The 1153433-nt window shown below is 41.8% G+C and overlaps 3 protein-coding genes, 5 long non-coding RNA genes and 3 pseudogenes across 11 annotated transcripts; 6 read left to right on the forward strand and 5 right to left on the reverse strand.

The window, feature by feature from the left end:
* The first annotated feature begins 26916 nt into the window (after positions 1–26916).
* CNIH3 (cornichon family AMPA receptor auxiliary protein 3) lies at positions 26917–149148 on the forward strand. Its single transcript, XM_058275281.2, has 6 exons — positions 26917–27933; positions 79527–79595; positions 95301–95348; positions 135080–135192; positions 138589–138732; positions 140693–149148. Exons 1-6 carry the CDS (start codon positions 27853–27855, stop codon positions 140718–140720), a joined length of 483 nt encoding a protein of 160 aa, XP_058131264.1. The 5' UTR covers positions 26917–27852; the 3' UTR covers positions 140721–149148.
* Positions 149149–242003: 92855 nt separating this feature from the next.
* Positions 242004–243230, reverse strand: LOC101428903 (G/T mismatch-specific thymine DNA glycosylase pseudogene; annotated as a pseudogene).
* Positions 243231–318198: 74968 nt separating this feature from the next.
* On the forward strand, positions 318199–817645 carry DNAH14 (dynein axonemal heavy chain 14). The gene is made up of 88 exons (XM_058275282.1): positions 318199–318336; positions 325191–325317; positions 326536–326620; positions 330198–330317; positions 339636–339787; positions 347164–347297; positions 357747–357899; positions 360097–360209; positions 361955–362017; positions 399857–400001; positions 403866–403997; positions 409548–409798; positions 417250–417382; positions 423773–424037; positions 424526–424571; positions 424668–424765; positions 431300–431451; positions 432155–432502; positions 453724–454065; positions 459238–459607; positions 460572–460762; positions 463287–463532; positions 482634–482755; positions 484605–484776; positions 487367–487471; positions 487560–487678; positions 488522–488596; positions 497101–497188; positions 509257–509510; positions 512895–513126; positions 513806–513859; positions 515617–515762; positions 517092–517160; positions 517747–517933; positions 518550–518623; positions 521563–521734; positions 531033–531122; positions 537507–537641; positions 552886–553101; positions 564725–564815; positions 566303–566511; positions 567270–567522; positions 588490–588574; positions 591091–591311; positions 602237–602247; positions 611458–611566; positions 618398–618556; positions 642064–642199; positions 643423–643484; positions 643932–644116; positions 646187–646315; positions 647152–647289; positions 648315–648482; positions 649452–649622; positions 653716–653883; positions 655454–655546; positions 668804–669001; positions 670510–670671; positions 672723–672914; positions 674082–674263; positions 695577–695685; positions 696174–696299; positions 699973–700067; positions 716940–717099; positions 722726–722857; positions 723225–723320; positions 746137–746277; positions 747669–747884; positions 748985–749215; positions 749493–749614; positions 752552–752796; positions 759515–759948; positions 760028–760226; positions 761143–761379; positions 762687–762772; positions 765811–765967; positions 766545–766755; positions 768183–768285; positions 770279–770506; positions 775997–776197; positions 777951–778150; positions 795981–796141; positions 797797–797993; positions 800427–800539; positions 801368–801507; positions 804870–805033; positions 816945–817091; positions 817424–817645. Exons 3-88 carry the CDS (start codon positions 326577–326579, stop codon positions 817631–817633), a joined length of 13791 nt encoding a protein of 4596 aa, XP_058131265.1. The 5' UTR covers positions 318199–318336; positions 325191–325317; positions 326536–326576; the 3' UTR covers positions 817634–817645.
* On the reverse strand, positions 408130–408885 carry LOC101429360 (transcription factor A, mitochondrial pseudogene; annotated as a pseudogene).
* Positions 703112–712604, forward strand: LOC139436360 (exocyst complex component 2 pseudogene; annotated as a pseudogene).
* A 2194-nt stretch (positions 817646–819839) lies between the features above and the next one.
* On the reverse strand, positions 819840–841381 carry LBR (lamin B receptor). Of its 2 annotated transcripts, none has more exons than XM_058275283.2 (14): positions 841260–841381; positions 837506–837683; positions 835694–835900; positions 833857–833940; positions 833412–833604; positions 832138–832334; positions 830190–830244; positions 827525–827716; positions 826971–827074; positions 826093–826218; positions 824233–824401; positions 822769–822849; positions 822555–822677; positions 819840–821803 (listed from the first exon to the last, which is right to left on the reverse strand). In XM_058275283.2, exons 2-14 carry the CDS (start codon positions 837668–837670, stop codon positions 821643–821645), a joined length of 1857 nt encoding a protein of 618 aa, XP_058131266.1. In that variant the 5' UTR covers positions 837671–837683; positions 841260–841381; the 3' UTR covers positions 819840–821642. The 2 variants fall into 2 exon arrangements, with proteins under 2 accessions (XP_058131266.1, XP_058131267.1); XM_058275284.1 differs by lacking the exon at positions 841260–841381 and adding an exon at positions 840957–841183.
* A 3971-nt stretch (positions 841382–845352) lies between these two features.
* On the reverse strand, positions 845353–851789 carry LOC131273109 (uncharacterized). 2 transcript variants are annotated; one of them, XR_011645576.1, is made up of 3 exons: positions 851687–851789; positions 849782–849898; positions 845353–845447 (listed from the first exon to the last, which is right to left on the reverse strand). It is a non-coding gene; the product is annotated as an uncharacterized lncRNA (long non-coding RNA). The 2 variants fall into 2 exon arrangements; XR_009180266.2 differs by having other exon boundaries at positions 849782–849861; positions 851687–851757.
* Positions 851790–851969: 180 nt separating this feature from the next.
* Positions 851970–884604, forward strand: LOC111763730 (uncharacterized). Its single transcript, XR_002796538.3, has 3 exons — positions 851970–852317; positions 852843–852895; positions 883523–884604. It is a non-coding gene; the product is annotated as an uncharacterized lncRNA (long non-coding RNA).
* Positions 884605–1077307: 192703 nt separating this feature from the next.
* LOC105745953 (uncharacterized) lies at positions 1077308–1101163 on the forward strand. Of its 2 annotated transcripts, none has more exons than XR_001118524.3 (4): positions 1077308–1077617; positions 1093621–1093798; positions 1098443–1098532; positions 1100108–1101163. It is a non-coding gene; the product is annotated as an uncharacterized lncRNA (long non-coding RNA). The 2 variants fall into 2 exon arrangements; XR_009180267.2 differs by lacking the exon at positions 1077308–1077617 and adding an exon at positions 1078295–1078390.
* A 29934-nt stretch (positions 1101164–1131097) lies between these two features.
* On the reverse strand, positions 1131098–1136196 carry LOC139436245 (uncharacterized). The gene is made up of 3 exons (XR_011645336.1): positions 1135872–1136196; positions 1132406–1132503; positions 1131098–1131205 (listed from the first exon to the last, which is right to left on the reverse strand). It is a non-coding gene; the product is annotated as an uncharacterized lncRNA (long non-coding RNA).
* Positions 1136197–1142086: 5890 nt separating this feature from the next.
* Positions 1142087–1150808, forward strand: LOC139436246 (uncharacterized). The gene is made up of 3 exons (XR_011645337.1): positions 1142087–1142307; positions 1142984–1143050; positions 1148308–1150808. It is a non-coding gene; the product is annotated as an uncharacterized lncRNA (long non-coding RNA).
* The last annotated feature ends 2625 nt before the right edge of the window (positions 1150809–1153433 follow it).

Below are 1153433 nucleotides of genomic sequence, written 5' to 3' on the forward strand. Positions count from 1 at the left end.
TTGAAGTTGTCCATGTTCAACTGAAAGAAAATATTAGGTCCACAAAAAAAGGAAGAAGGAAGAAGAGAAAAAATAAAGAATTTTTTAAAAAGAAGGGAAAGGGGATGATAAAAGAGACAGAAAAAGTACTGAGTAAAAAAATCATAAAAAATAAAAAAGGAATAAAAATTTAAAAGGTTAAAAAAAGAGACAGGAAAAAATAAAATAAAATAAAAGACCAGAAAATATGTGAAGAGAAGAAAGATGAAGAGACAACAGAAGGCAGAAAGAAAGAAAAAAAAAAAGAAGAGAAAAAAATGAAAGCAAGGCAGAAAGAAAATAATGATAATTTAAAAAAAACCCACTCAGGCTCAGAAACTGTCTCAGGCTGCCTCTGCCTGCCAGTGAGCCCATTCCTCTCCCAGTGGGGTGCAGTGAGCCATGGTTTTTTCAGGCTGTTCACCTCGAGTTGGGACATGGGTGCTGTTCCCAGCCATGGGTTGGTCATTCATGGTTTCCATTTTGGCTTCTTCATTTCTCTTTTGCCCTCGTGGGTGTGTGTGTGTGTGCGCAGCACTCTCCTGGTCTGTAGATCCCCAAAAGCTGTCCCCTTGGACAGCTTTTTGCCCTTCTTCTGTTGTTTTTGTGAGAGAGTTGAACCCTTCCTACCTACTCTCATGCCATCTGCCCAAGAGATTTTCCTTTTTTTGATGGTAGCCATTCGAGTGGGTATGAAATAACATTTCATTGTGGTTTTGATTTGCATTTCCCTAATGGCTGATGATGTCGAACATCTTGTCATGTGCTTTTTGCTCATTTGTATATCTTCCTTGGAAAAATGTCTATTCATGTCTTTTGCCAATTTTAAAAATTGGGTTATTTGTCTTTTTGTTGTTGAATTGAGGGATTTTTATATATTCTGGATATTAAGCCCTTATCTGATATGTGGTTTCCAAATATTTCCTACCAATGTTTAGGTTTTCATTTTATTTTTGAGATGGAGTCTTTTGCAGCACAACAGTTTTTATGTTTCTTCATTAATCCTCTATTGAGATGTACTGTCTAATGGTGATAAATGGGTATTGAAGGACCCAACTATGATTGTAGAGGCATATATTTCTCCCCTTAGTTTTGCCACTATTTGCCTCATGTATTTTGGGGCACCCTGGTTAGGTGCATAAATATTTATGATTGTTCCTTCTTTTTGATAGATTACCCCTTTTATTAATATATAGCATTCTTCTTCATCTCTTATAATAGTTTTACATTTAAAGTCTATTTTGTCTGCTATTAGTATAGCTACTACCACCATTTTTTTGAAAATTGTTTGCATGTAAAGTCATTTTCCAATCATTCACTTGCAACCTTCTTGAGTTGCTGAATCTAGGTGAGTTTCTTATAGACAGCAGGTTGATGGGTTATATTTCCTTATCCGTTCTGCCACTCTGTGTCTTTTGACTGGAGGGTTTAATCCATTAATATTTAATGTTATTACTGTCAAGGCAGTACTTACATTAGCCATTTTTCTTTAGGTTTATATATGTCATTTAGTTTTTATTTCTTTTTATCTTTTTAATTATTCTTACTAATAATCTTCCTTTCTATACATTCCTCCATTTCTCTCTTCTCTTTCAACTTGCAGAATTCCCTTTTGTATTTCTTAAAGGGCAGGAATCTTTGACAAACTCTCTTAATTTCTGTTTATCTGTGAGTATTTTGAATTCTCTCTCCTTTTTGAATGCCAGCTTTGTTGGATATAGGATTCTTGGCTAGTAGTGTTTTGTTTTTTTTTCTTAGTCCTCTCAGGCTATTTTTGCTTTTCATAATTCTTTTTCTTTCTGCTCCTCAGCCTGATTTATTTCAATTGTCTTGTCTTTAAGTTCACTGATTCTTTCTTCTGTCTTCTCTAATCTGCTGTTGAAACGCTCCTAGGGATTTTTCATTTCTGTTATTGTGTGGTCTTCATCTCAGGTAGTTCTGTTTCCTTCCTTTTAAAAATTTCTATCTCTTTATTGAGATTCTCATCTTGTTCATTCATCATTTTCTTTATATCATTTGGTTCTTCCTCTGTATTTTCCTTCATTTCCTGGAGCATATTGAAGATCAATTTTTTAAAGTCTTTGTTCAGTATTTTCATAGTCTGGGCTTCTTCAATGATGTTTTGTGGATTTTTATCCCCTTACTTTTGATGAACCATAATTTCCTGCTTCTTCATTTTTCTTGTAATTTGTTTTGCATACTGTACATTTTAATATTTTAAAATGTTAACTCTGGTATTTATTCCTTGAGATGTCTATTTCTTGAGTTTGTATCCAGGTAGTGTTATGACAGAGATTTTCCTGTGTGTCAGGAGCTTAAAAAACCAAGCAAACCTAATCAGGAAACACCTTTCACCACCCTTGCAAATTGTGTTGCACTGGCTGGTGCTCTCTCAGAGTTCAGGTCTCCTATCTGAAAGGTCAGCCCGGGGCAAAGGCAAACAAGGGGTCCTCCCTGTCCTTTTGGGCCTGTGTCTTGTCCTAGGCTTGTGCTTGCTGATTTTTTAGGAGTTCCCCTGCTTACAGGTATTCGACTGCCCCCTCTGCCTCCCAGGAAAGAGACCTTCTCCCTCTTTCAGGTGCTATTCTGCAGGACTGAAGGTAAGTAAGCCTTTGCCCCAAGTTGTCTGCCTCAATAGTTTCTTACATGGAATTTGTTGTCTGAAGCTACTGTTACCTAGAGGGAAAATTCTGGGATAGGAGCATGCTGGAGAGGAACTTCCTAATTCAGCCTTTCCCAGTCAGAGCAATGCCAGGGACCCACAAAGGGAGTGCTGGCCAGCTCCAAACTGCCCTACAGAGGGGATTAGTAAAGGCCAGGAAGGGCTCCAGAAGTTTCTTCCACAGCCCTCCAAAGCTGCACTTTCTTGACTTGACACCTGTCCCCTGCAGCTCAGAGGAAGTGTACTGTCTTTAAGTCTCCTTTGTCACCTTTGTCCAGGGTTGGCTAGAACTTTGCCTGCCCTCAGAGCCAGGTTCCCAGGGATCCAAAGTAACTAATCAAAAGTCGTGTTCAGTGACGGGGCCCCGCTTTCCCCTGATCTTGGGGAGGTGGATTTTTATGTCCCTTTCTGGCATCGTCAAGGTACACCAGGGGTCAGGCTGCATAGTTGCCTGCTGTGCAAGTGGAGGGTTGGTGATTATACCTGCTGTGCGGAGAGAGCAGCTTACTGGCACTTACTGTTATTTTCCACCTCTTCCCCCTGCTCTTCTGTGGATGTTGTACAACGTTCTACTGGACTCCAGGGTTTTGGAATAGTTGATTCAGACAGTTCCTGCCTGTTTAATAGTTGTTCTGGTGGAATGGTTGAGTCCTGGATGTTTCGACTCTGCCATCTTTCCCCAATTCCTCTCAGGGCCATTTTTTAAAATTTTATTTTAGCAGATACTGAGGACTGAACCTGGGACCTCATGCATGCAGAACAGGCACTCAGCCACTGAGCTACCACTCCACAGGGCCAATTTAAATACCTTTTTATGGGAAACCGAGCCTAGAGAAGGTAAGTCTGTTTGACTGTAGAGTTAGTCTCTAACTACTAATGCCTGTAGCGTGGGCCAATCCATATGTGCACTGAGTACTACCTATGTATGAATAAATAATGTGTTGTACACACATGGAACTACTATTTTTCTAATGTATGTGAATGAAGTTCAAATGTATTTTTAAATGTTGTATTATTGCTAGTCATTTTTATCATGATCTTCCTCAATCAATAGACATTAAATGTTGATGGGTGTATCCAGAGAATTTCTTTTTACTTAACAATAGTTTGTAAAACTTTTTACTTAACAATAGTTTATTAAAGTCAACTTTACACATGCACATAGTTTGAAGACTCAAATAATTAAAGTGAAGAATTGAAATGCAAAGCAGGACTCCTCCTTTTACATGCAACTCTTCCTCCATTTCCTGCTTCTTAAAATTCTTTGGTATTTATCTCCATATCTCTAAGTAACAGGTTTATATTACTCTTTCTTGATTTTTTGATGTTAGACATAATCTAAGGAATTCCATAAAGGAAAAGAGGGTTTTAATTTTCTTTACACATCACTCTCTGTTTCTATCGCACATGAGATTACGACTTAAGTTTTATTCTGGTCACAACTGAGTCACGTAATATAAATTATGATTATATTGTCTTTTCTGTAAAACGTTTTATTTTTCCTAAAGTTAATATTTACCTTTTTGTTTCTTGATCAATTTTTTTGTATTGACCAACTTATTCATTCTCCCAACCTGCTTCCAGTGTGTAAATCTGCTCTCAGTAGGTATTTCTATCCATTTCATCTTCTTGAAGAAGTCCTTTCTAGAGCCTCCTGATCTGCTCTAGGCTGGGCTGGTTAAGCTGTACGCCTATGGCAGAGCTGCCCTATTGAGATGTTCCTTTCATTATCATCCCAGAGATTCACTTTGCCTCTCTAATGTGTTTGATTCCTGTTTCCTGGATCCAATGTCTTTCTCTTTCTTAGTTTATTCTGTCATTTTGGTGGTGCACATCCCTCAGTAGCTCCCTGAGAAATGGTGCCAAAGAAGTAAATGTTTTGAGATCTTGCAGGCCTGAAACTTTTAAAAAAAATATATCCACAATCCAATTATAGTTTGACTGTATAAAATTTTGGTTTGGAAAACATTTTCTCTGCTTATTATCTTCTAGTTTCTAGTGTTGTTGAGAAATCTAATGTCTTTCTGATTGTTTGCACTTTGGTTGAAATGCTCTCCTTACCTTTTTTTTCTCTGACAGTTTGTAGAATTTCTTTCTTATCCTTGGTGGTCTAAAATTTCACAATGTATGTTTCTGTTTTCATCTGTTGTGCTGGATGCTTTCAGTCTGGAAACTTGTGCTCATTCATCCTGGGAGATCTCATTTTGTCTTTGCTGATTTCTTTCTTTCCATGTAGAGAGCGCAGAACACTTCCTAACTGAAATCCTTTTGTTCAGATCTTGGGCCTTCTGAACTGGTCTTCTTTTCATTTTATTTTTTCTTCTTCTGTTTTCCATCGCTTTGCCATTGGCTCTATTTCTGAGAGATTTCTTTAATTTTAACTTCCACACTTCTATTTGGAATTTTCATTTTGGCCATCATATTTTAAATTTCTAAAACAATGGGTTTCTTTGGAATTTCTTTATTTTTTCATTAGCTGTTTCCTCCAACTTGCATTTTTTCCTGTTTGTTTTGGCCCCTGCTTTCATTTTAGAGGTTTTCCTTAAATATCTCAGCGAGCCTAGGCCTTTGGCTCATGTATATGAGTGGAGCTTACACAAAGCCCTTTGGAAGCTTTGCTCATTTTCAGTGGGCCTTGTCCAATATGTGCTCTCGATTTAGTATCTCTAGGTCTTTTTATTATTACTGGGATCATGTTCTACAGGGAAGGCTCCCTCAGTCGGGTAAAAGTTTGGTGGACAATGTCTGGAAACAGAGTGGAAGAAGTCTGGAAGCAGGAAAATGGTGATGTCTTAAAATTCTATGTGTAAACCACTTATTCCCTCTGATTTTAATACACAATCCCTATCTTAGATGTACCTAGTATCCTGCTTTGTTACCCTTTCCAGAAAATGAGCTTCTCGTCTTGAGCCAGGTGGGCGAGGGGCAGGGCTGAGAGAACAAGGGGATGGGAGTCTAACTGTATCATAGATTTTCAATCAGACCTCTTATTTTTAGCCCCATTTTCATCTCTACTTCCAAAGGTACCTGAAGCTGGTTTAGGATTCGACTTTTCTTGGGTCTTCTAAGTCAGTTTCTACTCATCCATCTTCCTTTCAGTTTCCAATACTGTACAACTGCTGTCTTTAGCCTGTTTTCTTTGTTCCTGGGTTTTAGCCTTAAAAAAAGCCTCTTTATGGTTTTTGTGATGTTTGAAGAGGAAGAAGAAAATGAGTATATCTAGTCTTTCAACTTTTATCAGAACCATACAATTTCTTGAAGTTAGAAAAAAAGGGGAATTGATTGGCAATCATTGCTCCAATTCTTCTACTTCCTTCTACCCTTATTTCAAAAACTTTTCTCTTGTGTCTCACTTTCCACAGGTCTCTACTATCTGTTAGTTAATCTGACTATATATTTTGACTAATTGGTGCAAATAATAACCAGGCCCATAACAGTTACTCATTGCTCTTGAGCACATAATATTTAGAGCTCAAAATATGTGGATTACCTCCTAATATGCTCCCTTTAAGAGATGTAAATTGTACTATTTTGGAAACAGTGCTATTGTGTATAGTTTGTGTCATGGGGAAAAATAATTTTTCATTTTTAAAGTTTCTTTTTCTCCTTTTTTATTTTTAAAGAAGCTTTAGAAATAAACATAAATGTCCCTTTAAAAATATAGGGGATTTCCTTATGCCTCACCCTTTCCCCTTCCACACTTTCCCATTAACATCTTTCATGAGTGTGGTGCATTTGTGACAATTGATGAGCACATATTGAAGCACTGCTACTAACCATGGACTGTAGTTTACATTATAGTTTACACCCTGCCCCACACAATTTTACAAGTTATGACAAAATATATAATACCTGTATCCATCATTGCAGGACAATTCCAGTGTTCTGAAAATGCCCCTATATTACACCTATCTTCCCTCCCCCTCCTTTCAGAACCTCTGGTGGTCACTGCCTCCAAATCAATGATAAAAGTTCTTCCATTGCTAGAAGAATAAGTCTATAATAAAATAATAATAAATCCACTTTAGTCCATAGTTGCATTGCCCCCTTATTTTTGTTCATTCCTCAATCTTGAGGATTTTGGGATGGTGATGCCCACTCCACTTCTAACTGAGAGGGGGCTTAGATCCCTTGGGGCAGATGGATGGAACTATCTTGCTTTCAGTTGCAGATACTCTCTGTTCCTTGGGATGGATGTTGTCCATTATCATCTCCTTGTTAGTTGTCCTAGGTGAGTCCAATGAACTGGATAATAGGTGTTGCAACTCTGCTGAGATTTAGGGCTCAACTGGCACATGAATGGACCAAAGATTTAAGTCTGGGACATATATTTAACAAGTATAGTGCTAATTATAGGTGCAAATAAAAATGGCAGAAGAGCCATGCATAGGGAAACTATGAATGAGTCTAACTCTGTTACATTAGGGAGTATATATTCCTAGGTAAGGCCCAATGACAGGGTGCTGAATTCCTGAGCTGTCTGCCCTGCTTACAGTGTCTGGATGTCTCGAGAGCCCTCAGGAGCCCCCATGCTTGAGGCATTGTTTACTGTGGCAGTCGGTGAAATCCTGTTAAGACATGCATAAGCGTAACCTCTGGAATGACCTCCCAACTCACTGTGAAATCTCTTAGCCATAAAAACTCACTTTTATTTAATATCTCCCCCTTTAGGTCAAGGTTTTTTTCCAGATGCATGGCTAGTTGGTGCTTGGTAATAATCACTCAGTGTCAGGGAGGCTTATCTGGGGAGTCATGTCTCACACCACGGGAATTAGTGTGTTTACATGCCTAGTTTGACTTCGAGAGAGGCCGCATTTGAGCAACAAGGAAGCTCTCAGGAGGCAATTCTTAGGCAATATATAATACCACACTAAGTTTCAATTTCACAAGAAAAGGTTTATAAGTATAATCATCACTATCAAGCACCTGGCATAATGGTCTGTCTTCCTTCACTGGGCACTGCCCTTGTACTTGGGAGATTCTTGCCATTCTGTTACAGAATGTAGCAGGACTCCCCAGGATGGAAATTCAGTATTCTTTTGGTAATTGTGTGGGTCTCCACCCACCGAGACAAGGCCCCATGACCACTTGAACACATTCACATGCCTTAGATACATGCCCCTGGTGCACCCCATCACCATCAGCCCATACCAGCGATCCTCCCCTGCCACAGTTGCTACTCTTCTGTGATCGAAAATCTCTTGAAAAACAAAGCCAACAAAATAACCAAATAAAAGTAATAAGAAAATGAAATAATAATAGTTTTAAAAATAACAAATAAAGTACAAAAAAACTTCTTTGAAATAATATAAAAAATTTTTAGATGGTGTCTTTCATTGCTGTGAGATCTATTGTCTTGTATGCACAGTGGCATTCTCTTCCATATATTCCTCCAGTGTCTTATTTTTTCATTTTATCTTCAAAGAAGCTTTAGGTGACAGAAGTCACAGAAAATACAGGGGATTCCCATATTCCAATGCCCTCCCCCTTTTCCACTCTACCCTATTAATAACATTTTACGTGTCGGTGATACATTTGTTACAATTGATGTACAAATACTGCAACATAGCTACTCACCATGGTCAATGGTTTACATTATGGTTTACATTTTGGACCATACACTTTTATAGGTTTTGATGAAAGTTAAAACGGACAGGATCCGTTATTGCAAGATCATACAGAACAATTATTTTTAAAAGTTGACAGGCATCATTTTTCATTTCTTGGAAGATGATTTGTTAAGGTCATATTTAGCTCATCTGCTTTGCTAAGAATTTTTCAGGGCAACACTGGAGTCTCTCCTAAGCCTAGACTTTGAGAGAAAGCTAGTTCCTTTCCGAAGTCCAGTGGGCTGAGGAGGTGCCCTGGAGGCTGGAGAGCAGGCCGCTGCGGCTGCACGCGGGTGCCTCGGGGCGCTCCTGGGCTCCGTCTCCGTATGGGAGACCTTAACACTGCGCTTTATCCGAGTGGGTGAGATGGGCGTGCACCAAGCAGGAATAAGGAATGAAGACACACAGGGCAGAGCTGTGGAGGGTAGGAGGCTGCGGGTCTGACTCCACCCACCCAGAGCCGGGCCAGGCTCCCCGGCTGAGGGCACAGCCCTGCACAGGACTGTCAGCCTCCGGTCTGGAGGGTCCAGGACACCCGCACATCTGACCAGCTGGCCTCAGATTCAGTGGTCCCCACCCCTCTCAGGTTGGCAATCCACTGGAAGGACTCTCAGAGTGCAGGAAAGTGCTGTAGTGTGAGCACTGTTTTATTATGGCAGAAAGGATACAGGGAAGCAGGAGCCGGAGGAGGAGCTGCACAGGTGATTGGGGCATCCCAACACTAACTCCCACGTCCTGGCCCGGGGTTGAGGGCCGCCGCCCTCCGGCACGGCTGATGTGAGCTACCAGCCCGGGGAGCTCCCGCAGGCGCCAGCGCCCAGGGCTGTTGATGGGGTTTCATTCCCCGGCAAGCCCCAGCCCCGAGGGGAGGCGGGCAGCAGTGGCTCCGGGCAGCTCTGGAGGGCCAGGCCTCACCCTGTGTTGGGATGCTGATGTAAAAACTTCCAGAGGCAAATATTTTGTTAGGTGTGGCGACAGATGTGGTTCGGCTTTCCTTTCGTGTGGTTTAGCTGTGACAAGTACAGTATGTAAAGATCGAAAAGAACAAAACGTGTATTTTCCCCCTCCCTGTTGTATCTACTGACTGGCTTTATTTGTTTGTGTTTAATTTTCTTTGTTTACTGACTGGTTTTTATTTCAAATTCTGCCAATGGAGGTGGAAACGCCTGGGGTGGTGGCTTTTGTGCAGCGCACCTGATTCCTCGCAGAATCTCCTTCTTACGTCTACATGGGACCGAGGGGGAAGAGGGATCAGGTGCTTGGGAGAAAGGCCTTGAGAAGCCAGCTGGGGCTCATGACCTGCTAGGCACCCCGAAGGGGGCCCTGAGGCCTTCTAAAGAGCCCGTGCCTGCTGACAGGAGGGCTCTGATGTTCTGAATACCGAGATCGTCAGGTCTGCAAGCTCGGAGGTTAGGAGCTACCAAGTGCCTAAACTACCCTTCATGAGAGAGGGGAGAAGAATTTGACTTTATTCACTTATCTGTTCATTATGCAAAAATCTTTATGGAGTCTGTTGACACTACATTAAGCCACCACATGGATTCACCTGGAGTACACAGAATGAACCGGCACATCTTCTGGGGACCGTTGCTGGCCTCCATAAATAGAGTATGGAGAATTAAAAACTCACATTTTTTTTTTAAACAGAGGTACCGGGAATTAGACCTGGGACCATGGGAAGCAGATGCTCAATCACTGAGCTACAAACACTGCCCAGTATATACATTTTTAAAAACATTAAGCTTTAAAGAAATTTCTCTGGGCACTTGTGTCTATGCTTCTCTTCCTCCACCATGCTTTTTTTTTTTTTTGAGATTTATTTTATTTACTTATTTCTCTGCCCCTTCATTGTTTGCACTGTCTGCTCTCTGTGTCCGTTCATTGTGTGCTTTCTGTGTCTGCTCATCTTCTCTTTAGGAGGCACTGGGAACCGAACCCGGGACCTCCCATGTGGGAGAGAGGCACTCAATTGCTTGAGCCACCTCCACTCGCTGATTTGTTGCATCTCTCATTGCGTTTCCTCTTTGTGTCTCCTTGTTGTGTCAGTTCACCGTGCCAGCCCATCGGGTCAGCTCGCTGTCTTGCTCATCCTCCTAGGAGGCACCAGGAACTGAACCCAGGACCCCCATGTGGTAGGCGGGTGCCCGAATGCTTGAGCCACACCCGCTTCTTCCTCATCACATTTTGCACTTACTTTCCTCAGAGGAGGGAGAGAACATTGCTGGCAGTGGACAGAGCCATGGATGACCGCAGAAGGCTTTACAGAGGCAGGACTTGCTGCGAGGCTGGGTGGCTGGGAGTGTTAGGGAGAGATTAATGAGTGTGGGGGTGGGAGCATGCCAGGTGAAGGGGCGGCATGAGATGGTCAAGGGTGAAGTTTCCAGTGAGCAGCAGAGTTGTGGGAGAGGGAGGGATAAGATATGGATTGCTATAGGGATCAGTGGGTGGGCATCAGCCACCAACGATCCTGGTCATTATTGGAAATCACTGATGACTTTGGACATCATCAAAAAAGCTGCTTTAGGGAGATGAGCCAGGGCTAGGATGCACTACATCGTGGTGGAGGGCGGGTTTGGCTTCCTGAGTACTAATCAGAGATGCACTTCAGGATCATTTGTGGAGCATTTAAAATATCTCTGCTGGGACCCCACCACTGGAAATTCGGATTCAGGACATTGATGGAATCTAGATGTAGTTTGCTGCATTTCGTGGTTAAAAACTGCTGAAATGGTGGATGATTGTAATATTCTACTTATAATGCCATGGAACTTGATTGAGGGCTGCAGCAATGGACTTGAAAGAACATGGATTGATATTAGACCACTCCTTGTTCCAATCCACGCGATGTTCTGAGCCATCTCCCACACCTACGTACCTTCTGTAGTACCACCTGCTGGGCCCCCAGCTCACTCACAGCTGTACTAGCCTCCCTTATAACATTTTCCTGGGGAAATATTTCTTTGAGGTCTTTGTGGACAAATATTTTTATACATTATTATTGCTGACGTTAAGATTATTATTAATGTTTTAAAATATACTTTATTATAGTTTCCAGCTTCATTCTTGTTCAACTCTCACCTTTACAAGAAAGTTGTACTATACAGAGCAAAAACATAAAAAATATTCTCAGGTTTCTGTTGCACAGAGGTGAACAATCCGCAAAAACACTGAGCGTTTAATTTGTCCCTGAACATTCTTAGAATAATGGAAGACTCAGAGACAATACTTAGGTAGTAAGGTACTTCTTGATCATGAACAAATTGCATTTATGTCTTATTTGGGGACCAGGAAAAATAACTGGTTCTATCACAAACCATTTATGCCAGAGCAGACAATGCTTCATTAAAGGCAGAGAAAAAGTGCTGATGCAAATCCTTCCTTTCTGGAAAGCTAATCCTTTCTGTCATGGAACAAAGACTGGTAAAAATATCCACATTTGCAGTCATCAGGATGGCGAAATTTGAATTTGATGAACAAATGTATTTATCTCTTGATATATATGTGTGTATATATATATATTTAGCTACATGATTCAGCTTTTGATTTGCATTGGGCCATTTTGAAAGAAATGAAGCATTTGTTGGTTGCAACCTAATTGATTTCTTCGGAATAGTCCTGGTTTGTGGTCTAGTGGGCTGTGGGGCCTTTTCCCCTGACCTCGTGTAAGATAACGTGGGAATCGGAGCTGCACCCTGGGGAGCTGGCCCAGCACTGAGTCTGTGAGGACAGGACCAAGGGGCACGTTTAGGAATGACACGGTTACTTCTGCTGGCCTTAGCCTCAAAAGGTCAGGGAAGGGAAGCGGACTTGGCCCAGTGGTTAGGGCGTCCGTCTACCGCATGGGAGGTCCGCGGTTCAAACCCCGGGCCTCCTTGACCCGTGTAGAGCTGGCCCATGCGCAGTGCTCATGCACGCAAGGAGTGCCCTGCCACGCAGGGGTGTTCCCCACGTAGGGGAGCCCCACGCGCAAGGAGTGCGCCCGTAAGGAGAGCCGCCCAGCGCGAAAGAAAGTGCAGCCTGCCCAGGAATGGTGCCACACACACGGAGAGCTGACACAAGATGACGCAACAAAAAGAAACACAGATTCCCGGTGCCGCTGATAAGGATAGAAGCAGTCACAGAAGAACACAGAGCGAATGGACACAGAGAGCAGACAACTGGGAGGGGGGTGGTGAGGAAGGGGAGAGAAATAAATAAAAAATAAATCTTAAAAAAAAAAGTCAGGGAAGTCCACTCAGACACACTAGCTTCCCTGATAATCTAGTGCAGACCAATAAAACATTAATTCACAGGAACCCTCTGGAAGCGTGCTTTACTCCAGCTTGCGTGCCCTTACCCCACCTCCTTTCCCTCGCAATCCCAGCTCTGCAGCCTGTTGCTGTCCTGAAGGGCTCCCTGCAGCTGCTTTTCCAGTCTCATCTCCCCGCTGTGTCCGTCTCGCCGGACTCCTCACTGTTCCTGAAGATGCCTCTTTCATGCCTCCGTGCCTTCGTTCTTTTGCCCTTTGTTAATGAGGGCTTTCCTGCCCATTTCCGTCTAACAATTTCTTTTCTTTTTTTGTTTTTTAAAGATTTATTTTTATTTATTTATTTATTTCTCTTCCCCCACCCCAGCCATCTGCTCCCTGTGTCCATCTGCCGTGCGCTCCTCTGTGACTGCTCCCATCCTTATCAGTGGCACCAGGAATCTGTGTTTTTTTTGTTGCGTCATCTTGTTGTGTCAGCTCTCCGTGTGGGCGGCACCTCCTGGGCAGGCTGCACTTTCTTTTGTGCTGGGCGGCTCTCCTTACAGGGCACACTCCTTGCACATGGGGCTCCCCTACACGGGGGACACCCCTGCGTGGCACGGCATTCCTTGCGTGCATCAGCACTGCACATGGGCCAGCTCCACACGGGTCAAGGAGGCCCGGGGTTTGAACCGGGGACCTCCCATGTGGTAGGTGGACGCCCTAACCACTGGGCCAAGTCTGCTTGCCCAATTTCCTACTCATTTATTTTCCAAGGCCTGACTCAATGTCACTTCGATATAATGAGCATCCACCAAATACCAGGCACCGTGCCGAGTGTTATGGATAAAGAGGGATAAGACACATCCCTTCAGGGGTTCCCAAGAGGCTCCACAGCCAGCATAGAGTGTGCCAGGTAATATACTGGCGAGAGTAAAACAGTACAAAGCCCTTTAATTCTGCTTGTCTTACAGTTGCCCACCCACTGAATTAATAATGGCTCAGGGGAGGGTGATAATTGGCTTAGGAAAATGGGGTCATGGCCCAGTGTTAAACTTGAGCTAGACTTTGTGAATCCATTAAGAGGCAACAGTCTTGAAAGTCATGCTTTATGAAAGAGAAGAGGGCCTTCTAGAGTCTCAACTCTTTCCCCACTTGACTTGGCCTGGCCCCCACAGATCATGGAATTTTTGCTATGAAATGTAGAGAGAACTCAGGATGTGATGCAGGGAAGGTCTCATCTCAACAGGAAAAAGGAAAAAGGAAGAAGGAGAGCCATGCCGCTGGGGAAGGGAGGCCTACACACGTGTGAACAGCCAGGTTCTCCCTGTGGGGTCAGACCCTATAAGGAAGATCTTGTAACAACGGGATGGCCTGGGGACTCTGGGGACTTTAGGGCCAGTACTCTGCAGAGAAAGCTGGGGTGCAGCCTGCCTGTGATGCCGGCCCGGCGTGGGAGCGCTGGGTGGCATGCGCACACTGGGTCATGCGCTGGGCTGCCCATTGCCCAGGTGGGAATGCGGATACACTGGAGGCGTCAGAGGACAACGAGCCCATGGAGATGGGACAGAGACCAAGGACTTCGGCCCTGGGGACAGACAGCACCCCAGAGCACCGGGCAGGACCAGCCACACATCACTGGGTACTGGGGTAGGACATCAGTGTCCAGACGAGACCAGGAATCCCTCCACAGAGGCCAGGGGGCAGCGTGCAAAGCAGCGTCCACGCGCGGTGCTTCCGGGGTGTGCGTTTCTCTCTGTGGCCGGGTGCCGTCTTGGAAGGACGTGGGTGTGTAGCCAGAGCTCCTTGAGAAGGGAGAAGACCTAACAGGGAATTTCAACTTGGGACATGGTGACTATTTGCCTGAAAGAAATGTTGCGAACCTAGAAGAACGTGACTTATTTTTACTTGGCAAATTTAAGATTTGTGCGTGTACGTTGTCATGGGGGATGGAACACAAGACGAGATCAGTTGTGGGTTTTGCATAGGCGAGCTGTAAATTTCAATCCCCGGCCCTTCTCCACCCCCGAAATGTTCACCGTATTTTATGAGGCTCCCCGCATATTTTACTCCTCGCCCAAAGTGTGACCGCCTGGTGGGGAGACGTGGTTTTGGGTAACTCCACCCCCGGGTCCTGGCAGGACAATCCTGACGCATAGCATGGCCCCACTGAATACTTCCGAGTGAGTGAAAAAATGCAAAGTGTGTAAAGTTACAAACGTGACACATTTAAAACTGTGCACGTGTCAAACCTCACACTGGTTAAAACTTTCAGGTTTCAAAGGGCGTCTGGGTTTTCTCCGGGCCTTTGGACCTGCACAAAGCAAGACTGAGAAGTCTGGAGGACCTACTAGGGTGGCGGTGACTCTAGTTATGATGAGAGTTCCCACTTAGGATCTTTCCAAGCACCGGAACGATGACCTAACGCAGTGTCTCTCCTATGAATAAATCAGGAATGAAGGAGAGGATTTTTCCTTTTTTTTTGGGAAATAGCATACTTCCTGATAGGATCTTTGCTGCTACTTAAAAAAAAAAGTATTTAAATCTTGCACAGTGCAAATTAATTCAGATGTAAATAACCATTCAGACAACAGGAGCTTGACAGGCAGAGGTGTCTGCCAACCTGTCCTGAGTAATTAACCAGGTTTTTGCACTGTTTTCATTCTGTTGGCAGCACTAGGCAGCACAACTTATTTATTTCCTAGCTCTGACTTGGTAGTGCTGGTTCTAGGAGTTAAAAAAAAGATCCTGGGTTTTGGTGGCTGGCTGCTCAGTGCGTTTGAACCTGCTGCAGGAGGAAGGGCAGGCCCTAGAAAGTTCCGTTCTCAGTTCTGACGCTGATTTAGCGTTGAGCCTTGGGCCAAGCCACCAGCGTCTCCCTGACCCATTTTCTGGCGGTCGTTTTATAGGGGATAATAATCTCTATCAACTCCCCAGATCCCTGTGAGAATCGATTAAAGTGTCTGAGCTCTGGAGAGGAGAGTAGCCAAGTGAGCACAATTACTGCCTTTAAAAAAACCGCCCAAGTAAAAGCTTCCTTTGCCAAGTCTGTCCCTTCTTTTGCCTCACCTCTGCCTGGACGCTAGGACAACAGAGGGATTCTCAGGGGAAGGGAGCTCGGCCTGCCGCGAGTCTGCGCCCTGCCCCGGGGGGGGGGGGCGCTGAATTCCCAGCGTCGCCGCGTTCAAGTCCTGCTGCAGCTGGACAGTGTGAAGCCGCTTGGACGCTCTGGGAGTACCGCACCTGGTAGAAACGACAAGGCCTCACCGTCATTATGATCCTGCATTCTGAGTCAAAATAACAGCTGGGGAGGGTATTGGGGATTACGTGAAAAGCAGCAGCGCCGCAGGCTTTCCAAGCGGCCCGTGGAGGGCTGCTCAGGGCTGCTTTTCGCACGGAGCCACCGTGGGCATCTGGATTCTCACCTCTGCTTAGAGCTGAGAGAAGGGGTTTGCCCCCAAGTCAAGTTTTGGCAAGGAGCAGAGAATTTAACCCAGAACAACATGCGACGGTCTGGCCGAGGCGGGGGGCCCATTCGTCTGGGTGGGAGCGCACTGGGGGGCCCTCTGAGTCTCTCCGTAGCCCACTGCCCAGGCCGGCGGGGGACGGAGGAGTGGTGCAGCCCCTCGGGTGCAGCCTCGCCAGCGGGAGCTTAGGTTTTGCTTGGAGGTTTGAGAATTACCCGCGTGTCAGAATATTCACTTTTAAAGGTCATCACAGTACTTGGTACATGGTAGATCATGGATAAATGTTGGTTGAATAAATAGTTAAATAATCGAAGGCCAGATTCTATCATATGAAAAAAAGTTCAGATTACTGGTTGCTGGGTTGTTTCACCCCAGCGACTGCCTGTCCTCTTGTTGTCACTGCCCTCGCCTTACCTTGGCGCGCACGTGTTTCCACAGAGGCTAAATTTCCATGCCTGTGCCAGCCTCTCCTCGCCTCTCCCAGCCACCCAATCAAAGAAAAGGGCCAGGTCGTGAGCGTCCCGCTGCATTTGTGACAGCTGCGTCCACAGCCTGGAGGGACTTCTGGGGCTTTTTAAAGGACATACTGGGGATCAAACCCAGGACCTTGTACGTGGGAAGCAGGCACTCAACAACTCAGCTTCATCTGGACCCCAATCTTATTTTTACCGCCCCCCCCCCCCCCGCTGCTGTTTTTGCTGTGTCCATTCACTGTGTGATCTTCTGTGTCTGTTTCTTTTTGTTTTCTCTTCTTGTTTTTCTCCTCTAGGACCTCCAACGTGGAAGAGAGGTATCCCGTCTCATGCGCCACCTCAGTTCCCAGTTTCCGTCGTGTCTCCCCTCGACTCTCCCCGGCATCTTTTGTTGCATCATCATCTTGCTGTGCCGCTCGCCAGGCGGGTCTTGCTTGCCCTCACCGGGAGGCCCCGGGGCTCAAACCCCAGTCCTCTCATATGGCAGACGGAGCCACATCTGCCCCTGGGGCTTCTCATGCCACATACTTTCCCGTGAGATCTATAGCGGTCTTGCCTCAGAAACAGCCCCTGCCCTAAAGTTACGTGTGCAGCAATACCACGTGCGAGGCAGAGGGGAAAAGCAGGCCCCAGCGTCTCCTGGATTTATTTTTATTTAATCCAGGTGGGCCTTCAAGACCACTCAACCCACCATTCCAGTTGTCCTTCCAGTGTCACTCCCGTGCTGACTCGCAGCCAGGCTGGTCTGTCCAGTGGTCCCTGCACCCTCCGCACCTGTCCCGTCACCTGCCTGCATCCTACCTGCTCTCCAGGCTGGTTCAAGAGGCGCCTCCTCTGCGGAGTTTCTCCCTCCACCCTGGCCACCATCCTCTCTGGACTGAGAAGTCATCTGCCAGCTGCTCTCGTCCGGGGCGGTTAGTCCAGGCCCCCTTGTGCAGTGTGGACCTTTGGAAACCAGGTCTGTGGCTGGCCCTGGTTTGAAGCTGACCCTCCTCTCTGGCTGTGTGTCCTTGGCAGAGTCCCCAGCTCCTCTCTACCTCTGAGCATTGCAAATGGCAGAGGGGAGGCACTCGTTCCCACTGACGAGAAGGGTCTCTAGGAAGTCCACTTGCAAAGGACCTGTGATGGATCAGGCCCGACGGTCTTGGCAACTGCACCTTGCCCTGCACAACGAGACACAAAGGTGGGAGAGTCGGCCCAACAGGGGCACCTTCCGGTTCTGCGGATTGCAGATGTTATACTGCGAACTTGTCCCTTTTTATTCTCTGGGGCTTAAGCTGCCAAGTTCGTTCTCAGCTTTGACCCAGGAAGGCAGCCTCTCTAGCCTCCACCTTTGGGGTACAGTGAGGGGGGCATTGAGAACACAGGCTTCCGAGTCAGATGGATTTGGCCCAGAACCCTCGCTGGCCCTGCTGTTTACCACGTGACCTTGGGCGAGTGCCTAGAGTCTCAGTTTCCTCATTGGTAAAATGGGGTGGTGATACCCACTTGCTGGAAGGTGAGAACTAGAGGAGCTAACGCGTGCTAAGCGCCTGGCGCAGGTCTGGCTCTCGCTAAGCAATCAGCCTGGGTAACGCGTCCCTAGCCACTATTTATAAACTGCTCTCATGGAGCACATGAACAATTGCTGTTGTTGTCTATTAATAGTAGAGGCAACATGTTGACTGGCGCTCATCCAGATGAAGCTGCGGGGACTTGTTCTTGTCTGAAAGGCTTCTTTCACTCCCCTGTGTGTGTGACTGCAGGTGCGTGTGCACGTGTGGGCTGAGCCTGGGACCTCACACGTGCACAGCAGGCACTCAACCCCTGAGCTACCCCTGCTCCCGCTTGTGATTTTGCTTTGTGTTACCCTAATGGTTAATGACACGGAGCATCTTTTCATGTGCTTACTGGCCCTTTGTGTGTCTTCTTTGGAGAAATGTCTATTGAACTCCTTTGCCCATTTTTAAATTGGGTTATTCAAATGTCGTTGCATTATAAAAGTTCTTTATATATTCTGGATATTAAGCCCTTATCCAATTTATGGTATGCAACAATTTTCTCCCATTCTATAGGTTGCCTTTTCACTTTCTTGATAATTTCCTTTGATACATAAAAGTTTTAAGTTTTGTTGAAATCAAACTTATCTGTTGTTTCTTTTGTTGATAGCGCTTTTGGTATCTTATCGAGAATCCATCGCCAGATCCCAGGTCATGAGTATTTGCCCCTAGGTTATCATCTAAGAGTTCTATGGCTTTAGCTCTTACATTTAGGTTCTTGATCCATTTTGAGTTGGTTTTTGTATATGGAGTGAGGTAGGGGTCTAACTCCATTCTTTGGCGTGCAGATACCCAGTCTCCCTCCACCGTTGGTTAAGACACTACTCTTTCCCCACTGCACATACTTAGCTCCCTAGTGGAAAGCCAGTGGCCACGGATGTGTGGGTCTACTTCCAGACTTTCAAATGTATCCCCTTGGTCTATTTGTCCAAACTTATGCCAATACCATAACCACTGTAGCTTTGTAAATTTAAATTTTGAAATTGACAAGTACGTGTCCTCTAACTTTGTTCTTTTTAAAAAAAAGTTTGGCTATTCAGGGCCCCTTGCAGAGCGCAATATGGTGGTTCCTAAAAATGTTACAGCCAGAATTTCCGTATGGCCTGGCCGTTTCTCTTCTAGGTATTTAATCAAAGAAAGTAAAAACGGGGTCTCAAACAGATAGTTGTGCAACAATGTGTACAGCAGCATTTCTCACAAGAGGCAAAAGGAAGAAACAACTCGCGTGTCCACCAACACCTGAATGGCTAAATCAATGTTCTCCATACAAGCAGCTGGACTCTTATTCCACCAAAAGCAAGAATGAAGTCCTGAAACACGCTGCCACGTGGACGAACCTCGAAAGCATCACAGCACATGAAATAAGCAAGGCACTTCAGGACAAATACTGTAGGATGACGCTAGTAAGAGACGACTGGAAGTAGAAAATTTGCAGAGCTAGAACGCAGATTAGAGGTTACTGGGGGAGGGAGAAAGGGAGAGTGTGTGTTTAAAAAAAAAAATCCTGAAATTCTAGTAGCTCACAGAGGGAATGAAGAGAGTAGAGCGAAATGAGAGGCAAAGGGATTGTTGGGTCATGTTGAGTCAGTGCCTGGGAGGAGTACAAAAAGGAAAGGAAATCATGGCCGTAATATTCAGACTCCGTAAAATTAGATTCAACATTAATCTTGCAAGCTACATACTTATTAGCTGTAGGGCTCAACTTGGTAGCCTCAGATTTTCTGCAGGATGCCTGAAATTATTACTAAGAATGACACCCCCTCACAGCATGTGAAGAAGGGAAGCTATTTCACATCTGGCAGCCAAGCTCAGGCCCTGGGTTTCCCAGTTAAATTAGCAAATCCGAAAATAAATAATGGCATCACATAATTGCCATGTGTGTAAGAGTGCCCAGCACCGGGGACCCACGCTTCAGGACAGAGGGCTAAACCCGCAGTTGGGTTTTGGACCTGCGGCTGGGAGGATTTCCGTATGCCAGGAGGCTGCTCACCGCACTCCCCACCGCACACCCCCAGGCCATGCAGTCCCTGGAGAAGACGCTGCCCTGCCGGGACAGGCCTCCCAGCGTTATTGTTCAAACGGCTGGTGCGATGCGTCTCCAGGTGTGCGGGAGCCGGAGCTGAAGGGCAGGTTTCTGACCAGGGCTCACGCACGGTCCGGGACGTGTTTACGGTGCCTGTTTAGCGGTGCTAATAATAGGAAAAGCACTTGATTCCCGCAGACGGCAGCTCCCGCAGGAAGATGACATTTAGAGAATGGGGAAGCAAGCAGGAGGCTGCCTCCCATCAGTCGCCTTCTGCTTCCTGCCCGAGGCGCGTCTGAATTCCCTTCCGTGGCCAGAGCCACTTCCTTGTTAAAAACGCAGCCTGCCCCTCACTGGGTCCTGTGTCTGCACAGGCCACGGTGGCCTAGCCCTGGTTTTCTGTCCGATCTGAGGCACGTTCTGGGGGTTCAGGAGAGAGATCAAGGGCCCTGCCTAGAGCCACACAGCTTGGGGCTTGGGGTCACAGCTCCCGACCAGCCTGAGATCTGATCCAAGTCCGTTCAACATGCCTTTATCGAGCAAACCTGATGTCCAGAGCCCTGTGCCAGCCGCGCCCTTGGACACAGGGACACTCGGCCGTGCCCGCCTGACTGCGCTGGGATGGACGGCTTCCTCGGGAGAGCCTGAGCACCTCACTGGAGGCCCGGGGCCTGCTCACCGCACCTGCAGTGCAGCAGGCGCTTGAAGGGAAGTCAACCAAGAGGTACAGAGCCGCATGCGTCATTCAGCATTCCTTCCTTCCTTCAACCCTCACGAGCACCTGCTATACGTGAGGGGTGTTGGGACTCAAAGACGAATAAGGAAGACTCTCTAACGCCCAGGACCTCCCAGCTTACAGAGGGAGACAGCCGTGTTAAGAGTTAAATCCTGAGGCTGGGTGAGTGCTGTGCGGCTCAAGGACACTGGGGGGTCTGACCCGGCCTCCCCAGCTTCTGTGGCCCTGCTTGTCTGGGCGGGGATCGGGAGAGGGGAGCAGGGGCGGGAGGGTAGGAATCAGAGCACCTGGAGGTGCAGGATCTGGAGGCACATTCTATCTAAGTTAGAAGAGACTCTGCTTCAGGACATCCTTTTCCTCCCCAGGACCCCGAGCTCTGTCCACAGCGGATACCAGATACAAAGGTCACGGGGTGACTATGAACTCTTGCGGTTACCTACTGCTGAGAACCAACCACCCAGACTCAGTGGGTTCCAACAGCCACCTTTCATTGCTTGTGATTCTGCGCTCTGGCCTCTTGCTTCCCATGGTGGTGGCTGCCCTTCCCGCTCCGCCAGGTGCCTGCAAGCCGGGGTGGCTCGCCTGGAGCCGAAGAGCCAAGGTGGCCTCCCTGCTGTGCGTGGCGCTCCCCACGGGATGGCAAAGCGAGGAGCTGGGCTGGTTTGCTGAATGACAGCATTTACTTAAAAATACAACTTAAAAATTCATTATGCTTTTGTCTTCAATCATTATACATAACTTACCAGATATTCTAATAGCTTTATTAGAATTTATGTTTTATTTCAAATGGTATATTTCTTGCGTTTCCTTTATCTTTATATGTTTAATTCCTTTGATTGATTATCGAATTTGGCTGTCGACATGAACACTTATTTCTTGTAAAGCCACAGTAAGTATGGATATCTTTATTATAGGGACACTGTTTATTAAGCCTCATTCTCTAAATTCCTTTTTCTTTTTCCAAACATTTGCTCCCATTTCACATGTTATGCTCCAGTGAATGTAAAATTTCTAAACTCTTTTTGCATTACTGCATAACAGGCTATGTACTTCGAGGTTCAAGTGTCTTTCCAGCATTTAATTTTAGTTCCCAGATCATCAGAGGTACTATTTAATTCTCTTTGTGTAATGTATGGTGATAAATATAAAGTTTATCAAGAAAAATTTAAAGTGATTGATTTACATCTCTCATTGCATCATCCGGGGGCAATGAACATAGTGACATGGTGCCAAATTAAAACTGTTCAGAAATGTTTCTAAAATTTTGGCTGAAACGCCAGACTTTCTATTATCATACAGACATTGCACTCACTGAACAAAAGGTTCCTGTGTAAATATTTCTCAAGTATTGACTATATATATATATGTTAGGAGATACCAGGGATGGAGCACAGGACCTCATACATGGGAAGCAGGTGCTACATTCACTCCCTAACAATAAATTTGTGATACATTATTATTTCAGGTATTCTTCCATCAACTCTACAAGATCAGCAAAGTTTTAAATATCTCATTTTAAAATATTGAAATCCCTTTATGTGACACAATTTGAGTTTCATAGAAAAATTTTTTTACAGTCTTGATTTATAAATTTTCAAATAAGTTGTTTTCTCATTTCAGTAGATATGTTTTCCAACAAGTGGGACCCCAAATCTAGAATGCAATGAATGCTTATATATATATTTATATTTTTTAAAGTGGTATTGATTATTTCATGCTGAAAAACCAAGTGCTTGACAGTGTTAAAATGTTTAAGGGCACTTTCTTAATATTTTAATCATTTTATCAGTATTTTGTTAAATTTAGAAAATATTCTTTCAATTGTGTGAAACTGATCTTTTGATTGTTTTCCTCAGTGATAACTGCATTAAAAATTTTTACCCATGAACATTGATAGAACATGATTTCCATTCTGATGAATGTCTCTTAACAATTACCACGGGAGTCACCATTCACATCCAATACTTAATGCGTAGCACTGTTGAGACACCCGTATTTTTGCTAAAATAAGCAGATTATTTTGCAATGAATAAATAAAAATTATTGGCGTTATTTTGTACCACTTCTTGCTCAGTGTAACATATGTTCGGGTTGCCTGGATTTCTGCACCGTAACAGAAGATACTTAGGCTGTGGCTCAATAGTAATATTATTGCTTGCTCTCCTGCAGATTCAGAAGATGAAGGTGTATGATATTTCAGTGGAACACTGATAAATGTATCCACATTTGGTTCCATCTTTATTCTGCAAGTGTATTATTTAGTATTTTAAAATATTAAAAATTTATTTATAAGTCATTAATTTTTAAATACTAAAACACTGTGTGTACAACTTAAGAATTACAATGCACCAACAAAACAACTAAAGTAATAACTATTTAGAATCGGTGGCAGACGCATGGTTTCAGTGTAGCGATAAACTGATGTAAACAGCTTGGGGTGCTTTGTGATAAACAAGCATGCAGGAGGCACGTTTAGCAATAGCTCGTGTGACATCCTATGACAATTAGCCCGAACAGATGAGTTTACTTTAGAATTTAAATACTAATTAATTTTACCGTTTATTTCAATAACTTATACTGTGTACCAATCAGAACAGACGTGTTCCAATATTATATATATATATATCTACATATATTATATCACTGCAATTATACCAATGGATATTGGCTTATAGCAAGGTGGACAGCAGAAGATCCCTGAAGTCAAAGGTTCTTACCAGCTTGGGGAAAGACGTAGCTTTTGAAGAGGTTCTGGGAGACGGCCCTGAGGGGGAGGATGGAAGAGGAGATAGAACGCTTTTGACCGTGATGAGAGGGAAGCAAGGCGCGTTGCCCCCGACTGGAAAGAGGCTGCGGGCGGGGGTCTAGAGGACAGGCGACCCCACGAGCTGCTCCAGGCAGCAACTCTCGGAGGCCAGGCTGTGTGTGCCGAGGCTGCCCAGGCACAGGGGCTCCAGCCCCCCTGGTATGGAGCAGCCCAAGGCCAGAGGGACAGGAAGCAAGGGCCGGTCCGGCTGGGGTGCCTCTGCGGAGCCAGCGTGGGCTGATGACCGATGGCAGAGGAGCTGCCTCGTGCCATGCAAGGCCCTGCAACTTCAGCCCATCCTTGTGGGGAGTCCAGCGCAGGTCCATACTGAATTTCCTGCCCGTCAAGCACGGACGGTGTTTACAGTTAGATTTAAATTAAAGGAAATAAAGAGGTGATTTTTCTAGTAGTGCAAGTTTGCAGTTCACAGCCTTCCCACACACGTGGGCAGGTAGAATTAAGGAGACATAGTCCTAAGCCAGACAACACTAACTTAGCTATAGGAAGGCTTGCCCAGCAACGAACACTGACCACCAGTGCTCAGCAGAGGGGGGCACGGCAGGCACGTGACTTCCTTTTTAAAAAAGTTATTATCATTATTGTGGTTAAATAAATTATATGCAAGAAAAAGGGTCAGTGTCCTGGGGGATGAAGAGTGAAGGGGGAATCTAAATCCTGGTTTGAACAAATCAACTGTAAAATACAATTTTGGGACAACCAGAAAGAACATTAACAGGTGTCAGCGTTAACCCAGTTGACAGGTAGATAGGTAGACCTCACTGTGCTCCTTACTCTTCTGTATTTTGAAATTTGATAATAAAATATTTTATTTAAAAAAAAAACAACAACAAATCTGCAACACATTCCAACATTCGAGCCCACCAAAGTGACCGAGCCTTAGGAGAGGGTCTCGATAGAGGAGTGGGTGTAGCCGGGGCGGGTCTTTTCCTCTTGGGCTGGGGGTGTTTGGCTGGCAGCTGGGGGAGAACTCGGGAGCTGGGTCTGGGCTGGAGGGCGGCGTGCGTCCTGGTTTCCCCACTACGTGGCTTGTCTGGGAAGCAGAGGGGAGTCCTGGACGTACGCGAGGGGCGCTGGGAAGTTCACAGCAGTCATTTACAGGGGAAAACGCCAGGTGAGAGACACTGCTGAATTCTGTGCGCAATGAAGGGTCTGGCGGATGGTCCTGTGGGCAGAATGTGGGCAGAGGAGGCTCCAGCTCACCCACTAAGCTGCCCGTGGACTCAGGGTGCCGCCCTTTGGGCTCTGACTCTGGCATGACTGAGGATGGGGTTGGCAGGCCAGTGCAGAGGGAGGATAGGGTGGGAAGGAACCCATGATTAACCAAGTCTTCAGTAATGGGGGGACACTTGATGTGCCTTCGCCTTCAATAAAGTGAGGTGTTGCTGTACGTAAGACAGAAAAAGCAGAAAACCCAAACTAGCCTTTGTATATAAACGTAGGAAAAAGCCGAGACAGGTTAAGACTATGTCAGGAAAACGTGGACCCATCAAATTTAAGAGCAGAGGAAGTTTGAGGAGATTTGCCTGAAGCTGCCACTTTCTTCGTGAACCCCTGATCAATCGATCCCAGAGCCCTCTGCCCTCTTCTTCCATCCCGTGGTTAGTGCTGCTTGTGGCACCTGGAAGTGGCATCAGGCTGCGTGTAACAGAAAACAGTTTTCTAAACTGGACATGTGACCGCACAGGTCCTGGAATGCTAGCGCGCAGTGGGAAGAAGCCTGGACTGGAGCCTGCAGACCTGATTCGACCCCTGTCCCTAGCCAGCCCCATGACCCTTAGCAAAGCTCTTCCCCCTGCTGATCCACTTGCTCTGTGCTCCATCCCTTCCAGCGCTAAAATAACTGGAATTGCATTTGTGAACAGGGCCGCTAGCAAACCAGGTTTAGAATCAGTCAGCTGTTTATCTAGGACTTACCCTGTGCAAGCTACCTGGTATTCTGATACTCAAGCGGTGAAGCAGTTCCAGTCTTCTACCAGGACTTGCCTATCTTTCAGGGTAGGTCTCCTTTCTGTCTTCCTTTTTTAAATATATTTTTTTTTTATTTTTTAAAAAGATAAGATTACACAAAATGTTACACAAAACAATATAAGGGACCCCCACATTCCCCACTCCCACGCCCTCATTAGCAACATCCCTCATTAGTGCGGTACATTCGTTACAGCTGATACAGGCATCTGGAGGTCTGCCCCACGGCCTGGATCGCAGGCTGCACAGTCGCTCACTCTCTCCCACTCCGTTCTGTAGGTTCCGCAGGGTATACAATGGCCTGCATCTGTCCCTGCAGTATCATTCAGGACAACTCCAAGTCCTGAAAATGCCCCATATCACACCTCCCTTTCCCTCTCCCTGCCTTCAGCAACTGCAGTGGCCACTGTCTTCACATCAGTGATATAATTTCTTCCATCGCTGGAATCCCAATACGGCTATTGCTTTCTGAACTCACTGACTTACCCGTAACTCATGTTCCGGCTGCGATGACTGCACGCAACCCCTTTCACGGTTCCATCAAGAGCGGCCCTCCAAGCAGGCGCCTTTCCCAGCCCCTAGGCTGCAGTGGGCAGATAATAACCCCTACCCACTGTGTGCCAGGCTCTGCGCTATTTCTTTACTTACATTTCCATTTAATCCTTTAAGAGGCGCGTACCACTTAAACCAGACTGCAGCCATCAGGTTAGCCCAGAGGATTTCAAATCCTGATTTTTAAATGGCGGGTTAAAGAGGCTAAGAAACTTGCCGCTAGAAAGGGGTTGGCCCCGACAGCGTGTGTGTCTCTCGGCAGCTCCACCAGCCGACACTACCAGCTCCGAGCCCGGAACCATCCACCAAACCCACACTCCCTCAGTCTCAAGGTCAGGCGTGCGCGGGCTGGGGGCGGCGCGGGGCCGTGAAGAATTTTGCAGGGGCTGGGAACACCGTTGCAAACCCACGCGAGTTCCCCCGGGGTCCAGGGGCTTGTTCTATGACCCTCAAGCCAACACAAGCCCCCGCACCCCTCTTCACCTCCCGCCCCCGCAGGGGAAACCGGGAGCCCCGGGGAGACGCGCGGTGGCATTCAGCCGAGAAGCGCCTCAGAGCCTTCCGCCGCGCCCCGCCGCCTCCAGACGCACGTGCTCAGAGTCCCCGCTCCTCCCACCTCCGCCCCCCCCGGCCCCGCCGGCGCCGCTGGCCCCAAGTTTCTCCCGCGAGCCGGGCGCGCACGACTGCGGCGGCGGCGGCGGCGACCGAGCGCCCGGCGGGGCCCGGCCACCCACCAGCTCCCGCCGGGGAGGGCGTGCTCGGCGGCGCGGGAGCCGAGGGTGGGGTGGCGAGAGGGCGGGGATCCCGGGACGCGCCGCTTCAGTGCGCGCCGCGGCAGAGGCGGCGACAGCAGCAGGTGGAGCGAGCGCCGCCGCGAGCGCGCGGGGCCTGCGAACGACCCGCCGCCGCAGCCGCCGGGGCGGGACAGCACCGCTGGGCTGGAGCCCGTCCCCGCCCCGGGACGACCCTCGGTGTCCCGCGAACTTGGACGAGCGAGGCCGGCGCGCGGGGGCCGGGACTGGGGCCGGGGCCGCGCGCGTCTCGGAGCGCACGACGGTGCGGGGAGCCGCGCCCGGGCCGCGCGGGGCTAAGCGGAGCGGCGCAGCGGAGGGCACCTCGCGTCCCCGCCGGCTACCTGGAAGACCTGGCCTCCGCAGAAAGGGCCGCCGCCGCTCCGGGGCTGCGGGGGCGCTTGGCGCGCAGCCGGGCACCTGGCTGGGGGCAGTCCATTTGCGCCCCGGTGGCGCGTGGAGCTTCTGGGCGGCGCGCTAGCCCCTTGGCTGCGGCGCGGAAAGCGCAGGACTCTTCCCGGGCTTCGCCTCCTCCTTCGCCCGGGCAGGGGCCGGACGACGCGAGCTCTTCACCCTGTCCTCCGTGGAGCCTCGCGCCCCTCGCTGTGTTCGTCTCGAGCGGCTGGCTGCTTGGCACCCATCTGCAGGAGCCCTCTGCTTCTCGAGTTCTTCATTTGGGGACAGTTCCCGCCAAAGACACCCGACGCACCTCTGCGCCCCGCGGGCGGGGCGGCCTCCCGGTGACCCGGGCCCGCGGGGCTCGCGCTCCTCTACGCTGACCCCTGACTCTTTCTCCGTTTGGCGTGTCTCTTTCTGGCCGCCGTCCTCGGGGGGACGGTGCGCACGCGGCTCCTTTTTGCCCCGCTCCCTCTTTGAAGGAGCGCGGTCCTAGAGGGGGACCCTGGCCGCCGGGGGGGGGGTCCCTGTGTGGTGGGAGTGGGGGCGAGGGGCGCGCGGGCCGCGGCCATGGCCTTCACCTTCGCAGCCTTCTGCTACATGCTCTCCCTGGTGCTGTGCGCTGCTCTCATCTTCTTCGCCATCTGGCACGTGAGTACCCGCGGCGGTGTCCAACTCTTTTTTTTTTTTCTTTCCTCTCCAAACGTGCCCCTTTCCACCTCTTTCCCCAATTCCCGTAAAGTGTCACCCCACTTTCTTTAATTGCGAGTGTGAGAGGAAAGGGCGGCCACCCGCGGCGCACCTGCGGGTTAGACCTCCGACTCCCCGGTCCTGGGGTAAGTGACAGTTCCCGGGCTCCGGGGTCCTGCACCCCGGGAGCGGCTGCTTCCCATCTCCCCGCCCCCTCGCCTCTCCTGCGGTCGGGAGGCGAAAAAGCGGCGCCGCGGTCGGGCCCGGCAATTAGTCGAGTAACTATAACAACTAAACATTGAAAATGTCAGCGTCTGTGGTGGGCTGCCTGTAGACCTAATTGGCTACCGAGTGGAAACACTGCGGGTGCGCCTTCTTCGTAAGAGGAAGTGGGGAGAGGCCGGAACGGGGAGAAGAGGGGAAGCAGGCGACGCAGGGCTTAGCGGAAGGCGCGGGAGGCGAGCGAGAGAGGAGAGCGAGCGGGGGAGACGCGAGCAGAGGCCGTGGGCCGCCCCGGGGGTCCGAAGCCGGGGGCGCCGTGCGGGTGGCGGGCCTCGCTTTCGCCGGCCTCCCGGCCTCCCGGGCAGGGGCGCACGTCCCCCTGTCCCTCTCCCACAGGGACGACGCCAGCTTGAGGGCAGTCGTGGGTTCCAGGTCTGCAGGACGGGGCGGAGGTGGCCGCCTGGAGTTGGGCCAGGGGGCAGAAAGCTTCTGACTAGGAGACTGAGGGCGGGAGGGGGGAGGGCCGGGGGACGCTGGCGCCCTCGTCGAGACGGGGCCACCCGGGCAAGTGTCCTGAGCGCTGGGGCTCCGCTCGCGGAGGTGCTGCGCATTCCCTGCGCCGCCCTCCGGGGCCGGTGGGAGGAGCGGCCGGGTCAGAGTGGAGGAGCAGCCCTGGTGCCAGCGGCCCTACCTGCCAGGGCCCAGGGCCCGGAGGGCATCGCGGGGCGTGGTGCCGGGAGCCTCGGAGAACAGCAGTGGGAGAGCAAGGCCCGAGGAAACGCGGGGCGGGTGAGAGGCTCGGAGGTTCCCAGAGGCTCCTCTGGAAACAGACCCCAGCAGCGAGCGGGCTGAGCCGGAGCAGCTCCCCACGAGTCTCCCTGACCGGGAGGATGCCTGGAGAGGAGGCCCCTTCCGACCCTGCAGCCCCAGAAGGACGCTGGCTCGGCCTCCTGCCCGCCTCGAAAGGGAGGAAGAGGAGAGAGCTCTAAGCTTCCTCCTGTTTCCAAGTTGGTGTCAATCTGCATCGGTTGCTTTAGGGATTTGGAGGGGAGAGAGTAGCAATTTGGAGACAGGATTTGGGGGCCAACCGACAGTTGGGAGCGAAGGCACCCTGCAGGCTCCCCTCCCCTGCCCTCGAATGTCAGGTTTAACCTGCAGGAGAGAATTGAGCTTTCAGGTGGTTGACAGTTAAGGGAAAACTACACGAGTTAGAACAGAAGGGAACGCAGAATAGAGCATGGCCAAGACAAGGCTCCTATGGTTTTTAAAATTTTACTTTTGCTGCTGTGTTTTAAAAATCTTTTTTTTTTATCATAGTAAAATATATATCATGAAATTTGGCATTTTAACCATTTTTAAGTGTACAGTTCATTGGCGTTAATTACATTCACAATGTTGGGCAACCGTCACTACCATCCATTATAAAAACTTTTTCATTATGCCAGACAGAAGCCCTGTACCCATGAAACAATATATGAATGTGTTTTAAGGGAACTTTCTCTTTTTCTTTGGGTTTTGGGAGTCCTTTGTGTTCTAGAAGGCTAACCACTCCCTTTCTTCGGAAATACTTCATTGGTTGTTCCTTTCTTCTTTCGCCTTGGCCAGAGGGTGGCAGGTAATAGAGAGCTCCAGGAAACTCTGTCAGGCTTGGAGTTCTCTAAAGCAGCCCCTGAAGCACAGCAGTTAATTAGAGAATAATTCTTTCCCACTCAGGGGAGGTAAGTAATTCAAGATCAGGTAAATGAAGTGGGTGGTTTGTGCAACTCATTGACTAGTCGACGTCTGAGCAAAGTCAGGTGTTGCCGTGATTCTGCCCTGCCTTCGCCTTCCAGGTGCCCACCACTCGCCCACCCTTATCTGGGGAGCTCTGCGCAGTCAGCCCCAAGCCTGGGTCAGTCACGGCCAGATCTCCAGTGCGAATGCCACGATTCCAGTTTCCGATAGCACAACAAATCTATGCTCTTTGAATTCGAATGACAGTAACAATTCCAAGTCTCGTTCCTTCTTCCATTCCTGGTCTTTTCCTTCTTCCTCTCTTCAAACCAAAGAATCAGTAGCCCTGCCACACTGGTTTAGAATCAGCGGCCCTGCCACACTGGTTCAGAATCGGCGGCCCTGCCACACTGGTTCAGAATCGGCGACCCTGCCACACTGTTTCAGAATCGGCGGCCCTGCCACACTGGTTTAGAATCAGCAGCCCTGCCACACTGGTTTAGAATCAGCGGCCCTGCCACACTGGTTCAGAATCGGCGGCCCTGCCACACTGGTTTAGAATCAGCGGCCCTGCCACACTGGTTCAGAATCGGCGGCCCTGCCACACTGGTTCAGAATCGGCGACCCTGCCACACTGTTTCAGAATCGGCGGCCCTGCCACACTGGTTTAGAATCAGCAGCCCTGCCACACTGGTTTAGAATCAGCGACCCTGCCACACTGGTTTAGAATCAGCAGCCCTGCCACACTGGTTTAGAATCAGCGACCCTGCCACACTGGTTTAGAATCAGCAGCCCTGCCACACTGGTTTAGAATCAGCGGCCCTGCCACACTGGTTTAGAATCGGCGGCCCTGCCACACTGGTTTAGAATCGGCAGCCCTGCCACACTGGTTTAGAATCAGTGACCCTACCACACTGGTTTAGAATCGGCAGCGCTACCACACTGGTTTAGAATCGGCAGCCCTGCCACACTGGTTTAGAATCGGCAGCGCTACCACACTGGTTTAGAATCAGTGACTCTACCACACTGGTTTAGAATCAGTGACCCTACCACACTGGTTTAGAATCGGCAGCCCTGCCACACTGGTTTAGAATCAGTGGCCCTGCCACATTGGTTTAGAATCAGTAACTCTACCACACTGATTTTGTTCCTGAACAATTAAAGTGGAAATCTGAAACACAGCAATCTCACTGCACACAGCAATCTCACTGCACACAGCCTATGTGTGTGTGCTGTGCATTGGCCTTCTTTCCAGCTCCTTATATTCCTTAAGTATTTTTCGACCTGATGAACCATATTGATTGCTTCGCACATATTGACACCCCATGTACTGAAGTGGGCACTTAATCTAACAGCACTGAACAGGCCTGTATCACTGCCATGCTTAGGCTGAAGGATATGAGGGCATGTCTTTCCAATTTAATTGTGCACACCTATTTAGGGCAGTAATAGTAGGTAGTATTTATTGTGTGCCCACAGTGGGGCCGACCCAAGTTCTCGGTGCTTTTTGGATGTACCTCAGAGGTCTGGGGGCAAGGGTAGATGTGGCTGGCCATGAGCACAGTTCTTTTAGGTCTTGCTTTTCACTCTGAAAATGTATGGGCTTTTGTATCCTATTCCATTTTATACTGCATTTGTTTTCAAAGAAAAAGATTTCAAATTATTGAGTAATTTTCTATCAGCCACCGTTTTTGAGTACATTTGTCACATGTGGAAGATGCACTGAGCTTGCTCTGTGGCTTTGCATACCTTCAGGCACATGGCATTTTACTGCCCAGGCAGCTCTTTATCCTCACAATTGACAGTTTATGGATGAGGAAATTGGGCCAGAGAGGTTACTAAACTTGCCCAAGTTTGCCCAGCTGGTATGGACTGGAGCTGGAATTTGACCTGGTTCTGTGAATCCCCTATACTCATGCCTTTTTTCTAATTGTAGCCACTGTCTTTTAGATTGTTCAGCTTTGGTAATAGTGGGTAAAGCTCCCATCCAAAGGATTCCCTTTGCCTATATAAAATATTTAGAGTTGGAATTTCTGATTGGAGTTATAACAACAAGATTCTAAACATTTCTATATATCCTTTTTTAGAAGAAGAAATTCTTTTTCTTTTTAAATTAGTTTTTCTCCCTATAAAGTGATAGAGGTTGCTAAAAAAAAAAAAAAGGAAAAATACAGTGACACATAATGGAATAAAATTACTCTTTCTGGATAAACTCCCTAGCTTATCCAGAAAAGATTTGAGTTTATTCTTTTAATCATTAGGTATTTATGTATTTTTAAAATTTTCATATGAATGTCTAAATGGGAAATAAAAGTGTTCTAAAGGCGTTTCCTAATGTGAGATGATGTCTTTCCAGCCCATAAAAAATGAAGTGTTTACTCGCAGAGTTCTCTGAACTCCAGTTTGGTTTAGCCTGTTTGCAGACTGTCTCATTTGTGTAAACAGAGGCGAAACATTCTTTGAAAAGATCAGAGTTACATTACCAAGCCTTTCTGATTTTGAGCTGGTAAAGTTTTTTCGTAAGGAGGTACTTGGGATTGAACCCAGGACCTGGTACTTGGGAAGCAGGTGTTCAGCCAATGAGTTGTATCTGCTCCCCGAGTTACTGAAGTTTTTACATCTAGAGTCATTTTTAAAAACTCCGATTTTTAACAATTTACAAATAAAATTATTTACCAGTATTCCGAAGAAAGATTAGGTGCATCGTCTCACTTGGCTCTTCTTTGGATTCACAGCAGCCTTGCTTTCAGAGAGTTTTAATGGCACCAGACAGATGGGAACAAGTTCTTACCTACTGGGTTTTGCTAGGTGAGGTGCCTTTATGGTCGGGAGACTTCAGCCAGTCCCAGCCTGTCGCAGACTCTGTTATTGGAACTTGAATAAATTTCTTACTTGCTCCAGTCTGGGGGAGAAGGGGCTGGTTTAGGTGAGATGGTGGGCTGCTTGGGGTGGACTCGGCCTGATCTTAAAAGCCTCCTTTGGCCTGCGGTGCTGAGCGCCCATCTGAGACGCCCCCACCCTGCACCTCACACGTGTCTTGCACTTGTTTGGCTCCAGCATCTCACTTTGGGAAGTGAAGTGACACCTGCAACTCCAGCCTCCCTTCCCCCCTCCTTTCCATACTTTCTCCCTTGCCTCGCAGCTGGAGCAGAAGGAGCCGCGGGAGCAGGGATCCTTTCCGGCTCACCATTGTTTCTCCAGAGCCCAGAACGGTGCCTGGCGAGAGGAAGGGGCTCCCGTGGCTTGGCACGACCCTGCTTGACTTGGTGACTCATGTCTGACTCTGCTTCTGGCTGGTTCCCAGGGGCGGCTCCCCAGGTGGTTTGGCACCTGCATTCTCTCCTGGGCCCTTTGAAACGTTGGAGACTGTAGTTGTTAGAAAAGAAGACTGGCAGTCGCTCTGAGGTGCCAGAGCCGGCTGGTTGTGGAGCGCTTCTGCAGAGGGGCGGCTTGGGGACCAGTGCCGGCTGCCCTGGGGGGAGCGCGCCCCGTGCGGTCTCGGGTGGGTCACTCGTGCCTGCGGCTGGTGGCTCTCCCGTCCCTGGCCCTGAAGGAGAAGGCCTCGGCGTCGGGAACTTCTATTTCCGTCCTGTTTGCAGAGAGGAGAGAAGGCTGCGGTTCCGAGGGGGCTCCCCGCGGGACGGCGCTGGCCCGCCCGGCTCCAGGCCCCTAGGGGCGGAGGCTAGGAGGCACCCGGCGGCTTGTCCTTGATGATAGCGTCGCTGACGGGACAGTAAGGGCGCGGACGTGCCGAGGCCTTTGTCGGGCCCTTGGCGTCTCGGCGTGGGCTGGTCTTGAGCCCATGTCTGGACGTTCCCTTCCGAATTTGGGGGCTTTAACCTCCGGGCTCCTCTGTGGTCCCCTGCCTGCGCTCTCCTCGCACCTTCTGCTGCCGCTAACTTCCCTCCCCGAAGTGCAGACGCGCGTCCCTGGGGACGCGGCGCCTCGCCCGTGCCCGCCCCGCACGTCGCCTCCCGCCCGCTGGCCGCTCCTCCGGGGGCGCCCAGGAGGTGGGCGCCGGGTCCCCGGTCCTGGGCGCGGCCAGGTTGTGTTTCTCGCCACCCGCAGGGCCGCCCGCCCTCCTGCGCGTCCCCCAGGCCCGCCCCCGGCGCCTCCTTTCCAGGCGCCCGCCCCCGCCGCGCCCCCGCGGGCCGCTGCTCGGGGACGCTCCCCGCCCGCGCGCCGCCCGCCCTCCCCGGCCCTCCCGGCCCTCCCCGGGCCCCTGCCGCCCGCCGCCCGGAGCCCCCCGCCCGCGTCGCGGAGGACGCCGCGCTCTCCCCGCCCGCTCCGGGCTCTGCCGGCCTGTGCGCCCCTGGCTCGGCCTCGGCCGGTGCTCGGGTCGTCGGAAGACCCCTCGGCGTGGTCGCCGCCAGGCTTCCCGCTTCCCGCAGTCCCGTTCAGCCTCTGCCCGCCAGCGCCCCCCGAAGCCCCTCTCCCGCCTGCTCGCGGCAGATGAGCCCCTCTGTGCCCCGGGATGACAGGGGGGCCCGTCCTGCCCGCCCCGGATTCGCCTGGGCCGGCCCCGGGGTCTGTTTTCTCCTGCCCATCAGCCGCACGGGCCTCTCCTCCATCCTGGCCGATTCCCGCGCCCCTCCCCAGCCCCCCAGTCCCCAGGGACGTGCGCCCTTTGGTATCCTCACTTGCCCGGGCCCAGCCCCTGCCCTCCCCCTCGGCAGGTAAGCAGGTGAGCAGGTGAGCAGGTGAGCAGACCCCGCGCCGAGCTGGAAAGCCGCGTGCCGGCTGCCCGGCCTCCCACCCTGCCCTCACCCTCGGCAGGTAAGCAGGCGAGCAGGTGAGCAGACCCTCCGCACCGAGCTGGAAAGCCGCGTGCCGGCTGCCCGGCCTCCCACCCTGCCCTCCCCCTCGGCAGGTAAGCAGGTGAGCAGGTGAGCAGACCCCACGCCAAGCTGGAAAGCCGCGTGCCCGGCTGCCTGGCCTCCCACCCTGCCCTCCCCCTCGGCAGGTAAGCAGGTAAGCAGGTGAGCTGACCCTCCGCGCCGAGCTGGAAAGCCGCGTGCCGGCTGCCCGGCCTCCCACCCTGCCCTCCCCCTCGGCAGGTAAGCAGGCGAGCAGGTGAGCAGACCCTCCGCGCCGAGCTGGAAAGCCGCGTGCCGGCTGCCCGGCCTCCCACCCTGCCCTCCCCCTCGGCAGGTAAGCAGGTGAGCAGGTGAGCAGACCCCACGCCGAGCTGGAAAGCCGCGTGCCCGGCTGCCTGGCCTCCCACCCTGCCCTCCCCCTCGGCAGGTAAGCAGGTAAGCAGGTGAGCTGACCCTCCACGCCGAGCTGGAAAGCCGCGTGCCGGCTGCCCGGCCTCCCACCCTGCCCTCCCCCTCGGCAGGTAAGCAGGCGAGCAGGTGAGCAGACCCTCCGCGCCGAGCTGGAAAGCCGCGTGCCGGCTGCCCGGCCTCCCACCCCGCCCGCGCGCCCTCGCAGGTCCTTACCGGGTTGGAAAACACGCGGAATAGCGTGGAGACCAACACTAGAATTAGTACTAACTAGTTACTGATTAGTATCAGTTTTAGCATAGTGTTGAGATGAATACTATTATTAGTACTAATTAGCAGTGGGAAAGTATTGAGACTAATAGTATTATTAGTACTAATTAGTATTAGTCTTAGAATAGTATTGAGACTAATGCTATTATGAACACTAGTTACTAATTACTATTAGTGTTACTAGTGGTGTTAGTGTTAGAAGAGTATTAAGACTAGTATTATTAGTATATTAATCCTAATATTATTAGTACTGACGAGTCACTCATTAGTATCAGTACAGTTAATGCTAATACTGCTAGTAGTAGTACTCGCCGAGCCCCTGGAGCTGCAGCCCAGAGCTAACGGATGCTGGCGGTTCACCACTTTGCTTCTCATCTGCTTTTGAAGGCGTGTGTTCCTCTTCAGCGGCACCTCCTTGCCCTGCTCTTGAAGAGTCACTGTCCCTCCTCATGGCCCGTCTCGGAGCAGCAGTTCTCGCCCTCTGTGGCTTTGCCACTCTGGCCATGGGCCCTCTGACTCTCGCCCGTGGCTCCTGGGACCCGACAGGGCCTCCTTGGGCCTGCAGCCTCGCTGCCCATGTCCGCCCCTGGGCTCCTCTGCCCTGCCATGCTGGCCTCGGGCAGGATTCTGCCAGGGGCCCCCATCACCCCCTCTTGCTCTGGTTGTGGGGCACGTCCATGCTCTCCTCTCCAGGCTGCACGGTCCTGCTCGGCCAGGCTCGGCTGCTGCCCTGGGCAGAGGCCCACGGGCACTGACCGGCCCACGCAGCTGCCGGCGCTCTTTCTCACATCTCCTGGCTTCCGCCTGTGAACTCAGGAGGCCCACGACCCGGTCCCCGCTGAGCTGGGTTGCTTCGTTTCCCAGCTTGCTGGCTGCAGCCGTTCTCAGCTCCCGGCTCTTCCCAGAAGGGGCTCTTCCATCCCCTCAGCGTGCGTCCTTCCCCGGCCAGCTGGGAGGCCTGCCTCTGCACGTAGTCTGGGCTCGCTGTGGCCCTGGCCACACCGTGTTTTGCCTGTCCCTGTCTTGAACTGTGAGTTCTTGAGAGCAAGAACTGCTCCCGTCTGTAGCCTCAGCACCCAGCGCGGAGCAGCACCATGGTAGGAGCTCGATAGTTGTAGAACAAACAAATCCAGGGACTGGGTGATTCACTGCAGCCACCCCAAGCCCGGCAAGTGCTTCCTCATGGAATTCTCAGCCTGGGGTGTCTGTTGGGAACACGACCCTGGGTCCCGCGGGGGAGCCATGGAGTCCCCGGGTGTGCTGGCGCTCGCGTGAGCTCCAGTCCAGGGTAGCCGGGTGGACTGGAGACCTGCGTGGGGGAGAGCAGGCTGGTTGAGGGTGAGCAGGGCCCCGCGGGGCCAAGGCTGGGATGCTGTCCTAGGAGAGTCGCCATCGCCTGGAAAGCGCCTGTGCACACGCTCAGAGCAGAGGCCGCTGCCGGGGCTGGCCGGCAGCCCTGCCCGTGTTGAGCTCATGCTCCAGGATACCCGCTGGTATCTGTGGTACTCGTTTAAAAAAAACTGTATGTAACACAAAAGTTCCTATTTTAACTTCTCAAATGCATAATTCAGTGGCATTAATTACATCTACAGTGCGGGGCTACCATCACCACTGTCATTGCCAAAACTTTTTCATCATCCCAAACATGAACTTTCTACCTTAATCAGTGCCTCCTGACTACCCTCCTCCCCTGGCTCCTGGTAACTTCTTATCTGTCCTCTGCTTCTCTGATTTTGCTTACTCAGGATCGTTCATGTCTTCATGTCAATGGAATCATACACATTTGTCCTCTTTACTGATTCAGAGCTCATAGATGTTGTTGCATGTATCAGAACTTTGTTCCTTTTCATGGCTAAATAACATTCCATTGTATGAATAGACCACATTTTGCTTATCCATTGACATGGTGGTGGACAAAATGATGCATCTTTTGGCTATTTTGAATAATACTGCTGTGGACAGTATCTTTTGGAGTCCCTGATCGCCATTCTTTTGGGCATATACTTTTTTTTGTTTTGTTTTGGGGCAGGGGATTGAACCTTGGACCTTGTATGTGGGAAGCTGGCCCTCAGCCACTGAGCCACATGGGCTCCCTGGGTATATACTTTTGAGGAGCGGAGTTGCCAGGTCAAATGGTGATTCTGTATTCAACTTGCTGAGGAAATGTCAAACTGTCTTCCCCCTCACCCATTTTACGTTCCCTTCAACAGTGAGTGTCCTCTTTCCCCGCAGCCTCTCTGACACTTGTTACTTTCCAGTTTCCCACGACTCCCCATCTTACAGCCTCCATTCCACAGGCAGGCTTCGTGGACCCTCTGTCTTCTACTGAGAGAAGTCCAACCTCTCCTGGACCTGAGCCTGCACACTCTTCCACGCTCTGCCTTCTCCAGGCTCACGACGGTTGGATACTTGCTGGCGTTCCCCCTGGCCTCTCTGATGAATTAGGAGCTGATGGAGCACACGGCCTCTCTTGTCCGACCTGCGCATCCCTGAGACTCCTGGCAGAGAGCTCAGGAGGGCACAGTACACACGGGCTGAGCTCCTGACTTAGGGTTGGTGGCCCTCAGGCCGGGGCCGGGAGTGGAATGACGGAGCTCTTTGGTTCATGAGCGCTTGGCTCGTGAACCCAGAAGCTGCAGGGCTCATCTCTTAAAGAAAAGAGGGAGCCCGTGGCTTTGGGGACGGTGGTGGCCTGGCTGTGGAGCAAGGGCAGGAGCTGGCCTGCTCTGGCAGGTGCTGCACCGGGCAGAACCCCCAGGGACTGAGAAGGGCTCCTGCTCTCTGCTCTTGACTCCAAAAGTAGAGGCAACGCAGGACCACGCGTCCTCCGCACTCTGTGTGTCAGTCATAGATCGACTCAGAGGGCCGGGGATGGCACAGGCACAAGGACTGGCTTTGCGCCTGCTTCTGTCAGCACAGGCCTTGGCACTCGTGCCTGTGACTGGGGCTCTGAGAATGTTCTGGAATCTTCCATCACCATCTGACTCTTGATGCCACTGTCTTTCTCAACAAATAACTCCAGGTGAAGGATTTATCAGGGCCTCCGTCGCACACTGGCACATAGAGGGCAGGGCTGTCTTTGTCTCCAGAACTAGGTGTAGACACTTCTCTGGGTTGGGTATTTCTGTCCAGCCTTCTTCATTTAGTCTAGCCCAAGTGTGGACTCAGGCCGTCTTATCAAGATACCTGTTTTCTCTAGTTCTATCCTGCTAATACTCTTTGCTCAACTCTCTCTGGGTGGGGGGCTACCCGAGAGGGAAAGAGACCTCACCTAGCCCTGCAGGGCCTACTGTGAACTCAGTCTGGCTCCTCTGATTTACAGACAGTGTCTCCACCGCTTCTGTACCACCTCCCTCTTTTTTCTTTTTAGGAGGTACCAGGAATTGAACTCAGGACCTCGTACGTGGGAAGCAGGCACCCGACCACTTGAGCTACATCTGCTTCCCAATGAGAGTTGGTTCTTTCATTTGTCTGTTTCTTTGTTTTTAGGGGGTGCTGGGATTGAACCCAGGACCTCGTATGTAGGAAGCAGGTGCTCAACCACTGAGCCACATCTGCTCCCATTGCCTCCTTTTCTAGACCTTTCTCTGTCTCGGGCAGACTGCCTCTCTCTGCCTTTCTGTCCATGGTGAAGCAACAGCAGTACCCTAAATGTCCCAGGCTTACTTGTGTGATTAAAAATTTGCCTGTTTTTCCCTCTTTATTACTCCAGAATCCTAATATCTTTTATTTATTTATATTTTTAGGTCATTGCTTTTTTTTTTCTTTTCTTTTCTTTTAAAAGACCATTCCACTTTATTTTTAACCTCTGAATGCATAAGGACTCATATGCAAAGCAGTAAGGAGATGAAATAGTTATAAAATCTTCACCCACGTATTAGCCTTAATCCTCGGTTGTCAGAAGTTGTAACTCGTCCATAAACTCAAACGTTACAGAAGGTGGCTCTGGGGATTTGCCAGGCAGAGCTCCGGTGATTGCAGCCATTCCTTCCAGGAGATGGAGGGAATTAGCAGTTTTTCTGAGATTTTAGGCCTGGGAATGTTTTGGGTGTGTGAGAAGTGAGATATGCACCTGATGTGAAGAACAAAGGGGCCTTGCCAAAAATAAGTTTTGTTGTTCATTAAAGCCTTCTTTGCACTTCTGCTCACAGATCACGGGGCGCACAGGTCCAGCACTGCCTTGGGCGGCGGCCAGGGAGAGGGGCCTGGGGCCTCCCCTGGGCTGGCAGTGGAGCGGGGCGACTCACACTCGCAGTGCGGCTCCTAAAGCCAGGAGCTGCTGGGGGCTCCCTGGGAGACAGTTTGGAGGATGACTTCAGTTTTTAGTTTATGTTGCCTTGAGTCACAAAGGTGTTGTTTTTTTAAGACAAAGTAGATTTGTAAAAATGTAAATTCTTGCTCATACTCATACACAACACAGGATTTCCCCAACAAAAAATTCCATAGCCATGCCACTCCTGCACCTTCTTGGCATACATTTTTGGGGAATGGGATTTGCTTTTCTCCTCCCCTCTTGGTCTGAGGATGGCAGGGGACAGGGGTGGGAGAGTGGGAAAGCTCGCGTGCCCGCTGGCAGCAAACAGAGTTTGGGCTGAATCCCTTGGAGGGAGCAGTGAAGCGCACTCGTTTGTTTGCTTTTTGCTACTTCTCACTGCCAAGAGGCTTGTGGCCACGGGCACCCTGTTTGCCTGGCGCAGGGCCTTGGATTGTGTCCCCCAGGAGATAGGTTCAGGCCCTCAGCCCTGGTTCTGTGATTGCGATCCTATTTAGAATCAGGGTCTTTGAAAACGTTACTCGTTGAGACCAAACTGGATTAGGCAGCGCCCTATAAGAAGAGTTGAATTGGACGTGGACCGAGCAGAAGGCCCCGGGACGGAGGCCGGGGCTGAGCGATGGCTGGCCAGCTGCCGCCAGGGCCCTCCGGGCTTCGGAGCAACGCGGGTCTCCAACGCCACGGGGGCTTCTAGCCTCGGACCTGCGGTTAGGCTGCCTGGTTCGTGGTTCTTTGCTATGGCAGCACTGGGAAAGTAAGGCACTGGGAGACTGAGGCACCGGGAGACTGAGGCACCTGGAGACTGAGGCACCGGGTGACTGAGGCACCGGGAGACTGAGGCACCGGGAGACTGAGGCACGGGGAGACTGAGGCTCCGGGAGACTGAGGCACCGGGAGGCTCAGGCACCGGGAGGCTCAGGTGTGTGACCAGCACCTGCATCTGCCCATGGAGGCGTTTGGACGACGCTGCCCGGCCAGCAAGCAGCTAGATAGAGCTCCTGGTCCTTTGCGGTGTCTGTAAAAGCTGTCTGCGTGCTCAGGTTCAGGCCTACTAAATGCCCACTGAGCCCCTCTGGGCCTCCCGCAGTGAGGCAGAGCCCCGGGGCTCCCCCTCCACGCACGTCCCCTTCTCTCCAGGCGTCAGCACGTGCTCGTCCTTTCCGGCTTTGGGCTTCCCGTTGCCGTCCGGGTTTCCCGCACACGCCCATTTTTTCCCTGGACAGCCTCTCGTTGCACCTTGGGCTCGGCTCCCCCCGCGGCCCAGTGGGGGCTCTTGGCTGCCTTGGTTGTTGGTGAGTCCCTGGGATTCCCAGCCCTTGGCTGCTCTCTCTCTCCTTTTTTCACTCTTCTTCCTTTCTTTCTCTATTGCTTTTGGCCTTCTTTTTTCCCTTCTGCTTTGCATAGATCTTAAATCTGTCAGAGTCTGCACAATATTACTTAGCCCAGCTGGTGGCCCAAGGGTTAGGGAGTTGGCTGCCACCACCTCCCGCCTCCAAGGCATCTAGAACCATGAGCTGATATTTCCAGGGCACCAGTCTTAGGTATCTTTTCTGTTTTTGTGTTCACATGGTCCGTTTTGACTATGCAATACAGCTCTCCTGCTGGGGAAAACGGCAGGGAAGAAAGCAGAGTCTTGGAGCCAACTTCCTTTTATATCTTATTGGCAACCAATTCATGAACCCTAAAGAAGAGTTGATAGCAACACAGCCAGCTAGCTGTAGCAGCCCAGATGGCCCCCTATATAATAGAGACATTTGTATCTTGGATGGAAAATATCTGTGTGTTCTGTAAACCTTATCAAGAAAAGAAATTGGTAGCTGTTCAAGGGTTGTGCGTTTGGAGATAGTCAAATGGTTACTGAGTCTCCAGGATTAGGGATTAGGAGTCTAAGATCCCAGAAAACTATATTCCTAAGCTAACCCATTCTTGTGCACGTAAGGTCTGTGGGACCTTTTTGTTAGATTCAGTTAGGGGACTTTTTGATTAGACCACTTTGATTAGATGGCTCAGTGAGACGTGACCAGATCGTCTCCGCCCTCTTGCTGGAGCCTTTTATAAGCTGAGAGCGGAAGGCAGAAACACACAGAGAAAGACAGCTGCTTTCCACCTGCCATGGGAGAGAGGACTCCAGGGTCTCCTGCATCTGCAGAAAGACAGAGAAGCCGCGAGAGGCTGAGACAGAGGCCGGAGGCTAGAAGCAGTGGAGCAAAGCGAGGGGAAAAGAGGGATGAGCCATGGGCCCACAGCCGAGCTCGGGGAGGAAGCGAGCCTGGAGGGGGCAGAGCCCGGCCGCCATTTGCCTCGCCGCATGGCGGGAGTCCAGGAGCGCCCTCCGCTGCGGTTTGATGGCATCTTGGCAGTTTGATGACAGGGCATCTTTGGGGATGCCTTGATCCGGACGGTCCACAGCCTCGGAGCTGTACGATTTCCCCCTAATAAATCCCTGTTTAGGGGAGCAGGTGTGGCTCAAGCGAAGGGGCTCCAGTCTACCAAATGGGGGGCCCCGGGGCCTCCTGGTGAAGGTGAGCTGGCTGGTGCCCCTGCGGAGAGCTGAGAGCAGACAGCGAGCGCAAAACAGCGGGGGAGTGGGGGGTAAATAAAATAAACAGATTTTTTAAAAAAAATCCCTGTTGTAAAAGCCAACCCATTTCTGGTATTTCGCTCCCAGCGACTTTAGCAAACGAACACACGGGGCCGGTGGGTTCCAAGGCCACCACCCCGCCCTGGCCAGAGGCCTGAGATAAGCCCTGGTGTGTCAGGGCCGAGGTCCAGTCTGAACACGCGTGCGTGAAGACAGCTGCGAGTCAGCACTTCTCTGTGGGCTCGGAGGCCCCTGCCCCGAGGACGGTCACAGCAGCCACAGCAGAAGAAGACAGCTTTGTGTCCGCAGTTCCTTAGCAGATGCACAGATTCCCCGCTTCCCCTTTCTCCCTTCCTCTGTGGTCATCAGGGGATGGTACGGATTCGGCTCCGGTCCCGTGGGCCTGCCTGCAGTCTTTAGTGGACTTTGCTCTGGTTGGGGTTGGTCCTGAGCAGGCCACGGGGGCCCTGGAACCTTGGCTTGACGGGGGTCTGGACGGCGGTGGCCTCGAGCTGGCATTGGCCATTTCGTGAGGACGGCAACGCTAGCAGAGGGCTCATGACTGCCCGCTGAGAAGGAGCGCTGCGGGAGCGTCGGCTGCGGGCAGGTGGGCTCTTGGCGCATGTGGACGCGGGCTCTGGAGCTGGGAATTGCGACCAGATGCTGCGGAACTTAAAACCACTCCTTCATTACTGGACTTACCCTGGGATCATTCTTCTTGGAGATTCTGGAGAGTTCTGGAGAGTTGAGCCGAGGCCAACAAAGCATATGGGCCGACTGTAGCTCAGGCACATGTGTTGCCTTGACATCCTTTTCTCTCCCCGGTTGGCAGGTTTAGAGCCAAAAGTCCTGCCCTAGAAAGGGGCAGGCAGCTAATAAGGCTGTGCTGCCGCCCAAGGGCGCGCCCAGCCAGCTGCCGAGAGGTTCCAGGCCAGCCCCTCTGCCTCTCCAGGCCTTTCCTTGAGTGGGACATGAGGCGGCTGGAGACAGTGACCTCTGAGACCCTCTCCAACCCCCAGAATCCTGCTCCTCCCCTGCTTGCCCCATGCATCTTGATCTTTCCCCTTCTCCCGTGACGGTGTTTCTGTCGCTGTGGCCTTCCTGGCTGCTCAGAGCCAGGTTTCTGGGCAGGGAATGTATCCTTCAAGGTTCTTGGAAATCAGCTGTGGCCACTCGAAGTGAAAAAGTGGATTTATGGGAGGGTATTGGAATCCTCATAGAATGGATGGGAAGTCCGGAAAACAAGGCTTGAAACCAAACAGGATAACCGAGACTTAAATTGCTGCCCGTCCGCCCTGGTCCTGTCCTCCTCAGGACTTGGCGCCTTGGAGCCCGGGCTGGGTGACCACACGCGCCGGCGAGTGGAAGCGTGGCAGGTTCTCAGCACGTCCTTGGCTTTCCGAGCACAAGGGTGGGTGCCTGGATTTACCCTCTTCTGGGATTGCTCACAGCATAGGGGAAGCAATGCTGCAGAGGAAATCGGGCTGGCATAGGAAGGGGACAGAGGTGTTGGGAGACCAAAAGTTGGCAGGTGTTTACTACCTGGACTCTTGGGTTTAGCTTTTTATAGTCTATCACCTCACCTGTATTCAGGGAAAGCAGACGTTTTCTCCAAAGTAAAAGTGAGCTTCTTGCTGCCCCAGAGCCGGTGATGCTTTACCCCATGCGAGCTACAGAAAAAGCTCTTCTTTCTTTCACTCTCAGTTTCTTTCACGGGAGTGGCCGTGCTTGGGCCTGAAAGATGGATCAAGCGGACCGCGGCCCCCAACAAACCGTCACCCCGCGAGGTGGCTCTGCCCACCGCCCCCTGGTGAAGTCTCCCTCCGCTCATTCACGGGACCCGTGGAGCGAGTCGACGTGCTTCCCTAGCACGTTTCCTTCTGAGCCTGCGGCTTTCACAGAGTCCGCCTGAAGAGGGTTTTGCAGGACGTTGGCAAACACGTGCTCACCCGGGAGGAAGGAACGGCGTCTTGTGAATCACGAGTAGGAAGAGGGTTTCTTGGCCGCTTGGTGGCCCTGGCTGGTTTACCCCCAAATTCCAGAGGAGAATAGTAAAGTGAATCCCGGCTCTTCCTTTTCCTCTTCTTCCACGACCCTCTCCTTTGGAGGACAAGCCCCTGCTCCCACAGTCCTTCCTCCTGGGAAATGTAGCCTGTGCTGAGCAGGTGTCCTCACGAGCACCTCCCGGCTTCAAAGGCAGGACCCGGGAGGCCCCTCCCAAACCCCGGCTGTACCACTTCATATGCCCCACCCTGCACTCACACCGGGAGCCACGCTCTGAGCGTTAGCCAAGTGTGCAACTTGCGCCGCTGCGGAGGGCGACCGGTTCCGTCAGGCACCACTTGTCTCTGAGGGAAGAGGTTGGTATGTGCTGTCCTGGCACCGCCGTTAGAATTAGTCCCTTCTCATCTTGCCGTGGTTGTCGTGGAGGAGCCCGTAAGTCTGGTGTGGCAGGATTATCGAAGCCAAGTGCGCAAAGCCTCTAGACTAGAAGGCGTTTCCAGGAGGTTCGGGCCTGGGAGCCCCAGAGAGGAAGACCCCGGCGGGGCTGCAGGGGCCTCGCCCGGAAGGCTGGGCAGCAAGAGCGGCCGCGGCGGGGAGAGGTGCTGCCTGCGCCCGCTGGGCGCTGGGTGCTGCTGCTGCTTAGCCCGTGTGCCCCTTCAGCTCTTCAGTTCTGCCTTTTTTCTATCAAAATACCAAGTGGAACATCGTGCTCAAGAGAAGAAACATCCACAGGTTTATTTTATAACCCTAAACTCAAGACGGTAGAGGATGTAGAGTCCAGGGCCCACCCCACCGTGGCCGCCCTGTCGAGGAGGCCACGAGGGTGTCCCGTATGGGCTGGCCACCCGGCACTTGGGCAGAGTCGGTGCGTTTGGCTCGCTGCTGGCTGACCTGCGCCCTTGTAATTTGACTTACACTGATGAGGAGGGGCTAGAGCCGTGTTGTCACACTGTCCTGGGTTATAACACCTAAGCCGCCCGAGACCATCGGGATCCGCCTCCTCACCTCGTGAGTGAGAATTCCTCATCCAGGAGAGGTGCGTGGCTGGCCGGAGGTGGCACGGCGGTTCACGGCCGGCCACCCGACGGCCACCAAGGCTTCCTAGTTCCCAGAGCAGCGCTCTCTCCGTCCCGGGAGTTTTCACCCGACCACCATCGCGCTGTGCAGCGACGTGGACAGAGAGGGAAAGCGTGCCTGCGGATCTTCACAGCTCGCATCCCCCACAGTGGTGTTTCCCCCAAGTCTCATTTTGTCATCCGGCTGTTTTCTAGACGAGCTGGAGGGAGGAGTTGATTGAATTAAGAGGAAGCCTTCATGTACTCGTCATCCGGCTCCCGGAGTTAAGATGCCGCATGGCCCTGAGGGACACGTGAGTTAGAAGGGTGTTTGAAAAGCACGTGTGTCGGCCTCTCTTTTGCTCTATCGTCTACCAAGTATTTACTTATTCACTTCTTCGTTATCATTTTGGAGCGATGCCATCTCCACGTGGGCTGGAGGTTTCCAGCCGAGAGGGCCTGGCAGGCGCCTGCCTCCTGATTCAGAGGCGGGGGCAGAGAAGGCGCCGCCCCAGGCGTCACGCCCGAGGGCCTGCGCCACCTTGTCCAGGTGACCCCGAGTCAGCTCCGCTCCGGGCTGCGCTCTTGGCTGCCAGGGCTCCCAGCGGTGGGCCGCCCTCTCCCGCCTCCGCTCAGTTGGTGCTTACACTGTGGCCGTGGTCTCCAGGAGCGGGTCAGCCCTGGCCCCCGGCATGTCCACAGGCGCCTCTGCCCCTCCCGGCAGGGGCACTCCTGCTGCTGGTTGGCACCCTCCAGCTCAGCGGAGGGTCAGAAGACAGCGTCCCCACGTGGCCACTCGCGCCCTGGCTGCTCTGGGGGTCAGCGAGGGTGGCCCTCGGAGGCCCTTCGGGGCCCCTGTGGCTGACATCCTCTGTCTGCCCCCTGCCCCGTTTACTCCGTGTACCCCCATTCCCTCCACCCGCTCCCCTGACCCTTTCCCTGCCTGCCGCCGTCTCTCAAGCACACCCCCCACTCCCTCTACCTGCCTCTGCTGCCCCCTCCCTTCCCTCGGCCCCCTCCCCGAGGGGTATATGTGACCCTTGCCTTGTGGAGGATAGTCCGATTTGCCTGTGGCTTCAGTGCTTTAAAAATCGATGAAAAAGAAGGAAACAAGAATGAAACAAGCAGCATTTCCTGTTTATAGCACCTCCACGATAGAAATTCGGCTTTTGAGTGAAGCCAAAGTAATTTTTACCCAACAATAAAGGAAAGAAAAAGCTCGCTGGATTGAACTGGGGAGAACGCCTTACCACCGTCCCCATGGAGATGCGCAGCGCCAGCACACGGCCCACCTGTCCCCTAGACGCCGGCCCAGCCCCTGTGCGTCTTTACGCTCTGCCCCAAGCGGGTCTTTTTTCCTATATATAGATTTTTACTTAGAATTAAAGCAAATACTTCGGCAAATGTCCTGCTCATTTGGAGTGAGCATTTATTGGCACAGTCACAACACGCGGACAAACCCAGAAGCGTGCCGAGTCTGCCGCGCTGCCGCCCAGGCGGGGGTCTCAGCATCGACAGAGCACGCTTCCCCGGGTGCCGCGAAGGTCCCCTCTCGACCCCTCTGCAGACAGCAGCGACGCTCCGAGGAAGCAGCCGTCAGGGCTGCGCCTCTGCTAAACGGTAGGCCCCGAAGCAGGCGTCGGGTCTTTGGGGACGTGGGGTGCCCGGCCTCCTAACCGTAGAGCCCCAAGGTGCACCCTGCAGGTGCAGAGCAGGCTGGCGCTGTGCTCTGGTTCCCGTGTCGGCGCGGAGCTGCCCCTCTGCCAGCCCTGGGATTGCCAGGCCCCCGTCGCCTCGGGCAGCGCCCACCGGGCGAGGCGCCCCGCGTCCGTGAGCCTGGACTGGACATCGTTCTCGCCTCATTAGGCCTCAGTTCCTCTGTTACCTTCGGCCGATAGGGGAGTAGGTGCAGTTAGCGGAAAGCTCGCTGTCCCTCTGACCCTCCCCTGGCCTGCCTGGCGTCTTCAGGGCGAGGTGACCGCAGCAGCGTGCCCGCGACGCACCTGGATGAACTGGGAGCGGGTGGAGGCCCGGCTTCACCCCCAGCTCTCTTGTGAAGCAGTGGCTTCTGAGGATCCCCTGCAGAGAGGGTTTCACTGTTTGGCTGCTGCAGTCCCACACCGAGAAAAACCTCCGTCGCGCCTGTCTGTGCAGCGGCCGTCCATGACTTGCGCTATCGTAGGAGAGGCAGGTGTGTTGCCGAAGGATGCGGGTGCAGAGACCAGGCCGCCAGCGGCCTCCCAGGGGCCAGGGACGTCGGCGGGGCTTGGGGCCTCCCAGGGGCCAGGGATGTCGGCGGGGCTTGGGGCCTCCCGGGGGCCAGGACATTGGCGGGGTTTGCGGCCTCTCGGGGGCCGGGACGTGGGCAGGACTTTGGGGCCTCCTGGGGTCCCGGCCGTGCTGCAGGCTGGACGGCCCCAGCCTCTTCCAGGACCCTTCGGGGGCTCCTGGGCCGGCCCCGCGCGGGCTCACTAGGAGGCCCCTCCCGGAGATCTCCTGCCACCCTACTGCCGGTGCAGCTTCCTGGGCGCCACAGGCCCAGTTCTTCCTGTCTGCCTTTCCCACATTTCTGAGCCTGAGTCTCCTGCTCTGAGGAAGGAGGGTGGCAGGGTCCCTGGTTCCCACAGCCGTCTGTGCGCCAGTCACCTTGAGCCTCACCCCTGACACTACTACTTGTAAGGTTAGGGTCCAGCACCCCGAGTTTCTTTATTTTTTATTTTTTTAAAGATTTATTTATTTATTTCTCTCCCCTTCCTCCCCCCACACCCCGGTTTTCTGTTCTCTATGTCTATTTGCTGTGTCTTTTTCTTTGTCCACTTCTGTTGTTGTCAGCGGCACGGGAATCTGTGTTTCTTTTTGTTGCATCATCTTGTGTCAGCTCTCCGTGTGTGCGGCGCCATTCCTGGGCAGGCTGCACTTTCTCTCGCGCTGGGCGGCTCTCCTTACAGGGCGCACTCCTTGCCCGTGGAGCTCCCTTACACGGGGACACCCCTGCGTGGCAGGGCACTCCTTGTGTGCATCAGCACTGCACATGGGCCAGCTCCACACGGGTCAAGGAGGCCCGGGGTTTGAACCGCGGACCTCCCATGTGGTAGACGGACGCCCTAACCACTGGGCCAAGTCCACTTCCGCCGAGTTTCTTTAAAACTCCCAGGTGTTTCGGGCCTGCAGGCAGCGTGAGGCCGCTCTGGGCCAGGAGACTCTCTGACGTGCCTTGACTCTTTGCATCTTATTCCGTCATGATTCCTCTCTACTAATAAAGCGAATCACCTTGTCATTCTGTTACACTCGATTTGGTCCCACGTCTGTCCCTCTAGTATCTAGTTATTTCCTTTATTTGCAGTTCTGTTTTCTACCTGTCCTTCTTCCTCGTTTCTTTCCTCCTTCAGGAAGTTTTCCGTGATCTGCCTCTCACCTGCTGGCTTCCCCTTGGACTCTTCCAGCCTCAGGGTGGTGAATGGAGCTCACTCCACAGAGCCACACTTACTGCTTTGCACAGAAACGTGTTCTGGTGGTTGTCTGGTCTGTGAGTTCTTGTCCACCCCCCCTTCCCCATAAGAAGGCAAACTCTGGGAGTTTCTCCCCATGCAGGTCAGAGCCGGGTGGTAAAGGCTCCCTTCGACCTGTCTTCAGTGGGGCGCAGATCAGGCTGCTTAGCTCTTCAGGCTTCAGGTGGATTTTCAGAAGGCCCGTTGTCACAAGGCTGACCACGGTGTGATTCAGACCCTGGGGGAGTCCCCTTGTCCCCGGCCTGCACCAAACTGGGTGGGCTTGCGGGAGTGGAGCAGTGTGCCTGGGAAGGAGCGCTCTCTGGTGCGGTATTGTGACTCAGTTTCCCTTCTTGTTTTTCCTGAGAAAACCCAGCTGGAAGGCCCCCTGCTTTGCGCTGGCTGGCGCCAGCCTGGCCTCCCTGCTGTCCCAGCCCCTCTCGTCCCTCTGGGGCTTGTTCCTCCTCATCTGTAAAATAAAGGGCTCGGGCACTGTGACAGCTGAAACCCCCCAGCTCTGTGCAGAAGAGAAAGCTGCTCCCTGTCAGTTCCTCGGGGCTGCAAGCCTTACTAAGCAGCTTGCCCCGAGGGGCAGTTTGACGGGTGCTCCTGACAAGAGCCCTCTCCTTGCGAAGGCTGCGGGTGTCGTTTGTCTGGCACAGCCACGAGGGCTCTCTCCACGTGCAGATACCAGGCTCGCAGTGTCCCTTGGGTTCCTCCGATCATCTGAATAATTTATTTACCCCATCGGCACCGGCACCGCTTCCCTTTCTAGCTCTTCTCAGCTCATTAGTGTGTGTTGGCCCGAGGGGGCAAGGCGGGAAGGGCAAGGAGAATGAGACTCCCTTCCCTCCGGGCTGGCCCCGGCCCACTGCGCTGTGAATTCATATAGGGGGATGGGTGGGAGCGGGTGGGACACGCTGAACCCAGCAACAAAGGCTGGGGTGACGGGCTCTCCACCACCAACAAGGCTGGGGTGACGGGCTCTCCACCACCATCAAGGCTGGGGTGACGGGCTCTCCACCACCAACAAGGCTGGGGTGACGGGCTCTCCACCACCAACAAGGCTGGGGTGACGGGCTCTCCACCACCATCAAGGCTGGGGTGACGGGCTCTCCACCACCAACAAGGCTGGGGTGACGGGCTCTCCACCACCATCAAGGCTGGGGTGACTGGGGCTCTCCACCACCAACAAGGCTGGGGTGACGGGCTCTCCACCACCAACAAGGCTGGGGTGACGGGCTCTCCACCACCATCAAGGCTGGGGTGACGGGCTCTCCACCACCATCAAGGCTGGGGTGACTGGGGCTCTCCACCACCATCAAGGCTGGGGTGACTGGGCCTCTCCACCACCACCTGTCAAGGGTCACTTTGCATCTGGCATCACCAAGAGAAGGCGGAGGGCTGCCACCATCAGCGGCTGATCGGGTACATTGCAAGCCACCTGCTTTTTTTTTTCTTTAAAGGATTTATTTTTATTTGTTTCTCCCACCCCCTTGTTTTCCACTTGCTGTGTCTGTTCATTCTTGTTTCTTTAGGTGGCACCGGGAATCGAACCCGGTTCCGGGAACCTCTCTCCTCTGGTTCCTCGGCTTACCTCTGACGTAGGACAGGGATAATGGTCTGTCTCCACAGTTAAGAATTTCCCCAAGCCCCCAGGCCCCCACCGTCCCATCAGGAGTTAATGACAAAATAAATGGTTGTCTGCTGTGAGAATCGGGGGCAGCACTCCATTGTTTTTCAAGGAAGTGGCAACCTCTAGATCATCATGCCTCTCGTGTGGTCAGAACTATGAGTCATCCAAGCTTCTCTGCTGTCTTTTTTCTCCCTGCTTCAGCCTCCTCTCTGATGATCAATAATAGATGAGCACTAGGAAATGGAATTGTCTTTGTGGGTTTTGTTCTTCTCCATCTTGCAGTCCCGTTCAGGGTATTACAGGTGTTCTAGACCCCCCCACCCCCGCTTTAGTCTGCATAGCTATCCCTGGGAAGTCACTATTTGAATCACAGAATTCCAGTAGCAATTCCTGCCCTTGGAGATTCTGGTTTGGGAGGTCTGGTTAGGCTCCGTTTGGACATGGGGATTTGTTAGACCATAATACTTGCCCTACATTGCTATTTTGTGCGAGGGTCTAAGAATGGATACTGCTGAATGACAGTTGCTCTTGATTGCCACACACGGATCTCATTGAATCCTCGTAATGTCCTGTTACGCTGATACCATTATTATCCCTGCTTTACGGGCGTGGAAATCGAGGCACAAAAGGTTGCCCGTGCTGGCTGGTTCCAGGCGTGCTCGGAGCACCGCCCCTTCCCTGTGCTGTGCTCTTCCTCCTGGGTGATGGTCTCTAGCTCTGCGCTCTTTAGGGACTGGTGCTTCTTCCCTTTTTTTAAGAGAACTGTCGGTATTTCTGATTCTTATAATCCTGGCATTGCCTGTATAACAAGTAGCTCTGGTGAAAGAATGTGGAGCTGGTCAGGACCTTCATCTCAGGGTAGAAAGCCTGAACCCTCGTTAGGCAGCCGAGAAGCTGGTGGATTGTGAACTGATGCCACTCCGAGCCATGACCTCGGAGCGAAGGCCCACGAGAGGCTTGTTAATGCGGCTGAACACGACAGCCCCTGCGTCCCTCCTCTGGAGTTCCCAGAGTCCCTGATTCCCGCCAGCCCGTGAAGATCTGGCTCCCTCCGTGGCCTTGTGGGTGGAGGAGGCATGTGTTAGGAGAGATGGCAGTTTGGATTTAGCCCTTAACATTCCTGTGCCCAGATGGATCCAGTCGTTCTGGAATTACCGGCTAGCTGCCACGCGCCCTGGACATCAGGAATGCAGGGAGGACAAAATGGTGCCCAAGCTTCAGGAGACGGCTTTCTGCCAGGGACGACAAAGGTGCTGTCAACAGCTGCACGCCCGCCCGCGGCTGGGTGGCCGTGGAGCATCTTCCTCGCAGCACCTTTTGCCGTGGGTTCCAGCCGATGCAGAGGCCCCTCTTAAGTGTCAGGATGTGGGAAACGCGTTAAGATGGTTACACATGACCCCCAGGTCCGAACACTGCTGCCTGAGCCCTGCAGTCAGGCGCGTGGCGGCAGGGGCGCGGGCGGGGCAGGGAGGCGTGGGTGGGGTGGGGTGTGTGGCCCAGGCAGCCCCCACAGCGCACAGTCACCGGGGAACCTGAAAGAGACCCCGGAGCAGGCCGGGCCCTTGCCCCGGGCGCTGCCACGGCTGGGAGGGGGCGCTGGCAGCAGCGCTTATGCGTCTGGGGGGGTGAATTGTGGTGGCCATTGAGTGCCCTCGGAGACCCTTGGGCTGGAAGCTCTGCGGGGCAGAGGCGGAGCAGGCTTGTCCAGCCACCACCCCGGCCCTCGGGCCAGGGCTGCTCACGGCGGGTGACGGCAGAGTGTCTTCCCAGGTGGCTTCCCATCCAGGCGGTCGCTATGGACATGGGCCGCAGAGTAGTAGAGAGAAGGGGGGTGGCCAGATGAGGCCCGAGGGGCCTCCCCCTCTAGCGTTCTGCTGGACTGAAGCAAACTCACAGGCCTGGGGAGGGGGACGCATGCTCTGGCCCTGTCCTCTCGGCCTGGGAGCCCACGCTCTCCTGGCTGCTCCGCGGCTCCAGCCCAGCGCGCCTAGCCGCGGGCGGCCCAGCTGTAATGCCCCACACGGCCACCAGAGGGCCCGGGCAGCCTCCGGTCAAGGGCTGGGGAAACTGGGAGAGCCCGGGCCGCCGCCTGCCGGGCGGCTGCGGGTGGATGGAGGCGGTGAGCAGCAGGTGCACGCAGCCCCAGCTGGGCGTGGGGCGGCCGGCGGCCTCTGCGCTCCTGACAGCCCAGCGGGCGGGGGCCTCTGGGTGAGGTGAAGGAAAGTGGCCAAGGCCTGGATGCCCTTTGAGGAGTGCGTGTGGGGAGGGGAGAGAGGCTGCCTCCCCATGAACCTGTGCTCTTTCTTCTCTGGGGTCTTTAACTTTAGTTTTAAATGGGCCTAAAGTAGAGGAGGTAGCAGGTTTTGTTTTTTTTTAAACCAAGGATAAAGCCATATGCTTACTTTCTGCATCTCCCCGCCATGTCTGATCCTTTCCTTTTTCTCGTCTCTCACCTCCTCTCTCTCTGCCTTGCCCCCTCTTGCTTCTTTTCTCTCCTTTCTTGGGTCTTGCCTTGTTTGGTCCTTGGCCGTTGCTTGGTGCTGCCCCGGGTACCGCCCTCCAAAGATGGAGGGGAAATCCAGAGAGATGTCACAAAGAAACTTGGTTTCACCTCATTTGCTCCTTTTTCTTTATTATTTATTAGAGAAGTTGTAGGTGTAGAGAAAAATCATGCAGAATGCTTAGACTTCCCATAGATTCACCTCCACACAGTTTTCCCTGTTAACACTTTGCACCAATGCACAGTGTTTTGTTACAATAGCTGAAACAACATTACTGTAATTATACTATTAATATTAACTGTAGTCCATAGTTTACCTTAACTGTACATTAACTATACGTTAACAATTGAATGCACGGTTCTATGTTTTTAAAAAAATATTTTTATTCCGGTAACATGAACACAGCCTGAGCCTTCCCATTTTAACCACTTCAGAATGCTTGTTTCTTTGTCCGGCACTGCCCTGGGTGGGCTGGCTGTTAGCATTTGCTGGGGAAGATGCAGAGCCAGCAGTGTCTCGACCAGTCCTGAAGCTGGAGCTGGGCGGCCCACCCTAGGCGTGTGCTCCCGGGGCGACGTGTCTAACGCGCAGACGGTGGTGATGTGTAGACCCTGGTAAACGTAGGGTGTGACTCGTGGAGCGGCCCTAGCCTGGAAGGGTCTGCTGTGGCGTGCTCACAGCAGCCATGGTAGCCAGCGGGCTTTACATCTGTTACCATCTGCAATCTCAGGAAGATGGCGTCCAAATTCCAGTTACTTCCCCGTTCTCCACGCTCTCCCTGCAAATGGAGGGATTTATGCTGTAGCACATTCTGTTCCCCCACCGATCTTTCCCCAAAGGAGTTAATAAGGACTGAGATGGCCAAAGGGCAAGAGGCAATGGGGAGATGCAGAAGAGAAGCCCGGACTATGTTTAATTCATAAATAAGATAATCTCTTGCTCTTGGCAATGCACAGGCTATTTTAGGCCCTGCGTTGGGTAGGCCTTTGGGAAATCAGTTGTATTTAATTCAGTTCACATCTGTTGGCGCACCCATTCATCACTCACCATGTTTGGTTTCATAGGGGATATAAAGAGTCAGATAAAGCCCCAGTGCTCCGGGATCTTAAGTTTATGATAATAACCATAACATAAAGCAGTGGAGGTTCAAAGTCAAGATCACATTTGATTGGGGGCATCTTGGAGAGGTGGCTTTTCTAGGTGCCTGGGCATTTTGACAGGTGGAGATGAGGAAGAAGAGGGAAGGACCGGACCAAATAGGACATACTTGGGAGAACTCTCAGGCGGCCTGGTCTGGCTGTCGGTGGAGGGTGACCATGGAGCAGGGAGCGGTGTAGTGGAATAGCACCCACACCTCCCTGCCTGCGCCTGGGGACTCGGGGGGGCAGAGCGGCTGGGCCGTGGCTGGCAGGGACGGGGTCCCGTGTGTCGAGGGTGGCAGCAGGCACTTCCAGCCCGAGCTGGAAAGTTATGACAGGGGCCAAGGGGCGAGCTGGTCAGGACCCCAGAGGAAAGCGCACCTCAAACGCGTGGGAGAATCTCACCACCCCAGTTCTGAAGAGGATGCAGGCTGCAGGGGAAGCGGCTCCTCCAGAGCCAAAAGTTCGTGACCGAGTGTCCGAGAGGCCGCAGAGAAAGCAAGCAGGGTGGTGGGGAGAGGAGGAGAATGTCCTAGGAGACGGCTGAAGCTCCAGCTGGTGTTCCCAGAGCCACGCAGTGAGCCTGCAGGGGCAGGGCCTGGCCTCACAGAGGAGTGGCACGTGGACCACACAGAGTGGAAGGTAGCCGAGGTTGCGTGTCCCTCCACCCGAGGGGTGTCGCTACAGAGACGCGCAGGGCGTGGGAGGGATGTGGTCGTGAGGCCTGTCTGTGAATGTTGACTTTGGGGCTCTGGGGGAACACAGGGTGGAATCTTGGGGTTTGGAGCTGGAGGGCGAGTGCTGTGTGGAGATGTCCAGCTCTGGGTCATTGGTCTGGAAATGGTGGTGGAACCGAGGGGAGGGCTGAGCTCACCAAGGGCGAGGACGGAGAGAGAGGATATTTCCACTCAGTTACTCATTCTTCCAGTGTATGTTCAGCACCAGCTCCTGTGAGAGGAATCCTCATTCCTGAGCGTCGTTTAGGAGCAAAGGGTACTGCTTGGCCTTGGGGAGGAGGAGTTTGGGTGCTCAGAAGGCATTGAAGCTAGAGATGCCGGGATATCTGAATTTGCTTGCCCCAGTCCCTTCCCCATGTGATGTTTCTGAAGGAGACATGGGCGCAGTAGCACAACGGGAAGCGAGGATTCACTTTGTTTTTTAGGCAGTGCACGGTTTCCCCCAATTCAGAGAGCTCGATTGGAGCCCAAGCCTGATGCTCGAGGTCTAAGGGGGAGACTCTACCTCCCCAAAGTTCCAGATCCAGACTTTATCACCAGCTAGCCTCCAGGGCCGAAGGGAAGGGTCTAACTCGCAGCGCGGGAGAGGAGGAGGGGCGAGCTGTGCGAGGCGGCGGGGGCTGCTTCGGGAGCGGGCAGCGGCGTGGGGGACTGCACCAGGACACGTGGCTTTAGCCCCTGGAAAGCACCGCCTCCCCAGGCCCTGCGCGCAGAGCAGCCTTTCGTCCCAGGCCGGGGGGAGCACAGACGGGGCCGGGGAAGGGTCCTCAGCATGCGTGAAATCCAGCCACCCCTGTAAGACGCCCCTTCTTAGAGGCGGGGAGCCCAGGGAGGTGCTTTACCCCGAGCTGTTGAGAATCCAGTGCCCCTTGTTCCTAGTTGCCTCCGTGGCCTCTGCCGCCAGCCCGGAAGTGGGGTTCCTTCCTCAGTTGTTATGCTCACCAGTTGTGGTGCACGGAGTCGCAGCCCCCCAAGCTGTCCAGCGCTCGTGCCCAGAGCCTGTGAATAGCTTCCCTTCGATGACGAGAGGTGTTTTGCTGATAGGAGGAGCACTTGTGATTGGGGCATCGTCCTCCCTATCCAGGTAGGCCCGGTGCAATTGCAAGGGCCCTTTGAGAGGGAGGGCGGAGGGGAGAGGCTGAGGGGGGAGTGAGGGCGGAGGAAGGCCGGCGTGGGCTGGCGGCCATGGGCCACGGAGTGCAGGCTGCCTCCAGAAACGGACGAGGCCAGGAATCGGCTTCTCCCTCGAGCCTTCAGAAAGAACGCAGCCCTGCTGGCACGTTAGCCTTGATTTTAGCCCTGCGAGGCCTGTTTTGGACTCCTGACATCCAGAACTGTAAGGCAGTAAAATCTGCGGTGTTTCAAGCCACTGAATTTGTGGTAGTTTGTTTCAACAGCAGTGGGACTCACGCACCAGTGCACGCCTAACGGCCAGGGAGCCTGGTACACCATACGTGCTCGGTGTAAGGTATCGAATGCACAGTGAATCCCCTGTTCAGCTCTGTCTCCCAAGGCAGGGATCCCTACGGTGCTTTTTTGAAATCTACTTGGCCTCATTTGGATGGTCGGAAACTTGGTGAAGAGATTCCCAGGGGCTCACCGGACAGTGAACGATTCTCCAGCCCCGTCCACCAGACGCAGTGTCTGCTTGGGCAGCATTTACACCTGCGAAGAACTGAGTCTCTCGCCTCGACTCTAGCTTGCACTTGCTTTTTATACCCTCTCCATTGCAGCTACAAACTGAGGAGAATTCTTACAAGTTTCAAGAGCCAGGTGGACCCTTGCGTGTTGGCCTTAATGGAACACATAGAGGTCTTTGGATAAGCAGAAATTTCGAGTCAGCGAGGCGTGCTTTCTGCTGTCAAGGAACTCGCACGGGCTGGTGGATGATATGCCCAATTAGCTACAAAAATGCTCTTCTTTGCACACAAAATGCTGTGTACCGGGGCAAGAGCTGGAGCTCTGCTTTGCACACAACCCCACATTTTCTGGAAGTGTCTAACTCCCCAACCCTGGGCACAGCCTGGCCCCAGCTCCCTGGCCCCGAGGCTGGGAGTGGCCTCTGGTGACCCCAAAGGCTCTTCTGGGGGCCTGGGAGGACGCAGTGATGACTCCGAGTGTTTGCAGGCTGGGGCGCTCCCCGCCTGAGCAGCTCTTGAAGGGGGCAGAAGTTTCCCTCCGTCCTCGCAAGCAGGGGCTGATTGGTCGGTCCCTCCGAGAGGTGCTCGCATTGAGAACCAGTTTTATTTTGTGCACTTGGAACCAGGGCTTCTGGGGCCAACATGAAACGTTCTGGAGCTGCGAATGCGGGTGAGCGGCGGAGCCAGGGGCCTGCGCGGCCTTGGTGGGCTGGCGGCCCCCGCCCGCTGCCCTGGCAATTCTGTTTTTGGCTCTGGGACTCGGGGGCGGTTGTGTTGGCAAAATAGTGGGGGCAGGGATGGCAGTGGGGGGAGGGACTGTCTTAGTTTAAGCAGCCGCAGCAAAAGTTCCTTTGGCGAATTGGCATGCTGCTCATAAACTGCCTTCTCTTCACATGGGGCTTCCAAAGACAGTCTTTGGAAGTAAGAAATTAGGAAAAGATTTGTCAGACACCAGCTCCTGGGATGGTGGTTAAAGAAAAGACCAAATGTATTGGAGGTAGTGAGAGAGAAGTGATAATAGAGGTGGAAAAGCAGGGGAATAGAAAAAATAACAAAGAGTAGTTTGGGGGCTGTTTTCCTGATTATATGAATAATGAATACTTAGTGTAAAAATGCAAATAATACAGGAATGGTGTAAGGAAACTACGTAGTGATCACCACTGTTAGTGTTCTAGTGACAGTTCTTCTGTGTATCTTTTTATGGACATGTCTATTCGTTTTACATAGAATTATATGGTATTACATCATAATTCTTTTTTTCACTCTTACCTTAAAGAAGTTGTTTATCGTGGTGCTGACTTATTCCCTCCAATCACAGGCCCCCGCCTTCCCCTCCCACCACTGTCACCGCCGTCCTCCAGGTCCCCATACTTAACAGCTTGGTGTGTCTCCCTTTGCATGGTTCTCCATGTTAAAGGTAATCATTACAGGCATACTGTTTTTAAGATGTGTCTTGGTTTTACGTTTTTCTGCATCTTGCTTTTCTCACTGAATGACAGCTCAGGGAAGTCCCTCTAAATAACGAGTATAGCTCTAACTCGTGGCTGTGTAATTGATACTCCGTGGTTGCATGCGTCACAGCTGGTTCAGTCGTTCTCTTACTGATGGGCCTGTACCGTGTTTCTAGTTTTGGTGTTTTTTTGCCATTTCAAGCAGTGCTTGGCCATGTATGCCTACCTAGGGCTGCCTCTATTTCAATGGGACAGACCCTGTTGGGGGGCTTGCTGGGGAGGGTATGTGTCTTTTCATTAATAACAGAAAATATCAGATGGCCTCCCAAAGGCTGCATCCGTTCACATTTCTAACAGCAGTGGGTGGGCGTTCTTTTTCTCTGCTTCCTGACAGCAATTCACTTACCCTATTTAAATTTTGTGTCTCAATCTGATAGGTATAAAATTATACCTAGTTGTTACCTTCCTTTGTATCCCCTTGCTTATCCTTGAGTGAGGTTGAGAAACTTTCATAATGTTATTGACCGTTGGATATTCTTGCAGAGTGGGAGTTTTTTTTTTGGGGGGGTAGCCGAGGCCTGCCCTTTGACCTAACCCAGACCCTTTGCGATGACCACTCGTGCCTGTGGGCAAGGCAGGGCCGGATGTGAGCAAGCCGCTGGCTTCGGCCTTGCAAGCACATCAGCAAGGGGACTGGGATGACGGCAGCGTGCCTGCACGGGGCCTGCACCCAAGGTGGGGCAATGACCTGGCCACCGAGGGGCTGCCGGTGGTCGGTCCTGAGAGCCGCAGACAGGACCCCGCAGTAGGGAGGTGAAAGTAAGGGTGGCCACGGGCCCGGCAGGCCGTGTCGACTTGCTGTCGGCTGGACCCAGCCAGTAGTTCCTTGAAGGAAGAAAGGTGGTCAGGTGAGGGCAAGAGGCTCGAGGTTCCAGGAGGGGCCGGGCTCCCTGACATGGCCAGCTGCCCCTGCACCGGGTGGGGCCCTGGGAAGGGAGCCCGGTCTTGTCACCCACATCAATGAGGAGAAAAGATGGCAGGGGGGCCCTGGGTGCTCGGGGCCCAGGAGAGCAGAACGAAGTCCAGGCCGCACCGGTGGCGGGGTGTGGGCTGCCCGTGTCCGCTGTTCTTGGGGTGGACTGGCTGCGACCCCGGGCCTCTGCTCGCTGCTGCAGCCTCCACGTGCAGGTCAGCAGCTCTAGCGAGGCAGGGTGGGGGGTGCGAGGTGGGGGGGCAGAGGCAGGGCTCAGCTGAGCCCTCCTTGCTCTCAACGGTGGAGGCCAAAGCAGGGAAGGAAAACGTTTTGGGGCAGCCCGGTTGAATAACTGGCCAAGTGTCGGTAGCTAAACGAAATGGTGGAGTAGTCGACATTTCCTTCTAAGCGGTGCCTTGGTGAATAGTGCTTCAAACGAGGGGACTGCAGTTTACTAGACCGTTGACCTACATTTCATGTTTTTTTCCTTCAATAGGGGGTCTCCTCTTCTCAGACCAGGATTTTACATGAGGAACACTTGGGATTTAGGTATTTCTCCCTTTTTACTGATCACTTTTAGGTACTTACTTGCCCATGAAGAAATGATTTAAGGGAAATATAAGAATGTTTGCAGTCTCTCTCGAGCATTTACCCTGCAAACTCACAAGTGGTGAAGCTGTATAAACTCGATATAAATTCCCAGTCACTGTTGCTTTTTAAACTCATTGCGAGTCAGGTTCATGACAGTGGCCTCCCGAAAGGTCAGAGATCCATGCTGAAGTAAGTAAAAGAGCCGCGTCTGGCCCCTCGTCCTTCACTATTCTGAGCTTAAGGATTTGCAGGGGCTTGTGGCTAATCCAGACGCATGCTTCCTTGCTGCTGCTTGTTCCTTGCTTTAGAGTTTTGTGTTAAAGAAGGAAGATCTTCTCTGTGCTGATGACACAGTCTTTGCTTTTTTCTTTTTTGTCATATGCCAGGAGTGGCCTCAATAGGCACTTATTTTAGCCACTGTCTGAAGCCTAGTTCTAAAACCAGAATCAGCAGATGTCCTCCAAAATTTAATTGGTTATATCAAGTATCTCCAGACAGCAGGTCACTTCCTTTAGTTACTTAGGGACACCCTTTACAAATAATTCATCCTGGAAAATTCATTAGGAAGCCCTATATTCCCTGGGACCCTTGCTGCCATCTCTTTTTCATCCCTCTGCTAACCTCGGCCTGACCTTCAGGTCTTTCCTGGGCTCCCGTGTCAGCCAGGGTCTCAGCAGAAAGCAGAAGGGGCTTGTGAAGGGGGTACCTGGAGAGGTGAGGGCAGGGTTGGGGGACCAACAGGGACGACAGGGTCCCAGGTCTAGCAAGAGGGGAGCTGCCGCCACCGCTTGGCCTGGAGGCTCAGGGGGAACAAAGAGCTGTGTTTCTGGGCTCTCGGGAGAGCTAGACAGGGCCCCAGTGGGGGAGGAGGAGCACTGACAAGTCACAGACCAGAGCCGGAGGAGAACGGCACAAAGTAGCCCTACCTCCTCCTCCTCCTGCCCTCCCGCTGGTGTCCCCTGCTGGGCTGACAGAACAGGAAGCCAGAGGCCAGGCAAGATGTCCTGAGGGCCCAGTCCCAGGGCAGAGGGCAGGGGGCAAAGGGTGGACTTGGGGGGTCGAGGAGCTTCTTCCCGGCTCAACCTTGCACTGAGAGGAGCTGGACATCCGGGCAGGATGGAGCATCCTGGTTAGGCTCCTCAATTTTCACCAATCACCGTCAAAGTCACCATCGGCGCATTGGATCTCCATGCTGCAGGGATCATCTCTTAATGAGCAACACAGACAGGTGCAGTTAGGCTTTTGCTGGAGAACCCAACCTCAGCTCGTTTGTCTGCCAACTTTTTTCAGCGACCTGGTTGGGAGATGGATTAATGGAACATTATTTGAAGCACATCCAAAAGCTGGACCATACTGTTTTGCCTTGCCTCCCTCACAAAATGCTTTTCCTGGGTCATGTTTTTGTGCTGAATTCTCAGCCATTATTGATGGATGCTACAGTAAAGTCCGATAGCTAGTACTGTGTTTGTTGTGGGATGGACTGCTCTCTACTGTAGTTAGACTAGGGACGGGAAATCCTTTGTAGATATGAGTGTTGGGAGTAGTTTGTTTCCCCTGAGGAGCTGGTACCCTTTTTCTTTATGGACTTTGAGAACTTTGTAATTGCTTTATTTTTCTTTCCAGTTCACCTTCCGGGAAGCTTAGATTCAAATTTTTGAATCAACTCAATTGGCTCTTTCGGGCTGTATGGTCTTTGTGTGTGTTTATTATTTTTAACTAAGGAAATTTGTGTATAATTTCCCCCTCTCAACTCTCTCAACTTTTTCTTTTTATTCAGATTTGACTTTTTCCTGGATCTGTTTTTCATTCCCCATTGTTTCTCACTCCCTTATATGCTTCTGTTAAATCACATGAAATAATCTCTTATACAGTAGAGTGGTCTTCCACATTCCTGAATGTGGGTAAACTCAGTGGGTTAATCAGGGGGTCTTGGAGAGAGGGGCCTGGGGCCTGTGTGGTCGGTGGAGGTGGGTCTGTGCCTTCGCTGTCTGGGCGGCTGTGCTTTGGATCTCCCAGGGGCCCACCCTTAGCAGAGAGATTATTTATCCTTAAGCACTCACGTTACCCTGGGAAGGCACCGGGGAAGGAGCTGCCCTCCTTCGCCGGGATGACCTGGGTGGGCGTCTGGTTCAACTGATGAAGTATTTTGGCAAGTTTAAAATGTTTCATTTTTGTTCATGCACTCATTTAGCATTTGTCCTAAGCTCTAAGATACAAAGGTGGGTAACTAAACTCATTCATTCCTTCACTCATTCATTCACTCATTCATTCATTCAGTAGGTATTTATTGAACGACTGTGTGCCTGGCACTGAACCCATGCCGGGCTTGTAGCAGAGCACAGTTTCTTCTCTGCCGGAGCGTTACGTCCTGGGATTCCTGAGGCGCTCCTGACCTAGTGGGATTCTTGGAATATATTCTCTGCATTCTTTGTATATACGTATATATAGTAGTACTCATTTTTGAGGTAAAAGCAGTGTTTTCGACGTAGGCTCCACAGATCTAAGCCACTCCATTAAAGATACTTGTATCTGAGAAGAGATTTACAGCTTTTTGCCCCCATTCTCCCAACCCCATGGAATGGTGTTTGCAGGTGAGAGTCACTAGACTGGGCGATAACCCTGATTCCATTGCAGATTCCCAAGGAGGCTGGCACGCTGGGTATTTGCTGCCTGAGGGACGCCTGCACGCTGTCATAGCATCCTCCAAGCCACGCGTACCACGTCAGCGCTGGAGAGACGCAGCGGGCGGTTCTCAGCTGGCCTGGCAATGTGTCTTCCAGCCCCAATTCCACAGGTCGAGGGCAGGGCCCCTGCCCCTTGTGTCTTGAAAACTTCTCTGAGAAATTCTGAAATGCTTGCCGTCCCTGTCCCATCCATGTTCAGAAATGTTGGTCCACTTCTGCACATGAGGAAACAGAGGCCCGAGGCGGGCAAGAGATTGCGCACGCACACACCCAAGAGCAAAGCCTGGACGAGCGTGCAGGCTCCCGACGCCCCCACAGCGGCCTTCCCAGGAGCCCAGGTTGTCCACCCTTCGCAGAGTGGGCAGGCACCTGGCACAGCCTGGGAGTGGGGAGTCGAGGCGCGTTTGCTGTCACATCCGTTCGTCTTTCTGATTGGCCTTTGCCCTGGTCTGGAAAGCGTTCCAGCAGACCGGTGTCCTGTGCCCTCTGCTTTCATGCCACCCTGATACTGCGGGTAATTGTTCTTCCATCAAAGCCTTTTAGTTAATCAATTGGTAATGCCTGGCTCCTAAGATTTCTTAGTGCAAACGGCACTTTAAAAAAGCGTAATAAATGCTATGCTTTGGTAGCCCCCTAGCGGGCGAGTCTCTCTGCAGGAGGGGATGACCGTGGGAACTTGTTACTGGAAGTTTCTGGGGACCCCATGGAAATTCCACGAGAGGTGTGGCTCAGCCTTCATTGCCAAGCCGGTCGCACGGGTGTGCACGGGCGGAGGAAGTGGCTTTGCAAGGGAGGGGTCTGCCCTATGGGTGCACCGATTTTGCGTTTTATGACGTTTTTCCTTAGTGGCTGATTCCACATTTGGTTTTGAGGACTTGAATGTCAAAACCACTTAGTCCCAGTACATAGCTTTCGTAGACTGGGAAGGGAATTCGCGACCCCCAAGAATGGATTTTTCTGGGCTATTCATTCGGTCGTTTGTACCTCCCTGGCCTGGGATTTACAGATGCCACCCAGGCTGTGGGCTCTTGGGGGCAGTTTGCCGTGTGAATGTTCAGTTCTCCTAATTCAGGTGCCCCTTCCTGACTCTGGCCTTCTGTGTCCTGGGGTTCTTACTCCAGGCCTGTCATCGAGTCCAGGGCTGCGTCTTGTCTCTTCTCTGCAGCCTGAGCACACTGCCTAATGCACGTTCAATGTTCGCTCAGTATCGGTGAAGAAGGGAGCTCTGGTCCTGTGAGTGACCGTGCACAGCCCGGGAGAGGGCCACTTAGAGCCCTAGAATTTCATCAAAAGATAGAAAATAATGTAAGACCCTATCTTTGTGTCTAAGGGGCAAGGAAGGACTTCCTACATGAAACTTCAAAAAGTATGGAACACATGGCCAAAATGGATGACGTTGAGTCTACCGACAGTAATGAGACTTTCCATTCAATAAACGGCAGTACAGACAGTGACGCAGACAGGTGAGAGAGTTTCCACAATGTCTGAAACTGAATGAGGATTAACATCTACGGCATGCCAGCCACAAATCAAAGTCAAAAAGAAAACAGGCAGCACCTGCCGAGGAGAATGGGCGAAGCCTCCGCGCCGGCAGCTCGGGACAGCATCCCAGGCTAGCCATCGTGGGAGATGCTCTGACTCGCGCTGAGCAAGTGCAGATGAGAACAACAAGGCAACCACTTTGCACCCAGTAGACTGCAAACACTAGAACCCGGGGTGCTGCCAATGCTGGGGGGTGCGATGTGGGGGTACCGGAGCCCTCCGCGGTGCTGGGGAGAAAGTAGCCGTTTTGCAGAGCTGTGAGGGGTGGGATACTTAGTCAACTTAATGGAAACAGCAAAACATACACCTCATGACGCAGCAGCTCCACCCTAAATATAGATCCCAAAGATGTTGCCACGCCAACTCCTAAGGGGACACGTAAGAGAGGTGTGTGGCATTACTTAAGGGACAGGTCAGTCTGGGTCTCTTCCTAGGGGCACGGATGTCGTGGCTAGATGCTCTGGAGTCCTTGTAGCCAAGCTGCTGCGTTGCAGAAGGCAAGGAGGAGATACCTGTTAGGTAAATTAAAAATATGTGCAGCCGAAGAACAGTACACGTTTTATAAGAACTCAACAAACAGAAAGATACACATTAATTGCAAACCAGTGGTGACCTAGGATGGAGGGAAAGGACTACTAGGATAAAAGGAAATGAATGATTGAAAAAGTTAAATAAGAGACAACTTTGCTCAGATCAGTGATAATAATGTATCATGAACCAAGAAGAATTGGTTAATTTAATCCTGTGTCCCTAAGGACCGGCACTCTTTCTCCCACACAAAAAGCAGCCTACCATCACCAGTTTTTACAATTTTAAGTTTTGGTTCAGCCGTGATTCCTGCCCTCCTGTATGTGCATTGCACCTGCAGTTTGACTAAAAGAATTCACATTCAACGTGAGCATCCGATGCCTTACTTAACAGGCGGCCGCTCCCAGAGGTTGTTGCTTCTTTAGGAGTTAACACAGGAGAACAGATCAAGGCTGGGAAGGGGCAGCTCCTCGTCCTCCTTGCTCTTGAGGCATCCCCAGCCCCTTGGCAGTGCCTGCAAACGGTTGATGCTCCATCAGTGTGTTGCGTTATGAATGAAGCCGGGCTTCCTTGAAGGACTTTCACCCGTGTGTGGGACCCTGATGCACGCCTTCCCCCTTAAACAGAAGTCACCGGAACCAGAAGAAGCAGAAGTTCCAAGTGCCGTGCGGGAGGCAGGGGATCCCAAAAGGTTTGGCGTCTCGAGGGTCCCCAAACCGTGTGAGCTGGAAGTCACCACGAAGTCACGTGTCTGAGAACTCAGGATGCCGGAGAAGGCGCAAGTTTGGCGGGAGGAAGGAGGCGCCTGGGGCTCCCTAGGGCCTCAGCACTGGGGCGGGCTGGAAGGACGGAGCTGGGGCTCTGGGCTGAGCGTAGTGAGCCCCCCGCAGCCCCGCAGCCCCTCGCTCCCTGCCGTGCTGCCCAGAGCGGCTGCCTGGCCCGGGAGAAGCCGGCAGAGCAGCTGGGCCTTCTCCGCCCTCTCCGTGGGGTCTGACCTGGGCCCCGCGGCTGCCGGCAGCAGTGCGGACGGGCCAGCGGGTGTCGGCGGGGGCCGGTTGCCGGGGCGGGAGGTCTGCCCGGGCTCCTGGGGCCCTGGCTGCGGTCCCAGAGCTGCGTGGCCCTGGTGCATCCTTGTTTTCCGTTCGCTGGACGGGAACCGGGGAAGCAGTGTCAGAACCAGCTGGCGTGCCACCAGGTTGTGGCAAGTGAGCCAGCGTGTCTCTGTGTTTCCCCAATTTGTACTCATCATTCAGGTCTAGGGCCTCCCCTGGGAGGAGCTGACACCCCCATCCCGGCCACTTACGCTGCCCGGCCTCGGTGCCAACCCCCGGGACACGCCCTGGCCTCCGGGAGCAGCTCGGGCGGGCTGCCTCCTCCCCCGGCTCTGCACCCACGGGCGCTCTGCCCTCGCCGCTCTCCTGACCTGAGTGGGTTCTGGAGATGCAGGCCGTGTGATGCCCGGGTGTGCCCGAGGCCAGGGCGGGGCCGGAGGGGCGCGGTCACTGCGGGGATGAAAGCCGGTCGGCGGCCTCGCCCGGAGCTGATGCTCCCAGGGTGACGGAGCTGCCCCACACGCGGACTTCTGCCCCTTTTATGTGAACCCGTAATTAGCACTGTACTTGATATATACATGTCCCAGAGCCTTGGATCTTTGGTCCGTCCCTGTGTCAGTGGAGCCCTGAACCTCAGCAGAGCTGCAGCCCCTCCGCTCAGTACCCTGCACTCACCCAGGACAGCTAACACGGAGGTGAGGTGGACAGAGCCCATCCCAGGGAACAGAGAGTCTGCAAGCAAGATGGTCCTCCCACCTGCCCCATGGGGTCCAAGAGCCCTCTCAGTCAGAACCAGAGCGGGCATCAGCAACCCCAAGTCCTCAAGGTTGGGGAATGAACAGGGGGCTAAAGTGGACTCGTTATTATTCCACCATAGCCATTATCATTCTAGCCGTGGAAGCACTTGTGACACGGATCTAAAGGCGGTGGCCACCAGAGGTTCTGAGGGCAGGGAGAGGGAAGAGGAGGTGTGACATGTGGCATTTTTAGGATGCTGGAATTGTCCTGCATGACGTTGCAAGACAGATTCAGGCCATTAAACATTTCATCATAACCTATAAAATTGTGTGGGGCAAAGGGTAAACCATAATGTAACTATAGATCTTAGTAGCCATGCTTCAGTATGTGTTCATCAATTGTAACAAATGTGCCCCACTAATGAAAGATGTTGTTAATGTGGGGAAGTGTGTGTGTGGGGCATATGGGAATCCTCTGCATTTTTCTGTAACATTTATGTAATTTATTATTTTTTTTTAAGATTTATTTTATTTCTCTCCCCTTCCCCCCCGCACCCCAGTTGTCTGTTCTCTGTGTCCATTTGCTGCGTGTTCTTCTTTGTCTGCTTCTGTTGTCTGCGGCACGGGAATCTGTGTTTCTTTTGTTGCGTCATCTTGTGTCATTTCTCCATGTGTGCGGCACCATTCCTGGGCAGGCTGCACTTTCTTTCGTGCTGGGCGGCTCTCCTTACGGGGCGCACTCCTTGTGCGTGGGGCTCCCCCTACACGGGGGACACCCCTGTGTGGCAGGGCACTCCTTGTGCGCATCAGCACTGCCCGTGGGCCAGCTCCACACGGGTCAAGGAGGCCCGGGGGTTTGAACCGCACACCTCCCATGTGGTAGAGGGATGTCCTAACCACTGGGCCAAGTCTTTTTCCCACATTTATGTAATTTAAATCTTCTTTAAAGATAAAAAGAATGGAAAGAAATCACAGTGAACATTATTGTTGCCTACTACGTGCTAGGCCTAGGGCCCAGGGCGTTAGGTACATTGGTTCGTTTGATTCCTGCAGCAGCGGTCTCGAGGTGGGCTCCACTCCTGCCTTCCCGTTCTACCCGAGGAAGCTGGAGCTCTGAGAGGCGGCGTCGCTTGCTCGAGGTCACACGCGGGGTGGGGTTTGGATTTGATGCGTGGCCTCTGCCTCACACGCCTGTGCTTGACTGAGCAGACCTGCTGCCCCTTTCTGTCCTGTCGGCTCACCTCCCCTTCCACCACGCTTTTATTTCTCTCCTCTCTCGCTCATAAGCGAGTGCCGTAGTTGGCATCTCACCTCGTTCCACACTCACCACGACCCCGCGCAGCAGGGACGGTTCTCATTCCCACCCTACAGAAAAGAAAACCACAGGCCGGGCACGTGAAGTGACACGCGTGGACCCCCGGCTAGTGGCTGGTGGGGCCGGGCCCAGCTGAGACCCCTCCAGGTCCAGGACCGTCACTGCAGAGGCGAGGGTGCTCCGTGGAGCGCGTGCGGACGGTGAGGTGGCTGCACGGGCGCGTGCCCCGGTAGCGCTTTGTTTTGTGGTGGTGGGTGCAGGGGGAGGGAAGGCAGGCCCTGGAGAGCGGGTGGGCATGGGAGGACGTGGGGAAATGTAAAATCAGGGTGTCGGGGCGGTGGGGGCCAGGCACGGCTGCCATGAGGGGCAGCCGTGTGCAGGACGTGGCTCCTGGCCGGTGGTCCCCCTGCCACGCATTGGCCTTGGCTGGCCCCGTCCTCCTGGATAACCCCTTGTGGGCAGCCTGCAGTGCAGGGAGCCCCCACCCCTGCTGCGGCCAGCCCGGCCCCCGTGACAGTGATGGGCTGTCCTGGGCTTGTGCGGGGGGCAGAGCCAGGCAGGGCTGGAGGCCAGAGCCCCCGTCCTCTAAGCCGGCAAGTCCCCTTTCTTCTCGGGCCTCAGCCCTGAATGGAGGTGGCTGGACCATGCGCTTTCCCCAAGACTTTTCAGGTTCAAACATTTTGTGGCTCCAAGAGTATGGGGAGAACCAAAACAAGTGAAATGAATAAAAGCTTCCGCCTTGGGGGGATTTGAAGACGGCCTCCTTCCTAAAGGAGCCCACTGACAGACGCCAAACTTCCGGGGATCCTCGCTGGGAAGGGGGCCCACGGAGGCTTTTGCTCTGATGTGCCAGCCCCCCCCTCCAGCTGAGACCTGTGAGCCAGGGCCCAGCCGTGCCCAGAGCCTGCCTGTGACAGTCAGGGGTGGTGGTGGGTGGAAGGAGGTGGGCTCGGGGCAAGACTCAGAGACCCCGTGCTGGGTGGAAGTTGATTTTCTCTTAGCTCTTGGCCCTACGGGGCTAAGCAGACGATGTATTTGATTGGAGGCCTCAGAAGGCAGGGCTTGGGGTGCTAAGCCGCTGTACCATGCCCAGTGTGGCACCCCATGCTGACGTGTGCTTTGATAAACACCCCCTTTCCTCCCAACCTTTTACATAGGGTGAGAGGTGTGGTTTATGGAAAAAACACAAGAGAAACGGAGGGCTTCAGCGCTCGAGCTCGCAGCGAGCTGCCCTTGGACGCTCCCGATGGCCTCGTCTTGGTTTGCTGGGGCTGCTGTGACCACGCGCTGCTGCCTTGTTGGCTTAAACAACAGAAATCTATTAGCTCGTGGTTCTGGAAGCCAGAAGCGAAAGGTGAAGGTGTCAGCGGGGCCGTGCTTTCTGTTGAAGGAGCATCTGCTGCGCCTCTCCCTTGGCCTCTGCGGCGGCCGGCTCTCCGGGGCGTCCCTTGTCATGTGGCGGCTAATGCAGCCTGCCTCCGCCGCACGGCTGGCTCGGTGTACTCTGTCCACGTTGCCTCTGCTTCTAAGGACACCGGTCACACTGGATTAGGGCCCTCTCTAACTCAGTGTGGCCTCGTATGACACCTTTACAAATAAGCTCCCATCCACAGGTCTCCTGCTAGGACGCAGCCATGTCTTTTGGGGGTACAAATTCAACCCCTCATTCTCCTTGACTCTTCCTTTGGTGTCACACCAATTTGGGATGCTGCGGGAAATGAACACTTGTGAAAATGCTTTGGGAAGCTTAAACCACCCTGTGGCTTCTGAGCATTGCCCTTTTTAGAAAAGCGGGGGACGGGAGGGCAGTGGGTGGAGCATAGAGTCTCTGGATCTTTCTATATACAGCAGGTGACGGGAGCTGAGCAAAGCCTGAATAGGTGATGGGTGCCCATGTGAATCCCCCAGAAGGTTCTGTGGGTCTGGAGCCAGTTTCTGTCTACTTGGGGGCTCAGGAGTGGCTTAGCAAGCAAAGACCTTGCCTGCAGCAGCTCAGAATCAGTGGAGAGGCGGTAGCACTCAGCTGTACCAGCGTCAGGCATAAAACCAGGACTAAGCACAAGCTGCCCGTGTGTTAGAACCAATAAAACCACCCACCCCCCTCTTCCTTCCATCCAGGGGAGCTCTGGGTGCGCTTTAGCAAGAGGCTGGAAAGAGCCTCTGAAGCTCGGCCTGTGGTTTCAAGCGATGGCTCTTGTTGGGATAAGACATGGGCAGGAAGTAGAAAGTGGGCTTCTCTCTACACTAAAATTGTACTCAGAGCATGGCTTTGGGCGTTTGGAGGAAGGCTGAGGCCAAGCACGGAAGCCTCCTCTCTGGAGAGGTGGTTTTTGTTGAGTCATAAATGCTCCTATTTGCTTTTTTTCACACTAACATTTACCAGGGGCATAGAAAGCTTCCTTTCGGGTCATGTCTTTGGTCTCAGTAGCAACCATTTCAGCTTGTTATGCCCCAAGGCACGCCCTGCGCCCTGCAGATGCCAGAGGAGGCACGGCTGCCGGCACGCATATTTCCAACCTCTAGCCTCCCAAACCTGGAGCGACAAATTTCTGTGGTGGTGTTTTCTAAAAGTCACTCAGTTTTCCATACTTTGTTACAGCAGCCCTAATAACTTAAGACAGGGGCATTTGCCACTTTGCGGTTTTTCTTATTTATTACCTCCCCACCCCACCCCCACACCTGCCTGTCAGTCTGTGATGGCAAGGACTTAATTTTCTTGCTTACTGCTGTATTCCAGAGCCAAGAACAATGGCAGGTACATTGTGCGAGCCTGGAAAAGATTTTTGGGGCATCTTCAGCAATCCAGTAATTTTTTTTTTGAAGATTTCTTTTTTTATTTCCGCCCCCCCCCCCCCATTCTTCCATTGTCTGCTCTCTGTGTCCATTCACTGTGTGTTCTTCTGTGTCTGCTTGTATTCTCATTAGGTGGCTCCCGGAACCCATCCTGGGACCTTCCAGAATGGGAGAGAGACGATTACTCTCTTTTTGACGATTACCTCAGCTCCCTGTTCTGCTACATCTTCTTATTTTGTCTCCTCTGTGTCTCTTATTGCGTCATGTTGCTGCGCCAGCTCTCTGCATCGGCCGGCACTCCTGCGTGGGGTGGCTTTCCCCCGCTGGGTGGCATTCCCGTGCAGGGCGGCTCTCCTGTGTGGGGCAGCATCCCCGTGTGGGCCGGCACGCCGCGTGGGCCAGCTTGCCCTCACCAGGAGGCCCTGGGCATCGAATCCTGGGCCTCCTACATAGTAGATGGGAACCCAGTTGGTTGAACCACATCCATTTCCCAATCCAACCGTTTTTTCACCCTTTCAGCCCACACAGGGAAGCACAGTATGGCTGGCAGCATTATCATTTCAGGATTCAGAGCACCTGGACGTGCACAGGCTGTTTCTCACTCACCATGCCATCCAGCGAATGCCAGTCAAGCACTGTGACTGCGTCTCAGTTTTCCTAACTCTACTCTAGAGAGAAAATCCCTATACAGTTCACCGATCAAGTATTTCAATCAGATACTCTTATACAAATGCAAGACAGTAAGGTTTCAACCTTGAACATCTTATAGAAATAAGAGGACATGGTGGAGCCAGCACAGGAAAGAGAGGTCCTGGGGGAAAATAGTCTTTCCTAGTGGTAAGCTCTAGGAAGTGGCAGCCCTGGGGACTCATCAGCTACCAGAGTTGAAATTTTAGTCCTTTCCTACTGTTCCAGCAACGTTTCTGGCATAGGACGACTTGGTTATTTACAGCAAAGGAAGTGGTTCAGAAAAGCGAGGCAGTAGATGCTGTGGACCTCAAGAAGGAAGGCTCCCCAGGCACCTTTCGGGGTATTTATATTCTATTCTTCCTCTCGGGGTGGGTCCAGGCTGCTTCCCCTCTGGTGATGGACCAAGGCAGTCTAGATTTAGGCGGCTCAGACAACCGCCTCTGCTTCTCTGGAAGGGCTACTAGTCCTCGGTGAGACCCTCGCAGAGGGCGTCGTCTAGCCAATGAATTGCGATTTCATAATATGGTGAGGGGGGCAGGCTGGGGCCGGGGGCAGCCTTGTGGTGTGGTGGTGGGAGGCAGACAGGGCCCAGCGTTCGTAGAAGTGGCCTCATGTTGAATGTGTTTCTGCGCCGGGAGCTCCTCCCCTTCTGGACTTGTCTGTGGACCCCCTGGGTCCCTGGCCCTGCCTCTCCCGAGTCCTCTAACACGGCACAGAGTAGGTGCTGGCATCTACCCTCGCTCCCTCCAGGGCAGAGTCTTCAGACAGGTGCCTGACTCCCCACCCAGGGCCTCTACGTTTTCAGCTGTTTTCAGACCCCAGGCAGGTCATAGACAATCGATTTGATTCTCTAGGATTCAGGTTATCCAGCTGGTTGGAATAACTTTCCCTGGCTTTGTTTCCCCTGTTCTGTTGCTAACTTTCCTCGCCTTTCCCATGACCACTCGAGCCTCCACCTCAGAGTTTTAGTGAGAAAAAAGAATAAAGAGGAGGGCATATGTTCTGTGGTGGGAGGTGAAACAAAAATGAGTGTGGTTCTGAACATAAATTCAACCACTTAATGAAATGGGCTAGTTTCTTGAAAACAAAAGCTATTAAAGCTTATACAAAAAGAAACTGGTAATCGGAATAGTCCAATGTTTATTAAAGAAATTAAAATTCTAGGTTATAGAAAAAAAAAACAAAGAAGAAAATCTTTGTGGCCTTGGCTTAGGCAAAGAATTCTTAGAACCAAATGCTTTTATGGATTAAATACAGTCCATAAAAGAGAAACACTGATAAATAGGATAAAATGATAGGTGTCAAAGTTAATTGCAGTATTTTTGTTCTGTAAGACATACCACTAGGAATGAAAAGACAAGCCACAGAATAGAAGAAAATATTTGCAAATCACCTCTAAAAAGGGGATAATAGTAAAGCCTCTCTCACGGGGTGGCTGAAGGAGTAAATGATAAAAAGCGCCTTAAGCACTTCACCCAGTGCCTGGGATAGTGAGCATAGCTCTGACAAAGGACTTGTATCCAGAATATATAAGAATGCTCAGAACTAGTCAATAAGAAACAAACAGCCAAATTAAAAACTGGGCAAATGATTTGAACATACACACACACGTCCAAGAAGATAAAAACAGATGGCAACTGAGCACATGAAGAGGTATTCTGTATCTTTAGTCTTTGGAGAACTGCAAATTAAAATTACAATGAGATACCTTTTCATACCTATTAGAATGGAGAAAATTAATAGTAATTAAGAAAAACCAATTCCAAGTTTTGGCAAATACGTGGAGCATCTGGGACTCCCATACACTGCTTGTAGGAATGTGAAATAGTACAACCACTTTGGAAAATAGTTTGTTAATTTCTTATAAAGTAAACATATATTTACCATATGAGCTAGCAACCTCCCCTTTTCCCAATAGAAATGAAAATTTACATTCAGACAAAAACATTTACACAAGTATTTATAGAAGTTTTGCTTATAATTTTCAACAACTGGGAATAACCCAAATGTCCTTTAGTGGGTAAATGAATAAGCAAACTGGTTCATCTATACAGTGGGTAACTACTCAGCAATAAAAAAGAACACACTCCCTCAGTTGTCGTTCGTAACTGTTATCCAAACATTTTTAGGTTGTCTGTATACATGCCCTGGAGAACGCCCTCCCAACCACGTGCCCCCCACCAGCATTCCTCCCCTGCCATAGTTGAACCTCTCTGTGGTCCAAAACTTCTTCAACAATGAAGCCTAATATATTGCCAAATTCAATTAACAGGAAAATGAAATATAGTGGTGGGTTTAAAGATGAGAAGCATATATACTAATTTAGAAATACTAAGATAAAATGAAAATAAATTGGTGTATTAATAAAAATGAACAATATTATAAATATTTTTAATGTTTTGCTTGTCATCACTGTAATAGGTGTTGCCTTGTATGTACAGTGTCAAGGCACTTTCTTTCATTTCTTCCTTAGTGTCTACATACATTCCTTAAAAAAATTTTTTTTCCTAATTTTAAATTTTGTCTTCAAAAAAGTTTTAGATCACAGTAAAGTCACATATATGATATAGGGGATCCCCATATATCCAGCATAAGACCCCTTTCCCCTTTCCTCAGCAATGATCTTTTTACATGTCCATGTTACATTTGCTGCAGTTGATGTACAGATTTTGAAACATAGCTATCAATCATGGTTCCATTTTGGTTTACATTATGGTTTATATTTTAGACTGTACAGATTTCTAAATTTTAGTTTCCTGATGTTTTACTTACGGTTTACATTTTTAGCTTATAGACTTGTATACATTTTTGTTGTACATTAATTTTGAGATACAATATAAAGATAAAACAGCATGGCTGAATCTTCAAAGCATTATGTTGAATGAAAGTAACCAGATTCAAATGGCTACATACTATATGATTCCATTTTTATGACTTTCTGGAAAATACAAAGCAGTGGACAGAAAACAGTTTAGTGGTTGCCAAAGATAGATTGGGGAGAGTTGACTCTAAAAGGGCAACAGGAGAGAAGGTTTTGGGGTGATAAAAACTGTTCTGTATTTTGATTCTGACTCCCATCATCTTGAATTTGTCAAAATTCATAGAACCAAAAAGAGTGAATTTTACTATATGTAAATTTAGAAATAAATGAGTGGGATTTGAAGTGATTTTTGCTTTTTTGAGGTACTGGGGTTGGGAATTGAGCCTGGAACCTCATATGTGGAAAGCTGGTGCTCAACCGCTGAGCTACATGGGCTCCCCTCAGTTGGTTTTCTCATTTGCATGTTTTTTTTTGGTTGTTGTTTTTTGTTTTGTTTTTAGGAGGCACTGGGAAACAACCTGGGACCTCCCATGTGGAAAGCAGGTGCTCAACTGCTTGAGCCACATCTACTCCCTGAAGTGACTTTATAATTAGATCAATATTTAAAGTTTACTAAATACCGTTAGGTGCTGGGCTCCATGATAGAGAGGAACTCAGAGGATGTGCAGAGAAGCTGGTCCAGTGAATAACTGACTTAAACCGTGCTGCCCTGTCCATCTGCTCATCCTTTTTCCTTTGTTCAGGGCATCATTAGTGACACATCACATTCACGGTCCACGCTGAAGTCAGGGGCTTGGCTCCGTGTAAAAGTCTGCAGCACCTGAAGATTAGACTACCTTGTGTTACCTCGGTCATTCTGTTCTCAGATCCTGGTCAGTCCCCTGGGACTCTTGGTGAGGTACTACTAAGCAGTTAGAGGGTGCTGTAGTTTGCTAAGTTGCTCGAAGCAGATACCGTGAGGTGCCTTGGCTTTGACGATGGAAATTTGTTAGCTTAAAAGGTTACAGCTTTGCGGCTGAGAAAAATGCCCAGATCAAGGCATCACCAGGCGGTGCGTTCTCCTGAAGACCGGCCGCGGCGATCCTGGACTCCTCGGGTCCATGGCGGGCACGCGGCGGCACCTGCCGGGCTCTGCCTTCTCTGCCAGTTTTCGCTGCTTTAGCTCCTTGCCTCCATGGCTGTGTCTGTCTCTCTGTATTTCCTTCTCTTAGAAAGGACTCCAAGTAAGAGAATTAAGATCCACCCTGGGCCCTGCCTTAACTGAGGGAACCTCCTCAAAAGATCCTATTTGCAATATGTTCACACCCCCAGGACTGGCCTAGCTTTAAGAACGTGAGTTTCCCAGGTACATATACACAGAGGGCAACCTAAACCTCACCCCTTCTGGCAAGCTTTGCTCTCCTTGTACAGGGACAGTGGCTCATTCTTCTCTCTATCCTGAGAGTTTTTATTTCCTGCTCTCTGTCTGCACTACTGCACAGGTGGTAGTGTCAAAGAGGACTTGTTTGAACTCTAGCACAAGAGCAGTGATCTTGGGCGTGTGGTTTACCTCTTTCAGTCTCAGTTTCTTCACCTCTAAAATGGAGACTAGAGCAGTGCCTCTCTCGTGGGGCGGCTGAAGGATTAGATGATAAAAAGCATGCACAGCACTTTGCTGGTGCTTGACACAGCATGCATGCAATAGATGGTAGCTACTGTCAGAATTACCCTGACCTAGCACTTCTCACACTGTAATACCGTTATCTGAGCACATGCTGGCCCACCCCTCTAGACCAGGAGCTAGAAGAGGACAGGAGCTGTATCCTGTTGATTTTTGCATCCCCAGTGGTTAGCACAGTGCATGGGTGTGAAGGATGCTCACGAAATGGTTGTCAAATGAAGAGGTGGATTGATTAGCGAGCAGTTATTGGAGGTGGGGATGCTGACAGCCACTGTCCTCTCTGTAGGCACCATCATCACCATCATCAGAAAGCACCCACAAAGCGCCTGTTACCTCATAGCGTTCAAGGGCAGACGCTCCAGTTCTGGGCCTTCCCTTAGCCACGCCGTCCTCCAGGCCAGGGGCCGAGGGGCCCTTGGTCGCCTGCTCCCAGGCTCATGAGGAGCTCTCCAGGGGCTCCTCCCCACGGGCTTCCAGCACCAGCTGCCTTTGCAGGGACGTTGCCACAGGAAACAGGACCTGGGATGGGAGCTGCCTCGGCGTGTTGCTTCTCGCAGCTCCAGCTTGGCAGCTCGGCTCCTTTTCCTGCATGGCTCCCAGCCTCCTGTGGGGTGGGGGTGGGGCTTTAGACGTGACATACCTGCGGTGGTCGTAGTCTACAGGTGTGCACAGAACTACTTCCCGTTAACGGGATCAAAGCATGGTGAGCTGTTTTACGACTGGAGAAACCGTTGGCCCCGTGGGAGCTGATGTCCTCTCTAGTGTGCAACCCTCGTCCTGTCCAATCTGCGTTTATATTAGTGTGAATTTGGATGTGGATACTGAAGAAGTAAGCTAATTGGGATGCGTCATTGGCAGGCAGGTCATGTCTCAGCAGATTGGACCAAGGGGCCAGACTGAACAGGGAGGACTTCATAGGGATAAATGTGGAAGTTCCTGCCATTAGGCCCCCAAATCCAAACAATGCCTATGTGCAGTGAGGTTGACTGAGTTTAACTGATATGAAAAAGATCCAGGGCTTTTAGGCAATTGCAAGTTCAGTATAAAGCCAGGAGTGTGATGTGGCCACAAAAAAGCTAATGCTGTCAGGCCGTATTAATGGAGGCATAGGCTCAAGAAGAAAGGAGGTGAGTGACGGTCTCACACTCTGTGCCAGCTGGTCTCATTCTGAATACGGCATTCAGTTCTGACAATAACATGTTAGGATGGACATTTACAAACTGTCAGTGGAGAGCAATCGGGATGACGAGGTGACTTAGAGCCAGTTTGTATAAATATCGGCTGGAGTGATTTAGCTGGAAGACGAAAGACTTGGTGGGGCGATTGACCATGGCTGACAGTGTTTAAAGGGTCTCTTTGGAGGGAAGTGATTTGATCCCTCCTAAGTGCATCTGAAGCAGTGCTGACCGATAGAACTTTCTGCACTGTATTAGTTCTCTAAGGAAACAGAACCGACAGGAGATATATATAAATATTACATGATTTTATAGAATTGCCTCACGCGACTGTGGGGATTCACGAGTCCACATTCTGTAGGGCAGGCAGCAAGCTGGGAACTCGGATGACGGTTTTTGATGAACTCTCCAGGAGAGGCTGGCTGGCTGCATTGGAGATGGGAATTCTCTCTTCTGACGGCTGAAATCATCACCCCTTTAAGGCCTTCAACGGCTTGGATGAGATGTCTCTTTGCTGAAGGCAGTCTCTCCAGTTGACTGTAGATGTCATCACCCATAGATGCAGGCAACTTACCGAAGATTGAACTCCACAAAATGGCCTCAGAGCAACAATTAGGCCGGTGCCTACTTGACCAAACAACTGGACACCATTACCTGGAGAAGGTGAAACATGACCTAGCCATCACATGTGAGGAAGGCAATGTTTGATAGCTCTGCTGTCTAATAGCTACTAGACACACGTGGCTTTTGAGCACTTAAAATGAGTCTAGGAACCGAATTTTCATTTTAATTTAATTATAATTATCACTTAAATTTAAATGGCCACGTGTGGCTAGTGCCTTCCACAGTAGACAGTGCAACCCTAGAAGGCAAGTAAAGGACTAGACCAGTGGTTGGCAATTTTTTTCCTGTAAAAGGCAAGATCGTACATTGCAATTCCCCATCATGGTTTCATTATATTGCAAGTTGCAAGTTGGCACAAGAAATTAAATGGGAATTTTTTGGGAGTTTTGTGGAAGCTGCAGACATGCCTAGTCCAGCAGACAACACAGAAAAAGTTTAGGGAATTTCAAAGGTTATTTAAATATATATATATTTGTTACACATGTGGAATATTCAATATTATTTGCCTCAGATTTGTTTCATTAAAAATTTTTTTGCATGTCTATTTGTGTTTCTTCAATTTCTTTTTCGCACAGTATTTTTACTCAGCCTTGACTTACATATAGCCCAGGACCAAATACTTAACCTGAATTTTACAATGAGGTACAGTAAACACCCCATAAAAGGATAAGAAAAAAAAATTTAAACTTTTTCTCAGGTTAAGGGGAGGGCCAGAAAATTTTACATGGATTTTGCAGATGAGGGGGTGCCACACCCCTAATTCCTGCAGCGGGGAAGGGATAATTGTAAGTATTTCGTGCTTTCCGGGCAACGTGGTCTCTGTAGCCGCTGCTCAACCCTGCCATGGCCCTGCGGAATAGCCACGGACAATACGTAAAGAATGAACGTGGCTGGTTCCAATAAATATTGACGGACGCTGAAGCTTGTATTTCATATAACTGTCAGGATATATCATTCTTCTTTAGATTTTTTTTTCAATCGCTTAAAAATGCAAAGACCATCCTCAGCTCCCAGGTTGTACAGAAAACGGTCACCGGCCGGATTCGGCCTGGGGTATGGTTGCGACCCGGACCCCGTGGGGTGGGGACCGCAGGAGGCCCGCGGCGGCTCCCTCGAGGACAGCGCGTCCGGACGAGCCTCGGCACGGCACGCAGCGCGCATGCTCAGTCAGCGCCGCGTTTCCTGTTGCTCGCCTTTTCCCGCCCAGGCCGGGTGCTTAACTCTCTGGCGAGGAAGGCTGTGGGGACGTGTCTGCTTAATACACGTTACACTAGAATTGTTCTCGTACTGCTGTAGGAGTGCTGAAATCAGGATGACACACGACTGCTGCAGGATTGCGCTTGCTTTCTGGAGGGGACGGGCTGGTCTCCCTCAGGGGCGCGTCCTCTCCCGCACGGCGCTGTCGGCGCGGGACGCCGGGCTGCTCGGGGCCGGGTGCCGGCTGCAGCGCGTCGGCGGCTCCGCCTGGGCCCGGGGACCCCCGGGACGCGCCTCAGCGCAGGAGTTGGTTGTGTCGGTGTCTGCGCAGCCGGGAAGGGCATTGCCGAAGGCCGAGGCCTGCGCGCCCTCGGGGGGGGGGGGGGGGGGGGGGCGACATTCCGCTGGCCCGGGGGAGCGAGGAGCTGAGGTTTCCATTTCTTTTCATTTCCCTTGTTAAACCTTAAATTTCAGTATTAGTACTTGACGCGAATACACGGCGTCCGATCTGCTCTTCAGAACTCCACTGTGGAGAAGGTGGCTGCGGTTAGGACACGGGCCCGTGGGCCCCCAGTGTTCTGGGGCCGAGGCGCGGCTGGTCCACGCTCTGCTCCAGACAGCGCGGGACCCGCTGCTCCCTAGGAGCTGCCAGGTCGCTGTCCGTAACGAAGTCAGGTGGACTGAGCTCTCCAGCCTGATGGAGCTCATTGTCCAGTCTGTGGCTATTGAGAGGTTTGGTTATTTCTATTACATGTTAACTTTGCTGTGTTGTTTTTCCTTTCTCCCTTTGGCCTGACTTCTGACCACTTGGCCTCCAAGCAGCATTTCTGCCAGAATGAACGCAAGGAATACCTAGCCCTTCTTGTAAGGAGAGGCACTGAAATTTCTGGTTTGAGGTTTTTAGTTTTTTTATGTCTCTAGCCAAACCCCAACCTGCCCTCACCCCAACGGAATTGTCCCTACAACTTGGTAAAGCACAGAAGGCTTAAAAAATGCTTAGTTTGGAATTTTTTTTTTTTCAGTTCGAAAAATTTTAAGCATACACAAAGGTTGGCAGAATCGTGCACCCAGTCCGTGTACTCACCACCAGTGTTGACAGTGTGCAATCCCTGGCCAGGCTCGTCGTCTCTACCTTCCCTCTCCTATATTATTTTGAAGCAAATCCACGGGAAGCTTTTGACACGGTGTACTGACTTGCCCTTGCACTAACATCTTGATTCTGCATATTCTGTTTCAGATAATTGCCTTTGATGAGTTAAGGACAGATTTTAAAAGCCCCATAGACCAAGGCAACCCTGTTCACGCGGTAAGTAGTGGGTGCTAGTGCTGGAAGGGAGATGTGCAGAAGGGCAAGGATTTTTTTTTTCAGAATGACTTTCCTTCCTTCTTTCCCTCCCCTCTCCTTTTTTCACTTCCCCCTCCTTCCTTCCTTCCTCCTTCCTCTTCTTTTCTCTGTGTTTCTTTAATTTTATTTTTTCTATATTCAACCTTCAAAAAATTTATTTAGCATTCTAACTTATGATAGAGACGACTTGTCTCATAGGGTTATTTCTTATTTTCTTATTTATTTTTTAAAATTTACAGACACTCCCCCTTTCCTCCCTTCCTCTATAACCCCTTCTCCTGGTAACCTCTAACCTGCTTTCTATCTCTGAATTTGCTATTTCCAGTCATCCTTTCCAGGTGATAACATACCGGTTTTGTCCTTATGTCTCTTGCTTATTTCAGAGAAGCATGTTTTTCAAGGTTCCTCCGTTTTACAGCTTGTCTCATAACTTAATATTTTCCTTATGGAGGGCAAGGAATTTGAGTAGGATGAATAAAAAAGGAGAACCTCTGTCGGCCTGGCCTGCCTCTGGCTGGCTCAGGCTTATTGAGGAGACTGCTCGTTCTGGAGGCCTGCTGAGATCTTGAGATATTTTGCAAGTCAAGAATGACGGTCCAGACATCAGGGTGGGCAGGGTCTGTGTTGCTGTGGCTGCCGAGTCTCAGGGGCTTATGCTAGTGTTTTTCAATTACTCATCCTTGAACAAGCAAAGTAGGGCACGGAACCATCATTAGTGGCTGTTTTAGTTTGCCAAAGGGCTTCTGATGCACAGTACCAGAAATAGGTTGGCTTTTATAAAGGGGATTTATCTGGGGGTAAAAGCTTACAGTTCTGGGCCGTGAAAAGTCCAGATTGAGGCACCTTAAGAGGTGCTTTCTCATTAAAGTCGGCTACTGTTGATCCGGTTGTCCAGGCATGTGGCAAAGCAAGATGGCCGCTGAGCTCTGCCGAAGCCGCAGCCTTCCCTTTTGGTCTCACCGTCCTCCGAGCCTGGCTCACTGGAACTCAGCTGTGAGCAACCAGGCATACAGCTTGTCTCTTTTTGGGCCTCCTCTATCAGTCTTGGCTGCTCTGCTTTCTTCCTGAGTTCGGCTGTGGGCTATCAGACATATAATAGGAAGGACTTGTCTCCTCTTGAGCTGTGCCATGGGCCCAGCCTCTTGGGGGCTTTGTGCTTAAGTAATTCTCTACTCCTCTCACATGCCAGGATCAAAAATGGCAGCTTTCTTTTCCTGTGTCCATGCGTCTCTCTTTCTGTGTCTCCATTTTTATTAGACCCAGCAAGAGGGCAGAGACTCAACATATATCACACCCCACTGATGCAGTCCAATCAAAAACCCTAAAGTGATCTTATCAAGTGATCTAATCAAAAGACCCTCATCTGAATTTAATGCAATCAAAAGATATTACAGCCACAAGAATAGATTCGCTTAAAAACATAATCTTTCTCTTTTTGGGATTAGTAAAAAATCTCTTGGGAAACGGACTTTAGCCCAGTGGTTAGGGCATCCGTCTACCACATGGGAGGTCCACGGTTCAAACCCCGGGCCTCCTTGACCCGTGTGGAGCTGGCCCATGTACAGCGTACATGATGTGCGTAAGGAGTGCCGTTCCACACAGGGGTGTCCCCCGCGTAGGGGAGCCCCACACGCAAGGAGTGCACCCATAAGGAGAGCCACCCAGCGCGAAGGAGGGAGCAGCCTGCCGAGGAATGGCGCCGCCCACACTTCCCGTGCTGCTGACTACAACAGAAGCGGACAAAGAAACAAGACGCAGCAAAAAGACACAGAAAACAGACAACCGGGGGAGGGGAGGGGAATTAAATAATTAAAAAAATAAATCTTTAAAAAAAAAAAAAATGTCATACTGCCACAGTGGCCCTCCCCGTTCTGCCCTCTGTGCTCAGTGGACTGAGGTGGAGACTTGGAGGTGGGTTGATGTGTCCTAGCCCCATAATCCATTAACCGTGTGCCTTAGGAGGCTCTGTGGTCCTGAGGTCAGCTTGGCTCCCCCTGAGGACTTGCTCTGGTTGTTCAAGTTCAGTATGTAAAACACCATGTGTCCCAGCAGGCACTGATCCCAGCGTTTCACTGCTCTGGTGCACTCATCTGGCACCATGTTTCTGCCCTTCTGAGCGTCCTTGCTAAGCCCTCAGTTGGGAGCCTCTGGATGGATGTAGAAAGAAGGGCCTTGATGCAGGCAGAGGAGGACATGGTTTCTGTTGGGTGAAGGTGTGCGTTGGCTGCCTAGTTCTCTGGTCAGTGAGGCCCATGTCCCTAGCCAGGGACCAATCATGCATGTGGACAGACCCCTTTCCAAACATATTCCAGCCCAGCACTGTCAGGTGTAAGGATGAAGCATGTGTAGTTCATGTGTGTGTGTTACTTGGGCCGTGGTTGGGAGTGCCATTGCAGGGTTTTGTGTTTGAATAGCTTTGTTGGTATATTCAGTAGGAAGTTGTAGAGAGAGCCCAGGCTCTTTTAACATGCTGCCATCTTAACCTGGAAGGGTTGTACATCATTCCTTAGGAACTGAGCAAAGAGGCCTATTCTCCCTTAGCTAAGGTCCCATGAACAAAGATCTGCTCTTAGGGTGCTATCAGTGGACCATTTGGTGGGACCATTCGGTTTCCTCATCTGTAAAGTAGGGGGTTCTAATTGGAATTGTACCTTGAGTTTTTACTGTATGTTATGAATGTTACATAATCTGTAATCTTTCCAACAACTCTGCAAGACAGGCATAATTAACCCAATTTATAGGCCATGAAACTAAGTCTCTGGTCCAAGGAGTCATAACTCTTAAGTGGTGAAGTCTGCATTCAAATCCAGGTCTGGCTGTCTCCAGTGCCTGTGTTCTTTCCACCTACTCTACGTTGTTTCTCTAAAGGACTTGGTTTTGTAATAGCTGAATTCCCTTTGGTATAAATTCCTCAATTCTATAAAATAGAGCTAAACCCTTTGGAAGTAAACTGTGTAAAGCAGAATTTTGTTGTAAGTTGAAAGAATCCCTAAGATCCACTTGAAAACTTACTCTGTTTTATGAAACTTATAATTGAAATGGATTTTAATACCATTTCTTACCATCTGCCACCCTTAGCACCAACCTTTGTCAACTTGGATTGGCCAAGCCTAAAAGGTTTACACCCTAGATCTCATTTTTTTTCTGGATATTTTTGGGTTTGGCAACAATATCACATACCAGACTGGTTAATATCTACCAGGTGCAGAAAGTTGTTCTAGTCTGAAAGAGAGCTTCCATTTGGAATGCCAAGCAACCAGGGGTCTGCTTCTTTCCTGTGGTTGTTTGGAACAGTATATACCCCAGAAAATCATATTCTTTTTAATTATTGGATTATTCTTTTTTATTAGAAAAAATGTGGGTTTACAGATCAATCATGCATTAAATATAGGATTCCACCTTATATTGGTGTGGTACATTTGTTAAATTTGAGGAAACCACCTTTTCAATTTTTAATAATAATGAATTATATTTTTAGAGAAGTTTTAGATTTATTGAAAAATTACACTGAAAGTACAGGGAGTTCCCCCCACCCCCACCCCCACAGATTCCCTATTATTAACATCTTACATTAGTGTGGTACATTTGTTACAATTGATGAGCCAATATTGAAGCATTGCTACTAACTGAAGCCTATAGTTTACATTATGTTTTTTCTATACCCCCCCCTCCCGTGGCTTGCTTGCTGTCTGTCTGCTGTGTCCATTTGCAGTGTGTTCTTCTGTGTCTGTATTTTTTTAATTAATTCCCCCACCCACCCCCACCCCTGCTTGTGGCTTGCTTGTATTCTCTGTATCCATTCGCTGTGGGCTCTTCTGTGTTTTTACTTGGCTCCCTTTGTTTTTTGTTGTTGTTGCATCACCTTTCTGAGTCGGCACTCTGCAGCGCTTGCAGGCCGGTGGCTCTCCACAGTGTGTGGGTGAGACTGCCTTCACAAAGATGCCCCAGGACGCGAACTCAGGGCCCCCCATATGGTAGACGGGAGCCCGACTGATTGAGCCACAGCTGCTTCCCTATATTATGTTTTACACTTTGTGCTGTACAGTTTTATAGGCTTTGACAAATGTATGATGTCATGTATCTGTCATTGTGGTATCAGACAGAACAATTTCACTACCTTAAAAATACCCTGGATTCCACCTATTCATCCCTCCCACTCCTTTCTGAACCCCTGGCAGCCAATATCTTTATATCAATGCTACGAGTTCTTCTGTTAACACAAGATAATAATCACAATAACAATAAATTGACTTTGGTCCATGGTTACACTCCCCCTTATGTTTGTTCATTCCCCAGTCTTGAGGGATTTGGGATGAAGTCTGCTCTGACTACTTCAGGTTGACAGGAAACTTAGATATTATGGGGCATATGGAGGGAATTGTTCTACTTACAGTTGTAGATACTCCTTGCTTTTTGGGATGACACTTGCCCCTCATCATTCTTTTGTTAGTTGTTCAGGACAAGCCTGAAAAACTGGAGAGTAGGTGTTAGTTGCAACTCTGCTGGGATTCAGGGCTCAACTGGAATATGACCAGACCGAAGATTTACGCTTCCAAGAGATATATTTAACTGGTATATTGAAAATTATAGGCTCAAATAAAAGGAGTAGAAGAATCATGATTAGGGGAATTATAAATGAGTATAACTATGTTATTTTGGGGAAATGGAGTATCATATATTTCCAAATAGGGCCTGCTGAGGGGGTGTTGATATCATGAAGATGTGTGCTTTGCATCTGGTTTCCAGATGTCCCTAGTGCCCTCAGGATCACTTGTTTGAGGCTTTGTTTACTGTGGCAGTTATGAAATCTGTCTGAATCTGTATAAACTTAACCTCTGAAATAACCCTGTGACTCACCTTGAAATCTCTTAGCCATAAACACTCTGTTTTTAAAAATATTTTTCCCTTTTGGTCAAGGTCTTTTCCCAAATATATCTTTGGGTAATGCTTGGTAATAAGCCTTTGGTGCCAGGGAGGCTCATCTCTGGGAGTTATGGCCCGTGTTGGGGGGAAGGTAGTGAGTTCATTTGCAGAGTTTGACTTAGAGGCCACATTTGAGTAACAAGGAGGTTTTCAGGAGGTAATGCCTAAGCATTAATTATAATTAGGCTGAGTTTCACTTTTACTAGAATAAGATTCATAAGTACAAGCATTAAAATTGAGGGCTTGGCATATTGACCTGTTTTCTTTTATTAGGCATGGATTATATATTCCAGAGATTTTTGTCATTTTATTTGAGAAAGTAACAGGACTTACCAAGGCTAGAATTTTAATATTTTGTTAGCTACTATGTGGTCCTATATTGGAAAACATACCTATGACAACATGGTATGTACCTATGATACATTTATATCACACAGAAGCATGCTTTAGGTGCTCCCCCCCCCCATATATCACCCTGCTATTAGCCATGTAATAGTGATATACCTTTGTTATAGATCCTAAAAGAACACCCTTCTATTTGTATACTTAACCACAATACTTGGCCACCCCTGCGTTTACTGAGTTATACAGTTATACATGATATCCTCTAGCTTTCCTTCTAGCATCATGGATGGCCCCAAACCTACCCTTTTAACCATGTTCACACTCACACTTTAGCACTATTAATTGCACTTATAACGCTGTGCCATCATCACCTCTGTCCATTTCCAAATCATTACAATCAACTTAATTATAAATTCTGCACAGTTTAATAAACAGCTTACCAATTTCTACTCCCCTTCTATCGCCTGGTAACCTGTCTTTCTTTTTCTTGTCTAAGTGCTCTAGCAAGAACTTCTAATACAGTCTTGAATAAGGGTGGCGACAGTGGGCATCCTTGCCTTGTTCTGCATCTTAGAGGGAAATCTTTTAGCCTTTCACTATTGAGAATGATGTTAGCTGTGGGTTCTTCGTATGTGCCCTTTATCATGTTGAGGAAGTTTACTTCTATTAACAGTCCTATATTTCAAAGTGTTTTTTAATCAAGAAAGGATGGTGACTTTTGTTGAATACATTTTTTTTCATTGATAGAGAGGATCATATAATTTTTCTTCTTCAGTCTGTTAATGTGGTGCCCTTAATTGATTTTCTTATTTTGAACCATCCTTGCATACCTAGGATAATACCCACTTGATCATGGTGAATAATTCTTGTGATGTGTTGTTGGATTCGATTGGAAAGTATTTTATTGAGAATTTTTACATTTATGTTCATTAGAGAGATTGGTCTCTAATTTTCTTTTCTTGTACTGACTTTATGTGGCTTTGGTATTAGGGTATTATAGTATTATAATATACATATAGTATAGTATTATAGTAGGGTATTATAGAATGAGTTAGGTATTATTCCCTCCTCTTCAATTTTTTGGAAATGTTTCTGCAGTATTGGTATTATTTCTTTGCAGAATTACTGGCAGGATTCACCTGTGAAGTCATATGGTTCTGGGTTTTTCTTTGCAGAAGGTCTTTCATGACTGATTCAGTCTCATTACTTGTGATTGATCTGTTGAGGCCTTCTATTTCTTCTTTCATCAATGTAGCTGGCATGTTTCTGGAAATTTATTCATTTCATCTAAGTTATCCAACTTGTTGGCATACAATTTTTCATAGTATCCGCATATCATACTCTATTTCTGTGGGGTCAGTGGTGGTGTCCCCTCTCATTTTGGACCTTATTTATTTGTACTTTCTTTCTTTTTTCTTTGTTAGTCTAGCTAAGGCTTGCTCAATTTTATTAATATTCTCAAAAACCAGCTTTTGGTTTTGTTAATTTGGGCTAATGTTTTTCTGTCCTCAATTTCATTTATTTCTGCTCTAATCTTTGTTATTTCTTTCTTTCTGCTTGCTTTGGGATTAGTTTGCTGTTTTTTCTAGTTCCTCCTATTATGCAGTAAGTCTTTGATTTTTAGCATTCTTCTTTTTTAACGTAGGCATTTTGGGATATAATTTTCCCTGTCAGCACTGCTTTTGCTGCATCCCTTAAGTTTTGTTCTGTTCTGTTCTCATTTTTCTTTGCTTAGAGACATTTACTGATTTCTCTTGCAATTTCCTCCTTGACCCACTGATTGTTTAAGGTTGTGTTGGTTAACGTCCATGTATTCATGAATTTTCTAATTCTCTGCTTAATATTCATTTCCAGTTTCATTCCATTGTGGTTGGAGAAAGTGTTGTATTAGTCAGCCAGAGGGGTGCTGTTGCAAAGTACCAGAAATCTGCTGGCTTTTATAAAGGGTATTTATTTGTGGTAAAAGCTTACAGTTACAAGGTCCTAAAGACCTTGTACTCAGGGTACCATAAGAGGTGTTTTCTTACCCAAAGCCTGTTGTCACATGTTGAAGCAAGAGGGAGGATTCGTCTCTCTCAGCACCAGGCTGGCACAGGGTTTGTTTCTTTCTGGGCTTTCTCAGCACTACAAACTATCAGGCGAATGGCTCGTTGCTCTCACTGGGGCCCCAGTATCAAAGTTCTCTCCTCTGCCATGTCTATGGCGCGCTCTCTTCCTGCATCTCTTCTTCTGTATGAGTGTCTGTATATGTCGCCCACCGAGGGGGCGGGAACTCAACCTTAAGGTGCCCCAATGACGTGGTCAAATCATAGCCCTAATGTTGATTTAATCAAGTAAACATAAAACCTTTGAATTTAATACAATCAAAGGTTATTACGCCCAGAGGAACAAACCAGTTTACAAATATAATCCTTATCTTTTTGGGGGTTCATAAATAATCTCAAACTGCCACAAGCGCTTTGTACAATTTCAGTCTTTCTAAATTTGTGGAGACTTGTTCTGTGACCTAACATGTGACCTAACTGGAGAATGATTCCTGCTGTTTTGTGGGTGTAGTGCTCTATACATGTCTGTTAGGTCTACTTCATTTAACATAGTATTCAAGATCTCTGTTTCTTTATTGATCCTCTCTCTAGATCTTCTGTCTGTTGCTGAGAGTGGAGTATTCAAGTACCCCACATGTTTGTAGAAGGGCCTGTTCCTCCTCTCAGTTTTACCAGTGTTTGCCTTATGTATTTGGGGCAGCCTGGTTAGGTGCATAAATATTCATGATTGTTCTTTCTTCTTGGTAGATTGCCGCTTTTATTAGTATATAGTGTCTTTATCTTTTACAACAGTTTTGCTTTTAAAGTCTATTTTGTTTGATGCTAGTATAATACCCCAGCCTTTTTTTTCCTGGTTACTGTTTGCATGGAAAATAGTTTTCCAGTCTTTCACTTGCAAACTGTTTGTATCCTTGGGTCTCAGGTGAGTCTCTTATAGACAGAATATAGATGGGTTATATTTTTTATCCATTCTGCCATCTGTGTCTCTTAATTGGGGAGTTTAATCCATTAACAGTCAATGCTATTATGGTAAAGGCAGTACTTACTTCAGCCATTTTTTCTTTAGGTTTATACATTTCATGTATTATTTTTATTTCTTTTATTGCCCTTTTAGTTATTCTTACTAATAATCTTCCTTTCTACACTCTCCTCCATACCTCTCTTTCCTGTCTTTTCCTTTCAACCTGCAGAACTCTGTTTAGGATTTTTTGAAGGGCAGGACTCTTGTTGATAAAATCTCTCAATTTCTCTTCATCTGTGAATATGTTATCTCTCTCTTTTTTTTTTTGAGGCCCAAGGGCTGGGGATGGAACCTGGGACCTCGTATGTGGGGGACTGGTCTTCAACCACTGAGCCACATGGGCTCCCCTGAGTTGATTTTTTCATTTGCTTGTTTACTGTTTGGTTTTGTTATTTTTAGGAGGCATGGAGGACCAAACCTGGGACCTCTCATGTGGGAAGCAGGCGCTCAACAGCTTCAGTCACATCCGCTCCCCTCTCCCTAATTTTTTAAGGACAATTTTGCTGGATACAGAATTCTTGGCTGGCAGTTTTTCTCTTTTGGCACCTTAAGTATATTTAACTATTGCCTTCTCACCTCTGTGGTTTCAGATGATAAATCAGCACTTAATCATAATGACCATCCCTTATATGTGATGGATTTCTTTACTCTTCCTGACTTCAAGATTCTCTATTTATCTTTGGCATTTGACAATCTGATTAGTATATGTCTCAGAGTAGGTTTGCTAGGACTTGTTCTGTTTGTAGTATGCTGCAATTTCTGGACATGTACATTCATGTCCCTCATAAGAATTGGGAAATTTTCAACCATTATTTCCTTGAACATTCCTTTTGCCCCTTTACTCTCCTCCCTCTGGGACACCCATAATGCATATGTTTGTGTGCTTCATGCTATCATTCAATTCCCTGAGTCTCTGCTGAATTTTTTCCATTTTTTTGTTTTCAGTTCTACTGTCTGTGCAATTTCTTATGTCCTATCTTCCACTTTGCTAGTTCTTCCTCTGCCTATTCAAATCTGCTGTTGTGTGTCTAGTGTATTTATAATTTCTTCTGTTGGACATTTCATTACTATTAAGTTCTGTTATTTTTTACATAAATTTACAGTTTCTTCTTTATGCTCACCCAGTGTTTTCTTAATATCTTTTATCTCTTCTTTCATTGTTTTGAATTGATTTAGGATTTAGAATACTGTGTGGATATTTTGATTAGTTGTTCCACATTTTGCATCTCCTTCTGCTTTTTTGTTTTTTCATTTGACTGGGCCAAATCTTCCTGTTTCTTAGTATGTCTTGTAATATTTTTTGCTGATGCTTAGGCATCTGTTTATCTTGATGGGCTATTCTGTTTGTCAGTTTCTCTCTCTTGCCTAAGGTTTTGTTTTTGTTGGTTTTGTGTTAAGGCTCTTGCCTAGGGTTTTATTTTTGTTGGTTTTGTATTAAGGCTCTCCTTTGAAATTGGTTCCACTTATTCTAAATCTTTAGAATTACCCATGTTTAACAGAAAAAAAAAGAATGGAAAAAATAAAAAAAACAAGAAAAACAGGAAGAGAACAGTGACATGAAGAAAAAAGAGGAAATGGAAGAAAGAAAAAAGGAGAAAAGAAAGGGAAAGAAACTAAAAAAGGAAAATAAATAAAAGAAAAAAGAAGAAGGGGAAGGGAAGGGGGAAGAATAGGAAGAAGACAAGCTCATCACTTTCAAATTCTGCTGTCTTCCCAGGTTCAGCTGTGAGCTGTCAGGCAGACAGCAGGGCAAGTCTCCTCTTGAGCTGCTCCGTGGGCCCACGCTCGTGGGGGCTTCATGCTTAAGTAGTCCTTTCTCTCATGTTATGAAATCAAATATGCCAATTTCTTTTTTCCTCTGTCTGTCTTTGTGAGTCCATTTATATCAAACCCAGTGAGGAGAAGGGGACTCAATTTAAGTCATACCTCACTAATGTAGTCTGATAAAAGGCCCCGTAGCAGTCAAAGGGTATCACACACAGAGGGATAGATTGGTTTACAAACGTAATTTTCTCTTATTGGTATTCATAAAATAATCTCACATGGCCACAAATGCTAATGATGCTTCTAATGAGTCCTTAGACCAGGGGTTCTTAATAAGGGATTCATGAGGTTGAACTTAAATTTAAAAAAACATTCTTTTGGGTATGTGTTAGTGCAGGTATGATGTATTTATTAAATAATACATATTGTAGTGTGGACTTAGTAAGAGGTCTGTGGTTTTTACCTGACTGGCAAAGGGGTCTGTGGAACAAAAAAGGTTAAGAATACCTGCTTTAAGCGGCAATCCTCCAGGTGCAATGGCAAGAACCAGGAAGGAAGGAGGGCCCAACAGTGGGCTCGTGATACTAATGGTTACACTTTTGAGCCTATACACCTGCAATAAGAACAAGGCCTAGAGTAGCATTGTGCCTGGGGGTTTCCTCCTGACAGCCTGCATGCTACTCAAATGTGGCCACTCTCACAGCCAAACTCAGCGTGTAGATGCGATGCATTCCCCCCAGCGTGGGACATGACACCCGGGGATGAGCCTCCCTGGCACCGAGGGATCACTACCACATACCAGCTGAAGAAGCAACTAGAAAATGACCTTGAATTAAAGATTCAATGCAGAACAGCAGAATATACCTGTCTACATATAATGACATGACTTCGGGAAGCTGTTTGACCTAATGTAAGGGGGAAATGGAAAGGAGAAATGAGATTATAAGGCTGTGAGTCTCTAAAAAAGAGTCTGGAGGTTGTCAGAAGGAATACCCCTATGTACAACTGAACAGAGTCTAAGAGACAGATAAGGTAGATACAACCCCAGGTATTGGTTCTTTTGAGGGATAAAGAGACCCACGGGTTCTATGGTCATGGCAGAAGGGGTTCACTGCCATGACAGATAGCCCTTCTTTGGAGCTGGTGTTTCTGCGTGAAGGAATTGGACTCAGAGGGGATCTCTTTTCACAAGACTTGCATGCTACTTTATTGGAATTGTAGTCGGTGCTGGGTTTAAGATATATGTAGGGGATTTGAATCTCTGGACTGATAATATGACACCCAGGCCCAGAGCCTCAACAGACTTCAGCTCCTACACTTTGATTTATTGGACTTACTCCACTCAGCTAACATGGAGTTGAAGAAGGTCAACCACCACAACATGGAGCCTAGAGTGTCTACAACTGGAAGCGGGAGGAGTGCATCCAGTACCCATATGGAATCTAAGCCCTCACTTGACATAGATGTGCAATGGACACAACCAATCCAATGTCCACAGAGAAAATGTGGAATGGGTGTGGGAACGGTAGCCATGGTGGCTGCTGGGTGTGGGGAATGGGAGGAAGAGATGAGATGTGGAGGCGTTTTCGGGACGTGGAGTTGTCCTGGATAGTGCTTCACGGACAATTACGGGACATTATAGATCCCCCCAGGGCCCACTGGATGGAACGTGAGAGAGTCTGGGCTATGATGTGGACCATTGACTATGGGGTGCAGTGATGCTCAGAGATGAACTTACCAGGTGCAATGGATGTGTCATGATGATGGGAGAGAGTGTTGCTGTGGGGGGAGTGGGGGGGCGGGGGCGGTGGGGTTGAATGGGACCTCATATTTTTCATAATGTAATTAAAAATAAATAAATAAATAAATAATTTTAAAAAAAAAAGGGAGAGAAAGAGTAAAATAAAATATATAAAAATAGATATGTAGGACCTGTGTTTCAAAGAAATAAAATGAAATTAAAAATTCCTAAAAAAAAAAAAAAAAAAGAATACCTGCTTTAGACAGAAATAATAAACGTGTCATTGCAAACTGAAAGAAAGACAACCCTAATTTTAAAATGGCAGATAATTTGGCAAAATTGAGTCCTTATGTCAGATGGAAGGCCGAATTTGAAAGTGATGAGCTTGGATATTTAGCTGAGATATCAAACTCAGTGTGGAAAGTGCTTCCTGGTTTCTCCTTGCAGCTTATAGTAAAATGTGAGAGGAAAGGAATAAACTGAGAACTGAACTCTTGGGCATAAAGAAACCAGGTATTGATGGTTTGGAAAATTGTGCACTTGCAGAAATCAAGTCTCCAGAGAATAATGCCCCATGTGACAATTTAACTGAACGTGGAACCAGTCAGCTATTTCAGTGCAAGTCAGGATTGGAAATGAATCTAGTAGGATTTGCCGAAAGTTATTCTGTCTGATGGATTGGACCCCTACGCACAACGTGTGAAACTGACAAGTTCTTTTAGTCCCTTTGGACTAAAAGGGACAGAAAAGGGACAAATTAAAGGAAAAAACATTTCGAGGGCTAGACCATGGAAGCCGAGGTGTGGACAGGCGACATTTACTTGGGCCAGGGGAGCAGATCTAGCCCTGTATGTGGAAAGTACGGTATGCCCCTGTTCTTGGAGAAGGCAGGCCCTCTACTCAGCTGTCCAGGAAGAGTGTTACTACCCCAGGTTCCTCAGGTGCCTGGGGGATTGCAGAGAGGCTGGCTGTCACACCGATGCTTGAGGAGTGTGGAGTCCAGAGTTTGGCTTTCATCCTACTGCTTGAAGATATTGTAGTCTTCACCCCAGTGTTCGGAGAAAGCTTGGCTAGTGCACAAGCCCTTGGAAAGAGTGGGGCTGACAATCCTTCAGGCCCTGAGGACAAAACATGTTTTATAGGTAACTCTCAGACCTTGACATCTAGTGGAGTATGCCTGCAGGGTTTTAGAATTGTTTGGGGCCTGTGACACCTGTTTTCCTTCCAGTTTCTCCCTATAGGAATGGGAATGTTTATCCCATGACTGTCCCTCCATTGTATATTGGAAGCAGATGACTTGTTCTCTAGTTTTCGCAGGTCCACAACTGGAAGGGAATTGTGCCCCAGAATAAACCACATCTATAGCCAATTTTGATGAGACTTTGTATTTAATATTGTTACTGAAATGACTTAAGCTTTTGGGATATTTTGATGGAATGAATATATTTTAAATATGGAAAGAACATGGCTTTTAGGGGTCCAGAGGGTGGAGTGTGGTGGTTTGGAACTACATGAATTCCCAGAAACCATGTTCCTAAAGCTAAAGGGGATGAACCTATTATAGTAAGTAGGACCTTTCCATAAGATCACTTCTGTTAAGGTGTGACCCAGGGTGGGTCTTAATCCTTTCACTGGAATTCTTTATAAGAGAATGAAAGTCAAAAAGAGAGAAAGGCATGGAAGCAAGAAGCTGAAAGCAGTGAAACCCGGGAGAGAAGGGAGAGCCCAGCAGACCCTGCCATGTGTCTTGCCCTGTGACAGAGGAGTACAGGATTGCCAGCAGCTGGTCTCTGGGGGAGAAAGCATCATCTGATGATGCTTTGGATGTTTTTGTCAGCTTCAAAACTGTAAGCTTGTAAGCTAATAAATTCCCACTATTAAGAGCCAATCCATTTTATAGTATCTGCTTTTGGCAGCATAGCAGAAGAAAACACCTTCATCCCAGTTGGTGCAAATAAGAAAGCAGCTCACTTAGAGCATCCTGAGATTTCTCACATGATCCCAGGGTACATGCTAAGGAAGAAATCTGTCCTGCTGCTCAATTGGATTACACCAGAATCACTGGCTCACGGGTGATTTGTGTAACTGTGAGGGATTTTTGTGGATCCACTTTCCATCCCATCATGATAACTCCCTTAGTTTGGACAGAAGAAAGAAAATTAGGACAAGTATAAACTGCACCTGTAGCATCTGTTAAAGATCAATGCAAGAACAGAATCTGCACATAATAGATCCTTAGTCCATATTTGTTGGTAAAAGAATGAACATTAAAGGGTGAAGTTGTGTAGCATAGAAGCTGGATCTCAACATTGTTTTATTATACCACTCTCTGAATTAAAGAATTAATTAAGGAATTTGGCCTTCTGAATCTTGGATATCTCATGAAAGACTTAACCCCCTAGATGTCCCCTGGGGAAGGGCTCTCCCCTGGGATTTAAGGGGAAAAAACATGAAAATCCTAAATGGAAGAGAATTAGACATTTTCCCAATTCATATGATGGTATTTCCTGGCAGGAAATTAGATGATTTGGATGCCTCATTTAACTCATCTTCAAACTCTCTGGTCCTCTGAAAAGCAGTATTTCAGGTGGTGGCTTGAAGAAGCTACTTCACTGGTTGGCAACATGGGTTCTGGAAGTGCTTGCATTTCCAACAATTGCTGATGGGTGAGGTGTGTTCCTAAATGAATGCAAGGAAGGCCCACTGGTTCTTTGGATTTAAGATCCCCAGAACACTAAATATCATTGGACCTTCTAGGTGAACTCCTTTCCAGGGGAGGAAAGGAGGAGAAATGCTCTGTCTTCCCCTGGTTTCTCATGCTACTCCTTTCCCTGTGGCATGCAGTAGCACTTGAAAGTAATGAAAGATGTCACCCAGGCGATGTGGTCTAGAGGGAAAGGAGCTGGCTTGTGCCCTGCACCGCCCTTCTTCACGCTTGGTATCTCCCAGGGCTTTCGGTTACCCTTCTTTGGGATGCCCAGCTGTGTGTGTGTGTGTGTGTGCATGTGCCCTTGGGTTGAGGACTATGCAGCCTGACACTAATTTGTCCTGACATGGGCTGTTTCCTCTGGACCTAATGGGTGCACGGGAACCGTTATATTTATGATTCAGGCAAATTGAAGTGTCTTAGCCAGCTGTCCTCTCCAGATTCAGGGGAAATCTCATTACGAGTAAATCTATGGCAACCAATTTGCCTCGATAATGAAGTGCTGGGAGATACCGCAGCTGTGTTCAGTGCGGCTTCAGAAATGGTGAAAGTTACTGCAGGAAAAGGAGACACACAGTTCAGCTGGTGATGTGTGTCTGTCACCTGCCCAGCCCTGGGCCTCTTCTCTTAGTGAGCCAGACTCCAGAGATGGACTCTGACTTACTGAAAAGTCTTCCTTAGCCTGCGTTAGAGTGTCGGTGTCTAATTTAGGGGGAGGTTGCTTCCTCCAAATATACTCTCTTGGGAAAAATGAAGAGAAGAGGCGGAGAACATGCCAAGCATCTAAGGGCACCTGGAGCCACATGGGACGTCCTCCTGGGGGACTTGAGGCACTTCAGTGAACATGTGGTGCCAGTTCTGAACCTTCTCCCTCTTACACAAGGAGGCCAACGAGGATTTGCCTGTAGACAAAGGCACAGAAACTTTTAGCAGGCTGCAAGTGGAGGGAAAAGAGCCAGAAATGGTTCAGTAAGCTGCTGGGCAGGAGCGTGCTGGTGTGTGGCCGGGAGGTCCCTGCTGGGGGGTGCTGCCTCTTGGGCTGACAGGAGGGGGGCTCCGCAGGCTCTTCCAGCAGAATCCTAACCTCTCTCCTCCTTTCTTTCTTGTGCACCCTTGACAGAGGGAGCGCCTGAGGAACATCGAGCGCATCTGCTTCCTTCTGCGCAAGGTCAGTGCAGGAGCTCCATGGCGGGGGACGGACGAGCCATGGCAAGGGGTGGACACCCAGCGGAGCGGCTGGGGACACTTGCTGCCTGCTCCATCCTGGCTGCCCAGGAAGGCAGAGGAGGGGGAAGTGGGAGCAATCTCAGTCTTTGGAAACTTCTAGAGACAGAGAGGAGCGGAGGCAATGATGAGGGGGTGATCGTCAGTCAAAGTGCCTGGGCAGCGGGGGCATTTGCAAGTGCCCCCTGGTTAGGTTTAGAGGCCTGTTACCTTTGCGTGGCGATGGATGGCCTTTGAGCGGCCACTGCCTCCCTCGCTTTGTTCCACCAGTGCTGGGCTCGGGAATGCTCCCTCCCCACCTAGGGAACTTCTTGGCTGGATGCCGGGTTTCCTTGGAGGGTTCAGCCTGCCACTGGGCTTTGCAAATCGACTGGCAGCCTCACTGCCAGTGTCGGAGGGGCGGGTGGGGAAGCTGCTACTAAAGGGGGAGCCGAGCTGTTCAGAGAGCTGCTCTGAACGGGTGAGTAGCAGGGCACAGCTGCCCCCAACTCAGGAGGACGAAGTGGGATGTGTACTTATGTGGTGCCAGTGGCAGCTCGAGCTCGGCCTTTAGCACAACTCTGTGGCAGAGACCAGTCTGTCCTTTCTAGTCAGGATGGGGGCTCTTTGGAGCAAAGGGCAGAGAAGAGCAGCTGGCAAGTAAAATACGCAGTGTCCATATCTGTCGGCCTGTCGCCACCCCGACCTCTTCCAGGGCGATGGGCTGCAGGCCCGTGAAAGCCATCGATCTGCCCAAGAGATCTTGAGTCTTCTGTGAAAAGGAGAGGAACCACGTGCTGTGTCGACATCGGGAGAAGGGGGCAATTGCAAATGCTTGATGTTTTTCTGTATTTTGATTGTGATAGCTTTCATTTGAAGAGGGTGCTTAAAACCAAGCAGCCAGTTATTTTTCTAGCTCCCTACTGTTCCTGTAATGTTTTCTAAGGAACTCTGTATGTTAGAATCCCACATCTTGTATTTCACAGCAGGGTAGTATGCTCAGATTGCACTGTATATGAAAATACTAGTGATCCAAGGGACAAGGAATGGCTATGAAAATTACATAACATTTAGATTGAAGGGTTTGAATTTGTGACTTATTTTCTCAGGTGATAACTTGGACACCAACAACCTGCTCCACAGTGTCTGGTTTGTGGGATAGAATTGGATAAAGACTAAGTCAAAGCTTTGTCTTTCAAACTCCAGATTGCCTTTTTTTCCCTTGACCATCCCAAAAGTGCCATCCCAGGTTCTCCGGCACAGTGATAGCCCATGTCCATCACGTTATACTCTTGCTCGGCCCTCAGTGTCCCTGACTGTTGACCTGGGCAGGAGACAGGTAACGGCGTCCGGCTGCCACTGCCAGGGCCCTCCTGCGCACAGCCTTACAGCCCTGGGCCTTCCCAAGGCCAAGGCCGGGGACGAGAAAGTAAGCTGGTGAGGCAAGAATTAGCATTCCCACTTGCACGTTTGCATATGGTTTGCATGTGTTTCTGTAAACAGCAGACCGAGGCATTTTACTCCAGTAAATGCACCTTTTCCCGTGTTTTTGTTCTTTTCATTTAGCCCTGCTCCTGTCCTCCCATGCTGCTTCTGCAAAGTTAAAGGCAATTGCTCTTCTTTGTAGTGGGAAATATAATACCAGGGAGGAAAGCTTAACAGAGACATAAAGGACATGGAAACACTGACTCGCAGACTTTTGGGTGTTGTGACCGAGGTGTGCAAGCACACACTCCACAGCCTAATGGTTTTCTAGCTCCGCCGTGGAGCTGCTAGTCACCCCTTGGCCAACTCAGGCAGAAACAAACCAGGTGCCTGCAGCTGCGTTTCTTTGTGCGCTAGTCCTCTGCAAGCAGGTCTATCTGTCCTTTGACACTTAGCTCTACAGCTCTTCTCCTCTGTCCTAGTGTGCCCCGGTTAAGTCATTTTCATTGATGCCAGCATGATTTCTTTCTAAAGGTAATTTCAAGTGGTCGGCTCTTTTAATTGTCTGCCCATTGAGCTCTTGCTGTACCTTGCCTGTTTAGCTTCATTTGGAAACTCTCTGTGTTCTCACAGACACATTTAGGTACTGGGCTTGTGGGTCTGTGTCCTCTCACTAGAATTTGTGTTCTGGAAGGACAACAACTTTGTTCTGTTCTATCATATCCAGTGGCATAGAACGTAGAGCAGTGTGCAGCATTGATGGTACCTAGTAAATACTGATTGAATGGATGAATGAACGGGCCTAACCTTTGGCACTTATATAATTGAAATCCTTCTCATCAGGATCCCTGGGATCGTCAATACTCCTTTCATTTCTTTATTCCCATAGCGTGCATGACATAGCACAACATTTATTTATTTTACTATGTTTGCTACGTACGTAAGATTTGTATTTGAACAGAGATTTTAACTCTGTATGTATTCATTATTGACACAGAGTGTCTCTAGCCTACCCTTTCTTCCATCCCTTCTTTCCTTTTGTTTATGTTTCCTTCCCTATTCGTAGCCTGTATTTTAACCTTACTCGTAGCTTATCGCAGCCAGTACTGGTTCCTTCACCTTGAGAGGCGATATAGGGCGATGGGATGTGTGCAGGCTCCTGCTTCCAAATTCTGCCTCTGTCATATGCTCTGTGGAGCCCACAGCTTTGTCTGCCACTATATGATACTAGGGCGGGGGTGGGGAGTGGGGCGAGAGTAATAATAACAGGCCTCCGGTGTTGTTGTGAGAGTTAAATGAGATAACGGGCATGCACCTGCTTCGAAGTGCTCAATACATTATCCTCATCTTGATTCTTAGCTCCTGCCTAAAACCCCTTATAACATCCTTGGTGCTGCATCGGCCGAGGTAATCCTCGACTGGCAGCCCCTTCCAGCCCCCCCTCTCCCCGCCTCCGTTTTCTTAGGCAGGTGCCAGTCCATGGTTGAGCAGCTCCCTGGTGGGGAACGGGCCTGGGCCTCCTGCCGTCTGGCTCTCAGTGGGCCTCTGAGTTCAGGTCCCTGCTCTGCATGTGTTGGGGATGGCGGGGAGGGTGAATGGGTCTAGTTAGCATCAGCACCTTCTGGGAACTGTACCTTCCAAGAAATTTCTTGGAACTAGTCTCCTAAACACCCCGGAATGTGATGCGTCTCAGCAGCTGATTGTTGTTAAACCACCTCCTCAGCTTTCTCTGGAGAAAGGAAGGGATTTTCAAAGTGGATCCATTTTTAGCTCTGTAATTATCAGAAAATGTGTTCTTTGGGTAATTGTCTGAACTGCAGGATTCTTGTGTCGACATGAGCTTATGATTCATTTTTCATGGCAAGAGCCACTTGGTTCTGGGATGCCCTGTCGTAGGCTCTGATGGGCCATGAAGTGCAGACTTGGGAGCGGGAAGTACCAGGGGACGCAGAGGTCGGTTTATCGGCTGCTCGTGTGCTCCTTTGGAGGTTAGTCAGAGAGCCTGTCGCCTCTTCCAGTTTCCAGGGACATTCTGAGGAAATGAGCTTAGGCGAGAGCCCCAGAGACTGGAACGAAAACAAAGAGAAACTTCCTTGACAAGCGGCAGTGCTCACGCCTTGGGTGGCTGTGCCGGGGCTAGGAAGGGCTCACGGCTCTCAGGTCAGGTTCTGAGATGGATGGAGCCTGCACGAGTGAGGAGGACTTCGTGGGGATGCCCCTTCTGGCTCTGCACATCTGTGGTTCTCCAGTTCAGTGTCCCTGTTTTCCCCAGAGTAGGTGCAAACCCACTACCGGTTTCGAGATACTTATGCACGAAGAAAGCTCGAGTGGATGGATAATTTTCACTCTGTCTATCCTATACTGGGGTGTGGAGTGGGGGCAGTTGGGGAGGAAGGAGTTCAGTTCACTGTGGAGGTATCACCAGGCTGGTGGGAGGGGTGGGAAAGAAGAGAAAGCAGAGAGCACATGGCTACCTGTGCCCTCGCCCCTGTGTGCTTCTCAGAGCCGGAGCTCTGTTTTAGGGGAGGAGTCATGGTATAACCTGAACCCGTGCAACCTGAATCTGTTGCAGAAATTGCACGATGTGGTTTTGCCAGCAGGGGCTGGAGGAACTGGGAAACTGACACGACGTTTTTGCAGGCTGAGTTTCGCTATATAGATGATCACAGGCCCTGGTGAAGGCATGAAAATCATGGCCCCTTGTTAAAAAATTAAGCATTTTGGGGTGTTGACAGCAGAGCATTAACCCAGGCTTGGAGCCTCAGTTTCCTGGAGTAACCAAGTACCGCAGGCTGGGCGGCTTCCAACATAGAAATGCGCTGTCTCCCGGTCCTGTGGGCTGCAGGTCTGAGCCGGGTGTTGGCAGGCCGTGTCCCCTTGAGGGCTCTGGGTTCCAGCAGTGGCTTGCCACCAGTCGTGGCGTAGCTCGGCCTCGGCCCCTGTCGCACGTCTGTCTCCTCCCCAAGCCGGTGTCCAGCTTGCCCGTGTGTTCTTCTGATGAGGCCCCCACTGCGATTAGATGGGGGCCATCTAAACCAGTCAAGCATCATCGTAACCATTAACGTCATCAGAGAGCCCATTTCCAAATAGAATCGCGTTAATGCTGCCAGGGGTTAGGGCTTGGACACATCTTTTTGGGGGACACCATCCAACCCATAATGGGGCCCTTCTGAGCAAGGGGCCCTGTGCTACTGCCCAGGGTCCACACCCAAGAAGCTGGCCCTCCTGCGTCCGTGACCCCTGCCAAAGGGCTTGCAGGGCCGCCCACTGGAGGCAGAGAGTATTTCGCCTCCTCACTGAGGGGCTCAGGCCCGGGCCTGGGTTTGTCCAGCAGAAGGTGGGCAGAAGTCCAAGTGGGCCTGAATAGTCATTGGGTGTCTCCACCCTCCCTCCTGCACTTCTGAGAAGGCCAAGGCTAACCCAGTGCCCCAAGGAGGACGAGAGGCAAGAGGGGCAGACCTGAGCCCACCTGCAGCTCAGAGCCAAGCCCACCAGGTCAGGGGACCCCCAGCCAACCTGCAGATGCATGTACAAGCCGAAATTGTTTTCAGCCCCTGAATTTTGGAGTGATTTGTTATGCAGCATTGTTATGGCAATCTCTAACTGATACAGGAAGCAGGTGTCACTTTCGTAAGGGAGAACATGTTTTTTTTTTAATGTGGGTGAAAATATTTTTTAGGACATTAATATAGAAGCTTACATCTCTAGTGAGATGAGCTCTGAATCCAAAACAACATGCTTTCTTTGGTCTTCACAAAAGTAGCACTCTATACACAACTGCAGAAAGAAAAAAAAATGTGTATATATATATGTGCGCGCATACACACACACACACACAAACTTCAGTTTTTATAAAAAGGGATTTGTCCTAGAACCTTTTCAAATATGCTCTTGGTTCTTTCTAAGGTTTTAAAAAATAACGTAATTTTTTTTTAAAGAGTGATTTTCTTCTTTGTCACAGTGTAGCCGTTCTGCTGACTCTAAAAATTTACAAAGCTCTGTCTCAACTTCTTTGACTTGAGGAGGTTTCTAAAGTCATTTATATATAAGAATCCAGAGAAAGACTCATGTCGCTTTGGTGCATAATATTTATCAGGCATTAATTACTTAGAAGAGTAGTGAAGGTGGTGGCTTTTCTTTAATTACTGGCACTCTGCCGCCAGGAATTGATTGGATTTAAATTATTTTAGCTGTTAATGCAGATCTTCCCACAGGGCTCTGGAGGGGATGGTGTCTTTTAATTGAGAGACCCAGGACACAGACACTCAGTTGGTTGTGTGGACCGTCCTTCATTCAGAGAAGATATTCCTGTTGTTTGGGGAATTCCTGTACTATGACGATAGTAATAGCTGTGTACACGTCTTAAGTGACAACTGTTTGCCTTTAAAATGTTAACACTTTTAGTCCCACCATAACCCTATGAAGGAGGCATTAATAGACCCACTTAACAGATAAAAAAAATTAAGGCTTAGAGAAGTTAGGTTTATATGCCAGGATCTCATGTCTCATAGGTGGCAGAGCTGGGATTTGGAGGAAGTTCTGTGTGACCTGAGTCCACATTTTGAATCGCCATGTTTTAGAGGAACTTGTGAATCCTGTTGGAAACGCGCTCCTTGGAGACCACCACTAGAGTGATAGTGCTCAGCTCTTTTAGTGAAGGGATACGGCACCGAAAGCCACATGGGTCCCAGGCACCCACTGGATGCTCGGCGCACCTTGGGGGGCCCAAGCGGATTCCTTTAAGGCTCTTTTCCAATTCCATTTACCTTCTTGTTGGGTAGTTCACCCTTGGAGGGAATGTTTGAAGAAAAGCAAAAATTTCCTAGAACAAAACTTGCAACTGGTTCAGAATCCGTGTCTCATGCATAATTTATTTTCAGATGCTTTCTGTGGCCTGCTCCTTGTTAGTCAGAGGGAAGGCTGGAACATTTTGCTTCTGTCATGGGTTTGCTGAACCAGGAGCTGGCGGGGGCTGGAGAGAGAGCCCTGTTCTCATTTCGTTCCTCTCCCAGGGTAGCAGCAGTCAAAGCCGAGTTGCTGACGACAAAGCCCTGACACGGGGGCTCTGGCTTTGTCCTCGACTCTGGGTAGCTCCCGTGTCGGTTCTCTCCTGCCACGATGGTAGGAATCAGGCCAGTTCATAGCAGCCACCATTTCTAGTTCTTGTGGGTCTGTGTGTCCTCTGGGTTGGTGCATTGATGTTGGCTGGTCTGGAGCTCGTCCGTGTGTTCTGCGGTCGGTAGGTTGTTGGCTAACCTAGGACGGCCTCCACTGGGACTGTGAGCCCTGCTGCACAGCTCATCCTCTGGCACCTCGTCCAAGCTGATTCTCAGGGTAGTCAGAGAGAGGCGAGAGAAGATGGGAGTGGACGAGCACTTTCTAGGCTCTGCCTTCCATCGAATCTACTAAGGTCCTACTGGCTGAAGCAAGTTGTGTGGCCGAGCCCAGTGTCAGAGAGGGAGAGGAGGGCCACGCTGCAGGCGGAGGAGCGCCATTAGTTGGGCCATCAGTGCCGTGTCTGCCGCACAGCCACAGGAAGGGCCTGCACGTGCTGCAGCTTCTCTCTGGGGGTTACAGACCCTTAGATGTGGAGGGCCACAGCTCTCCAGCTCTGTGCATTTGTGAGCCCCGTGAGGGAGAAGCACAGCGTCTGGTCACTGTGAAGCCTCAGAGCAGTGCCCAGTGCAGGGCACAAGGTTGGTGGCACCACGTGTTCAAGAGAGGAAGTTCTAGAATTGGAATGGACCCTAGCAGTCATCTGGTGGAACCCCTCATTTTCATGTAGAGAAATTGAGACCCAGTGGACTGAGGGTGAGCGGACATGAGAACTGGTGCGTCCTGGGCTGCTCGGTCAGGTCAGTTGGTGCCCTTTTCGGTGCCCAAGGCCACTGAAGCTGGACAGCATCCCGATCAACTGTCAGCTCCCTGAACACAAGGAGCACCCCGTCTCACTCCCGATTGTTTGATAGTACCAAGCATGGTACTTCAAACACGGTTTATGAATGAAGGAACGAGTAACACTCTCCTTCCCACTGCCCCACGTCAGTGGCCATTCCACTGCCAGGAGCAGCCTTTACCACCAATGGTTTAGTCTTCCCTCCTGCAGATTACAGCCCCTCACCAACCTGCCATCCCCCCTCTCTGACTGATAGGGCTGGGAGCAGGGCTGTGCACCTTTATATTCTGGAATTCCAGGCTAACGTTATGAAAAAGATCCTTGGTTAGTGAAAAATAAACAGGTCTCCAGAGAAAAGTAGCCTGTTCTGTGTAGGTTCGTGGGAGGCAGGCGCTTCCTGGGCAGTGAGCAATATCACCTGTAGCAGTATTGCACGTGTGAAGAGGATTTCTTAAAGCTTTCTCTGGTGAATATTCTCAATATTCTTGTCAAGCCAACTGTACAGACGTCTTTGCTCCTTACCATCACCCGGGATGGTCTCACGTGCTGTAGGTGTTCAAGGAATTTGCTTTCACAGTTCTGTTGTGAGCAACCCTGCAGACGTACCACACATAGTCATCTGCCACGCAACTGTCACGAGTTTGAATCCTGCTTGTTTCTAGGATGGGGGCACAAACGTGTTCCTTAGCTGGCAATGAGCCTAGTCAGTGGCCCAGCGCCTTCGTCTCGATACAGCTTTGTTGTTCTCCACTCCTTTTTCTGCCCCAGGAAGTCCCCTCTGTGTTTTCAACATATGTCTGAACCACTTCCAGAAGTCCTGCTTCAGGAGGTCTGGGTGCAGGGGGTGCAGTCAGCTGTTTGAAAACATCCCCTCTGCGCTTCTGGTGGACGGCCAAGGTGGAGAAGCTCTGTGGGGAATATTTGGTGGCTTGAGTGGCTGGTGGATGCGCTGGTGATTCCCAATCAGTTCCCAAGATGCATGCCCTCCCTGGCCTGGAGAACCAGATCCGTCAAGAGTGAGAAGAAAGGGAGAGAAAGGTCGGCAGTCAAATGCGGCCACCTGCCAGCTCCTTCGTGGTCTGTCCAGGAGGAACTGTGTGCTGGCTTGAGGAGCATCTCAAACTGCTGCATCCTGCTCACATGTGGGGAGACACGGCTGGAGGTTCTGAGCTAAGTGTGGGGCTGGCGCAACCTGCTTTGCAAAGTGGGGACGTCCCACAGCCCTCGCGGTGGTGGAGGTGGAGGGGAGAAACCCTGAAGCAATCAGCCACCCTAATTGCATCACTGAGCGTGACTCCCAAACCTGGTGTGCCTCACGTTGCATCTGGAGAGCTTACTGAAAACGCGGCTTCCTGAGCTCTCCTGCCCCCAATCCCTGGAAGTTTGGGTCCGGCAGGTCTGTGGAGGGGCCCAGGACCGGCTGTGTGATGGGATCTCTACACCCAGTGTTGTGAGCTGGGTGAAGTTACCTGCCTTCACCAAATGGCAAACACCTTGCTCACGGTCACCCAGCTTTGTAGGTGTCAGGGCCACTGGCTCCAGAGCTCTTTATGCCTTGCTCCTTCCGTTTGCTTCCATCCACAGGAACTGGTTATTTTCCTGACCTTTTACCTTACCCGACACTGGGGGCCAGGCTCTGCAAGGTCACTAACCAAGAATGATGTCGCTCAGTCTCCCCACAGTCTCCTCAGACTGCTGGGACCAGAGAAAGTAGCGTGGTTAAGTTATCGCTTCCACGCAAAGCAGATTCTCACAGCCTGATCTTCTCATCGATGAAGATTTATGGACTCTCGGCAGTTCTCCTGAGAAGTCACCAAATCTTCCGACAGGAATACTGTTTGTTTTTTTGTAATGTATTTCGCCACTCATTAATGTGAAAGGGAACTCCAGGTAATGTAAGACGTGTTGGAGTCAGGGAAGCGTTCTCCTGTGAGTAAGAGACCCAAGGTAACTGCCACTGAGACAGGACGGTGCTTTCCCTGAGGTCAATGACAGTGTGAGCCTGGGCGGGCTGGCAGGGTGACGGCTCCGAGGTCATCTGGACCCAGGCACCCGCCCTCCAAGCTTGGTCGGCCTTAGGGTGTTTCCTCGTCCACCTGGTCGGCTACACCAACCAGCAGCAGGACAGAGAAGGGAAAAGGGAGAGGGCCATTTCCCTGGAGGACGTGGCACAGAAGCTGCACACTTCAACTCCACTAACTCATTGGCCACATCTAGGTTTTATTTGGAGGGACTATGTGCGCAGCTAAAAATCAGAGATTTTACTCCAGGGAGAAGGGGGAACAGACTCCAGAGGACAACTGCAGATCTGTGACAAGGAAGTAGCCCGCCAGGTGCACAGAGCACAGGGCACGAGGTGCTCATGTGCACTGGGAATGTCTCGGGCAGTGAGGAGGGGAGGGGGTCGGGGTGGAGGGAGGTGGAGGGGGATGGAGGGCGATGGAGGTGCTGGTGGGGGGAGCTTTGCCACGTGGAGGGGTGGGGCTGGGGGGTGGAGACCAGGCGTTACAGGCTGATGCTACCTGGGGGGCACTGGGTATGGTGGGTGTGGAGAGGAGGGCTTAGGTGTCACCTTGATGGCTTCTTACCAGGCGTACTGATGGGCTAGTTACGGGTTTGGTTACCAGCCTGCGTTTATTCCTTCATTCAGCTGCAATGTACTAAGCACCTACTATGAACAGAGTTCTGTACTCCGTGCTGAGGGGGAGAAATGTGTGTGCGTGTGTGTGTGACGAGTGACTTGTGAAGACAAGCTCAGTCCAGATAAGAGACCTTGCTCTTTCTCTGAATCCCCACCTTAGATTCTCCCCAAGCCCTGAACACACAATACCTTATATTATAGTTGCATGGACATGTATCATACAATTGTATTCTTGAAGGCAGGCATCATGCCTTCCTAATTTTGGTTTCTGCTGCATTGCCAGCATGGAGTCTGATTCGTGTTAATTAGCTAAATGGACAACTGAACATGAGACCGACAATCACGTAAGGGCTAGGACTATTGTTTTCATAATATGTGAAGCAGAATCCTCACTATTGGGCATGGGATTAAGGCGGGTGGAGGAGACCAAAGAGGCAGGTGCTCTGTCGGTGTGATGTACTTTGTCATATCTGAGCATACCTGGGCCCTTTGGGTGAACATTGTAACAGAAGCGGTTAGGGCAGTGGCTCAAACTTGGCTGCACATTGGAATCAACGAGGAGCTTGAAAAAACATGCTGCCTGGTTCCCACCCCCAGAGCTTCTGATTTAATTGGCCTGGGGTACATCTTGGACGTGGGGATTTTTAAAGGCCCCCAGGTGACTCTAATGTACAGCAGGTTTGCGAATCACTGAGTTGAAGGGTAAGCCAGGCTTCGGTAATGCAGGTGCGGAGGTATTTTCACTTTCTCAGTTCCCCAGGGTATGATTTAGAGAGCCATAATTTTCTAAATGGTACCGGAGTAAAAGCAATGATTTGCTCACGGGCGCCCGAGTGGACTGAAGGCGTTCGTGCCTAACGTGGGAGGAGATGGTCAACCCAGCAGATGAGTCATCCCAAGTGACTTGCTTTCCCTGGTGAGAGCTTTGCTCTAGATGCTCCCTTTTCCAAAATACTGCAAGAAGTAGAAGTTCTGCTTTTTTCAGTCTTCAAAATGTTCACCAGTCCAGCTACTCATTTTTGTCCTTTTCCAAATTGCTGCAAAAGCAAGAAATATTTCTGGGTCATGTTTCTAGGCCAAAAAGTATGCCAATATTGCCAAATTCTAATAGCCTTTTCTTCCCTGCAGCATTGGCTAGTCTCTGCCTCTCACTCTCTCCAACACTAATTGTGCAGCCTTCCCTCCAAAATAAAACCAGGTGCCAGCCTGGACCATTGTGGGGGCACGAGAGAGCCCTTTGGCCTGGCAGGAGCTCCTGTGGGCTCCTGGCCAGGGCTGACGTGATTCCTAAGTGCCAGCCACCCTCTCTCCCCGTGGGCTCTCCTGCCAGCTCCCTGGGCAGCTTCTGTGGGACTTGTTCTTCCTTAGGCAAGTTGGGGCATTGGTGCTCCTCCAGTACAGAGTTTTACTAGCTCTGATTCCTAAGCTGTCTCTAGGGCCCTGACAATTACAGAACACATGGAGTTTTGTTTCATTAGGATAAGACCAGGCACTAGGCAAGAAAACGCTCTGAATACCTTGAATGTGTTATCCAAATGCAAAGTGCCACTATTGAAAAGGGACAGAAAACCATACTGTTTCTTTCTGTGTCTGTTAAATGGTCGAAGCAATGATGAAATTCTGGAGGACAATGGCCTCCGATTATCGCGCAGGGACGTGGGCGGGGGACACGCTGCGAGAGTGGCTCTTTGGCTGTGGCCTCTTGGTGACGTCACTGCTGTTACCACGCAGCACATCACCTAAGGTAGTGTGGGAGCCGCTGTGTCCTGGTGGGTGCAGGTGACGGGCCACTTCGGCACGGTCCCTGCCCTCTGGGAATATTGGGCCCAGATTACATCAGTTGTGATGGCTGCAAAGACAAACAATACACCTGCTGAAAGTGCTGCAGGATCTTCTTTACACGAGTTAGACTTTAACACACACCATTGTGGTATTCAAAATACATTTTGACGGTGGTGGTGCCAATTGTTAATAGAAACCAAGAGTGGTAGACGTTGCATTGTTTCTAGGTTTGATAAAATATTTCAAGCATAAGAGTTCCAGGGATAGTCAGTAGGTATAATAACTTGTTAAATGTTTCCCTCCATAGACTGTAAAGTCCACATGTCTCGTTCCTTGCTCTTTCCTTAGCATAGTCCCTAGAAAAGAGCACACATTTGGTGATGCTGTTCTGACTGAATGACAAAGTGGCATGAACGGTAGTGACTGCAGTGTCGTTGCTTGCCCAGGTCACTTAGTAAGAGCTGAGTCTCTTTCCACATTCAGCCCATCTGATTCCCAGATGCCCTTTCTGGTCCATCTGTTTCCATGCACTAGGAACTGAAAACCCATTTCCATACTTTTCTCAGGGCCTTTCCATAACTTTGAGTTTTTTGGAGCGCACCTGGCCACCATCCGCTCACCAACCCCCTACTGACCACGCGGCCTCGCCTCTCACACACGCACACGTGTTCCTTTCTCTCTTCTCTAGTCTGACTGCTGTCCTTTCTCTCCTGGTTCTCATCCTCCAAGTCAAAAATAGGCACACTGATGGGAAGCGGATATGGCTCAGCTGATAGAGCATCTGCCTACCATATGGAGGGTCCAGGGTTCAAACCCAGGGCCTCCTGACCTGTGTGATGAGCTGGCTCACGTGCTTTGCTACTGCTGTGCACAAGGAATCCTGTGCCATGTGTCCCCCATGTAGGAGTCCCGATGTGCAAGGAGTGTGCGGTGCAAGGAGTGTGCCCTACAAGGAGAGCCGCCCCACGTGAAAAAAGCACAGCCCACCCAGGAGTGGTACCACACGCATGGAGAGCTGACGGAGCAAGATGACACAACAAAAAAAGAGATGCAGTTTCCCAGTGCCGCCAGATAATGCAGGCAAACGTAGAAGAACCACAGTGAATTGACACAGCAGACAATGTGGGGGAAGGGCAGAGGAATAAATAAAAATAAATCTTAAAAAAAATAGACACACTGAGCAAAATAGCTAGGATTTTTTTTTGTAGTTCTTGTTTGTGTTATTCTTTTAAAATTTATTTTAAAGAAACTTTAGATTACATAAATGTTACATAAAAAATGTAGGGGATTCCCACTCTTCCCCCACCCACACTTTCCCAAATTAACAACATCCTTCATTAGTGTGGTCCATTTGCTACAGTTGATGAGCACGTATTGAAGCATTGCTACTCCGCATGGACTATAGTTCACATTATAGTTTACACTCTGTTGTAAGTTACAACAAAATATACAATGGCCTGTATTTTGTCAATGCAACGTCATGCCTCACAATTCCAGTGACCCCACAATTCTCCATGTTACATCTGTTCTTTCCTCTCCCCCTCATCAAAGGCATCTTTTCAAATCAAGAGACTGGGGGACAGTGGTTGGGAGAAAGAGCCTCCAGGAGACACTGCCCTCGGGTCCTCTTGGAGCCGGGCATCTGAGCAGAGTTTGCAGGGAAACCACACTGTCTTGACTGGGGGAGAATTTGGCCTTATCTTGTATTCTGCCTCTCGGTCAATTCCAAACAGAGTGCCAAGCCCTGGGTTTTGATGTTACCAGGCATTTCCCTTAATCCACAGTAATTCAGCAGAAGGGAGGAAGACCATTCGGTCTTCCCCCTCGGGTTCTGTCGTCTGCTTGTCAGCAGTAGGACCGCCCTGTAATTCTCGGAGGAGTGGCCCAGACAAAAGGCACTGTGCTTCCCTCCCAGTGCTCACAGGGGCATGGCCGGCCGCCTGGCCTGAACCCATGGGCGCAGCATGGGTGCTCATCCGTCATGCTAGCGTGCTCCGGTCCCCGTGTCCCCAGCAGGCGTAGGGCCGGGGACCAAATCCCTGCCTGCACTGTGAGCTCCTGCAGAAGTGCCGGCTGCTGAGTGGGACTGAAGTTACGTAACCATGTTAAGTATTCTTGTTTATAGGGCATTGGCTCCCAGGAGACCCCGGGCCCTTCCCCTGCCCGGAACAGACGTTGTCATGTGTTGCAGGACAGCATGACCCGTTTAGAGGCTGGAGGAAGTAATAACGGACATCGCCCGCCCGCAGCTGTGCTGGCAGCACAGAAGTCATTACGTTCCTGGGGAGGCATTTGGGGCGCCGCTCTGCTATGTGGACAGCAGAAACGGGGCCTATGGTCTCTTTCCTCGCTGGAGGCAGTGGATTTACCTAGTTTAGAAGACAACTCCTTAGTGGCTTGACTAAGGCTTTCTTCCCATCACAACAACAGAAACACTGTTTATTAAGTTATTACTATGAGTGGCATATAATGTACCAGATGTTGTGCAAAATGCGTGTGAATTACCTCACTTAATACCCACAGCAGCCCTCGGCTGTGGACTTCACCACCATCTCCGATTTACTGAGGAAGAACATAGGGACAGAGAGCTGAAGTAGCTCAAGCTCAAGCTAGACCTGCAGAGCCAGGATGTGACCCGGGCTTACCCCAAAGCCTGCTCTGTGCTTCTACTTTATTATTTAATGATAAAAGCACTTGATCCTCCTTTTAACTAGTAAATAATGTAAAGATAATATGGAGAAAATATTAATAGGCTCTCCAGCCCTTCTTGTTCCTAGCTCTCTGACATAGCTAATGTTAAAAGCCAGGTCTCTATCTTCTGCTCATATCTCCATGCACATTCATACCTAGCAAATGCAAACAGACACATATGCACATACACCCAGGGCTGGCTTTTGTTTTGTTTTATTTTATTATTTCTTTCTATAATTTATTCACCCCTCATGCCATCATAGCTTTAACTCTCTTAAAAGTGAGTTCTCAGGTTTCTATAATATTCCATAGTCTGTAACAATCTATTGTCATTTCCATATTCAGTCATTTCTATATTTGGGGGGCATTCTCTATGTTTCCAATTGGGGCCCTCCTAGTAATTCTGGAGTAAACACCTTTGTGTGCTTAAATCCCAGGGGTGAGGTCATTGAGCTAAAGAGGACTGTATTTGCATTTTCAGTTTTCCAAAAATTGCCGGATCACTTTCTCAGAAAGGCGGAAGGAAGCAAATCGTTTTCCCACAAGTGTATGCTGGCCCAAGTAATGGCCAAGACTGGGCGTGCTGGGGCCTCTCACTCTGCCGGCCCAAGCCCGGGTGCAGAACGGAGTTCTCCCAGACCAGAGTTTCTCAGTCTTAGGAGCACGTTAGAATCCCCGGGAGCTTGTAAAACCCGATCCAGGTGCTGGAGTCCCTGCCCTGGAGAGCCTCGTTTACCTGGCCACAGGCTGCTGCGGCACCTCGGGACCCAGCGCACTCACTGCCCAGGCTGGGGCTCCCGCGACGGCCCCGCGGCAGCTGCATGGCCAGGCAGTGCGGGGCCCTGGCTGCTCACCGCCCCTGCCGTCCTCTCCTCCGCTCTTCTCCTCACAGCTTAGCAAAGACTTTGCCCAGAGTTTTAAGCTGCAGGTATTTTCCTTCGGCCTCTTGTTCCAGGTCCTGGGCCTGAGGAAACACGGTGGTTGTCAGGACTGATTTTTTTTTCTTTCAGATTTTATATCCTTTATTCATATGAATGGGGCTATACAAAACTTTAGTCTTAACATTTATTTCTTTATATTTGAAAGCATATTTATTGTAATTAAAGAATATGGTAGATCAGGAAATTAACCCAAGTTTGTTTCTTGTGGACTTTTAGAAGTTAGGAACGTGTGCTTATGAAGAAATGCATTTAAAAATGCTTCTTGAACTCCCCCTGCCCTGGGTATAGGGGGATGACTGGAAAAAAGGGCGTCTTCCCCTTAATGGACGGGGGGCGGGGGCACAGCAAATCCACCCTATCTTGGTGGTGCAGGGCAAACACCACTGGTTCTGGAATTCTCATTGTCTAACCTAGAGAAATAGGTGCTATAAACAGGGAATTAAGCAAAATGCTGGGATGCTATAGATCTTTTGTCTTAATTTTTTTCCCATTATTAAACTGCAGTCTGTAGATTTCTTAGTTCTCATAGAACTTCCATCATTTTAAACTGACTTGTATATCAAGGGAAAAAAAGATCTTAAGTAGGATGTTTTGTACTATTGCCTGACCCTCTTCTGCAATGGGTATTGCATTTGATTGTTTGGGATTTTCTGTTTTTAAAAATGTAACATTTGACTTTTTTGCCAAGGGAAAAAAATAAATATTATTCCAGTGCAAAAAAAAAATGCTTGAAAATATCCAAGGGAAACATGGAGCCCTTCATGAGACGCCTGTCACCCTTGCGCAGGGGCCGTGCTAGGCTTCTCCGTGTGTGTGCTGCTGGAGCGGGCGTGGCCAGGACTGGCGCTGCCCCTCGCAGAAAGGCCCTGCTGGCTGGGGGCCTCTGGGCCTCTGACCGTGATGTCGCGCTGTGCACTGTTCCTTCCCGACCACCAGACTCCTGGGCGTCCGCGTGGGGCCCTGCTGGGTCGTGGTGTTACCCGCCGTGCGCCCCACTGTGACGCGTGTGGCGCCTCCAGGTAGCAGCCCTGGCCCTCGCTGCAGGGAGCTGCATCCTGAGAGTGCAGGCGTGGTTTGCCCCCTGCTGGTCCCCACCATCCAGGTGCTCGCCCTGAGTTAGGACAGCCACGGGCTGATGCCGAAGCCTGCAGAACTGCTGTGGCTCGGGTGCTGCGGACACTGGTGTGAGTGTTGGGGTAGGCAGGAGCTTGCCTTGCTCTGCTAAATCCCAGCGACATGCTAAGCCAGCTGGTGACTGATGGCTGTGCCAGTGGAGACACCGGGGTCCTGCAGAAGCAGCTCCCATGTATAAAATATTAGGGATATTTTTGTCTCATGAGAAAAAAATGAGCTGCTGTCTTTCAGGAGACAAATTCTTTCAGAAACTGTATTCTCAGTCCGAGCATTGGTTAGGGATACTTGAAAGAGGCAGCCAGGCAGGTAAGACGTAGATGGTTATAGAAAATCAGTGGTTTGGCCATCGTCACTAGCAGGCTTTCACAGTTTTTTTTTACCACGATAACTAACCTGTGCAAAGTGCTCTCTAGGATCCTGCCTTCCAGGGTGAGCTGCACGTTGGAATCACTTGGGGAGTTTTAAAAAAATGCCTAGATTCCATCCCCAGAGATTTGGTTTGGGACGTATCTCGGGCACCAGGATTTTTGAAACTTTCCTCCAGTGACTCTAAAATGCAGCAAAATTGGAGAGCCTCCGCTCGGCAGGTGTTCGCCGTCCACATGCAGGGACTGAGTTAATCTGCCCTTCGAGGCAGGGCTGCTGCAGCTCCGTGCCCAGCTGCCGCCTTCCACCCTTGGCCCAGCGTTCCCCTTCCCGTGATGCCACTCACCCAGTGTCCCCACCGCCCGGAGTCGGAGACCAGCAGTGCCGAGTGGGGGCACGGACACCCCCAGCCGCTGGCCCCCCAGAAGCCCCAGGCCCTCCCGCAGATGGAGACGAGCCTCCAACCAGCTGGCGTGGCCGGGCCGTCACAGCTCCGAAGTGTCTCCAGCTGCTGGAAGAAACTGGGCAGTGGGTCTCACCCGCCTGCACCCTGGGGCTAAGCTCCTGCGCCTCCCCCCAACTAAATTTCCAATTCAGTAGAAACAAATTAAAAAAACACTTTTTACTTTGAAAAATGCCAACTATAAGGGAATGCTGAAAGAGTGGTATGATACACCTCCACTCTAGTCTTCACCAAGATCCCGCCCGTGTTCACTGGCCCCTTTTGCTGTTTGCTCTTTCTTTCCTCTGCATTTCTGGGTGTGAATCCTGCATTGTTTTTGCTGGGTCATTTCAAAGTAAGTCGCACAAGGCATTCATTCCTTAGTACGTTTTCTGACATAACCACAGTACTGTGATCACACCCACGAACATGGTTGTCATACTATTAATTAATTATATTCACATTTCCCCTTTGCCCAATGACATCCTTTATAACTTTTTAAAAAATCCGGGATCCAATCAAGAACCACACATGGCATTTAGCTCATCGAGAACTGTCCTACTTTCTTCATTAACCTTTTTGAAGAGTCCCCAAAGGTGGTAATTTTGAAAGTTCCCTAGATAGTTCTCATGAGCAGCCAGGGTTGCAAAGCACTGAACTAAGGGCCGCATAGTTCTTCTCCATATAAATATTTACGTGGCAAACCAAACAGGACAGTGGTGGTGGCTGCCCCTTCCTGCGTCTCGGGTGGGTGGAGGCCAGCGCAGCCCCTCTGTGCCGCCTTTGTCTTGGAAGAGCTGCTGGAGTCGGGCACCTCCGCAGGGCACCCAGCCCGGGCCCTCGGCCTCTTGCCTCTCAGTGGGTCCAGAGCCACCGGCCGCACTGGTCAGTCCCTTCCTTGGCTGCTCAGCGTCTTTGTCTCCTCCTTCCCTCCACCACCCAGGCCTCCTGCTCCCGCTCTTTGTTTCTGTTCTGGATGTTCAGACATGGAAACTTCTCCTCTAATTGCTTGAGGCTCTCTCCCTGGACCTAGGCGAGATGGTGATGGCTGCTGTCCCCCTTGGCAAGTGAGCGGTGTGGATGTGCTGCAGAGAGGGATGGTCCTCCCTGACCCTGCCACGTCCCCCACGCTGGCCACGCTGAAGCAAGCACCATCCACGCTCGTCCTGCTCACTCCTCCTCAACGCTTTTCTGGAATGAGCTTATCCATTCCTTGAACCTCTGCTCATGTCTTCACTTCTGGAAAGCTTTTCATCTCCTTCTTCAGTTGAGGCCTGTGTCCCTTCTTTGCAGTCCTGTAGCATTCTGGGCTGATGCCACCCCAGCACTTCCCAGGCAGCACTGCATGTTTTTCTCTCCAACTAGGACAGGGGTTCTTAACCAGGGGTCCGTGAGCTTGAGTTTAAATTAAAAAAAAAACATTATTCTTGTGGGGTTGTGGTGGTGTGGGTGTGATCTATTTATTAAATAGTATGCAGTAGAGTGTGGACTTAGTAAATTATCCATGGAACAAAAACAGTTAAGAACCCCTGAACTAGACCATGAGTTATTTAAGGACAGAGATTGGGTTGGTTTTCATTCTGACTCCCCAGACCTTAGCTTAGTGCCTGTACATTCTCAGAGCTCGGTAAACGTTTGCTGAACGAGTGGAAGGACGTAGAAGGAGATGGGGTTCCACTTCTTAGACCCCTGCAGTCGTAGTTCTCAAGGTTAGAAAGGGCTTTAGTGAACTGTGGTCCAGCCCCTTCATCCAAGGTAAATGGAAGTGCAGGAAGGTAGAGACTCCCAGTGCCACACACTGAGTCAAGACAATCCCATCTCCTTTCTCCCCTGTGCCAGCACTTTCCCCCACGACCTCACTCACCTTTATTTCCTTGGGGTATTTATTCGTTTCAAATTTATTCAAATTTCTATTCCTGTTGACTTTCCATCATTCACATGTGGATAATTCTTCATATTATTATGGACTGCAGTTGTCTAACTTCTTGTTGGCTCCTTCTCATGTAAGTATTCGTTTAGGGAGGAGAAGTCCATTTTAATAAAAGTGTAAGCAGGATGTAATCAAGAGAGCAGATATATTTGATGAAAACCAAGAAGCACAAAGCACCACTTCAACCACCCTGACCTTGAATAAGGGGTTCTGTGCTGCTTTGGACCACCACAGGGTCCCCCCTCTTGTTGTGGATGATTGAGAGTTAACCACAAAGTTCAGGGAAGCAGATGTCCTTCTCTCTCCTCCATTGTGGACTTGACCAAGAGCATTTGGGATCCTTGGACTCTCCTAGGACATCACTGCTCAATGGTGATCTGTGGACTAAAGTTGGCATCGCCTGGGAGCAGAATCTCAGGCACCGCCCAGACCTCCTGGATCATAATCTGCATCTGAACAAGATCTCTAGGAGATCCATATGCACATTAGTTTGAGAAGTGTGACCTAGCACCTGGTTGTCAAGGGCAGAGCTGAGTTGCCATACCTGCTCTGCAGCTTTACCAAGTGCTCCCTGAGTGTAGCCTTGTAGGAAGACAAGAAGGAGCCAACATCCTGCTCTTACCGTTATCCCTGTCTACCTGACATGCCTTTTTCACCTGTCTGTTCCTCTCATCTGAGTGAACCCCAGGCAAAGCTGAAGATGGTCTCTGTCCTCTAACCGCAGCAGAGTCCTCACTGCTATGAAAATGTCCTCAGGCTCCTCTCCACACTACTTCCTGTCACATTGCCCTCATCGCCTTCCTCTACTGCCTCCTGACTCTACTTTTCTTAAGTTGCCCAACTATTTTCCTTCCCCTCAATTCCTTCTTTAGATGCCATTTCCAGCTTTGTTTGACATATTCATCTTTCTAATCCTCTCCTATCCCAGGACGCTTCTCCCCTCCACCCCCAACGCATTCAGGAGTGTGTCCAAACTAGCTCCCTTTTTCCAGAGTGCCTTCACCGTCATTTTTATCCAGCTCTTTTTTCCCCATCTTCAAACACATCTTATCTTCCTTGTTCTAAAAAATTTCATTGCCTTTGGTAAATAACCCTTGAAGATACCAACCCACACATGCTTTTTCTTTCCTATATTGCCAAATTCTGGAAAGTGCCATTGACACTCCTACCTTCTCTTCCTCACTCCTACTCTTCTCAGAAAACCTTGCAATCTAGCAGATGCTCCTTTTGTTCTATTAAAACTGATACCTTGAAGGTCACCAGTGGCATCCCAATTTTCAAATTCAATGGGCTGCCTTCTCTAGTCTCATTCCCTTTGGCCTTTCTATAGCTTGGTACTACTGGCCACCTACCCTTTTTTCCTTGTCTTCTTGGCGTGAAACCATCCTAGTTTTCCTTCTGTTTTGTGCACACTCATCTCTATCTCTTTTTTAATTCCTTCCGTTTCCTCCCACCACAAATACAGGTATTCCTGCATGTTCTGCCTTGACCTTCTTTTCTTCTTATTCTATACTGAGTTGTGGGTTGGCTATGACCTTCAAATCTGCTTTGCTTAGCCCATTTAATATTTTAGGAATCTGAAAATTTCACACACACACACACACAAAAATCTGGATTTCCAGCTTCCTTGGGAAAAAAATAAGCACAGGACTTGGCGATATTGGATTCATTTTCCTCAGGGGCAACAATCAGCTGAAGTTGGTAAAGCGTGACATGACCCCTTAGATGGGACATGTGTTCTTCAGATCACCACCACTCCCACCCCTGTCTAGCAATGTGTGCATTTTAATGTAAGACTCTGGTCTCTTCCAAGCTCATCTCAGCCAGTATCAGAGCCTCTGTCACTATTCTTCTTTAGTGGCTCCCAAACCTACACCACCTCTCCCGCTCTCTCCCTTGAAATCCAGGCAAATATTTTAAACCACCTATTGGACATCTTTACCTTGGACCTCAAACTCAGTATTGGGGTTAGGAGAGCTACTGAATCACAGTTCTCCACCTGTTTGAGTTTTGAACCAATTGGTAACAGATACAAGAGTCTAAATGAAGATTCAAGCACATTGTCTACTTTATGACTGATAGAGTCAGATTGGAAACCTACCCAACCAACTCATGGAAGGTCATGCCATGACTCCAGCACCTTCAAGTACGGGAGAGAGAAAGAAAGAGCACCAAAGAGAGGTGGGCTCCAGGCTTGTTTTTCCAAGGAGGCAAGCTCTGGGCCTGACCCCATAAACCTTCTGTATGCGTGCAGGAGTAGAGAAAGAAAATGCATGCGGTTTATGGGCAGGCAGGTCCCAGAGCAAGAGAAGCCAGGCCACAGACATCCTCTGTAATTCCAAGAGATACCAATTCCTATTTTAATAGTCAAAGCAGGAATTTAGAGAGAGGAAGAAGGGGGAAAAGGGTTTGATGTTGGGTATGTGGAAGTTCCCTATATTCTACATGTGACTTTACTGTGACCTAAAACTTTTGGAGACAAATATATATAAAAAAAGGATGTAGACCCTGAGGAAGAAATGGAAGAGATTGCCTTGCCACTGTACATACAGGGCAACATCTATTACCATGATGAAAGGCAAAATGTCAGAAAAAAATTTTAATGATATTTTTCGTTTTTTTAATACCTCTATTTTTTACTTTATTTTAGTTTTTCTAAGTTATTATATTATTTCTAATCTTTAAACCTATCATTATTATTTCATTTTCCTATTAATTGAATTTGGCAATGTATTACACTTAATTTTTGAAGAAGTTTTGGATCACAGAAGGGTTCAACTATGGCAGGGGAGGAGCACTGATGTGGGGTATCATTGTTGGGGGATGCATGGGAGGGAGGGAGTTCTCCAGGGTATGCACATAGGATATATAGATATGCTCATATGTTCATTGAGTATTGTATTAGTCGGCCAAAGGGGTGCTGATGCAAAATACCAGAAATTGGTTGGTATTTATTTGGGGTAGGAGCTTACAGATACCAGGCCATAGGCATAAGTTACTTCCCTCATCAAAGTCTATTTGGAGCAAGATGGCTGCCGACATCTATGAGGGTTCAGGCTTCCTGGGTTTCTATATTCCTGGGGCTTGCTTTTCTCTGGGTTCAAGTTTCCTTTCTTTCTGGGTCTGACTTCTCTTTCCTCTGTGTGCTTACTTGCCAGGACTGCAGCTTAAGTCTTCAGCATCAAACTCCAACATCAAAACTCCAACATCAGAGAAACCCACAACTCTGTCCTTTGCTATGCCTTTTATCTGTGCATCTCCACCAAGGGGCGGGGACTCAATGCCCTAATGACATGGCCCAATTAAAGCCCTAATTATAACTCAATCAGGCCCAGGTACAAATCAGATTACAAACATAATCCATATCTATTTTTGGAATTTATAACCATATCAAACTGCTACAGGTATTGACATGGGGGTAGAGTTTCACATGGCAACTGAGGGAGTGCTGAGTTCCCATTCTAGGAAACTCTGTTGCACTCCCTAATGGAGCAGAAACAGTCCTCCAGTGAAGAAGAATGGTCCAATGATGGGCCCTTGATACTGACGACTATGCTTATGAGACTGCGTGCTTGAAATTTCAACTTGGCCTAGAGCAGCAGGGTGCCTAAGAGTTACCTCCTGAGAGCCTCCCTGTTGCTCAAATGTGGCCACTGTCTAAGCCAAACTCAGCATGTAGATGTATTGCCTTCCCCCCAGCATGGGACATGACTCCTGAGAATGAGCCTTCCTGGTGCCGAGGGATTACTACCAAGCACCAGCTGGTGATACAACTAGAAAAAGACCTTGAATAAAAAGGGGAAATGGTAAAGACAAATGTGTTTATATGGCTAAGAGACTTCAAAACGAGTCGGGAGGTCATCAGAGGAGTCACGCTTACGCAGGATCAGCAGGATCTCAGAGACAGCCAAAGTATATACAACCCCAGGTAGCAGTGCTCCTGAGGGCTATGGAGACACCCAGGTCCTACGGTCATGACAGATGACTCTGGAGTTCAGTGTTTTGTCAGTGGGCCCTACTTTGGAATTTGTGCTCCTGAGTATGATAGAATTGGACTCAGATGTGACCTCTCTATGCAAGCTTCTTCTGTCACTTTTACTGAACCTGTGGTTGGCACTGGGTTGGTGTATGCTCAGGATACTTGAATCTCTGGACTGTCTATATGTGAGCTGGGCCCTGAGCCTCAGCAGAGTTGCAACACATACTCTCCAGTTCATTGGACTTACCCAGGTCAGTTAACAGGGAGGTGAGGATGGCCAACCACCACACCAGGGAACTGAGAGAGTCTACAGCAGTAAGCAGGAGAATTACACCCATCAGCCATGTGGGATCTAAGCCCCCTCTTGATTTAGAGGTAGAGTGGACATTGCCATCCCAGGGTCCTCAGGTTTAAAAACTCATCTGTTGTAATTCTGTGGATTCTACTTCTTAAAGGCTTCATAAATCTTAACCCTCCTCTCCCAAGCCATTTCCTTAATAGTTCATGTTCTCATTTCTTTCACCAGCACTATGGCAATTGCTTTCTAAGTGTTTTTCCTAGCTTTTGGTCTATCTGTTCCCTAGACCACCTTCCTGATTTGCCCTACGCATTATTGTTGGAATAATCTAAGCAAAATTTGATCATATAGATAATGTCCTTAATTGAAAAACCAGTTCTGGAGAATAAATTGCCAATACTTTAACATTGCTTCTAAGATCTTTTGTAATTTTTCCCTACCCTATCTTTTAACCTTATGGAAATTGACTTCCTTTAAAACACACATTGGCTCACCCAGTATTCATTGTGCCAGGGACTGGGCCAAGTACTGTGATAGTGACACTTAAGACAGTCTCTGCATTTTGAGTTCCTGACTTTGTGCCTTTTCTAACACTATTTTATTACCTGGAATATTTTTCTTTGTTGGCCAAAATGTCTTTTAAGTTTCTTTTTTTTTTTATTATTAATTTTTTTTTATTTTTAAAGAAGCTTTAGATTATGTAAATGTTACATAAAAAATATGAGGGATTCTCATATGCCCCTCCCACACTTTCTCACATCAACAATATCACTCATTAGTGTGGTACATTTCTTACAGTTGATGAACACATACTGACTGTCTCTAACTTTCTTTTTTTTTTTTTTAAGATTTATTTATTTCTCTCCCCCCCTCCCCAGTTGTCTGTTCTCTGTGTCTATTTGCTGTGTGTTCTTCTTTGTCTGCTTCTGTTGTTGTCAGCGGCACGGGATTCTGTGTTTCTTTTCATTGCGTCATCTTGTTGTGTCAGCTCTCTGTGTGTGTGGCACCATTCCTGGGCAGGCTGAACTTTCTTTCACACTGGGCGGCTCTCCTTACGGGGCGCACTCCTTGCATGTGGGGCTCCCCTACGCGGGGACACCTGTGCATGGCACAGCACTCCTTGCGCGCATCAGTGCTGCGCGTGGGCCAGCTCCACACAGGTCAAGGAGGGCCGATTTGAACCGCGGACCTCCCATGTGGTGGATGGACGCCCTAACCACTGGGCCAAGTCTGCTTCCCACCAACTAACTCTTTACTCTCAAAAACCAGAGGTTTCCTTCCTGGTTTCCCTGAAACTGGATGCCAACATTCACCAATCCATCTAACAAGTCCCTCAGTTTTTCCTCCTCACACTGCTATGTGTCATGCCGACTGCCTGTTAAATCAAGTTCCAACGCCCTAGCCTGACCTTCATGACCCTTCCCAGAGGCCCTTTCGGGCTGTTGTCCTGCCTCCCCCAGCTAAGGCCTGGCCCAGCCAGGCAATATCCCCTCTATTTGTGTGCAATGTATTTTTGAGGCTCTGAAGCTCACCTCAAGCCTATGGACTTCCATCAAGTCTTTTTTTATATATATTTTTTAAAAATCCGTCCGTCCCCCCCATTGTTTTGTGCTTATTTTCTGCTCTTTGTGTGTTCTTCTGTGTCTGCTTGTATTCTCTTTAGGGGCACCAAAAACCAATCCTTGGACCTTCCAGAATGGGAGAGAGGTGCTCAATTGCTTATGCCACTTCAGTTCCCTGGTCTGCTGTGTCTGTTATTGACTCTCCTCTGTGTCTCTTTTTGTTGCGTCATCTTGCTGTGCTAGCTCTCCTGCATGGGCCAGCACTCTGTGTGGGGCAGCTCACCATACAGGCCAGCTTGCTTTCACCAGGAGGCCCTGGGAATTGAACCCTGGACCTCCTAAAGGGTAGATGGGAGCCCAGTTGCTTAAGCCATATCCACTTCCCCATCAAGTCTTTAATGACTGTTTCAACTGGGAGAAAGTTCTTTCTCTTCTCACCCTTTGCATCTGTTTCTAAACCTTGTTACTTATCAGAGCCACATGGGCAGCTCTTTGATCACCCACCTGTGTAATTATGTCATCTCTCTTTTGGGTTACCCAATATGATATTTGGCTCACAGTAATATGATAAATGACGGAATGAGTGTTCATTGAATGAATGCATGCATGACAGACTTCTTTGAAGAGGTAAGATTGAAGGGCAGTAGCAAACTGTAAAGTGTCAGCAATTGAGAGAATATGAATTTCACCATTTTGTGCAAGATGCAGGTGATAATCAGAACTCTGGAGAGTAACTTTGAAAAATTTTTGCTTCCAGAGTCAACATATTGCTCATTGAATTATTTCCAGTTTTGAGCATTTTTGAGAAGATACACATATCTATAAAGTTTCAATATATTCTTCATATTGAATTATTTCCAGTTTTGGGAAAATGTTCATCTCTGTAAGAATTTTTCAGTATGTACCTTATTATTTGGCTGTTTCATTTCTGGCTTTCTGATGATCCATTGGGTGTTTTTAAAATAGAATGTTTCAGCTCTCCCAGGATCTGGTCTCTAAGGTTGCTCTGGCAACCACCTTGAAAACTCCAGAGAGCATTATCCTAAGTTTCTCAACCTTTCTGATTTTTCTGGCTGCTATGCAGTTTTTCAGCAGTGTCCTGACTGAAAGGCTAACATTAAATAATCTTAATTAGGTAACTCTTCTAAAACTCTTTAAGAGAATCCCCAGCATGTTTAGCATTGTTTTTGTCCTGTATTTTGTCCTGTATTTTGTCCTGTTTTTGTCCTGTAGCATTGTTTTTGTCCTTTCTGGATTGTACTGGTATGGAGCTCTGGATATTCATGGAATCAGGACCTTCAGCAGTGGGTTAACCAGGTTTCCTTCTACTGCAGCCTGAAAATTTATTTAAGCCCATAATCATCGCACCTAAGGCTTCCAGAATGTGTCTCTGGTTTTACTGAAGAGTCAAGCACAGGGGGAGAAGAAGTTATTTACTGAGGAGTCTGTGTGGCTTTGCCATGGCTAGGTCTTTGCAGTTTCAGGTAGTAGTGTTACCCCCACAGCTCTCGCCTTGCTTGAGTTTTAAGGGTGTTGAGCCCACAGGGAGCTTCTCCTGCAGGGCCAGGCGTTCACTTCCGCAAGCCCGCTACTCGTTCCAGGAATCGGTGGGCAGGCTTCTGCCCTGGCTGAGTCACTCACAGGCTGTGATGACCTTGGGCAAAGACGTGTTGACTGCTCTGAGCTTTAGTTTTTTATTCTGTAAAAATAAGGATGACAAAAGCACCTGCTTCATAAGCTGTTGCAAGCAATAGATGATGTAATGCGTAAAGCACTTGGTGTAGTGGTTGGGGCTGAATAAACTTTTAATTATGACTATCATCAACCAACAAATATGCATACACAGCCCAACTTTCTTAGAAAGAAAGCGCATAGGCTATTTTCTACCCAATAGGAATTCAGTTTTAGTATTTTGACCAGACAGAAAGGAATTACTGTCCTGACTGAGTTTTACCCCTTCTGTTTCAATGTAAGTTTTAGTTGGTCTGTGACATGTAGCATTAATGTTTTATATCCTCTGAACAACCTCTACAATGCCTAGGGCTCTCTGAAATTAAAGCAGCCTCAAGAAACCAGCATGGAAATCACAGACAGGATAGCACCTGTAACCTCTCTCTTTCATTCCAACATTCCCAGAGTTTTCTATCAGAACAACTTTGCAGAAACATATACTTTAATAAGAACCATGTAGTCTCAAACTCACTGAGAATCAGCTTGTTGAGACAAACTTCTCATGTGGGTAACCAGGGATAAATGTGAAAGATCATAGGGAGTAGGCAGTGTTAGGAGAATAGAGGAGACGTGGCGCCAGCCAGTTTCTTTCTCTGTCTCAAAGGGAGTAAATACTCACCGTGAATGCTCCAGTTTGCCAGGAGTCTGGAGAGCTGCTTGCTTGCACCTGCTGCTGTGTAAGGAGGACTTGTGCCTCCCACACATCCACTGTGCCCCCGACTTGTATAAATTCTTTGTGGTCCGGGGCTAAGTGCATGCTAGACCTTCAGTAATGATGTCTGTTGAATGGAGTGAGTGAGCTGGCCACGATTTAGGTTCAGGGAGAAGTGATTAACTGGACCTTAGGGTCGTTTCATTCATCCACTCATTAGTTAAGTGTTTATTTAACACCTACTCTAGGACACATGACAGCACCGTCCCTGAGAGCTGCAGAGGCTACAGGAGAAGCACAGGCTGCCCCAATTTATAGATGGTTGTTTGCATTCCAAAAATTCACTTCTAAGTTGATTGTTTGAAATGAAGCTTATTTTCTCCTTGGTGGTCAGTGTCCAGGCTAGTCCAGAGGTCGCCACCTCATGTGGTGAGGGACGGGATCAGCTGTGCTATGGGGCCTTTCCTACCTCAGTGTACAGTGGAGTTTATTTCATGTGCCATCTTGAGTACAAAATGAAACAAAAAATACCATGTCCCCTTCGTCCTCTCTGGTACTGCCCTTTGCCAGATTGCTTTTAACAGCCATACTTCTCTAAGCAGTGCATGGAGTGGTAAGTACTTCTGGGTCACCATATACAATGAACGTTTATTCATCCCATGTGACATTCATCTCCCCAGCAGTACCTGATTGCTCATTCCTGCTTCGGTCCGTCATTGTCTGACAGCAGCCCTTTGTCTTCCTTCTACTTCTCTGGTAGAATCTTCTTGGACGCTTGTTCTTTCTCTGCTAGTTCCTTGAATGTTGGTGAACCCAAGGATTTAATCTTGGATGTTGTTGTTCTCAATCTTGTTTCATTTTACGTGCTCCCACCAAGCAACCTGATCTTAGCCCAGAGGGTTTCATTTACTGTCAACATTTCCATACCTTCCAAATCCCTCTTCTGAGGACCATTCCTCTATATGCCACTGCCTTGGATGTTCCAGCAGTGGCTCAAATAGTGGCCAGTGCTGAGCTCATATCTTCTACTAAAAACATTTCCTCTTCCAGTGTTACTCATGTCAATAAAGCAATCACCCAGCTGTGCAAGATCTCTGAGAGGAATCCTTGGCTCTTCACTCTCACTTACACTCTCTCATCTAATCAAATTCGAAATTCTATAGATTTTACCTCCCATGTATTATTCAAACCCAAGAATGTATTTGTATCACTTCTACTCCTTCGGCCCAAACAACCACTGTTTCTTGCCTGGACCACTACATAAAAACGGTAAGTCCAGAGGATTAGATTTCTTTTCTCCTTCAGCTTTGATTATTCTCCTTCAGAGTAGCCTGTCCAGAATCCCAAAACCCCAGACCTCTGACCATCTGTTTCCTTGCCCCTGGGCAAGCATGGTGTTATCTTCTTGATCATGCCATACTTGTCCAGTATTTGGTTTCCATGCCAGGATGTAAAGTTTGCGCAGTGGCTCGGGAGAGAGGAGAGGACCACTCTTCAGAAGCTTGGGCAGCCTCACTGCTTGGGAGAAGTTATTGCTGATGTGCAAAATAACCAGATTTCCCACGATACGTGGCGTTTCTGGGGACTGAAGTTAGTGAAGGGAAGGGGTTTTGAAAATTTGCAAGCACTGGCAATAGACTGGAAAAAGGAAAGAGAAGATATATTGGTTTAATTTTCAAGGGAGTGTAACTGCTGGCTTTTACAGAGTATGTGGAATATTTTAGCTGAAAAGAACTGTAAAGATTGGGTAGATCAAATGCCTCTTTCTATAGATAATAGTTATTATTTATGGAGTATTACTGTGTGCCAGGTACTATTTTAAGAGCTTTACACATATTCTTGTAATATTCCTGACAATTCTATGGAGTAGCTGCTATTATTATTTCCATTTTAGAAGTGAAGAAAGTAAACTGCTTGAGATGAAGTAGCTTGTTCAAGATCCCATAACTTAACAGCCCAGGCTCGAGCTCTTGTTCCTTAATCTAACACTATTTCTATGAAGACACTGGCATTTAAGTCCTTGGCAGAAGCAAAAGTTACAAAACTATTTTGTCTTTTGTGCAAAATGTTAATTTATTGACTAGACAAAACTGGCAAAGCTTGGCACAATCCAGGTAATATCAACCTTAGCCAGAGTTTGGACACACAAACGTAGCTGCCGGCACTCAGATAACCCTGTCCACCCAGGCCGTCAGTGGGAGGCACGTCCGTTTGTCCTGTCTTCGCACTCGGGGTTCTGGTTCACAGTGCTCTCTGAATTGCTCAGCCCCTTGTACATGCACCAGTGGGTGCTCAGCAATGGTATTTGCTTTCCTTTCCCAGATGCCCGTCCTTGTTGCATCATTCAGTTTGCTGCCTTTTGCTTGTTTTGAGCAAAACTTCTCCAACCTGCTAAATGTAACAGGTAATTAGCACCACTTACTAGTTGTGTGGTAGGATAATCATGGGCTTTTGTCCTGGAGAAGGCTGTTCTGTGGTGGCCTTGAGGTCAGCTCTAAGGTTCTGGTTGCATAAAAGAAAAGGCGAGGGAAACTTCCAGGAGGCAGGTGAGTTGGGAAGGGATGGCCTTGGGGATTTTGGACCCTCCTTCACGGCTCACCCAGCAAGAGTTGCATTTCCTTCCCTGCACCCTGCAATGGGGCAGATCGGGAGGGGGTGGGAAGGGGGCGCACTGGGGCCCACGGGTGTGCCAAAATCCCAGGGCAGATCTGATGAGGGTTAGTCCAGTGTCGAGACTAATTGACTTCCACCGCGTGCAAAACTTCCTGCCAGGGCCGGGGACAAAAACAGGGCAGACAGTGACTTGTTCCTGCCCCCAGCCCCTTCCTGTCCCCATGGGGTTCCTTGGTCACATGAAATCATCGTGGCTATTCCCCAGAAGACCGCAGCTTAGGAGGAGGCTTGCGAAAAGGATTTCCGGTCCCACTGCCGCTTCTGTGAAAGATCTGTAAGTGAAGGACCATGCGGTGGAATACAGATTTTCCTCCCAGGACATAAAGAAGAAAGTGACTCTCACAGGCATCTCAGGGAAAGGGTGATGCTGACTGTCCCTGGGGAATGGCGTTTGTTTTTTTTTTTCTGGAAGTACCAGGGATTGAACCCAGGACCTCGAACATGGGAAGCAGGTGCTCAACACTGAGCTCCCTCCGCTCCCCCTTGGGGATCTTTTTGCTTCAATGTTCTGCCTTCCATAATACAAGCCACCCTTGAAGTCTCAGCTGGCAGGCGGTTTCCTCCAGGGAGCCCTCCTTCATTCCCTCACTCAGAATTAACGCTTTCTTCTCTCTTTTCTTGGCGCCGTGTGTGACTTAGGCGGTGGCTCTGGCTGGCGCTTCGGCTCCTGCTTTTGCTAAGCTGTAGATCTGTGGTATACATACACGTCTACACTGCCGCCTGCCGGGCTGCACTGCTTCGCCTTCACTACCTAATAAACGTGTAGAATAAATACTTACGGAATGAGTGCCTAAGCGGGTCTCTTCAGCACTGGAACAAGGCTTGCTAAACCCTTGCCCCCCTGCCCTCCTCTCCCGGGAACATTCTCTTTAGCCTTTCTTCCCCGACAGGTCTGAACCCTTTCCTAATCACTCCCTATATGCTAAGCAGGAGTCCTACCCCCATCACTCTGGTTTAAAGCACAGAAGAAATGGAGTGGGCAGCTACAAGTGTTAACTTAAGGTGTCTTTGAATTACTAGCAAGTTGGAGGAGAATTTTGTCCCCTTTAAAACATGGCATGACAAGAGAGAGTGCTTTTATTCTCCCTCCTCCCCTGAGTGGGCTCTCAGGTAGTTCAGTAATTTAACAAGTGCGTGAGCAAACTGGCAGAGAGGCTTTTGAAATTCAAGTGTGTCTTGGTGGTGCATGACAACAGTTATAAAAGGCAGGCTGGAAGGCGGGGCAGGGCACAAAACCAACCAGTGCCTCTGGGGTCCAGGAAGTGTCCCCTGAGACGCTGGGATGGCTAGAGACAGGTGGAAGGAGCCTGAGAGGGCGGTGTGGGGTGGCCTGCCAAGGACGGGAGTCAGGCGAGACCGCGGGGTTCTGGAGGGGGAAGGGGCTGGAGAGCCCACCTCCGTCCCAGGCAGATTCCAGTGGCGGGGGGCTGGGCGAGCCTGGGGTGCTGGGAGGCAGAGGCAGTGCCTGGGAGAGCAGGGGGCCAGGTGCTGCCGCTCCTACTGCTGGCACTGCCTGCCCCTGGGCCAGGCCCTGAGCAGCAGCCAGTGCGCCTGGCCCTGGGTGGAGCGGCAGCGGGTGTGCACGGCCCTGGGTGGAGCCGCAGCCGGTGTGCGGGGGGGGGGGGGGGGGGGGGGGGGGGGGGGGGGGGGGGCCCTGGGTGGAGCGGCAGCCAGGGTGTGTACACGGCTCTGGGTGGAGCAGCAGTCAGGGTGCGTGGCTCTGGGTGGAGCAGCAGCCAGTGCTTGCCGCCCTGGGTGGAGCACAGAGCGCCCCAGCTCTGCTCCAGGATGGGGGTGCGGCCTGGGACCCAGAGTCTTCCCCAGGAAGCTCTGTCTCTGTTATCTTCCAACCTTGGGCCTAGGGATCTCAAGCTTAAATGTTTCACAGAATCACCTGGGATCTTCTGGAAAATGTGGATTCCTGACCCAGAGGGTCTATCTCCATAGTCTGGGACAGAACTCAGAAATCTGCATTTTGACAGGTGCCTCAAGCAAGTGGTTGGTGGACCAGTGCCCTCAGAATGTCATGTGTAGAGACGTCACATGGGATCTTGCTGAAATGCAGATTTTTTTTTAGGGCAGACCTGCAAACTTTATAAAATCATCTCATGAAGCAACTTTGACCTAAATGTAAAACCTAAAACAACACGTTTTATTTTTTTAGAGTTTTTTTTCTTTTTTTTTTTTTAGCATTTATTTTTTATTGTAATTTTTTGAAGATACATAGATCACAAAAAATGTTACATTAAAAAATAAAAGAGGTTCCCACATACCCCACCCCCTTCGCCCCACTCCTCCCACATCAACAACCTCTTTCATCATTGTGGCACATTCACTGCTTGGTGAATACATCTTGGAGCACTGCTGCACCACATGGAGTATAGTTTACATTGTAGTTTACACTCTCCCCGAGTCCATTCCGTGGGTTACGGCAGGATATGTAATGTCCAGCATCTGTCCCTGCAATATCATTCATGTGGGGGCATTTTCGGGACTTGGAGTTGTCCTACGTGAAATGCAGACTGTGACTCAGCAGGGAACACGTTAGAAATGCAGGGTCTCCAGTCCCACTGCGGCCCTGGGAACCCCTGGCTCAGCAGAGGGTCCCGCAAGCCCGCGCTGTTCTGTTGGGGAGCCGTGCTGGACAGTGGTGACGCCAAGCCCTTTCCTTGGTCTTGCGCCCCTCCCAAGACGCAGCTGGGCCCCGTGAACCTTCTTGCCCACAGTGCGTGCACATGCGTCCTCTTCCATGCAAGCAGGGGATTTCCTGCTAGAGAGCCAGGGAAGCTTCTGTCGGCCAGTCCCTGGGTGTCCCCAGAGCAGGGCAGAGCTGGTGGCGAGGCCCCAAGGGAGGTGTCGGGGGGACTAGCAGTGCCTGAGCCAAGCAGCGTTAAGTCAGCGGAAGCTGGCGCCCGAGCAGCTCTGCACAGGGAAGGGGCCACAGAACGTGTGTGGCCAGGGGGCGTGGGAGCAGCTTCCGGCACAGCTTTGGTGGGCAGAGCGCAGCCATGGCCCGGCAGGGCTCTTGCGGCCTGGCTGTGGCCTGGGCTGCCCGCATCTGAGGCAGCCGGGGCAGCAGGCAGCAGGGGGCTGCTGGCCCACCCCCACCGCTGCTCTTCCTGGGCCTCTTCCTTTCTGTGCCAACTTCTCCCCGTGCAGAGGTGGAAGTGAGCACAGTGGGTGCCAAGGAGGAGCAGGAACTCCCAAAGGGGCCAGGAGTGTGGCTGAGGGACAGGGCAGGGAGAGTCCAGAGCGCCCTGTGGGGTGGGGAGTGGGAGGCCCTGGGCGGAAGTGCCTTGGGCTGGACTCTGCTCCCCGAGTCCCCTCCCTCTTCCGTGTTGTGTCCACCACGCCAGCCCAGAAGGCCCACTTGTCTGCCTTCGGCTCCTGGGCCCCGAGGCAGGGGAAGCCCTTATTTTGCAGTGGCGGGTCTGGGGGAAAACGATCTGCCTGGCTTCTCTGGCGGGCTGGCCCCAGGCCCCCGGGGTCACCAGAGGACCCCATCCTGACCAGGACGGCAAAGCGTCCAGTAGGACGCAGCCCGGGCACGAGGAGAGCTGCGGGCACATCGATGGCACTGGGGTCCATCCGTCGGCACGTGCCAGGTGAACTTTGTTGTGACCTTTTAGACTAAAGTTCTACACTGCGTAGTTCTCTGGTAAGTTATATACCAGAATCATCCACTCACCACTTTAAAATATTCGGTCAACATTGGTGCAGACTCCAGAAGGTTGACGGCTCCCATTGGCTGGCGCCCTCCGCAGGCCACACGCAGGGGGCCCCGGGCTCGCGTCCTAACTTTGGTGTGTTTCTGCCGTCAAGGTTGGGTTGCCAGTTGCCAACAAGAGGGGATCAGAGGCTGCAGGCAGTGCCTCAGGCAGCTCTCCTGGGGAGTGCTCCCCCAGAGGAATTAGAGAGAAAGTGGCCTCCCGAAGCAGAGGGACTCGGAGTGACGCTTCCTGAGAGCTCACGAAGGTGCTTTTCTCAAAGACTTGCTGTGTGGCAAAAGCCCAGTTTCCCAACCATACCCTTCTTCCCTCTCCTCTCCTTCCTGCTGCCCCTTTGCCCCAGGGCGTATTGACCAGGGGCTGACTGTGTGCCCTAGTGTGTGACCGTGCATTTGGGAACAAATGGAGAATGCAGCTCCATGCCAGATTTTCACGGGAAAATCACCCTTGCCCTGCTCATCCCAGAGGGGGGCTCTGTTTTAAGATGGTCTTCGGAGGAGCTGGGCTATCAAATATCAAATATCCTTTTCTCCTCCTTCAGTCTTGGCTCCCTGAGCAGATAAATCTTAGCACAGATACACAGGGAACTAGATTGTTGTTGAAAGCAGAGGACTTCTGTAGCTCGAGAGGCAGGCTATTAAATACTCCTTGGTGTCCCTTTTGACGTGGGGAAAGCTGGCAGCTTGGTTTAATCAGATATGGGTCAGAGCAGACTGGATTGAGAATCAGGAAACCAGATTGGGTTCTGGGCCATTTCGCTGCCTTTGCTGGTAAGAGTGACAAGTTATCCACCTGGGAATGGTAATTAGCTGGTAGAGTAATGTGAACAATAATGCTTACTACATCCATCACAACAGTGGCATCTTCCATCGTTTGCTCTTCTTCACCTTTGAGAGCACTGTCATTTGCAGTACATGTTCCTTATAGAAGCCTTATTAGTACATAGGACGTTCTACAGATGAGGAAACTACCACTCAGAGATGTTAGCTGCTATTTTCAGTATCACACAGCTGAGCATTACGTAACTGGCAAGAACTGATAAACTCTTTGAGATGTTGGGCTCATATCCTTACCCCACTACGATTACATTGGGAAAGCTTGTTGTTGGGGGCTTCGGGCCCATTCAGAGATGCTGGAGGCTCTGGGTTTCAAGCTCCCGCTGCCTCCAAGTTAGACTCAGCCCTGGGACCTCCCTGTGGCTTTCGTGGCTGTGGCTCTCTCTGCGGGTGGTCCCCAGGGCTGCTTATCTGTCCCCTCAGAAATCCTGCCCCCCTGGGCCGAGTGGTGGGAGGCAGGAGCACATCCCAGCACCTGGAGGCGTGTCACCTCTCCATCCTCCCATCTTGCCTCCTCTTTCAGTCTTAGGGAGCCTCACTCCTTCACTTTAACTCCGAGCTTACTTACCCCTCCATCTCCTCTCCTTTAGGGAGCAAGAAGACTCTCTACTCCGACCCCCACAGCTCTTCTCCACCACTCCACTGAAAACAACACAGATGTTGGTACATCAATAAATTACTCTCCCAGAATATATAAAGGCTACCAGTCAGCTGCAAATTATTTGTGAGGTAAAGTAGCAAATGAATAGATCCAGGAATAAATAAGAGCATGCACAAATAGAAACGACATATTTTGAACACAAATGTATAAAGCCAATTAAAAACCCTGGAAAAGGAAGGTTGGGAATGAAGCCGTAGAGCTGAAATGAGCATGGCATGGGAAGAGGAGGGGGCTGCTCTGTTGGGCGGTGGGAACACGTGTGCAGAGACAGACCTGCTAGGAGGTTCTTACCCCAGCTGCTGGGTCCCAGCGGATAGGAATAGTAAGTAAATAGTAATAAAAAGAGAAGAACAACTGCAAGTGGCTGTGAAGAAGAAATGGGAAGACTTGCAAACAGATTCGTGTAGAGATGAATGAGAAAGAGGAGTCAGAGATGGCCATTGTTATCAGAAATTGGAAATTTAGGAGATACAAGTTTGGGGGCACTGGGAGAAGCATGAGGTTTCATTGGTTGTGGGATATCCAGATGGGAATGTCTGCCAGCAAGGGGGAATTCAGGACCAGCACCTGGGAGGGAAGTTGGCACGGAGGCCAGCTTCAGAGGAGGTCCACTTAGATAGCAGTCCTGGACAGGGTGGGGGGACTCTAAGGTCTTCCCTGATGGGTCAGCTTTGTGAGTGCACTCCCAGGATGTCCCCTCCACATGGGGTGCCTGCAGTTGTTCCACCTCCGCGATGCGTCAAAGCAGGACAGTAGCGGGGGTGTCATCTTCATACCCTCCTAACAGCCACGGCCCTTCGTTTATTCTGGTGAGGCACAGATGCTTTGGCACCAGGAGACGGGAAGACTGGTACTTACAGGAAGAGAGGAAAGCGGAGATCTCCTCTGCTGCGGTGTCAGGCCTGGTCTTGGCGCCATCAGCGGGCGAGCGAGTGGCCCTTTTAGGGCTTGTGCAGGGCCCACCAGCAGGACATCCAGCTGTGCTCCTGCTCTCCCGTCTCTTCCTGGAGTGCTGACCTCCAGCTTCCCCCGTGAGTGGGTTCTGCTCATCCTTGCCCACTTCCCTGGATTCCGCCTCGGTCCTCCAGGTGGGAATGAATGGCCTGGACTCCTTACAGTGCTCCCACAATAACTACATTAAGACTACTTATTTAGGATTTCAAACTGTGTAAAGCAGGATATAATTATACCTGGGAATTCAAAGGACTGGCCTGCAGGAAACAGTTTTTGTGTTGTAATGTGAAAATGAGATTGGCACCCATTGCCAGCTTCTCTTATGGAAAAGCACCCTTTTCTAGGGGGTGCCTCAGGCTAGAGGGCTTGGTCGGTGGTGCGGCCAGTGCCCGTGTCTTGCCTGGTAGGTCAGGACTGTCTTTATGTAATGGTTAGACGATCTCAGAGCTGGAAGGAACATCCAGTCCACCTGCCCACACAGATGAGTAAGCGTTATGCCCGCCTGGTGGACAGCCAGCCCTGGCTGAGCATGTCCAGCGGCGGGGAACTGTGTCATCCCAGCCCTTCGTGGCTTGTTAGAGAAAGCGCTGGAGGGATGGTCCGGGGGAGGAGGAAGAGGGATAAACATAACTCTGCTTTTCCCATCGATTACTCATTCCGGGACTGGCTGACTGTATCAGCCAAGACAGGCTAAATCATGCAGTGGAAGGAAACAACTCCCAAATCTCAGCAGCTTGAACAACAAAAGTTTCTTTCTTGCTCCTGCTACCTGTCTGTGAGCCTGGCCAGAGGCTCTCTGGTCACTTAGGGTTTTAGGCCAATGGTGTACCCACCACACTAAAGCCTTTTCACCGTGTCAGAGCGAAAAGAAAGGGATTCTGGAGAGGTTTTCATTGGCTGTTAAATGCTCCAGGCATCTCTTCCGGGCATTTCAGCTCACAGCCTATGGTCCCACCCTAACACAGAGAGCCGGGAAATGTGGAGTCTTGCTGGAAGTGTGTGGAAGGCAGCAGCACGTGACCGTGGTGGTGGAGAAATAGATTCTAACATTTCCCACCTCACCGTGGGGAGGGAAGCCTGGGAAGAAGGCGAGAACCCATGTGTGTGCAAAGGTATCTCCATTCCCAGCGTCTCCCTGGATGAGGTAGAGGGGCCTTCACACGTGTAAGGATTTTGTTTAGTATTCCAAGTAGTAAGAAGCAGTTGGGAGAAGCCAGGCAGAAGACCAAAGGGCAGCATACCTCCAGGACCAGCTGGCCTCCATTAAGCAGATCTCCTCAGCGTGGTGACAGTGACGAATCCTCCCTGCCTGGAAGTTTGCAGCTTCCACCGTAAATCAAGCCCTGAAGAGGGAAGAAGCCTGGTGATTAATAATGGGACCTGAAATCCAAACTGTAATCAGGCCGAGAGTTTGTCACTGGAGTTGGAGACAGGGATGGTCCTAGAATGGATGACTCAGGCCCGGGTGGCTGTCTCTAAGCATGTTAATTACCTCGGCCTAAGGGGCTGAGGCTGATGATTAGAAACTGCATGGCACAGCTCGGCCTCCCAGGGCTGGCATGCTCCGCTCTGAGTAGTGGGCTGTCTCCTAGGAGGGGAGGAGGCAGCAGGTGCCTTGACCTGAGGACCACAGTAAGGACAGCTGTGCGGTCCTGCCAAGAGGAACAGTAGGGACGTATTCCCTTCCACAATGTGGACGCTGGTTCCAGGGCCTAGTTATGCCCAGCTCACCCATGTCACTTCTTCCAGAGTGCTGTGTCTTTTTCTCTTATTCTAGGGTGACTGGCTGAGAATGCTAAGGTCTGGGTTAATGCAACTCATTTTTTTCTGGACTTTGAGCTACAAAGTGCATATCTTACACATGTGCCTGCGCGTGAAGTTATTTTTAATGTGTGTGCATGTGTCTCTCCCATCTGCGTCTACCATCTGGAGCGGTTAGCTCATCTGACCAAAGTGCGAGTTGAATGAGACCAAAGTCGTGTTCTGTTCCCAGATGGGACAGTTTGAGGCAGTTTCTTGCCACCCAGAGAAATCTTGGTTTGTGACCACAAGGCTGCATTCCTAACCCCAGCCAGCTGTACTCCAAACATATAAACTTGGCTAGTCCAGTTCATTTACCAAATATTGGTTAAGTCTCTACTGAGGGCTGGGCACTGTGAAAAGCACTTTGTAAATGGAGGTGAGAAAAGAGTAGACCTTGGCCAACGGAGCTTTTGTGTTGGGAGATGGGAGGAGGGTCATGACTCCATAATGGATAGATAATTGAAAGACCCCTGAGGAGGTGGTCAGAAAGTATGCCGTGGCTTGGAAGCATCCCAGGGAGTGGGGATGGAGGCCGGGCAGACCATTAAAAAGTGGCATCTGAGATGGGTCTTGAAGGATGGCGGGAAAGATTTTTCTGGTGGGACGAAGCCATGCATGATGGTCTAAACACTGCGCAGAAGCAATAGGTAGATAGAAAGACAGATGGTGGATGGATTGATAGAGATGAGGATACAGCTGTATAAAGACAGAGCTGTATAAAGACAGAGCTGTTAAAGCTGTGGCTGGAGATCTCCCTCTAGGAGTGGGTAGGCTGCCCCTTGGCTTATACCCCTCCATAATGGGCAAGATGATGGCACCAGAGGCCTTTCTTACTACTGGCCTTGGGATCAAATTTCTTCTTTGGCTTAAAACTTTGCTTTTTGTTAAAATGCAGACACCCTTGTGGGAGGGACAGTTGGCAATCACTGAGGCCTTTCTTATTTATACCTGGGTGGGTGGAGTGGGGCAGGGGAGCTTAGTTCCCTGGGGGCCGTCTCCCATCATCGGGCCCTTCTTGGTCTGGGCTGGCTTCTTTCCTCTCCCTCCACCACTTGTACCATCACTACATGTTCTTTCTCTTGGGATTCTCCTGATCTGCCTACTCTCGAGCAAAGTACAGTTACTCAGTTTTTCTCCTTACTGCAGTGGGTTTGAACTAAACACACATTTGCTTTAGGGTTATGAGTCATAGAAAGATACACAGAGCCTGGAAAAACAAGAGCAGAACAGTTAAAGAATCGCTAGAAGCACCGTCAGTACTGCCTCCTGGGCTGCCTCGGGTCAGATAGCACGGCTGGACTGGCTTTTCCAGCCTTCCCAGCGGTCGTCCACAGGAGCCCGCTGGAGGCAAGCACAGTATTTTGGTTAAGTAGGGTACTGAGGGCCTGTGTCCATTTGGGTTGGGTATAAAACATGGTTTCTGTGCCATCAAGAGGAGAATTTCCCAGAAAGGGGGAGTGACGCTGTGCTACTGTGGAGAGGGCCTCCATGTCACCAGCACAGGAGCTGCAGAGGCAGGGGTGGCTTTCCCCCTCTCTAACCCAGGCCCGCCGCATCTGCTTCCCCCTCAGCTGGTGCTCCCCGAGTACTCCATCCACAGCCTCTTCTGCATCATGTTCCTGTGCGCTCAGGAGTGGCTCACCCTGGGGCTGAACGTTCCTCTCCTTTTCTACCACTTCTGGAGGTAGGTCTGCTTGGGCCTGGTCTGTCCCTCCTCTGGTCTGCCTCCCAGCGATGATGTCCCCTGAGTGAAGCAGCTGCCCAGTGCTGTTCCCTCATCCCTGCCTTCTGCGGGACCTTCTCCCAAAGCTCCCTCCTGAGCTTCTCCTATGCTGCGGGAGGTCTGGGAAGGGCAGGCCCCCTCCCGCAGCCTCCATTACCAGCCCCAACCTTGTAGGGCAGTGTTAAGCCGCCACCAGACGGGCTGGCTTTTCTGGAACAGCTCTGATTTCATGGGTCCTATTCCTTGCTAAGACCAGGTGTCAGCTCATGTGATCTGGGCTTTGTGTAAAATATTAGCCACCATGGGGCTATAGGAGGCAGGGGTGGGAGAATACCAAGTAGGAAAGAATGCAGCTGTGCAGGTAAATTGCCCCACCCTTTACCCCTTGTTCCCAGAGCTTTGGTTCCCCCAAGTGTTTCATTGTTAACACTTTATTATAAAATAGAGTCCGTATTCCGTCAAGACTAGAGCATTCATTCTTTCATTTAGCAAACACATGGAACACATACTACACACCAGGCATTGTGGAGGATTCCAAGATGAATATAAGCTATAATCCTTAGCCTCAAGGAGTGTACAGCCTAGTAGCAGAGTGAAGTGTGTATATATATATATATATATTTTTTTAACATGAAATATGTTTTTAACAGATATAAGGAATCTGTACAGGATGGTGGAGAAAGGAGTAGTTAAATTAGATGAAGGCCATTGTTTAGAGGGGTTGGATGTGGGTTCTTAGAAGGAAGGCAAGATGGGGTTGACGAAACAGTTGGGAACCAGGTATCGAGCGCCTGAGACTGAGGGGAAAGTTGGAATTTATCCTGTAGGGAATAGATAGCTATCAAAAGCTCTCGAGGAGGAAAATGGCATTACACGGCTGATTTTTAGGAAGGTGATCCTGGTAGCAGTATGCAGGATGGATTGGAAGGGTGAAATATTGGAGACAAAATCCAATTAGGTCATGCATGACTTTTCTGTTAACCCTCAACTTCTCTAATAAAAAAGAAAAAAAAATCCAGTTAGCAGGTGGCAGGTGATATTCTAGGCAAGAGTCAGATTTCCCACCAGAAGGTGGGATGGAGAGAGGACCAGAGAATCTGTGGAGGCAAAATGGGCAGGGCTTGGTGCAAGAGGTGAAGGAAGGGGCGCCTGCCGCGCGGGTGGCGCAGGGCGATGGCGTCAAGGATCAAGAGCAGGAGGACAGGGGAGAGTGTGGGTTGAAGGAGGAAGCAGAATCATTTCCATTACATCAGAAAGCCCCACTTTTAGGAAATGTTACCAGTTAAAATCTGGACGTAGAAGAAGTCCAGCTGAAGAGTTACGGCGCTGGAACGCAGAGTCCCCACTGCAGGACTTCTTAGGCTCTGCCTCATCCGGTGTCCACACCAAACCTTTGAGGGGGTTTCATTTCCCCCGTTTCACTCATGGGGACATGGAGACTCACAAAGAGCTTAAATAAATTGCTCAGAGGCACTCAGCTAGTAATTTGCAGAGCCAGGGTTTAGCCCACGTGTTTCGGAATCTGAAGTCCTACCCTCGGCTTCATATGCTGTCCCCGCAGGCTGGCTCCTCTCCTTGAAAAGGAATTGCCACTGTTAAGCAGTGGACTCTCAATCCTGGGTGTCGAAATGTGGTTCATTGACAGAACTTGACTTGTGCACTGCTTCTTGGGACCATTGCTTGTCCAGGAGGGAGGGGAGGAAAAGCCAGGCTGTATTTTGCCTTTGGAATGTTTATGACCATGAAAGAAGGGAGGGACTGGGATCTCCTGGCCAGTAGGAACCGTGCCTTACTGCTTTCAATCCCTAACAGGATCTGACCTAGTTCCTGGCAATTAGTAAGTGCTCAGAAAATGGAAAAAAAAGCCACCAGGAGAGAGTAGTCCTCAGTCACCCTCTTTCCTCCTCTTTCCTGTCTCTTCCCCGGGTCCAGTCCCATCAAGCCCCTTTGCTCTTGCAGCTTGCCTAAATAACAGTAGGAACACCTGCCGTATATTCAGTGTCTGTTCTTTGCCAAATATTTACAAGCATTATCTCATTTGGTCCTCGGAACAGCCCTGCAGGTAGCCAATATCCTCCCCAATTTACAGATAAGAAAGTTGAGGCTGGAGAGGTGAATCCTGACCCAAGGAAGGACCCAAGGTGGTAGGTAACAGAACTCTGCCTCTTGCTCCCAGCCACTTAGCCACCCTGCCCCTCTGCCTCCACTTAATTAGGTCCCTTGGGAGCAAGGCCAGGGCGACAGCAAATAGTTTTTGAAATCCGCTTGTGGGAAGAGGAGAGCTGAGCGGCCTGGAGGGTGGAGCTGGCAGGTAGCACTGAATCTGGCTTTGCGGTCTCCTCTCAGCAGAATGCCGGTGACAGGCATCCTCTGAAGGGTGGGAAGAGAGGACTGCAGTCCCAGCTGCCTGAGTGGTTATGTTACAGGGATGGTCTTCAAAGCCAGCGTGACTGATCTGATTAGAGCTGACTCTCAGGTCCTCGCTCACAGTGGGGAGCCAGAGCCTTGCTAGTGCTTTAATCTGTACTCCTGGCCTCATGATGCCTCTGCAGGGGGACTACAAAACAGCCGGCTCCTCCGTGTCCTTCAGCTCTGGCAAGGCCCAGCAGCGCCCTGCAGGCGTGTCCTGCCTGCAGCGGAGAGGGCTCCTGAGGCTCCGGCTCTCCTGCCCAGCCTTCCCAAAGGGCCTTCGAGAGCCACCGGGCTCACCGTCCTGGGCACTGCCTCGCCTCAGTGGCCCGGCGGTCACACTGAGCCTGCACGATGCTGTGAAGTGGACAAAGTTTGCTTGGGCCTTTCTCGTCCCTCCTCTCCTCCACCCTCCACTCTTCTCACAACCAGATTTCCCCCTGGGGCTGCTCTGTCCCCAGGGAAGGCAAGAAAATCCCCATAACGTCCAGCACGCTCGGTGGGAATATGATACTCCTCCCAAAGTAGTAGGCCTTTCAAAAGAGCATCTGGGTAGCAGACAATACGTAATCCAAAGCAGTTAATCCTTTGGGTGGAATCGTAGGCACAAGGGCGGGTAAGTGGGGGGAGTGTAGCTCTATGCTTATAGCTCCCCTGTACCTACATGTCCACCCCTGTTTGGACACCTGGGCTGCTACCTCCCCAGTCCCCTGGGGCAAGGAAGTTCTTCCTGGTAGCTTCAGGCAGCACCAAATGGCATGTCTGTCTAAATCACCACGATGGCCCTCTGTCTGAGCATCTGGACCGTGGCTGAGCTGCTCTTTAGGGGCACTCAGTCTGTGAAGGGGGCAGAAAGCCAATGAGCGCTTAGCCCCTGGAGGGCTTGGTCCAGACTTGGGGGGCGCCTTCCACGCCTTGGAGCCAACGATGCCGTGTCCTCTTTCCCAGGTACTTCCACTGCCCAGCAGACAGTTCAGAGCTAGCCTACGACCCCCCGGCGGTCATGAACGCAGACACCTTGAGCTACTGCCAGAAGGAGGCCTGGTGCAAGCTAGCCTTCTACCTGCTCTCCTTCTTCTACTACCTTTACTGGTGAGTGTCTCTCCCTCCTGGTGGGCTGGGTGCCTGCAGCAAATGGAAGGGAACTTTAGGCCCCCGAGGGTGGGAGTCGGGCCTATGGGGTCTGACCCCAGCTGCCCCGCTGGGCTCTGGAGCCTGGGCTTCTGCATGAAGGAGTAAGAGGGGCGGGGGGCCTCCGGGAGCCCTTGCCTGCTGCTCGTGCTTCCTTAGGGCCGTCCATCCAGCGTCCGTCAGCAGGTCCTCGGTGAAGGGCGCTGGGATGCGCCTTCTTCCCTCTAGGCCCTCCTGCCCGCTGGCGCCTGCACAGCCCCTCACTCAGGTTGCCTGTGGCCCCGCGGCAAGGCCCCCTGGCCTCTCCCCTGCTGGCCTGCTTGCGACAGCCTCCCAGCCCCAGCTTGGCCGGCGGCATGGGGCCATTAGATGCTTACGTTTACCATTTCCCCAATATTACATAACCTCATTCTAATTAAGTGAAACCTGCTGATTTGCAGTTCTGTTTCAGGAATCTCCCCTCTTCTCACCTCTTTCCTCAGAACATCCTTGCTAAGCAGGCAGCTATAAACAGACTGTCTTGTGGTTTGATACCCCAGAGGGTACCTTTGCTGAGACTTCTCCCCGTGCAGGGCCATGGGCACCTCCAAATGTTCCCAGCGCGCGCTCTACAGTGGCAGTTTGACCGGGGTGGCTGTCCGGCGGGTGCGATCGTTCGTGACTGACTCTAGGGCAGACTTTCTGTGTGACGGTCCGTCCGCTGGCCCAGCCGTCAGCGTGGTGTGACATGAGGTTAAGTCTGTAAGCTCCTGCCTCCAGGGCAACCCTGGGCACAACCGCTGCCCCGCCTCGCTGGGACACGGCCACGGTCTCGGTTGACCTGACCTCTGGGCAGGCCCTTCAGGGCTCCTCGGAGACCTGGTTTCTCCGGCCCTGTAGGTCCAAGCTCTTGGACCCACAGCTTGCGGCCAGCACCTGCCAGCAGCCCAGGCCGCTCTTCCGGGAGGCAAGGGGACGCGGCGACTGGGCCCGGCAGTGCCTGAGGAGGGCTCCTCACGGCCGAGCCCTGCAAGGCGGGGGTGAGGGTCTATAGCTTGGGGCCCCCAAGGGCTCCTGAGCACCTTGGGGACGTTAAGAGGAGTCTCCGAGGTCCTAGCTCGTAACTTGCCATTTATCTGGCTCCAGAGCCTGTCCCAAAGGGAGCAGGAAGGACGAGGCGAAGTTTCAGCGAGCTTGCTACTCGTGGGGATCCGGCCACAGACAAGTGGACCTCAGCGACTCAGAAGCGCTCCCTGGGCCTGCAGCCCCAGGGCTGGGCGGGGAGCACTTCAGCTTCTTTCCCTCGGTTTTTGGTTGTTGAGGTGATCCTTTTCCCCCTCTACGTTGTGAAGAAGGGGTTGCTTTCCTTTCTGCCAAAGAGGCAAGCTGTGTGTTTTGGTGCAGATAATGCCTCGGCCTTGCAGAATTCTGCTGTGGACCTTAGTGAGGATGTATGTCCCCCGTTGGTCTGGTGGGCACCCCAGCCCGCCTGCTCTTCAGGCACGTTTAACGCGTGCGTCCTGTTAAACACAGCAGGCCAGGAGCTGCCCGATTAATTCCTTTAGTTCCCGTACCCAGAGGGCCCGTGTGCACCACGGGCCTCACGGGGGTGGAAACAGTCTTTTCTCTGGCATTCACATATCCCCCGCATAATCTGGGAGTCCTGGACACAGAGAGCGTGTAAGCCGGCGGCAGCTGGTGGCAGAACCCGTGGCGCCCCGCAAGCCCCAGGGACCTGCCCGCAGCTGCAGCGAGAGGAGTGACCATCACAGGAGTCATGCCGCGAGGATAATGGGCCCTTAGAGAGTCGCCGTCTACCCCGGGCACAGGATGCTCGCCTCGTGGGGAGGAGAAGTGGGGGAAGTGGGGTGGGGCTGGGGCGGGAGAGGCTTGGCCGGCCTGTGGAAGGCCGCTGACGCGTTCCCTTTCCCTCTGCTCTCAGCATGATCTACACTTTAGTGAGTTCCTAACTCGGAGTCTGGACGAGAGGCCGAGAAGTCCGCCCGTGCCCGTGGTGGAGGAAGGACCGAGTGGGGGGCAGGAGGAAGAGGCCCGCAGCTGCGCCGTGTCCAGGAAGCCGGCCCCGCGCCTGAAAGGCCCCAGCCTCGGGGCTCCAGGCCCCACGCGCACCTCCAGCCCTTCCGAGTACCCTGGTGGGGCCTGGGTGGCGAAGACTCAGCCTCCCCCGAGGGAATTCCCAGGACCCCTGCGCAAGCGGCTCCCTGCGGGTGTGCGCCAAGCAGAGGCCCGAAGGCTGCGCCAGGCCGCCGAGGAGCCGAGCGGCCCCTCCACGGCCCCGGCGGGTCCCGCGCTGCCGAGACTCCTGTGTTTCCTCCAAGCGGCAGCAGCTGTCCTTGGCACCTCAGATCGGAGGCCCTGGAGGGCGCACAGAGCTGGGCTCCAGCAGCAGCTGCCCGGAGTTTATTTCCAGGCCAGGCTTGGCAAAAGCCAGGCCCAGTGACATGCTGGGCTGGGGACAGCGTGTTGATAATGGTGTGTCCACACTCACGGGGTCGGGTGGGGAGGAGGGAGAGGAGGAGAACTGTGGTTTTTAAGAAAAACGTTGGCACCATGTGCACGGTGTTAGTTTGGCACCACAGGTGTGGATTCTCTGTTGCCGCCCAAAGCCATCTCAGTCATCTCGTGCCAATCAGCTGGTTGACACTAGTCAAAACGACCTTCTTTTAAAGATCCCCAAACAGATCCAAGCCCAGAAAATCCTGTAGAGTGGTTGTTTTGTCCTGTGGGCATCTGGCAGCCAGGAAATGAGACAACATAATTATAACTTCGTTTTATGATGCTGCATCATTTGTGCTGTTTAGTTCAATGTGAGGACATTAACTTATTTAGAATTTTCCATTTGACATTCTCTCCTTTTTGGGTGGGGGTTGTGCCGGGGCTTGTAAATAATGACAAGGCTAAGATTGTATTATGTTTAAATCGGGCACAATGATTTTGACCTTATTCTCCGAACGTCCCTTCTCCTCTGTGTGTGTTTGACACACACAGGCTATTTATACATGTGCCGAGCTCCCGTCTGAACGTGACTCAGGTTTATGAATGGTGTTCGTGTAACCCGTCGCGCGCTCTGTGTAAAACGCAGGGGCGGCTTGCGTGCCTCACCTCTCTGGCGTCTCACTGAAACCCCTCTCCAGAGTGGACTTGTCTCTGTATGGTTTGTAAACTGGTAGGTAGGAAAAGCAGATGTTCAAAAAGGCATCTTGCTTCTAAAAATCCTACAGAAAACAAAGTGCAGGTTTCTGCTCTGAGGCTGAAGGTGTCACAGCGGAGGGTCCGAGGCATTGTGGGAGAATGGGGCCCCTCAGCCGTGCCGTGCTCCGGGCCAGGCTGTCGGGCTGGGCGGAGGTGACCTTCAGAGCTGCTCGGCTCAGGCCTGGGCTGTTTTCCCAAGAGGCCGGGGCCTCCAGCCCTGGACAAGCCCGGGGTGAGGGCTGCGCACAGCACCCCAACCCCACGGCCGCCCCGCAAAGGCAGCCCCAGGGGGAGGCGGAGCGCCGCCGCTTCTCCACGGGGAGCTGTCCTGTTGGCTTGTTTTCCTGCTTGGCTTTCTTCCAAGAAGACCTAGGATATTTTAAAATAGCAAACCTGAGTACAGGGAAGTAGGGATCTGACCTCACACAGGAAGGAGACACAGCGACACCAGCTTCCGGAGCCGCGCTGGTGGCCATGATTGACCGTTCAACTTGATATTGTTTTCATTAGTAGCGAATACTCACCGTTCATATGTACATAGTTCTTTGTATTTCTAAGACTGCTTTCACACATGTCTTATTTGACTCTCCTCACAGTCTGGGGAAGTTGAAACTATTAATTTTCCCATTTTGTGAAGGAGGCAGTCCGGTTCAGAGAGACTGACTTGCCCATCATCACACAGCAGTCACAGGCCTGCCTTGGAACGTAGGTCTTTGGACTTTAAAACCCCACGTCTTTTCCATCATACCTGAAAGCTAGCAAAGTAGGTCAGGGCGCTGTTAAAGTTTGATTAGTGGCATTAAGTTTTTGAGAGCATTAGCTATTTTAAAAATGGAGCTTTAGAGGAAGTGGTTGGGCGGCCTGACTCCCTTTTCCACCGTGTGATAGCCTCAGACTTGCTTTCCTGTGGGAGGTTCTCCTCTAAGGTGGCCCTTTAAAACCTTTAAAAGCTGGAAGTGCCTCTTAGGTAGCTCTTACCTTTATGGAAGAGAAAGCATCCAGATAGTTTCCTCCCACAATTTGTGACTGGGAAATAATTCTGGTGATCTGCTGGGAGTTTCAGCCAATTTTCAACTCCTGGGAGAAGATAGTCATGATGATAAAAATAAGAGTAATGACCCACAGTTTATGGAGCATGTGCTGGGTTAAGCACTTTATACCCGTGGTCTCACCCAGGCTCACACTCATCCTATAAAGTGGTTAGAGATTCTTATCGCCCCTTTACAGACAGGCCAAGACTTGCCTAGGTGATCTGGCCCCAGAACAAGAGCTCAGTACTACCAATAAGTGGCCAGATAGTAGTAACAAGTATAAGTGGAAGTGTCCGACATTATTCTATGAACTTCATGTCTTTTCTCTGACCCACATAAAAACACTGTGAGTTAGGTACTATCTTGCTCTGTAGATGAGGAAACTCCAAGAAGGTGAGTTCCCTGCAGCGATTCACTGTTAGTAAGCGTGTGTAGAGCGCAGCTGGGATTTAAACCCAGGGCTGCCTCTTTTCAGTAATTTTGCCTGCTTGGATTTTTTCATCTCTCATAGTGTGTGCCAGATAAATGACCTCAGGGAGGAAGGAGGCCGAAGCACTGGGATAAATCACAAAGTGAAGGTCACCCTTGATGGTGGAGCGCTTACCCTGCCGAATAGGGGTCTGGTGCAAGTTTCTCAAGGGGCAAAGATATCATCCAGAGGTGGCAATGGCAAATTGGTCTCGTCCCCTTAGAAGGCACAGCTGTAGGCCTGGCATGTGGCATGGCTGTGCCCAAAGGGTCAGAGTGCAACCCGGGAGAGTTACTCCAGCAGATACTCCCTGTGCTAAAGCGGGAGAATGCCTAGCAGGCCTCGATGCAGACTGAGCTCATAATTGCGGCGCGCTTTGAACAGGGCCCAGCATGGGATGGGCGCTCTGTGGCTGTAGGTCGTGAGTCCTCACACCCTCCTTCCTCTGCCTTGTAAGGTCGTGTGGAGGCAGGGAAGGCCCCTGGCCTCGTGGGAAGGGGGTGGGATCCCTGAATCCAGCCGTCCTCCGGTGCCTCGCTCCCTTCCGCAGTTCTCCTGAGCGGAGGCCTGGCATGCCCCTGGCGCCTCTTCTCAGGTCCACATTTTCTAGCCCATAATGACAACTGCTGCTGAATCCTTACCACAGGCTGGGCACTGCGCAGGCCACTTGACCTGCATTGCCTCATTCAAGCCTTGTGATGCCCTTACGCAGCAGGAACTGTTACTCTCCCTAATAATGGTTGAAAATACTAAAGCTGATCGTGAGTAAGCAGATGAGCCGAGGTCAGAGGTGCTAGGAAGTAATGGACCCAAGTCTCTCTGACTCCAGGGCCTAAACCAGGCTTGCAATGAAGACATGGGGCAGGCGCGGTGGGCCGAGTCGTGCATCCCTCGGCTTGGACGTGGTCTTGGTCTTGGTCTGTGCTGTGGTGGGTGTGGACACATTGTAAATAGGATCTTCTCAAGATGGTGGGTCAAGGTGTGACCCAGCTGAAGCATGTTGGGCTTTGATCCAGATTCCTGGAGTCCTTTATCGGCAGGGTGAAAGCCAGGCAGAGAGAAGCCACTGGGAGCAGCCAGAAGCTGGGAGCCAGCAGAACCTAGAAGAGAAGGAGGAGCTGCGGCCATATGCATTTCCACGGGACGGAAAAGCCACGGAGCCCGAAATTGCGGGCAGCCAGAAGATGCTGACTCTGGAAGGAAGCAGGCCTGCTAGCCGCTGAGCCCCGGAGCCAATAAATTCCTGTTGTTAAGCCAGCCCATTGTGTGGTGTTTATTTTAGCAGCTGGGACACTAAGACAGAGAAGGGCAGTGGGAGATAAGAAGGAAGAGAAGGGGGGTGAAGAAGCAACAGGAGAGGAATGCCTGCCCCAGGAGTGTGGCTCTGCTGACTTCATCTATTTCGCAGTAAGCAACTTAGTGCAAACGGCTTTGTGATCAGAGGGATCTGGGCTATGTGATCTGGCGCAAGTGTCTTAACCTTTCTGATACTCAGCTTTCCCTTCTGTGAAATGGGGGTAATGATACCTCCCTTTGAGTGTGGCTATGATGATTAAAGTAAATTATATAATAGAGCTTGTAGCAGAGAGCCTTTTTGTAAAGGATGCTCAATAAATCTTGGTCCTCGGCCCTCCACTCCACCTCCCTCCGTTCACTGTGTGAAGGGAGGAATATGTAGGGAAAAACAGGTGAAATGTTCTCATAGTGACATGGGGCAACATTCAATGGATCTTAGCTTCTTCCCTTTCCTGGGGGTAGACCGTCTCAGACATGTCAAATGGGAAACCGAGCTCAGCCCTCTCAAGAGAATCTCCCCTCTGCTTCCTATTTTTAGGCTTTATAATTGCACTAATGTTGAATAAAGTTGTTACCGTTATGACAGTTTTGTTCTCCTACATAAGAGATGAATACAGTCGGCAAAAAATGCTTCGACAATTAATTGCACTCACGCTGTGTCATTACACATATCCTTTTCATAATCTGTTCTTTCTTGGGGCTGGGGCTGCTGTACTCCAAACCCTGCTCTGTGGGTGACTCTCTTGGCAGAGCCTTGCTCAGGCCTCTGAGCTGCCTGGCTGAGCAGAGAGGCATCCTGGGAGGTGTCCCACGTCCCCGGCCGAGGAGAGAATGAGCTGAGCAGAAGAGGGGTTCTTGAGCACACCAGCAGGCATTGCCAGGGCATGGTGGGGGCACACGGGAGCTCTTGCCTGGTTAGGGGCAGGGAGCGGTCCTGCACTGCTGGAGCTCTGCCTGAGGCGGAAGGACTTTGCACAGCCGTATTTGCAGAGGATGACCTCAGGGCTGACACCTTAGAATGGGTTTCAGCCACTGCCCGTGGTCCAGAAATAGAAGCAGGTCACACAGCACAAAATCATGTTTTCCAGCTTTGCCCCACCTACTCTGTGGTCATTTCTACACCCCCATTCCCCACCTCCCCCATTAAAATTGTGTCCTGATAGCTCTGGGTGCCCCAGGAGTGTCCTGTGCTGCTAATTCGACCTTTTGGCCAGTTCGTGGTGCCCTCATTTTCTTCTTTCCCAGCTAGTGGGGTGCTAGAGCTGGCTTGTACAGGCTTGTGAGAGCCAGTTTAAATTTTTTTTTAGGGATTTTACTAAATAGTTAAGCACAGCCATCTGAAAAATTGTTATATAACTTGCAGTTAAATGCAGTATGTTACAAACAAAGGTAGCATACTGTGGAACTCATCACCCCCCAGTGATTTTATTACACTTTACTGTTTGTGTTCTCGTGCTCATGACTTGTCTCTCTGTCCACACGCTGGCATGCTGCTGCGTACCTTCACGTTCAACCCCGTCCCACCCGCGGCTTGAACCTGGCCGTGGTGGGAATCTGTACCCCACAGGAATGGGTGTCCCAGCTGGAGCATGCTATGTGGCTATGCCGTGGGGGTCAGTGACGAGAAGTCAGCCGTGCAGCCAGCCGCCGGGGCAGCTTGGCCAGCGCTGAGCCTGAGGGCCGGGCTCCAGCACAGCGATCTGCCCTGGCCCCACAGCAGTGCCTCTGGGCTGCCTCGGGGACCCTTTTGCTCCTTAGGGGCGATAGAGAAGTAGCCCACGACATTGTTATGCACTGTCAGGCACAGGGTAGTGAGCTGGCTGGGGAGGGAGACTCCACTCTGTGAGAGTATGGAAAGCCGAGCAGAGAACCGGAGAGGAGCAACACCGTGAGGTTATAGCACGTGCAGAGCGGTTCTGGGCACATTGCAACCACTATCCTGCTCATCGCTGGGACCCCTTTTAGGAGGTGCAGTCTGTGTCCACTGCGGGAGTCAGACAAAGGCACAGGTGCAACTGTATGGGGGCCTTGGGAGCCTCCTGGGGAGACTCATTCTTTAAAAAAAAAAATTTAAGTATTTTTTTTGTTTTTAAAGAAGTTTTAGATTACATAAAAGTTACATTGAAAATATAAGGGATTCCCATTACACCACCATCTCCCCTCCCACACTTTCCCCCATTAACAACATCCTTCAGGGAAGCGGATTTTGGCTCAATGGATAGAGTGTCCGTCTACCACATGGGAGGTCCAGGGTTCAAACCCCGGGCCTCCTTGACGCGTGTGGAGCTGGCCCATGTGCAGTGCTGATGTGCGCAAGGAGTGCCGTGCCACGCAGGGGTGTCCCCCACATAGGGGAGCCCCACACACAAGGAGTGTGCCCCGTAAGGAGAGCTGCCCAGCGCGAAACAAAGTGCAGCCTGCCCAGGAATGGTGCCGCACACATGGAGAGCTGACACAACAAGATGACGCAACAAAAAGAAATACAGATTCCCGTGCTGCTGACAGGAATGAAAGCGGACACAGAAGAACACACAGTGAATGGACACAGAGAGCAGAAATGGGCGGTGGGGAAGGAGAATGAAATGAATTTTTAAAAAATCTTTATTAAAAAAACAAAAACAAAACCCAACATCCTTCATTAGTGTGGTCCATTTGGTACAATTGATGAACACATTGAAGTATCGCTACTAACCATGATCTTTAGTTTACATTATGGTTTACACTTGACACCACACAACTTTCTAGGTTTTGACAAAATATATAATGGCCTGTGTCTGTCATTGCAATGTCATGTAGGACAATTCCAATGTCCCCAAAATGCCCCATGTTACACCTATCCTCCCCTCCCCCTCCCCTCAGGACCTGTGATGACTTCTTTATATCAATATTACAAGTTCTTCAATTACAATTACTAGAAGAATAATAAGTCTACTTTAGTCTATAGCTGCATTCCCCCCTTATGCAGTTCATTCCTCAGTCTTGAGGATTTTAGGGTGGTGATGCCCACTCTGCTTCCGATTGAGAGGGGGCTTAGATCCCATGGGGCAGGTGGATGGAACTGTCTTGCATGCATTTGTAGATACTCTCTTTTTTGGGATGGACTTTGCCCATCATCATCTTTTTGTTGGTTGTTCTGGGTGAGTCTGATGAGTAGGTGCTGGCTGAAGATTCAGGGCTCAACCAGCATATGGACAGTTGGAAGATTTAAGTGGAAGAGACTCATTCTAAAGGAAGAATGAAGGTGCCAAAGTTAGTTCAAGGGCAATGGGGCTAAGGTCAAATGGTAAAAGTATTTTCTTGCTCAGCAGAGTATGTTTTACTACTTTCATTGTTTCCAAGCCTAAGCCCCTATTCCTCTACTGCATTCTCTCATCAGGCAAGCCAGTCTCCTCACTGGGCCCCGAGGGACTTGGGGTGAAACACATGTCTTTTGGTAGAGGGACATCACCCTGAAGAGGTGGTTTTGTTTCCTGGAGTCTGACCACCTGACAGCCACTGGAGAGAGGATTAAATGCCGCCACAGTGTTTCTGTTCAGATGTCACATGGGGGTCCAATCAGCAAACCCTGTCCTTTTCACAAATGCTTGGCACATCAGAAATACAACATCACCTTTCTGGCAGGAATAGGTCTCTGATATTTTATAGCAGAAGAAGTAGGGAAAATGAGAGCCCAGTTAAATACCAGTCCCTATGTTAAGTTATAATGAAACTCATCCATCAGGCCCCCATGCCTGGGATGGTCTGTTCTGATGCAGGAAGAAAAAGAGCAGGAAGTGCTAGAGGCTTTGGGGGAAATTTTGTCCATTGGTGGCTCCACAGGACAGGATGATCTTGTGGTCCTGTTCTTGTGTTCCCATAGCTAAACTGTGAGTAAGTTTCATGTCCAGTAACTTTCTAGACCCAGGTATAGAGTGGTCTGGAGTAACCTCGGTGAACTGGAGAACACAGCACGAACAACAAGACGTCCAGGAGATGGTCAACAGGATCCCTGAGGGATGGCTCAGAACCTTACACCCTAAGAACTGATCTTTAAAATCAACAGTTCTTAAGTAGTATTTCAGGATTTGATTAAAATAACCCCTCCCCAGCTCCTTCCTCATCATAGGTGTTGGAGCTGTCATTTCCCAATGAAGGCTCTGGAGAAATGTTAGGTGGAAGGATGTTCTGTGATCAAGTAAGTATGGGAATTTCTAGGATAAACCAAAAAGCAGTTTTTCCCAAACCTGTCTCAGCGGACACTTTAGTCACCGAGCATCCAGAGGGACGAGGGTTTCAGGGCACTGTTGATGGGAGGCAACGTAGACTTGACTCAGGAAGGAGGGGAGAAGAGCTTTCTGGAGGTCAATGGTAGAAATCCTCATCATGTGTGTAATAAATCTCTTCACAGCCTCTCAGTGTGTGTGTGGTTTTCCTAAGTCTCGACATCCAAACCAAATTTTGCGTAGGGAGATTGATCCCACCCCTTTCAAGGACACCACAACAAACCACAACAGATAAACCTTGAATACAAGAGAAGTTAATTTCTGGTTTGTATCATGGTCCCATGCAAGAGTTGCTTGATGAGGGCAGCCTTCCATGAGCTCATTCAGAGGCCCAGGCTGCTTTCACCTTCCAGCTCCACCTCCTCGAGCTCTTTGTGTTCTCTCCACTCAGCCAACAGATGGGAAAAGAGCAGGGAGGATCACACCGAAGGGTCAGGCTTGGAAAGGGGATACACCGCTCCTGCTCACTTTCCTTTGCTCAGGCCTCATTCACATGGCCGAACCCACCTGCATGTAAAATTGAGAAACCTCATCTAGGTGTGTTCCCAAAGGAAAACAAGATGGGTTTTGGTGGACATGTAGGAGTCTCCATCCCAGATATATTGACTTTGACATGATACTTAGTCACTGAGGTGAGATGTTTAGAAGGTAGTAGGATAGAGGGGTTGAGGGCAGAAGAGAGAATTCTTAGCTAGAGCTGTGCATTTATGATTATCACCTTATAGACAATGAAAGGAAAAAGAAAAAGAGGGGATTCTATTCCTAATGCTTTTCGCTTCATTTTCACCTTCAGAGATTGCCTTTTAGAACCTTACAAGCCTAGTGGAATGTTGCGAGGAAGGCGATATTGAACAGGAAGTAGCTAAATCCCATCTCCTTTGAAGCAGAATCACACACATACGTGCACTCTTTAATAATCTGCCCCCGCCGCCGGCTCCTGTCCTCCTAAAGCTTCCAGTAAGGAAGAGGAAGTAACAGACTAGCTGGAGGGAAGCGTGGAGGAATGGCAGGCGGATAAAGCAGAGAGGAAATCAGTCTACTATACTAAGGGTAGGAAAGCCTTCCCATTCGCCATCACCGTCTCCTTGCCAGTTAATTTCATTTCAAATGAAGTAGAAAGGTATTCTGATAGGCTTCATTATCTCTGCAAATAAGTCATAAATTCAGATGAACTCGGAACTGTGACATCGCATGTAGGAGGATTTCAAGGTCTGCCGAGGTGATAATTACCAGGACTGAACTGGCACTGATAGCTGGTATTGTAATAATCTCCTTTCTATTGAAATTCTTTGTGTGATTAGGAAAAAAGGCAGCTAAATTGAGTTAAGCAGCAATAACGAGCACACTCCTTCCTTGCAGACAACAGAACTGATGGGTGTGGAGATGGCAGAGCCTTTGTGGCTGATTTAGAACTTCGTAAGGGAGGTCTCTCACATCTTCCCAATGATAAGAGCAGTTCAGATGTGCAGAAATGGGCAGCATGGTCAGTTCCAGAATTCTGAGCAACCTGAGAAGATGAATCAGGATACTTCGATCAGCAAAAGGAAGCCTCTTTGTAGTAGCTCCTGCTTTGCTCAGGCGGGAGGTGTATTGCTGCATTAACTGATTACATCCATTCTTCAATATTCCTTCTACCACCTTCATGTGGATGACAGAAAGTGAAAACAGAACATAAAGGTTTGTCTGGTAGACCAGAAAGAAATATATGTCTTTTAAAGCAGTAGAGCATTGCTTTATGGTAAGTATTTTATTTACGCCGATAGAATATTTTCTGCAACCCTGAAATACGTGTAAGCTTGTAAAAGTAAGCTCATGAGTTTCAGGATGACCGTAATAGTGAATGGAAAGATAGAGTGCATATATTAGAAGATTAATACTTGCACGTTCATTAATCTATTTTTTCATACACACATGTCATTTATTTACCCACTCGCTCATTTATTTAAATAAAAGCTTATGCGATCTGTGCCATAAGCAGCACTGAGTGCACAAAAATGAATCAAGTGAGGCAGCTGCTCTCCCCCTCAGGGAGCTCATGCCTGTCTGTATCGCTACCTTTCTTTCCATCCATCCATCCATCCATCCATCCATCCATCCATCCATCCATCCCTCCCTCCCTCCCCACGATGCCCTCTGGGACTTCCATGGCCCTCTGAGATGCCAATGGGCCCTAAACTCCCATTATCGTAGATCTGGTGCTGCAATCAGCTCACAATAGGTTGGCTCGAAGGGAAGGCAATGCAAAACTTTATGAAATAAAGGGGCAGAAAGAGAGAGACACAAGAGAGGAGATAAAGATGGGACCAGGGACTCACAGATTCTGGAGCTGAGAGCCTCGCCCCTAGTTTCCACCTCGTATTTATTGTAAACTACCAAATACCTGTTTGCTATTAGAACTGCAACATCATCTACAATACTAGGGAACAGCTGCAACATCTAACACTGCAACGTCTACAATAGAACAGGTGTAACATTTACACCAAGGAACAAGTAAGCCAGTTTCCCACAACAATCTGGGAAACCCTGACCCTCCCGCATTGTTTCTCTGTGTGCCTGCACGTTTTTCTTTTCACCCTCTCTGCCTTTGTGCTTTTGTGGACAGTCCTTGCTCCACCGCATCAGCATCACACAAAGGCTTGCACCTTCAATGGGCTCTACCTCTCCAGTTCCCTTGCCTCAAATATTTTGTGAGTTTACTTAAGACTGGGGGGAATCATATCAGGGAGTCTTGACCTTCACCCCTTTCTTCCCCCTTTCTCTCACTTGTCTTGTGTTTCTCCTCCAGATAAATAAACATGAGGCTTCCACCCCAGGCCCCACCATACACACCCTCCAGTCTCATACTGAATAAAACATGCCCTGAAGGCTCAACTTTTACCCCCAGTCAGTTTGTCAAAAACAGTTTTGTAAATAAAATCTTAACTAAAAGGAGTTCTAGAAAGGAAATGGCATTTTTTCTCTACACTGTATATCTTCCATTGTAAAACCCCAGTCTTAAGGCAGTGCATGGATAGATGAACGAGTGTGATGGGAGACAGATGATTGACGGATTGATAGATCACACACCTAAAAACTGGGGTCAGCTTCCATGTATTTCAGAAAAGAAAAATGAAAACTTCAAAAATTATATGTACTTGATTTTTACATCTTAAGCTAATTTTAAATTATTTATTAAAAATTTTATTAGAGAAGTTTTAGGTTTACAAAAAAAGCATGCAGAAAATAGAGTTCCCATATACCACCCCCCACCGTTTTCTCTACTATTAACACTTTGCATTAGTGAGGTGTTATAATTGAGGAAACAAAATTACTATAATTATACTATTAACTATAGTCAATAGTTCACATTAAAATGCTATGTGTTGTACATTCCTGTTTTTTAAAAAAATTTTTTATTGCAATAACATATTTACAACCTAACATTTCCCCCTTTTAACCACATTCAAATATTTAATTTAGTGCTGTTAGTTTTGTTCACAATATCTTGCTACCATTGCCACCATCCATTAACAAAACTTTTCCATCACGCCAAATAGAAACTCTGTACAATTTAAGTATTAACTCCACATTCTCTACTCCCACCCTGGCCCCTGGTATTAACTGTATTCTACTTTCTGACTCTGTGAATTTGCTTACTTTAATTACATCATATCAATGTGACCATACAATATTTGTCCTTTTATGTCAAGCCAATCCCTTTCTGGTGGTCTCAGATTAGAGTCCGGGTACCTCTTCATCCCTGGCTGTTAATCGTGTTTGCAATGTTAATAAAATAAGTGTCTTGGTCTGAGATCATGGACTACAAGCTACAGAAATGTACTCAATCAACGCTTAAGCAAAGAGGCATATATTATCTGCTGCTGTGTAACAAATTACCCTTAAACATAGCTGCATAAAAATAAACAGTTTATATCTCACAATTCCTGAGGGTCAAGAATCTGGGACCAGCTTGCTTGGGTGGCTTTGGTTTTGGAGGAGGCTGCCAGCCTCAGAAGGCTTGATGGGGCTGGGGCATCTGCTTCCAAGATTGTTCCCTCGCGTGGCTGTTGGTTGGAGGCCTCAGTTCCTCCCAATGTGGGTGTCTTCTCAGAACATGAGAGAGAGAGAGAGTCCCCCAGAGTGGTCCAAACAAGAGAGGGAGAAATCACTATGGGTTTTATGATCCGGGGTCAACGGGAGTGGTCTCCACACGGGCGTAACCCCTGAGAAGGCTCCCTGGGGGCCTCGTGGGCTGGCCACCACAGTGCATTTACTTAAGGGCGCCAGAGGCCATCTTATGGATGCCCAAGAGTAGGAAACCGATGGAACCAGAACTGGGCAGCTAGGAGCGCGTGGTCTCTTTTGCCCCTGCTTCTCCCTTGTTCCTTTCCTTCTAGTGCTTATGGCTTAGCATGATCACTCAGGCCCAAATTCACAGACGTTTCAGTTCAAGCATCAACAACAACAAACATAATGCATTTTACAAGAGGTTAACATTATCTTAATGGCTAACATTTCTTTAGTAGTCATATTTTTTATACTATGCTAAGCATATTGTGTGATTACTTTTCATTAAAAAATCATATGTCCATTTTACAAATGAGGAAACAGTAAGTGATATGTAGCCATGGCTACATGGCTAGAGTGTGCCACTGATTTCAAATGTCCTTAGGCAGAACCTCCCTGGTCACTATCCAGCGGGTACTCCTATGTGGCCAGGAAGACAGATGCCGCAGATTGGGGCTGCCCCGTCTGCAGCTGCGGGCACGGCCTGTTAAGCTGGATGGGAAGTTTAAGCCTGGCAGGAAAACCGGCCGGCGTATCTGCTTAGAGCAAGCAGCCACTCTGTTAAGCCCATGAGTTTGCCTTAATTGCCACCATTCGCAAATAGAAATCCACTTGTGCAGCGGGCAGACAGCATCCAGAACACCGCAAGCACCAAGAAAGATTATTTTTCTCAGAATACCAGCAGCTTATGTGTGCTACTCCTTTTCCGTATTGAATTTTGCCATCTCGTGGCTTGCCTTACAACTACTGAAGAAGCAGGAGTTTCTTTAAAAGGGGACCCGCGTGAAAGTCCTGCAGGAGGGCCTGCTCGTGGCCCTTGGGACGAGGTCCCTGGCAGCGCTGGTGAAGCCCTTCCTTCCCCGAGTCGCAGGAACGCGGTTCAGGGAGCTCCCGCTGGCCCCGGGGCGGGGGTAGGGGTCCCTGACCCTCCAGGGCCCATAGCCGCAGGAGGGGAGCTGAGCGGCTCGGCGGGCGTGGGAAGGAGCAGCCCCCACCGCAGGCGGGGGTTCCCCGGCGGTCGCAGCTGAGGCCCTTCTCGCTGGAGACTGGGAAGCCCTGGAGCTCCCGGGAGGCCCTGCCACGCCGCGGCTCCTCCTGCCGCCAGAGGGCGCCGCGGGAGGCCCTGGAGCTCCCGGGAGGCCCTGCCACGCCGCGGCTCCTCCTGCCGCCAGAGGGCGCCGCGGGAGGCCCTGGAGCTCCCGGGAGGCCCTGCCACGCCGTGGCTCCTTCTGCCGCCAGAGGGCGCCGCGGGAGGCCCTGGAGCTCCCGGGAGGCCCTGCCACGCCGTGGCTCCTCCTGCCGCCAGAGGGCGCTGCGGGGGGGCCCTGGAGCTCCCGGGAGGCCCTGCCACGCCGTGGCTCCTCCTGCCACCAGAGGGCGCTGCGGGAGGCCCTGGAGCTCCCGGGAGGCCCCGCCATGCTGCTCCTCCTCCTGCCACCAGAGGGCGCCGCGGGAGGCCCTGGAGCTCCCAGGAGGCCCCACCATGCTTCTCCTCCTCCTGCCGCCAGAGGGCGCTGCGGGGGGCCCTGGAGCTCCCGGGAGGCCCCGCCATGCTGCTCCTCCTGCCGCCAGAGGGCGCTGCGGGGGGCCCTGGAGCTCCCGGGAGGCCCTGCCACGCCGTGGCTCCTCCTGCCGCCAGAGGGCGCCGCTGAGCGGGTCCTGCGTGGACACGGCCTCCGCCCCGGCTGCCGCGGCTCACAGCCGGCCGTGTCCCCCGAAGTCCCTCAAGCGACCCCCACAAAGCCGCCCCGCCCGCCCGCAGCCCTCGGTCGCGCTGCGCGGGTCTGCCCCGCCGCCGGAGCCGCTCGGCTGTCCGGGACCTCTCGCCCGCGTTCGGGGACCGGCGCTCGCCGCCGGGTCCGCCTGGCCCCCGGGGCGGGGAGGCGCCGCTATTCCTGCCCCGAGCCTGGGCCCGGGCGCTTTCCTCGGCTCCCAAGGCTGCGGCTTTTAGCGCTCGGGCCCCTGAGGCTTCCCTCGGGAGACTGCTGGGAGCAGGCGTGGCCTCGCCACCTGGAGAGCCCCAGGTCCCTCCCCTCGCCCGTTTGGCCCATTTCCGCCTTTCCTAATCCCGGGGGCCTCTTTCCCGCGGTGGTCAGCCTAAACCCATTGCCCATTTTTTTCTTTTTCTTTTTTTAAAAAATTGAGGTACAATTTACATACAGTGAAAAGTACAGACATTTGCACATTAGGAATGCAATTACCACCACTGAATTCTATACTCGAAAGCGGCTTTTTAAAAGGAGAAATGCTACCTTGTATATATGTTACCACAATAAAAACTACAAATAAATAGGGAAGTGGATTTGGCTCAAGCAGTTGGGCTCCCGCCTACCGCATGAGCGGTCCTGGGTTCAGTTCCTGTTGCCTCCTGAGGAAGAGGAGCAGGATAGCGAGCTGATGCGATAGGCTGGCATGGTGAGATGATGCAGCAAGATGATGCAACAAGAGATTCAAGGTGGAAAACATAATAAGAGACTCAACAAAGCAGGGAGCTGAGGTGGCTTAACGGATTGGATGCTTCCCTTCCATATGGGAAGTCCGGGGTTCAGTTCCCAGTGCCTCCTAAAAAATGAAGATGAGAGACAACAAAAAACAGATGTAGCAAGCGCAAACAACAAATAGGGAAGGGAGAAATAAATATTTTGAAAAACCAAATATGCAAAAAGTCAGATGGTGATAGGGAAAAACTGCTGTATCTGGGGGTGCCCATCTGTTCTTAATCTTGGTGCCTGGGTAGGGGCTTTTAATTGAGCCCACCAAGGAGCCAGATGTAGACACCAGTTATACAACTGTCTCTGCTTTTGCATTGCCACAGTCTACATTTGCACAAGTGAGTTGGAATTGGTCAATTCCTGTCAATTTTAACCTTGGCTAGTCTATTGATCCATCCTTATTATTTCAAATATGCCTTCCATTGCACCAAGTGCCTTCCAGCTTCTGTCAATGAATGGGAGGAGGGGCCAGGTTTTCCCCCAGAAAGTTAAGAACTCCTTTAAGTACTAAGTACTTCATCCCACTCTATTATATTTTTGTCTCATTCCAACGTTTTATATTTTTATTCTATTTCTCAGAAAACATGGCTGGTAATTAGGAAGAATGTGGATAAGGAGGGTCTCTTCTTTCTTTCAACAAAAGTGTCGAACTTTGGTGTGTGAGGTGTCACACATGCGGGGAAGTTGTGTTCAAAATCTACTCATTCATCCTCTCACAGTAATTTTTGAGTGCTTTTTAATTCTCTGACACCTTGATAGGTGCTGTGAAGGTAAAAAAAAGGAAGTAAGATAATTGAGACAAGCTTCTGGTTCCTAAAAGATCTTGAAATACCATTGGGAACATAAAATTAACATGAAACAATGAAGGAACAAAGCACGACTGTGATTAAGTGCTAACCGTGTTGTGGGGCCTCTGGGAGCGCCAGGAGTTCCTAGAAGGTGCGTGGGCGGGGAGGGCGAGGGGGCTCCGGGGCCCTGGCCACACGGCCCCGAGGGGCCCTGGACCTGGGGGCGCCCCCAGAGCCGCCGAGCCGGGGCAGCTGGAGGCGGTGAGGAAGCGCAGGGCGCTTGGGGAGTTCTCGCTCTGGCCTGGCCTGGCGTTGCCCGCCCCTTCCCAGGTGCCCTCCCCGCAGAAAGCCCGGGCGGGGCCGGCTGTGATGGGCACTGGGGGGACCGGCCAGGCTGGACCCTCAGGCACCTGCCGGGAGCGCTGCCCTTCCGGACTGGACGAGGGCCCAGAGGCTGGAGAAGGAGGGAGGTGAAGCCTGAGCACCTGAGAGGCCGGCGCAGCCCGTGGATCCACTCCACGTCCGGGGCAGGCAGCTGGCGGCAAACGGGTGGGCCTGACCTCACTCCTTCTCGTCCTCGCACGATTGAACTTCTTTACACCTCGCTTCGCTTCTGTGAGCACTGGCAGTCGGAATTTCTGACAATTAAGACCGACTTTCTCTTTGGAATAATTTTAATTTGATCACAAACAGGAACGATCATTTCAAAAAACTGAATGGTCTGATTACCCTTAAGCCCTTCTCCATGCTTGGCACCATGCAAGTACTTTACAATAATTATTTCATTAAATTCTCGTAATAGCCCTGCTCAGTCTCCTAGGCTGCTCAAGCAAATACCCTGAAATGGTTTGGCTCAAACAATGGGAATTTATTCGTGCACGGTTTTGAGGCCAGGAAAATGTCATCAAGGTGACGCTTTCTTCCTGGAGACTGTGGGGCTCTGGGGCCGGGGCCCGGGTCCCCGTCACAGGGCACGGCAGGCGCGGCACCTCCTGGCCTCCGCTCTCCTCCAAGTCTGCTCCGGCTTCTTGCTCCCTGGGGCTCTGAATGTCACTCCACCTCTGAAGGACTCCAGTTACAGGGCTAGGCCCCACCTGAACTGAAGCAGCTCACCTCGGCCCGGCTCACCATGGGTCCCCGTCCTCAGGGGCGGAAGGCAGGCAAGGACAGGTTTGCCGGTGGGACACACGGCCCCCACCCCCCAGGCCTACAGGCCAGGAGCCCGCCAAGGCCCGGACTCGCAGGGAGGAAACGTAGGCCAGGCGGGGACGTCCACGCAGGTCGACGCGGGCCGCGCTCAGCGCCCAGGGCACGCCGTGTGCCTGTGCCACGCCTGCTGGCAGGCTAGGCAGGTTGATCACTAACGGTGCGGGTCTTCAGCTGATTTCATGAGAGCCTACTGAAACATCTGAAAATATTCTCTGTTGGTGGTGACACCGACTCTCCTTTTTAAAGTTAAGGGCATTGCGGCAGAGAGGGGTGAATCTATGATTCTATTTAAAGGATCATTACTCTGGTTTTGAATAATGTAAGCCTGTACCGGGGAGGAGGGTTTACTAGTTTAAATGCTATTTTTCATGCATGTAATTGAAAGGAACCAAGCTTAGGCTGTCAGAAGAGAAGAGTGGCTCAGTGCCTGAGCTGCTTCCTTTAGGAAACTTGCAACTAAATCCTCCAAACTGAGACTTCAAGTTCCCAGACAGGATAAGGGAGAATATTTTTGGTTGTTCAGGACTTTATCTTGAAAAAATTTTGAGTGGTGAGCCAAACCGGTCATCCCAGGTTACATCCCACTTGATAAAACTTAACTGGATTGCCTAAGACAAACTAGATAGAAAGCCTCTGGGCTGTACAACGTGGATTCCGGCAGTTTACGCTGGACTACTGGAGGGTTAAGTTTCACTTCAGAGTGGCCGAGCTATCCCAGTCTCGGGCAGGGCCACCGCCAGCCCACAGGTGCCTCTGTGAGGGTTAGGAGGCGTTGCCCTCTGCGTGGATCCCAGGCCAGCTGGGTCCAGATTCGAGTTCAGCTCCCATCTGCCGCCTCAGCTGTGCAGAGCTCAAGGCTGGCAGCTCCAGTCGCTGGGAAAGTCGACAGTCTTTAGACTGAGCACCCCTGGGTGCAGGGGAGAGAATTTAAAAACTAGTAAGGCATGGTCCCTGTTCTCAAGAGCCAAGCAAGAACCTCTCTCCAAGGAGGGCTGCGCACACACACACACGAGAGAATGCGGCTAGAGCCAGAGGTGGCCCAGGAAGGTGGAGCGGAGGGGAGGAGGGCAGTGGGACCGAGAGCGTTCTGCCCCAGGGACACCTGAGCTGAAAGCTTACTCAGCTCACCTTAGCTGAGAGCCACCTGTCGCTACGGGGGGAAGAGCTTTGGAGCCTGTTGACCTGAGGTTGAGTCTTGGCTCTTCCACTTATTAGCTCTGTGACTTCCGGGAATTACTTCTTGTCTCCACGCCTCGACTTCCCTGTCTATAACGTACAGGGTGGGAGACGATTCAATGAAATGGCGCTGGTGGTGCTATCACCACGGCTAGTGATGCCCGAGGGTCCCGTTGGATGGTCTGTGGACGCCTGGAAGGAAAGGGCCACCAGGGCGGCGAGGGGTCAGTCCCCTGGGGTGGCCGGTGCTGCGACTTCAGGAGGGCCAGGGTCCCCAGAGCCAAGCCTTCTGTTTTGCCCTCAGGAGAGCGTTAAACGGTCAATCGCCCAGGGGGCCGTGACTTTGCAGAAGAGAATTCCCTCAGGCTTCCTTTCTCTAGGCGGTTTTGGGGTGGAAGGTGGGGAGAGGGTGGGAGGGCAAGGAGACCCAGGATAAATCCCCTGGCTTCCTGGATTTGTGCAGGTCTGAGCCTGGCATGCAGCGGGCTCGGCTCGGGAGAAGAGCAGACCAGAGCAGCTCCCGGGCCCGCTCTGGGGGGCTTGGGTGGGCGGGTCCCCAAGACCCCCGCCGGCTCGCCCTGAGACCCGCAGACCCGCCCACAGCCGGCTCGGGTGGGACCGCAGCCCGGCTCCTCTGCCTGCTTCCTTGTTTGACTTGCTCCGTCCCTCAGCCAGGCCTGTTTTCTAGTTTTTCCAAAACTGGAGCCCAGGGAAGAGGGACGCCCCGGGTCAGACAGCAGACTGTCCCGCCAGAGGCTGCTGTTGCCAGCGGACACCCGAAGGCTGTGACACCAAAGGGCAGGGGCAAAGTTCTCCCCGAAGCCATTGCATCCTTTTGGTATTTTCTCTGAGCATTTCCTTCTTTGGGGGTAGAGCATTTCCACGGATTAGTCACATTGCTTTCCTGCCAGGAAGAAAGTGTGGGAAAATGGACTGGCAGCTCAAGAACTGCGGCTGAACCGGGGCAGCTGATTTCTCAGGCAGCATCGCGCCGGTGAGAGCCTGGTCCTGGCCCCGTCACCTCTGCAGCTCCCGGCTCCCGCCTCTGGTCTCCCTCACTGTTAAAGAAGTTGAGAGAGGTTCAATTATTTGCGTAGAGAAAGGCCAGGACCCAGGAATGATTTTGAGAAGGAAAAATGATTTATTGACGGCCGGCCAGACTCTGGAGCTTTCTGTTTCAAACCGGAGCCCTGAACAAGATTTTCAAGTTCCTTTTATACAGGGTGGGGAGTCAAATGGTGCTTTTATCAAAGAAAACTACTTTCTTTGTTAGTTAAGTCTTTGCCTGAGTACCGGGTAGGTTTTGAATTAACATATCGCTGCACATCTCAGGTGAGCTTGAATTAGCATCTTGCCCACATTCCGTCTGGATACAACCTTGACTACACATTCAGCCTTACATCCTTTCTGCACATTCAAAGCCCATATCACGTAACTGGATTTCTAGAGACTAGGCACACTTGGATACAGAATTAGATGATTTCGAATTTATGCACAGGCTATATTGTATTTCCCATTCAAGGCCAAGTCCAAGTTCCCTTAAGTTTCGGCATCACCACCATCAGTTTCCCTGGACTGACTGGTATGTATATAGTTTGTATTGCTAATTGCCTCCTGAGACTGGAGTCGTTGCCATGGTCACCAAGGGCAGGACTGCAGTCTCTTACCGTCCCACACCCACAAGTCAGGACAGACAGCCTAGGGTTATCTCTGAAGAGACAAAGAGCCTCCCACCCATAGCCCACATCAGTAACACCTCTCTATCTGGAGCTGACTGCTTCCTGTCCCTTGAGGCCAGGTGGAGTTACATAACTAAACAGTGCTGGAGAGCAGGATCATCCCTTTACCACACCAGGGCTGCCCTGTGTCCAAATGGTGACGTCGAAAATGCAAGAAGTGGGGGATAAAAATAAGCCCCGCGCATTAGATGGCTTCCTGCCCTACATAGCTGCCAAAAACCTACGTCTTGCTCTGCCCAAGAGTAAACAGTCTCCATATTTAGAAGTGGCGCAGTGGAAGGTAAATGAACTGGCCAGGAGAGGCCGGTTATAATTTGTCATGTGGAGAAGCTTAAAAACAGTTTCTGTGAAAAAAACTGATGCCTATCCGTTGTCGAAGGCCAGGCTCTGTGCTAGGGGCCTTGCATCCGTTACCTGCCGTGAGCGCCCCCCGGCTCTGCCAAGTTCTTCTTACTCCCCTGTACAGACGAGGAAGGTATGACTCTGCGCGGTCAAGTGGCGCGCTCAGAGCCATGCGAACAGTGGAGGGGAGCTGGGCCTCAAGTGCAGGTCCTGCATCCACATTCCTTCCCTGGCCCCCACTGCTGAGCACTGGCCGGAACGATGAGATTTTCAGGTACATCTCAAGACCCTGTGCCTCGTGGCTTTCCTGAGGTTCTTGGGCTGGTCCTTGGCTGAAGGGTGCTCCTCAGTGGGGCTGCTCAGGAGGAATAGAGACAGAAGTTAAATTCCCTCCAGCTGTGGTTGAGTCCAAGCCTGGGTTCCCGGGACCCTGTCTCTTGGCAGGGCTCCTGGCCTGGGAATGAAGAGCCTCGTTGTGGGAAAAAGAGTTTAGCTTGTATTTGCGCTTTGTAAGACCTGTTCCTTATTGTAAATGTTGCAGCTGTTCTACTGTAGATGTTGCAGTTGTTCCCTATTGTAGATGATGTTGCAGTTCAGATAGCAAACAGCTGCTCGGGAGTTTCCAATAAATATGAGGTGGAGACGTGGGTCAAGGCTCTCAGTTCCAGAAGCTGTGAGACCCCTGGTCCCATCTTTATCTCCTCTCTTGTGTCTTTCTCTCTGTCCTTTATTTTGTAAAGTTCTGCATCACCTTCCCTTTGAGCCAGACTATCGCTGAGATGATCTCAGCAACTGGCGCCCAACATGGGGCTTGAAGGGAAGAAGGTTCACAGCAACTGGAGCCTGAACAGGGGCCCGAAGGGAAGAAGGATCGCCTCGAGTGAAACTAAAGAGCTTGTGATGGCACAGAGCCCCGAGTGGTTTGGAAAGCCTTCAAAGTCCTCCAGGGTTTGCTTCTATTTCCCCAGGAGATGGAGGATGTGCTGTGTGGGTACCAGCTTGTCAGATAAAGCCATACCATGAACACCAAGAGACTACAGAATTTCCTGTGGAACCCAGAACCTCCAGTTGGTCATGCAGATGGAGAGAACGGACGCTGGAAACGGCACAGCTGGGTCTCATTCCGAAGACTAGAATGGCTTTACATCAAAGTATCTAAACTACGGAACTTGTTCAAGCATGGCATCATAAAGCAAATATGACTTGGGGTCAGAAAGAGATTAAGAAAGAAATTGAGAGGAGGAAAACTGGAAAAGAAATGTTGAATTATAAAAGGAATCAATGAAGAAATTCTAGATTAATAGATTTGGAACTGCTTTTGTGTTTGTTCAATGTCAGTGTGTGTTGTAATTGATTCAGTAATTCTAGATTAATTGATTTGGAATTGCTTTTGTATTTGTCTCTTTAATGTCAGTGTGTGTGTTGTAATTGATTGAGTGCATGATTGTTCAAAAAAAAGAAAAAGAAGGAAAAAAATGGAAAAAGGAAGAAAAAGGAGAGAAAGGAAGGAAAAAAGAGAGAAAGGAAGGAAAAAGAAAAAGGAAAGAAAGAGAGAGAAAGGAAGGATAAAATGAAAGATATAAATTTAAGTGAATATCGAAAAAGGTAAAGATTGTGGGAATGCTAGCTGAAATGTTATAAGGTGTATTTTGTCCTAAAATAAAATGGTTATTATGGAGATATGCAGGACAGAACTAGTATGCATATAGCAAGTTGTAAAAGTATTGTGGTAGCATTCAGTGAGATGTGTTTTGTAAAAGTAAAATGAATTTGAATGAACACAAAAAGTGCAAAAACTCTGTGAAAAGGTCAACAATGGACATTTGCAGTTCTTCAAAGCTTTCTGCCCTGATGGCAATGAATCTGGCTGCACAGAAGAAACCTATGGCAGTGTCCCTACTAAGAGACATCAGAGACAATGGTATTTTAAGGGCCTGGAAGAGGCAAACAATTGGGACAAACCGTAAGGTCCCTGCTACTTTATCAAATCATTAAATGTTGTTTGGTTGGGTAAGACAAACTATACTCTGCTGTAACTGATAAAGTATAATGCTTTCTCATGTTAATAGAATTTGTAATATTGTTGGAATACTAAAAATCTTTTATCCCTCACTGAGATGTGCTAATTAGGAAAGTCCTTCATGGGACTAGGACCTCCAGCAGCTGCTTTAAAAGAAAAAAAAAAAAAAAACTGGATATTGACTTAGCCTGTGAATTGGATGTGGCCCCAGGTCCAGTGAAGATGCTAAGCACTATACAAATGGGGAAAAGATTGTTTCTCATCGAGTACTAGCCTATATAGCCTTGGTGGTTGGGAATCTTAAGTCCAGTGAAAAATGAAAGTCTATTCACTAAATGTCTGCTAGTTGCATGTCTTATTGTTTGTTGTTGTATCATCTACTGCAGTTATGGATTATGTATAAAATGATGGAATACTAATCAGAACTTTAATAATGAAACATTGTGTACTTAAGTGAATTGTAAGTGATATATAAATGTACCTTGTTGAATATATATGTAAATCTCTTGTTTTAAGTTTGAACAATCCTGGTACTGAATATATTGAGAAAAAATTTAATGAGTATTGTTCACACCTAAAAGTGAAGATATGCAGGAAGCTTTGTTAATCAGTGAACCAATGCCTTATGGGTCAACGCATTCAAGATTCTGGTTGGCTGCTGGTTCAGGACTTCCTGCCTGTAAGTTAGGTCTTGCAAAACATTGGAAAAGCATTTTATCTAGCAGAACACTTATTGGAATATATCTAGTTTTTGTGTGACCCCCTATGTGCAAAAACAAAAAGAGAAATGTGGGAAAAAGTTTAGATTGTATTTGAACTTTGTATGACCTGTTCCTTATTGTAAATGTTACACCTGTTCTATTGTAGATGTTGCAGTTTTTCCCTATTATTATAGACAATGCAGTTCTGATAGCAAACAGCTGCTCGGTAGTTTCCAATAAATAGGAGGTAGAAACTAGGGTCAAGGCAAAAAGTAAGAGAGATGAAGGCCAAATATCATCTTAGTAACTGAAAGGGACTAAACTGGAGAACGTTGCCTAATGCGAGAGCAAAATAGTTAAGATACCTGGGAAGCAAAACTGAGGTGGAGATTAGTTTGCAGGAAGTTTCTTATGGAGTTCTTCAGGGACCAGCGCCTGTAGAAGGGAAAGGAATGGATGCAGGATTGGCAGAGGGAAAACTTGGGTGGTGATGCCCTTGTGTCAATGCCCCGGCCAGCTTCGTGGAACGTGCCAGGTCTTTAGACTTCTGTAGGGGCCAGTCAAGGGATTCAGGCTGCCTCTGAAAAGCAGGCAGACCTTGAGAGAGCAGCTCTCTCCAACTGGGGCAATTTCCAGAGAGGTCGAGAAGCTGAGGGCTGTCGGCCAGCAGCACACTCAGCCTCAGGGGAGGTAAGCCCTGCTGTCCTCAGGCAGATCTTGGTGGCTCACCAGAGTGCCCAGTACAATCCACCCCAGGCCCTCTTTCTGTCCACTTCTGGTGAGACCAGCTCTGCAATAGGTTTGCATGAAGGAAAGGTGACGCAGAACTGAAGAAATAAAAGGACAGAAAGAAAGACACAAGAGAAGGAGTAAAGATGGAATCAGGGGACTTCTGGAACTGAGAGCCTCAACCCTAGTTTCCATATAGTATTTATTTAAGAACTAACAAGCAGCTGTTTGCTATTAGAACTGCAACATCATCTACAATAACAGGAACCAACTGCAATATCTACAATAAGGCAACATCTACAATAGAACAGGTACAGGTCATACAAAGCTCAGACGTCTCCTCATGCAACCATTTTTTTGTGCTGACCAGAGAGTGTTCCATCTAGTCAAGGCCTGGTGTTCCTAAGCCTGCACTTTCTGTCTGTGTTATGGAAATGTTTCACCTTCAAACCATGTTCCTTACTGTTTTCCCACAACACACTTCTTCATGCAGCTTCTGGAAGCAGCTCCTCTAGGGTTCTGTCAGGCCTCTCTTCCTGGCAGAATCTTATAAGAAAAGTTGAGTGGACAAATGACAGTGTCCTGTCACTGTAGCTGGTCTTGAGGCTGGCCTTTGTCCAGGCGGCATGACCCAGACCATCTTCCTGAGAGCTCTGGCCCCTGGTTGCCAGCGCTCCTCTGGCAGTGGTTACTGAACTTGTCCCTTGGCCATCACAGCTGGTCAAGGGAGACCAAGAGGTGCAAAGAGATCGCCTGCACCTCTGCACCCTGTGTAACAACTGCCCTGCTGCCTCTTGCCGATCAGGGACATTACTCCACCAAGATGGCGGCTCGCCTTCTTGCCAAGTTCCTAGCTATGAGCCCCAACTGCCCTCACAGCAGTCATAGCTTATAAATCAACGATGCTCTTGATTATCCCCAGTGGAAATGTTCCCCCTTCTGGAACCTGGACCTCTAAACCTGGAAATCCCAGAAGGGATGGGAGGCACAAAGTGGGCCACTGGCAATGCCAGTAAATGGGGCCATTTCACTACAGCTTCCTAAGACTGAACCCCAAATAAGGGACAATAACCCACCCAGTCACAGCAGGGCTGGGCCTGGAAAGGGTTAGGCCCCCTCCCCTCCACCCTCCACCTCCCACTCTTATCTCTGCCCCCATTTTCCTACACGGACGGAGCTGGCCCCTGGAGGAACAGGGGAGGGTTTGTGCTCTTTGGGGACAGTCCTGTTCCTAAAGGAAAAGGAAGGAACAGACCCGAGCATGCACTAATCTGAATCTCTGAGGGCAGGACCCAGGAACCTGGAGTTTTTACAGATGGTCCCAGTGGTGAGCAGTAAAGGATGTAGACAAGCTGGGGTAGCGGGGAGGAGAGCGCCCGTGGGGTGGGAGAGTGAAGCGCCGTCCGAGGAAGCATGTAAGGAAGGGTTTAGACCTTGGGAGCTGTAAGGGAAGACGTTCCATGGGAAGAAGTGGGAACACAGAAGCATCGCGTCCACGGCGGGGCAGCACAGCGGACACCTAGCCGCCCCCGAGGGAGGGCACGGGTCTCCAGACCTCCAACACGTGCAGAGAGCTTGGAGCAATCACAAGGAGCCCGAGCGGCCGAGGAGAGGGGGCAGGTGGGGTTCAGCCGCTTCTCACGGGCGTTTGGTGTTTATTGCGTGTCAGTCCCCACTTTCCAGAAGATGCTACTGAAGGGTAAAAGTGTTAGGGAGTTTAAACTTATTTCTTGCATGTACTTAATGAAGTCTTTTTAAAGCACATGAAGTAGTTTATTAGCTTTGAGGATGGAAATCTGTGCTGAGTAAGGAGGTGGCAAGGAAAGGATGCAAAGAGAAACAGTCGGTTTCCCCCGAGGAGCTTACACTCTAATTAGACACAACGCAACCTAGAAGGTAAGTCTGCAGACGACGGAAGGAGGAGCACGGGAGAGTTAACTTGTCTAGGAACCCAAGCTTTTCCATAGGAGCCTAATAACAACGAAAAGGCTGAGGACTTAAACCGTCCCCTCAGCCACACAGATCTGAGGTCTCTGCCGTGCTGAGACCCTGCCTGGGAAGCGGGTCAGTGCTGCAATTTTGGGGTCAGCGTTGCAATTTTGCAGTCAGCCGTGGGCCAAAGCGGAGGCAGAATCCGAGAGCAGGACGAATGTGCAGCTCCTGGTTGACTGTCCACCTGTCCCTCTTTGAGGGGGGACAGTGTCCCCAGGGTTTCAGTCCTGACAGAGGTGACTTCAGGTCAGGTGGCGCTTGGTTTTAGGGGATCGGGGCTGCCTTGAAACTAAATTGTGAGGTACGGGGTTGACGCCACCCGCCTGCGCTTTTGGGGCTTGCTGCCCACCTCGGCCTCCCCCACCCCGACCACGCGCCCCTCCTGGGGCTGACTGCTTCATCCCACTCCTCCTCTCCCGCTTCTCAGTAACACTGCCTCTTGTCTTCCGAGACGCCTGGCCTCCACGTTTTCTGGGCCATTCTGCTCTTGAGGTCCTGTCAGAGCATTGCTGTGCTCCACGCGCTGCCCTTCCGAGGGCGGTGGCTTCACCCCCAGACCCAGCGCCCCCGACGGGACGCCCCTGACTTGGAGTTGCGAATGCTGAGGCGGGCTGGCTGGCGTGTGTCCGAGCTCAGGGAAGGCTCTTCCAGAAGCCTTCAGTACCCCAGAGGCGTGACGTGGGGCTCCAAAGGAGCTGGGTCAGGGGCCGGGAGCCGGGGTTCTGCCCCTCAGCGCCCAGAGTCTCGGTCAAGCGGAGAGCGGGTTTCATCAGTCAAGTCTCAGAGTTGTTCCAGGAAAAAAAGACGCAGAGGTGCTGTCAGCCGAAACGCACGCTCTCCTTACCGCGCGTGGGCGCTGGCGGGGGCTGCGGAGGGCGAGCCTGGAGGGGGCGAGGAGCTGGTGGGGAGAGCAGGTGCGCACGAGGCCTGGCCGGGCCGGCCCCCCCTGCCCCTGCTGCTTCCAGCGGGCACGTGGTCAGCGCGGCCCGCGGCGTCCCCTCCCGTGCGAGGAGCTGAGGTCAGGCGGGAACAAGGCGCCTCCCAGGAGTGTCTGGTTATTTCTGCTCCCCCATCTCATTATTCAGGAAAGAGCAGATAAACGTGCAGAAGGAAGTGAGGAGAGGGTTTGGTTCAGCTGCTGACGAGGAGGCAGGAGAGAAAGGGGTGTGTGTGTGTGTGCGTGTGTGTGCGTGTGTGTGCATGTGTGTGTGTGTGCGTGTGTGTGTGCATGTGTGTGTGAGCGTGTGCGCGCGCGCGTGTGTGTGTCCACACCGAGGGCTCTGCGTGGACGCTGCGCCCCACGGGCCCACAACTGTCCCCTTTGGGCTGAGCTTAGCAAAGAGGGGCCAGGCTGGTAATTATTCACACTGTTAAACACATACCGCTTGTGGACTAATTAGTTCAGAAGAAGGCAGGAGACGAAGGTATTACGAAGGGCCAATAATTTAGCCTCTCAGTCAATTCAAAAGTAGACTTAGCGAATAATTGCTGGAGGGAGCGGTAAGTGGTCAGAACACAAGCAAGTCATCTTCCTAAGGATGCATTTTCACATCAAATATCCATGGCATTTCTCGCATCATTTGAGGGGGGAAGGAGGAAGGAAAGAGTAGGAGGAACTGACCAAGACTGCCAGGGAAAAGAGGGAAAAACAGAGGGGGCATAACAACTTCTTTTCCCCTACTGAAATTGAAATTCAGTAGAGAAGTTTACAAAACCGAAACAGATTGAAATGCTGAGCAGACAAGAAAGATGTCAACCCCAAATGAAATTAGTGAGCAGAACTTCCACCACAATGAACACAATGAAGCTGTATCAACTTCAGAATTAATTTCCATTTCAGTTGAAGGGCTCTTGGGGGGAGCAGATGAGGCTCAAGCAGTTGTGCCCCTGCTTCCCAAATGGGAGGTCCAGTTTCAGTCCCAGGTACCTCCTGAAAAGAAAATCAAAACAAAAAACAAGCAAAACGAACTAACAGGAAACAACTCAGGGGAGCCGATGTGGCTCGGGGGTTGAGTGCCGGCTTCTCACATATGAGGTCCTTCGTTCAATCCCCGGCCCCTGGTACCTCAGGAAAAAGAAAAAGCAGCTGGTCTTTACCAGCTCCCCCAGGATAGACGGCAGGCAGAGCTGTCTTTGTTTCTGGAAGCCTTGCCCTTAGCCACTTTAAAGGATCATAGATTCTACTCTGACACTTGAAGTGTTTGCTTTTATTTTTGTTTCTTTTTAAAGAAGCTTTTGATTACATAAATATTACATAAAAAATATAGGGGATTCCCACTCTCCCTCCCAAATTTCCCCCATTAACAACATCTTTCATTAGAGCGGTACATTTGTTACAATTGATGAACATATTGAAGCATTGCTACTAGCCACAGTCAATAATTTACATTATAGTTTACACTTTGCACTGCACAATTTTATAGGGTTTGACAAAATGTCCAATGGCCTGTATCCATCATTGCAATGTCATGCAGAACAATTCTAATATCCCCAAAATGCCCCATGTTATTTATGCCTATTCTTTCTAGGAATTTTTAAAAATGCCAAATGCCCCATGGCCCTATCTGTAAAACTTCTTAATTAATTGATGTCAGATGAATCATGGGTGCTTTGTAGTTTTTAAGTGGTTGTGCCCAGGTGATGTTAATATATACCTAAAGTGGAGAAATTCTGACTTATAGAGTCTGCCTTGCTGCAGTGGTTCTCAAATTGTAGTATACATCACAATCAACAAGAGGGCTTATTAAAACCTAGGTTTTTGGGTGCCACCCTTCGAGTTTCATATTCAGCGGGTCTGGGTGGGGGGACTGAGGATTTGCATTTCTGACAAGGTGGTGCCAGTGCTGCTGTACGTTGGAACCCCACTTTGAGAACCACTGTTCCATTGTACTATTTATGGGCGCTGACCTTATAGCTTTCTTTCTTTTTAAAAAAATTAAATTATCTTTTTAAAAAGGTACATAGATCACAGAAAATGTTACATTAAAAAATATAAGAGGTTCCCACATACCCCTCACCACCCCCCCATCCCCCCACCTTTCCCACATCAACCTCTTTCATCATCGTGGCACATTCACAGCATTTGTTGAATACATTTTGGAGCACTGCTGCACCACATGGATAGTGGTTTACATTGTAGTTCACACTGTCCCCCAGTCCACCCAGTGGGCCATGGCAGGACATACAATGTCCAGCATCTGTCCCTGCAATATCATTTAGGAGTACTCCAAGTTCCAAAAATGCCCCCACATTTCATCTCTTCTTCCCTCTCCCTACCCTCAGCAACTACCATGGCCACTTTCTCCAGATCAATGCTACGGTTTCTTCCATTACTTGTCACAATAGTTCTATAGTAAGTAATTTATACCAGTAAGTTCATTCTAATCCATATCTTATTCCTCCATCCTATGGACCCTGGAATGGTGATGTCCACTCCACCTCTATATTGAGAGGGGGCTTAGATCCCACATGGCTGATGGATGTGATTCTCCTGCTTGCAATTGGAGGCACTATCGGTTCTCTGGTGTGGTGGTTGACCATCTTCACCTCCCTGTTAGCCAATCTGTGCAAGTCTAAAAAACCGGAGAGTAGGAGTTACAATTCTGCTGAGAAAAGGCATGGCAAAGGACAGATGTGAGGGTTTTTAGTGTTGGAGTTTTGATGTTGGAGTTTGAAGCCTTAAGCTGGAGCCCTGGGAAGTAAGCTCACAGAGGAAGAGAAGCCAACCCCAGAAGAAGCAAGCCCTGGAAAGACAGGAAGCTTGAACCCAGAGAGAAGCAAGACCCCAGAAGGGAAGAACCCAGAAAGCTTGAGCCCTCGCAGACGTTGGCAGCCATCTTGCTCCAACATGTAAAAATAGACTTTGGTGGGGGAAAGTAACTTATGCTTTACGGCCCAGGATCTGTAACCTCCTATCCCAAATAAATACCCTTTATAAAAACCAATCCATTTCTGGTATTTTGCATCAGCATCCCTTTGGCTGACTAATACAACCCCCTTAAGCACCTTCAACAGGTAATCCTTCCTTATAATATTTTCTATTTTTTAAAAAAATTTATTTATTTATTTATTTCTCTCCCCTTCTCCTCCCACCTTGGTTGTCTGTTCTCTGTGTCTATTTGCTCCGTCTTCTTTGTCTCCTTCTGTTGTTGTCAGTGGCACGGGAATCTGTGTTTCTTTTTGGTGCATCATCTTGTTATGTCAGCTCTCCGTGTGTACGGCGCCATTCCTGGGCAGGCTGCACTTTCTTTCACGCTGGGCGGCTCTCCTTACGGGGCGCACTCCTTGCATGTGGGGCTCCCCTACGCGGGGACACCCCTGCGTGGCACGGCACTCCTCGCGTGCATCAGCACTGCGCATGGGCCAGCTCCACACGGGTCAAGGAGGCCTGGGGTTTGAACCGCGGACCTCCCATGTGGTAGGCGGACGCCCTAACCACTGGGCCAAGTCCGCTGCCTAATATTTTCTAAAGAATTTTCTCAACATTATAGTTTCAACCAACTACCCAACAATCTCCCATGTTCAACTGTTCCCCCCAGGCCTCCCCCCAATTCCTTGGGCCATCTGACCCATCCCCCCAGCCCTAGCCCCCCTCAAGCCTGCAAAGCCCCACTCAAAGGTATCCCCATGGCCCCATCTTATCCCTTCCCTGTACAAATATTTACCTCTGCTTTATCATAGATTTCACCAATCTAGGCGTCACCTCCCAACCTTCCTCTCCCCCCAATGCCCTGTAAGTCTATTGTCCAGTCTCCAGCTCTCTGAGGCAGCTTGCTTATTTCATATCAGAGAATTCCTGTAGTATTTGTCCTTCAATGCCTGGCTTGCTTCACTCAACGTAAGGTCCTCAAGATTCATCCTTGTTATCCTATGTGTTTGTATGTATTCCTTTTTATAGCTGAGTAGAGTTCCATTGCATGCATGCACCACATTTTGTTTATCCATTCTTCTTTTGATGGGCATTTGGGTTGATTCCAACTTTTGGCAATAGTGAATAATGCCGCTATGAACATTGGTGTGCATATACCAGTTTGTGTCCTTGTTTTCAGTTCTGGGTACACACCCAGCAGTGGAATTGCTGGGACCCTATAGCTTTCTGACCATTGAATATGGCCATGTCTAGGGACTCTTAAAGCAAACTGTGTCTCTTCCAGCAGCGTTTGGGACGCCCTCCCAGGATCCTCCTTGCTTAGCTCCTGATTGGCTTCTGCTTCCCGCTGGCTCCCTGCCCACAGCTTCACCACCAGTGTGTGGCTCTGGCTTCTGGCTCTGACTTCTTTGGCCTCAGCTTCCCCGACTCTGACTCTTGGCACTTCTTAAGGTCTTGGCTTCGTCTCTCCCTTCTGACGCTTGCTCCTGCACAGTTCAGGGTGGATACTGGCCTGGCTTCTGCCTCTGGAGACCGCCCTCCAGCACGGGCTCACTCGTCAGCACCCCCGGGGGGGTTGGTAGGAAGGGGGCGATGTGAACAGTGAGGAGATGGTGTTTCCCCAACACTGTTCTTATGTTTCTAACAGTGAAGTTACATTAGCAATAAGAGCCATGGTAATATTTATAGATATTTGAACCCATATTGCGTGCCAGGCACATGGTATGCTAAATAGTGATATGGGTAATCTCCTGTTGTGTTTTTCTTGTTTCACACTAGGCTAGCTGGGGCCAAGGGCACTATTGTGCTCAGGTTACCAGTGTAATCTAATGGAGCTGCTGGTCCTGTGTGGCTTTCAGGTAGCCCCTCACTTTATATCAGTAGTACTTCTCTGATCTGAGAAGTTAAAGAGAGAGGAAAAATACTCAGCTAGTAGCAGGGTGGTCTTATACCACTAGTCATGGATAGGAATGTCCATGCTAGTCTGACCAGCTGGGAGCATCTTATGAATTTTCTGACATCTTCAGTGTTTGCTGCCCCTGCTTTAATTTCTGAAATACTGTGCTTCCCTTCACACTGCAGGAGGGCTGGAAGCAACATCAGTAACTACTTCCATCTTTAATCGTAGGACGTCTGGATCGCAAGACAAGTCCAGCACTGGTAGGAGTTGTGTGGTTTGGGTGATCAGAACAGACCACCAGATTATTTGGCAGTCAAAGATTCCAGAATTGTTCCTTTCCACTCTTCAGGGTGGCAAAGACTCGTTCTAAAGTTCAGAGTGCATTTTTGATCTCTGTTCTAAAGCCATGTTCAAGTATTGGACTTAAAACTCCCTTTCGGGGAAACGGACTTTGGCCCAGTGGTTAGGGCGTCCGTCTACCACATGGGAGGCCCGCGGTTCAAGCCCCGGCCCTCCTTGACCCGCGTGGAGCTGGCCCATGCGCAGTGCTGATGCGCACAAGGAGTGCCCTGCCACGCAGGGGTGTCCCCCGCGTAGGGGAGCCCCACGCACAAGGAGTGCACCCATAAGGAGAGCCGCCCAGCGCGAAGGAGGGAGCAGCCTGCCGAGGAATGGCGCTGCCCACACTTCCCGTCCCGCTGACGACAACAGAAGCGGACAAAGAAACAAGTCCCGCTGAGGACAACAGAAGCGGACAAAGAAACAAGATGCAGCAAAAAGACACAGAAAACAGACAACCGGGGGAGGGGAGGGGAATTAAATAAATAAAAATAAATCTTTAAAAAAAACAAAACAAAAAAACTCCCTTTCGTAATAGATCCAGACTCTTTCTAAGAGCAGATTCTGAAAGTCTCTTTTCTTTTCCTTTTTTCTTTCGAGTTAATTTTTTATTTTAAAAGAAACTTTAGATTACATAAGTGTTACATCGAAAACATAGGGGATTCCCATATTCCTCCCCTCCTCTCCCTCCCACACTTCCCCCATTAACAACATCTTTCATTAGTGTGGTACATTTGGTACAATTGATGAGCACATATTGAAGCAGTGCTACTGTATCCATCATTGCAATTCCAACATCCCCAAAGCACCCCATGTCACACCTATGCTTCCCTCTCCCTCCCCTCAGAACCTCTGGTGACACTGTCCTTACAGCAATGCTACAAGTTCTTCCAGTGCTAAATAATACTAAGTCCACTTTAGTCCATAGTTGCATCCCCCCCTTACGTTGGTTAATTTCTCAATGTTGAGGGTTTTGGGATGGTGATGCCCACTCTGTTTGTGATTGAGAGAGGACTTGGATCCCATGGGCAGATGGAAGGAACTGTCTTGCTGAAAGGCTTCTTATAGAGATAGTTTATAAAAAATAGGCTGAGGTAATATTAAGAATAATAGTATGCAAATGTAAAGTCAGCAGGGTTCTAATTTAAAAAAGAAGGTGCATGTGTGTGTTTGTGGGGGTCATATTTGGTTCTTCTTTTAGAGTAAAGTGGGAAATGACCTCCTTCTGACCAGAGCGTACCAGTCTTAACACGTGAGGGGAGAAATGTGGCTAATTCCGTTCTTATTTTCATTCCTGTCTCTTAGAGGGTGCATGGAGAGCTTGAAAGGCATCCTGAGCTTGGGGTGCTGGCAGGATGTCTTGTAGCTACTCAGGGGTCCTGCAGAGAGATCTCGGGCCCTCTCTGCACTGAGCTCACTCAGCCTCACTGGAGAGAGGAGGCCCCTGGGAAAGAAATGGGCTGTGGCTAACACACTGGGTCTCTGGACAACGAGCTAGCTTGAAACCCTAGCAGCGAGCACCTCAGGAGTTAGACTCCGTGGAAGAACTGGATGAGGTTAGGAAGGGGCACCTCAGTCAAAGCCTGGGTTGTATAAGTTGATGTATTAGTCAGCCAAAGGGGTGCTGATGCAAAGTACCAGAACTCTGTTGGCTTTTATAAAGGGTGTTTATTTGGGGTGAAAGCTTACAGTCACCAGGCCCTAAAGAGTCCAACTCAAGGTACCATAAGAGGTACTTTCTCACCCAAAGTCTGTTGCCACATGTTGAAGCAAGATGTAGGTGACGGCTGCAAGGGTTCAGCCTCCTCCTTCCTCTAAGGCTGCGTGGTCCCAGCTTCTTCTTATCTCAGCTGTAGGTTGGCAGAGGGCTCATCACTCTCCTCAGGGCTCGCTTCTTTCTGGGCTCAGCTGCTCTGTTCTCTCCACAAGGTCACTGGACTCTCAGGCTCATCTCTCTTCCCGGGGCCATGTCTATGGAGCACTCTCTCTTCCTGCGTATCTGCCACCATGTTCTCCTTCACGGATGTACTTCCCTGTCTTTGACTGAGCATCTGTTCACATAGCCCACAGCTGTAGGCTAGCTGCAGGTGGGGACTGGAGCCAAGTCACCCTAACGATGTGGTCAAATAAAAGCCCTAATCTTGATTTAATAAAGTGAAAGTCAAACCTCAGAGTCTAATAAATCTAATATACTCAGAGGAACAGACCAGTTTACAAACACAATCAGTATTTCTTTTTTGGAATTCATCAATTATACCAAACTGCCACAATAAATAAACAGAATGGGAAGAATTCTGAAGAAAAACAACAAATTATATGTATTTTTAAAATTACTTAAAAAATTTTTTTAAAGAAGCTTTAGATTACATAAGTGTTACATAAAAAATATAGGGGGAAGCAGATATGGCTCAACTGATAGAGCTTCCACCTACCATATGGGAGGACCTGGGTTTGATCCCTGGGGCCTCCTGGTGAAAAAGAAGAAGAGAAAACATGCCTGTGCGACAAGCTAGTGCCCACACAAGTGCCCAAGTGGTGAGCCAGTGTCCTGCACAAGTGAGTCACGCAGCAAGATGATGATGACCCATCAAAAGAGAGACAAGGGGAGCGTCAAGGTGAAGCACAGCCGAAACCAGGAACTGAGGTGGCACAATTGACAGGGAACCTCTCTCCACAACAGAGGTCTCCAGGATTGAATCCCGGTGAATCCTAGAGGAGAGAAAAGGAGAAGAGAAGACAACACAGATAGCAAAAAACCCCAAAAAACAAAAAGAAAATGAACCCCCAAAACCCAGCAGGGCAGGAGGAGGGGGAGGATGGAAAATAAATAAATAAATAAATCTTAAAATAATATTCCCATATACCCCACCCCCTACCCCCCCCACTTTCCTACATTAACAGCATCTTTCATTAATGTGTACATTTGTTACAAATAATGAACACATATTGAAGCATTGCTACTAACTGTGGACTATAGTTTACATTATAGTTTACATTCACAATTTTTTTTACACAAAATTTTTTAGGTTATGACAAAATATACAATGGCCTGTATCCATCACTGTGATGTCATGCAGGACAAGTCTAATGTCCCCAGACTGCCCCATGCTACACTGATTCTTCCCTCTCCTTCTCCTCAGAACCTCCAGCGGCCACTGACTCCACACCAATGATAAAAGTCCTATTGCTAGAATAATAATAAGTCTATGTTAGAGTAGTGATAAGTCTAGCCCATTGTTCATCCCTCAGTCTTGAGGAGGTAGGTATGCTGATGTCCCCTCTGCCTCTGATTGAGCGGGGGCTTATATTTTTAAGAAGCTTTCTCTGGGAGACTCTGCACCTTACCTGTTAATGCTTGTTATGCTGTATGAGCTTAAGGCTCCGTCAAATTTGTATGGAAGTTATTCAAACTTTCAAGGAACAAATGCTATCCATGCTATTTAAATTTCTCTGAGCTTAGAAGATTCAAAGCCCCCAACCTATTCTATAAAGCAAAACCAAACCAAGATAACACGGAAAACCAAAGACCAGTCTCACTTATAAATATAGACAAGGAAATTCTAAATAAAATGTTAGCAAATAGAACGCAATCCTTTTCTCATAATGCAATAGGGTGGTGCCAGGAATGATAGGATTATACACTATTAGCAAACGCATCAACTAATCTGATAAGAACCCTAGCGGTGGGGAGCGCTGCTGGGACTCCCAAGTCTGGCCGCCCTCCCGAGGTTGGGGGTCTTCGGGCAAGATCAGGATGTTGGATCCCTTCTTCTTTCCTGGAGGAGAAGCTTGGTGGTTGTGTGCCAAGACAATGTGCATAGCTTTTAGAGCTTTTGTCCAAGCTCTGAAGACTGTCCTACCAGTGAGCTGTCCTCTGTCCCCGTGTGTCAGGCCTAAACTAGCTTTCTTTCCTAGGCCTCCACAACATTCGCATGTATAGCCCAGCCTCATCAACTGTCTCCCATTGTTTTCATTCTTTCATGAATTCATTCATTCCCCAGCCTTGGCCGACTGCTTGTCCTGAGCCAGGCGGAGTTCTAGGTACTGAGGCTATGGTGTGAGCAAAAAGAGTCCTGCTCACGAGGAGCTGACATTCTAGCGGGGCGGGGGCAGAGAGCAAACATGGAATGCGTCAGACTCGATGCTGAGTGCTGGGGGACAAAGAAGGCGGGACAGGGAGCAACGCGAGGTTGGAATTGGGTAGAGCTTTGCTCATCTAAATAGGGTGGCAAGTGACCTTTGAAAAGTGCTAAATATGATGAGGAGTAAGCCGTGCAGAGCATTCCAGAGGGAGGGAACGAAGGGGCAGAGGCCCTGAGCTGGGAGTGCCCCTGGCGTGTGGGCAAACAGCGGAGGAGGAGTGTGGGGTGAAGGGAGTGAGGGGGTGTCGGGAGGCGAGGTCAGCCAGCAGGTGACTTGTCAGTCTTTGTGAAGACTCTTGCTTCCACACTGAGGGAGATGGAGCCTTCAGAAGGACTGAGCAGTGAGGGGATGTGGCCACTGCTTGAAGCAGCCTCAGCTGCTGCGTGGAGAGCAGAGCGGGCTGAGGAGGGCGTGGAGGCCAGGGGCCGTGGAGGCAGGGGAACGGCCCGGAGATGTCCCTCCTCGCCTGCGGACCCTGAGGCTCTGCTGCCACACGGCACGGGGAGTGAAGGCGGCAGGTGGAGTTCAGCGCTCATCACCTCGCCTGGAGAGCCAGGTGGGCTCAGCGGACCCACAGGTCCTTATAAGTGAAAGAGGAAGGCAGGAGAGTGAGCGTCAGAGAGACAGGGCTCGAGAAAGACTCGGCCCACAGCTTCTGGCTTTGAAGGTGGGAGCAGGGCATGAACCAGGCCTGCGGGCAGCTTCGGGACAGGGGGCCGCGAGCGCGAATGGAAATTCAAAAAGCGTTCTTCCTCGGCGGCCGACTTGGCCCAGTGGTTAGGGCGTCCGTCTACCACATGGGAGGTCCGCGGTTCAAACCCCGGGCCTCCTTGACCCGTGTGGAGCTGGCCCATGCGCAGTGCTGATGCGCGCAAGGAGTGCCGTGCCACGCAGGAGTGTCCCCCGCGTAGGGGAGCCCCACGCGCAAGGAGTGCGCCCCATAAGGAGAGCCGCCCAGCGTGAAAGAAAGCGCAGCCTGCCCAGGAATGGTGCCGCACACACAGAGAGCTGATGCAAGACGACGGAACAAAAAGAAACACAGATTCCTGTGCTGCTGACAACAACGGAAGCGGACAAAGAAGACGCAGCAAATAGACACAGAGCACAGATAACCGGGATGGGGGGAAAGGGGAGAGAAATAAATAAATAAATAAATCTTAAAAAAAAAAGCGTTCTTCCTGTAGGGACGGGTTGGTGTGGGTGTGATTATTCACTGAATAATGCGTAGTCTAGTGTGGACTTAGGAAGGGGTCTGTGGAACAAAAAGGGTTGAGAACCCCAGCTCTAGCAACCTGAAGAGGCAAGGAAGTGCGCTCTTCCCAGCCCTGCTGAAGGAACACCGACTTGCTGATGCCTTGCCTAGTGAGTTCTGTGTCGGACTTCCTGACCTCCAGGACTGCAAGAATAATAAATGTGTGTTTGGTTTAAGCCACCTCGTTTGTGGTAATTTGTTTCAGCAGCCCTAGGAAACTAGTACAGGCTTGCGGCTGCAAGAAGTCCTGAGGAGGGGGTGGCTTGGACCAGAGGGGAGCAGTGAAGGGGTCGGAACGTGGCTGGATTCTGGGCATACTGTGAAGGCAAAGCCAACAGGATTTACTGATAAATTAGCTATAGGATTTGAGAGAAAGAGGAGTCCAGGTGATTTTTCAGTCAAGAGAAAGGAGTTCAGAATTTCCTTGGAAAGACGTGTAGATTGGAAAAGTCTCTTTGGAGGCTGGCAGCTTTCCTCTTCCCCCGCCCCTCCCGCACCTGCTGCGGGCCAGAAGTGTGGCTTTGCAGCCTGTTTTTTCCTGGGCCAACACCCTAATCTTGACTCTTAAAATATTTTCACACTGATGAGAAGAGTCATAAAGAAAACTTCTTTTCTTTACAAATGACAAGATCTTAAAACACCTTCTCCAACCCCCGGACCGTGAAAGAGAGCGAATTTTTGAAGACTCCCCACTCTCCTTCCCGTTCCTCCCTTTCCCAAAATTTGAATTTTTCAGCTCAGTGCTTGGGCTGGAGCATCTAGTGGAAAAACCTAGAACATTTCCATTAAAGAGGAAGTTAATGTCTAAGTAAGGAAAAAGCAGGTCCAGGAATGGGGGTGTGGAGGGACAGAGGAGGTGGCTAGACTGGTCTCGGGAAGGTCGCTGGTGGAGAACCGGGACTGGAATGGGGAGACTGGCTCCAGCGGCCTGCGTGTGAGTGGGACTGAGGAAGCAGTGGGAGAGAGGACGTTAAGAGCTGCTGCTGTGTTTAGAACTGTGTCCTCTGATATTCTTTGAGAACGTCAGTACAAATTGGAATTGCTTTTAAGTACAAAGATGAAAAACTCTCGTGCCCCATCACCCTATTCCTGGGCTACCTTTCTCTTGTCCATATTGCAAGTTCTCAGGTTCTCACCCAGTTTTTTCCTTGGTGCTTAATAAATGGAGTCACATTGCTTAGCCTTGAAACTATACCCTTCCAACAGCTGATGGAAACAGTATCAGCAAAAAACAGGGTCCTACTTCCTCGATGCTATTCTGCACCATGAAACCATCCTTGTAAATGATACTTCTAAAAAAATAAAAGGAGTCTTGTCAGAAATCTTGTAAGATTTCAGTAATTATTGTTATGAATCTCATCATGAAAGTTAACATTTAACTTCCCCAAATTCTATAATTATTAATGGTTGCCTTACTGAATAGTTAGTTGTTCTGGTAATGGAAGAATACTTAATTTAAGTCACTGTTTTCGGAAAAGTATAAACGTTTGAGAGTTTTCTTTGGTAAGCCTGAAGAGGATCGCTGACACATCTTTCTGCCACATGGATGGATATGAAAATAAGTAGGTCCTAAGACTGTGTTAGATTTCTTATTTTGAACCAAGAGTTAGGGCCTCTGTGTCTCAATCTTCATAGCAAACACTTTTGTGTGCGGAGCTGTGCTTCCTGGAAGAGTTTGCTGAGCAGGGGCGGGCCTCTGTGGTCAGATGATGAACTCTCAGCAAGAACAACTTTCTTCTAAGCCCCCAAAGAGAACCGGCCAAGCCCAGCTCTCCCATCGGCTGGGGAGGGAACACAACCCTCCCAAGGGTAGATTTCCCACCCCAAGCCCATGTGGAAGCGGAGTAGAGAGACCCCAAAACTATCTGAAGAAGGATCTGTTGTGAACCCCGTCCCCATCCAACCCTGTCTACCAGCCCCCGTTAGAGCTTCCTCACCCTGTGGGCCCGTTTCGGGAGATAAAGCCTGCACCCACACCCCTCCCCGAGGTCAGAGTGTAGTCAGCACTTGTCTACGTTTTGTTCATTCTCCTGGTACCTCTAAGGACCTGGTCAGGCTGGAGGACCGTCTGGCCATTTACGAGGGATTGGTGGCGCATCAGGAGGTTTCCAGCATCATCACGAGGCTCTTTGCCTGACCCTTCTCCTGGTTCACTGCACCTCATGGTCGGTATCCCCAGCCCCAGCCCAGTGCTGAGCACATAGCAGGTGCTCAGTGAACATGGGGTGAATGCATGGCTCATGGGATGGGCCGCTTAGCTCCTCAAGGCTCTTGGAAGTAGCTGCTGGAAGACTCGGAGACGGAGCAGGAAATTATTTCAGATCAAGTCTACTCCAAGGCGACTAAAGGGCAGGCCCAAGATGTACGGCCAAGCCTTATTTCACATCTCAAATTACTTGTGGCTAAGCTTACCAGACGAAACCATACAAAGGTCCAGATAATAACCAGTGTGGCAGCAGGAGGAAATGCCCCAAGCCTCCTAATACGCCGTAAAACTGAAGACTGCGGCGTTCCTTCCAGGGTGAACGTGATTCTTTGTTCTCCCAGACAGATGAAAGTTCCCCAAATTACAGGAGTTGGGAGTGGTCCTCGCTCAGTGCTTGTGGGGCTTGGGCCTCTACCTCGGGCGCCTGAAGCATCTTCTGCTTTAGTTCACAAAACTGTTTCTGCACTCCGGGGTGGGGTGACTCCACTCCAAGCCTTTCCCGAGGCCCTGGAGCGTCACCACGCTGTCAGGGGAGCTGCAGCCCTGTTCAGAACAGAACATAAGGACCAGAATCACGGGTGACCAGTGAGCCACTAAGACCCTAAACAGCACCTTACATAAGAGCTCAGTTAGGGAAACGGACTTGGCCCAGTGGTTAGGGCGTCCGTCTACCACATGGGAGGCCCGCGGTTCAAACCCCGGGCCTCCTTGACCCGTGTGCAGCTGGCCATGCGCAGCGCTGATGCGCGCAAGGAGTGCCGTGCCACGCAGGGGTGTCCCCCCCGTGGGGGAGCCCCACGCGCAAGGAGTGCGCCCGTAAGGAGAGCCGCCCAGCGTGAAAAGAAAGAGCAGCCTGCCCAGGAATGGCGCCGCCCACACTTCCCGTGCCGCTGACGACAACAGAAGCGGACAAAGAAACAAGACGCAGTGAATAGACACCAAGAACAGACAACCAGGGGAGGGGGGGGGAATTAAATAAATAAATAAATCTTTAAAAAAAAAAAAAAAGAGCTCAGTTAGGAAAAGGCATCACAGGAGACTCCGAGAGGGAAACTTCAAGACCTGTCCTGCGTAAAAGCTCTTTTAAAAAATAAGAAAAGATGATGGATACTTTTTTAACCTGGTTGAAAAGTATTGCACTTAACCAATAGCCAGCATCCTGGGAAACAGTGAGATAATGAAGAACTTTTCATCCAAGCAGGCACAAAGTAAGGATGCCTATATAATCATCATTATTTTCTGATATTTTTCTGGACATTCTGGCCAATTTAATAAAAATAAAATAGAAAAAAAAAAGTAGGCCTAAATATCTTTAAGAAAGAGAGAAACACCTATTATTACTTGCAAAGAGAACGCATCTATAAAAAAACCAAAGGAAAAAAAGTAGGAAAAAAACATGAGAATTAATGAGTTTGTAAAGTGGCTGAATACATAATAAATACATAAAAATCAATAGCTTGCTTTTATAATATCAAAATAAGTTATAAATTACAAGGAAAACTGAGATCCTGATTATAATAGCAGAAAAAGTATGAAATGCTGCCAAATAACCTAACAAGAAAATAAAATGATGTACTTGAAGAAAGCTACAAAATGTTATTGGGAATTGTAAAAGAAAATTGTGTATAGAATAAAGGAATATAGTAAAGGTGTCAATTCTTTACAGTTTAAATACTCTAGTGTTATTTAATTCAATAGTACAATGTGCTTAAGTTAAAATCCTTTCTTTATTTCACCTGGCAGAATAAGCAAGCAAGAATAGTCATTAGTAAGGGAGGAATTAGCACATCAGATATTAAAACTCAGAAAACATCAGTAACTGGAAGTGTGATGTTTGTGCAAGAATAAATCAGGTACTCTTGCTATGATCCATAATGGCATTCTCTCTAATATAGCTGCTAGAAATATTACAATTAAGTAATTGTTTAATTTTTTGTCTAGTAAATCTAGTATCTTCCATCACTGCTTCTAGCACAGTGTCTGGCATTTATCAGGCACTGGATAAATATTTGTTAAATGAGTGAATGGATAAATGAGAAGAGAAAGGAAAACACCCACCAAATTGTAATAGGCATATAAGAATCTAATATCTGAAAAAGGTAATGTGATTCAGTGGGAAAGAGAATTTTTATTATAAATGGAATTGGGCTGAATGACTAGGAATTTGAAGGAGGAAATAGTTTATTTCTTTACCTCATTCCACACCTGATTTCAAGTACTAAAGTAAGTTCTTGATAGACTAAGAAATTAAATATAAAAAATTCAAACTACAGAAAAAACAATGAAAGAAAAGTAATGGCTATTTACCAATCTTTTAACTTAGAAAAGACTGGCATTTGGCCATATGAGCTTTTAAAACTTTCCTAGGGTCAACAAATGTGCAAACATAAACAAATTCACGAAATAAAAATGTCAAAACTAAGGTGACGATGACAGAAGTAATAGGGTACAATAAATATTAAGATCTCTAAAACTATTTGCACTCGTTGATAGGGTAAAGTGTCAGTATTTGGATGAAAGGGCAGGAGTTTTGGAACAATAGGGGTCTGGATTTAATTTATGGCTTTGAATCTTAAAGCAAATTAATGAACCTGTGTGAGTCTCAGTTTCTTCATTTACAAAAGGGGATATTGTTATTTATCTTGAAATATTGTGAATAGAAATAGATTAGGGAAGCGGACTTGGCCCAGCAGTTAGGGCGTCTGTCTACCACATGGGAGGTCCGCGGTTCAAACCCCGGGCCTCCTTGACCCGTGTGCAGCTGGCCCATGTGCAGTGCTGATGCGCGCAAGGAGTGCTGTGCCATGTAGGGGTGTCCCTGCATAGGGGAGGCCCATGCGCAAGGAGTGTGCCCCGTAAGGAGAGCCACCCAGTGTGAAAGAAAGTGCAGCCTGCCCAGGAATGGCGTCACACACACGAAGAGATGGAGAGCTGACACAACACGATGACACAACAAAAAGAAACACAGATTCCTGAGCCGCTGACAACAACGGAAGCGGACAAAGAAGAACACACAGCAAATAGACACAGAGAACAGACAACTGGGGCGGGGGGGAAGGGAGAGAAATAAATAAATAAACCTTAAAAAATAAAAAAGGAAATAGACTAAGTAAAATTCCTGGAGGCTAGCCAGTACACAATAAGTGATAGATATTATTATTAGCTATTATTATTATTATTTTGTATCTGAAAATCAACCCTAAGGAAATAATCCTAACTATGAAATTGGCTTATGCACAAAGGTATTGACACGGGTTGGAACGATCCTAAATATCCTTCTGACGGGAATGGCGATGTAATTTAAGGTTGATCCTCTCACTGAAATGTCACGAAGTCATTCAAATCAATATTTATGAAGGTTTTATAATATCATGGAAAAAAACAATATTTAGTGGGAAAAAAAAAAGCCTAGGAAGGAATGGTTTATAGTATGTTTACAATTTTATAAAAGGAAAAAAATCTATGCATAGAAAAAAGTCTGGAAGAAAAAATACTAAAATGCTAACAAAGCCTGTGTTTGTGGAGAATATGGATGATCTCTGCATCTTCCAAATGTTTTTAAGGGGCATGTAATATTTTTGAAGAAAATCTGTGCATTTAAGGAAGGAAGAAGAAAGAGGCTGTGAAGAACTTAATTTTGTAAACTGCATATTACTTGAAGTGTCCGTCTTGGGCTGGGACTGAGACTATGGCCCAGTCATCATCTGGGGAGTTCTGAAAAGTGAGAAGATAACCCTCAGGTTCTGAAACGGAAGCTTTGACTTGGCGTGTGTAAGTGACATCATATGCCCCTGGAGTCCTTGAGAAATCAGATGGGGACCCCAGGAAGGTAAACCCAGAAGCGCGGGTCAGATGAGCACAGTCCTGGGTTCAGATTCAGGAAAAGCCCTTGGCACTTTTGTTAAGGGGTGCTTGGGCAGGGAGGGAGCATGCTCCCGGGCTCACAGGGGTCCCTCGACAGAGCTGTCTGCATCAGAAGCTTTTCCCCGCCTCCTCTCCCTTCCCTCTCTCCACACCTCTCTATCACCTGCCTCCCCTCAAAAGCTTAGGGGAAGGTTTGGTGGAGAAGGTACTTCTGGAGGCCAGTGTGCAATGTATGTTCATGCCTTTTAACTTAACAGTCTCACTATTGCCCATCAATCCTAAGGAAATAATCAGTCAGAGGTAGGGAAAGGGTTTTAAAGAAAGATGCCAGTTATCATAGTGAAAAACTAAATATAAGGTAAGGTCCAACACTTGGGAGCTGATTACATAAATTATGGTTTATCTATATGATGAACTAATGTATAGCTATTAAATAGTTTTAGAAGGCTATTGTTATTAACGTCAAATTTAAAACTCCATATGCAATAAGGACTCTAATTAAATAAAAGAAACAAAATTCCCATAAAGATAGGGAATATGTGACTATGAGCTGACCGGAAGGAATGCATGAGAACGTTAATGTTTTATCTGGATGATGTCAGGATGAGCAATTCTTAATTGCTTTACATTTTAATTTTTTACAGTGATAATACACTACTTTCATTTATAACAAAAACCTTAATATCATCTAACAAACTAATGCTTATTTTGGAAAATGAAGAGCATTTGTTTCTAAGGTCGTGTGTATTCTAAGGAGGAAACTGTTGTCTATGTCTTTGCCTTTTTACTCTTCTCTGTAACCAGATGGCCTCAGAATCAACAGTAAAGCATCTATTCACTCGTAAGACTTAATGAATGTGTTTTGGAGACTCTTTAGGTCCTAACTTTTAGTGCGCTGCCTTATTGATGAACCTACATCATTCACTTTAATAGATAAATGCCGTACTCTCTAAAGAGGTTTTGTAAATTGTTGGACTAAGCCATCATCATGCTTTCAAGAGGGGATGTACAGAAGCAACCGGCTTACTTAGAGTCAGCCCAGGTGAACATCAGCTTAAGAAGATGACGGAAACAAATCTTGCTCCAAAATAAAAATGTCAGCTCCATGAAGGTAAGGATTGCATTTGTCTAATGTACAGCTTTATGCTCATTGCTCAGCAGCCACCACACTTACATAGGAATCACTTCATGACATGTGAATTAATTTTGAATGACTGAATAAATGTGCAGATATTTGTTTAATGAAGGAAGAAAAAAACAAACAAGAAAGCGTGGAGTATTAACATGCCATCCACTTTTGGGGGATAAGAGACAATGCTCCATGAATCTCAAATTTCTTCACATCCTGGCATTAATAGCCAGTTTGCTCAGATTTATTTACATTCTAGGGTAGTAAAGATAGAGAGACTATCTCCCTCCCTGGTGACATTTAAAGGTAGTAAAGATAAGACCTCTCCAGTTCAGGGTAATAAAGATGCTGTCTGGCATTATCTTTGTCTGGATGGGCAGGATTTCCAGCAGTTCCTGGTCACGTGGGGTCAGCTAAGCTCAGGGTGCCTCAGCTGTGGCATACCCTCTCTGTGCACGGCATCCACCTGTGCTCACCTCTGTCTCCCCCATGGCGCTTGGGGGACAAAGGCACTGGGTCAAACAGGAAGCTTACACTGCCTGCCGTGCTGGGAGTGACGAGTCACCTAGGTCCATTTGGGCTCGGTTTCTCCTTACTAGCAAAATCTATAGAACTGTGTCAAGCCAGCCTAGCAACTGCCACCATGCTGCTACTTAGGGACTGCTTGACATTTGACAAATATATTCTGCTTTTGCTTGATGTTCATTGATCTAAGTGAGCAAGAGTGATTTAGTGGAAGAAGCTGGAGTATGGGCTTCATATCCAGACAAACTTCTAGGATGTGACCTTGTATAAATTATGTAATGTCTCTGAGCCTGAGTTTCAATATCTGTGAAACGACTTTCTTACAGGATTGTTGTGAAGATTAAATATAAAGTGTACACCTAGTGGCAGGCATGCAGTAATATTGCACCCTACCTCTTCCCTACCAGCCCAGAAATCATATATTGCAATTTAGTTAAATAGCCACTATAGAATACTGTTATTGGATTTTATTTAGGTTCTTGACTTATGCTGCAGAAATGAATTTCAAGAGCACATTGAGTGAGTTAGGCCAGTAATTTATTCAGGTAGGGAGGGACAAGAAATGCGAGAAAATAACAGATCAGGGGTCCCAGGTAGAGAGGAAGGGGGTGAGAAGTGATAAAGGGGGCTGACCGACAAGCTACAATTCCCTGTTAGAGATTAAAAATGCCCTGGTTTATTTGCATGGCCATGTGGCAGAGGGAAAACGGTGAGAATGGTGTGCTGAGGGCAGGACGGGCCCACAGGCGAGAGAGTGAGCGGCTCGTTCAGGCCCCGCCTTTGGCTTTTGAACTGTTAATTATTCCACCCCTTTGCTAATGGCAGGGGCGGGGTTCCAGCGTTTGCTGTTTTGATTGATTGCCCACCCATCCATCCCCCTACGTGGCCCCAATGATTAAGTCCTTGGGGAATACCCAGGCTTCTCCTGGCTTCCAGAGGAGGTCTTTGTTCTGGGTGGCAGGATCTGGGGCTGGGGTCTTCCAGCAGCCGTCTTGGGGTTACTGATGTCCATGTCAGCTCTCTGCCAGGCCCCAGGTCCATCTATTGATTTCCTGTCTTATTAACCAGCTTCATTCCCCCCTCAGAGAGTTTAGAGCTTTAATCTTAAAGGGTGCTGAAGGGAGATGATATTTCTTCTGTCGCTACTTCCTGCTGGTTAGGGGCAGGAGGCCCTACCTGACAAGGTGTAAAACCCTCCTGCTTTTCTATTTTGTTTGGAGGAAGATGGATCCGGCATCCTGGGTGAAATTGGATGAAGTTTTCATATGGTTAACAAGATTCTGATTCTGGAAGAAATAGACGTGATTAGAATTTCAAAAATATATGGTCTGCTAAGAGGACACTGGACCACAGAAGTAGAAAAGGCCAGATGCCTGCAAAGGCTGCATTTTCCAAAAGGTGATGGGAAAGAGTATTTTTCCTTCAGTAGAATGGGAAGAAGCTTTGCCCATTTTAGTTAAGCTAAAGGAGATGAAAGCAAACTAGGTTTTTAAAAGGGATGTCTGGTTTTCCCTCCCTCTAGCAATAGGCATTTGGCCTAGAGTTAGAGGAAAAGCTGCCTTTGACACTACTTAGCTTTTCTCTTGAAGAGGGATTTCAGGCTGTCCAATGACTGGCATTCGTTTATCCCATCAGGTACTTCTGGTGAGCTGGCACTTTCTTGGGCAGCTGGCTTCACTAAGGATTAGTGCACCAAGTTGGAAATTTCTTTAATAGCTGTGGGATTGATCAGAACTACAGAGTGAAGATTTTTTTTACATTTTGGCTCTAATTGAGAATGAGGCTCGTTTTCTTGCCAAGTTGTGATCAGAACTTGGTTTCTAGTCCTGGGTGAGGAAAGATTTTCCACAGACCATCTCAAAGGGGCTAAGCTGAAGTGGGTCCTAGCCCTTTGTTTGCTGTTTCCCTTCTGGTGGGAAATGCTTAGCCCTGGCAGGCTGGCATGAGGGTCTGCCAGTCCTCCCCAGGGCATGAGTGGGACAGGTTCTGGAGTAAGGGCTAGGAGGGAGACTTGGGCTAAGCACATTCATTAACTATTTAGAAAATGAAGTTTACCAGGATTTTTAACATGCTCAATGTTTTTCTGTATATAGTCTAGAATAGAAAAGATATCACTATAATAATTGTCATATATCTAGAATAAGATACAGTTACAGTACTTAATACTAATTAATGTACTACCCGATGCATAAGTTTCTCTTTGAGCTGCAATTAATAGATTCGAGTTCCAGGTTTGCAATACCTTACATGTTGTTTCTCCATGAGAGCAGGCCATAAAGCCAGTTGTGTTTAAGTCCTACTCACAGTACTGTGGTGATCACTGTTCCCCTTGGTATGTTCTTTACACAGTGAGTAAGCCACAGCACCACTGACCCTAGAGAGAGATTAGGAAAGTAGTTTCCAGTATTCCACTGGCCTGGTGCATAGCGCCCTTTGGCACTATGAAGCAGTGCTGGTCTGGAGGTGATATTCATCTCACATTTGGCTCTATTGAGCCATCGTTGACTGCTGCAGGAGTTTGAAACTGTAACATAGTCTCCATCGACTTCAGGAGCACAACCAGAGATGTAGTAGATACCTTTATTGTTTTAGGGGTCAGTGACCAACCTAGCCAATAACTCATATGGAGAGGCAATCTACAGTGTATTGAAGGCCTGGTTTGAATGCACAAGAGAGTTTGACAATGCTGAAGTTTATCTCTTGATTTTTATACACTTCTTAAACATTTCCAATGCAATGTGTAACGCATCAGATGAATTTTTAGTACTATGCTTCTTTCTTTTACACTTTTACCATAAAGACTTTAACAGATATTTTATGTTAGCAGTAGAGGAAAAACTATTTTTTCCATTTTTAAAATGAAAACTGAAAATTTCCAATGGAATCAAGGTAACTTTTCATCATTACTACTTGAATACGCAGATTGAGGTGACTTCTAGACAGGTTTCACTGTTACTTTTTGAACAACTTTGTGAGATTTCTTTGCTTTTTTAGCAGTTAAATTAATTCTACTTGTGATTTATGTATAAAATCTACTAAGCAAGACAGTATTGACATTTAAAGACTCATTTTTAGGTTAACTTTTGCTGTTAATCAATTTGTAACAGGTGAACCCAAAATCTGATTTCCTAGGCACAAGCAAACTGATGAAGTTAAACCCTGATTTCAAAGTTGAACACAAAGTTATGCACAGATTAAAACAGGAAAGAATTTTTTTGCATTTCTAGGAGCTCTTTGATTTTAATTGATGGCACAAGAGGTTTCTTATTTTTCAGGAGCGGTTTAGTAATGGGTCTGGATCTTGATTTTTATTCACACTTTTTATAGGCACAACTGAGCTTAAACTAATGGAAGTTTGAGGTTTATTTCCTCATTTCTTTAAGGAGGCACAACATGAGGTTTCTGGGCCTCACATTTATTTATTTATTTATTTATTTATTTACACTGGTTTCACTGGAATTCAATGTCCTATACAGAGGATGCTCTTGGCTATATTGTGACCATGTGGACCAGCAGTAGGCAGAGTTTCCTGATTCCTAAGAAGACACTCCTATGGGGAGTTTGCTGGCATGCTAGAGACTGCACCCATTACTCTAGGAAGAATGAAGAAGCACCTTTTAGTCAACCATTCTGGCATCCCACAGTCCTAGTCTGACCAAAACTTCCACTGCTCCATGTAATTTGGAGCTGAGGCTCTGTCTCAGCATGCTGAGAATTTCAATTTTCAGAGCTTGTCTGGCCCACAGGCATCCCTGGATGGGCAACCTAGGTCTGGGAGATATGTGATGCTTCCTCCAGTGATCAGATCAATGTGCCCAAGCCAAATTGGTGGGAGACTGAGCAGTGGCCCCAAATCAAAGCACCTGTGACGTCTGCCTCTCAGGGGATATTTGGCTGCTCTCCGAATGGATGGGCCCAAGAAGGGGGGTCCATTCAGTTTACTGCTCTGGTTCTCGGCACACTGGCCATTACAGGATCCGAGACCAACTGCACAGTTACCCAAGCAGAAGTTCTTGAGTTAAATTTTAGGAGACGTTTGGCTGCTCTTTGATTCCCACCCCAGGGAATCACAGAGCTCCTGCCGCTGGGCATTCCCGGGGCCCTCTGGACTTGGGAGAGAGGTTGAGTAGATTTCAACCTGAGGCTGCCAAGCTGAATAGTGCTTCTTTTTCGAATATTGCTCCTCCCTCCGAGAAGAGGCAAAAAGCTCTTTTCTATTCTTACAGAGGTCCTTAAAGCCATTCTAGTTTTATGACTTTACCGTCTGATAGTTTCCCAGTTAGACCAGCCAACAAAAGGCCATTTAAGTGATTAGAGAGTAATTGCTCCAGCTAACAGGCCCTGGGGCCCTGTGGCAATAGCTTCCCTGCTAGACAAAGGTACTTTCCTTTTTCACAGTTTTTAAGACATTTCAAAGCATTCTAACACAAACTTGTAAAAAGAGATTCAGTAGCAAGAAGTAGTAAGGTAAAACATGGGTAACAGTTAGATCAGGGGTATCCTGGTCTGTGACCCCCCTCCAGAAGGAAACTCGCCACCTTCCTACTTCACCCCCAAGTAGCTGGGTGTGGTCAGACAGGAATGCCATTTGCAAAGGTGTGGGCCCGGGAAGTCCCTGGCTCTCTGGCTCTCTGTCACTGCCATGCACCCCTGGGGTACAGGGCAGGAGAAGGCAAAGGCTGCCAGCCCCGAGGGCAGAGCCTCCAGCTGCTAAAAGGGCTTGAAAGAGCGGGGCAGTGGGTTCCTGTCCTGTGCCCCAGCCCACCCAATGGAGGTCAGATCTAACAAACCTGGGCGTGTGGCACGGATGCAGAGAATTCCGGAACCCTGGCCCTTCCCTCTTAGGATTACATCCTGTGGGGGCTCGTAGGTGACTGTGTTGAAAATGGAGAACAAAAGGAAGGCATTAAATGAGCTGCAGGCCATAGTTTCACTCACCAATGAAGTCCTGACTGGCTCACCAAGCATGTTACTGGATTTTGTCTAGGTTCTTGACTATGCTGCAGAAATGAATTTCAAGAGCACGTCGGGTGAATTAGGCCAGTAATTTATTCAGGTAGGGAGGGAAGAGAAATGGGAGAAAATAACAGGTCAGGGGTCCCAGGTAGAGAGGAAGGGGATGGGAAGTGAAAAGGGGACTGATTTACAGGCTACAATTTCCCGTTATAGATTATATATGCCCTGGTTTACTTGTGTGGCCATGTGGCAGAGGAAAAATGGTAAGAGCGGTGAGCTGGGGCAGGATGGGCCCACAGGGGAGAGAGCAGAGAGTGAGTGTGCTCGTTCAGGCCCCGCCTTTGGCTTTTTAAACTGTTAATTATTCCACCCCTTTGCTAATGGCAGGGGTGGGTTTCCAGCTGTTTGCTGTTTTGATTGATTGCCCACCCATCAATTCCCCTACATGGCCCCAGTGATTAAGTCCTTGGGGAATATCCAGGGCTTCTCCTGACTTCCAGAGGAGGTCTTTGTTCTGGTGGCAGGACCTTGGGGGTGGGGTCTTCCAGCAGGTATCTTGGGGTTATTTTTTTTTTTTTCCAAAAAAATAGAGATTTGTATTTTTAAAAAAATTAAATAAAAGCCCAGCTCTGCTGATAGGCGAATGTTACCCCCATCCCCACTCCCACCCCACCCCCATTGTTTCCCTGGCCTGTACCCCCATCCCACCATGGCCCCAGGGGTATTTACAACATGGAACAATAGAGGCCTGGGGTGGGGGGCACTGCCGCCAGGAGAAGGGGGCACGGGGCAGGTCCCCCCTCCCCAGAGGGGTCCCCCAAGACAACACAACATCAACAAGAAAAGTTGCAGATCAGGCAGAAATGGGGACATCATTCCAAGGTCCTTATATACAGACACTGCATGACCAGCAGGGAGGGGGGAACCCAGATAGAACCAGGCATGGGCAGGTGGCAGGCAGGTGGGCCAGCCAGGAGCAGATCAGAAGTCAAGGCCCCTGCCCCACTCTCTCCCCCATCCCCACACCACCTTTGGTAACAAAAGCCCTTCATGGAGCCCGAGGTGGTCAAGAGTTCCCTCTGGAGTCCCCAGGGAGAGGGGCTACCCAGTTCAGCCCTCTGCAGGACTGGAATGAGGCATCCTGTCCCCGCCCTGGTCGGCCACATGGGAAACGATGCATTAAAAGTGTGCTGCCCACCCTTGACTCCATCCTCTGCCCAAAGGAAGGGGGTACTCCCCAGAAGTCGAGGGAAGCAAGCCCAGTCATTGTAGAGGAGCCCTCAGGGGCATCAGCTGGAGGAAGCCCCATAAAGGGGAAGAAGAAGGGACTCCCAGGGGCTGGGGGCTGGAGGTGAGGAGAGAGGACCTGGAATCTGCCTGGGGGAAGGGCCAGCGTGGTCATGAGGCCAGTCTCCCCCCAACCCACTTGGGGCCCTGGCCAGGAAGTTCACGCTGGAGGGAACAGGAGTGGGGGCCCTTGAATGGCCCCACCTGGGAGCTGGCCGGCGACTCGGGGAGAGGGGTGGCCGGCCGGCCAGGGGGCGGCTCACAGGTAGATCTCCCGCTTGGCCGTCTGGGCGGATGCCGGTGTGGCTGCAGGTGGGAAGTCCGAGGTCTGGGTCAGGGGGATTTCCTCCAAGGTGGCCGAGTCCTTGCAGGAATCATGGCTACTGTGGGAGAAGGCACTGTAGGAGGGCAGGAGGCGCACGGGGGCCGTTTTGGTGTTCCGGTCTTCCGGGGGGCTGGGGCTGCCGGTGCCCGCAGGCTCCTGCCCTCCTCGGTCCTGGTAAGGCACGAAGGTGGAGAGTTTGAGGGCGCTGCTCTTGGTCCGGCGGCTGGGAGATGACTGGCCAGGCATCCAGCACGTGTCGGAGTGGCCACACTCACTGCACTCCCGGGTACATGTGCCCGTCATGGCGACGTCAGGCAGTGGGCGCAGATCTGGCACTCTTGGGGTTATTGATGCCCACATGGACTCTCTGCCAGGCTCCACATCCATCTATTGATTTCCTATCTTGCTAACTGGCTTCAGTACTTTGCTAACTTTTAATCTGCAATTGCCACATTTAGAATCAAAACCATTTTTAATAAAAATAATTTTACTTTTAATTCTTATTAAAAGTAATTATAGATGCTTTTTCACAATATTAAAAAATCCTTTCCTAAAACAGCTGTAAATATGTGAAATTATACAGCAATATACAAACCTAGCTTATTGCACAAATAGGAAATTTATTCATCTTAATTCCCTACAGGGAAAAGAAAATGAAACATTTATTAGGAACAATAAGCCAGACCCTTTACAAGCATTCTCTTATTTAAAACACTCAGCGATTTTCTTTTTCATTTTATTAACAAATGAGGAAACTGGTGTTTAGAGAGATTAAGTAACTTGCACAAGATCACAGTGCTGGAATCAAGATTGAACCCTGGGTATATTTTACTCTAAAACATTAATTTTTTATCTTACAAATTCTAGGAACCAATGCGATGTCTATTCTATGCCTCTCTGCCTGCCCTCTTCCTTAGCTTCTCTTGGATTTCTAGCTATAACCAGTCCTTAAAGAATCATCACTGAGATCCCTTGCTGTCCTCAGAATGGCAGGATTTCTTGGCAGACTTGAAGCTGGGACTTGAAGCCTTCTAAGATATGGTATTTGTGCCTTTCTCCAAGTGTTGCAGCACTTAATATGCAAAGAGGATTTTAATATTCATTTCTTTGTTTGATTTTGATAAAGGAGATATGAGGATCCAGTGAAAGAGCCAGGGGTGAGAGTGAAAATGGAAGGAGCACACAGCATCATACTGCCCCTTCTTTGGTGTTGCCCAGCCTCTTCTGAATCCTCTTTGTGTATTTAGGACTTGCACTCTGTGGGCTGAGAAGTCCAGACGATTGCTTTCCCAGTCCGCCTTATCTTACACATGACCAAGGCCTGAGCAATCAGACAAACCCTCAAGCACTCTGAATGGGGAAGTAGCAAGCAAGAGGGATATAAGACCAGAAGCTAAAGTTAATGTTGCCGAATGACTTTGTAAATGTCTGGGACCCATCAACATCTCTTTGGAGCCAAGACTCAGTGCAAACCAGATTTGGAGAGGGGCCATCCTTCCATTCTGCTTCTGATCCCCATTCTGCCCCAGCCCTGGGCACACCTCTGGCACCCCAAGGCCTCCAACCTCAGCGGGGAAGGAAGCTTGTGTTTTGTGTCCTCATATTCTCCTGGAGGGCACCAGCCACGGAGGGGCCAGGAAACTTGAGGAGGAAATCTGAGCAGAGAACACGGGCAGACTCATTTCTGATCACTCTTTCTAGGAGATCCAGAAAGAACTGGGGGATATTTCAAAGAGAGTTGTTTCTGTGTAAGCAGGTGAGGCTAAGTGCCCAGTTCTTCAGGGCAGATGAGGTCTGAGATAGTCAGGTGACCCATACAATGGAGAACTTTCTGCTCAACTCTTTAAAGAGTGTGGGCTTGAAGCTGTGAAAAACAATTTCAAAACCTGGTTCTAAAACAGATAAGCTCTGTATCACTGACATGTCACAGAAGTGGAGTCACAGTATCTGCATCTGTGAAATGGGTGGAATAAAAATTTATCTGCAAGTGGCAGGCTATTAGGAATACATGAAATTCTGTAAGTCACATCCCTGAACTTCGAGGGGAGCAGAGAGGTGGGTACCAGTTAGACCTATGCCCTAGAAAACACGTGCTGCCTTAGCCAGTGCTGGGCAAGCAAGACAAGTCAAACAGTAGCGTTTTGATCTCCTCGTATTTGCTTTTTACAAATATTTACAGCATTTTTTATTTAAAAATTTTATTGAAGTATATAATTCATACCTGGGCATACATAAAAAATAAGAGTACAGTAAAAGTTGCGAACTTACAAAACAGACAAGCATGTCATCATACAGGGCTCCCATCCTTCAGCCCACCACCATCACCTGACATTATTGTGAAACCTTTGTTACACACTATGAGAGAGCATCGTCAAAATATTACTATTCACTATAGCCCGTATCTTACATTTAGTGTATTTTTCCCACAACCCACCTGATTATTAACACCCTATGTACAGCATTTTGATAGCTAATTCTGTCCATTTCGGTTGGGAAATCTTTGCTTGGAAATGCCATAGGATGGATATTTATTGTTTTTTTTGTTTTGTTTTTTGAGAGTGCGAGCACAGCATCCCTTATTTAGGGAAACTGCCTTGTCCCATGATCCATGTGATCTGATGGGTCTGCCATCCTAGCTCCCCAGGCTCCCAACCACAGGAATTACTATGTGGCCCAAACAGTAGGAGTGCACCACTCTCTCTTGAATCCAGTCTGCAACACAGACACCCAGGGGTAAAAGGCCGTTGGTGCCACATATAATGGCAGTGCTTTAGAAAAAGAGACCACAAGCTCCTGCCCACTGAGGGCCACACAACTGCCATAATTTCTGTCTTCCTGGATCCATTTGCTCAGCTTTTCCTTGATCGTTCCAATACACCCTTTTCCTGTTTATGTTACAGTTTACTTCTGTTGCTCATAACCAAAAATATCTTAATAGATACAAAAATTTTTAATGTAATGGAGAAAAAAATTATTTAAAACTAAAATTAACTATGTAATAGCTTTTGATTTCCAAAGGGGAGTTGGTATCTGGATGTTGGTGACAAATTTCATGTTAATACACTTCTATGCTATCCCCCTTCTTGTGCAAAAGCTGCTTGGAAAGTGAGGAAAAGAAGATGTTACATCTCATAGCAGAGCCATACCAAGGGAGACTTGGAGATGGGTTGAGATAAGGGCTGAAGGACTCACCTGAATTGCTGGAAGATGGCGAAAGAGATGGAAGTAGCCAAGCAAGATGGTAAGAGGTTAGTATGGAAGGAAAAAAATGGCCAAAGGAATTGTGAGTATAAGGATAACATACGTAATGTTTAGAAGTTTGAATTGTTTCAGTGTGAACGCAACATCCATTTCCCCGTGGGGAAATTCTCCTACCCTACAAATGTCTTTGTGACCAGGAGTGTGTGAGCGTGTATTGTATTAAGGGAAAGGGGCTGTGTTCTATGTCTGGCATGATGTGGTGTAAAATAAGGACGGCAAATATAGGAAGGCAAGATGTTCCATAAATTAAGTACTTTAGCAGAACAGGTCACCTTCATTCCCCCTGGAAAGATCGGGTAGCACACATGCTTGCCTCTACATGTGGTTTCATTTTAATATCAGAGGGTAGAGTACTTCAGCTAACAACTGCCTTGCGTGTGTGTGTGTGTGTGTGTGTATTCAGTCAACACAAACATTTTGATGGTGCAGAGAACTTGGGAAACAAGCAGGGGCTGGCAAAGCAGGGCTCTTTTTGTCAATAGAGCTGCTGGAACACAGGCATGCTCATTTGTTTATACATCGTCTATGGCTGCTTCCACCCTACCAGGGCAGGAGCGAGTGGCCCAGAGATCACATGGCTCGCAAAGCCTGAAATATTTTCTCTCTGGCCCTTCAGGAAAAGTTTGCCAACTCCTGCTCTAGAGGCCGAAAGGAGCCTTGCAGAAATAGGTCAGCCTTGTCCGACAGGTGGGAGTGACATGGACAAGGAGAGCCCTGGTCAAGGTTTAAGGAAGGCCCTGCATATTAGCCTGTAGCCCTGAGGAGAGGTAACACTCTTCTTTCCTGAAGAAAACAGGTGAAATCTACATCAAGTACCTTAAAATTTTTTTTTCTATGAATTTCTGAAGGTTCTTTTCTTTCCTACTGTTAGAAACATGGTATAAAGAGCATAGGTTTGTGGGTGAAATGGTTATAGACTTGAGTCCTAGCTCTTTGACTTACTAGTTGCATGACCTTGAGCAATTTGCTCAATTCACCTGTAAAATGGGTAGAATAAAGTCCATTCATCATGTAGTTACGAAGATTAAATAACATAGTGCTTATAGTGTGCCTAGAATGTTGAAAATTCTCACTTGATATTGTCTGCACCTTTTCCCTTCCCTGCCCCCAATTCTTTATTGTACTTTGTATATACATGGGAAGGCTTCAAACCTCTATCAGATATCCCCATGGCCATCTTTTCTTATTAAATAGTCTTAACGTAAGTTGTTTGGGTCAGTGCCAGCCTGAAGATGATAAGGGAATAATGTTTCGGTCCAGTGGAGCCTTCATATTATTCTAAGGAGTGAAGAGAAACCTGGCCTGCCTGGGTCCCTGGGGATTTTCCAACCTGATGGGCCCAAGTCTGGGCCTCAGAGAATACATGGAGAGGAGGAGGCAGAGGCCAAGGAGGGTTTTAGGTCCAATAACCTGCCAACAGAAAAGCTCAGGCAGAGCATTTAAGATGATTTAGGACCATCGAATTCCCTCAGGATTTGCAGATAAGGTTTAAGATCCCTGCGACTTGAAATGGGAATTGCTTCATGTAAGTATAAGATTCCTGTTTGAGCAATCCAATACCCCAAATTACCACCCCCTACCCCCAAAAGAAACCACCGGCCTAATCCTTGGAAAGCACTTGACAGACAAAATTGAGGAAAGACCTCAGGTGCTAAGGTGGCTAATGGTTTGGCGCCTTGGACTTACTGTGTTGCAGAAGCTCTGGGCCCCCCTTTCCCGTCACTGTGGGAGATGGGAAAAGACCCTCTGAGGACTATTTCTGCTGAGCCAGTAGTACTGAGGGTAAGGGAAAATGCAGGCTTTGTGAAATTCTTAATCTTCTTCTTTCTTGAACACAAGTTAAGATGTCTTCAGGCACATAAAAATCATTGTTGGCAAAATCATACTGGTAGTCGTCACTGGCTGTGTTAAGCCTTCGGTGTGCTGTAAAGATATTTCCAGTCTTCACCACAAGTCTGAAAATTTGGTCTTGTTATTGCTATTTTAGAAATGAGGACATTGGGCTCTAAGAAGTTAAATTGTTTGCCCAAGACAACAGGTAGTTAGGTCTGTCAACTCCAAAGCCATTACCCCAAGCTCCCTTGCCAAACCTATTAGCTTTGCTCATGACGATCTACCTCAACGTTTCCCACCGGCCCTGACCCTTGTTATGTGCTCCGCTTCCCAGGCCCCGCCTCTGGAGATTCTGGCTCAAGGGGTCTATGATAGAGTGAAGAAATGTGATCTTTACTGTGTGATTCTTGCTGTGAGGGTGTTTGGGAAAACTAGCAGCACCACCCCCTCCTCCCATAACTCCAAGCTGTGACTCTTACCCTGAGGTTGAAGTGTTGACATGTGTTTGAGACATGAGGGAGACAAGCATCCCAAGATGACATTCCTGTAAAATCTGAACATAAGGAGATGGCAAAGGCTGAGTTTATTAACAGCTCCATTTCCTACAGGTCTGACTTGATTTCTTGGGAATTCTGGGGGTAAGACATGGACTAATAACCATGACGAGATAGAAGTACTAAGTTTGCTGTTGTAGACCGGCTTTAGCAGTTGCCAGCTTGAAAAGCAGCCTCTATAGACTGAACAGAGCTTCCAGAAGACTGAGAGAAGCAGACTTAGACTGCAGTGCCATTGTGCACTCAGCGATTGGCTGTAGAGTGTTGCAATAATGAAGCTGCAAACAGACAGCGCTGACCGCAGATGCTAACGCAGCGACGATGGTGATGGGCGTGGGTAGCAGGGTGCTCGGCTGCTTCTCTCAGGCTGCCTTTAAGGGCACCTGCACTTCCTGCCAGGCCTTTGGAGACGTTCTACCTGGATGCTATTACATCAACTTGGGAGGACTGAGAGAAACAATTCAGAAAAGTGGATTCGAGTTCAAATGTATGAGAAATCTCTCATGGTTAAAAAAAAACAAAACATAAATTTTGTTTTGGACAGACAAGCAGCAGAGTATTTAAAAATAGAAATGTTATTTTTCTGATTGTCTAGAATAAAAAATGTTTATTCCTACTACCATCCCGAGAGTCTTTTTTATTGGTGTGTGATGGCTGTGATAGTTCTGTTCGATTTAGAAGATGTACCTGTTAGGGTTAGGTCCAAATGTGTATGATGAAAATAAATAGATAAATGATAGGTAGATAAATAAAGTTTCATTCTTACTATGAAAAATGTGAGTCCAGGAGGAGATAGTCGAGAGCTGAAATGGCTGTTCTAAACACCAAAGACCCAGGCTTCCAGTTTCCTTCTGTCCAGTTGTCCCTCCATCAGCATGGAGCTTCTCCCTCAAGAAGACTGCTTAAACTCCAGCCTTCACATCCACTGTTTTATTTGCTCAAGCTTTTGGAAGCAATATATCAGAAATGGGCTAGCTTTTATAACGGGAATTTATTTGGTTAAAAGCCTATAGTTCTGAAGCCATGAAAACGTACAAAACAAGGTACCATCAGAGACGCTGTCTCTGTGGCTGTGGACGGTCAGGCACGTGGCAGGGCATAATGGCAGCTCTGCCCAAATCCAGGCACCAAGTGGGCACTCTCCCTGAGCTCGGCGGTGGGAGAGCGAGGTGTGGCTCCTCTCTCCCTCTCCTCCAGGCCTCTCAGCCTCCAGGGCCTCTTTCTGAGCCCATGTTGTCCGCTGACTCAGCCTCCAGCCTCTGGACCTCTCCATCAATCTCTGTCCCTGTCATTATTTTCTTGTGCGCTGCTTTTTAGTTCTCTGCTTATAAAGGACTCCAGCAAGAGGATCAAGACCCACCCTGGGTCATGCCGTGATGAAGTAATCCAATCAAAGGCCCTCAAGTGAATCCACCTCAGTCAAAGGGTCCCATGTCTACAGGAATGGATGAGTTTCAAGAACATGATCTTTTCTGGGATCCACAAAAGGCTTCAAATGGTTCAATTCACTTTCTAGTCCGTAAGAATTAAAAAGAGGAAGAGGCAAAGAGGCAAAGGGCATATGCCAACTATCTTTTTTTTTTTTTTTTTCTGGTACCAGGGCTGGGGATTGAACCCAGGACCTTGTATTTGGGAAGCCTGCACTCAACCAGCCAGCTGCCTCTTAAAGACATTTCCTGGAAGTTGCTGCATAGAACTTCTGATTCCATCTCACTGGCCAGCACGTAGCCCCATGGCCAGAGGAAAATGGGAAATTGTTCTTTGGGCACACATATGTGCAGCTAAAAAGCAAGAAACCGATCACTGAAGCAAAAAGGGAGAAGGGATGGTAAGGTGGGCAAAGAGTCTTTGCCACAAGACGTGAGGGCCTGGCCACAAGGAAGCAAGTCTGAGGTGATGATAAATTGCGAGTCTGTGAGGGCTCTGGGCTGGGTGACCAGCAGGACCTGCGAGTAAGTCAGAGGCGCCTCTTCCCTGCCCGCGAGCGTCAGATGGGCAGCCTCAAGGGTACAAACGATCAGCCCTGACCCTTCTCAGCCGTTCTACCTCCAGCAGCTTCCAATCGGGTACCCCAGAAACACTCTCGCCATGAGCTCTGGACGGCTGCTCAGACAACTACGCTTCGCCTGTGTCGTGTGAGGAATTCTCTGGTGCAGAAAGGAAGGCACGACCTGGGCACCGCCAGGGGCCTCCCAGAAGGCAGGGCTGCCCCGGGGTCCCGACAAGCGGCCCTCTTGGTGATTCCACTGCTGGGCTCTTCTCACTCAGGAAATGCCCTCCACACCCAGCTGACCTGGACCCACACCCAGCCCTCGCTCTGTGGAAGAATTGTCCCACCTGTCCTCTCTGGCCGAGAATGCAAGGACTATCATTCAGTTGCCCTAGCTGCCCTCCGTGGGGCTGAGAAGGCAGTGACGATGGGAGGGTCAGAAGCGGGCGGCTGCCCAGCTCCAGGGCTGGGCGTGCAGGTTCGTAGTAACGTTCAGAGAGCCGTGAGGCCAGGCACCGTGCGGCATATTTTATACTTAGTAATCTTGGGGAAAAGGTGCACTCATGAGACCATTTTACAGATGAGAAAACAAAGGCTTAGAGAGGCAGCCAGCCCAAGGTGACACGGTTAATTAAATAAGGGGCACAGTCAGGCTGTAAGCCCCTGATCCTTCCGGCCCCAGAGAATGCACATTAACCCCTACATGATGCCCACCTATGTGTGTAAAGAGCTTCCCAGAAATATGCATCTGACGTGCAACAAACTTCCTGATGCTGTTCGCAGCGGCATGTCACCAGAGCAGAATGCCGTCCTGCTCTGCTGACTGCTCTGGCGATGGCAGGCTGCATTTTGCACTGCCATGTAGGAATCCTGGGGTGGGGGGTGGGGGCAGGCAGAGGGAGAACTTCGGAGCAAAACTCATGCCAGCTAATTGCTCTAAGTAAGAATCTGCCCAGTGTGGGCTTGAAAGCGGCACCTTTTTTTCCTCTTCAGATTCCCACCTCTCTTGCTCTGCTGCCTCTGAGCAGTTGTCAGTGATGCTAACAAGCTGGCAAGGGATGCCAAAGAAGGGATAATTTATTCCTTTTCTCCAGCAGCTGAGGATCTCACCTCCCCTGTGACAGACACTCTCTTCCGACAGGGAGGAAGAAGCAAAATCTGGCATCCTAATGAGTGGCCAGCCAGGGTTTCCTGCCTAATCCTGGTGGTAAGAAGGGGTGGGAAAGGTTTTAGTCACTGATGTGCTTCCGTGCCATGTGAACGATGTCGGCTTGTGAGTCCCAGGGCTGACCCCTGGGACCGCCATGAGCACAGCCCCAGCTGCCCAACCGGCCGAGGCGAAGAGGCCTCTGGACTCTCACTGCTCCAGACCATCAAAAGGGGTTGGCTTGCCACAGCAGGACCAATACTGCATGATCTCACTGGTATGAAGTAATGAGAACAAGCAGATTCACAGAGGCAGAACCAGAACGCTGGTGGGGAACAGGGAGTTAATGCTTAAATTGTACAGAGATTCTATTTGGAGTGATGGAAAAGTTTTGGTACAGGATGGTGGTGATGGTAGCACAACACTGTGGACATAATTAACAGCACTGAATAATATATTTGAATGTGGTTAAAAGGGGGAAATTTCAGGTTGTATACACATTACTAGAATTTAAAAAAATAGGACTGTACAATACAGTGAACCCCAAGGTAAACCACGGACTACAGTTAATAGTATAATCATTAAAATGTGCTTTCATCAGTTATAACAAATGTACCACACTAAAGCAAGATGTAAACAATAGGATGATATATGAGAATTCAGTATTCTATGCATGCTTTTTCTATAAACATACAACTTCTCTAATAAAAAAGAGGGAGTTGGCTTAGAAAATTCTGGAATTTGAGGGATTTATTTTGTTTTGTTTTCATTTGTTGTGCTTTGATTTTGTTATTTTTGATAATAGAATTTGTCTGGTTTATGTAGCCATTTCCTTCATTGTCTATAGCTAGCCAGTACCACCAAATTCACAGTGGTTTTGTCAGATTTATACCAGTGGGTAGACTTCTTCAGAATGACAACGTTTTGATAACAAATCTCTAGTTCAGATCAATTCTTCTAATAATAAATGGATCATAGTGCCTGTAAATAAATAAATAACTGAAAAGAGTTAGTGGCTCAGGAGATAACATAAATCTTTCTGAAATTGAAACCTTAAAGACATTTCTTCTATAGTTCTATATAAAGTGACCTCTGTCATATAGGGAACAAGACATCTAATCAAATGGTATTCTCATGGTTAGGATTTCCAGATTTAGCAAATAAAAATACAGGTAGCAGCTGAATGTGAGTTTCAGATAAGCGGCAAATAATTTTTTAGTTTAAGATGTTTATCTGGGGAAGTGGACTTGGCCCAGTGGTTAGGGGGTCCGTCTACCACGTGGGAGGTCCGCGGTAAAACCCCAGGCCTCCTTGACCCGTGTGGAGCTGGCCCATGAGCAGTGCTGATGCGCGCAAGGAGTGCCCTGCCACGCAGGGGTGTCCCCCGCGTAGGGGAGCCCCACGCGCAAGGAGTGCGCCCCGTAAGGAGAGCCACCCAGTGCAAAGGAAAGTGCAGCCTGCCCAGGAATGGCACCGCACACACGGAGAGCTGACACAACAAGATGACCCAACAAAAAGGAACACACATTCCTGTGCTGCTGACAACAACAGAAGTGGACAAAGAAGAGCACGCAGCAAATAGACACAGAGAACAGACAACTGGGGGTGGGAGAGAAAGGAAGGGAGAGAAATAAATAAATCTTAAAAAAAAAAAGATGTTTATCTGAAATTCACATTTAACTGGGTGTCCTGTATGTCATCTAGCTACCCCACATATGATAAACATGGCATCGAGACTCTTAAGTCCATTTTTTGTTTGGTTGCTTGTTTGCTTATTTTTGTCCATGTTATATATGCACAAAGTTCAAGACGTCAAGTAGCTCATAGTTTGTTATAAAACCAGTGGTTGTTCCTTACTCTCGTCATTTCTCTCTAGCCAGAAACAATCATTTTCTTCTCTTCCAACTGATTTTTTTGGCGGGGAGAATGGTTTAGCTCCATTTCTCCAAATGCCTTTTTAGGTGGAACAATTCAGCCCACAGCCGCCCTCAGTGACTGTGTCTTGTCAGGAGCGTGGCTGAGTTAGTGAGAAAATCACCACTGTGTGATAAGGACCGTGGCCCCTTTAGGAATTGCCTTAGGCCCCCCGCCTTGCTTTGCGCAGGTTGGGGTGCTGAGTCACTCCTGATACCTGAGACAAACTCTCCATCCTGCCCTCCCACCCCAGCCCCCTCAGTCTTCTTGTCTCCCCAGCAGCAGGGAATGTCAAGCTGGGATGTCTTCATTTTCCACAGGAAATGTCAGTGCACACCTCGCTAATGAGCTGGCTGAGGCGGAGACCCCGCGCTGCAGGCAGGCTGCGCCGTCTCCTGCTGGGGTGGGCCCTGCCAGGCAGACCTAGCTCCTCGCTTCCTCCAGAGCCCAGTGGATTCTCGCCTCATTACCGAATGGGCATGTCCAAATCTTGACTCTCTCCCACTGTTCAAACAAAAGCGTCTGAGTGAAGAGCTATTAAAATGCCATTAGAAGCAGCAGGCGCTAGGCGCTGAAATTTATGAAACTGTACTGGGAGTGATGAGTAATGGAGACAGGAGGACACTTGCTTTTTTATTTTTGTGTTTTCTTCTTCACTAGTGATTAAATAAAGTGCCAGGCAGTTTAATGATTTGCCTATCTCCTAATTAGGCGTGGACTGTTGTCAAGGGGACAGATCCACTTTCTGCTTCCTACAGTCGCTTGACAGAATGTTTCTGCTTTCTCATTCACATTCTCTTTTTCTCTATCACTCATTTTCCCTCACCCAATAGAATAAACATGGTGCAGAATAAGATCTCGAATGTTTCCCTCCTTCACCATGCCAGAGACATGACCCTGGCATCACCCAGTCTCATCTTTCTAGTTATGAGAACAGCAAGGCTTGTTTCCATGACTGCAGAGACATTTTTATGGCCCAGGCTATTCTCAAAGATCAAAATCCTATCTTTTTTTTTTTTTTAAAGAGCAGATTGAGCTACCTTACCTGGGGATGAATGTGGGTCATAAAAGGCAAAATAAATACCAAAAAAGATTCACTTATTCCAGACTCTCATAATAGGGCTAGATCAGTCAAATTTGTAGATGGGAAGTGTGACGCAGACAATGCACACCTGGGTTGAGAAACAGAGAATTTCTGCCAGAACAACAGAACTGGAATGAAACGGGATCCCTGCTCATGGCTGAGATTGTGCTGCTTATAAACCATGCTTAATGAAATCAAGATGAGCAGTCATGATGAATAAAAATGAATTTCCACCTTTTTAAGGAAATGAAAAACTTTTTAATATACCTCTGCTGTGGAACATTGCTCTGTCCCACTTGGAAGTACTTGCATGAAATGAATTTCTTTTATTAACAAGCACAATTAGGAAAAGTGTTATTCACCCTTAGCTATTAAAAATAAAGTCCCAAACTTAAAGGCAATAATTGTTGGAGAAAGTACTTTCTAGTTCTGCAGCCAGTTCGAAAAGCTGGGTCTTTTCCTTAAAAAAGACTAGATAAAATGTTCAAAGATGGGTTCTTCGAAAAGAGGAGGAAAAATTACATAACGAAAGAAGGAAGGAGATAAACAGTGAAAGGTGGATGACAGCAAATGGTAGAAGACAAAGGCTGTTTGGAGCCTTGGTATTATTTAAAATGGCAGCAAATCCAATAAAGACTGAGAAATTGAGAATGACTGTGCACAGAGGCGAAGACAGATAAGCCGGCAAGGCAGAGGTCCTGGACCGATTCTCCGCTGGGATATGCCTTGCCACACTTTACGTCTGCTCACACTGTGTCTTTGGTCAGTGTATCCTTCTTCCCCTACTCCAGCTAACAGGACGGCACCCATTCTTGGACGACTGTCTCAAATGCCTCCTCTTCTAGGGAATCCTACCAGGATGACTCAGATGCTTCTGCATCTAGGTTCCTGCAACATCTATCCCCATCTCCGGTCCCACTTCTCTACAGTTACTTGTTCATGGATCTGCTCCCTACTAGAAAGCATCTCCCTCTAGGACAGGGGCTCCTAATGAGGGGTCCATGACCTTGAATTGAAATTCAGAAAAACATTGTTTTGTGGGGACGTATTGGTGCAGGTATGATGTATTTATTAAATAACACACAGTAGAGTGTGGACTTAGTAAGGGGTCTGTGGTTTTCACCTGACTGGCAGAGGGGTCCGTGGAACAAAAAAGGTTAGGAACCCCTGCTCTAAGATACCTCATTCAATTTTGTAGTCTTGACAAATGCCACGATGCTCCAAAAATGGTAACTGTTTAGTAAATAATTATTTAATGAATTAATGACTGTTTAATTGACATTTAATAATGATAATAGCTTGCTTTTTAAATTGAATGTTATAATTTTCACAGCCATTATATTATTTGCTTCTTGGAACCTACTGTGAAGTAGGCAGAGCAAGCATTAGTCATAAATTGGACTTGGAAAGCAAATTCAGTCACTTTCTCTAAGGCTTCTAGCCCAAGAGTTGTTAACAGTGGTACTCTACAATGAAAAAAAACTGGGGGACATTGCATGATTGATCAAGATCCCTTTTGTGGGATCACCCCTATACTTCTTTTATTTTTTATTTTATTTTTTTAAATTTTTTATTCATTAAAAAAAAATATTACATTCAAAAAATATGCAGTCCCATTCAACCCCACCGCCCCCACCCCCTACTCCCCCCACAGCAACACTCTCTCCCATCATCATGACACATCCATTGCACCTGGTAAGTACATCTCTGGGCATCGCTGCACTCGATAGTCAATGGTCCACATTATAGCCCACACTCTCCCACGTTCCATCCAGTGGGCCCTGGGGGGATCTACAATGTCCTGTAGTTGTCCGTGAAGCACCACCCAGGACAACTCCAAGTCCCGAAAACGCCTCCCCATCTCATCTCTTCCTCCCATTCCCCAAACCCAGCAGCCACCATGGCCACCCTTCCCACACCAATGCCATGTTTTCTCTGTGGACATTGGATTGGTTGTGTCCATTGCACATCTATGTCTAGTTGGGGCTTAGATTCCACATGGATACTGGATGCAATCCTCCTGCTTTCAGTTGTAGGCACTCTAGGCTCCATGGTGTGGTGGTTGACCTTCTTCAACTCCATGTTAGCTGAGTGGGGTAAGTCCAATAAATCAGAGTGTGGGAGCTGAAGTCTGTTGAGGCTCAGGGCCTGGCTATCATATTGTCAGTCCAGAGATTCAAATCCCCTAAATATATCTTAAACCCCAACACCAACTACAATTCCAGTGAAGTAGCATGAAAGTCTTGTGAAAAGAGATCCCATCTGAGTCCAGTTCCATCACGCAGAAACACCAGCTCCAAATAAAGGCCATCTGACATGGCAGTGAACCCCATCTGCCATGACCATAGAACCCGTGGGTCTCTTTATCCCTCAAAAGAACCAATACCTGGGGTTGTATCTACTTTATCTGTCTCTGAGACTCTGCTCAGGTGTGCATAAGGGCAATCCTTCTGACAAACTCCAGACTCTTTTTTAGAAACTCGTAGCCATATAAACTCATTTCTCCTTTCCTTTTCCCCCTTACATTAGGTCAAACAGCATTTTAAAGTCATGTTATTATATGTAGACAGGGATATTCTGCTGATCTGCATTGAACCTTTAATTCAAGGTCATTTTCTAGTTGCATCTTCAGCTGGTATTTGGTAGTGATCCCTCGGTGCCACAGAGACTCATCCCCGGGTGTCATGTCCCACGCTGGGGGAAATGCTCTGCATCTACATGCTGAGTTTGGCTTCGAGACTGGCCACATTTGAGTAACATGAAGGCTGTCAGGAGGAAACTCCCAGGCACAGTGCTGCTCTAGGCCTTGTTCTTATTGCAGGTGTATAGGCTCACAAGCATAGTCATTAGTATCAGGAGCCCACTGTTGTACCCTCATTCCTTCCTGGTTCTTACCGTTGCACCTGGGGGACTGCTGCTGCTCCCCTAGGGACCATGACAGAGCCCCCCCAGCCAGGACCCCAGTACCCCCCCAGCTGTTGTTTTTAATTGTTTCCACTATGAGTATATCTAAACATTACCATGCACCCTGGACATATGCCCTGTATAACTACCTGTCAACCATATATCGCCTATCCATAACATCCCATACCAGTATTCCCCCGCCGCCATTGTTGAACCACTCTGTGATCCAAAACTTCCTGTAAAGTGAATCCCAATATAATGTCAGGTTCCCTTACTAGTAAAATGGAATATAGCGATGAGTTTAAAGGTTAGATCTAGAGTACATATTGATTTGGAAAAATTTCTACATCCTATCTTTTTCTTTTCTTTTTTCCCTAATTATTGAGCTTCTCTTCACAAGAGTCTTAGATCACAGTAATTCATATATACAATATACAGTATTCCCACACATCCACCATAAAACCTTTTCCCTTCCACAGCGATAATCTTTTAACTTATTCATATCATATTTACTGAATTTGATGTACAGACTCCGAAACAACAGCTTTCAAACAAGGTGACATCTGTGCTTACAATGTGGTCCATACTTTAGGATATACAGTTTTCTAAATTTTTTAGTTATCCTATGTTTTACATTATGGTTTACATTATTAGTCTGTCATCCCCTATATGTTTTCGGTGTAATATTACATGTTTTATATTCATCCTCATGTACTCTTGTGAAACTCCTCTCTTGCCCCCACATTTACCTTGGTTCCATCCATTCAACATCCATTTTCCCCTCCCCTTGGGGCCCACAGCAACAGCCAATCTCCATTTCCCGAGGAGCCACGTCCAGAGATACTTGCAACAGTGTTCAGGGCCTGACTTGTTCAACTGCCCTAATGCCCTGGGAGCCACCCTTTCTCTCGAGAGATACAGTTCCCTCTATTTGAAGGCATTAGTCCTCCCCAGGATGTGGGTCCACCCCAGCTCTCACTTCCTGGGTCTCTACCCAATGGTACAACCCACCCTGGCAAAATGAGCATTCAGACATTCCCCAGGAGTCCATCCCACATCAGACCATCCCCTCCGAGCATCCTAAACAGGTAACCCTCCTAATTATATTTTGATAAAATTTTCTCAACATTTTACTCTCAACCAACACCTGACACTCTCCTATGTTCGTATGTTGCCCCCCCCCCCCAATTTTGTAGGCAATATTACCCATCCGCCCATCCCCAGCTCCCCTCAAACCCGCAAAGCCCCACCCAAAGGCAACCCCTTGGCCCCATTTTATCTCTTCTTTGTGCTCATACTTACTGCCAGCTCATCATAGATTCCACCCCTGCAGACATCGGCTCACATCCTTCCTCCACCCCCCGATTTCCTGTAAGCCTATTTTCCAGTCTCTAGCTCTCTGAGGCAGCTTGCTTATTTCATATCATTGAGGTCATGTAGTATTTGTCCTTCAATGCCTGGGTTGCTTCACTCAACATAAGGTTCTCAAGATTCATTCATGTTATCACATGTGTTTGTAGTGTATTTGTTCTTACAGCCGAGTAGTATTCCATTGTGTGTATTTACCACATTTTATTGATCTACTCGTCTGTTGATGGGCATTTGGGTCGATTCCAACTTTTGGCAATAGTGAACAATGCTGCTATGAACATTGGTGTACATATATCGGTTTGTGTCCTTGTTTTCAGTTCTGCTGGGTATATACCCAGCAGTGGTATTGCTGGGTCATATGGCAAATCTATGGTTAGTTTTTTGAGAAACCACCAAACTGTCCTCCAGAATGGCTGGATCCTTCTGCATTCCCACCAGCAGTGGATGAGTGTTCCCCTTTCTTCACATCCTCTCCAGCATTTGTATTCTTCTGTTTTTTTCATAGCTTCCAATCTTATGGGAGTAAGATGGTATCTCATTGTAGGATTGATTTGCATTTCCCTGATAGCTAGAGATTTGGAGCATTTTTTCATGTGCTTTTTAGCCATTTGTATTTCTTCTTTGGAGAAGTGTCTGTTTAAATCTTTTTCCCATTTTTTAAAATGGGTTGTTTATCTTTTTATTTTCAAGATATATGAGTTCTTTATATATGCAAGTTATAAGTCTCTTATCAGATATATGGTTGCCAAATATTTTCTCCCATTGTGTGGGTTCCCTTTTTACCTTCTTGACAAACTCCTTTGAGGTGCAGAAGGCTTTAATTTTGAGGAAGTCCCATTTATCTATTTGTTCTTTTGCTGCTCATGCTTTTGGTGTGATATTCATGAAGCCATTTCCTATTACAAGGTCCTGTAGATGTTTCCCTACGCTGCTTTCCAAGATCTTTATGATCTTGGCTCTTATATTTAGGTCTTTGATCCATCTTGAGTTGATCTTTGTATAAGGTGTGAGATGGTAATCCTCTTTCATTCTTCTACATATGGCTATCCAGTTCTCCAGGCACCATTTGTTGAATAGGCCATTCTCTCCCAGTTGAGAGGGTTTGGTGGCTTTATAGAATATTATATGGCTATATATATGAGGTTCTATATCAGAACTTTCAATTCAATTCCATTGGTCTGTGTGTCTCTCCTTATGCCAATACCATGCTGTTTTCACTACTGTAGCTTTGTAGTATGTTTTGAAGTCTGGATGTGTGATTCCTCCAATTTCGTTTTTCTTTTTCAATATGTCTTTGGCTATTCGGGGCCTCTTTCCTTTCCAAATAAATTTCATAGTTAGTTTTTCTAGTTCCTTAAAGAAGGCTGTGTTGATTTTTATTGGGGTTGCGTTGAATGTGTAGATCAGTTTTGGTAGGATAGACATCTTAATAATATTCAGTCTTCCTATCCATGAACAAGGAATAATCTTCCATTTATTTAGGTCTTCTTTGATTTCCTTGAACAGTCTTGTATAGTTCTCGGTGTATAAGTTTTTTACCTCTTTAGTTAAATTTATTCCTAAGTATTTGGTTTTTTTATTTACTATTGTGAATGGTATTTGTTTCTTGATTTCCTCCTGATCTTGCTCATTATTGGTGTACAGAAATGCTACTGATTTTTGCACATTGATCTTATAACCTGTGACTTTACTAAACTCATTTATGAGTTCTAGAAGCTTTGTTGTAGATCTCTCAGGGTTTTCTATGTATAGGATCATGTCATCTGCAAATAATGAAATTTTGACTTCTTCCTTTCCAATTTGAATGCCTTTTATATCTGGTTCCTGCCTCAGTACTCGAGCAAGTACTTCTAAGACAATGTTAAATAGGAGCGGAGACAATGGGCATCCTTGTCTTGTTCCTGAGTTTAGAGGGAAGGATTTCAGGATTTCGCCATTGTAAACAATGTTGGCTGTAAGTTTTTCGTATATACTCTTTATCATGTTCAAAAAATTTCCTCGTATTCTGATCTTTTGGAGTGTTTTTATCAAGAAAGGGTGCTGTATTTTGTCAAGTGCTTTTTCTGCATCTATAGATATAATCATGTGATTTTTTCCTTCAATCTGTTTATATGGTGTATTACATTGATTGATTTTCTTATGTTGAACCATCCTTGCATACCTGGAATAAATCCCACTTGGTTGTGGTGTATAGTTCATTTAAATGTGTTGTTGAATACGATTAGCAAGTATTTTGTTAAGTATTTTTGCGTCTAGGTTCATTAGAGAACTTGGTCTGTAATTTTCCTTTCTTGTGGTGTCTTTGTTTGGCTTTGGTACTAGGGTAATGTTGGCATCATAGAAGGAATTTGGCAATGTTCCTTCTGTTTCAATTTTTTTGGAATAGTTTCAGCAGGATTGGTGTTAGTTCTTTCCGGAATGTTTTGTAGAATTCACCTGTGAAGCCGTCTGGCCCTGGGCTCTTCTTAGTTGGGAGATTTTTAATGACTGATTCTATCTCTTTGCTTGTGATTGGTTTGTTAAGATCATCAATTTCTTCTTTCGTCAACATGGGCTGCTTATGTGTTTCTAGGAATTTGTTCATTTCCTCTAAATTGTCATTTTTGTTGGAATATAGTTTTTCAAAGTATCCTCTTATGATAGTCTTTATTTCTGTGGGGTCAGTGGTGATATCGCCTTTCTCATTTCTTATTTTGTGTATTTGCATCTTCTCTCTTTTTTTCTTTGTTAGTCTCGCTAAAGGTTTGTCAATTTTGTTGATATTCTCAAAAAACCAGCTCTTGGTCTTGTTTATCTTTTCAAGTGTTTTCTTATTTTCTATTTCATTTAGTTCTGCTCTTATCTTTGTTATTTCCTTCCTTCTTCTTCCTGTTGGGTTACTTTGTTGTTGTTTTTCCAATTCCTTAAAATGTGCAGTTAGTTCTTCAATTTTTGCTCTTTCTTCTTTTTTGGTATATGAATTTATGGCTATAAATTTCCCTCTCAGTACTGCTTTTGCTGCATCCCATAAATTTTGGTATGTTGTGTTATCATTATCATTTGTTTCAAGGTAGTCATTGATTTCTTTTGAGATTTCCTCTTTGACCCACTGTTTTTCTAAGAGTGTGCTGTTTAATTTCCAAATTGTGGTGTGAAATCTGAGCTTCTGCCCCTTGCAAATTTCCAGCTTCACTCCACTGTGGTCAGAGACATTGTTTTGTATGATTTCGATCTTTCTGAATTCATTAAGCCTTTCTTTGTGGCCTAGCATATGGTCTATCTTGGAGAATGATCCATGTGCGCTTGAGAAAAATGTATATCCTGCTGTGTTTGGGTGTAATGATCTATATATGTCTATTAGATCCAGCTCCTCTAATATACTGTTCAAATGTTTTGTTTCTTTAGTGATTCTCTTTTGAGATGTTCTGTCCAGAGTTGATAGTGGTGTATTAAAATCCCCCACTATAATTGTAGATGCATCTATTTTTTCACTTAGTTTTTCCAGCGTTTGCCTCATATATTTAGAGGCACCCTTGTTAGGAGCATAAATATTTATGATTGTTCGATCTTGACAGATTGTCCCTTTCACTAAAATGTAGTATCCTTCTTTGTCTCTCACAATTGTTTCGCATTTAAAGTCTATTTGTCTGATATTAATATAGCTACTCCTGCCTTTTTTTGGTTATTGTTTGCTTGTATGATTGTTTTCCAGCCATTCACTTTCAACCTCCATGAGTCTCTGGGTCTAAGATGTGTCTCTTGTAGACAGCATATAGATGGGTCATATTTCCTTATCCAATGTCCCAGTCTGAATCTTTTGATAGGTGAGTTTAATCCGTTGACATTCAGTGTTATTACTTTCAAGGAATTATTTGTGTTAGCCATATTTTGATTGGATTTGTGTTTGTCATATTTTGTTTGTATTTTTTTTCCTTCTATTTTTGTCTTTTTTGTTGCTCTTACACTCTCCTCCAACTCTGCCTGTACTGTTTTTACCTTTCTTCCTGCAGAACTCCCTTTAGAATTTCTTGAAGGGGAGGTTTCTTGTTGGTATACTCTTTCAGTTTCTGTTTATCTGCGAATATTTTGAACTCTCCATCATTTTTGAATGCTAGTTTAGCTGGATAGAGTATCCTTGGTTAGAAATTTTTTTCCTTTAGTACCTTAACTATATCATACCACTGCCTTCTTGCCTCCATGGTTTCAGATGAGAAATCAGCAATCTTATGGAGCTTCCCTTGTATGTGATGGTTTTCTTTTCTTTTGCTGCTTTTAGAATTTTCTCTTTGTCTTGAGCATTGGATAATTTGACAAGTATATGTCTTGGGGTGGGCCTATTGGGGTTTATAACCAGTGGAGTGTGCTGTGCTTCTTGGATATGTACATCTGTCTCCTTCAGTAGATTTGGGAAGTTTTCAGCCATTATTTCCTGCGACACTCCTTCTGACCCCTTTCCCTTCTCTTCTCCTTCTGGAATGCCTATAATACATATGTTTGAGCATTTTGCATTATCATTCAGGTCCCTAAGTCCTAGCTGGATTTTTTCTATCTTTTTATCGACCACTTCTACTATCTGTTTGATTTCCGATGTACTGTCTTCCACATCACTAATTCTCTGCTCTGCCTCTTCTAGTCTGCTGATATTTGCTGCAAGTGTATTTTTGATTTCTTGAACTGTGGTGTTCATTTCCATCATATCTGTTATCTTTTTGCATATGTCTGCAATTTCCCCTCCAAGTGTTGTCTTCATGTTGTTAACCTCTTCCTTTACTTCATCAAATTTGTCGGTGATAAATGTTCTGAGATCTTTCATTGCTTGTGCAAAGTTCTGCTCCCCTTCCTGATTTTTAGTTTGTTGATTGGATTCAGCCATGTTTTCCTGATTACTGGTTTGGTTTGTAGATTTTTGTTGCTGTCTGGTCATCATTTTATCTTGACGCGTTTAATCAGTTCCTTAGCTTCTTTGTCTAGTCTTGGAGATTAATTAGCTGTTGTTTTGGCCTAAGTGTTATATCTTCTCTTTGTCACTTTGTTCTTCTTATTCTAATTTCTTATTGCTGGTTAAGTTCACTTTAAAGGAAAGTATTAGTGCTGGGGAAAGGCAATTGTGTAAGCAAGGAAAAAGTGTAAAGTAGTATTGATGATATATGTTAACAAAGCAACAATAAGAGATCTGGGAGGATGGAGGTTAGATTCATGTAAATTGTGTAGAGTTATAGCAGTAGGTAGAGTACCTATAATGAGGTAGATGACTGAATATGGGAGGAATATGGTATGAACTAAAAATCTATTGTTGTTGTGAGAGAGGGAAAGAGAAAAGAAAGGTAATAGTTTCAAGAGTGGATACCAGACAAAAAACAAAACAAAGGTATTAGAAATTAAGAGTTAGACACTTTGTGGATCAAAGAAAGGGAGGTGGAATATAGGAGAGACAGTAGATGATGGAGGATATCAAGATGTAGGGGAAAGGGGATAGTGTAGATAGCCAAAATCTATTCACACAGAAATGAGGCAGTGGAGGATGAGCAAACCCAGGAAATGTGAGGTGTTCCCTGCAGCACCTATTGTATAGTTAAGATAAAATAGAATAAGAAGAAGATGGGGGACAAGAGAGAGAAGAAAAAAAAAAAAAAAGAAAAGAGAAGAAAGGAAGAAAGAAAAAGGGGGTGGGTAAAGGGCGGGGAACAGATAGGGAAAAGAGAAAAAAGATATACACCAACCACCACAGCCACAATACCAATTAAAAAAAAACCCTAAATAAATGAAAAAAAAAAAAAAGACTTTGGGGGATACGCTGGGAGATAAGACTAGGGGATAATGCAATGTTAGCAATCAGAACATTAAAAAAATAAAATAAAAAATAAAAATGGAATAAAAATAAAAACAAAGCAAAACAAAAAAGAAAAAACGCAAACGTTGAGGGCTAGGACATTCAAGGACCTCAGATGGACCTCAGGGCGTGATGGATTCAGGGATGGAAAGTCTGAGATATTGAGGACTCAAGAGGTGTGAGTCTCTGGCGTGTGGGCCGCCAGAGTCCAGGGGACTCAGACCTGGCAACCTCAAGTCCAGTTAACAGGAAGCCTAGGAGCACCACAGTGCATCACAGCCTTCAGGGATCCCCGCAGCTGGGTGCCAGCCCTATGGGTGAGGTCACATCCACATCCTGTGTTCCGTACCCCACAATTCACTCACTCACTGGGGTCTATTCTGTGGATATATCACCAATTGACTTCAGGACCTCTCCCACCCTGTGATCCCCCAGAAGAGCCACCTGGGGGCGCCTCTAGGCTGCAGCCAATTTAATGACGCAGATCAATAGCCAGGTCCGGGGGAGGGGCTCCAGCCAGAAACGCTAATAACAGAGTCCAAACCCGAAATTCCCATGCTTCGCAAAATATTCCCCTAATCAGCTTCCAAACGTCTCCGACCCTACCAGACCCTGGTGGTGTCTCTTTATTGCTATCACTTTAAGCCCACTGTAGATCGGCAGCCGGTTTGGGGGGGAGGCGTGGCTCTAGGTGGAAGTGCTATTGTTTGTGTCCGCAATCAAAAATTCCCCCCGCTTTGCCATAAAACTCCTGTTTGTCTCCCCAAATCGGTCTGCAAGCGCCTCCTGTCCTATTAACCCCCCAATAGGCCGCTCAGGGCTTATGAATTCCCCAGTGCTGCAGAGCCGCCAAAAAAAAACCAAAAAAAACCGCCCACCCAAGGAGGGAGCTTTCCACACGCAGCTGGGACCTCCGTGTATATTTTATAGACGTATTTTCTCTGTTACCTTCCCACCAAATCGATGTCCAGATACCTCCTGACCTGCAAAAATCCTGAAACAGCTTGGTCCTGAAGAGCCTCCAACGCTGCCCAGCCGCTTCTTTGCAGGAGATATTATCAGGTAAGCTCACTCAGCCACCATCTTGCCCCACCTCTTCTCTTTCCTTTCTTGATAATGGACTTTCATGCAGAAAAGCTGTTAAGACTGCTGAGTCTGTTCTTGTGATGTTAGGGAAAAGTCTTTCCTTCTTGAGCAGGTCTTTTCATCTTGACAGCTGGTTTTTCATCAATATCCTTTATCATATGGAGGAAGTTGCCGTCTCCTCCTACCTTCCTGAATGATTCCTTATCATGAATGGGTCTATACTTCTTTTAATTACCTTTAATTATGAGCAGATGGCCCTGTTTCCTGACTGATTAGGTATGAAGCCCAGGTACACATATGTAGAATTATTTCTTGAAGTTCCAAAACTGGTAATAATGACCACAGACTGGAAAACAAGTCTACATTCCTGTCCAGGGTGTCAGCTATTGAGAATACTGGGTAATACTCTCACTCTGTCATTTGTCCTCCTGCGTGCCCAGAAATTACAGGCTTCTTTATCTTGAGTCACATTTGACACTTGAGAATTCCATTTTTGGAATGGCGCGCTCCTCAGGGTGTGTGCTGAGCTGAATGCAGCTGCCTTTTTTCTGGGCTATGAGAAGATGCTATAAATTTGAGATTCCAAGAAGAGAATGGAGGAAAAAGGAAGCAGACATTAAATAAGGTAATGAACCTTGGTGATTTTCCCTGCCTACTCTTATCCTACCTTCTCATCGTAGCTCTTCTTGCCTTTGTGGAATGACTTTCCGCTCCACGGGATCTGGGTGGGGCAGACCTCCTGGTGCAGGTGGTTGGAGTAGATTAGTCCAAGGCCAGCGTGCACAGGCTTGGCCAGGCCTGGCTTCTCTTTCCCTGGGCACACGGATCTGCACACAGTTCAAGATGCCTCAAAGAAACTCAGTGTTGAGTCTTTGTTGGGACGGCTGGAATGGGGATTCTCTCTTGTTATTGGGGGTGCTAGCTAAAAGAACGTAAACCAGAGGTGCAGGGGTCACTGTGGATAGGTCCTAGCTGGGAGAGAAGCCAACGCTGAGGACAGCAGGAGTGAGAGAGGGGGAGGGAGATGCAGTCTTGGTCTGGATGACCTCGTTTGAGTTCCTGGATCCAGGTGTGCTTCCTGTCAGTTCCACTTACTTGGGATTTTTCTGGTATAGAAGCTAGTACCTTTGCTCTCTCTCTCTTTAAAATCAGAAAAGGATGTGGCTCAATCAATTGGGCCCCCATCTACCATATAGGAAGCCCTGGGTTCGATGCCCAGGGTCTCTTGGTGAGGGCAGGCTGGCCCACGTGGAGTGCCGGCCCACGTGGGAACACCGCCCTGCTCAGGAGTACTGCCCTGCGTGGGAATGCCGCCCCGCATGGGAAGCTGCCCCACGCAGAAGGGCCAGCCAACGCAGAGAGCTGGAGCAGCAAGATGATATAACAAGAGACACAGAGGAGAGAAAACAAGATGATGCAGCTGATCAGAGAGATGAGGTGGCGCAAGAGAGTAATCGTCTCTCTATCACTCTGGAAGGTCCCAGGATCAGTTCCTGGAGCTGCCTGATGAGAATATAAGCAGAAATAGAAGAACACACAGTGAATGGACACAGAGAGCAGACAATGAGGGGTGTGGGGGGTGATAAATAAAAATAAAATCTTTAAAAAATAAAATAAAATCAGTTGGAGTTATATTACTATTTTCTGTTTGTTGGTTGGTTTTGCAACTTACAAGTCTGATGAAGCATGCAGCCGAGGATGGTGTGGTGGGAAGGACGCATGGAACAGATGAGACAGTCTGGCTGGGAAGTGTTTCATATAAGACAGGGGTGACTCCCAGCAGGGTATCACACACCATCCAGGTGGGAAACAGAGAAGGAAGGGACACTAAAATTCACACCTCTTAAGAGGACAGGGTGGGTATTTAAGTGTGGGGACAGGGGAAAGACGTGGCAAGTGACAGAGCCAAACAATCACATGGAAATGTTATTAGCTGCACTGCAGGTAGGCGCTGTGCTAAAGGAGATGTTCAGGAATGTTCTGTAAAGGCATGTGGTTACCACAGTCCATTAGAAATTAGAGGTAAAATATAACTGCCATTGCTGTGTGTATCCAAGGAGTGTGCTGTGATGATCAGGTTGCTAAGACGAGCCTTAGGAATGCGAAACCATGTACAAATTATATGCATGACTCACTTCCCTATATTTTCCACATACAAAAGGGGAAAAGAGAAGTGAATTATGACAATAAAAATTCTCTCCTAGCAGCGATTCCTCAGTGGGGCCCATGGCTCATGTTTATGCTTCGGAGGGTTTGCTAGCCCTTTGAAATTGTGTTCAAAATGTGCACGTATGTGCTTTTTCCCAGGAGACAGTCCAGTTCGACAAGGAGCAGGGGAACGGAGAGCATGGGGTGGACCTGGGGTGGACACTGGACCCTCGCGGCCAGGCTGCTGCTTTCTCCCGTGAACTCAACCTTGAGAGTAAGCAGCTTCCTACCTAACCCTGAGACAGGCTGGCACTGGGGCGAGAAGAGCAAACCCAGGGGCCCTGCGACCGCCGCGAGGACGGAAACCAGGCACTGGGCACCTGCGGGGGAAGACATGTGGAACGATGTCCCGGGGAAGGAAGGCGTGAAGACACGGGCCCCAGGACGGGCTGTGAGCGCTGCCCTCGACGTCCCTGCCGGGTTCGCGCGCCCTGTGGGCCCTGACGTCCGGGGGCCCCTGGCCTGCCATCTGTAAGATGCCCGTATCTTCCCAGCACGTTTTACTTCTGTTTTTCTTTTTGGTTTGGTCAAACTACTTCCAGCTGGATCAGTGATTTGCAAATAAAATGGAACCAAATAAAACAGGGAGGTATAGTAAAAATAAACAAAAAGTACACGACAAGTTCCTCACGGGAAGGGAAAGGAGAACAATGAGCCAATCCCCAAGTTGGGGAATTCTCTCATTTAATTTTTACCAAATTCCTCCCCTTGTACAGCTAAAGAAATGGAATCTCAGAAGAGTTTAAAACCCTTATCAAGGTCACATAACTAAGAAGAGGAATTTTTAATTATGTTATGGTAAAAGTTGGTAAGTACAATTTTTCACTGCAATGACAGTGACTTTCTAGTGACTCAGACGTCCAGTTGCCGAGGTCAAGTTTCCTTCTTTCTGGGCAATGTATGCACAAACTGGTTAAGTAGCCACTTCATAGGTCTTCCTTTCCTGCAGTTTCTGGCTCTTCCAAAGAAATTTACGGCTCTCCTTTCAATTGGGAATCACTTTATCCTCTTTATTTTTTGAAATATTTAGGCTTTTATCTATTATTTTTAATAATTTTTTGCTTTTTTTCATTTTTTAAGATTAGAACAGCTACAGGATTACAGAAAAATCATGCAGAAAGTATCCTCCCACATACAGTTTTCCCTTCTATTAACATTTTGCATTAGTGTGGTAACTATTACAATTGATGAAATAATACTCATATAATTAGACTACTAACTACAGTTCATAATTTACATTAAAGTTCACTCTCTGTGTTACACAATTCTGTTATTTTTTAAATTTATATTCTAGTAATGTATATACAGCCTAAAACTTCCCATTTTAATCATTTTGAAATGTACTAATTTTAGTAGTGTTGATTACATTCACAATGTTTTGCTATCATCACCACTATCTATTACTTTTCCATTCCCCCAACAGAAACTCTGTACCAGTTCTTACCCCCACACTGACCCCTGGTAATTCTATGAAATTGCTTATTCTAATTATTTTATATAAATGAGGTCATACAATATATGTCCTTTTGTGCTCAGCATGGTGACTTCAAGGTTCATCCATCTCGCAGCATGTATCAGAACTTCATTCCTTTTAATAGCTGGCTGAATAGTAACATTTTGTTTATCCATTCTGTCGTTGGATACTTGGGTTGCTTCCACCCATTGGCAAATGTGAATAATGCTGCGATAAACATCAGTGTGCAAATACTGATCAAGGCCCTGCTTTCAGTTCTTTTGGGTATGTACCTAGAAGTGGGACTGCGAGTTCAACTGTTAATTCTATTTTCAACTTTCTGAGGAAGTGCCAAACTGTTTTCCATAGCAGCTGCATCATTTTACATTCCCACCAACAATGAAGGAGTGTTCCTGTTTATCCACAACCTCTCCAACACTTATTTTCCTTTTGTTTTTTTTATTGATTTTGTAAAAATCCATATTTTTAATAGTAGCCATTCTAGCATGGGTGAAAGGGTATTTTATTTTGATTTGCATTTCCCTGATGGTTAATGATGTTGAGCATCTTTTCATGTACCCATTGACCACATGTACATTTTCTTTAGAGAAATGTCTTTTCAAGTTGTTTGCCCATTTTTAAATTAGGTTGTTTATATTTTTATTATTGAGTTGTAGGATTTCTTTTTATATTCTGGATATTAAACCATTATTGGATATGTGGTTTCCAAATATTTTCTCCCATTCTGTAGGTTTATCCTTTTACTTTCTTTTTTTTTCTTTTTTTTTTATTGACTTTGTAATAATATTACATTAAAAATATATATATATATGAGGTCCCATTCAACCCCACCACCCCCACCCCACCTCTCCCCCCCCAGCAACACTCATTCCCATCATCACGACATATCCATTGCGTTTGGTAAGTACATCTTTGGGCACCTCTGCACCTCATGGTCAATGGTCCACATCATGGCCCACACTCTCCCCCATTCCATCCAGTGGGCCCTGTGATGATTTACAATGTCCGGTGATTGCCCCTGAAGCACCATCCAGGGCAGCTCCATGTCCCAAAGACGCCTCCACCTCTCATCTCTTCCTGCCTTTCCCCATACCCATCAGCCACCATGTCCACTTTTCCCAATCCAATGCCACCTTTTCTATATGGACATTGGATTGGTTGTGTCCATTGCACCTCTATGTCAAGAGGAGGCTCAGATTCCACATGGATGCTGGATGCAATCCTCCCACTTTCAGTTGTAATCACTCTAGGCTCCATGGTGTGGTGGTTGTCCTTCTTCAACTCCATCTTAGCTGAGTGTGGTGAGTCCAATAAATCAGATTGTAGGTGCTGGAGTCTGTTGAGGTTCAGGGCCTGGCTATCACATTGTCAGTCCAGAGATTCAAATCCCCTAAATATATCTTAAACCCCAACACTAACTGCAACTCCAGCACATTAGCATGAAAGTCTTATGAAGAGAGATCCCATCTGAGTCCAGATTCATCACATATAAACACCAGTTCCAAAGAGGGGCCATCTGACCTGGTAGTTAACCCCATCTGCCATAACCATAACTCCCATGGGTCTCTTTAGCCCTCAAAGGAACCAATACCTGGGGGTTGTATCTGCTTTATCTGTCTCTCAGACTCCGCTCAGTTGTGCATAAGGGCAATCCTTCTGACAGCCTCCAGACTCTTTTTTAGAGACTCGTAGCCATATAAACTCATTTCTCCTTTCCATTTCCCCCTTACATTAGGTCAAACAGCATTTTAAAGTCATGTTATTTTATGTAGACAGGGATATTCTGCTGATCCGCATTGAACCTTCCGTATAAAGTCATTTTCCAGTTGCATCATCAGTTGGTAGTTGATAGTGGTCCCTTGGTGCCAGGGAGGCTCATCCCCGGGTGTCATGTCCCACGCTGGGGGGAAGGCATTGCATTTACATGCTGAGTTTGGCTTCGAGACTGGCCACATTTGAGTAACATGCAGGCTGACAGGAGGAAATTCCCAGGCACAATGCTGCTCAAGGCCTTTTTCTTATTTTAGGCTTATCAGCTCACAAGCATAGTCATTAGCATCAGGGGCTCACTGTTGAACCCTCACTCCCTCCCGGTCCCCGCCGCTGCACCTGGGAGACTGTTGCTGCTCCCCTAGGGACCATGACAGAGCACCACTGGTCAGGAACCCAGTACCCCCCCTGCTGTGGTTTTTAATTGTTGCCACTATGAGTATATCCAAACATTACCATGCACCCTGGACATATGTTCTGTACTTTTACTTTCATGATAAAGTCCTTTGATGCACAAAAGTTTTTAATTTTGGTGAAGTCCCATTTATCTATTTTTTTCTTTTGTTGCTCATGCTTTTGGTGTAAAGTCTAAAATATCATTGCCTAAGACAAGGTCCTAAAGATGTTTCCCTATGTTTTCTTCTAGGAATTTTATAATTTGTTTCTTATATTTAGATGTATATTATCTATATCTTACATTTAGAAATCTCTTGAACTCATCTTCAGTTAATTTTTGTATATGTTGTAAAGTAGGGGTCCACCTTCATTCCTTTGCATAAGCACATACAATTTTCCCAGCATCATTTGTTGAATAGACTATTGTTACGCCTTTTAGTGGACTTAGCATTCTTGTAAAAATTCAATTGACCATACACATGAGGGCTTATTTCTGAACTCTCAATTCCATCCCATTGGTCTATATGTCTGTCCTTCTGCTAGTACCATGCTCTTTTAATTATTGCAGCTTTGTAATAAGTTTTAAAATTGGGAAGTGTGAGTCCTTCAACTTTGTTCTTCTTTTTCAAGATGTTTTTGGCTATTTGGGGTCCCTTCCAAATAAATTTGATGATTTGATGATGGAATTTTGATCGGAATTGCATTGAATCTGTAAATGTTTTTTTTTTAAAAGATTTATTTATTTATTTATTTATTTATTTATTTATTTATTTATTTCTCTCCCCTTCCCCCTCCACCCCGGTTGTATGTTCTCTGTGTTCTCTGTGTATCTGCTGTGTGTTCTTCTTTGTCCGCTTCTGTTGTTGTCAGTGGCACAGATTAGTGTGTGCAGCACCATTCCTGGGCAGGCTGCACTTTCTTTCACACTTTGGCTCTCCTTACGGGGCGCACTCCTTGTGTGTGGGGCTCCCCTACGCAGGGGACACCCCTGCGTGGCAGGGCACTCCTTGTGCGCATCAGCACTGCGCATGGGCCAAGGAGGCCTCTGGTTTGAACTGCGGACCTCCCATGTGGTAGACGGACACCCTAACCACTGGGCCAAGTCCACCACCTGTAAATTATTTTGGGTAGAATTGACATCCATATTTAGTCTTCCCATTTATGAACACAGAATGTTCTTCCATTTATTTCGGTTTTATTTATTTCTTGCAGCAATGTTTGTAGTTTTCCATGTATAAGTCCTTTACATCCTTGCATAGATTTATTTCTAGATATATGATTCTTTTAGTTGCTATGGTCAATGGAATTTTTTTTTTATTTCCTCTTCAGATTGTCCACTGTTTTTTGCATATTGTCTTGTACCCTACCACTTTGCTGAATTAACTTATTAGCTCTAGTATCTTTGTTGTGGATTTTTCAGGATTTTCTATATATGTCACCTGTAAATAGGGAATGTTTTACTACTTCCTTTCCAATTCGGATTTCTTTTATTTCATTTTCTTCTTAATTGCTCTAGCTAGAACATCCAGTACAGTTTTGAATAACAGTGGTGACTGTGGGCATCCTTGTCTTATTCCAGATCTTAGAGGAAAAGCGTTCAGTCTCTCCAGTGAATATGATGTTAGTGGTAAGTTTGTCATATATGTCCTTTATCATGTTGAGTAACTTTCTTTCTATTGCTAGTTTTCTAAGTGTTTTTTATCAAGAAATGTTATTGGATTTTGTCAAAGGTCTTTTCTGCATCAATTGAGATGATCAAGTGGGATTTTCTTGCACCATTCTATTAATGTGGTGTACTACATTAATTGATTTTCTGATGAACTACCATTGCATACCTGGGATAAATCCCACTTGATCGTGGTTTATAATTCTTTAATGCTTTGTTGGATTCAGTTTGCTAGTATTTTGTTGAGGATTTTTGCATTTATAAGAGGATTTGGTCTGTAATTTTCTTGTAATCATGTTTATCTGGCTTTGGTAGTAGTGTGATGCTGGCCTCAAAAAATAAGTTAGGAAGTATTCCCTTCTCTTCAGTTTTTTGGAAGAGTTTGATGAGGATTGGTGTCAATTCTTCTTAGAATGTTTGACAAATCTCACCCAGTGAAGCCATCTAGTCCTGACCTTTTCTTTGTTGGGGGGTTTGTGATGACTGACTCAATCTCTACTTATTATTGGTCTGTTGAGATCTTCTGTTTCTTCTTGGGGCAGCATAAGGAGTTTGTGTGATTCTAGGAATTTTTCCATTTCATGTAGAGTATGTGATTTTTTGGCTACAGTTTTTCATAGTATCCTCTTACAGTCCTTTTTATTTCTGTGAGGTCAGTAGTAATGTCCCCCTTTTCTGTTTTTTATTTGTGTCCTCTCTCTTTTTTCTATGTTGGTCTAGCTAAAGATTGTCAATTTTATTGATCTTTTCAAATAATCAACTTTTGGTTTTGCTTATCCTTTCTCTTGTTTTTTGTTTTGTTTTTTCTCTCAATTTCACTTATCTCCACACTAATCTTTGTTATTTCATTTCTTCTGTTCACTTTGGGTTCAGTTTGCTCTTCTTTTTCTAGATTCTCCAGGTGTGAGATAAGGTCTAGGATTTGAAATCTTTCTTCTTTTCTAAAGTAAGCGTGTAGAAATATAAATTTCCCTTTCAACACTGCCTTTGCTGCATCCCATAAGTTTTGATACATTGTGTTTCACTTTCATTTGCCTCAAAATATTTCCCTTTTGATTTCTTCTTTAACTAATTGGTTGTTTAAGAATTTAATAAGTGTTTTAATATTTATTTTTTAATTATTAAAATATGTTTATTATACTCATATATGATTTGAAATATAAGAAAGTAGATATTGGAAAAAAAGCTATTATCCCACTATTGAAGGTCAATCACCGCTAATATTTAGATATATTTTCTTCTCTTATGTTTTATTATGCATAGTTAAGGGTTTTATATTTTATTTTGTCACATAGTTGAGACCATACTATATTATAATTGCAGTTTACCAAGTTTTTGACGTCAACAAAAATTTGAACCTGTAAGTAGCATTGACTACTACTATTTTTATTTTTACTACTGCTACTATTATCTAAATTTGGAAAGGTGCCTTATATTTACAAAGTGCTTTCACTTCAATGATCTTAGCTAATCCTCACAACTATATAAATAAGGCAACTCCTTTTCAGTTTCCATTTAGAGTGGAAGAAATGGGCTCTTCCAGAGACTAGGTGAGTTGTTCAGCACGTAGTATGAGAAAGAGCTGGGACTAGCCCCAGTCTTCTCCTTGTACTGTGGTGCTGTTTCCACAGAAACACAAGCCACCTCTTCCACCCCATCCTCTTCTACCTCACAGAAGGAGCCCAACACTGCCTGCCAAATGCCTCGTGCTTCTAAATGCAAGATGAGGGTCTCGTGTTTTCAGATGTAAGGACCAAATAATGCCTTGGAAAAGTCAAACATCATTCTGTTCCCCAGTTGGAATCTTGGAGGCTGCGTGCTAAAAGGCTTGAGGGCTCCATGGTTATTAAGCTACTGTGGTTCTCATACTCAGGAGAATTGGGTGGTAACAACTGTCCTTTTTCTTGTGTCATTTGTTACCCCAATTATTTAGTGAAGTCAAAGTATAAGTGATCTCCATTCTACTATCTTGGTGGTTGCCTCAGAGCTTAATTGTGCATCTCTTTAGGATGGAAAACCAACTGATAGTGAGGCAAGGAGGAGCTACCTGTGAATATTTAAATTGTGAGAGAGAGCCTGTCAGTAAGCAGACAAATGACACTTTCCAGTGCGGGGACAGACAGGGATATCTCTAGGCTGCTTGAACCTGGCGGTGTAGTCCTAAGTGCAATCACAGTCAAAAATACCCAATGAAGTTTCCAGAGGGTCTGAGAATAATTTGGGAAGTTCTTTTCCTTAAAAAGACAGGATAGAAAACAGCAGGATAGGTTGGGATTTGGATAAATCTATGATTTTCAGACATTTTTTTATGTGACCCTCAATAAGAAATACATTGTGAACCAGTAATTCTGTATGTATATGTGTGTGTGTATATAAATAAAAACATACTCTCGTCAAATAATACTTTCACTTCATGGTATGCACTATGATAATTTATATTCCATTCCTATCCAATCCACAAAAAAATGATACTTATGACTCATTAAGTAAAATTTACTACAAACTAACCCAACAATAGATCATGACTTGCAGTTTGAAAAATACTGAGAGAAAACATAGCTCAAGCTCTGCTCCTCTACAACTTGTCCATGTGGAGTATGCACACAATGGAATATCAAGCAGCAGTAAGAAGAAATGAAGTTGTGAAGCAAATGACAACAGGGATGAACCTGAATTATGTTGACTAAAGCAAGTCAGACACAAAGGGACAAATACTGTATGACTGCCCTATTATGAACTAACTATACTATGTGAAATATATATATGGGCAAAATTGCATCTATAAGACCGTTTTTCTTGGAAGCTGAACAAATGTAGGTTAATACTACAAAATGTTAATATAAGACAAAAAAAAATTATCTTAAGTGAAGGAAACCAGACACAGAGTATTATATATTGTTTGATTCCATTTATATAAAATGTAAATATAAACCAATTTGTAAAGATGAAATTAGATTAGTGGTTATGTAGGGCTGAGGAAAGAATGCTAAGGGGTGTGGAGTCTTTCTTTTTGGAGTAATGAAATTGTTCTTAATTTTTTGAGATGATGAATGTACAACACTGTGATTATACTTAATGCCATTGATTAAACACTTTGGATAGATCGTGTGGTATGTGAATATATCTCAATAAAACTGCTTAATAAACAAATGAATAATTGTGCAAGAATAGCCAGAAACAGCAGCTATATACAGCAGAGGAAACAGAAAGATTGAGAGGTGGGGAATTTTCTTGTTTGTCTGTTTTTTATTTATTATTATTATTATTGAAATAATGAAAATGCTTTAGTAATGATTGAAGTGTTGAACGCACAACTCTGGGATTATACCAAATTCCACTGATTGTACACTTTGGATGAACTGTATGCCTTATTAATATGTATCAATAAAATTGATTTGTTTAAAAGAGAGAAAAAAAGGACATGACTCTTCACCTACAGGTAGTGGTGTTAATGAAATGATGTGTGTGCTCACTGTGTCAGTTCCATGCTCTGTGTTTTCACTGTTGTGTCCCTAGCCCTGAGCACAGGGCCTGGCTCATAGCAGGTGCTTAATATGTGGTACTTATTTCGCTATCCTCACTGCCATCTCCCACCCTGCCCAGAAGCTGTAGGAGGCATGCAGCCTACAGTAGCACATCCCCAGTGGTGATTCGGGGCAGGGGGCTTGAGACTAACCATTCTGGAGGTCTTTATGAGGAGGAATATTACAGAGGCTGGTGCAATAAACCATTCAGCTAACCCCATATCTATAGAACACATATTTAAATGTCAGACCCTAGAGCAAGATCTGGCAGAACACAAAGAAACTCTATTCCTTGCAGTCCCATTTATTAGGAGTTTATCTGGCTGAAGAAACAATGCAAAAAACACTTGAAAATAAGTAGAGGCACAGGACAAGCAAATCGGTATTGAACAAGTGAAGTGGTACAGGTAATAAATTAATGGTTTTAAAAATAAATCTATGTGCTATTACTCTCTAGAGTGTGTGCATATATTTCTTAGTCCACAGACAATGTTTGATGTGTCTAAGGACTTCAGGACTTCTAACAGAATCATGGAAACAGACCTGGCACCTATCTTTGCCACTAGCTCTGTGGCCTTTGCAAGTGATATTAACTTCTGAGTTTCTCTACCTGCAAAACTGGACTAATAAGCATACCTGTCTCACAGCATTTTGGGAAAGAATGAATGGATTAAGATCTAACATTCTTAGCACATCACCTGCCAAAGAGGACATGCTCAAGAAAGTTAGCTGGAACTCTTGTTATTGTTTTTGTTTTTTTTTAAAGATTTATTTACTTATTTCTCTCCCCTTCTCCCCCACCCTGGTTGTCTGTTCTCTGTGTCTATTTGTTGCGTCTTCTTTGTCTGCTTCTGTTGTTGTCAGCGGCACTGCAATCTGCGTTTCTTTTTGTTGCGTCATCTTGTTGTGTCAGTTCTCCGTGTGTGTGGCACCATTCCTGGGCAAGCTGCACTTTCTTTTGCGCTGGGCAGCTCTCCTTACAGGGCGCACTCCTTGCACGTGGGTGTCCCCTATGTGGGGACACCTCTGCGTGGCACAGCACTCCTTGTGCGTATCAGCACTGCGCATGGGCCAGCTCCACACGGGTCAAGGAGGCCCAGGGTTTGAACCGCGGACCTCCCATGTGGTAGACAGACGCCCTAACCACTGGGCCAAGTCCACTGCCTCTTGTTATTGTTTTATTGCCCTTTGTGGTCCATGGCCCTCAGCAGTAGGGATCAAAGAAGATCACATCAGGGCAGTACTTAATCCTACTTTGCTATAGAAGACAGGAGAAGGCCGAAGGCAGGGATTGTTTTCAAGATGGAGAAAATCTGGCACAATGAGTTTGCACTTAACTGAGGTTTCACAAGTCTTGAAGAAGGTGTGAAAAATGAGCCACACCAAATGGGAACAAAACCACAAAGGGACCTGGGTTTAAGCGCCAGAGCAGAAACCTCTTTGAGGCCGTTTCTTCGTCTGCAAAGAGGCGATAACTCTGCCTCTAAACCTGGAGGGTCCGCCTCAGCATTGCCCTCTGAAATCCCACCCAGCACCACGCAGGCTGGGGCTGAACATATGTAAAGCTCTTTTCCAAGTAATGTGCTCTTGCTCTACGCACCAGGGTTTTTTCTCTGTTCATTTTGTGGAAGGATAATTGTGATGAAGAGAGACCCACAGAGGAGGGTCAGCATAACTCAAGAAGACAGGTTAAAGGTTGGTCTGGAGGCAGTGAGGGGTTTCTTCAGATCAAGCCACTCCTAGGCAGACTTTTTTTGATCAGAAGATTTGACCTGGGGAGATGGCTGCTCTCTATAATCAGGAGACTCAGGCTACTCTCTGAATTAAACCTGTGACTTCTGCTTCATTAGCACTGTTACTACAAACTCACAAAGCTGAGTAGATGCTGTGTAGAATTCATATGGCCACATACTCCCATTAAAAGATGGAAACTATTTCCCAACCCCTTTGAATCTGGGTTGACCCTATGACTTGTATTGACCAATTTGACTGTGAGGTTGTGTGCCTCCATGCCTTGGATGAAAGAAGCTTTGTGGCTTCTGCTCTTGCTTTCTTGGAAAGTTGCCCTGAAACGGTCAAACTGCAAAGAAGACTGGGATGAAAGACCATGTGGCCCAGCCATCTCAGATGCCCAGATCAGCTCATCCTCAGTTGTCCCACTTTCTGAATAGAGCAGCTTGAGTAAGCTGTGTATTGATTGGCAAACCCAATCAATCCACAGAATTATGAGAGATGACAAGTCACTTAAGTCACTAAATTTGGGGCTGACTTGTTACAAAGTGGTATATAACTGATGCATGCACACCTAGAAATAGAGAAATTTGATGATTGGGTCTAGCTGGGAGCTAGCACAGGAGGTTTAAGGATAGGGCAGGCTCAGAAACATTCATAGTGACAACAGGGCCACAATATATTTGTAGGACTTCTGGTTTACACAGTTCTTTCATACACATTCTTCTTTAATTCTCACTGCAGCCTTGTGAGGTTACTGGATGTCTTCAGACAGGCTCCCCAGAGATGAAGATTCTGGTACAAGTGATTAATTAGGGAAGTGACTCCCAGGGGAAACCATTAAGGGAGGTGGGGAGACAGGATGTGAAAGAGGAGGAAGTCAAGCAAGGGTGTGAGATCTCAGGCAGAGTTCCATGGGGAGAGCTTCAGACTGATCCTTTGGGAGAACTCTAGAAAGTAAGTTATGTTCTTATGAGGCAAGTAAGCAGGTGCCTTCATACTTCAGCACCTGCCATCACTGGAAAGCCCCCTATGAGCTTTCCTAGGCATGAGGCATGCAAATTCTCTGATGTTTCTTGCTTTCCTGGCATATAGGGCTGTCCCCTGAAAAAGAGCTGCAGGAACCGGCTATTGGAAGCCAACAGCATACCTAATCAGGAGTGTAGGGAGACGGCTCCAGCATGGCTACCTGGCCTCCCTACACAAATCCAGGTGGGCCAGGTGGGGAAAGCTTGAACCACAGCTGGATCCAAGCCTTGGAAGAATGCCTCATGGTTCTCCCGGAACATGCAGGCAAGGGCAGTTCGCGAGGAGCTCCTTCAAGGCCATTTCCCACTCACCTGTCTATCTTCCTGGGAAACTCTCCTGAGACAGTTTCTTACTGCCCCCCATGTTCTGATAAGGAAGGGGACCTTCTGTCTCACCCCACAAAGGGTAGAGCTACAGGTTATAAGTGGCTTAGCTGCGGCATGGCCTCCCTGACAACAGGATGCCCTACTCTCCACAGTGCAGTCATCTGGCCTCTTTTATTTTGGTGCCACTCTTTTCCTGGGGTGCTGGTACCTTAGGCTACTCTTGCTTTCAAGAGTGAGTATGACCTTTATTCACAAGCCTCTCCTGTTACTTTTACTGGACCTGTGGTTGGTGCTGGGGTTTAGTGTATACTCAAGGGACCTGAATCTCTGGACTGTCCATGTGACACCCAGGCCCTGAGCCTCAACAGACTTGCAACTCCTATCCTCTGGTTTATTGGACTTACCCCAGCCAGCTAACAGGGAGGTGAAGAGGGTCAACCACCACACCAGGGAGCCAAGAGTGCCTATAGCTGCAAGCAGGAGAATTGCATCCATCATCCAAGCGGAATCTAAGCACCCTCTCAATATAGAGGGGGAGTGGACATCAGCATTCCAGGGTCCACAGGATGGATGAATAGAGTATGGATTAGAGTGGACTTACTGATACTCTGGAACTATTGTGATTAGTAATGGAAGTAAATGTAGCATTGATGTGGAGAAAGTGGCCACGGTAGCTGCTGAGGGTAGGGAGTGGGAAGAAGAGATATGATGTGGGGGCATTTTCGGGGGTGGAGTTGTCCTGGGTGGTACTGCAGGGACAGTTACTGGACATTGTATGTCCTGCCATGGCCCATTGGGTGGACTGGGGGAGAGTGTAAACTATAATGTGGACCATTGACCACGTGTTGCAGCAGTGCGCAGAGATGTATTCACCAAGTGCAATGAATGTCCCATGATGAGGAGAGGGGTGAGGGGGGTGGGGGGATATATGGGGACCTCATATTTTTTGAATGTAACATTAAAAAAATAAATAAAGACAAAAAAAAACCAAACAGAACAACAACAACAAAAAGAGTATGTAAGTAATAAACTGTCTGAATTTAAAAAGGACTCCTTGTTTCTCTACTAGCCAAATCTGTCAGTGTTGGCTTTGTCTTGCACAAATCAACTGGAACGCCAGCTGTGTGGTATTCCATTGTACCATTGTTTGTTCAACAACCCTTCTGTTGATGGGCGTTTAGGTGGTTGCTGGTATGGAGCCCGGGCCCTGCAGTTCACGGCCACAGCTCCTGGCCTGTCTGCTGTCCACTTGAGGGTCACCTGCCCTGGATTCCTCACTGCCTGGTCTAACAACCACCAAGCTTTAATAGAGGCCAAGGTGCCTGGGCAGGTCCAGCCAGGACCACCTGCGGGATGGGCTGAGGTGTGCTCTTGCCCCTGGACAAGAGTATAAATGCCCAATGTCAGCACAGAGGTGAAGCAGGAGGGTTGAGTGCTGGCAGGTGGAAAAGTAGGAGATGACTCTTGGGATGGGAAGCCAAAGAAACAAAATACCAGTGGAATCGAGGCAGGAGGCATGAGTCTGGCTGCTGAAGTTTTATGCAGGAACTGTATTGTGAATCGTGCCTTCCTTCCCAAGAACTTGGCAAGAGTCATTGGGGCCGTAGGCTCAGAGCATCTGAACAGCACCTGGCACTCACAGCCACGCTTCCAGTGACTGTTGCCCCCCCAGGCCTGCCGGCTCCCTGAGTGTGACCTGCTGGGCTGCGTCTGTGCACACCAGCCTGGCCTGCCTGGGCCTCTTCTGAGACGAGAAGGGCCCTTCTGGCTCCCGTCCCACCCCAGTGAGCTGGCCTAATTCCGCATTCTGGCCCCTTGCTGTCCTCGAGTTCCTGCCGTTAGCAACCGGCAACCCGGGGCTCAATTCTGAGCACGGCAGTTGTCTCCATGATCTGTACACACAACCCGAGGAGCGGGCAAGCCAGCTTTGCAGGTAGAAGAATGGAAACACACCAAGGTCAAGTGATAGGCTCAAGGTCACCCAGCTGGTTCAGGGTGCTAGTTATCCATCAGGCGTGGCAAGCTCAGAGTGGCCCATGTTATTTGTAGAGATCTACAAAAATGTTTAAATTTTAATTCCACTAAAACCAGAAGGAAAAAAAAAAGCATTATAAGAACAATGGATATATAATAATACCACCAGCCTGGATTATATTCCTCTTATATCAGCACAGTTGAGAAATATTATTTTAAATATTTTTTTTAATGGAGTAAGAAGGCAAAAGTGCCTAGGGCCTATGAAAGTACGAACGCTGGCGTGTGGTGATAGAGCTGGGACTAGAAGCTCTCCAGCCCACCTGTAGTGCTCTTTTGGCCTAAACCATGTGAGGGTCCAGACAAAAGAGCTTTCTTTTATAGGGGTCACATATAGAACTGCCTTTAGGGGGCAAGGAGAGCCAAGGGGAAAGGTAGATGCCCCCAAACTTGGTTGAGCTCTCTCCGTGTCCCTGCTGCAGACAGCACTGCCAGGGGCCTGAGGGGGCGAGGTCAGCAGGGCATGTGGGAAGGAGGGTGTGCCATTACTCACCCAAGAGGCGGGTGGCCCCAACGTGGGGTTTGGAATGTACTGATATTAAACCCACATTCGGTCCCTTACTCGAACTCACCGTGTGGCTTTGACCTGCCTGTAAGAGTCCCTCTTGCTCCCCATCTCAGCTTCTCTGCTGTTGGAAGCTGTCTGGGCCAGAGCTCTCATTGTTTTGTGCTGTACTTGCGGCAAGCGGGCTTTGAGAACACACCTCTGGATTCATTCTAGGTTATAAATAGAAGAATGATGGACTTTTTTTTCCCCCTCAAGTGACTTGTGTTTACCTCAGTTGTTTGTTCCTGAACACAATAGGGTATGACAATAGGAAATGTATACAGCTGAAGAATAAGCAATTCTTTGCTGCAAGGAACCAAAATAACCATGTCGGGCAGGTACGGCAGACTTTTTGTCAGGTGTTCATCAGCCCTCCTGGGTGTTGGCTAGGAAGTGGTAATTACACCAGTGACTTCACAGAGGCTTAGCATCTCTGTTCTCCACGTCCTTCTGTTGAGTATTGGCTCTTAGATGTCAGTGTGCCTGTGTGACAAACAAGCCTGAAACGTGCAGCGTGGCAGGGAGCAGGCCCGTCTACCTTCCCTTGCTCCTGCCGAGGTAGAACGCAGTAACTGGCTTGTGCCGCATGAACGGGGCCCTCGATGGCGCACTCCACCCTCCGGCTTCCTCCTGAGTCAGCGTAAATGGCAGGGCGGTGCTTTTTCAGACTTGCTGTGAGTTCAGGTGAAGGCAAGAGTGAGCCTGGCTGTGTCACGTGCTCATTAAGAGAAGTGTGGGCTTCCTCCTCAGGAGACACCAAACCCAACCCCGCAGGAGGTGGGCTGGGCGGTTTTGCTGCCTCTTCTCATCCTGGGGAACAAAGCCCCGGAGGAGGGGAGAGCAAAAGGCAGCGGTGGAGCCTGCACTGGGCCCTCAGCGCTCTCGGGCCCATCATGGCTCATCCTTCACCCTGGGCAGTGCGTGCTAGAAGGGAGCCGGCCGCACACTGGCGGAGAGCTTGGATGACTTTGTTCTGAGTCCAAATTTAGCTCCTAACTTAGAGGATGCTGTCTTGGTCTGCCAAAGGGGTGCCGATGCAAAATACCAGAAATCTGTTGGCTTCTATAAAGGGTATTTATTTAGCGGTAAAAGCTTGCAGTTCCAAGGCCAAATCAAAGTACCATAAGAGGTGCTTTCTCACCAAAGTCAGTGCCGCGTGTTGAAGCGAGCTGGCGGGCGCGCTGGGCCTGGCCTCTCCTTCCCCTCCGGGCTTGCTCTTCCTCTCGAGGCTTCTTGCTTAAGTCATCCCGTAGTCCTCTTCTCCTGGCATAGGGCTTGTTTCTTTCCCGGCCTTCAGCTGGTCTGCCCTCTTCCCAAGGTTAGTTGTAAACTCTCAGGCAAATGGCTGGTCCTTACCCATTAGCTGTTTGAGCCTTCTCCTTTCCGTCACGTGGCAGGATCAAAGTGACAGAGAGGGCTCTTTTGTATGTCTCCATCTGTGTGACAGACAGACCTGGCAGGGGGTAGGAACTCCAACTGAGCCACGCCTACTCACCTAGTCAGATCAGATCCCAGCAGGTAATCTAATCAGAGACACCTCAGCTGGATCCAAAGTAATCCAAGGGCATCACTCCCAGAGTGCCACAGATGACTTGACCTTTACCCTGACAAAACGGGGATTTGGTGAGGTTCACTGAGAAATAGAAAGTCCCCTACAGGTCAGCAGCGTCCCCTCTGCCCGCCTCTGCCCAGTTCCTGCAATTGTGTTCACTGTCTCCGCTTGGCCCTTATTAGAACAAATGGAAACCTGGTTTGTTCACTGGTGTCCCTAGAAAAGCCGTTCTCCTAGCACTGGGTGAGCTCGCCAGACAAGGGTCCAGGCGCTGCGGGCTGCACCCAGCCTTCCTCCATCTGGCCTCCTCTCTCCTCCCCACGCTCACCTCCCGTGCACAAGCTCCTCTCCTCCGTCTTCTCAGAAGCTGAGCATCCGCCAACATCAGTGCCCTGAGGGCCTTGGCTCCTGCTCACACCCGCTAAACAAGGCTCTCCTCCTGCACATGCATCCTCTCAGATGTCAGGGCAGCTCCTCGGCTGTGCTCGGCCCAATGTGGGGACCCACTTGTTCAAGGCCACGTGTTCATTACAAAGGGAACCTAAGTCCCTGTGGTGGAAGCAAAACCTGACTGGAGGAGTTCATCATTGTGTACTTCAAATGCAAGTGCAGAGGGTTTGTAAAACTCCTGCATCAGGATGGCTAATTTTCAGCCATCTATTTCTGTTTTTTTTTCAGTCTATGGCTTGCAAAAGCAATCAATGGGTCAGGGGCAGCATTTTTTGAAAATGAAATAGAATAGAACAAAACGGTACAAAGTAGATGAGAGCATCTTGCCCAAGGCAAACCTTGCATACTGCTTTGTAAAACTTGATTTTGTATGTGGGAATACATGTGTATATTGGCTGTTGAGGTAAAATCGATTTCTTATTGATAAAACCACTTATTCTATTTCTTTTTTTTTTTCAAACTCTGTTCTTGGGGTCATTCACATCAGAATCACCTTAAGGATAACTTGTTAAAACACAGATTCCAAAGCCTGCCCACTTGAAATCACTGTGAGTGGGGCCTGGGAATCTGCACTTTTAATTTTATGTATATACACCTAACATCTATGGAGCTGCTCACTCCACACCAGGAGCGGCTCTTTGTGCTTCGTGTGTAGGTTTAACTTGTTAATACAAACGAGCAAAGCAAGATATGGAGGCTAAGTGTTGGGTTGGTAGTCCAGTCATCAGCCAGGGGTCAGTGACACGTTCCCTCCTGCCGCTGCGTGGTGGGCCTCTTGTTTTAAAAATCCTGGAGTAGAGACTGAGAGAATCTTATGTAGCAATCTGCTACATAAGTAGTTAATAGAAGAGCCAAGACCAGAACCCAGGATCCCGACCCCCAGCCCCACCCCAGCCCCTCCACCGCCACTCCTGCATGGCTGTTACTTCCTACAACTGGTTAGCCCCTGCCTGGCGTGCTGTGGTCTTAGACGTCACACAGATGTCAGGACAGGCTGCTCAGGAAGCCATTTCCCCTTCCTTCTCATTCACGTCACCAACTGCTTTCTTGGGTGGCACATTTGCTTTTCTCCCCAAGAGAGGACTCTGCATTTTCCCAAGATCCTTCTCCAGAATGACCTCATTATTTATAGCTCTTCTGAGTTTCTGGAAATTGGCAAATGTCTGAACTCCAAGCAAGTACAAAATGCATTTCCTTTCAATCCTTGAAACTGATGTGAGAAATGGTCATCTTCATTTCCACAGCCATGATTTTCATTTAGATATGATTCCCTGGGAAGATGGATTAAGTCATGGTAATTTATTCCAAAATTTAAACCAAATTCTCCTCCACTCAGTTTAGGTGATTTCCAACGCTTTGAAGCAGTATGAATATGTAGATCCAGCAGGGCGTCTTTAAGCTTCTCCCACATGCTGAAACCCTACATTGCTGCAACGTTTGCCCTTGAATTCCATGAACCCTCGCCCAGAAGCCAGTTCCCTCCACAGCTCCCTCCTGCCCTTTTCACACTGTTTTTCAGGCCCTGTCATTTCAGTCTTCATAGCTGAATGTGGTGGGGTGACGGGCGATTGGGCTCCTTGAAAGGAGGGACAAGGATCTTATTGCCTTAACTTCTTCTGACATTGCAAGAACTGGGAGAGCCCATGTACCTGCCCTCTTATGTACGTATCTTCAGGAAAACGTCTGTAAGCTCTTGGCTGTCCCTGCTGCAGCCTAACTTTTCTCAGGCAGACTCACTCTGTGAGGACAAACAGCGAGAGTAACAAGATTTCCCTGACTCATGTCCGCTCTCAGCTCTACTAAATTTTTTTAAAAATGTATTTTATTTATTTATTCTGCCCCCTCTCATTGTCTATGCTCGCTGTCTGCTCTTTGTGTCTGTTTGTTGTCTGTCCATCTTCTTTAGGAGGCACCAGGAACCTAACCCGGGAACTCCCATGTGGGAGGAAGGTGTCCAATTGCTTGAGCCACCTCTACTCCCTGCTTGTTGTGTCTCATATTGTGTTTCTTCTTTGTGTCTCTTCATTGCATCAGAAACTGAACCCAGGACCTCGCATGTGGGAGGTGGGCACCCTGCTGCTTAAGCCACATCCACTTTTCTCAGCTCTACTTTAAAACCTCAACAGTTATAAGTTTTGGTAATGGATGGCGGTGATGCTACCACAACATTGTGATGTAATTAGTACTACTTAATTGTATATTTGAAAATAGTTGAAATGGAAAATTTTATGTTGGATATGTGTTACCACAATAAAAATCTGACACAACATAGAACCTCCCCAGTTACTGCTGGAGGTCCTGGGGTGGGGGGTTCTCATGTGAACCTACAAAATCCACCTCATACACCCATGTTAGCCCATGAGCTCACGTCTCACAGCTACCACTCCTGGCAGGAAGCACTCACAGGCGAAACAGCTAAACTGCTGCCTCATGAGGACAGGTCTCTGCCAGCCCTGCGGCCTTCACTGTGCCGAGCGACCCCGAGCCCCCAGCAGAAGCGAGGATACCTCCTTTTCCATGTTTTGACCCATGCCTGTGCCCCTGAACCTTGTAGGAGCCCCTGGAAACGGCTCCCTCTGCTCGGCCTGCAGCAGCTCTCTCCACAGCCTGAGCATGAGTCGAGGAGACTCAGTCCATTCCTCCACCTCCCCTTCTCCCAGGTCCTGCCCACAACCCTTGACCCGGCAGCCTTCTTCTTCCCTTGAAGTTTACTTATGGAAATGGACGCCCGCGGGTTCCCCACTCTAAAGTCTCCTTAGACACACCCAGGTAGGAAACCCATGTGCAGACACAGCCTAGACTGGAGGTATTTCATATACATCGTGTGTCCTTCCGAGCACAGTGAGGCACGTACCCTTCTATGTACCAAACCAGCAAAGAGCAGGTGCTCGGTAGCTGGTGGCGTGCAGGAAGCTCTGCTTAGGACCAGGGCAGATGGAAGCCGTTAGCGTGAGAAATGAACAATCAAAGGCAGCACCATCTGAGTCTTCCTTGATGAGCTGCACTTAGAAAACATGGAGCTTGACATCTAAAAACCCAAATGTTTAACCAGCTTGTTGTGTTCTTTTGCCTCTTGTGCCAAGTGGAAGGGGTTAGATTGAGCAAGAAGGGAGACGCAGCTTCTTCACATTGTGTTAGTTTGTAGTAGAGGGTGGGGGTACAGGTCATTCTGTAGGAGCAGTGGTAGGAAGTAGATTTTTCAGCGAATTCCCTAAATTCATGTTTGCACAATTTTAGGCTCCTCTCTCCTTAACTAAGACCAACGTGTTTTTTCTAAACTACAGTCCTGGGAAGCAGATGAGGCTCAACCAGTTGGGTGTCCGCTTACCACATGGGAGGTCCCAGGTTTGGTTCTGGTGCCCCCTAAAAGAAGATGAATAGACTCCGCCCCCACAGCAGTGAGCGGAGGCCACAAGCCAGCAGATGCTGCAGCCCACATGGAGTGGATGTGGCTCAGGCCGTTGCACATTCCCTCCCACAGGGGAGGTCCCAGGTTCTGTTCCTGGTGCCTCCCAAAGAAGGCAAGCAGACAAGAGAACCATCTGGGGAGGGGGAGATAATTAAAGAAAAAATACAGTAAATAGTAATAAGAATAAGGATATTATGTGGGCCAATAACAAAAAAAAAGGGTAATTTAAATTATGTAAACTACAACATAAACTATAATCCATGCTGTGTAGCCATGCTCCAAAATGTACTCATCAAATGCAATGAATGTACCATGCTAATGAAAGACGTTGTCTATGTGGGAAGAGAGGGGGGTGTGGAGAGTGGGGTATATGGGAACTTCATATTTTTTAATGTAGCATTTTGTGCGATCTATGTAACTTTAAAAAAAAGATAATAAAAAACAAACACAAAAAAAGACATATACCCCCACGCCCCTAAAAAAACGAAAAAGCTATAGTTCTGATTATGTCATCCTATGCCTAAGACTCTTCAATAGCTTCCTGGAGTATTTGAAGTAAAGACCCAAGTCCTTCGCGTGACTTCCAGGCATGCATGGCCTGGCCTGCCCCTCTCTCTGGAGACTTCTCATCCCATGTCCCATCACCTCCCTCACCTTCATTCAGCTCTACCGGGAGCCTTGGCCCTCTCAGCTCAGCACTACTTCCTGCGGAAGCTTTCCTGGATTCCCCAGACGTCTCAGTATTATGAAGTTTAATGAATGTTTATGTGCCCCAACAACTGTAAGCTCCATGAGGCCAAGGACCTGCTTGGCCTACCATTGCTTCCCTGTTCCTAACATGGGACTGAGCGCCACAGAGGCCCTCAGAAAACATCTGCTAAATGCCTGATGCTGGAAAAGTTACCTAACACGTTGAAACCTTGGTTATCTTACTTGTAAGATGGGGATAATAATATTATCTACCACACAGGCAGGGTGTAAGGATTTAAGTAAATAATGTGCATAAAGCACTTTAAACCAGGACCTGCCTCCATAAGAAAATGGCAGTTATTATTATCAGAATTATGATTAGTAGTAGAAGCGTTGATAGTATTTGAGGCAACATTGTGACACAACCCTTGCTGTATTTTACATTAACCAAATATCCTCAGAGGGAGTTGCTGTTCTAGTTATTATCCACTTGAAAAACCATCACAAAACGGTGGCTTAAAATAATACTTACTTTGCTCACAAATCTGGGGTCTGGCTGGGCTCAGCTCTCCAAGTTTCTCAGGGGCTTCCGTGCAGTTGTGCCCTCATTCACATGTCTGATGCTTCAGCTGGGAAGACTCAGTCATTTGGGGCTCCTCAGGAGTCTCCATCTCTGTCTCTCTGCTCTCCGTGGTCTCTCCATTTGTTCTCTCTACACGGTAGCTGAACTTCTTCCACGTTGATTAGACTTAAGGCTCCCAGAGTGAACGACCTAAGACAGATGAGAACAAAAAACTTACAGGGCCTTTTCTGAACTAGTGTTAGAAGTGACTGTGTCACTGTGTCATTCTATTTGTTGAGGCAGTCACAAAGGTCCACCCAAGTTTAAGGGAAGGGGCCATAGATTTTGCTTTTTAAAACCCCACAGTTGTGGCAGGTTGCATAATAGCCAGATAATGGGACTCACAGGCTCTTGACATTCCAATTATTTTTTGGTTTCCTGGCTTCTAACACAAATACCATACAATGGGTTGGCTTGAACAATGGTAATTTATTGGTTCACGGTCTTGAGGCTAGAAGTCCAAAATTGAGGACTCCGGTAATGTGGTTAAAGCCTGACCTGATTCAGTGGGCCATACCTTAACTGAAACTTCAAAGAGATCTTAATTACAGTGGGTCCACATCCACCAGAATGCAACCAAGCCCAAGCCAAGAGCATATCAACCTGGGGCGCACAAGTTCAACCCACCACAAACACCAAAACATGAATTCACAGTTTTAACATCCTTACACATTAGTCATAAGAATGAATCTTACCAGTCAATATTCACGGGTTTTATTAGACTTAAAATGGATGGTGGCAAGACTCTGTCAAGTCTTGGACCTTGATGGGACCATTTCCTGAGACATAAGGGAGAACATACTGTAACTTCCCTTTGAGCACTTTGTGGCATCAGGGAGAGTCTGCTCAACCACATGAAATGGGTTACTTTTGTTGCTTTTCCCCTTAAGTGAGGAATATCCCAAAGCATTCACAACTGCTGTACAAATGAAGTGCACTGTTCAATGCAGGACTGGAGAGAGCTTTGAAAACCCAAGTTGGATGAATGGTGTAATGTTACAAGCAGCGCTGAAGATGGAATGCCATTTCTAGGACTTGACAGATACCCAGTGTATTGGAGCAGATTGCTGGCAGGCTGCGGATGAACACAAAGAAGGCACTGCCAAGAGAAAACAGCTCTTTTTTCTCCAATACTTAGGCAACTAATGCATGAGACCCTGAGCTGCCTTCGATGTGCATCGAGTATGGAAGGAGACTGCAGTCCAGCTCTGACGGACACAGTCAGGCCTGTGCACACCCTCCTGTCACGTGCAGCGTCTCAGCTGGCATGGCCCACGTCGTGAGGACAGCCTTTGACTCATTGAGTTTGCCCTACCAGAGTGATCTAGATGGAGGGGTGTCTCATTCATTAAAAAGTACTATTGAACAGTTTCCAGTTGGACAGGACGATAGAGTGCGAAAAACACAACCATGGTCTGCCCTCTTGAGACTTTCATTCACATTGGGGGAGACAGATAATAAACCATCAAATCTATAAAGGAACAAGATAATTTCTTTTTTTTCATTTTTAATATTTTTTATTGTAAAAACCATCAGACTTTTAAATGAATTTAAAAACCCTTCCAATATTATTTAATTAAAGTGTTAGGCTGTCATAATCAGAATAAATCAACATTTGCTATTCATTTGTCATGTTCAGTGAAAAACACCACTATTGTATGCTTGGAAAATCATCAACCTCATTCTCAATTGAGAGTCCATCATAATTTATAGGGCATTTTCCCCACTCAAATAAAAATTCTATTATACAGCTACAATAGTTATGTACCAAAGCAATACCTCGTTACAGGCTTTACACAGTCCCTTGAAAAAATAACTCATTTGCTCCTAATCTCTGATGCAAGGCACTTCAAAGCACCTGCACAAAACGTCCATGTAAACAGCAGTACAGTACACCATTTAAATAACATGAGTGGCTTTCACACAGCTTGACCTAGACTTAAGGAAAAAAATTCCATCAGAGCCACAGCTACAAAACAGGTTAAGCTTTACAACAAGAATTTGCTTCTCTTACTATAAAGAAAAAAACAGGCCATATAACTTCCTGGAAGCCACCAAACAAACGAACAAAAAACCACCTCATAAATATTTATGTCATACTGAAAACAACAGCATGTTCCCTGGGTATGTATAAAATCAGAACATTCAGGTTTATTAAGAGTAAATGCAAGGGACATTTCCGAATACCAGCTTTAATACCCACCAGGTTTAGTTGTTCTGGACTACTTATAGTACCATGGAAAAGGCATTAGAAAATCCCAGAGGCATATACTTCAAACTAATCTTTCTATGAAGTTCACTTAGTCCACAACAAACTCCAGTGATGCAGAGAAAGAATTTTAAAAATTATCTGCTTATTAGATTTACTTAGCAAGAAGAATTCTGTATTATTTATTTTTTGTACATTTCATGTACAAAAGTACCAGTTTAAGTAAGATTACTCAAACCCCTCCAGTATCTTGTTGCTCAGCTTGAAAGTCCATTTCTTATTATTTCTCATGTTATATCCATAATGGCAAGGAGGATAAAATCCTGACATTATGGATAGATAGATCCTGAGCTAGAAATCCAGTTTCTTCCCTCTCAAGTAAAACGCAGGATGAAGTGACAAAATTTAAAAGGTTCACTGCATTCTCTGGGGCTTACCCTCCTAACAGAGTCATCCAGTTAATTCTAGAGGATGAACACATAGGGAGGAGGAGGCCACAGCCGGGGTTCACTGCCTTGTAAGGGAAGACTGGTTTAGCTTTCCCGCAGCAAGGCCAGACTCTCTTTCTACTGCCAAGTACCTCTCACAAATGTTCACCACTGGTAAAACAAGAGATCTAAGTGTGAATTCAAACCAGGGAACCCACCAAACACCTCCAAAAACTATCCAATGAGAATCCACTGACAGTTAATTTCACATTTGAAAACCAACACTTTAGCCTCTTTACCAGTAGTTAATTCTTATTATCACGCCCTTCTTAAGCATAAATGGAATGACAAGGACTCTAGATTTATGCACAGTTAAGAATCAATTATAAATATTCAGATTGTTGCATTTAAAAATTACAGATTAAAAGTGGCTCCCAAAAGAAATTTTTTTTTCATAAATGAAATACAGTTTATAAAAAAACTGGAATGATGGTTAATTCACATACGAAAACCTACATACAAAAAACCCTAAACCCTTGGTAATTTCTTCCAAATTACCAAGTTCACACAGTTGATTCTACCAAACAACTCTTCTGTATTATGATTATACCACTAGAGTAAAATACTAATAAAGCTCTTCAGTTAGAGAACTGAGGTCCACTTCTTGACACCTGCATTAAAACCGCAGCATTTAACAGATTTGGGGAACACCATTCCTAAGCATGGCTTCCTTCTTCCTGTTCTGGCATCCCACAAGGATTATGAAAGGCTGGAATCTGGTCTGTAAACGGCTGGGTCATCTGCTGCCCATTTGGAATGTCCCTGAAAGGAGCTCCTCTACTTAACTGCGCACTGTTAGCTGTCAGTACATGTGAAGAGAAGTGCAAGGTTCACTATTGCATGGATTCTCGCCATAGGCGCCACCATATGCTGCTTCACGACCCAGGTCATAGTTTTCTTCCTTAACCACCATCTTCTTTGCATCTCTTGGGCAAGCTGTAAGTCAAATACGTATTACACCTCCTGAATGTCTGCATATTGGTCAATGCCTTTCCACTGACCCCTTAAGTCCTTCAGCTTCATGTAGTAATGAACTTTGTCCTGGGCTTGGGAAACTGAGCACATCTTGTGCTGTATGATGGCATAACATAGCAGTGTTTCTGTGTCTGGGATCTCATGGGGTTGACGCCCAAATTCTAAGTTCTTAACCTTTACTCCAAGAACTTCTTTACTAAAAATTTCATAAATACATTTTCTATTAAACACCGCAATTTGTGGCTATTTCTGTAATTTCTGCACCAGAATACATTCTCTTTCATGAAATTCTTTACTAGAAAGATCTCGACCGCCTGGTGTTGTCCTTTCCATCATGTTGATAAATCCAATACCATACGTCCCTGGTAAAGTGTGATCATTCATATGATTCAACTGGACTTCACTCAGCCCTGTCATACAAACATTTCCAGAAATGGTCTCCAGGTCTAGGGTAATGATGCCCTTTGTAAGCAGCCATCAGCCCTGGGTTTATGCCAAATAATCACAATGTCCAAATTGAGGGTGAAAATACCAGGGAGCGTCTGGTCAAAAGTTCAGTTTCTGAAACACCATTAAAATGGTCTACTTTTCTTTTCATTCTAAACATATCTGTAATATTTTCTTGTTTTTCTTTTGGCTTTGTGGACTTGCCAGATTTTTTAGTCTCAGCAGGGTTTTTTGGTTCCACTGTGTTTTTTTGGTTCTGTTGTCCTGGGTTTTCTTTTCCTTCCTTTTGGAGCTTGTTGTCCAGGTTCCTGAGCAGGAGCTGGGACTGGAACTTCTGCTGGCATTTGCTGTTCTTTCATGATTTCCATATTAGAAGCTTCAGCCATCATTTGTTGATATGAAAATGTATACAAAGCTTGAGCTTGCCAAAAAGAATAGCTGCCTGCGTTCTCTGCTTCCATTCCCTGCTGCCACTGGGTGGTAAATGAGTGACTGGTCTCTGTCAAATGCGGCCATATGACAATAACCAGGGACTTAGGCTGGATTGCTGAAAGAACTCAGACAGTAGCTGGTGCTTGGGCTCCTCCAATAATTTCAAATAGTGGTAAACTATTTTGCTGTGAGAATTACGGAGGGGATAGTAGGTGTTGGGAAGTTTTCAGAGCTTTTTGAAGACCTCTTAGAGGCAGGCCTTCTGAGCTGAGAGTTGAAGAATTTGAAGGAAGCCATCCTGTGAAGACCTGGGGAGGGGTCTTCCAGTCAGGGAGAATAGAAAATACAGAGGCCCTGATGCGGGGGAGAGGACTGGCAACTAAGTGTGATCTTGGAGCATCCCGAGTACCAGGGGTAGAGGCAGGAGGTGACCTGGAGACTCAGAGATCAAGCTGCGATTTGCAAGCAGTCTTGATTTTATTCTAAGAGGAATGGGAAGCTACTTTTAATAATACACATGCCTCACCCTGGGAACTCTTTTGAACCTTTTTTATTTTGAATTAATTTTAGACAGCAAAATTACAAAAATGGTATAGAGAGCTTTCACCCAGCTGTCCCCAAAATGTTAACATATCCCACAACTATGGCACACTTACTGAAACCAGGAAATGAATGTTGACACAATACTTTTAATTAATCTACAGACATAAACAAAATTTTGCCAACTGGACCACAAATTATACCTTTTTCTGGCCCAGGATTGTACAATGCATTTAGTTGTCATGTCTTGTTCATTTCCTATAACCTGCATCCCAGGTAGGTTTAGTTGAAAGCTTCCCAAAGGCATGTCCTGCCCACCCCACTGGCAGATAAAGATTAGTCATACTAATAATAGCACGACTACTAGTAATAGTTAATATTTATTAAGTGCTTTCTGTGTGCCAGACACGGTTTAATTGCTTTACATTTTTTACCCATTTAAACTTCACAATGGTTTGAGTTAGGGTCTGTTATTATCCTAATTTTTCAGAAAAGGAAACTGGGACACAGAAAGCTTAAGGAACTTGTCCAAAGTCACACAGCTGTTAAGGGGCAGAGCTGGGATTGAGCCCAACCAGAAGCCATGAAAAATCTTAACCACGGTGTTCTACTTTGCCAGAAACCCGAGGTTCCGAGGTGGCAGACTTGAAAGCTCTGTAGTCTAGCAGACAAGCCATGGAACGTCAGTAACGGTAGCAGCGTTCTAAGCGCTGCAATGGAGTTACGCTCACAGAGAGGAAGGACCCCTGGCCTAGAGCGACGAATGCGGAGGCGCCTCGCCGGCCACGCCGAGGCTTGGTCTGTGCCTGCAGCTGACAGGCCTGAGGCGGCGGAGTTTTCTACAGATCGCTCCGGCGTCAGCTTAGGAGAAGCCCCGACGGCGGGACCGCGGGTCCCCTTGGCCCGGGTGACGTGCCCCAGTGAGAGCTTCCCGTTATAGCGGCCGAGGAGGCCAGCGACAGGACACGGCCCCGCGGGGAGGACGCCCGGCGCGCCCGTGAGGCGCGAGGGCAGCTCGGCGTTCTGTCCAGCCAGAGCTCTGGCCGTCGCCCTGCCCGGAGCCGACGCGGCGCGCTTTCGCGTTCTCCTGAGGAAGGGGTTCGTTCTGTTCCACAGGGTCCTGGTTCGGTTTATCTCAGAAGCAGATCCCGACAGAAAAAAAAAAGACGCCGGGCAAGACGTTAGGGAGAGAGGCAGGAGGACGCGCGGGAGGCTGGGTAATGAGACACGCCGGAAGCCGCCGCCGCTGCGGGTGGCGGGGTGGAGCTCCCAGGGGAGCCTCGGGGTCATGGGGAAAGCGCGCTCCTTAGCTGTTCCACCCAGAGGCTGGGACCTGGGGTATTTACACACCAAATCCTGTCAGTCCCCTGGTGCGGGCTGCTGCAGCTCCAGGGGTGTATAGTTCCTGCTCCTGCACCAGCCCGCAGACCACCGAGAAAGCCCACTGGCTAGGATGCATGCTCTTGCAGTTGGAACGTGGCAGGAAGTCTTCCGCCATGGGAGGGCCCGTGAGACAGGGGTAGAGCAGCCAGAACGTCTGCTAAACACAGGCTGTCCGGGAAATGTATTAGAGCGAACGAAGTAATATTTATGGGCAAGGACCTAATACATATTTAGAAATGGCATGTTGAAATGACATGTTTTACTAATCCTGCTCTCAAAAGTTTGACTTACCATCACAGATGGCATTAAAAATGTGTAACAGGCTGGTTTTCAGGGCGATCCCTAGAAAAACTTTTTATGATGACTTTAAGACCCAAAACAAAAGAGAAGTAGACCCTGGAATCGGCTACATAGTGAACTGGAAGACAGAATGAGGCAGGAATCCCCAGAATGGGGCGAAATAATATAACCAGGAGTAGTCCTGGCTGGGAGGATGTGAGCCAGCCTCATGAAGACGTGGAATTCCACACGGGATTAAGGCTGGTTGGGATTCTGCGAGGCAGAGGTGGGATCCAGGCTGCAGCCCAGTCCAGGGTTGGGAGTGAGGCCAGGCTGGGAGCCTTCAGGTAGTTAGGGGAAAGGGTCTGCAGCAGTCAGATATTGTTTACAAATTCCAAACATAGATATTGGTTATGTGTGTAAACTGCTCTGTTCCTCTGGGCATATTAGATTGTGTTGGATTCCGAGGTTTCACTTTTACTTTGATTGAGTTGTGATTAGGGCTTTGACTGGGCCACATCAGTGAGATGTCAAGTCCCCACCCCCTTGGTGGGCAGGGACTCACAGAGAAAACTAAACTGCAGAGGAGTTAGTTCAAGTTTTGATACTGGAGTCCCAGGAAGTCCATACACAGAGAAGCAGATAAGTGAGGAAAGAGAGAAGGCTCCATTAGGCACGGCAGAGGCCCCAAGAAGAGAGACAAACCATTAGCCTGATAGTTTGCAGCTGACTTTGTGGAAAGAGCAGATCGGCTGGGCCTGGAAAAAGGAGACTCATCCCAGCCTACAGCTGATTTTGGAAGAAGCTGGAACCATGGACCCTTAAGGGGAAGAGGAAGCCTAAACCCTGGCAGACGTCGGCAGCCATCTTGTTCCAACACTTGGCAACAGACTTTGGTGAGGGAAGTAACTTACGCTTTATGGTCTTGTGACTGTATGCCTCTACCCAAATAAATTCCCTTTATAAAAGCCAATGGGTTTTTGGTATTTTGCATCAGTACCCCTTTGACTGTCTAATACAGGGTCCACGGTAAGAAAATTGGAGATACGATTAGAAAGGTTAGGGGGAAAATGGGAAGGATGTGTGAATGCCCAGTTAAGGCTTTTGGACTTGTGTGGAGGGTGATAGGAATTGTCTAAAGTGAGAAAGGGAGGGTACTCACATACAGCATACTACTGGAATACTAAGCTGAAGCTATTTTAGCAGATAAATTTGAGAATAGACATACTGGAGGCTAGAATGCCTTATGAGACCATTTTAATAGCTCAGGTCATAGGAAAGTAGTGTAAGGTGGTAGCAATTGGAGTGAAAATGAAAAGACAGACGTCGAGGACTGCAAAAGAAAAATCAACAGGAAAAGGGTTTGGCATGGTGGGGAAGAGAGTGCCCTGAGTATGGAGAAAGGATGGCACCATCAACAGAATAGAGAAGTCAGGAGAAGGAACAGATGTGGAGGAGAAGCAGAAGAGCTTGAGGGTGATAAATGCTGAGTTTGAGTCCCATGTGTCAAATGCATGACTTACCAGTCACAGATTGCATTAAAAATGTGTACATGTACCCTATGTACCCTATCCACAAGAAAGTTCTCATCTATTGTGAAATATCAAGGAATATCAAGGCATATTCTTAAATAACTATAACACAAGGTAGATAAAGCAAGTGTGAGTAATTAAAGGGAGACAGAAAAGTGCTGAGAATTTTCAGAGGAAGGATAAGTCCCCACCAGCTGCAGAGATTAGAGAAAGTTGCAACGAAACGTTTCAGTTAGATCTTGAAAAAAATAGTTAGGATTTGGATTGGTCAAGAGAAGAGCACTCCAGGCCAAGAGAGCGTCATGAGCAGAGGTACGCGATAGGAAAACTCAGGTTTGGTTCCAGCAGCCCATTTTGGGTTGGGGAGAGCAAGCATGAAGGCAAGTGATGGGAGATTAAGTTGGATGTCAGGATTGGACCGAATATAAAGGGACTTGGATGCAGGATGAAGAAATATAAATTTTAATTCATCGCCATTGAAGGCTTCTGAACTGGGGACCAACATTGTCAGAAGAAGGGTTGGGGGGTGGGGGGGAGCCTGATGCCAGATTCCTTAGTCAGGTAATTGCATGAGGCATGAGATAATGAGGGACTCTACCAGGACAGAAACAGTAGAAACTGGGAACAGAACCTACCATGGGAAGAGTAGGAGTATTCAATGAGATGAGCCAGCAAGCCGGATATCCACATGAGGTAATGGCCCACTTCCAATTTCATGGTGTACCTTTGAGGCATAGAGGAAAGTTCTGGCTTTATTTTTGAGGAAAATTCAGTGGAGCCCATCAAACTTGAACATGTCTCATGGGTTAATTAGTTTAGTTTTCCTCGCTTCCCAAGGCTTCCCTTTCCACATACATGGCTATTGGCTGTGCTGAAATGCTGCCGAAGGCCCAGTGGGAAGCTGTAGGCAGCTCCAAGAGAGCTCTTGGTTGAAGTGTGCCGAATTGCATTCATCCAATAATTCTAAAAGTGATTTTTTTCAAGTGAAAGTGTGTGTGATGGAACAAAAGTTTGCTTTAAATGACCTTGAAGGAAGTTGGACCGCCTCCCATGTCAGCTATGAACAGATGGAAATTTATGTGCAGAAGGCAAGAGAAGAATTTATTTTGAAAGCTCTTGAAAAATCATGTACCAGTGTCAGAACAAGTATCAATGTAAGAATCACGTTTCTGCACTGGCATAAGCAATATGAGTCTTATTTTATTCTTGACAAACAAATAAGTAATATATATTTTTGGGAAAGCACACAAACGTGTGTGAGTTGTTATCTCCATAAAATTATTGGAAATTTTTGTTATAATTTTGAATGTTTAGGTCAAAGAAATGTGAAGTTTACAATTCGAGGTAGCCCTAAGTACTCCTATGATAATTAGAAATGTAAAGAAATAAAATCTCTCTACCAGAGAGCCCTTGACTTCACCATCACAGGAATCCCTGTGGCTGACTGTATTTTCCAAATAGGGTCCCAGCAATACTTCCGCTTCCACATGTGCTCCCAACACCTTGTCACCACCCTGCCAAGAGGTGGCATTTATTTTTCCCTCCCCTTGAAACTGGGCAGAGAATGTGGTGGAAGTGACACTATGTGACTTCTCAGACCCAGGTTATAAAAGGAAATATGAATTCCATCAGGCTCACTCACCTTTGGAACCCAGTCACCATGTTGAAGGAAGCTCAGGTGGCTGCGTAGAGAGGCCGCTTGGGGTCGTTCTGGCCAACAGCACTAGCTCAGGTCTCAGCTAACAGCCAGCGTTCACCACCACACGTATAGTACGTGGGCCCTTCAGGTGCCTGCAGCCTCCAGCCATCCCAACTGGAGTCAAGCAGAGCAGAGAAAAACTATCCCCATCAAGCCCAGTTGCAGATTCACTAGCAAAATGAAAGTTGCTGTTATTTTAAGACATGAAGTTTAGGAGTAATTTGTTATGCAGCCATAATAACTGGAATGCTCTGCTACAGCCTAGGAGAAAAGAGCATGTAACAGGGTGTCAGTAAGTGCTGTGCATTGGGCTGAAGTTCTTGGTCGTGGAGGGAGAGGCTAGGCAGCATACAAGCAACTTAGAAGAGTTAGAGAGGAGATACGTAGCCTAAGGAACCTGCAGGCTGGCAGGAAAGTCTGCGCCTCAGGTGAAGCCTTGTGCATAGAAGCAGACACAAGAGCACAAGTGAGTGCAGGGTGGCAGGGTGCATGACTCCCAAGAGGATGGAGGTCCTGGTGACACCGCAGAGCAGAAGTCTCAGACTACTCCCTAGCGTATTTGTCATCCAAAGGGGTTCTGATGCTAATCTGTTGGCTTTTATAAAGGGTATTTATCTGGGGTAAAACCTTACAGGTACAAGGCTCTAAAGAGTCCAACTCAAGGTTGCTTTTACACCAAGGTCAGTTGTCTCGTGATGAAGCAAGGTGGTTGATGATCTCTGTGAGGGTTCAGCCTTCCTCTCTTCCAGCTCCAGGCTGACACTGGGTTTGTTTCTTTCTGGGCTTTTTCAGTGCTGCAAACTCTCAGGCAAATGGCTCCTCTCTCTTCCCGGGGCTGCAGGATCAAAGTTCTCTCCTCTGCTGTGTCTATGGAGCTCTCTCTCTTCCTGTGTGTGTTCCTGTGCGAGTCCATTTCTATCAGCCCACCAAGGGGGCAAGGACTCAACCCTGAGTCACGTCCTACTGACATGGTTGAATCAAAGCCCTAATGTTAACATAATTTAAGCAAAGACCTCTCAGCTGAATATAATACATTCAAAGGATACCACACCTAGAAGAAACATCTTCTTTCTTTTTGGGGGTTCATAAAATAATATCAAACTGCCACATCTAGGTTGGTTACTGAAATCTCCATTCTTAAGGAAGCCTGGCCACAGACTCGGAAAGAAGCATTGCCTAGACAGGCTCCAGGGTGAATAAACAAGGCAAAAGCAAAAGAAGTTTATTTTTCTGTTCTCTTTCCAAGATGCAAACGATGAAGGTACAGATTAATCAGTAATCAATGAAAAGGGGTAATATCTATAAAGGCCGCTCTGGTTTGAGATCTGAATGTAATAGGCAGTAAATTGCAGGAACAAAACCATCACAGAGTGCCCACCTTCACTTCACAGGCCAGACAGCTCAGGCCTTTGCTTAGAGAATTCATCCCATCAATGTAGTATTTCCAACACGTTCCACCAAAATGTGTATGTTTCTTTATTTATAAATTATTTTTACATATGACTATACCAATGCAGCATGTACATTTAAAAATATACACAAAATAGAAATACGACTACTAATAACATTTCTAATATTTTCACCCTGTCGGATTATCTTATGTCCCACATTGGAAACCAGTGGTTTAAAATGTAGACTTTAGGTTTCATCAGACTTTGGTAAAAATCATGACCAGTCTAGCGCATTTCTGTGTGATCTTGTGATCTTTATTTAACCATTCCAGGTTAAATGTTATTGTGATAGTTAGGATAGCTATCAATTGATAGAATCAATTACATAATGGTCGAAACACTGTAGAAATTTGTTTCTCACTTAGTGGACAATCTTGGGTAGATGTTCAAGTAAGCTGGTATTTATCCACATAGTGACTTAGGGAACTAGTTCCTTCTACCTTGTGACTCTACTCTCCCCAAGGGCCTTTGTTTCACCTGCCTCTGGTCAGTGGAAGAAGAAAGAAAAGACTGGGGAGATACAGGCTTTCTCAGAAGTTCTGCCCAGGAAGTGGCACCTATCACCTCTCTTTCCTTGGAGAAAACCTAGCCCTATGGCCATGTTGAACTGCAAGGGGTGCTGGGAAATGTAGTCCAGCTCTCTATGCCTGCCTCTAGTCTTACAACCATGGAAGAAGGAGAGAATAGACTTGATGGACAAAATATAGTGACCTCTTCCACACTCAATTTACTACTTCGTAAAATTACAGGTAATAATACATTACCTGTGAGATTTATTTGGAGGGTTAAAAGCAGAATATCCATGTAAACACTCAGCAGAGTTCTGGCACATTAGAAGTATTTAAAAATGCAGTGCTTTGCAGGAGAGGGAAGGAGCAAGAAGCCTAGGGCGGAGGGTGGTGAAAGGAGCAATTGTGTCTGAACAGGAGGCCTGGCTCCTTGGTGGGGTCCACCGCTAGGTGCGTGACCTTGGGCAAGCCACTCACTCTCCCTCTGGGCTCACTTTTCTCACCCATGAAGGGACTTATGGGTTTCCATACCTTTGTACCTCCCACTTTGCATTATTACTGCTTATGTTTGGGTCACCAATCGATTCCCCCCCCTCGAACCTAGTGCCAGGCTGGCTCTATGCAAAGCTGACACCCTTTCTGTTCTCTCTGTGTCCAACCTACCCTTTCCAGACCCGTAGGCTCAAGATGTTAATCAAGGTCATCCATGCTGCTGAAAAAACGATTTGATTCCTACCTACTTATCCTATCTAAGTATACATGTGCTCATCCCATCTGGGTTCCATTTGACCCCAAGAAATGATTCTCTGAGGATTGAACTTTGGGTACTTGGGTGATTGCAGGAGCTTCTAGAGTTGGGAGGCCTTCCAAGATCCCCTCAGGTCACCCCGTGGAAACTTTCCCTGCTGAGACTACATGAAAGGGTACTTCAGAGGGTAACCGACCTTCTAGTTTATCTAGATATTCTAATTTCTCTTTACAGCCAAAAACTATTTATTGGTAACCTGGAAGCCGTGGACCCCCTTTCCTGCTCCTCCCACCTCACCCCTCCCAACATGCACACACTCACACACTCCAGCTACGGCCACGGCGGGGACAAAACCAACACTGATAGAGCGCCCAGATGGCTCACGTGCACGTGCAGATGGACCTTTCACACGCGCCCAGAATTCACAGGCAAAATAGGAAAGTTTAATCAAGAAGAACAGAGCAGAGATATTTTATTAGCAGATATACTCTTTCCGAGAGACTAACTTTCTCTAAGGAAATTGTTGTGCCATGAGATGATCTCATTGGCAGGGAGGAAGACTGTAAAGAGGAATGATAATCACAATATTCTACCACTTCCAGACCACTTTTACATCAGTTAGCTCATCCATTTGAGACTCAGCAGTGAAGAAATGGAAGCTCAGGAAAGTCGTGGCTTATCTGAGGTCACACAGCTAATAAACACATGGCAGAGACAGGACAGGAACCTAGGTCTTTAGATTCTTTCCTGGGCGGAAAGCAACTATAATTTGTAAAGCTTTTCAAATCAAACATTTTCCTTTCCAGACCTGAAAAATGATGTAGAAAATATCTGAGGCAGAACTTTCCTCCAAAATTCTCATCCTAGATACAGTACTTTAAAGAGTCACTTGTCAGGCTAACAGTGTTTTCTGCAAATTATAAATGTTTCCACCTGCTTCCTAACTGCACCTGTGAAATCTATAAGATGCCATCGCACGATTCAGTTAATGACCAAAATAATGCCTACTCCCTTCCCAGATGCCCCTTCTCCCCATTTCCCCCTCCCCTCCCCTCTTTTTCTTTTCTTTTATGTAGAAAGCAGGAAATATGGTTATTGGGCAAAGCCATGAAATGTGAATGCAATGTTTGTTACTACATCTTTCATTAAACTCCAAAGTTAAAATGATTCATGCAGATGGCAAGGTCATCGGTGCTTTGACAGTTTATTTTAAAGAGTCATTTTCTACCTTTCAGATATGGGGCTAAATGTCGACTCTAATAAAGTAGAAAATTCTTACAGTGGAACACGATGTGTGCGTGTGGTTCTAACTGCAAACTCCGGGGGCCCACAGCATTGCCTTCCTTAGAGATCATTTTTATTTTGTTTCCTGCATAATGAATAGGCTCCATTCCAATCTCAAAGGCATATGGAGATATAAAGGGAAAAAAAAAAAAAGGTGAGGGCAAGAAGCAATTAACACGATGCATCTCTCTCAGCAAAATGAGTAATTAAATTTCAGATTTGTCGTCTAACAAAAATCATAACATGGCAAATGCTGTAGGAAGTACGACTGTGGCATATTAAAGATGGATTAAATGAATCACTGCATTTTTCCATTGCTATTGTGCAAGGCTGGTTGTGAGAGAAGAGGACAGGCTTGTGGAGGCAAAGTGTCCCAAAGAGGCTAAGGCATTCTACTGTTTGGGATCTCGCCTTGGCGCTAAGTTCCATTTGGCCTGAGACAAATTTTATTTCATTTTATTATATGGTTTTGTCTCTCTCTTTCTCTCTCTCGCTCCCCATAGCCCTTCTCAGCCCTATGTGATCAAGACTACATTGGCTAAATTCAGGCCTGGTTAAAAAGAAAAAATTTGGTGCCAGAAAAATGAATAGTTTAGGGAATAAAGAACTTAGTACTCATTTTCATATGACAGGCTAACTGGATTTGTAATAGCCCCGAACTGGTAACTACCCAAATGCTCATCGACAGTGTTAAAATAATACAGAGGAGGGGGAATGGATGTGGCTCAAGCAGTTGAGCACCTGCCTTACACATGGGAGACCCCAGGATTTGGTTGCTGGTGTCTCCTGAAAAAGCAAAAGCAAACAACAAGCAAAACAAATGAAAAAACCAACTCTGGAGAGCCGATGTGGCTTAGCCAGGTTCAATCTCCGGCCCTCATACCTCAAAAAAAAAAAAAAGATAATATAGAGGAGGCCATTGGACTGGGCCTGTCCAATTGGACTGTAGCCTTGGCCAATCCCTTGCCCACAAACTCAAGTTGCAAGACTGGTACTTGGGAGAGGCTGCCTTTCCCACAAAGGCTGTAGCAGGAGGTGGAGCCTTACTGCCAGCCGGTCAGAAATAAACACCTTCTGGGAAGCAGATTTGGCTCAATGGATAGAGTGTCTGCCTGCCACATGGGAGGTCTGCGGTTCAAACCCCGGGCCTCCTTGACCCGTGTGGAGCTGACCCATGAGCAGTGCTGATGCGCACAGGGGGTGCTGTGCCACGCAGGGGTGTCCCCCACGTAGGGGAGCCCCACGCACAGGGAGTGCATCCCGTAAGGAGAGCCGCCCAGCGCGAAAGAAAGTGCAGCCTGCCCAGGAATGGCTCTGCACACACAGAGAGCTGACACAACAAGATAATGCAACAAAAAGAGACACAGATTCCCGGTACGGCTGACAAGAATAGAAACGGATAAAGAAGAGCACACAGCGAATTGACACAGAGAGCAGACAACTGGGCGGGGGGGGGGGGGGGGGGGGGGAGGGGCGGGGCGGGGAAGGGAGAGAAGTAAAAACAAAAATAAATAAAATCTTAAAAAAAAAAAAAGGAACACCTTCTTAGGCAGAGGCTTTCCACCAGAAACGGCCCAAATATGGCAATGCAGCTTAGCGGTCCAGAGTACTTCCACACTGGCTGCTGCCCTTGGCCCTCTGTAAGCTGCCCTTCCCACTCCCTCGGTGGAGCTCTACCCAATTCGTGAATTGTTTCTTGCCCAAACCAACTTTGATAAAAAATTTACAATGCTTCGGTTTATCTTTTACAACAGAATAGATGAATCGTAGTATGCTCGTTCACCTGCATTCCTTTCCTACGTCTGAGGAGCAGGTACTGCCAACTCGTTAGCTAAAAACCACAGATACGTTCTGTCCAGCACGTTGGAAGCTGCAAGTCTGAAGGCAAGGTGCGGGCAGGGCAGTGCTCTCCCTGAGGGGCTCGGGGGAGGCCCCCACCTCTCCCGGGTTCGGGACGTCCCAGGCTCCTTTGGCTTGTGGTGGCATAACCCAATCCCACCTCTGTCTTCACAAAGCCCTCTTCTCTCTGTGTCTGCGGTCACATTCTCCTCTAATTACAAGGACAGCAGTCATGATGAGTTAGGGCCAGCTCAGTACACCAGTTTTTAACTTGGTCTGTAAGACACTGTTTCCCAACAAGGTCAGGACTTCAACGTTTCTTTCTGGGAGACACGATTCAACTCATAACCTCACCCAAAGGAACTCCACACACCAATGAGAAGGAACGGTCTACAACTTCTTGGTACAATGTGGATGAATGTGACATACGTAATGTTAAACCAAGCCAAAAGAGAATAAACCATATGAGTCTATTTATAGACTTAGAATTTTTTTTAAAAAGGCAAAACTAATCTATCTTATTAGAAGCAAGGATTATGCTTATCTTCATAGGCTAAGAGTAACTGAAAGGGACCACACGGAGGACTTCCAGGTTGTGAGTGATATTTTATTTCTAGATTTGGCTACTGGTTACACGAGAGTGTTCTGTCCAGTTGGTAAAAATTCATCAAGCTATTCACTCAGTGTCCTTTTCCCTACCTATGCGTTGATAAAAATCCAAATCTTAACTGGATAGATGTTTAACAATAATTTTCACAAAGAGACTTAGAAAAGTATAAATCTGTCTACATGGGGGCCTCAGACGGGTCTGTCTCGGTGCAAACGTAGTCCAACAAAGAAATAAGGCTCTTGAATTATACAGTTTAAATTGCATGGTATGTGAGCTATGTCTCAATAAAGCAAAAGGAAGGAAGGAAAGAAGGAAGGGAGGGAGGAAGGCAGAGAGGTTAGCAACCAAAAGTAGTTAAAATGCAGTTCTGGTGTTTCCTTTCCTCCCGTCTTCTTTTCTCTCTAACACTGCTTTGCTCTGGAGTCTTCATTTCAACCAAGCTCAATCTCCACTTTCCTCCCTGGCTCATTCTTGAATTCCAAGTCATGGGTCCCTCACGGTTGTTTCCTGACTCTCTCTTGTTTTTTTAGACCTATCTTTTTCAGTCTGTTCTCCTTCTCTTATTTGGTATCACAAAATTCAAGGAACTCATTTGAAGTATTTTCACAAAAGAATGTCAACAATGACAACAAACTATCTTTGTATTTTCAAGGCTATAAAATACCCTGGAAAAACCACTCTTAACTTCCTATAACTTTGACAAAATTAAACCATAGGTTTGAGGTTAAGAAAATAGTACTTAATTAGCTCTCTGTTTTCAGAAAATGCTAGTCCCAAGTTAATAACTTCTTAACATGAGAAGACATATGTCAAGAGACACTCAGTCCTCTTGGGCTATTGATGGAAGTTTAGGATTCCACTTGGTTGTGATGAATAAATATGGTTGCTGTGAGTGAATTCCCCAATTGACTCCTTGACTCTGGAGTTGACAGTCCTACCTTGATACACATACCTTAAATATACCTGAAAGGCTACATTTGGAATCCTTAGGCATGAGAATGAAGACAGGCAGAGATGGTCAGCTCCCAGGCACCAGCGCCTGGCCCACTACCTACCACTCTCTTTCTATTCCCATACCTCGAAATATCTTGCCTAGGCACTTGCATGTGGACACCCCAGCCACGTCCAGGTTCTGTCCATGATCCGTGCAGACAGCCACCCGTTGGTCAACCCTCAGGCCTAGGGCTATGAAACCTGTGACATGGCCAGCCTTGGGAGGACTAAGAGTGGTAAGAAGCCTGCTCAGGCCTGGAAAATGGGCTTGGGGGTGAATTTCAGGCTCTTGGAAACGGGAGCATGTCTAGAAGGGGAGGCACCTCCTGCCTGCATAGACTCCTTTTGCTGTGGAGAGGGGCACAGGTGCAGGAGGGCCAGTGCGGACCTCTCTGAGCACGAGACGGGCCTCCCTGCCTGGGTCGATGGGTGGTGCTGGTGACACCCAACTTGGTGGCCTGGAAGAGCAATACTAATGGAACAGCAGATAACCTTTAGTACGGGCATGCAGTTGGCCTGGCCCTGCTTGTGCACTCTCACACGTAAGAGCTCCCTAATCCTCCTTACGTACTATGAGGTGGAAGTGATTATGCCCTCCACCTCAAAGGAGAGGAAACTGAGACACAGAGACATGAAATATTTAAGTCCAGGGTACAAAGTGAGTAAATGATAGAGCTGGGATTTTAGAGACTGCCTCTACAATCCATATCCTTAGCACTACTCTATGCTTCTTCTTCATTAACAAATAAAATTAAAGTATAGCAAACCATATAATGAACCCTAGGAGGAGATCATTCTGAAGGGTTAAATGAAAATGTTTGGAAATAAAGGTTTTTTAAAGGTCTTATCTTATTAAGGGAGCCAACAATGGAAGCTTCAGTTGTTCTGCTGTGTGAAAAATAGTTTGCATCTTATTTGTTATAAAGTAGAAGGGAAAAATGAATTTGCTTCTGTCCATTGGGTGAAGGAAAATAACTAGCATAGTAAACTCCGGCAAATTCACAAGGGGAAGACAGGGATGAATCATAATATGATGAAGCCATATGATAAAGGAAAAACAGGAAAAAAGGATGGTGGCAGTTTGAGATCATTTATGAATCCCCAAAAGAGAAAGATGATGCTTGTAGACGAATGTATTCCTCTGGGTTATTGTATTAAATTCAGAGGATTCAGGTTTACTTGCTAAAATCGACTTAGGGCTTTTCATCGGGCCACGTCATAAGGTGTGGCTCAGGCTGAGTCCCCGCCCCCTTGGTGGCCTGATATAAAAGGACACTCACTCGAGACACACAGGAAGAGCGCTCTGGGGGCCCTGGGGAGAGATGAGCCATTCTCGCATTAGTTTGCAGCTCATATGGGAAGCCCTGAGAGACAAGCCCTAGGCCTGCGAGAAGCTGGGCTCACGGAGCCTCAAGAGAAAGAAGAAGCCGCAGAAGGAGAGAGCAGGCAGAGCCCTCCTGCCATCTTGCTTCAGCACGTGGCAACTGACTGGGGAGAAAGCAACCTTGAGTCGGACTCTTTAGAGTCTTGTAACTGTAAGCTTTTACCCCAAATAAATACCCTTACAAAAGTCACCGGATTTCTGGTACTTCGCATCAGAACCTCTTTGACAGACTAATACAAGGACATGACAAAATTGGAAATTGTGACTGTAAGGTAAGATGAAATTAAATGAGTTTGTTTTTGGGATTGGATAGGATAAAATAAAAAAGTGCTTGGACAGGATTTTTTAAATGTGATGCTTCCATGGTTTGTTGAGCTCCTTTTTGTCTATTTTATTTTTTGAAGGTGAAATAAAGTTTATGAAAAAATAGATGAAATAAGTTAAATACATTCTTTGCTGGAGAAGAACAACGCCTCTCCATGCCACAGGTCTGACCTGTGTCTGCACCTCCCACAGCAGAGCTGCTGTCTGTGCAGAACAAACCTGATCACGCCCGCCCTCCCAGGCACCTCACCCCGCGCCCTGCACCGTCCACAGGGGAAGCCTGGACCTGGCTCACACAAGTCTACCTTACCCCTCAGCCTTAATCTTTGCCACTATCCTTCTCCATCTGGGAGCCTCCTGATTTTTCTGCCCAGGGCCTCCTTTCTTCTGGAATTGTGGCCCCACATATCCGCATGGCCTCCACGAGGCCCGTGGTGCAATGTGACCTCTGGCCGCAGTTGATGGGGACTCCGATGAGCACTCGATCCCATCAGGACCAAGTACAGCCCCATCCCTGGATCAGACCTCCTTAGCTATAGTCAACTGGTCCATAAGTGAGCCCCTGGCCAAAAGGAGGCCATCACCATCCTTCTCCGGGACCCTTTGGAACTGGGATTGCAAAGGAGAACAAAGTCTCTTTCAAGATTGAAGCGATGCTATTTAAAGCTTCAGGACTCTTGGCGGCCATGTTTCCTGACATGTGGAGCAGAAACAGAAAGACCATTAGAGGGTGAGAAGGTGGGGAGGAGAGAGGGAAGAGGAGAGAGAGAAAAAGAGACAGACTCAGAAAGGTGTCAGCAGGAGGCAGGGCTGAGAGCAGGATGGCCCTGACAGTGCTGGAGTTCTTGTTTACATTGATTCTTGAGGCCGGCAACTACTTTACAATTCACAAAATTGCCAGTATCCTCCCATTAATTATTATTTCTTTTCACCAACAGTCTATTACATCTAAAATAATTGAAAAGTTGCTTTTGGTTCCTCATATATGCGGTCCAGTGGTGTGCTAGCAAACTGGTTCTCCGAACCCCCCCAAAAGTTTGCCAATTTCTGTGGTGTAAATATTCCCACCACAGCCAGTTTCAAGCTACTGAAGGTTTAACAAGCAGAAATTCTTGAATATGTATGGATCGGCTCTCGCAGGGCACTGGCTCCAGCTCATCACGTCACTACAGCAGTACTCGCACGGCCATGTCTCGTCAGTGATGTTCTCTCTTCTTGTACCGTCCTTCCCATCAGCTCTCTCCCTGCGCCTGCTTGCTTTTTCATGTCCTGTAGCTTCCCTTCCAAGAAGCCTTCCCTAACCCCTTCCATGCTCCCTCAGCCCTCTTTGTTTGCCACTATTATTGCAATCACTCCATTTAGCTGAAGTTTATGTGAAAACTGTCCCCCTCCAGTCTGAGAAGGTCACATCTTAACTGTCTCCTTAGCCCTGCCAGCCCATGTGCTCACTGGCAGGACCTGGCTGAGACAGTGCACAGCGGACAGAGTGGTCAGAGCCCAGCACGAGGCCAGCTGAAAACTGCCGGAGGCACTGAGGGGTCCAGTAAGCGTTTATCAGGTAGAGTTCGGCTGTTATCCTTAGAAACGCTCCACGGGTACAATATAAGCAGCCTTAGACTTTCCAGGGAGAAGCGGACTCCAGGTGTTAAATGTCATCTTTGTGGCTACATACGTAAGGTGAAAGAAGTAATATTGGTCACTTCCCAAACCTGCCCGCTTTAAGGGATGTCTGCTGCCCCACCTCGCCTGAGGCCATCCCAGCCTTGACTGATTACCGGTGCCTCTATTTCTACAGTCTTAAGACTTATCTGCATCATTCAGTCACCAATTAATCATTAATTTGTTATTAGTATTTAGATAACTCAATGTATGTTCTTACAAAACTTAAATTTTTAGGTACTTATGTGTCCTTTTCCTAAATTGGTGCCAAATTTTTAAAAAACAGGAACCATGATCGTGTCCTTCTACGTGTAGTGCTCCTCGGTGTCTCTATTGTGCTCTGTGACCAGGTTTTCTCCCGAATGCTCACCTGGGATGAGGCTGAGGCTTTCTCTTGGTGTAGGGTAAAGAGCCAAGGGCCTGGGGGAAGCTGGAGGAAGCATTTGCTCGTGCTCCTTCATGCTTCAGTTTGACTAAGGTTTTTGGAATATGAGTTGTTTCTTCCTTCACTTCCAAATTGAGTGTTAAATGAAACCCCTAAACGGCCCGATTACTGGTCAGATGGAATAATTAATTCTACGTGAGAGTGGAATTCCCTTTAGGCTCCCAGCAGATGCCTCGTGATGATACTGTAGCTTAAATCCCCGGGTCTAGTGTGAAGAGAATTTCAGGGGAGGAGCACGATGCGCCTTCCTCTTGCTGATTATGAAACGCCCCAGCCAGAGACCTTTACCTCAGGTGCGTCCTCTGCACGGGGGGCTTTGGTCAGAATCCACTGAACTGTCGACAAACGGGGTCTCAGGAGGAACAGGATGGAAGAGAGTGGAACGGCGATCATCACCTGAAAGAATTTGCCTGATGGACGGGTCATTTTCCAAAGCGAATGACACTATCTTTACCTGCGCACTACAGGGCCGGATTGACGGTGATCCCCTCTGGAGCATTCACCTTTGGACCTCACCCATCGACGCCAGCGTGTGACGACCGAAGGGCCACCGTGTCCCTCCAGCTGGGTCAGGGGCAGTGGGCTCCTGCCTCGTGTGTCTGTGAAGCGCCAACTCACACTGGAACTTCTGTTTTGTGACTGTCACTTTAGGTGACCCGGGGGGCGGGCTTCTCCACGGGGACAAAGCCCCCTGTCTCGGGACCTTCCACTGCTGTGAGTGAAGGTAAATGAGCCTCGACTCCTCAGATCGTCCGTCTGCACAAGCGCCCCTTGCGCTCCGCTTCTCAATGCTCTGTGAGCACTTTGAAGGTAGAGAATAAAAATCTGTTTGATTATAAATCTGTGGTAAGAATCGAGGTGATGCGTGCTGTCTCCTTTATCTTGTCTCAGCAGTCATTTATTCAGGAAATATTAATTGGGAGTAACAATGTGCAGACACTGTTAGAGAGCAACTTAAGCATGGAGCAAAACAGAAAGTCTCAGAAATAGTGCTAGTGTTTGTGCTTTTAATTTGGTGAGATTCACACAAATAAATGTTTAATTCATTGATTTTTTTGTATGCCTTTCTGCCTCAGATCGAGCTCCAGGTTTGGGGACCAGGCCCATTTCATCTCCTTGCCCGCTGCTTGGAGGAGTGGGTGCTGAGAGGTTGGCTGACGTGGCTATTCTCATGCTGTTTTAACGTCAGCTTCAGTTTAGGATTAGCAGATGCTAGCCAGGAACAGCTGCCAGTCACCACGGGAGCCCCGCCTTCCCAAAGACAGCCGCTGCCCTGCCGCAGGGGAGGGGAGAAACAGACCTCTCATGTTACATTCTGGAATCCCAATACATGTATCATGGGAATTCTGCAAAGGATGCTTTATTCAAATGTACCAAAGTGAGGTGTTGCCTCAAAGCCCATGTTTTGTCAGGGGCATAATCGCAAGGTTGCTGACTGGAGGATTTCCTTCAAATGTGATACGCCTGCACTGCCTTGAAAAGAGCCAGCCGGGGTGCAGTGCCCTCTGCAGGTGGTGTGGGCACCGGCAGGCCTGGGGTGAGGGCAGGCCAAGGACACCTCTGAGATTCTCAGACCACTGCCTAGCATTTAACTAAACGATAATCTAAAAAAATCAGCAGAGCTGGGGACTCAGCTCTTTCCACGGGGAGCCTGGGGACCCACTAAGAGGCTGCCCATCAGTCGTGGCAGCCCAGCTTTGTACCGACAGGGGGGCATAGTGAAAAGCACCTTGGCTCAGCAGATCTGGGCTTGAATCCTTGCACTTTGCCTTGCCGGCTCTGTGCCTTTGATCCAGTTATTAACAGCTCTGAGCCTCTGCTTTTTCATCTAAAAATGGGAGTGATAGTACAGATCTGTTCTGAGGATTATGTGAGTTTAGGTATGCAAAACACCACTAAACGATTCTTGGCACGTAGTAGGGGCCCCAAAATGGCTGCTAATGTCCTTGTGGAGATGTGGGAGATTTAAATAAATTAGAAAATTTAAATTCTGACTTTCTGTTAGCCATAATCTTTTTAATTTTTTAAAAAGATTTTTTTCTTTCTTTCTTTCTCTCCCCCCCCACCCCCCCTCCGGTTGTCTGTTCTCTGTGTCCATTTGCTGCATCTTCTTTGTCCACTTCTGATGTTGTCAGCGGCACAGGAATCTGCTTTTCTCTTTGTTCCATCATCTTGTTGTGTCAGCTCTCCGTGTGTGCGGCGCCATTCCTGGGCAGGCTGCACTTTCTTTCTCACTGGGTGGCTCTCCTTAAGGGGCGCACTCCTTGCGCGTGGGGCTCCCCTATGCGGGGACACCCCTGCGTGGCAGGGCACTCCTTGCGCGCATCAGCACTGTGTGTGGGCCAGCTGCACACGGGTCAGGGAGGTCCGGGGTTTGAACCGTGGACCTTCCATGTGGTAGATGGACGCCCTAACCACTGGGCCAAGTCCGCTGCCAGCTGTAGTCTTAATAGACAAATTACATCGTGGGTTTCATGAAATGGAATAAAACAATTTCAAAATAACATTTCAGTTCTTACCCTTTTAGAAACCACTTCACATCCTTGGGGCTGAGTTTCTTCTGAGGACAATCACAGAATACGTGATTACCCTCCTGTTAAGGTTCTACCGACAAGATGGCACAGTACAAGCCTAATACAGGCAGTCCCAGCTTCTTCAAAACGTGCGTTTCGCCTAGTCACTTATTCAGTAGTGCCTGGATATACATATCACTGCCTGCCGCCTTACTTTCCTGGGACGTGAGCTTCAGCCTCTAATTTATCGGTTTCCTGGCTGCCAGCGTTTCATCTTACCATTATAAGGTCGCCATCTAGTGGTGGCGGTGGTAAAGAGCAAGGATGTAAGCCTTTTTCCCTCAGGTTCTTTGCTTACTAGTCTTAGGAAAAGCAGGACGGTGTGAATAAACGCCGAAGATGGGATGAACCTCGCAAAGCTAATTCAGGATTTGGATTTTGAGCTTTGTCTTTAAATTAAAAACGTACTGCTGAATAATAATTGGGTGACTTTTTTAGGTTGGCGGCATGTCACTCTCTGACAAGAAGAAAGCAGGTTTGATATTCTTGGGCCAAGAAAGCAATAGTTTGGGTCGGAGTGGAGGGTCACGTTACGCAGCTGGGAGGGGTGAGTGGCATAACTGGGGGAGGCCTGAAAGAGTGGGCTGAAGGGTTTAGTGTGGTGTGACTGTCGGTTTCCTAACTCCAAAGGGGCTGATGACCGAGTCAGCAGCGCGAGGCTGTGGGTCCCCGATCACACTCTCAAGGGCAGTGTGAATCTGCACCCTTTCCCGATGGGTTTAGAAAACACACACACCTCTTTCTTAATGGTGCTCAGAGAGTTCTTCTCACCCCTCCCATTTAAGGCTGTGCGCTCTGGGGGGTAAGCGTTTGGGTTTTGGAATCGGATGGGCCACCTGGTATCCTTGAGGAAGCTATTAATTTCCTTTTTTTCACCTGTTAAATTGCAGGAGGGTGCATGGTGCAGACAGAGATAATGATAACTGCCCCGTAAGTTGATGTGAGGATTAAGTGCTGTACTTATGTGTAATAAATGGCATTATTAATGTCTTTCTTTTCCTTCGTGGAGCACCTAATTCCCCCCCCCCCTTTGAGGGGCTTATTTCTATTGCATTATCTTTGGTTCAATGCAGGATGTTGAACACAACCTTTCCTATTATCTCAAAGCTTCAGCAAACCAAAAACAACAGGTGTGACACTACAAACGCAGTGATTGTGAAACCGGAGGTGCCTTTGGCCCATCAGCCCCCTAGCAGGTGCACGAGAAAAGTCCTGCGTGGGTGAGGTGGCCAGTGGTGAGGCCTGCCTTGGAGAGAGATGGCAGCGTGCCATGCTCCACCCCCTGCCCCGTCACCTTCAGCCAAAGAAAAGGAGCCTCTTGAAGAAAACTCACCAGGTGAGCTCGACAGGGGCTCTCTAAGGCTTGAGACACCTGGAATGGAATTTGCCCAAGAAGACTTCCCGCCAGGGCGAGGCCTCTGTGTGTCAGCAAGTGACTGAGGACACTGTTGGATGCGGAAGCTGGATTGGGGGTGGGGAGGGAGGAGCTTGTGAGCAGCCAGCAGGAGGACTCACCACACGGGGGGCTGTGGTCCGAGCCCCCAGAAAGAGGGCTCTAGAAGAATCCGTAAAAACACCCTGCCCAGGGGGTGTATTCCATTCCTTTCCTCTCCTCCAGCTCCTTGAGCGTCTCTGGAGAGGTCCCACACTTCAGGGCGACGCTGAGTGAGAAAGAAAGAAGTCCAACTCTGGAGGGCAGCCCACGTTGCAGGAGGAGAGAAACTTGAAGCTGAATGAGTGTTTGGAGTTTCGCTATTAGACCAGACTGAACATTTTAGTACCTGAACGTAGCCAGAGGACCTAGGATTACTGGAGAGGAATTGAAAATGCTCTGCTACTGGCCCAAGAGTTCATCTGCGGGATGGGCTGGGGGTGGGTTGAGGAACGAATAGAGGAGGGTTTAAGTCGGGGGTTCTTACCCAGGGGCCCATGAGCTTGAATTACAATTCAAAAAAACATTCTTGTGGGGACGTGTTGGTGCAGGTGTGACCTATTTATTAAATAACAGACAGTATAGTGTGGACTTAGTAAGGGGTCCGTGGTTTTCACCTGACTGGCAAAGGGGTCCATGGCACAAAACAGGTTGAGAACCCTTGGTTTAAGTGGAGCTGCACTTACAGCGTCAGGCTCATTTCCTAAGCTGGTTAGCAGATGGAGGCAGCCCATCATCACTGGCTCTGCTCTAAGTTTAGGAGCCGGCTTTCACGCTGGGAGGACCGTGCTGAACACGGCTCTATAATAATACGATAAATCTTCATGCCTCAGGAGTTGTTACACGTAATCCTGCCTGAAATTCAAAGACCGAGCAGACTTGCTTACTCCTCTGATATTTCCTGTGGCCCTGCACCGTAATAAGGCAGTTACTGCCACAGAACAGCTTTGGAGCTGCGTAGACCTCAGCTCACTCCCATCCCCAGTGCTTGCTCTCTGCACACATGGCTGTGACAATTCCTGTCTGAGCCTCAGTTTCTTCACCTGAGCAATGGGTGTTTTCCCTGGGGCCCCTTAAAGAGTTGTGAGGATTCAGTGAAGTGATGGATGTAAAAGTCCTAAAATAGTGCTGACACTGATCCAGGACCTGCCCCAGCCCAGTCCCTAGATATGGCTGCTGTTGCTCTGTGCAGAGCACAGTTAAACCTTGCGGGCAACAGAGCAATGCATGGTGTCTGTTTTCAAAGAGCTTATATTCTGGTGAGGGGGTAGATTAAATGTGTGCTTATGTAACTCATACTATCAGTTTTTGTTGAGGGCTATATGTTTACTGAGGCTTTTATTGATTTCTTTGTAGACAGGATGGAGATTTGGGTTGGATGTCAATATTCTTAGGTGAATTGGTAGTGGAATTAAAAGCCAAATCCAGAGAATCTTTAATTAATGGGTATGATATGAGAGACATAATTAGGGCAAAACCTGAGAACTCCCTTTAGGTTGTGTGGACAACACGCCAGCTGGGATTTGGGACACCCCTTCCTCCAGTGAGACAGGCTGTAGTTCAGTTAGCTGCCCAGGGGAAAATGACCTTCTCCCCTGGGCAGATGGGACTGCAACATCGTCCCGCAGACCCCGAGGTCTCCAAGTTGGCAGCTTGCCTTCCAGGAAGCTCCTAAGAACGGCTGGCCCCCACCCAAATCCAGACACAGGTACCCAACCAATCCCCCAAGGAGGCTAAAAGAAGGGAGAGCGGCCGGGGGCAAGGCCCCTCTCTGGACTAGGAGTCCCCGTGGTGAGTCCAGCTGCAATGCTTCAGTCCATCCACCTCTCGCAAGGACAATGGGCAAAGGAAGAGCTCTTCCTTCCCTCTTCCTGCTGACCCCCAGTGTTGACATCTCTCCTTTTTCCAGTAAAGCCTACTCCTTCCCCAATCTCCGTTGTGCTGAGGGACTCACCCCCCGCCTCGGTACAGGCCTGCATCTGACAGTGGGACGCGTTTAACCTGGACGGAGATTTCCTGCGGTCGCCTGGGCTTTGTTCTTAACAGCCTTCTGCCAAAGGAGTGGACCTGGCTGAAGACTCAGGAGGCAGGTTGGTCAGATCTGCGGGGGATGCGAAGCTGGGGGTGGGGGGGAGGGGGTGGGGAATGCCGGCGTGGCAGAATCAAAATACTGAAAGATTTCAACGAGCTGGAATGTTGGATCCATGCACTAGAGATGGAATACAACAAGGCCAAATGTTAATTTATGCAGGTTAAAACAGCATGAAGAAGAAAAGGAGAGAACGCCTCTTTACCGAGATTCATGTAAGAAACGCCTGGAGCTTTAGAAGACCCAAACTCAGTAAGAGTCGATAGTAACACGTTACTGAGGTTAATAACGAGGCCAATTCAACTTCAAGAGACAGGAAGAACAGAGGGAGAGTTAGTTCCCCCAGGTCCTCACCGGCCGGCCAAGGTCAGGAACATCATGCACAGTTCTGGGAGCCACATTTGACAGGGTCTGCGGAGCCCGATGAACATTCAGGGGAGGGTCAGAAGGATTCTGCAGAGAAAGGTTGAAAGAACTGGGCAAATTCAGCTTGGAGAAGGCAAGAATTCATTAAAGCAGAATAACTCACCTAAAAATCGTGAAGGGCTGTTATCCACTCACTCAATACAATATCCATTGCCACGCTGACAAAGAAAAAGATTCAGTCAACATGGTTTCATGGAGCAGAACGGCACAAACTGGTCAAAGTCACAGGGAAATAATCACCAGAGCCAAAAGAAAACCCCACAACAAAACAAAACCCCAAACACAAAACCAATTTCAGATTTTTTTCCTAAAAAATGTAACGGGCTGCTTCACAGAGTAGCGCCCTTCCCTCCTGCTGTGGGTTTGTGAGCCGCATAGAGGAGAGTCCTGGGGTGGCCGCGCTATGCCATGGGCTTGTGTGGCAGAGCCCGCTAATCGCCTACCCAGTGTACGCGCTCCCCTTTGGCACAGAAACCTGATTTCGTGTGGAACGACAGTGTGCCAACCAAAAACTACACAATCCTGGCAACTCGTGTGGTCCCAGGAAGCTCAGGCCAGCGTCGCGAGTGGCAGGACCGTGGGGGGCATCGGGGAAAGCTCTCTAAGGGAACTGGTTAGCTGAGAAGTACAGCCTCTGCCCCTCCTCTTTTCTTTTCTTCCCCACCCCCTTTCCTGCTGCCTAGAGTGTAGGCACAACGGCCGCCAGGCATCGTGGACCGGGATGTGACCTTGAGGCTAGAAGTCACGCTCCAGGATGGTGGAGCAGAAAGAGAAAGAGAACGTGGGTGTCTGAGGGTGGTGGGCCCGAGGTTCAGTGTATATTAGTGGGTGTTTACTACGTGCCACACAGGTGCTCGGTCCTCGGTGAACAAAACCAAGTAGCTGCCTTCCAAGATCTCAGACTAGCAGGGGTCAGGCTGCTGGCTGCTTTGTCCAAACTCCGGGGCTTAGGAGCTTCACAAACATTAAAAGGGGGTCCCCTGAATTTGTGCAAGGGGGAGGCTGCAAAGGGAGCTTTCATGGCAAGAGCAGACGTATAATCTCGATTACACAGGTGAGAACGGTGAGACTGACAGACACAATTTCCCCAGGATCACACACAGAGCGGTCAGGCTGGGGTTCAAACCCAGGTGTGTCTGACTCCAAGCCCACTTTCCTAACCACTGATCCCAGCTCGTTCAGGGCCAGGAGGTAGGAGAAGGGAGGGGAAGTGCCTGGAAAACAGGCAGGAGGAGAACCAGGGCAAAACAGCATTTCAGAGGGGAAGAGAGTGGAGAATCACAGGGCAGAGGAGAGGGGAAGCGGAGTTAAGAAGGTGAGGAAGGATAACGGGCAGGGGGATTTGGAGACTGACCATGAGGGACCTTCCAAAGAACAGTTTCAGCAGAGAACCTCCCTGGCTTACTTCAGTTCTCTGAGTTTGAGTCATTTTTTTTCTCTCTCAGTAATAAGTTTACAAAATCTTTCATTTTATATGTCTATTATTGAGATTTATGTTAAAAATAGATTCCAGCAACTGTTCAGTTGCATAATTATTCCTATGACATCAGTAGTACACCCAGTACCAATTTCTTTTGTTGTCAGTCTACCAAATGCCACTGAGAATTGCGCACTGTGCAGTGGTGGCAGCTGTTTTGCAGACATTTAAGTATAGAACTGAGATGTTTTTCACAAACAGCTTCTCAAATTCACGTCCATGGACCTGAAAGGTGTTCGTGCACCATATGCTTCCTTTTCTTCAACTGTAGAGTAATAAATAACACTGTCAAAATCACTACAGAAAGGCATATATTCTCATCCTATCTTCCAGGGTGTGGAGTCTATGTTTCTAAAAATGCTTCCTCCTTTGATGGCTTGGGAGAAAACGACCCTTCCGATTGTCAATGAAGGCTGTAAACATCCTCAGAAACTCTTAAGTCTCTGAAAGACATTTCCTAAAAGGCCTAAGTTTGAAAGGGGACACGGAAGCAGAGGCAGAGCAAACCACGGAGAAGGCTCCCCTCCTCCGACCTGCTCGCCTCTCTGCCTGCTCTCCTGGTGTCTTCCTCCCCTCTGCATGCCCACCCCAAGGTGATTTCCACTTTCCCCACTGAGAACCAAGGCCCTTCAGCACAGTCGTGAATGCTGCAGAGTGTGTCCCGGAAGACAAAGGTCCCGGTGATTCTGGGGTCAACGAGTAGGGTGTCGGGCAGGGCTACCACCTGCCCTGGGCCCAGGAGGTGGCCAGTGAGTCACTGTGGAAGGGGATATTTGTTTTCTTCCTAAGGGTTTCCATTTTTCTCCCTTTAGTCCCTCTGGACTGTAACTACGTAAATCGGGTTGTGTAGCCGACAGGGACAGTGAGAGAAGCTGATGACGCACCCCTGCCTCTTCCCTTCTCGGGCTGAAGTTACGAGACCGATTTGGGGGAGTCTAGGCGGAGAGAAGTCGGTCAAGCCGGAAGTTAAAAGTGCTGCTGAATTTAGAACAGAGTTTTCCATTTTAATTTTTTTTTTCTTTTCGTTGTTTCAACCAGCAGAGTTGCCAGTGACTCTCTCCTGCACTAGCAAGAAGGAATTAAAGTGGCAAAGTTCCTTGGTGGTGAGCCCGACTGGGGTGCTGGGACCTGGGCTCTGCCTGCAGGCAGAGGAGGGGGAGCAGGTATTACAAGCCTTCTTGAAGCTGGACACTGCGTGCTGTTGACTTGTTACTTCATTTAATCCTGCCAGCTCTGAGATAAGTATTGACGTCTCCATTGTTAGAGAAATGAACCGAAATATTAGAAAGGCGAGATAGCGTTCTTTTGGTCACGCTGTTAGTATAAGAGTTGAAGCAGAACCTAAGTCCAGTGTTCCCCTGCCTTTTCTTTTAAACACGTGCTTCTGTGCGTCCTGATGTCACTAGAGGAGAAAGGGAGTTTGAACAGTGGGAAGGGTATTCCAGGCAACTCTGAGGCCAGAATATATTCGTCACCCGCTAAGCCGCGGAGACTTCAGACTCTTCCCCGTTGCAGCAGCAGAGAGGCTATGGGAGCTTAATCCACAGCGCTTGCAGTGCCAGCGTGGCGTCACTGTTTTCCAAGAGCGATTAGGCACAGAAACCAAATTAGCAAAGACAACAGCCATGTAGCTGGCGAGCTCTTGGCAGCTGAAGTAGGCTATCTGCTGAAGGACAGTGCTTTGGAAATGTTGCCGACCAGTTAGCACGCCAGCCTGTGATCAAGGGAACGACTAGACCGTCCCGGAACCAGACAAGGTGTGGAAGCCAGCTGGAGATCCAGACTGGAGACCCAGCGGAACAGGGAACCCAAATCAGAGACCCGCACTGGCCAAGAGGAGGCTGCGGGCAACGACGGAGAGGACACCGCCCCCCAGCCTCTCCTCGATGAGGCTGTCACAGGCCCCTGCGCCGAAGGCACCTGGCCAGCTCTCAGGACGCGCCCTGTGGGTCGCTTCTGCAGGCGGTTTTGATTTCTTCTCACTAAAACGTAACTTGTCTTTGGGAACACCCTCCAGCTGCTTAGGATGAGGTCACTGAGCTGCCTTGTCCTGACGTTCACCCCTCACAGAGCCGTGCCCGGACAGGGACGACTGCTCCCGCTTAAGTTAGTCAGCTCCTGCGTGGACACGGCGTCTTCTGCAAGGAGGCTTAAGGGCTAAGGGACTCATCTGGAAGGTGTCTTTGCACCTTTGCTCAAACCGCTCCCTTTCATCTGTAATTCCCTAGCCAATTTTATTTTCCCTTAAAAAAATCTTAGCCATCTTTTAAGACTGGCTGGTGACCCGCCTCCAAGAGTACCATCCCTTCGATTCCGTCTCATCTGGATCTTAATTTGCCTTGAGCGTGCTTATTCTTCCACACGATGAGCACCTAATTATATGCTGGCAGGGACCCTGGGCAGCCAAAGCCTATCTGTGGGAAAACGGGCTTTCAAGTTCCCTGGGGTCAAAAAACAGCAAGTGGCTCAAGGAAGGCTGGCCGTTGCTCTTCTTCCCGTTTGTGGATATGGCCTCACCGCTGCTGACTTTGTTTCAAGAACCAGGAGAATCCAAGAATTTGTTGGCATTCCCTTCAGGGGAAGTACATTTATTTGTGGGTGTTCTGTCTGAGTGGTGACGTAAATCTCAAGCAGAAAGAAAAGAAAGGACACAGCTGGAAACTGAGTTCTCAGATCCAGGAAGACCTTCCCGGCAAGGGCCGGCAGCACAAACAGCAGCGCACACCTGGCAGGGACTTTGCGGACCGAGGGAAGTGACCCCAAGTCAGGCTTCCTGCTGCTGCCCTGGGAGCCTCTGCAGGTCGGCTCAACGGTTGTGGCCTGTAAAAGACACGTGGAGGGAGGAGTTGCGAGAGCACCGGCTACCCCGAGGGGAGCTTCGGAGGGATCCAGCTACTAGATGAGTCGATTAGTCTTTCGCCCCTCTACGCAGGTCAGATGACCGATTGGCACGTCAGGACGCCACGGACCTCCAGCTGGGTTTCCTCTGGCTTCGCCCTGCCCAGGCATAGTTCAGCATCTTCCCGGTCCTTGAGAGGAAGGGGAGGCCTGAACCCTGGCACGTCGGCAGCCGTCGTGCTCGAACTCGGGGCAACAAACTGTGGTGAGGGAAGTAACTTATGCTTTATGGTCTGGTATCTGTAAGCTCCTACCCCAAATAAATACCCTTTATGAAAGCCAAAAAAAAAAAAAAGGTTGAGAGTTAGTCTACTCTCTCTCTCTCCCCCCTCTCCCTCATGTCTTTCTGCCTAAGGCTACTGGAATGGTGCAATAACCAACCAAATTTGCAATTTACTTTTCTTCACTCAAAATTATATCTTTTGAGATCGATCCTTGCTGACATAGGTGGAGATCGATAGACTCCGTTCTCTTAACTGCCGTGTTATTTTTCCATTCCCTTCTGGTGGACATTTAGATCTCCTCCTGACTTTCCCCAGTACAGTGCTCTATATCCTCGCACACATCTCCGAGGAAGTTTGTGTTATTTGGTCACAATTTCATGCTTGCTCAACCCTTGCTGAGCTTCTCTATGTGTCGAGAACTCTTTCCTGCCCCACTGATTGGGCTCGGCGGTGTGACTTGGCTTTGGCCGTGATCTTAAGGCATGTCTGGTCAAAATAGTTGGATGCGTTTGTGTGGTTTGGCTCCGCTTCCACTGAGGTTCTGCTCTCTCCTGAGCACCCCAGGCCCTAGAGCATGGCCGCTCCTTCAACCTGGAAGCGAATGGAGAAGATGCCCGGAGCCCAGCTGAGCCAGGCACACCCAGCGGCCCCAGCGAGCCGCAGCTCCCAGCCCCGGGAGCACTGCTCATGAGCCGCTGAAGGTCAGGGGTCCTCTGCTCCTCTTTCATGTCACAAGGTTGTTATGGCCCAGTCGTAGCGTCAAGAGAAATGGAATGAAAGTTAAACGACCTTGGCATGGGTGCCCATTGACGAGCTCTGACTCTTGACAAGTCATGCACTCTATAAAAACGAGGGGTTGAATTATTTGACCTCCGAGTTTCTTCTCAGACATAAAGAATGATTTTGCTGTTTAATGAATCAACTTCCCTAGCTCACAATTTCACTATCCTAGTGCAGCGACCTGCAAACCGTCAGGGACTAAAACACCCAATCCTATTTCCATTCACTTGTTCACCTTCTGAATTAACCTGAACAAAAGAACAAGAAGGTGTATCTTTTTAAAAATCGAGGGTTTATTTACCCAAGAGCTATGAAAGGATGTAGTTACAGAAAGACCAATACAAAAATGTTTGTAGCAGCTGTATTTATAATAACTGGAAACAGCCCAGGTGTCTGTCGCTGGGAGAATGGATGAGCAAATTCTGCTACAACTTTCCATAGGAACACTAATGAGCAATAAAAAGATTGGACTACTGATACTCCCAACAATAGTGGATGAATCTTAAAGACATATTACTAAGTGAAAGAAGCTTTTCACAAAAGAGTATGTATTATATGACTCCATTTAATGAGAACTTTTAGAACAGGGAAAACTAATCTGTGGATTAGAAAAAAATCAGAGTGATGTTTGCCTGCGGGGACTGGAAGCAGGGGTTGACTGGGAAGGGCATGCACGGGGGCATTCGAGGGTGGTGGCGACCGTCTCCATCCTGACAGGGGAGTGGGTGACAAAGGCGTATGCAGCTTTCAGAATTCAGTGGCTGCACACTCAGCGTTTCAGTGTAATACATTTTACGTTAAAAAAACTGTAAATAAATGTTGAACTCTAGTTAATGATCTGCATGCTGAAATACTTAGGGGAAGTGTCTTCACTTTACTTTGAAATACATCGGACAATAAGATGGATTAATGACCGGATAGAGGAATGATATGTAAACCGCTTCATGCAGTGCCTAGAGCGTAAAATCTCTCAATAAATGTTGGCTACTACTGTTTTTAAAAAATAGCACAATATTTTAAAATGTTATAATAAACTGTAACAAATGTTCTGCATCAATGCAAGGTGCTGGTGGTTGGGTGATATATGGGAATCCTGCACCTTATGCATGATTATTCTGTAAAACCCACAACTTCTCTAATAAAAAATAAGCCTGTGTTCTTTCTACTGTATCAGACTGCCTCAAAGTGTGGCAGCCTGTCCAACATCTGTGGCTGCCCCGCTCATGTTATGCTGCCGAAAGCCTTTATCAGAGCAGGGCCTGCAGAACTCTCTTACCCTGTTTAACTCATCTGACCACTCAGATCTAGCTACAAGGAACTCAATTTGAAGACACCGTTGAGTGACACTCATAGTTCAGCAGAGGACCCCCATGGGAAACATTGAGGAGAGAGTTTCATCTAGGTGAATAAAATGTGTATTACTTTTATTTATTGAGAATTTATTGAGAATCTTCTACATGCTGGCCATTGTGCTATGTGCACATTATAGAAAAAACTTCTGATTTTCCAGATTCAGAGCTAACTAAAAGTTCATATAATTGGAATTGTTTTCATCACTGTCCAGAAAACACCATAAAATCAAATAAAGAAGGTTTTGTCCATATCCAAATACACCCCCCTCACGCATTTTCCAGGGTGTGGCTTGGCTGGGGGGTGGTCATCGCAAATGCAGGTCAGCTGCACCTTCCGCTCCTGTGGGGCAGCGTGGCGACCCCAAGGACCTGCAGGATCCATCGGTGCTTGGGAACTTCAGAGACCTAATTGTGTTTGGTATTAATCTAGTGTTATTTTTATTAAAAAACCCAGATACATTTATATAATAATTCTGAGCTATGTCATTCCCTCTGCAGAAACAGTTTATAACAATACATGTGACATTTAAAACTTTATCATGGCACTTGTCTCCCAGCCTGCTTTATATTAATTTGTGTTTTTGTCTTTTCCATAGACTATGAGCTCCTAGAAGTCAGTGACTGTGTCTTACTCATTTTTTATTCTCCACAAAGCATAATAATTATTTTGAAATGAAAGCAGAAGAAAGTGAATGTAGAAGAAGTATTTTCATTTTAGACATGCTGAGTAAAGGAAGAAAAGCCATAAGCTTCCTAAGAATTTACTGAAGTTGACCGAATATAACATATTCTCATGGGTGTCGAAGTGACGTGCTGAGTGTGGAGCGCTTGTGAATTTATCATCAGGCTGCCTGGATTCAAACATGATTCTGGAATTTATTGGCTGTGTGGTTTTGGTTAAGTTGCTTAACCTCTCTGTGCTTGAGGTTTTTCAACTATGAAATTGGAATAATAATGGGATCTATCACATGAGGATGAAATGAAATAATACATGTACAGTACTTTGCACTGTGCCCAGCACACAGTAAGAACTCCATAAATGTAAGAATCCTTACATTTCATATAAGGATTAAATGTATACCCATTATACATTATATTATATAGTATATTTAATGTATACCCATTAAAATATGTGGGTAGCTCAGAGAAGAGGGACTTAGCAAATGAATATGTAAGTGCAGCTGATCCTCATTATTTGTGGATTCCATATATGTGAATTTGATTACTTACTGAAATGTATCTGTAACCCTAAAATCAATATTCCTGGTGCTTTTTCAGTCATTCTCAGACATGCACAGAGTGGCAAAAAATTTGAGCTGCTTAAGCTACACTGTGACAGTTTGAATTTGGTGTATCCCAAAAAGAGAGTATGGTTTTAAGCAAATCCACTTCTGTGGGTGAGGGCTCTTTTATTAAAATTAAATTTTATTTTATTTTATTTTATTTTGAAAGAAGCTTTAGATTGCATAAATGTTACATTGAAAATATAGGGGGATTCCCATGTACTTCAACCCTTCCCCCCTCCACACTTTTCCCCATTAACAACATCTTTCATTAGTGTGGAGCATTTGTTGCAATTGATTAACAAATATTGACACATTGCTACTAACCGTGGTCCATAGTTAACATTGTAGTTTACACTTTGCACCACACAATTTTATAGATCTTGATAAAATGTATAATGGTCTGTATTTGTCATTGCAATGTCATTCAGGACAATTCCAATGTCCCCAAACTGCCCCATGTTACACCTATTCTTCCCTTTTTCTCCCCTCAGAACCTCTGGTGGCCACTGCCTTTACATCAATGTTACACGTTTTTCCATTGCTAGAATGATAATAAGTCTACTTTAGTCCATAGTTGCATTTCCCCCTTATGCTTGTTCATTCTTCAATCTTGAAGATTTGGAGATGGAAATGCCAACTCTGTTTCTGACTGAAAGGGGGTTTAGGTCCCATGGAGCAGATGGATGGAACTGTCTTGCTTGCCGTTGTAGATACTGTTTTTGGTGATGGGTGTTGTCCATCATTATCCTTTTGTTGACCTGGGTGATTCCAATGAAGTGGAGAGTAGGAGTTGCAACTCTGCTCAGGCTCAGGGCCCAGCTGGCACAGGGCCAGTCCAGAGGTTCAAGTCTCCTGAGCATAGGCTAACCCCAGCGCCAACCACAGATTCAGTAAAAGTGACAGAAGAGGCATGTGTATAAAGGTCACATCTGAGTCCAGCTCCATCACTGTCAGGAGCACAAATTCCAAAGTAGGGTCCACTGGCACGGCACTGAGCTCCAGCCCCAGGTAATGGTGCTCCTGAGGGCTACGGAGAGACTCAGCTTCGACAGTCATGGCCTTGCTTTCTAAATTGATCAACTTAAAGGGTGGAGTTGAACACGTTTTACGTTCCCTTCTGTCTGATGTGCTATGATTCAAACCCAGACTTTCTGGAATTAAAAAGTCCTCAAGAAAAAGAGCAACCGTGAAGAAGTGCAGTGTTGAGGATGAACGGAGACAGCTTAGCTTCCGAAGGACGGTGGTGCTGCAGAGCCAAGGCGGCGGCTCCACTCCCGGTCCACGGGGAGCGCCTGGAAGCCTTGCGAGGCCAGAGGCTTCAGGCATTCGGCCGCCTCTGGCCTCTGGCCAGGGCCACACTCATCCTCGGGCTTGGTGACTGCCGACTCAGCGTCTTTACCCACCGACCTGCTCACGTCATTCGTTCGCTCACGCATGCATTCATTTCCTCTCTCCCTCACCTTCTTTGTTCCATCTCCCCTTCCATTCTCTCCCCCTCCTTTCACCAACTTCCCCTCTTCCCCTACTCTTTGGGGCAGGTAAGATCAGGTACCCAGGGGTGGACTGGACCTAGAGCAGGGGTTCTTCACCAGGGGTCTGTGAGCTTGAATTGAAATTCAAAAAACATTATTCTTGGGGGACTGTTTGTGTGGGTGTGATATATTTATGAAATAAAACACTGTCTAGTGTGGACTTAGTAAGGGGTCCATGGTTTTCACCTGACTGGCATACGGGTCTGCGGAAGAGACAAGGTTAAGGACTCCCACAGCAGAGGACACACCCTCCACTTTGCTAAGCTGTGGCTGTGGAACTCAGCTACGAAATCTTTACACAGTCTGCAACTCCTTTTTCACTCCCACGTATCACTGCATCCTTCCCAGTCTCTCATTATAGGTCCACAGATGCTACATGTCACCATTGAGGAAACCGAGACTGAGAGGGGCTCAGAGATGCCCGTGAAATCTCATGGCTGCTACGGCATAACCACAATCCCCGATTAAAGCTTAAAATCACACGATACAGGGTAAAAGGCACATTAAGACTTCTGAAGTCCATTTACCAGTTAGTTTTTAGGGAAACTCTGAAGCCTTCCTTATAACCATGGTAAAGAAGACTTGAGAGGCCAGATCTGGCAATTTCTGAGGCTATGGCCAAGCAACAGAATACTGGGGTAATGCTGGGTAAAGGCCTAATACATTTTTATTTTAAATCCTTTCTCTTAACTAGTTGAGATGCCTGAAATTTGACCTGTAATAAACTTGCAGTTCTATTGGATTTTTTAGCCTCATTCTTTTAAATATTTAACATCACTTTTATGAATTGCATTCGGTGTTTGAAGGGTTTTAGATTTCTAAGAGAATACTCAATAACAATGAAAGTAGAAAAGAGAATTGTGAATGAAATAACAGGTGACAGCCCCATTCCCAGTATTCAGTTCCTATTAGAAACTTTACGAATGATCACTGAAAGCAATATGGTGTTATGGGTGTTATATTTATTTGCACAAATAAATATTAATCTCAAATATTAATATTAAACAGTAAGCCAAGGTAATAACTGCTTGTCAGCATGGTTATTTTTCTTCTGGCATGATCGCCCAGGTGTTTCCTCCTCTAACCCAGGTAAGTGGCAGGGCGTCCCCTCCCTGGCGGGGCGATCGCACGACACTCCCAGATGACATCCCCTGTGACCAGCAGGATTTGAGCCTGTGTGCGCAGAGAAGCCTGCTTTAGTCTAAGGCACTGTTCACTGCGGGGAGCTGCAGAGCCTTTTGCTTGAAATTCTCAGTCTGCTGCAGGAAGAAGCCAGCTTCCTGGGTGAATTGGTCTGGCTTCTAGAGTGGGTTAGGAAAGTAACCGAGTAGACCCATACAAGCAGAGAGACGCCGAGTCAAACAGGTCCGACCTGGGAGAAACCTAGTGTGGCCACCGTTTAGGAAGGAAAGGGCTGTGAGCGAGCGTTCCTTCTAGGTCTCTGAAAAGGCTAATTACTTTGGCAAGCAGTTCATTTTCCGCCCGATAAAGGTAGCTGCGGCTGGGTAATGTGTAAGTGATAGCTCATAATTCATTAGAAACAAGAGGATGGGAGACGTTTTAAGGACGAATGAGCTGTGAGGGGAAGATTCACCCTTCAACAGTGGCTGCCGTGGACCAGTGCCCAGGGCACTGAGACACCTAGAAGGGGCCGTTTTCATCTCGGTGGTAGGCGTGCTGCTGGGTGCCGCCCTCTTCCTCAGCGGCAGGCAGTGTGGTACAGTGGGTAGAGCCCTGGGCTTGGGATCAGAAGAATTCAATTCCAGCCTTGAGCAAACCTCTGAATTTTCCTGTTTCCTCAGCTGCAAAATGGGGTACTCAGAGTACCTGACCCCCGGAGCAGGTTGGACGCTCTGGTCCTAGGCACTCCACAACAAAAGACTTCTGAGTGAAGTCCTGTTCGTGCCAGGCACAAGCTGAGGGTGGATGCCAGCATTCCAGCCCTGCAGGAGCTCAAAGTACCCCTGCCCAGGACTCGCCCCCGACCAGCTGGGTCTGAGTCTTCGGGAGTGGTCCCAAGCGCTGGTCGTTTTCACAAGTTCCCAGGCTCAGGGCTGAGGACTCCTGAGGCAGGTGAAGGGTCCCACTGGAGGCAGAACGCTAAGTAAATGGAGGCCAAGAGAGACTCCGGCCACATGGGGCAGGTGGGAGGATGAGGAAGCACCGGCCGTCAAAGGCCCGTGGGCAAGGCCAGGCGCGTTCAGCCCCGGGGCTGCCGCGGTGGAAGGCAGCGTGCGTTCGCTCTGGCTGGGGAGATGAGTTAGAGGTCAAGCGAGGGTGCGATGACGGAGGAGTGGAGCGCTGTGCTGCAGGAAGGCAACGCGGACTCACAGGGCTTTAAGGAAGGAGTGAGACTGTATGCTGGGACGGGTATTCACACTCCAGGAAGGGGGTGCAAACGGAAGGCAAAGAACCCCTTCAGGGCTGTTGCAGGCATCTAGATATGGTTTGTCAAAGAGTTACACAAGCGTGAGGCATCATCACCCCAGTTAGCCTTGTTGTGCTCTTTCCCTGTTGGCAGAAAGTGGGGTAGAAAGGGATCTAAGTAGACTTTTCCTCTCAAAGTCCCCCAGGCTGGGCTTTTCCAGGTGCAGATTTTTTTTTTAAAGATTTATTTTATTTATTTCTCCCCCCCACCCCCCGCCCCCGTTGTCTGTTCTCTGTGTCCATTTGGTGCATGTTCTTCCTTTTGTCCGCTCCTGCTGTTGTCAGCGGCACGGGAATCTGTGTTTCTTTTTTTGTTGCGTCATCTTGTTGTGTCAGCTCTCCATGTGTGCGGCACCATTCCTGGGCAGGCTGCACTTTCTTTTGCGCTGGGCGGCTCTCCTTACGGGGCGCACTCCTTGCACGTGGGGCTCCCCTACACGGGGGACACCCCTGTGTGGCACGGCACTCCTTGCGCGCATCAGCACTGCACGTGGGCCAGCTCCACACGGGTCAAGGAGGCCCAGAGTTTGAACCGCGGACCTCCCATGTGGTAGGCGGACGCCCTAACCACTGGGTCAAGTCCCCTTTCCTCCAGATGCAGAGTTTGTTCCAGAAGTTTTCTTCTTCCTTGTTTCTAAGTAAATAATGATCTGTGCCTCCCCTCCTCGGGGGCTTCTTTGGTGGGGGCTGGTTTTGGAGACATCACCAAAGAAATGATCCTGATAGTAGAAATGTTAGGTACTTTCATTCACACTTCCAGGAGATGGCAGCTTTCGTTGGCTGTTTTGTTTTGCCAACTCAGCCACCACTCCAGTTTTGCCGCGTGTGCTCCAGCAGCAGCATTCTCCAGCCTGAGTTAACGCAAGCCACATCAATGTGTGTGGATTTAACCGCCATGCTTCCTGGCCGGCACTCCCTTCCCAAGCCCTGGCTCTTTACAAATACCCCTCTGATCCTGAGATGTCCTCTCTCTTTCTCTCCTGGGCAGAGAAGCCCCTGTTCATTGGAGGAAGGCGTGGGGCTGAGGAGGCCACGTTTGGGCAGAAGGCTGCAGGGCTTCTCCTCCTGGTCAGCTCGCTTGTTACCTGTGTTAACCTTGAGCGAGTTCCTTAACCTATTTTGCATGCACTTTCTCACCTACAGATGAGATGAAGAACACTTTCTATCTCTTGTCATTGCAGTTAGGATTAAGTGAGCTCCTAGTGACAGAGCAGAGTGCCTGATGCGTAGCCAGCATTTTGTTTGCTGTTGTGATCTTCCAAACCCAGGCTCCGAAGTGCCCTCCTTTGTGAGCCACATCAACATCCTGAGGCACTATCCCTCCGTGGTCTCTTACCTTTCCCACTGCAGTTATTTATCTGCGTGCTGTTCTCGTCAGATGATGAATCACCTGAGGGCAAGACTTATTTATTACCCGGTGTAGGCCTTGGGCATAATAGATGCTCTCTACCTATTTACTGTATGAATCTGACTAAGGTTTATTAATTTAATAAAATAGGAACTACTGAAGCACAGAGGTTTTAAACTATCAACAATATTCTTCTATTGTGTTTACAGGTTGAGATCTGATTCTGTTTCGTGTGTTGAAAAAGGGCTTAGAAAGGCAGACATTTCAATATCTTTACTTTTTTTGGTCATTAAAACCTTGACCTTCATTGTGGCATTTTCTTGCTGGAAATCTTATAAAATATTTAGTTTCCTAAGTACCCTGAAGTTAAATCCTGTTAGAGAAACTTCTGGAAATGTCAACTATAATTTATTAACTCCCATTTCTTGCATACTAAATACTGCAGTACAGCATTTCCGATGGGGAATGAGTTGCAAATACGATGTGGATATTGAAATAGACAAATCTCTTTCAAGGAAGATTTAGGGGAGCCCTGAAGAATTTCGTGGCTGCTTAGCGAAGTCAGGGGACTAAAACACCGACCTGACTGAGGGCGTTAGTTTTCCCTGTTCCCTCTGCCTGAAGGTTCTCCTCCCACATGTCCACCTGGCTTACTCCCTCACTTCCTCCAAGTCTTTGCTAAAATCCACACCATTTGATCCTATGATCTACCTAACCCATCTCTTACTCCTGATCCCCTTTACCCTACCTTTTTTCTCTTCTATACCACTTTATCATCTTCTAATAATCTATATAATTTACTTACCTACCTATGTTTATTGTCTGTCTCAGTTCACTAGAATTGCAAACTCACACGGTCAAGACGCTTTATTAGTTTAATTTACTGTTGTAGTCCAAGAACCTAGAGCAGCTCCTTGCATTAGTATGTGCTCAATAAACATTGGCTGTGTTGAACACGTGCTGCCCCCAACCCAACTATCACCAACACGCCTGCTGATAAGACAAAGCTGAGTTTACTGCTCGGTGTGGTTAATATAGCCCACGTGTGAATTCAAAATTACCCAATTCTGTATCCAAGTGTGCCTAGTTTCTAGAAAGCCAATTAAGTAATATAGGCCCTATAGGCTTTAAATCTTCAGAAAGGATGTAGACCGAAAGTGAATTCAAAGTTACAGCCAGACAGAATGTGGGCAGTACGCTAATTCAAGCTCACCTGGAGGATAGGCAACATGTCAATGCAAGCTTACCTGGAATGTGGGGGATATGTTAATTCAAAACCTATCTAATACTCAAACACTTGAAACTCACTAACAAAGAAAAGTCCTTTTTTCATAAAGGTGCCATTTGACTCCCCACTCCTACATCCTCTGTATAAAAGGGACCCAGAAACCCTATTCAGGGCTTGGCTTTTTGGACAGGAGTCTGCTGGGCCTGGCCGGTTGTAATAAATCTTCCTTCTCAGAATATTCCTGAGTCCTAGCCTTCAATACGCGGTCACTGACTCCTTTCTGCTTCCACAACATGGGAAGGGGCACACCACCTTGGCCAGGCTGCAGTAGTGGCTCAGAGGGGAAAGGAAGGCTGGAGTTCAATGAGGATTTGAGGTTTGGTTTAAGGCAAGCCTTTCAATGAGGGGAGGAATGTTCTTACGTTTTTAACATTTTTATTCATATTATTCTGAACGCAAACGCGAGGTTTCTGGATCAAGGCGGAATTATTATTACAGCAGTAACCACATTGGTTTCCCATGCCGTAATTCTTCCCTCTCAAGTGACTGAGCCAGCTGGTTAGTCTAGAAGAGGCCTTTTGGCACCACGGGACGAGAACCCGGAATTACCAGTCTGTTAGTTTACATAGGGCAGCTCCCTCCGCCAACTCCCCTTCTTCTTTTTTCTTTTTTTCTTTTTTAAATATATTTTTTATTTTTTTAAAAGATATTTAATTTACACAAAATGTTACACAAAAAAATATGAGGGAATCTCACATGCCCCACTCCCCACATCTCCCACCCTTTCCCACATTAACCACATCCTTCATTAGTGTGGTACACTCATTGCAATTGATGAACAAATGTGGAGCATGGCCAGTAAGCATGGATTATAGTTTACTTTTTTTTTTCCTAATGTTACATTAAAAAAATATGAGGTCCCCTTCTGAGAGAGGGAGAGAGACGGCATACCTTAAAGGTAAAAATTCTCCTTGGGAAGAGAAGGGGAAGATCCCTGGGTTCTTAACCTTCGGAATGTAAATAAATGTCTCTAGGGGGAAAGTCAGACTGGCCTCTCAGTGTTTACAACCCTGGAAAGTCTCCCCAGTTCTGAGTTTTATTCTCCTTTGAAATGCAAGCACATGCCTCCAGGGAGGTAAATCTTTTCGCAGTCCTCTAGCTATCTAATTGTCCTTTGACATCCAAAGCTTTTCCTTTAATCCTGATTTCAGTAAAATTTGCTGAGAAAGCCTAACTGAGCAGAAGCCTGACTAGCCACTTCCCCATAGGGCTTGATTAGGGCTGGATAAGGATCGCCACCTAAAGGTTTGGGATACATGGCCCTAAGAGGATTTAAGAGTCTTAGGACAGAAGCCGTCTGTCATGCTTCCTGTTGGCAGAGTGGATGGGTCTTTGGGAAAGTTCCTGCAGTGACCATTCCGGTTATTTGCTTGGGCAAGAGTATTCTGGACTAGAAAACTCATGTTACTATAGCAAGTAAAATGAGGGTGGGGGGACTGGGAGTGTCTGCATTCAGTCGAACAATTGAAAGGGAAAGGAACCAAGATTTATTAAACATCTTAGTATCTCAGATGGTCCTACATGTTCGTTCTTTCCCCAATTTCTCCCAGGGCTCTGAGGGCCAAGCACAGCATTGTAAGAAAGGTGGAAATATTCCTATTTTACAGGAAAGGGAAATTTAGAGGTTAAATAAGTTGTCTAAGGTCACAATTAAATCATTGTAAAGGCAGAATTCTAACAGTTCTGCTGGACTCCAAAACCCATGCTTTTTCTAGAGTACCATGCTCTTACATAAATTAAATTATTACCCAAATCATCCTTTCATTGCCAAGCGTGCCTGTGTGTATGTGAGTATGTTTATAACCATTTGTATGTCCTTTGGGAGAAGAAAGGTGGTGGGGTAGACACTGGAACTGCACAAAAGCAATATTTTTAAGTGTAGAGGATTTTCTCCCTGATTTTCTTGGGGAATGACCTCAGAACCTAAACTTGTATCAGTCTTTCATTTCAAATATATGTTCTCTGTTCTTATAGAAGACCCTTGTAGCTACTGAATTCTAACAACACATTTCTCCTTTTTTTTTTTTTTAAGATTTATTTATTTTTTATTTAATCCCCCCCCCCCTCTTCCCCGGTTGTCTGTTCTCTGTGTCTAATTTGCTGTGTCTCGTTTCTTTGTCCGCTTCTGTTGTCGTCAGCGGCACGGGAAGTGTGGGTGGCGCCATTCCTGGGCAGGCTGCACTTTCTTTCGTGCTGGGCGGCGATCCTTACGGGGCACACTCCTTGCGCGTGGGGCTCCCCTACGTGGGGGACACCCCTGTGTGGCACGGCACTCCTTGCGTGCATCAGCACTGTGCATGGGCCAGCTCCATACGGGTCAAGGAGGCCCGGGGTTTGAACCGCGGACCTCCCATGTGGTAGATGGACGCCCTAACCACTGGGCCAAGTCCGTTTCCCCACATTTCTCCTTAATACATACACTTTCTACTTTTCTTTCCTTAAAAGTAAGTGGGAAAAAGTAACTAGATTTAACTTCAAATAATTAAACGTCTGTGATTCTTGGAATCATTTCAGGTTTTGCAAGTGCTATGTAGTTTTCAAGAACTAGAAATAAAACTTCTGGCTCTCCCTAGATTTACTGTCTTCAGTAAATCCTGACAGGAGGGCTCCATACTGTCTTCACCTGAGCTAAGCTCTAGAAGCAGGGGTAGGAAGAACACCAGGTAGAATTTTGTTTTTGGTAGGAAACCCTTCCAGAGGGGCACTCCACTAGGGACTGCACTTGGGGTAACTTTCTTTTCCTCCCTTGAAGGAGGTTACCAACTATACCAGTGAAACTCAAATTCAGCCGCACATTGGAATCACCTGGGGAGCTTTGAAAAATCCCAATGCCCAGGCTGCACCCAAGACCAATGAAATCAAAAGCAAAGCATAAGTCTTTTCTAAAACTCCCCAGATGATTCCAACTTGCAGGCAAGTTTGAGAACCAATTCACAATGGGAAACTTCTTGATGCTAATAATATCCAGAGGCATCTCTAGATAAAGGGGTAGATGTGCAGAGTGAACTCTTGTTTTCTTTGGAACGCCTTTGTTGAGGAGGGTGGCTCCGGCCATGAGGGTGGCAGATGCGGGCAGCAGTGCTGACTCTGTGACCTAGCATTGCCTTTTGCCCTGGGATGTGGCTGTGTACATGCACTGGACAAGCTGCTCAGCAGCGCCCCTGACAGACACTCTGGACACCAGCCCTGGGGCCTAAGCATGGGTCGGGTCTGCCTTTCCTGGGGGAACTGCTTCTGTAGTAGCAGTGGAGCTGCGGATCCACCCTAGGCACCGCTGTGCAGGTGCAGCCCTGCCTTGCCTGCCCGTGACCCATGGCAGGTTGGAGAGACTGTTCCACAGCCCTGGGGAGATATTAGGTCTATTGAAGGGGCCTGACTATACCTTAAACCCAGAAGCCAGGAACAAGCAGCCCCAGCTGCTTATCAGGGTGGACTCTCAGTGACAGGGGTCCCGCCCCCTGGGTTGTATAAAAACCCCGCCCTTGGGCAGCACGGATCTGTCTTCCCCTCCACTGTGAAGTGGGATGTGCGGAGCTGCCATCCCTCAACCCTGAGCCAAGCAGGTGGCCCCCCCACCCACCCCAAGACCAGCATGATGGGGTCTGTTCTGCTCTTTTGGACCCTTCGTGCTGTGTAAGTAATGAAGTGTCATTTACTGAAAGTTTCTATGGTGCCTGAGCCCATGTTCCTAGGATGCCCCATAAAGAAACTCACTCCACGAAAGAGGTATTCTCTCTGTGCAGTCTACATGGCGAAGGTCCATCCAGCAGTTACAGAATGACAATTTGCAAAATGCAAAATTATGCTCGGAATGTGTGGCAATGTCAGATTACCCAAAATGCTTCTAAACACCACATTTCTGTATTTATATCCACACAGACCTTTAGCAGTTTGGGGTAGCACTGTTCTAGACCACGCTAGAGATCAGGCTAACAGATCGTGATTTGTTAGCCTGTCAGCCCAGCCCAGCTATGTTAGAAAAGACTAAAGAGACTGCAGAATGATGATTTCTTTAGAGAAGCGATGGAAGCTCCAAGAGAATCACTTGGAGAGCCCAGTCAGGTGCCTGGAACTAGGATGATGACTGGAGCTAGAGGAAAGAAAGCTGTGTAGAGATTGAGCTGTGCTTTCCCCAGTGGAGGGACAAAGAAGGTGATTCTCATAGAGAAGGAAACTGGCTGTGAGCCCTCTTGTAAAGAACTTGTCCCAAGAAGGCATTCTGACAAGGTTGAGGCCACCTCCCTGGAAAGAGGCTGGAGCTGTACCAAGGGACACAGAAACGAGGGGGAGGGACAACTTGGAGTGAGAGTGGGCGGAGGCGGAGGCCCTGGACTGTCCTGCCCGACAGGAGTTATTTATGTAACTCGTGGTGGTGGCTTTGGGCTAGGGCATTTCAGTTCCAACCTCCTGAGGAGCTGGAGCCTAAAGATATTAGCCTGACTTCTAGGAGTGGTTGGAGACTAAAGGTCAGTCACACAGACAGTATAGGAACATGCTCTGATATATGCAATCAAGACTCTGGACACCAAAGGCTTCAGCAGTTGGGCAACACACTGTCCACATTGTTACACATTGTGCTTGGAGGAAGTAGTGCCATCCATGGATCCTTGGGGAGAGGATGACCAGAAGCTCTGGGTTTGGAATCCTCCCAGACTCTACCTTATACATGTCCTCCTTTGGCTAATTTGTACCTGCATCCTTTCTCTGTGGTAAACCATGAGCATCATAGTTTTCAGTTAAATCTGTGAGTCTGACCAGCAAATTATCTAACCTGAGGGTGGCTTGGAGCACCCCCTTGAACATGCAATTGGCGTCAGAGGTGAGGTCAGTCTTAGTGGATGACTGTTCTCTCTAACTGTAGAGTTGGCTAAACTCAAGTCAGTGGGGGATGGCAAGGAAACCAACATCATGGGACAAAGAGTCAGTGATGGCACATCTGCCACCAGAAGGTCTCAAGCCAAGATTACATCAGTACCAGTCAAGAAAGACATGCACCTCTCCCCTTTACCTCTTCTCCTCTACGACTCCAAAACCCTGCCCCAGTATAGAATTCACAGCCTATGGAAAGCCCAAACTGGGAAGGAACAGAAGTTTAAATTGGATGAAAGTCTGGGGTCTTGGTATTATACCGGATATTTCAGTACCTGGATAACGAAGCTATTTATTACCTACGAGTTACCAAAAAAGCAATGCAGCTGCCTGAAGTTCTACCAGGAATGGGGAAATGCACTTCCTAGCTTGTTTGCAGATGTATTGGCGAGGAACAAAGTAACTTCCTGCTTTTGACTCTTAGCCTCCAATAATCTGGCTGCATGATTATGGTATAATGGCTAGAGTGCAGAGTCTACAGTCAGATTACTATGTTTACTTGCCCACTCACCCCTTACCAGTTTTGTGAACTTGGACCAGAAAATATGTACCTCAGTTTCTCCCTCTGTGAAATGGAGATAACTTGACCTCATAGAGTTGGCTGTGAAGATTACATGGATTAATGAATATAAAGCATTTGAGATTATACAGGTACATTTTGTTAAAAGGGTCAGTTTGGGACTCCATTCCCAAGGATTCTGATTCATTAAGTCTGGGGTAGTATAGAGGAAACAGGTTTCTGATGGAGGTGGTTTGCAGACTCTACTGTGGAACACTTGGTGCTGAGAACACGGTGTTTCCGTGTGGGAGTCTGCTCTGTCAGATGGGAATGAGGTTAGAAGGTTGGGCGACTCAATCACAGAAGATTAACATTCTGATTAAGAAACAGAAGTTATTCTAGAGATCCAGTCCATTGCCCCTTACCTTTTAGGTGAGGCCACTGAGGTCTGGAGCACTGCTCAGAGTCACAGCTGGATAGCAGCAGATTCGATGCTACAATCATTGTCCCTTAACTCTAAGCCTCATGCTCTTTCTACTCCTCAGGGCTGACCAGTAGTAAGTTCACTGTCAGAGGAGTCCTACTTCTTTCACTTGGACCCAGAAAATACTTCAGCAGATTCTAAATCAGCCTAGAACATAAAAAGCAAATAGCTTGCTTCAACCCATCAGCTTTCCTTGTTCCCTCAGAACTTTTGTCATGAACTGCAACTTCTGATTTATGTACTTGCGGTTGAGGAAGTCGGGGCATTGTTGTTTGCTGCTATTCTCAGTGGAGTGTATATTCTAATGGGCAGACTCAATCCACTGACAGCTCTGTGAAGCGCATCCTCTGAGAACAATTGCTAATGTGAATACAGCTTTTTCTTAGACTACTATTTACTCCATATGCACTTTTAAATTCCTACTGTACATACAATGGAATATTTTTAGCCACAAGAGGAGCAAAGTACTGTTACAACTTTGTACAACTTTGGTGAACCTTGGCAGCATGCTAAGTGAAAGAAGCCAGACACAAAAGGTCATTAGCGTATGCTTCCTTTTGTGTGATATACTCAGAATAGGCCAATCCAAAGAGACAGAAAGCACATTAGTGGTTACCAGGGGATCAAGTGGGAGAGGGAAGATTGGGGGAGATTAGTTAATGAGTAGGAGGAGTTTTTCTACAGTGATGAAAAAGTTTTGAAACTAGAGAGAGGTGGTGGTTGCATGACATTGTGAATGCACTAATATGCTTTACAATTATTAATTGTTACGTGAATTTCAGCAAAACACTTCATATAAAGAACTACTCTAGGTACTCTGGAAGGGGGCATAAATGTATATGCCCTTCAAAAAGACATAGTTATGGGAAATACCTGGATAAAAATGAAGACAGGTAGATACTCTAATTTTTAAATAAATTGGTACATGTGACAATTGTTTCACTGGAAAAAGAAAAGACTATCTGAAAGAAACATTCTCCACAGAAATGACTTATCTAGAAAAGCTGATCTCTTCTACATTTTATCAGTCAAAAAATGATGTTCATTAGCCATCAGGATACTAATGAGATCACTTTGCATCCATTAGGATGGCTATAATAAAAAGAGAGAGAGAGAGAGAGCAGTGGAATTGGAGGGCATGTTGAGAAACTGGAACCCTGGTGGAAATGTAAACCTGTGCACGCGCTGTGGAAAACAGTCGGGCAGGTCTTCAAAAGGGTAAGTATAGAATTACCACATGACAATTTCAAAAGAAATAAAAACTTAGGTCCAAACACAAACTTGTACACATATGTTCATAGGAACATTGTTCATAAAAGCCTAAAGAGGAAACAACTCAAATGTAATGAATTTCTGATACATGTTACAACATGGATGATCCTTGAAAACATGCTGAGTAAAACAAGCCAGTCTCCAAAGTCCACATATTATATGATTCCATTTATATGAAATATCCAAAACAGGCAATCTATAGAGATAGAAAGTGGATTAGTGTTTGCCTAAGGCTGGGAAGGGTTGTGTCCATTCCAAGCCAAGGTTCACAGGAAGGAGGAATACAGTAAGGATTAGAGTGGACTTAATGATATTCTATTCATGAACTATTGTGGTTAATAATCGAGAAAATGTGGCATTGGTGTGGAAAAAGTGTCCATGGTGGCTGCTGGGTGCGGGGAATGGGAAGAAAAGATGAGATGTGGAGGCATTTTCAGGACTTGGAGTTGTCCTGGGTGGTGCTCCAGGGACAATTGCTGGACATTGTATGTCCTCTCATGACCCACTGAATGGAACGTGGGAGAGTGTGGGCTATGGTGTGGACCACAGGCCATGGGGTGCAGCGATGCCCAGAGATGTACTCACCAGATGCAATGGATGTGTCATGATGATGGGGGAGAGTGTTACTGTGGGGGGAGTGGTGGGGTGGGGGCGAATGGGGACCTCATATTTTTTGAATGTAATATTTTTAAAAAAATGAATAAATTGAGTAGAATTCGGAAAAAAAAAAAAAGCCTGGGCAGGAGGGTTGGTTTGGGGAAAATAGTTGAGGGAGAAATTGAAAGTGACTGCTAAAGTGTACAGAGTTTCTTTTCCGGGTGATGAAAATATCCTAAAATTGATTGTGGTGATGGTTGCATAGCTTAATGAATATACTAAAAACCACTCAATTGTACACTTTAAATGAGTGAATTATATGGTATGTGGATCATATCTCAATAAAACTGTTATAAAAAAGCGAAGTGTTGCAGTACCATTTCCTGTGGCTGGTGAACAACCTCTCTTCTGAGGAAACATTTCCTCAAACTTCAGGGCTTTTAGGGACCACACATTCTGCTTCATCACCATCATAGCCATATGCACCAAAGAATTCAGTATTAGCAGATTTAATGAAAACAAATTCTTTGAAGGAGATTAATATGGAATAAGACTTAAATTACATACATAGCCCATGTGAGACTCTAGTGCATGTGTCCAACTTTTTATTCACTAAGTTAGAATTTATTGTTTTACTGTCTATCAAACTCTATGCTAAGTCCTGAAGAAGAAATGGATATAAATATATAAATAATGAATGAATGAATAGATACATTCATATATAATTAATGTAAATCCTGGGTACTACAGTAGATACTGTGAGGCATGTAGAGGTGAAAACATGGCACCTGTGCTCAAGGAGAGCTTCCAGTTTGAGAAATAAAACCATAGCCACGCGACCCTATTGATTTTGCACTGCAATCATTATGATCATTTAGGGGCAAGTTACAGAAATCAACCTGAACTAGTTTAAGCAAAAAGGGTCTGGCTAAGGACAGGAATGCAGGTGGACTTCAGGAACAAGTAGAACTGGAAATTAGAAAACCTTCCATCCCCAGGCAAGCGCTCTTCTCCTATTTCTTGTTTCTGTATCCCTGTCTTCGTCCTCTTTTTCTCTGTCTTCTGCTAATGCATCCCCCCTCCCAAAAAATGGCTGCCTAGAATTTATAGGCCCATAAAAAGAGATGATGAGTCAATTTTCTTTTTGTCTCTCCTACCCTCAATTCTAAATCCCTTCCACAACTAAAAGCATCCTAAAAGAAGTCATTCATTATATGCTTTCGCTGCATGTGGTGGAAAACTCAATTAAGGGAGGCTTAATCCTTTGCAGCTCCAAGTGTGGTCTACAGGCCAGCAGCCTTAGCATGACCCAGAAGCTTCACAGAAAAGAAGACTCTCAGGTACCACTCCAGGCCTACTAAATCAGAATCTGTGCTTTACCAAGATCTCCTTGTGATTTTCTGCACGCTAAAGTTTAAGAAAAACTGGCCTAAATAAAAATGATTCATTATTTCATGTAACAAGAAAGCCATGCCTGGCAGTTCTAGGACTCAACAGTGCCATCATGACCAGTCATGACCAATGTCATCCTTCTGCTCCACTGCCTCTTGGGCCAGCTCCCTTGGACTCCTAAGAAAGTTGCAGCATCTGGATTACTAGAGTATTTATTCTAGGTGCAGCTTTTCTGTTTAGTTTAGGGCTTCCTGCCCTTTCTTCCTTGCTCGTTGTCCAGTAGGAACCAAGGATGGAGTTGGTGCTGTAAGCTGTGGAGGCTCAAGCTGCCCTCATTGCCCCAGGGATGGATGAAGCTTCTCCCAACTTTCTCCTTTGCCAGGGGTAGGGACAAAGTCAAAGCTGTGTAGAATAATCCAAGTCATGCAGGCCTAGACTGTAGTTGTCCAGAGAGACTGATGAGGCGCCACACTTCTTTCTCCCCTGCCTGGAGTAGGGATGGAGCTGTAGGTGTGGGCAGCAAGCTATGCAGTGTGGGTCCAAGATGACCTCAGTTCCCTGGCAGACTTCCTATTATTCAGTTTGTGCCAGCCAAAGGTACCGGAAGTTACCTAGCTAGGGTGGTGAAGGGCTTGCCAGTCTCCTCCCTGCCGGAGGTAGGACTGAAGCTCAGCCTAGGGCTGCAGCCTGATCTGGGTGAAAGAAACTGGTTCCTCCCATCACTATGATTTTCGGTCAGCTGGGCTTCCCCTCAGGCTGGGGGTGGAGTCAAAATGGTGGCCACCGGTCTCTTATCGACTTGGGCAGATTCACACCCCAGCTGTTCTCAGGGTTATATCTTAGGCAGCTGAGTCTACTAATCAGTAACCAAAATCAGCAGCCAGCCGTCTCCTCCTCCCCTGTTTCTGGGAAATGGAACTTCTAATTCCAGCCACAGAACAGCTCCTGGGGCCACTTGTGCCACCAGAGTAGGATAATCACCGGCCTCTGTAGCTTGGCTGGTAATTTCCTGGAGAGGCTGGTGCAGGTCCCCACAGCTTCCTCCCTGCTGGAGGTGATGCTGGGGCCTAGGCTAGGCCTGTAATCTGACCTGGGTGGAAAGAAACCGGTCGCCCCCCAGCACTGGGATTCTCAGTCCATCTGCTTCCCCTCATGCCAGGAGTGGAGTGAGGCAACTCCCAGCCTCTTTCTGACTTGGACAGGCTCAAAACTTTAGCTGTTCTCAGGATTATGCTTTAGCCCCCTGAATTTACTCATCAGTAGCTGAAGTTGGTGCCCAACCATCTCTTCCTTCCCTGTTTTGGGGAAATGGAGCTTTCAATTCCAGCTGCCGAACAGCTCCTGAGGAGGCTTGTAGCTTCAGTGGAGGATGGGCACCAGCATCCAGGGCGTGGAGCTCTCTACTCACGAGTCTTCTCTGCAGATGGGCATCTCCTCCTTCCATTCCTTCAAGGATGTTGCAGGATGCTCTTCTGGCCTCCTGGAGCCCCCAGACAGGTGCTTCAGCTAGCTCCAGAGAGCTCTGGGTGTTCACTAACTGCCTTGTAGCGAGAGCTGACTCTAGGAGCTCCTTACTCTGCCGCCGTCTTGCTGGTTGCCCTCGTTCTTCTTTTTTAATGTAAACACTGAGAGCTATAAATTTCCCTTTCAGTGCTGCCTTTGCTGCATCTCATAGGTTCTGATATGTTGTGTTCTCATTTTCATTCATCTCAAGATATTTATCGATTTCTCTCACAATTACTTCTTTAACCCACTGATTATTAAAGAATGCACTGTTTAATTTTGATATATTTGTGATTTTTCCTTTTTCTACCTGTTATTGATTTCCAGTTTTATTCCATTATGATCAGAGAAAGTGCTTCATGTAAGTTCAAGCTTATTGAATTTATTGAGATCTGCTTTGTGACCCAATATATGGTCTATCCTGGAGAAAGATCCATGAGCACTTGAAAAGAATGTATATCTTGCTGTTTTGGGGTGCAATGCTCTGTATGTGTCTATTAGGTTTAGTACATTTATCCTATTATTTAAGCTATTTGTTTCTTTATTAATTCTCTTTCCAGATGTTCTATTCACTGCTAAGAGTGATGTATTGAATTCTGCAACCATTAGACATCTATTTCTTACTTCAGTTTTTCCAATATTTGCCTCATGTAATTTGAGGCACTCAGGTTAGGTGCATAAATATTTAGTATTTATTTCTTCTTGTGAATTACCCCCCATTTTATTAATATTTAATGTCCTTCCTTCTTTCTAGAAAGAGTTTTGCTTTTAAACTCTATTTCATCTGATATAGACTCTTGTAGAGAGCATATAGATGGCTCATATTTTCTTATCCATTCCACCAGTTCATGTCTTTTGTTTGGGGAGTTTAATCCATTACCATTCAATGTTATTACTGTAAAGGTAGTTCTTACTTCATCCATTTTGACAGTTGGGCTTTATTTTCATCACTTTTTTTGCACTTTTAGTTATTTTTACTGATATAATCTTCATTTCTAGACCCTCTTCCAAACCTCTCTCTCCTATCTTTTTTTGTCAGAATGTAGCACACCCTGTAGTATTTTCCTGCAAAGCCAGTCTCTTAGTTACACCCTCTCTGTTTCTGTTTATCTGTGAATATTCTAAACCCTGAATATTCTAAACCATCAATTTTGAAAGACGCTCTTGCCAGATATAAGATTCTTGGCTGGCAAATTTTCTCTTGCAGTATCTTAACTGTATCATACCACTACCTTCCTGCCTCCATAGTTTCTGATGAGAAATAAGTGCTTAATCTTATTGGGCATCCCTTGAATGTGATGAAACACTTCTCTCTCTTATTTTCTTTCTTTTAACTTTTTAAATTATCTTTTTAAAAAGATATGTAGATCACAAAAAATGTTACATTAAAAAATATAACAGGTTCCCATATAACCCACCCCTACTCCTCCACATCAATGACCTCTTTCATCATCGTGGCACATTCATTGCATTTGGTGAATATTTTTGGGAGCACTGCTGCACTGCATGGATTATACTTTACATTGTAGTTTATAGTCTTCTCCAGTCCATTCAGTGGGTTATGGCAGGATGTATAATGTCCAGCATCTGTCCCTGAAATATCATTTAGGAAAACTCCAAGTCCCTAAAATGTCCCTACATCACATCTCTTCTTCTTCTCCCGAAACCCTCAGCAATTCCCATGGCCACTGTCTCCACATGAATGATACAATTTCTTCCATTGCTAGGGTCACAATAGTTCTATAGAGTAAGTCCTCTCTAATCCATATTTTATTCCACCATCCAGTGGACCCTGGGGCAGTGATGTCCACTCAACCTCTAAATTGAGAAGGGGCTAAGATACCCTTTGGTTGATGGGTGCAATTCTCCTGCTTGCAGCTGTAGGCACTCTTGATTCCCTGGTGTGGTGGTTGACCTTCTTCACCTCCCTGTTAGCTGACTTGGGTAAGTCTAACAAACTGGAGAGTAGGAGTTGCAACTCTACTGAGGCTCAGGGCCCAGCTGGCACATGGCCATACCAGGGATTCAAGTCTCCTGAGTATATACCAACCCCAGCACCAACCACAGGTTCAGTAAAAGTGACAGAAGAGGTATGTGTAGAAAGGTCACAGCTGAGTCCAACTCCGTCACATTCAGGAGCACAAATTCCAAAGTAGGGCCCACTAACAAGGCACTGAACTCCAGAGCTATCTGTCATAACCATAGAATCTGTGTGTCTCTGTAGCTCTCAGAAGCACCAGTACCTGGGGTTGTATTTACTTTGGCTGTCTTTGGGATCCTGCTGAGACGTGCATAAGCACAATCTGTCTGAAGACCTCCTGACTCATTTTGAAGTCTCTTAGCCATATAAACTCATTTATTTTTACCATCTCCCCCTTTTATTCAAGGTCTTTTTCTAGTTGCATCACCAGTTGGTGATTGGTAGTAATCCCTTGGTGCCAGGGAGGCTCATGCCTGGGAGTCATGTCCCTGGTTGGGAGGAAGGTAATGCATTTACATGCTGAGTTTGGCTTAGAGATTGGCCACATTTGAGCAGCATGGAGGCTCTCAGGAGGTAACTCTTAGGCACCCTGCAGCTCTAGGCCTAGTTGAAATTTCAGGCATATAGGCTCATAAGCATAGTCATCACTATCAAGGGCTCATCTTTGTTTTTTTTTTTTATTTTTATTTTATTTTTTATTTTTTATTTTTTAAAAGATTTATTTATTTATTTAATTTCCCCCCCTCCCCTGGTTGTCTGTTCTTGGTGTCTATCTGCTGCGTCTTGTTTCTTTGTCTGCTTCTGTTGTCGTCAGAGGCACGGAAAGTGTGGGCAGCGCCATTCCTGGGCAGGCTGCACTTTCTTTTCACGCTGGGCAGCTCTCCTCACGGGCGCACTCCTTGCGCGTGGGGCTCCCCCACGCGGGGGACACCCTTGCGTGGCACGGCACTCCTTGCGCGCATCAGCACTGCGCATGGCCAGCTCCACACGGGTCAAAGAGGCCCGGGGTTTGAACCGCGGACCTCCCATATGGTAGACGGATGCCCTAACCACTGGGCCAAAGTCCGTTTCCCAAGGGCTCATCTTTGGACCATCCTTCTTCCCTGGTATTAGCCCTTGCACTTGGGGGATTATTGCTGTTCCATTGGGGAATGTGACAGAGCTCCCCTGGCTAGAAACTCAGCTCTCCCTTAGCTGTCATTTGTAACTGTAACTACTATGAAAATACCCAATGAATATCCAAACATTTTTATATACCCTATATACATGCTCTGGAGAACTCCCTCCCAACCACGTGCCCCCCATCAATAACACCTGTAGCAGTTTGATATGGTTATGAATTATAAAAATAGATATTGGATTATGTTTGTAATCCGGTCAGTACTTGGGTGTGATTGAGTTATGATTGGGACTTCGATTGGGTCATGTCATTAGGGCATTGAGTCCCCACCCCTTGGTGAGGGAAATAACTTATGCTTTATGGCCTGGTATCTGTAAGCTCCTACCCCAAATAAGTACTCTTTATAAAAACCAACCAATTTCTTGTATTTTGCATCAGCACCCCTTTGGCTGACTAATACAACACCCCACACCAGTGTTCCTCCCCTGCCATAGTTGAACCCCTCTGTGGTCCAAAACTTCTTAAAAAATGAAGCCAATATATTGCCAAATTCAATTAGTAGGAAAATGAAATAGTAAAGATAGGTTTAAAGATTAGAAATAGAATACATACTAATTTAGAAAAACTAAAATAAAGTAAAAAATAAATTGGAGTATTAAAAATTAAAAATATCATAAAACTTTGTTTTTGACATTTTGCCTTCCATCACTAACAGGTGTTTCCCTGTATGTACAGTGGCAAGGCAATTTCTTTCATTCCTTCCTCAGTGTCTATATCCTTTTAAAAAAATTTTTTTCATTGTCTTCAAAAAAGTTTTAGATCACAGTAAAGTCACATGTACAATATAGGGGACTCCCATATATCCAATATCAAACTCTTTTCCCCCTTTCCCAGCAATGATCTTTTTACATGTTCATATTATATTTGCTGCAGCTGATGTACAGATATTGAGCCATAGCTAACAAATAAAGTTCCATTTTGTGCTCAGAATTCTCTCTTTGTCTTTGGCATTTGACATTCTGATTAATATGTGTCTCCAAGTTGGTCTATTTAGATTTATTTGGATGAGAGTGTATTGTGCTCATTGGACACAGATATCTATGTCCTTCAATAGGGTCAGGAAATTTTCAACCATTATTTCTTCAAATATTCCTTCTGCCTCTTTTCTCTTCTCTTCTCCTTCTGGAACACCCATGATGCATATGTTTGCATATCTCTCGCTGTCATTTAGTTTCCTGAAATCCTTTTTATTTTTCCCCATTCTTTTCTTTATCTGTTCTTTTGTATGTTTGCTTTTGGAGGCCATGTCTTCAAGCTCACTAATACTTTCTTCTGCCCTCTCAAATCTGCTGTTATATGCCTCCAGTGTATTTTTAATTTCATTTATTGTGCTTTTCATTCCCATAAGATGTGCTATTTTTCTATGTATGCTTTCAAATTCTTTTTTGTGCTTTCCCAGTGTCGTCTTAATATCCTTAATCTTTGGAGCCACATCACTGAATTTATTAAGGAGATTTGTTTGAACATCTACTATTAGTTGTCTCATCTCCTTTATGTGATCTGGACGCTTATCTTGTTCCTTTGACTGGGCCATAGCTTTCTGTTTCTTAGTATGGATTATTATTTTTTCTTGGTGTCTTGATATCTGGCTTACTAGATGTATTTATAATGTGTGCAGTTTCTCTCTTTAGGGCTTTATTGCCCTTTCTCCCTTGTTGGTTGTGCAGTAGGAACCAAGGATATAGTTGATGCCGTAAGCTGTGGAGGCTGATCCCAATTACTGGGTCACAATGTGGAGGGAATGTATTACAGTAAAATAGTACCCCTAGCTTTTCTCTCTACTGGCCTCTAGTTTTTAGCAGTTACATTAAGATGTGATTTAATGAAAACTGAAACTAATTTAGTCTGCACTACAAATGGTAGCTATGGTTTCATTGTTCTTAGGTTGTTTTTATAACACAATATTTTTAATAACCCAGTTATGTTTTTCCTGTAAAGACTATAGAGTTCTTAATACATTGGTTCATTAAAGATTCATAGAATTACTTAAAGCAATAGCATATAATTCTTGGGTCTTATCTTTTTCTAAATCAATTCATTGTATTAATCACATTTGCCTTGCCTCTGTGGTAAGGCAACAGAGGGACAGATATGGGATAAGTTATACAATATATGGATTTTTTAAATGCTAGAGGATTTATTTTATATGGTTTACACAAGAGAAATTGTGGCAGTATTAGCTAATCAATCAGAAAGAATTAATCAGAAGAAAATTTTACTGACTTCAGATTTTTAAAAAAAGGCACATGGAACATTTTAAACCTGATGTTTCCATCAAGCAATGTTAATACTGGCCTGCTAGAGAAAGAATATTTGATAGAATTGCATGTGTAAATCATATCATTTAAATTATAATAACGAAATTTTGCCTTTAGAGTACCTCTATCATCACCAATATTTAGAAAGGTACAAACTAACCAAATAGTTCTTAATCATTCATTCAAAGGTCAATTCAACTTCCCAGAGACCCCTGGTTTTGCCCTTCCCCATCATTAGTTATTTGGTGAAGCACTCACTTGACCCTTGTCTCTTTTGTAGAGACTGTAGAAATTTGATATAAATTAAGGAAAGCTCAGAACTGGCTAAATGCTTATAATCTAAGGAATAAATTGGAAAACACATGTTAAAATAAACATGTATGTGTAAGGACAGTCATCTTTTCTTAAGTGTATTTGCTTTATTTAATTCAATCTTAATGTTTTATTTCATTCAATTGGTCAAGGAGAGTCAGTGTGTTAATTTTTCCAGGGAGCCTGAAAGTTTAATATAAGGCACGTTGAAGGTGAAACTTCCTTATATGTGGATTGGTTGCCCAAGTTAACAAGCTCGATATCATCCTTTTGCTTTATCAAACACTTCATGTACACAACCTCTTTCCCTTCCTCTGATTTCCCCATTTTCTTGCTTCTGGTTATGCTGTACATTTATATTTGCTTGGTCCTGGCTACACCTTACTCTTTGTTGAGACTGGGCACAGACATCTGCTCCTGAGCACAGGAGCAGTACATCTGTGGCTTTAGTGTGGCTGCCCAATTTTCTTTTTTCCAGCTGGTCAGAGTTGGCCCAAGAATTCTTCTCAAAGCATGCTTGTGGCCAACACTACTAATCTGTTGGTGCTTGCGCAAAATTTGAAGCTCCTTGCCTTTTCTGCCCTGGCGACTCTCATGTTTCCTTATCCTCCTGCTGAGCCAGGCCTCAGGTAAGACTCTTCATCCTTGTCTACTGCCCTCATCCTCAGAACACCCAGAATTCAGACTGCTAATGTCCAGTGCTTCTGCTTGGAAATTCTCTTATTGATTTTTGGTTGATTCCTAGCATTCCTTAGTTGCCAGTGGATAATGCTTCTTTATTTTTCATGACAGCATCCACAATTTCTCCCCATTGCACTTTAATCATTCCTCATACATAATATATTTATTATATTTTGTTTTGTATTGATTTTTTGTCTCCATGTTTCTTCTCAATTGTAACTACATTGAAGATAGAGAACTGTTCTTACTAATTATTGTTTGTTTCATAGCTCCAGTATAGCACACAGTGTTGATTTTCAATAAATATTTAGCAAACATATTGTTTAATGAGGGTTTGGTGGCAGGGCTTGGGATGAGTCTGGGACCCTGTGCATCATGCATGCCTTCCATTCATTAACTCACTCGCTCACTCATTCATACAATAATTATGTCCTAAGCACTGCAGTGAGATGGGGCTTATGGGTCACATGACTGAGAGAAGTTCCACAAAGGGGAAGATGGAAGACTTCCAGAAACAAACTGCTCCCACCATATCACCACGTCCAGGTACTGTTGAGTGTGATGGGACTGGTGGAAATCAACAGGTTAAACTGTAGGGATGTTTTATGGCTTTAGAAAGTGTAATATATTCTTCAAAGGGCACTGAAGGGTGGTAAAATTTCATTTTTAATGATTTCATGAAATAGATACCAAGTGATATTTTTTTTACACCAGTTTTCTAGATTCATAGTTTAAAATCTTTCGTTGGTTTAGTATCTGCGTTTAATGTTGTTTTGAAAATAGACTTGAAGGAACCCTATTTTACCCTTTCAGAATGAGTCACAGGTGTTTTTCCTTACTTCTTTGCCCAAAGATCAACTTACTAGAATCTCTGCCTTATAATTATATGCCAAAACTACATGAGGTGCTGATTATCTACATTTGATTCACTAATTATATTGTCTCTTCTCCTTCCTCACCTAAAGGTTACATTTACATAAAAGATATTCAAGGATAACACATCATTAAAGTGGCTTTTTCTCTTACTAATCTGAGAGACAGCTCAACCCTCCTGGATACAAGGCTTTTTTGACATGGTTATACAATATCTTTATTACTTAGCTGTGAAATTCTACTGTCTTTTTTTTTTTATTGACTTTGTAATAATATTACATTAAAAATATATATGTGAGGTCCCATTCAACCCCACCCCCCCACCCCCCAAATTCTACTGTCTTGATGACTGCATATCATAAGCCTCCAGTCCCACACTACTTTTCTGACTCCCCACCCTGTATTTTGTCTTCTTCCTCTCAGTTAGTGTACAGAGATGGGAAAATCACACCAGACTTTTGCGCAGTTCCCAAACTGGGCTGTGCATAAAAACCACCTGAGGACTGAGGTATCAGCGGGGCTGTTTCTCGGGGTTCTGTGAGAACATCCGCTCCCTGCTTTGCCTGCTTCTAGAGGCTGCCTGCACTCACCGCTGTGTATCCCCCGTCCATCTTCAACGCCGGCATCAGCTTAAGTCTTTCTCATGTTGCATCACACTGACACGGAATCTTCTGCCTCCCTCTTCCACATTTAAGGACTCTTGTGATTACTATGGGTGGCTCAGAGAATCCTGGATAATCTCCATATTGTAAGGTCATCTGATTTAGCAAATGACTTAGTTTGCCAGGACGCCTACTATGAACACCACACATTAGTTGACTTAACCACAGGAACGTATTGTCTCACAGCTTCCGAGGCTAGAAGTCCAGCAGCAGGGCGTTGCCCCTTCTCCCTGCATGCTGTGGTGTCTGGTGCGGCTCGCTGCCATCGTGCTGTTCCTCGCTTCTACCTTTGCCTCTGGCCACAGGGTGGACTTTTCCTGGGTCTTCTCTTCCAGTTTCTGCTGACTTCAGCTTCTGGCTCCTCTGTGGCCTTCTCTGGCTGACTGGGTGCAATTTTCGTCTCCTTATAAAATGACTCCAGTAATACAGATGAAGGTCCACCCTGATTCAATTCACCACACCTTAACTGAAAATAACAACTTCGCAAGGTCCTGTTCGCAAATGTGTTTGCACAAGAAGCACCTGGGACATGGGAAGAGAGCTGGGAAGTAAGAACTAGAAAAGCCTCAGAAGTCTGTGTCCCTCATCATTGCCTCTCTCTGTGTGTTGCTTTATTCTTATTTGTCGGCAGACTGCCTTTCTTGTCAACTCAGTCCACATTTCAGACTATGTCACATATTAGAGGCTAACCGTCTTTCAGTCACAATCCCAAATTCTGCAGTAGATAGGAGGATAATCTGATTGGCCAGTTTGGGTCAAGTGTTGACCACAGTTCCAGCCAACCATGGCCAGGAGGACAAACCATGCAGTTTTCCTGGAGAAAGGATAATCCCTGAGAGCTCTGAAAGGACAGCAACAGTAAGGCTGGGCATGTCCAAGCTCAAGTCCAGAAGAGTCAGCGATGGCATGCGAATATGGTAGCTATTCTCTTTTCATGATCTGAGCAATCAAAGCATGACAAAATGTTTTCTAATCTTAAAATAAAGCTACATTTTCTCTGCTATGTAGTGACTATAAAGAGAAGGGTTAGGGGCCTTAACCTTTAATTGACACAGGAGACTCTATCCTTAATTGACACAGGAGAAAGTCTGGTATCAACTCACGGTAGAATTAATTGCAACCCCTAGTGCAAGACGACTGAAGATGGTGCTGGTACCTGGGATGCTAAAAGGTACACAGGGCTACAGAGGGCTCAGTTGACCAGGGCAGGTTCCGGTTCCTGCGGATTAAGTGAGGTTGGGCCTCCAGATTCTCCCATCACTCCTCTCTATATTCTCCTTCCACGGGACATTCAAGGTCTCACACAAGCCTCTCCAAGAGTGGTCCAAATGCCTCTATTCTCCACATCCTGCTTCCCTCATGCACACCCACACCCACAGTCAAAATCACCCAGATGCCTGAGAGAACTGTCATCAGATAAATCTGAGGACTGTAATCAGGTAAGCTAACTCATAATTCAAGTTAGAACATACATGTCTCAAAAACCCACTTCTGTTCTACTTACAGGAAAAGAGAGTCAAAGTAAGAATTCAAAGCAGGTTACAGTCAGGGAACATGTTGAGAAAGTTGTTGAACGTAGGTTAGGAAGGTTAAACTTTTATTTTAGCAGTTTGTTGCAAATCAGCAACACTGGTTCAAAGCACAGAAAATTAAGGGTCATAAATGAATCAGATGAGGAAGAACTTATCTCTAATTGAAAATAGACCTCGGGTGTGTTTCACATAAACTCAAGTCCCACAGATTTCTGCCTACCTCATCTAGAGGAGTTGCAAACTTATTGTTTTAGCTATTGTAGTATCAGAGAGCAGAAACTAATAAATTAGCCATTCTCTAAGGCAAAGTTGATGTATGGAGTCTGGGAGAAGGGACTTTTTAAAATCCTACTTGTATTTCTCACTTCTTTTGAATTTGAATATGCTTCCTACTTGCATATTGCTGAAGAGTTATGCTCCTAATGAGACTAAATTGTGTAAATGAATTGTTGGGAGAGAAAGAACCACTAATCTAGACTTTAGTACAAGACTGCACAGGAATGAATGAGCATCAGAGTTCTCCGCCCACAGACACTTGTCGGTGTGGCACAAGTTGCATGACTTTTCTTGTGCTATTTCCTGGGCACAAACAATGTGCCGGCAATGTGCTAGGTGCTCTGTTTTTATCTGATAGACAGCCTGGTGATAGCTTCTTTGTGTGGTCCATGGACCACCTACATCAATATCACATCTCTTGGGGACCTTATAAAAATATACACTTCCTGAATCCACCCCAATTAGAGTCTGAGGGGTAGGTCTGGGAAATTGCCTGCTTCTCCAACTCCCAGTCGATGCTAATGCACACTGATGTTCTGGGACACTCTGAAGTCTGTTTAAAAAAATGCAATATCTTTAGTATTTAATACAGTGTAAAGACAACACAGAAGTCACAAAACTGGGTAAACAGAGATCAATCTTTTTCTGTAGCATGAAATGCAGACCTCAAGAAGTCTCTCAGGTTTGATTTGCCAAAATCAGACTTATACTCCAAATTTGTAGACTTATGCTCCAAATTTGTAGGTTTCATGGATGAGCAGGTCAATCTGAGAACTTTCCATGCATTCCAATAGATAATCCAATAGGGGCACCAAAAGAATGCCAGATCTTTAACTCTAAAATTAGATGGTAGAATAGAATCTATCCAGTGATTTGAGAGAGCGAGGACAACTCTATATGGGATGTTCTAGATTTGGGCAAATTCTCTGGAGATGACCACTGTTACCAATATTAATAGCTTGTTATCATACAATATGCTAGTTACCATGTGCATTAGTCAGGATTCTCCAGAGAAACAGAACCAACAGGATATAGATAAAATGTAAATATATAGAAATTGGCTCTCATGACCAGGGGGATGGGCAAGTCTGAATTGTGCAAGCTGGGAACTCCAATGAAGGTTTTTGATGAATTCCCCAGGAGAAGCTGGCTGGCTGAAATAGAGATGGAAATTATTCCTTCTGACTGTTGAAATTATCAGTTCTCCTTTTAAGGCCTTCAACTGATTGGATGGGATGTCTCTTATTGTTTGAAGGCAAACTCCTTAGTTGATTGTAGATGTAATCAGCCATAGATGCAATCGACGTACTGCTGATTTAAATCCCAAAACATACTCATAGTAACCATTGGGCCAGTGCTTTCTTGACTAAACAATTGGATACCATAACCTAGTCAAATTGACACATGAGTTTAACCATCACATTATACCTAAGAAAACTCTTTATATTTAGATAACACTGGTAAATATGGCTCAAGCCTGTTATTTCTATAGCTGGCTTAGTGAAGTTATTAGGTTTCTCACTAGATGGCTAGTAAGTTTTATAACTTGGTTTATATTTAGGGGTTTAAGATTCTTGATTAAGGTTGACACATTTGCAAATGCCAATTATGGCATATTTCCACTGACCGTGCTAGTCATCTTATATGCCGAGCAAGGATTGCTGTGCGTAGTTATATTAATGGCTGCAATTTTCTTCTGCCACTTTGAATCAGTTTCTTCTCTGTGAAAACAAACAGCTACAATCTCCATTCTGCAATCAGTGTAGTAGTAAATGACAGTATGTTGAACTAAATTGTTTTCAGTCATAGCACAGAATGAGGAAAATTATAAAAATTTACTATCTATACTAAAATGGCATAATGTTCATTATCTTTCGTGAACATTGAAATTAAAACATGTAGCAATAATAACTGAATTTTGCTTCTGTTTACAAACACAATCAATTCTATTCATCTACACTTTTCCCTTCTGTATGGAACCCATTGTTCCTTTGTGATAGCTATTTAGGTATTATTATCTTAGCTTTTGTTTTAAATTAAACATGCTCTATAAATATTTATTGAGTGCTTACAATTGTTCAGAATTGCAAGAGACACAAAGAAGATAGATATGATTTTTGTCCTCTAATATTTTGACTTATATAGAAGTATAAAGATTCATGCTCAGTGAATATGTGTTGACCTTGGGCCATTCTCTAGATATTTCCACATATGTTCTCATTTTCTTCATCTTTTTTTTTTTTTAAAGATTTATTTATTTTATTTCTTCCTCTCCCCTTCCCCACCCCCCCACCCCAGCTGTCTGTTCTCTGTGTCTATTTGCTGCGTCTTCCTTTGTCCGCTCTGTTGTTGTCAGCGGCATGGGAATCTGTGTTTCTTTTTGTTGCGTCATCTTGTTGTGTCAGCTCTCTGTGTGTGCGGCACCATTCCTGGGCAGGTTGCACTTTCTTTGGCTCTGGGCGGCTCTCCTTACGGGGAGCACTCCTTGCGCTTGGGGCTCCCCTATGTGGGGGACACCCCTGCGTGGCAGGGCACTCCTTGCGCACATCAGCACTGTGCATGGGCCAGCTCACCACAGGTCAAGGAGGCCCGGGGTTTGAACCACGGACCTCCCATGTGGTAGATGGATGCCCTAACCACTGGGCCAAGTCCACCGCCCTTCTTCATCTTTTAAGGTACATAAACTAGCTTTATTTTACTGGTTGAGACTTGCTAAAGTCATACAGACAATCAGTGAAAGGATCTGGATTTGAAACATGATCCTCTGGGTACAAGTGGAGCCCTCATTCTAGGATTCAAGACAGATTATGGCAAATGCCTCAAAGCAAAGAAAGTATGATGAGGGTATGGAAGAGGTCTTGTAATAATAATTCCAAAAATTTCTCCAGTGAGTCATACATAGGCCTCAATTTCCTTTTAGTGGAATCTCTGCTTAGTACTTTTGACCACTTTATTCTAGTTATTTCTCTTGGAAGATCTGTATCTTTTAGGTTTGCCTTTATTTCTCCTGCATTTCTATCCAGTTACCTCTCATCATATTCTTCTGCTTTTTCTCTGCACACTTGGAAAGCTGTTTTGGTTAGATTGCCACATCCCTCACTCAGTTTTCTGCAGTGGTAATTTTGCTCTTTACTGCCTCTAGTGAAGATTCAAATAGTCTACAATATTTTTGGTTTCTCTTAATTTTTATTTTGCTAGCTTCTTTTGAAATTCTATCTCCATCTTATTCAATTCTCTTTTTACTGTGCCTCGTTCCTATTTCAGAAGGGCTGTTGGTTCAGTTTGCTGGGCTCAAGTGAATACTACGCAATGGGTTGGCTTAAGCCATGAGAATTCATTAGCTTATGTTTTTTAGGCTAAGAAAAGTCCAAATCGAGGTGTCATCAAGACTATGCTTTCTCCAAAGACTGGTGTTCTGGGGCTGGCTGCCAGTGATCCTTGGTCCCAGGTCCCTCTGTCACATGGCAGTGCTCACGGTGACCTTTCCTGGCCATTCCCTTTTCTTTTGGGCTCCATCGTTCTCCAGCTTCTAGCTCCCCGTAGCTTTCTCTCACTGTCTGAATCTTACTCTGCTTATAAAGGACTTCAATAATAGGATACAGAACCGTCCTGACTGAGTTTGGACCACACCGTAACTGAAATAACCTCATCAAGAATTCCTGCTTACAGTGGGGTCACACTCACAGGAGTGGGTTAAGTTAAAGAACATGTTTTCTAGGGTACATAGCTTCAATCCACCACAGTCATATCCTCTTGTTTCCTTGAGAAAAGCAAACAGATGTTTTATAAACTTTTCTTGAAAATTCTACAGGTAATTTTTAAAGCATGCTCTTCAGAGTCTTTAGATGAAATAAACTTTAAAAATGAAGTCTTAGTTGCGTGTTACTTAACTTCCTTTATCTGGAAAAATAAGGTTAATAATAGTCTCACCTCGGAGGGTTGGTATGGGAATTAAATGACTAGAAACGTGTGGTAAATTGAATCACATACTCCCAACAAAAGACATGTTTTCATCTGAAGCCATGTCTCTGGAGGAGTGAACCCATTTGTAAATAGGACCCTTTGAAGATGCTTAGTTAGCTAACGCGTGGACTCATTTGTGCGTAGGATCTTCTAGGATCCTATATAGGGGTAGCCAAACCAAATCAGGGTGGGCCTTAATCTGTCTTATGATAGGTCTTAGGAAGCTAAGTCAGAGAAGGGCTTCCGAAGAAGCCAGAAGTCGGCAGAAGCCAGAAGAGCAGACCCAAGGAGGGAGGGATTGCCACGGCCGAGGAGGCAGGGACGCCAGCCCAGGAGGCTCGAGGACTGCAGCAGGCCAGTGTCGGGATGCCGTCACCTCTGGGAGAATGCACGGCCGTGCTGGCATGTTGACTTAAGATTGACAGCCTCCCAAACCATGGGCCAACAAATGCCTCTTATTAAACCAAGCCACATGTTGTATTTGTCATAGCATCTCTGGCAAACTAAGGCAACATGCAAAGTACTTGTAGTTGTCCTGATCCCCTCAGGAGAGAGAAACTATACAATAGGTTTAAACTGGGGAAGTTTAATGTAAAAATGTATTAACTATGATAAGATAAAAGAAAACTCTATGTGGTACCCTAGGTCTGGGCAAACTCGGAAGGGGTCCAGACCTCACTGGAGAAGTCGTGATTCAGCCCACTGGATAACAGTCTTTCTTTGGAGCTTATCTGCAGCTGCTGTGCAAAGGCACCGACCTCTGGAATGCAAGGAGTGGGGGGCAGGGAGCAGGCACTCAGAAGCAGGAGGCAAGGGCCAGCAGTGTCTGTGGCGACAGGAGCCCTTCAGAGTGGGTGGGCAGCAGGTGTCCTTGGTTTCTGTGTTGAAAGGGCTGTGGGTTGCCAGACTGGGGCTCAAGGTCAGGTTGGGATCAGTTCAGGCCCTGCGGCAGGAGCAGGCTCTGCTGAATGGCCTCACATCTACACTGCAGACCCCAAGTGGGGCCAGAAAGAACCAGATAGTCTCTTCCTCCAGAAATGTTCCTCCAGCGCCCTCTACTGATAAACGTTAATATTGCACTCACTTTAAAGGAGAAATATTTAAAAGGAATTCTGAGCATACATTAAATTCAGAGCATATATTAAAAGGTGCGTTTAGAGCTGAGAGGCAATAAATTGATAACCGACATAGAACTTAAAATTTTGCCTGGCCCACAGTAGGTGTAAGATAAGTATTTCTATTACTATTGTGTTCTTTTGCTTGTTTGATCATCTTTAACTAAGAAGACATCTATCTAGCCTGGAATAATCCAAGGCACCAGGTAAATTGAGGGTTTTGGCTTTTCTCAATATTAATTTGGGACTAGAATATTCTCTCATATCTAGAATCAGCATTAAGATTGATATAAACAGCCTTTTGATCAATTTCTAGCCCTTATTTATCAAATGGACTTTTCTCTTTCTTATAGCTGATTTCCGTAATTATCATAGGCTGATGCAGCCTGTAATTTTTCTTTGTACAAATCTAAATCAAAGACATCATGCCTTAACATGCCCCGCTGCCAACCCTGCTCACAGTACTTCCAGGATGCAATGCATCTGTTCCAATTTTGTGGTATCCCAGGAGTTGCAGGCTCTGAATAGATAAGTGGGGACAGAGAACATATTCATCAATCTGCCTGAAGCGGAAAATTATTCTGGTGCACTAAGGGAATAATTGCATAATTTCCTAGTCAGTGCAGTGCTGGAGGCCAAGCCTTTTCCTACTTCTTTGTGACATTATATTTGTTCTTCTGTGGTTTAGAGAGTAGGGTGCATAGAATTTAAGAATATACCTGGCAGTCAATTGCCATAGATTCCAGTTGATAGGCCATCCCACCAGATACTTTCATTTTCGGAATTGCAGCCAGTCTTTGTAATTTAATGTGTTATTTGAGATATTTTATTGGGAATTTGAGAAGAGGAATATTAGGGGCTACTAGCATGTCACCTTATTAAATTCAGAATCTACAACTTGGTATCTTTCATTTCTTCAAAGTAATAACAGTAGTGATAGCTTACCTTTCAATAAATGCTTACAATATACCAATTGCCAAGCATTTCTTATTTACCTTTAAAATTCTTCCATAGGTTAAAACATTATCTTCATTCCACAAGTCAGGAATCAAAACTTTTCATTTAATTAAATTACCCAAGTTCATTCAATTAGTTGCTGGAATTAAAATTCCAGTTAGTTTAACTACAAAGTTCATCCTCCCTGTCACACTGCTAGGTTATCAGGCCTTTTAATTCTGTGCATTTTTATTATATTTTCCCTAGGAATAGTGTATAAACTGCTAGAGTATCAACTCCAAACTGTTGGTGGTTTCCAAAGCACATATTGACTTATTGGTAGAATGGTAGAATATGTGCTGTGGGCACTGTTTGCCAGCTCCCTACCTCTCCATCTAATTTTCTATAGGGAAGGAACTTAAAAGTCATTGACTCAAACTTCCCATTTAGTGCAACAACTTTCCCTTCAAAAATTGCTTCAAATGGTTGTCAGGGCTCTGTTTAAAAACTTTCTTCCAGCGGCAGGGATGTCACTACCTTTCAGGACTGTTGGCTCTATGGTTGGACAGCTTGACTAATCAGAAAATTTCCCTTTTTATTTAAAATAAATCTGACTCCTTGTAGTTTCCATGCATAGCCTGTGGTTATGTGCTCTGAGGCATCAAAGAATATTTTTTTTTCTCTCTTTCTCAGGATATTTGAGGATTAGTTTTAATGGCAGCCAAATCACCTTATTAGCTCAATGAACTCACAATCAACTAAAACCTTTATTATTACCATTGTTAAACCATTGTTATATTTTAATTGTTTAGATCCAAATATGTGCTCATGAATCCCTATGAAATTGGATCATTTTAAGTTTGATCCATTTTCAGTTTACTGAGGTTCTTTCAGAACATGGCTCTGTCACCTTACGTGTTAAGCATCCCATTCCAGCCTTAGGTCAAGCACACTAAACCCACTTAAGCAGAGGGTCTCCACCGTGTACACAGAGGCACCACGAGAACCTTTCACATATGTTTTGCTAAGAATCCAAATGATATTATGTCAATGATATTGTCTTATCCAATTACACAGTCTACACTTGAATGTACTATTTTTAACTTGTTTATATTTTAAATTGCTTTACAAAATTTAAAGTCTTTTTGTATTTCTCCTTATACAGTAGTCTAGTAAGATTGTCAAAAAAGAAAATGAGTAAACAAAGTCCCAGAAATTCACTTTTTGTTATATAGAATTAAAATATCTAGTAGTTTCATTGAAATCGAAAAAAGAGTGTATTTTTGAGTGGTATTTTTTGCTTCAATGGGGCAACCCTAGGATTGCTAGAAGGAAGTTCACACCACCATTGAAGCATTGCCTGGAGAATCAAACACTCTCCTGAGCATAATGGAGGCAAACATTTGAGAAGCCCGATAAGAGTCCCCGGCCCTCACTGCAACACGGACCCCGTTCAGGCAGTCAGAACCATTGGAAGTGAAGCCTGTCAGTGGATGTCACTCCAACTGTGCATTTACGCAGTTAGGATTTAGCAACGGGAAAATCAAAGATCAGTCATCGCTATGTTTTTCAGAAATTCAAATTAGGATTAACCAAGAATGGATTAGTCAGTTAAAAGCAGATTTTTGTGTTCCATCAGATTTTCAGCAATGTGGGCATTTAGGAAATCTAAAATACCGAATTTTAGTTCATAATACTTTTTCTAAAGTGACAGATGAGCCAACAGCATGTGTATTAAAGGAGGAAAAGCAGTACTTTAAAAAAATTAATTTTATTGGTATGTTTAAATAAAGCATACAATTCCTCCAAGGTGTACAATCAATGGTATTTGCTATAATCACAGAGTTGTGCATTCATCACGTCAATCATAAGAGCATTTACATTATTTCAATATTAATAATAATTTAAAAAGTCAAAGAAACAAACAAGAAAATTCCTCACCTCTCAATCTCTCTATGCTTCCCCCACCGTACACAGCTGCTGTTTCTGGTTATTCTATCCAAAGTACATAATCAATGACTTGTAGTATAATCACAATGTTGTACATTCATCACCCTAAAAACTCTAGAATAATTTCATTACTCCAAAAAGAAAGACTCTAAACTCTTAGCATTCCTTCCTCAGAACTATATAACAATAATCTTTCATCTTTGTGAATTGATTTATATTTTATATAAATGGAATCATATAATATGTAGTACTCTGTATCTTGTCTCCTTCAATTAGTAGAATGTTTTTTTGTCTGATATTAACATTGTGTACTATTAACTTACATTTGTTCAAGGAAAAATGGTCTTATATATACAATTCTACCCATATTCATACTTCACATAATAAATTTATATTTCACATAATATATTTAGTTCATAATAGGGCAATCATACAGTATTTGTCCTTTTGTGTCTGGCTTGCTTCATCCAATATAAAGTCCTCCAGTTTCATCCATGTTGTCATATGTTTCATAACTTCATTTCTTCTTATTGCTGCATAATATTCCATCATGTGGATACTCTACAATTTGTTTATCCATCCATCAGTTGATGGACACCTAGGTTGTTTCCAGCTTTTGGCTATTATGAATAACTCTGCTAGGTACATTGGTGTGCAGATAACTATTCATGTCACTGAAGAGCCATACTTTTAACTTTTAAATTTATCATTTCTGAATAAATGTCCCTTTAGAGAAATAATTGCATTAATGATTAATTTTACTTTACAAAAGTAAAAAGAAAATTTGGAGTGTAAGAATAATATATCCCCACTTCTGTCCCTACCTCTCATCTCTCATTCCCATAAAATCTCCCTTAGGACTCAGATCAGGGTGACGGATTTGAGATGCCTCCTCTCTCTGTGCTGGTCAACTGCACAATAAAACTCTTTTAAATTTTCTCAAAATCCTGATGTCATAGTTTGACCTCTGTGTTTGTTGGGAAGTGAGGTGTTGCTTGGTAACAGCATTTCAATTTTTCCCTAAAGGGTGAGTTGATGTTAAAGAGATGAAGGCTGAAGGGAAGACCATTTCAGGCAGAGAGAACTCCATGCGCAAAGGCCGAGACATGAAACAGCTTGTCCTGGGTGAGAGGCCTAAGGAAGGCAACTCAGATTGGGTGAGAGTGGGGAGAGGAGAATGAGATGATGTCAGAGACGACCATCACTGGTTTCGGGTTGCCCTTCAGATTGTGAGTCTCACCTAAGATAGCTTAAATAAAATGGAAAGCATTGAAAGGCTTTTAAGCAGAAAAGGGACACAACTCTGTCTTCCATTCCCATTTCAGAAGGAACCCATTCAGAAGGCTTGTGGGTAGAACGGACAGGAGGATGGCAAAGGTGGGTGCAGGTGAACAAGTAATAAGGATTTTCAGTAGACCAAGTTGACTTTTTCTCATGTATTCCCAAATATTTACAACATGACATTTACATTTTTCATCATGTCTAACAATGACAAAAGATGTAATTTCTGCTGTGTTGTAAATATTGACAGTTACACAAAACTGTTATAAATAAAACGATGCCATCTCTTTTGGGTGGCGTCTTGCCTTCCTCTGGTATCCTGAGCCCCAGAGCAGCCCTCCAGACAGTCCTCCCCCTCCTCTAGCCATGTTTCCTGAGAGAAGTGATCCCTCCACCTCCCTAATCCTCCATGTTCCTGGAAGTCACTCGAAGGTGTAATTTCTAGTTAAGGTGTAACCTATTGAAGAGGAATGGCCTTAATCTGGAGTACTGGAGGCTTTATAAAGAGAATCAGGAAGTTTCAGAAGGAAGAAAGGAGAGCCAAGGAACCCAAGCATTGCTGACAGCCAACACCGGAACAGTCGTGTCTTCCAGGAGAAAGCAAGCCTGGCTGGCGTCTTGATTTTGGATTTCTCCTAGCCTCGCAACAGAAGCCAATAGATTCCCATTTTTTTAAGCCACGCCATTGTGTGGTATTTGTGAGAGCAGCTCAGGCAAACAAAGACTCCACTCTCAGCTCCCCACACCTGAGGGCTTCTAACCCCCACCCTCAGCTGACACCCATGCCCTGTCCTCTGCTCTCCCCATCCCTACACCAGCTGCCTGTTGGATTCCAGGGCTCCCCATACCTGGGGCATGGTCTAGAAGAAGGGGACACAGGCTTGGTCCCAGAGAGGGGCATGGTCACAGGAAGGCGACAGGAGTGTCTAAGAGTGGTATTGGTTACTAGTCATTAGAATTACTCAGGTTCTAAATTTCAGAAAAGTATTCCCCAAAAAGGTTACCACAAATTTCATCAAATAACTTAATTATACTGCTTTTTTCCCCCACCAAAAGTCATCTCATTTAATGTAATGTGATCAGAAAGGCTTAGGAAAATAGATATACTTTTAAAAATTTCAGTACACCTTTATCAATACAGTTTTTAAGATTCAAAATTTTCATGTCTTTCAAGTATATATATATATATATATACACACACACACAAATATATATATTTTCTTATCTTTTTTTTTTTTTTTTTTCAGGTACCAGGGCTGAATCCAGGACTTTGTATATGGGAAGCTGGAGCACAACCACTGAGCCAAAAATGATTGTTTCATTTTTTTTTTTAGGAGGCACTGGGAACTGAACCTGGGACCTCCTGTGTGGGAGGTGGGGACTCAACCACTTGAGCCACATCTGCCCCTTTCAACAATATTTTTGTCAAAACCATGAATCAGTGAATTTAGCTCATTTCATTTATGGAAAATGGCTGCCATTTAAATAGCATTATCAAATCAATTAGCCAAATTAGACTGATCTTTGGTCATAAAATCTGACTTCATTTTTCAATCCAAATAAAATCATTAATACACATTTCAAACACTATTACTGAAATCACTGGAAAAGAAATTGTGAATCCATTTTAAAACACAAATCAAGTCAAGATTAAAATAATGTATTCATTTTCATGTTATAGAAATAAGAATAAACCTATACGCTATGCCTCATTTAAGTTTTAATAATGCAATTTAATATGTAGTTAAAATATAAATTTTTAAGATGAAATGTGGTATGAATGAGTATTATGAGCAGCTGAAAAATACTGCTTATGTTTTTAAAAATTAATTTATTGAAATATGTCACCCACACACATACATACAATAAGTGTATAGTAGTAGTTGTGAATTTACAGAACAAATATATGTAACATCATACAGGACTCTCATAACTTACCCTATCACCAACACCTTACATTGTTGTTAAACCTTTTAAACTAATGATTAAAGAGCATTGTTAAAATATTACTACTAACCAAAGTATTTTCCCCCAACCCTCCCTATTATTATTATCTTTATGTCATTTATATGTGAATATACATAAACAATTAAGTGTATAGTAAAAGTTGTGAACTTACAAAGCAAACATGCATAACATACAGGGGTCCCATACATCAACCCTCCACCAACACCTTGCATTGTCATGAGATGTTTGCTACAAATTACGAAAGAATAGTCAAAATCTTACTACTAATTATAATCTTACATTTTGTGTGTTTTTCCCCCAACACACAATATTATTATTTTTTAGATATATTTTTTACGACAGAAGTTATAAACTTATAAAACAATCATGCATATATGCAGAATTCCCAAGCAATACCCCTCTATCAACACACCACTCTGTGGTGGAACATTTGTTACAGATCAGATAATATCATCTGATTGTTACCATGTCCATAGTATACATTTGGCTCACATTTTCCATACTGCCCCATTATCAACACTGTACATCTTTGGCATAGATGCAAGAATATTATATTATTACTGCTAACCGCAGTCCATAGGTCATTCCAGTTGTATTTTTCCCATGCATTCCCAACACACAGCAGTAGTGATATACATTTGCTCTAGCTCACAAAGGACACTCTTGCATCTGTACCATCGACCACAATTCTCATCCACCTTTTGGTTTACTGTGCTATTCAGTTCCTATATTATTCTCTAGCATTCTGTCAATTGGCATTTACATCCCTAGGCTACCATTTTCAGCCACATCCCTATTTATAAACCAGTTCTTACTATTTTTACCTTCTATTCTATACATTTCCACATTTTTACAGTAAGGCTAATTAGAACTTCTACATACACCAAACATCACCAGTCCATCTTAGTCCTTCTCTTATCTCCATTAAGAATCTACCACCTACCACCAGGTCTTGAAGATATTTTCCTACTATTTCTTCTAGAAGTTTTATGGTTCTTGCTTTTATTTTCAGGGCTTTGATCCATTTTGAGTTAATTTTTGGATAAGGTGTGAGATAGAGGTCCTCATTCCCTCTTTTGGCTACAGATATCCAGTTTTTTCAGCACCATTTTGCTGAACGGACTGTTCTGCCTGAGGTGTATGGGTTTGACAGGCTAGTCAAAAGCACTTGACCGTACATGTGAGGGTCTGTTTCTGAGCCATCAATTTGGTTCCATTGATCTATGTATCTGTCTTTATGCCAGTACCATGCTGTTTTTGCCACTATAGATTGATAGTATGATTTAAAGTCCAGAGATGAGGGTTCACTTTTCCTTTTATGATATTTCTGGCTATTCAGGGCCAAATAAATTTGCTTACTCTTCCAAATAAATTTGCTAATTGTGTTTTCAATTTAAAAAAAACATGCTGGTGGAATTTTTATCAGGGTTGCATTGAATCTGTATATCAATTTGAGTAGAATTGATATCTTAATGATATTTAGTCTTCCAATTCATGAGCATGAATGTTCTTTCAGTTATTAGGGACTTTTTTGATTTCTTTTAACATTGGGTTGCAGTTTTCTGAATATGAGTGCTTTACTTCATTGGCTAAGTTTATTCCTGACTACTTGAGTTTTATCTGTCATATTTTATTTTCACCACTCTTTTGACAATTTTAGTTACTTTTATTGATATAATCTTCATTTCTAGACTCTCTTCCATGCTTCTCTCTCCTGTCTTTTCTTTTCAGGCTCTAGCACACCCTTTAGTGTTTCCTGAAAATCTGGGTTCTTGCTTAGAAATTCTCTCAGTTTCTGTTTACCTGTGGCTATTCTAATCATGCCCTCATTTTTGAAAGACAGTATTGTGGATATAAAATTCTTGGCTGGAAGATTTTCTCTTACAGTATCTTAAATATATCAGATCACTGTCTTCTTGCCTCCATGATTTCTGGTGTGAAATCAGCACTTAATATTATTGGGTATCCCTTACATGTTATGCTGTTTTCTTTTCTCTTGCTGTCCTCAGAATTCTCTTTTTGTCATTTGACATTTGACATTCTGATGAGTATGTGTCTTGGAGTTGGTCTATTCAGATTTTTTTGGATGGGAGTACATTGTGCTTCTTGGACATGGATATCTATGTCTTTCAATAGGGTTGGGAAATTTTCTAACGTTATTTCTTTAAATAGTTCTTCTGCCCCCTTTCCCTTCTCTTCTCCTTCCTGGACACCCATGACACATATGTTTGCACATCTCTGACTGTTTAGTTCCCTGAGACCTTGTTCAATTTTTTCCATTCTTTTCTTCATCTGTACTTTTGTATGCTCACTTTCAGAGACTATTTTTTCAAGCTCACAAATCCTTTCTTCTGCCTCCTCAAATCTGCTATGATATGATTCCAATGTTTTTTAAATTTCATTTATTACATCTTTCATTCCCATAAGATCTGTTATTTTTCTATGCAGGCTTTCAAATTCTGATTTGTGCTCATCCAGGGTCTTCTTAGTATCCTTAATCTCTTTAGCCATCTTATTGAATTTATTAAGGAGATTTGTTTGAATATCTATGATTTGTTGTCTCAACTCCTTTATGTCATCTGGAGGCTAATCTTGTTCCTTTAATGGGCCATAGCTTTCTGTTTCTTGGTGTGGATTGTAATTTTTGGTTAGTGTCTTGGCATCTGGATTACTGGAGTACTTCTTCTGGGTGCAGTTTTTCTCTTTAGTTTAGGGCTTCCTTCCCTTTCTCCCTTGCTGATTGTGTAGTAGGAGCCACGGATGTAATTGGTGCTATAAACTGTGGAGGCTCAAGCTGCGCTCATTGCCCCAGGGACGGATGAACCTTCTCCCAACTTGGATGTTCATCCCAACATGGATGGAGCTGCAGGTGTGGGCAGCAATCTATGCAGTAGAGGTCCAAGATGGCCGCAGTTGCCCCAGTAGACTTAATTATTGTTTGTGCCAGCCAAAGTTACCCTCAGTTACCTGGATAGACTGGTGCTGAGCTAGCCAGCCTCCTCCCTGTCAGAGGTGGGACTGAAGCCTAGGCTAAGGCTGCAGGCTGATACGGGTGAAAGAAACCAATTCCAACCTTCACTATGATATTTGGTCAGCCCAGCTTCCCCTCAGGATGGGGGAGGAGTCAAAATGGCAGTCACTTGCCTTTTTCCGACTTAGATAAATTCACACCCCAGTTGTTCCTAAGGTTATTCCTTAGCCATCTGAGTCTACCAATCAGTAGCTGAAATTGGCTCCCAACAGTCTCTTCCTCCCCTGTTTTTGGGAAATGGAGCTTCCAATTCCAGCCACAGAATAGCTCCTGGGGTGGCTTGCACCACCAGAGTAGGACAATCACTGGCCTCTGCGACTTGGCCAGTAATTTCCTGGAGAGGCTGGTGCAGGTCCCTGCAGCTTCCTCCCTGTTGGAGGTGACACTGGGTCTTAGGCTACAGCTGCAATCTGACCTTGATGGAAAGAAGCCAGTCCCCACCAGCACTGGAATCTCAGTCCGCCCCACTTCCCCTCGTGCCAGGTGTGGAGTTAAGATGGCGGCTCCCAGCCTCTCTCTGACTCGGACAGGCTCAAGCTTTAGCTGTTCTCAGGATTATACTTTAGCTCCCTGAATTTACTCATCAGTAGCTGAAGTTGGTGCCCAACCGTCTCTTCCTCCCCCATTTTTGGGAAGTAGAGCTTTCAATTCCAGCTGCAGAACAGCTCCTGAGGCGGCTTGTGCCTCCAATGGAGGATGGGCACTGGCCTCCGGGGTGTGGAGCCTCTACTCATGGGTCTTCTCTGCAGATGGGCAGCCTCCTCCTTCCACTCCTTCAAGGATGTTGCAGGATGCTCTTCTGGCCTCATGGAGTCCCCAGACAGGTGCTTCAGCTAGCTCAGATAGCTCTGGGTGTTTACTAACTACCCTGTAGCAGGAGTTAACTGTAGGAGATCCTTACTCCGCTGCCATCTTGCTGCCCTCCTGCTTACATTTTAATACATGGAAAAAAACATATTTAGTGATATTTCTTGTTTTGCATTCTCTATACTCTCCATTAAGAGCAATGACTTCTTTGACACTCTTCTATGGAAGAGATGTGACCATTAAAACAAACTCCTCATCAATCCCACTGCCCACATTGTACAATATATCTGATTTTCAGGACATTCCAACAGCTGCCACCTCTAGTACCACGCTTCACTCTTAAGAGAAGTATGTAAAAACTGAGAAAAACTGGGAAGGCTGATAATGTTTTGATTAATCATTAAAAGACTTGTCTTGCTGCCTCCCAGTTTTTTGGTTTGTTTTTTCCATTGATTCTTTGTTTGGTATTCCTGCCGCCCTCGGAAAGTGCCATAGTAGGATTCAAGATGGGTGAGGACTTGTTTTTCTCTTGTAAAATGGGTGAAGGGAGATTTTGAAAGAGGGGTTAGAAAGGCAAATTCTTATGGTTTTAGGAAAAGATATATATGAAGACTCAGGATCTTGAATTGGATTCCCATAAAACCAGCAGTAGCACTGTCACATCACTAAACATCTGCTCACTTAATTGCCTGAAGATCATTGCTTTGCCTATAGCAGAAATATTTGCAATGGAACAAAATGACAGACTAAACACATAGTTTGTAGGTGGATTCCAGAGGACCCAGTACTGATTGAATTAGGGCAGTGGGTAATGGAAAGGGAAGTCTCAAGGATGATTTCCATGTTTTTTTGGTTTAAACCATTGGAAAGAAATGCTACTTGCTGATACAGGGAAGGCTGAAAGAGGAGCTGGCTTCAGGGCAGCTGTCCATAATGTCTTTATTTTATTTTGTTTTAGATAGTATGTTAACTGATAGGTTATTGAGTTATGTCTCAAATTTTTGGCTAATTTTATTCAAATAGGGATGATTATTGGCACATAAGGTAACATTATTGCCAAAATGATTTTCCTTTTAAAGTAATTATCTCTCTTCCCCACCCCCTCACCCAAAACCCCTCTTACTAAACAGCTTCCCAAAGAATGAAGTCCATACTCAAGTTTTATTGTTGTATGGTTATATATTTATGCTTATTAATATTAAAATTGGGAAGTTTATTCTTCTTAAACACAGTCTTAGATATAGCAGTCCCCAATAAATTCCTACACACTTTTTTGACCCATCATATTCTGTTCCCATATACAATCCTTTACTAATAACTGGAGCTTTTTAATGACAGGGTATGAAAATCTTAAAATATATGTCACCTCTTTCAAAGATCCCAGAACTTCGCCTGTTCTGCAGTTACTTTTTTCTTCCATCTTTCGGTCACACCCAGGGTAGGCCTGCAAGTGGTAGAGGTCTTTAACCCCTAGTGCACATTTTGTGCCTTAGTGCACACTTCTTGGTCCTCATGGATCAAAAGGGATGTGGACTCACTAGGGTGGGAATCTAGAAGGAAGAGGCCACCTCCACACCACGTGTCAGTCCTAGTTCCCTGATCCTTTCCCAGCATCCTTTGCGCCAGCATCCGGCCCAAGTCCCCCCCTCACCCCAGCATCCATTGCGTCAGCTTCCGGCTCATGTCCCGCCCCAGCATCCTTTGCGCCAGGAAACGGCCCACTTCTCTGCCTCAGCCCTGGTCGGCCTGGCCGGGTGCGAGGGAGCTCGTGGCGAGTCGGGGTTGGTCTGGCGGTTACGGCGAGGAGGGCGTTGGAGGCTGGCCCTGGCCTGGGGCTTTCAGGCGTGTGTGGACCGGACCTTTGGAGGGCCGAGGCGACCAAGTGGCTACAGCACTGCGCGGGTAAGGAGAGGATCGGGCCTGAGGAGCCTCGGCGGGGAGGGGCCGGAGGTGCACGAGCCCGTGGGGGCAGCTGTGCAGGCCTGGGGCGGATCGTGGGTGAATGAGGCTTCACGTGCGTCTGGTGTTAGGAGCTTTCCTCATGCTTTTCCATGTTAGGGTAGTTGGTCTTCCGAGTAATCGTAATGCAGGAGGTGAAGTGGAAGCTGTCAGGCCTCAAAGAGCCAAGGAAGCCTCGAACTAACAGAATTGATTCCACTTCACTCTCTTGGTCAAAGGGAGTCACAAAGGCAAGCCCAGGGTCAAGAGGAGGGGAAATAGACCCCACTTTTTTGAGTGGCATGCGTGGACAAGGAAGGAAGCAATTAATGGTGGTCATTTTCGAATGGTATGTACCACAGAAGTTTTGCAAATATCTCACAGAATGCAACTTGTCTTTATTTTCTTCAAGATGGAGTTTAATAAATTCTTAATCTTAATACAGTTAAGTTTCAAATATATGTTATGCTTAGCTTTATATGTCTTGTTTATAAATCTTTCCCTATCTCAAGGAAGGTCAGAAAATTAACTGTTTTTCTTAAAGTTTTAATCTCTCATTCAAGTCCTTACTCTGGAGGTTTTTTTTGTTTTTTTGTTTTTTTTTTAATCTGTTTTTGCTTTTGTTTGCTTTGTGGTGTGAGACAAGAAATAAAATTTCGTTTTTTCCCTTATGGCCTATTTTTTTCTAACTCAATTTTTCCCACTGATTTTACATAACACCTGTCATCATCAAAGAGCCATATGTACTTGGTCTTGTTTCTGTGATCTTTTTTATGTAATCTGTAAATTTGCCTATCTATTTGCCAGTACTACCCTGTTTTAATAATAAAGGTTTTCTGTTGGTTCTGGTATTTAGTAGGACAAGACCCTATTTCATTTTTTCCCCTAGAAGATCTTGACAATCTGTGGCCTTTTATTCTAATAGTTAAAATTTTTAATCATCTTGTTAAGTTCCACCAAAACATAAAAAATTAAAAAACTTTTGAGATTTTAGTTAGATATATTAAATGTAAAGAGGAACCAAGGAAGAATTGATACCTTTTTTTTTTTTCAGGAGGTACCAGGAATTGGACCCAGGTCTTTGTATATGGGGAGCAGGGGCTCAACCTCTGAGCTACATCCACTCCCCAATAAGAGCTGGTTTTTTTTTTGTTTGTTTGTTTTTAGGAAGTATCAGGAATTGAACCTGTGACCTCATAGATGGGAAGCAGGTGTTCAATCACTTGAGCTGCATGTGTTCCCTGTATTTGTATCTTTTAAAGTCATTAATATTTTGATATTCTCTATTGTTTGTTTTCTATTTCAAATGTCAGGTATAATTTTTATTATTTCTTTCTATTTTCTTTAGATTTTTAAGGTTTTACTCTTTCTAATTTCTTAATTTACATGCTTAATTTTGATGATCAGTTTCTATCATTTTCTAATCTAAGCATTTAAAGCTATATATTTACCTCTAAGTACCTCTTTAGATGCATCTCACAGATTTAATATTTAGTGTCTTAGCATTTAGTTCTTAATATTTCCAAATTTCCATTATGATTTCTTTCTTTGAACCATGAGTTATTTAGGTCTGTTTCTTAATTTCCAAATTTCAAGGATTTTACTATTTTCTTTATTTCTCAATTAATTGCATTGTGGTCATATACTTTGTGCTGTATGATGGTATATTATTTGAAATTTGTTGAGACTTGCACTAGGACCCACTAGGTGGTTGATTTTCAAACTATGCCATGTGTGTTTATACATACATATATTCTCCAGTTTTGAGTGTTATGTTTTATACATATCTGCTAGGCAAAATTTCTTCATTGGATTTTTAAAACCTTCTGTATCCTTACTGGGTGGTTTTGTTGTTGTTTTTGGCTTATTAATTGAAAGAAGTTTGTTAAAATATCCCATTGTCATACTAGATTAATTTGTTTTTCCTTATAGTTCTCTCAGTTTTTGCATTATAAAGTTTAAAGCTACATTATTATGTGCATGCAAATTTAGAATTGTTCTAAATTTTCCTAGGGAATTGAACCTTATTTTCCTAGGGAATTGAACCATTAAGCCTTATATAATGGCCTTTATGCCTAGTGAATTCTTATGCCTTAATATCTATTTTTTGTGATATTAAATATAATATTTTAATTTTGCTTAATAGTTGCCAGGTATATCTTTCCCCCATCCTTTACTTTCATCCCATCATATCCCTATGTTTTAGGATTTGTCTTTTAAATAGGATATAACTAGATTATTTTCCTAGTCTATCTTTGCCTTTTTAGAGAATTCAAGCCTGCAATACTGATTGTAATATTAATATATTTCTATTTATTTCTGTCACCTTATTTTGTGATTTCTTTTTGTTCTCCCTTTTCTATGTATCATTTTTTAGACTGATTGCAGAGGTATATTTCATTTCCCCCCTATTAGATTAGATTTTATACATTTTGTTTCTTTGTTCTTTTAGCAGTTACTCTAGAAATATTAAGATACACATTTGGTTGATCAAAATGTAAACTTAATCAATTTATCTTCTTTCAGAAAATATAAATCACTTTAATTCTGATCACTTTTCCTGACTTTCATGCTATTATTATGTATTTTAGTTCTACCTCGTTTTTAATCCACAAGAAATAGTGTGCAGCAGTAATTGTTCAGATTTATGTACATATTCATTACTTTCTCTGCTTATAGTTATTTCTTGCATCTTAGATCTCCCATCTGGGATCAGAATTCTTCTTTTGGAACTCCTTTAGAATTCTCTTTATATTAGACTTGATTTTTGGTTTGCCTGTAAATGTCTATTTTGCTTTATTTTTGAAATATATATTTTTACCAGGTATAGAATTCTAGGCTGATATTTATTTTTCTGTAGTTGTATTAGTCAGCCAAAGGTGTACTGATGCAAAATACCAGAAATCTGTTGGCTTTTATAAAGGGTATTTATTTGGGGTAAAAGTTTACAGTTACAAGGCCCTAAAGAGTCCAACTCAAACTACCATAAGAGATACCAAAGTCTGTTGCCAGTCTCTGTGAGGATTCAGCCTTCCTTCTTCATCTTAGGGCTCCCTGGTCCCAGATTCTTCCTATCTCAGCTGTAGCCTGGCATAGGGCTCAGCTACTCTGTTCTCTTCACAAGGTCAACTGTAAACTATCAGATGAATGGCTTATCTCTCTCCCTAGGCTGCAGGATCAAAGCTGACAAAATACTCTACTCTGGTATCTATTGAGCTTGTGTATCTTCTTCTGTCTCTTGAGTGAGTGCCCATTTTTATCAGCCCACCAAGGAAACAAGGATTGAACCCTGAGTTACCCCCTACTGACTTGGTAGAATCAGAGCCCTAATCTTGATTTAATCAAGTAAATGTAAAACCTTTGGATTTAATACACTCATAGGGTATCATGTCCAGAGGAACAGAGCAGTTTACAAACATAATCTCTTTTTGAATACATAAATAATCTCAAACTGCCACAATAGTACATTAAAGATATTATACCATTGTTTTCTGCTTAAATTTCTTGCTATCAAGAAACTCATTCTTAGACTAATTGTTTTCCTTCTTAAACATATGGTGCTTAGGAGCTTTTCCACATGCTTCTCTATGTCAGGGTATTTGGTCTTCTTAGTAATGGTAATTCAGACGTTAAAGTGGTTAAGCATTCTACTTCTGGCTACCATTATGATCTTCTCTGGCTTTGGCATTCTGCAGTTTCACTATGTTGTGTGTGTGTTTGTGCATGTATGTACATGCATATGTTTATTCTACTTCAAATATGTTGGGTTCTATGAAACTGAATATTGGAAAACATTCAATTATAGAATTTCCTATTTTCTCTCTTTCCATATTCCTGATTTGTTTGTGTTAGATTTATCCCTCTATCCTCTATACTATTTAACCTTTCTTTCATATTTTTCATTTCTCTTACTCTTCTTCTTTCTTGATAATTTCTTCAGATGTGCCAGAATAAAAATTATGGCCATAGGCTACCTTTTTTGTGCCTTGGTAGTGATTTTCTGGAGATTCAAATCTTACTTATTTTAGAAAAATTTCTTCATTTTTTGCTTTTTATTAGAGAAGTTGTAGGTTTACAGAAAAATCATGCATAAAATACAGAGTTCCCTTTTCAGTTTTTCAAAATGACCCATTTCATCTGTTCTTTTCTTCAGATACCCATTATACATTTTGGATCTCTTTTCCATATCATATTTCACTAATACTTTAATCTTTCAGTTCTTTTCCATTTTATTTTGTTTAATATTTTTCAAACCTGTCTTTCATGGCCTGACCTGTTTTCAGCAGTGTTTATTTTGCATTTTGCTTTTACATTCCTCTTCCACTTATTTCCTGAGTCATTTCTTTTAAGTTGTTACATCATCTTTCTTTGTATCCTTATATCTCTTATTTGAGCTGTTTTGGAAATGGCTATTTTGTTCATCCATTTGCTTGATTTATGAAGGAATGATTATTGAGTATTTTTCTTTGTTTAATTGTATATGTATTTTGCCTGTTCTTTAGTTTATTTTTCTTATAGTATCTTGAGTTTGTCCTATGCTGATTTCTTTCTATTACTCATCCTTAAATGGGGCATTATTTTTTTCTGAGTCAGCATTTTCCAGGAAAATAATGTGAGGATGGTATGAGGGCTTGAGTTAGAGAAGCTTGGATTATGTTGACTGTTCTTACTAACATTCTGCCCTGGGATTATGTCTGTATACTGAGTTCGCTGCTGGGTTTTTCTTTAAAAAATGCACTATATGTACTTTTTCTTGTTTAACTCCACCTCCCCTGTCACTACTTGGTATCAAACAGGATTCATTGACTTTTTTGCACTTATGGACCTTGTTGTTGAAGGGAAAATCCCTGATTTGCAGTCAGGGTTTACTAACTTCAGATGATTCTTCTTGTTCAAGAGCTGCAGAAATATTTGTCTGCTTTGGTTTTTACTAAATTTTGTGTAACTTTCACTGCATTTAGTAACTCTTCTTCATAACCTGTGATTTGAAGTTGTAGTTGATTGCTAGTTTCATCATAAGTAGAATTTTAAAATTATCATCAGAGGAAAGTGGAGTAGTGACAATTCTAACATCTTTAACTGAAAGTCCTCTAAATTGTCATTTCAAATGGAAGCACTGAATATATCCACAATAATTTATTTAAATAATCCAAAGTTGATAAAAGGAGAATCACTGAATCATAGATCTTTAATTTCTTCAGCTTTTATTTATATTGCTAAATTGTTCTCCAGAAAGGATGTAACAGTTTACACCACCATCAGTGATGGTTCATGAGGGTGACCATTTTGCCATCCCCTCATCAACAATGAGTTTTATTGACCTTTTTAATTTTTACTTGTCTTATAGAAAAAAACAACTTATTTTTTGCATTGTTTGATTAATAGTGAGACTGAAAAACTTTTCCTATGGTATTGGATGTTTAGTGATAAGGATGTTAGCAAGGATATATGAGACACTGCAAAGTCAAAGCAGAAATTGGATACAGCACACATTCAACTGCAGAGATTGATCAACTATAACTTATGAGGCCAAACCTGGCCTGCCACCAGTTTTGTATAATCCATGAGCTAGAAGTCCAAAATCAAGCTTTCAGTGAGGCTGTGCTTTCTCCCTGGAGTCTGTAGCAGTCTAATGCTGACTGCCAGCAGTCTTTGGGATTCCTTTACTTGTATTTCTACCTCCTGTCACAAGGTGATATTCTCTGCTTTCTGGCCTCTATGGCTTCCAGATCCTTTTTATAAGCCTCCAGTAATCCACACCTTAACTAAAAATAACCTTATCAAAAGTCCTTTTTACAATGGGTTCACAACCATAAGCATGTATTAAGATTAAGAACATGCCTAAATTGGGTCACAAAATTCAATCTACCCTAATATACCTGTATTAATAAAATAATATACTCAGTAATTATTATATATTGAATTTCATCAATAAAACTTTTGTGAAAATTTCCTTTTTGTTTTATGAGTACTTATGTAATATCTCTGAATACCTATGTGATATTTCCTGATCTGCAAAGTCTAAAATATTTTGGCACTCTTCAGAAAAAGCTTGCTTTCCCCTGCTCTGTTGCATATTTAGAATGGATTTGATTCAAGGATACTTTTGAATCTAGTGGAATCTCTCTTAAAGTCTGTTTTGCTCATCTTATCTCAGCGTGTGGGCTCCAAAGTTTTATTCTTCAGGTCTAGTTGCAGTAAATGGTCTTTCTACAGCCATCCTTAGTACTGTAGTCTTTGTGTCCTGACTGAGACTGACTCCAAGGGAAAAATATTTCTCTTTCTGTAACATGAGTCCCATCACTAAATAGATATCCTTTGCTGCTATTGCACCTATTGGCTTTATGCCTGATGTGAGATTTCTGTTATTTCTGTTCTGTAAGAACTATTCTTGCCTGTGGCCTATTTCATTCTGTCTTATTTGATTTGTCTGAAGCATACTCCCTTTCCAGTTAAAGCTTTTTTTTTTTATCATACATTAATTCTTGGATAGCTTTTTAGCTTACATTTTTAATAACAATGTATTTCCATGCAGCACATCATCTTAATTTGGTCTCTTATTATATTTCCTTCAGTAATCAGAAAGAGATGCCTCCTTTTCATATTTCGAAGCTCAATCCTTTTTATCTTGTTCTAGCTGAAGAATGTTGATAGATGTGTTCTTTTAGTGCTTAGTCAATCATGAAATTTGTTCAACAGTTCAGACACCAGTTCTTTCAGTGTTTGTTTTGATAATGTTCCCTGAGGAGGTGATACTAACACTTACCATTATCTTTAGTGTGGAATTTAAAGTAAATTAAAATTATTTTTTTCATAAGCCCATTGATGTAAGAAGAAAAAAGTTGCACAGGAGAGGGAGCTGGACAAAATAGAAACTGCCCTCAGAGGGATAACTATCAGAATGAAGAGTCTGGAAATTATGCTATATTCAAGAAACACTTGAAGGTATTGGGGATACAATATTAAAGCCTAATGAAGAGGTGGGAAATAAAGATACACTTTTGAGTACCAATAGCCATAGCTATCACATTCTTTCTCTCTCTCTCTTCTTAAAAGACCTTGCCATTAAGCTTTTACTATTTCATTGGTCACAGCTAGGTCCAAGTTGACCTTATTTACACACAATCTAGCAAGATAATTATTATTTTAAAACATTTTATTCTTATTTATTTATCCATCCCCCTCTCCCCTGTTGTCTGCTCTCTGTCTCCATTTGTTGTGCATTCTTCTTTGTTTGCTTGTCCTCTCTTTAGGCACCATCAGGAACTGATCCTGGGACCTTTTGGAGTGGGAGAGAAGTGCTCAATCTCTTGAGCCACCTTAGCTCCCTGGTCTACTTCTTCTTTCATTGTTTTTCTCCACGTGGTCCAGGACTCTGTTTGGGCCAACTCACCTTCACCAGGGGACCCCGGGAATTGAACCTTGGACCTCCCATATGGTAGACGAGAGCCCAGTCTCTTGAGCCACATCTGCTTCCCTGTCACATTCTCTTTTATATGAAAAACTAATGTGAATGTATTTTTTTCATGTCAGCAGTAATACTTGATTGTGTGCAGATAGCTCTTGAGAAAATTGTAAAATATTTTACAATCATGTCATTTGATCCTTAAAATAGCCTGAGTACTAGGCTATTATGAGGGTACATAATAATTTATTATTAGTGTCATTTACACATAAAGAAAAGAAATTCCATAGAGGTCATATACTCACCCTTAGTCATACAATTCCCAAAGGATGGAGTTAGCTTTTCCTTTTCTTTTTTTAAAAAGGCTTTATTGGCATGGAATTGGCATGTAATAAAGTTCACTTTTTTTAACTGTGTAATTTGATAAATTTTTAAAAATATATACTTTTAAATTAAAAAAAATACTTAGATTACATAAATGTTACTTTAAAAATATAGGGGATTCCCGTATGCCTTGCTCCTGACCCCTCACATAAGATCTGTTGTCTCATATGTACAGTGACATTTCCTTCCATTTATTACCCCAGTGTCTTATTTTTTTTCCTTGTGTGTTCAAAGAAGCTATGAGTTACAGTAAAGTGATGTATAGAATATAGGGGATTCTCATATACCCAACATCCTCCCCCTTTTTCCCTTTCCCCTTTTAATAACAGTGAATGTATTTTTATAGCAAGCTACACCGTAGTTTTTTTTTCCAGAAAAAACTATAAAGACATATATATCTACTGATAAGACAACAATGAGTCGAGGGATGCACAAGGAAGAAAGGATCACAAAAACAAGGTAAAATAAGATGAGATTTTTTTTTAAAAGTAAAATTTCAACAAAACATATGGTTAGTGGTAAACCATTCTCACAGTGAAAAACTTAAATTGCCATATGAAGGTTGGTTCAGGTTCTGGAGTTTAAAAATCTAAGGGAAGTGGTTCCTGACAAGCTAGGCAATTCAACACTGGCTGCTTGCTTTATCCCTCAAACCAACCCTGAATGTGCCTAAAAAAAAGTGAGAGGGAGGTTTTTGGATATGAGAAACTAATCAAGAACTGAGAAATCCCAGGAAGGCAAAAAGTATTAATAGTTTGTTCTGGGTATGAACTATGGATAGGAAATGGCAGCCAAAGTAAATAGAGAAAAGACTGGAACAATGACATGTTCTTTTTTTTTCTTTCCATAGTCCTCTAGGTAGATTAACATCTGCCCTATCACCATTGCAAGGCAGAAAAACAGCACCACCAGTAAAGTCAGCTGAGGGATGGAGAGGTATTTTCACCTCAGCACTCAATATGGCCAAGGGTGGTGGTGAATAAGTAGATCATTTACAGAAGGAGGCAGTCAGGGGCAGTCTTCTACCCCTCCTGTACCACAAGGCTCTAAGATTACAGTTTGCAAAAAGAGCAGTACTGCAGGTGGAGGTACTAGAGATTCCTTGAGGTGCCGGTCATTCGTGTGTGTATACCCATGTACATGTGTGTCCACCCAGTGGGGCAGAGGTGGGGCTGGGGGTGTTTGGCTGATCATAGGGAGTGGAGTGATTATATCTCAGTTGGATAGCCAGAAGTTCTCTGCCCTGAGATGTATTTACCACCTCTGCCTCTTTACAAGATAGGCCTGGGCTTAAGCAACAACCTTCATGAAACTTTGCCAGCCATCCTAGCAGGTGACTCCAGGGGAATCTGAGCTTACAGAGAAAAATAATGGGATAAATTAGGGAAGGGAGTCTTGGTTTTAATTGCTTCTCAGATAGACTTCAAGTCTTCCTGATTTCAGTCCCAGTATATCTTGCCCCTTTTCCGAGGTACTTAGAGAGTTTAGGTACTTCCTGGGTTTCTGCAACATGAATTAATTTGCCTCTGGGCTTTGCTCTCTCCCATCTTAGATTTCTGTCTTTACTAAGTGAGGCAGAAATAATAGACCAGAAGGAAAAGAATTGAAATTAAGCATAATAAATATCCTGAAAGAAATAAGAGAATGTATTATTAATTTGGAGCAGAAACTTGGATTAATAAAAGCAATTGGAAGCAATGGGTAATAAACAGATAATAATTTTAAAAATAGCAACCAGAAATTGATGGGGTGAAAAATAGAATGGACATAGATGATGAATAAATTAATAAGCTGTAGGACCAAGAAGAGAACAAGGGCCCTCCCAGAAAGCATTAGGAAGAAATAAAGATCTGGAATGAATGAGAGAAGAGTTATGAGCCAACGACAATTGAACTATAACTATTAACATTCTTAAGACAGTAGTCCTAGAAGGAAAGAATAAAATGATGGTAGAGTTAAAATATTTGAAAATACTATTACTTAACATCTATTTAAACATGGTAGGTTGAACATGTGCTTTTACTGCTGCTCCTTCCTTAAAATCCCACTAAAATGACAATAAAGAATTTAAAGGGAAGAAACCTATAAGAAAATGAAGATAAGATAAAAGAAGGTGAGAGATACCAGTGAAATTTTGGGGGTTTGAAACAGATGGATAAATGATTAAGAAAACAGATGGTTAAGTGGAAACTGAATATGGGAGTGGGTAGAGCCCAGAAGCAGATTGATGCATGCTGCAGAACAATCACCCCAATCCAAGTTCAGGAATTAGAGATACCAGGTACTTTTGGAAGTGGTGGTGCAGCTGGGACTAAAATCAATAAGCTGATAAGAAGCGTTTGGAACTTAGATCCCCTTCCATACCTCTCATAAGCAAGAGACTGTTCTTTCTTCCTCCACTCCAACAGGAGGCTGGAAGTTTATTGTTTAGACAGATTAAACAGAGATACTGGGTGTGGGGACACCAAGCAGAGCTGAGAGTACAATTACTATACTCAAATCAAGGGGACTTCTAGTCTCCTTCTGATTGATTTTGAGAAAGTTTATAGTAGGTCAAGAAATTCTTTTCTGGGAAAAATGACCAGCCCAAAGGAAAGACCTATAGATAAAAACAGCTGGCTGTACCTCAACCAAGTCCCAAATCATCCCCCAGTGAAATTTACTAGTTGATAACTCCATCACTGCATAGAGCCATTTATTACCATTTTAGTGCTTCATTATTAAATATGAGCAGAAAACTCAATCATGAGACATTTTAGGACAATTTATAGCATGATAGAAATGAAAATCAAAGAAGCTTGGAGGAAGTAGGCGATACAGGGAGAAGAAAGTTAAACAACAATCATCACAAACTTGTCATTAGATCATCGGAAAGAGAGGGGAAGAAATGGTCAACTGTGAAACGTTTAGAGAACCAAAAATGGCTTTTGGAGATTAAATATACAACAGCAGAAATGAAAAAAATTGAAAAGAAGTTGTGGTAATTTCCCAGAAAGAAAAAAAAAAGATGGAAAATAGAAGAAAAAAATAAGACAGAGAATACATAGAAAACACAAAATAAGGTGGTAGAAAGAAATCCCAAAATATGTCTGTAATCACAATAAATACAAATAGACTAAACTTTAATAAAAAGTATCAAACTGGATAAAAAGTAAAATGCAGACTTAGAAAACATCCTGAAAAATTTAAAGGAAGTAAATGGTGAAAGAAGATATTAAAAACTTACTACTATAGTATCAATAGGAAACTACCATAGTATCAGAAAGAAAGAAAGAAAGGATTAAGGATTTACGTATGAATTAAAACACTTGTAAAAAGTATGAAAAGTGTAACTTTAACCCTGACAGGAAAAAGTGTAAGAGGATTTTTATCATTTTGGAGTAAGGAAGGACTTCTTAAATAAGACATAAAGAATAAACCATAAAGGAAATAGATGAAATTGAAGTTAAGACTTCTGTTTTTAGGATTAAATAAGGTAAATGTGTTTGGACAGGATTTTTTAAAGTAATATTTCCATATTTTTGAGCTACCTTTTGAGTGTTATTTATTTGATGTTGAAATAAAGTTTTTCTGAAAAAAGTTTTTCTCAACATGTGTAAAGCATACCGTTGAAAATGTACTGTAAAAAGATTTTGGTTTTAATCCTGATTTGGGTTGGATTTTTTTTTTTTTTTTGTAAAGGAAGGAAATATTGACAGACTATTGGATTTCAGAAGACTGTTCTGAGCTCACTGTATCACTAACTTAATTGGGTAATATTTCTTCACCTTTTAAAATGAAATGAGGATTCCTAAAACCCTTCCAGATTTAATTTTTTAATGATGACTTATTATATTTCTTACATGGAAAGAATTAGAAAGTACAGAATAAAGATTTAATGTTTAAATTATAGAAAGTATTAACCATAGCATTTATTAAACCTAAGAAGTTATTTCAATTATAAATGTGGAATTTTAGGTAATTTGCTAATAGTTCAATATTTTGTTGGTGTGATTATTCATTTATTTTCATAGAATTATTTTCTGTGTCACATTAGACTTTTAAAACATGAAGAGCAAGAATGCAAAGATGGCATACCATTAGCTAAAATAGCAGAAAAGGAAACATTGACATATGAAATGATAGATGAAACAACTTTGAAGTCAGAGAAAACAGAAGAAATTTATCAAGATCAATATCCAGGCATGTGGATTTATGTTTTGTTTTTTTTAAATGGATATGGAAAAAGCTTTTCACGGCATTAAATCAAGAAAATAAGTTGAAATATATTATTGGAATCCACTTTTAAAATATAATTTTATTAGTCATAGTAATTAGCAATGTCTTCAAATACCAAGTTTGCCCTGTAAAGAGAACATAAGTTAAATGCTGATGATAACAACATCAACAAAAACAGTGGAATCACTATTGCCACCAAGAATATCTGACAGTTCACATCACTCTTGCATGCATATCATCTTTTTGTGAGGTGAGTCAACACTCCCCAGTGTCTTCTGGCTGTGCGAACTCCTTCTTCGTTGCTCTTATCTGACAGCGTCCATACCTCTTTTTGTTAAGTCTTCTTTCCTTCTCCCCATCTCAAATTCTACCATTTCCAGTATTTTAATTTTTTTGGCCACAACTTCATTTTTTATCCAGCTCTTTTCCATCCTCACTTTTATAAGGGTTACTCTTTGGTCTCCATTTGTGTCTTCTCCTCTTTCCAGATTGAACACCCTGTTACCATTATCTTCAACTCACTTTTTTGTTTCTTTTTTCTGCATATGGATTGGCAAAACTTGGTCCAATTTCTGGTTTTCTTTGTTATACATCTTGGACAGGTAAGCCTTTTTGTAGAAAACTTACACAATCATGTTTATTGGTTCTTTTCCTAACACATGGTTTCCATTATCAGTGCTGCTTGGTGTCCCTTCGCTTTCCCCCTCCCATTACTCATAATATCTATTTAGATATTCACAATTTAACCTCAAGCCCCTCTTACTTGATTAGGTCTCCTACTTTATAAAAAGTGATCAGATGGAAACATTTAAAATCCTGCTCCAAAATCCTGTCTACACTGCTTGTTTTGGGGAGTAACTGCCTCTTTTTTTTTTTTTTTTTTAAAGATTTATTTATTTATTTAATTTCCCCCCCTCCCTTGGTTGTCTGTTCTTGGTGTATATTTGCTGCGTCTTGTTTCTTTGTCCGCTTCTGTTGTCGTCAGCGGCACGGGAAGTGTGGGCGGCGCCATTCCTGGGCAGGCTGCTCTTTCTTTTCACGCTGGGTGGCTTTTCCTCACGGGCGCACTCCTTGCGCGTGGGGCTCCCCCACGCGGGGGACACCCTTGCGTGGCACGGCACTCCTTGCGTGCATCAGCACTGCGCATGGCCAGCTCCACACGGGTCAAGGAGGCCCGGGGATTGAACCGCGGACCTCCCATATGGTAGACGGACGCCCTAACCACTGGGCCAAAGTCCGTTTCCCATAACTGCCTCTTTTTGCTTCTAGAGCTCCTCTGTCATGTCCTGAGAAACCTGGGGTCCATCAGTTATGGTCTCTCTTATCTTCCTTTCTATGGATTCTTTTCTGTCAGCACATGAAAAGGCTGCATACTTAATGCTTACCCATCTTATTTTTTTGTGTGTGTGTGTAAATTTTTTTTTTATTGACTTTGTAATAATATTACATTAAAAATATATATGTGAGGTCCCATTCAGCCCCACCCCCCACCCCCCCTCTCCCCCCCCCAATAACACTCGTTCCCATCATCATGACACATCCATTGGATTTGGTAAGTACATCTTTGGGTACCTCTGCACCTCATAGTCAGTGGACCACATCATGGCCCATACTCTCCTCCATTCCATCCAGTGGGCCCTGTGAGGATTTACAATGTCCGGTGATTACCTCTGAAGCACCATCCAGGGCAGCTCCATGTCCCAAAGATGCCTCCACCTCTCATCTCTTCCTGCCTTTCCCCATACCCATCGTCCACCATGTCCACTTTTCCCAATCCAATGCCACCTCTTCTATGTGGACATTGGATTGGTTGTGTCCATTGCACCTCTATGTCAAGAGGAGGCTCAGATTCCACCTGGATGCTGGATGCAATCCTCCCATTTTCAGTTGTAATCACTCTAGGCTCCATGGTGTGGTGGTTGTCCTTCTTCAACTCCATCTTAGCTGAGTGTGGTAAGTCCAATAGATCAGATTGTAGGTGCTGGAGTCTGTTGAGGCTCAGGACCTGGCTATCACATTGTCAGTCCAGAGATTCAAATCCCCTAAATATATCTTAAACCCCAACATTAACTGCACCTCCAGCACATTAGCATGAAAGTCCTATGAAGGGAGATCCCATCTGAGTCCAGATTCATCACACATAAACACCATTTCCAAAGAGGGGCCATCTGCCCTGGTAGTTAACCCCATTGGCCATGACCATAACTCCCATGGTGCTTACCCATCTTAAACAAAATGAAACAATCCAGAAACATCTTCAGTCCTGCGTTCCTTCTCTCAATCCCATTGTATGATCAGCCTTCTTGGAAAGAGTAGCCTAGACTTCCTACCTCTACTTCCTTAATTTCCAGTTCACTCCTCGTCCTGGATTCTCTCTCCATCCCTCTGCTGATAAGATTCTTTACAATGTCCCCAAATACCTCCCTATGGCTAAATCCTTATAAATAATTTATAAATAAAATTATTTATTTTTGCTGAACCAGTCTGCAATGTTTTATTCTTTTGACCATTTATTTCCTTTTTTTTTTGGGGTAAACCACTCTCCTTGGTTTCTTTCTATTTTTCTAGTTGCTCTTGTTTAGTCTCTTTTATGGGTTTTTACTCCTCTATTTACTCTTTAAATGTTGTTTCTCATCTTTCTGGGTCTTCTAAATTAGTGTTCCTTCTTTTTTCTGGTCTAGACCATACTTGATTATTTTTAGTGACAATAAAAAGCCTCCTACATTCCCTATTAAGTACTTACCCCAAACAAACAATACATAGGTCATGCCTGCATTGCTTTCACCCTCTGTGTGAAGATGGGTACCCTTGATTTCTTGAAGGGGTCTGAACTCTTGAACTTTTCTTCTTCATTGGGCCTGAATATTTAACCTGATTGATTAAAAGAGGAAGAGGTGCCTTGACTTTTTAGCTAGATGTCTGTTGACCTGACAAAGTTTCCCTTCTTGCAAAGTGAAAAGTGGAAGGAGTACTCTGATACCTCTAATTTTATTTAATATGGGAGAAGTTTGAATATATATAAATGCTGTTTGGATATTCACAAAGGAATACTTAATAGTGTAAGCATGAGAAAATGGGATCTAAACAAAAGGTATAAAGGATTGGCCTTGGATGAGAAGAGAATCAGATACCTGCTTTATTAAGTCAGGAGGGCAGGAGCAAAGGATGAGTACAGATATATATGTTGTTTGGTTATTTTGGTAATACAAAGTTGAAGAATTCCCTTCTGATGCCTTTTTTTTTTAATTGACTTTGTAATAATATTACATTAAAAATATATATATATGAGGTCCCATTCAACCCCACCACCCCCACCCCACCTCTCCCCCCCCCAGCAACACTCATTCCCATCATCATGACACATCCATTGCATTTGGTAAGTACATCTTTGGGCACCTCTGCACCTCATGGTCAATGGTCCACATCATGGCCCATACTCTCCCCCATTCCATCCAGTGGGCCCTGTGAGGATTTACAGTGTCCGGTGATTGCCCCTGAAGCACCATCCAGGGCAGCTCCATGTCCCAAAGACGCCTCCACCTCTCATCTCTTCCTGCCTTTCCCCATACCCATCAGCCACCATGTCCACTTTTCCCAATCCAATGCCACCTTTTCTATGTGGACATTGGATTGGTTGTGTCCATTGCACCTCTATGTCAAGAGGAGGCTCAGATTCCACATGGCTGCTGGATGCAATCCTCCCACTTTCAGTTGTAATCACTCTAGGCTCCATGGTGTGGTGGTTGTCCTTCTTCAACTCCATCTTAGCTGAGTGTGGTGAGTCCAATAAATCAGATTGTAGGTGCTGGAGTCTGTTGAGGCTCAGGACCTGGCTATCACATTGTCAGTCCAGAGATTCAAATCCCCTAAATATATCTTAAACCCCAACACTAACTGCAACTCCAGCACATTAGCATGAAAGTCTTATGAAGAGAGATCCCATCTGAGTCCAGATTCATCACACATAAACACCATTTCCAAAGAGGGGCCATCTGCCCTGGTAGTTAACCCCATTGGCCATGACCATAACTCCCATGGTGCTTACCCATCTTAAACAAAATGAAACAATCCAGAAACATCTTCAGTCCTGCGTTCCTTCTCTCAATCCCATTGTATGATCAGCCTTCTTGGAAAGAGTAGCCTAGACTTCCTACCTCTACTTCCTTAATTTCCAGTTCACTCCTCGTCCTGGATTCTCTCTCCATCCCTCTGCTGATAAGATTCTTTACAATGTCCCCAAATACCTCCCTATGGCTAAATCCTTATAAATAATTTATAAATAAAATTATTTATTTTTGCTGAACCAGTCTGCAATGTTTTATTCTTTTGACCATTTATTTCCTTTTTTTTTTGGGGTAAACCACTCTCCTTGGTTTCTTTCTATTTTTCTAGTTGCTCTTGTTTAGTCTCTTTTATGGGTTTTTACTCCTCTATTTACTCTTTAAATGTTGTTTCTCATCTTTCTGGGTCTTCTAAATTAGTGTTCCTTCTTTTTTCTGGTCTAGACCATACTTGATTATTTTTAGTGACAATAAAAAGCCTCCTACATTCCCTATTAAGTACTTACCCCAAACAAACAATACATAGGTCATGCCTGCATTGCTTTCACCCTCTGTGTGAAGATGGGTACCCTTGATTTCTTGAAGGGGTCTGAACTCTTGAACTTTTCTTCTTCATTGGGCCTGAATATTTAACCTGATTGATTAAAAGAGGAAGAGGTGCCTTGACTTTTTAGCTAGATGTCTGTTGACCTGACAAAGTTTCCCTTCTTGCAAAGTGAAAAGTGGAAGGAGTACTCTGATACCTCTAATTTTATTTAATATGGGAGAAGTTTGAATATATATAAATGCTGTTTGGATATTCACAAAGGAATACTTAATAGTGTAAGCATGAGAAAATGGGATCTAAACAAAAGGTATAAAGGATTGGCCTTGGATGAGAAGAGAATCAGATACCTGCTTTATTAAGTCAGGAGGGCAGGAGCAAAGGATGAGTACAGATATATATGTTGTTTGGTTATTTTGGTAATACAAAGTTGAAGAATTCCCTTCTGATGCCTTTTTTTTTTAATTGACTTTGTAATAATATTACATTAAAAATATATATATATGAGGTCCCATTCAACCCCACCACCCCCACCCCACCTCTCCCCCCCCCAGCAACACTCATTCCCATCATCATGACACATCCATTGCATTTGGTAAGTACATCTTTGGGCACCTCTGCACCTCATGGTCAATGGTCCACATCATGGCCCATACTCTCCCCCATTCCATCCAGTGGGCCCTGTGAGGATTTACAGTGTCCGGTGATTGCCCCTGAAGCACCATCCAGGGCAGCTCCATGTCCCAAAGACGCCTCCACCTCTCATCTCTTCCTGCCTTTCCCCATACCCATCAGCCACCATGTCCACTTTTCCCAATCCAATGCCACCTTTTCTATGTGGACATTGGATTGGTTGTGTCCATTGCACCTCTATGTCAAGAGGAGGCTCAGATTCCACATGGCTGCTGGATGCAATCCTCCCACTTTCAGTTGTAATCACTCTAGGCTCCATGGTGTGGTGGTTGTCCTTCTTCAACTCCATCTTAGCTGAGTGTGGTGAGTCCAATAAATCAGATTGTAGGTGCTGGAGTCTGTTGAGGCTCAGGACCTGGCTATCACATTGTCAGTCCAGAGATTCAAATCCCCTAAATATATCTTAAACCCCAACACTAACTGCAACTCCAGCACATTAGCATGAAAGTCTTATGAAGAGAGATCCCATCTGAGTCCAGATTCATCACACATAAACACCAGTTCCAAAGAGGGGCCATCTGACCTGGTAGTTAACCCCATCTGCCATGACCATAGCACCCATGGATCTCTTTAGCCCTCAAAGGAACCAATACCTGGGGGTTGTATCTGCTTTATCTGTCTCTCAGACTCTGCTCAGTTGTGCGTAAGGGCAATCCTTCTGACAGCCTCCAGACTCTTTTTTAGAGACTTGTAGCCATATAAACTCATTTCTCCTTTCCATTTCCCCCTTACATTAGGTCAAACAGCATTTTAAAGTCATGTTATTTTATGTAGACAGGGATATTCTGCTGATCCACATTGAACCTTCCGTATAAGGTCATTTTCCAGTTGCATCATCTGTTGGTAGTTGATAGTGGTCCCTCGGTGCCAGGGAGGCTCATCCCCGGGTGTCATGTCCCACACTGGGGGGAAGGCATTGCATTTACATGCTGAGTTTGGCTTCAAGACTGGCCACATTTGAGTAACATGCAGGCTGACAGGAGGAAATTCCCAGGCACAATGCTGCTCTAGGCCTTGTTCTTACTTTAGGCTTATTGGCTCACAAGTATAGTCATTAGCGTCAGGGGCTCACTGTTGAACCCTCACTCCCTCCCGGTCCCCGCCGCTGCACCTGGGAGACTGTTGCTGCTCCCCTAGGGACCACGGCAGAGCACCACTGACCAGGAACCCAGTACCCCCCCTGTTGTGGTTTTTAATTGTTGCCACTATGAGTATATCCAAACATTACCATGCACCCTGGACATATGTTCTGTACAGCTCCCTGTCAGCCATATATCACCTGTCAATGGTATCCTATACCAGTATTCCTCCATTGCCATTGTTGAACCACTCTGTGATCCAGAACTCCCTGAAATTTGAAGCCCAATATAATGTCAGGGTCCCTTACTAGGAAATGGCATATAGCGATGGGTTTAAAGGTTAGATAAAGAATATGTGTTGACTTGGAAAAAATTCTACATCCTATCTTTTTCTTTTTTTTTTTTTTCCCCCTAATTATTGAACTTCTCTTCACAGGAGCCTTAGACCACAGCAATGCATATATATAATATACAGCACTCCCATACATCCACCACAAAACCTTTTCCCTTCCACAGTGATACTCTTACACCCTATTCACATCATATTTACTTAACATGATGTACAGAGTCTGAGACAATAGCTTTCAAACAAGGTGACATCTGTGCTTACATTGTGGTTGGGAGGTAGGCATTGAGATCTGAAGGAGAGAGAATGAAAGGTAAATATTTGGAGATCTGATGGGAATGAAGAAAATCTGAAATAGTCATTGGAAAGACTGAAGAGCAAGTTAAACAGACAAGTATAGTAAGATTTTGGTTTGTGTTCAGGAATCATTTGGGGTTGATTAAAATGAATTTTATGGGTTACCAACTACCTAGTTGTGGACTTTCGTCTTAATAGCACTGGCTGTACAGGTGTAGGCATGGAGAGCAAACAGAGTTGGGTTCATGCAGGGCTATTGTTTTGCCATGTAACAGACCAGAAGAAAGAAAGAGTTTTTGGTTATGGGTAAGAATGTTGTGGAAAGGACTATATCATCTAAACTAGATAAAGAGAAAGGTGAAAAAACATAGAAGGATGACAGATTGTAAGAAAGTAATGATGCAATGAACTGCAGGTACAGGTAAGGGCAAAGAATGGTTATGTTGAGAGTATTAAGCAAGCTGTAAAGACAGAAGGCAAGTGATGCCAAGCATCAGGATAATGTAATCTTGGGAGTAGTGGGTTGAAATGGACTGGAGATGAGAGGAGGTCTAGAAACTGGTGGGGGAGGGGTAGAGTATGGTATGGGACAGGTCTTAATCTATGAGCATGAAAGTCATCCAGAATGATGGCAGTTTTAATATAGAGAAGGTCGGCCCTTCCTGTAGCCAGGGTTTCTGATTAACGGTGACCAAGTAACTGGTTGATGTCAGTGAAGACAGTGAAGAATGGAAGAATGTGTTATAAAGAAAAAGCATGAGCTTCAAAGGAGTAGGAATTTTTTTTAAAGAGGCAAATTATAATAATTTAGAAGTGGTAAATGGGGAGCAAGGAGGAAAACACAACTCTGCCCCTCCCAACCCCATATCTTTGTTTTTCTTTCTGGTTTTCAGGCGTATGGGGTATTGGAATATAAATAACCGCTACTTGGTAGGTTCGCAGGCCAGTGGTGTCTTTAGTGAATAGCCAGGTTTCTATTAAGATAGTGGAAAGTTTTCACAACTGTCCCACGCGAATTTTCCAGTTAAGACCACATTTTAAAATTGTGATCTCCTGAAAAATCTTTTTGCTTTCTTTCTCTTTCCCCCAGCATCCTGTGCCAACAATTAAAAACCTTCCCAACTTTCAAGGTTTGATTTCTTGGAATAGGACAAGTGTGTGAACTCCTTTGATTATATGGATGGGAAATGATCTCTCTCTCCTCTGAATTAGCATTTATTGGCTAAAATAGAATTTATTGGCAATTACATTTGCATTCATTTTGTTTTATTTATAATTATTCTCTACCAGATTGTAGCTCTATATCTAATATTACATTATTATTTGTTAATGAGAGCAAATCAAATTAATTTGCTTCTGAAAACCTATTTGCAATAATTACCCCTTTACTTCTATGTATTGAAAATCTACCAGTTAGGTAAGTCTTAGAAAAAATATAGAAAGAGGCCCTTTCCTACTGGCGGTGCTGAAGTCAGGGAGAGGGACAAAGAAGTGTAATACAGGGGCATTTTCAGGACTTGAAATTGTCCTGACAATGCAACGACAGATATGGGTCATTATATATAAGGCCATAACCTGCAGAGTTGAGTGGGAAAGAGTATGAACTACAATCCATGCTTAGTGGCCATGTTCCAAAATGTGTTCATCAATTGCAATGAATGTACCACACTAATGAAATAAGTTTTTAATGTGGGGAAAAGTGAAAGGTATGGGGAGTGGGGCATATGGGAATCCCTTATTTTTTTTATGTAATAATTTATGTAATCTAAGTATCTTTTAAAAATAAATAAAAGATGATTGAAAAAGAGGCCCTTTTTAAATTTTCTGCATTTATACCTAAATTTTTCTATGCAGTCACCAAATTACAGTTAATAAAAAAGTATTTTGCTCTATATTTATTTTTATAAGAATTTACATAATAAAGATTTATTTTGATAATAAAATCAACAACTAGAATTTATCTCAGTAAACATTTACTGTGTGTTTTAAGTACTAACTAATTTAATCCTAATAACCTTCTATGAGGTTGTTATTATAATGCTCATTTTAAAATTGAGGAAAGTAAGGCAGACAGATAATTTACAAAATCATACAACTGCAGGTGGTAAAGCTTGTATCTGAGATTGGAATCCATGTGGTTTCACTGAGTCCCTACTCTTAGCCACTGTGTTATATTGCTTCATAAACTGGTTGACTATATTGCTTGGTATATTCAGTTAATGAAGGTTTTCTTTTCAGATTACCTTAAAGAAAATATAACACAACAACATGTAGTTGCTCCAGAACCAGTTTCTCATAAGAAGAAAGAGAAATTAATTGATAAAAAGGATAAAGCTCATGCTTGTCCAAAAGTTAGGAAAACCAGGCTTGTGTCATATGATAAAACAGGTATGTAGTATGACTGAACTAGCTTGTTTAGAAGACATTACACTTTTTCAAATTGTTCTGTAGTTTATGTGCTTGTATTGGATATAGATTTTAGAAGAAACAGACTTACTGAATTTTATGTGTTTGGCTACTTAAAAAATTGTTAAAATGCTTTGTAATTAAAAAATATTTTTTAACAAATCAATTTTATTGATTCATATTAATGAAGCATAAATCCATCCAAAGTGTATAATCAGTGGTATTTGATATAATCTCATAGTTGTGCATTCATCACTTCAGTCATTTTTAGAGCCTTTTCATTTTTTAATAATAATTAAAAAAAGCAAACAAAATTCATCACCTCTCAACCTCTCTATGCTTCCCCTGCTGTACATAGCTGCTATTCCATTTCTCTCTTCCTAGTTTATTTGTATTTATATTTTGTAAAAACAGTCTTATATATACATATTTTATATGAGGTTTCACTATGTTTAACAGTCCCATGTTACATTTTTTAGGTTTCCTTTCTAGTACTATACAAGACCTTAGACTTTCCCTTTCAACTATCGTACCCATATAATAGCTCTGCTAGTTACCAACACTATGATCTTCTTTCACCATTTCTATTCATTTCTAAAGATTTACAAACAGTCTTTTTACCAATTCTGCACAGATTAACCCTCCACTTTCCATTTTCTACCCTCCTTCTATTTTCTGGTGACCTAAATTCTGATTGTTAACTCCACGAATTTACACAATGTGTTTAGTTCATAATAGCACAATCATGCCATATTCTGTGGTTTTATGTGCTTATGCTGGACACAGATTTTAGAAAAAGTCTTACTGAGTTTTATATGGTTGCTTAAAGAATTGTTAAAAATTCTTTTTTATTCTTTTTGAAAATCTAAAGTATCATTGCATTAAAAACTGACAGATTCTTCAGTGACTGTGTTACTAATTGAAAACAGTCACTGAAAATTACGGAACAATGAATAAGGTAAAACAGTATGGTTTTGATTTATACTTGTAGTAAAACTTGATGGTATGGTATCATTTCATTTCACAATTTTATGTCTTTGTTTGATGCAGAGCTTAAATCCCCAAATAAATAATTCATTTGAAAAGATTTTCTTCTACTAATGTTTTCCAATTTGTTGTTTCTCTAAATCTGAATTCTTATTTATACTAATATTTCATATTTCATAGGAAAAAAGTAAACTTTCTTATTTTTGATTGAAATACCATGATCCAGAAGTGGATTTATCATAAAGCTGTAGAATCTTAAGCTTTGGATCCCCTTACTAATAAGCCTTCCTTTTCTCAGAGAAGATTCCCCCAAATTGTAAATGCCTCAGATACCACAAAATCTGCATGGTTGTGATAGACTTTAAGGTAGCCCCTATGAGCCCTACCTTCAGGTGTTTCTACCTTTCTATAATCTCTTCCCCTTGAGTGTGGTTGGGACCTATAACTGCTTCTAAAAGAATATGGCAAAGATAATGGGATGTCACTCCTGTGATTACGTTATGTAAGACCATATCTTACTAGCAGACGTGTTTCAGAGTCTTTCCACCTTTCTCTGGCTCTGAAGATGCAGGCTGCTGTGACCCTTATAGCCACATGGAAATAAATTCTGTCAACACCCTGAGGAAGATTGAAAGCAGATCTTTTCCCATTCAGATCTCTAGATGAGATTCTAATCCCAGCCAACATCTTGATTACAATCTTTGAGACTGTGAGCAGAGGACCCCTTTAAGTCATACCCAGACTCCTTTGACCCACAGAGACTGTCTTAATAAATCTTTGTTGTTTAACACTACAAAGTTTATGGTGATCTTTTGCATAGCAGTAGAAAACTAAAACAGAAGTAAAATTAAAATGTAAAACATGCAGCTAAAGGCTCCCCTTCATCCCCAGTGACACCTTTTACTTTTCTTGTTCTTTTTTCCCAGAGGTTACAATTAGGGTCAGCTAACAACTATCTTGAAATTGATGACCATTTCCATTTATGGTTTTAAATTTTTTCTGTATTTATAGTTATCCATGGTGGTAATTTAAAAATTTTTCCAGAATTCTTTGATACTTTTTCCTTTGAGTGAGGGCTGCAGTTAGTGACTCAATTCTAACAAAGAGACTATGGTAGAAGTGACAGTGAATCACTTCTAAGACTGGGTCATAGAAAGTATTGCAGCTTCCTGTCTTGCCTTCTTGTGGATCATTTCCTCTGGTGGAAGCCAGCTGTCTTATCATGAAGACACTCAAGCAGCCCTATGGAGAGATCCACGTGGTGAAGAACTGAAGCTTCCTGCTAACAGCAATGTGAGCAAGCTTTCCCAGAAGAGGATCCTTATGCACCAGTCAAGCCTTCACATGCAGGAGCTCTGGAGAACATTTTGATTGCAACCTAGTAAGAAAAACCCTAAGCTGGAAAGATGCAGCTATGCTACTTCTAAACACCTAGCCTGTAGAAACTGTGAGATAAAAATGTTTATTGATTTAAACCCCTAAGTTTTATGGTAATCAGTTACACACAGCAATAGATAATTAATATATCCATAAAATATATAACATTATTTTGTGTATACAGATCTCACATGCAATGTTGACCTACAAAGCCAGATACAGAAGAATACATACAGTGTGATTCCACTTATGTAAAGTAAAAATTAGGCAAAATTGATATCTGGTCCTAGAAATCAGAATAGTGGTTTCCCTCGTGGGGTTGTGGTAAAGTGGGGATAGTATCTAGACTTAAGGAGTGCTAGGATTTCTTTTTCCCCTTGTCTTATGTGCTGATTACAGGTAGTGTAAATTTTTGAAAATTCATAGCTCTATATGATATGTGTTCTTTTTTGTTTGTATACTTGAATAAGTTTAAAAATATGTAAGTACATAGCATTTTATTATATCCTTTTGTAACGTACTCCTTTTTTGAGATTCAATCATTTTGATGAATGCCCTTGGATTTTGCATTTTTTAAATGATGACTTTTTGTCTGGAAGCCCTCTTTTCTTTATTCTTCCATCTAAAGCCTTACATTATTTAAGATCTGTTTTTGAGCTGTCTTCTACAAAGCTCTCAGTGAGTACCCTAGTTTGAAGTAATCTCTTCCTTTAGAATTAATATAGTGCTCACTATTTTGACAGCTTTTATATATTATCTTGTATTGTGAGAACACAGTCACTTAATAAAATAATATCTTCAATTATATCATTAACTCCCATTGATAGAAACTCTGTTTTAAGCTTTTTTTGAAAGAAAGTTTTTATTTTCAACCAAAAGAAGTAGATATGTAATTTTATCTTTAGAAGCCAGAAGAACTCTTCCCTGCTACCTTCATTATTGTTACTTCTACTAAAGATCCTGTCCTACAATATGGTTTCTTTAAGGTCATAGATTATAAATTGGGAACTGGAAGTTAAAACTTGTTACATACCGAGGAAGTTTCAAGATTGTGGCTATAACAGAAGATAATGTATTGTTGTCTAGATAGTCAAAATAAATTCAGTCTCTATTTTGCTTCCTGGTTTTTTTTCATGATTTTCATCTGGTAGATTGCCTTTTAAACATTGCAATCACTTGATCTTGTTATTGGTATCCATTTTCCTGTCTCAAAGGGAAAGCAGGATATAGGCCAGTCTTTCCATATATCTGAAATAAAGAATTGCTATCTCGGATCAGACCCATGCACACAGTATGTTAAGGAAGTGCATCCCTCTCCAAGGTTAAGTATGTAATATATTGTGCATTTTTAATAAATATCCATGATTCTGTCATCCATGAATCACTGCAACCCTTTTTAAAGAAAATCCCTTGTTTTAAAAACTCTTTTGGAGAATACTTATTTTGTAAAATCATTCTTTTTTAATTTGCCCTGAATTTCCTCCTTTTCCCAGAAGTGCCTTTATTCTTATTTTATGAATTCTCTATTAGTCATCCAAAGGGGCACTGATGCAAAATACCAGAAATTGGTTGGTTTTTATAAAGGGTATTTATTTGGGGTAGGAGTTTACCAGGCCATAAAACCTAAGTTACTTTCCTCACCAAAGTCTATCTGGAGCAAGATGCTGCAGACATCTGCAAGGGTCCAGGCTTCCTAGGTTCCTACGTTCCTGGGGCTTGCTTTTCTCTGGGTTCAAGGTTACTCACAGATAACAGACATGGCAAAGGACAGAGTTAGGAGGGTTTTTAATGTTGGAATTTTGATGTTGGAGTTTGATGCTGAAATCTTAAGCTGGAGTGTCCTGGAAAGTAAGCACACAGAGGAAAGAGAATTAAGCCCTGGGAAGAGAGGAACCCTGAGTCCAGAGAGAAGCAAGACCTGGGAAGAGAGGAACCCAGGAAGCCTGAACCCTGGCAGATGTCAGCAGCCATCTTTCTCCAACACGTGAAAATAGACTTTAGTGAGGAAAGTAACCTATTCTTTATGGCCTGGTATCCGTAAGCTCCTACCCCAAATACCCTTTATAAAGCCAACAGGCTTCTGGTATTTTGCATTAGCACCCCTTTGACTGACTAATACAATGTTTTTCATTGTTGTTTTAATTTGTAATACTCTTCTTATTAATGAAATTGAATGTATTTCATATGTTTACTGGTCATTTGTTTTTTCCTGTACATTGTTTGCTCATCATATTATTGAATTATTTGCCTCTTATTGTTTGGTAAGAATTCTTTAAATATTTGGTATATTAATCTCTTGCCTCTTATATAGGTTGTAAATATTTTCTCCTAATTTTCCAATTATGTTTTATTTTTATTTATTGAGGTTTTCATTGTATGTAAGTTGTTAAGTTTGATGAAGTCAAGCATATTATAATTTTCTTTTTATTCTTTTAATTTTTAAAAATTTTTAAAGATTTATTTTTTATTTATTCCCCCCCCAGTTGTCTGCTCTCTGTGTCCATTCGCTGTGTGTTCTTCTGTGACTGCTTCTATCCTTACCAGCAGCACCAGGAATCTGTGTTTCTTTTTGTTGTGTCATCTTGCTGTGTCGCTCTCCATGTGTGCAGCGCCATTCTTGGGCAGGCTGCACTTTCTTTCACGTTGGGCAGCTCTCCTTACGGGGTGCATTCCTTGTGCGTCGGGCTCCCCTACGCGGGGGACACCCCTGCATGGCATGGCACTCCTTGTGCGCATCAGCACTGCGCATTGGCCAGCTCCACACGGGTCAAGGGGGCCTGGGGTTTGAACCGTGGACCTCCCATGTCGTAGGCGGACGCCCTATCTATTGGGCCAAGTCCACTTCCCATAATTTTCTTTTTAAATGCTCTGATTCTTGTTTAGGAAGCCTTTCGTACCCTGGGCTTATAAATATATTCTTTCATGCTTTCTTCTAATAGTTCTATCAGTTTTGTTTTTCCATATTCTCTAATCCATCTGTACATTTCCGTTTGTAAATGGTATAAAGTATAGTTTTATTTTGCTAAAAGCTGCTGGGACCAATATATCAGAAATGGGTTGGCTCTTATAATGGGAATTTATTAGGTTAAAAACTTACAATTCTGAGAATGTGAAAATGTCCAAATCAGGGCATCATCAGAGATGCTGTCTCACCAAAAGTCAGTGCTGGTGATCCTGAACTCCTGCCATGTGGCAAGACACAGTGGTGGCAATTGGGTCTGGGTCTCTGCCTTCTCCTGCAAGCTTCTTCTCCCTGAGCTCAGCTGTGGGTGATGAGGCATATGGCTCATCTCTCACCTTCCCCTCTGGGCCTCCTCTCTTTCAGTGTCTGGGGCCCCTTTCCATACCTCTGTGCTCCACTGATTCCAGCCTGTGGCTCTGGGACCTCTCTCTCAGCCTCTCGGGGTTTCTCTCTTTCTGCCACTTTTCTATGTGTGTCTCTGCATGTTTCTCCTATTTATAAAGGACTCTAATAAGAGGATTAGGACCCAACATGGGTCCTACAGTCTAATCAATGGCCCTTAACTAAAGCAATCTAGTAAAAAAGTGATCTAATCAAAAGATCCCTTAACTGAATCTAACTGAAAGGTCCACCCACAATAAGGTTATACATACAAGAATGCGTTAGCTTAAGAAAACAACTTTTCTGGGGTCCACAAGAGACTCAGACCAGCACAGAGTGCATATAACTTCATATTTGCATATTTTTCCTAATGGCTAGCAATTTTTCCACCAAGATTTTTATTGAATTGTTAATCTTTCCTCTTTTGATTTGAAATAACTCCTTTTTCACTTGCCAAATTTTCTTTTACATAAATTTGTATTTCTAGACCCTATTCTGTTCTCTTTTCCAGTGTCAATACTAAACCATTTTAATTTCTATAGCTATATAATATGCTTTTATGATCTGCTTATTTGTATATATATCATTACTTATCTTGTTATGCTAATTTTCAGTACCTCATTTCTTTTATACCTTTCTTTTCAATTAAATATTTTAGAATTTATTGCCATGTTTAAGGAGTTAGCAGAGTCTGAGCTTAGAATGAGACAAATGAGGTGCCTAGGGCACAAAATGTAAAGAGGTACTCACAAGATCATGCAAGTGTCTCACAGTGCTGGCACTGTTTTACACAATAGTTCAAATCTCTTGTAATCCTTAACAAAGAAACTGTCTAAATTGATGTTGTTTGTGATCTCTGAAGGGCTAGAAATCTAGAACAATTTTTTAATATTGATGCCAGCATGTCTTTTTGTATGCTTCTCCCTCCCATGATTTGTTTTTCAAGAAAAGAAGTTTGAGGGGTTGAGGTAAAAGGACAGCCTGTAGAACATGGTGGATAAAAGCCAAGAAAAGAGAATGTTTTAAGAAGGAGAGAGTCATTAGCTGCCAAGAGTTCAAAGAAAATAGAGTCCAAAAGGCACATATATTGGATTAGTTTCTTTGTTTCTGTTTCTTTCTTTTTCTTTCTTTCTTTCTTTTTTTTCTTTCTTCTTACTTTCTTTCTTAGCTCAATATATTTTTATTGAGTGAATTAAGGAGCTATAGAACTCTTACTCAATACTAAACTTCTATGTATTTATTTTTTTATAAAACTTTTAAAATTAAAGTTAATTTTTTAGTAAGAATGTTTCAATTTCTCATAGTCATCTCTTTTCCCATTTTACTGCATCTACTCCACTTTAAAGCTTTATTTAAAAAGCCTTTTAACTGGCTACTGTTGCAGTTCTCTTTTCTTGCTAACTACTTGTGTAATTGTGGAGTTAGGTCTTTTTTGATATCCTTTCTAAATAGATAAATATTATTCCCTCTTTGCAGCTTCTGTTAAAACTGAATTTTAAGCTATATTTTTGCCTCTAATACTTTTTTTGTAGGTTTTAAATGTTACCATTTAAATTTTTCTTTATGTAGAAATATTTGGGTTATTATACATTATTCTTAAACTATTCTCATATTTTTATTTATATTGGATTTTTTAAATGTTCTAAACCAGAACCAAAGGATGATGATGCTGTGAGACATATTATTAGGCTACGAGAAAAGTTTGGTTGGCAAACTAAATTACCACAACATAATTTGGAATGCAGAAGTTCCAGAAATACAATTCAGAAGACTATTATTCTAAAGGTATTATTTAATTTTATTCAATTTTATTAATTTTTAATGTAAAAATAAATATTTACATCTTAATCTTTATTTAATATAGATATTACATCAAATCAGACATGTAAATATCAAATTACAGTCAAATTACAATGAATATTTCATTTCACTTATTTAAAGAAGGGGAGAACAGATAAAACATATAAATTGGAAGTCTTTAGTATGTCAAATATTTGTGCCTGTCTTCTCTCATCCTTTTCTCTAACTCATTGGGTCTCCCAAGAAGAGGTCCCATCTAACTGAAATTTCAGCCTTTTCTTCCTGTATTTCATTTCTTCGTGATTAAAAATAAATTCGAATGTAATTTTGTAACTTTCTATTCTTCTCACTGTCTTACTCCCTGCTACCAGATTTTACATTTCATGATCTTGATATTTCTTTATCTTTTTCATTTTCTCATTATCCATTAACTTCTTTCTTCAGAGAAATTTCATTTTGTTCAAGATCATATGAACAAAGGGTGGTGATAAAGACTAAGATTTTCCAATTGAGCCCTATTTACTACAGCTGATCTAAGATTGAACAGCCAATCTGCATTCCACAGAGGCTGTACCTTTCTACATTCCCACCACCAGTGAAGGAGTGTTCCTGTTTCTCCACATCCTTTCCAGAGCTTATAGTTGTTGTTGTTGTTTTTAATAAGGGCAATTCTATAAGATGTCAAATGGTATTTCACTGTAGCTAGTGATCCCTAAGAGCTAGTGATGTTGAACATTTTTTGATGTACTTTTTGGCCATGTACATTTCCTCTTTGGAGAAATATCTATTCAAGTCTTTTGCCTGTTCTTAAATTAGGTTGCTTGTCTTTTTATTGGAGAGTTGTATGATCTCTTTGTATAACATGGATATCAAAAAACTTATTGGATATGTGGTTTCCAAATATTTTCTCCCATTGAGTAGGCTGCTTTTTTTACTTCTTCACAGTCTTTTATTTTTATTTTTTACCAATTTTATTGATATATAAATCCATCCAAAGTGTACAATCAATGGTATTTGGTATAATCACATATTTATGCCTTTATCACTTCATTCATTTTTAGAGAACTTTCCTTATTCCAATAATAGTAATGGTAAAAAACAAACAAAAAACTCATCACCTATCAATCTTCCTTTGCTTTCCCTGCTGTTCACAGCAGTGCTATTCTTTTTCATTCTCTCTAGTGTATTTGTATTTATATTTTGTAAGAACAGTCTTATATATGCATTATCAAATATATTTGTGTTTTTCATGAGATTTTACTATCTTAAGCAGTCCCATGTTAGATTTTTTAGCTTTCCTTAGACTTTCCTTTTCAACCACTGTCATACCCATATAATTGCTCTGCTAGTTACAATCACCATGATGTGCTTACACCATTTCTAATCATTTCCAAAGATTTACCAACAACCTTTTTACCAATTCTGCACAGATTAATCCTGAGCTTTCCATTCTCTACCCTCCTCCTATTTTCTGGTGACCTATATTCTAATTATTAATTTCATGAGTTTACACAATATATTTAATTCATAATAGTGCAATCATACGATATTTATCCTTTTGTGTCTAGCTTGCTTCAGTCAACGTTATGTCCTCCCGATTTATACATATTATCATATGCTTCACAACTTAATTCCTTTTTCTGCTGCATAATATTCCAGTGTGTGTATACACCACAGTTTATTTATCCTTTTATCAGTTGATGGACACCTGGGTTGTTTCCAGCTTTTGGCAATTGTGAATAATGCCGCTATAAATAGGTGTGCAGATGTCTGTTCATGTCTCTGCTCTCAGTTCTTCTGGGTGTAAACCTAGTAATGGTATTGCTGAGTCACATGGCAAATCTATATTCAACTTCCTCGGGAACTGCCAGATAGTGGCAGTACCATTTATACATTCATATAGCCACAGTGGCTGTACCATTCTACAGTTCTACCACAGTCAATAAGTATTACTATCCACATCCTCTCTAGCATTTACAGTTTTCCGACTTTTTAATAGTGGTTAGTCTAATAGGTGTGAAATGATATCTCATTGTAGTTTTGATTTGTTTTTCTTTAATCGCTAGTGATGTTGAACATTTTTTTGTGTGTTTCTTCACCATTTATAATTCCTCTTTGGGCATTTCCTTTCAAGTCTCACCCATTTTCTAATTGGGTAGTTTGTCTTTTTATTGTTGAATTGTATGATCTATTTATAGCCATGGATATTAAACCCTTATTGGATTTGTGATTGCTAAATATTTTTTCCCATTGAGTTGGTTGCCTTTTCACCCTTTTGACAAAACCCTTTGAGGTGCAAAAGTGTTTAATTTTGAAGAGGCCCCATTTATCTATTTTTTATTTTGTTGCTTTTGCTCTGGGTATAATGTTTAAGAAACTACTACCTACCACAATACCTTGAAGATCTTTTCTGCCATTTTCTTCTAGGAGTTTTATGGTTCTTGCTTTTATATTTAGGTCCTTAATTCATTTTTAGTTAATTTCTGTGTAAGTGTGAGATAGAGGTACCCTTTCTTTTGGATATGGATATCCAGTTCTCCCAACACCATTTCTTGAAGAGACTATTCTGGCCCAGCTGGGAGGGCTTGACTGCCTTGTCAAAAGTTACTTGACCATAGATGTGAGGGTCTATTTCTGAGTTCTTAATTTGATTCTATTGGTCAGTGTTTCTGTCTTTATGCCAGTACCATGCTGTTTTTACCACTGTAGTTAAGTAATATGCTTAAAGTCAGAAAGTGAGTGTTCTCCAACTTTGTTCTTTTTAAAGATATTTTTGGCTGTCCTGGACCCCTTAACCTTCCAAATAAATTTGAGAATTGGTTTTTCCATTTCTGCAAAAAAGTGTGATGGTGTATTTATTGGATTTGTGTTGAATCTGTAAATCGGTTTGGGTAGAACTGACATCATAATGATAGTCATCCGATCCATGAACACAGCATGTCCTTACATTTATTTAAGTCTTTGGTTTCTTTCAGCAATGTTTCATAATTTTCTTAATACAGGTTCTTTATGTCCTTGGTTAAATTTATTCCTAAATATCTGATTGTTTTAGTTGCTATGATAAATGGAATTTTTTTTCTGATTTCCTCCTTAGAATGCACATCAGTAGTGTATAGAAATGCTGTTGATTTTTGCATATTATTATTGTATCCCACCACTTTGCTGAATTGTCTGTTAGTTCTGGTAGCTTCGTTGTGGATTTTTCAGGAGATTCTTGCTATAGGATCCTATCATCAGGGAATAGTTTTACTTCTTCCTTTCCTATTTGGGTACCTATTATTTCTTTATCTAGTCTAATTGCTCTAGTTAGAGCCTCTAGCACAATATTGAATAATAATGGTGACAGTGGGTGTCCTTCCCTTGTTCCTGATCTCAGCAGGAAAGCTTTCAGTAGTTCACCATTGAGTCAATGCTAGCTGTAGGATTTTCATATATGTACTTTACCATATTGAGAAAGGTTCCTTCTATTCCTATCTTTTGGATAAAAGGTGGTATATTTTGTCAACTGCCTTTTCTGCATCAATTGAGAGGATCATGTGATTTTTCTTTTTCAATTTATCAATATGTTTAGTGTTGTTTATGAATTCTGAAAATAGATATTGGATTGTATTTATAAACTGGTTTGTTCCTCTGGGTGTATTAGATTGTATTAGACTCAGAGGTTTCACTTTTACTTTATTAAGTCAAGATTAGGACTTTTATTTTACGATGTCATTAGGGCGACTTGTTTTGAGTCTCTGTTCCATCCCTTTCGTGTACAACTTCATTGTGTCCTTAGTCTGAGGTGAGTTTCTTGTAGACAGCATAAAGATACTTACTATTTTTTAAAAAACATTTTGTCAGTCTATATCTTTTGATTAGTGAAATCAAGCTATTAATATTTGATGTTATTACTATAAAGAAATTACTTCATCCATTTTGTCCTTTGGCTTTCTATTGTCATATCTTACTGTTGTCTGTCTTTTTACCCTTTAATTTACCCTTCCTAACAATTTTCATTCTGTACTCTTCTTCAAGTCTCTTATCCTTATTTTTTCCTTTCAGGCTGCTGTACTCTATTTTGTATCTCCTATAAATCTGGTTTTTTGGTAACATACCCTCTCAGTTTTTGTTTGTCTATGAAGACTTTAAGTTCACCCTCATTTTGAAGGACAGTTTTGCTGGATAAAAAATTATTGACTGACAGTTTTTATCTTTAAGTATCTTAGATACATCAAACCACTTTCTTCTCACCTCCTTAGTTTCTGATGAAAGATCAGTATTTAATCTTTTTGAGGTTCCTTTAAATGCAATGTATTGTTTTGGGTTTTTTTGCTGCTTTCAGAATCCTTTCTGTATCTCTAATATTTTTCATTCTGAATAGTAGGTATCTTGGTGTAGGTTTATTCATATTTGTTCTGTTTGGGGTGCTTTGTCCATCTTGGATATTTGTATTTGTGTCTTTATAAAGTTTGGGAAATTTTCAGTCATTTTTCCTCAAGTATTCTTTCTATCCCTTTTCCATTTACATCTCCTTCTGGGTCACCAGTAAAGCATATTTTTGTGCATTTCACATTGCTATCAGATTCCTGAGACCCTGTTCTATTTTTCCTTTCTTTTTTCTTTCTGTTTTCCTGTCTTTTCAAGTTCAGATGTTTTCCTGATTTCACTAATTCTGTCTTCCATCAATTCAGATCTTCTTTTCTATGTTTCTGATGTATTTTAAACATCTTCATTGTGTCTTTCATTCACATAAACACGGTTACTTTTCTTTGCAGGCTTTCAAATTGTTCTTTATGCTCATTCAATGTTTTCTTAATATTCCTTTATCTCTTTAGTCATATTTTCCTTCAATTCTTTGAATTGATTAAGGAGATTTGTGTGATATCCTTGATTAGTTATCTTAAATTCTCTGTCTCATCAGGATATGTGGTTTGTTCCTTTGGCTAGGCTATCTCCTCCTGTTTCCTAGCATGGCTTATAAATTTTGCTTATGTCTAGGCATTTGAATATATTGGTGAATTTACTTTGATAGACAATTTCTGTCTCTTGCCTAGTGGTTTTTTTCACAGCTCTTCTTTGATTTTTGGTTCAACTTATTCTGAGTCTTAAATTATTAAAATTGGCCATGGATCACTAATGGGGCACAGATCCTCTCCCAGGGGTTCAGGGCAAGGGAGACCTAAAAGCAGTTTTTCTCCTTGCAGTTTCCTGGCTGGCTAACAAATGGCACTTGTCAGTCAGTCTTTCCATGGAAGTGACTCTTTTCAGCCTCCACTTGCTATTGTTTCAGGTCTGGCCAGAGCTGAGATTCAAAGTGTGCTCTACTGGCCAAATTCAGTGAATCAATATTTCTAAAGATTTAAAAAACTTGCTGGTGGAATAAAGAATTTACTGCAATAATGCAAAAAGGAAGCCAGTACAATTTCTTCACCAGGTTGAAATGAGATTAGCTTTGTAGTTCTTTTAATCTTCTTCACAGAAGAATGTAATTTCAGTTTCACTGGCAATTCCAGGTGTTGTCTTGTCATCTTGTTAACAAGAGTCTGTCATCATCTTCCAAATCAACACTAGTTCATTTGTCTTTGATTTACGTTCTTGATGAATAATTTAGAGTTTATCATATCCATAATCCCTGAAGGCCTTGCAGGCTGGTTCTTAAAGGGCCATTGTGCTGTAGAAATATTATAAATTCCTTTGCAGTTTGGTCTAAATTTACTCTGTGATATACTATGGGTTTGAAATGCTTAAATGACCAAACTGTAAATGTCACATTTTCAGAAGCCATGTGAAGGAATTCCTTATGACCCAGCAATTTCATTCATAGGTAATCACTCTAGGCAATCTTGCGGTGTGCACAAGGAGAACCACTCTCTGCCCTCCACTGCACCTTCCTTCTTCCCATGGAGGAAGACATCTGTTCCCCTCTCAGTTGGTTGCAGTGAGCCATGGGTTTTATCCAGGCTGTTTGTCTTGAGGGTGAGGGGTGGGTACTGTTCCTGGCCATGGGGTTTAGTAACTCACAGTTTTCATTTTGGCTTCTTCATCTCTCTGTCCGGTAGCACTGTCCTACTTTGCTGACCCCCAAAGCAGGTCTCTTGGATAGCTTTTTGCCCATCCTCCATTGTTTTGCAAGAGAGTTGAGCCCTGTCTGTCTGCTCTGACACCATCATCCTGGAAGTCTCAACTGTAGGCTTTTAATAAATGACTTTCATCATGTTAAGGAAGTTCCCTTCTGTCTTAGTGTTCTAGGATTGCTGTAACAAAGTGCAAACAAAGCACAAACAAACTGAATGGCTTAATACAACAGAAACTTATTGTTTCATGGTTCTGGAGGCTAGAAGTCTGAAATCAAGGTGTTGGCAGTGCTATCTCCCTCTAAAGGTTATAGAGAAGAATCTGTTTCTTGCTGCTGTCCTGGTTCTTGGTGGTCCTAGAGGTTCCTTGCTTGTAGATGTACCTGTTTCCATCCTCACATAGTGTTCTTTTCTCTCTGTGTCTTTTAGTATCCAAATTCCTCTTATAAGGACACCAATAATACTGGATTAGGGCTGACTCTAAACCAGTTTGGCCTCTTCTTAACTAATAACATATTCAATGTCCCTATATCTAAATAAAGTTACATTACAGAACCAGGGGTTAGGACCTTGAACTTATATTTTTGTGGGGACACAATTCAAACCATAATACCTTCTATTCCTAGTTTGCAGATTCTTTTTATCATGAAAGGGCATTGATTTTGCCAAATGCTCTTTCTGTGTCTATTGAAATGATCTCATGATTTTTTTCCCTTTGTTCTATTAATGTGGTGTATTACATTGATTGATTTTCTTATGTTGAACCATACTTGCAGTCCTGGGATAAATCTCACTTGGTCATGGTGTATAATTCTTTTCATGAGCCATTGGGTTCTGTTTTCTAGTATTTTGTTAAGGAATTTTGTGTCTATATTCCTAAGGAATATTAGTCTGCAGTTTCCTTTTTTTGGTATCTTTGTCTGGGTTTGATATCAGGCACTCGTAGAACGTATTAGAAAGTGTTTTCTATTTGGGGAAGCATTTGAGTAGGATTGAAGCTAATTCTTTAAATGTTTTGTAGGATTCCCGACTGAAACTATATGCTCCTGGATTTTCCTTTGTTGGGAAATTTTGGATTACTCATTCAAACTCTTTACTTGTTATAGGTCTGTTGAGATTTTCTATTTCTTTTTGAGTCAGTTTTTGATAATTTGTGTATTTCTAAGAATTTGTCAATTATGTCTTGATTATCTAATTTATGTGTAATTGTTCTGTGTTCTCTTATAATTCTTTAATTTTTGTAATGTCAGTAGTGTCCCCACTTCCCTTTCTGATTTTTGTTTATTTGCTGCTTCTTTCTTTTTTATTAGTCCATCTAGCTAAAGGTTTTTCATGTCCGTTGATTTTTTCCAAAAAATCTACTTTCAGTTTTATTATTTCTTTTATTTTTCTTTTCTCTGTTTACTTTACCCTGCTCTAATCTTTATTATTTCCTTTTATTGCTGGCTTTGGGTTTAGTTTGCTCTTCTTTTTTTAATATTTCCTTAATGGTGATTTGTGATCTTTGTTCCTTTTATAGTGTTGGTATGTACAGGTATCACTTTCCCTCTAAACTTAGCTTTTTGCTGCATCTCATAGTTTTGGTGTGTTGTGTTTGCATTTCCACTTATGTAAAAGTATTTTCTAATTTCCTTGATGATTTCTTCTTTGATCCATTGGTTGTTTAAGAGTGTGTTTTTTAATTTGCCCATATTTGCAAATTTTTCCTTTTTCCTTCTGTAACTGATATTAACCATTCCATTGTGATCTTAGAAGATATTAGTATAATTTCAGCCTTTTAAATTTCACGGTAACTGCTTTATAGCCTAAATAACCATTATCTTGTCAAATTTTCCATGTGCACTTGAGAATAATGCATATTCTGCTGTCTTTGGGTGGAGTGTTCTGTATATGTCTGTTATATCCAGTTGCTTTATACTATTGTTCATGCCCTATATTTCCTTATTGATCTTCTTTCTAGGTGTTCTGTCCATTATTGAAAGGTGGAGTATTGAAATATTCTTTCTCCCTTCAATTTTGTCAATATTTTCTTCATATATTTGGAGGCTCTCTTGTTTGGTATGTATGTGTTTATAATTGTCACATCTTCTTGATGAATGAAACATTTTATCAATGTACAATGCCCTTTGTCTCACAGCACATTTTGGCTTAAAATCTATTTTGTCTGATATTAGGATAGCCACCCCCACTCTCCTTTGATTAATATTTGCATAGAATGTTTTTTCCATCACATTACTCTCATCCTATTTGTGTCTTTGGTTCTAAAGTGTGCCTTCTGTAGGTATCATATAGTTGGATCATGGTTTTTGCCATTTTGCCAATCACTGTGTTTTAACCGATTTATATTTAAAGCAATTACTGATAATGAAAGGTTTATTTCTGTTACTTGTTTTTACTTGTCATAAACCCATTTTTCCCTCAATTTCCCCAATACTGCTTTCTTTTGTGTTTGACTTTTTTAGTGTACATATTTGATTTCTTCCTTTTCTTATGTTTTTTAGTTACCTTGAAGATTACAGTTTGCATCCTAAATTTATACCAATATAGCTTGAATTGATAGCAACATACCTTCAGTGGTATATATTGACTCTGCTTTCATTCAGGCTCTACTCCATCCTCCCTTTGTTATTGCCACAAATGACATTTTAATTACTGTGTGCCCATTAAAAAAGATTTTTAATTACTATTTTATGTATTTGAATTTTAAATCATATAGGAAACAAAAAGAAGAGTTACAAACAAAAAAATACACTAATACTTGTTTTTACATTTATATATTCAATTACCTTTACTAAAGATATTTTTATGACTTTGAGTCACTCTCTAGTGTTCTTTTGTTTCTGGCTGAAGGGCACCCTTTAGCATATCTTATAGATCATATCTACTAGTGATAAACTCCCTTAGTTTTAGTTTATCTGGGAGTGTGTAGTAACTCTGGAAACCAAATTCTTCTTTCTCCCCAAGATTGCTCCTGTCAATTGTTGAGGTCTGCAGTGGTTCACTTGTTTAGTGACTTTTCAGAACTATTTTTGTAGAAACTATGTACCTCACATGTGTGTTCCACTGAAGTCTCTATTCTGTCTGTAGTCAGCCAGTGACCTGACAGAGATTATTTGGGTGCTGGGGTACCATGAGAAAAGAGAAGAAAAGAGAGGAAGGGAGACACTGCTAGGGAAGATGATTCAGCCAAAGGGACTGGTGAATTGCCACATCTTCTGTGCCTGTTCCTCCTCATTTCTGGTTAACATGGCCCTTATTTCCCATCTGGCACCAGCAAATGACACCTGGAACACTGACTACCTTCATCTTCCCATGACTGCCTGCCATGGGACTGTAGGCCTTAGCTTGGTAGTTGCTCTGTGAAATGTCAAAATTCACTAAAGTCTACCAGCCTCTTTCTTCATCAAGCACTCTCCTGAATACTGCAGATGTTTGACTAATCTCCAGAGTCCTGAAATAGTTGATTTAGACAGTCTTGCCAGATCAATAATTGTTTCAGTAAAGGATCCAGTTCCTCAAACTTCCTATTGCTGACTTCCATGATGTTTGCTAAGTGCTATTTTATAGTAAAATTTAGTCACCTAAAAAAGATTTGATTAAACTTCATTCTACTTTATAGAGTTTCACTTTAGAACTATTTTCATCAGTAAAGGTTAAAAGTTTCAAAGATAAATAAATTTAAAGTTTTTCTCTTATGTGGAATGGCTCATATCTTAATAATGCCAGGTAAGTCAGGTAAAGGTAATATATGCAGTTTAATACAGTAGCTTAGAACATGGGTTTAGAGTCAAACTTGTATTCAGATCTCTACTCTACCAACTTTCTGGCTGTGTGACTTTTTCAAATTAGTTAACTTCCCTGAGTATCAATTTCCACATGTGTTTAATGAGATTAAAAATATCAAACTCTTTAAATGTAAGAGATTAAATTTTTAAGAGTTTAAACTCTTGAAGTGATTGCAAAGATAATGGATGGGAAATACTTTATTTTAAATACATACTACTTAACAAATAATAGACTATAATACTAAACCACTGTCATTCATTGGCAGACAAATTACTGGATATATATATATATATATATATAGCATATATAAAAAGATATGTCATCAAGGTTTGGATTAGTAAGCATGCATATATAAATATTTTCATTAATTTTTCATCACTATTTTATATTTAAGAATGAAAATTAAATGCATTCTATCTTTCTAAGATTGATTTTTTAAAACTTTGAATAGACACAATTTGATGTTAGCTTTCCTCAGTGGTATTATTCTTGTTTTTTCTGTATTAAAGTTGTTTCAGTTTACTGAGTACTGGGGTAAGCCATTTTTTAGGCATGGATTTAGTCAAATTAATGAGTATTTATTTAACCTCAGGAACCTTTAAAAGATGATGGAGAATATGTATATTGCCTTCTTCGGCATAATCCTAAAGTTCCTTATAATCCATATGATCTTCACGTTGTCTCTGCTCACACGGCTTGGCATTCTAAAGAATATTGGGTTATTTCTGCTTCATTTATATCAAAGGTAATATATAATGGATGTCTTCTGATTTCAGAATCATAATAGAAAAAGATTACCCAATTTAGAATTTAATTGGATAAATTTATTTCTGTGTTTTTTAGACAAACTTGGTCATCTAAAGAAGTTATTTAACAGTGACCCAGATTCTCCTTATGGTTAAGAAACTCCTTGGAGAAACTTATTTAATAATAGTGACTTTTTTCCTTTTATTTATAGGTTTAGTTTTAAAAAATTTTTTATTTAGTCTTTTTGTTTTTTATTTTTTTAAAGATACTTAGATGACACAAATGTCACATAAAAAATATAGGGGATTTCCATATGCCCTGCTCCCTAGGTTTCCCACATTTTCCCCACATTAACAACATTAACAACATCCTTCATTAGTGAAGTACATTTACTGCAGTTGATGAACTCATTTTGGACCATTGCCACTAAGCATGGATTAAAGTTATGCTGTAGTTTACACTCTCTCCCACCCAATTCTGTCGGTTATAGCAAGATACATAATGGCCTGTATCTGTCATTGTAGTGTCATTCAGGACAATTCCGAAGTCCTGAAAATGTCCCGATATTACATCTATTTTTCTCTCTCCTTGCCCCTCAGAACATCCAGTGGCCATTGTCTCCACATCAGTGATATTTCTTCCATTGCTGGAATCACAATAAGTCTATAGTCGGATAACAATAAGTCTACTTTAATCTATAGTTCATTCCCCAATTCTGAAGATTGTGGGGTGGTGATGCCCACTTCACCTCTAGTTGACAGGGGGCTTAGATCCCTTGGAGCTGATGGATGGGACTCTCTTGGTTGCAGTTGTAGACTCTCTTGGTTCCTTAGCATGGTAGTTGTCCATTATCACCTCCTTGTTAGTTGTACAGGGTGAGACCAATGAACTGGAGAGTAGGTGTTGCAACTCTGTTGAGATTCAGGGCCCAGCTGGCACATGGACAGCCCAAAGATTTATGTCTCTAGAACATATGCCTACCACCTCTAGTACTAATATGGGTTAAAATAAGATGACAGAAGAACCATGTGTAGGGAAACCACAACTGAGTCCAACTGTGTCACACTGGGGAACATAAATTCCAAAGTAGAGCCCACTGGCTAAGGCACCAAACTCCTGGGCTGTCTGCTCTGACTGTAGTGTCTGGGTGTCTCCAGAGCCTCAGGAGCCCAGATATTTGGGGTAGTATCTACTTGGTAGTCAATGAGATCCTGCTGAGATGTGCATTAGCCCAACCTTTGGAATGACCTCTCAACTCATTTTGTAGTCTCTTAGCCATTTAAAATTCATTTGTCTTTACCTTTTCTCCCTTTTGGTCAAGGTCTTTTTCTAGTTGTATTGCTAGTTGGTGCTTGGTAGTAATCCCTTGGTGCCAGGGAGGCTCACCCCTGGGAGTCATGTCCCACACTGGGGTAAAGATAATGTATTTATATGCTGAGTTTGGCTTAGAGAGAGGCTACATTTGAGTAACAAAGGCTTCCAGGAGGCAACTCTTAGGCACCCTATAATACTAGGCTAATTTACAATTTCAAGAGTGAAGGTTCAGATTAGTTTTGAGGATTAAACATTTTAGGACTCTTTTCACCTCTTAAATATTTTATTTATATTTGCCCTAATTTTTAAAGGAAGAACTAGAAAACAAGTATTTTCTTACATAATAGAACCTGTAATAATTTTATAAAGAGTGCCCTTTATTGACAATATTTGTCAGATGCTTCTTTGTCAGACATGGGAACCCCCTTATTACTCTATTACATAGCATTTTGATATTTATCACAAGCTGTAATTATCCAGTTATTTGTTTGATCATTTGTATTAAGTCTGCCTTCTTTCCTCTGCCCTCCAGACTCCCAACTTAGCTCCGTAGTTAAAATTAAATTCATAAATCTTACTTTTATAAAAAATTATGAAAATTATATGACTCAAAAATTAAGTTATTTGTGAAAAATATTTCAGGGTAAGGAGGAATTTTATCTTCTCTGTTGGAGCACAAGAAATTGCATTAGAAAATGGCAAGTATAGAAGTAGTGTATGAGGGGAAATCAAGTTTTGGTATAGATGGCATAGCTGAGGGTTCACATTAGAACAAGGTTAAAGGTAATACTTATGAGTTAAATATAGACTTTCTTAATTTCTTGAAACTAGCATATATTTCTTTAAGAAATAAAAGTCATGTTTGCACTTTATATTTGCAGGTTGTTAAAATAGAGAATAGAAATGAAATAGAAATCTTACCTGTTTTAGAATGGCTATGGGAAAGAAGATGTTACTATTTATTACAGCAATTCAAGATATTTTCAAGTTTCCGGTGAGATAAATAAAAAAGAAACTAATTATTTTGTAGCTTGATCCTTTTGAAATAGCAATTACCTAGACGTCTGGGTTGTTCTGCAGTAACATCATATTTATGGGGATGTGGGGTATTCCACAAAATTTTTTAAGATAGATAATTACCTATCTAATTATTAAAACTATACTTTTAACTATTTTGGATAAATATTATAAAAATAGTTTTTTATAGTCAAGTAAACATAAACATTATCTTAATTTAAATTTTGCTATTCATGCATTTATTTACTCATTAAATTAATATTTATTGATAGTCTATCATGAACCAGATATTACTGTAGATGCTAGTGCTCCTGTATTGATCAAACGTCTGTTTGCAAAGAACTTATATAATAATAAGTGGGACAGATAAACACATAAATTTGTAAAATGTCAGGTAGAGATGAAATGTTGTGAAGGAAAATAAATCAGAGTAAGGAAGATGGGGAGAACTGGTTGACTCAAGGTTGAAGTTTGCTAAAAGCTGCTGGGAACAATAAATACCAGAAATGGATTGGCTTTTACAATGGGAATTTATTTAGGTTAAAAACTTACACTTCTGAGACTGTGAAAATATCCAAATCAAGATATGCTTTCTTCCCAGGCTGCAACTGTGAGTGATCAGGTACATGATGGCATCTGCTAGTCTCTCCCTCTCCTCTGGGCCTCTTTGCATCAGCTTTGGGCTGCTCCATCTGTAGCATTTCTTCCTCCTGGATATGTTAATTTAAACTTCTGGAGACTCCTCTCTATATCTGCCACTTTTTAAAAATGTATTTGCAGCTTTTTATTCCTCTGTTTATAAAGGATTTCAGTAAGAGGATTAAGACCCTCCCTGTTTTATGCCCGCTTGAAGTGATCTAATAAAAAGGAAAGTCCCTTAACTAAATCTAATCAAAAGGTCCCAAATACAATCAGTTTACATGCACAGAAATGGCTTAGCTTTAAGGAGGGATTCTTTGGGGTCCAAAACAGACTCAAACTGCCACAATCATCATTAAAAATTTGCCTGCATCTGCATCGCATGGCATCGCATAGCATCACATCATGATTCCTGAAACTCTTCGAGCCTTTATAGCGTGGTCCCAGACTGTTTTACTTTTAGTGTTTCTATCTGGTCTTATAATTTTTTGTTTTCTTTCCATTATTTGTTTTTTCTTATGGTCTGTTGCTATCTGCTATGGAGTAGGAAAAGAGATGAGCAATAGTTTAAATGTTTCATTCCATATTATAAATAGCTTAAATAACTGAGGACCTCAGGAACTTTTCTATAAGAGAAGTGCTTGATTTTGTGGCAGAGAAGTTACTCATTTAATGGACAAAATTTTATTGTGTATCTATTCTGTTCCAATGTTATGGGCACTGGTGGTAGACCTGCAATATATGTGTATATATGAAAGTATAGGTGATAAATAATCGCCATGGGAACTTTTCAATTCCTCCTCAAGTGGTTTCTCACAGTGTATTTCTTGATTTTAAATTTATATTTTTAAAATTACAAAGACATTTTTATTATTTAACATAAGTATTAAATAATTTAAAAATGACATATATTATCAGTGTACCTGGGAGAAAGTTATATAGCATTTTAGTACGTAATTTAGATAATTCTTAATCGATGAAACATATTCTACAGAATTTTAAAAATATTAAATTTTTACTACTTTATTCTGTATAAATACATGATTTATGAATCTAGAATATAAGAAGTATTTTTCCTTTCAGAATTAACAAATCATTTGTTACCTGGAAAATAAATGTTAGAAGAATTAAGACAGAGAAGAGCAGGTAAGTCTTGTTATACAGTATGTTTAAAATTTTTCAAAAGGAAGCCATATTTTTAAAATGCAGTATGCAGGCAGATGTGCATTTAATTAAGTGACTGGAAAGTCACATTCCATTGCCTTATGATTAAGCCATATTTGTTTTTTTATAAGACTAAGTCTATTTCCCAGTATACCATTTGGTGTTGTGAAGAAGTCATAGTGCTAAGAAAAACCTTGATGAGTTCCCTTGGTCATTTGATATAATTCAGGGGTTCTTAACCTTTTTTGTTCCACAGACCCCTTTTCCAGTCAGGTTAAAACTATGAACCCCTTACTAAGTCCACACTGTATTGTGTATTATTTAATAAACTTATCATGCCTGCACCAACATGTCTCCACAAGAATAATGTTTTTTTGAATTTCAGTTCAAGCTCACAGATCCCTGGCGTAGCAGTTTGATATAGTTATGAATTCCAATAATAGATATTGGATTATGTTTGTAAACTGGTATGTCTGAAGTTTCATATTTACTTAATTAAATTATGATTAGGGCTTTGATTGGGCCGCATCAATAGGGCATTGAGTCCCCATCCACCAAGGGGTGGGGACTCACAGATAAAAGGTATGGAAAAAGAAGAGAGTTGAAGTATTAATGCTGGAGTTTTGATATTGGGGCTTTGATGCTGGAGTTTTGAGCTGGAGCCTGGGAAGTGAACACACAGGAAAGGAGCACAGAGGAATAGAGATGGCTCCTTAGACATGGCAGAGGCCCCGGGGAGGGAGAGAGCCAGTTGCCTGATAGTCTACAGCCGTCCTTGTGGAGAGAGGCAAAGCCTAGAGAGTCTCATAGTCTACAGCTGACCTTGTGGAGAAAACAGAAGAGCTGAGCCCAGAGAAACCCAGGAAGCCTGAACCCTCGCAGATGTCAGCAGCCATCTTACTCCAGAATGTGGCAAAAGACTTAAGTGAGGGAAGTAACTTACACTTTATGGCTTGGTATCTATAATTTTCTACCCCAAATAAATACCCTTTATAAAAACCGACTGATGTCTGGTATTTTGCATCAGGACCCCTTTGGGTGACTAATATGCCTGGTTAAGAACCCCTCATATAATTTTCGGCCAAAAAGGGGAGTCATTAAGTAATCCAAGATAGATGATTTCACTTTTAATTTTTGATATAATTACAGATTGACATGCAGCTGTAAGAAATAATAGATCCTGTGTGCCCCTTATCCAGCTTCCCCCAATGGTAACATCTTGCAAAATTTTAGTATAATATCACAACCAGGATAAATTGACATTGATATATTCAACATTTCCATTACCACAAACTCTCTCATGTTGCCCTTTAAAGCCACACTCATTTCCCTCCCATCCCATACTCTCCTTGATCTCTGGCAACCACTAATCTGTTCTCCATTTTTATAATTTTGTCATTTCAAGAATGTTATATAAATAAAATCATACAATATATATGTAATCTTTGGGATTGACTCTTTTCATTTAGCACAACACTCTGCAGATTCATCCAGGTTTCTGCATGTATCAATAGTTCATATCTAACCAGTTTTCTATGGGAAGAATATACCACACCTGAACCATTTACCCATTGAGGAACATTTGAATTGTTTCCAATTTGGGACTATTACACCAAAAGCTGATATGAACATTCATTTCCAGGTTTTTGTATAAACATAAGAATTCATTTCTCAGGGATAAATGTGCAGGAACTCAATTCTTGGGTTATATGGTAATTGCATGTTTAGTTTTTTTTGAAAGAAGTACCAAATTTCCAGAGTGGTTGTGCCATTTTATATTACTACCAGCCAGGTATGAGTGATCTAGTTTTTCCACATCCTTGGCGGTATTTGGTGTTGTTATTATTTTTTGTTTCCAGAATTCCAATAGTAATAATTCATGGTTTTAATTTGCATTTCCCTAATGACTCATGAAATTGGTTGTCTTTTCATGTGCTTATTTGCCATTCATATATTCTCTTTAGTGAAATGTCTCTTCATGCTTTTTATCATTTTCTAATTAGATTGATTGTTTTTACTGTTAAGTTTTGAGAGTTCTTTATGTAGTATGAATATGAGTTCTTTGTCTGATATGTGGTTTATAAATATTTCTCCCTGCCTGTAGTTTTTTGTTTGTTTGCTTAATTAAATAAATACTTATTTAGTTTCTATTATATGCCAGGTTTTAGGCTAGTTAACTTGCTGCTTGAAGCCAAAAAGTAACTCCGTGACCTCAGTGCTTCACTGACCTGGGAGAGCTCTAATGAGGAAACCAAGGCTTTCCACTGAGCTCCTCTTGTTAAAGTGATATCATATTGACAGGGATGAATGCAGCAAGGAGTAGAGGTAAAGGGTTGAGAGGAAGGTGATTTGTTGCTGGCTATGAATCATGCAAATTCTTTGTGGCTTCTCGTTTCATCCTCTTAACAGAGTCCCAGAGAAAAATCTTTGAATTTTGATCAAGTCCAATTTATTAGTTTTTCATTTTATGGATCTTTGGTATCAAGTTTAAGAACTTGGCGGCGGACTTGGCCCAGCAGTTAGGGCGTTCGTCTACCACATGGGAGGTCTGCGGTTCAAACCCTGGGCCTCCTTGACCCGTGTGGAGCTGGCCCATGTGCAGTGCTGATGCGCGCAAGGAGTGCCCTGCCACACAGGGGTGTCCCCGCATAGGGGAGCCCCACGCACAAGGAGCGCGCCCCATAAGGAGAGTCGCCCAAATGCGAAAGAAAGTGCAGCCTGCCCAGGAATGGTGCCGCACACACGGAGAGCTGACACCACAAGATGATGCAACAAAAAGAAACACAGATTCCCGTGCTGCTGACAACAACAGAAGCAGACAGAGAAGACACAGCAAATAGACACAGAGAACAGACAACTGGGGTGGGGGGGGGAGGGGAGAGAAATAAATAAATAAATAAATCTTTTAAAAAAAAAACTTGACTAGTCCTGGGTCCTGAACTTTTATAAAAAGTTTTATAGTTTTATGTTTTGCTAGATTCATTTCAAGTATATTTTTTATATAAGGTATGAGACTTAGGTTGAAGTTCATTTTCTTGCCTCTGGATGTTCAATTGCTCCAGAATCATTTGTTGAAAAGGCTGTCATTCCTCCACTGAATTGCTTTTGCACCTTTGTGAAAAATAAGTTGGGCATATTTGTGTGGGGAATATTTCTGAATTCTCTATTCTGTTTAATTGATCTGTGTCTATCCCTCTGCCAATACCATACATTCTTGATTACCGTAGCTATATGTCTTTTTTTTTTTTTTAAGATTTATTTATTTATTCCCACCGTCTCATTGTTTTTGCATTTGCTGTGTCTGTCTGTTATGCACTGGTCTTTTTTTTTTTTTTTTTTGGAGGCACTGGGACTTCCAATGTGGGAGGGAGGTACCTAATTGCTTGAGCCACATCCACTCCCTGCTTTGTTGCGTCTCTCATGTTTTCTTAGAGTCTCTTGAATCATCTTGTTGTGTCAGCTCACCATGCCTGCCCATTGTGTCAGTTGCTGCCTTGTTCGTGGCCTTTAGGAGCTCCAGAAACCGAATCTGGGACCTCCCATGTTGTAGGCAGGAGCTCAGTTGCTTGAGTCACACCCACTTCCTACTATTTAAGTCTTGAAATCAAGTATACTGGTTCCCTTCACTTTATCCTTCTTTTTCAAAATTGTTTTAGCTATTCTAGTTCCTTTGCCTTTCCATATACATTTTGGAATAATCTTGTGTAAATACATAAAAATTTTTGGTTGCATTTTGATAGGAATTGAGTTAAACCTGCATATCAAATTGGGGAGAATTGGTGTCTTTGCTATGTTAACTCTTCCAATCCATAAACATGGTATATCTGTTTTGATCCTCTTTGATTTTTTCTGTCAGTGTTGTGTCGTTTTCAGCATATAAATCCTTTAGTATTTTGTTAGACTTACAGCTAAGTATTTAATTTTATTTTGAGTTGTAAAAGGTGTTGTATCTTTAATTTCAATATCCACATGTTCATTGCTAGTATATAAAAATACAGTTGACTTTGTAAGTAGATCATGTATGCTGAGATCTTCCTGGGATTACTTACTAGTACTGGGAGTTTTGTTTCTTTATTTTTTAGATTCCTTGGGATTTTCTATGTAGACTATAAATTCATCTGTAAATAGGCACAGTTTTATTTCTTCCTTTCTGATTTGAATGATTTTTTTTCCTTTTCTTGCCTTAAATACTGACTAGAACTTCCAGTATTACATTGAGTAAGAGTAGTGAGAACAGACCTTCATGACTTCCTCCTGATCTCAGGGGGGAAGGCATTTAGTCTTTCACCATCTAAGTGTAGTGTTAGCTGTAGATTTTTTGTAGATGCTTTTTAATCAGGTTGGGGAAATTCCTCTTTATTCTTATTTTTCTGAGAGTTTTTTTTTTGTGAAAGGTGTTGAATTTTGTCATATGCTTTGTCTACATTGACTGCTGTGATCATATGATTTATCTTCTGTAGTCTGTTAATATGGGGTTTGCATTTATTTATTCATATATTATATTGAATCAACCTTGCATCCTTGGAATAAACCTTGGAATAAATTCTTTTTATATATTGCTGAATTCTCTTTGCTATATTTTAAGTATTTTTGTGTTTATATTCATGAGAAATATTGACCTGTAGGTTTTGTTTGTTTTTTGTTTTTTATACTGTCCTTGTGTGGTTTGAGTGTAGGGTAATAAAATGAACTGGAAAGTCTTTGCTTCTATCTATTTTCTGAGAAGTAGTTGTGTAGAATTTATTTAATTCATCTTTAAATGTTTGGTAGACATCTCCAGTGAAACATTCTGAGTGTGGAAATTTCTTTTTGAGAATATTTAATTATGAATTCAATTTCCTCAAAGTTATAGAACTCTTCATTTTTTAGAATTTCATTTTGATTTATCCATAACATTTTTTAGTGTATCCCTTTGTATAACTTTTTTAAGTAGTTGCTGTAGGTATAACATTAAATATATATAACTATCACAGTTGTCATTTTATAAGTTTGAGTGAAGTGTATCAACTTTATCTTTCATCCCTTTACTTTTCTCTATTAATAATTGTTGCAAGTACTTCTATATACATTGGGAACTACATCAGATAGTGTTATAATTTTTGCTTCTACCATCAACATAATTTAGAAAATACTTTTGTTTATTGTGTTCTTTCTTCATTGCTTATGTTCTCAGTTTCCTTCTTTTATGACTTCATTGTTTCCTTTCTGTTTAGATAACTTCTTTTAGCCATTCTTTTAGGATACATATGATAGCAACAAATTGTCTTAGTGTTCCTTTATCTGAGAATACCTTGATTTCACCTTCATTAAAAAATAGTTTTGCTGGATATAGGATTCTGGGTTGATAGTTCTTTTATTTCAGTGCTTATAAAATGTGCCACTTTCTTCTGGCCTCACAGATGTCTAATGAGAAATCTGCTACCATTCAGATAGTTTTTTCTTCTATAGATAAGGTTTGTTTCTCTCTTGCTGCTTTTGAGATTTTTTTCCCTTTGTCTTTAGTTTTCAGAAGTTTGATGTGTCTTGGTATAAATTTATTTGTCATTTATCCTGTTTGTGGTTTGCTCAACTTCCTGAATTTGTACGTTTGTATCTTTTACCAAATTTGAGTTTTCAGCCAAATATCTTTGAGTATTTTTTCAGCCCTAGTCTTTCTCTCTTCTTCTGGGACTCAGATGATATGAATATTAGATCTTTTTAAAAAAATTTTTTATTTTTAAAATTTATCCCCCCCACCCTTGTTTGTTCTTGCTGTCTGCTCTCTATGTGCATTCACTGTGTGTTCTTCTGTGTTTGCTTGTCTTGTCTTTAGGCAACACCAGGAACCGATCCTGGGACCTTCTGGAGTGGGAAAAAGGCACTCAGTTGCTTGCACCACCTCAGCTCCCTGGCCTGCTGCATCTCTTATTGTCTCTCCTCTGTGTCTCTTTTTGTTGCATCATCTTGCTGTGCCAGCTGTCTGCATGGGCCAGCACTCCATGCGGACCAGCACTCCTTTGTGGCCCAGCATTCCACTTGGGCCAGCACTTTACATGGCCCAGCTCTCTGTGAGGGCCAGCACGCTGCATGGGCCAGTACTCCATGTGGGCCAGTTCTCTGCTTGAGCCAGCTTGCTGCACTGGCCAGGTTGCCTTCACCAGGAGGCCCTGGGAATCAAACCCTGGACCTCCCATATGGTAGATGGGAGCCCAGTCACTTGAGCCACAGTTGCCTCCCAGATCTTTTCTTATAGTACCCAGATCCCTGAGGGTCTGTTGCTTTTTTGGGGGGGTGGGTGGGGGAGATTGACCTGGGGACCTCATATGCAAAAAGCTGGCACTCAACTATGAGCCACATTGTCTCTCCTGAGTTGGTTTTTTCATTTGTTTTGCTTGTTTGTTTGTTTTGTTTCTTTCAGGAGGCATCGGGAACTGAACCCAGGACCTCCCATATGGGAAGCAGGCACTCAACAACTTGAGCCACATCTACTACCCATTTTGTTTTTCTAGTCTCTTTTTTTCTATTCAGATTGAATAATTTTTGTTGTCCTGCCCTCCAGTTCACAGATTTCTTTCTCTGTCCCTCCATTCTGCTGTTAAGCCCATTCATTGATTTTTTAAAAAATTTCAGTAATATTTTTTAGTGCAAAAATTTCTATTTGCTTTTTTGTGTGTGTCTTCTATTTCCTTGCTTGATTTTTTATTTCTTTGCTGTTACCACCCAGTGGGGATGTAAGTCTCAGCTTCTTACTCCTACTTTCAGCCTTCTCTGAAAGTCCCCCACTAGGGACATTGTAGGTGTATCATTATAGCCTGCAAAGGGTAGAAGTACAGGTTTCCAAATTGACTTTCGTGGGTGGGGGTGGGTCACGGCCACAGGTTTTTTCTGTGGTGTTTGGCTGGAATAGAGAGCCTATTGTCTGTTACTTGAATGCAGCTATCCCAATTGATGCATTATTTTTTTTTATCAGATCTTGCCATTACAACTCTAAATTTTAATGATTTCCATGCCTGTAATTATTATTATTATGTTTTTAGGGTGATTTTTTTAAATTACAGAAGTTGTGGGGTTTACAGAAAAGTCATGTATAACATATGGGATTCCCACATACTGCCCTATTATTTACACCTTGCATTGGTGTGGAACATTTGTTACAACTGGTGATAGCACATTTCTTTTTTAGGATATCACCACTTTATTGGGCAAGTCATGAATTGAGAAGCATCCCAGTTAATTTATTTCAGGAAATAGAAGGGAGTTCCACTGAGGAGGTGAAAAAAAAGGAGCTTATATATAGGGCAAACTCAGAAGCAAGCAAGGAAATGTTTTAACTGGGCTGATGTTGAGCCATTTTTGTATAGGGAGTGCTTATAAAGTGGGAAGCAGATACACACTGATTAATATGGTATGTTTGCCCATTGCAGTAAGCTATTGATACTGGGCAGAAACTGGTTTATCACTAGGAGTTACTTACCTGCAGTTCTGTAGGGTACATTCCATTTTCTCAAAGCCCCGAGAGGTCAATTGTTTTTGCTTTCTGGAAAATCCTTTCTTGAAAAGGGCTCCCTCCCAGCAGTGCCCATTTAGGCAGCCATTTTATTTTGCTTAATAGCTGAAAGTTGGTATGGGCCTTATGTTGGTGCTATGAGTGGAGATCTAAGTGGTGACACCATTGTGGTTTTGTTGAGTAGAAAAGTGAGTGGCAATATGTTTCCACATCTTATTGTGGCCTTTTTCCTGTATGTTAAGTGGTGGCATGGTGGGAGGTCCAATTATAAATGTAGGTTGCATGGCACTGTGGTTCAGAGCATCGCACTGTGTTTCCCTGGAGCAAAGTCTGTTGGAACTAAATAGCCTGCCTCTGGAGTTCACCCCAGTCCTTACCTTTCACCCAGTAATGCTTATGTGCTTACTCTTGGCCCTTTTTTCACGTGCTTTCTTGACTGACCCCAATCCTTTAGTTTGTGATGAAAAAAGTATTTTCAGCTTAGTCATGGATATATTGATAATTTTTAAGTCTCAGAAACCCACCAGTGCAATGCTATACCTACTTTCTTTCATTTTTTTTTTTTAATTAGAACTGTTGCAATGGTTCTATAGTGTGGAAGATTTTAAAAAATAATTCTCCATTTTGGGATAATGGCAGCTGAACAAATGTCCCTGACATACTTCCTCATTACTCCCTCTCTAGAATAACAAAACAGCCAGGGTAGGCAAGGTAGTGGGGATTAGAAATTACATTTAAGGGCAGTATTCTTTTTTTTAAAGCAATTTTATTGGGACATATTCACATTGAACATCAGTGATTAGCTGTTCCAAATCCTGTGTCTTATTTGGCATTTTAATTTGTTCCTTTGACTGGGCCATATCTTTTTGTTGCTTAGTATGGGTTGTAATGTTTTGCTAATGTCTGGGCATCTGATTATGACGGTGAATTTACTCTGATGTTAGGTATCTTCCTCTTGCCTAGGATTTCGTTGTTGATTGGCTTTGTGTTACAGCACATCTTTGATTCCCGGCACGGTTCAACTTATTCTAGATCTTTAAAATTGCCTGTGTTTAATTGATCAAACAGGCTAAAAACCCTGGGGAAGGGAACAGTGAAGAAACCAAAAATCCCGGGGTTCAGTTTCCTTGTCTGCCAACAGATGGTTCTCTTCAGCAAACCTTCCCCTCAGCCATAGAGAGGAGTGTGATTACTCCAACCTCCACTGGGTGGGTGGTGACAAAACAATGCCTGTAGGGCTTCCCCTCTGGGCTGGTTATTTCAGACAGGCGCCACAGTGCAAACTTACTGATCAGAGAAGCCAAACTTGACCCTCACACTCAATATCCCTTTTTCCAGGGAAGAAGAATCACCACTCACTTGGGTTAGCAGCAGCCAGTCCCAGTCTGTAATGAGGGTATTTGCCTCAAAGGTGGGGGACGGGCTCCGTTCCAAACTGTGGGAGTGATTTACTCACGTTTTTTTCTTCAGCATTTCTGTCTTCCTGTCCTGTCACTCCTGGATAATGCATTCCCCTGCTCTGCAAACTCCTAGACCAGTTTTTTTTTTTTTTTGGCAGTTTCTTCCTTTCCTTTTGCTGTTTTTAGAAGTGAGGTAAGCCATTTTTGTCTCTACACCATCCTCTAATGTATCTTTTTCCATATAATAAACTTTATTTTTAAAGATTTAGATTACAGAACAGTTATGTTGAATATGTAAAGGATACCCGTATCCCCCAACGCATCCCCTCTCATATTTTCCCCTGTTAATAACATCTTACGTTAGTGTATTAGCCATCCAAAGGGGTGCTGATGCAAAATACCAGAAATAGGTTGGTTTTTATAAAGGGTATTTATCTGGGGTAGGAGCTTACAGATACTAGGCCATAAAGCATAAGTTATGTCCCTCACCAAAGTTTGTTTTCACGTGTTGGAGCAAGATGGCTACCAACGTCTGCCAGGGTTCAGGCTTCCTGGGTCCCTCTCTTCCAGGGTCTTGGTTCTTCCTGGGCTTAGAGTTCCTCTCTTCCTGGGGCTGGCTTCTCTTTCCTCTGTGTGCTGACTTCCTGGGGCTCCAGCTTAAGGCTTCAGCATCAAACTCCAAAATCAAAACTCCAACATCAAAAACCCCCATCTCTGTCCTTTGCCATACCTTTTATATGTGAGTCCCCCACCCCCCTTGGTGGGTGGGGGACTCAATGCCCTAATGATGTGGCCCAATCAAAGCCTTAATCATAACTTAATCATGCCTAGGTACAGACCAGATTACAAACATAATCCAATATCTACTTTTGGAATTCAAACCGTATCAAACTGCTACAGTGTGGTACGTTTGTTACAACTGATGAGCAAATATTGAAGCATAGCTACTAATCATGGTCTATAATTTACATTATGGTATATACTTTGTACCATACAATTTTATAGGTGTTGACAAAATGTGTAATGGCCTATATCCATCATTGCAATATCATGCAGAACAATTCTAATGCCCTAAAAATGCACTATGCTCCACCTAATCTTTCCTCCCCTGCCCCTCAGAGCCTATTGTAACCAATATCTTTATATCACTGTTACAAGTGCCTCTATTACTTCAATAATAATAAGTCTACTTGCGTCCATGGTTGTATTCCCCCCTTATGTTTGTTCATTCCTCAATCTTGAGAATTTTGGAATGGTGATGCCCACTTTGCTTCAGATTGAGAGGGGACTTAGATCTTATGGGACATATGGAAAGAACTGTTTTGCTTGCAGTTGTAGATACTATTTGTTTTTTGGGATGGAGGTTCTTCATGATTTTGTTAGTTACTCTGGGTGAGCTCGATGAACTGGAGAGTAGATGTTGGCTGCAACTCTGTTGAGATTCAGGGCTCAACTGGCATAATAACAGGCTCAAGATTTATATCTCTGGGACTTAAATTTAATGGGAATAGTGCTAATTATAAGTTCAAATAAAAGGGGTAGAATAATCATGTGTAGAGGAATTATAACTGAGTCTAACTCTATTGCTTTGGGAAAATAGGTTATTGTGTATTCCAAGGTAGGGCCCACTGATGAGATGCTGATTTCATTGGGTTGTGTGTCTTGCCTATAGTATCTGGTTGTCTCTAGAGCACTCAGGAGCATCTGCAATTGAGGCTTTGTTTACTGTGGTGGTTAATGAGATCTGCTGAGACATGCATAAGTGTAACTTCTGTAATGACCTCCTAACTCACTTTGAAATCTCTTAGCCATATAACCTCTTTTGTATTTAATGTCTCCCACTTTTGGTAAAGGTCTTTTTTCAAATGCACTGCTGGTTGGTGCTTGGTATTATTCCCTCAATGCCAGGGAGGCTTATCCCTGAGAGTTATATCTGATGCCAGGAGGAAGGTAGTGAGTTTATTCACTGAATTTTGCTTAGAAAGAGACCACATTTGAGTTAAAAAAGAGGTTTTCAGGAGCTAATTCTTAGGGAATAAATATTATTAGGCTACACTTCAGTTTTACAAGGAGAAGGTTCATAAGTATAAGCATTTATATCAAAGGCTTATTGTATTGGTCTTTTTTCTTTTATTAAGCACCACCTGTGTATTCTAAAGATACTTGCTACTCTGAGAACATAGCAGTACTCCCCAGGATGTGAAGTTAATATTTTGTTAGTTATTTTGTGAATCTCCACCCACTAAGATAACACCCTGTGACCACTTGAACACATTCATATTCCATAGAGGCATTCCCCAGGTGCACCCTTCTTTATACATCCCCTTGCCACTGAAACCCTGCACAAGTGACCCTCCTTGCCATAGTTGCCAAAAGAACACTCTGACAATTGTATTCTCAGCCACAGTCCACAACCTCCCCGGAGTTCATCTGTTCCTTCCTCTAGCACTTTCCCCAGCTCAATGGAAAGCCCAGCCCACCTCTCCCAACCCTGCTCACATGTTAACACTCTGATAGTATCGACCTCATTTACGTTGCTACACAACCATCCACTGCCAAACCACTGCCAAACCACTCCATTCCACCTTATCATAGATTCTGTACAGATTAAGCATTGGCTCACCACTCTCTGTTCCCTTTCTATCTCCTGGAAACCTGTCTCCCAGACTCTACCTCTTTGAGTCTGCTCATTATCCTTATTTCAATTCAGTAAGATCATGCAATATTTGTCCATTAGTGTCTGGCTTACTTCACTCAACATAATATCTTTGAGATTCATCTATGTTGTTTCAGGTGTCAATACTTCATTCTTTCTTACAGTTGAGTAATATATCATCATATGTATATACCACATTTTGTTTATCCATTCATCCATTGAGGAACACTTGGGTTGCTTGCAACTTCGGCAATTGTGAATAATATTGCAATGAATACTGGTGTGCATATATCTGTTTATGTCCCTGCTTACAATTCTTCTGGGTATATTCCTGGTAGTGAGATTGCTGGAACATATGGAAATTCTATACTTGGCTTCCTGGGGAGCCACCAAATTATCCTCTACAGTAGATGCACCGTTCTACATTCCTTCCAGCAGTGGATGAATGTTCCTGTTCCTCCACAGGTTCTCCGCTTGCAGTTTTCTGTTTTTTTGTTTTTGTTTTTAAATAGCTGCCAGTCTAGTAGGTATAAGGTGATATCTCATTGTAGTTTTGATTTATATTTCCCTAATAGCTAGTGATGTTGAGCATCTTTTCATATTCTTTTTACATATTCTTTGCAAAAATGTCTGTTCAAATCTCTTACCCATTTTAAAAAATGGGTTGTTTGTCTTTATTTTTGAGATATAAGCTTTCTCTATAAATGCTGGATATTAGGCCCTTATCAGATAAGTGGCTCCCAAATACTTTCTCACGCTGAGTAAGCTTTCACTTTCTTGACAACCTCCTTTGAAGCACAAAAGATTTTATTTTTGAAGAGGTCCCATTTATCTATTTTCCTTTTGCTGCTTGTGCCCATTTCCTCCTACAAGATCTCAGGGATGCTTCCCTACATTATCTTCTAGCAGCTTTATGATCTTAGCTTTTGTATTTAGGTCTTTGATCCATCTTGAGTTAATTTTTGTCTAGGGCATGACATGGTGATCCTTCTCTATTCTTTTGGATATGGATATCCAGTTCTCCAACACTGTTTATTGAAGAAACTATTCTGTCCTAGTTGAATGGGCTTAGTGGCTTTGTCAACTATCAGTTGGCCATATATGTGAGGCTCTGAACTCCGAACTCTCAGTTTGGTTCCATTGGTCAGTATGTCTATCCTTGTGCCAATACCATTCAGTTTTGACTACCATGACTTTGTAATATGCTTTAAAGTCAGGTAGCATGATTCCTCCTATTTTGTGTTTTTGCTTATTCAGGGTCCCTTATGCTTGCAAATAAATTTCATAATTGGCTTTCCCAGTTCATTAAAAAACACTGTTGGAAATTTTATTTGGATTGCAATGAATTTGCAATTTGGGTAAGATAGACACCTTAATGATATTTAGTCTTCTAATCTATGAATGTGGTATATTCTTCCATTTATTTGGGTCTTCTTTGATTTCTTATAGCAATGTTATATGGTTTTCTATATACAAGTCCTTTATATTTTAAGTTTATTCCTAGATATTTGATTCTTTTAGTTGCTATTGTAAATGGACTTTTTTCTTCATTTCCTCCTCAGATTGTTCATTATTAGTGTACAGAAATGCTACTGATTTTGCATGTTGATCTTAGATTCTGCCACTTTACTGAAATTGTTTGTCATCTCTAGCAGCTTTGTTGTACACTTTACAGGACTTTCAACGTATGGCATCATGCCATTTACAAATAGTTTTACTTCTTCCTTTCCAATTTGGATGCCTTTTATTTCTTCTTCTTCCTTAAATGCTTGAGCAAGTAGGGAAAGCCATTACCCTTTCACCATTGAGAAATATGTTAACTTTGGGTTTTTCATACATGCTCTTTATCATGTTGAGGAAGTTTCCTTCCAATTCTATCTTTTGAAATATTTTTATTAAGAAAGAATGCTGTGTTTTGATGACTGTGTTTGATGGAGATGATCATGTGAATTTTTCTTTGCTCTGTTAATGTGGTGTAGTACATGAATTGATTTGCTTATCTGGTAAAAATCTCACTTGATCATGGTACATAATTCAATTGAGGTGCTGTTGGAGTCAATAAGCAAGTATTTTGTTGTATTTTTTTGTATCTAAATTTATTAGAGAGATTGGCCTTTAGATTTCTTCTCTTGTAGCATCTTTATGAGGCTTTGGTTTTAGGGTTAAGTTTGGTATTAATATGAGTTAGGTAATGTTCCCTCCTTTGAGAAGTCTTGAAACTAGTTATTTCCAGAATGATTGGTAATATTCACCTGTGAAGCTATCTGGTCCTGGACTTTTGTTGGTTGGGAGGGTTTGATGACTAATTCAATATCACTATTTGTGATTGGACTGTTGAGTTCTTCTATTTCTTCTTTCATCAATGCAGTTACTCGTGTGTTTCTAGAAATTCATCCACTTCATCTCAATTGTCCGTTTTGTTGGCATACAGTTTTTCAGAGTATCCTCTTAAGATATTCTTTATTTCTGTGGGGTCAGTGTTGATAGCCCCTTCTCATTTCTGATTTTCTTTTCTTGCTTCTTCTCTCTTTTTTTCTTTGTTAGTCTAACTAAGGGATTGTCAAAATTATTCATCTTCTCACAAACCAGCTTTGGTTTTGTTAATTGTTTCTAATTTTTAAATTTTCAATTTTATTTCATTCTGTTCTAATCTTTGTTATTTCCTTCCTTCTTCTTACTTTGGGATTAGTTTGTTCTTTTTCTGGTTCCTCCAAGGTATGCAATTAGGTGCTTGATTTTAACTTTTTCTTCTTTTTTCATGTAAGGATTTTATAGCTATCAATTTCCCTCTCAGAACTAATACAGCTGCACCCCATAAATTCTGATAAATTGTGTTCTCATCATCATCTGCTTCAAGGTAGTTACTGGTTTCTCTGACAGTTTCCCCCTTGATTCACTGATTGTTTAACTTCCATATTTTTGTGCCTATTCTGTTTCTCCACCCTTTATTGATTTCCAACTTCATTCCATTATGGTCAGAGAAAGTGCTTTGTGTAATTTCAGGGTTTCTATATTTGTTGAGACTTCTTTTTTGAGTTAGCATGTGGTCTATCCTGGAGATTAATCCATGAGCTCTCAAGAAATATGTATATACTGCTGCTTTTGGGGCTAATGTTCTGTATAAGTTCATTAGTTCTAGTTCCTCTAACTCAGGTCTCTGTTTCTTTATTGAGCCATTGTTGAGATGGTCTGTCTAATGGTATAATGGTATATGGATGTCCCCCACTGAGGTTGTAGAGGCATTTTATTAATCCCCTTATATTTGTCAGTATTTGCCTCAAGTATTTTGGGGCTTCCTCTTTAGGTGCATTAATATTTATGATTGTTCTTCTTGGCAGATTACCCATTTTATTAATATGTAGTGTCTGTTTTTATCTCTTACAACAGTTTTGCATTTAAAGTATATTTTGCCCAATATTAGTTAGTATAGCTACTCCTGCCCCTTTTTGGTTATTGTTTGTATGTAAAATTGTTTTCCAACCTTTCACTTTCAACATGTTTATGTCCCTGTGTCTAAGGTGGGTTTCTTGTAGACAGCATATAGATGGGTCATATTTTCTTATCCATTCTGCTGACCTGTGTTTTGATTGGAGAGTTTATTCCATTAACATTCTATGTTATTACTGTAAATGCAGTACTTTGGCCATTTTTCCTTCAGGCTTATATAGATCATATTTTATTTTTATCCTTTATGTTACTCTTACTGCGGTCATCCCTCGGGCTGAAGTGTGGTTTGCTGGCCTGGCAGGGGAGCGGCTGTGGTAGGCCTAATTCCTAGCCGCTGCCCCCATAATAGGGTGGCTGGTCGGTCTCACCGCCACCCCTGAAGGGAGCTCGGCATGGGCGCAGAGTGCCCTCAGGTCTCCCCTTCTCGGCAGCCATGCTTCCGCGGCCGCCCCTCCTCCCGGATAGCGCCACACGATGCCTTATGAGGCAACACCCTTCTTAAAATTCCAGTCTGCCCTTCCCCCGCCCCCCCCCCCCCTCCCGACAGCAGCAACAGCCAGGCGCAAGGCGGGAAAGTCAAGTCTGCCCTCTACCCCAGCAACAGCAGCCACCAATCCCTAAAACCCTGCCACTTCCCCCGGCAACAGCAACAGCCAATCCCTAATCACCACCCCTCCCCCTTCCAGTACCTCCCACCGACCTTTCTCCCCAGTAACTGCTTGCGGCAACCAATCAGAACATGGCATAAGCTTCGACCAATCAGCCTTCCCCAGCCCCTATAAAACTGTAGCCACTTCCTCAATAAAGTTGGACCTGCGTGTTTACCTCATCTCCGCGGTAGTTCTTCTGCCATGCACCCTCCAGTCCTGAGAGCCCCCGACAAGGGTCTGGCCTCCCTTGTCCCCAGTTCGTCGCCTGCTTCTCTGGGCGACCCCTTCGTCGCCGGCTTCGCCGGGCAACCCCGTCAGCCGAACCGCACAACCCCTGTGAGACCGACCCCTCGTCTGCTGCCGGACCGACCCCTCGTCTGCTGCCAGACCGACCCCTCGTCCCAAGCTGGACCGACCCCTCGTCCGCAGCCAGACCCCACCGCCACCGACAGAGCAAGCCGCCGCACTTACGAGTAATCTTCCCTTATACACTCTCCTCTACCTTCTCTCTCCTGAAAGGAAGAATCCTTTCAACCTGAAAAACTCCCAAGACTCTTGTTGACAAATTATCTAAATTTCTGTTGATCTGTGATTATTTTGAATTCTCCCTCATTTTTGAATGACAGTTTCTCTGGGTACAGAATTCTTGGCTGGCAGTTTTTTGTTTTTGTTTTTTTTCTCTCAGCATCTTAGCTATGTCATCCTACTTCCTTCTCAACTTCATGGTTTTGGTAAAAAAATCAGCATGTATTGTATCATGCTTCCTTTATATGTGATGGATCTCTTTTCTCTTGCTGCTTTAAGGATTTTGTATATTTCTTGAGCTTTGACAACCCTTTAAGTATGTGTCCTGGACAAGGTCTGGTAGGATTTATTGCATTTGGAGTTTGCTGACCTTCCTGATCTTGTACAACCATGTTCCTCATAAGAGTTGGGAAATTTTAGGCCATTATTTCCTCAAACACTCCTTCTGCCCCTTTGCATTTCTCTTCTCCCTCTGGGATGCCCATAGTGCATGTTTGTGAGTTTCATGTTGTCATTCAGTATCCTGAGTGCCTGCTGAAGTTTTCCCTTTTTTTTGTCTATCTGTTCTATCTTTGAGATTTCAGATATCCTGTCTTTTGGGTTGCTAATTCTTTCCTCTATCTGTTAAATCTGCTATTATATGCTTCTAGTGTATTTTATTATTATTATTAAAGAAGCTTTATGTTACATAAATGATACATCAAAAATATAGAGGGGTTCCCATATACCCCACCCCTGCTCTTTCCCACACTTTTCCCTATTAACAACGTCTTTCATTGGTGTGGTACATTTGTTACCATTGATGAACACCTATTGAAGCATTGCTACTAATCATGGTGTATTGTTTATATTATGGTTTACACTTTGCACTGCACCATTTTATTATAAGTTTTGACAAAATGTACAATGGCCTGTATCCATCATTGCAATGTCATGATGGATTCCAGTGTCCCCAAAATGCTTCCTATTATAGCTATTCTTCCCTTGCCCTCCTCTCAGAACCTCTGTTGACCACTACCTTTATATCTCTGTTACAAGTTCTTCCATTACTAGAATAATAATTCTGCTTTACTCTATAGATGCATTCCTGTCTTATATTTGTTCATTCCTAAGTCATGAAAATTTGGGAATGGTGATACCCACTCTACTTCCAACTGAGAGGGGACTTAGATCCTATGGGAAAGATGGCCAGAACTGTCTTTCTTACAGTTGTAGACACTCTCTGTTTTTTGGGATGAGCATTGTCAATCATCCTTTTGTTAGTTGTCCTGGGTGAATCCAATGAATGGGAGAGTAGGTGTTGGCTGCAACTCTTCTGAGATATAAGGTTCAATCAGCATATGAACAGCCAGAAAGTTTATGTCTCTGAGACACATATTTAATGGGTGTAGTGCTAATTATAGGTTTAAATAAAACGGCAGGAGAGGGCGGTGGACTTGGCCCAGTGGTTAGGGCGTCCGTCTACCACATGGGAGGTCCGCGGTTCAAACCCCGGGCCTCCTTGACCCGTGTGGAGCTGGCCCATGTGCAGTGCTGATGCGCGCGCCGCAGGGAATGATGTGTCACGAAGGGGTGTCCCCCGCGTGGGGGAGCCCGACGCACAGGGGGTGCACCCTGTAAGGAGAGCTGCCCAGCGTGAAGGGAGGTGCAGCCTGCCCAGGAATGGTGCCGCATACGCAGAGAGCTGACACAGCAAGATGACGCAACAAAAAGAAACACAGATTCCCATGCTGCTGACGGCAACGGAAGCGGACAAGGAGGACACAGCAGATAGACACAGAGAACAGACAACCGGGGTGGGGGGAGAAGGGGAGATAAATAAATAAAAATAAATAAATCTTAAAAAAAAAACTGGCAGGAGAGCCATGTGTAGGAAAATTATAAATGAGTCTAACTCTGACACATTGAGGGGAGGGATAGGTTATCATATATTCTAAGGTAAAGCCCACTGACAGCATACCACTTTCCTGGTATTGTCTCTCTTGCCTGTAGTGTCTAGATGTCTCTGGAGCTCTCAGTTGTCCCCCTGCTTGAGGCACTATTTTCTCTGGCAGTCAGTGAGATCCTCCTGAGACTTGCATAATCATAACTTCTGGAATGGCCTCTCGACTCACTTTGAAATCTCTTAGGTATAAAATCTCATTTGTGGGAAGCGGACTTGGCCCACTGGATAGGGCGTCCGCCTACCACATGGGAGGTCCGTGGTTCAAACCCCAGGCCTCCTTGACCTGTGTGGAGCTGGCCCATGCACAGTGCTGATGCGTGCAAAGAGTGCCATGCCATGCAGGGGTATCCCCCATGTAGGGGAGCCCCACACGCAAGGAGTGCGCCCTGTAAGGAGAGCCGCCCAGCATGAAAGAAAGTGCAGCCTGCCCAAGAATGGTGCCTCACGCATGGAGAGCTGACATAGCAAGATAATGCAACAAAAAGAGACAAAGATTCCTGTTGTTGCTGATAAGGATAGAAGCAGTCACAGAAGATCACACAGCGAATGGACACAGAGAGCAGACAACTGGGCAGGGGGAGAGGAGGAGAGAAAGAAATTTAAAAAAAATATCTCTTTGTATTTAATATTGCCCGCATTTGATCAAGGTCTTTTTCCAAATACAGTGCTGGGTGACCCTTGGTAATAATCCCTCAGTGCCAGAGAGACTCATCCCCGGAAGTCATGTCCCACACTGAGCGCTGAATATGTCTCAGAGAGAGGCCATATATGAGCAACAGGAAGGCTTTCCGGATGTAACTCTTAGGCAATTTATAATACTAGGATAAGTTTCAATTTTACAAGAACAAGGTTCATAAGTACAAGCATCAGTATCAAGATCCTGGTGTATTTGTCCTCCTTTGCTAGGCACTGCACATATGCCTAGTGTATTTTTCATTTCTTGCATTGTTCATTTCATTACTGTAAGACCTGTTACCTTTTATGAACAAATCAATTTTATTGATACATATTATTATAATAAGATATAAATCCATCCAAAGTGTGCAATTAATGGTCTTTGGTATTATCACAGTTGTGCATTGATCACTTCAGTCATTTTTAGAGCATTTTCATTATTCCAATAATAATAATAATATTGAAAAAAAAATTTATTACCTCTCAATCTATGGTTCCACTGCTTTACATAGCTGCTATTCTGTTTCCATCTCTTCATTTTATTTGTATTTGTACCTTGTAAAAAGTCTTATATATGCAGTATCACCCTGTAGCAGTTTGACATAGTTATGAATTCCAAAAATAGATATTGGGTTATATTTGTAAACTGGTCTGAACTTTGGCATGATTAGCGCTTTGATTGGGCCAAGTAATTAAGGCATATAAAAGGCATGGCAAAGGACAGAGTTGTGGGTTTTTGATGTTGGAGTTTGATGCTGAAGCCTTAAGCTGGAGCCCTGGGAAGTAAGCTAACAGAGGAAAGAGAAGCAAGCCCCAGGAAAAAAGGAATGCTGAGCCCAGGAAGAAGCAAGACCCGGGAAGAGAGGAACCCAGGAAGCCTGAACCCTCTCAGATGTTGGCAGCCATCTTGCTCCAACACATGAAAATAGATTTTGGTGAGGGAAGTAACTTACGCTTTATGGCCTGGTATCTGTAAGCTCCTACCCCAAATAAATACCCTTTATAAAACCAACCAATTTCTGGTATTTTGCATCAGCACCTCTTCAGCTGATTAATACAAAGTTTGGTACCAAGGAGTGGGAACATGCTTTTGCAATTACCAAAATGCTGGAATGGTTTTATAAATGAGTAAGGGGTACTTTTTGGAGGAATTGTGAGATACTTGGAAGAAAAGACTGTTGACAGCAATATGGATGCTAAAGAAACTTTTTATGATGCCTCCGAAGTAAATGATGAAACTATTATTAGAAACTGGAGGAAAGGCGATCAATATTTTAAAGTTGCAGAGAACTTAGCAAGATTAACTCCTGGTGTTTTATGGAAGGCAGAATTTGAAAATGGCAAGCCTGGGCATTTAGCTGAAGAAATTTCCAAAGTAAACCCAGAGAATACGGCTTGGATTCTGCTTGCAACTTATAGCAAAATGCTAGATGAGAGAGCTATACTGAGGACTGAACTGTCAGGCACAAAGAAAACAGAAACTAATTCTGAAAATTCCAAGCCTCTGGAAATCAAGCTCCCAGATGAAAGTGCTCCATTGGAGGATTTAACTAAACTTGGAACTTGTAAATCAGGATTGAAGATGCAGTCATCTCAGAAAGACTTGTGGAAAGTCTTACTGTCTGATGGCTTGGACCCCTGCTGCTTGCATGCTAAACCAACCGACTTTTTGAGAGAACTGTGTGAACTAAACTACTGTCAGCCTGCAATAAAAGGGACATGGAAAGGAGAGATTGAGGGGGAAATGACTTCAAGAGGAAAACCATGGAAGCTGAGATCTGGAATTAAGACATCACCTTGGGCTAAGGGAGGAGTCCCACACATGTGTACAGAGAGGGTGAGTTTGCCCCAGCAGTTGAAGAGGGTAGATGTTCCTGTCCAATTTTCTGGGAGAGTTTTGCTGTCCCAGGGTACAGAGAGGATGGAGCACATTCCCCAAGGATTAGGGCAGTTTAGGTCAGCCCCCCACAGGTATGAGAGGGGTGGACCTGTCCCCCATGTATTAAGGAAGGCCAGGTGGTCAACCGGTTGCTCTGAGAGGGTTGAGCCTGCATGCCAAAGGTTAGGGAGGGCCAGGTTGTCAACTCATTACTCTGAGGGGGTTGAGCCTGTATGCCAAAGTGTAGGGAAGGTCAGGTAGTCAACTTATTTCTCTTAAGTGGGTTGAGCCTGTTTGTCAAAGGTTAGGGGGAATGTGGTCTTCATGTCACTGTACTAGGGGGGGTTAAGACTCTAACCCAAAGTTTGGGTAAGGTGTGGCAATCACCCCAACACTCTTTGAGGGTGAGGACTGGTTGACACCCAGGTACTTGATAATGGTGGAACCAAGAAAATGGCCATTGGGCAAACATGTGGAAAGGGTGGGTTCCCATAAGGCACCATGGAGAAGAAACCATCATCTTAAGAATGAATCTCAGACTGAAATTGAATGGAGGATTCCCTTAAGGTTTACTGAACTGTAGAGGACCCATTACTCTTGTTTCCCTCCCAATTTCTCCTTTTTGTAATGAAAATGTTTATCCTTTGTCCCTTTGTGTATTGGAAAGAGAAATTGTTGTGTAAGTTTCAGAGGTAAACAGCAGACAGAACTTTGCCCCAAGACAAACTATATTTCTTTTTTTTTTTTAGAATGAATTTTATGTTCTTTATATTGTGCAGAGCCACTTTTTTTTTTTTTTTTTGCATTTGGTGAATATGTTTTGGAGCACTGCTGTATCACATAAATAGTGGTTTACATTGTAGTTTACACTCTCCCCCAGTCCATCCAGTGAGCCATGGCAGCATCTGTCCCTGCAGTACCACCCAGGACAACTCCAAATCATGAAAATGCCCCCAAACCATATCTCTTCTTCCATCTCCCTACCATCAGCAGCCACCATGACCACCCTCTCCACATCACTACTACAATTTCTTCCCTTACTAATCACAATAGCTCCCCATCAAAACACCAGTAAGTCCACTGTAATCCATACACTATTCCTTCCTCCTGTGGACCCTGGGATGGTTATGTGCAGTCCCACTCTACATCAAGAGGAGCCTTAGATTCCACATGGATGATGGATGCAATTTTCCTGCTTACAGCTTTAGGCACTCTTCGCTCCCTGGTGTGGTGGTTGACCCTCTTCATCTCCCTGTCAGCTGGCCAGCATAAGTCCAACAAACCAGAGGGTAGGAGCCACAAGTCTGCTGAGGCCCAGGGCCTGGCTGTTACATGGGAAGTCCAGAGATTCAGATCTCCTGAGTATACACCAACCCAAACACCAGCCACAGGTCTGGTAAAAGTAACAGAAGAGGCATGTGTAGAAAGGTCATATCTGAGTCCAACTCTACCACTTAGGAACACAAACTCCAAAGTAGGGCCAACTGACATGGCCCTGAACTCCAGAGCCATCTGCCATGACCATAGAACCTGTGGGTCTCTGCAGCCCTCAGGAGAACCAGCACCTGGGTTTCCATCTACCTTGGCTGTTTCTGGTACCCTGCTGAGGTGTGCATAAGCATCATGCCTGTGATGACCTCCTGACTCTTTTTTGGAGACTCACTGCCATATAAACTCACTTTTCCTTTCCATTTCCCCCTCTTATCCAAGGTCAAAAAGCAGTTTTTAATACCTGATATTACATGTAGGCTGAGATATTCTGCCGGTCTGAGTTGACCCCTTTATTCAAGATGTTTTTCTAGTTACATCATCAGCTGGTGCTTGGTAGTAACCCCCTCAGCACCAGGGAGGCTCATCCCCAGGAGTCATGTCCCATGCTGGGGGGAAGGCAATGCATCTACATGCTGAGTTTGGTTTAGAGAATGGCCACATTTGAGCAACATGGAGGCTCTCAGGAGGTAACTCTTAGGCACCCCGCAGCTCTAGGCCTAGTTCATATTTCAGGCATACAAGCTCATAATTGGAGCCATCAGTATCAAGGGCTCATTGTTGGACCACCCATCTTTGTTGGTCTTTGCCATTGCACTTGGGGAATTATTGCTATTCCATTGGGGAATGTGATAGAGCTCCCCTGGCCAAGAACTCAGCACTCTCTCAGCTGTCGTTTCCAACTGAAACCACTAAGAAAATATCCAAACCTTTCTATATACCCTGTATACATGCCCTGGAGAACTCCCTCCCAACTGTGTGCCCCCCACCAATAACACTCCACACAAGTGCTTCTCCCCCGCCACAGTTGAACCTCTCTGTAGTCCAAAACTTCTTCAAAAAGGAAGCCCAATATATTGCCAGGTTCTATTAATAGTAAAATGGAATATAGTGATGGGTTTAAAGGTTAGATATAGAATATGTAGTAATTTAGAAAAATTATATAAAGGAAAAATAAATTGGGGTATCAAAAAATGAAAAAGCTTTGTTTTTGACATTTTGCCTTTCATCACTGCTCTAAGTGTTGCCCTGTATGTGACAAGGCAATTTCTTCCATTTCTTCCTCAGTGTTTACATCCTTTCTTTTCTTTTTTTTTCTAATTATTAAGTTTGTCTTCACATAAGTTTTAGATCACAGTAATTCACATATACAATATATGGTCCTCCCAGATATCCAGCATCAAACCTTTGGTCCCTTCCCCAGCTATGATCTTTTTACATGTTCATATTATATTTGCTGTAGCTGATGTACAGATATTGAAACAATAGCTTTCAAATATGGTTCCACTTGGGTTTACATTATGGTTTATATTTTAGACTATACAATTTTATAATTTTTAGTTATCTTCTGTTTTACATTATGGTTTACCTTTTAGCCTATAGACTTTTCTACATTTTTGGTGTAATTTAACATGTCCTATATCCATCATTGCATGATCTTGTGGAACACTTCTATTGCCCCACAGTTATACAGTTATACTGGTTCCATGTATTCAACACCTCTTTCCCCTCCCCTCAGGACCCACCATTACAATCAATCTTCATTACTTGAAGGACCATATTCAGAGATACTTGCAGCAATGTTGAGGGCTTGATGTACTTGACTGCCCTAACCCATTGGGAGCCACCAATTCTCTCAGGAAAAACAGTTCCCCCTGTTTGAGAACATCAGTCCTCCACAGGATGTGGGTACACCTTCACTCTCATTATATGGGTCCCCACCCAATGATATAACCCACTATGACAAAATGAGCACCCACACGCTCCCTAGAAGCTTGCCCTGTGTCAGATGCACCCCCCCCCCCTTAAGCATCTTAAACAGGTAACCTTCTGTATTATATTTTCTAAAGAGTTTTCTCTACATTATAATTTCAATCACATACCTGACATCTCCTAAGTTCAAATGTTTCCCCTACCCTCCCCCAATTCCTTGGGCCATCTGACCCATCCTCCCATCCCTAGCCCCCTCAAGCCCACAAAGCTCCACTCAAAGGTATCCCTATGCCCCATTTTATCCCTTCCCTGTACAAATACTTACGTCCACTTATAGTAGATTTCACCCATGCAGATGTCAGCTTACATCCTTCCTATCATCCAGTCTCTAACTCTCTTAGACAGCTTGGTTTACTTATTTCATATTAGAAAGGTCTTGTAATATTTGTCCTTGAATGCCTGGGTTGCTTCACTTAACATAAGGTTCTCAAGATTCATCCATGCTATCACATGTATTTGTAGTGTATTCATTCTTAAAGTTGAGTAGTGTTCCATTGTATGTATATGCCACATTTTATTTGCCCATTCATCTGTTGATGGGCATTTGGGTTGATTCCAACTTTTGCAAATAGTGAACAGTGCTGCTATAACATTAGTGTACATATATCAGTTTATGTCCTTGTTTTCAGCTCTACTGGGTATATATCCAGCAGTGAAATTGCTGAGTTATATGGCAAATTTATAGCTAGTTTTTTGAGAAACCACCAAACTGTCCTACAGAATGACTGGATCCTTCTGCATTCCCATCAGCAGTAGATGAGTGTTCCCATTCCTCCACATCCTCTCCAGCAATTTTAGTCTTCTGTTTTTTTGAAAGCTGCCAGTCTTAAGGGAATAAGATGGTATCTCATTGTTGTTTTGATTTGCATTTCCCTAATAGCTAGTGATTTTGAGCATTTTTTCATGTGTTTTTTAGCCATTTATGTATCTTCTTTGGAGATGTGTCTGTTCAAATCTTCTCCACATTTTTTAAATGGGCTGTTTGTCTTTTTATTTTCAAGATATATGAGTTCTTTATATATGCAAGATATAAGTCTCCTATCAGATATATAGTTACCAAATATTTTCTCCCATTGTGTAGGCTCTCTTTTCACTTTCTTGACAAACTCCTTTGAGGTGCAGAAGGCTTTAATTTTGAGGAAGTCCCATTTATGTATTTGTTCTTTTGCTGCTTGTGCTTTGGTGTGAAGTTCATGAAGCCATTTCCTATTACAAGGTCCTGTAGATGCTTCCCTACATTGCTTTCCAAGGTCTTTATGGTCTTGGCTCTTATATTTAGGTCTTTGACCCATCTTGAGTTGATTTTTCTATAAGGTGTGAGTTGGTAATCCTCTTTCATTCTTTTACATATGGATATCCAGTTTTCCAGGCACCATTTGTTGAATAGGCCATTCTTTCCCAGTTGAGAGTGTTTGGTGGCCTTGTCAAATACCATATGAATGTATATATGAGGATCTATATCAGAACTCTCAATTTAGTTACATTGGTCAATGTGTCTATCCTTGTGCCAATATCATGCCGTTTTCACTACTATAGCTTTGTAGTATGTTCTGAAGGCAGGTAATGTGATTCCTCCAATTTCATTTTTCTTTTTCAGTATTTCTTTGGCTATTGGGGGCTTCTCCTTTCTAAATAAATTTCATAGTTTCTCTAGTTCATTAAAGAATACTATGTTGATTTTTATTGGGATTGCATTGAATATGTAGATCAGTTTTGGTAGGATAGACATCTTAATATTTAATCTTCATATCCATGAACAGGGAATATTCTTCCATTTATTTAGGTCTTTTTTTATTTCCTTGAACAGTGTTGTGTAGTTTTCTGTGTATAAGTCTTTTACATCTATAACTAAATTTATTCCCAGGTATTTGATTTTTTTATTTACTACTGTGAATGGTATTTGATTCCTGATTTCCTCCTCAGATTGTCCATTATTGGTGTACAGAAATGCTACTGATTTTTGTGCATTGATGATGTAACCTGTGACTTTACTGAATTCGTTTATAACTTCTAGAAGCTTTGTTATAGACTTCTCAGTGTTTTCTATGTATAGGATCATATCATTTGCAATTAGTGAAATTCTGACTTCTTCCTTTCTAATTTGGATGCCTTTTATGTCTGGTTCTTGCCTCAGTGCTCAAACAAGTACTTCTAAGACTATGTTAAATAGGAGGGGTGATAGTGGGCATCCTTATCTTATTCCTGATCTTAGAGGGAAAGATTTTAGGATTTCACCATTGTAAATGATGTTAGCTGTGGGTTTTTCATATATACTCTTTATCACGTTCAGAGTTTTCTCTTTTGCAGTGTTTTTATCAAGAAAGGGTGCTGTATTTTGTCAAATGCTTTTTCTGCATTTATAGATGTGATCATGTGATTTTTTCCCTTTAATCTGTTTATATGGTGTATTACATTAATTGATTTTCTTATGTTGAAACACCCTTGCATACCAGGAATGAATCCTACTTGGTCATGGTGTATAATTCATTTAATGTGTTGTTGAATACGATTAGCAATTATTTTTTTGAGGATTTTTGTGTCTAGGTTCATTAGAGAGATTGGTCTGTAATTTTCCTTTCTTGTGGTGTCTTTGGCTTTGGTACTAGAGTAATGTTGGCATCATAGAATGGGTTAGTCAATGTTCCTTCTGTTTTGATTTTTGGAGGAGTTTAAGCAAGTTGGTGTTATTTCTTTCCAGAATGTTTGGAAGAATTTGCCTCTGAAGCCATCTGGTCCAGTGCTCTTCTTAGTTGGTAGGTTTTTAATGACTGATTCTATCTCTTTACTTGTGATTGGCTTGTTGAAATTGTCCATTTCTTCTTTCATCAATAGAGGCTGCTTATGTGTTTCTAGGAATTTGTCCATTTCCTCTGAATTGTCATTTTTGTTGGAATATAGTTTTTCAAAGTATCCTCTTATGATAGTCTTTATTTCTGTGGTGTCAGTGGTGATATCTCCTTTCTCCTTTCTTATTTTGTGTATTTGCATCTTCTCTCTTCTTTTCTTTGTTAGTCTAGCTAAGGGTTTGTCAATTTTATTGATCTTCTCAAGGAACCAGTTCTTGGTTTTGTTTATTTTTTCAAGTGCTTTCTTATTTTCTATTTCATTTAGTTCTGCTATGATCTTTGTTATTTCTTTCTTTCTTTTTCCTTTGGGGTTAGCTTGTTGTTTGTTTCACAGTTCCTCCAAGTGTACAGTTCTTCAATTTTAGCTCTTTCTACTTTTTTATTGTATGAATTTTTGGCTATAAATTTCCCTCTCGGTACTACTTTTGCTGCATCCCATAAGTTTGGATATGTTGTGTTATCATTTTCATTAGTTTCAAGGTAGTTATTAATTTCTTTTGAAATTTCCTTCTTGACCCACTGTTTTTCTAAGAGTGTGTTGTTTAAATTCCAAATCTTGGTGCCAAATCTGGGTCTCTGGCCCTTGCAGATTTCCAGCTTCATTCCATTGAGGTCAGAGAAATTATTTTGTATGATTTCTATCTTTCTGAATTCATTGAGACTTTTCTGTGGCCTACCATGTGGTCTATCTTGGAGAATGATCCATGTGCACTTGAGAAGAATGTATATCCTGCTGTATTGGGGTGTAATGTTCTGTATATGTCTATTAGGTCCAGCTCCTCTAGTATATTGTTCAAAGTCTTTGTTTCTTCTCTTTTGAGGTGTTCTGTCCAAAGTTGATAGTGGTGTATTAAAGTCCCCCACTATAATTGTAGAGGCACCTATTCCTTCACTTAGTTTTTCCAGTGTTTGCCTCATGTATTTGGAGGCACCCTTGTTAGGAGCATAAATGTTTATGATTGTTCTTTCTTCTTGAAAGATTATCCCTTTCACTAATATGTAGTGTCCATCTTTGTCTCTCACAGTTGTTTTGCATTTAAAGTCTATTTTGTTGGATATTAATGTAGGCACTCCTGCCCTTTTTTGGTTATTGTTTACTTGTAAGATTGTTTTCTAGCCATTCACTTTCAACCTCCTTGAATCCTTGGGTCTAAGATGTGTTTCTTGTAGATAGTATATAGATGAGTCATATTTTTTTATCTAGTCTTCCAGTCTGAGTCTCTTGACAGGTGAGTTTAATCCATTGACATTCAGTGTTATTACTTTCAAGGAATTACTTATATTAGCCATATTTTCTTTAGATTTGTTTTTGTCATATTTGTTTGATTTTCTTTTTCTGTTTTTGTCTTTTTGGTTGTTCTTACACTCTCCTCCAACTCTGTCTCTCTTGTTTTTTCCTTTCTTCCTGCAGAACTCCCTTTAGTATTTCTTGAAGGGCAGGATTCTCGTCGGCATAGTCTCTTAATTTCTGTCTAGTCTTGGGGTTTAATTAGTTGTTTTTGCATGCATCTTAAATCTTTTCTTTGTCACTTTGTTCTTCTCATTCTATTTCCTTGTTGTTGGCTAAGTTCACTTAAGGAAAATATTAGGGCCAGAGAAAGCAAAAGGGTTAAGAAAAGAAGATGTATAATAGTAGTATTGATGTAAAATAGAGGAACCATGTGAGATCTAGGAGAATGGATATTAGATTCATGTAAGCTATGTAGAGCTATAACAGCAAGTAAAGTGGAGTACCTGTAATAAGACAGTAAAATGAATATGGGTAGGAATATAGTATAAATTAAAAGGCCAGTGTGTTCAGAAGAGAGGGAAAGAGAAAAGAAAGAACAATAATAAAAGGAGTGAATGTAAGATAGAAAACAGAACAAAGGTATTAGAAATAAAAAGTCAGAAATATAGGGGGGCAAACAAAGAGAGGTGTAATGTAAGAGAAACAATAAATGATGGCATATAAAAGATGTAGAGGAAAGGGGATAGTGTTGGTGGCCAAAATCCATACACACAGAAAAGAGGAAGTGGAGGAAGAGGAAATACAGCAAATGTGAAGCACTCCCTGCAGCACCTAATGTAAGAAGGATAAAAAAGAAGAGAAAGGGAAAAAAAGGGACAAAAGGGAGGGGGGAAGCAAATAAGAAAAAGAAAAAGAGAAAAAAGAAAGAAAAAAGGGCCTTGGGGGCATAAAGAGGAAGGAAAAACAAGAATACAAATAAACAAAATACTAGACAAAGTTTCAAGCAAGGAATCCTCTTTTTAGTTAAATAAAATACTTAGGGATCTGATGTTCCCCCTTTCTCCCTTCCTCACTTCCCTCTCTCCCAGGCAGCAGGAAAGCTGCCTGAGAGGTCTGGTAGGAGATTCAACTGGGTCCTTGTAGAACCAGCTCCACACAGAAAACAACGACTCTTAATTTCGAGAGAGAGAGAGCACGCACACCTCACCAGGAACTCCAAGTATGCTATTGGAGGCTTGGAAAGCACCTCCTATAGTCCCTCTCCTTTAGGTGTGCTATGTGAGGGCTAGTTGATTTTCTGACTCCACCTTCTCCCAGACCAAGTTTCCCATCCCAGGGTATTTAGGTAAATTGGGCTTTCTCAGCAGATTCAACACTCCTCTCTTCCCAGGCTCTCCCTAAGCTAGCTGGTATGCTCCTCCAAGCACCAAAAACAAAAAAACAAAAAAACAAAAAAAAAGGAGGGGGGACCAGAAAATTGAACCTGCACTTGCCTGGCCCCTCTGGTGTACCCCCCACTGAATCCCTCCCACTCATGGAGTCAGTCCAAAACTGGAGGGCTAGGGCAATCCCAGACCTCCGGGAGCACTGGACTCAGAAAAGGGAAGTCTGGGACACTGCAGACCCAGGGTATGTACGTCTGTGGAACACAGGCTACGGGGGCTTAGGGGACACAGACCTGGAGACCACACATCTGGGGATCATGGGGCCTGGGAACACCACCACACAACCGACAGTTCTCAGGGAACTTCATGGCAGCCAGCCCTAGCGGGAAGGGTCCCGCCTCCCCACAGCCTCTGACCTCCGTACTTGCAACCTGCAGTTCTACCTTTAGCAAGCACTACCTCTGTCACTGTCTCTCCAAATCGACGTTCACACAGCTCCTGCCTTGCAAGCCCCCAAAACAACCTGCTCTGACAAGACTCCATCACCACTTGGCCACCTCTTTGCAGGAGAGACTGTGAGGTGCACTTACTCAGACACCATCTTGCCTGTTTCTCCCATTTAGCCATATTAAATGCTTATCAGATATTTGATTGTCAAATATTTTCTCCCATTGAGTTGGCTGCCTTTCACCCGTTTGACAGTCTTTTGAGGTGCAAATGTGTTTAATTTTGAAGAGGTCCCATTTATCTATTTTTTCCTTTGTTGCTTGTGCTTTGGGTGTAAAGTTTAAGAAACTAATGCCTACCACAAGATCTTGGAGATCTTTTCCTCCATTTTCTTCTAATAGTTTTATGGTTGTCACTTTTATATTTAGGTCTTTGATTCATTTTGAGTTAACTTTTGTATAAGGTGTAAGATAGGTGTCCTTATTCTGTCCAAGTGGTATCCTCATGGATATCCAGTTCTCCAAGTGCCATTTGTTGAGTACAGTGTTCTGGCAAAGCTGGGTAGGCTGAACAGCCTTGTCAAATATTACTTGACTGTAGTTCTGAGGGTCTATTTCTGAGTTCTTGATTTGTTCCACTGGTCAATCTGTTTGTCTTTATGCCAGTTCCATCCTGTTTTTACCACTGTAACTAAGAAATTTGTCTAAAGTCAGGAAGTGAGAATCCTCCAATTTCATTCTTTTTTTCAAGAACTTCTTGACTGTTGGAATACTTACCCTTCCAAATAATTTTGATTATTGGCTTTCCCATTTCTGTAAATAACAGTGTTGGGATTTTTATTGGGATTGCATGGAATCTGTAAATCAGTTTGGGTAGAACTGACATCTTAACAATATTTAGTGTTCTATTCCATGAACTCAGAATGCCCTTCCATTTATTTACATCGTCTTCAGTTTCTTTTAGCAATATTTTATACTTTTCTGAATACAGGTACTTTATGTCCTTGGTTAAGTCTATCTCTAAATATTTGACTCCTTTAGTCACTATTATAAATGGAATGTCTTTTCTGATTTCCTCCTCAGATACATATCAGTAGTGTACAGAAATGGTTTTTTTTCCTTTTTCTTTTTATGGTACCAGGGCTAGGGATTGAATCCAGGAACTCATAAATGGGAAGCAGATGCTCAACCACCAAGCTATTAATACATCTGCTTCCCAATGTATTAATTTTTGCATATTTATCTTCTATCCTTCCACTTTGCTGAACTTGTCTATTAATTCCATTACGTTTTTGGAGAATTTCAGGATTTCCTAGATATAGATCATAAAATCAGTGAATAGTGAGTTTCATGTCTTCCTTTCCTGTTTCAGTGCTTTTGTTTCTTTGTCTAGCCTAATTTCTCTAGTTAGAATTTCTAGCACAATATTGAATAACAATGGTGACAGTGGGCATCCTTGTCTGGTTTCTGATCTCAGTGAGACATTTTTAGTTTCTCACCACTGAGTAAAATGCTAGCTGTAGGCTTTTCATATATACTCTTTACCCTATTAAAAAGCTTCCTTTTATTCCTATCTTTTGGAGTGTTTTTTATCAAGAAAGGGTGTTATATTTTCTACATCAATTAAGAGGATCATATGATTTTTATTCTTCAAATGACCAATGTGTTTTATTACATTCATTGATTTTCTTGTGTTGAACCACCCTTGCAAACCAGGAGTAAAACCCACTTGATTGCAGTGTATAATTCTTTTCATGTGCATTTGGATTTGTTTTTTGTTTGTTTGTTTGTTTGTTGAGAATTTTTCCATCTATATTCATTAGAGATATTGGTCTGTAATTTTCTTTTCTCATAGTATCTTTTTTCTGGTTTTGGTATTAGGTGATGACTTCATAGAATGAGTTTGGTAGTGTTCTTTCCTGTTCAATTTTTTGGAGAGCTTGAGTAAGATTGAAATTGGATCATTTTTGAGCAATTTGTAGTATTCAGTGGTGAAGCCATCTGGTCCCACACTTTTCATCTTCGGAAGATTTTTGATGACTGTTTCAATCTCTTCACTTGTGATTGGTTTGCTGAGATCTTCTATTTCTTCTAGGCTCAGTATAGGTGGTTCGTGTGTTCCTAGGAATTTGTCTACCTCCTCTACATTGTCTAGTTTTTTGGCATACAGTTGTTCATGTGTCTTCTTATGATCGCTCTTATTTCTATGGGGATTCTGGTAATATTTCCCCTCTTATTTCTGGTTTTATTTATTTGCATCTTCTCTCTTTTTTTCTTTATCCATCTAGGTAAGGGTTTGTGGATTTTATAGATCTTTTCAAAGAACCAACTTTTGGTTTTGTTGTCTCTCTATTGATCTTTTGTTCTCGGTTTCATTTATTTCTGCTCTGATTTTTACTATTTTCTTTGGCTTGGTTTGGGATTACTTTGTTGTTCTTTTTCTAGTTCCTCCTAGTATGAAATTATATCTTCAGTTTTAGCTTGTTCTTCTTTTTTAATGTAAGCATTGAGGGCTGTAAATTTCACTCTCAGCACATTCCATAGATTTTGATACATTGTGTTCCCATTTTCATTTGTTTGAAGATATTTGCTGAATTCTCTTGCAATTTTTTAACTGACCCACTGATTATTTAAGAGTATGTTGTTTAATCTCCATATATTTCTGAATTTTCCCTATTGATTTCCAGCTTCATTTATTATGATCAGGGAATGTGTTTTGTATAATTTCAATCTTTTAAATTTTATTGAGACTTATTTTGTGACCCAACATATGGTCTATCTTGGAGAATGATCCAGGAGTACTTGAAAAAAATATATATCATGCTATTTTGGGGTGCAGTGCTTTATAGATGCCTGTTAGGTCTGGTTCCTTTACATAATATTCAGGCTCTCTGTTTATCCTCTGTCTAATGTTCAATATAGAGAGTGGGGTATTAAAATCTCCATTTATTATTGTAGAGACACCTGTTCCTCCCTTCAGCTTGCCAGTGTGTACCTCATGTATTTTGGGGCACTCAGGTTCGGTGCATAAAAATTTAGTATAGTTACTTCTTCTTGGTGAGTTGTCCCTTTTATTAACATATAATGACCATCTTCAAACCTTATAACAGTGTTGCATTTAAAATCTATTTTGCCCTATGTTTGTATTGCTTTCCCAGCACTTTTTTGGTTGCTATTTGCATGGAATATCTTTTTTCAACCTTTCACATACAACTTGGTTATGTCCTTATATATATATATATATGACTAATATTTTTTAATCCATTTTATCAGTCTTTGTCTTTTCATTGTAGAGTTCAAGTAATTAATATTCAATGTTATTACTGTAAAAACATTACTTCATCCATTTTGTCCTTTGCATTTCTGTTGTCATATCATACTATTGTCTTTTTACCCTTTAATTTACCCTTCCTACTAATCTTCATTTCTACGCTCTTCTCCTAGTCTGCTGCTGTTGTTTTTTCCTTTCAGACTGCAGTACTCCCTTTAGTAGCTCTTGTAATTCTGGTCTTTTGGTAGCATACTCTTATCAGTTTTTGTTTGTCTGCAAAGACTTTGACCTCACCCTCATTTTTGAAGGACAGTTTGCCAGATACAGAACTCTTGGTTGGCAGTTTTTCTTTTTCAATACTTTAAATACATCATACCACTTTCTTCTCTTCTCTTTGGTTTCTGAAGAGAGGGCAGCACTTAATCTTATCGTGTTTCCCTTGTATGTAATGCTTTGCATTTCTCTTGCTGCTTTCAGAATCCTCTCCTTATCTCTCATATTTCTAATTCTGAATAGTAGGGATTTTGGGGTAAGTCTATTTTGAGATATTCTGTTTGGGTTGCCTTGTCTTTCTTGGATATTGATATTTATGTCTTTCATAAATTTTCACTCATTATTTCCTCAAATATTCTTTCTGCCCCTTTTCCATACTCTCTCCCTTCTGGGACACCCATAATGCATATGTTTGTGTGTTTTACATTATTATCAGTTCCCTGAGGTCCTGTTCCATTTTTTTCATTCTCTTCTCTTTCTGTTCTCCTGTCTTTTCCAGTTCAGATGTTTTATCTTCAGAATCACTAATTCTGTCTTTGAGCAATTCAAGTCTGCTTTTATGTGCATCTAATATATTTTTAATCTGATCCATCATGTCTTTCATTCCCATTAGGTCTGTTACATTTCTTTGCAGGTTTTCAAATTGTTCTTTATGTTCACCCAGTGTCTACTTAATGTCCTTTATCTCTTTAGTCATATATTCTTTAAATGCTTTGAATTGATTTAAGAGAGTAGTGTGATTATCATTGCTTGTCTTAAATACTCTACCTCTTCAGGTTATTTTGTTTGTTCCTTTGGCTGGGCCATCTCTTGTTTCCTAGTATGGTTTGTAATTTTTGCTGCATCTGGGCATCTGAATGTGTTGGTGAATTTACTCTGGACAATTTCTCTGTCTTACATATTGTTTTTATTTTTTTTAACTCATCCTTGATACTTGGTTTAACTTATTCTAAATCTTTAAAATTGTCCAGTTTAAATTAACAAAATCAGGCCAGGGACTCACTAATGGGGTGTAGATTTTCTCCCTGGAATTAGGGTACAGAGAGAGCCCAAAGTGGTTTTTCTCTTTGTAATTTCCAGACCTGCCTACAGAGCTGTTTCAATCTCCATTTTCCTGTCTTTTGGTCTGGTCAAAGCTCAGATTCAAAATGGGCTCTGCTGGCTGAGTTAACTGGGCAGGTCTATTTCTGAACTCTCAATTTGATTTCATTTGTCTATAGGTCTATCCTGTGTCAACACCATGCTGTTTGGGCACTGTAGCTTTGTAATAAGCTTTAAAGTCAGGAGTGTGAGTTCTCCAACTTCGTTCTTCTTTTTTCAGGATGGTTTTGGCTATTCAGGGTCTCTTACCCTTCCAAACAAATTTGATAATTGCTTTTCCCATTTGTGCAAAGTAGGCTGTTGGAATTTTTATTGGGATTGCATTGAATCTGTAAATCATTTTGGGTAGAATTGACATCCTATCAATATTTAGTCTTCTAATCCATGGGCATGTATGCAATATCCTTCCATTTATTTATATCATCTTTGATTTCTTTTAGCAAAGTTTTGTAGTTTTCTATGTCCTTTACATCCTAGATACCTATTTTGAGAAATTTGGTTCTTTAAGTTTCTATTGCAAATGGAATTTTTTTCTTGACTTCTTCCTCAGATTACTCATTCTGGTACAATGTTGATTTTGGCCTGTTGAGCTTGTCCCCTTCTACTTTGCTAAACTTAGTTATCAACTCTAGAAGCTTTGTTGTAGATTTTTAGAGACTTTCTGTGTATAGGATCTTGCTATTTGCAAATAGTGGATGTTTTACTTCTTTCCATTTTGGATGCCTTTTATTTCTTTTTCTTGCTTGACTGCTTTGCATCTTCCTGATGTCTGTGCATTTGATTATTTGGATGTGATAACTATGAAAGTCAGTTTCTCCTTTTTGCCTAGAGTTTTATTGCAGATTGGCTGTATTATGGGTCTTTTTGATTCTGGGTTCAACTTATTTTGGACCTTTAGAGTAGCTTGTGTTTAACTATTCAGATTTTCTCAGCTGTTCTTCTTCTGGATATGCAATATAGTTTTTAAGATTGGAGTTCTTGTGTAATTATTTCCTCTGTTCCTTCTTCCAGGTATCTTAATCTGTTCTGTTTGTTTTTGTGTACAGCAGTTTCTCCTAAAGTCCCATGATTTGTTTAAATTCTATAGCTCACTCAGGGTTCCCTATTCCTTATACTTTTTAGTTCTGGACCTGTCTTGTCTTAAATCAACTCACTTTCTCCCCATTAAATTTTACCGTTCTATGACACTTTTCTGTGCCTCTAGTTTCTCCCATTAGGGTATCCTGTCCTGGAGACAGAAATAGACTCAAATCTGTAGTTGTGGGTCAATCCAGAAACGTCTGTTTTGCATTTATGTGTTCCAACCATCAGAGGCTGGATTGAGTGTGTGAACCTTTAGTTAAAATTTCTGCCGTGGTCTCTCTCCCCCACTCTCCCAGGATCCCTTTTGTTTGTGGCACTTACCAGATGCTTGTGTTCCACCTTAGGTCTCTGCAGACTTTTGGTCCCTGTGCCTGGATGTGTGTGGAATTCTAAATTGCTGCTGTGAGTTATTATTACAGCTTATTACAAAGCTAAAGTGCTCAAAACAGCATGGCATTGGCACAGGATAGATATATAGACAAATGGAATCAAATAACTGCTGTGAGTTGCGATAGTCTTCATCTGTGGTGGGAGAGGCATAGCTGTGCTGCCTCTGTGAGACTCCCAAGCAGTCTGGGACTGAGTGACGGCAAGGCATCTGGGCTGGTGGATCTGAGACAGAAATCTGCTACCTGATCTTGGAGATTCTTTTTCTTTTTCTTTGATTCACGGTTTGTGGAGGCATTCTTAGTCTCCATTGTCCTCCAAAGTTCTAAGCAAATAGGATTTGTCCTTTTATTAGTTGATTCAGAGGGGAGACTTTTTCAGGGGATGTCTTATGCTGCCATGACTATGACGTGCCTCCTGTAATTTTTAACTTTACCTCCCCAGTTTCTGCATATCTGTGCTAAAATATGAAACCAAAAATTGAATATAGTGTCCTAAGGAAACTTTCAACAGTTCTAAGTAATGTGAGTTTCTTACTACCTGAATTTTGATCAGCACCCTTTTATTAATAAATACCAAGATTGGGTTTGCTTTTCGTAGTGTGTTTCTTCCAAAGATGTGTAGTTGATACTTAGTGGAATGTCCATGAACAAAAATTTTTTTTCAGAGATTTTAAAAAAATTTATTTCTCTCACCTTCCCTGCCCGCATTGTCTGCTCTCTGTGTCCATTCACTGTGTGTTCTTCTATGTCCACTTGCATTCTTGTCAGTGCCACTGGGAATCTGTGTCTCTTTTTGTTAGGTCATCTTGCTATATCAGCTCTCCATGTGTGCAGTGCCATTCCTGGGCAGGTTGCGCTTTTTTCACACAGGATGGCTCTCCTTGCGGGGTGCACTCCTTGCACGTGGGGCTCCCCTACATGGGGGACACCCCTGTGTGGCATGGCACTCCTTGTGTGTATCAGCACTGCGTGTGGGCCAGCTCATCACATGGGTCAGGAGGCCCTGGGTTTGAACCCTGGGCCCCCATATGGTTGAGCCAAATCTGCTTCCCAATGAACAAATTCTTTTACACCCAGAAGTAGTTCCATATTATGTAAAACTTGTGTAATTGGAGTAGGCCTTCTTCAAGATGAGTATTAGAAGACTTTGGAAGGGGCCATGAAAATGAATAATCCATGAGGTTAATCTTCAGTAGCTTCAGTGTATATAAAACTTTCATTTCTAAAATGGAAAGAGAGGGAAGATCTCATTTCTGATCTTTATTTATTTTTTGGTATTTTATGAGCTTGATAATAATTAAAAATCAAATACCCCACAAGGGATCAATGAAGAGAAGAGGGCTCCTTCTTCTCCATATATCATTGTACCCAAACATTGTTTTGCTTGATACAGTTTTCAAGGAGTCATATCTTTTCTACTTCTTTCTTCTCTCCTTCAGTTCTGTCCTTCTTTTTTCCCCAGTACTTATAGCTGTGATTTGTCTCACCTTGGTGACCATCATTGGAAAGTAGAAAGGGGCAGAAAGAAGAAAAGGGGCCATCTTTTCTATTTTAGGATACAGGTGGTGGGAGTATTTAAGAAACATTCTCCAAATGGTCCCTACACCACTGCCCCAACTAATTTAATTTTTTGCTATAATTGAGGAAATAAATTAATTGAGGAAATTGTTTTCATAATATCATTTGGGTATCACTGCTTAATATTTCAAATTTATTAGACTTCAGTGGTATAACAGAATAACAATCTTTAGCAGTGTGTTATGTAAAATATGGTAGGTATAATACATTTAAATATAAGAATATGAAGTAATTATACTATTTACCTCATTTATTTTGAATGAGAGATGTCTGAGGAAATTTTTTAACTTTCAGGTCATTTTTGTATCGACATCTCTTCTGGGCCGATGAGTTATTTCAAGGATGTTTGCTTTATATAAGAGGACTTTGTGAAGATGCAGTTAATCTCAAAAAAAGTAATAGACATGAAGATAACCCATCAGCCATATGCCTTGTAAAGGTGGGTAAAAGTGTATTACTATTAGCTAATAATGATATATAGAAACTAGGAAGAACACATAGAGTTCTGAATCAAAGTAATATAGATTTCTAGATCCATAAGTAAAGCATTCTACTAGATGCCTAATGTTCTAAAATATCTCCAAAGAGCATGATTACTTTGTCATTTTTAGTATTAACATTCCTCATTAGTAATTTTTCTTTCTACTTAACCTAAGTTTGTAATGAGGCCCTTTATTTTCAAAACTCCAAATAAGTAATATTTTTTTAAATAGTCACTTTGTCCCTAATAGGTCATTGATAGTTACCAGCTGTTCTTTCTTCAGCATAGCATGTCAAGAAAGGTAGTAAGTAGCAACTCATAAGATTCGGTTAAATTTATAAATCCCCCTATTCAAAGGTTCTGGAAAGGGTGGCTTTTTAAAAATTTTTATTTAATAAAGCTTTATTTTTCAAAAGGCACAGTTTGTTGGACCTATTTGTGCATTTTCACCAGGAGCTGAAGCATCTCTACCCTTGGTGTTTCTGGTATAAATGACTTGAGCTCTGTGTTTTGAAACCAGTTTCATAAGCCTGAAGGGCTACCCTGGCCAGGGAACCATGAATCCTTAGTCTCTCGGAGACCACAGCAGAAGTTATAAGCTTGTATTTGGGAATTTCCTTACAGAGTTTGTCAAACAAGACTAGGTTATTGAGTTTGTCTTGAACTTTTCCTTTGGATCCGTTCTTTTTAGCCTTGCCTCCAGATTTGTTCACTGGGTCTTTTTCTTGGCTGACTTTCCGGCATCTTTCTTTGTCTTGTGTTCCTTGGGTGGCATTGCAAAGCTCAGGGAACAGTTGCAACCGCTGTAGCCTTGCTAAGATGTTGGACAGAAAAGGGGGTAGGCTTCCTAATGGAATGATTTAATTTAATTTACATAGCATAGTTATCTTGAAGAGGTTAAGTATAATAACACTACAAATTCTGTGTTTAATATCTTACCACTTTAATAGGTGGTTGATATCTGGTTGAACAGGATTTCAACATCTTTTATTTCACTTAACAATTTTAAAATATGAGGGAGATTCTGAAAAGAAGTAAATTGGCAGAATCATCTAGACTTAGAAAAAGGAATAGTAAGGGGGCTTGGAAAGGTTATAAATTTGACAATCAACTAAAAAATTAAATGTGCTCACTATATACATGGAATAAGATTGATACATGACTTGTAAATCAACAGGTTATTTTCAGAATTATGTGTAGTGACTGATGTATTATAGGTGCTCAGTACATATTCTTTGAATGAATGCATAAAAATTAATAAGGATGAACTAGTCATTATAGATGATTGGTATTTTGTATAGTTTTATTGAGAATATTAATGTTTCAAAGGGACTAAATTCAACTTAAGTAGGAGACATTTCAAAGAGGAATATTTTTAGGTATGATTTTAAAGTAAAAGGTAATTGGTTGGGCAGCTATGATATTACATTGCTTTATGAATTGCTGGTGGCAATATATATCAATTAACTTAATGAAGTGTAAGAAGACACAGAAGACTTCAGAATATCCCTGAAGTCTGAGCCTAAAATGTTAACGGACAGTAATGCTAACACAGTGACAGAGAAGAGACAATGAGACTCTTTCCTGGAGAGCTTAGACCATGTCAGCTTTCCCTCAGAATAGCAGGAGGAACTAACAAATCATTTCAAATGAAGCATAAATCTTTATTGATTATCTGTTTTATGCAAAGTGCTGTGCAAGAACATGGATAAAAGCAAAAACTAGGTAATTACTTTGAATCTGCTTACTGTTTATGGGAAGAGATCATTCTTTACATCTAAAAATAACTAATTCTAAAGGTAGTTCCTTTGTTTTATTAATCATTCTGGCTAACCAATGAGCTAAATATAAGGCAAAGAATATTTACTGCCAAATACCACTTGTACAACAGTCGGTGCTACAGGAATTCAGAGGAATCCGAGATCAGCCTTATTTGGGGTTAACGTTAGGACGCGCTTCACAGAGGACGGCTACTATGAGCTAGCCAATGCTGGATTTGGATAGCCAGGGAGGGGAGACGAGGTCAGTTAAATAAAAATAAGAATGTGTGTAAAGTGTCAGAGTTACAAGTGGATCCTAGAGCAGAAGTCATAGAAGGAGCCGCCAGTAAATATATGTTTGCTTTGACAGTTAGGTTGGGTCTTGAAAGTCAAGCCCAAGAATAACATAGTTAAGGGAAAAGTAGCATTTGCACCTGTTCATAAGGCTGGATTTGGGGTTGGTGTGAGGCAGTTTGCAAGAATGGGGATTTCTGGGACTGGCTGTGAGTGCAGAGATTCATAGCCAGTACTGAGCCTTGGGTCAGGAATCAGAAGACCGTCAACTGTGCATTAGAACTGGAGGACTAAGTAAAGATGCAGGCACTAATGAGGATTGACAGTGAGGAAGTAAGCAGAATGAAGCAAGGTTATGAATAGGTAAAATGGGAATGTTCAGAAGTTAATTCCACGAATGGGACATCCATTTTATGAGTATACCGGTCAGTATGCCCTACTGGGATAAAAACACACCTTTTAAAAGCTTGGGTTTTCTAGAATTAGAAGAGAAAGGACATATATGGAGCATTTTGTCCCAACATTCAGTATCAAATGATAAAATGATTCTAGAGAGATTGTGATTTATCAAAGGTCACAGAACCAGCTAAAGACTGAGTTAGGATTTTCAATTATGTTTCATATTCAAGAGTAGTAAATTTTATTCTGTTGCACATTAGTTCTTAATAAAGTGTAGAATTTTGTGCCCCTCCCTTTTTGAGGGGAGTGCTGGTAATCTACATTTTAACAAGCCTGTTAGATGATTCTTATGCACATTAAATTTTGACAATGACTCTTAAAGGACAATTATTGAAAGTTTCTGAATTTGTTATTTTAGGCAAATTGATATGATATTGGTTTGTGGAAAAAATTGAAATTGGCAGATACTAAGGTGAAAAACATCAATTAACATAATATTAGAATAATGCAGACATAAACAAAAAGGATTTCAATTAGGATGTTGGCTGTGAGATCAGAAAGGAGAAGTGTTTTTGAGATACTTTACTGGTAAAATTAAGACCCAGTAATCAAATATGGGACTAGGATAAGGAGAAAAAGATTAAATTAAAAAATTTGTGGCTAGGGCAGTACTTTTAAATCATTTTTTGTTTTTGGAAATGTGCTTATAAATTGCTAAAGTGTAACTGGGCATAAAGCTAAATGCATATTTATTGATGAAGATTTATTTTGGCAAGAGAATTAATGCAGTGTAGGAAAAAAAATAAGAGGAATACAATAAGAGATATTGAAAAGGGAAAGACTGATGGTATGTATATGTATGTAAATGAGTGAAACATTCAGTTTATGTATTACCAAAGAACAGTTCAGTAGCACAGTTGTGCTTTAAATATTTTTCCTTGCTGGATTCTGAATAAACCAGAATAGAATTTATTTTATTTGGATGATTTAATTTTATCCTCTTTATGCTTCAGTTAATGTTCATATTTTTAAATTCTAAAGATAAATGAGACTTCAAAGGTAAAAGCACTTCCTGGGTTTGGTGGTTCCCCTGGGTTCATAGATATGTCAAAAATTTGTCAGAGCTTGAATTTTCTGCTTTGGTTTAATCTCAGCTACAGTTCAAATAAAACAATATTTTTCTGTCTTTTTATCAAGAGTTAGATTTAAATATTGTTTTAAATTTGAAAAAGTATATAAAGTGTGAAATACATGAAGAAAGTATAAAATGGGCTGTTTATGACATAAAGATGACCAAAATATTTTATCTACATTTTTTGTAAATGAATTTTGACTTTCCAACACTTAACCTTTGCTATCATCTGATTAGCTGGATAGGTCTCGAACATATTCTGTAGATGAATTTTGTGAAGAGCAGTTACAGCAAGCTACCCAAGCATTGAAACAGCTTGAGGATATCAGGGAAAAAGCAATTTCGGAGATGAAAAGTACAATTTTAAAGGTAATTCTTTAATTACAATCTTTCTGTTATTAAGGTTGCTGTGTACTGATGGAAGCAATTACTTCAAATTACATCACTGAGAAAAGTGTAGGAAATGGGTGATTAATTAACCAACCAACTAGCAGGATGCCTTTCCTAGGTACAAGAGCTTTCCCTGGTATTGTGTAGAATTCACAGAAATATATATATATTTATATATGTTTTTATATATTTATATATATTTTTATATATTTATATTTAAGATGCTTAAAATTTTAAACTGAGCCGACAAAGGGAAATGTGATCAGTTACATATTCTACTTATAGTGTTCATAAAACAAAGAAAAACCCATTGCTCAGGATAAGCATAACTAGATGAGTAGAAATTTCTCTAAGGACTTTATGAAGAGGCAGTGTCCTCACAACATTCCGATACTATATGCTGTGACTTGTTCACATGGCTATTTTATATAGCTTTCCTATAAAAGGGAGTGAAAATGCATGAAAGCACATTTCAGCATATACAGTTTGATAAGGAATTGATAAGGAATTGATGTGATAGCATCTAATTATGGACCTACTGTCTTTGCTGGTTTGGCTGAATTCAGGTGGATATTTGAAGCTCTTTGGAGGAATAAAGGAGTAAGTCTACCTCAAACAATTTTCAAATGCTATTTCTCTGAATTGAACTTTTGAAAGATGGATAACAGTGACTTCAGGGCTTTACTTCTAGACAAGAAGATGAAGTGCAGTTATTTTATGTCAACAAAATCTGATGAGTTTGAAAGCCTCTCAGTCTGTCTTATTCCTTACAGTTCCCTAAGCTCCCCAAACCCTGTCATATGCAGACAGACTTTGAAATGATTTGGTCACAAATAGTATAGATCAAAAAAAGGGAATGACTAAAATATAACTTAGTTCATTGAGATGAAAGTAAAATATGACTCATGATTATTCTATTTTCTCCCATCACTAGGACATTTTTATTGTCCTTTTTTTTTTAAGATACATAGATCAGACAAAATGTTACATTAAAAAATATAAGAAGTTTCCATATATACCACCCCCGCCACTCCTCCAACATCAACAACCTCTTTTATCAGTGTGGCACATTTGTTGCATTTGGTGAATACATTTTGGAGCACTCCATTTATATCAATTCTGCATGATAACTTACTAGATTTGCTGCCAATCTTGATGTTGAAATTCACCAAAATTGTAAGTTCTACCATGGAGATATACAGAGTTAATAAAGATTATATAGATCATAAAACTGAGACTGCAGCCAGACAAAAAGGCTATAACTTAATATTGGGATTGGAAGTACCAATAAGTATTACATTGCATTTTTCTCTTTAGATGTTACTGCTTAAACAAAGGCACATTCCCTATTGTGACATAGCTCATTGACTTAGCAAATAGATCACTGAGTTTCTGGGATCCCAGGCAACTGTATTATGCAGGAAACTTTTTCCATTTCTCAAATGTCATTACTAAGCATTGTCATTACTTCTACAGTTTTGTTGTGACATTTGATATTTAAATGCTAAGTACAGTAGTTCTCAAAGTTTAGTGGGCAAGAGAATCACCTAGAAGGTTTGGTAAAACAAGAGGTTTCTGATTTATTAGGTCCGGGGCGTAGACTGAGAATTTGCATTTCTAACACTTTCCTAGGTAGTGTTTGATGCTGCTGGTCCAGGGACCTCTACTAGAGGATTTCAGAGAAAAGCTTTAGCAATTTGTTTAAAGAGGCCCAAGTATCCAGACTCAAGCTTGATATGCAAATTGGACACATTGTACCTGGACTGTATTTATTTCTTTTTGCAAATTTCCCTGAGTTCAGTGGAATCACAGATTTTATAGAAATTTAGAGCTATTTGTTAGAAATGAAGTCACAATTTCAGAAGAGATTAATAGATTTTAATAAATATTAATCATGCTTTAAGTTTCAATGGCTGCACCCTTTAGAAACTGTTGAATTAAACATCTGTCCTATTGGTTTGACTTACCAGGAAGATTCAGCATACATAGAATTTTGAAAATGAATATATGAGATTTTAAATGAAATCTCATTTATGAAATGTATGGTATTTCTGTAGTTAAACTCTAGTTTAGTGGTTTTCAACTAGGCTTCAATGCCTGGGGTTCACCCCTAGATTAGTCAGAATTTCTGAGGTTACAGTTCAGGCAGCGCTGTAAAAGCTCCTCAAAGAGTCTACAACTGCAAGCAAGATAGTCCCACTCATCTGCCTCATGGGATCCAAGCCCCATCTCAGTTAGGTGGAGTGGGCATCACCATCCCATAATCCTCAGGACTGGGCTACGAACCATGGACTGGAGTAGACTTACTGGTATTGTACTATAGACTTATTGTTAGTCTAGCAATGGGGGGACTTTCATCATTGATATTGAGGCAGTGGCCACCAGAGGTTCTGAGGAGAGGAAAAGGGGAAGAATAGGTATATAGGGACATTTTCAGGACATTGGAGTTGTCTTGAATGACATTGCAGTGACATATACAGGCTACTGTATATCTTGTCATAACTCAACAAAATTTGTGTGATAGTGAGTTTAAACTATAATGAAAACTATAATGTATATTTAGTGGTAATGCTTCAATATGTGTTCATCAATTGTATCAAATGTACACTACTGAAGGATATTGTTAATGTGAGAAAGTGTGGGAGGGGTAGGGATTGGGGCATATAGGAATCCTCTACATTTTTTATGTATCATTTATATAATCTATCTTTAAAAAGTAAAAGTAAATAAAAATAAGTGAAAAAAAAAAAAGTAGGTGGCAAAAAGCAAAAAAAAACCTCAAGTAAATCTAAAGTACAGCTAGGTTGAGAAGCATTCTTCTGGGCAATATTTGGAACTGCTTTGTTCTGAAAGAATGAAGTACCATTATAAAACTGATGAAGTAGAAATTGAGAGCCACCATGAATGATGTAAATCTGGAGACAGAATTGAGATATGTCTAACCCAGAATATATGCTGTGATGATAAGAGAAAAGGTTAGCCTATTAAGTGCCAGAACCCCCAATTCCATTGACATTCAATAAAAAGAGCAGCTTTACCAGGCCTATTACTTTATACTTTCGTACTAATACAGTTATTCAGCAATTCAAGGTTGCTTTAGTACCAATGCTAAAAAGTTGAATTTTGAATAATTAATAGGCTCTGCCTCACCATTTTACTAGTTAAAACTCCATGCATTTATAGACATAAAATATTCAAATCATGTGGCCACTTCTGGGAAAACATAGACCCACCCTTCCAGAGTAGAGGGATGTATGAGTGATTAGTGAGAGATAAACTAGGAAAGGTAGGTACAGTAGGGTTAGAGAGGGCTTTGAATTCAGTCTAAGACAAAATTTAAATATTGATGGAACAAATAAAATAAAACAAAAATGGGAATCAATTTTAGAATCTTAACAGTTCACCAGTAATAAAATGTGCCTAACAGGAGTCATTTTAAGTAACTTCAGTATTATTTTTGGGAGCATAATTTAGATGCATTTGGTGGTATTGAGACTGATACGACCCTACATTTTCAGTTGAAACCTGCCATTGTCCAATAACCTTTTTTTTTTTAAAGATGGATTTTTTTTATTCTGTACAATATAAAATGCAATGGATAGATTTGGTACATAATTTTTTACGTTGTATGTTAGGAAAAAGAAGACAATAAGGAAAACATCTATAAATCTCTCAGTCCCTTTTATGAATTATACATAGGAACTGGAATTTTACCCAGAGGAGTTCTGGCTGCTTTTTAAAAACGACACGATTATATCATAGAACACTGGCTTCTAAATTTGGGACAATTTTGAAAAGTAAACTCCTGCCTCCATAATACAAGGAACCAAAATAGTCTTTTCAGAGTCATCATTGTAGTTTAAAAAAAAAGTTCACAGTCTCCTTTACCTTTAACGAAAGGTAAAATAATTCACTGCTACATTTACATACATTATTTTGATCTTCAGTAGTTCCTAAACACAAAAATAAACTTAACATGAACTTATATTTGCTTGAGTTTTCTAAAACAAGACACTAATACATAATGTATTAAATTGGCAGAAGTCCATAGGTTAAAAAAAAAGAATTGAATGTTTACCAATTTTACCCATTCTAATTTTACAAGTTTCAGGTGCTGAGACCTAATTGGTTTCTTTAGCCTATCCATTATGAACATAATTCAATCTTATATTTTAACACTTCTCAGTGGCATCTTTTGGTGGGTTCTTCATTTTGCGACGTATAAGATCATTTCGTCCTATTTTAATCATTTGCTCGTCCCATGATTTCATTTCATTATCATAACGAATTTTATCATCTTTAGCAAGCTGAACATATACTTGCTTTTGAGAATCAGGCAGATTTTTCCAGTTTTGATTTATCGTCTTCATCTTTGCCTGTGGTGAATCTTCCTTGGCTTCTTGGAAGCATTCAGACACAAAAATGTTAAAAGCTTTTTAATTAATACTTCCTTTGGTAAACGTTTTTGCATTTCTTTTTCTAAAGATATGATGTGACTTGGAGTTAGAGTCTCTTGAATTCTGTTTATCGCTTCTTTGTATGCCTGCCAGTCTGCCCTGTAAGCATCTTCATATATTTTTGTCTGTGAATCAGCAAGTTCCCTCCAGAGTTGGGTAGTTTTTAAAATTAGTTCTGTATTTTTTGCATCTGGGTTCTGAGCTTTAATTATGGGTAGCTGTTCTTTAGCAAAGCGAACATATGAATTCGAAGGCTTCTTTGGAAAACTACCCAAAGTGGATGAATGCCATCTCGGTGTACAAACAAAACTGAGGGGAAAGCGCAGGTGATTTCCACAGCTGGGGTAGAGCTGGGCTCCGGATTTTCCCAGGGAACTCAGCAAGCCCCGCCCGCCCCGGAGAAGCGCCATCGCGCATGCGGACAACGCGGTGGCGGGGCTCCAATCTCGTAGTCTCCTGGCTCAAAAAAAAACCCCAACCACGAAATCTGAACCTCGTGCGACACTCAGCACGGTTATCAAGCCCGTCACTCGCTGTCCAATAACCTCTTTTACCAGTTGTCTTAAGAGATGTCATTATATTCTTTAAAAATAAAAGTGTAACATCAGACTTAACCAATTTACATTTTTTCTTAATTCTACTATGAAGCATATATGTGCTTTTAAAAGGTCAAATAGCTATAGCATAGAATAAGGGAAGCATTATTGGACTGGGTTTTAGGAAACCTGATATTTAGACTTGATTCTCCCCAGGTGGTAATATTTTTGAGGAAGGTCCCTCTACATAGGAACATGGGGCTATTTTTTAAAAATTCCTTTTCTGACTTTAATAAACTTAAGTTCTATGCTTACAAGTGAGTCACCAAATTTCATAGGCATAAGAACATGAGTTGTTTTCTTTTTTGTCTGATTTGTTTAAAGACTGTATGCATGAAGTGAAGTTTTAATTAAAGTTGTTGGTAAAGTTTCGGTTCACTCTGTTATTCTGGCTAATAAAAATACAGTACACTAGAAATCATGCTATAGTAATATGGAAATCATCACTTGTTTCTCAATTGTTTATTAAATTGTAGGTGGCAGAAAAGCAAGGGATTAAAAAATACTTTGAGTCAAATTTCTCTGAAGATGATTCAACATATTTCAGGTTGCCTGAATATCGACGTTTATTAGACACGATTTTGAGATTTCTGATGCTGGTTGACTGCATATTTCAAGAACTTATCCGTCAACTCATGAACACTGCAGTCACGCTACTTTTAGAGTTATTTGATGGTTCTGCTACAATGCCATCTTCATTAGAAAAGAAGAATGTAAATCTCATCAAGTAAATCATACTTTCTGACTTGAATTTATAATCATAAGCTTGCATTGTCACTTACGAAGGAACTATCCAATAATTTAAAGCTAGAATTTGAAAATTCTTACAGTACAGTATAGCTTTTACTTAATTTTGCAATTAACTAATCTTGTATTTGGTAATATTTTACTTAATACTGTTCATAAAATTTAAGAAAATTTCCCTATTTGTTTTAAAAATTGTGCATAAGTTGGGTTGCTATATATATCATAGGGCACCAAGTAAAATTTGAGTTTCAGAAAATCAGTGAATAATTTTTTAGAAGTACGTCCTAAATATTATTCTAAAAATTATTCATTGTTTATCTGAAATTCAAATTTAACTTGGTATCCTGTATTTTTATTTGCTAAATTTGACAATCTTATGCATAAGTATATTGTATCTTCCATGTTCAGAGCTAATTCTTAAAGTTATGTGAGAATGTGAGAATGACTCTGGAAGGAGCCACAAGATTCTATTGGACTGTGAGTCAGTTCTAGGAAATATCTATCAAATTCTCCTTTCAACTAAGAAAGTACTTTAAAAAATATTTTCAGTTTTACAATGTGTTTTACGTGTTGCACCTTCTATTTAAATTGTACTGTTAAAGACAGTGTACTTTTCTTATTTTCCACAATTGTGTCTGTCTACTGTACTTTGTGAAACATGGACTATTAATTGAAATGAGATATTTTAATTATTTATAAAATAAAAAATTTAGTCATATTATTTAAGTCTAACTGAAGATTCAGTATTATAAGTAGAGAGCTAAAAAACATATCACTTCATAAAATTTTGAAGATGTTTACAAATAATATATTCTATTTCTTAAATCACTTACCTAAAATCATATAACTAGTTTAAACCGGTGCCAAGACTTTTACCATTGTAAAAATGAAATTAATTTAGTGATAACACATGTAATATGTCATTTTATTTCTCATAAAACTAGATGTGTGAATGTGAATTTAGAAATGGTCCTTTTATTCTGAACATAGCTTTTTTTTAAAAAGGTATTTTAATTATAATAGTTAATTTATCATTATAGAAAATTTGAACAATGGAAGAACTTGTGACATTGATATAAAGGAAGTGGTCAGCAGAGGTTCTGAGGAGAGGGAGAGGGAAGAATAGGTGTAACATGGGGCATTTTTGGGACATGGGAATTGTTCTGCATGACATTGCAATGATGGATACGGCCATTATGCATTTAGCCAAAACATTTAAAAATGTGCAGTGCAAAGTGTGAAGTATAATGTAGACTATTGGAAATGGTTAGTAGCAATGCTTCAAATATGTGCTCAATTAAAACAAATGTTCCACACTAGTGAAAGATGATGTTAATGAGGAAAAGTGTGGGAGGGGGAGGGGTTGGTGTATATGGGAATCCCCCTATAATTTCAATGTATCATTTATGTAATCTGAAGCTTTTTTAAAAAAGAAGAGAAAAGAAAATTCAGGAAACAAAAGTCATCCTTTAATGCCATCATTAAATACAGTATCTTATAATTTTGGTATGATTTCTTCTAGTCTTTTCCTATATATTTTTTCTTTGTTGTAATTCCATTGTACTATTTTATAGCTTAAATTTTAAGCACCCAATTTCTTGAATGCACATTTTATATTGTAGGAGGATCACTTAGGTAGTGATGTAGTATATCTTTTGGTAGAGTCAGACAATCAGAGTTTCCAATGTTTGATTTTTCTCTAATTGTGTGACTTAGCTTAGCTATTAACCAAAAGGTAGTTAAATACCCTCTGTAGATATCTATTTCCTCATCTATAAAATGGAAGTAATAAGAACTATGTCATAAAGTTGTTTGAGAATAAACACACAGTGATAATAGCTATAGTTATAGAACGCATTTCCATTGACCTCTTAACAATGTCAATTTGCATTTCCATAATGACAAATGATGTTGAATCTCTTTTCATGTATTTATTTGCCATCTCTACATCTTTGGAGAAATGTCTGTTTAAATTGTCCATTTATCAAATGAGTTGTCTTTTTATTGTTGAGTTGTAAAAGTTTGGGTTGCTTATCTTTTTATATAACATAGAAATCAAATCCTCATCTGATGTGTAGTTTCCAAATATTTTCTCCCATTGAGTAGGTTGCCTTTTCTCCTTCTTGACAATGTCAAATGAAGCACAAAAATATTTCATTTTGAGGAAGTCCCATTTATCTATTTTTTCTTTTATTGCTTGTGCTTTGGGTATAAGGTTTAAGAAACTACCACCTACCACAAGATCTTGAAGATGTTTCCCTATATTTTCTTCTAGGAGTTTAATGGTTCTCGCTTTTATATTTAGGTCTTTGATCCACTTGCATTTGATTTTTTGTATAAGATGTGAGAGAGGAGGCGGAGGCCTGTTCCTTTCTTTTGGTTTTAGGTATCCAGTTCTCCCAGCACTGTTTGTTGAATAGACTGACAGCTTTGTCAACTTGACAGCCTTGTCAAAAATTATTTGACTATAAATGTGCGGTTCTATTTCTGAACTCTCAATTTGGTTCCACTAGTTTATGTATCTATCTATATGTCAGTACTATACTTTTTTTAAACCACTGTAGATAAGTAATATGATTCAAATCAGGAATTGAAAGTCCTCAAACCTTAGTTCTTATTTTATAAGATATTTCTAGCTATTTGGGGGGGCACCTTACCCTTCCAAATAAATTTGATAATTAACTTTTCCATGTCTTTAAAAAAGGCTTTTGGAAATTTATTGGATTGCCTTGAATCCATAAATCATTTGGTTAGAACTGACATCTTAAAATATGCAGTCTTCCAATCCATGAACATGTAATGTCCTTCCATTTGTTTAGGCCACCTTTGATTTCTTTTAGCAATGTTTTGTAGTTCTCTGAATACAGGTCCTTTACATACTTGGTCAATTTTGTTCCTAAATATTTGATTCTTTTAAACATTATTGTAAATGGAATTTTTTTCTTGATTTCATCCTCAGATTGCTCATTACTATTGTATAGAAACACTTCTGATTTTTGCATCTTAATCATGTATTCTGCCATTTTGCTGAACTCATTTATTTGCTCTAGTATCTTTGTTGTACATTTTTTGGGACTTTATTTATATAGGATTATGTCATCTACATAGAGTGAAAGTTTACCTCTTTCTTTACAATTTGGATTCCTTTTATTTCTTTTTCTTGTCTAATTGCCCTAGTTAGAATTTCTAGCAAAATATTGAAAATCATTGGTGACAGTAGTGGTAATCCTTGTCTTGTTCCCAATCTCGGGGAAAGCTTTAAGCCTTTCACCTTGATTACAGTGTAGGCTGTGGGATTTTCCTATCTGCCCTTTATCATTTTGAGGATGTTTCCTCTTATTCCTATTTTTTGGAGTGTTTTTATCAAGAAAGCATACTGTATTTTGTCAGTTTCCTTTTCAGGGTCAATCAAGATGATCATGCGATTTTTCTTCTTTGATTTATTAATGTGGTTTATTATACTGATTAATTTTCTTGTGTTGAACCACCCTTGCATACCTGGGATAAAACTCCTTTGATCATGATGTATAATCATTTTAATGTGCTGTTGGATTTGATTAGCAAGTTATTTGTTGACAATTTTTATATCTATATTTATTAGGGAAATGGGTCTGTCATTTTCTTTTTTCCTGGTATCTTTATCTGGTTTTGTTATTGCAAGATATTGGCTTCATAGATTGAGTTTGGTAGCATTCCTTCCTGTTCATGTTTTTGGAAGAATTGGGCAAGATTGGTATTAAATCTTTGACTGATAGGTAGAATTCACCTGTGAAGTGATCTGGTCCTGGAATTTTCACTTTGGGGAAGTTTTTGATGACTGTTTCAATCTTTTTACTTTGTGATTGGTTTTTGTCGTCTTCTGTCCCCTCCTTTTTTTTTTTTAAGATTTATTTGTTTATTTATCTCCTCTTCCCCCACCCCAATCAGGTTTTCTGTTCTCTGTGTCTATTTCAATCTTTTTACTTTGTGATTGGTTTTTGTGGTCTTCCGTTTCTCTCTCTCTTTTTTTAAAACATTTATTTATTTCTCAAACCCCCACCCCCACCCCCCACCCTGGTTGTCTGTTCTCTGTGTCTATTTCCTGCATCTTCTTTGTCCGCTTCTGTGGGAATCTGTGTTTCTTTTTGTTGAATCATCTTGTTGGTTCAGCTCTCCGTATGTGCGGCACCATTCCTGGGCAGGCTGTACTTTCTTTCGCACTGGGCGGCTCTCCTTACGGGGTGCACTCCTTGTGCATGGGCTCCCTTGCGCATGGGGCTCCCCTGCACAGGGACACCCCTGTGTGGCAGGGCACTCCTTGCGGGCATCAGCACTGTGCGTGGGCCAGCTCCACATGGGTCAAGGAGGCCCGGGGTTTGAACCACGGATCTCCCATGTGGTAGACGGATACCCTAACCACTGGGCCAAGTCCGCTGCCCTCTTCTGTCTCTTTTAAGGCCAATGTAAGTTGTTTGTTGGGAGATTTTGATGACTAATGTAATCTCTTTATTTGCAATTAGTCTTTCAGGACTTACATTTCTTCTAGAATCAGTGTAGGTTGTTCATGTGTTTCCAGGAATTTGTCCATTCCACATAGGCTGGCAATTTGTTGGCATACTTTTGTTCATAGTATCCTCCTATGATCCTTTTTATTTCTGTGGTGTCAGTAGTAATGTTCCCCCTCTAATTTAGAATCCATTTATTTCCGTCTTCTCTTTTTTTTTTGTCTTTCTAGCTAAGGATTTGTCAATTTTATTGATGTTTTCAAAGGACCATCTTTTGGTTTTGTTAACTCTATTTTTTTCTCAATTTCATTTATTTCTGTTCTAATCTTTGGTATTTCTTTCCTTCTACTTGCTTTGTAATTAGGTTGCTGTTCATTTTCTAACTCCTCCATGTATGCAATTGGGTATTTGATTTTAGCTCTTCTTTTTTAATATAAGTGTTTAGGGCTATAAATTTCCCTCTCAGCACTGCTTTCACTGCATTCCATAATTTTTAATATGTTGGGTTCTCATTTTCATTTACCTCAAGGTAGCTACTGATTTCCCTTTAAAGTTCCTCCTGAGTCACTGATTGTTTAGGGGTGTGTTATTTAACTTCTATATGTTTATACTTTTTCCAGCCCTCTGCCTGTTATTGATTTCCAGCTTTGTTCTATTATGGTCAGAGAAGATGCTTTGCATAATTTCAACCTTTTAAAATGTATTAAGATCCCTTGCCCAGGGTTTTATTTTTTATTGTGTTAAGGCTCTTCAGTGCTTGGTGCAACTATGCTAGGGCTTTAGAGTAGAGTAGCCTGTGTTTAACTGATCGTCTGGAGTTCCAAGCAAGTAGAATTTTTGTCCTTTTATTCACTGAATCTCTAGGGTGATTTTTTCAGTGTTGTCTTACGTTATCATGTTGATGATGTCAGCCTGTTGGCCTCCGCTGCTGCACTGCAGGCGGGTCACTGCAGGCGAGTCGCTGCCGGGGATCGGGCCTACGCCACGGCCTGACCGGGGCGGCAGCGGGCGGCTCAAGGCTTGGGGGACGCGCGGTTCGATGGAGGAAAAACCACGGAGACGAGGTCTATGCGCAGGTCTGATTTTATTCGGGAAGTACATGGGGTTTTATAGTGTCATGGAGGTGGGGAGGTTGTGGGAGGGGCATGTCCGCGGGGCAGCTGAGGATTGGCTGCAGAGGCAAGGGCGGACCTGCGGTTTATGACGTAAGCCATTGATGGCAGAGGGGGTTGTTTCCGAGGTTGTGCCGGGGCGGATACGGGATGAGGGCGGTTGAAATGAGGCGGGGAGAACAGCGATCGGCTGGGAGGGGGAAGATAACAGTGGCTGGGAGGAGGGGCGGAGGGAGGCAGCAGCACAAACTGCTGCTGAGAAGGGCCATAATACAGGGAGGTTACGAGGAACAGGCGGGCAAAGTATAAGGAAGCGAAAGGCAGGGTGGGAGCAGGGGACATCAGCCTGAATTCCTCTATTTTAATTGTCTAAAAACTTCTTTTTGTCACCATTTAAGAAAGATATTTTCACTAGGCATAGAGTTCTGGATAATGAAATATCAAAGTCTTTTGAAAGATTTTTCAGTTGCTTTTAATTTTTTTCTTAAAATATATTTGTATGGGATTCAGTCATAGTCCTTTCTTGATTCCCCTGTTAAAATGAGGTAAGTTCTCCTGGACCATTAAAAGATGATTCCTGTGAAAAGGAGTCCACAGCTCAAGAGTTACCTCCACTGTTGTTACTGTGAGATATTCAATAATATGTCTTCTCATGGAGCTATTCTTCTGGATTCTCAGATCTAAACTTAACTCAGGAAGGCATCTTGCCTATTTTTCTGTGTTGTCCAGAGCTCTGTGGGCCTTAAATGTTAGTGGAGTTTCTGAGATTTGCCTTCTATGGATCTTCCCCACTCTACCAAAATGACTGAATCTCTCTCTGTTTCTCTTCCCCGCCCCCCACCCCACCCCCAGGTCCCTAAAGTTCCCATCTAACAAAATTTGGACTGTCTGGTGTTTCTTCATTTTGTGTCTCTTCTCCTCTAAGAGAGTATTTGTTGGATATCTGAGGTCCTTCAGCACATTTCTCTATGGTCCCCCGATACTCAACGAAAATTCTGATCAACAAGAACCTGTGCCATCCTCACAGTTGTTTTCAAATTTTTGTTGCCTCAATTTCTTCTCAACATGGGGTACTCTTCTTTTGGGGGTGAGCAGTTGTTTGATATTTTTAGTCTCTTACAGGTCCTGCTGCTGATGGGTGATTTTGGTACTACCTACCTATATTTTAGGGTTAAAGATGTAATCTATGGAATTTATTCTTTATTCTAGTTTTCCTATCTAGTTTTTATGAGGGGATTTGTAAAAATTAATGCAACAGTAACAACAAGTATTCTCTTGCCATATTCTTTCTGTCAGAAAGTCCTAATACTTTTGTTTCAACTTACTTTTCACCATATTTTAGATGTGTATCTTATGAATATCATTATGATTTGATTTTGTTTTTTAATCCAATCTAATTGTTTCTACCTTTTGTTAGGGAAATTGAACTTGTTCACATTTACTTATGACTGGTATGATCTGATTTTATTCCTTCCATTTTATTTTTGTATGTTATTTTGTTAGTTTCTTCTCTTTCCCTTTCTCTGTTTTCCTACTTTTACTGATTCATTCCAGTGTTTCTTCATTCCTGCCATCTGCTTATACTTCCAAGTTGTAAATATTTATGCTTTCAGTTTCTCCCTCTTCCTAACAATCATGATTAAAATTATATTTTTCTAAAATTATATATTTTTAAATCTTATGTTTTCCATATAAAGCAATTTTTCTATTCTCCTCCCTCGATAAAAACATGTAGAATGCTTTTATTTCCTACTGTCCCTCATACTGCTTGAAATTGAGACATATGATTCTCAAAGGATGATATTCTTTTATTTCCTCCCTTATTTCTTATCTAGAATATACAAGGACAACTTTTCTTTCACTGGAAAGGTGCCCGACACAAGTGATAGAGAAAAACTAAATGATTCAAAAACAAAGGCCATTTCTGTTCTGAAGTCAGAAGTAAAAACAGAAGTTGATATCAATGAGGTAAAATAGTCTCTGGAGAATATAAATATAAAATTTTGATATAAAATAAATAAGTTTGGAATTAAAATGTGATTTATTATTTGTACCCATTATTTCTTGCCCAGCACACACACATACCTACACACACACCTGCTGTCACATTAGAAAGCTATAAGTACACCTATCTTGTTTGGTTCATTTGCTCATTCATTCAATGGCTAGTTATTGAGTGCTTACCATGTACCAGGCACTGAGTGAGGCATTGGAGATGCAGTAGTAGATAGAACAAATTTCCGGACCTCTTAGAGCTTATATTACATTGGGGAGAAAGACAACTAACAAACATTATATTAAGTAGTGATGAGTACAATGAAGAAAAATAATCAGTGGAGACTTGAATTGGTCATACTTACGGTTCATGGAAAACTACTTCCATCAGTTTGTGTGAGGCCTTTCATTAAAATAAATTTTTAAAAATTTGATTTCTCTCCCTTTTCCCCATCCTTAACCATATGCTTCTCCCCTTGTGAGAACTCACTGGAATATATTTCTTGTATATTCCTTCCATCCTTCAAAGTTTATATTGTACTTTAAAAATATATATTTGTTTTTTGGTATTTATGTGTTAAACTTTTTATAAATATTATTGTGCTACCATTCTGTTTTTAACATTTTTCAGTCAACATTGTGTTAAGATTCATCTCATGTATAAGTACATACAGATCTAGAGCTCATGGTGATGTGCCACCTAAATTCCCCTTGAGTGAAGGAATTTTTGTTGCAGATCCTAAGAGTGCTATCAGCACCTTCAGGTATGGCTTTAGCTGGAGAGTGCCACATTGTTCAAAGTCATCCCCTTTCTAGAATGGCTCACATGCAGTGAATAATTGTTGCATGGGTATTAAGGCATGGTCCTTTAGCTAAATCAGGACAACTCTGAAGAGCCAGTCATGCTCCAGAGCTTCCCACAGACTTGGCCAAGTCTGTTGTTTGGCCTGTACTGCAGCTCAATTTCTTCCTTTACTCACTCCTGTTTTCTTCCACCCCTTTCCACAGATGGTTATCCCAAGAGGACTCTTTAATAAACATCCTGCCCATTCAGAGTCTGCTTGCCAAGTAACCCAGCCTGTGACAGTACACACACACACACACACATGCACACACAAATATACACAGTTTATTGTTTGTTATTGTTACATGGTATTTCCACGTATCAAAACTTGTATCTCTACTTTCCTAGTTGTATACATGTAAGTTACTTCTATGTCTTTACAACTACTAACAAGGATATGATAGATACCCTCTTAAAGGTTTTCTTGTAGAGTAAGTGAATATTTCTTTAAGTTATATATCCTTAAGTGTAGATTGCTGGGTCATAGAATATATATACTTCATTAAAAAATACTGCCATCATTTCTTTTTTTATAATTATTTTTTATTTTTAAAGACCCTTTAGATTATATAAATGTTACATAAAAAGGGATTTCCATATGCTCCACTCCCTCCCCTGTTAGATTCCTAAGCTGGGCCTTTGGGGATAACCAGAGAAAAAACTTTAACACTAGAGTTAAGCAGAACTTTCATTTATTATGTCTGCAGACAGGAACCCAGGTCAGTCTAAAGTGACTCAGACCTGACTCCCCATGTTGCATTTTTACTCTTGCTTAAATACCTAAGTTACTGCTTACCAATTGCTTTGATTATTGACTAGCTTTTATGCATATGGGTGAACATACATAGCTAGTTATACAATTGTATGATTAGTATGTTCATGAAATCATGCTTGCACATACATTGCATGAGCAAAAAGGGGGTGGATGACTCCACCCCAGGGTGGGAATTTTCCTATGTTAATTAAGCAAGTTGAGGTGAGGACAGCAAGGGGCTTCTTCTACACAGATGCAGCCAACTGGTTGAAGTTGGTTTTCACACATCATTGTTTCAACAGGATGTTCTTGACCACAAGAAACAGAATTTGACACCAAGAGAGAATTGCATCTCATTACCTTCTAATTTACATATAATTCTTTCCTTTGTTTCCAAGCAACAGGGAAAGAAACAAGTTACTTTCAGATATTTGGGCATCCTACATCCATTACCCTCTCCCACATTTTCCCACATTACCAATATCCTTCAATAGTGTGGTACATTTATTATGATTGATGAACACATATTGAAGTATTCCTACTAACTATGAACTACAGTTGACATTGTACACTCTGTCCCATACAATTTTGTAGGTTATGACAAAATATACAGTGTCATGCAAGACTCCAGTGTCCCAAAAATGCCCCATATTACACCTATTCTTCCCTTTCCCATCCCTCAGAACTTCTGGTGACCACTGCCTTTATATCAATGATAAGAGTCCTTCCATTTCTATAATAATAAGTCTACTTTAGTCCATTGTTCATTCTCCAGTCTTCAGGATTTCGGAATGGTGATGCCCACTCTGCTTCTAATTGACCTTAGATCTCATGGGGCAGTTGGATGGAGCTATCTTGCTTGCAGTTACAGACATTCTCTCTTCCTTGGGATGAGCATTGTCAATCATCATCTCCTTGTTAGTTGCCCTGGGTGAGTCCAACAAACTGGAGAGTAGGTGTTGCAACTCTGCTGAAATTCAGGAGTCAACTGGCACATGGACGGACCAAAGATTTAAGTGTCTGGGACATTCGTTTATCAAGAATAGTGCTAATTATAGGTTCAAATAAAAGGGACTGAAGAGCCACGTGTAGAGAACCTATAAGAGAGTCTGACTCTGTTACACTGGGTAACATAAATTCTAACTGACAGGATGGCAAATTCCTGAGCTAGCTGCCCTGCTTATAGTTTCTGGATGTCCCTAGAGTCCTTAGGAACCCTACTATTTGAGGCATTGTTTACTGTCAATGAGATCCTGCTGAGACTTGCATAAGTATAACCTCTGGAATGGCCTCCCGACTCACTTTGAAATCTCTTAGTCATAAAACTTCAAAGACTTTTTGGTCAAGGTGTTTTTCCAGAGGCATGGTTAGTTGGTGCTTGGTAATAATCCCTCCATGCCAGGGAGGCTTATCCCTGCGAGTCATGTCCCATGCTGGGGGAAGGTAGTATGTTTATATGCTGAGTTTGGCTTAGAGAGAGGCCGCATTTGAACAATAAGGCTCTCAGGAGGTAACCCTTGGGCAGTATACAATACTAGGCTAAGTTTCAACTTCACAAGGAAAGGTTCTAATCTCTACCAAGAGTAGAAGTTACATTGCCATTAGCAGTGCTTTTCTTCATATCCATATATCCACATTCTTGCTCCCTATTCTTTCTTCATATTATAGGACATTTTCATTTTTGCCACTCTGATGTGTAATAAGTGGTGTCTCATTGTTTTCATTTCTCTTTCTTTAATTACTAGTGAGGTTTTCACATCTATTCTTGTTAGCTATTTTAGTTTTACGTCTTTGGATTGCTTATTAATATCTTTTGACCGGTCGTTTTTTTTCTCATGGATTTCTTGTTAATTTTTAGGAGTTTTTTCTATATTCCAGATATTAATTTCTAATTTTAGAATTCACAAACATTTCCTACTAATTTTATTCCATCTGTTAAATTTAGCTCTATGGTAACAGAAATTCTTAATTATGATGTTTTCAAATCCAGCACTTATTCTGATTGTCTAAATTGCTTGTGGTTAGATTTGATAGATACAGCTTTGTGAAACTGGTGTGACTCTTATCTACCCCTGATTCCATTTTTGCTCCATTGTCCTAGTTTTGGCATCCTTATTCTTTGTCTTCTGGTATTTGACTTGGTTTACTCCTGTTTTTACCTGTGCTAAACTCATGACAATGTAGATGTTTTTCATGTTTATTCCAATATCCAGCCCAAGATAAGACAGATAATTAGTTTATTTTGGGATATGTTGAGTCAGAGGTTTCTGTGGGCAACCAGTTTAAATTTTCTCTTTGGATGTTGGAAGTATAGATCTGAATCTCAAGAGAAAAAGAACTCAGGGCTAGAAGTTGTGGGTTTGGAAATTATTAGTGCCCTCTTCCCACATTGTGCACTGTAGAATGTATAGTTCCATTTAGATGTGGTTGTTTCTCTCCTGTGGCTTACAATCAAGAAGAAATAAATGAGTTTATATGACTATGAGTCTCCAAAAAGAACTGGGAGGTTATCAGAGGGGTTGCCCTTATGCACTCCTCAGCAGAGTCCCAGAGACAGATAAAGTAGATACAACCCCGGGTATTGGTTCTTCTGAGGGCTACAGAGACCCACAGGTTCTATGGTCATGGCAGATGGAGTTCAGTGCCATGTCAGTAGGCCCTACTTTGGAGTTTGTGTTTCTGTGTGATGGAGCTGGACTCAGATGTGAACTTTGTTCACAAGCCTCTCCTGTTACTTTTACTGGAACTGTAGTTGGTGCTGGGGTTTAGTATATACCCAGGGGACCTGAATCTCTGGAATGACCATGTGATGGCCAGGCCCTGAGTCTCAACAGACTTCAGCTCCTACCCTCTGGTTTATTGGACTTACCCCACTCAGCTAACATGGAGTTGAAGAAGGTCAACCACCACATCAGGGAGCCAAGAGTGCCTACAACTGAAAGCAGGAGCATTGCATCCAGCATCCATGTGGAATCTAAGCCCCCTCTTTATATAGATGTGGAGTGGACACATCCATTCCAAGGTCCACAGGATGGAGGAATAGAGTATGCATTAGAGTGGACTTACTGATATTCTATTCATGAACTATTGTGATTAGTAATTGAAGAAAATGTGGCATTGGTGTGGAGAAAGTGGCCATGGTGGCTCCTGGGGGTAGGGAGTGGGAGGAAGAGATGTGATGTGGGGGCGTTTTCGGGACTTGGAGTTGTCCTGGGTGATGCTGCAGGGACAGTTACCGGACATTGTATGTCCTCCCATGGCCCGCTGGGTGGACTGTGGGAGAGTGTGGGCTATGGTGTGGACCATTGACCATGAGGTGCAGTGGTGCTCAGAGATGTATTCACCAAGTGCAATGAATGTCTCATGATGATGGAGGAGATTGTTGTTATGAGGGGAGGAGTGGGGTGAGAGGGGTGGGGGATATATGGGGACCTCATATTTTTTGAATGTAATATTTAAAAAATAAAGACAAAAAAATCCTAAAAAAAAAGAACTAAAGGTTGAGGTTCTAGCAGATGATTCAGATGACCACTCCGAGAAACACTTACAGGTTCAGGTAATTATGCAATAGGTGCCTCAAGCATGAAAGATTTCTTTTTAGGATATGAAGGGTCAATAGATAGTTTTCTAAAAGCTGCTTGAAGCAATATACCAGAAATGGGTTGGTTCTTATAGTGGGAAATTATTACGTTAAAAACTTACAGTTCTGAGGCTGTGAAAATATCCAAATCAAGGCGTCATCAGAGATGCTTTCTCACTGAAGGTCAGCTGCTGGCAATACTGGACTCCTGCCACATGGAAAGACACATTGGCAGCTGTCTTGTCTGGGTCTCTGCCTTATCTTCCAGGCTTACTTTCTCCTTGAGCTCAGTTGTGGACAATCAGGCATATAGCTCATCTCTCCCCTTTCCTCCAGGCCTTGTCTCTTTCAGCCTTTGGAGGTCCCTTTCCATGCCTCTGTGCTCCGCTGATTTTAGCCTCCAGCCTCTGGGACATCTCTTTCAGCCTCTTGGGGTTTCTCTGTTTCTGCTGCTCTTTTTCTGTCTGTCTGCAGCTTTTATTCTCTCCCATTTATGAAGGACTCCAGCAAGAGGACCAAGACCCACCCTGGGTCACGTCTCATTGAAGTAATCCAATCAAAGTGTCCCACACCGGAAAATGATCTTTTCTGGGATCCACAAAATGCCTCAAGGTGATACTTGAGAACCCTAGCCTAGTCAGAGCCTAAGAGCCATTACATTGTGTAAATAACATATTTAGACCTTAAATTCTCCTGTTACTTTTCAGCAGGGATACATAAACTAGTTACATGTATGTTAAGATGAAGAATTAGGACCTAGAATAATGGAGTTGGCGTGTATTTCTTATTTGTAGTACTTAAACCTGGGTACACAGTAGTATCACCTCTTCAGGTTTTAAATGATTCATATCCTAGGGCCTGGTCCCTGACTTTTAAACCTGAAATCTCTGAGGATAGGGCCTGGGAATTTGTATTTTTAATTAGATTTCAAAAAAAAATTAGATTTCATGTGATTATTATGTAGCCACTTTGGCATCAGTTTAAACTGTATTACAATATAGCATTTAATTATATTAATTTACTCATTTTAACATGCAGGTATCTAGCATTTGGTAATACAGTGGTATTCAATTAGATTGAAGTTATGAATGTCATTTAAAATTTACATCTGTTTTATACAAAATTAAAAGAAATGTACCATTAGGTATTATTTTCACTGATACCCTAACATATCTGTCAAAATAGATTTTGGATAGTATTAAAGTGGAGTCAGATTTGAGAAAAATATATGCACCAATATTTGAAGTACATCTGTGCTTGAGAATTCCTGCTGAGAATGATTCTCCAGAAAATTCCAAGGAGAACTTTCATGAGTTTGACAACTGCCCTAAAAAATCTGTGTTTAGTTTTGAAGAAGATGAAATATTAGAAAATGACTTCAAAGAAGAACTGCTTCCTAAAGCCAAACAACCCAAAATATTTAGTAACAAACTTGAGGAAAAATTGCCAGGTAAGATGACTAGAGAAAGGTCTTAACAGCTGGAAAATAAGAAATTAGAGAAATTTTGATAATTTATGTGTAATCAATTTGTAGATCTATCACTTTTATGAATTGTAAGGTAAGCAATGCTCAAAGTTAGCATTTGCTAACTCACAGATCATTTGTGGGTAATAAAACCATTATTCATTTTCATCTCAATCTACAATTTTTTATTTTCCCACACTTTGCAGGGGTGTGTGTGGGGGAAAGTGGCTTAGAAACTCCTTTATCAGGATGATTAGCACCTGGGATGCTTGTTAAAAATGCAGACTCTTGGACACTACCCCACACCTCCTTAATCAGAATCTGGGTGTGGTGGGTAATGCTTGACGACTGCCTCTCAAATAACCTTTCCAGTTTATTTCTTGTGGTGTTTGGAAAGCAGTGGTATATATCAATTTGTCTTTTTACGATATGAAATATCAATTTTTTTTCTCTCTTTCACTGGATTCTAATAGACAAAGAAATCTTGACTGACTCAGAGAATAGATGCATAAATGAAGAGTAAGTATTAGACATTTATGAAATTAAAAGTAATTGTGTTTTATATGTTTGTTACTACATTCAAATAAAATATGCTTTTATTGCTTTCTCTCTTAGACTTTTAGAATTCCCTACAAATATCTTTATCGATCCCAACAGATTGGAGTTTTCAATAAAAATTCAAAATATGTTGGCTGATATTGAAAAATGTATAAGTAAGTATTTTAAAAGTTTAGTTAGATGTTTTGTCTTTGGTAATTTTCTTAAATTTAGACATCTGGTGTTTTTGTCCATAGATGTGGTGGCAGACAGACATTACGGTATATGGTATAACACACAGATCAAACAATGTGAGCTTAGAATTAATTGAGGATGTATGAATTATACTTTGCCACAGAGTGCATAAAAGATGGGAATTAGGAATTTTATGGCACTTTTCAGCAAATAAACAATATCACATCATAGCTTAACAAAGATATTGTTTCCACCTTACATAGATCTTTTAATAATTCTTTTCCAGCTGTGTGCACACAATCTAAATGAAATTACATGGCAGTTACTAGCTTCATCAAATAATTCATCCCTTTCCCAGGAGCTGAGTCTTAAGATGATCTTAACACTGCAGGACTCTTGGCAGCTCCTTAAATGTCGCTTTGTACTCCAGTCATGTCATCATAGTTTTCTAAGTTCAAGGACCCTTTTTTCAACCTGTGCTGGTATCTAGTGCATTATTTGATTTGCTAGCCTTCGGAATTCAGAGTTTTCTTTTTCATCTATACATTATAACTACTACTATCTTTTAAGTTTCTTCTTTCCCAAAATATGACTGAAATGCAAACAGCATGTCCTTGGAAATCTCAAAATTATTTTAAAGATTGTTTTTCTTCTTAATATGCTAAAACATGGGTTTGTTTTAAAAATCAAGACATAACACACAGCTTCAAAAATTCTTGCCCCTAGTCCATTTAAATCATCAAGGTAAGAAGTTTTTTGGTATTCAGCATTATACAGTAAGCTCTTTTTCCATGATAGTTGTAGTCTTTTGTCAGAATGACTTTTTCCCCCTCATTTTTTCTCAGTAGTTCATAGATTTGTTCCACTGTCTTCTTTCTTTCAGTATTGCAGATAAGAAGTCCAATGATACTCTGATATTCTTTCTTTTATAAATAACAATTTTTCTGTCCAGTAACTTATCTATAAGTTAGGAACTTTACTGCAATAAAGCTGAGTATGTATTGTTCTATATTAATCTTTCTCAAAATGCAATGAGACTTTTCATTCTAAAGAACTAAGTCTTATCCTTTTCTCCGTCTATTCCTTTTTTCCCTATGGAACTTTTGCATTTCATCGTTAAATTGCCTTTGTCTGAATATCCCATCATTTCTATTTCTCTTTTTCTTTGTTATGAATTAATTCTACCGTTTAATTTTAAAAAGTTTATATGATATACTTTGAAAATTATAGAAAGGTTGCAGGCATAGTTTAGAGTTCTGGTATATCCTGCACATGCTTTCTTTAACCACCGTAAAACTATCAAAACTAAGAAATTAACGTTAGTACCATACTCTTTAAAAAATAACCATCTTTGTTGAGGATATGCTGATACCTGAGAAAATTACAATTATGTAACTTATGGATAATAGTTAACAGTAATATTGTAATATTTTGCAGCAAAGTCAATTCTAAGGGACAGCAATGGGGGGTATAAAAAGGTATGGGATTTTTCCTTTTGGATTAATGAAAATGTTCTAAAATTGACTGGGGTGATGACAGCACAACTCTGTTAAAAATGAGAACTGCTGAGTGTACACTTTGAATGGGTTGTACAAAACATGGGACTGTATAACACAGTGAATCCTATGATGGAAGATGGACTGTGGTTAAACAAATATGAGAATGTTTTCTCAAGAACATAACAAATATATAATACTAATACAGGGTGTTAATAATCGAGTGTGTTGGGGATTTGGCCATGGTTGTAATATTTTGATGATGTGCTTTCATGGCAACAAATGTTTCACAAAATGCAAGGTGTTTCTAGCAGTTTGGCATTATTTATGAATTCCAAAAATAGATATTGGATTATATTTTGTAAACTGGTCTGTTCCTCTGGTTACATTAGATTGTATTGGATTCAGAGGGTTTCACTCTTACTTGGTTAAATTATGATTAAGGCTTTGATTGGGCCATTTTGGTAGGATGTTGAGTCCCTGCCCTGTTGGTGGATGGATGGGAGCTCACAGAAAAAATAACAAGGCAGAGGAGTTGGTTGGAGTTTAATGCTGGAGCCCCAGGAAGTAAATACACAAAGAAGCAGGTATGTGGGGAAAGAGAGGAGGCTCCACTAGACATGGCAGAGGCCCTGGGAATTGTGCCTGATAGTTCACAGCCAGCCTTATGGAGTGAGCAGAGCAGCTCAGCCTGGAGAGAAATGACCTGAGCCCTGGGAGAGAGACAAGACTTATCCCAGCCTACAGTCGATATTGGAAGAAGCTGGAATGATGGAGCCTTAAGAGGAAGAGGAAGGCTGAATGTTGGCAGCCATCTTGCTCCAACACGTGGCAACAGACTTTGGTGAGGGAAGTAACTTATGCTTTCTGGCCTGGTAAGGACTGTAAGCTTCTACCCCCAATAAATACCCTTTACAAAAGCCAACAGATTTCTGCTACTTTGCATTAGCATCCTTTTGGCTAATATAGTGTTGTTGGTGGAGTGAGATATGGGAACCCTATATGATGATAAGTTTGTAAGTTCATAACTTTTACTATACACTTTTTGTTTATATATGTTCATGTATGGACATATTTCAATAAAAATTTTAAAATGACCAACTTTTTGGATTTTTCCGGTTGTTTTGCTAATATCTGTTTTCTGTTCCTGGATCCCACATTGCATCTGTTACCCTATCTCCCAAGTCTCCTCCAATCTTTGACAGTTCTTAGTATTTTCTTGTCTTTCATGATCTTGAGATTTTTGGAGAGTACTGGTCAATTACTTTATAGACTGTCTCTCAGTTTTGGATTTTCTGATGTCTCATGATGGACTTGAGGTCATACATTTTGGGGAAGAATACCACAGAATACCTCAGTGCATCACATCAGGTGGTACATGATGTTGATAGATTTTTATTGGTGATGCTAGCCTTTATTACTTGGTTAGGGTGGTATCTGCCAGGTTTCTCCACTATAAAGTAAACTATATTTACTCTTGGAGACACTTGAAGTTTATACAAACATCTTGTTTCTCATCAAAATTTCACCCACTCATTTTAGCATGCATCAGTGGCTCTTGTCTGCAACAATTATGGTCTGTTCTTTTAATAATGATTTTCTATTTCCCTCGTTACTTATTCAGTTATTAATCAGAATTCTTTTGTAAGGAATAGTTGTCCCAGCTCCTCCATTTATTTATTTCTTCAGTTATTTATGCTAATATGGATTCTGATATACATGTGTATATATATATGTGTGCATATGTATGTGTATGTATGTATATTTACTTTGGGAATAATTAAATATTTAAATCACCCCATTTTGGCCACTCCCATAAAACTATTTTCATTTGGCATTTTTACATTTATATGTATTACATTAGTCAAATTTATATTTAAAATTACCTAATATTATATCACAAACTTGCCGCATTGCTTCATACGCTCTCATAATTATAATTTAAGTAACTATATTCTGTCACATTGATATACCATAACATATTTAACTTAATATTAAATATTTGGTTGTTCACAAATATTACTGTAGACAATTTTGTGGTTTAAATATTTTGGCACATTGGCTTGTGGCTTCTATTGAATCTCTTAAAATAATTCAATAAGAATGAAGTTGGGTTAAAAGTCTTTCTGTGATTTATAGGAATTATTTTGGATTAACCTTTTATCTTTATTAGGAGTAATAAAATTTTCCCAGTAGATTGTCTTAATTTATGGTTATAATTTTTCCCATCCAGAAAATTATTTTTGAAGAATAACATTTGCTGAACTCTTTTTTTTTTTTTTTAAAAAAAGGCTGCTGGTATGGTTTCTTAGCTAAAGTGGCCTTCTGAATGATCATATTATTAAAAACATTCTCCCACTTATTTCCTAATTCTATTATGATTTCACTTTTATATTTAAATATTTGATCACTGAAATTTATTTGTTATATGTAGTGAAGTAGTATAAGACTTTACTTGTATTTTTTTTTTTTTGCAGATGACTAATGATCTGTCTCAGCATCATTTATTGCATATCCATTCCTTTTCCCTGCTGCTGAGAACTGAAATCTCTATCAATTATTATATTGCAATATATTTTTCATTTTATTTCTGGACTATATTCTGTTGATGTGTCTGTAACTTATATACCAGTATTATATTACTTTAGTTATTGTGTAGCTTTGTAATATTTTTAGCATCTGGCAGTCTCCTTTTTTAATTTCTCCCTACCCCCCAAATTTCATGGGTTCTTTCATGTTTGTTTTAATCTTTGGATTCTAAGACAATAATATTGTTATTTTGTTGTGTAAATTGTTCCAGCTTTGTTTTGGAGGAACAATTCTTTGAGATTATCTCCTGGACTTTTCAACCCTTTTTTCTTAACCACCTCCTTAGTTTCTGCCACCACAAGATATTTCTGGCTCATCTTGTATTTTTCCTGCCCCAGCCATTTCTCCAAGGAGCCTTGGTTCCTTTTCTTAGAAAACAGACTTTAGAAATCAAGTTCTAGGTGCCAAATGTGCTCATTGCTACAGGAGTGTCACTGCTTCTAGGTTCATCAGTGAAAAGAATTAGAAAATATATGTATGTATACTAGCTCACACATATACACACATCTGTATTTATTTCTGTATCCATCTTTGTGTATTTTTAAAAACCACACCTCAGACTCCAATCCAACACCTCAGAGTTCATTCCTGCCTTCTCCCTTTCCTTATTTTAACTTCTTTCTCAGGTAAGAAATCTAACTCATATAATTTACAATGTATTTGCTTATTTTTATACCTGTAATTTCAGAATTGCTACTTCATACCCTGTGAGAAACAAATGTACCAACCACAGTACAGTGTTTGAATGCAGTTCTTTTTATCTTTAACCTTACAGTTTCCAGTTAAAACTGTTATTTAGGTCACCTCTTTCCTTTCTCTTGCAATCTCTTCAGTGTACTTATGTAATTCATTTGTAATATAGTTTGATTCATTTGTTAGTGTGCATTTCATCCTGAAGGGTTTTCCTAACAATCTGGTTGATATTTTTAAAAATTTACATATAGTAAAATTCACTTTTTGTTTTGTACAGTTTCATGGGTTTTGACAAATGCGCAGTCATATATTCACAATCACAGTTGGATTCAGAACAGTTTCATCATCCTATATTACTTTGTTCTGCCCTTTTGGTGTCAGACCTTCCCCACACCTAGCAACTACTGATTTATTATCTGCCTCTATAGTTTCACCTTATCCAGAATATCATGTAAATGGATAAGTAACCTTTTGAGTCTGGTAGGATGCATTCGAGATTCAGTCATGTTGTTGTAGTAATCAGTAGCTGTTCCTTGTTATTACTGCTTGGTATTCTATTGTCTGGATGTGCCCCAACTTGTTTGTACATTCACACTGGGGTTGTTTCCTGTTTTGGGCAATTAGGAATAAAATTGCTATAAACATTCACATACAGATTTTTGTATACGTATGAGTTTTCTTTTGAGTAAATATCTAAGGTAGGATTGCTGAGTCTTATGATACTTACATGTTCATAAGAGCTACCAAACAGTTTTTGCAAAGTGGTTGCATCATTTTGCATTCCTACCAGCATTGTATGAGTTTCAGTTGCTACCCATCCTCTTTAACACTTGGTATTACCTGATTTTTTTAGCCATTTTAATAGGTGTGTAGTGATACCTTAACTGCAATTTTAATTTTCATATCACTAATTACTAATGGTATTGATCACCTTTTCATGTGTTTATTTACTACCTGTATATCTTTTCTGGTCAAATGTCTCCTTAGATGTTTTGTCCCTTTTTTATTGTAGAGTGTGTTTATTTATTGTTGAGCTGTGAGAGGGATTTGTATGTACTCTGGCTATGTCTTTTATTAGATAGAAGTTTTGCAAACTATGTCAGTCTGTGACTTAACTTTTCGTTCTCTTTCACAGATCTGAACTTCTTAATTTTGATAAAGTCCTATTTATCCATTTTTCCTTCTATGAATTATGCTTCATATCTAAAAATATTTTTCTAACCTAAGGTTAGATTTTCTCCTAAGTGTTTTATAGATTTGCATTTTATAATTAAGTGTATGACTTTTGTCTAAGGAGTGAAGTGTTGATTTTTGTATAAGGAGTAAGATGTAGGTCATGGTTCAGTTTTATTTTTGCCTATGGATATCTATTTGTTTAGTTAGACTATGAACTCCTTAGCAACAGAGACTGTATCTTCTAATCTTCATTATGTGACAATATTACAATGCTCTACATAGCAGATATACTTCAAATTTGTAACTGAATGACTTATTCTTAGTTTCTATTTTAATCATACCCTCTCTACCCAGTTATCTATGAGTGGTTCTTTTGTTTCCACAATATTAGATCCAAACCTTAATACCTATCATTGAAAGTTATCTATTAGTATAGATTACTGTCTGTAGCCTTCAAAATAAATCAGTTTTATTTTTCAGTAATTCTTGATGGCATGGATAATTTTAAATTGTTGTTTTGTATTTCTAAAAAAAAAATGACTTTTGAATTCTATATTTTAGCCACAATTATTCCTCTTTGCCAAGATCCCCGCCTGTCTATCTTTATTGATGTGGTTTCAATTGTGGATTTACCTAATAGAGGATGTAAGGAACAGACCAGATGGCCAGATTGCCAGATTCTCTTTGAGATGGATCCTGCCTACCAAAATAAAGTAAGTTTAAAATTAGCTCATTTTAGGAAATATTCAGTTTAAGGAGCAGAAACCCACTGAAATTATCCTAGATGAAACAGATTTTTTGAAAGATTAGAATATAATAATTCATGACAGCTGGATAGTCATTAAGATTATGTACACATCCTTATGATCTCTTATCTCTGCTCACCTCTGTGTGTCTTTTCAACTTGCACCTTCCAATATGTTGGCTTGCCATGGCGCCAACTCTTTCCATTACCATCTAACTGGTTATATTTGTTCAAATTCACAGGAGGATCTAATTGATTTAGTTTGGGTCATGATTCTACCCTAAACAAATTAGCTGTGTCTTGGGAATTAGGTGAGGTCACATAGTATATGGAGGAGCCTTTTCTTGGGCTACTCTTCAGCATACACTCTAAAACAGGATGGTTAGTAGGAGAATAAATGATTGGTATTTCCAGTACATGACTAAAAATAATGGTAATTATAAAGCTAAATAGCCTTGTAAACTTTTCCTTAAAAACAAAATATAAAAGAACCATCTAAATTTCTTGAAGGCTTATATTTCCAACATATTTAGATAGTAAAAGAGTCTCCTAATGAACTCTACATAAGACTTATAACTTAATTTTAACAAAAACTATTAGCATATTAAGCCACACCTTTATCATGGTTAAAATAAAAATTCTGACTAACTTTTTAACATTTTTATTTACAGATTGTAAGCCTCCTGACTATTATTGGTAATTCAATGAGCCTAGTTAATTTTTACAGCTACAAGTTTACAAAGTATTGTACCATGGTAGAAAAGGCCAAAATCATGAGTATGAAACTATCATCTATGAGAGAAGACTTATCCTCAACACAGTTTAAAATTATACTAGATAAATTCATCAGCTATTTTAGACATATTGTTACTATGGCCATTGAGAAGCGCATTGGTGTTTTCAAGGTTTTGAGTCTTCGTTATCAGTTAGAATGTTTACCATATGTTGACAGTGTCCTACATACTAGTTACTCCCTCTTGCAATCTGTAATTCAGAGAAAGAATGAAAATCTTTTGGAGGTAAGTATTTTGACATTTTCTATTGCTTACGAATATTACAGAATAGTCATTATAGCTAAAATATACACTTATAAAATATACATGATAAATTTAATCCTCAGAAAATTCCAATATGCATTACATTTGTTTGGATTCTTGACTAAATTACTTCCTCAAAGAAACGCTCTCTGATCACCATAACTAAAATTTCACCCCATATCACGTGTCCCCTTCTTTCTCTGTTTTATCTTTATCGTGTGCATCACTACCTGGCATTTTGTTTGTTAATCATCTCCTCTACTGGAATGTAAACTTCATCAAACTAGAAGTGTCTGAGATAAATGTCAGCATTTCACTGTGTATTAAGGCTGACCCCTTTTTAGGAAGACTTATGGATGGAAAGATCTCCTCTAAGACCACAGTGGTTTGGGGACTAGAAGAGATTTCAGAGTTGAGAAAGGATGAAAATGTAGGAGCACCCACAATAACCTGCCCTTTCATTGATTAATCCTCTCTATCTCCACGTAAGTTTCTAGGACACATATATATGTTAGTAGACCAACCATGGACCACAAAATACCCTCAGATAGTGCCCTTGACTAGTTTTAGAATATGAATTTATAATAATAACTACTATTCATTTATTGTCAGTCCACTAATAATTATTGTAATATTATATGTCTATTATATGCCAGGCATTGTACTAGGGCCTTGAAAACAATGATGATGAATAGACTTATTCTTGCACTCATAGAATTTAGTCTAGTAGAAAATACATACTCAAAAAGCTGTTCCAATAACACAACCACTTTGAAATAGAAAGTAGAAGTTGCTATAATAATATGTAATAGAAGTGCCTAACCTAACCTAGACAGAGTCATGGACAACTTGCTAAAAGAACTCCTAACATCAAAAAGGGGAATACGAGGTAGCCAGCTGGGGGGAGTGCTGTGGAAGCAACCAGGGAAGACAAGGATTATTCCTGGAGTATTAGTTTAGTTCAGATTCATTTGCCTATAACAGAAAACAAAAAATAACAGTGGTTGGGATGTCATCAAGATGGCAATGTAGGAAACGGACTTTGGCCCAGTGGTTAGGGCGTCCGTCTACCACATGGGAGGTCCGCGGTTCAAGCCCCGGGCCTCCTTGACCCGTGTGGAGCTGGCCCATGCGCAGTGCTGATGCGCGCAAGGAGTGCCCTTCTACACAGGGGTGTCCCCTGCGTAGGGGAGCCCCACGCGCAAGGAGTGCACCCATAAGGAGAGCTGCCCAGCGCGAAGGCGGGAGCAGCCTGCCAAGGAATGGCCCCGCCCACACTTCCCGTGCTGCTGACAACAGAAGCGGACAAAGAAACAAGACGCAGCAAAAAGACACAGAAAACAGACAACCGGGGGAGGGGAATTAAATAAATAAAAATAAATCTTTAAAAAAAAAAAAGATGGCAATGTAAGGTATCTCCCAGAAAAGTCTCCCCTCAGAAACATCTAATAAAAGGACAAATCCTTCTTGCTTGGAACTCTGGAGGAAGACAAAGACTGGAGAAAGACACCACAAATGCTGAGTCAAAGGAAAAATAAACAACAAAACAGAAGGTAAGGAAATCTGTGAGTCAGACCTGTCAGTCTGGACCTCTCTCTGTCACTCAGTCCTGTATGGCACACAGGAACAGCACTCTGGCCTACATAACTCCTGCCAAGGACACAGACCACAGAGCCACTCACAGCACTGAGTTAGAACCCACATATGTGCAGCCACATAGACCCAGGGCAGAACCCCGCAAGGAACAAAAGAGATCCATGGCAAAACTGTTGGCAAGAAGTGCACACACCCAACCTAGTCTCTCTTTGCTGGAGCACTTACATGAAAAAAGAACTTTTTGAACGTTGACCTCATCTGACTCCCTGGGGCAGGACAGCCTAATGTGGAAGTTAGTGGAGGCAGAAAAGCGTCAGGGAAAAAAAGAGCCTAACTTCAGTAAGGTGGGATGGGACCTAGGACTGAAAAATGTAATGAAAACTGCACTGAGTGAGGGAGACCGTTTGAGCAAATCACAGGAGCCAGGGAGAAAAATCTGCACAAAAACAGAACAGCTCAGGATTCCTGGAGAAGGAACAGAAGAAAGGAAGCCTTCTCCTGTAGATGAAACAACTGAAAATAAAAGGGCAATTTAAAAAGTTGCACTATATGTCCAGGGCAAGAAACAGTTACAGAAAACCTGAGAAAATGTTAAGTATTAAACCTGGGCTACTCTACAGAGTCAGTATGGATTGCAGCAAATATCTAAGAGGCATGTTAACACATAGCCAGTCTACAGTAACACCCTTGGCATGAGGGAAAAACTGACTTTCAGAATTAATATGTCAAAATAATGATACCCAGATATTAGTAGAACTTACAAGCCATAGTAAGAAACAGGAATATATAGACCAGTTAAAGAAACAAAACATCAGAGGAGATACAGGCTTTGGAACAGCTCATCAAAGATGTTCATTCAAATTCCTTTAGAAATAAACTAAAAATGGATATAGAGCTAAAGGATATTAAGACAATATGTGAGCAAAATGTTTAAAAAGAAACTTAGAATTTATGGGGTTTAAAAGCACAATAATGGTGATTAAAAATACACTGGAAATACAACCAGCAAGATGGCAGAGTCAGGAGCTCCTAGAGTCAGCTCCTGCTACAGGGCAGTTATCACCCAGAGCTAACTGAAGCACCTGTTTGGGGCTCCAGAAGACCAGAAGAGCATACTTCTTGAAAGAATGGGAGCTGACTGCCCAACTGCCCAGCCGCAGAGGAGATTCACAAGTAGAGCATGCCCAGGAGGCCAGTACCCATCCTAACTGGTGGCATAGGCTGCCTTGGGAGCTATTCTGCTGCTGGAATTGGAAGCTCTATTTCCCAAAAATGGGGGAGGAAGAGATGGTTGGGCATCAAATTCAGCTACTGATTAGTAAATTCAGCAGACTAAAGTATAATCCTAAGAACAGCTAAACTGTGAACCTGTCAAAGTCAGAGGCTGGTAGCTGCCATTTTAACTCTGCCCCTGGCACAAGGGAAAGCAGAGTGGACTGAAAACCACAGTGTTAGTAAGGACCGGTTACTTTACATCAGACCAGATTGAGCTCTAGCATAAGCCCTAGCCACATCTGTGTCAGGGAGGAAGCACCAGCCTGTCCTGGTAACTGCAGGTACATTCAGCTGGCATAGACTGAATAGTCAGAATTCTATGGGGACAACTGCAGTCATTTCGGACTTCCATGGCATGATTGCTGCCCACACCTGAAGCTCCATCCCCACCCGAGGCACAGTAGATAGAGTATGAATCTTTATCAGTCTCTCAGGCAACCACAGTATAGGCCTGCAAGACTTGAATTATTACACAGTGGTGGCTCTAGGAGAAAGTTGGGAGAAGCTTAATTCGTCCCTGGGGCAATGAAGGCAACTTGAGTCTCCACAGTTTACAGCACCAAATGCTCCTAATACAAAGCAAGGGAAAAAGGGCAAGAAAACCCTATACTAAAGAGAGAAACTGCACCCAGAATAAATAGCAGATGCCAAGACACCAACAAAAAATTACAATTCCCACCAAGAAAAAGGAAGATATGGCCTAGTTAAAGGAACAAGATAAGCTTCCAGATATCATGAAGGAGTTGAAAAAACTAATCATAGATATTCAAGCAAATCTCCTTGATAAATTCAACAAGATGGCTCAAGAGATAAAGGATATTAGACATTGGATGAGCACAAGAATTTGAAAGCATACATAGAAAAATAGATCTTATGGGAATGTAAGGTGCAATAAATGAAATTAAAAATACACCGGAGCCATATAATAGCAATTTGAGGAGGCAGAAGAAAGGTTTGGTGAGGTTGAAGAAATGGCCTCTGAAAGTGAACATGCAAAAGAATACATGAAGAAAAGAATGGAAAAAATTGAACAAGGTCTCAGGGGACTAAAATATAGCAAAAGACATACAAACATACATGTTGTGGGTGTCTCAGAAGGAGAACAGAAGAGAAAAGGGGCAGAAGGAATATCTGAAGAAATAATGGTAGAAAACTTTCGAACCCTATTGAAAGATATCCGTGTCTAAGAAACATAATGTACTCACATCTGAATAAATCTGAATAGACCAACTCCAAGACACATACTAACCAAAATGTCAAATGCCAAAGACAAAGAATTCTGAGAACAGCAAGAGAAAAGCAGTGCATCACTATAAGGGATACCTAATTAGACTAAGTGCTGATTTCTCATCAGAAACCATGGAGGCAAGAAGACAGTGGTATGATATATATAAGATGCTGCAAGAGAAAACCTTCCAGTCAAGAATCTTATGTCTGGCAAGATTGTCTTTCAAAAATGTGGGTGAGTTTAGAATACTCACAGTAGAAACTGAGGGAGTTTGTAACCGAGAGACTGGCTGTGCAGGAAATACTAAAAGATGTGTTACAGCCTGAAAAGAAAATACAGGAGATAGAGGCTGAATGAGAGTCTAAAAATGAAGATTATGTCAATAAAAGTAACTAAAACTGTCAAAGGAGTGGTGAAAATAATATCTGATAGATAAAACCTAGACATTCAGGAATAAACTTAACCAGCAATGTAAAGCTCTTGTATTCAGAAAACTACAAATCATTTTTAAAAGGACTTCTAAAAAAACCTAAATAATTGGAAATATTCCATGCTCATGAATTGGAAGATGAAATATCATTAGGATGTCAATTCTACTCAAATTGATATAAAGATTCAGTGCAATCCCTATAAAATTCTGTCAGCATCTTAAAAATAAATGGAAAACACAATTATCAAGTTTATTTGGAAGTATAAGGGGTCCTGAATAGCTAGAAATATTTAAAAAGGAAAAGCAAAGTTGGAAGACTCTCATTTCCAGACTTTAAATCATATTACCTAGCTGTAGTGGTAAAAACAGCATGGTACTGGCATAAAGGCAGACATGTAGACCAATGGAACTGAACTGATGTTCAGAAATAAAGCCCCACATCTGTGGTCAAGTGTTTGTGGACTAGCCTATCAAACCCACCCAGCTTGAGCAGAACAGTCCATTCAACAAATGGTGCTGAGAGAGCTGGATATCCACAGCCAAAAGAAGTAAAGAAGACCCCTATATCACACCTTTTACAAAAAATTAACTCAAAATGGATTAAAAAACTAAATATAAAAGGAAGAACCATAAAATTTCTAGAAGAAAATGTAGGAAAATACCTCCAGGACCTGGTGGTAGATGGTGGATTCTTAAAGGAGATAAGAGGAGGACTGAGATGGACTACTCATGTTTAATGCATGTAGAAGTTTTAATTAGCTTTACTGTAAAAGTGTGAAAATGTAGAGAGTTGATTGTAAAACAAAGTAACAGGTGGTTTATAAATGGCAATGTGATTGAAAATGGTAGTCTAGGTATGTAAATACCAATTGACATAAAGCTAGAGAGTGATCTAGGGACTGAATAGCACAGTAAATCCAGAAGTGGACGAGATTTGTGGTTGATGTACATATGCAAGAGTATCCTTTGTGAGTTAGAGCAGATGTACATCACTGTTGTAGGGTTGTGTGAATGTGGAAAAGCATGTGAAAAATACAACTGGAGTGACATATGGACTATAGTTAACAGTAATAATGTAATATTCATGCATCTATACCAAAGATGTAATGTGTTGATAATGGGGGAATATGGAAAAAGTGTGCCAAATGTACACCTGGTAATAATCATAATCTGTAATAAATGTTCCACCATGGTGTGGTGTGTTGATAGAGGAGTGTTGTAAGGGAATTCTGCACATATGCATGATTGTTTTGTAAGTTTACAACTTCTGTCATAATATATTTAAAAAATAATAGCGTGATTTTGGGGGAAAATACACCAAATGTGAGATAAGGGCTATCATTATTTAGTAAGATTTTGACAATATTCTTTCATAATTTCTAACAAATATCTCATGACAATGTAAGGTGTTGGTGGTGGGTTGATGTATGGGACCACTGTATGATTTTATACATGTTTGCTTTGTAATTGCCCAACTTTTGCTGCACACTTATTTATGTATGTTCATGTATAAACAATATAATAATAATAAAAGCGTGAGTTGGGGGAAATGGTTTGGTTAGTAGTAATTTTTTGAGGATGCTCTTTCATCATTAGTTAAAAATGTTTCACAACAATGCAAGGCTTTGGTGGTAGGCTGAGGTATGAGAGCCCTCTATGATGTTGTGTATGTTTGTTCTGTTAGTTCACAGCTATTACCATATGCTTATTTATCTATGTTTATGTATGACTGATATACGTCAATAAATTTTAAAAAATACACCGAAGGCATAGAACAGCTAATTTGAGTGGGCAGAAGAAAGAATCAGTGACTTAGAAGACATGACAACTGCAATCACAGAGACAGAAGAACTGATAATAGTAATTCTGAGCAATGTCTGAGGGACTATACGACAGCATGAGAATTCTGAAAGCAGCAAGAGAAAAGCAATTTATTACATACTAGAGACCCTCAATAAGGCTAATTGCCAATTTCTCATCAGAAACATGGAGGAGAGAAGATAGTGGTATGATATATTCAAGGTACTGAAAAAAAAAAAAAACAAATACCACCTGCCAGTCTCAAATTTTTATCTGACAAAAATCTTCTCTAAAGATGAGGGAGAGTTTAAGGCAGTCACAGGTAAACAAAAACTGAGAGAGTCTGCCACCAAAATCCTCACCTGACAAGAATTGCTAAAAGGAGTTCTTCAGTTTGGAAGGAAAAGAGAAGCTTGTATGAAGAAGTGAAGAACTTCAGTAAAATTAAGTAGATGGGTAAATACAAAACTTAATAGTACTGTATCCTTCAATATATAATTCTACTATTTAATTCCTGTAAGGGTTAGAATACAATTGAATAAAAAATAAGCATATTTCCTGATACTGGACATATAAACTATGAGCTAATGTGGGACAAAAACATCATAAAGGGGACACAAAGGGATATGGTAGCAGAGAATGTGTATACTATTGAGTTGATATCTTTTCAAACTAGTACATTATAGATTTTATATAAACCCACAAAGAAAGTTTAAAAAAATATACAGAAACAGAAATGAGAAAGAGATTGTATTTGTCAGGGTTCTTTAGGGAAACAAAACTGACAGGAGATATTTGTAAATAGTATGAGATTTTATAAAATTGTTGCACATGACTGTGGGGATAACTTTAGGGCAGGCTGCAAGCTACAGACTCTGATGAAGGTCCTCTATGAATTTCCCCGGAGACTCTGGCTTTTGAAGTAGAGTTGGAAATTCTTCTGAATGCTGAGGTCATGCATTGCTTTAGGCAGTCTCCTCAGTTGATTATAGATGCAGTCAGCCACATATGCAATCAACTCTCTGATGATTAAAGTCTTTGAAATGTGTTTGTATTACAGTTAGTCCAGTGCTTGCTTGACAAACAACTGGGCACCATTACCTGGCCAAGTTGACACATTAACTATCTCAAGACCAATCAGATACATCAAAAAAGAAAAAAAAAAAACAACCAGATACATCAAAAAAGAAAAATATTCAAGTGGAGCCTGCAATGAAGGAAAGGAGAGACAGAAAAAGATGTGACACATAAAAACAAAGGATAAAATAGCTGTAGTAAGTCCTGCCTTTATAATAATAATTCTGAATGCTAATGGATTAAATGCCCCAATCAAAAGACATAGATTGGCAGAATGGTTCAAAAAGCACACTCCAATTACATGTTATTTATAAGAGACTCACCTTAGATCCAAAAGTTGAAAGGGAAAGGATGGAAAAAGGTAGTCCATGCAAATTATAACCAAAGGAGATCTACAGTAGCCATACTAGTAGACAAAATAGACTTTAAGTCAAAAGTTGCTATAAGACAAAGAAGGACACAATATATTAATAAAAGGAAGACTACACCAATAAGAAATAACAATGAAAAATATTTCTACACATGACCATGGTGCCTCAAAATACATAAGGCAAACACTGGCAAAACTGAAGGGAGAAATGAACACCTATACAATAATGGGAACATCTAAGCAGAAGACCAGTAAGGAACTGAGAACTTGCATAATATAAATGAACTAGACCTAAAAGACATGTACAGAACACTGAACCCCAAAACAGCTGGATAAACATTTTCTTAAGTGCACATGAATTATTTTCCAGGATAGACTACAGATCACAACAGCCATATAACAAAGATATTGAATCAGTAGTCAAAACCTTCCCAACAAATAAAAGCCCAAGACCAGATGGCTTCAAGGGGAATTATAATAAATATTCCACAAATAGTATCAATCCTGCTCAAACGCAAGAATTTGAGAAGGAATACTACTTAACTCATTCTTTGAGGCTAACATCATCCTAATACCAAATCCACAGGAAAATAAAATAAAATGGATCAAAGATGAATATAACATCTAGGACTACAGAACTCCTGTATGAAAACATAGGGAAGCATCTTCAGGATCTTGTGTTAGGCAATGGTTTCGTAGACCTTACACCAAAAGCGTAAGCAACAAAAGAAAACCTAGATAACTCATCAAAATTTAAACTTTCATGCATCAGAGGACTTGATCAAGAAAGTAAAAAGACAGTTTCCAGAATGGGAGAAAAATATTTGATAATGACATATCTGAAAAGTGCATAATATCCAGAATCTTTAAAGAAATCCCACAACTCAAGAAAAAGGCAAACAACCTAATAAAAAAAAAGGGCAAAATATTTGAATAGACATTTCTATGAGGAAATATGCAAATGGCCAAAATGCACACGAAAAAGTGTTCAATATCATTAGCCATCAGGGAAATACAAATCAAAACCACAATGAGATTCTACTTCATACCTACTAAAATAGTTACTATTGAAAAATGTAAATAATGTGTTAAGAGTAATGTAGAAATTCAGGAACACTCATTAATTATTGGTGGGAATGTGAAGTGTTGCAGCTCTGTGGAAACGTTTGGTAGTCCCTGGTAAAGGTAAGTATAGAATTATCATATGACCCAGCAATCTCAATTCTAGGTATATACTCAGAAGAGTTGAAAGCAGGGAATCAAATAGCTGTTTGCACACCAATGTTCATCATGACATTATTCACAATTTCAGAAGATGGAAGCATCCTAAGTGTCCATCAACAGATGTATGAATAGCAAAATGTGTTATATATCTACAATGAAAGTTGAGGAAAGGAATGAGGTTCTGATACATGCAACATGGATGAACTTGGAAGACATCATGTTTAATGAAATGAAAGAAAAGGACAAATACTGTATGACCTCACTGAAATAGAACAATTAGAGTAATCAAATTCATACAGTCAAAACCTAGAATACAGGTTACCAGGGACTGAGGGGGGCTAGGAAAGGGGACGATAATGCTTAATTGGTATAGAATTTCTATTGGAAATAATGCAAAGTTATCATTGGATGAGGCCGATGAAGGTGGTGATTGCAGTGATACTGTGTAATTAACACACTGATTTTAATATCTATGTGGTTAAAGGGGGAACTTTTTGGTTGTGTTTGTATATGCACACACATGTTACTAAAATTAAAAATAGAAAAATAAAAGTGGCTTGAACAAGATAGAAATTAATTTCTCAGGTGAAAGTTCAGAGAATGACAACTTAGGGCTTGTATGATGGTTTCATGAAGTCATTCACCACTCTGCTGTCCCTAGAGCCTGGTTCTCTTGCACATTCTCCAAGATGCCTGGCATATCTTCAGCTGTCATATCTTTATGCCAGGAAGCATGATGGAAGAAAACAGAGAAGAAGGGAATTTTCCTCCTTCACTTTTAAGGATATTTCCCAGAAGCACCCCGTATTTTTGCTTATATCCTACTTACCAGAACTAAGGTACATATCCTGTCCTAGCTGCAAGACTGACTGAGAAATGTATTCTTTTAATTGGGTGGATGTACTCCAAATAAATTTGTTACAGAGGTGGTGAAGGAAAATGAGTTTGGAGTAGGCAGCAAGCAGATACCTCAACATCAGATAATAGGAAAGGCCCAAAGAGAGCCAGGCATACCTGAAGAATTGAATATATTGTGATGAGGAATTGACAAGAGGTGAATCTAAGGAATTACGTTAAGGGTCTTGCAAGCCATGTCAGGGACTTTGAACATTATTGTCAAGACTATGGGAAATATTACAAGCTTTAGGCAGGTGAATGACTAGGCAATTTACTATTTTTGTAAGGGTCACCCTGGCTACAATGTGGAGAATGGAATGAAGTGCATCAAGACAGAAGGAAAGCTGTTTCCATAGTCTTGGGGAAAACTGATGCTAGCTTGAACTACTATCATAACAATGTGGGGTCTGAGAAGCATGTGGATTCACAATATTTTTAATGGGTGGAAACAACAGAATTTGGTGATTAACTGAATCGGAAGGAAAAGAGAAATACAGGAATTAATGATGCATTCACATTTTAGTTGGGCAGCAAGATGGGCAATGATGCCATTCGTTTGTGAAAGGAAACATAGAACCTGTTAAATTGTACAAAGTTCAAGTAGAGCTATCCAAATATATATGTCTGAATATATATATTTCTAGTACAGAGAAGTCTGTACTGGAAATATTGATTGAATTATCAGTGTGTAGGTTGTCATTGAAATCAGAGTGAATGAGAATGTCCTTGTTTATGGAGAGAAGAGAACCTACAACAGAATTCTGAAAAATAGAAACACTTGGGAGACAGCTAGAGGAAGAAGAGCCTGCAAAGTACTAAGAAGGAGCAGCCAAAGAGACTAAGAGAAAAGCAAGAAAATATTTTGAGGAATATTTAGCAATTTTTAATGTTGCAAAGAGTTTATGGGAGGATTAAAAAGAGTAATAGGTGAAATATATTGTGTGCTAGATCCTCAACTAAATGTACTCTATATATGTTATCGTTAGACCAACAAAAACCTTATACAAAATTACTCTCTATTTTATTTAGGATTCTATTCCCCCAAAAGTATAAGAAAACCCATCAAACAATAATTTATTAAACAGGGGCTTATTAGTCTCATGCAAAAAGGAGTCTGGGTATTGGTAGCCCAGGACTGGTACAATGGCTGTGATGCCATCAGGAAGCAAGACTCCTTCATTCTTTATGTTCTCTTCTCCTTGGCAATGACTGCCGTCCTGTATGTATTCTGTCATAGTTTTTTTCCATTTTTCTCTAACCCATAGCCTAACCTTTTCCTAACCAAGATTCATGGTGTAAGGACATTGCTGTTGTAGGGTACCCAGTGGGGGAATTATTGTGAAAGCTCCCCATGTGGCTGAAAATTTGCCTAGCCCAGAGAAATTAATGCCAGATCAGGACAGTGCCAAGCAGTTAAGACCTTTCCTGCCCCTTTTCTATCTCCTATCCTAGTCCTAGAGGGATCAGAAACTGTTGATAGAAAGCTGAGGTAATAAAATTAATAAAAGACAGAAAACGGCAATGGCAGCTAATCACAACCCAGTGCAGGGCTTAATTTTAAATAAAATTTTTATTTTTGAATAAATTTTTTTTAAAAAAATTTAAAGTGACCAGACTTATTATCTATGTATGAGACCAGAGAAATCTTGGGTGTTGATATTTATTTCACAAATTCCAAAAGGTCTGTGTTAACATATCTCACTAATTTCGCTATCATTATACTGTTTTTTAATTTTTTAAAAAATTTATTGAAATAATCACTCATACACAAACATACATAAACAATATGTGTATAGTAATAGTTGTAAACTTACAGAACAAACATATATAACATCATACAGGACTCTCATACCTCACCCTACTTCTGATACCTTGCATTGTTGTTAAACATTTTAAACTACCACTATCATTATACTTTTTAATCATTTTTCTCCTTGCGTTTCCAGTGGGTTTTTCTTTTTTGCTATATATAGTTAACTTTTATATAAGTATAGTTTGACTATCATCTTCAAAAAGAATGACATTTTATCAAAATGTAATAGTCATCTTTTAAGCGCTTTTAAGTTGCCTAAGTATAAACTACGCCTTTTGTGTTTTTATGTATATTTGTCAGATTAATTTTTGCCCATTTCTTTACTTTCAACTTCCTTGCTCTTCATGTGTTGCTTGTAAACAGCTAAACCTGAATTTTGCTTTTTATCCTAAATTGAGTCTTTTTAAATGGGGAAATCAGTCTTAATCTTTAAATTAACAATTGACATACTTTATTCTTTGCACATCACATTGTTTGTTTTTAATCTACTTTTCCTCTTGTTTTCTTAATGTTCCTTTTATTATTTTGCTCCTTTGATCAGTTGATATACAGTGTTCTCCTCTCTTTTATTCTTTTCAGTTTGGGAGTTCTATTTTGATGATTAGTTTCTTTAATGATAATCTCCTGAGTACCACCTACAATTATGCTTATTTCTCTACTATTAAGTCAAAACAAAATATTTCACCCACTCAGCTGCTGTACTTTTCCACAGTATTGCCTTGTCCCATTAAAACAAGACTTTCAGAATGCTATCATTTCTTAAATCTTCCCTCCTCCAATAGTGAGATGTTGAAAGAGGGTAATTACTTCCCCGAACTCACCAACTCCTAGTTTTTACTGTGATAGCTTGGTACTTTCAGTTCCAGATTATTACTAAAATAGAAGTATGTCTCTTCTATTTAAAAAATTCTTATATAGCCCTTGTACTGCATACTCTCAGAAAGACCATCTACATTTAACTTTATAGAGAATAATCAGATTATATTGTTTACAAGCACTAATGATGGTGCCAGACTGCCAAATTTCAAAACCTGTCATTGATGGTAAAACAAGGATTAGACCTAATCTCATGCCATAAACAACAAGAAAATTGGACAAAATACATAAAAGAAATACTTTCAGACACTGGATAACAGGATGTGTGGTAATATGATCCTGGAGATAAGGGAAACGAAAGAAGGGATTTTTGCCTGTAGATAGGTTTCAGACAAAGTATGGGTTAGGAAAAACTGAAAAGGAGACAGTTGGTCTCACTGAGTTGAGGAGATGGCTGAAAAGTTTAGAGCAGATTATATTATAAAAAAGGGAGCTATGAAGATAGAGTGCCAGATATTTGCCTAGGGAATCCTATTACTCTTTGGCGACTAGGCTGTATAGACCAGGAAAGTCCACAAATCTGGGCCAAAAACAATTAGGGAATTGTAAGCAGAACAATGGTAGAATAATTTCCAAATTTGCTGAAAACTATAAACCAAGAGATTTGAGAAAATCAATGAAACCCAAACATGTGAAACAAAAAGAAAACAACACCAAAATAAATAATAACCAAATTACTAAAAAGTACTAAGAGAAAAGATTAAAAGCAGCAAGCAGGGGGAAAAATTACCTTAAAGAAACAAAACTAGGAATACAGAATAATGGTGAAAAGCTATGCAAGCAGGAAGATAATGAAATGGTATGTTTTTAATGCTGAAAGGGGAAAAAAGCCAATGTAGAATTCTGTAACAATCAAAAATACACTTCAAAAGATTGAACTTGAAATAGGCTAAATGGGAAATTTGGAGTTGTATACAATAAAAAAAAGAAAATCACAGGTGGTCTAAACCCAGAGTTTGGGGTCTTAATGATTTATATATATATTTTTTTCTACTTGGATTTTGTATGGCTGAAGCATATACTACTTGCTTTATAATTTGTAAAAGATCCATGTAATATATTTTTACCTTTTACAAAAAATAGTGAAGGCAAAATAAAAGCATTTTCAGGCAAACAAAAAACCTCAGAGAATTTGTTTCCAGGAGACTTGTACTATGAGAAATGTTAAAGGAATTAGCTCCTTCTGGAGAAAGAAAATGATATCATATGCAAACTTGGGTTACAAAAAGGAATGAAGAGTACCAGAAATGCAAAAATGGCATAAATATAAAAGGCTTTTAACATCACCTTTAAATTTCTTTAAATGTAATTATTTAAAGAAAAATTGATATTGTATTTTGGGAGTTAACATGTAAAAGTAAAATGTTTGCATTCAGTAACCCAAAGGAAAGGAGGAACAAAAATCCTTAAATTAAATGGAAGTATACTAATGTAAAGGCATTGTATTTTAAGTGAAGTGGATAATATTATTTAAAAGCACACAATGCTAAAGTAAAGCTACATATTGTAAACCCCAGAGGAACTTTTTAAAAGGTGGAACAAAAAAGCCAATAATTGACATTAAACAGAATCATAAAAAAGTACTCAACCCAAAATAAGGAAGAAAAAAAATAGGGAAGGATAAGGAAGAGACAAAGAGAAAACATAACAAGATTTAGATTTCAATCTAACAATTCCAGTATTAACAATAAATGTAAGTGATATAAGCATTTCAAATGAAAGAGTTGTTAGACTGGAAGAAAAGGCAAGACATGTTAAATAAAAAGACACAGATAAAGATGGATAAAATTATGCCATGGGTAGTTTTATTAATAGCAGACAAATAGAATTCAGATAGCATGAGCTTCCATAGTGATAATGATATCAAGTCAGCAAGAACACTTAATAATCCTAAATGTTTATTCACTCAGAGCTTCAAAATACATATACCAAAAATTGGCATAATTGAGAAGAGAAATAGACAAATCCACAATTGCAGTTGAGATTTCAACATTTCCTCTGTTGGATGGAACATGCAGACAAAATAATTTAGGATCTTGAAGATTTAAACATTATCCACCAACCAGATAATAATTAACATTGAAAAACACCCCATCCAATAGACAGAAAAATGTACTTTAAAGTGCACATGAAAAATTCACAAAAATAGACCATATGCCAGGACTTAAATCCCAAGAAGAGTCTGAAATCATACCAGGTATCTTCTCCAACTGTAAGAGATGGTTACAAAACAATGTCATCTGGGAAATTCCCAAATATTTGGAAATTAAATAAATAACATATTAAAATAACATGATCAAAGAATAAAACAAAGGTGAAGTAGAAAATATTTTGAATTCAATTAAATGAGAACACAACAAATCAGAATTTGTATAATGCTTTAGTAGTACTTAGAGAAATTTATAACTCTAAATATGTATGACAGAAAAGAATGGTATGTAATCACTGAGCTAAGAGCAAAAGAGCAAACTAAATCCAAAATAAGTAGAAGAAAGGAAATAATATGAGTGCAGCAATCAATGAACTAGGAAATGGGCAAATATTAGTGAAAATGATATAAAAAACTGGTTCTTTTAAAATGTCAGTAAAATTGAAATATTTCCCACTATAATGATTAAGAAAAAAGAGCAAAGGAACAAATTATTAACATCAGGAATAAAAGAGGGGACGTCACTACACATCCTAAAGACATTGAAAAGACAAGGGAATAATAGGAAAAATAATTATGCCACTGATTTCAACACCTTAGATGAAATAGACAGATTCCTTGAATTGACTCACGAAGAAAGCGAACAGTAGAAGTCCTATATCTAATCCAAAAATCGAAGTCATAAATTAAAACCTTTCCATAAAAGGACTCCAGGCCTAGATAACTTTACTGATGAACACTGTTAAAGATTTAAAGAAGAAACCAATACTCTATAAACACTTTCTGAACCTAGGAGGGAAAACTTCCAAGCTCCATCATTATGCTAATAAGAGTCCATCGTTATGCTAATATTAAAGCCAGACAAAACATCACAATAAAGAAAATTAACTGACTGTAGCAGTTTGCTATTATTTATGAATTCCAAAATAGATACTGGATTATGTTTGTAAATTGCTCTGTTCCTCTGGTTACTTTAATTGTATTGGTTTCAGAGGTTTCACTCTTACTTGATTAACTTATGATTAAGGCTTTGATTGGGCCATGTCAGTAGGACACTGAGTCCCCACCCCCTTGGTGGGTAGGGACTCAAAGAGAAAATGACAAGGCAGAAGAGTTGGTTGGAGTTTAATGCTGGATCCCAGGGAAATAAACACATAGAGAAGCAGATATGTGAGGAAAGAGATGAGGCTCCACTAGACACAGCAAAGGCCCTGGGAAGAGAGACAAGCCATTCACCTGATAGTTCACAGCTGGCCTTGTGGAGAGAGCAGAGCAGTTGAGCCTGGAGAGAATCGAGCTGAGCCCTGGAAGAGAGAAAAGACTTATCTCAGCCTACAGCTCATATTGGAAGAAGCAGGGACCATGGAGCCATAAGAGGAAGAGGAACACTGAACCCTGGCAGACGTCAGCAGCCATCTTTCTCCAACATGTGGCAACAGACTTTGGAGAGGAAGTAACCTACACTTTATGGCCTGGTAACTAGGCTTCTACCCCTTTATAAAAGCCAACAGATTTCTGGTATTTTGCATCAGCACTCCTTTGGCTATCAGCAGAGTAGGAATAGAAAGGAAGTTTTGCAACCTGATAAAAAGGATTTGTGAAAAGTCATGTAATATATAGTAGTTATTCTTAATGGTGAAAGTCTGAATATTTGCCACCAGCATTAGTAAAAGGGCAAAGATGTCCACTAACTTAATTCAGTGTTAAACTAGAGATCCTAGGTAGTGCAATGTGGGCAAAAAAATAAAAACCCACACAAATTAACGTGGGAAAAAAAATAGAAACCCACAAAACATGGGGGGGGGGAAATGTGGGGAAATAAAAAACCCCACAAAAATGAAAGGCATACATATTTGAAAGGAAGAAGTAAAAGTGTCTTTATTTCACACAACTTGATCATTTAAGGAGAAAATTTTAAGGAATCTTCAAAACATTTATTAGAAATAGGTGAGTTTATCATGGCTGCCAGATACAAGGGCAATATATAAAAATCAATGCTATTTCTACATTCTATCAATGAACAATTGAAATAATTGGCAATTTATATTAACATCCAAAAACCATGAAATTTGAGATAGATTTAACAAACTACATGCAGACCTATGCACTGAAGGAGATATGTCATGTTCCTATATAGGAAGATTTAATACTGTCAAAAATCTATTGAAGATTCAGTGGAAAATTGTGATCATGTCACTTTCCCCCAAATTGATCTACAGATTAAATGCAATACCAATAAAAATTCCAGAAGGCTATTTTGTAGAAATTTAATTTTAATTTTTAAATTTATTTCTCTCCCCTTCTCCCCCCACCCCCCAGTTGTCTGCTCTCTGCGTCCATTCCCTGTGTGTTCCTCTGTGACCGCTTCTATCCTTTTCAGTGGCACAAGGAATCTGTGTTTTCTTTTTGTTGCATCGCCTTGCTGCATCAGCTCTCCGAGTGTGCGGCGCCATTCCTATGCAGGCTGCACTTTTTTTCACACTGGGCGGCTCTCCCCATGGGGCGCACTCCTCACGTGTGGGGCTCCCCCACGTGGGGGACACCCCTGCGTGGCATGGCACTCCCCACCCGAATCAGCACTGCGCATGGGCCAACTCCACGTGGGTCAAGGAGGCCCGGGGTTTGAACCGTGGACCTCCCATGTGGTAGGTGGACACCCTAACCACTGGGCCAAGTCCACTTCCCTTTTGTAGAAATTTAAATGGAAATGCAAAGGTCCTAGAAGAGACCAAAGCTTTTTAAAAAAATTTTTCTGAAGCTTTTGAGAGTAAGTTGTAAATATTACATTTTTATTATTTTAAAAATATTGACGTATACCACGCAGACATGAACATACATCAACAATAAGTGTACAGTAAAAGTTGTGAACTTACAAAACAAATATGTATGACATTGTACAGGGGTCCCAAACATCATTATTAATGAGCAAGCTAAGGAGGAAGTTAAAAAAAAATCCCATTTGCAATAGCAACTAAAAGAATCAAATATTTAGGAATATACCAAAAGGCGTTTGAAAAAGAAGATTTACCCATTTCAGAGTTACTATAAAGCAATACTACTCAAATAATGTGATATTGGCATAAGAGACATATAGATTAATGCAACAGAATAGAGTCCAGGAACAGACCCACACATATATTCAACTGATTTTTGCAAAAGGTGTCAAGGCAATTCAGTGTTGAAACGATAGTTTTTTAAAATGATGCTGGAATGACTGGTTACATGTATTGAAATTTTTAACTTTGTTATCTTACTCCATACACAAAATTTAACAAAGTGGATCACAGACCTAAATATTAAAGCTAAAACATGAAGCATAGGAGAAATTTTTCACAATCTTATAAATAAAATTAGAATAAACTGGACATCATTGAAATTAAAAACTGCTGCTTTTCAACAGATTTCACTAAGAAAATGAAAAGGGACTTCATGTAGAATGAGAAAAACCTTTGCAATATGTATATCTAAAAAAAATTTATCCAGAATATATAAAGAACTCTTACAAGTCGAAATTAAGACAACCTAATAAAAATGGGAAACATTTTTGAACAGACTTTTCACAAAAGAAGATGGCCAATAGGTACAAAATAAGCCAAACATCATAGTCATATGTGGAATGCAAATTAAAATTACAACGAGATCCTGCTACACATTCATTGAAATGGCTAAAATTAAAAAGACTGACAACACCAAGTGCTTACAAGAATGTGGAGGAATTAGAACTCTTACATTGCTGGTCAGAATGCAAAATGGTACGGTTACTTTGGAAAACTGGTAATTTCTTGTAACATTAAATGTTCACGTACTGTTTGACCCAGCAGTCTCACTCCTCATTATCTACCCACAAGAAATAGAAAACAAGTCCACCTGAAGACTTATACCTGAATAGTCATAGAAGCTTTACTTAAAATTGAAAAAACCTGGAAACAACCAAAATGTCTGTCAATAGCTGAGTGGATTAAAAAAAAAATTGGTATATTATTCATCAGAATACTATTCAGCATTAAAAAGGAATAAATTCCTGCCACATGCAACACTTGAATAAATCTCAATAAACATGCTGAGCAGAAAAGCCAGACACAAAGGAGTACCTACTATATGATTCTGTAGATGAAATCTGACAAAGACAAATTTAATCTATAGCAACAACAAGCACATACGTGGTTTTCTGAGGCCAGAAAAGGGAGGAGACTGTTTAGGATAGGGTAAAAGGAATTTTGGGAGCTCAATGGAAATTTTCTTTATTTTTATTATAATGGTAATTACACAGGTATAAATGTTACTTTGTAAGCCTATAGATGCCATAGATAGTGTGATTCCTCTGATGAATCTGGGAAAAGTCCATTGAAAACCTTCTGGAAGCCGTTAAGAACATTCATAATTCATGGGAGGAGATCAACATTCACAGGAGTTTGGAAGAAGTTCAGTGGAGCCTGAAGATGTGACTTAAAATTCATCAAGATGTACAATTAACATTTTTGTATGTAAATTATGTTTCAATGCAATTGATATAAAACACACATGCACACAAACACACACCTAGCTCTACGATTTACTATTTGAAATATCTTTGTTAATATCTTTATCCTTTGTGTACTTCAGTTTTCTCATTTATAAAATGGGGAATGCTATTAGTATCTAATGTATTGGGGTTGTGAGAATTGAATGAGTTAATTATTGCAAAGCCCTTAAACAGTACCTGGCACATAGCGAGCACTGTATATATGTTAGTTACTGTGAACCACATTTTATAGTTAGAAAAATCATGATTTTTAGTTCTAGGAAGTTGTTGCTGAGTTATTTTTTTAGGAACCTGTTTTGAAAGTTCTGCTCATTCATCCTGTTTCTGACTGCTGAATGCCCCAGGTGTGGTTTTATAGCCTGAGGTTTTGGTAGCCTCCCTTTATCTGATAAGGAAATTCCCTTCTATTCCTAGGTTCATAAGAGTTTTAATCAAAAATGAATTCTATCAAATGCTTAGTATACAACTATTGAGATAATCATGGATTTGTTTTCCTTTCATTTTTAATGTGTGGGTATTGCTTTAATTAATTTTCTTATGTTAATCTCATATCCGGATTGATAGATTTAGCTTGACAGCAAGCACACATTATTTTTAAGATTTTTAAGATGTTTACATTTATGTTTGTAAGAGATTGGTCTATGCTTTTCATTTAGCATCCTTGTCTGGTATTCAAATTAATGTACTATTAGTGTCATAAAATAGGTTTGAGTATATTTCATGTTTTCTTTGCTTTCTTTGTGATATGGATATGTTATTTTAAAATGTTTTTTTGGAGTTTGGATGGGTTTGGGGGTTGGAGTCAAGATAGATATGTTTACACAGTCTTGATCACTTTATCACTCTTGGTCATTCTTAATACACTTACTATGCACAAGGCACTGTTATAAGCCCTTTATGGCTATGAGTTTATTAAAGTTACCTACTTAAGTTCAGACAGTTAGTAAGTACTGGAGCTAAGATTCAAGCACAAGTCTCTGATTTTAAAGCTTGTTCATATAAACTCTCTAATGAAAGAGTATATGCAAGTGTTCACACACATACACACACAGCGTAATAAAATTACTGATATGTTAACAGTGGTTACCTCTGGGTGATGGAATAATAGGTGACTTCCAGTTTTATAAACTTTTTGTATTTCATGAGCATCTTTTACTTTTATCGTCAAATAAAGTGTTTGAAAAATTAAAGAGACCTCCTCAGACAATTAATTCAAGTCTGTCACAACTAAAAATTGAACTGACTTTGATTCTAAAATTATGCAGGAATATTAAGAGTTCTTGAAGAAAAATAAGGAAAATATGATAAAATTATAATTAAGTATAGAAATAAAGTTACCTTGAAAACTTTATGGAATGATATATATACACTTCTGAAAATGTGAATGTTATTCATAGACCTATAATGAATGGAAAGGGAGAACATACCCAGGTGGGAAGAAATGAGATTTGGAATCCAGTTGGGCTTGAATCATAGCTTTGTAACTTGCTAAGTTTCTGATCTTGACTAATTAATCCTTTTGAGACTGAGTTTCTTCCTATGCAGACTAGGAATAATAAAACCTAATTAGCAAACATACTAGATAGAAGATTAAAGTGAGATCATGGATGTAAAGAGCTTAGTACTTAAATGCTCAAAATGGTAACAATTATGCACTATCCACACTTGGAAACAAACAAAATTATTCATAATAGTAATTCTTTTATGTCTTAGTAGCATTTTTAAAATGTGGGGACACATTCAAATTCCTTCTGTTAACAATAGAAGGATTTGGTCATGTTAATGCCCCAGTATTTAAATAATACTTAGAATTTAGTCTATATGATGACTTCTTTCTTTTTCTGAAATTATAGTCATGAAAGTTAATCAGATGAAATGAGTAATTAGTCTTATAATATTGGAAAAATTTCACTATATAATTATAATTGAGATGTCAATGATTTCAGGCTGTAGAATCATCATTGAGAAAGCTGGAATGTGAACCCACTGAAGTAGAAGAATTTGTGGAACATTTTACTTTTTTGGATCAGATTTCCTCTATGATACCTGATTTTGAGAAAGAGTTCTTAACAGTTTCTCAGCTATGTTCTCTTGTAAAGTATTACCAGGTCTATATTTCAGAAGAGCAACTTGCCTTATTTAAAATCCTTGTTTTCAAGTTTAGTCAACTAAAAACAGCTATGAAGTTAAGCAAAACAAATAAAGATGCTGCTGTTGCTAAATTCAAAGAAAATTTGGAAGCATATATCTCTGGTCTATGGGTTGATACTATTAACTTAAAGTCCAAAGTAAGTTTGTTTTTTTGTTTTGTGTTTGTGTATGTGTTTCATTAAAACTTAACTTGATCTTAGTCTCATATAAACATAGGTATTTAAGTATTTGCTTTCTGTAGAATCTTGAATAAATAATTTAATCCAAGGATTCTTAACGTGGGATTTACAGACAGAATTCTGGTGATTTATAAACTTGAATGGAAAATAAAATTACATCTCTATTTCCCCTAAGAATTTTCTTCAATTATGAGAGAATGTAGGCAACAAACCAAAGCAGAGCCTCTGACTTTTTCCAGAGTCTTCAACAGACTGTCAAAGGGACCCATGGCATTAAAAAGGCTAAAAAAAACCCTGAAATCTTTCTGGGCCTTATATCGGGCCAAATGGTAATGATAGTTCCAAATTTATTCACTTATCTTGAGCAAAGTGAAAATAAATATCTAACATTTATTGAGCCTTTACATGTGTCTGGAACTATGCTGGGTACTTTACAGGGATTACAATATTTCCCCCTTTAGCAGCATGAAAAAACTGAGATTTAGAGAGATTAACTTGGCTAAGATCACATAGCTAGTAAGAACCAGAGTTCCAGAAGCCTTCCTTTTCACTACTGCTTTATCCTCACCACCATTACAAATTATTATATTCAATCAACATATTTTAAGTACCTACTATGTATTATGCACAGTTATTTTTACTGCAATTATTTTCTCAATATCTCCATCTATACATGGGTTCACACTGTTTCACACAAAAATAGTGAAAACGAAAATAGTCATATGAAAATATTTGATGCATATATCTGATTGTTGTAATACTACTAGAAAATTACATATAAATCCTTACAAAAGTTTATAGCTTACGCTAAGTGTATTAGGTTGGGTTTCCAGGACATTGACTTTGAAATGGATTTCTATGTCCAGGGAGCCTATTTGAGTGCTTTTGGCAATAACGTATGTCAGAAACTGAAGATTCACGGCTGGACAGAGAGAAATGTTGAACTGTAGTGTCATTGCCACAAAGGATTATGTTGATCTCATGGGGAGCTCTAGAACTGGGGTGACCTCGCATAGTTAGCTCTAATTAATTTCTCTACCATAGACCTGCAGAGGGGCTGTAATCTTGGGTGATTTAGCTCCCTTGGACAAGGGCAATTCCTGGAGGGACTCAGATGGACAGAATAATCAGGCAGCATTCTCAGCAGCTGGGGGAATGAGTTTCTTGATCTTGAGGCAGGAAGATCTTCACCCACAGCAGGCTGCCTGTTATGCCCCTTGGATCCATTTGGTTTGTGTAAGGTACCCATCTTGGAACAACTCCAGGATTATTGCAAGTCTTTTTTTCCTGGGAAGACTTGCTAGAGAAAAATTAGTGGATCTAACTATAGCGCCTGTTGTTGCCACAGTGTTTTGATTCATAGAATGCAGAGTTGCAGAGAGAAACACAAATTCCCCAAGTGGGTCACTCCTACTTCCATCCATTGGTTTCTAAATCTAAGTACTCTATTTATTTAGGACAAAGCACTGAAAAAAAAAGGTTCACTCATTTTGGGTGTATATTTCATGTCCTTAAAGATGGAGTCCCATTCTTACAGGGTTTTTTTTTTTCCAAGTTGATGCTTCAGATTTACCTTCAGCTGATCATTCCATTGTCTATTAGGTTGGCAGATTTTGGACAGTGTGATATGTGATAAGAGCAGTGATCCCATGGTCATATATCAATGGTTGTACCTCTTTTAATATAAAGTGAGTCCCTTAGTCCAATGTGATAATATATATGAGATTGTATGTGGATGGATCAAAAACTGTAAGCCCTTAGATATTAGTACCAGCTGAAGCTCTGAAAGCAAGAAAGCCAAACCATATCTGGAATATGTGTCATCTCCAGTCTGCATGAATTGCTGCACCTTCCATGGTGGAAGGGATCCAATGTAATCAACTTGCAACAAATAATGGATTAGTATCATTGAAGGATGGTGCTACGTCAGGGCTCAAGGCTGATCTCTGTTGCTGACAGGTTTACCATTCACAGCAACACTACCTAGGTCATTGTCAATCAATGGGAGCCATGCTGTAGGAGACCTGAAGCTCATATAGTTTGAGTAGCCTTCTTTATGAAAAAGAATGCAAAATTAGAACCCAAAGTGAATATTTCTCTGAGAAAAATTACAATAAATTATAAGTTTATAAAAACAGAAATATACCACAAAATTTCCTCCCAAAATGGCATAATATTTTAAATTAATTGCCTAATATATCTCTTAACAACTTCTTTCCTAAATTTTTGGCTACATATTCTTACATTGCTTTTTCTTATAGCAAGGATTTTATTATGTCTTACATGGAAGAGAAATATAATCCAGTCTTTCTTTTAACCTGGTTGATAGAAATTTATTTTTTAATATTGATAATTTAGGAAAGTTGCTTTCATCTTCATAATTTATTGACATTATCATGTAAATTTTTAGGATTGTTGTCAACTTGGAAAACTAATTTCTTTCATGTAGGAGCAGTAAGATTTCAGGGCATTTAAAGTTTTCTTATGTGGTGACTAAGTTTAAATACTTTTTGACTTGATATTCATTGTCACAATTCTCATTTTATGAGCATGTGTGAGGTTTGTCCATTTTTTAATTGTATTGCTTGTCTTTTGTTGTAGAAGTTTTTATTTTCTAGATATTAAACCCTTATCAGATGTATGGATTCTAAATATTTTGTCCCATTCTATAGGTTGTCTTTTCACTTTCTTGATAATGTACTTTGGTGCACAAAAGTTTTTAATTTTGATGAAATCCAGTTTATCTAAAGTTTCTGTTTTTGCTTGTGCTTTTGATGTAAAGACTAAGAACCTGTTACCTACTACAATGTCCTGAACATATTCCCCCATGTTTTCTTCAAAGTGTTTTATGATTTTATATCTTATATTTAGGTCAGTGATCCATTGTTTTATTTTTGTATTTGATGTGTGTTAAAAACCCAACTTAATTCTTTCACATGTGTAAATATGGTTGTCTCAGCACCATTTGTTGAAGAGATTATTCTTTCCTGATTGAATGGTCTTGGCACCCTTGGTAAAATCAATTAGCCTTAGATATATAGGTTTATTTCTGGACTCTTAATTCTCCACCTTTGGTCTATATGTCTATATGTCTGTCCTTACTATTTTGAAAATGTCTTCCATACTATTTTGATTACTGTAGCTTTATAGTAAGTTTTGAAATCGGAAAGCATGAGTCCTTCAACTTTGTCCTTTTTGGGAAATTTTCAGCCATTATTTCTTCAAATAGTCTTTCTACCCCTTTCCTCTTTTTCTTCTCCTGGGAGAAGCTTATATTGCTTCATAAGCTTATATTGGTATGCTTCAAGGCATTCCACAGGTTCCTCATGCTCTGTCCACTTTTCTTCTTTTTTCTTTCTGATGCTCAGACTGTATAATTTCAGTTGTCCTATCTTCAGTTTCATTGATTCTTCTGCCAGCTCAAGTCTGCTATTGAAACTGTAGGAAAATTTTCATTTCTGTGATTGTAATTTTCCCTTCTGGTATTTGTTTGGTTTCTTTTTATAATTTCACTTTTTAATTGATATTCTCATTTTGTTCATATATTATTTTCATGATTTTCTTTAGTTCTTTGTCTGTGTTTTCCTTTAGCTTTTGAGCATCTTTAGAATACTTTTTCTAACATCTTTGTCTGGCAAGTCCAATATCTGAGCTTCTTGAATGTCAGAACCTTAACAATAACATCAACAATAAAACAACAATAAAAAGTTTAAAGTCAATACCTTTCTCAGTCTTTGCAGATTGGTTCTTTGCTGGTACTCTACTGTAGCAATTAGCTAGACTATCAGTGAGCTTAAAGAACCAGCTGAGGTGAAAGCATAACGTCCTCTTAGGTCTTTTCCCAACACGCATCCTGCCCAGGGAGTTGTGTGACCTTATAAATTCTCCTGTATACCTGGATACTGTGAATGTCCCATTATCCATGGGAAATTCATAGCCTTTCCTCCTGGCCCCAGGCACTATATCGAACATCTCACCTCTTGCACCGGGCAGCTGTGGTGTGGTTGCTTTCTGACGGTGTTTTAGTGGCCTTGCCATCCACTTCTATGTCCTGAGTAAGTTCTGGGACAGACATCACAGAGGCGGGCATCTTGGATTAGTCATTAGATGCCCCCAGGCAGATTGGAACAGACATACATGTACCCCAGCATTCAAATAAGGGTTCCTTTCTTCCTTTGGAACCAGGGACCAGAAACTCATTCTAGAATATAAACTGGGATCATGACTGGCTGGGGAAGTAGTGGGGGAAGGGCTGGTAAAGGTGCCGCAGGCTTTTCCTACAATTTTAATTGCCTTTTTCTTAATTCAGCATTCGCTTAGTTACTGTAACCCACCATTTGACTTTTCCAGAGTTCTGAGAAAGTTGGTTCTGCTTGTTTCTTATTATTTTTCAGTGTTTCTATGGGGGCTGGAATTTTGAAGCTTCTTACTCTGCCATCTTGCTGATGATATGTTCAACCACTTTTAATAAACAACTGCTATGTACATTTTACTGAGTAGGTTCTATGAGGTGTACCAGAGAAGAAGAAACTATATTTAATCTTAAGATGTTCATAATTTAGTAAGGGATAAGCCAGGGGAAACTTTGCTCATATCCCTAGTTTGTAGATCAATGTTGAAAATTTTCACAATTTGATATGGCATAGTAAAACTCTAAGATAAGGCTTCATGTGATCAGTGTCATAAAAGCAATACAAAATTCAGCAGGATCAGAAAAACAGAATAGAAGTATGTTTTGGAGTCAGGCTGGTGTAAGACCATACCCTGAACTGCCACTTACTATCAGATCATGGTCAATTGTTTTATAACCTCAGATCCTTGGAAAATTGTGAGTAATATTATCAGTCTTTCAAATTTATTTTATGGATCTAAGAAGTAAAGTAATATGTTTAAAACACTTACTGCAGTGCCTGAGATAGAGAATATACATAATATATTATAGATATGATGGTAATAATAAAGTTAATAATCACAAATAGTTATCAACTAAGGACAGAATTTTTAGATGATGATTGTAAATAATATTTGTTAAGGCTTAGACTGTGTACCTAAGTGCTTTAACTGTCAGAAAAAAGATGTTTCAGTTCTGAACATTTTTGTCTCTTGGAATGTTTTATTATTATTTTTTAGATAAGAGCTCCTGTTCTGTTATGTACTTCTACTCGAGTATCAACAGCAATGGAAATGATCCGGACTTTCTCAGAGGAAGCTGCAAGTTTAGTTAACAAAGTTAAAACATATTCAAACTATCAGGATCGTCTTGATGACTCCCAAACTAGTATTCAGTCTGTTAATATGGAAGAAACTACTCAGATTATACTTTCAGAGATATCTGAAATTGAAAGTGACTTAACTTTGAGGAAAATATTATGGGAAGCTCAAGAAGAATGGGGAACACTCTTCTGGGAATGGAAGAGGAGTTCTATTCACCGTATTAATATAGAATCCATACAGAAAAATGTTGCAAAATGGATGCACATAATCTTTATATTAGAAAAAGGTAAAAGTATTTTTCTCAAGTTTTCCTACCCAGAATTAGACATAAAATGGCCTCTGGACCAGGAAAATTATGTCCTTTGCCTAGTTTCTTCATCTCTTCCCATGTGCTGACTATTATGGCTAGAACGATAGTTTAGGTGTGTAGGTAGGAATTGTTTACTGAGGCAAGAAAGAGATTAAAACTTTGTAGAAAAGTTAATAATTAACAAAAATTTTTGTATCCTTTAAAACTTGGTTCCCTGGTTTAGAACCCGGACACTGCACCCGGATTCTGGTTCTTCTTTTGATATTGGTCAAACATGTTTTTATGATAAAGGAAAAGTTGCAGTATCTGCACCTAAATCCCAACTATGTATGCCTATAGTGTGCTTTAAACCCTGAGGGGAACAGCTAAAAAGTAATTTTGAGAAATTTCCCTTATGCTAATCACCAAACTTAAAATCTTATGCCAGGCCCATCTCACCCTATATAGCATGCCTGCACTCAAATCTTGAGTGTGTATTCTCGCTTTTTCTCACCTCTCAATAAACCTGAAAAAATAAAGTCTTAGGCCAATGCAAAGATGCTGTGTGAGCATTCTGTAACATAAGTCCAAAACCTCAGAGAGCCTTTTGAATATCTATGTGTGTACTTGTTGGTCTTTGTTACCTGTCTTGTCAGTGAAATTGGGAAACACTGTGGAAGCCAAACATTCCTAATATATCAAATTTTCCAAGATAGCTTGGCTTAGATAGTCTTGGGTCTTAATCTCCAGTCCTAACAACTATTTCTCTTTATTTTGATCCATAGTTTGTTCTTATACAAGTGAGGTTTACAAAATTCATTATATTATTGTTCTAATATGGACAATTACCTGATAAGCAACTATTTTATTAAATGGCAGATTTTAAAGAGCACCCCTAATAGTTTTCTGGTTAAAAACATGTTGAACATACTATAGACATACTGACTCATTTTATTTATAGGTTTACCTAAAAATGACGTGGTAACACATTTTAAGCAATCGGTGACAGATTTTAAACAAGGGCTACCTATCATCATAGCTCTGGGAAACCCCTGCCTCAAGCCAAGGCATTGGAAGTCTCTACAGGAGATTATTGGAAAGTCAGTTTCCCTTAATAAAGACTGTACAGTAGAAAATCTACTAGCTCTCAAGGTAAATACAAATAATCTAAGAAGCAACAACAACAAAAAACCATTGAAATACAAAAAGGACTAAATTAAGTAGGCAAGTAAATCTAGAAGGAATAGGAATTTGAAAAGGGAGATGTTTATAGAGTATCTGGGAAAGTAAGGACCCTATTACTAGATACTCATCCTTTACTGGGTTATTATCATAGCCTCCTAACTGATCTCTGTGCCAAACAGAATTCAGCAAGCTGTCTATATACATTCAGAGTATATGGATAAACGCCAACAACTGGGTTTATTCATGCCGACATGCTGAAAATCTAGCACAATTTCAAGGATATAGTAATTTTCAATGTCTCGAATAATTGGAATCAATCTTGAGCATGTTAGGTAAAAAGTGAGAATTAGGCACACTAAGTGTAGCTGCAAGCAATGAAAGTTAGGGTAGGTAAGTCTAGAGGGGAACAACTGGTGATCTCCATGGGGCTGGTGGCCTATAGTACCTCACAGGGTTCCAGTGTTCTAGCCATACATTTCTCACAGGAATGGGCATTGGAAAAAGAAGTCCCATGCAGTTTTTGGAGAATCCAAATTAATATAGTTTGACAAGAGAATAAAAACGAATGAGGTATTTAGCCACTGTAACCAGTGGGCAGAGAAAAATCTTCTTGAAGGTAAATTATGACTCAGAAGAATAATCAGGCAATTATCTGGTAATCTCTAGTGAATTGATCATCCTGTAGAAATTCTGACAACTTGTCCAGTGTAATGTAGATGTCTTGATGGACATGATTTGTTTCAGAAACTCTGCCTTCATGTACTAAAACAGTCATTTCTTTGGGTTGGTCCAGAGGTGGTGGTCATACTGCAAGACTATCCAGGACAGGTCAGATTATAAATTCATTTGTGATTCTATCAAATGTATAAATTATGATGTCAGACAGTTATATGACATCCTTTCTGTCCAAGATGTTATACAGGCTTTGATTCGATTATAATTGGAAGAGGTTGGTGATACTATGCAGAAGATGTACAGTATAATTTTCTGGTGGATCATTTTCACTTTAGAAAGCCACATGCTTTATAACAGAGGCAGGTAATTAATTATAGCTCCTCAGATTTATCTGAGACCTCTCCAGTATTACCAAGTAAATTGCAAGATCTGACTATTGGTCAGTCAGGTCCCAAATTTTGATCATAAAGAAGACTTGATAGAGCTAGAAATTCACTTGGCTAAAATTTTATCTTGTACATTTTCAGTGTCTAGATTTAATCTTCTAGCAATCTCAGAATGTCAACATTAGGTACAAAATTCTTTCTCCAACATAAAACCCGGATGGTCCTATAGTTCCTTATGTACCTGTGGGTAAAAATCCTATGTCAAGAGGTGGACCTCGTTCCTAAAGCTGTTACTTAATGGCATAAGCACCATCTTTAAACTCATCTTTTATAGATCTATGAGAGATGATAAAAACTAGTCATATCTGTTCATAGTCCCCAGTAAGCTTCATTACCAAAGCAGGGTTTATGCATCATTTTTTTACCCTGTGGGGGTGACATATGGAAACAATGATTAATTTCTCTTCCTTAACAAGGGATTAAAAACAGTCAAGTTTGTTAATTCTAACATGTGAAGATGAGAAGTTCCTTGAGTACCTCTATCCTTGAATTAATGTGGAGATTTTTTATCAGGATCTTGTCCTATGGAAATGGGCAGTCAATTCACATGGCAAGAAGCCTTGTGTATGCTCCACTAATGTATTTTGAGAGACACTTGTATTTATCCTTATGGGAATTTGGCAGAGAAAAAGTCATGAATAAATGGCAATATTAGAGTTGCATTCCAAGAATTATTATAGAGGGCAAAAACATATATCACAAAGTAAATTAAGTAGTTGGCATATTGCAGAGAAAAGGAAAATGAAGGGAATATTTAGTAACATCTGCATATAAACAGAAGGTGCTATTAACTATTCTTTACACTGACTAGAATCAGAGGAAATAAACATGGTTAGAAATTTTCACTGAGCATGAAGAATGTTAAATATTAGGATGATTAAAAAAAAAAAGTGGAAAGCAGCTGTGACTGAATCGATTGCACTCCCGTCTACCATATGGGAGGCCCTGGGTTTGCATCCAGGGCCACCTTGTGAAGGCAAGCTGGCCTGCGCCATGCGGAGAGCTGACATCCAGCACCACGTGGAGAGCTGGTGCAACAAGATGACACAGCAAAGGGAAACAAGCAGACCCAGAAGAACACACAGCGAATGGACACAGAGAGCAGACAGTAAACAAGCAGCAAGGGTGGGGTGGGGGTGGTGTGGGAATAAATAATAAATCTTTTTTAAAAAAAGACTGTAGCTTTAAAAAAAAAGTGCTAGATCATGCGGGATAGGTCTTAAAGTCTCTGATTAAGATGTAAACCTAACTGAAATCAGAGTTTCAATACTTCTAATGGCCCTTCAAAACATGCATTTAAATCCTCCATTTTAAATGAATCAGAAAGTGTTTACTTCACTGGATATTAACAAATAATTTGTTCATTTTAGATGTTTTACTATGAAAATGAAATAAATGAAATATCAACTTCAGCAACTAATGAAGCTGCTCTTGAAAAAATGCTATATAAGATTATTGATCTTTGGAACACTACTCCTTTACATTTAGTTCTTCATCACACAGAAACGTGCTCTGTCCTAATAATTTCATCTATAGATGACATAGTAGCCCAGGTAGAAGAGTCTAAAATCATACTTGGAACAGTTAAAGGATCTTCCTATCTCGGGCCCATTAAGGTAAATATTACAGCAAAAGGAAAATGTTTTAATTTTCTTTATCACTTTAATTTTTTGCATACTACAAACTTTAAAATTTTATAAATCATTCATATACTTATTTAGAAATCAGATTGACTATTTAGTAGTTTGATAATAAAAATAACTTTTTGTTAAAAAAGTATTAATTGTTGGTCAGAAAATGTCAGTTTAATTTGGGAAGACAAGTTAAATTAGAGCATGTAAAAATATGACCCGGTAAACCATGACTTTTACCAGCAGTGCCACTGCTGCGAGAATAATCCACAATTGTAACAGTGCCCATGCCAAAAGCATTGTTTTAAGATTATGCTTGCAACATTGGAATGCTTCATTTTTATCTCCCTCGTTATTGCTCTTAAAGGTTGATCCTACCTCTCTTTACCTGTGTGTCCTTGCAATTGTTTCTAGAATAAGCAGCCTCCAGGGTCAGCTTAGGCTCAGTGCTCCCTGGTATTCCTTCTCTGGGCAGCCTCACATCCAATAACACATCTAAGAATTCATTCAAAATTCCAGATATGTAAAAATATAGAGATATTTAGAACAAAATTGATTATATGTGGATACATAGATAGGTTGATAGAAAAATGCACTCAGCAAATGGAATTCTCATTGTTTTCAAATGTACAAACATTTAAGGAAATTTTAAGTTAATTGGACCTTAGGAAAAAAATCCGAATAAATTTTAAAAAGACGTATACCCAATAGACTGTGTTCTCTGACCACATGCAGTAAAATAAAAACAACAACGAAAGAATAGCAAAAAGTAGGCAAACAAAAAACCTCACAAAAATGGTTATTTAAAAGCATCCATCAAAATATGTAAGAATTCTTAAAATTAGACATAAACAAGAAGAGAACAATGTATCACACTCACAACTGGCCATATTGCAATGAAAAGGAATATTTCGAGCATTAAGTGCCTTTATTAAAAAGTAAAAATGAATTTAATAGTGATATCTAGGCTTAATAAAAAAACTGAAAATGAAAAGCACACATATGCAAAGATTTCCACTTTCAGGCAAGATGGTATAATAGGAACCGGATTTACCATCCTGTTTGAAACATCCGAAGAAGACCAAACAATATATAAGAAACAATTTTCAGGACTCTGGACATCAGGAAATGAAGGACAAGAATTCCTAAGGTTTGGGAAACAAATAAGGTGGGCCTTCCAATTGCCCTAGCTTACTGTCTTGAGTTTCTAGGCCTTGGCTTGGGGGAAGGAATCCAGCCAAAGCATAGCAGACTCCCTGGTATGAGGAGATGCTTTTACAAGTCTTGGAACCCAAAGGAGGCTAGAGGATTTTTTTCTCCTTTTTTTTTTAATGTTACATTAAAAAAAATGAGGCCCCCATATACCCCCCCCAACCCTCCTCACCTCACTCCTCCCGCATCAATAACCTCTTTCATCATCGTGGCACATTCATTGCTTTTGGTGAATACATTTTGGAGCACTGCTGCACCACATGGATAGTGGTTTACATTGTAGTTTACACTCTCCCCCAGTCCACCCAGTGGGCCATGGCAGGACATACAATGTCCAGCATCTGTTCCTGCAGTACCACCCAGGACAACTCCAAGTCCTGAAAATGCCCCCACATCATATTTCTTCTTCCCTCTCCCTACCCTCAACAGCTACTGTGGTCACTTTCTCCACATCAGTGCTACAATTTCTTCCGTTACTATTCACAATAGTTCCATAGTAGAATATCAGTAAGTCCACTCTCATCCATACTCTATTCCTCCAGCCTGTGGACCCTTGAATGGTTATGTCCACTCCCCCTCTATATCAAGAGGTGGTTTAGAATCCACACAGATGATTGATGCAATTCTGCTTGCAGTTGTAGGCACTCTTGGCTCCCTAGTATGGTGGATGACCTTCTTCACCTCCCTGTTAGCTGGCCAGGGTAAGTCCAATAAACCAGAGGGTAGGAGTTGCAAGACTGCTGAGGCTAAGGGCCTGGCTGTCACATGGACAGTCCAGAGATTCAGGTCTCCTAAGTATATGCCAACCCCAGCACCAACCACAGGTCTGGTAAAAGTAACAGAAAAGGCATGTGTAGAAAGTTCATATCTGAGTCCAACTCCATCACACTCAGGAACACAAACTCCAAAGCAGGGACATGGCACTAAACTCCAGAGCCATCTGCCATGACTGTAGAACCTGTGGGTCTCTGTAACCCTCAGGAGAACCAGTACCTGGGCTTCTATCTACTGTCTCTGGAACCCTGCTGAGGCTAGAGTTTGAAGGATAAAGTACCAGAGAAAGCTGCTGAATACAAAGAGAACATGAAAGATCTGCAGAGGGTCCCTACTTAAGTATTCAGCAAAGTACTAATCAGTGGCACTTGGATGTGGGCAAACTACCATGCCAGGAAACAGGCACCCAATAGGATTAGAGGGAACAATGCCTGGCATTTACAGAGGACTAGAAATCATGCCTGTTCTCACCAGTCGTAATAGAAAACTTCAAAATTCATGAGCATTGGATAGAATACTCAGAAGGGTCTTGCCACAGTAATGTGGAATAATTATCCCTCACCAAATTGATGCTCTGGTTAATCTTAAAAGAAAGAACACAACGATGAAACTGTTTCCAAGTAATTTAACTGAATCCAGAACAAAGTTCAAGAATATATAGAAATACAAAACTATCCAGTACTTGATAAGGTAAAGTTCACAATCAAAGGTTACTAGACATGCAAAGAAGCAGGAAAATAGAATAAATAATGAGGAAAAGAAAAATTAACCAAAGGAAAGTGATCTAGAACTGACACTGAAGTTTGAATTAGAGACAGGGATATTAACATAGTTATTGTAAATATATCCCATATGTTCAAAAGTTAGGTAGAGGTGTGGTAGATATTTTAAAAGACACATATCAAAGTTCTTGAAAAGCCCAAGAAATATAATCAACTGCTCAAAATCAGTAAAAATGAAAATACAAATTACCAATCTCAGGAATGAAAGGGGAAACATTTTTACAGGTTCTAAGTATAATGAGGAAATATTATGAACAACTTTAAGCCAGTAAACTCAACAAATTAGAAGAAAAGGACAAATTTCTGGAAAGACACAAACTAAAGCTCACTCAAGAATAAATAGATAGCTTGAATAGTCTTATGTGTATTAAAAAAATTGAAATTTTAGTTTAAAATCTTTCCACAAATAAAATTCCAGATGTAGATACCTTGCACAAAATATTTAAGGAAGTAAAAATGCCAATTCTACATAAACTCAGAAAAGTGAAGAGGAAGGAATCCACTCCAATTTACTCAGTGAGGCCAGCATTACATTGATACCAAAACCAAACAAAGACATAATAAGAAAACTATCCAGACAAATAGCCTTCTTGAATATACATGCAAAAATTCTAAATAAAGTTTTCCCAAGTCAAATCCACAACATATAAAAGGATGATACATTATGACCAAGAAGAATTAGACTGAAAGAAGAATTAGACTGAGGAATGTAAGGTTGGTTCAAAAGTCAAATCAATCAATATATTTGACCACATTGAAAAAAAACAAACATTTGGTCACCTCAATACATGCCAAAACAGTATTTTACAAAATCCAACATCCATGTACAACTTAAAAAAATATATCTTGGGAGTGTTGTAAAAAAAAAAATGGCAGAGTAGGCAGCTCCAGAAATATATCCCTCCACAGAAATATTGAAAAACTACTAGAAATGGTCAGAACCAACTTTACCAGAACTCTGAGAAACAGTCAAAAGTTACAGCAACCAAGTGAAAACTGAACCAAGAAAAAGGTATTGCTACTTGCCATTGCCCTACCCTCTCTCTAGTTTGTTGCAGTCTTGAAGACTGCATTAGCAGTATGGGACTCTGGTCTTTGGTTCCAGAGGGAGCAGAGCAGACCTTATTTGCAAATTAGTGGGTGTCAGTTCCAAACTGACTGGGTTCTACCTGAAGGAATGATGCAAAATGCTCCAATTTGTTTCACCTATCTGGGAACCCACAAAGGAGGAAAAGTCGTGGGCTTGTTTGAAAATAATGTAAGGTGAACAATCAAATAACAGCCACCTGGTGGGAATATTATAGTTGAGACCTTCAATAAAATAATGTTTCATCCTACCTGGATGTGTAGATTCATGTCTTGTGTCAGATTTGGGGAGTTTGGGGCCATTATTTCTTCAGATATTTTTTCTTTCCCTTTCTCTCTTTGGTACTCCTGTAATGCACATATTTATCTGCTTGATGTGGCCCAAAAGTACCTTAGGCTTCAGTTACTCCTCTTCATTCTTTTCTCTTTCTGTTTCTCAGACTGGATAATTTGAGATGCCCTATCTTCAAGTTCCCTGATTCTCCTGCTCAAATCTGCTGCTGAATCCCTCTAGTGAATTTTTCATATCAATTATTGTGTATTTCAGCTCTAGAATTTCTCTTTGGTTCCGTTTTAAAATTTATTTTATTTTATTTTTATGGAAGCTTTCCATTCCATAAATGATACTTCAAAAATACAGGGGGATTCCCAATTACCCTTTCTCCTTCCCCTTCCTGACTTTTCCCCATTAACAACATCTTTCATTTGTGTGGTACATTTGTTACAATTGATGAACACATATTGAAGCATTGCTACTAACCATGTTCAATAGTTTACATTATAGTTTACACTTTGCACTGCACATTTTTATAGGTTTTGACAAAATGTATAATGGCCTGTATTCATCATTGCAGTGTCATTCAGGACATTTACATTGTCCCCAAAATGCCCCTATTACATCTATTCTTTCCTCTCCCTTCCCTCAGGACCTCTTGTGACCACTGGCTTTATATCAATGTTACAAGATATTTGCTAAAATAAGAATTTAATTTAATTTAGCTAAAATAACACTGTTAAAATAAGAATAAGTCTCAAACATAAGCATTCTCCTTATGTTTGAGATTAAATTGTCAATCTTGAGGATTTTAGGATAGTGATGCCCACACTGTTTCTCATTGAGAAGGGGCTTAGATCCCATGGGGAAGATGGATGGAACTTTCTTGCTTGCAGTTGTAGATACTCTCTCTTTTTTGGGATGGGGGTTGTCCATCATCATCATTTTGTTGTCCTTGATGAGTCTGATGAACTGGAGAATAGGTGTTGCAATACTGCTGAGATTCATGGCTTAATTGGCATGAGAACAGGCCAAAGTCTCTGGTACATATATTTAACAAGTATAGTGCTAATTATAGGTTTGAATAAAAGGGCAGAAGACCCATGTATTGGGAAATTATAAATGAGTCTAACTCTGTTACATTGGGGAACATTATTCCAAGGCCCACTGACAGGGTGCCAAGTTCCTGAGATTGTCTACCCCACCTATAATGTCTAGTTGTCTCTAGAGCCCTCAGAAGTACCCCTCCTTGAGACAATCTTTACTGTGGCTGTCAATGAGATATTGCTGAGATGTGCATAAGTGTAAACTTTGGAATGACCTCCCTACTCACTTTGAAATCTCTTAGCTGTAAAAACTCATTTATTTTTAATACTATCCCCTTCTGGGTCAAGGTCTTTTTCCAATTGCATTATTAGTTGGTGCTTGGTAATAATCCCTTGGTGCCAGGGAGTCATATCCCAAGCCAGGGGGAAGATAGTGAGTTTATATGTTGAGTTTGTCTTAGAGAGGCCATATTTGAGCAACAAGGAGGCTTTAAGAAGGTAACTCTTAGGCAATATATAATACTAGGCTAAGTTTCAATTACAGAAGAACAAGGTTCATAATTACAACTATTAATGTCAAGGGCCTGGCATTTTGGTCTGTCCCCCTTTGCTAGGCACTGCCCTTGTACTGTAAGGATTCTTGCCACTCTTTTAGAGAATGTAGCAGGACTTCCCGGGATGGGAGTTTAATATTCTTTCACTTACTGTGTGGGTCTCCACTCACTGAGACAACACTCCATGACCACTTGAGCATATTCATATTCCATAAAGGCATGCCCTAGGTGCACACCCTCCCCACACATCCCCCCATCACTAACACCCCTCACCAATGATCCTCCCCTGCCACAGTTGCGACCCTTCCAAAATCTCCCCAAAAACAAAGCCAAAAAAATAAATGAATAAAAATAAAATAATGCTTAAATAAAATTGAAAAATTATTTTTCATTTACTTTCATCACCATGTTATCTTTATGTACAGTGACAGTTTCTTCTGTATGTTCCTGCAGTGTCTTATTTTTCTCACTTTTTTTTCAAAGGAGTTTTAGTTTACAGAAAATTCACATAGAAAATACAGAGGATTCCCCTATATCCTACCCTCTTTCCTTCTCACGTTTTCCCCTACTGATAACATCAGTAGGTACATTATGGTACATTTGTTGCAATTGATGAACAAGTATTGAAGCATTGCTACTAACTATGGTCAATGGTTTACATTATGGATTACATTTTGCACTGTACACTTTTATAGGTATTTGACAAAATTTATAATGGCCTGTATCCATCATTGTGGGATCATGCAGAACAATTCCAATGTCCTAAAAATGCCCTATGTTCCACCTATTCTATTCTTCCCCAATCTCCCCTCAGGACCTTTGGTAACCATTAAGTTTCAGTTTTTGAAGAATAATAAGGTTCATAATTACATGCATTAATATTAAGGGTATGATGTATTAATCTGTTTTCTTTTACTAGACACTGCCTATGTTCTCAAGAGATCCTTGCCCCTCTAATTGAGAACATAGCAGGACTTCCCAGGATGGGAGTTTAATATTTTTTCATTTATTGTGTCAGGTCTCCACCCACTGAGATAACACACTATGAAAAGATGAACATTTTCATATTCCATAGAATCATGCCCCAGGTTCTCCCTATCCCACATATCCCACCACTCTCACATCCTGCACCAATAACCCTCCCGTCATATGTGCCTAAAGAACATTCCCACCATTGTAGTTTTGACCACAGACTTACAAATCCCCAGACTTGTTCCGTCAGCCCTCCCTCCCAGTTTCATGGATAGTCCAACCCAACACCCCCACTCTGTTCCCCTTCACATTCCAGCACTGTTGATCCCATTACATCCCTGAACCAATGTCACCCCCATCCACTGCCCAACCACTCCCTTTCCATTTATCATAGGTCTTGTCCATATGGAGCATTGGCTCAACACACGCTATTCCCTATCTCATGATAACCTATCTTCTAGACTCTAACTCTGTGAGTCTGCTTAATTTGCTTGTCATAATAGTGAGGTCATGTGATATTTATCCTTCAGTAACTGGCTCTCTTCACTCAACATGGTCTTCAAGATTCATCCATTTTGTCCCATGTGTTAATACTGCATTCTTTCTTAAGCTGAGTAATATTCCATTATATACCACAATTTGTTCATCCATTCATCTGTTGAGTGACACTTGGGTTACTTCCAACTTTTGGCAATAGTGAATAGTGACACTATAAACATTAGTGTGCACATATCTCTTCATTTTCCTGCTTTCAGTTCTTCTAGGTATATATCCAGGAGTGGGATTGCTGGCTCATATGGCAGTTCTGTAGCTAGCTTCTGAGAAATTGCCAGACTGTCCTCCACAAAGGCTGCACCATTCTACATTCCCCCAGCAGTGGATGAGTGTTCCCTTACCTCCAATTCCTCTCCAGCACTATAGTTCTTTTTTAATATCTGCCAGTGTAATAGGAATAAGATGATATCTCATTGTAGTTTTGACTTGCATTTCCTTAATAGCTAGCGATGCTGAGCATCTTTTCATTTGCTTTATAGCCATTTGAATTTCTTCTTTACAAAAGTGTCTATTCAAATCTCTTGCCCATTTTTTCATTTTTTTTAAATTGAAGTATGTTACTGATACATAAACATACATGAACAATAAGTGTATAGTAATAGCTGTGAACTTACGTATATATATATATAACAAACATATATAACATCATACAGGGCTCTCATACCTCACCCTACCATCAACACCATGCATTGTTAAACATTTTAAACTAATGATTAAAGAGCATTGTCAAAATATTACTACTAACCAAAGTATTTTCCCCCAACACACCCTGTTATTATTATTATCTTTATATCATTTATATATGAACATGCATAAACAATAAGTATATAGTAAAAATTGTGAACTAACAAAGCAAACATGCATAACATCATACAGGAGTCCCATACATCAACCCTCCACCAACACCTTGCATTGTCATGAGATGCTTGTTACAAATTATGAAAGAATTAGTCAAATCTTACAACTAATCATAATCCTTATCTTACATTTTCTGTGTTTTTTCCCCAACACACCCTATTATGATTTTTCAAATATATTTTTTTATGACAGAAGTTGTAACCTTATAAAACAATCATGCACATGTGCAGAATTCCCAAACAACTTCTTTCCATCAACACATCACACTGTGATGGAACATTTGCTGCAGATAAGATAATATTATCTGATTGTTACCATGTCCATAATGTACATTTGGCTCACATTTTCCATACTGCCTCATTATCAACACAGTACATCTTTCACATAGATGCAAGAATATTATATTATTCCTGCTAACCATAGTCCATAGGTCACTCCAGCTGTTTTTTCCCCATGCCTCTCCACATTCCCAAAACCCTGCAGTAGTGATGTACATTTGCTCTAGCTCACAAAGGACACTCTTGCATCTGTACCATCAGCCACAATTCTCATCCACCTCTTGGTTTACTGTGCTATTCAGTTCCTAGACTATTCTCTAGCATTCTGTCAATTGACATTTACATACCTAGGCTACCATTTTTTTTTATAAACTATTTATAACTAGCTTTTATTCACTATGTGTTACCATCCACTCTATACATTTCCACACTTTTACAGTAAAGCTAATTAAAACTTGTATATATATTAAACATCAGTAGTCCATTTATAAACTAGCTTTTACTCACTATGTGTTACCATCCACTCTATACATTTCCACACTTTTACTGTAAAGCTAATTAAAACTTGCATATATATTAAACATCAGTAGTCCATCTCAGTCCTCCTCTTATCTTCTTCAGGAATCCACCACTTACCATCACTTACGACCAGATATTTTAATACAATTTCTTCTAGAAGTTTTATGACTCTTACTTTTATTTTTAGTTTTTTGATCCCTTTTGAGTTAATTTTTGGATAAGGTGTGAGGTAGGGGTCCTCTTTCCTTCTTTCAGCTATGGGTAGCCATGAATGCACTGTTCTGCCCAAACTGTGTGGGTTTGATAGGCTAGTCAAAATCACTTGAGCATGCATATGAGAGTCTGTTTCCAAACTATAAATTTGTTTCCATTGGTCTATGTGTCTGTCTTTATGCCAATACCGTGCTGTTTGTACCACTAGAGCTAGGTAATATGATTTAAAGTCTGGAGATGAGGGTTTAGTTTTCCTTTTTATGATGTTCCTGGCTATTCAGGGCTCCTTGCCCTTTCAAATAAACTTGAAGATCATGTTTTCAATGTTTTTTTTTAATACTGGTAGATTTTGGGGGGGGGAGTTTACATTGTATCTGTATATCAATTTGAGTAGAATTGACATCTTAATGATATTTAGTCTTCCAATACATGAGCATGGAATGTTCTTCCAGTTATTTAGACATTTTTTTATTTCTTTTAACATTGAGTTACAGTTTTCTGAATACAAGATTTCTACATTGTTGGTTAAGTTTATTCTTGACTATTTGAGTTTTATCTGTCATATTTTATTTTCACCACTCTTTTGACACTTTTAGTTACTTTTATTGATGTATTAGTCAGCCAAAGGAATGCTTATGCAAAATACCAGAAACTGGTTGGTTTTTAAAAGGGTATTTATTTAGGATAGGAGTTTACAGATATCAGCCATAAAGCAAAAGTTACAGCCCTCACCAAAGTCTATTTTCATGTGTTAGAGTAAGATGGCTGCCAATGGCTGTGAATTTTCAGTCTTCCTGGGTTCCTACCTTCAGGGGTCTTGCTTCTCTCTGGGTTCGAGGTTCTTTTCTTCCCATGGCTTGCTTTTCCTGGGCTCAGGTTTCTCTCTTCCTTGGGCTGATTTCTCTTTCTGCTGTGAGTTTACTTCCCAGGGTTCCTGCTTAAGGCTTCAGCATCAAACTCCAACATCAAAAACCCTCAACTCCATCCTTTGCCATATCTTTTATCTGTGAGTCCCCAACCCTTGGGAACTCACAACACCCTAATGATGTGGCCCAATCAAAGCCCTAATAATAACTTAACCATACCCGGTACAGACCAGATTACAAAAATAATCCAATATATTTGAAATTCATAACCATGTTAAACTGCTACAATTGATAAAATCTCCACCTCTAGACTCCCTTCCAAGGCCTCTCTCTCCTGTCTTTTCTTTTCACATTCTTACACACCCTTTAGTATTTCCTGAAAATCTTGTCTCTTGATTAGAAATTCTCTCAGTTTCTATTTACCTGTAAATATTCTAAACTCACCCTCATATTTGAAAGACAATCGTGCCACATATAAGATTCTTGGCTGGAAGTTTTTCTCTTGTAGTATCTTAAATGTATCATACCACTTTCTTCTTTTCTCCAGGGTTTCTATTGAGGAATCAGCACTTAATCTTATTGGGTATCCCTTATATGTCATGAATTGTTTTTCTCTTGCTGTTCTCAGAATTCTCTCTTTGTCTTTGACATACTGATTAGTATGTGTCCCAGGGTTGGTCTGGTTGGGAAATTTTCTACCATTATTTCTTCAAATATTTGTTCTTTCCACTTTCCCTTCTCTTCTCCTCCTGGGACACCTGTGACACATGTGGTTGCATGCCTTTTGCTGTCATTTAGTTCTCTGAGACTTTGTTCAATTTTTTCCATTCTTTTTTTCATCTGTTCTTTTGTATGTTCACTTTCAGAGGCCATTTCCTCAAACTCACCAATCCTTTCTTCTGCCTCCTCAAATTTGCTATTATATGATTCCAATGTTTTAAAATTTCATTTATTGCACCTTTCATTCCCATAAGATCTGCTATTTTTCTATGTATACTTTCAAATTCTTCTTTGTGCTCATTCCATGTCTATCTAATGTTTAATATCTTTACTCTCTTTAGCCATCTCATTGAATTTATTGATTTGTTTGAACATTTATGATTAGTTGTCTCAACTCCTTTATGTCATCTGGAAGCTTATCTTGTTCCTTTAATGAGCCATATCTTCCCATTTCTTGGCATGGATTATAATTTTTCATTGGTGTCTTGGCAGTTGGCTTACTAGAGTATTTATTTTGGGTGCGGTTTTCCTCTTTAGTTTAGGGCTTCCTGCCCTTTCTCCCTTGCTGGTTGTGCAGTAGGAGCCAAGGATATAGTTGGTGCTATAAGCTCTGGGGCTCAAGCTGCCCTCATTGTCCCAGGGACTGATGAAGCTTCTCCCAACTCCTTTGCCAGGGGTAGGAACAGCATCACAGCTGTGTGGAATAATCCAAGTTGTGCATGCCTAGACTGTAGTTGCCCAGAGAGACTGATGAAGGTTCCCACCCCTTTCTCCTTTGCCTGGGGCATGGATGGAGCTGCAGGTGTGGGCAGCAATCTATGCAGTATGGCTCCAAAATGACCACAGTTTTCCCTGTAGACTTCTGATTATTCAGTCTGTGCCAATCATATGTACCTGCAGTTATCTGGATAGGCTGGTGCAGGGTGCACCAGCCTCCTCCCTGCCAGAGCTGGGGCTGCAGGCCAATCTGGATGAACGAAACTGGTTCCTACCATCACTGTGATTTTTGGTCAGCTCGGTTTCCCTTCATGTGGGGGTCACAGACAAAATGGCAGCCACTGGCCTCTCTGACCTGGACATGTTCATACTCTAGCTGTTCCTATGGCTGTACTTCCAGCTAGCCAAATTCACCAATCAGTAGCTGAAATCAGTGGCCAACCATCTCTTCCTCCCCTGTTTTTGGGAAATGGAGCTTCAAATTCCAGCCACAGAATAGCTCCTGGGGTGGCCTGTGCTGCCAAAGTATGATAATCACTGGCTTCTGTGGCTTGGCTGGTAATTTCCTGGAGAGGCTGGTGCAGGTCTCTCCAGCTTCCTTCCTGCTGGAGGTGGGGCTGGGACCTAGGCTAGAAGTGCAATCAAGTCTGGATGGAAAGAAGCCAGTCTCTATCACCACTGTGATTTTCAGTCTGTCCCACTTACCCTAGTGACAGGCACAGAGTTAAGATGGCAGCTACTAGCCTCTTTCTGACTTGGACAGGTTCAAACTTTAACTGTTCTTAGAATTATACTTCAGCCTGCCAAATTTACTCATCACTAGCTGAAATTGGTGCCCAACTGTCCCTTCCTCCCCCATTTTTGGGAATTGGATCCTTCAATTCCAGCCATGGAATTGCTCCTAAGGTGGCTTATGCCTCCAGTGGAGAATGGGCACCAGCCCCCATGGCATAGAGTGCTCTACTTATGAATCTTCTCTGCAGATGGGCACTCTCCTTCTTCCATTCCTTCAAGGATACTGCAGGATGCTCTTCTGGTCTCCAGACAGGTGTTTCAGCTAGCTCCAGATAAGTTTGGCTGTTTACCAACTGCCCTCTAGCAGGAACTGACTCTAAGAGCTCCTTACTCTGCCACCATCTTGTCCATTTTTAAAATGGTTTATATGCCTTTTTTATTTGTGAGATGTAGGATTTCCTTATTAGGCTGTATATTCTTATAGGATAGTTACCAGATATTTTCTCCCATTGTGGGGGCTGTCTTTTCACTTTTGTGACAAACTCCTTTGAAGTGTGAATGTTTTTAATTTTGAGATGGTCTCATTTATCTATTATTTCTTTCATTGTTTGCACTTCAGGTGTAAATTTTATGAAGCCATTTCCTACTGCAAATTGCATAGATGCTTCCCTACATTATTTTCTAGGAGCTTTATGGTCTTGGCTCTTATATTTAGATCTTTGATCAATCTTGACTTAATTTTTGTGTAGGGGGTGAGATGGTGATCCTCTCTCATTCTTTTGGCTATAGATATCTTGTTCTCCAAAGCACCATTTGTTGAAGAGACCATTCTGTCCCATTTGAGTGATTTGGTGGCCTTGTCAAATATCAATTGACCATATATATGAGGATCTATATCAGAACTCTCATTTTGGTTCCCTTGGTCAGTACGTCTATCCTTGTGCCAATACCTTGCAATTTTGTCCACTGTATCTCTGTAGTATTCTTTAAAGTATCCTCCAATTTTGTTTTTCTGATCTTTGTTTCAATATGTTTTTGGCAATTTGGAGCCCCTTGTCATTCAAAATAAATTGAACAAATAGCTTTTCCAATTCAGTAAAAAATCCTGTTGTGATTTTGTTGACTCCCTAGTGTCAATTTAGGTAGGACAGACATCTTAAGGATGTTTGGTCTTTTGATATATGAACATGGAATAGTCTCCCATTTATTTAGGTCTTCTTTGATTTCCTTAATAATATTGTGTAGTTTTCTGTGTACAAGTCCTTTACATCTTTAGTTAAGTTTATTCCTAGATATTTGATTCTTTTAGTTGCTATTATAAATGGAATTTTTTTCTTAATTTCCTCCTCTGTTGCTTATTATTGGTATACAGAACTGCTACTAGTCATTTCTCAGCTCTAGAATTTTTGTTGTAGATTTTTCAGGGCTTTCTACATGTAGGATTATGTCATCTGCAAATAGTGTTTTACTTATTCCTTTCCAATTTGGATATCTTTTATTTCTTTTTCTTGCCTAAGTGCTTGAGCAAGTACTTCAAACACAATATTAAATAAGGGAGGTGACAGTGGGCATTCTTGCCTTGCTCCAGATCTTGGAGGTAAAGGCTTTAGCACTTCACCATTGAATATGATGTTAGATGTGGGCTTTTCATTGATACCCTTAATTGTGTTGAGGAATTTTCCTTCTATTCTTATCTTTTGAAGTGTTTTTATCAAGAAAGGATGCTGTATTTTGTCAAATGCTTTTTCTGTATTAGTAGAAATGATTATGATTTTTTTCTGTCAATTTGTTAATATGGTATATTACATTGATTGATTTTCTTATATTAATACATCCTTACATACCAAGGATGTAACCCACTTGATCATGGTGTTTAATTTGTTTGTTGTGTTTTTGGATATCAAAACAAAATAGCAGGTATTTTGTTGAGAATCTTAGCCTCCAGGTTCATTAAAAAGATTGGACTGTAGTTTTCTTTTCTTGTGGCATCTTTATGTGGCTTTGGTATTAGGGTGATGTTGGCATCATAGAATGAGTTAGGCAGTGCTCCCTCCACTTCTGTTTTTTAGACAAGTAACATTGTGGTGTTAGTTCTTTCCAGAATGATTGATAGAATCATCATGCCATCTGTTCCTGGTCTCTACTTAGTTGGGAGATTTTTGATGACTAATTCTATCTTGTTATTTGTCATTGTTCTGTTGAGTTCATCAATTTCTTCTTTATCAGTGTGGGCTGCTTGTGTGTTTCTAGAAATTTACCCATTTCATCTAAGTTATCCATCTTGTTGGCATACAATTTTTCAAAGTGTCCTCTTATGATACTCTTTATTCCTGTGGTATCAGTGATGATATCCCCTCTCTCATTTTAAATTTTATTTATTCACATCTTCTCTTTCTTTTTACTTATTAGTTTAGTTAAGGATTTGTCAGTTTTATTAATCTTCTCAAAGAACCAAATTTTTTGTTTTAATTTTTTTCTAGTGTTTTTTTAAATTCTCAATTTCATTTAGTTCTGCTCTAATCTTTGTTATTTCCTTCTTTCTGCTTGCTCTGGAATTAGTTTTTGTTCTTTTTCTAATTCCTTCAGCTGTGCAGTTAGGTCTTTGATTTTAACTCTTTCTCCTTTTTTAAATAAGCATTTAAGGCTATAAATTTCCCTCTCAGCACTGTTTTTGCTCTATCCCATAGGTTTTGATATGTCATGTTCTCATTTTCACTCATTTCAAGGTAGTTATTGATTTCTTTTGCAATTTCCTCCTTGACCCACTGATTATATGAGTATGTTGTTTAAGTTCTATTTCTTGGTGTCTCTTATGTCTCACTACCCCTTATTAGTTTCCTGCTTCATTTCATTGTGCTCTGAGAAGTTATTTTGTATTATTTCAATTTTTCTGAATTTGTTGATTCTCATTCTGTGGCCTAGCATATGGTCTATCCTGGAAAATGATCACACACATTCCAAAAGAATATATATCCTGCTGTATTTGGGCATAATATTCTGTATATGTGTATTAGTTCTAGATCTTCTAACATATTATTCAAGGTCTCTGTTTTTTTATTATACCTCTGTTGAGATATTCTGTCTAGTGGTGATAATGGTTTATTAGAACCCCCCACTATACTTTGGAGGCATCTATTTCTTCCCTTAGTTTTTCTAATGTTTACCTCATGTATTTTGGGACATTCTAGTTAGATGCCTAAATGTTTGATTGTTCTTTCATCTTGATTACCCCTTTTACTAATATACAGTGTCCTTCTTTGTCTCTTACAATAATTTTGCATTTAAAGTCCATTTTGCCCAATATTAGTATAGCTTCTCCTGCTCCTATAATGCATGTTTGTACATTTTGTATTGTCATTCAATTCCCTGAGTCCCTGCTGAATTTTTTCTCTTTATATCTATCTGCTCTACTATCTGTGTGATTTCAGATGTATTATCTTTGATGTCACTAATTCTTTCTTCTGCCTTTTCAATCTGTATTATGTCCTTTTAGTGTATATTTTATTTCTTGTTTTGTACCATTCTTCACCATCAGATCTGTTATCTCTTTATGTATGTTTACAACTTCTTCAGTATGTTCCTCCAGTGTCTTTCTTTTTAACATCCATTATCTCTTCCTTCACTTCATTAAGTTGATTCATAATATTTGTTTGGGCATCCTTGATTAGTTGTTCCACATTCTGCATCTTGTCCTGTTTTTCAGTTTGTTCATTGAATTGGACCATGTTTTCCTGTTTCTTAGTATGCCTCATAATTTTTTGCTGGTGTTTAAGCATCTGCTTATCTTGATGGACTTTTTCAAATGGTTAGCTTCTCTTTCTACTATAGGGTTTTATTTTATTTTTTGTTAAGTTTCCTCTTTGACATTTGGTTCCATTTTTCCTATACCCTTGTAGTTGCCCATGTTTCCCTGAAAAAATTTTAAAGAGATATGAAAAAGAATAATAGTAATAATAATAAAAGAAGATAGAAAAGGGACTGTAAAATAGTCATAAAAATATAAGTAATAAGAGTGAAAAATCATAAAAAGAACAAAGATATAAAAATAAAAAATGAAACTAGAAAAAAAGATAAAACATAAAATTCCAGAAACATGAGAAAAGAAAAAAATGAAGAGCAAATAAGAGAGGGTAGAATGAAATAAAATAAATGGAAGAATAAAAATGAAAGAAATAAAAGGAATAAAGAAACTAAGGGGAAAAATAAGGAAAAGAAAAAAGGAAACAAAGAAAGAGAAAATAGGAAAAACAAAGCACATTCCAGGGAAAACAAGCTTCCCTCTTAGGTCACAATTAACCATCTCAGGGTGCCAGTGCTCATTAATCGATCACCCTGTAGCCCACCCTCCCACAGATAAGGTACCTGGTTTTAGAGAATAAATAAATAAATACATTTTTAAAAGAATTTAAAAAGTAAAAAGTAATAATATGAAACGATAGATCAAAAACCTAAAAAAAAATTTCAGTATATAAGGTCCCTACCACAACATGCCAGCTTGATGCCTGACATCCTGCTGGATCACTCTCTGGATCTCTTTTATTAAGCAGTATCTGGAATTAAATGAGGAGCCTAGTAGATGTGAGGCAGGCATTTCATCCACTGAGCCCCCCCACTCCACAGGTAAAGTAGGCTTCTGAAAGTTTCTCTGCCTCTCCTCTCCCTCTATCCCCTCAGGCGAGTTAGGTTTCTAACAGTTTGCTGGCTATCTCTCCTCCCTTCTTTCTCTCCAAAGATATTAGCAGCCACCCTCACCGAACTAGTTCCTTCCCCCCTCCCCCCGGGGCAGGAGGCTGTGACCTGTGACCACCTGCCTGATCTGATCCCCTCTCCCCTCTCCCTGGGGCCATTTCAGCACTGGCTGGGGTCTTTATTATTTTATTTAATTTTATTTTTCCCCTCTGTTCTGTCCACCTTATCTCCCCTTGCCCTCAAACTTCTCTCTCTCTCTGATTTTGCTGGGTGCCTGTCCCACACTTATTTGCCCTTCAGCTTCCCCATGGTGGGGTCACTTGCAACCTCCTCTTGCTGGACTGGCTACAGCCAAGATTCAAAGTGGGCTAACCTGCCCACCTCACTGATGAGAAACCACTCTCCACCCTCCACCAGACCCCTCTTTCTCCCAGGGAGGAGGATCACTTTTACCCTCTCAGTTGGCTACAGTGAGCCAGGATTTTATTGAGGTTATTCGCCTTGTGGGTAAAGGATATGTGCCCTTCCCAGCCCAGCAAGGAACCTACAGTTTTTGTTCAGCCTTTTTGTCTCTGTCCCTCTCCATCCTGGATGATGTGCAGCACTCTCTTGGTCTGCAGATCCCCAAAGTAACTTCCTTGGAGAGCTTTCAGCCTTTCCTCCATTGTTTTTGTGAGAGAATTGAGCCCTACCTAACCACTCTGGCACCATGTTCCCAAAAGTCTTTTTGGTTACTTTTTATAATTTTTTATTTTATTGATAGTCTCATTTTGTTCATGACATTTTCCTGATTTCCTTTAGCTCTTTGAGCATATTTAAGACAGTTGTTTTAAAGTCTTCTAGTAAGTCCAATGTCTGCTGTTCCTCAGGGATGGTTTCTTTCACTTTATTTTGTTTCTTTGAATGGTCCCTACTTTCCTGATTCTTTGTATGCCTTGTTTATTTTTGTTGAAAACAGAGATTTGAATCGTATAATGTGATAACTCTGGAAATCATATTATCTCCTTAACCAGTGTATTATTAATCAGCCAAAGGGGTGATTGAAATCTGTTGGCTTTTATAAAGGGTATTTATTTGGGGTAAAACCTTACTGTTACAAGGCCCTAAAGAGTCCTACTCAAGGCTGCTTCCTAACCAAAGTCAGTTGCCTTGTGTTGAAGCAAGATGGCGGGTGATCTCTGCCTAGTCCTGTTTCTCATCTGAAACAGATATGAGTACCTTACTTCAGTCCTTCAGGTCACAACCAGACAGCTTAAAAAAGATAAACACAGTAATTTGTTAGTAAGTCTCCTGTGCTTTCTTTGGAACTAGGGACTGGGGTCACACATTGGGAATGCAAGCTACTATCTTCAGTCTGCTTCTGATCAATGAGGAATTGGGGCCAGGGCAAGTAAAAATGCCACAAAGCTTTCAACAATTTTTAAGTTGCCTTTTTCTTAGTTCAGCATTTATACAGTTGCTGCAAACTTTCAGTTGTTTTCCAGTGTTCTGGAAAGGTTTGTTTTGATAGAATTGCTTGCTTTTTGGCATTTCTATTGGAGGGACAGCAGTTAAATGTGGCCTTCACTATCATTTTGCTGATGTCATTCCTCAAATGTACTGTTTTTTAAAATAAACTTTTTTGGTATTAATTGATTTTACCATGTTTCTATTACTTTAATAAATATGCTAACTGTAAAGATGTCATACCCGTACAATGGGATTTTCTGTAATCACTACACAATGAGGAAAGCCTATTAGTACTGACATAAAATCCTCCCTACAAAACACTAATAAAAAAGCAAATTACAGAACAGTGTGTATTATGTGGTTCCATTTATGTAATCTATTAAAGATAAGACATATACATGGACATGTGTGCAAAAACGTTAAAGAAAGAACTCAAAGAATATGTACATATTGAACTCCTGGTTATGCTTCCTCTATGATAGGAAGTGACAAATAACTGCTGAGTGGGAGACATTCACACTAATTTCTCTAGGCCTATGCATGTTGCTCAAATCTTTTCTGAAAAGATTTGTACATTACATAATACATAATGCAAAAATTGTATGAACAGACCATTTTAAGCCTTTCTCCAAACTAAATATAATTGCATATATCAATTTATGTGACCCTTTATAATTACTTCATGTTTATCAATGACTGATAATTAACCTTTGATCTCAATTTCTATATGTGACTTTTATTGAATATTTTCCAAGATTTGTGCATGTGTGTATATTTATCATTGTAGGATCAAGTGGATGAATGGGATAAAAAATTGTCTCTCTTCTCTTACACTCTTGAGGAATGGATAAATTGCCAGAGAAATTTGCTTTATCTTGAACCAATCTTTCATTCTTCAGAAATACAATGGTAAAAACTGAAAATTTACTAGATAGAGGTAAAAAAATGTATGGTGGACAATTTATTTTTGTTCAACCTCAAGGGATCATTTCTTCAATGAATACTCTAAAATGTTATCTATAGGTATAAGCGTATAACCTTACTTTGAGCCAAGGGGAATAGTAGAGGGTCTGGGCAATTGTTGGAAAATTTTAGCTTTTCTTTTTATTCAAAGCACTCAAATTAACTGGCCTTTTACTTTGAAAAAGTGGTGGGTCTTAAGACTGCTTAATTTGAGATATTTGTATTATTAGGCAGAACTAAAACTACTGCCAGTAAACCACACAAGGTGCTTTAGGAGTTATTCTGAAATAAGGTAGGAAGTCATGGGTGTTTATTTGAAAGGCATCTTAGATAAGATGATAGAAGACCTTCAATATCAACTTAAATAGTTTGAACTTTATTTTAATGGCAAAGGGGACCCTTTAGAGGCTTTTGAAAGAAAGCCATTTAGACCTGATTGCTTTGTAGAGAAGAATATCCATTCTTCTTGTGTATATTTATCATGTGAATGCTTGGGATTCTTTTATTCTATTAATCTATAGTTCCTCTGATAGTCCTCAAAAGTGAAACTACGTACCTAAAGAATATATTTTAGGTTAGTGGAGAGCTCAGACATCTAGGGAGTTCAAAATGACACCAAACTATATTTTTACAGGATTTTCTAAGAGGTTGTAAAGGGAGATTTTAATTAAGAAATATTGAAGATCACTGCACAAAAGGTCTGAAGAAAATGAAAAATGGGTCTATAATGGACCTCCCTTTGACTAGTGGAAAAGGATGATGGCCCTGAGGCTAGGGTGGAAAATATGAAAAAGACAAAAGGGAAGACAGATTCTTTAGAGAGGTGAATTCTTTAAAGGGAATTTGTGAGAGTTAGAGAATGCCGTGCCATTTACACCTCTCCTAACTGACTGTGTGGACTGTACCAGAAGGTCTCAGGGAGGTTCGGGGGGTACTTGACAGAAGATGAGATCAGTACCTTCTCCCTAGCAGGACTTTTTGCTGAACTACAGAAACCTGTGGGCCATCACCTAAAATAGGAAATGAGATAATGGTGGGAGGCCTCTTAGGAGAGTTGGACATTTAGTGCCCTGGAGTTTGGGGCATAGAAATAGGGCCTGACTCTCTTCTGGATAATTCTGAGGGAGCCTTTACTAACAGGACAAGGAAGAAGTTCAGGAATACCTGGTTATCTTAGACCAGTAGTTCTTTTTTTTTTTTTTTAAGATTTATTTATTTTTATTTATTTCTCTCCTTCCCCCACGCCCCCCAATTGTCTGTTCTCTGTGTCCATTTGCTGTGTGTTCTTCTGTGACCACTTCTATCCTTATCAGTGGCACCGGGAATCTGTGTTTCTTTTTGTTGCATCAGTTCTTAACCAGAGATCATTTCAAAATGCTACTCCTCCCTTAAAACCCAAATCAAATGGGTCTCCTCCAAGAAGCTCTCTCCAAATCCCATTTCCTCTTGAAAAATTCAATAGCCCTTTGTTTTATTTAATTTCTTAGAACACAAAGCATTTTCTACTTACAGAATAATATGTAGCTCTTGTAAGTAACTATCTTGTTAAATGTTGGATATGTCTAATATATCCCAGTATTTCCTACCCTGTACAGCAGTTTTACATAAGAGACACTCAAAAATACCTTTAATTATTGATCAGCAAAAATATATCAAAAATTTCATAAATTAAAGAAAATAAATACACCATGACAAACTGTTTAACATGGAAATTCTGTGGCAAATGCATTTACAGTAAAGATTTTAATTATAGTGCCTTGGAAAAATAAAATTATCTCTAATTTTATTTCTAAAGGCAGCTTCCAGCAGAGTCAAAACTTTTCTCTCAGGTGATTTCCATGTGGGAAGAAATAATGTCAAAACTACAAAACAAGCTGGATGCTTTACGAATAACCACCTCTGCGGGAATTCTTGAAATTCTGCGAAATTGCAGTATATATCTTGAACAAATTAAAAAAAGTCTTGAGGTAAAACTAGTAATCCTAAATTGGAGAATCACTTAATTCTACAAATGTAATATAATTCACTACAGAAATTAATTGCAATGCAGATTTTCTTCTTTATTCAACTGCCAATACTATCACAAACTCTCATCATCTATAGCATTAATGAAAATTCTTTCAAAAGAAAAAAAAGTGGATGGATCAATCTAAATGATCTTAGGCAAATTGCCTAACTTTTAAGTGTCTAGGTTTCTTTATCTTTAAATTGGGAATAATGTTAGTGCCTGCTCTGTGGGGCTTTGCAGAGATATGCATAAGAGTAACCGGCTGAATGGCACCTGGATTCTATTTTAAATCTCTCAGCCATAGAAATTCTATTTCATTTCATTTATTTTCATACTTCACAAATCAAGGTTTTTTTTTCAGGCACTCATTAGTTTTCCTCTTAACACAAGTTGCAGTGCTGTGATGATCCCTCTAGGTTACCTGCCTGTGACAGTTAGAGCCTATGGTGAGTTCTCTATCCAGGCAGGTCTTCTACATAAATCCACCCTCTGAGATCGCCTTAAGGGAATGCCCAGAGAGATTCTGGCTAATAATAGCCAACTGAGCACAGGATCATTGGAATAAGGCTTCCAGTGATTTCTGGTACATCTGTGGACCATTACTAAGGATCATCACAAACCAGTAATCTTCCGCTTATTCATATATTGAACACCTTCTGTGTACCAGGTACTGCTGCTACATACTGGACCACAAAGATAAAAGACATAATCCTTGCTATTACAGAACTCAAAATCTATTACAGGAAACATATAAGTAAAGAGATATTATAATGTGATGTGTGCTCTGATAGGATGGATGCTATGGCCATACCAAAGAGGAGAAATGATCACAGCCTGGGGTTTGTGAAGGCTTTCTGAGGGAAGTGATAACTCACCTGGGTCTTTAAGCAGTGTAGGAGTTAGTCAGGTAAAGGAGTCAGGGTGGGAAGAGCATCCCAGGAAAAATACAAAGAAATGAAGGAATGAACAAGTATGGCAAATCCTGGAGCTGTGAACAAGATGATATGGGTAGAATGTAGGTTGCAAATTGGAAAATAGTGAGAGATGGGATTTTCCAGGGTGGCAGAAGACAGAGGATGAAGGACATTGAATATCACAAATTTTACCTTTATAGACACTGAGCAGCCACTGAAGAATATTAAGCAAGACAGTGAGATTATTTAATTTAGAAATCTCTCTCTGGAGTAAAGCAGAGTATGAATTGGGGACAGTGAAAATAAATATAAAGAAACCAGTTAGAAGACTAGAGATATTGAGGGTCTAAAGTAAGACCATGTGAGTATGAAAGATGGTGGAACTAGAAGCATAAAATAGGAAAGTAGAGGATCAAATAAAGAGGCCCAGGATTGTGCCTAGCTTTCTGACTTGGTCAGTGGAGTGGAGAGTGATTACAACTAAAAGAAAAGAACTAGAAGAGGAGGATCTTTGTGTGGAAACAAATTAAGTTTTGTACGTGTTGAAAATCTAATAGTTCTGGCATTCAAGTGCAGCTCTTCCATCAGCTGTTGGGTATATAGACCCCAAATATGGGGTACTTAGCTGAAGAGCAAGTAGGCATGTATTACATAGCTTCAGAGCTCAAGAAGAGCATAATGAACTGGAAGAGTGATGAGGATAGAATCTAAGAGATGTCAACATTAAGGTGTAGGGGATGAAGAGAAATTCTTAACAGAGGTAAGTGACTGAGGAAGAAAAACAGGAGAGTAAAACCCAAAAGTCAAAATGAAGGACAGATTCAGTAAAGTCAAATGCTAGAGAAATATGTCACATGAAGATGGAAAAGCTTACAGTAAATTTGATTGGAGTAGGGGCTAGATGACAGGGGTGAGTGAGGGTGACTGAGAGATGAGTAATGAAGATGCTAAGTTTATAGACTATCATTTCAAGAACTTTGTGAAGGAAAGGTGGGCAAACAGTAGATAGAGAACAAAGGAAGAGGGAACTTTTTTAATATGTTAATGGGAGAAGTTTAATGGGTGGAGGGAAGCTACTTGCAAGGAAGAGATTGAAGATATAGGCGAGTACTAAATAAAACTAGGGTTTCTTAGGCTGGCATAAGTGGATAGCTATCTCTTCCTCTGAAAAGAAGGAAAAGACAAGACTGCTATGAATGCAACTAAGTTGTGGGGAAGGGTGAGCAATGTACGAATTGTTTGTATAGTAGAATGAGAGGTCATCTGCTACAATAACTTATTTTCTAAGATGATAACTTCACATATGAGAAATGAGAGCGGAAAAGTGGGAGCATGGGAAAGCAATGCTGATAATGCTGAAATACAGTGCTTTACTAACGGTCAATAATGGTGTGTGTGCCTGTAAGTCTTTTTTGTTTCTATTTTTATTTGGTTTAGTTTTGGTTTATTAAAAATTATTTTTAGGTGTTTAAGAACAGCACTCATTGAACATGGGATGTTATTCTGACTGATACTGCTATATATACTGCAACTTTAAAATTGGTTTTTGTGTGTAAATAAAAGCAAAAATGAGGGTGTGATTCATATCATGATTAAATGTATATTCTTAATTGAATTATTTTTGGTTTTGGACAGGATTACCTTGAAATCAAAAGAATGATTTTTCCAAGATTTTACTTTCTTAGCAATGCTGAACTTCTTGACATTCTAGCTGATAGCAAAAATCCTGAGTCTGTACAGGTAATAAAATAATTCTTTGCTCAGCAATATTCTCTCCTGAGCTGGTCAGTATTTTATAATGCTATTCACATTTGGTTTTGGTCCACAGCCTCATCTAGTGAAATGCTTTGAAAATATAAGACAATTATGGATATGGAAACAAGAAATTGGCCCTCCTGCTGTATTGATGCTCTTATCTGCTGAAGGAGAATGTCTCACGCTGCCAAAGTATGATATACATACTACAAACTAAGTAGACTCTGTAAAACTTTATTATTTAAAACCTCTTGTTTGAAATGTCTGATAGTTCAAAGATGTTTGCCATTTCTTCAAAGATAGTGCCCTCATGTAAATACATTTTACTTTCCATACTCCCTACAATTCATACTCTTCTCATCTTTATTTTAAATAAAAAGATAGAATCTTTGAACTCCTGCACGGTGCTTTCTAATTTGTTCCTTCCATTTTCTCTGTCATTAATATCTGCCTTAAGTTTATTAGTCTCTTTTTTGTGCTTGCCCCTGTTTTTGGTTTTATTATATGAACATAAGAAAAAAGGACATTTGTTATTTGCTTAGGATTGTTGACCCACTGCTATGCGCATTGACCTCTGGTTTTGTCGTGATTGGCTCCCAGGCAGTTATAACAAGCCAGGTCCATCCATCACACTTGTCCAATTTGCCAGCTCCACTGAGGACTCTCTAACTTCTGGCATGTGGCTCCTAATAAAAATTGATTTAAAAATGCCGTGCCAAGCATTCTCATTTGCCAAAACCCTAACCCTCCCTAACCTAGGTTTGTTGTTTGGAAGAATTAATTCATATTTTACATGGAACTTATTTATTTTGTAGAATCATATTTTTGATGTTGGAATTTCCTAAAGCTAGGTGATATGTGTTTCTGCATAGTTTTCTGAATTAAGATATAGAAAAATCAAAAGATAAAATAGAGCAGTAGCCCTTTAGCACATCAATATAGGAAAAATGTGTAGAAAATGTACTCAGTCTAAGTTTATCAAAGGAATGAAACAAGAATAAAAATGAAATTTTCATATTTTTGAAAAAATTTTAGGAAAATTCGTGTAAGAAGTGCTGTAGAACAGTGGCTGGTAAATGTAGAGAAAAGCATGTTTGATGTGCTAAAAAAGTAAGTACAATTTTCAAATCTTAAAATAATATGATATACATATATACTTTAAAAACTTGGCTAATCATCTATTAATCTAAGTTGAAAATATCCAGGGAGGTATACAGAGTAAAGTCCCTTTTGAAATGGGTTCTGATGGAGCATGATGGCACATTACTAAATGGAAAATAATCATTTTTTCCAGTGCACATTTCAATTTGCTAGCATAATTATGAACAAGATTCAGATAGTTGTTGTGCACCTGGAGACTCATATGTATTTGAAAACTGGCCAGGGCTGGACCTCATGGCCACCTCCACCTCCTTTCAAAGACATAGTGTTCAGAAGACCTCTAGGGTCAGCCACCACTCTACTGGGCATTTCTGTTCCATTTTTGTTCTTGGGATTGTTGCCTTCATTTAGTCTTTCTAATGTTCCCCTTTTTAATATTATAATCCATCATTGCTATCTATTTACATCAAAGAAAGAGCTTCAGAGTATCAACTTTTAAAACTAATTTAAACATAATAGTCTTGCTACATTTTAAAATTATTTATTGTTTATAGAAAAACTATTGATCTTTGTTAGTTTTAATATCTATATTAGATAATATTATTCTGAGTGCCAATACCAGGTTTCTGGAGCAGAACAAGTTATTATTTACTTACATAAATAATCATGCCTGTTCCCGTTTAACACATTCTTACCCGCAGAGCGATGTAATGAGAACCACAGGCCATCCTGGACCTAAAGGGACTCTGTAGAAAGGGAACCCAAAAAAGTGAACCTGGGCCTTTGCATAAGGAAGACAAGCGTTTTCCAGTTGCTGCCCTGGGATTCCTCTGGTTAGAAGCCATATCAATCGCTAATAATTATAATTTGTTCTCCTTCACAATTCTTTATAAAGTGCTTTTTTTTATGTCATTTTTAAAAAAAAATCAATTCTATTGATACACATTAATAAAGCATACAGTTCATTTAACGTGTACAATCAATGGTATTTGGCATAATCACAAAGTTGTGCATTCATGTTGTTTTGGATGACTTTTGTACAGTGATGAAAAGTAGAGATGACAGCTAACATACTTCTTTTGTTCCTAATTCTATTGGAAATACTTCTACTGTTTCACCATTTCTTATGATACTTAGTTTTCTGGAGCAGACTTGTCAAAATAAAGATGTTTTATTCTATTCTTATTTTGCACAGTGCTTTTAAATTAAAGGATGTTTAATTACAGCAAATGCTTTTTATGAGTCTATTGAGAAAATCAAATGTACATTTTAATTTGTGGATGTCATGAGCTACATTAATACATTTTTAACAAAGAAGAGAAAGTGTGCCTGCGTGGCAAGCCAGTGCGCATGTGAGCTGAGTGCCTGCGCGGCGAACCGAGTGCCAACGTGGTGAGCCCAGTGTCCCCACGGGTGCCTGCATGGTGACCCGAGTGCCATGCAGCGAGCTGACTGCCCTCGTGGCGAGCCAGAGCCCTCACAAGTGACACATGCAGCAAGAATGATGCAACAAGAGAGGCGTAGGGGAGATCAAGGCGAAGGGCAGCAGAGACGAGGAACTGAGGTGGCGCAGTAGACAGGGAACCTCTTTCCACATCACAGGTGCCCGGGATCGAACCCCAGTGAATCCTGAAGGAGAAAGATGAGAAGACAAAAAGAGAAATAGATACAGAAGATCACACAGTGAGCGGACACGGACAGAAAAAAACAACAGGGTGGGGTGAGGGTGGGGAAGGGGAAGAGAACAAAAAACATAAAGCTTAAAAAAAGTTTAAAAGCAGCATAAATCCATCCAAAGTGCACAATCAATAGAATTTGGTATAATCACATAATTGTGTGTTCATCACTTCAATCATTAGAGCATTCTCATTATAACAATAATAATTTTAAAAAACCAGACAATAAACTCTTCAACTCAGTCTCCCTATGCTTCTGTCATATGTGGCTGCTGTTCCGTTTTCATCTCTCTAGTATATTTGTATGTTGTATATTTTGTAAAATCAGTCCTATATATGCAATATCACCCAAATTCATATTTCATATGAGGTTTCACCGTGTTATAAAGTCCCATGCTACTTTTTTAAGCTTTCTTTGTAGTAATATACATGTTCTTAGACTTTCCCTTTCATACCCATATAATAGCTTTTGTTACAAACAATATGATGAGCTTTCTATTCATTTCCAAAGATTTACAAACAACCTTTTAACCAATTCTGCACATATTAAGCATCAACTTTCCATTCTCTACCTTCATTCTTCTATTTTCTGGTGACATATATTCTAATTATTACTTCTATGAGTTAGCATAATATATTTAGTTCATAGGAATGCAATCATATAGTATTTGTCCTTTTGTGTCTGACTTTGTTCACTCAAAATAATATCCTCCAGGTTCATCCATATTGTCATATGCTTCACAACTTCATTTCTTCTTACCACTGCATAATACTCTACGGTGTATATACCCCACAATTTGTTTATCCATTTATCAGTTGATGGGCACCTGCGTTGTTTCCAACTTTTGACAATCATAATACACACCACTATGAACACTGGTGTGCAGATGTCTATTCCTGGCACTGCTCTCAGTTCTTCTGGGTATATACCTAGCAATGGTTTGGCTGGGTCTCCAATTATTATTGTAGAGACATCTATTTCTCCCTTCAGCTTTGCTTGTGCCTGCCTCATATATCTGGGGGCATTGAGGTTTGGGGCACACAAGTTTCGAATAGTTATTTATTCTTGGTGAATTGCCACTTTTATTAGTATATTATGGCCTTCTTCATCTCTCATAACAATTTTGCATTTAAATCTATTTTGTCCAATATTAGTATTGCTACTCCAGCTCTTTTTTGGTTACTAGTTGCTTGGAATATCTTTTTCCAATCTTTCATGTTTAACCTGGTGTGTCTTTACATCTGAGGTGAGTCTCTTGTAGACAACATATTTCTTTTATTCATTCTATCAGTCTATGTCTTTTTTAAATGTTTTAATTATCTTTTTTTAAAGTTAATAGATCACACAAAATGTTACATTAAAAAACATAAGAGGTTCCCATATACCACACCCCCCACACCCATTGATTTTTTTAATTGTATTTTTTGAAGATACATAGATCACAAAAAATGTTACGTTCAGAAAATGTAAGAGGTTCCCATATACCCCCCAACCCCCTCACCCCACTCCTCCCACATCAACAACCTCTTTCATCAATGTGGCACAGTCACTGCATTTGGTGAATACATTTTGGAGCACTGCTGCAGCACATAGATAGTAGTTTACATTGCAATTTACACTCTCCCCCAGTACATTCAGTGGGTTATGGCAGGTCATATAATGTCCTGCATCTGTCCCTGCAATGTCATTTAGGACAACTCCAAGTCCTGAAAATGCCCCACATCACACCTCTTCTTCCCTCTCTCTGTCTTTTGGTTGGGGTGTTCAAGCCATTAGTGCTCCATGTTTCCCTGTAAAGGCCTTACTTACTCCCTCCATTTTGTCCTTTGGCTTTCTGTTGCCTTTCAAACTATTGTCTGTCTTTTTACCCTTCCTAATAATCTTCATTTCTACACTCTTTTCCAAGTCTTGTTTTTCCTTTCAGGCTGCATCACTCCCTTTGGTATCTCTTATAATTCTGGTCTTTTCATTTAACACATTCTATCAGTTTTGGTTTGAACTCATCCCCATATTTAAAGGACAGCATTGCTGGATATATAATTCTTGGCTTGGCTGTTTTTCTCTTTCAGTATCTTAAATACATTATACCACATTCTTCACGCCTCCATTGTTTCTGTTATCATGGTTCCCTTGTATGTGATCATTTGCTTTTCTCTTGCTGCTTTAAGAAGCCTCTCTTTATCTCCAGTACTTGTCATTCTGAATAGTAGGTGTCTTGGGGTATGTCTATTCATATTTATTCTGTTTATAGTGTGTTGTCCTTCTTGGGTATTGATATTTATGTCTTTCATAGGGGTTGGGAAGTTTTCACTCATTTCCTCAAATATTCTCTCTGCCCCTTTTCCATTCTCTTCTCCTTCTGGGACACTGATAATGTGTGTTTCTGTGTTTTGCATTGTTACTCATTTCCTTGAGACCCTGTTCCATTTTTTCCATTCTCTCCTCTTTCTGTTCTCCTGTCTTTTTCTGTTCAGATGCTCTGTCTTCAAAATCACTAATTCTGTCTTCAAGCAATTTAAATCTGCTTTTATGTGCCTCTAATGCAGGGGTTCTTAAACTTTTTTGTTCCACGAATCCCTTTGCCAGTCAGGTGAAAACTATGGACCCCTTACCAAGTCCACCCTATACTGTGTATTATTTAATAAACATATCACACCCACACAAACATGTCCCCACAAGAATTTTTTTTTTATTTAAATTCAAACTCATGGACCCCTTGTTAAGAACCCCTGCTATAATTTAATTTTGATCTCATCCATCATGTCTTTCATTCCCATAAGGTCTGTTACTTTCAAATTGTTCTTTATGCCAACCCACTGTCTTAATAGCCTTTATCTGTTTAGTCATATTTTCTTTCAATTCTTTAAATTGATTTAGGAGAGTTGTGTGATTATCACTGATTAATTGTCTTAAATCCTTTCTCTCTTCAGGATATTTGGTTTGATCCTTTGGCTGAGCCTTCTCTTCCTGTTTTCTAGTATACTTTGTAATTTTTTGCTGATGTTTAGGCATCTGAATATTTTGGTGAATTTACTCTGGCCAATTTCTCTCTCTTGCCTACTGCTTATTTTTTTCACTGCTCTTCTTTCATATTTGGTTCAATTTATTCTAAGTCTTTATAATTGCCTAGCTTAAGTTATTAATAACTTAAGCCAGGGACTCACTAATGTGCTGCAGATTTTCTCTCAGGAGTTAGAAAACAGAGAGACGCACAAGTGGTTTTTGTTCATGTAATTTCCATTCAGGCCAGCAGATGGCGCTCATTTGATGCATCTTTCCATGGAGGGGGACCCTCTGAGTCACTGTTTAGGTCTGGCCAGTGCCAGGATTCAAAGCTGGGTCCACTGGCTGAATTCATTGAACAACCCCCAACCCAAAATTTCCCTCCCTTTTTCCTTATAGTAACTGACAGGGAGGGTGATGTCTGTACCCCTCTCAGTCAGCTGCAGTGAGCATGGGGTTCTACCCCAGCTTAATATCTTAGGGTTGGGGGGCGAGAGCCCTTCCTGGCCACCTTCAGATTCATATATTGGTAACAGCTTCTCCCTGTTGCTGGACCTTGGTACCTCCACATCCATGCTGGTTGTCTTAGCCCTGCCACAGTCCCCTTGTAAACAGTCATGTCATTACATTTTCCTCCATCCCTTTGAATGTCCTATATATTTCCTGTCACTGCAATGATATACACACGTTTTCAACATTTATTTTGATTACTATTCACCTTATTGTATGTTTTCCAATTACCACACCTTAGTTTTTTTCTTTCTTGTTTTCACCTCCTATTATTATATTGATTGAGTTTTCTTCATCTACTTTGGTGTACCTACATAGAAGTTATAAACCTTTTCATTTTTCAGTGAATACTATTAAAATTTTAACAAGCTTCGTGATACATTTTTATCAAAGCCTACAGTTAAATATATCCAATTTGTCCCCCAAAAGATAAGAACATGCTTTGCTTCCTAATTTCCTCCATCACCATTGCCAGACAAAACACCTATGTGAATCATGCACTCAGAGATCACTCTTAAGACATCAGGATTTAAAGAAAGAAAGAATCTTGATTGCATTGTGCCAGGCAGGAAAATAGGAGAAAGTTCTCATATTTAGTCTCCTTGAATTGGAGAAACTTTGGGTTTTTATGAAATTCAAACAAAGGAGGGTGAAGATAGCGATGTTGTGAGGTTAGGAAATACTGATTGATTTGTTTAATTAGAAACTCAGGCCTCAGAACCTTGCTGGGGTAATCATCAGATTACAGGTTACAAACTAGATGTAACATCCATTAGGAACTGACAGATTACAGCTCTCTAATATATAAAGTTGTAAATAGTTCAAACCACATAAGAAAATGCTAAACTAGACAAAGTTGTTAATCATAGTTAAACATAGTAGGCCATGATGGAGCTGTTAAGGACTGACGAAACCCATTCCTGCTCAGATAAGAGAATACAAAAGGGGAGAGTGGGTTAGTTAGGAGTTAAAGAATAGCACTTATAAAACATACTATTAGAATCAAAGAAATAAGTTTCAGATATTTGTCCCTAGTTACTTTAAAATTAACATATATCAAGCCACGATTATAGTGAACGAGTCATTTCTACGTTATACTTTAAGAAAACCTCAATATAATAATTCAGTAACTATAGTTGTTTGTGAATTCTCAATACTCAGTTTCATCCCCACTCCACACTGAAATCATTTAGGATTTTATTTCAGAATGCTATTAGTTCTCTTTATTTTTTTAAAAAGAGATCAATAATTATTTAGGCCTAACAGTAAGTTTTTGTTTTGTTCATTACTATTTTATTTTAAGCATTTTAAAATAATATTTATTTTCATTTTGATATATATACCCAAGTAATTTTTTTTCATTAAAAAATACTGAAATAATTTTCAGAAAAATATTTTCATTTTGTCCTCATACTTGCATGCTACTTTGGCTGAGAACAGAATTCTAAGTTCAAATTTGTTTTGTTGAATGCTGGTTCCTAATTATTACCCAAACAACTCTTTTTATAAGGCAAAGTTGTTTATTGAGAAAAGGAGAAACAATACTTCACAAAAGCCTTAAAGAGAAGCAGATGTGGTTCAAGCAGTTGGGCACCCACCTACCAAACTGGAGGCCCCAGGTTCAGTTCCTGCTGATGCAACAAGATGACACAATGAAGAGACACAGCGAGGAAATACAATGAGAGATACAACAAGTAGTGAGCGGAGGTGGCTGAAGCCAATGCGTGCCACCCTCCCACATGGGAGGTCCTGGGTTCAGTTGCTGGTGCCTCCTAAAAAGAAGAAAAGTTAACAACAAATGCACAAAGAGAGCAGATAGTGAATGCAAACAACAAGGAGTGGGGAGAGAAGTAAATAAATAAAATAAATCTTAAAAAAAAAAAAAAAGGAGCCTTACAAGTACTTCAGATGGAACAGGACAAAGTGAACTATTTACTGAGATTTTGAAGTCTGGATTAAGACATGTCTTTCAGTGTGGGGATTTAATCAAAACTGGGTAAAGATCAAGATATAAAAGTTTAGGATTGGTGAACATATCAAAGCATGATTTTGAGGTAAGAGCTTTAAAGGGTCTGGAGGTGTAAACTGTTGTTTGATGGTTTTTTATCTAGGAGTTGATGGGTCTTTCAGCAGTTTCCTAGAATGAACAACAAAGTTGTTTGCAACGTTTATCTTCCTGGGCAGAGTCTCCTGGAAGAAAAAAGTTATGTTGTTGAAGACAATGGAACAGTAAAGTTATGTTAATGTGGCTGTTTAGGTTATTTAAATTCTCAATTTCTTTCTAATCTTTAAAAATATTATTTTATGATCATCTCTCATATAGTATCTCTGAAGAAGACATGTTTATCTGACTCGTGCCTTTAAATTTGTTTTCTTTTACATTTCTAACTTTATTGTTTTTCTGTTTTTCCTTATAATTCAGGAATATCACCAGAATGTGCCTCTTTTTAAATTAATTTCTGAATCAATATTTCATTTCAAAAGATGCATGGGTGGGAGGGAGTTCTCCAGGGCATGCACATGAGGTATGTAGATAGGTTTGGATGTTCTTTGGGGATTGACATAGATTCACATAGGAGGTAGTTTCACATGACAGCTGAGGGAGTGCTGAGTTCCTAGCCAGGGGAGCTCTGTCACACTCCCCAGTGGAGCAGCAACAATCCCCAGATATATTCTTAATGAATTTAAGACTGATATGTAAAAATAAATAAAGCAATATAAGTATTCAAAGAAACTAAGTGAATCTTTGTGTTGAAAATTTTTCTCATGATGTTAATGATAAACTGTAAAGCAAAAGAAAACTTCTGTATGAAAAAGACACCAGCATACCAATACCAAAACATACACTGTTGGCTCATATTAACCGTATCTTAAATAAAAATGTCTGGATATTTTTCATCTTCTCCATTATAATCAACTTTTAAAGCTAAATGCAGGACTTTACTATTATAATTAATCATGTAGTTTCAGTCTAGTATTTCATCTTGGAAAAATTAAAGTATTAATTTTGACTTTGATAGTGCTAGCATTTCAAAGCCAATATGTATTATCTCCTAATTTTACATATTTTTACTATCTTAGCAACTCACTGGTCTCATTGGAAAAGTGCAGATTACATTAAAGGAGGATTTAAGGAATATGCATTCTGCATGGATTAAGGCTCTATTTGGTCTCATATATATCCTTAATTTAGAATAACAACAAAAAATATCAGAGATCTTAAAAGAAAATTCTTCTGTGTTCTTGTCATTCTTGATCATTAGTTAAATTGCCATAATCAATGACTGAATATAAATAATAGAAATAAAAAATTTTGTTTGTAGGTATATAAATAAAGGGGTTGAAGATTGGAACTACCAAATATTTTCTCTGTGGGTGGTATCTCATCCAGGACAAGTGGTACTCACTGTGGTAAGTTAATGCTGCTTTGATGTATATATGTAAGCAATTTGTGGCTATATTGCCAAGAAAGAATATATTTAAAAATAATCTGTAACTTACTTTCAAATGCATCAGAAAATAAGATGGACAGCTGACTGAATATATGAACAAATATGTAATAAACCTGATATAGTATAAGTTACTTGTAGAATATAGGTGGTGGTTATATGGGATTCACTGTATAATTTCTTCAACTGTCCTATAGTTTCAATTTTTTCATTTAAAAATATTGAAAGAAAATAAACCATATGTTACTCCCCTGTTATATCACTGTATTCTATTAGTTTTATATTGCACTATATTAGTATTCTATCACTGTCATTAAAATTTTACCACAAACTTGGTGGCTTAAATTAACACAGATTTATTGTTTTATAGTTCTTTAGTTTGGAAGTCCACCACAAGTCTCATTAGGCTAAAATAAAAATGTCAGCAAGGAGGCTTTCCTTTCTGAAGGTTGTCGGGGGAATCCCTTGCTTTGCCTTTTTCACCTTCTAGAGACGGCCCACATTCCTTGGCTCATAGCCCAGTTCCTCCATCTTCAAAGCCAGCATGTTGCATCTCTCTGACCATTCTTGTGTAGTCACATCTTCCTCGGCTCACAGCTGGGAAATATTCTCCAATTTCAAGCTCATGTGCTTAGATTGGGCCTACCTGGTTAATACAGGATAATCTCTCTATCTCAAGGTCTAATTTAATCACATTTGCCTAGACTCTTTTGCCATGCAAGGTAACATAGTCACATGGTCCAGGGATTAGGTTATGGGTGTCTTTGTGGAGGGTGGGGCCAGGTATTATTCTACCTGCTACATGTGTATTTTCTAAAGCTATTCAATGACTTTACAGAGTTCAAAATACTAAGAGAAGGGAAATTAGGGGAATGGGATGTGAAGAAAGTCAAAATAGGCACTTCTTTTTATGAAGTAATGGTTGAAGTCAGGAAAATGGTGAAATTTTCTTGGCAGACAGAGTATCTAGAATAAGAGAAGACAGGCACGGAAAGGCCCTAAGGAACTTCAACATTTAAGGAGTAGGCAAAGGAAGAGAAATCTGTGATGAGGAATGATAAAGAATGGCCAGGGAAAAAAAAGGGAAAATTATGAGAGCTATCATGGAAGTTAAGGGAGGAGAGAGGCGTTTTGTTTGTTTGATTTTGTTCTAGACAAAGTGAGTTGTCATCATTTTTAAATGCTCTAGACATGCCCCAAAACTCCTTTATGTCAGTCAGTTATGAGGGTCAACACAAACCTTGGTGACAGTAGATTTCCTGGAATGATGAAGATAGAAACCATATTGCCATGGATTAGCATTATCAAGTATTTTTAAGCATACTTTACCTTATAATTCTCTCTTCAACTTAAAAATGTCACACTTTTTTACTTTGGTTTGACCCACCACAATTTTCAAGTCTCTGTTAAGATTACTTGGGATTGTTGACACAAATTATGATTATCAAATCTCTACTCAACTGAATGTTGATAAAATACTGTAAAATCTTAAACTGAAGGACTTGAAGAACATGTATAAGTTGTTGTTTACAAAGGCAACACAAATTATAAGGAATCAATTTGCACATCTCTGAGGTTTTACAAGAATTCAAGAAATTAAATAGACTCTGTAAAGAAAGCCTCTTCCCCAGAGCCCTGGTCCTCCAAGCACGCTTAGCAATAAGCTACCTGTGTTCCATTTCCAGAAGTACTTCAACTTCAGTCATTGAACGTACTTTTGCCAAAGCTTTTCCACATCTGCCCTGCCTCCTGCTGATTTCCCATCCCAGGGTGCAATGTGCAAGTCCCCTTCCCTTGCACTTTTGCATATGTTAGATGATTAGGAGTTGCCTCTGAGTGACTGTAAAAAGAATCTACGGGGAAATGAGGATGATAAGATCTGCATGCATTGGCCAATAAGGGAATCTCAATATGGCTTTATCCAAGCTATATTAATTGAGAATTTCTCTCAAATTCTAGCAAATAGTGACCTATAACTTCACTTCCCAGTGCTGTTGTGATTTTGTATAAATTTTAAGTACCTTTGTGGCTATTTTGGTGGATATTTGAAATATAGGAATTTAAATATAGCTGTTGACTATCTTAATTTCAGAAGCCCACATTTTAATATTTGAAGTCTTAAACTCTAACATCGTATACTTTCATTATCCTATACTCACTGAAGCCTCAAGTTGGCTCTTTAATTAGCCCTTAATCTTTCAGGACCCAAACTTCACTTCCTTCTTTACTTGCCCCATCACTTCAGTGATTCTCTTGCTAATACTTTCAACTCATTTGCTACATTTACTTTCTGCTGTAACTAGATGAAAAAGACTAAGTCCTGGAGTATTTGATATATTCCATATACTTCTTCACTGGAATTAATAAGCAACTCTAAAGAAAATCAGTAGCAGATTATTGCTACTATAAATTCACATTCTCTGCTTTAGTTTAGTATTGCTACTGTAATAACAAATTTCCACAACTTTAATGGCTTAAAATAACAAAGATTTATTATCTTACAGTTTCTAAGATCAAAAGTCCAAAATGGGTCTCACTGGTTTAAAAATCAAGGTACTGGCAGGACTGTCTTCCTTTCTGGAGGCGCTAGGGAAGAATCTGCTTTCTTGCTTTTCTCCAGTTTATAGTGGCTGCCCGCGCTCCTTGGTTTGTGACCCCTTTCCATCTCCAAAGCCCCCAATGGCTGGTGGAGTCTTTCTCACATTGTATCACTGATTTTGACTCTTCTGCCTGCCTCTTCCACACTTAAAGACCTTTGTGATTACATTGGGTCCAATATAGATTATCCAGGATAATCTTTCTATTTTAAGGTCAACTGATAAGCAAACTTAATTCCATCTGTAACCTTAAATTTCCTTTGCCATATAATATAACCTTCAACCTCAGTTGGACTAGTCTTTAATCACAGTTGGACTAGTGATAACTTCTGACAAAACTGATAGTTCTTAACCCATCATCCAACCTTTACTTTAAAAATCTTTTCACTGAACACTCTAAAACCCAGTTCTATTGTAATTAGCTCCCCTGTATGCTAGCCTCTTTACTGAACGTATCCCTTATTTCTTTTACCAAATCCTAGCCTCTCAAAAGGATACCATATTTCAGTAGCCCAGTCAAATGGTTGCTGATCACTGAAAGAGGGATCTCTATCTACTGCCTTTCCACTTCTGCTTCCATTTACGCTGAAACCTTGTGCAATCTGTCTCCGCTCCCCCAGTGTTATGAATACTGTTCTCAACAACGGCTTTCTCTCGTTAACTTCAGTGGACTCTTTTCTGTTTTTGTTTCTTATTCATTTGAGTGCTTATCTTACTCAACCCCTCATCGTCTTTCAACAAAGTTGATCCCCACCTTTGGTATGAATTAGGAACTTTTAGCTTCAAATGTAAAAATAATAGCCAAGAGTCTGTGAAAAAGGAAGTTGCTGGCGTTGACTCTCCCATAATGTCAGAAAAAAAAAAAGATGGGGGTGGAAATCTTTCTTTTCTCCCCCACCATTCTTCTATTGCTTCTGTTCTCTTGGTTGAAAAAAGGCTGCTGAATCTCTAAGCCTCATGTTCACATTCCAAGTAAGGAGAAAATAGAAGGACACGTGGTAAAAAAAGGTCATGACAGTCATGTCTCTTCTTTATCAGAAAAGATTTTCTTTCCTAGAAGTACCATCCAGAAGGCTCCTGCTTACATTATAGTACCAAACTGAGTCTGATGCCACCCTTAGTCCATAAACTACATAAAAGAAATAAGATTACCACTACTGATTTAACCAATAATGATTCTCTCTTGGGCTCGGAGAAGAGCCTACTCTCTTTGAAATCAAAGACTCTCTGATACTACTTAAATAAACTGAAGTTATTTTAGCTTCAGGAGGAATGGAAGGAAGCAGGTGTGGCTCAACTGACAGAATGCCTGCTTACCCTGTAGGAGGTCCAGGGTTCAATACCCAGGGCCTCCTGGCTCGTGTGGTGAGCTGATCCACACGCAGTGCTGCCACATGCAAGGAGTGCTGTGCCATGCAGGGGTGCCCCCTGCGTAGAGGAGCCCCACATGCAAGGAGCACGCCCCGCAAAGAGAGCTGCCCCGTGCAAAAAACACAGCCCACCCAGGAGTGGTGTTGCACACACAGCTGATGCAGCAAGATGACACAACAAAAAGAGGCACAGATTTCCGGTGCCACCTGACAAGAATACAAGTGGACACAGAAGAATACACAGTGAATTGACACAGAGAGCAAACAACGGAGGGTGGGAGGGTAGGAAGGGGAGAGAAATAAAATAAATAAATCTTTAAAAAAAGAGGAATGGAATTTAAATAAGCAATGGACAATGTTTTCCATACTCATACTCTCCCTTTTAAAATATTCTCTTCCCTTAGATATTTTATCTTCTAAAAATAGCTGTTCCACAGGTTTCTCTTATTTTAAAGAAACTCTTCACTAGTCCCCTAGTACACTATCTCTGTGAAATTATCAATATTATTTGCATATTACTTATTTACTAGCAGAAATTATCATGCTTATTGACTTGCATGGTTATTCTTGTCTATCCACACTGAATGAAAATATCTTTCACATATACATTTTTCCTTAAATCAGTAGCTCTAAATTTTTTATCTTGGCTTTTCAGAATACATTTTATATTGTGAGCCAGAATAATTAATTAATTAGATAACTAAAACAAAGTTTCATAAAACTCTTTCCTTTACTGTGAATAATGGATGGATAAATTCTCTATTTTTTAAATATTCTATTTTTTTCTTTTATGAAATGTGGGTCAGACCTTGATTTTGTGATCCAATAATAAGCCATGACTTGAAGTTTGAAAATTACTGTCTCAAGAGAGCAGTGCAGTGGCGTTTGGACCAGTCTTTTCTGTGGCATGCCCCCTGACTGTGACTCCTGTTTCCAGGTCCAGACTTGCTACTGTCAAATTCCCAAGCCTCAATCTCTAGCCTAATATTGACATGTTGATTGTCAACCCACATTATTTGTCAAGAAAGTGAGAATTTCTGTTGCTGGCAGGCAAAAACACTGACTGGTAAATTAGGTTTCCTATGATGACTCAAGGAAACATAGATCTCAACAGACCTATAACAAGCAAAGAGATTGAGATCAGTAAGAAAAGCCCAGAACCAGATTGATTCACAGGTGATTTTACCAAACATTACAATAAACATTAACACTGATGCTGCTCAAACTGTTCCAAAAACATTTAGAAACTAGGAATAGAAGGGTAGAAGGAAACTTCAACATGATGAAGGTTATATATGAAAAACCCACAGCTAACATCATCCTCAATGGTGAAATACTGAAAGCTTTCCCTCCAAGATTAGGATCAAGACAAGGATGCCCACTTCCACAACTGTTTTTGAACACTGGCCAGGAGGTTTTAGCAGTGCAATTAGGCAAGGCAAAGAAATAAAAGGCATTCAAACTGGAAAGAAAGAAGTAAAATATCCCTATTTGCAGATGGTCTGATTTTATAAAGAAAACCCTGAAAATTCCACAACAGAGCTACTAGAGCAAATAAATTCAGCAAAGTGGGGAGATGGGAGTACAAGAAGAACACATAAAAATCAGTAGGCTTTCTATAAACTAGTAATGAACAACCTAAAAAGGAAATCAAGAAAAATATTCCACTTACAAGAGCAAATAAAAGAATCAAATATCTTAGGAATAAATTTAACCAAGTATGTAAAGGACTTAAACAAAGAAAATGACAAAACATTGCTATAAGATATCAAAGAAGACCTAAATAAATGGAAGGACATTCCATGTTCATGGTTTGCAAGACTAAATATTTTTAAGATGTCAGTTCTTCCCAAAATGATTTACAAATTCAATACAATCTCAATCAAACTCTCCACAGCCTTCTTTGCAGAAATGGAAAGGTAAGGAGTTATGAATAGTCAAAGCTATTTTGAAAAAAAGAATGAAATTGGAGGATTAATGTCCCAATTTTAAAACTCATTACAAAGGCACAGTAATCAAAACAACATGGTACTGGCACATGGACATATAGACCACGTGAATCAAATTTATACTTCAGGAATAAACCCTCGCATTATGGCTAATTGATTTTTTTTAACAAATCAGTTTTGTTGGTACATATTAATAAAACATAAATCCATCCAAAGTATACAGTCAGTGGTATTCACTGTAATCACATATTTGTACATTCATCACTTCAGTCATTCTTAGAGCACTTTCATTATTCTAACAACAATAATAATAATAAGCAACAAACAAAAAAAACCTCATCACCACTCAATCCCTTGCTGTCTATAGCTGTTGTTCTTTTTCTTCTCTCTACACTAACTGATTATTGACAAGGGTGCCAAGGCCACTCAACTGGAAAAGAATTGTCTCTTCCACAATTGGTTGTAGGGATATCCATTATATTAGTCAGCCAAAGGGGTGCTGATGCAAAATACCAGAAATTGGTTGGTTTTTATAAAGAGTATTTATTTGGGGTAGGAGCTTACAGATACCAGGCCATAAAGCATAAGTTACTTCCCTCACCAAAGTCTGTTTTCATGTGTTGGAGTAAGATGGCTGCTGACATCTACGAGGGTTCAGGCTTCCTGGGTTCCTCTGGGCCCAGCTCCTCTGTTTTCTTCACAAGGTCAGCTGTAGACTATGAGGCGAATGACTCTGTCTCTCTCCCTGGGACACCAGCTTCAGCATCAAACTCCAACATAAAAACTCCAACATTAAAAGCCCTCAACTCTGTCCTTTGCCATGCCTTTTATCTGTGAGTCCCCACCCACCAAGGGGTGGGGACTCAACACCCTAATGATGTGGCCCCGTCAAAGCCCTAATCATAACTCAATTACACTTAGGTACAGACCAGATTTCAAACAATCCAATATCTTTTTTTGGAATTCATAACCATATCAAATTGCAATATGCAAAGGAATGATGGTGGACCCCTAACACATGCCCCATACAAAAATTAACTCCAAATGGACCAAAGACCTAAATACTATAAAACTTCTGGAAGAAAATGTAGGCACACATTTTCAAGAGCTGGAGTTAGGCCATCGTTTCTTAGGTTACAAAAGCACAAGCAACAAAAGAAGCAATAGATAACTGGGACTTCACCAAAATTAAAAACTTTTGTCATAGACGGACTCCATCATGAAAACTAATACAAGCTAGAGAATGGGAGAAAATTTTGGAAGTCAAAGAACTTGAAAAGATGTTTCTCCAAAGAAGATACACAAATGGTCAAAGGCACATAAAAAGATGCTCAACATAACTTGCTATTAGGGAAATGCAAATCAAAACCACTGTGAGATACCATTTCACACCACTAGAATGGTACAAATAAGAAAACGAGAAAGGGGAGATGATGCTGGATATATGTAGAATGTTTAATAAGGTCAAATATAAATAGGTGGTAATGATAGGACTTGATGGTAACACATTATAATGAATGTAACAAACACTTGATTTATGGATGTGATTGTGGCTGAAACAAGTAGTCTAGGAAGATTAATAGTAGCAGGAGGACAGCTGGAGGATAACATTGGGATGTATAGCAGTGATTTGGGCAGTAGATGAGAATTGTGGTTAATCATCTAAAAACAGGAATGATCTATTACAGGTGTTAAGAATGTGGTGCAACATGGGAAAAATATGACTAATATAATTTACGGTCTATTATTAACAATGTTGCAATGTTTTATAGCAAAAGCAATGCTGGGGGGAAGTGGTTGTGGTTCAATCAGTTGGACTCCCGTCTATCATACAGAAGGCCCTGGGTTTGCATCCTGGGGCCTCCTTGTGAAGCCAGGCTCGCCCGCACACGCTGTGGAGAGCGACTGGCCCAGGCGCCACGGAGTGCTACTGGCCCACAAGCACTGCGGAGTGCCACCCGCCCACAAGTGCTGTAGAGAGCCGACCCAGCAGGTGACACAACAAAAAGGGAGACAAGCAAAAATGCAGAAGAATGCACAGCAAATGGACACATGAGAGCAGACAGCAAGCAAGCTGCAAGGGGGTGGGGGGGATAAATAAAATAAAAAATAAATAGACACAGAAGAATGCACAGCAAATAGACATGGAAAGCAGACAGGAAGTAAAATGCCACAAAAGGGGGGATTAAAAAAAAGCAGTGCTGGGGGAAGTGGACATGGCTCAAGCAGTAGAGCTCCCACCTACTGCATGGAAGGTCCTGGGTTTGGTTCCTGGTGCCTCCTGGAGAAGATGAGCAAGACAGCAAGCAGGCATGATGGGCTGGCATGATGGGCTGGCGTGGCGAACTGAAGCAACAAGATGACACAAGAAGACACAAAGAGGAAACATAATGAGAGACACAAAAGAGCAGGGAGCAGAGGTGGCTTAAGCAATTGAGTGCCTCTCTCCCACATGGGAGGTCCCGGGTTCAGTTCCTGGTCCCTCCTAAATAAAAGATGAGCAGGCACAGGGAGCATACAGCAAATAGATACAGAGAGCAGACAGCAAGTGCAAACAACAAGGCAGGGGATAAATTAAATAAATCTTTTTTTTAAAAAGCAATGATGGTACTATATTAATGCTAAAGGTAAAAAAAAAAGAATATAAGGTTTGGTTTTGTGAGATATTAATATGATTAACCATTTTTTCTCCATTTTATCCATTAATAAGAAGACCTTGACTATGTCATTTAATCAATCTGTGTTTATCTGTTTATCTTTCTGAACACTAGATGAACAATTGAGTTAGTAGATGGAATTAGATGAAATAAAATTGCCTGAAAAAGAATTTGTTAGGAGTAATGTTTCCATAACTTTTTGAGCTGCCTTTTTTATGTTCTTTTATTTTTTTATTTGACATAAAGTTTACCCAAAAAAATTATTTGTTTATTTCTCCCACCCCTCACTGTGTTTGTTGTTGTGTACTGGTCTTCTCTCTCTCTTTTTTTAGGAGGCATCAGTACCTGAACTCAGGGCCTACCATGTGTGAAGGAAATGCCTAATTGCCTGAGCCACCTCTACTCCCTTACCCAAAAGAATTGAAAGCAGAGAGTCAGAGATATTTTCACACTGACATTCATAGCAGCATTATTCACAATTCCAAAAGATGGAAGCAATCATATGTCTATCAATCGATTAATGAATAAATAAAATGTGATATATACATATGTGGCAGCTTGATATTATTTATGAATTCCAAAAGGAGATATTGATTATGTTTGTAAACTGGTCTGTTCCTCTGGGCATGATACCTTCTGATTGTACTAAATTCAACGGTTTTACATTTACTTGATTATGCTAAGATTGGAATTTTGATTTGACCATATCATTAGGGCATGGAGGGTTAAGTCTCCACCCTCTTGGTGGGTTATATAAACAGACACTCAAAGAGAACACACTGGCACAGATATATGAGAATAGAGAGAGCTCCGTAGACACAGCAGAGGAGAGAACTTGATCCCAGGGTCCCCTCGGAGAAAGATGGGCCATTCGCCTAATAGCTTGCAGCTGAAGAGACCAGAGCCCTGAGCAGCTAAGAAGCCCCAGAAAGAAATGAGCCCTCCAGACTACAGCTGAGATCAGAAGAAGCTGGGCCCATGGATCCTTAACAGAGAGAAGAAGGCTGAACCCTTGCAGACATCACCCCCATCTTGCTTCAACATGCGGCGACAGACTTTGGTGAGGAAAGTAACCTTCAGCTGGACTCTTTAGGACCTTGTAGCTGTAAGCTTTTACCCCAAATAAACATGCTTTATGAAAGACAACAGATTTCTGGTACTTTGCATCAGTACCCTTTGGCTGACTAATACAACACACAATGGAATATTATTCAGCCAAAACAAGGAATGAAGTGCTGGGACATGCTACAATGTGGGTGATCCTTGAAGACATCATGTTGAGTGAAATGTGCCAGGCACAGAAGGATGAATATTGCATTATCTCACTGATACGATATAATTAGAATGAACAAAATCTCAGTGTCAGAAAGTAGGATATAGGATACCAGGGGCCAGAGTGAGGTTAGGAAATTGGGTGTTAATGCTTCATTAATACAGAGTTTTTATTTGGGGTGATTGAGAAATTTTGGTAGTGGATGGTGGTGATGGTAGCACAACATTGTGAATGTAATTCACACCACTGAATTATATATTTGAATGTGGTTAAAAGAGAAAATTTTAGGTTGTATATCTGTTACTAAAATAAAAATTTTAGAAAGAAAACCCATAGGCTTGAACGACACAAACAGTGAACCCTAAGGTAAACTAAGGACTCTGGTTAATAAAATTATAATAATATTTTTTCAGAAATTGTAACAAAGGTGTCATATTAATACAAAGTGCTAATAATAGGGAACACTGTGTATGTGAATGGCATATATGAGAATGTTGTATTTTCTGCCTGGTTTTTCTATAAAACTACTTCCCTAATAAAATATTATATTAGTAATTAGAGGGAAATTTTAATATTCCTTCTTTCCTTGTCTCTCTTTCTTCTCCTTCTGGAATTCCAGTAATGCTATATTGGTATGCTTGATGGTCTCCTATTCTCTGTTCAGTTTTTTCAATTCTGTTTTCTTTCTGCTTTCCAACCTGAATCCATTTCAATTGCCTTGTCTTCAAGTTCACTGATTCTTTCTTCTGCTAGTTCCAATCTGCTGGTGAACTCTCTAGAAAATTTTTCATTTTTGTTTTTTTTTATTGATTTTGTAAAAATATTACATTAAAAAAAATATGAGGTCCCATTCAACCCCACCACCCCCACCCCACCACTCCCCCCCCAGCAACACTCACTCCCATCATCATGACACATCCATTGCATTTGGTAAGTACATCTCTGGGCATTGCTGCACCTCATGGTCAATGGTCCACATCATGGCCCATACACTTCCACATTCCATCCAGTGGGCCCTGGGAGGATTTACAATGTCCGGTGATTGCCCCTGAAGCACCATCCAGGGCAACTCTAAGTTCATTTTTGTTTTTGTGGTCTTCAACTCCAGTATTTCAAAAAGATCATGCAGAGGTAAAAGTAGAGTACAGGGTTCTCTCTGTTTTTCCAGAGCCTGAGTCTTTTCCTGGGATTGTGCTCACTCATGGCCTTAGGAATTCTCCTGTCTACTCCCTCTACTCCCTATGAAATATACTTTACCCCCACCTTGGTGCTCTATTATCTTTTCAAAAATCTAATCCTTTGTCCCGGGAACCTTTAACTTAATTGTTCCTTACATTGCTTTATCTGTCCTCAAGCCATTGTGCCTGCAGGGCAAGTCTGGGGATGGCGAGTCAGAGAATAATTTTCTGGTTATTTCAGGCTGCTGCCTGATAGACTGGCACCAACATACAGGTACCTTCCCCCTATATGCACAGAGTGGTTACTCTGCTTTCCCAGAATACCTCCCATGCCATCCCATTCCCTTACGAACTCTTCTTTCTGTGTTGGTCAACAATTGTTCTTGCTTTCCTGTCTTCAGGTCTCTTTGACTATTCTTTCCTTCTGACTGTTGCTTTCCTTATAATTTCCATTATTTGCTTCAGTGTTCTTTCTCTTTAGCTTCAGGTTTCCAATTAATCATTCTTTATTATCCTAACAAACCTACTTGAAGTTGCACAGATCTGGTATATATGGGAAGAGATAGCATCAAAATATGGATAAAATAACAGAAGTTAATATACATTCTGAAAGTTAAGATTACACACTTAACATGTTGTAAGTATATATATGATTTCTGAATTCCACAGAGGAAATAGTATTAATTTCATTCTTGGAGTTTTCTACTATTGTTACTGTATGCAAGTTATTACTTAGGCTAGTGATGAATTAATGGATTAAGAATACAAGGTTAAGTGTAAATATTGGAGATAAACATATTTTCAGTTATTAATGAAGAAAGCCCCCATAGTTATTACTCAAAATTCAATCTTCAACCCTCAAATATGTACAAATGTGTGGACTTTCTCTTTCACACATGCAAAAATACACTCACACATAACACATACACCATGTAGATTTCATTAATACATCTGTTTTAACTTACAATAAAATTATGCTTCAATTATCATATTTTGAATTTTTCAGAGCCAGATCATGTTTTATAATGATTGTATGCAAAGTTTTTTGAGTTCTCATTCAAGAGAAGAGTTGGAAAAAGTCTATTCTGGAATGATATATCATCTAGAAGAAGTTGCAGACATGGTGGTGCTGGATACTAGTAACTATCGAACAAAAGCGGTACTCGGGGCATTGCTTACCCTTTATGTTCACTGTAGAGATATAGTGAGAAATTTACTACATAAAAATATCCTCAATGCAGATGATTTTGAATGGACAAGGTAGGTACATTTAAATTATAACTCTAGATAAAATGTCTTCTCACCTTTCTCTAGATAAAACACTTCTTTTCCTCAAGTTTTGTCAAAATGAAATTCCAATTTTCTGGAATTTAAAGAAATTTTAAGAAAACTGCACCAATTTGAGTACTATATTCCTGTGCTTTCTTCTTTCTCGTTTCCACTGTCATTTCCCCTGATTCTTACTTCTTTCTGCTTTATCTACCTGGCCTGGCTATGCTTTTCTATTAACTGTATTTTCCTTTATTGCCTTTGAGCCATAGGGGCAGTTAGTAGTTTTCAGTGGTGGTATCTCAAGCATTTTCTTTTCCCTGTGCTCTGTCAGTCTGGAACAGATTAAGTTGGAAAATAAACCAGAGAACATTTCCAGCCAATCCCTTAACTCAAAACACTTCCCCCACCCAGAATCAATTAGTGAAATATGAAAGTAGAGAAAAATAGAGGCTGCTGACCTTGGTGAGATGAGAGCAAGCATAAGATTCCCATAATAAATGTAACTTTTCAAACTTTTGAATTTATTTTATTTCTAAAGCTTTCTTCTGATCATGGGAAGCAAGTTGACCTGCCTACATTATTTAAGGTCTTTCATTTTCAAGAAAAGTTCATTTTTAAGACATTCTGCAGTTAGCATAAATTTCCTTTCATCAGAATGACACTAGGGAAATGGAACAGAAAGGTATGGTTGACTAACGCCACTGTTAAAAAATATATACATTTTACATGTATATTTTATTTTTTATTTTTATTATTATTTTTAAAAACCATAGTTTGTTTCATTTTTCTTTAAAAGAGAAATAGATGGCAGCAAGGCAGGAAGGAGGGGAGAGTCTCAGGAAAATATGGGCTCATAGAAAAAAAAAAACAAGATCAGGGAAAAAAAACTTAAAAACCAAAAAGCGGTCTTCCTACCATCAAACACTCTGTCCCTATCCATGGCATGGGCCTTGGTCTTGGTCTTGGTGGGTTCCCGCACTTCAGCCTCCTTCTACACTCCCTGGAGGAGAGTTTGTGTCTGGGCTCACCCTGACCTCCTCTCACTGTGACTCCTGCATGGTAATCCTCAGCCACATCCTCAGACATCAAGGTGCTTAGATGCAGAGAAAGTGGGTTCCTGGATGAGTCTCTAGGGAGGGTGCTGCGGCTCTGGAGGGATGAGCTGTAGTACATTTTCCCATCATAACACATCTTCCCAATGTATTGCAATTCCTTTCCGGTGGCTGCAGATCCAATCCAGAGACAGAACAGGTGGGAGAACTTGTCTAACGAGGGCTTCACCAGGGCCTCGCTCCTGCAGCTGCATCTGGGGCAGGACACCTTTATGGCTTGGCTCAAGGTCCTTCATGAAGTTGCATCAAGATGTTGGCCTGAACTGTAGTTGCCTTCAGGTTGGACTATAGCTGGAGAAGCTACTTCCAAGAAGGCTCCCTCTCTGGGTTGGATTGTAGGTGCTGGATGGTTGTGGGATGTCTGCATGTTCACCGTAACTTGAGTCCATGGTGGGTATTGGACACCCTTCCCTGGGCTCAATAGATTTCTGCTTGATCTCAGTGCAGGTCTCAGTGCAATTACCTGTATACTATATATTTGATATATATCGGCATGTTCCTTTTATCACAAAAGTATAATTGTATGCTTAATTGACAAAGAAAATATGCCATGTTTATGAATAATCACCCTGCAAAAAGACTAGTATAACATTATTACTTTCTATTAGCTCCCTTTAAAAGTGAAGATGAAAAGGTGTTATGATGATATTTGGAAAGTAAACTAGGAAAGAGAAGATTCTGATGAGACTCTGTGAATGTCTCTGTGAGTCTAGGGCCATCGTTCCCAAACTGTGTGTCAAGGTGCCCCAGGGCACCAAAGGGAATTGACAGGGTCACTGCAAAATATTCTAAATTTCTGAAGAAATCACAGAGATTGACAATTTCTGTTGGATACCAAGCAAACTACTAGCTAGGTAGTTCACAGTTTTTACATTAGGTCTCATTTCATACCTTTCAGTGACTTCTTATCTTGGCAAAACTGGGTTTTTGGTGGTGGTTCTTACTAAAGAGCAAATATTGCATGAAAATACATGTGATACAGAAAATTAGGTTGATAGTATCCAATCTGATTCTAAGATTTGAGAAGTTTATATTGCATCACAGGCACATATCCCATTAGTAAATAACTAAGGTTATTTAAGAGTGAAATAAAAAATATTTTCTTTCAATTTATTTGTATAATATTTTCAGTCAGACTGCTGAGTCATTAAGACAGTAAGCTGTCTTGGACCAAACAATTAATAAAAAGAACTGTTAGATATTTCTTTTGGCCTTGGGGTATCATAAAGGAATTAACAAGATATTTAGGATACCATGAACCAAGAAGGTTTGGGAACCTCTGTTCGAGAGAAAGAATAATAGAATGGCTAATGCTCTAGAAACTGTTTTTCTATGTAAATAATTATTTAGTACTTGAAACTTAAAACAAATGCTAGTTCTTTAAGATAGCACTTTATGATAGCAGAAATTGAAAGTGGACTGAGAGATGAAAGTCAAACAAAGATGAAAACCAATGCCAGACTGAGACCTTAGTAAGCATAAATTCTGAAAAGTTATTATGCCTTCTTCCACTTGTGATTCAAAAATGAAATAGCACTAAAGTATTAAAAATGTTTAAGGATGATTTTGCCCATTATGATGCCCATTATGATGCTATTTTAAAATATCAACTATCAAATTCTTTCCAAAATATTCTCTAATATTTCTCCTTTGATATTATCTAAACATGTACGTTTTTTGGAATTGAGTCAGCCCTAGTGGGGACATAAAGAGAGACAAGAATGCATACCATAAAGTTAGAATGGGTCACAAATTTAACTCAAAGCCTTGTAAAGAAGAAAATTTATGGTCAGTTACACAATTCACAGTGTTCATAAGATAAATTCAAGTTAGTTTCTCCAAAGTATAACTATTGCTGATATATAGAACAAATAACATTTCTCCCCAGTACCCAGGATACAATTGTCCAGGGTGTAAGAGCAATATCCTCAACCACCTTCTAACTGGAAACCATAATACATTTCAGAGGGGCTGTTTCTTATATAAATCCTCTGTTTAGCCTGACAATACCACACCAAAGCAGCATGATTCAGCAAGGAAGAGGGAAGAATGCTCAAACATCTATAGTCTTCAAAGTTTTATTTCATCTCTAATCAATCATTGATGAATTTTATATCACTCTTTTAATTTGATTTGAATGCTTTGATTTCTGAATTTTAATCTACACTCCATTGTACACTTATATTATGTATCTATACATGAAAAAACATAATAAATAATTCTGCCCAAATATTATAAGAATTTAAAATATTGTTTCCAGACATTTGCAGTACAAATGGAATGAAAAACAAAAGTTGTGCTACGTATCTCAAGGAGATGCCACCTTTACCTACGGCTACGAGTACTTGGGCTGCTCGCCCAGGCTGGTCATCACTCCTCTCACGGCCCGGTGCTGGCTCACGCTCACCGCAGCCCTGCACTGGAACCTAGGAGGCTGCCCCGCTGGTCCAACCGGGGCCGGGAAAACCGAGACTGTCAAAGATCTAGCCAGAGTGAGTGACTTTCTGTATCCAGAATAAACACACACTTCTTTCTTTTGATCCCACAAACTTTAATGGTATCGTAAATTTAGACCATTCCTCCTATTAAGATGTTCATAGCACTTGACAATTATCAAATCATTTATTTATCCAATTCATCAGTTTTTGAATGCCTGCTATGTGCTGAGACTTGGGATCCCAGTAAACCAAAAATACGCTTCACAGCATATTTACTTAGAACATCGTTCTACCAACCTTTAACGTACTGATATGTGAATGGTCATTTCCCCCTCTCCCCTTACCGTAGGGATGATTCATTATTTTGCTTCTCAGACATGGACTTTTGCCTAGTCTTTTTGTGTGTGTTTGAGAAAGAGAGAAAAAGAGAGAGAGAGAGAAGCAACTTATGAAAGCAAATGATAAAGTTTGTGACACTGGAAGGTTTTCTTTATTTGTTGATTTGTATAAAATCATGTCCTTAATGTGCCATTTACTAATCAACTACACTTTAACAGTGTGTGTACTTTTATACTTCTTGAGGTGTGTGGATCTCTAAATTTGGTTTTCTTATTGTTTTTATTGTAAAAAATAAAATAAAAAGTAAAGAATTTTATTGCACTGGCAGGTTTAACCTTGACAATTTATGGCATATATATAATAAGTATATTAAAATAGTGTTTTTATTTCCCAGGCCCTAGGCAAACACTGTGTGGTTTTCAACTGTTTTGAAGATTTGGATTATAAGGTAAAGCTTAATCGTATACACTTAGAAAAATACTGTTTTAGATAATAAAAATAATTCATTGAGGAATAAGAGAGCAAGAGAAATATTTATCTTAGCTATTAAGTATTAGTAGAACTGTAAATGCTACTAATTCTCTTAAACTAACAGAATAGAATAGAAATTTAGAATGCAATAGAAACTTCAAACATTATATAGTTTGCTTTTAGTTCCACTCAATTACTTCTTAAGATAATGGTTTCCAAACTTTGACAGTAGGATTGTTTCCACACAAAATCTTATATAGAACAAAAATTTAAAAAGCAGTTAAGAGTACTATTTTAGTAAAGTAAATTTATTTTTTTATGTTCTGACCCTATACATTCATTTACTGGAAAGGTAATTAAGAGCAATGAAGCTATTATAATTAACACGAAAATTGAGTCAAAGTAGTTTATATGGATGATGATAATTTACTTAAGCCTTGTTTTTTTTTTGATTGCACATTATTTAAAATATACCTCATAACACTCTGAAATATTTAAATGAGCTATTAAAATTTCATTTACATCGGTGCCTATTAGAAATTTACTCAGTTTCAAAATACTCTAATTTGTTTTTTATGTTAAATCCAAACCATTTACATTTTATTGCTGTCATTTTATCTGTAATTGAAAGCATATTACCTCTGAGACCCTCAATTTCCAATTAGTGCTCATTTAACACATTACAAAAATCAATAAGCATAAATAAGCAGACGCGATTATTATTTTTAAGGCACTTTTTAAATAGAGTCTCTTGCTGCCTCCTGAGAACTAAACTCCAGTGGAGCCCAGCAGGGCTGAAGCAAATGAGGTACTTGCCTCCTGAGCAAAAACTTTTTTAATGCCAATATTTTTAAAAATAAAAATACATATCCAAAAAATCATGATGAACAAAATATTAAAAATTTAAGTAAAAACAAGATCTGATTCCTGCTGGCCAATGTGAGGAGCCAACCTCTGTACCCTTCTGGATCTGAAGGTCTCCTCTTTCTGTCTCATCCCTTCTTCCTTCCCTTTCCGTGACACCTGTTAAAATCTCATTGAGTTCAGGCATCCTTCAACCTGCATTCAGTCACAGATACTCTGTTTGGCCTAACAGTGGTTTTGTTTTTTTGTTTGTTGTTTCATTTTATTTGCTAACATTTACAGATCAGTTCATTTCAATCCAAACTTCCAGGATCCTACAGAACACCAGAGGATCTGGCCCCCTATGTCTGTCCCGCAGTAACTAGCAGAAAATGAGTAGCAGCTGCTCACATTAGCTGGCCCACTCCGTCCTGGCCCAGTAGGATGTCTTAATTTGGGGCTGGTTCACTCAGTCGCTTTACTTACCCGGCATCCCACCCCAACCCAGAGGCGAGTTTTCGCCTGATAGAGAAAGATAAAGGAGCCCCTTTCTCCAGACACCTTAGGACTAAAAGCAATGCCAGTGTGCAAATATGGGAAGTAAATGTTGCCCGCAGGAGTGGTCTATGGCCACTCTGCAAACGTAAACCATGGTCCTGACTGCAGAGACCCTGTGAGCATCAGGGTTTGCCCATTTAAGGGCTGACAAGAGACAGAGCAGTTGGCTCATCCTGAGTCTACGCCACTGTCGCTTTCAGCCCTCACAATGCCTGAGGTGACGAAATGCAGAAGGTGTCGGCTTGGTTTGAGTTTGATGGGAACAAATGAATATTCCAGTAAATTTTCCCACCTTTATAATAATTTCAGTAATTGATCTTTCTTATTTTAAAGATAATAGAAAAATTCTTCTTTGGACTGGTTCAGTCAGGATCATGGTGTTGTTTCGACGAGTTCAATAGAATTGATGTGGAAGTTCTCTCCGTAATTGCCTCACAGATCCAAACAATTAAGGCAGCAAAAGACAGCTATTCTGTCAGGTATTTGTTGAATATATTTATATCTTTTGAATGGAAATCTGACATGCAGTTACCATTTAGTAAATTATTGTTGAATAATAAAAAATCAGTGGATTTTTTTTTAAAGCACATACTTCAAAGAGCACTTGTCCTGAAATTCCTTTGTCTGGCAAACAATGTGAAAATATATATTACTCTAACGTTCTGATCAAATTGGAGCTCTCCAAACTCTTGCCCAAGTGTGGAATTGTCTCCTAAGCTACCAGGACAATAATGCAAATATAGCATAAGTATATATATTTTTCCAGCTTATATTCTCTTAGTACCTTTTCATTTTAGGATGAATGGTGAAACTAAACAAAAGTTTTTTTTTTTCTTTAATTCTACATTGTATATTTGTTAAACAAAAATCTTATGGGCCACAACCCTGATGGTTCTTCTGTTTCTTTACTCTGAATTAATGTGCTTTCCTTGAAAATCCCTATAATAACAATATTTTATATCAGAATTTCTAATGTTTACTTATACAAGCAAAAAATTTTTCCCCTTCACAAAAACTCAGGAACTCACATGATAAGTGATTTTGTAGGATTTGTAAGTTTAAATTTCTATTAAAGTCAAATATTTCTAACTTGATGCTTAAACTAATAGGCACTCCCTTCTAGATTATTCTCTTGGATTTTGTCCAAACTGTTACATTCTGTGTTGCCAGGCCTCACGTGTTCAGATATAGATGGGGGTCACAGTAACTTGTGTTTCACTGATTCTTTCCCACACCTCATCCTCTAACGTTTTTCCCAGTTATGTACAGGAAGTCCCCAGGTTTTGTCCCAATTGCTCCTCCTCTCCTGTTTTGACTACTCTCATTGCTATCTCCTGAGAAATCCTTGCAGATTTCTCCTTCTTGTCTCTACGGCTGATTCTGACTATAGGACAGTTAAATCCATGCCAAGGGTTACTTAAATAAAAGTGCCAGAAGAGGCCTGTGTTCTACGCTGAAGCAGAAACTCTGCCTGTGGCCTCCTGTGCCACTGACAGGGCTACTAGATGTCCCAGGCGTCTTGCCAGGCTCCTTTCCCTGGGCTTCTTCAGACGGTTCCTCCAGCCTCAAGTCCCGAAAAGGTCCTTAGACGTTTTCAGGCACAATCCCAGCAGGAGTCACAACTTTGGCTACAAATGAGCTTCTACTTTCCTGCCTTTCTCTTGCTGTTGTTTTGCCGGTATACTCTGTTTAGGTTTAAATTTAACACAGCCTTAGGAAAGTTCCCAAACTTATTTGTAGTTTTAACATACTTTGGCCTAGAGGAAACAGTTTTCTTTTTTAGTGATAAATACTGTAATATATTGTAGGTTTGTGCTGGAAGGAAAAGAAATTCGTATCAATATGTCTTGTGCAATATTTATCACCATGAACCCTGGGTAAGTATCAGTGAATTTACGGTAGGAAAGGGCACAGACCAAAATCCTTTTCTGAAATCTTACTCTCAGATGGAATTGGCGAACATTATGTATCTTTCATCCCCCACCTCCCCTCTGACCTGCCTGTACCATTTACCAACAGCTGCAAGTCTGCACTTACCCATGTAGGTGATCTCACCTTCAGCTTCTGACCAAGGGGCATTTTCATTTCCTCAATAGCCAGGGAGAAAGGAAAAGGTGAGCAGTTGGTCACAGAGAGGACACAGGCTGAAAAGCTGGTGAGAGGGACAGGAGGAGGAATGCGGGAGTTAGAGGGAGGGGAGGCTAAACAGGGTCAGTAAATAGCTGGTGGCTGAATGCTTTGAAGCCCAGGAAATCAGGGGGAGCGGATCTGAAGTGAGCTCTAGGAAGAAATGATAATAAACCAAGAGATAAAAGGTAAAACAAAGTATCATGTAAACTTCCTGTTTTCAGATAAAGGACATGTAGAAAGGCAATAGATTTATTTGGGGGGAAAATATGTTATGTGATTCTTCATCTATAAAGCAAAAAAGTGGTGTTTGTTTGTTTTTCTTGTTCTCTTAAGATACAAAGGTCGAGTAGAACTCCCAGATAACTTAAAATCTCTGTTTCGCCCAATGGCAATGATGGTGCCCCATTATCAAATGATAGCTGAAATAATGCTGTTTTCAGTTGGCTTTAAAACTGCAAAATCACTCTCTGGAAAGCTAGCTTACCTTTATGAATTAGCTGGCAAACAGCTCTCACAACAGGTAAAGAGATGCTTTCGCAAAATATTTAAATACAGCTTTTCTGTGTATAGTATTCATACAGGAATGACCTAGGAAAATAGTTGGGCTAGAATTCCTATCTACATACCATATACCATATACCATCTACCAAATTAGGTGAAAATCAATATATAGGTTCAGCCAAGATTTCAAGCCTTTCCTCCAAGATCTGGAGAGAGTAATGGATAATTTCTTACGTTAAATACTGGAGAATTACTTTTCTAGGGCTGTCAGCTTAATGAGTATTTGTTTCTAAACTAAAATGGTTTGGACAACTAACTACATTATCATCTCCAAAGTGTGCCTCTTTTCTTTCAACACTCTTTCCATTTCAGAGAAAATCTAATTTAGACACTGATAGCCTTTAACGACTTTCTATAATACTTGTCAATCCTTCTTTTAAGGAGACTCTTAGGAGCACCATTTTGGGAGGGAAGTGAGAGTATGAGGAGCAGAATTGGGAGTTTCTTGAATTCATATCACTGTTACTCTTCACAGCATAGATGAACAGTGATTTACTGTGTATGCATTTGTTTACAAATTGTATCATTTTTTTCCTTCAGACATTTCAATAACACAAATATTATAATTTTGATAGGACCATTATGATTTTGGCCTGAGGTCCCTGAAGACAGTATTGATGACGGGAAAGAAGGAACGGGAGTTTAAATGGTCAGTTGAATTTTGAGTTAATTCAAAGGAAATTATGTATCACTGGGAAGATAATTTGTGGGATTTTAAGTGGTGATGATAAGATAAAACGGTATGCTCCCAGAGTGTCACAGTAAAATACGGTAGAGGTTGTTTAAGGACCTGCAAGAAGAAGAAGGAAAAATTCACAAAAAGCTCTGAGAATTTTTTTAAAAGCCCATTATTTAAAAAGTGTGCTTTACTTTATGTAATAAAAGAAATAATGGAATAAAATAATCCATTGGAAGAGCAGTAACTTAATAAGTGTAAAACCTAAATAGATATACTTCTACGACAAATGTGTAAAACCCTTATTAGAAATTTTTTAAAACTCTGTGGAAAGATACAAATGAATAATAAAATAATACCCTACATTCTTAATATCGTAACATCTTAAAGGACTAAACATCCTAAAGACTTAAATACTCCAAATGTTAATTCATGAATGGAAACACAACCCCAGGAAAAATACCCAAATGGCTCTCAGAATTTTGCTTTGTCCAGGCAGTACTTGATATTGAATCTTAATTTCAGGCCTTACACCACAGTATTGGTTCATGAGTAGAAAAGGCAAACTAATGAAACAGAATAGGAAGTCTAGATATAGATTCAAATACATATGGGCACCTTGTTTATAAGCCAGGGGACAAGAATAGACTTTTTAATGATGGTGTTGGGAAAACTAAACAGCCATCTGTATAAAGATGAAGTTGGAATCATGGTTCACTTCATTCACCAGGACAAACTCTAAAAGGATCAAAGATTTTAAATGCATAGAAGTGTTTAAAGGGGAAAAAAATGTGTCCTATATATCCTTGGAGTACAGAAAGCCTTTCAACTAAGACTCTGAATCCAGAAACCCTAAAAGAAAAGATTGATAAATGGTCAACAAATACAAATGACAAACCAGGAAAAAGACATTTGCAGCTAATATCATAGTCAAATAGCTCATCCCCATAATACATAAATATTCCTAGAAAATTGGGAAGAATGACAACCAGATAGAAAAATGGGCAAAATATAGCAACAGAGAGTTCTCAGAAAAAGATATCAAGTCCCTTAAATGTATGAAAATACACTCAACTCTATTCATAATGAGAGAAATACAAATTAAAACTACACTGAAATACTATTTTTAACTTAGATAGCCAAAAATATAAAAGTTGGACAGCATTTTCTTCGGTGAGGCTGTAGGGAAGTAGACATTGTTTTCCATTACTATAAGGAATGGGGGGGAACAGGAATTCAGGAACAAGACTTCTCAATGTTTGCCTGTTTGTATTGGTTTGATTTTGGGCTATATGGATGTATTATTCTCTAAATCAAATAAAAACATAATTATGAATATGTTAAAAAAGGTATATCAGTATGATACCATTTATATGATTTTTTAAAAGACATATATATTGTTTATGTATAAATATATGTGTAGTTAAAAAGTATAAAATTTTGCAGCAGATTGTGATGAAGCTTTAGTTCTGTAACATTTCTTAAAAAGAAAGAACTGAGACATATACTGCAAAATGTATAATATTGTGTGTCAACTGTGTCTGTTAAGAAATGTTATATAATTATTTTAAAATTAAAGAGAAATCATATTTCTATATGAAACCGAAGTGTTAACTTCCAAGGTTCCCAAGTCCTTGGGTCTTACTTAGTCACCTAGTTCTTTACATAAATAAGTACACCAGTGACTGAGGTACCCTGTCCTTTCTTTCTTTCTTTTTTTTTTTTTGATTATAAAAATATCTTTATTTTTTTCTTTATTTTCTTTTAAATGTTACATTAAAAAAATATGAGGTCCCCATATAACCCCCACCCCACCCACCCCACCCTTCCCACGTCAACAAACTCTTCATTCATTGTGGCACATCCACTGCACCCAGCGGATACATTCTGGAGAACCACTGCAGCACATGGACAGTGTCCTTTCAAAGTACCTGATTAGTTTTCTTAAAATTGCAGAAAACTCAGAATTCCCATGAACCTCCAGTTTCCACTGTGTTCTCAGTCTGTCTCCTGTCACTGAGAGCAGCTCTCTTCTTTCTGGTTTAACCCAGAGTACCATAGAATCAATGTTAGTGTGTGAAGTTGACTGTACTGTAAAGAGATTTAGGGAATTTTAAAAATCAGAGTAAAGCACAGCAAACAACTTAAACATGAATATCATACAACTTTGCTTTTTACAAGTCCCTCAGCCCTTCCTATCACAAAAAATTGTAATTCTTCTTGCCTCTTGCCTCTTCCCTTTTCTGACCCTTCCTCTCCCTCCACCTCACCCCATTCTTCCCAGGACTTCTGACTTACCTCCTAAGCACCTAAGATCACTACACCTGAGAAAAGAAAGAGGTTCTACCCAGAATCCTTCTTAGAGGGTCGTAGCAAAGGCAGCAGCCCTAGTCACTGTTGGTGGAAACGACAGTGAGCGGGAGTTCTTGTGGCAGCATCAGCACTGGTGGGGCAGGTGCCCCTCTGAGCCCTTAGCCACGTCAGTCGTGTCTTCACAGGACCCATTCATGTGACGTGATTTTGGTCCTCATTCCCAGTTGAATAGCCAGCAGGTCTGGTTCTCTGGTCCTCCTAGAGATTTTTTATAAATTAATGCTACATTAATTTTCATTTGATATTAGCCAGAATTTATTTATGTTATTTGCAGTTAAAAGCCCTGATTGATAAAATGCCTGTCCCACTGTCACTGAGAAATGGTCTTACTCTGATTGTTCTAGACCAGTCAGGGCCCATCACTGGAGCTAGGAATTGGGTTACGCCCACCCAAACCACCATAGCTGCTATGCAGTGGGGGAGAAGAGGAAAGGATATTGTGGTGACCACCCCTGAAAAATAATATTGATGATCTTTAATGTCACCAGAGCATACCTGCTAGCTTGTTCTTTCCTTGTGTTTTTCTCCCACCGTTACAGGAATACCAGTGACAGTTTTTCTGAAACAGATGAAACTCTGTTCATTATCAAGGCTATAAGAGAAGCTAATTTGCCAAAACTTATCCCTGAAGATGTCCCAATTTTTGAAAAGATTATAGGAGATATTTTTCCTGGAGTTAAAGTTTCAGAAGTAAATCAACTGGCCTTGGAGGTAATAAGACCTTTGAAAATTGTCATAAGTGATTTAGATGTAGAGTATCAATTAAGATAAGAAACTAGGTATGGATTTAAAATACTATAGCATATTACAGAATATTAACTATCTTGGTTTTTCTTGGTAGCCATGTCTTTTCCTTTCCAACTGCTGTCTCATTTCTTTTTCTCTTCTTATTGCATTGATATTGATACTTTTCTGGTATTCACCCATCCTTGCATTCCTGGGATACACCATACTAGATCATAATGTGAGTTTAATACATTATTGGATTAAATTAAGCTAATATGTTGTTTAAGATTTACACATCTACAATCAAAAGCGAAATGTTCTTCTCTGTTTTGGAGTCAAGATTACACTGATTCCTCAAAATGAGCTGGACAACAATTGGTTTTCTTCCATTTTCTGGAAAATCTTATATGAGTTAGAAATGAACTATTTCTTAAATTTTTATAATAAAACTCACTAAATAAACATTTGGTTCTGGATTTTTGAAGGGTGGGAAGAAGAGGTTTTGAATATCATTTTAATTTTTTGTTACTTTTGATAAATCCAAGTCCCCTAATTTTTACACATATATTTGTTTTCATATTTAACTTAAGTTGTTCATAATAGCCTCATCATTTAAAAATTTCTGGTATAGATTTTCTTTTCATTTTAATAAATCTTGCTTGCAGTCTGGATATAATCATTCTTTCTGAAGAGATAACTTTTGACTTTGTTTATTTTCTCTATTATTTTTATTCTCTTTTTGATTGATTTCCACCTGTTTCTTCTTTATTTTCATATGTTTTGTTTCATTGGGTTTGTCCTATGCTCTTTTTTTCTGGCTTCTTTGATGTGAATGCTTGTAGTTGTTGTTGTTTTTATTTTTATTGTTTCTTCCTAAATTATTTAATGCTATAAATTTCCCTTTAAGTATTGCTATAGCTGTTTTCCACAAATTTGACATGTAGTGTTTTAATTAGCATTCAGTTATAAATATTTCCTAATTTCAACTATGATTTCTTTTTATAGCTCAGGGTTATTTTGTTTCCAAACATGGGCCTTTTTGTGTGTGCTATATACTCCTATGTTCTTAAAATTTTTTTTTAAATTCTAGTAACATATATACAACCTAAAATTTCCCCTTTTACCCACATTTACACATATAATTCAAGGTTGTTAATCACACTTACAATGTTGTGCTACCATCACCACTACCCATCACCAAAACTTTACAATCAACCTAAAGAGAAACTCTGTACAACTCAAGCATTAACTTTCCATTCCCTACCCTGAACCTCACCTCTGGAAACCCATTCTACATATTCTCCCTCTAAGTTCGTTTATTTTAATTATTTCATATCAATGAGATCATACAATAGTTCTCCTTTGTGCTTGGCTTATTTCATTCAACTTGCTGTCTTCAAGGTTCATCCATGTTGCAGCATACATCTGAACTTCATTCCTTTACATGGTTGAATAATATTCCATCATATGAACATACCACATTTTTAAAAAATCTATTTATCGGTTGATGGACACTTGGGTTGCTTCCATCTTTTGGCAATTTTGAAAAATACACATTATAAACACTGATGTACAGATATCTACAGAGTCCTTGCTTTCATTTCTTTCGGGTATTTACCTAGAAGAGAGATTACCAAGTTGTATGTTAAACTATACCTAACTTTCTGAGGAAATGTCAAACTGTTTTCTACAGGGGCTGCTCCATTTTTCTTCCCCACCAGCAATGATTGAGTGTTCCTATTTCTCCACAACCTCTTCAACACTTGTAATTTCCTGTTTTTTTAAAAACAGTAGCTATTCTAGTGGTTGTGAAATGGTATTTCATTGTGATTTTGATTTGCATTTCCCCAGTTGCTAATGGCCTTGAGCTTCTTTTCTTTTGCTTTTGGCCATTTGTATATTCATTTTAGAGAAATGTCTATTAAAGTCTTTTGCCACTTTTTAAATTGGATTGTTTGTTTTTTTATTGTTGAGTTGAAGGATTTCCTTATAAACTCTGGATATTAGACCTTTATCAGATATGTGGTTTCCAAATGTTTTCTCCCATTGAGTAAATTGTATTTTCACTTTCACAAACATGGGGTTTTTAACTATCATTTTGCTATTAATTTCAATTTCTTTTTAATTTTGTTTGAAATCTATATTCTGTGATAAACTGATCCTTTTAAATTTATTGAGGTTTCCTATATCATCTAATGGATGGACTTTTTTTAAGTGCCTTTTTTGAATTCAAAAATAATTTGTATTCTTTGCTTTTTGGGTATAAGTTTATATATATTTGTAACCTATTAATTGTATATTTCAGAACTTTGATGTCACTTCTTGTTTTCTGTTAATCCATCTGTTTCTGAAAGGGATTTTTAAGACTTTAACTACAATTGCTGATATATCTATTTCATCTTGCACTTCTGTCAATTGTTGCTTTATAGTTTGCAGTTATTTTATAAGTTGTATATAAGTTTATATCTTCTTTTACCAGTATATTATATCCTTCTTTGGTTCATATAATATTTCTTGCCATAATAATTAGATCAATTTAGTCAGATAACAAGATTATTATTAAAAAAAGATGGCTATCCAATATTTGGAAGTGGAGATCATTTTTTCAGAATTTCACTTCTGATTCTCTTGGTTTTTATACTTTCTTTGTCTCTACTGCATGTCTTGTAGGAATTGTATTGGTGGACTATGTTTTCTTTTAATCTGATCTGAAATGATCTATTCTGTATTTATTGGTTTTAACTTATTTATTGTAGTTTCTGTAATTTTAGGATGCTTTACTGTTATATTATTTAATTTCTACTTGCTTTTTCCACTCTTTTTCTGCTTTCTATGGAATTGATTGAGTTTCCTTCTGTAATTATTTTGTGTTTATTCTCTGTGGTACTACTCATACCCAAAGATTGCTTTTCATTATTATTTTGCTTCTATTGATTTATTAAACTTATTCAATGTCTGTATCTTACCCATTCAAGACATGCATGTACTTTAGCATGCTTTCCCTTTGGTGTTCCACACATTATGTAGAATTTTAGTTTCTGATTGTTGGGGATATATTTTGATTTTTTCTTTTTCCTTAAATCTGGCTTTTATTTATATGTATATTTAGAAAACAGTAAATTAACAAGGTATTTTATCAGAATTACTCTTTATATTTTTTATAGACTTCTCTTCAATTTATTCCTCCTTTTTTAAAAGAACTTTTTCCAGGAGTGTCTTTAAAGTAGGTTTTTGTGTAGTAAACCTTCTGATACCTTTAATACCTAGACTATTTGGGGGTGTGCCCTCATATTTGAATGACAATTTTTTGGATATAGAATTTTAAGTTCAAAGCTGAACCTGCAAATTCTTGTTTCAGAAAAGTCCAACCTATTCAATCATATAGAACAGAAGATCTCATAGACAATTGTTGATTTAGATAACCAAACGAAAACAAAATCTCTCATATTAAAGGGGCTAGTAGAGGACCAGCAGCAGAAATAAGAAATAAATCATAAGTAGAGAAATTATAGTGAGATTAGACTATCAAAGACAAAGCATATGAATATCCAACTCTCCAAGCATCATTTGTTGAAAAGGCCATTCTCTTCCAGTTAAGTGGGCTTGGTGGCTTTGTTGAATATCAGATGACTGAATATATGAGGATCTATATCGTATCTCTCAATTTGGTTCCATTGGTCAGTATGTCTATCTTTGTGCCAATACCATGCCTTTTAACCATTATAGCTTTACAGTATGTTTTAAAGTCAGGTAGTATGACTCCTCCGATTTCATTTTTCTTTTTCAATATGTCTTTGGCTATTTGGGGCCTCTTTCTTTTCCAAATAAATTTCATAGTTAGTTTTTTCAAATCATTAAAAAATACTGTGTTGATTTTTATTGAGATTGCATTAGATCTGTAGATCAGTTTGGGTAGGATAGACATCTTGATGATGTTTAACCTTCCTATCCATGAACAAGGAATATTCTTCCTCTTATTTAAATCTTCTTTTATTTCCTTTAGCAGTGTTGTGTAGTTTTCTGTATGTAAGTTTTTTACATCTTTAGTTAATTTATTCCTAGGTATTTGATTTTTTAATTTACTATTGCAAATGGTATTTTAAAATCTATTTCCTCCTCACTTTGTTCATTATTGGTGTACAGAAATGCTACTGATTTTTGCACATTGACTTATAGTGTGCAACTTTACTGAACTTATTTACAAATTCAGTAGTAGCTTTGTTGTAAATTTCTCAGGGCTTTCTATGTATAGGATCATGTCCTCTGCAAATGGTGAAATTTTGACTTCTTCCTTACCAATTTGGATGCCTTTTATATCTGGTTCTTGCCCCAGGGCTCAAGCAAGTACTTCTAACACAGATGTTAAATAGGAGGGGTGATATTGGGTATTGTTGTCTTGTTCCTGATCTCAGAGGGAAAGATTTTAGAATTTCACCATTATAAATGATGTTAGCTATTGGTTTTTCATGTATAACCTTTATCATGTTCAGAAAGTTTCTTTCTATTCCTGTCTTTTGCAGTGTGTTTTTCAGGAAAGGGTGCTGTATTCTGTCGAATGCTTTTTCTGCATCTATAGATATGTGATTTCTTCCCCCTCAATCTGTTAATGTGGTGTTTTACATTGGTTGATTTTTTTATGTTGAACTATCCTTGCATAGCAAGATTGGTGTTAGTTCTCTCCAGAATGTTTGGTAGAATTCATCTGTGAAGCCATCTGACCCAGGACTCTTCTTAGTTGGGAGGTTTTTAATGACTGATTTTCTCTTTACTTGTGTTTGGTTTGTTGAGATCATCAATTCTTTCATCAAAGTAGGCTGCTTATGTGTTTCTAGGAATTTGCCCATTTCCTCTAAATTGTCCTCCTTATTGGTATAGTTTTTCAAAGTATCCTCTTATGATACTCTTTATTTCTGTGGGGTCAGTGGTAATATCCCCTTTTTCCTTTCTTATTTTGTGTATTTGCATCTTCCTTCATTTTTTCCTTTGTTAATGTAGCTATGGGCTTGTCAATTGTATTTATCTTCTCAAGGAAGCAGTCTTTGTTTTGTTTATTTTTTTCTAGTGCTTTCTTATTTTCTAATTCATTTAGTTCTGCTCTGATCTTTGTTGTTCCTTTCTTTCTTTCTTTCTTTCTTTCTTTCTTTCTTTCTTTCTTTCTTTCTTTCTTTCTTTCTTTCTGGGGTTAGTTTGTTGTTTGTTTACTAATTCCTTGAAGTGTGCAGTTAGGTCTTCAATTTTAGCTCTTTCTTCTTTTTTGATGTATGAACTTATGGCTATGAATTTCCCTCTCAATACGACTTTTGCTGCATCTCATAAGTTTTGATATGTTGTGTTGTCATTTTCCTTGGTTTCAAGGGTAGATACTGATTTGTTTTGAGATTTCCTCCTTGTCCCACTGTTTGTCTAAGAGTGTGTTGCTTAACTTCCATATCTTTGTGCCTAATCTGGTTCTCTGGTCCTTTCAGATTTCTAACTTCATTCCACTGTGGTCAGAGAAATTATTTTATATGATTTCAATTTTTCTGAATTCATTGAGACTTTCTCTGTGGCCTAGAATGTGGTCTTTCTTGGAGAATGATCCATGTGTGCTTGAGAAGAATGTATATCATGCTGTATTTGGGTATAGTGTTCTGTATATGTCTATTAGGTCCAGATCCTCTAATATATTATTCAAAGTCTTTGTTTCTTTATTGATTTTCTTTGAGATGTTCTGTCTAATGGTGGTAATGGTGTATTAAAGTCCCCCAGTATAATTGTAGAGGCATCTATTCCTCCATTTAGTTTTTCCAGTGTTTTCCTCACATATTTTGAGGTGCCCTGGTTAGGTGCATAAATGTTTATGATTGTTCCTTCTTCATGAAAGATTACCCCTTTTACTAATATGTAGTGTCCATCTTTGTCTCTCACAATAGTTTTGCATTTAAACTCTGTTTTGTCCAATATTAGTATAGCTACTTGTGCCTTTTTTTGGTAATTGTTTGCTTATAAGATTGTTTTCCAGTAATTCACTTTCAGCCTCCTTGAATCCCTTGGTCTAAGGTGGGTTTCTTGTAGACAGTATATAGATGGGTCATATTTCCTTATCCATTCTGACAATCTGTGTTTCGTGACAGGTGAGTTTAATCTATTAATGTTTAGTTTTATTACTCTCAAGGAATTACTTACATTAGCCATATTTTCTTTTGGATTTGTGTATGTCATATATTGTTTTTCTTTTTCTTTTTATCTTTTTTTTTTTTTTTTTAATTCCCCTCCCCTCCCCCGGTTGTCTGTTTTCTGTGTCTTTTTGCTGCGCCTTGTTTCTTTGTCCGCTTCTGTTGTCGTCAGCGGCACGGGAAGTGTGGGCGGCGCCATTCCTGGGCAGGCTGCTTCCTCCTTCGCGCTGGGCGGCTCTCCTTATGAGCGCACTCCTTGCGCGTGGGGCTCCCCTACGCGGGGGACACCCCTGTGTGGCACGGCACTCCTTGCGCGCATCAGCACTGCACATGGGCCAGCTCCACACGGGTCAAGGAGGCCCGGGGCTTGAACCGCGGGCCTCCCATGTGGTAGACGGACGCCCTAACCACTGGGCCAAAGTCCGTTTCCCTCTTTTTATCTTTTTAGTAGTTCTTACACTCTCCTCCAACTCTGTCTCCTGTTTCTTTCTTTCCTCCTGCAGAACTCCTTTTAGTATTTCTTGAAGTGCAGGTTTCTTATTGGCATACTATCTTAGTTTCTGTTTATCTGTGAATATTGAACTCTCCATTATTTTTGAATGCCAGCTTTGCTGGACAGAGTATTCTTGGGGACAATTTTTTTTTTCTTTTAGTGCCTTGACTATGTCATACCACTGCCCGCTTGCCTCCATGGTTTCAGATGAGAAATCAGCATTTAATCTTATAGAGCTTCCCTTGTATGTGATGGTTCTCCTTTCTCTGCTGCCTTTAGTATTTTCTCTTTGTCTTGAGCATTGGATAATTTGACAAGTATATGTCTTGGGGTAGGCCTGTTAGGAGTTATAGTGTTTGGGGTGCGTTGCATTTCCTGGATATGTATATCCATCTCCCTGAACAGGTTTGGGAAGTTTTTCAAGCCATTATTTCCTCCAACACCCCTTCTGTCCCCTTTCCCTTCTCTTCTCCTTCTGGTATGCCTATAATGCATATGTTTGTCAGTTTTGTGTTGTCATTCAAATCCCTAAGTCTCTGCAACATTTTTTCTATATTTTATCTATCAATTCTACTATCTGTTTGATTTCAGAGGTACTGTCTTTCACATCACTAATTCTTTCCTCAGCCTCTTCAAATCTGCTGTTTTTTCTTTTTTTGTTGTTGCTGAGAGTGTATTTTTGATTTCCTGGATTGTGCCATTCATCACTATCATGTCTGTTACATTTTTGCATATGTTTACAATTTCTTCAGTGTGCTCTCCAAGTGTTTTCTTAATATCCTTAATCTCTTTCTTCATTTCACTAAGTTGGTCCATGATACTGGTTTGGAATGCTTTCATTAGTTATTCAATGTTCCTCTTCCTTGTTTTTAGTTTGTTCAGTGGATTGGGCTATATCTTCCTGGTTATTGGTATGGTTTGTAATTTTTTGTTGCTGTCTGGTCATCATTTTATCTTGATGGGTTTGTTCAGTTGATTAGCTTCTGCATCTAGTCTTGGGTTTTATTTATGTGCTGTTTTTGTGTGTGTGTTTTCTCTTTGACTTTGTTTTTCTTATTCTATTTCCTTGTTGTTGTCTAAGTTCCCTTGAAGGAAAAAGATTAAGGCCAGGGAAAGCAAAAGAGGTAAGAAAAGAAAAAGTATGTTAGTAGTATTGATAGTAAATGTTAGTAGAAGAACCGTATAAGACCTAGGACAGTGAGTATTAAACTCATGTAAAGTTATAGGAATAAAATAGTGGAGTACCTATAATGAGATGGGAAACTGAATATGGAGAAGAATGTAGTATGAATTAAAAGGTCAGCATGATCAGGATAGAGGGAAAGAGAAAAGAAAGGACACTAATATAAACAGATATTAAAGATAGAAACTAGAATAGAAGTGTTATTAATAAAAAGCCAGAAAAAGTGAGGGCTGAACAAAGAGAAGTGGAATGTAAGAGCAACAACAGAAGGTAGAAGATGGAAAGATGTAGGAAGGAAAAGGGATAGCATTGGTAGCTAAATCAGTACCTACAGAAAAGAAGAAATTGAGAACGAGGAAGCATGGCAAACAAGAAACACACCAGCAGCAGCTAATCGAAGAAAAGAAAAAAAATAAGGGGGTGGGGGATAGAGATCAAGGAAAGACAAGGGGGAAAAAAAAACCAGACAAGCGTTCAAGGAAGGAGTCCTCTTTGCAACTGAATAAACTGATTGGAAACTGGTCCTCCCCCTCTCCCCCTTCCTTCTTGCTCTCCCCGGGCAGCAGGAAATCTGTATGCGGGCTCCCCTCGGAGACTCAAATGGGCCCTGGTGAGCCAAGTCACCACAGAAAATGATGACTCTCAGTCTCTTTGAGAGAGCACCCGCACCTCACTGGGAACCCTAAATATGCTTAGAAGCCTGCCAAGCACTTCCCATTGTCCCCCTCCCATAGCTGTGTTTCACAGGACTAGTTAATTGCCTGGTTCCACCTTCTCTCAGACCAATTTTTCCTATCCCAGGGCATTTAGGTAAATCAGGCTGCCCCAGGAGATTCACCTCTTACCTCTTCCTAGTTTCTCCTCAAGCCAGCTGGTATGTTCCTCAAAGCTCAAAAAGGCGGTGGGGGTGGGGGGACGGGGAACAACTGAAACGACACTCCTTGGACTCCTCTACACCCTTCAGCAGAACCCTTCCACTCTCGGAGTCTGTCCAAGACTGGTGGGCTCAGGGAACGCCAGGATTCGGGGCTCATGGAGTGCCGGCGTTGGGGAACATGGGCTCGGGAAACACAGGTTTGGGGAACATGGGGTTTGGGGATCACAGGTGCAGGGAACGTGGAACTCAGGGAACGCTGCCATGTGACTGGAGGGGCTTGTGGAATGCTGCAGCTATCTGCCCCAAGGCAAGGGCTGAGCCCTCCCACAGCTCCCGGCACAAGCACGGAAACCCGTGGTTTTACCTTGAACAATCACTTTTTTTGTCACACCCTCTCTAGATCGAGGTACGGAAACCTTCTGCTTTGTGGGCTCCCAAAACAGCTCACTCAGGCAGGACCTTGTCCCCACTCAGCTGTTTCTCACAGCAGAGATGATGTGGGTGCACTTACTCCTATGCCATCCTGCCCCAGCTCTTACAAGCCATTTTAAATCCATATATTTATTTCCTTTTAGAAAGTGATAATGATTGCAACCCAACAATTAGACTTTCAACACTGGCCAGCTCAGAAAGAGAAAATCATACAGTTTCATAATCAACTTCAGGTAAGTGAAAAATGAAAGTTAGAGCTCTTAAAGTATTCTTCAAAGTAAAGTAGTTACTTCTACCTTACTATTTCCCTAGATTTTATTTTACCCCCTCACCTTAACCCTCAAAAAATTAATCTTTTTAACCTTCATTCCCTTAATAAATATTTGTACAAATATGGTGCAAAATATTCTGCATCCCATTTCTAAACCTTCTTTGAATTTCCTCTTCTCCATGAGTGAATCATCTTTAAAAACATCAGCATGTGCATTTCCCTGATTGCTTGTAAGATTGTATACCCTTTCTTATACCTCTCTTAGCCATTTGAGTTATCTATGAATTGTGAGATTATGTACTACATTCATTTTTCCTTCGGGTTGTTTGTCCTTTTCTTAGTAAATGTGTAGATTTTTCATGATGAATTTTTATATTGATATTCTTCATTGGTTATATGCATTATGAATAAATTGTCTTAGCCTTGGCTTCTTAGAAATGTTCATGGCATTCATTTGTAATGCAATAAAATCTATCAGTCTTTTCCTTTGTGGTTTGTGGGGTTTTTTTGGGGTACTATTTTAAACAATCTTTTCTACCCTATCATCATAAAGATATTTTCTATCATTTTTCTAAGTGTTTTAGATGCTTGCATTTCCCAAGTTTAGATTGTCTGGAATTTGTTTTTCTTTAAGGTATCAGGTAGTGATCTATTTTTCCATATATGGATAACCAATTTTTCTAGCCACTTCCTCACTGATTTACCACTTCTATCACTGGTATCTGGTGGTACCTGACTCCAACTCTTGTCCTTTTCAAAGAAGGTTTTGGCTACTCTTGGCCCTTTCTCCTTCATAGAATTTTTAGAATCAACATGTTGATTTCCATTAAAAAATCCTAGTGCTTTAGTGCCTTTGAGAATCAAGGTGGTATTTCCTTAAATATTGGATGTGTTTTACAACTACCTCTAAGGTGAAAATTATAGTCTTTTGGGGAGGGATCCAAATTAACACCTAGCTTCTACACAAGAAGTATAATCCTAAGGGTGCACATTACTACTAGCAAAAAAAAATGTTTTTTTACAGTTGTTGGGTTCCCTAAATGAAGCCTACATCTATCTGAGGAGTGGGTGAGGGGAGGGAGGGCTGTTGACAGTACGTCAAACCTAGAACGTGGGTTCTCAGTTCAGGTCTACTAACCAACCCTGGTTTTTGTTTTTGGAGGGGCTCCTTGAAGACAGTTGAGTTTGATCTTTTTACTGTGCCACCAGCCAGGTGGCATTTATCTGCCCCATAGAATGACTGAGGGCTATGGGAAAGACATCTGGATTTGTTGACAAGTTTGCATGGGAGGTGCATGAGTGGGGTCATCCCTGCTATTTCCAGTGCATTTCTCAGTAAGGTTAAGGGAAATAGTGATTAAATCATTGCCAGTGGTATCTGACAAGGAATGGCAGTCCCAGCAACAATTAAATTGAAGGCATTTACCACAGGTTGAAATAGCCACATCAAGGTATTTTCAAGTTAGGAAACTTAGAGGGGCAGTTTTGAAAGGCAAAAAATCTTTAATGTCCCTCCTTCCCATACCTCCCAGGGTCTAAGGCAGGGGTTCTTAAGCAAGGGTCCATGAGCTTGAACTAAAATTCAAAAAAACATTATTCTTGCAGGGACATGTTGGTGGGTGTGATATATTTATTAAATAATCATAGTATAGTGTGGACTTAGTAAGGGGTCCATGGTTTTTACCTAACTGGCAAAGAGGTTCGTGGAACAAAATGACTAAGAGCCCCTGATCTAAGGTGTTCCTTCTCTAGGTGTGTGGGTTTTTGCTCTCCCTGCTTTGCCACAAAATCAGTGTCCCATGCTAGTAGTTTTAACCATAGTTCTTTTCAAGCATTTTCTTTACTCATGCCCAGACCTTTCATCCTGAAGGGTTAGATATAAGAAAGACAAGGGCATTTTTATAAAACTTAAAGAGACCTATACGAGCCACACTTTGACCTGCACAAGCCAATGTAGAAAGACTCAGCAAGTATTGTGCTCAACCAAGTAGTCATTATCCTTATGATCTAAGACTATGCCAGTCCAACAAGAGAATCCAAGAGGATGAACCAGAATTAAATTTGAGTTCTCTAGGTCCTGTTTTGTCAGGCTGCCACATGGAATGTGTGCATTCCAGGCTGACCTAGGTTCATCAGTAGGGGAAAGAAAAGCACCATGCCAAGGAATGGTCAGGGCTAAATCCTGAACTTTCAAAATACATCTATATACTCTCCCGCCCTTTTCATCCTGATCATTATCATGGAAATAGATGAAAGGAGATGATCTTTGTCTGGGGACACACACATTCAAAGTCCAAACTTACTTAGTGTGACAGTTTGAAGTTTGTGAATCACAGAATAGATCATGTTCTTTGAACTAATCCTTTCCTATAGATGTGAGACCCTTTGATTGCATTAGATTCAGTTAAGGGACCTTTTGATTATATACCTGATTACATCATTTTAGGGCCTTTGACTGGACTACCTAAATGAGGCTTGACTCAGGTTGGGTCTCTGCTCTCTTGCTAGAGGCTTTTATAAGCAGATAAATGAAAGCAAACACAGAAAGACAGGTGCAATTTTTATGCTGCCTTGTGAGAGTGGACTCCAGGATTTCTTACATCCAGAGAAACCCTCAGTGTTTGAGAGAGAGGCTGGAGGCTGGAATCAATGGAGAAGCTGAAACAACAAGGACCTCCCCAGAGATTAGGGACACCAAGAAATTGAAAGCTGAAGAGATGAGCCCTGACATGTGCTTGATCACCCACAGCTGAGCTCAGGGAGAAAGTGGCCTGGAGGAGAAGGCCGAGACCCAGATGGAGAGCCACCATTTTGCCTCACCATGCAGCAGGAATCCAGGATCCAAATGAAAAAGCATCTCTAATGATGCCTTGATTTAGAGATTTTCAGAACTTCAGAACTATAAAGCTTTTACCCTAGTAAATTTCCTTTATAAAAACCAACCCATTTCTGGTATTTTGGCATCAGCAAGCAACCTTAACATATTACAACACTTGGTAAGATGTGTGAACAAAGAGAAGGTGAGGGAGGTAGAGTCAGAAACCTCTTTGAGCCAGATTTTGAGGAGGCTCTTCAATGCTCAGTAATACCAGATGTATGCATATGGTAGGGAGTGTGGAAGGTCCATCAAAGACCTTGACTATTGGACAATTGTTGAGTGACTTCTGGATAAAAGGTGCACTATTGTCATTCATTTGGAAAATGGTCCAGAAAACCAAACACATAATACAAATTAGTTTTAAGAAACCTAATTGTGTTGTCAGAGTCTAGATTAGATTAGAACAGCAACTTCATAACCTGAAACAGTATCAGGATCAATAAGCTAACACTGACAGCCTCTGCTCAGAGATGAACTTACCAGGTGCAATGGATGTGTCATGATGATGGGAGAGAGTGTTGCTGTGGGGGGAGTGGGGGGCGGGGGTGGTGGGGTTGAATGGGACCTCATATTTTTTTAATGTAATTAAAAAAATAATAATAAATAAATAATTAAAAAAAAAAAGAAGTCACAGTAAAAACTGAAAAAAAAAAAAAAGATCTGATATATTCAGTTGTTTAGAAGTCTTTGGGGTCATGCTTTGTGCAATGGGCTTTCTCCACTGTGAGACAATTGTGTCAACTTTTGAAGGAGTCATAAGTCTGATATGAAGTGGTAGCCTCTGTATCAGAAATTTATAGTCCTTTATTTTGTGCCCAGTCTGTGATGGAGAACAGTCTATGTTGCCAGGTCTGGTGTGACGTATCCAGCCAGCAATCATGATAATCTGGGCAATGCAAGCTTGATCACAGCTTGATTCTCAGCAATCAAATAACAGGTCCTCACCATGGGCATCTGTATGAATGACCTCGATAGTTTGATCAGCAGCCACCATTTGTTTCCACAGTTCACAACCCCGAAGAGGGGTGTCTTTAATCTTCTAGTCGTTTGATTTCCAAGTGGCAGGTGAAACATCTAAGCCATTGGTAAAGCCTAAGAATCAACGTTCTACTCACTGAGCAAAGGAAACATGTTCCCTTTTGATTCTGCATAGCTGGCTCTGAGGCTGAGCAGCTGGAGTCCCCAAATTTTACTTAACTGAACCATCACTAAACCAGACCCAGAAAGTAGAGGAATTTTTGTGAATCAAAGACTCCATTGAACTGGTAATGTCTTTACTTCAGGTCATGAAGGGGGATAAAGTTTTCCCCAGAACGATTGTTACCTCTTGTTTGTGTAAAGCCCAGATGCCAGTGGGGACAGACTGGCTGTGGTCCTGAATATACAAATTCTTTTTGACAAGACTTTTTGGGCTCTTCTCATTTGATCAGGTGTTGAGTTTGGGGCTCTCATACCAGAGAATAATAAGGATTCCATGAGGAGAGTGAGATTGGAATGTAAGTGAAAAGTATTTTAGCTTTAGCCATATTTGAATTTTAATGTACTTAAGTAATACTTACATTATTACATTTATTTAATGCTATTACAATAGTCCAGAAGAGATGGTGAGGATCCGAGTTAAGGGAATTGTAGTTGGGATCAAGAAAAGAAAATGGAATCAGGAAAATGTTTTGTAAGAGACATGGCATTGGATAGAACATCTGGACAGAGAATTAATAAGGAAATAAAGCTTGAATAATATAAGTGACTAGACCTAACAGACATTTATAGAACATTACACCACCCAAACTGCAGGATATTCATTCTTCTCAAGTGCTCAAGGATCTTTCTCCAAAATAGACCATATATTGGGTTATAAGTGAGATCTCAATACATTTTAAAAGATTAAAATTATAAAAAGCACTTTCTCTGATCATAATGGAATAAAGTTGGAAATTGATAGATAAAGGGAAATGTCATGAATATATGGAGATTAAACTATACTCTTAAATAATCAGTGGGTCAAAGTAGAAATTGCAAGAGAAATCAGAAAATATCTCAAGACAATTGAAAACGAGAACCCAATATATAAAAACTTACGGTACACGGTGAAGGCAGTGCTGAGAGGGAAGCCCTTAATGCTTACCTTAAAAAAGACGAAAGAGCTAAAAATCCTTCAAAGCCCTAACTGCACCACGTAGGAACTAGAGAAAGAAATGCAAACCAATCCAAAAGCAAGCAGAGGGAATAAAATAATAAAGATTAAAGCAGAAATAAATGAAATGGAGACTAAAAAGTAATAGAGACTCAACGGAACCAAAAGTTGGTGCTTCAGGAAGATCAACAAAATTAAGAAACCCTTAGCTGGACTAGCAAATAAAAAAGATTTACAGTGTAAAATCAGCATGGTAGTGGTGTAAAAATAGGCAGATTGACCAATGGAATTGAGCTGAGAATTTGGAAACAGACCCTCACATCTATGGTCAAGTGATTTTTGACAAGGCTGTCAATCCCAGCAAGCTCATTCAGAACAATCTATTCAACTGTTCAAATGGTGCTGGAAGAACTGGACAGCAATAGGTTAAAAAAAAAAAGACCCCTATCTCACACCTTATACAAAAATATCGAAATGGATCAAGGACCTAAATATAAAAACTAGAACCATAAAATTCCTAGAAGATAAGGTAGAGAAATATTTTTAAGATCTTGTGGTAGGTGGTGTTTCTGAGATAATTGTGTCTGGATAGAATTTTTAAAAGTAATTCTTCCATAATTTGTTAAGCCAACTTTTGTCTGTTTTTTAAAGTTGAAATAAAGTTTATTTTTGAAAAAAAAGAGATGAGGAGATGGAAAAAGCAAATATTCTACTTTGGAATATTGGGTACTTGGTTTTATTAAATAGATTAAGTAAATAGGAGAGGAAGATTAGATTATGCCGAGTTTAAGAATTGCATCCAGGTGTAACTAGTAGGCCATTTAAAATTTCACTCTGGCACTTAGAACTGGGAAAAACATTTACTTTAGGGGGTCATTAGAATAAAGATCATAGTTAAAGACATTCAAATTAATAATTTGAATTGCTTAGGGACAATGTATAGAAAGAAGAAAGAAAATGGTGAATAGGGAAGACTAACATGGAAAGGAGAATCAGAGCTCAAGAAAGAAATAGAGAAGATCAGATAAGTTGTCTTGCAGAAGCCAGTAGTAGATAAAGGTACAAGTAGGAAGAAGTAGAAAGTAAGGTTAACCATTTGGTTAAACCATTTCGGTTAAATATCAAGAATTGAACATTATTCTTTGAATTTTACAATTAGAAGATATCTGGTGCATGAGCATTAGACCAATCAATAAAGGCAGAAACAAAATTACAATGGATTGAATAATTTGAAGGAGGAGTCAGTCAAAGTAGAAACCTACTTGTAAATTTGTTTTTTAATGTTTTTTTTTTAAATAGTTTGTGAATTAATAAATCTGTAAATTTTGTTTTAGGCTTGTGTTGGTGTAATATTAGTGGGCCCAACAGGTGGAGGAAAGACAACAGTCAGAAGAATTTTAGAAAAAGCTTTAACACTTTTACCAGTTGTGGACTTCTTATCAATTGAGGAACGGAAATCTGTTTCAAAGGTATATGCTCTTTGAAATAAAATGTTTATGTGTTTATTAGGATCTTGATTTATGTACTTCAATAACATGTTTTCTCTACATAAATCTTGTTCATGATTTGTTAAATTTGTTGCTGGGAATTTTGTAGCTAGGAATCATTGTAGTGAATGGCATTTTTTTTTCCATTTTCCCATTTCCATTTACAAACTGGTAATGACTAGTGTAATAATACTACTGAATTGTGTATTTATTTTGTACTCAGTCACCTTACTTGAAGGACTTATAAGTTCTAATAGGTCATCTTCAAATGAAAATAATTTCATTATTTCCCCGATATTTTATATCACTTATTTTTTTTTATCATATTACTTTGATTAGTCCTTTAAGACAATGTTAACTATAGTGTCTTATTTCTTAATTTATCTGAAGTGCATTTATTATTTCTCCATTTAATATGACATTTACTCTTGGTCACTGATAACTGTTCTTTACCACTCTGGGTTTTGACTGTAGAATTTATTAAATGACTTTTCAGCATTTATATTTTTCTTTTATTTGATTAATATAAAAAGCTTTGGTGATAGATTTACTAATGTTAAATTGTCCTTAATTTCCTAGAATAACCCCTACTTACTGTCATGATGTATTTTTTCAATATAAAGGTAGACTGCAATAAATAGTGTGTTTTTAATAAATCATCTTATTAAAATATTCATTGTTAATAATGTGATCTATAAGTCTTAAAAAGTTAGGTTCTCATCGATATGGATTTTTACCATGTACCTTATCCTGCTTCAGAATCATTCATAATCCTTTATTCTTTCCTCAATCTAAACTCTCCCATTCAACAGACCTCAATTAGTTTTGTTTTTTTGTTTTTTTTTCCAGGGTGACAACAATTTAATTCCTTTGCCCCAGGCTGGTTGGTGCCTCCTAGTCCCGGCCCTCCGTGCCTCAATTAGTTCTTAAAGTCTTATTATTGTAATTGATAAGAGGTGAATTCTCTAGCAATAATAATAACTAATACTTATGGAGTATTAAATATGGGCAAAGCACTGTGCTAAACACTTTTACTAGAATTATCTCATTTAATCCTCACAACAATCCTATGGATGGCAATTCATTTTATTAGAAACAGTATTTTAGAATTACAAGAATAATATGCACAATTGTTAGAGGTTCAGAATATATAATATATAAAGAAATAATAATCACCTAGAGAGAATGATTGCAAATATTTTGCCTTATTCCCTTTGATTATTTTTTCTATAACTAAATTTACTTTTAAATAATTTTTTAAATCCTGGCTTTTTACCTAACAGTAAGTGCTGAGAATTAACCCCATGTCTCTAAATACTTCTCATAAATATAATCTTTTTGACCATATTCTGTACTATGACTATAGTACATGACTATGCTATGATTATATTATATTGCTGTACTTAATATATTTTATGATTCTCTTATGTTTAACATTTTTGCTTTTAAAGTTTTCCATTATTTTTAATATGATTATAATGAACATTTATTATGGTAGTGGGACCATAGGTAATGGAACTTGAGAAATTTTTCTCCTCATTGTTCTGTTCAAGGCTTTTTTTTTTTTTTTTAAAGATTTATTTATTTATTTAATTCCCCCCCTCCCCTGGTTGTCTGTTCTTGGTGTCTATTTGCTGCGTCTTGTTTCTTTGTCCGCTTCTGTTGTCGTCAGCGGCACGGGAAGTGTGGGCGGCGCCATTCCTGGGCAGGCTGCACTTTCTTTTCACGCTGGGCGGCTTTCCTCACGGGCGCACTCCTTGCGCGTGGGGCTCCCGCACGCGGGGGACACCCTTGCGTGGCACGGCACTCCTTGCGCGCATCAGCACTGCGCATGGGCCAGCTCCACACGGGTCAAGGAGGCCCGGGGTTTGAACCGCGGACCTCCCATATGGTAGACGGACGCCCTAACCATTGGGCCAAAGTCCGTTTCCCTGTTCAAGGCTTTTTAAAAAACTTTTAGTTGCTATTGTAAATGGAGGTTTTTCTTGATTTCCTCCTCAGATTGTTCATTTCTAGTGTATATAAGTACCAGTGGTTTTTGTGTCTTGATCTTGTAATCTGCCTTTCTGCTGAATTTATTAGCTCTAGTAGCTTTTTTGTTGTGGATTTTTTTCAGCATTTTCTGTATATAGAATCATGTAATCTGAAATTGGAAAATTTTACTTATTCCTTTTCAGTTTGGATGCCTTTTTCTTGCCTAATTGCTCTAACTAGAAGTTTTCTACAGTGTGGAATTACAGTGGTACAGTGAGCATGCTTGTCTTATTCCTAAACTTAGGGGGAAAGCTTTTAGTTATTCACATTGAGTGTGATGTTAACTGTGGATATTTCATATGTTATTATATTAAGAATGATTCCTTCTACTTACCTGAGTGTTTTTATCAAAGGGATGCTGGATTTTGTCAATTGCTTTTTCTTCATCTGTTGGATGAAGATGATATAATTTTTTACTTTCATTTTGCAAATGTGGTGTATTACATTAATTCATTTTCTTTTTTCATATAATAAACTTTATTTTTAAAGAAGTACTAGATTATAGAAAAGTTAAATTGAAAGTATAGGGGATTCCCATAAACCCCACCCCCTACACCCCTCACATTTTCACCTATTAATAATAACTCATATTAGAGCAGTACATTTGTTAAAATTGATGCACAAATATTGAAGCATCACTGCTAACAAAGGTCATAGTTTACATTATGGTTTTCACTTTGCATCATACAATTTTATATAATGACCTGTATCCATTATTGCAATATAATGCAGAAAATTCCAATGCCCTAAAAATGCCCTATGTTTCACCTATTCTTCCCATTCCCCCTCAGAACCTCTGGTAATCACTACCTTTATATCAATATTACAAATTCTTCTGATACTACAATAATAATAAGTCTACTTTGGTCCATGGTTGCATTCCCCCTTTGAATTGTTCATTCCTCAGTCTCAAGGGTTGGTAATGCCTGCTCTTCTTCAGTTTGAGAGGGGACTTAGATCTTATGGGGGAGATGGAAGGAACTGTTTTGTTTGCAGTTGTATATACTCTCTTTTGGGATGGAGGTTGTTCATCACTATCGTTTTGTTAGTTGTCCTGGGGCAAGTCCAATGAACTGGGGAGTAGGTATTGGATGCAACTCTGCAGAGATGCAGGGTTCAACCAGCATATGAACAGACTGAAGATTTAAGTCTCTGTGACATAAATTTAACAGGTATAGTGCTAATTATAAGTTCAAATAAAAGGGATAAAATAATTACGTGTAGGGAAAATTATAAGTGAATCTAACTCTGATATGTTGGGGAAATAGGTTATCATATATTCCAAGGTAAGACCACTGATGGGGTGCTGATTTCACTGGGTTGTGTGCCTTGCCTATAGTATCCAGTTGTCTCAAGCCCTCTGGAGCACCCCTTTTTTAGGCTTTATTTACTGTGGCAGTAAGTGAGAGCCACCTGAGATGTGCATAAGCATAGCCTCTGGAATGACATCCCAACTCCCTTTGAAATTGCTAAGCCATAAAAACTCTTTTATATTTAATGTTTCCCCCTTTTGGTTAAGGTCTTTTTCCATGTATATCATTGGTTGGCACTTGGTATTAATCCCTCAGTACCAAGGAGGCTCATCCCCAGGAGTCATTTCCCATGTTGGGGTAATATAGTAAACTTATATGCTGAGTTTGGCTTAAAAAGAGGCCACATTTGAGTAACAAGGAGGCTTTCAGGAAACAATTCTTAAGCAATAGATATTATTAGGCTAAGTTTTAATTTTACAAGAATAAGGTTCATAAGTATAAGCAAAAATATCAAGGGCTTGAGGTACTGGCCGTTTTCTTTTATTAGGCACTTCCTTTGTATTCTAGAGGTCCTGCCACTTTATTTGAGAATGTGGCAAAACCCCAGAATGGGAATTTAATATTTTGTTGGATATTGTGTGAATCTCCACCCACTGAGATAACACCATATGACCAAGTGAACACATTCATATTCCATAGAGGCATGCCCCAAGTGCACCCTTCCCTACACATCCCCCCTCCACTAACACTCTGCACCAGTGACTCTCCCCTGCAATATGTGCCAAAAGAAAAGTCCCACAATTGTATTTTTAGTCCTCAGCCTCCCCAGAGTTCACCAGTTCCTTTGTCCAGCCCTCCTCCAGCTCCATGGATAGCCCAACCCACCTCCCAACCCCTCTCACACTCACAGTCCAGTGCTGTTGACCCCACTCACATCTCTGCCTCACCATCACCCTCATACACTGCCAACCACCCTAATCCACTAGTTCGTAGAATCTGCCCAGATTGATTGTCAGCTGACCGTTCTCTACTCCTTTTCTATCTCTTGGTAACCTATCTTCCAGACTCTACCTGTGTGAGTCTGCTCAATATCCTTAGTTCATATCAATGAGGTCATCCAATATTTGTCCTTTAATGATTGGCTTATCTCACTCAATGTAGGGTCTTTGAGATTCATCCATGTTGTTGCATGTGTCAATACTTCATTCCTTCTTACCACTGAGTAATATTCCATCATATATATATACCACATTTGCTTATCCATTCATCCATTGATGGACACTTGGGTTCCTTCCATCTATTGGCAATAGTGAATGATGGCCCTATGCACATTGGTGTGCATATATCTGTTTGTGTCCCTGCTTTCAGTCCTTCTGTGTATATTCCTTGTAGTGGGATTGCTGGATCATTTGGTAATTCTGTTCTTAGTACCTGAGGAACTGTCAAACCATTCTCCACAGTGACTGCACCATTCTATGTTCCTACCAGCAATGGATGAGAGTTCCAATTCCTCCACATTCTCTTCAACACTTGTTGTTATCTTTTTTTTTTTTTAAATAGCAACCAGTCTAATAGGTGTAAGATGATATTTCATTGGAGTTTTGATCTGCATTTCCCTAGTAGCCAGTGATGTTGAACATCTTTTCATGAACTTTATAGCCATTTGTATTTCTTCTCTGAAGAAGTGTCTATTCAGATCTCTTGCCCCTTTATTAAATGGGTTGTATGTCTTTTTATTTTCAAGATGTAAGATTTCTTTATATTTTCTGTATATTAGACACTTATCAGATAAGTGGTTCCTAAATATTTTATCCCATTAAGTAAGCTGTCTTTACACTTTCTTAACAAACTCCTTTGAACCCAATTTTTTTTAATTTTGAGGGAGTCTCATTTATCTATTTTTTTTTTCATTGCTCATGCTTGGGTGTAAAGTTTATTAAATCATTTTTTATTACAAGATATTGTAGATTCCTTACATTATCTTTTAGGAGTTTTATGGTCTTGATGCTTATATTTATTTCTTTGATCCATCTGGAGTTAATTTTTGTATAAGGCATGAGATGGTGATCTTCTTTCCTTCTTTTGGATATGAATGTCCAGTTCTCCAAGCACTATTTGTTGAAGAGCCATTCTGTCCCAGTTGAGTTGACTTGGTGGCCTTATTGCATACCAGTTGACCACATATGCAAGGACCTATATCAGAATTCTCAATTTACTTCCTTGGTCAGTATGTCTATTCTTGGGCCAATACTATGCAGTTTTGACCACTGTAGCTTTGTAGTATGCTTTAAAGTCAGGTAGTATGAGTTCTCCAATTTTGTTTTTCTTTTTCAAGAAGTTTTTGGCTATTTGGAGCCCCTTAAACTTCCAAATAAATTTCAAAATTTATTTTTCCAGTTTGGTAAAAAATGCTGCTGGAACTTTTATTAGGATTGCATTGAAACTGTAAATCAATATGGGTAGGACAGACATCTTGATGAAATCTAATCTTCCAATTCATGAACATGGAATTTTCTTTCATTTATGTAGTGCTTCTTTGATTTCCTATAAAATTTTTTTGTAGGTTTATGCATACAATTCCTTACATCTTAGTTAAGTTTATTCCTAGATATTTGATTCTTTTAGTTGCTATTGTAAATAGATTTTTTTTCTTGATTTCCTCCTCAGATTGTTCATTGTTAGTATACAGAAATGCTACTGATTTTTGCATTTGATCTTATATCCTGCCACTTTCCTGAACTTGTTTATCAGCTCTAAAAGCTTCATTGTAGACTTTTCATACTTTCTGTGTATAAGATCATGTCATTTGCAAATAATGAAATTTTTTATTTTTCTTTTCCAATTTGGATATCTTTTATTTCTTTTTCTTGCCTAAGTGCTCAAACAAGTACTTCTGATGCAACATTAAATAAGTGTGGTGACAGTGGGCATCTTTGTCTTGTTCCAGATCTTAGAGAGAAAACCATTAGCCTTTCACCATTGAATATGATGTTAGCTGTGGCTTTTTCACAATGCTCTTTATCATGTTGAGTAAGTTTCCTTCTAATCTTATCCTTTGAAATGTTTTTACCAAGTAAGGATACTGTATTCTGTTGAATGCCTTTTCTGCATTGATATAAAGGATCATGTGATTTTTCTCCTTCAATCTGTTAATGTGTGTATTTCACTGCTTGATTTTCATATGTTGGACCATCCTTACATGCCTGTGATAAAAAAACACTTGATCATTGTGTATAATTAGATTGATGTGTTTTTGGATTTGATTAGCAAGTATTTTGTTCAAGATAAGTTTATTAGAGAGATTAGTCTGTAGTTATCTTTTCTCATAGCATCTTTATGTGGCTTTGGTATTAGAGTGATGGCATTATAGAATGAATTAGGTAATGTTCCCTCCTCTTCAATTTTTTGGAAAAGTTTGAGCAGGATTGGTATTGATTCTTCCAGAATGATTGATAGAATTCAGCTTTGAAGCCATCTGATTCTGAGCTTTTCTTGGTTGGGAGGTTTTTGACGACTAATTCAATCTCACTACTTGTGATTGTTCTGTTGAGTTCTATTTCTTCTTTCGTCAGTGTATGTTCCTTATGCATTTCTAGAGATTCATATATTTCATCTAAATTGTACATCTTGTTTGCATACAATTTTTCAAATATCTTCTTATGATACCCTTTATTCTGTGGTGTTAGTAGTGATAACCCTTCTCTAATTTCTGATTTTGTTCAATTTTCTTTGTTAGACTACCTAAGGGTTTGTCAATTTTATTAGTATTCTCAACAAACAAGGTTTTGGTTTTGTTAATATTTTCTAGTAATTTTTAAATTCTCAATTTCATTTACTTCTGCTGTAATCTTTCTTATTTCCTTCCTTCTGCTTGCTTTGGGATTAGTTTCCTGTTCTTTTTCCAGTTCCTCAGGTGTGCAGTTAGGGTTTTGATTTTAGCTCTTCTTTTTTAATGTAGGCGTTCTCAAAACTGATTTATCTGCATCTGATAAATTTTAATATGTTGTGTTCTAATTTTCATTTGCTTAGACCATAGTTACTGATTTATCTGGCAATTTCCTCTTTGACTCACTGATTATTTAAGAGTGTGTTTTTTAATTTCCATATATTTGTTCCTATTCCATTCTCACTCCTATATTTATTCCCAGCTTCATTCCCTTGTGGTCAGAAGTGCTTTTTATAATTTCAATCTTTGTAAATTTGTTGAGTCTCTTCTATGGATAGCATGTGGTCTATCCTGGAGAATGATCCATGAGCAATAGAAATGAATGTATTTCATGCTTTTTTGGAGTGTAATTTTCTGTATAAGTCCATTAAGTCTAGTTCCTCTAATGTATTATTCAAGGCCTCTGTTTCTTTATTGAGTCTCTGTCAAGATGTTCTGTCTAATGGTGATAATGGGGTAATGATGTCCCCCACTATGATTGTAGGGATATCTATTTCTCCTCTTAGTTTTGCTGGTATTTGCCTCATGTATTCTGGGGCTCCCTGGTGCATAAATATTTATGATTGTTCTTGGTAAATTACCCCTTTTATTAATATATAGTGTCCTTCTTTGTCTCTTAAAACAGTTTTGCATTTAAAGTCTATTTTGACTGCTATTCATATTTCCTGCCCTTTCTTTGGTAGTTTGTGTTAACTTGTTTTCTCTTTGGAGTACACTGCACTTCCCGGACATGTACATCCATGTTTGTCATGAGTTGGGAAATTTGGGGCTGTTATTTCCTCAAACACTCCCACTGCCTCTTTTCCCTTCTCTTCACCCTCTGGGATGCCCATAATGCATATGTTGTGCATTTCATGCTGTCATTCAATTCTCTGAGTCCCTGCTGAATTTTTTCCAATTTTATGTCTATTTGCTGAATTTCAGATGTCCTATCTTTGACATCACTAATTCTTTCTTCTACCTGTTCAAATCTACTGTTATGTGCTTTTTATGTATTTTTAATTCTTGTATTGTGCCTTTCATCTCTATAAGATCTGTTATCTTTTTAATGTATGTTTACAATTTCTTCTGTAAGTTCCCCAAATGTATTCTTGATATCCTTTATCCTTTCCTTCCTTTCATTAAGTTGATTAAGGATATTTGTTTGAACATCCTTGATTAGTTGGCCCACATTGTGTGTCTCCTTCTGCTTTTTACTCTGGTCATTACACTGGGCCTTGACTTCCTGTTTCTTAGTGTGGCTTGCAATTTTTTTGCTGATGTCTAGGCAATATTTGATGGTCTTATTCTTTCTAGTTTAGGGTTTTATTTTTGTTCGGTGTTGTGTCTAGTTCTCTTTAACTCTTAGTTCCACTTATTACATATCTTTGTAGTTGCCCATGTTCAATGGAAAAAATATCAAATCCATGTAGCAGTTTGATATAATTGATGAATTCCAAAAAGAACTATTGGATTATGCTTGTAATCTGATCTGCACCTGGGCATGATTGAGTTATGATTACGGCATTGAGTCCAAAAGGGGTGAGGACTCACAGATAAAAGGTATGGCAAAGAACAGAGTTGGGGCTTTTAATGTTGGAGTTTTGATCTTGGAGTTTGATGTTGAAGACTTAAGCTGGAGCCCTGGCAAGTAAGCTCACAGAAGAAAGAGAAGCCAGCCCCAGGAAGAAAGGCACCTTAAACCCAGAGAAAAGCAAGCCGCGGGAACATAGGAATCCAGGAAATCAGAACCCTTGCAGTCATCAGCAGCCATCTTGCTCCAAATAGACTTTGGTAAGGGAAGTAACTTATGCTTTATGGCCTGGTATCTGTAAGTTCCTACCTCAAATAAATACCCTTTATAAAAATCAACCAATTTCTGGTATTTTGCATCAGCACCCCTTTGGCTGACTAATGCAATCCATGAAAATGGAAAGAAAGAAGAGAGAAAAGAGAAAAAAATTAAAAAATAAAGAATTAAGGAAAAAGAACAAAAAAATCGGGAGAAAAAAATACTAAAAGGGAAAATAGAAAGCAGGATAAATTTTTAAATAAATGAAAAAGAAACAGGAAAAAAATAAAAATAAAATAAACAAAAGACCAGATATGGCAGTTTGATATTGTTTACGAATTCCAAAAGCAGATATTGGATTATGATTATAAATGCATCTGTTCCTCTGGGTATATTATATTGGATTGGACTCAGAGGTTTCACTCCTCCTTGATTAAATTATGATTAAGGCTTTTATTGGACCATGCCAATCGGACATTAAATCCCACCCACTTGGTAGACAAGGACTCACAGAGGAAACAACATGGCAGAAGAGAAAGAGTTTTAATGCTGGAGCCCAGTAAGTAAATACACAGAGAAGCAGGTATGTAAGGAAAGAGAGAAGTCTCCTCTAGACACAGCAGAGGGCCCATTTGCCTAATAATTTACAGCTGGCCTTGTAGAGAAAGCAGAGTCACTGAGTCTGGAGAGAAATGGGCCTCAGGAGAGATGAGACTTATCCCAGGCTACAGCTGATATTGGAAGAATCTGGGCCCACAGAGTCATAAGAATAAGAGGAAGATTGGACCCTTGCAGATCTTGGCAGCCATCTTCTTCCAAAACATGGCAACAGATTTTAGCAAGGTAAGTAACTTATTCTTTATGGCCTTTCAGCTATAAGCTTCTACCCCAAATAAATAACTCTTATAAAAATCCAACAGATTTCTGATATTTTTCATCAGCACCCCTTTGTCTGACTGATACACCAGATAAATAAGAAGAGAAGAAATAAAGACAAAACAGGGAAAAACAGAAAGGAAAGAATAGTATAAGAGGAAAAATGAAAGAATAAAAAAAAAAGAAAAAGGAAAACAGAAAAGGGCAACGGACTTAGCCCAGTGGTTAGGGCATCCATCTACCACATGGGAGGTCCATGGTTCAAACCCCGGGCCTCCTTGACCCGTGTGGAGCTGGCCCATGTGCAGTGCTGATGTGCGTAGGGAGTGCTGTGCCACACAGGGGTGTCCCCCGTATAGGGGAGCCCCACAGGCAAGAAGTGCACCCCATAAGGAGAGCCGCCCAGTGCTAAAGGAAGTGCAGCCTGCCCAGGAATGGTGCTGCACACATGGAGAGCTTACACAACAAGATGACGCAACAAAAAGAAACACAGATTCCCATGCTGCTGACAACAACAGAAGCAGACAAAGAAGACGCAGCAAATAGACACAGAGAACAGACAACCGGGGTGGGGGGGGAGGGTAGAGAAATAAATTAAAAAATCTTTAAAAAAAAGGAAAAAAGAAAAGAGAGGATAAAAATGATAAATAATAGACGATAAAAAGGGAGGAAAAACAAAAAGATTTAGTAGGCAGAAAATAAAAGACAAGAGAAATGGGAAAAGAAGAAAAGAAAAATAGAAAAAGGAAAGAAAATAAGGAAGAGGATAAGAAAAACCAATCAACCAAAACAAAACAAAAATCTGGGCCTCCCTCTCACACTACCAGGACCATCTAGGCTTCTCCTGCCTGTTTTGGCCAGTTCAACATTCCACACCCCTCCTCTCTGCAGATATCCAGGTGAAGGGGAAAAGAGAGAGAGAAAAAGAAAGAGAGAGAGAGAAAGGGAGGGAGAAATACTGAGGAAATACTGAGAAGAGAGACCTACGTCTCAGGCCACTGGCAACCCACTAGTCTACTCCTCTCCAGCTGCTTCTACCCACCAATCAGTCACCCCACAGTCAGCCTCTATACCAGTACCCAAATGACACTGCAGCTTCCCTTTTGCCAGGCTAGCCTGCCTACCTTCCCACAGTTTCTAGAGGAATAGTGTAGGCTGCCATTCCCTACTCCACAATCTCGGGTCTCCAATTTATTTTCTTATGTTAAACAACTCTTGTATTCCTGGGATAAATCTCACTTGATCATGGGGTAATAACTATTTTTATTGTGCTCTTGGATTAAGTTTTCTGGTATTTTTCTGAGAACTTTTTAAATTTATAGTCAAGAGGGTTATTAGTCTATCATTTTCTTGTCTTGTGATATCATTATCTGGCTTTGGTTAAGAGGGTAAACCTGGCTTCAAGAATGAGTTAGGAAGTGTTCCGCTCCTCTTCAATTTTTTTTGGTAAGAGTTTCAGCAAGATTGATGTTAATTCTCCTGGTAGCAATCTGGCCCTGAGCTTTTCTTTTTTGGGGTGATTGTGGGGGAGTTTTATTTACTGAATCAGTATCTTGGTATTGGTCTGTTGTGTACTACTATTTCTTCCTTGAGTCAATGTTTTTGCATGTTTTTAAGAGTTTTTCCATTTCATCTAGATTACCTAATTTGTTGGCATATTTTTGGATAGTATCCTCATACTCCATTTTGTTTCTGTGGGGTCAGTAGTAATGACTCTCCTTCATTACTGATTTTAAGTATTTGTACCCTCCCTCTTTTTTTCTTTGTCAGTCTAGCTAAGGGTTTGTCATTTTGATTCATCTTTTCAAATAAACAATCTTTGATGTTGTTTATTCTCTACTGATTTTTTATTCTCTATTTTGTTTACCTCTGCTCTAAACTTTGTTTTCAATTTTTTATCAGTTTTGGTTTACATTATTGCTCTTTTTCTAGTTCCTCTAGCTGTGAAGTTAGTTAAATGGTATGAGATCTTTCTTCTTGAGGCATTTAGAGCTATAAATTTCCTCTCAACACTACTTTTGGTGCATTCCATAAGTTTTATGTAATTATTTCATTTACTTCAAAGTATTTCTTTATTTTGCTTGTGATTTCTTCTGTGATGCATTGATTATTTAAAATTGTGTTGTTTAACTTTTCCATAGCTTTGAGTTTTCCGTTTCTCCCTTTGTTATTGATTTCTAAATTTATTCCATTGTGGTTAGCAAAGGTACATTGTATGATTTCAATGTGTCTAAATTTACTGAAAACAACTTTTAAATAATCTAATATATGGTCTATCATGGATAATTACCAATGTGTATTAGGGAAGAATGGGCATTTTGCTATTGTTGGATGAATAATTCTATATGTTTTGACTAGGTCTAGTTGGTTTATACTATCATTCAAGTTTCCTCTTTCCTTATTGGAAATCTTTGTTTTATATACCCCTTCAATCTATGTCTAGTGCCCTTTTCTTTCAATGTGAAGAACTCCCTTTAGCATTGCTTGGAGGACAGGTCTATCGGTCTAGTGATGATGAACTTCCTTCACTTTTTTTTTTTTTTAAAGAGGTACGGGGGATAGAACCCAGGATCTTATACATGGGAGGCAGACACTCAAACCACTGAGTTCCACCCATTCCCCTTTAGCTTTTGTTTTTCTGGATCTTCTATTTCATTGCTTCTTACACTGCTTTAGCTGTCCAGAAGCTGCTTTTGCATGCAGGACAAGTTCTGGGGAGGCAAGATAGAGAAAAGTGTCCTAGTACATTCTTTCAAGGTGCCACAGGATAGATTGGCACCAACATACAACCACCCCAATATGTGCATAGGAGTTACTCTTTTTTTCTGGAATAGGGTTAGTAATCCACACTGAAAGGTAAGGTCTGCTTCACACTGCACTGGGCAGATTTTTGGAAGGGGTCAGGTCAACAAGATGCCATGAACTTCTCCTACCACTTTTAAGTTGTATTTTCTTCATTCAGTGTTTTCCCAGTTACTGCAACCCTTTAACTGTTTTCCAGCGCTCTGCCCATTTTTTCTAGTTATTCAAAGAATCATTCGTGGACCAAAACTCTTGAGCTTTTTATGCAACCATCTTGGTTGAACAGAAGTCAGAATATCAACTAATTTTTTTTTAATTGGCAAAAGATCTGAATAGACAAAGAATATATACAAATAGCCAATACTCTCTGAAAAGAGGCTTAACATATGAAGCATTAAACATACAAATTATCATGATGAGATCCGGTACACACATATTAGAATTGCTAATATGGAAAAAATAATAACAAGTGCAGCTGAGGATGGAGAAAAATTAGAACTCTCACACATTGTGGGGAGGAAAGCAAATTGGTATAGCCACTCTGCAAAACAGAGTGCCAATTATTATAAAGCTACCATATGACTCAGGATTCCCACTCCTGGGGATTTATCCTAGAGAAATGAAAACTTATGTTTACATAAGTCTATATATGAACATTTATAACAGCCTTATTCATAATCACCAAAAACTGGAAATAACCTAAACCTCTTCAATGAGAGAATGGATAAACAAAGAGTGAGTTTTTGGGAAGCAGGTGTGGCTCAAGCAGTTGAGCACCTTCTTCTGCCATGGGAGGCCCCAGGTTTGGTTCCCAGTACCTCCTAAAAGCAAAACAAACAAAAATGAAACAAAAACCAAACAAACAAAAAAACTACCTCAGGGTAGCTGATGTGGGTTAGTGGTTGAGCGCTGGCTTCCCACTTACAAGGTCCCAGGTTCAGTCCCTGGCCCTGATACCTAAGAAAAAAAAGAGTGAATTATTTGTTCAAATAACAACTTGGAGAAGTCTTAAATGCATTTTTTAAAAAAATGAATGATGCCAGGCTCCAAAGTCTACCTATTGTATGGTTCCAGGGTATAACAATATAGAAATGGCAAAACAATAGGAACTGAAAAGAGAACAATGGTAAACAGCTTTGGGATTGGGAGATGTTGTTTATTAAAGGGCACCATGAGGGAATTTTGGGGTAGATGAAATTTCTGTATGGGACTGTGTTTTTGTCAAAACCCATAGAACAGTATACCACTAGGGTGAATTTTAATTCATGTTAACTTTTTGAAAATCAACCAAAAAAAATGGAATGTAGACTGGGACAGGTTAATATACTGTATTACAAATAAGTCATATTATCCTACTGAAGTGAATGGGGTAAAAGTAGATTACCTAAGTACTTGGAAAACAGTAGTTTTAGGAGCTACTGTAAGGCTAACGGCAAAAATAATTTTGCACACTGTAATTTGTAAATTTGTTTCTTGCAATAGTATAAATTAGCAATTCTGAAATTACTTTATTTGTATGGTAGGCTGAACAAATAGTAAATATATTGTCACTAATTAGATCATGTTTCTCACTGCTGGAGAAAGAAGCTGCAAATAAGCAAAGAGGAAGCATAGCATGAACAATGTGATGCAGTTTTGGAGTTAGATGTATCAATATTGACCCATGGAATTTCATACACACACACACACACATTGAAAGATACCAAAATAAATATGTATGTTCATTCATATGTTAGTAAACATGCAAATATTTAGTACTTCTATCCATTTAGAGGGACCAGAAGTAGTGACACAGTATAAATGAGCACACCTACTTCCCAGATCCTGGTTTCTAGATAAAAGGAAGCAATTTCATGCAGAACTAATAAAAGGAAGCAGTTCCATGGAGAACTGGTTGATTCAAAGACTAGGGCATCTTGTAATCCAATAAAATAAAGAAATGGTAGAAAAGTGAGAAAAGGGAAAAATGAAGATGAGGCCTATTGAAGGGTATAAAAGTCAACCTGAAAAAGCCCCAAGTAGGTTCCACTTCCGGCATGACAGCATTAGGAGCTCCATGGATCATTCCCCAGAAAGCCTGTGAAAATTATATTTAAGATCTCTGAACGTGCTCCTAAGAACATACATCAAATGAGGAAATATTTATTCAAGAAATTCTACTAAGACTTTGTAAGAAAAACAAGTCTGTAGTACTTAAACCAAACCCACTCTCTCCAATCCCAATCCAGCTTAGACATAAATTTAGACATAAACTCCATTCCTGCCTTGTGCAGCCAAGAAAACAGTGCACACTTCTCCTAAATCCAGCTAAAGGGCTAGAGCCCAAGGAGTGGTATTTAGAATTTTTAAAAAACATATTGGTTTGTTTATTGTAGCTAATTTTAATGTCAATTTTTGCTGTTCCTTGCAAATTGCCATGTGTATAGAAAACCCTTTTTTGAAGTTAAAGACCTCTCCTAAAATCCTTTGGTAATTATAATGTAAAAATATTAAATAATTGCACTATAGTTATTGCCTTCATAACTTACATTGGATTTTTCTCAGACTGCAGGAAGAAAAGGAAAAGTAGATATTTGTGTTTTAAATCCAAAGTGTGTCACTCTTGGTGAACTATGTGGGCAACTAGATCCTAATACTATGGAATGGACTGATGGACTATTATCAGCAACAATTCGAAATTATGTGTCTTTTAACAGTGCAAAGCTCACAAAGAAAGACATCGATTTTGGACAAAAGTCAAAAATCTCAGATTTATCTAATGTAAGTTTGGTATGGAATGAGTACATTTATTTCACCATTGTGGATTATTTAACTGCTTATCGAACAGCTTAACATATTGCTTTAAAGCAATGAGAATTAAATTTGAAAGTAAATGTAAAAGTTATTATGAACTGTTTTTAAAAAGAGAAAAATTATAAATTATAAAAATCAGAAAATGATATCATTGAGTTTTAGGATGGTCACTAAACAATAGAATGGAGTTAAGATATTTGCTTTTAAAGGAACAGAAAGTAGATTAAGTGTGAGTGGAAGACAATCTAGACCTGTGATTCCGGTGGCACCAATATACTAATATAGAAAGAGTAAGTTGTTGATCGATACAATTTTCTTCATTTGGAAGTTTTTCGCACTGCCAACATCATCTTCATTTCTGTAAAGATTTTTATTTTATCTTCTACTTTATTCTTGAACTTCTCAAACTTACACTCAACCCATATTATCTCACCATTTCTCCCTAGAGTTCTTATATCTCTTTGGTGAACTATTATTTTATGAAGGCATTGTTTTAAAAGATTCTTTAATTTATCAAATTCTTTTTTTTCCATATTTTAAACTAATCTGAGACAACATTTTCTGAAATGTATTCATCTGTCATATGTATTTCCTTTTTCCTGACTCATAAATTTTCTGTACAAAAGTGAAACTTTCTAATCACATTTTCTTGGTCAAGGTAAGTCACATGGCCACAGCTAACTTTTAAGAGTCCCACCTCAGATTACACCATGTGCTCCAAGGGAGCAGTCTTTCCATGTATCCCAAAGGAAAAGAAAAACAAGCCATCAGTGAAGAGCCCTGATGACTATCAAAATTATGAAATCATAAAACACTTCCTAAACAATTCACATGCCAAAGAATTATTCAAAAGGAAATTAGAATACTTATAACTGAGTGATGATGAAAATGGCAGTTTTCAAAATTAGTAAAATGAATTTAAATCATATTTAGAAGTTATACACAGCATACATTTAAAAAGACTTAAAGTAATGAGGAAATACAATAAAGTTAGAAGCAGGTGAACTGGATGAAATTCTAAAAAATAAAATTTACCAAAAATTGTCTCAAGATAAGAGGTATGACCTAAAGTGCTGTAAATATTGAAGAAATTAGATCAATTTAGAATAATCACACTAAGAAATCTCCAAACCCAGATCATTTTACCAGCGAGCAGAGAACATAACATGTATGCTGTTGAAGCCAAATTGGTATATTTTCAAATTAGTAGTTTATAGATATAGGTTGTTTATTATAAATTCCAGGGTAGCAACAAAGTATTTAAAAAAGATACTGACACAGACATGAGAAAGGGACCAGTTGGATATATCATGAAAGAGCAACTATACAAAAAAGGAGGTTGAAATAAAGGAAAAGAGATATAATAAATATATATGATATTGTGATAAGTTTGAAGTTCTTTTATGAATCCCAAAAAGAAAAAGATTTTGTTCTTGAACGAATCCATTTCTTTGGGTGTGGAGGCCTTTTGATTGGCTCAGATTGGATCCCTGCCCTCTACTGGAGAAATACAGAGAAAGGAAGTCACCATTTCAATCTGGCCATGTAACAGAAAGGAGAATGTAGAGAGAGAAGACTCCAGGTTTGCCTATAGCTGCAGAAAGGCAGAAATGCCATGAGAGGCTGAAAGAGATCATGGAGTCTGGAATCAGCAGACCACAGAGGCACAAAAAGAGGTCCCCAAGGGGCTGGGACCTTCAGCTCAAGGCTGAAGAGATGAGCCATATACCTGATAATCCACAACTGAAGTTGGGAAGAAAGCAGAGCAGCTGAGACAGAGAGGAGGCTTAGAAAGAGACAAGCCCTTATGCCTGGCATCACATATGGGCACTGGGAGATGGTGAGCCTGGAGGGAAAGGCAGGGACCTTGGCAGAGATTGGCTGACATCTTGCTTAACCATGTGGCAGGATCCCAGGATCACCAGTAGCTGACTTTGGTGAGAAAGCATCTCTGTTGATGCCTCAGACATTTCATGACTCAGAACTGTAAGCTTTTCCCCTAAATAAAATTCCCATTATGAAATCCACTTCTGGTACTTTGCATTGGCAGTCCTTTGGCAAACTAAGAAATTGGTACCAAGAGTAGGGTTCATGCTTCTTGCAATTACCAAAAATGTAGGAACAGCTTTATAAATAGGTAACAGGTATTTTTTGGAGGAAATGTGACATGCTTGATTGAAAAGATCTAGATTGCTTTGACAAGACTTGGTAAAAATACAGATGCTAAAGATAGTTCTGATAAGGACTTAGATGGAAATGATGAATGTGTTACTAGAAACTGGAGAAAAGTTTATCTTTGTTTTAAGGTGGCAGAGAATTTGGCACAATTGACTCCTAATGTTAGATATGGAAGGAAGAATTTGAAAATGAAAATTTCCAAAGTAAAAGTGGAAAATGTGACCTGGCTTCTTGTAGCTTATAGTAAAATGACAAAGGAAAGAGATAAGCTGAGAACTGAATCACTGGACACAAAGAAACCAGAAATTGATGGTTGGGGAAATTCTGAGCTTCCAGAAAACAATCCCCCAGAGGATAGTGCTCAGTATGAGGACTTAACTAAACTTAGAACTAAGCAGCTATTTCCTTACAAGGCAGGGTTGGAAAGGCCGTTATACAAGAATTTGTGGAAGATGTTACTGTCAGACACCTTGGACCCCGTGAACTGCATGCAAAAGTGACAAGATTTTTGTGAGATCTGTATGAATGAAACCACTGTCAGCTTAGACTAAAAGGTACAGAATAGGGAAACCATGGAAGCTGAGCTCTGGACTTAAGACATCTTCTTGAGCCAGGAGAGGACCCCACCCGTGTGTGGGGAAAGAATGAGTTTGCCCCAGCATTTGAAAAGGGTAGATATCCCAGCCCATTTTTCAGGGAGAGTATAGCTGCCCTAAGCTAACAGAAAGGGTAGAGCACATCCCCCAAAGATTAGAGAGATATAAGTCACCACTCTACAGAGCATTGGGTCTGTGAGCCAGAGATTAGGAAGAATGTTGCTGTGCTAAGGGGGTTGAGACTGTCCCCCAGAGTTTGGGGAAAGTGTGGCCATCACCCCAATGTGCTTAGAGGGTGAAGTCTGGAGCTCTGTCTCCACTCAGATGCTTGATGAGGGAGAACTTAGAAGATGGACAACAGGCAAGACCTTGGAAGGGGTGGGCCCCCATGAAGCCCTGAGGAGAAGAGACCATCTTTTTATAGATGACTCCTAGACTTTGAAATCTAATGGAGTATGCCCTTCAGATTTTTGGAACTGTTTATGAGCATGACACCTGTTTTCATCCCACTTTCTCTCTGTAATACTGCAAATTTTTATCTTATGTCTGTCCCTCCTTTGAATATTGGAAGCAGATAATTTTGTTTTGTAAGTTTCCGAGGTCTACTGCCAGAGGGGAGTGTTCCTCCGAGACAAACTGCATGCCTAGAACTGATTTTTATTAGACTTTTCACTTAGCATTGTTACTGGAATGATTTAAGGCTTTTGGAATAAGGTAATGTAATGAATGTATTTTATATATTGGAAGAACTTGCTTTTTGGGGACTCAGAGGGTGGAGTGTGATGTTTTGAAGTTCTTTTGTGAATCCCCAAAAGAAAAGATTGTTTTTGAACTAATCCATTTCTGTGGGTGTGGAGCACTTTTGATTGGCCTTTGTCACTGAGGCAAGACTTAAGTTGGGTCCCCACCCTCTATTGGAGCTTTATATAAACAGAGACACAGAGAGAGAGAGAGACAAAGAGAAAGGAAGCCACCATTTTGATCTGGCCACGTAAGAGAAAGAAGAAAATAGAGAGAGAAGACTCCAGATTTGCGTATAGGTGCAGAGAGGAAGAGAAGTCCTGAGAGGCTGAAAGAGGTCATGGAGTCTGGAACTAGCAGATCACAGAAGCACATAAAATGGTCCCCAAGGGGCTGGGCCCACGTAGCTGCTCAAGGCTGAAGAGATGAGCCATGTGCCTGATAACCCACAGCTGAACTTGGGAAGAAAGCAGAGCAGCTGAGACAGAGGGGAGAACCTGGAAAGAGACAAGCCCTATACCTGGCACCCATGGATGGGCACTGGGAGATGGTGACCAGTAGAGGGACTTTGGCAGAGATCTTGTATCACCATGTTGCAGGACCCTTGGATCACCAGGAGCAGACTTTGGTGAGAAAGCATCTCTGTTGATTTGGATGTTTCATGGCCTCAGAATTGTAAGCTTTTGCCCTAAATAAAATTCCCATTTATATAAAAGCCATCACAATTCTGGTACTTCGCATTGGCAGCCCTGTGGCAAACAAAGATAGACATATAAAAGCCAAAGGGCAAAATGGCTGAAGTCAATAGTGTCTTTACACTATTGTACTAACACTGAGCGATAATGGATTAAACTCGCTAAGCAAAAACGCATATTCCAGAATCAATAAAGAAACATGACCCAACTATATGTTGTTTACAATAAACTCAACTTAGACACAAAGACACAAATAGGTTTAAAGTGAAAGAATGGAAAAGGATATTCCATGTAAATAGGAACCAAAAAAAGAGTTGAGGTTATATACTAATATCACAAAAATAGACTTTAAATAAAAATCTGTTGAGACAAAGAAAGACACTCTATATTAATAAAAAGGGGCTATCCACCAAGCAGAAATAACTACCATAAATATTTATGGACTTAACCATGGTGCCCCAAAATACATGAGGCAAACATTTGCAAAACTGAAGGGAGAAACAGACAACTCTACAATAGTAGTTGTTGATTTTGGTACACCACTCTCACCTATAAATAGAACATCCAGACACAAAATCAATTAGGGAACAGATAACTTTAATAGTATGATAAATAAACTAGTCCTAACAGCCATATACAGAATATTACACCCTAAAACAGAATATATATTCTTCTCAAGTGCACTTTGGATCATTCTCCAGGATAAACCACATGTTGTCACAAAACAAGTCCCCCCAAATTAAAAAAGATTGAAATTATACAAATAACCTTCTCTGACCACATGGAATGAAGTTGGAAATAAATAACAGGCAGAGAACTTGAAAATCCACAAATAGCCAGTCTCGAAGCCAAACTCAGCATGTAAATGCAATGCCTTCCCCCCAGCGTGGGACATGACACCCGGGGATGAGCCTCCCTGGCACTGAGGGATCACTATCAACTACCAACTGATGATGCAACTGGAAAATGACCTTGTACGGAAGGTTCAATGCGGATCAGCAGAATATCCCTGTCTACATAAAATAACATGACTTTAAAATGCTGTTTGACCTAATGTAAGGGGGAAATGGAAAGGAGAAATGAGTTTATATGGCTATGAGTCTCTAAAAAAGAGTCTGGAGGCTGTCAGAAGGATTGCCCTTATGCACAACTGAGCAGAGTCTAAGAGACAGATAAAGCAGATACAACCCCCAGGTATTGGTTCCTTTGAGGGCTAAAGAGACCCATGGGAGTTATGGTCATGGCAGATGGGGTTAACTACCAGGTCAGATGGCCCCTCTTTGGAACTGGTGTTTATGTGTGATGAATCTGGACTCAGATGGGATCTCTCTTCATAAGACTTTCATGCTAATGTGCTGGAGTTGTAGTTAGTGTTGGGGTTTAAGATATATTTAGGGGATTTGAATCTCTGGACTGACAATGTGATAGCCAGGCCCTGAGCCTCAACAGACTCCAGCACCTACAATCTGATTTATTGGACTCACCACACTCAGCTAAGATGGAGTTGAAGAAGGACAACCACCACACCATGGAGCCTAGAGTGCTTACAACTGAAAGTGGGAGGATTGCATCCAGCATCCATGTGGAATCTGAGCCTCCTCTTGACATAGAGGTGCAATGGACACAACCAATCCAATGTCCACATAGAAGAGGTGGCATTGGATTGGGAAAAGTGGACATGGTGGACGATGGGTATGGGGAAAGGCAGGAAGAGATGAGAGGTGGAGGCGTCTTTGGGACATGGAGCTGCCCTGGATGGTGCTTCAGAGGTAATCACCGGACATTGTAAATCCTCACAGGGCCCACTGGATGGAATAGGGGAGAGTATGGGCCATGATGTGGACCATTGACCATGAGGTGCAGAGGTGCCCAAAGATGTACTTACCAAATGCAATGGATGTGTCATGATGATGGGAATGAGTGTTGCTGGGGGGGGAGAGGTGGGGTGGGGGTGGTGGGGTTGAATGGGACCTCATATATATATATTTTTAATGTAATATTATTACAAAGTCAATAAAAAAAAAAGAAAATCCACAAATACATGGAAGTTAAATAACACAATCTTAAACAATCAGTGGGTCAAAGAAGAAACTGCAAGGGAAATCTGTAAACACCTTGAGACAATTATAAACAAGAACACAACATATCAAAACTTATGTGATGCAGTTAAGGCAGTGTTGAGAGGAAATTCATAGCCCTAAATATTTACATTAAAAAAGAAGAAAGAGAGAAAACTCAAGGGCCTAACTAGAAAAAGAACAGCAAAGTAAACCCAAAGCAAGCAGACCAAAAGAAATAACAAAGATAAAAGCATCAACAAATATTTGTAAGTCAAATCCAAAAACACATTAATAGAATTTTACACCATGAGTAAGTGGGATTTATCCCAGGTGTGCAAGAATGGCTCAACATTAAAAAATCAATTAATGTTATACACCACATTAACAAAATGAAGGGAAAAACATGATCATCTCAATTGATATAGAAAAGGCATTTGTCAAACTCCTGTATCATTTCTTGAAAAAACTAGAAAAATAGGAATAGAAGGAAACTTCCTTACCATGGTGAAGGGCATATATGAAAAACCTACAGCAGACATCATACTCAATGGTGAAAAACCCTAAGCTTTCCCACTAAGACTGAAAACAAGACAAGGATGCCTACTGTCAACACTCTTAGTCAACATGTTCTGGATGTTGTAGCCAGAGCTTTTAGACAAGAAAAAGAAATTAAAGACATTAAAGTTGAAAAGGAAGATATAAACATTTCACTATTTGAAAATAACATGATCCTATATATAGAAAGTCTGGAAAAATCAACAAAATGCTAGAGCTAATAAATGAATTCAGCAAAGTGGCACATTGCAATCAATATGCAAAAATCCAGTGTTTCTATATATGAGTAATGACCAATCTGAGGCAAAATTAAGAAAAATTCCATTTACAACAAATAGCAATTAAAAGAATAATAAATCTTGAAATAAATTTAACTAAGGATGAAAAGGAATTGGCCACATGAAACTACAAAACATTGCTAAAAGAAATAAAAGAAGACCTAAATAAATGGAAGCATATTCCATGTTCATGGATTGGAAGACTGAACATCATTAAGATGTTTATTCTACCCGAAATGACTTACAGATTCAACCCAATCACAAAAAAATTCCAACAGCCTACTTTGAAGAAATGGAAAAGCGAATTATCAAATTTATCTGGAAGGGTAAAATGCTCCAAATAGTCAAAATCATCTTTACAAAGAAGAACATAGTTGGAGGACTCACACTTCCTGACTTTAAAGATTATTACATGGCTACAGTGGTCTAAACAGCATGGTACTGACACAGGATAGATATATCACCAATGGAATTGAACTGAAAGTTCAAAAATAGACCTACACATATATGATCAACTGGTTTTTGACAAGGCTGCCAAGTCTACTCAATTGGGCAAAAATTTTCTCTCAACATATGGTGCTGGAGAACTGGATATTCATATGCAAAAGAATGAAAGAGGACCCCTCCCCCCCCCCCCCCCCCGCACTCCATATGCTAAAGAAACTCAAACTGGATCAAAGATCTAAATATAAGAACTAAGACTATAAAAATCCTAGAAGAAAATATAAGGAAACACTTCAGGATCTTGTGATAGCCAATCGCTTCTTAAACTTCATACCCAAAACAAAAGCAAAAAAGAAAAAATAGGTAAATGGGATCTCATCAAAATTAAAACAAATTTTGCACACCAAAGGACTTTATCACAAAAGTGAAAAGACATCATACTCAACAGGAGAAAATATTTGGAAACCACATTTCTGATAAGGACTTAATATCCAGAATATATTTTTTAAAATCCTACAATTCAACAATAAAAAAGACTAACAACCCAATTGAAAAATGGGCAAGAGACTTGAATAGACATTTATCTAAAGAATTACAAATGGCTAAAAATCACATGAAAAGATGCTCAACCTCACTACCTATTAGGGAAACACAAATCAAAATCACAAGATAACCATGTCACACCCACTAGAATGGCTACTACTAAAAAAAACAAAAAAACAAATTTATTAGTGTTGGAGAGAATGTGGAGAAATAGGAACAGTCATTCATTACTGGTGGGATGGAAAATGGTGCAGCTGTTGCAGAAGACAGCATTACAATTTCTCAGAAAACTAAGTATAGAATTACCATATGATCCAGCAATTCCACTTCTATGTATATAACCAAAATAATTGATGGCAGGGACTTGAACAGATGTTTGCACACTGATGTTCATAGCAGCCTTATTCACAATTGCCACAAGAGGAAGTCTACCCAAATGTCCACCAACCAATGAATGGATAAACAAACTCTGATGTATACATGCAATGGAATATCATTCAGAGATAAAAATAAATGAGGTCCTGAAACATGCAACAATATGGATGAAACTTGAAGATATTATGCTGATTGGAAAAAGCCAGACACAAAAGGACAAATAATGCATGATTTCACTGATATGAAATCATTTTATAAGCAAGCTCATAGAATTGGAATTTAGAATATTACTAGGGGCTGAATTGAGGAAGAAAATGGTCAGTTAATGCTTAATTTGTACAAAATTTCTATTTAGATTTATTCTAATGTTTTGGAAATGGGTAGTGGTGATGGCAACACATTATTGCAAGTGTAATTAACAGCACTGAATTATATACATGAATATGGTTAAAAGAGGAAATTTTAGGTCATATGTAGGTTACTAAAATTAAAATTAAAAGTAAAACATATGACTATATAGCACAGCGAACCTTATTTAAATGATCAACTATAGTTAATAGTACAAGTATAAAAATGTTCTTTCATGAATTATAAAAAAGGTACCATGCTAATACATTACTAATAGGGTGGAATACAGGGGAAAATATACCTAATGGAAACTATGGACTATAGTTAACTGTACAATTTTAATATTCTTTCAATTAACAAAGACACACCACTAATGCAAAGCGTCAACAATAGGGGGTTTATGGGAATGCTATAATTTTTACATGATTTTCTGTAAACCTACAACTTCTTTAAATAAAAAAGAATTAAATAGTTACAATGACCAATATACAGACATGCAGAGGAACAGGAAAATGTGACCTATATTCAAAAGTAAAAGCAGTCAATAGAAACTGACCCTGAACTGACTCAATATTGGAATTAGCAGACAAGAGTTTAAAACAGCTATTATAAAAATGTTCAGAATTTTAAATGAAAATATGATAATGAATAAACAGATAGAGACTTTAGGAGATAAATGAAGAGTATAAAGTGTACCCAAGTGGAAATTCTAGAATTTCAAAGAACAATATTTAAAAATGAAAAAAATCACTAGATATAATTAACAGTAGATTCAAAATTTCAAAAGGAAGTCTGTGAGCTTGAAGATAGATGAGTAGAAATTATTCAGTAGGAAAGAGCAGTGAGAAAAACTGAACTAAAATAAACAGAGCCTGAGTGACTCAATGGACAAAAACAAGTGAACCCAGAAGAAGAGGTAAGAAAGTAGGACAGAAAAACATTTAAACATTTAAAGGAATAATGGCCAAAATTTCCCAACTTTGGTGTAAAAGGTAAACATATTGCTCCAAACACTAAATAAAAAGAAAATCCTCACAATCCTCACAGCCAAACTACTAAAAAAACTATGAGAAAGAGAGAGTCTTGAAAACTTAGAGATAAATGACCTATTGTATATGGGAAACTGATAAGAACTGAAAATTGATTTCTCATGTGAAACAACTGAGACAAAAGACAATGGACAGCATTTATAAAAAAATCCTGAGAGGAAAAAATTACCAAACTGAAAATTTATATCCTGTTAAAACCATTCTTCAAAAATGAAGAGGAAATAAAGATATTTTCAAATATATGAAAGCTAAAAAAATGCATTGCCAGTGCTTCTGGACTGAAGAAATGCTAAAGGAATTTCTTCCAGATGAAGGAAAATGACACTAGCTGGAAACTTGGATATAAGAAGAAATAAGGAGCAACATGAATACAAAATATGTGGGTAAATCAAAAAGATTATATATTTTATCTTTTCTTAATTTCTTTAAAATACATATGGCTATTTAAAGCAAACTTATAACATTGAGTTGTAGGGCGTGAAATGCGTGTGGTGGTAATGCCTATGGGAACAACAGGACAAAAGGCAGAGGGGTAAAGGGAATTATGCTGTTGGAAGTTTCCTGTGTTTTAAAAGAAATAGTAAAATATTAACTCTGAATAGATTGTGTTAAGTGTGCCTATTACATGTCTAGAGAAACAGCTAAAAGTAATAAGAGGTAGAGCTAAAAACCCAAAAGAAATTAAAATGAAAAACTAATTTTATCAATTAACCAAAAAGTATGGAGAAAAAGAACAAAATTAGATAGTACAAATAAAAAATAGAAAAGTAATAGACTTAAATATGAGCATAAGAATAAATACATTAAATATAAATAGACTAAATACTAAACTGTCAGACTAGATAGAAAAGGAAGGCTGAATTATATGCTTGTCTACAAAAGATGCACTTTAATACAAAGATACAAACAAATTGAGAGTAAAAGGATGGAAAAATGATATACCCTACAAAACAGTACGCATATCAAATCTGGAGTGGGTATATTAATATCAAGCAAAGTAGGCTTTAAGACAAAGAGTATAAAAACCAGATATAAAGAGATGGTATTCCATAATGATAAAATCATTAATTGATCAAAAAGATACAATAATTATATAATAAATTTGTATGTGCTTAACATCAGAGCTTCAAAATATATAAAATGTATTTTCAAAAACTGACAAAATTAAAGGTATAAATTGATAAATCCACAATTATAGTTAAAGATTATAACACTACTTTCTCAATAATTTATTGAAAAAATATAGACAAAATCAGTAAGGTTATAGAAGACTTAGCTTTCACACTAAAAAACATTTCCATTTACAAAATATTTTACAAACAACTTTAGAACAAGAATTCTTTTCAAGTACACATAGAACATTCACCTAGATGAACTATATGCTGGACCATAAAAATGTATGAATAAATTTAAAAGGACTGAAAGTATATATAGAAACGGAACTGAATAGAGTCCAGAGAAATTCCAACATACACAAGAATTTAACATACAAAAAAGTAATCTTTCTAATCAGTGGGGAAAGCATTCTTTTTAAAAAAACAACTATTTGTGTTAATATAATTTGCCCTTCTCCTCTGTGGAAACATAGAAAGACCTGTAACTCTCTTCCTACACAAGAAATAAAATTATGGATGAAATTAATCCTAAATGGAAATGCATATGACATTGTCTATTTGGTTTGGAAAGTGCCTCAAATAAATTTTAAACATTATTGGTTACATATTTTAGGTTTTCAAACTTGATTCTTCTGACACAACAGATATTTATGGCAATATTTCTGAGGAGATGGATAAAGATATTAAAACTCCAGAAGTTCCGAGTAAGTATTATTAAATTTAGTAAAGACCGTTAATTAACATAGAAGACAAACTTTGATATTAATGTGGACTTTATTTATGTCTTTAAAACACATGTTTTTAAAATTATTATTTCAGAGATCCCAAAATTTATGTTCTCTACCCACCCAGCAACAAGTTCCCCTTCCCTTCCCTCCATCCCCTGGTGTCCTCTGATCTACTAATCTACTTTTTCCCCTATGAATTTTCTATAAAAACACTTTTTTGATTAATGATATTTGTTCTTGTAGTAATAATTTTTCCTTGTGTGTTTATTTTGAAATTTTATTGTATTACCACATATTATATTGTAGTATGTACATATATAATTATGTTATATAAATAATATGGCTTTTTATAGCCCTTTAAGTTTATAAATGACAATTAATTTCTCAAAAGAATCATGTAAAAATTAAAAGTAGAAATAAGAAGTGGTTTGAGAAGCAACAGTGGCAGCCTGCAGTAGTATTGTCTCTGAAATGAGACTCTAAAATAGTGCAAATCCTACAACCCAAGCAGGTTCATCTAAAATGAACTGCACACCTATTATTTGCCGGACACTTTGCTAGGTGCAAGGGATATAGAGAGTGCGTATGACATCATTTCTGCTCCTAAAGACCTGGCAGTCTACTGGAGGAGCTCCAGCTAATTCTTTCATTACTTTAGATTGAACCTCATGTCAGCACATCCACCAGTGTAATACTTACGTGGTCCAGACATTGAAAGAGGCTTCTGAAGCTGCTTTTAGTTTCTCAAACTTCCTGAATTTTTTGTATCACTTTTGGCTTTCAATTGGAAGAGTACAGTAATTAGGCATAACTAGTTTTCTGCCTGGGGCTTTATTATAATCCCCACAGGAGGTATTTCCTTATCACCTTGCTGTGTTGGCTGTTTGGCTCCCCTATATTTCTGGGAAACTGTAATATCTTTCAGATGAGTAACCATTCTCTGTCTGCATAGGGACCCATTCACACATCCCTTAGCCTGTTAACAATAGATTTTCTAAAATCGTGGATTGGTTTGGGATGTAGGGTATAGAAAGAGGAGTGAAGTGGCTCTCAATATGAGATCTTCTAGACTTTTTGATTCTTTCATCAAAGGGGCAACTATTCCCTAGGAGAAATACCTCCAAAATATATTCTTGGGTGGAAAGGGAAAATTCACAAACCATATTATGGAAAAGATAAAATTGTGGGACTTTTTACTATTTTAAATTTAAAGGTTAATTATAAAATTCAGCAATCTAAAAATACCTAAGCAATTCTTAAAGAGTTATTAAATATGTGATATGGATATTTATTAATATTTGATAAATATTGGAGCACATGTATTAACACCTTTACTCCAGCATTTTCTGGGATATCGTTTTCCATCTTACTTAAAAGTGTTTTCTAAATTAAATAGAAAAATTTCAGGATTATAATGAGAAAAAGATTATTCTCAGCTACATTAAAACTATCTTTCCCTTCAGATATTGATTGGCAGTGGATTGTCTTAGATGGTCCAGTGGACACGTTGTGGGTAGAAAATTTAAATTCTGTGCTAGATGACACCAGAACACTGTGCCTAGCAAGCAGTGAAAGAATAGTTTTAACTGATAAAATAAGAATCATTTTTGAAGCGGACAGTCTTTCTCAGGCCAGTCCTGCTACTGTCAGTCGATGTGCAGTGGTCTATATGGTAAGTTTCCAAAAAAAATTTCTTAGTAAAGAAACTGTTTTGTCTGGGATAATAGCTAGGCATTATCTTCAGCATTTTTATGTTTATTTTTACTTCTGGATCCATGATGGTGACCCCAATAGTTCAGAAGCTCTCTGTCCTCCAAAGCCTCAAAACCCACAAATGAATGTGAATGTAATTATTGCTATTAATACTACTCTTAGTAATTGAAGTGTCAGTATTTTCCACAACTATGTTAGTTTAGGTAGCTCTTGCGGACTGTTTTTCCAGTAGAGGTGCAGGATTGTCCTGAGGTCTTCTGATGCCCTTGCCATGACTCTTAGGACAAGGGAAAGACATTAACAAGTCAATGGGGAGGAGGCAGAAAACACAACAAGGAATAAGTGTTTTCTGTATATAAAATAAATTCTTAGCTATGGTAAGCCCTGTGGTCTAGTCTGCTTAACTGCATGTGATGACTAAAGCTAAGTATGAGACTGGCCTTCTGGGTCAGCAGTTGTCTTCATCACATACACATAATCTCAATATGCCTTCCCACACGTTATCTCCCAATTGCTTCTTGTCTTTTAGACCACAGTCAGAAATCACCCGTCATTCCTGAGAGGAGTAGTTCTTTAAGCCGTTCTTAATCATTGCCCTGATGATAATCAGATGTCAATAAGCCAGATTTGACAAAAGACAGTGGTGAAGGAAAAAGGAAGTAAGAAGTAGAAGGGCACTATATATTTGCATAAAATTATCTGTGCTTTTATTATTAGGACCCTGTTGATTTAGGATGGGAGCCTTATGTTAAGTCATGGCTTTGTAAAACTTCTAAAATTATGAGTCAAACAGGAGTAGATTGCCTTGAATCCATGATTAAAAAAAGTGTCAGAGATGGACTACAATTTATAAAGAAGCATCAGAAGTTCCAGCCATTTCCTGTACAGGATATAACGATCGTCACAACTCTCTGCAGAGTTCTCGATGCTTTCTTTGAATTCATGAGTACCAATGGAGGCTTTGGACAATGTGAGTTCCCCCTTGAGTCGTATTAATATTGCATCTTACCTAGTTAATACTGATTATTTATCACCTAATAGATTTTTTTAAAATTTATTCTAGTACCATTTATATAACCTAAATTTCCCCTTTATCCACACTCAAATATATAATTCATTGCTGTTCATTATTTAACGTTCAGAATGTTGTGCTACCATCACCACCACTGCCTATTTTCAAAAGCTTTCCATTACCCCAAATAGAAACTCTGACATTTTTTTTTTTAATTTTAAAGTTTATTTTAAAGTCTGATTTTCAAAGTTCAGAGATATTCTTCTGGTTTTTTTAAAAATTTATTTATTTAATTCCCCTCCCCTCCCCCGGTTGTCTGGTTTCTGTGTCTTTTTGCTGCGTCTTGTTTCTTTTGTCCGCTTCTGTTGTTGTCAGCGGCACGGAAAGTGTGGGCGGCGCCATTCCTCGGCAGGCTGCTCCCTCCTTCGCGCTGGGCAGCTCTCCTTATGGGTGCACTCCTTGCGTGTGGGGCTCCCCTACGCGGGGGACACCCCTGTGTAGCGGGGCATTCCTTGCGCGCATCAGCACTGCGCATGGGCCAGCTCCACACGGGTCAAGGAGGCCCGGGGTTTGAACCGCGGACCTCCCATGTGGTAGACGGACGCCCTAACAACTGGGCCAAAGTCCGTTTTCCCGAGAAACTCTGACATTTTAAGCCTTATCTCCTCATTCCTTATCCCTACACCATCCCCTAGTAACCTATATGCAAAATGGTACAGCTGCTGTACAATTTGGCTGTTTCTTAGAATATTAAGAATAAAACTACCATATGACCCAGGAATCCCACTTGTAGGTATATACCCAAAAGAACTGAAAGAAGGGGCTTGAACAGGTATTTGTATACCAACGTTATAGTGGCTTTATTCACAATTGCCAAGAGATTGAAGCAACCCAAGGGTCCATCGGCTGATGGATGGATAAGCAAAATGTGGTACATACACACAATGGAATATTATTCAGTCATAAAAAGGTGTGAGGTTCTGATACATGTTACAACTTGGATGAACCTTGAAGAAATGATGTTGAATGAAATAAGCCAGACACAAAAGGACAAATATTGTTTGATTTCTCATATATGAAATAATTAGAATAAGCACACTCATAGAGTCAGAATCTGTAATACACACACACACAAACATGCGTATATATATATATATATATATATATATATATATATATATAGAGAGAGAGAGAGAGAGAGAGAGAGAGAGAGAGTAACTTTAGTCCTGTTTCCAAAAATAAAATAAAAGACACCTCCACAAGTTATGGGAACATTACACTGGAAAATTCTGTCCAGGTGCTTTTATTTCATCTAATGCCAACCACTAAGTCACTTGTTCCTCTAGTGTTCAGAAAAATACAAAGATAAGCACACATTAGTTGATGACACAGTCAAGATCTCCTTATTAATGAAAACAATGAAGAAGAGAAAAAATACTTAACCATATTCATGTCTCGCAAAACCCCATACTCTTTTTTTACCTTTAGCATTATTATAGTACCACATTTTCTTTTGCTTCAAAAACATTACAATGTTATTAACTATCGTCCATACATCACATTAGTTTCCTCATGTACCACCACATTCTTAATATACCCTGTAGTAGAAGAACATTCCTCTTTTTATATTAACCAAATTCCTCATCTATTGCCAAAATCATTGCTATACATTCCCTATATTATCCTCCAGATGTCCTCCAATTAGCATTAATTTCCCTAGACTACTCATTTCAACCATGATCACATTTATAAATCAACAATGTTTGTTACCTTCATTATAATGTGTTATCATCTAGTTCAACCATTACCACATATTTACATTTGCCTTTATTAAACATTCTACATATACCCAGCGTCTTCTCCTGCTTCTCATCCCACATTCCTTTTCCCAATAACCTGCACTTCATAGTCCAATTTCATAAATCTACTCATCGTATTTAGTTCATATCAGCGAAATCATATAATAGTCATCCTTTTGTGTCTGGCTTATTTCGCTCGACATAAATCCTCAAGGTTCCACCAAGTTGTCATGTGGTTCCACAACTGATTTCTTCTTACAGCCAAATAATATTCCAATGTATGAATATACCACATCTTGTTTATCCATTCACCAGTTGACACAAGTTATTTCCACCTTTCTGCAATTGTGAATAATGTTGCTATGATCAGTGTGCAAGTATCTCTCTGTCTCTGCTTTCAGTTCTTCTGAATATAGTCCTAGTAGTGGGATGGCTGGATGATATGGAAGTTTTACTTTTAGTTTCCTGAGGAACTGCCAAATCATCTTCCACAGAGGCTGCACCATTTTACATGCCCACCAATACTGAAGGAGTGTTCCTATTTCTCCACACCCTTTCCAGCACTTGTAGTTTTCTGTTTTTTGGGTTCTTTAAAAAAATAATGGTCATTATATATGGTGTGAGATGATACCTCAGTGAACATCTTTTCACGTATCTTTTGGCCATTTGTATTTCCATTTCAGAAAATGTCTATTCAATTCTTTTGCCTATTTTTAAATTGAGTTGCTTGTTATTTTGTTGTTGTGTGATCTCTTTATACAACATGGAGATCAATACCTTATCATATATATGGTTTCTGAAGATTTTTTTCCCATTGAATTGGCTGTCTTCATCTTTTTCACAAAATTATTTGAAATACAAAAGTGTTTAAATTTGAGGAGGTCCCACTTATCTATTTTTTCTTTTGTCACTCATGCTTTGGGTATAAGGTCCAAGAAACCAACAGTGATCACAAGATCTTAAAGGTGTTGCCCGACATTTTCTTCAAGGAGTTTTATGGTTCTCATTTTTATATTAAGTCCCTTGATCTGTTTTGAATTAATTTTTGTATAAGGTATGACATAAGGGTCCTCTTTCTTTTAAATATGGGCATCCAGTTTTCCAAGCACCGTTTGTTGAACAGGGTCTTCAGCCGTGTCAAGCATGACTTGACCATAGATGTGAGCATCGATTTTCAAACTCTAGATTCTATTTCATTGGTCAATCAGTCTCTTTATGCCACCACCATGCTGTTTTTACCACTGTAACTAGATAATATACTTTAAAATCTGAAACTGAGTGTCCTTCAACTTCAGTCTTCTTTTTTAAGATTTTTTTTTACTATTTGAGGTGTTCACCCTTCCAAATAAATTTGATAACTGACTTTTCCAATTCTATAGAGAAGGCTGTTAGAATTTTTATCAGGATTATGTTAAATCTGTACATCAGTTTGGGTAGAATTTACATCTTAATGAAATTTAGTCTTCCAACCCATGAACAGGGAATATCCTTCCATTTATTTAGATCATCTTGGTTTCTTTTAGCAATGTTCTATAGTTTTCTGAATACAGTTCTTTTAAGTCCTTGGTTAAGTTTATTCCTAAGTATTTGATTCTTTTATTCACTACTGTATGTGGAATCTTTTTTTCTGATTTCTGCCTCAGATTGCTCATTAGTAGTATATAGAAATGTTATTGATATTTCAGTATTAATCTTGTATCACACCACTTTGCTGAAATTGTCTATAATTCGAGAAGTTTTGTAATGGATTTTTGAGAATTTTCTAAGTATAGGATCATATCATCAGTGAATAACTAAAGTTTAATTTCTTCCTTTCTTATCTGGGTGCATTTTATTTCTGCATCCTGCAAATTGCTCTAGCTAGAACTTCTAGCACCAAATTAAATAAAAGGGGAAAGAGTAGTCATTCTTGCCTTGTTCTTATTTCAGTGGGAAAGCTTTCTGTCTTTCTCCAGTGAGTACAATGTTATCTGTGGGTTTTGGTTTTTCATATATGCACTTTATAATATTGAGAAACTTTCCTTCTGTTCTTATCTTTCAGAGTGTTTTTAATCAAGAAAGGATATTGTATTTTGTCAAATGCTTTTTCTGCAGATATTGAAATTATATATGATTTTTCTTCTTTAATTTGTTAGTGTGGTATATTATACTGATTGATTCTTGTATGTTGAACCACTCTTGGCATACCTCGTATAAAGCCCACTTGATCATTATATATATATAGTATTTTAAAATGTATTTTAATATATTTAATATACTATTAAATATATAATTTTTAAAATGTGTTTTTGAATTCACTTTGCAAGTATTTTGTTGAGGATTTTTGCATCTATATTCATTAAAGAAATTGGTCTGTAACTTTTTTTGTAATATCTTTATTTGGCTTTGGTATTAAGTATTAGGGTGAGTTTGGTATCACTCTTTCCTGTTCAATTTTTGGAAGAGTTTGAGCAAGATTGATATTGGATCTTCTTAAAAATAGAACTCACGTATGACCAAGCCATCTGTTCCTGGACTTTTCATTTTGGGGACGTTTTTGATAACTTTCAATTTCTTTACCTATGATTAGTTTATTGAGGTCTTCTATTTATTTTATAGTCTGTGGTTTCTTCATGTGTTTCCAGAATTTTGCCCACTTCATCAACATTGTCTATGTTTTTTGGCATACAGTTGTTCATAGTATCTTCTTATAATATCTTTTATTTCTTTTAAGCCATGGTAATGTCACCCTTCTCATTTCTGATTTATTATTTGCATCTTTTCTTTGTTGTTTGTTAATCTAAGGTAAGGGTTTATCAATTTTGTTGATATTGTCAAAGAAACAACTTTTAGTTCTGTTGATTTTCTCTGTTATTTTTAATTCTCCATTTCTTTTGTTTCTGCTCTAATGTTTATTATTTCTTTTCTTCTGCTTGCTTTGGGATTGGTTTGCTGTTTTATTTTCTAATTTCTGCAGGTATGCATTAAGGTCCTTGATTTTAGTTCTTTCTCCTTTTTTAATACAAGCTTTGGGGGCTATGAATTTTCCCACTCAGCACTGCCTTTGTTGTATCCGTTAAGTTTTGATATGTTGTGTTCTCATTTTCATTTGTTTTGAGTTATTTCCTTTTTTCTCTTGCAATTTCATCTTTGACCCATTGATTATTTAAGGGTGTATTGTTTAATCTCCATGTATTTGTGAATTTTCCTTTTTCTGGCTGTTACTCATTTATAACTTTATTCCATTGTGAACAAAGAAAGTGTTTTGTGTAATTTCACTGTTTTTAAATTTATTGAGCTCTGACTTTTTTTTTTTAAGATTTCTTTTTTTGTTTATTTCTCTCCTCTTTCTCCCTCTCCCCCTCTCCAGTTGTCTGCTCTCTGTGTCCATTCACTGTGTGTTCTTCTGTGACCGCCTCTATCCTTATCAGCAGCACCGGGAATCTGTGTTTCTTTTTTCGTTGCTTCATCTTGTTGTGTCAGCTTTCCATGTGTGCAGTGCCATTCTTGGGCAGGCTGCACTTTCTTTCACGCTGGGCAGCTCTCCTTACAGGGTGCACTCCTTGCGCGTGGGAGCTCCCCTATGCACGGGACACCCCTGTGTGGCATGGCACTCCTTGCGTGCATCAATACTGTATATGGGCCAGCTCCACATGGGTTAAGGAGGCCCGGGGTTTGAACCACGGACCTCCCATGTGGTAGGTGGAGGCCCTATCCACTGGGCCAAGTCTGCTTCTCAGCTTCCCTGAACTCTTACTTATGACCCAAATATGGTCTTTCCTGGAGAAAGATCCATGAGCACTTGAGAATAATGTGTATCCTGCTGTTTGGAGGTGTAATGCTCTATAAATGTCTATTAGGTTTAGTTCATTTATTATATTATTAAAACTTTCAGTTTCCTTATTTATCCTATGTCCATATATTCTATCTAATGCTGAGGGTGGAATATCAACATCTCCAACTATTATTGTGGTGACATCTATTTCTCCATTTAGTTTTTTCTGTATATGTACTCTGGGTACCTATGTTAGATGCATGTGGCAGTTTGAGATTATTTACGAATCCCAAAAAGGGAGATTATGATTGGAATCTAGACTATTCCTCTGGGTATGATACACTTTGAATGCATTAGATTCAGCTGACATGTCTTGATTAAATTATCTGTTAAGATTAGTGTTTAATTCAAGCATGTCAGTAGGTGGGCTGATATAAATGGACACTCACTCAGGAAGACACATGGAAGAGGAAAGAACTTGGTCATTTCAGTCCTCCCGTGTGACAGAAAGGGAAGTCTCAAACGGCTAAAACCCTGGGAAGAGAGATGAGCCATTTGCCTGATGGTTTGCAGCCAAAGAGAACAAGCAGCTGACAAGACCCAAATGACGAGCAGAGATTGTCCATCATCTTGCTTTAACATGTGGCAATTGACTTTGGTGAAAAGCAGCCTTGAATTGGACTCTTTAGGGCCTTTAACTCTAAGCTTTTACCCCAAATAAATACCCTTTATAAAAGCCAACAGATTTCTGGTACAGCACCCCTTTGACTGACAAATATAGTGCATAAATATATATTTTTATTTCTGTTTGGTGAATTGTCTCTTTTATTAATAATATAGTAACCTTCATCTCATAACAATTTTGCATTTAAAATCTATTTTATCATATAATAGTATCACTACACCTGGTCTTTTTCAATTATTATTACCATAAGATATCTTTTTCCAACTTTACACTTTCAGCTTTATTATGCACTTGCATCTAAGGTGAGTCTCTTGTAGACAAAAAATAAACAGCTTTTTTTTAATCCATTCATTCAGTCTATGTCTTTTAATTGGGGAGTTCAATCCATATACGTTCAGTGTTACTGCTATAAAGGCATTCCTGGCTTAGTCCATTTTATCCCATGGCTTTCATGTCATATCTTACTATTTTCTGTCTTATTAACCTTTCCATTTCTCTTACTTATGTTCTTAATTTCTACACTCTTCTGCAGTGCTCTCACCCTTGTCTTTTCCTTTCAGGCTATAACATACCTTTTAATATCTCTTATAGATTTGGTCTCTTGCTAACATACACTCTCAGTTTTTGTTTGTCTGTAGAGATCTTAAACTCGCCTTCATTTCTGAATGATAGTTTTCCTGGATAAAGCCTTCTTGCCTGCATGGTTTCTGATGAGAGATTGGCATTTAACCTTATTGACACTACCTTGTAAGCGATACGTTGCTTTCTTCTATCTGCAATGAATGTCCCACAAAGATGAAAGAGGTTGTTGATGTGGGGGGAGTTGGGTGAGGGAAATGGGGGGGGGGATGGGAAGGGTACATGGGTACCTCACATTTTTGGAATGTAACATTTAAAAAAATAAAGAGAGAGGAAAAAATATATAGGGGGGAACAGATGTAGCTTGAAACCTTCATGTGAAAAGGTCCTGATTTGATCCCTGGTACCTCCTAAACAGAAAGCAAAAACAAACAAAAAAGCAGCTCTCATTGGGGAGCAGATGTGGCTTGCTGGTGGAGTGCCTGCTTCCTATATACAAGATCCTGGGTTCAATCCCCAGTACCTCCTTAAAGAAATGTATACATTGTACATTAATGTAGTATATTTGTTACATCTGATGAACCAATATTGAAGCATTTCTGCTAACTAAGGTCTTTATTTCATTATGGTTTACACTTTGCATTGTACAATTGTTTGGGTTTTGACAAAATGTATAATGGCCTCTATCCACCATTGCAATTCCAATACCCTAAAAATGCTTATGTTGTAGCTATCCTTTCTCCCCTTCCCCTCAGAACCTCTGGTAATGGAAGCAAGTTCATCCATTACTACAATACTAATACATTTACTTTGGTCCACCATTTTATTACCTCCTTATATTTGTTCATTCCTAAATTTTGAGGCTTTTGGAATGATTTTGCCCACTCTGCTTAAGATTAAGAGGGGGCTTAATATTATGGGGTAGAAGGATCTGTTTTGCTTGTAGTTGTGCATGCTCTTTTTCTGGGGACATGGGAGTTGCCCAACATCACCATTTTGTTAGTTGTCCTGGGTGAGTCTGATGACCTGGAAAGCAGGCATTGGCTGCAACCAGCATATGAACAGGCAGAAAATTTAAGTCTCTGGGACATGTATTTAATGGATCTAGTGCTAATTATAGGTTAAAATAAAATGGGTAGAAGAATCATGAATAGGGAGGTTATTAATGAATCTAACTCTGTTACATATGGGAAGTAGATTAACATATATTCACCATCACTAGCCATCATCTTACACCTAATAGACTGGCTGTTATTAAAAACAAACAAACAAACAGAAAACTACGATTGTTGGAGAGTATGTGGAGGAATAGGAGTGTTCATCCCCTGCTGGTGGAAATCTAGAATGTTGCAGCCACTGTGGAGGATGGTTTGGCAGTTCCTCATGTAGCTAAGTATAGGATTGCCAAATGATCCGGCAATCCCACTACTAGGAATAAACCCAGAAGAACTGAAAGCAGGGACACAAACAGATAAATGTACACCAATGTTCATCATGGCATTATTCACAATTGCCAAAAGATGGAAGCAACCCAAGTGTCCATCAATGAATGGATAGATATACAAATGTGGCATATACATATAATGGAGTATTTACTCAGCTGTAGGAAGGAATGAAGTATTGACACATGTAACACCAGGGATGAACCTCAAAGACCTCATGCTGAATGAAGTAAGCCAGTCACTAAAGAACAAATATTCCATGATCTCTCTGATATGAACTAAGGATATTGAGCAGACTCACAAAGGTAAGGTCTAGAAGAGAGGTTACTAAAAGATAGAAAGGGAATAGTGATTGGTAAGCCAGTGCTCAGTAATGGCAGAATCTATGATAAGGTACATTGAGGCAGATTGGGAGTAGATGGGAATGAGGGTAGTTCAGTGATAAGAGGTGATCAACAGTGCTGGAGTATGAGTGTGAGTGGGAAGACGGATGGGTTGAGTAATCCATGAGACTTGCGGGAGAGCTGGATGAAGGAACAGGTGCCACTGTGGCTTGGTGAACTCTGGGGCGGCCAAGGACTGTGGTTGAGAATGCAGTTGTGGGGATGTTCTTGCAGGACACATGGCAGAAGAGTGTCGCTGGTGCAGGGGTCAGTGGTCCAGGGATGTGTGGGGATGGGTGCACCTGCGGTATGCTGCTATGGAAAACGAATGTGCTTATGTTGTCATTGGGTGTAGACCCACACAATAAACAACAAAATATTAAACTCCCATCCTGGGGAGTCCTGCTACTTTCTCAAATAGAATGGCTAAATCTCTGAACCATGTAGACAGTGCCTAATAAAAGAAAACAGACCAATATGTTCACCTAAGGTATTAATGTTTTTACTAGTTAACCGTATTCTTGTTAATTGAAATTAGCCTAATAACTAATGCCTAAGAGTTACCTCATAAAAGCCTCCTTTTCACTCAGATGTAGCCTCTTTCTAAGCCAAACTCAGCAAATAGTCACTACCTTCCCCTCAATGTGAGACATGACTCTTGGGGATGGGCCTTCATGGCGAAAATGGGATTGCTACCAAGTGCTAACCAATGACACATTTGGAAAAAGACCTTAATCAAAAGGGGGAAACAATATATACAAGAGATTTTATAGCTAAGAGATTTCAAAGTGAGTCAGGAGGTCATTTCAGAGGTTACACTTAAGCATGTCTCAGGCAGATCCCACTAACTGCCACAGTAAACAAAACCTCATACGCTGGTGCTCCTCAGGGCTCTAGAAATGTCCAGACTATGTAGGCAAGGCATACACCCTCATGAAATGAGCACCCCATCAGTGGGCCTCACACTGGAATATACACTATTCTGTTTCCCCAATATAACAAAATTAGGCTCATTTATAATTTCCTTACTCTAATATATTTTTAATCTCATCCATTGTGTCTTTCATTCCTCTAAACGCTAATATTTCTTTTGGCAGGCATTCAAATTGTTCTTTATGCTCACAGTGTCATCTTAATATCTTTTATCTCTTTGGTCATATTTTCCTCCATCTCTTTAAATTGATTAAGGTGGTTTGTGTGGGCATCATTTATTAGTTGTCTTAAATCCTGAGTCTCTTGGAGATTCTTGTTTTTTCTTTCCTTTGACTGGGCCATATCTTCCTGTTTCTTAGGGTGGGTTATCTTTTATTAATACCTAGGCATCTGTTTATGTTGCTGTGATTTTGCTGTGTTGATCAATTTCTATCTCTTGCCTAGTGGTTTTATTTCACAGCTCTTCTTTGATTTTTAGTTGAATTTTTTCTAAAACTTTACTATTAACCTGTTTAAGTAGTCAAAATGGGGGCAAGGAGCCACTTACGGGGCCTGGCCAGCTCTGCCATGCCTGGAACAGAATCAGGAGAGACCAGCCTGTCTTCCTCCACTTTCCTGGCTGGCTGACAATTGGTGCTCCTCAGAAAACTTTTCCATGGAGATGAATTCCTCAATTTCCACTAGCTTTTCTGAGCCAGTGAGTTATGGTAGTATATTAGTCAGCCAAAGGGGTGCTATTGCAAAATACCAGAAATCTGTTGGCTTTTATAAATGATATTTATTTGGAGTAAAAGTCTTACAGTTACCAGGCCATAATGTGTAAGTTACTTCCTTCACCAAAACCTGTTGCCACGAGGTGGCTGCTAACATCTGTAAGGGTACAGGTTTCCTCTTACTCTTAAGGCTTACTCTTAAGGCTCTGTGGTCCCAGCTTCTTCCAGTATCAGCTGTAGGCTAGGATAAGTCTTGCCTCTCTCCCAGGGCTTATTTCTCTCCAGGCTCAGCTGCTCTGCTCTCTCTACAAGGCAAACTGTAAAATATCAGGTGAATGGCTTATCTCTCTTCCCAGGGCCTCTGCCATGTCTAATGGAGTTTTCTCTCTTTCCTCGTGTATCTGCTTCTCTCTCTATTTACTTCCCAGGGCACCAGTATCAAAACTCCAACATGTTTTCTAACATGTCTTTTCTCTGTGAATCCCCACCCACCAGGGTGGTGGGAATGCAAAGTCCTACTGATGCGGCCCAGCCAAAGTCTTAACCATTATTTAATCAAGTAAAATTGAAACCTCTGAATCCAATATAATATAATATGCCCAGGGGAAAGGACCATTTTACAAACATAATCCAATATCTATTTTTGAAATTCATAAATAATACCAAACTGCTAGAGGTAGTTACATTTGCTGAAGAGAAACCCCACTCAGCCCTCAGCTACTCACTCCCTCTTTCCAGGGAGGAATCTGTCCTTTCCCCTCTCTCTTGGCCATTCAGCCACAGGTTTTACCAAGACTGTTCCCCCTCATTGGCTGAAGGATAGGCAGCATTCCCAGCCACAGGGGTATCACTCACAGTTTTCCCTTTTTCCTCTCTGTCTTTTTCTCCCCAGACCCTCCAGAAGATGTGCATGGCAGTCTCCTGGTCTGTAGGGGTCCCCAGAGCAGTTCCTTTGGATGACCTTCTCCCCTGTTTTGTAAGAGAGTTGTGCCCTACCTGAACTAATTGGATACTATCTTGTTTCCTTCTCTCTCCAGGTGATTTCATTTTACCTTCCCACAAACAATGAATGAGTGTTCCTAGTTCTCCACATCCTTTCTAACACTTGTAACTTTCCATTTTCTTTTTTTTATTAAAATTATTTATTTTTAAAAATTACATTCAAAAAATATGAGGTCCCAATCAACCCTACTGCCCCCACCCCCCCCCCACTCCCCCCACAGCAACACTCTCTCCCATCATCATGACACATCCATTGCACCCGGTAAGTACATCTCTGAACATCACTGCACCCCGTAGTCAATGGTTCACATCATAGCCCACACTCTCCCACGTTCCATCCAGTGGGCCCTGGGGGGATCTACAATGTCCAGTAATTGTCCATGAAGCACCACCCAGGACAACTCCACGTCCCGAAAACACCTCCACATCTCATCTCTTCCTCCCATTCCCCAAACCCAGCAGCCACCATGGCCACCCTTCCCACACCAATGCCATGTTTTCTCTGTGGACATTGGATTGGTTGTGTCCATTGCACATCTATGTCAAGTGGGGGCTTAGATTCCACATGGATACTGGATGCACTCCTCCTGCTTTCAGTTGTAGACACTCTAGGCTCCATGGTGTGGTGGTTGACCTTCTTCAACTCCATGTTAGCTGAGTGGGGTAAGTCCAATAAATCAAAGTGTAGGCGCTGAAGTCTGTTGAGGCTCTGGGCCTGGGTGTCATATTATCAGTCCAGACATTCAAATCCCCTAAATATATCTTAAACCCCAGCACCAACTACAATTCCAATAAAGTAGCATGCAAGTCTTGTGAGAAGAGATCCCCTCTGAGTCCAATTCCATCATTCAGAAACACCAGCTCCAAAGAAGGGCCATCTGCCATGGCAGTGAACCCCATCTGCCATGACCATAGAACCCGTGGGTCTCTTTATCCCTCAAAAGAACCAATACCTGGGGTTGTATCTACTTTATCTGTCTCTTAGACTCTGCTCAGTTGTGCATAAGGGCATTCCTTCTGACAACCTCCAGACTCTTTTTTAGAGACTCATAGCCTTATAATCTCATTTCTCCTTTCCATTTCCCCCTTACATTAGGTCAAACAGCATTTTGAAGTCATGTTATTATATGTAGACAGGGATATTCTGCTGATCTGTATTGAACCTTTAATTCAAGGTCATTTTCTAGTTGCATCTTCAGCTGGTATGTGGTAGTGATCCCTCGGTGCCAGGGAGGCTCATCCCCGGGTGTCATGTCCCACGCTGGGGGGAATGCACTGCATCTACATGCTGAGTTTGCACATTTGAGTAACATGAAGCCTGTCAGGAGGAAACTCCCAGGCACTCTAGGCCTTGTTCTTATTGCAGGTGTATAGGCTCAGCAGCATAGCCATTAGTATCAGGAGCCCACTGTTGGGCCCTCCTTCCTTCCTGGTTCTTGCCATTGCACCTGGGGGACTGCCGCTGCTCCCCCAGGGTCCACAACAGTGACCCCCCAGCCAGGGGCCCAGTACCCCCCCAGCTGTTATTTTTAATTGTTTCCACTATGAGTATATCTAGACATTACTATATACCCTGGGCATATGCCCTGTATAACTCCCTGTCAACTATATATATCCTGTCAATAACATCCTATATCAGTATTCCTCCACTGCCATTGTAATGCCGTCAAATAGAGAGAACTGTATTTCTTGTGAGAAAGGATGGCTCCCAGGGCATTAGGGCAGTTGAGAAAGTCAGGTCCTGAATACTGCTGCAAGTATCTCTGGACATGGCTTCTTGGGAAATGGAGATTGGCTGGCGTTGTGGGCCACAAGGGGAGGGGAAAATGGATGTGGAATGGATGGAACCAAGGTAAATATGGGGGCAAGAGAGGAGTTCTGTGAGAGTACACGAGGATGAATATAAAACATGTAATATTACACCAAAAACATATAGGGGACGACAGACTAATAATGTAAACCATAACGCAAAACATAGGATAACTAAAAAATTTAGAAAACTGTACAACCTAAAGTATGGATCACATAGTAAGCACAGATGTCACCTTGTTTGAAAGCTATTGTCTCGGAATCTGTACATCAGTTTCAGGAAATATGATATGAATAAGCTAAAAGATTATCGCTGTGGAAGGGAAAAGGTTTTATGGTGGATCTGGGGAAGTACTGTATATTGTATATATGAATTTCGGTGATCTAAGACTCTTGTGAAGCTGACATTATGTTGGGATTCACTTTACAGGAAGTTTTGGATCACAGATGGTCCATTTTCTTAATAGTAGTCATTCTAGTGGGTGTGAAATGGTATCTTACTGTTGTTTTGATTTGTATTCCCCTAATGGCTAATGATTTTGAGCATCTTTTCACGTGCATTTTTGCTATTTGTTTGTCTTCTTTGGAGAAATGTCAGTTCAAGTTTTTGACCATTTTTAATTGGGCTTTTTGTAGTTGATTTGTAGTTGTAGTTTTTAATTAGTCTTTTTGTAGTTGAGTTGAAGAATTTCTTTGTAGATTCTGGACACTAAACTCTTCTCATATATGTGGTTTCCAAACATTTTCTCCCATTCTGTAGATTGTCATTTAACTTTCACAGTAAAGTCTGGGATCACAAAAGTTTTTTTTAATTTTGATGAGGTCCCATTTATCTAGTTTTACTTTTGTTGCTTTGATTTTGGTGTAAAGTCTAAGAAACCATTTCCTAACACAAGGCCCTGATGATACTACTCTACATTTTCTTTTAGGACTTTCATAGTTCTGGCTCTTAATTTAGGTCTTTGATCCATTTTGAAAATTTATTTTTGTATATGGTGTGAGGTAGGGGCTCACCTTTTTTTTTGCAAATGGAGATCCAATTTTCCCAGCAACATTTGATTGAGACTATTCTTTCCCAAATGAGTGGTCTTTGGCCCCTCATTAAAAATCAATTGGCAATATATGTGAGGGTTGATTTCTGATCTCTCAATTTGATTGCATGCATCTTTATTTCTGTCCTTGTGCCATTACCATCATATTTTGATTACTGTGGCTTTGTAATAAATTTTAAGATCAGGAAGTGTAAGTCCTCCAACTACATTCTTCTTTTTCAAGATGGCTTTGGTTATTTGGAACCCTTAACCTTCCATATAAATTTGGTGATTGGCTTTTCTATTTCACGAAGTAGGCTGTTGGGATTTTTATTGTGATTGGGTTGAATCTGTAAATTAGTTTGGGTAGAATTGACATCATAACAATATTTAGTCTTACAATCCATGAACACAGGATGTCCTTCCATTTATTTAGGTCTTCTTTGATTTCATTTAGCAATGTTTTCTAGTTTTCTGTGTACAAGTTCTTTACATCCTTGGTTAGATTTATCCCTATATATATGATTCATTTAGTTCCTATTGTAAATGGATTTTTTTCTTGATTTCATCTTTAGATTGTTCATTGTTAGGGTTAGAAACAGTTCTGCTCTTTGGATGTTGATCTTGTATCTTACCACTTTACTGAATTAATTTATTAGCTCTAGAAGCTTTGTTGTGGAGTTTTTAGGGTATTCTGTGTATAGGCTTATGTTACCTGCAAATAGGGAAAGCTTCCTTTCCAATTTGAGTGCCTTTGTTTTTTTATTTTAACCCTTGCCTAACTGCTCTGCTTAGAACTTTCAATACACTTTTGAATATCAATGGTGACAGTGGGCAGTTAAAGGAACAAGATAAACCTCAAGTTGACATAAAAGAATTGAGACAACTAATCATAGAGTTTCAAACAAATCTCTTTAATAAATTCAATGAGATGGCCAAAAGGTTAAGGATATTAAGAAGGACTGGATGAGCACAAAGAAGAATTTGAGAGCATACATAGAAAAAGAGCAGATCTTATGGGAATGAAAGACTCAATAAATGAAATTTTTAAATACATTGGAATCATATAATAGTAGATTTGAGGAGGTAGAAGAAAGGACTGGTGAGCTTGAAGAAATGTCCTCTGAAAGTGAACATACAAAAGAACAGATGAAGAAAATAATGGAAAAAAATTGAGCAAGAAAAGAGTGGAAAAAATTGAACTAAACGACAGCAAAAGGCATGCAAACATATGTGTCACGGGTGTCCCAGAAGAGAAGAGAAGGGAAATAATGGTAGAAAATTTCCCAATCTTTTTGAAGGACATAGATATCCACGTCCAAGAAGCACAACATACTCCCATCCAAAAAAAATCCAAATAGACCAACTCTAAGACATGTAGTCATCAGAATGTCAAATGCCAAAGACAAAAAGAGAATTCTGAGAATGGCAAGAGAAAAGCAATGCATAATATATAAAAGATACCCAATAAGATTAAGTGATGATTTCTCACCAGAAACCATGGAGGCAAGAAGACAGTGGTCTGATATATTTAAGATACTACAAGGGAAAACTTCTAGCCAAGAATCTTATATCCAGCAAGACTGTCTTTCAAAAATGAGGGTGAGATTAGAATATTCACAGATAAACAGAAACAAAGAATTTCTAAGCAAGAGACCAGATTTTCAAGAAATACTAAAGGGTGTCCTAGCATAAAGACAGACACATAGACCAGTGGAACCAAATTTGTGGTTGGAAATAGACCCTCACATATATAGTCAAGTTGATTTTGACTTGCCTGTTAAACCCACATGGCTTGGGCAGAACAGTCCATTCAACAAATGGTGCTGAAAGAATTGGATATCCATAGCCAAAAGAAGGAAAGAGGACCCCTATCTCACACCTTATCCAAAAATTAATTCAAAATTGATCAAAAACCTAAAAATAAAAGCAAGAATCATAAAACTTCTAGAAGAAATTATAGGAAAATATCTTCAAGGTGGTAGGTGGTGGATTCTTAAAGGAGATAAGAGGAGGAATGAGATGGACTACTTATATTTAATGTATGCAGAAGTTTTAATTAGCTTTATTGAAAAAGTGTGGAAATATATACTTTGGATGGTAACATAAAGTGAGTAATAGCTAGTTTATAAATGGGGTAGTGACTGAAAATGGTAGTCTAGGAATGTAAATGCCAATTGATAAAATGCTAGAGAATAATCTAGGAACTGAATAGCACAGTAAACCAAGAGGTGAATGAGAACTGTGGTTGATGGTACAGATGCAAGAGTGTCCTTTGTAAGCTAGAGCGGATGTACATCACTACTGCGGGGTGGTGGGAATGTGGAGAAGCAGGGGAAAGGTACAGCTGGAATGATGTATGGACTGTGGCTAGCAGTAATAATGTAATATGTTTGCATCTATGCCAAAGATGTACTGTGTTGAGAATGAGGCAGTATGGAAAATGTGAGCCAAATGTACACTATGGAGATGGTAACAATCAGATGATATTATCTTATCTGTATCAAATGTTCCATCACAGTGTGGTGTGTTGATGGAGGGGGTTGTTTGGGAATTCTGCACATGTGCATGATTGTTTTATAAGTTTACAACTTCTGTCATAAAATATGTTTAAAAAATAATAATAGTGTGTGTTGGGGGGAAAATACAGCAAATGTAAGATAAGGACTATGATTAGTAGTAAGATTTTGACAATATTCTTTCATAATTTGTAACAAACATCTCACAATAATGCAAGGTGTTGGTGGAGGGTTGATGTATGGGACTCCTGTATGATGTTATGCATGTTTGTAGTGTAAGTTCACAACTTTTACTATACACTTGTTTATGTATATTCATATATAAATGATATAAAGATAATAATAATAGGGTTGGTGGGGGAAAATACTTTGGTTAGTAGTAATATTTTGACAATGTTCTCTAATCATTAGTTAAAAATGTTTAGCAATGCAAGTTATTGATGGTAGGGTAAGTTATGAGAGTCCAGTATGATGTTACATATATTTGTTTTGTAAGTTCACAACTATAATTATATACTTATTGTCTATGTATGTTTATGTATGAGTGATACAATTTAATAAATCAATTTAATAAATCAATTTAAAAAAAGAAGGAATTTGTAGAACTCTCACCACTTTCTGACTTACGTAGCTATCGTCGTAAAAAAATGGTATTGGTGTAAAGATAGACACACTGATCAGTGGAATTGAATTGAAAGTTCAGAAATATATCCTCAAGTTATGGTCATGTTATGCTTGATAAGGCTGGCAATCCCACCCAACTGGGTCAGAACAGTCTGCTTAACAAATGGTGCTGGGCGAACTGGATACTCATTTCAAAAGTAAAAAGGAACCCTATCTCACACCTTATACAATACTTAACTCAAAATGGACCAAATACCTAAATATAAAAGCTCAAATCCTAAAACCCCTAGAAGAAAAAGTGGGCAAAACTTCTAAAAGATTTGAAGTAGGCAATGGTTTCTTAAACCTTACACCCAAATATGAGCAATGAAAGATAACATAGTTAAATGGGAACTCCTCAAACTTAAACACTTTAGTGTTTCAAAAGACTTTGTCAAGAAAGACACAAGACAGCTTACTCAATGGGAGAAAATATTTGGAAATAACATACCAATAAGAATTGAAATCCATGTTATATAAAAAGATCATATGCGGTCACCCCTCGGGCTGAAGTGTGGTTTGCTGGCCTGGCGAGGGGAGCGGCTGCGGCAGGCCAAGCCGCTGCCCCCATAATAGGGTGGCTGGTCGGACTCACCGCCACCCCTGAAGGGAGCTCGGCATGGGCGCAGACTGCCCTCAGGTCTCACCTTCTCGGCAGCCATGCTTCCGCGGCTGCCCCTCCTCCCGGATGGCGCCACACGTTGCCTTGTGGGGCGGCACCCTTCTTCTTCCTTCTCCCTGCGCAGGCGCAGGGCAGAAAATTCCAGTCTGTCCTTTTCCCCTCCCCCGATAGCAGCAACAGCCAGGCGTGGGCGGAGAAATCCAGTCTGCCCTTTTCCCCTCCCCCGACAGCAGCAACAGCCAGGCGTGGGCGGAAAAATCCAGTCTGCCCTTTTCCCTTCCCCCGACAGCAGCAACAGCCAGGCATGGGCGGGAAACTCAAGTCTGCCCTCCACCCCAGCAACAGCAGCCACCAATCCCTAAACCCTGCCCCTTCCCCCAGCAACAGCGACAGCCAATCCCTAATCACCACCCCTCCCCCCGTCCAGTACCGCCCACTGACCTTTCTCCGGCAACCAATCAGAACAGGGCGTGGCTTCGACCAATCAGCCTTCCCCAGCCTCTATAAAACTGTTGCCTCTCCCTCAATAAAGTGGACTTGCATGTTTACCTTGTCTCCGCGGTAGTTCTTCTGCCGTGCGCCCTCCAGTCCTGAGAGCCCCCGACAAGGGCCTGGCCTCCCTTGTCCCCAGTTTGTCGCCTGCTTCGCCGGGCGACCCCTTCGTCGCCGGCTTCGCCGGGCGACCCCGTCAGCCGAACCGTGCAACCCCTTGTGAGACCGATCCCTCGTCTGCTGCCGGACCGACCCCTCGTCCCAAGTGGGACCGACCCCTCGTCCCAAGCGGGACCAACCCCTCGTCCAGAGCTGGACCGACCCCTCGTCCGCAGCCAGACCCCACCTCTACCGACCGAGCAAGCCGCCGCAATCATACAACTCTTCAATAAAAAGAGAAGCAACCCAATTTAAAAATGGGCAAAAGACTTGAGTAGACATTTTTTCAAAGAAGAAATATAGATGGCTAAAAGCACATGAAGAAATGTTCAACACCACTAGCTATTAGGGTAATGCAGACCAAAACTATACTAAGATAGCATTTCACACCTCATAGAATGGTCATTATTTTTTTAAAAACACAACAAAACAAAACAAAAAAACAGAAAACAGAAACAACAAGTGCTGGAGAGGATGTGGAGAAATAAGAACATTCCTTCACTGTTGGTAGAGATGTAAAATGGAACAACCTCTGTGAAAAACAGTTTGGCAGTTACTAAAAAATCTAAATATAGAACGGCCATATTATCCAGCAATACTGTTACTAGAAATACATTCAGAAAAATTGAAAGCAAGGCTATGAACTGATATTTGTACATTGACATTCAGAGAATCATTATTCACAATTGCTAAAATATGGAAACAACCCAAATGTCCATCAACCCATGAGTGAATGAAGAAACTGTGGTGTATACATACAATGGAATACTATTCAGCTGGAAGAAGAAGTGAAATTGAAAAGCAATGACAACATGGATGAACCTTGAGGACATTTTGTTGAGTGAAACAAGCCAGACACAAAAGAACAAATACTGGATGGTCTCATTAACATGAGTAAGCTCGTGGGGGTAAACTCTAGAGCAGGGGTTCTTAACCCTTCTTGTTCCATGGACCCTTTTGCCAGTCAGGTGAAATGAATACTACTGTAATTTATTTATTGCACACATTCATAAGTGAAGGAAATGCTAGATCTCAGTTAGAGGTCAAGAAAGTAAAGATAATAAGTTGATTTTTTTCAGTTCAAGCTCACAGACCCCCTGAAATCTTTCCACGGACCCTCAGGACCCCTTGGGGATCCGTGCTCCCCTGGTTAAGAATCCCTGCTCTAGAACATATATTACAGGGAGAGAAAATGTGGGTTGAGAATGGGAACTGATGCTTGACATATGTGGAATCTTTAATAGGTTTATTGTAAAAGTGTGGAAATGAATAGAGTTGATGGTAACACATTACAGTGAGTAAAACTAACGCTGCTGATTTATGTGTGATTGTAGCTGAAAAGGGTGTTCTAGGGACATAAATGTCAATTAAAGGAAAGGGAGAGGAGAATCTAGGGACTGTGTAATAGTGATATTGGTGAAGGATGAAAATTTTAGTTAATAGTTTAAATATAGGAATGTTCTTTTGCAAAGTGTTTAGAATATGGTGATACATGGGAAAATTACAACAATGTACGTTACGGATGATAGTTAACAGTAATATAATATTTTTGTAACAATGGCAAAGAAGATACTGTATCAATTCTCTAAGGATTAACACCGGTGGAGTATAAAGTGGTATGAGATCTTTCCTTTTGGAGTAATAATGTTTAAAAATTGACTGAGGTGATGACGGCATACTCTGTGGTGAAAATGAAAGTCGCTGAGTGTACACACACTTTGAATGGATTGTACAAAGCAGAGGACTGTATAACACAGTGAATCCTGTTGTGGAAGATGGACTGTGGTTAACAGAATAAATATAAGAACATTCTTTCGTGAACCATAACGAGTATATAATACTAATACAGGGTGTTAGTAAGGATTGTTTTGGGGAAAGTAAACCAAATATAAGATATTGACTATAGGTAGCAGTAATGTTCTGATGATGCTCTTTCATCGTCTGTGAGAAATCCTCCAAAACAATGTGAGGTAGTGGTGGTAGGGTGATGTGTGGGAGTCCTGTATGTTATGTATGTATAACCATATGTTTTAAACTTTTCATTTTGGAACAATATCAAACTTATGAAAAAGTTGCAGGAATAGAATGAAGAACAAAAAGTATGCAGCTTTATGCTTCAAATTAGAATCAATTCAGTCAAGTGTAGGAATAGTCTCTACTCCTCTTTTGCTTAAAGAAATTACCACTTTGATCTGTTAAACTAACTGTAATATACCATTTATATAAAAAAAGTTCTCCTATGGTAATTTACAAAATAAACAATGTTTAAATATTAAACATCATTAGTTAGCCAACTAAATTTTATATCTTAATTTAGAAAAATTCTCTTTACTTTTTAAGGTAATGATTTGAATCACACTTCAACTGAGGAGACAAATCCTCTAGAATCAAAAATTTCTGTCAAATTCAAAGATACAGAAAAAAGGTTAGTTACATTTGTTCAACAATCATGTTTCAATAACAACTAGATGCCAGATCCTCAAACAGGTACAGGGTTACTTGTCAATAAAGCAATACGTTTGAGACTTCATAATATCAAAACCCACTTAATTTCCTTTATACCAATATAGAGTTCTTTGAATGTTTAATACAAGGTCACCAAATTATAATGTCATGTTGCCTAGGTTTGAAACACTAGGCATTATTCAAAGTACATGTAAAATATGTATCTATTTGAGACTCTGTACATATTTGAGAAAGGAATAAAATTGACAAGAATCAATTTCATGAATCTTCCATTTATGAGCTGTGAAATGTTGAACCTGTTATTAAGTATATTTAAGGTTTGATTTTTTCATTTATAGAACTGGAATAATAATGTCATGTGCTAGATGTCTAGCATGGTACGTAGCACATAGTGAGTGCTCAGCAATTTATAGCTTTGGAAATTATTAGCTCTACATTTTTTCTGCCATTTTGTTGAGAGTCACTGTTGTGGCCTTCCTACATCCCATTATGAATCCCTGAGACATTTATGTTACATTTGCTTTTGAATGCTAGAACATTCTAAATGTGGTTTCCACTCTACCTATCTTAATATTCTTACACTTCTCTACATTTTAGCTATCTCTATCTTAGTACAACTTCCATTATTTCTTGCCTATAAAATTGCCTTCTAACTGGTTTCACCAACTGTACTCTTAACCCTTCCAGTCCATTCTACATGTAACAACCAGATAGCATTTTTATTTTTTGTTAAATTGTAGGTAGCCATAAAAGAATATTTATAAAATACATGTAAGAATATAAATAACAATACCACAAATACCCATATATACACCACCTGATTTTAGAATAAGCATATTATTTTATCTTTGAAATTCCCTGTGTACCCTTCTAGATCTTGTTTGTGCTATCCCATCATCTGAGATAACCACTATCCTGAATTTTGAGTTTATTAATATATTCATAAAAATATGTTGTTTACCTATGCATGTTTTTGAACTTTAAATAAATGGAATGCCTTTATAGGACCTTCCATGTCTTGCAGTTTTTGTTCAAAGTGTGTCCCTGTGATTAATCTATTGTGCATGATGCATGTTGCTGTATTTCATCCATTTTCATTGCTGTCTAGTATTACATTATATAAATATATTGCCATTTGTTTATTCTCCCATTAATATTCATTTAGATTGTTTTCAATTCTTTGCCATTACAAATAATACTGTGTTTGATATACTTGTGCGTGTCTCCTGGTACATAAACACAAGTCTTTGATCTTTTAAAAACATAAATTCACATGTTTCTTTTCTCTAGTTATAGCCATTTAATGACTTCTCGTTATTAAATTACGAGAAATGACTTCTCGTTATTAAATTAAATGGTGGGAGGAAAAACAACAACCTTGGCACAGCTTACAATGTCCCTGCCTACTTCTCCAGTCTTTTCTCCTGATCTCTTCATACAATTGTCTAAGCTTCAGTAACACTGGTTTTTTTTTCGGTTCCTCTACAGTAGCCAGGGCCTCATCAGTCATTGCACTTGTGTTGATTCTACTCGAATACTCTTCCTTCCACATTTTGCCAAATCGCTCACATTCTTGAGGTCTCAGTTTAACTGTCGCTTCTTCAAAGAGGCCTCCCCTGACTCCTACAATCTAAATTAGTTAGCCCTTATTATTTTTCCTCATGGCATTCCTGACTCTTGATTCCTTGCACTTATCATGGTTTAGTATTAACATTTTTGTCCTGGGGAAAAAGGGATCAATCTGTTTTGTTCAGAGTAATTGATAAATAGTAGGCATTCAACAAGTATTTGCTGAATAACCTATTATACTTGGCTAGAAATTCCAAATAGAATTCTGCACATGTATTATACATTAATGATTGCATTTAATATATTTTAGTTCAGTGATACATTTTATGCTTTTCATAATTTATAAATAATTTTAGGGTAATACTAAATCCTGAACTATTAAAAATATCTTAAAATTGGACCCAAACCTCTTGTTCAGTTCCAACACTATCTGTCACTAGAATAATTTCAGGGTGTTGTGGACCAGGGATGAGCAAAGGTGACCCAGACTGAGAAGCCAGTTTGAAATAATCAACCTCTAAGACTTTATTGGGAAGAGTACGTCATGAATGGCTGTCACTTCTTTCTAGATAAAATGAAGAATTATCAGATCTCTCCCAAAAGACAAGCAATCTCTCAGTGAATAAAATGACCTAAAATAAAAGTGAATCATAAGTATTAAATAAATGAAATACAGGTTGACTACAAATTTCCTAAACATATAGTCCTTTAAAAATAAAAATAGTAGCAGTGTATAATTTATGTGACTTTTATCAAAGGAATATTATACATTAACTCTAAAACTTTTAGCTCAATGTTGAACTGTTTTACTTTTTAATAATGAAACTTTGACATGATATTTAAATAAATCAGTGGACTGTTTTCTAAAAAATGTAACCAGCACTCTTCCATAAATATCTACCTCAGGGATGAAAATACATGGTATCTGGAGAAATATCCTGATAGATTAACAACAGTGATACAAAAGCTTTTTGTGTTTGCCTTTACTTGGGCATTTGGAGGAACTTTAAAACGTGAAGATGAACATGAAGATGATATTCTGTTTTACTTTGAACCTAATTCTCTTGCAAAAGTGACCTATGATTTTAACAAACTTGTTCATGAATTATTTGAAAACAATTCACAAGGTAAGCTCTGAAAAAAAGTCATAATTGTGCTTACTTTGGAATATTAATTAAAATTTATTGTCATCGGGTTGATATTGATTAGGTCCATCTTTTAAAGTGATAAAGTTAAGGGTAAAAGAAGGTCAATAAGTACCTCTCATCACTGTCAGTCCAATGAAAGGAGACTAAAGAAAATTAGATTCCCATATGATACTTGGTGCCACATGAAACTGAGAGACTAGCAAGAGAGAAGGACAAAGATGATGACTTGAAATTACAAGCTCAGTCAAGCTGATCACTATGTAGCCGGATCTGTATTATCCATATTACCATGAAGCAAGAACTTGTGTATAAGCAGAATATTATAATCTCATATTTTTTAAAAAGTATTATTTTATTAAGTCATATTTCTTTAGTACTTGTGTTTTTTAAATCAGTTCTAACAAATGGAATCTATCTTAGTACTTTTATGAAAAAAAACCACTAAACTTTCCTATCTAACTATTATTAATTAAAGGAACTTTTTTAACAGATAAAAATATTGTTGATGCAGGTGTCAAAAAGAGACAGAATATTGAGCATGAATATATTTAGAAGAACATCATTAGATGAGAACTGAAACCTTATCAAAAGTACAAAGCTTACCAGTTTGTTGTATATAAATTTTAAATTATCTTTGTGAAGTTATTTGTAATGTTATTTGCCAACATCAAGATGACAAAGGTTTTATGTTATTTCCTATGGAAATTGACTTTTAATCTCAAAGCACTGCATGTCAATTTGTTGTTGCAATTAATGAGTTAACTTGTTGTTTCAATCTCGCAAAGGTAAATAAACTGCCTTGATTTATATGTTAGCTAGAAATACCTCAAAATCTGTGTTTCTCCTCCCTTTTAACCTAAAGGCAAGTTAATATGGTGATCATTCTGTTATATTGTCTGTCTTAAAACAATGACTATGAGAGATTTTGTTTTATCATCTGAAATACCCATCTAAAATCTACTTTAGGAGATAAAGGAGAGACGATGGAAGCAATCATAAAACTAAAAAACCACCAGTCTAGAAATGAGAAACAGAAAAAGGGCCCAAAACTACCCATCATAATCAACCTACAAACAATAATTATAAAATCAAAATTAAATTATAATATTAAGACAATGTACCAATAAAGTCACTCATTGTAATATTAATTTATTATAAATGAAATTATTATTGCCCAACAGAAACTTAAAAATAAATATAGTTAGGTTCTCAAAGAGAAAAATGAAAGAATAACATCCTTTTTTCTCCACTTTTTTATTTTTTAAAAGATACTTTGATTACATAAATGTTACAGAGACTATATAAGGGATTCCCATTTGCCCTGCTTTCTACACTTCCCACATTAACATCTTTCATTAATGTGGTACATTCACTGCAATTGATAAACATATTTTGGAGCATGGCCACTAAGCATGAATTATAGTTTACATTGTAGTTTACACTCTCACCCATTTGACTCTGTAGGTTATGGTCGGATATATATTGGCCTGCTATTGCAATGTCATTCAGGATGATATCCAGGTCTGAAAATGCCCCCCATTACAGCTGTTTTTCCCTCCCCTAACCCTAGAACATCTGTGGATCACTGCTACCACAACAATGGTATTTCTTCTAATGCTAGAATCACAGTTAGTCTATAGTAGAATACTAGTAGGTTTATTTAGTCCGTAGTTCATTTCCCAATCCTGAGGACTCTGAGGTGGTGATGCCCACTCCACCGTTAAATGAGCGGGGCTTTGATCCCATACATCTGATGGATGGGACTCTCTTGCTTGCAGTTGTAGGCACTCTTGGTTCCTTGGTATGTTGTTTGCCCATCACCCCTTCTCTGTTAGTTGTCCTGGATGAGTCCATTGAACTGGAGAGTAGGTGTTGCAACTCCATTGAGATTCAGGGTTAAGTTGACACATGGCCAGTCCAAAGATTTAAGTTTCTTCTATGTATACCTACAAACTCTAGTACTAATTACAGGTTCAAATCGAAGAACAGAAGAATCATGCATAAGGAAACCACAGCTGAGTCTAACTCTGTCACACTGGGGAGCATAAATACCAGATTAGGACTCACTGGCAAGGGGCCAAATTCCTGAGCTATCTGCCCTGACTACAGTGTCTGGATGTCTCCATATCCCTGAGGAGCTTTGTTATTTGGGGTAGGATTTGCTTTGGCTGTCAATGAGATCCTGTTGAGATGTGCATAAGCACTACCTCTGTGATGGCCTCCCAAGTCACTTTGAAATCTCTTAACCATACAAACTCATTTGTTTTAGCTTTTCTCCCTTGTGGTCAAGGTCTTCTTTTCCCCCCAGATGCACTGCTTGTGGGTACTTGGTAGCAATCCCTTGGTGCCAGGGAGGGTCATCCCTGGGAGTCATGCCCCCTGCTAGGGGTGGTGGAGTTATTGCTTTTATATGCTGAGTTCAGCTTAGAGAGTAGGCTACACTTGAGCAATAAGGAGGTTCCCAGTAGATAACTCTTAGGCATCCTCTGTCACTAGGCTAAGTTTCAATTTCAAGGGCAAAGGCTCATAAGCATAGTCATCAATATCAAGGGTCCTTCAAAGGACCATCTTCCTTCACAAGTCATTGTCCCTGTACTTGGGGCATTGTTGTTGTTCCATTAGAGAATGTGGCAGAGCTCCCCTGGATGGGAATTTGATATTCTTTTTGTTATTGCATGTCTCTCCACACACCATGACACCGCTCCATGAACATTTGAACACATTTGTATGCCTTAGATGTATACCTGGGTAAACTTTCTCCCATGTATCACCTCTCACTAACACCCCACACCAATGATCCTCCCCTGCCACAGTTGTAACCCTTCTGTGATCCAAAACTTCTTCAAAAATGAAGCCAATAAAATAGCCACATACAATTAATACTAAAATGAAATAATAATGATGATTTTATACATAAGAAGGAAAATACAGAAAAAAATAATAAAAAGTAAAAATAAAATATTATTTTAAACAATTGGGATATTAAAAAATAATGAAAAAATATTTAAAGAAAAAAAACTTTTTTTGACATTTTGCCTTTCATCACTGTTAAGATTCTTGTCCTGTATGTACAATGACATTTTCTTCCATTATTTCCCCAGAGTCTTACTTTTTTTTCAGTTTTTCTTCAAAGAAGTTTTAGGACAGTAGAGTCATGTACAGAATACAGGGGATTCCCATATACCCAACATCATCTCCCTTTCCCCCTTTCCCCTTTCAATAACAATTTATGTGTGGATGGTACATATTTTTACAGTTGATGTACAAACATTGAAACAGCTACTAACCATTGTCAATGGTTCACATTATGGTTTACATTTTGAATCATAAAATTTAACATGGCCTGTATCCATCATTGCAAGATCATGCAGAACACTTCCATCACCCCCAAAATGCCCCCTTTCCATCTATTTTATTCCTACCTCCCCCTCCCCTTTGAGCCCACGGCAACAACCAGGCTCCACTCCTTGAAGGACAAGATTCATAGTTACTTGCATCTTCACTGAGGGCTTGACACACTGGTCTGTCTTCTCCTATTAGGCACCACCATTGCTTTCAAGTGACTCCCATTCCTCTGTTTGAGAACATAGTGGTAGGTCTCCCTAGGATGGGAGTCCAACACCTTCTTGCTAATTAGGTGGGTCTCTACCCTCTGATGCAACATGCTATGCCAAAATGATCACTCACACATTCCCTAGAAGCCTGCTCCAGGTGTGCTCTGGCCTGAATGTCCCTCATCCAACACCCTAAACAAGTAACCTTTCCTTGTCATATTGCCAAATAAGCATTCCTAAAATTGAAACTTCAATAATGTCCCTGCTTATCCCCAGTGTTCACCTGCTGCCTCCCCCAACCTTCCCCCATTTCATGGGCCATCCAACCTACCCTCCCCCCATCAAAGCTGTACCACCCAACCCCAATATTATCACTGTACCCCTGTCATGTTCCTTCACTGCACAACTACATGCTTCCACCTTGTCATAGAGTTCACCTATATGGACTTTGGCTCACAACCCTCTTCTCCCTTTCTATTTCCTGTAAACCTATGTTTCAGACTCTAGCTCTGTGAGTTTGCTCAGTTTGCTTAATTTATATCAGTGAGCTATAAACAGATTAAAAAATTAGATGCCAACACCAGCAAAAATTATAAGCCATACTCAAAAACAGGAAGATATGGCTCAGCCAAAGGAACAAATTAAACCTTCAGGACTTGAGACTTCTAATCACAACTATCCAAATATTTCTATTTAATAAATTCAATTATATGGTTAAAGACATTAAGGATATTAAGAAGACACTGGGTGAAAACAAAGAAGAATTTGAAAGTTTGCAAAGAAGAGTAACAGATCTTATGGGAATGAAAGACACAATGGAAGATATTAAAAATACTATGGAGTATAATAGCCAATTTGAATTGGTTGAGGAAAGAATAAGTGAGTTGGAGGGCAGAGCATCTGAATTTGAAAAGACAGGAGAACAGAAATAAAAGAACAGAAAAAACAAAACAGGTGTCAGGGAACTGAATGGCCATGTGAAAAGCACAAACATTTGTTATAGGTGTCTCAGAAGGAGAAGAGAATGGAAAAGGGGCAGAAAAATATTTGAAGAAATAATGACTGAAAATTTCTCAACCCTTTGAAAGATATAAATATCACTATCTAAGAAGGACAATGCATACCAAAGAGAATAAATATGAATAGACCTACTCTGAGACACTACTATTCTGAATGTCAAACGCCAGATAGAAAGAGAGGATTCTGAAAGTAGCAAAATAAAACAATTCATCACATATAAGGGATGCTCAATAAGACTAAGTACTGATTTCTCATCAGAAACCAAGGAGGCGAGAAGGCAGTAGTATGATATATTAAAGGTTCTAAAAGAGAAAAGCTGCCAGAATTCTTTTTCAGTCCTCCAAAACTGAGGATGAGTTTAAATCCTCACAGATAAACAAAAACTAAGAGAGTATATCAAGAGACAAAATTTACAAGAGATTCTAAAGGGAGTGCTGCAAACTAAAAAGTAAAGACAGGGGAGAGAGACCTGAAGGAAAATGTAGATATGAATATTAGTAAGGTAAGAAAAAGGGGGAAAAGACAAATAATAGTAAGATAGGTCAATGGAAAGTGAGATGATATAATGGACAAAGTAAGAATTATCTTTACAGTAATAACATTAATGTTAATGGATTGAACCCCCCAATCAAAAGACACAGGCTGCCAGAATGGATAAAAAAAAAAGCAGCCATCTATATTCTGTCTACAAGATACTCGGCTTACACACAATGACACAAAAAGACTGAAAGTAAAAGGTTGGAAAAACATATCCCACACAAACAGCAATCAGAAAAAGAGCTGGAGTAACGATGCTATTATCAGATAAAATACATTAAATACAAAACTGCCATAAGAGATGAAGAAGAAGAAAAAAAGATGAAGAAGAACATTATATATATTAATAAAAGGAGCCGTTCACTAAGAAGAAATGACAATAATAAATATTTATGCACCTAATCAGGGTGCCCCAAAATATATGAGGCACACACTTGCAAAACTAAAGAGAGAAATAGATGTCTCTACAATAATAGTTAGATACTTAAATACAACCCTCTCATCTTTGGATAGAACAGCTGGACAAAGGATTGACAAAGAAACAGAGAACTTGAACAATATGATAACCAAATTAGACCTCACAGATTTATCTAGAACATTGCACCCCAGAATAGCAAGATACACATTCTTCTCAAGCACTCATGGATCTTTCTGCAGCATAGACTACATACTGGGTCACAAAACAAGTCTCAATACATATAAAAGGTTGAAATTATACAAAGCACTATCTCTGATCATAATGGAATGAAGCTGGGAATCAATAATGGTAGAGCAAGGAAAAAAAAATATATGGATATTAAACAGTGCACTCTTAAGTAATCAGTGGGTCAAAAAAGAAAGCAAAAGAGAAGTCAATAAATGTCTTGAGACAAATGAAAATGAAAACACAACGTATGAAAACCTATGGGATGCAGCGAAGACAGTGCTGAGAAGGAAATTTATAGTCCTCAATGCTTACATTAAAAAAGAAGACCTAAAATCAAAGACCTAACAGAACACCTACAGGAACTAGAAAAAACTGCAAACTAATCCCAAAGTAAGCAGAAGGAAATAAATAACAGAAAAGAACAGAAATAAATGAAATTGAGAACAACAACAACAATAACCAAATAGAATCAACAAAACCAAAACTTGGTTCTTTGAAACAACAAAATTGACAAACCCTTAGTTAGACTGACAAAGAAAAAAAGAGAAAAGATATAACAAATAAAATCAGAAATGAGAGAGGGGATATTACTACTGAACCCACAAAAATAAAAGAGAGCATTAGAGAATATTATGAACAACTGTATGTCAACAACCTAGACAATGTAGACAAAATGGACAAATTCCTAAAAATACACACATACAATCTACACTGACCCTAGTAGAAAAAGAAGGCCTCAAAAAAACAATCAAAAGTAAGATTTAAATAGTCATCAAAAACCTCCCATAGATGAAAAGCCTAGGACCAGATGGCTTCACAGGTGTATTCTACCAATTATTCAAAGAAGAATTAATACCGATCTTGCTCAAACTATTAAAAAAAAAAGAACAGGAGGGAATGATACTGAACTAATTCTATGAAAAAGAAACCAACATCACCCCAATACCAAAGCCAGATTAAGATACCACAAAAAAAGAAAATTATAGACCAATTTCCCTAATGAGAAGCAAAAATCTTCAACAAAAAAACTTGCTAATCAAATCCAACAGCACATTAAAAGAACTACACATCACGATCAAGTGGGTTTTGTCCCAGGTATGCAAGGGTGATTCAACACAAGAAAATCAATCCATGTAATATATTACTAACTTGAGGGAGAAAAATTACATGATTGTCTTATTTGACATAGAAAAGATATTTGACAAAATACAACAACCTTTCTTGATGAAAACTATCTGAAAGATAAGAATAAAAGGAAACTTTTTAACATGAGTAAGTGCATATATGAAAAACCCACAGCTAGCATTGTACTCAATGGAGAAAGACTGAAAGCTTTCTTGCTGAGATCAGAAACTAGACAGGGATGCCACTTTTGCCATTGTTACTCAATATTGTGCTAGGAATTCTAGCTAGAGCAGTTAGATGAGAAAGAGAAATAAAAGTCATCCAAATAGAAAAGGAGGAAGTTAGGCTAATGTGTCAACTTGGCAAGGTAATTATGCCCAGTTGTTTGGTCAAGCAATCAAAGGGCTAACTGTAGTACAAGCACATTTATAGGCTTTAGTCATCAGTGAGTTTGCTGCATAGATGGCTGATTACATCTATGATCAACGAAGGAGATTGCTGTCAGTAATGAGCAATGTTTTATACAATCATTTGAATGCCTTAAAAGGGGAAGTGATTTCAGCCTATAGAGAGAATTTCCCAGCTCGTCTTTGACAGCCAGCATCTCCTAGTAACTCATGAAGGACCTTCATTCGATTTTCATCAGATCCCCTGATTGGCAACTTACTTGTGGAACCTGGAGTTGTGCATCCCCACGGTCACGTGGGGGACTCTTACAAAATCTCATACTACTTAGAGATATCCCCTTTTGATTGTTTCCCTACAGAACCCTGACTAATACAAAAATTCTTACTATTTACTGATGACATGGTGCTATATCTATAAAAACCTGAAAAATTCACAACAAAGCTACTGAACTAATAGACAACTTCAGCAAAGTGACAGGATACAAGATTAATATACAAAAATTAGTAGCTTTTCTATATGTTACTAATGAGCAATCTGAGGAGGAAATCAGGAAAAAATTCCCATCTACAATAGTGACTAAAAGAATCAAATATTTAGGAATAAACTTAACCAAGGACATAAGGGCCTTATATTTGGAAAACTACAAAATATTGCTAAAAGAAACCAAAGAAGACCCAAATAATTCGAAGGATACTCCATGTTCATAGATTAGAAGATTATTGTTAAGATGTCAGTTCTACCCAAATTTATCTGCAAATTCAACACCATCCCAATAAAACTTCCAACACCTTTTTTTACAGAATTGGAAATGCCGATTATCAAGTTTAATTGGAAGGGTAGTAGGTCTGGAGTAGCCAAAAATATCTTAAAAGGAAGAGTGAAGTTGGAGGACTCTAACTTCCTGATTTTAAATTATACTACTTAGCTACAGTGGTAAAAACAATATGGTACTGGTGTAAAGAAAGATATGTTGACCAATGGAATAGAATTGAGTGTTCAGAAACAGATCCTCAAATTTCTGGCAAAGTGATAGCCAAGCCCTTCCATCTGGGCCAGAAGAGTTTATTCAACAAATGGTGCTGTAAGAACTGGATAGCCATATCCAAAAGAAAGAAGGAAGACCCTGTGTCAGTCAGCCAAAGGGGTGCTGATGCAAAATACCAGAAATTGGTTGGTTTTTATAAAGGGTATTTATTTGGGGTAGGAACTTAAGATACCAGGTCATAAAGCATAAGTTGCTTCCCTCACCAAAGCCTATTTCCACATGTTGGAGCAAGATGGCTGCTGACATCTGCGAGGGCTCAGGCTTCCTGGGTTCCTCTGGGCTCAGCTCCTGTGTTTTCTCCACAAGGTCAGCTGTAGACCATGAGGTTCTCTAGGCTTTGCCTCTCTCCGCAAGGTCAGCTGTAGACTATCAGGTGAATGGCTCTGTCTCCCCAGGCCTCCAGCTTCAGCTTCAAACTCCAACATCAAAACTCCAACATTAAGAACCCTCAACTTTGTCCTTTGCCATGCCTTTTATCTGTGAGTCCCCACCCACCAAGGTGCGGGCACTCAATGCCCTAATGACGTGGCCCAATAAAGCCCTAATCATAATTCAATCAGGCCCGGGTATAGATCAGATTACAAACATAATCCAATATCTATTTTTGGAATTCATAACCATATCAAACTACTACAGACCCCTATCTGACACCTTACAAAAATTAACTCAAAATGGATCAAAGACTTAATTCTAAAAGCTACAGTCATAAAATTCCTAGGAAATGTAGGGAAACATCTTCAAGATCTTGTGATATGCAGTGGTTTCTTAAATATGAGCAATGAAAGAAAAAAACAGACAAATGCTACCTCCTCAAACTTAAACACTTTTGTTCTTCAAAAGACTTTGTCAAGAAAGAGAAAAGGCAGCCTACTAATTGGGAGAAAATATTTGGAATCCCCATATCTGATAAGGGTTTGATATCAATATTATATAAAGAGATCATATGACCCAATGATAGAAAGACAAGCAACCTAATTTAAAAATGGGCTTGGGAAGCTGATGTGGCTTAAGTAGTTGAGTTCCCACCTCCCACACGGGAGGTCCTGGGTTCAGTTCCCAGTGCTCCTGAAAAAAACAAAGAAAAAGCAAAACAACAAGCAAAAACAAATGATAAAAGTAACTCAGGGAAGCTGATATGGCTCAGTAGTTGAGCACTGGCTTCCCACATACAAAGTCCTGAGTTCAATCCCCAGCCCTCAGTACCTCAAAAAAAATGGGCCAAAAACTTGAACAGGTATTTCTCCAAAGAAGAAATACAAATGACCAAAAAGCACATGAAAAATGTTCAACATAATTAGCTATTAGGGAAATTTAGATCAAAACTACAATAAGATATCATTTCACACCTGAAAGGATGGCCATTATTCAGCACAACAAGTGCTGAAAAGGATGTGGAGAAATAGGAACACTCCTTCACTGTTGGTGGGAATGTAGAATGGTTCAGCCTCTGGGGAAGAGTTTGGTGGTTTCTCAAGAAACTAAATATAGAACTGCATATGACTGAGCAATCCTGTTCCTAGGAATATATTCAGAAGACCTGACAAGTACACTAACTGACATTTGCACATCGTTGCTCATAGCAGCATTATTCACAGTTGATAAATATGGAAATAACCAAATGTCTACAAACCGATGAGTGGATAAACAAAATGGAATACTATTCAGCTCTAAGAAGAAGTGAAATTGGGATGCATTAGACAATGTGGATAAACCTTGTGGATACTATGTTGAGTGAAATAACCTGTACACAAAAGGACAAATATTGAGTGGTCTTACGAACACAAACTAAATATAATGAGTAAACTCATGGAGGTAAACTTTCGAGTATAGGTTACTGGGAAATAAAATGTGGATTGAGAATGGGAACTGATGCTTAATGTATGTGGCGTTTTTAATAAGATTTATTGTAAAAGTGTTGGAATGAATAGTTGATGATAACACATTATAGTAAGTATAACTAACACTGCTGATTTATAAATGCAATTGTGGCTGAAAGCAGTAATCTGTGAATGTAAATGTCAAATGAAATGAAGCTAGAGAATAATCTAGGGAATGTATAACATAGTGATTTTGGTGGTGGATAAAGACTGGTTAATAGTATAAATATAAGAATGTTCTTCCTTTCCAAAGTGTTAAGTAATTGGTGATACATGGGAAAATTACAACCAATGTAATTTATGGATTATACTTAACAGTAATATTGTAATAGTTTTGCAGCAATGGCAGAGAAGATATTATATCAATTCTAAGAGACAACAATAGGGGACTTTAAGGGGGTTTAGGATTTTTTTCTTTTGGAGTAATAAAAACATTCTAAAATTGACTGAGGTGATGACAGCATAACTCTGTGATGAATACGAGAGTCACTTAGTATACACTTTGAATTGCCTGCTCAAAGCATGGGACTGTATAACACAATGAATCCTTGGTGGAAGATAGACTGCGGTTAACAGAATAAATATGAGAACATTCTGTCACAAACTATAACAAGTATATAATACTAATACAGGGTGCCATTAACCAGGTGGGTTGAGGGAAAATAACACCAAATGTAAGATAATGGGCATAGTTGGTCATAATGTTTTGATGATGCTCTTCATAGTTTGTAACATTTTCTTCACAACAATGCAAGGCGTGGGTGGTAGGCTAATGTATGGGAGACCTGTATGATGATATGCATGTTTGTTTTGTCAGTTTATGCTACACATTTATTGTTTATGGGTGTTCATGTACTAATGATAAACTTCCATTTTAAAAGTTTAAAAACGAATAATTGTGATCCCAGAACTTGGTAAAACAGTTTAATAAATGGATATAAATATTAATCATAAACTAAATTACTGTTTTGTGGCAGAATGTAAAAAGGGGAGAGAGAAATAAAATAAATCTTAAAAAATATATATATGATAAAGTAAAAATTAAACCAAAAGATTTAGGAAGAATAAAGAAGAACACTACATTAAAAAAAAAAAAAGGTAAACATAAAAGATAAAACAATCATGACATTATATGAACTTAACAGCAGAAATCTTTGAATAGGAACATCTGACAGAATTTCAAGAAGAAATTAACAATTCTAAAATCAAAGAGATTTTTAACATATCTCAGAAACAAAGATGAAACAAGAAAAAAAATTGTAAGGCTATAGGTTATTTGAACAGTAAGTTTGGCCTAATTGTTATCTATATATAGAAACTTTCACCCCAAAAAGATAATATACAAGTGCACATAGAACAGTTTGAAATATTTACACAGGTTGAGTTATAAAGTAAGCCTCAACAAATTTCAGAGAATGAACATCAAACAGATCATATTCTATGAACATAATACGGTCAAATAATTTAAAAATTGTATTTGGAAACTTTAAAATTCCCATATAAAACTCACTGGATAAAGAAAACTATCTTTTAGCCAGGTCCTGAGCCTCAACAGACTCCAGCACCTACAATATGATTTATTGGACTTATCACACTCAGCTAAGATGGAGTTGAAGAAGGACAACCACCACACCATGGAGCCTAGAGTGATTACAACTGAAAGTGGGAGGATTGCATCCAACATCCATGTGGAATCTGAGCCTCCTCTTGACATAGAGGTGCAATGGACACAACCAATCCAATGTCCACATAGAAGAGGTGGCATTGGATTGGGAAAGTGGACATGGTGGCTGATGGGTATGGGGAAAGGCAGGAAGAGATGAGAGGTGGAGGCGTCTTTGGGACATGGAGCTGCCCTGGATGGTGCTTCAGAGGCAATCACTGGACATTGTAAATCTTCACAGGGCCCACTGGATGGAATGGAGGAGAGTATGGGCCATGATGTGGACCATTGACTATGAGGTGCAGAGGTGCCCAAAGATGTACTTACAAAATCCAATGGATGTGTCATGATGATGGGAACGAGTGTTGCTGGGGGGGGGGGGGGAGAGGTGGGGTGGGGGGGTGGGGTTGAATGGGACCTCACATATATATTTTTAATGTAATATTATCACAAAATCAATAAAAATAAATAAATAAAAAAAAAAAAAAAAAAGAAAACTATCTTTGACAGGATGGTGAATTGGATGTTCTAAACCAAGAAAAGTGGAGCTTAAATCAAAGCGTGGAGTTCTAGGCACTCAGAAAAGGTGCAGTTACTTAAGGGAAAACATCAATATCAGTGCTGCAACTGACTTTGAGATTAAGCCTTCGGCTAGTAGCAACATAAAGAACTAAACTTAAGACTCCAAAATTAAACTGGGGACCCCAGAAAGGACCTCAAGTGGTCCCATGTCAGTAGCACCCACTGACTCCAAGCAAAAGTTTAAAAAAATTAAAAACACCCTGAATTAAGCCTCCATATTCCCCACAGGTTATGAATAAATGAATAAACCACCATGTATGAGAGTCACTTTAGACTCATTAAAGACTTCAGATTTTGGAATTACCAGATACAAAATACAAAAAAAGCTATGTATAAGATGTTCACATAAAACAGGAAAACTAATATATCAGGTAATAACAGACTGTCAGAAATAATCAAGCAGATTTGAAAAAGAATCAATTTGAAGATCTTGAAATTAAACATAAAATTATCAAAATTTAAAAATTGATTACCCAGCAGACTAGATACAAACTAAGAGAGAACTTGAAAGACATATATGAAGGAATTATTCAGAAAAGAACACTAAGAAACAAAAAGCTAGAAAATTTAGAAGACAGGTTAAGAGATATGGAGATAAGGAGTCTGATTCCATTTATTGTTGTTTGACTGAAGACAGCTTTTAAGCCTCACTTCTGCCTCTTTCAATATGCCCCACATCTGGGCAAGCTAATAAGAAAGTTCAGGTGCTTTCTCGTTTAGTGTTGGCAGGAGATTCAAGCCGCAGAAGCCCTGCCGGCATGTGGGAACCTTTATCCCAGCCTTACTCCTTAAAAAGCATAAAATCCCAAGCCAATATCCTTTCCTTGCTTTCTCAATCCATTTCTGATCTGCTTGAGAGGACTTCCTTGGTCTCTCCAGAAAGCCTCAATTACGTAAATAATAAACCTTCCATACTCTCTTTGTGTGTGTGTGGCATCATCCAGTTTTGACATCAAACCAAATTTTTGGTTGGGATTCCTCTATTTTTGAATGGTGTTCACAACAGGAGAATATAATGAAAAGACTAAATATATCTCTAATCAGAGTTCCAGAGTGAGAATACAGAGAATAAAAGAGAAGCAATGTTTTAAACTGAAATTTTCCCAGAACTCATGAATCTACAAGAACAGAGAAATCCATCCATTACGAGAGGGATGAATTAAGGGATTTCTACACCTGAGCACTTTGTATAAAACTGCAAAACCTGAAAGTAAAAAGTAAATATTAATAGTCAGAATAAAAAGATTACCTTCAAAGGTGCAAAATTAGTCTGACAGCTAACTCCTTAACAGAAAAACTGGAACCCAGAGGACAGTAAAATAATGCCTTCAAGTGCTAGAAAAACAAGAACTACCAATACAGAATTATGCATACACAGAAAGGTAAAATAAACACATTTTCCAGGCAAACAAAACTGGGGAGATGTCTTTATTAGCAAACCCGTGCTAAAGAAAATAGTAGAAAATAGTGTAATTGGTATAAGGAAATACATTTCAAATGGAAGATGGTATTTGCAAGAATGAATAAGAGCAACAAAAGTGGTAAACATGTAGGCAAATATAAATGAACATTGGCAATATAAAATAATGACAGTGATGTTGATGATGATGATATCTTGTAAGATTTAAATACATCATAAAGCTGAACATAGAATTACTGTATGATATATCAAAAAGGCTTGAAATCATGGACTTAAACATGATTTATGATATTTATGATACTTGTACATCAATGTTCATAGCAGCATTATTCAAAATAGCCAAAAAGTGGAAGCAACCCAACCAAGCATTCATCAACAAATGAATGAATAAACAAATGAGGCATATCCATACAATGGAATATTATTCAGCTATAAAAAGGAAAGACATCCTGATACACGCTACAACATGGATGGACTTTGAAGACTGTTGTTCAGAGGAGAGAAACCTAAAGCGATGTTAACCCACTCCAATATAGGTGTCAGGGTCACCAGCCAAATCATGACACACAGGCTCTGACGCAAAGATGTTTTACTCACATAGAGAAGAGACAGAGCAATGTCAACTTCACTAGTGGGTCTTGGTTCCCCATGGCCAGCAGGTGCCACTGCAGGGTGATGATCTATGTACATCACCCCCTCTTGTGTATGTGTGCTGCTGCGGTGGGGGAACCCCACTCCTCCCCACCTGGGACAGATAGATCACTAGGATATGAGATGCATGTCATAAAGCATGAGCCAGACTGTCTTCAGTGAGTATCTACATATGCTTGGGACAAGAGGGGAAGGAATGTACCAGCAGTCACTTTATCTACTAGGGGTTTGTGTTGTAGATCTTTGTTAGGACTGTAGAATTGGTTAGTTGTTTTGTTTCTAAATCCCACTGATACACTGAAGGAAGAAAATGATAAGGTCAAATAAGTCTACTCTCAACTTACAGCACGTTGTGATATCCAGAAAGGCTCTATGGAAGTTCTTAACGATTCTCCCATCTTTTGTAGGGAAAGGATGGATTGTGCCAAAAAAATCAAGTACAGGACCTTATTGCAAGTATAGAAAGAATGAAAACGGCTGGATTCACATCCCATCAAGGCTCATATGCTAGAGTCAGGGATTGATAGGAAAGGAGTAACACCTTGAGACCTGAGATGGGAAATCTAGGAGGATGCACCTGAGAATCTTGAATCCTCATATTCTTCTGAACCTTCAGGGAATACAAAAATGGGTGTGTTTTAAAATAAAAATTAATTTTAAAATGGCCTACCAGATAATATATTAGCGGATACCCTCCATTATTCTGGAGACAATGCAGAGGCTTTACCTGAGGTAGACGGCTTACAGTTTCCCTATAATAATCAGCAAACCTCATATTTTTTAATGTAACATTTTGTGTGATCTATGTATCTTTAAAAAAAGATAATAAAACATAAAAAATAATAATCAGCAAAGCTGGAATTGCAACTAGAGCAGTCTGCCCACACATGTGGTGAAGACTAATAGACCATGGTGTTCTTTGGAGTGAGATGGGGGACATCCAGCAATATAATGCTTGCTATGTAAAACCAAAATAGAAAATCATGCTTTCTCTCCAAACTTCCAGATATGAACAAGACCTCAGGCACAAGTCCCATCAGTTGACAGGAAAGACAGACCCACTGGAGCAAGGATAGCAATGAGATAGCAAATAAAGAATTACAGTCCTTTATCATAGAAACTATACACTGGGAAAAGGGGGAATATTAGATATTCAAGGATAGTTGTATATTGAGATGATAATGATACCAGAAGATACCAGAAGAACCAAAAGACCATCATGAGTCCACTGTCACTGTGGGTGCTTGTGGAAAAAGGTGATAAACTCCTGGTACAAGGCCAGTTCATAGGTGGTTAATGAACCCACCCAGTGTGCATTTCTCCAGAGCCTGAGTACATAATCAGCATGGATTTACTTACCAGTTAGCAAAGCCTTCATTCTGATTTCCTGACCTGTGGAATAAGATCCGTATTAGCAGAAGAGGCCAAGAAGAAGACCCTGAACTATCTCCACCCACAACCAAGATAGTAAATAAAACCAATACTGCATCCTTAGTGGAATGGAAGATATCATTGACACCCTCAAAGACATGAAGGATGTAGGGGTGATTTAACCATTATATTCCTATTTAATTCATCTACATGTTACCTTTAAATAAAACAGATGACTCAAGGTGGGTGACAGTGAACTATATAATAAATTTAAACAAGTGATCCCAATAAGCTAGTGTTTTTATTAGAACAGATCAATCTTTGGCATTTGGTATGTGTTATTGACCTACTGGATGCATTATTTTTCAATGCCTATTAAGAAGGAGAATCAGAAGCATTCTCATTTTCTTTGACTGTGCGCTAATATCATGGGTTTGTCCCAAAGGTAACAAATATGATAAGCCCTATGATTGTATCACCTTTCTACCTGGAGGAACTTTCCAGACCATGACCCAGGAAGGAAGAACCTAAGCACAACACAGTGGTCTTGATGAGTTGAAAAAACAGAGATCAGGACTAAAGAGGCTTATGTGGCTGAAATTTGTTGGGCAGAGTAATGAAGAAGAGGAAAATATGTAAAGAAAGTGCTAGAAAAATCTGGATAGTAGGCCCCTTGATTCTTTGGCTGAATACTCAGTGCACATATGCGAGTGAGATTCCACATGGTAGGCAAAGAACAATTACTGGTGAAAGAATAAGTACTGGGAAACTATGAACTGAATTGACTATGGATGCCCAGGACTGAAAGATGTTCAAGTTCTGAGTGGCCTCAGTAGAACAGGCTTGTTGAACTTGGGACATTTGGTGGAAATGCAAGAAAAGCCAGGACTTAGATGTACAGCTGAACTAGCCCTAGAGTTACTAGTTACTACCCTAGATGGGCCCTAACAATTTTTAAAAACAAGTTGATTAGATCAAGCTGATTCGTAAGTAAATTAACTGCTTGCCAAAACAAAGCCCATAACTCTTTAAAGGAACACAATAAAATTCAAATGTTCAATAAATAAACACTTTCAATGTCCAGTGAAGAGGAAAAAATATGAAATTAGGATAAAAATCAGTCAATAATAACAAATACAGAAATGACAAAGATAATGGGATTTGTAGACAAGGATTTAAAAATAGCCATTACAAATATGTTCATGGATTTAAAGGAAAACATGAACACCATGAGTAGAAATGAAAACTATTTTTAAAAGAATGAATGGAGTTTATATGGCTATGAGTCTCCAAAAAAGAGCCAGGAGGTCATCAGAGGGGTCGCCCTTACGCACACCTCAGCAGAGTCCCAGAGACAGCCAAAGTAGATACAACCCCAGGTACTGGTTCTTCTGAGGGCTACAGAGACCCATAGATTCTATGGCCATGGCAGATGGAGTTCAGTGCCATGTCATTTGGCCCTACTTTGGAGTTTGTGTTCCTAAGTGTGATGGAGTTGGACTCAGATATGATCTTTGTTCACAAGCCTCTCCTGTTATTTTTACCAGACCTGTGGTTGGTGCTGGGGTTTAGTAAAGACTCAGGGGACCTGAATCTCTGGACTGTCCATGTGATAGCCAGGCCCTGAGCCTCAACAGACTTGCAACTCCTACCCTCTAGTTTATTAAACTTACCGCAGCCAGTTAACAGGGAAGTGAAGTAGGTCAACCACCACACCAGGGAGCCAAGAGTGCCTACAACTGCAAGCAGGAGAATTGCATCCATCATCCATGTGGAATCTAAGCCCCCTCTCTATATAGATGTGGAGTGGACATAACCATCGCAGGGCCCACAGAATGGAGGACTAGAGTATGGATTAGAGTGGACTTACTGATATTCTATTCATGAACTATTGTGATTAGTAATGAAAGTAAATGTAGCATTGATGTGGAGAAAGTGGTCACAGTAGCTGCTCAGGGTAGGGAGTGGGAAGAAGAGAAGTAATGTGGGGGATTTTCAGGACTTGGAGTTGTCCTGGGTGGTACTGCAGGGACAGTTACTGGACGTTGTATGTCCTCCCATGGCCCACTGGGTGGACTGGGGGAGAATGTAAACTATAATGTGGACCATTGACCATGTAGTGCAGCAGTGCTCAGAGATGTATTCACCAAGTGCAATGAATGTCCCATGATGATGGAGGAAGTTGTTGTTATGGGAGGAGTGGGGTGAGGAGGGTAGGGGGTATATGGGGACCTCATATTTTTTTAATGTAACATTTAAAAAGATATAAATATGCCATTAAAACCTTGGAGTTTATACCCATAAAAAAAGAAAAAAAAGAATGAATGGAATTTGTAGAAGTGAAATATATAATAACTAAAATGTAAAATCACTTGATGGGCTTCACAGAATATAAGATTCTGTAGAAGGAAATTCTTTGAACTTAAAAGGCAATAAAAACTACCTTACAAGAGGCACACAGAAATAAAAATTTGAAAAAAAATGAGCATTCATTCAGAAACCCAGAATGAGAGAAGTGGGGGGAATTGAGGTGGGGAGAGGGAGTTGGAGAACATTTGAAGAAATAATGGCAGAAATTTTTTGCAGAATTGATGGAAAATAACTTACTTATCTTGGAAGTTCAGTGACCCTCAAGCAGTCAGGGTTACCTAGGAAAACAGAACCAACAGGATACATTACATGGTTTTAAAATAGGAATTGGCTCATGTGACTATCAAAAAGCCATAGCTAACATCAAACTTAGTGTTGAAAGACCAAATGCTTTCCCTCTAATATAAAAATAAGTCAAGGATTTCCATTTTCACCTTTCTTTTTCAACATAGGACTGGAAGTCCTATTAAATGCAATAAGGATGGGGGGGGGAAGGAAAGGCTTTCAGATTATAAAGAAAGAAATAAAACTAGTCCTCTTTGCAAATGATCTACATAGAAAATCTTGAGGGATCTCCACAAAGGCTCCTAAAACTAATAAGTTTAGCAAGGTTTTAAGATAAAAGGTTTATCTACAAAAATCATATTTTTATTTTTTAAAAAATCATTTATAATACCTTCAAAAAGTACCTAGGTATCAATATGTCAAGAAACTATATACTAGAAATAATAAAATGCTGAAGAATGAGATGAAAGAAGATCTAACTAAATAAATGGAGACACTGTGATTATAGATTGGAAGACTTGACGTAGTTAAGAGGTCAATTCTCCTCAATTTATGCATAGGTCCAATGCAATTCCTATCAAAATCCCAGTAAGATTTATTTTTATATAGAAGCTTATTTTAAAATTTATATGGAACCAACCCAAATGTCCTTCAGTGGGTGAATGGACAAACAAACCATGAGACAGTCACAGAATGGAATACTACTCAGAAAGAAAAGGAATTAACTATTGATAAATGCAGAAACATGGGTGAATCTCAAATGTATTATGCTAAGCGAAGTGAAGAAACTCAGTATAAAACTGTTACATACTATATCATTTCCATTAATATGATATTCTGGAAAAGGCAAAAATATAGGATCAGAGAACAAATCACTGGTCACCAGTAATTCAGATTAAGAAGAGGGTTTGAATACAAAGTGGGCAGCAGCACTGAGGTATTAGAATTGTTTTGTATCCTGTATATGGTTGTAGTTATAAGAATCCATCATGTGTAAAAGATTCATAGAACTGTATACCCCCAAAAAGGGTGAGTATTAATGTATGTAAGAAAATTTTTTAATGATTGAAATGGATCAAATATTAACTTTTTTGTTTTCAAATGGTGAAATCATGGATAAATTCTTTTGCTTTTATTATTCTGTATTTTCCAGAATTTTCTACTAAAAATGTATAATTTTTATAATGGAAAATGTTATTTACAAATAAGTATCAAAAGTTCTCTACTGTATTACTTTAACCACAGTCAGTATGCTATGGCATTTTATAACATCCAAGCATAAAGTAATAAGTAGGACTTCTGGGTAAGGTTTCAAGGATATCAGATCATGATTCATCTTACTTTCTAGATATCAAATGGAGAAAGAATTAATAAAATTTATTCTATACATTTAAATATTTTTAAAAGAGAGATCCATTTCATATATTTAGATATACCTTTGGTGAATACTTACTAGTTCTCATTCAACAATCAAATTTTTCAGATAGAGATCATTTGGTTATTGAAACAATCTTGAAGTTCTTTCTAACTTGGATTTTTTTTTTTTACCATTTTCATATGTAGACTTCCAGTTACCAACTGGTAAATGTTCTATCTTTGGATATTTTGTGGATATACAGCAATGTGAATTCATACCTTGGTCAGAATTAATTCCTCCTATTCACACACTAGTTCAAAGAGGTAAGACTATAAGAATCATATTGTAACTCTGGTAACCTACCCTGATTTCAGCCAGAGAGCTTAAAAAAAACTAAAATTCTACCAAGAATTCAAACCCAAACCTTTAACAGCAATCTAAATGTCACAATATCATTTTTACATGGTAAGCCAAAATATGAAAAATTGTTTGAGCATCCTAGACATGCTTCAGAAATCGTCTTTTATGATTGAGTAGGGTTTTTTCCCAATAACATTTTTATTTAAAAAGAGCAATCTTAATCTATTATCATCAGGAGAAGTATTTTGAGGCCTACGCAACATTCATTAAAACATTTATTTATTCCAGACATAGTAATCAAGCAATGTCCTAATGTACATACTCTGTTCATTGTGTGGGGGTATAGAGAAGTTTTATATGGTAAATGGTTCCTTCATCAAGAGCAAGGTGTGAAAATAAGACCTTAATGAATATAAATGAAAATGATGGCACAATTGAGTATTAATAATAATGTCAGAATTAATTTTGCAATATTATGGTAAGTTGACCTTCACTGCCTCTTCTGCTGATACCCTGCATGGCACAGGCTGTTGGTTGTTGCCCCAATCTTTGTTCTTTCCTGTTTCTCTAGCAATTGTAGGTTCATCTAGGCAGTAGATCATCCAGCTAAAAACTTGATTTTCTAACCTCCCTTGTAGCTAGATTTGGCCCCGTGACTAAGTTCCAGAGAATATAAGGTGGACTAAGGTGAAGTGCACAACTTCTAGATTGTATAATTAAAAGGAAAGTAATCTATACACACCTTTCTCTTTTTCTTTCCTCCTTCTTGCTCCTGGGTTGTAGATGTGATGGTAGGACTTAAAACAGTCATTTAGAACCTAGAGATACCTAGAAATGAGGCAATGACATTTAAAAAACCTAAAATACTTGACACTGATTTAAAAGGCAGGTGGTTGGGCATTGAAGACACAAATGTTGCAAACTTGAATATTGGTGACCATTGTTATGGCTGGCTAAACATTTGGAAAAGCTATAACCTGTGATCTGTCAGAAACAGACCACATGCTTACCAAGCCTATAACAACCCTAGGTAAAGTGTCTGGAAAGTCAAAATGTTGGTGTGGATTGGACACTGTTTGCCACTTTACCAAAGTCCTGTAAGAGAAAGAACTGAGATAAAAGCTAACCAGTTTGTAAGGAAAGATAAACGGTAATAGAGTTCTGCTATAGAAGCTCTCTCTAAACGAAGCCTACAGTCTAAATTAACTGAGAGTCCAGTTAACTGGTCTCTCATAGTTTTGAAAATATCTGCCTCTGTTCCTCAGACATCAAAAGGTAGAACTGTGGACCTATGTTTTTCTCAAGAGCCTTACATTAAATATTCCCTGCCAGGCATTAGAAGCCAGCTAATCTGCAAAGATGAGATTGAGCAGTTGCCTTCCACACCAAGCCTATTACTTCAGATGGCCTCATGGAAGTCTCCAATAAATTGGGGGAGTGGTGAAAAATTCACTGAGTAGAGGAAACAAACAGAGTAGTCAGAGTTATGTTTAGACAAAACCTTTGGATGAGGTTGCCTGCATATGGAATTGAGTAGAATCAAAGAGAACTTAAGCTTTTACTCTTAGAATCCAAACTCTAAAGGGGTTGTAAAATGTTGACAGATCATGACACAGAATTCTCTTTCCCACTATCATGGGGAGGTGGTTATTAGAAAGACAAACTGTACTTACAGATTGAGTTACATATTTTATTTAGATTTCTAATAATGTTTCAAGGGCTTAAATGGGAATTTCATGACACTATATATATAATATATATATAATGTCATTCACAAATGACAGTGCTTACTGATGATACAATATACATTTAAAGAATTATTTGTAATTTTGATTGAATCATTCAAGATTTTGTATCAATTAGTTTGACCATTAAAGGGTAATGAAGCACATAAACAAAAGCTCCTTTCCCTCCACTCTTTTTCACACATACACACACATATTATTTAACCTGGGATAATGAAAGGTTACACTCTGGGAAAAGTTGATTTGGATGAAATTCAGACCTTCCATGTCTGAGTATACATAACCTGAGCCTAGCTGCACATTATCCTCAGTAGTGTCAGGAGCCGCCAGCCTTATATTGGGATTAAGGTAGTCTCTGATTAGTAGCATCTCTACACACCTCGCAGAAGCTGAGGGTTACCCTTTCTATAGAAGGAACCGTTATCTTCAGCTTTATATTATTTCCAGAAAAAATTTTTCAAATTTTAATATTATTAAAGATAACAGAAATAAGAATACAGTCACAAGTTAATAAGTTTTGAATTGTCAGGCAAATATTCTGAGATAGCCATGCTAACTATATTTATTTTTTTTTTAATTTTTTTATTTTTTATTGACTTTGTAATAATATTACATTAAAAATATATATGTGAGGTCCCATTCAACCCCATCCCCCCACCCCCCCCCTCCCCCCCCCCAACAACACTCGTTCCCATCATCATGACACATCCATTGGATTTTGTAAGTACATCTTTGGGCACCTCTGCACCTCATATACATAGGTTCACATCATAGCCCATACTCTCCTCCATTCCATCCAGTGGGCCCTGTGAGGATTTACAATGTCCGGTGATTGCCTCTGAAGTACCATCCAGGGCCGCTCCATGTCCCAAAGACGCCTCCACCTCTCATCTCTTCCTGCCTTTCCCCATACCCTTCGTCCACTATGTCCACTTTTCCCATTCCCATGCCACCTCTTCTATGTGGACATTGGATTGGTTGTGTCCATTGCACCTCTATGTCAAGAGGAGGGTCAGATTCCACCTGGATGCTGGATGCAATCCTCCCATTTTCAGTTGTAATCACTCTAGGCTCCATGGTGTGGTGGTTGTCCTTCTTCAACTCCATCTTAGCTGAGTGTGGTAAGTCCAATAAATCAGATTGTAGGTGCTGGAGTCCGTTGAGGCTCAGGATCTGGCTATCACATTGTCAGTCCAGAGATTCAAATCCCCTAAATATATCTTAAACCCCAACATTAACTGCACCTCCAGCACATTGGCATGAAAGTCTTATGAAGGGAGATCCCATCTGAGTCCAGATTCATCACACATAAACACCATTTCCAAAGAGGGGCCATCTGACCTGGTAGTTAACCCCATCGGCCATGACCATAACTCCCGTGGGTCTCTTTAGCCCTCAAAGGAACCAATATCTGGGGGTTGTATCTGCTTTATCTGTCTCTCTGACTCTGCTCAGTTGTGCATGAGGGCAAACCTTCTGCCAGCCTCCAGACTCTTTTTTAGAAACTCGTAGCCATATAAACTCATTTCTCCTTTCCATTTCCCCCTTACTTTAGGTCAAACAGCATTTTAAAGTCATGGTATTTTATGTAGACATGGATATTCTGCTGATCCGCATTGAACCTTCCGTATAAGGTCATTTTCCAGTTGCATCATCAGTTGGTAGTTGATAGTGGTCCCTTGTTGCCAGGGAGGCTCATCCCCGGGTGTCATGTCCCACGCTGGGGGGAAGGCATTGCATTTACATGCTGAGTTTGGCTTCGAGACTGGCCACATTTGAGTAACATGAAGGCTGACAGGAGGAAATTCCCAGGCACAAAGTTGTTCTAGGCCTTGTTCTTATTTTGGGTTTATCAGCTCACAAGCATAGTCATTAGCATCAGGGGCTCACTGTTGAACCCTCACTCCCTCCCGGTCCCCGCCACTGTACCTGGGAGACTGTCGCTGCTCCCCTAGGGACCACGACAGAGCACCACTGGCCAGGAACCCAGTACCCCCCCTACTGTGGTTTTTAATTGATGCTAACTATATTTAAAGAAATAAGTAAGTTGTAGTCATGACTGTGTTGACTTCAATTTTAGAGTGCAGTAGCTATGTTAAAGATTAACTGTTTGGTCTTATTGAAGCCAACACAGAACTTGCTGCTGTTTTTTTCCCAGTGGTAAATTAAATACTTACAGAAAAAAAAAAAAGAAAGAAAGAAAGAAGTAAGGTTGAAAGTAGCTGATGAGAATGAGAAACTATAAAAAAGTGATATAGCCAATTTGAAAAAAAAAAGGTCCAAATAAACCTTCTAGAAATGGAACATAAAACAGATGTTGGGACTCAACACAAACATACACAAAAAAACAGAATCATACTTAATGGAGAACATGTGAGGCATTACCATTTATGATGGTTTGACATTAGTTTATAAATCCAAAAAGAAAAAGTTTATGTTGTTGAATTAATCCATTCCTGCTGGTGTGGGACCTTTTGACTGGACATGTCAGTGAGGTGTGACACAGGCTGGGTCTCTGCCCTCTTGCTGGGCCATATATAGATGGAGACACAGAGAGAGACACACAGGAAAAAGGAGCTCTATTTGCCTGGGTCATGTGACAGAGGACTCCAACTTTGCCTACAAGTTGTAGTTAAGATGAGTCCCAAGAGGCTGAAAGAGGGCTGAGAGGGGAATCAGCAGAGCAGAGGCCCCAGGGGCTGGGCCCAGGGAGAGGCCCCAGGCTGGGGACGCCCTGCCACGTGCTGATGGCCACACCGCCGAATGCCAGGGTCACTGGCAGCTGACTTCGGTGAGAAAGCTTCTCTGATGGTCCTTGATATGGACATTTCATGGCCTTGGAACTTGTAAGCTTTTACCAAAATAAAATTCCAACTATAAAAGCCAACCCATCTCTGGTACTTTTCATCGATATCCCTTTGGCAAACTAAGACACCTTTAGAATACAAGATTTAATTTAATGTTTTTTTCTGGAGGTATTAGCCAATGCAATTAGAAAAGTGAAAGAAATTACAAGTATAAATTTTGAAAAGAAGATGATTAAATATTCATTATTAGTAAGTAATAGAATATCTGGAAAACCCAAGGATTAATTTAAAAGCTACTATAAACTATAAGGGATTTTAGCCAAAGTGTAAATATAAAAATAATATATATAATCAATATTCTTCACCTATACAAACAACAACCAGTTACTAGATAAAAATGATAAATAATACCTCATTTACAATAGCAAAAAGCAAAACAAAAAAACAAGGCAAGATGAAATACTTAGGATTAAACTTGAATATGCAAAATCAATATGAAGAAAACGTGAATACACTTCTGAGACATACAAATATAAAAGCATGCCATGTTCTTGCATAAGGAAACTCAGCACCAAAAAGATGTTGATTCTCCCTAAATTAATCTATCAAGTAAAAAGTTATCCCAATGAAAATACCAATAGGATTTTGCATTGGGTGTAGGGTAGTGACTAAAGAAGCTGATTACTAATTTCATATAGAAAATGTAAACAAGTAAGAAAAGCCAGGAAATAATGAGGGAAGAGTAGTTCAGTCAATGTAATAATCATAGTACTGGCACATAAATAAACAGAGCAATGAAACAAAAGAATGTCCAGCAATAGACACAAATACATTCAGTAATTATAGCAGATAACAAAGGTGGCATTTCAAAACATTGAAAGGAATAAATTAGTCAACAAATGGCATTAGTTCAGTCAGCTAACAGGTGAATAAAAAAATTAAAAAATGTTTTTAATAAACCATAAAATAAGAAACTGTATGAAATTTTAAAAATAATCGTAGATTGGGGAAGATATTTCTAATTAAGACATAAAACCTAGAAGGCAAAATGTAAACATAGATACGTTCAAATACATAAAACTAGTAATAAGTCAAGTCACATCACAAAGGGCTGACATATTAAAAAATTGAATAAATCAATCCAAAAAAAGTCTTTATATTGATATAGAAGAATATATATATACTTAGAAAGCAAGTGGCACAACATTGTACACAATAAGGGAAATGGATGACTAGGATGAAAAAGAAACTGTTCATTGCATGTATTTGTTTACTTTTGAATTGTATGCCATGTGAATGTATTAGCTATTCGATAAATTCTTCACTTAAAAAAAAAGTTACTGGTAGCAGATGTGGCTCAAGTGGTTGAGTGTTTGCTTCCCACATGGGAGGTCCCAGGTTTGGTTCCAGGGAGCCTTTTAGGAAAAACAAGAACAAACAACAAGGAAAAACGGGCAAGGGAGACAGCTCAGGGGAGTCAGTGTGGCTTGGCGGCTGAGTGCCAGCTTCTCACATACGAGGCCCCGGGTTCAATCCCTGGGGCCCCCTGTCCCTCACCTCAAAAAAAGAAAAGCGAATAACAGATGAGGAAGTAGCATCTATGTTGTTTTTAATCCATTTGAGAGTTTTGGACGTGTAATGAAGGAAAAAATTAGGCTAATAGACAGCTGTGGGCTCAAGGTAGACTTGGTTTTCCTGTGTGTATGCATGTGTGTGCTTGTGTCACATAAAATTACTTATATTTAACTTGTTTTTAATAACAAAAATGTCACCCTCACATGGTTCAACTCAATAAAATGATTGGAGATACCAGCACACAGACATTTGTATGATGGAAAATACCAATAAAGAGGAAGATACTGGTGATGATGGGGGAGAAGTGTGACCAAGAGGTGGGGTTCTTAAAAAAGGATTGTAGAAGCCCTTGGCAGAAGAATTCCTCTTTCCTTCTTATAGTAGGGGAGGAGGAAGAGATGACTGCATATGAGGGCAGAAGAGTAAGTTTGGTAGTAGCAAAGTGAGGGGATTTCCCTCTGGTGGACTTAGGTCTGTATGCACTGAAGTCACCAGATAAGAGGATGGATGAGAGGGGCAAAGCCTATCAGCAGAGACCTCCAGGCACCTGCAACAATTTTGGCTTACCTGTCTATGTATAAATTGTTTTATAAGTATTGACTACCTAAACGATTAGATTACTATTTATTTCTAAGTCATTTGAAACTTTTAAAAAAATTTTATTTAGGAACTTCATTACGAGCCGATTCTAAAGGATCCATTGAAAACCTCATGAAGATAACAGAGTGTGGAGAGAACATTAATCATACTGCTACCAGAGATACAACATGCCTTTCTTTTCTGATAAGCCTTCTTTTAAAGAATTCCTATCCTGTACTTCTCACAGGTATTAATAATAACTAGAAGAATTTTAGAGCTAGGAGGAGATTTAGAGATTATCGAGTCTGACCACCACATTTTTAAACTATTTTAAATACATTTTTTTTATGTTTAAAGAAGTATTAGGTTATGTAAATTTTACATAAAACATATAGGGGATTTCCATATACCCCACTACCTCCCCCAACCGCACTTACCCCAATAACATCTTTCATTACTGTGGTGCATTTGTTAAAATTGATGAAGACATATTGCAGCATTGCAAGAACCATGGTCTATAGTGTACATTATGGTTTACACATTGCACTGCACAATTTTATAGGTTTTGACAAAATGTATAATGACCTGTATCCATCATTGCAATATCAAGCAGAACAATTCCAATGTCCTAAATGCTACAAGTTCTTCCACCACTAGAATAAAAATAAGTCTAATTTAGTCCACAGTTGCATTCTCCCTCATGTTCGTTCATTTCTCATCACTTTGGGATGGTGATGCTCACTCTGCTTCCGATTGAGAGAGGGCTTTGATCTGTGTGGCAAATGGATAGAACTATCTTGCCTGAAGTTGTAGATACTCCCTGTTTTTTTGGAATGGGTGTTGTCCATCATCATCCTTTTGTTAGTTGTCCTGGGTGAATCTGATGAACTGGAAAGTAAGTGTTGGATACAACTCTGCTGAGATACAAAGATTAAATGGCATATGAATAATGAGAAGATTTAAGTCTCTGGGACATATATTTAATGGGCATAGTGCTAAATATATGTTCAAATAAAAGGTTCAGAAGAAACATGTGTAGGATAATTATGGATGAGTCTAATTCTGATACATGGGGGAAATAGGCTGTCATATACTCCAAAGTAAGGCCCACTGATGGGGTGCTGATTTCCTGGGGTTGTCTGCCTGCCTATATTGTCTAGATGTCTCTAGAACCCTCACATGACCCCTGCTTGAGGCACTGTTTACTGTGGCAGTCAGTGACATCTTCCAGAGACATGCTAATGTGTAACCTCTGGAACAACTTTCTGATGTAATTTGAAATCTCTTAGCCATTAAAAACTCATTTGTATTTAATATTTCCCCCTTTTGGTCAGAGTCTTTTTCCACATGCATCACTAGTTTTGGCATGTGGTAATAATCCCTTGGTGCTAGGGAGGCTCATCCCTGGGAGTCATGTCCCACACTAGTGGGGAAGTTAGCGAGTTTATATGCTGAGATTGGCTGATAGGCCAAATATGAGTAGCAAAGAGGCTTTCAGGAGGTAACTCTTAGTCAATATATATTACTAGACTAAGTTTCAATTTCACAAGAACAAGGTTCATAAGTACAAGTATCAATATTAAGGGCCTGGCATATTGGTCTGTTCTTCACTAGGCACCACCCATGTACTCTAGAGTTTCTTGCCACTTTCTTTTTTTTTTTTTTTTTTTTTTTTTGTGATGAAAACGTTGTAGCTGTCTTTTGATTTTTTTTTTATTGACTTTGTAATAATATTACATTAAAAATATATATGTGAGGTCCCATTCAACCCCACCCCCCCCACCCCCCCTCTCCCCCCCCAACAACACTCGTTCCCATCATCATGACACATCCATTGGATTTGGTAAGTACATCTTTGGGCACCTCTGCACCTCATAGACAATGGTCCACATCATGGCCCATACTCTCCTCCATTCCATCCAGTGGGCCCTGTGAGGATCCACGATGTCCGGTGATCACCCCCGAGGCGCCATCCAGGGCAGCTCCACGTCCCAAATACGCCCCCACCTCTCATCTCTTCCTGCCCTTCCCCATACCCATCGTCCACCATGTCCACTTTTCCCAATCCAATGCCACCTCTTCTATGTGGATATTGGATTGGTTGTGTCCATTGCACCTCTATGTCGAGAGGAGGCTCAGATTCCACATGGATGCTGGCTGCCATCCTCCCATTTTCAGTTGTAATCACTCTAGGCTCCATGGTGTGGTGATTGTCCTTCTTCAACTCCATCTTAGCTGAGTGTGGTAAGTCCAATAAATCAGATTGTAGGTGCTGGAGTCTGTTGAGGCTCAGGACCTGGCTATCACATTATCAGTTCAGAGATTCAAATCCCCTAACTATATCTTAAACCCCAACGTTAACTGCACCTCCAGCAGATTAGTATGAAAGTCTTATGAAGGGAGATCCCATCTGAGTCCAGATTCATCACACATAAACACCATTTCCAGAGAGGGGCCATCTGCCCTGGTAGTAAACCCCATCGGCCATGACCATAACTCTCATGGGTCTCTTTAGCCTTCATAGGAACCAATATCTGGGGGTTGTATCTGCTTTATCTGTCTCTCTGACTCTGCTCAGTTGTGCATGAGGGCAATCCTTCTGCCAGCCTCCAGACTCTTTTTTAGAAACTCGTAGCCATATAAACTCATTTCTCCTTTCCATTTCCCCCTTACTTTAGGTCAAACAGCATTTTAAAGTCATGTTGTTTTATGTAGACATGGATATTCTGCTGATCCGCATTGAACCTTCCATATAAGGTCCTTTTCCAGTTGCATCATCAGTTGGTATTTGATAGTGGTCCCTCGTTGCCAGGGAGGCTCATCCCCGGGTGTCATGTCCCACGCTGGAGGGAAGGCATTGCATTTAAATGCTGAGTTTGGCTTCGAGACTTCTTGCCACTTTCTTAGAGAAAGTAACGTGACTCCCCAGGATGAGACTTCAATATTAATTAATTAATTTAAAAATATTTTGCATTGTGCCTTTCACTGTAAGATCTGTTATCTTTTTATGTATATTGACAATTTCTTCTGGATGTCCCCCTGGTGTCTTATTTATTTTTACATTATTTTCAAAGAAGCTTTAAGTTACAGAAAAGTCACATCAAAAATATAGGGGATTCCCATATACCTCACCCCTACCCCTTTTCATATTTTCCCCTATTAATAAATTCTTACATGAGTATGGTGCATTTGTTACAACTGATGACTAAATATTGAAACATTGCTACCAACCATTGTCAGTGGTTTACATTATAGTTTACATTTTGCACCATATACTTTTATAGGTTTTGACAAAATGTATAATGGCCTATATCTATAATTGCAAGATCATGCAGAATAATTCCAATGACCTAAAAATACCCTATATTCTACCTATTCTTCCCTCCTTCTCCCCTTGGAACCTATGGTGTAGCATTTTGGTTTTATTTATGAATTCCAAAAATAGATATTGGCTTATGTTTGTTAATTGGTCTGTCCTTCTGGGTACATTAGATTGTCTTGGATTCAGAGGTTTCACTTTACTTGATTGAGTTGTGATTAGGCCTTTGATTGGGCCACATCAGTGGGACATCAAGTCCCTGAGCCCTTGGCGAGAAGAGACTCACAGAGAAAACTAAATGGCAGAGAAGTTAGTTGGAGCTTTAATGCTGGAACCCTGGGAAGTAAATACACAGAGAAGCAGATTTGTGAAGAAAGAGAGAAGGCTCTGTGAGACAAGGCAGAGGCCCCGGGAAGAGAGATGAGCTATTTGCCTGACAGTTTACAGCTGGCCTTGTGGCGAGAGCAGATCAGCTGAGCCCAGAGAGAAATGAGTCCCAGGAGAGAGACGAGACCTATCCCAGCCTACAGCTGATATTGGAAGAAGCTGGGACCATGGAGCCTCAAGAGAAAGAGGAAGGCTGGATCCTTGTAGACACTGGCAACCATTTTGTTCCAACATGTGGCAACACACTCGGTGAGGGAAGTAACTATGATTAAGACCTGGTAATTATAAGCTCCTACCCCAAATAAATACCCTTTATAAAAGCCAACAGATTTCTGATATTTTTCATCAACACCGCTTTGACTGACTAATACATTTGGTAACCATTAAGTTTCAATTTTTGAAGAATAAGGTTCATAGTTACATGTATTAGTTATGAGGACTTGACAAAATCATTTGTTATCTTTTGTTAGGCATTGCCTATGTACTCAAAAGATTCTTGCCCCTCAATTTGAGAATGTAGCAGGACTCCCCAGGATGCGAGTTTAATATTTTCTTGTTTATTGTTTTGTTCTCCGTCCACTGTGATAACACCCTATGACAAGAGGAACACATTCATATTACATGGAAACTTGCCCCATGTGCACCCTTTCCTACATATGCCCTACCACTGACGCCCTGCTCCAGTGATGCTCCCATGCCATATTTGCCAAAAGAACATTCCCACTGTTGACTTACAGATCCCCTGAGTTCACCTGTTCCTTCCTCCAGCCCTCCTTCCAGCACATAGATAGTCCACCCTAATTCCCCCACCCCCTGCTCACCCTCACATTCCAGTACCATAACCCCACTCACATCCCTGCACTACTATTACCCCATCCACTGCCAAACCACCCCTTTCCACCTTATCACATGTTTTGCCCTGATTGAGCATTGGCTCATCACACTCTTTTCACTTTCTGTCTCCTGATAACCTATCTTCCAGACTCTAGCTCTAGGAGTCTGCTCAATATGCTTAGGTAATATTAGTGGGGTCATGCAATATTTGTCCTTTCATGACTGGCTTCCTTCACTCCATATAAGGTCTTCAAGAGTCATCCGTGTTGCCTCATGTGCCAAAACTTCATTCCTTCTTAACAGCTGAGTAATATTCCATTGTATATAAACCACATTTTGCTTATCCATTCACCTGCTAATGGACACTTGGGCTGCTTCCAACTTTTGACAATAGTGAATAATGCTGCTATGAATATTAGTGCACTTATACTTTTTAGTGTCTCTGTTGTCTATTCTTCTCGGTATATTCCCAGCAGTGGGACTGCTGGATTCTTTGGCAATTCTGTAGTTAGCTTCCTGAGGAACCACCAAACCATCCTCCACAATGACTGCACCATTCTACATTCCCACCAGTAGTGGATGAGGGTTCCCGTTCCTCCACATCCTAAAAACACTTATAGTCCCCTGTTTTTTAAAATAGCCATCAGTATAATAGGTGTAAGATGATATCTCATTGTAGTTTCGATTATATTTCCCTAATAGTTAGTGATGTTGAGCATCTTTTCCTGTGCTTTTTAGCCATTTGTATTTCCTCTTTGGAAAAGTGTCTTTTCAAATCTTTTACCCATTTTTTAAATGGGTTGTTTGTCTTTTTATTTTCAAGATGCAGGATTTCTTTATGTGTGCTGGATATTAAACCTTTATCAGATAAGTGGTTCCCAAATATTTTCTCTCATTGAGCAGGCTGCCTTTTCACATTCTTGACAAACCCCTTTGAAGTTCAAAAGTTTATATATTTGACAAGGTCCCATTTACCTATTTTTACTTTCATTGCTCATGCTTAGATGTAAAGTTTATAAAACCATTTCCTACTACAAAATCTCATAGATGCTTTCCTACATTATCTTCTAGGAGTTTTATGGTCTTGGCTCATATTTAGTTCTTTGATCCATCTTGAGTTAATTTTTGTATAGGGTGTGAGATGGTGAGCCTTTCTCATCCTTTTGGATATAGTTACTTTTTTTATAAGTGAAAAAGAAATGCTGTGAAAGGTTTTATTGACTTGGCCAGAGTCTATTTAATATTAGCTCCTGACCTTGGGTACACCACTCCCCAACCCTGACGCAGCTTCCGGTCTTTACCATCCCTGCTTTAAATATAAGAAATTCATGTGACTTTGACCTACATTTTATGCTTTCAGATTTTCAGGAAATAAAGTGACAAGCTTAGCTAGCTATTACTTTTAAGTTCCTCATGTGAACTATGAGAGCAAAAATAAGAAAACCATGCTTAAATGATGAGTTTTCTGTCTTTAATATAGAAAACAATGAAAAATAAATTTTTGAAAGGTTGTCCTGCATTATTTGGAAAGAGCAATTAATAAATAAAATGAAGCCCATATCAATAAATTGTAGTATCAGCAGGTGAAATTTATTTCTGATTTTCTCTCCTTTAGTAATCCTATACATGTGGGAGAAAAAGAATAGACTTTGAATTCATACAAACATTTCTTGGTGTGAACTCTAGTTCTGCCATTCATTAACTGTGCATCCTGAGATAAGTCATTTAACCTTTCTCAGCCTCTTTTCCCCACCTGTAATATGGGGATCATGATACCTTATTTATTGTAAATATTAAATAGTAATGAGATAGGTAGAAACCCTTAGCAAAACAAAACAATGATGCAGTAAATATATTTCTATATTTATTTTTGTGGGCCAGAATACAAAATATTCTGGGAGCTACAATTTCTTAGACTCCTTCAAAGTAGAATTTATGGATCAAAGTATCTGTGTCTCGTTTTATTATTTTTTATTGATAGAGCAAAATTGCCTTCTACAAAGACTGTATCAATTTATATTTTTACCAACAGTATAAAAGTGCCCATTTCCCACATGTATACCTATACAGGACATTATCAATCTTTTTCATCTTTTCATTACCTTCAAGACAAATTCCAGAAGTAGAACTATTGAGTCAATATATGTACATGGACTCTACAGACTGTGGGCTGAGGTCCTTAGGGGGCCACTGACAGTGACATTGGCTGGTGTAATTTTTCTTTTTTTATGGAAGTATATCACTCACACATAAACATACATAAACAATAAGTGTATAATAATAGTTGTGAACTTACAAAACAAACATATATAACATCATTTAAAACTCTCATAACTCACCCTACCACCAATACCTTGCATTGTTGTTAAACATTTTAAACTCATGATTAAAGAGCATTGTCGGGAAACGGACTTGGCCCAGTGGTTAGGGCGTCCGTCTACCACATGGGAGGTCCGCGGTTCAAACCCCGGGTCTCCTTGACCCGTGTGGAGCTGGTCCATGTGCAGTGCTGATGCATGCAAGGAATGCCATGCCACGCAGGGGTGTCCCCGCGTAGGGGAGTCCCACGCGCAAGGAGTGCACCCCGTAAGGAGAGCCGCCCAGCGCGAAAGAAAGTGCAGCCTGCCCAGGAATGGCGCCGCCCACACTTCCTGTGTGGACAAAGAAACAGACAAAGAAACAAGACGCAGCAAATAGACACAGAGAACAGACAACGGGGGGAGGGGGGGAAGTTAAATAAATAAATCTTTAAAAAAAAAAAGGAAAGAAAGAAATGAAGATCAGTTAAAAAAAAAAAAAGCATTGTCAAAATATTGCTACTAACCAAATTATTTTCCCCTAACCCACCCTATTATTATTATCTTTATATCATTTATACATGAACGTACATAAACAATAAGTGTATAGTAAAAGTTGTGGACTTACAAAGCAAACATGCATAACATCATACAGGGGTCCCACACATCAACCCTCCACCAACTCCTCGCGTTGTTGTGAGATATTTGTTATAGATTATGAGAGAATATTGTCAAAATCTTACTAGTAATTATAGTCCTTATCTTACATTTGGTGTATTTTTCCCCAAACACACCCAATTATTATTTTTTAAATGTTTTTTTTCATGACAGAAGTTGTAACCTTATAAAACAATCATACACATTTGAAGAATCCCAAACAACATTCATCTATCAAAACATCACACTGTGATGGAATGTTTGTTACACATTAAAATAATATCATCTGATTGTTACCATGTCCATTGTATATATTTGGCACATATTCTCCATACTGTCCCATTATCAGTACATCTTTGGTATAGATGCAAGCATATTACATTATTACTGCTAACCACAGTCCATGGGTCACTCCAGTTGTATTTTTCCCATGCTTCTCCACATTCCCAGCACCCTGCAGTAGTGATGTACATTTGCTCTAGTTCACAAAGTTCACTCTTGCATCTGTACTATCAACCACAATTCTCCTCCGCCCCTTGGTTTACTGTGCTATTCAGTTCCTAGATTATTCTCTAGCATTCTGTCAAATGGCATTTATGTCCCTGGACTGCCATTTTCAGCCACATCCCCATTTATAAACTAGCTGTTACTCACTATTTGTTACCATCCACTCTATACATTTCCACACTTTTACAGTAAACCTAATTAAAACTTCTACATACACTAAACATCAGTAGTCCTTCTCAGTCCTCCTCTCATCTTCTTTAAGAATCCAACACCTACCACCAGGACTTGAAGATATTTTCCCATAGTCTCTTCCAGAAGCTTCATGGTTCTTGCTTCTACATTCAGGCCTTTGATCCATTTTGAGTCAATTCCTGGATAAGGTATGAGATAGGGGTCCTCTTTCATTCTTTTGGCTATGGATAGCCAGTTCTTTCTATACCATTTGTTGAATGGACTGTTCTGCCTGAGCTGTGTGGGTTTGATAGGCTAGTCAAAAATCACTTGACCATACATATGAGGGTCTGTTTCTGAACCATAAATTTGGTTCCATTGGTCTATGTGTCTGTCTTTATGCCACTATCATGCTGTTTTTACCACTATAGCTAGGTATTATAATTTAAAATCTGGAGACGAGAGTTTGCTTTTCCTTTTTAAGATGTTTCTGGCTATTCAGGAACTCTTACCCTTCCGAATAAATTTGATAATCATGTATTCAATAAAAAAAAATGCTGGTGGAATTTTTATCAGGATTGCATTGAATCTATATATCAATTTGAATAGAATTGACATCTTTATGATATTGAATTTTCCAATCCATAAGCATGGAATGTTCATCCAGTTATTTAGGACTTTTCCGATTTCTTGTAACATCGAGTTGCAGTTTTCTGAAAACAAGTGCTTTACATCTTTGGTTAAGATTATTGCTATTTGAATTTTATCTGTCATATTTTATTTTTCCCACTCTTTTGACACTTTTGGTTACTTTTATTGATATAATCTTCTTTTCAAGACTCTCTTCCAAGCCTCTCCTGTCTTTTCTTATCAAGGCTCTAGCACACCCTTTAGCATTTCCTGAAAATCTTGTGTCATGATTAGAAATTCTCTCAGTTTCAGTTTATCTGTGAATATTCTAATCTCGACCTCATTTTTGAAAGACTATCTTGCTGGATATAAGGTTCTTGGCTGGAAGTTTTTCTCTCATAATATCTTAAATATATCAGACCACTGTCTTCTTATGGTTTCTGGTGAGAAATCAGAACTTAATCTTATTGGATATCCCTTATAAATTATGCATTGCTTTTCTCTTGCTGTTCTCAGAATTCTCTCTTTGTCTTTGACATTCTGATTAGTATGTGTCTTGGAGTTGTTCTATTTGGATTCATTCAGATAGGAGTACATTGTGCTTCTTGGACATGGATATCTATGTCCTTCAATAGGGCTGGGAAATTTTCTACCATTATTTCTTCAAATATTTTTTCTGCCCCTTTTCCCTTCTCTTCTCCTTCTGGGACACCCATGACATGTATGTTTGCACATCTTTTGCTGTCATTTAGTTCCCTGAGAACTTGTTCAATTTTTCTCCACTGTTTTCTTCATCTGTTTTTTTGTATGTTCACTTTCAGAGGCCATTTCTTCAAGCTCATTAATCCTTTTTTCTGCCTCCACAAATCTGCTATTATATGATTCCAATGTTTGTTTTTTATTTAAAAACTTTGTATTATCTTTTTTTAAAAAACGATAAATAGATCACACAAAATGTTATGTTAAGAAACATAAGAGGTTCCCATATACCCTACTCTCCACCCCACACCCACTCCTTCCACATCAGCATCCCCTTTCATCAGTAGGCACATTCATTGCATTTGGTGAATACATCCTGGAGCATTGCCACATGCATGGACCATAGTTTACATTGTAGTTCACACTCTCCCCAAGTCCTTCCTAAGGGTTATGGCAGGATATACAATGTCCTGCATTTGTCCCTGCAATATCATTCAAGACAACTCCAAGTCCTGAAAATGCCCATATCACACCTCTTCTTGCCTCTCCCTGCCCTCAGCAACTCCTGTAGCCACCGTGTTCATATCAATAATACCAATTACTTCCATTGCTAGAGTCACAGCAGTTCTATAGTAGAATACCAGCAAGTCCACTCCAATTCATATTATATTCCCCCATCCTATGGACCCTGGGGTGGCAATGTCCACTCCACCTCTAAATCTAGAGGGGGCTTAGATCCCACATGGCTGATGGATGTGATTCTCCTGCTTGCAATAGTAGACACTCTCAGTTCCCTGGTGTGATAGTTGACCATTCTCACTGTCCTGTCAGCAGACCTTAGTAAGTCTGATTACTGGATGTTGCAACTTTTCTGAGGCTCATGGCCCAGCTGGCACATGGACAGTCCAGAGACTCAAGTCTCCTGAGCATACACAAACCCCAGCAACAACCACAGGTTCAGAAAAGTGACAGAACAGGCATGTGTAGAGAGGTCACATCTGAGTCCAACTCCATCACAATCAGGAGCACAAATTCCAAAGTAGGGCCCATGGGCAAGGCACTGAAATCCAGATCCATCTGTCATGACCGTAGAACCTCTGTGTCTCTGTAGCCGTCAGGAGCACCAGTACCTGGGGTTGTATCTACTTTGGCTCTCTCTGGGGTCCTGCTGAGACATGTGTAAGCGTGACACCTCTGATGACCTCCCAAGTCATTTTGAAGTCTCTTAGCCATATAAACTCATTTGTCTTTATCATTTTCCCCTTTTATTCAAGGTCTTTTTCTAGTTGCACCACCAGCTGGTGATGGTAGTAATCCCGCAACACTAGGGAGGCTCATCCCCAGGATTCATGTCCCATGCTGGGGGGAAGGTAATGCATTTACATGCTGAATTTGCTTAGAGAGCAGCCACATTTGAGCAACATGGAGGCTCTGAGGAGGTAACTCTTAGGCACCTGCAGCTCTAGGCCTAGTTGGAATTTCAAGCACACAGGCTTATAAGCATAGCCATCAGTATCAAGGGCCCATCATTGTATCATCCTTCTTTACTGGTCTTTGTCCTTGGACTTGGGGGATAGTTGCTGTTCCATTGGGGAATGTGACAAAGCTCCCCAGGATGGGAACCCCACACTCCCTCAGTTGTCATGTGTAACTCTATCCACTATGACAATACCCAATATCTATATCCCCTATATGTATGCCCTGGAGAACTCCCTCCCACCCATACATCCCTCATCAATGACGCCCCACACTAGTTCTCCTCCCCTGCCATAGTTGAACCCCTTTGTGATCCAAAACTTCTTCAAAAATGAAGCCTAATATATTGCCAAATTCGATTAGTAGGAAAATGAAATAGTATTGACAGGTTTAAAGATTAGAAATAGAATACATAATAAGTTAGAAAAACAAAAATAAAGTAAAAAATAAAAAATATCATAAAACTTTGTTTCTGGCATTTTGCCTTTCATCACAGTAATAGTTGTTGCCCTACATGTACAGTGGCAAGACAATCTGTCCCATTCCTTTCTTGGTGTTTACATCCTTTTTTTTTTTTATTTTGTCTTCTAAAATTTTCAGATCACAGTAAAATCACATTACAAAAGGGAACTCCCATATACCCAACACCAAACCATTTTCCCAGTTCTCCAGCAATGATCTTTTTACATGTGGATTTTATATTTGCTACAGCTGATGTACAGATATTGAGACAGAGCTACAAACCATTGTTCCACTATGGCTTACATTATGGTTTATATTTTAGCCTGTACACTTTTCTAAATTTTGGTTGCATTGTTGTTTTCATTTTGGACAATACACTTTTATAAATTTTTGGTGAAATTTAACATGGCTTATATCCATCATTGCACCATCTTGTGGAACACTTCCATTGTCCCCCAGTTACCCCACTTCCATCTCTTCTATTCTCCCCGCCCCCCCCTCAGGGCGACAATGACAACCAAGCTTCACTGCTTGAAGGACAAGATTCATAGATATTTACAACAATGCTGAGGGCTTGACAGTCTAGTCTGTCCTCCCCCATTGGGAGCTACCCATGCTCTTGAGAGATACCCTCCCCTCTTTGAGAACATCAGTCCACCCCAGAATGGGGTTACAACACTTTCCCACTCTTTGTATGGGTCTCCACCCACTGATATAACACAATATGAGAAGATGAGCACTCACATACTCCCTAGAAGCCTGCCCCAGGTGAACCCTGTGATAAATGCCCCCCATCCTGTCAAACACCTTAAACAAGTAACTTTTCCTTATTATATTTTCTTTTTTTTTAATATTTATTTATTATTATTATTTTTAATTACATTTAAAAAAATATATGAGGTCCCATTCAACCCCACCGCCCCCGCCCCCCACTCCCCCCATAGCAACACTCTCTCCCATCATCGTGATACATCCATTGCACCTGGTAAGTTCATCTCTGAGCATCACTGCACCCCATAGTCAATGGTCCACATCATAGCCCAGACTCTCTCACGTTCCATCCAGTGGGCCCTGGGGGGATCTACAGTGTCCCGTAATTGTCCGTGAAGCACTATCCAGGACAACTCCACGTCCCGAAAACGCCTCCACATCTCATCTCTTCCTCCCATTCCCCGCACCCAGCAGCCCCCATGGCTACCGTTCCCACACCCATTCCACATTTTCTCTGTGGACATTGGATTGGTTGTGTCCATTGCACACCTATGTCAAGTGAGGGCTTAGATTGCACATGGGTACTGGATGCACTCTTCCTGCTTCTAGTTGTAGACACTCTAGGCTCCATGTTGTGGTGGTTGACCTTCTTCAACTCCATGTTAGCTGAGTGGAGTAAGTCCAATAAGTCAAAGTGTAGGAGCTGAAGTCTGTTGAGGCTCTGGGCCTGGGTGTCATATTATCAGTCCAGAGATTCAAATCCCCTACATATATCTTAAACCCAGCACCAACTACAATTCCAATAAAGTAGCATGCAAGTCTTGTGAAAAGAGATCCCCTCTGAGTCCATTTCCATCACGCAGAAACACCAGCTCCAAAGAAGGGCCATCTGTCATGGCAGTGAACCCCTTCTGCCATGACCATAGAACCCGTGGGTCTCTTTATCCCTCAAAAGAACCAATACCTGGGGTTGTATCTACCTTATCTGTCTCTTAGACTCTGTTCAGTTGTACATAGGGGTATTCCTTCTGACAACCTCCAGACTCTTTTTTAGAGACTCACAGCCTTATAATCTCATTTCTCCTTTCCATTTCCCCCTTACATTAGGTCAAACCGCTTCCCGAAGTCATGTTATTATATGTAGACAGGTATATTCTGCTGTTCCGCATTGAATCTTTAATTCAAGGTCATTTTCTAGTTGCTTCTTCAGCTGGTATGTGGTAGTGATCCCTCGGTGCCAGGGAGGCTCATCCCCGGGTGTCGTGTCCCACGCTGGGGGGAATGCATCACATCTACACGCTGAGTTTGGCTGTGAGAGTGGCCACATTTGAGTAACATGAAGGCTGTCAGGAGGAAACCCCCAGGCACAATGCTACTCTAGGCCTTGTTCTTATTGCAGGTGCATAGGCTCAAAAGTGTAGCCATTAGTATCAAGAGCCCACTGTTGGGCCCTCCTTCCTTCCTGGTTCTTGCCGTTGCACCTGGAGGATTGCCGCTGCTCTCCCAGGGCCCACAACAGTGACCCCCCGGCCAGGAGCCCAGTACCCCCCCAGCTGTTGTTTTTAATTGTTTCCACTATGAGTATATATAGACATTACCATATACCCTGGGCATATGCCCTGTATAACTCCCTGTCAACCATATATATCCTGTCAATAACATCCCATATCAGTATTCCTCCGCTGCCATTGTTGAACCACTCTGTGATCCAAAACTTCCCGTAAAGTGAATCCCAACAGAATGTCAGGTTCAGAAGAGTCTTAGATCACCAAAATTCATATATACAATATACAGTATTTCCCCAGATCCACCAAAAACCTTTTCCCTTCCACAGCAATAATCTTTTAACTTATTCATATCATATTTCCTGAAACTGATGTACAGATTCTGAAACTATAGTTTTCAAACAAGGTAACATTTGTGCTTACTATGTGGTCCATACTTTAGGTTGTACAGTTTTCTAAATTTTTTAGTTATCCTATGTTTTGTCTTATGGTTTTCATTATTAGTCTGTCGTCCTCTATATGTTTTTGGTGTAATATTAGCTGTTTTATATTCATCCTCGTGTACTCTCACATAACTCCTCTTTTGCCCCCTTATTTACCTTTGTTCCATCCATTGCACGTCCATTTTCCCCTCCCCTTAGGGCCCATAACGCCTGCCAATCTAATGCCCTGGGAGCTGTCCTTTCTCACGAGAGATACAGTTCTCTCTGTTCGACGGCATTAGTCTTCCCCAGGATATGGGTCCACCCCACCCAATGGTAGAACCCACCTTGGCAAAATGAGCCTTCAGCTATTCCCTCCGGAGTCCGTCCCGCATCAGACCATACCCCCTGAGCGTCCTAACTAACCAGGTAACCCTCCTACTTATACTTTGATACGTTTTACTCAACATTTAGTTCTCAATGAACTTCTGGCACTCTCCCATGTTTGTATGTTGCCCCTCCCTCCCACCTATTTCTTGGACCATATTACCCCTCTTCCCATCCCCAGCCCCCCTCAAACCCAGAAAACCCCACCCAAAGGTAACCCCTTGCCCCCATTTTGTCCCTTCTTTGTGCTCATACTTACCCCCAGCTCATCACAGATTCCACCCCTACAGACATTAACTCACAGCCTTCCTCCACCCCCCGATTTCCAGTGAGCCACTTTTCCAGACTCTAGCTCTCTGAGGCAGTTAACTTATTTCATATCATTGAGGTCATATAGTATTTGTCCTTCAATGCCTGGGTTGCTTCACTCAACATAAGATTCTCAAGGTTCATCCATGTTATCACGTGCGATTGTAGTGTATTGGTTCTTACAGCTGAGTAGTATTCCATTGTGTGTATATACCACATTTTATTGATCCACTCATCTGTTGATGGACTTTTGGATTGATTCCAACTTTTGGCGATGGTGAACAATGCTGCTATGAACATTGGTGTACATATATCGGTTTGTGTCCTTGTTTTCAGATCTGATGGGTATATACCCAGCAGTGGTATTGCTGGGTCATATGGCAAATCTATGGATAATTTTTTGAGAAACTGCCAAACTGTCCTCCAGAATGGTTGGATCCTTCTGCATTCCCACCAGCAATGGATGAGTGTTCCCCTTTCTTCACATCCTCTCCAGCATTTGTATTCTACTGTTTTTTTCATGGCTGCCAATCTTATGGGAGTAAGATGGTATCTCATTGTAGTTTTGATTTGCATTTCCCTGATAGCTAGGGATTTGGAGCATTTTTTCATGTGCTTTTTAGCCATTTGTATTTCTTCTTTTTTTTTTTTAAAGATTTATTTATTTATTTAATTTCCCCCCCTCCCCTGGTTGTCTGTTCTTGGTGTCTATTTGCTGCGTCTTGTTTCTTTGTCCGCTTCTGTTGTCGTCAGCGGCACGGGAAGTGTGGGCGGCGCCATTCCTGGGCAGGCTGCTCTTTCTTTTCACGCTGGGCGGCTTTCCTCACGGGCGCACTCCTTGCGCATGGGGCTCCCCCACGCGGGGGACACCCTTGCGTGGCACTGCACTCCTTGCGCGCATCAGCACTGCATGGCCAGCTCCACACGGGTCAAGGAGGCCCGGGGTTTGAACCGCGGACCTCCCATGTGGTAGACGGACGCCCTAACCACTGGGCCAAAGTCCGTTTCCCTGTATTACTTCTTTGGAGAAGTGTCTGTTTAAATCTTTTTCCCATTTTTTAAATGGGTTGTTTATCTTTTTGTTTTCGAGATCTATGAGTTCTTTATATATGCAAGTTATAAGTCTCTTATCAGATATATGGTTGCCAAATATTTTCTCCCATTGTGTGGGTTCCCTTTTTACTTTCTTGACAAACTCCTTTGAGGTGCAGAAGGCTTTAATTTTGAGGTAGTCCCATTTATCTATTTGTTCTTTTGCTGCTCGTGCTTTTGGTGTGATATTCATGAAGCCATTTCCTATTACAAGGTCCTGTAGATGTTTCCCTACACTGCTTTCTAAGGTCTTTATGGTCTTGGCTCTTATATTTAGGTCTTTGATCCATCTTGAGTTGATCTTTGTATAAGGTGTGAGATGGTAATCCTCTTTCATTCTTCTACATATAGCTATCCAGTTCTCCAGGCACCATTTGTTGAATAGGCCATTCTCTCCCAGTTGTGAGGGTTTGGTGGCTTTATCGAATATTATATGGCTGTATACATGAGGTTCTATATCTGAATTTTCAATTCGATTCCATTGGTCTGTGTGTCTCTCCTTATGCCAGTACCATGCTGTTTTCACTACTGTAGCTTTGTAGTATGTTTTAAAGTCAGGAAGTGTGATTCCTCCTATTTCGTTTTTCTTTTTCAATATGTCTTTGGCTATTCGGGGCCTCTTTTTATTCCAAATAAATTTCATAGTTAGTTTTTCTAGTTCCTTAAAGAAGGCTGTGTTGATTTTTATTGGGATTGCATTGAATGTGTAGATCAGTTTTGGTAGGATAGACATCTTAATAATATTCAGTCTTCCTATCCATGAACAGGGAATATTCTTCCATTTATTTAGGTCTTCTTTGATTTTCTTGAACAATCTTGTATAGTTCTCGATGTATAAGTTTTTTACCTCTTTAGTTAAATTTATTCCTAAGTATTTGATTTTTTTATTTACTATTGTGAATGGTATTTGTTTCTTGATTTCCTCCTGATCTTGCTCATTATTGGTGTACAGAAATGCTACTGATTTTTGCGCATTGATCTTATAACCTGTAGATCTCTCAGGGTTTTCTATATATAGGATCATGTCATCTGCAAATAATGAAATTTTGACTTCTTCCCTTCCAATTTGAATGCCTTTTATATCTGGTTCTTGTCTCAGTGCTCGAGCCAGTACTTCCAAGACAATGTTAAATAGGAGCGGAGACAATGGGCATCCTTGTCTTGTTCCTGATTTTAGAGGGGAAGGATTTCAGGATTTCGCCATTGTAAACAATGTTGGCTTTAGGTTTTTCATATATACTCTTTATCATGTTCAAAAAGTTTCCTTGTATTCCGATCTTTTGGAGTGTTTTTATCAGGAAGGGGTGCTGTATTTTGTCAAATGCCTTTTCTGCATCTATAGATATAATCATGTGGTTTTTTTCTCTCAATCTGTTTATATGGTGTATTACATTGATTGATTTTCTTATGTTGAACCATCCTTGCATACCTGGAATAAATCCCACTTGGTCATGGTGTATAATTCGTTTAATGTGTTGTTGAATACGATTAGCAAGTATTTTGTTAAGTATTTTTGCGTCTAGGTTCATTAGAGAAATTGGTCTGTAATTTTCCTTTCTTGTGGTGTCTTTGTTTGGCTTTGGTACTAGGGTAATGTTGGCATCATAGAAGGAATTAGGCAGTGTTCCTTCTGTTTTGATATTTTGGAATAGTTTCAACAGGATTGGTGTTAGTTCTTTCCGGAATGTTTTGTAGAATTCACCTGTGAAGCCGTCTGGCCCTGGGCTCTTCTTAGTTGGGAGATTTTTAATGACTGATTCTATCTCTTTGCTTGTGATTGGTTTGTTAAGATCATCAATTTCTTCTTTCGTCAGTATGGGCTGCTTGTGTATTTCTAGGAATTTGTCCATTTCCTCTAAATTGTCATTTTTGTTGGAATATAGTTTTTCAAAGTATCCTCTTATGATAGTCTTTATTTCTGTGGGGTCAGTGGTGATATCACCTTTCTCATTTCTTATTTTGTGCATTTGCATCTTTTCTCTTTTTTTCTTTGTTAGTCTCACTAAAGGTTTGTCAATTTTGTTGATCTCAAAAAACCAGCTCTTGGTCTTGTTTATTTTTTCAAGTGCTTTCTTATTTTCTATTTCATTTAGTTCTGCTCTTATCTTTGTTATTTCCTTCCTTCTTCTTCCTGTTGGGTTACTTTGTTGTTGTTTTTCTAATTCCTTCAAATGTGCAGATAATTCTTCAATTTCTGCTCTTTCTTCTTTTTTGATATATGAATTTATGGCTATAAATTTCCCTCTCAGTACCGCTTTTGCTGCATCCCATAAATTTTGGTATGTTGTGTTATCATTATCATTTGTTTCAAGGTAGTCATTGATTTCTTTTGAGATTTCCTTTTTGACCCACTGTTTTTCTAAGAGTGTGCTGTTTAATTTCCAAATTGTCGTGTGAAGTCTGGGTCTCTGTCCCTTGCAAATTTCCAGCTTGACTCCACTGTGGTCAGAGATATTGTTTTGTATGATTTCGATCTTTCTGAATTCATTAAGCCTTTCTTTGTGGCCTAGCATATGGTCAATCTTGGAGAATGTTCCACGTGCGTTTGAGAAAAATGTATATCCTGCTGTGTTTGGGTGTAATGATCTATATATGTCTATTAGATCCAGCTCTTCTAATATACTGTTCAAATGTTTTGTTTCTTTGGTGATTCTCTTTTGAGATGTTCTGTCCAGAGTTGATAGTGGTGTATTAAAATCCCCCACTATAATTGTAGATGCATCTATTCTTTCACTTCGTTTTTCCAGCGTTTGCCTCACATATTTAGAGGCGCCCTTGTTAGGAGCATAAATATTTATGATTGTTTGATCTTCTTGACAAATCGTCCCTTTCACTAAAATATAGTATCCTTCTTTGTCTCTCACAATTGTTTCGCATTTAAAGTCTATTTTGTCTGATATTAATATGGCTACTCCTGCCTTTTTTTGGTTGTTGTTTGCTTGTATGATTGTTTTCCAGCCATTCACTTTCAACCTCCATGAGTCTCTGGGTCTAAGATGTGTCTCTTGTAGGCAGCATATAGATGGGTCGTATTTCCTTATCCAGTGTCCCAGTCTGAATCTTTTGATAGGTGAGTTTAATCCGTTGACATTCAGTGTTATTACGTTTAGAGAGTTATTTATGGTAGCCATATTTTGGTTGGATTTGTGTTTGTTATATTTTGTTTGTATTATTTTATTTTCCCCTTCTATTTTTGTCTTTCTTGTTGCTTTTACACTCTCCTCCATCTCTGACTGTCCTGTTTTTTCCTTTCTTCCTGCAGAATTCCCTTAAGAATTTCTTGAAGGGGAGGTTTCTTGTTGATATACTCTTTCAGTTTCTGTTTATCTGTGAATATTTTGAACTCTCCATCATTTTTGAATGCTAGTTTAGCTGGATAGAGTATTCTTGGTTGGAGATTTTTTTCCTTTAGTACCTTGACTATATCATACCACTGCCTTCTTGCCTCCATCGTTTCAGATGAGAAATCAGCACTTAATCTTATGGAGTTTCCCTTGTATGTGATGGTTTTCTTTTCTCTTGCTGCTTTTAGAATTTTTTCTTTGTCTTGAGCATTGGATAATTTGACAAGTATATGCCTTGGGGTGGGCCTGTTGGGGTTTATGACCAGTGGAATGCGCTGTGCTTCTTGGATATGTACATCTGTCTCTTTCAGTAGATTTGGGAAGTTTTCATTCATTATTTCCTGCAACACTCCTTCTGACCCCTTTCCCTTCTCTTCTACTTCTGGAATGCCTATAATACGTATGTTTGAGCATTTTGCGTTATCATTCAGGTCCCTAAGTCCTATCTGGATTTTTTCTACCTTTTTATTGACCCCTTCTACTATCTGTTTGATTTCCAATGCACTGTCTTCCACATCACTAATTCTCTGCTCTGCCTCTTCTAGTCTGCTGATATTTGCTGCAAGTGTATTTTTGATTTCTTGAATTGTGGTGTTCATTTCCATCATATCTGTTATTTTTTTGCGCATGTCTGCAATTTCCCCTCCAAGTGTTGTCTTCACGCTGTTAACCTCTTTCATTACTTCATCAAATTTGTCAGTGATAAATGTTCTGAGATCTTTCATTGCTTGTGCGAAGTCCTGCCCCCCATCCTGATTTTCAGTTTGTTGATTGGATTCAGCCATGTTTTCCTGATTACTGGTTTGGTTTGTAGATTTTTGTTGCTGTCTTGTCAACATTTTTCTTGACGGGTTTAATCAGTTCCTTAGCTTCTTTGTCTAGTCTTGGAGATTAATTAGCTGTTGTTTTTGCGTAAGTGTTATATCTTCTCTTTGTCACTTTGTTCTTCTTATTCCAATTTCTTATTGCTAGTTAAGCTCACTTTAAAGGAAAGTATTAGTGCTGGGGAAAGTCAATTGTGTAAGGAAGGAAAAAGTGTGAAGTAGTATTGGTGATATATGTTTACAAAGCAACAATATGAGTTCTGGGAGGATGGAGGTTAGATCATGGAAATTGTGTAGAGTTATAGTAGTAGGAAAGTACCTATAATGAGGTAGACGACTGAATATGGGAGGAATGTGGTACGTACTAAGAGGCTATTGTTTTCGTGAGAGAGGGAAAGAGAAAAGAAAGGTAATAGTTTCAGGGATGAATACCAGATGGAAAACTAAACAAAGGTATTAGAAATTAAGAGTTAGACATTTTGTGGATCAAAGAAAGGGAGATGGAATATAGGAGAGATAGCAGATGGTCGAGGATATCAAGTTGTAGGGGAAAGGGGATAGTGTAGATAGGCTAAATCTATTCACAGAGAAGTGAAGCAGTGGAGGGTGAGGAAACCCAGCAAATGTGAGGTATTTCCTGTAGGACCTATTGTATTGTTAAGGTAAAATAGTATAAGAAGAATATTGGGGACAAGAAAGAGAGGATTGAAAAAAAAAAAGAACAACAACAACAACAAAAAAAAAATAATTAAAAAAATAAAAAAAAATAAAAATAAATAAAACCAAAGAACAGAAACCCCGCCGCCAGGCTCGGCTGGGTTCAGCTGGGCTCCGGTCCCTCGCCTGCCGCCCGCTGCGGCTCGGTTGGGCTCGGCTGGGCTCGGCTGGGCTCGGCTTTCCCGCCCGCCGCCGGCGCGGCGCGGCTGGGCTCGGCCGAGCTCAGCTGGGCTCCGCCCCTCCGCCCGCTGCGGCTCAGCCGGGCTCGGCCGGACTCAGCTACCCTGGCCGCCGCCCGCCGGGGCTCCGCGCGGTGCTAGCTGCCTCGGCTCCACCTACCCAAGGAGGGAATCCTCCACACGTAGCTGGGATCTCCGTGTATATTTCACAGATGGATCCTCTCTGTTACCTTCCCTCCAAATCGATGTCCAGACACCTCCGGACCAGGAAAAATCCCGAAACAGCCGGTCCCAAAGAGTCTCCGACGCCTCCCAGCCAATTCCCCCCAGGAGCTAGTAACCGGGAAGTTCACTCAGCCGCCATCTTGCCTCCCCCTCCTGAAAAGTCCCAAATTATATCTTATAGACCAGTCCTTTCCGTTACCTTCCCACCAAATCGATGTCCAGACACTTCCTGCCCTGAAAAAATCCTGAAAAAGCCTGGTCCCGGAGAACCTCCAGCGGTGCCCAGCTGCCTCTTCCCAGGAGAGACGGCAAGGCAAGCTCACTCAGCCACCATCTTGCCGGAAGTCGTCCCTTATTATATTTTCTAAAGAGTTTTCTCAACATTGTAGTTTCAACCACATACTTGATAATTTCCCATGTTCACCTGCTCACCCCAAACTTCCCCCCTCCCTCCATTCCTTGGGCCATCTGACCCATCCTCCCAACCCTAGCCCCTGTCAAGCCTGCAAAGCCCCACCCAATAGTAATCCTAAGCCCCCATCTTATCCCTTCACTGCACAGCTGCTTACGTCCACTTTATCATAGATTTCACCCATGTAGGCGTCATCTCACAACCCTCCTCTCCCTGCCCCCCCCCCCAATTCCCTAAAAGCCTGTCTTCCGGTCTCTAGCTCTCTGAGACAGCTTGATTTGCTTAATTCACATCAGAGAGGTCATGTAGTATTTGTCCTTCAAGGTCTAGCTTGCTTCACTCAACATAAGGTCCTCAAGATTCATCCACGTTATCCCATGTGTTAGTACTGTATTCCTTCTTACACCTGAGTAGTATTCCATTGTGTGTTTAATCCACATTTTGTTTATCCATTCATCTGTTGATGGGCATTTGGGTGGATTCCAACTTTTGGTGATAGTGAATAGTGCTGCTTTGAACACTGGTGTGCCAGCCAAATGTAACCTGCAGTTACCTGGATAGGCTGGTGCAGGGCCCACCAGCCTCCTCCCTGCCAGAGGTGGGGCTGAAGTCAAGGCTAGGGCTGCAGGCTGATCTGGGTGAAAGAAATCAGTTCCTACCATTGCCATGATTTCCGGTCAGCAGGGCTTCCCTTCAGGCTGGGGGCAGAGTCAAAATTGTGGCCACCGGCCTCTTTCCAACTTGGACATATTCACACCCCAGCTCTTCCTAGGGTTATACCTTAGCCAGCCAAGTCCACCAATCAGTAACCAAAATCCGTGGTTGACCATCTCCTCCTCCCCTGTTTTTGGAAAATGGAGCTTCCAGTTCCAGCCACAGAATAGCTTCTGGGGTGACTTGCACTGCCAAAGTAGGATAAGAGGCCTCCATGGCTTGGCTGGTAATTTCCCAGAGGGGCTGGCTCAGGTCCCCGCATCTTCCCTCCTGCTGGAGGTGGGGCTGGAGCCTAGGCTGGAGCTGCCATCTGACCTGGATGGAAAGAAGCCGGTCCCCACAGCACTGGGATCCTCAGTCTGCCCCGCTGCCCCTCGTGCCAGGTGCGGAGTTAAGATGGTGGCTCCCGGCCCCTTTCTGACCTGGACAGGCTCAAACCTTAGCTGTTCTCAGGATTATACTCTAGCCCCTGAATTTCCTCATCAACAGCTGAAGTTAGTGCCCAACCGTCCCTTCCTCCCATTTCTGGAAAGTGGAGCTTCCAATTCCAGCCGCGGAACAGCTCCCGAGGCGGCTTGTGCCTCCAGTGGAGGATGGGCACTGGCCTCCGGGCGTGGAGCCTCTACTCGGGAGTCTTCTCTGCAGATGGGCATCTCCTCCTTCCACTCCCCCAAGGACGTTGCAGGATGCTCTTCTGGTCTCCTGGAGCCCCCAGACAGGTGCTTCAGCTGCTCCACAGAGCTCTAGGTGTTTGCTAACTGCCCTGTAGCAGGAGCTGACACTAGGAGCTTCTTGCATCTGGCTGGTGTAATTTAATTTACATATGTAATTTCTGAGCTCAGTGTTAAAATCCTTCCATTAACAAAGGAGTAACTCAATACAGTGCCTTCTGTTTCTTAACATTTATTTCAACCTATTTTCCAATTCTCTAAATTGTGTTGCCTTTCACCACACAATTTAGAGAAAGTCTTAATTTCCAGATTACATACTCAAAGAATTCAGGCAAAGTGAAATTGTAACTCTCAGCAAGCCCATACCTTGCCTCCAGTTTGGTCTAAGGGAAGTCTTATTTTCACTTTTTTATTTTGGTGAACTCTGTTCAAATAAGAAGTTTATCATCAGTTTGCTCCCCAAGATTGTGTTGGCAAAATGTCCAGTGGATTTCATTTATATAGTATTTTTTTCTGTGCTAAACCAAAACGATCTGAGAAAGTCTTAAATCAGTATAAGATAAAAACATTGGTAAACTCCTGATCTGTCCTTTTGTAAGAGATGTAAATAATTCACATTTTAGAGTGTTCATAATAACTCCTTGATATAACCATTCTTAGCCACATAAAAAGGGGTAGAGCAAAAATATACTTTCCATGCAATTTTCAGATAAAAGAAAATACAATGTTACTGTTTCATTTTTAATATGTTGACATCTGTTCATTTTCTTGCTTAGTAATCTAATGTATTTTTCCCCCCTTAGGAGAATCTGGTGTTGGGAAAACCACTGCCATTAAGCAAATGCTTGCAAAGTTAGAGAGACCAGGAGCACTGGATATAAAATATGGGTCAATTTTAGGAGAAGTCCTATTATATAATGAAATTAAAAAATCAAGGTTGTATATATTTAATCTAGTTTTTTAATGTAACATTTTGTGTGACCTATCTTTAAAAAAATTTTTTTAATCTAAATTTGATTGGTCTGTTAAGAAATGCTTTGCTTTAATAAATAAGTACAACTTTTGATTTAATAAAGCAAACTTACTATGTGAAAATGTAGAATTATTCAAAAGAGAAGTAAAGGAGAAAACTGTTTCTTTGTTTCTCCAAAACGTTAATGACTAGATTAATTCTTTTAAATGGGAAATTCTTACATTTACTTTAACTAAATTTTAAACCCCCAATTCTTAGGCATAAAATAAAACAAAGTACAAGTATAAATTATTTTTCTTCCTGGAAAAACGCACCTAAATGTACAAATAAAATTTTGCACACAATTGATTGTGTTACACTAGATATATATTTCCTTATCATCATATATAAAACTACTTTTTACAAAGAACTTGCCTCTGTCATTCCAATAAATGAGACCCAGTTATTCCAGCCTGGAACCTACAAAATAGCCTTTGATTACCCCCATTCCTCTCATCAGCCCATTTCCAATAGCCTCTCTGACTCCTCCTAAACCCTGTCCCCATGTTCCCCTACGTCACACCTAATCATCTACTTGTTGGGTCTGTTCTATCTCCAAAATTATCTAGATTTCCTTTTCTTTTTTCCATGCTGCCACTTTAGTCCAAGCCACCATCATCTACATCTACATCTACACGAATGATTTTGAAATAGATTCCTATTACACTTAAATAAGGACCTAAAATCAGAGAAATAATTTTGAAACAATTATTATTATAAGTTTTATTGTATGCTCAACATTTAAGCTGACATGGATTTTAATAACATAAAAAGATAACTATTTTCAATCAAACAAATAGAAAAACAAATACCTAAAGAAAAGACCAAAATTAAGGTCTTTGAATGATCTGTAGGCAAAATACATTTCATAAAGGAAAAAGGGAGGTAATGACTACTATCAGTAGAGACTATCCAATAGCTTGGCATCCTAGGAATTTGTCCACTTTGCTTTTTTAGAGTAAGCCTAAATTTGTTAAATTTGGATATCAGTTTCTAATGGTAGTATAAATTTTATCTGTAAAATGCCTTATTTTCTTATAGAAGATAGAAACAAAATCAATCACACATTACTACTTTCATTATATTTTTTTCATAAATAGCTATGGTAAATTAACTAAATCTGAATTCTTAAAATATTTTATTCTGACAGCCTGCAGCAGAATATCAATATCTTGATTTCTGAAACATCTAAGACAGCAAGTGGAAGTTCAGGTATGTTTGGTAGTGCAAACAGTTTCAAAATATTCCTATCTCAACCATATGTATGTCATGTCATACTGTCAGAAATCCAGAATGAAATTTTTAATTTGTCAGTGAATTTGAGAATATGCTGATGAAATATTCAAAGAAATTCAATATTTGTAAAACTAAGTGGTATTTTTTTTAATTCTAAAAAATAGCCAATACTATCTCAAACTGTTCTGCTATACTGAAAAGTAGAATGGTTCTGGTAGAGGAATATTAAATCTGCTTTCCAGAAAGCTGATATTCCATTTACCAGTAGAACCATAGACTCAGTCTGGAAGTAACTGGAGGTAGTATCTGTCTATTCTACCCTTTACTGCTTTGAGAAATAGTACTGTAGTACAAATAGTATGATGATATAGGAGTACTCAAAGCCAGCTAAGTTTGTTATTCTTTCCATATTTGTTCTCATAGATAAGACTACAATAATGTCAGAAGTTAGAACTGATGAAAGTTCATTTAAACATAATGATAAAGGAATTACAGCATCTACAATATATTTTAGAACCAATACGACAGCTGCCCAAACCAAGGACATGATTCTTAAGAAGTTAGTAAGAAGAACTAAGGACACTCTTGGAGCACCAAAAAACAACAGGGTAAAACATCTCTGTGCCTACTGACTAATCTGCTTATATTAATTCCAGAGATACATTGACTTATTTTAAATCATGTTAATAATTAGAGAAGGTTATGTGTTACCTATGTTTGTGAACATTCCTAGGAGATGCACTTTATAGCTTGGCTTTCAAAACAAAAGTATTCAATTTCTAACATAATGAGTTGTGCTGATTCAGAATTACTAAAGCCAAAAGAAGCAAATGCAAACCAAATAAAACATGAGAAGATGTGAAGCCTGGAAAATGGGTTAGATGCCAATTACTTTGTTACTGCCTATTCTACCACATTTTCTTACTATGAGCATGGCTTTGGAAAATTGTGAGTGTAGGAAATGTGTTACATCACAACCTCAAGGTAAGGCATAAAAAAAATAGCGTTGCTGTAACTCGGACAACTGCCGCTTTCCTTGAAATGGTGTTGGATACTACTTATTCTTACCTTCTGTCTACCTGGTGAATTAACTGTCCATTTGTTGAACCAAACTCTGTCACCCTTAAATTTGCAATCAGTGACTCCAGTCCAGGATCACTCAATAAGCTTGAGGTCCAGAGATTTACAGGATTCACTAATAAGAAGATTACATGGGATCCTTAGGAGTTTTGAAAAAGATAATTGGGTGATATAACTGCACAAATGACATTGCAAAGACAGATACAGGCCATTATATATCCTGCCATAACCTACCGAATGGACTGGGAGAGAGTGGAAACTACAATGTAGACTATAATCCATACTTAGTGTCAGTACTCCAAAATGTGTTCATCAGTTGCGGTGAATGTACCACACTGATGAAAGAAGTTGTTATGTAAGGGTAAGGCCACATTGGAAAAATAGGAATAGAACTACATTAGGAAATAGGAATTGCAAGTGCCTTCAGATAAATAAATAACTTAGGGCCACTCCCAAGAAAAGGGCCAATAAATAACATGGGACTGCTCACAAGAAAGGGCTTTTAAAAAAGAAAAAAGCAGATAGGCTATCTTCAGCTATTGGCAGTGCCGCTTCTGTGCCTGCTTGCCTGCTTGCTTACTAGTAACCCCCCCGCTCCTGAAAGGCTGTAAAAACACCCCTTCCCTTAGACTCGGGGCTGCTCTCTCCTCTGTGTAAGATGAGGCAGCAACTAATGAAGCTCTCAATTAGAACTTTATTCACAGTCTGAGTCTGATCATTATCGCTGGTCTATAACAGTTAATGTGGGAAAAGTGGGAGGTGTGGGGAATGGGGCATATGGGAATCCCCTATATTTTTTAATGTAACATTTTATGTAATCTATGTATCTTTGAAAAATAAATAAAAAATATATTTTAAAAAAAGAAAAGAAAGTACAGGTTAGAGATATTTCAGTCAAATCAGTTTTGTTGTAGTCATTCAGTTTGTGATGTAAAAGGGAAAATTGGATGTCTTACTAAAAATTGATATTGACAGTTACAAATTGGATAAATTAGTGGCTAGTCATTTTTAACTAATTTTTGTTTTACAAAATTAAGCACAATCTAAAGGGGTGAATGCACACATGGATCACAAATAGTGCACTTCAGTGCAGAACATATTCAAAGGGGGAAAGAAACAGGTTTAAAAACTGGAGATGTGTTTGTTGTTTATGATGATTGCATTTATAGCCGAATTTTAAAAATGTATTTCCACATGATAGTTTTATTCCTAAACCAAGGTACATGTTAAATAAAAATCTAAATATAATAGTACCCAAAACAGTGCCTTGCTCTTGACAGGCGTTTAAGTAAATGTTGAATGATAATCATCCTTTGTAATAGCCACAATTAAATTAGTTGATCCATCATCCAATACATTTTTAACTATTACTAGACATAATTATTGTAGCTCCATAGAGGGTGAATAAAGTTTCTTAGATAAAGATATCTAAAATCATATCTTCAAAATTGGATTTGTTGTTGTTTTTTAAAGGAAAAATAGACATGTTATAAAATATAATTTTGTTTTTACATCAGGGTATAATTAATAATGCTAATTCATAATATAAAAAAGAAAATACTAATTAATTTCTTTAAAAAATTTTTGTCTTCCTTAAGATTTTAATATTTATTGATGATCTGAATATGCCAGTATCAGACATGTATGGAGCACAACCACCTCTGGAATTAATCAGACAATTATTAGATTTGGGAGGGTTTTATGATACAGAAAAAAATGCATGGAAGGTACAGTATATACTAAGATTTTATTCACATTAAATTTTATTACTTAACCATAAATTAAATATTTATAACAGTATTGAGTGAATTAAATGAAAAATTTAGATAGTCTAACCATATAGAAACATTAGCATAGTACAGCCCCTAAATTAAACATGCCAATTACATCTCTGCAATTTAACATAGAAATGTTATATTTAACACAGAAAATCTGTTTTCACATGTTAAAATCTTAGCAAAATAACAAGTATGTTGTAGAGCTTTAGTTTCTGAGGCAAAAAAAAACCCTCTCTTCTTAGGTGCAGCAATGACATTATTGTTAGCTCACTGTTGTGAACTGAGAGTTAATCAAATGTGTCAATGCATCAACAGTACACATGAGAAAGGGCAGGAAAATGTGAATTAATGTATACATCCTTAATCTCTATGTAAGACAACTCCACATCTTTATTTTCAAGAACGTAGATTAAAGATTTGCAGAAGTATCACAAAGTAAAAAAAAATCCCAAATAGTTATAATTTGTAGGTATGTACCCTAGAAAAACATGTTCTGAAACTTAACCCACTCCTGAGGAGGGAACCCTCTGTAAATAGCTTGTGAACAGGACCCTTGGATGCGGCTCCTTCCGTTAAGGCGAGGCCCGCCTCCGTCAAGATGGGGCTTAGTCCTGTTGCTGTCGACCTTTATAAGCAGCATAAAACTCAGGGAGAGAGAGCCACAGGAAGCAAGAACCTCCTGCAGGAACTAAACGTATCCTTCGTCCACATGCGGCAGGAATGTGAGATAGAGTCCACTTTCTGGAGACGCATTGAATTACTCTTCCTTTTTACTCTTCCCACAGAATATTCAAGATCTCTCTCTGGTCGCAACGTGTAGTTCTCCAGCTGATGGAAAGGATATTAGCCCACGTCTCCTCAAACATTTTTCCATACTGGTTTTGCCTCATCCTCCACAAAGTGCCTTATGTACTATTTTTAAGGTAATACATCTGGTTCGTTTTCTACTGAAGGTGTTCTTAAATTCCATAATATAAGAAAAAGGCATGAGAACTTAAAATCACTAACATTTAAAGAAAATTCTCTTAAGAGGATCATTTTTATGCCCCCTAAGTTTTTCTGGCCTGTTGCCAAATTTGTCTCTATATTCAAGAGTCATAATTAAATGTGCATAAGAAATACATGTAGTACATGTTTCGTGTATACTTAAAATGCAAATTCCAGGAATTTTTTCTCAGAGACTTTGATTCACTGTATCTGTGATGGGACTCAGGAATCTGCATTTTATCAAGAACACCCTGATTTTTTTTAATTAGCTACTTTCATTCCCTTGTGGATAAAAACACTGAAAGATAAATAATCTGAAATGCCTTACTAGAAAAATGGTTCAACCTGAAATCTAGTGTGAGTAAGAAAATGTTGTATGCAAAATTACTAAATTCTTCAAAATTAACCATGTATTTTTCTTCTGTTATAAATTCTAAAGACTAAAATTTGTTTTAATGAAAGCACTTGGTCATGCTGATGGAGGCAATCAATAGTCCACTTCAAGGGAAACTAGTTCAGATGAAAGTCCGTAATCATTCTACCACCTTGCCCTTCTAGGAACACCTAGCAGGAGCAGCAGGCGAAGAAGTCCCACCTGGTATGCACACAGGTGGAGCCTACTACGTGCTCCCTAGAGACACATTATGCATGCCTCTAGACCTTTGCCGGCTGGAACCAGTTGGAATTTCCCCCAATCTGCAACGCCCAGAGTTCTTTGCTCTATCTGTAACTATTAAGATTTCTAATGAGATTAGTACACAAACCTGTCTCTGTTAAAGTGTTAACTAAGATAGGGAAACTATTCTGGCAGCCACTCTGCAAACCCCCTGCTGTCTATCTGACAATGTAGCTGTGGGCTAGCATGGAAACAAACTTGCTTTTCTTTTTTAGTGGGGATTAGCCAGAAATAATCTGTACTTAAATTGTTTTGAAAGTTAAATTATAAAATTTCTTTTTAAAGTCTCATTTGGGAACATATTTCTCCGTCAATAACTTCACAACCGATGTTCAGAAAAGTAAGGATCAACTAGCAGCTTGCTCCCTAGCTATATACTATCAAGTATGTCAGAGTATGTTACCAACTCCAACCAAGTGTCACTACGTATTTAATCTTCGAGATATCTTTAAGGTTTGTGTTGAAATTTCACTCTCTAGTTTAATTTAAAAATTTAAGTTGAGAAAATGTAATTTTCCTCACCTAATTGACACCCCCTCACTCCTTTTTACTCTCTTTCACTCTCTCTCTCCTTCCCTCCTTACCCTTCCATTTCCTTTTCCGTACTTACTGGTACTGTCAACATTAAATGGGTAGAAGGGAAAAAAGTGAAATTCAAGTTCATTAGTTTTGCTATTTATTAGCAGCCTATCCCTTGAGTCAGTTGAAAAGAATTATTAAAATAATTCCATGCAGAAAATGCATTGATGACATACACTTAAGGACTGCTGGAATATTGGCTAAGATCCTCAGCAGAAAAAGGAGTGACACGCTTATACTATAAGCTTTGATTTTTCTTTATTTCTAAGATTTTATTGTGACCTCAGAAAATGAAAGCCTGTATACATTTCATAAATGCTTAGATTTTCATACCAGGGAATTTTGCCAGCATTGCCCATTTAGTCATTAGCCTTGGTCAAATAATTTTCAGAATTGACATGTTAAGAAAAACAATTCATGAGTTTGATATCTTTGTCCCTCTTCTATGGAACTTCAGCCAAAAATAGCCCACGTAATCTTCGAAATGGTTTATAAGTTTTTTTAAATCCAAGTTTAGAATCTTAGAACCCGTCAACATACAGAGGCGGCTCTTGGTCACTCTGCCTTCAGGTCTGTACCAGAGTCAAGCCTCGGGGCTGCCCCTCGCGCCGAGCCAGGGTGTCCCTAAAGCCTCCTTCCAAGGGCGGGCCATGCCCTCACCTGACTCACGGGCCATCGCGCCATGACTCAGAGGATTGCTTGTTGAACCTGACAGTGCTTACGCTGGATAATTGTTTCTATTTTTATGGAACATAAACCTGCAAAAATATGCCTTTTACTTCCCATACTACTTTAAAAACTACTCTGATAATTTTTTTAATGTTATTTTAAAATTCTTTATAGCTGCTGCTAGGGCTGCTGCAAGCCGACAAGGCTGTTATTAACTCCAAGGAGACGGCCGCTCTGCTCTTTGTCCATGAAGCCACCCGAGTGTTTCACGACCGCCTGACGGAGCCCGCCCATAGAGGGCTTTTCCATCAGCTTCTGTCAAAGGAGCTTGAGAACCATTTTCAGGTAAAATTATATCTTTTTAAAAATTTATCTTAAATGAAGTTTTGAGTAAAAATGTTTTTTGTTTATTTTTTTAAATCCTTAGATATTTCTACAATATTAATGAAAGAAGCCTCAAAACTCACTTTTCTCCATGGCTAGTGGAACGATACACTCTCTTGATACTTGAAGACTCCTCACTCCTCATCTCTTTGAACTTTGGCTCAAAGAGAATGTGATCTGAACTGAAAGAGTGTCTCAGTGCCAGATCACAAAGGAAAGTGTTTCAATAAACTGATGCACACTCAAAACATTGTGACTAAATGAAGCCATGAATTTGGCTCCATTACTCTATTTCTTTGCTAAGAAAAGAATTAAGATAAACATTTCCTTTTCAAAGGTGACTCCTATTTTCTTTTTCTCTCTTCCTTGATGGTACCACTTTCTCTCACCCTATTCATAGCAATTTAGGAAATGTAAGCTCAAGGGCTCAACTATATCTTACTACAGTAAAAGGGAATTTTAGACTAAAAAGTCTATACATAAAGTTAGATATACACACCTGCATATACATTCAGAATACAACCTTTATACATATACACTTTGTGTAAATGTATATATACATAAATGTGAGTGTATATCTGTAATTTTTAGATAAGTTACAAATTTAAGAAGCTTTAAAAAATTCTTTCTAGACACTCCTATTATTACTTTCTTTTCTTCTAAATTTTCTGCTCTTCATCTTAGACCCTACTTTTTTTTTATTTAAAGGTTTATTTATTTATTTCTCCCACTCCCTCGTCTGCTCTCTGTGTCCATTCACTGTGTGTTCTTCTGTGTCTGCTTGTATTCTCATTAGGTGGCTCCAGGAACAGATCCTGGGACCTTCCAGAGTAGGAGAGAGGTGACCATTCTCTTGTGCCACCTCTGCTCCCTGGCTTGCTAAGTCTCTTATTGTCTCTCCTTTGTGTCTCTTTTGTTGCACCATCTTGTTGCGCCAGCTCTCCACGTTGGCTGGCACTCCTGTTCGGAGCAGCACTCCTTGCTTGGGGCAGCACTCCGCATGGGCCAATTCACCACGCAGGCCAGCTTGCCTTCACCAGGAGGCCCTGGGTATCGAATCCTGGACCTTCTACATGGTAGATGGGAGCCCAATTGCTTGAGCCACATCCACTTCCCATCTTAGACCCTTCTTGATACAGCTATTCATGTTAACCAACATAACTTCTACCTTCTGATCTTTTCTAATATCTGATAGAACAATATTTCCATCAAGGTCTCAAGAGTGGGGAGTGGATGTAGCTCAAGTGGTTGAGCACCTGCTTCCCATGTACAAGGTCCCAGGTTAGATCCCAGGACCTCCTAAAAACAAAACAAATGAAAAAAACAATTCTCACTGTGGAGGGGATGTAGCTCAGTGGTTGAGCACCTACTTCCCATATACAAGATCCTGAGCTCAATGCTCAGAACCTCCCAAAAATAAAAAGGCTCAAAAGTGACATCTTTTCTGTCCCTGTAACCTTCACCACTGTTGCTTACTTGTCTGGAACCTCGCAGGGCCCTACCCAGTGTGCAGCTCTTCTTCCTTCCCCTCCTTGGGACTCCTCTTTGATGATGCTTTGGGCTCATTCCCAGTTTTCTTCACTCAGACACTAGCGGTCTCAGCCTTCTATTGTTCTCGTTTTTCTCCTCTAATAGCCCAAGAGACAGTTGAATTTAGAGGTTACAAACAGATATTTCCCAGGTTCAAAGCCCAACCCCTCCATTTATGATATTTGCAGTTTGGACAAGGGACCCTTCTGTGCCTCAGTTTTCTCATCTCTAAGGTAAGGACAGTATCTGTACCTACCTCTTAGGACTGTGGTGAGAATTAGTGGCATTAATTTATCTAAAGGGTTTAGAACAGTTCCTGGCATAGAGGAAGCACTCAGTAAATGTTAAGCCCCCATAATGTTGTTAAGAACTAGACTTTATATTTTCATTTCAGATATAGGCAGGTGATTTGGTGGAAAGAACTTCAATGTAGAGTTGGAACTTAGTTTGGCTCTGACTCTGTCTCATGCTATGCTGGGCACTTCCTATCACCATGTGTAAAACCATTCTCAACCTCCTTCCCCTGGACCCTCTCCACCACCCACCTGCCTGCTCTTGTGCCTCTACTCAATGACTGGCATTACCAGCCAACCCCACTTCCACGCCAGAAATCTGAGCATCAGTTTTGTATCTTCTCTTCCTCTCGTGCCCACCTCAAATTCGTGGCATAACCCTGTGTCTTCTATTGCTTGCGTATGTGTGGGATGTATTCCCTTCTTTCCGCCCATTGACACTTGCTCCAATTCAGGCTTTCATGATTTCTCACCTGATTCCTTCAGCATTTTCACAGGTCTCACTGTCGCCACACTTACTTTCCTCCTAATCAGTCCATAATCCTAATCAATCCACAATACTGCCAAGTCAGCTTTACAGAACTGTGAGCTGATCTTGTTCTTCCCAGCTTTCTCGTAAAGCCCAAACTCCTCAGCATTGTCTATAAGGCTTTCAGGATCTGGTCCCTGCCCTCCCTCAGCCCCATATTCCAGCCAGAGTGTAGTATGCTTTTACTCCTTCAGGTCCTTTCTCCTGGCTCAATCCTGGCCATCCTTCAGGATTCAGCCCATGCTTCATCCTTCTTGGTACCTTCTCTGGTCACTACCTCTCCCGTTCCTTCTTTGTATTCTCATAAGACTCTGGGCTTTCCCTGTCAAAGAAATTATTAGAATGTAACAGCCTAACTCTCTCCCCAAACTATAAATTACATGAGAACCAAATCATTGACTTTTATCTCTAAATCTCCAGGTCTTAGCATTCCAACTTACTCCCAATACCCTCAATAGGTGTTTGGCAAATATATCTGGAATGAATCTGTGAATAAAGGAATGAATGAAAGAATGGAGAAATTTTGCTATAATAGCCATCTAAAGAAAGCTTGTTACTATCTCAGGAGAAATTCCTACACTCAATATTAGTGCCAATCACAATTCAGTTGAGAGACTTTGCTAGACCAAAGGACAGATGCAGAGGCAGTAGAAAATGAGCATGCGAAGTCTCAGGGAGAAAGCCGGCCAGGACCTTAAGGCAGGCCTTCCCCTTGCAGGGGTCAGCCCTGGGGATAGCAGCAAAGTAAACCTTCCACAATGATATAAGGATGCAAATTATTTTTATGAGAATTTGGCTCTATACAATACCATTTGTTTGGTAAGTTGGCATATTTTTCAGTAAAATATGATAACCCTAAGAATAGCACATACAATGTGCCAGGCATTGTTTCAAGAGCTCAGCATATCATAACTTATTTTAATCTTTATAACAACCCTATGATGTAGGCCTTGTTATCATCCTCATTTTACAGATGAGTCAACTGAGGCAGAGTGAGATTAAGTAATTTGCCCAAGGTCATACAGGTAAGCGGTGGAGCCATTATTCAAACCCAGGATATCTGGCTCCATATATTCTCTTAACCAGCATGAAATACTGCCTCTGAACCTTCATTTAGCCATTTGCTAAACAAACGTCATCTGAGTGCCTATCAGGAATTTCCAAGGAGGTTAAGTGCCAAGGATTACATGGAACTGCGGTGGGCCCTGCCTTGGAGAACCTCACAGCCTTACAGGTGCAATGTCTTTCTGTAAGCCCCATGCACACACCAGTGGTGGAGCAAAAGAGAAAAGAATGATTTTCTTCACTTGGTTTCAGGGGAGAGGGAAATGGTCAGACTTCAAACAGGAAGTAGCCCATGATCTTCGTATGAAAGATAGGCAAAAGTTTGCCAAGTGGACCAACGAAACAAGTGTAAAAGCTTGCAGGTCTGTGGTGGTGATTAAGATGACTAAGGAAAGAGTATTTCCTAAGATTGTCAGGGGGCCCTCAAGATGTTATTCTCATAACAGGGCTTTTCAACCTGGGATCCGAAGACCCAAAGGGTCCTTGGATGGAATTGTATCTGCCAAAAGGGGTCTGTGGCATTAAAAAGGTTTGCAACCTCTGAGTTCTACATCCACTGGCACAGATATCATGTGAGTCCTGATAACAGTAGAATTGTGCTGTTAGCAGACATTAATAAATTATTCTCTTACAATAGATTCTATGGACTAAAGAAAAGCTGATGGGTGATTCAACCGTATTCGTGGATTTCTTGGATATAAACAAGGCTCTTAAAAAAAAGACCTATCAGAATACCAATGACTACAATAAACTTGCCAATATACTGAATGAATTCCAGACAAGGTTGAGTTCAACATCTTTGGAGGTAAAGACACATACTATATGTATGAGGAGTAATATTTATTTATTTATCTACACACGCATATATCCAATCAAATATTTTATGATTGATAGGTAAATAGAGGATAGATAAATAGATAAAAATTGATCAGAGGAAAATAGCATGTGCCTTCAGATTTCAATGCAGACCATTATAAATACAGATTTATTTTATTTCATGTTGTCTCATTTAATAGGGTAAAATTTTTAAAAAATTTTTATTGTGGTGACATATATACAACATAATATTTCCCATTTCACCACTTTCAATTATACAATTAAGTGGTATTAATTATACCTCCAATATTGTGCTATCATCACCACCACCCATTACTAAAATATTTAAAACATTTCCATCACCTCAGACAGATCCTACCTATTAAGCATTAACTCTCCATTCCTCACTTTCACCCCCATCCCTGGAAACCTGGTAACTACTTCCTGTCCTTAGGAATTTTCTTATTTTAGGTATTTCATTTAAGTGAGATCATGCAATATTTGTCCTTTTGTGTCTGGCTTATTTTATTCAACATGATGTGTTCAAGGTTCATCCATGTTGTGACATGTATCAGAACTTCTTTCCTTTTGACAGCTGAATAATATTCCATTGTGTGGATGTACCACATTTTGCTTATCCATTTAATGGACACATGGGTAGCTTCTACCTTTTGGCTATTATGAGTAATGCTACTAGGAACACTGGGGTGCAAATATCTGTTGGACTTCCTGCTTTCAATTCTTTTGAGTATATACCTAGATGTAGGATTGCAGATCATATGGTAATTCTATATTCAACATTTTGAGGAACTGCCAAACTGTTTTCCACAGCACTGTACAATTTTACATTCTAACCAACATGCAAGGGGGTTCCTATTTCTCCACATCCTCTCCAACTCTTACTATTTACTGTTTTTTTAAATAATATCCATCCTGGTGATAATGAAGTAGTATCTCATTGTGGTTTTGATTTGCATTTTAATAACATATAATTTTAAAGACAAGGTGCATAACTGATTATGTATGGAGTTGAATGAAAATGGTTAATGGATTTAAGAAATGGAATTAAGAAATGCAAGACCGAGTGTGGCCCATTGTGCAAACAGGGACAGAAAAATGGGTGTGGCTAGAGATGAGAGAAATAGACTCTCATGGCTCATATAGTAATATGATAATATTATCTATCATAATAATACAATATAACAATATACTCATGGATATTATAAATCAATTTTCCAAGTCTCTTCCTCCCACACTCATCCTACCTGCCCAAGACAGAGTAATAGGAAAGCAGCCTAAAAAGATGCTTTTGTTCTCTTCATTTTCTTCTCTTAACCCTATGACCCCCTAATATTGCTCACCAGATTATTGGTATACAGACAACTTTCATTATGCAAATTTACTTTCCCTATATGTAAATGTAAGCCAGTTTACTGGATCTAGATTAATAGATTACTAGAATAGTCATTCTCATTTCTTTATCCATGCATGTAAATGTACAGTGCACATCTGATTTTTTCAGGTCCATATCAGTTTACTTGTCCCATTTCCCTTGCTAGATTTCTCATTCCATGGTGTTCTTCAAGGAAGCCATAGAACACATCACAAGAGCAACAAGGGTCCTTCGACAACCAGGGAGTCACATGTTACTGGTAGGAATTTAAACTTTTCAGTGTTTTTAAGTTTACAAAATATAAATTAAGAATATCCAGTAAACTTTATTTCAGTTGCAGAAGGTTTAGTCATCCAGACTTTCCATTTGTGAATCACAATCATTGAGTTTCAGAATAGGATCTTTTCCCTGTCTACAATTTGTATAAATTTGCCATTACATAAAAATGTTATTTGTTTTTGGAAGGTATTTGAAGTGAATAAAATTGATTAATCTGGTACCATCTTTAATTTATAGTAGGCATAGAAGGCATATATTAGTCAGTCAAAGGGGTGCTGATGCAAAATACCAGAAATCAATTGTTTTTTATAAAGGGTGTTTATTTGGTGTAGGAGCTTACAGATACCAGGCCATAAAGCATAAGTTACTTCCCTCGCCACATATTGGAGCAAGATGGCTGCCAACATCTGCAAGGTTTCAGGCTTTCTGGGTTCCTCCCTTCCTTATGTATCTTTCTCCTGGGCTCAGGGATCCTCTCTTCCTGGGGCTGGCTTCTGTTTCCTCTGTAAGCTTACTTCCCGGGGATCCAGCTTAAGGCTTCAGCATCAAACTCCAACACCAAAACTCCAACATTAAAAGCCCTCAACTCTGTCCTTTGCCAGGCCTTTTACCCTCCCACCAAGGGGTGGGGACTCAATGCCCTACTGGCACAAGAGATTCACTTGATTACTTTATTAAGTAAACCTCTGAATCCAATTTACGAACATCCAATATTTCTTTTTGGAATTCATCAATAATATCAAACCACTACAAGGCATAATATAGTAGTATAGAAGGCAGGTAAATCCTGCCTTCAAAAACAGTACACTGACTCAAATCTTAATTTAGAACTTTGAGCCTTTGCACACTTTTACTTCTCATGAGAACAAATGGGAGCTAAATTCCTGGGAAATTCTCAAGTATTTTCAATGGCAAAAAGCTTTAGAGAGCTTCCTAAAATACAATAAATTTAGCCCAGTATATGAAGCATATTATTTATGACTATTTTTAATTTATTGTTTGTTTACTATTAGTATCTATTTTCATTTTAATTATTTGAAACTATTTAGCTATTTAATTTACACCTTTTTTCCCAAAAAATGGACTTGAGAAAGCTTAAAAAAGACATGTACAACAAAAGCAATTAAAAATTGGAACATAGAATCAAGAAAAACTACAAAAGCAAATCTTTCTGCCACTAAACTCTTTTGCCAGCCTTTCCCATCTTCTAAACAGCACTTCTGTATATCCACTGATCGAGCCAGAAACCCAGGAGTCACTCACTCTTGATGCTTTTCCCTCACTCCTCTCATTCCAAGCCCTTAGTCCAAACCATACTCATCTCTACCTGGACAACCGCAAAAGCCTTCTGTCTTCACCCTCCCCCAAACTCCTAGTAAAGTAATTCACCCTTTTCACCAACTCCACAGACACTGTCCCTTTATTCCCTTATTCTGCTCCATTTCTCTTCCTAGCCCTTAGCATTATTTAATCCTATATAAGTATTGATTTGTCATCTATTTATTGTCTATCTCCACATTTAGGACATTAATTTGCCACCTATTTATTGTCTATTTCCACATTTAGAGCATAAATCCTAGAAAGGCCATGAATTCATCTGTCTTCATTCAATTATTAATTGGTTTTTATTTCCCAAAGGTCATAAACATTCAGTTTAACTTCTTTCACCAAAAAATGACTCTTTTCTTTATCAAGTCAACCATTTTATTTGTAAACAAGTAAGTTTACAAGCTCTCAATTGTGAAATTCCTGAGAATGCAAAGACAGGAATTTTTTAAAACCCAACACTAAACTAGAATCTTGTCTTCTTAAAATTCTGTGAGATGTTTTCTCATAAACCTATGCTTATCTCTGTCCTCGCAGAACTTCTCATTAAACATACAAGGTAGAACTTGGCAACTGCCTGCTTCCTCTCTGCTCCTAAGACAACTATTTTGCCCAATTAAACATCATAGATAGATCTTTGTCCTGGCTCAGGCTAACACTAGGGTTCAAAACAGTAATCTAACTGGAGGCTGACTGAGCAGCAGCTGGAGACAGTGTAATGAACTGATGAAGAACATGTAAGACAAATCAAAATTAATGAACCAATGATCACTGGATTAGAGGATTCAAAATGCTATTATTAGTTTATTAGGTAAGGAAGTAAGAAAAAGAAATCATGACATTTTGGAAAATAAATATTACTTATTTCAGCTGGCTACTACCAGAAGAAACCAAGAAAGCTGATATTAATGAGTATTCCAATTTAAGGTGTTGGTCTTTTTTAAAGATTTTTTATTGAAGTTTACCATTCATACATGAACATACAGAAACAGTAAGTGTATAGTAAAAAGTTGTAAACTTACAAAACAAACAAGCATATCATCACGTAGGGCTCCTATACATCACCCCACCACCAACGCTTTCCATTGTTGTGAAACAGTTGTTACAAACTATGAAAGAGCATCATGAAAATATTATTACTAACTATAGCCCATATCTTACATTTGGTGTATTTTCTCCAACCCACCCAATTATAAACACCCTGTATTTGTATTGTATACTTGTATAGTACATGACAGGATATTCTCATTTTTGTTCTCTTAACCACAGTCCATCTTCCACCACAGGATTCATTGTGTTATACAGACCCATATTTTGTACAGTCCATTCAAAGAGCACACTCAGTGGTTCTCATATTCATCACTGGGGTGTGCTGTCATCACCCCAATTTTAGAACGTTTTTATTGCTCCAAAAGGAAAAACCCCATATCCCCTTTCCCCACCATTGTTGTCCCTTAGAATTAATATATCTTCTTTGCCATTGCTGCAAAAACATTACTGTTAACTAGCATCCATGAGATATGGGTTGAGAATCAGAACTGATGCTTAATGTATGTAGAATTTTTAATAAGGTTTATTGTAAAAAGTATGGAAATGAGTAGAGTTGATAGTAATATTTTATGGTGAGTGTAACTAACACTGCTGATTTATAAATGTGATTGTGGCTGAAAGGGGTAGTCTGTGGGTGTAAATGTCAATTGAAAGGAAGCTAGAGAATAATCTAGGGACTGCAGAACAGTGATTTTAGCGGTGGATGAAGACTGCAGTTAACTGCATGAGAATGTTCTTCCTTTACAAAGTGTTAAGAATATGGTGATACACAGAAATATTGCATGTAAGGTGCTGGTCCTTTTTGTGTTGCAGACAATGGCACTGACAAGAGAGGTAAGGAAATTAAGTCCATGTTTTAGTTCTTCACTTACATAAATAAGTGTAAAATCAATGAACGACTCATGTTTTACATCAAAGCTTGAAATTATTTCCACAAAATCTAGAAACTTTCCATTGTTTTCCATAAATACTGTTCTGTAAATACCACAAAAAGCAACATTATGTTTGTCTAAATATTGAATATATATATTAGTATTTACTTATTTAGCCAAAAACTTTTCTCTTACACTTGGATGGAGGCTGTACAATTAATGCTTTGGTTGCATAGTGAAGAGATGAAGCCAATAATGTGTATTTAGCATGACTGACAACTAAATCTACACTGAGAATTGAGGATTCACTTAAGTATAACATAGCCTTCAAACATTGATACAATGCCAATCTAACTTGGTTGTACCAATTAATATATCATCAATGTTTGAGTTCTTTTTGCTCAAATTGCTCATCAATACTTTATATTGTCAGATATTTTAAAAAAAATTTTTAGTGTGCCATGCATATACCTGATTGTTACTTTGTTTTAATGAATTTTAATGTTCATATGGAGTTCCTCTTTTGTATAATTCCTATCTACATTATATGTAACAGGTGCATTCACTCAGTTTTTTATGTAGAATTTTGTGCTCTTCCATTCCTTTGAGTAAAAGAAAATCTTCATGCTAATATAATTAAATTTATCAGTACTTTTCACCCTGGTTTGTTTTTTCTTTGTCATATAAAAAATCCTTTCCTACATTGATATTCTGTAGACAATCCCCTTTGTTAGTCTCTAAAATAAGGAGACTTTTGACTTTCATATTTTGTCCTTTACATAGTTTGTCTATAGTGAGAGGTAGGCATGAAATTCTATTTTATCCATTTGATTATCCAACTGTCCAAGTACCCTTTGCTGAAAAAAGCATATTGTTGATATTGTATTACTACATTCTACCTCCATCATATCTTAAGTGTTTCCATGTGAGTGGTTCTGTTAGCTGTGTCCTTTATTCTGTTCCAGTGGTCTCTTTCTTCTATTTTTATTTCTGCACCACACTATGTAAATTTAAATGAATTTAGCATAAGCTTTTTATTTTTACATTCTCCCCCACCCCAGGAACCTCTCATCTGCTTTCTCTCTTATTAAATAGCTATTTCTAGTCATCTCTTATAAGTGGTATCATACCATTTTTGTTCTTACATGCCTTGCTCATTTCACATTTCACTGAGCATGGTTTTAATATTCCACCTTGCAGCATTTCTCATATGGCTGAATAATATTTCATTGTGTGTATATACCACATGTTATTTATCCATTCATTTGCTGATGGCAACTAGGATTGTTTCCAGCTTTTGACTATTGTAAATAAGTCAGCTTTGGGCATGACATTTATTTTTAATTTTACATCACATTTTTTTCAAATAGAAAAAGAAGCTATGGAAATTAGTTTTTATATTCTAAGTTCAATTATAAAATTTTGTTTCTACTGTTACATGTCTCACAACTAATCTTCAAGATTAGCTTTGGCCAATGAATGTATTTGTGAATGAAAGTACTTAGGCTTTATATTAAAAGAATAGGAAATACATTAGTCTTTTAAAAGCACATATAGAATTATCAAAATAAAAATAACTAAGTAAACAGTAAACAATTGATAAGAGTTCAACAAGGACAACTGAATGCTGACCTAGATCATTGGTACAATGTTCTTTAAAAACTAAATAAATAATAGGCAAAGGACTTAGTCATTTCTCCAAAGAAACTATACAAATGACCAATAAACACTTGAAAAAATGATCACTGTCATTAGCCCTTGAGGAAATGCAAATTAAAACTACCTTGAGAGGGATTCGGATGTGGCTCAACTGAGTGTTTGCCTACCATATAGGAGGTCCAGGGTTCAAACCCAGGGCCTCCTGGTCCATGTGGTGAGCTGTCCTATGTGCAGTGCTGCTATGCACAGGGAGTGACGTGCCACGCAGGGGCGCCCCGTGTAAGGGAGCCCCACGTGCAAGGAGTGCACCCTGCAAGGAAAGCCCCCCCATGCAAAAAAGCGCAGCCCGCCCAGGAGTGGCGCCACACACACACAGAGCTGATGCAGCAAGATGATGCAACAAAAAAGAGAGAGATTCCCAGTGCCAACGAAAATGCAAGCCAACACAGAAGAACACAGAGCTATTGGACACAAGAGAGCAGACAACAGGGGTGGGGGGAGGGAAGGGAAGATAAATCTTTTAAAAAAAAACTACATTGAGAGGCGAGTGGATGTTGCTCAGTGGTTGAGTGCCTGCTTCCCATGTATTGAGATACGACTTCATAATCACAAGGATGGCTAAAGGGGGGGGGGGGGAGATGAGTATTGGAAAGGATGTGGTGAAATTGGTACTTAGTGCATTGTTCATAGGAATGTAAAATGGTGCAACTACTGTGGAAAGCAATATGGTGGCTTCTCAAAATATTAAGCATAAAATTGACATTTGACCTGATAATCCTGTTTCTAGGTATATGCCCAAAGGGAGTAGAAACACAGTTGCAAGTAGATACTTATACACCAATGTTTGCCCTTGCTTATCAAGTGGGAGTGCAGAAGCCCATTTAGATGTAGCTGCATGGGAAGTAACCTAAGACCTGGCATATCAGAAAACGTCTTTATTCTATCCTCACAGTCTGGCCTTGTATAAATTTTTTCCTCAGAACTTTGAAGTTCTGATACTACTGAGCTGTCTAATAACAATGCAGTGATTGTATTTTTAGAGGTCCCATGTTATTTTCCTAACTGGGAGCTTTTACTATTTCTCTTTGTCCTTGGTGTTCTATGTTTTACAGAAATGTGCCTCTAGATGGGGTCATTTTTTCATTCCTATGCTCAGCAATCAGTGAGCACTTTCCATCCCTTTTATTCAATTATTTCTTTAATAATCTCTTCCACTAGGCATACTACCTAGTTTTCAGGTGTTGGGTTTCCTAGATTTAGTCTTTGTATTTCACATCTTTCCTCTCACTTTTTACATTCTCTTCTAGCCTTTCATTTGAGGTGGGTTTTTAAAAATCATTTTTAATTTTGGCACCCACGTATTTTCATTACCACAACTCACTCCCCGCCTTCAGCTCAGGAGCTCTCAGGAGTCCTGAGGGGGATGTGTTCCCACCTTCAGGCAGGCTCTTCTTACCTAAACAGTCAGCGCTGCAAGGATTCCCAGCCGCTCGGCCTCCCCGGCAAACACTCCCACCGGCTTTACTGTCAGCAGGAGTTGCTAGAACTCTCTCGACTGCTGGCGACTCAACAACCGCCTCGCCTCACTCCCCCCCTTCATCCCCATTTTGGATTTATTCTTTCTTCTGGCTAGTTTGATGCGATCTCAGGAGCCAGGGAGGCCGGGGGTGGCCCGGGCTCTCCCACGCGGCGGCGGGGGCCGAGGCGCCGCCTCCCGGTCCCGGGGCCTGTGGGGGCGGGCGGCGTGAGGGACCCGGGACGCGCCTCCGGAGCCCCGGCCTGCCGTGCGCCCGCCCGCCGAGCCCCGCGCGGGTCCCGGGGCACCGCCTGACGGCGACCCGCAGGGCGCGGGGCCCGGGCGGCGGCGGCCGCCGGAGGTCCTGCCCTCCACCTGCCGACTCCCGGCAGCCGAGCAGCACCTGCTCTCCTCCCTGACGGCGTGGGAGCTAATGGTGAGCTGACCCAGCCCCGGCGTTTCCTCCCGCGGGGCCGTGTGCGGGCTGCGGGCCCCAAGATGGCGGCCAGAGGGGCGGGGCCGCTCCTCACGTGGGTCGCGCGGCGCGGGGCGGGGCGTGGGCGGGGCTGCTGGAACGCCGGAAGGACGGGGCAGTGACCCGAGCCGGCCTTACGTAGTGCGTCAGAGCGCACCCAGTTGTGCGGGGCAGGGTGTCAACTGTGAGGTAAGCTATAGCCCCTGGTGAGTAGCAGTGCTTCAGTACTACGTTCGTCAACTGTAGCACATATGCCCCACTAAGGAAGGCTGTTGTCAATGCGGGAAAGTGAGGGTGGGGAGGGAGTGGGGCGTATGGGAGTCCCCTATATTTCTTACCTAACATTTATGTCTAAAGTATTTTAAAAATAAAAATAAAAAGTTTTAAGTTAAAAAAAAAAAAGGACGTCTATGGCGAAATCCTCAATGTGACCATGGTTGGGTTCCTCAGACCAGAAAAGAACTTTGATTTTTCAGCGTCACTTATGTCAGCAATTCAAGATGATACTGAGGAAGCTAAGAAACACCTAGAATTACCAGAACATTTGAAGGCCAAAGAAGACAATTTCTTCCAGGTTCCTAAAAGCAAAATAATGAATGGTCTCTGATGAAAAATCATCTCATTTAGTCACTTACCGTTTTCTAGTATTTCACTGCTCATACAGTCTCACACTAGCTGTATTTTAAAAAACGATCATTTTCCTAAGGCTGTGAATTAGTTTAAACAATACAATGTAATTACTGTATTATGCTTCAACTGTTAAATTAAACCTATTATGCCACAGTACTAAAGAGATTCATTTTAAAATCAAGATTCCTTTTTATGTAATATTTTGATTAAAAACTCTTTCAAAGCTTTCTAAAATGTACTACTAGAAAGGTCTTAGGTTTCTTATAATGGAAATAAAATGTATAAAAGCACATCACTATTTTGAGATAAGACCTGTATTCTCATGGTAAAATACTGGTTTGTATGCACTTGTATAATATGTGCTGCTAAACAAAGGAGGCTTGTAGAAGTGCATGCATTAAACAAAAGTGTATGGGTATATTATAAACCTAAGAGAAAAAAATCCAGACTTTATATTTTTGATAATTGTGCATTAATTTTTTTGCATTAATATATTTTATTATGGACTCGAAGACTTGTGAAATTTCATTTCAGTCATTTCCTTCATGAGGTGAAATCATGGTACTCTGTTCCATTTTTGTATAGACCTGCCTCAGTTCTAAATAGTATTGACTCCGTCCTTCCATTTTTTTGTTTGTATTTGAAGGCAAAGAAAAATGAGTGTTTTTCAAATCTGTAGTTCTCATGTTAGTGTTCAATAACACTTTTCTCCTTTTTAAGAGGAGATGTTCTTCAACATTTTTCTTGGTTGGTTCTTTTTCCCTTTAAATGATTGTCAGTGTCAAGGTTTTTTATTTTTTATTTTTTTCATTTAAACTAGATTACAACTATATACTTACAGAAGATTGAAACTGTCTTTACCATTCCATCCTTTCAATATATGAACAGAGATTGTCATGCATAACTGCAATGCTCTTGTAGGGAAAAAAACTTCTATAGGGTTCTTTAAGATTTAATTGAACACATAGTTCATTTATATATCAGAGTTTCTTAAAGAACACAAAACGCTTAGTATTCTCTTCCCCTGAAAATATTTGGGAGCAAATTAAACTATGAAAGAGCTAGAAAGTTATTTTATTTTTCATGTGATTATGTTCCTGGGAAAATCTGAACTCTGTAGTTGTGTATGTATAATGCCATTCTGAAGAGTGACTGTAGGTAGCATAGGGGGAAGCATAAAATTATAATAAAGTTCTAGTTAATAACTTAAAAAGAGTTAAGGGAGTTTTTGTCCACATCCTGATCTGGAAATTACCCATTTCTCTATGAGAATATACAAAATTACTTTAATACATGCATACTAATCACATTATAATTTATAATAATTGATCCAGAATGACAAGGAACTCTGAAACTATTTTATCTAAATCCTCATCTTTGAAAAATATATTTAAAATATGAACATAATATATAAAAAGTAACTACTTTGGGTGGGACTTCCTGAAAGGTGGAATGAAGAGCTTCACAAATCCTTTCCCCACAAAACAGTGTTAAAAGAAACAAAATTGTCAAAAAAACCCACAGACCCACAATGATTCCAGGATTCTGGAAATCAACCAAAGTTACACAACAAAATTATGAAGATTTAATTTAAGAAAAATTACTGAATTTACGGCAAGAAAAGTAGGACTTTGTGGCATTTTAATCTAGGGATGTTCCTGTTAACCCTCTTCTAGCTCCAAGGCACAGAAGTTCTAGCAGAACAAGGCAGGCTATGAAAACCTGCAGCTCTACTGACGGAAGAGGCTGAATTGATTTGGAGAAGAGCACAGTAAAACCCCATACTCAGAGCTGTTACCAAAAGCAATGATAATCTCAATGACAAACAATTGGAGACAGCCAAGATTGAAGACAGCATGAGATTGTGATACAGGTTAGGGAAAGAACAGACAGCAGACTAACCAGAAATTTAACAGGGAGATTCTGGAAATAAGAGTGCCATTCTGGGCCTTAACTAACTCAAACATGTTCCTGGTGATGTAGATGACTGCACACATGCACAAGAATGGATGCGTGCTAATGAAAGACTTGTCCATGGAGCACACCCAGAGAAGGCATGAGAAATGCCAGCAGAAAGTATAAGTTGGAGCAGACTTGTAAATTGCCCAAACCCACTGTCCTGGTTCATCTTTTGTGGAGCCCAGAAAATTATATTCTTAAGCTAACTCATTCTTTCTGTGCCTGTAAATGCAATGTAGATGGGGTTCAGTTAAGGGGCCTTGGTTAGATTGCTTTTGATTGGATTACATCAGTGAGGCAAGAAATAGGCTAAGTCTCTGCCCTCTTGCTGGCTCTTGTATAGACTGAGAACATACAGAGAGACACAGGAAAAGGAAGCCACCACTGAGAGAGGACTTGAGGATTGCTAGCAGCCAAAGCTAAAGCCCGAAGCCCCCAAGAGCCTGGGCCCATGGAGCTGCTCAAGGCTGAAGAGACAAGCCATGTGCCTGACCACACAGCTGTGCTCCGGGAGATGGTGAGCCTTGAGGGAAGGCAGGGCCTAGGCAGAGGTCACTGCCATTTCACCTTCCATGTGGCAGGGCACCAGGATCACCACGAGCTGACTTTGGTGAGAAAGCATCTCTCATGATGCCTTGTTTCGGACATTTTCACAATCTTAGAACTTAAAGCTTTTACCCTAATAAATTTCCCATTGTAAAAACCAACCCATTTTTGGTACTTTGCATTGCCAAACTAAGGCTCCCAGATACAGATCCATCGGCAAAGTGTAAGCCTTGTTGTCTTAAAGCTGTTAAGTTCAGCCTCTGTTCAGTCACTGATTGATCATTAACTGACTCGGAAATTTCTGGAAAACCAGACTTTAAGACAGGATAAAAAAATGATCAGAGGCATTAGCAACTGCAAATTGTGAGGGAAATAGGCTCTACAGAATTAGTCCAGGCAGATCCCTAGACAAATAAACAAACAAAATAGCAACAACACCAGGGGAGAGCAGAACCCAGTGTTATTACAATGCATTATCTTAAATATGCAGTGCTCAACAAAAATTATAAGACATGAAAAGAAATTGGGATCTGTGGACCATATATAGGAGGAAAACAGTCAACAGAAACTCCCTGACAGGATCCAGATGTTAGCTGGCAAACAGAGAACTCAAAGCAACTTTTATCAATACATTCAAAGAACTAAGGAAACCATATTTAAATAATTAAAGGAAAGTTTTCAGCAATGAATCACCAAATAGGGAATATTAATAAAGAGAAGTTATTTTTAATATTGGAATTTCTGGAGTTGAAAAGCACAGCTGAGATGAAAACTGCACCAGAGGGGCTTGGCAGCAGATTTGAGCTGGCAAAAGAAAGAAAAAGAAAACCTGAAGATAGGTCCATATAAAGCACCTAATTTGAAAAAGAAAATTTAAAAAGAATGAAAAGAAATAAACAGTCTCAGAGACCTGTGGGAAGCCATCAAGGGTGCCAAAGCATACATAGCTGAAGTCCCAGGAAGGAAGGGGAGAGAGAAAGGAACAGAAAAATTTTGTGGAAATTAAAACACATCCCAAAATGTGATGAGAAACATTGGTCTACACATCTCTTGGTTCGGGGCCCCCCTTTCTCTATCATCAGAGCTAGCGACCTCTTGTTCCTGTGACCCTTCATCCACTGCCACATCTCTCTCAGGCCGCAGCCCGGAAAGGACTGGTATAATTAGGCAGGGCCCACCTGGTTTGCACAGGCTAATCCCATCCCAAGATGCTCACATATGTAAAAACGTGGAAGCACCTCAAAAACATCATGCTAAGTAAAAGAAGTCAGATCAAAATATTTCATAAAGAAGGACAACCACCACACCATGGAGCCAAGAGTGATTACAACTGAAAATGGGAGGATTGCATCCAGCATCCAGGTGGAATCTGAGCCTCCTCTTGACATAAAGGTGCAATGGACACAACCAATCCAGTGTCCACATAGAAGTGGTGGCATTGGATTGGGAAAAGGGGACATAATGGACAAAGGGTATGGGGAAAGGCAGGAAGAGATGAGAGGTGGAGGCGTCTTCGGGACATGGAGCTGCCCTGGATGGTGCTTCAGAGGTAATCACCGGACATTGTAAATCCTCACAGGGCCTACTTGATGGAATAGAGGAGAGTATGGGCCATGATGTGAACCAATGTATATGAGGTGCAGAGGTGCCCAAAGATGTACTTACCAAATCCAATGGATATGTCATGATGATGGGAACGAGTGTTGTTGGGGGGGGGGGAGAGGGGGGGGTGGGGGGGTGGGGTTGAATGGGACTTCACATATATATTTTTAATGTAATATTATTACAAAGTCAATAAAAAATAAAAAAATTAAAAAAAAAAAAATATTTCATATTCTTAGGTTCTATTTAGATGAGATGTTCCAAAAGGCCAATCTATAGAGACAGAAAGCATATATCCTCAGGCTAGGACTGAGAGTGAAAACAGACTTAGGGGTTTTGGGGATGGGTGGTGAAGGAAATGTTCTAAAACTGGGTTGGAGTGATGATTGCATAACTTTGTAAACTTACTAAAAATCTTTGAATTGTACACAAATCAGGTATAGTCTGTAAATTATATCTCAATAATTTTTTTATAAAGGTAATACTTTGTCATTGTTGCAGAAGAGCATTTATTAAGTGCTTATTGCTTTATTAAATAGGAAAGATCTAAGTTCTTATAAAAAATCATGTGTCAACAGTGACATAATGGTGATTTATATGCCTGTATATGCTATTTTTCCAAATTATGTCCTCTTTAGAAAGAGGACATTTCACTAGAGTGAAATGATCTCACATATTTCAAGGAGTTATAAAAGAAAAGGTGAAAATATTCAATGTGAAGTACCTTATGAAACTTTGATAAAATGCTTAAATTATGTCTACCATTTCTCCCAGAAAGGTTATAAGAAGCTGTATCATTGATATGAAGACAGTGGCCATGGGAGTTGCTGAGGGCAGAGAGAGGAAAGAAGAGATGTGATAAGGGGCTATTTTCGGGACTTGGAATTGTCCTGAGTGATATTGCAGAGACAGATGCAGGTCATCATATATCCAGCCATAACCCACTGAAAGTACTGGGGGAGAGTGTAAACTACAACATAAACTATAATCCATGCTGGGTATTCATCAAATGCAATGAATGTGCCACACTGATAAAAGAATTTGGTGATATGGGAGGAGTGGGGGTGGGGGGCAGGGAGTGGGGGTATATGGAATCCTCTTATATTTTTTTCTTTCTTTCTTTCTTTTATATTTTATTTATCTCCCCCGCCTTGTGGCTTGCTTGCTGTCTACTCTCTGTGTCCATTCGTTGCGCGTTCTTCTGTGTCTGTTTGTCTCCTTTTGTTGAGTCATCTTGCTGTGCCAGCTCTCTGTAGGCACGGGCCCACTTTTGCCTTCACAAGGAGGCCCCAGGACGCAAATCCAGGGCCTCCCATACGGTAGACAGGAGCCCAATCTATTGAGCCACAGCCGCTTCTCCTCTTATATTTTTTAATGTAACATTTTGTATGATATATGTATCTTTAAAAAATTTTTTTTATCTATTAAAAAAACTAAAAAGAAAACAGTTAAATGAAAACATACATTATGGTAAATAAACTTAAAAAAAAAAAAACCTGAGATATTTTTACAGTTTAAACTAGGATAAATAATTAGAAAAAATATGTTGAAAGATTCCCAGAGCATATCTAGGAATCATATATTGGACTTTTTTCCTCCAAGATTGGAATTGACGGATGCGGAAAAGAAACATGTGCAACCTTGGCCTGTTATTTAGCAGAATGCAAACTTTACAGAATGCCTGTATCTCACAATTACAACTACTCAGAATTCAAAGAAGACTTCAAAAAAGTATTCATTCAAACAGGATTAGAAGGAAATCCAACTGTTTTGATGGTTGCTAATTTAAACCTGGATCAAGTAAGCACTTTTTTGTCTTTGTTATTTGCTAAAGTATGATATTTAAGTAGCCCAAAATAAATGTAATATTTGAAAAGTAAATAAGTAAGATAAATATTTTTCCAGAATCCTTCCAACATAACATTTCAAGTGTTTTCTTGTTCTCTGTCCTTATCCAGTCTTAGTCCACAGTTTATACATTTATAATCATGCTGTAGATAGTTTTGCATAAACATTACACCATTAGCACTATCCATGTCTTCTTAATTTTCATTTTAGTTACACATTTAATGTATCACTTAGATATGTTTATAGACATGTAGTTGTGAGTATTGTTTCTTAGCTTCACTCCGTTTTTTGGTTTTGTTTTTTCTCAGTACTGGGACTTTCTCCCTAGAGTTATATATTTCTTACTCATCATATTTTAAAAGTAAATCCAAGTGTCATGTCATATCTGCTGTATTCCATTAATATGCAGTTTTCTGTGCTATTATTATTTTCTCCCCTCTTTAAATTTAAATATCCTGCTCTTTAAACAAGCTGAGACTTTTGTGAGACACATTCTTTCAGGATTTCAGAAGATGGAGTTTCTCCCACACCAAGAGCCTATTGTTCTAGTTTAATAAATAATCTTTCAGAAAATCACTATCAGCAATGAACATTGCTCCTCCACTCCCATATCATTCAGGACTTCAAGGTCTTTGGACCTGCTTCCACACTTTCCAGGTTTCTTCTGGCCATATCATTCCTTTCCATGCGCATTAAAGGAGTGGGTAATAATTGGGATTTTGATAACCTTTGGCAGCTCTCCATCATGTCTTTGGTGAGAAAGAAAATCAGCTAGTCCCATGTCATGTCTGTTGGTTTCTTTTGGAACATGTCTACCTCTCTGCCCTTCTCCTTCAGACTCAACTATCATGAACCTGTGAGTATCTGAAGAGTGTCCTGAGCAGTAAGAAATACTACTACAGCATTTTTGTTGTGGTTTTTTTTTTTTTTAGAAAGCTTGGATTTACTCTTAAAAGCAAGGTGCTCATACTTTTGTAAGAATTATTCTGATAGAGTTTCTTTCACTGATCTTTCTTTTCTATTCCATTTCTCATTAGAACTGGAACCTGTTAAAGAGATGAATTTGGTTAAATTAGGATAATCTTTAGCCATGTTATTTTTAGTTTGTCTACTATTCAAACACAAAAGCACACATTTGAGAATATCCATAAAGTTCTTGAAAGCAACATTCCTGCCCACCTCAAGGGTGTACCCAGCTCTCCATATCTTTTGATCTAGTGCCTAACACAGTGATGGGCATACTCTCATTATCAGGTATATCATTGTCTAATGTTTGAATGAATGGATGGCTGAATGATTCAGAAAGAAATATTTTTGATGGGTTTGGATTGAGAGAAGCTTAGCTTTTTAAAAAAATACTTTCCTCTGTTCTGCTTTATCACTATTTCTTTCTCAGGAGTTTTTAGAGTAGAATATAAAAATAATTTCTCATTCTGGATTAAATATGTGTTTTACCTAAGGAGTTGTTTTTGGAAGATTTGAACTGCATTATCAATTCAAGAAAAATACCTAACTTGTTTGAAACTGAGGAGCTGGACTCTATTGCATTAAAGATTAGATCTCTTGCTGAACAGGCTGGTTATGTGAATAATAGACACAACGTACTTTCATTCTTCCAAAAGGTACATTTTGTGGATTGACTTTATCAAATCGTAAGGTTAAATTAAAAGTAGACCACATTTACAATTCTGTACCTGGTTTTCAAATTGGACCTCAGTTCTTTAATTCTTTAAATGAGTTTTTAATGCTAGAAAAATGACCACCACTCCTACATACAGATATGCCACTTTATTAGGCACGCCCACAGAATAACAAGGATCTGAGCCTGACCAGCTATCAATGATTTAAAAAGAAGGTGAAGGCAATGAAATGAGAAATAAAATTGCAAGATTACTTCTTACACTGAGATCTGTTCCTAGCTAATGGAGTTATCATTTCAGCCATGTTGGTAACAAGTCTGGAAAAGCAAGAAACAAGAATTACTTCATCCCTTTGAATGACCTAGTCTTGACCAAGAGGTGATGAAAGAACTAGTTTGGTGAGAGATAATAGACTGGAGCACTGAACCAGCTTTTCCTGTGTCTTTGTGGTGTGATGGCTGAACAATGGCTTATTGAAAAGACAGACATGATCACCCAAAACAGTATGTTCACTGGAGGAGTGCCACAGGTCAACTTATTTCTGGTGCCAGTTTCTGACAATGTTCATTTGAACATTGAACTAGGCCACCCTCCATTCTTCAACAGATATTCAGTAATATGGCACAAGAAAAAGATGTAAAATATTCCAGAAATGAAATACACAGTTGATAGAGAACTATGTGATTTGTATGGACACATGGATTGTGTTATTTTCTCAAGTGCCATGTTAGAAATCACTTGTCTTGGTTATTTGGGGCATTCTTGTTGGCCTCGTTACTGGAATTAGTTTATCCAACAGATTACAAGTGGTAAGAAAGAACAAAAAAATTATGATTTGGAGAATGGAAATTAAAAAACCAAGAATCTCAGTTAGAAATCAAATTTAATTTTTTTCATTATGTATATATAATTTATAACATACATCTGAAAATATTTGAAGTTTTAAAATTATAATAAATAATGAAGGTACACTTTAAGAAATAAAGAAATAAAAAATACATTTAAGAAATAAAATAAACCAAGAATCTCAGTTAAAAATCAAATTTAATTTTTTTATGTATATATAATTTATACCATACTTCTGAAAATATTTTAAGTTTTTTATTATAATAGTAAACTGTTAACATTGAATATCTCCAGGTGGGGGTTTGGAGATGTGTAAAGGAAAAGAGTTTTGTGTTTACTTTATACACTTCTGTATTGTAAGAATTTTTCAATGAGCAATATTGCTTTAATAATTATTTTTTAAAAATGAAAAGGAGGAAAAAAATTCTCTCTTTAATCCTTTTTTAGCTTTACCATACTTATTTGACAAAACAGGCTGCTTGATACTCAAAGATATCGCTTTATACAAATTGGACTCCTGACTCACTAAGACTACTTTCAGTAAACTGGGTTTGTTATAAAGTGACACATGGAGATAAGGAGGAAATCTGTGCCCCGTGGCCAGCCCTGCCAAGAATCAGCAACAGCAGGGATATAGGCGGGTCTTGTGAGGAAAGGGATATGGGCCAACTTCAGAGAAACCAGCACCTAGCTTTGGATTTGCTGAGCTGTGATTTAACTCCCCTCGTGCTCTGCTCATATCATCCATCTCTGCTGCTCTCTGTCTTTCAGTTCTGATTCGTCCTGCCATTTCCTCATTTCGTGTTTCTGAGGGTCTTAAATACACGCTATCCTAGAGGAAATATCTAAAGAGACCTGTCACTGGCATAAAGTTCCCTACTGAACAGGGCTCTATAGAGCGCCAGACCCTGTCATTAGAGTGGATTTATACAAAGGACGTCCAGGGCTCCGTACCCCCCTACTAGCTGAGCCAAGAGGGTGGGGTCATGGAGCAATGACCAGCATGAGGCTGCTGTCCTCAGAAGGACCCTCTCTCAGAAGGGCTCAGATTATGGCAGGCACTCAATGTACAATTGACACGCCTTAGTCTACCCATTAAGGACAAAAACAAGTTTTAAATGGAATCTTCAACATATTTTTCAAATTAGCGTGTTATAGTTTAACTTTATATTTTCATGAATTTTCAGAGAATATATAAAAATCTTCACATTTTTATGACCGTGAGTCCGGTGGGACCCAGCTTACGCCACTGTTGTAGAGTATATCCTTCGATGATCTTCTCCTGCACATTTGACTGGTACGAGGAGTGGCCCGAAGAAGCCCTCCTTATCGTAGCCAACTCTTTCTTAAGAGAAAAAGTGAATTTCGAGAATAGAGAGGTAAATACAACCACTTTACAAAATCTCGTGCAAGTGGAGGTTTCCATTTACCACAGAACGGCGGTGCTATGTTAAGTCTCTAAACAGCGGTGAACCCTGGGTGGGCAAACACTGTCACAGGTCAAATGATGAAATGTTCCTCTCATCACATCCGTGAAACCCCCTCCCCCATCGCTTTTGTCCCCTAATTCACCCTGTTTCAAAGATGCCCAGATTCTTCACTGCTTGGGTTTCTTCACTCTCCTGTCCCCAAACTGAACAGCAGGTGTCCATGAAGGAAAATGATTTCCACTTTACATACGAGATCCTGTGGTGAGTGATCCTTATAAAGTTCTCTGGCTTAGGCGCAACAGCAAAACTCAGAGGTACAAAGGCACAAGCCACACCATACAGCGTGGAACTTAAGAGCCACAAGTCCCTAAGAATCTACCTAAAATGGTTTGATTGAAGGTCCCATAGGACTTAGCTAATAGAGAAGGGATATGGGGTGTTGCCAAAAGAAGACGTAAATGCACAGAGGACCACACTCAGTTGGGGCCCAGAAAGTGGCTTGCATCCTTGTTTGTCCAAGTGTCCAAGGAAAGTAAAGGACGAGAATAGAGGCAGAATGGATCCATGAAGAAAATGCAGCTGGGTGAAAAGTGACCTGGTGACAAGGCTAGGTTTAGTGGACTAGAAGATGGGTCACTAGGACTAGGTTATGTCTAAATCATAATTCTCTCTCAAACTAAGCAAAGGGGACACTCTACTCTGTTTTTCCCCACCTGTATATCCTTAATCCTGTACATAGTTATAGCTTTATTTTACTCAAGGAAACTTTCTTATCTTGATTCAGAAAGGAAAAGGGGTGATAAAGCAAGCACCGTAACACTTGGTCATTGATGCTGGTACCCTAAGTCCTTACATGGCTGCAGTAGAAATGAGGGTAAAACCTAGGAAGTTGCATGTGGCATATCATTAATCATTAGCCATGTATTTACCTCTTCCAGCCCACCACCAACCAAATCACTAAAACATCCTAGTTCTTGGTCCCATTAATCCAGGACCTTTCTCTTCCTCTCCTCATCTCAGAAATGATTACTTCAAGTTACTCACAGTGTTCAGTTGTCTCCTTATAGTATATTTGGACTGCTTTCTCTTAATTCTTAAAAAAAAATTATTTTTCAGAATATAAAAGAAAAACTTGCCCCAACATGTGTCCAAATCCACAAAAGTATAACAGACTTGAGCACAAAATACTTTCAAGAAACTAGAAGAGAATATTATATCACTCCCAGTAACTATTTGCAATTCATGGATACATTTGCACACATTTTGAAGCTGCGAGAGAAGGAGATGCAAATGAAGAGGTAAGACTTTGAGACCAAATTAGAAATAAGCATTTTGCATTGGTGCTTGTATTAGGAAAAAAGGTACAAAATATTGAGCCCAAATCTGCCTTTTCAGTGGAGGAAAAAAGCCAAAAATTCAACAGGAGACTTTAAAAGAGATAAGGTGAGTGTCTCCCCTGTGTGCATTCAAAGGCTACCCCTGACAAGGCAAGGCTGACAAATTCAGCCACTAAAAAAATAGGCAAAGGTGCCAGCGCCATGCCCTTTGTCCCCCAGACTACAAAATAAAAGGGACCAGAGGACTACAAAACAGATAGTGGGACACCTGCTTGTGGAGAAGTCCCAGCCAAGTTTTAACCACCAGTTCTAAAGTCTGCAGCTGTACCACCCTCAGGTTGGGTGGTATCAGTATTTGGGAGACAATGAGAAACTTTTATAATAGCTTCCTAGAAAGATAAGAAAGATAGGGAAATGAGTTATAAATGACCTTGTAGCTTCTGCTCACAAACTTGCAATGATCTCGCCTTCCAGGAGGGTCACAGGAAGCTCTGACAAGACTTGGATCAGCTGGAGTTAAGCCTGTCCTACCTGACCTATGTGGAAATGTGCAGGGTCACCAGGACACCCGGGTGTAGCCATTCTTCTACCCTCCATCCCCTGACCTCTCACTTAGCCAGCTAAGAACTCCTTTTAAAACCACGTGCCACCCATCAGATATTCTAATGATACCGATAGGGCCTTGGGCCAAGTTTCTATTTGTCTTGGGCAACATTGGATGAGAGTGACCATCACCGTGACTCCAACTGGGTGACCAGAGTCACTTGGAGAACAGATCACAGCCAGACTCCCTCTGGGGCCACGCCATTTAATGTCATTTAATTCAAGCCATTAAAAACACCATTAATCCAGGTGCATCAAGAACTGTTGGCAAATGCATATACTCCACCTCGCCTGGCCAGCAAGAAGTCTAGGGCAATGTAACTTCTCATTACCACTTGTCCGAAAGAGATTAAACTACTCTGTGTGTGGTAGAAAAGCATCGGCCTCATGTTTATCAAAGAAACAACTGCGACCTTGATAGCAGCAATTTGCTCACATGGGGTCAGGCTCTAATTTTATTAAGTTTTTGTTAACAGGGTCATGTAAGACATGACAGACTCAGCATTGGTTAAATTTAGAGAAATTGCTACAGTGAATACATGTTTAGAAAGTTAATCTTGTTCTCTTGCCTCAAGCATAGGCTGTTGACTCTCGGATTCCATAGCTTCTGGAAGGTTTCTGAAAGTCCTTGGGTTAAGACTTGCATTGTTCAGTAGTGAAATCGAGGGTGAGGGTGGCATTCTTAGCCGAGCTGGCCAGATGCCCTGCAGACAGGAGTAAAGAGAAGCTAATGGCTCCTCCTCCCACCCGTGACCTGCCAGAAGGTATTCCTTTCCCACCACATTATTTCAAGAAATTTTACTATCAAGAGCCCTTGGAACTTTATTGGGGTATACCTGCAGGTAAACATCTAATAATACTTCAGTCAGGGCCGCTGAGATTAAAACTTCTGATTTGTTAGCCAACAAGGCATGATTTATATAGTGAAACCTTTGAACAGTAGAAACATTTTTTCTAACAGCATTTATAATACCAATAAATCAATAGTGATTTTACAGCAGCCCATAGAATTGGCCCAAAGGTCTCACTCACTCACAAAGCCACTTAATCTGTTTTTATTTTACTGCAAATTTTTTTAGACAGCAGTTAGTTTTCATAGGAACACAGAAAAAGGAGTATAACGTATGTGCTTCAGCAGCAACTGCCAGGAGAATATATCATCTCTTTGACGAGGGCCTGGTACAAGGTCAGTTAGAGGAGCAGGGAGGTTTTCCTTAGAGCCACGGGGGTCATGGTAAGGGAGCACAGAGGGACAAACCGCCCCAGGACAGCCAGCAGGGCCCTTACTTTTGGTTTTAAGTGGCCATCCACTTGGCCTCAGAACATTTGGAGGTTAAGTGGCAAGAGGTAGGGTTGAAACTAGATTTCTGTTTGGGACTGGTGCCTTAGTTGTTGCTAAAAGTTCATTTGTTTGTGAACAATAGGTAGCACAGACAGTTGGGTCCTGGAAGTCTTTTCATGCCCCCTAACCCAGCCCACAGAGTCTCTGAAGAGGTAGGGCAAAGGAAGGACCCTCATTCCCCCACCTCTTGCCCACTCTTAGCTGAGAGCATGCCCTACCAAATCCCAGGGGTTCCTATAATTTCCCCTAATCTGGCCCATGCAATCCCTTAGCAAGGCAGTGGGGAAACCCTTCCTTCTACGCCTCCGTTACCTGTTGGACAAGAGTGTGAGTACCAGATCTCAGGGAATTCCCTCTTGTCCCTTAAACTAACCTACACAGCCCCATCTTTTTTCTAAAAGGGCATTGTGACACTACGAGCTATACATTGGGCACTGAATTTGGCAAAGCGAAGCTGACAGTCTCGACTAGTAAAGAAACAATAAGCCCTTGTTAGAGTCAGACTGTTGATTACAATATAGCAAAGAAAGCAACAGTAGCCAAAGTTCCCGCCTCCCCAGGTCCCCTGCTCCCACACAGGGCGCTGTGACTGCAGCAGGGTTAGTGGTCACTCTGTGCTGAGGAGCCCATGCCCTGCCTCACTAGGCAGCCTTCGAGCCTGCACCTGTACTCTAAAACGGCAGGGAGGCAGGACGGAAAGTCTCGTGCACCATCAGAACACAGAACCTAGGAAGAAAACTGGTGACAGCTCCGCAGGAAGACAGCGAAGGGAGTGGGAGGAGCCGGGTGGCATCTGCTCACAAGCCTCCCACCCTCCCACGTCCTGGGAGGACCCTGGGATGCCCCCCGAGATTTGGATCCCTGGCCTGGGTGGAGACAGGCAAGGGGGCCAAGGCAGGGCCCAGCAGCTTTGAGGACGGCAGGGCGCTGACCCACGGCTCCCGAGGTCTCCGCTGGGCCTGGGGCCTGCCGGTTTCCTCTCGCTGCCTCTGATGCCAAGTGCCTACTGTGTGAACCCCCCATCTGCTCCCCTGTCTCCTCCCGTGTGCTGGCCCTGTGGAAGCCTTTTGATGGGCACCACCCCAAGGCACTGCCGACTCGGAGCAGGGGGTGGTGGGTATGAGGGTTACATCACGGGATAGAGTGGCAGAATACTTAAAGCTCAGTATTAGACACCCCAGTTCTGCTACTCTTGCTGCCCTCAGGGAGTGTCTGCTATGAACCCTCAAATAAAGCCGCAGTCAATCATCATGAAACTTCACTCCTCTCAGCCCTTGGACTTTTCTCCCATCTCTTAAGGAATCTCAATTTCTTCTTTTATGAATATGAATTTAGCCTATCCATGCTAGATCTTGAAGGCTGTCTTTTCAACCCAAATGACCCATCAAGATATATAACTAGATGCAAACAGCTCTTATTGTAGTAAATATTCCTCCTTCATCAATAACAAAAAACAAGTACTGTATAAAAATTTAAAATGAAAGCCAGGATGGAATAAAATAGAAAAAAAAATTAGAAATTATCCTAGGCGTTGAGGTATAGAAATCATATTCATACGAGAAGGAGGGTATCCTTTCATTTGGGAAGGACAGTTACCAAGGCTAAAAAGAACTTTGTCTCTATAAGAGACAGTAAGTAAGAAAATCACTCTTTTGAGAAATGGACGCATCAAATTGGGACCAGTAGGAGATAAAAAATATCATACTATTTGTACCATCATTTTCATCAACATCTTTAGCCAAAAGTTTCTTAATGTAAGTTTTTAAATGTCAGAAAATTACAAAAATAAAGTAGTAGTTTTTAAGATGTAGGCCCTTAAAGATTTGAGGAGAAATTCTGAGTGCTGTGTGTACATATGGTTAACAGCCAATCTCTATTACTTACTAGCTGTGTGAACTTTGTCAAATTACTTCATCTCTTAAGGCCTCAGTTTCCCCATTTGCAAATGGTGATTATATTACATACTTCAAAGAGTTTTGTAGGTTTATTTGTTGGTTGGTTTAAGGATTATATGTTGACACATATAAAACAATAATAACTGTTTATATAGTGGAATAATATAGACATTTTAGGAAGATCACTCTAGTATTCGAATGGAGGATAGATTGAAGAGATATAAGGATAGAAACAAAGAAGACTTAGACAGCTATTATACTGTTGTGGAAGTCGAGAGATTCAGTAGCTGCTTATGGAAAGCCAGGATTCAGTAACAATTTTGGAAAGGAAAAAAGAATTTATTTATGAATGGCCAGGCTCGGAAGCTTCTTTGCCCAAAAACCTGAGCCCCAAATAAGATTTTCAGGTTCTTTTTATACAGAGGAAGAGCCAAACGGTCCTTTGTTTAAGTCCTCGATAAGCCTGAATTAACATACATTCCCCACATTCCAGGTAGGCTTGAATGAACACATTTAGTTTGCATCTCCCTGAACATTTAAAGTCTGTAGAGCTTGCATTGTTAACTGGCTTCCCGGGACTGGAGTGGTTGGCATGGTTATGAAAGGTGACGCTGCATTGTTTGACATTCACAGCCCAGGTTATGTGCAAAGAGACGCACAGCCCCCTCCCATAGCTCATAGCATTCCCCCCTTTACGCAAGTTTAACCTGCTAAGCTTTGGCATGATTATTGTTGGAGCTATGAGGTGGCGGCTGTTTGTTGTTTTGATTGATTACCCCATTCATCGATTTCCCAGTGAGGGCCTAAGCACAAAGCCCCTGGGCAACGTCCTGGGCCGCCTCCTGTCCCCAGGCGAAGTCCTCCTTCTGGACAGCAGGATCCTGGGGTGGGGCCCCCAGCAGCCATCCTGGGGGTTACCGGGGCTTACGTGGATTTCTTGCCAGGCTTCAGATCCATCTATTAATTTTTATTTTCTTTTAGAGAGTTGACACCTTCAATCTTAAAGGGGTGCTGAAGGGAGATGATTCTTTCTCTGTAGCTGCTTCCTGCTGGCCATGGGGCTGTAGTCACTACCTGACAAGGGGTAAAACTTTTTATTTTATTTTGACTGGAGGAAGATGGATCTGGCATTCTATATGAAGCTAGGTGAAGTTTTCACCTGGCTAATAAGATGCTCATTCTGAAAGAAAGAAATTTAATTAGAATTTTGGAATACATGGTTTTTAAGAGGACACTGGATCACAGAGGTAAAAAAAAAAGATGGTACCCTTTTTGCTCAGTGCCCCTGAGTAGACAGACACCAAGCAGGCTAGGAAGGAAAGGTGGCTTATGCAACAGTGGGAGACCAGATGCAGACTCTCAAATCACCCTCCTCTACTTCTCTGATTTCTCCTTTCACTTATGAACTATTTAGGCATGTAATCCTTAATCTCAAATATTATTTATGTTTTTAGATTTATTTTTGTTATTGTTTTGTAATTCCATTCTGGTCAAAAAGCATTCTTTGAATGGCTCAATCTTTTGAAGATTTTGGAAGTTTTTTTAAAGAGTCAACATATGCTTGACTTTGTAAATATGCACTAAAAATAATGTAAATTCTTTTCTCATTGAGTTCCATGTCCTATATATGTAAAATAAAAAATGCACAAATGTAAAAAAAAAAAGATGGTACTCTTTATTTTTTAAGTTGGTGGGGAACAGCGTGTGTGTGCATGTGTGTATGTGTATACATATGTGTGTATATATACACATATATATAACATATATATAGCTATTTTATGTTCTTCGTTAACCCCCAGAGAGAAATAGTAATAGATAATGGTATCAGGTACTTAGCTTAGTTCTGAGGATGCATGCCAGGCTATTTAATGATTGGCACTCATGTGTTTCATTAGGTGCTTCTGGTGAACTGGCACTTTCTTGGGCAGCTGGTCTCATTCAGAATTAGTGCTTTTAGCTGTAGGAGTGATCAGAACTACAGAGTAAAGTTTTTTTTACATTTTGGCTTTAATTGAATAATTGCTGGTAATTTTGACTGTTTAATGGGTGACCTATTGTTAGAAGCAAGCCTTGTTTTTGTTACACAGTAGAATAGTGGGGTGACTGAGCCTGGTATTAATTAACCAATTACCTGTAAGCTACTGGTGGCCCCTGGCCTTAAGCACATTCTCTATCCAGTATGGGGAGAAGACAGTGAGAGGTTGTCCCCAAGTTAGTTTGGTGGCTTTTAGATTAAAAGGGCTGTTGGCCCCACTGTTTTCAGGCAAGATGGCTATATTTTTATCTTATACACATGTTTATTAACTATTCAGAAAATGAAGTTTACCAGGATTTTTAACATGCTTAATGTACTTTTGCACATTTAGAATAGAAAAGATAATATTATAATTATCAGGCATATATTTAGAACAGGATAAAGCTACAGTATTTAATATTAATTAATGTATTACTTAATGCATAAGTTTTTCTTGAGCTGCAATTAATAGGGTTAAGTTTCAGGTTTGCAATACTTTACATGTTATTTCTCCATGGGAGCAGGCCATAATGCCAATTGTGTTTAAGTTCTACTTATAGTATTCTGGTATTTATTGCTCCACTTCATATGTTCTTCTCAGAAGCTGCAGTACCATTGACCCTAGAGAGAAACTAGGGAGTAGATTTTACCAGCCTGGTGTGTAGCACTCTCTGGCACTATGAAACAGTGCCAGTCTGAAGATAATATTCATTGTACATTTGGCTGTACTTAGCCACTGCTGGCTGCTGCAGGAGCTCGAAACTGCAAAGTAGTTTCCATACACTTCAGGATCACAACCAGAGATGTAGTAAATAATTTTATTATTTTAGGGTTATTGAACAAACTAGCCAATAACTCATATGGAGAGGCAACCTGCAGTGTATTCAAGGCCTGTTTTGAATGCAAAAGAGAGTCTGACAATGCTGAAGTTTATTTCTTGATTTTTTTTTACCTTTTAAACATTTTCAATGCAATGTGTTACAAATTAAGTGAACTTAACTTTTTAGTACTTTGCTTTTTATTTTTACACTTTTATCATGAAGATGTTAATTAGCAAGTATTTTACTTTAGCAGTAGAGGTAAAACTATTTTTCATTGTTAAAATGAAAATGGAAGATTCCCAATGTAATCAAGGAAACTTTTATTACTACTACTTGAATATGTACATTGAGGTGACTTTCAAACAGGTTTCATTGCTATGAAGTTACTTTTTGCTATTAATATTAATCCAGGTTTTTAGTTAATAATGGCTCTTTAGAACTAGAGCCATTTGAATGCTTCAGTTTGGAAGATGCTTTTACAAACTCTTTACAATTGACCACAATTACAGACTGGCAAATTTACCTAGGATTACAATTAGTAACCAATGGAATTTACTTTATACATTTAAAAGACAGCAGCCCTATATTTAATTTAATTTTATTAAACACACACTTACAGCTTTTATTATTTTAAAGGTTTAATACATATAATGTTAACTTATTAACCTGGTATCCAATAAACCAAAGAGATAACACTTAAGTTTGCTTAAGCAAAACAAGTTGAAACTGTTATTGTTTAAACAAAGAATGCTTTTTTTCTTTTCTTTACAGGGGCTTAAAATCTTTTGTTTTTGATAATTTTAAAACTGTGAATAATTTTAAAAGCATACTGACTTCTAGGCTTTGGAATATAAAGCAATTACTTTGTTCTAATTTTAATTTAATAAGGATTTTTATAGCTTTTCCTATATTTAGATTTCTATATGATTTTTATTATACCACTTAGTTTAATTTGGGTTTTAGGAATATTTATTATTACTTATATAACTGTATATTTAACAATTTGATCAAATAGGCAGAAATGAATAGTTTGATACAGAAACACCACTTAGTTATTTAAAACTTTTTTTCCTTTGCTGGCTAATCCAGAGTACAGTCTTCTCACCGTACTTCTCAGTGTACTTCCTGGTTACACTGTTGTTTGGAGGGAACCTGACAAGCATTTGGGGCTTCAGATTAGACTGGAAAGAAACTGGTAGCTCTGTCTCACTTTTTCCTGAGACAGCCTAAGCAATGGGGGTTGCTTAGTAAGGGCTTTTTGGGCAAAGGAAGGGCCTGGTACCCTGGGAAGAGCATTGCTTACTCTTGGAAAACCTGGCAACATTTATTTCTGATTCCTGGTGGAAATAGTCAATCAGAATTAATTTATATTATTAGGAAAGGTCAAGGAAAAGACAGCTTTCCCTTTAAAAGGGTAAAGAGGAAATGAGAAGACTGAAAATATTTAGAATGGCACAAAAGTGATATACATAGGTCTTTTTGTTTTTAAATCTAACTATAAGTTTCCTAAAGTTTATTTATTAAGTTAAACTGTCAAGGGGTGGACCAGATCCACAGGAACTGTAAGCAAAGGCAAATGCAGTTTATAATTACCATCACAACAGTTGAAGTTTAAGGGTTAAATTGGTTATAAAATAACTACAAGATAAGTTTAAGGAATAATTACTATTATTATAATAAGCACTAGATAAACTTGAAATAGCCATAAACAGAGGTAAATTAATTTTACTATTACAATAGCTGAAATTTAGGCTGTATTTACTTTGCTGTAATAATTTCAGTTATAAATTTATATATATTTATTTATTTAAAGGTACTTATACAATGATTTTAATTCTTAGTTACAGTTTTTAGTAAGTTTTTACCTTAAGGTGAATTGGGTGCCTTTATTAACTAAGCCATAAGAATTTTATTAGTAACAACTTTGTAAAGTTTTTTGCTTTTCTAGTAACTGAATGAATTTCATTCATGAGTTATGCATTAAATTTACCAGCAATACAGTATTGGCATTTAAAGGTTCATTTCTGGGTTACTCTTTTACTGTTATTCAACAGGTTAACTTTAAATTTGATTTTCTAGGCACAGGCAAAATGACAAGGTTGAACACAGATTTTGAATTTGAACACAAAGTTAAGCACAGATTAAAACAGAAGTTTTTTTTTTACCTTTAGCATTTCCAGGGCATTGGGAGATAGGCTAATTAAATTTAGCATGACGTTGCCAAGCCGAATTTTTTTTCTTCACTGTTTTTTAAATGACTTTATTGTTTGACAGTTTTCTACCTAAACCATTAAAAGGGCTATTAAGTGATTAGAGGTTTATTGTTCTAGGCAATAGTTGTTTTTTTTTCCTAAACAAAGGCACTTTACCAGTTCTACAGTTTTTAAAACATTCAAAGCATTTTTACACAGACTTGCAAACAGAAATTCAGAAAGGCAAAATATGGGTAGATGTTAATTATGCAAATATCTTGGCTGTGACACCCTGGGGAAGGAATTTTCATTGCATTCATCATGGCTTTGCGGGGTGCCCTTTTACCTTCCCCCTCCCAGGCAGCTGGGTGTGATCAGATAGGAATGCAGTTTACAAAGGCATGGACATGGGTGATTCTTGAGCCCCCATAAATGGGGCAGATTTAGAGGCAAGAGAGCAGAGTGCACACACATTCAGACTCTGTGGTTCTTCCTTTATAAACTACAATCATTTCACTCCTTTGCCAATGGCAAGGGAGGGATACAGCTTAACCAAAGTTCACTATTTCACATAATTACACAATCCACCATTATTATCCAGAGGCATGAAAACATTCTCCAGCACTGAAGAGACACAGACAGAAGCACAAGACCCATCAATTTGACCTACAACTTTCATTCCTCCTGCACAGCTGCCCCTGAGCAACCACTGCAACCATAGGAAGAGGGAACTTTTAACACCAAACCTTTGAACAGGATTTTCTGCTTACCCTTGCTATTTACAAAGCAAGGGTATTTTACAATTCAGCACCAAAACAAAGATTTATTTCTGGCTAACCCTTTTCCCTTAACAGGACTTTCTGCTTACCTTTGCTTTTTACAAAGCAAGTTCACTTGCAATTCAGCACCAAAACAAAAGACTTATTTCTGGCTAAAAAAATTGTTTCACTGTTTAACCTTACACTCAGATCTAGCCTCACTACAAAAGCCAACCCATTTTCCTGTAACCAAGATTTTCCAAATCCAGATCAATTTTCAGGATGCATTAAGACTTAAATCCATCAACGTTCCTTTCCACTATAATTAAACCTTTACTATCTTAGTGGAGGCAGGACCAGAATCAGATGCTAACATTCAGTTAGCTAAACCTAAACATCAAGCTTTTTCTCTTTCCTTTCAGACCTGGAGAAGATGACTTCCTCCCAAATTTCTGGAGGTACTGGAGTCCTCTTGGGTGTTGATCAGGCTCCCCTTATAATATTTTAAAGTTAGGTTTTTCTGACACTATGCTTCCCTGGGGAGGGTCTTACCTGGTGTGTGGAGATTTTTCATTACTAGAATCTTTTTAGATCTTCTGCTGCATCTGATTCTTGCTGGGAGGATTCTGGTGGAACCCACATCCTCTTTCTGGACTGAAGAGAGTCCAGCAGTGCCTATATTTGGGTCCACCTGAGCCTTCTGGCTTCCTCAGAGACATTGGTAGGGATAGCGAAGTACTCCCATCTCTGGCCTCTTGTTGCAATCCCAGATGAGCCCCAAAATGTTGTGGAAGTCCAGAGATTCAGTAATTGCATATGGACGGCCAGGACTCAGTAATAATTTTGGGAAGGAAGAAAGAATTTATTTATGACTGACTGGGCTCGGGAGCTTCTCTGTCAAAAACCTGAATAAGATTGTCAGGTTCTTTTTATACAGAGGAAGAGTCAAATGGTCCTTTGTTTGAATTCTTGATAAGCTTGAGTTAACACATATTTCCCACATTCCAGGTAAGCTTGAATTAACACATTTAGTTTGTATCCTCCCTGAATATTCAGTCTATAGAGCTTACATTGTTAATTGGCTTCCCGGGACTGGAGTGGTTGGCATGGTTACGAAAGGTGAAGCTGCAGCCTTTCATTGTCTGACACACACAGCCCAGGTTACTTACAAAGACACACAGCCCCCACGCATACCTCATATCAATACTAATCCAGATAAGAAGTTTTAAAGGCCTATCCTAGAGTGAATCAAAGAAAAAAATACTGAAATGCATCTATATAAATCAACAATTTAAAGAGAATTGGTGACTATGTTCTTTTAGAGTATGGATGCCCAAGAAATAGAAACCATCACTTCCATTTCTTTTTAAATGCTTTGCAGCACTTATTTTCTTTCTTGGAAGAGTCGGACTAAAGTTTTGTTGACTGATAGATCTACAGTCTTCTATTTATTAGTTTTATTTCCATACAAATAATATATTTTCATCTTTCCATTCTAGCTATTGTAGAATTTGAGAGAAGTTCAATTACTTGAGTATAGAGAGGCCAGGACTCAGGAATTATTTTGAGAAGGAAAAATGGTTTATTGACGGCCGGCTGGACTCAGGAACTTTCTGTTTGAATCCCGAGCCCCGAACAAGATTTTTAGTCCCTTTTATACAGAGAGGAAAGGCCAAATGGTCCTTTTGTTTCAGTTCTCAATAGGCTTGAATTAGCATATATTTCCACATCTTAGTAAGCTTTTAGCATGGACCTCAGGCATTCGATAAGCTTTTAGCATATTTGCTTTGCATTTCTCCTGAATACTTAAAGTTTATAGGCCTTGCATTGTTAAACTGTCTCCTGCTCACCAAGGGCAGGACTGCAACCTTTCATCATCCCACACCCACAAGTCAGGTTATCTCTGAAGAGACAAAGAGCCTGCCACCCATAGCCCACATCATTTCCCCCCTTTGCCAAAGTTTAACTTGCTAAGCTTTGGCATAGTTATTGTTGGAGCTATGAGGTGGATGGCTGTTTGTTGTTTTGAGTGATTATTTATCAATCTTTAGTGTAGCATCCAGGACTGTTTTTAAGAGTTTAGAAGTTTTCATTCTGAACAGCAGAATCCTGGGGCGGGGGCCTCCTGCAGTCATCCTGCGGCCACCAGCACTCACATGGATTTCCAGTCAGGTTCCAGATCCATTTATTAATTTTATTTTACCCTTGAAGAGTTTACACCTTTAATTTAAAAGGGGTGCTGAAGGGAGATGGATCTCTTTTCTGTAACTGCTTCCTGCTGGCCATGGGCTGTAGTCATTGCCTAATAAGGTGTAAAACTCTTAATTTATTCTAACTGGAGGAAGATGGATCTGGCATTCTGTACGAAGTTGGATGAAGTTTTCATATGGTTAATAAGATGTTCGCTCTGAAAGAAACAAACTTAATTAAAAATTTGGAATACCCATTTTTAAAAGAGGACACATTGGATTACAAAGGTAGATGAGGTTAGGTGCCTGTAAAGATGGCACTCCTTAAAAGCTGGTGGGAACAGCATATATATTCTTTTTTTAAGTTATTCATCTTTAGAGAGAAATTGCAACAGACACTTAGCTTTGTCTGAAGACACATTCCAAGCTGTTCAATCATTGGCACTCATTTGCTCTGTCAGATGCTCCTGGTGAACTGGCACTCCTTAGGCAACTGGCTTCACTCAGGATTAGAACACTAAGTTGGAAATTCTCTTCGTTTTCACCTGTGGGAGTGATCAGAACTACAGAATAAAGGTTTTTTACACCTTGGTTTTAATTGTACAATTTCTAGCAATTTTGACTTGTTCAATAGGTGACTCACCATCAGCAAGCAAGCCTCACCTTTGCTACACAGCAGAGTACAGTAGAATATAGAAGTTGACTGAGACTGGCTGAGACTGCCACCTTATTCTATAGACATGTTTTTAACTGTTTAGAAAATGATTTTATCAGGAATTTAACATGTCTAATATACTTCTGCACTTGATCCAAAATAGAAAAGATAACATTATAATTATTAGGCATATATTTAGTACAGGACAAAAGTACAGCACTTAATATTAACTAATGTATTACTTAATGCATAAGGATTCAGAGTTGCAATTATTAGTTTTGAGTTTCAGGTTTGTAATACTTTACATGTTATCTCTCCATGAGGGCGGGCCATAATGCCAATTGTGTTTAAGTTTCACTTACTGTATCCTGGTATCATGGCTCCACTTAGCATGTTCTTCAACGCAGTGAGCAAGTCACAGCATCCTTGATCTTAGAGAGATTTTCCAGTATTCTACTAGCCTGGTGCATAGTGCTCTCTGGCACTATGGAACAGTGCCAGTCTGGAGGCGATATCCATTGTACACTTGGCTGTACCGAGTCATTATTGGCTGCTGCAGGAGCTTGAAACTGCAACGTAGTTTCTATCGACTTTAGGAGCAGAACCAGAGGCTGAGATAGCAAATATTTTTAATTGAGGGGTCAGTGACCAGCCTAGCCAATAACTCACATGGAGAGGCCACCTGTAATGTATTCAAAGCCTGGTTTGAATGCACAAGAGTTTGACAATGTTAAAGTTTATTCCTTGTTTTTATATATATTTTAAACAACTTGATGCAACACATATATCAAATTACTGTTTACTTACACAATTTTACTACGAAGATATCAGTAGGTACTTTACTTTAGTAATAGAGGAAAAATATTATTTTTCATTGTTAAAATGAAAGAATATTTCCAATAGAATCAAGATAACTTTTTATTACCATTTACTTAAATATGTACTTTGCGGTGGCCTTCAGACAGGTTTTATTATCATTAAGTTATTTCTGCTACCAATACCAATCTAAGTTTTAGTTAACAATGATTTCTAGAACTAGAACTATTTAAACATTTTCAGTTTGGCAGATGTTTTACAACCTCTTTATAATTGACTATAACCACATTGACTAGACACCTCATATTTAAATAAACTTATTAAATTACAATTACCAAAGAAATTTACTCTATTTATTTAAGAGAGCATATCTACAATCTTTTTCCTTTAGCCTAATTTCACCAATGTGAACTTACAATTTTCATTACTCTAAAGATTTTGTATATATAATGTTAATTTAGTTTATAAATTAACTATGGGAGATTACACTCAAGTTAAATAAAATTGAAACCATAATAGTTTATGCAAGGAATGTTCTCTTTTTCCCTTACAGGAAGCTAAAAACTTCTTTTCTTTAAGTTATGAAAATTAATAATTTAAAAGCATACTGACTACCAGGTTTTAAAAGACATTACACAATTACTTAATTTTTAAAAATCATAACCCAGGAAAGATCTCTCCATAGTTTTTATGGACTTTCCTTTACTTACTGAAATTTGTTAATAGAGCCACTAATTACCTTTATTTTGTTGGAAAGAAATCTTCTGGAAGAAAATAAGGCTCACCAGATTGTGGAGAAGAAAAGAATTTATTCTCAATCTTTCAAGAAGGGGCACAGAGCCAGATATGGCTGGTGCCCCGAACAAAGAAAAACGACACAATTTATACCCCTAAGCCTAGCATGCAAGCTTTTCCTCTGTTTTTCCATAGATTGGATACTTCAGAAGTTACATCTTATCTGAGATTTAACTTTCCGCTGCAAAAGTTTGTGATTTAACTGCTTCCTCTATCACATTCCAACCATTTTAGTTTTTACCTGCTCCCCTTGTCAAATAAGGAATAGAATCCTTCTTGGGCATCCTTCCGCTGCCCATAGGACTGGCCTAAACTGGTCTCCTCCACTGCTGTCCAACCCGGGAGTGGGAGACTGAGGCAGCAGGCTGCCAGGTTACATCAACATTTTTCTTATGTGAAAATTAACCTAATCTTTGTGTGTTTTTTTTACATTTTATGGTTGACAAAAGGTTTAAACTGGGAAATTACCAGGCAAACTGATTCTTAATTCCCTAGCCTAGTAGATAGGTTTAATCTGCCACACCTAGTCTTGCCTTTAAAGCTCTTGCAAAGAGGAGGCCCTCTCCCAATTGTTTCTATAATCAGATTTCTATGACTTTTTCATCCTGCTTAGTTTAATTTGGGCTTTAAGAATATTTATTTACATATATAACTGCATATTTAATTAACAATTTGAATAGAGCTCTTTTAAGAATTTTCATTTGTTAATTTGATATTATTATCCTGATGTATGAAGACATACACTGAGCAAATGGGCAGACACAAAGAGTTAGACACAGAAACAAAACTGATTGAAATTATTATTTATAATTTGCATTATTTTATATACTGTTTAGCTTAACTTGGGGTCCCGAAATATATATTACTTATAACTGCATATATAACCTCAAAAATTTGAGCAAATAGGCAGACATGAATAGTTTGAGACAACAACATAACTTTAGTTACTTTAAACTTCTAATTCTTACAAAACAAGTGTGACTGCAAAACATTTCAAAGACTCTTGAAACTCTTCTTAATTTGCACTATGACTGTGCAGTTTTATACTATGACTATGCAGTTTTACACAAGAATTTTCTTTCTTAATGGATTGTAACCAAAATGCTCTCAAAGCTTTAGCACTATTTTTTTTGTTTCAGAACTTTATATTTTACTTTGAATTTAGCAGAATTTTGGATAAGCAACAAGATTAATTTTATATATATTTATTGAGGCTATTTGAAGCCTCAGGGAGACAGACCGGTTTTTCTCATGAATTACCACTCTTAGGAACACTGACCATCAAGGCAGGAGACTTCTCCCCCTCCACCCCCCTTTTTGATTTTGAAGATAATAAAACTCCAGTGGTCATTTAACCTTATTCCATCAGGCAGCAATTTATTTAGTTTACACTTGAATTCATGAGAGAAAGTGTTACTAATAACAGGAGAGGAGACAGTGATGTCCCAGGTCTTCTCAATTATGAAATAACCATAGGCAAAGGCAAAGGGTGAGGTTAGGCTTGAAGTAACCATAAACAAAGGAAAGGTTAGTTTAGAATTTACACTTAAATAATAGTTTCAGGCTAAATTCACCCAGCTATAATTTCAGTTATTGTCTTTCCACTGTTGTATAATATAAATGCATTTATACTTTTAACTCTTACAGTTTTTATTGATTTTTTAAAAACCTATTAATTTTATAACACCTTTAAATACCTTTCATTTGACTTATAACATATTAAATGAACTTAACCATTACTTTAATTTTTCCTTTAAAGTAAAAGAATAAATCTCTTGCAGTTAGTTTGAAATAAAAGGCTACTTTTCAGGATTTGATCTCTACAATATAATGTTCTTTAAAAGAGAAGACCCCTTCTTTTTCAAACACTGAGGAAATGATGAGGTTAAAGCACAAGAAGCTATTTGATAAAACAGATTTTCTTTGTATACTGATCTTACTCAATTTTAATCATAAAATTTTCCTTCCACAAACCTTCTATACTTTCAGTATTCATTCAGGTTTTGTCCCACACTCTACTCTTTCCAATAATCAATCATTTTATCTTAGGACAAAATCATCTTCTGTTTCCTTAACAATAAAAACACATTCCATATATCCCACATACTAAGTTACCAGGCAAACTTCTTACAACATATAATTGCCATTAATACTAAACAAGCTTGTTAAAATAATAAACTTTTCTTCACTTTAAATACTTAGTAGCATGTAATACCAGAAACAGTTTCTTTGGAAGCAAGTTGGCAGGGGAGGCTGGCTGCCAAATAAATTTGTTATAAAATTACCTTTTATTATTATTATTAATTCAGTTTTTTTGTTTAATAATGACTTTCTGCAATTAGCCATTTAAATACCTTAATTTAAACAATGCTTTGTAAAACTTTTATAATTATTTATACCTTTAAGACAAATTTCACCTTCACAGAACACATTCTCTTACTTAAAGTTACTACAATACCTTCTAAGAACCTGGGCAGAATATTTTGGCTTTGACACCCTATGGAGGGAACTTTACTGCATTTATTCTGATTCTGCTTATCACCTCCTTCACTCCCCCCCCCCCCCCTTCCAGGCAGTCGGGTGCACAACAATCAAACAGGAATGCGGCTTATGAATAGAAGGTGTGGACTCACTGGAAAGGGGCAAGCCACTCCCCCCTTTCCAGCTTTCAGCCAAAATGGGCAGACAGAACCTACTCAAATTTGGCAACTCTCCCAGGGACCCAGCCACCCTGACTGGGACATCCCCAAAACTTGGGTGCATGGCACAGACACAGATGGCCTCCAAGCTGCGGCAAAGGGCCAGACCAGAGACAAGACAGCAGAGCATGCACAAACATCTAGACTCCGCAAACATCCAGACTCCTCAGTTTTGCCCCATAATCATTTCACCTCCTTGCCAATGGCAAGGGAGGGCTCCAGCTCAGCTGTAATTCTACTTTACATAAGGACACAACTCCAACACTAGCATTGAGCTGACACAGACTGAAACACAAAGGTCACTAATCTGACCCACAAGTTTATATATATTTTCACCATGGCTGCCCCCACAGCCATCACAAACCTCAGAACACTTAACATTTGGTATAAAGTGAATTCATTCACAATTTAGCACCATAACAAAAGATTTCAGCTAGACTTTTTCCACTGTTTAAACTTTACACCCTGACCAAGCTCCACCAGAAAAGCCGATCCATTTTCCTGTAACCAAGTTTTGTGTTTTTTTTTAAATTTTTTTATCTAGACCAATTTCCAGGACATTGGGACTTGAACCTATAAATAGCCCTTTTTATAAAATCAAGACTCCACTCCTTTAGTGGATATAAGACTAGTACCAGATTCTAACATGCAGTTAGACAAACCCAAAACACCAGGGCTTTTCCCCGTTTTTTTCTCCTTTTCCCAAGCCTAGAGAGAACGGCTTCCCCCCAGCCTTCTGGGGCTACTAGGGTTCTCTCGGGAGGTGATCAGCCTCCCCTTCCTAGCAATTAAAGCTAGGGCCTTCCAGACTGTGCTCACCCGGGGAGTCTTACCTTCTTCCATGTTCGGAGTTCTTTTTCGTTCCCAGAATCTTTCTCTTCAGACCTTCCATTGCCCTCGATTTTTGTCAGGAAGATCTGGTGGAGCCCACATTTTTTCTGGATTAAATTTAATCCAGGGGCGCCCAGATTTGGGGTTCACCCAAGTCCTCCCGGCTTCCTCGGGGATTTGGAAGGGGCAGCAAAATGCTACCGTCTCTGGCCTTCGTTTGTTGTCCTGCCGCGGTCGCCAAAAATGTAGAATTTGAGAGAAGTTCAATTACTTGAGTATAGAGAGGCCAGGACTCAGGAATGATTTTGAGAAGGAAAAATGGTTTATTGACGGCCGACCGGACTCGGGAACTTTCTGTTTGAATCCCGAGCCCTGAACAAGATTTTTAGTCCCTTTTATACAGAGAGGAAAGGCCAAATGGTCCTTTTGTTTCAGTTCTCAATAGGCTTGAATTAGCATATATTTCCACATCTTAGTAAGCTTTTAGCGTGGACCTCAGGCATTCGATAAGCTTTTAGCATATTTGCTTTGCATTTCCCCTGAATACTTAAAGTTTATAGACCTTGCATTGTTAAACTGTCTCCTGCTCACCAAGGGCAGGACTGCAACCTTTCATCATCCCACACCCACAAGTCACAGATAGTTTAGGTAATCTCTGAAGAGACAAAGAGCCTGCCACCCATAGCCCACATTATAGCGAGTAGGTAAATGGAAAATTTTGAACTCTACAACTTCTTTATTTTCAAAAAAGTATAATTCACAGATAGTTATAAAAATAGAGACAGGCACTGCACTCTTCACTCAGTTTCTCCAAATGGTCACATTTTACATAACTATAGTAAAACAGCAAAATGAGGAATTTGAAATTAGTGCAGTTTGTGTCTGTAGTTTCATGCAATTTGATCATGTGCATAATCACCACGATGAAAAGAATCAGAACTATTTCATTACCCCAAAGAGGTCCCTTATGCTACCCCTTTTATAGTCATACCCACATCCCTCCCCCAACCCCGAGCAGCCACTAATCTATCATCCATCTCTATAATTTGGTTCCTTACAAAAGTTCTGAGATAGGCTTTTTTCCCACTCAGCACACTGCCTTTGAAAGCTTTCCAAGTTTTTGCGTGTATCAATAGTTTGTTCCCTTTTCCCCATGGTATGGAGATATACCAGCGTTTGTTTAACCATTCATCCATTGAAGGAATTTGGGTTGTTTCCATTCGGAGTGGCTATGAATGGAGCTGCTATACATTCCTGTACTGGTCTTTGTATGGATGTAAATTTTCATTTCTCCAAGATGAAAGGCCAGCAGTATGATTTCTGGGTCATATTGTATATGTATATTTAGTTTTTTAAAATAAACTGCCAAATTAGTTTCAAAAGTGGCTGTTCCAGTTTACATTCTCATCGGTATATAAGAGATCCAATTTCTTCACACTCTCATGAGCATTTGGTCTTGCCACTATTTTTTATTTTAACTATTCTAACCAGTATGTAAGGATATCTCGTTGGAGTCTTAATTTGCATTTCTTAATTTTAATTTACTTTTTTTGCCATCTTCAGCTTTAACCTTTTAATTTACTTTTTTTTGCCATCATCAGCTTAATGTCTTTTCCTATATTTTGCATAATTTCTTATTGGATTGTTCTGTTTTTTACTGTTTAGTTTTGAGAGTTCTTTAAATAATCAGTGGCTTATCTTTTCATCCTCTTAACAGACTCACAGAGCAATAGTTTTTTAATTGTGATGAAGTCCAATTTATCACATTTTAAAATTTTATAGATAATACTTTCGGTGTCATGTCCAAGAACCCTTCACCAAGTCCTAGACTGAAGATTTCCTCCAATATTTCCTTCAAAAAGTGTTACAGTCTTACATTTTACTTTTAAATCTGTGATCCATTTTGAGTTAATTTTTGTATAAAGTGTGAGGTTGAGATTGAGGTTCACTTTTTTACTTACTTGGCCCAGTGGTTAGGGCGTCCGTCTACCACATGGGAGGTCCGCGGTTCAAACCCAGGCCTCCTTGACCCGTGTGGAGCTGGCCATGTGCAGTGCTGATGCGCGCAAGGAGTGCCCTGCCACGCAGGAGTGTTCCCATGTAGGGGAGCCCCACGTGCAAGGAGTGCACCCCTTAAGGAAAGCCGCCCAGCGCGAAAGAAAGTGCAGCCTATAAGGATGGAAGAGGTCACAGAACACACAGCGAATGGACACAGAGAGCAGACAATGGGGGGAGGGGTGGAGAAATAAATAATCTTTAAAAAAAAAAAAAGCGTAAGTGTTCGCTTGTGCAAAAGGGAATCGTGCCGTGGAGGTGTGTGTGTCCCATGGTGGTGCAGAGCGGGTGACGGTCACGCACGTGTGGCGGGCCTTGCCGGACAGCGAGGCCACCAACCAAAGTCACTTCCTCCCCACCTGCATTTCTGTTTATTCCTATATAGATATTTTTGTTGTTGAATTAATTTTCTCTTCTCCAGACACAATGGTACTACTTATCTCAAAATGGCATGACCGTCCCCGCACAGTGGGTAGTGTATGACATGGCTGTGTCGTATAGTGGACCTAGCTGGCCTCTTTCTGTTTGACGTTTATTGGTGACTCCACCAAGCTCGGTGTTTAAAAATCTCCCAAGAGAATTACACACACACACATACACACACAAAACAAAACACATGCCAAAAAAATATAGGGTTCCCATATACCCCACACTCTACTGCCCCCCACACACACTTTCTCCATTAACAGCATCTTTTTTTTTTTTTTTTTTTTTTTTGTTGTTTTTAAGGAGATTATTTTTATTGTCTCTTTTTTTTTTTTTTTTTTTTTAATTTTTTTATTTTTTATTGAATTTGTAATAATATTACATTAAAAATATATATGTGAGGTGGGGTTGAATGGGACCTCACATTAACAGCATCTTTATAAGTTTGGTACATTTGTTACAAGTGATGAACACATATTGAAGGATTAATACTAAGCATGGTCTATAGTTTTTACATTATGGTTTACACTTTGCACCACACAATTTTATAGGTTTTGACAAAAGGTATAATGGCCTGTATCTGCCATAACCCACTGAATGGACTGGAAGAGAGTATAACTACAATATAAACTATAATCCATGCTGTGTAGCAGTGCTCCAAAATGTATTCATCAAATGCAATGAATGGGCCACAATGATGAAAGAGGTTGTTGATGTGGGAGGAGTGGGGTGGGAGTGGGGACTGGGGGTATTTGGGAACCTCTTACATTTTTTAATGTAATATTTTGTGTGATCTATGTATCTTTAAAAAAAATTTTAAAAAAAGATTGAGAATGAAAAAACGTAAGGGGGAATGCAACTGCGGACTAAAGTAGATTCATTATTATTCTATTAATGGAAGAATTTATAATATTTATATAAAGACGGTGGTCACCAGAGGTTCTGAGGGGAAGGAGATGGAAGGATAGGTGCAATACAGAGCATTTTGGGGACATTGGAATTGTTCTGCATGATATTGCAACGACAGGCCATTATACATTGACTTTTAAATATTCAGCTAGCCTTGCATCCCTGGTATAAACCCCACTTATCCATGGTGCATAATTCTTTTTGTATATTGCTGAATTCTATTTGATAATACTTTATTGTATCTCTTAACTTCTTAATACTTTTTTCCCTTCAGGGATCGTTTTTACATAGGTCTATCCAAGATCCTGGAAGCAACCACACTAGTTACAGACATGCAGGAGGAACTCTTGATTCTTGGTCCTCAAATAGAAAAAAAGACAAAGGTATATTTGGCTTTAAATTTCTTAAAGATGATATGGTTTAAAATAGAATATGGGGTAAAATTCCAGATTTGTTATGATGAAGCTATGTAACCTTGAAGAAATTACTTAACATCTCTTAGTCTCAATTTCTGTATCTCTGAAATGAAGAAAACAATAAAACAATAGCAACAAAATAGTAACATTATTGCATTTTAAAAATTGAATGTGACAGGTATATAACTAATTGTAGAATTTCATTCAGAAAGGTTTCCTGGTTAGTAAAATCCATCTAAAATATACTGTGGCAATTTGCAGTCTGTCAAATATTTTAAAAATCATTATCATCATTCCTTTTGTGCATTATGTACAATGGTATTTGTGGAAGTCATCATAATTAGTCTATTCAATAATATATATTGGGCTTGCATTTAAAATTTTTATAATAATGGAAGAGCTACTTGAATATATGATCTCTTAAAATTCATTCTAAAATTTGTTTGGTTCATTAGGAAATAGAAATCCTAATGGAAAAATTACAGAGAGATTCTCAAGTAGTTGAGAGAGTTCAAATACTTGTTAAACAAGATGAAGAAATTGTGGCGGAAGAAGTAAGAATTGTAGAAGAATATGCTCAGGTAAAGTTAAAATACAATCGATAAAAATCATTTGGAGATTTCTCCAAAATTATTCCCTAACCTCCAAATTTAAAGGCTAGGTTGACTTATCTTAAATATAGCATAGTGCTCCAACTTTAGATACTTATTTTTATCTTAAACATTTATTGAGTACCTATTACACATGAGCCACTACTAAATGAAAGTAGGGAGTGCAAAGATGCATGGTCCTGTTCTTGAGGAAACTTCAGTCCTAAGAGGAGACAAGTAGGTTGGCTCTTCTGGTTACAATGAACAGCATCTTATTCAGGCCAAATCATAAATATGTGCTGCCTCCAAGGGGAACACCTGCGGGAAACTAGACAGCTCTAGGGACTGGCTCCTTGGTGTGTTTTGACTTGTAATCCTCTAGTCGACTGCATAATCCTCTTTCTAAATGGGCCAACTCCCCTCCATAGTTCCCAGTAAGAATCCCAGCAAGAGCTGGTGTGTTGTAGCAAATGCCCAAGCCTCGTGTTATTAGTAGCCACTCCAGGGTGGGGTTTCCCTGGTGTCCACATGGAAAGGTCTTGATCAAACACTTCCATCAATTTTTTTTAAATGAGCCTATACTCCCAATACATGTGCAATTATTTATTTATGAATTATATACATGAACTTCTATCATTGGCTAATACCTCAGAGCACAATAAGTACTTAGGGCAAGGGTTATCGTGAACAATAGCAATATAAAAACATACCTAAATGTCAAATGACTCTGGCCAGCCTCTTGTCGAATCTGAGGAAGTCACCGTTGTTTGCGCCTTGTAGCCCGGCTGGAGCAGCGCGCACTCGGGGGTAAGACGCGCCTCCTTTTCGGTAGCCGCTCTGCCGCTGTTAGCTACCTGCCGTCGGAGCTCTTTCGGAAGGCTCTGTGGCTCCTGGCCCTGGCTTCCAGGGCTCGTTTACCTCCAGCCAGGTGCCGTGCTAGGCGGATCCGCTTCCCGGCGCTCAGGTGAAGGGCAGGTCTCCTGCGCTGCGCCTTCAGAACAGTGGTGGCCCCTGCGGGCCCTCCCGGGCTTCCCCTGCTCCTCAGCAAAGCCCACGTCCTTCCCTGGGGCTGCTGTCAGAAACAGGACCCCACGCTGCGGCCCGGCGCAGCGGCAACGCGCCGCTGGGGTCTGGAGGCAGGGGTCAGGCCGAGGGTCCCGGGAGCGGGGGGCTGCTGCCCACCCCGCGGCGCCCCCCCCGCCCCCGGGGGTGCACGTGGCGGGTAGTGCCCCCCTTCCGACCGCGACGCGGTGGAGCGCAGTGAGCCCCGCCCCACCATCTAGACTAACAGTGTCTCCAAAGGCCCCATTTCCAGAGGAGGTCTCAGCGCCGGGGGGGTCGGGCCGGAGCGCGTCCGCGGAGGGCGCAGGCACCGTCGTACCCGAGGCCCCTCTAGCCGGCCGCGCGGAGCTGCCGCTGCCGACCTAAGCAGTGCGCGCTAGTGCCGCTTGATTTTGGTCTTCTGTGGACCAAATGGATATAAAAGAATTAAAGTGTTGCTTGCTGTACCACAGAGGATGACCTTTTATTTCTTATGAAGACTGTACAATTTTGAGGCCATATTTTTTTAAAATACAAAATTAGTTAAGTGCATATTTAGAATAAGAAATCACAACAAACACAAATTTTTATAAGTTGACAATGATCTAAACATCACAAAATCCAGAAAAATAACATACTGTTCAGCAATTAACCCTTAAAATACTTTTTCCTACAGTTTTTCACTGCATACTGTGTTTGCTTCTTCATGTGGTCATCATTTTGTAATATCATTTCTTATAGAATCTTTTTTAGCATGGATGATCAAAATGTTTTCCATTTTGCAAAGTTTAGAAAAATTTCTTTCAACCTAATAGCTCATTATTGATAATATCATGAATATTTTAATATTGCTACCAAATTTGGCATAAGTAGCAATGGCATTTCAAAATTTCTTGAACAGTAATTAATATTAAGTACTCTTTGAATCGATGAAGTTCATTAGCCAGTTTTTCATAGTATTGTCATTATAGAGAACATTGATTTTTATTTTAGCTCCATTGATGTCAATATTTCTTGCAACATCAGGAAGAAGATTAAATTTTTCCAGTGTGATCATGTAATTGTTAGATTATTCAACAGAATCAGTTCACTACTTCTATCCTAAATTTATTTTTTCCTCTTAAAAAATTATTGCTTTTGATATGATCTGAAATTTTTATTACAATTTGCTTCTCATCAGAATAAACTCTATTGATTTTATCACTCAGTCACTTTTGTTTCATATGCCACAAAATTTTATCTTAATTATTTATTTGTAAATAAAAAATAAAGACAATAAAACACCTTTCACATATAAGTAATCTGTCATTTCTCATTTGTTTCATTGAAACATTCTAAAATGTTTTACAAAAACAGTTTTTATTACCTAAAAACTCAGTGATTTTGATGAATTATATTTTGCACAGCTCCCATCAAAAAAAGAAAAAATGTATAGTGCATTTATAATAGTACATGATGCATTATCAACGATATTCTAGAAGGAATAAACTTTCGTTTTGAGTAGGTGTTGATGAGTCTCTAAGCCTCCACTTAAAATTCTGTACATTTAGAGATGGAATAATGTTTTCCTCAGATGAGCTGCTAGGTCCAGAGGCTGCAAACCCGTTTCTCCTGCACACCCAGGTATTTCTGGTGCTGGTACTCTAGGACAAGTTCATGCTACAACATGACTTCTGGCCAGCACTTGGAGGTCACATCACTGGGAATGTTGAAATAGTGAGCAATAGGAGTATTTCTGGGAGTCATTTTTATTCTAGATACTGTACAATAACTTAATTATGCATGGAAGCAACTATGGGCAATATAAATATGTCTCAAGTCCTTAGACACAGGCCAAAAGTGTCCGCAGCCATTCCCAACAATGGGATTTGAGAGGAAGTTTGACAGAAAGTCAAAATGCAAAGAGAAAGTGGTCTTAACTGATAGGGGTTAAAATATCTCATTTTTGTAAGCTTAACAAAAGTATGTGACCCTGCAAGCTATTGTCCCAGCTCCTTGCAGAGCCTTGGAAGAGACCTGCCCAGATGAGGAGCCCAGAAACTTTAACTTCATTTAATATCACATTAATATCTTCATTAATATCACAGTAATTCTACCTTTAACTGGACCACCCCTCAAAAGGACATTGCCATTACTTCCCTGAGTCTAATAGAGAAGGCAAAAGGCTCTCAGTGTTTTCTTTTTCTTTTTTTTTAAAGAGGTACCAGGGATTGAACCCAGGATCTCGTACATGGGAAGCAAGTGCTCAACCACTGAGCTACATCCACTCTCCACAATGAGAGCTGGTTTTTCTATTTGCTTGTTGTTTTTTAGGAGGTATGAGGGATCGAACCCCGTCCCTCACACATGGGAAGCAGGTGCTCAACCACTTGAGCTATACCCACTCCCTCTCAGTGTTTTTGCTTCCTCCAAATTCTCATCAGGGATTGAATACTGTACTACAATCAGGACTAGGACACACGTTTCCAGTAGTAAAAACATGTGAGCACATATCTAAGTCAAAATGCAGAACTTCAGAGCATTGTAAATTGTTAAATTATATTTTCCAAGTTCAAAATATAGACATTTTAAATGTGCAACTATATTGATTCAAATATATTTGGGTCTTGTATCTCTATTGCAGAAAACTGCTAATGAACTAAAGAGTGTAATGCCAGCTTTAGACAAGTCACTTGTGAGTCTAAATGCCTTGGACAAAGCTGATATCTCTGAATTAAGGTAATCAGTTTACCTGAGTTTCTTTTGAGTAGCAAAAGCTCAGAATAAAATATAAATGAATGGTAAAAGTTACTAAGTCTATACTCCATTTTTACAGTAAGTAATTTCTTCATTTTAATTAGAGAAGTTATAGGTTTATAGAAAAATCAGGCAGAAAATAGAGTTCTTATGTATCCCCATTATTAATACTTTGAATCAATATTTGTTACAATTAATTAAAGAATATTACTTTAATTGTACTATTAATTATAGTCCATGGTTTACATTAGGGTTCACTGTGTTGTACAATATTATGGTTTTATTTTAACTTTCTTCTGGTAACATATATACAACCTAAAATTTCCCCTGTTAGTTACATTCAAATATATAATCCAGTGCAATTAATTACATTCACAATGTTGTACTTCCATTATCACCAAACATTACTAAAACTTTTCTATCACCCCAAATAGAAACTCTGTACAATTTAAGTAATAACTTCCTATTCCCTACCACTGTTCTAGTTTATGACTTTATGAATCTGCTTACTCTAATTATTTTATATCAGTGAGATCATACAATATATGTCCTTTTCTGTCTGGCTTATTTCACTCAGCATGATATCTTGAGGGTTCATGCACATTGTAGCATATATCAGAACTTCATTCCTTTCCATGGCTGAATAATATTTCATTATATATATATATACTACATTTTACTTATCCATTCATCTGTTGATGGACAATTGGATTGCTCCAATTTTTGACAATTGTGCATAATGCTGCTATGAACACTGGCGTCCAAATATCTGCTTGAGTCCCTGCTTTCAGTTCATTTGAAATCCCACATAGAAGTAGGATTCTTGGGTCATATGGCATTACTATACTTAACTTTCTGGGAACTGCCGAACTGTCTTCCACAGTGGCTGCACATTGTACATTTCCGACCACAATGAATGAGTGTTCCTATTTCTCCACATCCTCTCCAACACTTGTTATTTTCTGTTTTTTGAATTGTAGCCATTCTAGTGGATATAAAATGGTATCTCGTAGTGATTTTCATTTGCATGCCCATAATGGCCAGTGATGTTGAGCATCTTTCCATGCACTTTTTAGCCATTTTTATATCTTCATTGGAGAAATATCTATTCAAGTATTTTGCCCATTTTTAAATTGGGTTGTTTGTGTTTTTTTTGTTTCTGTTGTTGAGCCGTAAGACTTCTTTATATATTCCTGATAGTAAACCCTTATGGGTTATGTGGTTTCCAAATATTTTCTCCCATTCTGTAGGTGGTCCTTTTACTTTTGTGATAAAGTCCTTTGATGCACAAAATCTTTAAAATTTTGATGAGGTCCCATTATCTATTTTTTCTTTTGTTGCTTATGCTTTGGGTGTAAAGTCTAAGAAACTATTGCTTAACATAAAGTCCTGAAGATGCTTCTCTGTGAGTTCTTCTAGAAGTATTACAGTTCTAGTTTTAAGTTATAAGTTTTTTATCCATTTTGAGTTGATTTTTGTATATGATGTGATGTCTGCGTGCATTCTTTTGCATTAGTGCATCAACTTGTCTCAGCATCATTTGTTGAAAAGTCTATTCTTTCCCAATTGAGTGGACTTGGCTCTCTTGTCGAAAATCAGTTTGCTGGCTCCACACCATGGAAGGGAGCGTGGGAGAGGGGATACCCAGTTCACCATGACCTTTGCCTACCATTTTCAAGCTGCTTTTTCTTGCTTTGGCAGTCGACCAATTACTACAACCCTTTTAACCGTTTTCTGGAATTTTTAGGAAGATGGCTCTGCCAGTTTTACTAGTTGTTCAAAGATTCTGTCGGGGGATGGTACCCTGAAGCATCTTATACCACCGTCTTGGTTGACTGGAATGCCACATTGAATCATTTCCACTTTAAATTTCTTATTGTGTGTGGTATATGTTATATCTTATCAATTTTATGATGCTATCGATTGTAAGGCATATCAATATTTTATGTACCCTTAAGAAAGAAAACACACTGCCAATTAAGCTATCATGTGGTTAATTGGATACTTATAAACTGAATCCCAATCTTGGAGATGTAAAAACATACATTCTAGAATTGATAAACTGTAATGTTAGCTAAACTAGAAAGATAATTTATCAGCCATGGTGATTATAAATACAGCTGACATACAGCTCTAGAAATGAAAGAATTTTATGCCATTTTTGCTTATGCCAGTTTAGCTATAGAGCATCTGAGATCTGTAAGAATGTGCCAATGCATATTTGAGGCTGCAAAGTTGGCCATTACCACAAGATATCACTATGGGAAATGCTTCCTCTTGCTGTGCTCATTTCAAACTCAAACTCCCCCATGTAGGGGAAAATTGATTAAAGACAAATGTACAAGAAAATGTGGGAAGAAATGAAATATAGTACTTGAAGGTTCCAACATCTGAACCTGTTGATTCTAATTTGAATCTTTGAGCGAGACAATTTTCATGTCAACAATGGGAATTCACCTATTATATCTTAGAGTGTGTTGCATTTTCCATTATGTACAGAAAATGGTATTTCAACTAGAGATCAGGTAATGTGAAGCAAATCTACCTTAAGATTAATAGCACATTTTTAACTCTTTGAAAAATAGCAGAAAATTTTAAAAAAATCAGATATAATTTTATGAGGAAGACAGAGCACATCACAATTCTGAAGTTAATCCACCTCAGTGCACAGAAAGATGCAAGCAAGAGGAGGAGAATGAATTCTTGACTTTCTCTTCCTTTTTCCCATTCACGTGCATTCATTCTTAGGCCTTCATTTATTCAGCAAATATGTTGAGTGTAACCGTGGGCCAGGCCTCTTTCCGGGGTCTGAGGTCACAACAGCAAAGAAGGGGGAGGAAGGCTCCGCCCCTTGGTTGTGGAGGTCCTCTCTGATGAGTGACCCTGGAGCAAAGAACTGGATGAAGCTTGGAAATAAACCAGGCAGGTATCTGGAGGAAGAGTGTTCCAGGCAGAGGAAACGGAAAGTGCAGAAGTCTTAAAGCAGAAATGTGCTTGGTAAGTTTCAGGAACTGCAAGAGACCGGGATGGCCGAAGCTTAGTGAGCAAGGAGGAGGGTCAGGAGATCAGGGCAGAGAAGCAGCAGGGCCAGGCCAGCCCTGCCTCGTGACTGTTCCAGAAGATTCTGTTCTCTTACCTTTTCTCTGTCAGACACTCCCAGGGCAGGAAGATCAGCATAAATCCCCTTTAGCCTTATTTCCAAGGGACAGGGTATGGAGTCTGGTACCAAATTTCTTGGGTTGGAATCCTGGCACTGCAACATTTTGGCTGTATACCTTCTCTGTGCCTCACCTTCCTTTTTACATATCAGAGATAATTACAGTTGTTAAAAGGATTGAATGAGTTATATATGTAAAATGCTTAGAACAAAGTCTGGAATAAGGCAGGTGCTCAATAAAATCAGTTACTTTAATATTAAGAGGTTTCCTCTGATCAAACAGACCCTTTTTCTTCTCCTTCTACTACAAAAGCTAACAAAAATTAACCTTTGTTTTTTGTTTGTTTGATTTGAACCTGGGACCTCGTACATGAGAAGCAGGAGATCAAACCGCTAAGCTACACCTGCTCCCCAGCCTTTCCCTGTGACACTAATGTGGATTTCACTTTACTTCAAAATGTCACATCAATGGGGATACCCTATAATATGATCTTTGTTGCTATTCTAGCAGAAACGTCTGGCAAATGCATAACTTAGTCCATTCTCTTTCCTGGCTGCTGTTTCCACTACTGGAATGCAGAAGATTGCCCCATGACAGCTCAATTCTTTGTCACTTTGCAACATTAATCATTAGAAAAAGAAGATAATAGAAAGTGCAGATTGGGGTAAACCAGGCAGACTACATCCCTGTAGTAAGAGGCATTTAAAGCAGATTCTCAGAGTAAACAAGTCCCACTTTGAACCCTGGAAAGTGACACATAGATTGAGTTATAGTCAGTTGAATCCTATTTTCCCTTAATTTTTATTTAAATTACATATATTTTATATTTCATCTTAATTTGTCTATATTCTCATCACTTTTGCTTTAAATAGAGTCAAACTTGGTAAAATTGAGGATAACTTTGTTTTGGGAACTCTCGTTCTCTTTTGTGAACCTTCTTTCTTTTACTTGTTTCTTTAACGTTGCCTTTCTCATTACATCAAAAAAGCCAGCCTGATCATTTTAGAAAAACAACCCAATAAATTAGCTCAAAATAAGGTGCTAATGATTTTGTTTACTTCTCCTGGAAAAACCTGCAATTAAAAAGCAGACTGTTAAAGAGAATAAAGATAAATCCAAATGAATTAATCTCTAATTACGAATTTAAGGTAGAAGATTCTTCTCGGTATCTCAGGAAGATAAGGTCACACATGTAAAACTGACTTTGTTGCCTGCCTTCTTTTGAGAAGTCTGCTAAGATTTTCATTTTGGGAGACACGTTATCCTGAACAGATCTGTTTCTGAATATTCTTCTGAGCCCTGGCTTGCTCTGCCAATGGTGCAGAGGGATAAGTCAGTTTGTTACAATACAGCCAGGAGGCAGCTTCCAACATTCCAGCTGACCTCATTGCTTTGACAACTTGTGACATGATTGTCTCCTGACTTTGGAATGAGTGTCTACAAATAAAACTGTATGTGGAGTAGGACAAGTCAAAAATGATAAAGGGGACATTATTGTCACAACCAAGTCAGGTGGCAGAGGAACCTGCCTTTCAAGCTACTCAAACTTGAAAAAAAATAAGTATCTTAGATTAGTCTGCTGTCTGGATTAATGAAATGAATTATTACGATATGTGTTCTGATGGGAAAAATGAAATTCTCCTCCCTTGTCCCCACATCCTGCTAATCTACTTGGCGTCGAGATTAGAAAAGCAAATTTCCCCAGAAGGACTTATAAATGCTTTTCCATGGAATAGATGTTGATTTTAAAGGTAAGAATTTTCATTATTAGAGAGCACAACTCACCCACCAGTTTTGAAAAGCTCAAAGTGGCAGTCACCAACCTGAAGAGGCAGGCTAATAAGAAGCATGCAGACAGCTTAGTATATGTGAAAGGAGGTCTGAGTGCTTCTTTTGAGGCACAGAATGCCCTCTCAGCTATCCATCAAAAACTGGAAACAGATGAAATGGAAAAAGTAGAAGGATCCCTAACACAAAATCCAGAGAATGCTCTAACAGAGCAAGAAACACTCTAACACATTATTTCAAGAAATGTTAGGTCAAAAGGACAAGGCGGATTCCACTAGAAATGTACTGACTGTGCTTCCTCCCAATATTGAAAGGAATATTCAAAAGGGTGATTACAATGGTTGTTGATTATGAAAAGGCCACATCTCTTTTTGAGAAAATGGAGGTGCAGGTTTTCAAGAAATATTATGCTGAAGTTATAACATGAATTGAAGCTTTAAGAGAATTACTTCTGGAAAAATTGCTTGAAACACCATCCACCTCACATGACCAAAAGTGTTATACAAGGCATCTGTCTGACATTCGTGCACCTGGGGACCCTGCATGGAAATGTAGTAGAGCCCAACAAAGTGGATCCTTCAGTTCATGCACGGCTGCAAAGAGGGTTTCCTCAAAGACCTAAAAGGTAATCCAGGCCTTCACAGTCCTATGTTGGATCTCAGTGATGGTGTGTATCCCTCAGTATTGGGTCATGTTAGTCTGTATGATGGTTAGGCTAATGCAGGAGTTCTTAACAAGGGGTCCTTGAGCTTGAATTGAAATTCAAATAAAACCAGTATTCTTGTGGGGGCATGTTGGTCCGGGTGTGATGTATTTATTAAATAATACACAGTATAGTATGGACTTAGTAAAGGTCCATGGTTTTCACCTTACTGGCAAAGGAGTCCATGGAACAAAAAAGGTTAATTACCCCTGGGCTAATGTGTCAACTCTGCCAGGTAATGGTGCCCAGCTGTTTGGTCAAGCAGGCATTGGGCTAATTGTAATACAAAGGCATTTCACAGACTTTAATCATCAATGAGTTGATTGAATAGATGACTGATTATGTCTATAATCAACTATGGAGATTGCTGCCAGCAATGAGTGATATGTCTTCCAGTCAGTTGAAGGCTTATAAAGGGGAAGTGATTTCAATATTGAGAGAGAATTCCCATCTCTACTCCAGATAGCCAGTGTCTTCTGGGAACTCATCAAAGACCATCATCATAGCCCCTGGTTTGCAGCTTGCCCTGCAGAATTTGGACTTGTGCATCCCCACGGTCAAGTGAGAGAATTTTATAAAATCTCATACTATTTAAAGATATCTTCTGTTAGTTCTGTTTCCCTAGAGAAGCTTGACTAATACAGCTTGGTACATGGAGTGGTTCTTGAGAAACAGAATATTAAAAATGGGATTTCTAAATTGGTTGTGGGATTTTTGCAATTGGCTCTCTACTCTGATTACATTCAAGAGCACTGACTCTCTTTCCAATAATCAAGAGGCCACTGACAACCTATGGCATGAGTTGGCAATAGAGATATGCAAACTATCACCACAGATATGATGACTTCCATGCTTATAAGAGGCAAGTTTCTGGGTGAGAGTGTTTTTAATACCTTAACAGAATTTTGTGGAGTTAAAAGGTACAGTGATGCTGGCTGGCTGTTCCTAAATATGCTGGGTACAGTTATGAAAGACAGGAATGAGCTAAAGACTTCACATTTGCAACTAAGTGCTACATGATTGATTTGAAAGTTCATATGTATGCTCTGAAAGAAAATCCTGTTTCATGCAGCTGCAGTCTTGATACCTCTGAAAACCAGACTCAGAGTCTTGTATGAGTAGCAGAGTTACAACAGAAACTGAAATCTCAACCTTGCAGGGTGTCTACTGTTAAAGTGAGGGCATTGATGGAAAGGAGTGGAATCCTGAGGACTGGGATGGAGACATATGGGTTGATGATGATATGGATGGGGACATGAAACACTAAATTCTTCTGAGACTTTGCCAGATAAACCTGTAATGGTCTGCCCTGTAGAGACCACCCAATATCAAGCTTGTATCACCTGGCTTCCAGCCAGTCCCAGGGAGTCCAGACTGCCTGCCTACCCTGAGGTGGGCACCAACACACCTCAGGCCTGCACTGCCCAGTCTCAAGACTCCCCCTCCTCCCTGCCCTGAAAACACCACCACCGAACCCCCACCCTACCTTGAGGAATCTGCCACCCAATCCCTGCCCGAAAGGATTAATCCTGTCTCATCAGACCAAAATTTAAAGGAATGCCCTGAGGTCAATGTTTGTAAGGCATTTCTAATCCTTTCCTTACCCACCTCCACCACCCCTCTTCTCTTTAAAAACTATTACTAGCTCCCAAAAGTGAAGTATGAAGAGTGAACCAAGAGGAAGTATGCTATACTCTAAAAGAACTGCATGAGTTTTCTAGTTTATATAGACAGCGATCAGGGAAATATGTGTGAGAATGGGTTTTAGGGTATGGGATAATTGTGGAAGAAATGTGAAGTTGGATCAGGCTGAATTTATTGATTTGGCCTATTAAACAGATTCTGAATTCAATACTGTACTTTAAGGGCTTAGAAAGAGTTCTAACAGCTTGTTCGTGTGGCTGGCTGAAACATGGACCAAAAGGTGGCCTGGAATGCCTGAGGTTGAGATGCCAACTTCCCTTAGTATACTGTAGGTAAGGGTTCTCTATATGCTTAGGGAGACTGGAATGCAAGAATGGATTCACCATTTAAGTCCTGCCCACCCACCCCAGGAATGTCCAGAGGACCCACCTGTAACCAGGACTGTGAGGAATAAATTTGTAAGACTAACTCCGTCTTCCCTGAAGAGTTTTGTGGTTACTCTTCCCTATAGGCTAGGTATTCCTGTGGGAACTGCTGTCATGGAATTATAATCCTTAAACACTATAGGGATGATGAGATCTTGGGTTTGCAGAAGTAAAGTAGCAGCATTTAATCACCAAAGACAAGGTGGGAGACTAAAAATAGCAATCAAAAGAGTCTGAGTCCCATAGGGCATGGTGTTGGCTAATAGATCATGGGGTACCTAGAAGATGGGCAGTCTACTAAATTAGTACTTGATCTGTATAAGCAGAAGAATTTTTAGGTTGAGTGAACAAAGACCCTATCTTGAATTCAGAAACAGAATCACAGCCCCTTAATGAATTCCCAGACTTGAGGCGGTCTGTGGACCCAGAGCCCCTTGGATGAGGAGAATATCAAGTCTCTTTGCAGAAGGATCCTGTTACATGGCCAGAAATTTTTACGATTAATCTTCCTCCAAGCTCCAAGAAACCTACAGACTTTTAACTGCATTGGGGAAAAGGAAATGATCAACATTTCAGGGATTATTAGGCATTGGTTCAGAAGTGACTTTAATTCCGGGAGACCCAAAATGTCACGATGCTCCACCAGTCAGAATAGGGGCTTACGGAAGTCAGGTGATTGGTGGAGTTTTAGCCAAAAACTTTTGACTTGCTGCTGGGCCTCAGTAGAGACTAAACAATTAACCATGGACCACCAGGTATTATAAGACCTGAGCTGCCGATCATGAGATGGGTATTGTCTGACCCACCCAACCATAAAGTTGGGTGTGCACAGCAGAACTGCATCATGAAGTGGAAGTGCTATATATGAGATAGGGCTCGAGCAGGTCCTGAAGTCACAAGTAAGTTACATGAGCAAGTGGCCCAAATGCCCATGGTCACCACTCCTACCACATTTCCTTCTCTTTCCTAACCCACATTTATGGTTACAATCAGTTAATCGAGGAAGAGAAAACTCAGGCCTGGTTTTCAGATGGTTACAGATGGTTCTGCATGATATGCAGCTCTAACCAGAAAGTGGTCAGCTGCAGCACTTCAGCCCCTTTCCTGAAGCACAGTGGTAAAAGCAAATCCTCCCAGTGGGCAGAACCTCAAGCAGTGCACCTGGTTGTTGATTTTGTTTGAAGGAGAAGTGGCCAGAGGTGCATTTGTACACTGATTCACGAGCTGTTGCCAATGGTTTGGCTGAATGGTCAGGGGCTTGGAAGGAACATGATTGGAAAATTGGTGACAAAGAGGTCTGGGAAAGAGGTATGTGGATAGAGCTTTCTGAGTGGGCAAAAAAAAAAAGAAAATATTTGTGTCCCATGTGAATGCTCACCAGAGGATGACTTCAGCTGAGGAATATTTTAATAATCAAGTAGATAAGATGACCAGCTCTGTAGCTACCACTCAGCCTCTTTCCCCAGCCACTCCCATCATTGCCCAATGGGTTCATGAACAAAATGGCCATGGTGGACAGGATGGAGGTTGTGCATGGAGTCAGCAACATGAACTTCCCCTTACCAAGGCTGACTTGGCTACAGCTACTATTGAGTGCCCAATCTGCCAGCAGCAGAGACCCACACTCAGTCCCCAACAGGGCAGCATTCCCTGAGGTGACCAACCTGCTACCTGATGACAGGTTGATTACATTGGACCACTTCCATTTTGGAAGGGGGAGTGATTTGTTCTAACTGGAATAAAGAAATACTCCAGATATAGGTTTGCCTTCCCTGCACGCAGTGCTTCTTCCAAAACTACCATTCATGGATTCACTGAATGTCTTATCTACTGCCATGGCATTCCACACAGCATTCCTTCTGATTAAGTAACACATTTCACAGCAAATGATGTGTGGGAATGGGCACATGCTCATGGAATTCACTGCTCTTACCATGTTCTCCATCATCCTGAAGCAGCTGGATTGATACAATGGTGGAATGACCTTTTGAAGACTCAATTATGGTACCAACCAGGAGGCTGTATATGCTCTAAGTCAGCATCCACTCTACGGTGCTGTTTCTCCTATAGCCAGGATTCATAGGTCCAAGAATCAAGGGGTGGAAATGGGAGGGGCACCACTCACTACTACCCCTAATGATCCACTAGGAAAATTTTGCTTATTGTCCCTGAAACCTTAAGCAATGCTGGTCTCCACATCTTAATTCCCAAAGGAGGAGTGCTGCCATCAGGGAACACAACAGTGATCCCACTGAACTGGAAGTTAAGACTGCCACCTGGCCACCTTGGGCTCCTCTTACCTCTGAATCAACAGGCAAAGAAGGGAATTACAGTACTGGCTGGTGTGCTTGATCCTGACTATCAAGGAGAAATAGGATTGCACCTTCATAGTGGAAGTAAAGAAGAGTTGGCCTGGAATACAGGAAATGCTCTAGGGCGTCTTTTAGTACTGCCATACCCAGTGACTAAAGTCAATGGAAAATTGCAACAACCCAATCCAAGCAGGACTAACAATGGCCCAGAATCTTCAGGAATGAAAGTTTGGGGCACCCTACCAGGCAAAGAACCATGGCCAGCTGAGGTCCTTGCTAAAGGGAACATGGAATGGGTGGTAGAAGAAGGTTGTGATATATATGAACTTTGACCATATGACCAGTTACACAAATGAGGACTGTGATGTTCATGAATATTTCTTCTTTGTTTTGTTATTAGTATTTTATATATGTACATAAAATGAATATCTTTGTTTTCTTCCCTAACCTTTTTCCTTATCGTATGACATAAGTTGTATTAGTTTCATGTCATAGTTTTTAATGATGTCAAGTTTTTAAAGACTTGCACCCTGTTCTGGAAGGAATTAGTGTGTTTCTAGTTATACACAGGACAGTTGAATGTTGTAGGCATATATATATATATATGTTTTTGTTTTTATTTAGAGACTAAGTATGGGTTAAGGTGATGTGTTTGGCTGCCACGTTGATAAAGGGTGGTCTGTAATGGTTAGGTTAATGTGTCAACTTGGTTAGATATTGGTGCCCAGTTGTTTGGTCAAGCAAGCACTGGGCTAATTGTAGTACAAGGGCATTTCATGGACTTTAATCATCAGTGAGTTGATTGCATAGATGGCTGGTTACATCCACATTCAACTAAGGAGATTGCTGCCAGCAATGAGTGACTTCTCATCCAGCCAACTGAAGGCCTTAAAAGGGGGTACGATTTCAGCATTGAGAGAGAATTCCCATATCTATTCCAGACCTGTCTCCTGGGAACTCATCACGGACCTTCATCAGAGCCCTTGGTTTGCAGCGTGTCTTGCAGAATTTGGACATGTACACCTCCTCAGTCACGTGAGAGAATTTTATAAAATCTCTTACTCTTTAAATGTATCTTTCAGTTCTGTTTCCCTAGAGAACCCTGACTAACACAGTCAGACAGCATCACTGAAGAAAGGCAGCAGCTCTCAGTAGGGTCGAGGTGACACATGAAGACACAACATTCCAGCCGGCTGGCATTTGTTGAAATAATTGACCAAGCTTATTTTAAGCCACCTGCTTAACTCCTGGAAACTTTGAATTCCATTTGCTAATAAAAGTGAGACTGCTGAGAAGTTCGGCCAGCTTGAAAGAATGCCAGGCAAAGACAAAATGATTTTAAGAAAATGATTCAGGGACGAATGCTCTCACAGGTGAACTTGTCCAGGGCGCTTTGCTCCGCCTCAGCGCAGAAGCAAGGCAGGATGGGGCGGGCAGGCGAGGGCTGACCTCTGTGGACCTGGCTCACCCATGTCGTCCAAAAAGGAAGGCTTACATCACTGGCTGCCCTTGACATCTTCAACGGTGTGTTGCTGACTACCCAGGACCTCATTTTGGATCTCCAGTTATGCTGTGTGAGGGTCACACTGCAGTGCACAGTGGAAGAAATAGAGTAGCTGAAAAGAAAGACGGGTATGAAGGACTGACCTCTCTACCATGTCAGTTTAGACAGTGAGTTGTACTTTCCCTGCAGTCCCTGAAAGGCGTTCTAGCCAGTGGCTTTCAACAGCCTGAAGCACAGGAGTTTTGCCAGCTAGGCATCGGTATCATGCAGGTTGTTATACACTGTTTAGAACAGTCGAGCACCACGCCTCATGTGGCTATAGATGCTGCACTTCTTTCCATTGATCTTTCTTCTGATTTGTTTGGAGGTATCCTTAAAGACTTCAGTTTGACTTTTGAATAGCAAAGTCCTTTTGATAGTCCTAAATAATTGCTGTTATCTAGAATGCCACATCTTCGTAAATATAGCCTAAAGGTTTGAAAAGCCCAGATTCCAATGAATTGAAAAAATCACTTGGATTAGCATGGCTTCCCGGAAATAATCAGACCCAGTCTCTTTGAAAGTTACCTTGAGTTGAAAGACTGCCTGCCTCCTGAAGGTATCAGAAAAGGTTTAAAAGGAACATTGCTGAATATACTGGTAGCGCATGCAAAGGTGTTTACTATTTCCAAAGAATTAGTGCCTCAGGTACTACCCGAGGTGGCAGAAGCTGTTTCTGAAGTGCTAAGTCAACTGATGCAGTGTGTTTCATCACTTAGCAAAGATGGAGCATCAGCAGCGAGGCTTGAAGTCTGTGTGTTAAGATACAATGGCCATTCACCTGATGCCTGAAAACAAGTCTAGTTTTACACAGCTTTGGAATCCCTGCCTCAGCTCTCAAGTGGAGCAGACAAAGAGCCACTGGGGAGTTTCTACATTCAAGAGCAGTATGCACTTGCAGCTCACCTGCTTCTGGACTCCTGCTTCAACCATGATGAAAACATAAAACTCTGCAAAATAAGGGCAGTCTGGAAAGACAACGCGTAATAAAACTATTAACTTTCTTAAATCCCTGAAAGTATTTGTTGTATAAAGCTTCAGGTTTGTGATTGTTCTGTTTCTAATTGGTAGCTTAAAAACATGTTGATATATGTTTTCTTTTAATCAAAATGACCTTATTTGAAATTACCACTATTGGATTAGGTCTTGTAAGACTGTTTGTGAGACCTCTTACAAAGTATTATTTCTTGGCTCTCTGTCACATGGAGTCTAATGCAGGAAGGGTCACTTTCTCAGGGTTTTTGTTTTATGTTTTTTTATTTTTATTTTTATTTTTAAAAGAGGTTTAGATTACAAAAACGTTACCCAAAAATACAGAGGATTCGTATATGCCCCACCCCACACACACACTTTCCTACATCAATGACAACCCTCATTAGTATGATACATTTGTTAAAATTTACGAACACGTAATGAAGTATTGCTACTAACCGTGGACCATAGTTTATATTCTGGTTTACACTCTGCCCTGCACAATTTTATAGATTATGACAAACTGTATAATGACCTGTATCCATCATTGCAATGTCATGCAGGACAATTCCAGTATCTCAAAAATGCTCCCTGTTATACCTATTCTTCCCTTTCCATCTACTCGGAACCTCTCTCAGGGAATGCAGGGAATGTTTTGAGACAAAGTGTGCTGTGACAAAGAACTTCTCAGTGTCTCATCTACTGGACTTTCATATAGGCAACTTCCAAAACACATGGGCAGACTGATAAGAAGTGATTTGGAGGGAAACGACTTGGCCCAGCGGTTAGGGCATCCGTTTACCACATGGGAGGTCCGCGGTTCAAACCCCCGGGCCTCCTTGACCCGTGTGGAGCTGGCCCATGCGCAGTGCTAATGCGCGCAAGGAGTGCCGCGCCACGCAGGGGTGTCCCCGCGTAGAGGAGCCCCACGCGCAAGGAGTGCGCCCCGTAAGGAGAGCTGCCCAGCACAAAAGAAAGTGCAGCCTGCCCAGGAATGGCGCCGCCCACACCTCCTGTGCCGCTGACGACAACACAAGCGGACAAAGAAACAAGACCCAGCAAAACAGACAACAGGGGGAGGGGAGGAATTAAATAAATAAATAAATCTTTAAAAAAAAAAAGAAGTGATTTGGAAAGTTGTTAAATTTAGACATCTTTTAGATTTTAACTGCTGTAAACCATACAGCTGCACTATCTTACTCTAATGGTTATAATGTCCTCATTCAAGTGGGCCTTCGGAAAAATTTGTGGTCTGGATAAAATATGACATATCTGGGATAGATTATTTGTTGTCCATGTATCCATGAATTAACTTTGCATTTTGCTGCCTAATTTTTATTTTTCACCATGGTAAACATTAAGCAACTTTTTGCTCACTTCATTCTTAGTTTGACTTGTCACTTCATTGTCACATGTCGGCTCATCCCTGGGGTCTGCACAGCCGATATCACTGCATGTCCATACCCGGTGCTGGTCGACGGTGACAGGCTTCCCTGGCAGTGGCTGTGATCTTCACAGTTCCTAGAGCGGGCCTGGACTGGGAGTGTGTGTGCTCCCTCCACTGCTGCTCCTCTCGCGTCAGCTGGCTGCTCTCCTCCAGCAGTTTCTCCTCTAACTTCTTACCCTCTGAGTGCCTGGGCTGGCGGCCCAAACCACCTGCTAGGTCCAAGGTTGAGCCTGTGGGCCTCCTCGAATGCGGCTGAGCCACCTCCCTCAACGGCAGGAACTCTGGCTCGGCCACACACCAGCTGTGTGGTTGGGGGCATGTCCTTTCACCTCTCCAAGCCGCGGTTTCCTCATTTTTAGAGTGAGAAGAGTAATAATGAGGCCTCCATCGTGAGATTATATGAAGATTACATTAGATGTCTCTATGTGCTTAGGCCTGCATCTGGCACCCAGTAGGTAAATGGAAACGGTAAGCTCCAGAGTTTGGAAATACGAGGCCCGTGGCCCAGCCATCTAAAGTATAAGACTTCAACGGTGTTTCCTGACACAACTCATTGACATAGGGTGTTTCTGTGCCCGGTGCTAGTGCATAGGCACGCTCAGAGTTAGCATATTTCCTCTCTGCCCCTTTCTCACTCACTCAAAGGGGTTTATCATCTGCAACGCTGGATCCTATTTCAGGACAGAATGACATCTGTCCACCTGCCAAAACAATAGGATGATATCTGTGGATGCCTGGTGTGGCAGTTTGAGATTACTTTATGAATCCCAAAAAGAGAAAGATTATGTTTGAAACTAACCTAGTCCTCTGGGTATGACGCCCTTTGGTTGTATTAAATTCAGCTGAGGGGCCCTTGATTAGATTGCCTGTTGAGATTGCGTTGGGGGCTTTTTTGATTCGACCATGTCAGTGAGGCGTGACTCTGGCTGAGTCCCCACCCCCTCAGTGGGTCTGATATACACGGACCCTCAGACAGCCAGATCAGTTTTCATCCTGCCATGGGACGGAAGGAAGAAGGATTGACCAGATGAGGCCCTGGGGAGAGAGGAGCCATTTTGCCTGACAGCTTACTGCTGAGTTTAGGAAAACAGCCGCGACTGACAGGAAGCTCTGAGAGACAACCCTGCACCAGGAGAGAGAGGTCCTCACCTGAGCGGGAAGCCTGGATGAGGGGAGCCCGAGGGAAGGCCAAGCGCCGCCAGAGACCCGAGGCCATCTTGCTTCAACACCTTGCCACTGACTTTGGCGAGAAAGCAGCCTTGAGTTGGACTTTTTACAGCCTTGTAACTGTAGGCTTTCACCCCAAATAAATATCCTTTCTAAAAGCCAACGGCTTTCGGGTACTTCTCAGCAGCCCTTTGGTGCTCTGCTACACCCAGTAGTTCTGGGACCTTGATGTCCATGCTTTTACCTCTGGGGGAAACGTTCAAGAAAGGACTCTAGCCAAACCCACAACTATCCAAGGAGAAATAGAAGGTGGGAAGGAAAAGAAAGATCAATGAGTCTTGACTCTTAAGGGTAAATCTAAATAAAACCGAGAAAATGCTTGGAAATGTGTAAGTGGTAAATAAGGCAACTTGTAAGAAAAGCTCGTACCTCAAGAGAAACAGCTCAGACTACTTCAGCAAATTCTAAGACCAGGAAATCAGGGAGGATGGGAAAGTTAGCAGGACCTAATTGTCTCGCCTCGTGAGGGAGAGTGCAGGGTACGGAAAAACACATTTGTTGGAGCCAGGAAAGTGCTCTAATATTGACTGTGGTGGTGAATGCACAGCTCTGTGTGGTTATACCAAAAAACATTGAATGTGCACTTTGGATGGGTTGTATGATATAAAATTGCTTAAAAGGGAAAAAAAGAATGCTGATCTGGCAACAGCCTGTATTTTCTGAAGATGCAAAGACAGCTCCTCAGTCACCAGGCGGTGAGAGCTGCGGACGAGCCTCATCGCTTTGTCCTACACCCCTCCTGACGGACGAGCCTCGCCCCTTTGTCCTACACCCCTCCTGACAGACGAGCCTTGCCCCTTTGTCCTACACCCCTCCTGACGTGGTTTACTGGAATGGGTTCAGGTCACCACGGCTTCTTTGAAAGGGAGCTCCCCCCACCTGACTTCATCACAACATTGCTTCAGGAAATTGAGTAATTCTCTCTTTGTAGTCTACTTGTCAAGATTTCCAGATTCTCTGTGGGTATAATAGAATTCCCTTTTTAAATGCCAAAATTGATGTCTTTAATAATGCAAGAAATTTTAGAGCACAGGATAGCCATATACAGTGTCCATCTTTTGAAGAAGGGAAATGCTGTTGTGTTTGTTCATTTGGTGTTCATTTGGTGTAGGAAACCATAGTAACTGGACGAGGAAGTTTATCATCTTTTACAAATGTGGTTGATAAAGCATATTAAACAATATAGGGATTATTTTCTCTCCTCTGCATGTTAACCATTGTAATCTAACATGGCTATGAACTAAATTACAAATATGAAAATATGAAATCCTGAGAGGATCCTTCAGAGGATTCAGCCAATCACTTTTCATATGTCTAGTTTTAACACTCAAAATAAATTAGACTTTACACTTAAAAAAAGAACTCTGCATAACTAATTTTCTAATTGAAAGGGTAACCTCTAGCTCAGGTGTTCTAAATATTTAGATTTTACACATTTCTTCTTGAAAGCAGATACTCATATAATGACATTCAAGTTTATAAAGTACCCAATAGTGAAATAGCTATAGGTTGACAAATAGTTCACCTTGTCAAAATGCTTTTGAAAATCTGTGTATATTTTCCCTTGAGATGGTTCTAAAAGATTCATTTGGTTTCCAGTTGTGCAGTGGTTGTCTTTTCCATCATCTATTGCAGAGTATATACACGACCTCCCTTCCTTGTACTCACGGTCATGAATGCAGTCTGCATTCTTCTGCAAAAGAAACCTAACTGGGCTACAGCAAAGTCACTTCTTTCAGAAACTGGTTTCCTACAAAAATTGATTCACCTCGACAAGGACAGTATACCTGAAAAGGTAAAGTGTGGCTCCCTACTTGATGCATAATTAATGCATTCGATATTTGCAAACTGTAAGAGCAAAGTAGGAGTATAATCTGTTTTAGAATTGGAAGATGCTAAGATTAAAAAATCAGAGAGCAGGTTGAATATCCACACTTAGTAGTTCCTGAAATGTTCGAGGAAAAGCAACATGTTCCCAATATGAAAATGCCGTATCTCAGATTCTCCTTAAATAGTGAAGAGAGAAGTAAGAGGACAAATGATTGGGGGGGAGGGGGGCAGAGTCTTTCCAGGTGGATTGCATTATACTAGGAAAGTGTGACTAGTGAAAAAAATGTGTTTATGATTTATTTCTATTTATTTAACAAATATTCATATATCAGCATGTGCCAGGCTCTGTTTTGAGCACTTTACAAATATTAATACATGTTGGAAGAGATTGAGAGGTAGAGTGGAGCACGGAAAAGATTATAGGAAATAGTGTAGACTGGACATCTTATTGAAGGGTTTTGCTGGATATAATTTGCAGATGTAATTCAGAAGACTCTGGATTTGCTGTAGGATTTTTTTTATTTTAATTTTTTTTTAATTAAAAAAAATATTTTTCCCTGTGTGTATTTTTGGCAAAATTTTTGTTTTTGTTTTTTTAAGATATGTAACTCACACAAAATGTTATATGAAAAAAATATAAGAGGTTCCCATATACCCCACTCCCCACTCGCCCCACTCCTCCCACATCAACAACCTCTTTGATCAGCACGGTACATTCATTGCACTTGGTGAATACCTTTTGGAGTACTGCTATGCCACATGGACTATAGTTTATACTGTAGTCTACACTCTCCCCTAGTCCATCTAGTGGGCCATAGCAGGACATACAATGTTGAGCATCTGTCCCTGCAATATCACTCAGTACAGCCCCGAGTCCCGAAAATGCCCCCACATCACACCTCTTCTTCCCTCTCCCTGCCCTTGGTCACCCCCTTGGCTTGTAGGATTTCAAGGGGGCAGAGAGTAGGGCAAAATTGCCTGTGGAATGGGGCCAGCCAAGCTAGAGAGCTGATCTTTGTAAAAAAGAAAAGGGCATGGCTGGGTAGGCAAGCGGCTACAAGACCTGCATGAGACAAGGGGTGGATTCTCCTCCAGAGCCCCGGGGGATGCTGTTCTGGCATCACTTCTGGCCTCCAGAACTATGAGAGAACACATGTCTTTGTTTTAAGCCACGCAGTTTGTGATAATTTGTTCTAGCAGTTACAGGAAACTGGTAAAGATGTTGGTGTCAGAAAGTGGATGCTGCTGTAACAAATAGCTAAAAATGTGAAAGTGGCTTTGGAACTGGATAGTGAGAAGAAATCTCCAAACTGAGATATTATGTAGGCGCTGAGCTGAGAGCTAAACTCAGGAACAGGCAAATAGATTTCTAGGCATATAAATAGCATTGTTCCAGGCTGAAGGGGTGAGTAGCCATTAATTCATTCAATAAATATTTATGGGGGTGGCAGACTTGGCCCAGTGGTTAGGGCGTCCGTCTACCACATGGGAGGTCCCGTGGTTCAAACCCCGGGCCTCCTTGACCCCTGTGGAGCTGGCCTATGCGCAGTGCTGATGCATGCAAGGAGTGCCCTGCCACGCAGGGGTGTCCCCGGGGTGTCCCCGCATAGGGGAGCCCCATGCGCAAGGAGTGCGCCCCGCAGGGAGAGCTGCCCAGCGCGAAAGAAAGTGCAGCCTGCCCAAGAATGGTGCCGCCCACGTGGAGAAATGACACAACAAGATGACGTTACAAAAAGAAACACAGATTCCTGTGCCGTTGAAAACAACAGAAGCGGACAAAGAAGACGACTCAGCAAATAGACACAGAGAACAGACAACCAGGGTAGGGGGAGAAGGGGAGATAAATAACTAAATAAATAAATCTTTAAAAAAATAAATATTTATGAAACTTCTTCCTTATAGGAGACATTATGGTATGTCCTAGGGATAGAGTAGCTTACAAAACCAACATAATCCTCTGTGTTACGAAGCTTACATTGTAACAGGAAAGATAGATCCTGAGTAACTAATTAAATAACCAATTGATTAATTATAATGATGATCTGTGCTATTAGGAAATATAGGGTAGTATATGAATCAGGTAAATTTTTTAGCTGAATATTAGTATTGAAATTCATATTTTTCATGAATTAATGTAACTACTCATTCTCTGAAGCATTCTTAGCAAATGTGATTCCTGGCCATTTTGTTTAAGTAGATCTCTCAAGCTAAAAATTACTAATAGCTCATCTAAAGAAATTATGCAGGCTCTCAGGAGGTAACTCTTAGGCACACTGCAGCTCTAGGCTTAGTTGAAATTTCAAGCACACAGCTTCCTAAGCATAGTCATCAGTATCAAGGGACCATCTTGCACCATCCTTCTTCACTGGTCTTTGCCCTTGTACTTGGGGGATTGTTGATGGTCCACTGTGAAATGCGTCAGCATTTCCCGGAATGGGAACACAGCCCTCCATCAGTTGTCAGGTGAAACTCTACCCCCTATATTAATACCCAACAAACATCTGAACATATCTATATACCCTATATGCATGCCCCGGCAAACTCCCTCCCACTCATGCATCCACCATTAATGACACCCCACATCAGTGCTCCTCCCCTGCCATAGTTGAATCCCTCTGTGATCCAAAACTTCTTCAAAAAAGAAGTCTAATATATTGCCAAATTCAATTAATAGGAAAATGAAATAGTAATGATAGGTTTAAAGATTAGAAGTAGAATACACAATAATTTAGAAAAACTAAAATATAGTAAAAAATAAATTGGGGTATGAAAGAAATGAAAAATATCATAAAAAATTTTTTGACCTTTGCCTTTCATCACTGTAATAGGTGTTGCCCTGTATGTACAGTGGCAAGGCAGTCTCTTCCATTTCTTCCTCAGGGTCTACATCCTTTGTGTGTGTGTGTGTGTGTCTTCAAAAAAAGTTTTAGGTCACAGTAAAGTCACATATAGAATATAGGGAACTCCCATATACCCAACATCAAACCCATTTCCCCCTTCCCCAGCAATGACCTTTTTACATGTGGATGTTAAATTTGCTGCAACTGATGTACAGATATTGACACATAGCTACCAACCATTGTTCCATTATGGTTTACATTATGGCTTACATTTTAGACTGTACACTTTTATAAATTTTTGGTTACATTATGGTTTACATTTTAGATTATATACCTTTATAAGTTTTTGGTGATGTTTAACATGGCCTGTACCCATCAGCATGTACAGTGTGGGACATAACTCCTAGGGCTGAGCCTCCCTGGTGCCAAAGTATTACTGCTGAACATGAGCTGGTGATTCAACTAGAAAAAAGACCTTGAATAAAAGGGGGAAATGATAAAGACAAATGAGATCATATGGCTAAGAGATTTCAAAATGAGTTGGGAGGTCATCAGAGGAGTTGTGCTTATGCAATCTCAGCAGGATCTCAGAGAAAGCCAAAGTAGATATAATCCCAGTTTGTGGTGTTCCTGAGGGCTCCAGAGACACCCAGGCCCTATGGTCATGACAGATGGCTCTGGAGTTCTGTGTCTTGCCAGAGGGCCCTACTTTTGAATTTGTGCTCCTGAATGTGATGGAGTTGGACTGAAATGTGACCACTCTATGCATGCCTCTTCTGTCACTTTTACTGAACCTGTGCTTGGCACTGGGGTTGGTCTATGCTCAGAAGACTTGTGCATGTGCCAGCTGGGTCCTGAGCCTCAACAGAGTTGCAACACCTGCTCTCCAGTTGGTTGGACTTACCCAGGTCAGCTAACAGGGAGGTGAGGATGGTCAACTGCCACACCAAGGAATTGAGAGAGTCTATAGCTGCAAGAAGGAGAATTCCATCCATTAGCCATGTGGGATCTAAGCCCCCTCTCAATTTAGAGGTGGAGTGGATATTGCCATCCCAGGGTCCTCAGAAGGGAGAAATAAATTATGGATTAGAGTAGACTTATTGGCATTCTACTATAGAATTATTGTGACTCTAGCAATGGAAGAAATTATATCATTGATGTAAATTTCTGGCCACAGGAGTTGTTGAAGGCAAGCAAAGGGAAAAAGAGGTTTGATATTGTGGGTTCTTTGGGACTTGGAGTTGTCCTCAATGATATTGCAGGGACAGATGTAGAACATTACTCATAACCCAATGAATGGACTGGGAGAGAGTGTAAACTACAACATAAACTATAATGCATGCTGTGTAGCAATGCTCCAAAGTGTATTCATCAGATGCAATGAACGTACCACACTTATGAAGTTGTTGATAGGGGAGGAATGGGGGTTGTGGGGAGTAGGATATATGGGAACCTCATATTTTTTAATGTAACATTTTGGGTTATCTATGTATCTTTAAAAAAACATAATAAATTATGAAAAAGGGAAACGGACTTTGGCCCAGTGGTTAGGGCGTCCGTCTACCATATGGGAGGTCTGCGGTTCAAACCCCGGGCCTCCTTGACCCGTGTGGAGCTGGCCATGCACAGCGCTGATGCGCGCAAGGAGTGCCGTGCCACGCAAGGGTGTCCCCCGCGTGGGGGAGCCCCACGCGCAAGGAGTGCGCCCGTGAGGAAAGCTGCCCAGCGTGAAAAGAAAGAGCAGCCTGCCCAGGAATGGCGCCGCCCACACTTCCCGTGCCGCTGACGACAACAGAAGCGGACAAAGAAACAAGACGCAGCAAATAGACACCAAGAACAGACAACCAGGGGAGGGGGGGAAATTAAATAAATAAATAAATCTTTTAAAATAAATAAATAAATAAATTATGAAAAGCATAGCAGCACTTGAAATGATAATAGGAACACCAGAAATAAATAGAAAATGGACAACCTACTTTGGGCAAAAGAGTTCTTTCCTTCCAGGCAAGGGGGAGGATGCCTGGTTGGAAAGGGCTAGGGAAACTCAGTCTGAAAAACATCATTCTGACTATGGCTTCCAAAAGTAGATACACAATACTATACATACAACTCTAAATTTGGTTGTACTGTTTAGATGAGGTGGGTCCATGGACATATGGCACAGGCTATGGCTCCCAAAAGTAGACACTCAGTGCTGTCCATCTATCTCTAAACCTGGTTGTACCATTTGGACGAGGTGGAGCGTAGCATGTGGCACAGCTAAGGGGGAACACCTTCAGTGGCCCCTTTACACTCCCAGGCTCACCACCATCACTAACTAGACTTCCTTTGCACAGGGAATGTGCCTCTTCAGGAGGAGAGAGAGAGGAGGGGGTTTGCATGTGGTTTTCTTAGTCATCTCAACCTAAAGTGTGCAAGAGACTCCAGACTTCCTTCTTCACCACATTCCCCAAGGCTGGAGAAAATCAGCCTGCCTTTGTTTTAAAATGGAATTCCTTCTTAGAAACTATAACAAATCTACTGTACAAAACAGCAATAACAGGATGCTTATAAGAGAGGCTTCTCCCCTCCTCTTAAAAAACTGTTTGTACTGATATTGTTTTATATCAAAGTATGTGTCTTTGATTCTACTGCTGTGATGAGAATTTGAATATTTCTTACATGAAATAAAATTTCATTCTAATGTGATGAAGGAAAAGTTCAGATCTATATAGCATTTCTCATGTAATGTATGATCTGTATTCTTTCTAGACCTTCATAAAGCTGAAAAAAATTATAAGCTTGCCTGATTTCAGCCCAAACAAGATTGCTCTAGTTTCTGTGGCTTGCTGCTCTATGTGCCAGTGGGTCATAGCTTTGAACAACTACCATGAAGTACAGAAGGTATGCTTTTTCCTCCTAAATATCTGTATTGATTTGAAAAAGACACTTGGAGTCCAAGAAATAACTTATATTTAACAATGTCAACTGAACTTCTATGGAAAGAATACAAATGAAAACCACTTTAATAAAAAAGGTATCATAACTCACACATATATGATGTGATCCTATTAAATTCTTTTATTTTTGACAACTCTACTATTGTTTTGTTTGTTTTAATGTTTTATCATAATAGGTCACTCTAAATCTCTTTTGTACTCATAATTTCAGGAAACTTTAAGAGTTGACCCCTATAAATTTCTTTCAAACATTTTTAACAGTATATCTGATTTTTAAAAAAATTCTTAAATGCTATAACATTCTTTTTAAGATTGTTGGCCCTAAACAAATCCAAGTAGCTGAAGCTCAGAGTGTCCTCCAAATTGAACGGCAGAGGTTGACTGAAAAACAAAACGGTTTAATGCTGGTAAGAAATATAATACTTTTTTTTTTGTTAAACTCTCAGTACCTTTATGTGTTAGAAGAAATTATCAGGAAAAACGTCATTATCTCAATAGAGCTTTTTGGCTAAAGATGAAATGGGGATGATAATACAGCTACTGAAGAGATTAACTGTGGTGGTTAAGGTAATGGAGGGAAGGTACCTCCAGGCAGGGCCTGCCACATAGTCAACCAACCTGTGTTCCTAACAGCTGCACTTCATCTGTGTATGTCAACTACTCTGTTGTTTTGTAAAGACATGTTATTCCTTAAATGTCTTGGCTGTAAATTACACTAGACTATCATAAGAAATTGAATTTCCATTGTGATCATTAATCCCTGTCACCTATTTAGCCCACATATATTTTGAAAGTGGACAAAGTAATATACTTCAGAGATAGTAAACTAGCAGGCAAATTCAACCCATTGACATCTTTTGTTCACCTTTTGTAGTTTTCTCTTTTTTCCCTTAGAGTTTGATAGCGTTACCAGCATTTTAAAATGTGGAGATTTCATTTAAAATCTGAGTTTCTATCTTGTCCTGAAAAAATCAGAAGACCTGGCAACCCTGGGATAGCATTCTCACTTGGCTATAATCAGTTAGTATTGTCCTTTTAAATCAGGAGTTCTTAACTCTTTTGTTCCACGGACCCCTTGCCATTCAGGTGCCATTCATGGATCCTTTATAAGTCCACACTATAGTGTGTATTATTTAATAAATGTATCACACCTGCACCAAGATATCCCCACCAGAGTAATGTTTTTTTTTTAAATTTCAATTCAAGCTCACAGACCCCTGTTTAAGAACCCTGTTTTAAATGGAGCACTGGCCCTTAACCATTTCAAGCTTTTATGTTACCTGCCTAGCCCCATAGGCATTTCTTATAAACTCCGTTACATAAAAAGTAGTGGATGTTTTCTAAGGCAATTAACAACGTTTAACTGAATTTATTTTATATTATATGTCATTTTATTGCTAATATTTTATCATAGCTTATATATTTTTATTTAGCTATAAATGTGCTGATGATAACATTTATTGAGTACTTATTATATTCCAGGCAATATGCTATTATATACATTATCTCATTTAATCCTCAAAACACCATTTGCAAGTAGATGTTTACAAGTGAGGAACTAAGTTTGAATGATTTGGTGGTTTGCTCCAGACCTTGAGCTACTGAGTGGTGGCAGCTACTACCTGGCTGCCTCCCTGCCCTCTTCCAGAAGGCTTTGCTCAGACCTCTTCTCAGTGAGGCCCACCTCGACCACCCTGTTCTAACTCAGGTCTGTCTAACGCTAAATCCCATTTGCTTAACTCCTATACTATTACATAAAACGCCTCTCGCCTAGGGTGATATCCAAATATTCAGCAACCAGTTTGGCCGAACACCAGCGGCTCCGAATGGACACCAGCCACAGGGAAGGACCTCTGTAGCCATGAACGGTCACCTGCTCTTGCTTTGTTCTACAGTGGAGTTCTTTTTTAGAAACTATAGCAAAGCCTCTGTATTTGGAGGCTGGGAGGACCTTGGAGGCCTCCAGTTGTTATGGAGAGGGAGCTGGGACTAGGGTAGGGGTGCAGGTGGCAGGGGTGGTCTTAAGGGCACAGGACAGGACCATTTAGCAACCAGTAGGGAGATGTTTCACCAGTTTAACCACCGCTGACCCTGCATGAGTGCACACATCTGGATTCAAAGGCCCATTTCCTTCTCCCTCACAAGTGAGTGAATGGAGTAGACCCAGGTAAGAAGAAAAGTTGGTTAGAACTTAAGAAAATAAGTTGAACATTATTTAACTTGGAAAAACAGAGACAAATCATTTTCAATTTAATGAAAGCATTCATTTCTTTTTTGCAACTATTGCTGGCAACTCAGTGTAAATAAATTTGAAAACCTGAACGATGTACCTGGTTTTCCAGGAAATCCTAAGTTACTAACGGTCAATAAAAAAACAAACTCAAAAGTCTAAATAAACCAAATATCATGGATTTAAAAAGTTAACAAAATGGAATTTTATTCAGCAATAAAACAAAATGAAATACTGATACATGCTGCAACATGGATACATTATAATAAGTGAAAGTCAGTCACAAAGGACAATATATTGTATGATTCTGTTTATATGAAATGTTCAAATAAGTAAATCCATTGAGACAGAGAGTAGATCAGTGGCTTCTTGGGCTAGGGGGAGGAGGGGGAAATAGGGAGTGACTTTTAGTGGATGCAGGATTTCTTTTGGGAGTGATGAAAATATTCAAAACTGGTGTGATGATGGTTGCACAACTTTATGACTATCCTGAAAACCATTGCATTGCACACTTTAAAAGGATGAATTTTATCATTTGTGAATTTATCTTAATAAAATTATTTTTTAAAAATTATCAAATAATTAACCTCACTCCAGTCTTCTAAAAAGTACCAGTTGCAATTGTTTTCATAGGTATATTCCCTCAGTTTAAAAAAAAAATTTTTAAAGAAGCTTTAGATTACTTAACTGTAACATGAAAAATATAGGGAATTCCCATAGACCCCCCCCCACTTTCGCACATCAACACCATCTTTCAATAGCGTTGTACGTTTGTTACAATTGATGAACACATACTGAAGCATTGCCACTAACTATGCTCTGTAGTTTACATCATAATTCTGCCCTGCACAATTTTATGGGTTATAACAAAGTGTATAGTGGCCTGGTCTGATGGTCACTACTGGAGCACCCCAGGAGTCTGTCTTTGTCTCTACTCCATTCCTTGGTGGGCCCATTCTCTATTATAACTTTAAATACTATGTGTGTGCTGAGGATTGTTGTGCTTCTCTGACCCCAAAACTCTCCTGAACTGGAGGGTCACATCCACTTGGATATCCAGTAGGCATCGCTAACCCAGCATGTCCACAACCAAACTCCTGACCTCCTCCCACCCCCAAGTTGTCCCTGCAGCAGTCTCTCTCATCGTAGTTAATGTGACACCATTCTTGTACCTGCTGAGGCCCAAAATCTTAGAATCACCCCTGACGTCTCTCTCTCACAGTCACCCTCCATCCAACGCATCATCCAGTCCTGTTGGTTCTACCTCAGCCACTTTTGATCACCCCATTGTGACGCTATGACCACCCTGGTTCAAGCCACCACCGCTTCCTACCAGGTTATTGCAAGAGCCTCCTAACTGGCCCCCCAGGTTTCACCCGTGTCTCCTACAAATTATTATCTACACAGCAGAGTGATACTTTAGAAATGTAAGTAGATCTCCACTTGAATGAGAGTAGAAGCCCAAGTCGTTTTATGGCCTAAAAGGCCCTAGACCATCTGGCTTCATCTATTCTTCCCGGGCTCATTCTGCTGCAGACTCTTCCACACAGACCAGGCATGTTCTCCCTGTGGGACTTTGCACGGCCTCCTCTCCCTCCCTTTGTACTCCTTTTTCTCCCAGTGAGCCAAATGGCTCCTTCCCTGTCTTCTTTCTTCAATTCTGGGCTCAAAGATCTTCTTCTCATGGAGGCACATCCTGACCTCCCTATTTAAAATTGCAGTTTCCCACCACCACCACCCCCAGCATTCTCAATAGCTGCTCTATTTTTTCTATAGCACCCATTGCCATCTAACATACTATATGATTTATGTATATGTTTCCTACATGCAAACAGTAACCAGTTAGAAAATATAATGGAAGAAAATATCTAACTTATAACAACCAAAAATATAAAATACCTATGAATAAAGTTTATTGCAAAATGTATAATATAAATATTAATATGAACTTGAAAGTTACCAAAAATAAAAAGATTTTCTTGAATAAAACAATATTCTAAAGATGACAATCCCCCTAAATTAATCCATAAACTTGGTGTGATTACCATTAAAATACCAGCAGATTCTTTTTGGAATTTTTCAAAATAATGCTATACATGTAATACATAAGTTTAATAAAAATTTAAAACTTCCAAGTAAAACACAAAGAAAAAAGTCAAAGAGAAAATGAGGGAAAATATTTGCAAAACATGTCAGATAAAGTTTCATAATTTATGAAGTGTTCAAACAAAATAATAAGCAGCTCAACAGGGAAAATGTTCCAAAAATAAGCAGTGCCTACCCAGAGAGAAGACTCGCTAGTAGATGTGGCAGCTGAGTGTGCTTCTCTGGTGAGGGGCCATGCTGGTCGCTGGGTGTGGACCTGCACCGAGACCCAGGCCATTGTCTTTCACCACAGCAATAACATGGACCCCCACAATAACAACTAACTTCCTGAGCACAGTAACTATGATAAGGATTTTACCTATATTTATTAATTAATCCTCACACCAGTTATATAAGTATTATTGAACCCCCCACTTAACAAATGAGGCCCAGAGGAGCCAGATGGTCAGTGAGTGATATTATCAGACAGTTTGACTCTTTATTTCTAGGAGGTCAACAGTAGCTTTGTGGACCAAGCTCTAGTCAAAGAGCCCAGGTCACTCCTGGAGTGCGAAACTCATGCCTGCTATTTGATGGGTGGTCATACATGCCACCCATTAAATTGCTGGGGAGTTGGAAGACGCACCGAGTGGCTAGTTCTGTCCAAGTTTCCTCTGGTCCATTGTCTCTCCCACTTGGATACTCTCAACCTAGGCACACCTAAGGAAAACCACACCCTTCATGTATTTCATCTGTCAGCTTTGCCAACATGGCCTTAAAGTACTCATCGATCAAGTATCCTGCCTGCCTGGCAATGTTAACATGACGAGAAGGCAGCAGATTGTCATTTTATTGGGAATAGGATTGCAATCAGTCCAGGGCATGATTCCTGTGAAGGCATAGGTGACTTTGCCTGAATCCAGAAGCCAAGGCCCTCAAGAATGTGTGACAAAAATGTATAAGACCTTCCGTCTCTTCCTCTACCTAGGCCCCACTTTCTAGGAGTCCCAGTGATGTCTATGGAGAATAGACAAGTGTACTAAGACAATTTGGGCCTTTGTGCATTTCACTACTCAAGTCCAAAACTCATACTGGTGCCCCTAAACTCCTGAAAACTAACTCTTGGGATGATATACAGCCTCATCTCTCTCAGAAGTGATTTTCCAGATGAATCTTGGACAGTTTGAACACACTGTGAAGACTTCAGCCAGAGTCTTCCAAGCTCAAATGAACAGGATTTCATGATTGTCTGGGACCAGGTGCTGTCTTATATCTGCTGGTCATATTCTCATTTATTCTCATGAGCCCCAATTTTAGCATCTGAAAGCACTATTTCCTAACCAGGCCTAAGAAATGGGTCTTCAGTAGCAGAATTTCTGGGCTCCATTCTACATAGTCAAGCCATTCTGCTCCTAAGCAAGGCAGAGATGAGCTAATAGTCAACATCCTAATTATTGGGTTGCAGTAAGTGAGAGAAGAATGTTCACATGTACCTTGATTTTAGCCTACCTGAACCTGACTCACTCAACAACATGCAAATCTCTTAAATAAGATAAAAATCACTGCATCTCTTAGGTCAGGTTCTTCCACCCCAACCAGGAAGCTTGTTCTAACTATAGGATTAGTCAGGTTACATTCTTTCCTACAAATCCTCCTGGGACACCATCGAAATTAACCTTATTTTGAACCTGCCCCAGAGATTTGCCCATGGCATCCTCCTAATGGTAATCCACAAATGTACCATTGTGATGAACATAATCTTTTCTTCAGCTCTAAAACTACGTGAGCCACCACCCTTCATTAGTTTACAAGTGATATAAATCCACCTCAGGGAAGTGGATTTGGCTCAACTGATAGAGCATCTGCCTACCACATGGGAGGTCCAAGGTTCAAACCCAAGGCCTTCTGACACATGTGATGAGCTGGCCCATGCACAGTGCTGATGCACACAAGGAGTGCCGTGCCATACCGGGGTGTCCCCTGTGTAGGGGAGCCTCATGTGCAAAGTGCACCCTGTAAGGAGAGCTGACCAGTGCAAAAAAAGTGAAGCCTGCCCAGGAGTGGCGCCGCACACATGGAGAGCTGATGCAGCAAGATGACCCGACGAAAAGAGACATAGTTCCCGGTGCCACTGACAAGAATGCAAGTGGACACAGAAGAACACACAGTGAATGGACACAGAGAGCAGACAGCTGGGATGGTGGAAGGGGAGAGAAATAAATAAAAAATAAATCCTTAAAAATAAAATAAAATAAGCCCACCTCCAAAGTGACTCACATAATTGAGACAACCAACTGATTCAAGGACTCAAAGATGCCACCAGTGCTTTGTCTCCATCTCCCTGCTCTCCTGGCTCTGTTAACTTCTTTCTGTAGGCAAGCTCATCAAGTGATAAGTGAGCTGGTCGCTAGTACCCAAATTTGCATTATCCCAGTACAACCACGTCAGGGGAGGAAATCATCTCTCTCTCAAAGTAAAGCCTCTAACTTGCCTTACTTGGATTCCTTGGTCATGCCTGAATCAGATCATGGAGCTTGCTGGATGGGGCACTGTGATTGGCCAGCCTGAGTCACATGTCAATCCCTGCAGCAGGCTGGTCACAAAGCTCCATAACTCTTACAAGGCGCGGGGAAGGGGTCTCCTCAAAACAGTAAGAAAGGGTGGGGGAGCTAATGGGCAACAGGCAAACACAATCTAAGAAGTACTCTGTTCCTCAAAGAAATCCTCTGTTCCTGAAGCCTTCCTAGCTGCCTGGGGCTCTTCGTTTGCCCCCAGTACATATCCTAGTGTCTTCAAATACGTTTTTGTTTAAGGCTCTGTTTCTGAACTCATCTGTGTTGTGTCTCTCACCTGCCTTCTCACTTCCAGACTGAATTCATATACTGGGTGCTAGGAGAGTACTTCTGGTACTGCATATCCTGTAGACATGAGCCTATGTAGCCATCCCGGAGTTTGCCTTCACTGCTCTCCCATCTGTGACGTCCCATTTTACAATAATCCGGTTTCAATCTCTGCTGCTTCCTCACACTTCCTAAACCTTACCTAAAAGACCCACAACGTCCCTAATCAGTGAAGAATGGTGAAATCATTTAATAAGCAAGGCTTCAGGTTAAAAGATTTGGGAATCATCAGCACACAGGTGGAAGTTGATAAAATGTGAGTGGGTGAGATCACGTAGGTGACTGCATGTTCAATATGGCAACCACTTGTTACTGTGGTTATTGAGCACTTGAAATGTGGCAACTCCAAGTTGAGATGGACTGTAGGTATAAAATATTCATTGGGTTTCAAATATTTAGTATAAAAAAAAGTGAACTATCTTCTTAATAATGTTTTATTGATTACATGCTGAAATAATAATATTGTTGATATATCAGAGTAAAATGTATTAAAAGTAATTTCACATTTCTTTCTACTTTTTAATTGTAGCTACTAGAAAATTTAAAATTACATATCTGATTTGCATTATATATCAGCACTGTCATAGAGTAAAAAGAAAAGAAGGTCAACATCAGTCTTCAATAAGATTTTAATACTTATTTTTGGTACTTGGTATTTTTTTCTCCATTGTACTTTTATTTAAATGTAATAATTGGGACAATTTTCCCAAAGGACCAATATTTCCCAGTTTAATCTGAGGTCATAATAGAATATCAACAAAACAATATTTGGGATTTCAGTTGCTCACCCTTATCACTAAGATATACTGCCTCCCATTATCAATATTTATTGAGCATTTACAGTGTGATAGGCACAATAGAACATACAGAAAATATTGTGCCTGCTCTTGAGGAGCTTACATTCCAAAAGAAAAAAAAAATTACACCTTTTTAAATAATGCTATAAATGCATTATATTGCATTATAATGCTATTTTTGTTTGCTGTCAATTTTCTGCAAGGTACTGAGGAAATAGTCTGTAGGGTGATCCTGGGTAGAAATTAGCTCCATTGTTATTTAGAGACAAGGAAGAGGAAGGATATAAAGGCAGACAATGACAGACCATTAAAGGTAAGTAGGGCTTACAGGGAGATAAAATCTCATCAAGTAAAGGGAAATTTTCTGCAATAAATATGATGAGGGAAATAGTTTGTGGAATGCAAGCAAGGGAAGTAAGGTAGTATCTTTTTTTTCCCATTTTTTTATTTAATTAAAATTTTTAATTTTTAAAATCTGATGATGGATGTCACCCATCCCAAGGAGCGGAGAGAGTCTGCAACTGCAAGCAGGATAGCCCATCCATCTGTCCCATGGGATCTAAGCCCCCTGTCAATTAGGGGCAGAGTGGGCATCACCATCCCAGCATCCTCAGGATTGGGGGATGAACGATGGACTAGAGTAGATGACTTATTGTTATTCTATTCTATTCTACTATAGACTTACTGTTATTCTAGCAATGGAAGAACTCTATCAACGATGTAGAGGCAGTGCCCACCAGAGGTTCTGAGGAGAGGGGAAGGAAAAATCGGTGTAATACGGGGGCATTTTTGGGACATTGGAATTGTCCTGAATGACATTGCAATGATGGATACAAATCATTATATATTTTGTCAAAACTAACAAATTTATGTGGGAGAGAGTGTAAACTATAATGTAAACTATAATCCATGCTTAGTGACAATACTCAATGTGTGTTCATCAATTGTAACATATATAGATGTTGTTAATGTGGGAAAGTGTGAAAGAGGTAGGGAGTGGGGCATATGGGAATCCCCTATATTTTTATGTAATATTTATATAATCTAAAATATTTAAAATTTTTTAAAAGTATTAAAAAAAAAAGATTTTACTGTTACATGGGAGCAGATGTGACTCCAGCCGTTGAGCATCCACCTCCCAAATGGGAGGCCTCAAGTTCAGTTCCTAGTGTCTCCTAAAGAAGATGAGCAGACATCGAGCAAAATCAATGAATAGACAATAGCAGGACAATGAGCAAACAGCAAGCAAGATGAGACAACAGTGAGCAGGCAGTGGATGTGGCTCAAGCAGTTGAGTGCCCACCTCCCACATGGGAGGTCCAGGTTCAGTTCCCAGTGCCTCCTGAAAAAAAGCAGATAGCAGACAATGAACAAAAACGCCAAGCAGACAGTGAACACAAACAAGAATCCAAAACAATGAGCAAACAGATGAGGGAGTCATCTTGTGGGGGGAGAGCAGGGAGGAGATTTTACAGTTAAAACTTTATAATCAATACCATGGTTGTTTGACTTTATACAGTAGTGAAGAGCTTGTTTGCCAATAATTCCCATAACGAAAGTGGAATTGCGCACTTTGGGCTGCTGTAGAGGTTATCTGGAAAACATTAAAAAGAAGTGGTAATGGCTATACTAAGGTTGATAGCCATCTGTCATCTTATGGACAATAATATATATAGTTTTAGTTATGCTTCAAAACCTAAGGTAGATTATCGAAATCAAGATTAGAGTTGGCTTCTAAATTGCCACTGCTTGACTGTGTACTCTCAGTGTGAGATGAAAGTCCCTGCATTATTCTTCTGGTATTTGTTGGCTCTGTATCGTTTGCCTCCTTGTCAAGACTCAGTGCTGGCTGCATCAAAGCAACTGGCAATTGTTTCCTCTGGCAAAGAGAGGTGCAGGAAAGTGACTGGGGAGGATGTTTATAGAATAACTTGGCATTAGCCAATAGTTTTGATCTTTAGACTTTTATCCCAATAAAAACTAAGACTGAAGCTGCAAACAGTAAAAATTACTTCCTTTATCGTAAAATAGGAATGATAACAGCCTTTTTAAAAAGGTGTCTATTTGAAAAAGTAGTATGATGGACACATCCTTAGGTATATTTATATATAATAGTGGTAATAGTGGACAACTCTTTTTTTTTCCTCCTGGATCAATGTGCCAGCCTTTGAATTTAACTAATTTACTTTAAATGTGAGAACAGTTGTATATACAAATATAAGCCATGTTAATACCGTACCAAAATGATCAATCATTTACGTCTTATATAAGGATTTTATTGGTTAATTAGCTCTATGAATATATGTGTTATTTAGTACCAGAAAAAAATAAAATAAAGGATTCCCATACACCCTACCCCTTCCCCCCCACACACTTTCCCACATTAACAACATCATTAGTGTGGTACACTTGTTACAATTGATGAACACACATTGAAGCATTGCCACTAACCATGGATTATAGTTTACATTATAGTTTACACTCTGTGGCACACAATTTTGTAGGTTATGACAAAATACACAATGGCCTATATTCATCACTGCAGTATCTTTGACCTTGAGTGAGGCCATTGAAAGATCACACAGCCTTTTTCCAAGTACACAGCCACCAAGTAGGACTGGTGGAGATGAGACAGGAAAAGGCTAAAGAAGGAAAGTAATCCTGTGCACCTGACAAACAGAAAGATCAAAATCCAAGGCAGTCTACTAGAGTATCAGGAAATTCTTAAGAATCAAAAGTGAAAGCATAAAACTTACAGGTAATGCTGGCCATCATCATAATGGGCCAAGAATATTGTAGCTTGTGACTTCCTGAGTTAGAAAATGCCATATACAAAAATTTAAATGGAACGTATTACTTTTGCCAGTTGACAGCCCACCCCAATGGAAACTGATTTGGGGGGTGGGTAGGGAAGGAGGGTGGTAAAGGAGAATAAGATATGGTTGGGAAAAGTAATTACATGAGTAGTATTTTTGTTGCTATGATAAACTTTGCATTTAAACTTTGTAAAAGTCCATTAGCTGCCAAAAGGGAATAAGGAATAAATTTCCAAAAATGTAAAATTTCTTTTAGAGAAGTTTCAGAATCCAAAGAGTAATTTACATGAAAAGCTGTACGAAAGCAGTTAAAAGTCCATTCAAAAAACTTATTCCACTTGCATCAACTTAATACACATGTTCTTAACAATTATGCTTGGATTGTTCATGAAAATTCCATAAGACATTAAACAAAGCTAACCATCATCAAGTTATTACCTTGTTAACTATTTTTACAGTACATACATGTTAGACTAGTATCAAAAAAAATCACAAAAGCAAAAAACCTAAAAAAGCATTTTTTTTGTTTTACTGCTATGTTTGATATACATGAAGTAATGGATATCAAGCAACTCATTTTTATTGCGTTACTTGTACATTTGTCCATAGACTGCCTAAAATATTTAAATACAAATAAAATGAGTGTAGCAAAAATAATGAAAGTAAACATCAGGTAATTTTACAAATAATGGAACATGAACCATTTCTGCCTTCTCCAGAGTAAACTGGGTCACAACTTTTGTCTAAGGAAACTCTTCTGCAGCTGTAGTCGAAGGTGTGTACATTGAGATTGTGTATTCTGCAGATACACATGATTTAACATGTAATATCCATGGGATATCAGTTTCCACCACAGCCTTGAAGGTACTACAACCTTAAAGTACCCACAATAACTATATTGTGACTGGAGCCAATCATCCCTTTTACCCCACGCCCCCACCAGGACAAAACAGTTTGCGGGCAGTTTTCTTTGCTTACACATGGAAGCCGTTTTAACACTGGTTCTTGTGAAGCATCAGTGTACCAAAAGTACTAAGCCAAACATTTATAACTTGTATAAAATTTTCACATCCCCATATTGGCCACCTCAATATGAAAACACAACTCCCTAAATGTTGCCTGGCTCTATTCCCCTAATAGTAAACATAAAAAACACGTGGGAAATACAGAAATCCCAATAAAAGTAACATAAACCTGTCATAAATCATAAACAAAATATTATTTGTGGAACAGCAAGGATGGCAAATGGTCTACTGTGTAAATTTTAGAATGAGGCAGGCAAAGTTGGAAGGTCAGTTAATTTTCCCCTCCTTCTCCTGCTTCAGCTTCATCTCCTTGGGTATCTGATGTCCACATGTCAAGTTGTCTCTCAGTAATTGCATAATCAGCGTGTTGTCTTTGTAGAACTCTTCACTTAATCTTCCAGTTCAGCAATAACTTCATCAAAAGCTGTCTTTGCAAGAGAGCAGGCTTTCTCTGGGGAGTTCAGAATCTCAGAATGCAGAAAAGCTAAGGGACAGACCCAAGATGCTAGAATGCGTTGGTTGTATCTCCTTTCTGCTGATTTCACATGCTTCTTGGTGTGCCTGTTGTGCCTGATGCACCATCCCCTTCTTGTCATCACCAGCAGAAACCTCAGCCAAATGACAGTAGTGGTCTCCTTGCATTTTCAAATAGAAGACTTTTCTCTCTGGGTATGAGGCACTGGGGATCAAGAACTTTTCCAAAAGAGACAGCATATCACTGCAGATATCCATCTCAATTTTCTCTCTGGATTCTCAAGCCATCTGCTGTTTTTTTCCAATACCTTCAGCCTTTAGCTCAATACTTGAGACGACCCTCCAGGATGACCTACAAGCTCTTAAAACATTTTTATAAGCAACGGAGAGAAGATTCCTTTCCTCGTTGGATAATTCATCTCCTTGCTCAGTTACAGACGTCCTGCAGGCTGCCGTGTCATCACACTGCTCGGCCTGCTCATCCAGTTTGGCTGTCTGTACTGGCTCATTTTTATCCAGGCCTGGGTGTTCTGTGTCTGGAGTAGGTGGCCGCCGACAGACGGGGCTCAGCAGGCTCTGGGTAGCCGTGAGGCTGAGGCTGGCCTTGGAATTTTTTATTTTGGTGTCTTTACTTGATTCTTCTAATGTTCACAATGCTTTTTTAAATATAAGTTTTAAGTACTTTCAAGCATTTATCCAATAAATGTTTTTTTTATAATTTTGTAATTTTTTTGTTTTTATTAAATGGTAGGTCAGAGAAAGTTGAACTGTAAATTCCAGCCAGACCCTCCCTCACTAATACTCCACATTCCCTTCCAGCTGTCAACCACAGGCTTTGTGAGAAGTTTCTAGGACTTTAAATCATTGAACGCAAAGAAGTATATTTAAAATGTATACTTAAACACTTAATATTTATTTAATTGAGTTTAGAAGTTAATCCATTGGTTTTAAGCCCTTTAAGGAGGTTTTCTCCTCTCAGCTATGGACTCAACTTCCATTTTAAAAATAGGTCATTTTGTTTACCTGGGCTCTAATATAAAAAATATTTCCAGAAAACCTAGAGAACTTGAGGGAAAATAAATAATCCCAGAACTTATTAAATTGCATGATCATTCATCAAAAATTTGTCAAAAATGTTACCCTGGGTTATGTTTAACAGAGTAGACATTTCATGTGTTTAATTTTTTTTTTAATTGACTTTGTAATAATATTACATTAAAAATATATATGTGAGGTCCCATTCAACCCCACCCCCCCACCCCCCCCTCTCCCCCCCCAACAACACTCGTTCCCATCATCATGACACATCCACTGGATTTGGTAAGTACATCTCTGGGCACCTCTGCACCTCATAGACAATGGTTCACATCATGGCCCATACTCTCCTCCATTCCATCCAGTGGGCCCTGTGAGGATTTACAATGTCCGGTGATTACCTCTGAAGCACCATCCAGGGCAGCTCCATGCCCCAAAGACGCCTCCACCTCTCATCTCTTCCTGCCTTTCCCCATACCCATCGTCCACCATGTTCACTTTTCCCAATCCAATGCCACCTCTTCTATGTGGACATTGGATTGGTTGTGTCCATTGCACCTCTATGTCAAGAGGAGGCTCAGATTCCACATGGATGCTGGATGCAATCCTCCCATTTTCAGTTGTAATCACTCTAGGCTCCATGGTGTGGTGGTTGTCCTTCTTCAACTCCATCTTAGCTGAGTGTGGTAAGTCCAATAAATCAGATTGTAGGTGCTGGAGTCTGTTGAGGCTCAGGACCTGGCTATCACATTGTCAGTCCAGAGATTCAATTCCCCTAAATATATCTTAAACCCCAACGTTAACTGCACCTCCAGCACATTAGCATGAAAGTCTTATGAAGGGAGATCCCATCTGAGTCCAGATTCATCACACATAAACACCATTTCCAAAGAGGGGCCATCTGCCCTGGTAGTTAACCCCATCGGCCATGACCATAACTCTCATGGGTCTCTTTAGCCTTCAAAGGAACCAATATCTGGGGGTTGTATCTGCTTTATCTGTCTCTCTGACTCTGCTCAGTTGTGCATGAGGGCAATCCTTCTGCCAGCCTCCAGACTCTTTTTTAGAAACTCGTAGCCATATAAACTCATTTCTCCTTTCCATTTCCCCCTTACTATAGGTCAAACAGCATTTTAAAGTCATGGTATTTTCTGTAGACATGGATATTCTGCTGATCCGCATTGAACCTTCCATATAAGGTCCTTTTCCAGTTGCATCATCAGTTGGTATTTGATAGTGGTCCCTCGTTGCCAGGGAGGCTCATCCCCGGGTGTCATGTCCCACGCTGGAGGGAAGGCATTGCATTTACATGCTGAGTTTGGCTTCGAGACTGGCCACATTTGAGTAACATGAAGGCTGACAGGAGGAAATTCCCAGGCACAATGTTGCTCTAGGCCTTGTTCTTATTTTAGGTTTATCAGCTCACAAGCATAGTCATTAGCATCAGGGGCTCACTGTTGAACCCTCACTCCCTCCCGGTCCCCGCCGCTGTACCTGGGAGACTGTCGCTGCTCCCCTAGGGACCACGACAGAGCACTACTGGCCAGGAACCCAGTACCCCCCCTGCTGTGGTTTTTAATTGTTGCCACTATGAGTATATCCAATCATTACCATGCACCCTGGACATATGTTCTGTACAGCTCCCTGTCAGCCATATATCACCTGTCATTGGTATCCCATACCAGTATCCCTCCATTGCCATTGTTGAAACACTCTGTGATCCAGAACTCCCCGAAATTTGAAGCCCAATATAATGTCATGGTCCCTTACTAGGGAATGGCATATAGCGATGGGTTTAAAGGATAGATAAAGAACTTGGATAAAGTTAGATAAAGAACTTAGATAAAGAATGTTGACTTGAAAAAATTCCACATCCTATCCTTTTTTTTTTTTTTTTTCCCCCCCTAATTATTCAGCATTTCTTCACAGGAGTCCTAGACCACAGCAATGTATATATATAATATACAGCACTCCCATACATCCACCACAAAACCTTTTTCCTTCCACAGCGATACTCTTACACCCTATTCACATCATATTTACTTAAGGTGATGTACAGAGTCTGAGATATTAGCTTTCTAACAAGGTAATATCTGTGCTTACATTATGGTGCATACTTTAGGATACACAGTTCTTTACATTTTTAGTTATCCTATGTTTTACATTATGGTTTACATTATCAGTCTGTCATCTCCTATATGTTATGGTGTAATATTACATGTTTTATATCCATCCTTGTGTACTCTCAAGAAACTCCTCTCTTGCCCCCCATTTACTTTGGTTCCACACATTTAACGTCCATTTTCCCTTCCACCTTGGTGCCCACCGTGACAGCCAACCTCCGTTTCCTAAGGAACCACTTCCAGAGATAGATGGAATAGTGTTCAGGGCCTAACTTGCTCAACTGCCCCAATGCCCTGGGAGCCACCCTTTCTCTCGAGGGATACAGTTCCCTCTATTTGGTGGCATTAGTCCTCCCCAGGATGTGGGTCCACCCCCACTCTCACTACTTGGGATTCTACCCCATGGTGTCACCCACTCTGGCAGAATGAGCATTTAGACATTCCCCAGGAGCCCGTCCTGTATCAGATCCTCCCCTCCGAGCATTCTAAACAGGTAACCCTCTTTATTATATTTTGATATGATTTTCTCGGCATTTTACTCTCCACCACCTCCTGACCCTCTCCTGTGTTCGTATGCTACCCCTCCCTCCCCCCACTTTTGGGCAACGTTACCCAACCGTCCCTCCCCAGCCACCCTCAAACCCGTAAAGCCCCAACCAAAGGCAACCCCTTGCCCCCATTTTATCTCTTCTTTGTGTTCATACTTACCACCATCTCGTCTTAAATTCCACCCCTGCAGACATCGGCTCATATCCTTCCTCCACCCTCCGATTTCCTGTAAGCCTATCGTTCAGTCTCTTGCTATCTAGGGCAGCTTGTTTATTTCATATCATTGAGGTCATGTAGTATTTGTCCTTCAATGTCTGGGTTGCTTCACTCAACATAAGGTTCTCAAGATTCATCCATGTTATCACATGTGTTTGTAGTGTGTTTGTTCTTACAGCCGAGTAGTATTCCATTGTGTGTATATACCACATTTTATTGATCCACTCATCTGTTGATGGGCATTTGGGTTGATTCCAACTTTTGGCAATAGTGAACAATGCTGCTATGAACATTGGTGTACATATATCGCTTTGTGTCCTTGTTTTCAGTTCTGCTGGGTATATACCCAGCAGTGGTATTGCTGGGTCATATGGCAAATCTATGGCTAGTTTTTTGAGAAACCGCCATACTGTCCTCCAGGATGGTTGGATCCTTCTGCATTCCCACCAGCAGTGGATGAGTGTTCCCCTTCCTTCACATCCTCTCCAGCACTTGTATTCTTCTGTTTTTTTCATAGCTGCCAATCTTATGGGTGTAAGATGGTATCTCATTGTAGTTTTGATTTGCATTTCCCTGATAGCTAGAGATATGGAACATTTTTTCATGTGCTTTCTTGCCGTTTGTATTTCTTCTTCAGAGAAGTGTCTGTTTAAGTCTTTTTCCCATTTTTTAAATGGGTTGTTTATCTTTTTATTTTCAAGGTATAGGAGTTCTTTATATATGCAAGTTATAAGTTTCTTATCAGATATATGATTGCCAAATATTTTCTCCCACTGTGTGGGCTCCCTTTTTACTTTCTTGACAAACTCCTTTGAGGTGCAGAAGGCTTTAATTTTGAGGAAGTCCCATTTATCTATTAGTTCTTTTGCTGCTCGTGCTTTTGGTGAGATATTCATAAATCCATTTCCTATTACAAGGTCCTGTAGATGTTTCCCTACACTGCTTTCTAAGGTTTTTATGGTCTTGGCTCTTATATTTAGGTCTTTGATCCATCTTGAGTTGATCTTTGTATAAGGTGTGAGATGGTAATCCTCTTTCACTCTTCTACATATGGCTATCCAGTTCTCCAGACACCATTTGTTGAATAGGCCACTCTCTCCCAATTGAGAGGATTTGGTGGCTTTATCGAATATTATGTGGCTGTATATATGAGGTTCTATATCAGTGCTTTCAATTCGATTCCATTGGTCTTTGTGTCTCTCCTTGTGCCAGTACCATGCTGTTGTCACCACCGTAGCTTTATAGTATGTTTTGAAGTCAGGTAGTGTGATTCCTCCAATTTCGTTTTTCTTTTTCAGTATGTCTTTGGCTATTCGGGGTCTCTTTCCTTTCCAAATAAATTTCATAGTTAGTTTTTCTAGTTCCTTAAAGAATGCTGCGTTGATTTTTATTGGGATTGCATTGAATGTGTAGATCAGTTTTGGTAGGATAGACATCTTAATAATGTTCAGTCTTCCTATCCATGAACAAGGAATAGTCTTCCATTTATTTAGGTCTTCTTTGATTTCCTTGAACAATCTTGTATAATTCTCGTTGTATAAGTTCTTTACCTCTTTAGTTAAATTTATTCCTAAGTATTTGATTTTTTTATTTACTATTGTGAATGGTATTTGGTTCTTGATTTCCTCCTGATCTTGCTCATTATTGGTGTACAGAAATGCTACTGATTTGCGCATTGATCTTATAACCTGCGACTTTACTAAACTCATTTATGAGTTCTAGAATCTTCGTTGTAGATCTCTCAGGGTTTTCTATGTATAGGATCATGTCATCTGCAAATAATGAAATTTTGACTTCTTCCTTTCCAATTTGAATGCCTTTTATTTCTGGTTCTTGCCTCAGTGCTCGTGCAAGTACTTCTAAGACAATGTTAAATAGGAGCGGAGACAGTGGGCATCCTTGTCTTGTTCCTGAGTTTAGAGGGAAGGAGTCTAGGATTTCTCCATTGTAAACAATATTGGCTTTAGGTTTTTCATATATACTCTTTATCATGTTCAAAAAATTCCCTTGTATTCCAATCTTTTGGAGTGTTTTTATCAAGAAAGGGTGCTGTATTTTGTCAAATGCTTTTTCTGTATCAATAGATATAATCATGTGATTTTTTTCCTTCAATCTGTTTATATGGTGTATTACGTTGATTGATTTTCTTATGTTGAACCATCCTTGCATACCTGGAATGAATCCCACTTGGTCGTGGTGTATAATACGTTTAATGTGTTGTTGAATACGATTAGCAAGTATTTTGTTAAGTATTTTTGCGTCTAGGTTCATTAGAGAAATTGGTCTGTATTTTCCTTTCTTGTGATGTCTTTGTTTGGCTTTGGTACTAGGGTAATGTTGGCATCATAGAAGGAGTTGGGTAATGTTCTTTCTGTTTCGATGTTTTGGAATAGTTTCAGCAGGATTGGTGTCAGTTCTTTCCGGAATGTTTTGTAGAATTCACCTGTGAAGCCATCTGGCCCTGGGCTCTTCTTAGTTGGGAGGTTTTTGATAACTGATTCTATCTCTCTGCTTGTGATTGGTTTGTTAAGATCATCAATTTCTTCTTTCGTCAATATGGGCTGCTTATGTGTTTCTAGGAATTTGTCCATTTCCTCTAGATTGTCATTTTTGTTGGAATATAGTTTTTCAAAATATCCTCTTATGATAGTCTTTATTTCTGTGGGGTCAGTGGTGATATCGCCTTTCTCATTTCTTGTTTTGTGTATTTGCATCTTCTCTCTTTTTTTCTTTGTTAGTGTTGCTAAAGGTTTGTCAATTTTGTTAATCTTCTCAAAAAACCAGCTCTTGGTCTTGTTTATCTGTTCAAGTGCTTTCTTATTTTCTATTTCATTTAGTTCTGCTCTTATCTTTGTTATTTCCTTCCTTCTTCTTCCTGTTGGGTTACTTTGTTGTTGTTTTTCTAATTCCTTCAAATGTGCAGTTAGTTCTTCAATTTTTGCTCTTTCTTCTTTTTTGATATATGAATTTATGGCTATAAACTTCCCTCTCAGTACTGCTTTTGCTGCATCCCATAAATTTTGGTATGTTGTGTTATCATTATCATTTGTTTCAAGGTAGTCATTGATTTCTTTTGAGATTTCCTCTTTGACCCACTGTTTTTCTAAGAGTGTGCTGTTTAATTTCCAAATCGTGGTGTGAAATCTGGGCTTCTGTCCCTTGCAAATCTCCAGCTTGACTCCACTGTGGTCAGAGATAATGTTTTGTATGATTTCAATCTTTCTGAATTCGTTCAGCCTTTCTTTGTGGCCTAGCATATGATCTATCTTGGAGAATGATCCATGTGCGCTTGAGAAAAATGTATATCCTGCTGTGTTTGGGTGTAGCGATCTATATATGTCTATTAGATCGAGCTCCTCTAATATACTATTCAGATGTTTTGTTTCTTTGGTGATTCTCTTTTGAGATGTTCTGTCCAGAGTTGATAGTGGTGTATTAAAATCCCCCACTATAATTGTAGATGTATCTATTCTTTCACTTAGTTTTTCCAGCATTTGCCTGACGTATTTAGAGGCACCCTTGTTAGGGGCATAGATATTTATGATTGTTCGATCTTCTTGACAGATTTTCCCTTTCACTAAAATGTAGTATCCTTCTTTGTCTCTCACAATTGTTTCACATTTAAAGTCTATTTTGTCTGATATTAATATAGCTACTCCTGCCTTTTTTTCGTTATTGTTAGCTTGTATGATTGTTTTCCAGCCATTCACTTTCAATCTCCATGCGTCTCTGGGTCTAAGATGTGTCTCTTGTAGACAGCATATGGATGGGTCATATTTCCTTATCCATTGTCCCAGTCTGAATCTTTTGATAGGTGAGTTTAATCCGTTGACATTCAGTGTTATTACTATCAAGGAATTATTTGTGTTAGCCATATTTTGATTGGATTTGTGTTTGTCATATTTTGTTTGTATATTTTTTTTTTTGTCTTTTTTGTTGTTGTTGTTGGTCTTATACTCTCCTCCAACTTTGCCTTTCCTGTTTTTTCCTTTCTTCCTGCAGAACTCCCTTTAGAATTTCTTGAAGGGGAGGTTTCTTGTTGGTATACTCTTTCAGTTTCTGTTTGTCTGTGAATATTTTGAACTCTCCATCATGTTTGAATGCTAGTTTAGCTGGATAGAGTATTCTTGGTTGGAAGTTTTTCTCCTGTAGTACCTTGACTATATCATACCACTGTCTTCTTGCCTCCATGGTTTCAGAAGAGAAATCAGCACTTAATCTAATTGAGCTTCCCTTGTATGTGATGGTTTTCTTTTCTCTTGCTGCTTTTAGGATTTTCTCTTTGTCTTGAGCCTTGGATAATTTGATAAGTATATGTCTTGGGGTGGGCCTGTTGGGGTTTATGACTTGTGGAGTGCGCTGTGCTTCTTGGATATGTACATCTGTCTCTTTCAGTAGATTTGGGAAGTTTTCAGCCATTATTTCCTGCAACACTCCTTCTGACCCCTTTCCCTTCTCTTCACCTTCTGGAATGCCTATAATACATATGTTTGAGCGTTTTGCATTGTCATTCAGGTCCCTAAATCCTAATTGGATTTTTTCTATCTTCTTATTGACCCCTTCTACTATCTGTTTGATTTCTGATGTACTGTCTTCCACATCACTAATTCTCTGCTCTGTCTCTTCTAGTCTGCTGATATTTGCTGCAAGTGTATTTTTGATTTCTTGAACTGTGGTGTTCATTCCCATCATATCTGTTATGTTTTTGCGTATGTCTGCAATTTCCCCTCCAAGTGATGTCTTCAAGTTGTTAACCTCTTTCATTACTGCATCAAATTTGTCGGTGATAAATGTTCTGAGTTCTTTCATTGCTTGTGCCAAGTTTTGCTCCCCTTCGTGATTATTGGTTTGTTGATTGGATTCAGTCATGTTTTCCTGATTATTGGTTTGGTTTGTAGATTTTTGTTGCTTTCTGGTCATCTCTTTATTTTGACGAATTTAATCAGTTCCTTAGCTTCTTTGTCTGCTTTTGGAGGTTAATTAGTTGTTATTTTTGCATAGGTGTTATATCTTCTCTTTGTCACTTTTTTCTTCTTACTCAAGTTACCCACTGTGACCACTGCTAATCCACATTATACTGGAGGTTCTACTGCGACCAGGAGCTGCAGGACTACAGTCCCGAGAACCTGCGAGAGAGGCACAGGAAACAGCTGAACCTCATGTGTTTAATTAAATCACCGGACCATACACTTTAAGGTTTAAAGAAGTTACAAGATCATGACTGCCACGGGAGGAGTTTCTCAAGGAACCAAAACAGGGTAATGAGCAAGCAAATGAAACAGCAAAGTATATAAAAGAGAAAACAACTGAATAATTCTTGTGGGTGAAACATGAATAAATACCAAATCATTAGAGCAAGCACACTAAAAGGGTCTAAGGTGTATTTTTTTTTTAAAAATTGGATAAATATTTTACACCAGGATAACATCTTAAAAATGGGATGAGAAATTGCAAATCGCAAACTATATTCAAAAGGCACAATCATGCCTACACAGATAAGTTTATGCCACGTTCAGATCTCCATGCTCTGTAGTCCAGTATGCAAAGATTTTGAGAAGACATGAAAACCTTTCAAAATATAGACAGCAATATAAAGGCCAATAAGACTAAAGACTACAACACAAGAGGCAATATTAGGCGATTTATAATGACTTTTCAAACAGCTGTTGGGAAACGGTCATCAGGGTCAGCTCTCAAGGCTGAGACGTCGCAACAGGTGGAAGTTGATCAGGATTTTAAAAGATGCCTCGGATCTTCCTCCCTTAAGGACAGGGTTCAGTTCAGGCATGAGGGAAAGATGTGAGCCAAATCCCAGAGGCAAGAAAATTTAAGGGATGTTTGGGCAATGTGGAACAAACCAATCTGGATGACATATAATATTCCTGGAAAGCAGCAATAAAGGAAATTGAGTTTGGAGAGAAGTTTGGGGTCTAATTGTGGAGGCTGTTATTGACTGGCCTAAGACTTTGGACTGTATCCTTAGGCAATGATTTCTATGAGAATTCAACAAACACATTTGAGCAGGAGTGATAGCAGGATAAGTGGTCAATGAAGAAATTCTTTTATCAGAAATTCATGAAAATAAGACAACATGTTTTCTACTGACATGCTAGAAATAGTTTAATAGTTGCTTCACCCTGTAGGCCTGTGGTAAACTGAATTCTGTACCCCAGTGAAAGACATGTTCTTAGTCTTATTCCACACTCTTGTGGGTGTGAACTTATTGTAAATAGGACCTTTTAAAGACCTTGTTATTAGTAAAGGCATGGCCAACTGAATCAGGCTGGGTCTTAATCCATATTACTGGAAGCCTTATAAAGAGAAGACATAGGAAGCCAGAGGTTAGGGAGAGAGGGATGTGGGAAGGCATCAGAAACCAGGCGCGCAGGCCCGGGGGACAGAGGACCATGTGACAGGAGGTGCAAACCAGGGATGCTAGGACTGTGGCTAGCCAGCACCAGAACCCTACAGACGGGGGGAGTCTGGTCTATGCTTTGATTTTTGCCTTCTCGCCTCTGAAACCACAAAATAATAAATGCTTCTGGTTTAAACCCACCCCACTGTAGGATATTTGTCATGGCAGCCCGGCAAAATTTAATCACAGTCTAACTTCAAAAACTCACTAGGTCCTCTGGTATGGTCAGTGTATCAGGAGGGAAAAAATTTCAGCCATTTTCTTAGAGGAAGAATCTGGATATAATATAAAATTTTTCTGTGTGGAAATTCAGAAAATGATGGGTCTTCAAATGTTAGGATTGTAAGAAAGCCTTTTGAAAAAGGAAGATGACATTTAAGAGCAAGCTTCAATATCCAGGAATCATTTAATTACCATAATAAATGTGTTCATTGGTAATACTTTCTTTCCAGGATATAAAAACGAATTTGTTACCCACTATATTTATATAAATTACAGATAAATTCTTGATGCAAAACGAGAGTAATTTGTCTCAATAACAAATTAATTGTCTTTCAGATTGAAGAGCATCTGCTGTCTTTGCAGGCAACCTACAAAGATATTGTTGGTGAAAAAGAACTATTAGCAAATCGAAAAAATCTGGCGACCAGGCGCCTGCAGTGTGCATCTATTTTACTAACTGCCCTGGAAGATGAGAAGGCAGGACTTTCCTGGGTTTTATATCTATTCATATTTCATTGATTTCTACTGGTCTTGACAACCAACCCCCAAGATGTTATTTTCACTGCAAGCTATATCAAATACCTCCTAAAACTATCTTACTACCAGTTTCATTTTGAGATCAGTAGACAACCCTATTCAGATAAAGTAAAGGAATCCTGAACAAGTAGTCTTAAATCATAGGTAACAGACCACAAAGATTAGAAGTTATTTTCTCTGGTTCCTAAGGTGTCAACACACTTCCGTCTGAAAGAGGCCAAAATAAACCTTACAATGAATATATTCTAAGTTTTCCCTTCCAAGCACAGAATCAAGATAAGTGTATAAAGCGTAGGTGGAGTCAAAAGGGAGAGGACATCACTATGAAAGAAAAAAAAATTTATTTGCCTTGCCAATCTTCTGACCTCTGATCATCTCATCTTTTTATTTCTCCTGTGATCCCTAGCAAGGAGACTAGACTCACCTCAGCTATCTCAAGGAACATTACAAAATTCTCAAGATCATTTTAACTCAGTTTAATTGTTGAAATACTTATCATGGTACAGGCTTTTACAGGGCAGGGAGGAGTTTATGAGATCAAAACAAAGAGAGATTGCAGCCCTCAAAAGCTGATTGATATCCCTGAGAACCAAGTATATGTTGAAAAGCAGTGGAACATCAACATTATCCCAGATTCTAAGCTTCCAGAAGAAGGGTTCTTGTTCAACATGCTCTTTTCATTGAGCAGTCAAGCATGTGGGTGGTGGAAGAGGGAGGCAATACAGCATAGTGGCTTCGAACAGGGCTTTAGAGTCAGAGAATCTGGGTTCACATCCCAGCTACACCCCTCAGAAGCTTTGTGATCTTGAGCAAGTTGCTTAACTTCTCTAAGTTTCAGTTTCATCTTAAAATAAACTTAAAATGAAGTCAATGATATTTACTTAACAGGTTATTGAAAGTGTCAAATGAGATTTTCAAAGTAACATGTCTCATTAATAGGAAGGATTCAATAAACTGTTATTTTATTATCACATAACATTATACAATATTTAACACCATTATATATAATATGTCAATACCATTAATAATATATTATAGTGAATTGCTCTTTTAAAAATAATTACCCTGAGTCATTCCACAAAGGATTTGAAATGGCTGTCATAGCAAATATGATACATTTGACAAGTCCAGAAATAGGAAATAGTGTTCCCCTCCAAAGAAGTTCATTTTTAAATACAATCCATTATTAATTTTTATACAGCTACAACTTGAGAACAGTAATAGTAGTAACAGCAATAGATCCATCCTGGAAACACTGATTTAAAAAATGTCTCATAGTATTATATTTTGTATCAAATACCAACAACTAATTTTTTTATTTTAACATTTAGACTCGATGGCAAGAAACAATCAACCAAATGGACAACAAGTTAGCTGGAATTTTAGGTGATATACTTGTTTCAGCAGCATGCATTGTCTACAGTGGAGTGTTAACAGCAGAATTTCGCCAGTTGATTGTGAATAAATGGGGGAATTTTTGCACTGAAAACAGCATTCCATTGTCTTCCAACTTTTCTTTAATTGAAGTCATGTCACAAAAACATGAGGTAGTAACATATTTCTATCTAGTGGAGTGGCTGTTGTTGATTCATATTGTGTGTGCATTTTTTGATTTAGATATTTTTCCCAAATTGCTCTGAGAACATTGCCAAAATTTACCGTAAAATGGGTCACAAATCAAGTTTCAGCAAATGTCAAAGGAATGAAATCATACAGAGTATATTATCTGGCCAAAACACTATTAAACTAGAAGTCAATAATTAAAAACACTTTGAAAATTTCCATATTTTTGGAAATTAGGAAATATACTCCTATGCTAACCACAGGCTAAAAAAGAAATCAGAGGTGACAAAATGATGCATTGGTGAAAGATCTTCCTTTGCACTTGGGAACATAACAAGGAATGTCCACTACGTCCACTTGTATTTAACATTATACTGGAGATCCTACAGTACAGTAGGGCCCAAAAAAAAAAAAAGAAAAGAAAAGACGTACCAGACAGTGTATATATATATGCCTGTCAGGCAGTAGGTGCTCAATAGAATAGCTACTATTTTCTTGTATAATTCTATATATTATTGCCATTTCATGTATGTGTTTCTTATTTCTTCCATTAGAAGCCCAAGATCCTTGTAAATAAATACTTTATGGAGTGGATGTGGCTCAAGCAGTTGAGCGCCCACCTCCCACATGGAAGGTTCTGGGTTCAGTTCCCAATACCTCCTGGAAAAAAAAAATGCAAACAACGAGCAAAACAAATGGAAAAAAACAACTCAGGGGAGCCCATGTAGCTCAGTGCTTGAGCATCAGCTTTCCACATTCGAGGTCCCAGGTTCAATCCCCAGCTCCTGTACCTAAAAACAAAAACAAAATAACACTCAGTCTTATATTTCTCTTCTGTCTCCAAGAGCAACTTTCTTGGTAATGAGCTTTCTTAATGTCCTTCCTGATGGACAGAAAAATATAATTTAGTGAATGAGCCAAAAATGTCAGATCCAAGTTCCTTTACCTTGTTAATTTCCTTAGTTCTTTTAAAGATTATTTCATTTTCTAAAGGCAGGAATCCTTGGGGATCCTGTACGGTACTAAACATTGTGAAAAGGTTTATGAAAAAGAAGTTTAGAAAGCTCTGGTGTTTTCATTCCAGATCCGCCGGTGGCACGATCAGGGGCTACCGCTGGATCGGCTTTCAGCAGAAAATGCCATCTTGGTCAAGAACAGCCAGCAGTGGCCCCTGCTCATCGATCCTCACAAGCAAGCCCGCAACTGGATCCGGCGGATGGAAGGCTCGAGGCTGCAGGAGCTCTCCATCAAGGACAGCAGTTATACCCAAAAAATTGAAAATGCGATGAAAACAGGAGGGAGTGTCCTCTTGCAGGTATTTGGACAATATGGCCTAATTCCCTAATTCTAGATATTTTATGTACTCAGAATAAAGGCTGAACATTAAAGTGACAGGTGACTTTGAGAGAGCAAATATAATAAAGGGACAAATAAGTAATGTGAGCTTTCAATGTTAAATTCTCTCAAAGCTGCGCTTTGCTGGTATCCAGATTTTCAATAAGATTTAAATTTTTTAAAATGCTATGTTTTTTTTTCAACTAATTTATTTGTCTTAGGACGATTTTTTGCTTAATGTCTATTGGGTTTTTCAGATTGTCCCTGGCACATTACCTCCATGTTTAAAGGCAATTTTGAAGAAGGATGTCTTTCAGAAAAGAGGACAATATTTCATAAGGGTTGGTGATTCTGAGATTGAATACAATTCCAAATTTAGGTAATGTTTCTCACATTTGAATTGTCTATATTTTTAAAAAACCAATAATATTGTAGGTGCTGTAGTTCAATCCTGATAAGCTCCTACCTGGAGGAAAAATAGAGATTGCATTTTGCATGTTCTTTTTATTTTTATGTTGCCAGTAGCATCCATCAGTATACAGAATAGAGAATGGACTTTTATTCATCAAGTCATTTCAACCTGATGTTTTCCACACTGTGCCTGAGGAAACCTGTGGGTCTCACGATGTCTTCAGAGGTGGAGCAGAGACCGGACAAGCAGGAAACCCGGCCCCGCTTTATCCAGATAGTCTCTGTTTGATCTATGCCTAAAGTTTTATTTGGAGAGGGGGAAAAAGCTTCTTTTGCTTAAAAAAAAAATCCGTTTTTTTTAATCTACAGCAAAAAGGAGAGATTTTGCCTAGGAAGAAAAACACTGTATAACCACATTCCTAGCAGTAACCTTCCTCCGGGAAACCCACTCCACCATCAACATTACAAAGCACTGTTACATGGCCAAATTTAATTACCACAAAGATACAATTCCCAAAGGAACAAGACGGTTGAGTTGTCCAGACCTGTGCTTTCTTCCCTGAAAAAAAAAGCTGTGGGAAAATCAACTCACAATCAGAGTTTTGCTGGGAGAGCAGGTAACCACGCGGGGAATCAGAAGACGATTTTACTGTCTCCAGCCCGGTGCCCTTAAGCTCTCTGAAGGGCTTGACAGACTGACGCCTTATCCAGCCGTGCTGACTCCTAAATTTGTTGGTCTTTGCCTCGCCTCTGGTCGGGGCTGCAGTCTCTCACCAAATTCTTACTCCTCAGAATTCTCTCTTCCAGTGTCCTTCCTTTTGTGAATAAAAGTTTTCAAAGTGTGTTCCTCAAAACATCATTTCCAGGAATTCAATAGGTGTCACTCACCTATTTAAAAAGGAATCCTGTGATTTTTAAAAGCATTAGGTTAAACAAAATTAAACAGGGTTCTTTCCAGCAGGACTTAAAAACCTTTATTTACCAAACTCTCTCTTCTGAAAACAGTGTCTTAATACACTTGGGAAAACACTGCGCTAACCCATTCTTTTTTTCCCCCTCACTGGACCAATATGACTGATCAAGCAACAGCTCTAGCAATGCTATGGGCTTACATCCTCCTGAATTGCTAACCTTGTCTCCGTGTTTGGAAGACCTATGTTTGAGGAGGTGGAGGAGTGCAGCTATCTACTCTGTCACTTTCTGGTAAAGTGATACTAACAATTTATTTAGGAGGCAGGAATTATTCCTGCTTTATCAGGTTGTAATGAGGACTAAACAAGAGGCAAATCTAACCACGCCTCACCACTGCCTCTGGCACCACCCTGTTGCAGCCACCGTCATCTCTCACGTTTTCACTGGTCTCCTGCTCCAGCAAAGCCCACGTGCCCAGGCTATTCTCTGTTTAAAAAATAAATAAGATCATGTCACTCCTCTACTCAAATCTCTTTTGGCTTCTCACTCAGTCACAGTGAAAGTCTTTAAAATGACCCAACAGCAGGTCACAAAACTCCTACTATTTAACATTTTTTCTTTACTCTGTCCTACTGCTTAGACCAAATATAAAATGTACAGATTTTATGGTTGTATTTTTTTAGAGTCCTGAATAGCAAATGTTTTCACATAATATAAAATTGAGAACCTATCTTTTGTACAAGTTGGAATAACATTAAAAATTTAACCCTGTTTACTTTTAGGAAAAGTATTTTTTCCATTATAAAATAAATCAGTTTCATAATGTAGTAGTCTGCCAGAGGCGTGCTGATGCAAAGTACCAGAAATCTGTTGGCTTTTATAATGGAGGTTTATTTAGGGGGTAAAAGCTTACAGCCCCAAGGCCTTAAAAGCCCAGTTCAGGAGAAGCAGACTTGGCCTAACGGATAGGGTGTCCGCCTACCACATAGGAGGTCCGTGATTCAAACCCCGGGCCTCCTTGACCCGTGTGGAGCTGGCCCATGCGCAGTGCTGATGTGCGCAAGGAGTGCCCTGCCACGCAGGGGTGTCCCCTGCGTAGGGGAGCCCCACGCGCAGGGAGTGCGCCCCGTAAGGAGAGCCACCCAGCACGAAAGAAAGTGCAGCCTGCCCAGGAATGGTGCCGCACACACGGAGAGCTGACACAGATTCCTGTGCCGCTGATAAGGATAGAAGCAGTCACAGAAGAACACACAGTGAATGGACACAGACAACCAACAATCAGGGGGCAGAGCGGGGGGGGGGGGGGGGGGGGGGGGGATAAAAAAAATAAATAAATCTTTTTAAAAAAATGTCCAGTTCAAATCACCACAAGAGGTGCTTTCTCACCAAAGTCAACTACTGTTGATCCCAGTGTGTTGCCCTATGGTGAAGCAAGGTGGCTGCCAATCTTTGCCAGGTTTCAGCCTTCCTCTCTGGGCTTCCTCTTTCAGGCTCAGCTGCTCTGCTTTCTTCCCAATTGCAGCTGCAAGCTGGCATAGGGCTTGTCTCTTCGGGCTTTCTGTAGTGACCAGCTTTCTACCTAAATTCAGCCGTAAACTATCAGGCAAAATGGCTCATCTTTCCCTGGAGCCTCAGCAGTTTAAGCCTTCTCCTTTCTGTCACATGGCAGGATCAAAAATGACAGAGATCTCCTTTCCTATGTGTCTGACTCCATATGTGAGTCGCTTTATATCAGACACAGCAAGGGGGCAGGGACTCAACATGATCACCCCTTGCTGGTGTGGTCAAATCAAAAAGCCCTACGCTTAACAGGTAATCTAATCAAAGGCCCCTCAGTTGAATTTAATGCAGTCAAAGGGCATCATACTCAGAGGAGTAGATTAGTTTACAACATAATCTTTCTCTTTTGGGGATTCATAAAATAATTTCAAACTGCCGCACATATTTTCCTCTGTGTGTTCTTTGAATAACTGGTGCCTTTCTCGTGTTTTAGGTTTTACCTATCTACAGAAATAGCCAACCCCCATTTTCTTCCATCAGTTTATAACTTTGTTACTATGATCAACTTCATGGTAACATTCCAAGGTTTGCAAGATCAACTTTTATCTACTGTAGTATCTCAAGAAGCCCCTCATTTAGAAAATCAACATTTCCAATTATTGGAGAGTATTTCCTCTGATACTCTAACTCTTGAAGAACTGGAAGAAAAAACATTAAATTTACTGCAGAGAGCAGAAGGTAAGTCAAGATATTCAGTGATATTAAGAGAGGTTGATATATCTTTGTGAAGGACAGAGCCAGAAGTTATAAAGACGGTATTTTGAATTGGTACCAAAAATACCAGATCCCCATTTCCACAGATAACTAATTAATGAAGGTGAACCACCCCATTTCTAAAATTAAACATTGTAAAATTTGATATTCCTCAATTTCAACCTTTGCTTATGCTCATTATATGTTGGGACAATTATCATCAGATAATGGTAAAAGTGCTAAGAAAAATGTCGTAGGCTGGTTAAATTCTCTTCTTGACTCTTTGCCTGTATTTCAGGTACCTGACATTTGTTACATGTATCAAATTGAACTACGATTAATTTTCTTTACATATTACTAACTGAATATCTCATAATAGGACACAGTCCAGTGACTTACATGTCTACCATTAAAATAGCAGTAGAAATTATTTTCCTATTCACCACAAGAAATATCTAACAAACTATCATTTTCACAATTAAATTCAAAGAAACATAAACTCCTGGGGCACACTGATCTATCTGCCCCTAACTCATCTCTGATAAAATACTGTTTAGCTAATAATAGACTGATTTTCTATTTTACCTTTTGACTCACTGGGACTTTCAAGTATCTCAAGCACTTTATTTCTCCACTGTGGCTGAGCGAGAGGGTTTCGTCCTCGCTCAGGCCCAAGAGTCGGGGGGGCTTGCTCCTGCCAGGCAGCCGGCGGGGGGTGCTCCAAGATGGAGCACCGGTTCTCCAGGCGTCGGGGACGCGCGGTTAGGAAAGAACCACGGAGACCGCCTGAGCGCAGGAACAGGTCTGCTTTATTACGGAAGTACACTTAGCTATATAGGGTTGGGTAGAGGGAGGGGCGTGATGAAGGGAGGGTTGGCTAAGGGGCGGCTGTGGACAGGCTGAAGCTGATGGATAGACCTGAGGTAAGCAGTTACTGGGGAAGAGGGCAGATTGTGGGTTGGCAATATGGGCGGGACTGGCGGGAAGGACGGCGGGGGCTGGAAGGGGAGGAGGGGTGGAGAAAGGCGGCAACAATTGCTCCTTTTGTTTTTAAAAGGAAATAGAGGCAACAAGTTTTGGTGCGCACTGTGGGTGTGAATAACTCGGTGTGCGCAGCAACAAAAGACAAGGATTATGAGGAGGAGGAGGAAAAGGAGGTTATAAGGACGGGTACTGGAATAGGACGAGGACTGGCTGGCCGTGAGTGGACGACATAGCATCTGGCCAGGACGCATGTGCCCGCCATTAGGGTCGGCGCACGCCGGCGCCTGGCGCGTGCCGAGCCTTGCCAGCGAAACGGGCTCGTGATGTCCCCGGACCCCCCGCCCGAGGGGGAGGAACAGTTGGGGAGAAGTGAGGGGAGGAAGACAAGAAGCTATAGGCGTGCGGTCTGGAGTAGGTGGTGCGGGCGGAAGGGGCGAGGTGGACGGCTGGGGGGGGACTCAGCGGTGGCGAGGCGTTGGTAGTGGACTTGTACAAAGGAGCTGAACACTGCATTGGCTTGATCTTTGGCAAGGTGGACTATCCTTCTGATGGCCCAGGGGCCCACAGTGAGGGCTAAGAGGATAATGATAAGGGGGCCTAGGAATGGGAGCAGGTATGGGAGGAGAGAGATAGGTAATATCTTGATCGACCGCCTGCCGGAGGGCAAGGGCGGCGATCCCCGTGCCTGCTCCAGCGAGACCTAAAAGGGTGGCGACGGGAGGGGGCTGGGGTACAGAGTAGGGGGTAAGCGAGGCTTGGGGTTGTGGGAGCTGAGGGAGGCAGTGGCGAGGGGGGTGCCGGGCGAAGGAGCGGGCGAGGTGGAGTGGGGCAGGGAAGGGGGCTGTGCCTTTGGAGGATTGAAAATCTGATTTGGGCCCACTGGGGTGGAACGTGTGGGAATTGGCTCCTTTTTTATAGTGATAATGGCGCCGTAATCGTAGCCTACTGCATACAGGCGGGCTCCCCACATGTGGCCTCGTAACCAGAGGTCGGAGTTGGGGTCTTTGACTGTGAGTGTGATGGTGTTCCATCGAGTAGCATTACGCTGGAGAGTGAGGTATGGGTCTTTGTTAGGGGCGCTGGACCATCCGTGGGCGATGGTTTCACACCCCCAGGAAGGACAGTAATAGTGCATTGGGTCATGGCATCCTCTGGCGGAGGATGGGCACATGTAGAAACCTGTGGCAGCGGGGTTGTGTCCCCCCCACTCATAAGACGGAAGGTTCGTGCGTCCAGTGAGGTTGGCGACATCAGTAGTGAAAGAGGGGGCGGAGGCGGTTACATTCGAGGCGAGGAGCCTTTTTTGTTGCCAGAGGGAGAGGGTCCAATTGAAGGGCTGGTGACTCGGGTTGGCAGCGGCTGGGAGCACTCGCGGACGAAGTGGCAGGGCTGGCCGCACCGAAAGCAGACGGAAGTGGAGGTGGATGAAACAGCCATGGCAGACGCAAAGGCAGCGGTGAGCGTTTTGACTTGCGGGTCGACATCGCGACAAGCAAGGACCCACTCGTGCAGAGCTTTATCACGTATGGGAAGGACTACGGCTCGGAATGGCGCAAGGCATCCGTCTATGATAAGTTCTTTAGCCAGCGCAAACTGGGCGTCCTCACTAGAAATTTTCCGCTGGCAAGCTTCCAGGACGCGGGCGACAAATACTGAGAAAGTCTTATTAGAGTCTTGAAGCAGTTGCGTGAGCTTGGTGGGCTGCTTGGTGGAGACTAGAGAGAATGACCGCTGGACGAGGACTTTTACCCGATGCCAAAACCCTGGGTCAATTTCAAGATAAGAACGAGGGTTTGCATAATTGTTGGTACCCGTGTATGCGTCGGAGGGATCGAGGACGCCGGCTTGGGCATTCTCCACGATTTGCCGGTCAACAGCCGCTTGGTAATGGGCGCGCCATTCAATAAATTGACCGAGCGTCAGGATGGCACGGGCTAATGCAATCCAGTCATATGGGAGAACGAGTTGGGTCCCCAACTCCTCAAGTAGTTGCTGCACATAAGGGCTTCCAATTCCGTCTTCCTTTACAGCTTTGCGGAGGGTCCTGACCTCTTCCGCTGTAAAGGGTAGCCAAGTTTGGGGTTGCTGCGGCGTGGGCTGTGGATTCAGCGGATACAGCTAAGGGGTTTGAGGAGGCGTGGCACCGGGGACCGATGGAGCAGCCAGGGCAGGCGAAGGGCTATAGCCATACGGCGGTGGCAAGGGATAAGCGGAACACGGGTGAGAAAATGGCGGCTTAGCGGCTTCCGGGCGACAACAAAATGGCGGCAGGACCCTTCCGGGCGCCAGCAAAGATGGCGGAGCAGCCACATCCGGCAGCGGACAAGATGGCTCGAGGGGCACATCCAGTTTAGTGGAAGATGGCGACCATGCAGTTTCCGGGCCCGAACCGGATGCTGACTGGGCAGGCAGAGGCGGGTAGAGGCGGGAGGAGGACACCGGCGAAGAAGAAGCCGGATGCGCGCCATCTTGGGCAGAAGTGGGGGAAGAAGGCGGAAGTCCGCCATATTGGGAAGCGGCAGGAGTGGTTTCTGTCTGCTGCGGGGAGCTCGGGCGGGGAGGTTCGCGCTCGAGAGCAGCAGCACGTTGGTTAGACAGAGAGTCAGTGTCGGCGGGCTCATCGGGATCACAGTCTAGAGGCCGTTTGGGAGAAGCTTCATAAACGGCCTCAGTAGGAGCGCCAAGGAGGCAAGCGCGAATGGCAACGAGAACGGGTAAGAGGCCTGTTGGGAAGGTGTGTTTCTCGTGCTCCATGGCGGAGGTGACTCGATCAATGAGTCGTGAGTATGTGTCCGGGCTCCAGAGTTGGCAGGTGGCGAGCCACGGATTAAAAGGGAGCAAGAGATCCCAGAACTTTTGGAGCTGCCGCAAGGAGACGCGGACTCCATTGGCATCGAGCAGGGCAGCGAGGGCCCTGACCTGCGGCGCCTGACGCAATGACAAAGAGGCGCCCATGACGGGATAGGGACGGGACGACGGCGAGGGGTCCCTACCTGGAGAGGAGGACGATCACAGCAGCAGCAGCAGCAGAGAGGGGCCGGGGGAGGAGCCGCCACGTTGGGCGCCAGTTGTAGCAGAGCGTGAGGGTTTCGTCCTCGCTCAGGCCAAAGAGTCGGGGGGGCTTGCTCCTGCCGAACCGCCGGCGGGGGTTGCTCCAAGAGGGAGTACCGGTTCTCCAGGCGTGGGGGACGCGCGGTTGGGGAAAAACCACGGAGACCGCTTGAGCGCAAGAACAGGTCTGCTTTATTACGGAAGTACACTTAGCTATATAGGGTTGGGTAGAGGGAGGGGCATGATGAAGGGAGGGTTGGCTAAGGGGCGGCTGTGGACAGGCTGAAGCTGATGGATAGACCTGAGGTAAGCAGTTACTGGGGAAGAGGGCAGATTGTGGGTTGGCAATATGGGCGGGACTGGCGGGAAGGACGGCGGGGGCTGGAAGGGGAGGAGGGGTGGAGAAAGGCGGCAACACTCCACTAAGTATATGAATAGAAAATACATAGACTATGGAGCTTGTCTGTGGAATTTGTTCCTTTTTCCTTTTTAAAAAAATACAAATGCTCCGTGATTACCACCACAGACTTACTGAGTCAGAACTTCTACAGGTGGGGTCCTGGATTATATTTATTTTTAAATACACATAATTATAATGTTCACTGCTGATTAAATATTATTTGTCTAATCTAAAAGGCCCATGGTTGAGGAAGCAAGCCCAATATTGTCAGATCTTTCTGTTTTCCCATAAAAGCCAAATATCCAGACATTCACATGAAATTATGAGTTTTTCTAGAGTTCAAAGCTAATTCAAACTTTTTTTTAATTGTGCAAAATAAATAAAACACATGTTGAGGTCATAGTTGACCTCTAATTAGTTGTCCTCTAATTTGGGTCACCTGGTTTAAAGTCTTTTGCTCAGCTCTGATACTTTAGTAAAATGAATTAAAAACAATGTTTTAGGGGAGTGGGTGTAACTCAGTGGTTGAGTTCCTGCTTCCCATGTGTAAGACCCTGGTTTCAATCCCCAGGAACTCCTAAAAGGGGGGGGGGAGGGAGTTATCAATTTATCAACAACAGTAAACAAGAATATAATTTTTGAAATGAGAAAAAGTTTTGGTAGGTCATGGAGTAGCCATACCCCAGGAGCCTTAATAACCAAAAGGGAGAATTTTTAAAAAGAAAGGAAGTCAATAACTCAATTTTTGCAATCATATTTTAAACAGAGAGAGAGAACAAATGAGCAAATTCATTGTATCTTGTTAGAAATATGGGCAAATCCTCACTTAGAAGTATATTTGTTTGCTATGAAATGTTATATACTTGCACATTTATATGTGGAAGGGTCTGACTTTATTCCTTTTCTATTAGTTATTTTATGTGGACAAGATTCCTTTTTATTTTTCTTATAATAATAGAGCCATCAGCTTGTAACCATTTAGGAAGCAAAACAAGGACATCTAGGTATTATATAATAACACAGAGAGAGCACAACTGAGTAAACAAGACTCAAAATACAGCTATTACCATTTTATGAAACCACTCAGAAAACAAATGTCATATTTTGCTGTAAGATTTGCCTAACTTGCAGAAAAGATGGATTAAATGAGACAAATGAAAAGTTGTTTAATAAGAGAGCACATCTCAGAACACAATATTCTGTAATGCCTTTGTGTTGCTTATTCCCTTCCATTTGACCCCCACAGTAGATTCTGGGAATTTTTTTAAAAGACCTTTTACTAATAGTAGTTTTAACCCAAAAATTATACTTGGGGAAAAACCGTAAATAAATTAAACGACTGCTTGACTCTGCACATAATCTTTCCTCCTTCTTTCCAAGTTTTAATAATACAGATCATTCTTATTGATTCTTTGTAAATATTTTCTCTTTGCCGGTAACTCTGTCCACCCCCCACCCATTGCCCCCTACCCCATCCCCGGGGGATATGATGTGGTAAGGTGGAGGCCAGGAGAGGGCAGTCCACAGCTTAGGTCCAGACGTTACTTAGAAAACGTCGTCTGCAACAATAAGAATATGGGATCCAGGTGATGGAGTGCAGTAATTTAGTTCTTCCCTGCAGTGGTCATATCAGCCCGGAATATTGTGATTAGTTCTGATGCTACTTAGGATGGCGCTGTTCAAACTAGAAGTGTGTCCAGATATAAGCCGCAAGAACTGTTGAGCAAAATGGGAATGCTAGCCCATAAAATAGAAGACTTTACCTTCAAATATGAATTCTGCTTTAAATATTTTAAAAGTCCAATTATCATCTGTGTATTTAGAATAGTGTTTTTCAAAAGATGAGTTGCATCTAATTAGTGCATTGAGAAATCAATTTCATTGGTCATGATCAGGCTTATTTTTCAATAAAATAGAGTACAATAGAATACAAAATATAAGACTATATCACATGTAATAATGGCACTTACTATTTTCTGAAACTTTATTTCTATTTTCTATATGTACAAGTGGGTCACAATGTAAAATGTATGGGCCAGTTACTATGTGCAGTCCACAAACACTTAAGTAACATAAAGAAGGGATGGAGGGAGTAGGAAGGGGGCGTGTGTGCCATTAATCAAACTTATCTCCATGTACGAGCCCATCTTCAATATAAAATCAATAAAAAGCCAACAGTAAAAGCTCTTCTATAAAGTGTGCAAAATGAAGAAACAGCCATTTTTCATTACAATGGTTTTATTTAAATTCACTTTGGTTTGTTTCTAGGATGCATATTGGATGATGAAGATCTTATAGACATCTTAAACAAATCCAAAATGACTTCAAATGAAGTTAAACGGCACATTGAAGCAACAAAAAAAGCGGAAAGTGAAATTCAAGCAACACGTGAGAAGTATCTCCCCATTGCCACTCGGGGCGCCCTGCTCTACTTCCTAGTGACTGACCTTCCTCAAATCCACCACATGTACCAGTTTTCCCTAGACTGGTTTCATCAGGTTTTTGTTTCGTCAGTAATTCCCAAAAGCAAAGCACAAAAACGCTTTCACACAGCTTCTAACATACTAAGGGAGACAATATCTATGAAAAGAGCTGATAAACTTGCAACTCTCTCAGCAAAATGCCACTTAAAAAGTGAGAAAACTTCCCTAGACAGGCATATTAAAAATGCAATAGATGTCCTGACAAGGAATATTTTTAAGGTGAGATGTTTTTTAATGTGAATTTGGCAGACTTATTTAATCTAGCTGAGTTAGTCTAATAGTTATATTTTCCCTACAGGTGGTCTCTTCAGCTCTATTTAAACAACATAAACTTTGCTTCTCCTTCCGCCTTTGCACAGCAATAATGCAAAATAATGCTAATAAAAGTCTAAGGCAGGATGGCATTGGATCCCTATCAGATGAAGAATGGAACATCTTCTTATACTCTGACATACTGACAGATATTAAAGGTGTAATGCCACAGCCTAAACTTAATAGTAAGTAAAAGTAATAATTCTGGATTTAGTAAAAAGCCACTAAAACAAGTTTCCCTGTAAAATACTAAATAAAATTTTTCTAAAGTGCCATTCCACGTAACACTTCTATAATTGACTAGACTAAAGGCAGTGGGAAGTCTAATTCATTAGTGAATTCCCTATGGTGTTCAACACATAATTCATACTCAATAATTTTTTGAATGAATAATTGACAATTATTATGATTATGATAATCCTAATCTATAAAGCAGACTGTCTAAGGGCAGTCAAAAGTTATTCTCCTGTTTACTATCAAGACTTAAACATTACCCCTCCTAATTACAGTTGCCCTCACATTCTTAAGAAAATCCATTGAAAATGCAAACCACAAAAATTATGCTTATCCAAAAAGGTTAGACAAAATCATTTAGCTATTGAATCTTTTCAAATGATCTTGTATTATACATTTTAAGGCACAAAAATATAATGTTTAAAGGAATTCTGACACTCTCATTAAGAGGGAAACAGTGATGGCTTGGAGTAGACTTTGTCAAGTGTCTGGAGTCTAGAAGTCTTAAAAATAAAAAAAAACTAATAAGCAAATAAACAAACAAACAAACAAACTTAAACTCTTTACTTAATGTCTGCCTAATATTCCCGTTTCTGGATGTACCAAAATTTACTTAACCACTCTCTTAAGTTAGACACTTCAGTCATGTCCACTATGATGAACATCAAAGAAAAAGTCTTTAATCTTATCATGTTTCTAGTTTTAATAAAAATTGTTTTTGTAAACTTAAATCTTTTTTGTAATTATTTTTCTATAAAATGGCTTTTCCCTCAACACCAAATATTTATTAAGCATCTACTTTGTAACAAGTAACTGAAAGATAAAGGATTTACATCTTCTAATGTCTTCGTTTTCCCTTTTCTATAGGCATATTTGAAATATGCAAACACCGACATCTCCAGTGGCTAGCAGAATCTCGGTGGAAGCAGTGTCAATATGTCAGTAGTCAGCTGGAACCATTCTCACTTTTATGTAAATCCCTTTTATCCAATGTAGCGCAATGGGACGCTTTTAAAAACAGTAAAACTGTATATTTTCTATTAAGCATACCTTTCTATTCAGAAAATACTTCACCGGAGGAGAGTAATAAATCACCTAAGGAAAGTAAGAAAGCATTTAATGTTTTCATCTAATTTATTTTAATTTTTGCCAATCTGAAAAGCTTAATGTACTTTTATTTGAATTTCCCTAACAAGTTTAAGTATCTTTTCATGTTTGTTGACCATTTAGATTTGCCTATTCATGTATTTTGTCCATTTTTCTATTGGTTTGTTTAATCTCTTTTTTGTCAGTTTTTAAGACCTTTATTAATATTATAAATAATTAACCTCTTGTCTTATTTTTTATATTAACATTTTCATTCAAATATTTTTCCAAGGCTATTAATTGTCTATTGAATTTGTTTATAGTACCTGTATCATACAATGGTTTGTATAATCAAAATTATGTCTATTTATTTTTCTTTTATAGCTTCTTGATTTACAGTACTGATTAAGAAGATCTCCTTTTCCTCCCCTAGATTTTTCTCGCTGGGTCATGTACTATTTTATTTTGTTGTATTTGTCACTAATCCATCTGGGATTCCTAATTTTTATATTATAGTAAGCTGAGTCAATAACTTCTATTTAAAGGGACTCTTCATTGACCCTCTTTGTAAAGTTAAGCATCTTTTTATTTTGTAAATAACCCCAAAATTATCCATTCTGTAGCTTCAGATTTTCATGTATCATGGGCTATTTTTAAAAAGCCTAATAAACTTAGATGAGCTACATTCAAAAAAGCTATTTCTATAATCTAAGCTATGTTCAATGTTAGACATGGGGAAAATACCATAAAAATATAAAGTAGGTAAAAATGATCATTGGATCTGGGATAGTTGGAAAGCAAGGCTAGAAAGCCATCCTTTCTACCTCAGAAAAGAGTGTGAGCCACGAGGACTCGACTGCAATTGCATTAAGAAGGGAGGAGGGAGGCAGAGGGGGGGGAAAGTCGGATCTTCAATGTTTCACATAGGTGATAATCCTGTTGCATTTCCATTTGATTACCACTTCCTATATCTGTGATAGGTGGGTTAGGAATAGAAATCTTTAACTTCTGGAGTTATTGGTGACTCACCTTACAATCTTCAGAAAAATGGCTGTTTTCCATTTTTATGTCGCTATTCATCAATCACTTCACCAGGGCCAGGCTGAAGCCCAAAACTACTTAAGGTCCACCTATTCCGAGCTATTAAGGACAGTGAGGGATGCCTCAAATCCTATGGAAATAAAGCTCACTTTAAAAAGAAATCAGCCATGCTCCAAAAAAATTTTTTTCACAATTTCAAAACAAAACTTTTCATTGTGGTTTCTTTTAATGATTGAAAGTATTTGATTGTTAATATCAGTTTCCTTCTCTAAATTTATACCTAGCTCAATTTTTGAATGAAGATGAAGAAATGTGTAGGCCTATCAATTTTCCCTGGGAGAAACTCACTCCATTTCAAAGACTTATTTTGGTAAGATATGCTATGAGAAAATATTATCATTCCTTAAACCTTTCAAAGTTAAAATTTTATGGGCAAAATATATTTATTTTTTTCATCTCACATGTACTGAACATTAATCTCGGAGTCAGCACTTCTGCTCCACGTAGGGTTTCTTTCCCCTGGAGGGAGTCCAATTAGAGAAACACCACATCGTCTTCCTCCCCGCTTTACTCCTCCATAGAGAGAGGAAGGGTTTGGAAAATCAGTGAATTTGAGAGATGAACTGAGGGCGCACCTTGGTTCAGTCCCTTCTTCCTGTCCCTTCTGAGACGTGCCACTAACGGCAGGCTCTCTGCTCTGCTTCTCCGTGCCACTAAGGCATATGTGGGACCAATCCCCAGGCCCGGAGGGCTGCCCAGGCCTGCTTGTGGCAGGCGAGCCTGTCTAATCCAGAGCTCAGGAGCCTCACCCACTTCACGTCCACCACCGTGGCCTCTGTTATTCATAAAGGAGACATTTTGCCTCACTCCTCTGTCTCTGTTTCTTCTGAATCTGGTGGGGATTTGGGGAGTCAGGCTTGGGAACGACTGCCATTTATGAGCCCCTAAGACCTGAAGAGCTTAGCATGTGCTAAGCACCCTGCATGCACTACTTCCCTTGATCCTCAGCCTTATCTTAGAGGGTAGGCACGATTATTCTCACCATTTTGCCTAGGAAGTAGCCTGAGAGAGCCAGGATTGATGTTCTGGCTCAGACAGTTCGGGTTGTTAGCACCAACACTGTTCTACCATTTCCCAGACTAGATCATGCCAAATTCATCCTCATCACCTTGAAAGAATCTTTTCATTTTACATTTACTCTTTCCCTCCAGTTTAGTGAAGGGAAATCCCTCCTTTCACTCCTATCTTGACCCCAATTTCCTGCAAATTCCAGCTAGACAGCCAGTAATCCTTCTTTTGATTTCTGCCCAAGATTTTATTTTCACAACACTAAAATTTCACTCTGCAGAGAAACTGCAGAAAGATGGCATTTGGTCTGTAGATACGTTTTATTTGGATTGCACATTTTTTTTTGTCAGTTTTTGTTTTGAGGTAAAGTTTGCAAATTGAGAGATTTCACATAAACATTCTGATTTTTTACTTTTATCAAAAAAAAAACTAGAAGATTGGGCACTACTAGACTCACATTCTCCAGAGGCAGCAAGAGGTTCTGCTCTGCGCCAGTGCCCAGTCCCCACAGTTTCCATTGACTTCCTGACCTGGAAGCTGAGCATTAGCTACTGTTAAGTATCATATTTGCAAATCCACTTCTCTAATTTATGTTACTCACCTGGCAACTGTGAACAGATTGAAAACTACTGTTGGGTTATTAACATAGTCACAGCAGGAAAAGATATTCAGGTTATGTTAGTTGACAAATGCAAGATTCTGAACTATATATAATGCAATTCCATTTGTAAAAGGAGGAGAGGAGATAGAGATGCTTGTGTGCACTTAAAATATCTATAAGGATGCATAAGAAACAAGGGTTATTTAGGGTATAGGACCTTCACCTTTCAATGTATACTTTTTTGTATTGTCTGAAATTTATGCAGCAAGATCATATTACCTCTACATCAAAATTAAGTACATTTTTAAAATCCTACTACATTACCTTCTCCTAATCAGCTCTAGGTGATATTAGATTATGAACTTGAATCTTCATGCTTTTGGCGACTATTTTCCAAACCAAAAATCAGATGACATGGTCTGTTAAGTGTGAATGTACTTATAGAGAAACTGATTTAGACATTTCAAAGCTGGGCCTGAGATGTAAAGTCAGAATTTGAGATTTATCACATAAATTAAGTCAGAATGTATCAGACAGAAGGCTTGACCTGGAGAAGGGCACGATCATGAAGCTCCATGGGGCAGGCACTCTGTCCAGTTGGTTCACCTCTGTCCACTGCTGTAGCCTGATGAATTAATCAAGTAAAGGAGGAGCTAAAGATGGTGACAAAGAATCATGACCACATTTGGGAACACAGAATCTTGGCAGTGACAGTGTCAGGGGACCACAGCTAAGCATGTGTTTCACCTGGCTGATTCAAACATTGTCTCATTGAAAGTGAATATACTGGGTGAGCTCTGCTATTACACACCCCAGAGTCTTTGTGTGCAGCTGATTTTTATTTTTAAAATATATAATGCATTTAATTAAAATAAAAATAATGACTTTTTATTGAAAAGTAACACAAAAACAAAATTTGACAAAATGAGTAATTGTATTATGTTAAACATGAAATTCTCAAATATTTGATTATTTTTACCTATAAAAATGACATTTTCATATAACTCCCCTGATCCAGACAGTTTTGGCTCTGCCTTAAATAGTTCCCCGATATTGAAAGTGCTCAGGACAGAATTCATGATCATTCTGTAAAGAACTAGCACATAAATGGTTTGTATGAAGCAGTTTTCATAGGAAAAGTCTTTCCTCTGAAATTCTGCAATGATTTCCAATACATCCTGACCCTCTACTCACTATATACGTACTATTTCCAGAATCGTATAGACCACCTAAAGTTCCTTTTGGATCTGCATTCAGTTTGCTTAAACACACAGACTGGGCTATTTCTTTTCCGGCACTTTTAAGGGACTGTTCCGGTTGTGTCACCCTGGATTTTTCTCTACCTCCTCTCCGCCTCACACACACACCAGTGTACACCATGGAGCATCCTTGCTCCAGGTATGAAGAGCAGAGCAGGGAGAAGTCCTGGGGAAAGGTCTCTTTCTATAGAATCCATAGGCATAACTTTGATTTTTACACTCAAAGCAAGATCTCAGTCAGAGCTGGAGAGAGACGGGCACAAGCTGTCCCTGGCATCTAGGAGGGGCTGCTTGAGGGTCACGGGCAGTGCGGCCATTTCCCCACCATGTATAGACTCTCCCATTACACTGTCCCAGCACAAATAACACCAGAAATCTCTGACTGAAAAGCTAAACAATGACTGCTTCTTAGTTTTTGTTTCATTTTTACATAGGGACTATCTTTCTGGGTGGTTTTAAAACTTACCTTATCTTTTTTAGGTAAAAATTCTTAAACCAGAATACCTAAAGTGTTCTGTGAGTAAGTTTGTAGCTGAAAAAATGGGGAGCACATATATTCACACAACGGGAATTAATTTGAAAGAACTATATCAAGAATCCAATGCCAGAATTCCCTTGATACTTATTCACGCTCATGGTAAGCTATTTGTGCATAGTTAAGGTGATGGTTCAATAGTCAAAAGATGAGAAGTAGGTTCTATGTCAGGTTAGTCTACATTTAAAATATTTCCATAGTCTTAAATGTTTTGGAAAAGGGACCAATTAAAACTTCTAACTATATTGAAAATTAACCTTATGAAAATGTAAAAGAACAAAGACGACTTCCTGGATTCACCAATAATGCAAAATTCATCAGTGCCTCTTATGTTAGTAACATACATGCAACCTAAAATGTCCCCCTTTTAACCCCATTAAAACATATATTCAGTGCTATTGATTACATGTACAACGTTGCACCACCATCACCACCCTTCGTGGCCAAAACATTTCTATCAGTCCAAGTCTGTTAATTGTTTGAGTAGCGCGGATCTTCCCCGTGCGTTAGGAGACCACGGTCACTCGGCTAGTAAAATGCAGTCAAGATCTGAACTCCTGGCTGTCCTCAAAGCCTGCAGTCTCTCCCCGTCCCTCCCCCTTCTCAAATCATCACTCGGCAAACGCCCCACTGTGTTTTTAAGAGGAAGTGTTCTGTTGCTCTCCACGTTGCTGTGCAGGGAGTGACCCGACCAGCCTGCTCCTGAGATTTGCCCAAGAGCTGAAAGGAGCCGTGGGCCACGTGACCACGGTGCGGCCGGGCCGCGGCCGGGCCGCTAGGGCCGAGGCCCTCCTCCTCAAGGCCCTGACCAGAGCGGAGCAGTGGGTCTTCCTGCAGAACTGCCACCTCGCCGTCGCCTTCCTGCCCAGGCTCTGCGCCATCGTAGAATCGTAAGACCCTCCCGTTCATTTCTAGGGAATCCGACTAATTATCACAGCTGTGAAGTAAAGCTGAGAGTGGCAGCCTTGACTGTGTTCACAACAATGATAAAATATTGTATTGGACCACTCCGAAGAAACTTTTTTTCTGAGAACTTGTAAACTACTCTAAGAATCTGTTTTGTTTTTTAATAGATCTTTTTAGTTTTTAATCTAAATCTTGTATATCACTTCTTTTCAAACTCTCTCTCTCAATAGATATGCATCCATATATGCAGATGTATAGATCTACAACAAAGTTTTTAATGTTCCATATGATCCCCAACAGCAAAATGTAATACCTCATAGCCATACTTCCGATGATGGTTTCTCTTACGGTCTGTTTAGTATCTATTCTGACTCTCTGTAGTATAACCCACTTTTCTAGGTTCTTCCTCCTAATGCACTCATTTTGCCATTACCAGGCAGAAATTGCCATAGATTTAACCTTCTTGTTTGCAGTGAAAATATTTGAAAGTTGATTGCTATAACTTTGGGTGAAGAATTATCAATGTGTTGAGTTAACAGTGTTTCAACAGATTATCTTCTATTGTTTTTACTCCAGTCTTGCATTTCTGCCTGCCTTATTTTGTATGCCAATATTGCATTGTAAAAACATGTTTAAATGAGGATCTCTCCTTCATCATGTTGTTGTTTTTATGCTGTAAGCATACACAGGGAAACTATAAAACCAAAATTGCAGCTGCCCGACTTAATTTTCTAAAATCATTGCTAGTATCATTTATGCTCTTCTCAGACTGTTATCCTTTTATCAGTTTAAAAACTATTTCTTTAATAATTTCTCTTTTTCACATGTATTTAATCAATTAAGAGTTTTAAGAAAAAGTATTTATTTCAAAATTTCATATACTAGTTTTAACATCCTTTGGTAATTTTTTTACTTAATTATGACTATGTTATTGTCAAATGGTAGCTTTCTAACGTCACAGTTTCTTTGACATAAAATGATGATCTATTACAAGGAAGAGCTTGCCATTTTTTTCCCATTTACTCATTCATTTATTTATTTTTATCAGTATGGACTCATGGATTCTTATATTATTCAGTGGATTTTAGTCTGTTGCTATCATCATTTATTTTGGTCCTCCATTTTCCCAGATTTGACCATTTTGTTCTTAATTTGTGATTTTTCCCAGGTTTTTGCAGTGAGCCTATATTGGTTTTGTATTTAATGGAGGGAATGCTGCTTGTTAAAAATGGTAATTGATGCATCAAATTCTTTGCAACAAGAAAGTTGTTATGGTAGTATAATAAAATCCTCAATTATTGAAATGATTTATAAGGTCACTTCAAAGGTTGAAATACTATGATTCTAAAAATGTGTTTTTGGTTATTTAAATTTTTTTCATATTAAAATATTTATAAACTTTATTTTTCAGATTTGATAATACAGATATGACAATCAACCCTGAGTTTAGGCTATGGTTAAGCTTGAAATCAGATAGCTCTATCCCAATTCCTATTCTTCAAAAGGGCTTAAAGGTAAGGACAAAATATAATGGATTTTAATATTGACTGAAGAATCCTGTGTGATTGTCAACCATCTTGCATTCGTAATTCTGAATTAAGAAGAAAGTGATGATTCTGGTGTGGTAAATATGTGCTCTGTGCTTAGCCCTATACTGGGAACTAGGGAGGACGCTGGAGACGTAGAAGACAAGATCCCTGCTTTCAATTAGTTAACAATTTGATTTTAGGTTGCCAATTGTTATAAACCAGATTATACACTTTGCCCTTCTTTCTGTAAAGCAATATCAATTATCCGCACACGTGCACATGCACACAAACATACACTATCTCTCTACTTCCTCTTCAGATAGTCCTTTATGGTGATGGGCAGACATTTACATTTAGAGACATAAGCAGGAGTTCTGGGAAGAATCAGTCATAAACGTGGTGCAGCAGTGCCCCATGAGTATTTTCCCATTTGTGCCTGGTCAGGGCTCTCTGAGCCAAGATTGCTGGCAACCTGGATTAAAGAATGTCTGAGGGGCATCTCCTCACCTGGCACTCTCCAGAGCCCCTGCTCACACTGCTCCCATCCTAAGGGCGCTCGATCGGGAGAAGCTTGTCCTACATCTCCTGGACCACTTGCTGACATTCTAAGGCAGGGGTTCCTAACCTCTTTTCTTCCATGGACTCCTTTGCCAGTCAGGTGAAAACCATGGACCCCTTACCAGGTCCACACTATATTGTGGGTTATTTAATAAACATATTGCACCTGCACCAACATGTCCCCACAAGAATAATGTTTTTTGAATTTCAATTCAAGCTCACGGACTGCTGCTTAAGAATCCCTGTCCTAAGAGTAATAAAACCCAGGACCATTTGTTTACCCTCCAGGAATTGTGCACGCCTGAAGACCGTCTGCCCCGCCCCCCTCCCTAGAGGATTGGTTCACATTCCAGAGCAAAAGTCTCTTTATCTCTGGAGCAGGGAGAGGCAGCTATGCCAGTCATTCTATATTAGCTCCAAGATTCATAGTTTCGGAGTTCCTCTTCTGTGGTACAAACCCCGCTATACATGCACAAGATACGTTTGGCTCTCATTGCATCACCTGCTGGGAATTAGGGCTTAAGGAACTGATACAAGCTGCTCCGGGGTAATCAGTCTGATCCCTGATCCAGAAGACTCATATTCATGTATAGACATATGTGTGTGCATGCATGTACACACACATTCCTGCACATATGAATATATATGCAAATACATTATCTATCATAGACACATGGACATACATTTATATATATTATATATACTTATTCATCCCCATTTGTTCATATGCACACATAGAAAACTGTGCAAAGAGCCTTCCCAGTTTCAAACTTAGCCACAATCTCAAAGACCTCTCCAGGTGATTTCTTCCCTACCTCATACTTCATACTTCCCTATCTTCATGCTCTTTTCCCCCAGTCCCTCCTGATTCCAATTACCCTGATTAAGAAGTCAGCCAAAGGGGTTTTCAATGCAAGTGAAACAATTTAGTAATACCACATTATGTGTTCTCCTTTTAAATATGACTGAAGACTAGATACTTGGGTTGGTTCTACTAGCTGTTTCGTATGATTTGGCATCCCCTCTAATCTGTTGCTTTGCCGAGGCTAGGCAGCCCTGATTTGGTTACAATCCCTTAGCTGCCATTTATATAGAAGACTAGACTAAAGTAGCTTTTATCAGCTTTCCAAATTGCTGTGCTCCTAGAACCCTATACAGAGAGAAAATAGGGGTGCTTTTCATCACCATGATATGCTTCCCACTTAAAGTATGAACTGGGACAAAAGAAAATCCAATACATTCCTTTTACAAAGATTTTCAAGTAGGAAAAGAGTAACATAGACTTTTAATTTGCCACTGAATCTTGAAAAGAGTCCCATTCTTAGCTAGTTCTCTTTCCAGTGCTAAACAAACAAGAGTGCCCCTAGACCCAACCTGCGCCTGTCCTCACACGCTGCTTTTACTCACATCTGTTTTAAAGATTGCAGTGGAATTTCCCCAAGGAGTGAAAAGTAATTTGCTGCAGACATTTGGATATAGTGGGAGTGGAGAGGTAACAGAAGAGATATTTGAAAAACCTGACTGTGGACCATGGTGGAAAAAGCTTTTATTCAGCCTATGTTTTTTCAATGCTGTAATCAATGAAAGAAAACATTATGGAACATTGGGCTGGAATATTCCTTATGAATTTAATTCTTCAGACTTGGAGGTAAGTGTGGTATCTGCAAAACAACCAATAGCAATAAATAAATAACAATAAGATCTAAACTGAGAGCCCACCAGGTACTTGCACAAATACTAAGTGTTTTTGCATTGTGGTAAGAAAATGAACTCTTTAACTAGACAATACGGGCTAATGTTTAAAAGCATGGACTTCCAAGCCAGACTTCCTGGAATCAATTTATAGCTCCACCACATATAGCAGTACAAATACTTAACCTAGTCAACAAGCTAATTAGTCTCTCTGAGTCTCAGTTTCCTTGACCAAAAAAAAGCAAGGCGGGGAGGGTAAATGTCAGTATATACTGCCAAAGGGTTATTAAAGAAGCAAACTAGTTTATATAGATATAGCACTTAGAACAGTGCCGGGCACAAATTAATCACTAAAAATGTGTTTGTCGTTTTTATTTATTCATTTAAAGCAAGAGAGATTACATTGACCCGCTGTGGGGTAAAAAGTTTAGTTTAGCAGTCTTTCTCTCTTGTATTCTTCTGTAAAGCCTTCTATTTGTGCTTTACTGCTGGGTATTTTCTTTACTGCTGAAGTGGGCATGTGGTGGCACCAGCCTAAATTTTTTTCAGGTTAATTTTCCTGCAATTGTGTTCCCAGCACAGAATATTACACCTTTGATTACTTAGTTTCCCTGCTGCTAAAACAAATACCATACGATGGGTTGGATTAAACAGTAGGAATTTACTGGCTCCCAGTCTTTAGACTGAGAGAAGTCCTAAACCAAGGCGTCAGCAAAGGGGGGCTTTCTCCCCACGACTGAGGCCTTGGGGATCCCTGGCCCGGGGCTTTTCTGTCACGGGGCCGTGCACTCGGCCGCATTTTCTCCTGTGTCTCCCGGCTTCCAGTGACTTCCAGTGTCTCGATGCTCCTCGTGGCTTCTTTTCTGTGTCCACTTTCCTTTGCCTCTAAGGACTTCAGACCTGTCGGATCAAGGCCCACCTCATACCGCGTGGGCTCCTTCACTATCCACATCTTCAAAGACCCTGATCACACCCGGGCTCACACCCTCAGGCCAGGAGCGGGGCCGGAACATGCCTTTTTGGGGAGCATGATTTAATTCCCAACAATTATCTATTATCCAGCTATCCATTCATGTATGTGTTAAAGCAAATACAAAAACTTTCTGAGAAAAATTAGAGTTCTGCTTCTGGGTATTACTTAAACCTACCCTAAATAGGTAGCTTTCTGTTTTAGTTTCTACCTACCCTCTGGGCCCCCAAAAGACATGCTCTTTCTATATGCAAAATACCTTAATTCCATCACAATAACCCAAAAACTTTAAATAACAATACTTAAGTACAAAATCTCATCAACATCATTTCTAGGTCTGGTCTGCCCTGGCACAATAATTCCCCTCTGTCTGTGGACCTATAAAATCTTGAGAACAAGTTACCTGCTTCCAATATACAAAGGAGGGACAGGCGTGGGATAAGCATTCCCATTCTCATAGGGACAAATCGCAAGGAAAACAGGGTCAAAACCACTGCAGGCCCTGCTCCTGTAGATTTCAGGGTCTGAGATTCATCTTCGGAATGATGAGTTGTTTTGGTCCTGGTGAGGGCAGCCGTCCCCCTTCCAAGTGCTTGCACAGTGCCCACGCTCCGCCCAAACATCGGGAGGAAGGCTCCACCCTCTTCAAGCACGGGCAATGACCAGACTTCCCATAATCCCCAGGGAATAGGTTCCACCCTCTGGAAAACCGGGGTGGCGGCCAAGCTCTCTGCAATCCCCAAGGCACAGGCCCCAACCTTTGAGTACACTGAGGTGGCGGCACTGTCAGCAACGGGGTGACAGGCCAGCCCTGCCCGAGCTCTGGGGCTGACTCACCCTTTTCACACATGTGCATGGGCTTGCTCTCGTGGCCCAAGAAGATATCCTCAGTCCAGACCTCAGCTTCCATGGTTCTGCCTTTGAAATGATTTTTTTTCTCTTCAACCTGTACCTTTCTATCCCTTTTAGGCCAGGCCGGCAGTGACTCCATTCATACAGATCTTAAAAAAAAAAAAAGCCAGTTTTGCATGTAGTGATGGGGTCCAGGCCATCACAAAGCAGGACTTGGCACAGACCCTCCTTGGACCGCTGCGTTCCCATGCTGGTTTGCACTGGTTCCCTGTTCAGGGAAACCCTTACATGGAGCACTATTCTCTGAGGACTCAATTTCCAGATGCTCCAGATTTTCCAAACCATCCATTTCTGGTTCCCAGGAGTTCAGTTCTTGGCTGATTCCTTTACTCTTGCATTTTACCATAAGCTGATAGAAGAAACCAGACTGCACTTTCCAAGTTTAGCTTCAAAATCTCCTCAAACATCCAAGCTCATTGCTGTCAAATCTGACATCAGAACTCAATTTTGCCAAGTTCTCTGCCACTTTAAGACAAGGATCGCCTTTCTTCCAAGTTCCCAGTGACCCATTCATCATTTCCCTCTGAGGCCTCAACAGAACTACCTTTAGCATCTGTATTACTAGCCACGATCTCCCCAGAGCAATCCAGGCCTTTTCTATCAAGTGCCTCACAGCCTCTACCCATTACCCAATTCCAAAATGGATTCTTCATTTTTGGCAATTACAATAGTAGCACCCCACCCTCAGTAACGAACAGTTTCTAGTTTCTCAGGCTGCTTAAAGCAGAAATGGGTTGGGCTTACACAATGGGAATTTATTCTTATTCAAAATTTTGGAGATTTTTTTTCCTTAACAGCCCCTTTTTTATTGCAAATACTCTCCCGAAAGTATACATTACCACAAAAAAGGCAGGTATCTTGTATTTTGCCCTGATTCATTTACACATGTACAGCAAAAGCTGTTAATTGGCTCCACTGGTCAACAAATCTGGAGCTATGTGCACACACCATGATTTTTTAACTAAAAAAGTAATCAATGAATTGAAGGGAAGAATAGTCATGATTGAGACTTGAATGAGAACCTGGAAAGATCAAATAGAAGAGATAGCCCAAAGCATAGGAAGAAAGTTATAAAATGATAGAAATCATGAGGTAAAATTAAGATATTTGAAGGAAAAACTAACATTCAAATAATATGAATTTCTGAGGAGAAAATGGGTTAGGTGGAGAAAAATAAGAAAGTTACTTTCTCTTAAATCATGAAAGCTCTGAGTTTGCATAATGAAAATCCTCACTATTTCAGGCAGGATTATTGTAAAAAGACACACTTTGGGGCATAAACTGGAAAATTCCTAAATTCCAACCTTCTAGAGCAAGTTATAAAAGAATGATGATAGCGGTAGATTTGTCATCTATATCACTAGCTAGAAGGTCATGTAATAAATTCTAGAGAATCCAAGAGAAAAGACTGCACACTAAGATGCATTCACTGTGTCAATGTGAAAGAAGGATATTTGCATATAGCAAGAATTAGACAATATATTCTCTCTGTGGAAAATGCTTGATTAAGGTCTATCATTATATAAAAATGTACCATAACAGCGACCCGAAATAAAGAAAAATGCAACAGAGTAGAAACTGATATCATAAGCCTCACAATACATGGTTAATAATAAACTGTTGAGCGTGAGTAATCTAAGCGCTAAATATGAATTATTTAAAAGGTGGATTAATACTACAAGAAAGATTCCAAAAATAGTCTTAAAGTAACTAAAATTTTAACAAAACCTAGTAGTTGCTGGGACTCATATAATTGAAGGGGGGAGCATAAGAGCCCTTCCATAGTTTTCATATGAGGAAAAATGAGAGGAAAAGACAGTAGGAAAGTAAAGATCTATTAAATGTTTCATCTTGTTACTAACCCTAAGGTTGGAGAAGTAATGGGAAGAAGTAGGGAAATGGCACACATGGGTGAGGAAATAATTGATATCTTCATTTGAATAAAGAAATATGCATTTTAATATGAATTCAAAGAAAAGAAAAATAGCCTTTAGAGGGAAAAGCATAATGTCTAAATTAACACAGCAGTAAAAGGAAATTAACAATTTGATCAAACTATCAAAACTAAGGGAGGGAGAGAGAAACAAAGGAAAATAAATAACATAAAGCAATATGAAAGGGATATTATCAGTCATTATATTAAAAATAAATGGACTGCATCCCCTTGTTTTTTTTATCCCCCTCCCCTTCTTTGCGGCTTTTTGCATGCTATCTGCCCTCTGTGCATTCACTGTACGCTCTTCTGTGTCTGCTTATTCATTTTCCCCTCCCGCCTTGCGGCTTGCTTGCTGTCTGCTCTCTGTGTCCATTCGCTGAGGGCTCTTCTGTGTTCTCGCTTGTCTCCCTTCTTCTTGTTGCATCAACTTGCTGAGTCTGCTCTCCTCTGGTCTATGGGCTGGTGGTGCTCTGCAGCATGTGGGCCAGCCTGCCTTCACAAGGAGGCCCCTGGACGGGCCAAGGGCTTCCCATATGGTAGGCGGGAGCGCATCTGACTGAGCCACAGCCGCTTCCCCACCTTTTTTTTTTTTTAAAGAGTCTATCAGATTGGGCTACAAAACAAAACCCAAATATGTGCACTTTATATGAAAAAGCAGTTAAATTAATAAAGAAAGCTGGAAACTACCCAGAAAATAAAAACAGAAAACAGAAATATTAACATCAGACAAGGAGGAATTTAAGGTTATGAGCACCAAACAGGAGAAAGAGAAACAATAAACTAGCATTTGAGGAAGGAAGGGAGGGAGGAAGAGAGGGAGAGGGAAAGATGAGAAAGTTTGAGGACAGAGGGAGGTTAGAATGAGAGGAAGGGGGCAGAAGAAAGGATGAAATCAACTGATGGGCATGTATTTACATAGACTATCTGTGTGAGGATACCCAAAACCGCTCACAGTGATCACCTCAAGGGAAGGACCTGCTGGCTAGAGTAGAGGGCGGGAGAGAATTTACTTTCCCTCATTTAGCCTTTTATAACTTTTGAATGCTGTGTGCCTGTTTTGTCTACTTAAGGAAATAAATAAATAAATAATGCAATGTTCATCAACAACAGCAAGAGAAGGAATTAATGGATAAAAATGTATACCTTTTTTAAATTAAATTAAATTTAATTTATTTAATTCCTCCCCCGGTTGTCTGTTCTCTGTGTCTATTTGCTGCATCTTGTTTCTTTGTCCGCTTCTGTTATCGTCAGCAGCACGGGAAGCGTGGGCAGCGCCATTCCTGGGCAGGCTGCACTTTCTTTTGCGCTGGGCAGCTTCTCCTCACGGGCGCACTCCTTGCGCGTGCGCGTCAGGGCACTCCTTGCGTGCATCAGCACTGCACACGGGTCAAGGAGGCCCAGGGTTTGAACCACGGACCCCACATGTGGTAGACGGACGCCCTAACCACTGGGCCAAGTCCATTTCCCAAAATGTATACCTTAATTTTTTTTATTCCTTTTGCTAATTTCCACATATTTTTGAAGAGAAAATATATGCAGCTGCTTGGGAGTTGTTAATTGCTTACTAAAAAGTCAGAGTAAGCTGAAAACAGGTATCAGAATAACAGGGGCTGGTGGCTTTCCCACAGTTCGCCGTGAAGACGCTGGAGAACGTCCTGAGGCGCGCGCAGCCCGGCGTGCCGTGGCGCGCGCTGCGCCGCCTGCTGGGGGGCGTGGCTTACGGCGGCCGCGTGACCGACGAGTGGGACAGGCGCTGCCTCCAGACCCTGCTCCACAAATTCTGTAATCCTGAAGTGCTGAAAGTTAATTTCAGTTTCTCTGGTGATGAGGTAAGAAAGGAATTTATCTTCTCACATTATTCGATTATTTTTAACTGAACATGGCTGCATCATTTAAAATCCATATGTAAACAAAATTTAATGTTCATGGTAATGGCTTTTTTTAACTTTGATTATTCCAAAAGTAATTTCCCCATCACTGCACACAGCGTCGTGCCGGGCAGTAAATAAATGGTAAAGAAACGTGTCTTACCCCCTAGCAACTAGAGCTTAAAATACAAAGCACAAGGAAGTAGAAGCAAACTAACGTTAGTCATCACCTATCTCGTGCTAGTCAATCTATACCTCTCATTTAATACGTCGGCCATGTGAAATAGCTGTCACTCTCAGTGCACAGATAAGGAAACTGAGGTTTGCAGGGGGCAGGCACATACAACGAGTAAGCACCCAAGAGCTGTGCCCCCTCGCCAAAGCACTCAAGAGGACGCACGTCTGCACCTGCTTTCCCTCTGTCACCGCTTCTCCCCTCTCAGTTTTCGACCACCCTCCAGGCTTTGTAGAGCAGAAAATTCTAGGTTAGACAGCAGCAGTTGAGCCCCCTGTCAACTGGCTGCTGGCAGAGGAAACCTTCTGCATACCTCTGACTTGAGAGCACAGAGGTAGGACCTGACATGATTTCTGATGGGTGGAAATTTTGATGGAAGAGGCGAATGGAGGATGAGGAGAAGACAGTGGCCTGTGGGTGATCATGAGGGAGTGGGTGACATATAACCAAGGGGACAGAAATCGTGTCCAAGCGTTGGTGGAGACCTTGAGAGGGCAGATGGATAGAGAAAGTGATATTGTAGGAAGATTCATTTGGAAGGTACCTATAGAATGGATAGTAATGGTCTATTTGTTGATGACCCTGAGTCAATAATTCATTAAATTATATCCTTTATACATTATTTGCTTAGGCAGGAAAAGTGATGAGGGTTTTTTTTTTCAGTTCAACTTAAAGTCAGCCCTTAAGCTAGAATTACCATTAAAATTCCTTTAAATAGCCCAAACAATACAGTATTCAGGGTTTTAGTATACAGACTATTACATTAGACATGCATAAATGAAAAAGGTATGCAGGAATGTACAGCATACAATTTCATTGGCAGAGTGGCATTGGACTATGGGATTGTATTTTGAAATCATGTCTTTCAGATTGTTTATTTGACTTGAACACTAAAAAGTTTAATGACAATTCCAAGTTGCCAGCTCTTCCTGGTCCTTGTCAAAATCTTAGCTTTTTTTTTGCAGATTTTTTTTATCAGTGAGTCTAACTCTCTGATGTTTCCCTGTGCCCCTTATAAATTCTTTAGTGTTTTCATGATGATACCAAGAAAGCCATCACCACCCACTTTCCAGGCCACAAGAACAAAGCATTACCTTTCGTTGTCGATAGTCAGTTCTTCTGAAGATCATTCCTTCCATAGACTTTACCAAAGTTTCCCATCCATTATCTACAAGTATAGTTTACTGAAGCAGCAGGTGGTCAGAATCACCCTTGTCTTTAAAGTGCTTTTTCTTTCTTTTCCTTCCTTCCTCCCTCCCTCCCTTTCTTTCTTTCTTCCTTTTCTTTTACTTCCCTCCCTCTCTCCCTCCTTACTCTCTCTCCTTCTCTCTTTTGTTTCTTATAGAATGCTCTAGAACATACCACCTACAAATAAGAAGAAGCTTCTGTGTAAAATTTCTTGGGCAAATATTACCTTCAAGCATTTCTGGAAGTAGATCTCTAACTAGACAGAAACTAATCCAGTGGTGAAATTTGCAGGTATGTCAGCCAGTACTGAGTTCGACAAGCATAAAGGATTGCATCTGCATCATCCAGTCCTTACCTGACAGCGACTCTCCTGAGGTCTTGGGAATTCACCCCGGGGCCACAAGGAGGCACCAGGAGGCCCAGAGCCAGGAGTTCATCCAAAACCTCATTGCCATGAGACCAGCAACTGCAACCACCAGCCTTGTGATCAGGTCAGAACTCACCAGGAAGAATTATTGGTTGAAAATTATTAAATATTCACTTGACGAGATTTAAAAATGTATAGGAAAGTATAGTCTACATGACTGAGAAACTAAAGTCTCCAAGTGACACATAGGAGTTTGTGTGTGTGTGTGTAAAATTACCAAGCATGTATTAGATATTGTGGAGTAAATGATTGAACTCTACTTGGTGAGTGGTATTTTTAGGCTGAATTCATTTAAATGTAAAATGTTCATATTTATTTCTATGGGACAAGCAAAGTGGGTTCTTTTCTCCCAGTGTGTCTAGAGTAACCATGACCCCTCTAGCTAGCCTCAGAGTTTTTGTCTGCTCAACTGCTGGTTTTAGAGAGCTGTTCTGACTGAATTGAGATACAGGATTCTTTTCTAAAGAGCCATTTTCTTCCTGATTCTAAGTTATTTTAAGGCTTACCTGTGCTATAGGAAAAGCTATTTCCTGCTTTTTCATAGGCTCATGGCTAAGATTTTCCCAACTTTCAAAATACAGCCTAAAGGACTGTGCTTTGGAGTGCTAGTAAAATTAGAATTTCCCATTGTAAAGAATTTCAGTAACAAGAAACAAGTTAGGAATACCTGTGCAGTATAAATGCAGTTAAATATTAATTTAGCAGCTTAGACAGACATTGAACATTTACTATACCTAAGTAACACACACCATTTAATGAACAGACACTGAACACTTCCTATGTTCGGGATTACTTTTCAGGAGTGTACTTAACCGACAGGCTTAAGGTTCGAGAGCATATATCGATGTGGGAGGTGTGAGGGTGTGGGGAGTGGGGAACCTCTTATATTTTTTAATGTACTATTTTGTGTGATCTATGTATCTTTTTTAAAAAGATAATAAAAATATTAATTAATTAATAAAGAGCATATCCAGGGAGCCAACGTGGCTCAGTCATCGAGCACCAGCTTCCCACATACAAGGTCCGGGGTTCAATCTCTGGCCCCAGTACTTAAAAACAAAAAAAAAGGATATCCAACAGGAAGACATAAGCTTCAGGAGTAGATCCAACTGGCAGACTCAAATTTCAGGAGTACACTTAACAGATAGATTTAAGGTAGGGACTTGAAACCCAGACAGAATGGTACCAAGAAACAACAACAATGAAACAAACAGGAAAGGACGGTGATCAGAGCAAGGGAATCATTCCAGAAGGAGTTCAAGGGAACTCGGACTACTGAACTAACTTTCTGATTTACTTCTACCTTGGTGACCCTATTCCCTCAAATGGAAGTCCAGGGTCAGAACTGGAACAGTTTCTCTCTTTGAAGCTTAACGGGCCTCTAGGGTCTGGGCCAGCAAGGTAGGAAAAACCCTGTCGTCTAGCTTTTAGACCACAGGGACCTAGCGGCCGCAGAGAGCTCAGTTGCCATGCTGGCCTCTCTTGCTGGGACCCCAGAGCGCAAGGCAGTTGGACTCCCTCAGAATCCCCTTTGCCCTTTGTCCCTTCATGGTCACCAAATTGATGCCGAGCAAAACGGGGTTCTTTTCTCTGATGCATCTTTAAAGCCAATTCCTGAGACACCAGGGTTTCAAAGAGAGGGAGAGTTTTATTGGCTGTGCAAGCAATGGAGCACAGTGGCCTCGTGGCCCAAAACTGCCTCTATGATCTGCAGAAATCTAATATTTTATAACATCGGGGTGCTAATGAATAATTGGGGTGGAGCTGGACACAGGTTCCTTCATTAATAAACATTAAGAGTCTGAACCAGGTGGACTGAGGTACAATAGCAAACTAGGGTCAGTCACAAGGATTTGGGACAGGGGCATAACAGAATGAAGGTCAATTACAAGGAGTTTCATACGAATATTAAACAGAGGAGGCAGACTTCCAGATAGATGGTAGACTAGAAAGACACTGGGCTCTCTTCCCTTCAGAAAAATAGCTAGAGGACTGGCAGAAACAGCCTGAAAAAAGTCTTCTAGGATTGAGGACACCAGGAGAAGGCTGGACACCACCCAGAAGAGAGAGGGACAAAGCAAATAAATCACAGTGGCAAAAATGACCTTAAAGCTGTGGCTTTAAGGTGCCCTCCTCCCTGCTAAAGAAACTTTAGAATTCTCAGGCTCTGGGCGGCTACAAATGAAGGGGGCCTCAAGGATCCATTTCTCCAAGAAAGAGAAGGGAGAAGGACAGAACTTGAGACTGACTCAGCTTTTGACCCACAAACATGGTCTGCTGTGTCCCAGGAGCCCTTCCCAAGTGGGTGGGGACACGGAATGTTTGCCTTGGAGCCAGCTCTGGACTGAACAGATCTGACCCTCTCAGACTCCTTCTCTACTGACCAGGACTGATTGTTGAAAAGACAGAGGGGAGTGTAATTATTTCCTACCCAGGAAAAGGGAGGGGACTGTCAATGAAAGTTGGAGAACTGTCTCTGAGAAAGTTTAAATTACAAGGCTCTTAGCTTCCAAGCAGGACCTTCTGTCACATTGATTAAGTCCATGTTGCAACAAACACACTCCAACCAGGCATTGAACTGAGAGGGTTGCAAAAGTGTGCCATCCATTGACAGAGTGAGGAAGTTTCACATGAGATTAAAAGTAAATAAGAAAGCCTTTTGCCAGCCTTTATAGCTGCCCTCCCCAAGATTCTAGGAAGTGGGTCTGCAACCAATTATTAGGTCCAGAGCCCAGTTTCAAGCAACTAACAGGGGACAATCCTAAAGACCAAGGATGAAAAAAGAATCAAAGAACAACAGTAACACACAACCAAGCACCACTAAATCCCTATGAAAGAGAGAAATCGAGCATCTGAGTAAACTCACCAGCCTAATCAGATGCCTAGATATCAGCAAAAAATTACAAGCCTTACTAAGAAAATGGACACATGGCCCAAGAAAAGGTATATATTAAAACCTCAGAAGAGATGCAGGATTTGAGACAACTAATTAACAAGATGCACACAAATTTCCAAAATCAAATTAATAAGTTGAAAGAAAATATGGCTAAAGAGATAGACAACATCAAAATATATTGAGCAAGCACAAAGAAGAATTTGAAAACCTGAATAGAAAAGAAACAGTTCATGGGAATAAAAGAGATGATAAGTGAAATCAAAGAGACATTAGAGGCACACACCAGACTTGAAAAAATAATAGATGAAAGAATAGGTGATACTGAAGATAGAACAACTGAAATTGAATAGAGAAAAGAAAAGAAAAAACTGAACAGGGACTGAGGGAGTTGAGTGACAAGATGAAACACAACAACATATTATACAAGTCATGCAAGTTCCAGAAGGATAAGAGAAGGGAAAAGGGGCAGAAAGAGTATTTGAGGCAATAATATTTGAAAACTTCCCAACTCTCAAGAAAAAAAATGAACTTACATGCCCAAGAGAGGCAGCATACCCCAATCAGAATAAATCTGAATAGACCTACTCCAAGGCACATACTACTCAGAACGTCAAATGTCAAAGACAAAGAGAAAATTCTGAAAGCAGCAATGGAGAAGCAAACTATTACATACAAGGGACACCCAGTAAGACAGTGCAGATTTCTCATCACAAACCATGAGGGGAGAAGATAGTGGTATGATACAATTAGGATACTGAAAGAATTTCCAGCTGAAAATTCTTTATGCAGCAAAATTGTCCTTTACATATGGAGGTGAGTATAAAAATTCATAAACAAACAGAAACTAAGAGATTTTGTAAAAAAGAATCTACCTTTGTAGGAAATATTAAAGGAAGCCTTATAGCCTGAAAGAAAAAGATAGGAGAAAGAGGCTTGGAGGAAAGTATAGAAGAAAAAATGGCAGAAAGGATAACCAAAAGAGTAAAAAGACAGATGAAAATAAGATATGACATATGGCAACCAAAGAATAAAATGGTGGAAATAAATGCATTTGCCATAATATCATTGAATGTGAGTGGATTAGCTCCCTAATCAAAGACACAGGCTGGCAGAATGGATAGAAAAACATGAACCATCCATATGCTGCTTACAAGAGACTCATCTTAGACCCAAGGATACAAACCAACTGAAAGTGTAAGCTGGAAAAAGATACTGCATGCAAATAGCAACCAGAGAAGAGCAGGGGCAGCTATGCTCATGTCAGGTAAAACAGACTTTAAACACGAAAAAGTTAAAAGAGATACAGAAGGCCATTATATATTAATAAAATGAGACAATCCACCAGGAAGATATAACAGCCATAAATAACTATACACCTAACAAAGGTGCCCCAAAATACATGAGGCAAACTCTGGCAAAACTGAAGGGATAAATAGGCATCTCTACAATAATCATTGGAGATTTCAACACACCATTCACATCATTAAATAGAACAACCAGACAGAAGATCAACAAGGAAACAGAATTCTAGTATTATGATAAATGAATTAGACCTAACAAATGTGTAGAGAACACTGCACCCAAACTTAGTAGGTATACATTCTTCTCAAGTGCCCATGGATCTTTCTCCAGGATAGACCACATGTTAAAGCACAATGCAGCTCTCAATAAATATAAAAAGATTGAAATTATACAAATCACCTTCTCAACAATAGACAGGAAAAGTAAATTAGCAAATGTGTGGAGGCTGAAACAACACACCCCTAAATCATCATCATCATCATCATCATCATCATCATCTTAATAGTAATCTTTTCTGTGTGTACTGATTTTGGTTACCAATGCTATTCCCTTTCCTTTACATCTTTCTATCTTCCATCTTCTGTTGTTGCTCTTACATTCCACCTCTCTTTGTTTAGCCCCCAGTTTTTCTGGCTTTTTATTTCTGACGCCTCTATTCATTTCCTATCTATTCACTCTTTATGTTATTACCCTTTCTTTTCTCTTTCCCTCTCTCCTGATCACACTGGCCTTTTAATTCATACTATATTCTTCTCCACAGTCAGTTTCCTACCTCATTGTAGGTACTCCACTTTTTCATTGTTATACTCTACACAGCTTACATGAGTTTAATATTCATTCTCCTAGGTCTCACATGGTTCTTCTGCCAACATTTACTATGAAAACTACTATTATACTTGTTCTTTTCTTAACTCTTTTGCTTTCCCTGGCCCTAAGTTCTTTCCTTCAAGGGAAATTAGACAACACAAGGAAATAGATAAGAAGAACAAAGTGTCAAAGAGAAGACTTAACACACCCACAAAAACATCACATAAATAAAACCTGAGACTATCAGAGAAGCTAATCAACTGAACAAACACATCAAGATAAAATGATGACCAGACAGCAAAAAAAAATTATAAACCATACCAATAATTAGAAAGACATGGCCCAATCCAATGAACAAACTAAAAACCAGGAAGTAGAGCAGAACATTGAACAGCTAATCAAAGCTCTCCAAATAAATATCATGGACCAACTTAATGAAGTGAAGGAAGAGATCAAGGATATTAAGAAAAAACTTGGAGAGCATACTGAAGACATTTTAAACATACACAAAAGATAACGGATATGATGATGATTAATGGTACAATCCAAGATATCATAAATACACACTCAGCAAATAACAGCAGATTTGAAGAGGCAGAGGAAAGAATTAGTGATGTGGAAGACAGTACATCTGAAATCAAAATCAAACAGATAGTAGAATTGATTAATAAAGAGATAGAAAAAAATCCAGCAGGGACATGGGGATTTGAATGTCAACTAAAAATGCTCAAATGTATACATTATAAGCATCCCAGAAGGAGAAGAAAAGGGAAAAGGAACAGAAGGGGTGTTGGAGGAAATAATGGCTGAAGACTTCTGAAACCTATTGAGGGAGATAGATGTACATTTCCAGGAAGCACAATACAACTCAAACAGTATAAATCCCAACAGGCCTACCCCAGAACATAAACTTGTGAAATTATCCGATGCTGAAGACAAAGAGAAAATACTGAAAGAAGCAAGAGAAAAGAGAACCATCACATACAAGGGAAAATCAGTAAGATTAAGTGCTGATTTCTCATCTGAAACCATGGAGGCAGGAAGGCAGAGATATTACATAGTCAAGGGACTAAAAGAAAAAAATTTCTAGCCAAGAATACTCTACCCAGCAAAGCTGACATTCAAAAAAGATGGAAAGTTCAAAATATTCACAGATAAAGAGAAACTAAGAGTATGCCAATAAGAAACCTGCCCTTCAAGAAATACTAAAGGGAGTTCTACAGGAAGAAAGAAAAAAACAGGAGAGGCAAAGTTGGAGGAGAATGTAAGAACTACTAAAAAGATAAAAAGAAAAAGAAAAACAACATGACACACACAAATCCAAAGAAAATATGGCTAATTTAAGTAATTCCTTGAGAATAACAACACTGAGTGTTAATGGATTAAACTCACCTGTCAAGAGATGCAGATTGGCAGAATGAATAAGGAAATATGACCCATCCATATGCTGTCTATAAGAAACCCACCTTAGACTTAGGGATTCAAGGAGGTTGAAAGTGAATGACTGGAAAACAATCTCACAAGCAAACAATAACCAAAAAAGGGCAGGAGTAGGTATACTATTATTAGACAAAATAGAATTTAAATGCAAAACTATTGTGAGAGACAAAGATGGGCACTATATATTAGTAAAAGGGATAATATTTCAAGAAGAAAGAATAATCAAATATTTATGCACCTAACCAGGGTGCCTCAAAATACATGAGGCAAACACTTGAAGAACTAAGTGGAGGAATAGATGCCTCTACAGTTATACTGGGGGACTTTAATACACCATTAGCACCATTAGATAAACCATCTCAAGAGAAAATCAATAAAGAAAAAAAGACTCTAATTAATATATTAGAGGATCTGGACCTAATAGACATGTAAAGAATAATACAGACAAGTACAGCAGAATGTACATTCTTCTCAAGCACATACAGATCATTCTCCAAGATAAAATGCATACTAGACCACAGAGAAAGTCTCAATGAATTCAGAATGATTAAAATCATACAAAATAATTTCTCTTACCACAGGGGAATGAAGTTGGAAATTAACAAGGGCCAGGGAACCAGATAAGGCACAAAGATATGGAAATTAAGCAACACACTCTTAGACAAACAGTGGGTCAAGGAGGAAATCTCAAAAATCAGTAACTACCTTGAAACTAGTGAAAATGACAACATGACATATCAAAATTTATGGGATTCAGCAAAAGCTGTACTGACAGGAAAATTCATAGCCATAAATTCATACATCAAAAAGAACCAAGAGCTTAAATTGAAGACCTAACTGCAAATGTGGAAGAATTAGTAAAAAAAGCAACAAACAAGCCTTAAAGGAAGAAGAAAGAAAGAACAAAGATCAGAGCAGAACTTAAATGAAAGAGAAAATAAGAAAGCACTAGAAAAAATAAAACAAAGAGCTGGTTCTTTGTGAAGATCAATAAAATTGACAAACCCTTAGCTAGACTAACAAAGAAAAAAAAGAGAGAAGATGCAAATACAAAAATAAGAAATGAGAAAGGGGCTATCATCACTGACCCCATGGAAATAAAGATTATCATAAGAGGATACTTTGAAAAACTATATACCAAAAGAAGGGCAATTTAGAGGAAATGGACAAATTCCTAGAAACACATAAGCAGTCTACATTGATGAAAGAAGAAATTGATTATCTCAACAAACCAATCACAAGTGAAGAGATAGAATCAGTCATTAAAAATCTCCTACCTAAGAAGAGCCTCAAGCCAGATGGCTTCACAGGTGAATTCTACCAAACATTCTGGAAAGAACCACCACCAATCTTGCTTAAACTCTTACAGATAATCAAAATAGAAGGAACATTGCCTAACTCATTCTGTGATGCCAACATTACCCTAATACCAAAGCCAAACAAAGACAACACAAGAAAGGAAAATTACAGAACAATCTCTCTAATGAACCTAGATGCTAAAATCTTCAATGACATACTTGCTAATCATATTCAACAACACATCAAACAAATTATACACCATATCCAAGTGGGTTACATCCTGGAATGCAAGGATGGCTCATCATGAGAAAATCAATCAATGTAATAAAACATATAAACAGATCAAAGGACAAACATATAGATGCAGAAAAAGCATTTGACAAAACACAGAACACTTTCCTGATAAAAACACCACAAAAGATAGGAATAGAAAGAAACCTTCTGAACATGATAAAGAGTATATATGAAAAACCCACAGCTAACATCATTTACAATGGTGAAATCCTAAAATCTTTCCCTCTAATCAGGAACAAGACAAGGATGTCCACTATCACCCCTCCTATTTTACATTGTGTTAGAAGTACTTGCTTGAGCACTGAGGCAAGAAACAGATATAAAAGGCATTGAAATTGGAAAGGAAGAAGTCAAAATTTCACTCTTTGTAGATAACATGATCCAATACATACAAAGCCCTGAAAAATCTACAACAAAGTCTCTAGAACATATAAATGAGTTCAGTAAGTTGCAGGTTATAAGATCAATGTGCAAAAATCAGTAGCATTTCTGTACACCAATAATGAGCAATCTGAGGAGGAAATCTAGAAAAAAATATCATTTCAATAGTAAATTAAAAGATCAAATACTTAGGAATAAATTTAAGGAAAGATGTAAAAGACATGTACACAGAAAACTACATAGCACTGTTTGAGGAAATCAAGAAGATTTGAATAAATGGAAGAATATTTCTTGTTCTGGATAGGAAGACTAAATATCATTAAGATGTCTATCCTACCCAAACTGATCTATAGATTCAATGCAATCCCAATAAAAATCAACGCAGCATTTTTTAATGAACTGGAAAAATGAACCATGAAATTTATTTGGAAGGAAAAAGAGGGCATGAATACCCAAAGACATACAAAAGAAAAATGAAATTGGAGGGATCACCCTACCTGATTTTAAAACATACTACAAAGCTATGTGGTCAAAACAGCATGGCATTGGCACAAGTATAGACATACCGCTCGATGGAACTGAATCAAGAGTTCTGATATAGATCCTCGTATATATAGTCATCTGATATTTCACAAGGCCACTAAACACACTCAACTGGGAAAGAATGACCTCTTCAGCAAATGGTGCTTAGAGAACTGGATATCCATATGCAAAAGAATGAGAGAGGGATACCCTCTTACACATTATACAAAAATCAACTCAAGATGGATCAAAGATCTAAATATAAGAGTCAAGACCATAATGACCTTGGAAGACAATGTAGGGAAGCATCTACAGGACCTTTTTATAGGAAAGGGCTTCATGAACTTCACACACAAGCATGAGCCGTGAAAGAAAAAAATAGATAAATGGGACCTCCTCAAAATTAAAGTCTTTTGTGCCTCAAAGGAGTATATCAAGAAAGTGAAAACACAGCCTACCCAATGGGAGAAAATATTTGGTAACCATATATCTGATATGAACCTAATATCCAACATATATAAAGAAATCCTATATCTGAAAAATAAAAAGACAAACAACCCATTTAAAAAATGGGCAAGAGGTTTGAACTGACAGTTCTCCAAAGACAACAAATGGCTAAAAAGCACATGAAATGATGCTCAACATCACTAGCTATTAGGGAAATGCAAATCCAAACTACAATGAGATACCATCTTACACCCATTAGATTGGAGGCTATTAAAAAAAACAGAGGACTACAAGTGTTGGAGAGGATATGGAGGAATGGGAACCCTCATCTACTGTTGGTGGGAATGTAGAAGGATCCAGTCATTCTGGAGGACAGTTTGGCAGTTCCTCAAAAAACTAGCTATTATTTGCTGTATGACTGAGCAATTCCACTGCTGGTATATACTGAAGAACTGAAAACAAGGACATGAACTGATATATGCACACCAATGTTCATAGCGCCATTATTCACTATTGCCAAAAGTTGGAATCAACCAAATGCCCATCAACAGATAAATAAAATGTGGTATATACATATATACCACAATGAAGGGATAAGATGGGGCATACAGATACTATTGGGTTTGGCTTTGCAGTCTTGAGGGTGACTAGGGTTGGGACGATGGGTAAGATGGTCCAGGGTATTGCAGGGAGGGTTTGGAGCGAGTAAGTCAACCCGGGAGGTTGTCGGGTATGTGGCTGAAACTACAATGTTGAGAAAATTCATTAGAAAATATAATAAGGAGGAGTTACTGGTTTAAGGTGTTTGACAGGGGGCATCTGTCACAGGGTACACCTGGGGCAGGCTTCTATGGGTGTATGAGTGCTCATCTTGTCATAGTGTGTTATATCAGTGGGTTGAGACCCACACAATGAGCGGGAAGGTGTTGTACCCCCATCCTGGGGAGGCCTGATGTTATAAAAAAGAGGGGAGGTTGTCCCTCGAGAGCACAGGTGGCTCCTAATGGGGGAGGACAGACTAGTGTGTCAAGCCCTCAGTATTGTTGCAAGTATCTATGAATCTTGTCCTTAAAGCAGTGAAGCTTGGTTGTCACTGTGGGCCCTGAGGAGAGGGGAAGAGAGGAACTGAATTGTTGGTACCTGGTGGGCAATGAAAGTGTTCTGCATGATCCTGCAGTGATGAACACAGATCATGTTCAATATCTCCAAATATTTATAAAGGTGTATAGTCTAAAATGTAAACCATATGTAAACCATAATGGAACCATGGTTAGTAGCTATGTTTCAATATCTGTACATTAGTTCCAGCAAATGTAACATCCACATGTAAAAAGATCATTGGTCAGGAAGGGGGAAAGGGGGAAAGAGGTTTGATGTTGGGTATATGGGAGTTCCCTATATTCTATATGTGACTTTACTGTGACCTAAAAATTTTGAAGACATGAAAAAAAAAAAGGATGTAGACACTGAGAAAGAAATGAAGAGATTACCTTGTCACTGTACATCCAGGGCAATACCTATACAATGATGAAAGGCAAAATGTCAAAAAATTATTTATTATATTTTTCATTTTTGAATACCCCAATTTATTTTTTACCTTATTTTAGTTTTTCTAAATTATTGTGTATTCTATTTCTAATCTTTAAACCTATCATTACTGTTTCATTTTCCTATTAATTGAATTTGGTAATACATTGAATTTCAATTTTGAGGAAGTCTTGGACAACAGAGGGGTTTAACTGTGGCAAGGGAGGAGCACTGATGTGGGGTGTCATTAATGGGGGATGCAAGAGGGGAAGGGAGTTCGCCTCGGCATGCATATAGGGTATATAGATATGTCCCGCTATTCCTTGGGTATTAACATAGTGGGTAGAGAATCACACAACTGAGGGAGTGCTGAGTTCCCATTCCAGGAACTCTGTCACACTCCCCAGTGGAGCAGCAACAACCCCCCCAAGTACAAAGGCAAAGACCAGTGAAGAAGGATGGTCTAATGATGGGTCCTTGATACTGATGACTATGCTTATGAGCCTGTGTGCTTGAAATTTCAACTAGGCCTAGAGCTGCAGAGTGCTAAGAGTTACCTCCTCAGAGCCTCCATGTTGCTCAAATGTGGCCACTTTCTAAGCTAAACTCAGCATATAAATGCATTACCTTCTCCCAGCATGGAACATCACTCCCAGGGATGAGCTTCCCTGGCACTGGGGAATTACTACCAAGCACCAGCTGGTGATGCAACTGGAAAAAAACCTTGAATAAAAGGGGAAATGTTAAAGACAAATGACAAATGCTAAGAGACTTCAAAATGAGTTGGGAGGTCACCAGAGAGGTTGTGCACATCTCAGCAGGATCTCAGAGACAGCCAAAGTAGATACAACCCCAGGTAGGGGTGCTCCTGAGTGCTACAGAGACACCCAGGTCCTTCAGTCATGACAGGCTCTGGAGTTCAGTGCTTTGCCAGTGGGCCCTACTTTGGAATTTGTGCTGCTGTGTGTGATGGAGTTGGACTCAGATGTGACCTCTCTATGCATGCCTCTTCTGTCACTTTAACTGAACCTGTGGCTGGCACAGGGGTTTGTGTATGTTCAGCAGACTTGAATTATGTGCCATCTGGGTCCTGAGCCTTAGCAGAATTGTGAAACCTACTCTCTGGTTCATTGGACTTACCCAGGTCGGCTAACAGGGAGCTGAGGATGGTCAGCCACCACACCAGGGAACCAAGAGAGTCTATAGCTGCAAGGAGGAGAATTGCATCCATTAGTCATATGGGATCTAAGCCTCCTCTTGATTTAGAGGTGAAATGGTCATCACCATCCCAGGGTTCTCAGGATGGAGAAATAAAATATGGATTAGAGTGGACTTATGGGAATTCTACTATAGAATTATTTGACTCTAGCAATGGAAGAAATCATTTTACTGTTGTGTAGACAGTGGCCATGGGAATTGCTGAAGGCAGGGAGAGGGACAAGAGGTGTGATATTTGGGCATTTTTGGGACTTGGAGTTGGCCTGAATGATATTTCAAGGACAAATGCAGGACATTATATATCCTGCCAGAACCCACTGAATGGACTGGGAGAGAGTGTAAACTACAACATAAACTACAATCCATGCTGTGTAGTGATGCTCCAAAATGTACTCATCAAATGCAATGAATGTACCACAGCAATGAAAGAAGTTGTCGATGCGGGAGGAGTGGATGGTGTGGGAAGTGGGTACATGGCAACCTCATAATTTTTTAATGTAACATTTTGTGTGATCTATGTATCTTTTTTAAAAAAGAATAAAAAAAGAGGAAAAGAATCAGTAATTTTTCTCTGCACTAGTATTAAACAATCTGAGGAGAAAATTGGGGGGAAATTCCTTTTACAAAAGCAACAAAAAAAATTCAAATACCTAAGAGTCAATTTAACCAAAGAAGTACATGATCTATATGAGGAAAATACAAAACAATACTAAAAGAAATTAATGAATACCTAAACAAATGGAAAAGCATTCCATGTTCATGGATTGGAAGACTAAATATAGTGAAGATGTCAATCCTACCCATCTGATTTATAAATTCAATGCAATACCAATCAAAATTCCAAGAGCTTACTTTACAGAAATAGGAAAGGCAATTACCAAATTCATTTGGAAGGGAAAGTGCACCTGAATAGATAAAAGCGTCCTAAAAAAAAAGAGTGACATGGAAGGAATTTCACTGGCTGACCTTGAAACATTACAAAGCTACAGTCATCAAAACAGCAGGTACTGGCATAATGATAGACACATTGATCAATGGAATAGAATTGAGAGTCCTGAAATAAACCCTCACCTCTACAACCAAGTTTTTGACAAAACTACCAAGTCCAGGTTAATAGGACAAAACAGTCTCTTCTACAAATGGTGCTGCAAGAACGGGATATCTATAACCAAAGAATGAAACCTATCTCACTCCCTGTATATAAATCAACTCAAAATGGTTCAATGACCTAAATACAAAAGCCAAGACCATAAAACTACTAGAAGAAAATGAAGGGAAACCTCTTAAAGACCTTGTGGTAGGGTGTGGTTTCTTGGACCTTACACCCAAAGCACATGCAACGAAAGAAAAAATATATAAATGGGATCTGCTCAAAATTAAACACTTTTGCCCCCCACAGGACTTCATCAAAAGGGTGAACAGGCAGCTGATGCAATGGGAGAAAATATTTGGAAATCACGTGTCCAATAAGGGTTTAATTGTCATGGTTTATAAAGAGATGTTACAACTCAACAAGGAAAAGACAAATGACCCTCTTTAAAAATGGGCAGAAGACTTGAACAGACATTTGTCCAAAGAAGAAAACAAATGGCAAAAAAACATGAAGAAGTGTTCAACATCACTAATGATTATTAAAGTACAAATCAAAACTACAATGAGATATCATTTCACACCTATCAGCATGGCCACTATTAAAGAGAACTACAGGGAAGCAGACGTAGCCCAATGGATAGGGTGTCCACCTACCACATGGGAGGTCCACAGTTCAAGCCCCGGGCCTCCTTGACCCATGTGGAGCTGGCCCATGTGCAGTGCTGATGCACAAAAGGAGTGCCCTGCCATGCAGGGGTGTCCCTGACATAGGGGAACCCCATGCACGAGGAGTACGCCCTGAAAGGAGAGCTGCCCAGCACGAAAGAAAGTGCAGCCTGCCTAAGAATGTCACTGCACACACGGAGAGCTGACACAACAAGATGATGCAACAAAAGGAGACACAGATTCCCAGTGCCGCTGATAAGGATAGAAGCGGTCACAGAAGAACACACAGCGAATGGAAATAGAGAGCAAATAACCTGGGGGCGGGGGTGGGGGGGAATAAATAAAAAATCTTTAAAAAAAAGAGAGAACTACAAGTGTTGGAGAGGATGTGGAGAGATAGGAATACTTTTTCACTGTTGGTGGGAATGCAGATTGGTAAGCCACTGTGAAGGACTGTTTGGCAGTTCCTAAAGAATTTGAATATAGACTTGCTATGTGACCCTGCAACACCACTACTGGATATATACCCAGAAGAATTAATAGCAGTGACACAAACACACATCTGCACACTGATGTTCATAGTGTTGTTGTTCAAAATTGCCAAAAGATGGAAACAACCCAGATGTCCTTCAACAGATGAACGGATAAACAATCTGTGTTGTATTCACACAATGGAATATTATGCAACTGTAAGAAGAAATGAAGTCGTGAAGCATATGACAACATGGATGAACCTAGAAGGACATTATGTTGAGTGAAGCAAGCCAGACACAAAAGTGCAAATACTGTATGATTGTGCTACTATGAACTAAATATATTCTGTAACATAGTGTATGATTCCATTTATATAGAATGTAGATATAAATCAATTTATAAAGATGAAATTAGATTAGTGGTTATGTAGGACTGGGGAAGGCATTCTAAGGTGTGTGGAGTCTTTCTTTTTGGAGTAATGAAGTGGTTCTAGAATTTTTTGTGGTAATGAATGCACAACATTGCGATTATATTAAAAGCCATTGATTATACTCTTTGGATAGATCGTGTGGTATGTGAATATATCTCATAAAATTGCAGAATGAATAAACTGTGCAAGAATAGCCAGATATAGCAGCTATGTACAGCAGAGGAAGCAGAGAGACTGAGAGGTCAAGAATTTTCTTGTTTACTTGTTTGTCCATTTTTTGTTTTGTAATATTATTTTTGAAATAATGAAAATGCTCTAATGACTGTAGTAATGAATGCAAAGCTATGTTATATCATATTTCATTGACTGTATACTTTGGATGAATTGTGTGTTTTATTAATATGTACCAATAAAATTGATTTGTTTAAAAAAAACAACAGAGGGTAGAGATACTTAACCATTCCAATAGTAGCTACACAGGGGTGAGGCTAATCCATGAACAAGGGTAAATTCAACCTAGAATTACCATCAAAATAGTGAACAGGGGTAAAGTCAATCTAGAATTACCATCACAAAAGTAAGCATACTCAAGGGGGAGGTTAAGTCTAGAGTAACCATGAACAGGGGTGAGACTACTCTAGCTTCAGTAATTTGAGGTATTAATCTTTTGCTTTTTTATAATATAATTATTAGTTAATTTTTAACCCGTGGTTACAATAATGAGTGAGGGAGTGCGTTGTTGTACCTTCTCTGGTGGAGTTAAATCTGGTTAATATTAAAGCCATATCTCTGCGTGCCTCCTGACATGCAAGCAAGAGTTCCATTGAGTTTTTCTAACATTATAAGGTTCAGTGCAATGCCTCAGATTGGGTTTCTACTGTTGCTGCCTATGTTGAGTATACTTCTGTATCCGAGGCCACATTGCCTCAAAGTCTTATCTATAAATGGAGTAATATTACCTAACTAATCATCGAGGTTGTTGTGAGGTTCAGATGATCTAACATCTCTAATTCAAGGCCTCTTCAGCCTGGACTATGAAATACGGTCGTGTTTGTTAATGCCAGAATACATGTGCCAGCCCTCGGTGAATAAAGCCAAAGAGATCATCTCACTCTTCCCTTCCCCACCAAGTGTGCTCACACTCTCTCTAAACAGGCCCTAGGATGCTCGTTCATGCTTGCTCAGGAAATACGTAACACACACGTACTGCTCCCTCTCTGCCTCTCTCACCATGCCTGGGTTCAAGTCCCAGCTCCAACACTGACTTTGCGAGCGTGGGGAATGCTTTCTGTCCCAGTTTTCTCATCTTTAAATCAGAGAAGGTAATAGTACTTACCTCAGAACCTGTTGGGAGTCCAGTGAGTTCCTTACGCATTTAAGTTCAGCTTTGAAATCTAATTTTTAAATCTACAAGTCTAGCAAATTTTAAGAATCAGTTTTAAAGATCTTTGAATAATGTTTGGTCCCTCCTATAAACTTAAGCATTTTTAAATATATTAATATTCACTATAAATTTAGCATGCTCCAATTGTCAGACCACCAAACTTTCTAAAGTGTATTATAAAACTAATAATTAAACAATAAATCTGGTGAACCTTAAATTCTCTAATATATTATACAAATTTAGCTAACTTTCAACTTAAAATTGCTAATTTAAATCAATTTCTAGTTTTCTGTTTTAAGTTGGGTCACAAGATTGACTGCAAAGCCATTAAGAGGCCCAATTCTCTTAAGCATTACAAATATTTAAAATGCCAACATACGTAGATTCCTTAACACAAAAACATTTTTACTATGGTTTTGATTATATACTTAATTCTATCAACACCTAATTCTAAATCTTCCCAGACAGGAGGAACCAATTTTATCACTTTGCATGATTTTTCAATTTGCCTTTTCAGCTTGCTTGAGATAAACAAATAAATAAACAAAACAAAACAGATTGCAGCCAAAACATGAATTGCTTCTGGCAGCATTGATAGGAGGCCCTGAATACTGCTTATAGTTGCTGTCAAGGTAATAGCTCCGTAACTCACACACCTGGATTCAAATTAAATATTACCTAATATTTCTGTAGACTCATAGGTTGGATTTTAATTTCTTTGGCTCTTAAGATACATGTATATTTTTTCCATCTACCTCTAAAACCTTTGAACCTTGACTTTAAGATCGTATATCACATTCAGTTTAATGTTCTTAGTCATAGTAAATCTTTGTTCTTTAAAAACGAATTTAATTTTTTAAATCTTTTGATCATTTGAACCATTTGAAACCATCTTGGATGTGTTCTACTAAGAATCCCTATTTTAAGATAAAAAAAAGTGTGACAACAAAGTAAGGAAATGTGTTACTTCATGTAATTTGTAAACTGGCTTAGAAGCAGCACTGTTGAACTAAATACATAACTGTAGCTTAGGAGATTACTTACTTTAAAGGACTACATTCATTGGGCTGTGTGAAACCTGGGAGTGGGTTGAAAATTCAGTTCCCACTAGTATATAGAGTAAGAGAAAGAGGGAACTCAAAAGAGATGTGCCCCCTTCCCTGCTCGTGCACTGACAAACAGTCTAAGGCACCCAATCACCTCCCTGCGCCCTGGTCTCCTCATCTTTCAAGACTCAAAGTGTACCTCCAGTTTAGTATTTTATGGTTTTGCTTAATACCATATCGCCGAGGTCTGTACACATGCTGTCTTCCTCTCAGCCCACTGGCAGTGTTCCCTGAGGACCCCTCTGCGCAAATGCAGGGGAATTTGACAAGCAATTGAATGACCTCTCAGTCTATTTAAGTATGCTCTTCCTAGTTGTCTCTTTTTCTTTTCAATCTTGGCACTTCCTTCACACAGATGTGTTCAGATGCTGAATATCTTACCAAAAATTCCCAAGAAAAACTTGGAAATACTAATTTCCTTACAATTGTCTAAAGTACATTGCAGCTCCTCACCTGTGATTGAGATGAACTTCGTGGTCTCTGTAAGACTTTCTGTTTTAGGGTTTCGTGGTTCTGTGATGCTGTGTTTATCTGCGGCTGGGACCCGAAAGGAGGACCCTCCTGGATTAGACAGATCTGTGCTCTCACTCTTCTCAATTTCTTTTGCAGTTGTGAGCAGAATAATGAGAATCTGGTGATGGAAATGTTATCTGACATACTACAGCGGCTGCCACTAACCGTGGAAAAAGAAAAAGGTGCTGGAGCTCCAAGCACATTGAAGAACATCATGTCAAGCCCCATTTGGGTGTCTCTTAATCAAAATATCAAAGGTGAGCATGGGACATGGGTGTCCTCTTCACCCCAAACCCCTTAGAGAAGGCCTTTGATGTCAGGAGGAAAGTATAGTAGAAAGAGGACAAAAAGTACTATAAAGTAAAAAGGCTAAAATGAGATGGAAAGCTAAATTTCCACTCCCTCCTCTCTCCAAGTTGAGGGGGGATGTGTAGAGAAGATATTGCTGTAGTTTTGGAAGGAATGACACCCAGAACAAAAGTGAAGACACAATAAATATAGGAAACCAGCAGTTTTGCTTGGGAGATTCTAAGAGGCCTCTTGATCCTTCTTCTCTCTGCCTCTCTGCCTTCTGGAATAGCATTTTGGGTGGTGAAGTCTAGATGGGTCATCTGATGGCAGCCCCTGGACTTTGAGGAACTAAACGAGAAGAGGAAGCCCTGATTGCCCAAAGTTGGTTCCAGGACCAGCTCTGAGGGGTTAGATTGCTGGACTGTGGCAATTTTTCCATCTAAGTATTTTATTTTATTTTTTTAAAGATTTATTTGTTTATTTCTCTCCCCTTCCCTGTCCTGCCCCCCCCACCCAGTTGTCTGCTCTCTGTGTCCATATGCTGTGTGTTCTTCTGTGTCTGCTTGTATTCTTGTCAGCGGCATCTGGAATCTGTGTGTCTTTTGGTTGCGGCATCGTGTTGTGTCAGCTTTCCGTGTGTGTGGTGCCACACCTGGGCAGGCTGCACTTTTTTTGCCCTGGGCAGCTCTCCTTATGGGGTGTACTCCTTGCACGTGGGGCTCCCCTACACGAGGACACCCCTGCGTGGCACGGCACTGCTTGCGCGCATCAGCACTGCGCATGGGCCAGCTCATCACATGGGTCAAGGAGGCCCAGAGTTTGAACCTTGGACCTCCCATGTGGTAGGTGGATGCTCTATCCATTGAGTCAAATCTGCTTCCCCATCTAAATATTTTAAATCCACATTCTAACCATTTAAAAAAGATTCATTTTGGAACCAAATGTTGAGCAGTAGTCTATCAAAACAGTACCATTATTGAGTCTAGACCAAGAGTCGGCAAACTATGGTTTATGGACCCAGTCCAGCCCACTGTTGGTTTTTGTACAGGCTGCAAGCTCAAATAGGTTTTACTTTTTGTTGTTTTTTTTGCTTAAAAAACAACCAACTTTATTTAACAAAGGACAAAAACAAAAGTTATTTACAATAGGTTTTTTCACAAATAATTCCACTGGACAACTGTGCTTCTCCTCCAGGTTTATCTCACAACCAAATCAAGTAGAGGTTGCCCGGTCAGCTACCCCATTTCACACAAGAGGGGGCGCCACCTAGAATTGTGCAGCATGGCCCCCACCCACCACCTGACTGCTCAGCGCCCTGTGGGAAGGGAAGTCCTACCCCAGCCCAATACACTTAGAGACCCTGCTACAAGCAGCTGTAAGAGCCCACCAGACCTGTTCACATTCTTTAACAGTTGAAAAAAAAAGAATGTTATGTGACACATGAACATTATATGAAATCCAAATTTCAGTGCCCATAAATAACATTCATTTATGCAGTATCTTGTGGCTAATATGGCAGCATGGATTAGTTATGACAGAGTCCATCTGACCTAAAATACTTATTATCTATCCTTTTACAGAAAATGTTTACTGACAGTTTTATCTCTTCTCTTAAATTTAGGGTATGATCCCCTTATCCATTGTGTCTTGCTAACCTTTTTGAGCCAAGAAATTGAACGATTTGATAAGTTATTATTTGTTATACATAAATCTTTAAAAGATCTTCAATTTGCTATAAAAGGAGAGATCATTCTCACCCAAGAACTAGAAGAAATTTATAACTCTTTTCTTGATAGGAGAGTTCCGACATTGTGGCAGGTAAGAAATGCTTGATTGAAATAAGTATTCAAATTTAAGAAAACGGTTAAGTATAGAATTCATTTACATGATGAAATATTATATAATTATTAAAACCTGCAGATGCTGATATATTTTTGGTGTATTTACTAATACAACCTTTTAGAGAGCAATGTGGCAATTCCACTTAAATAAATATATCTATTAATAGGAGTCTAGCTAGACAAATTATGATACATCCAAAAAAATGAGGTATGTGCTGATATAGAAGGATCTCCAAGATATATTGTTAAACAAAAGAATTTCAGAAAAACAGATCATTTTTAAAGGTTATAAAAACATATACACTTATATAAAGCCATATATGCTTACATAAAACATGTTTACATATGTACAGATATGTTTAGAAAAACACATATATGCTTTAGATTCGAGAACCCCAAATAGAAGTTTTGGAAGAAAACACAAAAATCTGTTAATGATAGTTGCCAGATGGAGACTTGAGGGTGCTGTGGTTTTTTTTAAAAAAAGCTTTATTTTTACATTTTGTTATATCTTGTATCAATTTTTAATTTTACCATATTAATTTTTTAAATATTTATTTATTTATGTCCCCCCCCCCATTGTTTGTGCTCACTGCCTCTCATCTTCTTTTTAGGAGGCACTGAACCTGGGGCCTCCATGTGGGAGGGAGATGCCAGATCACTTGAGCCACCTCTGCTCCCAAACATATTAATATTTTTCTAGTATAAAACTGCAAATGGTTACAGAGAATGTATAAGCTTCTTTTTGCAGAAATTAAAGATTAGGTCCTTTGGACCATCTTCTCACTGAAAGTGGGTATTGGAGATGAGAGCCAAAGGGTACACGGTTTCTTTCTGGGATGGTGAAGATGTTCTAAAATTGCTTATATGATGGTTGCACAACCTTGTGAGTATACCATAAACCATTGAGTTGTACACTTTAAAGGTGTGAATTTTATGGTATGTGAATTATACTCTCAAGATATTTTTTTAAAAAACTATGTAGTAAACATGAAGAGAAGTTAGAGAAAGTAATGACAATTATAATTCTTTAAAACTGAATAAAAACTGAGTGAACAACTGAAATGTAAAGTCTACAGACTTCAAATATTTAGAATCATAGGATTTCAGAGCTTAAAAGGACCTTAGGAATCCTCTACAGATATGGTAGTTTTACAGATAGGGTAACTAAGAAGCAAAGAGGCTGTGTGACTTGCTAAGAAAGCTAATCCAAGAAGGAGCTGAAACACTTAAGTGCAGTTAGGTTGAAAGAACAGGGCACAGTTGGGCTACTCTAAGTATGGTTACATATGGGAAACATGCTCCTAAGGAAATGACAAGAGCTAAGATCAGCCAGGTCAACACGTCCAACTTGCATAATTAGACAGATAGGAGCACCATTTAGATATGGTGGGCAGAAAGAGATGCTGTTTGGGGAACAGATGATGACATCCCGTTTAAGACGTGGGAAGTCTGTGAAGCTAGAGGGGCTTCCAGCTGGAGCTACTGAAGAGCAGTTGGATGAGAGTGCAGCCTGGAGAGCAAACTTCAGGGATCTTCTGCCCAGACAAAGTAGCAGAAACCACGGCCCTGGGATAGACCTGGAAAAGAGAAGGTAAAACTGGAAGAGGGAGAGAGAACTAAAGGAGCAACAACAACGGGAAGGGGAGGGCAGGAGAAGAGGAGCCAATGGAGGAGACATAAAAAACGTAGTCAGAGAATTAAAGAGGAAGCTACAATGGAGTGTGATCAAGAAACAGTTTTCAAGGGAGAAAGTAATATGTTCAAAAGCTGCAGAAAATACAAGTCAAGACAGTTTTAAAAGAAATCTCATAATATGTACACCACACACACATATCTTAAAAAAAAGAAAAGAAAAGTAAAGCATACTAATAAACAAAGAGATGGAGAATGGAAAGCTGAAGCTATGGAAGAGGAATTACTGCAAGGGAGACTGTGCACAGCACAGAGACGGGTCAGCCTTCCTCTGCAGTGGAAGAAAGAGTGAACAGTGAGGAATGGGGATCCATAGCCCTCTGTACCGTGGAGACCAGGAGGTTGAAATATCTCATACTAATGGCATGCGAAGGTGCGGTAATATGCCAAGAGAGGAGTTTACAAAGAGGGGGTGGGGTGGGCTGGGGTGATTAAAGGAGTTTTAAAGTGATAAAAGTCTTTAGCAAGGATGGAAACTTCCATTCAAGTATTTCAGCCAAAGCATTGTTAAGATAATGCTGTTTGCCTTGGTAATATTAATGATTTTCAGATTTCCCATTTATGTACTTTTGGTTGGGAAATGACATCCTTCTACCCAGCTATTTCTCCCTGGCAATTGAATCTGTTACCTAAGTTTGCAGATATGTTCCTAATAACCCCAAAGACAAATCTAAAAAGAAAAAAAAATGATGTGCCTGTCTCAATTTCCCAACAGAAATACTCCTACAAGTCATGTAAGCCTCTGAGTTCCTGGATTAATGATCTCATCCAGCGATTGAATTTCTTCAATACTTGGGCTAAAATGGCTTACACTGCGATTCATCATCGGTATGGATGGAAGCCACTTTACATTTCTTCCTTATGTTTGCTTAGAGCTTAATAACTTATGATCTAGTTTTACATGCTTGGCCTCTTTGGGTTCTCGCAGTAACTTGTGAATTAATCAAGGGAGATTCTTTTCTTCAGTTGAGGGTGAAGAAAGGGAGATCTAAGAAGTTGAGAGTCTCTTTCAAGGTCACTCTGCTCTAAGTGACGGATAGGACTAGAACCTAGTACATTTCTCTTTCCACTATTCTGTATTGTGTCCTGAGAAACTAGCAGGGGGAAATGTGAAAGTAAGAAAGAATTGGTTACATATAATGTTTTGTAGGATGTACTGGAGATTGAACCCACAACCTTGTACATGGGAGGCGGGTGCTCAGCCACTGAGCTACATCCACTTCCAGTTACATATAATTTTTAAATGGGATTTTAGACATAATACAAAATAGCTTGAGAGCATGAGAGTAGTTAACATTTGAGTGCCTCAGTGCAGACTTCTGGCCCACATTTCTCTATATATATTTTTAGAGAACTCAAATATTCAAAAAGGATATACAGGATTCAGCAAGGCCCAGAGGATTTTCTGCTATAGTAACGGTGGTCCTTGTTACCCATGTCCATTGCCTTCCCGTGTTTCACGGTTTCCCATCTTTCCTCACAAACGTTAAAATCGTTTCCATTAAAGCGCAGGGCAAGAGTCTTGGGTTGAAGGAGAGATTGAGATGAAAAGACAAGGAAGGCTATTGAAAGGGACTGGAGGAAATGGCCCAGGTCATCGGGCGGTGCCATTACTGTGCTGTTAGCCATCCCAACCTGCGGTCTACCTTCCAATAGGTACATGAGATTGCTCACGGCTTGGAAGCAGTCTTTTCCGTCAGCTAGCCGAAAGTCCAAAGACCTGGCTGGCACAAACAGTGAGCTCTTTGAAGGATTTCCTGCAAGGTACTGGCTCCCGGCCTTCTTCTTTCCGCAAGGTGAGCATTAGAACCAGGACCATCCCCACTGGCCCAGCCGAGTCTGTGCGCCGACCTCTTCGCGTCACCTCTGTCCCTTCCTCCCCTTAGTGCACAGGGCCTCACCCTCATGCATGCACGGAAGAGTCGCTTCTCCCATCCCCACTCCCCCTCCCCCTCCCCCTCATATACCAAAATGGACCCATCCTTGTCGACACCTCCTGTGCCAGGGCAGGCGGCTCCTGGCCCGTCTCCAGGCCGTTGATTCTAGGTGTCCAGGCCTGATGCTGGGCCCCTCACAGAAGCCACTGCGGCTTTTAACAGGGGGCGCCTGGATATGGGCACCTTGCCAAAGAAGCTGATTCTGTGCTTCATTTCCATTCATTTATTCATTGAGCAAGAACGAATGAATGAATGTGTGCTGGGAGCTGGGCCCTGCCTGGTCAGCACAGATGTCCAGCAGCAAAGACACATCCAACAAGACTGTGTTGCACTATGTGGAGAGGTGGAATGAGGGTTAGAAAGGGGCACTGCTTGACTGTAAGCTCCACATGGGCAGGAATCAGGGGTGATTTTACTCCCTATTGTATCCCCAGCACCAAAAAAGCTCTTGAAAAATATATGAAGAATAAGTGAGTGAATACATTTCTGAATGAATACATGAATATTTATCTTCATATTTTTATATATTTATTTTTATATTCATCCATATATACAAGACAGGAGGACCTAAGCTAAGGGCTGGGGTGGGGGGTGGGGGGGGACACTAAGGAAATGGCCTCTAAAATGAGACTTGAAGCACGCTCCCATCCCACATCATCAGGTCGGGATGGAGGGAGGGGTGGGAGTGGGGAGGGGCCCGTCCATCGGGAGAGGGGCCCGTCCATTGGGTGATGGAGGTCAGGGGCTATTCTGAGGACCGTGCGTACTTGAAGTCATTTCATTCTCAGGGCCATCTTCTGAGGTTGTTACTGTTATCATCCCGATTCTCAGAAAGGAAAACTTTGGCCCAGAGAGGTTAAGTCATTTGCCCAAAGTCATACAACTAGTAAATGACTGAGGCTAGATTTGAGCTCAGCTTGTCTGCCTTGACCACTGCAAGTACTTAACCACCACACTAAACTGGAAATAGCATTCTCATTGGAGAAAATCCATTCAAAGGCCCAGGGATAAGAGAGAGAGAAAGCCGTCTTAGAGAGACCAAATCTTCATGATGGTCAGACCAAAAGGCTCAGAGGGAGGCTGGTGTAGGGTATATACGGAAAGATGGGCACAAGCCAGCTTCCGGGGGCAGTGCGAGGTTAGAGCAGGTTGTTTCCATCTGTGGCAACAGGAAGCCACTGAGGTGTTTGAAGGGGCTGCCATGGCCTGAGGCCTTCATTCAGTATGGCAGAAAGCCAGTGGACAGGACAAGGCAAGGCTGGAGTCTGCGAGGCCATCTGGGAGGTGGTTTTATTCTCCAGGCCAGAGCCAAAGGCGGCGCAGAGTGGGGCGGGGTGGAGTAGAAGAGAAGGAGTTGCTTAGAGGGACGTTGAGGAAGCTGAACCAACTGGACGCCAGGTTTGAAAGGATGGGGGTGTGGGAGAGAGGGGTTAAGCGTGACGCCCAGGTTTCTGGCCTGGAAAGCCAGCTGGATGCAGTTGTCATTTGCTGAAATAGTAAAGACAGAGAAAGGAGCGAATGCTGATGTGTGAAATGATAGTCATGCTGAGTGTGTGGTGCTTGGAGACGTGCAAATAACACTGTCCTGTAAGCAGTAACTGACATGGGGCAGGTGCTCAGGAGAGGTCTGGGCTAGAGAGAGAGTCGGCGTGCCCCGTGGTCCCCAAGCACTCAGTCGGTCGAGGCTGGCAGTGTGGCAGGTTGCTGCCCACAGCACAAAGATGATTAAAATCCAGGGCTTGTCTTCCTGGGGCCTGCAGTGCCCCAAGTGCACAGCAGAGAGCAAAGTCCCTTCTGGCTGGGCCAAGAGAGATGGATTCTTGGGCCTGGTTGGATTATAGGGAAATATGAGGAAGAACATCCAAAGCAGATGGCACGAAAAAGACCCTGAGGCAGGAAGGTGCACTATGTGCACGTGGGTATTTTTCCTGTTAAGATTTCTTTTTTATTTATTTCTCCCCCTTCCTCCCCCCACAAGTTGTCTGCTTTCTGTGTCCATTCGCTGTGTGTTCTTCTGTAACCGCTTCCATCCTTAGCGGCACGGGAATCTGTGTTTCTTTTTGTTGTGTCTTCTTGCTTTGTCAGCTCTCCGTGTGTGCAGCACCATTCTTGGGCAGACTGCACTTTCTTTCGCGCTGGGCGGCTCTCCTTAGAGCGTGCACTCCTTATACGTGGGGCTCCCCTACGCGGGGGACACGTCTGCATGGCAGGGCACTCCTTGCGCGCATCAGCACTGCGCATGGGCCAGCTCCACACGGGTCAAGGAGGCCCAGGGTTTGAACTGCAGACTTCCCATGTGGTAGGTGGACGCCCTAACCACTGGGCCAAGTCTGCTTCCCAAGTGGGTATTTCTTGCAGCAGAGACATGAGACGGTAGGATGGGGCTGGACATGGTGTCCTTTACTTATGCAGTGGAGGAGACAGCTCCATGAGCACTGCATGGCTGATGCTGGGATAGTGGCATCACGTGATGGAGAAGGACACAGTTAGCAATCTGGCAGTTTATGCAGAATGGATTAAATAAGGGAACGAGAGCTGGGGGCGAGAGCAGCTAAGAGGTGTGCTAGATTCTGGTGCGTAGAGCAAGATACAGAAATGCAGTTCAGACTTGCGTAAGCAAAACAGAAGTGTTCCCTTCCGTGTAGGTGGGAAGGAAGTCGAGGGATTTCAGCTCCAGGCATGGCTGGACCACTGTGGTCAGGCTTCCCTCTGTGTCCCTCCCACCCCGCCTCCCATTTCCTCGGCTCAGCTCAGCTTCCCTCTGTTGGTTTCATTTTTTCCTGCCAGACAAAGCCTCTTTCCTGACAGGCAGGGGAAAGAACAGTCCCAGGCATTTGGCGATCCCAGGGGACAAGGCCTGCCGCCTCCCTCTGCCCGCGTGCTCATTTCTTGCGAAAGGCTCTGCCTCCCCAGTGGGATCTTGTGCTCGCCCCTGGGGCCCATCTCTGTTGCCAAGAGAATGAGGTGCTGTGAAGGCTACGGAGGGGCCAAGGCAGAGAGACCCGCGGGTCTGCAGCGCCCCCACACCCACGAGGAGTAGGGGAGGGGCGCTGGGGAGACGAAGACCATCCTCGTCCCCCAGGGCTGTGCAGCTGCTTGGGCCCTGGGGCCGCCCTCCCCCCGCGCAGCGCCCCCCAGGCCCTCGTCTTCCCCGCCTCGAGGCACGCTGCGGCCCCGGCGGGAGGAGCGCGGGCGCGGGACCTGGCTGTGTCTGCCCGCAGGCTTCCTGGCTGCTGCGCTGCAGGACTACGCGAGGTGCCGCGGGCTCCCCGTGGACGCGCTCACGTTCACGCACGCCGTGCTGTCCGACGCCGCGGGCACGGAGGACGAGGCCTTCTCCATACTGATCCAGAAGAACCTCAACATAGTCAGGAGAGCCTTCAAGGTAAGGGGGGAGGCCCCGCCCCGCGCCGCGCCCCGCCAGCCCTCGGCGGCCCTGGCGCGGCCCTGGCGTGGCCCTGGCGTGGCCCTGGCGTGGCCCTCGGCGGCCCTGGCGCGGCCCTCGGTGGCCCTGGCGTGGCCCTCGGTGGCCCTGGCGCGGCCCTGGCGTGGCCCTCGGTGGCCCTGGCGCGGCCCTGGCGCGGCCCTGGCGTGGCCCTCGGCGGCCCTGGCGTGGCCCTGGCGTGGCCCTGGCGCGGCCCTGGCGTGGCCCTCGGCGGCCCTGGCGTGGCCCTCGGCGGCCCTGGCGCGGCCCTGGCGTGGCCCTCGGCGGCCCTGGCGTGGCCCTCGGCGGCCCTGGCGTGGCCCTGGCGTGGCCCTGGCGCGGCCCTGGCGTGGCCCTCGGCGGCCCTGGCGCGGCCCTGGCGCAGCCCTGGCGTGGCCCTCGGCGGCCCTGGCGTGGCCCTGGCGTGGCCCTCGGCGGCCCTGGCGCGGCCCTGGCGTGGCCCTCGGCGGCCCTGGCGTGGCCCTCGGTGGCCCTGGCGCGGCCCTGGCGTGGCCCTGGCGTGGCCCTCGGCGGCCCTGGCGTGGCCCTGGCGTGGCCCTCGGCGGCCCTGGCGCGGCCCTCGGCGGCCCTGGCGCGGCCCTGGCGTGGCCCTCGGTGGCCCTGGCGTGGCCCTGGCGTGGCCCTCGGTGGCCCTGGCGCGGCCCTGGCGTGGCCCTGGCGTGGCCCTCCGCGGCCCTGGCGTGGCCCTGGCGTGGCCCTGGCGCGGCCCTCGGCGGCCCTGGCGCGGCCCTGGCGTGGCCCTGGCGTGGCCCTCCGCGGCCCTGGCGTGGCCCTGGCGCGGCCCTCGGCGGCCCTGGCGCGGCCCTCGGCGGCCCTGGCGCGGCCCTGGCGTGGCCCTGGCGTGGCCCTCCGCGGCCCTGGCGTGGCCCTGGCGCGGCCCTCGGCGGCCCTGGCGCGGCCCTGGCGCGGCCCTGGCGCGGCCCTCGGCGGCCCTGGCGTGGCCCTGGCGTGGCCCTGGCGTGGCCCTGGCGTGGCCCTGGCCCCCGGCCGTCCCGCAGCCGCGCCGGCGCCGCAGGGCCGGCTCCCGCGCCTTTCCAGGGAGGAAAGGAGCGCAGATGAGGGAGTTGAGAATACAGCAGGTATGGGTTTTAAACCATGTCCTGCTTTCAGCTGACGCCGGGGCGCGGACGCTGCGGGGGGTCAGGCTGGGAGCTGGTATCTCCAAATCCGGGGGCAAACTTCTCCCCGAGGCAGCGCAGGGCCCAAACGCCTGCCCTCCCGCAGCTGCTCGGTCCAGAGTCCGGCAGCGTCCAGGCGACACCCCGGCTCTCACGGAACCCCCAGCGCCCTCGGGGGTGCGGCCGGGGAGGGCGCGGCAGCTCGGCAGTGCTCGCAGAAGCCCCGGGGCAGCCCGGCCCCGCCTGCGCTCGCCGCTTTCACCCCGAGGTGAAGGGCCACAGGGTTCTTTGAGAAACCTCAAATCGGTTCTAGGAGACTATTTTTCTACTCCAGGACCAGTGCCACGCAGCGTCAGAGGTTTGAAGCCACGTGCGATGGCTGGTAGAGCAAGTCAGTCCTCATTCTTTTTTTTTTTTTAATTTTAAAAATTAATAGAACACAAGGAATGTTACATTAAAAACCATAAAAAAACAAAAAAACATAATAGGTTCCCACATAACCCACTCCCCACCCCCCACCTCATCATTTTTGTAAATTGTAATTTTTTTAATACATCACACACAAAAAAACTGTTACACTAAAAAATATGAGGTTCCCGTACCCCCCCCCACTCCTCCCACACCAACAACCTCCCCCATCATTGTGGCACACTCATCATACTTGGTGAACACATTTTGGGGCACTGCCGCACCATATAGATAATAGTTCACCCTGTAGTTCACGCTCTCCCCCAGTACATTAAGCGGGTTATGGCAGGATATATAAAGTCCAGTATCTGACCCTGCAGTATCATTAAGGCAACTCAAAATCCCAAAAATGCCTCCATATCAGATCTCTGCTTCCCTCTCCCTGCCCTCAGCAACTACTGTGGCCACTTTCTCCACCTCGATGCTAAAATTTCTTCTCTTACTCGTCACAATAATTTTATAGTAGAATATCAGTAAGTCCACTCTAACCCATATTTTATTCCTCCATTCTGTGGCCCCTGGCATGGTGATATCTTCTCCACCTCTAGATCAAGAGGGGGCTTAGATTGCACATGGATGATGGATGCAATTCCTCTGCTTGTAGTTGTAGGCACTCTTGATCCCCTGGTGTGGTGGTTGGCCATCTTCACCTCCCTGTTAGCTGACCTGGGTAAGACCAACGAGCCAGAGGGTAGGAGTCGCCACTCTGCTGAGGCTCAGGGTCCAGCTGGCACATGGGCAGACAGAGATTCAAGTCTCCTGAGTATGGCCCATCCCTAGTGCCAACCACAGGTTCAGTAAAAGTGACAGAAGAGGCATGTGTAGAAAAGTCACATTCTTTTTTAAAGCTGGCTTGATTTTTGCACGTTTTCTCTTCTAGATGAATTTGAGAATAAGCTTATCATATTTCATTTTTTAAAATCTGTTAAGATTTTGATCAGCTTGCCATCAAATTGCATATAAATATAAGGGAGAGATGCTGTCATTTAACATTTTTTTTTTCATTCCTTCAGATGTCTTATGTCACTAAGATTTGTTTTCTTCACATTGGTCTTAGAAATTATTGTTAGCTTTTTTTCCTACTTGTTTTGTGATTGTTTTCCTACTTGCTTCATAATTGCTGCTATCATGGATAGGATTTTTAATGCCCTACAACTTACTTTCTGCAGTTAGCCCTCTTAACTCATCTTTTTCTAATTGACACTTGCCAAGTTGTCAATTTCATTTACTTTTTCACATGAACAAGATTTTTGCTTTATTAATTAACTTTAATGCTGTTTTGTTTGCTTGTTCTCCTTTCAATTCTGCTTTTACCTTTTTTTGTTACTTCTGCTTTCTTTGGGTCTATTTTATTGCTCTTTTACTGGCTTCTTTTTGTTTATTTTCACTGAGGTATAACAGACATAGAATAAAGGACACAAATCTTAAGTATTTCACTCAACTCCCAAAACAAGGTTTAGAACTCTTTGCCAGCACTCCAGAAGATGGCCCTCTACCCAGTCTTGGTTAATCCCCCCTCAAAGGCAATCACTATTCCAGCTTTTATCATCATCTAAATTACTTTTTACTAGGTCCAACTGCCTATAAATTTAATCACACAATATGTACTCTCTTGTGCCTGACTTCTTTTGCTCAAAATTTTGTCTGTGAGAGTCATCCTTGTTTTGCATATAGCAATTATGGTTTTTCCTTTTTTCATTGCTGTACAATATTCCCATTATATTACTGTACTACAATTTCTCTATTCTTATTCTATATGATGGACAGTTGTTGTTTTTTTCTCTTTGGGGACGTTAGGATTAAATCTGCTCTGAACATTATTTTATATATCTTGTAGTAGACATAAATACCCACTTCTCTTGAATTTATATATCAGGGAATTAAATTGAGAGTCACAGTTAGGCATGCTTAGCTTTGATGTAGACAGTGCCAATGGTTTTTCAATTGGTTTGTACCAATTAACACACCCACCAGGAATGTATTAGATTGTGCCACATATTTGTTAATACTAGATGTGTTAGTCAGCCAACAGAGTGCTGATGCAAACAAAATACCAGAAATCAGTTGGCTTTTATAAAGGATATTTATTTGGGGTAGAAGCTTACAGTTACCAGGCCATAAAGTGTAAGTTACTTCACTCACCAAAGTCTATTTTCACGTGTTGGAGCAAGATGGCTGCCAAAGTCTGCCAGGGTTCAGGCTTCCTGAGTTCCTCTCTTCCTGGAGTTCATTTCTCTTTGGGCTCAGCTCCTCTGTTTTCTCCACAAGGTCAGCTGTAGACTATGAGGCTCTCTAGGCTTTGCCACTCTCCACAAGGCCAGCTGTAGACCCTTAGGTGAACAGCTTGTTTCTCTTCCTGGGACCTTCTCTCTTTCCTCATGACCAAGCTCCTCTGTGTATTCACTTCCTGGGCTCCAGCTCAAGACTCCAGCATCAAAACTCCAACCTCAAGACTCCAACATCAAAACCACAACTTTGTCCTTTGCTATGTCTTTTAACTGTGAGTCCCCACCCTCCAAGGCGTGGAGAGTCAATGCCCTACTGACGTGGCCCAATCAAAGCCCTAATCATAATTTAATCATGTCCAGGTACAGACCAGTTTACAAACATAATCCAATATCTATTTATGGAATTCATGAACCATATCAAACTGCTACACTAATTATTTTCAGTCTTTTAATTTTAGTCATCCTGCTGGGAATGTAGTGATAGTGCTTTGTGATTTTAATTTGCATTTTCTTGATAGCTAATGAAATTGAACTCCTTTTTATATGCCTATTGACATTTGCAAAATTTTTCCTGACTCCCTCCTCAGATTGCTCTTTACAAGTGTATAAAAATGCTACTGATTTTTGTATATTAATCTTGTATCCTGTCATTCTACTGAAATCATTTATTAGCTCTAGTAGCTTTGTTGTAGATGTTGGGGGACTTTCTAGGCATAGGATTATATCATCAGCGAATAGCAAAAGTTTTACTTCCTCCTTTCCAATTTTTTTTCTTTCCTGATTGCTCTATCAAAAACCTCTTGCACTATGTTAAACAGCAGTGTGACAGTGGGCATCCTTGTCTTGTTCCCAGTCTCAATGGGAAAGATTTCAGTCCTTCACTGTTGAGTTCAGTGTTAGCTGTGGGTTATTTCATATATGCCCTTTATTATATTGAGAAAGTTTCCTTCAATTCCTATCTTTTGGATTATTTCTGTCAAGAAAGGATGCTTTATTTGGTCAGTTGAAATGATTATGTGATCTTTCATCATTGATTTATTAATGTGGTGTATTAAGCTGTTTGATTTTCTTGTGTTGAACCACCCTTGCCTGCCTGGTATAAAACCCACTTGATCATGATGAATAATTCTTTCAATGTGTTGTTGGATTCAATTAGTGAGGATTTTGTTGAGGATTTTCACACCCATATTCATTAGGGCAATGAGTCTGTAATTTTCTTTTTTGTAATATCTTTATCTGGCTTTGGTATTAGGGTGATACTGGCTTGATACAGTGAGTTTGGTGGTGTTCCTTGTTGTTCACTTTTTTGGAGGAGTTTGATTAGGATTGGTATTAAATCTTCTTTGAATGCTTGGTAAAATTCACCTGTGAAGCCATCTGGTCCTAGGTTTCCTTTTTGGAGAGTTGTTTGATATCTGTTTGGATCTCTTTACTTCTCATTGGTTTGCTGAGGTCTTCTAGGGTTTTCTATTTCTTCTAGGGTTAGTGAAGGTTGTTCATATGTTCCTAGGAATTTTCCATTTCATCTACATTGTCTAGTGTGTTGACATATAGTTGTTCATAGTATCCTCTTATGATCTCTTTTATTTCTGGGGGGTCAGTAGTAATGTCCTGTTTTTCATTTCTAATTTTATTTATCTGCATCTTCTTTCTTTTTTTTCTCTTTCAATCTAACAGCTTGTTAATTTTGTTAATCTTCTCACTGAACCAAATTTTGGTTTTGTTTATTCTCTCAATTTTTGTTCTTGTTCATGATTTCATTTATTTCTGCTCTGATCTTTGTTATTTTATTCCTTCCGCTTACTTTGGGATTGGTTTATTGTTCTTTTTCTAGTTTCTCCAGCTGCATAGTTAGGTAGTTGATTTTCTCTTTTAATGTAAGCATTGAGGGCTATGAAATTCCCTCTCAACACTGCCTTTGCTGCACCTCATAAGTTCTGACATGGTGTGTTCTCATTTTCATTCCTCTTGAGGTATTTATTGATTTCTCTCACAATTTCTTCTTTGAGCCAGTGATTATTTAAGTGTGTTGTTAATCTCCCTGTATTTGTGAATTTTTCTCTTTTTCTGGATGTTACTGATTTCCAGTTTTATTCCATTATGATCAGAGAAAATACTATGTAAAATTTTATTCTCAATAAATTTATTAAGATCTGCTTTATGATCCAACATTTAGTCTATCAAGGAGAAGACACATGAGCACTTGAGAAGAATGTATGTCCTGTTATTTTGGGGTGCAATGTTCTCTATATGTCTATTAGGTCTAGTTCATTCATCATATTATTCAAGCTCTCTGTCTTATTACTGATCCTCTGCCCAGAAATTCTAGCCAATGATGACAGTAGTGTATTGAAGTCTCCAACTATTTTTGTAGAGAAATCTATTTCTCCCTTCCATTTTGCTAGTGTTTGCCTCATATAATTTGGGGCCTCCTGGTTGGAGTATATACACTTGATTGTTATTTCTTCCTGGGGAATTGCCCCTTTTATTTTTTAATTTCTAATGCATTTCTATTGAGTTGTATTCACATACCATACAATCTATCCAAAGTGTACAATCCTTGGCTTTTAGTATACTCATAGTGTTGTGCATTCATCACCACAAGAAACACGTGATCATCTCAATTGATGCAGAAAAGGCATTTGACAAAATTCAGCATCCTTTTGTGATAAAAACACTTCAAAAGATAGGAGTACAAAGAAAATTCCTCAATATAAAAGCATATATGAAAAATCCACAGTCAACATCATACTCAATGGAGAAAGGTTAAAAACTTTTCCTCTAGGATTGGGAACAAGGCAAGATTGCCCACTGTCACCATTGTTTTTCAATATTGTACTATTAATAGAAGTTCTAACTAGAGCAATTAGACAAGAAAAAAATTAAAGGCATCCTTATAAAAAAAGAGGAAGTAAAACTCGCTGTTTGTGAATAACATGATCCTATACATAGAAAATTCTGAAGTATCCACAAAACAAAACTACTTGAGCTAATAAGTGAATTCAACAGAGTGGCAGGATACTAGATCAACACGCAAAATCAGTAATGTTTTTGTACACTGAATAATCTGAGTAGGAAATCAAGGGAAAAATTCCATTTTAAACAGCAACAAAAAAACTCAAATACCTAGGAATTACTTAACCAAAGTAGTACAGGAACCATATGCAGAAAAATACAAAACAATGTTAAAAGAAATTTTAAAAGATCTAAACAAATAGAGAAAGACATTCCATGTTCATGGATTGGAAGGATAGATATTGTGAATACATCAATCTTACACAAACTGGTTTATAGATTCTATGCAATACCCATCAAAATCCTAACAGCTTACTTTACAGAATTAGGCAAGGCAATTACCAAATTCATTTGGAAGGCAAAGTGCACCTGACTAGCCAAAAGCATTCTAAAAAAGAAGAGCTACATGGGAGAACTTTCACTGACCTTGGAACATATTACAAAGCTACGTGGTCAAAACAGCATGGTACTGGCATAAAGATAGATACACTGATCAGTGGATTAGAATTGAGAATCCATAAATAAACCCTCACCTATACAGTCAACTTGTTTTTGACAAACCTCCCAAGTTAATGTTAATGGGACAAAACAGTTTCTTTGACAAATGGTGCTGGGACAACTGGATATCTATAACCAAAAAAACAAAAAAAGAAAGAAAGAAAGAGGACCCCTATCTCACTCCCCATAAAGTAATCAACGCAAAATGGATCAAAGACCTAAACATAAACGCCAGGACCATAAAACTACTAGAAGAAAATGTAGGGAAACATCTTCAAGACCTTGTAGTAGATGGCAGTTTCTTGGACCTTATACCCAAAGCATGAGCAACAAAATATAGGATAAATCAGACCTCAAAATCAAACACTTTTGCACCTCACAGGACTTTGTCAAAAGGGTGAAAAGGTAGCCAACTCAATGTGAGAAAATATTTGGAAATCACATATCTGATAAGGGTTTAATATCCAGGATATGTAAAGAGATGTTACAACACAACAATAAAAAGACAAATGGCCAGTTAAAAAAATGGGCAAAAAACCTGAATAGACATTTGTCCAAAGAAGAAAACACATGGCCAAAAAACACATGAAGAAATGCTCAACATCACTAATGATTAGGGAAATGCAAATCAAGCTACCATGAGATATCATTTCATACCTATCAGAATGGTGACTATTAAAAAGACAGAACTACAAGTGTTGGAGAGGATGTGGAGAGATAGGAACACTTATTCACTGTTGGTGGGAATGCAGAATGGTACAGCCACTGTGAAGGACTATTTGGCAGTTCCTAAAGAAATTGAATATAGACTTGCCATGTGACCCTGCAATACCATTACTGGGTATATACCCAGAAGAACTGAGAGCAGTGACACAAACAGACATGGGTACACAGAGCTTCATAGTGGCATTATCCACAATTGCCAAAAGTTGGAAACAACCCAGGTGTCCATTAATAGATGAATGGATAAAAAAACTGTGGTATATTCACATGATGGAATATTATGCAGCTGTAAGAAGAAATGAAGTTGTAAAGCACATGACAACATGGATGAACCTGGAAGACATTATGTTGAGTGAAGCAAGCCAGACACAAAAGGACAAATACTGTATGATTGCATTACTATGAACCAAATATTGTGTACCATGTTTTATTAAAAAAAAAATTTGTGTATCCAGTACATTTGAGAAATGTGTTTTTACTCAACTGTTTTCTTTTTAGTTTTTGTTTATATTTTCAGTTATTAAGTGTACAAAGTAAAGCAATCGAACAAACAAGTTAATCTTGAAATAGATCTTTTCAGATTTATTTGGATGGGAGTACATTCTATTTCTTAGATACAGATATGTATGTCCTTTAATAGAATAGGGAAATTTTCTGTCATTATTTCTTCAAATATTCCTTCTGCCCCTTTGTACTTCTCTTCTTATTCTGAGACACTCATGACACATATGCCTGCACATTTTTGTCATTTAAGTTCCCTGAGACCTTGTTAATTATTTCCATCCTTTTATTTATCCTTTTATATGTTTGCTTTTGGAGGCCATGTCTTCAAGGTCACTGATCCTTTCTTCTGCCTCTTCAAATCTGCTGTTTTATGCCTTGTGTATTTTTTATTTCATTTATTGTACCTTTCATTCCCATAAGATCTGCTATTTTTCTATGTATACTTTCAAATTCTTATTTGTGCTCACCTAGTGTCTTCTTAATATCCTTAATCTCTTTAACTGTCTCATTGAAATTATTAAAGAGATTTGTTTGAACATCTATGATTAGTTGACTCAACTCCTATGTGTCTTCTGAAGACTTAGGCTGTTTCTTTGGGCCATATCTTTTTGTTTCTTGGTATAAACTATAATTTTTTTATTGGTTTCTTGGCATCTGGATTATTAGATATATTTATTCTGGGTGCAATTTCTCTCTTTAGTCTAGGGCTTCTATTTGATTGGTTTTGTGCTATAGCCCCCTTTGATACATGGTTCATATTGATTTGGAAGTTTATAGTGGCTCATGTTTTGCCACTCTGAATTTTTTTCAGCTCTTTTGTTTCTTGCTTTCTCCCTTGCTTATTGTGTAAAAGGAGTCAAGAATGCAGTTGGTACTGTAAGCCATGAAGGCTGAAGTTGCCCATATTGCTCCAGGAACCAATGAGTCTTCTCCCATGTTTCTCTCCTGCCATGGGTAGGGATAGATCCACAGCAGTGTGCAGTAAACCAAGATGTGCAGCCCAAGACCATCTGTAGTTGCTCTGAGATACTGATGGAGCTTCAGGCCCCTTCCCTGCCTGGGGCAGGGGTGGAGCCACACATGGGGCAGCAAACTAAGCTGTGTCAAAACTGCCTGCAGTTGCCCAGGTAGACAGAGGAAGCACTGGCTGCCCTCCTCCCCAGGGCAGGGATGGAGCCACAGGAGTGCCCAATAATCTAGTCTGTGTGGGCCAAAAGCACCTACAGTTGCCCAGAGATGGGGACATACTCACCCCCCTCCTATCCTATCAAGGGGTGGGGATGGAGCCACAGGTGTCCAACAGTCTGTGTGGGCAGGAAGTGCAGTTACCCAAAGGGTGGGGCAACACCACCCCCTCCTATCTTATTGGGAGGCAGGGATGGCACCACAGGTACCATCAATCTAGTGCACATGGGCCCAAAGTGCCTGCAGTTGCCAGGAGGGGCTGGTGCAGGTTCCCCAGCTTCCTCCTTGCCAGAGGTGGGGCTAGAGCCTAGGATAGGGCTGCAACCTGACCTGGGTAGAAAGAAGCCAGTCCCTACCATCACTGTGGTTTTCAATCATCCCCACTTTCCCTCATGCCAGGAATGGAGTTAATGTGGAGGTTACCGGTCTCTTTCTGACTTGGACAGGTTCAAAGTTTAGCTGTTCTTAGGATTAGGCTTTAGCCACCTAAATTTACTAATTGGTGGCTGAAGTCAGTGCTCGACTTTCTCTTCCGCCCATTTTTGGGTAATGGAGCTTCCAACTCCAGTCAGGGAATAGCTCCCAAGGCAGCTTCTGCTGCCGTGAGGGGTGGGCACTAGCCCTCATGGTGTGGAGTGTTCTCATTTTCACTGCAGATGGGCAGTCTCTGCCTTCCATTCTTCCAAAGATGTTATAGGATGCTCTTCTGGTCTCCCGGGACCCCCAGACAGGTGCTCTAGATACCCCTGGGTGATTGCACTCTAAGAACTGACTCTTAGAGCTCCTTACTCTTCCGCCATCTTGTTCCTCCTCTAATTCATTCATTTTTTTAATCAACTGTGCTAGGTACTGGGAATATTGAGATGAACGAGATAAGGCTTCTGCCTTCTGGAAGATCACAATCCATCTGATAATTATAACATTGTTTACTAGCCAAAATTTACTGAATGTTTACTACATTCCAGATACAATGCTAATTCTTACATAGTTTTATCCTCACAAATTTTTATTCTTTTATAAGTCAGGAAACTGAGGCTCAGAGGGTTAGTGGTCTGCCCAGTCATGGGATTTGAACCCAAGCCTGACTCTCCAGCCCATATCCTTTTATCTTCCTGTTTGGCTGCAAAGAGGCAGATATGGCTGGGGCCTTTTCCTGTGCCTCACTGAGGAAGAGGAGGGAATATTCTCTGATCTCCCAAAGTTGCCTTTTATCTCTAGTCTTGTCCATAACCTCCCAATCAAACTGTTCTTGGTTAAATCTCCTTTTACCAAGACCAGTTTAGAATTAAGTGAGATTATCTCCATATATTGAGAGTGTCTTTTTATAGTTTAAATCACTCCAAAATGGGCTGCTTACAAATGGCCTACAATTTGAGTTTTATGAAGACACAGGTATGCCATAGCCAAGTTGTACTAGTATAAATGAAACCACAGTGTCAAATGTATTAGATCAACTTCTTCCAAGATTTATCTGAAAGGACAACACTAGAGCAAATGCAGGGTATGAAACTTGGGGGTCACAAAGTTACAGTGCTCGGTTGCCCCCCTCCCAGCACACCTGCAGGAGAGCACATCCTTTACAAGCCCTCCGTAGGCACACCTTGAGTCATCGAGAATAGGAGCTTCAGGCACCTGAAATTTCTACTTAAGAGAACTCACGTAAACTCGTTTTATTTAACCCATTTCATATTATTCAAATATATGATATAGAACCTTTCCCAACCTTTTGAAATTTCCAGAGCCTCAATGAATAATTGTAGCTCCAATGGTAGAGCAAGGAACAAAGTTTGAACACAGCTAACTTCTGTGACTATTCGTGTTCTCTCCTTAAAAGCTGGGCTTAGGATTATAAACCTAGGAATTTGGAGTTTTACTGTGTTTGAAATACTTAGCAGTACAGGATGGTCATATAGAGGTCAACTATAAACTTGTTTAAGAGTCCAGAGAAGGTAAAGAATTAAGTATTCCTCTTAGAACCTGGGGAAACCTGCCTTGGGCAGGGTTGGTCCCAGAACCGCGGTCTGCCTCTTGATGGAGCCTCCAGTTAGGCTGCTGCTTCTATTAAAATACCCTGCCTGGGGAACCACTTACACTACCTTTCTTTGACCTTAGGGCACAGAATCCTCACATAATGGAGTCCACATTTTTGGTTTATTCATGGAGGGGGCAAGGTGGAATCATGAAAAAAAAATACTGGATGACTCACTGCCTTTTGAGATATGTTGTGATTTTCCTGAAATACATTTTTTGCCAACAAAGGTAAAAATCGAACTCTTTATCACTGCCCGAATTCCCTGATTTCAATTTAATATTGGATATAGTTAAGAAAGCAAACTTTTTAAGTAACCCAAAGTATTGCTAAAATCTAAAATAAATGCTATACTAACATCACATGCTATTTCTCAAGAATATGTAACAATCATTCTTTAAAATTAAGTTCTCCAGGCACAATTTCCCTAGCAGTTACATTAGCCACTTGACTTTAGATGTATTTAATTTGTAACAAATCCCCCAAATTAAACACATAGAAAATGTAAACTACTAGTTTGCCTTAGGTATGAAATTTGACAATTGAATTTTATTTTTTCAAGATATCTACTGAAGAACGGACTTCTAATCAGACAGCCTCAGAGCTCTATACTTTTGAATGTCCACTTTACCAGACACCTCAGAGGTCAGGAATTTTGACAACTACTGGCTTATCCACAAACTTTTTAACATCAGTGTATTTATCAACAGAGAAACCTCCTAGTCACTGGATCACAATGCGGGTTGCATTGCTGTGTGAGATAAATGAATGAGAAATAAACTTCCATCCCAAACCATATTATTTTTCATTCTACCATTATTTAGATGTTTCAAGACATTCACCTGCTGTGAATGCTTCATAAAACATCTGTGCACTCAGCCAGAATGGACAGGTTCAATCTTACTCCCATCTGTAAGTGAAAAACTTCAACATGTAGAGGAATCTTTCAGCTGCTTTTTATTCTCAGCAGATAAAACCTAACATGTAGTGTCTTTATGGACATCGAGCGTAGGTTTGACTTTTCTAAAAGTAAAAACTATAGTATTTGGCACTATATCAGGGAATGTTTTTATGAACCTGACTCCAAGATTTTATTTCTGCATATAATAAAATATAAATAGATAGCATAGTTCTTTGGAATATTTTCATGGTCTCTCTCAGTAACTGCAAACCACTGCACTGTTGGTTTGACTGCAGACTTCCAAGACAGAAACGGGACCTTCTTCTCTTAAAGTGTTGATTGCACTAGACCTCCTTCCACTGAAAAACCAATCCTGAAGATTCAGTAAATTGGATTAATATTAAAAATGTGCAGGCCAGAATTTTATTAGTTCTATTCTAATAATAAGCTATCACTACTGAGGACTAATAAGAATTCCTATATAATCCTCAGGCCATTTCTGTACTATGTGGGCATATCAGTCTGGTTTTGTAAATGAGGAAACTGGAGCTCAAAGTAACTTGCCCAAGCTGACATTGCTGGGAGGGAGCAGAGCTGGGACTCAAAGCCACATTCCTCGTCACTTTCCCTCAGCAGTGGGTCCAAAGGCAGAAAACATTTATCTCACGCGTACACAAATGAAGATCAAATAGCTCATTCTCTGTAGTAAGGTCGGGGTGGGACTTATATCCAGAACCTGACTCTCTTAACAGCTATGAACAAAACATCTACTTACTTTTGTGTAGGACATTATAGTCTGAAAGCACCATCATCAGAGCAATATAGTAAGAAGCTAACTACACACAATGCTGTGGAAAAGAATGATAAAGACCCAGTCCATGTCAGTTAGGAACCAATAATAGAATGACAAAATATAGGATTTTCACAAAGGATACAGGTTGAAGTCTTGATCCATTTACTAAGTTTATGATTTTAAAAATATGCATGACTTGCTAAAACAATACATGATTTAGGGAAACCACCAACATACAGGCCTTTTTTCCAAACAGTACAAAAATAAAGACCAATATATGAATCACGTGATGTATTTTTTTAAAGATTTATTTTTTACTTATTTCTCTCCTCTTCCCCGCCCCCCCACCCCAGTTGCCTGTTCTGTGTCAATTTTTGCTGCATGTTCTCTTTTGTCTGCTTCTGTTGTTGTCAGCGGCACAGGAATCTGTTTCTTTTTTTTGTTGCATTATCTTGCTCTGTCAGCTCTCCGTGTGTATGGTGCCTTTCCTGGGCATGCAGCACTTTTTTTCGCGCTGGGCGGCTCTCCTTACGGGGCACACTCCTTGTGCGTGGGGCTCCCCTACGCGGGGGACACCCCTGCGTGGCAGGGCACTCCTTGCGCTCATCAGCACTGCGCATGGGCCAGCTCCACACGGGTCAAGGCCTGGGGTTTGAACCGCAGACCTCCCATGTGGTAGGTGGACACCCCATCCACTGGGCCAAGTCTGCTTCCCACATGTGATATTTTTAAACTCAGTCTTGGTATTAGTGCATGTTCTGACACATCTACCTTCTGCAATATAATGTGGCATGGGGAAGGGAAATGCAGTGGTGAAGCTGCTACCTCATCTCCTAGCCCAGGCTCAGTAAAGGTCTATCAAATCGGAGGGTCACCAAGATATCCGACTAGCACAGGCAAACCCAATTGAGCACCAAACACTACTGCAGACACAGAAATGTCTCTCATACACATGTATTCTTTCAAATGGACATAGATCCTCTTATGATTAATAAAATTCACTTGAAAGTGGTACTGAATCTGATAGTTTCTTAGGTTTTTAAAAATCATTTCTCTATCTTCTCAACAACAAATAAATGGCCAATTTCTGGGAGTTGGGATCCCCAACTAGCCCCTTGAAGCTCCAACATTCTGAAAGCCTCGAGAGACAAAAATCAGTTAGCCAGGAGGCCAGTTTGCCTTTTGGATTCCCTCATGGGTGGGGCAGGGGAATGGTAATCTAAAGGCTCCTGTCTTGGTCCCAATGTCCCCAGAGTTGCAGGCAAGAAAAATGAAGCTCTAAAGTGATCAAAGCAACATCTTTTTATTTTCAACTTTATTTCCAACTTAAAATTTCATTATAAAACTTTTACTTGTCAAATAGACATATCAAAAACAAAAGTAAAAACAAATTGTAGCTCATATTATCCAAAAATTGCAGCACTGTGTTGGTAACAGGCTCTTCATTACCAGGAGAAGAATTAAATGTCCTTCTTCCTCCCCAAAAGCTTCCTTGTGTTGATCGAGTGCAGAACACGCTGGGACACTACTTTCTGATGCCAGAAGAAAAGAAGCTTTTCTGCTTACATACATCAGTACTAATAAAACACTGACACTTTACCAAAACCATGTTTAAAGGCGATAGGCTGCAGAATGCTAGAGCAAACCTATTTCATGATCACATTAACATATGCTAAATTACAGACACTTCAAATTGCAATGTGGAATGAACACTGCATATCTAAATGGCTCATATATAAAATGTATTAATTAAAATCCAAACATACAAACTATATTTATTAGAGTCCCCTATGTTTAAGATACTGAGAACAATTTAACTTTTAATACAAAAGCTTAGTGAATTTGCTACTGTTTCACTATAGCGCAATTAGTAAATGAGACGATCAACTTTACTAGAATTTAATGGCTACAGGTACCTTACACACATGCATTAAACTAAAAGAGAGAAACTAAATTATTTCCTTGAATTGTTTTTAGATGAATACTTCTAAAAGATGAACAGAACACTCCTTTTCAGGGGGTAAAGTTTTTTAAATATAAAGGATATATAAATTACAGTATAAAACTGCATGAACTGAACAGTAGCAAAAACACATTTATAAAGTCAAAAACATAGAAAAATATTAGCCTGAAGTGGCGAATTTTCAAACACCAATCTGTGTAAAAATGTTTAAATAGTGATGTTACTCCAAAAATATATATCTATTTTATTTGCAACAGTTTATAAAGGCAAACAAACACCTGCAATTGAGGTAGCAAAGCCAAATTCACAAACTTTGGGTTAAGAAAAATACTCTTCCTATGTTTTAATAGCATATTCTATACAATAAATGAATTCTAATTGTTTCAAAATTTTTCATTCACAAATGTATTACTTTACAAAACTTAATTTAAAATACTGAAAATTTTTCTGTTAAGACACTTAGCCTTGACAATTACCTCACATTCAAAATACTGTACAGAAAAATCTGAAGTCACCATATATTACATAAAAGCTATGTATTTACATTTTCAAAAGCAGTTTTAGAAGTTGAAGTTAAGCCAACTGCTATTAATGGTCCCCTTTAAAAACAGTGTCTGTAATAATTACTTATCCCTTTTTTCACATATAGCATTTAATATAGGACCAATTTTCACTTTCAAATCATGAGACTGGCAAATTATTTAATTAAAGGGAAATAAATGAAAATTCGATTATCTTAATGCAATAAAAACAAATGTATTTTTTAAGTGTTTTCATTTAGGGAAAACTAATAGGCCAAAAAAAATCAAAATTTGAAAAGTAATCTAAAACCATAAACATTAAAAGTACTCTTTTCAGTGCATTTATAATGTCTGTTTCCTGTTAAAATGCAAATTCTAACATCTTTATATTTCTCATTATGTTGTTATGACATAATAAAAATAAACACAGCTATATCAAAAAGACTTACTACTTGGCTCTCTAGCCCTGACTCAAAAAGTAATAGAAAACTTACAGATCCTGTCAGTGCAATATAGGAAGGTTTGTTTGGGATTTGTTTATTTTTGTTTTTGCAAATGGAAGCTAGAATTGCAGAGGCATTTTAAAAATGCACTAGAAGAGAATTAGTAAACGTATGGAAATATACGGTATGGCACACGCTGACAGTACTTTTCCCAAGCCAGGCCATATTTCTTTTTACAATGGTGTTCATCACGAGCTTCTCGGTGGACAAGCAATATGGTGAAGTAAATCACATAGAAATAAGGCAAAATGTGGTTAAAACCTGTAGAGAATAGTAAATAGTATTAGATATTTTTATTAACACTATATGGTCCTCCAAAAATGAACTTCATTTTCTCTAGCAATGGGGAAAACAACTAAACAACTTCTAGAATCCCACTGGTTTGTGGCAGAAAGTAATATTTGAATTAAAAGCTATTCAGAGACCACTGATTAATGATTAAACATTCTAACAATCCATCACAATCAGAACATTTGTCCTCTTATGTAATGCAAATCTCTCCAATTCTTCTTTTCCCACACTCAAGGAAGAAAAACTGCCATTCACCACAGCTGTATGGGTGCAAGAGAAACAAAACAAGGAGCACTGCAGAATGTGGGCCAAACTACCACAACACTTGCAAGGCTGCTACAGAAAACAAAACAGAATTTCTTCCTTTCTTAAGAATCAGTTTTTCAGAATCTACTCTGGGTTTACTGAGTCATGAACAAAAAGCTAAATTAATTTGCCCACACCCTGTGTATGAAGATAGGGATAGTAGGTAAATTCTTAGAAAAAAACGATTAGTTGCAGTTTAAAATTTAAAATTTTGCTTTGAGAAGTTTAAAGTAAAACTTCAGGCTCTCTGAATTCCTAACTCCCTCCAGAAGCTGGATAAATGACACGTTACATATATAAGAAAACAGCTCCCAGATCAAGAGGAGCTTGACACAAAGATTCACACTGACCCTGCCTCCTAACAAAGGGCACGTCCATCTGGCAGGGGGCTGATGCACTCAGCTTAAACACTTACCACATGGGAGGGACCAAGCCAGGGCCATAATGAGATCACCCAAGTAATTAGGGTGGCGAACAAAGCCCCACCATCCAGAAACCAGAAGACTTTTTCCCGTTGAAGTAGGAATGGTTTTTAAATCTATATGAAAATGAAAATACATTTTGAGCTTTAAACAGAAACATATTATCTTTATGTAATGTAAATAATGTACATATAAATCAATACTTACGTGCAAGCTTTGGATCAGTAGGATTTTTCCGGAATGCATTTTTCTGAGAATTCGCACATCGGAAGATAACATATCCACAAACTGTAATTTTTAAAATGTTAATAATTTAGTTATAATGTAATATTTAAAACCATCTGTAATTTCATTTTTAGAGATTATTTCTATGAGCAAATTATCTAAACCAAAGAATAGTCTGATTTCTCATGAACAATTCAAAACCTGTCAGTTCCAGAATGTCAAAAGGTGGTTTTCAGCATTCACCCGGGGAACAGCATGAAGGCGAGGCAAATATAATTACACAAAATCTAAGACAGCCCACGTTACAATGAAATAATACTAGAGTCCAGGGTAATCAAAATTATAGGATATCTCATCGGCTAGTTATTGTACTATTTACATGAACTACATAAAATAGTTTAGAATGAATAGATTATCTTGTGTGTAAATATATGCTGAATTCCATCATAAGCCTGGTAAGTTGGTAATTTTATTCAAACTTCAAAATGTCAAAATTAACAGGTCCTGACACATCACTATCACCCATCACATAGTCAAAAAAGTGGAAGAATTAACTTTACTCCCTATTTTTAGTTTAACTATAAAGGGTATATATAGTTTTGAATAACACAGCCATAGCTGATATGGATAATGGAATCAATGTTAAAACTAAACCTTAATTTTAACCAATAGATTGAATTTCTTCTTCTTCAAAGGATACCAAGTACTGTAGCACAAACAGTGCTCTGATAGAGCTGTTTAACGACAAAAGGATAAATGAAGAGAAAGATCCCCTGAAGCTAATCCACCAATGACCTTAGCTTTAGCCAAAGTGTACTCCTCACTCTTTCCAAAACATGTCTCATACTTCCCCACCACTCCACCCTTGCTCTGTTGTTCTTCTGCCTAAATTATTATCTCCCCATCCCATTTTTACCCACTGGGATTCCAAGTTCAGATTACATACTACATCCTCCAATAAGTTTACACTGCTATTCCCCAGAGGAAAGTTCTCTACCTTGAACTCCCATTATATTTGGTCTAAAAGTTCTTCTTAGAGTACTCATTCATATGCCTCTTGCCACAATTATTTGAACGTCTTACTTCTCCTATTAGAATGTAAGCTCTAGGAAGGCAATACCAAGCTTCGTACTTTTCAAGGTGCCTAGCAGAAATAGGCACTCTAATAAAGACGTTGAATCATTACTAAAACAACTCGATTACATTTAAATTAACTTACTTAAATTAACTTTATTAAATATAAAAAAGGATAGTTTGAAACTACCTATTTAGAGAGCTACTTATGAAAAAACCAGATATGAAGAATCCATCTTTTTACAAGACACAAAATCTTTTTTATTACTCAACCATCACAAATTATATCAATCTTGAGCTAACTACAGCCATTTAAAAGGACATGTTGTAAATAGGCAGCTTTCACAGCAGAAGATGAAAATTAATACTCACGTTTCAGAGCAATAATTAGAGAAGCAACTGGCCAAGAAATTTCATTTGGATGATGGACTAAATAAAAGGCTTGGACACTGTAGATAAATGGAACCCACACTAAATCTCCAAAAGCCAGCATGAATCCAAATCCATCATGGACAATGTCCATGGTGGTCAATAAAGCTTCCTGTGAAGACATAGGGAGGGAAAAAAGGAAAAGGTGGGGGTTAAAAAAGCTTCCGAGTTTGAAGTATTCAAATAACGCCCTAGTTCCGATACAGTTAACGTACAAAGGCCTATTCCCTTGGCGGCATGTATGCCACACTAGGCCATTCTGCTGCTCCATCGCTGTCACGCCACACCCTCAACTCTAGGATCCTGAAGGAAGAGATCTCCAAACTGCTCCTCCGCCTCAGGCCTCTGCTCAGGCTGTTCCCTCTGCCTGCAGTACTCTGCTCAAAGGGCAGCTTAAGCACTGCCCCCACCCCGTGCCACCTTCCTTGACCCCTCCCCAGTAGAGACAGGTACTTCTCAGATGCGACCTTCCCACCTGAGTTACTGTGCTGCAATTGTTGAAGCCACTCTCTCTGTTAGCCTCTAAAAGATAGGAACCACGTGTTCCACTTTTATCATCCCAGCAGAGCAATGTCCCCCATGGAGAGTGTTCAAAATAGGCTGAAGGAATAAGATTGCCAACTCCCTTCGTGTCAATTCCATGCACACTAACCTAACCTCTGATCATAATTTGGCTTTTCATTTAGATTTTCACAGAATAAGCTACCTGGGAACTTGGTAACCTGCTTCACTACTTCGGGTAAATTAATAAAAGTGCATTACTCCCTTCACTTCATTAAGTTGATTCATATTTGTTTGGACATCTCTGACTAGTTGGTCCGTGTTCTGCATCTCCTCCTGGTTTTTAGTTTGTTCACTGGACTGGGCCATGTCTTCCAGTTTCTTAGTACGGCTTGTAATTTTTTTTTGGTGTCTAGGCATCTGTTTATCTTGATGGGTTTATTCAGTTGATTAACTTCTCTCTCTGTTCTATGGTTTTATTTTCTTGTATACTCCCATGCGGCATAAGCCAGTATCCTAAGCCAGATCACCTCTGTACTTGCAAAGATGAAGGCTAGACTCGTGAATGCAGAGACACCACCAAGGTATTAACTCAGAAGGCCCACCTCTAAAGTGCTTCCAACTACAGCATGTACCAATGATGTATAAAAATTAGTATAAGCTCTATTTTAAAAATCACACAAAACTTTTGGTTAAAGAAAGAGTGATACCTCTAATTTATCCAAAGAGCTTTTTCTCCCATTAAAAAAAAAAAGACCATGGAACAGAAAAATAGATATCACAACATCTAAGCCCTTAGATTCACACTCTTTATGTTTAATCGAACCAATAAGACCTTTACCAGTCTTCAAGTGTCTTTCACACTGTAGGAGAAAAGCCACAAGCTTTAGAAACTCAACTTGCTTTAAACTGACTTCCTCAATGTATCATGGTTTCTTACTTTACAGCCATGTGATCAGAGTTCTTTGTATATTGTAAATACCAATAATAAAACATTTTCCCATTATTGAAGAACTAGCTGCTTCTCGGCAATCCAAATAAACACCACCCCAATTTGATGATCATCTGTCCATCCATTTTCCTGTGATGTATTAACTAAGAAAAGACTATGTGACCTCACAGCTGGTCATCGTCACGTGTTGGTGCTCACTGTGTGCATCGTCCAAATGTTTTACATGGTCTGTCTCAGTGCATCCTCCCACTGTCCTGTGAGGCAGGTCTGTTAACTCTCACCTTGTACATAAGAAGCTGACCCACCCACACCCAAATCTGCCTGACTCCAAGGCCTCTGCTCTGAATTACCTCATTCCAAAGAGCATCCACCACATAGAAGAGCTGGAAACTGTTAACCAAAACCATTGCTAAGGATGGAGCTGCACGATTCTGTAATTTCATCTCAGCCAAAAGCATCACCAAGTTAATAAACACCTGAAAATGAGGAGGAACAAAGAGTTTCAAGCTATCACCCTAGAGATACTTAGAAACTACAAAGGAAAAGAGAGTAACTTTATAGCTAAGAAACCTGGCAGACACTGCCTTAACCAATGACACACCACAGTAATAAGACATACCACCAATGCCATGGAACCCTGAAGAGGGACACAATACCATTTTTGTGGTATTCTTACCCAAAACACATAACCTCACTTCAGTAAATTAGGAAACATTCAACTGACCTAAATTGAGGAACATTCTACAAAATAATGGACCAGTAGTCTTAAAAGTGTCAAGGTTATAAAAGATGAGGAAAGACTAAGGAACTGTTACAGACAAGAGGGGAAATGGAATGAGGGGCATGAGGGAACTCTTTGCTCTATTTTTGTAAATTTCCCATAATTAAAATTAGTTCAAAATATTTTTAAGAAGGGAAGACAATACAGTTTTTTCTTAAATGAATTCATCCACATTACCACTTTCCTATATAAATATAAAGTGATATAATCAAAATGAAACAAAGTCAAACTCCTTAATATTTAATAACCTATAACAGGGCATCTCAAACTTCTGGATTATACTTACAGTAAGAAAACACTTTGTTTTAAGTAGATTTATGGAAAACTGTGAACATTCCTGAAAATATACCATACACTTCTTAGTATAAAATCTGTCTACATTTCCAAATGCAAGAGTAATCTGTACTATTGAATTAATTTTGAAAAAAAAAAAAAAAAAGGACATACCCATCCAATCAATCCAGGGCGCAATTCACAGAAGTATTTGAGGTCAAAAGTACCAATTCGAGGATTTAATTCACGGCCAATGAAGAAATCATAGACAGCATTTCCTGAGGAGGGAAAAGATTTTACCCAAACAGTGTTCCAAACAACCACAGGCTTTGAAACTGCACCACTGCCTACTCTCCAGGGAGCACCGTTCACTCGTACCAGGAGCCTGGCACAGCCAGCGGAGGCAGTGACCTGGTGTTATGAGAGAAGAGGCAACGGTGGGACTGAGGGGATCTAGGCATGGCTGCCCCACTAAAAGGGCAGCTGCCTCCAAGTTATTAAAATGTTTTACTGTCAAGTGACTAAAAAGGAAGGGAAAAAAGAATAGGAAAGAATGAGGAAAAAACACGAAGTTTTTTCCTTTAAATTTATTTTTCCTTAAATTTTTATTGTCTTTTTATTTTTCTTATGCTCTTCATCTCCAAAAATGAAGTCTACTCAAGTCTAGAAGTAGCTGACGGGACTCCGGGATGCACGTGTTCACAACCCATTTTATTAACATTGCTCACCAGAATTAGCAGGTGATAGTTCATCCCGGGGTGCTTGCAAAGACCGTACATAGAGGTAAATGCTCAGGACCACAGAGAAAACAAGAGCTGCCAGTGCAAACTGAAAGATGTGATTGTACACATAGTAAAGCTCCACGCCCCAGAAAGAGGATGCGCCGATGACTGCAGATGTCAGGATAAAAGCATAGAATCCTTTAAAAAAGGCAAAAAATTCACGTTAACCCAGAGGTCACACAAGATTTATACTACTGTGAAACAGTATTATTTTTTAAAGTCTTAATTTCATTATTCAGGCCAAATGCACACAAATATATAAACACTAAATGCCTCTGAGACATAATTTTCAATGTAGATACCATATTTTCTCACATAATTTTTCAAATATTTAATACACTGTTCTCTCTTTTATTGCAAAAGGTCATGATCAGCTTTTAATTAAGACAGGAATGCTGAAAGGGAATGCATAAAAATTCACTGTCAAAAAGCTGAAAGGAACCTTGGATATCACATAATCCGAACTCTCAAGCCCAAGTCAAATGGCTAATCATTAACAGCAGGGCCGAACACACATTTTAAAGTCTAATGCTGTTACCTAATGGCAGGACAATCTTGGCAGTTATAGAATTATAAATATTTATACTTGGCCTAACTTGGTCAATAATGATTTCAAAAGTCTAGTCATATTCTGCTACCCAGAGCACAGACCACAAGACCCTACCATCAAAGCAAAGGCCACAAGACAAACACCTCCCAAGGCCAGGCAGGGGACTGAGCACAACCATTGGTGGAAAATGCCCAGTGGGGGCTGCTGCGCACAGACATGCACATATTTAATTCCAAATGGAGGCCCCACAGGAAGAACTCTTGTTCCATGCTAGTGTAGTTGATGCTAACCAGCAAACACGGAGAGAGGATCAGTGGACTAGCAGCTTTTCCTTTTGGCTACAGAAATAGTTTTACTTTCAGGAGTTGAGTCCCTGCAACAGCTGGGTTCCAACAATGGCCTCAAATTATATTTGCATAAATAGAGAAAGAGGTAGTTATTTTTTATTATTATTTTTATAAGAATTCTAAAAGAAAAGTTTTGAAAGTACAATTATCATTCTGACTTATTGTTTAAATCCAGATTTCTCACATATCTTCCAAAGACATTAACTTTTTCTTTACCTTTTTAAAATAGTCATTTAAATTTCATAAAATTTATGAATATTAAAGAAAAATAATGATAAAGCAGGTTTTTTGCTCTCTAGCCTACATGGATTACAATTTATCACTCAAAATTTCTTAGACATCTCTAGAATATAAAGGTAAAAGCTCATAAAATTAAGTCTCATAATCCTAGAACCACAGTAACTAGATGAGGATAATTTTTAAAAAAGAACCAAGCAACTAATCCAGTCAGTCTTCCACTCTTAACAGCTTCATGTCCAAGTTCTTTGCTCTATCTCTGAGCATACAATATCCCTCCAAGGGGATACCAAAAAATAAAACAAAATTGAGAAAAGATAGAAAATCCTGGAAAACACAAATATGAAGAGACTTGATGGCAAAAAGTAAACCCACCTCTCACCACTGTCAGTTTTACTGCTGCTGCATACAACTAGAGAGAGGAGATATGACAAAGATTCTAAATCCTGTTCCATCAGCTAAGGAATTTGGTAAAAGCAAATGAAAAGTCTGACAGGAGCTGCAAAGAGGAGATAAGCATCCACAATGGGCCAGGAACTGAGATCAGTTAGATGCTGTACATGCTCAGCACTGAAAGGCAGAAGAATGTCTAAAATATTTTTGGCTTCCCTTTTAGAACCCAATGGAGTGATTTCCGAGACAATGAATGCTAGGTAAGTTATTAAACAAAAGGTATTACGAAAGTTAAAAAGAAAAGTAAGAACTGATAAGATAAAAAATGGCCAAGAATTAGTAAAATGGAGACTTGACCAAGTCCACGCTCACGCAGTGAAGAGTGCCTCCTACGTGCCCAGCACTTCTCCCGGCACCAGGGCACCAGAAATGTGCACAACCAAGTCCCAGGCCATGAGCCTATGGTCTTGTGTGAGGGAGACCCACAGCGAACAAATAAATTCGTATCATTAAGGGACAACTGCCACAGAGAAAAACAAAATACAGTGAGGGAGAGAACATGATCTGAAGGCTTTTCTGAAGAGATAAACATTTGAGCAAAGATGTGACAGAGGTGAAGCCAGCCGTCAAACATTCTGGGGGGAGTTCTCCAGACAAAGGTCCTGAGAAGAGACCGTGTGGCACATACTCAAGACAGCCCAGAAGCCAACTGGCTGGAACACAGCAAGCAAGGTGAGGGCAGCTAATGGAGGGAAGGAATGGCCAGGAAGCCACATCAGCACAGGGCTTCATGACCACGAAAATGACTCCAAGTGATAAAACAGGAACACAGAAAAAAATTTCCAACAGTGGTAAATGCTACTGAGAAAATAAAAGAGGATAATAGGAACGAGTGACTGAGGGACTATATTACTTTATATGATAAAACTTTTACATCTGGCTGCAATGGTAAGCAGCCTGTCCTTCTAACTACTAAGAGATCATTTATTATTCACTACCATGGTGTGATCAGCATTAACAGTTTCAGTACAACACTCAAAAGTTTAAGTTATCATGAATTTGAGTCCTTAAAAAAAAAAATCACCATTTATTCTATACTTGAGTCGTCTTCCATTAATAAGAGGTGTTCCTTCTACAACCTTAAAAGAAAAAAAAATTAAAAATTAAAAAAGCATAACACTTTATCATCATATATATATGACGAAGCAATTCCACCCTCAGAAATTTATCATAAGTATTGCAATATTTCACCTCATGCCACCAATTCTAAACAATCTCTGCTCCACCATAAGACTGAATGTGCTTTTTTTTTTTTGAGGTACTAGGGGTGCCAGGGCTCAACCACCAAACCACATCCGCTTCCCTGAGTTGGCTTTTTTGTTTAGTTTTTTTTTTTTTTTTTCAGGAAGTACCAGGAACTGAACCTGGGACCTCCCATGTAGAAGGTGGGCACTCAATCAATTGAGCCACATCTGCTCCCTAAATGTGCTTTAAATACCTTTTTATCTAGTCAATCCCTAGCTCAAAAATCTTCAATGGCGTCTCAACGCTCACAAAACAGAGTACAAAGTCCTCAGTTTTACATCCATGATGTACTTTTCAGTCAAGTTCCACCCTCTCTGAAGTTCAATCTGTATCATGGGTCTTCCGAATCTACCATGGCCTATGTGCTGTTTGAGAATATATGCTCATCTACTTATCTTGCTCCGTTACTTACACATCTGCGCTCACTCGTTATTTAGTCATTTCATGTCATTCTTTTATCACCAATAAGAGAACTGTGCCTACTTCATGGACTGGGATCATTTAATCTCACTTGGAATCACCCACAGCCTTTAGCACAGGGAAACGTAACAAAAGGCACTCAATAAATACACAACTTGAACTGGGTGAGTTAAAATAAAAAGTCCACTTGCCAAATAGCAGACACATTTTACTTCCCAAAATAACTATCCAGAAATGCAGCAATTCATTTTAAACTGTAAAATACTAATATGGTATCATCTGTCTTGGGCTAAACTACTTTAACCTTTGATTAGCTATGAAAGTGAGCCCAGTGGAAGCAGAAGAGGAAAGAAAATGTAAAACCTATTGAGATCATAGGATAGCAAAACCCTACATGCTAATTTCAAATGATCCTTATCTATTAGTATCTAGTTTGAACTAGACTTCCCCTGTGTTAATTTGAATTTGTGATTCTGACTGTACAACCTCACCATAAAAATATCTGAAGTTCCATATCACAAAAACCCTTCTCTAGTCAATAATGTTATACCATGCCAGAGTATTTAAAACATGCAGTTCTATCCCCCTCTCATTGGCATTTGCCAAATCCAAGTAAAACTGATCCTTTAGTTTACAGACAGTTGGCAAACTTGTAAAGCCCAAAGAGTCAGATCTTTAAATAAATTATTTATTGCTTAGGAAATCTCATGTTACTTTAAATATACCTAAATATATTATTCTATAGGAAAAAGAAAAAACTACACTAAGCAATGGAGACAAGGTTTAAGGATACGGCATGAGTTTAAAATGTTCCTGTCAACAAATTTCTGAAAGGTATGAAAATTAGAACCTCTCACAATATTAAACAAAAAAAGTAAAAAACACAGTATAAGTTCTATTTGAACTCAGCATCCCATCTATTGATAAGTTAAATTCTGCACATTAAATGACATAGAGGAGAAAACCATTTTCTTCCAGGAACTTCTACCATTAATCAGAGTATTTTACAAGACAGCTTATTATTAAGTTCAGCATTTTAGATGGCTGTCATGCTAATATACAAAACCGCATATTCTTTTCTTTTTTATTTGATTTGGAAAGTTATACAAGAAACCTCCATATGATTTTTCAAAGTTCTGTTTCATAAGCAAGTGTTAAGAGTTCACAAGGAGTGGTGGCTTAACAAAACAAAGTTTTGGTAGTTCTGATCAAGGACGACCCCTAACACACTTCAACTTATTTATATGACCATGGGAAAGAGACAAGAAAAATCTCACAATAAAATTACCTTACTAACAAAAACTTACCTTTCCAATTGGCAGTAGGTAGAACAGAACTTGAAGAAAAAACCAGAGAAGGTAGAACCCCAATACTCTGGTTTCCCATAAATCACACAAAGCTGGCAAAGGAGGAGGAAAATTCAGAAGACTGGGGTCTGCCTGTCTACACATCAACAGCAACAGGAAGAGGAAAACAGGCAGGCCAAGCATGGTGAGAAATGCACCTGCAAACAAACATTGAAGGCTCAAATCTTAATTCAGTTTGATTTTTTCAAAGAATCATTTGATTTTTTTAAGGTCAGAACTCAAGTCTGGTTAGCTGTTTGACCAATTTCTCATGTACCATCAATAACTCCTAATCTCTACCTGTCACATCCAATAGGCAAGCAAACATGGGCATTAAAGTGATATGAGAACAGCTTGTCTAACACTGAACAGCTACATCCCACTTCAGAAGCCCTAAAACGTTTAAAATGCAACCACTATAGGAGCAAAACTGTTGAAAGTCTAGACAAACTGGAGATCAGAACATTTAAAAATTATCAGTCTAATCTTAAAAAGAAAAATCTTAGCATCTCTTAAGTTTCTAACAATTGAAATAGTATCACATTCGTGTAGCACACGGACGGACTGTAAAGTGATGCTGCTGCACACTGTCTTTAACAGACCAGCTAGTAGCCAGGTACAATCGACAAAATACAAAGCAATTAGGCCATGTGGCCATGAGCCATTTAGCCAAGAAGTATTTTCCTTCATGATCTCGTAAAATTTCACCAGTTCTACTCACTCAATAACCCCAAACCTTTGAACACTTCAGATCTTGAACCCCCACTAATCAACCCATCCAGCAGGTAGAACAGACCCCATGACCCACGTTATGTATGCAGCTTCTTCCTACTGCTATTGACAAAGCCAGGCCTTAGTCCTCTCAGGCCTCATTATTAGCAGAGTTCCTCTGCCCTAATCATTTATCATCCTTCCTATATATAACTGCCAGATTGACCTTTTCATCACTGCTTTGCAAGTCTCTGCTTAAAACCTTTTAAGAGGTTGCCAAAACTTGAGCTAAAGTCACTCTGGCATCTTTTCTATTTCATGACCATGCCCCAAATGTTCCCACTCAGACCTTTGCATGTGCTGCTGCTTCTGACTGAAGGCTGTTCCCCCAGACTCCCACCTGGCTCGTTACCTTCATAATCAGAGTCCTTCATAAAGAGGCTTTTCTTGTCTACCTTATAGCAACCCCCAACCCCCAACCCCAACCCCACCCACACGCCCCCCACACCAGTTCTAATGCCTACCAGGTACTCCTCCAAACTCCAAATCCTTTGTCTCTGTGGCTGTTGCTTCAAAGGTGCTCAACGATGTAGGTTCTTTTGGAATAATTTTTTCTTCCTTAGAATCTATTTCTTTAAATTTGAACTCTTCTCTTCTTGGACGAAGGCTATACTGTGTAGATATATAGCTACTTTCTTGTGGAAAATGTAGTTTTTCCTAATTAAAAATAAAAATACTAAATATCTGTAATTAACAGCTATCACTAACACTACCACATTAACAGTACCTCAATATACCTGTTTACTATATTATAAGAATAAATTTTAAATTACATTCAATCCAAACACCTTAAAGGCAGAATTTTAGAAAAGACTATAGGAAAATATGATTTTTTTTTAATGTGCTTCATTAAGGAAAGCCACTTTAACAAAGGAAAAAATTACCTGAGATGAAAATGAACACTCGTACCTGCAAGTTTTTTTGAGGCATGTCGTTCCTTTCTATGCGTTCAGGCTCCCCATTGTATCTACTGATGCTATTTCCAAAGGGCTTCTAAATTGAAGAATGTAAAATGTTTTAATTGTAAAAACCATAACTTTTTAAAAGAACATAGTGGTAAAAATTTACCCCTATGAAATCAAGCAATTAAGAAAGACCGAAGGGAAGCGGACACGGCTCAACTGATAGAGCGTCTGTCTACCATATGGAGGGTCCAGGGTTCGATCCCTAGGGTCTCCTGACCCATGTGGTGAGCTGGCCCACGCTCAGTGCTGATGTGTGCAAGGAGTGCCCCACATGCAAGAAGTGCGCCCTGCATGGAGAGCCGCTCCACGTGAAAAAAGCACAGGCTGCCCAGGAGTGGCGCTGCACACAAGGAGAGCTGACACAGCGAAATGATGCAACAAAAAAGAGACGCAGTTTCCCAGTGCCACCAGATAATGCAAGTGGATGCAGAAGAACATACAGTGAATGGACACAGGTAGCAAAAGATTTTTGGTAATGCATGGCTGAAATCTATCACTTTGCTCCTTTTATAAGTCACTGAGAAATTATAACAGTAATAAAACAATAGTAGAAAAATTAAGAACACCAGTATATCCTTTGGGGGCCAGCTAATAAAGGACAGCATTAATATAATATCAAGTTCTAGTTCAAATCAAACTGAGCAATGATAATACTCAACATAAATTTAAGTTTACTACAGTGCCTATGAGCCTAGAAGCTATACTTCTCAGTTTTTCAAATGTCTAGTATATAATCTATAGCAAGGATTCTTAACCTTTTTTGTTCCATGGACCCTTTTGCCAGTCAGGTAAAAATCAGACCCCTTAATAAGTCCACACTATACTGTGTATTATTTAATAAATATATCACACCTGCACCAAAACGTCCCCACAGCAATAATGTTATGTTATTTTGTATTTCAATTCAAGTTCACGGACCCCTGGTTAAGAACCCCTGATCTATTACAACCACAAATGTAATCCTGTAACACAGCTAGTCAACTGCCCCTAAACCATGGATTTTATTAAATGAATAAACATATGGTAACAGGATACACCCACAGGGAGACAAATTACTGCACAAGATAATTAGGAGGCAAAATGAACAATGATGTTCAAAGCTCCGCACAGCATAAGTGCGGTCTTTCAGATGTAACACACAACCCTCAATTCTACAACGAATTGTAGAATTGCACTCCTGATAAAAATCAAAGCCTATTATGTGGCTTTTGGGCCACCAGGTTACACTGTAAAAAATATAACTGTCGCTATATGCTAAAAATGAATGTGTAACAAGAGAGGTACACAACACTTTTTCCTTAGCCCCCGTCACCCAACTGATGACAAAAATGGTCAAACTCAACAGTAATTATCAAATGAAAACAGCTGAAAATCTTTGGCATGCACATTGGCTTAAAATACTATCATTATTCTGCTAAGAATGAGAAAATGGGGGTTATGTATTACTGGTATTGGTATAAACTTTCTAAAGGCAACTGGGCAATAAGTATCAAAAGTATCAAATCTGCTCTAGTCATTTGATCAGTTCCACTTGTAAGAATGCATCCTAAAGAAGCAATCAGATGCTGTGTATTTGTTTACAATACCTAAAATTTAGAAAGAAAAAAATAAGTGCTGACTCTACAATTTACATCTATATAATTTAGGGTATAATGACATTTTTATATATTAACTGCAAACAATTTGAGTAAATATGTAAATTAAAAGGAAGACTATGACACCTCAATGTTTTAAACAGACAAAATACTGTGTACAGATCAAGATATCCAAAATATAAGTACCAAAACCAGTGGAGTCAATTTAACTTCCAATATTTCCTTCCTTGATTCCTTAACATCTGCCTGGTGGGAAGCAGAGGCAGATCGACGGGAGGTTTTGGGTGGCCGGCCAGGGGATCTGGAGCGTGACCTTGACCGACTCCCTCGCGGGCGTCTGGAGGGAGAACTTGAGGAAGAGCCACTTTTCCTTTGCCTAAAGGAAGTTAAAGGCTAAAGGGAGAGAAAGAGGCAAAACACTTTACTACAAATCATAACTACACACAGGCAGTCCCAAACTAGTAGAGGATAACAAAGGCAATAATGGCTATTATTAACTCTAGAACCATCACTGGATAGTGTGGAATCTTGAGAATTGATCAGATAAAGCCAATGAAAAAGGGTACAACAATAATCCTTCTCTCATGAGTCAAATACAGCCTTTGTGCTCCTGAAAGTTGAGTACTCCCATGAAATGAATGTATCTAAACCAATCAGCTATACATTTTCAACTTACACAAAAAGAACAATTCAGTGATAAAAACTAAGACAGGCCAAAAGAAATTAGTGCGTGCGCGTACGCGCACACACACAGAGAATTTGGCCCCTAGATTTACTCTGAATAAAACACACCAGCAGATCTTAAAAACAAAGCAGAAGCTTGGATTCTTAGCAATGCTTACCCAGCCCTTGCCAGCTCCAAACCTCTCCTCCCTGCAGCTACCAGGGATCTAAGGGGGGTCAGCACTCACTCCAGGCCAAATCCCGCCCACACTGCCTGCTTTTATGTGGCCTGCAAGCTAAGAACAGACTTCACGTTTTTAAATGGTTGCAAACAAAAATCAAAAGAACAATACTTTGTGAGACATGAAAATTACATGAAATTCAAATTTTGATGTCCATAAATAAAGTTATATTGGGACAGAAATATGCATAGTTACATATCACCTGCAACAGAGACTACAATCCACAAAGCTAAAATATTTACTACCTGTACCTTTACTCAAAGGTTTGCCAATCCCTGTTCTAGACCACTCAAAGTCTGACCCACAGTCTACCAGTCCAAGAACTGTTTGTTACTGATCCATAAGTTAAGGACTAAATTGAGAATGGATATTTAGAAAACTTTTTTTAGCATTTTGACAAAGTAACTTTATGCCTATTGAATCTGATGATAAAAATTGGGGGCTTTTATTTTATGTCTTTTTTTCCATTTTCACAGAATTTCACATAAGTCTTTGTACACCACAGATTAGATATTTTTTTTAAAAAAACAGGCCCTTACCATATAGATCGAAAAACCCTGGGCTAAACTCAAATCCAATCTAATTAGTATCACTCTCCTGATTAAATCCTCAATGTTCAAAATAAGCCCAAATGCCTGAGCATGGAAAGTAAAAACCCCTCTAGTTCTGGCTCCTGCTTAACCCTCCTAGATGCACATGGCTGCCTGCGTCCCTAACTGCCCCCCACCCACCTTTTGTGTGCGGCTCTCTGCTTTAGCAGTTGTGGTCACCTAAGTTTTCCTCCCTGGCCTCAGTACTCTCCTCCAGAAAGCCTGCCCCGCACTCTATGAGCTCCAGCACCACCACCGTAAACTTCAATCATGGACCATATTAAACCCAGGGAAATGGTCAATGTTAAATATCTGTCTCCCCCATTAGACTAAGAGCTTCTTGGGGGTACTATGCCTCATGTGTATATTCCCAGGGCCAAAATCAGTGTCTGAACATAGCAGGAGCTGGACCCTGTGCCTCCAAGTGGAAAAAGAGCTATGCATACCTAGAGTTACTTCCCATTTATGATAAACACACTCTGGGAAACCAAAGGAGCACTTACCTTGATATCATTCTCTTTCAATTCAAGTTCGGTTCCATCTTTGTATTTCACAGTGTAAAGCTGGGAGCTGCTGTCATGGCTCAGAATTTCTACTTCATAATAAAGCGAACTCCCAGGCCATCGACCTCTCACCACTTCACCGTTGGCAAATTTCCTACTTGGCATTTTCTAAATTGATCTGAACAGTTTTAATGAACAAAACTTGGAGTCAGTACATACAATATATACTTAACTTTTGACCTGTTTCACAGGTTGATTGCTAAAATACAGCTTTCCAAAATAGTCAAGATTATAGAGTGAGACCGGCCTCTAGAAGAGCAGGTGTACAGGCCCTTATTTTAGAGATGGGAAAACTGAAGCTTGAATATGTTTACTGTTTTGTCCAAGGATATAAAAACAGAAAGCACAAAATAGCAGTTATAACAATATAGAGATTGCCCTTTCTGCTAAATCACATCTTACTGGAATCGCTTTTTAGAGATTGTGGCACACATAAGTAACACTAAGGTTAATGATGACTACACATTGTAGGCACCAAATGGTTGTATTGTGCCAAATGCTATCCACATAGGGTGAACATATTTCTTGCTAATCAAAAATCAGTGTACACTTTGTGTGAATCTATTTACCTTAAAAAAAGACAATAATTTAAAAAATAAAAAAAATCAGTGTATACTCTTACAAAGGATACATTTTGTAATTTGTGAATTTGTATATAGTCTTGTAAAAGTTTACAATGCATTTAATTATACATTCAACAAATTACCTCTATTGAAAATAAGAAACTCTGAAATAGACTGGGAAAAATCAGAGATGTTTATTTAACCTGACTATAGAGGAAAAATAATTCCAAATCTACAGTGAGCGGCAAACTTGAGATTCTTTCATAAAGCTTTCAATTCTTATAGCTAAGGTCTCAAATGCATATACCAAGTAATAACTCTGCCTACCACCTGCCTGGGCCACCACGTACCCAGACCTCGTCCCACCTCTAGATTCTCAAGCCTATGGCAGATACTGACCCCAATCATAACATTTTTTCCCCCCAATGAACCAAAAACATAGCCCGGGAAGACTTTAACAGGCAGTACTACAAGAATCTGCTGGAGTTGGCACTCACATAAAGCCTACTTGCTACCCTTTTTCAAATATCAGCTGATTGCTGGGTGCTTCCAGCTCCTAGGTAGTAACAAATTCTCTTCCTCCACTACCAGCAGACTCCACATTTCCACGCAACAAAACCAGTTCCTCTGACCTTCTCCCACACCAAATGAACTATCTGCCGCCTAGTCCAAGAAACAGAATATGCTAGAAATGCACTCTCCCTCTAAACCAATTAAGCAATTTCCAATATATCATCTAAGCATACACTCATTTCTCACCCGCTGTTGAGAAGAGTTGACTATACAGTAACAATGACATTTAAGGAGAACTTTTGAAGATTCTGTGGGGTTAAGAAAAGAGAAAGCTCCCGTACCCGACCACTCCCCTCCCCCACGTTCCCCTCCCCGCACGAAAGTCTTTCCTAGTACCACAGTTCTTCCCTGTTAATCACCTGAGAACAAGCTTAACAAGGGTAGCTTGTTTAAACAGATGGCAGGTATGGTAGGTAGGCTGGGAGATGGAAGGTGATTAGAGGCTATCAGTCACTGACTTTACGCCTTAGTTAAGAGACTGCATTCTTCCCAACACCTAGAGATGGCATCCCTGGGTAATGAATGGGTTTGCCTTAGAATGGTGGAGAAGGAGCCCAGAAGCTCTGTGGACCAAGTAAGCCTGAGGGGCACTTGGGAAGCAGGGGACAGTGGACACCTTGGGCTGTGGGGAGGAGGTACAAAAAGGGAAGAGGACAACAAGTTTTGCCTATTTCAACATTTAGCTCAGAGCCTCCAAATACTAAGAAAGAGGAAGTAAATGCTCCCTCCTCTTTCCCCTTCTGCCCCACCCTCCTCCCTGGATCCCCCAAATCAAGGCTGTTACTGGTACTAGTTCTACATTGGTCAACCAGGGTTTAGAAAGGCTAGCCGGGAAGAGTACCCAAAACTCACAGCTCTCTCCACCAAGATGCCTTTCAAGTTTCACACAGCAATTTACAAAGCTTAAAAGCACAGTCCCTTCAGGACGTAGGGGCTACCTGCATTTTAGAAATGCCCTTGAACAGGTTCTGTATCTTTTTAAAAATTTATTAATTGGCATCTTTCTGTTGCACGAATTACATACCACATACACAGTATCTACACAGGTCAAGGCCAAAAAGACTTTTCTGTTAGGAGTTAAATAAAATATTTTGGGTTAAACAAATTAAGACATCTGGTGCGTATCTATTAGCTCTAAGCGTCATTTTTTTAAAAAAGACGAGTTGGAACTAGATCTTTCACAGGGTGGCGGAAAGACAAAAAACCCAGTACTGTCCTTAGGAAACTGCCTCCTTATATACAAAGGGAGCCAGCACATTGTGTGCATCGCCACTTTGTGACAATGCAGTGCAACCCATCCAAATCCAGTCTCCCAGAGCAGTGAACCAGGCAGGGAAGACCCGAAACCCCAACCACTGTGCAGGTCATCGTTCACTCGCTAGGGAGTCCAGACACCCACGGGTCTTCCCCTAGAAGGGATGCTTTAGTCAAGTATCTCTGAAAAGAAAAAGTGTTTACTGAACACAACGTTCTCACAGCCCGTGAGCAGTGGCAACATGGGGACCCCTCGGGCTTTTCTCTATCAAGCCGCACGCTTTGCTAGCTTCAGTGGCAACCGGCACAGACACCCTCACACATTTCAGGAATCCCTACACTTTTTTTGTGTTTTTTTGCCTTTAACCGGTCACCACTTAACGTGACAAGTTTCTTCTGCTCTTCTCCGCAGACCACAGCGTTACAAGGGTCTTGGGTCGCCCGCCCTCCACTCTCCCATCAGGCAGCTCCAACGCACGCCCGCGCCCTCCCTCCCCTGCGCCCGCCGGGGGCCGGCTGGGCAGGAACCCCGGGCTCGCCTGCGCCGCTGCACCGTGGAAAAGGAAATGCCACCCCCCTGGCCGTACAGGGGGGCGGCCCGGCTTCGCCCCGGTGACACACACCTGCAGCAGCCCGCGGCGCCCGGGCCCTCCCGCCGCCCTCCCCGGCCGCGCCCGGCCTCCAGGGCCCCCCCGACGGCGGTCGCCGCGGTTCCTACGCGCGGACGTCCCGAGGCGACGGCAGGGCCCTCGGGGCGGGCCCGCGGCGGACAGCGGCGGGCTGCGGGCCAGGCCGAGCCTTCTGGGGAGGCGCCTGGACAAAGCCCTGGACGGCCGCGGGCGCGGGGGCCGCGCCAGGGGAGCGCGGCGCGCCGGCCTGACGGGGACTGAGAGCGCCCGCAGGCAACGCGGCCTCCGCACGCCCCGGGGCGGGCGGGGCGGGCAGGGGCCCGGCGACGGGCAGGGCGCCGCCCGCTCCCCTCAGGCCGCCGGCCCGCTCACCTGTCAGAGCGCCGCCAGGCCGCGGGCCTGCAGGCGGGGACCGCGCCCGGGCCGAGCCGCGAAACAGCCCTCCCGCGACCTCGGGTCCCACGACGCGGCGCGGCCAAGATGGAGGGAAACGCCCGCAATTTGAAACCCGCGGCTCCACTTCCGCAGGGCTCAGGCCCGGGGCGGCTCAGGCCTCCCGCCGCGGCCCCGACCGCGCGGAGGCGCGCATGCGCGGCCCCGGCCCCGGCCCGCCCGACCCCGCGGCAGCCGCCCGCCAGTCCCGGCCGTGCCGAGGTCCGCGGCGGGGGCGCTCACCTGCGCCGGCTCCGGCGGGAACGCGGTCGCCTCCGGCAGGATCGCCCACCTCCGGGCGGCGGTTGCGCGCGCGCCACTCCCGCCCGCCGCGCTCCCGCGGCCCGGCCGCGCGCCGCCCGCCCCGCCCCTCGGGCGCGGACGCCCAGGGCTCCCATTGGCCCCACGGCCTTTTGAATTCTCCCCGGCGCCGCCGATTGGCCGCGCGCTGCGGCGTCCCCGCCCCGCCCTGAGACGCCCGCGAGGCCTCGCGGGGTGGGGCGCTTATCTCCGGCGCCAGGTGCCCCGCGGCCCTCAGCCGGCGGCCTCACGCCCGCGCGCTCCCTCCCGCCGTCGCCGCGGCCCTCGGGCGAGGAGCAGCAGAGGATGCGGCCTTCGAGGTGGCTTGGCGAAAGTAATAATAAAAATGCGCAAAGAAAAAAAATACACAGAGTGATCCTTAAAGATCTGCCGTGCGAGACGGAAGGCGCCGCTTGCTCAAACGCGGCTCGTGCTTTTCCCGCAGAAGCCCCCGGCGGACCCTTTGTCCTGGCGATCCCCGCGCCGCGGTGGGAACCGGCACGCACGGAAGGCGGGGGCGGGAGGAAGGAAGGGCTCCTGCGGGGTGAGGGGTGCCCGGGGCCTGGGCTGTGCAGGCCTCCTTCCACCGGCTTAGCGGAGCAGGAATTGCCCTTAAGGACGGTGCGCCGAGATGCGGTGGAAAATGCTCCAAACGCACTCTATTGCGCGGGACAGGAAATTCTACCCCGACACGCCGTGGCCATCTCGCAAGACCCCCAAAATGCTGACTCCTTGTACTATGAACTCGAATCTGTTATGGATCCTTTTTCCACCAAGTTATCATTATGGGTTAGTTGGTTTCCTTCCTTTGAGGTCGAGAGTTTAAAGCAGCCCATTGAAGTTCCCTATTCTGCAGTGTGGTTTTAATCAAAGTATTTTTTACCTCCTTTACTAGGTAAATTTACGTGCATTTCTATTTTAGAAGCACTGTTTAAATTATAACAGTGAATAAGCTTTTTTACTAGCCTAGCTCCCGGTCGAGGGAGCTCTCATTTTTTCCCCAGTTCTAACTAACTACAAAACACCCGGGTTTACTACTCTGAAAAAAAGAGAAAAGCTAATATATTAAGCTTTCTCGTCTTTGACTCCAGTGTGAATGAGTTGCTCAGAGTCTTTCCTGAGAACAAGTTCTGAAAGGAGGATGGTGGAAGAGCAGTGGGTTCAGAAAGTGGGGCGGGGAAGCCACAAAAGGCACGGAAATGGGGCGGTTTAGGAATGCTGAACTCTACCAACTTCAGGTTTGCTTGAGAATTTGACTCAGAAGCCCCCAGAGTAGAGCTGAGACCCTGGAAAGAACACAGGGTGGGTATCAATCCCTGGGTATTGCCAGTCACCAGAGGACTGTTCACAGAGGGCAGAGCAAGAAATAAGACGAATCTTTTCTGACGTAACTCACAGCCATCTACTTTTCTTTAGTATGATGGTTACATCAAAAGAGCCCCATGAAATTAATCTCTTGAGTAAATGCAGCCAGATGGACAAGAAACTATTTTTATTGCCCATCTCAAGGACATAAAAATAACTTGATTGTATAGAAATTTTCATAATGCTCTCCATTGTCATGGAATTGGCTCTGGGTGGAAATCTGAGCTGCAGAGATGGATGTGGCACTCAGAATTCAGAATACCTTTCTGATTTGGGAAAACCTCCTAAGGCTGAGTAGCCTTAACTGTTCTGTGTTTTTTTTTGTCCTTATTTTTTTAATATTACATTCAAAAAATATGAGGTCCCCATATACCCCCACCCCCCTCACCCCACTCTGTTGAACAGCATAATAGTGTCAGCCCTACCTCAGAGAGTTTTGAAGGGCTTTTCTACATCTATGGAGACCTCTATAGAAACTACTCCTAATAACCAAGCAGTGCTACATAATTCTTTTCTTATATGTTCTACCCAGACCAAGATTTCACTGGATTTCCCTTGAGGTAAATATTTCCTGAGTCATTTCCGCCTATGAAACATAAGAAGATTCTTTAAAACAACAAACAAACAAAAAGACCTCATTTTAAAGGTCAGGTTTAGAAATTCTCATCATAATAAAATGAAGTTAAAAGACTGTAAATTATTAGAATCAGTTTAGTCAACATTAAACCTTTTAAATTATCTGCTAAAGACATTTTTAACACAGAACTGATTTTGACATCAAGGAAACGAAGCAATAATTATTGTTCATTTCTAGCTAAGGGACTGAAGCATATTGCGAAAAATCAGATAAGGCTCCTTTCTCAACAAAGGAACTGTCGATATTTTTCTTTCCTTTTTTTTTTTTTTGAAGAAGTGTGTAGATTTGGGAGTGGAGAATTTTCCGGTTTAGTCCTCAGGAAAAATGCTTGTGGATTTTCAAAATATTTAAAATAGAAATCACTTAAAGATCCATGTCTTGGCTCTCCGGTCATCAGTGTAGCCTTGAGTGTCATGGTCTTCCCTGCTGGCATGGAGAGAGCCCAGGAGAAGTGGTGGGAAGCCCAGCCAGGGAGCACTGTACATACAGGAGCCCCAGCGTCCTGCAGCACCAGCACGGCAACTATGGACCTCCGCGGCCAAGAGGGCCCTGGCTGTCAGGATGGAAACCGTCTCTTTCAGGAAATAGGTCTAGGTGAAAATTCAGTTGGATTCATTTGGTAACGTTTTATAGAAACAAAATTTTATATGCTGGAAATTGTAGAAAGCCTTCATTCATAAATTAGGAGTACCCAAGAGCCATCTGATAAAGCCACATTTCTGATATTGTTTGATCTGAATGGTATCTATTTACCCAGAAAGGGCGTTCATGACTAACATGGTGCAATAATTATATCCACCTTAGTAACATTTTTCTTTCATTTTTATTTGAGACACCCACACATGCATATATTTGCAGCACTTACCTAATCTCCCCACTTTTTCCTTAATATTTAATCGGGGATCAGAAGGGGGAACTATTTGAATATACTGATCCAGGTACACTGCTATCCAAACGTAAAGGGAGGAACTTAAAAGAGACGGAGCATGTGTATGCCAACGTGTTGGTGAATTAGAAAAGAGGAAGCAGGATCTGGTGTAGTAATAGTAACTACAATTTCCTGATTAAGCTGTAAGCACTCTGTGTGTTTTGACTTATTCAGCTCTCACAATAGCCATCTGAGGTAGAAATACTTTACAGCTGAAGATGCTGGGAAGGCACCGTGTACGTCTGTTACAGCCTGGAGGCTCACACTACTTTGCAAAGTGCAGGGGCATCGCCTGGAGGCCTGCTGGAGATGCAAATCCCCAGGCGCACCTCAGACTCCCTGAATCTGGAAGTCTAGGGTGGGGCCGCCTTCTGAAGTTTAAAGAAGCCCACAGGAGACTCTGATCATCAGCAGGCTCACATTTGAGAACTCCTGACAAAGGAAAGGGTGGTGGTTACGTTAATGGTTTCTTTTCCTTTAAAGTTTCCTGTCTGAGGTTTTAAACCATTTGATTATTATAGGAGGAAGCACTTGAAAGCCACTCCAAGAAACGTCTTCCTAAAGGGCTGCCCAAACACTGAGCCTTAGATGAAGTGTCCACAACCGAGGGCCCACTGCAGGGACTGCAGAGGCGGGGCTGGGGGAGGCTCTGCACAGGGCCCAGCGCTGACGCGGCCTCCCCTCTCAGGCCTGTCGGGGCGCACAGCGGCTAGGCAGGGCAATCGTCATCTCCTCCGCCAGAGCGCTTTCTTCCTTTCCTGAGAACTGTTCCTTTACCAGCTGTAGAACTAATACATTTTTTGAAACGTCAAGGGAAATTAATTTGGTTGTTTTAAAAGAATGAATAACGATTTTTAAAAAGGTTAGGTAAGGTTAAACAGGATGAAGACCCGAGACGGGTCGCACAGGGCTCTGCTTCCAACCCAGGTCTTCTGGACTCCTGAGCGCACGCTTTCCCACCACAGGACCCGAGTAGGCACCAGCCCTGGCCAGAAGGTCAAGTGCAGGAGCAAGGTCACCTTGATTTACAGCCTTTCAGGCCACACCGGTAAGGAAGTCCAAAAGATGAGTTAGAATTCAGGTACCAGAATTTACTAGAGCCTTACCACTAAGAATGCACCTGAAGGGAGAGGATGTGGCTCAAGCAGTTGAGCTCCGGCTTCCCACATGGGAGTTCCCAGGGTTTGGTTTCCTGTGCTTCCTAAAAACAAAAACAAACAAACAAAAAAACAAATAACAAAGAAAGAATCCAACTCAGGGAGCACAGGCTTCCCATGTACAAGGTCCAGGGTTCAATCGCTGACCACCACCCCCCCCCCCGCCCCCGGTACCTCAAAAAAACACAAAACACAAAAACAAAGCTATACCTGTAAGGAAAGGAAGGAGCAACTGCAGTGAGCAACAGCCTGGTAGAGACTGCAAGGGGTGGGAGAAGACTAAGGGCTAACGAGAGCCAGTTCTGCATCAAGTGCTTTGCATTCCTTGCCTTTTTAAATCTCAAATCAACTCAATGAAAAAGGTATCCCCAGACCCATTTTTATGAGGAAACTGAGACTCGGAGAGGTCAAAACATTTGTACAAGACCAAAGCCAGCAAATAAGTGCTGAGCAGAAATTCTAACCCAGGCCTAAGGATTCCAAATGACAAGTACTTTCTACTACCTGAACCAATGTGGTCCTCGATGGAGCCTCCTGGTGCTCTTGCCATGGACTTGTAACCACACAAAATGTGTGTTACCTGATCCCACTTTTAAAGTATCAAAAATACCAGCTCAGCTCAGTACCACCGTAATCTTTGTACTATACTTAGTACAGTAACCAATGCAATTAAATCTGCCTAACATGTTGAAAGAGGATGATATAAAATATTTGAGATTAATATTTAAAATCAAATTAGCAAAATAAAAAGTATATTTTTAAAAAACCAAATAGCATAATTATCTTAAATGTATTCATTTAGCTTGAGCAAGAGCATCCTAATTGATAGTACAACATAAAATCTATTTGTAGAACAGCAATGTATTGAATTATTTGTTCATAGCATACACCTACATAAATGACTAAAAATACATGTGACTAGTACATCTTTTTAAGCAGATGAAATGTAATTGCAACATAGATTTATCTGAAAATTGTACAGAGTCTACTTGAATAGCTATTCAATAACTATAATGATTACTTGGTACAAATATTTTGGAAAAAATTTACATATTCATTCTAAGTTCCTTATTCTTTTGCTTGCTCATTTTTGATATACAGGGCTAGCAAAGCAAATCATCCTACTTTGAATTGGGAGTTCCTGGTCTTTCTCCAGGATAAGTCATTTTCCAAACAGAATACAATTTTCAGGTCTACATTAAGCTTTATTTACTGTATGGGTATATTTTTTACATAATTAGATTTCTGAAACCTCAGTAAAATTATATTTTCCCTAGGTAATGTAATAAAGGAAGGCTTATCTTGGACCATCCAAAAAGATTCCACTTTTAAAGTATCAAAAATACCAGGTTACAAGCCTTCCGATTGCATTAACCCAGAAAATAGCATTAGAGCAACTCACTTCAAAAATGTCATTTCTACAAATTTATAACAGTCCCCTGCCTTTCTAATTTCCACTTTTCCCCCCTATTTTTACTTTTTCTGATGTTCTGTGTGTTCGTTCCCCTGGCCCTAGAGAGAGCTCCTGTCGCTTGTAAGTCAAGGAGACACTCACCTTGTCCCCCAGGAGTCGAATCCTTGGGTGCCATGTCTCCTTTGCTGGCCCTTCCTGGGGTGGCTCCTTTCACTGGCCCCAGTGCAGCGTACTCAGATTCCCTTTTGATTCAGTTTTAGAAGGAAATGGTCTTGGAACTAGACAGAGCTGGTGGTTTGCACAGCATTGCAGATGTACTAACTGCTGCTAAATTTTTCTCTTTAAATGGTTAATTTTATGTTATGTGAATTTCACCTCAAGTTTAATAAAATATTACAAATGTACATGCTTTATGCTTTTTGACCTAGCAATTCCTCTTCTGGAAATTTATCCCATTAGTGAATTTATATTTATATAAATAAATGCAAGAGCTTGTGAGAGAGATTCTTTAAAAAATTTACATTCACTAATGTGCTCAATAATGTTTTACAAAACTATACATTTCATCATTGTACTAGCAAAAGATTGGAAACAACTAAATGTCCATCAGAAGCGGACAGGAAAATAAAGTTATATCTTTACAAGAAAATATCATGTAACTGCAAAAAAGATCAAGGAAGGCTTAAGATACTTATTTGAATATATCTCTGCTATATGGTATGATATGATTCCATTTGTGTGAAGAAAAGGAAAAGGGAAGAATTTATATAGAGATTTTCTTGTATGTTCATGGCCATATTTCTATTTTGATACTAAACAATTTGTTTCCTCTGGGAAATGAAACTGGTTAGAATAAAGTGCTGACCATGAATTTAACAGATTGTAGCTCCCTTTTTAAGGATTCTTACTGATAACAGGTCTTCCTTCTTACATGCAAAAGGGCAGTGTAAATTCCTGCCAGCTACTTTGAAAATACTTTGCTCATTAATATTTACTCAACAATATGTGTGTATTAGTAGGGTTCTCTAGGGAAACAGAACCAACAAGATAGATAGATGACACATAGAGAGATGAGAGATAGATAGATACATACGTGCACACATACGTACATACATACATATATAGATGCATACATAGATACATAGATATTATGAGACCTGTTGTAAGAATAGGCTTACCTGACCGTGGGATGGTTGAGTGTGAATTCCACAGGGCAGGTCACAAGCTGGGAACTCTGATTAAGGGTTTCAGTTAATCCCTCAGGAGAAGCTGACTGGCTTCTATTCCTCCCTTCTCTGTCCCTTTCAGTCCAGGCTGGCAGTGGTTCCACTCATACAAATTTTACAAAAACCTAGTTGGCTTTATTGAGTGCAATTCACAGAACCAGCACACAGAAGGACTTTCCACAGATCATTCCTGGATAACTGCATTTCCAATCCCGACTTCCACGGAAATGGCTGACTGGATCTATGGTCACTGAAACCCTCACATTGAGCCCATTCTCTGGGGACTTGCTTTCCAAAAGCTCAGGGAAATCCCTGATAGAGTTGCTTCTGGCCCTAATCTCAGAGCACACTATCTGGATAGGACCAGAGTTTCCTAAACCATCAATTTCCGGTTTCCTTTTCCAAATGAATTCATCTCTCAGCTTCTTCCTTTCATGTCACTAAAAACTTCTACGCTGCACCTCCCACACTTAGCTTGGAAATCTCCTCAGCTAAATATTCCAGTTCATCACCTTCACATTTTGCCTTCTGTCCAACATCAGAATTCAATTTCACCAAGTTCTCTGCCACTTTCAAAAAAGGACCACCTTTACTCCAGTTTCCAATAATACATTTATCATTTCCTTCTACTTATCACTGGAACTACCTTTAACATCCATATTTCTACCAACATTCTGTTCATGATGAACTATGGATACACTAATATGAATCAAACTTTCTCTACAGCTCTCACTCATTTTTGAGCCCTCAAAATACTTCCAGCCTCGACCCATTACCCAATTCCAAAGCCATTTTAGACATTTTTAGAAATATGTGATAGCAGCACCCCACTCCTGGTACCAAAACATGTTTTAGTTTTCTGACGGCTAAAGCAAGTACCATATGATGGGCCAGCTTAAACAACCAGAATTTTCTGGCTCACTGTTTCGAGGCTAGGGGACGTCTAAAATCAAAGCATCGTAAAGGCGATGATTTCTCCCGGAATACTAAGTATTCCAGGGCTGGCTGCTGGCCTTCCTTGGCCCTTGGCTTCGCTGTCTCACGGCAGTGCACATGGCAGCATCTGCTTTTTCTTCCAGGTTCTGCTGAGTTCCAGCTTCTCACTATTCTTCTGGCTTTTCTTTCTGTGACCTTCCCTAAAAAGCCTTCAATAATGGGATTGAGACCCATCCTGATTCAACTGGGCCACACCTTAACGCAGGTAATCTCACCAAAAGGTCCTGTTTACAATAGGTTCACACCCACGGGAGGGGATTAAGTTTCAGTACATGTTGTCTGGGGTACAGAGCTCCAAGTACCACAATCTATAAATACTACCAATCTTCTTTTAATAAAAGAAATATTACGATATTAAAACTTCCTAAAAATTGACCCAGTTATAATATCATATATGTATACTCAAACTATACAGGGACTCCTGGAAGTTTGATTTAAGATGTGCCCATCAGATTAATAATTATTGCTCTAAGAGACAAAACAATAAAAAAAAATCTACCTTTTGCAGAGCTGTTGTGTGTCAGTTTTCTGTTTTGTTTTGTTTTTTATAGTGCAATAAAAAATGGCTTCACATATTCTATAGCTTGAAATTTTGCTAATTTCCTAAGGCCAAGACTAAACCAAGAGAAAAACAGCAGGTAAGTGAACTACTCTTCCAATTTCCTTAGGAAAATGTGACTTGAGAATAGCTTAAACATAAGATATTAACAAGAGTAAAATTAATAAAGAAGCAAACTATTACCTTAAGTTACTTTCATCTCAGCACAGTACAAGATGGAAGAGAGTTGAGCTTCAAAATATTTTCTCTTTCATGGGACCGCCCTTTGCAAAACAAGAAAACATTTTTCTGTTGGTGAGCCTGTTAACGAATACCAGTGAAGGAACAGTTAACCATCTGGGATTCAGATGAGGAAAGAGAAATTTCACACCATGTTCTTAAGGCATGTGTTTTGGGTGCCCATGTATCCAACATCCCGTGCCAGATCTCCCTTTGAAATTTATATTGGGAAATTATGACTAAGGGGAAGGATGATTTTCTTCTAATTCAGAGGATCTATGATTAAAGAGATGGAGTAACAGAACGAATGTGGACTTTGGACTTAGAGACACCTGTGTTTGAACCCTGGCTTCTCTGCCTCAGCCTGGGAGTATAGGCAAGGTACTTAGACTTTTTTTTTTCAGTCTGTTTCCTTAACTGAAAAATGAGAGAGAGAAAAAAATCTCTCTCTTACAGGCTCTTGTGAGAACTAAATTGAATAAAGGACACTCAATAAATAGTTCTGATAAGTTGACTTAATTACTTCATCCAGCAAATATGTTATTGTATTCTTATGATGGAAGAAATTTGAAAACAAAATTTAAAACAAATACCAGGAAGGCCTGCAACTTTGATGTTTATCAAATTGGGATATAGGTTAATGGGAAAAGACATAAACCATACTGCTTTCAAGGGAGTATTAAATACAATCTTCCAATAAGGATCTACATGGCTGTTGTTCAATTAGACTGTCTGGAAAACTTAATGGAACCAGATGTGTGTTGTTCCAGACACAGCCTTCCACGGGCAAGAGACGGAGTTTTCCAGTTCCCTGAATTAATACTCTTGGCTGGACCTCTGTTATTAATTCTAGTGACACTGGACTGGCTATAGCTTGATGAGTTCTTTGGCATCTTTAAATCAGCTTAGAAGAACTAAATGAGAAAAATGAATTTCCTACTGGTTGGTAATATCTCACAATCCAAAACAACTTCCCCTAAAAATACTTGTAGTGCTTGGGCCATCCTGGGATTGGAAGATGCTAGGGTCCAGGTGGCAAATAGTTCTTCAAGTTTTTTAAACATGCTATTTGCACCCATCACACTACCCACCTTTAAAAAATCCTCTGCCTTTTAAATACGTTTTGTAAAAATAGTCACTGAATTTAAGCCAGGCAGGGCATGTAAGACCTAGTCCACAGGTCAGTATCAGCTGACGACTGATCGGGAGGCGGGTGTAGGTCAAGCAGTTGGGCGCCCACCTACCACACAGGAGGTCCTGGGTTCGGTTCCCTGGTGCCTCCTTAGAAGAAGACAGCACACAACCAGCAGACAGTGAGTGCAAACAACGAGGAAGGGAGCGATAAATAAATAAAACTAAAAAAAAAAAAAGTCCTGCAAGACCCTAGAAGAAAGCTCCAGCCTCAGGGGTCAGGGGATGGGAGGCAGGCATCTGCCCTGGCGGGTCTCCAGGCTGTTGTTGGCTTCTGAAGCCGCTGCCTTCCCACCTGCGCCCGCCAGCTCGCTCTCCTCAGGCCGTGGGCTCCGGGGTGCTTCGTGACATGTTGTGCTCCGCGCTGGTAACATTTGGGCAAGTATTAGATGTTTGCTTATCGCATGTGCCGCGTTATTAGAAATTCTGAAGAGAATGAATAACTGACACATCTGGGCTCCCACTACTCCTGCCTCGGGGGATCAGAGTCCACATTTAGAATCACAAAGAGAGGCAGAGGAGCAGAGCCCGCGCGGGGGCGTGCAGGACCTGGGCGCAAGGCCGGGCCCTGGAGCCCAGGTCGGGGCCCCGGGCGCAGCCGCTCCCGCGCGGGCGCCCACGGAGCCCGGGGCCTCGGCCTCGCGGCGTGAGCACAGGCCCGGTGGGTCCGCTGCGCACCTGGAGGAGTCGAGAGCCTGAAACCACAGCGGCCTCCTCTGTGTGGGTTTAAGTTCCTCAACAGGAAGAACTGACGGCGCGCACCCAGCGCGACCCGGAAGCCGCCGTTCCCGGGAGGCCCTCGGGGAGGGGCGCGGGGCCGGGCGGGGCGCTGGGGCCGCGCCGCCCCCTCCCCACCCGCGCCGCCCCCTCCCCACCCGCGCGCGCCCCCTCCCCACCCGCGCGCGCCCCCTCCCCGCGCCGCCCCCTCCCCACCCGCGCGCGCCCCCTCCCCGCGCCGCCCCCTCCCCACCCGCGCGCGCCGCCCCCTCCCCACCCGCGCGCGCCGCGCCCCTCCCCATGCCCGCGGGGGGCGGGCCCCGGGCGCAGGAGGCCCAGCACGACCAGGCTCGGGCCCGAGGCCCTGTGCTGCCCGCAGCCTCTCTGCCACCCCCTAACCGGTGCACCCCGCTGTGCTCCAAACGCGGAGCTCGCGCGCGGCGAGCACCACGCCCTCGCCCTCGCCCTCGCCCTCGTGCTTTTTGTGAGCCTTTCCGGCCTAGGCCTGGAGCGGGTGGGCACTCAGTGAAGATTCGTTGGATGGATTAAAAGCAAAAAACAAAAACAACAGCATAGGAGGGAACACAAAAGGGTAAGAAAAAATGAAAAACAAACAAGCAAACACCGAGGGAAGTAGCGGCCGCAGGGTGGGTCTGCGTACGGCCCCTCGTGGCTCGCCGCGGCCCTGCCTGCCCGGGTTCGACCCCCGGGCCCTGCCCTGTGGCATGCTGTGACTCCGCCTGTGGGAGGGAGGCGACAGATCCAACCACGGGCAGGGGAAATGGGGCCTCGGCCTGGCATCCCGCGGAAGCAGTCAGGGGGCCTAGGGCAGGGTGTGCAAATCCTGGCCCTGGCACGATGCTTTAGACAGGTTGGAATGGAGGTGAGCGAAAAATAAGTAAATGGGAAGTCAGGGCAATGCTTGCCTCTGAATACTAACCCGTATATGGGCCACATATGTAGCCCAATGAGGCAAGGCACAGGATCTGGCAATACAGACATACATACCAGTAGCTAACACTTCTTAAAATTCCACTAGGTAAGGACACTTTACATGCAGTGTCACTTAATCCTAAGGCATCCCTCTAAGGTGGGTACCTTTATCCCTGTTTTACAGATGAAGAAACTGAAGCTTAGAATGGTTGAATGCCTTGTCCCAGTTGACACGGAGTAAGTGACTGAGCGGGGGGAGGCCAAGGGTGTCTAAATCTTGTGGAGGGTGAAGAACTGAGGGCTTAACCAAAAGAAGCTGAAGTCCCACCTGCTCCCAGAGAGCCGGGGCAGGCCCAGAGATGCCTCCAGCAGGCCGTGTCTCTGCAACCCCTCCCCCACCGAGAACCCCAGATCATTCGATAGTGATGATGGTTGCTTAAGGAGGGTGTGGACTCTTCCCTGAGCTATTAGGGCTGCTAGAGCAGGGACTGCCACGGGAGGCCTTGGTACCCTGTGGTGAAGACCCTGCTGTGCACCGAACCCGCTGTAAGCGCCATCGGCTGATGGCTGTTTGGCCCAGCTGTCCCTTAAGGACGCTTTCTGAGCTTTACACAACCCAGCCCCCGAACTCTTAGCACCTGCCTCTGACAGAAGAGCTTTCACTAACAGCTCAGCTGGGCACCTCAGGTGTAACATCAAAGGAATTAAACGGACGCAGAGACAACAAATCAATATTTTCATGCATAAATTGCGAGTTGACTCATGTAATTTCAAAGACCTGGAGTTTGTGAAATGGCTTGGGGCTTTTTACGTAAGGGAATACCATTTGTTTTTAAGATCAGGCAATTTTCAGTAGGCGCCCAGGCTGAGCAGTTTGACTTGGGGAGTGGCTTCACTATTGTTTGGGCTTTGCTTTTGAATTTACATCCTGGATTAAAAGGTCGTTGCAGACCCTGCACGTGCAGCAGGAAGTGGGCAGGGCTTACTGCACTGCCTGGTAGTTTATGAAAGAAGAAACAGTGAAGTCACAACCTCTGTGGTTTGGTTTGTGTTGCAATATGAAAACCAAGAAGCTTATCTTACAAGAGGCGGGTGTGAGGAACAGAGCCCCACCCCTGAACCTGAGAGGCGAAGCCACCCAGGCGGGTGGTAAAACCAGAAAACTTTGGAGCCATTCCCAAGAAAGGCATCATGTCATCAAAAGGTAACAGAGAGGTGTTAACAAGAATGCAATTTGATAAAAAATAGAGTATGACTTTCTCCAGGAACTAGCTTTGTGGGTCAGTCTGTGGCTGAAGGGGGCGGTGGGGGTGGGAGTGGGGAGAAATTGCTGCGCTGTCCCTCCCCTCTCCCAGGCTCAGGCCATTTTAGTGGGTGGAGCCCTGTCCTCCCGCAGTGTCTAAATCTGATGGATCTACTTGGTCTTGAAAATCTGTCAGGCAATTGCACCAGATAGTGGGAAACTGCCATCTGATCAGTGCTAACACAAAAACCAGAAACTACTATGGACAGGCTAGCAAAGAAAGGGTTTACCAGAAAAATTCTTGAAAATGGATCACACCATTTCAGTGTAGATAGGCCAGTTAAGGATAAGAAGTGCTTGAAGTTTAGTCAATGGAACATCCTTGCTGGAAGCCCCAGAAGATGTAACTCTATGATGGTGACATGAAGGACGTCCTGAGCGCAGGCAGGGTGGCAGGGTGACCTTCACAGGCTCTCAAGGATTCTGGGGTCAAGGGTGAAAGAAAACTGAAGCCTAAACCGCCTCCCTCCGTCTCTGAGCTCCCAGATGCCCCTATTGTCACCAAACCTGGCTCAGCAAGTAAACAGACTGGAAAAGTAAGAAGAGAGTGATCTTGTCATGCTTCTTCAAGAAAAAGTCCAAACAGTATCTGTGGATGTAACTTCGCTTGAGCTGCATATTAGGCCTTGTAGCAGTTTGATATAATTGATGCATTCCAAAAAGAAATATTGGGTTATGCTTGTAATCTGATCTGTACCTGGGCACGATTGAGTTATGGTTAGGGCATTGAATCCCTACCCCTTGGTGGGTGGGGACTCAGAGATAAAAGACATGGCGAAGAACAGAGTTGAGGGCTTTTAATGTTGGAGTTTTGATTTTGGAGTTTGATGCTGAAGACTTAAACTGGAGTCCTGGGAAGTCAGCACACAGAGGAAAGAGAAGCCAGCCCCAGAAAGGAAGGAACCTTGAAGCCAGAGTAAAGCAAGCCCCAGGAACGTAGGAACCCAGGAAGCCTGAACCCTCACAGATGTTGACAGCCATCTTGTTCCAACATGTGAAAATAGACTTTGGTGAGGGTAGTAACTTATGCTTTATGGCCTGGTATCTGTTAGCTCCTACCCCAGATAAATACTCTTTATGAAAACCAACCAATTTCTGGTATTTTGCATCAGCACCCCTTTGCCTCATTAACTAAATTTCTGTATGCACCTCTGCAAGATGGGTTATGATGGTTTGTCCTTCCCTGTGAGAAATCAGCTGCAAACTGATGCCACCAGAAGACGGACAAAAGTAGTGGTTTTTATTTTTTTATCTTTCTTTTTCAAAGGTACATAGATCACACAAAATGTTACATTAAAAAGTATAAGAGGTTCCCATATACCTCACTCCCCACCTCTGCTTCTCCCACATCAACAACCTCTTTCATCAGTGAGGCACATTCATTGCATTTGGTGAATACATTTTGGAACACTGCTGCACCGCGTAAAGTATAGTTTACATTGTAGTTCACACTCTCTCCTGGTCCATTCAGTGGGTTATGGCAGGGTATATAATGTCCTGCTTCTGTCCCTGCAACACCATTCAGGACAACTCTAAGTCCAAAATATGCCCCATATCACACCCCTTCTTCCCTCTCTTCCTACCCTCAGCAACTCCTGTGACCACTGTCTCCACATCAAGGATATAATTTCTTCCATTGCTAGAGTCATAATAATTCTATAGTAGAATAACTGTAAATCTACTCTAATCCATATTTTATTCCTCCATTTTGTGGACCCTAGAATGGTGATGTCCACTCCACCTCTAAATTGAGAGGGGGCTTAGATCCCACGTGGCTGATGCATGGGATTCTCCTGCTTGCAGCTGTAGACTCTCCGTTCCCTGGTGTAGTGGATGACCGTTCTCATCTCCCCGTCAGCTGACCTGGGCAAGTCCAACAAACCGAGAGTAGGTGTTGCAACTCTGCTTAGACTCAGGTCCCAGCTGGCACGTGGGCAGTCCAAAGATTCAGGTCTCCTGAGCACACACCAACCCCAGTGCCAAACACAGGTTCAGTAAAAGTGACAGAGGCATGCATAGTGGGTTTTTTTTTGTTTTTGGTATTTATTTATTTACACTTTCTAAAAATTAAAGTTAATAGATCACAAAGAGCACCTTTCCAGAGTGCAGCAGCCCTAGGGTAAATTTCAGAGTCACTTTTATCTTAATGAGCATTCTTGGATTTTGAACCCACACTAGGAAAATCCCCAGAGGTGGAGCTACCAGAGGTTTGGGACCCAGCTCCAGAGGGGCAGGGCAGTGGTCGGAAGGCGGCGTGGAGCCCATCGGCTAACTAGGGTCCCTCTCACTTGTGCCCTGCTGTGCCGGGCGTTTTCTGGACTCGCCCGACCCTTCCTTTGGGCTGCCTTGTCTCTGTTTGTTTTCTGAGAACAAAGAGAGGAACTGCCTGCAAGCTGTGGCTGTGACATGGGAAAACCATTCCGATTTGCACTGGCCAGTGTAAACACACTGGACCTAGAGCGCAAGGAAGAAAATGCCGTCTTGTGTGGAGTGGAAAGGATATTTGGAAATGGGGGAGGTGGCTGTGTCTGCATATTCCCAGGGGTTGGGTTTTGGCCAAAGGGACCTCCTGGGGAACATGTGGGTCTGGAGAGGTGGTGAGTGTCGCCGCAGTCAGGCCCAGGGGGGCACGTGGGCTTCTGCACCAGGGCCCCTCTTCCTGTCCAAGTACCCCCTCCCAAGGCGCCTCTGTCCCAGGACACCTGCGCCCATCACACGCACTCGCTGGGCTGCGTTTCCCACGCGGATGCATCCTGTCAAGGAGTTCCTGGGGAAAGAGCTCCTTTCCAGGGGCAGAATTCACCCTGTAATTAAGAGCTTTCATTTCAAAGACTTCTAATGATCCAAAATGTTGCCAGAGAGAAAATAACCTAGGAGGCGCCCAGGAGGGACCAAGCAGGGCCCTTGGCCCAAGGAGCAAGCACTTCGTAAAGTTGTAGCCCCTTTAGGAAAAGGGGGATCCATGGCCTTGGGGCTCAACTTGGCAGACGGTCATCCATTCAGGACAACATATAGTGGGCACCTACTGTGTGCCAAGCACTGCACCGCGCCTGGCCACAGGCTGCTGGGAGAGCAGATGGGGCATCAGAGGGGGGCCCAGTGCCGCCCGCTGTGACGGGGGCCCAGGGCCCAGGGAGGAGAACTCAGCAGAGCCCATGAGGCCGGGAAGCCTGCGCAAGGGAGGGAGCAGGGCTGAACCTGGAAGCACTGGCGCTCAGTGCTGGGGCAGGAAGCAGCCCCTTCCCTCTCACCGCCCCCCTGCTCTTCCTTCCCCCTTCTCCCTACTCCCTCTCCCCAGGACACAGAACCTCTGCAGGGCGCTGAGGCATCACCACTCCCCACGCCCAGGGTCTGACCTTGAGCCATTCTCCCCCCCAAATCAGGGGTGTCCTCTGTAATTAAGCAGACACCACAATGAAGGGGTGGAAGGGAAGGAAGAGTCACAATCGTCCACTGGAGGAGTCACAATCATCCACCGTTCCCTCTGTTCTTTCTCATCTGGGGAGTCGGAGCAGCGGTCACTATATCGAGAAGAGTTACTATGTGATCTGTTGCAGTGTTGTCCGCCCCCCTCCCCCCCGTTGGCCAATCTCATCTCTTTGGTGTAAAGAGACCCTTGGGAACCCACAATATTTGATCAACACGTGCAGCTTTCTCAGACAGACCATGGTCTTTTGCCTGGGAACTTTTCATTACTTTAGCCGGAAACAATTTGTTCTTCATTTCATCTGACTGAGTCATAGTGAACATTTTGGCTTTATGCCAAGTACACAGCAGAGGAAGCTGACTTGGAGGGATGTCTGTGCAGAAGTCCTGCTTAAGGGCCCTTGGGAGGGCCCTGGGAGTTATCCCCTGGTGTCGAGTCAACCTGGAGACCTTTCCCAGCTCCCCGTTCCCCTAGGCTCTCGCTCTCAGGCACTTGCAAGAGCCCTTGGCAAGAGCTGTCACTGGAGCAGAGGCTGTGCTTGTGGAGAACTCTCCCCTGCTCTGAGCCTACCACCTACGTCCTTGCTGTGATCAGAGATGTGCAGCCAGACCCACGGCTTTTGGGCAGAGGGTTCAGCCTGAGGAAAGAGAGATTGTCTCTTCTCTTTCCTTCCCAATCACCTCATCACACCCTCCACCCTGGCCTGAGCAGGAGATTTAAGAAGGAAGCTCAGTTCAGTTGGTTTAAGGCTTGTGTGTCCACTCTGGTGAGAAAAGAAAGAATTGGGTTTGGTGCGGGAGCGAGTTGGCACCATCACAGGACATGGGATTGGGGGGTAGCCTTTGGGATCCTGCTTTTCCTCCAATCCAGGGCTCCACGACGCCTCTTTTTACCACCCCTTGTGGTCCTTGCAGCCTTCTGCCATGCGTGAGCCATAATTCTGTGTCCTGAGAGCAGATTCTGTGTCTACCAGCTATGGGCCCCCAAGTGCCGTCCTCACAGTAGGAATCCTATAAATGCCTTTCAGTAAAACCAAATGAGGAAATGAACCAGCAAAGGGGAAGAAAGCTGAGCCTGTGGGGCTGTGCTTAAGGAAAAGCACCATGACCTCGTTCTTTCCAGCGTCTCCATTTGCCTGGATCTCAGCTTAATTCAACCTAATTTGTTTTAAAAAGGGCCAGCCCCGTTCCCCTAATTCAATTAAAGGACCACCCGTGTGCCCCCTCCTGAGCTGGGCAGTCAGCTGTGGCACTAACAGAGTGGGTAAGAATCAACACTTGCATCTGGCGTGAGGTTGGGAGTAAGGAGAACAGACAGCAGCAGGTGCCTGTGGGGGAGCCATCCAGGGCCCAGGCATGCCGCTCACCCGGGGCTGCTTCCGGCCTGTGCACCTGGACCCTGTGGAGCAGCTGATGGCAGGAGGAGCCCAGGGGGCCTTCTGCAGCTTTCCTCCTCGCTAGAGCCCATGCTACCAAACTGCCTGTCTGGAATCTCACTGCCTTCCTGGGGACTGGACGCTGGAGCCTCCAGTGCCGCTACTCTCCAGGCAGAGAGTGCTGTCCCCATTCTATAGACAGGGGCAATCGCAGTCATGGAGGTTAGCCGCCATGCCCAAGTTCACACGTCGGAAGCGGCAGAGCCAAGCCTCAGCCTGCCTGCCTCTCAGGGAAGCCGTGAGCTCTTCTTTATCCAGTCTTCTGGGGCGTACCCCAAAGCTCAGGGTGCCAAGGAGTGAGAGCGAGCATATGCCAGGGACAAGCTGCAAGAAAGGGTGCCGGAGGGCCTGGCCATGAGGGGGGTGGGACTTCAGGCAGTAGAAAAGGTGAGGAGGTGGTAGGGCTGGATTTTGTCTAGTTTCTTGACTAAGTGACAAGAAATGAATTTCAAGAGCATGTCGGCTGAGTTAGGCCAGTAAACTTATTAAGGCAGGGAGGGATGAGAAATGGGAGGAAATAACAGATCATGGGGCCCAGGTAGAGAGGAAGGGACTGAGGCGTGATAAAAAGGACTGATTTACAGACTACAACCCCCCATTTTAGATCATAAACGCCCAGGTCTTACTTGTGTGGCCATCACGGCAGGGGGGAAACAGCGAGAGCAGGGCGAAGGGGGCAGGGACTGGGAGGAACAGGCACGTGAGCCGGCGCCGGGACAGGCCAGAGGCAAGGGAAAGCACAGGGCCTTACGCCTGCTTTGTAAACCATTAATTATTCTGCCCTTTGCTAATGGCGGAGGAGTCCCAGCTGTTTGCTGTTTTGATTGATTACCTCACCCCACCCGTCAATCCCCCAGGAAGGCCCGAGGAGAAGGTCTCTGGAGAATATCCAGGGCTTCTCCTGGCTTCTGGAGGAAATCTCATCCCAACTGAGAGTCCTTGTGAGGGTCTTCCAGCCGCCATCTTGGGGGTATTGATGTCCACGTATTAATGGCGGCGGTTTTTCTGCCAGGTTCCAGATCGGTCTACTGATTCCCTATCCAGTCTGCTTCAGGTGTCCCAGGAAGAGGGCACAAGGAGCCACAAATCAGAAGGGCAGGGAAGTTCAGGCCACATCCAAGGTGAAGGTGATGATCCAAGGAGCAGCAGGCTAGCTGGGGGAGGCAGCCCCTGTGTCCAACTGCCCTAGCCCCTCTCTAAGGCAGAGAAAGCTCCTGACTCACTTCACACAGTTATCCAGAATTGCAGAGGGTGTGCTTTCCAGGCAACCTAGTGCTGAAAATTGAGGTAAATTGATACACAAGCACAGCAACTATTTTTCCTGACATGCAAGTCATGCCACGTTTCAGGCAACCCTTACAATTCTGGCCTTACCAACTCAGCTTCCACCCTTCAAAGCCTCTGGGCTCCAGGTCAAAGGGAAGGTCACTTTGGCCCATCGACTGCTCACTCTGCTTACATAGTTGTAGGAAATGGCCTTCTCTGAGCTATACTCTATATAGAAACTGCAAAGGCCAGGATATCCAATTCAAAGTGGCTTATGCAAGTTAAAAAAAAAAAGGAAATTACTTTGTGGGCTCATAAGTGACAAGTCCAGGATAGGGTGGTACTTCGGGTGCAGCTGGATACAGGGGCTCACATGCATCTTCTCTCTTTTTTTCTTTGTTACTCTAGCTAAGGGTTTGCCGATTTTTTTTTTTAAGATTTATTTTATTTATTCCTCTCCCCTTCCCCCCTGTTGTCTGCTGTGTCTGTTGACTGTGTCCGCCTACATTATCAGCGACTCTGGGAATCTGTGTCTCTTTTTTGTTGCATCATCTTGCTGCATCAGCTCTCCATGTGTGTGGCGCCACTCCTGGGCAGGCTGCACTTTTTCCCCATGGGGCGGCTCTCCTTACGGGGTGCACTCCTTGCGTGTGGGGCTCATCTACATGGAGGTGCCCCTGTGTGGCAGAGCACTCCTTGCGCACAGCAGCACTGCACATGGACCAGCTCACCACACAGGTCAGGAGGCCTGGATTTGAACCCTGGACCCTCCATATGGTAGATGGATGCTCTATCAGTTGAGCCACGTCCGTTTCCCAGGGTTTGTCAATTTTATTGACCTTCTCAAAAAACCAGCTTTTGGTTTTGTTGATTCTCTCTATTGTTTTTTGTTCTCAATTTCCCCTGAGAATATTTTCATCTGTAACACTGTAGCCAAAGAAAATGCTGCGCTAAAACAAAAGCAGATATGCTGGCTCACCATTCCTTACTGCATCTTCCTTTCACCACTGGAGCTGCTGAACCAGGGGCAGATGGGGTAGCTCTGTCTTGTGAAAGTTAGAAAAGAAAAAACAAACCAAAACCAAAACACTTCTTCAGAGCTCGAGTCTCAGGCCCAGGCAGGCTGCATCTCAGCACCCCCTGCCTCTGGCCTGGACACCTTTGCTTAGGGCACAATCCTCATAGCCGTCCAGCAGGACTCTGGCAGGGCCATTGGGATATTGCAGGCGGTGGTCCTTGCCCCAGCAGGTGGAGAGGAAATGCTAATCCCTCTGGCTTCAACCCCCCCCAAGGTAAGGGGCACCATTGTTTGGGCAGAAATACAAATCTTATTGAGCCAAATCATGGAGTTCTTTATTTGATACAAGTGTCAACAGTGGGCGAGTGAATAATCCCTATGTTTTCATGACACAAACTGGCTTTCAGTGTGCTTTCACCTGCACTTTATCCTTTGGATCTCACAAACAACTGCAGGATAAAGGGTCTTGTTCTGGCCTTGTAGGTAACCAAAATGTAGACACCATGAAATGGGCTGGCTTTTAACAGTGGGAAATTATTAACTTACAAGCTTACAGTTTGAAGGCTGAGCAAAATGTCTAAATCAAGTCATCGTCAGCTGATGCTTTTTTCCCAAAGACGGAAGACTGGTGCTGGCAGTGATGGGCTCCTCTGCCACGTGACAAGTCACACGGTGGCATCTGCTGGGCTTTCCCTTCTCAGGTTTCATTGCTTTCAGCTTCTTACTTCTGTGGCCTTCTCTTTCTCTATCTCCATATTTATAAAGGCAACTTACCAAGAACAAATAACTATAATAAATATTTATGCACCTAATGTGGGTGCCCCCAAACACACGGGGCAAACACTGGCAAAACTGAAGGGAGAAGTAGATATCTCTACAATGATTGTTGGAGACTTCAGCACACCACTCACATCAGTAGATAGAATAACTAGACAGAAGACAACAAGGAAACAGAGAAATTGGGCAGTATGATAGATGAGCTAGACCTAACAGACATACACAGTATGTTGCATCTCAATCAGTGGATTACATAATCTTCCAAGTGCTCATGGATCGTTCTCTGTGATAGGCTACATGGAACTCACAGAGGAGGGTTCAATAAATATTAAAAGACTGAAATTATACTTTTTTCAGGTCATAATGGAATGAAGCTAGAAATTAATAATAGTGGGAAAGAGGGAAATTTGTAAATATGTGGAGGCTAAACTACACACTCCTAAACAATCAGTGGGTCAAAGAAGAAATTGTAAGAGAAATTAGTAGATATTTTGAGACAAATGAAAATGAGAACACAACTTATCAAAACTTAAGGGCTACAGTGAAGAAAGTGCTGAGAAAGAAATTTGTTGCCCCAAATTCCTATATTATAAAAGAAGAACCAAAACCAAAGACCTAACTGCACATCTGGAGGAACTAGAAAAAGAACAGCAAACCAATCCCAAATCAAACAGAAGGAAAGAAATAACAGATTAGCCACACCACATTAACAAAAAGAAGGAAAAACACACATGATCATCTCAAATGATACAGAAAAGGCATTCAACAAACTCCAGCATTTTTTCTTAAGAAAAACAATTCAGAAGAAAGGAAGAGAAGGAAAGTTTCACAACATGATAAACCCAGAGCCAACATCACACTCAGTGGGGAAAGGTCGAAAGCTTTCCCTCTAAGATTGGGAACAAGACAAGGATGTCCACTGTCATCACCATTATTCAACATTTGCTAGAAGTTCTAGCTAGAGTAATTAGACAAAAAAAAAAAAAAGATAAAAGCATCCAAATAGGAAGAGATGCAGATGCAGATGACATGATCTTATATTTAGAAAAGTTCAAAATATCTAATGACAAAACTACTTGAGCTAATAAGTGAGTTCAGCAAAGCAGCAGGGTACAAGATCAGCATGCAAAAATCAGTGAGGTTTCTACAAACTAGTATTGAACAATCTGAGGGGGGAAATCAGGAAAAACATTTCATTTACACTAGCAACAAAAAGACTCAAATACCTAGGAATCAATTTAAGCAAAGATGTAAAGGTCCTGTATTCAGAAAACAACAGAACACTACTAAAAGATATCAGAGAACACTTAAACAAGTGGGAAGACACTCCATGTTCATGGACTGGAAGACTAACTGTCATGAAGATGTCACTCCTACTAAAACTGACGTAGACTCAATGCAATAGCAATCAAAATTCCAACAGCCTAATTTACAGAAATAGAAAAGGCAATTACCACATTGATTTGGAAGGGAAAGTACACGTGAATTGTCAGAAACATTCTGAAAAAGAATAGCTAAGTAGGAGGAATTTTGCTGCCTGAACTTGAAGCACATTACAAGGCTACAGTGGTGGAAAAAAAAACACATGGTATTGGCATAAAGATAGATGCATTGATCAGTCAAATAGAATTGAGAGTACAGAAATAGACCCTCACCTCTATAGCCAATTGGTTTTTTCCTTTTTTTCTCATTTAAAAATTTATTAAAGTGTATCATTCATACATGAACACTCATAAACAATAAATATAGGGAAGTGGACTTGGCCCAGTGGTTAGGGTTCCGTCTACCACATGGGAGGTCCACGGTTCAAACCCCGGGCCTCCTTGATCTGTGTGGAACTGGCCCATGCGCAGTGCTGATGCGCACAAGGAGTGCAGTGCCACGCAGGGGTGCTCCTGTATAGGGGAGCCCCACGTGCAAGGAATGTGCCCTGTAAGGAGAGCCACCCAGCGTGAAAGAAAGTGCAGCCTGCCCAAGAATGGTGCCGCACACACGGAGAGCTGACACAACAAGATGACACAACAAAAAGAAACACAGATTCCCGTGCTGCTGACAACAACAGAAGCAGACAAAGAAGAGCATGCAGCAAACAGACACAGAGAACAGACAACTGGGGGGGGGGGGGCGCGGATGGGGAGAGAAATAAATAAAGTCTTTTAAAAAAACATATCATAAAAGTTGTGAACTCATAGAACAAACGTGTAACATCACACAGTTCCCCCATACCTTATCTCACCACCAGTACTTTGCATTGTTTTGAAATATTTGTAACAAATTATGAAACACCATCGTCAAAGTCCATATTATAACTAACTATAGTCCATATTGTACACTTGTTGTATTTTTACCCCAAACCACCCTATTATTTTTTTGTTCATAAACCATTCAGTTTATCTAAAGTGTACAATCAATGGCATTTGGTATAATCAGAGTTGTGCGTTTATCACTTCAATCAATATTAGAGTATTTTCATATCTCAAAAAAAAAAAACCACAAAAAAACAAGCCACTGTCATATCCATATGTTAGTTCTACTAATTATAAATCCTGTGATGTGCTTTCACCATTTCTTTTCATTTCCAAACATTCACAAACAACTTTTTAACAATACAGATTAAGCCTCAGATTTCCATTCTCTAATCATATTCTCTTCTCTGGTGATTTATATTCTAGCTATTAACTTCATGAGTTTGCTCATTATATTTAGTTCATAATAGTGAAATCACAGAATAATTGTCCTTTTGTGCCTTTAGCTTCACTCAACATAATGTCCTCTTGATTCATCCATGTTGTCATGTTTCACAACTTCATTTCTTCTGACAGCTGGATAATATTCCATCATGTGTATACACCACAATTTGCTTATCCATTCATTGGTTGTAATTCTGGTCTTTTGGTAACATATTCTATCAGTGTTTGTTTATCTTGAAGACTTTGAACTCACCTTCATTAAAAAAAATTTTTTTTTTATTTTTAGATTTATTTATTTCTCTCCCCTTCCCCCACCCCCTCACCTTCATTTTTGAAGGACAGTTTTGCCAGATACAGAATCCTTGGCTGGCAGTTTTTCTCTTTTAGTATCTTAAATATGTCATACCACTTTCTTCTCTCCTCCATGGTTTCTGATGAGAGGTCTGCACTTAACCTTATCAAGTTTCCATTGTATGTGATGCTTTGCTTTTCTCTTGCTGCTTTCAGAATCTTCTTATTAACTCTGATATTTGTCATTCTGAATAGTAGGTGTCTTGGGATAGGTTTATTCAGATTTACTCTGTTTGGGGAGAATTATCCTTCTTGGATATTGATATTTATATCCTTCATTAGAGTTGGGAAGTTTGAAGTCATTATCTCCTCAAATGTTCTTTCTGCCCCTTTTCCATTCTCTTCTCCTGGGACACCAATAATGTGAATGTTTGTGTGTTTCACATTATTCAGTTCCCTGAGACTGTTCTATTTTTTCCAATCTCTTTTCCTTCTCTTCTCCTGTCTTTTCCAGTTTGGATGTACTGTCTTCAAAATCACTAGTTCTGTCTTTGAGGAATTCTATGTGCCTGTAATGTATTTTCAAAAATTTATTGAAGTATATTACTCATACATAAGCAATAAGTGTATAGTAATAGTTGTGAACTGCCAAAACAAGCATACATAACATTATACAGGGCTCTCATACCTCACCTCACCCTACCACCAATACCTTACATTGTTGTGAAATATTTTTTAACTAATAATTAAGAAGCATCCTCAAAATATTACTACTAACCAAAATATCTTACATTTGGTGTATTTTTTTGCTAAGCCAGCCTATTACTACTACTACTACTACGACTACTACTACTACTACTACTACTACATCATTTATACATGAACATACCTAAACAATAACTGTATAGTAAAAGTTGTGAACTTACAAAGCATAGCATTATACAGTGGTCCCATATATCAGGCCACCACCAACACCTTGCATTGTTTTGAGACATTTGTTACAAATTATGAAAGAATATTGTCAAAATCTTACTACCAACTACAGTTCTTATCTTACATATAGTGTATTTTCATCCCAAACCACCCTATTAAAAATTTTAAAATATGTTTTTGTGACAGAAGTTGTAAACTTACAAAACAATCATGCACATGTTCAGAATTCCCATATAACACCCCTCTATCAACACACCACACCATGGTAGAACATTTGTTACAGATTATGAGAGAATATCATCAGACTATTACCAGGGCCATAGTGTAGTTTTGGCACACTTTTCCCATACTCCCCCATTAGCAACATGGTACATCTTTGAAATAGATGCTTGAATATTACATTATTACTGCTAACCACAGTCCATAGGTCACTCCACTTGTATTTTTTCCATGCTTCGCCACATTCACACCACCCTGCAATAGTGATGTACATCTGCTCTAGCTCACTCTTGCATCTGTACCATCAGCCACAATTCTTATCCACCTCCGGGTTTACTGTGTTAGTCCCTAGGTTATTCTCTAGCTTTCTTTCAATTGGCATTTACATCCCTAGACTACCCTTTCCGGCCACGTTCCCATTTATAAACCAGCTGTTACTCACTATAATGTGTTACCATCAACTCTATATATTTCCACACTTTGACAGTAGAGTTAATTAAAACTTCTACAAAAATTAAACATCAGTAGTCCATCTCAGTTCTCCTGTTATCTTCTTTAAGGATCCACCACCTACCACCAGGTCTTGAAGATATTTTCCTATATTTTCTTCTAGAAGCTTTATGGTTCTTGCTTTTATATTTACATTTTTGATCCACTTTGAGTTAATTTTTGGATGAGGTGTGAGATAGGGGTCCTTTTTCTTTCTTCTGGCTATGGATATTGAGTTCTTTCAGCATCATTTGTGGAATGGACTGTTCTGCCCAACCTGGGTGGGCTTGACAGCTTATCAAAAATCACTTGGCCATAGATGAGAGGGTCTAATTCTGAACCATCAGTTTGGTTCCATTGATATGTATGTCTTTCTTTATGCTGGTACCATGCTATTTTTACCACTGTAGCTAGGTAATATGATTTAAAGTCTGGAAGTGAGAGTCCTCCAACTTTGCTTTTCCTTTTTAAAGTATTTCTGGCTGTTCAGGACTGCTTACCCTTCGAAATAAATTTGATAATCATGTTTTCCATTTATTTTAAAAATGCTGGTGGAACTTTTATTGGGGTTCCATTGAATCTGTATATCAATTTGAGTAGAATTGACATCTTAATGATATTTAGTCTCCCAATCTGTGAGCATGGGCTGTTATTCCAATTATTTAGGTCTTTTAAAAATTCCTTTTAACAATGAGCTGTAGTTTTCTGAATACAAGTGCTTTACATTGTTTGTTAAGTTTATTCCAAAATATTTTAGTTTTATCTGTCATATTTTATTTTCATCACTCTTTTGATACTTCTAGTTACTTTTACTGATATAATCTTCACTTCTAGACTCTCTTCCAAGCCTCTCTATCCTGTCTTTCCTTTTCAGACTCTAGCACATCCTTTAGTATTTCCTGCAAAGCTGGTCTCTTGGCTACAAACTCTCTCAATATCTGTTTATTTGTGAATAGTCTGAATTCACCCTCATTTTTGAAAGACAATCTTGTTGGATATAAGATTCTTGGATGGAAGTTTTCATCTTTCAGTATCTTAAATATATCAAACCACTGTCTTCTTGCCTCCATGGTTGCCAATGAGAAATTAGCACTTAATCTTATTGGATATCCCTTATATGATATGCAAAGCTTTTCTCTTGCTTCTCACAGAATTCTCTCTTGACTTTGGCATTTGATATTCTGGTTAGTATGTGTCTCAGAGTTGGTCTATTTAGATTTATTCGGATGGAGTACATTGTGCTTCTTGGACATGGATATCTGTGTCCTTCAATAGGGTTGGGAAATTTTCTACCATTATATCTTCAAATATTCCTTCTGCTCTTTTTCCCCTTCTCTTCTCCTTCTGGGACACCCATGACACATATGTTTGCATGTCTCTTGCTGTCATTTAGGTCCCTGGGACCTTGTTCAATTTTTTCATTCTTTTCTTCATCTGTTTTTTTGCATGTTCACTTTCAGAGGCCATTTCTTCAAGCTCACCAATCCTTTCTTCTGCCTCCTCAAATCTGCTGTTATACAGTCCCAGTGTATTTTTAATTTCCTTTTTTGCACTTTTCATTCCCATAAGATCTGCTGTTTTTCTATGTATGCTTTCATATTCTTCTTTGTGCTTATCCAATGTCTTCTTAATATCCTTAATCTCTTTAGCCATCTCATTGGATTTATTAAGGAGGTTTTCTGTGATTAGTTGTCTCAACTCCTTTATGTCATCTGTAGGCTTATCTTGTTCTTTTAACTGGGTCATATCTTCCTGTTTCTTGGTATGGATTGTAAGTTTTTGTTGGTGTCTTGACATCTGGCTTACTAGATGTATTTATTCTGGGTGCAGTTTCTCTCTTTAATTTAGGGTCTTCTTGCCCTTTCTCTTTTGTTGGTTGTGTAATAGGAGCCAAGGATGTAGTTGGTGCTACAAGCTGTGGAGGCTGAAGTTGTACTCATTGTCTCAAGGACTGATGAAGCATCTCCCAACTTTCTCCTTTGCCAGGAGCAGGGAGAGAGCCACAGCTGTGTTTAATAATCCAAGTTGTGCAGGCCTAGACTGTAGTTGCCCAGGGAGACTGATGAAGATTCACACTCCTTTCTCCCCTGCCTGGAGTGGGGATGATGCTGCAGGTGTGGGCAGCAATCTATGCTGTGCGGGTACAAAATGACTGCAGTTACCCCAGTAGATTTCTGACTCTTCAGTCTGTGCCAGCCAAATGTTCCTGCAGTTACCCAGAGAGGCTGGTGCAGGGCCCACCAACTTCCTCCCTGCAAGAGGTGGGACTGAAGTCTAGGCTAGGACTGCCGTCCAATCTGGGTGAAAGAAATGAGTCTCTACCATCACTGCAATTTTCCTAAGCCCAGATTCCCCTCATGCCTGGGATGGAGTAAAAATTGTGGCTACCAGCCTCTTTCTGACTTGGACAGTTTCAAACTTTAGCTGTTCTTAGGGTTATACTTCAGCTATCTGAATTTACTAATCAGTAGCTGAAGTCAGTGGTCAACTGTATCTCCCTCTCCTGTTTTTAGGAAATAGTGCTTCCAATTCCTGCCACAGAACAGCTCCCGGGGCAACTTTTCCCACCAGAGTAGGATAATCACTGGTCAATGTGGCATGGCCTGTATTTTCCAGAGACGCTGGTGCAGGCCCCCCAGCTTCCTTACTGCTGGAGGTAGGGCTAGGGCTTATGTAGAGCTACAACCTGATCCAGATGGAAAGAAGCTGATCCCTACCAGCACTGTGATTTTCAGTCAGCCCTGTCTCTCCTCATGCCAGGGGCAGAGTTAAAATGGCGCCACTGGTCTCTTTTTGACTTGGGCAGGTTCAAACTTTAGCTGTTCTTAGTATTATACTTTAGTCCACTGAATTTACTAAGCAATAACTGAAGTTGATGCTCAACCATCTCTTCCTTCCCATTTTTGGGAAGTGGAGCTTCCAATTCCAGTCGTGGAATAGCTCCTGAGATGGCGTATTCCTCCGGTGGAGGATGGGTACTGGCCTCCCACGTGTGGAGCACTCTACTCATGAATCTTTTCTGCAGATGGGCAGTCTTCTCCTTTCATCCCTTCAAGAAATTTGCAGAATGCTCTTCTGGTCTCCTGGAGCCCTCTAACAGGTGCTTTAGAGAGCTCTAGGTGATTACTAACTGCCCTGTAGCATGAGCTGACTCTAGGAGCTCCTAACTCTGCCACCATCTTACTGATTCCTCTAATGATTTTTTTTTCAAGATTTATTTTATTTTTTTCTCTCCCTCCCCCACCCCCACCCCATTGTTTGCTCTCTTGTCTAGTCACTGTGTGTTCTTCTGTGTCTGCTTGCATTCTTGGTGGCACCCGGGGTCTGTGTCTTTTTTTGTTGTTGTTGTGTCATCTTGCTGCGTCAGCTCTCCATGTGTGTGGCACCACTCCTAGGCGGGCTGTGCTTTTTTTGTGTGGGGTGGCTCAATGCAGGGTACACTCCTTGCACGTGGGGCTCCCCTACACAGGGGACACCCCTGCATGGCATGGCACTTCTTGCACACAGCAGCACTAATTGTGGGCCAGCTCACCACATGGGCCAGAAGGCCCTGGGTTTGAACTCTGGACCTCCCATATGGTAGGTGGATGCTCTATTAGTTGAGCCACGTCTGCTTCCCATAATGTATTTTTTAAAAAGATTTATTTTATTTATTTCTCCTCCTGTTCCCCCTGTTGTCTGCTCTCTGTGTCCACCCGCTGCATGTTCTTCTGTGTCTGCTTGCACTTTAATCAGGTGGCTCTGGGAACTGATCCTGGGACCCTCTGGATTGGGAGAGAAGCAATCATTCTCTTGCTCAGCTCCTGGTTCTGCTACATCTTCCCATCCTCTCTCCTCTGTGTCTCCTGCTACTTCATCCTGCCCCACCAGCTCTCTGCATTGACTGGCACTCCTGTGCGGGGTGACTTTGCCATGCTGGGTGGCATTCCCACAAAGCTACACTCCTGCATGGGCCGGCACTCTGTGTGAGCCAGCTTGCCCTCACCAGGAGGCTCTAGGCATCAAACCCTGGACCTCCCACATGGTAGATGGGAGCCCAATTTGTTGAGCCACATCCTTTTCCCCTGTAATGTATTTTTTAAAAAGATTTATTTATTTATTTATTTCCCCTCCCCCCCACCCTGATTGTCTGTTCTTATGTCTATTTGCTGCGTCTTCTTCTTTGTCTGCTTCTGTTGTTGTCAGCGGCACAGGAATCTGTGTTTCTTTTTGTCGCATCATCTTGTGTCAGCTCTCCGTGTGGGCGGCGCCATTCTTAGGCAGGCTGCACTTTCTTTCACGCTGGGTGGCTCTCCTTACGGGGCGCACTCCTTGCGCGTGGGACTCCCCTACACGGGGACACCCCTGCGTGGCACGGCACTCCTTGCATGCATCAGCACTGCACGTGGGCCAGCTCCACACGGGTCAAGGAAGCCCAGGGTTTGAACCGTGGACCTCCCATGTGGTAGACGGATGCCCTAACCACCGGGCCAAGTTCGCTTCCCATGTAATGTATTTTTAATCTCATCCATCATGTCTTTCATTCCCATAAGGTCTGATACTTTTCTTTGCAGGCTTCAAATTGTTCTTTATACTTATCCAGTGTCTTCTTAATATGCTTTATTTCTTTAATCATATTTTCTTTAAATTCTTGAAAGTGATTTAGGACATACATATGATTCTCACTGATTAATTGTATTAAATCCTGTACCTCTTCAGGATATTTGGTTTGTTCTTTTGGCTAGGCCATCTCTTCCTGTTACAATATGGCTTGTAATTTTTTGTTGATGTGTAGGCATCTGAATATGTTGGTGGATTTACTCTGATGGCCAATTTCTCTCTATATTGCCTATTGTTTCTTTTTTCACAGCTCTTCTTTGATATTTGGTTTGACTCTTTTAGATCTTTAAAATTGTCTAGCTTAAGTTATCAAAATTGGGCCAGGGACTCTCTAGTGGGGAGCAGATTTTCTCCCAAGGGTAGGATACAAATTGAACTGAGAGGGTTTTGTCCATGCAGTTTCCAAACCAGCCAGCAGATTGTGCTCATTAGCGCACCTTTCAGTGGAGGTGTTTCAGTCTGGGCTTTCCTGTGATCCTGTGTTGAATCTCCAGAGTAGAGGTTTAAAGTGGGCTCTGCTGGCAGAATTCAATGAAGAAAAGCGCCTTGATTCCCCCTCCCTTTTACCTTGAAACAGCTGATGGGAGGAAGACGGTGTCCCCCTCTCTGTTGGTTACAGTGAGCCAGAGGTTTTACCCCAGCTTAAAATCTTGGGGATGGGGAAGGGGAGCCCCTGCTGGCTGTCACAGGGGCTTGTTAACTCATGTCTGTTGTTTCGACGTCTTTGTCTTTGTGTCCCTCACCCTCCTGAGAGTTCTGTAGTGCTGTCCTGGTCTACTAACCCCTAAAGCAGTTTCCCAGGACAGCTTTTCACTTTTTCTCCATTGCTTTTGTGAGAGCATTGAGCTCTGCCTGTTAGTTTGACACCATCTTCCCACAATTCCCTGCCAATTGGTTTTTGACAAACCTACCACATACACTTTACTGGGACAAAGCAGTCTCTTCAACAAATTGTGCAAGGAGAACTGATATCTATAACCAAAAGAATGAAAGAGGACCCCTCTCTCACTCCCTCTATAAGAATCAACTCAAAATGGATCAAAGACCTAAATATAAAAGGCAGGAACGTAAAACTCCTAGAATGAAATGTAGGGAAACATCTTAAAGACCTTGTGGTAGGTGGTTGTTTCTTGGACATTACACCCAATTCACAGGCAACAACAGAAAAAATAGATAAATGAGACCTCCTCAAAATTAACCACTTTTGCACCTCAGAGGACTTTGTCAAAAGGGTGAAAAGGCAGCTGACTCAATGGGAGGGTATATTTGGAAATCACATATCTGATAAGGGTTTAATATCCATATAATTCAACAATAAAAAGACAAACTACCCAATTTAAAAATGGGCAGAAGACTTGACTATATATTTGTCCAACAAATATTGTATGACTGCACTATTATGAACAAGATATATTGCATAAAGTCCTGGAGTTAATGATTAGAATATAGGTCACCAGAAAATAGAATGAGGTTAGAGAATGGAAAGCTGAGGGTTAGTCTGAGCAGCACTGGGAGAAAGGTTGTTAGTAAATCTTTGGAAATGAATAGAAATGGTGAAGGCACATCATGATGTTTGTAACTAGCAGTGCTAATATATGGGTATGAGAGTGACTGAAAGGGAAAGTCTAAGGTCCTGTATAATACTAGAAATAACGCTAAAAATTATAACATGGTATTGCACAGTGAAACCTCATGTGGAATATTAATATGGGTAATATTGTATATATAGTATTGTTTTCTTTGAAACAGAACAAAAGGACATTAATGTGACAAAATGTTAATGTCAGGCAAAAATACATTTAAAGCAAATGATGGACAGTAAAGTATAGTAATATATTAATAACCCTCCATTAAGTGTAAAAAAAGGAAACATGCTAAGTGAAAAAGCTAGACAAAGGTACTATACAAAATTATAGAGATGGAAACAATAGCAGCTATGTATGGCAGGGGAAGGATAGAGAGATTGAGGTGATTACTAAAGATTGGTGGGTTTTTTTGCTTGTTTTTGTTTATTGTTGTTATTATTAGAGTAACGAAAACACCCTAATATTGATCGAAGTGATGAATGCACCACTATGTGATTATACCAAATACCATTGATTGAACACTTTGGATGAACTGTATGCTTTATTAATATGTATCCATAAATTTGATTTGTTTTTTTAAAAAAGCTTGTGTTAAAACATTTTTAAAAATTGGTTTTAGAAAAAGAGGAACTCCTGGGAAGATGGTGGACTAGAAAGATATGGGACTCCTCTCTCCCAGAAAATTAGCTAAAGGACAGGCTGAAATGGCTTGGGAAAAAAATCTTCTAGGGTTTAGGACACCAGCAGAAGGCTGGACACTGCCCAGAAGAGAGAGGGAGAAGGAATAATTTCCTATTTGGGAAAAGGGAGCGGGATACCAGTGGAGGTTGGAGAACTGACTGAGAAAGTTTGAAATATCAGGCTCTTAGCCTCCAGGCAGTAACCTGTATCACCTTGAACCATTCCTTGTTGCAGCACACTACACCAGGCATTGAACTGAAAGGGCTGCCAAAGTCCTCCATCTGCTGGCAGAACAAGGAAGTACATGTGAGGAAATTAAAAGTAAGAGAAGCTCTTTCTCACCTTTAGAGCCTCCCTCCTCAAGAGGCTAGGAAGTAAGTCTGCAATTCATCACTAGGGCCAGAATCCACTTTTGAGCAACTAACAGGGACAATCCAAAAGATCTAGGTTGAACCAAGAATCAAAGAACACAACCTCCTTCCAGTAAATCCCTGTGAAAGAGGGAGAAATTCCTCTTTCCATCCTAATCACCATCCTAATCAGATGCCTAGATATCACCAAAAAACTTATGAGTCTTTCTAAGAAAATGGAAGACATGGCCCAAGAAAAGGAATATAGCAAAGCCCCAGAAGAGAGGCAGGATTTGAGACAAGTGGTTAAGGAGATACACACAAATTTCCAAAATCAAAATAATGAGATGAAAGACAAGATGGTTAAAGATATAAATGACATCAAGAAGACATTGAGTGACCATAAAAAAGAATTTGATAACTTTAATAGAAAAGTAACAGAGCTAATGGGAATGAAAAACATGATAAATGAGATCAAAAACACAAAGGCATACAACAACAGACTCAAAATGACAGAAGAAAGAATAAGTGATACTGAAGACAGAACAGTTGAAGACAGAAAAGAACACAGAGAGAAAGGAATGGGAAAATTGAGCAGGGCCTAGAGAGGTGAATGACAAAACAAAATGCAACAAAAGACATGCCATGGGAGTTCCAGAAGGAGAAGAAAAGGGAAAAGAGTCAAAAAGAGTATTTGAGAAAATAATGGCTGAAAATGTCCCAACTGTCATGAAAGAAATGAATTTACATATCCAAGAAATGCAGCATACTCCAATCAGAATAAATCCAAGTAGACCTACTCCAAGACACATACTACTCAGAATGTCAAATGCCAAAGATAAAGAAAAAATTCTGAGAGCAACAAGGAAGGAAAAAACCATCACATACAAGGGATGTCCAGTAAGATTTAGTGTGGATTTCTCATCAGAAACCACAGAGGTGAGGAATACAGTGGTAAGATACAATTAGGATACTGAAAGAGAAAAACTGCCAGCTGAGAATTCTTTATCCAACAAAAGTATCCTTCAAATATGAAGGTGAGTTTGAAATAATCACAAACAAAAACTAAGAGAGTTTGTTAAGAAGAATCCACCCTTGCAGGAAATATTAAAGGAAGATTTAGAGCTTGAAAGAAAAAGACAGGAGAGAGAAGCTTAGAGGAGAGTATAGAAGAAAGAATAGTAGATAGGATAACCAAAAGACCAAAAGAGTAAGAAGACAGATGAAAATAAAATATGACATGAAAATCAAAGAGTAAAATGGTGGAAGTAAATAATGCATTTTCAGTAATATCATTGAATGTGAATGGATTAAACACCACAATCAGAAGAAATAGTCTGACAGAATGGATAAAAAAAAATGAGCCATTCATATGTTGATTACAAGAAATTCACCTTAGACCCAAGGATATAAACTGGTTGAAAGTGAAAGGCTGGAAAAAGATACTCCCTGCAAATAGTAACCAAAAAAAAAGAGCAGGGGTAGCTATACTAATATCAGACTTTAAATGCAAAAAAGTTATAAGAGATACAGAAGGCCATTATATATTAATAAAAGGGCCAATCCACCAGGAAGATAGCACCTAACCAGGGTGCCTCAAAATACATGAGACAAACTCTAGCAAAACTGAAAGAGAAATAGATATCTCTATAATAATCATTGGAGACTTCAACACAGCACTCATATCATTAGATAAAACAACTAGAAAGAAGATTAAAAAGGAAACAGAGCACTTGAACAATATGATAAACCAATTAGGCCTCACAGACATATACAGAACATTGTACCCAAACTCAGTGGGTTAAATATTCTTCTCAAGGGCCCATGAATCTTACTCCAGGATAGGTCACATGTTAGGTCACAATACAGTTCTTAACAAATAGAAAAACATTGAAATTATACCAAGCAACCTTCACAAATCATAATGGAATGGAACTGGAAATCAATAATAGACAGGAAAGAAATAACTTGCAAATAGGTGGAGGTTAAACAACACATTCCTCAATAATCAGTGGGTGTAGCAGTTTGATATTATTTATGAATTTCAAGAAAGATATTGATCAGGCTTGTAAACTGGTCTGTTCCTCTGTGCGTGATACCCCTCGATGTATTAAATTCAAAGGCTTTATGTTTACTTGATTAAATTAAACGTAGGGCTTTGATTCCACCACGTCAGTAGGGCATGACTCAGGGTTGAGTTCCCACCCCCTTGGTTGGCTATATAAACAGACACGCACTCAAGGAGACACACAGAAGATACACATGTGAAGAGAGAACTTTGTCAGCTTTGGTCCTGGGGCCCCAGGAAGAGAGATGAGCCATTCACCTGATAGTTTACAGCTGACCTTGTGAAGAGAACAGAGCAGCTGAGCCTAGAAAAAAAGGATCCCTATGCCAGCCTACAGCTGAAAGCAGAAAAAGCTGGGACCATGGGGTCTTTAAAGGAAGAGGAAGGCTGAACCCTCACAGAGATTGTTAATCTTCTTTGGTGAGAAAGTACCTCTTATGGTACCTTGATTTGGGCTCTTTAGGGCCTTGTAACTGTAAGCTTCTACCCAAAATAAATATCCTTTATAAATCTGACAGATTTCTGGTACTTTGCATCAGCACCCCTTTAGCTGATTATAATACAGTGGGCCAAAGAAGAAATTGCAAGTGAAATCAGTGAATATATTAGAACAAATGAAAATGAGAACACAATTTACCAAAACTTATGGGGTACAGGAAGGCAGTCTTGAGAGGGAAGTTTATAGCCCTAAACACATACATTTTTAAAAAAACACACAAGAAATAGCTAAAATAGAAGATCTAATTGAATAACGAGAGACTAGAAAAGAATAGCAAACCAGTCCCAAAGAAAGCAGAAAGAAGGAAATAATAAAGATTAGAGCAGAAATAAATGAAATTGAGAAAGAAAACACAGAAAATCAATAAAACCAAAAGTTGGTTCTTTGAGAAGTTCGATAAAATTGACAATCCCCTAATTAGACGGACAAAAAAAGAGAATATGAAAATAAATACAATCAGAAGTGAAAGGGAGAAATTTTGACTAACACAACAGAAATAAAAAGGATCATAAGGGGATATTATGAGAAACTATATGCTAACAAATTAGACAACCTAGATGAAATGGACAAATTCCTAGAAATGTACAAACAACCTACACCGATGCAACAAGAAATGCAACTCAGCAAACAAATCACATTTAAAGAGATTGAATCTGTTATCAAAAATCTCCCAACAAAAAGAAGCCTTGGTGAATTCTACCGAGCATTTAGAAAAGAATTAATACCAATCCTGTCTAAACTCTCCCCCCAAAATTGAAGAGGAGTGAGGCCAGTGCTCAATTACTGAGCCACGTCAGCTCCCTTGAGGTGGCTCTTTCATTTGTTTGCCCGTTGTTTGTTTCTTTTGCTTAGGAGGCACCAGAACCAAATCTGGGAACTCCCATGTGGGTGGCTGTTCAACAGCTTGTGCCTCCAGCACATGTTATGAAGCAAACATCACCCTAATACCAAGCCAGACAAAAACACTATAAGAAAAGAAAATCACCAGCAAATCTCTGTAAGAAATATTCTTAAAAAAACAACAACTTGCAAATAAAATCCAACAGCATATCAAAAGAATTATATACCATGACAGAGTGAGATTTATTTCTGGTATGCAAGGCTGCTTCAACATAAGAAAATCAATTAGCATAATACAACACATTAACAAATTGAAGGTAAAAAAAGCCCACATGATCATCTCATTGATGCAGAAAAGGCATTCGACAAAATCCAGCTTTCTTTCTTGATAAAAACACTTCAAAAGAGAGGAATAGAAGGAAAATTCCTCAATATGATAAAAGGCATATATGAAAAAATGAGAGCCAACATTGTACTAAATGGAAAAAGGTTCAAAGTTTTCCCTCTAAGATCAGGAACAAGACAAGGCTGCCCACTGTCACCATGGTTATTCATTGGTACTAAAAGTTCCAGTTGGAGCAATTAGATGAGAAAAAAAGGCATATAAATAGAAAAAGAGGCAGTAGACATGATCCTATATTTAAAAAATTCTGAAATGTCTGTGACAAACTACTGAAATGAATAAATGAGTTCAGCAAAGTGACAGGATACAGGATCAACATGCAAAATGAGTAATGTTTTGTACACTAGTATTGAACAATCTTGAGGAAATCAGGGAAAGATTTTGTTTACAATAGCAACAAATAGACTCAAATACCTAGGAATCTATTTAAGCGGTGGAGTATAGGACCTATATGCAGAAAACTACAAAACAATGCTAAAAGATATCAAGGAAGAACTAAACAAATGGAAAGACATTTCTGTGTTCATGGTTTGGAAGACTAAATATTGTGATGATGTCAATCCTACCCAAACTGATTTATAGATTCAATGAAATACCAATCAAAATTCTAACAGCCTACTTTATAGAAACAGAAAAAGCAATTACCAAATTCATTTGGAAAGGAAAATGCACCAAAATAGCCAATAACATTCTAAATAAGAAAAGTGACATGGGAAGAATTTCACTGCCTGACCTTGAAGCATATTACAAAGCTACAGTGGTCAAAACACTATGGTACTAGAATAAAGGTAGAAACATCAATTAGCGGAATTGAATCCAGAGTCCAGAAATAAACTCTCACCTCTATGGCCAATTGGTTTTTGACAAATCTACCAAGTCCATGTTAATGGGACAAAACAGTTTTTTCAGCAAATGGTGAATAAAAGAGGACCCCTATCTCACTTCCTGATGCAAGAGTCAACTCAAAATGGAGCTAAGTCCTAAATGTAAAAGCCAGGGCCATAAAACTACTAGACTAAGATGTAAGGAAATATCGTAAAGACCTTGTGGTAGGTTTTGATTTCTTAGATCTTACACCCAAAGTACATACAACAAATAAGTATATAAATAGGGCCTTCATACAATTAAACACTTTTGCACTTCACAGGACTTTATCAAAAAGGTGAAATGGCAGCCAAATCAATGGGAAAAATATTTGGAAATCATATTTCCTATAAAGGTTTAATATCCAGGATATATAAAGAGATGTTACAATGCCACAATAAAAAGGCAAATGACCTGATTAAAAAATGTGCAAAAGACTTGAACAGACATCTATCCAAAGAAGTAATACAAATGGAAAAAAAACACATAAAAAAAATTCAACATCACTAAAAATTAGGGAAATGCAAATCAAAACTACAATGAGATATCATTTCACACCTGTTAGAATGGCCACTATTAAAAAGACAGACAGCTACAAGTGTTGGAGAGGATGTGGTGAGATAGGAACACTTATTCACTGCTGGCAGGAATGTAGAATGGTACGGTCATTGTGGAGGACTGTCTGGCAGTTTCTAAAATCCTTGAATGTAGACTTGCCACATGGCCCTGCAATACCACTATGGGTATATACCCAGAAGAACGGAGAGCAGTAATACAAACAGACATCTGCACACTGAAGTTTATAGCCACATTATTCACAATTGCCAAAGATGGAAACAATCCAGCTGTCCATAAGAGGAAAGGAAGTCATGAAGCACATGACAACATGGATGAACCTGGAGGACATTATGCTGAGAGAAGCAAGCCTGGCATGAAAGGACAGATACTACATGATTGTGCTACTATGAACTAAATATATGTGTAACATATCGAATGATTCCATTTATGTAAAATGTAAATATAAATCAATTTATAAAGATGAAGCTAGATTAGTGGTTATGTAGGGCTAGGGAAGGAATGCTAAGGGGTGTGGAGTTTTCTCTTTGGAGTAATGAAATGGTTCTAAAAACACTGATCTGTTTAAAAAATAATTTTAAAAAAGTAAAATAGAAAAAAAAGGATTAAAACCCATTTTTGGGTCATGCCTTTACTGAAGTTACTTAATCAAAAGGCCCTAATTATAATAGGTTTACACCTACAGAAATAGATTAGCTTTTTAAAAAATCATTGTTTTATTTTAAACAAATCAATTTTATCGATACATTTAATAAAGGATACCATTTGGATTAGCTTTAAGAATTTATTTTTCTCAAATATATACAGCTTCAAGCCATCACAGTTTTCCTTTCTACAAATGAGGAAGCTGAGGCTCTCAAAGGCTGATTCCCTCATCCACGTCCCATGGCCTGTAGGAGGTAGGCCAGGACTGGAAGCCAAACGCGCTGACGCTCTTTGGCAGCGCACACGCTCCACCAGAAAAGCACCCTCTACCCTCAGGCTGTAAGCCCAGCCGCTTCGTGTAGCCCTCCCTATCATCTCTCACTGGGTTATTGCAAAGCCTCCTAGCGGGCCTGTCTGCTCTCAGCCCTGCCCAGCAGGCTGCTCTCCACACATGCACCCAGTGATCTCATGTTCCAAACTATAAGTGAGGTCATGTCATTTGCCTTCTCAAAACTGTGCAATGGCTGCTCGTCCTTCACAGCGGTGCACAGGCCCTTCAGAATCTGGCCTTGTCCACCCTCCCCTCTGCTAACCCTGCCCTGGCCACGCGGTCCTGCTTGCTCCTGGCTTCCACCTCGGCGCCTTTGCACCCACCGCCTCTGCGCAAACACTCCTCCCTCCCTTCTTCAGGCCTCGCTCCAGTGTTACCTTCTTAGCCAGGCCTTCCCAGAACACTCTTGAAAATTGCAACTGGCCGCCAACCCCACTCTTCCTTTCTTTTCTCCACCGCACTTTCCACCAAGCGGTGTGTCACTCCTCTTAGGCGTATCAGTCTTTGCCCACTGAGAGAGCCTCACCCAGATGCCGGGCGTCTGTCTGCGTACTTTGGGCTGGACGCCAGCCCCAGCACGGAGCTCGTGAGGCGCAGCAGGCGCTCACGCTGTGCCCAGGGAACGAGTGACTGCGCAGATTCTGCTCTGCAGAGGGTGCCACCAAACGCCCCTGGGCAACTGGCTGTCCTTCCTTCAGAAGGACGGGCCTGCTCGTAGTGTACTCTGGACAGCAGATGTGGAGAGAGAAAGGTCCCGTTTGTGGAGTGGCAGCCCTGTGCGGTGCCCGGTTCGGCACGCTCCCGGGCTCCCCGCAGAGCTGGGCAGTCTCCCCTGGGGCTCTTTTGGAAGTGCACTCCTGCGAGAATCCTCTGTTAGGACAGAAAAATATCCCCCGGAAGCGTTTATTAAAAGAAAACACAACACAACAAAGATGATCTGAGCACTGTGCGAGTCAGAAGTCTGAGATGCCCTCGCGCTTTGTCCGGCTGTTGGAGACGGTCTGGGGAGAAGAGGAAGCAAAACACGGCCCCAGGTAGGGAACCGGGGCCCGCGGTGCAGGAGCCTGACTCGATTCCCGCGCCTCTCTGGGCACCTTCTGCGAGTGGAAACCCCGTCCGGGATTAGGGGAGCTCGGTCAAACCATTCTGGCCTCTAGGAGCAGCGAAGGGAACCAAAGAAAGAAGAAGAGGAGAGCCCGGGGCAGGGGCTTCAGGCCCAGAGCACCAAGAATCCTCACGGTGCTGGTGTCAGGAGGGGCGGCCTGCGCCCTGGCTCCCGCCTTCTCGGCCGGTCTTGCTGAGCCCGGGGCCAGCGCTCCGCCCGGGGTTTGCGGGGGCCAGGCGCTCCGCCCGGGATTCGCGGGGGCCAGGCGCTCCTCGGGGGTTCGCGGGAGCCAGGCGCTCCTCGGGGGCTCGCGGGGGCCAGGCGCTCCTCCGGGGTTCGCGGGGGCCAGGCGCTCCGCCCGGGATTCGCGGGGGCCAGGCGCTCCTCCGGGGGTTCGCGGGGGCCAGGCGCTCCTCCGGGGGTTCGCGGGGGCCAGGCGCTCCTCGGGGGCTCGCGGGGGGCCAGGCGCTCCGCCCGGGGTTTGCGGGGGCCAGGCGCTCCTCGGGGGGTCGCGGGGGGGCCAGGCGCTCCTCGGGGGGTCGCGGGGGGGGCCAGGCGCTCCTCTGGGGTTTGCGGGGGCCAGGCGCTCCTCGGGGGGTCGCGGGGGGGCCAGGCGCTCCTCTGGGGTTTGCGGGGGCCAGGCACTCCGCCCGGGGTTTGCGGGGGCCAGGCGCTCCTCGGGGGCTCGCGGTGGGCCAGGCGCTCCTCCGGGGTTCGCGGGGGCCAGGCGCTCCTCCGGGGGCTCGCGGGGGGGCCAGGCGCTCCTCGGGGGCTCGCAGGGGCCAGGCGCTCCTCGGGGGCTCGCGGGGGCCAGGCGCTCCTCGGGGGCTCGCGGGGGCCAGGCGCTCCTCCGGGGGCTCGCGGGGGGCCAGGCGCTCCTCCGGGGTTCGCGGGGGCCAGGCGCTCCTCCGGGGGCTCGCGGGGGTGCAGGCGCTCCTCGGGGGCTCGCGGGGGGGCAGGCGCTCCTCGGGGGCTCGCGGGGGGGCAGGCGCTCCTCGGGGGATCGCGGGGGGCCAGGCGCTCCTCGGGAGCTCGCGGGGGGGGGCAGGCGCTCCTCGGGGGCTCGCGGGGGGGGCAGGCGCTCCTCGGGGGCTCGCGGGGGGGCAGGCGCTCCTCGGGGGCTCGCGGGGGGGCAGGCGCTCCTCGGGGGCTCGCGGGGGGCCAGGCGCTCCTCGGGGGCTCGCGGGGGGCCAGGCGCTCCTCCGGGGTTCGCGGGGGCCAGGCGCTCCTCCGGGGGCTCGCGGGGGGGCCAGGCGCTCCTCGGGGGCTCGCAGGGGCCAGGCGCTCCTCGGGGGCTCGCGGGGGCCAGGCGCTCCTCGGGGGCTCGCGGGGGCCAGGCGCTCCTCCGGGGGCTCGCGGGGGGCCAGGCGCTCCTCCGGGGTTCGCGGGGGCCAGGCGCTCCTCCGGGGGCTCGCGGGGGTGCAGGCGCTCCTCGGGGGCTCGCGGGGGGGCAGGCGCTCCTCGGGGGCTCGCGGGGGGGCAGGCGCTCCTCGGGGGATCGCGGGGGGCCAGGCGCTCCTCGGGAGCTCGCGGGGGGGGGCAGGCGCTCCTCGGGGGCTCGCGGGGGGGGCAGGCGCTCCTCGGGGGCTCGCGGGGGGGCAGGCGCTCCTCGGGGGCTCGCGGGGGGGCAGGCGCTCCTCGGGGGCTCGCGGGGGGCCAGGCGCTCCTCGGGGGCTCGCGGGGGGCCAGGCGCTCCTCGGGGCCTCGCGGGGGGCCAGGCGCTCCTCCGGGGTTCGCGGGGGCCAGGCGCTCCTCGGGGGCTCGCGGGGGGGCAGGCGCTCCTCGGGGGCTCGCGGAGGCCAGGCGCCCCTCGGGGGCTCGCGGGGGCCAGGCGCTCCTCCGGGGTTCGCGGGGGCCAGGCGCTACTCCGGGGGCTCGCGGGGGGCCAGGCGCTCCTCCGGGGTTCGCGGGGGCCAGGCGCTCCTCGGGGGCTCGCGGGGGCCAGGCGCTCCTCCGGGGTTCGCGGGGGCCAGGCGCTCCTCCGGGGGCTCGCGGGGGCCAGGCGCTCCTCGGGGGCTCACGGGGGCCAGGCGCTCCTCGGGGGGTTCGCGGGGGCCAGGCGCCCCTCGGGGGCCCGCCGCGCTCTACTCCTCCACCTGCGCAGCCCGCCCGTGGGAGCCTGGGCGCTCGGGGTCTGGAAGGACTTAAAACCTTCAGGGGCCCCAGAGAAGCATAAAAGCGGCAGAACAAGACGAATAAAACGCAGTCTTCGTCCCAGGTACCTCCCGATCCCGTTGGGAGGCAGACGTGAGGGTGTGAGTGCCAGCAGTGGAGCGCACTGGCGGGCGCAGGGGAGTGAAGACGGCCCTTCTCCCCAACCGCTGGAGGGGCCGGGCAGGCCGGGCAGACCCCGCACCCCACTGTCCTGCCCACCCTCAGGAGGGGAGCCCGGCCACAGCCCGGGACACTTCTGCCTCGCTGAGGCCTTGATTTCCTTAATCAATGTGCTATAAATGTTTCTGATGTCAGTTTCTTAGGAGAAGATGTGTTTGCGGGTGTTTCACCTGCGGAATCCACTGGAATGGACATGGCCAGGTGTTTATCTGGAGGAAAGGATGTAGCCTACTGATGAAGGGCATCACGTCGGGACTCTTTTGTTTCCTGGATTGGGAATCCCATACTCTACCGGGCCGCTGTGGGAGCCTGGCCAGCCAGCGCCCTGGGTACCTCTTTATCTGTAAACCTGTAGTTTCCCTTCTGTCTCTATGAGTTTGTTTATTCTAGGTATTTCATATAAGATAAAAATCATACTGTATTTGTCCTTTTCTGTCTGGATTTCACTTGGCAAGTTGTCTTCAAGTTTCATTCCAGCACATATCAGAACTTCATTCCTTTATATGACTGAGTAATATTCCACCGTGTGTACCACATTTTGTTTATTCATTCACCCATTGATGGACACGTGGGTTACTTCAATCTTTTGGCTATTGTGAATAATGCTATTAAGAACACTGCTGTAGGGAAACGGACTTTGGCCCAGTGGTTAGGGCAGCCGCCTACCACATGGGAGGTCCGCGGTTCAAGCCCCGGGCCTCCTTGACCCGTGTGGAGCTGGCCATGCGCAGTGCTGATGCGCGCAAGGAGTGCCCTGCCACGCAGGGGTGTCCCCCGCGTAGGGGAGCCCCATGCGCAAGGAGTACACCCATAAGGAGAGCCGCCCAGCGCGAAGGAGGGAGCAGCCTGCCCAGGAATGGCGCCCGCCCACGCTTCCCCTGCCGCTGACGACAACAGAAGCGGACAAAAGAAACAAGACGCAGCAAAAAGACACAGAAAACAGACAACCAGGGGAGGGGGGTGAATTAAATAAATAAAAATAAATCTTTTAAAAAAAAAAAAAAAAAGAACACTGCTGTACAAATATGTCTATGAATCCTTGTCTTCAATTCTTTTGGGTATATAAAATAAAAGAAAAATAGTTAAATTGGACTTGACCAAAATTTTTTAAAAACTTTTGTGTTTCAGAGGACACCATCAAGAAAGTGAAAACAACATGTCTGATTCACAGCTCTGTAGATGAAACTAGTATTTTAATGTTGTTAGTAAGGCAAGTCAAGTGCATAGAAATGAATGAATATTTATTTAACTCTGTGAAATGAAACAAAATAATATTTCACAGCTTTCTACATGAAACTTATTTTCAACATTCTTACTAAGTCATGTTTAGAGCAGGAAAGACAGTGAAACATGAGTGAATCCAATTCCTGCTCTAACCCTTACCTTAACCCAAACTCTAATATTATCTTACCCAGTTTCTAAATGTTGTCACCTTAGCAGATTCAGAGAATTCCGGGGAAACTAGTGTTTTAATATTGTTAGTAAGTCAGGATAAGTGCATAGAAGTGAATAAAACGTGTATATTGATGACTTTGCAAAACTAATCATCATAGATTCACTACTCATTAGATGAAATTAGAATTTTAACATTGTTAGTAAAGACAAGATAAAGCATGGAAGTAAATGAAATACATGATTTACCCGGTTTGCAAAACTAAGCAACATGTCAAAACCACAGTTTTCTAGATGAAATTAGTGTTTTAACATTGCTGGCAAGATAAGCGCATAGAAGTGAATGAAACCTGTATTTTACTCTGTTTGTCAAACTAAGCAAAGTATCAGGCTCATGACTCTCTAAATAAAACTAGTGTTATAACATTGTTATTATGTCAAGAGAAGTGCATAGAAGGGAACGAAGCATTTATTTAACTCAGTTTGTGAAACTAAACAACATAGCTGATCTGCAGCTTTCTGTATGAAACTTCCTCTTTAACATTCTTGCTACCTCAAGGTTAGAGGAGAGAAGACAGTGAAACATTAGTGAATCCAATTACTAACGATAACCCAAACCTTAAACCCAACCCTAACACTAACTCTAACCTAACTTTAACACTACTCAGTATCTGGAATTACTCATCCTAGCAGATTCAAAGTGTTCTAGGTGAAACTTGTGTTTTTACATTGTTATTAAGTCAAGATATATGCATAGAAAGATTTGAAATGTGTTTTATTAACTTTGCAAATCTAAGCAACATATTCAATTCACAGCTCTCTGTATGAAAGTTATATTTTAATATCATTAGTAAGTCAATATAAGTGCATAGAAATAAAGGAAATACGTATAGACAGTTTGCAAAATAAGCAACCAATATTCAAAGTTCTCTAGATGAAATTAGTGTTTTTACATTGATAGTAAGTCAAGATAAGTGTATAGCATTTAATGAAACGTATTTTACACACTTTGTGAAACTTAGCAATATGTAAAAAATATTCACAACTCTAGATTAAACTAGAGGTTTTACATCATTAAGAAGTAGAGAGAAGCACATGGAAGTGAATGAAGTGTGCATGTTATGCAGTGGGTAATACTAAGAAAATTAGAATCACAAATTTCAAGATGGACCAGGGATTCAATCTGGGACCTCATATGTGGGAAGCTGGCACTCAGCCATTGAGCCACACTGGCTTCCCTGAGTTGGTTTTTTGTTTTATTTTTGCTTGTTGTTTGCTTTTGTTTTTTCAGGAGGCATGGGAACTGAACCAGTGCAGGAGGTGGGCACTCAACCACTTGAGCCACATCCACTCCCATAGTGTTTTAACATTGGTAGTAAGTCAAGATAAATGCATAGAACTCAACGAACCACGTATTTTACATTGTTTGCAAAACTAAGCAGCATAGATTCACTGCTCCCCAGATGAACCAGGTGTTTTAAGGTTGTTAGGAAGTCAAGAAAACTGCACAGAGTGAAAGAAATGTTTATTTTACTCATTTTGTGAAAATAAGTCACTTATAAAATCACAACTCTCGACATGAAACTACTATTTTAAGATTTTTAGTAAGTCAAGATAAGCACACAGAAGAGAATGAAACAAGTATTTACTCAAGTTTGCAAAACCTAGCAACATGGATTCTCTAGATGAAATATGGGTTTTATCATTGTCATAAGTCAATATGAGTGCATGGAAATGAATGAAGCCTGTATTTTACTCAATTTGTGAAACTAAGACCATATGGTATTCACAACTTTCAGAAGATATTACTGTTTTCAGATTTCTAGAAAGTCAAGTGTATGGCTTTATTGAAACGTGTGTTTTATTCAGTGTGCTCAACTTAGCATGCTGTCAGATTGACAGATCTTCAGATGAAACTAGATTTTAACATTACTAGTATGATGGTTAGGCTGTTGTGTCAACTCGGCCAGGTAATTGTGCCCAGCTGTTTGGTCAGGTAAGCACTGGGCTAACTGTAATACAAGGGCATTTGTGGACTTTAGTCATCATTGACTTTACTGCAGTGGTAAATCATAGATAGCTGGTTATAGTTACATCAGTCAGGGAGATTGCCATCAGCAGTGAGTGACGCTTCACCCAATCAGTTGAATCCCTTAAAAGGGGAAGTGATTCCAGCCTTGAGAGAGAATTTCCCAGCTCGTCTTTGGACAGCCAACATCTCCCAGAACTCATCAAGAATCTTCGATGGACTTTCATCAGAGCTCCTGGTTGCAGCCTGCCTGTGGAATCTGGACTTGTGCATCCCCATGGCTGCATGAGAGACTGATAAATCTCTTACTATTGACAGATATCCCTTGTTGATTCTGTTTCCCTAGAGAACCCTGACTAATACAGCTTGGTACCAGGAGTGGTTCTTGTGGAACAGTCTTAAACATGGGCTGTCTGAGGGTGATCTGAGAGTTTTGCAATTGTCTTTCTACTCTAATCAGACTCAAGGGTACTGACAACTCCCTTTCCAATAATGAAGAGGCTGCTAACAGTCCATGGCGCCATGTGGCAATTGAGATACACAAAATAGCATCACAGGATTCCCCTACTTCCATGCTTTTAAGAAGCAAGGATCTGGGTGAGAGTGTTTTCAACACCTTAACAGAGTTTTGTGGAGTCAAACAGTATAATGATGTTGGATGGCTCCTCCTAGATACCCTGGATACTGTTACCAAAGAAAGAGTTGCATTAAAGGCTTCGATTTTGAACCTTAAACACTGAATGGATGACACAAAAGTTTCTAATTGTGCTCTGAAAGAAAACCTTGTCTCCTGTAGTCAGAGGCTCAAAATACCTTAGAACCAAACTCAGATCTCATCATTCAAGTAATGGAGTTACAAAGGAAACTAAAATCTCAAACACATAGGGTTTCTGCAGTTAAAGTGAAGGCATTGATTGGAAAAGGGATGGAGACATAGAGGATGATGACGATATTGATGCAGACATTGGAATCCTGAATTCTGCTGAGACTTTGCCAGATATGCCTGCCAAAGCCTGCCCTGTCCAGGCCACACCTTGTCAACTCTGTATCATCAAGCCTCCAGCCTGCCTCAGGGGTATATCAATTCTCCAGCCCTATGTCATAATATTGTCCACAGGCATCTTGATCATCTCTCCCTTCCACAAGACATCACACTCATTCATTATATTGATGATATCATGTTGATAGGACCTAGTGAGCAAGAAGTAGCAAAGACTCTAGACTTATTAGTAAGGTGTTTGCATGAGAGAGGATGGGAGATAAATCCAACTAAAATACAAGGTCCTCCTCAGTGAAATTTCTAGGTGTCCAGTGATGTGGGGCATGTCAAGATATCCCTTCTAAAGGGAAGGATAAACTGTTGCATCTGGCCCCTTCTACAACCGAAAAAAGAGGAACAATGCTTAGTTGGTCCTTTGGATTTTGGAGACAACACATTCCTCATTTGGGTGTGCTACTCCAGCCCATTTACTGGGTGACTAGAAAAGCTGCTAGTTTTGATTGGGGACTAGAATAAGAAGAGGCTCTGCATCAGGTCCAGGCTGCTGTGCAAACTGCACTACCACTTGGGCCATATGACCCAGCAGATCCAATGGTGCTGGCAAATAGAGGTACTGTCTAGAGCTTTTGACAGACCACTATAGGAGAATCACAACACAGACCCATAGGATTTTGGAGCAAAACCCTGCCAACCTCTGCAGATAACTACTCCCCTTTTGAGAAATAGCTTTTTGTCTGCTACTAGGCCTTAGTAGAGACTGAATGCTTAACATGGGCCATCAAGTTACCGTGAAACCCGAGTTGCCTATCATGAGCTGGGTATTGTCTGACCCAACAAACCATAAAGTTGGGCTGGCACAGCAGCACTCCATAATAAAGTGGAAGTGGTATATACAAGATAGGGCTTGAGCAGGTCCTTAAGGCATGAGTAAGTTACATGAGGAAGTAGCCCAAATGCCCACTGTCACCACCCCTGCCATGTTATCTTCTCTCTCCCATCCCATAGCTTTGGCCTCTTGGGGAGTCCCTTACAAGCAGTTGACTGAAGAAGAGAAAACTCAGGCTTGGTTTATAGATGGTTCTGCATGATATGTAGGTACCACCCAAAAGTGGACAGCTGCAGCACTGCAGCCCCTTTCTGGAACATCCCTGAAGGACAGTGGTGAGGGCAAATCCACCCAGTGGGCAGAACTTTGAGCAGTAAACCTGGTGGTTCATTTTGCGTGGAAGAAGAAATGGCCAGAGGTGCATTTGTACACTGAATCATGGGCTGTTGTCAATGGTTTGGCTGGATGGTCAGGGACCTGGAAGGAACATGATTGGAAAATTGGAAACAAGGTCTGGGGAAGAGGTATGTGGATTGGCCTTTTTGAGTGGGGACAAAACATGAAAATTTTTGTGTCCTACATGAATGCTCACCAGAGGGTAACTTCAGCAGAGGAAGATTTTAATAATCAAGTGTATAAGATGACCTGCTCTGTGGCTAGTGTTCAACCTCTTTCCCTAGCCACTCCTGTTATTGCCCAATGGGCTCATGAACAAAGTGACCATGGAGGTAGGGATGGAGGTTATGCCTGGGCTCAGCAACATGGACTTTCCCTTACCAAGGCTTGACTTGGCTACAACCACTGCTGAGTGCCCAATCTGCCAGCAGCAGAGACTCACACTCAGCTCCCGATATGGCACCATTCCTCAAGGTGACCAGCCTGCTACTTGGTGGCAGGTTGACTACCTTGGACCACTTCCACCATGGAAGGGGCAGCACTTTATTTTAACTGGAATAGACACATATGCTGGATATGGGTTTGCATTTCCTGCATGCAATGCTTCTTCCAAAACTACCATCTGTAGACATACTGAATGTCTTATCTACCGCCATGTCATTCCACACAGCATTGCTTCTGATCAAGGAACCCATTTCACAACAAGTGATGTGCAGGAATGGGCACATGCCCATGGAATTGACTGGTCTTACCATGTTCCCCATTACCCTGAAGCAGCTGGATTTATAGAGTGATGTAATGGCCTTTTGAAGACTCAATTATGGTGCCAACTAGGTGGCAATACCTTGCAGGGCTGGGGCAATGTTCTCCAGGAGGCTGTGTACGCTTTAAATCAGCACCCACTCTATTGTGCTGTTTCTACCATAACCAGGATCCATGGGACAAGGAATCAAGAGGTGGAAATGGGAGTGGCACCACTCACTATTACCCCTAGTGACCCGCTAAGAAATTTGCTTCCTAACCCTGCAACCTCAAACTCTGCTGGTCTATAGGTTTTAGTCCCAAAAGGAGGAGTGCTGTCCCCAGGGAACACAACAATGATTCCACTGAACTGGAAGTTAAAACTGCCACCTGGCCACTTTGTGCTCCTCTTAACTCTGAATCAACAGTCAAAGAAGGGAATTACTGTACTGGCTGGGGTGATTGATCCTGACTACATCTACCTAATGGGAGTAAAGAAGAGTTTGCCTGGAATAGGAGATCCTCTAGGGCATCTGCTAGTACTGCCATGTCCTATGATTAAAGTCAATGGAAAATTGCAACAACCTTATCCAAGCAGGACTAACAATGGCCCAGAATCTTCAGGAATGAAAGTTTGGGTCACCCCACCAGGCAAAGAACCACAGCCAGTTGAAGTGCTTGCTGAGGGTAATGGAAACATGGAATGGGTAGTGGAAAAAGGTAATGATAAATATGAACTTCGGCCACATGACCAGTTATGAAATCTAGGACTAAAATGGTCATGAATCTTTCTTCCTTGTTTCATTATGATGATAGTATATGTACACAAAATGTATTTCTTTGTTTTCTTCCCCAAATTTTCCCTTATCATATAACAAATTGTATACACTTCATGTCATAATATTTGAGGATGTCAATATTACCCAAGAATTTGCATCCTATTCTGTATGGAATTAATGCATTTCTGGTTGTATGCAGGAGAGTTGAACATTGTTAGGCAGAAATATATATATATATATATGCATGTCTATTACTGTTTTTACTTAGAGACTAAGTATGGTTTAAGGTAATGGGTATGGTTGCCGAATTGACAAGGGGTGGACTGTGATGGCTAGGCTATTTTGTCAACTCAACCAGGTAATTGTGCCCAGTTGTTTGGTCAAGCAAGCACTGGTCTAACAGTAATACAAGGGCATTTATGGACTTTAGTCACCATTGACTTTACTGCAGTGGTAAATCATAGATAGCTGGTTATAATTACACCAGTCAGGGAGATTGCCATCAGCAGTGAGTGACGCTTCACCCAATCAGTTGAATCCCTTAAAAGAGGAAGTGATTCCAGCAGTGAGAGAGAATTTCCCAGCTCATCTATGGACAACCAACATCTCCCAGAACTCATCAAGAATCTTCATTGGACTTTCATCAAAGCTTCTGGTTTCAGCCTGCCTGTGGAATCTGGACTTGTGCATCCCCATGGCTGCAAGAGAGACTCTGATAAATCTCTTACTATTGACAGATATCCCTTGTTGATTCTGTTTCCCTAGAGAACCCTGACTAATACAACTAGTAAGACAAGATAATTGCATAAAGTGAATAAAACTTGTACTTTACTAAGTGTGCAAACCAAACTGGTAAGTTCACACCTCTCTAAATGAAACACATGTTTTAATGTTATTAGTAAGTTCAGATAAGTGCACAGAAGTGAATAAAACCTGTATTTTACTAAGTTTGAAAAACTAAGAAATAGAATCCCATCTCTGGATCAAATTTGTGGTTTTTACATTGGTAGTAATTCAAGGTAAGTGCATAGATGTGAATGAAAGATGTGAATGAAAGAAATTCAGTGTGTGATACTAAGTTGCTGGTGCTAGATTATGAGTGTGATCAGGGTTGGAACTGAAGGGAAGGCTTGAGGAAGGAGTGGGTGAACTCCAGGGTGGATAAGGATTTTGGTTGAGAAATTCTGGTTATAGGAGTTTTCTTTCAGTATCCATCACAGGATGGGGTCCCTGGTGCAGGATTTCAGTGAGGAGGAAACATGTGGGCACAAGTGAACCTGGGGCATGCCTCTATGGAATGCAAATGTTGTCATAGGGGGTGATTTCAGGGGGTGGAGACCCCCAAATAACCAGGAAAATATTAAAGTCCCATCCTGGGGAGTCCTCCTACATTCTCCAATAGACTGGCAAGCATCTCTAGAGTACATGGGCAGTGAGTAATCAATGGAAAACAGACTGATATGCCAAGCTTATGATATTAATGCTCATACTTATGAACCAAATTCTTATAAAATGGAAACTTAGGCTAATAATAACTATCACCTAAGAGTTACCTCCTGAAAACCATGTATGCAAATGTGGCCTCTCTCTAAGCCAAACTCGGTAAGCAAACTCATTACATTTCCCCCAGCATGGGACATGACTCCCAGGGATGGGTCTCCCTGGCACCGAGGGATTAATAAGAAATGTCAACCAGTGATGCATTTGGAAGAAGACCCTGACCAAAAGGGGGAAACATTAAAAACAAGAGTTTTTATGGCAAAATTATTTCAAAATGAGTCAGGAGGGTGTTTCAGAGGCTACACTTTTCAAAGGCACATCTCAGGAAGATCTCACTAACTACCACAGTAAACAAAACTCAATTAAAAAAAAAAAAAGAACTACTTAATCAACTTTACTTAGTCCCCAAACCTCAAACTGTAACTCTATTTTCTGAAACAAGTATGTTACAAAGTAATAGAAGATGAGTGCAAAAACCACAATTTATTATTTGTTTATTTATCCATTCATTTAAGTAAAGTTCATAGTCTATTCAGAAAAAAAAAACCTCAAACTAGTGTGTTCCTGAGGGCTCTGGAGACACACTATAGGCAAGTCACATGATGCCATGAAAGCAGAATCCTGCTGGTGGGCTCTACCTTGGAATAAATAACTACCTACTTCCCCAGTTAATGGAGTTAGACTCCCATAAATTCTCTATCCGTGATTCTTATACCCTTTCATTTGAGCCAACAGTTAGCACTATACTCATTAAATATATCATAGAGACTTAAATCTTCAATCTGTTCATATACCAGTTGAGCCCTGAATCTCAGCAGAGTTGTGGTCAACACCTACCCTTCAGTTCATCAGACTCACCCGAGACAACTAACAAAATGATGATGATGGACAATCCCATTCCCCCAAAACAAAGAGTATCTACAACTGCAAGCAAAACTGTTCTTTCCAGCTGTCTCAAAAGATCTAAGCCCTCTCTCAATTGGAAGCAGAGTGTGCATCACCATTCCCAAATCCTTAAGATGGAGGAATGAACAAATGTAAGGGGGAATGCAACCACGGACCACAATAGACATTAGAGTAGTAGCAGTAGAAATTTTAATAATGATATAAAAATAGCGTTTACCGGAGCTTCTCAGGGGAGGGGAGGGAAGAATAAGTGAAACATAGAGCATTTTTTGGGCATTGGGATTGTTTGCATGATGTTGCAATGACAGATACAGGCAGTTATATAGTTTGCCAAATCCTATAAAACTGTACAGTGCAAAGTTTAAACCATAATGTAAACTGTAGATCTTGGTTGGTAGCAATGCTTCAGTATTTGTTCATTAACCAACTGTAACAAATGTACCACATTAATGTAAGATGTTATTAATGGGGAAAATGTGGGAAGGGAAAGAGGTAGGGTATATGGGAATACCCTATATTTCTATGTAACTTTTATGTAATCTGAAACTCCTCTAAAAATAAAATTTATGTGGGAAAAGAATTAGGCAAATAAGATTCATACCTCTCTAAAAGAACTTAGTTCATTAATGTTAGTAAGTCAAGATAAATGCCTAGAAGCAAATGAAACATGTTTTTACTCAGTGTGCAAAACTAAGTATAGAATCACAGCTGTCTAGATGAAATCTGTGTTTTTACATTGATCATAATTGAAGATAAGTGCATAGAAGTGAATGAAAAATGTATTTTTTCAGTTTGCAGAACTAAGCAACATATCATATTCACAGATCTCTAGATGAAACTAGTGTATTTACATTGTTAATAAGTAAAGATAAGTATAGAACATTTAATGAACACTGTATTAAACTCAGTTTTGTGAATCCTAGCAAAATATCAGATTCACAGATCTTTACGTGAAACCAGTGTTTTAACTTTGTTAGTATGTCAAAATAAGTGTATATTAGTGAATGATAAATGTATTTTATACTGTTTGGAAATCCAAGCAACATAGATTCATGGCTCTCTACATGAAGCAAGTAATTTAATGTTGGTAAGTCAAGATAACTGCATAGAGTGAAAGAAACATTTGTTTCACTCATTTAAGAAAAGAAAACATATATAAGATTAACAGCTCTCAAGATGAAACTACTGTTCTAATATCATTAGTAAGTAAAGATAAATGATTGAAGTGAATGAAACATGTTTTTTACTCAGTTTGTAAAACTAAGCTACATAGTCACAACCCTATAGAAAAATCTGGGTTTTTACATTGTTAGTAATTCAAAAAAGGGTATAGATGTGAATGAACCCTGTATTTTACTCAGTTTGTGGAAAAAAGCAACATATCAGATTCAAAATTCTCTAAGTGAAATTAGGGACTTAACATTGTTAGTATGTTAAGATAAGCTCATAAGTAGGTAATGAAACATGTGTTTTACCCAGTGTGCAAAACTAAGCTACATATCCATTTCACAGCTTTCTAGATGAAACTAGATTTTTTACATTGTTACTAATTCAATACAAACAAGTGAATGAAGCGTATATTTTCCTCATTTTGTGAAATTATGCAACATATTTGATTCACAGTTGTCTAGATGAAACTAGGGTTTTGACTTTGTTAGTAAGTCAACAAAAGTACACAAGTGTGGGAGAAATATTTTGTTCAGTTTTTCAAAATTAAGCAATATAGATTCACAATACTCTAGATGAGCCTAGCGTTTTAACTAGTAATCCCAGATAAATTCATAGATTTTTATTAGCAATTCCAGATAAGTTCTTAGAAGTGAATGAAACATGTCTTTTATTCAGTTTGCCAAACTAGGCAACAATTGAGAATCACAGTTCTCCGGATACATCCAGTGTTTTAACATGTTTTAATTGAAGTTAGGAGCATAGAAGTGAATGGAACATGTATTTTATCTAGTTTGTGAAACTAAGCACAAAGCTTCACAGCTGTCTAGATGAAACTTGAGTTTTTACATTGTTAGTAATTCAAGATAGTCATAGAAGTGAATGAAATGTCTTTACTGAGGATGTGAAACTAAGAAACATATTTGATTTATGGCTTTCTAGTTGAAATTACTATTTTAATATTGTTACTAATTCAAGACAAGAGCATGGAAGTAAATGAATTATGCATTCTATAGTATTTTGAAAACTAAGCTGTATAAATTCACAACTCCCTAGATGAAACATGTGCTTTAACATAGTTAGAAAGTCAGTATAAGTGCACAGTTTGAAAGAAACATTCATTTTACTCATGTTGTGAAAATAAGCAACATATGATTCACAGTACTCAGGATGAAACTACTGTTTGAACATTGTTAATAAATCAAGATAAGTTCATGAAAGTGAATAAAACAGGTATTTTACTCAGTTGGCATAACTAATTAACATGTCAGATTCACAGCTCTAGATGAAACTTGGATTTTTACATTGTAAGTCAAAATAAGTACATAGAAGTGTATGAAATATGCATATCATTCAGTTTGAGAAATGAAGCAACATATCAGATTCACAGCAATCTAGATGAAACATGAGTTTTTACATTGTTAGTAATTCAAGATAATTGCATACAAGTGAATGAAGCAATCATTTTACTGTTTGTGATAGGAAGCAACATGCTCCATTAAGTCTCTACATGAAACTAATATTTTATTATTGTTAGCAAGTTAATTGCATTGAAGTAAATGAAACATTTATTTTACACATTTGCAAAGCTAAGCATAATATCATATTCACAGCTCTCTACATAAAATGATTGTTTTATAATGTTAGTAAGTCAAGATAAGTTTATAGTATTTTTTTTAAAGATTTACTTTTTACTTACTTCTCTCCCCTCCCCTGTCTCCCCCCCCCCCCAGTTGTCTGCTCTCTGTGTCCATTTGCTATGTGTTCTTCTGTGACTGCTTCTATCCTTATCAGCAGCACCAGGAATCTGTGTCTCATTTTGTTGCATCATCTTGCTGTGTCAGGTCTCTGTGTGTGTGGCACCATTCTTGGGCAGGCGGCATTTTCTTTTGCACTGGGTGGCTGTCCTTATGGGGCACACTCCTTGTGCATGGGGCTCCACTACATGGGGGACACCCCTGCGTGGCATGGCACTCCTTGCGCGCATCAGCACTGTTGCATGGGCCAGCTCCACATGAGTCAAGGAGGCCTGGGATTTGAACCGCGGACCTCCTGTGTGGTAGGCGGATGCCCTATCCACTGGGCCAAGTCCACTTCCCAAGTTTATAGTATTTAATCAAACTTAGCAACATATCAGATTCACAGTTGTCTAGGTGAAAGTAGACTTTTACTTTTGTTATTAAGTCATGTAAGGACATAGAGTAAATGATACATGTATTTTCCTCAATTTTCAAAACTAATGTACATAGTTCATAGCTCTCTATGAAATAAGTGTTTTAGCATTGTTAGTAAATGAAGATAAGTGCATAGAAGACATGAAGTATGTATTTTACTCATTTTGTAAAACTAAGCAACATAGAATCACAGCTCTCTGGATCAAATTAGTGTTTTTACATTGGTACTGAAGATAAATGAGTATAAGTGAATGAAGTGTGTTTATTACTCAATTTGAGAAACTAAGCAACATATTCAATTCATAGCTCTCTAGAAGAAAGTCATACTTTTAAAGTAAAATTTTATTGAAGTATATCATTCATTCATGAACATACACGAACAATAAATGTATAGTAAAGTTGTGAACTTACAAAACAAACATGCATATCATCACACTGGGCTCCCATACATCATATATCATCCCACCACCAAAACCTTGCATCATTGTGAAACTTTTGCTGTATTTTCCCCAATTCACCCTATTACTAACACCCTATTGTACACTTTTTTATAGTTCATGAGAGAATATTCTCATAATTGTCCTATTAACCATAGTTCATCTTCCACCACCAGAGTCCCTGCATTATACATTCCCATATTTTGAATAATCAATTCAAAATGTGTACTCAGTGGCTCTCATTTTCATCACAGAGTTGTTCTGTCACCATCTCGTCAATTTTACAACATAAGCATACTTGTCTCTTAGAATTGATATAATCTTTGCCATTGCTGCAAAAATATAATAATATTACTGTTAACTATTATCCATAAGTTACATTAGTTGCAATTATCCAGGTATCACCATTTTCTTAAGTTTTGTAGAAGAACATCCTTCTGATTATACTATTAACCACACTCGTCATCTACCACCGAAATCACTATTGCTACAGAAACCCTAGGTCATGCTCTATTTTCCTTTCAATTCACATTTACAGCCACAGATAACCCCTTTTCAGTCACAATATCATTTATAAATCAGCAATGCTGGTTATGCTCACTATAATTTGTTACCATTAATTCTATTCACTCCCACACTTGTACAATAAAACTTTTACATACATTGAGCATCAGCTTCCATTCTCTTTCCTAGTAACTCATACTTTACAATTTACCTCTGTGAGTTTATTCATCATATTTAGTTGATACTAGTGAGACCATACAATATTCTTCCTTTTGTGTCTGGCCTATTTCACTCAACATAATATCCTTGAGTTTCATCCATGTTTTCATAAGCATCTCAATTTTATTTCCTCTTACAGCTAAATAGTATTCCATTGTATTTTTATACCACGTTTTGTTTATATGTTAATCAGTTGATGGACACTTGGGCTGCTTCCAATTTTTGCAATTTTAAATAATGCTGTTATGAACATCCATGTGCAAATGTAAGTCTGCAGCCTTGGTTTCAGTTCTGAATATGTTCCTAGTTACCAGATTGATGGATAATACAGCAGTTCCGTATTCAGCTTCTTGAGGTTCTGCAAACTGTCTTCCACAGGAGCTGCACCATTCTACACCAGTAGTGAAGGAGTGTTTCTCTATCTCCACATTCTTTCCAGTAGTTGTGTGTTGTTGTTTATTTTTTATGATGGCCATTCTGTAAGGTGTGAAATGGTATCTTGTAGTTTTGATCTGCATTTCCTTAATAGCTAGTGATAGTGAACATTTTTAATGTGCTTTTTGGCTATTTGTATATCCTCTTTGGAGAAATGTCTATTCAAGTCTTTTGCCCATTTTTAAATTGGGTTGCTTGCTTTTTTTATCATTGAGTTCTATGGAATTTTTATATAACCTTGCTATCAAACCCTTGTCAGATACGTGTTTTCCAAATATTTTCTTTTATTGAATAGTCTGCTTTCTTGATCAAGTCTTAAAGAACAAGCGTTAAACTTTTTTCTTTTTTAAAATATATTTTTATTTATTTTTAAAAACAAGTGTTAAATTTTGACATGGTCTCATTTATCTATTTTTTCTTTCATTGCTCGTGATTTGGGTGTGAGGTTTAAAAAAAAACTACTGCCTACCATAAGATGCTGAAGATATTTCCCTACATTTTCTTCTAAACATTTTATGGTTGTAGCTATATTTAAGTCATTGATCCATTTTGAGATTAATTTTTGTATGAGGTGTGAGAGAAGGGTCCTCTTTCTTTCTTTTGGTTATGGCCATCTAGTTCTCCCAGTACTATTTGTTGAATAAACTGTTCTGCCCCAGCTGTGTGTGCTTGACAACCTTGTCAAAAATCATTTGACTGTGGATCTGTGGGTCTATTTCTGAGCTCTCAGGTGGGTTCTATTGGTCTATTTTTATGACAGTACCATGCTGTTTTTTACCACTGTAGCTAAGCAATATGCTTTAGAGACAGGAAGTGAGAGTTCTCCAGCTTCAGTTTTTTTTTAAAAGACATTTTTGGCTATTTAGGGCCTCTTACCCATCCATATAAATTTTATAATTGGCTTTTCCATTGGTGCAGAAAAGGTTGTTGGGATTTTTTATTGGGAGTTTTGACCTGTAAATAAGTTTGGAGATGTCTTCCAACCCATAAACATGGAATGTTCTTCCATTTATTTAATCTTTTTTGTTTCTTTTAGCAATGTTTTATAGTGTTCTGAATACACATCTTTTATGTCCTTAGTTAAACTTATTTCTAAATATTTGATTCTTTTAGTCACAGTTATAAATGGAATTTTTTCTGAATCCCTCCTCAGATTGCTCATCAGTGGTTTATAGAACCACTACTGATTTCTGTGTATTAATTTTGTATCCCATCTCCCATCTCTTTGCTGAACTCATCTATTACTTCTAGTACTTTTATTGTGGATTTTTTTGGCATTTTAAGTATAGGATCATATCATCAGTGAATAGCAGCAGTTTAGCGTCTTCCTTTCTTTTTTTGGGTGCCGTTATTTCTTTATCTAGCCTAATTGCTCTAGCTAGAACTTCTAGCACAATCATGCACAACACTGGTGACAGTGAGCATCCTTGTCTTGCTCTCACTCTCAGCAGGAAAGCTTTCATTTTTGCACAGATGAGTACAATACTAGCTGTGGGTTTTTCATATAGCCCCTTTACCATATTGAGAAAGCTTCCTTCTATTCCTATTTTTGGATTTTTAAAATCAAGAAAGAATTTCTTTTTTAAATCAAGAAAGGTATTTTGTCAAATGCCTTTTTTTACATTAGACAAGGGGATAGTGTGATTTTTCTTCTTCATTTTATTAATGTGATTACACTAATTGATCTTTTTGTGTTGAATCACTCTTGGATACGTGGGATAAAACCTACTCGATAGTGGCGTATAATTCTTTTAATGTGTTTTGGATTCAGTTTACAAATATTTTGTAGAGGATTTTTGCATCTATATTAGAGAAATTGGTCTGTAATTTTATTTTTCCATAGTGTCTTGATCTGGTATTGGTATTAGGGTGATATGGCTTCACAGAATGAGTTTGGTAGTGTTCCTTCCTGTTCAGTATTTTGGAGGCACTTGAGCAAATTGATATTAGATCATCTTTGAATCATTTGTAGAATCACCTGAAAGATGTCTAGTCTTGGGATTTTCATCTTGGAAGGTTTTTGATGAGTTTTCAATCTCTTTACTGGTTTGTTGAGGCCTTTTCTTTCTTCTAGGGTAAGTGTAGGTTGTTCGTGGGATTCTTGGAATTTGTCCATTTGGTATATGTTATCTAGTTGGTTGGCATTCATAGTATCCTCTTATGAGCTCTTTTATTTCTTTGGAGTCAGTAGTATTGTCTCCCCTCTCATTTCTAATATTATTTATTTACATCTTCTCTTTCTTTTTTCTTTGTCAGTCTAGCCAAGGTTGTTGATTTTTAAAAAATAATATATATATATATTTTAAAGATACTAAGATTACATAAATGTTACAGAAGAAATATGTGGGATTCCTATATGCCCTGCTCCTCACCCCTCAAATATTTTCCCACATTAACGGCATCCTTCATTAATGTGGTACATTTGTTACAGTTGATGGACACATTTTGGAGCATTGCCAGTAAGCATGAATTATAGTTTACATTGTAGTTTACACTCTGCCTCACAAAATTTTTAAGTTATGGCAAGATATATAATGGCCTGTATCTGCCTTTGCAATGTCATTCAGGATAATTCCCAAGTCCTGAAAGTGCCCCCATATTACCCCTATTTTTCCCTCTTCCTCCCCTCAGAACCTCCAGTGGCCACTATCTCCACATCAGTGGTAACAGTTCTTCCATTGCTAGAATCACAATAAGTCTATAGTAGAATAACAGTAAGTCTACTCCAGTCCATTGTTCATTCCCCAATTCTGCAGAGTCTAATTGAGAGGGGGCTTAGATCCCATGGGGCAGATGGATGGGACTATCTTTTTTGCAGTTGCAGACTCTCTTTGTTCCTTGGGATGGTTGTTGTCCATCATCATCTCCTTGTTAGTTGTCCTGGGTGAGTCCAATGGCCTGGAGAGTAGGTGTTACAATGCTGTTGAGATTCAGGGTCCAGCTGGCACATAGACCACCCAAAGATTTAAGTCTCTTGGACATATACCTATCAACTCTAGTATTAACTGTAGGTTCAAACAGAAGGGACAGAAGAACCATGTGGAGAGAAACCACAACTGAGTCCAGCCGTCACACTGGGGAGCATAAATTCCAAAGTAGGGCCCAATGATATGGCATCATATTCCTGAGCTCTCTGCCCTGTGTATAGTGTCTGGGTGTATCCAGAGCCCTCTGGAGACCCACTTTTTTTTTTTTTTTAATTATTTTTTTTTATTGACTTTGTAATAATATTACATTAAAAATATATATGTGAGGTCCCATTCAACCCCACCCCCCCACCCCCCCTCTCCCCCCCCAATAACACTCGTTCCCATCATCATGACACATCCATTGGATTTGGTAAGTACATCTTTGGGCACCTCTGCACCTCATAGACAATGGTTCACATCATGGCCCATACTCTCCTCCATTCCATCCAGTGGGCCCTGTGAGGATTTACAATGTTCGGTGATTACCTCTGAAGCACCATCCAGGGCAGCTCCATGTCCCAAAGACGCCTCCACCTCTCATCTCTTCCTGCCTTTCCCCATACCCATCGTCCACCATGTCCACTTTTCCCAATCCAATGCCACCTCTTCTATGTGGACATTGGATTGGTTGTGTCCATTGCACCTCTATGTCAAGAGGAGGCTCAGATTCCACATGTATGCTGGATGCAATCCTCCCATTTTCAGTTGTAATCACTCTAGGCTCCATGGTGTGGTGGTTGTCCTTCTTCAACTCCATCTTAGCTGAGTGTGGTAAGTGGAGACCCACTTTTTGAGGCAGTATTTACTTTGGCAGTCAATGAGATCCTGTGGAGATGTGCTTAAGCATAACCTCTGGAATGACCTCCCAACTCACTTTGAAATCTCTTAGCCATGTAAACTCATTTGCTTTACACTTTCCCCCTTTTGGTAAAAGTCCTTTTCTAGTTGCATTTCTAGTGTGTGCCTGGTAGAAATCCCTCAGTGCCAGGGAGGCTTATGCCTGGGAATCCTGTCCCATGCTTAGGGGAAGGTAGTGCATTTATATGCCAAGTTTGACTTAGAGACAGCCACATTTAAGCAACAAGGAGGCTCTAAGGAAGTAACTCTTAGGCACTCTCTAATACTAATGCTATATTTCAGTTTCAAAAGCAAAGATTCATAAGGGCAGTCATTACTATCAAAGGCCTGTTAATGGTCTGTCCTCATTCACCAGGCACTGCCCCTATATGCAGGGGATTCTTGCCCCATTAGAGAACATGGCAGAGCTCCCCAGGATGGGAATTTGATATTCTTTTGGTTATTGTGTGAATCTCCACCCACAGTGACAATGCCCCATGAACACTTGAACACATTTATATGCCTTATAATTATGCCCCCAGGTGAACCTCCTAGGCATCTCCCAGCTCTGGTACCCCACACCAATGATCCTCACCTGCCACAGTTGTAACCCTTCTGTGATTCAAACTTCTTCAAAATTGAAGCCAACAAAAACAACTAAATACATTAATAAGAAAATGAAATAATGATATGTTGATTTTGTTGATATTCTCAAAGAACCAAATTTGGGTTTTGTTGATAATCTACATTGGTTTTTTCTTTCTCAATCTCATTTATTTTCTACTCTGGTCTTTATTATTTCTTTCCTCCAGCTTCATTTGGGATTAGTCTGCTGTTCTTTTTGTAGTTTGTAGCTCCTCCAGGTGTGTAGTTAGGTCTTGGTTTTAGCTCATTATTTTTTTAATGTCAGCACTGAGGGCTATAAATTTTCCTCTCTTCACTGCCTTTGTGGTATCCCACAGATTTTGATATGTTGAGTTCTCACTTTCATTTGTCTCAAGATATTTACTGCTTTCTCTTGCAATTTCTTCTTTGACCCATTGGTTACTTAATAGTGTGCTTTTTAATTTCCATATATTTGCAAATTTTCCTTTTTTCCTTTTTTCCATCCCTTAATAATTCCCAGCTTCATTCCATTATAATAAGAGAAAGTGTTTCATATAATTTCAATCTTTTTATATTTATTGGAACCTGTCTTATGACTCAACATATGGTCTATCCTGGAAAAGGATCCATGAGCACTTGGAAAGAATATCTATTCTACTTTTATGGGGTGCAATGCTCTGTAAATGTCTGTTAGATCTAATTCATTTATCATGTTACTAAAACTCTCTATTTACTTATTTATCCTTCTTCCCAATATTCTAGCCAATGTTGAGAGTGGTGTATGGAAGTCTCTGTATTAGTCATCCAAAGGGGTGCTGATGCAAAATACCAGAAATTTGTTGGCTTTTATAAAAGGTATTTATTTGGGGTAGAAACTTAAGAGTTACCAGACCATAAGGAATAAGTTACTTTCCTCACCAAAGTCTATTGCCACATGTTGGAGCAAAATGACTGCCAATGTCTGCCAAGAGTTAAGTCTTCCTGGGTTCCACTCTTCCCAGGGCTTGTTTCTCCAGGCGCAGCTTCCCTGCTCTCTCCACAAAGCCAGCTATAGACTATCAGGTGACTGGCTTTGTCTCTTTCCCTGGGGCTCAATTCTTTCCAAGCTCAGCTGCTCTGCTCTTCTGTATGTTTACTTCCCAGGTTCCAGCTCAAAACTCCAACTAACTCCTTTGCTCTGCCATATAATTTTCTCTGTGAGTTCCCACCCCCTCAATGTCCTACTGATGTGGCCCAATCAAAATCTAAATCATTATTTAATCAAGTATAAGTGAAATCTCTGAATTGAATACAATCTAATGTGCAAACAGGCCAGTTTACAAACGTAATTGAATATCTTTATTTTTTGGAATTCCTAAATAATACCAAACTACTACAGTCTCCAACTACTATTTTGGTGATATCCTTTTCTTCCTTCAGTTTTGTCAGTGTGATCCTCATGTATCTTGGGGTACCCATGTTAGATGCATAAATATTTATTATAGTTATTTCTTTTTGAGATTTGCTACTTTTATTAATATATAATACTCTTCATCTCTTATAACAGTTTTGTGTTTGAAATACATTTTCTTCAATACTGGTATTGCCTCCCTAGATCTTTTTTATTACTGTTTGTGTGGAATATCTTTTTCCCAACCTTTCTCTTTTGACCTACATTTGTCCTTTCTTCTTTTCCATTATACATATGGTTGTGTATTTCACATTATCATTTAATTCTCTGAGAACCTCTTCCATGTTTTCATTCTTTTCTCCTTCTCTTCTGTTCTGTCTTTTCAAGTCCAGTTGTCCATTACTCCAATTTATTCCTCAATTTTGCTAGTTCTGTCCCCCATCAATTCAAATTGGCTGTTATATGCATCTAATGTATTTTTAATCTCATCCATTGTGTTTTTCATTCCCATAAGCTCAGTTACTTTTCTTTGCAGGTTTTCAAATTGTTCTTTATGTTCACCCAATGTCTTCTTAATATCCTTTATCTCTTTAGTCATATTTTCCTTCAACTCCTTGAACTGGTTTAGGGGATTTGTGTGATTATCATTGGTCAGTGTCCTTAAACCCTGTATCCCATCCATATTTTTGGGCTTGTTCCTTTGACTGAGCCATGTCTTGGTGTTTCTTACTATGGCTTACAATTTTTGCTGATGTCTAGGTATCTGAATATTATGGTGAATTTACTCTGATGGTCAATTTCACTCTTTTGCCTAGTGGTTTTATTTCACAACTCTTCTTTGATGTTTGTTCAAATTATTCTAAGTCTTAAACCTACCCAGCTTATGTTATCAAAATAGGGCCAGGAATTCATTAACAAGGCACAGATCTGTTACTGGAGTTAGGGACATGTATTGCCTAAAAGCAATTTTTTTTCCTTGCAGTTTCCTGGTTGTCCATTAGATGGCACTCAGTAAATCTTTCCACAGGGGTGACTCTTTCAACCTACATTTCCCTAGAATTCCCCTCTGACCAGAAGCTGAAATTCAAAGAGAGTTCTGCAGACCAAATTCACTAAAGTGAAACCATTCTCTGTCCCCTGTTACATCCTTCTTCTGCCCAGGGAGGAAGATATCTGTTCTCCACTCAGTTGGCTGCAGTGAGCCACAGGTTTTGTCCCAGCTGTTTTCCTTGAGTGTGGGGGATGGGTGCCATTTCCAACCACAGGTTTTCATTTCAACTTCATCTCTCATTCCCTCTGCCTCCTGGGGAGGGGGTGGAGTGTAGCACTCTCCTGGTTTGCAGAACCATAAAGCTGTCCCTTCAGACAGCTTTTTGTACTTCCTTTGTTGTTTCTGGGAGAGAGCTGAGCCCTGCCTACCAATTTTGGCACCATCTTCCCCACAAAACTAGTTTATAATATTGTTAGTAAGTCAAAATAAGATCATAAAAGTCAATGAAACACGTATTTACTCAGATTGCAAAACTAAGCAATATATATTCACAGCTTTCTACATAAAATAGTGTTCTAAATTGTTAGAAATTCAAGATAAGATATACCATTTAATGAAAGTTATTTTAAACACTTTGCAACACTTTGCAACATAACATTCTGGATGAAACTAGTATTTTGATATTGTTAGTAATTCAAGATAAATGCATGGAATTGAATGAAACACATAATTTACTCAGTTTGAGACTTAAGCAATATATATCAACAGCTCTTTAGAAGAAATTAGTTTTCTACACTGTATGTCAAGGTAAGTGTATAGCATTTAATGAAGCATGTATTTTACTCAGTATACAAAACTAAACAACATATAAGAATCAAAGCTTTCTGTATGAAACTAGGGTTTTAATATTGTTGAAAAGTCAAGATAAGTCCACAGAACCAATGAAACATGTATTTTACACAGTGTGCAAAGCTAAGCAAATTTGATTCACACTTGTCTAGATGAAATAAGGGTTTTAACCTTTTTAGTAAGTCAAATAAGTGCATAGAAGTGAATGAAATATGTATTTTATGCTATTTGCAAAACCAAGCAACTTAGAATCAAGGCTCCCTCGATCAAATTTGTGTTATTACATTTGTAGTAACTCAAGATAAGTGCTATAGTAGTGAAAGAAATCGGTATTTTAATCAATTTTTGAAATTAAGAAATATTCACCGCTCTCTTGAAAAAATAGGTGTTTTAACAGTTTTTATTAAGTCAAGAAAAGTGTAGAGCCTTTAATGAAGTATGCATTTTACCAAGTTTGTGAATCCTACAAAATATCAGATTCAGAGCTCTCTAGATGAAGTTAGTGTTTTCATATTGCTAGTAAGAGAAAATAAGTTTATAGAAGTGAACAGAACGTGTTTATTATTCAGTTTGGGGAACTAATAAATAAATTGATTCAGAGCTCTTTAGATGAAAATAAAGTTTTAAATGTTAGTGTGTTTAGATAAGTACATGGGAGAGAATGAAACATATTTCACTCAGTTTGCAAAACTTAGAAACATAAATTTACAGCTTTCTAGTAGCTATTAATTCAAGATAAGTGTAGAGTATTTAATGAAGCATGTATTTTACCAAGTTTGTGAACCCTAAAAAATTATCAGTTTCACTGCTCTCTAGATGAAGCTAGTATTTTAACATTGTTAGTAAGTTAAGATAAGTTTATAGAAGTGAATGAAACATATAATTTACTCAGTTTGGGGAACTAAGAAACAAATTGATTCACAGCTTTGTAGATGAAAATAAAGTTTTTACTTGTTATTAAGTCTAGACAACTGTTTAGGAGAGAATGAAATGTATTTTACTCAGTTCACAAAACAAAGAACATTTATTCCAAGCCTTCTAGGAGACATTAGTGTTTTTTGATTGTTAGTAAGTCAAGGTATGTGTATGGCATTAAATGAAATAGGTATTTTATTCAGTATGCAAAACTAAGCTCCATGTCAGATTCACAGCAATCTAGATGAAACCAGAGTTCATTGGTAGTAAGACAAGATAATTCCATAGAAGTGAATAGACATATACTTTCTCAGTGTGCAAAAAAGTGATTCAAACATGTATTTAACTCAGTTTTTGGAACTAAAATATATATAGCAATTTTGCAGCTATCTACACAAATCTCCCTGTCCAAAATTCTAACTGTGTAAAACACAGGTTTCCACTATTTTTAAGCACTTATCTTGACTTAATAAGAATGTTAAAACACTAGTTTCACTTGGAGAGCCATGATTTGGGTGTGTTAGTTTCACAAATTGATTTAAGCAATGTTTCATTCAATTTTATGCACTTAACTTGACTTATTTATTAACACAGTTAAAAACTATTTTCACCTAGAGAGTTCTGAATCCATGTTGCTTAGTTTCACAGCCTAAGTGAATACATGTTTCATTCACTTCTATGTACTTATACTGACATACTAAAAATATTAACACACAAGTTTCACCTGGAATGACTTAAATGTCCTGGGATGATTACTGTCCTTAACCTAGTTTGATAGTGAGAGGGTTTTCGTTAGGGATAGGAGTTGGATTCACTCATATGACATTGAACTCCCTGCTCTATTCTTGAGTTAGTAAGCTTGTAGAAAATGGAAAAATACTATGTAGTTTAGATTCACAATCAGAGTTCAACACATTTCATTCACATCTATGCACTTATCTTGACTTACTAAGAATGTTGAAACACTAATTTCAGCTGGAATGCTTTGAAACTGTTCTGATAATTGTCAGAATTTGAGTTGGAGAGTGTTAGTGTTGGGGTTAGGATTAGGGTTCAGAACTGGATTCACTCATGTGTCACTGTCTTCCCTAGTTCTAAACTAGGGTTAGGAAGAATGTAGAAAAGGAAGTTTCATGTTGAAAGATGCAAAAATGCCCTGTTGTTTTTATACACAAACTGATTTAAACACATGCTTCATTCACTTTTATGCATTATGAAGATGTACACACAGAAGTTGCATCTAGAGAGTTGTAAATCTGATATGTTGATTCATTTCACAAACTGCATAAAATGCATGTTACAATCAATTCTAACCACTTATTCTTATTAGCTCACAACATTAAAACACAAGTTTCACCTGGAATGCTTTGACTCTGCTGGGATTATTACTATCAGACACTGAGTAGGATATTGGTTGGGTTAGGAAATGGATTCACTCATGTTTCAGTGTCTTTCTTATTATAAACTTGAGTTAAAAAGATTTTGAAAAAGAAGCTTCGTGTAGAGAGCTGCAAAACTGCTAAGTGTTTTAGTTTCACACACTTAGTTAAATACATATTTCATTCACTCTACACTAACCGTGACTTACTAACAATGTTAAAACAGTAGTTTCTCTAGAGAACTGTGAATCTGGTATGTTGCTTTATTTCATAAACTAGCAAAATATGTGCTTCATTCAGTTCTATGCACTTATCTAACAAACAATGTTAAAACACAAGTTTCATCTAGTGAGCTGTGAATACAGTATGCTTGGAAATTGCTAGGATGATTATTTTCAGAAACAGAGTTGCATAATGTTAGAATAAGAGTTATATTTAGCAAATGGATTTATGTTTCATTCATTTTTTTGTTCTTCTATTCACTTACTAAAAATGTTAAAACACATATTTAACAGGCTGTGAACCTGATATGTTGCTTAGTTTTGCAAACTCAGTAAAGTACATATTTCTTTAAATTCTATGCACATATCTTGACTTACTATAATGTTTCAATATTAGTTTCATCTTGAGAGCTGTGAAAATATTTTGCTTAGTTTCACAAGCTTAGTAAAATATATGTTCAATTAATCTCTAAACACTTACATTTACTTACTAAGAATGATACACATAATTTTGATCTAGAGATATGTTGATTAGTGACACAAACAATAAAATGTGTATTTCATTCACTTCTATGCACTTACCTTGACTTACCAACAATATTAAAATACTCATTATACATACAGAGTTGTTTATTCTTAGAAACTGATAGAAAAACATGATTCATTCACTTCTATGCACTTATCTTGACTCACAAGCAATGTTAAAACATTAATTTCATCTAAAGGACTGTAAATCACATATTTTGCTTAATTTCACAAACTGAATATATTATATATTTCACTCATTTCTATGCACTTATCTTGAATTACTAACAATGTTAAAACACTAGTTTCAGGTATGAGTTGTGAATATATTTTGCTTAGTAATATGCATGTTTCATTCACTTTTAAGCACTTATCTTGACTCACTTTAACTGTTAAAACAAAAGTATAACCTGGAGTGCAACAGAATAAGATTGTATTATGGTTAGGGTTTGGATAGGGTTAACCTTAGGAATTGTATTCACTCATGTGTCCTGTCTTCCCTGCTCTAACCTTGAGTTAGTAAGAATGCTAAAAAGGAAATTTTCTATAAAAAGATTCAAAGATGGTGTGTTGATTAGATTCACAAACCAAATTAAATATTGTTTCAGTCATTCTATGCAATGATATTTACTCGCTGATAATGTTATAAACAAGTTTCATTTGGAGAGCTGAGAATCTATGTTGAATAGTTTTTTAACAGAGTAAAATATATGTTTCATTAAATTCTATGTACTTATTTTGAATAAATAGTAATGTCAAAACTCTAGTTTAATCTAGAGAACTGTGAATATGATATGTTGCTTAGTTTCACGAACTGAGTAAAAGACATGTTTCATTCCTTTCTGTGCACTTCTCTTACCTACTAATAATGTTACAACAATAGTTTTATGAAGAGATCTGTGAATATATGTTGCTTAGTTTTGCAAACCACATAAAATACACATTTCATTCACCTTTCTGCACTTATTAAAGCACAAGTTTACCTGGAATGATTTTAATCTTCTAGGATGATTATTTCAGTCACTGAGTTGGATAGTCCTTAGGCTCAGGTTAGATTTAGGTTAGGATTAGGGCTAGATTTAACATTAGGAATTGGATTCACTTACGTGACACTGAATTTCCTGCTCTAACCTTGAGTTACTAATAGTGATTAATTGAATAAGAAGTTTTATGTAGAAAGCTGCAAAACTGCTACACTGTTTGGTTAAATACATATTTAATTTACTTCTATGCACTTACATTGACTTTCTGACAATGTTAAAACAGAGAGAGCTGTGACTCTTAGATGTTGCTTGCTTTCGCAAGGTTAGTTTGATAGTGTTATGGTTAGGTTCAGGGTGAGGTTTAGGTGTAGTGCTATGGTTAGGAATTAAATTCAATAATGTTTCATGGTCTTCTCTGATCTAAACGAGTTAATAAGAATGTTTAAATACGAGTTTCATGTGGAAAGCTGTGAAAGTGCTTTTTTTTAAAGATTACAAACAAATAAATACATATTTCATTCACTTCTATGCACTTATGTTGACTTATTAACAGCATTAAAACACTAGATTTATCTGTAAAGCTGTTAAAGTGCTATGTTTTTTAGCTTCACAAACTGAGTAAAATACATGTTTCATTCATTTCTAGGCACTTATCTTGACATACTAACAATGTTAAAATACAAATTTTAGGAGCAGATGTGGCTCAAGAAGTTGAGAACCCACCTCCCATTGGGGTCAGATCCCAATTCCTCCTGAAAAATAAACAAAAAGCAAAACAAAACAAAACAACAACAAAAAAAAAAACTCAGGGAAGCTGAGGTGGCTCAGTGGTTGAGTGCCAGCTTTCTACATATTAGGTCCTGGGTTCAGTCCACAGACCCTGGTACCTAAAAACAAAACAAAACAGGCTGCATGTGGAGAACTGATATGCTGCTACTTTCACAAAGTAAAATTTATGTTACATTCACACCTATGCTCTTGCCCTGGTAACAATGTGAAAACCCTGGATTCATCTGTATCTGATATGTTGCTTAGGTCATAAACTAGGTAAAATGCATGTTTCATTCAGTTCTATGCACTTATCTTGACTCACTAACAATATGATAATACCAGCTTCACCCTATCAAAATCTCCTGATTAGAATGCTTTTGATTGAACTATATTAGTGAAGGATGAATCAGGTTGAGTCTGACCTCTTGCTATGTCTTATATGAATGATGTCTTACTTTGCCAAAGGGCAGCCAATGCAAAGTACAAGAAATGGGTTGGTTTTTATAAAGGAGTTTTATTTGGGGTAAAAGCTAACAGTTCTAAGGCCATGAAAAGTCCAAATTGGGGCACCACAAGGGTACCAGCTTCCTTTGTCTGAATCTGTCTGTCTCTCTCTGTGTTATTCTGGGTTTATATCAGGCCCAGCAAGGGGGCAGAGATACAACCTGAGTCATGCCACATTGACTTAGTCCAACCAGAAGTCCAAAAGTGATCTTATCAAGTAATCTAACCAAAGGACACTCAAATGAATTCAATGCATTCAAGGGGTATCACATCCACGGGAATAGATTAGCTTAAAAACATAATCTTTTTGGGATTCATAAAATAATCTCAAACTGCTACAAACAGAGACACAGAAAGAGGGACACATGACAAAGGATCTCATGTGAGTCCTGCCATGTGAGCGAGGACTCAATAGCTAGTAGCAGCTAAAGCTTAAGCACAAAGCCTCTAAGATGCTGGGCCCATGGAGCAATTCAAGGGTTAAGAGGCAATCTATATGCCTGTTAGCTCAGAGCTGAACTCTGGAAGAAAACGGGACTGCTGAGACTGAGAGAGGTGGCTTGGAAAGAGACAAGCCATATGTGTTGTTGCCCACAGCTAAGCTCTGAGAAACAGTAGATTCTGGAGGGGAAGGCAGGGACTGCAACCGAGATTGGGGGAAATTTTGCTTTGGCACATGGCAGGGCCCTGGGATCACCAGTAGCTGACATTGGTGATAAAACATCCCTGCTGATGCCTTGCTTTGGACATCTCATGACATCAGAACTGTAAACTTTTACCCTACATAAAACTCCCATTATAAATCTAACTAATTTCTGATACTTTGTGTCAGCAGCCCTTTTGCAAACTAAAACATTAGTCCAGCTTTTTTTTTTTTTTTTTTTTTGGTTATGGCATGAGTGGAATATCTTTCTAGCATTTCACTTTCTTTTTTTTTTTTTTTTTAAGATTTATTTTTATTTATTTAATTCCCCCCCCCCTCCCCTGGTTGTCTGTTCCTGGTGTCTATTTGCTGCGTCTTGTTTCCTTGTCCGCTTCTGTTGTCGTCAGCGGCACGGGAAGTGTGGGCGGCGCCATTCCTGGGCAGGCTGCACTTTCCTTTTGCGCTGGGCGGCTTTCCTCACGGGCGCACTCCTTGCGCGTGGGACTCCCTCACGCGGGGGACACCCTTGCGTGGCACGGCACTCCTTGCGCGCATCAGCACTGCACATGGGCCAGCTCCACACGGGTCAAGGAGGTCCGGGGTTTGAACCGCGGACCTCCCATGTGGTAGACGGACGCCCTAACCACTGGGCCAAAGTCCATTTCCCTCTAGCATTTCACTTTCAATCTGCTTTTTTTTTTTTTTTTTATTTATTTTTATTTTTTAAAGATTTATTTATTTATTTCTCTCCCCTCCCCCCCACCCCGGTTGTCTGTTCTGTGTGTCTATTTGCTGCATCATCTTTGTCCACTTCTGTTGTTGTCAGCAGCACAGGAATCTGTGTTTCTTTTTGTTGCGTCATCTTGCTGTGTCAGCTCTCCGTGTGTGCAGCACCATTCCTGGGCAGGCTGCACTTTCTCTCACTCTGGGCAGCTCTCCTTACGGGGTGCACTCCTTGCGCATGAGGCTCCCCTATGCAGGGGACACCCCTGCATGGCACGGCACTCCTTGCGCGCATCAGCACTGTGCATGGGCCAGCTGCACACGGGGCAAGTAGGCCCGGGGTTTGAACCGCGGACCTCCCATGTGGTAGACAGACACCCTAACCACTGGGCCAAGTCTGCTGCCTCAATCTGTTTTTAACCTTGGGTCTAAACTTAGTCTATTGTAGAGGGCATGTAAATGGCTCACATTTTCTTATCCATTCTGCCAGTCTATTTCTTTTGGTTGGGGAGTTTAATCCATTAATATTCAATGTTATTACTGTAAAGGAATTTCTCACATCATCCATTTTGACCTTTGGGTTTTATCTGTCATATCTTATTTTCACCAATCTTTTCACACTTTAGTTACTTTTACTGATAATCTTTGTTTCTGTACTCTCTTCCAAGCCTCCTCTCCTGTCTTTTCTTTTCAGGCTGCAGCATTCCCTTTAGCATATCCTGAAAAGCTGGTCTCTTGGTGACAAACTCTCAGTTTCTGTTTATCTGTGACTATTCTAAACTCACCCACATTTTTGAAAGACAGTATTGCTGGATTTATAATCCTTAGCTGGCAGTTTTTCTCTTGAAGTATCTTAAATATATCATCTGCTGACTTCTTCCCTCCATGGACTCTGATAAGAAATTAAGACGTAATCTTTTTTTTCTTTAAAAATTTTTTTGAAGATACATGCATCACAAAAAAATGTTACATTGAAAAAATATAAGAGGTTCCTATATACCCCCCACCGCCCCTCTACCCACTTCTCCCACATTGACAACCTCTTTCATAATTGTGGCAGATTCATTGCATTTGGTGAATACATTTTGGAGCACTGCTGCACCACATGGATAATAGTTTACACTCTCCTCCGGTCCAATCAGTGGGTTATGGCAGGATATATAATGTCCAACATCTGTCCCTGCAATATAATTTAGGACAACTCCAAGTCCCAAAAATACCCCCACATCACATATCTTCTTCCCTTTCCCTGCCCTCAGCAACTACTGTAGCCACTTTCTCCACATCAATGCTATAATTTCTTCCATTACTAGTCACGATAGTTCTATAGTAGAATATTAGTAAGTCCACTCTAGTCCATATTTTTTTCCTCCATTCTGTGGACCCTGGGATGGTGATGTCCACTCCACCTCTATATCAAGATGGGGCTTAGGTTCCACATGGATGATGGATGCAATTCTGCTTGCAGCCGTAGGCACTCTCGTTTCCCTGGTGTGGTGGTTGACCATCTTCAGCTCCCTGTTAGCTGACCTGGGTAAGTCCAGCAAACCAGAGGGTAGGAGTTGCAAGTCTGCTGAGGGCCCAGCTGTCACATGGACAGTCCAGAGAGTCAATTCTCCTGAGTATACACCAACCCTAGTGCCAACCACAGGCTCAGTAAAACTGACAGAAGATGCATGTGTAGAAAGATCACATGTGAGCCCAACTCCACCAAACTCAGGAAAACAAATTCCAAAGTAGGGCCAACTGACATGACACTGAACTCCAGAGCCATCTTCCATGACCATAGAACTTGTGGGTCTCTGTAGCCCTCAGGAAAACCAGTGCCTGGGATTTTATCTACTTTAGCTGTCTCTGGGGTCCTGCTGAAGTGTGCGTAAGTATGACCCCTCTGATGACCTCCTGATTCTTTTTTTGAAGACTTTTCGCCACATAAACTATTTGAGAAATCAAGACATAATCTTATTGGGCACCCCTTGTATGTAATGAATGGCTTTCTTCTTGCTGCTTTCAGAATTCTCTCTTTATCTTTGACCATTGACAATGTGTCTTGGAGTAGGTCTATCCAGTTTTATTTTGATTGGAGTACATTGTGCTTCTAGGACATGGGTATCTATGTCCTTCAAAAGAGTTGAATAATTTTCTATCATTAATTCCTCAAGTATTCCTTCTGCTCCTTTTCCCTTTTCTTCTCCTTTGGGTATACTCATGACACATCTGTTTGCACATCTTTTTGTCATTTACTTCCCTGAAACCCTTTTCAAATTTTTCCATTCTATTCTTTATCTGTTCTGTTGTGTGTTTTCTATCAGAGGTCCTGTCTTCAAGCTCTCTGATCCTTTCTTTTGTGCCTGCAAATCTACTGTAATATGCCCCAGTGTACTTTTTTGTAAGCAGCATATGGATGGCTCATATTTTTTTATCCATTCTGTCAGCTTGTATCTTTTGACTGGGGAGTTTAATCCATTCACATTCAATGACATTACTGTAAATGCACTATTTACTTCCTCCATTTTATTCTTTGATTTTCATATATCATATCTTATTTTTGTCTTTTTATTCTTTTGGTTATCCTTTCTGCTATTCTTTCTTTTATACTCTCCTCCAAGCCTGTTTCTCTTGTCTTTTTCTTTCAGGTTCTAAGGTTTCCTTTAATATTTCCTGCAAAGGTGGATTCTCTTTTGCAAACTCTCTGTTTCTATTTGCTTATGAATATTTTATATTCATCTTCATATTTGAAGGACAATTTTGTTGGATAAAGAATTCTTGGTTGGCAATTTTTCTCTTTCATTATCTTAATTGTATCATACCACTGTCTTCTTACCTCCATGGTGTCTGAAGAGAAATCTATGCTAAGTCTTAATAGATGTCCCTTGTATGTGATGGTTTGCTTCTCTCTTGCTGCTCTGAGAATTTTATCTTTATCTTTGACATTCTGAGTAGTGTGTGTCTTGGAATAAGTCTATTTGGATATATTCTGATTGGGGTATGGTGTGCTTCTTGGACATGTAGTTCATTTCTTTCATGAGAGCTGGGAAATTTTCAGCTATTATTTCCTCAACTATCTTTCTATCCCTTTTCACCTTCTCTTCTCCTTCTGGAAATCCCATGACACATATGTTGTTGCATTTTGTGTTGTGATTCAACTCTCTGAGCCCATGTTCAATTTTTTCCACTCTTTTCTGTCTTCAAGTTTACCTGTTCTATCTTTGGTATCACTTAGTCTTTCTTCTATCAGTCAAGTCTGCTTTTGTATGCCTCAAATGTGTTTTTTTATTTTTATTCTTTAAATTTATTTTATTTTTATTTTTTAATCTCTCTCCTCTTCCCCACCCCCACCCCAGTTGTCTGCTCTCTGTGTCCATTTGCTGTGTTTTCTTCTGTGTCTGCTTGTTTTCTTGTCAGCAGCACTGGGAATCTGTGTCTCCTTTTTTTGTTGTGTCATCCTGTTGTGTCAGCTCTCTGTGTATGTGGCACCACCCTGGGCAGGGTGCCCTTTTTTTTTTTGCATGGGGTGGCTCTCCTTATGGGGTGCACTCCTTGCATGTGGGGCTCCCCTACGTGGGGGACACTGCTGCATGGTCCAGCACTCCTTGCATGCATCAGCACTGTGTATGGGCCAGTTCATCACATAGGTCAGGAGACCCTGGGTTTGAACCCTGGACCTCCCATGTGGTAGGTGGATGCTCTGTCCATTATGCCAAATCCGCTTCCCTCAAATGCATTTTTTATCTCACCTATTGTGTCTTTCATTCCCATGAGCTCTGTTACTTTTCTGTTCAGAATTTCAATTTCTTCTTTGTGCTCACTCAATGTCTTATTAATGTCATCTGTCTCTTTAACCATATTGTCTTTCAACCCATTAATTTGATTTTGGATATTTATGTGCATCTTGCTGATTAATTCTCTCAAATTCTGCTTGGGGCTTTGATATATTCCTTTTCTTGGGCCATGTCTTCTTAGTATGGCTCAGGATTTTTTGCTGATATCTAGGCATCTGATTAGGATGTAGTTTACTCAGATGCTCAATTTATTTGCCTTTTCTAAGGATTTAGTGGCAGGAGGCTGTATGTTACCACTGCTTTTATTCTTGGCTTGACCTGGATTGTTAGAATTGTCCTGCTGGTTGCTGAAAACTGGACACTGGACCCAGTAATTGGTTGTAGAAGCATTTCTTAGGGCTTTGGGAAGGGAGGCTAGAGGGGCCAGAAAAAGCCTCTTCTACTTATTTTTTAATTTTCTTGATTGCACTTCCTAAGTCTGCCAACAGATGGTGCTCTTTGACAGTTCTCAGTTCAATTCCTGGTCAGAGCGTTTTTGTTGCAACACAGACCAGATCAATGTGATAGAGCATCCTGTCTGGAGGCTATGAGACTTGTAATTCAAACTTTCTCTGAGACAGTTTTCAGCCTTCTCTGGCAGTCCCCTTCCTTTATCAGGGTTGGAAATATTTCCACTCCCCTCTGAGTTCACAACAACCAGTCCCAGTCAGTAGAGAGGGAGACTGAAAGGGTCATGTATCTTTAGCCCCTTGCCAGCTCCCAAGGCAAAAATGGCACAGCCCCACCCAGCCTAGAAGGGCCCCTGGGACACAGCAGACCAAATTTGTGGGTCAGTAGCTGAGTCAGCCTTAGGCTATGTCCTTCTCTCTCTCCTTTCCTGGGGTAGTAGATCTCTGGAGCTCCCTTTGTCTGTAGGTGCAGGTCCAGAGGCCTGAGAGTTCTGAATTGTCTTTACTGTGGGGAATGGTATCAGCAGCAACAGCTGAATTATGGTTTCAACTCATAATTCTGTCATCCTGATTTCCCTCCCTTGCCCTCTGTCCTCTGGGTGGTGTTGAGCCTTCACCTGGTGTCCTAAATCTTAGAAGATCTTTTTTCTAGGCTCTTTCAGCCTGTCCTCTAGTTATTTTTCTGGAGGAGAAGAAAGTCCCATGTCTTTCTAGTCTGCCATCTTTCTGGAAGCATCTGGTACACTTTCAATTTCATTTCTTGTGCCTTTCATTTCCATAATATCTGCTATTTTTCTAAGTATGATTTAAAATTCTTTGTGCTTACCCAGTGTCTTCTTAATATCCTTAATATCTGTAGCAATCACATTGAATTTATTAAGGAGATTTGTCTGAACATCTGTAATTAGTTGTTTTAATTCCTTTATGCCATCTGGAGGTTAGTTTGTTCCTTTGCCTGACCCATATCTTCATGTTTCTTAGTATGGCTTGTGATTTTTTGCTGGTGTCTTGGCATCTGGTTTTCTTAATGTATTTATTCTGGGCTCAGTTTATCTCCTTAGTATAGAACTTTCTATTTGTTTGACTTTGTGCTACAGCTCCCTGTATTAGTCAGCCAAAAGGGTGCTGACGAAAAAACCTAGAAATTGGTTGGTTTTTATAAAGGGTATTTATTTGGGTTAGGAGCTTACAGATACCAGGCCATAACGCATAAGTTACTTCCCTCACCAAAATCTATTTTCACATGTTAGAGCAAGATGGCTGCCAATGTCTGTGAGGTGTCAGGCTTCCTGGGTTCCTCTGGTCTCAGCGCCTCTGTTTTCTCTGCAAGGTCAGCTGTAGACTATGAGGCTCTTTACACTTTGCCTCTCTCCATAAGGTCAGCTGTAGACTATCAGGTGAACAGCTCTGTTTCTTTCCCTAGGGTTCTGCTGTATCTAAGGAGACATCTCTATTCCTCTGTATTCTTTTCCTGCCTCAGGTCCTCCTTTCCTGGGGTTTGCATCTCTTTCCTCTGCGTGCTGACTTCCTGATGCTCCAGTTTAAGACTTCAGCATTGAACTCCAGCATCACAACTCCAACATCAGAAACCCTTAACTCTGTTCTTTGCCATGCCTTTTTATCTGTGAGTCCCCTTGGGTGGGGACTCAATGCCATAATAACATGGCCCAATCAAAGCCCTAATCATAACTCAATCATGCCCAGATACAGACCAGATTACAAACATAATCCAATATCTATGTTTGAAATTCATAATCATATCAAACTGCTATAGCCCCTCTTTTATACTTGAATCAATTTATTTTGAAACTTTATAATAGCCCAAGTTTAGCCAATATGAATTTTTCAGCTCTTATTCATCTGTTTCTTGCCTTTTCTTCCTTGCTTGGGGCAGAGTAGGAGCTGAAGATGCAGTTAGTACTGTCCTCTGTGCAGCCTGAAGCTACACGTGTTGCCCCAGGAACTAATGAAGGTGCCCCATCTTTTTCCCCTCCCAGGGGCAGGGACAAGGCTGCAGCTATATGCAGTGATCCAATCTCTGTAGTTCAAGACCATTTGTAGTTGCCCAGAGAGACTGATGAACCTCTACACACCTTCCTCCCTACCTGGATGAGAATGGAGCCATAGGTGTTGACAGTAAACTAAGCTGTGTAGGCTGAATCCAGCCACAGTTGGCCAGGGAGACTGATGAAGCACTGCCCTCCCCCTCCTATATCTGCTGTGGGGATTGACCCACAGGTGTGTGCAATAATCATGTCGTGTGGGCCAAAAGTGATGCAGTTTCCCAGAAAAGCTGGTCCATGTTCCCAGTCTCCTCCTTTCCAGGGGTGTGGCCAGAGCCCAGGCCAGGGCAGCAATCTGACCAGGGTGGAACAAAGCCAGACCTAATGCAACTGTGATCTTCAATGAGCCCTGCTTCCTCTCATGCCAGGGTCAAAGTTAAAATGGAGGCTACTGGCCTCTCTCTGACATGGACAGGTTTAAACTTCAGCTGTACTTAGGACTGGACTTTAGCTAGCCATATTTACTGATGAGTAGCTGAAGAGAGTGCCCAATTGTGTCTTCTGCCCCTGTTTTTTGAAACGAAGCTTCCAGTCCAGGTATAGCTCCTGAATCATCCTGCACTGCCAGTGGGGAATGGGCAATGGCTTTTGCAGTGCAGAGTGCTCTACACATTAATCTTCACTGAAGATGGGCACATCCTTCCATTCTTTCAAGGATGTGGCAGAATTCTCTTCTGTTCTCCTTAGTGACCCCAAACAGGTGATTTAGATAGATAGCCTACTCGGCTATCTTGCCCCCATCCCCTATGCAGTTATATTGACTTACTAACAATGTAAAAATACAAATTTTATCTAGAAAGCTATAAGTCTAATATGTTGATTAGATTTCAAAGTGAATAAAATACATGTTTTATGCACTTCTTTGTACTCATCTTGACTTACTAGCAATGTTAAAACACAAAGCTCACCTGAAATGCTTTGCTATGCTAGGTTGATTAATTTCAGAATCTGTGTAGTATAATGTTAAGTGTTAGGGTAAGAGTTTGTAGTTAGGGTTAGAGTTAGGTCTAGGAATTGGATTAACTCATGCTTCACTGTATTTCCTGTTCTAAACTTGAATTAGTAAGAATATTGAGGCAAGGGGGTGTGGCTCAAGTGATTGAGCTCTGACCTACCACATGGGAGGTCCCAGGTTCAGTCCTGGTACCTCCTGGAGAAGATGAGCAAGACAAGAAGCGGGCAAGATGGGGTAGGCACAGCAAGCTGACACAACAAGGTGACACAAGGAGTCACAAAGAGGAAAGACAATGAGAGACACAACAAAGTAAGGAGCTGAGGTGGCTCAGCTGATTGAGTGCCTCTCTCTCACAGTTTCAGTTCCCAGTGTCTCACAAAAAGAAGATGAGCAGACACAGAGAGCACCCAGCAAATGGATGCAGAGGCAGACAGTGAGAACCTATAATAAGGGGGAATAAATAAATAAAAAATCTTAAAAACAAACAAAAAAGAATATTGAAAAAATTGAAGAGGACAGAAAATTATATAACTCATTCTACAATGCCACCATCACTCTAATATCAAAGCCACAAGAAAAGGAAACTACAGATCAATCTCTCTAGTGAACTTAGAGGCAAAAATACTCAATGAAATCCTTGCTAATTGAATCCAACAACATATCAAGTGAATTATACACCATGATCAAGTGAGTTTTATCTTCAGAATGCAAGGATGGTTCAACATAAGAAAATCAATAAATGAAATACATCACATTAACAGATTGAAGGAAAAAATTCACATGATCATCTCTATCAATGCAGAAAAGGCCTTCAACAAAAACCACATCCTTTCTTTTTTTCTTTTTTTTTTTTTTAAAGATTTATTTTTATTTATTTAATTCCCCTCCCCCGGTTGTCTGTTTTCTGTGTCTTTTTTTGTTGCGTCTTGTTTCTTGGTCCGCTTCTGTTGTCGTCAGCGGCATGGGAAGTGTGGGCGGCGCCATTCCTGGGCAGGCTGCTCCCTCCTTCGCGCTGGGCGGCTCTCCTTATGGGTGCACTCCTTGCGCGTGGGGCTCCCCTACGCGGGGACACCCCTGCGTGGCACGGCACTCCTTGCGTGCATCAGCACTGCGCATGGCCAGCTCCACACGGGTCAAGGAGGTCCGGGGCTTGAACCGCGGACCTCCCATGTGGTAGACGGACGCCCTAACCACTGGGCCAAAGTCCGTTTCCCCCACATCCTTTCTTTATAAAACACTTTGAAAGATAGTAAAAGAAGGAAATGTCCCCAAAATTGATAAAGGGTATACATGAAAAACCCACTGCTAACATCATACTAAATGGTGAAAGGCTAACTAACGCCTTTTCCTCTAAGATCAGGAAAAAGACAAGAATGCCCGCCATCACCACTCTTACTTAACACTACTTTAGAAGTACTTGTTTTCACACTTAAGCAAGAAGCAGAAATAAAAATCAACCAAATTAGAAAGTATGAAGTAAAACTTTCACTATTTTTTAAAGATTTATTTATTTATTTATTTCTCTCCCCTTACCCTCCACCCCCAGGCCCAGTTGTCTGTTCTCTGTGTCTATTTGCTGCATGTTCTTTGTCTGCTTCTGTTGTTGTCAGCAGCACAGGAATTTGTGTCTCTTTTTGTTGCGTCATCTTGTTGTGTCAGCTCTCCGTGTGTGCGGTGCCATTCCTGGGCAGGCTGCACTTTCTTTCACGCTGGGCGGCTCTCCTTATGGGGCGCACTCCTTGCACGTGGGGCTCCCCTATGTGGGGGACACCCTGCGGTGTCATGGCATTCCTTTTGCACATCAGCATTGCACATGGGCCAGCTGCACACGGGTCAAGGAGGCCCGGGGTTTGAACTGCGGACCTCCCATGTGGTAGACAGATGCACTAACCACTAGGCCAAGTCCGCTTCCCAAATTTTCACTATTTACAGATGGTATGGTGCTATATGTAGAATGACATGAAAAAATCTACAAAACTCCTAGAGTTGATAAAAAAGTTCAGTAAAGTGATAGGATATAAGATCAACAAGCAAACCTCAGTAGCATTTCAGGTACCCTAATAGTGAGCAAGCTGAGGAGGACATAAAAAATTCCATTTACATTAACAACTAAAAGAATAAAATATTTAGGAATAAACTTAACTAAGGATGCAAAGGACTCATACATATAAAACTATACAGCATTACTAAGGGAAATTAAAGAAGGCCTAAATAAATGGAAGAATATCCCATGTTCATGAGTTGGGAGATTAAATATCATTAAGATGTCTATCCTACCCAAATTGACTTACAGATTCAACACAATACCAATGAAAGTTCCAATTGCATTTTATATAGGACTGGAAAAGCCAATTATAAAATTTATGTGGAAGGGTAAGAAGCCCTGAATAGCCAAAAACATCTTGAAAAAGATAACCAAAATTGAAGGAATCATGCTACCTGACTTTAAAGCCAAATGGCCAAAGTTGCATGGTATTGGCACAAGTATAGACAAACTGATGGACATCCATGTACAATGTAACTGAATTGAGAGTTTGGATATAGACCCACACATTTATAGGCAACTCACCTTTGACAAGGCCACCAAACCCACTTAACTGGGACAGAATTTTCTCTTCAGTAAATGGTGCTGGGAGAACTTGTTATGTACATCCAAAAGATGTATCTCACACTTTATATAAAAATTATGTCAAGATTAATCAAAGACCTAAATATAAGAGCCAAGACCATAAAGGTCCCAGAATATAATACAAGGAAGCATCTATGAGGTCTTATAGTAGGAAATGGTTTCATACACTTTACACCCAAAGCAGGTGTAACAAAAGAAAAAAAAGAGATAAACGGTACCTCTTCAAAATTAAAAACTTTGTTTTAGGGGGTACCAGTGTTTGAAATCAGGATATTTTACCTGGGAAGTAGGTGCTCAACCTGCTTCAAATTAAAACTTTGTGCTTCAAAGGAGCCTGTACAATGAAAAGTGAAAAGGCAGCCTACACAATGAGAGAAAAAAAATTGGGAGGAAGCACTTATCCAATAAGCATCTAATATCTAGCACATATAAATAAATTTTACATCTTGAACAAAAAAAGACAAACAGCCCATTTTAAAAATGGGCAGGAGATTTGAATAGATACTTTTCCAAAGAGGAAATACAAATGGGTAAACTCATGAAAAGATGTTCAATATCACTATCTATTAGGGAAATACAAATCAAAACTACAATGAGATACCTACCATCTTACACCCATTAGGCTGGTGACTGTTAAAAAAAATAGAGAATTGTAAGTGTTGGTGAGGACATGGAAGAATAGGAACCCTCATCCACTCCTGTTGAAAATGTAGAATGGTGCAGCTGCTGTGGAGGATGGTTTGGTGGTTCCTCAGTAAGGTAACTATAGAACTGCCATATCCAGGAATCCCACTGCTGGATCTATACCCAGAAGAATTGAAAGCAGGAATACAAATAGATATATGCACACCAATGTTCATAGCAGCATTATTCACTATTTCCAAAAGTTTGAAGCAACCTAAGTTGCTTCAACAGGTGAATAGATAAGTAAAATGTGATACACACACACACACAATGGAATGAAGTATAGACACATGCGACAGCATGGATGAATCTTGAAGACCTTATTTGAATGAAGTCAGTCAGTCTCTAGAGGACAAATATTGCATGACCTCACTGATATGAATGAAGCATATTGAGCAGACGCCTAGAGCTAGAATCTGGAAGATGGATTATCAGTAGACAGAAAGGGAGTAGATTGTGGTGAGCCAATGCTCAATATGCTTTGGCAGTGGAGGGGTTGGTGGTGGTACAGGGATGTGAATGGTGCTAGAATATGAGGATGAGGAGGGTGGAGGGGGTTGCATTGGAAAATCCGTGGAATTGGGAGGAGGGCTTGAGGAAGGAACAGGTGAATTCTGGGGATAAGTAGGTCTGTGGTTGAAACTACAGCGGTGGGAATTTTTTTTGGCAAATATGGCAGAGGAGGGTCACTGGTTCATACTAACTACAGTCAATATCTTACATTATGTGTATTTTTCCACCAACCTACCTGGCTAGTAACACCCTGAGTTAGTGTTATTTATTTGTTATTGTTCACAAGAGAATGTTCTTATATTTGTTCAGTAAACCACAGTCCATCTTCCACCACAGGATTCATTGTGTTATACAGGCCCATGCTTTGTACAGCCCATTCAAAGTGCACACATCATAGAGTTGTGCTGTCATCACCTCAGTCAATTTTAGAACATTTTCCCTACTCCAAAAGGAAAACCCCCATACCCCCTTATACCTCTCTAAGGTTGTCCCTTAGAATTGATATACTATCTTCTTTGCCATTGCTTTGAAATTTACAATATTACAGCTTACTATAACCCATGTGTTACATTAGTTATAATTTTCCATATATCACCATATTCTTAACAACTTAGTAAAGGAAGAACATTCTTATGCTATTAGCCACAGTCTTTACTACCCAATTCACCATAGTATACAGTCCCTACTTTATTCTTTAGCTTCCTTTCCATTGAAATATTACATCCACAGACTACCCCTTTTAGCTACAATCATATGTATAAATCAGCAATGTTAGTTGTACTCACTACAATGTATTACTGTCAACTCTATTTATTTCCACACATTTATGATAAACCTTATTAAAAATTCTACATACATTATCAGCTCCCATTCTCAACTCACATATTTCCTAGTAACCTATACTCAAGATTTTATCTCCAGAGTTTACTCATCATTTTATTTCATATTATTGAGGCCATACAATATTTGTTCTTTTGTGTGTGGTTCATTTCATTCAACATAAAGCCCTCGAGGTTCATCCATGTTGTCATATGCATCCCAACTTCATTTCTTCTTACACGTGAATAGTATTCCATTGTATGTATATACCACATTTTGTTTATCTACTCATTGGTCAATGGTCCCTTGGATTGTTTCCATATTTTAGCAATTGTGAATAATGCTGCTGTGAATATCAGTGTGCAAATGTCAGTTCATGCCCTTCCTTTCAGTTCTGAATATACTTCTTGTAATGGGATTTCTGGATCATATGGCAGTTATATATTTAATTTCTTGAGGAAGCACCAAAGAGTCTTCTACAAAGGCTTCACCATTCTACATTCCCATGAACAGTGAAGGAGTGTTCCTATTTCTCCACATCCTCACCAGCTCTTGTAGTTTTCTGCTTTTTAAATAATGGCCATTCTATAATGTGTGAAATGATATCTCAGGTAGTTTTGATTTGCACTTCCTTGATAGATAATGATGTTGAATATTTTTTTCTTGTGCTTTTTGGCCATTTGTATTTCTTCTTTGGAAAAATATCTATTTAAGTCTTTTGCTGATTTTTAAATAGGATTTCTTGCTCTTTTATCATTGAGTTGTATTATCTCTTTATATAACATGGATACCAAACCCTTATTGAATATGTGGTCATCAAATATTTTCTCCCATTGAGTAGACTGCCTTTTTACCTTCTAAATAAATTTCTTTGATGTGCAAAAGTGTTTAAGAAGGTCCCATTTACCTATTTTTCTTTTGTTGCTCATGCTTTGGGAATAAGGTTTAAGAAACCACCACCTACCACAAGCACTTGAAGACATTTTCTTCTAGAAGTTTTATGGTTCCAGCTTTTATATTTAAGTCTTTGATTCATTTACAGTTAATGTTTGTATAAGGTGTGAGATAGGGGTCCTCCTCCTTTCTTTTTTTTTTAAAGATTTATTTATTTATTTAATTCCGCCCCCCCCCCCCCCAGTTGTCTGTTCTCTGTGTCTATTTGCTGTATCTTGTTTCTTTGTCCGCTTCCATTGTCGTCAGCCGCACAGGAAGCGCTGGGTGGCTCTCCTTACGGGTGCGCTCCTTGCGCGTGGGGCTCCCCTACGCGGGGGACACCCCTGCGTGGCACAGCACTCCTTGCGCGCATCAGCACTGCGCATGGGCCAGCTCCATACAGGTCAAGGAGGCCCGGGGTTTGAACCGGCGGACCTCCCATGTGGTAGACTGACGCCCTAACCACTGGGCCAAGTCGGTTTCCCCCTTCTTTCTTGTGGATATGAATATCCAGTTCTCCCAGCACCATTTGTTGAATAGACTGTTTTGATTCTCCTGGGGTCTTTCTTGCAGACTCAAGCTTAAAACCTTTTTGTCCAACACCTGGGACTCTGCCAGGAATGAATCATCCTATACTGGAAGGGAAATAAGACAACCATCAAGTGAAGCAGTGAAGCAGTGTGGGGCTCCTGACAGGCACCAGGGCTTGAGGGGCACAGGTTCCCCTTAGCCGTGAAGAAGACAAGCTCTTAAAGGACCCAGTGGTACGGGGGAGGAGGTGGCAATTGTCTGAACTGGCAGGATTTCTTAGTGTATAATTCATTTCTGACTTAAAATTTAATTGCCATTAAAAAGTTTATTAGCTTTTTCTGAAAGTAAAACACTTCACCCATGGTCAAAAATGAAAAAAGATATCAGAGAGGATATTAGACTCTTTAATTGAAGATGGTAAGAAGACATCCAGAATTGCTTTATCCAAAATAGGGAGTTCAGGTTGGGATACTGCGGGTCCACAGAAGTGAAGCACTATGAGATCCAGGCTGCCCTGAACCGTACATCTGAATTGGGGCAATACCAAGCCCAGGAAAGAGTCTGACTGCCTGTGTCCCGTCAGCGGGTCAAAAAAGACCTCTGGGTGTCTGTGGGCAGTTTCCATCTTCTCAGGTTTCTCTTCTGGTGGGCTTATCGCTGCTGGCATCTCTAGTTCTTAAATTAAGGTTTAAAAAGAAGCTTTTGAGGTATGTGTGACTGGCCTCAAGGAACAGTATTTTGTAACCTACACATCATTTTCTCCCATTTAAAAATGCCATTGCCAATTCAAAGAAATGATGACTAGTTTCTTCAAAAGCATCTCCTGAAAAAAAGCCAAAGAACCACTACTGAATTTTGTGTTAATAACGTACCCTACAACTTTTATGAAAGCCTTTATTAGCTCTAATTGTTTTCCTGTCTATTCTTTGGGATTTTCTACATTTAAGATCATGTCATTTGTGAATATATAGTTTTACTTCCTTTCAAATTTGGGTGCCTTTTATTCCTTTTTCTTTTATAATTTCTCTTGCTAGAACTTCTTGTACAATGCTGAACAGGACTGGTGAAAATGGCTAATCTTTTCTTGTACCCAAAATTAGGAGGAAAACTTTCAGTCTTTCAGCATTGACATCAATTAATATTGATTGGTTTTCTTATATTGAACTATCAATGTATTTTTCAGAAAAGTTCTCTTTGGTCATGCTGAATAATCCTATTAATATGTTGTTGTATTGAGGATTTTTGCATTTTTTTGTTCATAAGGTCTCAAATTTTCTTTTCCTATGCTATCTTTACCTGCCTTTGGTGACAAGGTAAAGCTAGCCTCACAGAACAAGTTAGAGATTGCTTTCTCCTCTTCACATTTTTGGAAGAATTTGAGAAGAGTTGGCATTTCTTCTTTGAATGTTTGGTAGAATTCACCAGTGAAGCCATCTGGTTTGGGGCATTTGTTTTTAACTATTGAGTCAATCTCTTTACTTCTTATAGGTCTGTTCAGATTTTCTATTTTTCTTGAGTCACAGTGAGGTATTTGTTTCTAGAAAAATGTCCATTTCACCTAAATTATCTAATTTGTTGGCATACAATTGTTCATAATATTACCTTATAATTCTCTTTATTTCTGTGAGATCAATAGTAATGACCCCAATTTGAATTTTGATTTTAGTTATTTGCATTAGAGATTAAGAAGACCAAGCGTATTTTCCAGACTATTCTTCCTAACCAATTTACAAAGGTTTTTATAACTCATCTCCTTATATTTTTCTCAATTGTAGTTTTTAAAATACTCCCATTATGCACCCAGGTATGTTTCTTCAACAAGTTTCATAATCTATTAACTCTTCCATTTACTCATTCATTTGACACAAATTGCTGAGTATCTACCATAAATAAGGCATTAGGGGAAATATTGAGAATATATCAATTAGCAAATCAGTGATGGTGTTGACAAAGTCTGTTATTCCTTTTCTAGATCAAGCTGCTGGTCTTACTCCTCACATGCCACTACCAGCTTCCTTCCCTTTCCTGACTATCTTGAAAGTAATCTTGCAGTTGCAGAACTGCAGAGAGAAACAACTGCACCTGAAGGGAAAAAATGGGCAAAAGATGACTTTGGATCCTAGCTCTTCTAAATATCTAATTCTTCCTGACTTCTCTCCTCTCTCTCTCTCTAGGACCCCTGCTGTCCAGGAGCCTGAGAGGTTCCTAAGTGGGTAGCTCCTTATAGTCCTCCTCACTTGTACCCCTCACAGACTCCAGGTGGCCTAATCACTGCAAAGAAAAACATTCCAAATGAGGTGGCACTAATCTACAACCTCAGAAAATCCCTCAACCTTTATGGGATTGAACCATCCTAAGTGCAACCTCAATAAGTCTCTTAACCATCCTAGTGATCAACCCCTATTACTACTTCTAGGGCTTTTTCTCCAACCTTTTAATAGCTTTCTGTCTGTTTCAGTGAAGTTGAGTTCTACTCTCTCTCCCCTGCTGTAGGAGCCCCTTGAAAAAAGTCATCCTTGGCTGTTTAATATTGTCTGGTGCAGTTTTTATCTTTGAGACAAACATTTCACATTGTGATAAGATTTATGAAGAAAATTAAAATATTTTATAAAAAAAGAGTAGAGACAACTAGGGATACTAAATTAGGATTGGGGGATTAGGGGATGGCTTTCTGGGGTAGTGAGTGATGGTAGACATGGTAGAAGGAAATATAGATATTTGTTTGGTCTTTTGGTGAATAAAATGATAGAATTTGTTTCACAAATGTGTGGATGGAGAAAGATGGTAGGTAATATAAATCTTTCTCCCAGACACTGTTGGGATGTTTTCTTTCATTATAGCTTTACAAAAACACCTCTTTTAGTCTGGATATGGAATTCTGGAATTCCCTGTTTAGGTGTTTGATGCTTAGATGCAGATACTTCCTTGCCTGACAGAGAATGAGAGGAATATTGACCACATTTACCTCTGCTGTACTCAATGCCCTCTGTCCTCCCCCCTCACTCCAACCCCTATGTTTCAGGAGAGTTAAGTTCCTGTGAGGAATGGTGTGTGTGCGTTTGCAAGATAAAAGTCTCTGCACTGTTCTCAAAGTGGGGGTTGCTTAGCCAGAATGCTTAGAAGAAATCTGGGGTTTCAAGAATTTTTAAGAGCATGATACATATGCCTTTATCTACAGTCTCAGGATTTCATTCATTCCCAAATAAGACCATTCCTTGACAAGACCCACTTGCTGGGATTGAGGATTCTGCCTTTACTGGTGTTTTACTCCCTTCTAATTTAAGCTCTGAGCCTGGTCTTCAGGTTGTCTACTGTTTGGCTTCAGGAAATGAGCGTCTCATTATCTACTGCCAAGGAGGTCCTCTGGCTTTTACACTCATTAAATTAGTGATTAATCACACTTGGTTGGTCTTTTATTGTCTTTTTATAAAAAAATGCATTGATAATAGCCAGCAATAGCCATCCAATTCCATTGTCCTCAAATGACTACTTCCCTGAACTTCTGAGATTCCTGAAATATTGCGCCCTTTGGTGTATCCTCTTCCAGTTCTCCAGGGGTGAAATTTTATAATTGCACTACTATTGGGCCAAGGACTCTTGGTTCTGGACCTAGGAGATGTCCTCATTCTCAGCCAGTGGCAGATGACTCACCTCCAAGTTCTCATTTTAATCTCTTTGCTAAAATGATCCCACTTCTTTACCAACTTTGAAGGTCAGGTTCCTTGGGACTCTCATAATCTGAGATATGACTGTAAGTGTTTACTGGGAAGGGCTTTCAGGAGGGGTCAGTGAGGAAACCAGATTGGGGAAAAAGAGAAGTTCAGTTGCAGGTCATTCATGCCAGTGAACTCAGCTGATCCCACAGAAAGTGTGATGATCAAGTGTCATGTGTCAACTTGATTAGGTTATGGTGTGCAGTTATTTGGTCAAACAAGCACTGACCTGGTAGTTTCTTTGAGGGTATTTGATAGATTTAAATCATTAATCAGTTTATGCATCTATAGTTGATTACATCTACAATCAACAAAACAAATTGCCTTTAGGAATGAGACAAATCTCATCCTATCAGTTGAAGGCCTTAAAAGGAGAAGTGATTAATTTCAACAGCCATGGGAAATTTCAGTGTCTATGTCAGCCCACCAGATTCTCCTGGGGAATTTAGCATCACCTTCAGCAGAGGTTTCTACTCTTGGTTTTGTTTCTCTGGAGAAAACTGACTAGTACTGAGAACTCTGAAGCTGGGATGGCCCTTCAAAGATGACACGAATTGAGAAACAGGGATGTGCTTTCTATCTTTGCATCAACTGGTTACTAGATGTATACTGTCCCTGAGAAGAGGGTGTAAGTTGGGCTCCCTTTTCCCAAAATACCTAATGGCCACCAAGAACCATCCCAATCCCTACCAAGGCTCCCTTTTACCTCCCCAAGGCATTTACTGTGGAGGGAATCAGCTGTGAGCTGATACATCCAGAATCTGGTGGATTGAGTGCACTGATGAAAAATCCACTACAGGTAGGTTGTCCAGGGGCAATTGGAACTGATAGCCCAAAACATGACACTTTCAGTGCTAAAAAGGGAACTGTCCAAATCAGACCAGGATGGCTGTTACCTTGGAAGCTCTGACCTTAACGTATTATGGAAAGTTACAAATTTCCCAACTACAATTTTATTTGTAATGTGGAATGTACATCAGTAGAATGTGCATCACTAGCTAAGTTACTGGGCCACTGGATGAACTTTCAAAGAGCTTAATTGTTCTAAAGGGTACTAGAATATTTGTGACATTATTTGATTTTTACTCTTCAGCAGATAACATCTCTTAAGTCAGGTTGCTGAAAAAACAAGACTAGAACTAGCTCAAATAAGACTACTACAAAAGAAAAGGATCATATCCAGTATCAAACATCATAAACTAGAATGACTAGCAACAGCAGCAGAATCACCTGGGGACCTTAGCAAATATGAAGTTCCATTAGCAGAAATGCTGATTTGATATGCCTGGGGTGGGGGCAGGGAACCACTGGGAGCTGCCTTTTTAACAGTATCCATAAGGGAATGAATCTTACGCAAGTGGCACCAGACCACATTATGGACAATACTGCACTCTTTCTACCATCTACTTTTTTAAAAATCCATTAAACACCATCAATTATGCATTTGAATTTCTAGCCTTCCTTATTACCAGATAAAATATAGAAAACCGAGTTTATTTTGAGTTTCTCATAACATATGAATATTTTAAAAAATTATGTCCCATGGAAACATATAATAATAACATAATATAAATCATGTCATAATATTATAAATTATTATAATAATACAATTACTTATATTATAAAATAATGCATGGCAATTTAGTATAACAAATAATATTTTAAATATACTATTATAAAATAAAAATAATAAATTGGGCATTGTTTATCTGAAATTCAAATTTAACTGGGCATCCTCTATTTTTCCTTGCTAAATCTGGCAATCCTGTTATCAAGGAAATTTTCAATCATATGCAAAAATTGAAAGAATAGCAAAATAAACCCATATCTCACCATCACACTTTTAGGAGGATTATCAACATTTTGAACCAATATTCTTCAGTTTAAATGTTTTGGCTATCATGCTCCATACTGTAGAGGAAATAATTGTCTTGTTCCCTTACTTAGCTTATCACATTTGGGGAATAAGGCAAACAGTCAAAAAACTAGTGAAGAATTAAGTGCTAAAGTCTGTTACACTGACTCCATGTTCTATAGGCATTCCCAGAAGGGAGAGTCAGTGTTGCCTGGGGTGATCTTGGATGAGTTGAGGCAGGAGTGGGGATTGTATTAGCTCTGGTAAAATCTGTATAACAAAAGAAGAGATAATTAGAATTTCCAGATAGGTTAACCAGCATAGCTAGGTTTGGTTCATTCTGGATCTAAGAAAGTCTCTCCATTTGAAAGCACTCACCCCTTATGCTTCACATTGCGATGCTCAGGGCTTAGAGCAGTGTCCCTCAGCTGACCAATACACATCAGGCATGGCTATAAATTGTATAATCAGGACAGGTGAGCTCTTGAACTAGCAAGCTTTACAGCTCTTCAATCTTCTTGGTGTGACTCATTAGTTAACCTTTAGAATATGCTGCTTTTGATATTATTGGAGCATTAAATATTCCCTTAATTGAAAGTAGTCCTGGGGTGAAATATAATTGGTAAGAGAAAAAAATCTATTCAGTTGACCACCTTTATGCCAATGCTTATCAAAAGACATGGGTACTTGAATCTATATGTGCATGTCAAATAATTAAGAAAAATAAAGGATTGTGTATACTTCAACCCTTAAATTTCATTGAACATTTAAAATGGTTTATTTTTCTGTGAGAATGACAGTAACACAAAATATAGAGTATTATGCATTTATAAGTTTTTCACTTTTTCATTCTGGTAAATTATAATTACATCTTGAAGTACTATAGACATAAACTTGAAAAAGTATCTCCTTGAAATATAATATGGTTTTGGATCCAGAACCATCAAATAAACAATATCCCCAGATGACTCTCATGATCCCTTCTAGTCACCTCTCCCCACTCCCAAGGATAACAATTATCCTGACTTACAATTGCACAGAATAGTTTTGTCTGGTTTTGTACTTTATATATATAGTGTCAAACAGTGTGCACCCAAGTAACTATAATTTTTAAGTAACTCTTCTTATTACTCATGAAATATACACTGAACACTGAAAATTGGGAAATTCATCTTAATTTTTAATTAGTTTTTAGATTTATGTGTGTTTCTATACAGTTGATCAAGTTTATAAGCTGCTTAGAGGTCCTGCATAAAAAGAAAATTTCCCATTACTTTGTGAGATTTCTATTAATTATTTTATTCAGACATTTTTATCATGTTTATTATTTATCCACTTCCTCAAAACTTAATTCTTTGACTTCTCCAGGTGCCTTACACTATTTACCACATCTAGAGTAAAAATAGAAATATCAGGACAGGACACATGCATTTGTTTTACAGCTGGTGTGCCTCCTGGGAGCTGGTGACCATTAGGTAAACTGTGTGGCTGCCAGCTCTGCCCCTGTAAGGACAGCGGTCGTTTTTCAGAGCCATACTCTTCAGCCTGCTCTCAGGAAGGGGTTTGCATTCAAGACTAGAGGTGAAGAGCCAACGTTTACTGTTTTCACTCACCCCATTAAGAGCATAAGTTCAATTCAAAAACAGTCTATCCATCTCACAAACTACAAGTAAATTCAGTAATCTCTATCCCTGGCAAGACACACTGTGGATTAGTGGTTTAAATACCAGGCTTACTCAAAGGTAACTGCCACTTATGTTTACAGACCATAAAGCCTAAAAACCGCTCTGAATAGAATCCAACGTTGCACTTAGATAGACTTTCGAAATGTAAAATACAAACTCTTGTACCCTCAACCCAAGGTCTTGGGATGCAATTTTTTCTCATAATACAGTCATTCGTTGCTCTTCAACAAGAATTCTAGCCGATTTATTTCCTGTTCTTTTCTTTTCAGGTTCACCATCCATTTCAATGAAACCACTTGGATGAATCAGATCATACGGGCAGGAAGGAGTAGTACTCTGTTTAGAGGTAATGTCTTGGGTAGTACCTCACCCGTGGCTTTCTCTCCCTCTAGTTTTTCTTTTTCTTATTTCTTTTTTCTTTTTCTTTTGATTGGGGAATTCAATTTATTCACATTCAGTGATATTACTGTAAATGCATTATTTACTTGCACCATTTTATTCTTTAGTTTTCAAATGTCATATCTTATTTTTGTTTGTCTTGTTACTCTTTTAGTTATTCTTTTAGCTCTTCTCTCTTCTATACTCTCCTCCAAATTTCTCTCTCTTGTGCTTTTCTTTCAGACTCTAAGGCTTTCTTTAATATTTCCTGCAAAGGTGGATTCTTTTTTCTATGAACTCTCTTAGTTTCTGTTTGTGAATATTTTAAACCCATCTTCATACATAAAGGACAATTTTGCTGGATAAAGAATTCTCAGTTGGCAATTTTTCTCTTTCAGTATCCAAATTGTATCATACCACTGTCTTCTCGCCTCCACGGTTTCTGACGCAAAATCTACACCAAGTCTTATTGGGTGCCCCTTGTATGTGATGGTTTGCTTCTCCCTTGCTGTTCTCAGTATTTTCTCTTTATTTTTCTAATGTTACATTCAGAAAATATGAGGTCCCCTATACCCCCCACCCCCCTTACCCCACTCCTCCCATAACAACAACCTCCTCCGTCATCATGGGACATTCATTGCACTTGGTGAATACATCTCTGAGCACTGCTGCACCACATGGTCAATGGTCCACATTATAGTTTACACTCTCCCCCAGTCCACCCAGTGGACCATGGGAGGACATACAATGTCTGGTGACTGTCTCTCTCTATTTTTGATGTTTGACAGTCTGAGTAGTATGTGCCTAGGAGTAGGTCTGTTCAGACTTATTCTGATTGGGGCACACTGCGCTTCTTGGACATGTGAGTTCATTTCTTTCATGAGAGTTGTGAAATTTCCAGCTATTATTTCCTCAAATATTCTTTCTGCCCATTCTCCCTTCTCTTCTCCTTCTAGAACTCCCATGACATGTATGTTGTTGCATTTTGTATTGTTCCTTCAGTCCCTGCTCAGTTTTTCCCATTCTTTTCTCTCTTCAATTTCATCTCTCTTCAGTATCACTTATTCATTCATCTGTCATTTCAAGTCTGCTGTTGTATTTCTCTAATGTATTTTTTTTTAAAGATTTATTTATTTATTTATTTCTCTCCCCGTCCCCCTGCCCCGGTTGTCTGTTCTCTGTGTCCATTCACTGTGCGTTCTTCTTTGTCCACTTCTGTTGTTGTCAGTGGCATGGGAATCTGTGTTTCTTTTTGCTGCATCATCTTGTTGTGTCAGTTCTCCGTGTGTGCGGCGCCATTCCTGGGCAGGCTGCACTTTCTTTCGTGCTGGGCGGCTCTCCTTACGGGCGCACTCCTTGCGTGTGCATGAGGGGCACCCCTGAGTGGCACAGCACTCCTTGCGTGCATCAGCACTGCACGTGGGTCAGCTCCACACAGGTCAAGGAGGCCTGGGGTTTGAACCGCGGACCTCCCATGTGGTAGATGGATGCCCTAACTACTGCGCCAAGTCCGCTTCCCTCTAATGTATTTTTTAAACAAATCAGTTTTATTGGTACATATTAATAAAGCATATAAATTCATCCAAAGTGTGTAATCAATGGTATTTGGTATAATCACATAGATGTGCATTCATCACTTCAATCATTATTAGAGCATTTTCATTATTTATATAATAATGTCAATAAACAACAGACAAATAAACAAATAAGAAAACTCTTCACCTCTTGATCTCTCAATGCTTTCTGTGCTGTACATAGCTGCTATTTCTGGCTATCCTTGCACAATTATTTATTTATTTATTTATTTATTTATTTATTTATTTATTAATCAGTTTTATTGAGATATATTCACATACCATAAAATCTATCAAAAATGTAGAATAAATGACTTTTAGTATAATCACAATGTTGCACAATCATCACCACAAGAAATTTTAGAACCATTTCACTACTCCAAAGAGAAAACTTCTACACCCCTTAGCAGTCCTTCCCCAGCCGTACATAACTACCAATCCAACGTGTCTTTCATTCCTATGAGCTCTGTTACTTTTACATTCAGGATTCCTAATTCTTCTTTCTGTTCACTCAATGTCTTGATGTCATTTATATCTTTCACCATATTGTCTTTCAATTCATTAATTTGATTTTGGAAATTTGTGTTTGTCTCATTAATTAGTTGTCTTAAATTTTTTGTCTCTTCTGGGGCTTTGATATTTTCCTTTTCTTGGGCCATGTCTTCATTTTCTTTGTATGACTCATAATGTTTTTTGTCAACCTGTCCTTTAAAGCTTTTTTAAAAAAAGATTTATTTATTTCCCCCCCTCACCCAAGATGGTTCCCTCATCCATCTGCTTGTTTGGGCTTGCTGTCTGCTCCCTCTGTGCTGGCTGTGCCTGTTCATTTCCTTAGGAGGCACCTGGACCTGAACCCAGGACCTCCTGTGTGGGAGGCAGGTGACCAATCACTTGAGCCACATCGGTTCTCTGCTTGTTATGTCTCCTCATTGCATCTCCTTGTTAGTTCTCATTACATCAGTTCATTACATCATCTTGTTGCATCAGGTCATTGTGTCATCTTATTGCATCAGCTCATAGTCTGCTCATATACTTTAGGAGCACTGGGACCTGAACCCAGACCTCCCATGTGGGAGGCGGGTGGCCAAATGCTTGAGCCACATCTACTTCTCTGACTCGTAATTTCTTCCTGATGTCTAGGCATCTGATTAGGATGGTGCATTTACTCAGATGCTTAATTTCTCTCTCTTTCCTAAGGAGTTAGTGGTGGAAGCCTGTGTGTTACTGCTACTCTCTGATTTTTGGTTTGATGTGGATCATTAGGATTGTCCCTGTTAGTTGCTCAGAACTGGGCTCTGAACCCAATAATGAGGTTGCAATCTCTTTATTAGGGCTTCTGTGGAAGGAGGCTATAAAGGCCAGAAAAAACCTTTCTTACTTATTTACCCTTAATTTCCCCACATACACTTTCTTGGTCTGCCAGCAGATGATGCTTTTTTGTCAGCCCTCTCAGTTTAACATCTGGTCAGAGTGTTTGCTGCAACAGGGACTGGATCAGTGTGATATAGGTTCCTGTCCAGTGACTAAGAGTCTTGTGTTTCAAACTTTCTCAAAGACAGTTCTCCAACCTTCATGTCAGCTTCCTCCCTTTTCTCTGAAAGGAAATAATTCCATTGCCCTCTGCATCCTCACCAATAAGTCCCAGTTAGTAGAGGGAGACTGATAGGGCCAGATCTTTTTAGTCCTGAGCTGGCTCCCAAGGCAAGCAATGGTGCAGCTCCACCCAGCCTGGAAGGGCTCCTGGGACACAGCAGACCATATTTGCGAGTCAAAAGCTGTGAGCCTTAGGCTGTGTCCCTGTTTCCCCTTTCCTGGGGAGGTGGGCCCTTGGGGGTCCAACAGCCAACAGCCCCCAAGGCCTGAGAATTCAAAAGTGTCTTTTGTGTGGGCCAGGTGCTGGCAATAGCAACTGCCACTTTTAACTCACAGTTTTACCGTTGTGATTCTTTTCCTTTGCCCCTCTCTCCTCTGGGAGGCATCCAAGCCTTCCCCTGGTGTTCTAAACCATAGAAGATCATTTTCAGGCTATTTCAGCCTATAAGTTAGCTATTTTTCTGGGAGAGAAGAGAGCCCTGTGTCTTTGTTGTCCACTGTCTTCCCAGAAGTTCCTCTGCCTAGTTTTTCTTATTTCGGGAAGTGGTCCAATGAATTGCATCTTGGTTAACACCCTGCCTTTTTCTTCAACTCTATGACAGAAACAGCCAAAATTAGTTGACAAGGCTGGATGTGTTGTAGATAAATTTTCTCCAACCATGCAATTTTTGACCAATTTCCACTATTCAGTCTTTGAACCCTTAAGTCTTTAGCTACTTCATCCCCTTCCCTCAATGAACTCCTTAACTAAAAAACCTATTATCAGAGACCTCAGGCTATGTTTTCCTATAAACTTTTAAAATTTGAGAAGTAGTAAGCTAACAAAACAATTATGTATACCCTACTAATATGGCTTGTGCATGAATTTGAACTTATCTAATTCTATGTCCATGTTTGCCTAGTTTCCAGAAAGCCAATTAAGTATACAGGCTCTACAGGCTTTGAATATTCAGGAAGGATGCAGACTGAATGTGTATTTGAACTTACAGACAAAAGGGGAATGTGGGCAATATGTTAATTCAAGCTTACCTGGTATGTGGGTGATATGTTAATCCAAACATACCTGGTATCCAAACAAACCCCTAAAACTCTAAGAAACTAAAAAAGAAAGTCCTTTTTGCATAAAAGTGCCACTTGACCCTGCTCCTACATCCTCTGTATAAAAGGGACCTGGAAATCCTATTCAGGGCTCTATCTTTGTACAGAAGTCCTCTGGGCCTGGCTGGCTGTTAATAAACCTTCTTTCTCAGAAGAATCTTTCATCCTGGCCCTCAATACCATGATCACCTGACTTCTTTCTGCTACAACATCTCTGGGGGCTCATCTGGGATCACTGTGAATGCCAGAGATGGCAACAATTGATTGCCCCTCTCAGACGCCTCCAAGAAGCCCAGGAGAGCCCAGGCGAACCCCAGCCCAGGGTGTCTCTGGACTCCTTTTAGTCCAGAAAGAGGTTGTGGACTCCACCAGAGCCCTCCCAGAAGAAACCAGAGGCACCAGACGGTTCAAAAGAGACTCTGAGAATGAAGCAAGGAGCTCTACAAACAAGATGGCTAAGAGCCCCAGGGGCATAGTGCAGGGAAAGCCTAACTCTGAAAAGTTATGAGGGGAGCCTGATCAGCTCTCAAGGGGGCCCTAGTACTCCTGAGGAGAAGGGAGGAAGCCATCTTCTCTAGGTCTGAGAAAGGAAAGGAAAATGGGTGGCTATATGCATGTGACTGTGGAGACTGAGTAAGACTCAGAGAAATACTTCTGCAGGGTGACAGTGGAGTCCCAATCCACAGTTCCGTGGTGACCTCATCTGGTCAAGGGCAGTGAAGGCACCCTCTGGGCCCTTCATCTGAGTCAGGGGTTTATACGGACCTGCTAATCCTAAGAGGTGCCATAAGTCCCTGTGAGGGGCACAGTTGGAGATAGACGAACTGAAAGGCTGAGTGAGTGTTGTGCAGCTCTCAAAACAGGGTGGAAACATGGGGAACACACAAAGTAGGACCCCACTAGGTACTATGCTGAAAAACTTTCCCCAGGCATTCCATGGAGATGTATACAGCATAAAGTTTCAGCCAGGGACACTTAGAATACTTTGTGAATTAGAATGGCTGACTTTTGGTGTGCGCTGACCCCAGAAGAACACCTTTGGCCCCCACATCATCCGTAGTCTACAATGTGGTAACCAGAAAACCAGGACACACTGACCGGTTCCCATATATTGATGCCTTGACAGGCTGCTGTGAGTCGAAGTCCACCCTGGTTGAGGAAATGTGCAATTAAAGAAGCCAACATTTGCCTGATACAAAAGCCTAGAGGTGCTGTCCAAGGAACCAGGCCAAACAAGCACCTTGCAAAGGGTCCAGAGAAAGTGAGCTTGAAATCTAGTTCCAACCCACCCATTCTAGAAGAGCCAGATGAAAATGACCTCTTGCCTCCTTATGCAGTTGCTCCTACCACATCATTACCAAGGAATGGGGACATGCTGCCTTCCCCAAGCAGCATAGCCTTACCACTCCTGCAACCAGTTCCACAGCTGCTTTCTCCAAGCAATACAGCCCAGCTGTTCCCACCACAGCTCCCACCACTGCTCCCCCTGAGAAGTGTGACCTCGCCATTCCCACAGTCACATTGACCACCACCTTCTCCAAGCAACACAGCCCCACCATTCCCACAGCCATTTTCTCCAAACAGTGCAACCTCTTCACCCCTACAACCACTGTCTCTACCAATCTTGGCCCCTGGCAGCATAGTGCTGTGCTCCCAGGCACAAGTGCCAACCATCAATCAGGAAGGAGCCCCTGAAAGATGGCAACTCAGACCATGGGTTACTGGAGACAGGTGGAGCAGGGAGAAGGGCTGCCCTACAGCTACCTCTTCAGGAAACCTGATCTCCAATTTATTACAATGCCAATGGCCAGACCCAGGGAGGAAACCAAATGCTCGTGTACCAACCCTTCACTACCATTAACCTCTTTAACTGGAAAAGTCACACCCCACCATACTTGGAGAAGCCTCAGGCCATGACAGACCTCTTCCAGTCCATCATACAAACCCACAAACCCACCTGGGCTGACTGCAAACAACTCCTCATGACCTTTCTCAACTTTGAGGAGAGAATGCAAGTCACAAAAGGGGCTCTAACCTGGCTCAAAGAGCAACCACCTGGGGGAACCCTGGATGCTGACCAATATGTCCACACACAGTTCCCAGATGAGGACCCCATGGCACAGCTGGGCTCAACTGACTAGAAACTTTCCATAGGGCCTTAGTCGAAGGGTTCAGAGCTAGGAGCTGAAAGGCAGTGTATTAGTCAGGGTTCTCTAGAGAAACTGAATCAACAAGAAATATCTGTCAATAGTATGCAATTCTATAAGAGTCTCTCATGCAGCCGTGGGGATACACAAGTCCAGGTTCTGCAGGCAGGTCACAACCAGGGTTTGCAATGAAAGTCCAATGAAGGTTCTTGGTGAGTTCTGGAAGATGTTGGCTATCTAAAAATGAGCTGGGAAATTCTCTCAATGCTGGAATCACTTCCCCTTTTAAGGGATTCAACTGATTGGGTCAAGCATCACTCATTGCTGATGGTAATCTCCCTGATTGAAGTAATTATATAACCAGCTATCTATGATTTACCACTGCAGTAAAGTCAATAGTGACTAAAGTCCATACATGCCCTTGTATTACAGTTAGCTCAGTGCTGGCCTGACCAAACAACTGGGCACAATTACTTGGCTGAGTTGACACAGTAGTTTAACCATCACAAGCAGTAAACATGGTGAAGACCACCCAAGACCTACAGACTCTCAATGAAAGCCCTGCTCAACTCTATGAGCAATTGTATGAGGCGTTTCCTGTATACACCCCTTTAACCCAGATGCTCCTGAGAGCCAAACAATGGTCAATCCAGCATTCATTGCCCAATCACAGGCTGACATCTGAAGAATGCTACAGAAGTTAGATGGGTTTGCTGGTATGAACATTTCCCAGCTTATGGACGTAGCCACCCAGGTTTATGTCAACTGCGATGTAGAAACCAGGACAGAGGAAAACCAGAAAATGAAAAAGAAAGCAGACCTTCTTGCAGCAGCAATAAATAAATAAACCTTTAAAAAAGAAAAAAGAAAACACACACTTGGGGAAAACTCTTCTTAAAGAAATGTTAGAAAGATTCTTTTACATCCCAAGTCTAGCCGCTATCCCCTATGTTGTATGCCAGTGGTGCATGACATTTGCAAAAAAAAATCCTTGCCAAGGACCCATGGGAGCCCCAGGAGTCCAAAGAATCAGCCATATGCCTCTGAAAGATCTAGTAGTTGATTTCACTGTAATGCCATGATTCGGAGGCCACAAATACCTCCTAGTCCTTATTTGTTCCTTCTCCAGCTGGGTGGAAGCCTTCCCCACTCAGACCAAAAAGCTGAAGAAGTGACCAAAGTTCTGCCTCAGGGAAATCATCCCTTGCTATGGGCTACTCCTCTCAATTGGCTCTGACAATGGACCTGCCTTTTTTCCAAAATCACTCAAAAGATTGCCAAAGCACTACACATCCTATGGAAACTGCCCACTGCTTATCATCCTCAAAGCTCAGGGAAACTAGAGTGAATGAACCATACAATAAAAACTTATATTGCCAAGAAATGCCAAGAAACTGGGCTAATGTGGCTGCAAGTGCTCCTGAGTGCCCACCTCCAAGTTCGAGCAAGCCCAAGCCAAAAGCTAGGCCTAACCCCTTATGAAATCCTCATTGGGAACCCTTCCCTTAATCCAAAATACAGAAGGAGATCTCAGAGAAAGAGGAAACTTATCCATAGTTCAGCAAATAATCACTTTAGGAAAAATCCTACAAAACCTGCATCACGGGGTCCAAGAAAGGGTCCCTATTAGCTTAAGCAGCTCCATACACTGTACCGACTGGGAGATGCAGTCTGGGTCAAAGACTGGAAATCAGCTCCATTAACTCCTCGATGGTATGGACTCTATCTTGTCATTTTATCACCCCCACTGTAGTTAAAGTAGCTGAAATCACCTCATGGATACACCATAGCCAGGCTAAATGAGCTGCCCCAGAGTCCTGGACCTGTATTCCAGACACCCACAACTCAACCAAACTCATCTTGCAAAAGAAAAAGATGCTGAGCCCTGCTCCAATCACACCCCAGAAGTTGAATTGTCCACGCATGGCCAAAGAATAGGAGTCCAGTTTAATGTCCCTTTGGTTATTTTTCCTACTCCTAGCCCTGATCCTTCCCTGGTCCCAGTTCAGCACCACAGAGTGTGGGCCATGTATCCAAGAAGTGCGAATGGGAGCCCATGTCAATACTACCTTAATTTATCATAGCCATTATACCTACAAGGGCTATATAACCACCTGCCAGTTTCAGGGAATCTCCTACAGTGTCTGTAACACATCTGGCCAAATAACCTGCTTTGACCCCAAACCTCCAACAGTCTCCCATCAGTGGGAAACAAGAGCATCTAATCAAGATGGGGAGCTACTTAATTCCACCTCAGTCACTAGCCAGAACCAATGAGTGTCCCTCTTATTTGATGCATGTCAGGTCATGCACTCCAGGACACCATGGAACACTGACTGGGGAGGGCTCAGCTGGGAGCAGGAATATACTCATAACAATAAGTATTTGTGCACTCCAGATATGAAAAGTGCAGCCCAAGGTGGGGGGGCAAATGCCTAGTGCATACTACTGCCCCTCTTGGTCCCGTGTAACCTGGGCCACCTGGGACACAAATACAACTAGACAAGCAGCCGTCCTCACCAAAGGAATGGCCCCAACTAACTGTCCATGTGGTCTGTACTGGATTTGTGGGAAAGTCACATTCTGAGAACTTCCCCAAAATTGGTGTGGTACTTGTATGCTCGGTACAATAAAACCCTCCTTCTTCCTCATTCCCTTAGCAAAAGGGAAAGAGCTGATCCAACCAGTATATCAAAACATAAGAGAAAAAAGGGCTGTCATTACCTGGGCAGATGATGAATGGCCCCCTGAGTGTATAGTCCAGTACCATGGACCAGCAACTTGAGCAGAGGATGGCATGTGGGGTTATCGAACCCCTGTCTATATGCTAAACCAAAACATCCATGGTGGAAATAATAACTAATGAAACTGCCATGCTCTAAACTTACTAGCACAACAGCAAACTAAATTCAGAAACGCTATCTATCAAAACTGTCTTGCCCTAGACTATCTCCTGGCAGCTGAAGGGGGAGTTTGTGGAAAGTTCAATCTCTCTAATTGCTGCCTTGAACTAGACAATACCTGAAAGGTTATTGATGAAATTACAAACAAAATGGTAAAAATTGCTCATGTTCCAGTGTAAACCTGGAATGGTTGGAATTTAAGTAATCCCTTTGGAAATTGGCAGCCAATAGCAGAAAATTTCAAACTTCTAGTGGGAATAATTGCCTTCCTCATGCACTATACTCCCTGACTTCTCCCCCTTCATCATAAGCGGGATATGCACCCTAATAAATAGTATCGTGAAAACACAGCCGCCCATCTCACAGCTCTATATACATACTAGTCAGTCCAGAGAGACTCTGGCAATAGAAATGCTAAAGCTTAACTACCTTAAGCAGGCATCAAAGGGTGGAAATACTATGGCCTGTGCATGAATTCAAACTAATCTAATTCTATATCCAAGTTTGCCTAGTTCCCAGAAAGTGAACTAAGAGATATAGGCTCTATAGGCTTTGAATACGCAGGAAGGATGCAGACTGAATGTGTATTTCAACTTACATCCAGAAGGAATGGAAATGTGGGTGATATGTTAATTCAAGCTTACTTGGTATGTGGACAATATGTTAATCCTAACCTATCTAGTATCCAAACAACCCCTAAAACTCTAAAAAAAACTAACAAAGTCCTTTTTGCACAAAAGCACTACTTGACCCCCACTCCTACATCCTCTGTATAAAAGGGACCTAGAAATCCTATTCAGGGCTTGGTCTTTGGACAGAAGTCCACCAGGCCTGGCCAGCCGTCAATAAACCTTCCTTCTCAGAAGTCCTGGCCCTCAATACCATGATCACCCAACTTCTCTGTGCGACAACAATACAGGACCCCATACATCCCCCCACCACCAACACTGTACATTGTTGTGACACATTTGCTACAAATGATGAAAGAGCATCATCATATTACTGCTATCTGTAATCCATAGCTTGTATTTGGTGTATTTTCCTCCACAAACCATACTATTATTAACTTGGATCATTTTGAGTTAATTTTTGTGTAAAGAGTGAGATAAGGGTCCTCTTCCTTTCCCCTAGCTATGGTGTCCCCAGCACCATTTTTTGAATATACTGTTCTGACCCAGCTGGGTGGGTTTGACACACTTGTCAAAAATCACTTGATGGTAGATGTGTGGGTCTATTTCCGAATTCTCAATTTGATTTCATTGGTCAACATGTCTATCCTTTATAGCACTATTGTGCTGTTTTAAATTCTTTCACAAAATAATATACTTTAAAGTCAGGAAGAGAGAGTCCTCCAACTTCATACTTCTTCTTAAAGATATTTTTGGCTACATATGGCCCATTACCCTTACAAATAAATTTGGTAATTTGCTTTTCCTTTTTTGAAAAAAGGACTATTGGAATTTTTATTGCTATTGCATTGAATCTGTAAATCAGTCTGAGTAGAATTAATATCTTAATAATATTTAGTCTTCCAATATATGAACAAGAATGTCCTTCCATTTATTTCGGTCTTTTTTTTTTTTTGGTTTCTTTTAACATTGTTTTGCAGTTTTCTGAATACAGGTCCTTTAAATCCTTGGTTAATTTATTTCTAAGTAGTATATTCTTTTTGTTGCTATTGTAAATGCAATTTTTTCTGACTTCCTCCTCAGATTGCTCGTTAGTAGTGTATTGAAATGCTACTAAATTTTCCATATTAATATTGTATCCCAACACTTTATTGAAGTTGTCTATTAGTTCTAGTATTTTGCTGTAGATTTTTTTTGGGTTTTCTAGGTTTGGGATAATATCATAAGTGAATAGTGAAAATTTTACTTCTTCTTTTCCTATTTGTGTGACTTTTATTTCTTTTTCTTGCCTAATTACTCTAACTAGAACATCTAGTACAATATCAAATAACAGTTGTGACAGTGGGCATCCTTGCCTTGTTCCTGATCTCAGCAGAAAATCTTTCAGTCTTTCACCATTGAGTTCAATGTTAGTTTTGGATTTTCATATACACACTTAACATGTTGAGAAAGTTTCCATCTAGTCCTATCTTTCAGACCTTTTTTTTTTAAATCAGGAAAGAATGATATATTTTGTCAAACTCTTTTTTTTCTGCAGCATTTGAGATGATCATTTTATTCTTCATTTTATTAATGTAGCTTATTACACTAATTGATTTTCTTGTGTTGAACCACCCTTGCATACTAGAGATAAAATCCATTTGATTGTGGTGTATTATTTCCTTAATATGTTTTTGGATTTGGTTAACTGTATTTTGTTGAGTATTTTTGCATCTATATTCATTAGAGATATTGTTGGTAATTTTCTTTTTTCATAATAGCTTTATCTGGCTTTGGAATTAGGATGATGTTGGCCTCATAGAGTGAGTTTGGAAGCATTCCCTCCTGTTCAATTTTTTTGAAGCATTTGAGCAAGAATTGGTATTAGATCTTCTTTGAATGATGGGTAGAATTCACCTGTGAAGATACCTGTTCTGAGATTTTCACTTTTGGGAGAGTTCTCTTTGCTTTGTGATTGGTTTGTTGAGGTCTTCTATTTCTTCTAGGGTCAGTATAAGTTATTTGTTTCTAGGAATTTTTCCATTTCTTCTATGTTGTCTGGTTTGTCAGAATACTGTTGTTAATGGTATCATCTTATGATCTCTTATTTTTGCAGGGCCAGTGGTAATGCCTTCTCTTTCTAATTTAGTTATTTTCATCTTCTCTCTTTTTTTCTTTGTCAGCCTAGGTAAGTGTTTGTCAATTTTGTTGGTCTTCTCAAATAACTTTTGGTTTGGTTGATTCCCTCTATTGTTTTTTTTCCCCCTTAATTTCATTTATTTCTGCTCTGATTTTTATTATTTCTTTCCTTCTGCTTGCTTTGGAATTAGTTTGTTGTATTTTTTTCTAGTTCCTCCAGGTGTGCAATTAGGTCTTTGATTTTAGCTACTACTTTTTTTATTGTAAGCACTGAGGGCTATAAATATCCATCTCATCACTGCCTTCATTATACCCCATAAGTTTTTTTTTAACTTTATATAAATTGTTTATATTATACAAATAGTAGGGACCTGGCCAATCAAGGTGATGGAGTGAGACCCTCCAGGGCTCCAGCCCCTCACAGAAACTTTGAACAACTGCAAGAACTGGCAGAAACATCATTCTCAAAGCTCTGGAAAACAGCTAAAGGGTTCAAGGAACAGGGTAAGCACCAAATCAAGGAAAAGGCAACTTAAAAATGGTAGGAAAACTTCCCCTGGTGTCCTTGCTGTCTCTTTCCCCACCCCTCATCACTTCAGCACAAAGCCAGCCGTGTTTGCAATGTGGGTTCCTGGTCCTGGTTCCTGAAGAAGCAGAGTAACTCTCATGCATTTCTGGGTGCCTGCATTTCTGTGCCAGTCTCTGGTGGCAGCCTGAGGGACTCAACCTGGACACTCATCGTAGGCTTGCCCTGTATGTAGAAGGCAGCTCACAGAGTGCTCTTACAGAATTCTGTGTGAGAACAGTAAAATCATTTACCTGGGGCAAAGGATTGCTGCCTGTGGGACATAAGTGTGGTTCCTGGGCCCATGAGGAAGCTTAGTTTCCTTAGGAAAAGGGACCTTCTGATCTGTGTAACCAGGGCCACATGTGCCACATTTTGCTTGCCAGGGACCAAGCAGAGGTACAGAAAAAAATGGTCGTCCTTACACACTTGCCTCAAGTTATCCTCTAACTCTTTGTATGGATAAGCTCTGAAGGAGCACACTTACACAAGCCAATCTGCAACCACTAGAAAATATGTTTTCTTTCTCTCTCTCTCTCTCATAAGCTTCTGGCATTCAAGAAAAACTCTGTCATAACTAGCTGGACACAAGGTTAAGGAAAGGACCTGCAGTGTCTCATTACCAATGATAACACAGTAAAATAACAAAACACCCAGTTTCAACAAAGATTTGCATACAAACTGTAATAGTTTGAGGCTTTTATGGACCCCAGAAAATCATGTCTTAGGGCTAACCCATTCCCTTGGCTGTAAACCTATTGTGGATGGGAACTTTTGATTAGATTACTTCAGTAGGGCGTGAACGAAGGTGGGTACTTTTTTTTAACAAATCAATTTTTTTGATACATGTTAATAAAGCATAAATCCAGCTAAAGTGCATAAACAGTAGTATTTGGTATAATCACAGAGTTGTGCATTCATCACTTCAATCATTTGCAGAGCAATAAAATTTTAAAAAAGCAAGCAAAAGCTCACTTCTCAATCTCTCTATGCTTCCCCTGCCACAATTAGCTGCTCTTCTGTTCCCATCTTTCTAGTTTATTTGCATTTATATTTTGTAAAAACAGTCTTATATACCCTTAATTATATTTCACATGAGGATTCACTATGTCATACAGACTTGCATTACTTTTTAAAGCTTTCCTTCCAGTAATATACATGACCGTAGGCTTTCCCTTTCAACCACTGTCATAACCATGACCACGAGGAGGTCCCATTTATCTATTTTTTCTTATGTTGCTCATGCTTAGGTCTAAATTTTAAGAAACAATTGCTTACCACAAGATCTTAAAGGTATTTTCCTACATTTTTCTCTAGGAGTTTATGGTTGTTACTTTTGTATCGAGGTCCCTGATCCATTTTGAGTTAATTTTTGTATAAGGTGTAGATAGGGATCCTCTTTCTTTCTTTTGGATATGGACGTCCAGTTCTCCCAGCACCGTTTGTTGAATAGACTCTTCAGGCCCAGCTGGAAGGGTGTGACAATCTTGTTAAAAAATCACTTGACCACAGAACTAAGGATCTATTTCTGAGTTCTTGATTTGGTTCCATTAGTCAATCAGTCAGTTTTTATGCCAGTACCATGCTGTTTTTTACCACTGTAATTAAGTAATAGCTTTAAAGTGAGGAAGTGAGAGTTACTCAACTTTTTCATTTTTAAGGTATTTTTTGGCGATTCAAGGCCCCTTACTCTTCCAAATAAATTTGATAATTGGCTTTTCCATTTCTGCAGAAAAAGCTGTTGGGATTTTTACTGGGATTGCATTGGATCTGTAAATCAGTTTGGGTAGAATGGGCATTTTAATGGTATTTAGTCTTTCCGTCTGTGAATATGAAATGTCCTTCCATTTATTTAAATCTTTCTCAGTTTAGGTTCTTTATGTCTTTGGTTAAGTTTATTCTTAAATATTTGCTTCTTTTATTTGCTATTATAAATGGATTTTTTCTTATTTGCTCCTCAGATTGCACATCAGTAGTGTACAGAAACACATATGATTTTTGCATATTAATCTTGTATTTCACCAGTTTGCTGAACTTGTCTATTCTCATAGTTTTGTTGTGTTTGGGGGGGGTGGTTTTTAGATATAGGATCATATCATCAATGAATAGTTTAAGTTTTACTACTTCTTTTCCTATTTGGGTACATTTTATTTCTTTATCTAGCCTGATTGTTCTAGTTAGAAACTTCTAGCATAATATGGAATAACAGTGGTGACAGTGGGCATCTTTGTATTGTTCCTGATCTCAGCAGGAAAGCTTTCAGTCTTTCACCATTAAGTACAATGCTAGCTGTAGGTTTTTCATATATGCACTTTAACATAATGAGAATATTGAGAAAAGATTCCTATCCTTTTGTCAAACTCATTTTCTGCATCAATTAAGAAGATCATGTGATTTTTCTTCTTCAACTCATTGTGCTTTATTACACGAATTAATTTTCTTGTGTTGAACCACCCATGCATACCAGGAATAAAATCCACTTGATCATGGTGTATAATTCATTTAATGTGCCTTTGGATTTGGTTTGCAAGTATTTTGTTGAAGATTATTGCATCTACTTTTATTAGAGGTATTGATCTAATTTTCTTCATTCTCTATCTGGTTTTGGTATTAGGGTGATGGTTTCATACGAAGCATTTAGTAGCATTAATTTCTGTTCAATTTTTGAAGAGATTGACCAATAGTGGTATTATATCATCTTTGAATGATTAGAAGAATTGACCTGTGAAGACATCTATTCCTTACCTTTACATCTTGCTCTGCAAAACAGTATTTTCTTCAGTTTTGAAAACTATACAAGGTACATGCTTCATTGGTTTCTTTTTTTTAAAAAAAAGATTTTATTTCTCTCCCCTTCCCCCTGTAGTCTGCTCTCTGCTCTCTGTGTCCTTTCTTTTCTTTTCTTTTTTAAAGATTTATTTATTTATTTAATTTCCCCCCTCCCCTGGTTGTCTGTTCTTGGTGTCTATTTGCTGACGTCTTGTTTCTTTGTCCGCTTCTGTTGTCGTCAGCGGCACGGGAAGTGTGGGTGGCGCCATTCCTGGGCAGGCTGCTCTTTCTTTTCACGCTGGGCGGCTTTCCTCACGGGTGCACTCCTTGCGCGTGGGGCTCCCCCACGCGGGGGACACCCTTGCGTGGCACGGCCCTCCTTGCGCGCATCAGCACTGCGCATGGCCAGCTCCACACGGGTCAAGGAGGCCCGGGTTTTGAACTGCGGACCTCCCATATGGTAGACGGTCGCCCTAACCACTGGGCCAAAGTCCGTTTCCCTCTCTGTGTCCTTTCACTGTGTGCTCTTCTCCTTGTATTATCAGGTGGCACTGGGAAACTGCATCTCTTTTTCATTGCTGCATCATCTCTCCATGTGTGCAGCACCAGTTCTGGGAATGCTGTGCTTTCATCATGTGGGGTGACTCTCCTTGCACGTGGGTCTCCACTATGCAGGGGCACCCCTGCAGGGCATGGCACTCCTTGCATGCAGCAGCACTGCACATGGGCCAGCTCACCACATGGGTCAGGAGGCCCTGGGTATAGAACCCTGGACCCTCCATATGGTAGGCAGACACTATCAGTTGAGCCACATCTGCTGCCCTCATTGGTTTCTATGTGCTTTTTTTTTTTAAAGATTTATTTATTTATTTCTCTCCCCTTCACCCCGGACCCTGGTTGTCTGTTCTCTGTGTCTATTTGCTATGTCTTCTTTTGTCTGCTTCTGTTGTTGTCAGCGGCATGGGAATCTGTGTTTCTTTTTGTTGTGTCATCTTGTGTCAGCTCTCCGTGTGTGCGGTGCCATTCCTAGGCAGGCTGCACTTTCTTTCATGCTGGGCGACTCTCCTTACGGGGCGCACTCCTTGCGCGTGGGGTTCCCCTACATGGGAGTCACCCCTGCGTGGCAGGGCACTCCTTGCGTGCATCAGCACTGCCCATGGGTCAGCTCCACACCGGTCAAGGAGGCCCAGGGTGTGAACCACGGACATCCCATGTGTCAGACGGATGCCCTAACCACTGGGCCAAGTCTGCAGCCTCTATGTGCTTGATTTGAATTACAATCAATGTGAAAACCCTGGTTTCAGCTAGTGTTCTGAGAAAAAAGTATGTTCTTCAGTTTTGACAAATAATCAAATACATGCTTCATTGGCTTCTATGTACTTGATTTGACTTACAATCAACGTGAAATCACTGGTTTTAGCTAGTGCTTTGTGAAAACATTTTGTTCTTAAATTTCAAAAACTAAGCAAGATACATTTTTCATTGACTTCTATGTGCTTGTTTTAACTTAAAATCAATGTGAAAACACTGGTTTCAGCAAGTGCTCTGCAAAAAAAAGTATTTTTTACATGATTCATTAACATCTATGTGCTTGATTTGACTTGCAATCAGTATACAAACTCTGGTTATATTGAGTGCTCTGTGAAAGGAGAATGTTCTTCAGTTTTGAAACCTAAACAACATACATGTTTCATTGACTTCTATGTGTTTCATTTAACTTACCATCGATGTGAAAACACTGTTTTTAGCTAATGCTTTGTGAAAAGAGTACGTTCTTGAGTTTTGAAAATTAAGCAAGATACAATGCTTCATTGGTTGGTATGTACTGGATTTGAATATCCATGTGAAAACATTGGTTTTAGCTAGTGCTCTGTGAAAATTGTATGTTTTTCAGTTTGGAAAACAAAGCAAGATGCATGCTTCATTGGCTTCTAAGTGCTTGATTTGGCTTATAGTCAATGTGAAAACACTGGTTTTAGCTAATGCTCTGCAAAAAGATTATTTTTTCAGTTTTGAAAACTAAGCAAGATACATGCTTAATTGGCATATTTGCTTGATTTCACTTACAATCAATGTAAAAACACTAGTTTTAGCTAGTGCTACTAAAATGATATATACTTTAGTTTTGAAAATTAAGCAAGATACATGCTTCATTTCTTCTATGTACTTGGTTTGAGTTAAAATCAGTGAGATAACACTGATTTTAGGTAGTGCTCTTTGAAAATGATAAGTTCTTCGGCTTTGAATACTACGCAAGTTACATGCTTCACTGGCTTCTATGTCCTTGATTTGACTTACAATCAATGTGAAAACCTGGGTTTTAGCCAGTGCTGTGAAAATTGTATGTTCTTCAGTTTTGAAAACTAAGCAAGATACATGCTTCATTGGCTTCTAAGAGCTCAATTTTACTTATAACTAATTTGGAAGCACTGGCTTTAGCTAGTGTTCTGCAAAAATAGTATATTCTCTTGTTTTGAAAATTAAGCAAGATACATGTCATTGGCTTCTTTGTGCTTCATTTGAATTACAATCAATGTGAAAAACACTTGTTTTAGCTAGTGCTCTGCACAAACATGTTCTTCTGTTTTGAAAACTAAGCAAGGTTTTTGCTTCGTTAGCTTCTATGTGTTTGATTGGACTTGGAAACAATGTGAAAACATTGGTTTTAGCTGGTGCTCTGTGAAAACAGTGCATTCTTCAGTTTTGAACACTAAGCAAATATACATGCTTCATTGGCTTCTGTGTGCTTGATTTAGCTTAAAATCAATGTGAAAACTCTGGTTTTAGCTAGTGTTCTGTGAAAATAGTATGTTCCTCTGTTTTGAAAACTAAGGAAGATACATGTTTCTTTGACATCTATAACCTTGATTTGACTTACTTTCAGTATGAAAATGCTGGTTTTTCCCCCAGTGCTCTACAAAAAAAGTATGTTAATTTTGAAACCTAAGCAAGATACATGCTTCATTGGTTTCTATGTGTTTGAATTGACTTCAATCAATGTGAAATCACTGGTTTCAGCTAGTGCTCTGTGAAAACAGTATGTTCTTCAGTTTTGAAAACTAAGCAAGATACATGCTTTATTGGCTCCCATGTGCTTGACTTGACTGACAATCAATGTGAAAACACTGATTTTAGCAAGTGCTATGCAGAAAGAGTATGTTCTTCAGTTTTGAAAACTAAACAAGATACATGCTTCTTTGGCATCTGTATGCTTGATTTGACTACAATCAATATGAAAACACTGGTTAGCTAGTGATCTGCAAAAGCAGTATATTCTTCAGTTTTGAAAACCAAGAAAGAAACACACATCTTTGGCTTCTATGTGCTTGATTTGACTTACAATCAGTGTGAAAACACTGATTTTAGCTAGTGCTCTGCACAAAGAGAAAGTTCTTCAATTTTGAAAATGAAGCAAGATACATCATTCTTTTCTTCTATGTGCTTGATTGACTTGCACTCAGTGTGAAAGCACTGGTTTTAGATAGTGCTGTGTGAAGAAGTATGTTCTTCAGTTTTGGAAATTAAGCAAGATACATGCTTCATTGGCTTCTGTGTGCTTGATTCGACTTACACTGTGGAAACTGCTTTTAGCTAGTGCTCTGTGATAACACTATGGTTTTCAATTTGGAAAACTAAGCAAGATACATGCTTCATTGCTTCTATGTACTTTGAATTACAATCTATGTGAAAACAATGATTTTAGCTAGTGCTCTGTGATAAAATTATGTTCTTTAGTTTTGATAACTAAGCAAATATGTGCTTCACTGGCTACTATGTACTTGATTTGACTTAATGTGAGAACACTTGTTTTAACTAGTGCTCTGCAAAAAAAAACAATGTTTTTCAGTTTTATAAACTAAGCAAGTTACATGCTCATTTTAAATTTTTAAGCAAATTTTTTTGTCTTTTTTAAAAAAGATAAATAGATCACAAAATGTTACATTAAAAAACATTAAGGTTCCCATATACTCCAGTCCCCACCGCTCCTCCTAAGTCAACATCCCCTTTCATCATTAAGGCGCATTCATCGCACTTCGTGAATACACGCTGGAGCACAGCCACACCACAGTTCACTCTCCCCAGTCCATCCAGTGGTTTATGGCAGGATATACAATGTCCTGCATCTGTCCCTGCAATATCATTCATGACAACTCCAAGTCCCAGAAATGTCCCATATATCTCTTCCTCCCTCTCCGTGCCTCAGCAACTCCCGAGGCCACCATCTCCACATCAGTGCTCCACATCCATTGCTAGGGTCACAACAGTTCTCTGGTAGAATACCAGTAAGTCCACTCCAATCCATATTATATTCCTCCATCCTGTGGATCCTGGGATAGTGAGGGCCATTCCTCCTCTAAATCGAGAAGGGCTTAGAGCCCACATGGCTGATGGATGCAATCCTCCTGCTTACAGATATAGACACTTTCGATTCCCTGGTGTGGTGGTTGACCGTTCTCACCTCCCCTGTTGTCTGTCTTTTTATTTTTGAATTTTAAACGTTCCTTTTATATTTTGGATATAAATACTTTACCACACATATGGTTTGCATATGCTTCCTCACGGTTTGTAGTTTATTTTTTCATTTTATTAACAATGTCTTTTACAAAATACAGTTTTTAAAATTTTTAATGAAGTCCAACTTAACATTTTTTCTTTCAATACATAATGCTTTTAATATTGTGCATTAAGTCATTGCTAAACCCAATGCCACCTATAATTACTCTTTTAAAAATAGTATATTTTTATTTTATTTTAGATTTATGATGCATTTTGAGTTTGTTTTAGAGAAATGTATATAATATATGTCTACATTCTTTCTGCACTTTGTTGTCCAATTTTTCCAACACCATTTTTTGGAAAGTCTACCCTTATGTCTTTGAATTGCCTTTGCCCCTTTGTCATGGATTAGTTGAGTGTTTATATATGTGGATATACTTCTTTTCTATTTTGTTCAAATCATGTGCCTATCCTTTGTTTCACCATTACCATGCTGTTTTAATCACAATAGTTTTTTGTTTTGTTTTTGTTTTTTGGAATGCAGTGTATTTTTAAACACAGCAAAAGCCACCTGGAAGTCAACCAGATAAGTTAACTGAGTTTAAGATTAACCAGGTCACATCAACATTCAAGGTCTTTTCATGCACATTAGAGCTATACCTGGTAGTGTTTACCTATAATGTGTATATATTAATAGAGGTAAGAAACTTCTGAGGGAAGCAGACTTGGCCCAATGGATAGGGCATCTGCCTACCACATGGGAGGTCTGTGCTTCAAACCCCGAGCCTCCTTGACCCGTGTGGAGCATGTGCAGTGCTGATGTCCAGAAGGAGTGTCGTGCCACACAGGGGTGTCCCCCACATAGGGGAACCCCATGTGCAAGGAGTGCACCCCATAAGGAGAGCTGCCCAGGGCAAAAAGAAAGTGCAGCCTGCCCAAGAATGGCACTGCACACACGGAGAGCTGACACAGCAAGGTGATGCAACAAAAAGAGACACAAATTCCTGGTGCCGCTGATAAGGATAGAAGCGGTCCCAGAAGAACACACAGCAAATGGACACAGAGAGCAGACAACTGGGGCGGGGAGGGGAGAGAAATAAATAAATCTTTGGAAAAAAAGAAGCCTTTGAGAAATCAGATTTAAAGGAGCTGAAAACAGGAACTGGATTTCCAAGGGTGGTGTAGCTGTGATTTGGAGAAACTCCAATTCCTCCAAATTTTTTGGACTTCCTGCAAGGTGAGCCATCAGGACCCCACCAAGCAGCTGTGGCACTTGTAAGAGCTTTGCTAGTAGTCTTGCAGGCTTTCAGAAGCTCCAGAAGAGGAATATGAAGCTCTCTTTAGTTTCCAAAGAATGAAACCCTTAATGTACCTACTGTAGGTGTCGTAAGAAGACTAGCCTCAGGATAGAAAAGTCATGTGGAAGGCTCCTCAGCTTAAATGTCTTTGCCTTGGAGGGTGGTTTGGGTAGTGAGGGAAGGTGGAAGGGAGAGAGGGGGTGGAAAGAAGTTAAAAGGAACACAATGTGCACACAGAAAGGAACATTCACTGCATACGGAGAGGATCACTCACTGTCAGCATGCTGTTTCAACCCATTTTGATTACATGTAGAATCTGCGTGATTCTACAAGACAAGAAAGACTGCCCTTGGGGTACCAGCATGACAGCAAGTTCTCATCAGCAAAACTTTCTGTCACGTTCTCTAGAACTGGTGAGGGAGTCCTTGGGCAGGCGCCTTGACTCAATCTAATACATTGAGACTCATGTCTCTCAGGAAATTAGCATGAGGTTTTTTTAGCGGTTACTTTTTTTTATTTATTGAAGTGTATCACTCATATATGAACATACATAAAAAGTGTATAGTAATAGTTGTGAACTTACAAAACAAACATATATAACAATATACATGGCTCTCATACCTCACCATACCACCTATACCTTGCATTCTTGTTAAACATTTTAAACTAATGATTAAAGAGCATCCTCAAAATATTACTACTAATGAAAATATTTTTTCCCAACCAACCCTATTATTATTTTCATATTGTTTATATATGAATGTACATAAATAGTAAGTTTAAATTAAGAGTTGTGAACTTACAGAGCAAACATGCATAACATCATACAAGGGTCCCAGATATCAACCCTCCACCAACACTTTGCATTGTTGTGAGATATTTGTTACAAATTATAAAAGAATATTGTCAAAAATCTTACTATTACTTATAGTCCTTAATTTAAACTTGGTGTATTTTTCCCCAACCCACCCTGCTATTATTTTTTAAAATATGTTTTTATGACAGAAGTTGTAAACTTATAAAACAATCATGCATATGTGAAGAATTCCCAAACAACACCCCTCCATCAACACACCACACCATGGTGGAAAATTTGTTACAGATTATGAGATAATATCATCCTATTATTGCTGGGTCTATAGTGTATGTTTGGTACACATTTTCCATACTCCCTTATTATCAACACAATATATCTTTGGCATAGATATAAGAAAATTATATTATTACTGTTAACCACAGTCCATAGGTCACTCCAGTTGCATTTTTCCCATGCTTCTTCACATTCCCACCTGTGATGGTTAGGCTAATGTGTCAATTTGGCCAGGTAATTCTGCCCAGTTGTTTGGTCAAGCAAGCACTGGGCTAACTGTAATACAAGGGCATTTATGGACTTTAATCATCATTGACTTTACTGCACTGGTAAATCATAGCTGATTACAATTACATCAATCAGGGAGATTGCCATCAGCAATGAGTGATACTTTATCCAATCAGTTGAATGCCTTAAAAGGAGAAGGTATTCCAGCATTGAGTGAGAATTTTCCAGCTCATCTTTGGACAACCAATGTCTCCCAGAACTCATCAAGAATCTTCACTGGACTTTCATCAGAGCCCCTGGTTGTGGCCTCCCTGCAGAACCTGGACTTGTGCATCCCCATGGTCATGTGAGAGACTCTTATGAAATCGCATACTATTGACAGTTATCTTTTGTTCATTCTATTTCCCTAGAGAACCCTGACTAATACAGCTTGGTACCAGGTGTGAGGTGGTTCTTGAGGAACAGAGTCTTAAACATGGGGTGTCTGAAGTGGTTCTGGGAGTTTTGCAATTGACTCTCCACTCTAATTGGACTCAAGGGTATTGACAACTCCCTTTCCAATAACAAAGAGGCTGCTAATAGTCCATGATGCAAGTTGGCAATTGAGAAACAGAAAATATCATCACTGAAGTCCCCTACTTCCTTGCTTATAAGAAGCAAGGACCTCAGCGAGAATGTTTTCAACACCTTAACAGAGTTTTATGGAGTCAAATGGTATAATGAGGTTGGCTGGATCCTTCTAGGTATTCTGGATACTGTTACAAAAGAAAGAGATGAATTAAAGGGTTCAAATTTGAAAGTTAAATGCTACATGAATCATGGGAAAGTTTCTATGTGTGCTTTGACAGAAAATCTTGTCTCCTGTAACCACAGGCTCAAAATATCTGAGAATCAAACTCAGACTCTCATTGTATGAGGAGCAAAGTTACAAAGGAAACTAAAATCTCAACCCTGCAGAGTTTCAGCAGTTAAAGTGAAAGTATTGATTGGAAAAGAGCGGAATCCAGAGAATTGGGATGGAGACATATAGGATGATGATAATATTGGTGGAGACATTGGATCCCTGAATTCTGCTGAGTCTTTACCAGATAAGCCTGCCATGGCCTGCCCTGTCCAGGCCACACCTTGTCAACCTTGTATCATCCAGCCTCCAGCCTGCCGCAGGAAGTCTGAAACAACTTCCAGCCCTGAAGTGGGTACCAGCCAAAATGAAGCCTGCCCTGCCCAGCCTCCAGCCTGCCCCAGGGAATGTGGACCTCCTCCCAGCCCAGAGGCATGTACCAGCCAAAGTCCAGCATGCACTGCCAAGCCTCCAGTCTGCCTTGAGGAAACTGCCTTCCAATGCCTGCCTGAAGAAATTAATCCTGTCTCACCAGAAGAAAATGCAAGGGAATGCTCTGAAGTCAGTAGCTTGCAAGATATTTCTAATCCTTCTCCTTACCCACCCTCACCATCTTTCTTGACTTCAAGACCTATTACTAGACTAAAACTACAACAAGCTCTGAAAGGTGAAATACAAAGTGTGATCCATGAGGAAGTAAGGTATACTCAGAAAGAACTGCATGAGTTTTCCAACTTATATAGACAGAAATCAGGGGAATATGTGTGGGAATAGATACGAAGAGTATGGGATAATGGTGGATGGAATATAAAATTGGATCAGGCTAAATTTATTGATATGGGCCCATTAAGCAAAAATTCTGGATTCAACGCTGTAGCTTAAGGGGTTAGAAAGGGCTCTAACAGTTTGTTTGGGTGGCTGACTGAAACATGGGCCAAAAGATGGTCTAGCATATCTGAGGTTGAGATGCCCAATTTACCCTGGTATACAGTAGAAGAGGGAATTCAAAAGCTTAAGGAGATTGGAATGCTAGAATGGATTTACCATTTGAGAGCTGCTCACCCACCCCAGGAATGTCCAGATGACACACCTTTAACCAGAACTGTGAGGAATAAATTTATAAGGCTAACTCCATCTTCCCTGAAGAGTTCTGTGGTTGCTCTTCTCTGTAGTCTAGATATTACTGTAGGGAGGGCTGTAATGGAATTAGAATCCTTAAACATTATGGGAATGATCAGATGTCGGTCTGGTAAAAGTCAAGTATGGGCAGCTAATCACCAAAGTCGAGGTGGGTGTGGCTACCACAATGAAAGGCAGATTCAAAAAAAAGCACTCAAAATAGTCTGAGTTGCATGGAGTTACGGCATTGGTAATATATCATAGGATACCTAGCAGTCTACTAAATTTCTTCTGGATCTGTATAAACAGAAGAGTTCTAGGTCTAGCAAAGAAAACCCTAACTCAAATTACAGATGCAGAGAATCATGGCCCCTTAATCAATTCCCATACTTGAGACAGTTTACAGACCCAGAGCCCCTTGCATGAGGAGAAGGTCAGGTCTCCTTGGGGAAGGATCCCATTAAACTGCCCAAAATTTATACTGTTAATCTTTTTTCCACCTTTCCCCAAGGAGATCTATGGCCTTTTACCAGAGTAACTGTGCACAGGGGAAAAGGAAATGATCAGACATTTTGGGGATTATTAGACACTGGCTCAGAAGTGACATTAATTCCAGGAAACCCAAAACATCACTGTGGTTCACCAGTCAGAATAGGGGCTTATGGAGGTCAGGTGATTAATGGAGTTTTAGCTCAGGTCCATCTCATAGCTGGTCCAGTGAGTCCTCAGATTCATTCTGTGGTTATTTCCCCAGTTCTGGAATGAATAATTGGAATAAACATACTCAGCAACTGGCACAATCCCTACATTGGATCTCTGACTTGTGGAGTGAGGGCAATTATGGTTGGAAATGCTAAGTGGAAGCCACTAGAACTGCCCCTGCCTAGCAAAATAGTAAACCAAAAGCAATACTAGATTCCAAGTGGGACTGAAGAAATTAGTGCCACCATCAAGGATTTCAAGGATGCAGGTGTGGTAATTCCCACCACATCCCTATTCAACTCTCCTATTTAACCTGTACAGAAAACAGATGGTTCTTGGATGACAGTAGATTATCATAAAGTTAACCAGGTGATGACTCCAATTGCAGCTACTGTCCCAGATGTGGAATCATTGCTTGAGCAAATCAATACGTCCCCTGGTACCTGTTATGAGCTGTTGATTTGGGGAATTCTTTTTTCTCAATTGCTATTCATAAGGACCACCAGAAACAGTTTGCTTTCAGCTGGTAAGGCCAGCAGTATACCTTTATAGTCCTGCTTTGGGGGTACATCAACTCTCCAGACCTATGTTATAATATTGTCTGCAGGGACCTTGATCATCTCTCCCTCCCACAAGACATCACACTGGCCCATTATATTGATGATACCATGTTGATAGGACCTAGTGAGCAAGAAGTGGCAAGGACTCTAGCCTTATTAGTAAGGCATTTGCATGAGAGAGGATGGGAGATAAATCCAACTAAAATACAATGCCCTTCCACCTCAGTGAAATTTCTAGGTGTCCAGTGGTGTGGGGCATGTTAGGATATCCCTTCTAAAGTGAAGGATAAGCTGTTGCATCTGGTCCCTCCTGCAACCAAAAAAGAGGCACACTGCTTAGTTGGTCTCTTTGGATTTTGGAGACAACACATTCTTCATTTGGGTGTGCTACTCTGGTCCATTTACTGGGTGACCAGAAAAGCTACTAGTTTTGATTGGGGACTAGAAGAAGAAGATGCTCTGCATCAGGTCCAGGCTGCTGTGCAAGCTGCACTACCACTTGGGCCATATGACCCAGCAGATCCAATGGTGCTGGAAATTTCTGTGGCCAATAGAAATGTTGTCTTGAGCCTCTGGCAGGCTCCTACAGGATAATCACAATGCAGGCCCTTAGGATATTGGAGTAAAGCCCAGCTATCCTCTGCATGTAACTACTCCTCTTTAGAGAAACAGCATTTGGCATGCTACTGGGCCTTTGTGGAGACTGAATGCTTAACCATGGGCCATCATGAGACCTGAGTTGCCTATCATGAGCTGAATATTGCCCACCCCACCAAAGTTACATGAGGAAGTACCCAAATGCCCACAGTCACAAAGGCCAAACCATAAAGTTGGACATACACAGTAGCAGTCCATAATAAAGTGGAAGTGGTATATATATGAGATAGGGTTTGAGTGGGTCCTGAAGGCATGAGTAAGTTACATGAGGACGTACCCAAATGCCCACAGTCACACAGGCCTGCTGTGTTACCTTCTCTTTCCCAGCTCACAGCTTTGGCCTCTTGGGGAGCCCCTTACAATCATTTGACTCAGGAAGAGAACACTCAGGCCTGGTTTATAGATGGTCCTGCATGATAAGCAGGTACTACCTGAAAGCGGAAAGCTGCAGCATTGCAGTCCCTTTCTGGGACATTCATGAAGGACAGTGGTGAGGGCAAATCCTCCCAGTGGGCAAAACTTCAAGCAGTGCAACTAGTTATTCATTTTGCTTGGAAGAAGAAATGGTTAAAGGTGCATTTGTACACTGAATCATGGGCTGTTGCCAATGGTTTGGCTGGATGATGAGGGAATTGGAAGGAACATGATTGGAAAATTGGTGACAAAGAGGTCTGGGGAAGAAGTATGTGGTTAGACCTTTCTGAGTGGGCAAAAACATGACAATATTTGTGTCCCACGTGAATGCTCACCAAAGGGTGACTTCAGCATAGGAAGAATTTAATAATCAAGTGGATAAGATGACTCACTCTGTAGCTAACGCTCAACCTCTTTCCCCAACCTCTGCTGTTATTGCCCAATGGGCTCATGAACAAAGTGGCCATGTAGGTAGTGATGGAGGTTATACATGGGTTCACTAACATTGACTTCCCCTTACCAAGGCTGACTTGGCTACAGCTACTGCTGAGTGCCAAATCTGCCAGCAGCAGAGACCACACTCAGTCCCCAATATGGCACCATTCCTCAAGGTGACCACGTTGGAACACTTCCACCATGGAAGGGGCAGTGATGTGTATTAACTGGAATAGACACATACTCTGGATATGGGTTTGCATTTTCTGCATGCAATTCCTCTTCCAAAACTACCATCTGTGAACTTATCAAATGTCTTATCTACTGCCTTGGCATTCTACACAGCATTGTTTCCGATCAAGGAACCCATTTCACAGCAAAAGATGTGTAGGAATGGGCACATGCTCATGGAATTCACTGGTCTTACCATGTTCCCCATCAACTGAAGCAGCTGGATTGATAGAATGGTGGAGTGGCCTTTTGAAGACTAAATTTGGTGCCAACTAGGTTGCAGTATGTTGCTGAGGCCATATTCTCCAGGAGGCTATATATGCTCTAAATCAGCATCTACTTTAAAGTGTTATTTCTCCCATAACCAGGATCCATGTGTCCAGGAATCAAGAGGTGGAAATTGCAGTGGCACCACTCACTATTACACCCAGTGTGCCACTAGGAACATTTTTCCTCCTTTCCATGCAGTCTCAAACTCTCTTGGTCTACAGGTTTTAGTCCCCAAAGAGTAGTGCTGTCACCAGGGAACACAACAATGATTCCATTGAACTGGAAGTTAAAACTACCACCTGGCCACTTCGGTCTCCTCTTACCTCTGAATCAACAGTCAAAGAAGGGAATTACTGTACTGGCTGGGGTGATTGATCCTGACTATCAAGGGGGAATAGGACTACATCTGATGGGCTGCTTGCTCCCTGAGGGGTCGGGGGTCAGCGGGGGTAGACAGAGGGCAGAGAAGAACTCTTTGTCACTGTGAAAAAGGACTCGAGGGGCTAGGAGAATGAGTAGACAGGTTTCATTTGTGGCATTGAGGGTGGCGACGTTGAGGCAGGGGGTTAATCCCGTGGAGGTACAAAGCCATTGGGAGGTGTTATGAGGAATTAAGAATTTGGCGGAAGCGTTGGGAGAGGAGTAATTGGAGCAGACATCTAGGAGGGGATGGGAACCTTGGTGAGAATGAACGCAGCGCCCTGTGGAGGAAACAGATTGGAAGGTTAGGGGGACAGAGGAAGAGTTCCAGTTGCATCCGGTGGGGGAATTTTCAGAGGATTCACTGAAGGTGAGGTTTGTGGCGACGGGCTCATATAGAGGAAGGGATGGGGAGAGACAAAGCCAGCAGCTTGCAGTGAGGTTGGGGTGGGAGGAGGTTAGAGAGGTGTATGCTGCTCTGATTAGGTTAATGAGGTGGCTGGAGTACTGAGTGGGGGGTAAGCGAGGCTTGGGGTAGTGGGAGCTAAGGGGGGCAGTTGTGAGAGAGGTGCCAGGCGAAGGAGAGGGCGAGGCATAGCGGGGCGGAGAGGGAGGCTGAGCCTGTGGAGGATTGAGAACTTGATTTGGGCCTACTGGGGTGGAATGAGTGGGAATTGGCTTCTTTTTTATAATGATAAAGGCACCATAGTCGTATCCGGTGGCAAATAAGCAGACTCCCCACGTGTGGGGACCTCCTCCCAGCCCAGAGGCATGTACCAGCCACAGTCAAGATGAGGTATGGGTCCTTGTTGGGGGCGCCAGACCACCCATAGGCTATGGTTTCGCATCCCCAGGAGGGGCAGTAATAGTCTGTAGGGTTATGGCATCCTCTGGCAGAGGATGGGCAGATGTAGAAGCCTGAGACAGAGGGGCTGCGCCCTCCCCACTCGCTAGCGGCGGGTGAGCCCATACATGGTTTATAGGAAGGGCTAGAGGATGGGCTCTTAATGAGTCCAGTGAGGTTACAGAGATTTGTTGTAAAGGAAGGGGCGGAGGCAGTTACGTTCGCGAGGAGAAGCTTTTCCTGTTGCCAAAGGGAGAGAGTCCAATTAAAAGGCTGATGGAGTGGGTTGGAGAAGGCAGGCTGGAGAAGAGGAATGAGAAGGAGAAGGACTGGATATAAACGAGCTTCAGTCTTCTGCTCCATCGGTGCTGTCATCTCGGGGGGCAGACGAAGAGGGGGTGCTCGGTTGTGGACTGTTGCTTGATAGCACGGGCACGGCGTTCTCTGGCTGTGATGATGAGGGCTGGAACTTGATCACTGCAAAAGGTGCGACGTTGTCCAGCGCGGGCGGCGTAGGGTGTTTGTCAGATGGCGGCACGAGGGGGTCAGTGGCAGGTCGGATGCAACGCGCAGGAATCCACAATGGTTGAGGCTCAGAATCTGGAAAGACACAAACAAATCCTCGCCCTTGGGCAAGGAGGGGGGCTGGCTCTTGCCAGCGGTTAGTGAGGGGGTCCTTCCAGTGCACGAGGGGAACCTGGGAGGGCTGCCATATGGGACCCCAGTGCTTATGAGTGGGGGAAAGGCCTTCCTTGTCAAAGGAGAGGAGATTATGGTGTATAAGGCAGGCAGTGATGATGTCAGCTGGTGACTTGTGAGGAGAGGTGGCTTGCTCTTTTTGGATGAGCAGCTTGAGGTGCTGGTTGGTTCTTTCTACAACACCCTGTCCTTGGGGGTTGTAAGGGAGGCCAAAATGGTGTTTGATATTATAGAGTTGCAAAAAGGCGGCAAAGGCGGAGCTACGGTATGCTGGTCCAGTGTCTGTTTTTAGGTCCCAGGGGACTCCCATGAAGAGGATGGCCTGTTGAAGGGCTTTGATGGCGTGTTTGGCGGTTTCTCCAGTCTGCGGAATGGCAAAGCACATGTGTGAGAAGGTGTCCACTGCTACATGCAAGAATTTTAGGCGCCCGAAAGAATTAACATGGGTGACATCTAGTTGCCATCTGGAGTTTGGGCGAAGGCCTCGAGGGTTAGCTCCTTGGGGTTGAAGTGGTCCAAGAGGGAGCAGAGGCGCGCATGTACGGCAGGAACGCACCAAGTGTTTGCAGGTTTCTATAGGTAAGTCTGGGAAAAGTTTGCGAATGGAATGGGCGGAGAAATGGAACTGTGAATGAAGTAATTTTGCTTGGTTGATGAGGTTTCCGAGCCGTGATCCATTGACTAGTCCTTCGTGATAATTTACACGTGAGAGCGTGGCGCAACATGCGGAGGAGACAGCTTGGTCTGCCATGTCATTACCACGGGCGAGAGGTCCAGGTAGGCTAGAGTGACTTCGAATGAGAGCGATGAACCAGGGCGACCGTCTGGACTCTAGTTGACGCTGCAGAAATTGGAGCGCTCTGTCAATAGCGGTGTCTGTTGGAAAGAAGGTGGCCACTGGCAGAGCATGGCACACTTGCATAGTGTAGAGACTATCTGTGAATATGTTGAGTGGTTGGTTAGGGTAGGTGTGCAAAGCAGTGGCGACTGCGAGGAGCTCTCCTACCTGAACAGAGAATGCGTTTGCGAACACAAGAGTTCGCGGCTCAGGTGATCCTGAGATGTAGATGACAGCCACGTATGAGGTCTTGGAAGCATCGGTGAAAGCCGTCACGGCAAACGGAATGGGCTTGCGGGCTGGCAGCAGATGGAACGGGGAGGAGAGTGCGAGCCGTGAAAGGCCTTGAAGTAGTCGATGGTGAGGATAATGATTGTCAAAGGAGCCTCGGAATGTTTCTACAAGTATTTGCATATCTTCATTGTGCATGAGTAAGTTGGTGGTGGCCTTGGCATCAAAAGGCCAGATAATTGTAGAAGGAGGAACTCCACAGGTATGCACACAAAGTCCCACAAGATCGGAAGCGAGGGTGATCCATGCCCTCGTGAAAGGGCAAATTTTTGGAAGCTTGCTTTTGGAGGTATGTAGGTAAAGCAACGGCCCATCTTGCCAAAGAAGTCCGGTAGGCGTGACTGGGGTGGGAAGAACTAACGCAAGGATTGGCTGTCCTGGAGCGTAGCGCTCGAGGCGACAGGCTTGAAGAGCCTCATTGACATCTTGTACGGCTGCTTGTGCAGCAGGGGTAATGGTGATGGAGCGGGTGACCGCATTGGCAGGAAAATCTTTTGTTTGAAGAAGCTCGAAAAGAGGTTGCATTTGGGCCGTTGTGATTGGGAGAGCTGAGCGCAGCCAATTAATTTGGCCGCAGAGCTGTTGCAGTTCTGTAAGCGACATTTTTGGCGCGACTTGAAGCTTTGGTGCCACTGGCTTGACATAATGGTGGAAGTGGAACCCCAAAAACTGAAAGGGGGTTTGAAGGCGAATTTTGTCTGACTGAACAGTAAGACCAATCTGAGCAAGGTTATGTAAGAGTGTGCTGACGAGAGCCTCGAGCTTGCGCGGGTCGTTGGCAGCGAAAAGAAGGTCATCCATGTAATGAATAATGTAGGTTTGACCATTTGTTTCTTCACGAAGTGGATTAACGGCTTGGTTTACATAAAGCTGACAAATAGCTGGGCTGTTGCGCATCCCTTGAGGGAGGACTCTCCACTGGAAACGTTGTGCTGCGCCCTGGTGGTTTGTGCGTGGCACAGTGAAGGCGAACCGCGGGCAGTCTCGTGGATGGAGAGGGATGGAGAAAAGGCAGTCCTTGATGTCAATGATTGCCGCATGCATATGCTGCGGGACTGCAGTGGGGTGCGGGCATCCTGGTTGAGGTGACCCCATTGGCTTGATGTGCTTGTTGATCTCACGCAGGTCGTGGAGAAGGCGGTATTTACCAGTGCCTTTCTTGCTGATTACAAAGATAGGCGAATTATAGGGACTGGTGGATGGCTCAATGTGCCCTGCCTGTAATTGCTCCTCGACGAGAGCAGAGAGGGCTTGCAGTTTGTAGGCTGGCAAGGGCCACTGCTCGACCCAGATGGGCTCCTCTGTGTCCCAATCCAGAGGGATAGGGTCAGGCGTTGTGATGGGAGCAGTGGCCCCTATAAGGGGGGGGGCAGATTGAGCGAAAGGGCTTCGGTAGTTAGGATGGCTCCCGTTTGGCTGAGGATGTCTCTGCCCCAGAGGATGCCGCCAATGGTGGAGAGGATGAGGGGGCGGAAGCAACCGTGCCGGCCCTCTCGGTCCTCCCATTTGATAGAGTGGCGCATCTCCAGGACTCGGCGGAGCCTGTGGCCCCAATTACTTGAGGCCCCTGCTCAAGAGCCCAGTGATTGAAGGCGGCAATTTTAAAGGGAATGCAGGAGACTTCAGCACTGGAGTCGAGGAGTCCCTCTAACCATTGCCCTTTGATTTTGAGCTCCATGACGGGCTTGGAGGCGCTTTTGATGGGAACCGTCCACATCAAGGCTTGGGGTTTCTCTGATGGGTGGCCTCTTGGGGGTGGGGCTGAGGCTTGCCCCGCTGGGAGTTTAAAGGTTGCTGAGGGTTTGCTGAGTGGCAGTCACAGGCCCAGTGAAATCCTTTTCCACATTGCGTGCACGGGGTAGAAGGTCCTCTTGCGCGGCCCTGAGGACGAGATACAGGCGGCAGACGAGGCGCTTGGTTTGTTGGTGGTTGAGGACAGTCGCGGGCAAAGTGACCTGTCTCTCCACATCGGAAGCATCCAGACGAGACTGCCATAGCTGATGCAAAGGCATTGGCTAATGTTTTGGCCTGTGGGTCTATTTCGCGGCATGCAAGAACCCAGTCATGGATGGCTTTGTCTCGCATAGTTGAGATGATTTGGCGGCAGGCTTCAAGGCTGCCCTCTATGATGAGGTCTTTTGCAAGGGCAAGTTGGGCTTCTTCCCCGCGAACTTTACGTTGACAGGCTTCAAGAACGCGGGCCACAAAGGTGGCAAAGTCCTCATCTTTGCCCTGAGTGAGTTGGGTGATTTTAGTAGGACGCGTAGTGGAAACATTTCGGTAAGCTTGCAAGGCGATAGTTTTCAGTCGTTGCCAGAATCCTGGGTCGACATTGCGGTACAGCGCTGGATCGACAAAGGTGCCGGTACTGGTGTAGGCATCCGGATGGTCATTAACGCCTGTGCGAGCGTTGTTAGCCATTTGCCTTTCTGCTTCGGCTTGGAAGTGTGCTCTCCATTCAATGAATTGGCCTGGTGTAAGAATGGCTCGGGCTAAGGAGATCCAGTCGTATGGGAGGACGAGTTGGGCTCCTAGTTCTTCTAACAGCTGTTGTGCATAAGGGCTGCCAACTCTATCTTTTTTAACGGCTTTTCAAAGCGTTTTCATTTCGTCATTGGTAAATGGGAACTATTCTTGTGGGTGCGCTGCAGTGGGCACCGGATTTAAGGGAAAGAGGTGCGTAGTTGGCTGGACGAGAACACGAGGATGTTGGGGCGTCCAGGAATTCGTGGCCTGCCATGAAGTTGCATAAGATGGCGGTGGTTGGCAACATGGCGGCTTTCCTGCCGGCATGTGCTGAGATGGTGGCGGTTGGTTTTCCGGTTTATAACAAGATGGCGGCGGCCCCTCTTCCGGTCTACACCAAGATGGCGGAGGCCTATCTTCCGGTCTACACCAAGATGGTGGCGGCCTCTCTTCCTGTCTATACCAAGATGGCGGAGGCCTATCTTCCAGTCTACACCAAGATGGTGGCGGCCTCTCTTCCTGTCTATACCAAGATGGCGGCGGCTTCTCTTCCTGTTTATACCAAGATGGCGGCGTGGCAGGAAGAGGCGGGTAGAGAGAGGCCGACTCTTTACCGGAAGGCTCACGCTTCCCTTTTTCGGGCGAGGAAGAAGGCGGAAGTTCGTCATCTTGAGGATTTGTGGGTGGGGACTCCCCATCTTCGGGTGGAGAAGAGGGGGGAAGTTCGCCATTTTGAGGCGGTGGAAGAGGGTGACGCTCAAGATCGGCATTGAGCTGCTCGGATAAGGACTCGGTATCTGAGTCGGGAGTGTTTCCCTCATCAGGGTTGCAGTCGAGCAGCCGCGCAGCAGTCCCGGCGGAAAGGTAAGCATCCTTTGGGGCTGGCGCACCAAGGAGGCAGGTGCGGATGGCCACAAGGGTGGGCAGGAGGCCGGGGGGAAACGACTTGCCATCATGTTCCATAGAGGAGGTGACGCGATCAATGAGACGCGAGTAAGTGTCTGGGCTCCAAAGGTGGCAGGTGACTAGCCACGGATTAAAGGGCAACAGAAGGTCCCAGTACTTTTGGAGCTGTCGCAAGGAGACTTTAACTTGGTTCGTATCAAGTAAGGCAGCTAGTGCCCTAACTTGGGGCGCCTGACGGGAGGATAGGCGCCCGCCCATGACCTTCGCCTGGGGCCGGTAATGAGGGGTCCTTACCTTAGAAGCGCGGCAACTGAAGAGACGAGGGGCAGCAACGGGCGGGAACCGGACACCGCGGGGGGTCCCTGTTCGGGCACCAGATGATGGGCTGCTTGCTCCCTGAGGGGTCGGGGGTCAGCGGGGGTAGACGGAGGGGCTGGCACGGCCGACAATGATGCTCTAAGACCCAGGCGAGGAGTGGGCCAGAGCGGGGCTTCTAAGGCGTGGGAGGACGCGTGGTAAGGAGAGACCACGGAGACAGTCTGGCGTGCAGAGCAAGTCTAATTTATTACGGAAGTGCAGGGGTTTATATAGAGAATGAGGGGGGCGAGGGTAGAGCAGGAGGAGTGATGGTTACGGGGTGGCTGGGGGTTGGCAGAAACTCATGGGCGGACTTGTGGTCTTGTGCCGTTAGCTGTTACTAGGGAAGTGGGCAGATTTTAGGTTAGGATACAACATACATCTACATAATGGGGGTAAAGAAGAGCTTGCCTGTAATACAGGAGATCCTCTAGGGTGTCTCCTGGTATTGCAATGTCCTATGATTAAAGTCAATGGGAAATTGTAACAACCCAATTCAAGTGGAACTAACAATGTCCCCGAATCTTCAGGAATGAAAGTTTGGGTCACCTACCAGGCAAATAATCACAGCCAGTTGAAGTGCTTGCTGAGGGTAATGGAAACATGGAATGGGTAGTGGAAGAAGGCAATGATAAATATGAACTTCGACCATGTGACCAGTTACAGAAATGAGGACTATAATGGTCATGAATCTTTCTTCCTTGTTTCATAATGATGATGACTGTATATGTATACAAAATGAACCTCTTTCTCTTTTTTCCCCCAATTTTCCCTTAACATATAACAAGTTGTATCAGTTTCATGTCATAATATTTGAGGATGTCAAGTTTAAGAGTGAATATTACCCAAGAACTTGTACTCTGTTCTGTATGGAATTAATACATTTCCATTTGTATGCAGGAGATTTGAACATTGTTAGATAGAAATACATATATGCATGTTTGTTATTGCTTTTACTTAGGGACAAAGTATGGTTTAAGGTAATGTTTATGGTTGCCAAGTTGACCAGGGGTGGGGTGTGATAGCTATGCTAATATGTCAGCTTGGCCAGGTAATTGTGCCCAGTTTGGTCAAGCAAACACTGGGTTAACTGTAACACAAGGGCATTTATGGACTTCAGTCACCATTGACTTTACTGCAATGGTAAATCATAGATAGCTGATTACAGTTACATCAATCAGGGAGATTGCCATCAGCAATGAATGATGCTTTATCCAATCAGTTGAATGCCTTAAAAGGGGAAATGATTCCGGCATTGAGTGAGAGTTTCCCAGTCCATCTTTGAACAGCCATTATCTCCCAGATCTTCACAAGAAATTTCAATGGACTTTGATCAGAGACCCTGGTTGCAGCCTGCCTGTGGAACCTGGACTTGTGCATTCCCACGGTCATGTGAGAGACTCTTATGAAATTGCATACTATTGACAGTTATCTATTGTTGATTCTGTTTCCCTAGAGAACCCTGACTAATACACCACTACCCTGGAACAGTGATGCACATTTGCTCTAGCTAACAAAGAACACTTGCATATATACCATCAACCATGATTCTCATCTACCTCTGTGTTTACTGTGCCATTTAGTCACTAGATTATTCTTGGCATTCTGCCATTTGGCATTTACATTCTTAGACTACCATTTTCAGCCACATCCCCATTTATAAACCAGCTGTTACTCACTATAATGTGTTACCATCAACTCTATACATTTCCACACTTTTACAGTAAAGCTAATTAAAACTTCTACATACATTAAACATCAGTAGTCCATCTCACTCCTCTTCTTAACTCCTTTAAGAAAATTGGCCTGGGGGAAGGCAGAGTCAGGCAAATAACTAGACTGGTGATGAAAAATATCAACATTTCAATTCCCCTAAGGAAGGGGGCATTAGGAAGTGCTTAATAAACTTCCAAGGGCATATTTAGTGTTCCCTGCAAGGACTGGGTGCTCTTGAAGAGGTTTGAGAGTCATTTTTTTCTAGCAGTGAGTTAAGCCACCAAGGCCCCATTTGAATTTCAAAAGGGAACTCTCACACAGGCTACTGGGTCCTGCTACCCTGGAGAGAAAGGAATAAGAACAGAAAGAGGGAAGGACAGACTCCTAATCAGCAGGAATTTATTCAATTTCAAAGTGAATCCTGCCAGAGGGATTGACTCTTTAGCTTTCTGAAGAGCTACTTAACCCAACAAGAAAGTTTAGTTCAGTGGAGGGGTTTCCACCTTGAATATACAAGGTCCTAGTTCAATTCCTGGCTGCTCTTAGAGTATCCTGAGTAGTTACTCATGACAGCTACAGGATAGAGTAATTACTATCCTGATACTTTGGGATAGGGAAAACATAGATATTATTCTTGTATTAGGTTCTCTTGGGTCTCTTATTTTTTCTTTAAAAAGAAAGGCTAATTTTGTTTTATAATTTAACTTAATTTACTCACTAAAACCACTTCAAAATCTACAGTGGTGAAGCAGGCTAATAAGATAGGGGATCAATAGATGGACCTGGAACCTGGCAAGAAGCCCATGTGGACATCAGTAACCCCAAGATGGCTGTTGGAAGACCTTCTCCCAAGATTCTGCCAGTCAGAAGAAGACTTCCTCTGGAAGCCAGAAGAAGTCCAGATATTCCCTAAGGACTATATCATTGGGCTCTCCTGGGAGATTGATAGGAGAAATAAGTAATCAAAGTGGTGAACAGCTAGAACTTCTCCCCTGCCATTAGCAAAGGGGTGGGATAATTAGCAGTTTAAAAAGCAGCACCAGACCTGAGTTTGCTCTCTCATACTCTCTTGCCTCTGGGCCCAGACTCCAGCTGCCTCTCCCCTGCTTGGACCACCACACAACTAAAACCTAGGCATTTATAAGCTATAATGGGAAATTGTACTCTGTAAATCAGCCCTCTTTACCACTTTTCAGCCCCTTCCTCTCTTCCTGGGCCCCCTGATTTTCTCCCATTCTCTTCCCTCCCTACCTAAATAAATCACTGGCCTAACTCACCCAATGTGCTCTTGAAATTCATTTCTCCAGCTTAGTCAAAGAACCTAAATGAAATTTCAGTAATGTATTTGGTGAGCCTGTCCAGAAATTTATTGGTAAATGAAACTATGGCCTATAACTTGTTTAATGCCTTCCTTTGGTTCTCTATTTTAAACAGGTTTGCCTATGAGCTCCCAAAGGTCATAATCCCAGGAGGAAAGGGGCCAGGGCTCAGGAATTCTCTGCATCTGCATCCATACTGTGTACCCAGTTTTGTTAGATCTGACCCCAGCCAGGAAGGCTGGGTCATAGGCAATGGCTTAAATCATGGCCCTGCCAATACAGAGGTTCCCCACAGAACACGGGCCCTGCAAAGCTTCTTCAAGTCATTTTAGTAGCCAGGGTCTGCCTGCCATTGCCTTCTCCAGCCCTCTCCCCTCAGAGGCAGCATGGCAATGGCAAAAAGCCCCAGAGGCTTACCCCTCCCAAGGGGTCCATGCCTTTACAAGCAGCTTTCCTATCTAACCACACCAGCCATCTAGGGGAATGAAGTAAGAAGGCTGTAAGCAGAGCCAAGATGGATGCTGTGGGAGTTCCTTTCTCTAGGGGTGTCACAGGCCAGGATACCCTTGCATAATTAACTTTTACTCATGTTTCACCTTCCCTACTTCCTGCTACTGAATTTCTCTTTGCACATTTGTGTTAGAATGCTTTGGAATATTTTTTAAAAACTGTGAAACTGGGAAAGCACCTTTGTCTAGCAAAGAAATGATTGCCTCAGAGTCCAAAAACCTGTTAGCTAGAACAATTAACCTCTAATAACTTAATGGCCTTTCATGGCTGGTTTAACTGGGAAACTCCTAGAGAGTAAAGTCATAGAACTAAGACTATGTCTAAGATTTTTGGGCGGATAGGAGGAAGAAGCACTATTCGGCTTAGCAGCTTCAGGTTGAAACCTATTCAACCTGTTTCTGAAGTCCAGGTGGCCCCAGGAATGTCCAACAGCAGGGGATTTATGATTCCCTGGGGTGGTGGGAATCAGAGAGCAGCCAAACCTTTCATGATTTAACTCAGGAACTTCTCTTTGGGTCAGTTGGTTTCAGACTCTGGAATGTAGGGGTGCCAAGAACCAGAGCAGGAAACTGAATGGCCCCCCTTCCTTGGACCCATCCATTCAGAGAGCAGCCAAATATCTCCCAAGACAGATGTCTCAGGTGCTTTGATTTGGAGCCACTGTTCAGGCCTCTCACCAATTCAGCTTGGGCTCATTGACCTGATATCCAGAATCAGATACCCCCAAGACCTAACCACAAGGATGCTTGTGGGACTGAAAAGCTCTGAAAACTGAAATTCTTGGGACACTGAGACAGAGCTTCAGCTCCAAATTATGGGGAGTGTGAATGGTTTTAGTCAGACTAGGACTCTGGGATACCAGAACAGTCAACTAAAAGGTGCTTCTTCATTCTTCCTAGAATAATGGGCACAATCTCTAGCATAACAGAAAACTCCCCATAGGATTCTCTTAGGAATCAGGAAATTCTGCCTACTGCTGCTCCACATGGCCATGTATAGCCAAGAGCTATACTTAAAACAGTGTAAAAAAAGAGAACAGATAGATCTGAGGCCCAGAAACCACGTCATGTCCCCTTAAAGAAATGAGGAAATAAATTTCAAACTACTCAGTTTAAACTCAGTTGTGCCTATAAAAGGTGTGAATAGTGGGAAGCAGACTAGGCCCAGTGGTTAGGGTGTCCATCTACCACATGGGAGGTCCATGGTTCAAACCCCGGGCCTCCTTGATATGTGTGGAGTTGGCCCATGTACAATGCTGATGCAGGCAGGGAGTGCTGTGCCACGCAGGGGTGTACCCTGTGTAGGGCAGCCCCACACACAAGGAGTGCACCCCATAAGGAGAGCCACTCAGCACAAAAGAAAGCACAGCCTGCCCAAGAATGGTGATGCCCAGAGAGCTGACACAACAAGATGACTCAACAACAACAAAAGAAGGTGTGAATAGTGATCAAGAAAAGAAACCTCGTGTGCCATTAGTCAAGATAAAAAAGTTCCTAGAAACACTAAAGTATAAAATTCTTTCTTCTCTTTTACTCTGTGCTTAATTCTGTGTTCTACTTTGAAATCTGTTTAACTTTGTCAGTTTGTTTGTGCCCAGGAAATCAGACTTGGGGTTCACCAGTTACAAATTGGGTAACGGTGAAAGGTAAACTGAGAATAAGTCTTTAAAGGTCAATACTGTCTTGCTAGTGGATTTAATGTATAAATCATAAGTGTAATTTATTTAATTGCTAGAAAAGCAGAGCAACTTCACAAAGTTGTTACTGATAAAACTCCTGTGGCTTAGTTAATAAAGGCACCCAATTCACCTTAAGGTAAAAACTTACTAGAAACTTTAACTCAGAGTTAAGATTATTAATAAATACCTTTATATTATAAAACAGCAGAAGGATAATAACTGATTTATAATTGGGTCAATTTAGCCTAAACCTACAATTGTAGATGTAAATTCTAAACTGATCCACCTTCGTTTATGGTTACTTCAGGCCTAGCCTCACCCCTTGCCTTTGCTTATGGTTATTTCATAACAGCTTCTGCTCCTATGGCTCAGGGAAAAGCACACTTGAGACACCCCTGTCTCCTGTCCTACTGGTATTAGTGACCCTGCTTTCTCTCATGGCTCCAAGTATGGACTAAATTCTTACATGGTGGAATTCTTGACCCTCGGGTTGAATGTCCCATCAACTCTTCCAGTCCAGCAGCCACCAGAGTCCTGTTTTCTCTGAGGTCTGAGAAGTGAAGGAGGCCTCCTGCCTTTACTGTTGGGTTCCTAAAAGTGGCAATTCATGAGAGTAACAAGTTTCCTGAGGCTTTGATAGTCTCAGTAAATATACATAGAATTAGTCTTGCTCATCCAAAGTCTGCTAAAGTCAAAATAAAATGTAAAGTTCTGAAGCAAAGGAAAATTGTGTTAAAGCATTAGGTACATTTTAGTTATAAGCCATTAATTAAGAAACAAAATTCTTGAGCAAAACTGCATGGTCATAGTGAAAATTAAAGAAAAAGTCTTCAAGGACATCTTTCGAATGTTGTTTTATGGTTGAACTTGTTTTGTAAAAGAATCAAAATTTTAAGTATTTAAGTTTTGTTTCCATGTCAAACTATTCATGTCTGCCTATTTGCTCAGTGTATATCTTCATACATCAGGAAGATAATATCAAATTAACAAATAATTTTTAAAAGACCTCTATTCAAATTGTTAAAAATTAAATATGCAGTTACATATGGGATGAATATTCCTAGAGCCCAAATTAGGCTTAAAACAGAAAAGTCATATAGAAATCTAAATATAGCAACTATTGAAAAAGGGAAAAGGATTTTCCTGAGCTCTTTAGCCTACCCAGCCCCCAGGGTCTTCTCTTTGCAAGAACTCTGAGGGAGGGGCTAGGTGTAACAGATTAAAACTCTTCTAAGCAAAAAGAATTAGGAATCAGTTTGTATTAAAAAGGGGTCTATCCCCCTGTAAAGAAATTTAAAAAATTCTTTATATAAACTATAATTTTAGTTTATTTATCTTGGGTGTTATCTCTTTGGCTTATAAAATACCAAGTTAATAAATTAACATATGTATTAAATATTTAAAATGATGAAAATTCACAGTTCATATCTAATGAAATTAAGTTAAAGAAACGTAAGGCTGCCCTCTTGTAAATGCATAAAGTAAATTCCATTGGTTATAATTGTAACCTAAGGTAAATTAGCCAGTCTATGTGATTGTGGTCAATTTTAAAGAGTTTGTAAGAGCATCTTCCAAACTAAAGCATTTAAATGGTTAGTTCTAAGAAGCCGTTATTAACTAGAAGCCTAAATTGATGTTAATGCCAAAAAGTAACTTCATAGCAATGAAACTTGTCTGAAAGTCACCTGAATGTGCATATTCAAGTGGCGGTAATGAAAAGTTCCTTTGATTCTATTGGGAATCTTTAGTTTTCATTTAAAAAATGGAAAAAGTAGTTTTTCCTCTACTGCTAAAGTAAAATACCTGCTAATTAACATCCTTATGGTAAAAATGTAGAAGTAAAAAGCAAAGTACTAAAAAGTTCATTTGATATGACACATTGCATTGGAAATATTTAAAAGGTATATAAAAATCAAGAGAAAGACGTCAGCATTGTCATACTCTCTTGTATACTCAAACCAGGCTTTCAAACACTGCAGGTTTCCTCTCCTTTTGAGCTATTGGCTAGGTTGGGTCACTGACCCCTAAAACAAAAAAGGTTATCTACTACATCTCTGGTTGTGCTCCTGACATAATTTTTTTAAAAAGGGGTAAGACACTAAGGAAAAATTGAAGAAATTGCCATTGTTCATACAGGACAGCAACTATTACAGTGATGAAAGACAAAAGGTCAAAAAATTTTAATAATATTTTTCATTTTTTAATATCCCAATTTCTTTTACTTTATTTTAGATATTCTAAATTATTATGCATTTTATTTCTTATGTTTAAACCTATCATTACTATCTCATTTTCCTATTAATTGAATTTGGCAATTTATTTATCTTCATTTTTGAAGAATTTTGGATCAAAAGGGGTTCAACTATGACAAGGGAGGATTGTTGTGGGTTGCCATTGATGGGGGATGCATGGGAGGAAGTTGTCCTGGACATGCATATACGGTATTTAAATATGCTTGGATGTTTGTTGGGTATTGCCACAGTGGGTAGCATTCATGCTACAACTGAGGGAGTGCTGAGTTCCCATTCTGGGTAACTCTATTGCATTCCCCAATGGAACAGCAACAGTCCCCCAAGTGCAAGGGCAAAGACCAGTGAAGAAGGATGATCCAACAATGTCCCTTGATACTGATAGCTCTGCTTATAAGCATTTTGCACTTGAAATTTCAGCTTGGCTAGCGTTGCAGGGTGCCTAAGAGTTACCACCTGAGATCCTCCATGTTACTCAAATGTGGCCACTCTCTAAGCCAAACTCAGCATATAAATACATTACCTTTCCCCCCAGCACAGGACATGACTCCCAGGGATGAGCCCCCCTGGTGCCAAGGGATTACTACCAAGCACTGTTTGGTGATGCAATTGGAAAAAGACCTTGAGTAAAAGGGGAAAATGGTAAAGACAAATGAGTTCATATGGCTAAGAGAATTCAAAACTAGTTGAGAGGTCATCAGAGGGGTGGCACTTATGCACATCTCAGCAGGATCTCATAGACAGCCAAAGTAGATACTGCCACAGGTAGCTCCTGAGGTCTATGGAGACAGCCAGGTCCTATGGTCATGGCAGATGGTTCTGGAATTTGATGCCTTGTTAGTGGACCCCACTTTGGAATTTATGCTCCTGTGTGTGATGGAGTTGGGCTCAGATGTGACTTCTCACACACACCTCTTCTGTCCCTTTTATTGAACCTGTGGCTGGTGCATGCCCAGGAGACTTGAATCTCTGGGCTGTCCATGTGCCAGCTGTGCTCTGAGCCTCAGCAGAGTTGCAACACCTATTCTCCAGTTCATTGGACTTACCCAGGAGAACTAACAAGGAGGTGAAGATGAACAACCACCACACCCAGAAACTGAGAAAGTCTATAACTGCAAACTGGAGAGTCCCATCCATCTGCCATGTGGGATTGAAGGCCCCTCTCAATTGAGAGGTGGTGTGGGCATCATCATCCCAGAATCCTCAGGATTGGGGAATAAAATATGGACTAGAGTGGACTTATTGTATATATAGAGTTGTATTCTACTATAGAATTATTGTGATTCTAGCAATGGACTAAATTATATAATTGATGTGGAGACAAGGTCACTGGAGTTGCTGAAGGCAGGGATTGAGAAAAAGAGGTGTAATATGGGAGTATTTTTGAGACTTGCAGTTGTCCTGAATGATATTGCAGGGACAGATGCAGGACATTACATATCCTGCCATAACCAACTGAATGGAGTGGAAGAGAGTGTAACTACAATGTAAACTATAATCCATGCTGTGTAGCAGTGCTCCAAAATGTATTCCTCAGATGCAATGACTATCCAACACTAATAAAAGAAGTTGTTGATGTGGGAAAGGTGGAGCATGTGGGGAATGGGGCATATGGGAATCTCCTATATTTTTTTAATGTAACCTTTGGTGTGATCTATGTATTTTAAAAATATATATAGATATATTTTAAAGGCTGGTGGGATTCTTTTTTGGGATTGCATTGAGTCTGTATATCAATTTGAATAGATTTGACATCTTAATGATATTTAGTCTTTCAATCCTTGAGCATGGAATGTTCTTCCAATTATTGAGGACTTTTAAAATTTCTTTTAACAATGAGTTGTAGTTTTCTCGATATAAATGCCTTACATTGTTGGTTAAGTTTTTTCCTGAATATTTGGGTTTTATCTGCCATATTTTATTTTCACCACTCTTTTGACACATCTAGTTACTTTTATTGATAAAATCTTCATTTCTAGACTCTCATCCAGGCCTCTCTCTCCTGTCTTTTCTTAGTATTTCCTGAAAAGCTGGTCTCTTGGTTACAACTCTCTCAATTTCTGTTTACCTGTGAATATTCTAACACCTGCATTTTTTAAAGATTTATTTTATTTATTCCTTTCCCTCCCCACCCCCCATTGTCTGCTCTCTGTGTCCATTTGCAGTGTGTTCTTCTGTGTCTGCTTGCATTTTTGCCATGCAGCACTGGGAAACTGTGTCACTTTTTTTGTTGCATCATCTTGCTGCATCAGTTCTCCATGTGTGCAGTGTTACCCCTGGGTGGACAGTACTTTTTTCTCATGGGCAGCTCTACTTGTGGGGTGCACATGGGGCACCCCTACGTGGGGGACACCCTGCATGGCAGAGCACTCCTTGCACGTGGCAGCACTGCACATGGGCCAGCTCATCACACAGGTCAAGAGGCCCTGGGTATTGAACTATGAACCCTCCATATGGTAGGTGGATGTTCTATCAGTTGAACCACAACCACTTCCCCTAACACCCTCATTTTTGAAAGACAATCTTGCTGGGTATAAGAATTCCCAAACAACATCCCTCTAGCAACACACCATACTGTGGTCGAACATTTGTAACAGATAACATAATATCACCTGATTGCTACCACATTCATAGTGTACTTTTGGCACACATTTTCCATACTGCCCCTTTATCAACACAGTACATCTTTTGCATACATGCAAGAATATTATATTATTACTACTAACCACAGTCCATAGATCACTCCAATTGTATTTTTCCCATGCTTCTCCACATTCCCGCCACACTGCAATAGGGATGTAAGTTTGCTCTAGCTCACAAAGGACACTCTTGCATCTGTACCATCAACCACAATTCTCATCCACCTCTTGTTTACTGTACTAGTCAGTTCCTAGATTATTCTCTAGCATTCTGTCAATTGGCATTTGACCTAGACTACCATTTTCAACCACATCCCCATTTACAAACTAACTGTTACTCACTGTTACCATCCACTCTATACATTTCCACACTTTTACAGTAAAGCTAATTAAAATTTCTACATGCATTTAACATCAGTAGTCCTTCTCTTATCTTCTTTAAGATTCCACCACCTACCACTAGATCTTGAAAATATTTTCCTACAATTTCTTCTAGGAGCTTTATGGTTCTTGTTTTTATTTTTAGTTTTTTTTTATCCATTTTGAGTTAATTTTTGGATAAGGTGTGAGATAGGGGTCCTCTTTCCTTCTTTTGGCTGTGGATATTCAGTAATGGATTGTTTATCTTTTTATTTTCAAGATATAGAAGTTCTTTATAAATGCAGGTTATAAGTCTCCTATCTGATATATGGTTACCAAATATATTCTCCCATTGTGTAGGCTCCCTTTTCACTTTCTTGGCAAACTCCTTTGAGGTGCAGAAGGCTTTAATTTTAAGGAGGTCCCATTTATCTATTTGTTCTTTTGCTGCTCGTGCTTTGGTGTGGAGTTCATGACGCCATTTCTTATTACAAGGTCTTGTATATGCTTCCCTACACTGCTTTCCAAAGTCTTTATGGTTTTGGTTCTTATATTTAGGTCTTTGATCCATCTTGAGTTGATTTTTGTATAAGGTGTGAGATGGTACGCCTCTTTTATTCTTTTACATATGGATATCCAGTTCTCCAGGCACCACTTGTTGAATAGGCCATTCTCTCCCAGTTGAGAGGGCTTGGTGGCTTTATCAAATATTATATGGCTATATATATGAAGATCTATATCAGAACTCTCAACTTGGTTCCATTGTTCTGTGAGTCTCTCCTTATGCCAATACCATGCTGTTTTCACTACTGTAGCTTTGTAGTATGTTTTGAAGTCAGGTAGTGTGATTCCTCCAATTTTGTTTTTCTTTTTCAGTATGTCTTTGGCTATTCAGGGTCTCTTTCCTTTCCAAATAAATTTCATAGTTAGTTTTCCTAGTTCCTTAAAGAAGGCTGTGTTGATTTTTACTGGGGTTGCATTGAATGTGTAAATCAGTTTTGGTAGGATAGACATCTTAATAATATTTAGTCTTCCTATCCATGAACAGAGAATATTCTTCCATTTATTTAGGTCTTCTTTGATTTCCTTGAACAATCTTGTGTAGTTGTCTGTGTAAAAGTTTTTTACATCTTTAGTTAAATTTATTCCTAGGTATTTGATTTTTTTTTTAAAGATTTATTTATTTAATTTCCCCCCTCCCCCAGTTGTCTGCTCCCCCAGTGTCCATTTGCTCCATCTTGTTTCTTTTGTCTGCTTCTGTTGTCGTCAGCGGCATGGGAAGTGTGGGTGGTGCCATTCCTGGGCAGGCTGCACTCTCCTTCATGCTGGGCGGCTCACCTTACGGGTGCACTCCTTGCGCGTGGGGCTCCCCTACGCGGGGGACACCCCTGCGTGGCAGAGCACTCCTTGCACGCATCAGCACTGCGCATGGGCCAGTTCCACACGGCTCAAGGAGGCCCGGAGTTTGAACCGCAGACCTCCCATGTGGTAGATGGACACCCTAACCACTGGGCCAAGTCTGTTTCCCTGATATTTTAACTTACTATTGTAAATGGTATTTGTTTCTTGATTTCCTCCTGAGCTTGCTCATTATTGGTGTACAGAAATCCTACTGATTTTTGTGCATTGATCTTATACCCTGTGACTTTACTAAACTCATTTATGAGTTCTAGAAGCTTTGTTGTAGACCTTTCAGGGTTTTTTATGTATAGCATCATGTCATCTGCAAATAATGAAATTTTGACTTCTTCTTTTCCAATTTGAATGCCTTTTATATCTGGTTCTTGCCTCAGTGCTCGAGCAAGTACTTCTAAGACAATGTTAAATAGAAGCGGATAGAGTGGGCATCCTTGTTTTGTTACTGATCTTAGAGGGAAGGATTTTAGGATTTCACCATTGTAAATGATGTTGGCTGTGGGTTTTTCATATATACTCTTTATCATGTTCAGAAAATTTCCTTGTATTCCAATCTTTTGCAGTGTTTTTATCAAGAAAGTGTGCTGTATTTTGTCAAATGCTTTTTCTGCATCTGTAGATATAATCGTGTGATTTTTTCCCTTCAATCTGTTTATATGGTATATTGCATTGATTGATTTTCTTATGTTGAACCATCCTTGCATACCCGGAATGAATCCCACTTAGTCATGATGTATAATTTGTTTAATGTGTTGTTGAATATGGTTAGCAAGTATTTTGTTGAGGATTTTTGTGTTTAGGCTCATTAGAGAAATTGGTCTGTAATTTTCCTTTCTTGTGGTGTCTTTATTTGGCTTTGGTACTAGGGTAATGTTGGCATCATAGAATGAGTTCGGTAATGTTTCTTCTGTTTTGATTTTTTGGAATAGTTTTAGCAGGATTGGTGTTCTTTCTGAAATGTTTTGTAGCATTCACCTGTGAAGCCATCTGGCCCTGGGCTCTTCTTAGTTGGGAGTTTTTTAAATTACTGATTCTATCTCTTCACTTGTGATTGGTTTGTTGAGATCAACAATTTCTTTTTTTGTCAATATAGACTGCTTATGTGTTTCTAGGAATTTGTCCATTTCCTCTGAATTGTCATTTTTGTTGGAATATAGTTTTTCAAAGTATCCTCTTATGATATTCTTTATTTCTGTGGGGTCAGTGGTGATATTTCCTTTCTCCTTTCTTATTTTGTGTATTTGCATCTTCTCTCTCTTTTTCTTTGTTAGTCTCGCTAAGGGTTTGTCAGTTTTATTGATCTTCTCAAAGAACCAGCTCTTGGTCTTGTTTATCTTTTCAAGTGCTTTCTTATTTTCTATTTCATTTAGTTCTGTTCTTATCTTTGTTCTTTCTTTCTTTCTTCTTCTTGTGGGGATACTTTGTTGTTTTTTTACTAATTCCTCCAAATGTGCAGTTAGTTCTTCAATTTTTGCTCTTTCTTCTTTTTTGATGTATGATTTATGGCTATACACTTCCCTCTCAGTACTGCTTTTGCTGCATCCCATAAGTTTTGGTATGTTCTGTTGTCATTATCATTGGTTTCAAGGTAGTTATTAATTTATTTTGAGATTTCCTCTTTGACCTACTGTTTTTCTAAGAGTGTACTGTTTAATTTCCATATCTTGGTGTGAAATCTGGGCCTCTGGCCCTTGCAGATTTCCAGCTTCACTCCACTGTAGTCAGAGATATTATTTTGTATGATTTTGATCTTTCTGAATTCATTGAGCCTTTCTTTGTGACCTAGCATATGGTTTATCTTAGAGAATGATCCATATGCACTTGAGAAAAATGTATATCCTGCTGTATTTGGGTGTAATGATCTGTATATATCTATTCGATCCAGTTCTTCTAATATACTGTTCAAAGTTTTTGTTTCTTTAATGATTCTCTCTTGAGATGTTCTGTCCAAAGTCGATAATGGTGTATTAAAATCTCCCACTATAATTGTAGAGGCATCTATTCTTTCACTTAGTTTTTCCAGTGTTTGCCTCAAGTATTTGGAGGCACCCTTGTTAGGAGCACAACTATTTATGATTGTTCGTTCTTCTTGCGAGATTGTCCCTTTCACTAATATGTAGTATCCTTTTTTGTCTCTCAAAATTGTTTTGCAAATAAAGTCTATTTTGTCTGATATTAATATAGCTACTCCTGCCTTTTTTTGGTTATTGTTTGCTTGTAAGATTGTTTTCCAACCATTCACTTTCAGCCTACATGAATCCCTGGGTCTAAGATGTGTTTCTTGTGGACAGCATATAGATGGGTCATATTTCCTTATCCAATGTCCCAGTCTGAATCTTTTGACAGGTGAGTTTAATCCATTCACATTCAGTGTTATTACTTTCAAGGAATTATTTATGTTAGCCATATTTTGATTGGACTTGTGTTTGCCATATTTTGTTTCTTTTTTCCTTGTCATTTTGTCATATTTTGTTTCTTTTTTCCTTGTCATTTTGTCTTTTTTGTTGCTGTTACACTGTCCTCCAACTCTGCCTCTCCTGTTTTATCCTTTCTTTCTGAAGAACTCCCTTTAGTATTTCTTGAAGGGAAGGTTTCTTGTTGGCATACTCTTTCAATTTCTGTTTATCTGTAAATATTTCGAACTCCCCATCATTTTTGAATGCTAGTTTAGCTGGGTAGAGTATTCTTGGTTGGAAATTTTTTTTTCCTTTAGTACCTTGACTATATCATACCACTGCCTTCTTGGTTCCATGGTTTCAGATGGGAAATCAGCACTTAATCTTATGGAACCTCCCTTGTATGTGATGGTTTTCTTTTCTCTTGCTGCTTTTAGAATTTTCTGTTTGTCTTGAGCATTGGATAATTTGACAAGTATATGTCTTGGGGTGGGCCTGTTGGGATTTATGGTGTTTGGGGTGCATTGTGTTTCCTGGACATGTACATCCATCTCTCTCAGTAGATTGGGGAAGTTTTCAGCCATTATTTCCTCCAACACCCCTTCTGTCCCCTATCCCTTCTCTCCTCCATCTGGGATGCCTATAATACATATGTTTGTGTGTTTTGCATTGTCATTCAGGTCCCTAAGTCCTAGCTGGATTTTTTCTATCTTTTTATTGATCAGTTCTACTATCTGTTTGATTTCAGATGTACTGTCTTCCGTGTTGCTAATTCTCTCCTCTGCCTCTTCTAATTGGCTGCTATTTGCTGAGAGTGTTCATTCCCATCACATCTGTTATCTTTTTTGCGTATGTCTGCAATTTCCTCTCCAAGTGTTTTCTACATATTGTTAAACTCTTCCTTTACTTCATTAAGTTGGTCTCTAATATATGTTTTGAGATCTTTAATTACTTGTCCAATGTTCTGCTCCCCTTCCTGGTTTTTAGTTTGTTCATTGGATTCAGCCATGTTTTCCTGATTATTGGTTTGGTTTGTAGTTTTTTGTTGCTGTCTGGTCATCATTTTATCTTGACGGGTTTAATCAGTTCCTTAGTTTCTTTGTCTAGTCTTGGGGATTAATTAGTTGCTGTTCTTGTGTAAGTGTTATATCTTCTCTTTGTCACTTTGTTCTTCTTACTCTAATTTCTTGTTGCTGGCTGAGTTCACTTTGAAGGAAAATATTAGGGCCAGGGAAAGGCAATTTTGTGAAAAAGGAAAATGTGTGAAGTAGTATTGGTAATAACTGTTAACAGAGCAACAATGTGAGATCTGGGAGAATGGATATTAGACTCATGTAAGTTGTGTAGAGTTATAGCAGTAAGTACAGTACCAATATGAGATACTCTACTGAATATGGGGAGGAATACAGTATGGATTAAAAAGCCAGTGTTTTATGAGATAGGGAAAGAGAAAAGAAAGACAATAATATCAAGAGTGGATAAAAGACAGAAAACAGAACAAAGGTATTAGAAATTAAAAGTTAGACAATTTGGGGACCAAAGAAAGGGAGGTGTAATGTAAGAGATACAGTAGATGATGGAGGATAGCAAGATGTGGGGGAAAGGGGATAGTGTCAATGGCCAAAATCAATTCACACAGAAACGAGGAAATGGAGGATGAGGAAACACAGCAAATGTGAAGTGCTCCCTGCAGCACCTATTGTATAAATAAAATAAGAACAAAAAGAGAGAAAAGAAAAAAAAGAGAAGAAAAAAGGGGGTGGGCAAAAAAAGGGAGGGAAACAAGCAAGAAAAAGAAAAGAGAAAAAAAACCTATAAATGAAAAAGGACCTTCGGGAATACAATGGGAGAAAAGACCAGGAGATAATGCAATATTAACAACCAAGACAATAAAAAAAAAAAAGAAAAAAGAGAAAAAGAAAAAAAAACCACAAACACTGAGGGCTAGGACAATCAAGGACCTCAGATGGACCTCAGGGTGTGGTAGATTCAGGGATGGGAAGTCTGTGATATTGCAGACTCAAGAGGTGTGAGTCTCTGGAGTATGGGCCACCAGGGTTTAGGGGACACAGACCTGGGAAACACACATCCAGTTAACAGGGAGCCTGGGAGCACCGCAGCACAACACAGCCTTCAGGGATTCCCGCAGCTGGACGCCAGCCCTAGGGGGAGGGGCCATGCTCGCAAACTCTGATCTCTGTCTCAGAAACCCAAAATTTCACTTCTCACAAGAGTCTCCTCTTTCACTATCTCACCAAATCGACTTCCAGACACTGCCCACCCTGCAAGCCCCTGAAACAGCCTGCTGGGGGCGCCACTGTACTACAAACAATTCAGGGACCACCGCATCTGGGCTGCCAGCCCTAGGGGGAGGGGCTCTAGCCAGAAGCTCTGACCTCTGTGTCAGAAACCCAAAATTCCACATTCGCAAGAATCTCCTCCATCACTGTCTCACCAAATCAACTTCTAGACACCTCCCACCCTGTAATCCCCCCAAAACAGCCTGCTGGGGGTGCCGCTGTACTACAAGCAGTTCAGGGACCACTGCAGCTGGGCCACCAGCCGTAGGGGAAGGAGTTCTAGCTGGAAGTTCTGATCTCCATGTCAGAAACCCAAAATTCCATGTCTCGCAAGAATCTCCTCCATCACTGTCTCACCAAATCGGCTTCCAGACACCTCACACCATGCAAGCCCGAAATAGCCCGCTCAGGGCTTGGGAACTCCCCAGTGCAGCAAAGCTTCTAGGAATCACTGCCGCCAGACCGCCAGCCCCAGGGGGAAGCATCCCACGCACAGCCCCGATCTCTGTGAAAGAGACCCAAAATGCTACCTTTCACAAGAATCTTCTCTGTCACCATCACACTAACTTGATGTACAGACACCTCCTGCCCTACAAACACCCAAAACAGCCTGGTCCAGCAGGATTCCAACCCTACTCAGCTGCTTCTTTGCAGGAGAGGTTATAAGGTTCACTCACTCAGACACCGTCTTGCCCCGCTTCCTCTGGAAAACAATTTTATATGTAAACAATAACCAAAAAAGGAAGGGAGTAGCTATATTAACATTGGGCAAAATAGACTTAAATGCAAAACTATTGCAAGAGACAAAGAAGGACACTATATACTAACAAAAGTGATAATCTGTCAAGAAAGAACAATTATAAACGTGCATCTAACCAGAGTACCTCAAAATACATGAGGTAAACACTGGAAAAACTAAGTGGAGAAATAGATGCCTCTACAATTATAGTGGGGGACTTTAATACACTATTATCACCATTAGAACATCTTAACAGAGAATCAATAAAGAAACAAAGACCTTAAATAATACATTAGAGGATCTGAACCTAATAGACATATACATTCTTCTTGAACCCACATGGTATTCTCCAGGCTATACCATAGGCACAGAACAACTCTTAATGAATTCAGAAAGATTGAAGTTATACAAAATAATTTCTCTGACCACAATGGAATGAAGTTGGAAATCAGTAAGTGGCAGAGAAGCAGAGTAGGCACAGATATGGAAGTAAAACAACATACACTTAGAGAATCAGTGGGTCAAGAAGGAAATAGCAAAAAAAATCAGTAACTATTTTGAAACAAATGAAAATAACAACACAACGTATCAAAACCTATAGGATGCAGCTAAAGCTGTACTGAGAGGGAAATTCATACTCATAAATGCATAAATTTAAAAAGAAGAAAGTGCTAAAATCAAAGACCTAACTGCACACCTGGGGGAATTTGAAAAAGAAAATCAACTAAACTCAAAGGAAGTAGAAAGAAGGAAATAACAAAGATAAGAGCAGAGCAGAATGAAATTGAAAACAAGAAAGCACTAGAAAAAATAAACAAAACCAAAAGTTGGTTCTTTGAGAAGGTTAATAAAATTGACAAACCCTTAGCTAGACAAAGAAAAAATGCAAATACATAAAATAAGAAACAAGGAAGGAGAGGGATATCACCACTGATCCCACAGAAATATATAGTATGATACTCTAAAAAATTGTATGCCAACAAGATGGATAATTTAGAGGAAATGGACAAATTCCTAGAAACACACAAACAACCTACATTGATGAAAGGAGAAATTTATGAACTCAACAGGCCAATCACAAGTAACAACAGAGAATTAATCATGAAAAACCTTCCAACAAAGAAGAGCCCAGGACAAGATGGCTTCACAGGTGAATTCACCAAACCTTTGAGAAAGACTAGCACCAATCCTGCTTAAACTTTTCCAAAAAATAGAAGTGGAGGGAACATTGCCTAACTCATTCTATAATGCCATCATCTCCCTAATACCAAAGCCAAACAAAGGTGCCATGAGAAATGACAACTATAGACTAATCTCTCTAATGAAACTAGATGCTAAAATCCTCAACAAAATACTTCCTGATCATATTCAACAACACAGCAAATGAATTATACACCATGACCAAGTGGGTTTACAAGGATGGTTCAACATAAGAAAGTCAATGAATGTAATACATCACAGAAAGAGATTGAAAGACAATAATCACATGATCATCTCTATAGTGCAGAAAAAGCATTTGACAAAATACATTATCCTTTCCTGATAAAAACACTTCAAAAAATATAGGACTAGAAGGAAACTTCCTCAACATGATAAAGGGTATGGAAAACCACAGCTAGCATCATATTCAATGGTGAAATCCTAAACACTTTCTCTCTAAGATCTGGAACAAGTAAAGGATGTTCACTGTCACTGTTCTTATTTCACATTTTGTTAGAAGTATGTGCTTGAGCATACAGGCAAGAAAAAGGTGTAAAAGTCATCTAAATTGAAAAGGAAGAGGTAAAAATTTCATGATTTGCAGATGATATAATCCTCTACCTCAAAAGCCCTGAGAAATCAAAGCTTCTACATCAAAGCTTCTAGAGATTATAAATGACTTCATTAAAGTGGCAGCTTATAAGATTAATGTGCAAAAATTGGTAGCGTTTCTGTACACCAAGAAGGAGCAATCTGAGGAGGAAATCAAGGAAAAAATCCCTTTTACAATAACAGCTACAAGACTCAAATACCTAGAAATAAATTTAAATCAAGATGTAAATGACTTGTACACAGAAAACTACACAACCATGTTAAAGGAAATCAAAGAATACCTAAATAAATGGAAGAATGTTCCTTGTTCATGGATAGGAAGACTAAACATCATTAAGATTTCTATCCTGCCTAAACTGATTTATAGATTTAATGCAATCCCAATAAACATTACCACAGCAATTTTTACTGAGTTGGAAAAGCTAACTTACTTGGAAATAACTTATTTGAAATTTATTTGGAAAGGTGAGAGGCCTTGAACAGCCAAAGACATATTGAAAAAGATAAATGAAATTGGAGGAATTACACTACCTGACTTTCAAACATACTACAAAAACTACAGTGGTTGAAGCTGCATGGTATTGGCACAAGGATAGACATACTGACCAATGGAACTGAATTGAGAGTTCTGCTATAGATTATCACATATAGAGTCATCTGATACTCAACAAGGCCACCAAGCCCACTCAACTAGGAGAGAATGGGCTCTTCAACAAATGGTGCTTGGAGAACTGGATATCCACATCCAACAGAATGAGAGAGGAACACCATCTCACACTTTATACAAAAATCAATGGGCAAGTACTTTGAATAGATAATTTTCCAAAGAAGAAATATAAATGGCTAAAAAGCACATGAAAAGGTGCTCAACATCACTAGCTATTAGTGAAAAACAAATCAAAACTACAATGAGATATTATCTTACACCCATTAGACTGGTGGCTATTAAAAAAAACAGAGGGCTACACGTGTTGGAGAGGACTTGGAGGAATGGGAACCCTCATCCACTGCTGGTGGGAAAGCAGAATGGTGCAGCCATTATGGAGGACATTCTGGTGGTTCCTCAGGAAGCTAGCTATAGACCTGCCATATGAGCCAGCAATTCCCCTGAGGGATATATACCCAGAAGAACTGAAAGCAAGGACACAAATAGATATATGCACACCAACGTTCATAGCATTATGCCCTGTTTCCAAAAGTTGGAAACAACCAAATGCCCATCAACAGATGATGGATAAACAAATTGTGGTATATACTTACAATGTAATAGTACTCAGCTGTTAGAAAGACTGCACGGGATAATGTAGATGAATCTTATTTTTGAAAACTGGACATTTTGAATATCATGCCCTTAGGTCATTAAGTTTCTGAATGTAGGTGTGCAAAGCCAGTGGCTGGGTTTAATGGATAGATGAGTCAAAAATTCATTACAGTTTTTAAATTTTAATTTCCACTTAGTTAGTTAAGTGCTTAAGTTAAACTGCAGTGGATTTTGTCTCTTTCAATTGTTGACCAATGCCCTGCCCCACTGCAATGCTAGTTCTGGCCCAAAGTATAAGCTCATCACTGCACAGCTGTCATCCTAATCCACATCCCTGTGTTCTCTCTTCTGCATTACTCCAAAGCCTCCTAAATGGCCTTTCAACTTCCATTCTTGCTTCCCTATAACCCAGTCTTCATGCAGCCATCAACCTAATCCAAGATGTGTGCATTGTACTGCTCAGATCTCTCCCATGCCATTCCTTTAGTATTAGAATATAGTCCAGAATTCTTTCTCAAGGGCCTCTAGGCCTGGCAGGGGCTGGTGCTTCCCTGCTTCTTCAGTCTCATCTCACATCCCTCCCCCAACTCTTCACATTGCAGGCATCCTGGCCTCTCCATTTCCTGGACCATCTAGGAGCTTCTGTACTTTGGGCCTGGGTACCTGCCTTCCCTCACCTGGGAAACTATTTCTTTGTTCCTGTGATGGCTTTTCCTCCTCATTTAGGCCTCACGTCCTCAGAGGGGACTCCCCTGACCATCCTATTTAAGCTTCTTTATTTCCTTCATAGAGGAATTGTAATTGTCTTGCCTACTTATTTATTTTCACTTTTATTATCTGCCTCTCATCATTAGAATGTAAGCTTCAAGAAAGTAGAGACCTGGTTTGTGCCATCGAGAGCTGAGTCTCTGGGCACTGTGTGTAGTACACAGTTGGTGCTCAACAAATAACTCTCCTCACCATGTGGCAGGCCCTGGGGTCCTCACTATGCTATTTGAACATCACCAGACTAGAAATTCTCTTGGTTCTTATGGGTTCTAGAGCTTAGTGGTCTTCCTTTAATAAAGAAAAGCAAATCAAACATAATACCTTGATTAACATTTATTTAGGTTGGAATGATGGAGGGGCATATTGTCAAGAATTTAGAATTGTAGCTCTTTCCATGGAATAGTTTTTCAAAAGGAAGTCAACACTGTGTATAAACTTTTTGGAAGGCTTACCCCACCTCTCTTTTGCAGTGCATTAGTATTCTGAGTTAGCAGTAGATCCTTTAAGAATCAAATAATATTATAAACTGGACAAGTCATAATGATGTAAGACCTGTTGCCAAGAATATAAGTTAGACAAATACATATCCCTAAGAAAACTTTAGAAAATCTTCTGATATGCTAAAATCCTTCTTCTTCATCTAAGGACTGTTTGCTTATAGAACATTTTAACAAAGAGAATTTCTGGTTTCTTGATATTTTAAACTAAGCCCAAGCTTTATTTGTTTTTCTAAATTTGTTTCCTGAGTATAAGATTTATTGCCTATTTCCTATTGGAGAGGTAGGAAAGAGATTAAAAAAATACTTAAACATGTTTTCAATTTGGAAATAGGATTTTATTTTCTACTTTACTCCTTTCTGGCCAAAAAGAGTTGAAGAATTTTTTCTTATGACAAATATCTTTAGATATGTTAAAAGGCAAAATATAACAAAATTTTAGTTAAGAAAATGAATTCTATATGAGCATTATAATTATTATTTTTATTTAAAGATTTATTTTATGTATTTCTCTCCCCTTTCCCCCTGTGTTTGCTCTGTGTCTATTTGTTGTGTGTTCTTCTTGGTCCACTTGCATTTTTGTCATGTGGCACTGGGAAATTGTTGCTTTTTTGTTGTTGTTGCATCATCTTGCTGCATCAGCTGTCCATGTGTGCAGCGCCACTCCTGGGCACACTGTGCTTTTTTTGTGCAGGGTGACTCTCCTTGTGGGGTGCACTCCTTGCATGTGGAGCACCCCTATGCAGGGGACACCCCTACATGGCACAGCACTCCTTGTGCGCATCAGCACTGCGCATGGGCCAGCTGCACACGGGTCAGGAGGCCCTGGGGATTGAACCCTGGGCCCTCCATAAGGTAGGCGGACGCTCTCTCAGTTGAGCCACAACCACCTCCCTATGAGCATTATTATTGACAGCTTATTTAAAATATCCCAATATGGATTTGCTTCAACAGATGATGTTGTCACCTTCTAAACATCAGTCCTTTTTTTCCCCATAACAACCTTATTTGTAATAGACCCATGCAATGTACATCACCGGATGACTAGATAAACTAATTGCTGATATCCATACTTTTGAATGACACTCAGCAATATAAAGAAATTGACCTTTAATCACATGACAGCATAGATGAATCTCAAAATAGTCATGCTGAGTGAAAAAGAAGGCAGACAAGAAAACAGTCGTGTTTTGTGATTTCATTTATATAAATTATAGAAAAGATGCATGAATTTATAGTGACAGAAAGCAAATCCATGGTTGCTGTCATAGATGGGGCACGAGGAGGAGCAAGAGGGAAGGATTACAGAGGAGGATGAGAAAACTATGCTGACTGATGATATACTAACTCTCTTAATGTGGCAGTGAATTCATGGATATAGTGGTTTAAAAAATATGTCCACTAATTTTATACTCCTGCCTTGGAGGTGGAGCTTAGTTCCTCCCCTGTTGAGCACAGGCTGCCCTGGTGGCTCACTTCTAATGAATAGAACATGGCAGAAGTGATGGTGCTTCCTGCCAGTGCCAAGTCGTAAAGGCATTGCAGCTTCCTCATTGTGCTCTTCCAGGTCACTCACTCTGGGGGAATCCAGCTGCCATGGCATGAGGACACTCAGGCAGCCCTATGAGGAGACCCATGTAGCAAGGAACTGAGGCCTCTTCCCACAGGCAGTAAGGACCTGGAACTTCCTGCCCACAGCCCTGACAGTGAGTGATCTTGCCCAGGGATTCTCCAGCCTCAGTCAAGCCTTCAGGTGAGGCTGCCTAACCGAGGTCTTGACTGCAGCTTCCTGAGAGACCCTGAGCCCCAGTCAGCCAGCAAGGCCACTTCTGGATTCCTGGCCCACACAAACTCTGTCAGATAATAAGTATTTATGGTTTTAAGCTAACTTTGGAATAGTTTATATATTTTTTTATTTTATTAAAGCATATCATTCATACATAAACTTACATAAGCAACAGGTGTATAGTAAAGACTGTGAACATACAAAATTTACCCGGCCCGCCCACGGGCCAGGCCAACACGACAGAACGTCTCCTGTCCGACCAAGTTCGGGGAATCTAGAAACAAAGCAGATGACACAGAGACGGGGACAAGAGACACGAAGAATGGAGACAAGACAGGGTTCTGATCAAGTCTCATTTATTGAGGGTTGGTCAGGGGTATGTATAGTCAGGGATGAAGGAAGTGACACATACTGATGGCAACGTATGTGTCGGTAAATGATTGGGTAACTAGATTTTGATTTTCGCGCCATACGCATGCGCAGATGGTTGTTTTGCAGCATCAGCGGAAAGATTTTCGCACACTTTAGGGAGTGCCCAATCGGAGCGTGTCGCCTGAAACAGTGGCGGGAGAGGGAGAACAAAGGGGAAGAAGAAAGAGGAAGTAGGAAACCAAGGAATGACGGCCTTAGAGCGCGACACAAATGAATCATGGCGTTTTGTATCGAGAGTGAAAGAGAGACGGCTCCCTACACAAAATAAACATGCTTAACATCATACAGGGGTACATACATCACCCCACGACCAACACCTTGCATTGCTGTGAAACATTTGTTACAAACTGTGCAAGAGTCAACAATAATTACTACCAACTATAGTCCATATCTTACAGTTGGTGTGTTTTTCCTACAACCCACCCTATTACTTTTAATAATATATTTTGATCACACAGGTTGTGACCTGCCAAACAATCATGAACATGTGTAGAATTCCCATACTAATACCCCTTCATGAACACACCACACCATGATGAAATATTTGTTTGATTATGAGATAATATCATCACACTATTACCACCAACCATGGTCCATAGCATACATTTGGTACACTTTTTCCATACCCTCCCCCCCAATATCAACACAGTACACTCTTGGCATTGATGCAAGAATATTACATTATTGCCATTAAGCACCATTCATAAGTCACATCAATTGTATTTTTCCCATGCTTCTCCACATTCCCACTGCCCGGCAATGTTGATGTACATCTGTTTTTGGTCGCAAAAGGACACTCTTGCATCTGTAACATTCACCACAATTCTTATCCACCTCTGAGCTCTCTGCATTATTAAAGTCCTAGATTATTCTCTAGCTTTCTTTCAAATGACATTTACATCCCTAGACTACCCTTTTCAGCCATTATACTATTAATAAACCAGCTGCAACTCACTATAATGTGTTACCATCAACTCTATCCATTTCCACACTTTTACAGCCAAGTTACTTGAAACTTCTGTTGTGGGAAACTGGCTTACCTATTTGCTGCTTCCTGTTATTGTAGATGATGTTGCAATTGCTTAGTGTTATTGTAGATGTTACCTTATTTTATGTTGCAAGTTCCTGCTATTGTAAATGTTGCAGTTGCTTCCTGTTATTGTAAATGTTGCAGTTCTGATAGCAAACAGCTGCTTGTTAGTTTCCAAATAAATACAATGTGGACACTAGGGTTGAGGCTCTCAGTTCCAGAAGTTGTGACTTCCTTGGTCCCATCTTTATCTCCTCTCTTGTGTCTCTCTGTCCTTTATTTCAGAAGTTCTGCATTGCCTTCCCTTCAAGGAAACCAATTACTAACTTAGCGCAGCAAACTTCTACATGAAGCAACAGTAGTCCTTCTCAGCCCTCCTCTTATCAGCTAATGACCTGTAGTTTAGGTTTTAACTCCTTGTGTTTATTCTTCATATTTAGTTCATATTAATGAGATCATGCAATATTTGTCTTCTTGTGTCTGACTTGCTTCACTTAGTATAATGTCTTCAAGATTCATCAATGTTATCATGTGTCCCAATTTCATTTCTTCTTACTGCAGCATAGTATTCCAACATATGTATATACCACATTTTGTTTATCCATTTATTGGTTGAAGGACACTTGGTTATTTCCATCTTTTGGAAATGGTGAATAATGCTGCTATGAACATGTGTAGATGTCTGTTCATGTCACAATTTTTAGTTCTTCCAGATGTATTCTTAGTAGAGGAATTGCTGGATCATATGGCAATTCTGTATTTAGATTTCTGAGGAACTTCCAAACTGCCTTCCACAGAGACTACACCATTTTACAATCCCACCAACGGTGAAGGAATGTTCCTTTTTCTCCATATCCTCTCCAGCATTTCTTTCCTTTTTTTTTTTTTTTTTCTTTTTCATAGTGACCATTCTGTGCATTGTGAGATGATATCTCATCGTTTTGGTTTGCATTTCCCTAATAGCTAGTGATAGGGAACATTTTTTCATGTTCTTTTTGGTCATTTGTATTACCCTTTGGAGAAGCATCTATTTAAATCTTTAGCCCATTTAAAAAATTGGATTGCTTGCTCTTTTATTCTTGAGTTGTATGATCTCTTTATATAAAATGGAAATCAAGCCCTTATCAGATATGTGGTTTCCAAATATTTTCTCCCTTTGAGTGGGCTGCCTTTTTACCATCTTGACAAAGTCCTTTGAATCACAAAAATATTAAACTTTGGGGAAGTTGCATTTATCCATGTTTCCTTTCATTGCTCGAGCTTTCAGTGTAAAGTTTAAGGATCCACCACCTACCACCAGGTCTTAAGGATGTTTCCCTACATTTTCTTCCAGGAGCTTTATGGTTCTAACTTTTATATTTAGGTCTGTAATCCATTTTGAGTTAATTTTTATATAAGGTGTTGGATTAGAGTCCTCTTTCCTTCTTTTAGCAGTGGATATCCAGTTCTCCCTGCACCATTTTTTAAATAGATTGTTCTGCCCCAGCTGGGTTGGTTTGACAGGCTTGTCAAAAATGACTTGACCATAGATGTGAGGGTCTGTTTCTGAGCCATCAGTTGGGTTCCACAGGTCTGTGTGTCTATCTTTATGCCAATTCATAGTCTCATTAATATGAACTAAATACCAAGAATAAACACATTATGTTAATATGATTTTAATATGATTTAAAGATCTGGAAGAGTGTGTCCTCCCACTTCACTTTTCTTTCTTAAGAGGTTTCTGGCTATTCGGAGCCTTTTAGCCTTTCTAAATAAATTTGATAATTGTGTTTTCTATTTGTTTTAAAAATGCTGGTGGAATATTTATTGGGATTGCAATGAATCTGTGTATCAATTTAGGGAGAATTAACATCTGAATGATATTTAGTTTTCCAATCCATGAGCATGGAATGTTCTTCCAATTATTTAGGTCTTTCTTGATTTCTTTTAACTATTCATTGTAGTTTCTAGATACAAGTGCTTTACATCTTTGGTTAAGTTTACTCCTAAATATATGATTCTTTTAGTTGCTATTTTAAATATCATTTTTCCCTGACTTCCTCCTCAGATAGAGCATTACGATTGTATAGAAACACCATTGATTTTTGCATCTTGATCTTGTATCTTGACATCCTACTGGAATCATTTATCAGCTCGCTTTGTTGTCGATTTTTCCAGACTTCCTAGATATAGTATCATATCATCTGGGAATGGCTAAAGTTTTACTTCTTCCCTTCCTATTTGGATGTCTTTCATTTCTTTTTCTTGCCTGACTGATGTAGCTAGAACCTCTGGCACTATATTGAACAGCAGTGGTGACAGCAGGCATCCTTGTCTTGTCCCTGATCTCAGAGGGAAAGCTTTCCGTCTTTCACCACTGAGTACAATGTTAGCCGTGGGTTTTTCATATATGACCTTTATCATTGTTGAGAAAGTTCCTTCAGTTCCTATCTTTTAAGTATTTTTATCAAGAAATGATGCTGTGTTTTGTCAAATGCCTTTTCTGCCTCGATTGATAGGATCATTTGTGTTTTCTTCTTTGATTTATTAGTGTGCTGTATCACAGATTGGTTTTCTTGTGTTGGAGCACCCTTGCACGCTTGGTGTAAAACCCACTGGATCATGAATAATTCTTTTAATGTGTCGTTGACTTGGATGAGCAAGTTTGTTGCGGCTGTTTGCATCTGTATTCACTATAGAAATGGGCCTATCATGTTCCTTTTTCTTATCCTCTGTATGGGGGCAGCAGCACGCCCTGCGCTGTGGAGGGAAGTGGGGTTAGCCTTCGAGCGTGGAAGGCGGCGGCCCGCGGAGGACTGGCGGGGGCGGCGGGCGCTGCGGGCGGGGGGGCGCAGGGCAGGGCGCCGGCGCTTCCCGGGCCGCAGCGGGTGTCACGCGGCCTGAAGATGCGTCCTTTTCTGCCCCCTTTTAGGTTTTCTTGTTTTGAGTACCCGGAACCAGAGAACACAGCCGGCACCTGGTCTCCCGAGGCCGCCGGGGCCGAGGGCACTGGGCTGGCCCCGCGGGAGCGGCGCCCGCGGTGGGGACGCCCGGGGAGCGGCCCGAGGCTCCCGGCGGAGCGAAGGCGTGCCCGGGGAGGGACCCCGCCGCGCGCCCGCTCCTCCCGCGCGCTCCCCCGCGCCCCCCGCGCGCTCCCCCGCTCCCCCCGCGCGCTCCCCCGCTCCCCCCGGGCTCTCCTCGCGCCGCCGCTCCCCGCCCGGCCTCAGGCTGGGGGCCGCGGGCGCTGCGCTGCGCGGGGTGCGCTGGTGGCCCGAGCGGGAACGCAGGCGAGTCGGTGCCGAGGCAGCTCCGCGGCGGCGGGCGGCGGGGAGGGCCCGGGGTGGGGACGGCGGGGAGGGCCCGGGGTGGGGGGCGGCCGGGGAGGGCCGGCGGCAGCCCCATCCCCCGAGGCTCCCGCCCCAGGCGGCCCTTGCTCCCCCGAGGCCTGCCCTAGGCCGGGTCACCTCCCCGCGGGCGCCCGCCCTTCCCCAGGACCCTGCTCGCTGCACCGGCCTCTCCACCGCCCGGCTTCCCCGCCCTGCCTTCGGGCTCCCAGGTGCTCTGAGCCGAGCAACGCGGTGGGTGCGCTTTCGGGCCCAGAGGAACCCGCAGGGGCTGCAGGATACGTATTTATGTATTTATTTTTCGGAAGCGGCAGTGAAAGTCGGCGGCGGCAATGCCCTAGTGAGTCTCTGCGGCTGCTCCTGGGCAGGCAGCGAGGCTCCCGGCTCTAAGCCCTGCGAGCAGAAGGTCCAGGGCAGGCGGCTGAAGAGGGTTCTCTGAGAGCCGCGTTAGTGGTTCCGAAATAGTAGGCGGAAACCTTTAAGTCAAATGTGGACTTTTGAGGGGTGAGAGGAAAGCCATTTTCAACGAGGTTAAGTATTTGTTGGGTGGGTGCAGTCAGTGGGTGATAAAGGTGCAGAATAATCAGATAACCCTAAAAGCATCTAAAAGTTAACATCTGCAGGACACTCAGGGCTGGCCTTTGAGCAGCACAGTTCAGATAGACTTCTCCAGGTCCTGTTAATATGGAGCGTTCTCGAAATGATTGAGAAATTGCAAACATGTTTGATAAAGTTAAGTAGAAAATTTTATCGTTTTTAGTGTCATATACTGCTGATATCTTCTTGTGTAAGGTAATACTGTAAGGATCCTAAATAAGTACTTTTGGAAAAGTTTTGGAGCTAAAGTAATGTTTTTTATATTAATATCTGTTGGTTCTCTACATTAATTACAAGTGTTATAAAGGAAAAAGGAAAGCAGAGACAAGATGACCTATCATTAACTTAGGCATAGTTATAGTCCAACAGGCATCTAAAAGTTACTAGCTTGGAGGAGTGCTCAAGCTATATTCTGTAGAACAAAGCAGTTTTCTCTGTGTTCTATGATAGAATGTTTACTCTTTTAGGAGGAAGAAGGATGTTGGTAAACTTTGTCATACGCTTTGGAAGTTGTATAGAACATTATGAACTTAATATTTAACTTGCTTTACCTTGAAACATATCAAGCTCTTTTAAAGGCTTGATGGGGAAGCCGTTGGAAATGGAAACATCAGCCTTTCACTACCACTGTGTGATTTGGGTAATATTACAGAATGAACAGTATTAGGAATATAGTATGGTTTCGATGAGAAAATAGGTTGGATAGTCTTATGCTTGAATAGTCTTTATTTTCCTAAGTGGGAAATAAAAATGCAGTGAAAAATAGTTATTATCAGGAAAGGGGCTGGATAAGACTGTAATTTGAAAGTTTGATGCTTAATTCAGGAAGGGAGGAAGCAAAACATTTGGGCTTCTGGAAGTTATGTGTGGCTTTTGGTTTCTTGAACAGAAACCTTTGATTAATATATAATTGGCTCATACTTTATCAAAATGTAATTGGTACAAGGGCATACAGTTCAGGAAATTTAGTGTTTATTCACCATTAACAGTATTTTGATGAGTCTGTCTTTATGCCAGTACCATACTGTTTTGACCACTATAGCTTTGTAATATGTTTCAAATTCTGGCAGTGAATTCTTCCCACACTACTCTTCTTTTTTGGAATGCTTTTGGCTTTTCAGGTACACTTTCCCTTCCAAGTGAATTTGGTAATTGCCTTGTCTATTTTTGTAAAGTAAGCTGTTTGAATTTTGATTGGTACTGCATTGAATCTATAAATCAGTGTGACTAGGAGTGACATCTTCGTAGTCTTCCAATTCATGAACATGGAATGTCTTTCCATTTGTTTAGGTCTTAATTGATTATATTTAGCATTTTGTAGTTTTCTGCATAGAAGTCCTGTCTTTCTTTGGTATTTGATTCCTAGGTATCTGAATCTTTTTGGTGCTATTGTAAATGAAATTTTTTTCTCTGATTTCCTCCTCAGGTTGTGCAATACTAGTGTAGAGAAGCATTACTGATTTTTGTGTGTTGATCTTCTATCCTGTCACATTGGTGAACTCATTTATTAGCTAAAGTAGCTTTGTCATAGCCATTTTGGAATTTTCTGAATATAGGATCATGTCATCTGCAAATAGAGTTTTACTTCCTTTCTTCATATTTGGATGACTTTTATTATTATTTTTTCTTGTCTAATTGCTCTAGCTAGATCTTCTAATACAATGTTGAGTAATAGTGGTATCAGTGGACATCCTTTTCTTGTTCCTGATTTAGAGGGAAAGCTATCACCTTTCCCCATTGAGTACAATGTTGACTGTGGGTTTTTCATATATACCTTTTATTATATTGAGGAATTTTCCTTCTATTCCTGTATTTTGAAGTGTTTTTATCAAGAAAGGAGGCTGTATTTTTTTCAAACGCCTTTTTACATTGATCAAGATGATCATGTGGTTTCTTCCTTCAGTTTGTTAGTGGGTATATTATGTTAATTGATTTTCTTTTGTTGAAACACCTTTTCATACCAGAAAGAAATCCTACCTGGGCATGACATATAAGTCTTTTGATAAGATCCTGGATTCTTTTTGCAGGTATTTTTTTTAAAAGTTTTTGTTTCTATGTTCGTTAGGTTGGTCTGTAATTTTCTTTTCTTGTAATATCTTTATCTGACTTTGGTATAGGGACAATGTTGGCTTCATAGAATATTTTGGATAATTTTCCCTTCTCTTCAATTTTTTATAAGAGTTTAAAAAGGATTAGTGTTAATTCTTGAAATGCTTGGTAGAATTCACCAAGGAAGGAAGCAAGTCTGCAGTGCATTACTGGGTTCAGGGCCCAGATTTGAGCAACTAACAAGGACAATCCTAAAGACACAGAACAGGCTGAACCAAGAATAAAAAACAGCAGTAACTCCCTGCCTCCCACTGCTAAATCCCTACAAAAGAGAGAAAAAGCATCTGAGTAATCTCACCATCCGAATCAGAGGCCTAGACATTAGCAAAACACTACAAGCCATCCTAATTCAATGAAAGAAATGGCCCCAAAAAAGAAATATATCAAAGCCCTGATGAGATGCAGAATTTGAGAAAAGTAAGCAATAAGTTGCACCCAAATTTCCAAGATCAATTTAATGAGCAGAAATACAATATGGCTAAAGAGATAAAGGATGTCAAGAAGGCCCTGAGTAGGCATGAAAAAGAATTTGAAATCCTGAATAGAAAAGTAACAGAACTCAGTGGAATGAAAGGCAAGATAGGTGAGATAATAAAACATATTAGAGGCATAGCACAACTGACTTGAAATTATAGAAGAAAGAATATATGATACAGGTGACAGAACTGCTGAAATAGAAGAAAGAAAAGAACAGAGAGAGGAAAGAATGGAAAAAATTGAGCAGGGGCTCAGGTTGTTCAACAATAACACAAAACACAACCACATATGTGTCTGGCAGTTCCAGAAGGAGACGACAAGGGAAAATCAGCAGAAAGAGTATTTGAGAATATAATAGCTGAAAATTTCCCAACTCTCATGAAAAAAATGGACTTACAAATCCAAGAAGTTCAGCATATCCCATCAAAATAAAGGCGAATAGACCTACTCCAAGACACATACTACTCAGAATGTCAAATGTCAAATATGAAGAGAAAATTCTGAGAGCAGCAAGGAAAAAGCAAACAATTACATACAACAGATGCCCAGCAAGGCTTAATGTGGATTTCTCATCAGAAACTTTGAAGGCAAGAAGAAGTGAAACGATACACTTGGGGTACTGAAAGAGAAAAGCTGCCAGCCAGGAATTCTGTATCGAGAAAAATTGTCCTTCAAATATGATGTTAAAATATTCACAAACAGAAACTAAGAGAGCTCACTAAAAAGAACTTATTCTATGAAGCCAACATCACCCTAATACCGAAACCACATACTATGAAAAAAAATATTACAGAATATCCCTAATGAATATAGATGCAAAAATCTTCAACAAAATACTTGCAAACTCAATCTACAAGCACAGTAAAAGAATCATGCACCATGGTCAGGTGGGGCTTACCCCAGGTGGGCAAGGGGTTCAATACAAGAAAATCAATTGTTAAATCACATTAATAAATTGCATAAAATTATTTACAAATTGAAGAGTAAAAATCACATGATTCTCTCAATCAACATAGAAAATGCACCTGACAAAAGAGAGCACCCTTTCTTGATAAAAACACTCCAAGGGGTGGGAATAGAAGGACGCTTTCTCAGTGTGGCAAGGTGCATTGTATTCAATGGCAAAAGACTGAAAGCTTTTCAGCTGAGATCAGGAACAAGACAAGGATGCCCACTGTCTCCACAGTTATTCAATATTGCCCTAGAAGTTCTAGCTTGAGCAATTAAGATCAATAAAGAAATAAAGTGTACCCAAATAGGAAGGGAAGAAATAAAACTTGCACTATTGACTGATGATATGATCTTATATCTAGAAAATCCTGAAAAATGCAAAACAAAGATACTAGAACAAATAGACAATTTCAGCAAAGTGGTGGTATTCAAGATTAATATACAAAAATCAATAGCATTTCTCTGCACTACTGATGTGCAACGTGAGGGGGAAATTTAGGAAAAAATTCCATTTATAATGGCAACTAAAAGAATCAAATAATTTAAGAATAAACTTAACAAAGGACATAAAGGACCTGTATTCAGAGACTATACGACATTGGTAAAGGAACTGAAGAAGACTTAAATAAAAGGAAAGACATTCTGTGTTAATGGTTTGGAAGACTAAATATCACTGAGATATCAATTCTACCTATATTAGTCAGACAAAGGGGTATTGATGCACAGTACCAGAAATCTGTTGGTTTTTATAAAGGATATTTATTTAGGGTAAAAGCTTACAATTATGAGACCATGTAAAATTCAACTGAAGGTACTCTTAAGAGGTATTTTCTCAGCAATGTCTGCAATCATGTGTTGAAATAAGATGATGGGCAATCTCTGCTTGTCTCTCAGCATTCCTATATCAGTCTTTGGCATAGGGTTCATTTCCTTCCAGACCTTTCCAGCTGCTCAGCTGCTCTGTTCTCTTTAGCTGGAAACTATCAGGAAAATGGCTCATCTCTCCTGGGGACCCAGGATCAAACATACTAGAGCTCTGCCTCTTCCTGTGTGTCTTCTTGAGCGAGTGTCCACTTACATCAGCCCATCAAAGGGGCAGGGATTCAACCTGAGTCGTGCCCTACAGACATGGTTGAGTCAGATGCCCTACATTGATTTTATCAGGTCAACTTAAAACCTTGAACTTAATATAATCAAAAGATATCACACCTAGATGAGGGAGAGTTCAAAATATTCACAGATAAACAGAAATTTAGAGAATTTGTTGGAATCAGTGATTCTTCATCCGCCTCAGGCAACCCGGGGGAGCAAGGGTGGAATTGGTGATGGGACTTCTAGTCATCCCAGGAACCATGAGAGGGAGTTCAGCCCTCCTGGCTGCTGAGGTGAATGCAAAGGGCCACACTGAGGGCTCCCTGGAAGAGGTGGTGGAGGATAAGGGGGAGGACGCACCAAGCAATTTTGGGGATAAGGCAACTGTCTGCTGGGAGCCATGGTAGGTGTAACTCTTAGTGGGACCACTGGGCATCAAGGAGCACTTACAGGGCATTTACAGAGGGTGTTGAGGGCTTATGGCACAAACTTTTCATCTTTCTTGGGATGTTCTATCTTCCGCATCTTCAGCATGAAAGAGGAACAAAGTCTGCAAATTAAAGGCTGATTAAGGGAAATGAACTTGGCCCAGTGGTTAGGGCATCCATCTATCACATGGGAGGTCCGCGGTTCAAACCCTGGGCCTCCTTGACCCGTGTGGAGCTGGCCCATGTGCAGTGCTGATGCACGCAAGGAGTGCCCTGCCATGCAGGGGTGTCCCCCGTGTAGGGGAGCCCCATGCGCAAGGAGTGCGCCCCGTAAGGAGAGCTGCCCAGCGTGAAAGAAAGTGCAGCCTGCCCAGGAATGGCGCCGCCCACACTTCCAGTGCCGCTGACGACAACAGAAGCGGACAAAGAAACAAGACGCAGCAAATAGACACAGAGAACAGACAACTGGGGGAGGGGGGAGAATTAAATAAATAAACAAATCTTAAAAAGTAACTAAATAAATAAAGGCTGATTAATACTATTGTTTGGTTTGGTTATGGAATGACATTCATGATTAGAAGACTTAATATTGTTAAGATGTCATTTCTACCAAAATTGATTTACAGATTCAACACAATCCCAGTAAAAATTCCAACAACCTACTATACAGACATGGCAATGTCAATTACCAAAATTATTTGAATGGGAATCAGACCTTAATAGCCAAAATTATCTTTAAATAGAAGAAATAAGCCAGTGGACTCACACTTGTTTCTTTAAAGCATATTACAAAGCTATAGTGGTCAAATCAACATGGTATTGACATAAAGATAGATAAGAAAATAATTCCTTTTACAGTAGCATCTACAAGAATAAAATATCTAGTAATAAATTTTACTAAGGCTGCAAAAACCTTTATACAAAAAATGACAAAACACTGCTTAAAGAAGACCCAAATAAGTTGTAAAGTTGTAAAACATCAATTTTTATGGATTGGAAGTGATAACATTGTTAATATGTCAATGCTAGTGTGTACAAAGGAAAATACAAATTTGATTCAATCTATATTAAAATTCCAGCAGCCATTTTCTAGAAATTGAAAAAATGATCCTCAAATTTATTAGGAATAGCTAAAATAATGTTAAAAAAGAAGAAGGCAAGGCAACCTCCCATAAGTTCAGCACCCTGTTGGTTGGCCTTACCTTGGAGTATATAATAACCTACTTCCCACTGTATCAGAGTTAGGCTCATTTATAATATCTCCATACATGATTCTTCTACCCCTTTTATTTGAACCTATGCTTAGCACCATATCCATTTAATATATGTTCCAGAGACTTACATCTTTGGTCTGTTCATATACTGGTTGAGCCCTGAATCTCAGCAGAGTTGCAACCAACACCTATTGTCCAGTTCATTGGACTCACCCAGGATAACTCACAAAATGATGATGATGTACCATGTCCATCCCAAAAAGCAAAGTGTATCTACAACTGCAAGCAAAACAATTCCTTCCATCTGCCCAATAAAATCTTAGCCCCCTCTCAATCTGAAGCAGAGCAGGCATCACCATCCCAAAAACCTCAGTTGAGGTATGAAGAAACATAAGGGGGGAATGCAATTGTGGACCAAAGAATACCTATTATTATTGTAGTAATGGAAGAATTTGTAATATTGATAGTGGTAACCAGAGGTTCTGAGGAGAGGGGGCATGGAAGCATAGGTGGAACATAGACCATAGAGCATTTTGAGGGTGCTGGAATTTTTATGATTTTGCAATGATGGATAAAGGCTATTATACATTTTTTCAAAACCTATAAAAATGATACAGTGGAAGATGTAAACCATAATGTAAACTATAGGCCATGGTTAGTAGCAGTTCTTCAGTATTTGTTCATCAATTGTAGCAAATGAACCACACTAATGAAAGATGTTATTTATAGGGGAAAATGTTAGAGGGCGAGGGGTATATCACAATTCCCTATATTTTTATGTAAGTTTTCTGTAATCTAAAACTTTTTTAACAATAAAGTTAAAAACAATAGAAGGTTTGGCAACAGATTTGAAGAGGTAGAAGAAAGAATAAGCAAACTATAACACAGGATCATTGAAATCATTCCATCTGATAAGCAGAAAGTAAAAAGAATGAAAAGAGTAGGAAGAGCAAAAGAGAGCTTGACAACTTTAAGCATTTTAAAATATGCTTAAAGGTAATATCAGAAGTAGAAGAGGGGGAAAATGGCATAGAAAGAATATTTAAAGAAAAAATGGCCAAACAACTTCCCAGATTTGGTGAGAGATAGGAATATACATACAAGATGCCTGACAAACTCCAATCACAATAAACCCTAATACACCCAATTACAATGAGACGTAGCATAATCAAAATGTCAAATATGAAAAACAAAGAGATAACCCTGAAAGCATCAAGAGAGAAGCCACTGGTCACATACAAGGAATCCTGAGAAAGATTAAGTGCCAGTTCATCCATACAAACCACTGTGGTGAGAAGGCAATGGGGCAAATTATTTAAAGTACTCATAGAGAAATATTTCAAATCAAGAATAAATAAATATTCAGGTAGTTCATCACCCTACAACTTCCTTACAAGAAGAGCTAAAGGGAAATACTGAGTTTGAAAGGAAAGCACAGTGGATAAGTTACTTGGAGTCATAAGAAGAAATAAAGATCTCTGGTAAAGGTAACTACATTGGTAAATATAAATATCAATATTATATTATTGGTATATAGCATTACGTTTTTGCTTAGTTTTTAAAAAATATATATATCTTTTCATTTTTAAAAGATACTTAGCTTGCATAAAATGTTGCATAAAAAAATATAAGGGGCTCTCATACTCCCAACTACCCACACCTCCTACCCTTCCCCACATAAACAATTTCTTTCATTAGTGTGGTACATACATTGCAATTGATAAACATATTTTGGAGCACTGGTGCTAATCATGGATTGTAGTTTACATTGTAGTTTACACTCTTCCACTCAATTCTGTAGGTTATGGCTCTCTATATAATGACCCTTATCTGTCATTGCAATGTCACTCAGGACAATTCCAAGTCCTGAAATTGCCCCTGTATTACACTCTTTGTCCCTTTCCCTGCCTTCAGCACCTCTAGTGGCCACTGTCTCCACATTAATGATATAATTTCTTCCATTGCTAGAAACACAATAAGTCTGTAGTAGAATACCAGTAAGTCCACTCTAGTCAATATTTTATTTCCCAGTCCTGAGGATTCTGGGATGGTGATGTAGCATAACTTGTTATTTCTTTTAAGATGTAGAATTCAGTTGTAAAATAAATATATGTTACTGGACACAAATATAAAGAGGAAATATGTGACTGGAACAAGATAAAGAAAGTGAAAGGGGTGTAGAAGAGGAGACGGTGTACGCTATTGAATTTAAGTTAGTGTTGTTTCAAGGTAGTTTATTATTGATTTAGGATGTTAAATACAAACTCCATCATAACCACAAAGTTTCTAAAATACATACAGAAAAGGATAAAAGAAGGGATCAATACGATTCCCCTCATAAAGGTCAACTATATACAAAAGAAGGTTGCAATGGAAGAAATGAGGGGAGTGGAAGGTAAAGAAAACAATAAATTTTGTTAAAGTAACTGCTGCCTAATCAGTAATTACTGTGGCTGATAAATTGACTTAACTCTTCAGCCAATCATTGCCATAGGATAAGATAGCATGTGCCAACTATCTGTCATTTACAAGAGACAAACCTTAGGCCAAAGACAAAGATATATTGAAAATGAAAGGATGGAAAATACTCTATGCAAATGCCAACCAAAAGAGAGCTGGGGTGTTTATGCTAATATCCTACAACATAGACTGTCAGTCCAAATCTGTTGCAAGAGACAAAAAGGACACAAATTTATAAAGGTGTCAATTGACCAAGAATGTATAAGAATTATAAACATCTTTGCACCTAATCATAGACCTCAAAATATATGAAGCAAACATTAAAATGAATGGAGAAATAGGTAGTACAACAATAGGAATTGGGTACTTCAGTACACCACTTTCAATAATTGATAGAACATCTTACCACAAGATTAATAGGAAATAGAAGTCTTGAACAATAATATAAACAATCTCAACATTTCAAACATATATAGGACACTCCACTGAATGGTAGTAGGATACACATTCTTCACAGATTCACATAAATCATTCTCCTTATTTGAGTCTGAAAACATTCAGTTATAAACATGTATTAATAAAGTTAAAAATAATTATACTAAGCATCATCTCGAAGCACAATGTAATGTAGGTAAAAATCAGTAACAGAGGGAGAACTGTAAAATACTCAAATATCATGAATTCAAAGAAGAAATGAGAAAAGAAATGTGAAATATCTTGAGATGAATGAAAGTGAAGAGACAACATACAAAGACATGAGATGAGACAAAGGCAGTAATCAGATGTAAATTTAGGGGAGAGATGCATATATTTAAAAAATTCTTATAATTGAATACCTCATTTCACATCTAGGTGAACTAGAGAAGAAGACCAAACTAAACCTAAAATTATTAGACTGAAAAAAAAATGGATGTAAATGATTCATAAAATAGAGAAACATTTAGAAAATCAATGAAAGCAAAAGTTGGTTCTTTGAAAAACATTTACAAACATTTAATTTACTGACAGAAAAATGAGAAAAGATACAAATTAGTAATATCTAAGCTGAAATGGGAGAGATTACCACTGATCTTGCAGAAATTAAGAGTTGTAAGAGAATACTCTGCAGAATTGTATACTATCAAATTAGATAATCTAGATGAAACAGAAAAATTCCAAGAAACACCCTGCTTACCAATGGAAGACCAAAGTGATCAAATCTTCTCAACCAAGAAAAACCCTCCTCAGACAGACTCATGCATGAATTCTACCAAATATCTAAAGACAAATTAACATGATTACTTCTCAAACTTTTTGAAAAAATTGGGGAAGGAAATCTTCCTAATTCATTATATGAGGTCAAAATTGCCTATTACCAAAGCCAGATAAAAACACAAGAAATATAGAGATAAATTCCATCATGGATATGAATTTAAAAATCTTCAAATACAAGCAAACTGAATCCATAAGCTTATACTAGCATTATACACCACAACCAAATGGTATATACCAGGATTTCAGGAGTGGATCCACATAAGAAAAGCAATCAATAGAGCATATCAACAGAACAAAAGAGGGAAAACTCTGAAGCAGTAAAGGCATTGGTCAAAATTCAACATCTGTTGATCATAAAACCTCTCAGATAATGAAGAACAGTAGGTGTCTTAGTTTGCTACAGGGCTTCTGATGCAAAGTACCAGAAATGTAATGGCTTTTATAAAGGGGAACTCTTTGGGGCTAATGCTTACAGTTTCAAGGCTGTGAAATGTCCAAATCAAGGCATTAGCAAAGATGCTCTCTCTATGTCCTGTCAGTGGTGAAGCAAGATGGCCACCAGTCTCTGCTGAGCTCTCTGTCTCCTCCTCCAGAATCCACCATCTTCTGTGGGCAGCTAGGCACAAGGCTGGTCTCTTTCTGGGCCTCCTCAGTGTCTCTGAGCTTCTCTGCCTTTCTGCAACTGTGTGTGAACCTGGAGTCCTTACTCTCTCATGGATTCCAGGTAAATAAATAAATAACAGAAGATAATTTCCTCAACATGATAAAGGGAATATATGAAAAATGCATGGCTAACCTTACATTCAATTGTGAAAGACTAAAATCTGTCCCCTGAGGTCAGGTAGAAGACAAGCACCCCCAGTTTATTGACTGCTATACAACATAGAAGTGTAAGACTTTTCATGGTAATTAAGCAAGAAAAAGAAATAAAAGGTGTCTAAATTGGAAAGGAAGAAATAAAATTATTTCTATTTGCAGAGGATGTGATCCTTTATGTAGAAAATTCCAAAAGATTCACAAGAAAAGTATTAGAGCTAATAAAAGAATTCAGCAAAGTTGCAAGCTAGAAGTGTAATATACAAAACATCAGTTGTATTTCTATACACCAGCAAAAAATATTATAAATGGAAATTTAAAAAAATGTCTGTATACAAAAGTTCCTAAATAATTATCTAGGAATAAATTTATCCAAAAAGATGACACTGTGAAACAATGCCAAACATAATGAAAGAAGCTGAAATAAATGGCAAAACAATATTATTAACATGCCACTACTACTCCAAGCCACATACATATGCATGCAATACTTATCAAAATCCAAGAAGACTTTTTGCACAAATGGAAAATCCAGACCTGAAATTCATACAGAATTGCAAATTATCCAATTATGCAATTATCCAAATCAATATTGAAAAAGAGAACAAAGTTCGAGGACTCACACTTTCCAATATAAAAACTTACTACCATGCCATAGTAATTAAAACATGATTATAATGGCATAAAGGTAAATGTATAGACCAATGGAGCAGAATTGAGAATCCAGATATAAACACATATATCTATGGCCAACTGACATTTGACAAGGGTGTTAATTGCATTAATTCATAAAGATACTGCCTTCAAAAGTGGTTCTGAGGAAACTGGAGCTCCACTTGGAAAAGAAAGTGAATCCATACTTCATGCCATATGCAAAATTTACTACTAAAGGAATCAAGACCTAATCAAAAGAAATAAAACCATGAAACTCTTAGGAGAAAACATAAAGGGAACCTCATAAGCTTGGATTTGTTAGTGTTCTCTTAGATATGACAATAAAAGATAAAAGAGATAAATGGTATTCATCAAAATTTAAATCTTTCGTATGGCAAAGGACACTATCAAGACTGTTAAAGGCAGATTACAGAATGAGTGATGGTAATTTCTGTGTATCTTAGAAGGATTTAATATCCACAATATGGAAAGAAGGAAGAAAAGAAGGGAGGAAAGGAGGGAAGGAAGGAAGGAAGAAAGGGAGGGAGGGAGGGAGAGAGGAAGGGACTGATAGGCTATTTAAAAACTGGTCAAGGGAAGCAAGTGTGGCTCAGGTGATTGGGCTCCCAGCTACCATATGGAAGGCTCTGGGTTCGATTCCCAGGGCCTCCTGGGGAAGGCAAGCTGGCCCACACCACCCTGGAGAGCTGACGGCAGACAGCAAACACAAACAACAAGGGCAGGGGGAATAAATAAATAAAAGTAAAATAAATAAATCATTTTTAAAAATTGGTCAAAAGACTTGTATAGACATTTCTCCAAACTGCCAACAAGCACATAAAAAGATGATAAAAAAAAATTGGCCCTCAGAGAAATGAAATCAAAACCATAATGATATGATCTACTACTTGCTCACTAGGATGGCATATATTAAAAATCAACAACAATGGTTTGTGAAGATGGAGAGGAATTGGAGCTATTATGCATTGTTAGTGGCATTGCAAAATGGTGCAGCTCCTGTGGTAATCCATTTGCTGGTTCCTCAGAAAGTGGAGCATAGGATTACCATATGACTGGTTATCCCATTCTTAGTGTATACCCAAAAGAATTGAAAGCAGGGACTAGAAAAGACATTTGTATATCAATATGTTTATAGCAACATTACTCACAATAGCCAAAAAGGGGATGAAATGAAAGTGTCCATAAACAGACTGAAAGCATAAAGAAGATGAAGTATATAAATGCAATGGAATATTATTCAGGCACATAAAGGAATAACACTCGGATACATGCCACAAAATGGATGAACCTGGAGGACATGATTTTGAGTGAAATAATCCAGACACAAAAGGAAAAATGTCATATGAGCTCTCATATGAGAATACCTAGAATGAGCAGATATCAAAGGGATTCATAGTAGATTACAGGTTACCATAGCCTGGGGGAAAGTAAAGAAAGGAGAAATTTCACTTACCAGTTTTCAGAGTTCCTTTTAAGGAGACAAAAATATTTTGGAAATCAATATTGGTGATTGTAGCACAATATTGTGAATGTTGTCATTAATACCACTAAATTTGGACACTTGAATATGGTTAGAGTAGGAAATTTTGAGTTTTATATATACCTTAGTACATAACAATTTTAACAAAACTTAGGAAAGAATCTGAATAGATATTTTCTAAGAAATATAAACAAATAAACAATACACACATGAAAAGTTGCTCGACATCAATAGTCATCAGTGAAATGTAATCCAAAACTGCAATGAAATACCTCTTCACAACCAGTAAGATGGGTGCAGTCAAACAGCTACTCAATGGTAAGTGTTGCCATGGATATGGAGAAATGAGAAACTTCATGCATTGCAGGGTATAATGTGAAATAGTGTAATACTTTGAGAAACAGTCTGGAAGTTCCTCAAATGATAAAGCATAGTGTTATAATGTGTTGATATAATTCCACTCCTTGATATATACACAAGAGAAATTAAAATACATGTCAGGAAGTGGATTTGGCTCAACTGATAGAGCATCTCCCTACCATATGGGAGGCCCAAGATTCAAACCCAGGGCCTCCTGACCTGTGTGGTGAGCTGGCCCACATGTAGTGCTGATGCACGCAAGGAGTGCTGTGCCACACAGGGGTGTATCCCCACATAGGGGAGCCCTATGCTCAAGGAGTGTGTCCCACAAGGAGAGCTGCCCCACATGAAAAAAAAAAGTGCAACCTGCCCAGGAGGGGTGCTGCACACACGGAGAGCTGACATAGCAAGATGACACAACAAAAAGGCATAGATTCCCAGTGTTGCTGACAAGAATGCAAGCGGACACAGAAGAACACACAGTGAATGGACACAGAGAGCAGACAATGGTGGGTAGGGAAGAGGAGAGAAATAAATTAAAATATAAATCTTTTAAAAAAAAACAACACATGTCCACACAAAAACTTTCTTTCTTTTAAGATTTATTTTTTATTTATTTCTCTCCCCTTCCTCAACTCCCATTGTCTGCTCTCTGTGTCCATTCACTGTGTGTTCTGTGTCCATTGAATTCTTGTCAGCAGCACCAGGAATCTGTTTCTCTTTTTGTTGCATCATCTTGCTGCATCAGCTCTCCGTGTGTGCAGTGACACTCCTGGGCAGGCTGTGCTTTTTTTTTCCCACATGGGGTGGCTCTCCTTGTGGGGTACACTCCTTGCGCATGGGGCTCCCCTACATGGGGGACACCTCTGTGTGGCATGGCAGTCCTTGTGTGCACCAGCACTGTGTGTGGGCTAGCCTTCACATGGATCAGGAGGCCCTGGGTTTGAATCCTGGACTTCCCGTATGGTAAGTGGACGCTCTATCAGTTGAGCCAAATTGGCTTCCCTACGAAAACTTGTATTCAAGTGTTTGTAGCAGCAAATGTTGTAACAACAGAAATGTCCATCATATAATGAATGGATAATCAAATATGATGTAACCTACACTGGAATTTTTCTCAGTCATTAAAATGAAACAAGTACTAATACTTCAAGTAAATGGAAGAGCCTTGGAATCATTATTCTAACTGAAAAGAAGCCAGTATCACAAGACCACATATTAATATTATATTAATCTGTTAATAAAGTTGAGAATAGGAAATATATAGAGGTAGAAAGTTAATTAGTGGTTATCTAGGGCTGGGAAAGAACAGAGTGGACACAGGTAGAGCATGAGGTTTAATTTTTAAAAAATAACAGGCTTCAATGAAAAAGTATGCACATAAGTATTTATAGCAGCTTTATCATAGTTGTCAAAACTTGGAAGAAACCTAGATGTCTTTCAGCAGATGAATGGATAAGCAAACTAGTTTATCTATGTAAGGTAGTATTATTCAGCACTGTAAAGATGGGAAAAGACATGGAGGAAACATAAATGCAACATTGCTAAGTAAAAGAAGCCAGTCGAAAGAAGGTACTCACAATGTGGTTCCAACTATATGATATCCTGCAAAAGGCAAACCTATAGAGATCATTGAAAAAAGACTAGTGCTTGCCAAGGATTCAGTGAAGGGAAAGAGCAATGAATAGGGGAAGCACAGGTCATTTTTCTGGGCAGTGAAACTACTCTGTATGATACTATAATGGTGGATGCAGGACGTTAAGTATGTGTCAAAGCCCATAGAAATGTACAACATAAAAAGAAATCCTAATGTAAACAGGGATTTTAGTTAATGATAATGTATAAATGTTGGTTTAGTTGTAGCAAATGCACATACTAATGAAAGATATTAATAATAGGACACTATGTGTGGTGGGTGGGAATTATATGAAAATTCTCTGCAGTTTTGCACAATTTTTCTGTAAACCCAAAACTGCTCTAAAAAATAATTCCTGTTAAAAAGCTTTGCCATGACCTCTTCTACTACTCACATACACACACAAAGCAATAGGCTTTATTTTTTTAGAACAGTTTTAGGTTTACAGAAAAATTGAGCAGTAAGTGTAGAGAATTTCAATATATCCCTTCTCCCACATGCTTACCCTATTATTAACATCTTTCATTAGTGTGATACAGTTGTATAATTGATGACCAAATATTGATACATTATTAATAAAATCCATAGATCATATTGTTTTACCCTTTATGTTGTACCATTCCAGGGGTTTTGTCAAATGCAAAATGTCATATATCCACAATTACATGATCTCACAAAATAGTTTCACTGTCGCAAACTGTGCTCCATCTATATATCATCTCTATCCCACTTACTGGCAACCACTGATCTTATGGTCTTCATATATTTACCTTTTCCAAAATGTCATATACTTGGAATCACACAGTATGTAGCCTATTCATACTGGATTCTTTCACTCAGCAATATGTTTAAGGTTCCTCTATGATTCTATGGCTTTTTGTGGCTTGATAGGTCATTTTATATTGCTGAATAATGCTCCAACTCCACTGTATGGATATACCAAAGTTTGTGCATCCACTCACCAACTCAAAGACATAGTTGCTTCCAATTTTTGACAATTGTTAACAAAGTTACTCTGAACATTAGTTGTGCAGGCTTCTATGTGGACATGAATTTTAAATTCATTTGGAAAATCCTAGGAGCATGATTGCTGAATTTTATGTTGTTAAGTTTGTAAAAAAATGCCAGTCTTGCAAAGTGCTTGTAACATTTTGCTTTCCCACCTATAATCAATAAGAGTTTCTGTTGCTCCACCTTCTCCTAGTGTTTGGTGTTGTCATTGTTTTTCATATTTTAGCCATTGCAATAGTTATATATTAATAGTTGTGTCTGATGTTTCTTTAAGAGAAGAAAATGTAAGAAAATGTTCCAAAATAGACTATGAGGATGGTTTTACATATTTTTGGATATTCCAAAAAATCATTGAAATGTTCCCTTTAACCAGGGGATTTATGGCTTGTGAATTATATCTAATAAATCTCTCTAATATAACAATACACTTCTAAGATAAAGTGATGTAAAATGAAATTTTTATAAAAGAAAACTAACCATTGTTGGGGATAGTGTGGAAAAATTGAAACCTTCATATTTTGCTGGTCAGAATGTAAAATGGTGAAGTGACTGTGGATAACACTTTGGTTTTTGCTCAAAGTTAATTTTAGAATTACATGTTACCCACAAATTCCATTCCTATGCATATACCCCAATCCATTGAAAACAGATATTCAAACAAATACCAGTACATGAATGTTCATGACACTATTATTAATACTAGTTAAAATATGTAAACAACCCCAATGCACAATAATGGCTGAATGAATAAACAAAATGTGTCAAAGTCGTAAAATGGAATGTTATTCAATGAAGTATGATATATTTCACATAGAAGAACTTTCAAAATATGATATTGAATGAAGTTATACAGAAAATACATCATATTTCTTGATTCTATTTATATGAAATACCTGCAAAGACTTAAATTGACAGATGCAGAAAGAAGATTAGTGGTAGGTAGTGTCAGGGAGAAGCTGAGGAATGGCTGTTTCATTGGAACAGGGTTACTTTTTGGCATAGTGAAAATATTTTGGATCAAAAGTTGTACAATATGAGACCGCAGGAAGATGGTGGCTGAGTGAGCTTGCCTGGTAATGTCTCTGCAGGGGGCGGCTGGGCAGCGTTGAAGGCTCTTTGGGACCGCGCTGTTTCGGGGATTTTTGCTGGTTGGAAGGTGTCTGGACGTCAATTTGGTGGGAAGGTAACAGAGAGGATACGTCTATAATATATAAACAGAGGTCCCAGCTGGGCGCGGGAAGTTCCCTCCTTGGGTGGGCAGAGCCGCGGTATCGGGCGCTGCTGCAGCTTGGGGAGCCTCCACGGCCAGGGTTTTTTTTTCCTTTTTCTGGAGGCTTTGCGGTGCTGAGGAATTTGCGGATACTGGGCTGGCTGGTGAGGGGTTGATGGGACAAGACTCCTTTGCAGATCGATTTGGGGAGACAGACGGTGTTTTGTTGTGAAGCGGGGGACGTTTTGGTCGCCGGACAGGGGTGGTAGCGCTTCCGCCTGGAGCTCCATCCCCACAGGTCCGGCTGCCGATCTGCAACAGAATTGGATTTTTGGCAATAAGGGGACACAATTGGGAGACTGTTGTAGGGTGCAGTGAGGGAGGGGGACACGTCTGGAAGCCGATTGGGGAATATTTTGCAAAGTTTGGGGTTTCCGGTCTCGGAGTCTGTTTTCGGCGTCTCCAGCTGAAGCCCACCCCACCCAGCGGGGCTTGGGATCTGGGTCATTGAACTGGCTGTGGTGTAGAGGCGCCCTCAAGTGGCCGTTTTGTGGGAGCACAGGGAGGGAGCTGTCCAAAGGCTGAAACCCTGAGGAGTAGGTGAATTGCAGGGATCAGACATTCAATATAGAGTTTGCGGACCTGGCTTCCCCCACGGGGCTGGCACCCAGCTACGGGGATCCCTGAGGGCTGTGTTGCACTGCGGGACTCCTAAGCTTCCTGTGGACCAGATTTGAGGTTGCCAGGTCTGGGTCCCCTGGACTCTGGCGGTCCACACCCCAGACTCACACCTCTTGAGTCTTCAGTGTCTCAGACTTTCCACCCCTGAATCCATCACGCCCTGGGGTCTACCTGGGGTCCTTGAGTGCCCTGGACCTTAACGTTTGCGTTTTATCTTTATTGGTTCATATTGTTTTGTTTTTATTTCCACTTTATCTTATTTTTTACTCTTTTTGACGCCCTGATTGCTAATATTGCATTATCCCCTAGTCTTTTCTCCTAGCGTGTCCCCCAAAGTCCTTTTTTTTATACAGTTATTTAGGGGTTTTTTTTCATTGTTGTTTTAGATAGTGTTGCAATTGTGACACGTGTATACCTGTATCTCTCTTCCCCCTATCTGTTCCCCACCGTTTGCCCATCCTCTTTTTCTTTCTTCCTTTCTTCTTGTCTTTCTTTTTTTCTTTATTATAATTAGTTTTTCTTTTTCGGTTTTCTCTTTCCCTCTTGTCCCTCATTTTCCACTTATTCTATTTTAATTCAAGTATACAATAGGTGCTACAGGGAACACCTCACATTTGCTGGGTTTTCCCATCCTCCACTGCCTCATTTCTGTGTGAACTGATTTAGGCTACCTACACTATCCCCCTTCCCCTGCATCTTGATATCCACTATCATCTACTGTCTCTCCTATATTCCACCCCCCACCTCCCGTTCTTTGATCCACAAAGTGTCTAACTCTTAATTTCTAATACCTTTGTTCTGTTTTCTGTCTGGTATCCACTCTTGAAACTATTACCTTTCTTTTTCCCTCTCTCACGAAAACAATAGCTTTGTAGTTCATACCATATTCCTCCCATATTCAGTCATCTACCTCATAAAAGGTACTCTACCTACAGCTATAACTCTACACAATCTACATGAATCTAACCTCCATCCTCCCAGATTTCATATTCTTGCTTTGTTAACATATATCACCAATACAATTCTACACTTTTTCCTTGCTTACACAATTCCCTTTCCCTGGCACTAATACTTTCCTTTAAAGTGAACTTAACCAGCAACAAGAAATTAGAATAAGAAGAACAAAGTGACAAAAAGAAGATATAACACTTACACAAAAATAACAGCTAATTAATCTCCAAGACTAGACAAAGAAGCTAAGGAACTGATTAAACCCGTCAAGATAAAAGGATGACCAGAAAGCAACAAAAATTGACAAACCAAATCAGTAATCAGGAAAACATGGCTGAATCCAATCAACAAACTAAAAATCAGGAAGGGGAGCAGAACTTCGCACAAGCAATGAAAGATCTCACAACATTTATCACCAACAAATTTGATGAAGTAATGAAAGAGGTTAACAACATGAAGACAACACTGGGAGGGGAAATTGCAGACATACGCAAAAACATAACAGACATGATGGGAATGAACACCACAGTTCAAGAAATCAAAAATACACTTGCAGCAAATATCAACAGACTAGAAGAGGCAGAGCAGAGAATTAGTGATGTGGAAGACAGTACATCAGAAATCAAACAGATAGTAGAAGGGGTCGATAAAAAGATAGAAAAAATCCAGCTAGGATTTAGGGACCTGAATGACAATGCAAAACGCTCAAATATACGTATTATAGGTATTCCAGAAGGAGAAGAGAAGGGAAAGGGGTCAGAAGGAGTGTTGCAGGAAATAATGGCTGAAAACTTCCCAAATCTACTGAAAGAGACAGACGTACATATCCAAGAAGCACAGCGCACTCCACTGGTCATAAACCCCAACAGGCCCACCCCAAGACATATACTCGTCAAATTATCCAATGCTAAACACAAAGAGAAAATCCTAAAAGCAGCAAGAGAAAAGAAAACCATCACATACAAGGGAAGCTCCATAAGATTAAGTGCTGATTTCTCTTCTGAAACCATGGAGGCAAGGAGGCAGTGGTATGATATAGTCAAGGTACTAAAGGAAAAAAAATTCCAACCAAGAATACTCTATCCAGCTAAACTAGCATTCAAACATGATGGAGAATTCAAAATATTCGCAGACAAACAGAAACTGAAAGAGTATACCAACAAGAAACCTCCCCTTCAAGAAATTCTAAAGGGAGTTCTGCAGGAAGAAAGGAAAAAACAGGAAAGGCAGAGTTGGAGGAGAGTATAAGACCAACAACAACAACAACAAAAAAGACAAAAATATATATATACAAACAAAATATGACAAACACAAATCCAATCAAAATATGGCTAACACAAATAATTCCTTGATAGTAATAACACTGAATGTCAATGGATTAAACTCACCTATCAAAAGATTCAGACTGGGACATTGGATAAGGAAATATGACCCATCCGTATGCTGTCTACAAGACACACATCTTAGACCCAGAGTCGCATGGAGATTGAAAGTGAATGGCTGGAAAACAATCATACAAGCTAACAATAACCAAAAAAAGGCAGGAGTAGCTATATTAATATCAGACAAAATAGACTTTAAATGTGAAACAATTGTGAGAGACAAAGAAGGATACTACATTTTAGTGAAAGGGAAAATCTGTCAAGAAGATCGAACAATCATAAATATTTATGCCCCTAACAAGGGTGCCTCTAAATATGTCAGGCAAACACTGGAAAAACTAAGTGAAACAATACATACATCTACAATTATAGTGGGGGATTTTAATACACCACTATCAACTCTGGACAGAACATCTCAAAAGAGAATCACCAAAGAAACAAAACATCTGAACAGTATATTAGAGGAGCTGGATCTAATAGATATATATAGATCGCTACACCCAAACACAGCAGGATATACATTTTTCTCAAGTGCACATGGATCATTCTCCAAGATAGATCATATGCTAGGCCACAAAGAAAGGCTGAACGAATTCAGAAAGATTGAAATCATACAAAACATTATATCTGACCACAGTGGAGTCAAGCTGGAGATTTGCAAGGGACAGAAGCCCAGATTTCACACCACGATTTGGAAATTAAACAGCACACTCTTAGAAAAACTGTGGGTCAAAGAGGAAATCTCAAAAGAAATCAATGACTACCTTGAAACAAATGATAATGATAACACAACATACCAAAATTTATGGGATGCAGCAAAAGCAGTACTGAGAGGGAAGTTTATAGCCATAAATTCATATATCAAAAAAGAAGAAAGAGCAAAAAGTGAAGAACTAACAGCACATTTGAAGGAATTAGAAAAACAACAACAAAGTAACCCAACAGGAAGAAGAAGGAAGGAAATAAAGATAAGAGCAGAACTAAATGAAATAGAAAATAAGAAAGCACTTGAACAGATAAACAAGACCAAGAGCTGGTTTTTTGAGAAGATTAACAAAATTGACAAACCTTTAGCGACACTAACAAAGAAAAAAAGAGAGAAGATGCAAATACACAAAATAAGAAATGAGAAAGGCGATATCACCACTGACCCCACAGAAATAAAGAGTATCATAAAAGGATATTTTGAAAAACTATATTCCAACAAAAATGACAATCTAGAGGAAATGGACAAATTCCTAGAAACACATAAGCAGCCCATATTGACAAAAGAAGAAATTGATGATCTGAACAAACCAATCACAAGCAGAGAGATAGAATCAGTTATTAAAAATCTCCCAACTAAGAAGAGCCCAGGGCCAGATGGCTTCACAGGTGAATTCTACAAAACATTCCGGAAAGAACTGACACCAATCCTGCTGAAACTATTCCAAAAAATCGAAACAGAAAGAACATTACCCAACTCCTTCTATGATGCCAACATTACCCTAGTACCAAAGCCAAACAAAGACATCACAAGAAAGGAAAATTACAGACCAATTTCTCTAATGAACCTAGACGCAAAAATACTTAACAAAATACTTGCTAATCGTATTCAACAACACATTAAATGAATTATACACCATGACCAAGTGGGATTCATCCCAGGTATGCAAGGATGGTTCAACATAAGAAAATCAATCAACGTAATACACCATATAAACAGATTGAAGGAAAAAAATCACATGATTATATCTATTGATGCAGAAAAAGCATTTGACAAAATACAGCACCCTTTCTTGATAAAAACACTCCAAAAGATTGGAATACAAGGAAATTTTTTGAACATGATAAAGAGTACATATGAAAAACCTAAAGCCAATATTGTGTACCATGGAGAAATTCTAGACTCCTTCCCTCTAAACTCAGGAACAAGACAAGGATGCCCACTGTCTCCGCTCCTATTTAACATTGTCTTAGAAGTACTTGCTCGAGCACTGAGGCAAGAGCCAGAAATAAAAGGCATTCAAATTGGAAAGGAAGAAGTCAAAATGTCATTATTTACAGATGACATGATCCTATACATAGAAAACCCTGAGAGATCTACAACAAAGATTCTAGAACTTGTGGCCTCCGCTGCGGGTCTCTGCCGGGGGTCGGGGTGAGCTCACGGCTGGACCGGGGCGGCAGCGGGCGGCCCAAGGCTTGGTGGGGACGCGCGGTTAGGTGGAAGAAACCACGGAGACGAGGTCTATGCGCAGGTCTGCTTTATTGAGGAAGTGCACTTAGTTATATAGGGTTGGGTGGAGGGAGGGGTTGGAGCTAGGGCGGACTGACTATGGGGTAATAGTGGATAGGTGGGAGTGGGCGGGTGGCTCTGAGGTAAGCAGTGGCTAAGGAAGGAGGCAGATTATATGTTGGCGTTGTGGGCGGGACTGGCGGGAAGGACAGCAACGGCTGGAGGGAGGAGATAATAACGGCTGGGAGGAGGGGTGGAGGGAGGCAGCAGCATAAGCTGCTGCCGAGAAGGGCCATAATACAGAGAGGTTATGGAGAACAGGCGGGTAAAGTATAAGGAAGCGAAAAGCAGGGTGGGAGCAGGAGACAATTGCTCCCTTTTTTGAAAATAAGGGACACTGATGGCTTTAAAGAAAGTGCAGGCTTTGCGGGATTGAAATTTTGTGGGGAGGAAAGATGAGGGGGGGGAGAGGAGGGGAAATAGGGGAAAGAGGAATGAGGAGGGGTTACCAGCAAGGGGCGTGGGGGCACGAGGGGGGCGTGAGCAGAGGGGAGGGCGGCTGAAACGCCCGGTTCCCCATGCGGAGGGCAGAGAACCCGTACCCGCAGCTCGAGGCCACCAACAACAGTACCTATTGATGGCCACCCCTTGCCGTCCCTGTGAGCCACACCTAGGTGTGCTGGGATTCTTAGGGGGGGGGAAAGGACGGCTTTGGGAGCTAAACGCGGGAGGAGCAACACTGGGAGGGACGGGGGCGCCGAGTGGCGCATGGGCGTGGAGGGTTGGGCTCTGAGGTGGCTAGGCGTTGGTAGTGGACCTGGACGAAGGAGGAAAAGACGCTGTTAGCTTGGTCCTTAGCAAGGCGAATGATTCGCCGAATGGCCCAGGGACCGATGGTAAGGCCTAGGACGAGGAGTAAGATTGGGGTTAGTAGAGGTAGGAGGTATGGGAGGAGGGGCTGCAGGAAGCCCCAGGAGCCAGCGGCTTGAGCTCGCTCATGTTGGCGTTGGTTAAGGCCTTTTTCAAGTTCCTTCAGGCTGGAGTCTACTAAGCCGGTGTAGTTGGCATAGAGGCAGCATTCTTCTCCTAGAGCTGCGCACAGGCCACCTTCTTTGAGGAGGAGGAGGTCAAGGCCTCGATGGTTTTGTAGAACAACTTCAGAAAGGGAATTGAGAGAGTCCTTAAGATACTTGACTGCATCTCGGAGGTAGATGATGTCAGTATCGACTGCCTGTCTGAGGTTTTGGAGGGCGGAGGCTTGAGTGGCGAGGGCTGTGACACCAGTAGCGGCTCCAGCTGCAGCTATGAGGGAAGTGACAGTGAGCACAGCAGTGATAGGTTCGCGTTTGTGAAGATAGATAGCTTCTTGGGTGTGATCGAAGGCTTCAAAGAAATGTCTTGGGGTGTGATAGATGACTCGGGGTGTAAGGAGAATGAGGACACACGTTTCGTTGGTCGAATTGAGGATAGCAACAGATAGACATGGGGTGAGCCCAGTAGAGGAGCAGAGCCACTGGGTGGTGTTTAGGGGGACTAAGTATTTGGTGGAAGCATTGGGGTAGGTATAGTTGGAGCAAACGGGAAGATTAGGAGTGGGGGTTGAGCGGGAGTGGACGCATAGGCCTTTGGAAGAGATGTGTGTGAGAGTAAGCGGGACATGGGTGGACTTATTCCAATTGCAGGAAGAAGGGGCATCGTCGTCAGAGGAATTGAAGAGTGGTGAGGGGATTGCGAGTGGATCGTAAAGGGGGAGGCTGGGGGAAAGACACAACCAGCAGGAGCGGGTGAGGTTAGGGTGGGAGGCGTTGAGGGAGGAATAGGAGGCATTTAGGAGTTTGAAGTAGGGGCTGGAGTGGAGGAGAGGGTGTGGCTGCATACGGGGGGCGGGGGGGGGATTAAGGCCTGTAGAGGGTATGGCAGTAGCCAAGGTGGAAGAGGTATTGGGAGGAGTGGACGGGGACGGAAGACGGACAGCGGGCATGGGGGGAGGGTTAAGAATTTGGTTGGGACCAATAGCTGAGGGTGGGGCGGGGACGGGGCGCTTTTGGATCTCGAACAGACCACCGTAATCGTAGTTGTCCATATACAGCCGGAGCCCATAGGGGCGGGCGGACAGCCAGGTATCGTCATTTGGGTTTTTAACAGTCAGCCAGATGATGTCCCAGCGGGTGCTATTGGCGATTTGGAGGGAAAGATCTGGGTCTCTGTTGGGGGCACCAGACCAACCATAGGCCATGGTTTCACATCCCCAGGAAGGGCAGAAGAAGTGCGATGGATTATGACAGCCTCGAGCGCTGGCAGGGCAGATGTAAAAGCCAGCGATGACGTTGCCGTGCAAAGCAAGGCACTTGCGATGGGTACGGTAGCACTTAGGTATGGGGGCGTTGTTTAGGGGCTTAGGTCCCGAATTGTCTTCTGCATAGTTGTATCCGGCGATTTGGCAGATGTGAACCTTGAAAGAAGGGGCAACACTGGTAACATTATAGGCAAGGACACGCTTTTCTGGGAATGTGTGGAGGGTCCAGTTAAATGGCTGGTGGGAAGTGGAGCTCTGAGCAGAGGAGGCTAAAGACAGCATGAGGATAAGGAGATGAATGAGGTGGGGGAGGGTGGGGGGACAGGGGGTGTGGGCAGCGCGGGCTCGACGGAGGAGCTGGAGAACTTGCTGTTCGACGGGGTCATCATCTTCAAGGGAGAGGCGGCTCAGGTGACGGGCAAGGAAGCGGCGCCGACGTCGCTCACGGCGAGAGAGAGCTGGCGTGGTCCCTACGGGTGATGGCGCAGGAGGGGCAGACTCAGGCGGGCTTGCCTGGGGACGCATGGTGGTCATGGGAGGAGGATGACGAGGGAGGTGAGAATGCAAATTAGAAGCAGAAAGGCGACAGCGAGGAGAAGGCGCTGGTGGAGGTTCCAATTTGTTGGGGCTGTAGCCGCAAGACAAACAGCCGAGAAGACTGTTAAGAAAATGAAAACTATAAGGAAGAAGCAGAGCAGGAGTGGGTGTGAGGGGAGTGTGAGGAGCATTTGCGCCGGGGGCTCCTTGCCGGTGAGCTATAGGGCACGTCCGGTGGAGGCCAGGCGCTCTCTAGTGGCGGGTTGCTGAAACGTCAGGGGCTTTTCCTGTAGAGTCTCTATTAGTTGAGTCCTTGGGAAATCTGCAATGACAAGAGGAGAAAAAACCTCACGGGAGGGTGAGATGCAGGAAAGGACCCTCACTATGGAAGGGGGGAGTTGTCAGGGGGAGAGGGGTCGGGAGGTGGAAGGTCGGCAGGGCCGTGTGGGGTGAAGGGCTTAACAAGACGAGCAGGGATCCAGACAGGCTGGGGTGCGGATTCCGGGAAGATGCAGGCAAATCCTCGCCCTTGGGTGAGAAGGGGCGCTGGTCCGGTCCATTTGCTAGTGAGCGGGTCGCGCCAGAGGACGAGAGGGGCTGGAGTGGGCCGGTAAGAGGGCCCCCAGTGCTTGTGGACGGGTGAAAGCCCCTCAGAGTCAAAGGTCATCAGGTTGTGCTGGATGAGCACCTGCGTGACTGTTTCACGCGGGGTGAGACGGGGTTGAGTCTCTCTAGTCTTCTGGATGAGGGTCTTGAGGGTTTGGTGAATTCTTTCAACAAGTCCTTGGCCTTGTGGGTTGTATGGGATCCCGAAATGGTGAGTGATGTTGTAGAGTTTCACAAATTCGGCACAAACAGCTGGCAGATGGCAGGGCTGTTCTTCATGCCCTGGGGGAGGACTTTCCACTGATACCGTTTGGCAGGCCGGTGGTGGTTGGGCTGGGGAACAGTAAAGGCGAACCGTGGGCGGTCATCCGGATGCAGGGGGATAGAGAAGAAGCAGTCCTTGATGTCGAGGACTGCCACATACCAATCTCGCGGAAAGGCTGATGGGTGAGGCATGCCGGGCTGAGCAGAGCCCATGGGTTTGCTGTGCTTGTTAACCTCTCGCAGGTCGTGGAGGAGGCGTGGCTTGCCGGATTTTTTGATGATGAAGAAAATGGGAGTATTGTATGGACTGGTGGAGGGCTCAACATGCCCAGCACGGAGCTGCTCTTCCACGAGGTCCTGGAGAATAGCTAGTTTTGGGGCAGTCATAGGCCATTGCTCCACCCAAATGGGTTCCTCTGTGTCCCATTGCAGAGGAACAGGTGCTGGAGGTTGAACGCGAGCAACGGCCAAAACTATTGGGGGGGCAGCGATGGCTGCGAAGTAAAAAGAACGGCGCCTGACTGGTGAAGAATGTCGTACCCCCAAAGGACTTGCTTGATATCCCTGAGAACCAGGGGACGGAAGAACCCTGACCGTCCATCGGTGTCATGCCAGGCAAGATCTTCAGCTGCCTGTTGCGAGGAGGACTGGCCTGTGGCGCCTATGACGACGGGTCCGGCTATGAGTGGGAAGTCACGAGCTTGGGAGAGTGGAATACAGGAGATTTCAGCGCCGGTATCGACCAGGCCATCCATCCACTTTCCATTGACGTTGATGCTGAGGCGCGGCTGGGAGGCGGGCGACATGGGAACCGACCAGTGGATGCCTATGGGCGGGGTTGGCGTGGGGCGGCTGGAGCCTCTTGGTGGCGGGGCTGAGGCTTGCCCCGCTGCCCGTTTAAAGGCTGTCTCGGGAAGCGGCAGTCGCGGGCCCAATGGTACCCTTTTCCACAGCGTGGGCAGGGGGTGGAGGGCGGCCGGGCGGCAGGAACAGGGCGCGGTGGCGGCACCATAGGCGGGGTTCCCCCGGGTTGCGGCGGAGCCGGAAGGTTGGGGCACTCACGAGCGAAGTGTCCCAATTCGCCGCAGCGGAAGCAGGTGTTGGTTGTTTGGACTGCCGCGACGATAGCCACTGCAAGCGCAGATGCTTGCCCAGAAACCCCGGAGCATGCGAGGACCCAGTCTTGGAGCGGCTTGTCACGAAGGGGACGAATGATGGCTTTGCAAGCTGGGTTAGCCCCCTCCTGCAGGATGTCCTTAACGAAGGACTCACAGGCTGCGTTGCCGACAACTCGCCTCTCTGCAGCGGCCTGCACACGAGCTACGAACTCGTTAAATGGCTCCTCGGGTTTTTGGAAAAGCTTCACGAGGAGCTCTGGGGCGGCCGCGGCGCACGAACGGAAGGCTCGGAAAACACAGTCACGGAGCTGGAGGAAAAACCCAGGCGGGGTGGCAGTGTAGGCGCTGGGATCGCCGTAAGGGCCGAACCCGAGAAATGCGTTTGCAGGGTAATGCACACCCTGATGAGCGTTGTCAGAAATCTGATTGTCGATTAGGACACCGAGATGGGCTCGCCAGTCAATGAATTGCCCGGGGGAGAGAACCGCTCGGGCTAGGGAGATCCAGTCGTAAGGGATGCAGCGAGGGATGGCCATACGCCCGAGAATGTCTTGGGCATGAGGGCTGGCAAGGCCATCCTCTTTTATCGCGTTGCGGAGCATTTGGATGTCTTTGGGGGAAAAGGGGATCCACGCTTGTGGGTTTTGCGGAGTGCGAGCAGGATTGAGGGGGAACATCTGAGCCAGAGGTGGAGTGGGAGGGGTGAGAAAGGCGGTGTCGTACGCTGGCGGAGGGGGATTCACGACGCTCCCGCTACTGCTGGGGCAGGTGGGAGGTGAAGCGGGCCAGGGAGGTGAGGCATTGGCGGTGCCACCGGGCGCCGGCCAGGAGGGCGCAGCGGCAACTGTGTTTTTGACTGGCCAAGATGGCGGCACGGAGACGTCACGCCTGACATCACTTCCGGACTCGGGCCAAGATGGCGGAGTGGCTGCGTCACTTCCGGGCACAGGCCAAGATGGCGCCGGAGGCCCTTCCGGTTTAGCGGAAAATGGCGGCTGGCAGGCATCCGGGGCGGGACCGGATGGTGATGAAACAGGAAGAGGCGGGTAAAGGCGGGAAGAGGGCGCAGAGGAAGAAGAAGGAGGAAGTGCGCCATGTTGGCATTGTTTGCAGGGCGCGGTCGGGGAGGAAGAAGGCGGAAGGTCGCCATCTTGGTTGGGGTCCGGATCGGAGGCTGTGGGGGGATTCAGTTCGAGCGCGGCCTCGAGCTGGGCGGACAGAGAACGAATATCATCGTCTCCATCAGGATCGCAGGTGAGAGGGTGGCTAGGCTCACAGGCGAGAACGGAGGCAGGGGAGGGCACACCTTGGAGACAGGCGAGGATAGCAACGAGGGCCAGGATAAGACCAGGGGGAAACTGCTTGCGCTCATGCTCCATAGCGGACGTTACCCGCTGAATTAAACGTTCATAAGTCTCTGGGCTCCAGAGAGCACAGGTGGTAAGCCAAGGGTTAAAGGGTAGGAGGAGATCCCAGTACCGCTGTAGCTGACAGAGAGAGATTTTGACGTGGTGAGTCTCTAAAAGGGCAGCGAGCAGGCGGACTTGAGGAACCTGATGGGATGAGAGGGAGGCCCCCATCGCGGCAGAGGGCCTGGGAGGGGGGTGAAGGGAGCAGCGCCGGAGAGTCCCTACCTTGAGCGGCGGCACGGAAGGACGGCGATGGGTCCCGTGCGAGGGGTCAGCAGCGGACTGGCCAAGCGAGGGGCCGAAGCTGGGGTCCCTGTTCGGGCGCCAACTGTGGCCTCTGCTGCAGGTCTCTGCCGGGGGTCGGGCCGAGCTCACGGCCAGACCGGGACGGCAGGTCGCTGCCGGGGGTCGGGGCGAGCTCACGGCTGGACCGGGGCGGCAGCGGGCGGCCCAAGGCTTGGTGGGGACGCGCGGTTAGGTGGAAGAAACCACGGAGACGAGGTCTATGCGCAGGTCTGCTTTATTGAGGAAGTGCACTTAGTTATATAGGGTTGGGTGGAGGGAGGGGTTGGAGCTAGGGCGGACTGACTATGGGGTAATAGTGGATAGGTGGGAGTGGGCGGATGGCTCTGAGGTAAGCAGTGGCTAAGGAAGGAGGCAGATTATATGTTGGCGTTGTGGGCGGGACTGGCGGGAAGGACAGCAACGGCTGGAGGGAGGAGATAATAACGGCTGGGAGGAGGGGTGGAGGGAGGCAGCAGCATAAGCTGCTGCCGAGAAGGGCCATAATACAGAGAGGTTATGGAGAACAGGTGGGTAAAGTATAAGGAAGCGAAAAGCAGGGTGGGAGCAGGGGACAAGAACTCATAAATGAGTTTAGTAAAGTTGCAGGTTATAAGATCAATGCGCAAAAATCAATAGCATTTCTGTACACCAATAATGAGCAAGATCAGGAGTAAATCAAGAAACAAATACCATTCACAATAGTAAATAAAAAAATCAAATACTTAGGAATAAATTTAACTAAAGAAGTAAAGAACTTATACACCGAGAACTATACAAGGAAGACCTAAATAAATGGAAGACTATTCCTTGTTCATGGATAGGAAGACTGAACATTATTAAGATGTCTATCCTACCAAAACTGATCTACACATTCAATGCAATCCCAATAAAAATCAACACAGCCTTCTTTAAGGAACTAGAAAAACTAACTATGAAATTTATTTGGAAAGGAAAGAGACCCCGAATAGCCAAAGACATACTGAAAAAGAAAAACGAAATTGGAGGAATCACACTACCTGACTTCAAAACATACTACAAAGCTACGGTGGTGAAAACAGCATGGTATTGGCATAAGGAGAGACACATAGACCAATGGAATCGAATTGAAAGCTCTGATATAGAACCTCACATATATAGCCACATAATATTCGATAAAGCCACCAAACCCTCTCAACTGGGAGAGAGTGGCCTATTCAACAAATGGTGTCTGGAGAACTGGATAGCCATATGTAGAAGAATGAAAGAGGATTACCATCTCACACCTTATACAAAGATCAACTCAAGATGGATCAAAGACCTAAATATAAGAGCCAAGACCATAAAAACCTTAGAAAGCAGTGTAGGGAAACATCTACAGGACCTTGTAATAGGTAATGGATTTATGAATATCTCACCAAAAGCACGAGCAGCAAAAGAACTGATAGATAAATGGGACTTCCTCAAAATTAAAGCCTTTTGCACCTCAAAGGAATTTGTCAAGAAAGTAAAAAGGGAGCCCACACAGTGGGAGAAAATATTTGGCAACCATATATCTGATAAGAAACTTATAACTTGCATATATAAAGAACTCCTATATCTTGAAAATAAAAAGATAAACAACCCATTTAAAAAATGGGAAAAAGACTTAAACAGACACTTCTCCAAAGAAGAAATACAAATGGCAAAAAAGCACATGAAAAAATGTTCCAAATCTCTAGCTATCAGGGAAATGCAAATCAAAACCACAATGAGATACCATCTTACACCCATAAGATTGGCAGCTATGAAAAAAACAGAAGAATACAAGTGCTGGAGAGGATGTGAAGAAAGGGGAACACTCATCCACTGCTGGTGGGAATGCAGAAGGATCCAACCATTCTGGAGGACAGTATGGCGGTTTCTCAAAAAACTAGCCATAGATTTGCCATATGACCCAGCAATACCACTGTTGGGTATATACCCAGCAGATCTGAAAACAAGGACACAAACTGATATATGTACACCAATGTTCATAGCAGCATTGTTCACTATTGCCAAAAGTTGGAATCAACCCAAATGCCCATCAACAGATGAGTGGATCAATAAAATGTGGTATATACACACAATGGAATACTACTCGGCTGTAAAAACAAACACACTACAAACACATGTGATAACATGGATGAATCTTGAGAACCTTATGTTGAGTGAAGCAACCCAGACATTAAAGGACAAATACTACATGACCTCAATGATTTGAAATAACCAAGCTGCCCTAGATAGCAAGAGACTGAACGATAGGCTTACAGGAAATCGGAGGGTGGAGGAAGGATGTGAGCCGATGTCTACAGGGGTGGAATTTAATACGAGATGGTGGTAAGTATGAACACAAAGAAGAGATAAAAGGGGGGCAGGGGTTGCCTTTGGTTGGGGCTTTGCGGGTTTGAGGGAGGCTGGGGATGGGCGGATGGGTAACATTGCCCAAAAGTGGGGGGAGGGAGGGGTAGCATACGAACACAGGAGAGGGTCAGGTGTTGGTGGAGAGTAAAATGCCGAGAAAATCATATCAAAATATAATAAAGAGGGTTACCTGTTTAGAATGCTCGGAGGGGAGGGTCTGATGCAGGACGGGCTCCTGGGGAATGTCTAAATGCTCATTCTGCCAGAGTGGGTGACACCATGGGGTAGAAACCCAAGTAGTGAGAGTGGGGGTGGACCTACATCCTGGGGAGGACTAATGCCATCAAATAGAGGGAACTGTATCCCTCGAGAGAAAGGGTGGCTCCCAGGGCATTGGGGCAGTTGAGCAAGTTAGACCCTGAACACTATTCCATCTATATCTGGAAGGGGCTCCTCGGGAAATGGAGGCTGGCTGTCACTGTGGGCACCAAGGTGGAAGGGAAAATGGACGTTAAATGTGTGTAACCAAGGTAAATGGGGGGTAAGAGAGGAGTTTCGTGAGAGTACACAAGGATGGATATAAAACATGTAATATTACAGCATAACATATAGGAGATGACAGACTGATAATGTAAACCATAATGTAAAACATAGGATAACTAAGAATGTAAAAAACTGTGTATCCTAAAGTATGCACCACAATGTAAGCACAAATGTCACCTTGTTTGAAAGCTATTGTCTCAGACTCTGTACATTACGTTAAGTAAATATGATGTGAATAGGGTGTAAGAGTATCGCTGTGGGAGGGAAAGGTTTTGTGGTGGATGTATGGGAGTGCTGTATACTATATATATGCATTGCTGTGGTCTAGGGCTCCTGTGAAGAGAAGCTCAATAATTAGGGGGGAGGGGAAAGATAGGATGTAGAATTTTTTCCAAGTCAACACGTATTCTTTATATAACCTTTAAACCCATAGCTATATGCCATTTCCTAGTAAGAGACCCTGACATTATATTGGGCTTCAAATTTCAGGGAGTTCTGGACCACAGAGTGGTTCAACAAAGGCAATGGAGGAATACTGGTATGGGATGCCATTGACAGGGGATATATGGCTGACAGGGAGCTGTACAGAACATATGTCCAGGGTGCATGGCAATGTTTGGATATACTCATAGTGGCAACAATTAAAAACCACAGCAGGGGGGGTACTGGGTTCCTGGCCAGTGGTGCTCTGTCATGGTCCCTAGGGGAGCAGCGACAGTCTCCCAGGTGCAGCGGCGGGGACCGGGAGGGAGTGAGGGTTCAACAGTGAGCCCATAACGCTAATGACTATGCTTGGGAGCTGGTAAGCCTAAAATAAGAACAAGGCCTAGAGCAGCATTGTGCCTGGGAATTTCCTCCTGTCAGCCTTCATGTTACTCAAATGTGGCCAGTCTCGAAGCCAAACTCAGCATGTAAATGCAATGCCTTCCCCCCAGCGTGGGACATGACACCCGGGGATGAGTCTCCCTGGCACCGAGGGACCACTATCAACTACCAACTGATGATGCAACTGGAAAATGACCTCATATGGAAGGTTCAACACGGATCAGCGGAATATCCCTGTCTACATAAAATAACATGACTTTAAAATGCTGTTTGACCTAATGTAAGGGGGAAATGGAAAGGAGAAATGAGTTTATATGGCTACGAGTCTCTAAAAAAGAGTCTGGAGGCTGTCAGAAGGATTGCCCTTATGCACAACTGAGCAGAGTCAGAGAGACAGATAAAGCAGATACAACCCCCAGATATCGGTTCCTTCAAGGGCTAAAGAGACCCATGGGAGTTATGGTCATGGCCGATGGGGTTAACTACCAGGTCAGATGGCCCCTCTATGGAACTGGTGTTTATGTGTGACGACTCTGGACTCAGATGGGATCTCTCTTCATAAGACTTTCATGGTAATGTGCTGGAGGTGCTGTTAGTGTCGGGGTTTAAGATATATTTAGGGGATTTGAATCTCTGGACTGACAATGTGATAGCCAGGTCCTGAGCCTCAACAGACTCCAGCACCTACAATCTGACTTATTGGGCTCACCACACTCAGCTAAGATGGAGTTGAAGAAGGACAACCACCACACCATGGAGCCTAGAGTGATTACAACTGAAAGTGGGAGGATTGCATCCAGCATCCAGGTGGAATCTGAGCCTCCTCTTGCAATAGAGGTGCAATGGACACAACCAATCCAATGTCCACATAGAAAAGGTGGCATTGGATTGAGAAAAGTGGACATGATGGCTGATGGGTATGGGGAAAGGCAGGAAGAGATGAGAGGTGGAGGCATCTTTGGGACATGGAGCTGCCCTGGATGGTGCTTCAGGGGCAATCACCGGACATTGTAAATCCTCACAGGGCCCACTGGATGGAATGGGGGAGAGTGTGGGCCATGGTGTGAACCGTTGACCATGGGGTGCGGGGGTGCCCAGAGATGTACTTGCCAAATGCAATGGCTGTGTCATGATGATGGGAGGGAGTGTTGCTGGGGGGGGGAGAGGTGGGGTGGGGGTGGTAGGGTTCAACGGGACCTCATATACATATATTTTTAATGTAATATTATTACAAAGTCAATAAAATAAAAAAAAACAAAAGTTGTACAATATTGTGCACAAATTAAATGCCACAGAATTCTACAGTGTAGGTTCATTAAATATGTTTCATGAAATTTACCTCAAAAATAAAAACCCTCAACTTTTCTAACAGGAATTGACTTAAATACATGTCTACATGCTTAAATTAAGGCTTTTTGTTTTTGGTGCTGGAGCTGGGCCTTGAATCAGGGCCTTGTATGTGGGAAGCCAGGACTCAACCACTTGAGCTACATCTGCTCCCTCAAAGTAAAGTTTTGATATATCAGTGATATTTGTTAATTGGAAAGAAAATCACTGTTTACAATGATAAATGCAATGATAGAAATTATTGTGTTCCTCTACAACTTAGTTACTGGCCACATCTGTGATCTCACACCTGCCTTGGCAGGGGAGGGAGGTGGGCAGTCTTGTAAGTCCCTCCAGGCCCCTGCAGTCAGATCCAGCCCGCAGGGCCTAGTGTACTGCCTGCACCTTGGCTTCATCCCCCCACCCAACAGGAGCAGAATGTGGGCAGAGTGTCTTCAGTCTCTGGACAACCACAGAAAAAGCTTCAGCTTGTGTGGCTAAAATTACCCCTTCATTCATCCCCTGCCTTTGGTGGGAGGGGTAAGAGGGGTGCCATCAATTTCTCCAGACAATGTGGGCACTCAGAAAGGAATCTCTAGTCTCTTTCTCAACTCTGCCTCTGAAAGTGGCAGGACACTGTCTGCCTTCAGGGAGTTGTGGGGAATGGCTTGTTTAAAGGGCAGCCCTTGTCCAAGGAATGGGAGTGTGGGGTAAGTCCCAGCAAAAGTTGTAGTTGTTGGTCAGACACCTCAGATCACAGGGTCTGGGATGTGTGCAACAATTTCTGTAGGCTTTAGCTGGAAGCCTCAGTCTCACCATGCCCCTGACAGTGGCTAAGACATCTGAGAAGTAAAGGAGGCACAAAGATCAGAGCAGAAATAATATGAAATTGAGAACAAGAAAATAGAGAGAATCAACAAAACCAGAAGTTGTATTTTTACAAGATCAACAAAATTGACAAAGCCTTAGACAAACTGCAAAAAAGAGAGGAGATGCAAATAAAAACAGAACAAGAGAAGGGCATTGATCCTCATTCTACAGAAATAAAATAAATCATAAGAGGATACTATTAACAACTGTATGCCAACAAACTAGACAACATAGATGAAATGAACAAATTTCTAGATGCACAGGAGCAGTCAACAATCCAATAAAAGGTAAAGAGATTAGAAGTCTTCAAAAACCTCTGAATAATGAAAAGCCCAGCACAGGATAACTTCACAATTGAATTCTAATCATTCCATGAAGACCGAATACCAATCTTGCTAAAACTCTTGTAAAAATTAAACAGTAGAGGGGGACAACCAGCAAGATGACTGTGGAGTAAGGAGTTCCTAGAGTCAGGTCCTACTCTAGGGCAGTTAGTAAACACCCAGAGCTCTCTGGAGCTAGCTGAAGCACCTGTTTAGGGGCTCCAGGAGGCCAGAAGAGCATCCTGCCACATCCTTGAATGAATGGAAGGAGGAGATGCCCATCTGAAGAGAAGACTCATGAGTAGAGAACATTCCACACCCCAGAGGCTGGTGCCCATCATCCACTGGAGGAACAAGCCACCTTTGGGAGCTATTCTGCAGCCAGAATTGAAACATGCACTTCCTAAAAATGGGGGAGGAAGAGACAATTGGGCACCAACTTCAGCTACTGATGAGTAAATTCAGTGGGCTAAAGTATAATCCTGAGAACAGCTGAAGTTTGAGCCTGTCCAAGTCAGAAAGAGGCCGGGAGCCGCCATCTTAACTCCACTCCTGGCACAAGGGGAAGACGGGTGGACTGAATATCACAGTGATGGTGGGGACCAGCTTCTTTCCATCCAGGTCAGATTGCAGCTCTAGCCTAGGCCCCAGCCCCACCTCTAGCAGGGAGGAAGCTGGGGGACCTGCACCAGCTTCTTTAGGAAATTGCTGGCAAAGCCGCAGAGGCTGGTGATTATCCTACTCTTGTGGCATGAGCCTCCCCAGGAGCTATTCTATGGCTGGAATTGGAAGCCCCATTTCCCAAAAATAGGGGAGGAAGATATGGTTGGCTGCTGATTTTGACTACTGATTAGTAAATTTGGCAGGCTATAGTATAACCCTAAGAATGGTTAAAATTGGAAGTTGTCCAAGGCAGAAAGAGACTAGAAGCTGCCATTCTGACTCCTGCACCAGCATGAGGGGAAGCCAGGCTGACCAAAATCACAGTGAGCATAGAGAGCAGTTTCTTTCACCCAGATTGGCTTTCACTCAAATTGGGCTTCAGCCCTGCCTGTGGCAGGGAGGAAACTGGCTGGCCTGGCACCAGCCTATCCAGGTAACTGCAGGTACAATTGACTGGCACAGACTGAATAATCAGAAGTCTACTGAGGTAACTACAGTCATCTTGGACCCGCACTGCATAGACTGCTGCTCATACTTGCATCTCCATCCCTGCCCCAGGCAGGGGAGAAAGGGGCATGAAGCCTCATTAGTCTCTCTAGACAACTTCAGTCTAGGCCTGCATGACTTGGATTATTCTACACAGCTGTGAATCTGTCCCTACCCCTGGCAAAGGAGAAAGTTGAGAGAAGCTTCATTGATCCCTGGGCAGTGAGGACAACTTGAGCCTCCACAGCTTATAGCACCAACTACATCCTTGGCTCCTCTACAAAACCAGTAAGGGAGAAAGGGCAGGAAGCCCTAAACTAAAGAGAGGAACTGCACCCAGAATAAATATTCTAGTAAGACAGATACCAAGACAACAACAAAAAATTACAATCCACATCAAGAAACATGAAGATATGGCCCAGTTAAAGGAACAAGATAAGCCTTCAGATGACATAAAGTAGTTGAGACAACTAATCATAGGTGTTCAAACAAATCTCCTTAATTAATTCAATGAGATGGCTACAGAGATTAAGGATAATAAGACATTAGATGAGCACAAAGAAGAATTTGAAAGCATATGTAAAAAACAGCAGATCATATGGGAATGAAAGTTTCAATAAATGAAATTTAAAAAAACATTGGAATTATAATAGGTTTGAGGAGGCAGAAGAAAGGATTGGTGAGCTGGAATAAATGACCTCTGAAAGTGAACATACAAAGGAACAGATGAAGAAAAGAATAGAAAAAAAATTGAACAAGGTCTCAGGGAACTAAATGAGAGCAAAGATGTGCAAACATACATGTCATCAGTGTCCCAGAAGGAGAAGGGAAGGGAAAAGGGGCAGAAGGAATATTTGAAGAAATAATGGTCAAAAATTTCCCAACCCTATTGAAGGATATCCATAGCCATGTCCAGGAAGCACAACCTACTCCCATACAAAAAAATCTGAATAGACCAATTCTGAGACACTAATCAAAATATCAAATGCTGAAGACAAAGAGAGAATTCTGTGAGCAGCAAGAGAAAAGCAATGCATAACATATAAGGGATACCCAATAAGATTAAGTGCTGATTTCTCACCAGAAACCCTGGAGGCAAGAAGACAGTGGTATGATATATTTAAGATGCTACGAGAGAAAAACTTCCAGCCAAGAATCTTATATCTGGCAAGATTGTCTTTCATAAACAAAGGTGAGTTTAGAATATTCACAGATAAACAGAAACTGAGAGGATTTCTAAGCAAGAGACCAGGTCTTTGTGAAATTGTTAATGCGCCGGCCAGCGGGGCAGGGAACGGGGGCTCGTGGTCACGCGGAGGAGAATGGTGAGACAGGAGACGCGAGGAATGACAGCGAGACAGGGTAAGGATCAAGCTGCAAAGTTTTATTGTGAGAACAAAGCATTTACACTCTTGGGAAGGGGAGGGGTAGTGGGAGGGATGGTGGTTAGGGATTGGCCATTGCTGTTGCTGGGGGAAGTGGCAGGGTTTAGGGATTGGCTATTGCTGTTGCTGGGGGAAGTGGCAGGGTTTAGGGATTGGCTGCTGCTGTTGCTGGGGTGGAGGGCAGATTTCAATTTCGCACCTTGCGCCTGCGCGTTACTGTGTTAGCCTGGGCAGTGGCGGGAACAGAGAACAAAGGAGCAGGGAGGGAGAAGAACCAGGAAATGGGCTCCGCTGTGGCGGCCATGCCATTGGCATCGCTGATCTCAGTACACGCCCGCACCAATCATCCCCAACATCTCCTCCCTTTTTGTTTTATTAAAGGAAGCTAGCTGAGGAAAGCAGAGGCCTCATTTCCCTGATGTAGATGGCTCTGATATCGATTGCCTTCAAAGGTAAGGAGCGGGTACCTTTCACTGCTCAAGGAGAGGCCTCATGGAGCAGTCCTCAGCCTTATGGGTCTTACGGTTGCCCTCAGCTGAGGGAGGTTTTCTGGGTCTTACGGCTGCCCTCAACCCCTACCGCCCTTATCCCGAGAGTTTTTCTGGGTCTTACGGTTGCCCTCAATCTCTCGAGATTACGCAGGCCAAAGATAGAAGGTTTTGATATAAGCAGTGTCGTACCAGATGCTCGCATACTGGGGGGGGGGGGGCTGTGCCTGCTAGGTCGAGGCTACGCGCAATCAGCCTTACCCGTCATGGGGAAGCGTGGCAGTAAAAGGCCACGTCCCTGTCTTAGGTTGACTGAAATGCTAGCCAAGTTGCCCGTCACTGACTAACCAGCCCAGCGCTTTGTTGGGAAAGCAATCAGGAGCAGAGTGAATCCCCATAAGAATGAGGCGTGCTTCTCAGAGAACAGTCAAGTTAATTCTTTAACTGTCTCCTGCGGTGCTTTGCCACGCACTCAGCAGCTTGAGGCGGGGGGGCCATATATAGATGGTCAGTTGGCATACCTTGATCAGCAAGGTGGAGCCGGTGGTAATGCACCTGAATAGGCTTGCCGAGAGCAGAGTCAATCTGGTCCTTAACCAACTGACTGATTCTTTTTATGGCCCAGGGTCCAAAAGATAGTATGAGGAGTATGGTAATGAGTGGGCCTAGTATGGGGAGAATGTAAGGAAGAATTCCATTAAATCCCCAAGAGTAGTTTCCCTGGGTTTCTCTTTCTTTTTTACGTTTTGCTAACCCCTCTCTGACCCGGGCCATATTGTCTCTAATAATGCCAGAGTGATTAACATAAAAGCAACACTCCTCTCCTAGGGCTGCGCAAAGTCCCCCCTCTTTAAGAAAGAGGAGGTCTAAGCCTCTACGATTCTGGAGGACGACTTCGGATAATGAGTTTAGGGAGTTTTCTAAATGGGAAATGGAGCTTTCGAGGCGGGTTATGTCTTCATCGACGGCTCGCCTGATAGAGGAAAAAGAAGTTTGTTGTGTAGTGAGAGCTGCAATTCCAGTGCCGACTCCTGCAAGACCTAGAAGTGAAGCAATTGTAATGGCGGTGATAACTTCTCTCTTCTGTACGTAGGTTGGTAGAAGGTGACGCTGCCAGGAGTCAAAGAATTGGTTATCATTGTGAAAATAGATGCGGGGGAGTATGATGGCGAGCACGCAGGTTTCTTTGGTATTGTTAAGGGTTTGGACACTAAGGCATGGAGTGAGGCTGGTGGAAGAACACAGCCATTTGGTATTATTGGGAGGTATAAGAAATGTTGCCTTTGGCTGAGGAGTGATAGTAATATTGCAAAGGGTACGCATGTATGGGGCAGTAGAACCTTTAATTTTAGTGACACAAAGTCCGCTTTGAGAAACCGACTGGACTGTCAGGCCAATCTTCGTTCGATTCCAATTACAAGAGGCAGGATTGCTGTTAGTGGAGGTTTGATTAAGGGGCATTAGTGGCTATGGCCTCATAGTAGGGTGACGCGGAGAAGAAACACAACCAGCAGTTTTGGGTGAGGTTGGGATTGGAGGAGTTTAGGGTGTCAAACGTAGCATTTAGAAGGGATATAAGTGGGTTTACGGGAGTAGGTGAACGGGGTGGTAGAAGAGAAGAGGGAGAAGAAGAGGTAGATGTTGTAGTATGAAGGGAGTTAGTGGGAGCAGGAAAGGGATTAAGAACTTGATTGGGACTGACTGGGACTGGGGGTGGTAATGAGAAGACTTGATTTTTCTTAATAATGAAAAAGGAACCATAGTCATAATCGGTCATGTAGAGTCGTATTCCCCAGGTACGGCCATGAAGCCATTGAATGTCACTGGGATTTTTTACCTGTAGAGTGATGTTAGGCCATTGGGGATTGACCAAGGAAAGGTGAGGGTCCCGGTTAGGGGCTCTGGGCCACCCAAATGCTATGGTTTCGCACCCCCAATGGGGACAGTAATAGTGTGCAGGATCGTGGCAGGAACGCGAAGAAGAACCTGACGAAGAAGGGCAGATGTAGTAGCCTGATATAAACTTGTTGTAGCGGCCATAAACTTAATCTCTGCCCTGATCCCTTCCCCAGCAGGCATGCTTGTTATTATGCCCCCGGCAGTTATATTCTTTGCTAGATTCTGTGCAGGTCCAATGATTAGCAAGAGCACAGGCGTGTATAGTAAAGGATGGGGGGCCTGGGGTGACATTGTAGGCGAGGATTACTTCTTCCTGCCAGAGGGTTACTGTCCAATTAAAAGGCTGATGGCTGGGGTTGGTGAGTGCAATGGGGAGTGTGAGGAAAAGAAGGGTGACGGTTTTGAACAAAAGGAGGCTTGGTGAAGTCATTATGGGAGGAAGATAAGGAGTAAAGCATAAAAGAGGATAATGAACAGAAAGGCGATGGAGAGTAGAATTCGTTGGCCGAGGTTCCAATCTTCTGGGGCGGTAGCGGCTAGACAGATGGCGGAAAATATTGTCAAGAAGGCAAAGGTTATGAGGTATTAAAGGCTGTGGGGGAAGTGAGAAGATCATTTAGAGGGTAGGGTTGAGAATGGTATGTTTAAGACAGAAGTGTTGTGGTTTGTAGGAGACTGCTTTATAAATGAAGGAGAATGAGGGCAGTAAATATAGTAACGATAGATAGGAAGATGACCGTGAGGAGGAGTCTTTGTTTAAGGTTCCAATCGTCTGGAGCAACAGTGGCTAAGCCGATAGCGAGGGGTGTTGCTAAATAGACAATGGCTGCAAAGAAAAGATAGGGAATCATTGGGAGGGCGGATACTTAAGGTAGAAGCATTACCGGGAGGCCAGGAGAGGCAGAGGCGTTGTTTGGAGCCGCTCGGTTGAGATGAAGTGTCTTCACTAGGCGGAGTTGGAAAGGCTGAGTCACTTTTAGTTGAGATATGGTGTCTTCTTGGTGTTGGTTGTCATGGTGATAGGGGCCTCTTCTGGACTATTGGACGAGCTGTAAAAGAAAAGAGGGAGTTTTTCTCAGGGGGAAATTATCCCCCTGGAAGGGTTAGTTTGTGGTTGAAGGAGTGAGGGATTGACATGTTTTATCAATCTTTCTGGTAGCCAGCGAGGGCCATTTCCTTGTTGGTCATATATGCAGGCAGAGCCTCGTCCCCAGATGATTACGGGGTCAGGCCCATTCCATTGCACTGTTAGAGGGTCGCGCCACATAACAATAGCTTGTTGCGTTTGTGTGGCAGGATGCCAGTGCCTGTGGCTGCAGATTGCCCATTCATATCCAGGGTAAGGAAATTGAGAACAAAGAGAGCATGATGTAGAAGGTCTCGTGGTCGCTGTTTAGAAAGACCAAGAGAACTTTCAGCTAAGCGACTTAAAGTGTTTTTTAGGGTGCGGCGGGCACGTTCTATGATGCCTTGGCCCTGAGGGTTATACGGTATACCTGTGACATGATTGATTTGTAGTTGCCAGCAAAAGGCTTGAAAGTTTTTTCCAGTATATCCAGGACCATTATCTGTTTTGATAACTTTGGGTTGGCCCAGAATAGAAAAGCAATGCAGCAGATGGGATATAACATGCTTTGAGGCTTCTCCCGACTGTAAGCTGGCTAGGATGAAGCCGCTGTAAGTGTCAATACAGACATGGATGTACGTAAGTTGTCCAAAGCTAGCTAAGTGAGTTACATCCATTTGCCAGATTTCATCTGGGACAAGCCCTCTGGGGTTGACTCCCAGATGTGGGACTGGCAGCTGAGTTACGCAATTGCGGCAAGCTTTGACTATTTCTCTAGCTTGTTCTCTGGTAATGTTGAACTTTTGGTGGAGCGCGTTTGCGTTTAAATGATGCTGCGCATGAGCTTGCGTGGCTGAGGTTAGGGGGTTTGAAAGGGCAAGGCATGCTAATCGGGTGGCAGCATCTGCTAACGCATTGCCCTTAACCAGGGGACCGGGCAAATCTTGATGGGCGCGGAGATGCCCTATAAAAAAAGGGTGCTGCCATTTAAGGATGGCTTTCTGGACCTTTGAAAATAGTGGAACTGCATTACTGGATGGCTTAATAAAGGCAGTTGTTTCTAGCAGGGAAATGGATTGAGCTATGTATGCACTATCAGTATACAGTATACAGTAACTGTATACAGTATATCAGTATACAGTTAAAGGGTTGATTTTGGAGGTGGGAAAAAACTTGTAGAACTGCATAGAGTTCGACAAGTTGGGCTGAAGTATAAGGGGAAGGTATAGAGAAAACTTGATTTTGGATGACATAGGCGGCGGTTCCGTTTGTGGAGCCGTCCGTGAAGACTAAAAGTGCTGAGTCAATGGGTTTTTGTTTTGTAACCTTTGGAAAAGTGAATGGGTGGGCTTTAGCGAACTGAATTAATGGGTTAGGTGGATAATGATTATCAATATTATTTGCAAAAGAAGAGCACGCAATAGCCCAATCGTCATCAGTTTGGAAAAGCCAATTAATTTGTTCTCGTGTATATGGGACAATAAGGGAATCTGGATCCTTGTCAAAGAGCTGGCGGCTAGTTTGTCGGCCTTTGGTGATAAGGGTGGCTGTAAGAGAGATGTAAGATGAAAGTACCCGAGGGGGGGTAGCAGGGAGGTGAACCCAGAGTAAAGGACGACCCTGCCAGTCTTGTTAGCTGAGATAAGATTGCCAGAAGACACCTGTTGGAGTATGAGCTGTAGCCAGAACTATAAAAGTTAAAGGGTGGCCGTAGTCTATTTGATAGCAAGTTTGGGCTTGAATAGCCTGATTTACAGTCTTAAGCGCTTGTACTGCCTCTATAGTTAAGCTCCTACGAGAGGAGGGGTTAGTGTCACCTTTTAGAATTTCGTTAAGTGGGAGGAGTACTTCTGTGGGTATTTTAAGGTAGAGACGGAGCCATTGAATATCCCCTAAGAGTTTTTGAAAGTCATGCAGCATTAGCAAATGAGAGGTTTGCAACTTAATGCAGGGAGTAAGGACTCACTGATCCCAGAGTTCAAAACCAAGGTAAGAGAAAGGATTGGAGGTTTGTATTTTATCAGGGGCTATTAGAAGACCCTTTGCTGTCAAGTGTTTGAGAAGGCTTTGATAGCAGGAATGGAGTTCAGTTATGCACGATCCTGCTAGCAGGATGTCATCCATGTAGTGAAGGATATAAATTTGTGGCCAAGCCTGTCTAATTGGATTAATTGCAGTAGCAACAAACTTTTGACACAAGGTGGGGCTATTCGCCATGCCCTGAGGTAAGACCTTCCATTGAAATCGGGGCATGGGAACTTAGAAATTAATTTGAGGAACACTGAAGGCGAAATGCTGCCTGTCTTCAGGATGAAGAGGTATGGAGAAAAAGCAATCTTTTAAATCTATAACTGTCTTGTGGAAACTGGAAGGGATCGCAACTGGTGAGGGGAGGCCGGGTTGTAAGGCCCCCATAGGGATCACTGCCTTGTTAATGGCCCGCAAATCTTGTAACAGTCTCCATTTGCCCGATTTCTTTTTTATAACAAAAATGGGGGTATTCCAGGGCGACTGGGTAGGCTCGATGTGCCCAGCAGCAAGCTGCTCCTGTACTAACTCTATGGCTGCTAGGGTTTTATCTAAAGTTAGAGGCCATTGATCAACCCACACTGGCTGTGTAGTATTCCAAGAGATCTTATCCGCATGGGGTACAGGGATGTCAATGGCCGTTATGTTAAATCCTGGGGAAATCCAAGCCCTGCTCTGTCTATTTTGGGTTTTACTGAAATAGGTTGTGAGATACCTTGGTTATGTTTACCCAAACCTTTTCCGGGGATGAAATCCATATTAAGCATCTGGGCAGTGACAGCACTACTGGGACTGCACATGAAGACTTTCATTTGTGCAAGGATGTCCCGACCCCACAGATTGACTGGGAGGTTAGGAAGAACGAATGGAATTACCGTGCCTTTGTTTCCCTCGCCATCTGCCCAGCTAAGTGTTTGTGAGCTTTGGAGAGGGTTGGAGCTCTCCCCTATTCCTTGTAAATGGGTGGCGGCAGCCGTAAGAGGCCAAGATTTAGGCCAGTGATATGAGGAGATGACTGTGGCGTCAGCTCCGGTGTCTAAAATGCCCTCAAAAGGTTTGCCATTTAATTTTAATTTTAGGGTGGGCCGATTATGAGTTATGGCTTGGGCCCAGAAGACATCAGAGGAGCCAGGGTTTTCAGTGGTACGCTGCAGCCTTTTGAAATTTGAGTTAAGTTGATGCAAGGGGAGAACAACAAGCTGCGCTATTCGTGTGCCGGCAGGGATGGGAATTATGTTGTGTGAGGTTGTTGTGATTATCTTGACTTCGCCTTTAAAATCATTGTCTAGTACTCCTGGGAGGACTTGGACCCCCTTTAAGGAAGTGCTGGCCCTGCCCAGGATGAGGCCAAAAGTGTTTGGGGGCAACGGCCCATATACTCCTGTTGGAATGAAGAGGGGGCTGGATTCTGGGGTTAATACTGACTCGGAGGCGGCACAGAGGTCCAATCCTGCGCTTCCTGCTGTTGCCCTCTACAAGTTGGAGATGTAACAGGGTGACGGACGGGTGAGAGTGCAGATGTTGTGAAAGGGGTTGGCTGAACAAACCGTACTGCCCTGGGGTTTGTTTTGGGAGGGGCCTGGGGCTGGCCCCGATAGGGGTTTCCCGACAGTGATTGTCCAATGGGCTGCCCATTAACATCATAACGACAATGGCATTCAGATGCCCAATGGAACCCCTTCTTACACTTAGGACAGGCAGTAGCGGGGCGTGCGGAGCGTGATTTATTTGTTAACGAAGGAGCTGGTGCAGGCGGGGGTTGGCCAGATCTCGTACCCTTAAGGGGCAGGATCTTGCAAAATGTCCCATCTGTTGGCAGTTAAAGCCAATAGGTGGGTTGGTTAAGAACCTTTTTAGGTCTTGAAAAGCCGCGCCAATAGCCATGCCTATAGTTTTGGCAGGTGTAACATTTGCACATAGGCGCACCCAATTAGAAAGATCAGTGTTGCGAAATGGACGGATGGCCTGTTGGCAAGGCTCATTTGCATTTTCAAAAGCAAGTTGCTTAATAAAATCGCATCCAGTTTCCATGTCACCAAACAAGTGTTCAGCTGTGGCTTGCAACCGACTAAGGAAGTCAGCAAATGGTTCTTCTGGCCCCTGAGTTAATTTTGCCAGAGAAGAAGTTGGGTGGTTTTTTTGTGGCAATTTTTTCCAAGCCTTAAGGGCCGCCCTCTGAATTTGAGAGATGAGCCCCATGCTAAACTGAGCTTGAGCTGCATTGGACTGGGCGGAACCTTGGCCCATGAATTTTCTCACTGTCCAACCTTTTGTTTCTTCCTTTTTCTCATTGCGTATAGCACGTTCTCTGGCTGCTTCCTCATAGGCTGAGCGCCAAGTAATGAAATCTCCCCCGGAGAGCACGGCTTTAGCCAGCTGGAACCAATCGTTAGGGGTTAGCTCTTTATCGCCTAATGCCTCTATTAGGGCAAGGGTGAATGGAGCGGTGGGCCCATATGAATGAACCGCCTTTTAAAATTTTTCAATGGTTTTGAAATTTAAGGGACGATATACGTCGGGGGAGGGACTGCGCCGCCGCTCATGAGCGCTCGTCCTGAGTGGGGTGGGTTCTGGTCTGGTGGACCGGGGTTCATCTTCCCCAGGCTCTGGCCTGTTGGATGGGCCGGGCTCTGGCTCACGGGGTCGAGGTTCATCTTCCCCGGACTCATCAGTACTATTGTCAGAGAGGGCTAACGGGTCTCTGTCGGAAGCGGGAGGGCGGCGTCCAGCAGAAGTGGACCGCCCACTCCGGAAGATAGGAAAAACCTGGTGTGATTGGGGAGACGATGTAGCACTGATGAGAGTGTGTGTGAGGGTTTCTAGCCTCTGTGTTAGAGGTATGATGGGTGTAAGATCAGGGAGGGGAGAGGGACCGGCGGTGATGGACGCAAGAAGGGCGGGTGAGGGAAGGTGGTCTGCAGATGCATATGGTGGGGGTTTGAATACAGAGACTTCCCTGGGGGTTAGGTTAGGTTGGGGGAGTAAATACCGATCTAGAGGGGCGGAGGCAGTGGGGACAGCAGTGTCCGCTTGGGTGGGGGGCGGCTTCTCCGGGCATGAAGAGGAGTGGTTCTCGGTGTCCTCGTCAAAGGAGATAGCCTGGTTGTCCAGCAGGGGATCAGTGTTCGGGGAATTGCCGGCAACTGAGACAATCCCGGGCGCCCTGGAAGGGGCTTGTGATTTGAGGATGTTTTCCCCTTCCATAATGATTTCAGTAATATCAGGAAAATGGGGAGAAGCTCAAATTATGTCATGAATTAGTTGGCAATAGCTGAAGGCAGTGACAGGGATTCGAGAGGGACCAACGGTCTTGTAATAATCATTTAAGCAGTCACTGACCCTTCTCCAACATCTCTCATCTATGGTCCCTTCCTCCGGGAACCATGGGCAAGTTTTTATGATGAACTTAAAGAATTCACTAAGACCCTTCTTTTTTACCACAATTCCTCGCGCCTTGAGTGCTTTCTTTATCTGGTTAAGATATAGATTATGTTTAGATTGTTCCTGTCCCATGATAAGTAAAGAAAGAAAGAAAAAATTTTCCTTTTAAATGAGTAAAGAGAATGAGAGAAATTTTTACCTTAAGTAGGTCTTCCCAGGACTCCCTCCTGGACAGGATCCTTCCCGGATTCCCGGACTTCTGCACCACTAATGTTGCCTCTGCATCGGCCGGAGTGAAGAGAGCTCTCTATCTTGGTGAGGGCGGTGGTTCTCTCTCACACGCAAACCAAAAAGCCCCATGTTGGGCACCAGCTGTTAATGCCCCTGCCAGCGGGGCAGGGAACAGGGGCTCGTGGTCGCGCGGAGGAGAATGGTGAGACAGGAGACGCGAGGAATGACAGCGAGACAGGGTGAGGATCAAGCTGCAAAGTTTTATTGTGAGAACAAAGCATTTATACTCTTGGGAAGGGGAGGGGTAGTGGGAGGGATGGTGGTTAGGGATTGGCTATTGCTGTTGCTGGGGGAAGTGGCAGGGTTTAAGGATTGGCTGCTGCTGTTGCTGGGGTGGAGGGCAGACTTCAATTTCGCGCCTTGCGCCTGTGCGTTACTTTGTTTGCCTGGGCAGTGGCGGGAACAGAGAACAAAGGAGCAGGGAGGGAGAAGAACCAGGAAATGGGCTCCGCTGTGGCGGCCATGCCATTGGCATCGCTGATCTCAGCGCACGCCCGCACCAATCGTCCCCAACATGAAATACTAAAAGGTGTGCTAGAGCCTGAAAAGAAAAGACAGGAGAGAGAGACCTGCAAGAGAGTCTAGAAATGAAGATTATATCAATAAAAGTAACAAAGTGTCAAAAGAGAGGTGAAAATAAAATATGACAGATAAAACTCAAATAGTCAGGAATAAACGTAACCAATGATGTAAAGCATCCTGGAGGATTTTCCACATATTTTATACTCATATTGTTTTTCTTCAGTGTGAACCTTCTCATGACTGCTAAGGTTAAAATTTGTGCTGACAGCTTTCCCACGTAGGTGATGTGTATATTGCTTCCCTCCAGTGTAAGTCTTCTCATGTTGTCTAAGGGTAGATCATTGACTGAAGGCTTTTCTGCATATATGGCCTTCATATGTTTTCTCTCCCGTGTTTCTTCTCATGTTGGCTAAGGGTAGAACCTTTACGGAAGGCTTTCCAACATAGAAGACATGCATAATGATTTTCTCCAATGTGAATTATCTCATGTTGCCTAAGGTTGAAAGACTGACTGAAGTTTTTCCCAAATATTTGGCATCATAATGTTTTTCTCCATTGTGATTTCTCTCCTGTTGCATAGGCTAAGATCTTTGTCTGAAGGCTTTCCCACCCAGATGGCAGTCATATAATTTAGTTCTAGTGTGAAATTGTTTACCCTGATTAAAAGGTGAATGCTCACTGAGAACTTCTTGAAAGTGTCTCCTGATATAGGATTTCATTCCCATGTGAGTTGACACATATTGAGTCAATTTCACTTGATTTGTGGTATGAAATAACCTGGATGTTGCTCAAAATATTGGTAAATATGATTTCCAAATGGTGAATATAACATTTGCACTTGAGAACTCAACTACAACACTCGATCACCAATTTCAAGTAAATCTACAGACTCACTATAATGGATCCAATATCCTTGATCTGCCACTTTTTAACCATGACTAGGGTTTGATTACTCTACCTGTCCTTCAGTGACCTTGATTTTATCACCAATGAAAGCATTTAACAAACTGTTCAGAATTTAGAAATATCTAATGAACTAATGTGTTAAATGTTTCTAGTGTTTGAGAAAGTGAACAAATTATTTCTGTTTCCATTCTCTGGCCTAACCCTCTCTTTTGTTCCCTTGAATACTACACAACTCAGCAACTTAAACACAAGATTGATTGAACTCACCTGATCAAACATTGATCTCTCCAATGGACTGTCTAGTTGTGTTCTTACCTCGTTCACATGTTGTGAAGATTACAGATGGCAGACTCTCTCAAAAAAATAGAGGACAGGCTGAAATGACTGGGAAAAAGAACATCTAAGGTTTAGGACACCAGGTGAATGCTGGACACTGCCCAGAAGAGAGTTTTTCTTGATGGAAAAACTGTGAGTTGAAACCAGCCATGATACTGCTAACACTCTCCCCCATAGTAAAGACACTTTCAAAATCTCAGGCCTCTGAACCAGCTGTAGACAAAGGGAGTTCCAGGGATTCAGCACAACAGAAAAGGGGAGAGAGAGGCACAGCCTAAGGCTGACTCACCTTTTGACCCACAAATTTGGTCTGCTGTGTCCTACCAGCCCTTCCAGGCTGTGAGGGAACATGCCATTGATTGTCCTGGCAAGCGGCTAGAGGAATCTGACCCTCTCAATCTCTGTTGCTTCTACTGGGACTGATTTTTGGGACCATACATCCCAAGGAAAGTGGAGAGAGAGGGCAACAGCCTAAGGCTGGCTGAGCTTTCATCCACAAATTTAGTCTGCTCTTTCCCAGGAATCCTTCCAGGCCTGGTGGGGCCATGCCATTATTTGCCTTGGAAACTGGCAAGGGACTAAAGAGATCCTAACTAAACAGATCCAACCTTTCCAACTCCCCTTTCTAATTAGTGGCACTGTGTTGAGGATGCAGAGGGTAGTGGAATTATTTCCTACTCTGGAAAAGGGAGAGGGCTGCTATAGAAGGCTAGAAAACTGTCTCTGAGAAAGGTTGAATTACAGGGTTCTTAGCCTCCAGGCAGGAACCTCAATCACATTGATCTAGTCTGCTTTGCAGCAAACACACTCCCACCAGCCATTGAACTGAGAAGACTGCCAAAGACTAACATCTGCTGGCAGACCAAGCAAGTGCATGAGAGAAAATTAAGAGTAATTAAGAGAGGCTTTTTCCAACCTTTATAGCCTCCTCCCCAAGACAATAGGAAGCAGGTTTGCAACCCATTACTGTGTCCAAAGTCCATTACTGTGAGCAGGTTTGCAACCCATTACTGTGTCCAAAGTCCATTACTGTGAGCAGGTTTGCAACCCATTACTGTGTCCAAAGTCCATTACAGTGAGCAACTAGCAGGGACAATCCTAACAACCCAGGTTGAACCAAGAATCAAAGAGCAGCTGTAACACACAGCCACCTGCCACTAAATCCCTATGGAAGAGAAAGAAATTGAGCATCTGAGTAAACTACTATCCTAATCAGATACCTAGATATCAGCAAAAATTTTTGAGTCATATTAGGAAAATGGAAGACATGGCCCAAGAAAAAGAATATATCAAAGCCCCAGAAGAGACACAGGATTTGAGACAATCAATTAATGAGATGCACATAAATTCCAAAATCAATTTAGTGAGTTGAAAGAGAATATGGCTAAAGAGATAAATGACATCAGGAAGATATTGAGCACAAAGAAGAATGTGGAAACCTAAATAGAAAAGTGACAGAGCTCACAATAGGTGAGGTTAAAAACACATGAGGCATACAACAGCAGACTCAAAATGATAGAAGAAAGAATAAGTGATGCTGAAGACAGAACAGCTGAAATCGAAGAGAGTAAAGAAAGGAAAAGATTTAGTAGGGACTCTGAGAATTGAATGACAACCCAAATGCAACACCATATGTGTCATGGGAGATCCAGAAGGATAAGAGAAGCAAAAAGGGACCGAAAGAGTATTTGAGGAAATAATAGCTGAAAATTTCCCAACTATCATGAAAGAAATGAAACTTATATATCCAGAAGGACACCATACCCCAATCAGAATAAATCCAAATAGACCTATTCCAAGACACATACTACTTGGAATGTCAAATGTCAAAGATAAAGACTGCAAAGGCAGTCTTGAGAGGAAATTTATAAATGGTTCTTTGAGAAGATCTATAAAATTGAAAAACCCTAACTAAACTAACAAAGAAAAAGAAGAAGAGAGAAAATGCAAATAAATACAATCAGAAATGAAAGGGGAGAAGTTACAACTGACCCCACAGAAATAAAAAGAATCATAAGAGGATAGTATGAGAAACCATTTGCCAACAAACAAGACAACCTAGATCAAATGGACAAGTTCCTAGATATGCAAAAACAACCTACACTGCCACTACAAGAAATATAGAATTTACCAAACCAGTCACACTTAAAGAGGTTAAAACCATCATCAAAAATCTCCCAGCAAAGAACAGTACAAAACTAGATGGCTTCACAGGTGAATTCTACCAAGCATTTTGAAAATAGTTAACAGCAATCCTGTTTTAACTCTTCCAAAAATTGAAGAGGAGGGAAGATTACCCAACACATTTTATGAAGCCAGCATCACCCTGTGAAGCCAGATAATACCCTAATACCAAAGCCAGATAAAGATACTACAAGAAAAGAAAATTACAGACCAATCTCTCTAATGAACATAGATGCAAAAATTCTCAACAAATACTTGCAAATAGAATTCAACAGCATATCAAAAGACTTCTACATCATGACCAAGTGGGATTTATTCCCAGTATGCAAGGCTGGTTCAACATAAGAAAATAAATCAATGTAATACACCACATTAAAAAATTGAAGGGAAAAAAAAAAAAACGTGATCTTCTCAATCAATGCAGAAATGGCATTTGACAGAAATCCAGCATCTCTTCTTTTAAAAAAAAGAAAAACAACATTTCCAATTATAGGAATAGAAGGAAAATTCCTCAGTATGATAAAAGGAATTTATGAAAACCCCATGGCCAACATTGTACTTAATGGGGAAAGGTTGAAAACTTTCCCTCTAAGATCAGGAACATGACAAGGATGCCCACTGTCACCATTGTTTTTCAACATTGTACTAGAAGTTCTAGCTACCACAATTAGAGAAGAAAAAAATAAAGACATCCAAATAGGAAAAGAGGAGGTAAAACTCTTACTGTTTGTGGATGACATGATCCTATATTTAGAATAATCTGAAATTCCTACAACAAAGCTACTTGAGCTAATAAATGAGTTCAGCAAAGTGGCAGGATACAAGATGAACATCCAAAAATCAGTAATGTTTTTGTACACTAGTATTGAACAATCTGAGGAAGAAATCAGGGGGGGAAATTCCATTTACAATAGGAACAAAAAGACTCAAATACGTAGGAATCAATTTAACCAAATAAGTATAGGACTTATATGCAGAAAACTACAAAACAATGCTAAAAGATATCAAGGAAGAACTAAACAAATGGAAAGACATTCCATTTCATGGATTGGAAGACTAAATATCATGAAGATGTCAATCCTACCCAAACTGATTTATAGATTCAAGGCAATACCAATCAAAATTTGAGCAACCCACTTTACAGAAATAGGCAAGGCAATTACCAAATTGATTTGGAAGGGAAAGTGCACCTGAATAGCCAAAAGCATTATAAAATAGAAGAGCAATGTGGGAGGAATTTCACTGCCAGGCCTTGAAACATATTACAAAGCTAGAGTGATCAAAACAGCATGGTATTTGCATAAAAATAGACACATCAATCAGTAGACTAGAACTGAAAGTCCAGAAATAAACCCTCACCTCTGCAGCAAACTGGTTTTCAATAAATCTGCCAAAACCAAAACCATGTTAATGTGACACAAGTCTCTTCAACAAATGGTGCTGGAAGACATGGATATCCATAACCAAAAGAATGAAAGAGAACACATATCTCACTCCCTATACATGAATCAACTCAAAATGCACCAAAGAACTAAATATAAAAGCCAGGGCCATAAAACTACTAGAAGAAAATGTAGGGAAACTTCTTAAAGACCTTGTGGTAGGTGGTGGTTTCTTGGATCTTACACCCAAACCATGCACAACAAAAAAATAGATAAATTCAACCTCAAAATTAAACACTTTCATACATCACAGAGTTTGTCAAAAGGGTGAAAGGACAGCTGACTCAATGGGAGAAAATATTTGGAAATCACATGACCAATGAGAGTTTAATATCCATGATATAAAGAGATGTTACAACTCAACAATAAAAAGAAAAATGACCTGATTTTAAAATGGGCAAACGTTTTGAATAGGCATTTGCCCAAAAAAGAAATACTAATGGAAAAAAAAAAAACACATGAAAAAATGTTCAACATCACTAATGATTAGGGAAATGGAAATCAAAATACAATGAGATATTTCATACCTATCAGAATGGCCACTATTGAAAAGACTGAGAACAACAAGTGTTGGACAGGATGTGGAGAGAAAGGAACACTTATTCACTGTTGGTGGTTATGTAGAATGGTACAGCTACTGTGGAGGACTGTTTGGCAGTTCCTAAAGAAGTTGAATATAGATTTGCCATGTGACCCTGCAATACCACTACTGGCTCTATACCCAGAATTGTTCATGAACAGACATCTGCACACATTTTCATAAAGGCATTATTCATGATTGCCAAAAGTTGGAAACAACCCAGATGTCCATCAACCAATGAAAAGATAAACTGTGGTTTATTCACATGTTGGGATATTATGCAGCTGTAAGAAGAAATGAAGTCATAAAGCATATGGCAACAGGGATGAACATAGAGGACATTATGCTGAGTGAAGCAAGCCAGACATAGAAGGACAAATATTGTATGGTTGCATTACTATGAACTGAATATATTGTGTAACATATTGTATGCTTCCATTTATCTAAAATGTAAATATAAATCAATTTATAAAGGTGAAATTTGATTAGAGGCTATTCAGGGGTAGGGAACACATGCTAAGAGGTGTGAATTTTTTCTCTTTGGAGTAATAATCCTAAAATGTTTTGTGATGATGAATGCACAACATTATGATTATACTAAAAGCCACTTATTATACACTTTAGATAGATCATCTGGTGTGTGAATATATCTCAATAAAACTGCTTAATAAATAAAAACAAAAAGGAGAAGTGATGCTTTCTGCAGTCAGAAGAGAGAATTTCCATCTCTACTTCAGCAAGCCAGCTTCTGCTTGGGAATTCGCTGAAATCCTGTATTGGTGTTCCCAGCTTGTAGCCTGCTCTATGAAATTTGGACTCGCCCATCCCCATAGTTGCATGAGACAATTCCTATTAAAAATCTCATAATATTTGCATAATATATACACATACATATCTCCTGTTAGTGTTGTTTCCCTAGAGAACCTTGACTAACGCAGTGTGCCATAATTGATTTAAACAGTTCACTAACTATGGATTTCTAGATTTCACATTCTGTGCTACTCTAAACAGTGGTATATAATAAATGACCTTATTTTTTAAAAAGACTATGACAATTTTTCCTAAGAAATAAAATATAAATACAGATATCCTACAGATATTAACATGAATACCACTGAGATTTATATGTTAATTAGCTCACAATGTTCAGAATTTTACATTTTCTCCCTGATTCTAAAACATAGGAAACCCTAACTCATGCCTTTTGTGGATTTTTGTCCTTAACTAGAGGCAAATACTATGGAATTTTTCTCAGATTTAAGTGTTCTTGGCTTTGTACTAGCTTTAATTCTCCAATATCCATTGCAGTCCTCTGAAAATACACACCTTCTTGTTCTACCCAATTCCTGCCCTTTTGTGTACGCTTGTCCTCAATCATTTTGTTTTCCCCACATGCAATTTCTAAAAATGCTTCTCCCTCAACATTGACTTTTAGACATTTCTCCAGTAAATTCTGATGGCTTTCATGCAGATTCAAAATCTAATCCATCATGATGATGCAACAAGAGACCTAAGGCGGAAAACATAATGAGAGATACAACAAAGTAGGGAGCAGAGGTGGTTCAAGTGATTAGGCATTGTGTGGGAGGTCCTGGGTTTGGTTCCCAGTACCTCCTAAAAGGAAGACAAGCTCACAACAAACAGACAAAACAAATGCAAACAATGAGGGTGTGGGGAGAAATAAATGTCTTCAAAAGACCAATAGGTGTATAGTAATAGTTTGAACTTACAACACAAACATGCAAAACATCATATAGGACTCTCATACCTCACTTTGCTACCACCAATACCTTGCATTATTGTGAAACATTTTTAGCTAATGATGAAAAAGCATCCTCAAAATAACACTACTAACCAAAGTAACTTCCATTTGGGGTATCCCCCCCCTCCCAATCCATCCTATTATTATCATCTTTATATCATTTATACATGAACATATATAAACAGTAAGTGTATAGTAAAAGTTGTGAACTTACAAAGCAAACAAGCATAACATCACACAGGGGTCCTTGTGGGAATTAGTTCCACCACTTTGTCAAGGGCAGGGTTAAATGATTTATTAAAGCTCATCTGTTCTTGCTTCAGAGCAAAATTAGCTCTGTCCTTTCTATCCCAGCACAAGCGATCTCTTTTTGCTTGAAGTTTGAAAACGGCTTCTTCTTGCATTTCTGCCATTAGATAGGATGTGAGCCTAGGGACAAGCTTTCTTGTTTCAAGGCAAAACATCGTTGAGAAATTTAACTTTAATCACAGCCCTTAGGCAAATCCAAAAATACATGACATATAAGCAAGAGAAATAAACCTGATGGAGCCCTCCCTGCATGTGAGTTTTGGTGTGAGTCTTCCATTCCCATGGCAATTGGCGCCCAAACATGGGGCAGCTGATTGTACCCCTAGCAGAGAGAAATTTGCAGGGAGGGCCGGTGGGAACAGCCCAGTGTAACTACAGTCCGGACATTCCTTGCTGCCAGTGATCACAGCCACCCTTGAGGGAAGCTGCTCACTGGGTTCAGTCATAGAAACATGTCTGCAGAGTGAGAGTGGTCAGACCACGCATCCTGCACAGGCAGGGCATCAGCTGTCCTGAGAGAGGGAAGCTGACCTCAGACGCTAGTATAGCGGGGGAAATACATCATCAGAGCAACAGGAGGTCTATCTCCACACTTTACAACAACTATTGAAAGCAGCTTATTGTAAGGTGAAAGAAGAACAAATTATTACATTGCTTCAAACAGTACATACCTTTTGTCCATACTTCCCTGATGAGGGAACCTTAGATTTTGAATTGTGGGAATTCTAGGCAGAATTATGAGTCAAATTGTAAACTTTATGTTTCTGTCAGTGTGTTATCATTGCTTTTGTGTTTGTTTGTTCAATGACAGTGTATATTTTAATACTTCTGGACAGTGATATGAATTAATAAATAATTACTAAATAAGCTCTATTCAAATAGCCTAAAAATAAACAAGCACTTATATTAACACATAAGTATAAATACTAATAAGATCTCTACAATGATAAAAGTTGTAAGTTTTGATTAATGAAATTACTACAAATTTCTTCATAAAAAACAGTTCTTGCCTAAATTGAAAGAAATGGTTTATTTTCCTTCACAGGATATAATGAAGGATGTAAAAAACTTAAATGAATATTAAAAAAGATAAAAAGTTTGTGGGAATGCTAACTGAAATTTGATGTTTGTTCAAAAAAGGTGTGTTTTGTCTTAAAATAAAATGTCTAGTTTTCATAAAATCAAAATGGAAATATGCAGAACAAAGCCTGAATGCATATGGCTAGTTGTAAAAGTTATTGTGTGTGGACCACTGTCCATGTGGTGCAGCGGTGCTCCAGAATGTATTCGCCAGGTGCAGTGGATGTGCCACAATGATGGAAGAGGTTGTTGATGTCGGGGGGCGGGTTTATGGGGCCCTCATATTTTTTGAATCTAACATTTAAAAGAAAATAAGAAAGACAAAAAAAGTATTGTGGTGGCATTCAGTGAGAGAATGTGTTCTGTGAAGGTAAAATTTGTCTTAAGATAAATAATTATAGCCTATGTGGTTATGAATAATTATACGAAGTTTGTAGAAGCATTGTTTGAATTGAAGTGTTTAAATAGCTAATTCCAAGAAGTCATTATTAAACAGAAACTGAATTGGTAGTAACAATAAGTAACACTATAACAGGAAAGCTTATTGGCAGCCAGCCTTCCCCTTCCAACTTGCCTCTAAAAACTTTTTCTAGTATTGCATGCCATTAGGTATCTGGAGAAAAAAAAAGGGAAAGTTTTATTTGCATACAACCAAATTGAATCATTATTTTAAGATGTTTGTTTAGTGTTTATGGAAATCATATGTTGTAAGAAGTTTGCTTGAAGACAGTTTCCAAAATCATTTTGGTAACTTATGTATATAGGGTGTATAGAATGTATTTTTATTATTAAGGAAACAAAATAATTTTGTCTTAAGATAAAATTAAGAAAAGTAAAGTTTAGTTATTAAGAAAGAGTAAAATTTAGGACAAAATCTGAATGAATACAGAAAATGCAGAAGGTGTGTGGAAAAGGAATTTTTGTGGAGAAAGTTAAGTAAGATTTGATGGGTCTATCTAAGTTTTAAAAGCTTTAGTATCAAATAATCTACTAATACAAAGTTAAATTGTGTTCATTCTCAAAGTTTCTTAAGTCATTGATCTGCTTTAGAAAAAGTTTACAAAGAGTTTTTCTCCTGACTAATGAGTGTAAAAAAAGTCTTTTATCAAAATAGCTTCTTGTACTTTAATCATATAATGTCCTTGGCTGTTTAAAAAAAAACAAGTAATCACTTTTAAGAGAAAATAATGTTCAAACATGTTTTCTCAAAATCAAATCCTGAAAAATATCTTTTATTTCAGACTTTTGCAAAGGATTTGTTCTTTTACCTTAAAAAAAATAAAGTAATAAAATGGTTAAGTTCATTTAATATAAGTTAAATGAACAATATTTAAAAGTATTATAAAATTGAAAGGGATTCTTTAACCCTCTATTAAAGTTGTATGAGTAAAAAGTTCGTATGAATACTTAAAGAGCATATAAAATTCCTGAAAATCTAATAATGTTCCAACATAATATTAAATAAAAATATAATGTTGTTAATCAAAATTTTAACTACTACTAAAAATAATATATATCATAAAAACAACTCTCTGCCTGGAAATCAAAAAGCAAATGCTTTAACTCATACTTATCTGATTTACACTAAAAGCTGCCACCGAGTGATATATAACAGTAAGCTATCATAAATTAAAGTAAAACCACTGCTATGTGCAGCAACCCTACATATTGTTAGTTTATTACAAAAATTAATATCCAATTATGCCACTATCACTTTATTTTAAAACATGTTAAAGCTTTCTCTAGTATCTCCTTAGACAAGTCAAGCCAGCCCACATTTATATGTAAACAAGCCAACAATAAATTTTACAATGCTTTCCCAAGGCTGTGTGCATAAGCCAATCATCTATCTTAACCTAATAACAAAAATCTAACCGTATAAAAAACCTGTAGTTTTGGGAAACGGACTTTGGCCCAGTGGTTAGGGCGTCCGTCTACCATATGGGAGGTCCGCGGTTCAAACCCCGGGCCTCCTTGACCCGTGTGGAGCTGGCCATGCGCAGTGCTGATGCGCGCAAGGAGTGCCATGCCACGCAGGGGTGTCCCCCGCGTGGGGGAGCCCCACGCGCAAGGAGTGCGCCAAGGAAAGCCGCCCAGCGCGAAAAGAAAGAGCAGCCTGCCCGGGAATGGCGCCGCCCACACTTCCCATGCCGCTGACGACAACAGAAGCGGACAAAGAAACAAGACGCAGCAAATAGACACCAAGAACAAACAACCAGGGGAGGGGGGGGAATTAAATAAATAAATACATCTTTAAAAAAAAAAAAAAAAAAAAACCTGTAGTTTTAACCCTATTTCATTATATTAATAATATTATGTTAATTTTTTTAAACAAAATAATCTCACTCCATCTTAAAACTATGCTTACAAAACAAAAAAGGGAGAATGGGTGTTAGGTCTATCCAGTCCAAAGGATGTCCTACAAATAGCCTTATACACTTTAAATTTTTAAAATCACAATGGGGATGGTTATACAATAGCAGAATGACGTTTTCAAATAGCAATTATAAAAAGTTATCCTAAAGTGTTACACAAAGCCCTAAATAGACAAGAAGCTAATGGTAATTGGCATGGTCCAGTAAATTTGCTAACATGGGGAAGAGGGTATGCATGTGTTCTCTCCCCAGGAGGACTTCTTTGGCTTCCAGCAAAGCATGTAAAACCATACCATGTCCTGGTGGACTCTTCAGCACAGCCCAATACTGAGCCTGGAAGCACTCAACCTGCAGTTGAACAACATTCCCCTAAGGACTACCCAAGGAGCTGAACCATTTACATGGGAGAGTCTTAAAAAATTGGGCAATTAAGCACAAGCTCTTATGGCATGAGTTGGGTGCCCTAAGATGCCTAGAAATACTTTTTTAGCTTATTTGGCAGTAGTCACTACTGCTTCTGCTAAGGTGGGAACATGGAAAATGTATATATTGCTCATCCTTATGTCTTCTAACCCCTGCACCACTAATCACACCTATTGGGCCCATATAATGGATCCACCCCTATTTGCTCTCACCTCCTGGTGGGATCCTGAGCTCCTGTCATCCTCAAATGATTCAACATGGACAGGAAGATACTGGGTTTCTCCTGCAGGGCCACTAATAACTGAAATTGACTGGAGGCATTCTAACGTTTGTGTCACTCCTTTAAAATGGAATGACACCCAACATAATTGGGGCCAAATAAAAAAAACACCTTCAAAGTGCCTTCCGCCCTGACATTATGGATGAAGTGGAGGCTCTCCATCTCCATTTAGAGTGGCAATTATGGAACATAAAAATTCAAACTCAGCAACTCATACTAAAAATCTTAGCTGAACAGTTACAACGGCTAAACCCTTTAACACAGTTTTCCAATCTAAATTTTAAATAGTGGGCAATAATAAGAGGATTAATTTATCTCAGTCTCATTATATTTATAGGATGCTGATTCTTCTTTCAACTATGGGGATGTACCACACAACACTATGAGTAATGGCCACCATATATATAGCTACTCAAATAAAGCCACCTACTCATAAAAGAAAGGGGGGAGATAAGGGGATTAGTTCCACCACTTCAGCAAGGGCATGGTTAAATGATTTATTAAAGCTCATCTGTTCTTGCTTCAGAGCAAAAATAGCTCTGTCCTTGCTTATCTCTGCACAAGCTATCTCTTTTTGCTTGAAATCTGAAAACAATTTCTTCCTGCATCTCTGCCACTAGATAGGAAGTGAGCCTAGGGAAAAGCTTTCTTGTTCCAAGACAAAACATCCTTGAGAAATTTAACTTTAACCACAGCCCTTAATTGAATAAAAAAATACGTGATATATAAACAAGAGAAATAAATGAGACAGGGCCCTCCATGCATATGAGTTTTGGCGTGTCAGCTTTCATTCCCGTGTCAGGCTCCCATACACCAACCCACCACCAACACCTTGCATTGTTGTGAGACATTTGTTATAAATCATGGAAGAATATCATCAAAATCTTACTACTACCTATAGTCCATATCTTACATTTGGTGTATTTTTCCCCAACCCACCCTATTATTTTCTTTAAATATATTTATATTATAGAAGTTGTGAACTTACAAAAAAATCATGTACATGTGCAGAATTCCCATACCACACCATGGTGGAACATTTGTCACAGATAATGAGATAATATCATCAGACTATTACCACCAACCATGGTCCATAGTGTACATTTGGCACATTTTTCCGTACTCCCTGTAGCAGTTTGATATAGTTATGAATTCTATAAATAGATATTGGATTATGTTTGTAAACTGGTCTGTACCTGGGCATCATTAAATTATGATTAGGGCTTTGTTTGGGCCACGTCAGTAGCGTGTTGAGTGTCCACCCCTTGGTGGGTGGGACTGACAGATAAAAGGAATGACAAAGGACAGAGTTGGAGCCTTTTGATGTTGGAGGGTTTTCAATGTTGGAGTTTAATGTTGAAGTGTTAAGCTGGAGCCCTGGGAAGTAAACACACAGGGCCAAGAGAAGCAAGCCCCAGGAATAGAGGAAACTTGAGCCCAGAAAGAAGCTAGCTCTGGGAACAGAGGAACCCTGAGCCTGGAGAGAGGCAAAACCTGTGAAAAGAGGAACCCAGGAAGCCCAAACCCTGGCAGACATTGTCAGCCATCTTGCTCTAACACATGGAAAGACTTTGGTGAGGGAAGTAACCTATTCTTTATGGCCCAGTATCTGTAAGTTCCTACCCCAAATAAATACCCTTTATAGAAGCCTACAGGCTTCTGGTATTTTGCACCAGCACCCCATTGGCTGACTAATACAGAATTTGGTACCAGAGAGTGGGGTTGTGCTTTTGCAATTACCAAAATGCTGGAAAAGTTTTATAACTGGGTAAAGAGTATTGTTGTATCCTAACCTAAAATCTGCCCACTTCCCTAGTAACAGCTAACGACACAAGACCACAAGTCCGCTCACGAGTTTCTGCCAACCCCCAGCCGCCCCGTAACCATCACTCCTCCTGCTCTACCCCCGCCCTCCTCATTCTCTATATAAACCCCTGCACTTCCATAATAAATTAGACTTGCTCTGCACTCCAGACTGTCTCCGTGGTTTCTCCTTACCACGCGTCCTCCCACGCCTTAGAAGCCCCGCTCTGGCCCACTCCTCGCCTGGGTCTTAGAGCATCATCGTCGGCCGTGCCAGCCCCTCCGTCTACCCCCGCTGACCCCCGACCCCTCAGGGAGCGAGCAGCCCATCAGGGTATTTTTGGAGGAATTGTGAAATGCTTGATAGAAAAGGTCTAGATCACTTTGAAGAGACTTAATAGCAATATGAATGCTAAAGAGACTTTTATGATGCCTTAGAATTCAATGATAAATCTATTATTGGAAACTGGAAGAAAAATTATCTGTGTTTTGAAGTCACAGAGAACTTAGCAAGATTAATTCCTGGTGTTGTATGGAAGGCAGAATTTGAAAATGGTGAGCTTGGGCATTTAGTTGAACAGCTTTCTGAAGTAAACCCGAGAATGTGGCTTGGCTTCTGCTTGCAGCTTATAGCAAAATGCTAGATGAGAGAGAGATGTTGAGGTCTGAACTGTTAGGCACAAAGGAAACAGAAACTGATTCTGGGAATTTGAAACCTCTGGAAATCAAACTTCCAGATGAAAGTGCCCCATTTGAGGACTTCGCTAAACTTGGAACTTGTAAACCAAGATTGAAGATGCAGTTATCTAGGAAAGACTTATGGAAAGTCTTACTGTCTGATGGCTTGGATTCCTGCTTCCTGCATGCCAAACCAACAAACTTCCTGAGATAGCTGTATGCACAAAACCACTGTTGGCTTGGACTAAAAGGGACATGGAATGGAGAGATTGAAGGAGAAAAAGCTTTAAGAAGAAAACCATGAAAGCTAAGATCTGGAATTAAGACATCACCTTGGGCCAAAAGAGGAACCCCACACATTAGTACAGAGAGGGTGAGTTTGCACCAGCAGTTGAAGAGGGTGGATGTTCCCATCCAATATTCAGGAATAGTTTTGCCACCCCAGGGTACAGAGAGGGTGAAGCACATTCCTCAAGGATTAGGGTGGTTAAGGTCAGAACCCCATAGATCTGAGAGGGGTGTACCTGTCCCCCACTGATTAGGGAAGGCCAGGTGGTCAATCCATTGCTCTGAGAGGGTTGAGCCTGTATGCTAAAGGTTAGGAGGATGTTGCCTTCATATCACTGTACTAGGAAGGCTAAGACTCAATGCAAAGATTGAATAAAGTGTGGCAATCATGCCAATACTCTTGGAGGGTGAGGTCTGGAGCTTGTTTGACACCCAGACACTTAACGAGGGTGGATCCAAGAAAATGGCCATTGGGCAAACCTGTGGAAAAGGTGGGTTCCCATAAGGCCCCAAGGAGAAGAAACCATCTTCTTAAGAATGACTCTCAAACTTTGAAATCAAATGGAGAATGTCCTGCAGGTTTACTGAAATGTAGATGACCCATGACTCATGTTTCCCTCTGAATATCTCCTTATTGTAATGAAAATGTTCATCCTTTGTCTGTCCATTTGTGTATTGGAAACAGATAAATTGTTTTGTAAGTTTCAGAGGTCTATAACAGACATGACTTTGCCCCAAGACAAACTGTATTTCTTTAAATTGATTGTGATGTGATTTAGTATTTGCATTGTTATGGATTTAAGGTTTGTTTTAATATTGGAATTCAGAGGGTGGAGTGTAGCAGTTTGACACAATTATGAATTCCAAAAATAGATATTGGATTGTTTATAAACTGGTCTGTACCTGATAATGATTAAATTATGATTAGGGCTTTGTTTGGTCCACGTCAGTAGGGTGTTGAGTGTCCACCTCTTGGTGGGTGGGGACTCACAGATAAAAGGCATTACAAAGGACAGAGTTGGGGGTTTTTGATGTTGGAGGGTTTTTAATGTTGGGGTTTGGATGTTGGAGTTTGATGCTGAAGTCTTAAGTTGGAGCCTCAGGAAGTAAGCACACAGAGGAAAGAGAAGCCAGCCCCAGGAAGAGAGGAACCCTGAGCCCAGGAAGAAAGACCTGGGAAGAGAGGAACCCAGAAGCCTGAACCCTCACAGACGTCAGCAGCCATCTTTCTCCAACACTGGAAATACACTTTGGTGAGGGAAGTAACCTATGCTTTATGGCCTGGTATCTGTAAGCTGCTACCCCAAATAAATACCCTTTATAAAAGCCAACAGGCTTCTGGTATTTTTCATCAGCACCCCTTTGACTGACTAATACACTCCCCCATTATCAACACAGTACATCTTTGGCATAGGTGCATGAATATCACAGTACTGCTGTTAACCACTGTCCATAGGTCACTCCAGCTGTATTTTTCCCATGCTTCTCCACATTCCCACCACCCTGCAGTAGTGACACCCATGTGCTCTAGTTCACTTTTGAATGAATTCTTTGAACCTGGAAATACCTGTCTCCTGAAGATGCAGCAGGAAACCAGACACACCCTCTGTGCACAAAGACATAAAATTTCATGGAGGAAATCTGGAATAAAAATGAAAGGAAAATTAACAAGTATGAAATTTTGATATGGATATAAATGATGTGACAAATAGACCATATTGTTAAAATGGAGAACTGAATAAGGGAGTCACAGGAAAGAGGCTGTGCAGTACTCTCCAGGACAGGGTAAGGATCCTAACTCTCAGAAGGAAAACAGGTAGCCAATTACACACCTAATTTTTCTTTTTAACAGGAGGAAAATAAAATAAAATTTAAGTGCCTTCCAAAGTGTATTTCATAGTTGTATTGCCATCTCACAATTGAAACTTACCTTTGAGTGAAAATCAACAGTTTTCCTTTTTAGTAGTCCCTAATTTTTGTTTTGCCTGAACATTGTTTCAACTGTTTACTAGAATAAATAAATGTGAGAAAAATAAGACTCTGTGGGAGAAAAACAACAATTTATTGCTTTTAAGACATGTATTTCTAGTCCCAGCAGGACACAGGGTCCACTGTCTTCTTCCAGCATTTAAAGAATTGAAAACAAACATTTAAAAACACACAAAAGAAAATTGCTTTAATGTATTAAGTTATAGGGAAATAACAGTGCTGGTGACTACCTGCACATTTTTTAAAGGTGGATGTTTCCCATATTACATCACACCCCCTAACACAGTAGATATAAATCCTCTCTGCACTTTGAAATTTTCTGGGGAGAATAAAATATTCTGATGCCTGGGTCCTATCCCCAGAGATTCTGATCTAATTGTTTTTGGTTTTCCCAGTCATTCACAGTTGTCATGTCTTCATGACATAGCAGTGGGCATAAAGTTCATTTTAATAAAATTTTGTTGAAGTATATCATTCATAGATGAATATGTATAAACAATAACTGTAGTAAAAGTTGTGAGCTTACAAAACAAGCATGCATTTCATCATACAGGGTTCCCATTCACCCCCCACCACCACCTTACATTGTTGTGAAACGTTTGTTACAAACTATGAAAGAGCATCATCAAAATACTTCTAACTATATAGCCCATATCTTACATTTGGTGTATTTCCCCCCACCCACTTGATTATTAACATCCTGTGTTAGTATTATATATTTGTTTTAGTTTATGACAGCATTCTCATATATGTTCTGTTAACCACAGTCCTTCTTCCACCACTGGAGTCCTGTGTTATATAGCCCTGTGTTTTGTATAATCCATTCAAAGTGTACACTGTGTGGCTCTCACTTTCATCACAGAGTTCCACTCTTATCACCTCAGTCAGTTTTAGAATGTTTTCATTAATCCAAAAGGAAAAACTCCATACCCTTTTACACTCCCCTATTTTTTGTCCCCTAAAATTGATAAGTTCTTCAGTGCCATTGCTGCAAATATATTATAATATTACTGTTATCTATTAATATCACCCATAAGTTACATTAGTTATAATTTTCCCTGCATCATCATATTCTTAACACTTTGTAAAAGCAGACCATTCTTACATTTATACTATCATTCACCACCGAAATCATGTTATATATTCCCTAAATTATTCTCTAGCTTCCTTTCAACTGATATTGAATTTCACAGACTATCCCTTTCAGCCACAATCACATTTATAAATCAGCGGTGTTAGTTATATGTGTATTACTATCATTTCATCCTTCTCCAGGACAGACCTGGAGGATGGATCTTTCTGCAGGAGAGACCATATGTTGGGTAACTTGGCAGGTCTCAATAAATTTTAAAAGATTGAAATAATACAAAGCACTGTATCTGATCATAGTGCACTAAAGCTGGAAATTCATCATAGATGGAAAAAGGGGAAATTCACGAATATATAGTGATTAAAAAAACTCTGGAATAATCTGTGGGTTGAAGAAATTGCAAGAGAAATCAGTAAATACTTTAATACAAATGCAAATGAGAACACATAGTATCAAAACTTATGGGATAAAGCAAAGGCAGTGCTGGGAGAGAAATCAGTTTGAGAACTCCTTCCCTAAGGAACTGGGAACCGAAACAGGACCTTGCTGTATACAACGCAGGGTCATGGGCTGCGGACATCAGAAAACGCGGGGTGCTTGGTAGGAAAATAAAATTAAAAGCTTCACCCAGATCTAGGGAATCAGGATCCCCATTTAAACAAGATCCCACTAAATCATGAGAAATAATGCTTCTGAATTGCCTTTTTGATTCCACATCACTATGAATAAAATCTGTGAAAAAAATGAAGATACTACCCCTATTTCATTCAGTTAATAAACAAATACATCTCTGCTGAAAAGAAAACATATAGACATCTTCAGGAAAGTTTATTCTTTCATCTAGAGTTTTATATTTGAGGCTCTCCTGTCCTAGGTGCTAAGCCTCCCATTTTCCAAAAAGTCTTGATGTTGCTTTGTTTATTGACTCAAAATGAAGTAATCTGAGTTTTAAATACTGACTAATATAGCCAGCCTTAGGCAGACAAACTGTAGTGTTCTGATTTTCCCATTAGTACACATTTTCAGCCCCATATCCAGAAGGTAACTTTCTAATTATTTTAATTCTTTATATATAAAAGGATATATGTATACGTGTGAGTGTGTATATATATAGTATGTGATTATTTAAAAATTTTATATATTTTTTTTCTTTATTTCTCTCCCCTCCCCCCGCCCCAGTTGTCTGCTCTCTGTGTCCATTTGCTGTTTGTTGTTCTTTGTCCACTTCTGTTGTTGTCAGTGGCACGGGAATCTGTGTCTCTTTTTGTTGCATCATCTTGCTGCCTCAGTTCTCCGTGTGTGTGGCGCCATTCCTGGGCAGGCTGCACTTACTTTCGCGCTGGGCGGCTCTCCTTATGGGGCGCACTCCTTGCGCGTGGGGCTCCCCTATGCGGGGGACACTCCTGCGTGGCGCGGCACTCCTTGCGCGCATCAGCACTGCGCATGGGCCAGCTCCACATGGGTCAAGGAGGCCCGGGGTTTGAACCGTGGACCTCCCATGTGGTAGGCGGCTGCCCTAACCACTGGGCCAAGTCCGCTTCCCAAATTTTATATTTTATATAAACTCAACGAACTGTTTTCTTTGTGGCAATTCCATAAAATATCTGCACACTTCTGAACCCCACAAATATTCCAAAAATTATTACATCACAATTTAAATTAATTCAGTGTTTTTATCACTAGCTAAATATCATTTATTGTTAGGTGTAGCTGTGTGCTAATTTATTGCTCATGCAATTATTTTTCTGGAAATTATTATTATTACATCATTTGCATCACATATTATCTAGTATTTATGATCCTAATTTTCCAAAATGGTCCTAAAATTACTCCCATTTGAAAAGTTCAACTAAATAAGCTTATCTCACAATTTATCATGACCATATACAGCTCCTGCATGTACATGTGCTGGGATAAAGTCTCACACAAACCCCATCCTCACATACCCTTTATATCAAGAACCAGTGGATTTGTATTTCATCTACTTATCTCTTTTTACCTTTTTCAGTTTTCACTGCCCTGTAGTATAGGATAGAAAGAAACATTTTAAATTTTCTTCACAACCTAAATAATGCATTTCCACAATCATGGAAAATGCTTAAATATAATTTAAGAAGTCACCTGCTTAAGTGCAATAAAATCATATTAATATTCCCATCCTGAGGAACATGCCAAACTTGTTCTAGAAAGAGTTTTTGAAAGACAGAGGTCCAATAATGCTCCATTTTCAATTCCTCTGGTGCATACATAAAAATATAATGTCTGGGTCATATAATAATTCTAAGTTTAGCTTTTTGAGGAACTGACAAATAGTTTACTTTCCCACAACCATTTTATACGGTTTCCAATTCTCTGCGACTTTACTAATGCTTATTTTCTTCTTTTTCAAATGATAGTAACCCAAGTGCTAAAGGGATGTCTCATTGTGGTTGTGATTTGCATTTCCCTAATGAAGATGATATTGAGCATATTTTCAAATGATTACTGGTCATTTGTATATCTTCATTGCAGAAGTGGCTAATCAAATATTTTGCTCCTTTTTAATGGAATTGTTTCTTTTGTTTTTATTTTCTTTTTTAAAAAATTTTAGTTGTTATTCATATATTCTGAATATTAATTCCTTGTCAGATATATGGTTTTCAAATATTTTCTCCCAGTCTATAGATTGTGTTTTTTTAAAAGACTTATTTATTTTATTCCCCTTATTTATTCTCCCCCTCACCGCCCATTGTTCGTGCTCGCTGTCTGCTGTCAGCTCTCCATGGTGACATGGGCCGGCCTGCCTTCACCAGGAGGCACCAGGAATTGAACCCAGGGCCCCACATATGGTAGATGGGAGCCCAATGACCTGAGCTACATCTGCCTCCCTACAGATAGTCTTTTAAACTTCTTGATAATGCCCTTTGATACATAAAACCTTTTATTTTTGATGAAGTCCAGTTTATCCATTTTTCTTTTCCTGCTTGGGCTTTTATTGTCATACTAATAATCCATTGCCAAATCTCATGTCTTTTCATTTTTTTAACTTTTTAAACTTTAATTTAAATATGCTTCAGTTTACAGAAATTTATATAGAAAATATAGAGGGTTCCCATATACCCCACCTATTCCCCATCTCACATTTTCCCCTATTAAAACATCTTTCATTAGTGTAGTATATTTGTTACAACTGATGAACAAATATTGAAGCATTGCTACTAAGCATGATCAATAATTGACATTATGATTTACACTTTGCACCGTACACTTTTATAGGTTTTAACAAAATGTATAATGTCCTGTATCTGTCATGGCAAAATCATACAGAACAGTCCCAATGCCCTAAAAATGCCCCATGTTCCGCCTCTTCTTCCCTCTCTCCCCCTCAGAACCTATGGCAACCACTATCTTCATACCAATGTTACAAGTTCTTTATTAACTGCAATTATAATCAGTCTACTTTGGTCCATAGTTGCATTCCCCCCTTATGTTTGTTCATTCCTTAATCTTGAGAATTTGGGGATGGTGATGCCCACTCTGCTTCTGCTTGAGAGGGGGCTGAAATCTTATGGGGTAGGTGGAAGGATTTGTTTTGCTTGCAATTAAAGATACTCTCTTCCTTTTGTTAGTTGCCTGGGTGAGTCCAGTAAACTGGAGAGGAGGTGTTGGCTGCAACTCTGCTGAGATCCAGGGCTCAACCAGCACATGAACAGATGGAAGATTTAAGTCTCTGGGAAAAATATTTAATGGGTATAGCATTAATTGCAGGTTCAAATAAAAGGGGTAGAAGAATCTTATGAAGGGAAATTATAAATGAATCTAACTCCGTTACATTGGGGAAGTAATTAGGTAAGGCCCACCAAAGGGTTGCTGATTTCATGGGACTGTGTTAACTTGTCTTCTTCTTTTTCAAGATTTTAGCTATTCCAAATAAATTTGAGTATTATTTTTCCAATTTCTGAAAAAAAAGTCATAAGATCTGTCATCTTTTCATGTATGTGTATAATTCCTTCTGTATGTTATCTCAGGGTCTTCTTGATATCCTTTATCTCTGCCTGCATATCATTGTGTTGATTAAGGATGTTTGAATATCCTTAATTAGTTTTTCCATGTTGTCTTCCTCTTTTTATTGTTCATTAGACTGTACCATGACTCCCTGTTTCTTGGTGTGGCTTGTAATTTTTTTGATGTCTAGGCATCTGCTTATCTTGATGGGCTTATTCAATTGCTTAGTTTCTCTTTCTACTCTAGAGCTTTATTTTAGTTTGGTTTTGTGTTAAGAGTCATCTTTATCACTTGGTTCCACTTATCCTGTATCCATGTATTTGGCTCCATGCAAAAAATATAAGCTGCACAAAAAAGGAAAGAAAGAAGACAAAAAAAAAAGAAAATGAATGGAAAATTTTAAAACAATGAAGGAAAAAGAACAAAAAGGAGAAAAAATAAATAATAAGGCAGGAAATGAGTGAACAGGAATAAAAATTTTAAAAGGTGAAAAAAAAAGAGGAAAAATAAAATAAAAGACCAGATAAGTGAGAAGAGAAGAAAGAAAGATAAAATTGGGAAAGGCAGAAAGGAAGAAAGAAAAGAAGAGGGCAAACTGAATAAAAGGAAAAATGAAAAAATAGAGAAAGGAAGGATAGAGAAAAAAGAGGGTAAAATACTAAGAGATAAAAAAGGGAGAGAAAAGGGAAAAAATAAAGGACAAGAGAAATGGGAAGAGAAGAAAGAAAAGAAGAAAAACAGAAGAAAAGAAAATAAGGAAGAGAAGTGAAAACAAAACTAAAATCTGGGTCTGCCTCTCAGACCACCAGGACTGGCCAGGCTCCTCCCTTGGACTGCCTGTTCTGGCCATTAGATTGCCCCACAGTCTCCTCTCTGGGGGGAGTAAACAGGCCTCCCTCTGAGGCCACCAGCGGCTCAGTGGACTGCTCCTCTTTTCCTGCCTGTACCCACCAATCAATCAATCCACAGGCAGCCTCTCTGCCAGTACTCTGACGAAGAGAAGAAAAAGAAAAATAGGAAAAAAGAGAGGAAAAAAATTCTCCAGCTAAGTTTCCTCAGCTTTCCTACAACTGGCCCCACTCCACCTGCCCTAAGCAGCCTGGGGACAGACCTGCCTGGGGGATCGCTGGCTCCTCAGCTGCTCCCCTCTGCCCCTGTGCAGAGCTCCTGCATGGCTCCCCCTCCCCAGGGGCTGGCTGGCTGCTTGTCTACCTCCTGTGCCAGCTTGGATGCTCTCCTCTTCTCCAGGCCAGTGGGTGGATCCCCTTTTCCCCGGTGCCCAGCTGGGTCCCTCCCAACTGCCCTCTCTTATCCTTGCTGTTGACAACCTGGCTTCCCTTTTGCCCAGCAAGCGTGCCCACCCTCCCGCAGTTTCCAGAGGAAGAGTGCATCCTGCCGTTCCCTACTCTGCCATCTTGGATCTCCAACGTCTTGTAATATTAATGTACATTTGTTCTGATTCATGGGAAAATATTCTTGTATTTGCACTATTAACTACACTTATTGTCCACAATAGGTTCACTATGCTATACAGTAACATGTTTACGCCTTTAGCTTCCCTTCTAGTAGCATACAGGACCCTAAACATTCCCTTACAACCACTATTATAGCCATATATTAGTGCTGTTAATCACATTCACTATAAATGTGTTATCATCACCTCCATTCTTTTACAAATATTTACAATCAACCTTATTACAAAGTCTGCACAAACTAAGCCTCAGCTCCTCACTCTCTATCTTCATTCTATCTTCTGGTGACCTATATTCTAGCGACTAACTCCATGAGTTTGCTTGATATATTTAGTTCATGTTAGTGAGATAGCACAATACTTGTCCTTTTGTGTTTAGCTCATTTCACTCAGTATAATGTCTTCAAGTTCCATCCGTGTTGTCATATGCATCAAGATGTCATTTCCTCTTACAGTTGAATAATATTCCATGTATTTATAAGCCACATTTTGTTTTTCCATTCATTAGCTGATGGACACCTGGGTTGTTTCCATCTTGTTAGTAATTGTGAATAATGCTGCTATGAACATCAGCAAGCAAATGTCTGTGTCCCTGCTTTCCATTCTTCTGAGTATATACCTCGTAGAGGAATTTCCTGATAATAAAGCTGAACTATATTTAACTTCCTGAGGCATTGCCAGTCTTCCGTAGCAGCCGCCACATTCCACATTCCCACCATGAACGAATATACATCTCCATTTCTCCACATCCTCCCCAGCACTTGTAGTTTTCCCTTTTTCTAATAGTGGCCATTCTAACTGGTTTGAAATGATATCTCATTGCAGTTTTGATTTGCATTGCAGATTAGATAGTGATGTTGAACATCTTTTCATTTGCTTTTTTTCTTTTTGCCATCTATATTTCCTCTTAAAAAATGACTACTAAGTCTTTTATCCATTTTTTAATTGGGTTGTTAGTCTTTTTATAATTGAGTTGTAGGATCTCTTTGTGTATCATGGGTATTAAACCTTTTATTCATATTCTTTCATAGTACTTACAAGTGCCTGAAAGTCATTTTGTTGAGATATTTATTCACTTACATCTAGTTGTCACACCACTATAATATAGACTTCATGATCATAATTTTACATATTTCTTGCTACTATCCACCCCCCCAAAAAAAAAACTGCTGAGAATTCAAATGAATAGTTTTGAATTAATTAATAAATGAATTAAATATTAACCAAGCAAATATTCTGATCTTGGAACCATGCTAGAATTACACATCACAGTAATAAAAATGTCAGCCTTTGTCTTTTTCCACCCTAGAACTCAGAGACCTCTGGCTTATGTTTGTTTGTTTTTTATTGAATTAACCTCATCGTGGGAACATTCATTTTTCCCTGGTTGAAGACGGCGAGGAGCCTTCATTCTGCCTTTGATCTCGGGCATGTGGCATGAGCAAGCAGAGAAAACTGTCTCTGGATGGAACGCCAGCTGCTCTTCCTGCCTGAGGAAGGCTGCTCTTGTCGTTGCTCCAGGCGCCCTTCCCGGGCTGCTCTTCCGCGCTCAGCCAGGCTGTTCCTTGGTAAGCTTCCCCAGACGTGAGGAACATACTGTTCCCATCAGGGAACTGAAAACCGAGGTCCCGTTTCTCACACGCGGGGTATCAGGGGATGCGTTCTGCACACATGATGTGATTCCAAGTTGGAAAAAGGAGAGGAGATGTGGAGAGAAGGAATAGGGTTTACCAAGGCCTGAGTTTAGGGGAGCTCAGAACATGTGGGTCAGTAGGAAGAAGAGCCTAACAGTGAGGGAACAGCACCTTGGTCACGTCAACTTCAGAGGCCCTCGGATAATGCATAGCTTTGAAAAGTAGGGTGGAATGGTGACGTCTTTATTCATTCATATCAATCTCTATTCATCTATCATCCTCAGGTACGATCTTTCTTCAGGGAAAGGGAACTTCATTTTCTGATTTTTAAAAAAAAGATTTATTTATTTATTTCTCTCCCCTTCCCCCCTCCCCCCGTTTTCTGTTCTCTGTGTCTATTTGCTGCATCTTCTTTGTCCGCTTCTGTTGTTGTCAGCGGCATGGGTAATCTGTGTTTCTTTTTGCTGTGTCATCTTGTGTCATTTCCCCATGTGGGCGGCACCATTCCTGGGCAGGCTGCACTTTCTTTCACGCTGGGCGGCTCTCCTTAGGGGTGCACTCCTTGCGCGTGGGGCTCCCCTACGCAGGGGCTCCCCTACATGGCAGGACACTCCTTGCGCGCATCAGCACTGCGCATGGGCCAGCTCCACACGGGTCAAGGAGGCCCCGGGTTTGAACCGCGGACCTCCCATGTGGTAGACAGACGCCCTAACCACTGGGCCAAGTCCGCTTCCCAAAGCTGAAATGTTAAGCAGGACAGCATGCAAACCCCAAACTCCAAGAGATATTTTGAGGGTGTCAAAGATGTTAAAGGCTGTCCCCCTGCAAAGCACATGAGGAGCTGCCTTCTGTCTCTCAGAATGCTCTGGGCAGCACCTCCTCTCCCCAGCACTCAGACACTCAGGATTGCAACAAAGGTGCGGCTGACGAAGGCACTGGTGCGGTGCACAAGGCTCCTGCCCCTGCTCACCGGGACGCGTTAAAAAAGAGGTCCCCCGTGGAGTTGTCTTGGGTGGTGCTTCATGGACAATTATGGGACATTGTGGATCCCCCCAGGGCCCACTGGATGGAACGTGGGAGAGTGTGGGCAATGATGTGGACCATTGACCATGGGGTGCACTGATGCTCAGAGATGTGCTTGCCAGGTACAGTGGATGTGTCGTGATGGTGGGAGAGAGTGTTGCTGTGGGGGGAGTGGGGGGTGGGGGGGGTTGGGCTGAATGGGACCTCATATTTTTTGCATGTAATATTTTAAAAAATAATAATAGGTAAAATAAACAGAACTTGAAGACAAATAAATAAATAAATAAATAGATGGATTTGGCCACAAAAAAAAAAAAAAAAAAAAAAAAGAGGGCCCGGTGGCGCCTCAGCCCCGTAACCTCATCCGTAGAACAGGAGCGGACGCGCCTTCTCTCCATCCCTGGTGGCGCGACCCCCAGCCCCCGAAGTCAGCCCCAGGGGGCAGAAGGGGAGACGGCAGGAGGCTGCACCCCAGCCTGACGGGCCTGCCAGGGCGCCTGAAGTTCTCCCTGGGCGCCCACGAGTTCTCTGAGTAAAAGTTTAATCCTGGTATCCCCTGCCCTTTCTCACCTTCAAGACATTTTGTGCACAAGTTTCAATGATGGACCAGAGACTGGAGCGTAAATACAACCCCGACATCCGTGCAGAACTGCCGCTCGAGTCTCGGCCGGGGCGACGGGGGGCAGTGGGCCAGCTCTCCCGGGAGGGGATGCGCCTGCCCCGCCCAACGCCGTGAACCCAGGCCCAGGGCTGCAGCCGAGCGCCCAGCAGGCCCCGCGCAGCCCCGGCCCGCACCAGCCGCCGCAGCTGCGGGGATTCCTGAGACCAGTGTCCCCCGCACGGCGGAACGGACAGACCAGGGACAAAATCACCCCTGTGCGGGGCGCCCCAGCCTGGCGCGGGTGGGTCCCGTGGCGCCTGCTGCGCTCCCCGCCTCCCAGGGAGCCCGTTCCTGCGGTCGCGGGGCGCGCGGGGCGGCGCGGCAACCGGGAGCTGCTTCCCGAAGGCTCGCGTCGCTGGGACAACCCTGGGTGACCAAGCCGGCGGCCACAGGGGCCGGCGGGCTCCCCAAGCGCCTCGCTGTCCCGGACTCGCGAGTCTCCTCTCGCGGAGGTGCCCGCCCGCCGCCCGCAGGGTCACCCCCAGACGAGGTGCCGGCGTCGGGGCCCGGACTCTCCGTGCGCCCTGCTGGGGAGCCCTGCGCCCTCGGGGCTCCGCGCCCCTGCGGAGCTGCAGGTCGCCCGGCGCGCTCAGGCTGGAAGGAACAGGGCCTGTGTCCCCGCGACACCTCTCCCGCAGCATGCTCCAGAAGAGGGACGAGGGCGTTCTTGCGAATGCACGTTATCCACCAAATGACGAAAACACGCGATTTCTTATATTGGGGAAAAAAGGGTTTGATGGCTATGAAGGCCTACTCTCCATGGAATTACACATGGCCATCCTTTGAGAAAGCAAATGATGATTGTGCTGTCCACGCAACACATAAGGAACACTGCAGTTTCGTAAAGTTGTTCTGTGAACTTTTGGACGAAACGGCAATAAAACTAGTTGGAAGAGCAACAAAAAGCTTCCACTCAGGACATAGGCGGTGAGCCCCCGCCCAGCGGTGGTCAGCCTGTGGGGTCCTCGGCACTAGAAGCCTGGGTCTGAGGAGAGTTGAAAATGAAGGAAAACCACAGGACTACAATCTCAGGTGAGCGGAGGTACACCGTCTCATCAGACATGGGTGGGCATTTGGATTTTGGCTTTTCCTCAAATTTCTGTAATCTGTGTTTGATTAAAAAAGGGGAATTTGCATAAATGTAGGCTCATATAATCAGTGTATAAAACAAAATGAAGATGGCTTTCGGGTGAGATACTACTGAGTAGGAAGCCTCTGCTCGTGGAGAGTAAAACACCAGAAGAATATGATCAAAACGGCAGACCCTTTATCACAGAGACTGACAAGGAATAAGCAACACAGAATTCATATGGCGAGAAATGAATAATGAAATGTAAGGACAAAGTTTTAACAGATTTTATTCTGTCCTTAACAGCAGAGGTTTCACACTGGAGTGGAGCACTTGAAATATAATATCTATGCAGAAGTGCTCATCACAATTCAAGAATGATTTGACAGGTGTTTACTCATCCAAGGAAGAAGCCCTATAAGTGTGGATTGTGGAAAACAAGTCAGGAGGAGTTCATACCCTTGTAGACCTCAGGGAACTCCCACTGGAGTGGAACATATGAATGCTATCCTGCCCTCGAGGACTATAAAATATAAGAGAAATGATGATTGCATTATAAATTATGTTAGTATATAACATAATAGACCAGATCTTAGCAGAGAATTAAAGTTTATATTTGGTCGGGGACAGTGTAGAGAAGTCCTGTAGGAGGAAACTTTTAAAAAAATTATCACAGGGCTAAGAACCTAGAATTAGCCTAGAAATCAGTGCTGGGTAATAGAAAAGTAGAGAGAGAAGAACATTCCAAATAGAAGGGGAGGAGTTCATTAATAATTTCATTAGACTGATGATTAATTGCAAGCCATTGTCCAAAAAGGAAAGAAGGTTTGCACCAAGAATTGCTCCAAAGTTTAAGCTCCAGCGTGACATTTAATGCCACTTTTTATGGTTTGAATTATTACAGAAGAATAATTTTTGCAAAATTCATCTGACCAGCTCAGGAGGAAACTCTCAGATATCCTGGCGAAGGAAGTCTGGGGCTTCGATATGACATTTGGACTGCAGAGTTGTGCTTATGAATAGGGATGACATATCAAAGGATTGAAAGAGGTTGCCTTGGTAGAATGTAGAGAGGGAGAAGAAAATGATGACTGGAATAAGGTCAGAGGATTTTCAACTTTTATGTTTGAGAAATATTCTTCACATGTCAGAAAGAGTGGTCAGAGAAATCAAAGGAAATCCAGGAGAGTGTCCTGACCTAGGAGACCCGGGAAGGATGGCTTATAGAGGAAACATTCGGAGGACTAGGAGATGTTTAGAAACCTTGCCTGTCATGACCATTAAGTGGAGAAGGCTTAGATCTAAATAAAGGATGTTGAGGAATGGCAGGAGGTTAAGATAGAGATTAAATACACTTCTTTGAAAAACGTTAGCCAAAATATATGAGATGATGTAAATGGGGAAATAAAAAGAGAAAATAATAAAATGTAAAGATTTAAAAATACTGATATCATAGGAAATAATGTGGGAAAATGTCCTGTACTTTTATACAAAGGAAATTGAACAAGGCTGGCTCACATCGGATTTTAGGGCATACTTACTGGACTTGAAACTGTGGAAAACAGTGATGCCAACTAAATTCTGAGGCAGGCTGCACAGGAAAGTAGCTCTTCACCTTCTCACAGAGCTGAAGTGTCCAGCATCTTCTTCTCTGGTCACATGCCTCCCTCAAGTTTTCTAACATATATATAGGGGAAAAGTCAGTTAATAAACCCAATCAGTATTACATTTCATCAGACACATCCTGATTACATACAAGTATGTTTAACCTAATCGGGACTTGTTCATTTTTTTGGATTTAGCAGACATAATTTTAAACCCCCATAAAATGTTGAAAAATAAAGAGATATTTCACATTGTGAAAGGTCATTTAAAATACTTTTCCCCAGTGGCCACTGGAGGTGCTGAAGTCAGGGAGAGGGAAAAAGAGGTATAATATGGGGGCATTTTCAGGACTTGGAATTGTCCTGAATGACATTGCAATGACAGATACAGGCCATTATATATCTTGCAATAAACCACTGAATGGACTGGGAGAGAGTGAACTACAATGTAAACTATAATCCATGCTTAGTGGCAATGCTCCAAGTGTGTTCATCACCTGCAATGAATGTACCACACTAAGGACAGATGTTGTTAGTGTGGGGAAGGAGGGGAGGTGTGGGGAGTGGGGCATATAAGAATCCCTTATTTTTTTGTGTGTAATATTTTGTGTAATCTAAGTATCTTTTCAACAAATATATTTTTAAAAATAGAATAAAATACTTTTCTTGTATTTATTCAACAAATCCTTTAAAAGATTTCTTTGAACTAAGAACTCTCTAGCTCCTTGAGTTACAGCTGTGACCCAGACACACTGTCTAGAGACAAAGAGCTAGAATTCCCTGGAAGAAATCTACGATTTAAAATATAGAGTAAATGAACAAATATGACATTTTATATGGGTATCTTGGTATGATGAAATGGAACATGTTATTAAGGTGGAGAATGAAAAAAGGAGTGGTAGGGCAGATGAGGGAGGTTGGTTCAGGCTAATGGAGGAGAAGATGACCCACAACATGGCTTGCAGACCGCGTGGCCGGCAGACAACCTGGTGGCAAGACCGTGCTGGGACCTTGAGTTTAACCTTGAGGCCCTGGTTTCTCTTTCCAGGACTTCCCCTTGGCCCTGGATAGTCCAAAAAAGCCTCACTATCGGTCCCTACCATTGGTGGGGTGACCGATAACCACTGGGGCCCATCCCCTTACATTAACAATTTAAAGGGTAATTCCATGAGGCAGAGCCCACTCTCTCTGCCTAGAGGGGCCTGCATCAAATCTTGATGTGTATTTCCACCTTTCTCTCCCATTTCCCAGCGAGAACTGTTCTTTCCCTCATTTCCCAAATAAACTCTTTTTACTGGTCTAACTAAACTGGCATGTTCATAAATTCTTTTATGCATGATAGGCAAGAACCTAGGGGAATCCAAAGTTTCTCTATCTTCACAGAGGCCACATAGTACTCTCCAGAACAGGTTAAGTGTCATGACTCTCAGATGGAAAATGGGAAGCCAATATTTTACCTCTTTTACTTTTTTATTGGAGAGAGGGACAAAGGAAGGGAGCCTTGATGGTAGAACTGTGAGTTGAAAGCCCCACACCAAAGACACTTTAGAATTCTCAGGCCTCTGGGCCGGACGCTACAGACAAAGGGGGTTCCAGGGGCCCACCACCCCAGGAAAGGGGAGAGAAAAGGACACAGCCTAAGTCTGACTCAGCTTCTGACTCATAAACTTGGTCTTCTGTGTCCCACCAGCCCTTTCAGGCCCGGCAGGACCACAGTATGGTTTGCCCTGGGTGCCTGCACAGAACCAGAGCAATCCAGTCCTCACCATCTCCCTTTCTTCTAGCTGGGACTGATTGTGGAGGATACTTCGCCCCAGGAAAGGGGAGAGAAAGGGACACAGCCTAAGGCTGACTCAGCTTTTGACTCACAAATTTGGTCTGCTGTGCCAAGCCGGGTGAGGTCATGCCATTGTTTGCTTTAGGAGCCAGCAAGAGGCTAAAGGACTGATTGTTGACCCAGAAGGGGGTGGAATTACTTCCTACCCCGGAAAAGGGAGGGGGCTGCCAGAGAACGCTGGAGAACTGTCTCTGAGAAAGTTTGAATTCCAAGGCTCATAACTCCAGGGAGGAAGCTCTCTCACATTGATCCTGTCTGTGTCACAACAAATATATTCAGACCAGGCATTGAACTGAGACCTGCCAAAGAGCACCATCTGCTGGCAGACCAAGGAATTGTATGTGAGAAAATTAAAACTAAGTTAGGGAGGCTATTTCTGGCCTATATAGCTTCCCTCCCCAAGACCCTAGGAAGTGGGTCTGAATCAATTATTGGGCCCAGAGCGCAGCTTTGAACAACCAGCAGGGACAATCCTAATAATCCAGGTGGAACCAAGAATCAAAGAGAAGGGGTTAACACACAGCCTCCCATCCCTAATCCCTACAAAAGAGAAAGAAATGGAATATCTGAGTAAACTACATCCTAATGAGAAGCCTAGAGAGCAAAAAATTATGAGCCATACTAAGAAAATGGAAGACATGGCCCAGGAAAAGAAATATACCAAATCCACAGAAGAGATGCAGTATTTGAGAGAACTCATTAGCACAATGCACACAAATTTCCAAAATCAAATTAACAAGTTGAAAGATAATATGGCTAAAGAGATAAATGACATCAAGAAGACATTGAGCTAGCACAAAGAAGAATTTGAATTCCTGATTAGAAAAGTAACAGAGCTCATGGGAATAAAAGACACAATAGGTGAGATCAAAAACACATAAGAAAGGAGCAGAGCCTTCCCCACTCTCAATTTCCTCTGTGGCAACCCCTTTCACCTCTTTTAGATGTTTGTTTTTTTGTTGTTGTTGGTTTTTTGTTGTTGTTGCTTTTTTTTTGTTTGTTTCTACCTCTATATCTCTAAACAACATGCTGATTTTGCTGCTTCTTAAATTTTAAGTATGGTCTACTGGGTTTCCACCATACAAGGTGAAGAGTGAGCTCTCTTTCACCCCGTGCCCTACTACAGAACGCTTTTCATCCTGCCCCCACACCCCATACTACCCAAAGAATTATACTAATTTGGATTAGACCAGTATTCAGTATTTATATTAGGATTAAACAAACGTTATCCATACCTGAATCACATGGTATGATTGACTTTCTCTTCTTGCACATCTCTCTTCCCTGAATAGGCACCATTTTTTTCTCTGAATTCATCATTATTTCAGCCATATGCTCCTCTCCAAAAGTCTACATATCCTCTCAATTTATTCAAAACAAAAGATGTCCTATCTCTTTCATCTCCTTGAAGAATTTCTCCAGAAGCCTGCTAATCTGCTCCTTTCTGGACTGCATGTTCTCCATACCTGTCACCATGGGAGCCCCCTCCCCACGATCCTGGGGTTCTCCTTCATTTCTATGAGTGGAAGGTCTTAGTTCCTGGGTCCCACTTCTTCCTTTCTCTGAATCTAAGAAGATCTAGCTTCCTGAGAAAGAGTGCATGGGAGGGAGGGGGAGGAGGCTGGAGCGGTCCGGCACCTACCATATGGGAGTCCTGGTTTGGTTCCCCAAAAAAGAGAACAGACACAGAATGCAGACAGCAAGTGCAAAAAACGTGTGTGTAAATAAATAAATCTTAAAAAAAAAAAAAAGTGCACGGGAGAGAAATCTTCAGACCGTGTACACATTAAAATGTCTTTATTCTACCTTAAACGCACACACACATTAGGTGCGGCTTGGGACAAGCAGGTCGTTGTTGCTCCAGGGAAAACAAACACAACTGCGGCGATGGGGGCCAGCCAGGCGCCGCGACCGGGCCGAGGGCGCGGGGGCCGTGACGAGGGGCCGGGGCGCGGGCCGCTGGGGGCTCCCCGGGCCTGGGCCGGCGCCCGCCGCCGCCTCCACCGCGGGCGCAGGAGCGCGGCCCGGAGCGGCTCCGAGACTGACCGCGCCGCGCCTCGGCGGGAGCCTGCGAGCCCGGGGGCGCCCGCCCCGCGCGGACCCGCCCGCCCTCGCCCCTGCTCCCCGCCCGCCCCCGCCCCCGCCCCCGCTCCCCGCCCGCCCTCGCCTGGCTCCCCGCCCGCCCCGCGCGGACCCGCCCGCCCTCGCCCGGCTCCCCGCCCGCCCTCGCCCCTGCTCCCCGCCCGCCCCGCGCGGACCCGCCCGCCCTCGCCTGGCTCCCCGCCCGCCCCGCGCGGACCCGCCCGCCCTCGCCCGGCTCCCCGCCCGCCCTCGCCCCTGCTCCCCGCCCGCCCCGCGCGGACCCGCCCGCCCTCGCCCCTGCTCCCCGCCCGCCCCCGCCCCCGCCCCCGCCCCCGCTCCCCGCCCGCCCTCGCCTGGCTCCCCGCCCGCCCCGCGCGGACCCGCCCGCCCTCGCCCGGCTCCCCGCCCGCCCCCGCCCGGCTCCCCGTCCGCCCCCGCCCCGTCCGCCCTCGCCCGGCTCCCCGCCCGCCCTCGCCCGGCTCCCCGCGCGTCCCCCGGGCGGCCTCGTCCTCGAGTCCCGGGTGGGAGGCGGCGCGGCCCCGGCCCGAGCAGCAGCTCTGCGGCGCGGGAGGCGCGGTCGGGGTGGGGGGGGGGTCCCGACGCAGCCCAGGCCGCTCGCTGCCCGCAGCCGCCTGCAGAGGGTGGCGAGGCCGAGGCGGCCGGAGTTCCCCGCGCCTCGCCTCCTGCGGTCCAGCTTCCACCTGCGTCCTTCTGGAAAGCACGTTTTCCTTGGAAGGCTGTCGTCGTTGCCCCAGGCCGGGGCGGATTTCTTCGGCAAGGTTAATTCGTGGGCGCGGGCTGGGAAAGGCTTGGCTTTGTTAGACGTCTTAGTTGAAGGCCTGGTGTTCTTGGTTGACCTGGTCACAGCAGTGCTCCAAGTGTGTTCACCAAACGCAGCGAATGTCCCGCGATGATGGAAGAGGTTGTTGATGGGGGAGAGTTGGGGGGGGAGTATATGGGGGCCTCTTATATTTTTTGAATGTAAGATTTTAAAAAAATAAAGAGAAAAAAATTTAAAAATTTAAAAAATGAAAAAGAAGTAAAGGCCGTCCTACCGCGCGGGTGTGCGGACGAGGTTGGGGCCGCCTCTCGCGTGTGGGCTGAAGGGAGCCTTGCGTAAAGCCCTGGCGGCTGGGGCGAGGCCGGGTGGCAGCCGAGGAGGGGGCGGCGGCACTGGGCGGGCTCCTCTCGCTGCCCCTTCATCTTCTACACCTGACCCCCGTCGGCCCCCCACCCCTTGCCTCAGGACTGCGTTTCAGGTGGGGGTGCTGGCCCACGGTAGGGGGGGTTTATGACAGCATCTTGTTCTGCACGCACAGCTGAACTCCAGGAAGCAAACCTGCTGCCAAAGCGGGCGTGGGAGCAGAGAGGAAGGGAGTTTCCAAAAACACCAGCGGACCTCGGGGCTGCCCGGGAAGGGCGATTTGACTGACTCGGCGGGTGGCGATGTAGTTTTGGAAAGGGGAAGTGGAGGTGGAGTGGCTGAGAATTCCAGGAAGGCGCCTGCTGAGTTTGGTCTTGGGCACGAGACCAGCCTGATGGCTTCGTGAAGGTAGAGTGGAGGGTATAATGTTCTGGTGGCTGGCGACGGACAGGTGGAGTCTGGGAGAAAAGCAAGGTCTAAGATTGTAGGGGAAGGGGGCGATCCCTCGGGATGGAGGGAGAAAAGACTGTAGGGTTGAACCAAACCTTGAACTCCCGTTGGAGAGCTGACAGCGAAGGAGGAGCCCCCAGAAACTGAGGAGGACAGGCAAGGCCTTGGGAAAAGAACGGGTGGTAGGCAGCTCTTTGGCTGTTGGGAGTCTGTGACTCTGTTTGCAGTTTCAAAGAGTTAAGGAGAAAAATATGAGGCAAACGGGTGTAAGGAAACCCAAGGCTGCTCAAACTCAGCTTTTGGGAGGGAGGTGTCCCGTCCTACCCCCCATCCTATCTACTACGAGGTGGAGACCAAATCTTGTTAAAGGTTAAAGAGAAGGAGCTGGTGGGGAAAGAGAATGAACGAAGGGAGGGCCTAGACTTGGAGAGAGGGAAGAAACATTTCCATTTTGGATTCAGGGTTAGAGACTGAAACGTTGGATAGGTAGGATTTGAGAGGGAGAGGACAAAAAATAAAGTACCTTTTCTTTCATATGGCAGAGGGGTTATTTATTGAAGGGAGTGTGATTGGGAACTTTGTTTTAGGGAGTTTAGGGGAAATCCCAGATGGAAATAATTGTGAAGATTGCCAAAGCAGGGTCTGTCTTATATCTCTTTGCTTGATATCAAGGAACTTTTCTACAAATTTATAGTCTAAGGGTATTAGCCACACAGTATGCCATGGTGTTAAAACATTCTGACTTGGTGTCTGTTCCCTTTTCAAACTTTCATTTTTTATCCTTTTGCCTACCAAATTGCCGTTCTTATATTGGTATCCTTCTGATTCCATTTAATTCTTTAATAATAAGATTAAGTGACAAAAGGCACTTATAAAACAGCAAGCAAAAACAAATACCAGAGTGCCAGGTCAAGATTCTAAAGTAAAATCTTTCCTCTTTCTTTTGATGTTCTTACATGTGAAGACAAACATGTTTTAGTTTCTGGGTTATGGTTTTTTTCAAAGCAGAATGATATTTAAATTAAAGTTTTCTGCTAGACACTATATGAATCTTTTTTTTTTTTTTACTTTTCATTTTGTAATACTTTCAGAGTTTTAGTACAGTGACAGTATTATATTGAATGCTAAATATATCCTTCCTAAAGACTTTCTATTGAAAACTGAGTTGGAAACTCCCCTTTCAAGTTTGAAGGAGAATATTGAGGATTTCTGAATGTACCTGTTTTGGACAAGTGATCCGTGGGCTTTTGTGAACTAAGAGAGGGGCTCCAGTTGGGGCTCTGTCATGGCTTTAGGTCTCTGGGCTTATGTCTGATGATATTCTTGCAAGAATGTGATATAGATAAAGTAGACTCCTGGGGACCGTTAGGGATCCTAAGGTCCTTATGGGACATATCATTGTATAATGCTGGTGAGAGACTGCCTGTTTCAGAAGTGCATTGTAGCTAGAGTCCAAGGGATCAGTTCAGTTTCTGAGGATGAATCACAATTTCTAATGTTCAAATTTCTTTTTAAAGAAATTTAGTATAGTTGTATACTATACTAAATAAGTGCAGGCAAGGATAGTTTGTGTCCCCCCATTGTGGGACATGATTCCTGGGGATGAGCCTTCCTGGTGCCAAGGGATTACTACCAAGCACCAGTTGGTGATGCAACTAGGAAAAAATCTTGTATAAAAGGGGGAAATGGTAAAGACAAGTGCGTTTATATGGCTAAGAGACTTCAAAATGAGTTGGGGGGTCAACAGAGGGGTTGTGCTTATGCACATCTCAGCAGGATCTCAGAGAGAGCCAAAGTAGATGCAATGCCAGGTAGTGGTGCTCCTGAGAGCTATAGAGACACCCAGGTCCTATGGTCATGGCGGATGGCTCTGGAGTCAGTACCTTACCAGTGGGCCCTACTTTGGAAGTTGTGCTGCTGAGTGTGATGGAGTTGGACTCAGATATGACCTCTCTACACATGCCTCTTCTATCATTTTAACTGAACCTGTGGTTGATGCTGGGGTTGGTCCATGCTCAGGAGACTTGAATCTCTGGACTGCCCATGTGCCAGCTGGGCCCTGAGCCTCAGTTGAGTTGCAACACCTACTCTCTGGTTTGTTGAATTTACCCAGGTCAGCTAACAGGGAGGTGAGATTGGTCACCCACCACACCAGGGAACCAAGAGAGTCTACAACTGCAAGCAGGAAAATTGCATCCATCAGCCATGTGGGATCTAAGCCCCCTCTTGATTTAGAGGTGGAGTGGACATTGCCATCCCAGGGTCCTCAAGATGGTGGAATAAAATATGGATTAGAGTGGACTATAGAATTAATGTGACTCTAACAATGGAAGAAATTGTGTCATTGATGTGGAGATACTGGCCACGGACTGAGGGCAGGGAGAGAGAAGAAGAAGTGTGATATGGGGCATTTTTGGGACTTGGTGTTGTTCTGAATGATATTTCAGGGACAGATGCTGGACATTATGTCTCCTGCCATAACCCACTGAAAGGACTGGGAGAGAGTACAAATTACAATGTAAACTATAATCCATGCAGTGCAGCAGTCCTCCAAAATCTATTCATCAAATGCAATTAATGTACCACACTAATGAAAAGAAGTTGTTGATGTGGGAGGAGTGGGGGGTTTGGGGAATGGGGTTAAGGGAACCTCTTACATTCTTTAATGTAACATTTTGTGTGATCTATACATCTTTTAAAAAAGACAATAAAATATATATTTTTTAAAAAGATAGTTTGTGGTAGAAAGTGATCAGACATAGATGGAGTTTAACTAGTGAGCTCATTGACACCCTTCTTCCACTCTCATCACACTTTCTCCAGATTGTAAACATTGCCTGAAAAAGGCCAGCCAGGTGACTGACCTGGAAATAGACTTGTTTTTTTTTTCCCTCTCTTTATTTTTTTTAATGTTATATTAAAGAAATATAAGAGGTCCCCATATACCCCCCACCCCCTCACCCCACTCCTCCCATATCAACAACCTCTTTCATCATCGTGGCATATTCATTGCTCTTGGTGAATACATTTTGGAGCACTGCTGCACCACATGGATAATGGTTTACATTATAGTTTACACTCTCCCCCAATCCACATGGGCCATGGCAGGACATAAAATGTCCAGCATCTGTCCCTGCAGTACCACCCAGGACAACTCCAAGTCCTGAAAATGTCCCCACATCACATCTTCTTCCCTCTCCCTACCCTCAGCAGCTACCATGGCCACTTTCTCCCCATCAATGCTACTATTTCTTCCATTACTAATCACAATAGGTCCGAAATAGACCCGTTTTGAGTCCTAAAATCTCTTTCAGCTGCTCCAAATCTCCTCTGTATAGCCTGGAATCCTTTCATAGAAAATTTCTCTAACCATCTCTTAAAATGCAAATCCCTTTGGAGGAATGAGGGTGCTGTGGGGTGGTCACTCATATGTGGTGAATTAGTTTATATTCTGACATTTATTCTACCCCCTAGCCAAGTCCATCAGCTTGGGAAATTTTGAAAAAAAGAAAGGATGTCAGGTCTACAGAAGAGGAATAATTTTGCATTGTAAGAATTTGAGGGGGAGAGGAGGATGTGTAGGCTTTGACTGGCTCCTTAGCCAATTGGGGAGTTTTAGTGGTTCAGGGGCAACATAGAGATAACAAATAGCAAGAGGTAGTGAAGAGCAGTTTTGCTGAGGACTGAACTATCCCTCTTCCTAGAGATTGGCTCTAAACTTCTTTTTTAAAAGATTTATTCATTTATCTCCCCTCCCCCCGGCTGTGTTTTGCTCTCACTGCCTGCTTTCTTTGTCTGTTCATTGTATACTCTGTGTCTGCGCCTCTTCTTTTAGGAGGCACCGGGAAAGGAAGGCAGAAACTCCCATGTGGGAGGGAGGTGCCCAATCACTTGAGTCATATCCACTCCCCGCTTGTTGTGACATTTTGGCACAATAGCCCTTCATGTCAGCTTGCTGTCTTGCTCCTCTTCTTTAGGAAGCAGCAGGACCCAAACCCAGAACCCCCCATGTGGGAGGCAGGCACCCAACTGCTTGAGCCACATCCCCTCCTCCCCCTAAAGGCTTTCCTTGATGTGGTTTACACTGCCTTGGAGTCCGTAGTGTGGGAGCTAGGAGGGTGGGGAGGGCTGCCAAGCCTGTAGAGCAGGGCTTCTTAACATTGTGTGTTCCATGGACACCTTTGCCAGTTGGGTGAAAACCACCAACCTCTTCTCAGAATGCCGTGGCAGGTAGTTTTATAGTTTTATGACATTCAACTAGCATTGGGTATAACAATTACCTTAATTTCAAAGTATGAATGAGTGTAAGTGATTTTTGAAGATATGCAACAACTGTAATGTGATATGAAGTGAATACTATTGTAATTTATTGCATACATTCATAAATGAAGGAAATGCTAGAGTTCAGTTAGAGGTCAGGGAAAATAAAGATAATAAGTTGAGTTTATTCACTTAAAGCTCACAGAGCCCCTGAAACCTTTCCATGGGCCCCTTCAGGGTGTGTGGACCCCTGGCTAAGAGCCCCAGCTGTGGAGGCAGCAAGGGCGGGGCTGAGGTGCTGGTTTGGTAAGAAAGGAATTCCAAATTTTTAACCTAATTTGCCAGAAGCTCAAGAATCTTCTGACTCCTATCTTTAATTCTTCTGATTGAAACGTTGGTTCTCTTAAATTCCTCAACTCTGAGGGGAGAAGCGAGAGCACGCCTGTCATTTAGCTGTGCCAGCCCTTTAGTGACAGTTTCCTGTAAACTTGAAGTTGGGTCTACTTTGACATTCAGGACAGTTGACGCTGTTTGGCGCTGGTCCCTTGAGCACCCATGATTTCATGTGGATAATGCACTGGTGCTTCTCTAACTTCAGTCACACTCAGGCTGCTTTTATTTCTCAGATGCACTCATCATTTTATTTAGCTCCATTCTAGCAATGATATTTGCGAAGTCTAGGTTTGGTGTGTTAGATACAATAAAAATAAAATTCATAACTCTTAAAATATTAGTTCACATACCAGCTAAGATCATCTTTCACACCAATGGTATGGGAAACGCGTTTTAAACTACCCACGGTTAACAGATAATATGGATAAATTTTGGTGGTTTGATTTGTGATTGCTTATATCCTGAAAAAAATTTTTTTCTATTGTCAGATATATTTGTTTTCATTTCACGTTAGCATTTCTATGGTGGAAGGGGGAAGAGAAAGGAAGTATAAATCATGTATTGCTGATATTCTGGATTTATATTTGGTGAAAAAAGATTAGGCTGAAACAATTGTAAAGGTTTCAGGATGTGTTTAAAGTGTACTTAAGAAATATACAATCTGTGAGAGTAAAGGCTGTTCAGTATTGTTTTGGGGTTATTTTTGGACAAGGGAGTTTTAATGTGGCTTCTAAAAGTGACTCCGGAGGAATTTTCTAAATTTAAATTTTATATCTTTATTTTGAACAGATTATACATTCACATGGTATAAATTCTAATAACAAACCAGGATATCCCACTCTTGTTCTCTGGCTACTGCCCACCTCACAAAGAGCTTGTTTTCAGAAAAAATTTTTTAAAGGATTCAGGGAAATAATAAATTTGTCATATCCACTTTTGTTTTAAGGCATTATATTTGTAGCTCTATTTACTCCAAGGCTTAGTATCTCAGTTTGCAAGTTGGTAAAGACAGCTTGTATTTGTGGGAGTTATCAGTTATTAGACTTTTAAAATTTATTTATTTTTATGTAATTGTCTTTTTTTAAAGATACAGAGATCACAAAAAATGCTACATTAAAAAATATAAGAGGTTCCCATATACCCCACACCCCACCCCACCTCACTCCTTGCATTTCAACAACCTCTTTCATCATTGTGTCACATTCACTGCATTTGGTGAAGTTATTAGATTTTGGCATCTAAAATTCTGCATGTGTGTGTGTGTCATCTGATTCCTAGTAGTAAAACTACTTAAAACTATGGCTTCTTTTATTTACTTTATTGGTGACTCAAAGAAGCTTTTGAAAATAGTGACTAGTTTCAGAACTGCAGTTTTTTTAAAAGTTTGACGGTGACAAATGGGAAGGCAAAAAGGCAATTGAGCATGAAAAAAAAAACAAAACAAATTGTGGGTCACATTTTTAACTCATTTCTGTGGTATGGTATTGTATCAGTAGACAGAAACCAGGGGTCCGGGGTCATGGTATGTGTAACCTTCTCTTCTAGAATTGGGTTGTGTGTATTATACATAGGTATTGAAAAATATGCTTTATTTATAGATCTATAAATGACCCGTGCTTTTCAGAGCATACCGGTGTTCTAGTGTGTTGTATTGAATGAATGTAAAGGATCAGGGCTTGGGCTAAGTCGTTTGTTCACTTATTCAACCTGTTCCTTGGTGTATTTGGAGTGGGCCACATAGCTTGGTCCTGTCCCATTTGTTAACCAAACTGCTTACTGAACACTAACGAGGTACCCTTTAGAGAATAATAACTCAAAATTTTAAAAGTAAATAAAATTTGATATGTGTTTAACATCTAATCTGAAGAGTAGCATATAAGTAGGTCAGAAGTAAAAGTTTGAGGGCATGACAATAGCCATTGTTTAAAGATAGAAAGAAGAGAATAGCCTGGTTATCAAGTTAAATGGGCTTTTTTGGAAAGTGTGAATTATAGATCAGTGTTGGGTTTAGAAACTGATTTACCTTTTGTCTGCCATTCCTTTCCTTGCTCATTTAGGAGATAATTCTCTGTTGTTTGGTACATACTCGTTAGACTGATGTATTTATTACTTAGGAGTCTTTTGGTTGCAGGTGACAGAATAGGTTTAGTTAAAATGGAGTTAGCTGACAGATAACTAAATACGCTGAGGGTCAGGACAGGCTGGCTGTAGGGACAGAGCGGATGACGTCAGGACTGGCCCTGCTCTTTTGCCCTCAGCTGTGCTTTCCATGGCTGGATTTAATCTGGGAGGAGACTTCTCTTGTAGAGATAAAGATGGCCAGTGGAGCTCACGTCATCCTTACCACCAGTGATCCCCAAAACAGGAGCATGCCTTTTTTTCAGCATTTCCAACCACATTCCCAGGGAGAATCATCATTGCCCTGGTTTGGGGCATATGCCTCTTTCTGAATCAATAACTGGGGTCAGGGACATGGTGTCCTGGCCATGCTGGGCTGTGCTCACTCTATGCTAGGAGATATGTGGCCATTTGTTCCACCATCCATCAGGTAATTGAAAGATAGTTCTAGAAGGAAAAGTTTGTCTACTTTTGCACCAGGCAAAAGTAATAGATATCTACTAGAGTTGAACACTACAAGTTACATCAATTAAACAATATTCTCTGAGATGTTTTCTTGACTACCACAGCCTCTCAGTTTTTGTCTTGCCCAACTATGATGTTCAAATAATTTCAGTAACGAATTGTGAGTGCCACTTAATCTATAGACTAGGGAATTAGTCTGGTTAATGTTACCAGGTTCATGCTACCTCTGAGAACTTGTTTGAAATTGTTTTAATGTTTGGCATAGTAAAATCATTTTTCTCAGGTTATTTTACCTCTTAACTAGTTCCTAACCCTGGGTAATAATATCGATGAGGGAGAACCTGCCAACACATCTCTGATACTCTTATACGGGAGCTAATAGAGAAATGTTCATTGTTTTCATATCTTCATCTCGTAGGTGTTAGGATGGTGAAAATGCTGTTTTAGCAAGTACTTCAGTTGGGCTATGTAATACTGACTTGTTTGTATTTTGAATCCTGCTTTTTCATCTGTAAAGCAGCTGAAGTCTTTGAAAGGAACCCCAAACTGTACTGTAGAGGGTGTGATGGTTAGACTAATGTGTCAGCTCAGCCAGATAATTGTGCCCAGTTGTTTGGTCAAGCAAGCACTGGGCTAACTGTAATGCAAGGACATTTATGGACTTTAGTCACCAGTGAGTTTACTGCATAGATCGGTGATTACAATTACATCAATCAGGGGGACTGCCATCAGCAATGAGTGACACTTTATCCAGTCAGTTGAATGCCTTAAAAGGGAAAGTGATTCCAGCATTCAGGGAGAATTTCCCAGCTTATCTTTGGACAGTCCACATCTCCCAGAAACTCGTCAAGGACCTTCACTGGACTTTCACTGGAGCCCCTGGTTTCAGCCTGCCTGTGGAACTTGTGCATCCCCGCAGTCACATGAGAGACTGATAAAATCTCTTACATTTCATAGATATCTTTTGTTGATTCTGTTTCCCTAAAGAACCCTGACTAATACAATGGGTATAAAGATTTTCGTTTTACAGAAAACAGTTACAATTAAAATAGGATTGGGGTAGGGTCAGACTATCAGTTTTTAATTCATACACATTGATGATATTTAACTTGTTATAATAAATATACTTTTAAAAAGTTAATTATTCAAATGCCTCAATGCTATCTTTCCATCCATATAACCTTTGAAGTAGTAAGAAGATGAAAGAAGAAATGGCCAGAGGTACCTTTGTAACTGATTCATGGGCTGTTGACAATGGTTTGGCTGGATGGACGGGGACTTGGAAGGAACATGATTGGAAAATTGGTGACAAAGAGGTCTGGGGAAGAGGTATGTGGATAGACATTTCTGAGTGGGCAAAAAACATGAAAATATTTGTGGCCCACATGAATGCTTACCAGAGGATGACTTCAGCTGAGGAAGATTTTAATAATCAAGTGGATAAGATGACCTGCTCTGTGGCTAACACTCAGCCTCTTTCCCCAGCCACTCCTGTCATTGCCCAATGGGCTCATGAACAAGGTAACCACAGAAGTAAGGGTCGAGGTTATGCATGGGCTCAGGAATATGGACTTCCTCTCACCGAGGATGCTTGGCTAGAGCCACTGCTGAATGCCCAATCCGCCAGCAGCAGAGGCCCACACTCAGCCCCCAATATGGCACCATTACTCAAGGTGAGCAGCCTGCTACCTGGTGGCAGGTTGACTACGTTGGACCACTTCCACCATGGAAGGGGCAGCAAATTGTTTTAACTGGAATAGATGCATACTCTGGATATGGGTTTGCATTTCCTACATGCAATGCTTCTTCCAAAACTACCATCCGTGGACTTACTGAATGTCTTATCTACTGCCATGGCATTCCGCACAGTATTGCTTCTGACCAAGGAACACGTTTCACAGCCAATGATTTGTGGGGATGGGCACATGCCCATGGAATTCACTGGTCTTACCATGTTCCCCATCACCCCAAGGCAGCTGGATTGATCGAACAGTGGAATGACCTTTTGAAGACTCAATTACAGTACCAACTAGGTGGCAATACCTTGCAGGGCTGGGGCAATGTTTTCCAGGAGGCTGTGTATGCTCTAAATCAGCCTCCACTGTATGGTGCTGTTTCTCCCATAACCAGGATCCATGGGTCCAGGAATCAAGAGGTGGAAATGGCAGTAGCACCACTACTATTACCCCTGGTGACCCACTAGGAAAATTTTTGTTTCCTGTCCCTGCAACCTCAAACTGTACTGGTCTACAGATTTTAGTCCCAAAAGGAGGAGTGCTGCCACCAGTGAACACAGCAATGATTACATTGAACTGGAAGTTAAGACTGCCACTTGGCCACTTTGTGCTCCTCTTACCTCTGAATCAACAGGCAAAGAAGGGAATTACTGTACTGGCTGGACTGACTGATCCTGACTATAAAGGGGAAATAGGACTGTATCTACATAAGGGGATAAAGAAGAGTTTACCTAGAATACAGGAGATCCTCAAGGGTGTCTCCTAGTACTGTCAGGTCCTATGATTAAAGTCAATGGAAAATTGTAACAACCCAATCCAAGCAGGGCTAACAATGGCCCAGAATCTTCAGGAATGAAAGTTTGGGTCACTCCGTGAGGCAAAGAACCACAGCCAGCTGAAGTGCTTGATGAGGGTAACAGAAACATGGAATGGGTAGTGGAAGAAGGTAGTGATAAATATGAACTTTGACCTTGTGACCAGTTACAGAAGCAAGGACTGTAATGGTCATGAATCTTTCTTCCTTGTTTCATTATGATGATGATTGTGTATGTACACAAAACAAATTTCTTTGTCTTCTTCCCCAACCTTTTCCCTTATCATTTAACAAGTTGTATCAGTTTCTTGTCATAATATTTGAGGATGTCAAGTTTAAGAGTGAATATTACCCATGAACTTGCATCTTATTTTCTAGGGAATTAATGTGTTTCCAGTTGTATGTAGGAGAATTGAACAGAAATATATATATTTCTGTTACTATTTTTACTTAGAGACTAAGTATGGTTTAAGGTAATATGTATGGTTGCTGAGTTGACAAGAGGTGGACTGTGATGATTACATTATTTTGTCAACTTGGCCAGGTGATTGTGCCCAGTTGCTTGATCAAGCAAGCACTGGGCTAACTGTAATACAAGGACATATATGGACTTTAGTCACTATTGACTTTACTGCATAGATAATTGATTACAATTACATCAATCAGGGAGATTGCCATCAGCAATGAGTGACACTTTATCCAGTCAGTTGAATGCCTTAAAAGGGAAAGTAATTCCAGCATTCAGGGAGAATTTCCCAGCTCATCTTTGGACATTCAACATCTCCCAGAAACTCATCAAGGACCTTCATTGGACTTTCATTGGAGCCCCTGGTTGCAGCCTGCCTGCACCTGGACTTGTGCATTCCCATGGTCACATGATAAACTCTGATAAAATCTCTTACTATTAACAGATATCTCTTGTTGATTCTGTTTCCCTAGAGTACCTTGACTAATACGGGGGCAGGAGGGGGCTAGCTTTCCACTACATTTAAGGTCTCCATCCATTTTATGAAAGTGGGATTAACTTTCAATAAGTCAAAAATCTCAAATGCACTATATCGAATACTTAAAAACGTGAGTATTTGAACTTGTTTCTTCCTCCTGGATTTCCATGAAAATATTAGGTTTTAGTGATTTCTGGGGACTCCTACTATTTATTTCTACCAGAATACTCTAGTTCTATTTGAAATTTTCAGACTCTTGGAAAATCTGAATAGATAATCATTATAGCCATACTCCTTTGTGTTGTGCTTCACCACTTTTTACAGAGTGCTCTCACTTACAGTGGGGTCATGTCTCATGTCTTTGGCTCCTGAGAAGAATGTATTCATAGTGTAATTTACACTTCAAAACTGGCTTTTATGTGTGGGACCAAAGCCCCCTCTCAATTGAGAGGTGGAGTGGGCATCGCCATCCCAGGGTCCTCAGGATGGTAGAATAAAATATGGACTAGAGTGGACTTACTGGTTTTCTAATATAGAATTATTGTGACTCTAGCAATGGAAGAAATTATATCATTGATGTGGAGACAGTGGCCACTGGAGTTGCTGAAGGCAGGCAGAGGGAAAAAGAGGTGTGATATGGGCACATTTTCGGGACTTGGAGTTGTCCTGAATGATATTTCAGGGACAGATGCAGGACATTATATATTCTGCCATAACCCACTGAATGGACTGGGAGAGAGTGTAAAGTACAATGTAAAGTATAATCCATGCTGATTAGCAGTGCTCCAAAATGTAGTCATCAAATACAATGAATGTACCACACTGATGAAAAAAGTTGTTGATGTGGGAAAAGTGGGGGGTGTGGGTAGTGGGACATATGGGAACCTCCTATATTTTATAATGTAATATTTTTTATGATTTATGTACCTTTTAAAAATAAATTAAAAATATATCTTAAAAAACCTGGCTTTTATAAACAAGTTAAACTTTTGATTATTTGCTAATGAGCAGACCTCTCAAGCTACAGCATCATGATGCTGCTTATCAGCTGTTTAATTTTAACAGCACTATCTTTCTTCAACAGTGAATATTGTGCAATTGAGTTCTTTTTTTTTCTTCCCTGATATCATAGAAATGAGTGGCAAACAGAAAACTCAAAGTGCAAATTTTGAGTAGGGATGAGAAACATAGTATTCAATTTTAATGATATCCTTGTATTGATTGATTTATTAGGTAGGTCAAAATGGTGACTGAATCTTACCATATAATTAGACACTTGGTTATCTAAAGGATATGATCAGTAATGAAGAAGAATAGAACAAAAGTACATACAAAATACTAAAACTGTATTGAAGGTTGTTTATAAAAATCAAGGTATAATTAATAAGGGAAGCCCTGTCCAATCAAGATGGCAGAGTGAAAAGGTTCAGGACTCTTCTTTCCTACTGAAGCTTTCTACAACCAGCAAGAACTGGTAGAAACATCTTTCTTAAAGCTCCAGAAAAGAGTTGAAGGGTTACGATGACAAGGTGAATGCCAAATCAAGAAAAAGACTACTTAAAAGTGGTAGGGTAGGGAAGCCAATGTGGCCCAGTGGTTGAGTGTCCGCTTCCCACATCTGAGGTCCTGGGTTCAAACCCCAGCCCCCAGGTACTTCAAAAAATAAAATAAAATAAAAATAAAACCTCTTTAAAAAACCTCCCAGGGCCCACTGGATGGAATGGGGGAGAGTGTGGCCATGATGTGGACCAATGACCATGAGGTGCAGAGATACCCTGAGATGTACTTACCAAATGCAATGGATGTGTCATGATGATGGGAGTGAGTGTTGCTGGGGGGGGAGTGGTGGGGTGGGGGTGGTGGGGTTGAATGGGACCTCATATTTTTTTAATGTAATATTTTTACAAAATCAATTAAAAAAAAATTAAAAAAAAAAAAAGTGGTAGGGTAATGTGGCTGACCCTTCCCCTAACCCCAATGGGTGTCTGACCCGCACTCCCATTGCTGGTCCCTGGTACCAGTTTCAGGAGCAGAGTAGCCCTTGTCACGTAATGGGAACTTGTATGTCTAGCCCAGTCTCTCTGATAGCAACCCATGGAATAAACCAGCACATGTGCCACAAGTTTGTCATCCCAGAACTTGCCTTGAATGTAGAGGGCAGTTTATGGAGCTCATCTACAGAATGTTCTGGGAGAGCATTCAAGTTGTGGTTGCCTGGTACAAGGGCCTGTTGGCTGTAGGATATACAGTGCAGTGCCTGGTGCTGTGAGGAAACTGTTTCCTAAGGAAGAGGGGCCTTCTGTGTCTGTGTAAATGGGAGAATTCCCAAGATCACACATGCATGGCCAAGAAAAGATACATATATAGAAAGGATCATGGAAGTCCCTCAATTTGGACCTGGAGCTATACTCTAAACTTTTATTGTATGGATAATCTGAGCACTGTATAGGTCAGTCTACAAAGACTGGGAAAGGTGTTTTCTTTTTTTCTTTTTTCTTTTTGGTCAGCTCCTGGCTTTCAAGGAAGGCTCTGTCATAGCAGTAGCTGGACACACACTTAAGGAACAGATCCTTCAGAGTCTAAATTCCAGCAGTAACATATTATAATACCAAAATGTCCAGATTTCAACAAAAGATTACAAGATATACAAAGAGACAAAAATTATGGTCCAGACAAAGAAGAAGACTAAAGCATTAGAAACTGTTAGTGAGGAAGATCAGACTGATTACAAACCAGAAAAAAAAAGGAACAAAATGGTCCTAAGTGTGCTCAGAGAGCTAAAGGAAATAAGAAAACCAGGTGAATACAAAGAGAATATCAACAGAGAGGTGGAAATTATGAAAAGGAACCCAATGGGGCTGATGAGCACAATAACAGAAATTAAAAATTCCCCAAAGGTGTTCATCAGCAGATTGGAGCTGGCAGAAGAAAGAGTTGGAACTTGAAGGTAAGACAATTGAAATCTGAGCCTAAGGAACCTGTGGGACACCATCAAGTGTACCAATATATGCCTTGTGGAAGTCCTAGAAGGAGAAGAGTTAAAGGGGTAGAGAGATTTCCAAAGAAATAATGACTGAAAACGTCCCATATTTAATGAAAAGACATGAATATAAACATCCAAGATGCTGAGTTAAGTCCAAGGGGATAAATCCAAATAGATACATACTGACATTATAATCAAACTGTTGAATGCCAAAGACAGAGAATTCTGAAAAATCCAAGAGAGAAGCAACAAAGGAGTCTCAGTAAGATTACATGTTGATTTCTCATCAAAAACCACAAAGGGAAGAAGGCAGTGGGATGACAATTTAAGTGCTGAAAGGAAAAAAAAAAAAATGCCAACCAGGAATTCTATATCTGGCAAAATTGTCACTCAAAAATGGGGAGGAGAGTAAGACATTCCCAGGTAAACAAAAGTTGAAGGAGTTTGTCACCACTAGACTGGCCTTATAAGAGATGCTGAAAGAGTTCTTCAGTTTGAAAGGAAAGGACAATAGATGATAGATAGATGCTATATGAAGAAATGAAGATCTACAATAAGGGTAATGACATGGGTAAATATAAACGCCAGTACTGTTATATCTTTGGTTTGTAACTCTACTTTTTATCTGAAAGGCAAATGCATAAAATGTAATGATAAATCAGTAGTTTCGGGCTCATACCTATAAACATGTAATTTGTGGCAAAAACTCCATAAAGGTGGGGGGATTGAGTGGTATAGGAACATAGTATTTGTGTACTACTGAAATTAAATTGGTACCAAAGCAAATGAGATTGTTATAGATTTAGGATGTTAAATATAAGCCCTAAGGTAACTACAAAGAAAATATTGGAGAATATGTAAGCTCATAGACATAAGTTAGGGTACAAGTTGTCAGGGGCAAAGGGAATGGGGAATTCATAATGAATGTAGAATTCTGTTTGGGGAGAGAAAAAGTTTTAGTAGTGGGAGGTAGTAAGGATACTACAACAGTGTGAATGTGATTGGTCCTACTGAATGGTATGTGTAAGAGTGGCTGAGATGGGGAAAATTTGTATGGTATATTGTGGGAAGCTGCCTCTGGCACTAGTATTGTATCAGCCATCTTGTTACCAAACGCCATCTTAGATACTAACCCAGTTAGGTTTCTATTCCCCCATCCTCACTGAAGTAAGTTAAGTTTCTATTTCTCTTTATGCCACTCCCCCGGGCTCCGATTGGGCACTCCCTAAAGCACGCAAAAGTTTTTCCGCAGACGTTGCCAAACAACCATCTGTGCATGCGTGTGGCACAAAATTCAAAATCTAGTTACCCAATCATTTACCGACATATGCGCTGTCGTCAGTGCGTACCACCTCCTTCATCCCTGGCTATAAATACCCCTGATCGACCCTCAATAAACGAGGCTTGATCAGAATCCTGTCTTGTCTCCATTCTTTGTGTCTCTTGTCCCTTTTCATTCCCACTCCCTCCCTCAGGTCTCGGTTCGATTGATCCGCGGGTCGGGTCAAGTGGCGCCCGGAACAGGGACATGAGTACGAGGGATCAAGTGAGGAACGCCGATCAAGGAACTGGCCAGTTCGCAAGAAAAGAGAACACAAGAAGAGAGAATCGGGAGGACGCCGCGAGGGAACCTGCCTCACGGTCGAGGCCTCGGTAAGTGATTGGCGATCATGGGGCAAGCAATGAGCCAGCAGGAGACATTTGTAGAGAAGTCTCAGAGAGGCATTAAAGGCACGGAGAGTGAAGGTAAAAGTCAAGGATCTCATAAAATTTTTTTAATTCTTAAAAGAGGTGTGTCCATGGTTCCCACAAGAGGGAACTATCAATGAAAAACGGTGGAGAAGAGTAGGGGATGCTTTACAGGACTTTTACAAAACTTTTGGCCCTGAAAGAATCCCAGTAACCACATTCTCATATTGGAATCTCATTGATGATATTTTAAGTATTCGCCATAGGGACGCGGTGGTGGCAAATGTTATTAAGAAGGGTGAGGGAATTTTACAAGAAGGGCAGGGGCTGGAGGCTCTAGCCACCAACCCTAAGAAATCAGCAGACTGCCCAAAGTCCAAACCGCCTGACGCATCCAGAGCATCCAGTCCAGAGGAGGACTTGATCTCGCTAGATAGCGAGGAGGACAGGAAGCCTACCACCAGGTTAAAGCAGCCGTTAACCCATGCAAGCAAAAGATCCTGTAAGGAGGATAAAAATAAAGGAAAAACTAAAGCCATATCTAGTAGAAACCTGTACCCTAACCTCAGAAAATTAAAAGTGGAAACTGATGGTGAATCTTATAATTTAGAATCGGGTGAATCTGAGGAGGAGATGGTAAAGTCTCGACCTCTGCCATACGTTCCCTATCCCGCAATCCCACCTATACTTATGCCAGTAGTTAACCCAAGGAAGGAGTTGTTAGAAAAAATAGAGAAACTAATAATACAACAGCAAAAAAAATCCCATAACCCTGCTGTGTTCCCAGTAACCGAGGCAAATGGGGAACCATCAGGTTTTTCCCCTCATCCTGATATTAACCCTTTCATCAACAAAAGCTCAGTGAAGGGTCTTAATGAAATACCTTCTGTGTATCAGTACAACCCTCTGCACCTACTGAATTGCCTTCTGTTACTAAGCCTAAGTTAGAAATGTTTTCAGATGTTGCCAATGCTTTGCCTTATGTTAAACAATTGTTATCTGCTTTCCCGGTAACATTACATGCTATTAATACCACCAGATACAAAAATTCTGCAAGGGGTGTTGAGTTTCATCCTGAGCCAAAACCTTTTAAACTATTGAAAGATTTAAAACAGGTAAAAATACTAAATAAAGTCAGTGAAATCAGGCTTGTAAGAAAACTCTGTTGTTAAAATGTTAAGTAAGATAAGGAAACTATTCTGGCAGCAACTCTGCAAACCCCCTGCTGTCTACATAACAATGTAGCTGTGGGCTAGTGGGGGCCAATAGAGTTAAGCCACTGGAAAGAGAAAAACGTGGCAATATTTGTGTTTTGTTTTGTTTCCATGCTGATTCTGATTAGGCTTATTTAACCAAAATAATAAAATTAGTACCAAATTTTTATCAAAGTCTAAAAAGAATTTTCAGTTTTAAATCAATAGTTTTCTCCAAAACTTCAAGTCTCAGTATAGTCTTACAGAGTAATAATCCAAAAATGTGTGTTAATGGTCTGTCTAAACTGCAAAATAAAAACTTAACTACATTTATGCTGCTCAAGTTATCCTAACTGATTGCTGATAATTAATAATGTTTCCAAGCACAAGCTTGCATGTTACAGGCAACATGGATTCCAGAAGAAATCTTAATAAAAACTTAAAAACAGCTATACCAAGAAAGTAAGAATTATGAGTTAATTGCAAACTGTATGTTTCTGTTAATGTGTTGTAATTGTTCTGTGTTTGTTCGTTCAATGTCAGTGTATATTTTGATACCTCCAGATGGTAATATAAATTAATAAAAATTTATAAAAGAGCTCTATTCAAATGGCCAAAAATTAAATAAGCGCTTATATTAATACTTAAGTTTAAATGTTAATAAGATCTCTACAATAATAAAAATTGTAAGTCTTGATTAACAAAATTAACTATAAGTCTTCATAAAAAGTTATTCTTGCCTAGATTGAAATAAATAGTTTATTTTTTTCTTCACAGAATAAAATGAAGAATGTAAAACTTAAATGAATATTAAAAAAAGGTTAAAAGTTTGTGGGAATGCTGACTGAAATTTTAAAAATTTTCCAAAAATTATGTTTTGTCCTAAAATAGGATGGCTAATTTTTCATAAACTCTTAAAACTTAATTTGCATGCGGCAAGTTATAAAAAGTATTGTGGTAACTTTAAGTAAAGAAATGTGTTCTGTAAAGATAAAATTTGTCTTAAAATAATATAATTATAGTCTATATAGTTATAAATAATTATAAGAAGTTTTATAAAGCATTGTTTAAATTAAAGTGTTTAAACAAACCTGAATTAATAATAATAATAATAATAAAAGGTAATTTTATAACAGGAAAAATTGGCAACAGCCAGCCTCCCCTGCCAACTTGCTTCTAGGAAACTGTTTCTGATATTGCATGCTACTAAGTATTTAAAGAAAAGTTCATTATTTTAACAAGCTTGTTTAGTGTTAACGGTATTATGTTATAAAAAGTTTGCTTGATAACATTGTATTTAGGCTATATGGAATGTGTTTTTATTGTTAAGGAAACAGAAGATGATTTTGTCCTAAGATAAAATAATTGATTATTGGAAAGAGTAGAGTGTGGGACCTGAGTAAATACTGAAAGTGCAAAAGGTTGGTGGAAAAGGAATTTTTATGGGTAAAGTTGAATAAGATTTGATGAGTCTATTTATAAAATTTTAAAAGCTTTAGTATCAAGTAGTATGCTGATGAAAAGTTAAAAATTTTGTTCTTTCTCAAGGTCTCTCAAATCAATCTGTTTTGGTAAAAGTTTTTATCCTCAATAATCAGTATACAAAGAAAGTCTGTTTTATCAAAATAGCTCCTTGTGCTTCTTGTGCTCATCATTTCCTTGGTGTTCCAAGAAAGGAAAGTTTTCTCTCTTTTAAAGGAACATAATGTTCAAAACTGCTTTCTCAAAACCAAATCCTGAACAGTAGCCTTTTATTACAAACTAATTATAAGAGATTTGTTCTTTTACCTTAAAAGAAAAATTTAAGTAATAATTTAGTTCATTTAATATGTTATAAGTTGAATAAAAGGTGTTTTAAAGTGTTATAAAATTAACAAGTTTTTTCTTTCCTTTAACCCTCTGTTAATTAAAGTTGTGTGAATAAAAAGTTTCTATAAATGCTTAAAAGTGTATAAAGCTACCAATAGTTCAGCATAATATTAAAGAGAAGTACAATGTGGTTATTTATAGTTTTAATTATAATAAAAGAGTATATGTCACAGAAACAACCTCTTACCATTGATTAAAGTAACAACACTGTAGTATGCAGCAATCCCAGACACTGCTAGTTTATGGCAAGAAGTTAACGTCCAGCTGTGTTGCTATCACTTTGTTTTAAAACTTGCTAAAACTTTCTGTAGTGTGTTCTTAAACAACTCAAGCCAGCTGCATTCCTCTATCTGTAAAAAACCCAACAATAGACTTTTGCAGTGCTTTTCAGGGCTGTGTGCATAGCCCAATCATCTTGTACAGTATTTACTGATAGTAATAGTAATAAAAAAGCAGCATATGTTACTTCTCAAAAAGAACAGGTTTGGCAAACTCCTTATTTGTCTGCTCAATGCACAGAGCTTTCAGCCGTCATTAAAGTTTTACAAATGTTTTAAGAGCCCTTGAACATTGTCTCTTACTCTAAATATGTAAGTCTTACTGTCAAGCATATTAAAACAGCTCGTATCTTTGCTACTGATGAGTTATCTTAACTTTTCACTAACTTGCAACATCTCATCAGGTTAAAACAGCATCCTATTTACATTACTCACATACGCTCTCATACCTCTTTGCCTAGTCCTATGACAGCAAATAATGCTCAAGCTGATTTATTAGTAGGGTGTTTACAAAATGCTCGTGATTACCATGCTTTAACTCACACTAATGCTAAAGGCCTGCGAAATAAATATCAAAAGTTAACAAAACTACAGGCACAAGAAATTATTTGCACTTGTCCTACTTGTGGACCACTAAAAGCGGTGCCTTTTCAGGCTGGAACTAATCCCAGAGGCCTGACTCCTAATCAATTATGGCAGATGGATGTTACTCACATACCATCCTTTGGTAAACTACAATATGTTCATGTTTATATTAACACTTATTCTCATTTTATGTGGGCTACTGCTCAAAGTAGGGAACGGTTTCATCATGTTCGTTCACATCTATGGTCTGCTTTTGCTGTAATGGGACGCCCCTTGAAAATTAAAACTAATAATGGCCCTTCTTACACTAGTAAGTCTTCTACTTCTTTTTGTTCTACATATGCTGCTAAGCATATTACTGGTATTCCTTATAATCCTACAGATCAAGCCATAGTTAAAAGCAGCCATCACACCCTAAAAACTATGCTTTTAAAACAAAAAGGGGGAGATAATGGTATTATAACACCAAAAGATTAATTAGCAAAAGCTTTATTTACTTTACATTTTCTTAATGTTTATAATTCATTAACACCTGCAGAATGTCACTCTGGAAAATGTCAAACATCTACAGTAGACACAGGAAATGAAGATCAACCAATATTCTAGAAAGATATTTTAAGCAATGAATGGAAAAAAAGGCAGGATTAAAGTAAGGGGGTGAGGCTATGCTCTTATCATTTCAGAAAATGGAGAACAAATTTAGTTACCTGCGAAAAGGATTAAACCCCAGAATGAAGAGATGGAGTCTTCTACAACTTCTGATGATGGTGATCGTAAGTAATAAGGAAGCTGCCAGTAATTACACTTATTAGGCCTATGTACCTAAACCGCCATTACTTAGAGTGTTAACCTAGAAAGATCCATTCTTTCATATATATCTAAATAAAACCCATATATTCCCTGAACCAATTAATAATTGATTGCCAATTAAACCCTATGAAGAAAGACAAAGAATCGATAACCTCATATTACCATTTGATTATCAACCCTTATGCATTGGTAACCATATTTCCTGTATGTATGTTAAAAATCAGGTCATAATTATCTTCAAAAGTAATAATACTCAGTTTATTGTAACTTTGTTTCCCTCTTACAATTTAATCATAACCAAAAATCCTACTTATAATTGTCGGAAAATTAACTATAACCCAAAAATGCTCTATTCTATAAAAATAAGGCCTTGCCTCCTAGTAGCCACTACCCCACCCTAAGCCACTTATACCAGAAACAATCTTTAGATTTCCCCAGATTTCCAACCTATTAAGCAGCTTAGGAAAATTGGAGGCTTTCCCTGTTACAGAAAAGAGGGACGAGGACGATAAGCTCGTAAGAATCCACACCACTTTCCCGTTTAAAACCTTAAAAGAATTGAAATCGGCCGCTTCTAGCTATGGTCCTACTGCCCCATACACCATAACCATCTTGGAGCAAATCACTGACGGTTGGCTTACGCCTGCTGACTGGCATACTGATGCTCGAGCCACTCTGTCAGGAGGGGATTACTTGCTATGGAAATCAGAATATGTGGAGCTTTGCAAAGACACAGCCAGGCGTAATGCCCAGGTAGGCAATGGGTGGAATTTAGACATGCTTACTGGAGAGGGGGATTATAAGGAAAACATGAACCAAATGAGATATGACCCCGCACTGTTTGCTCAAACTCAAACTGCTGGCCTTAGAGCCTGGAGAAAGCTGCCAGCAAAAGGGGACCTTAGCTCCTCTCTCACTAGCATAAAACAAGGCCCTGATGAGCCGTTCTCCGATTTCGTGAGTCGACTCTCAATGGCAGCAGAAAGAATATTTGGTAATCAAGACCAAGGAACTGAGTTTGTTAAGCAACTGGCGTATGAGAATGCCAATGCTGCTTGCCAAGCCACAATTAGACCCTATAGAAAGAAGGAAAACCTGTCTGGCTATATTAGATTGTGCTCAGACATAGGAGCTGCATATCAGCAGGGTCTAGCAATGGCAGCAGCCCTACAAGGGTTTACAGTTAAACAGTATTTGGCCCAGCAAAATAAAGGAAATGCTTCACCTGTGGTGAAGAGGGCCACTTTGCTAAAAACTGCAAGGGTCATAAGCTTAGACCAAAAGGGACACTCTGCAGCCGAGCGCTTCTGGCACTCTAACCCTGGCACTAACCATGCCACCGTTCTGTGGAAAGACCCAATGGATAATACCTGGCATGGACCCGATCCCGTCCTAATATGGGGCAAGGATCAGTTTGCGTCTATTCAAAGAACTAGATGCAGCCAGGTGGCTGCCGGAATGATTGGTTAAACAAATGGATAATAAAAATCTATCCAGGGTAGAGGACTCTCCCTGAGATGAATACTGTTTTCTTGCAGGAGAGTAACCAACGCTAAAACCGATGCAGCTGTGCGGCCCCCCTGGAATCCTTCCATGCAGCTTCATCACCATTATTGGAGCCCTTCTGTTATACGCCGGCCAGATCTGCGTGACTACGTGCTGTGCAGCCGCGAAATGCAGGAGCGGCTGCTGCCCGCCCTGCAGAGCGCCATCACGTGCTTCTACGGCGACAGCCCCTTGTGGAATGGGTTGAATGGACTGTTACCCTACATACTCCCTCTCTTGGGACCTCTGCTTGGCTTACTAATACTTCTATCGCTAGGACCTATTCTCCTTAACAAGATTATGGCCTTTTTAAAGCAACAACTGAATGCCATAAAAATGCAGCCCATCTAGGTCCATTATCATAGACTGGACATGGCTGACTACGACAAGGGGTCTAACCGCTATTTGCAAATGGATCCAGCCGATAGGCCTGATCCCAGACCATGAATATCTCGTCAGTATCTTCTGAGGCTCTGGACTGGTTAGTCAATGACGGGCAACTGGGCAAGGCATTCTCACGATAGCAACCGCCTAAGACAGAGACGTGGCCTTTCGCTGCCATGGTTCTCAATGATGGGTAAGGTTTAATGCGGTCATCTTTTTGCCAGCCCTGACCTAAGACAGGCACAGTCCCCCCAGAACGGGCCGTCTTGTCAGTCTTCCTTTTCTGCTAAAAATATTAAAGTAAAAGGGGACCTGTGGGAAGCTGCCTCTGGCACTAGTATTGTATCGGACATCTTGATACCAAACGCCATCTTAGATACTAACCCATTTAGGTTTCTATTCCCCCATCCTCACTGAAGTAAGTTAAGTTTCTATTTCTCCTTACGCCACTCCCCCGGGCTCTGATTGGGCACTCCCTAAAGCACGCGAAAGTTTTTCCGCAGACGTTGCCAAACAACCATCTGTGCATGCATGTGGCGCAAAATTCAAAATCTAGTTACCCAATCATTTACTGACATATGCGCTGTCGTCAGTGCGTACCACCTCCTTCCTTCCTGGCTATAAATACCCCTGATTAACCCTCAATAAACGAGACTTGATCAGAATCCTGTCTTGTCTCCATTCTTTGTGTCTCTTGTCCCCTTTTCATTCCCACTCCCTCCCTCAGGTCTCGGTCCGACAGACCCGCAGGTCGGGTCAGTATATGTGTTCCCACAATTTTTTTTTTTTAAGTGTAAATAGGTTTTTAAATTTTTTAGCCTTGTGGGGAACAGTCACTTCCCTCCCTCCTTGTTTTTGGAATATTAGGACCAGGGAATGAACCTCGGACCTTATATGTAGGAAGCCATCACTCAACCACTGTGCCACGTCGGCTCCCCTGAGTTGGTTTTTTCATTTGTTTTGCTTGCTGTTGCTGTTGTTGTTTTTTTAGGAGGCACTGGGAACCAAATCTGGGACGTCCCATGTGGGAAGCAGGTGCTCTACCACTTGAGGACCATATGTCCACCAGTCACCCCTTTTAATACGTACATTTCTTCTGCCTTCCCACATTCTGTCTTAGGATACATTTTTATTGAAACACATTAGCTTTTAAAGTTGGGATGTGGTTTTAGTTTTGTTTTGTTTTTTAAAGATATTTTTAATTTTTTAAAGATACATAGATCACAAAAAAGTTACATTAAAATATAAAAGAGGTTCCCATATACCTCACCCCCACCCCACCCTACTCCTCCAACATCAACAACCTCTTTCATCATTGTGGCACATTCATTCCATTTGATGAATATATTTTGGAGCACGGCTACACAGCATGGATTATAGTTTACATTGTACTTTACACTCTCTCCCAGCCCATTCAGTGGGTTATGGCAGGATATAGAATGTCCAGTATCTGTTCCTGCAATATCATTTAGGACGACTCCAAGTCCTGAAAATGCCCCCATATCTCACCTCCTTTTCTCACTCCCTGCCTTCAGCAACTCCCATGGCCACTGTCTCCACATCAATGATATAATTTCTTCCATTGCTAGAGTCACAATAATTCTATAGTAGAATAATTCTATAGTAGAATTCTATAGTAAGTCCACTCTAGTTCATATTTTATTCCTCCATCCTGAGGACCCTGGGATGGCAATGCCTACTCCACCTTTAACTGAGAGGGGCTTCAGTCCCACGTGGCTGGTGGGTGGGACTCTCGTGCCCACAGCTGTAGACTCTCTTGATTCCTTGGTGTGGTGTTTTTCCATCCTCACCTCCCTGTCAGCTGACCTGGGTAAGTCCAATGAACTGGAGAGTAAGTGGATATGTTTTTTTATGTCTTTGATCTTCCAAGACTTTACCTATGTGTTTAAGGGTTTTTTATTGGGGGGTGGGGGGAAGTAGTCATTTTTGAAGGAGAGGAGTTTATAACTAGAGAGGGTCTATTTTGTCAATGTGCTTTATTTGAAAATTGGTGTGTGTGTGTTGACTGATGTATTTGGGAAATTTATACTGTGGTGCTATAGCTTAGTAGATGAGGGAGGGAATTGATGACAGCTGACCAGGAAACTGCTAATAGTGTCAGAGGGTGGTGGATCAGAGAATATCGGTAGTGCCTGGCACAGTCTCCAATGCTGGACTTGAAATTGAGAATATGGAATATGTAAATTATTATTTTTATATTTATTCAGTCAGTAAGTAGTTATTGAATAAATAGTATGTGCCAGGCACTGTTCTAAGCCCTAGTGAGTAGATAATCATGTTTCTTATCTTCACATAATTTTACAGGGGCAATAAACAAGTAAGAATTTCCAATGAAGTGTGGAACCCTTATAGGAAATTACAGGATGCTATGGGGACAAACATTTTTCTAATTTATCATCTCTCTGAAACTAGTGGCCATATGTACTGAAATGGTTGGGGAGTGAAGTCAAAGGTCAGAGCTTAATGTCTTAGCTAGTTTTTACCAAAACTGTTCAGTAGTTAACTCAAATATGCCTTGTTGTTGTTGTTGTTTTTAAGAGCAGAAACTTTATTATTTGATCAAAGAATGGAGAAAGGTGGACTGGTGTCTTTAAGCACGTTTTCCTCAAATATGTTTAATTTAGTTTGGTGACTGTCTGGTTTTGGAAGAGACCATGGCTTTTCCAATTTCTGAGTGTGTCATGCTTAAGCTCTGTTTATGAAATAAAAGGTACTATTCTACTTGTATTGAAGAAAACTATCTTTAACTTAGACCAGCTATGTGTGTTGGTTCTTTGTTAGGATTTAAAATCTCTTATTGACATGCAAATTCACTTTCTGATTGATTCAATTCATAATAAAAGTGAACTTGACTATTAAAAAAAAAGCAGAAGCATACAATAGCAGACTTGAAATGATAGAAGGAAGAATAACAAGGGATACCCAGTAAGACTTAGTATGGATTTCTCTTCAGAAACCATGGAGGCAAGAAGACAGTAGTATGATATAATTAGGCTAGTGAAAGAGAAAAATTGCCAGCCAAGAATTCTTTATCAGGCAAAATTGTCCTTCAAATATGATAGTGAATATAAAATATTCATAAACAGAAATCGAGAGAGTTTGCAAAGCAGAATCCACCTTTGCAGAAAACATTAAAGAAAGTCTTAGAACCTGAAATAAAAAGACAGGAGAGAGAGGCCTGGAGGAAAGTATAGAAGAAAGAATAGTGAAAGGATAACCAAAAGAGTAAAAAGGGGAAACGGACTTGGCCCAGTGGTTAGGGCATCCGTCTACCACATGGGAGGTCCATGGTTCAAACCCCGGGCCTCCTTGCTCCGTGTGGAGCTGGCCCATGCGCAGTGCTGATGCGCACAAGGAGTGCCCTGCCACGCAGAGGTGTCCCCCGCGCAGGGGAACCCCACATGCAAGGAGTGCACCCTGTGAGGAGAGCTGCCCAGTGTGAAAGAAAGTGCAGCCTGCCCAGGAATGGTGCCACCCACACTTCCCGTGCCGCTGACGACAACAGAAGCGGACAAAGAAACAAGACGCAACAAATAGACACAGAGAACAGACAACCGGGGGAGGGGGGAATTAAATAAATAAATCTTTAAAAAAAAAGAGAGTAAAAAGACAGTCAAAAATATGATATAACATATCAAAACCAAAAAATAAAATCAAAGAAGAAATTAATGCATTTACAGTAATATCATTGAATGTGAATGGATTAAACTCCTGAATCAAAAGATACAGGCTGATAGAATGGATAAAAAAACATGAGCCTTCAATATGCTGCTTACAAGAAACTCACCTCAGGCCCAGGGATACAAACCCGCTGAAAGTGAAGGTTGGAAAAATATATTCCATGTAAATAGTAACCAAAAAAAGAGCAGGAGTACCTATACTAATATTGGACAAAACAGACATTAAATGCAAAAAAGTTATAAGAGATACAGAAGGCCATTATATATTAGTAAAAGGGACAATATACCAGGAAGATATGACAGTCATAAATATCTATGTACCTAACAAGGGGACCCCAAAATATATGAGATAAACTCTGGCAAAACTGAAGGAAGAAATAGATATCTGTACAATAATCATTGGAGATGTCAACACACCACTCACACCATTAGATAAAACAACTAAACAGAAGATGAACAAGGAAACAGAGAACTTGAACAATATGATAAATAATTTAGACCTAACAGACATATACAGAATGTTTCACCCAAACTCAGTGGGTTATACATTCTTCTCAAGTGCCCTTGGATCTTTCTCGAGGATGAACCACATGTTAGGGAAAAATGCAGCTCTCAATAAATATTAAAGATTGAAATTATACAAAGCACCTCCTCAGATCATAATGGAATGAAAAAAGTAAGTTAAAAAAATGTGTGGAGGCTGAACAATGCACTCCTGAATAATCAGTAGATCAAAAAAGAAATGGCAAGTGAAATCAGTAAATATATTGAGACAAATGACAACAAGGACACCTCTTATCAACTTTTGGGATAGAATGAAGGCAGTCTTGAGAGGGAAATTTCTAATATGGCCCTCAATGCCCATATTAAAAAAGAAGAAAGTGCTAAACTCAAAGATATAATTGAACAACTAGAGAAACTACAAAAAGAAGAGCAAACAATCCCAAAGCAAGCAGAAGGAAAGAAATAATAAAGATTAGAGCAGAAATAAATGAAGAAAAAGTAATAGAGAAAATCAACAAAACCAAAGTCTGGTTCTTTGAGAAGATCAATAAAATTGACAAACCCCTAGCTAGACAAAGAAAAAAAGAGAGAAGATGCAAAAAAAATACAATCAGAAATGAAAGGTGGGGAGTTACAACTGACCTCACAGAACTAAAAAGCATCATAAGATTATATTATTAGGGAATATTTGCCAACAAACTAGACAACCTAGATCAAACGGACAAATTCCTAGATATGCAAAAACAACCTACACTGACACTACAAGAACAACAAACCAATCACATTTAAAGAGATTGGATCTGTCATCAAAAATTTCCCAGCAGAAACGGACTTGGCCTAGTGGTTAGGGCGTCCATCTACCACACGGGAGGTCCGCGGTTCAAACCCCGGGCCTCCTTGCTCCGTGTGGAACTGGCCCATGCGCAGTGCTGATGTGCACAAGGAGTGCCCTGCCAGCAGGGGTGTCCCCCACGTAGGGGAGCCCCACGTATAAGGAGTGCGCCCCATAAGGACGGCCACCCAGGGCAAAAGAAAGTGCAGCCTGCCCAGGAATGGCACCGCCCACACTTCCCATGCCGCTGACGACAACAGAAGCGGACAAAGAAACAAGACGGAGCAAATAGACACAGAGAACAGACAACCAGGGGAGGGGGGGAACTAAATAAAATAAATGAATCTTAAAAAAAAAAAAAAAATTTCCCAGCAAAGAAAAGTACAGGACTTGGATGGCTTCACAGGTGAATTCTACCAAACATTTTAAAAAGAGTTAACAGCAATCCTGTTTAAACTCTTCCAAAAAATTGAGGAGGGAAAATTGCCCAACACATTTTATGAAGCCAAGATCACCCTAATACCAAAGCCAGATAAAGATACTACAAGAAAAGAAAATTACAGTCGAATCTCTATAATGGACATAGATGCAAAAACTCTCACCAAAATACTTGCAAATAGAATCCAACAGCACATCAAAAGAATTATACATCACAACCAAGTGGAATTTATTCCTGGTATGCAAGACTGGTTCAACATAAGAAAATCAATGAATGTAGTACACCACATTAACAACTTGAAGGAACAATCTGAGGAGGAAATCAATGAAAAAATTCCATTTACAATAGCAATAAAATGACTCAAATAACTAGGAATTAATTTAGTCAAAGAAGTAGAGGACCTTTATGCAGAAAACTACAAAACAATGTTAAAAGAAATTTTAAAAGACCTAAACAAATGGAAAGATATTCTGCATTAATGATTGGGAGACTAAATATCATGAAGATGTCAATCTTAATCAAACTGATTTATAGATTCAATGTAATACCAATCAAAATTCTAACAGCCTACTTTACAGAAATAGAAAAGACAATTACCAAATTCATTTGGAAAAGAAAGTGTACCCTAATAGCCAAAAGCATTCTAAAAGAAGGTCTACATGGGAGGAATTTCACTGCCAGACCTTGAAACATATTACAAAGCTACAGTGGTCAAAACAGCTTGGTACAGGTATAAAGATAGACACATCAATCCATGGAACAGAATTGAGAGTCCAGAAATAAACCCTTCTCTCTATGGCTAGCTGGTTTTTGACAAACCTACCAAGTTCCTGTTAATGGGACAAAACAGTATCTTCAACAAATTGTGCTGGAAGAACTGGATATATATAACCAAAAGAATGAAAGAGGACCCCTATCTCACTCCCTTGTACAGGGATTCTTGTATAGAATTCTTGTATAGAAGCAATTCAAAATGGATCAAAGACCTAAATATAAAAGCCATGACCATAAAACAACTAGAAGAAAATGTAGGGATACGTTTTTAGGACCTTGTAGTAGGTGGTGGTATCTTGGAACTTACACCAAGAAACCACACAACAAAAGAAAAGACAGATAAATGGGACCTCCTCAAAATTAAAAACTTTTGCACCTCACAGGACTTTGTCAAAAGGGTGAAAGGCAACTGGTTGTTGTTATGATTTCCAAAAATAGATATTGGATTATATTTGTAATCTGGTCTGTACCTGGGTGGGATTGAGTTATGATTAGGGCTTTGATTGGGCCCCATCATTAGAGCATTGAATCCTCACCCCTTGGTGGGTGGGGACTCACAGATAAAAGGCATGGCAAAGGACAGAATTGAGGGTTTCCTGATTTTTGAGTTTGATGCTGAAGTCTTAAGCTGGAGTCCCAGGAAGTCAGCACACAGAGGAAAGAGAAGCAAGCCCCAGGAAGAGAGGACATGAGCCAGCAGAAGAACAGAGGAATAGAGATTGCTCCTTAGACACAGCAGAAAACCCAGCGAGAGAGACAGAGCCATTCACCTGATACTCTACAGCTGACCTTGTGGAAAAAACAGAGGAACTGAGCCCAGAGGAACCCAGGAAGCCTGAACCCTCACAGACATCAGCAGCCATCTTGCTCCAACATATGAAAATAGACTTTGGTGAGGGAAGTAACTTATGCTTTATGACCTGTTATCTGTAAGCTCCTACCTCAAATAAAAACCCATTATAAAAAACCAACCAATTTCTAGTATTTTGTACCAGCACCCCTTTGGCTGACTAATACAATCACTAATAATTAGAGAAATGCAAATCAAAACTACAAAGAGATATCATTTCTCCCCTATCAGAATGGCCACTATTAAAAAGACAGAACCAAAAATGTTGGAGAGGATGTGGAGAGTTAGGAACACTTACTCACTGTTGGTGGGAATGCAGAATGGTACAGCCACTGTGGAGGACTGTTTGGCAATTCCTAAGGATGTTGAATATAGACTTGCCACATGACCCTGCAATACTGTTACTAGGTATATACCCAGAAGAACTGAGAGCAGTGACACAAACAGACATATGTACACCAATGTTCATAGTGGTGTTATTCACAACTGCCAAAAGTTGGAAACAATGCAGGTGTCCATCAACCATTGAATGGTGGATTCACACGATGGTATATTATGCAGCTGTAAGAAGAAATGAAGCTGTAAAACATATGACAACATGGATGAACCTGGAGGACATTATTTTGAGCAAAGCAAGCCAGACACAAAAGGGTAAATATTGTATGGCTGCATTGCTATGAACCAAATATATTGTGCAACATATTGTATGACTCAAAAAAATGTTATATGTATCCAGTATATTTAACTGAGAAATGTATGTTTTCATTCAACTGTGAAAAAAAAATAGTGTGAGAAAAATTAGCCTTTGGTGAATTGAAGCAATTGTTTACAGCTTTTTAAGACTTGTATTTCCAGTTCCAGCAAAACACATTTTCTGCTGTCTTCTGCCATCATTTAGACAATTGTAAACAAACTCAAATTCAAAAATAAACAAAAGAAAATTCCTTTACTTAATTAAAATATATGGAAAATTTATTTTTGTTACAATCTCCACATTTGTAAAGGTAGATGTTTCCCATGTGGCCCCACACCTCTGAGGCAATGGCTATCAATTTTCTCTGCAATTTGAAATTATCTCTGGAGATTAAAATCCGAATGCCTGTATCCCATCCCCAGAACTTTACACCCAAATAGCATGCAACAAAAGGAAAATAAGAGAAATGAGACCTCCTCAAGATAGGAAAAAAAACAAAAAACTTTTGCACTTCAAAAAAGTTTGTCAAGAAGGTGGAAGGGCAGCATTCTCCACGGGTGAAGATATTTGGGGTCAATTTATCCAATAAGGGCCTTATATGAAGCATATATAAAGAGATCCTACAACTCAAGAGTTAAAAGACGAACCATCCATTTTTTAAAATGGGCAAGAGATTTGAATAGACACTTTTCCAAAGTGGAAATGCAAATGACTAAAAAGCACATGATATCAAAATCATTAACTATTAGGAAAATGCTAATCAAAACTACAATGAGATATCATCTTACACCTATAGACTGGTGGCTATTAAAAAAGCAGAAAATTAAAACAATAAAATAGAACGATTTAAAAATTTTTTTTTTTTAAAAAGCAGAAAACTATAAATGTAAGAGAGGATGTGGGGAAAAGGGAACCATTATGCCTGCTGATGGGATTACAGAATGCTGCAGCCACTGTGAAGGATGGTTTGGCAGTCCTGGGGACGATAACTATACAATTGCCATATGATCCAGCAACCCAGAAGAATGAAAGTAGGGGCATGAACAGATTTATGCACACCAGTGTTCATAGTGGCATTATTCTCTATTGCTAAAAGTTGTACTCAAGCCTAGTGTCCATCAACATATAAATGAATATGCAAAATGTGGTATTTACATACAATGGTATTACTTGACCTTAAGAAGGAATGAAGTATTGACACATGACGACATGGACAAATCCTGAAGACCTTATGGGTTTTTTTTTTTAACTTTATTTTATACATTTAATAATTGAAAACATAAACAATAACTAAAAAAAAATACAGTTGAATAAAAATATAAAAACTTATGTTCGGTGAAGTAAGGCAGTCACTAAGAGAGAAAAGTTGCATGACCTCACTGAGATGCCCTAAGCTTAGAGAGCAGAGTCACAGAGTCTGAAGATAGGGCGTCAGCAGACAGAAAGGAAACAGAGTGGGTGGGGGTGATCGGTCTGGGCAGAGCCTATGACGAGGTGGCTGGGGGTGACGGGGCAGCAGAGATGTGAGTGGGGTTGACAGTGCTGGCGTGGGAGGGGGATCAGGATGGGGGTGGGGTGGACTATCTGTGGAGCTGGGGGAGGAACTGTCTCTCCTGCTTCCAGATGTCCGTTTTCAGGCAGGATTGGACCTCAGATGCACGGCAGCCTTCTCCTTTGGTCTGAAATTGCCCTGGAGTCCCTGGCAACAGGAGGAAGAAAGAACAGGGCAGTTCCATGCCCTTGGTCTCTCCTGTGGCCAGGGAGCACTCTGGATCAGGGAGCACCCTCGACTGGGAGCTCTCTGCCCTCTGCTCATTCTGCCCCTGGCATAACACTGCTCGTAAGCGGGAAAGCAGAAAGGCCATGGTTTCCTGCTGCTGGACAGGTCAGTACTAGGCCGGGTTCTTAATATATATATACACACAAAGGTTAAACATGTAAGATGCAACTGTTATAAGTTAAAGTAAAAATATGGTCTTCTAATCACAAAATATGGTATTCTAATCACAAAGAAAAGGAAATTGTCAAAGTATTCACAGAGGCTGCTGCTGAGTGAAAGGACTATGGCTCATGTTAATTTTTCCTGCCTCTTTACAGTAAATCCAAATGTCTTACAGGAATTAGTTATAGTAAAACCCCTGCCTCGCCAGGGACGCAAGGGCACAGGCCTCTGGGGTGTCCAACACACCAGGCGCTGTCAGTCTGAAGAGGGGAAGGTTTTTCCCTCACCCCATGGCCAGGGACAAACTGCAGGTTAGGCTTTGAGTGCTGGGCCGTGCTCTAACTGCATTCCGTCTGTTAGACAGACCACCTGTCTGTTAGTGGCCAACCCCTCCCACGACCGAGTGGTATCTCGTACGAGGCTGGCCTCCCACTGTCCCACATGCTTCCGATTTCCCGTTCTCCTCCCCACCCTATCTCCCCAGTTCCTGGACCCCGTGCTCTCGGGTCCTGGACTCTGCCCTAAAGGAAGTCTGAGCAATCTCGAGTATTAGTGGGTTCCATACACCTCTTTTCTCTCTTCTGATTTAGGGACTTGCTTTTTATATAATAAGTGGCCAGGACTAAACAAGGGACATGGGGGGGCCAATGTATCCAGGGACACGGGGAGTTGTGGGGGCTTCCAGGATGGGGTGTATACTCAGCACCCTGGATCCGGGTAAACTACTGAAGCTCATCCCGAAATCACCCTCCCTGTAGAAAGAAACGCAGGGTTCTCTGCAGTCTGGAAACAAATGACTGGTAAGAACAACATTTTGAAGCCTGGGTGTGTCAGCTCTGCTCAATTCATACTTCCTCACTGGCTGGTCAGTTCCATCAACCAGGGCTTCTCGGGCCACTTTGCGAACCACGGGAACAGGCCCTAAGAAGGCTGGTGTGTGGCACGTGTGCATACGCATGCAGGCCTCTAAGCTGACTAGCCTGCCTGGGGGTTCTGTCCTTCTACACGGAAAGCAACTTCAGAAGGAGCTTCAATAGTTCATCCAGGCCCACGCTCCAAGCACCCAGACCTCCCCTACACAGGGTTCTTGATCCAGTCCATGCTACCGGTTCCAGCTGGGTGGGTGCCATCTGCTGTGGGTGCAGGAGGAGTCACAGATGGGTACAGATGGCAGAGAGGTGGGTGTGGGTGACCCAGGTGTCTGCCTGGGGAAACAGCAGGACAGCTGGTGTTGAACAGTGCATTTCAGCATGCCAAGGCCCTCAGAGAACCACAGGGAAGCCTGCAGTTGTCTCCATTTACAGACAGGGCACCGAGGTCCAACGAGGCTGTGACTTAAAGCTGTGGTATTTCAAGCATTAGGATGTAGTTCTCTGAGACTTCAGCCAGAATCTGATGTGATTACCAAGACTGGGGTACAAGAGTGCTAATACATTGTTTCAAGGGCCTTACATGGCTGACAAGCTATATTAGTGCCAAAGTCCTGAGAACAACTTCTTTTTACCTCCACTCTATTTCCCCAGAAGGTGTCAACTGAAGATGGAAGGGCAGTCCTCCAGATTAGAGAAAAAATAACAAAACAAGTTGATGTTTCACTTACTGTTTAGTAGATAAAGTTATCTACTCACCAAAAGATTAGTAGAGAATGGGCTTCTAAGACATGCAGAATATTTCACAGTGAAAAGTTGTTTGCTTTTTAAGTCTTAAAATCTCAGTTTTAATTTTCAGTTATTGCCTGATTTAATGAGTGCCATCTCTCTGGCTGAAGAGGAAACCTGGATGTTTTCACTTATCCTTTTCTTTCTTTAGTCTGAGCTAAATACCCAGCAAATGTGTGGACTAAACTGTTGTCCACACTTTGATGTCTGAGCAATCTGGTGAGAGTCACCAGGTTTGCTGAGATATCTGACATTGTGTGACTTAAAACACTTGAAATCAAAGTGCAGACATAAATTCCTATTTTAGGTGCTTTGAGAGTTACATACACATTTTTACATGATTCTTTTCCTTTCACATTTTAATTTAACTTTTTTCCTCTAGGAAAAAATCAAAGAAGAAATATCACAGAATAAAGCAAAAGCTTTCTGAAATATATTAGGTTAAGAATTGAATACCTAAACAACAGGTGAAACGATGGGTAATAGGAAGATTATTGAGTATCAGAAAATAATCACCATCTAAATGTAATTATGTCCCTAGGTACATGCTAGAGGGAAAACTATATCCATATCAGTTTGCAAGGCAAGCATCTAGCAGAGAGGAGGGGACTCACCAGTTTGGCTTCTTTGAATGCAGGAAAAGTGCAGTGATTACCCCTAAAAGGATTAAGGGAAGTACTGAAAGAAATACGCCTGCATTTCTGACTGGCAGAGTTCCCCAGGTGGGTGGTGCATCAGCCGCACAGCTCAGTAAGGAGCAGCAGCCCCTCTCCCCAGCTGTAGTACAGCCTTGACCTTGGGCTCTGTGAAATGAGCTAAGACCCTGGAGTAGCTGAGGGCCATAGAAGCTGCTCACTGACCGATTTATTTGTTTGCTTTTCCAACTGCGCATAAATTTACATTGTTTGTATTAGTCAGCCAAAGGGGTGCTGATGCAAAATACCAGAAATTGGTTGGTTTTTATAAAAGGTATTTATTTGGGGTAGAAGCTTACAGATACCAGGCCATAAAGCATAAGTTACTTCCCTCACCAGTCTATTTGGAGCAAGATGGCTGCTGACATCTGCGAGGGCTCAGGCTTCCTGGGTTCCTATGTTCCTGGGGCTTGCTTTACTCTGGCTTCAAGGTTCCTTCCTTCCTGGGGCTGGCTTCCCTTTCCTCTGTGGGCTGACTTCCCAGGGCTGCAGCTTAAGTCTGCAGCATCAAACTCCAAAATCAAAACTCCATTATTAAAAGCCCTCAACTCTGTTCTTTGTCCATACCTTTTATCTGTGAGTCCCCACCCACCAAGGGGTGACTCAACACCCTAATCATAACTCAATCATGCCCAGGTATAGATCAATATTTCTTTTTGGAATTCATCAATTATATCAAACTGCTACATTGTTCTACCATTTGGCGGGGCCGAAACAGGCAAGGCAGGTCTTTCCTACATGGGATTTCCATGCAGTGCACTGACATACTCAGAGGAGCTAACCAAAAGGGCCAGAAAGATTATACAGGAGCTTTGGATTCCATCCAGCTGACAATTCTCAGTCCAGTCTCTCCTTTTAGCATCTGGGAGACTCAAACAAATGCATTTGTGTACTTCTGATGGAGAAGGAGAAAACATATTTCCAGGACCCTCCAAAAGCCAGTGGTGTGTTCAATGTCAGAAAACAGCATGTTAGAGAATAAAGTTGAAAACATTCAGGAAGATGGCATTGTTCTGGTGGCTAGGGGGGATATATAGGAGTGGAAGGATGTTTGCAAAGATCCCTTCACTGGGAGGAAGTCAGAACATGCTCAGGGTAGTATGGCATGAGCATCCTTGGTTAGAATTGCTCAGCTTGCCAGCAGCCAATGGACAGAGCTGGGAAAGGGGGAGTATGGGAGGAGGGTAGAAGTAGAATCTTTTCTGCAATTCTCCCCTCTTTGGGTCCCCAGTGGTCCATGTCAAATCACCACAGATGATGTAAAATTGCTTTTACATATAGGGACCAATTAGAATTGCTTGTGTCATAAAGTTAGAATGGACGCCAATGTGGCATTATCTATAGAGAGAAGATGGTGGTAGAGGGTGACCATGCCTGGTGGGATAAGATCAGAATCTGAAATGTCTGTGGAATAGTAGTAAACAAACAAACAAACAAAATCACAACACATTTATTTGGGGGTGATATCAAAAGAAATCCATTAGGAATAATCTCAGGGTAAGACCAGAGGACAGAAACACCCAATGACAGAGAATGCCTGGTCAGCTGTAGGATGAAAGCGCGTGGGACTCGGTGCTCCTAAACCTTGACACTACTTACAAACATCTTCCGAGCAGCAGACAGAGGAACCCTTCTCTCAGCCCCCCCGTGATTCCTGAGGTGCTGATCTCATAATGCCTCTTCAGGAAACTGCCCTGCTGTTCTCCCAGCATCATGCTCATGACTGTGCACTGACTGAAGAAAAGCTTCTCTGTGAGCCTAAAACAACTCAGAGAGTCTCTTGGCAACCCCCATGGCTGAGGAAGCCAGAGCACATGAGGTCCTCTTCCCTTTTGCAGTGGTCTCCCCACTCCATCTGCTTTCAATAGACCTAATACTGTAACTAATGGGGATAGTTGCAGGGCACACGTCTCAACTGAATTAGACAAAACCTCTCTCCCTGTGAAAATCCCACAAGGACTTGGTGAAACAAACTTATAAGGAGCTCTTCTCTGAATCAGCAGCTCCATTCTGGGATGTGCTAGGAAGGTGGCAGGTAGAAAGTCTTAGACATTCTCTCATTGTGGAGGGACTTCTGTCCCAGGAGCCACAAGTCCAGAAGGACAGGGGAAACGTGGAAAGTGGTTCAAGGGACAAGAAGGCTAATGAGGAAAGCCTCCAGAAGAGGGGGGTGTTTAGTCTGGAACTAGGAAGCGAGGCGTCACTTAACCCCGAGCAGCTCAAGGAGGGTAACAAGGCTTATCATATATGCAGTGTGTACTAAGAACTAGCAGCGTGACTGAGGGGTAGGAGCGCAGTGCACTTACACATGTAGAACACACACTACCTGGCTGTATGAAAAACACAGTTTTTCATGCCTCGGCCAGAAAAAGGGGCATTTGACTTAAGCATTAAGCACCAGGGACTGAGGTTAAACTCTCTATCACTGGAAAATGTCTGACCAATGACCTGAATGGTAGAATATTCATCAGCTTTGCAATCAATCCAACTTTGTTTTGTAAGAACCATGGTATGACTGAAGAAAATGAGCAGACTTTCCTTCTCATTAATGGTATGTGTTGAATAGGTAAGGCTAACAAGAAGAACCCTATAACAGCGAAAGAGTCCCTGGAAACTTCCTTCCAAGAGGGTTTTCAACTTAGATGGACTATCAGTGTGGGGGTATTTGTGCGTTTTTATGATTCTTCTACAATTATTTTTTTAATTTTTTGTCTTTTTTTTTTAAAGATACATAGATCACCAAAAATGTTACATTAAAAAAATTATAAGAGGTTCCCTTATACCCCACACCCTACCCCACCCCCACTCCTCCCACATCAACAGCCTCTTTCATCATTGTGGCACATTCTTTGCATTTGGTGAATACATTTTGGAGCACTACTGCACCATATGTATTATAGTTTACATTGTAGTTCACGCTCTCCCCCAGTACATTAAGTGTGTTATGGCAGGATATATAATGTCCAGCATCTGTCCCTGCAATAGCAGTTAGGACAACTCCAAGACCAGTGTGAGGGTATTTTTGATGTGGGATTGCTCATGTCTTGAGCCTGGATTAAATGACACAACTGGATGCAATGGGCCTACCATACATGCCTTATCTTGTCAATGAAATTTTAATGTCTGAAGTTGTGGGAGAAAAGTCTCTTATTACTTATGTCCCCTATAGGGCCCCAAAGCATGCTACCACCTTATGGGGGTGCTTGATAAATTTGGGTTGAATTGCCCCATCCACCAGGTCCTTTTTTAACTGTAACTGGATTTTATCTAGGTTCTTGACTATGCTGCAGAAATGAATTTCAAGAGCACGTTGGGTGTGTTAGCCCAGTAATTTATTAAGGAAGGGAGGGAAGAGAGATGGGAGAAAATAACAGATCATGGGTCCCAGGTAGAGAGGAAGGGGCTGAAGAGTGATAAAGAGGGCTATTTACAGACTACAACTCCCCATTATAGGTTATAAATGCCCAGGTTTTACTTGTGTAGTGATCCAAGTCGGGGAGAAGGTGGCCAGAATCAGGGTCCAAAGAGAGAATGATTCATGCTTTGCGCTTACTTTTTAAGCCATTAATTCTTCCACCCCTTTGCTAATGACGGGAGGCCTCGCAGCTGTTGGCTGTTTTGATTGACCCCCCCCCCCATCAATCCCCTGGAGGGCCCCATGGTAAGGTCCTTGGGGAGCACCAGGGGCTTCCTGGCTTCTGGAGGAAACCTTGTTCTGAACGGCAGACTCTCGGGGAGGGTCCCCCAGCAGCCAGCCTGGGGCTCCTGATGCCCACAGGGACTCCCTGCCAGGTTCCAGACCCTTCTACTGACGCCCTGTCCTACTAGCCTGCGCCACAAGCCCCCACTCCTACCGCTGTGTGTGGGGAACACAGGGCAACACCCAGGACTGCACTCAGGCCTCTGAACAGCCATTCATACGCAAAAGAGTTTTACTTTCAGGCTTTCAGTGGTGTACTAAAAACTGTTAAAAGGGGGAATGCTGAAGAAGTACAACCCTTTATTCTGAGTAACAATTAGGAACAGTTAGGCATTTAAATAATTTTGAAAATTGTCTTTTGTGGATTCACTGCAAATGCTGTACAGCACCCGCTTTTCAGAAGAGTAAAGAGTGGGTCCTGAAATAAGGAAGTGCTTCATCCATTAGCTCCCAAAAGTGCATCCATTTCAGATATAACAGGCCTTTGATAACAATGCTGCGCTTTAAAGACGTTAAAGCCCTGAAAAGGGCACCCCTCGCTCTTTCTGTAGGCAGCCCTGTTACCTGGGCAAGAGTCATATTTTCACAGGTTCTTAGGAGGCAAGTATTAACCTTTTTCCAAGGGCTAAGGTTTATTAGGAAAGTAACATTAGTTTCTGCTGTGTGAGAAATCAAGACATTAACGTGGGTTTTGGATAAATAGGAAACGTGAAGTATTCCACGGTGCAGGAGACAGTGTAAACTACAAGGCAAACTATAATCCCCACTTAGTGCAAAGCTCCAGTACGTGTGCATCCGTTGTAGCGAACGCACCACACTAATGAAGGATGCTGGTAAGGTGGGGGAGTGTGAGAGGGGCGGGGAGTGGGAATCCCCCACATTTTTTATGTAATGTTTATGAAATCTAAGAATCTTTTTTAAAAAAAGTATTTAAAAAAAAACATTCCTGGATAAAAGGGCATCTGGGATGCCAGGCTGGCAGCAAGTTTGTCATCTCTTTGTGTTTATTTTCTTAATTTTGCCGTGATTTGGAAAGCTTTCAGAACACGGAAAGGACACGTTTTGTTGCTGTTGATCATGGATATTTCCGCATCTTAGAAGGCACTGTCCTTCCTTGTGGGCTGAGCATGGGAACTGTCTTTCAAGGCAAGGCTTTGTTACCTGTACTTAAGAAGGAAATGCTCATGGAAATCCCAGCCCTGTGATAAGGAAGGAAATATGCAGGCGATGTCTGTTAAAACCACCATTTGGAGTCCTTGGTTTCCCGCCTAGTTTTGCCACTCCTTCCCCTCCCATCCTCCCACCCTACTCCTTCCCCAATCTCAGGAGTGTCACAGTAACGAATTTGGGGTTCAGGTTTAACACCTGAAAACCCTGGCTAGAGCGCTCCCTCTCTCTCCCGCCCTCCGCCACCACCACCCACCCAGGCCCTGGGTCAGCTCTGCCTGCCTTATCTCACCGGAAAGGGGAAAGGGAGAGACTTTCTGCAGTGATACAGCAAAGGCCTAACATGCTCATTTTCCGTTTTCCCAACAGGTCACCTTTGATCAAAATTTGATCCTGTGTTTCCTTTAACACGCAGAACCGGGTTTCTGCTGTCCTAGGCCTCGCTGGCCCGGGGCGGGCTGCGAGGTCTCCGTGCGGGGCCCCCGCCGCAGCTGCCGATGCGCACCTGCTGCGCTGCGCGCCGTCCACGCCTGCTGCCTCCACGCGCCTTAGCTGACGGCCAGGGAGTCAAGTCAGCTGGCGAGGCCCCGCGGCCGTGACGGTTCTCTGGGCCTTCGCACACCTGGGCTCCTGACCCGGAGCAGAGCCCGATCTCCAGGAGGACCCCGAGCTCAGAACCGGGGGATGGGGGACGGGGAGGGGGGGGGCGTGCCCGTCAGGGGCGCCCTGTCCCCGGGAACTTGCCCTCTTGGCCCTGGCGCTTCTGCCTGGCGCCGTGTAGGAGGGTGCACAGCCGGCTGGTGCACGCTTGTCAACGGGAATTCGTTTACCGCTTCCAGGTCCCCCATCTTCAGTGTAAGGAGGAAGTTCCGTGTGTCTAATTGATAGACATGCCTAATCCACCGTGACTCTGTCGTTAAAAATCTCACCTTGTCCGTGCTGATTTTTAACTTTCGACTGAACAGAATCGGAAGGGAAAGTAACAACTTGGACCTTGGTGGCCCGTCTGGGCGTCAGGGGAGATGGCCTCGTCTTCAGTACCGTTCCCCCTCACCTGGGCGCAGCGCTCTCCCTGCTTTGCGAGGGGCTCCTCTTGCACCCAGTATACCCGGGGCTCACCCATGTGGAGCCCAAAACCCCGGAGTCTCCTGGTCTCCCCTTGCTCTCCACGGCTGCAGTAAAACACGAGCAGAAGGCGCCTCGCTCAGCCCAGGAGCAGCCCGGTGGGAGAAGGGAGTGGCAGCAAGCACTCCTGGGAAAACTTTAAATGCCAGCCTCCAGGATAGTTCTAAGTCCATGAATATTTGGTGTAAAAACCTGGATTTTCCACTTTTTCCTTTCTCTGGATGCACTGAGTCTCCTGACCCCTGATCTGGGGCTTTTTCAATCACGCTACAAAGCTACAATCCCATCATTTCAAATCGGCTGTGCCTTGGCAAGTGTGCAAGGTGGTGGCCAGCCAGTCTGGTGGGCTCACCCAACCCAGGGTCAAGAGACACTGGGCTCCCTCAACTCCACCTTCTTCACCCACTGGCCACCTGGTGCATTTTAATCCTGGGCCTCTGGAGGCCAGGACAAGGTCTGCTTCTAACCCAGCCAAGAGAGCCTAGTGATAGAGGCTTCGAAACAGAGCACGGATGACTACCAGACCTACCAGGGAGCTAGTTTAAGGGGCTAGAGGGGGTGAGGGCCTGCTCTTTGGAACCGGATGGGACTACGTTAATTTTCAGGTGACTCCAGTTACTAGCATCTTTACTGAATTGCTTTACCTCTCCAATCTCGTTTCCCTGTCAGCCCTACTTTGGAATTTGTGCTCCTGAGTGTGATGCAGTTGGAGTCAGATGTGACCTCTCTACACATGCCTCTTCTGTCACTTTTACTAAATCTGTGGTTGGTGCTGGGATTGGTGTATACTCAGGAGACCTGAATCTCTGGACTGTCCATGTGCCAGCTGGGCCCTGAACTTTAGCAGAGTTGCAACTCCTACTCTCCAGTTCGTTGGACTTACCCAGGTCAGCTAACAGGGAGGTGAAGGTGGTCAGTTACTACACCAGGAACTGAGAGAGCCTACAACTGCAAGCAGGAGAATTGCATCCATCAGCCATGTGGGATCTAAGCCTCCTCTCGATATAGAGGTGGAGTGGACATCGCCATCCAAGGGTCAACAGGATGGGGGAATAGAGTATGGATTAGAGTGGACTTACTGGTATTCTACTATAGAACTATTGTGACTCTAGCAATGGAAGAAATTTTATCATTGATGTGGAGACAGTGGCTGTGGGAGTTGCTGAAGGCAGGCAGGGGGAAAAAGAGTGATGTGGGGGCATTTTCAGCACTTGGAATTGTCCTGAATGATATTTCAGGGACAGATCCTGGACATTTTATTTCCTGCCATAACCCACTGAATGTACTGGAGGAGAGTGTAAACGACAATGTAAACTATAATCTATGCGATGCAGCAGTGCTCCAAAATGTACTCACCAAATGCAATGAATGTGCCACACTGATGAAAGAGGTTGATGATGTGGGAGGAATGGGGGTGGATGGGGTGTGGGGTATATGGGAACCTCTTATATATATTTTAAATCTTTTTTTAAAATTTCTCTCCCCTCCCCCTCCCCCCGCCCCAGTTGTCTGTTCTCTGTGTCCATTTGCTGCGTGTTCTTTGTCCGCTTCTGTTGTTGTCAGTGGCACGGGAATCTGTGTCTCTTTGTTGTTGAGTCATCTTGCTGTGTCAGCTCTCCGTGTGCACAGCACCAATCTTGGGCAGGCTGCACTCTCTTTTGCGCTGGGCGGCTCTCCTTATGGGGTGCGCTCCTAGCGCCCTACGCAGGGACAACCCATCAGCACTGCGCATGGGCCAGCTCCACACAGGTCAAGGAGGCCCGGGGTTTGAACCGCGGACCTCCCATGTGGTAGATGGACGCCCAGCCATTGGGCCAAGTCCGCTTCCCCTTATATATATTTTAATGTAAAATATATATTTTTAATCTATGTGTCTTTAGAAAAAAGTACAATTAAAAAAAATTTTTTTTTAAAGTTTCCCTATCAGGTAGAGTGGAAAAAGCAGGATTTATTCCCTAGGTATTTGTGAATATTGAATGAGATAATTTATGAAACATCAAGCACCATCCCTCATATCTACTAAATATTTAATAAATATTAGCTCTTTTCTATTGAGGGACTTGTAGCTCTTTGAATCATTTTACTTACCCATATATATTAGCCCCAAGGTATGTCATTCAATTCAATATATTTTATGTTATTGTACATAATTTATGCAAATATTTCATTACTATATAACAAGCAGTAATTTTATGCTAATCTTTTAGTATATTAAAAATAAATATATATATTATGTGCAAAGCATGAATATCAATGTCAGCTTGTTTTTTTGCAGCTCAGGTGACTTAAGGATTTTTACAAATACTCAGGTTCATTTATTCATAGTTACAATGATAACAATGTAACACGCATTACAATCCCAAACCATAGTAAAAGGGTTTGAAAACCACTGAATTCCAAAGAAGGGTGTAGGTGGGCAGATGCCCAAAGTGGGCGTGAGTGGCCACATGTTTGGAAAAGGAAGTTGATGTGTGGGGAAAACAGAGTCCTCTCTTCAGTCACTGAATTTCATAGTCATCAGTGAAATGTAAACTATTTATGGAAAAAGCTTTTCTATACATCTTTTATTTTCTCAGAGGACTTTAAGGTACAGTCTATCCAACATCAAACATTCCTGTGAAAAATTTAAATTCAGTCTATTAACCAGCTCTTTCTAAATAAATAAAAATGTACAAACCATCTGAATTTCTCACTTTTCGGTTGGAGAAATATGTCATTTAGACACACCGCAAGCACACCGTGTAAGTGTATCCTACATTCCTGAGGTATGAAGCCAAAGTTTCCTTCAGATGAGCCGAGTGGAAGCCCCTGCTCAGACTGAACCCCTGAGGCGCGACTGGGATTCCCTCAGAGACCTCGGCTGGTGGCTGACTGCTGGGATCCCTTCTCTGTGCCCCAGGCTCCTCAGCTTTCAGTCGGCAAGGGTGGATGAAGCGAGCCATTCGTTCCCAAGTTCTGAGCCCACGGTGCTGTCATGCTTTCTGTGGTGGGAGTGTCTCCCCCAAGAACAAGAGCACAGAAGCCCATGTCCTCCTCAGTGTGGGAAGGACCACCAACAGGTCTCAGCAACGCGCCCTCCTCGGGCTGGCTCGTTCAGGCAGTGACAGAGCTAGAGAGGAGCAGCAGCTTGGGGCAACGCAGATCTCTTTTGTACTTAATAATCTCGGTTTTGAAGACTGGGTCACTTGAGAGTCATACTTTAGGTTATGATGGAAGACGAGTCATGAAGATTTGAATTGGGCCGCTTTCTTGGAGAGGTTTGCCTCCACAGAAGAGTCAATTTAGTAATTCACCTTTGACATTATTATTTCATTAAATTAATATGGCACACTTATTCACGAAAAACCCTAAATGTGTAAGGAGAGGTAGCCCCTTCAAAAATTAAGTTTCAGGCACACTGGGTCGTGTATCTACAACTTCCATGCACACTAGCATCAAGCCTGAATTTCTGGGCTCTCTGAGAAATTTAGAGCTCATGCCTACTTTCTGCAAAAGAACTAAACAGAAGTTAGCAAAGAGGAATTAGAAACCCTCAGAACCATCCTGCTCTGCAGGACGGCGCCGGCATCAGCAGGCGGCTGGCCCTTTCGCTCGCTCTGACAGCCTGGGCCGAGGCTGAAGTGGGCGCAGCTTCAATGGGCCCTGTGGCCTGTGGAGTCAGCAGAACCAGCCCAGGACCTGGCAGTCAGGGTATGGCCATGCAGGGAAGGTAAACACAGACTCTGGGTAACCTGCCAAGGGTGCTGGGTGCCCTTTAATTTAAGGAGAAGATTTGACTTGGTTGGACGTTTCCATGATGTCTGCCTCATTTCCAGTGAGGGTGGTATTTGTGCTGCGCTCTGTGTTGAAGGAGGATTAAAAGGTGTGGTGCACCAGAGGCCACGCAGCCCCCTGGCATCAGCACCCCCTTGGCAGGCCCTATGTGGGGATATTTGATAATCTGTTTCCCCAGTATGGCATAGGTATATTATTTATAATTCTCTAGTTATGATTCTTCTACTTCTTGTATTTTAACCTATAATTTCCAATGTACCTGTTAAATATATTTCTTAGAGATTTAATTGAATTGTTCACATGCCTGCTGAACCCTGAATCCCATCCCCCAAAACAAGGAGTATCTACAACTGCAAGCAGAACAATTCCTTCCATCTGCCCATAATACCGAAGTCCCTTCTCAGCAGGAAGCAATCAGAACAGGCATCACCCCAAATCCCTCAAGACTGAGAGATGACCAAGCATGGGGGCGAGTGTAACCACAGACAAAAGCAGATTTGTTATTGTAGTTATCTTGGGTTAATGGAAGAACTTGTAACATTGATAGAAATGTAGTTGTTGTCAGGGGCTCAGCAGGGAGGGGAAGGGATGAATAGGTGGGACACGGCATATTTAGGGTGGCGAGATTCTTCTGTATGGTACTGCCATGACAGACACATGACATTATGCATGTCAAGACCTATGGAACTGTACAGCACAAAGTGTAAACCACAATGTAAACCATAGATTTTGATTAGTAGCAATGCTTCACTATTGGTTCATCAACAGCAACAAATGTACCACACTAATCTGTCAATAATAGGGGAAACAGTGTGTGTGTTTTATATGGGAATTCTGAATACTTTCAGCATAATTCTTCTGCAAATGTAAATTTAAAACTTCTTTTAAAATAAAGTTTAAAAAAAAGATGTAGTGCATGTAAAGGTATTCATACAATAGAGGTGTTTAGTAAATTGTTACATTGTATATTATGCAGGAAGATATGATATATACAGTATGTGGAGAGAATATTTTCCAGGAGTCAAGGGAAATCAACATTTTTCTAATGTTAAATTTTTCATGGAATTCCTGCTAATAGTATGACAGTTATCTGACTGCAGAACCAGAAGATAAAATAAACACAAGGTTATTCGGTTAGTCATGCGAAGGAAGGAGACAAGCTAGTGCTCAGTGGCTCCTCAATATTCTCTTTGCAGGTAAAATGAAACCAGTGATTGACCAAGTTAAGAAGTCTCGATTCCAAGATGAGACACCCAGTAAATATGTGAGAAGAGGCTGGATAACCTGCAGAGCCGAACCAGCCCTCAGTTGTTCATCCAGAGTATAGACTGTGTGTGCCGCTGTGTGTCTGTGCACCTGGATGTTTGTGCACTTCTAGACCCATGAGAAGAAACTACCACCACGGCGCAGTAGCAGATCCTTCCCTCTACCCTTCCCAGGAAAGAGGAGCAACTGGAAAGAGACCAATTCCCCCACCCCACCCCACTCAGTGCCAAGGAATATTTCTGGCACAAAGGAAAGAATCAGATCCTTAGGAATGAAACACAGCTCTCTCTATAGAATTTATTCCATATCATGTGTTTTTGTGGGGCTGGATCAGATTAAATACTCTGAATCCAACTCATCCTTCAGTATATGAAAATACTGGCTCAGAAAAGACTTTTCAGTAATGAATATAATTCAGAATAATGAACAACAGCCGAAAAAGAGAGATGTAAAGCCAATCAAAGGAAGGGCAAATGCTTAAAAAGCCTTTTGCTTTTCAGGATGATGATCCAGCAAAAGCAATTGTATTTCTGCTTTCTCAAATTCAAAACAGGAGAGAAGCATGTTGACATTTTCCAATGCTCCTATCTTCGCCTCACGCACAGCCAATGACAATGGATGCCAACCCAGGGTCATAACTGGGGACAGCCAGTGAGTAAAAGGCACGCCAGGTCAGGCAGGTGAAATTCATATATGCAAAGATTGTCCACAGGTGCATGTGCATGTATATACCTATCTCAGGAAGGCTAATCAAGCCCTGCTTTCCATCAGATAAAAGAACCACAAAAACAAAACTGTAGGCCCAAACACGGGAGGAAATGATGTAAGGTAGCTCGTCTACTGATGGAGGAAGAGGACGGTCTTTGCCTGTGTCAGAAGACAGTGAGGCGACAAGAGGGGACGGGCCTTCCTGCCAGGACGCCTGGTGCCTGCCTTTGTGACGCCCTGTTCTTTTCACCACTGGAGGGCTGGATAAAATAAAACCGCTCAGGTGTGAGTGTATTTCCGACGAGGGCCATAAAATATGTATACTGCATACAGTTAGGTTACACGTTAGCAAGTGATGACTGCACGTCAAGTAAAGGTGTCCTTACTTGCCGCACACCTTGAAAGAAGAGTTTGGAATGGCTGCAGAAGAAAAGAGAAGAGTGCACAGGAGAACCATTTCATTTTATTCCTTATATGTACAAACAGGAATAATACAACATGTTTAGACAGTTTTTTCCTAAGTTAAGTCTTTTAATTAAGAGGAAAGGAAGGAAATACACTTTACATATAATGCAAGAAGGTGTGCATTCACAGCCCCAGCCTTCATGCTCCTCATTCTGGGTTGTAGAGAGCACGATGAAATCTCATCTTCTCGTGCCATCTTTTCATGCTTATGGTTGTTTTAGGTAACACGTAAATCAGGCTGAATGCGGTATTTTCCTTATTGCATGTCAAGAGCACATATTAAACTGGAGCGTTTCCCTTCTTCTGCTATTTACTTTTATGGCAAATCAGTCCAAGTACTTTCCTGGATGCACCAGGCCATCTTACTGGGCTGCCTGTGACCAGGTAAGCTAAATGCTAACTTTTCAGCCTGTGCCAAGAGGCATGCCCTCAGCTCACCATCACCTGAATGAGAGCAGTGTATTCTGGGCTGAAAAATGGGCTTGAATGTTGGTTCTAATAAATTATGTGATTATTAAAATGCCACATAATTCCAACCTGTATTATTTTATTTTGCCTTTTGCCAGCTCCCCCATTGCCTGCTCTATCATACCTCTGTTTTCTGTGTGCTTACCTGGCAAAACGCTAAACAAGTTTTGATATTTACCTGTTTATGATTAAATTGCAAAACGATCTGCTTTGTTCTGTTCTAAATTAATGTCTGCATTAAGTGTCATAGCATTTATCTTTCATAAAATGAGACATTAGGGCCACTAACTTTCTATGTATTCAAACACTGCCCCATGCCACTTGATAGACAGCCTGAGAATGGGCCTGCACACAGGTCACAGCTCACTGACAGCCATGAGATGGAATCACAGAAGTCAATTATATAGGGTATATAGATATGTTCAGATGTTCACTGGGTATTGACACAGTGGGTAGAAATTCACATAACTGAGGGAGTTCCGGGTTCCCATCTGGGGGAGCTCTGCCGCACTCCCCAATGGAGCAGCAACAATCTCCAAAACGCAAGGGCAATGACCAGAGAAGAAGGATGCTCCTTTGATGACTATACTTATGAGCTTGTTGTGCTTGAAATTTCAACTTGGCCTAGTATTGCAGGATGCCTAAGAGTTACCTCCTGAGAGCCTCCATGTTGCTCAAATATGGCCACTCTCTAAGCCAAATTCAGTATATAAATGCATTACTTTCCCCCCAGCATGGAACATGACTCCCAGGGATGAGCCTCCCTGGCACCAAGGGATTAGTACCATGTACCAGCTGGTGATGTAACTGGAAAAAAACCTTGAATAAAAGAGGGAAATGGTAAGACAAATGAATTTATATGGCTAAGAGACTTCAAAATGAGTCAGGAGGTCATTAGATCCTGCATGTCTCAGCAGGATCCCCAACACAGGCAAAGTAGAAACAACCCCAGGTAGGGGTGCTCCTGAGGGTTACAGAGACACCCAGGTCCTACAGTCATGGAAGATAGCTCTGGAGTTTGGTGCCTTGCCAGTGGGCCCTACTTTGGAACTTGTGCTGTTGAGTGTGATGAAGTTGGACTCAGATGTGTCCTCTCTACACATGCCTCTTCTGTTCCTTTTATTGAACCTGTGGTTGGTGCTGGGGTTGGTTTATGCCCAGGAGACTTGAATCTCTGGGCTGTTCATGTGCCACCTGGGTCCTGAGCCTCAGGAGTATTGCAGCACCTATTCTCCAGTTTGTTGGACTTACCTAGGTCAGCTGACAGGGAGGTGAGGATGAACAACCACCACACGAAGGTACTGAGAGTCTATAGCTGTGTGCATGAGAGTCCCATCCACCAACCATGTGGAATCAAAGCCCCCTCTCAGTTATGAGGTGGAGTAGGCATTGCCCTCCAGGGTCCTCAGGGACTAGTAAGGACTAGAGTGGACTTACTGGTATTCTACTATGGAATTATTATGACTCTAGCAATGGAAGAAATTATATCATTGATGTGGAGACAGTAGCCACAGGAGTAGCTGAAGGCAGGGAGAGGGAAAAGAGGTGTGATATGGAGGCATTTTTGGGACTTGGAGTTGTCCTGAATGATATTGCAGGAACAGATGCAGGACATTATATATCCTGCCATAACCCACTGAATGGACTAGGAGAGAGTGAAAACTACAATGTAAACTATAATCCATGCTGTGTAGCAATGCTCCAAAATGTATTCATCAAATGCAATGAATGTACCACACTAATGAAAGAAGTTGTTGATGTGGGAAAAGCACAGCATATGGGAACCTCCTATATTTTTTAAAGTAACATTTGTATGATCTATGTATCTTTTAAAAATAAATAAAAAATACATTTTTAAAAATCAATCATGAAAAGCTGGTACAAGCACATATCAAACCAGTCTGGCAAAAAATGTTAATCAGTCCAGTATCAATATAATAAAGTCCTGCAAATTGGAGCAGTCAATAGGTTTAGGGTCTAATGAATCAATCTGAGGGCACTGGGTCAGGGTTCTTGTGACATGGCTGCCAGGAGAGTGCTACACCTGCCAGCAGAGGTCACCTATCCCAATAGACTTGGCCAGGGGACAAGACCCACCCACCCACACCCTATGGCGCCTTGGGCACTGTACATGCCCAGTGCTCTAGTGAAATCAGGCGGCACATTTAGCCAGTGCGGTGCCCCTCTGCACACGAATGGGAACCAACCAACAGCCCACCAAACAGACAGACACACAGACACAAAATTACATCCCTGGGGCCCATCAGCTGGCAGTATTAGGAACCCCCCATTCCATGAGATAAAATGTTAGATAACATATTTTAGCACCTCTAGATTTTGATTTTTACCTGTGACAGTTGTTACTGTTGCTGCTGCTGCTGTTGATATTTATTTCTTAGTCCATTTATTTATTTGTCCGGAAACTTTGATAAGTCTATGAATTCTCTCTCTCCTGTACTATACATCTGTGGATGTCTCTGCTTGGTTTATGTGAGTGTGTGTTTATTTATACACACACACAAACACATAGACATACATAAAGAAACACATGTGTAAAATACTTTGTACAGAATATGTTACATAATCCTTGCTGGCTTCCTATAGGTTGTACCACTGTCAGTATAGGTTAATGGTCAGCTAATAATTAGACCATGATTGTACTCAGCAACACTGAACTATTAAGTTTCATCCCTCTGCACATAGGTCTTAGTGGCTTTCAAAAGTTGATCAAATTAAGTTTTTAGGAACTTGGAATCATATAAAAACACGACAACAACAAGGGAAGTGATTGATGAAAAAGAAGCCACTAAATTTCATGGAGAGAATGTGGTCGCATTTTGGCATGCTGACCTAAGGCCCCCCTTCCCCACACCTGAGGAGCTTTGGGGTCTGTGGCTCATGTTCCTGATGTTGCCAGGTCCAGAGGGGCAAATAGGGACCATGTTTCAAATCGTGCATGATTTGTTTGTGCACGATGACCTGCCTGGAGGATCCCTGTGTCACTGGTTAAGGGGCTCAATTTGTTGAGCTCAGACTCAACTCTGAATCTCCCAGAGTTGGTGAGGCCTTCCAGAAGGTGGTTGTTAAAAATAGTTAAAGGTATGTACTAGCCACAGCCACCTGGGTGAAAGATTACTGTGAAACTATTTTGTATGATTCTATAATGGATACATGACCTTAAGCATTTGTCAAAGCCATAGAAATATAAAATGCAGAGTAAACTCTGATGTGAATTAGACTTCAGTTGATAAAAATGTGTCAGTATTGGTTCATCAACTGTTAAAAATGTACCATTGTAATGCAAGATCTTAATAAAAAGAAAATTGTGCAGAGACTGTAGAGAAGGGGATATTGGAACTAAATGTACTTTCTGTACAATTTTTCTGTAACATTACAGTGCTCTTAAAAATAAAGTCTATTATCAAAAACTAGAATACAGGTTAGAAGGGGCTAGGGAGGGTGTAGGGAAAGGGGACTTATGGCTTAATTGGTAATTTCTCTATGAGGGATGGAAAGTTTTGGTAGTGGATGGCAGTGACAATATTGTGAATACAATTAACACCACCAAATTGTATATTTCAAAGTGGTTAAAATGGAAAATTTTAGTTTGTGTATTACCAGAATAAAAATTTCAAGTACCATAGAACTGTACAGTACAGTAAACCCTAATATGAACTATGGACTACAGTTAACAGTAAAATTCTAATAATATTTCTCGTCAATTATAATAAAAATATCACATCAGTGTGATGTGGCCATATGGAACTCTAGTTTATGCATGATTTTTCTGGAAAGCTAAAACTGCTCTAATAAAATATTTAAAAGAATAAATTGTAATTAAGAAGCAAAGTAACACACAACATTAATTCAACAAGAAAGAAATATTGTGACCATGCCATTTGTTGCTGATAAACCATTTGACAAAATCCAATACCTTTTCAAGATGAAATACAAAAAAGCAAACAAGCCAACAAAACAGTACTACATAGCTAGCATCGTACTCAATGGTAAAAGACTGTGAGCCTTCCCCATTAATATCAGTGCCATATCAAATATGCTGTTTTTGTCGCTGCTATTAATCACTTTCTAGGATATCTAGCCAGAGCAATTTTTCAGCAAAAAGTAAGAAAAGGTATCCAAATTGCAAAGGAAGAAGGAAAACTATCTATTAGCAGATGACAAGATTTATAAAGGAAAAAACCCTCTAGAATTTGCAAAATACTGTTTCAGTTAATAAACAATGTCAGAAAGTTTCACAAAAGTCCATTGTATTTCTATATCATAGCAACAGTCTGAAATGAAAATTAATAAATCAGTATCTTTCACAACAGCATCGGAAAGAACAAAATATTTAAGAAGAAATTTAACCAAGGAAGTGCAAGGATTGTAAAGTGAAAACTACAAAACTTTGATGAAACACATTCAAAGAAGAGACCTGGGGAAGACATTTTTGGAAGCTAAAATTAATGGAAACATGAATGAAGCTTTTCACTCACATGGACAGAGCCAGAGCTGTCCCAGGGCCACGAGTGATTCCACTTCAATCCTGCACGAGGAAGCTCTTGTCCCTGTGGGACGTGGTGCCAGAGCTTCAGGGCCCAGCAGGGAGGCTTTCTCCACTTGGTCTGAGTTCATTTGTATCCAAAAGCTGGCTCAGGCACCTCTCCTGGCAGCCAGAGCACAGGGCAGGAAGCTCAGCTGTGGACATGCGCCCCCTTCAGGCCATAATCAGAATCTGTGGAATTAAAATTTCATATTATTCAGTGCTATAAATGTGCAAGTTCAAAGGAAATGGAGCTATCAAGTGACTTGATGAGACAGCAGGGAGATAAGAAGCAGCAAAGTACAAGCCAAATATACAAAAGTCAATTGATTTTCCCTTCTGTACAATGAACAATGAAGTAAAAGTCAATGCATTTATAGTAGTAAACATGCAATGTATTCCTTTGGTTAACCTAACAAAATATCTTATTTCATAAATGATGAGAAACCCAGAAGAAATAAAAAAGTTAAATAAATGGAGAAATATTCCTTATTCATGGTGGGTAGACTCAATATATTTAAGATCTCATTCAAAATCCCAAGAACATAGTTTGTGGATATTGACTGTTTCTACTCCTAGAATAGCAAGCAAACTACTTAAGGAGAAGAAAATTGGAGCAACCACACTACCTACTTTCAGCCTTTATTATAAGCTACATTACTTAATAGAGTAATGTAATGGAAAATAATAATAGAATCCATATGTAGACCCATGAAAATACAGTCAAGTGAACATAATCCTTTCCACAAATGGCAATGGATAGCCATACAGGGAAAAATAAACAAAGACATAAACTTTACATCCTACACAAAAACTTACCCAAAATAGTTTATAGGCTTATGTGTAAGATGCAATATGATAAAATCTTGAAAATTCAACAGAAGAGGCAATCTGCATGACCTTATGTTTGCTGATGAATTTTTAGATGTAGCATCCAAAGACAGGGTCATGAAAGGAAAAAATTGTAATGGGACTTTATTTAAAAAGTTAAAAATTCTACTCTGGAAGATACTGTTAACTGAATGAAAAGACCTCAACCCTGTACTAGGAGCAAGTTTTGTTAAAGACATACATCTAAAAAGGACTTGTAGTAAAATATATATAAGGCCTATAAAACTCAATAAAAAGAAAACAAACCATGCAATTAAAAAATTGGAAAATGAATGAACAGACACTTCACCAAATTAGGTATACACTTGCCAAATAAACCCACATAAAGATACCTAACATTGTTTGCTGCTCCAGAAAAGCAACTTAAACAACAATGAAAGACACTACTCTTTAGTAAAGTTCTGTGAATTTTTTTATTTTTTGTTTTTTTATTCTGGTGGAGCTGGGGTAGCTCAGTGGTTGAGCACCGACTTCACACATACAAGGTCCCAGGTTCAATCCCCAGTATCTCCTAAAAAACACAAAGTTTGTTCTGTTACCATATATACAATCTAACATGTTTCAGTGCTGTAATTATGTTCACATGTTGTACTACCATCACTATCATCAATTACCAAAACATTTCCATCATTCTAAATAAGAACCCTGTATACTTTATGTCTTAAATTCTCATGCCATATACTCACCCCATCCCCTGGTAATGAATACTCTACATTCAGACTCTATGAGTTTGTTTATACCAATTATTTTTAAAGAGTGAGCTAATGCAAAATTTGTCCTTTTGTGTCTGGCTTATTTCACTCACAGGATGTCTTCAAGCTTCATCCATATTGTCACATGTATCATGAGTTCATTCCTTTTTACAGCTGAAAAACATTCTTTGTATGTTTATACCACATTTTATTTATCCATTCACCCATTGATGGATACTTGCATTGCTTCCATTTTTGGCGATTGTGAATAATGCTGCCTTGAATATCAGTGCCCAGATTCCTGTTTGAGGCCAGGTTATCAATTTTTTGGGTATATGTCCAGTAGTGCGGTTGCCAGATTATATGATAATTCTACACTTCTCTTTCTGAGGAACCGCCAATCTGTCTTCCACAGTGGACGTGCCATTTTGCATGCTACCAGCAGTGAGTGAGGGCCCTATTCCTCCAGATCCTCTCCAACACTTGTTATCTTCCACGTGGTTTAATGAAATGAAAGGTGGCGAATTCAGTTGTAGAGAAGGACCTCCTCCCACTGTGGCGGCTCTCTTCTGACAGGACAGCTGTGGGCTCCCTGCTGCCACTTTGAATAACTCCATTTCATTGAATCTCACTGATTTAGAGAATTAAATAGTTTGAATTGAAAAAGGGTCTAGCAATAGATTTGTTGATGAGATTTAAACATAAATGTATTTTATAGGAAACAAACAAAAACAAAACCCACAATAAAACAAGGTAAGCAAACAAAAAAGATCAGTGTCATTTCCCACTCCTCAAAATCACACAGAATGATCTAAAGATTACTTGTAAATAGATGTAACATGCCTGCTTCAAATATTGCACTTTATTAACGATCCTGTAACACAATTTAGGACTATACGGTCTGTCTTAGAGATAATGTCGATATCTAAATGTGAGTCGTTGTGTGACTCTGAGTTCTAAGCCAGTCTGAGAGCAGCCCTGGAGGAGCATGATGATAAAGTTGATTGCTTTGCTCTTACTTGCTTCACAATCCGGAAGGTTATACAATGAAGAACACTGAAAAACTGTCATTATGGGAAATCATGGCCACCTTGAAGATGCTTCATCCCCAGCAGGCCTAATTAAAAGAAAATATGGTCATTGTTCCACCCAAATATAAGAAGGAATTAAAATAACCATTATGTTTGCTAATAAAGGATGGGGTGTTTATAGTCCACAGAATTCCTGGGATGTAAAAGGCTGAAGTGACCTCAGGCTGAGACCTGAAGAATGAGAAGCAGGCAGCCACACAAAGGGCTAAGGAGTCTGTCTGGCAGTAGTTACAGGAAGGGCAAATGTTCAGAAGGGGAAAAGCAGTTCATGAGTTCAAAGAACAGAAGAGAGAGTTGGGGAAATGTGGTTGAGGATAGAATTGGAGAGTCAGGATAGAGGCAGATCACATGGGGCCAACTTTGGACATGATAAGTTAGGATTTTATTCCTAGAACCTCTGTATGCAAAGGGGTTGGAGTATAATGTTGTGACAGGGTAGGAGCTGGATAGAAGCAGCAGGATGAGCCTGGCTGGAATGCGTGATCACTGTGGAATCACGTGGCGATGGAGCTGAAGACTCTATAAATGTATTTATTCACAATTCACATTTATTCAAACTAATCTCAAAAGAAGCTCTGCAAAAATATATTTTGTTCGACTGGCTTGAATTAATATAAAGGAAGTATTATACCTGAAAGTTGCAACCTATTAAAAATATGTGATTCAAAACTTTCATTAATTCTAAAGGAGTCTATTGCTAATAAGCCTATAAAGATGGATTTCATTGTATTCTAGAAACAATTAGATGCTAGAATAACTAATTTTATAAAATATAGAATATAAAATATGAATTCCACATGAGAATATTAAATCCAATTAGACAATTTCAGCAAATAATGCAACATTCAAAATTTAGTGAGCAACAACTTGGAGAGAAATGATAGGTTATATAATCCTTAAGATTTCTTTGTCAGAGTACAAAGAGTTTTAAATTAAATAACAAACATTTGCTAAAATCCAAATTGGAAAAAACTTTATCTCTACATTAGGCAGAAATTTGATTATTATAATATCTTGAAACAAAATCAGCAGTATTTATTACTAGTACACCATTTTTTAAAAATGTAAGTATTAGTATTTAAATATTAATCCCTGACCCAGATAATCCCTTGCAAATATTTATATTTTGGAGCTTAAATTTTTATGGATATATTAAGTTAAACATTCCAGTTTATTATGGTAATATAGGGTGTGTCATATAGAGTCTACAGGACCTACAGCAGTGCTCTAAAATTAAACACATTAGTAATTCTTTTATAAAACATAAAAATATTCAGTTCTCATTAGATTTTATGAAGAAATGAGTCAATAAGTTCTTGGTTCCAAATAATCATTAAAAAACAGGTAGTAGCTACAGCTGTATGGATTTCAGAATTGCGGAAAAGGAATAGTCAACCTTGTTTTAATGTATACTTTATATACAATAAATTACATCTTAATTTTTAAAAAGTGGGACACACCTGGACAATTAAAGCAGAACATGTAACTCTTGAAAATCATTAATGAAGTTATTAAAAAATCAGTTGTTTGCAACAAAGACTATCAAGAAATTGTCACGGGTTTCATATGCTTTTGTTCTTGTTTTTAAACATGGAATGAAATATTACCATGTGTATCAGGATGATTTGGGTTCCAAGGGAAAGAAAAACCGTCCCAAACAGTCTTAAACACAAAATGCATTTATTGACTATCATATACGAAAAATGCAACAGTAGTTTGTGGGCTTCAGAAGAAAACTTGAGCAGTCACATTTTTTCTGCTGTCCTTTCAGCTCTGTTAGTCTCTGTATGTCAGTCTGTCCTCACACTCCTTTACCTGGAAGTAGGAGGGTGCTTCCCGTGGATGACCTCACACCCACACATTCCTGTTCTCCTCCTGCCTGGACCTACTTGGGGCCCCCACCCATCAACACGGCCAGGGGAGTTAGATTTTCTACTGACAGGGAAATCATGGCCCACCTTATAGCCACACACAATGGATAAAGGATAGAGTGGATACTAGGGAGGCAACTGTTAAGGTACATAATGTCACAGATGAAAAAAAGAGATTCAAAATTAAGATAAATAATAGATCATGGGGATGGTTACTATGAATTAACATATTCAAGTCACGTAGGATCTATTCATCCACTTCCTTACCCTGAAATCAATATCTCCTAAACCCCTGAGACTATTCTAGCTATTACACTAAAAATGCCAGGGATAAAGAAGACGATCAAGTTTGTAGGAAGACATTTTCTGTACATAAATGGAAATTACTAAAAATGAATATATCAAATCTATAAACAGAAGAAAACAGCATTTATGTCTTTAATACATTGAAATATCTGTGCACCTTTCTGACTTTTCAAAATAATGACATTTCCATATGAAGAAAGCAAGACCTGGCCTCTTACTGCAAAACTTCCTTAGACCAATTACCCTGAAGAAGGAAAAAATTCTGTCTCTTAAATTAGGAAAACCAAAGAGGTGCCACGCATGATGGGTCAGAATAAATGGCAGCATCTGTTTAACTTTACACAGAAGCCCACAAGCCCGCCACTGCCCTGGCGATGCCCTCCCTCTAACACCAGCTGGGAGAGCGGCCGCGGGGCAGGGCAGGCCGAGCAGCCGCGGCCCAGCGGGGTCCCCGCCCTGTGGCCCTTCCCAAGCAGGCCCGGGCCTTAAACGCTGCCCAGGGCCGCGGCCCTCGCCCCTTCCCTCCCCGGGGGCAGCAGCCCCGGGCGCAGGCCCAGCGCGCGACCCCGCAGCGCAGGTGCTCCGGCAGCGCCGCCTCCGGCCTCTGGGCGCAGGGCGTCTCCCTTCCCCCGGGCTCTGCCCGCCCGTTCCCTCCTGGCGCTGGGTGTGCGCGCGCACGTGTGCACCTGTGCCCGCGCGCGTGTGTACACGCGCACAACCGAGCCAACCTCGGACCCCCGCCCGGCCCAGGGCAGCCGCACCCGGCCCCTGCACCGCCTTGCCCTGTTCCCGCACCCCCGCCCGCGCGCCCCGCAGGTCAGCCCCGCGGCTGACGCTGGCGCCGCAGGGAACCCCACGCGGGGCCTTCAGGCAGCCCCGCGGGCTCCAGCTCCAGCAGCTCTCCTTCCACGCCTGACGGCAGCTCCCTCTCGTGGCCGTGGAAGGTGGCTTGAAGCCAGCAAAAAGGGGGCAGTGGTGGGCATGGTGGACCCCAGCCCGCAGAGCCTGCGGTCAGCTGGGCCCTCCTGCCACGTGGCCCCCCAGCCCGCAGCTGTGCTGAGACCCGGAATCCTGCCCCTCTGGGGAGCGGGGCCAAGGACTGTCAGCTCCCCTTGATCTCAGTGCACCCCAGACCAGCTACTCTGAGCGGAGGTTGTCAGTACCCACGATTCAGGGGACACCAGCTTTTACATTTTCAGACCGCATTCAAATGTTACCTGCGATCAGCACCATCAAGGTAAACGGGAACCCCCAGATCACTGAGCTTGACTGATGTTCTCTAAACTGCCTCTGTTTCAACAGGATCAGGTGTCACAGCCAACTCAGTGTTGTTCCAGAAGTGTCCTAGCAAGTTCTGGAGACTTAAAAGAAAACAAAAGCAAAAGGCAAGCCTCGCTGTCTCTTTTCTGTGCGGGTTAAAACCAAAACGACAACCTCAACTGTGATTTGCCCTTTGGAAGAAGCTGCTGGGAAAAGACACTGAGCCATTATTCCCAGCACAAAACAAAATATTTATGCTGGATTTTATTCATACTACACTAAAATGGATTTGTGATGATTTGTGATTGGGAGATTTTATTCATCTTTTCAAAACATGGTGATGTTGAGAAACAAAAGTGCTAAAGAGTTAAAAATAAAAACAAAACAAAACAAAAAACCCCGGTACAACAAATCAACCATCATTTCTGCACTGGAGTGGAATCTTGTAGGAGGACCAACATTTTAATGAAGGTATTTACATAGAATGTAAGTTGTTTTAACCTTTCTTTGTTGTTGTTTTATCTTTCATTTTGTTTTTGGCACAGCCTTATATTAATTCAGATCTTTTCTTGTATTTATTTATATTCAATATTTTTATTAGAGAATATGCAGTTTCTTTGAACTCCATGAATAGCAAGTTATGAACTTTTGAATGTATAAATATCTTAGGTCCCTGGGGGAAATTTATGTATTACAACCATGGAACAGGTGAATTTCTACCTAAAAGAATTGAGAGAATCCTCCATATTCCTAAACTTAGGATTTCTTGATATAAATTGCTGTAATTTGCTTTTGGGAAAACTTTCCAAATTTCGAGAAAACTGCTTTCTTTTAAAAATTGAGTTAACATTTGCATGGAGTGAAATGCACAGATACTACACTTATAAATTCACTGAGTTTTGACAAATGTAAACACCCATGCAAAGAACAATGTAGATACAAAACATTTCCATCACCTAGGAAAATTCTTTCCTCATTCTCCACTATCTAGATAAATTATTTTAGACTCACTTTTAAATATCTTGTCTTTTACAAATCTGATATATATGAATCCCCCTCTTATATTTCTAAATGTCATGTATCAATTAAAACAAAAATCTGTTGAAAATGCAAAATACCTCTCTATGTTTAATTTTTAAAATGCCAAACCATAATCCAACTAGCTTCGACTCAAAAGCCACAATTTCATAGCAGAGGGAAAAATTCAGTGCAAATCTTTCACACAAGCTAAAATACATTTCCTGACTGAATTGAATTGCTAGAACGTCTAGAAATAAGATCAGAAACGTTTGTGAAGCTTCTTTTGAACTAGAAACACCAGCCTTTAAAAACCGTAGAAGAACTTCCTCTGTCCTGCTTGCTTCCTGTTGGGAACGCCTCCCGGGCAGACAGGCCTGTCGACAACCTGGCTCCTTCCCGGCGCGGCCACCAGCCCTCTGTGGGGTCAGTTCCACCTGCCCCAGCGCGGCCTCCCCCCTTGCAGTAAACCCGCGCCCTCCGCCAGCTCGTGAGGCAGGAAAGTGGGGGCAGGAGCGGCGAGGCGACGTTCAGCGACTCTATTCCAGCCCCTTCCCAGAGCCTGCAGCCCCGCCCCGCCCGGGAGGACGCCCCGCTCCCGGCGCCCGCCGCGCACCCACCTGAGCCACCCACCTGGGCCACCCACCTGAGCCACCCACCCGGGCCACCCACCCGAGCCACCCGGCCGAGCCACCCACCCGAGCCACCCACCCGGGCCACCCACCCGAGCCACCCACCTGAGCCGGGCGCCCCACGTGGAGCGCCGTCCCCGCCCCGCGCGCGAGGCTGCTCAGCGCTGGGCTTTGCCTCCCGCGATCGCGCTGGATGGAGGCTGGGCCGCTGAGCTCCCGGGAGCATCCCCCGTGCAGAGGAGAGAGGAGACGCACCCGCAGCACCAGGCCACGCCTCCGCCCTGCTGGCTTCCTCTCCCCTGCCTCCCTCCTCTCCAGGCCCTCCAGTTCCACAGACTGTTGTTTTTGTTTTTTTTTTTCATTTTTATTATCATTTTAAATAAATACATAAATCACACAAAGTGTTGCACTAAAAAATATAAGAGGTTCCCATACACCCCACTCCCCACACCTCCACTCCTCCCACATCAACAGCTTCTTTCATTATAGACTTTTGCTCCTGCCTCTCGAGACCTGCAAAGGGGCATTGCAGTAGAGCTTTTTGCTTCATTGGTGGCTGTCCTGAAATTGTGCTTGTGTTCTGTGATTTCTTTGAGGGTGATTGTCTGGCCTGTTTTCAGTTGTCACTAATTTGAATGGGTTGTGGGTGGGAGTACGGAGGGTGAGTGACCTAGGGCTCTGATTGTTTACTTTGGAAGAAAAAAAGACAAGAAAAAATATATATCACTTTAGAAAATGAAAATGCTTGGATCAACCTTTCTCAGAGGCAGTTCTCCAACCTTGGCTGGCAGCGACCTCCCTTTTCCCAGGCAGGCAATAATTCCGCTCCCCTCTGTGTCCTCAACAACCAGTCCTGGTCTGTAGAGAGAGGCTGAGAGGGTGGATGTTTAGTCCCTTGCCAGCTGCCCAGGCAAACAATGGCTCTGGAAGGGCTCGTGTGACACAGCAGAGCAATTTGTTGGTCAAAAAATGAGTCATCCTTAGACTGTCACTAAGGGTCACAGCTTGCCATGGCTTATTCCATTTAGTCCTCCTTTTAACCCTATGAAGTGGGTCCTCTCTCCATCCCACTTTTCAGAGGAGCCACCTGAGGCTCAGAGAGGTGAAGTGACGTTCCCACGACACACTGCTAGTATGCGGCAGAGTGGGGGCTTTGCTGGGATGAGGCGCTAACTTTGTGAAGAGAAGTTCCAGGGTCTGTGGCTCGGGGTCTCTAGCTGCATAGGACGTAGGTGATAAGAGAGAAGTCCCCTCACTGGAAGGCAGGGACAGGTGTCCCACCAACTTCACCCTGTCTGCTTTGACCTTCTTTACCCCATGCTGGTCTTGGCTGAATTCAAAGCTGGCACAGTTTTACATTGAGGTTGGGACAGATGGGGGACATGTGGCTTCTTTTTCTGCCCTGACACCAGTTTGACAAAAATTTTTAAAAAGCGATACCACACATGGCTGGTCGGATGTAGGGAAGTCTCCACCATCATAGACTGCTGTGTGCAACTTAACTGAAATGGCCCCTTTTCAAAGTTTTCTGTCTCTAGAGATTAAAATTTTAAGTATGCACACACTTCAACCCAGCACCCCCATTCCTGGGGGTCTATCCAGAGTGGGTGAAGAGCATTAGAATATTGAGAGACATGATCTTCCCAGCAGTGTGCTGAAAGGAAGCACATCAAGTTCCATCAGCTGCAAGAGGCTGAATCTCTGTTAGCATGCATCCCTTCTCGAACTTTCTCTGTCACTTGGTCTCTAGGAGTCTTGAGGGGTCACTGTGATGTGTTCCGTAGGATGGCAAGTTACAGAAACAGAGATATATAGTATTACCCCTCATCCTTACTTCATAAAAACAGTCCTGCTGAGCAGGATGATTATTAATGTTGGAGAAGTTTTGTGAGGATGGTCAGAGTAACACAGGGGACACCTGGGGTCAGGTAATAAAGACGACCAATACATCACAAAATGCAAAGGCACTCGTGGTTCCCAATAAAGTGGAACCCTTATAAAAGGGTCTTTTCTGTGTTAGTACAAATGTAAAGCAGCTGCACATGAACACAGCAGGGCTGGGCAGTGGGAAGGGGGGAATGACATCAGCTCAGGTATCTTGGGCAGTGGGACCCTGGACCAACAGCCAGGAACACCCTGGAAGGGAGGCTGGGGATTGCCGGGCTGGGGTCCGGGAGTCCTGCTTTACTGGCTTTGACCTGAGAGTGGAGACCGCTGTGCAGCCACCCTCACCTCTGCCTGCCCTGGCCCTTTGGGCAGTGTGCTGTGCCTGCTCCCTGCATGATGACCCGGTGTGGACGACTGTCTTGTCCAGCCTCTCACCCACTTCCTGGGGGAGCTCTGCTAAGACAGTGCCCAGCAGCCAGGCCTGGAGGCATCTGGTCCCTGCCTGCCCATCACATGATGCCCATCTCCTCAGGTTAGAAACAGAACCCTGACTTCACAGACGTGCAGCCCTTGAGTAAGGAGGTGACAGCGGTTGATGAAGCCGTCCACACTCCCTTCCCACCCTTCCAGCCATGCGCTGGGTGTGCACATAGAGGCCCACCAGGACCCCAACCCACCAAGACCCTGCTCCTGCCGGGGCCTGCCCACCCGATATCCTCCAGGCCACACATGTGCTGGGAGGAAGAACTGCTGGGAGGGTGTCCAGACAGTCACAGCTGCCAGCTGGTCTCCACTGCCCTGCCCTGTGTCACCCTGGCTACCTGAGGGTGTCTCCTGCTAAATGCCAGAAAGACCTACACGTACACCACCTCATCCCATGGGCAGTGGAAGGCCTGGGAAGTTCAAGGCCCCAGTACTGAGGGGTGGAGCTCCACCAGACCTCACGCCCCCTCCGCCCAGTTGTGTGCTCTGGAAAGTGACTGGGCCTCTTGGGTCTTCCCAGTCTCCTCATCTTTATAAGTCAGCCACAGGGGTGCCAATGGCAAGTCCCAGAACTCTGCTGCCTTTTCTGTGGGGTGTTTATTTGGGGTAGAGGCTTACAGTCACAAGGCCATGAAGCCTGCTGCTCCCTTGTGGAGCAGGGTGGCTGCCGGTGTCTGTGAGGGCTCAGCCTCCCTCTTCCTCTTCAGGCTTGTTGTCCCAGCTTCTGATCTCAGCTGGAGGCTGGCATAGGGCTCGCCTCTCTTCCTCGACTCATTTCTGTTTGGGCTTAGCTGCTCTGTTCTCTTCAGCCGCTAACTCTCAGGCTCATCTCTTTTCCTGGGCTGCAGGATCCTCTGTGTATCTTCTCCTATGTGCCCACTACCTTGTGAGAGTCTGTCTTATCAGCCCGAGGGGGCTGGGACTCGGTGCTGAGTCCCACTCTAATGATGTGGTTTGATCAGAACCCTAATCTTAACATAATTCAATCAGATATCTCAGCCAAATCTAATCTACTATAATCAAAGGGTTATACGCCCAGTGGAAAAAGGCCAGTTTACAAACATACTCTGTATTTCTTTTTGGAATTCATAAATAATATCAAACTGCCACCGCCTTCCCATCTGCACCTTGAGGATCTTCTAGCATGTACTCCCTAGGGAGTTTAGCAGAGGTATATGCAATAGTCTCTAAAGTTTGTGGAATGATGCCACAGGTACCTAATACATGAGCTTAGAGGTAGAAGAATTACAAGAAAGAACGGGAGGCAGCAGGAAGTTCAACCCAGAACAGTTTGGCTTTTGCGTATGTGATCGTGGGGATGCAACTTCACCTGTTGGCTTCATTTTCCAGTCTACACCATGATGGCCTTGAGATTCAATGAAAAGCAGGTATCTTCGTGCTTTGGCTTAAAACACTTCAGTGGCCACCCATGACGCTTAGAGCAGATTAAGTTCCTCCTCATCATTTATGTGGTGGGCAGCCAGTAAATGGCTTCCAAGGATCTCTCCTCCGGATACACATCCTTGTGAGGAATTAGTGGCTCTTCTAATCAGTAGAACATGTCACTTCCAAGATTTTTAAACATTTGTGACTTTTGTCCCTCTAGTTCTCTTTTGTTCTGTATGTAGGTATCTATGCCTATCAATCTTTCTATCTCTTTATCTTTTTCTCCCTCCCTCTCTCCCTCACTCTGGGAAACAAGCTGCAGCGTTACGGGCTGCCCTGTGCAGAGGCCCACATGGAATAAAACAGAGGCGGTTCCTGAAAACAGAGAGGGACACAGGCCCTCAGGAGAAACTGAATCCTGCCAATAACACAAGTGACCTTGGAGGTGGGTCCTTCCCCAGGGGAGCCTCAGCTGAGGGCACAGCCTCAGCCTTGGGGGAGGTGATGGGGTGCCAGGAGCCAAAAGGTTAGGAGAACTGGGCCAGATTTGACCCTGGATTTGGCAGCAAGTAGATTGTTGGGGATTGCTAAGAACAAAAGTGGGGGTAGAGGTCATGGTGGGGTCACAGACAGAGGTCATAGACACAGGGAGCTGTGGACTGGAAGGCAGGAAGTAGGGCAGGCAGCTGGGAAAGGGCAGTTGTCAGTTAAACTGCTGCAGGCTGATGGGGCTTTGTGTGCTCTGAAATTCTAAAGGGGAGGTGAGGAGCAGTGTAATCACCTGAGCCTCCAGATGCAGGAAGAAGAGGATGTCAGAGAGACTGGAAGCAGGAGAAGGACCCCAGGTGCCACTGCTGCCCTGAAGATGGAGGAGGTATGGAGAGCAAGAGAAAGAAACAGAATTTGCCAGCCTCCTGAATGGCCTTAGAAGTGGACTTTCCTAGAACCTCCAGGAAAAACAGCCCTGGGGACCCTGGATTTCTACCTGGTAAGATCCTGAGCGCAGGACCCAGCTAAGCTTGCCCAGACTTCTGACCCACAGAGCCTACTGGGTGAAAAATGGGTGTTGTTTAAAGTCATCACATTTGTTATAACTTGGTATGTGGAAAAAAACAACACCCCCCAAAAAACAAAGAAACAAAAAACCCAAGCTTCTTGATAGACTTTCACTGAGTGAAACTTAAAATAGGAAATATCTTCATATGTGTGACTTACTTCCATTTTTTTTTTACTAGAGAAGTGTTTGGCTTACAAAACAATCATGCATAAATTACAGGATTGCCATATCCCACCCTATTATTGACACTTTGTTGAAAATCTTATGATATGCTCAAACCCCTGGTCTCCATTTGAGAAAAGTTTGCACACAGAACATTTTAAAATGTAACAATGTTTACTATTTCCCTAAAAATATCTTCTTTGTGATCAGTAGATGGCAGTAGTTGTACAGTTTTTTCCCCTCTTCAATGTACTCAATACTAGAAATTGAGATTTATGTAAAAGGCAGAGTTGGTTTAGGTTTTTGAATAGAATTAAAGCGGCACTAATACTCCACTTCCCCATCTGTACCTTTTTTTTTTCCTTTGTTCAATGAGGACAGTAATAATTTAATAAAAGTAATGCTTTTTTAATTTTTAAACCTTTTTTATTCTTCATCTTTTCAGACAGTGAAATTGACATAAAAGATGCAATAGCAGTACAGGGACTTCATTTATCCAGACTCATTTGAGAGTAAGTTGTCGATGTCTATTTTCTACAAATAAGGGCATTCTTATTCATGGCCACAATAATCAACATCTGGAAATGAACATTGTCAAATTAATAACCTGCAATACTCTGATATCATTCAAGTTTCACTAATTGCTCCAATAATGTCCTTTTAGCCAAAGGATGCAGTAGAGAATTATCTGTTGTATTTAGTTATCATGTTTTAGTGTCTTTTAACTGCTCATGTTCTACAGTATTTCTAGGATTCCATGACCTTGGTACTTTGGAGAATACAGTCCAGCTATTTGAGGACTACCCCTCAATTTGAGATTCTATATCTTCCTTATAGTAGATCAAGTCATGCATGTTTGGCAGGAAAATCACAAAGTGATGCTGTATTCTTATCATTTCATCCTGTCAGGGAGCACCTGGGTACAATTTGCCCCATTAGTGGTGATGTTTGCTTCCATCATTCTATTGCATTGGTGTCTGCCAGGCTCCTCCACTGTAGAATTATTCTTCTCCTTTTTGTAATTAGCAAGAATTTTGTGGGTAGTTACTTTGAGACTGTAGTAGTTTGATATTATTGATGAATTCCAAAAAGACATATTAATTTATATTTGTAAACTGATTGTTTCCTCTGGGCATATTAGATTATATTGGATTCATAGATTTCCTTGATTAAGTAATCATGTAAACCTCTTGTGCCAGTAGAGTGTTGAGCTCCTACCCTTTGGTGGGTGGGGACTCACAGATAAAAGGCATGGCAAAGGACGGGGTTGAAGGCTTTTAATGTTGGTGTTTAGATGTTGGAGTTTGATGCTGAAGCTGGAGCCCCAGGGAGAGAGGCAAAGCCTAGAGAGCCTCATAGTCTCCAGCTGACCTTGTGGAGAAAACAGAGCTGAGCCCAGAGGAACCCAGGAAGCCTGAGCCCTCACAGACTTTGGCAACCATCTTGCTCCAACACATGAAAATAGACTTTGGAGAGGGAAGTAACTTATGCTTTATGGTCTGGTATCTGTAAGCTCCTACCCCAAGTAAATACCCTTTATAAAAACTAAACTATTTCTGGTATTTTGCATCAGCACTCCTCTGACTGACTAATACAGAGACAATGCAAATATCATGTTCTTCATCAAACGTTCAAATTACCCATTTATTTCTTTTGGTATGGATTCATGAACTCCTATTATATTCCATGGGTTATCATTTATTTTGATTCTCAAAATGTTTCAAATTTGATCAGTGGGATACACTTCAAACTGTCTTCTATGTCCTCTTGACAGGACTCATTCATTAATTTATGGCAAAACCAAGTCTTCAAGGCTCAAGAAGTACTTTCCCTGCCCCAGCCTGGAACCAGCTATTTTTCTAAAAGGGCTGCGTGCTGTTAGTGGACATTGGTATTTAGATACCAAGATCTAGGCAATAGGGAGCTCACTGCTATTAGGTTGTCACTGTTCACAGTTCTTGGTAGACACAGCTAAGGAATATATAATATTTATACTGTGTATGTATATATCTATATGTATATACATAAGTGGGTAAGTAAAGACTGTTACATCTATATTTATTTCTATATCTATATCTATTGAAAACCACAAATTCACCCAAAGAGCAACTACTTAATTGGCAGATGCCAGTACAAAATGCAGGACCCCTGTTCTAAAAGGGGGAAAAAGTGACAGGAAAGATTTTAAAATACAAGGCTTTTTCCTTTCTCCCACACTATCTCTACTTTTCATGGTATATTTTACTTACTACCTAATACCATTCTAACTAAAGAAAAATTTTAAATTTAAACTATTACAATGAATTGTACTGTTGCTCTTTATATTGTGCAATGTCAGTTGTAAATACAAATACAAGAGCATTTAACTTGTATGCGGAATCACTAAAATTACCCAAATCTTATTTCAAAGCTCTATTTCACTGTGCATGTATTTAGTTCTTACCAGAATAGTGGAAACCCTGCATGAAACTAACTCTTTTTTAAAAATATTTATTTTTATTTATTTCTCCCCGCCCACTTGTTGTTTGCACTTGCTTTGTCTGTTTATTGTATTCTCATCTTCCTTTTAAGAGTCACTGGGAACTGAACCCAGGACCTCCCATGTGGGAGGGATGTGCCAAATCACCTAAGCCACCTCTACTCTGATCTTTGTTGTGTCTCTCATTATGTTTTCCTCATTATGTCTCTTGTTGCATCAGCTCACCAAGCCAGCCCGTAACATCAGCTCACTGTCTTGGTTGCTTTCTTTAGGAACCAACCCCAGGATCTCCCATGTAGTAGGTGGGAACTCAATCACTTCAGCCACATCCAATTCCCTCAACTCTTTTTATTTTACTTTTAAAAATATTTATGTATTTTTTATTAGAGAAGTTGTGAGTTTGCAAAACAATCATGCATGAATGTGCAGAATTCCTATACATCACACCTTGATCAACAACTTACATTGTTGTGGAATATTTGTTAGAGATTATGAAAGAACATCAGATTTTTACCACTATGATCCATAGTATACATTTGGTATGTCTTTATATACTGCATATCCTTAGCACGAGCTATTAGTATTGTACATTTGTTATAGTTCATGAGAGAACCCTCAGATATTTGTACTGCTAACCACAGTCCATCTTCCACTACATGGTTCATTGTGTAAAACAGTCCCATGCCTTGAACAATCTGTCCACAATGTAAACTCAGTGGCTCTCAACGGTCATCGCATAGTTGTGCATTCATCACCACAGTAAGTTTTTGAGCATTTTCCCTAGTTCAAAAGAAAATTCCCATACCACTCCTATTATTGAACCAAATGTAATATCTGCTTTCACAATGATGCAAGAATATTACAAATTGCTGCTAATTATAGCCCGTAATTTACATTAATTGTATTTTTCCATGTATCACCATATTCTTACCACTTTATAATTGTGGCATAACTTTGTTCTAGTTCATAGGAGAACATTCTTGTATTTGTATGATTAACCACAACCATCATCTATCTCTGGGTTCACTATGATTTCAGACCCTAGATTATTCTCTGCATTACTTTCAATTGACATTTACAACCCTAGACCACCCTCTTTTAGCCACAATCCCATTTATAAACTGGATGTTTGAGTTATAGTCTCTATAATGTGTTTCCATCAACTCGATCCATTTCCACACTTTTACAGTCAATCTAATTAAAAATTCTACATATATTAAGCCTCAGTACCCCTTCTCATTCCCCATCCTATCTTCTGATAACTTATGCTCTAGTTTTTAACTCCTGTGTTTGTTTTTCATATTTAGTTCATATTAGTAATACCATACAACATGTAACCTTTTGTGTCTGGCTGATTTCACTCAGTATAATGTCCCCAAGTTTCATCCATGTTGTCATATGTGTCCCAAGTTCATTTCTTCTTATAGTAGGATGGTATTCCATCCTATGTATATATAACGTTTTGTTTATCCATCCTTTGGTTGATGGACACTTGGTTTGTTTCCATCTTGGGCAATTATGAATAATGCTACTATGAACGTTGGTGGGCAATTGTGTGTTTGCCTCACAATTTTCAGTTCTTCTGGATATATTCTTAGTAGAGGAATTGCTGGATCATATGGCAGTTCTGTGTTTAGCTTCCTGAGGAACTGCCAAACTGTCTTCCACAGAGGCTGCAGCAATTTTACAATCCCACCAACAGTGAAGGTGTGTTCCTATTTCTCCACATACTCTCCAGCACTTATTGTTTTCTCTGTCTTTTAGTAATGGTCATGCTATGAGATGTGAGGTAATATCTCACTGTAGTTTTGAATTGCATTTCCCTATTGCTAGTTATATGGAACATTTTTTTGTGTGCTTTTTTACATTCATATTTCCTCTTTTGAGAAATGGACATATAAGTCTTCTGTCCATTTTTAAACTGGATCCCTTGGTTTTTTACTTTTGAGTTGTAGGATCTTTTTATATAGCATGAAAACCAAACCCTTAATGGATATTTGGTTTCCAAATACTTTCTCCCATTGAATGGGCTGCTTTTTCTTGACAAAGTCTTTGGAAGCACAATTTGTTTTATTTTTTGATATGTGCACGTTTGACCAACACTCCTCCTTTGCCTAATCAGGAAGGGCTAGAAGGAAAGGAACTATTAGTTGCCCTATCTTTCCCTTTCCTTTAGTCATCATTTTCACTGTAAGAGGTTGACTAACAGGGGGCAGCAGGAGGAAGAAAGGATCTGAAAGGAATTCTTGGTGGTTTTGTATGTCTTAGAAGGCCATTTCCTACCTTTGCTTTGTAAGTAGCTCTAGTTTGAAAGGAAAGTATGGCCTCATGGAGCAGTCAGCCTCTGCTCAAGTCACAGAGGCTAACATGGTTACCCTTGTACTCATGTTGAGACTTGCTGAACTCCTACCCATCACAGAGTCATTGTAATTTTCTGCTCATGGGACGTAGTGAATGCAACATGCTAATGGAGTGGCAAGGAATGCAGACTTGCATATTGTGTATATGTCTTTAAATCCACTACACTGTTGGATTTCATGGACAAAACACAGTGCCTGCCCTATGGAACTTGGACACATGAATAGAAAACCCTTGAGTCATGGATCACTTTGAGTCAGATCATGCAAGCTTACAGAAAAAAGAGTTGGATATTTCCAATGTTGATATTCTGAGCTCTTTCAAAGCCATATATCATTAAGGTTTTCAAACTAGAAATGTAGAAGCCACTGTGGCATTCTAGGTTATAATTTCTGATAAGGAAATAGAGCTACAACACACATAAACACAAAGCTCTGTGGGATCTTCAGTAATTTTGTGAAAAGTGTAGAGGGTTTTTGAGACCAGAAAGTGAGGAGGAACCCCTGAGGATGACCACAGCCTGGATTGGTGCATTTCTTGGATGACCTCACAAGAGCCACTGTGCTGGAACTCCACACCTTGTATAAGGTCTGGCACCTGAGGCTCGGGGTCTGCTTACCCAGGAAGCTGTTTTTGATGCACTGTGGGGCTAGGACTGCTCTTAGCGGGTTTATTTCTCATTTGTGGATTCTTTTGTTTATTTTGTTTTGTATTTTTTCTTTTTGTCCTCATTCTTTTTTCCAGATTTTGTTTTCCTTATTCTTTCCTCTTTTTTAAAAAAAAAATTCACTTTTTTCTTTTGCCTTGTTTGTTTTTTTAAATCTTTCCTTTTTCTTTTAGTCCTGTTTCTTTATTTTCTTGTTTATTTGATTTCATTATTTTGTTCATTCTTTTTCTTCTAGCATTTGATTTCTTTTTCCTTTTTTTATTAGATCAGTTATTCAGATAGACTTTGGAAGAGTTTGTGTTTTTGGTGATTTCGACCATCTTGTCACCACTTCTTCCCGCTGGCAAGTCTGCCTAGAGTCGCCAGGTCTCCAGCCCAGCAGAAACTCCAGCATGCTGTGGGCTCTCGCAGCCTTGAGGGCTAAGGAGGAGACCCACTTCAAGAACTATCGGTTCCTAGAACCACAGGCAAGGGTGCCTTTTGTGATCAAATTAGCATGGCACGTCCTCAGCAGCCACGGCCCCAGCAGCCTCTGCGTGCGCTCCAGAGAAGTGAGCATAATGAAGAGCTTGAGCCATCCCAACATCATCCGGCTCTTTGAAATCATTGACAGCACCAAGGAGCTCTACCTCATCATGGAGTACGCCCATGGAGGTGATCTCTTTCAGTACTTGGTGGCCCATGACCCTCTATTAGAAGAGGAAGCCCGAGCGAAATTTCACAACAAGCAGTATCTGCTGTCCAGTACTGTCACCAGAAATTTATTTCCCACAGAGAATTGAAATCAGAAGAGCAGCTTTTGGGTGCTGCTGGGAATGTTAAACTTGCCGATTTCGGCTTGAGTAAGACATTTGACATGGACTAGGAGCTGATAGCCCTGTGCGGCACTCCCTGTTGTACTGCCCCCACATCTTTAAGGGGCACACGTACGATGGGCCGGCCATGGGCGTCTGGAGCCGGGGGGTGATTCTGTACACCATGGCCAGTGGGGACGTCCCTTTCACTGCCCAGAGCTTCCAGGCCCTGCGGGAGCAGGCGCCCAGCGGGGAGCTCTATGTTGCAGACTGTCTGTGGACTGTATAAACCACACCAGAAAGTGCCTCGCAGCGGATGCCTGCAAGAGGACAAAACCACGGGATATAAAGAGCGACCTGTGGGTACATACGGGCTAGCAGGACAAAGAACTGAAGCCCTCTGTGGAGCCCCTCCCAGATGGCCAGGGCCCCTGCTGAAGAGCAGTGACTACACCAGAGAGAGGTAGAGGAGTCCCTGGCTAATGTGAAACATGACGAGATCATGGCCATCTATCTCTTGCTGGGCGACAGCAGATGGGAGCAGGAGACCACCAGCTCCCCGCAGACCCAGCCCTCAGCTGGCAGAGACGCAGCTGCCCTCCTTCCCCACACCACGTGGAGCAGCACAGCGTGTCTGTGCAGCCCAGGTGGTGAAGAGGCAGCGAACCTGCCCTTCTCCCCCCTGATTGCTTGTCTACAGCCCTTCAATACAGGGAGAAGGACCGGAATTCAGGGAGGGAGGCTTGGGGCCTGAGCAACACATACGCCAGCCCCCTGCCAGGCCAGGAGTGGGAGAAGCCCACTCTGTGCCCTCCCACCAGCGCCTGCCCCTGCCCCGGTCAGCCCTGCAGCTCTCCTCTCCTGCAGAGGACCAGCCTCAGCCAGGCCTTCATGGATGAGGGCTGGGAGAGCCAGCGCACACCAAAGACAGGAGCCTCCAAGACGTCGGCTTCCCCCACAGGGCCCAGGCCCTGCCTCATGTGCACCAGCAGCCCCGGATGGCCTGGGTGAGGCCCAGCCAGGCCGCCAGGCCCTGCCCCAAGGAGCGTCGTCAGGAGGGTCCCCTGCTTGGCCCTGTGGTCACCGCCTCCTCCCAGGTCATCTGCAGCAGGGATGGAGGCCCCGAAGGAATCACTTCTTTGCCCACTGTTGGCACGGGTGAAGCCATCCCTGGGGGAACACCCCAAGTCAGGGGCAAGCAGCAGAACTTGCCCTGCAGGGGGAGGTCTGCCTCCCCTCCCCCATCAGCCAGGGCCAGCTGGGCACCTTGAACATTACATGGCTTCCATCCAGCATTGCGTGTGCCTAGGGTGCACTGGCAAGGAGCAGCACCAGCGGGGGAGGAACGACCACGGGGGCCCTCAGGGGGCCCTGCCATGGTCACGGGACCTGAAGTGGAGGACGAAGGTCATTAGCTCCCTGGAGCCCCATGAGATGATGCGGAAGATCCGCCAGGTGCTCGATGCACATGGGAAGAGTCCAGGCTGCTCTCAGTAGATGTTCTGTGGAGGAACAAGTTTATGCGCCACACGGAGCCTGAAGGACAGTGGGGGAGATGAGCAGGTGTGGACACAGCAGCTGTAGTTGGACCTGGACAACAGTTTCGGCTGCTGGGCACGAGTGCCATGTGTGCTGGAGGGCTTAGGGCATGGAGGATGGAGGTCTGCAGTGCTGGGCGGGTCTCAGCGGGTCCACCTGCAGAGGAGGTCCTCATCCACAAGACCTTCCAAGCATTGGCTCCTAAGATCCAGGAGCTTCAGCTTCCAAAGGTGAAGGGAACCTTCTGGGGAACCAGAGGAGCAGCCTGCAGAGACTCGCTGCCAGGAAGCCACTCGCCCCACCTACGGTGCTGCAGAGACTGGCCTGGCCTGTGTCCCCTGGGGCCCTGCACCCCTCTCCTGCCTTCTCCATCTTTTCCTCTTTGTAGGAGAGTGGAGTCAATTCTGGAGAAATAAAGAGAATTCAAATGAGAGCAGAGGCTGATTCTTCAAAGCTTGCCCTAGCAAGAGGGTCGATACCATCTCTGGTGTGGGCAGAGACCCCAGGTAGGCAGGAGCATGGCAAGCATCACAGTGAGCAGCGAGAAGGCTCGGGGGGGCTCCCGATGCCAGTGGTGGGCAATGAAGGCCGCCTGAGAGGCAGCTTATGTGACTGGGGAACTCATTTGGCTTCCCCTGGTAGGTCCTTATTTGGGAGAATGCGTGACTTCCATAGGGTGAACACAGGGTGGCTGGGTGTCATTGGCAAAATTCCTCCCCTCTGGGGCCTGATGCTTACAGAGGTTTTGGGGTCTCAGTTCTTTCCCTGCCCAGAAATTCCCTCTCCCACCCTGTCCTCTACAGTGGTCCAAGGAAGTGGAGGAGGGGAAGATGCAGCAGGGCTCTCTCACAAACAGGCAGCACAGGGGGCTGCCTCTAAAGGACAATAATATGCATAACAACAAAAAATAAAATTCAGAGGTTCCCTTTTTCTCCAGCTCCAAGCAGGAAGTGGACACTGCATCCCTGGGTCCTGCCCTGGTGACGGGATTCCCTGTTAACCCTTGCAAAGCCCACTTAGGCTTCTACCCTCTCCTCCCTCCTTCCCCTCAAGCAAACCACCCCATGGCCTGCCCCTCACCTCAGGACCCTGGGACCCATGCCTGGGTGTCTGTGCGCCTGGCCTGGTGCAGATCTGAACAGGAGGGGCTGGCAGCTGCTCTAGGATGCAGAGGTGAGGGTGAGGGGTGCTGGTGACCCCCCACACCAAATGCTGTCCACTTCCCCAGAGTCAGGCATATTCCTCCCCAAGCTGCTGTCGGGTCCTGTCCTCCAAAGAGCCTGTGCTCCCACCTCCCCCAGCCCTCCAGGTGGAAAGAGGGGCTGACCCAGGCCGGGAGAGAGCAGGGGCTGTGGATTGCTGGGCCCCCAGTCACTAGGAGGCTGCCCCGGGGGTCCTCTCCCTGGTGAGGGGACACTGAGGCTTCACCCTCCTGGAGAGCCTCTGCCCGACAGCACCCACCTGCTGCTGCTCTTCCCTCGGGGTGCCCTTGCTGTGACCCACACAGCTCCTGTCACAGTAACTCCCCCTCCCCACCTCCCTGGGCCATCCCTCTTCTTCCTGCCTTCCCTCATGGACAGTGAGGTCCTGCAGTGGCTGAGGAAGAGGAGGGACCTCGGGGATCCAGCCTTCTCAAGGCCATTTTGGGAGCAGGTGTTTATGGGCACTTAGCTGGCAGCAGGCGGTACATCCTGATTCACCTCTCTGCTCTGTTGAACCTTTGAGACATCGGGGAAGGGGGCCATACACAGATGCTCCCACTCTCACCTGGACTGTGCATTTTTCTGTGAGGGCTTATTTATAAATTCATGGGATCATGATGAGTCCACAACCACCCATCATTTTCCGCCTCCCCTGGTCTCATTGCAGGCCCTGAGGAAAGTCAAGCCCTTGGGAACATGTGAAGCCCTGGCCAACATCGCCCCTCCTGCCCTACTCTCCTCCTGGGCCACCCCCCCTTCCCCTCTACTTTTGTGATGGCCTGAGGGTCCAGAAGAGCACAGCATAGCTGAAGAGGAGAGGGTCAGCGGGGCCCCACAGGGCGGACCCTTCCTGTCCACCTTTCCGTCCTGCACTAGCTTCTCTCAGCAGTATTTTGTGCAGTATTTTGTGGGGGGAAAAACCATGGGGAGCAAACAGAGTTTTCACCAACAACTGCACAGTGTGATGCAGGTTTGAATGGGATCCCTGCTTATAGGAAGTGGTGGGGGACAGGGGCAGAAGGAGGTGGACACTGGGAACACTGCCATACCCAGGGCTGCTCCCCTGGACCAGTGTCAGAGAAGCAGCATGGAGAGGAGTGCGTCCCCGTGGCTGGCAGCTTGCGCTGCTGCGCTGCCATGAGCTGCCCGGCTGACGATGCACCTCCAGCAGGGCCCTCTGCCTCCCAGGTCAGGACGGTCATAAAACCTCCTCTCCCCCTCTTCTCCCCAACCCTGTTTCCAGCTAATACCAGGAGATTCGAGTAACACAGGCAAAAAGAACTCTCCTAGGGTTTATGCTAATGGGGAACTAGAGGAGAGGAACAGAAGGAGATGGTCATCTGTTGATGGGGCTTGGTTGAAGGTAACAGAAACCAACCCAAGTTGATTTTGACGGGGAAGGGATTCATGTTGACACTGTGCAGAGTGCAAAATCGCGAGAGTGGATGGAGACTCGGGTTCTATGAAATTCAGAGAGGAGTCATACTACTACTGCATGGAGCAACTCCTCCAGTGGGGGACCCCTTCACCCCACTAACACGACTCCAAGGCTGAACCCAACACACCGCTCTCTGGAGGCTGACATCGCCTCCACCCATCACCACAGCTGCCTTGGGGGTCCAGTCTGAATGAAGGGTCCAGGTCCCCAGCTGTCTGACTCCGTGGGTTCTGCTTCCGTGGCTGCACCTGATCCTGGAATGCCCCTCCCTGGGAGGAGTCCAGGAAGCAGGCGCCTGGCACTTTCAGCCCCATTTAGGCATTCTCTGCCTCCTACTGTGGGCAACAAAGTTGGGAGATCCCAAACCTGCCTGGCCTTGTAGAGGCTGAGCAGCCCACAGGCCACAAGTGCCTGGAGG

The sequence above is a fragment of the Dasypus novemcinctus genome, chromosome 13 (assembly GCF_030445035.2).
Source record: "Dasypus novemcinctus isolate mDasNov1 chromosome 13, mDasNov1.1.hap2, whole genome shotgun sequence".
In the NCBI taxonomy this organism is placed as follows: Eukaryota; Metazoa; Chordata; class Mammalia; order Cingulata; family Dasypodidae; genus Dasypus; species Dasypus novemcinctus.

Excerpts from the sequence above, each read along its gene's own strand:
- CNIH3 (XM_058275281.2), top strand. The coding sequence starts at position 27,853 with ATGGCCTTCACCTTCGCAGCCTTCTGCTACATGCTCTCCCTGGTGCTG. Across the intron at positions 27,934-79,526 it reads TCTTCTTCGCCATCTGGCAC|ATAATTGCCTTTGATGAGTT; the intron begins GTGAGTACCCGC and ends ATTCTGTTTCAG. Across the intron at positions 79,596-95,300 it reads AAGGCAACCCTGTTCACGCG|AGGGAGCGCCTGAGGAACAT; the intron begins GTAAGTAGTGGG and ends CACCCTTGACAG.
- DNAH14 (XM_058275282.1), top strand. The coding sequence starts at position 326,577 with ATGAGTCGAGGGATGCACAAGGAAGAAAGGATCACAAAAACAAG. Across the intron at positions 347,298-357,746 it reads AGAAGACTATTATTCTAAAG|GAACCTTTAAAAGATGATGG; the intron begins GTATTATTTAAT and ends ATTTAACCTCAG. Across the intron at positions 648,483-649,451 it reads ATCTTCGAGATATCTTTAAG|CTGCTGCTAGGGCTGCTGCA; the intron begins GTTTGTGTTGAA and ends AATTCTTTATAG.
- LBR (XM_058275283.2), bottom strand. The coding sequence starts at position 837,670 with ATGCCAAGTAGGAAATTTGCCAACGGTGAAGTGGTGAGAGGTCGATGG. Across the intron at positions 833,941-835,693 it reads AATTGACTCCACTGGTTTTG|AAGCCCTTTGGAAATAGCAT; the intron begins GTACTTATATTT and ends TCTTCAATTTAG. Across the intron at positions 827,075-827,524 it reads ACTATCACCTGCTAATTCTG|GAAATGCTGTCTATGATTTC; the intron begins GTGAGCAATGTT and ends TTCCCTCCTCAG.